Source organism: Bufo gargarizans, chromosome 6 (assembly GCF_014858855.1).
Source record: "Bufo gargarizans isolate SCDJY-AF-19 chromosome 6, ASM1485885v1, whole genome shotgun sequence".
NCBI classification, from domain to species: Eukaryota; Metazoa; Chordata; class Amphibia; order Anura; family Bufonidae; genus Bufo; species Bufo gargarizans.
The window spans coordinates 312,988,714-314,128,698 of record NC_058085.1 but is presented as its reverse complement, the minus strand read 5'-3'; the positions used below and the strand labels follow the sequence as shown (position 1 = coordinate 314,128,698).

The 1,139,985-nt window shown below is 44.5% G+C and overlaps 5 protein-coding genes and 1 pseudogene across 10 annotated transcripts; 3 read left to right on the top strand and 3 right to left on the bottom strand.

The window, feature by feature from the left end:
* Window positions 1-67,526: 67,526 nt before the first annotated feature.
* Window positions 67,527-112,046, top strand: LOC122942171 (annotated as a pseudogene).
* A 56,870-nt stretch (window positions 112,047-168,916) lies between these two features.
* On the top strand, window positions 168,917-457,182 carry PLCE1 (phospholipase C epsilon 1). The gene is given in 34 exon segments (XM_044296488.1): window positions 168,917-169,033; window positions 235,789-237,278; window positions 289,909-290,140; window positions 339,270-339,586; window positions 366,016-366,161; window positions 366,652-366,910; window positions 369,714-369,922; window positions 383,424-384,096; window positions 392,900-393,082; window positions 396,316-396,433; window positions 400,902-401,070; window positions 401,435-401,557; window positions 401,643-401,779; window positions 407,597-407,706; window positions 407,708-407,836; window positions 408,104-408,165; window positions 409,676-409,841; window positions 413,094-413,201; window positions 414,413-414,529; window positions 414,625-414,783; window positions 416,381-416,510; window positions 420,261-420,385; window positions 420,579-420,696; window positions 423,151-423,282; window positions 423,445-423,735; window positions 432,038-432,201; window positions 436,506-436,767; window positions 440,054-440,169; window positions 445,667-445,795; window positions 450,022-450,228; window positions 451,472-451,639; window positions 452,499-452,717; window positions 453,425-453,637; window positions 457,049-457,182. Coding segments are annotated over 32 exon segments (6,831 nt in total). The 5' UTR covers window positions 168,917-169,033; window positions 235,789-236,105; the 3' UTR covers window positions 453,605-453,637; window positions 457,049-457,182.
* Window positions 457,183-460,335: 3,153 nt separating this feature from the next.
* Window positions 460,336-541,761, bottom strand: NOC3L (NOC3 like DNA replication regulator). 2 transcript variants are annotated; one of them, XM_044297341.1, is made up of 21 exons: window positions 541,686-541,761; window positions 537,571-537,778; window positions 535,375-535,501; window positions 534,179-534,336; window positions 533,951-534,004; window positions 523,297-523,427; window positions 520,045-520,206; window positions 508,662-508,755; window positions 506,319-506,494; window positions 496,972-497,100; window positions 495,677-495,808; window positions 494,585-494,665; window positions 492,997-493,097; window positions 491,930-492,002; window positions 478,674-478,737; window positions 476,889-476,960; window positions 472,102-472,283; window positions 467,220-467,348; window positions 464,588-464,685; window positions 462,127-462,211; window positions 460,336-460,595 (listed from the first exon to the last, which is right to left on the bottom strand). In XM_044297341.1, exons 1-21 carry the CDS (start codon window positions 541,692-541,694, stop codon window positions 460,476-460,478), a joined length of 2,385 nt encoding a protein of 794 aa, XP_044153276.1. In that variant the 5' UTR covers window positions 541,695-541,761; the 3' UTR covers window positions 460,336-460,475. The 2 variants fall into 2 exon arrangements, with proteins under 2 accessions (XP_044153276.1, XP_044153277.1); XM_044297342.1 differs by having other exon boundaries at window positions 535,375-535,498.
* A 12,898-nt stretch (window positions 541,762-554,659) lies between these two features.
* TBC1D12 (TBC1 domain family member 12) lies at window positions 554,660-672,749 on the bottom strand. 2 transcript variants are annotated; one of them, XM_044299959.1, is made up of 14 exons: window positions 672,045-672,748; window positions 637,596-637,719; window positions 627,568-627,624; window positions 620,295-620,410; window positions 618,842-618,924; window positions 609,729-609,846; window positions 606,851-606,957; window positions 606,673-606,753; window positions 604,307-604,401; window positions 591,402-591,473; window positions 588,413-588,541; window positions 580,492-580,601; window positions 577,249-577,507; window positions 554,660-559,606 (listed from the first exon to the last, which is right to left on the bottom strand). In XM_044299959.1, the coding sequence occupies exons 1-14, from the start codon at window positions 672,545-672,547 to the stop codon at window positions 559,541-559,543; spliced, it is 1,920 nt and encodes a 639-aa protein (XP_044155894.1). In that variant the 5' UTR covers window positions 672,548-672,748; the 3' UTR covers window positions 554,660-559,540. The 2 variants fall into 2 exon arrangements, with proteins under 2 accessions (XP_044155894.1, XP_044155895.1); XM_044299960.1 differs by lacking the exon at window positions 627,568-627,624 and having other exon boundaries at window positions 672,045-672,749.
* Window positions 672,750-843,032: 170,283 nt separating this feature from the next.
* On the top strand, window positions 843,033-844,430 carry LOC122942457 (D(1C) dopamine receptor). Its single transcript, XM_044300098.1, has one exon. The coding sequence runs from the start codon at window positions 843,033-843,035 to the stop codon at window positions 844,428-844,430; it is 1,398 nt and encodes a 465-aa protein (XP_044156033.1).
* A 134,130-nt stretch (window positions 844,431-978,560) lies between these two features.
* LOC122940909 (intelectin-1-like) lies at window positions 978,561-1,015,289 on the bottom strand. Of its 4 annotated transcripts, none has more exons than XM_044297817.1 (10): window positions 1,015,157-1,015,289; window positions 1,013,704-1,013,801; window positions 982,220-982,364; window positions 982,063-982,129; window positions 981,013-981,177; window positions 980,444-980,691; window positions 980,195-980,353; window positions 979,129-979,249; window positions 978,950-979,053; window positions 978,561-978,800 (listed from the first exon to the last, which is right to left on the bottom strand). In XM_044297817.1, exons 4-10 carry the CDS (start codon window positions 982,121-982,123, stop codon window positions 978,648-978,650), a joined length of 1,011 nt encoding a protein of 336 aa, XP_044153752.1. In that variant the 5' UTR covers window positions 982,124-982,129; window positions 982,220-982,364; window positions 1,013,704-1,013,801; window positions 1,015,157-1,015,289; the 3' UTR covers window positions 978,561-978,647. The 4 variants fall into 4 exon arrangements, with proteins under 4 accessions (XP_044153752.1, XP_044153755.1, XP_044153751.1 ...); XM_044297820.1 differs by having other exon boundaries at window positions 982,220-982,361; XM_044297816.1 differs by lacking the exon at window positions 1,015,157-1,015,289 and adding an exon at window positions 1,014,935-1,015,107.
* Window positions 1,015,290-1,139,985: the final 124,696 nt, after the last annotated feature.

Sequence of the window (1,139,985 nt, the reverse complement as noted above, 5' to 3'; positions counted from 1 at the left end):
TTTGTAAGAAAAAAATATATATCAATTTCCACTAACTTGTGCCAAAAAAATACCTTGGGGTGTCTTATTTCCAAAATGGGGTCACTTGTGGGGTATTTATACTGCCCTGGCATTTTAGGGGCCCTAAAGCGTGAGAAGTAGTTTGGAATCCAAATGCATAAAAATGCCCTGTGAAATCCTAAAGGTACTTATTGGAATGTGGGCCCCTTTACGCACCTAGGCTGCAAAAAAGTGTCACACATGTGGTATCGCTGTACTTAGGAGAAGTAGGGCAATGTGTTTTGGGGTGTATTTTTACATATACCCATACTGTGTGTGAGAAATATCTCTGTAAATAACAACTTTTTCCATTTTTTTATACAAAGTTGTCAATTTAAAGAAATATTTCTCTCACCCAGCATGGGCATATGTAAAAATACCCCCCAAAACACATTGCCCTACTTCTCCTGAGTATAGCGATACCACATGTGTGACACTTTTTTGCAGCCTAGGTGCGCAAAGGGGCCCAAATTCCAATGAGTACCTTTTTAGACAGACACAACATCTTTTTCTTGGAGAACGGTGAGTTGGGGTACCAGGATAGACACTCGGGAAGTGTCTGTCATGTAGCCGGATAACTACATCAGGGACTTGGGTCACGGACCCTCCTGGATACAGGAGTTCCGAAATGATCTCTTCCTGGAATTTTAGGAAGGATCCCGTTCTCTCAGCCTTAGGCCTCTTTCACACTACCGTATGGCTATTTCTGTGTTTTGCGGTCCGTTTTTCACGGATCTGTTCCATTTTTTATTTCCGTTCCGTTTTTCCGTATGGCATATACAGTATACAGTAATTACATAGAAAAAATTGGGCTGGGCATAACATTTTCAATAGATGGTTCAGAAAAAAACGGAACGGATACGGAAGACATACTGATGCATTTCCGTATGTGTTCCGTTTTTTTTGCGGACCCATTGACTTGAATGGAGCCACGGAACATGATTTGCGGGCAATAATAGGACATGTTCTATCTTTCAACGGAAATACGGAAACGGAATGCATTCATTTTTTATTTGTGGAACCATTGAAATGAATGGTTCCGTATACGGACCGTATACGGAATGCAAAAAACGGCCCGCAAAACAGAAAAAAAAACTGTAGTGTGAAAGAGGCCTAACTGTAGAGAACAAAACTATTATACACAGCCAATTGAATTAAATAAACAGACACCTTATACCAGCGTCTGTTGGGCGGGACACTAAATAGGGAGCCAACATCTGGTCATTGAAGTCCACCCCTCCCATGTGCAGGTTATAGTCGTGGACATAGAGGGGTTTCTCAATTACTCCAGTTTGAATGGTGAATGGTGGACAGAAGGTAAACGTCCCTCTTGTCCCTCCACTTCACCGCGAGCAGTTCTTGGTCACACAAGGCAGCCCTCTCCCCCCGTGCAAGTCGGGTATTAACGAGCCGTTGGGGGAAGCCCCGGCGACTAGGTCGCGCAGTGCCACAGCATTGAATTCCGACTATATGTAAGTACCGAAAGAAGGCCACGCTTGTGTAAAAATTGTCCACGTATAAGTACCCCTTGTGGAGTAAGGGTGACACCAAGTCCCAGACAATCTTGGCACTGCTCCCCAGGTAGTCAGGGCATCCGACCGGCTCCAGTTTTGAGTCTTTTCCCTCATAGACCCTAAAACGATATGTATAGCCTGTGGCCCTTTCACAGAGCTTATACAGTTTGACCCCATACCGGGCGCGCTTGCTGGGGATGTACGGTTTGATGCCAAGGCGCCCGGTGAAATGTAAAAGGGACTCGTCTATGCAGATGTTCTGATTGGGGGTATACACATCTGCAAACCTGGTCTATGAGGGGCCGAATTTTGTGGAGCCGGTCATAAGCAGGGTGGCCTCTTGTATGACAGGTTTTATTGTCAGTGAAATGCATAAAGCGCATGATGACCTCAAAACGTGCCCTGGACATGGCAGCAGAGAGCATGCATGTAATGTATTGGGTCTTTAGACCAATAGGACCGCAATACATTTTTTTTAGTTAGACCCATGCTGAGGATAAGGCCCAAAAATATTTTAAATTCAGAAACTGACTGGTTTCCACTGGTAAGGCTGGGCATAGAAGCTTTCCGGATTGGCGGTTATATACTGTGTGGCGTAGCGGTTGGTTTCTGCCACAACTAAGTCATAGAGATCCGCAGTGAAGAACAGCTCATCCTAAATGAACGCGAACTCCAGACTGGGCGGTGAAAGGGGGAAATACGGGTGCGGCGGAAGCAGGGGATTGCCAATTTGGGTTTGCCAGCACCTCTGGGAGACTAAGGACTCTACTGGCCTGTGAACATGGTGGCTGCGACGGGGGAGTTACTGCACGTGCCTCCGTACCAGCTTGAACTGCCCTTCTGGTGCTTGCCACTTCACCAGGGAATACGCCAGTGCTGGTAGAAGGTCCAGGATGTGCTGCGCTGCTGGTGTATGCCACACCATAAAAAAAATCTGCGCTAGCACCACTCTGCTGCAAATGAAGCTCATCACGCGGGGTATGCAGAACCCTGACATGGGGTCGATTACGCCTGACCATAGCAGGGACCTTAAGCTCGTCATCTTCACTAGCGGTTAGAGTGCCACTGCTGTCTACAGGTTCATATTCTAAACCACTGGATTCAGAGGGTGAGGCGTCCCCATCGCTTTCATCCATCACGGCCAGAATCCTGTAGGCCTCTTCAGCGGAATACCCCTTTCTTGACATTTTGGGCTCACTAAATTCAGGGAGTATTCCTCTGAGACTACCCAGGAAAAAGAGCAAACCTACCTAGTAAAAAGGAGTGCTTGCGAAGTAAAGCTGCGATCAGTCTTGATCACTTACAGATATTATATAGTACTAGTGCTGATTAGCGACAGCGATGACGATACTCAGCGACTAATCAGTGACTGCGGTGCGGTGGGCTGGGCGCTAAACTACCTACCAAGTAGCTAACTACCTGGCAGGGATTAGGGACCCTTACAGGGGGGTGATCAATAGTGATGAGCGGCAGGTGCCATATTCGATTTCGACGAAATTCGCGAATATTCGATAGAATATTCGTTTTATATTCGTCGAAATCGAATATTCGTCATTATTCTTGTTATCGCGATTAATATGCGATTTAAATAATCGAATTTCGATTTTAACTTAAAGGCTACTCTCCTATTGAAATCGCAATTCGATTTTTTTCAAGTTATAATAATCGAATTTCGATTTTAACTTAGCACTGCTATATGCCATATTAGTTAGCCTAATATGGCATATAGCAGTGCTAAGTTAAAATCGAAATTCGATTATTATAACTTGAAAAAATCGAATTGCGATTTCAACGTAATTCTCAAATCCGACAGTACATTCTAGTATATGGAGATATTCCCATGGTGATGGGGACGCTCCATGAGCACGGAAGTCGGCAGAAGCGGCAACGGGCACTGACTGGAGCAGCCAGGAAGCCAGGAATCCAAAGGACAGGTAAGAACAACTTTAGGGAAGTGGGAAAGAAAAAATATAACAATAAAAAAAAAACTAATATTCGAAATATCGAATTTATATCACTATATTCGAAATATTCGCGAATTAGCGAAGTGCCGATGTTCGCGAAAAAAATTCGATATTCGAATATTCGCGCTCAACACTAGTGATCAATGACAGGGGGGTGATCAGGGCGTCTATATGGGGTGATCAGGGGTAAATAAGTGACAGGGGGGGGTGTAATGTGTGTGTGTGTGGTGTTTGGTGCTACTTACAGAGCTGCCTGTGTCCTCTGGTGGTCGATCCAAGCAAAAGGGACCACCAGAGGAGCAGGTAGCAGGTATATCAGACGATATTTACAAAATAGCGTCTGATATACCTATTTGATTGGTTCTTTTAAAAATCTACAGCCTGCCAGCCAATGATCAGCGCTGGCAGGCTGTAGTTAAACTTGAATACTGCGCAATCCTGTGAACGCGCGCTCCTGTGAGTGCGCGTTCACAGGAAATCTCAGGTCTCACGAGATGACGCCAATAGGCGTCACTGAGACCTGAGAGTGCTGCCGTCCGGACGCCTATCGGCGTTACCGTGACGGCAAGTGGTTAAGACATCCTCCTGAATAGTCCCAGCATAGGATAAGCCTAACCGGAAAAAAAAATTAAACATTTTTTTTACGGCAAATACTGTATGTCGCAAATGAAGTTGTGTGCACTATTAAAAGGGTTGTCCAAAATAAATAAAATATCAGACAAGCCCTTCAAAGGGGCACACAACTTTATTTCGTAACGCTTGTGCTGGAAAAAACGTTTAATTCTAAAGGGGTTGACCAGCATTAGAAAAAGATGGCAGTTTTTTTCTAAAAAACAGCCTCACATCCGCTCAAGGTTTATTTTTTTCTGGTATTCCTGTCAGTTCAGCTCCATTGAAGTGAACGAGGCTGAGCTGTAATACCACACAGAACCTATAGGGAGGTTCGGTGCTGTTTTTGAAAGAAAGTAGCCATCTTTTTCTAGTCCTGGGGAACCCATTTAATAATAAAACAAACACCGCAATACAAGTGTCCTACTTTGCCAAAAAGACTGTTGTCTCTTTAAGTGCAACTGCAATTATATCCCCCAGGTTTACAGAAAACACCGGCTTCCACAGTGACAGCAGCGAAATAAACGTCCTCCATTCCAGATCCTGCTGCTTCAAGCACCACTTCAGTCTGCCTCATTATCACACCTGCGTGCCTATACCAATGATTGTAAAGAGCTTTAACTTGTTCACGCCAAGATGTGTGGAACTTCTCAGGGTGTGTTTACATGTAATACCATCACAGACCTTCATCCTATAGTTACAATAAATGGCGCTCCTTATCAGGCACAAGTATTCAAGTCGACAGGAGCCACTTATATATCACAACACTTCTGTCCTCACTGATGCTCTTGATACTGATCGCCCATCTCTTGTAACTCAGCCTTAAAAAGGCAACTCAAGATTACCAAACCTCCCTGTTTAACCCCTTCAGGACCCTGCCATTTTTAACCTTAAGGACCAGGCCATTTTTTGCAAATCTAACGTGTCATTTATGTGGTGATAACTTAAAAACGCTTTTACTTATCCAAGCCATTCTGAGATTGTTTTCTCGTCTTATATTCTACTTCATGACAGTGCTACATTTGAGTCAAAATATTTCATTTATATTCATAAAAAAGAATACCAAATCAACCCAAAATTTTGAAAAATTCTTAATTTTCAAAATTTACATTCCTCTGCTTTTAAAGTAGATGCTTGTTGCTGGTGGCAACATGTTGTTTTGCATGTTTTGGCACTTTAGTTCTGTGTCCCCTCCTATCCTGGTGTGTTCGGGGTTAGGATGTGTGCTTGGTGGAGCTGGGTGTGGCCTCTGGCTCTTCTTATACAGTGTTGTGAGCCTGAAGGTCAGTTGGTTGTTTGCCTGTATATGTGTAGGAGCTCTGCTCCTGTCTGGATGTGTCATCTTACCTGTGTGAGGGCATCCTAGTTAGAGATCGTTTGTCTCCCTTTGTCTCCTTTCCCCTCCTCACCTGTTATGTTGTCTGGTGTGGTTTATGTTGGGGTTTAGTTATTTATGTCATGTCTGGTATTCCATGTCAGGTCGGTTTGGTGTTGTGATCTGCATGGATGATTGATATTTTCCTCGTCTGTTGTTATCTCTGAAAGGGGGTCCCATTGGTTTCCCGGAGGGGTGAGCATAAAAGACATTTGCAGCTTTGCCTGGAGCCACCTTGCATCGGTGTCCGCATGGTGGTCCAGGTTGTTTTGGTGTTTTTCTATCTTTGCTGCGGCAGGTAAGTGTTTGATGTTCTGGTGTGCTGTTGTTTCTCCAGGTGCTTACCTGCCATTCAGTTTCTGCTGATTCTATCTTTTCCCTTCTGTTACTAGGCCACTGGAGACTCCGGTATGTCTGTTTCCTTGAGGAACCGGTTTTCTCCTATCCCTGACCTCTATGCAAGGGACCGTTAGGGTCAGTAGGATCCAGGTTCGAGTGTATGAGCCCTCCCACCTTTAGGGGGCGCTCATACAGTCTGGAGATCAGGGTCAGGATTAGGGCGGCTGTAGGAGGTGACCTGCTCCCTATCCCTGTTTTCGGGCTTAGTAACAGCTCTAATTATACGGTGGGGGTTTCCCCCACTCCCCACTGTGACAACGCCAGACCATTACCAGTGCTATCTTTTGCTTCATCTGGGGCTCCAATATAGACAGGGTAAAAAAGACAGTCATGTACAAGGAGCCCTTGCAAGGCAGTAGTTATGTATGACTGTGTCTGCAGGACTCTGACATCAAAGGAAGATGGCTCAGTGGGCCGATCTATGTACTACTAGGATCTGGTACTACCAGGACATTCTTACGTTTGTAAAGTAGCACCAGCTTGTGAAAACCAAAGACTATCCACAAGCTCATCCGAGCAAAGTCCATTACAGGGTGCCCTGCTGCCACCACTGAAATTGTTTGGAAGAAGGTGGCCTCTAGCAGGTTAACAAATAAGCGCAAAGAAAACACCAGGCATCAATGACCATTCACAGGGGCCTGCCCCTGAGAACCTTATGCATGCCCGTGGACTGTTCAACACCAAGTACTGCCCATTCGCTGAAGAAACACCCTTGTATCTCTTTTGTCAGTGCCCATTTGTGAAAGCCCTGTTGCATGCAATGGAAAATGAACTCAGAGACTTTATTCCCAGGTGCATCCAGAAGCATACTGCAGTGCTTTATGGACTTTTCCATGGGACTCACATTGTTCAGGCTATCGAGTAGGCCTGGTGCCTTATGAACTGCTTTATGGATGCTTTGTAGCTTGCCAGGAAACACCTGGTCATAAACTGGATGTTTATCCAGGACTGACACAGGCTGGTTAACATCCTGCTCAGAGACTACTCCATCATGGACTGACTGGACACCAATGAAGAACAGGACTTAGTCTCCTCTCCTTTCCCCTCTCCCATTGGTGTGTCTGTCTAACAATATTGCTTCAGGACTGGAACTCCCTTTCAGATGCCCTCTTCCCCTATCACTTGTCTGATGCTTATTGATAGATGTGTTATGTTTTATTAGATAGTCAGTGTGGTGCAATGCCTAATGTATAGTGCAGGATCTGTGCCTGTGCTGTACACTATACTCCTACTATACTCCTACACTACAAGTTATATGTGTAGCATTTATTGCACTGTGTCCCAGCTGGTGCTGCATCACAGTATACCCTTTTGTTTCAGTCTGTAAAGGGGGAATATTAATCACCAATATTATGCGAAAATCAATAATTAATATTCCTAAATAGGAGGAGCCGTCTATTGATGACTCCGCCTATTTGTACCTTTATATAATAATAACACAATACCTTCGCTATGCTTTATACTAATCGCTACACTAGCTGCATGCGCCTTACTGTACTAACTATCGCCAATAACTACACGTATTTATTACTACAATACACTACGCACACAATACACTAACAATACAGCACTAAATATACAGTACTCAACTACACTACACGTTCCCAAATTCCACCCACAAACTAACTATACAATACACACATACAAGTATATTAACAATCCACCCACCTGGTTCTACTTACTGTCCCTATGGGGTACGACAAGGGTTAACAATGGCACTGCAGGGGTGTATGCAGACCACAGACACAAATATGGTAAGGGTTAACAGTGGATACAGCAATACAGGGGTTGCTCTGGGGAATAGGGGTTTGGTTAATCAGGGGTTAACCAAGGTTATCTGGGCTATACAGCAATGCAAGGGTTAATACCCTGCAAGTGTACAGTGAGGGGGTGTGTGGCAGGGGTTTGGATATGCAGGGGTTGCCACCAGGGGTGGATCAGGGGTCTCAGGGCAGAGAGGGGTAGGTGTCGGGGATCAGAGGGGTTAGACTCCTGAGCGCAGAGCACAGCGCTCTGCTGGGCCTTCAGGAGGGGGGGGGGGGGTCCGGTCCGGCTGAGCGCAGGATGTGCTCCGTTTCAGATGGGGGGGTCCCGATCCTCCTATTAGCGCAGCACAGCCCGGGTGGCTGCCTGCGCTCTCTTCTCTTTGAGGGGGTATCAGGGAGGGGGGTTCCGGTCGGCCGCCTTTTCCTAAGCGCAGGACGCTCTCTCCTCCACGTGGGGGGGCCCAGACTCTAACTCCTGAGTGCCGGGGCCGCCGGATATTTATCCTCGGTGGCCCGCACTCCCGCGCCGCGCGCCCCCATCATCCACGTGGGCCGGCGCAGTGATATGACGTCACTGCGCCGGCCAGCACATCGGGGACGCGCTGCAGACAGGCGGGAGACGCCTTAGATCTCCCGCCTGCTGCATCTAGCATTCCGGACAGTGCGATAGTAATCGCACTGTCGGAATGCGCATAATAGGAGGAGGGGAGGCTTCTCCCCTTCTTCTATCATGCGTAATTATCTCCAGCGGCGCTGAAGATAATTAAACAAAGGGCTCAGATTCTTGTCCAGTCATTCTGATGCAATTAGCCAGATTGCATTGGTGTGAATGCTTGGGGCACATTCACACTGATGCACCTGGTTTCAGGTGTAGGAGGGGGTAATATGTATATAATATACATGTGTATTGATGTTTGGGGCACATCCATACACATGTATACATTAATCATACATTCTAAGGGGGATTATAGATAAGGGGACGCAGTTATATATAAGGGGGCACAAGCCCCTACATTATAAAGGGGGCACAAGCCCCTACATATATTAAAAGGGATCACATATATCCCACAGGGGCCTACATGAGCCCCTGTGGGCCACTAAGGGCAGATGTGCGCAGATGCTGGGAACATCCGCGCACATCCTCCTATAACGTGATTAATGCATGCATATATATCATACATGCACGCACGTGTTTGCATGCATGTATGTATATATATGCATGTGTCTCAACCCTTCCTCAACACAGTCCTGACAACTAATGCTATTCCAATCAAAAAATTGTTGTCTGCAAATGGCTTTTTCTTATGGACAAAATATTTGGTTTTGGCTTATATCCCAAGTCACGTTCCAGTTGGTATCAAATAGGTGGCACTAGGGTTCTAGCTTTTCCCCTTCTGAATATGAACTTCTTTACAGATGCCATTCTACATAATAATGTTGAACAAACATTTCTATTGTTGAATAACCAAGCATTTCCAAGTCCCACCCTCCACAAGCATCATATGTCATATCATAAATAGGTAGAAAAACGACTGGCACTCACTATGTGGTACACATCAAACGTACTATTTATTAACTGCCCACTCAGCAATGGAGTAATAGCAGCAACACATACAATTTAAAACAACACTAAAAATATACAATAAAATACCCCCTAAAAGAAATAAAAATAGATGCCCTGGTTGTATAGATGTATAAGTACAAAAAACGCAATTATCAAAAATAGGACCTCCTAGGATGGATGAATACCAACAATATTGAATAGCGATGTGTGTCCTAACTGTTCCTGTTGAGGATGATGTCTCTTAAATGGCATAAATCGCCAAACTTATTAATCTCCTATTCAATGTCCACAGTCTGTGTGTTCACTTGTTACGGATCCAAAAGGACAACCACAAGTTACAATGGCTATAAGTATTGATGCTGCTGGGGGATATCACTCCCCTATATATAATGCTTACTTCAGCAGTCCTTTGGCCCGTTGGAATCACGGCCTTGACATGAAATCTGTTAGAGGTAAATATCGCTTACCCTCAGATGAGTGTTGCAGACAGTCCGGTTTGTCCGCTCGCTGCACCGCTCACTTTCAGCGTCCTGGGCGGATTTACAGCAGTCAGGCTTGATCACTCGCTGCACCGCTCACTCTCGGCGTCCACGCACTCTGGTATTGGACACGTGGTATCTCAGAGATATCGCGGGACTTAGAAATTCACTTCCGATATTCCTGTGAGAAGGTGCTTTCAGTAAAATGCAAAGGTGGAGCGCTCCACTTATGAAAGATGATTTAGATCTTTATCTTCATATCCGGAATATTGCTGTAGACAGGGATATAACGCTATATTAGCGTTATATCCCTGTCTACACCAATATTCCAGCTCAGTTCAGGTGAAGTATTGTTAACTTTAATTCCAGCGTTAAAATCCGTACAAGTGTATATTACGCGTTTCAGACCTCTTAGATATATGGGTCCTTCCTCATGACAAGTGGGTCTAGTGGATGCTGCTGCCAGTTACAAGCAAGGACATTAGTGCCGATTCTTCTGAGATGAAGTGGACTGCAGATCCCATGAGCACTTGCTCCTCCCTGCACTCAATAGCAGAGGGACCCAGGGGAGAGGCCAAGGAAGGAAAATAAACAGCAACCACTTTAAAGACAGAAGCATGGCCAGGAGAGAGACAGACTGAAGGATGTCCGCAGGCTGAAGTGAACCCTGCTTCTGTGCAGACAGTGCAGCACAGTCCAGACAGCTCCATTGATTCCTGGGGCAGAGGAGAGAGTTCAGCTGCTGCATTACCCCTACAACACAGCCCAGACATCACCTGTGTTTCCAGTGTAAAAAGAAAATGTTCAGCTGCTGTATTACCCCTACAATACAGCCTAGACGGCACCTGTGGTCCCTGTGTGCAAGGAGAGAGTCCAGCCGCTACATCAACTCTACTGCCCAGCCTGCTTTCCCAGGGGAGAGTCATCCTGCACCCCAGGAGAATCTTGCCCCGACTCCTCTGTCATCCAAGCTTAATGCTGTAGCCCTCAGCTGATTCCCAGGCGTGGCAATCGTAAGTGCACCAACATTTTTATGCCAACGTTTTCTGCAACTGGGCCCCATCATTTGGAGTGGGTGAGTTGCTAGGCAGTAGTTTATGGCCATCGGAGTATTAGGAGTATTAGGATTCGAAGGTCTACAGGTCAATGTAGTCGTGAGTGTAGGCTTCACACAAAGTTTTAGCCAGAAAGATACTACATGAAAATATACTCTGAATGACCATTTTGTTACAGGCATGTGCCCTTTCATGGTTGGAGTTTCCCTGTATGAAAACTGGATTTGTGACCCTGGAGTGCAGCATAAAATCAATTTAGCAAGTTTCAAATGAGGCATGATCATCAGTGATAAACTAACTGGAGCCAGTAGTTAAAAAACTGCAGTCTCTGAGGAGTTTTCTCATGCAAAGGTGTCGAGAGTATAACAAGAATGCTGTTATTGTGGAAAAATATCCTGAAAAAGGGGATCCTGTGGATCAGAGGAGGATGTCAAGAATGGTTCTGATGAATAAACAGTGTGTGATGTTAGATAGGTAACAGTGCAGCCATGAACTCCACCCACACTACTATCCCTACCTACTTGGACAATCCGCCCCCCTGAATAGCAGCTTCCAACTGGGCGACAGTCCCTAGTCCTGACAGTAACGTGGCAGAATCAAAGGAGAGACCACATGCAGGGTCAAAACCAGGAGATTACGTCCGAGGCAAGCAGCATTAGAGATCCAGAAAACAGAGATAATACAACAAAGGTTGTGAGGCAGGATAACCAATCACAGGTAACTCTGACCAGCAGTTGCCTGTTTAAGTACCCCGCCAACAGGAAGCACGTGACGCCGTTGCCAAGCCTGATTGGCCCGGCAACCCTGCTCCCTAATAGGCCATCAACTGGGCTTGTAGCCATAGTAATGGAGTGACATGCTGCACAGCAAACTGCAGCTGAATACAATGCTGGGGTTCCTACTAATGTGTCTGAACTCATAATTCATAATTTCTTACCATGGATGGGCTATAATAGCAAATGAATGTTTTTGCTGTGTAAGGGAAACTCCAGTGTGCAAAATAGTGCAAATTTTGAATCACCGAGCAGTTGGATAACATCTTCTAGTCATATGAATCCAGATTTCTCTTGAACCGTGCTGATGGGAGGGTCAGAATTTGGCACAAGCAGCATGAATGGATGATCCTTTCCAGTCTGTTGTCAATGGTTTAGGATGGTGGAGTAATGGTGCGGATGTTTTCTTGGCACACCCTGGGTCCTCTGTCCACCTGTAGATGGACGTTTGGACAGTACGACTCAACTAATCATTGTGAGAGTAAAACGGATTCCTGCTCCGGCGCTTCAAAACCCAGTGAGGACAGTCTTGAGTATAAAATCTTCTTTATTTCATTAAAATGCGGACAGAATAGAAACAACGCGTTTCGGGGAGGCTATAGTCCCCTTCATCAGGTTAACATTACCTTAATGTTAACCTGATGAAGGGGACTATAGCCTCCCTGAAAAGCGTTGTTTTTATTCTGTGTGCATTATAATGAAATAAAGAAGATTTTATACTCAAGACTGTCCTCACTGGGTTTTGCAGTGCCGGAGTAGGAATCTGTTCTACTCTCTCAAAGCACCTTTTGGAGGGACTGGACATCCCTTTCCAAAGGAACTACGACCTGCGGCAGCACACCCGTTGAAAAGATCTTGATTTACAAGCCTACAATAGGGTTGTGCCTATAGTAGCACAACCCCACAAAGTGAGACTCCATTTTCACACTGTGTATACCATAAATACAATTTTGAACGTACTACTCTATTGTGCGCCCCTTTTCATTGACCCCTAGGCACATTCACACTACAAAGAATCAACTAATCATTGTGGCTGAGCAAGTTTATCCCTTCATGGCAGAAGAACACTTTGAGCAGGATTACAAGGGTTGTCTACATATGGATTTGCGGCAAAAACATGACAACGAGTTTTCCTTGCTTCCCTGGCCTTCACAATCCTCAGATCCTAATCCTATAGAGCAGGGATGCTCAACCTACGGCCCTCCAGCTGTTGTAAGACTACAACTCCCACAATGCACTTCTGTAGGATGATAGCTGTAGGCTGTCAGGGAATGATGGGTGTTGTCGTTTTGCAACAGCTGGAGGGCCACAGGTTGAGCATGCCTGGAGCATCTCTAGGATGAGGCACAAAGGGCAGTTCAGAGCATGTCAGGACCTCCATCTAATTTGCCATGGTCCCTGCAGAACAATTTCAACTACTGCCGCCAACAGGAGTCTAATGTGCTACTAGAGGGATAAATCTAATTAAGTGACCATTCAGTGTACATTACACAGCTACTGACAGCTATGTCCACCGTGACTGCTAAGTAATTTCACAGCTATTAGTCTTCCCAATATATAAGAAACTTGTAAAACTACAAGCCCAAACATGCCAAGCAGACCAAAACCATAAGGCACAAAAACTACGACAAGAAAATGACATTTCCTTCCTCTAAAAAGTATTATGGATGATCGTAAAGAATAGAATATTTTTTCAGCCATTGTCTATCCTGCCTGGCGGGACTACAGATGACTAAGCATTCTGTGCATGTCATCTTGAATACCTGTCCTGGCAGCGAGGGAGAGTTAAGAAGCCTGGCTGAGATTTATGTCTACTAAAACGTGCCAAGAGTATAAAATCAGTATTGATTAGCAAAGCAACATGATAGTTCCTATTAAAACTAGTTTAAAGAGACAACATTAAACGTGATCTACCTCAAAGGAATTGTGCCATAATGTAGCAAATGTAATGTGGCTGGAATAACTGGACTCAATCGTTAAATGTCATCAGTGCTGCAAATATGATTGGTGCTGGAAGCCCGTGTGCTGGGAATTCAACCATGAAATATAAGAGCAAAGAATAAATATGAATAACTGGCCGGAATGGAAAAAAGAAATATAAATAATAAGAAAGGAAGAGAAGAAAATTGAACCTAATAGAAAACTAGCTTGAGATGCAATCAATTTAATATTATAACCAGAGAACTTCAGTCATTTCTCAAGAAAAATGTTTCAAGAATGTGATAAGACCTTAATAATAGGAGAAGTGTCACTGAAGTGGAATTATATAAGCAAAACCCAATCATATGAATGTGTAAATGTAAAGTGTAACTGCTATGTGGATCTTTTACTTAAAACAAAACCTAAAAACTTGGAACAAATGTGAATCAATTTGAATTTCAAGGTTACATCAGAAGGCCCAAGAATATGGCTTTGCTTAGAACCAGCAGATAGATGCAGTCGGTATGATGGAGACTCATGCAAGATCTACATGTGGGGGAGGTGGGATGCTAAAATAGTTCTTCTAACCAAAGGCTAGTCTGTAGACCACCGACCACTCACAAGTGACTTGTGAGCCACATGTTACTTTCAGTTCCCTTGTATTGCAGCCGCGGCTGTTGGCACATGATTACCTATAGCTCTCATTGCTTTCATTAATTTGGGTTATTGTATGTTGCTTCTGGCACTGGCCACACTACTGAGAAGGACTAGCCATCTGTTCTTGGACTGCACTCCGCAGTTGAGTAATGCAGATATACTGAGAAACGACTTGCATGTCTTTGGTCAACTGGGAAGATTGCATTGTATATCAAGAGAGAGACTTAAACACGATCAGCCTACTGCTTATTTCCCTGTACACTGCTTTTGGTAAACACCTGCCCTGTGATATACTTAAGAACTGTGCCCATTACTTATATTTGCACTGTGTCACCTATCATCGCCAAGTAAACAGACAGTTTTTTGCTATAGTCAAGCTGACTTGGTCATGTCTCCATCGGTCTGGCACCCTGCTACCTATTCACTATCCAGGGCATCCCAGCCACAACCAGGCATGAGATATCCAGGATGTGCCCTGAGGGAAAGAAGGGTTGGTCACCTCCTCTCACTGCATGCACCGTCTGGGGGAGTGCAGGATCAGCCACAGGGAAAACTACCACCACTTTTGTAGCTGCTGCCACTGTTCCCATCCACTCCAACACCACCACCATGCTTCCCCTGCGGACCGGCGCACTACACTGCCACACTACATATTTTTACTGCCTTTTTGGGCTTCTCAAAACATCTAGAAAGTTGTCTTTTTGCAAGAATTTTTGGGTGGTGTTTGTTAGTCAAAGGTTTTTTTTTTGTTTTTTTTTCTTATAAAAATATCTGAGTAAATGCCTGAAAAAATACCACACTTAAAGTATGCAGTGATTTAAAAAGAAAATGCCAAGACAGCAAAAGAAACTGCAAGCAAACTGTGTTAAAATGGCAAACGCCAAAAGTTTGCAGGTGTTTTCCAATTGGCCAACATGTAACATTTAGCTGTACTGTTTTTTGCTCTAAAAAGACAAAAACCATCAGCAAAACAGTTTTTTTATTTTTTTATTTAAAAACATAGGCTGAGATTTAATATGTGTCACTCATTTGTGAATCCAGCCTTCGGCTAGTAGAGAAGTGCAACACTTGGACCTTATATCAGATGAGCCATTTTTATCTACTGAAAAAGTAAGTCCAGGCCGCCCAATGTGAATTCCACTCTGTGGTGGAAATGGTCTTTTAAAACCTTTGTTAATTATGCTCTCTATTTATAACCAAATGCAGGGTATTATTTTTCATGTCTTTCCCTGCGGACACATAATGGATCCTATTATCGTTTTAGAAATATAGGAGGTCATTTATCAATCTGAAATACGCCTTAATTAGGTGTATTTCAGGCACAGATCAGGGACTTTTCCCCACTCACACCAGGCCTAAAAAAGTGGACATGGCGTGGGCAGGGAAGTGGACGGGCCAGCTCGGAAGCTGTCTTACATTTAGAACTGGCACTGGATGTGCCGAAGTTATGGAGAGGCCTGCACCTCTTCATAACTCTGGAGGATCCTCCGCCAGCGCAGGGGTTTTATTAAGACCGACCTCTAAATGCTGGGACGGATGGGATGAAGAGCTACAGGTAGATGACAGCAGCATTTTCTTTGTATTTCCTGCTATATATATGTAGTGTAAGAAGGTACAAGGAATCATCGTGGATGATAGGTATGTGTCACCGAGGTTCCTGGCCTCGGTGGAGTAAGAGCCAGTTTTCATGTGTCAGCAGCAGTTGCTGTTTGACACTTTGCTAGTTAGTATGGCTGTAAAAGGTCAGTGATAAAAAAGGCTGATGGAGCGCCAAAGAGCAAGTGGTAATAATGCAAGGCTACTAGAAATAATTAAAAATCCACGGAGTGCTAGTCTCAGTAAAATTGAGGTGCTATTACCGCTGGATTATTGTGGGTGCACACCCGTAAATAAATAAATATTTATAAAACAGTAAATTGAATCAGATATTACTAACACACTATTGTTGTGCTTCAATAAATACATGTATTCACAAGAGTTTTTACTCACTTCACCAGGGAGGGTGGCGCAAGATAAAACTCAAGACACTTGACGCCATGAAACCCCCCTTCGCCGAGATCGCCTGTAGAATGTTAGATCTCCTTCTGGATAGATGACCCGGTGGACTTCAATTGTTAAACAAGGTATCCTTTAATTAACTTCGACGTGTTTTGGGGTGTACAAAGAACCCTTCTTCAGGAGCCGTGGATTTTTAATTATTTCGAGTAGCCTTGCATTATTACCACTTGCTCTTTGGCCTTTTTTATCACTGACCTTTTCCTCTGTTGCGACTTGCGAGTCTGAGTTTCTTGGTGTGAGCAGCCTCACGATCTAGGCCTATTCCAATCAATAGTCTTTGGCACTTCTTGGTGCCTCCAACACCCCCCCCCCCCCTCACATGGGGGGTATGTGTCACCGATATTCCTGGCCTCGGTGGAGTAAGAGACAGTTTTCATGTGTCAGCAGCAGTTGCTGTTTGACACTTTGCTATTTAGTATGGCTGTAAATAGCTGATCCGGGACAGCTCTTACTGGGAGTAGTCAAAGTGCTGGGTGCGTGACTACTCCCAACGTTCCAGGCCGGGTTTTGTCAGGCCTATAAAAAACAGCTAGCAGTGTCAGGTGTGGGAAATTATCTCTCTCTGACATTGGAGCTCTGGCAATCTCTGTACCGGGATCTGAGCCTTGTGCCAGGCTGGAGGCCTGAATCTGGGAGGACTGCTCTGTTCTGAGCTACATATGCCGGTCGGGTGTGGATTAACACCCAGGACAAAAGGTGACTGTTTTATTTTTTTAGCTATCTAGGTGTGAACTAACACCAATACTGCAAATGAACTGTTCTACTGTGTATTTGCAACAAGTGTGAATAAACACTGAAGTTTAAACTGGTCTTTGCCTCTATACTGCGTCCGCGTGTCCTGACTACCAGAGCGAGTCCCCACAGTAGTAATATGTTTCATTTACTTTAGAGGCTGCAGACTGTGATATTTCTCATAAGCACTAATATATAAGTATAGCAAGAAGGACTGTGGGTTCAGTAAATTAGATGAGAAAAGAAAATTCTTTATTTCTACGCACTACAACTTCCAACATAGCTAATCTGAGCCACATGGAGGTATTTGATATTGCCAATCCATCCTCCTGGGATTCGTAGACTGAAAAGCTCATGTTTTTCTTGAAAGCTAATAAGGTATCTTATACCGTTCAGAGGCATGCTGTGCGCTCACAGGTTCTAAAGCTTTTGATAACATCCACTCCCCAGTATCCTCTGGTAAACTAACTGACCTCTTATTTGAGGAAATCATTACTGTATTAAAACCATTTCACCCCATTACAGATGGTAGGGCACTGCAAATTCAGCCGTCCTTTTAGTATTGCAGTTTACAACAACAGCATTTTATTTCCAGAATCCCCAGCAAAGAGGCAGAGGGGAATTTTTTTTTTATTACAACGTTTTAAAGGGAACCTGTCACCTCTGCTATGCTACCCTCAATGAGAGTTTCTAAATGTTCATTGTGTTACCCTAAACATATACATTACACTTTTAATTTAATTAGCAGACGAATTCAATAAGTATTATGCATTTTTGTACTTCCCGCCTTTTATGCAAATTAACATAAAAGAGTCATCATATTTTCAAGCTCTGATTCATCTCAAGTAAATTTGCATATGTATCAAATCGTTTTTTATACACAATAAAAGCACACAGAGCTATGGGGACTGGGTATTGCAGATGTGCTAGCGGCCATCTAGCAACCCATGTCCTTAGCTCTATACACAAAATCCAGGTGACAGGTTCCCTTTAAATTAAAATGACTCCCACTTCATGAAAACAAAAATCGTAAATTCTTCAGGAATCTGGGGCCTCGCACATTGAGTTTCACATTACATAGGAGTTTAATGCACACATTATGAGAAACTGGGTGGGGTGGGGTGGGGGGGCATTCTATTTATTGATTGGGAGCCCTATGAGATTTGTGTACACCCCAGGTGTGTTATTGCTGGGGACCCACTGATCATGGGAATGGGGTCCTGTGTACGCCATTTAAATGGGTCAGTGGTCACATATGCACAATTACCACTCAATTTAGTATCTAAGGAACTGAAGGAGACAGCCAAGTTCAGCCCCATAGAGACTGAATACATTGAACTGCATTATGTGCAACTTTCATGAGAATTGCATGCAACTCTTGAACCACCAATATATCAAAAAGAAAGATAATGCTAAAAGATTAAAGAGGCAAACAAGTAGCTCAAGAACTGGTGTAGGAAGGAGGGGTTTGGGTTCCTGGAAAACTGGGCCGATTTCTATGTCGGCTACAGGCTCTATCGTAGGGATGGGCTGCACCTCAATGGGGAAGGGGCAGCTGTGTTGGGGGAGAAGATGGCTAGAAGTTTGAAGGAGTGTTTAAGGGACTGGGGGAGGGTAATTACATTACAGGAGAGTAATATAGAGACCTGGGGCGAGGTAATGGAACTGGGGGAGGAATGGAAGGAGGGACTAGAAGAGTTCAGAAGGAAAGGTGTAGGGTAAACCTCTTAATTGTATGTATACTAATGCCAGAAGCCTGACTAATAAAACTAGTGAACTGGAATTAGTGATGTGCGAGGAGAACTATGACATAGTGGGAATAACTGAGACATGGCCGGATGATAGGCTAGCTATGGCTGGGCAGTTAACATACAGGGTTACAGTCTGTTTCAAAAGAATTGTCAAAACCGGAGAGGGGGAGGGGTCTGCTTTTATGTAAAGTCCTTTCTAAAGCCCACACTCTGGGAAGATATAAGTGAGAGACATGAACACATGGAGTACATGGAGGAAAAAGCAATAATAAAATACTAATAGGAGTTTATTAAAAGCCACCTAACATACCAGAGTCCACAGAAAATCTACTTCCAAACAAAATAGACGAGGCAGCAAATCATAAGGAGGTTGTTATTATGGGGGACTTAAACTACCCACTGGGAAACAAACCTGTACATCTCACAAAGGAAACAGGTTATTTGCAATAACCAAAGGCAATTACATTTCCCAACTAGTTCCGGACCCGACTAGAGGGACGGCCACACTGGACTTAGTAGTAACAAATAGACCTTACAGAAGAACAGATGTGCAGGTTGGGGGACACCTGGGAAATAGTGACCATAATGTAATAACCTTCCAATTATCATTCAAAAGGGAGGAACAAAAATACCAAACTTCAAAAAGGCAAAATTTAACCAACTAAGAGTGCCATTGGCCAAACTAACTGGGACAAAGTCCTCAAAAATAAAAATACAGCCACAAAACGGTATATTTTTAAAAGCATCCTAAAATCTAATTGTGAGAGGTACATAACTTTTGGGAATAAAAGGGTAAGGAACAAGAAAAAATGCAAATGTAAAATAGAAATGTAAAGAAAGCAATAAATGACAAAAAGAAAGCATTGAAATCACTAAAACAGGAGGGTAGCGAAAACTATAAGGAAAAAAATTGAATATGTAAAAGACAAATAAAAGCAGCCAAACTAGAGTCCGAGAGATTAATTGCCAAAGAGAGTAAAACTAACCCTACAATGTTCTTCGATTATATAAATGGTAAAAGCATAAATCCAAAGGTGTCGGCCCTTTACAGGGTAATGAGGGGGGAGTTGCAGAGAGCAATGAGGAGAAAGCAAAGCTATAAAATATTTTTTTCTCTACTGTATTCACTGAAGAAAATAAACTGTCAGATGAAATAGCAGATGTACAAGCAAATTCCCCATTAAAAGTGCCCTGTCTGACCCAGGAAGAAGTACAGCGGCATCTTAAAAAGATTAAAATAGACAAATCATTGGGACCAGATGACATACACCTCCGTATCCTAAGAGAATTAAGTCATGTCATAGCGAGACCATCATTTCTGATATTTAAGGACTCTATACTGACAGGTAGTGTTCTACAAGATTGGCGCATAGCAAATGTGGTGGCAATATTCAAAAAGGGTCCAAAAACAGGGAACGGAAACTATAGGCCGGTAAGTTTAACATATGTCGTGGGTAATCTGTTTTTCTAAGAGATGCTATCTTGGAGTACCTCAATGAAAATAAGCAAATAACGTCATATCAGCATGGCTTCATTAAGGGATCGGTCATGTCAAACTAATTTAATCAGTTTCAAGTTCTAGACTTGACTGTGATGAATCAATGGATGTCGTATATTTGGACTTCTCCAAAGCATTTGACACTGTGCCACATAAAAGGTTAGTATAAAAAATAACATTGCTTAGACTGGGAGAAAATGTCTGTATGTGGGTAAGTAACTGACTCAGAGAAGTGGCAGATGAGGTTAAACACTGACAAATGTAAGGTTATGCACATGGCAAGGAATAATGCAAGTCACCAGTATATACTAAATGTTAAAACACTGGGTAACACTGACATGGAAAAGGACTTAAGAATTTTAGTGAACAGTAAACTAAGCTGTAGAAACTAGTGTCAGGCAGCTGCTGCCAAGGCCAATAAAATAATAAGTTGGATCAAAAGGGGCATAGATGCCCGTGATGAGAACATAGTCCTGCCACTTTACAAATCACAAGTCAGACAACACATGGAGTACTGTGTACAGTTCTGGGCTCCTATGAACAAAACAGACATAGCAGAGCTGGAGAGGGTTCAGAGGAGAGCAACTAAAGTAACAACTGTAATGGGTTGACTACAGCATCCTGAAATATTATCAAAATTAGGGTTATTCACTTCAGAAAAAAGATGATTCAGGTGAGATCTAATAACTATTGTGACACAGTGAGAGGTTTGGTCTGGTAAAACAGGTATTTTCCTCCCAGCATGTGCTGCTGGGCTGATTTACAGCCAGGTGAGGTCAAATACCGGACTGGATTTTAAATGCCCGGGATTTGGCAGCAGCTGGCTGTCCTTAAATAGGCAGCTGGGCTCAGAAGCATTGTCTCTGTGTTGGGATCTGGGAGCCTTGTGTCTAGAGGAAGGCTTGCTACCTGTTCGGCGTGAAAACAGGTTGGTGCTACTATCAGCAAGGACTCTTTGAGGCAGAATTGCAGCATGGTGTTAATTACCACCAACACCGCAAGGTAAAAAAAATTTTTATATGACTGTTTGTTTTGTCACTTGCCTAAAGTGTGAATAAAACACTATACTGTTTGATCCAAATAACTTGTTGTTGCCTCTATACTGCGTCCGCTAATCCTGTCTACCAGAGCGAGTCCCCACACTATGTATAAATATACTCTCACCTAAAGAATTATTAGGAACACCATACTAATACGGTGTTGGACCCCCTTTTACCTTCAGAACTGCTCAGGTAGCCCGTGGCATTTAAACGATAGCCAATTGGCACTAAGGGGCCTAAAGTGTTCCCAGAAAACATCCCCCACACCATTACACCACCACCACCAGCCTGCACAGTGGTAACAAGGCATGGTGGATACATGTTCTCATTCTGTTTACGCCAAATTCGGACATTTGAATGTCTCAACAGAAATTGAGACTCATCAGACCAGGCAACATTTTTCCAGTCTTCAACAGTCCAATTTTGGTGAGCTCGTGCAAATAGTAGCCTCTTTTTCCTATTTTTAGTGGAGATGAGTGGTACCCGGTGGGGTCTTCTGCTGTTGTAGCCCATCCGCCTCAAGGTTGTGTGTGTTGTGGCTTCACAAACGCTTTGCTGCATACCTCGGTTGTAACGAGTGGTTATTTCAGTCAACGTTGCTCTTCTATCAGCTTGAATCAGTCAGCCCATTCTCCTCTGACCTCTAGCATCAACAAGGCATTTTCGCCCACAGGACTGCCGCATACTGGATGTTTTTCCCTTTTCACACCATTCTTTGTAAACCCTAGAAATGGTTGTGCGTGAAAATCCCAGTAACTGAGCAGATTGTGAAATACTCAGACCGGCCCGTCTTGCACCAACAACCATGCCACACTCAAAATTGCTTAAATCACATTTCTTTCCCATTCTGACATTCCGTTTGGAGTTCAGGAGATTGTCTTGACCAGGACCACAACCCTACATGCATTGAAGCAACTGCCATGGGATTGGTTGACTAGATAATCGCATTAATGAGAAATAGAACAGGTGTTCTTAATAATTCTTTAGGTGAGTGTATAAGGGGTCAGTACGGAGATCCCTCCCATCATTATTATTATTTATCCCCAGGACTGTGACTGTGATGAGGGGACATCCTCTGCATCTGGAGGAAAGAAGGTTTGTACACAAACATAGAAGAGGATTCTTTATGGTAAGAGCAGTGAGACTATGGAGCTCTCTGCCTGAGGAGGTTGTGATGGTGAGTACAATAAAGGAGTTCAAGAGGGGCCTGGATGTATTTCTGGAGTGCAATAATATTACAGGCTATGCAGGGGAGTCCTCTCCTACATAACGGAAATGGGACAGATCCGTTATGCAGCCCATAGACTTCTATTATGACGGAAGGAATAACGGAATGCCTCTAAAGGCATTCTGTTTTTCATTCTACGTCATAGAATTGCGTTATGGTCCGTGGTAACGGAATCCATAATGCAATTCTGCTTCTACCACCAAATTAAGCACAAACAAATTTTATAACATGAAATTCGCTCATCCCTACACAGTGGTTTTGCCTCCTCTGTGCCCCCTCCACAAAGATTAGAATATATACAGTAATGGCCGCCTCTGTATTATTAGTATGTATAATAGCCCCCTCTGTATTATTAGTATATATAATAGCCCCCCCCTGTATTATTAGTATATATAATAGCCCCCTCTGTATTATTAGTATATATAATAGCCTCCTCTGTATTATTAGTATATATAATAGCCCCCCTGTATTCTTATAATATATAATGGCCCTCTGTATTATTATACTATATAATAGCCCCCTCTGTATTATTATAATATATAATAGCCCCCTGTGTATTATTATAATATATAATAGCCCCCTGTGTACAGGTCCTTCTAAAAAAATTAGCATATTGTGATAACGTTAATTATTTTCTGTAATGTACTGATAAACATTAGACTTTCATATATTTTAGATTCATTACACACCAACTGAAGTAGTTCAAGCCTTTTATTGTTTTAATATTGATGATTTTGGCATACAGCTCATGAAAACCCAAAATTCCTATCGAAAAAAATTAGCATATCATGAAAAGGTTCTCTAAACGAGCTATTAACCTAATCATCTGAATCAACTAATTAACTCTAAACACCTGCAAAAGATTCCTGAGGCTTTTAAAAACTCCCAGCCTGGTTCATTACTCAAAACCGCAATCATGGGTAAGACTGCCGACCTGACTGCTGTCCAGAAGGCCATCATTGACACCCTCAAGCAAGAGGGTAAGACACAGAAAGAAATTTCTGAACGAATAGGCTGTTCCCAGAGTGCTGTATCAAGGCACCTCAGTGGGAAGTCTGTGGGAAGGAAAAAGTGTGGCAGAAAACGCTGCACAACGAGAAGAGGTGACCGGACCCTGAGGAAGATTGTGGAGAAGGACCGATTCCAGACCTTGGGGGACCTGCGGAAGCAGTGGACTGAGTCTGGAGTAGAAACATCCAGAGCCACCGTGTACAGGCGTGTGCAGGAAATGGGCTACAGGTGCCGCATTCCCCAGGTCAAACCACTTTTGAACCAGAAACAGCGGCAGAAGCGCCTGACCTGGGCTACAGAGAAGCAGCACTGGACTGTTGCATGTCATTCGGAAATCAAGGTGCCAGAGTCTGGAGGAAGACTGGGGAGAGGGAAATGCCAAAATGCCTGAAGTCCAGTGTCAAGTACCCACAGTCAGTGATGGTCTGGGGTGCCATGTCAGCTGCTGGTGTTGGTCCACTGTGTTTTATCAAGGGCAGGGTCAATGCAGCTAGCTATCAGGAGATTTTGGAGCACTTCATGCTTCCATCTGCTGAAAAGCTTTATGGAGATGAAGATTTCATTTTTCAGCACGACCTGGCACCTGCTCACAGTGCCAAAACCACTGGTAAATGCTTTACTGACCATGGTATTACTGTGCTCAATTGGCCTGCCAACTCTCCTGACCTGAACCCCATAGAGAATCTGTGGGATATTGGGAAGAGAAAGTTGAGAGACGCAAGACCCAACACTCTGGATGAGCTTAAGGCCGCTATCGAAGCATCCTGGGCATCCATAACACCTCAGCAGTGCCACAGGCTGATTGCCTCCATGCCACGCCGCATTGAAGCAGTCATTTCTGCAAAAGGATTCCCGACCAAGTATTGAGTGCATAACTGAACATAATTATTTGAAGGTTGACTTTTTTTTGTATTAAAAACACTTTTCTTTTATTGGTCGGATGAAATATGCTAAATTTTTGAGATAGGAAATTTGGGTTTTCATAAGCTGTATGCCAAAATCATCAATATTAAAACAATAAAAGGCTTGAACTACTTCAGTTGTGTGTAATGAATCTAAAATATATGAAAGTCTAATGTTTATCAGTACATTACAGAAAATAATGAACTTTATCACAATATGCTAATTTTTTGAGAAGGACCTGTATAATAGCCCCCTATGTATTATTATAATATATAATAGCCCTCTCTGTATTATTATAATATATAATATCCCCCTGTGTATTATTATAATATATAATGGCACTTCTGTAATATTAGTATATATAAGTGTGCCTCAACTCTGGTCCTCCTATCTGTCTGGCTCTACCACAGTATTGGGGGGCAGCAGGATAAAAGTGTTGAGGTACAAGGAGGGGAGGATGATAGTAAAGTGAGGAATCTAAAAATGCTTTCTGTGAAACTCTGTAGAGGCACAGCTGAAAGAAGGTGTCATGGAGTTCTTATCTCCGAATGAAGACGCTGAGGAAAGTCTACATCACAGGAGATGTCACTGAATGGATGGGGTATGTGGTGCTGTATTATACTGTATATTTCGTAGCAATGTATGTTATGTCCATCCACATATCTGTTTCATGGTAGGGTTGGGGGGTGGATAAAGAATTTGGCCCACCCTGGCGAATCCTGGCCCCAGACTTCAGGTCACACTGTGCGTGTTCTGAATTCTGGGGCCTCACACCCATCTACTACATTATCTGTACTCCGAGCTATCCCTGTGTTATCTGTGGTGTTACATAGGACTTCAGGTGACATTAACTACATTATCTGTAAAAAGGGGCGAGTCCACAGGTTTGGGGGGGGGGGGGGGCGCAATACATGGCTTGCCCTGAATGCTGGCAACCCACGCTACGCCACTGTATATGGACTATTATGAGGGGGTAAATAATCCCATTAGGAGGGTATGTTAATTTTCTATACTGATCCATATACAGATGATTAAAGGGGTTATCCAAACCTAAAAATTCTCCCCATACACCCAGGCCCCTCACACACGTTGCACTTACCTGGCTCCCCGTCATGCCGAAGAAAACAACTGGCGGTGGGGGTTCTGTTCCATCAGATGAACATAAAAACAGCATCAATTATGCTCAGATGGTATCTGCTCTGTTAGGTTTCTGTTTTTGGCAGAACCAATAGTGCAGTCTGCAGGATTCATGACGGAATACAAGTTTGGGGTTTTTTAAACATCATACCCAATGGATGACAGGTAGAAGCAGAAGATGTATCCTTCATTCAATTTGTTTAAAGGGTCACTGAGTTTTCAGGAAACTTTTGACATGTCATAGGGACAATTCAAAGGCTTTGATTGGTGGGGATCTGACCACTGAGACCCTCACAGATCTCTATACAAGGAGAGAGAAGCGATCATGCTCTCTCTCCTCACTGCTGGCGACAGAATTGAGAGAGGCCTATAGACTCTCTATTGAGTCTGTATCACCTCCTGTCCTGCAGTGAGGAGAGAGAGCACTATGCTAGAGCATTTCTCTTCTCGTTCTAGCTTCTCTCTCACCGCTTAGACACCTGCAGATCAAAACTATTGATATGTCTCTATGACATGTGAAAAGTTTTCTGAACACTCAGTGACAATTCTTAACAGATCAGTTTTGGCTCACAATTAGGGATGAGCGAACTCGAACTGTATAGTTCGGGTTCGTACCGAATTTTGGGGTGTCCGTGACACGGACCCGAACCCGGACATTTTCGTAAAAGTCCGGGTTCGGGTTCGGTGTTCGTCGCTTTCTTCGCGCTTTTGTGACGCTTTCTTGGCGCTTTTTGAAAGGCTGCAAAGCAGCCAATCAACAAGCGTCATACTACTTGCCCCAAGAGGCCATCACAGCCATGCCTACTATTGGCATGGCTGTGATTGGCCAGAGCACCATGTGACCCAGCCTCTATTTAAGCTGGAGTCACATAGCGCCGCCCGTCACTCTGCTCTGATTAGCGTAGGGAGAGGTTGCGGCTGCGACAGTAGGGCGAGATTAGGCAGATTAACTCCTCCAAAGGACTTGATTAACTGATCGATCTGCAGCTGTGGATCATTGAGCTGCTGATCCTCAATTGCTCACTGTTTTTAGGCTGCACAGACCGTTTGTCAGTCACATTTTTCTGGGGTGATCGGCGGCCATTTTGTGTCTTGTGGTGCGCCAGCACAAGCTGCGACCAAGTGCATTTAACCCTCAATGGTGTGGTTGTTTTTTGGCTAAAGCCTACATCAGGGTGAAGCTGTCACACCAAGTGCATTTAACCAGCAATAGTCTGTTCATTTTTTGGCCATATACAAAATCAGGGGCAAGCTGCGCCTGTCACCAAGTGCATTTAACCCTCAATGGTGTGGTTGTTTTTTGGCTAAAGCCTACATCAGGGTGAAGCTGTCACACCAAGTGCATTTAACCAGCAATAGTCTGTTCATTTTTTGGCCATATACTAAATCAGGGGCAAGCTGCGCCTGTCACCAAGTGCATTTAACCCTCAATGGTGTGGTTGTTTTTTGGCTAAAGCCTACATCAGGGTGAAGCTGTCACACCAAGTGCATTTAACCAGCAATAGTCTGTTTATTTTTTGGCCATATCCCAGTCTAATTCTGTCACTAAATCCATACCGGTCACCCAGCGCCTAAATACTAGGCCTCAAATTTATATCCAGCTAAATCTGTCCCTAGTGCTGTAGCTGGGCGAGTTATTTAGTGTCCGTTCAAGCACATTTCTTGTTCTGGGTTGAAATACAATTCCCAATTTAGCAATTTCATAATTTAGTGGTTTCTGCTATATCAGAGCTATTTGAAATCTATCCCTAAAAGGGTATATAATATTCAAGGTGCACATTGGGTCATTCAGAATAACTTCACACACACCCGCTACTGTGTATTTCCAAGTCTAATTCTGTCACTAAACCCATACCTGTCACGCAGCGCCTAAATACTAGGCCTCAAATTTATATCCAGCTAAATCTGTCCCTAGTGCTGTAGCTGGGCGAGTTATTTAGTGTCCGTTCAAGCACATTTCTTGTTCTGGGTTGAAATACAATTCCCAATTTAGCAATTTCATAATTTAGTGGTTTCTGCTATATCAGAGCTATTTGAAATCTATCCCTAAAAGGGTATATAATATTCAAGGTGCACATTGGGTCATTCAGAATAACTTCACACACACCCGCTACTGTGTATTTCCAAGTCTAATTCTGGCACTAAACCCATACCTGTCACCCAGCGCCTAAATACTAGGCCTCAAATTTATATCCCGCTAAATCTGTCCCTAGTGCTGTAGCTGGGCGAGTTATTTAGTGTCCGTTCAAGCACATTTCTTGTTCTGGGTTGAAATACAATTCCCAATTTAGCAATTTCATAATTTAGTGGTTTCTGCTATATCAGAGCTATTTGAAATCTATCCCTAAAAGGGTATATAATATTCAAGGTGCACATTGGGTCATTCAGAATAACTTCACACACACCCGCTACTGTGTATTTCCAAGTCTAATTCTGGCACTAAACCCATACCTGTCACCCAGCGCCTAAATACTAGGCCTCAAATTTATATCCCGCTAAATCTGTCCTTAGTGCTGTAGCTGGGCGAGTTATTTAGTGTCCGTTCAAGCACATTTCTTGTTCTGGGTTGAAATACAATTCCCAATTTAGCAATTTCATAATTTAGTGGTTTCTGCTATATCAGAGCTATTTGAAATCTATCCCTAAAAGGGTATATAATATTCAAGGTGCACATTGGGTCATTCAGAATAACTTCACACACACCCGCTACTGTGTATTTCCAAGTCTAATTCTGGCACTAAACCCATACCTGTCACCCAGCGCCTAAATACTAGGCCTCAAATTTATATCCCGCTAAATCTGTCCTTAGTGCTGTAGCTGGGCGAGTTATTTAGTGTCCGTTCAAGCACATTTCTTGTTCTGGGTTGAAATACAATTCCCAATTTAGCAATTTCATAATTTAGTGGTTTCTGCTATATCAGAGCTATTTGAAATCTATCCCTAAAAGGGTATATAATATTCAAGGTGCACATTGGGTCATTCAGAATAACTTCACACACACCCGCTACTGTGTATTTCCAAGTCTAATTCTGGCACTAAACCCATACCTGTCACCCAGCGCCTAAATACTAGGCCTCAAATTTATATCCCGCTAAATCTGTCCTTAGTGCTGTAGCTGGGCGAGTTATTTAGTGTCCGTTCAAGCACATTTCTTGTTCTGGGTTGAAATACAATTCCAAATTTAGCAATTTCATAATTTAGTGGTTTCTGCTATATCAGAGCTATTTGAAATCTATCCCTAAAAGGGTATATAATATTCAAGGTGCACATTGGGTCATTCAGAATAACTTCACACACACCCGCTACTGTGTATTTCCAAGTCTAATTCTGGCACTAAACCCATACCTGTCACCCAGCGCCTAAATACTAGGCCTCAAATTTATATCCCGCTAAATCTGTCCTTAGTGCTGTAGCTGGGCGAGTTATTTAGTGTCCGTTCAAGCACATTTCTTGTTCTGGGTTGAAATACAATTCCCAATTTAGCAATTTCATAATTTAGTGGTTTCTGCTATATCAGAGCTATTTGAAATCTATCCCTAAAAGGGTATATAATATTCAAGGTGCACATTGGGTCATTCAGAATAACTTCACACACACCCGCTACTGTGTATTTCCAAGTCTAATTCTGGCACTAAACCCATACCTGTCACGCAGCGCCTAAATACTAGGCCTCAAATTTATATCCCGCTAAATCTGTCCTTAGTGCTGTAGCTGGGCGAGTTATTTAGTGTCCGTTCAAGCACATTTCTTGTTCTGGGTTGAAATACAATTCCCAATTTAGCAATTTCATAATTTAGTGGTTTCTGCTATATCAGAGCTATTTGAAATCTATCCCTAAAAGGGTATATAATATTCAAGGTGCACATTGGGTCATTCAGAATAACTTCACACACACCCGCTACTGTGTATTTCCAAGTCTAATTCTGGCACTAAACCCATACCTGTCACCCAGCGCCTAAATACTAGGTCTCAAATTTATATCCCGCTAAATCTGTCCTTAGTGCTGTAGCTGGGCGAGTTATTTAGTGTCCGTTCAAGCACATTTCTTGTTCTGGGTTGAAATACAATTCCCAATTTAGCAATTTCATAATTTAGTGGTTTCTGCTATATCAGAGCTATTTGAAATCTATCCCTAAAAGGGTATATAATATTCAAGGTGCACATTGGGTCATTCAGAATAACTTCACACACACCCGCTACTGTGTATTTCCAAGTCTAATTCTGGCACTAAACCCATACCTGTCACCCAGCGCCTAAATACTAGGCCTCAAATTTATATCCCGCTAAATCTGTCCTTAGTGCTGTAGCTGGGCGAGTTATTTAGTGTCCGTTCAAGCACATTTCTTGTTCTGGGTTGAAATACAATTCCCAATTTAGCAATTTCATAATTTAGTGGTTTCTGCTATATCAGAGCTATTTGAAATCTATCCCTAAAAGGGTATATAATATTCAAGGTGCACATTGGGTCATTCAGAATAACTTCACACACACCCGCTACTGTGTATTTCCAAGTCTAATTCTGGCACTAAACCCATACCTGTCACCCAGCGCCTAAATACTAGGTCTCAAATTTATATCCCGCTAAATCTGTCCTTAGTGCTGTAGCTGGGCGAGTTATTTAGTGTCCGTTCAAGCACATTTCTTGTTCTGGGTTGAAATACAATTCCCAATTTAGCAATTTCATAATTTAGTGGTTTCTGCTATATCAGAGCTATTTGAAATCTATCCCTAAAAGGGTATATAATATTCAAGGTGCACATTGGGTCATTCAGAATAACTTCACACACACCCGCTACTGTGTATTTCCAAGTCTAATTCTGGCACTAAACCCATACCTGTCACCCAGCGCCTAAATACTAGGCCTCAAATTTATATCCCGCTAAATCTGTCCTTAGTGCTGTAGCTGGGCGAGTTATTTAGTGTCCGTTCAAGCACATTTCTTGTTCTGGGTTGAAATACAATTCCCAATTTAGCAATTTCATAATTTAGTGGTTTCTGCTATATCAGAGCTATTTGAAATCTATCCCTAAAAGGGTATATAATATTCAAGGTGCACATAGGGTCATTCAGAATAACTTCACACACCCGCTACTGTGCATTTCCAAATCTAATTCTGTCACTAAACCCATACCTGTCACCCAGCGCCTAAATACTAGGCCTCAAATTTATATCCCGCTAAATCTCTCATTACCGCTGTCCTGTTGTGGCTGGGAAAGTTATTTAGTGTCCGTCAAAGCACATTTTTTGTTCTGGGTTGAAATACAATTCACAATTTAGCAATTTCATAATTTAGTCGTTTCTGCTATATCAGAGCTATTTGAAATCTATCCCTAAAAGGGTAGATCATATTGAAGGTGCACATAGGGTCATTCAGAATAACTTCACACACACGCTTCTGTGCATTTCCAAGTCTAATTCTGTCACTAAATCCATACCGGTCACCCAGCGCCTAAATACTAGGCCTCAAATTTATATCCCGCTGAATTTGAATACAATACATTGGGCCAAATAATATATTTGTTGTTGTGGTGAACCATAACAATGAGAAAAACATCTAGTAAGGGACGCGGACGTGGACATGGTCGTGGTGGTGTTAGTGGACCCTCTGGTGCTGGGAGAGGACGTGGCCGTTCTGCCACATCCACACGTCCTAGTGTACCAACTACCTCAGGTCCCAGTAGCCGCCAGAATTTACAGCGATATATGGTGGGGCCCAATGCCGTTCTAAGGATGGTAAGGCCTGAGCAGGTACAGGCATTAGTCAATTGGGTGGCCGACAGTGGATCCAGCACGTTCACATTATCTCCCACCCAGTCTTCTGCAGAAAGCGCACAGATGGCGCCTGAAAACCAACCCCATCAGTCTGTCACATCACCCCCATGCATACCAGGGAAACTGTCTCAGCCTCAAGTTATGCAGCAGTCTCTTATGCTGTTTGAAGACTCCGCTGGCAGGGTTTCCCAAGGGCATCCACCTAGCCCTTCCCCAGCGGTGAAAGACATAGAATGCACTGACGCACAACCACTTATGTTTCCTGATGATGAGGACATGGGAATACCACCTCAGCATGTCTCTGATGATGACGAAACACAGGTGCCAACTGCTGCGTCTTTCTGCAGTGTGCAGACTGAACAGGAGGTCAGGGATCAAGACTGGGTGGAAGACGATGCAGGGGACGATGAGGTCCTAGACCCCACATGGAATGAAGGTCGTGCCACTGACTTTCACAGTTCGGAGGAAGAGGCAGTGGTGAGACCGAGCCAACAGCGTAGCAAAAGAGGGAGCAGTGGGCAAAAGCAGAACACCCGCCGCCAAGAGACTCCGCCTGCTACTGACCGCCGCCATCTGGGACCGAGCACCCCAAAGGCAGCTTCAAGGAGTTCCCTGGCATGGCACTTCTTCAAACAATGTGCTGACGACAAGACCCGAGTGGTTTGCACGCTGTGCCATCAGAGCCTGAAGCGAGGCATTAACGTTCTGAACCTGAGCACAACCTGCATGACCAGGCACCTGCATGCAAAGCATGAACTGCAGTGGAGTAAACACCTTAAAACCAAGGAAGTCACTCAGGCTCCCCCTGCTACCTCTTCTGCTGCTGCCGCCTCGGCCTATTCTGCTGCTGCCGCCTCGGCCTCTTCCTCCGCCTCTGGAGGAACGTTGGCACCTGCCGCCCAGCAAACAGGGGATGTACCACCAACACCACCACCACCACCTCCGTCACCAAGCGTCTCAACCATGTCACACGCCAGCGTTCAGCTCTCCATCTCACAAACATTTGATAGAAAGCGTAAATTCCCACCTAGCCACCCTCGATCCCTGGCCCTGAATGCCAGCATTTCTAAACTACTGGCCTATGAAATGCTGTCATTTAGGCTGGTGGACACAGACAGCTTCAAACAGCTCATGTCGCTTGCTGTCCCACAGTATGTTGTTCCCAGCCGGCACTACTTCTCCAAGAGAGCCGTGCCTTCCCTGCACAACCAAGTATCCGATAAAATCAAGTGTGCACTGCGCAACGCCATCTGTGGCAAGGTCCACCTAACCACAGATACGTGGACCAGTAAGCACGGCCAGGGACGCTATATCTCCCTAACTGCACACTGGGTAAATGTAGTGGCAGCTGGGCCCCAGGCGGAGAGCTGTTTGGCGCACGTCCTTCCGCCGCCAAGGATCGCAGGGCAACATTCTTTGCCTCCTGTTGCCACCTCCTCCTTCTCGGCTTCCTCCTCCTCTTCTTCCACCTGCTCATCCAGTCAGCCACACACCTTCACCACCAACTTCAGCACAGCCCGGGGTAAACGTCAGCAGGCCATTCTGAAACTCATATGTTTGGGGGACAGGCCCCACACCGCACAGGAGTTGTGGCGGGGTATAGAACAACAGACCGACGAGTGGTTGCTGCCGGTGAGCCTCAAGCCCGGCCTGGTGGTGTGTGATAATGGGCGAAATCTCGTTGCAGCTCTGGGACTAGCCAATTTGACGCACATCCCTTGCTTGGCGCATGTGCTGAATTTGGTGGTGCAGAAGTTCATTCACAACTACCCCGACATGTCAGAGCTGCTGCATAAAGTGCGGGCCGTCTGTTCGCGCTTCCGGCGTTCACATCCTGCTGCTGCTCGCCTGTCTGCGCTACAGCGTAACTTCGGCCTTCCCGCTCACCGCCTCATATGCGACGTGCCCACCAGGTGGAACTCCACCTTGCACATGCTGGACAGACTGTGCGAGCAGCAGCAGGCCATAGTGGAGTTTCAGCTGCAGCACGCACGGGTCAGTCGCACTACAGAACAGCACCACTTCACCACCAATGACTGGGCCTCCATGCGAGACCTGTGTGCCCTGTTGCGCTGTTTCGAGTACTCCACCAACATGGCCAGTGGCGATGACACCGTTATCAGCGTTACAATACCACTTCTATGTCTCCTTGAGAAAACACTTAGGGCGATGATGGAAGAGGAGGTGGCCCAGGAGGAGGAGGAGGAGGAGGAGGAAGAGGGGTCATTTTTAGCACTTTCAGGCCAGTCTCTTCGAAGTGACTCAGAGGGAGGTTTTTGGCAACAGCAGAGGCCAGGTACAAATGTGGCCAGCCAGGGCCCACTACTGGAGGACGAGGAGGACGAGGATGAGGAGGAGGTGGAGGAGGATGAGGATGAAGCATGGTCACAGCGGGGTGGCACCCAACGCAGCTCGGGTCCATCACTGGTGCGTGGCTGGGGGGAAAGGCAGGACGATGACGATACGCCTCCCACAGAGGACAGCTTGTCCTTATCCCTGGGCAGCCTGGCACACATGAGCGACTACATGCTGCAGTGCCTGCGCAACGACAGCAGAGTTGCCCACATTTTAACCTGTGCGGACTACTGGGTTGCCACCCTGCTGGATCCACGCTACAAAGACAATGTGCCCACCTTACTTCCTGCACTGGAGCGTGATAGGAAGATGCGCGAGTACAAGCGCACGTTGGTAGACGCGCTACTGAGAGCATTCCCAAATGTCACAGGGGAACAAGTGGAAGCCCAAGGCCAAGGCAGAGGAGGAGCAAGAGGTCGCCAAGGCAGCTGTGTCACGGCCAGCTCCTCTGAGGGCAGGGTTAGCATGGCAGAGATGTGGAAAACTTTTGTCAACACGCCACAGCTAACTGCACCACCACCTGATACGCAACGTGTTAGCAGGAGGCAACATTTCACTAACATGGTGGAACAGTACGTGTGCACACCCCTCCACGTACTGACTGATGGTTCGGCCCCATTCAACTTCTGGGTCTCTAAATTGTCCACGTGGCCAGAGCTAGCCTTTTATGCCTTGGAGGTGCTGGCCTGCCCGGCAGCCAGCGTTTTGTCTGAACGTGTATTCAGCACGGCAGGGGGCGTCATTACAGACAAACGCAGCCGCCTGTCTACAGCCAATGTGGACAAGCTGACGTTCATAAAAATGAACCAGGCATGGATCCCACAGGACCTGTCCGTCCCTTGTCCAGATTAGACATTAACTACCTCCCCATAACCATATATTATTGGACTCCAGGGCACTTCCTCATTCAATCCTATTTTTATTTTCATTTTACCATTATATTGCGATGCTACCCAAAGTTGAATGAACCTCTCCTCTGCCTGTGTGCTAGGCCTAAATATATGCCAATGGACTGTTGCAGTGGTGGCTGACATGAAGCCTGATTCTCTGCTATGACATGCAGACTAATTCTCTGCTGACATGAAGCCAGATTGTCTGTTACGGGACCTCTCTCCTCTGCCTGGGTGCTGGGCCTAAATTTATGACAATGGACTGTTGCAGTGGTGGCTGACGTGAAGCCTGATTCTCTGCTATGACATGCAGACTGATTCTCTGCTGTCATGAAGCCAGATTGTCTGTTACGGGACCTCTCTGCTCTGCCTGTGTGCTAGGCCTAAATATATGCCAATGGACTGTTGCAGTGGTGGGTGACGTGAAGCCTGATTCTCTGCTATGATATGAAGACTGATTCTCTGCTGACATGAAGCCAGATTGTCTGTTACGGGACCTTTCTCCTCTGCCTGGGTTCTGGGCCTAAATTTATGAAAATTGACTCTTACAGTGGTGGGTGACGTGAAGCCTGATTCTCTGCTATGATATGAAGACTGATTCTCTGCTGACATGAAGCCAGATTGTCTGTTACGGGACCTTTCTCCTCTGCCTGGGTTCTGGGCCTAAATTTATGAAAATTGACTCTTACAGTGGTGGGTGACGTGAAGCCTGATTCTCTGCTATGATATGAAGACTGATTCTCTGCTGACATGAAGCCAGATTGTCTGTTACGGGACCTTTCTCCTCTGCCTGGGTTCTGGGCCTAAATTTATGAAAATTGACTCTTACAGTGGTGGGTGACGTGAATCCTGATTCTCTGCTATGATATGAAGACTGATTCTCTGCTGACATGAAGCCAGATTGTCTGTTACGGGACCTTTCTCCTCTGCCTGGGTTCTGGGCCTAAATTTATGAAAATTGACTCTTACAGTGGTGGGTGACGTGAAGCCTGATTCTCTGCTATGATATGAAGACTGATTCTCTGCTGACATGAAGCCAGATTGTCTGTTACGGGACCTTTCTCCTCTGCCTGGGTTCTGGGCCTAAATTTATGAAAATTGACTCTTACAGTGGTGGGTGACGTGAAGCCTGATTCTCTGCTATGATATGAAGACTGATTCTCTGCTGACATGAAGCCAGATTCTCTGTTACGGGACCTCTCTCCTCTGCCTGGGTGCTGGGCCTAAATTTATGACAATGGACTGTTGCAGTGGTGGCTGACGTGAAGCCTGATTCTCTGCTATGACATGCAGACTGATTCTCTGCTGACATGAAGCCAGATCCTCTGTTACGGGACCTCTCTCCTCTGCCTGTGTGTGTGCTGGGCCTAAATATATGCCAATGGACTGTTGCAGTGGTGGCTGACGTGAAGCCTCATTCTCTGCTATGACATGCAGACTAATTCTCTGCTGACATGAAGACAGATTCTCTGTTACGGGACCTCCCTCCTCTGCCTGGGTGCTGGGCCTAAATATATGCCAATGGACTGTTGCAGTGGTGGGTGACGTGAAGCCTCATTCTCTGCTATGACATGCAGACTAATTCTCTGCTGACATGAAGCCAGATTGTCTGTTACGGGACCTCTCTCCTCTGCCTGTGTGTGTGCTGGGCCTAAATATATGCCAATGGACTGTTGCAGTGGTGGCTGACGTGAAGCCTCATTCTCTGCTATGACATGCAGACTGATTCTCTGCTGACATGAAGCCAGATCGTCTGTTACGGGACCTCTCTGCTCTGCCTGTGTGCTAGGCCTAAATATATGCCAATGGACTGTTGCAGTGGTGGGTGACGTGAAGCCTCATTCTCTGCTATGACATGCAGACTGATTCTCTGCTGTCATGAAGCCAGATTGTCTGTTACGGGACCTCTCTGCTCTGCCTGTGTGCTAGGCCTAAATATATGCCAATGGACTGTTGCAGTGGTGGGTGACGTGAAGCCTCATTCTCTGCTATGACATGCAGACTGATTCTCTGCTGACATGAAGCCAGATTGTCTGTTACGGGACCTCTCTCCTCTGCCTGTGTGCTAGGCCTAAATATATGCCAATGGACTGTTGCAGTGGTGGCTGACGTGAAGCCTGATTCTCTGCTATGACATGCAGACTAATTCTCTGCTGACATGAAGCCAGATTGTCTGTTACGGGACCTCTCTCCTCTGCCTGGGTGCTGGGCCTAAATTTATGACAATGGACTGTTGCAGTGGTGGCTGACGTGAAGCCTGATTCTCTGCTATGACATGCAGACTGATTCTCTGCTGACATGAAGCCAGATCCTCTGTTACGGGACCTCTCTCCTCTGCCTGTGTGTGTGCTGGGCCTAAATATATGCCAATGGACTGTTGCAGTGGTGGCTGACGTGAAGCCTCATTCTCTGCTATGACATGCAGACTGATTCTCTGCTGACATGAAGCCAGATTCTCTGTTACGGGACCTCTCTCCTCTGCCTGTGTGTGTGCTGGGCCTAAATATATGCCAATGGACTGTTGCAGTGGTGGCTGACGTGAAGCCTCATTCTCTGCTATGACATGCAGACTAATTCTCTGCTGACATGAAGACAGATTCTCTGTTACGGGACCTCCCTCCTCTGCCTGGGTGCTGGGCCTAAATATATGCCAATGGACTGTTGCAGTGGTGGCTGACGTGAAGCCTCATTCTCTGCTATGACATGCAGACTAATTCTCTGCTGACATGAAGACAGATTCTCTGTTACGGGACCTCTCTCCTCTGCCTGGGTGCCGGGGCCTAAATATCTGAGAATGGACTGTTCCAGTGGTGGGTGACGGGAAGCCAGATTCTCTGCTATGGAACCTCTCTCCAATTGATTTTGGTTAATTTTTATTTATTTAATTTTTATTTTAATTCATTTCCCTATCCACATTTGTTTGCAGGGGATTTACCTACATGTTGCTGCCTTTTGCAGCCCTCTAGCTCTTTCCTGGGCTGTTTTACAGCCTTTTTAGTGCCGAAAAGTTCGGGTCCCCATTGACTTCAATGGGGTTCGGGTTCGGGACGAAGTTCGGATCGGGTTCGGATCCCGAACCCGAACATTTCCGGGATGTTCGGCCGAACTTCTCGAACCCGAACATCCAGGTGTTCGCTCAACTCTACTCACAATCACTGACCAAAATCACTGATGAAACATTGAGCAAACACTTTCAACCGCTTCCCACACCTTGAGGTAATAGTTTGCCAAGGGCTTAAGGTTTTAAAGGCAACTGGACAAACTATTAGGTCATGGGGATAGCATGAGCACAGCGACACTCCGGAGACTGGAGAAAATTCTGACCCCAGCATTTACCCTGTCAATGCAACAATCAAACCTGATTATGGTACTGTAGAAAATGGGTCCCTCTTATGCCTTTGATAGCTGATCCCTGTGACATCATCGCCATTGTTAGCATCACAATAGAGACAGCTTAGGACCACACAGAGTCCCCATTGCTGTATCTTATACACCAATGGTAAGCTGGGGTGCCTTGAGCCCACCAGTAAAATTTATTTCGGGGGCCCACCATATGGATACATTCAAAAGGACCAAAAATAAAAAAGTAACAAAAAATAAAAAAGAATTGGAAAAAGTTACAAGAACTATCTTATATACTGTTGTGCATTTTCATACGTATACAATATTATCTAATGACATTATAACCAAAATGAATGCTCATCTCATTGGCTTTAAGAATAAAATCAGCCTGAACCAAAGTTCTATTATGTGGCTGAGGAAGACAAAATGAGTTCATGGCAAGTGCGGTTTATATAAAAATAATTGTGAACATGAACGGACATTGTATTAAAAAGTTAGTGCTAAAGATATGGGTTTATCTATGGGGAGTAAACTAACTTCCTCAGACATGTTTGTCTGAAGGGAACAAGGTTGTTTCATGGATAAGCCATGACGTGATAAGGATTCATATCCTTGAGGCACACCTGCTGTATGAGGTTCAATTTATATATTCATAATTATATTATATGTATCTCTGTATGGTATATTTAGTTTACAACATATTTTAACCAATAATTCATATAATGTGTTATCTATGTGTAACAATGTATCGATTTACATATATGTTATGCCATGTATTTATCATTAAAAATTTATTGTGGAAGGTACAGAAACATTGAAGTAAGTTTATGTTAATTGAATTTCTGAGAAGAGTAAATGTTATTTCAAAACAATAGTTATTCATGGATGTAGATAAGTGAAATGTACAAGTTCCGATGCCAAGCATCAAAGCCGTTATATAAATTTTTTATCAAGTTAACACATATTTCAAAAAGATAGGAGAAGACAGCTAACTCCAACAAGTCCAGGATATAGGTAATTAAAAGTGTCAGGAAAAGAACTTCCTCAATGATGTATATTAAAAAGGTCAAGAAGGTCATGTGAACGTATTATTAGATATTTAGTTTTAAATGCTTAAAAGTTGTGATGTTCATCTGCAGTACCACAGTGCCATCTGGAGGCAGATGGACAATATTATATTATTTTATTATTTGTTCTATGCCATATTAAGAGTTAATATGACATCATTGTATTATTAGCATGCGAATACACCCACCTTACCTGATTGGAAATCTCTAATCTAAAGGGGATGATTCTTAGATAAGGGGGGGGGGAATAAATATTGGTATGCGGAACAGCAAGAGAGATCCATAGATCCATTGATCCATCCATCCATTCATTCAATCAAAAAGAAAACTTTACCAGAAGAAACTTGGATTATTTTTTGGGATTACTAGGGAAGTTCTTGAGAACTGGCCCCATCCCAACTCTGTCTACCTTTGACCCTGTAATGTATATTTTGTTTACTACTCGTGATATTAATAGGATATTTCTCTCGGTATATAGCCAATAATTCCCATACTGTGGGAATATATAGTGTTAGGCGCCTCTATAATGCTGATTATTCTCTTAGCAAAGATGCATATTGTTAATGGAAGATCTGACATTATTTGAAAAGTGGACTAAAACCCTTGGAAAGTTATTTTCCATAGTCTGATTGCCGAACTGAATATTTTATGATATTAATATCATATATTTTTGATTGGTCATAGGATAACAGAGTCAAGGGATAACTGTTATTTTCCTGTATAATCCGTGTTTTATTGTTATAGCCTGTTTGATAAACAGAAGATCCTAAGTTTTTCTTGGTACATGAGTCTGTTAAAAGTATGATATTGATTGTCATAAATCACTTAGTCACACTGTGCTGATCAGATAGGGTGTGTTAGCACCACCGTGTGGTACATTTTGGGTATTATTTTGTAATTTCATAATTTGTTTTGCAATTGTATTGATTTTATATTCTTTGTTTTAAATAAACGATATATACATTTTTTTGCATATACAATTGTCCCTTTGTTTCACTGCTTGCACAAATCAAATTAAGATACTCGATAAAAAGAACTTAGAGGCGATTATGTCCGCCTGAAGGATAATATAATTTTTATGTTTTTTTTTTATCCTCTCTTTTATATGGAGATTCTTTTTATATAGAAGATATATGACAATCCATATCTGGTATACCCATATCAGCTTGCACTATAAATATATACACTTAGGGAAGAAAAATGTAAAACAATATTGCAAAATGTTTTTTATTTTATTGTTTTTGCTTTTAAATAATTTATACATAAAAAGTTTCATCTTTTTAACCCTTCCCATGGCTTTCTAGCAGCCTTACAGTTAATAAAAACATTACCTTTATGAGCAATCCTGGACTTATAAAACCGGCAAAAAACAACTTAGTAGCATATGCAAATGAGGGCTCGCAAGTGCCCAGGGGCGGCGTTACCCTCGTAGGTGCCCAGCTAGCTCAGCCTTATTGTCGCTTCCCCCCCCCCGCCCATCCTTTCCCTCTGACCGCCCATCTACTTACTTTTTTGTTTCGCCGAGATCCCGCGCCTGCGCACTCAGTCTGTCGGCCGGCGCATGTGCACTGCGATGCTTATTCCTTGTACGGCATCACAGTAATTAATGTGCATTAATTACTGTGATGCCGTGCAAGGAATGGGCATCGCAGTGCGCATGCGCCGGACAACAGACTGAGTGCGCAGGCACGGTATCTTGGTGAAACAAGAAGTAAGTAGATGGGCGGTCAGAGGGAAAGGATGGGCGGGGGGGGGAAGCGACAATAAGGCTGAGCTAGCTGGGCACCTACGATAGTAACGCCACCCCTGGGCACTTGCGAGCCCTCATTTGCACATGTTACTAAGTTGTTTTTTGCCGGTTTTATAAGTCCAGGATTGCTCATAAAGGTAACATTTTTATTAACTGTAAGGCTGCTAGAAAGCTATGGGAAGGGTTAAAAAGGTGAAACTTTGATGACAGACTCCCTTTGAACAAATACATATTCCCAAATGTTAGGCTTGAAAACAACTTATGCTGCAAAAAATATTAATATAAAATTTTTCTGGAAGGACAAGATGAAAAATTCTAAAATTGTGTGGTCCTAAAGCTCAAAAATGGCCTAGTTCTAAGAGGGCTAAAATACTATTAGGCCAGACTCAGACAAGCGATTACTATGCGAGAAACACGCTGTGTGTGTAAGTGTGATTTCCCTTTCTGACCTCTGACAGGATCACACTGCATTATAATGCTGTGTGTCCCTGCCAGACATCGAATCTATTGAATTACAATGACAGCATTATGGCCGAACAATTCAGTAGATTTGAGAGCTGGCAGGGACAGGCTTTATAAATCATTATAATGCAGTGCGACTGTCAGAGGAGCAAACGTCAGGATGGGAAATCACACATGCATTGAACTTGCTCATCTGAAACTAGCCTTATTGTTTTAAAACATGTTAAAGGAGTATTCCAGTAAAAAAAAAAAAAAAAGTGTCCCCACAGGCTGCACATGTGGTAATGAATAACAGGACTCATACTTACCTCACTGACCCCCTGCCGCTGCCATTCGAGAGAGCCTGCGTCCCCTCTGCTTCTTCCTGCTTCTGTCAGGAAATGGCTGTGAATGGCGCTCACCCAATCACGGGCTGCAAAGATGACCCGTGCTCTGCCAGTGATTGGCTAAGAGGCATTTACAGCCATTTCTTGCCGTAAACCAGACACGTGCAGCCGATAGAAACACTTTTTTTGCACTGGGATACCCCTTTAAAGTTCAAATATTGTAATTTCCACCAGTATCACCTTTACTGCCAGTGTAAAAAATTAGGAAAAATAACACATTTTTTGTAGAATTTCTATTGCATCACATTAGAAAACACTTGCGATAAGCCTTGTATAATCACCGGTTTTTGCTTTCTTTCTAGTTCCTCCGGAGCTCCTCGTTATCTTTCAGAATATAGTCAATATACCTGGCAATGGGTTTCATCTGTTTTTTAAAGTTCTAACGTGCACATGTAGCCTTTATCTCCTTGCCGCTCCAGGACTGTTTCCATAGTAACCATGAGCATGTCGATTGGGGGCGAGGGAGGGGGTTTCTTTTTTGCATTTGCCGTGCTTTTTAATTAGCCATTCCTTTTAAAATTACAAACGATTATATAGACCAGAGACTAAAAATGTGTTCTGTAGAAGTTTAACATTTTTTATTATTTTTATAGAATTTTTCATAAAACACTAGTCACTGACACCTACATTACAAATACACTTTGGGCTCATTCATATGTTCTGATTTTTCTTCCATTCTTTAAAGCCAATAGCAAAAAGGGAAAAAGGCTAAGTTCACACGTTATGGCTTTCTAGTGGATAAAATGGATGGAATCCCCAGCATTCCCTAAGTCCCCTTAATGGAGTAGTAGTGCGTATGTTGTTCCACTGATCCATTCATCTCTATGGAACTGAGGTAGACAGAGCTGTGCAGTGTCAAACTGGGGTGCCTAAGGCCCACCAGTAACATTTATTTTGGGGGCCCACCGTATGGATGCATTCAAATATTACCTGCTCACACAGCAGCAAGATGCTACCAGATGATTGCATATGGGGGTCCCTGCAGCAGCTATCAGAAGGTAGGTCCTGGGGAGAAGAGGACACTGGCAGCTTTCCTCTATACCTAGGAGTCATCTCAGCTCTGATCGTGTCTAGAATAATATACTGGCGAGTTTCTTTAATCATTTATACATTTTTTTATATGAACACAGGCTGGCTGAGTTGCTGTACATTGAATATATGTATGTAGACCAGTAAGTATACTGTGTTATGTGTCACTTGTGCAGGGGGTGGAAGACTAGGGGCCCATCTTGCTCAGGGGCCGACCATGGGATTCACCTGTACCCCTGTGGGTCAGTCCGAGCATGGAGCTGTGTCAGTCTCATAGAGATGAATGGAGCTGTGGACTGACATGCACACTACTGCTCCATTCAGAGAGGAAAGCTGAGGACCCCTTGTTTTTGGGAACACCAGGTCTCTCCCCAGTCAGACACTTTGTGATCTGATATTTATCACCATATGTGTAGATCATGTTAAAGGGGTTGTCTCACTTTATCAAATAGCATATATCACATAGAGAAAGTTAATACAAAGCACTTACTAGTGTATTGTGATTAATGTTGAGCAAAGCGAAGCATTCAAAGTGGAATTCGGTCCGAAGTTTAGGAAAACTTCGATTCGCAACGAATCCAAATTTCCTCACTCTTCGTGGTAACAAATCAGGTTTTCCTAAACTGGCGGCTGCACGTGTTACAAAGTAGAGGAGACTGGGAATGCAAGATCACCCATAATGCCGTGCTGCCAGCCAATCCGCAATAGCCATCACCTGTGATCCCCTGTGATGTCACAACCCTATAAAACCCTCATCCCGCGTAGTATCTGTTATTGTCCTTTGAGCTGAGCATAGGGAGAGAAGCGGCAAGTGCCTATGCGCTAGAGACAGTGTTACTGAAAATGATTAATAGAAGAATATTGGAGGGAAGAGTGCAGGGAGACTTGCGCTGTGTCAGTTTTATTTATTTATTGCTACATTTACTTATTCCTACATCAGCTGTAAACTAAGATATATAATTCAATACCAATAAGATGCAAGCCTTTATTATTCCACTGTTAGCAAGTCAACCAATACCATTCAGTCTGCACCCCTAACAGGGCCAGGTCTTAATGATGACCATCCTCATCTTTTGCTGGCTTTACATCTTCAAAATCATCCTTCAAAGTCTCCATGTCCTAGAAAAGTCAGCAAGATGCAGAGAGAGGAGGAGCTGAATGTTCCTGATGACATATTCTCATCGATATTAGATAATGTGGAAAAGGAAGAAAAGCAGATGGCAGAAGAAGGGCTCCAACCTGTAGGGCAGGAGAACGCCTGGGTTGGAGAGGTGGGTATCCCAGAGCTGATTAATATTCCGTGCTAACTGTCAAATAACCTTCAGAAGATTGCAGACAAGAACAGCAATAATATACATATTGTGCTCCCAAACTAACCAGCCACTCCATGTGGCCATACCTTAAGGCAGTGTGGCCTGGGTATATCTGATTTATAGCAATTTGTAGCAAATGAATTCATAAAAAATCACATCTCTTGGGGAACTTTGGCGAAGCTGCCCAAATAAATTTTTCAAAACTTCTCTCATCTCTAATTGTGACTGTCCATATTGCCCTGCTGGCTTGATTCATTTTTCCATCACATTATAAACTGCTCATGTCCAGGGGCTACGACCACCTTTCAATCCAGCAGTGGTGGTCGTGCTTGCACACTATAGGAAAAAGCGCAGATCTCTTTGATGGCTGGATGTCACTACCAGAGCTTTGAGACGTTCTCACAGCTCTGTTTCTCCACCCCTGTTATGAGGTCACTACTAGAGCTTGGAGGAGTTCCCTCTGCCCTGTTTCTCCGCCCCTGTGATGAGGTCTTTACTTTCTGTTTCCTTCCTCCCATCTGTCCCTGCTTTGTTTGATTTTGCTGCCTTTAAATCACCCCTCCTCCTTTGTAGAGGTGCGGATTATACTTTTCATTTGAGCTGTATCTCTCGCTTGAGTATCTTCACCTATGTGATATCTTTTCACTGGATCTGTGTTCTGCTGAAGCAAGTACTTCGGATATTGTCTGCTGACTTTGGATCTGTTTTCACTGCAGCTGCAGCTCCTTCAGTTAAGTGTTCAGACATAGTGTGTTTCTGTTTCTTTGCTGACTGGATCCGAGGCGACTCCGGTTCCGTCCATATACTGAGCAGGGCACCGGTGGCCGTGTCCCTTCCACTATTGTAGGGGTTTCAGTGGTCATCAGCCTTAGGTACTCGGGCATGTCTCGATCCACCATCTGGATCTGGACATGTGCTTAGCAGCTTAGGGAGAGCTTTTAGGGTCTGACAGGGGTCACCCTTTATCCTCCCTAGTTTGGGTCCGGTCAGTTGCTATTCACTGTGTAGGCTCTTGTTGCTCACTTACAGCCGTGACATTATAATCCACCAAACCGTCCTTTTTTGACATGGATCCGCTTTCTGACTTGGTTGACCGCATGCAGGGTCTTTCTTTGGAGGTAGCGGATCTCCGTCAATCTATGACTCAGCTTCAAGCATTGGTCTCTGCTCCGGCCCATGGAGTCTGTTGCGAGCCAAAGGTCTCACTTCCGGAAACGTTCTCCGGGGGCAGTGAGAATTTTGTTCGTTTCAGAGAGGCATGCAAACTCCATTTTAGCTTGTGTCCCCATTCCTCTGGTAATGAGGAACAGAGGGTGAGGATTGTCATCTCCCTGCTCAGGGGTAATGCTCAGACTTGGGATTTTTCGTTGCCATCGGGGGATCCCTCCCTTCGATCCGTGGAAAGATTTTTTGTGGCCCTGGGGCAGATATATGATGACCCGGATCGTGTTGCTCTGGCCGAATCTAACTTACGTTTTTTATGCCAGAACAAACTATCTGCGGAGCTTTATTGTTCTGAATTTCGGAGATGGGCAGCTGATTCAGGTTGGAATGATGCTGCACTCCGGAGTCAGTTCTCTCATGGTCTCTCAGAGAGATTGAAAGATGCGTTTGCTTTCCATGAGAGACCAACATCCTTAGAGTCTGCCATGTCATTGGCCGTACGCCTTGACAGGCGTCTAAGAGAAAGAAACAAGACCTCTCTGTCCAGTCATTTTCAGTCTAGGGGCAGTGGTGTGGACTCATTTAGTGTGCAGGGGCCTCATCCTCTCTCGGTTCCCTCGGTGGAGGAGCCCATGCAGCTAGGTCAACTTGCCCCTCATAAAAGAGGATTTAGTCCTCAGAGAATGGTGTGTTTTTGTTGTGGGGGCATAGGTCATTTGGCAAATGTTTGTCCGTCTAGGAAATTCTTGAACTGTACTAAGAGTTATAATAAGAGAAAAACCTCAAAAGGTAAATCATCAAACTCTGCTTCATCTGCTACTTTGGGCAAAGTTGATGTAGGAATTGATGCTTTTCCTCTGACCTGCAGTTCCCATTTTCTCCTTTCTGCCAGGGTAGCGCTAGGGAGCAAAGTCATTTCTTGTGAAATTTTTGTCGATAGTGGAGCGGCCGTCAATCTTATTGATACACAATTTGTAGCCATGCATGGTTTTCAGGTTTGCACATTAGAAAAGGATATACCTGTTTTTGCTATTGACTCTGCCCCACTCTCACAGAGATCCCTGAAGGGCATTGTTCACAATATCCGGTTAGCGGTAGGTGACACTTATGTGGAGGATATATCTTGTTTTGTCCTTAACGGATTGCCTTCTCCTCTAGTTTTGGGGTTACCCTGGCTCACTAGACATAACCCCACTATTGATTGGCAAGGGAGGACAATAAATGAGTGGAGTGAGTTTTGTAGAGAGAATTGTCTCACAGCGATTTTTGCAGAGGTGTCTACTAAAACAGTGCCATCATTTCTCTGATTTCTCGGACGTGTTTTCCGAGAGCGGTGTTCAGGAGCTACCTCCTCACCGGGAGTTTGACTGTCCCATTAACCTCATTCCCGCGCCAAGCTGCCAAAAGCACGCCTCTACAATCTCTCACAACCGGAAAGAATCGCAATGCGAACTTATATCTCTGAGAGTCTCGATAAGGGGCATATTCGTCCCTCAAAATCACCTGTTGCCGCAGTTTTTTTTTTTTGTTAAAAAGAAAGATGGCTCTCTGAGACCTTGCCTAGATTTTAGGGAGCTGAACCGTATCACGATTCGCGATCCCTATCCCCTTCCTCTGATCCCGGACCTTTTCAACCAAATTGTTGGGGCCAAGGTTTTTTCCAAATTGGATTTGAGGGGCGCGTACAACCTGGTCAGGGTCAGAGAGGGGGATGAATGGAAAACGGCCTTTAATACCCCTAACGGGCATTTTGAGAATCTCGTTATGCCTTTCGGCCTGATGAATGCTCCGGCCGTCTTTCAGCATTTTGTTAACAGTATTTTCTACCATTTGATGGGGAATTTTTATTGGTGTATCTTGATGATATTTAGATTTTTTCCCCTGATGTTCAGACCCATCGAGATCATCTTTTTCAGGTTCTGCGGATTCTGCGGGAGAATAAATTGTACGCCAAGTTGGAGAAATGTGTTTTTATGGTATCGGAGATTCAATTTCTGGGTTTTCTCCTCTCGGCTTCTGGTTTTCGCATGGATCCGGAGAAGGTTCGTGCTGTGCTGGAGTGGGAGCTTCCTGAGAATCAGAAGGCATTGATGCGCTTTCTGGGTTTTGCGAACTATTACAGAAAGTTAATTTTGAATTATTCCTCTGTTGTCAAACCCCTCACTGACATGACAAAAAAGGGGGCGGATTTTTTCTCTTGGTCGGAGGAGGCGCTTGCAGCTTTTTCTAAGATTAAAGAGAGTTTTGCGTCTGCTCCCGTCTTGGTGCATCCCGATGTTTCCTTACCTTTTATTGTTGAGGTGGATGCTTCCAAGGTGGGTGTGGGTGCAGTTTTGTCCCAGGGCCCTTCTCCTGCCAAGTGGCGACCCTGTGCCTTTTTCTCTAAAAAACTCTCCCCGGCAGAGAGAAACTATGATGTGGGAGATAGGGAGTTGTTGGCCATCAATTTGGCTTTCGAGGAATGGCGCCATTGGTTGGAGGGGGCCAGGCACCCTATCACTGTTTTTACCGACCATAAGAATCTGGCGTACTTGGAGTCGGCCAGGCGTATGAATCCGAGACAGGCCAGATGGTCTCTGTTCTTCTCCAGATTCAATTTTGTCGTTACATTCCGCCCTGGGATCAAAAATGTGAAGGCTGATGCTCTCTCTCGCTGTTTTCCGGGAGGAGGAAACTCCGAGGACCCGGGTCCCATTTTGGCGGAGGGGGTGGTTGTTTCTGCTCTGTATTCTGATTTGGAGGCCGAGGTCCAGGCTGCCCAGACTGAGGTACCTGCCCGTTGTCCTCCTGGGAAGTTGTTTGTGCCTCCTGAGTTACGTCACAAACTCTTCAAGGAGCATCATGATACTATTCTTGCTGGTCACCCCGGGAGTAGAGCCACAGTAGATCTCATTGCTCTGAGATTTTGGTGGCCGGCTCTTCGTAAGTCGGTGGAGGGTTTTGTGGCTGCTTGTGAGACGTGCGCTCACGCTAAGGTCCCTCGTTCACGGCCTTCAGGTCCCCTTCTCCCGTTACCCATACCTTCCCGTCCTTGGACACACCTCTCCATGGACTTTATCACGGATCTTCCTCGTTCCTCAGGGAAGTCGGTGATCCTGGTGGTGGTGGACCGTTTTAGCAAGATGGCTCATTTCGTACCCTTCCCTGGTTTACCCAGTGCTAAAACGTTGGCGCAAGCGTTTGTCGACCATATTGTTAAATTGCATGGCATTCCCTTGGATATTGTTTTCGATAGAGGCACGCAGTTTGTGTCCAGATTCTGGAAGGCTTTCTGTTCTCGCCTGGGGGTTCGGCTGTCCTTCTCTTCTGCTTTTCACCCGCAGTCGAATGGTCAGACTGAACGCGTCAACCAGAATGTGGAGACATATTTGCGCTGTTTTGTGGCAGAGAACCAGGAGGATTGGTGTTCATTTCTCCCTCTGGCTGAGTTTGCTCTGAACAACCGTCGTCTGGAATCTTCTGATAAGTCACCATTCTTTGGTACATATGGGTTCCATCCGCAGTTTGGGACATTCTCGGGAGGGACTCCCTCTGGTTTGCCTGAGGAGGAGAGATTTTCCTCTTCTTTGTCTACCATTTGGCAAAAGATTCAGAGTAATCTTAGAAAGATGAGTGAGAGATATAAGCGTGTGGCTGATAGGAGACGTGTGCCTGGTCCGGACCTGAATGTGGGTGATCTGGTGTGGTTGTCTACAAGAAATATTAAACTGAAGGTTCCCTCCTGGAAATTGGGTCCCAAGTTTATTGGGCCTTATAAAATCTTGTCAGTCGTCAATCCTGTTGCCTTCCGTCTTGATCTTCCACGGGTTTGGAAGATACATAATGTATTTCACAGGGCTCTTTTAAAACCATATGTCCAGCCCACGGTACCCTCCTCTTTGCCTCCTCCTCCGATTTTGGTTGATGGCAATCTGGAGTTTGAGGTTTCCAGAATTGTGGACTCTCGCATTGTCCGCGGTTCTCTTCAGTACCTCGTTCATTGGAAGGGTTATGGTCCTAAGGAGAGGATGTGGGTTCCGGTGTCGGACATTAAAGCCACTCGCCTCATCAGGGCATTTCATAGGGCTCATCCTGAGAAGGTGGGTCCTGGGTGTCCGGAGTCCACCCGTAGAGGGGGGGGGGGGGGGGGTACTGTCACTACCAGAGCTTTGAGACGTTCTCACAGCTCTGTTTCTCCACCCCTGTTATGAGGTCACTACTAGAGCTTGGAGGAGTTCCCTCTGCCCTGTTTCTCCGCCCCTGTGATTGAGGTCTTTACTTTCTGTTTTCTTCCTCCCAGCTGTCCCGCCTGTGTTTGATTTCGCTGCCTTTAAATCACCCTTCCTCTTTTGTAGAGGTGCGGATTATACTTTTCATTTGAGCTGTATCTCTCGCTTGAGTATCTTCACCTATGTGATATCTTTTCACTGGATCTGTGTTCTGCTGAAGCAAGTACTTCGGATATTGTCTGCTGACTTTGGATCTGTTTTCACTGCAGCTGCAGCTCCTTCAGTTAAGTGTTCTAACATAGTGTGTTTCTGTTTCTTTGCTGACTGGATCCGAGGCGACCCCGGTTCCGTCCATATACTGAGCAGGGCACTGGTGGCCGTGCCCCTTCCACTATTGTAGGGGTTTCAGTGGTCATCAGCCTTAGGTACACGGGCATGTCTCGATCCACCATCTGGATCTGGATCTGGACATGTGCTTAGCAGCTTAGGGAGAGCTTTTAGGGTCTGACAGGAGTCATCCTTTATCCTCCCTAGTTTGGGTCCGGTCAGTTGCTATTCACTGTGTAGGCTCTTGTTGCTCACTTACAGCCGTGACACTGGAACTATGGAAGTGTGCATAGGCTGGTGCTTTTTCCTATAGTGTGCAAGCATGGCCACTGCTGCTGGATTGCAGGGTGGTCATAATTATAGATGGCCTTGCGGTTCACCCAGCGGTCGTTTCGCTGCGAACTTCGCGCGTTCGCAATTAGTTGAACTTGCAAACATATGGCGGTGTCCGCCTGAATCTGGCCAGCTAAGACCTGTCCTAGGTTGCTAATATAGCCTATATGTCTATATAGCTAGACCTGCAAATAACCTTAATACAGTTTCTATGTTTGTGTGTTAAAGACAAAAGCAGAGTTATTTACAGTGACTTCATGTTTGGATGTCATATAACTGTTATATATATTGTGTTAACAGAAGCTGAAAAGATAATATGGCTTTAAGATTCATTATATGGTTGTGAGGTAAGCTCAATGACACAGCAGTCTTGGCCAATCACAGCCAGCCTCACACAGAGCCTGTGTGGGAAATTCTCTAGCAGGAGCTGATAGAAATTATTATTCACCTGTCACGACCCTTGGTCAGGGTCGTGACTCCTTGGGAGCCGCATGCGGTTGCCCGCGGCTTGGTGTTGTCAACCGCAGCTGGGGGCACTTAGTTGTTTGCCTCAGGTGCGGTTGCCGCGGACAATAGGCATGTGTGCGGTTGCCCTTGGCAACGTGTGATATTGTGCACTTCCTTGTTTGTTTGTTGTGCACAAGGTGATGTTTAGTATGCACCTGGACTCCTCCCTTCACCTGCGGTTGTCCGCGGCAACGTCTGGTGATGTTTGCATGCTGTGGAAGTGTCTCGGCCTGTTGGCTGTTCTGGAGGACACGGTTGCCACGCATGCCGTTGCCGTCGGAGACAGGTGAGTGAGGTTGTGTGCTTTCCCCTTTATGTGAGTTTCCCTTCTGTGGTGCTTGAAGGGTTAATTTCCTTCCCAGTGTGTGTGTGATGTCACTGGGTGTGTTCTGACCGTTGGGTGTGGCCTCTTGGCCTATAAAGCCTCAGTCCCTGGCTGGGTTCAGTAGGTTGCTCTCAGCCATGCTGGCTGGAGCAGCCTCCTGTCTCCTCCATCTGCCTGGTGGGGACCATCCTTCTGGTCATAAACCTTTGTTGATTATTTCTATGTTTCACGGTGTTATCTAGGTGTGTGTGGGGTTTTCTAGTTAGTGCAGCTTATGTTCCTGTGTGATGTCTGGTGTGTGCTGTGTTCGTTGGTGTCTGAACTGCAGCACCTGCACATGGGTTCCAGGGTTTGTTGTCTGTGGCAGGTGAGTGATGTGTTGGTCCCATTTGCCTGTCACTCCCATAAGTCTGTTATTGTATTCCCCTGTGTTGCTTGGCCGTTGAGACTCCTGCTCCTCCGTGTCTAGGAGGAGTAGGTCGTCTCACCCTGTCCCCTAGTTCAGGGCCGACTTGAGGGCTCGTAGGGACACTTAGGTTCCGGCGTATGAGCCCTCCTACCACCAAGGTCGGCTCATACAGATAGGAGACAGGGTCAGCGTTAGGGACGCAATAGGAGGTGACCTGCTCCCTTACTCTGTGGTCCCGGCCAAGGGGTAACCCTACCATCTCCTGGCACCGCACGGCTGGGGGTTTCCCCCACCGCCAGCCGTGACAGTATGACCAGAACTGGCACCTCACCTGGTCTCCTTCGTAAGAGGGTGAAGCATGCATCCATTGACCGTTGGGGTGCATGCGCGTTCTCCGGAGGGAGAGCGTTACGGGGTTCACCGTTAACAGCGCGGTTGGTGGCTTTTCCCCGCCACCTTGCTAACCGTGTCCGTGTTGGTGACCCCTCGTCCCTCTCAGGGTTCCTATCTCTGGTCGTCTGCTGGCAGCATTCCTTTGGTGTTCCGGCAGGTGTGCTGGTTGGGGAGTGTCTGCTGGCAGCGACCTGGAGTAGGAACGTTTTCCCTGAGTTGGATGCGGTGTCCTGTTTTCTTCCTCCAGACTGCTTTGTTGGCTGGCGACCTGGGACTGTTGTGTACGGTCCAGGTCTGTTGGCGGCAGTTCTGGGGGGAAGATACGGGCATCTGTCGGGTGTCCTGTGCTCCTCCTCCGGACTGCTTTGTTGGCTGGCGACCTGGGACTGTTGTGTACGGTCCAGGTCTGTTGGCGGCAGTCCTGGAGGGAGATACGGGCATCTGTCTGGCAGTGCCTCCAGTTGTTCTCCCTTCCAGTCTGCTTTGTTGGCTGGCAACCTGGGACTGTTGTGTACGGTCCAGGTTTGTTGGCGGCAGCACTAGAGGGAGACACTGGTGATTAGCAGGCATTGCCCCTCCCCCCCCTCCCTGTTTGGTTCCACCAGCTTCCCTTTTCGGTTGGGGGGGCTTTGAGGGGAGGGAGTGTCACGACCCTTGGTCATGGTCGTGACTCCTTGGGAGCCGCATGCGGTTGCCCGCGGCTTGGTGTTGTCAACCGCAGCTGGGGGCACTTAGTTGTTTGCCTCAGGTGCGGTTGCCGCGGACAATAGGCATGTGTGCGGTTGCCCTTGGCAACGTGTGATATTGTGCACTTCCTTGTTTGTTGTGCACGAGGTGATGTTTAGTATGCACCTGGACTCCTCCCTTCACCTGCGGTTGTCCGCGGCAACGTCTGGTGATGTTTGCATGCTGTGGAAGTGTCTCGGCCTGTTGGCTGTTCTGGAGGACACGGTTGCCACGCATGCCGTTGCCGTCGGAGACAGGTGAGTGAGGTTGTGTGCTTTCCCCTTTATGTGAGTTTCCCTTCTGTGGTGCTTGAAGGGTTAATTTCCTTCCCAGTGTGTGTGTGATGTCACTGGGTGTGTTCTGACCGTTGGGTGTGGCCTCTTGGCCTATAAAGCCTCAGTCCCTGGCTGGGTTCAGTAGGTTGCTCTCAGCCATGCTGGCTGGAGCAGCCTCCTGTCTCCTCCATCTGCCTGGTGGGGACCATCCTTCTGGTCATAAACCTTTGTTGATTATTTCTATGTTTCACGGTGTTATCTAGGTGTGTGTGGGGTTTTCTAGTTAGTGCAGCTTATGTTCCTGTGTGATGTCTGGTGTGTGCTGTGTTCGTTGGTGTCTGAACTGCAGCACCTGCACATGGGTTGCAGGGTTTGTTGTCTGTGGCAGGTGAGTGATGTGTTGGTCCCATTTGCCTGTCACTCCCATAAGTCTGTTATTGTATTCCCCTGTGTTGCTTGGCCGTTGAGACTCCTGCTCCTCCGCGTCTAGGAGGAGTAGGTCGTCTCACCCTGTCCCCTAGTTCAGGGCCGACTTGAGGGCTCGTAGGGACACTTAGGTTCCGGCGTATGAGCCCTCCTACCACCAAGGTCGGCTCATACAGATAGGAGACAGGGTCAGCGTTAGGGACGCAATAGGAGGTGACCTGCTCCCTTACTCTGTAGGTCCCGGCCAAGGGGTAACCCTACCATCTCCTGGCACCGCACGGCTGCGGGTTTCCCCCACCGCCAGCCGTGACATCACCAGAGAGAGAAGCTGAACAGACATTCACTTTACTAAGAGCTGTGTTTTATGGAAGCAGAGAGGCCAAAATAGGTATTTAAAACAGTTATATAATGTACCTACTGTTAATATAGTGATTATAACTGTATACTTTCACACTCGCATTTTGAGCAGATCCGTCATGGACGGATCAGTTCAGATAATACAACCATCTGCATTCGTTCAGAACGGATCCATTTATATTATCTTTAATATAGCCAAGACGGATCCGTCTTGAACACCATTAAAAGTCAATGGAGGATGGATCCGTTTTCTATTGTGCCAGATTGTGTCACTGAAAACAGATCCATCCCCATTGACTTACATTGTGAGCCAGGACGGATCCGTTTGGCTCAGTTTCATCAGACGGACACCAAAACGCTATAAGCAGAGTTTTGGTGTCTGTCTCCAAAGCGGAATGGAGACTGAACTGATGCAAACTGATGCATTCTTAACAAATCCTTTTCCATTCAGAATGCATTAGAATGCAAACGGATCCATTTTGGACCACTTGTGAGAGCCCTGAACGGATCTCACAAATGGAAAGCCAAAACACGAGTTTGAAAGTAGACTTAAAGGGAGAGTACAGATACTAAAGAGAGAAATATATCCACCATTTTATGTTGAATGACAAGATTGAACAGTTGAACCACCATCTTATGCATCCCGCCATTTTATATGCTAAGTGTGTGCGAGGTGCACTCTTTAATTGAACTTAAACAGAACAAAAAAATTACCTGGTAAGGGCAGAACACTACTGTACCACCGGCCGCGGTGACTCTGCCAGCTGAGAATGGTTGTGATAACAACCATATAAAGTGGTGGGAGAAATGGAAATATCAACCCACTATGTGAATGGCGCATAAAGCGTCTCAGTTGATTTCAGACTGGGATTAGTGGCAACTAACACCGCAACACGGACTCTGTGCACAGTAGCCAAAACCACAACTACTGTAACTTGATTGCTAAACCAAACCAAACAACGTCGGCCAGCCTGACCGCTAGTTGCTGGTTAACAGTGGAGTGGTGCACAGCGATTAAAAACTAACACTGCCCCCCGATATGTTTTGCCAGTATTCTGGCTTCTTCAGGGGTTAATGGGCAACCCCTGAAGAAGCCAGTACAGTGGTTTACATCTTGTGGTGAACCCTCTGTATTCACTCTGGTGAAGTCTTCTCTTGATTGTTGACTTTGACACACATACACCTACCTCTTGGAGAGTGTTCTTGATCTGGACAACTGTTGTGAAGGGTGTTTTCTTCACCAGGGAAAGAATTCTTCGGTCATCCACCACAGTTGTTTTCCCTGGTCCTACGGGTCTTTTGGTGTTGCTGAGCTCACCGGCGCATTCCTTCTTTTTAAGAATGTTCCAAACAGTTGTTTTGGCCACGCCTTATTTTTTTGCTATCTCTCTGATGGGTTTGTTTTGCATTTTTCAGCCTAATGATGGCTTGCTTCACTGATGGTGACAGCTCTTTGGATCTCATCTTGAGAGTTGACAGCAACAGATTCCAAATGCAAATAGCACACTAGGAAATGAACTCTGGACCTTTTATCTGCTCATTGCAATTGGGATAATGAGAGAATAACACACACCTGACCATGGAACAGCTGAGAAGCCAATTGTCCCATTACTTTTGGTCACTTAACAAGTGGGAGGCACATATGCAAACTGTTGTAATTCCTACATCGTTCACCTGATTTGGATGTAAATACCCTCAAATTAAAGCTCACAGTCTGCAGTTAAAGCACATCTTGTTTGTTTCATTTCAAATCCATTGTGGTGGTGTATAGAGCCAAAAATGTTAGAATTGTGTCGATGTCCTAATATTTATGGACCTGACTGTACCTCCAGCCACGTAATCACAAGTTCTTTTCTGTCAGGTGAATGCCTAATTTTTGGGGCCTGTACTGGCCTACAGTAAAATTGTTATCCACTGACCGTCTAATATATCTCCAGCCACATAATCACTTGTTCTTTTCTCTCAGGTGAATGCCTAATTTTTGGGGCCTGTACTCCACTGGCCTACAGTAAAATTGTTATTCAGTGACCGACTAATGTACCTCCAGCCACACAATCACTTGTTCTTTTCTGTCAGGTGAATGCCTAATTTTTGGGGCCTGTACTGGCCTACAGTAAAATTGTTATCCACTGACCGTCTAATATATCTCCAGCCACATAATCACTTGTTCTTTTCTCTCAGGTGAATGCCTAATTTTTGGGGCCTGTACTCCACTGGCCTACAGTAAAATTGTTATTCAGTGACCGACTAATGTACCTCCAGCCACACAATCACTTGTTCTTTTCTGTCAGGTGAATGCCTAATTTTTGGGGCCTGTACTGGCCTACAGTAAAATTGTTATCCACTGACCGTCTAATATACTTCCAGCCACATAATCACTTGTTCTTTTCTGTCAGACGAATGCCTAATTTTTGGGGCCTATACCCCGTGGCCTAAAATAAAAAATTTGCCATTGATCCCACTCTGGCATGTCACTGTCCATGTTGTGGGACTATTTGTTCACTTCTAGTAAATATTTGGTGGCTGCAAATATGACCTGAAAGTTTTTCAGGTTCGCCTGCTATTAAATTGAATGGGAGCCACGAAACGTCTCGGCTGATGTTCGTCCATCACTACTGGCGACGCTATAAGGGACCATTTTTATTACATTATGAGGGCTTTATTACTACTGGGGGGCACTACAGGGGACCTTAATACTACTGGGGCACTTTTACTACTAGGATACATGGGACTTTTAATAGTACGAACACTATAGGGGTCATTAGTACTACGGGGCATTATAGGCATGCATTATTACATGTGGGGCATTTTATGGGGGCATTATCACTACTGGGGGACACTATAGTGGGCATCATAACTACTGGGAGCCACTTTAGCGGGCATTAGTACTAATGGTGGCACTATAAGGGGGCATATTTACTATTGAGGCACACTGAGGGCTTAAATACTGCTGGGGATATTGGCTTTAGTACTACTGGGGTACTGTAAGGGGACATATTTACTACTGGGACACATTGTGTGGGCTTTATTGCTGCCGGAGAAATTATTTTTGAGGGCACTGTGTGGCAAAAAATATTGAAGAGGCACTTTTTGTGTTGTACTAGTATTTTCAAGGGCATTATTTTTTTCTGCAGTATATTATTGGGGAGAACAGAGGGCAAGGTTTTGGGTATGGCAGGATGAGGTGTTCAGAAGGTAGCAGAGAGAAAACATGGCTGAAAGAAGCTATCATGGCGATCTTGTCCAAATGGAGAAGATGATTAAAGAGAACATCTACATTAGACAAGTTATCACTGGATGCAAGAGGCATATAGTGCTGCATTCTCCTGTATGTTTGGTAGGGCTGAATGTAAGTTAAAAAGTAATAGTCATCCATCATGGATCCTAATGTGGTGTATGTCACTTTCATTACAGCTGTGCTATATTTTCTGTCAAATCTGAAGGAACTGCTGACTGAGGTCTAGAACTGAGCCTGTGACAGCGGCGTGAGAAGTGCCTTAGGCCACACACAGACGAGCGAGTTCAATGCGAGTAAGGCCTCATGCACACGACAGTATTTTTTCACGGTCCGCAAAAACGGGGTCCGTAGGTCCATGATCCGTGACTGTTTTTTCGTCCGTGGGTCTTCCTTGATTTTTGGAGGATCCACGGACATGAAAAAAAAAAGTCGTTTTGGTGTCCGCCTGGCCGTGCGGAGCCAAACGGATCCGTCCTGAATTACAATGCAAGTCAATGGGGACGGATCCGTTTGACGTTGACACAATATGGTGCCATTTCAAACGGATCCGTCCCCATTGACTTTCAATGTAAAGTCTGGAGTCCCTTTTATACCATCTGATCGGAGTTTTCTCCAATCCGATGGTATATTTTAACTTGAAGCGTCCCCATCACCATGGGAACGCCTCTATGTTAGAATATACTGTCGGATATGAGTTAGATCGTGAAAACTCATTTTCGACAGTATGTTCTAACACAGAGGTGTTCCCATGTTGATGGGGACGCTTCTAGTTAGAATATACTACAAACTGTGTACATGACTGCCCCCTGCTGCCTGGCAGCACCCGATCTCTTACAGGGGGCCGTGATCAGCACAATTAACCCCTCAGGTGCCGCACCTGAAGGGGTTAATTGTACTATCATATCCCCCTGTAAGAGATCAGGGCTGCCAGGCAGCAGGGGGCAGACTCCCCCCTCCCCAGTTTGAATATCATTGGTGGCCAGTGCGCCCCCCCGCCCCTCCCTCTATTGTAATAATTAGTTGGTGGCACAGTGTGTGCCCCCCATCGGCCCCCCTTCCTCCCTGTATTGTAATAATTATTTGTTGGTGGCACAGTGTGCGCCCCCCATCGGCCCCCCCTCCCTCTATAGCATTAACAACATTGGTGGCCAGTGTGCGGCCTCCCATCGCCCCCCCCCCATCATTGGTGGCAGCGGAGTTCCGATCTGAGTCCCAGTTTAATCGCTGGGGCTCCGATCGGTAACCATGGCAACCAGGACGCTACTGCAGCCCTGGTTGCCATGGTTACTTAGCAATAGTACAATAGTAAAAGATTCATACTTACCTGGGAGCTGCGATCTCTGTGTCCGGCCGGGAGCTCCTCCTACTGGTAAGTGACAGGTCTGTGCGGCACATTGCTGTCACTTACCAGTAGGTGGAGCTCCCGGCCGGACACAGACATCGCAGCTCCCAGGTAAGTATGAATCTTTTACTATTTATAAATAATAAATAAGCCTCAAAAAGGTACGTTGCTTAGTGGTGCAAACCAACCTGACCCGTTATAAGACCGCCCTGGAGTGGGTGGGATGAATACCCCTGACGAAGCTCGACTGAGCGAAACCCGGGTCGGGTGATTGATCCATTGATCCATTGTATACTGTCTGTATATACTTGTACATTGTGAGTATAATAAAACCATTTTCTACTCCAATCTGTATGACGGTACTTCACTATTGGATGCAATTTCGGTGTTCCATAGAAGCTTGGAAAGGAAAGGAGAGGCTTTGACTGGCCTGTTTGCTTCCCCATGTCCGTGATTATCTTGCTGGCTTCGATTGTGGATCTAAATTAAACTGGGACTCCGATCGGAACTCCGCTGCCACCAATGATCGGGGGGGGGGGGGCACACACCGTGCCACCAACGAATAATTATTACAATACAGGGAGGAAGGGGGGGAGGCGATGGGGGGCGCACACTGTGCCACCAACGAATAATTATTACAATACAGGGAGGAAGGGGGGGCCGATGGGGGGCGCACACTGTGGGAACGCCTCTGTGTTCGAATATACTGTCGGATATGAGTTTTCTTGAAGTGAAAACTTAGATCTGAAAAAGCTTTTTTGCAGACGGACCTTCGGATCCGTCTGTATGAAAGTAACCTACGGCCACGGATCACGGACACGGATGCCAATCTTGTGTGCATCCGTGTTCTTTCACGGACCCATTGACTTGAATGGGTCCGTTAACCGTTGTCCGTCAAAAAACTAGGACAGGTCTTATTTTTTTGACGGACAGGATACACGGATGACGGTCTCGGCTGCAAAACGGTGCTTTTTCCGATTTTTCCACGGACCCATAGAAAGTCAATGGGTCCGCGAAAAAAAAACGGAAAACGGCACAACGGCCACGGATGCACACAACGGTCATGTGCATGAGGCCTAACTCTCTGCAAGTGGGAGTGATTTCCCTTTCTTAACTCTTCTCCTCTAACAGGATCAGCGTTGCAATGATTTATAATGCTGTGTGTCACTGCTAGACCTGGAATCTTCTGAATTACACTGACAGCATTACAGTATGTCAGTGTAATTGAGTGCTCTTCTTCTTAAGCTGCCTGGAACTGTCGGGTCAGACAGAGAGGACTCACAGCATAAGGCCTCATGCACACGACTCGCAAAAACGGGTCACGGTCCGCAAAAACGGGGTCCGTGGGTCCGTGATCCGTGACCGTTTTTTCGTCCGTGGGTCTTCCTTGATTTTTGGAGGATCCACGGACATGAAAAAAAAGTCGTTTTGGTGTCCGCCTGGCCGTGCGGAGCCAAACGGATCCGTCCTGAATTACAATGCAAGTCAATGGGGACGGATCCGTTTGATGTTGACACAATATGGTGCCATTTCAAACGGATCCGTCCCCATTGACTTTCAATGTAAAGTCTGGAGTTCTTTTATACCATCGGATTGGAGTTTTCTCCAATCCGATGGTATATTTTAACTTGAAGCGTCCCCATCACCATGGGAACGCCTCTATGTTAGAATATACTGTCGGATATGAGCTACTTCGTGAACCTCAGATCCGACAGTATATTCTAACACAGAGGCGTTCCCATGGTGATGGGGACGCTTCAGGTTAGAATACACTACAAACTTTGTACAAGACTGCCCCCTGCTGCCTGGCAGCACCCGATCTCTTACTGGGGGAACTGATAGCACAATTAACCCCTTTAGGTGCGGCACCTAAAGGGGTTAATTGTACTATCATATTCCCCTGTAAGAGATCAGGGCTGCCAGGCAGCAGGGGGCAGCCCCCCCCCTCTCCCCAGTTTGAATATCGTTGGTGGCACAGTGTGCCCCCACCATCGCCCCCCCTCCCTCCCTCTATTGTATTAAATCGTTGGTGGCACAGTGTGCCAACCACCATCGGCCCCCCCTCCCTCCCTCTATTGTATTAAATCATTGGTGGCACAGTGTGCCAACCACCATCGGCCCCCCCTCCCTCCCTCTATTGTATTAAATCGTTGGTGGCACAGTGTGCCAACCACCATCGGCCCCCCTCCCTCCCTCTATTGTATTAAATCGTTGGTGGCACAGTGTGCCAACCACCATCGCCCCCCCCCTCCCTCTATAGCAGTAACATTGGTGGCAGTGTGCGGTCTCAACAGTAGAAGATTCATACTTACCTGCTTGCTGCTGCGATGTCTGTGTCCGGCCGGGAGCTCCTCCTACTGGTAAGTGAAAGGTCTGTGCGGCGCATTGCTAAAGAACTGTCACTTACCAGTAGGAGGAGCTCCCGGCCGTTCACAGACATCGCAGCAGCAAGCAGGTAAGTATGAATCTTCTACTGTTGAGACTACACACTGCCACCAATGTTACTGCTATAGAGGGAGGGGGGGGGGCGATGGTGGTTGGCACACTGTGCCACCAACGATTTAATACAATAGAGGGAGGGAGGGGGGCCGATGGTGGTTGGCACACTGTGCCACCAACGATTTAATACAATAGAGGGAGGGAGGGGGGGCGATGGTGGAGGCACACTGTGCCACCAACGATATTCAAACTGGGGAGGTTAGAATACACTGCAAACTTTGTACAAGACTGCCCCCTGCTGCCTGGCAGCCCTGATCTCTTACAGGGGAATATGATAGTACAATTAACCCCTTTAGGTGCCGCACCTGAAGGGGTTAATTGTGCTATCATATCCCCCTGTAAGAGATCGGGTGCTGCCAGGCAGCAGGGGGCAGTCTTGTACAAAGTTTGCAGTGTATTCTAACTAGAAGCGTCCCCATCACCATGGGAACGCTTCTGTGTTAGAATATACTGTCGGAAATGAGTTTTCACGAAGTGAAAACTTAGATCAGAAAAAGCTTTTATGCAGACGGATCTTCGCATCCGTCTGTATGAAAGCAACCTACGGCCACGGATCACGGACACGGATGCCAATCTTGTGTGCATCCATGTTCTTTCACGGACCCATTGACTTGAATGGGTCCGTGAACTGTTGTCCGTCAAAAAAATAGGACAGGTCATATTTTTTTGACGGACAGGATACACGGATCACGGCCTCGGCTGCAAAACGGTGCATTTTCCGATTTTTCCACGCGAAAAAAAACGGAAAACGGCACAACGGCCACGGATGCACACAACGGTCGTGTGCATGAGGCCTAAAACAACAAGTCAGGACCCAGAAGCTATCTGCAGTCTCTTATGTTCCTCTACCTGATTTCTGCAGCTGGTTCTTAGCTGCATTCTTAGGCTACTTTCACACTAGCGTTCGGGGCTCCGCTTGTGAGTTCCGTTCAAAGGCTCTCACAAGCGGCCCGAACGCTTCCGTACTGCCCTAATGCATTCTGAGTGGATGCGGATCCGCTCAGAATGCATCAGTCTGGCAGCGTTCAGCCTCCGCTCCGCTGAGCAGGCGGACACCTGTATGCTGCTTGCAGCGTTCGGGTGTCCGCCTGGCCGTGCGGAGGCAAACGGATCCGTCCAGACTTACAATGTAAGTCAATGGGGACGGATCCGTTTGAAGATGACACACTATGGCTCAATTTTCAAACGGATCCATCCCCCATTGACTTTCAATGTAAAGTCTGGACGGATCCGTTTTGAACAGAGCCACCGTCTGCATTATATGAGCGGATCCGTCTCAGACGGATCCGCTCTGAACGCAAGTGTGAAAGTAGCCTTAGTTGCGTTCCTGACCACCTTCATGACTTTCCTGGTATTCGAGGGGAATGTCTAACATGAACTGCCCAAAGATAGGACTGCCTGCAAGACAGCTCCTGAAATAGAAGGTTAGTGTTGCATTAGTAGCAGCAGGGACTTAACCTGTGAGTAATTACAGTTCTTATATTTTTAATAACATTTCCTATAGCTATGCTACTTTAAAAAATTTCTCTTACAGATTTAGGCCTCACGCACATATTAGTGTTCATTTTGGCACGTAACATTCTTGCTTAATGGAGAGGGGGCCCATTCAAAAGATTGCTATAGGGCTCAGCCTTTCCTAGTTTCTTATACAACACAGAATCAGTAATGTGCCAGAATTAATAAGTCCTTAAAAGTAAAAACAAAAACAAACCTTATATACAATTCAGCATATGTGTGTGTCAGCCCCTAATACACATCTACCCTGTAGATTGCATCATTTTTTAATACATCATCAAAAGGATTTTATATTCTTGATTTTACATCACGGGTCACAGCATAGTACAAAGCACGTTCTATGTTCTGATGACACCTACAGGCTGGCTTTGGTTATTGCAGCTAATTTTAAATATTGCTATCCTCAAAAGGGTTGTCCAGCCGTTAACATCGTCAGGATAGGTCATCAATATCTGTTTGATGTGGTTCTGACACACGGCATCCATGCGAGCACCGCTTCCTCCTTATTACACTGCCCGTAATCTCGTAAGTGTACTGTAATACAAGTACCCGCTCCATTCAAGTGAATGGAGCGAGTACTTGTAATTACACTATGCCACCGCTCCACAGGAGTAGTGTAAAGTCCAGGAATGTAGTCAGGGGGGTAACATTCTCCTGACATCTCATCCATTAGTAGGGTTGTACCGGGTATCGAACTTTCAATGCCCAATCAATACTTTTTCACTCAGATTGATACGATACAGGCATTTGCTTTTTCTCGATACTAGCCTGCTCTACTGCATAGCTTAGTATCTTTTGACATTAGAATACATGGCGCGCGCCTCGCTTGGCGCATGCCATGTTCTCGTCGGCAGCACAGTGGAGAAGGAGGGATGGAGTTCCTCCCTCCCCACTGTGATGTGGCCGTCACTGCCACCAATTGAAGCATTAAGGGTAGGGTGCTGCCACTGCGCCACCAATGAAAATAATTAACCCCTAAATGCAAATGTATGGAGCGGGTTGCTGCGGTAAGCCCACTCCATACGTGCCGTTGATCGCGCCACCTGAGGGGTCAAATTATTGCGGCCGGGTGCCGGCTGTATGATACAGCCAACATCCGCCATGTGTGGAGCAGGCTCACGGCATACATTTGCATTAAGGGGTTAATTATTTTCATTGGTGGTGCAGTTACCAGCGGCTATAGGTCCCCCCCCCCCCAGTATTTTCATTGGTGAAAGTGGCAGATGCCGATCGGAGCCCCACCAGTGAGATCGTGCGGCTCTAATCGGTTACCATGGCAGCCAGAACACTACTGAAGCCATCCGTGCCTGCCATGGTAAGCTCCCTGTATGATACAGCCAACATCCGCCATGTGTGGAGCAGGCCCACGGCATACATTTGCATTAAGGGGTTAATTATTTTCATTGGTGGCGCAGTTACCAACGGCTATAGGTTCCCCCCCCCCCCCCAGTATTTTCATTCGTGGAAGTGGCAGATGCTGATCGGAGCCACAACAGTGAGATCGTGGGGCTCTGATCGGTTACCATGGCAGCCAGAACACTAGTGAAGCCATCCGTGCCTGCCATGGTAAGCTCCCTGCTGCTGTAAGCACTAAGCACAAGAGAATTCTAGCAGTTTGCAGTGAACACTAATGGAAAAAAAAAAAAAAAAAAAGTCACAAAAAAAATGGAGGTTCTGAAAAATGTGGATTGCAGACAGCTTTTTTTTTTTTTTGCGTGATATCAAGTATCCGAAAAAAAAATTATGGTATCGAAATCAAATCAAACTTGGTATTGTGACAAATCTATTCATTAGACCGACAGATTCATTCATTCACTCCACATAACACAATTCCATTGCTGAAGAGTCCAGTGGTGACATGCTTTACACCACTGCATCTGATGTTTGGAATTGTTCTTGTTGATGTAAGGCTTGCTGGTCAGTCATAGAAACCCGTGCCACGAAGTTCCCGACACCGTTTTTGTGCTGATGTTATGCAGTGGCCGGGTTTGGGGTGGCCCCGATGCTACACTGGGCCCCCCAGACATCATCAAGGTGTCACCATGTGTTGCTGCTCTCCGGAAGTGATAGGTGTAATGGGGTGCCGAAGGCGCACTGGGTCTCCCATCAGCCGCAGACCTGCTGCTTAGCTTCAGGTAGCGAGGATCTGTGTTTGACCTCGTTCCCAGGGCGGCTTTGCTAGATGGGAGGCTCCCTGCTCCTAGGTCTGCCTTGAGCGCCGAGCTGATCACCCGGTACTCGACTGGTTGGTCTGTCGGTCATGTGATGCTGGCCACGTCACATGACCCTCACTCCCCACTATGCTGGCCACAGGTTGCCTTACTCCCCACTGATGCTGGCCACAGGTTGCCTGTAAATCTAGGTTCCTGGCATTTGTTGGATACCTGTGTACTTACCTAATCCTGTTCCCTGACGATCATTTGCCTGCTCCTCCTGTACTGCGCCTCCCTCATGGTATTTTGACCTCGGCTTCCACCTCACTATTCTTTGTGGACTCCTTTGGTACTTCTCGACTCTCCTGGTATTTATGACCCCGGCTTCTCCTGACCATTCTTTGCTTATCCCTCTGTACTGCGTTGTCCTCTTGGTTTTGACCCGGTCTGTTCACTATCCATTATTTGTCTTGTCTGTCCTTCCCGCACGTATCCTAAGTTAGGGACTGCCATCCAGTTGTCATCTGTCATCAGGACTCATGAGGCAAGTAGGCAGGGCCAGGGGTGAGGGTGGAGCGCAGTGGTCACTATCCTCCCCCCTGTGTGTGTGTGTGTACGTGACCATTACAGATGGTAAGGTGTGGTGCACCCCAATGGGAAATAAGTCCAGAGGGTCAGGATCTGCAGTAAACCAGTGTGCTTCTTTACTGGAGGAATTCAGGGGAAAAACCATACAGACGAAGCATAGGGCTGGATTCTCCAGTCTCCTCTCTGGTAGAAGAAGGGTTTGATTCTGAAGAAAGGCCTGAGCTTCAGTACTGAAGCCGACTTCAGATTCATGTTTTAAAATGTTTTTAAAGTCGTAGAATCGAAGCCCAACATTATTCACCGAAGTCTTGTGTGACTTCAGACTTAACAAATTTTGCCTTGACGGAGCCCATACATTTTAATGCTATATGGCGACAGGTCTCTGTGCAGCATTAAAACAAAGTTTTTGATCTAATCGACTTCATATCTTGGATCCGAATCTCGATTCACTCACCGCTAACTCTGATGGTCAATCCCTGACGTGCTGTGCACTTATCCCCAGTTATCCATGGTCATAGGTGAGGAACTAAAAGGAAGGAGCTCCTTTCATCTGACATCTGCTTTCTTCTTTGTGAATTGCTTGAGTGCATACATTTTTATTAAGCGTAATGCTTTATTTTCCCTCCTCTCTGCCTTAGAAATTACTAGTAAGCTGCTGCATACCTGGCAAATGGACCCCTGTAAATAACTAATTATGCAGGGAAGTGGCTACTACACATGGTTGTCCACAATGGACGATGCCTTTAAAGGAACACTACCATAAAAATTTTCTTACATATTAACAGCCTATATATGAATATTCTGTGTAGTTGGGCGGATGGTTTATTGGTTATAATTGAATGAAGTCACTCCATGTATTCTACTTCCTGTCCTGACTCTTTAACTTCCTTTGTTGTTTGGATTTTCAGCACGACAAACAGCCTCACTTGACCTTCAGTCAGACCATTAACTGTGACCTAGAGAGGGAAGGAGATGAGTGACTCTATTAGAACATAACACAATATACTGATAAGTACAATGCTGTACTGTGGGCATCTTTATCTAGGCTTATCAAAGGAGCTGTCGTATTATTATCCTAATTCAATTAATCTACTATTATATCAGCAGAGAAAATAATCCCCTCACAGAAGCAGTAAACTAGCAATGGGTTACCTATCTATATAGCAGTTTTAGATCTTTGTGCTGACTGATATAGAAGGGCAATATTTCGTACTTAACTTTCAATGGTATAGTGCCGCTGAAATGATCAATAGCTAAAAATTGCGGAACATTTTTCTCTCTGAATATTGAGTTAAAAAAATACTCCTTTCTGAAGGAAGCATCCCTTCAAAGGCTTATTCCCATCCTAAAGCGATTCAACATGATTCCACACAGATAAGATAAGATTTGCTGTTAATTCTGTTTGTAGATTTAGACAAGTAAAATCTCTAGCGTATTACAGTGGATACGATTTTATAAATCACATCCATATGCTGCAGAAATTTTCAGTGTGGCAAAATGGTTTTGAAACCGGCATTTTGATCATTCTGTCATGGATTAGTTCTGGATTTCCACTGCCGATTTTACCAATTTCAATGCAGCACAGGTGTAAAATCTGTGGTGAATCCACAGCACTAATTTCCATCAACATATTGTCATGGCTGTGTCACGGTCTTGTTGTTGTGCTTTCCCCCTTCTTCTGGTTCTTTGCCTGTCTGGTGCTGGAGGGGTTAACTTCCTGGCTAGGTATGTTATGGGTGTGGCCTCATGGCTCTTCTTAATCTGGTGCCTTGAGCCTGAGGTCAGTTGCTATCCAGCCTTGGTGTGTGCTGGAGCTATGCTCCTGCCCTGGATATTCCATCCTTCCAGTGTGAGGGCCACCTAGTTAGAAACCGAGGTCATCCGATTTCATCCTTATGTATTTTCCCCTTCCTTACTTTGTATATGTTTGGTGAGTGTTTATGTACAGGGCGTGTTATGTCTAGTGTTGTGTTCCACATGTCTGATCTGTTTGGTGTGCTGTCCAGCATGGTTGCTAGACATTCCCCTGTATGTCTGATGCTATTGGTGAGAAGGCCCCTGGGTTCCCCAGATTGGGAACCATAAGTCAATGAGCAGCTGTGCCTGGGGCCACAATGCTTTCGGTTCGCATGGGGGTCCAGGTAGTTTTTGTGCTGGTGTTCCACCCTGTTACTGCGGCAGGTAAGTGCTTGTTGTTCCGGTGTGTTGTCGTATCACTGGGTTCTTACCTGCGGACCCAGTTGCTGTTCAGTGTCTTCCCTTACCTTTGCTGCTTGGCCTTTGAGACTCCTGTTCATCCACATTCTGGAGGAACAAGTCATCTCTAGCTCCTTACCTTTATTCAGGGATCATCAGGGCGACTCAGGGTCCTAAGTTCCTGTGTATTAGCCCACCTACCATCTGGTTCTGCTCATACAGTTAGGAGTCAGGGCCAGGATTAGGGCAGCTTTAGGATGTGACCTGCTCGCTTTTCCTGGTGTCCAGGCCTAGCTGCTTCCCTTTTTACCCATGCCATACGGTGGGGAGTTTTCCCCCACTCCTCACCATGACACATATGCATGTAACACAACTGCAGATGATTTTTCAGTGAGATACAAGTTAAAATATGTGACCATAAACTTACAAAGCGAGGGCATATCTACTGTTGCTAAACAAAATTATATTGCAGTACCCCGGTCCTAAGGATATCTGCAATTGCTATGTTATGTAATGTAACCTGATATTATGCCATCAATTCCTGTAGAGGAGGTAATAGTTGGCAGGAACAGGGCTAATCTCCCTGCTCCTCCCCTCTTGGTAGGAATGGACTGGTCCTACTTCTTACCAGGAAGGGGAGTTCCAGTCTAGTGTGTGAGAGAGAGGAGGATAATTCCTATTCAGATAGTGGGGGAGTAAGGAAGCACATGTCAGAGTTCCCACTCCCAGAAACCGTATCTTATTTCCCTGTGAAACCAACACTCCAGAAGGATACTCAGGAACCAGAACAACAACTTAATCCTGCCTCAAGAAAACACTTCTCAAGAAAACAAGACAGCAGAGTGATCTGTGAAAATATAGCTTTACAGACACTGCTGCAAGGTGAGGTACAACAGCTCAGACACCACCACCTACCTAAACCATTGCTAGGCCACATTGGACACCTATATCCACTTGTACTTGGTAATGCCAACCTATTGCCATGCAACCTGCTACCATGCCTCCTCATCTGGTGCCAGATAAACTGCACTTTGTATTTATTGTTGATGGATGTGCCACAAGTTATATTTTGCACTGAGTAAAGAAAGACTGTTCTATGTTCAATTCTGGCCTTATTCTTAAAACTACCTTTTCACTGCCCTGAACCCCAGGGAGTGATGGCCTGAGGGAGTACACCGTGACGTAACACCTCATAAGGGCCACTCCCACTGCCATCCTCTGCAATGGCTCCTCAGGGACTCTCTGCAGTATCACAAATGTTACTCCAACCTCCACATGTAACTTGTTGAGTGTTAGGTAGGTATTATTTTTCTGTAGTGTAACAATGTAAGTGAATGGAGAATGTTTTCATTGCTATACGTTTTACCAATGTTTTTTACTTAAGGGGTTTCTGGGAGTTTTATATTGATGACCTATCCTCTGGGAAAATCATTTAAATAAGATGTCAGATGCATTGATAAAGATGCTTATAGAAAACACATAAATAACATTTGCTGATGCTATGCAAAGGTCCAAAGTCAGGTACTAAGAACCCCATGCAGTCTTCTATCTGCAGAGCAAACACACATTGGCTTCAGGTAATAGGACAGACAAGGGATCATCATTTCAAGTAAAAAAAAGGTTTTTCTGAATACATTGAATTCTTGGTGAAGTATAAATGATTCGTTTATAATATCATGTAAATGGTAATGTTAAGAGATGTCTGGAGGAGAATAAAGTTACTCCAAGTGTAACATAGCATAGTTAAAATAAATAAATTACTGCATGTATGTGAATACACACACACACACACATATATATATATATATATATATATATGTACAGTCGGTGTGTTTCCCAGATAGCAGAGATGCTTGTGGTGCCAAGTAACTTCTATGTGACGCTAATGTCTGTAAAGTGCTGCTGAATATGTCAGCACTATGTAAGTGAGTAAAATAAAAATAAAATTTCTTTTTGCAGCATCCAAAATGAGTGCAGATGAGAGAACAGCTATGTCCTTGCTCACAGGCACAGTTTTCCCTCTTGAATACTAAGGGTAGGTTCACATATGCACAAAAGGTAATTTACCAGAGCCGTCCTATCTAGCATAATGGTTTTCCGGCATAAATGCAGTCTCTCACCCGGACAAATACCAATGCAAGTACCCGTATTTGTCTGGCTGAAAGCCTCCATTTATGCTGGAAATCCCTCGGATATGAACATAGCCTAAGGGTAAGTTCACACAGAATTTTTTGGTGGAGGATTTGAGGCAGATTTCCCTGCAAGTTTTTCAGTTATAAGTGGATTTGGAAAGATTTGGAAATAAACAGGAATGACTTATACTTCTCCTTCCTGCTGCATCCACTTCTGGCTTTGGCTGAAAAACCTGCAGAAAAATCTGTCTCAAAACCTCCTCCAAAAAAAAAATGAAAAACTCTGTGTGAACCCGCCCCAACAGTTTGAGACACATCCTCCACCATAGAACATTACTGAAACAAGGAAGATGTAAATACTGTAGGTGCTCCATCCATCCATGCTCATTTTCACTGGCCTATTACACAAGTCGATGCAAAGTGAATGAGGGTCGAATGATTGCTACTGAGGTTGGTCCTTCCTCATTGAGTTGCATTGATTATCGGCAGCACATTTCTGATTACACAGAGAGCTGTGCTGCTAATAATCAGGTATTTTTCATCCTGATAAAAGATGCCCATCAGCAGTAACTAGAAATTACAAGGCCCCACAGAAAATTCTTGAATGGGTGGTCCCCAGCAACTTCTTCGCAACACCCAACTCCTGTGGCTAGTCAAGATTGCTCTCTCAGACCAGGCCTGCCAGCTCTGTCTATTTCCAACATTGTCACTGTATATTCTGTCATTGTATAATACTGTTGAGGGGGCCCCTGATAGTAAAATCTTTTAGGCCCCCTCCTAGGTGGGCCCCTTCTCAGTTCGGACCCCAAAGCAGGCGCTTCCCCTGTAGCTACGCCGCTGCCCAACAGTCTACAAACCAGTAATTGCTCGTTCATAAGTTGATCGGCTTCATGATTATATGGACCAACGAACTACCCTGAAAAAGATGAAGTCAGAAGGGACTGGACATGGAGATGACCTGCGACTGGTGATTTGGATTCACCAAGGGTAAAGGAGAAAGGGAGAAGATGGGAATCCGTGAACTAAAAAAATTTCAAAAATAAAATTTCAAAAAAATGTCCATGTTTCCTTTACAAAACTCTTTTTTTTTTCCTTTTACAAAGAATTGACAAAAAAAAATATACCAATTTTGTCTCATAAAAAATCCCACACACAACTCTGGTTACACATTTTTTTTTTTTTAAAGAGGCTTTACTACAAAAGTAGTAAAGCTTTTTAAAAAAAAAAAAAAAAAACGATGAATTTGGTTTTGTCCTAAACACATCAACCCAGAGAATAACGTGACCATGTTATTTATACAGGTCCGTTGACCTGAAAGTAGTAAAACATAAAAACATGAATTTAGTATCAGTAAAATCCTGCCAATCAGCCAAGAGAATACATTTATCATGTTATCTATACTAAATTGTAAAGCGCTGGGGAATATGTTAGTGCTATATAAATGAAGATTATCATTATTATACCGCACAATGTAGAAAAAAAAACATTGGGAGAAATCTTTTTTTTTTCACCTCTCCCCCCCCCAAAAAAGTAAAGTTTATATGATATGTTATGCACCCCAAAACTAAGCAATTAAACCATACAACTTGTCATGGAAAAAAAAAATTATAATAATAATAAGTTCCCACTCAATTGGATGTATAAATAAATAACATATACTAGGGTGCTTGAGATGAGATGAAAAACAAATGTGCTTGGTAATTAAGGCCCTAAGGGGTTAAAATTAGTTTTACTGAAATGATTGAGTCCTGGATGTATGAATATGTATAAATAACTATGGATATCAGTCAAACATTCATGAGGGATTTGGCAGTTCAAAGTCATAAATGCTGTACCCCAGACAGACACAAGATGGCAGCATGGTAACCCTTTATTTGCTTGCCCACCAAATGCTGAGTGTTTGTCCAGGGGAAATATTCTCATTTTCATAGTAAGAGAATTAATATTTCTTGTACAGGGCAGTCAGTCATCCGGTCACGTCTCTTTTTGTTTTAACTGTCACCATTACAAATAGACATTGACTAATGGGAAGTATCTAAACCTATATGTAAACTATATGATGTATAATCCAAGATGTGATTATATACTGGGTGTGATGAGAACATTGCATGCAAATAGGAGGAAGTTAATTATAACAATCAGATACCCGTACCTCCTATATAATCTGAGTATGATTAATTTTTACTTATTTTATAATAGAAGGATTAGGGCATCAGGACTTCATAGAGTTTGTTCCTCTGCTCAAAAGCAGCTTTCAATCTGCCAGACCTCGTACGTCCATGAATTACATGCCGCCCCAGGGATTTCTGAACTCTCGCAAGACCAGCTTCATGTCAAAAAAGTTTTTGTCCTCATGAGACAACTTCTTTTAACCTGTTAATGAAATAGCTCTTTTGGGCCTGTAGGATGTAGCAATGTTTTAGTTTTTTCACTGTCACATTCCAAAAGCCATACCTTTAAAAAAATATTCTATTAACATCCTGTAGCTGTGTTTAGGAGTGGCTTTTTTTTTTTTTTTTTTTTTTTTTGTTGGATAATTTTTCGGTGCCTCTATTTTAAGGTACCTATATGGTGCTTTCTGACACTGATGTACCTTAACTTTGGAGTTCACCTCTAATCTCTTTGGAAGTTGTTCTGGGCTCTTTGGTTACCATTCGTATGATCCGTCTCTTCAATTTGTCATCAATTTTCCTCTTTCGGCCACGTCCTGGGAGGTTGGCTACAGTCTCATAGACCTTAAACTTCTGAATAACAGGAACATCGAACTGTTTGGAGATGTTCTTTTAGCCTTTACCTTTAACACGTTTGTCTAATCTCCTGATACAACTCTCTCCTTAGCTTTCTTCTGGTCCATTTTCAGTGTTGTACACACCATTATACTGAACTGCACTGTAAATAGTCAGACTGACTAATTACAATTTTGAAGACACTTGTGTTGCTAATTACAGCACAAACCTTAGTATAACATATCTCCATGGAGAAATTATTTTCAATCTTTTCTAGGGGCACCATCATTTTTGTCCAGGCCAGTTTCATTAGGTTGTTTAAAATAATTCTATTGAACCACAATTCAATAGCAATGTTTGATTTTCATTAGGCTACTTTCACACCAGCGTTCTTGCTGGATCCATCATGGATCAGCAAAAACGCTTCTGTCATAACAATATAACCATCTGCATCCATTATGAACAGATCCGGATGTATTATCTCTAAAACAGCCAAGACGGATCAATCTCCAAAACCATTGTAAGTCAATGGGGGGCGGATCCATTTTCTTTTGTGTCCGAGAAAACGAATCCGTCCCCATTGACTTACATTGTGTATCATGACGGATCTGTCTTGCTCCGTACCACATCGGGAACAGAAAAATACTGCTTGCATTCTGGTGCATTCCGTTTCATTCGGTTCAGTTTTGTCCCCATTGAGAATAAATGGGGACAAAACGGAAGCGTTTTCCTACGGTATTGAGATCCTATAACAGATCTCAATAGCGGAAAGGGAAAGCTCAGATGTGAAAGTAGCCTTAGTTAACTTTCGGTAAGTTTTTATTTATTATTGCTTTTGTCAGTTTTAATTTATTTCAGTGACCATTGTTTTTTTTCCTTTATCGGAAGGGTACCAACACTTTTGTCCACGCATGTATGTATGTTCTGTTTTAGTTATTTTACACAATAAAAATGTATTCATTTTTGTGTCTCCATATTCTGAGAGCTCTAGCTTTTTTTATTCCCTTTGACAGAGCTGTGTGGAGGGTTGAGTTTTTTGGGACAAGCTGTAATTTGTATTAGTACTAATTTTATTAAAAACAAATATGAGTACTTTTATTAATTTTTTGAAAGTATTTTAATGGGGAAAACATTTTTGTACTTTTTCTTTTTTTATGGTTTTAAAAATTTCTTTAAACTCACGTGATCTCTCATATAATATGCTGCAATACTAATACTAATGTACAGTATTGCAGTGTATAGTGCCTATAAGGATATCACTGAAAGGCATTCTATCTGGCAGACCTGGGGCAGTTTATTAGGACCCTGGCTGTCATGACAATCCATCACCACCCCACAATCATAATATGGGGGGGCCAATGGGGGTGGGACAGTTCCTCTGTCAAACACCTTAGATGCCTTGGGTAACAGCTGTTGCAGCAGGGTCCTAGCTGTGTATTACATCTGCTGATGGAGTAGTCTCACCTTCATAGGAACGCAGGGATAAGTGATCTAATGATCGTATGTAGAAGTTCCCTATGGGGGAAAAAAATAAAGGTAAAATAAAGTTTTAAAAAGCAAAAGAAGAATTAACAATTCAAATCACCCCTAATCTCCATTTTGCAAACAGAAATAAAAACAATAAAAACGAATAAAGATTGTTGGTAGCTCTGTGTTTAACCCCTTAAGGATCGGACTCATTTTCACCTTCAGGACCAGGCCATTTTTTGCAAATCTGACCAGTGTCACTTTATGTGGTGATAACTTTAAAATGCTTTGACTTATCCAGGCCATTCTGAGATTCTTTTTTCGTCACATATTGTACTTCATGACACTGGTAAAAAAAAAAAGAGTACAAAAAATTCATTTTTATTTATAAGAAAATACCAAATTTGCCAAAAATTGGGAAAAATTTGCAAATTTCCAAGTTTCAATTTCTCTACTTCTATAATACATATTAATGCCTACAAAAATAGTTATTACTTAACATTTCCAATATGTCTTCTTCATGTTAGGATCATTTGGGGAATTACATTTTATTTTTGGGGGACGTTACAAGGCTTAGAAGTTTAGAAATAAATCTTGAAATTTCTCAGAAATTTTCAAAGACCAACTTTTTAATGACTTGTTCAGGTCTGAAGTCACTTTGTGAAGCTTACATGATAGAAACCACCCAAAAATGACCCTATTCTAGAAACTACACCCCTCAAGGTATTCAAAACTGATTTTACAAATGTTGTTAACCCTTTAGGTGTTCCACAAGAGTTATTGGCAAATAGAGATGAAATTTCTGAATTTTTTGCCAGATTTTTCATTTAAATCAATTTTTTCCAGTAACAAAGCAAGGGTTAACAGCCAAACAAAACTCAATATTTATGACGCTGATTCTGTAGTTTACAGAAACACCCCATATGTGGCCGTAAACTGCTGTACGGGCACACGGCAGGGCGCAGAAGGAAAGGAATGCCATACGTTTTTTGGAAGGCAGATTTTGCTAGACTGTTTTTTTTTTTACACCATGTCCCATTTGAAGTCCCCCTGATGCACCCCTAGAGTAGAAACTCCATAAAAGTCACTCAATCTAAGAAACTACACCCCTCAAGGTATTCAAAACTGATTTTGCAAACGTCGTTAACCCTTTAAGTGTTCCACAAGAGTTATTGGCAAATAGAGATGAAATTTCAGAATGTCAATTTTTTGGCAAATTTTCCATTTTAATAAATTTTTTCCAGTAACAAAGCAAGAGTTACAGCCAAACAAAACTCAATAGTTATGGCCCTGATTCTGTAGTTTACAGAAACAGCCCATATGTGGTCGTAAACTGCTGTACGGGCACACGGCAGGGCGCAGAAGGAAAGGAATGCCATATGGTTTTTGGAAGGCAGATTTTGCTTTGTTTTTGTTGACACCATGTCCCATTTGATGCCCCCCTGATGCACCGATAGAGTAGAAAATCCTCAAAAAAAATGACCTCATTTTAGAAACTATGGGATAGTGTGGAAGTTTTGTTGGTACTAGTTTAGGGTACATATGATTTTTGGTTGCTCTATATTACACTTTTTGTGAGGCAAGGTAACAAGAAATAGCTTTTTTGGCACCGTTTTTTATTTTTTTTGTTATTTACAACATTCATCTGACATGTTAGATCATGTGGTATTTTTATAGAGCAGGTTGTCACGGACGCGGCGATACCTAATACGTATACTTTTTATTTATTTATATACGTTTTATACAATGAATTCATTTTTTAAACAAAAAAAATCATTAGACGGTCACGTCCACACACACACAGGGGGAAGGATAGTGACCACTGCGCTGCACCCTCACCCCTGGACCTGACTACTTGCCTCACGAGCCCTGATGACAGGGGACAACTGGACGACAGTCCCTTACTTAGGATATGTGCAGGGAAGACAGACAAGACAAAAAACGGAACGTGAACAGACCAGGTCAGAACCAAGAGAGCTACGCAGTACAAAGGGTTAAGCAAAGAATGGTCAGGAGAAGCCGGGGTCAAATACCAGGAGAGTAGAGAAGTACCAGAGGAGTCCGCAAAGAGTAGTCAGGTGGGAGCCGAGGTCACAATACCAGGACGGATGCACAGTACAGGAGGAGCAGGCAAAGGATCGTCAGGGAACAGGATCAAGTGAGTATTCAGTAGTCCAACAAATAGCCAGAACCTAGAATTAACAGGCAACCTGTGGCCAGCAGGCTGCCTGTATTTATAGTGGGGTCTGAGGGTCATGTGACGTGGCCAGCGACACATGACCGACAGACAGACAAGTCAAGAGGCAAGGCGATGGCCTTTCAGGGTGTTCTAAATGAAATTTTCGAACAAGTCTAGGAGCATGAACCTCCCTGGCGGGTACCCAAGATCTCTCTTCAGGTCCATACCTCTTCCAGTGAAATTTTCTAGAAGCTACCTTGAGAGATACATTCTTGGAGGACAACCATACTTTATCCCCAACCTGAAAGTTCACCCCCCTTGAACGTCTCCTATCGGCCTTGAGTTTTTAAGAACTTTGAGCCTTTTCTAGGTTTGATTGAACCCGGGCCCAAACTGTGCACAGTTCGGAGGAGAGTTTATCCGCTTCAGGGTTAGAGGAGGAGACAGACGACCCAGAATGAAAACGGGGATGAAAACCATGATTATAAAAGAAAGGGGAGACCCCAGCAGAAGAATTGACACGGTTATTCAAAGCAAATTCAGCCAACGGAAGGAATTTGACCCATAATTGCTGGTCATCAGCAACATACAATCTCAAGAATTGTTCCACAGACTGATTAAGGCGTTCAGTCTGCCCATTACTCTCAGGATGGTAGGCGGACGAAAAAGACAATGACATTTTACATCTTTGACAGAAGGCCCTCCAGAATTTGGACACAAACTGCACACCCCTGTCAGAAACAATATTTTCCGGGATGCCATGTAAACAAACAATCTCTCTCACAAAAATAGACGCCAGGGTTTTTGCATTCGGAAGTTTAGACAGGGGAAGGAAATGAACCATCTTGCTAAACCTATCAACCACTACCCAAACCACAGTCTTACCCTCCGCCAGCGGTAGGTCAGTTATAAAGTCTATCGAGATATGGGACCAGGGTCTACTGGGAATGGGTAGGGGTCGTAGGTTACCAGCAGGGCGAGTCCTAGGTGTCTTAGACCTGGCATAAACCTCACAGGCTGACACGTAGGACTTGACATCCCTGGTCAGAGTGGGCCACCAATAAGACCTAGAAACCAGATCCTTAGTGCCCTCAAAACCCGGATGTCCACAAAAGGCAGAATCTTGACACTCCCCCAACAGCTGGAGACAAAATTGTACGGGAACAAACAACTTATCTGTTGGGGTGGATGCCGGTGCCAGATGTTGTTCAGCCTTTAATGCGAGCCGAGATATCCTCGGTTAGAGCCGCTAAGAAGATGTTTGCTGGTAGGATGGATTCAAGCGGTGCCTCAGTGGGTTGAAAAGCATGGAAGCTCCGAGATAATGCGTCTACCTTCACATTTTTACTTCCCGGCCTGAACGTAATGGAGAAATCAAAACGGGTAAAAAACAGAGCTCATCGGGCTTGTCGGGGATTCAACCTCTTAGCAGACTCGAGAAACATTAGGTTTTTATGGTCAGTGACAACAGTTACCCGATGCCTTGCCCCCTCCAAAAAATGCCTCCAATCCTCAAATGCCCATTTAATAGCCAGCAGCTCCCTATTCCCTATGTCGTAGTTTCTCTCCGTGGAAGAGAATTTCCTGGAAAAGAAGGCACACGGTCTCAGGTTAGTGAGGCTAGCAGGAGCTTGTGAAAGGACTGCTCCAGTGCCGTCCTCGGACGCATCCACCTCCACAATAAAGGGTCTCTCCTGATCAGGCTGGATCAGAATGGGAGCGCTACTAAATGCCTTTTTTAATGTTTCAAAGGAAGAAATGGCCTTGGTAGACCAATTCTCCGAATCTGCCCCTTTCTTAGTAAGGTCGGTCACTGGTTTAGCAATCACAGAAAAATTAATGATAAATTTACGATAGTAATTAGCGAAGCCCAAAAACCGTTGTAAGGCCTTTAAGGATGAAGGCCTTACCCATTCATGAATTGCCAAAACCTTACCAGGATCCATCTTAAAGGCGTGAGGAGACAGAACATGCCCCTTTCAGGTCAATCTTGGAAAACCAGGTTGCCCCCAGAACCTGGTTAAATAAATCCGGACTCAATGGGAGAGAGTATCTATTTTGGACAGTGATTTTATTTAATCTCCCGTAATCAATACAAGGCCTAAGACCACCATCCTTCTTAACAAAGAAAAACCCTGCTCCCATAGGAGAGACTGAAGGTCTAATATGCCCTTTAGCAAGGCTCTCCTTAATATAATCTTCCATAACCTTGCGTTCGGGCTTAGAAAGATTATAAATTCGCCCTTTAGGAAATTTGGCACCCTCTTTTAGCTCTATGGCGCAATCATAAGGTCTATGGGGGGGATATTACCTCTGGAGTAGGGGAACAGAATACATCAGAATATTCCTTAATAACTGAGGGTAATGTATTAGACCTTACTGAAACCCCAGCCTGGACCACGGACAAGCATGAGTCACACTTAGGTCCCCATTTCACCAACTCTCCTTTGGACCAATCTATTGTGGGGTTATGTAAATGGAGCCAAGGCAACCCTAGTACCACCTCAACCTAGAACATCTCTCAGAGTGGCACACACCCACGGTTAGAGAAATTTCAGAGGTACATGACTAGTGATGAGCGGAAGGGGCAATATTCGAATTCGCAATATTTCGCTAACATTTGGAGCTAATATTCGCCATATATTCGAGAATTCGCGAATACATGATCTCGTCATTATTTTCAAAATTTGCATAAAAATTTGCATACAAATTTGCATACAAATGTTCGCATAAAAATTCGCATGAACTGGTATTTTCACAAAAAATGAATATTCGCAATTACGAATATATTTTGCGATAGTGCCGATATTCGCGATTAAAATTTGCAATTCGAATATTCGTGATCAACACTATACATGACCTCACCGTACCACCAATCAGGGGAGTAGCATCAATAGCCATTACATGGATAGGTGTAGATAAAGCAAACATTGGAATACCCAATTTACTAGCATATTCAAAGTCAATAAAGCTGGCCGCTGAACCGGAATCAATAAAGGCCTTACCCGGCCACTTATTAACCCCAGAGAAATTGTTATGGGCACCAAAAGCTTACATTTGGAAAAATCAGGGTGCACCTGGTCTTTAGGTTGTCTTGCCTTAGGAGACTTGTCAGTTGTTGATCCAATGGCCAGGATCTCCACAGTAGAAGCACTCTCCGTGTCTGCGACAAAGATTACCCCGGGTCATGCCAACCTGCATGGGAGACCTCAGTGTTGTCCCTGGAAAAGGCCTCTGGCTGGACCAGCATCTGAGAACAGAACTGTCGTTCTTGTCGTCTCTCTCTAACTCGTCGGTCAAGTCGGACAACTAGGGTCATCATCTCCTCTAAGGTCTCTGGAATTTGATAATGGCACTGGGGGACATGGAGGGGCTGATCTGATGGCACTGGGGGATATGAAGGGGCTGATCTGATAGCACTGGGGGACATGGAGGGGCTGATCTAATGGCACTGGGGGGCATGGAGGGGCTGATCTGATGGCACTGGGGGACATGGAGGGGCTGATCTGATGGCACTGGGGGACATTAAGGGGCTGGTCTGATGGCAATGGGGACATGGAGAGGCTGTTCTGATGGCACTGGGGGACATGGAGGGGCTGATCTGATGACACTGGGGGACATGGAGGGGCTGATCTGATGGTACTGGGGGAGTGGGGGACATGGAGGGGCTGATCTGATGGCACTGGGGGACATGGAGGGGCTGATCTGATGGCACTGGGGGACATGGAGGGGCTGATCTGATGGCACTGGGGGACATGGAGGGGCTGATCTGATGGCACTTGGGGACATGGAGGGGCTGATCCGATGGCACTGAGGGAGTGGGGGACATAATGGGTCTGATCTAATGGCACTGGGCGACATGGAGGGTCTCATCTTATGGCACTGGGGGACATGGAGGGGCTAATCTGATGGCACTGGGGGACATGGAGGGGCTGAAAACTACAGTATAAGGTGACAGTATTTTGGGGTTCATATGATTTTTGATTGCTCTATATTATGCTTTTTGTAAGGCAAGATAACCAAGAAATATCTGTTTTTATTTTTTGTTTTTTACAACGTTCATCTGACAAGTTAGATCATGTGCTTTTTTTTATAGAGCAGGTTGTTACGGATGCGACAATATTAATTATGTGTACTTTTTTGTTTGTTTGTTTCAGTTTTACATAATAAAGCATAAAATGTTTTTGTCTCCATATTCTGAACGCCATATTTCTTTTATTCAGGGGCTCGTTTTTTGCATGAAGAGTTGATGTTTTTATTGGTACCATATTATGGTACATATGATTTTTTGATCATTTAATATTACACTTTATGGGGCAAGGTGACCAAATAATTGGTTGTTATGACACAGTTAAAAAAATGTTTTATGTTGTTCACCTGAGGCGTAGGCCATGTGATATTTTTATAAAGCAGGTCGCTACGGACGTGGCAATACCTAATATGAATACTTTTTAAAAAAACTATTTTTTTAAAGTTTTACACAATAAAAGCATTTTTGAAACTAACAAAAAAATATGTTTTAGTGTCTCAATATTCTGAGATAGTTATTTTTTATTATTTGGGTGATTCTTTTTTTTTTTTTTTTTTTTTAAATTGGGTGATTCTTTTATGTAGGGTCTAATTTTTTGCAGGATAAGGTGATGGTTTGATTGGTACTACAGGGAGTGCAGAATTATTAGGCAAATGAGTATTTTGACCACATCATCCTCTTTATGCATGTTGTCTTACTCCAAGCTGTATAGGCTCGAAAGCCTACTACCAATTAAGCATATTAGGTAATGTGCATCTCTGTAATGAGAAGGGGTGTGGTCTAATGACATCAACACCCTATATCAGGTGTGCATAATTAATAGGCAACTTCCTTTCCTTTGGCAAAATGGGTCAAAAGAAGGGCTTGACAGGCTCAGAAAAGTCAAAAATAGTGAGATATCTTGCAGAGGGATGCAGCACTCTTAAAATTGCAAAGCTTCTGAAGCGTGATCATCGAACAATCAAGCGTTTCATTCAAAATAGTCAACAGGGTCGCAAGAAGCGTGTGGAAAAACCAAGGCGCAAAATAACTGCCCATGAACTGAGAAAAGTCAAGCGTGCAGCTGCCAAGATGCCACTTGCCACCAGTTTGGCCATATTTCAGAGCTGCAACATCACTGGAGTGCCCAAAGGCACAAGGTGTGCTATACTAAGAGACATGGCCAAGGTAAGAAAGGCTGAAAGACGACCACCACTGAACAAGACACACAAGCTGAAACGTCAAGACTGGGCCAAGAAATATCTCAAGACTGATTTTTCTAAGGTTTTATGGACTGATGAAATGAGAGTGAGTCTTGATGGGCCAGATGGATGGGCCCGTGGCTGGATTGGTAAAGGGCAGAGAGCTCCAGTCCGACTCAGACGCCAGCAAGGTGGAGGTGGAGTACTGGTTTGGTATCATCAAAGATGAGCTTGTGGGGCCTTTTCGGGTTGAGGATGGAGTCAAGCTCCCAGTCCTACTGCCAGTTTCTGGAAGACACCTTCTTCAAGCAGTGGTACAGGAAGAAGTCTGCATCCTTCAAGAAAAACATGATTTTCATGCAGGACAATGCTCCATCACACGCGTCCAAGTACTCCACAACGTGGCTGGCAGGAAAGGGTATAAAAGAAGAAAATCTAATGACATGGCCTCCTTGTTCACCTGATCTGAACCCCATTGAGAACCTGTGGTCCATCATCAAATGTGAGATTTACAAGGAGGGAAAACAGTACACCTCTCTGAACAGTGTCTGGGAGGCTGTGGTTGCTGCTGCACGCAATGTTGATGGTGAACAGATCAAAACACTGACAGAATCCATGGATGGCAGGCTTTTGAGTGTCCTAAGAAAGGTGGCTATATTGGTCACTGATTTGTTTTTGTTTTGTTTTTGAATGTCAGAAATGTATATTTGTGAATGTTGAGATGTTATATTGGTTTCACTGGTAAAAATAAATAATTGAAAAGGGTATATATTTGTTTTTTGTTAAGTTGCCTAATAATTATGCACAGTAATAGTCACCTGCACACACAGATATCCCCCTAAAATAGCTAAAACTAAAAACAAACTAAAAACAAACTAAAAACTACTTCCAAAAATATTCAGCTTTGATATTAACCCCTTCACGACTGCAATCTGTATATATACGTGATAGCTGCACATACCCCGTGCAGCTACCACGTATATATACGTTCTGGCAGCTCTTTAATCCAAGGGCTGCAAAGCGCTTGGATTAAAGCTTCTGCCCCTGCCCTGTATGCTGTCACGGACAGCATACAATGCAGTAATACCGGCAAGGGACCAATCAGAGTGGCCCCTTGCCGGCAATCGATCCGATTGGTTAGTCTGTGCAGACTAACCAATCGGATCGCGGCAGTGAAAAAAATGCCAGTTTAGGCTCTGATCTGCGGTCTGCAGATCAGAGCCTGAAATCGGTAATGTGTCCTGAAGCCCCCGTGCCCCCGATCTGTGCCCCGTTCTTGTCCTGCCCCCGATGCGGTCCGCCCCCTCCTGCCCCGACCTGCACCCCCTTCTTGTCCATCATCTTCTCCTCCTGCTACTTCCTCCCGATGCGGTCCGCCCCTTCCTGCAGCCCCTTCCTGTAAGTAGTGAAATGCTGCCCCCCTCTCCCCAGTTTCCAGCGATGCCCCGTCCCCTGCCCCCGATGCGGTCCCCCTTCTGTGTGTGATGGCGGCGGCTCCATTCCTGAGCCGCCGCCATCAGCAGCGTGTGTCAGCTCTATGCTGACACTGCTGTAACCCCATAGATGCCGCAGTAGCGGCATCCATAGGGTTAATAGAGGGAGAGGGCTGCCTCTCTCTCAACCATCAGGGCTGCTGCGATCGCAGCGCCCGATGGTTGCCATGGCAACAGGACGCTTTGCAAAGGCGTCCGGTTGCCATTGTATAGCCGTCCAGTGCTGCCACCTACAGGCATCTGATTGTATTATACTTTGCAATGCAAGAGCATTGCAAAGTGTAGTACAACCATCAGCCCCACTGGATCTTAAAGATCCAAGAGGGAACTGATAAAAAAAAAAGTGAAAATAATAAAAGTAAAAATAAATAAATAAAAATGGTCTTTATTTAGTTAAAATACTAAAATTGGGTAAATGTGTTAGGAAAAGAGGTGAGTGTGGTGGGTCTGGACACTTGGTACAGGTGTCAGATGGGGGGTGGCTGGTATTAGGTGATCTAGGGATGAATCCGTGGGGAACAAGAGGTAGAGCCTTTTGTGGCTGGCTCAAATAAGTGGGATAGCTTTCCCAGTGTTTGTGAAAAAATATATAGTGGTGTGAGATAAAAGGATAAAAATGAAAAATAAAAATGAAAAATGGGATAAAATGGAAAAAATGTGTAGTCTTATATGGTGTAGTTCGTCATCAGGTGGTCCCAAGGTAGCGCTAGAGATAAAAATTTAAAATGATGGAAAGGTACTATACATTAGGTATATATCATAATGTCCCATAAGTAGCGCTTGAAATATTGTGGGGTCTTGTATTCCTGGAAAAAATATATGTATGGTTCCTGTGGGGGAATTGGTGCTCTGGACCTCGGTGCGGCGTCCCGCACTGTCTTGGGTACAGAGATCACTTACCCGCCACGTGGAGATGTCTTCATTCAGTACTCCGACCAGTTGTTGCTTGCAGTTGGCTTCCTCGGCTGTCGGCGTCCCTCGTGGTCTCTAGGCGCGCGCGCCCTTTTACTTAGGTATATGTTGTCAGCGTGACCTGGTGTTGGTCACGTGATCGGGATCTGCCGGGCCGGTTTAGAAAATAGTAAGCGCAGCAAGGGGAGCGCTATTGTTGGTGTCTGTTACCACAGCTCCGTTGGCAAAAATCCTCTGTGCTCCTTAAACGCGTTTCGGGACTATACTTGGTCCCTTCATCAGTAAGTGGAGGACTTGCGGCATCTGACTAGAATTTATTGGCTGGCCCGTTTTGAGTTAATTGATTGATTTAGGGTGCAGCCCATCATTTAGGGTTAATTGGAAAGTGGATTGTTCGTTACTTAATTGAAATGTTTATTTCGTTCTAGAACATCAGGTTTTGGTCATGTGGGACCAGGAATATGGTCAAATGGGAGATATTGAAGTTGATAATCAGGGTAAAAATTGATCTTAGTGATTGGCTAAAGGGTTCGGGTGGGATGTAAGATTGGGATAGGATATGTATTTTTTGGAATGGGATGATAATGCTTGGGATAAAGTGTTTGGTTTAGTGAAAATTGGTTGCAAGGTGCTGGCAATCTTGGAGTACAATTGTATCCAGTGTGTATGTTGTATGTGGTATCCTGGTGGGGATGAGACTAATGTATGTATTTTGAGTTTAGTATGGGTATATGTGTGTGCCTGTATTTCTGTGTGTGTATATGTAGTGGATATTGTGGTTGATATTTTTGGGGTATGGATGTGTCTAGTCTGTGTGTTGTATTTAGTGTGGGTATGTTTGTGTATTAGTGTGTCTGTGTGTACGTATATGTAACGGATATTGTGGCACATGGTGGTGTATCCGAATTGATAAGTTGGTCTCAGCTTTCATTTGTACATTTTGTGGGTGATGGGTACATGTTGTTCATTTGTTCCATGTGTATTGAGATGGGGCGTGAGTTCGCTAGTTGCTCCACGTCTGGGTGGCATGCGTGAATCGTACAACACTGGTCCGTAGTAATAGACCCAGCGTTGACTGGACAGGTGCCCCCAGACTGTGGGACAAGGCGTATCGCCAACATTCAATCCACCCATTGGGATATTTATAGTGGTCTTGTATTGGGCTTCTATTAGTGTTGGTCCAGGCGGTCTGTGGTTTGGTATACAGGTCTGGGGTATAAGGGACTGTCATATATTGAGATGGGACAGACTCGCTGGTTGCTCCACATTTGAGTGGCAGGTAGGGGCAGTAAACTACTGATTCGTAGGACAATAGGCCCAGTGTTGGTTGGACGGGGGTCCTCGGACCATGGGGCGGGGGGGGCGTGATGTTGCATGAATCCACCTATTGAGGATGGGGGGGATGTTTGGTGATTTTTATGTAAGGGGTGTATTGTTAGGTGATATGATTATGTCTACAGACCGGGTGTAGTGTTTCAGAGAAAGCCGAAGATTTCCATTTCAGCGTTTAATCCGTTGGGTGTAATTGAGTCGAATTCAAAAATTCTTCTGGATTCTAGTCTGGACATTTTGTGGATGTGATTTCCGCCCCTCCAATCCTTTGTTACTTTTTCCAATGCTGTGAATATTAGTCCTGTGGGGTCCTTGTTGTGTACTGATTTGAAATGGTTTGATAGTGTGTGTGTTTCAAGTCCTTTTTTTATGTTTGAGATGTGTTCAGATATTCTTTTTTTTAAAGTTCTTTTTGTGCGGCCTATATAGATTTTTTGACATGGGCATTCTAATGCGTATATAACGTCGGTTGAGCTGCATGTTAAGAATTCCTTTATCTCCTGTTTGTGTGAGTTTTTCTTGGATGTCACATGTGTGGTTTTTTTGGGGAATGATGTTATCCGGCAATTGTTGCATTTTCCACACCTATAAAAGCCTGTAATGTCCATCCATTTTTGGATAGATGGGTCTTTGTTTACAGTCTGTTTGATGGAGGGGGCTACTTTTAGGCCTAAATTTGGGGCCTTTGTAAATGTGATTTGTGGGGTAGTTGGGATGGTGGATCCTATAATTTTGTCTTGTTTGATGTGGTGCCAGTGGTTATTGATGATTTGTTTTATCTTCTTGTATTGTGAGTTGTATGGGAGAATGATTCTAGAAAACCTACCTAAAAATGATGACTATAATAGTTGGCAACAGAGACTGTGCAAAAATCTTGACAGAATAGAACAAGACATTATGGAGAAAAAAATCAAGAAATTAAAGAATATCATATATCCTCCCCAAAAAAGGGGAGATAAGGAGAAACAAACAAACAATCATATAGATAGAGACACAGATCTCCATACAAATAGAGAGGCAAACACACCAGAAACCTCCTCCAAAAAACAGACAATATTCTCCATACCGACAAACAATAGATTTGAAATATTGGAAGAACATAACCATTTTTTAGACAAAACCCCCCCACACCACAAACCACACACGCGACACAGATCACCACACTCCCCACTACAAACAACACCACAAAATCACAAATACAACCTAAGACACAGACAACAAACACAAAACCAAGAATACAGGCCATACTACCAATACAACCCACATCAACCAAAAAGAACACAACAACAAACAAGAGACAACTACCAGACACAACCAACGAGGGACACCTACCAATCACAACAAATAAGGAAATACGGAGGAAGAGAAAGAAAAAGATACGTAGAGGAGGGAGAAACAAGGATAAGACACAACAGATAAACCCATTTGACGTAGAAAATACAATTATTAACACAAGTCAAGCTACCCTCAATACAGCCCAACAAAAACTACTAAACAAAGGATTGAAATTTGCGCCCACCAACCGACTAAACAAATTTGACACATACATAGGCGTGGAAAAATTCATCCGCAAACTATGTCTTAAAAAATATTACATCAAAAATCCGGTAATGAAAGAAACTCTGAGTGATACATACGAACACACAACATTGAAAAATCCATCAAAAAAATATCCAAGACAAGAAATAGGAAAAGAACTAGCAGCATTTAAACAATGCGTGGAAATAGACATACGCAAACTGAAAGAACAGTCAAAAACAAAAAACAACCTATCTAAAAAAGAAATTGAAGCTATAAAACAATTACAAAGAGAGAAAGACATAATAATACACCCAGCAGACAAGGGAGGAGCAATAGTGATCCAAGACACAACCAAATACAATCTAGAATGCATAAAACAACTGTCAGATACAAACACCTACAAAAAATTAAAAAGTGACCCCACAGAACAATACTATTCAGAATTAACCCAATTTTGCAATAAAGGCCTACACAAAAAATCTTATCTGAGACAGAACACAAATACATTTTAAACACACAAAAAAGAATACCAGTTCTATACTGCCTACCTAAAATCCACAAAAACAAGGAAAATCCACCAGGCCGCCCCATTATATCAGGAATTAGATCACTCACCAGCAACTTATCCCAATACATAGACACACTATTACAGCCAAGAGTCAAAAACATAAATTCCTACGTTAAGGACACAACCCAAATAATCAATATAATAGAGAATTTAAAATTTGATCCAGACTGGTATATCGGTACCTTGGACGTACAGTCCTTATACACATGCATAAATCACTCACAGGGCATTGCAGCCATACACAAACAACTGACCCAGGAAGCCAAACTCCCCACAGAACAAATTCATTTCATAACAGAAGGGATCCAATTTATACTAAACCACAACTATTTCAACTGGAACTCAGAATTCTACTTGCAAGTCCAGGGCACTGCCATGGGCACCAGGTTCGCCCCCAGTTACGCCAACTTATTCATGTCGCAGTGGGAACGAGAAACCGTCGCGCCGAGACTGGGGACGGACCTGGTGCTATGGCAACGCTACATAGACTACGTCCTGTTTGTGTGGCGAAATAGTGAGGAACACCTACACTCCTTCCTGAAACAGATAAACTCAAATGAATATAACTTAAAATTCACCCCCATTATCAGCACATCAAAAATGGAATTTTTAGACCTACAAATAACTACAGACAAAGATAGACTCATTTGCACAACATTTCAAAAACCAACCAGTAAGAACAGCTTCATACAATTCGATAGCTGCCACCTACCGTCCTGGCTAACAAATATACCACAGGGACAGTTCCGAAGAGTCAAAAGAAATTGTACACTGGACACTCAATTCGAAGAAGAAGCACAAAAAATGAGAAAACAATTCATAGATAAAAATTACCCAGCGGCACTCATCGACTCATCATTAAATCAAGTACGGCATATGAACAGACAAGATTTCTTCATACAAAACAATGAAAAAACTCCACAGAAAGATACCTCCTTCAGAATCATTCTCCCATACAACTCACAATACAAGAAGATAAAACAAATCATCAATAACCACTGGCACCACATCAAACAAGACAAAATTATAGGATCCACCATCCCAACTACCCCACAAATCACATCTACAAAGGCCCCAAATTTAGGCCTAAAAGTAGCCCCCTCCATCAAACAGACTGTAAACAAAGACCCATCTATCCAAAAATGGATGGACATTACAGGCTTTTATAGGTGTGGAAAATGCAACAATTGCCGGATAACATCATTCCCCAAAAAAACCACACATGTGACATCCAAGAAAAACTCACACAAACAGGAGATAAAGGAATTCTTAACATGCAGCTCAACCGACGTTATATACGCATTAGAATGCCCATGTCAAAAAATCTATATAGGCCGCACAAAAAGAACTTTAAAAAAAAGAATATCTGAACACATCTCAAACATAAAAAAAGGACTTGAAACACACACACTATCAAACCATTTCAAATCAGTACACAACAAGGACCCCACAGGACTAATATTCACAGCATTGGAAAAAGTAACAAAGGATTGGAGGGGCGGAAATCACATCCACAAAATGTCCAGACTAGAATCCAGAAGAATTTTTGAATTCGACTCAATTACACCCAACGGATTAAACGCTGAAATGGAAATCTTCGGCTTTCTCTGAAACACTACACCCGGTCTGTAGACATAATCATATCACCTAACAATACACCCCTTACATAAAAATCACCAAACATCCCCCCCATCCCAATAGGTGGATTCATGCAACATCACGCCCCCCCCCCCCTTGGTCCGAGGACCCCCGTCCAACCAACACTGGGCCTATTGTCCTACGAATCAGTAGTTTACTGCCCCTACCTGCCACTCAAATGTGGAGCAACCAGCGAGTCTGTCCCATCTCAATATATGACAGTCCCTTATACCCCAGACCTGTATACCAAACCACAGACCGCCTGGACCAACACTAATAGAAGCCCAATACAAGACCACTATAAATATCCCAATGGGTGGATTGAATGTTGGCGATACGCCTTGTCCCACAGTCTGGGGGCACCTGTCCAGTCAACGCTGGGTCTATTACTACGGACCAGTGTTGTACGATTCACGCATGCCACCCAGACGTGGAGCAACTAGCGAACTCACGCCCCATCTCAATACACATGGAACAAATGAACAACATGTACCCATCACCCACAAAATGTACAAATGAAAGCTGAGACCAACTTATCAATTCGGATACACCACCATGTGCCACAATATCCGTTACATATACGTACACACAGACACACTAATACACAAACATACCCACACTAAATACAACACACAGACTAGACACATCCATACCCCAAAAATATCAACCACAATATCCACTACATATACACACACAGAAATACAGGCACACACATATACCCATACTAAACTCAAAATACATACATTAGTCTCATCCCCACCAGGATACCACATACAACATACACACTGGATACAATTGTACTCCAAGATTGCCAGCACCTTGCAACCAATTTTCACTAAACCAAACACTTTATCCCAAGCATTATCATCCCATTCCAAAAAATACATATCCTATCCCAATCTTACATCCCACCCGAACCCTTTAGCCAATCACTAAGATCAATTTTTACCCTGATTATCAACTTCAATATCTCCCATTTGACCATATTCCTGGTCCCACATGACCAAAACCTGATGTTCTAGAACGAAATAAACATTTCAATTAAGTAACGAACAATCCACTTTCCAATTAACCCTAAATGATGGGCTGCACCCTAAATCAATCAATTAACTCAAAACGGGCCAGCCAATAAATTCTAGTCAGATGCCGCAAGTCCTCCACTTACTGATGAAGGGACCAAGTATAGTCCCGAAACGCGTTTAAGGAGCACAGAGGATTTTTGCCAACGGAGCTGTGGTAACAGACACCAACAATAGCGCTCCCCTTGCTGCGCTTACTATTTTCTAAACCGGCCCGGCAGATCCCGATCACGTGACCAACACCAGGTCACGCTGACAACATATACCTAAGTAAAAGGGCGCGCGCGCCTAGAGACCACGAGGGACGCCGACAGCCGAGGAAGCCAACTGCAAGCAACAACTGGTCGGAGTACTGAATGAAGACATCTCCACGTGGCGGGTAAGTGATCTCTGTACCCAAGACAGTGCGGGACGCCGCACCGAGGTCCAGAGCACCAATTCCCCCACAGGAACCATACATATATTTTTTCCAGGAATACAAGACCCCACAATATTTCAAGCGCTACTTATGGGACATTATGATATATACCTAATGTATAGTACCTTTCCATCATTTTAAATTTTTATCTCTAGCGCTACCTTGGGACCACCTGATGACGAACTACACCATATAAGACTACACATTTTTTCCATTTTATCCCATTTTTCATTTTTATTTTTCATTTTTATCCTTTTATCTCACACCACTATATATTTTTTCACAAACACTGGGAAAGCTATCCCACTTATTTGAGCCAGCCACAAAAGGCTCTACCTCTTGTTCCCCACGGATTCATCCCTAGATCACCTAATACCAGCCACCCCCCATCTGACACCTGTACCAAGTGTCCAGACCCACCACACTCACCTCTTTTCCTAACACATTTACCCAATTTTAGTATTTTAACTAAATAAAGACCATTATATTTATCCCATTTATGAGTGTGCCTGCTACCTTTTTATTCTAAATCTTCCCTTTTTGACTGGGTGAGTCAAAACCAGCAGTTCAGCACCTCAGCCATTCTACTGAACAGTCGAGCCGCCTTAATCCCACCTATCACATAAATAAATAAAAATGTTAAAAATAAATTTCCTTTTCCTATAAAAAAACAAAAAAAACCACACATATTAGGTGTCACTGCGTCCGTAACGACCATCTCTATAAATATATCACATCATCAACACCGTCCAATAAACACCATAAAAAATAAAAACGGTGTAAAAAAATAAGCCATTTTTGTCACCTTACATTACAAAAAGTGCAACACCAAGCGATCAAAAAAGGTGTATGTACCCTAAAATAGTACCAATCAAACCGTTACCTAATCCCGCAAAAAATGAGCCCATATTTAAGACAATCGCACAAAAAATAAAAAGCTATGGCTCTCAGACTATGGAGACACTAAAACATCCTTTTTTTGGTTTCAGAAATGCTATTATTGTGTAAAACTTAAATAAATAAGAAAAGGTATACATATTGGGTATTGTCACGTCCGTAACGATCTGCTCTATAAAACTGTCACATGACCTAACCCCTTAGATGAACGCTGTAAAAAAAAAAAAAAAATGTTCCAAAACAGCCAATTTTTGGCCACCTTGTCCCATAAAGTGTAATAATGAATGATCAAAAAATCCTATGTACCCAAAAATGGTACCAATAAAAACCTCAACTCTTTCTGCAAAAAATGAGCCCCTGCACAAGACGATCGGTAGAAAAATAAAAAACATATTCAGAAAACCAATCCAGCAAAATCTGCCTTCCAAAAACCGTATGGCATTCCTTTCCTTCTGCACCCTGCCGTGCGCCCGTACAGCAGTTTACGACCACATGTGGGGTGTTTCTGTAAACCGCAGAATCAGAGTAATAAATATTGAGTTTTGTTTGGCTGTTAACCCTTAATGTGTTAAAGAAAAAAATGTAATAAAATAGAAAATCTGCTAAAAAAGTGAAATTTAGAAATTTTATCTCCATTTTCCTTTAATTCTTGTGGAACACCTAAAGGGTTAATAACGTTTGTAAAATTGGTTTTAAGTAACTTGAGGGGTGTAGTTTCCACAATTGGGTCAATTATGGGGGTATACACTATGTAAGCCCCACAAAGTGACTTCAGACCTCAACTAGTCCTTAAAAAGATGGGTTTTGGAAATTTTCTTAAAAATTTTAAGAATTGCTTCTAAATTTCTAAGCCTTGTAATGTCCTAAAAAAATAAAATAACATTTCCAAAATGATGCCAACATAAAGTAGACATGTGGGGAATGTTATGTAATAAATATTTTATGAGGTATCACTTTCTGTTTTAGAAGCAGAGAAATTGAAGTTTAGAAAATTGCACATTTTTACAATTTTTTGGTAAATTTGGGATTTTTTCATAAATAAAGGTGATATATATTGACTCAAATTTATGACTGTCATGAAGTACAATGTGTCATGAGAAAACAATCTTAGAATGGCGTGGATAAGTAAAAGTGTTCCAAAGCTATTACCACTTAAAGTGACGCATGTCAGATTTGTAAATTTTGACCTGGACACTGGGGCATCAATGACCTTTGGTCATGAAAGGGTTAATGAGTTTTTGGGATTCATTGAGAACATGGTTGTTGTTCAATAATAAAATTTATCCTCAAAAATACAACTTGCCTAATAATTCTGCACTTCCTGTATTTTGGGGTGCATATTTTCAGCCGCACCTGGTTACTGCAGAGTTTAACAAACAGACATCTTACTTTCCTACTTTTCCATCCTCCTCCTCACCTTTTCAACACCCCACCCTGCCACCCCCAATACTGTGCCCACTGTGCTCCCCAATACTTTCCTGCAGAAACAGTCCCCCTAAAAATGCTGGTACCACAGGGTGGTAAACACCCCTTTATATTGTGCCACAGTACAAAAAAATCCCCCTTCCTTTCAGATCAGACCCCCCATATAAAAACCAAAATGAGATCCCCCATCTCAGACCAAACCCCCTTTAGACCTCTATGTCAGACCCCATATTAGACCCTAGTTTTATACTTCAGATCAGACCCCCATTAGACCTGCATGTAAGACCCAGATGCAATATCAGACCTCAGCTAAAACCCCCGTTAGACCTTCAGACCTCCATTAGACCTCCAGACCCCCATATTAGACCTCTGGACCCCCATTAGACCTCCAGACTCACACTAGACCTCCAGACCCCCATATCTGACCCCCATTAGACCTCCAGACCCCATATCTGACCCCATTAGACCTCCAGACCGTCAATTAGACCTCCAGACGCCAATCAGACCCCCAACCAGACTTCCATTAGACCTATAGACCCCCAATCAGACCCCCATTAGACCTCCAGACCCCCAATCAGACCCACATTAGACCTCTAGACCCCCAATCAGACCGCAAATCAGACCTCCATTAGACCTATAGACCCCCAATCAGACCCCCATTAGACCTCCAGACCCCCAGTCAGACCTCTCAGACCCCCCAGTCAGACCTCTCAGACCCCCTAGTCAGACCTCTTCAGACCCCCAGTTAGACCTCCAGACTCCCCAGTTAGACCTCCAGACCCCCCATTAGACCACTTCAGACCCCCCAGTCAGACCTCCAGACCCCCCATTAGACCTCCATATCAGATCTCAGATCAGGCTGTAAAATAGTAAAGTAACTTACCTCTCCTGCTGCCACTCTCCTTGTCCTGGCTGCCTTCTCGTCTCAGGGCCCGCGCTGCAGTCACCTGACCTCCTGCAGCATCAGGTCAGAGTGCACTCTGAACGTCCTGATGCTGCAGGCAGCCAGGACACAGGAGCGTGGGCCCTGATAAGAGCGAGCAGGAGGAGGGGTAAGTAATGTACAGAGCTCACAGCGCTTCTCTCCCCCTCTTCCTGCAGACTAGTGAGCTCTTCCATTATGGAAGCGCTCACTAGAATTCCCTTTATAAGATGCACTGCATCTTATAAAGGGAAAAGTACAGCACCACTGGCAAGGGGGGCCCTCTGGGGCACAGTTGCAACCGCGACCGCTGTGACCCCTATAGTTACGGCAGTGAGTCCCCCTCAAACGCTGCTCTTTTTGCTCCTCCTCCTCCTCCCCCCAGCCAACATCCTCCTCTGACTCCTCTTCAGAGATTTTCCTGGCCTGCCACAAGACGTCCTGGACCCCGGGGTATTTGGCAAAGTAACGCTACACGACTAAGTTCAGGACTAGTGTTAATCATGAATATTTTAATTGCAAATTTTTATTGCGAATATTGGCAGTTTGATAATTCACGAATATCTAGAATATAGTGGTATATCTTCGTAATTGTGAATATTCTAGATTTTGTTTTCATTAGTACCCATGATCCCTCACTGCTTCTTGCTTGTGGGCCAGTGAGAAGGCTTCAAAATCTTTGACTTCAGGAGTGTTGATCGCAAATTTTCGTATCACAATTATTTTTTATTGCGCATTTTCCGATTGCTGATTTTTGCAATCAAGAAAATAATGACAGGAGTTAACAAATTCTCGAATTTGCAAATATAGCAGTGGAGAAGGAGGAGTTAGCCGAGGAGAAGGATGGAGTAGGAGGAGGAGAAGAAGAGGCAGGCCTGCATGCAATCCTTGGCAGTAACACCAAATCCACACAGGAGCCACGGGTTTCATACTTGATGGCCGTCAGAAGGTTCACCCAGTGGGCATTAAAAGTTATGTACCTTCACTGCCCGTGTTTGATAGACCACGTGTCTGTGGTCAGATGTATCTTGGCACCGACACTGTGTGCCAGAGATATATTCACTTGCCGCTGAACGTGGCCATATATGTAGCTCTAGGATGCCCTTCTGGGAGAAATATTTCCTTCCAGGGACCTTCCATTGCGGTGTATTAATGGCCACAAATATTCTAAAGGCCTCCGAGTCCACCAGTTTATATGGCAGTAGTTGGCAGACTAGCAGTTGCGACAAGCTAGTGGTCAGCCGTTGGGCAAGAGGGTTATCCGGCGTCATCAACTTTTTTCGCTCGGATATGTGGGCCACAGAAGCCTGCCTTCTGCCAGATGAACGTGACAACGGCACAGTGGAAGGTGGAGTGAAGGACAATTGGGAGGAGAGAGGAGAAGGAGAAGAGGCAGGACATGGCGTGCCGGGAGTGTGGCTTTGTGGGTTCTGATGGCGTTGCTCCCACAGGGCTTGGTGATGGGAGGCCAGTTGTCTACTCAAGGCGGTCATCCCTAGGTGAGTGTTGTGCTTACCGCGACTTATGCGTTGACAGCACAGGCTGCAGATGGCAACACTATTGTCAGCAGTTGACACGTTAAAAAAAAGCCCACACTGTGGAGCCATGTGCTGGCGTCACGGGAGCTCCAGAAGTGACCGTGCATATTGGATGGCTCGCTCCAGATACATTTTCAGTCTGCTTTTTGCCTACTGTGCTCTGCGAGCTCTGCCTGCTTCTCCTCCCTGTCTGCTGCTCCGTCTCTCCCTCTGAACTTCCCTACTCTTCCTCTATTGTGGGCACCCACGTGACGTCTATCAACACGTCATCATCGTCAGCTTCACCACCACTGACATTTGAGATCTTGAAGTACGCAGCAACAGCGGGGACCACCCTCCTTGGGCTCAACTGGGTACTGTCATCAGACCACTGGGTGGCTACCGTTGCTACCTCCTCTTCCTCATCCAATGTCAAGAATGGCTGCGCATCGGTAAGGTCTGGAAATGGATGGGAAAATAATTTCTCTGAATCGAGTGGATGGGCTATGGTGGTGGTGGTGTATTTGGGGTGCACACAGCAGAGAGTGAGGAGGGTGCAGATACAGAGTATGAGGACGGTGCAAAAGCGGAAGGCTAAGTAAGCCACTCAACCAACTCTGGTGTGCAGTTTGAAGTAATCGCACACGCCTTCTCCAACTTCCCACTTAGGTTTCGGCCTGGTGCACCTGCCTGACCATTACCACCCCTGCGGAATGGACTACCTCTTCCTCTGCCTGTCATTTTCAAAATAACCCTGTGCCTTAGTCCCTAGAGAAGAGCAATATTTGTGGAAGCAGGTATATTGCAGGGCTCAATCAATATTTGTGGAAGCAGCTATATCAAACCCCTTAATCAATATTTTGTGGAAGCAGGTATATTGCAGGCCTCAATTAATATTTGGTGGAAATAAGTATATCGAACTCATTAATCAGTATTTTGTGTAAGCGGGTATATTGCAGGCCTTAATCAATATTTGGTGGAAGCAGGTATATTGCAGGCCTTAATCAATATTTGGTGGAAGCAGGTATATCAAACACCTTAATCAGTATTTTGTGGAAGCAGGTATATCGCACCCCTCAATCAATATTTGGTGAAAACAGGTATATCGAACCCTTTAGGCCACTTTCACACTGGCATTTTGGCTTTACGTTTGTTAGATCCGTTCAGGGGCTCTCACAAGCGGTCCAAAATGGATCCGTTTTGCACTAATGCATTCTGAAAAAGGATCCGCTCAGAATGCCTCAGTTTGCCTCAGTTTGCCTCTGTCCCGTCTCCATTCCGCTTTGGAGGCGGACACAAAAATGCTTCTTGCAGCGTTTTGGTGTCTGTCTGACGAAACTGAGCCAAATGGATCCATTCTGACACACATTGTAAGTCAATGGGGACAATACGTTTTCTATGACACAATCTGGCACAATAGGAAACCCAGGTAAATCCCTCCCATCTCCTAGACTATATATACCCTGCCATCCTGTCACTTAGTACCGCCTGACGAAGCCGCTGAGGTGAAACGCGCGTCGAGGTCTTGCGCTTAGGGTTCAGTATCCTCCTGTGTTCATCATAGCTTTAGGTACGTCCGGTGTATAGTATTGCTCTATACCTATATATGGTGTCTTATTACATCCATATTAGGCCTTTTGATACCATTTAAAACATTGCTATACCCTGGGATTTAGTGACAGACTAGACTCGAGTTACTTTTGCATTTTCCCTGTCTGTCTTGGTTGCCTATGATCCTTGGACGTTGTGGTGCAATTCACGGACATCCAGCTATTTTTGTTTTCCATCATATACTATATAGCCCAAAGTGGGGTATATCTGTTACGTATATTTGGTTGTCCTTGACTTATAACCACTTCCACCTGTTAGCCATCTATGCTTATTGTCGCATGGATACACATGTATATGCAGTTGTGTATACTGCTCTTCGCTTTTCTGTATTCTGTCTACCATCCCGTCCTTTTCCCATATTTTATATTTGATAATAAATTGATATTTTGGTATACTATCTCCACTTGCTTTTTTTTTGCTACAATAGGAAACGGATCCATCCTCCATTGACTTTCAATAGTGTTCAAGATAATACAAATATGGTAAAGATAATACAAACAGATCCGTTCTGAACGGATGCAGACAGTTGTATTATCTGAACGGATCTGTCTGTACGGATCCATGATGGATCCGCACCAAACGTGAGTGTGAAAGTAGCCTAAATGTGTATTTTGTGGAAGCAGGTATATCGCAACCCTCAATCAATATTTGGTGGAAACAAGTATATCGAACCCCTTAATCGGTATTTTGTGGAAGCATATAAATTGCAGGGCTCAATCAATATTTGGTAGAAACAGGTATATCGAACCCCTTAATCAGTATTTTGTGGAAGCAGACATCAAACCCCTTAATCAATATTTTGTGGAAGCAGGTATATTGCAGGCCTCAATCAATATTTTGTGGAAACAGGCATATCAAACCCCTTAATCAGTATTTTGTGGAAGCAGGTATTTCGTAGGCCTCAATCAATATTTGGTAGAAACAGGTATATTGAATGACTAAATCTGTATTTTGTGGAGGCAGGTGTTTCGTAAGCCTCAATCAATATTTGGTGGAAGCAGATATATCAAACCCCTTAATCAGTATTTTGTGGGAGCAGGTATATCACACCCCTCAATAAATATTTGGTAGAAACAGGTATATCGAAACCCTTAATCAATATTTTGTAGAAGCAGCTATATCGCAATCCTCAATCAATACTTTGTAGTATTTTGTGGAAGCAGGCATATTGCAGCCCTCAATCAATATTTTGTGGAGGCAGGTATATCGCAGGCCTCAATCAATATTTTGTGGAAGCAGGTAAATCGAACCGCTTAATCAGTATTTTGTGGAATCAGGTATATCGCAGGCCTCAATTAATATTTGGTGGAAATTGGTATATCGAACACCTTAATCAGTATTTTGTGGAACCAGGTATATCGCAGATCTCAATCAATATTAGGTGGAAACCCAGGTATATCGAACCCCTTAATCAATATTTTGTGGAAGCAGGTATATCGCAGGCCTCAATCAATATTTGGTGGTAGCAGGTATATCAAACCCCTTAATCAGTAATTTGTGGAAGCAGGCATATCGCACCCCTCAATCAAGATTTGTCGGAAATAGGTATATCGAACCCCTCAATCAGTATTTTGTGGAAGCAGGTATATCGCAGCTCTCAATTAGTATTTTGTGGAAGCAGGCATATCAAACCCCTTAATCAGTATTTTATGGAAGCAGTTAAGTATATCGCACCCCATAATCAATATTTTGTGGAAACGGGCATATCGAACGCCTTAATCAGTATTTTGTGGAAGTAGGTATATTGCTGGCCTCAATCATTATTTGGTGGAAGCAGGTATATCAAACCCTTTAATCAGTATTTGGTAGAAGCAGGTATATCGCAGCCCTCAATCAGTATTTTGTGGAAGCAGGTATATCGCACTCCTCAATCAATATTTGTTGGAAACAGGTATATCGAAACCCTCCTTAATCAATATTTTGTGGAATCAGGCATATCGCAGGCCTCAATCAATGTTTTGTAGAAACAGGTATATCTAACCCCTTAATCAATATCTTGTGGAAGCACTTATATCGCAGCCCTCAATCAGTATTTTGTGGAAGCAGGCATATTAAACCTCTTAATCAGTATTTTGTTGAAGCAGGTATATCGCAGGCTTCAATCAATATTTGATGTAAACAGGTATATCGAACCCCTTAATCAGTATTTTGTGGAAGCAGGTATATCGCAGGCCTCAATCAATATTTGGTGGTAGCAGGTATATCAAACCCCTTAATCAGTAATTTGTGGAAGCAGGCATATCGCACCCCTCAATCAAGATTTGTCGGAAATAGGTATATCGAACCCCTCAATCAGTATTTTGTGGAAGCAGGTATATCGCAGCTCTCAATTAGTATTTTGTGGAAGCAGGCATATCAAACCCCTTAATCAGTATTTTATGGAAGCAATTAAGTATATCGCACCCCTCAATCAATATTTTGTGGAAACAGGCATATCGAACGCCTTAATCGGTATTTTGTGGAATTAGGTATATTGCTGGCCTCAATCATTATTTGGTAGAAGCAGGTATATCAAACCCCTTAATCAGCATTTGGTAGAAGCAGGTATATCGCAGCCCTCAATCAGTATTTTGTGGAAGCAGGTATATCGCACCCCTCAATCAATATTTGCTGGAAACAGTTATATTGAACCTCTTAATCAGTATTTTGTTGAAGCAGGTATATCGCAGGCCTCAATCAATATTTTGTGAAAGCAGGTACATCAAACCCCTTAATCAGTATTTTGTGGAAGCAGGTTTATTGCAGGCCTCAATCAAAATTTTGTGGAAACAGGTATATCGATCCCCTTAATCAGTATTTTGTGGAAGCAAGTATATTGCAGGCCTCAATCAATATTTGGTGAAACAGATATATCGAACCCCTTAATCAATATTTTGTAGAAGCAGGTATGTCAAACCCTTTAATCAGTATTTTGGAGAAGCAGGTACGTATATCACACAACTCAATTAATATTTTGTGGAAACAGGTATATCGAACCCCTTAATCAGTATTTTGTGGAAGCAGGTATATCGCAGGCCTCAATCAATATTTGGTGGAAATTGGTATATCGAACACCTTAATCAGTATTTTGTGGAACCAGGTATATCGCAGATCTCAATCAATATTAGGTGGAAACCCAGGTATATCGAACCCCTTAATCAATATTTTGTGGAAGCAGGTATATCGCAGGCCTCAATCAATATTTGGTGGTAGCAGGTATATCAAACCCCTTAATCAGTAATTTGTGGAAGCAGGCATATCGCACCCCTCAATCAAGATTTGTCGGAAACAGGTATATCGAACCCCTCAATCAGTATTTTGTGGAAGCAGGTATATCGCAGCTCTCAATTAGTATTTTGTGGAAGCAGGCATATCAAACCCCTTAATCAGTATTTTATGGAAGCAGTTAAGTATATCGCACCCCATAATCAATATTTTGTGGAAACGGGCATATCGAACGCCTTAATCAGTATTTTGTGGAAGTAGGTATATTGCTGGCCTCAATCATTATTTGGTAGAAGCAGGTATATCAAACCCTTTAATCAGTATTTGGTAGAAGCAGGTATATCGCAGCCCTCAATCAGTATTTTGTGGAAGCAGGTATATCGCACTCCTCAATCAATATTTGTTGGAAACAGGTATATCGAAACCCTCCTTAATCAATATTTTGTGGAATCAGGCATATCGCAGGCCTCAATGAATGTTTTGTAGAAACAGGTATATCTAACCCCTTAATCAATATCTTGTGGAAGCACTTATATCGCAGCCCTCAATCAGTATTTTGTGGAAGCAGGCATATTAAACCTCTTAATCAGTATTTTGTGGAAGCAGGTATATCGCAGGCTTCAATCAATATTTGATGTAAACAGGTATATCGAACCCCTTAATCAGTATTTTGTGGAAGCAGGTATATCGTAGGCCTCATTTAATATTTGATAGAAACAGGTATATCGAACCTCTTATTCGGTATTTTGTGTAAGCAGTTATTTCTTAGGCCTCAATCAATATTTGGTAGAAACAGGTATATCGAATCCCTTAATCAGTATTTTGTGAAAGCAGGTATATAGCAGCCCTCAATCAGTATTTTGTTGAAGCAGGTATATTAAACCCCTTAATCAGTATTTTGTTGAAGCAGGTATATTAAACCCCTTAATCAGTATTTTGTGGAAGCAGGTATATCGCACCCCTCAATCAATATTTGCTGGAAACAGTTATATTGAACCTCTTAATCAGTATTTTGTTGAAGCAGGTATATCGCAGGCCTCAATCAATATTTTGTGAAAGCAGGTACATCAAACCCCTTAATCAGTATTTTGTGGAAGCAGGTTTATTGCAGGCCTCAATCAAAATTTTGTGGAAACAGGTATATCGATCCCCTTAATCAGTATTTTGTGGAAGCAAGTATATTGCAGGCCTCAATCAATATTTGGTGAAACAGATATATCGAACCCCTTAATCAATATTTTGTAGAAGCAGGTATGTCAAACCCTTTAATCAGTATTTTGGAGAAGCAGGTACGTATATCACACAACTCAATTAATATTTTGTGGAAACAGGTATATCGAACCCCTTAATCAGTATTTTGTGGAAGCAGGTATATCGCAGGCCTCAATCAATATTTAGTAGAAACAGGTATATCGAATCCCTTAATCAGTATTTTGTGGAAGCAGGTAAATCGCAGGCCTCAATCAAAATTTGGTGGAAGAAGGTATATCAAACCCCTTAATCAGTATTTTGTGGAAGCAGGTATATCAAACCCCTTAATCAATATTTGGTGAAAACAGGTATATCAGCCATCATCTTTCTTGACCACTTTACCACCTGGCTCCTAACCCTTTCTTTCTGCCGACTTCAATATCCCTATTGAAACCTGCCACTCAGCCGCCTCTAAACTCCTATCTCTCATTTTCTCCTTCGGCCTCACAGTGGTCATCTGCTCCTACCTACAGAGATGGTCACGCTCTGGATCTGATCTTCACCCGCCTCCGCCTCTCCCCTTATCCAACCACAACCTACTTACCTTCTCTTCACTTGTCTCTTCTGCTGCTCCCCCGGTCCACACACTAGCACACTCCCGCAGGAACCTTAAACATCTCGACTTTCGCTTGCTTTCTGACTCTCTTCTGCCACTCTCTACTATTTGTTCCCTCAAAGACCCAGATGCTGTCACTACCCTGTATAACACCACAATAAGTACATCTCTGGACTCAGTTGCCCCCTCACACACAACAAAATCCAAAAAATCAACAGACAACCCTGGCACACCCACCTGACCTAAAAACTCAGACAAGCTTCTAGGGCTGCTGATCGGCGATGGAAGAAATCCCATTTGAAAGATCAATTCACTGCATATAAGCAATCCCTCCTCATATTTAAATCCTCACTCGCTGATGCAAAACAGGCCTACTTCTCATCTCTCATATCTTCCCTGGCCCACAGCCCTAAACAACTTTTTAATGCTTTTAACTCCCTTCTCCTTCCCCCAGTGCCCCCACCCTCTCCTCTCATCTCAGCTGAGGACTTTGCCGCATACTTCAAACTAAAGATAGTCAACATCAGAGAAAGCTTCAGTACACAGTCCCTACAGACCCTCTACACAATTGCTCAGTCCTCTTATCCCAAAACCCACTTCTCCACTATTACAGAAGAAAACTCTACTCTCCAGATCACATCTCACCACCTTTGCACTTGATCCAATCCCATCTCACCTCATCCCTAGCCTCACCACAGTGTTTATCCTAGCACTAACTCATCTCTTTAACCTATCACTAACCTCTGGTGTCTTCCCCTCTGGTTCTAAACCTGCTACCATTACACCCATCCTCAAAAAGCCTTCACTTGACCTTTCTTCTTTGTCCAGTTATCGCCCCATATCACTTCTTCCATATGCCTCTAAGCTACTTGAACAATATGTCCATTCTGGACTGTCCTCTCACCTCTCCTTCTCCTCCCTCTTTTACTGGCTACAATCTGGCTTCCGACCCCACCACTCGACTGAGACTGCCCTTACCAAAGTCACCAATGACCTACTAACAGCCAAAACCAAAAAACATTACTCTGTCCTCCTTCTCCTTGACCTGTCCTCTGCCATTGACCCATTGACACTGTCGACCACTCCCTTCTGTTGCAAACTCTCTCATCTCTTGGCATCACTGACCTGGCCTTCTCCTGGATCACATCATACCTCACAGATTGGACGTTTAGCGTCTCCCACTCTCACACCACCTCATTCCCTCTCTGATGGTGTACCGAAAGGCTCAGTCCTAGAACTCCTGCTCTTCTCTATCTACACTTTTGGCCTGGGACATCTCATAGAGTCCCATGAGTTCAGTATCACTTTTATGCTGACGACACACAAATCTACCTCTCTGGTCCAGAAATCACCACCTTATTATCCAGAATCCCACAATGCCTAGCTTCCATATCATCCTTCTCCTCTCGCTTTCTAAAACTTAACATGGATAAAACAGAATTCATAATCTTTCCCCTATCTTGCTAAACCCCCCAACAGACCTATCTATCCTGATCAACGGCTGCACACTCTCCCCGGTCAACCAAGTCCGCTGCCGTGGAGTGACCTTGGATTCTGCTCTCTCCTTCCGAAAGCACATCGAAGCCCTTTCCACCACCTGCCGCCTCCAACTCAAAAACATCTCCCGCATCCGCGCTTTCCTCAACTTTGAATCTGCGAAAATGCTTGTACATGGCCTCATCATCTCCCGTCTAGACTACTACAACATTCTCCTCTGTGGCCGTCCATCTAGCACTCTCGCACCCCGCCAATCTATCCTCCACTCTGCTGCCCGAATAATCCACCTTCCGCCCTGTTACTCCTCTGCCTCTCCCCTCTGCCAATCCCTTCACTGGCTCCCCATTGCCTAGCGAATTCAGTTCAAAATACTAACAATTACATACAAGGCCGTCCACAACCTGTCCTCTCTCTACATCTCTGAGCTACTTTCCCGATACATCCCCACTCTCCTCTCCTCTTATCACCTTTTCCCACAATCACCTCCAAGATTTCTCGTGTGCATCCCCCACACTCTGGAACTCGCTACCCCAACATATCAGACTCTCACTTACAGTGGAATTCGTCAAAAGGAAACCTAAAAACCCACCTCTTCAGACAAGCCTACAACCAGTGACCCTGCTGCCTCTATATCGCAATGAACAGCTTCACCCTCACCTACTGTGTCTTTCTCCTATACCATGTAGATTGTAAGCCCTCAGGGGCAGGGCCCTCTCTCCTTCTGTACCAGTTTGCAACTTGTCTTGCTTATGCTTAGTGCAATTGTCTATATTATATATGTATACCCCTTTTCATATGTACAGCGCTATGGAATGAATGGTGCTTTAATAATTAATAATAATAATATCGAACCCCTTAGGGTACTTTCACACCTGCGTTGATTCCGGCAGGCAGTTGCGTTGCAAATGCCTGATCAGTCAGAAAAATGCATTGCAATACCGGATCCATTTTTCCGGTGTCATCCGGCAAAACGGATCCGGTATTTATTATTTTCACACTTTTAAAGGTCTGCACATGCGCAGACCAGAAGACCAGATACGTCAATGCGGTAATTTTAATGCCGGATCCGGCACTAATGCATTTCAATGGGAAAAAATGCATTCCGGGAAGTGTTGCTGGAATTTTGGACGGAGATAAAACCGCAGCATGCTGCGGTATTATCTCCATCCTGAAAAGGCAAAAAGACTGAACTGAAGACATCCTGATGCATCCTGAACGGATTGCTCTCTATTCAGAATGCATGGGGATAAAATGATCAGTTATTTTCTGGTATTGAGCCCCTAACACAGAACTCAATGCTGGAAAAGAATAACGCTAGTGTGAAAGTACCCTTAATCGGTATTTTGTGGAAGCAGGTATATTGCAGGCCTCAATCAATATTTTGTAGAAAAAGGTACTGTATATCGAACCCTTTTTATCAGTATTTTGTGGAAGTAGGTATATCGCAGCCCTCAATCATTATTTTGTGGAAGAAGGTATATCACACCCCTCAATCAGTTTTTGGGGGGCAACAGGTATATAACACCTGTTGCAATTAGTTGTTCCAATAGTGTTTGTCCCTCTATATAGCTGCGGTTTTGCAGCAAAACTGCACACAACTGCTGCACAATACAAATGCACTATAATATACTTTCTATGTTAGAAAGTATAATATAAGTATATCACACCCCTCAGTATTTTACACCTATCGATTGCACACCTATACCATTCTTTAAAAGGACTTTTATGGCCCTATTAGCTAGCGTTTGGTGTCCCTAACAGCTCTGCTCCACAAAGCAACCTCTCCCTACACTGGCAAAACACAGAATGTAAAATGGCTGCCAGATCGGGTTCTTTTATAGGGTCGGGGGTGTGTTCATGTGCTGAAACATCTCAATTGGCTATCTTGTCCCACCTAATGGATGTGTCATGGGTCAAAATTCGGCACAAAGGAAAATAATATGGCGCCGGTGGACATCGCCGCAAAACGACCGCCGGGCGAACCACAAGGCCATCTCTAATAATGGGTTGCATCAAAAGGGGAATAGATGCCTGTGATGAGAACATAGTCCTACCACTTTACAAATCACTAGTCAGACCACACTTGGAGAACTGTGTACAGTTCTGGGCTCCTGTGAACAAGGCATACATAGCAGAGCTGTAGAGGGTTCAGAGGAGGGCAACTAAAGTAGTAATAACTGGAATTGGGGGACTACAGTACCCTGAAAGATTATCAAAATTAGGGTTATTCACTTTAGAAAAAAGAAGATTGAGGGGAGATCTAATAACTATGTATACAGACGTGGACAAAATTGTTGGTACCCTTTGGTCAATGAAAGAAAAAGTCACAATGGTCACAGAAATAACTTTAATCTGACAAAAGTAATAATAAATTAAAATTCTATAAATGTTAACCAATGAAAGTCAGACATTGTTTTTCAACCATGCTTCAACAGAATTATGTAAAAAAATAAACTCATGAAACAGGCATGGACAAAAATGATGGTACCCCTAACTTAATATTTTGTTGCGCAACCTTTTGAGGCAATCACTGCAATCAAACGCTTCCTGTAACTGTCAATGAGACATCTGCACCTCTCAGCAGGTATTTTGGCCCACTCCTCATGAGCAAACTGCTCCAGTTGTGTCCGGTTTGAAGGGTGCCTTTTCCAGACTGCATGTTTCAGCTCCTTCCAAAGATGCTCAATAGGATTGAGGTCAGGGCTCATAGAAGGCCACTTTAGAATAGTCCAATTTTTTCCTCTTAGCCATTCTTGGGTGTTTTTAGCGGTGTGTTTTGGGTCATTGTCCTGTTGCAAGACCCATGACCTGCGACTGAGACCAAGCTTTCTGACACTGGCTAGTACATTTCTCTCTAGAATTCCTTGATAGTCTTGAGATTTCATTGTACCCTGCACAGATTCAAGACACCCTGTGCCAGACGCAGCAAAGCAGCCCCAGAACATAACAGAGCCTCCTCCATGTTTCACAGTAGGGACAGTGTTCTTTTCTTGATATGCTTCATTTTTTCGTCTGTGAACATACAGCTGATGTGCCTTGGCAAAAACTTCGATTTTTGTCTCATCTGTCCACAGGACATTCTCCCAGAAGCTTTGTGGCTTGTCAACATGTAGTTTGGCATATTCCAGTCTTGCTTTTTTATGATTCGTTTTCAACAATGGTGTCCTCCTTGGTCGTCTCCCATGTAGTCCACTTTGGCTCAAACAACGACGGATGGTGCGATCTGACACTGATGTTCCTTGAGCATGAAGTTCACCTTGAATCTCTTTAGAAGTCTTTCTAGGCTCTTTTGTTACCATTCGGATTATCCGTCTCTTAGATTTGTCATCAATTTTCCTCCTGCGGCCACGTCCAGGGAGGTTGGCTACAGTCCCATGGATCTTAAACTTATGAATAATATGTGCAACTGTACTCACAGGAACATCTAGTTGCTTGGAGATGGTCTTATAGCCTTTACCTTTAACATGCTTGTCTATAATTTTCTTTCTGATCTCTTGAGACAGCTCTTTCCTTTGCTTCCTCTGGTCCATGTCGAGTGTGGTACACACCATATCACCAAACAACACAGTGATTACCTGGAGCCATATATATAGGCCCAATGGCTGATTACAAGGTTGTAGACACCTGTGATGCTAATTAGTGGACACACCTTGAATTAACATGTCCCTTTGGTCACATTATGTTCTGTGTTTTCTAGGGGTACCATCATTTTTGTCCATGCCTGTTTCATGAGTTTATTTTTTTACATAATTCTGTTGAAGCATGGTTGAAAAACAATGTCTGACTTTCATTGGTTAACATTTATAGAATTTTAATTTATTATTACTTTTGTCAGATTAAAGTTATTTCTGTGACCATTGTGACTTTTTCTTTCATTGACCAAAGGGTACCAACAATTTTGTCCACGTCTGTAAATATATCAGAGGTCAGTACAGAGATCTATCCCATCATCTATTTATCCCCAGGACTATGACTGTGACGAAGGAACATCCTCTGCGTCTGGAGGAAAGTAGGTTTGTACACAAACATAGAAGAAGATTTTTTATGGTAAGAGCAGTGAGACTATGGAACTCTCTGCCTGAGGAGGTGGTGATAGTGAGTTCACTAAAAGAGTTCAAGAGGGGCCTGGATGTATTTCTGGAGTGTAATAATATTACAGGCTATAGCTACTAGAGAGGGGTCGTTGATCCAGGGAGTTATTCTAATTGCCTCAGGGCAATTGGAGCAACTTCGGTTCGGCCCAAATTGATTCGGACCTGAAACAAACTTTTTTTTTAATTCAGCAAACTGGATCTAAACCGCATCTCAACTTGTTCACTCACTCTATAGAGCACCCGAAATTCTGCTTTCCATTGGTTGACCCATTTAACAAAAATTGCCAGATTAAATGGGAATATTAGTTGTCCTGAACTTTGCAGGACTTTGCAAGTAAATTAACCTGATTTCTTATTATTACTGATTTAAGATTTATTTATTAGTATAAAGATCCATAACATTACTCTAAGAGTGTAGAGTGTCATCTACCAGTCTATACTTGTGTCATGGGGAGAAAAAGTTTACGGGGCATAAAACACGGTGCTAAGGTTATGTGAGTTTGCAAAATAATAGATCTGAATACAAAATCTGAATACAAGAAAATAAGGGAGGAAAGCTCCAGATACCAGTTGTTATATGTAATATTATTTGACTGTGCAATAACCTTGGCTCTTTAGAGATATTACAATGAAACATAGAATCAGAGAACGTGGAATCAGCCTACAGAGAACAAAAAGTACCAGTAAAGACGTCAGTAAACAGCTTTCATTTGGAAAGTTAGACACAAACCGATAATTTCAGTAAAATGACACATATTCTAACCTTGAATGAGGCCAGCTTGCATTATTAGAGAGAAAAGTCATTTTTCTCTCCTCTTTAGTTTTCAGCACCGTTGCCTGCAGCACTTTTTAAGCTTTATTAGAAAATGCATTGTATAAAATGCTTTGGAGTATTGTCATCTCTAAACTGTCATAGATGATGATCCTGTATTGAGGAGGATAGTGTTTATTTCAAGGATGACTTCTAACTGTTACTGCTTTAAAATGCACTTTATATTGGTTCCTATAGAAGTTTTACACAAGGCGGAATAGAAAGTCTGATAAATGGTAGAATAGAGCAGTGGTATGTCTAGCGCTTGTTTCCTGGGGATAGCTGTATTATGCCACCAGGTTATTGTTTTATAGATGAATATTGGGGCTACAGCCCACATGCCCCATGAACATGGCTGTATTATGGGTCAATTTTGTAAAGATCAATAAGACCCCACCTATAGAAGCAGAAATCACTCAGTTAAAACTAAAAAACATAGTTAGCCATCACATCCTGTAATATTAAGTGAATGTGGATTTTAGCGTCGCCATGGCTGAAACTGCAAATGTAAAAGCAAACACAAAGCAGCAGTAATGTTACATTAACTATATAAATTAATATGAAATATGTAGCAAATACATTTTGATCAAAATAATTTGTGCCCATCTACCATCTCAAAGTGACCTTTTTCTGGATCAGACCCTACCCTATATGATACCTCTTTCCGAGCCAACAGAGAGATATATAGATGTACTCTGCTCTCCCTGAATTCACATGAGGCCTGCTGGAACAAGGAGAGGAATCAAATAGAGTAGGTTCAGTATATAGTTGTAGCCTGCTCTCCCTGAAATGCCTGCTAGCAAAAAGGAAGGTAGCTTATAGAGCAGATTTAGTATGCTTGTGGAGCCTGCCCCCCCCCTTAATTTGAGACCTGTGAGAACAGAGTGAGCTATCACATACTCTAGGTTCCTGTCCAGAAATAGGTAATCTTGCTGTGGTGGATGGGCACATGATTAAATTGTATTCATCATATTCATTTGATATAGTGAATATATCATTAATTTATATATTATATTTTTGAAGAATGCTTTTGCATTGTCTTTGCTTTTACTTTTAAAATCAGGAAATGTCTGGAGACATGATCATGGCGGTCTGGGCCAGATGAAGAAGAAAATAAAAGAGAATGTTTGAAATCAGAGAAGACATCACCAGTGAGCCATTGGGCTTATATTGGATCTGTAACTTTTCCTGATATGTTTGTTATAGCCAATACTAGAGATGAGCGAATTTCTTAAAAGTTAAATTTGGCTGATTTGCTGAATTTCACAAAAAAATTCACTTTGTGACAAATTACTTACGAAAGTGCCGTCCCCGTCATTGTACCGCTCAGATGCTGCGCGGCATCTGAGTGTAAAATTAACAATGCAAAACATTTTTGTATCAAACTTACTGCCTCCATTTGCTCACAACAAGCTGGCTGTTGCCATCTTGCTTAAAGATCTTGGCCAAAATCCTGTGCGGCGCAAGATTACATCATCACGCAGGCTAGTGTGGTGACTAGTGTTGGGCGAGCACCAAAGTGCTTGTGTGCAACACTTCGCAATGCTCAATGGAAGAACCCCAGGCACCCCCTGCCCTGAAGAGGGGAGGGTGTCGGGACTCTAGTTCGGCATAGGAGTCCCTGCTCTGACTTCATATATAGCTATATGCCAGTGCTTGGGGACACCCCAGTGTATTTAAATCTAATTTCTGAAAAGTTTCTGTGGGGATTTGAACTCCCAAAGATGTATATTAGAGGCAAGGACCTTATCGACTCAGCTATAAAGCTGAATGCTAAACTGTCTTAAAAACCTCATAGTAGTTTCTGTTCTATTCCTATTCAGCAGCAGACTCATTTTATATTTCTGTGTAGGTTAATGTGTAGCTGTATAGTGTAGTGGTAAACATCGTTTCCTCTAATGTACAAGGTTAGGATTTCAGAAATAGAGATTACATTTATATATTTTTATATTTTTTAGTAATTGTAAAAAAAATTATGACACAAAATAAATGTGTAATTACAAAAAATACAAATAATATATATATATATATATATATATATATATATATATATATATATATAGATAGATAGATAAAATCATATTTCTGATATATATTTGAATGCATAATATGTGGGAAACTACTACTGATGTTTTTAGCCATAATATATTTACATATATTATAACATATTATATTTGATAAATATATAATAATATATGTAAATATATTATGGCAAAAAACATATATATATATATATATATATATATATATATATATATATATATAAAAATTCTGTTGGGATTTGAACTTTCAAAGTTGTACATTAGAGGCAAAGACCTTATCTACTCAGCTATAAAGCTGAGTCAGAGAAACCTCATAGTATGTCTGTGAAGGTTCTCATTTATCCAGGTCATGGTATAAATCTGTAAGGAATAAATCAAGGCAACTGGACTTACTGTAGATTTCTTGAAAACGTTTCACTCGTTCTTCCAATAAGCTTTCTCAATTCTGAGTGACTGTACAAGAATTCTCTGGGAATAAATATGTAACTGAATCAACATCTGGTAATTATACCCAGCATGGGGTCAGAGGTCCACAGTGAAGGGTCACAGAGCTGAGATGATTCTACAAAAAGCCCAGAAGCAACTACTAAATGAACGGGTATGACAGACCCATTTCACAGTTGAAGCCTTGAAACAAACTATCAGTCAGCTGGAAGAGGACCTGACTTTGCAGCTACCCGCTGAAACGTGGAGGAAAGTAACAGATTTCACAGTACATGCACAGCTAGCTCTGCACACTAAGAGCAAGGAGAGGGAGAAGAACAAGTTCTGCATTTTGTTATCCCGAACTGCGAACAGCCATACCAGTGAGGAACTGACATGGAGGCGAAAGGAGGAAACAAGGACAGTGCAAAACAAAGAGAAATGGGTGCAGAATCTTTCAGACCAGGTTCTCACCCAGCCTGAGTTGGATGTCCTTGCTAAAAGGGTTGAATTTCGCAATCACACCAAGAACCATACCAATAGTTGATATTATTTCAGCCACTGATGCCTCAGTCCACAGCAACAAAGTACCACAGGGTGAGGCTGAACAACTTCGCCTTAAAGTGTCTGCAGCTCTGGCCAGTGGCAAACCACCTCCTTCAAACTTGACTAGAGAAGAAAGGAGGGCGGTTACATCCCTGAAGAAAGACACAAACATCACCATCCTGCCTGCGGATAAAGGAAGATGCACGGTTGTACTTAATACATCTGACTACGATGCCAAGGTGACCACACTCCTGGATGATAACAACACATATGAGGCCCCAAGACGAGACCCAACCAGTGGCTACAGGAAAAAGGTTATAGAACTACAACAACTAGAAAAGGACAAAATCATTGATCGGGCCATGTATCATCGCCTCTACCCTGGGGAAGCCCCTCCATGTATTTATGGACTTCCTAAGATACATAAGGAGGGGACCCCTCTCAGACCCATTGTCAGCAGCATCAACTCTGTGACCTACACTGTGGCAAAATACTTAGCCAGAATCCTAGCGCCCTTGTTTGGAAACACACAACATCACATACAGAACTCTCAGGATTTCACCACCAAAATCCAGAACTTGGTATTGGGTACAGAAGAAACAATGGTCTCCTATGATGTTACATCCCTCTTCACCTGCATACTCACCACAGAGGCAATTGAAACAGTCAGGAAACAGTTGTTACTAGACAACACCTTAGGCTGCAGAACAGAACTTAGCCCAGACCAAGTGTGTGCCTTACTGGCCCTTTGTCTAAGTACCACCTACTTCAAGTATAAGGACAAGTTCTACAAGCAAAAACATGGCTGTGCTATGGGATCGCCAGTCTCACCTATTGTAGCGAACCTGTATATGGAGGAAGTAGAAAGGAAAGCCCTGACCACTTTCAAGGAAATTACACCGAGTCATTGGTTCAGATATGTGGATGACACTTGGGTTAAAATTCATAAACAAGAGTTACAGGCTTTCACCGACCACATCAACTCAGTGGATCATAACATCAACAACAAACTGGTCTTATAACAGTGGAAGAGGGAAGGAAGCTGGGAATAGAGGTCTATTGAAAACCAACACACACAGACCAGTACCTGCTATTTGATTCCCACCATCCTCTAGACCACAAACTGGGAGTCATCCAGACTCTACACCACCGGGCAGAGAAAATCCCCACCAGCACAGAGGCCAAGGCGAAGGAATTCAAACACCTCAGAGGGGCACTTAAAACTTGCGGGTATCCAGATTGGGCCTTTGTCAAAACAGAATGAAGGAGAAGAAAGAGCACCAAGACTACCAGTGAGGGCGAGAAGCATCACAGACGCAAGAATATGGTTATCCCATATGCAGCTGGGGTCTCTGAGAAACTCAAAAGGATTTTTAATAAACATCACATCCCTGTCTGCTTTAAACCCAGCAACACACTGAGGCAACAACTGGTTCACCCAAAAGACCTAACGCCTAAACACAAGATGGACAACATTGTGTACGCAGTCCAGTGCAATGAGGAATGCTCAGAACTGTATATCGGCGAAACAAAACAACAACTACATCAGTGTATGGCTCAGCATAGTAGAGCCAAAACCTCTGGTCAAGATTCAGCCGTGTACTTACATCTAAAAGAAACAGGTCACACCTTTGAAGACAATCAAGTATGTGTTTTGGATAAGGAGGCCGATTGGTACAAACAAGGTGTGAAGGAGGCCAAGCTTGAATAGAGGGCGGGGGGGGGGGGGTTAAACATCTATTGTCTGCCACATACAACGCTGTCTGGGAGGTCATTATCACCTACTGACTCCAATTAGGATAATGAATCAACACCTTTGACCCCATGCTGGGTGTAATGACCTCTGCAGGAACTGAGCAGGAACTCAGGTAAGGTCCATACACCAACTCTTCCAAATCCAAAGAGAGAATATCAACCGCATGGTATGAAGTGTGAGACCAAACTAAGTAGGGAATACAGTAATGACCACGGGCTGCACCTGGCAAGAGGTGTGGTCATTACCAAACCACAACACTGAGATTTAGGAGACTGTCAGTTAACCTCACGTGCAGTCAGTCTCTCCGATCTTCTAACTTCTGTCACAAAAGGTACCGTGACAGTTACTGCTGCAGCAGCATTATGCATAAATCAGTCTTTAGTTTCTTCACATACCACTGTTTTCCTTGAGTTTTTCCCTCAGTTATGGCTGTTTAAACATTTACAATATGAGGACCTTCTCAAGATGGCTCCTCTGCCAGTTCTCTGAGGCCAAAACTGCTTTCCCTCACTTCCGATACACACTTGCTGTAACCAGCAGCTCCCTGCCAGCCAATCAGATTGGATTACTGAGAGACAAGCCTCCTCACTCTGAAGTCTAATGCAGGCATGCAATGTTAAGAACCGCCCCTCCGTCTTCCTGTCTTCTTAGCCAGAGACAGACAAGCCCTAGCAACTGTCTTTTAACCACCTCCCGACCGCATAACGCACGGATGCGTCCGGGAGGTGGTTGATTTATTCCTCCTGGACGCATCCGTGCGTCATCTCGCGAGACGCGAGATTACGTCACAGCCGGCCCGCGCATGCGCATCGCGGGCCGGCATTTCACTGCAGAGTATTTCGTCAGCAGCCTGCCGGCCACGATCATTGGCTGGCAGGTTGCTAATTTTCAAAAAAAACAATCAGCAGCCATTTAACCCCACATATTAGTAAATATGATGGGGTTATATGGCTGCTGTGCTCCTCTGCTCCTTCTTTTGGTCGGTTGGTTCCAGCAGAGGAGCACACATAACTGTGAGTACCCACTACACCACATACTAGCCCCAGATCACCCCAATTAACCCTTTGATCACCCCTTTGATCGCCCCTGTCAATCACTAGTGAAAGGAAAAAAGTGATCAGTGTAAACTGTCACATTTTTTTTTCACTGGTATTGACCGTTAGGTTTCAGTATAGTTTAGGCCCCTTGGTTAGGTAGTTTAGGGATCGGTTAGCGCCCAGCCCACCGCACCGCAGTCCGTTATTCGCTGATTAGCGTATCGCTAATCAGCATTTGTACTTTTATAGTATCTGGAAGTGATCAAAACTGATCACGGTCAGATCTATAATAGTACTAGTGTCACTTTAGTTCTCCCTCCACCCAAAACGCAGTGATTGCCCGATCAGGCCTGATCGGTCGCCCACACGTGCGTTCGCCCACGCCCGCCCCACCGCAGTGACAAAAAAAAATATTTTTTTGATCGCTGCACATTCACTTTACACTCACTGCGGCGATAAAAAAATCAGTTTTGATATTTTTTATCAACCGCAGCGGCCTCCGGTACTTTGCTAGCCTCCCATTTGTAAGACAGGCTTGCTTTTTTTTTCTTGGGTAGTCTCAGGGAATACCCCGAAATTTAGTTGCCCACATGTCTAACAGGGGGTATTCTTCTGAAGAGGCCTACAGGCTTCTGACCCAGTCGGATGAGGAGTGGGAACCCTCATCTGATGAATCCAGCGGGTCAGAATACGAACCTGTAGAAAGCAGTGGCTCTCTGACCCAAAGTTAGGACGAGGAGGTTGAGGTCCCTGATAGCAGCAGGCGTACCCGGCCCCGTGTCGCTAGACCGCAGGTTGCGCAGGATCCGCTTCAAGAGCAGCAGAGTGGGGCTGGTGCTGTCGGATTACGTGGTGAGGCATACACCAGCAGCCCAGCCCTTCCTGGACCTAGTACCAGCACTGCCGTAGAACATGGTGAAGTAGCGAGCACCAGAAGGGCAGTTGAAGCTGGTACGGTGGCACGTGCAGTAGTGACCCCGTCTCAGCCACCGCAAAGACGTGCCCGTAGAGCCCCTAGAATCCCAGAGGTGTTGGCAAACCCTGATTGGCAGTCCCCAACTTCAGCCGCACCTGTAGTTCCCCCTTTCACCGCCCAGTCTGGAGTTCGGGTTGAGACAGCTCAGATCGGTTCGGCCCTGGGATTTTTTGAGCTGTTCTTGACTGCGGAGCTTTTAGACTTAGTTGTGGCAGAGACAAACCGGTATGCCACACAATTTATAACCGCTAACCCGGGAAGCTTTTATGCCCAGCCTTTCCGGTGGAAACCAGTCCAAGTTTCCGAAATTAAAACTTTTCTGGGCCTCCTCCTCAACATGGGCCTGACAAAAAAGCATGAATTGCGGTCATATTGGTCCACGAACCCGATTCATCACATGCCCATGTTCTCTGCTGCTATGTCCAGGACACGATTTGAGAACATCCTGCGTTTCCTGCACTTTAGTGATAACAGCACCTCCCGTCCCAGAGGCCACCCTGCTTTTGACCGGCTCCACAAAATTCGGCCCCTCATAGACCATTTCAACCTGAAATTTGCAGATATTTATACCCCTGAGCAAAACATCTGCGTAGACGAGTCCCTTATACATTTTACCGGGCGCCTTGGCTTCAAACAATACATCCCAAGCAAGCGCGCCCGGTATGGGGTCAAATTGTATAAGCTCTGTGAAAGGGCCACAGGCTATACACACAAATTTCGTGTCTATGAGGGAAAAGATCAGACCCTGGAGCCGGTCGGTTGCCCTGAGTACCTGGGGAGCAGTGGGAAGATAGTCTGGGACTTGGTGTCACCCTTATTCGGCAAGGGGTACCATCTTTATGTGGACAATTTTTACACAAGTGTGGCCCTCTTTAGGCATTTGTTTCTAGAACGGATTGGCGCCTGTGGTACCGCGCGAACTAGTCGCGCGGGCTTCCCCCAACGGCTCGTTAGCACCCGTCTTGCAAGGGGGCAGAGGGCCGCACTGTGTAACGAAGAACTGCTCGCGGTGAAATGGAGAGACAAGCGTGACGTTTACATGCTCTCCTCCATTCACGCAGACACGACAATACAAATTGAGCGAGCAACCCGTGTCATTGAAAAGCCCCTCTCAGTCCACGACTATAACCTCCACATGGGAGGGGTGGACTTCAATGACCAGATGTTGTCTCCGTATTTAGTTTCCCGCAGAACCAGACGCTGGTATAAGAAGGTGTCTGTATATTTAATTCAATTGGCTCTGTACAATAGTTTTGTTCTCTACAGTAAGGCTGGGAGAACTGGATCCTTCCTCAAATTTCAGGAAGAGATCATCGCGAACCTCCTGTACCCAGGAGGTTCCGTGGCCCCATCCACCAGTGTAGTTAGCCGTCTACACGAGCGACATTTCCCCAATGTCGTTGCTGGTACCTCAACCCACCCGTCACCCCGAAAAAGATGTCGTGTCTGTAGCAGGAGTGGAATAAGGCGTGACACCCGCTATTTCTGTCCTGACTGTCCTGACCACCCTGCCCTATGCTTAGGGGAGTGTTTCCGAAAGTACCACACACAGGTACACCTAGCATAGGGATCATCTCACCAGGATAGGAACACAGGGCTATTAGGGCCCATTCACTCACAGCTGCTGCAAACGTCTCCTTTCACATGGGACAAAGTGCATAACGCACTTCGCCACATCTTTGGGCGATTTGCGCTTTGCACATTGACCCATGGGGAAGGAGAGGTTTGTTCTATAAAGGTAAAAAAAAAAAAAAAAAAAACACCAGTAAGCAAACACGTTAATGTTTAGTTCAAAAAGTTAAAGTTACATGTTCTGTTCCAAAGTTAATAAAATTATTGCGTTGTGGCCTGGTTTTTTCATTTTTTCGTTTTTGTCTTTTTACCTTCCAGGTGGACCAACCGATCTACTAGCTGCAGCACCGATGTGCATTCTGACAGAAGCATTGCGCTGCTGTCAGATTACACGCAAGTCGGTGTATGCGGCGCCGTACTCAGGAGAAGTTGGGGAATGTGTTTTGGGGTGTCATTTTACATATACCCATGCTGGGTGAGAAAAATATCATGGTCAAATGCCAACTTTGTATAAAAAAATGGGAAAAGTTGTCTTTTGCCAAGATATTTCTCTCACCCAGCATGGGTATATGTAAAATGACACCCCAAAACACATTCCCCAACTTCTCCTGAGTACGGCGATACCAGATGTGTGACACTTTTTTGCTGCCAAGGTGGGCAAAGGGGCACATATTCCAAAGTGCACCTTTCGGATTTCACCGGTCATTTTTTACACATTTTGATTGCAAAGTACTTCTCACACATATGGGCCCCTAAATTGCCAGGGCAGTATAACTACGCCACAAGTGACCCCATTTTGGAAAGAAGACACCCCAAGGTATTCTGTGAGGGGCATGGTGAGTTCCTAGAATTTTTTATTTTTTGTCGCAAGTTAGTGGAATATGAGACTTTGTAAGAAAAAATAAATAAAAATCATCATCATTTTCCGCTAACTTGTGACAAAAAATAAAAAGTTCTATGAACTCACTATGCCCATCAGCGAATACCTTAGGGTGTCTACTTTCCGAAATGGGGTCATTTGTGGGGTTTTTCTACTGTTTGGGCATTGCAGAACCTCAGGAATCATGACAGGTGCTCAGAAAATCTGAGCTGTTTCAAAAAGCGGAAATTCACATTTTTGTACCATAGTTTGTAAACGCTATAACTTTTACCCAAACCATTTTTTTTTGCCCAAACATTTTTTTTTTATCAAAGACATGTAGAACAATAAATTTGGCGAAAAATGTATATATGGATGTGGTTTTTTTGCAAAATTTTACAGCTGAAAGTGAAAAATGTCATTTTTCTGCAAAAAAATCGTTACATTTTGATTAATAACAAAAAAAGTAAAAATGTCAGCAGCAATAAAATACCACCAAATGAAAGCTCCATTAGTGAGAAGAAAAGGAGGTAAAATTCATTTGGGTGGTAAGTTGCATGACCGAGCGATAAACGATGAAAGTAGTGTAGTGCCGAAGTGTAAAAAGTGCTCTGGTCATGAAGGGGGTTTCACCTAGCGGGGCTGAAGTGGTTAAGGGAACAGTGGAAAGGGACAGAGGACATTAATGAAAGCTGTTATTATAAGGTAATTACAGATCTTTTGACAATCATAGACAGACTAACTAAGGTATACATGCCTAGCTCTAATAAACTAGCAAATAAAAAAAATATGACAGTTACCTTTTAAAAACGTTTTGCAAGATTTTACTACTGATGATGATGACCTATCCTCAGGATAGTAAATGAAGAGAGGTAGCGGCAGCATCTCCAGTGAATCCTTTATTGGACAGACTTTACAGAAGGTGTGCCATAAAATTAAGCAGCAACGTTTCGGCTGTATCCCAGCCTTTGTCAAGCCTAATACAGAGTGATAGCATCTACCCTTCTAAAGTGCATGCAGCTCCACCCACAAAACATAGAAACATAGAAACATAGAATGTGTCGGCAGATAAGAACCATTTGGCCCATCTAGTCTGCCCAATATACTGAATACTATGAATAGCCGCTGGCCCTATCTTATATGATAGATGGCCTTATGCCTGTCCCATGCATGCTTAAACTCCGTCACTGTTTTTGCAGCTACAACTTCTGAATGAAGGCTATTCCATGCATCCACTACTCTCTCAGTAAAGTAATACTTCCTGATATTACTTTCAAACCTTTGCCCCTCTAATTTAAAACTATGTCCTCTTGTAGCAGTTTTTCTTCTTTTAAATATTCTCTCCTCTTTTACCTTGTTGATTCCCTTTATGTATTTAAAAGTTTCTATCATATCCCCTCTGTCTCGTCTTTCTTCCAAGCTATACATGTTAAGGTCCTTTAATCTTTCCTGGTAAGTTTTATCCTGCAATCCATGTACTAGTTTAGTAGCTCTTCTCTGAACTCTCTCCAAAGTATCAATATCCTTCTGGAGATATGGTCTCCAGTACTGAGCACAATACTCCAGATGAGGTCTCACTAGTGCTCTGTAGAGCGGCATGAGCACCTCCTTCTTTCTACTGGTAATGCCTCTCCCTATACACCCAAGCATTCTGCTAGCATTTCCTGCTGCTCTATGACATTGTCTGCCTACCTTTAAGTCTTCTGAAATAATGACCCCTAAATCCCTTTCCTCAGATACTGAGGTTAGAACTGTATTACTGAGTGCATATTCTGCTCTTGGGTTTCTACGCCCCAGGTGCATTATCTTGCACTTATCAACATTAAATTTTAGTTGCCAGATTTTTGGCCATTCCTCTAGTTTTCCTAAATCCTTTTCCATTTGGTGTATCGCTCCAGGAACATCAACCCTGTTACAAATCTTTGTGTCATCAGCAAAAAGACACACCTTACCATCGATGCCTTCTGCCATTTCGCTGATAAAGATATTAAACAATATGGGTCCCAGAACAGATCCCTGAGGTACCCCACTGGTAACAAGACCATGGTCTGAATATACTCCATTGACTACAACCCTCTGTTGTCTGTCCCTCAGCCACTGCCTAATCCATTCAACAATATGGGAGTCCAAGCCCAAAGACTGCAATTTATTGACAAGCCTTCTATGTGGGACAGTATCAAAAGCCTTACTAAAGTCTAGATAAGCGATGTCTACTGCACCTCTGCCATCTATTATTTTAATCACCCAATCAAAAAAATCTATAAGATTAGTTTGGCATGAAGTAAACCCATGCTGTTTTTCATCTTTTAATCCATGGGATTTTAGATGTTCCACAATCCTCTCCTTAAGTATGGTTTCCGTTAATTTCCCCACTATTGATGTCATGCCTACTGGCCTATAGTTGCCAGATTTTTCCCTACTACCTTTCTTGTGAATGGGCACAACATTTGCTAATTTCCAATCTTCTGGGATGACTCCTGTTACCAGTGATTGGTTAAATAATCTGTTAATGGTTTTGCTAGTTCACCACTGAGCTCTTTTAATAGCTTTGGGTGTATCCGATGAGGCCCCTGTGACTTATTTGTATTAATTTTAGACAGCTGACTTAGAACCTCTTCCTCTGTAAAGACACATGCATCAAAAGATGTATTAGTCTTCCTTCCTAACGGAGGTCCTTTCCCTTCATTTTCCTTTGTAAAAACTGAACAGAAGTATTCATTGAGGCAGTCAGCTAGTTCTTTATCTTCTTCCATATACCTTCCTTCTTTTGTTTTTAATTTGGTAATTCCTTGTTTTAGTTTCCTTTTTTCAGTTATGTATCTGAAGAATGTCTTATCGCCTTTTTTCACTGACTGAGCTAATTTCTCTTCTGCCTGTGCTTTAGAAGTTCTTATAACTTGTTTGGCCTCTCTCTGCCTAATCTTATAAATTTGCCTGTCATCCTCATTTATATTTTTTTTAATAATTACTAAATGCTATCTTTTTGTTTTTAATGATTTTGGCCACTTCTGCTGAGTACCACAGTGGTCTCTTCCTTTTTTTCCTTTTACTGACAAGCCTAATGCAATTTTCTGTTGCCTTCAATAGTGCCACTTTTAAGTAGTCCCATTTCTCCTGGACTCCATTGAAACTGTTCCAATCTGATAGGGACTCGTATACCACTAATCTAATTTTAAAAAAGTCATTTTTTTTCTAAAATCTAAAACTTTTGTTTTTGTGTGGTGTGACTCAGTCACTGTACTTATAGTAAACCACACTGACTGGTGATCACTAGATCCCATGCTTTCCCCTACAGTAATATCAGATACCAAATTCCCATTTGTGAATACTAAATCTAAAATGGCCTCCTTCCGGGTTGGCTCCTCAACTACTTGCTGTAGAGATAATCCCAGTAGGGAATTTAGAATATCTGTACTCCTGGCAGAACTAGCTATTTTGGTTTTCCAGTTTACATCAGTAAGATTAAAGTCTCCCATAATGATAACTTCCCCCTTCAATGTCATTTTAGCTATTTCCTTAACTAGTAGATCATCTAATTTTTTGACTTGGCTATGTGGTCTATATATCACACCTACACAAGTTACTTTATGATTATCAAGCTGCAAGGTAACCCAAACTGACTCTAAATTGGTCTCGCTAACTTGTATCAAATTAGATTTCATGCTATCTTTCACATACAGGGCCACCCCTCCCCCTGTCTTGCCTTCTCTGTCTTTCCTGTATAGAGATAACCCTGGTATTGTTATATCCCAGTCATTAGTCCCATTGAACCACATCTCAGTAACAGCCACTAAATCTATATTCTCAGATGCCATTATAGCCTCAAGTTCATTGATCTTATTTCCTAAACTGCGAGCATTTGTAGACAAGAATCTGAGCTTGTCATTTCTTAACCTTTGTTCTACTGGCATCTTCTGGCATTGTTCCCGGGGGTAGTCGGATGGCTGGATTATCACTCTTTTGCCCCCCTTTCCTAGTTTAAATGCTCCTTAGCAAATACTTTGAACTGTTCACTGAGGACATTCGTTCCCTTGAGAGAAAGATGCAAACCATCTTTCTTGTACAGTTCTTTTCTATTCCAATGAGAGCTAACATGAGACACAAAGCCAAACCCTTGGTTCAAACACCATTCACCAAGCCATACATTGATTTCCTTAATGCACATCTTCCTGTCATGCTGAAGGTTATGCACAGGCAAAACTGCAGAGAATGAAACAGTTGATGCAACCTCCCGTATATCATTTCCAAGTGTGTGAAAAGCTTCCTTCACCTTTGAAACCTCATTGCAAGCCAGATCATTGGTCCCAAGATGGACAATAAAATCCACCTCCCTTTCCTGCTTTGCTTGCCTAACAATATTAAGGATACGTCGTCTATCCCTGCTAGCGGTAGCACCAGGGAGACATCTCACAACACCATTTTCCTCAAACTTCACACCTCTTATGATGGAATCGCCCACCAACAGCTGCTTACTATCAGTCCTCACCTTCTCCTTTTTGTCCTTGGCTGCAGTCTTGCATACTTTAGGCATGGGAGATGATTGTTTCTCACCCACTGTCCTTGAGCCATCCTCCATGTTGCTCTTGCACTCTGAAAGTGTTGCAAATGAATTATGGAGAGCCACAGACTGTGGGACATGTCTTCTATCAACAACTCTCAGTCTACTAGAACCTACAGTAACCCATCTTCAGTTTCTAGGGGGCCTCTGTGGCAGTGGCATTGAAACGTTCTCAGCCTTAGTTTGTGTAACGGTTAATTTACAAATCTCAGATTTCAAAAATGCTATTTCCTGCTGCATTACGGAGAGATGTCTACAGATCAAACAGCATCTAAACCTCTGAAGAGTGGAACCTGAATTAAAAGTACAACAATTCCTGCACAGAACCAGGTCTGCCATTTTAAAGAGGGGAAAGATTTTAAACAAACAAATCTTACTTTTTTAGATTGTATCCACCTCCAGATTACCTCCTGAATATCTCCAATGCACTTATAAAAAGCAGCACTTGGAAAATGCAGCAAGCTATAATTAGGCAAGCTAATACTATGTGGCTATATATACACACACTCCCACAAAAGTGCCTCCCCCAACAACAAATTTAACACCTTAATCACCTATGCGCATTTGCAATCAGACAATAGTGATAATCTGTCTAACAAATTCCTTACCTGTTTTGAAACACAGTGTCTGAGTATCCACCAGAAACACAGCTGAAGTTCTGCTGTTTTGAAACACAGTGTCTGAGTATCCACCAGAAACATCTCTGAAGTTCTGCTACAGTGGAAAAGCTCTGAGTTAGTCTAAGTTAGTCTCCTGAATATCTCCAATGCACTTATAAAAAGCAGCACTTGGAAAAGGGGGAGCCAATACAATATATAGGCAGCCTATTACAATTAACATCACAACCAATGAATAGTGTCTTATAATCAAACTAAAATGCATACACCCACAGGTGCATGACATGTGCTCACCTTAAATATTATCTGTTCATTACGGCCAGGGGGACTCACATTGCGCAGTCTCCAGAGGAACATTGCGCAATGTCAGTGTTATTATCCATAAGTGTTCAGGACCTGGGGAACATACCAGTCATGTAACCCTGGTCACATGATGGTCATGTGAGCATCACATGACCATATAATCTCCTCCTAGTCTCCTGTTCATCCACATTTAAATATGTATGGGATATATGTGAGATCCGGGTGTACAAATGTGAATCTTGATATACCTAGCGAATATTATATAAACAACCGTATCCCCATGTAGCCAGGGGTAAAAATGGATGCGTATAAAAACTACATCGATCTGCCGCCCTATCTATTTGAGCACAGTATAATGCATGCTATTACCATATTCCGATACTAGTGGAGATTACATAAATTATTGGAGATTGTATAAACAAGTGAAGGTCAAACCACGGCTCCCCAGCCACTGCAACACTACAAATCCTACCATGCCCCGCTGCAAGCTGATAGCTGTAAGCAGACTAGGCATGCTGGGAGCTGCAGTCCCACAGCAGCCGGTGAGCCGCAGTCCGCCCACCCCCGGTAAGAACTAATGGAATTTAAACCACACTGAACTAGGGCCAAAAAGGCACAATTTGATAGGCCAAAAGGGCCTTAGTATCAAGCCCTACCACATCTGGAGACCGCAACTGGAGTCCGATATCCGGAGACAGACTGAGATGCTTCAATAAAATGCTGTAAAAGTGTAAATTATATCAGGTTACTATTGTGACATAAATATATCCATATAAACATTAAAAATCATTAAAAACAAATGTATCCACCTATACTGAATCAGATATACCACATAAATCCATATTATATGCACTTAATGCACTAAACCTATTCAATGGTAAAGCGCAGTAGCAAGGGTTCAGAGCTGAAACCGGACATACCTCCATTTTCACCCCGGAAGCCCCCCTCACATGAGCATCGGAAGTAGTTTATGCTCCGATGCTCTCCTTTGCTCTGCGCTAAATCGTATTGAAGGTAAACCTCTCTGTAGTATATGCCACTCTTTCCTGAGAATGTTGGATATAGCCCCACTATGTGAACCAAATGTAGAGACAAAGGGAATGCGTTCACCAATCGCGCAGGGCAAGGGAATTTTTTTGAGATGCGGAGACGTACCGGGGCTCTCCATGGGGCTGCCAGGAACCCCGGTGACGTCACTGGCACTGATGCGCGGGATTTAGCAACGCCCTAGCCATAGACAGTTTTCGCCTGGCAGTGTGTTATTGAAAACAAAAGAGCCCGTGCCCTGCGCGATTTAGCACAGGGCAAGGGAGCGTATCAGAGCATGAGATGCTCCGATGCTAGCCTCAGGGGGACTGCCTGGGTGAAGATAAGGGTATGTCCGGGTTCAGAGCTGAACCCGGACAACCCCTTTTATCACATTCTATTCAATGTTGAGTCCATAGGGCTGCATAGAGTTCAGCGTGAAAATCCACTGTTACTCTTTTTTCCTGAGGATACACCCTCTGTCCCCACCTCGTCTAAGTGCACCTACCGAGTCTATTACCCTGAACCTGAGCTGGTTGACAGAATGACCACATTCTACAAAGTGTTTAGTTACTGGCTTGTCCATTGTCTGTTTTCTGATCGCGCTCTTATGTTTGTTAATACGTTCCCTAATCTCCATCGTAGTCTCTCCCACGTATATCATGCTACACGGACACTGTAGCATATAAATAACATCTCTCGATCTACAGGTATAATACTGTTTGATTTTATAAGTCTTCCCACTGTAAGGATGGGCAAAGGTATGGCCCTCAATAAGGTTACCACAATTCCAGCAACCTAGGCATGGAAAGTTATGCATATTCCTAGGTATTAGATTCCGCTGTCCATCCCCACGTATTTTACCGACATCAGATTTCACCAGTCTATCACATAAACTGTCACTTCTTTTATATGACATTAATGGAGGAGTATTAAACTCACGTATTGAAGGTAAACCTCTCTGTAGTATATGCCACTCTTTCCTGAGAATGTTGGATATAGCCCCACTATGTGTACCAAATGTAGAGACAAAGGGAATGCGTTCACCAATCTTAACAGTAGCTGTGGAATGAAGTGTGGTCTCTCTGTCAAGCAAACCCACCTTAACTCTGGTACTCTGCAATAATTTTCTCAGATAGCCTCTCTCCCCAAATTTCTTACCCATCTCTTTAGTTCTCACTTCAAATGTGTCATCCTCTGATACTACCCTCCTCACCCGTAGCATCTGGCTCCAAGGGAGCGAGTCAAGCATACGTCGGGGATGGTTACTGTCATATTTTAACAAATTATTTCTATCCGTTAGTTTCTGAAAGAGGCCTGTCTTTAATCTACCTTCCTCTACAAATACCCTAACGTCTAGAAATTGAAACTCTTTTTGATCCCACCGTTCAGATGCTAATGAAACTCATCTAGCGCTTCCATAGTACCGCTCCAAATCATAAAAATGTCGTCGATGTAGCGCCACCAGCACAGGACTCCCCCAAGATGTGCAGAACGATAAACCAGTCTATCCTCCACCTCCACCATGAAGATGTTGGCATAAGTTGGGGCCACATTGGACACCATCATTACACCCGGTTTTTGTTGGAAGAAGGTGTCCCCAAATAATTCCTCTTCGGGACCACCTCCAGAAGGCGGAGGACAAACCGACGCCCATTCAGGTAGAGCCCCGTGCCGGCCAGAGCCCCATCGACGGCACTTAGACAGAATTCATGTTCAATGGACGTGTATAGGGACACCACATCAAAGCTAACCAAATAAAAATGGGCAGGTAACTGAATGTCTCGCAACTTAGTCAGAAAATGACTCGTATCCCTTATATAGGAAGGGGCACTGGTGGCATGGACATGCAATAATCTATTCAAGAAATTGGCTGTTGTACTAAAAACGGATCCCCTGCCAGACACAATTGGTCTGCCAGGGGGATCCTCAAGACTCTTATGGATCTTGGGTAGAATATATAGCAGCCAGGTGATGGGATGTTGCACTTTGAGGTAATCACTTAAGTCGCTATCAATGAGGACTTGATGACATGCTTCATCTATGATCTCATTTAATGTGTTCATGATATCCCATTAAGGGTCCCATTAAATTTGACATACACATCCCCATCACCCAGCTGCCTCTGCACTTCCCCCATATATTTGCGCGTGTCCATGACCACCACCGCCCCTCTCTTGTCTGCAGATTTAATAGTGATGTCCCTATTATTTTCTAATTGTCTCAAAGCATTCCTCTCCTTATGTGACAGGTTATTTCTTGCTGCCTTCAACCCATGCTCTCTCAAACTATGTACCTGTCTCGTCACTATCTCAATGTAGGATTCAATAACATGGTTATTTTGTGGCGGTATAAAATTACTTTTCTTCCTCAGTTCCAATTTGGACAATGTTAATTTAGCCACATCTTTATTATCAGTGTTACCTGCCCCACAATCATAGGAAAAAACTTTTAATCTCAAACGTCTAAAAAAAAACTTTGTAGATCCAGTTCAATATCGAACCAATAGCTCTCAGCGTGGGGCAAAAAGACAGTCCCCAGCTTAATACTTTAACCTGCTCACTACCCAGTTCCACCGAGGATATGTTCACAAGATGTTTTATTTCCTCTGGTTCCGTCTGGTTGCTCTGCCCTGGGTCCTCCTTCCCGTGACCATGGAACAAAAGTGGTGGTGGATTCATTCTGGTGCCTGTGGTGTTTCCTGCCTCCCCAGTCGACACTTCCTTCTCCTGGGCTTTGTGCCTGTCCTAAAAAAGCAGACTTCCCAGATTCGTCAGTTGAGTCAGAGTCACAGGTGGTAAACCCAAATTGGCCTTGATCGAACCTCTGCCCTTTCTCCTCCTAGGTCTGGTCTCAGTCTGCTGGTTTTGCCAATTATAAACATGACCAGTCTGGTAGTCTTCCAGATCTCTGTGCCATTTGTCACGCTTTGTTTTTTTCACTTCGGCCCTATGCTATTGTATAAACTTGGCCATTTTATCTTTATGTATGGCAAGTTCTTCAACACCAAGCAGACTCTGTATCTGTGTATCTAATGCCAACAGAGATTAGTTAATACTATCCACCTCCTTTTGCAGATATTCGATGTTTAATAGCATAAATTCAAAGGAGTATTTATTATTGACCAGTTCAAATTTTTTACAAAAATCTTCATTATTAGGGAAAAGATTAGGGCGCAGATGGGACCTCAGTCTCTAGGAATTCTCTGCGACCTATAGTATTCCCTTAGGGTACTCAAGAGCAATTCAATAGTGGTTAGTTCTTATCTGATCTGTGGGGGTCCAACACCCAGCACCCCCACCGATCAGCTGTTTGAGAAGGCACCAGCGCTCCTGTGAATGCTGAAGCCTTTTCTGTGCTGGGCTGAGCTGCGCCTAGGACATGTAAGCAATGAACGTGTCAGTCACTGGCCTAGAAAAAGTTGTGAGGTCGTGGCACTCACAGAAGTGCCGGTGCCTTCTCGAACAGATAATCGTATTAAATCCCGTGTATCGGATCCCCACTGATCAGTTACTGGTGACCTATCCAGAGGATAGTGCGAAGATTTGGAGAGGCGGTGCTGGCTCTGGTGCTGAACACTGCTGTCCAGGGTGCTGATTGGTGCAGGGGAGAGAGGCACGAGATTCAAACTTCCTGCGCTCCTCTCTCCCCTCCTCTTCCTGTTCTGCACGAGCACCCGGCAGCATCGTCCAGCACCAGCTCCTGTGTCCCCCTAATCGGCATTTATCACCCTCCTGCACCCATCGCCACCCAGGTAGGTTAGGGTCAGTGAGGGAGAGGCACCGTTAAACAGGGAAAGAAGGGAAAAGTTAGTTAGGAAAAAAAAAAGAAAAAGTACTTTTATTCAAAACTTTCTTTGACCCATCTATCAGACCCCAGACCCCCCCTGCCACTTGCCCCCCCCCCACCAGCCCCCCACCACCACAAGCCCCCTGCCGATGAACTTAGTTGGTGTCCCCCAGTGGACTTTGAGTCTGAGATTCCGGATTTTGCTGGCAATCCTGCAATCCCGATTCCCACAGTGGGGTTTACTGAAATTGACTATTTTAGTTTTTTTTTCAGTAACCCACTGGTGAATCTGATGGTGGAGCAGACTAATCTGTATGCCCAACAGTTCGTTGCTCAAAACCCAGGCTCATTTTTGGCTAGACCCGGTGGCTGGACGCCACTCAGTGCAGCCTAGATGAGGAAATTTTGGGGCCTCGTGCTGCATATGGGTCTAGTCCAAAAACCCAGTGTCAGGCAATACTGAAGTGGGGACGTCCTATACCAGACCCCACTGTACAGTATGGTCATGACACGTCCCCGGTTTGAGGCCATCCGGAAATGTCTGCATTATTCCGATAATGCAGCATGTCCACCCCGAGGTGATCCTGCCTATGACCGTCTGTATAAGATAAGGCCGGTCATCGATCACTTTGGGGCCAAATTCATGGAGGCCTATGTACCTGGAAGGGAGGTCGCGATTGATGAGTCTCTCGTTGCGTTCAAGGGGAGACTCAGTTTCCACCAATATATTCCCACAAAGCGGGCGAGGTATGGCGTGAAGCTATACAAAATTTGTGAGAGTACCTCAGGGTACACTTACAAATTTTGTGTGTACGAGGGGCGAGATTCCCGTATTCAACCCCCAGAATGCCCCCCCACTCTGGGTGTTAGTGGGAAACTCGTGTGGGACCTTATGTACCCACTGCTGGATAACGGTTACCACTTGTACGTGGATAACTTTTATACCAGAATTCCCTTGTTCAGGTCCCTTGCCGCCAGATCCACGTTCGCTTGTGGGACCGTGCAGAAAAATCAACGCGGCCTCCCTGCCTACCCCCTCCAGGTACCTATCCCCAGGGGTGAGACCCGTGCACTTACCAGTGGAAACCTGTTGCTGGTCAGGTATAAGGACAAGAGGGATGTCCTTATGCTGTCCACAATCCACGGTAACAGCACCACCCCAGTCTCTGTGCGAGGTACCACGGCAACAGTCCTCAAGCTCGATTGTATCGTCGCCTACAATCGGTATATGGGAGGAGTTGATCTCTCTGACCAAGTACTCAAGCCATATAACGCCATGCGCAAAACCCAGGCATGGTACAAAAAAGTTGCGGTCTACTTGGTGCAGGTTGCCATGTACAACTCTTTTGTACTATCCCGAAGCGCTGGCAGCACAGGGACATTCCTCCAGTTCTATGAGGCAGTCCTCAAGGACCTGATCTTTTCGGACCGGGAAAGAGCAGGCCGGAGTACCTCGGGAACTGGAGGCGCCCGGATCGTCCCTGGCCAACACTTTCCAGGTGTGGTCACCCATACTGGAAAGAAGTGACGAACCCCCAAAAATGCCAGACAGGATTTTTGAGTGTGCTGTTTAAAGACACTTTTTGATTGACCGATGTGGAAATCTCAGATAGTTAAGGAGGACCTGTCACCACTCTTGACATTTATTTTTTGGTAAAAAATTGTATTCCACATGAAATTAAGCATTTATTCTTAATACTCTATGCTGTGCTGCTTCTCTATTATTCCTGCTATAAGTTTAAAGGTACAACTGGGTGTTACAAGTTGGCGGTGTCTCTACACAGTCAGCCACTGTTCAATCAGTGCTACCATTGTCACACTATGCAGGGACACACACCCAACTTGTAACACCCAGCTGGACCTTTATTCAAACACTTCTAATAGGGATAACAGAGGAATGGCACAACATACAGAAAACCAGAATTGTTATTACATGGGGAAGGCAAATAGCTTCTAAAATAGACATGTCAGGAGAGGTGACAGGTTCTCTTTAAGTAGACCATACACATTGCAGTGACCTGATGGTTCACTGCTAAAAGGTTTAATTCTAATGGCCACTACTTAAGAGTTAATGTTATAATGTATATCAGTCAAGTGGCTCAACCAACAAATATCCACAGAATTAGGTGCACTCTCCTATGGCAACATCCCCGCCAATAAGTAATTGTAAAAGGAAAATGAGGAATTGGAGGGCACTCACTTATCTGGTGTTTTATATGGAAATATAATGTATATCTGAAAGTATTTTATTCAAAAAGGAACATGTATATACAACACAAATTGATCCCATAAAATAGTAAAAATCAGAATCAAAGTAAAACCATATGTAAAAAAAGTTAAAACCAACAGCGTCAGTAATCAAGTAATCAATCACTCTATATCCTTATTATTAATTCACAAATTTGGCTTACTATGGTATAAATATTGTCGATTACTCCAAGGTACTCAATAGATTAAATAATGATTTATAAGGATATAGATGGAATGTGGCAGTATTACAATACACAGAATGTGTATGTTAGATCAGATATTTTGCTGGGTACGTATAACAATATTATATATAATCAAATATTCTGCTGGGTACATATAGTAATATTTGACAATACAGTTCAACGTAGGAAAATTGGCTTCTACCTCATATATTATTATTTTTTTTGCCTTCCTCTGGATCAACTTGCAGGATGACAGGCCGAACTGGATGGACAAATGTCTTTTTTTGGCCTTATGTACTATGTTACTATGATTGGTTTATGGTATTGCATATAAGTCTATGATCTATATTTTTGATCGCTAAATCTAAAAATTCTATCTGTAGTTTACTTGTATTAGTAGTGAACTTTTTCTCATTGTTATTAATCTGTAACAAAAAAAATATTCAAAAGGTCCTCTGTATCCTGCCAAATAAATATAATGTCATCAATGTAACAACTCCATAGTACCAGTACCTGGGGACGAGTCTGATACTATGGTGTTGTTAGAAAAAGGGTTAAATATGACACAGAGACAACCACAAATTAAAAATGGAATAGACATATATGATATACAGTGCCTTGCAAAAGTATTCACTCCCTTGACTTTTTTCGGATTTTGTTACATTACTGCCTTAAGTTCAATGTTTTGTTAATCTGAATTTTATGTGATGGATCAGAACACAATAGTCTAAGTTGGTGAAGTGAAATGAGAAAAATATATAAATAAAACTATTGTTTAGAAATAGAAAACCGAAAATTGGCATGTGCGTATGTATTCACCCCCTTTGTTAGGAAGCCCATAAAAAGCCCTGGTGCAAGCAATTACCTTCAGAAGTCACATAATGAGTGAAATAATGTCCACCTGTGTGCAATCTAAGTGTCACATGATCTGTCATTACATATACACACCTTTTTTGAAAGGCCCCAGAATCTGCAACACCTAAGCAAGAGGCATCACTTACCAAACACTGCCATGAAGAACAAGGAACTCTCCAAACAAGTAAGGGACAATGTTCTTGAGAAGTACAAGTCAGGGTTAGGTTATAAAAAAAAATCCAAATCTTTAATGATCCGCAGGAGCACCATCAAATCTATCATAACCAAGGGGAAAGAACATGGCACCACAGCAAACCTGCCAAGAGACGACCGCCCACCAAAACCCACGGACTTGGCCAGGAGGGTGTGATGGACTGAACCGTCACTAGGGCTGCTGGAGAAGCCTGAGGGCCAGTCTCCTTCCTACAGACTATAGACCGAAAACTATGAAGACCCCCTCAGACCTTTTGGGGTTACAAGGAACTATGAACCCTGATTTATGTGTATAATTTATATGCCACATATTTCCTATTATCCATTAAAAATGCATGGTGTGAATTCAGCAAAACAAAAAGGGTTAACTCTGCACTGAGACTTCCACTGATTGTGTTAGTGATGGGATTAAGATAGTTGATTATAATAGCAGCCGACTCCTATGATACCATCACATGTGTCTCCTCTTCCCATTCATTCATTATGGAGGGGGTGAAGATATCTGTTTAAATATTCATTGTTGATTGCATCAAAGACAATGCCAGTGTGTTTGTTAATTGCGTCACAGACAATGCTATTGTGTTTGTTGAATAGGGTTAGTTTTGTGTTTAAACTGTACAGGATTGCCTGCTATGTCATGTCCTCAGTATGTCATGTGTATATAAGTCAATGCGCTGTGTTCAATAAAGAGTTCCTGTTTTACCCTTCATCATGTTGAGGCTGGTGTTTGGGTAACTGATCGACACTGGGAATTGCTATACGCTGAAGATTTGCTATACTCCCCTGGCTCCTGTGGTGGTTTTGGTGTAAATTGGAGTGCTTGGAGTCCTCGGGAAGCACTAGGAGCATCCATCAACGGAGGTACCCGGTCGGGGTGCTAGGAGATCCGTTACATTGGTGGCAAGCAGTGGGATGGCATCCTAGTGCGAGGAGGAGCAGCTCGGAGACATAGTTCGAGGAACATATTGAGGGAAACACTAGTATCCGTACAGCGCCCCTGGCTACAGCAGAATGGAAACAGCAGTGGAGTACGATGAGGGTGTCATGGATGACCGAGATACAGCCCGCAAAGGCATCTGGTACCAGGCACTGGGTATTGTAGAGTATCTGCGGGATGAGAGACTCCCCACGAAGAACAGCGGTTGCAGAAGCGAGTAGCCCTGCGGATGCCCTTCATGGGAAAGCAGCCCCGGGAGGAATGGGTAAAGGAATTGTAACACCTAGCATGGCAGGTGCTGTGGCTGGAAGATGCCTACCAGGCGCTCTGGTGGTATGGGGCACAGTACCTACCCAGGACCACTGAGCATGACAAGCCAGAGGGAGAGGAGTTTGATGGTCCTGGCTTGTTATGGGAGACTTTTTCAGAGCTGGAGTTTGTGAGCCCTACACAAGCCCGGTTCAGGGACCTCTTCGAATGGCGGGAGAGCAGGTATGACTGGGACTACACTCACAAAATTGAGCAAGACCTGGTCCACCTGGTGACCCGGGAGATGAAGCTGGAACAGGGCTACCAGCAGCTGTTCCACTCCAGTGAGAGGGCTCAGCGAGAGAGCAGAGTGTCAGACCCAGGTCCAGAGCCCTTCAGCTGGGAGGATATTGTGGAGGTTTACTGGGAAGACCCGACTGAAGTATCCCCTGCTTCAGTACCAGCTACGGAGGTAGGGGACCTCATAGACTGGTCCTGGTGGAACCCCATATGGCAGGTGGAGATGGGACCGAGATCTCTCCACCGGCCCTACAGGGATTCTGGGCAGTCGGCCCAGATCCCCAAAGGCAGCCGGAGTTTCAGGGAGTAGGGACAGTCGATCCTGCTCCCCAGTGTAAGTATGTTTTACAGGGAGAGGAGAGCATCGTCTCCATTCCCCAGCGGCAGTGTACCTTGAAGGGAGAGGAGACAATCAGTCTCTCTCCCCAACCACAGGGGGACAGCACCCCTAACTCCAATGGTGCTGATGGGGCCGCAGTCTCTGCACCAGGCCTACCGGGATGCTGAATGGCCGGTACGGATCCCCCACCAACCCCGCAGGAATGCCAGGAGGAGGAGGTAAACAATCCCTCCTCTCCACAGCTGATCCGCAACAAGGTCCTGGGGGCAGGATTCCCTGACCCCATCCCAGCAGAAGAGCTGGCATCTGGGCAGAGCGCAGTTGGCCTCTGCCCTCCCCTATCCTCTTGTCCAGAGCCTGACTCCCCACTGGCTACCCCAGCGGAAGAGCTGGCATCTGGGCAGAGTGCAGTCGGCCTCTGCCCTCCCCTATCCTCTTGTCCAGAGGCTGACTCCCCACAGGCTACCCCAGTAGAAGAGCTGGCATCTGGGCAGAGCGCAGTCGGCCTCGGCCCACCAAGTACCTACAGATCCAAGCTGGAGAACAACAATGAAGCAAGGAGTAGCAGATGCCCACTCAACAGCTGGGGACATACAGAACAGAGCCAGGCCCCAGAGTTCAACAGGACCAGTGTTTGTTTATGGGTGGGCTACTCGACTAACAGGCACCAACCGACAGGAGGTCAGGTACCTGGTTAGTCTACTGTTTGGAGGGGAGAAATGTTACAGACTGAACTGTCACTAGGGCTGCTGGAGAAGCCTGAGGGCCAGTCTCCTTCCTACAGACTATGGACCGAAAACTATGAAGACCCCCTCAGACCTTTTGGGGTTACAAGGAACTATGAACCCTGATTTATGTGTATAATTTATATGCCACATATTTCCTATTATCCATTAAAAATACATGGTGTGGATTCAGCAAAACAAAAAGGGTTAACTCTGCACTGAGACTTCCACTGATTGTGTTAGTGATGGGATTAAGATACTTGATTATAATAGGAGCCGACTCCTATGATACACTCAGGAGATAATCCCTTCACATGTGTCTCCTCTTCCCATTCATTCATTATGGAGGGGGTGAAGCTATCTGTTTGCATGTTCATTGTTGATTGCGTCAAAGACAATGCCAGTGTGTTTGTTAATTGCATCACAGACAATGCCATTGCGTTTGTTGAACAGGGTTAGTTTTGTGTTTAAACTGTACAGGATTGGCTGCTGTGTCATGTCCTCAGTATGTCATGTGTATATAAGTCAATGCTGTGTGTTCAATAAAGAGTTCCTGTTTTACCCTTCATCATGTTGAGGCTGGTATTTAGGTAACTGATCGACACTGGGGATTGCTATACGCTGAAGATTTGCTATACTCCCCTGGCTATATATTAGCTCTTGTAAGAGCTGTTCCTGTTCCTGGTTCCTGTGGTGGTTTTGGTGTAAAGTGGATTGCTTGGAGTCCTCGGGAAGCACTAGGAGCATCATTCGATGGAGGTACCCGATCGGGGTGCTAGGAGATCCGTTACAGAGGGCATGATTCAGAGAGGTAGCACAGAGACCTAAGGTAACCCTGGAGGAGCTGCAGAGTTCCAAAGCAGAGACTCGAGTATCTGTACATAGGACGACAATATGCCGTAGGCTCCATAGAGTTGGGCTTATTGGCAGAGTGGCCAGAAGAAAGCCATTACTTTCAGAAAGAAACAAAAAAGCACATTGTAAGTTTGCGAAAAGGCATGTGGGAGACTCCCAAAATGTATGGAGGAAGGTGTTCTGGTCTGATGAGACTAAAATTTAACTTTTCGGCCATCAAAGAAAACGCTATGTCTGGCGCAAAGCCAGCACATCACATAACCAAAAGAACACCATCCCCACAGTGAAACATGGTGGTGGCAGCATCATGCTGTGGGGATGTTTTTAAGCAGCCGGGACTGGGAAACTGGTCAGAGTTGAGGGAAAGATGGATGGTGCTAAATACAGGGATATTCTTGAGCGAAACTTGTACCACTCTGTGCGTGATTTGAGGCTAGGACAGTGGTTCATCTTCCAGCAGGACAATTACCCAAATACACTGCTAAAGCAACACTTAAGTGGTTTAAGGGAAAACATATAAATGTGTTGGAGTGGCCTCGTCAAAGCCTAGATCTCAATGCAATAGAAAATATGTGGTCAGACTTAAGGATTGATGTTCACAAGAGCAAACATCCAACTTGAAGGAGCTGGAGCAGTTTTGCAAGGAGTAATGGGCAAAAATACCAGTGGTAAGATGTGGCAAGCTCATAGAGATTTATCCAAAGCGACTTGGAGCTGTGATTGCCGCAAAAAGGTGGCTCTACAAAGTATTGACTTTAGGGGGGTGAATAGTTTGCTTCTCAATAAAAAAAAATAAAAAAACATCTTCAAAGTTGTGGGCATGTTCTGTAAATTAAATGATTGGATAGCCACTGAGGAAGGGGAGTGAAGTCCCCGAAACGCGTCTGGCGTTATATCCCTGCGTTAAGTGATTCTGGATATGAGTGAGATTATCTAAATCATCGCATCGAAATTTGGAGCGCTACATTTTTTCATCTCCCTGGAAGATTGCAACAAAGATACCAAGTCCCGCGATACTTCGGAAGAGATCACGTGACAGACATCGAGGAGTGAGGACGCTGGAAGCAAATACAGACTGAATAACGGGATTGCCGGAAACTTTGGCCATATACCGGTAAGCGAATTTCCCCACAGCATTGTGCACCTAAAGCTATCAAGGTCCTCAATACTCCACAAGGTCTGAATTGTATTCTTTGCAGTAAAAGGGTAACATACAGACGAACTCTGTGATAGTATTACCTGCACGTAAAGGGACTTTGCCCTAAACATCAAGTGGATGTCCATATCTTGCATCTAAAGGGGCATTGCGGCTATGGCTACCCCAGAATCTGTTTATAAAGACCATACAGGTGCAATATTGGAATTACATTTAGTCTATAGGATATTTTATCTATTAAGCCGCGCAATATTTAAAGGACTCTTTACACATAGGGCCCTACCACCAGTGGACTGCTGTTTATATTTTATATTTTTAAGTTTTTTATGTGATTGATATTTCCGGATATTGTATTTTATTGGATCGTTTTATTATATGTTGTACTATTTTTGCCGCTTATACTCCATGCTGAGCTAGTGGCTATTAAATGCTGTTGATGTGACCCACATAGTGAGTGCCAGTTGTCTTTCTATCCATTTTGTAAATTAAATGATGCAAATTCTCAAACAATCCATGTTAATTCCAGGTTGTGAGGCAGCAAAATACGAAAAAAGTCAAGGGGGTGAATACTTATGCAAGGCACTGTAATTATATGTATATATGTATATCCTAAATAGTGTACTGATTGTATGTATATAACAATATGACACTGTCACGAGTTGGAGGTCCCAGGAGAGACCACCGCGTCGTCAAGCAATAAACAAATGGACATCAGGTACAGACACACAAGAGTTTATTGCACAAACAAAAACCAGGGAAGGCAGCACAGACAAAACATGAGCTCTATGTACCTTCAGCACAGTGGGAGCAAACCCCCACTGCGCCACTGTCTAATAATACTCTAGAGGGGCGTGACTAAGCAACTCCTGGTATTTACTAGGACCCCAGATGGTAGGGTTAGGCTTTGCAGCAGGAAGTTGCCAGGGTCCACTCTGGAGCGTGAACTAGACAGTGACAGCAGGAACGAATGGACAACAGGTACCAGAAGGTACCAACGGCACATAGGCATACATAACATAGACAGGCAAATACAAACAGGGCAACTAATAACACAAGCAGGAGTTCATAGCAAGGAAACAGGAGTGACAATAAGCAGAGAAGGACTTTCTCCACCAGTAGTAAACTGCATGGCCTTACCCATGGCACTCTGCTGCAAAGAAAGGTGCAGCAAGGGCTTGCTGAACAGAGACATGAATACACACAAGGTAACAAACATAACTGGCAGAACAGATACAGAAACACAGGAAAGAGGACATCAATGAACAAGTAGGGAAACCCACAACACACACCAGGAGAGCTGACCCAAAACTGAGGAAACCTCAGCCTTATATACAGGTTCCATGGGTGCAGCAGAGAGGCCACACCCATGGAGCAGACAGAGAGGATTAACTCCTAATAGGAACACAGGGGAGTTAACCCATACAGAACCACAAATAACACAGAAACGAAACTTCAGCGAGGAGCGCCGAACGAGCAAGGAGGGAAGGTCACAGCCAGAGATAGTGGCTGTGACACTCCCACCCCTCAAAGCCCCCCTCTCCTCCCAAACAGAAAGGAGAAGAAGTGGGGCAACAACCCAAACAGAACCAGGCAAGGGGACAGAAATCAAAGGGGTGACGAGGTACAATGGCAGGAACACACACGACGACCGCAACCAGCCCAACCCCTGAAAACCAGCCTACACGGAGGGTCCGCAGCCAGTACGCCAGGGGAAGATAGCCAGCCAACACAGCATACACGTCAAGTGAACCGCACCAAGAAATTACCTCCCCCTCCACTCTCCCTCCGGAGAATGACATGTCTGCCAAGAACTAATTGGCCAGACATGCAGACACCCCCTTCCGGAGGATTGGGACCAGGAACAGGAACCAGACTGGAACACAAAGAAAATCGGAATCAAAGGGGTACACAAGCAGAACACATAAGACGACCGCAGCCAGCACGCAGCCCCTAGCAACAGCCTACACGAAAAACGCAACAGGAGTGGCAATGAGCAGAGAAGGACTAGCTCCACCAGTGGAATACTGCGTGGCCTTGCCCATAGCACTCTGCACGCCAAGGGGAATGTCGCCAGCCTACACAGCCACAAAAGTCACGGTGAACTGCAATGTGCTAACACCTCCCCCTCCACTCTCCCTCTGGAGAATGGCATGTCTGCCAAGAACTGATTGGTCAAACATACTGACACCCCCTTCCGAAAGACCAGAAGCAGATGCCTGCGCTGATAACGGAAAACACGGCCGTAGGCAGAACTGCAAGCTAAAAAGGCTACACCGGACGTCGCCCCTGGCAACCAGCATACACGGAGAACACCGCAGCCAATAAACCAAGGCAACCAAATCCGATACCTAAAGGCACCATAAAGAGGGAAATACAGAATGCACACACACCACAGATAAGCAGAAAACAGAACAAAAAAAAACCTCTGTGAAAGTTTACTTGTTCATTCTGTCACGAGTTGGAGGTCCCAGGAGAGACCACCGCATCGTCAAGCAATAAACAAACGGACATCAGGTACAGACACACAAGAGTTTAGTGCACAAACAAAAACCAGGGAAGGCAGCACAGACAAAACATGAGCTCTATGTACCACCAGCACAGTGGGAGCAAACCCTCACTGCGCCACTGTCTAGTAATACTCCAGAGGGGCGTGACTAAGCAACTCCTGGTATTCACTAAGGCCCCAGATGGTAGGGTTATGCTTTGCAGCAGGAAGTTGCCAGGGTCCACTCTGGAGCGTGAACTAGTCAGTGACAGCAGGAACGAATGGACAACAGGTACCAGAAGGTACCGACGGCACATAGGCATACATAACATAGACAGGCAAATACAAACAGGGCAACTAATAACACAAGCAGGAGTTCATAGCAAGGAAACAGGAGTGACAATGAGCAGAGAAGGACTTGCTCCACCAGTAGTAAACTGCAAGGCCTTACCCATGGCACTCTGCTGCAAAGGAAGGTGCAGCAAGGGCTTGCTGAACAGAGACATGAATACACACAAGGTAACAAACATAACTGGCAGAACAGATACAGAAACACAGGAAAGAGGACATCAATGAACAAGTAGGAAAACCCACAGAACCCAGACAGACACAGATCCCATGGGTCAGCAACATGGGAGAGTGGGTACAAACAAGGAGCAGGACAAGACAACACACACCAGGAGAGCTGACCCAGAACTGGGGAAACCTCAGCTTTAGATACAGGTTCCATGGGTGCAGCAGAGAGGCCACACCCATGGAGCAGACAGAGAGGATTAACTCCTAATAGGAACACAGGGGAGTTAACCCATACAGAACCACAAATAACACAGAAACGAAACTTCAGCGAGGAGGACACAGAGGACTGTGGAGGGGGCACAGAGGACTTTATTACACTGGAGGGGGCACAGAGGTCTTTATTACTATGGAGTGGCAAAGAGGGCATTTCTACTATGTAGGGGGCACAGAGGGCATTACTACTCTAGAGGGCGCACAGAATTACTAATGTGAAGGGGGCACAATGGGCATTTCTACTATGGAGGCGGCACAGAGCCAGAGGGCATTACTACAACGAAGGGGGCACAGTGGGCATTATTACTGTGAAGGGGGCACAGTGGGCATTATTACTGTGAAGGGGGTACAGTGGGCATTATTACTGTGAAGGGGCTCAATGGGGTTACTACTATGAAGGGGCACAATGGGGATTATCACTATGAAGGGGGCACAATGGGGATTATTACTATGAAGGGGCACAATGGGGATTATTACTGTGAAGGGGCAAAATGGGGATTATTACTGTTAGGGGGCACAGATAGGGAATTACAACTGTAAATTGGGCACAGATAGGGCATTACAACTGTGAAAGGGGCACAGAGAGGGTATAACTACTGTGAGAGGGCACAATGTGGGCATAACTACTGTGAGGGGGCACACATCTGTACAAAACTACTGTGAAGGTTGTACAATGAGGGCAATACTACTGTGAGGGGGTACCATTTTTTTAAAGTATTAAGGGGGGGGTGCCAGAGAAAGGACCCATCCTGGGTGCTAAACACCGTAGGCACACCACTGAAGCAGGGAATTATTTGCTCCCCGCTCCACCATTGAGCCGCCAGTGATCCATAGCAGCAGCAGCACGATGTCCTCACACATCGTCCTGCTGATCTGTTCAGGAGGAAAAGCGGGGCAGCCTGGGAATCAGCCTCTGCTCCGCCTACACAGCAGCGCAATGTGTCACAGTATCCTGCTGCTGCTGATGGGGAGCGCAGATCATAGGAGGAGCCGGGTGACTGAGGCCAGGAGGATTTATTGTTTGTTTTTTTCACTTCCTGTGAAGGGGCCACATCTGGGCATAACCACTGTGAAGGGGGCACTGGGCACATATCTTGGCACATCCACCGTAAGAGGGCACATATCTTGGCATATCTACTGTGAAGGGGGCACACATCTTGGCATATCAACTGTGAGGTGGCACATATTATGGGATATCTACTGTGAGGGGTCACATAACTTGGCATATCTACTGTGAGGGGTCACATATCTTGGCATATATACTGTGAGGGGGCACATATCTTGGCATATATACTGTGAGGAGGCACATATCTGTGAGTAGACCTGAGGGACTGAAGCACTGGGTAGAAAATAAAAGTAGGCACATAAGGACTGATTCACATATATCCGCTTTGTAGCATGCTCTATGTAAGGTATTTAATCTATAATACATGCAGTTTCATTGCTGAAAGCACCCACATGAACCTGGAGCCGGCCCTGGCCAGAAGTTAGTAATCCTTCGGGGGACAGGAGCAGCAATATGCGCTCCTGCCTATACTCACGGTGCTGCTGCCCCATTCATAAATTTCACACTCCGTACGCCGTACACCACTGAGCTGTCAGCGGTATACAGAGAACATTGAATGGTGCGCTTTAGGGACAAGACTAAGAAAAATACTAAATTAATTTATAAAATGTATTAGAAAAAGTTTTATTAGGGACATCATACTAAAATTTGATACAAAGGTTTAGTTACTCTTTAAGAGAAATTGCACACATTTGGTCAGTTGGAAAGAGGCTCAGTGAGGACTACCACAGTGGCCATCCCCTATACGCAGCCTTTGGGGAAAGCCTACACTGTGAAATACTTGAAAGCTGTGCCTACTGCTTGTAACTGCACTTTGACACCCATCATCCACTCAGTAAAAGAGACACTGTATTTTATTGTAACCAAGCCAACCTAGTCATTGGTCTCCATATCTGATCCAGTCCCCCACCCCTCTTCTCCTGTCTTGCAATCTGCTGCTCATCTAACATCAAGGACATCTCAGCCACTACCAGACAGATCCTAAAATCCAGGGAGTGCACTGACGAGGAGAAGGGTTGTGTCCCTCCACACACAGCTTCCCTGGCTTGAGAAAGTCCTGGAGCAGGGTATAGCCACAATAAGGCTACGACCATCCTTACTGCGACTCCTATCCTGTCCACCTCCCCATTTCACCTTTGTGGACCAGCAGTTTGCAACTTTAGATGCGTAGCAGCTAAATGCACTGATTTTGTTGGGTTTGGCCAACCATCTAATGTGTTTGTTGGCCTTGTGACTCCCATGAACACCGATGTCCAGGAAGATAAGGACCGGGCATATTGGATACAATTCCCCGATCCTTTTGTTAGGCAGGAAATAAGCTGATGCCTTAGAAATCGGGCATAGTTTTCTCCCTTCTTCCTGTTCGCTATGTATGCATGCTCGGCATGGAGGATCAGGGGAGATAGCTATCTATGGTTTGCCATTTTAAAGCAGTGGGGAACCCAATAATACAGTAAGGCCTCTTTCACACGGGCGTGTGTGCCCTGTGGTCGTGCTGCAATGCACGAGCACAGTCCGCATCCGGATCGGCAGCGGAATGGGTCCGCGATCCGGCCATTCCGCAAAAAGATAGGACATGTTCTATCTTTTTGCGGAATGGAAGTACGGGACAAAACCCCACGGAAGCACTCCTTAGTGTTTCCGTAGGGTTCCATTCTGTGGTTCCGTTCCGCACCATTCCGCATCTCCGGATTTGCGGACCCATTGAAGTGAATGGGTCCGCATCCGTGATGCGGAATGCGCACAGAACGGCACTTGTGTATTGCAGATCCGCAAATGCGGTCCGCAATACGGCAACGGGGCGCACACACCCGTGTGAAAGAGGCCTAAGTGTTATGAAATTTCAGTGTCGCCATATAGAAAGGTCACATTGATGTATTACAACTTGTTTAAATCTAATGTGTTGCGAATTCTGATTTCCATTGCAGGTTTTGCACACAAATGTCTTGCCATTTAATTAACTGGCTCCAGATCTGGAAAACTGGGAATATGACTGTAAGGCAACACGTTTCCATATCCAATAGCACTTAATCAGCGATTCAGGGCACAGTAAAAACAATATGACTTGGAAGCCGGCCCGCAGGTATTATCCCAGGAGCTTCTGGGAGGCTTTCAAAACCATGTACAGTAAATGAGATAATGTGTTTCACAGAGGAGACGAGACCTGAATCCAATAAGAACCTTTCCAATAATCTGGACTGAACTGACTTCACGACAGGGAAATGTATGTGGCTTGTAGCAACTTCTGCAAAAAGGTCGGAACATTTTCAGTGAAGACGTGAAGATTTGTTAATTTGGTCATCACTGGCCTCCTGTTCATTTCTTGCATTTCTTCCATTTCTTGTGGAATACATCCGATAATGGTTTATTGAAAGGGCAATGTTGTTGTCGTCTTCTGCTGTTCAAGGCTACGAAAACTATTTAATGCCATTGTCTCATCATGGCGGCCTGTTTTGTTACTGACAGACCCAGATATACGTCCAGCTCGCCATATGGGAAGATGTTGTAATATACAGCAGCCAATCTAAAGAATGATTAATCCACATGGAGCGGCTGGATCTGCCAGAGAGAGGGCTGCCGCTATACTCTCAGCCCTGGTGACTAAAGAGTCCTAAGCAGAGGACCCATTTATTCTTGATGAGAAATCTGCACTGGGATATTTTTTTGGGCGGAACGGGTGTAGACCCATTCATTTCAATGGGGCCGCAGAAGATGCGGACAGCACTCCGTGTGCTGTCTGCATCCGCTGTTGCGTTCCGCGGCCCAGCAAAAAAGATAGAGCATGTCCTATTCATTTTCTATGATAGTGCCAGCCATGTGCGGTCCGTAAATTGCGGAACGCACACGGGCCGGCATCCATGTTTTGCGGATCTGCAAAACACTGCCGTCGTCTGAATGAGCCCTTAGGGTGTAACAAATTACACTGCTAGAATACTGCTGGTGAGTTAGTGATATATGTAAAAGGGAAAAAACTAAGAAAGAAAAAAATATATACTTGGAGTGCTTCTTTAAATGAAGATCCAACTCAGAGCCATTTTTAGGGTAATTTCAAATGTGTTATTTTGATGCAAGTCAGTGTTGGGAATGGATTATAGATGGAAAGGGTTAGTCAGTCTGGCTCGTTAATAGGTGAGGTCGTGGCTCTGCGGTTGGTCCTCTCGAAGATAGATACAAGGTCAGCTGGGTGCAGGCATGGCCCGGCTGGAGGAAATTGAAGAGTGATGTCTTTAAGCTGATTATTAATATTTTTTACATAAGTGAAATTAGTGACGTTGACCACCATGTTTTTTTTTCCAAACTCTTGTTTTTGGTGTGTTTTTACTTGGTATAGATGGGGGAGGGGAGATTAGCAGGAGCACCTACCTGTGCCATGTGTAAGAAAGAGTGTTTGCATTCATTGACAGCAATTACCTTGAAAATAGTGAGGAATGGAAACATGAATTGTATTACAAAGTTGTAAATACCTTTCATTTATGCAGCCATTAAGCAGTATTAACATAAAACTGGAAGATCCCCTTGTTAGAAATATTATATTTAATATAACAACTCGTTTTGCAATATTTTAGAGCCATTCCATGAAAGTTTGGTTTAAAAGCACAAAGTGGGTGGTAGATCTATGAAAAAAAGATATGATTTATAAAAGCTGCAGATCAGCAAAACCGGAGGACTTCTTCAGAAATTATGCAGCCAGCAAATTAAGGAAAGCTATAAAAAGGTGAGAAATCTCACACCAGCAGGATGTTCCACCAAATCAATGCTCGAAAGAAACCCTATGCCATGTGTGATTTTCAAATGCATGTGCTAATTGTAGAAACCGCATGAGGTTTCCTAGAAGGGTTTATTTAGTACAGGAGAAGAAACAGAAATGAGAAGACACTGGGGGTCATTCACTAAAGACTAGCACAGACCTCTTAAAGGGGTTGTAACACCAAAAATATTCAACTTTTTTTTTTTAAACCAGCACATGGATCTAAATACTTTAGTAATTGCATATAAATGGTGCGCCGTAATTTCGCACATACGCCGTGGAAAGAACAGTCAGCGCATGGGCAATGTATTCTGTGAGGCCGATGCCAGGACACTGCTCGGGTGCTGACTGGTCTATCCATAGCGCATGCGCGAGATTACGGCGCACCAGGCATATGAGGTCGGCGATGAGGAGTGAATAAATTAGCAGTGGGGCGGTGCTGGGCTCAAGGAGAAGGGGTGCGGCTGGCTCCAATGCACAGAGGGACAGCCCCTTGGGCTCCTTATTTAGGTCATTAGCATATTCATAAAAGCGATTTTATAGACAAATTACGAGACACAGGGCAGTAATACTAGTATTGTAATATAAATCGTGAAGACTGATGTGGTCATGTTAACAGCTAATTAAGTGAAATCCTGGTGACAGAATCCCTTTAATTATGGGCAGTGTCGGAGGAAGGCCTGCCTGCCGAAACGTAACACATGAATATTGCCGTATGTTGAATAAATAAACTCTACTATCAAGATTGAAACATACAAGCTGTAGTTATATTTATTACTGTGTCTGTGCATTGTGAGGTTTCCTATCAGGATTCTCCATCCGTCTATGCTGAGGACAAACTCCTGAGAGGATTAACCCTGAGAGAAAGAGAACAGATATCAGAGGTAACGCTCGTCTATGGCAAAAGACTTTGCTGCTTGTGGAGCGGGTATGTGCTGAGGTTGCCCACTGCACTTGTATAACGGATTTGCTGCCAGTTTGAGGATCTGTCCCCTGTCGTGGGAACTGCAGTACTGATTGTGGGAGTTTTGCACACTTTTTGTCAATTGGGAAGATGGCTAGAACCTATGGAAAAAGACTCAGGGACTACTAGTACCATCATTGCCGCTACCTACACACAGCTATTGGGGAAAAAGTAAGCTCTGTGTTATACCACGGAACTATGCTTATTGAGCCTTCTGCACTGCTACTCTCATTATCCTCAGTGAAGAGACGTTTTTTTGTCATTAGTAAACTGGGCCTGGTTATTGAATCTACGATACTTCTGTCGGACCCTACATCTGCTCTCCTGCCTTGCACCTCTCTACCTAACACCAAGGGCACCCCACCCACCATCAAATAGGAGCCCCAGAAAGTCCAGGGTGTGTCCAGAGGGAAGAAAAGTTGCACGCGAAAATGTGAGAACAAATTTGCGACTTTTGTATGCCATCCCATGACAGGACCAATATTTATCCACTGGTAGTAAACGATGAAGGTTCCTATTGAATGACCAAGCAGAAATCTTAAAACCATAAAAAAGTGATCCAACTAATAAGATTTATTAGCTGAAAGTAGAATACCCTAATAAATCTTTCAAATACCCGGATAGGTAGTGGAAGATATTATGGGTGATTGTCTCATCATATATCCTACTGGCCATATGTAGTGTTGGGCTAATCGAGCTTTGAATCCTAGATGTAAGTTGATTCGCTCCAAACTTCGCTTTAATGATTCGTCTCCATACAGCATTAAAACGTCTGAGCTCCTGCGAGGTGAATAAAGTTATCATAGATGTATTTGGCAATCGATTTTTCAACTTTAAAACCATTTTAAAACATGGTTCCAAAGTCTCCTTTAGTACCAACTGGCACCTCGGTACCGAAGCCGACTTTGGATCCATGTTTTAAAATGGTTTTAAAGTTGAAAAATCTAATCCCAAAATTATTCACCGAAAGTCCCGCAAGACTTTGGTGATAACGAATTTGCCTTGCCAGAGCCCATACATTTGAATGCTGTACAGAAATGGATCTCCGTAAAGCATTCGAAAAAAGTTTTGAACGAATCGATTTTCTCAACACTGGTCATATGTAGTGATGATCGAGCATGCTCAGCCAAACACCAGTTCAGGTCTCGGCATCGTGATGCACGTGCTGTAGAAGGGACAGATAGTGTAGGGAATTGAATTTTTTTTTTGGTTAGGCAGGGTTGGTGTTAGAGACCCAAAAGTCCTTTTAAGGACTATTGTTTTATCTGGCAGCAATATATATATTTTTATGGCACCCTGCGCTAAATAGCTTGAAATTGTTTGGCCGCTGCAGACAGTGACATTATATGCGCTACATCTCCTGTATAACGTATAACGTTTGTGCATCTTACAAATATCTGTGACATCCAGTGTACTTTTTCCGTAGACGCTGCGGACAGTGACATTACTTGCGCTACATCTCCTGTAAAATGTGTGCGCATCCTAAAAATATCTGTGACATCCACTGTACTTTCTCCGTAGACGCTGCGGACAGCGACATCATTTGCTCTACATCTCCACTTTTTACAAAGACCGAGTCCGCTGCGGACAGTTACACTACCTGTGCTACATCTCCTGTATAACGTTTGCTCATCGTAAATATCAGTGACATTTAGTCAAATTTTTTCTCTGCTTGTGGCAGCGACATTACCTGCGCTATATCTCCTGTATAACGTTTGCACATTCCAAATAGCTGTGACATTCCCTGTAATTTTTTATTAGCCGCTGGTGACAGCAATGACATTAACTCCACTACATCTCCTGTATAACATTTGCGCATCCTAAATATCAGTGACATTCAGTCAAATTTTTTTGCTGCTGGTGGCAGCGACATTACCTGCGCTACATCTCCTGTATAACATTTGCACATCCTAAATATCAGCGACATTACCTGCCCTACATCTCCAGTATAATGTTTGTACATCATAAATATCAGTGATACTGTATTCCCTGTAATTTTTTATTAGCCGCTGGTGGCAGCGACATTACATCTCCTGTATAACGTTTGCACATCCTAAATATTTGTGACATTCAGTTTAATTTATTTGCGCGTACACTTACAAAACCTGCGCTACTGTACGTGTTTAATATGCAGAAGGCGAGCAGTAAGGGACGGGGAAGTGGCCATGCTGCTAATGGTGCACGCAGAGGCCATGGCCCTGGGCGTGGTGAAACTGTGCCTGCTGCCAGAGCACAAGAAACACACTCATCCACGATACCTAGCTTCATGTCCCAGTTTGCAGGGCGGCGCAGCAAAATGCCAAACAGTCAACTGACCAAAAAGAAATCCCTTTAGGGGTCCCAACCCAATATATGTACAAATGAAAACTACATCTTTATTTTGTCATCCTTCAAACCTTATAAATGTGAAAAAAAGGAAAATAATGTGTAAATAAAACTATCAGAGGACAGTGGAACAGGGTCACCAATGGTTATTGTTAATAACTGGAGGGAGGCAGATATTTGTGCATGAACTCTCCTTTTTGTGTTTAAATAAACACTATTTTTATTTAGTTTGTGTGGTGTTATTATGAGTATTTATTCACCGTCACACCTCTTAGAGTCTATTTACACTATATAGTGCTTTCTTTATACAATCTCTGCTACTACTCAGCAGATATTATATTGGGTGGGAATGCAAATACACCAGTTGTATTTGGTCTGAGATGTGTGCTACCAATGCTATTCTATAACCATGATAATTCTATAAAATGTCAGTGCTGCTCAGATAGACCACATTATCGTTGTCTGTTACCAAGTAGCTTCATTATTCTTGTAAGCTGCATTCTTTTGTCTATTGCCTTGCATATTATAAATGCACACTGCGGAATACATATTCACACAAGCCTACATTGCTCAGTCTGATACAATGTGGCTACCAGATCAAGCACACTGATACAGAGTATCTTCTATACACACAATTTCACAATTCAGGCACTAGGTGTCTATACCACACACGTACACCTACTATTGCACATATGCCCTCTCACTGTTCCTGTATTGATTAATTTAAACCCTCCACTGTCCTCTGCCTAAAACTAAATGCACTACACCACCCCTCCCGACATGTTTCGCCACATGTGTGGGTTCGTATGGAGAGATAAGGGTACTGGCGCAGGGCGCAGTTTGCAGGGCGGCGCAGGACACCACTCTCGAAGTCACACCAGTGCGACCAGGTGGTCGGTTGGATTGCAGCAGATAATGCTTCCAGTCGGTTAAGTACCACCCTGTCTTTCACAAAGTCCAGTCTCAGTAGCGCCAAGAGTCTGGTCAACAGAATTCTCACCCTGATCTTCCTTCCTCCCACCATGGAGAGTCTTGGCAAACAAGTGATCCCACACTCGGATATTCCGAGGAGCTCTTTTCATCTCCATTCCTTGATTTGGGCCTCTTGCCAAGCCCGCTTGAAGAGGGACATGAGGAGATCGTGTGCACTGATGCCCAAACTCTTGAGCATCCACAGTCACAAGAAGATGATGGTGGGGAACGGCAATTAGTGTTTCACGAGGTGGATGATGATGATGAGACACAGTTGACAATAAGTCAATGGCAATTAGTGTCTCAAGAGGTTGATAATGAGGATGAGACACAGTTGTCAATAAGTGAGGTTGTTGTTAGGTCAACAAGTCAGGAGGATGTGCAGAGTGAGGAAGTGGAAGAGGAGGTGGTGGACGATGAAGTCACTGACCCAACTTGGGAAGGTAGCAAGCCTGAGAGAGGACAGCAGTACAGAGGGGGAGGGATCCGCAGCACCTCAACAGGCTGGAAAAGGCAGTGGGGTGGCAAAAAAGAGAAAGCGGGCCACACCAAACAGGCCCGCAACTGTTCCCCGGTGCACCCCCTTGCGGCAATCTCCCTTGCCAAGGGCTAGGTGTTCTGTAGTCTTGCGCTTTTTTGAGGAAAGTGCGGACAATAAAATATTTGTCATATGCAACTTGTGCTGTACCAAAATGAGCAGGGGCGTGAGCACTTGCAACCTCACCACCACCAGCATGATCCACCACATGACATCAAAGCACCCTAATAGGTGGGCCAAATGCCTGGGTCCATAATCAGTGTCTGCGGGTAACACCACTGCCTCCTCTTCCCCTGTGTTACATGCTGGCCAATCTTCTGTCCAAGACGCAGGCCCGGATGCCTCCTGCCCTGCACCTGGACCTTCGCAAGCACCATCAGCTAGCACATCCACTTCTGTGTCCCAGCGCAGCGTACAGATGTCCATACCCCAGGCCTTTGAACGAAAGCGCAAATACCCAGCCACCCACCCACAGGCACTAAATGCGCACCTTTCCAACCTGCTGGCCCTGGAAACGTTGCCATTTAGGCTTGTGGATACTGAGGTTTTCCGCGCCTCATGGCAGCGGTGGTCCCTCGATACTCAGTCCCCAGCCGCCACTATTTTTCCCAGTGTGCTGTTCCCGCCTTACACCAGCATGTGTCCATTAACATCACCCGTGCCATGACCAATGCAGTTATTGGAAAGGTCCACTTAACGACTGACACATAGACAAGTCCTTGTGGCCAGGGATGCTACATTTCCCTGATGGCACACTGGGTGAACATTGTGGAGGCCGGGAGCGAGTCGTACCCTGGGATGGCACAGGTGCTACCGACGCCAAGGATTGCAGGCCCTACTTCCATCAGGATTTCCGCCACCACCTAAATTAGTGACTGCAAAACCCCCTTCTCCTCATCCACCTCCTCCTCCACTTCCACCTCTGAATTATCATCTTGCAGCACCAGTCAGCCATCAGTCGCTAGCTGGAAGCAGTGTAGCACTGCAGTGGGGAAGCGGCAACAGGCTGTGCTTAAACTAATATGTTTAGGTGACAAACAGAACACCACCACAGAGCTGTGGCAGGGTATAAGGGACCAGACTGAGCTGTGGCTCTCGACACTCAGCCTGTCTGATAATGGCCGTAACTTGGTGGCGGCTTTGGAGCTTGGCAAGCTCTCACACATACCATGCCTAGCCCACGTGTTCAACTTAGTGATTTAGCGATTTCTCAAAACCAATCCCAATTTGCCTGAGCTACTGGTGAAGGTGCGCTGCGTGTGTGACCATTTCCTAAAGTCATCTACAGCTGCCGCCCGTCTGGCAATGCTGCAGCAGCGCTTGCAATTGACAGCTCACCGACTGTTGTGCGATGTGAGCACGTGCTGGAACTCCACATTCCACATGTTGGCCAGGCTTTGTGAGCAGCAGAGGGCAGCAGTGGAATACCAGCTGCAACATGGTCGTCGCCTTTCCAGTCACCTTCCGCTCTTTACAAGCGACTAGTGGGCATGGATGTCTGACCTCTGTGAGGTTTTACGCAACTTTGAGGAATCAACACAGATGTGATCGGCGATGCCACTATTATCAGCGTAACCATCCCACTTCTGTGTCTACTGAAACACTCGCTGCTTACAATGAAGGAGGACGCTTTGCATGTGGAAGAGGTGGAAATGGGGAAAGACAGTACACAGGGTGATAGCTAGACATCGTCTTCTCAGCGTGAATTGGATGATGATGAAGAGAAGCAGGAGACGGTTGCCTCAGCTACAGAGGGTAGTACCCACAGCAGGTTTATTCCATCTGTTCAGCATGGATGGGCCAAAGAGGAGGAAGAGGATGAGGAGATTGAAAGTAATCCTCCTGATGAGGACAGCGAAGTCTTGTCTGTTGGGACTCTGGCACACATGACTGACTTTATGTTATGTTGCCTTTCCCGTGACCCTCGCGTTATACGCATTTTAGACAACACGATTACTGGTTTTTCACCCTTCTCGACCCCCGCTACAAAGAGAACTTCTCATCTCTCATTCCTTTGGTGGAGAGGACTAGCAAAATAGTGCAATATGAAGGTCCTTGTGGAAAAATTGCTCCAGAAATTTCCAGCTGACAACGCTGGCAGCAGAGTCTGTAGTTCGTTGGGCAACTGAGGAGAGGAGACGAGAGGAACACACAGTAGTTCCAACAGAGGCAGGGCAACACTCTCCAAGGCTTGGGACAGTTTCATGACACCCCACCAGCAACCTCACCCTGATTCGCGGTCTAGTGTCACAAGGAGAGAAAAGTTTTGGAAGATGGTGAAAGAGTGCGTAGCAGACCACATCAGCATCCTCAATGATCCCTCTGTGCCTTACAACTATTGGATGTCCAAGCTTGACACGTGGCACGAACTGGCGCTCTATGCCTTGGAGGTGCTAGCCTGCCCTGCAACTAGCGTTTTGTCAGAGAGGGCATTTAGTGCTGCTGGGGTATAATAACTGATAAGCGCATCCGACTGTCAACTGAAAATGCTGACAGGTTGACTCTTATCAAAATGAACAAGGCCTGGATTGCCCCTGACTTCTCTACTCCACCAGAGGAAAGCGGCTGAACATAAAAGCACTTTAAATGTGTCTTTTATGGTGTATTGAATACACTGTATTCCCATGCACCCCTTCCACCACAAAAAAGGGTATATGGTTCAATCTTCCATTTCTCGTCCTCCTCCTCCATCATATCATCATGCTTATTAGGCTGCCCTCGCTCCTAATGTTTTAGAGGGTCAGCTCAGCAGCAGGCCCTCAACCATAATTTTTTCGATGGTCAGCTCGGCAGCAGGCCCTCGCCCATAATGTTTTAGATGGTCAGATCAGCAGCAGGCCCTAGCCGGTAATGTTTTAGGTGGTCAGCTCGGCAGCAGGCCCTCGCCCCTAGGGTGTGTATGATGCCCTCCTTTATGTGTAATAAAGGGTGTATTGGAGTGCCGGTTCCTTGTAATTTTTGGCAGCCCTTTCCCTTGCATAGTGCATAGGCTTTATAAGTGTAGGAGTCCCACTACATGAACTATTGTACCACAATGTGAATGAGGCCCTCCTTTACGGAGTGCCTCTTCCTTGTAATTTTTGGCAGCACTTGCAATTTTCATACAAGTAAATATACAGGAAAGAATGTTTCCTAACAATTTTTCCTCTATAATTGATTTTATCTTCGGTTTTGTGCGTATTATTGTCAGTCTGTAAAATTGGCGTTCTACTCGGACAACATTGTTCCCAGCAGCGACCTGGGAGTCCAAGATGCATCCAGACATCCTCCCCATGCTGTTCCCGAACCATTTCAGTGGTATTTCCATCAATTTCTGACCTTTTCATGTGAACCAGACACCCTCCCCTCTTCAGAGCAGGGGGTACCTGGTTTAATTCTCGGGTTCTCCCATTGACGTCCATTGTGCTCGGTTGCTCGGTAGAGCACCCGAGCATCCCAAGGTGTTCTGCTCGAGCACCTGAGCATTTTGGTGCTCGATCAACACTAGTCATATGTATTAGATAAGGGCTTATTCACACGTCGGTGATTCACATCTGTGTGCTGTCCATGTCCTCCACAGAGAGCATTGATCTCTATATGTGTATTAGGTCAATGAAAACTACGGGCAACACATGGATGCAGTTCATCAGTCACATAGAAAAATGAAACATAAAAAAAAAATGTTGCAGTCTTAGGCAGATGCAAAAAAAAAAACCAGAGGAAAAACAGAGACACATCAATAACTTGGACCTTTGCAGATTCAAAACAGAGATGCGAAATGGTCCGAGTACACGGATGTTTGAATAAGCCCTTATTGTTGAGAGATGACCTCGATTTCACCAGGATCTGCCCGATGTCTGCTGTCAGAGGATACAAGGGTCTGACATGTTGGATTCTTCCCAGGACATAGGCAGCACCAGGATTTCCTGGCAGGTGCTTTGTCTCTTTTGTGAATGGCAATGAACTTGTATCATCACATAGTGGCTATACGCTGAGCAAACATTGTAAACTTTTCTGAGGTTTTCTGCAGGTTCCAGTGCAACCGCCTTATCCACACTGCTATTCGACAAACACCACTCCGTGCTTGTTTCTTCTACTCTTTCTTTTTAAAAGGCTGTATCCATAAGCCTTTTTATTATTTTAAAGAGGGCCTGTAACCTGTCCTGACACGCAAGACTTTTTGTCAGAAAATAGCTAAATGGATTCAAAATGTGCATAACTGAGCATAAAATACAGGATACGTTTTTTTCTTTGTTTATATTTTTGTTCATCTGACGGATCAGAAGAACAGAAAACTAAGTAGTGATGTGAATCCGGCCTAACAAAGCTAGAACTAGGCCTGTACTTCATATAGATCCAGAGATCTCTACACTGACTTCTCCAATTGCTCTGTAGATTATTTTCAGCCTGGCAGCTCAGGGGGGCGTGTCCTTTCTGCTGCAGCTCAGGGGGCGTGTCCTTTCTGCTGCAGCTCTCTCCCTGTAACTGTCACAGCTTCTAACAGAACATATGGCTGGTAGCAGCTGAAGATTTAAACTGAGCACGATCGACCAGCTCAGTGAGATCGACAAAAAATAAGCAAAAGAGCAAACAGCAGGTGGCGCTATACAGATACATTTTATTAAATAACTCACTGGCTATACAAAAATTTGAATTACATGCAATTACAAAAGTATTCAGATCCAGGTGCTCACCCTAGTGCCATGGCCTTCTCACAGCTTAGCCTAGAGCCCTAGCCCTAGACCTCCCAAATTTTAAAAATCGCAAAGAGGGACAATATGTGCGGCACGCAACACAGCATTTTTTTTCATACTAGGCCACGCCTCTAACTCCACCCATAGCAGCTGGCAATCGATTTGGGGAGTATAATTTCCTTTATTTTTTTACAGCACGTGGAGCCCCAGGGAAAATATTTTTCTTGCGCTTTAGTATCCTTTTAAATATTAGCTCATCAATCATCAGATTCTAAATATTTTAAGATACAAATTGCACCAAATAATGAAGTTATGGTCTAATATACAGGTTGAAACCATACAGACTCTTTAGTATGGAGCAATTTAGTAAATGTATTAATGCACCTTTATACATTAGTTCTTCAGGCATGCGTTCATCAGTCACATATCCCAACTGCTGGGATACCAAGCACAGCCGCTATACAATGTATGGCGTTGTGCCTGGTGAGCTGAGAGAAAGCCTTGGCACTACTGAATGTGCGCGCTGCCTTCTCAAACAGCTGATAGGTGGGGATCCAGGGTGTCGGGCCCCCACGGATCAGATACTGCTGACCTATCCAGAGAAAACTCCTGGATAACCCCTTTAATTGTGTACATATAATTGCGCCAGTGCAATTAGAGGCCTGATGTGTATGACTTTAGTTAGAAATTGCCACCCACACCCTGGGCCGTGCTACTCTTTACTTGTCGTAAATAAATAAAAAATGAAAAAATGAGTCAAATTAAAATATGAAAAATGTTATAAACCATCTAAACATCCGTGATTTTCCAATATTAAAGTGATGACATCTGTGCCAGGTCAATTCTGATAGTCATTGGAGATTTACTACATATTTGTTTTAATATATGCAGTGGAAACGGTATTTTATTCGTCTGCTTTCCTCATTTCCTCTGAGCAGAGCTGCAGGACTGAACCTTCGGTGGCGTATTTTCCATGGAAAGGCTGGAGAGCGTGCAGCTTTTCGTTGGCGGGATTGTGTGGCGAGCAGATAATGGCTGCACACACACAGGGGAGGTTGTGTGCCGCACTTATGAATTGAGTCATTGTTTGTCAGGATTGCTTGAATTTTTCCTGGAGAGCATGAATCAGGGTGTAAAACAGGCACCTTGTATGTTCTCCTACTTCAGCTTCAAGCAAGAAGAGAAAAAATAACATTCTCATAAAAACGAGGGCTCTCGCCCAGGGCTGCGAGCAGCAGGGTCACTGGGAGACGTCCTGCGACTTTACAGGCTTACCTCATCCTAATTACCACGGAATAAGATTTCTTAAATTGTTTTCATTATTTTAATTCAATAGGACACGTCATGGAAGTGTTAAATGAATATGTTTTGGAGCTATTATGGCGGTTTAGTTTAGCAGTGACATTTTGAGTCATCCACAACGTGTTCAGCCAATTACTATTCCATACAGCACTGAGAGTCGTTAAGTGGATGGGTAAGCAAACTACCCAATTCCCTTGACTTACAGTGTGGCACAAATCCCTCTCGTCTTTAACCACGTGCAACAGCAACATTTTGGATTAAAGCAAAATTTCGGTCCCCATTGCACGGAAAGGCCGTGTGCATGAGGCCTAAGGCTACATTCACATGGACGTAAAGAAATGGCTGTGTGACTACCATATAAGTAACAGCCATTACACAACCATTTTTAGAATCAGGTAAAATCTAAGGGGCTATTCACATGGCCATTTTTCAACAACATCACAAATTTGGACCGCGCACCCATGCCCTGGAGTTTACCCATCTAATGGCTACAAGAGACTTTCAGGGGTTAAAATAAAAAAACAAAAACAAATAAACAACTTATCCACTTTAACACATGGGGACACTCTTAAACCCTCACTTTTCACAGGATGCAGCAGGACCTGTGCTCCCAGCACATGATCACATTGTGAGAGCTGGTCGTAGCCTCTGCCTCCCGTAAGGAGCGCGTGTTCAGACATGTGCTATTTTTATTTATTTAAAAAAAGGATAATTAATTATTTTATTTTATTATTTTAATTAAAAAGAGGATACTACCAGGGCTGGGAGGGTAGGGATTGGCCATTATATATACTGGGGTCTTAATGGGGACAAACTGTCACAGTACCTTCTGTGACAGAGGTTAGAAGATCGGAGAGACTGACTGCACGTGAGGTTAACTGACAGTCTCTTGATTCTCAGTGTTGTGGTTTGGTAATGACCACGCCAGGTCAGGTGCAGCCCGTGGTCATTACTGCATTCCCTACTTAGTTTAGTCTCACACTTCATACCATGCAGTTAATATTCTCTGCTTGGATTTGGAAGAGTTGGTGTGTGGACCTTACCGGTGTTCCTGCTTATCCATTTTCTATAAGATAAGTTGTACTGCTCTTTGTATTAGTTTTTTTCCCCTGTGCCTGTTGTTACTAGGCCTCAGGGAGAAGCTGGTTTGTTCACCTGGGAAGGAACCAATAGTCTCATTCCCTGCCACTACCTAGGGCATTTCAGGGCTCCTAGGGTCTAGGTTCCGGCGTATGTATTTTCCCACCTTCAGGGTCTATACATACTAACAGGGGTCAGGGCCAGGTTTAGGGGCTTCCTAGGAGGTGACCTTTTCCCTCTCCCTCGCCTTGAGGCCTAGTTTTGTGTCCCTCACCTCCCCTGTATTCGTGACCAAAATGTATACACGGAGGGGCACTAAGGGGGACATTATTTATACTGATAGGGGCACTATAGGAGCTATTAACTATACTAGAGGGGACTATGGGGCCATTATACATAGTGGAGGACACTAGGGGAAAAATTATTCATACTGAGGGGGCACTATGGAGTCCATTTGATCTCCAGGGGGCACTGTGTGGGGCATAATATATACTGAGGGCACTGCAGGAGTTGGGATGTAAAGAAAAGAAAAAAAACGGATGCGAAACGTTAAAAACAGACAGATGGCCAGACAATGGCGGCACAAATGGTTAAAAAAATTTAAAACGGACAGTGTGTCCATTTTAAAAGCTCATCTAGTCAAAGGCCTCTTTCACACGTCTGTGAATTATGGACATGTGCTGTCCGCGGTGTCCACAAACAGCATGTGTATTCACACATCAGTGCTTTTCCACTGACCGTGGGTCCATAGTGACACCACTGAAGCATGCCCTATTATTATATATTATGGGTCCATGAAAACCACACATAGATGCCTTCAGTGTTTGGTCCATTGTTTTATGGAGCATTGGTGTTCTGGAAATTAATTTTCGTCCTAGCAGTGTCCGTGGAATACAGATGACATACTGAGAGCAAAAAACAGACACACAGAGCAAACAAGGATTCTTCACAGACATCTTTACAGATGAACCACTGACCATCTTGTCACAGATATGATCACGGACATGAATGTGTTAATGAGGCTTCAGGCTTCCTGCTCACAACCATGTCCGTATTTCAGTCCGCAAAGCACAGATGTAAAAATACGGTTACCTTCCATGTACATTCCATATATTTCTCACCCATCAATAGAAAGGACTATTCTTATCTGCGATATGAACAAGCATTGCACATGTACGAATGCATGGCTCCATGGAAATGAATAGGTCACTGTGCTATCTGCAAAACAATGCAGCTATCACACGAATGAAAAATATAGTTGTGTGCACAACACCTTATACTGTATATTCATTTTCAGTAGTTTTTAAGAAATTACAACTTAAAAGCTACATACAGCTTTGAGGGCTTTTTTATGATAGCATTTTGCTCATTTTGGGATAAAAATAATTGTTTCAATTGTTCTTTATTAAACGGTCTGATACCAGCGTCGTACATGTATGGCGCTGGAGGGATATGTAAACATGGCGCCCGCTCGCATGTGCAGCGGGCGGCATGGCAGGCAGATCTTTGCTGTTTCAAACAGCAGAGACTTGCGGCTAATTACCGTGACCGTCAATAAGTGATGTCACCAAGTGAGGTCACAGCATCTAAATGCGCAAAAACCCGGAGGCTCGCGCTTACGGGCTTCCTACCGATGCCCCGTGTGGCCAATTGGGGCATTGGTAGTTGGGCTGAACACTTTCAGCCTCGCTGACGAGGCTCAAAGTGTTCATGCTGCAATTCTTATTTTGGCCACCAGATGGCAGGCCAGGATAAGAAATGAGAAATATTGAGTTTAATTGGCATTTTAAAAATTTCAATATGGCGAATGGTATAACGGAAAAAAGGGTCAAAATGGCTGATTTGCCATTTTTTTTATTGCTTCTCTTACCCAAAAAATTTTTAAAAATGTGATCAAAAAGTCACACACACTCCAAAATGATATCAATAAAAATTTCAGATTGTTCCACAAAAAATTAGCCCCTAAACAACTCAATAGACATAAGTGTAAAGAAGTTATGGGGGTCAGAATTTTTACACTATTTAGACATAAAGAACCTATACATATGGGGTATCATTGTAATTGTACTGACCCAGAGAATGAAGGGCATGGGTCAGTTTTGCAGTAATCAAAACACAGTGGGGAAAAAAACATTAAAACGGTGGAGGAATTGCATTTTTTTTCCAATTCCACCCCATTTGGAATTTTTTTTACTGCTTCCCACTACATTTTATGCCACAATTAATGGTGGCATTAGAAAGTACAACTTGTCCCGACAAAAATAAGCCCTCATACAGCTATGTGACTGGAAATATAAAAAAAAGTTATGGCTCAGAGAAAATAGGGAAGAAAAATGAAAACGCAAAAACGAAAAAACCTCCGGTATCCTAAGGGTTAAAAATATTGAGCCATTCTGTCACAAAGGGTTAATTGTCTAGCTGTGTGAATGGTACTTTCATTTTCACTTTGTGCTGGCCATCTAAGCCCTTATCTCTAAATTACTAATATGTTATACAGTAAGCATTTAAACCATATTCTTATCAGTAACATAGGAATTTAGCTTTAATGAGTCTTTATAAGGTCCAGAGACCAGAGATAAAGAGCCGTCAGCTGAGCTGCCTGACTGAACATAGTGAAAATTCAGATCCTGCTACTACTGTAGATAAGCTCAAAGTTCTGCATTGAAATGTGCTCAACGTTTTTAATAAACACCAACTGAATAATTGATTTTTAGGGCAAAATAAGTAAAATGTAATAATAAAAATAATATTATTAATAATAATAATAATAATGCCCCCAAAGGTTTACATAGCCTTTAAAGGTGTATGCCTATCATGGACATTTATGACTTCTCACTGCAAGCATTTGGCTGTAAGCTCTCAAAAACAGGTGCACATTAATTGACAAACCGCTAAAATTAGTGTGTCACTACTTTATGCTGCTCTCAGAGAGGGTGATACATTCTCTATAAAGTTTACTTCTGTTTTAAACAAACTTTTGATATGTCATGGCGACATATCAAAGGTTTTGAATGGTGAGGGTCTAAGTGCTGAAACCTCCACTGATTGCTAGAACGAGGGCACAGAAGCGCTCACACAGAAACTCGCTCCTCGCTGCTGAAGACACTCAACAGAAAGTCTATTATCCCGTTTCCATTAACGAGGAGAGAGATCATTCTGTGTGATCGCTTCTGTGCTCAGACCTGCACCGATCGAAACCCTTGATGTCACTATGACACGTCGAAAGTTTGTGTAAAATACTGGTACACTTTAAATGCTAAATTACCTTTTGCAACCATTCTTAGTGTTGTAGCCTACAACGCATCTAAAGCCTGTGTTTTATAAATCCTACTGTTTTCTGCAAACTTGCAGTTACAGACCACAAAGAAACCCAATGGTACTGTAGGTCTCGTCCACAGAGCTGTCCTAAATAGATCTGTTGTACGGCATCCATACAGTATTGCATGGCAGTACATGGGCATCACTAGGTTAAACCATTCGGGGCCTGTGCCCCAGATGTTTTGTCTCAGGCCCAGAATGTACTGCCTGCTAATGAAAAAAAACAACATGACTACTAACCAGGGACGCACTGCAGGAGCTGAAGGACCTGTGATGACATCACAGTCAGGTGATCTGTGCTAGAGGCAGAGCTCAGTGGTGGAGAAGGTCCTTTGATGATGTCACCATCATGTGATAAGTGCAGGAGGGGGCAGAGCTAAGCTGTGAAGAGGAGAACTAGTGGAGAAGACCCTGACTGTGATGGCTTCTGTGACCGAGGAGAAGTAAGTGAAGGGATGGATACAGTGTGTGAGCCAGAGGAATGCTGGCAGTTGTAGTTCTGCTCTCTCACACCTCCCTGCTTGGTTGAGAGAGTGATGTCATTTACAAGGGACTGTAGGTTAGGGCTGAAGGGAGGGGTGTTAGTTACATATGGACTGTAAATTGAAGGGGCTCAAGGGAGTGGAGTGATGTTATTTACATGGGACTGTATATTGAAGGGGCTGAAGGGAGGGGGATGATGTTATTTACATGGGACTGTATGTAGGAGGGGCTGAAGGGAAGGGAGTGATATCATTTACATGGGACTGTATGTTGGAGGGGCTGAAGGGTGGGGAGTGATGTTATTTACATAGGACTGTTTCTTGGAGGAGAGTGATGTTATTTAGGTCATGTGACAACAGTTTAAGTAGCGTCCATATATAACCAATTATATAACCAATAGCAGTCTATGTGGCTGTTCACATGGTCTAGTAAATAGCGGCTAACAAAAAATAGTACATGTCCTATTTTTGCCCTGTGAAATAAATGGGGCCATTTTTAACAGCCGTCTAGACAGGAGCATGCCCGTTTAACATCTGATAAAAACAGGTACAGTGGGGATAAATCATATTTCAGGAGTTAAAATAATTTTAAAAATACTCACCTCATCCAAAGCACAGGGACACAGACTCCTCATTGGATGCAGAAGGACCTGCGCTCCCAGCGTGATGACATCACACGATCACATCAGGTCCTGCTGCATCCAGTGAGGAGTGAGTGTCCCGCGAAAGTGGATGAGGTATGTTTTTTTTTTTGCAGTAAAAGAAAAATGCTGTAGGCCATATTATTAATGCTGGCGGCCACTATAAGGGACATTATTAATGCTGGGGGCCAATATTTGGGCATTATTTACAATTGGGGCCATTATGGGGGGTTTGGATAAACCAATGAAATTCATCCATTCTTAAACAGCCAGATGGCGAGAAAATGGACGCACAAAGGGTTAGAAAATCTGTCTGCTTCTAAACGTCCAGTTTTTTTTGTACATTCGTGTGCATGTAGCCTTACATGGAACTGTATGATGGAGGCAGTTTTGGAGGGAGTGATGTTTCTTACATGGGACTGTGTGTTGGATGAGGCTGAAGGGAGGGAATGATGTTTTGTACATGGGACTGTATGTTGGAGTGGCTGAAGACAGGTTATTGATGTTATTTACATGGGACTGTATGTTGGAGGAGGCAGGAGAGATGGCGTGATGTTATTTACATGGGACTGTATGGTGGAGGGAGGGAAATTATGTTATTGGGTCTGTATGTGAGAATGTCTGGGGCATTATAATTTATGAGGGCACTACAGGAAGGATTATGACTATAAAGGGGCATTATAAATACAGAGTACATTATTGGGGTCCTGATTGATACAGCGGGCTCTATAGGAGTGTTTATACATCGGGCTGTAGAAAGCTTTATTACTACTGGGGGAACAATAGGGGGCCTTATTTCTACTGGGGGCTCTGTGAGGGCATTATTAATACTGGAGGGCTATTCTACAAATGGAGGTACTCTTGGGGAGCGTTATCACTATTGGGGGCACTGTAGGGGGCATTATTATTAATGGGGGCATTCTAGAAGGGAATTGCTATTGTTGGGACTTGGAGGAGCACTATTACTATGGGGGGACTATTTGTATGGCAGTAATTTTTCTTCAGGGTAGTATTTGGGGGTATTGGGGGGCACAGCGAGCAACAGGATAACACTGTAGGGACTCCAGGTTGTTGGGGGTGATGATAGAAATGTGAGGAAGCTAAGATGTCTGTGTGTCACACTCTGCAGAGATGAGGGCTGGCTGAGAGACGTTGTCCTGAGCTAATGTAGAAGATGATGACAGAGAAGATCAGTAGAGATGCCAATTGGGAGGCTCTGGATGTGGGAGGTATGTGCTGCTGTATACTCCTGTATGTTTGATAGTGTCTATGCAGCAAGTAAAATGTCTTCAGTGCTAGTGCGGGCAGGGGGCATTCACTGGGGCCATGCTTTGGGGCTGGGGCTCCGGATCTTTTGAGACCCTAGCAATCCCCCTGGCGGTACACTAAGTCCTGGAGTGGAAAGGCACATGACTTTAGTGTCACACTCACCAGGGGAACAATTGCATGGAGTGTGTCGGCATTTTTCACCATGGTAAACAACTGACAGCACTAGGTGGGGGCTGAGGAGAGCAGGACAAACACACATTTTGTGGAGCTTTTCTCAACAGGAGAGTATTGTGAATATTAGGTTTTATTCTGCCAGTTTTTGCTCCTGCAGAGGCAGAGCGTAATAGTGAAGTGCTTTTTTACATTGCGCTGCTCCACAGCCCCTCTCCTCTGCTCATCTGAATAAATGCTACAGCTGTCACAGATTGCAGGGACTGCAGCTCAATGCGGGGAGCACTTCAGAGGAAAGCCCTGCCTCCTGGGCACTTGCAGGATAATATTAGAACTTAATTTTCTCACTACTCCTGAGAAAAGCTCTCAAAATGTATGTTTGTCCAGCTTTCCCCAGCCTCCACGAGGTGTTGTCAGCAGTTTAATACAGTCAAAACTATTGACACTGAACTTAAAATAACCATCATCTCTTGGATGTTATCAGTGGTGGCTTTTACTACGACGCAATTGCATGGGGCCCAGGGCCGGTTCTATCATAAGGCAGCCCAAGCGGCTGCTTGAGGGCACAGAAAACAATTAACTTGCATTTACCTTGCCCCGCCCAGCCCTCACTGTCTCAGTCACAGAGCGGCACACAGCTGACAGGCTGAGGCAGCACACACACTCTGAGCTACGAGCCCCTGGTGTATTTAAATCTCATTTAGCATGTCTTTCAGAAAAGTTTCTCCTGGGATTTGATCTTACAACCTTTCACATCAGAGGCAAGGCATTTAACCACACAACAATGCCAGCTGTATAGCAGGTTACTTAAAAATATAAGACTTCTACTGTAGATAACTTTGATACCTAGTGTACATATACATGACAGCTGCCCCAGCACACTGTGTATGGATGTAGCAGAGCTGGGTGTGTTGGGGCAACTATCATGTGTTTGGTTGTACACTAGGTATCAAAGTTATCTACAGTAGAAGTCTTATATATATTTTTTTTAGGTAACTGTCTGTACAGCTTTCATAGCTGTGTGGGTAAGTGCTTTGCCTTTGATGCAGAAGGTCATGGGTTTGCATCCCATCGCAAACTTTTATGAAAGACAGGCTAAATAAGAACACGAGCACCAAATCTTCAACACTAGAGGCTGAATTGCATCGCTGACATGGAGGTAAGTAGAAAAGTGTTTTTTGTTTTTTTTTAAATACCGGACTGTTACTTTACTGCCATGGGGTAGGGGGTTGGCGCCATGATACTGGCACATGGAGGGGGAGGAGAGAGGCATTTTATACTGGCACATTAGGGGGCAGGGGGAGAGGATGGCACTATGATATTGGCACATGGGGGTGGCAAGAAATGGATATTAATCATGAGAGGCAGAAATGTGAAATGATGGGGGGGGGGGGGGGGGCAAGAAATGGACATGAATCATGAGGCGCCAAAATGTAGATTCGCTTGTGTTGTCAAACATCCTTGCACCGGCCCTGAAGGGGCCCTGATTGCCAGGGTGCCCCCAGAGCCCCCTGACAGGCGGTTCAGACAGTGCCAAAACTTTCAACTGTATCTGCATCTTAAGAATGCAGATACAGTTGTGGACAGATACATAACTTTGCTTGGGGCCCTAAAAATGCCAAGTACCCCTTGGATGCACTAACAACTTTTTACACCTTAATGATCAGCAGTACGCCTTTTAGTGGCAGTCACTATGGGGCCTTAGGCTAGGCCACTGCCATTTTATGTCCGCCTCATCTAAGCACTACATAGTTCTACCGTCCATTGGAGAGCTGGAGCTCAGGTCTCACATGACAGCCCGGCTCCCTCTCTAACAGCCTGGATTGACAGAAGTGCTGATCTGGGTTGTTTAACACCTTAGGCAACTTTCACACTCATGTTTAGTACGGATCCGTCTTGTATCTGCACAGACGGATCCGCACCAATAATGCAAACGCTTGCATCCGTTAATAACGGATCCGCTTGCATTATTCATTACAAAAATTAGCCTAAGTCAAAACGGATCCGTCTTGACTTACATTGAAAGTCAATGAGGGACGAATCTGTTTTAAATTGCACCATATTGTGTCAGTGAAAAATGGATCCGTCCCTATTGACTTACATTGTAAGTTGGTACGGATCTGTTTGGCTCCGCATCGTCAGACGGTCACCAAAACGCTGCAAGCTGCGTTTTAGTGACCGTCTAAAAAACGCAATGGAGACCAAACGCAGCCAAATTGATGCATTCTGAACGGATCCTTATCCATTCAGAATGCATTGGGGCTGAACTAATCCGTTTTGGGCCGCTTGTGAGATCCCTGAAACGGATCTCACAAGCGGACCCAGAAACGCCAGTGTGAAAGTGGCCTTAGATGCAGGGGCCAATAGCGAGTACGGCATCTAGATGGAGGTTGCTCCCTGTCTCAGGCATCAGCATCACTGCAAATGAAATTCCAGGATCTGTCTGCAGTGTATACCTATCACTATACTCAGTCAGAAGCCCTGTCAGAATGCCACTTTAAGTATAATACACTATACTACATAAGTAGTACATTATAGAAGTAGTATTATGGAAACGATCAGAAGATTGCATGTCAAACTCCCATTGTGGGACTAATTAATAGTAAAAATAAGAGTTAAAGTTTTATTAAGTAAACAAGATCTCCACATATTTTCTGCCGCTACATCCATAATGACTCATTTAATTAGCCCCAGATGATGAACACCATAAAAAATAACCAGAACAAATGCCATAATTAGTTTTTTGCTTATTCACCACTAGGGATGAGCGAATTTAATATTTTGAAATTTGTTTTCGGTTCGTGTTGTGGTAGTTACTGAATTGCATTATGGACTCCAGCATAACGTAAACCGGACGGATCCGTTATGCAGTCCATAGACTTCCATTATGATGGAATGAATAAGGTAAAGGCATTTCATTATGCATTCCTGTAATGCAAGGCACCAACGAGACAGACCAGTGTAGATAAAGCAAGGGGTTTATTCAAAAGAAAAGTCCAGGCAAACTTCACTGGTAACAAATAACAGGAATACGAAAACAAGAAGAAGACGGGTGTAGTCCCAATCCGTGCTTTAAATCGCTGTGCACACTTGCCAGACGAAAGGATGCGTCACTGGAGATTCCGGATCCTGGTTCCCACTGGAAAGGACAGAGTCCAGGTAACCTTCAGTCACTAGCACAAGTAGTTATGACCTGTATCTGGAAAGGGAAGGATAACAGTGGGCAGTGACCGACCGGGAGACCACCTTTTATGTGCCTGCTAACAAATCCCAGGGCGCCAAGTGTCCACTCCCCATAGGTCATGAAACTGCCCTACACCTGTGTACAAGGCCTTGGCCGGTCTTTGGCCAATTAGACCAATGCCGGCCCCCTAATCTACTTAGAATTTGTGGCCAGGTGCTATTTCCATCAGTGGTCGGCGAAGCGCATAAGAAGCGCGACCGCGCATCCCCCTGCAATCCCATTCTCGAGTGTACACGTGGACGCCTGACAGGCTCAGCAAGAGTACATGAGCGCATCGACATGGACACCGAAGTGGAATCCGCAAGAGGCACCAGAGACAAGCCCGGTCGCGGCGTACTGCCACTAGCCCGACCAACCTGTCTCCGAGACCCCGGCGGTCTTCCCCTCCGGCGCACATACGAACGCATCCCTGCGTCGGTTCGCAAAGGGGTCGGATCTGGTTTATCAGTGGAGACACGCGTAACCTGTCCTGCCGCTCCAGGAGGACCCTTTGTGGTCACACCGGAGTGCTAGACAGGTGAGGATCTTACAATTCCGTCATGGAATTGCGTTATGGTACGTGGGAACGGAATCCATAATGCAATTCAGTAAATACCACAACATGAACCGAAAACTAAATTCAAAATATGAAATTGGCTAATTCTTATTCACCACTAATAAGAGAATAAAAAGTCATTCCATAAAAACCAAACCCTTGCACAGCTTCATAGAATAAAAAAATAAAAAAGTTATGAGTATCGGGTTGGGGGATGCAAAAACATTTTTTAAAGGGGTTTTATTGTGCTAAAGTAGTAACTTAAAAAAGAGTATTTGGTATTGCCGTAATCACACTGATCCAGGGAATAAAGTTATCATTATATTTTTGTTAAAAAATTAACACTGCAAAATTTAAAGCCTAAAAACAGTTTTTTGCCACCCCCCCAGAAAGAGTTTATTAAAAGTTAAAGGAGTTGTCCCAAGAAAAATAGCACTTGGATCTAAATATTTTTTAAATTGCATGTAATAATTTTTTTTTATAACCACTGAATTATTCACTGAAATCTATCTGTACAGCGCCACCTGCTGTTTGCTCTTTTTCTAATTTCTATGTCCTGATCACTGAGGTGGATGCACATGCTCAGTTCAATTCTTCAACTACCATCCGCTGCAGTAGAAAAGGCCCACCGTCTGAGGAAGGACACACCCACTAAGCTGTCAGCTTAAAAGAAATCTAGCTGAGAGATTGGAGCAATGAATGGGGAGATCTCTGGATCCATGTGAGGTACAGGGCTGGTTCTAGCTTTGTTAGTAAGCGGGTGTTGTGTACTATTTGATATTCATTTTATTACATTAATTGTGGAATAACCCCATTAATCAGTAAGTTATGTGTACATTGTGCCATTAAAAACTACAACTTGGCCCGCAAAAAACAAGTTCTCATACAGCTATATTGACGGAAACATAAAAAAGTTATTGCTCTTGGAATGTGACAATGGAAAAATATAAAAAAAATTGCCAAAACAGGCTAATCTTTAAGGGCTTAAGCCTTTCTAAACATAAAAAAAGTTGATTGATCACAAAGAAAACTTTTTTTTATGTTTCTTAATTTTTTTTTGTTTCTATTATTACAAAGAAAAAAATCTGATATATACAGTAAATTACTTATTTGCAGCTTCATTGATTGTAGTGGCCGCTAATAAAAAACAGATGATGAAGGGAGGCCTGACTCCTACCAAAGGATTACAATCGGAAACTTATATTAAGATGGAATATTTTATTAACCTGGAAATTGGGAACAGGCAAGTCCACTGTATACTTAAAAGAGCAGCGAGCCTCCCCTTAATGATATGATAAGCGACGTTTAGTCATGTAGGGATTATGGTTACCTAGCTACCAAACACCATGATTATCAATTATTGAGTGAGAAGAAGGAAAAAGATTTGGTTGGCCGGTGGAAATTAGTTTTCTTTCTTCTCTGCTCGGCTGTTTTGTGTCAAGCGGTTTCAGATAAGATGAAAAATGTAAAATCCTGTTCTTTCAGATATTTTGGGGGCAACTGGTATATCACACCAGTTGCAATTAGTTGTTCCAATGGTGTTTGTCTGTCTGTATAGCTGCGGTATCTCAGCAGAACCGTACACAAATGCTGCACAATACAAATGCACTATATAGAAATTATATTATAGGTATATCACACCCCTGCATCAATCAGATTTTTTGGGGGGCAACTGGTATATCACGCCAGTTGCAATTAGTTGTTCCAATGGTGTTTGTCTGTCTGTATAGCTGCGGTATCTCAGCAGAACCGTACACAAATGCTGCACAATACAAATGCACTATATAGAAATTATATTATAGGTATATCACACCCCTGCATCAATCATATTTTTTGGGGGGCAACTGGAATATCACACCAGTTGCAATTAGTTGTTCCAATATTGTCCCTCTGTATAGCTGCAGTATCTCAGCAGAACCGCACACAAATGCTGCACAATACAAATGCACTATATAGAAATTATATTATAGGTATATCACACCCCTGCTTCAATCAGATTTTTGTTAGAGCAACTAGTCTATCACACCAGTTGCAATTAGCTGTTCCAATGGCATTTGTCTGGCTGTATAGCTGCGGTATCTCAGCAGAACCGCACACAAATGCTGCACAATACAAATGCCCTATATAGAAATTATATTATAGGTATATCACACCCCTGCATCAATCATATTTTTTGGGGGGCAACTGGTATATTACGCCAGTTGCAATTAGTTGTTACAATGGCGTTTGTTTGTCTGTATAGCTGCGGTATCTCAGCAGAACCTCACACAAATGCTGCACAATACAAATGCACTATATAGAAATTATATTATAGGTATATCACACCCCTGCTTCAATCAGATTTTTGTTAGAGCAACTAGTCTATCACACCAGTTGCAATTAGCTGTTCCAATGGCATTTGTCTGGCTGTATAGCTGCGGTATCTCAGCAGAACCGCACACAAATGCTGCACAATACAAATGCCCTATATAGAAATTATATTATAGGTATATCACACCCCTGCATCAATCATATTTTTTGGGGGGCAACTGGTATATTACGCCAGTTGCAATTAGTTGTTACAATTACGTTTGTTTGTCTGTATAGCTGCGGTATCTCAGCAGAACCTCACACAAATGCTGCACAATACAAATGCACTATATAGAAATTATATTATAGGTATATCACACCTCTGCCTCATTCAGACTTTTTTGGGGGAAATTGGTATATCACACCAGTTGCAATTAGTTGTTCTAAAGGCGTTTGTCCCTCTGTATAGCTGCGGTATCTCAGCAGAACCGCACACAAATGCTGCACAATACAAATGCACTATATAGGAATTATATTATAGGTATATCACACCCCTGCCTCAATCTGATTTTTTTGGTGGCATCTGGTATAGCACACCAGTTGCAATTAGTTGTTCTAATAGCGTCTGTCCCTCTGTATAGCTGCAGTATCGCAGCAGAACCGCACACAACTGCTGCACAATACAAATGCACTATAATATACTTTCTATGTTAGAAAGTATATTATAAGTATTTTACACCTCTCAGTATGTCACACCTATCGATAGCACACCTATACTAGTCCTTAAAAGGACTTTTGTGGCCTTATTAGCTAGCATTTGGTGTCTTTATACTCTCTAACAGTCTGTCCCTGCTCCACACAGCAACCTCTCCCTACACTGGCAAAATATCTGAATGTAAAATGGCGGCCAGATCGGGTTTATTTATAAGGTAGGGAGTATGTCCATGTGCTGAAGCGTCTCAATTGGCTGTCCTGTACCACCTGAAGGATGTGTCATGGGTCAAAGAATATGGTGCCAGCAGACATCGCCATATGTTCGCCTGTTCGGCAAACAGCAAACGAGCAAAGTTCGGGCGAACCGCAAGACCATCTCTACTGTTCAATCCAGGCAGCTGAAAACTGAAAACAGAGAGGACGGACAGGACAGACTGCGGTAATTGAGATATCATACAAGTGCTGCTGCTCATTATCCACATCCCCACCTCCTCTCTACACTTCATGTCTCCTCATGAACTCCATTCTTACAGAAATTCAGCTGGATCTTCTCAGCTGTATTCAGGATCATAATTCCTGACAAGCAGAGCACATAGGAGGATGAGGCCGCTCTTTACCTCAATGTTCAGAAGTAACTTGTCCTCCTGTGTGATTAGGACAGGTTTTGTGTGTACTAATAGGATGGTGGCCATTTTATATCCCTTGATAGTTGCTCCCCATACAATAAAAGCCTTTATAACTAATGAAAGGTATTTGGTAAGATATTTATTATAAAGGGTTTTCAGATTATTATTTTTTTATGATGACCTATCCTCAGGTCACAGAATTTTCTGCGGCAAAATCTGCTGCGTGTGAAGGCACCCTTAGGCTGCGGACAAATTCCACAATGTGTAAAGGCATGTTTTCAGCAACAGAAGTTCCGTGCCTCTCTTCTTCAGCGCACCTTCCGGATCGCGAACCCATTCAAGTGGGCTGTTTGCAGGCTTCCGTTTTGACCTCCTCCTTATGAATTCCGTTATTTTCCGTTATAACAGAAAGCCATAACGGAATACATAACGCTGATGTGAACCCACCCTAAATGGTGTCTGGTCCTGAAGACTGGAATTACCCTGGTCCTGAGCCAGTTAACTTACTGAGTAGCCATAGACCATGAGATTAAGATGCACAGTAGGGTGCACCGCCACCTCTGCACAGCTATCCAGCAGCTCTTTCAAGTCATTCATTTCCCTTTTCCTACAGAGTGGGGCAGGCATGATTACTACCCCCAGCTTCCTCTGCTCCAGTGTTTAGCCATCTCCCATAAGATGCAATTATCTGCACCGCTGTCCACATGGCTTGGCAGGCTGATCACTAGTAGTGAGCACTCTGGTAGCTGCAGTGTTAGCTCAGACATTCCAATCTTGTGAGGCAGCAGTGTGAGGGCTGGTCACCCAGCCCAGCAATTACTGAGGCACTAACACACCAACGCTCATTCACAACACAGTGGATACTATGGCGTGTGACCAGCAGCGCAGAACTGTGAGGCCTCCTGCACCCCGAGATTACACATGCCTGCAGACCATGTACTGTGTTTAGCCCCAGGGTAAGAGACTCTGCACATATACTGCTGAATCATTAATGGTAGGAGCATTGTCCATGGAAATGACCCAGCGATTTACTCATGCAGAATATTGCTAGTGTAACTGCACTGTAACTTTCAGGCAGATGTGACTTAGTTGTTACTATTATTCTTGTAGGTTTTGCAATTTCATTTGTCATGCTCTTCGTTTGCTATATGGACCATATTACACAGCAGCCTCTGCATTAATCTGGATCTCTCCTAATTCTCCCTAACTGGTGTAAAAGATGTGTCCAGGTTCTAACGAAGTGCATACTCCATGGATAGCAGATGATGATTTATCTCTCGCTCTGTGCCAAAATTAGAAGGAAGCTTATGATACTTCTAATGCAAAACAGGTGTCCTGAAGCGCACAAATTAAAAGGGAGCTGGGGGACATATGAAGCACAGTCGTGAATGCACTCAGCGGTGGCTTGTAACTTTTTATTTATTTATACTTTTTCAATTGTTGCAGTTATAAACAAACAAATAGCTGCAAACAAATTAAGACAATACTGGAAAGACGAAACCGTCTCTAGTAACAAGACGCACAACAAGAATAAAACAAAAAAGAGAAAGGATCTTGCATGTAAGGAAGCCTTCCACGTGCAGGAAAAATCTGCCATAAAATACGCAGCATAAAGACATCCTCCATGTTATCTGGTGGGGTTAAGAAGTGTCAGTCCCTGCCTTGTGTTCCGCAGGGTAAATAATGATGTGCTGCAGACTTTCTCCATGCATTTCAAAGCGGGATGTAATCCACACGTAAAAATCTGCACCTGCATATTTTCTGGCATACTTATTTGATCCCTCAGAAGAACAGAAACAAAAAACGGATCTCATTTTGATCATCAGTCGTGCTCAGTTACGCTAATCGCGGATCCACAAAACACGGATGGCGTCTGCAATTTGCAGAGCGGCACGGACAGCCTTTAATATAACTGCCTATTCTTGTCCGCAAGGCACGGACAAGAATAGGACAGGTTATATTTTTTTTTTTTTGCGGACCACGGAATTTAAGTAAATGGGTCCGCATCCGAGCCGCAGATGCGGACAAAAACAACGTCTGTGTGCATGAGGCCTTAGTATCAGTTTCCACCAAAAATAACTGATCCGTTTTTTTTTAGCATCAGATACGATCAGTTTGTGTCACTTCTGTCGGAGATCAGTTATTTTTGACGGAAGAAAAAGTCCTGCATCCTAACTGATGGTCATAATAATGGATCTGATTTGTTTTGCCCCTTTATTTATCTGCTCTTCTGTCGGATCAGAAGAAGGGAAAGCCAAACGGACTAAGCGATCATGCACGCAAACGTATTTTTTTTAGTTTCTGTGTTGTTTTTTTTGTGTAGATGAATCTGCATAAAAAATGGAATTTAATTCCGTGTGCATTCCAATTCTGTATGTCCGCATGGCCGTTCTGCAAATAATTAAACATGTCCTATTATTGTCCATATTAAGGACAAGGATAGGACAGTTCTATTATGAGCCGGACATTCCGTTCCGGAATGCGGAATGCACACAGCCGGTATCCATGCTTTGGATATTCGCAATTTGCGGACCACAAAATAGGCAACGGTCGTGTGCATGAGCACTAATGCTGGAAAAATTGATTTCTAAGGCTGCGTTCACACGGGCGAGATTTCCGCGCGGGTGCAATGCAGTAGGTGAACGCATTGCACCTGCACTGAATCCTGACCCATTCATTTCAATGGGGCTGTGCACATGAGCATTTTTTTTCATGCATCACTTCTGCAATGCTTTAAAATCGCAGCATGTTCTATATTCTGCGTTTTTAACGCAGCCCTGGCCCCATAGAAGTGAATGGGGCTGCGTTAATAATGCATTGCATCTGCAAGCAAGTGCGGGTGCGATGCGTTTTTCACTGATGGTTGCTAGGAGATGTTGTTTGTAAACCTTCAGTTTTTTATCACGCGTGTGAAAAGCGCAACAAAACGCATTGCACCCGCGCGGAAAAAATGAACAACTAAACGCAATTGCAGCCAAAACTGACTGAACTTGCTTGCAAAATGGTGCGAGTTTAACTGAACGCACCCTGAACGCATCTGGACCTAATCTGTCACGCTCGTGTGAACTCAGCCTAAGGCCTCTTTCACACGACAGTATGTCCATTTCAGTGTTTTGCGGTCCGTTTTTCACGGATCCGTTGTTCCGTTTTTTGCTTCCGTTGTGGTTCCGTTTCCGTTCCGTTGTTCCGTTCCGTTTTTCCGTATGGCAAATACAGTATACAGTAATTTCATATTAAAAATTGGGCTGGGCATAACATTTTCAATAGATGGTTCCGCAAAAAACGGAACGGATACGGAAGACATACGGATGCATTTCTGTATGCATTCCGTTTTTTTGCGGACCCATAGACTTTAATGGAGCCACGGAACGTGATTTGCGGCCAAATATAGGACATGTTCTATCTTTAAACGGAACGGAAAAACGGAAATACGGAAACGGAATGCACACGGAGTACATTCCGTTTTTTTTGCGGAACCATTGAAATGAATGGTTCCGTATACGGACCGTATACGGACCGCAAAAAACGGCCCGCAAAACGGAAAAAAAAAACGGTCGTGTGAAAGAGGCCTAAATCTGCACTGCATCCGTAAAGTCCACATATTTATTTAATTTCATATACTTTGCTGGTACTGTACTACGCTGGGATTTTTCCGCATGTGAATCCACGTGGAAAAAACATGCATATTCTACTATGTGCGCAGGTAGCCTAAGGCCAGGGTCACAAGTGACATTTTTTGCTGCATGTCTGCTGCTAAAACCCAAAAACAGCTAAAATAAAACTGCACATATGACATGCTGTTTAGACCTCATGCACAAGACCGTAGCAGGTCCGTGACCGTATTGTGTTCCGCAAACAGCAGGTCTGTAACACAGGGGCATCGGCCGTGTGCGCACTATATCACGGATGGGGACCTATTCACCTGAATGGGTCCGCAATACGGAAGATACAGTGTTGTGAGGAACGGAGACATGGATCGGAAGAGGTCTGCAGCATGGCCGATGCACACCCGCAAACAGTGGATCCGCAATATACGTTCATCGGCGGGATGCACACCGTATCACGGATGTGGATCCATTCACTTGAATGGGTCCGGAATCTGAAAGATATGGTACGGAACAAAGGCAAGGATTGGAAGCACTACGGAGTGCTTCTGTGGGTTTTTTGTCTGTGCCACTGCACCGCGAAATAATAGTGCATGCCCTACTTTTTTGCGGTGCGGCCCGTCAGATGTGGATTGAGGGCTCCAATCAAGTGAATGGGCCCACGTCCGCAGACGGTAGGCATGCGGTGGATGTCTGTGCATTGTGGACGGCAATTTGCGATCCGCAGCACAGGCACGGATGGCGCACGGTCGTGTGCATAAGGCCTTAGGCTAGATTTACACGATTGTATGTATTTGCGGATCCACAAAAAAAATAGATGACGTCTGTATAGTATCCGTTTTGTTTTTTGCGGATAACCTTGTCTGCAAAACGGACAAGAACAGGACATGTTCTATTTTTTTGCGGGGCTACGAAACAGGCATACGGACACAGATAGCACATGGTGGGTCCTCATTCAATCCGCAAAAAAACTGAACGGACATGGAAACAAAATACGTTTGTGTGAATGTAGCCTTATTTTTCAGAAAATCCAGCAAATTTCATCCTCTCCGTTGAAAAGATTGAAATCTGCAAGAGAATTGCGCTGTATAATTTGACATGCTGCAGATTTTAAATCCGAAGTTCTGCAGTTTTTCTACGGTGTTTTTTTTTTCCACACAGCACATGGATGAAAAATTCAGAAATTCTCATCCTCTTTGCATGTACTATTGAATGCTCCAAATTTGCTGCACGAAAATCCACAGTTAGGCTAGGTCTACACGACAACATTTGTTGCGCTGACAGAAAGTCGCGCAACATTTGTCGCGCGACATTTTGTTGCACTAATGTCGCGCGACAATTTTTATAATGGCAGTCTATGGTGTCGCACTGCAACATGCGACATGCTGCGACTGCGACGCGACAATCTCGGATGGATTTTCTGCGACTGTCGCGTCGCAGTCGCAGCATGTCGCATGTTGCAGTGCGACACCATAGACTGCCATTATAAAAATTGTCGCCCGACATTAGTGCAACAAAATGTCGCGCGACAAATGTCGTCGTGTAGACCTAGCCTTATTCAGGCATGTCTGGCCCCGGCCTAAGGCCAGCTGCGCACGGCGGAGATTTGCATACAGAAAATCCTCATGAAATCCGCACCAAAAACCTTACGTATGTTAACAACCCCATTGAAGTCTATAGGGAAAACCACTCTGCAGTTGACATGCTGCAGGTCAGTTTCCGCACGGAAGAAAAAAACTAAGTGTACGTAAGATTTGTCTAATCGCACACAGTTTTCTGGAACTGTATTACGCTCACGAAAATCCATACGGAAAAACTGCTCATAATCTGCATCGTGTCCAGGTGCCCTAAGGCTACCTACACATGTTGCAGTTTATGCAGGGATTTTCATGCGCAAAAACCACAGTGTAAGGCCTCATTCACACGTCCGTGTTTTGATCAGTGATTTTCATCAGTGATTGTGAGCCAAAACCTGGATTGGAGCTTCCACAGACATAAGGTATAAGACCTCTTGCCCACGAACGTAAGGGCTCTGTGCCCGTGCTGCGGACCGCAAATTGCGGTCTGCAATCCACGGGCATCCGCATGCGGATCGCGGACACATTCACTTGAATGGGGTCCGCCATCCATTCCACAAAAAGATAGAACAAGTTCTATTTTTTTGCGCAACGGAAGCACGGAACGGAACACCACGGAAGCACTCCATAGTGCTTCTGTGGGGTTCTGTTCCGTGCTTCAGTTCTGCACCGCATCTCCGGATTTGCGGACCTATTCAAGTGAATAGGTCTGCATCCGTGATGCGGAATCCACACGGCCGGTGGCCCGTGTATGGCAGAACCACCGTATGCGGCCAACAATAAGGCCACGGGAGCACTACGGCCGTGTGCAAGAGGCCTAAGGCCTCATGCACACGACCGTTGTGTGCATCCGTGGCCGTTGTGCCGTTTTCCGTTTTTTTTCGCTGACCCATTGACTTTCAATGGGTCCGTGGAAAAATCGGAAATGCACCGTTTTGCAGCCGAGGCCGTGATCCGTGTATCCTGTCCGTCAAAAAAATAAGACCTGTCCTATTTTTTTGACGGACAACGGTTCACGGACCCATTCAAGTCAATGGGTCCGTGAAAGAACACGGATGCACACAAGATTGGCATCCGTGTCCGTGATCCGTGGCCGTAGGTTGCTTTCATACAGACGGATCCGAAGATCCGTTTGCATAAAAGCTTTTTCTGATCTAAGTTTTCACTTCGTGAAAACTCATTTCCGACAGTATATTCTAACACAGAAGCGTTCCCATGGTGATGGGGACGCTTCTAGTTAGAATACACTGCAAACTTTGTACAAGACTGCCCCCTGCTGCCTGGCAGCACCCGATCTCTTACAGGGGGATATGATAGCACAATTAACCCCTTCAGGTGCGGCACCTAAAGGGGTTAATTGTACTATCATATTCCCCTGTAAGAGATCAGGGCTGCCAGGCAGCAGGGGGCAGACCCCCCCCCCCCTCCCCAGTTTGAATATGGGATTTGTCTAATCTCGTACACTTTTCTGGGACTGTATTACCCTGCAGTTTAGCTACTCATAAAATGTGCACGTAATCTGCATTATGTGCAGATACCCTTAGGCTACTTTTTTGAAATCCTGGCCAAGCCCTTTGGATGTCTCGCTCTTTGCTGTAGATTTATCTTTGCTGTTTGTCTGCTTTTTCAACTTTACTAAGGGAAAGTGCATGGTGGACGAGTGATGTTAGTTTCATAATAAACGATAAAGAGGACAAACATTCAATTACTCAGCAGAAGATCAAGGTTATGCAAACAGCCAGAAGCACATCCCCATATGGTGTAAGTTTATTGACCCTGCTGAGGCTACAAGTACTTAGAAAACTTCACCATGTATGAAGATCAGGAGAAGGAAGAGATTGTCGAGATTTTTTTTCCCCCCACCACATGCTGCTGTATCGGTCATAAAAACATGCTCACCTTCTCCCTGCCACTTCGTCCCAGCTCCCTGACTCCCTTCAATGGTCTTTCATTTCCTGTCTGTAAACTTCATGTCGTGTATGGAGCTTGAACATGAGAATACAGAGAAATAGGTACAATCACAGAATATATATATCTTCTTTTGTAACTATCTTACATGTAACTTACTTCCAGTGTTTCTGCAATGTCTAGTTTGGTGGTAGAGTCTGAAGCATCTACTTGTGGCTCTTCAGGAGAATGGTCAAGGCCAGCTGGTATTGGACCCTTGGGTTTATTTTGTGGTCCAAAGTCTTGTTAAAACTAAGTAAACTGTACAATTTGTATATTTGTACTTGGGTCTGTGTCTCCCTGAGATTATCCTCTCTTTCCTTGGCAAATACTTGTGATTAATTGTACAAGTAAGCAGAGGACACACAAATAGTGCTCTTAAGACTTAAAGTATTCACTTTAAGTTCCAAGGTTGGTTTTGAGTTCCTGTATTTTTTAGGATCTGTTTTCACAGTCAGAAAGTAGTAGTATGTTCAGTGTGCCACCATTAAAAACTGATGATAAATTTGACATCAGATAATGTCAGTGGATATCTTTGCAAGTCTAGGAAAAATCGATTTGTAGTATGCAGTAGACTAGGTTCTGGACTGGCAATGTAAAACGCCAGTGCCGATTATATTCCACATGGAACTGCACATATGCACAGTTTGACAGATATTTGCCATTGGGCACCAAAATCATGTAGCAGAAGGAGAACCGCAGAAGATGCCCAGGCCCTTATTTTGGTCATAGTCCATATCCCTTCATGCACCACATGCAGGGGCTTGATTAGGCATTGTTAGGTGAGCAGAGGAGGATAAAGACCAAAGACATGTTCTTCACATTGGCAGGCAAACAGTGGGCCCAGATGACAGTGTTGTAGGTTATGTTGAAGGAGAGAAGTGATCCTTAAGCACAGACTGAAAATGTCACAGCTATTAATATTGCTGACCCTTGGAATTAAGCAATGGTGATTGGTGGAAGCAGAAATATGAACATTACTGATGACAAACATGATGTTGGAAATTAAGCAGCAGGCAGTAGTCTCTGATGGTGCGGCACATGGATGAACTGTAGCTGGTGGTCTTGTTTTTAGGACAGTGATGATCAGTAGTAGTTGGTAGGCACCTTTTTATGTAGGCATTTAGTGGAAGATTGTTCTCCATGCTGGACACACAAATAGAAAAAAAATAAAAATTCTCTGTTGGCTCTTTTGCATCTTCACTGCATGGAGCAGGTACCTACTCATGTGAACATCCATGTTTTTTCTTACTGCAACTAGAGATTGATTTTTTCCCAGTTTTTATGTCTGTCCAGTTCAGGCTGGAAAACAAGGGGTGATCTTTGATGTTAGCATTTACTTAGAGCCGGACAGGCTGGTCTTTGATGAAAAGTTTTGGGAGAACATCAATAGCCACATTGTCAGTATGGTCTTTGTATGATGGTTCATAGTATTTGTCTCAGTTTCTTCATCAGTTATTCCTGGAAATGGATGGAGTGGAATATCAAGTTATATAACATAACGTCTATAACGTAATACCCGCATTATATGACTTTTCCAGGATCATTTCAGGGGCACTAAACCCTGGTGTTCCAGGGAAATTGGTGGCTTTTACACGTTCAAGGACATTATAAAGAGTTAGTCCAAAATCCACTATTTTGATATGGCTGTCTCTAGTCTAAATGCTATCCAGTTTTAAAGGGAACCTGTCATCACCGTTATGCTGCCCATACTAACGCCAGCATAAAGTAGAGACAGGTGAGTTGATTTCCGCGGTCCGTCATTTCTAAGTTAAAAGTAAGTGGTTGCTGAGAACCAACATCACAATTATTGCAGACTGGGCCTGGAAAAGAGTCACGGCCACCTGAGAAGAGTCCTGGTCATTCATGAATTCCTGCTCTCCTGCCCACCTGCTGATGACTGACAGTCTTCTACCTAGTTTTCTCCTTTTCTCTCTAGGAGAGAACTGCCAATCATCAGCAGATGGGTGATAGTGAAGGAGATTATGGATAACCAGGACTCTTCTCAGGTAGATTTGACTCTTCTCAAGGCCTGGGCTGCAATGATTATGATGCTGGTTCTCAGTAACCACTTACTTTTAGCTCTTGAGTGAAACACCACTGAAATCAGCATGTCTGTCACTATTGTATGTGGGCCTAAGTGAGGTCAGCATAAAGTTGATGACAGGTTCCCTTTAAATCCCAATTAATAATATCACTGCTGTGCATGAATTGTAAGCCACAAATCATTTCTGCTGTTATAAATGTTATAGTGTCCATGTATTTTCACATATGTAATCCATACAAATCCCCTCCACAAGCCAGCTGAGTGACGTAGTATGTATAATTTTCAGCTGTGTCAGACTGGGGTTCCTTGGGCCCACCAAAGGAAATTATTCTTGAGGCCCAACCCCTATATCGTCAATAAACTTTAATCGCTTTTGAATCACAGAAATAGACCCAATCAGCAATTAATTGGCTCTAAAGGCAGCCCAAGTATTTTTCTTCTGGATCTTTAGGACCGATTATGGTATCGGAGCCTGGGCCCACCGGAGGATCCTCTGGTACTCTAATGGGCCAGTCTGACCATGATTTTCAGTGTGAAATGCCGCATATCCATGCATTAAAATTTTGCTTTTGTGAGAATTCTTCAAGACTTGTTCTACAAGGCTTTGGCTGAAGGTTATTAAGCCTCTCTTCTTCACAATTTTCAGGGCCACATTTTCATTACGGATAGATTCAGTGGCCATTATAACTTTACTGTATGTTCCTTTTCCAAGAACACTATAGAAGATAAATTTATGTATCCACTGAAAAAGGCACTTTGGCTTTCCTTTGTTTTCTACTGGGACAAATACTTTCATCTGAGATGTCATCTCAAATAGGGGGAAGATCTTCCTGTTGTTTCCTTTTTTCCCAATTTCCTCCTCCTCTGCTTTTGCCCAGCCTTGCATTAATCTGCTTTGGCCCACAGTAGCCCTCTGCCTCTCCCTTACATCCATTTTTTGTAGGATGCTCTCACCTCTGTTTTGTACAGTTTCTAAGAGTGAAATATTCTCCATTACCTTGGGGTAGCGAGACATGCCTGACCAATCTGCTCACCAGATTTCTTAGGATCTATCTTCCTACTCCTTAGTAGATGTCCTTCTGTTTATCTGCTATGTCCTCCCCATCTACCGCTGACTGCTTTCCAACTACTTCCTTTGTGTTTGTTGTTGAACCCTTTTTCTTCTTTCTTCATGTTGTGTCAAAAGACAGCAATAGAGCAGTTATCCAAAAATGTATGTACGGTATATGAAGTATAAAAGACCAACAGTGACTTTAAGAGGAAAACTGTATAACTAGCAATTGTTTAAAATGAAACCAGTACGATCAGCGCTGCTTGCTTAGCTCTTTCCGAAGGTCCAATAGACTTTAGTGAAGAGAGGCACATACAAGTTTCTCAGGGAAAACGCAAAGCAACCTGCTCTTTGAAGGGCTAGCCGTGGTTGTGCGAGCACCACTTCCTCTTCCAAATTCCCTGTGTGTGGCCTCCTTTGCAGCAGAGGTGCAGTGTAATTACAACACATTCACTTCAATGGGACGAGCAGCTGTAATTATACTGCACTGCCGTTAGGATGGAGATGAAGAGCAGGTATATATTGAAGAGAATGCCAAGCTCATGCGAGCGCCGCTACCCCTTCAGTTGACCGACAGGGGTGCCCGGAATCGGATCCTCACTGATCTGATATTGATGACCTATCCTGAGGAAAGGTTGTTCATATTAACCCACTGCACGACCCCTTAATATAAAATGCTGTGTCCGCCTCATGCGTGAAGAGCTGTAATGAATGTGCTCTTATGATCAAGCAAATAACCACAAAGAGAGTAAAAATTCATCCCCTCCACCTATTTCACCGCGGCCGTATGCAGGAGCCCAGTTTGCTTTGGTTTGTAATATTAGTTTTTTCTACGAAGTTTTGAACGAAGTGACTTCATGTGAAGTATCCGAAGCTTTTTTCTCTCAACACTAATCACCATTACTGCAGCGTGTAACGGGTATCCTTAGATAACACTCGGCAGGTTTTACACTAAAGATCCAATTTGGACAGGAAGAGAGTGTAATATGGAGACCTAACTTATGTCTGTGTGATTGTTGTGACTAATCTGTCTCTGTGATCCGGGCGCCGGCAAATGTCTGGATCATGGTATAAATAAAAGAGCTTTATTAGGAACAGAGGGGATGGCGAGGGATCATCTTCTCACTACTTATCAGGAAAAAAGACTCCTATATGTGACAATCAGAGAGCAAGTAGGCTTTGCCTGATGGAGGGACTGATTACATGAACAGCAGGGTTGCCCATACCTTTACCAGATGATCCGTCAGGAGCTTCCATTGCAGGTTCGGTCAAAAGTACAGGACAGCAAAGTGTAGCATTTTGTGTCTTCTTGTCTGGTAAAATGCCAAGCTTTCTAATGGAAACCAGAACCTGTTAGTCAGTGCGGTCTGTCAGCTGGCGTTCATTTTATTGTCTGTGCAGTCTGTCAGGTCGCATTCATTTTATTATCAGGTGGCATTCATTTCCATAATTTGATGGAGATGGTGCTTCCATTATTTTAATTGCTCTCCTATAACTGATAGTTTTGTGATTTTTGTAATTTATTATGTACCATTAAATGTTTTGCAATTACCAAAAATCATACAATTATTTCTCCGTTCATATTATAAAAAAAATTACATACAAAACAATTACATACAATTTTGAGGAATAGAGATACATCTGTAGATACCAGTACATTGTGCATGGGAATATATTATACATGGGAGGTTTTAATCTGAGAAAATCCCCCTATGACTAGCATTGGGCTCTGTGGCTCAATGTTTAGCGTCTGCCTTTAATAAGAAGGTCCTGAGTTCAAGACCCGGCAGTGACAATATCAAAAGCAGAATAAACAGAATTGCAGTTAAATATAGAGGGGTATCCCAAAGCATACTAGGATACTCCCTTCATCGTCATAGCGTTGACTCAATATATGGACATAGGTATAGTTGGTCTTGCGGTTCGCCCAGCGGTTGTTTCGCAGCAAACTTTGCTCGTTCGCAATTCGCCGAACATGTGAACATATGGCGATGTTCGCATGCGCCATATTCTTTTGCATTGCGCCGAACTTTGACCCATGACACATCCATCAGGTGGGATAAGACAGTCAATTGAGACGTTTCAGCACATGGACATACCCCCACCTTATAACAGAACCCGATCTGGCAGCTATTTTGCATTCTGTGTTTTGCCAGTGTAGGGAGAGGTTGCTGTGTGGAGCAGGGACAGGCTGTTAGAGACACCAAACGCTAGCTAATAGGGCCACAAGAGTCCTTTTAAAGACTGGTATAGGTGTTACATAAAGTTACAAAGTTAATACAATTGAAAAAAGACATACGTCCATCAAGTTCAACCAAGGGATAGCTGGGGATGCGAATCCCAAAAGGAAGTGAGACTCAGATTTCTACATGTTTTCATAAGCATTCGCTCGTGTAAAAGGGGCATTAGGGTTTCTCCTTCACCTGTGAATTCGGTTATGGTAATTTTTACCCTAAAAAAACACTGAAGAACTGCTTGTGGTTTTTGTGGCTTTTTAGTGGTGGTTTCTTCTAAATGGTTGTGTGAACTTAGTTTTTTTTTTTTCTCTGGTGTTTTTCCCCAGTAATAAAAGAGGTGAAAAAACTCCAGAGCTGCAGCATGGTGCCTTTTTGATAAGAAGCAAAAAAAGACAAAAAACACTACCTAATTAACAAAAACGCCAGAAACAAAACATGCTTGTGTGTCCTGCATTTCATATTTCCCATAGACCTTCATCTAACATCTAGAAGTGGATATTTTATTGCAAAAAAACATACCAAAACCACAGAAACAAAAAAAAAAGGTGCCATAAGAATGCAAATTTGCAAAAGAACTCCACAAAAAATACCCATGACCAGTTGCGTGCCTAGAGGGGGGCGAGGGGTGCGGTCCACCCCGGGTGCCAACTCTCAGGGGGGTGCCAGAAGCAATGAACACTTGCTGGAGCGCTGACATCTACATACTGTGGGCGGGCACGGGAGCGCATAGTTCCCTGTGCCGCCCCCAATCACCAGCATAGGCTTCAGGCCTAAATTATAATGGGATACTGTGTGGGGGCAATTTATTATTGGAGAGATTACTATGTGGGGAAAAATTATTATGGGAGGGATTACTATGTGGGGGCAAATCATTATGGGAGGGATTACTTGGGGGGGAATTACTATATGGGGCAATGTGGGGGAAACTACTGTGTGGGGCAATTTACTATATGGGGGCAGTGTGGGGGAAATTACTGTGTGGGGGAAATTACTGTGGGGGAAATTACTATATGGGGGCAGTGTGGGGAAATTACTGTGTGGTGGCAGTGTGGGGGAAACTACTGTGTGGGGGCAGTGTGGGGGAAATTACTGTGTGAGGGCAGTGTGGGGGAAACTACTGTGTGAGGGCAGTGTGGGGAAATTACTGTGTGGGGGCAGTGTGGGGGAAACTACTGTGTGGGGGCAGTGTAGGAGAAACTACTGTGTGGGGGGCAGTGTGGGGAAAACTATTGTGTGGGGGCAGTGTGGAGGAAATTACTGTGTGGGGGCAGTGTGGGGGAAACTACTGTGTGGGGAAACTACTGTATGGGGCAGTAGGGGTAAACTACTGTGTGAGGGCAGTATGGGGGAAACTACTGTGTGGGGGAAACTACTGTGTGTGGGCAGTGTGAAGGAAACTACTGTGTGGGGGCAGTGTGGGGGAAACTACTGTGTGGGGGAAACTACTGTGTGCGGGCAGTGTGGGGGAAACTACTGTGTGCGGGAAGTGTGGGGGAAACTACTGTGTGGGGGAAGTGTGGGGGAAATTACTGTGTGAGGGGAGTGTAGGAAAAACTACTGTGTGGGGGAAACTACTGTGTGGGGGCAGTGGGGGGGGATTACTGTATGGGGCAGTGTGGGGGAAACTACTGTGTGTGGGCAGAGTGGGGGAAATTGCTATATAGGGGCAGTGTGGGGGAAATTACCGTGTGGGGGATAATTACTATGGGGGGGTGCTATGGGGGGCAGTGTGGGGTAAATTACTATATGGGGCAGCATAGGGGGTGTTGCTATTGGGGAGGCACTGTAGGGGCCATTCTATTATTTCTGGGTACACTATACAGGGATTATTAACTGGAGCACAATATTGGGTGTTATTATTACTTGGTGCACTCTAGGGGACATTATAGCTGCTGTGGACACTATAAGGACATTTGGGTAATTTATCAAACTGGTGTAAATTAGAACTGGTTTAGTTGCCCATAGCAGCCAATCAAATTCCACCTTTCACATTTGACAGCTCTTTTAGAAATCCAGTTCTACTTTACACCAGTTTGATAAATGATTCTAATTATATCTACTAGGGTCACAATTTTTTCAGCAGTATAGTACCTGGTTCATTGGGGGGGGGGCACAACGGGCACAGTATTGGTGGCGGCAGCAGGATGACACTGTGGGGACACCAGGATGGGGAGGTTGATGGAAAAATTTAGAACTCTAACGTGTCTGTGTTACAAACTGTAGAGACGAGATGCAGCTGAAAAAATTTCTCATGGCGGTCTAACGAAGGAGAAGAGGAAAGAGAAGGTCTACATGACAGGAGATGTCCCTGGATGTAAGAGGTATGTGGTCAAGTATTGGGGGGGAGGGGGTGCCAGAGGAAGGACCCTCCCCGGGTGCCAAACACCCTAGGCATGCCACTGCCCATGACCCAAGCCTTAGGGTTCCTCGGGTTCCACACATTTAGTTCTGCCATTTTCCACCTTTAAAAAACACCAGGAAAAGTGCATTCTTTTTTTGTGCTTTTCCTGGTGTTCTTTGTGCATATTGAGGGACATTTACCAAAGTGTTTAAAGTCTCAAATTGTATGACTAGTGTTGAGCGAATCGGGTTTGGATTTCTGTATCCGAACCTGATTCGTTTGAAAACTTTGCTAACAATATAGCCTCCCTCATACCATAAAATTACTAATACCATTAATCTCGAATCTATGATGTGACACTTCTTTTATTCGCATAAATTACAGTGTTAAAATCCAAAGCTGAGCTTGGCTTCATTAATGAGACAGGAAGCCGATTGCCCTGCGTTTCATTATTTCCTAAAGACCTTCAGTAAACATCTGAGGCTGGTGTTTTTACCGCAAAAACTCTTTTGTGTTTTTGATGTTCAGAATTATTCGGCATGTGAAAACCGTGACTGCTTACCTACTAATTTATAGCACCCTCCTACGTATTTCTCTCCTATGCAATTACTTTTGATAAGGAAGTAATTCCCTTCTTTCTCCAGTGTGAGATGTGCAGTGTGGGTGGAGGAGGGAATCAGATATAGGAAGAAGATGATCATTTCTGAAAAGGTTAAAACACAAGCCGTTCCTAACAACTGCTGAACATGCCGAGGAAAGGATTTACGAGAAGAGCTAAAGTGTTAGAGATGAGCGAATTTCATATTTTGAAATTCGTTCACGCTTCGTTTACTAGTAAAAGCTGAATTGCGTTATGGATTCTGTAGCCTACAGACTTCTATTATGATAGAATGAATAACAGAATGCCTCTAAAATTGGTTTATGGTCCGTGGTAACAGAACAAACAAAAAAGAGTGGTAGGACAGCACCACTTACTTGCTGCTGATTTTGTGGTGTAATAAAAACACTGAATAGCCTTTGGAGTGCCGTGACCTTCTTCGTTTTTTCCGTGGTAACAGAATCCATAACGCAATTCACCTTTTACCAGTAAACGAAGCGTGAACGAATTTCATAACCTGAAATTCGCTCATCTCTAGTGTTGTGAAGTAAGGATCCTACTCTTAAAATAAATCTGCAGTATCAATATCATTATATAGTTATAAATAATGTATTAATATATAATACCTATATAATTCAAGACTGTCCCCAACAGTGTGTGCATCTGACATTTTGAAGGGACAGGTGACCTTTACCTTCTAGAACTATTCCACATTGTCTCAGCAACACTGTTCCTTGGTTCTTGTCCATTTGTGTAGGTGCTTATTGTTTGCTGTTTGGCTCAAACTGTTTCACTAGGAGGGGTGAAGGGCTAGGCTCGCCCCAGCCACAGAAACTTTGGATAGCGCAGAAAAGAGGCACGTAGAATCACTTAAAAACTTTGTTACAGGTTTGTATTAGCATTAACACAGCAGTTGAACACTACAACATGCTGCTGATGATGTCCATGTAGGTATTACGGCTTAACAGTTGCAATTATAAGGGCTTAGTAATCTTGGCGGTTGTAGTCGTACAGGTATAGTAAACATATTAGTTGTCATGCTGAAGCACATTCCATGCAACTATGTACAGCTCATAAGTTTCCAAGGGCAGTGTTCAGGAGTCTAGTCCTCAAGTAAATTAGCAACCCATATATGAAAATAAATCCCACCATAATTTTTACCATATAATGCTGTATACAGCCTATGAATCAAAAACTAAACCTACAGGAAAATCCTAAAAAGTAAGCATTGTACAAATAATACCATATATATAAGCATACAAATTTTATTATATACAACTGCCAAAATTTTATTAAAAGTGCGCAATTAAAACCAAACATGGATGCTGTGAAATGCACAAAAGGCTATAATGCTCGTATAAATCAATACATAATGCAGCAAGACGAGCAGTGGTTATAGTACTCACTGGGGTACGTTTACTAAAGTGTCGCCGCCTGTTTTCATGAGTAAAAATTTTATGACTGTCTTAGAGTACTTTCACACTAGCGTTATTCCTTTCCAGTATTGAGTTCCGTCCTAGGGGCTCAATACCGGAAAAAAATTGATTCGTTTTATCCTAATGCCTTCTGAATGGAGAGCAATCCGTTCAGTATGCATCAGGATGCATCAGTTCAGTCCCTCTTTCGGTATTTGGCCGGAGAAAATATTGCAGCATGCTGCAGTGTTTTCGCCGTCCAAAATTCTGGAACACTTGCCGGAATGACGGATCCGGCATTAATTTCCATTGAAATGTATTAGTGCATTAAAATTGCTGCATTGGCGGATCCGGTCTTCCGGTCTGCGCATGTGCAGACCTTTAAAAATGTGAAAATAAGAATTTCTGGATCCGGCAGGCAGAAGATTTCTGGATCCGGCAGGCAGTTCCGGCGACGGTACTGCCTGCCGGATCCTCACAACGCATGTGTAAAAGTAGCCTTATTTGTTAAACCAACTGTTTTTGTGGCTGTTTTGGAGGCATTTGCGCCTGTTGCACCTATTTTGAGTTTTAAGACAATTTTAGACGTTTTCAAATTTTTCCACCTAAATTTCCATCCTATTTATGCAGGTGCGCCTTATTTTGCGCCAGATTTTGTCGTAAAAACAGTCTAATTTCTACGCCACCCCAGGGCTGGCTTACTTTGCTATCTCCTTTTTGAGTGGTGAGTTGTGCCACAATTTGCCTACATTTCATGGAGACGTGTGCCAAAATTCAGCTCACTTGCGCCACATTTTCATGTGCATACTATTTAGACTAGTTTAGTGAATTTGTATCTGTCCCACAATAAAAGGACCACTAGATGTCAGACTTAAACCGAAAAAGATATTTACTAAGGGCTACTAAATGAGGTGTAAATTGAAGACTTTTTTTTTTTTTACTCCAAAAAAGTGAGCTTAGTAAATGTGCCCCACTCACTCTGTCACTTCCCTGGGCCATGCAGTAATGGGAAAGGGTGCACCTTTTTTTCTCTACAGATCACTCTAAGGTTTGTGCTCCTCCTGCCTGATTTCAGTTGAGGTGCCTTTTGATATTGAAGGTTTTGAGGTGCAAGGCTGAGTCTATTGGTGCACCTGTAGATGTTGGTGCAGGGAATAACAAAGCCAGGTTAACAGTGGAACTATTCTTTACTGAAGGATTAACTTGAAGCACATATGTTACAGTTCTCAGCACGCAATGGACTGGCAGATGTTACACAAATGCACTTTTCACAGACGTTACAAGTTTCATGACTGCACAGGTAGATAATAGTCTAGTGTCTCTTTAGAGAACTCTTCCTTACGCTGCACTTCTCTAGCTGACGTGTACATAAGCATTCAGGCATGGGGTGCAACACTTTTCTTTTAAGCAACGCAACCACAGGGCGGACCCTAAATGCTAAATGACAGACTACACTCTGCGCCTTTTTGGAACAGGTTGCCGTACTTACAACATATGCCTCCACAGTGTCCTTTGTGGTGTGTAGATATTTTATGTAGTTGATCTGCTCTTGCTGTGTCCAGGTATAGGAAGACAACTCCTGTACACGTGGCAATGTAGACTCAATGGTCTGTTTACGACAGCAACATTAGCTTCCACAAGTTCAAATATACATACAGTTCATGTGCAATGTAAAAGGCCAGTAGTGATTTATACACTACCCACCTGTAAACTACAGAAGTAAATGTGCAGAACCACAATCAGTGAACTCAAACTGCTATCTATATTCCCACACAACTCCAGTTAGTAGAAGCTAAGGCTACTCCTAGGTGTTCACCAGAGCCTGCCACAAGAGTGGACTTGGCTGCTGGGTACCCAGGTTATGCCTGTGGAGTAAGGTGACAGAAAATAGGTGTGTGCTCACTCAGGGCCGGTGCAAGGATTTTTGCCAACACAAGCGAAGCTACATTGCTGGTTTGAGGACCGTATTTTTCGCCCCATAAGACGCACCTAGGTTTTAGAGGAGACTAATATAAAAAAAATATTTTCCATTAGACCTCAGGTCAGACCAGCAATCAGACCCCCAATGGTTATCAGACCTCACATCAGACCCCCAATGCCTCAGATCAGCCCCCCATGTCAGCCATCAGCCCCATGTCACATTTCTCCCCCTCAATGTCAAATTTCTCACCCCTCCATGTCAAATCACCTATGTCACATCAGCCTTCACATTTCTACCCCTCCATCCATTGTGTCACATTTCTCCCCCCTCCATCCATGTTGTCACATTTCTCCCCCCTCCATCCATGTTGTCACATTTCTCCCCCCTCCATCCATGTTGTCACATTTCTCCCCCCTCCAGCCCATGTTGTCACATTTCTCCCCCCTCCATCCATGTTGTCACATTTCTCCCCCCTCCATCCATGTTGTCACATTTCTCCCCCCTCCATCCATGTTGTCACATTTCTCCCCCCCTCCATCCATGTTGTCACATTTCTCCCCGCCCATGATCACATCATTACCCCCTATTGTGTCACATTTCTCCCCCCCCCCCGTGTGCTCATCCTCTGGCGCTAGTGCGCTCATCTCATCAGTGATGATCACCTACCCTATCCACCTGTCCTGCTGGCTGCTGCTACGGCAATCTGGCTGACGGCTGTGTGAGTCAGACTCAGACTCACAGACACAGTCAGTCAGCTCTAGTCCCTGCTTCCCGCTGCAGCGGCGCCACTCGCCAGTCACACCCCCCTGGCCTGAGCCCATGTGACCGTGTTGCTGTGCTGCCGGGCCCGTGCAGTTAGTGAGGGTCGGGGCCGCACGGCACACGCAGGCTGGGGCGGGCAGCTGGTGGCGCTGCGGCGCAACTCGGAGTCGCAAGTAAGTTAAAAAAAATAAAAATTCTTTTTTCTGCCCCCCCTTCCACCCAGCCGCTTGGTCTGCCTTATGGTAGCTCTGGCCCTGTGCTCACTGGTAGGAGACTGGAGTAGTTGACTAGTCAGTCTTCCCACATAACTAGTATTCCTGCTACTTTAGTGTTCCCAGGGGCTGACGCTAGAATCAGGACATTTGCTTTTCTTTCACATGGCTGCACTTTGTCTACTGACTATTCTGTGGCCAGAGGAAGGAAATGAGATGTCCTCTTATTCCATGCTCTTTCTACAGCAGCTCCTACAAATCACAGGCAGCTCTGCCACTGTGGCGAAGTCATTTTTCCTGAGTGCAAGCATCACTACCCAGAGCAGTGGCACAGACACCAGATTGTCAGGGCCAGGTGGGTGCTTCTCCTGCTTTGGGGACAGCCCCTCACAGGTAAAGAACTCTTACTACTGAGATAAATCATTTATAATCAATTCTCTCTTCCCTCATGACCAACATCTCCTACCACCACCTACACAAGTACAATCCTTAACTATACCAAGTGCCTTCCTAAGTGAGTGAAATGCTAGCCTCATCACCGGTCACATGACCAGCATCTTCTACCACCCTCTGACGGATGAGGCACTAGCCACATCACCTCTTGCATCAGAAATGGGAACTGCATCTCTCTTTGATGCTTATCAAGTAGTGCTGTTTAGCTGTTAAAAAGGCCATCTATACTGGTCAGACAGCAGAGATGCAGTGGCACTGTAGCTCATATTTTCATGGGGGTGGGGGGGAAGCTTTTACCTTGACTATGTTTGTTTAACTTGATATTGGTCCAAGTGCAAATCTTGTAACAGAGCTGGTCCCTTTAAATACCAGGTCTCTGGTGTAGCTGCTACCACTGCACCAGGGCTAATTCTAGCTTTTCTGCTGCTCGGTGCCAAAATTGATATATCTTCCACTTCACACTGCTATATTACACTCAATCCAACCCCCCCAGCCCTAGTGCTAAAGACATATTTGGATGGCCATTATATTCAGTGCTACCAAACACACAGGAGAATACAACACTGCATACCCATTACATCCAGTGATATCTCCTCTGATAGGTCTCTGCTGAGTTTGCCACACAGACACACCCTCACTTTTCCATCATCCTCCCCAACTTGCCCCAACAGTGTTATCTGCTGGTACCTCCAATACTGTGCAAGCTGTGCCTCCCAATGATCCCAAATACTATGCTTAAGAAATAACAGAGCCATACAGAAAATGCTCCCAAACACTCCACCAATAGTAATAATTCCCTCCCATAGCCCTTGCTAGTAATAGTTCACCCTACAGTGCCCCAACAATGATAACGTCCCACAGTACCCCCAGTTGTAATAATGCACCGTATGATGCCCCCAGTAGACACCCATTTAGAGCCCCCAGTAGTAAAATGGTGATTTTTATAAGGCACCCCATAGAGCCTCCAGTGGTAATAAGGCCCCTATAGTAACCCCAGTAGTTATGTCACCTGTAGTTCCCCCTGTAGTTACAGTGCCTCCATAATGTCCCCAATTGTAGCGCCCGCATTAGATATAGTGCCCCTGTAATTGCCTCAGTATTGTCTCTTTTGGCCTGTGGCTACGCTGGGTCCCCTAGACACCGTCAAGGTGTCGCCACTTGTTGCTGCTCTCCGGAAGAGATGGAAAGGCATGGTGCACCCCAATGGGAAATAAGTCCAGAGAGCCAGGGTCTGCAGTGAACCAGAGTGCTTCTTTATTGGAGGAATTCAGGTACAAAACAATACAGGCGAGGCTTTGGGATGGCTTCTCCAGTCTCCTCCATGGCAGAAGAAGGGTTTGATGCTGAGGAAAGGCCTGAGCTAGCTTTCCCTCTTTCTCTTCAGAAGTCTGCTACCCTGGTCCAAGGCTGGTGATCCAGGGTCTGTGGCAGCGTATCCCCGTATCAGCATCTTATTCTGGTCACTCAGTAGTCTGGCAGAGTCTCCTCCCTGGCAGAAGAAGGGTTTGATGCTGAGGAAAGGCCTGAGCTAGCTGTCCCTCTCTCTCTCCGAAGTCTGGCATCTTGGTCAAGGGCCCACGGTCTGTAGTTCAGTAGTCCAGATGGCCCCTTGGCCTGTGGCTCGGCGTTCCCATCTCAGCATCTTCTGGTCACTCATGTAGGCTGGCATGAGTCTCCCCTCCAACCACTGGTCCCTAACTGCAGAACACTAGGGGCTCTGACTGCTCTCTTTATATACAGTTTTGGCTAGACTCAGGGGCGTACATAGAAATCATTGGGCCCCATAGCAAGAATCTGAATTAGGCCCCCTAACCCCGCCCACTACCCTGGCCCATCCCACCTCCTGACCTGGCTCCTCCCCTTCCACACCCCTAATTGCCAATAAGGAAATGTATACATGACCTACTGAATACGTTAGGGACACTGGCGTAATTAAAAATGACTAGGCCCCACAGAAAATTTTTGAACGGGCCCCACAGAAAATTTTTGAATGGGCCCCCCCAGTTGTCCGGCAGAGACCCTTGACTTCTTCCCTAATACAGTCCAATTATTGTCCAATAGACAAGTCATGGAAATATATGTATACTGTAATATTATATTTTAACACTGTCTATTGCACAATAATTTGACTGTATTAGGGAAGAAGTCAAGGGTCTCTGCCATTCAGAGGTGACAGACAACTGGAGGGGCCCATTCAAAAATTTGCTGTGGGGCCCGTTCAAAAAAAATTCCTGTGGGGCCCAGTCATTTATAATTACGCCAGTGAAGCTTAATGATCCGGGTTGGGGTTGGAAAGATAGTGACTAGGGGCTGGGGCAGTCTTACTGTGTGAGCGGGCTGGCAGTGGCTCAGTTCCGGACTGGCTGGTGACACTGGCGAGGCGGGCAGCACAAGTCACTCTCAACTTCTTCCACTCTGGGTGCGCACCTGCTGCCTGCCAGCGAAACACTGGGCCAATCAGCAGCAGGATCTTTGCACACTCCTAATGCTGATTGGCCCATTGTGTGAAGCTGTGCAGGCGCACGAGCCGAGGGAGCGCGCGGCCAGGCTGAGTACTAGGAAGCGCTGGGAGGTGGAGCCAGTAAGAACTCGGTAAGGGGGGGCGGACTGGGTGTTATTGGCGGCGCTGGGAGCTGGACCGCCTCTGCCCTAAGCTGAGCCTGCAGTGAGTGCAGTTGCAGGGGGTGGGGCCTTCCGTGCGCTCCGGGCCCCCCTGTGCCGTGGGCCCCATAGCAGTGGCGTACCCTGCCTATATTGGCGGTACGCCACTGGCTAGACTAGAACCTTCTAGTGGGAGGGGTGGAGTGGAGAAACTCAGCACAAACAGATACATTGTTTCTTCTCCCATCTGGTATAGACTTACATTGGAGCTTTAATGACACTCAATGGCAATGACACAGCAGGTTTTCCAGACAAAAACAAGTTTCTAGACATAACAACATAGCTAAAACCAGACATTTAAAAAGGTCAGGCTGTCTTCTTTTTGGTGATAAACAAGCTTGGGGTTTTCCCTCCAAAACATGGTGGTAAACAAGTCTATGTTTTTCCCCTCCAAAACATGGTATTCTTAAAACCTTAAGGCAGCTGTGGAAAATTACCAGCTTCTCAATCAAAGCCCTAACAGTCTCTCAGTTTTTATTAACCCTTTCCACAAAGCCATGTAAATACAGTGATAATAAACAGGATTTTTATCACAACATATAAAATGCAGGTACACAGTATTAAACAGTATAAGTTAACCCTTTCAAGAGAAATAAAGTAAAAAGTGTTAACTTTGCATAGGGGATATAGGCAAATGTCCACAAATGTCCAAATGTCAAAGTACTCCCTGCTCTAGGGTATTACAATAGTGACCGCCTGCTCCAGATGTTAAGCATCACAATGATGTCAGGATGCAGTAACACACTGCCTGAGATCTAGTGCAGGAGGTCGGGTGGTGATATCACTTTGGGACTATGTGCATCGTTCTAGTGCCTTATATGCGTCAGGCCTAATTGCTTGTAGCCTATTAGAGTGAATGGTGGGGATGGAAACCATAGGCTCCTATGCCCCGCCGTCTAGTGCCATCTCTTCAGAGAAAGCTCAGCTGCTCCCTAAAGGGCGAGATTCTCATCTTGCCTCATAGCAGATGCAGCCCTGCATTGCACCCTCTATAGCTGCACCTCTGCATTTCATCATTGTCTGCCTTATATTTGTTTTATCACCCCAGACCATCAATTTATCCAATTGTGCTTCCCTGCAGAGCATCAGTGGTTGCTATTATAGACTAGAGTGGATAAGTGACCTCAGGAGATCCTATGCAAGGTTTACATCTCCATAAGACTTAGACTCTGCAGCGAATTGTAGCTCTAATTGAACTGTAAAATTGACAGTGTGTCTATGGTAGCTATTCACTCTAAAGGCATACTATATATTCACACGTGGCAAATTGGTTGCAGATATTTACATAGTAACATAGTTTATAAGGCTGAAAAAAGACATCTGTCCATCCAGTTCGATCTGTTATCCTGCAAGTTGATCCAGAGGAAGGCAAAAAAAAACTGTGAGGTAGAAGCCAATTTTCCCCACTTAACGGGAAAAAAATTCCTTCCCGACTCCAATCAGACAATCAAAATAAATCCCCGGATCAACGACCCCTCTCTAGTAGCTATAGCCTGTAATATTATTACATTCCAGAAATACATCCAGGCCCCCTTGAACTCTTCTAGTGAATTCACCATCACCACCTCCTCAGGCAGAGAGTTCCATATTCTCACTGCTCTTACCGTAAAGAATCCTCTTCTATGTTTGTGTACAAACCTTGTTTCCTCCAGACGCAGAGGATTTCCCCTTGTCACAGTCCTGGGGATAAATAGATGATGGGATAGATCTCTGTACTGACCCCTGATATATTTATACATAGTTATTATATCTCCCCTCAGTCGTCTTTTTTCTAAAGTGAATAACCCTAATGTTGATAATCTTTCAGGGTACTGCAGTTGCCCCATTCCAGTTATTACTTTAGTTGTCCTCCTCTGAACCCTCTCCAGCTCTGCTATGTCTGCCTTGTTCACAGAAGCCCAGAACTGTACACAGTACGCCATGTGTGGTCTGACTAGTGATTTGTAAAGTGGCAGGACTATGTTCTCATCACGGGCATCTATGCCCCTTTTGATGCAACCACTTATCTTATTGGCCTTGGCAGCAGCTGCCTGACACTGGTTTCTACAGCTTAGTTTGCTGTTCACTAAAATTCCTATGTCCTTTTCCATGTCAGTGTAACCAAGTGTTTTACCATTTAGTATGTACGGGTGACTTGCATTATTCTTTCCCATGTGCATAACCTTACATTTGTCAGTGTTAAACCTCATCTGCCACTTCTCTGCCCAAGCCTCCAATCTATCCAGATCCATCTGTAGCTGTATACTGTCCTCTTCCATGTTAATTGCTTTACACAGTTTAGTGTTATCTACAAGATCATTAATAAATATATTGAAGAGAATAGGGACCATTACTGACCCCTGAGGTACCCCACTAGTGACAGTGACCCAATCTGAGTGTGTACCGTTAATAACCACTCTCTGTTTTCTATCATTGAGCCACTTACTTACCCACATACAGACGTTTTCTCCCAGTCCGAGCATTCTCATTTTATATACTAACCTTTTATGTGGTACAGTGTCAAATGCTTTGGAGAAGTCCAGATATACGACATCCATTGATACGCCGCTGTCAAGTCAAGAACTTACCTCCTCATAGAAACTGATTAAATTAGCTTGACATGACCGATCCCTCATGAAGCCATGCTGATATGGCGTTATTTGCTTATTTTCATTGAGGTACTTAAAGATAGCATCTCTTAGAAAACCTTCAAACAGTTTACCCACAGCAGATATTAAACTTACTGGCCTATAGTTTCCGGGCTCTGTTTTTGGACCCTTTTTGTATATTGGCACCACATTTGCTATGCGCCAATCCTGTGGAATACTCCCTGTCAGTATAGAGCAGACATCCTCAAACTGCGGCCCTCCAGCTGTTGCAAAACTACAACTCCCAGCATGCCCAAACAGCCTACAGGTATTAGCCTACGGCAGGGCATTGTAGGAGTTGTAGTTTTACAACAGCTGGAGGGCCGTAGTTGGAGAATGCCTGGTATAGAGTCTGTAAATATCAGAAATAAGGGTTTGGCTATGACATTACTTAATTCCCTTAGGATACGGGGGTGTATGCCATCTGGTCCTGGCGATTTGACTATTTTAATCTTTTTAAGATGCTGATGTACTTCTTCCTGGGTCAGACAGGACACTTTTAAAGGGGAATTTACTTTTACATTCTGCATTTCATCTGACAGTTTATTTTCCTCAGTAAATACAGTGGAGAGAAAAAATATTTAATAGCTTTGCTTTCTCCTCATCGCTCACTGCAATTCAACCCTCATCACTCTGTAGAGGGCCAACACCTTCAGATTTATACTTTTTACCATTTATATAATTGAAGAACATTTTATAGTAAGTTTTGCTCTTTTGGCTCTAGTTTGGCTGCTTTTTTTTGTTTTTTACATATTCTATTTTTTTCCTTATAGTTTTTCAGTGCTTCCTCACCACCCTCCTGTTTTAGTGATTTAAATGCTTTCTTTTTGTCATTTATTGCCTTCTTTAAAGTTCTATTTATCAGCATTGTTTTTTTTTTCTTGTTCTTTAACCTTTTATTCACATAAGGTATGTACCTCTCACAATTAGATTTTTGGATGCTTTTAAAAATATCCCATTTTGTGGCTGTATTTTTATTTTTGAGGACTTCGTCCCAGTTATTTAGGCCTATGGCCTCTCTTAGTTGGCTAAATATAGCTTTTTTGAAGTTTTTGGTATTTTTGTTCCTCCCTGAAGAATGACAATTGGAAGGTTATTACTTTATGGTCACTATTTCCCAAGTGTCCCTTAACCTGCACATCTGTTGTTCTGTCAGGTCTATTGGTTAATACTAAGTCCAGTATGGCTGTCCCTCTAGTCGGGTCCTGAACCAGTTTGGAAAGGTAATTGTCTTTGGTTATTGACAAGAACCTGTTTCCTTTATGAGATATACAAGTTTCAGTTTCCCATTCTTTATCTGGGTAGTCCCCCATAATAACCACCTCATTATGATCTGCTGCCTCGTCTATCTCGTTTAGTAGCAGATTTTCTGTGGACTCTGGTATATTAGGTGGTTTATAATAAACTCCTATTAGTAATTTATTGTTGTTTTTAGCTCCATGTATCTCTACCCACAGTGACTCCACATGTTCATGTCCCTCAGACCCCTCCCCCTCTCCGGATTTGACGATCCTTTCTAAACAGACTATAACCTTGTGCATTAACCGCCCAGTCATAGCTATCATCCAGCCATGTCTGTTATTCCCACTATGTCATAGTCCTCCTCACACATCACTAATTCCAGTTCCCCAGTTTTATTAGTCAGGCTTCTGGCATTACTATACATACAATTAAGAGGTTTATGTATATTTTTTACCCTACACCTTTCCTTCTGAACTGTTCTAGTCCCTCCTTCCATTCCTCCCCCAGTCCCATTACCTTGCCCTGGGTCTCTATCTGCACTATCTTCCCCTCCTATAATGTAATTTTCCTCCCCCCCCAGTCCCTAGTTTAAACACTCCTCCAACCTTCTAGCCATCTTCTCCCCCAACACAGCTGCCCCTTCCCCATTAAGGTGCAGCCTATCCCTGTGATAGAGCCTGTAGCCGACAGAGAAGTTGGCCCAGTTCTTCAGGAACCCAAACCCCTCCTTCCTACACCAGTTCTTGGGCCACTTGTTAACCTCCCTGATCTCCCGCTGCCTTTCTTGTGTGGCTCGTGGTACAGGTAGTATTATGGAATACACTACCTTTGAGGTCCTTGCCCTAAGCTTGTGACCTAAATCCCTAAAATCATTTTTAAGGACGCTCCACCTACCTCTAACTTTGTCATTGCTTCCGATTTAGACCATGACTGCTGGATCTTCTCCAGCCCCTCCCAGTAATCTGTCAACCTGATCTATGATGTGTTAAACTCAGGAAGACAACACACCGTTCGACGATCCCGGTCTTTGTGACAGATCGCCCTATATGACTATTCCTTTCATCTGAATGGGGCTTGCAGGAATCCATGTGCTTACTGCCAAAACAATCTTATAATGATGAATGGAGCTGATTTTTAAGAAATCTGCTGCATTTTAATATATCCTAATTTGTGTAATACCAGACATGGTCTATTAGCAAGGCTATTGATGTTTCTGGCAGAAGAAAAAAAAAAAAGCACAGTAATTTCATAGTTTGTATGTAACTATAGCCTTGATATAAAGTACTTCTATATATTTGTACTCAATGTTTCTTTTCTTCTGTCTAAGGCATTTATACTGTACTAGAGATGCACTCGAGAAATACACTAGCTGAAAAAAATAAAAAAACACCTGCGGGCTGCCATCTTTAGTGCCTGTGCTGGGAGCCGGTCTGAAATCAAATGCAGTCACCGGGAGCAGGCAGTTCCAAGAACAGCTGCCGGGGGCCACCGGCTCCCGTCACAAGCACAGGTGAGGGCTTACCTGTGCATCGCCGGACGGGTGAGTCTACCTTACTAAAGATGGCAGCCCGCATGTGTTCGCTGGCGAACACTGCGAACTGACCATTACTAGTCAATGATCACAAGACTAATGTAGTGCACCCTTTATTTTGGGTTCTTCAGAAGGGTATATGTTTAGACAGGGTCACATTAACACTGAGTGGCATCTCCTCTTGCTGAGGTACAGGATACCACTCTGGCTTGGTAATGGTCATACATATACTGGATGTCCTCTTCTGGTACGTCATGCCAAGCTTTTTCAATAAGTACTAATAGCTGTTGTGCATGGGAGATCCTTCACCCCATCCAGCCCAGGACGTTTTCTGTGGGGGAGAGATCTGATGATGGTGCTTGGCAGGGGAGCTGCTAGATACCCTGAAGAGCACATTGTGTAGCGGGCAGTGTATGGTATGGGCAGGCATTATCTTGTTGGAATACCACATCTCCTAACTGTCGAAAATGGCAGTAGGACTGGCTTCACGATCTCTGTAGTATGCATAATGGGGTTCTCCAACCTCTACTTTGATGTGGCAAATATGCAGAGAATCGGCCGGGCAAAAACCTCTATGTGATTCTTGGCATATTTGCCTGGTTGTGGCCAGATCTCCGCCGATCCTCCTTATAGTTTAATGGAGCTGGACAGGAACACAGAGGCTTCCGGCTATAGAAACATAGAAACATAGAATGTGTCGGCAGATAAGAACCATTTGGCCCATCTAGTCTGCCCAATATATCTGAATCCTATGAATAGTCCCTGGCCCTATCTTATATGAAGGATAGCCTTATGCCTATCCCATGCATGCTTAAACTCCTTCACTGTATTTGCCACTACCACTTCTGCAGGAAGGCTATTCCATGCATCCACTACTCTCTCAGTAAAGTAATACTTCCTTATATTACTTTTAAACCTTTGCCCCTCTAATTTAGAACTGTGTCCTCTTGTGGTAGTTTTTCTTCTTTTAAATATGCTCTCCTCCTTTACCGAGTTGATTCCCTTTATGTATTTAAAAGTTTCTATCATATCCCCTCGGTCTCTTCTTTCTTCCAAGCTATACATATTAAGGTCTTTTAACCTTTCCTGGTAAGTTTTATCCTGCAATCCATGGACCAGTTTAGTAGCTCTTCTCTGAACTCTCTCTAGAGTATCTATATCCTTCTGGAGATATGGCCTCCAGTACTGCGCACAATACTCCAAGTGAGGTCTTACCAGTGTTCTGTACAGCGGCATAAGCACTTCACTCTTTCTACTGCTTATACCTCTCCCTATACATCCAAGCATTCTGCTGGCATTTCGTGCTGCTTTATTACATTGTCTTCCCACCTTTAAGTCTTCTGAAATAATTACTCCTAAATCCCTTTCCTCAGATACTGAGGTCAGGACTGTGTCAAATATTCTATATTCTGCCCTTGGGTTTTTACGCCCCAGGTGCATTATCTTGCACTTATCCACATTAAATTTCAGTTGCCAGAGTTCTGACCATTCTTCTAGTTTTCCTAAATCCTTTTCCATTTGGCGTTTCCCTCCAGGAACATCAACCCTGTTACATATCTTTGTGTCATCAGCAAAAAGACAAACCTTACCATCGAGGCCTTTTGCAATATCACTTATGAAGATATTAAACAAAATTGGTCCCAGTACAGATCCCTGTGGAATCCCACTGGTAACATGACCTTGTTTTGAATGTTCTCCATTGACTACAACCCTCTGTTGTCTGTTACTCAGCCACTGCCTAATCCACTCAACAATATGGGAGTCCATGCTCAATGACTGCAGTTTATTGATAAGTCTTCTATGTGGGACAGTGTCAAAAGCCTTACTAAAATCTAGATATGCGATGTCTACTGCACCTCCACCGTCTATTATTTTAGTCACCCAGTCAAAAAAATCTATAAGATTTGTTTGACATGATCTCCCTGAAGTAAACCCATGCTGTTTTTCATCTTGCAATCCATGGGATTTTAGATGTTCCACAATCCTATCCTTTAATAGGGTTTCCATTAATTTGCCTACTATTGATGTCAGACTCACTGGTCTATAGTTGCTCGATTCCTCCTTACTACCTTTCTTGTGAATGGGCACGACATTTGCCAATTTCCAATCTTCCGGGACGACTCCTGTTACTAATGATTGGTTAAATAAATCTGTTAACGGTTTTGCCAGCTCACCACTAAGCTCTTTTAATAATTTTGGGTGTATCTCATCAGGCCCCTGTGACTTATTTGTCTTCACTTTAGACAGCAAACTTAGAACATCTTCCTCTGTAAAGACACATGCATCAAACGATTTAATAGTCATCCTTTCTAGTGGAGGTCCTTCTCCTTCTTTTTCTTTTGTAAAAACTGAACAGAAGTATTCATTAAGGCAGTCGGCTAGCCCTTTATTCTCTTCTACATACCTTCCGTCCTTTATTTTTAATTTAGTTATTCCTTGTTTTAATTTCCTTTTTTCATTTATATATCTGAAGAATGTCTTATCCCCTTTTTTCATAGACTGAGCTAGTTTTTCTTCTGCCTGAGCTTTAGAAGTTCTTATAACTTGCTTGGCCTCTTTCTGCCTAATCTTGTAGATTTCCTTATCTTCATTGCTCTGGTTTTTTTATAATTACAAAATGCTAGCTTTTTATTTTTAATGATTTGGGCCACTTCTGCTGAGTACCACAGTGGTCTCTTCCTTTTTTTGCTTTTACTGACAAGTCTAATGCAATTTTCTGTTGCCTTCAATAATGCACCTTTTAAGTAGTCCCATTTCTCCTGGACTCCATGTAATCCGTTCCAGTCTGATAAGGACTCATTTATGACTAATTTCATTTTTGAAAAGTCTGTTTTTCTAAAATCTAAAACTTTTGTTTTTGTGTGGTGGGACTCTTTCACAGTTCTTATATTAAACCACACTGACTGGTGATCACTAGATCCCAAGGTTTCGCCTACAATGACATCATATACCGAATCCCCATTTGTGAATATCAAATCCAAAATGGCCTCCCTCCGGGTTGGCTCCTCAACCATTTGTTGTAGGGATAACCCCAGTAGGGAATTTAGAATATCTGTACTCCTGGTAGAACTTGCTATTTTGGTTTTCCAGTTTATATCTGGAAGATTGAAATCTCCCATAATGATAACTTCTCCTTTCATTGTCATTTTAGCTATTTCTTCAACTAGTAGATCATCTAGTTCTTTAACTTGATCAGGTGGTCTATATCACACCTACACGAGTTACTGCATGATTAGCAAACTGCAACGTAACCCAAACTGACTCTATGTTGGCCTCACCAACTTGTATTAGGTTAGATTTAATGCTATCTTTCACATACAGGGCCACTCCTCCTCCTTTCTTGCCTTCTCTGTCTCTTCTGTATAAAGAGTACCCTGGTATGGTTATGTCCCAGTCATTTCTTTCATTAAACCATGTCTCCGTAACAGCCACTAAATCTACATTCTCAGATGCCATTATTGACCCAAGTTCATTGATTTTTTTACCTAAACTGCGAGCATTTGTAGAGAGGACTCGGAGCTTATCATTTCTTACCCTCTGTGCTTCTGACCTGTTCTGGCATTGTTTCGGGGGGCAATTGGACTCTTTTATTTTCACTCTTTTGCCCCCCCCCTTCCTAGTTTAAATACTCTTTTGCAAATTCTTGGAGTTGTTCACTAAGTACATTTGTTCCTTTGAGAGAAAGATGCAAACCATCTTTTTTGTACAGTTCCTTTCTATTCCAAGTAGAGCTATTTTGAGAAACAAAGCCAAATCCTTGCTCTTGACACCATTTACCAAGCCATATGTTGAACTCCTTTATGCGCCTCTGCCTATCATTCTGAACATTATGCACAGGCAGAACTTCAGAAAATGAAATGGTGGATGCAAAATCCTGTATGTCATTACCAAGTGTGATAAAAGATTTTTTCACCTCTGACACTTCATTGCAAGCCAGGTCATTTGTCCCTAGATGGACAAGAACATCCACGTCCCCTTCCTGCTTTGCTTGCTTAACAATATTAATAATACGTCTTCTATCTCTTCTAGCAGTAGCCCCAGGGAGACATCTCACAAAACCATTTTCTTTAAGCTCCACACTTCTTATGATTGAATCACCCAGCAACAGCTGCTTCCTTTGAGACTTCACTTTATCTTTTTTGTCCTTGGCTGCAGTCTTGCATACATTAGACATAGGAGTCGATGGTTTCTCACCCTCTGTGCTTGAGTCCATATTCATGTTGTCCTTACATTCTGAGAGTGCTGCAAATGAATTTTGGAGAATCACCGACTGTGGGACATGTCTTCTATCCACCACTCTAAGTCTTCCAGAACCTACAGTAACCCATCTGCCATTTCTGGGGGTCCTCTGTGGCAGTGCCATTGCATCAGTCCTAGCTGGAGTTTGTTTAACAGATAATGTAAATATCTTAGATTTCAAAAATGCAATTTCCTGCTGCAGTAAGGAGAACTGTCTACAGATCTGACAGCATCCGAATCGCCAAAGAGTGGAACATGAAATAAATGCACAACAATTCCTGCACTGAACCAAGTCTGCCATTTTAAAGAGGAGAAATAAATAAATAACAAAAAAGAAATAAAAATTGGTAAATTTAAATCAAACAAATCTTACCTTCTTTTTGTATTGTTTCCACCTTCCAGCCTACCTCCTGACTATCTCCTGCAATATCTCTTCACTGTACTTAATGTAGTACTTGAAGGTAGAACTTGCAGCTATGATAGATCTAGAGAGACCCAGCAGATTGTTTCCTGTCAGAAGAGCCTGACGGATCTCATGCACACGACTATCTATTTTGCGGTCCGCAAAACACGGATCTGCAAAAAAATACGGACAAAGTCCGTGTTTATTCAGTTTTTTGCAGAACGGAACAGCTGATCCCTAATAGAACAGTCCTATTCATAATGCGGACAATAATAGGACATGTTGTTTTTGTTTTTTTTGCAGAACGGACATGCAGACATATGGAAACGGAATGCACATGGAGTAATTTCATTTTTTTTTGCGGACCCATTGAAATGAATGGTTCTGCATACGGTCCGGAAAAAAATTAATGGAACGGACATGTACATGAGCCCTTACACAGCTCTGATAACTGTGCTGCAAAGGTGCCCGGCAGTTATTCCTCCCGATTCCTCCATATGCATACCTGCATGGCTGAGCATGCATGTATTTTAAAAGGCAACAGGAGAATAAGCCGCTACCAGACATCTCGGTAAATAGTGTAGTTTTCTACTGAATGACAGCAAGCAGAGATCTTAAAAACGGTAAGGACTTGGTACCTTAAAGTATATTAGAATTGTTTAATTTCTGGTGTCTTTCCATAGGCTTCTCTATAGGACTTTAAAATTGCCAGGTTACAAATACAATAAAAATAAAACACTATGGAAAATGCCTGAAATTCATGGCTATTGATTTTTCTAAGAAAAACTCTGGGGAAAAAACTGTTTGAAAGAGACATTTATCAGATTTGCCATTCAGAGCTCCAGGGAAGCTGGGTAACAACCAGGTAAGGCTATATCATTACATATGGTTTGGCACCCAGCTCTTCCAAAAGCAGATAAAGCAAGGATGATTTTTTTTATAAATTGAGAAAAGAGTAAAATTCTGAGGTTCATTTGTGATTTTATGGGTGGAAAGCTGTACGGAGTGCAGTAGTCTGCAGTTCTTATTACAGACGGTGAGTAGTATAAGGGCGTCTCTGAGGCTGTAGTTGGGGGGGAGGGGGAGACCGCCAAATGCTCGCCCCTCAGTCAGACACGTCTCCCGGAGCTGAAAGTTCAGCTGAAGGTTCTGTGGAGAGTTTGGCAGAGAAGACATGGGGATGTGCTCCCGGTAATGTTATGTGTCTGAATGGCTGCTGTGTGTGGGGAAAGTTTCCTATGTAATGGTGCAAGAAGGAGAAGGAGGAGGGATGCACAAGGTGCTGGACTCATGACTTGTACTGCTCCTCCGCACCACATAGAGGGGTACAGAGAAGTAGGGTGTCTGAAGCAATGAGGGGTTCCTGTAGAATAGAGGTCAGAGGGAACACAGTATATTATTATGTATGTATATATACATTTTAGTACATTATGGTTGTTTGTATGCTGATATGACCAATTATGATGAGGAAAAGCCCACGACTTATATTGCCCCATTTTTCACTCGTATGTAAAGTATGACCACTCAGGCATTTCCATACCTCGGATATTTCCATCATGGCCATGACAGGACAAAATGGGAATAATCCTTTTACTGTTTACAGTTGCAAGAAAAAGTATGTGAACCCTTTGGAATTATATGGATTTCTGCACAAATTGGTCATAAAATGTGATCTGATCTTCATCTAAGTCACAACAATTGACAATCACAGTCTGCTTAAACTAATAACACACCATGTAAACATTCACAGTGCAGGTGGAAAAAGTATGTGAACCCTTGGATATAATAACTTGTTGAACCTCTTTTGGCAGCAATAACTTCAACCAAACGTTTCCTGTAGTTGCAGATCAGACGTGCACAACGGTCAGGAGTAATTCTTGACCATTCCTCTTTACAGAACTGTTTTAGTTCAGCAATATTCTTGGGATGTCTGCTGTGAATCGCTTTCTTAAAGTCATGCCACAGAATCTCAATCGGGTTGAGGTCAGGACTCTGACTGGGCCACTCCAGAAGGTGTATTTTCTTCTGTTCTGTTTCTGTTGTTGATTTACTTCTATGCTTTGGTTCGTTGTCCTGTTGGTGGACAGATGGCCTTAAGTTCTCCTGCAAAATGTCTTGATAAACTTGGGAATAAATTTTTCCTTCGATGATAGCAATCCGTCCAGGCCCTGGTGCAGCAAAGCAGCCACAAACCATGATGCCCCCACCACCATACTTCACAGTTGGGATGAGGTTTTGATGTTGGTGTGCTGTGCCTCTTATTCTCCAAACATAGTGTTGTGTGTTTCTTCCAAACAACTCAACTTTGGTTTCGTCTGTCCACAGAATATTTTGCCAGTACTGCTGTGGAACATCCAGGTGCTCTTGTGCAAACTGTAAACGTGCAGCAATGTTTTTTGTTGACAGCAGTGGCTTCCTCTGTGGTATCCTCCCATGAAATCCACTCTTGTTTAGTGTTTTACGTATCGTAGATTCGCTAACAGGGATGTTAGCATATGCCAGAGACTTTTGTAAGTCTTTAGCTGACACTCTAGGATTCTTCTTCACCTCATTGAGCAGTCTGCGCTGTGCTCTTGCAGTCATCTTTACAGGACGGCCACTCCAAGGGAGAGTAGCAGCAGTGCTGAACTTTCTCCATTTATAGACAATTTGTCTTACCGTGGACTGATGAACAGCAAGGCTTTTGGAGATACTTTTATAACACTTTCCAGCTTTATGCAAGTCAACAATTATTAATCATAGGTCTTCTGAGAGCTCTTTTGTGCGAGGGATCATTCACATCAGGCAATGCTTCTTGTGAAAAGCAAACCCAGAACTGGTGTGTGTTTTTTATAGGGCTGGGCAGCTGTAACCAACACCTCCAATCTCATCTCATTGATTGGACTCCAGTTGGCTGACACCTCACTCCAATTAGCTCTTGGAGATGTCATTAGTCTAGGGGTTCACATACTTTTTCCACCTGCCCTGTGAATGTTTACATGGTGTGTTCAATAAAAACATGGTAACATGTAATTCTGTGTGTGTTATTAGTTTAAGCAGACTGTGATTGTCTATTATTGTGACTTAGATGAAGAACAGATCACATTTTATGACCAAGTCGTGCAGAAATCCATATCAATCCAAAAGGTTCACATACTTTTTCTTGCAACTGTAGATGCCAGCCTTCAGGAGCCAGGATGATCTCCTCATCCGCACACGGTGAGTGACAGCTTCTCCTGTATACAGGGAGTGCAGAATTATTAGGCAAATGAGTATTTTGACCACATCATCCTCTTTATGCATGTTGTCTTACTCCAAGCTGTATAGGCTCGAAAGCCTACTACCAATTAAGCATATTAGGTGCATCTCTGTAATGAGAAGGGGTGTGGTCTATGACATCAACACCCTATATCAGGTGTGCATAATTAGTAGGCAACTTCCTTTCCTTTGGCAAAATGGGTCAAAAGAAGGACTTGACAGGCTCAGAAAAGTCAAAAATAGTGAGATATCTTGCAGAGGGATGCAGCACTCTTAAAATTGCAAAGCTTCTGAAGCGTGATCATCGAACAATCAAGCGTTTCATTCAAAATAGTCAACAGGGTCGCAAGAAGCGTGTGGAAAAACCAAGGCGCAAAATAACTGCCCATGAACTGAGAAAAGTCAAGCGTGCAGCTGCCAAGATGCCACTTGCCACCAGTTTGGCCATATTTCAGAGCTGCAACATCACTAGAGTGCCCAAAAGCACAAGGTGTGCAATACTCAGAGACATGGCCAAGGTAAGAAAGGCTGAAAGACGACCACCACTGAACAAGACACACAAGCTGAAACGTCAAGACTGGGCCAAGAAATATCTCAAGACTGATTTTTCTAAGGTTTTACGGACTGATGAAATGAGAGTGAGTCTTGATGGGCCAGATGGATGGGCCCGTGGCTGGATTGGTAAAGGGCAGAGAGCTCCAGTCTGACTCAGACACCAGCAAGGTGGAGGTGGAGTACTGGTTTGGGCTGGTATCATCAAAGATGAGCTTGTGGGGCCTTTTCGGGTTGAGGATGGAGTCAAGCTCAACTCCCAGTCCTACTGCCAGTTTCTGGAAGACACCTTCTTCAAGCAGTGGTACAGGAAGAAGTCTGCATCCTTCAAGAAAAACATGATTTTCATGCAGGACAATGCTCCATCACACGCGTCCAAGTACTCCACAGCGTGGCTGGCAAGAAAGGGTATAAAAGAAGAAAATCTAATGACATGGCCTCCTTGTTCACCTGATCTGAACCCCATTGAGAACCTGTGGTCCATCATCAAATGTGAGATTTACAAGGAGGGAAAACAGTACACCTCTCTGAACAGTGTCTGGGAGGCTGTGGTTGCTGCTGCACGCAATGTTGATGGTGAACAGATCAAAACACTGACAGAATCCATGGATGGCAGGCTTTTGAGTGTTCTTGCAAAGAAAGGTGGCTATATTGGTCACTGATTTGTTTTTGTTTTGTTTTTGAATGTCACAAATGTATATTTGTGAATGTTGAGATGTTATATTGGTTTCACTGGTAAAAATAAATAATTGAAATGGGTATATATTTATTTTTTGTTAAGTTGCCTAATAATTATGCACAGTAATAGTCACCTGCACACACAGATATCCCCCTAAAATAGCTAAAACTAAAAACAAACTAAAAACTACTTCCAAAAATATTCAGCTTTGATATTAATGAGTTTTTTAGGTTCATTGAGAACATGGTTGTTGTTCAATAATAAAATTAATCCTCAAAAATACAACTTGCCTAATAATTCTGCACTCCCTGTATATGCTCCTGTAGAGGAAGATTTCCATTACTGGTATAGATACTGGTAGAAGAGTAGTCTGTGATGAAAAGGCTCAGTAAAGTGCTTCCTTCCCTTTAACACTGCTCAGACATTTCTACTAGTGGAAATAAGATATAATGTTCAAAGCAAAGACTCATCAAATCACTGGGTGTGCAGACCGTTGCGTCTGGATTTCAGTAACAGAAATTCATGTGTAGAACCAAACGGGTTAAAGATCTCTATTAGGCCTCATGCACATGGCCGTGTGCATTTCGGCGGCCGTGTGCACCCCGTATCACGGATGCGGACCCATTCACTTGAATGGGTCCGCAATTCCTGAGATGCGGAACGGAGTCACAGAACACAAAATAGTGCTACATAGTGCTTCCGTGGTGTTTCTTTCCGTTGTTCCGCACCGCAAAAAAAAAATCACATGTCATATTTTTTTGCGGTGCGGAGTGCGGACTGACCACGGATCCATTCAAGTTGAATGGGTCCAGCCTGCTGCACGGATGTTGCCCGTGCATTAGGGACCCCAATTGCGGTCCCTAATGCACGGAACGGCCGCACAACGGCCATGTGCATGAGGACTTAATCTATCGAACTCAAGCTCTTATACACATGATGAGGATCTGAACAATGATCGGGGGATGAGCGTTTATATGGAGGGTAGTTCCAAATAATTTCCCTGTAAATCTGCCGCCCATCCCCTGACAAATGAACAGACAATGGCTTGATGGCAGCACATCGCCCCGTGTGAACAGAAATGTGCTTCCCAGTGCACATGGGAACTGCATGGGACAAACCATCCGAGCAATGGCTGATCTGCCGCACGCTGCCCTGATCATTGCTGCAGGTTCACAGGAACGTCCTTTCCCGATCATCGCCCGCTCGCTCTGCCCGTGTTAAAAAGGGCCTTTACTGTTCATGTATCCATGATTTACCACATCTGTTTATGATTGGATTTCCCCTTTAGGGCGAAGTCACATTTGTGGTCACATCATCTTATTTTGCAGTAATTACAACAAAATCACAGCAAAAACACCATGGGGGGGGGGGGGGATCTTTCACAGACCAGACTTTTACGTCAGTCTGTAATAGCCACGTGCGCTGCTGGACGCTGTGCATAATGTATTACAAGGCACAGCTCCGGCAGTCCGTGTTCCTAAACGGAAATCTATGCCAGCCGCTAGCTGATGTCGATTTCAGGGGGGGTTCATGCCATAAAAACTGGCATCAAAGAAGATAAATATGCTGCAGCTGTGTACCCCGCCCTTCCGAGCCCTCACCAACACCCCCTTATCAGGAAATTGGCGAGGGCAGTTGAGAAACGCCACTCGCAACAAAATTTGTCACAAGTGAATTTTAAAAAGTGTTTAAAACATTTTTACCCCAGAAATCTGGTGTGTGGTTGACGATAAATCCCCCCCCCCCCCCCCCACTCATGATTTGACCAGTATGTGGAAATGCACATGAAGTAATTAGAATACCACAAAGATATCCAACTTTTTGAAATGAAATAGAATCCTCACTGTGCCCCACAAACCAGCCAGGTAATGCACCGAGAACGCTCTGGAGGCACATAATTCAGCCTCTATAGAGAGGAACTTCTGTGCTGACAGTCTCCATAAGTTGGCTCTCACCTCCTGCATTCAGCTGTTGCTGCCAGATGAAGTCACATTTGGGCACACATTCTTCCCTGCAGCGTCCCCTGCAGGAGAAATATAACATTACATGCTTGCCATTCAAATGCATAGATGTAAGAAGTCTTCTCTGTTCTGGCACGTATGGACATGCATTTAGAAAATCTTTTTACATGTAAGTTGATCCCTTATACTTATGTAATCCATTATACTTACGTAATCTTTAAAGAAATGAAGGTAGCTTTAATTATACAGTATATTGTTATATTTTCTAGTTACATCTTGTATTATAGCCGATCTAAATCTAGGGCTTTTTATCACTTGCACTCATATACACTATACGAAGAAAAATATTCGGACATGTCTTAATTATTGAATTTTGGTGTTTACCGTAATTCAGTCCATTTGCCACAGGTGCATAAAATCCAGCCCCTAGCCATGCAGCTGCTTTTACATACATTTGTGAAAGAATGGCTTGTTGTAAAGAGCTCTCCGAATTCCAGCGTGGTCCTGTGACAGGATGCCGCCGCTGTTTGGAAAATGTCTTCCCTCCTAGATCTTCTACGATCAACTGTATTATTATAAAGTGAAAGCATTTATGCACCACAGCAACTAAGCCACAAAGCGGAGACCGGGTAAAGTTACAGAGAGTGGTCACCGAGTGCTGAGGAGCATAGCGCATAAAGATCACCAACTCTCTGCTGACTCCATAACTGCCAAACCTCCTTTGGCAATAACATCAGCACAAAACCTGTGCACCAGGCCAAGCAGCTGGCTGCAAGCCTTATATCACTATGCACAATGCCAAGTGTGGTGGAGTGGTGTAAAGCACACCACCACTGGACTCTGTAGCAGTGGAAACGTGCTCTGTGGAGTGATGAATCACACTTCTCTATATGTAAGTCTGATAGACGAGTCTGGGTTTGGTGAATGCCAGGAGAACGTTAACTGTCTGACTGGATTGTGCCAACTGTAACTGTTTGGTAAAGGAGGGATTATGCTATGGGGTTGTATTTTTAGAGGTCGGCCTACTCCCCTTAGTTCCAGTGAGGGGAAACCTTAATACTTCAGCATACCAAGACAAGTAGGACAGTTGTATGTTTCCAAATTTGGGAGAACAGTTTGGGGAAGACCCTCTTCTGTTCCATCATGACTGTGCCCGGGGAACAAAGCATGGTCCATAAATACATGTTTGGGTGAGTTTGATGAGCAAGAACTAGATTGGACTGCACAGAGCTCTGACCTCAAACTCATCCAACACGTTTGGGATGAACTAGAATGGAGATTGAGAGTCAGGTCTTCTCTTCACAAAGGTTCTTCTGGATGAATGGGCAAAAATTCCAACAGACACACTCCAAAATCCTGTAGAAAGCATTTGCAGAAGAGTGGAAGTTGTTTTATCTTCGAGAGGTGGGAGATAAACTCCATAATAATGTCTATGTACTGTATATAGAATGGGATGTCATAAAGCAGGGATGGCCAACCTGAGGCTCTCCAGCTGTTGCAAAACTACAACTCCCAGCATGCCCACACAGCCTACAGCTATCAGCCTACAGCAGGGCATGGTGGGAGTTGTAGTTTTACAACAGCTGGAGAGCCGCAGGTTGGCAATCAGTGATGGCCAGTTCGCATTGTTCGCCAGCGAACACATGCGGGCTGCCATCTTTTCTCACAAGTCCGGCAGGCTGCCATCTTTAGTAAGGTAGACTCACCCGTCCGGCGATGCACAGGTAAGCCCTTACCTGTGCGGCGAGCCGGTCTGAAACAAATGCGGTCAGCGGGAGCAGGCAGTTCCGAGAATAGCCCGATGAAGGCCCCCGGCGGCTGTTCTCGGAACTGCCTGCTCCCGGTGACCGCATTTGATTTCAGACCGGCTCGCGCACAGGTAAGGGCTCACCTGTGCCTCGCTGGACTTGTGAGAAAAGATGGCAGCCCGCATGTGTTCGCTGGCGAACAATGCGAACTGGCCATCACTGTTAGCAATCCCTGTCATAAAGGCTCCTATAGGTGTCCCTTTTTCTATATAGGATATAATTTCTAGATGTAGTATAATATTAAGAATTAAGAAGTGCTATGTATTTCTTTCTGTAGGGTAATTATGGGCTCTGCCAGGTTGCCGGTGAAACCCTCGGTGGGCCCCCTGAACAAACAAGTGAGCTTCCTACTTTATAAGCTCCGCCCCCTGTGCGCTCATACACAGGTGGCTGCAGTGGGCCTCATGGTCTCCTGAACATGAGAGGAACTCGGCTATAAGCTGCTGCCTGGGTCAGTGAGACTGCTTCCACAAAATTTTCACAAAATCACTGTAAATTTTCTTGAAAATAAGACCATGTGGACACAGCCTTAAGCCTCAATCACATGTCAGTGTTTACGGACGTGTGCTGTATGTGTTCTCCAGGGACAGCACACATCCCCATTCATTTCAATGTATGTATTCACACGTCAGTGTTTTACCACGGTCCGTGTGTCCGTTTTTTTTTGTTTGTTTTTTACAAAATATGCCCTATTTTGTCCGTGTTCACAGATCCATCACACTTATTATAGTCTATAGGTCAGTGAAAAACACGGATGCAACACGGATGCCATTTGTGTTTCATCTGTGTTTCACGGATCATTAGGAAAAGATGATTTGAGAATTATTTTTCAGCTGTTCAGTGTCATTGACACACAGACAGCAAAAAATGGACACACAGACCCAACACGGAGGCATCACTGACCACCTTTTCACGGATTTAAGCATGGACACGGACGTGTGAATTAGGCTTTACTGACCAGAAGTGCGGATTGGACTAAAACCTGTTAGTCAATAGTACTGACAGCCTCTCCTCCAGTCAGCCAGGACTGCTAATCAGGAAGGAAGGACTGTTGCCTGTGTGGAGGTGGAGCCTGCTGATGCAAGAGGGAGGAGCCTGGATGAGGATGTGGGGACACAACTAGAAGCTGCAGCCAGAAGACCAAAAATATACAGGGCCATGAGGTGAGGGAGGAATCTATATGTATTGTAATACATTCTCTGTGCAAAGTCCATAGCCCCTTGCAGGTTTTTTTTTTTTTTTTTTGTGAAAATTGCTAAATTCTTTCAGGCTCTGCAGGCTGTTTATAGCACTGAGGGGCCATTCAAACTGCAGGTTTAGGCCTCATGCACACGACCGTTGTGTGCATCCGTGGCCGTTGTTCCGTTTTCCGTTTTTTTCCGCGGACCCATTGACTTTCAAAATCGGAAAATGCCCCGTTTGGCATCCACGTCCGTGATCCGTGTTTCCAGTCCGTGAAAAAAATAGGACCTGTCCTATTTTTGTCACGGACAACGGTTCACGGACCCATTCAAGTCAATGGGTCCGTGAAAAATCACAGATGCACACAAGATTGTCATCCGCGTCCGTGATCCGTGTCCGTAATCCGTGTCCGTTTTTTCCTATCATTTCAAAGGCAAACTTGACTTCGATTTTTTTTTTTCCATTTTTCATGTCTGTGGATACTCCAGAAATCAAGGAAGAAAAAACGGACACGGATCACGGAACAACGAAACCGTTATTTCGGACCGCAAAAAAAAACGTCCATGTGCATGAGGCCTAAACTGCATAATTTTGCTGGAATCCCACCGGCAGCCGCATCTCTTCTGCCTCCCATTCGTTTCAGCAGGAGTCAACGCTGAGGATCGGGGAGCGGCTGCTTAAAGCGCACTGAGAAGGAACATGTCCGTTCTTGCTGCTGCTTTAAGCAGTCACTCAGCGGTCCTCAATTTTGCTTCCACCGAAATGACTGAGAGGTAGAAAGGATGCAGCTGCTGGTAGGATGTCAGAGAAATTTCAGCAGCACCAAAAATTCTGTAAAACCCACCAGGTGGGCAGCTCCTAAGTGACCTCTAAAAGTGACGGCCTGTCTGTAGTAGAATTTTTGCTGCAACAGACTCTGCCACTGGGTATAAAACAGCAGGTACCCACTAGCTTTGGCACCCGCTCAGCTCCTGAGCAGACGCCTACTGTAAATACTCGACATCCTCCGTACATATACAGCAGATGTAGGGAAGGGGTTAAATCTTCTATGATTTCTATGGCTTTGTACAGACCATGCTTAGCCCACTCGGCTGGTGTATGCATATACTGCCCATCATATACCAAAATGACCACTTTTTGCTTAAATTTGCAGTATGTGTTTGTCTTGTAAGGAAAAGTTAAACTCCTGGCACAAGTGTGAACAACGCCTGATTCCCATAGGGGGCTGTCGTGATGTGTTTCTCCATGTCCGGGCGGCTAATACCGGTGATACAGACGAGAAAACGTTCCTGTGATAGTGTAACATGCAGGTGCATCTCTTACAGACCTCTCTATGTGACATGGAAATAACACCCTTCACTTCCGGCAATGTTTGGCCAGACCTCTGAAATAATCCATGTTTCCACGTTTATCCACGTTTTCTTGCCAGTAGAGATGAGTCTAAAATCCGGGATAATTGGTTTTACTGGCGTTTTGCTTTTCGGAAAATTTTCTGTCTCAATATTTTTGCCTCCATTGCTGGTATCCGGCAAATCTGGTGCTTTTGATAGAAAATTTTCCAAGGCGAATTTTTACTGATTCACTCATCTCTATCGCCACTTTCTACACTTTCAGACCCGTCTGCTCATGTGGCCAAACAAAATAACCTGGTTTCTCTTGGAGGCCACCAAGTTGTATAATCGCAGCATCTAAAGCTGCCATAAACATGAGGTTTTGTATGTAAGAAACATGATGATTTCTACAAGCTCATGTGGAATACAGGATGACTGCTCCAAACATCTCTCCGTAACAAGGATTAGTGGGTCAGATATTTGCTGTCTGTGTCTAATCCTATTGCTTTTCCATTCAGATAACGTCCCCATTCAGCATGGAAGTGTCACGGCCACGGTTATGGTCGCTACTCCTCAACCGCATGCGGTTGCCTGCGGTTTGGTTTTGGTGTTCAATCACAGGTGAGGGCCGCTGGTTTGTGGCCTCACTTGTGGTTGCCGCGGTCAACTAGTTGTATGTGTTGGTTTCAGCAGAGCAGCCAGAGCGGTGCTGGGCAGCTTGCTGCATGGCATGCGGTTGCACCTAACAACCTTCATGTTGGGTGTTGTGTTTGTTTGTCTGGTGTGCACTGCGTTTTGTGTTGTGTGTGCACTAGGACTCTTCCCTTCACTGTGGCTGCCCGTGGCAACGTTTGGTTGGATGTGTACATGTGGTGGCAGTGTCCCGGCCTTCGGGCTGACTCCCAGGACATGGTTGCCACCCATGTCGTTGCCTGCGGCAAGAGCCACAGTGTGATCTTGGTTTGGACACTTTCCCTTTAAGTGGTGTTTTCCCTTCCCTGGTGTTGGAAGGGTTAACTCCCTTTCTGTGTGTTTGAGACACTGGGTGTGTCTGTGTGGGTGTGGCCTCTTAGGCCTATAAAGCCTCAGTGTTTGGCATGTGTCAGTGGGTTGCTTCAGCCATGCTTGTGGTCATAGGTTTATCTGTGAAGTTTATGTCTTGATGTTCAGTTGATGTTTTCCTTTGTCTCTGTTTATTTGCAACTACGAATGTCCTGGTTACCTGTGTGTTATGTGTGCTGTGTCCTCTAGTTGTTCTGTGGACATTAGTAGTGCATGCATGGGTTCCAGTTAGCGTGGCTGTGACAGGTACGTGTGGAACTAGTAGTTCGCCTGTCATATCTGTATGTTGTATGTGTTTCCCCATTCCTTGTAGCTTGGCCAGTGAGACCCCTGTTCCTCCGTGTCCAGAAGGAACAGGCCGTCTTACCTTGACTCCTAGTTCAGGGACCGGTCGGAGGGTGAGTTAGGGATCCGAGGTTCCTGAGCATGGGACCTCCTACCTTCAAGGTCGGCCCATGCAGCTAGGAGTTAGGCTCAGGTTAGGGACGCTTTAGGAGGTGACCTGCTCCCTAATCCTGTCGTCCTGGCCGAGCAGCCTAACATCTTCTGGCATCGCACGGCTGAGGGTTTTCCCCATCCTCAGCCGTGACAGTATGACCACAAAGGCTCCTCACTTGGTCGTCCCTCGAAAGAGGGTGAAGCATGCATCGCCATATACTGATGGGGTGCATGCGCGTTCTCCGGAGGGAGAGCGTTGTGGGGGTTTCGCCACTGACGGCACGGTGAGTGGCTTTTCCCCGCCATCCCTTCACCGTGTTCTGTGTTGGCGTCCCCTTATTTTTATATTTCCACAGTTTGTTTGGTGTGCGGTAGCACACCTTCGAAAGAGGGTGCAGCATGCAGTGCCATCTGCTTTTGGCCTGCATGCGCGTTCTCCGGAGGGAGAGCGTTTAGGGGGATCACCGTTAACGGCACGGTTGGTGGCTTATTCCCTGCCACCTTACCTTCCGTGTCCGTGTTGGTGATCCCTCGTCCCTCTCCATGTTCCCATCTCTGGTCGTTTGCTGGCAGCATTCCGTTAGTGGTCCGGCTGCGTGCTGGTTAGGAGTGTCTGCTGGCAGCGACTGGAGTGGGGACGTGAGTGGAGAGTCCCCTCGTCCACGTCTCAGTGGTTCTCTTCCCTGTGTCGGTGTGGCTGGCTGCAGGCCTCGTTGGACTAGCTTTAGTGTGTGCTGGGAGAGGATGCATGCTGGCAGCGACTTTGTGGGAACCATTTCCTGAGAGTGGACGTTCCCTTCTCCTATCCCCTTGTGTGAGTCCCTCACTAGTTTTCTTTTTTTTGGTGGGGGGGGGGGCTTTGAGGGGTGGGAGTGTCACGGCCACGGTTATGGTCGCGACTCCTCAACCCCATGCGGTTGCCTGCGGTTTGGTTTTGGTGTTTAATCACAGGTGAGGGCCGCTGGTTTGCGGCCTCACTTGTGGTTGCCGCAGGCAACTAGTTGTATGTGTTGGTTTCAGCAGAGCAGCCTGAGCGGTGCTGGGCAGCTTGCTGCATGGCATGCGGTTGCACCTAACAACCTTCATGTTGGGTGTTGTGTTTGTTTGTCTGGTGTGCACTGCGTTTTGTGTTGTGCGTGCACTAGGACTCTTCCCTTCACTGTGGCTGCCCGTGGCAACGTTTGGTTGGATGTGTACATGTGTGGGTGAGTTAGGGATCCGAGGTTCCTGAGCATGGGCCCTCCTACCTTCATGGTCGGCCCATGCAGCTAGGAGTTAGGGTCAGGTTAGGGACGCTTTAGGAGGTGACCTGCTCCCTAATCCTGTCGTCCTGGCCGAGCAGCCTAACATCTTCTGGCATCGCACGGCTGAGGGTTTTCCCCATTCTCAGCCGTGACAGGAAGTAGGGGAAAACTGTCAGCTGAATGACAGCCATGTGCTAGGCCAGCATAAGTAGCATTAACATTGACTGATAACCCAGACGCTGATGGATTTGTGTGTACGCCTGATGAAAGTGGATCAGCGATTAGATTATACTTCTATCATTGGTCATTTTGTGCATTTTCATCAAGCATGATGAATGGTAACAAGGAGACTTAATGGAATTTTCCAAGATTTTGATATTGATGGCCTATCCTCAGGATAGTTCTGAAAAAAATGCAAGGTGGACTCAGGTTGCTATGGGAAGCTGTAGTATCACAGAGTGGGCACTACCATTCGTACACCTTGCGACTGTCTCTAATGGGTAGTAGTGTTGATTGCGAATATTCTAATCGCAAATTTTTATCGCGAATATTGGTACTTCAAGAATTCGCAAATATCTAGAATATAGTGCTAAATCTTTGTAATCGCGAATATTCTAGATTTTTTTCCAGCAGTACCCATGATCCCTCACTGCTTATTGCTTGTGGGCCAATGAGAAGGCTGCAATATGTTTGATTTTATGAAGTAGTGTTCGTATTGCAAAAAAAATGTTATCTAAAATTTTCCGGTTGCTGATTTTTGCAATCAGGAAAATAATGACTGGAGATGTTGAATTTGCAAATATATGACGAATATTCTTCCAAATATTCGCGAAATATTGCAAATTTGAATATTGCCCCTGCTGCTTATCACTGATGGCTAGCAAATAATGTCATCTGTGTATTTAATTCCAGGTCATCTTGTACTGTGCCTTAATAATGTATTTATGCAACTGACGTGACATGTAATGTGCCTGGTTTTACAGCAGAGGGCATATGCTCTGGCAGAGCCTTAGGCAAGCATGGAACTAACCATTCCATTCTTATTCCCCACTTGGGACATAAGTGGGCCAGTTCCGCTTCCTACCAAGGGAGGGGTTGCAGAGGAAGGAGTGAGTTGAAGTTTGGAGTCTAACCCTAAGTTCACACTTGAGCGTTTTACAGCGCGTTCCTACGCGCTGTAAAACGCGCAACACATGAAAACCAATGCTTCCCTATGGGGCTGGTTCACATTTTCGCGTTTTACAGCGCGTTTGAACGCGCTGTAAAACGCCCAACGCATAAACAAGTACAGGAGCTTTTTTTGGCGCGTTTGACGCGCGTTTGGGCCATAGACTCTTTGGACAACACTGCTGTCAATCACCCAAACGCGCGTCAAACGCGCGTTCACTATAAAAAAACGAGCATAAAAACACGCGACAAAAACACGCATAGAAACGCGCGTTTGAGAAACGCTTAGGTGTGAAACCAGGGTCAAGGGACATGAGCGTTTTCCTTTCACTGCTGCAGGAGCCCTGGGAGCAGCCCTGAGAGTACATGCTCCTTGCATTATCCTTTACTAAGAGACTTCATTAATGAGTAGAGGGAAAACAGGCAAAATACACCCTCTACAGCAAACTACATTGAAGAAAAATCCAGTAAGGAATGAGAGCAGCATTAAGAAGGCCTGCCACCATATAGCATCCTGCTGGAACCAAGTAAAGGAGAATTGCACCAAACCCTTTGAAATAGATTGTATTGTCAAGTTAAAGTTATCCAAGTAAACATGATTGAAACGTTCCCAAGTCTAGACTTCACTTTATTCTTCAACTCAATCTTTGCAACCGAGACTGACCACCAGGCCCGGATCCGGTGGAATAGTCAAGAATTTTTGTGCTGTCCCACATTCTGAGAACGGCCAAGGTGTGTCCCGCTCTACTTTATGGTGAGTGCCGCTATTCATTTTTTCTTTATTAGTTGATTTTTGTATGGCTATCAAGCAGAGCACCACCATATATCACATGTTGCGAGTGCAGGTGTGAACACAGTTGGACATTTGTATCAGTGCCAACCCTTTTTCTTGTATGGACATTGTGTCCTGCTCTCAGCTCTCTCTGCATCTGGAGATCGCAGAGATAGTTACTTGAAATGCTCTCCCCACTTCACCATTCAGCTCAGCTAAGCTGCTGGTGCTCCCCATCAGGTGCGCTCCTCCTAAACATCCCAGCAGTACATAGCTACTGTGAAGGGGGCACATCTTGGCATGAGTGCTGTGAAGGTGCGACGTGCCCCCCCCCCCCCCCCCAGGGCCGATCGTGTCCAGGTCTATAGAAATGCTGAGTGGTGTGGTGTGGCCCCAATAGTTTCATTGTGTGTGTCACTGTGCTCCTGTCTGGATACAGTCGATCCCCAGGGCTTGGCTCCGTAGCAAAAAGGGGGATAATTAATGGTGGATGTGGAGACATAGTTGAGTCCAGACTTTTATAAAGTTCAACAGCTTTATTTGATTCAAGACAATATTCAGGCTTTCTCTTGTTTCAAGCAAGCTTTGGAATAAACTGGCAGGCAAACTTGGTAACTCAGCTTTCTCTCTCTGCTGTGCTAAACTCAGCTTTAGGCCTCATGCACACAACAGTTTTTTTTCACGGTCCGCAAAAACGGGGTCCGTGGGTCCGTGATCCGTGACCGTTTTTTCGTCCGTGGGTCTTCCTTGATTTTTGGAGGATCCACGGACATGAAAAAAAAGTCGTTTTGGCGTCCGCCTGGCCGTGCGGAGCCAAACGGATCCGTCCTGAATTACAATGCAAGTCAATGGGGACGGATCCGTTTGACGTTGACACAATATGGTGCAATTGCAAACGGATCCGTCCCCATTGACTTTCAATGTAAAGTCAGGAGTCCCTTTACTTTCACACTTGTGTTCATAATGCAGATGGTGGCTCCGTTCAGAGCGGATCCGTCTGCATTATATTGTTAAAACATTTCTAAGTGTGAAAATAGCCTCAGACGGATCCGTCCAGACTTTACATTGAAAGTCAATAGGGGACGGATCCGTTTGAAAATTGAGCCACAGTGTGTCATCTTCAAACAGATCCGTCCCCATTGACTTACATTATAAGTCTGGACGGATCCGCTTGCCTCCGCACGGCCAGACGGACACCCGAACATAACTTGAAGCGTCCCCATCACCATGGGAACGCCTCTACGTTAGAATATTCTGTCGGATATGAGCTACATCGTGAAACTCATTTCCGACAGTATATTCTAACACAGAGGCGTTCCCATGGTGATGGGGACGCTTCAGGTTAGAATATACTGAAAAACTGTGTACATGACTGCCCCCGATCTCTTACAGGGGGCCGTGATCAGCACAATTAACTCCTCAGGTGCCGCACCTGAAGGGGTTAATTGTACTATCATATCCCCCTGTGAGAGATCAGGGCTGCCAGGCAGCAGGGGGCAGACCCCCCCCCTCCCCAGTTTGAATATCGTTGGTGGCACAGTGTGCGCCCACCATCGGGCCCCCCCCTTCCTCCCTCTATTGTTATAAATCGTTGGTGGCACAGTGTGCGCCCCACATCGCCCCCCCCCCCTCCCTCCCTCCCTCTATTGTAATAAATCGTTGGTGGCACAGTGTGCGCCCACCATCGGCCCCCCTCTCTCTATAGTAGTAACAACCATTGGTGGCAGTGTGCGGCCTCCCATTCCCCCCCCCCCCCCCCATCATTGGTGGCAGCGGAGTTCCGATCGGAGTCCCAGTTTAATCGCTGGGGCTCCGATCGGTAACCATGGCAACCAGGAAGCTACTGCATCCCTGGTTGCCATGGTTACTTAGCAATAGTACAATTGTAGAAGATTCATACTTACCTGCTTGCTGCTGCGATGTCTGTGACCGGCCGGGAGCTCCACCTACTGGTAAGTGAAAGGTCTGTGCGGCGCATTGCTAAAGAGCTGTCACTTACCAGTAGGAGGAGCTCCCGGCCGGTGAAGGGGGCACATCTGGGCATGACTACTGTGAAAGGGGCACATCTAGGCTAAACTACTGTGAGAGGGCCCAAAAGGGGGAATAATTACTATGTGGAGGCATTAAGTGGACTGGGTGGGATTGGGTGTGTATGTTATATTTTGGGTGGCGTTAGAGGTGTGTAAGAGGGTGCCTAGTATGATAAAAATTTGCTGTGTCACACATATTATCCCTTTGTGATTTTCAAAAGTTTAGAGGTATGTCTAAAAATATTTTGGAGATGGCATTTTTGTGGTCTTTTTCTGTAGGCTTATTTATAGGACATAAAAATATTTGTGAAAACTGCTATGAAAAATACTTAAAATTCTCTATTAAAAAAAATTTAGAAAAAAATTAGTGTGTATAGATCAATGAAGCTGATTTGCAACCCAGCTCTCCCAGATACTGATGTACTGTCACTAAAGATGAACAATATGATTTTTTTTTACAACTTGAGAAAATTGGACAATTCAGAGGTTCATTTGTGATTCTAAGGTGAGGGGTGGAGAGCTGTACTGAGTGCAGTAGTCTGCAGATCTTATTACAGTCAGTGAGAAGTACAAAGGCGTCTCTGAGGCTGTAGTTGGGAGGTGGGAGACCGCCAAGTGCTCGCCCCTCAGTCAGACACGTCTCCCGGAGCTGAAAGTTCAGGGGAACGTTCTGTGGAGAGTTTAGCAGAGAAGAAAGTGTGGATGTAATCCTGGTAACGTTATGTGTCTGTATGGGTGCTCTGTGTGCGGAAATGTTCCTACCTACAGTAGGGGGGCTATGCCATGATTGCTGTAAAAAATGAAAATCGGACGTCCTGTACATGACAATACATTTCTAACAAAGCTAGAACCAGCCCTGGACCTCACATGGGTCCAGAGATCTCCACATTCACTGCTCCACTTGCTCTGCTAGATTATTTTCAGCCCGGCAGCTCGTGGGGGGGGGGGGGGGAGTGTTCTTTCTGCTGCAGCTCTCTGTGTACTGTGACTGCCACAGCCTCTAATACATGTGGCTGGTGGCAATTGAAGATTTAAACTGAGCATGTGCGACCAGCTCATTGAGGAGGACAAAAAATAAGGAAAAGAACAAACAGCAGGTGGTGCTATACAGATACATTTTATTGAATAACTCACAAAAATTTTAATTACAAAAGAATTCAGATCCAGGTGCTGGTTAGAAAAATGTAGAACATGTTTCGAGACTAGTAATGAGTGAATCAAGCTTCGGATCCAAGATTCTAAGTTGATTCATTCCAGAACTTCGTTATAATGCTGAAAGGAAACCTGTATTTGAATGTATGTGCTTTGGCGAGGCAAAATTCGATAAGTTCGAAGCCGTGCGAGACTTCGGTGAATAACATTGGGCTTCGATTCTACAACTTTAAAAACATTTTAAAACAGGAATCCGAAGTCGGCTTCGGTACCAAGGTACTACCAGCCAGTACTGAATTTGAAGTCAGTTTCGGTACTGGCTAGTACCTTGGTACCGAAGCCGACTTCTGATTCCTGTTTTAAAGGGTTTTTAAAGTCGTTGAATTAAAGGCCAAAGTTATTCATCAAAGTCTCATGCGACTTCGGACTTGCCAAATTTAAGCTCTGGTCTGGGCCTGCGGTAAACGGTGAGAAGGCCGCGGCACTACTGCCAGCACCGCTGCCTTCTCAAACCGCTGATCGGCAGGGGTCCCGGGTGTCGGACCCCCGCCGATCAGATGCTGATGATCTATCCAGAGGATAAATAATCAGTTTAAAAAAACTGCAGAACCCCTTTAAGTCAGCGTTGTATGGCGTTCAGTAGGTCCTACTTTACCTACAGAGGTTTGTTTCGGCTTGTTTTGGCTTGCTTCCCCGGATGCAGTGTTTCAGAGCTATTCTCTCTTTGAAACATTGCTTCTAGTAGAGAATAATTCTGCAGTACGACACGATAAAGAGAAACAATCAGGCTAAGGGCTCATATTGCGCTGCGACTCATTGATTTGAATGCGTCTGTGATCTGCAAAATACGGCAAAAGATAGGACAAGTCCTATCTTTTAGGCTCCATTCACACATCCGTAATAATGGGTCCGCATCCATTCACCAAATTGCGGAACGGGTGCGGACCCATTCATTCTCTATGGGGACGGAATGGATGCGGAGAGCACACTACGTGCTCTCCGCATCCACATTTCTGGAGCGCGCCGTCGATCTTCCAGTCCGCCGCTCCCGAAAAAAATAGAACATGTTCTATTCTTGTCCGCAATTGCGGACAAGATTAGGCATTTTCTATTATAGTGCCGGCAATGTGCAGTCCGCAAAATGCCAGTGTCTGTTTTTTGCGGGTCTGTGGATTCGCAAAACACATACGGATGTGTGAATGGACCCTTACAGTGTGGAAACACGGACCCAAAAGCCCACGGAAGGGCTTCTGAATGTTTCTGTGGGCTTCCAATCCATGCCTCTGCTCCGCAAAAGATAGGACATATCCTATCCTTTGGCGTATCTTGCAGATTGCAGACCCATTCAAGTCAATGGGTCCACATCTGAGAAGCGTAGTTCACACGGCTATACAGTTACACGAATGAGCCCTTAGGACGTATTTTGATTCTCCCTTTTATTTGCTTCTTATGTTGTTGCGGCTATTGTGTGCTATGTCTATTATGATAGGGATGTCAGTCGACGTGCTTCCTGCATATGCGATAAAGTGGCGTTCCAAAGTGTTATCGGGATATAATATCCGGCGGCAGTCGATACTGCGGTTGTAGAGGTGGTTGTGTGATAAAAGTGTTGTGATGGTGCAGTCATTGCTTTAGTGATGGAAATTAACTTTTTCTAGTCCAAAACGGAAATAGCTGCTGAATGATCCTACTACAGAATGAGGCAGATCCACTCTTCCTCCATGTGTTGATTTTGGCACTCGGTCCGGTGCTCAGAAAGGTCTCTTCCTCTTTCCTCTGCAGGATGTTCAGTGTCTGGGTCTGAATTTGTTACAGCTGCCCGGGTGTTTTCACTTTTAATATTGTCCCAATAGTTCTGCTCATAAGATTTATTATCACGCTGATGTGTTTGTGTATTACCTTGTAGTGATTGTGTCGTTTGCTAGGATTGTTTAGCTTTTTCATGTGACTTGTTATGCTTTGCTTTTTAGCGTAATGATTTAGAAACCACTTTAGGCAGTTGAGGCCTACATTTGTTTAGGTTTTTTTGTCAGGACCTACATTTTTTAGGTTTTTATTGTTTTCGCTCCCTCCAGTCCTGTCCACAGTGGTACATTTAGGATTCAGCACGTTGCTGTAGCCGAATTGAATAGAGAATGATTCATGCATGAGTCAACGGATTCACAAAGCATGATGTCTATGGCTGATTGAGGGCTTCTACATTCAATTTTTTTTTTGTAACAGATGCTGGACCCAGAATTTGCGCAGTGGAATTTTTTTTCTGTATTGTTAAGATTAACACGCTAGCTTTTTTTTGTGTGTGTGTCCTGGGAGGCCTCTCTTGTTTGTTTCATTTACATTTGAATGATAACGCTCTGCTTTAAGCTGGCCATACATATTCGATGAGTCAGTTAAAACAGGCCATTTGGACCACCGCGTTTAGGTGCTGACAATGGCTGATGATTGGTCAGGATGAATTTCTTTGTCCAGTTCTAGGTTGAAACTATGTTTATACTATTTAGACATCTTATTCAATTGCAGGCATTGACATTTTAGATTCGCATTTTATATAAGCTTCACAAATGTTTAGAGTTCCATCCATCTGGTTTCTAAATATACATTTTTGTTTGTATAAGGCAGTGGGTCCGCCTCTGGATAGAGCACCTTATCCATTAATCCAAATAGGTGAGCCGCTGACTTCATTATTAGACTATATAAAAAAAACGCTGCATTTTTTTTTTTTTAAGCTGCATACCTGAGGCTACATTTGCCTTATAGGTCATGGATCAGCAAAAAAAAAAAAAACGCTTCCGTTATTGATAATACAACTATCTGCATCCTCTATGAACGGATCCGGTTGTATTATCTCTAACACAGCCACGACAGATCCATCATGAACACCATTGAAAGTCAATAGGGGACGGATCCGTTTTATATTGTGTCTGAGAAAACGGATCCGTCCTCATTGACTTGCATTGTGGTTCATGCCAGGACGGAAAGAATACCGCAGCTTGCTGCGTTTTGCTCTCCGGTATGGGGACGCAAACCAAAGGAAACGGAATGCAATTTGGAGCATTCCGTTCTGTTCAGTTACATTTCGTCCCCATTGACACTGAGTGGGGACAAAACAGGAAATGTAAACGCAAGTGTGAAAGTAGCCTGATCTGAGCATTTTATTTCGTATGACTGATCTGACAATTGATCGGCCGCATCTAGGGCTTACTTTATACCACACTTTTGACAAAAACATATGCTGCTAGGAAGGGATTCAACTGGACACCTATAGCATTGAATCCTGTGACTTTTACATAGTAACATAGTACATAAGGCCGAAAAAAGACATTTGTCCATCCAGCTCGCCTGTTATCCTGCAAGTTGATCCAGAGGAAGGCAAATAACTCCTGTGGGGTACAAGCCAATTTACCCCACTTAAGGGGGGAAAAATTCCTTCCCGACTCCAATCAGGCAATCAGAATAACTCCCTGGATCAACAACCCATCTCTAGTAGCTATAGCCTGTAATATTATTACACTCCAGAAATACATCCAGGCCCCTCCTGAATTCCTTTATTGTACTCGCCATCACCACCTCCTCAGGCAGAGAGTTCCATAGTCTCACTGCTCTTACCGTAAAGAATCCTCTTCTATGTTTGTGTACAAACCTTCTTTCCTCCAGACGCAGAGGATGTCCCCTCAGTCACAGTCACAGTCCTGGGGATAAATAGATGATGGGATAGATCTCTGTACTGACCCCTGATATATTTATACATAGTTATTAGATCTCCCCTCAGTCGTCTTTTTTCTAAAGTGATTAACCCTAATGTTGATAATCTTTCAGGGTACGGTAGTTGCCCCATTCCAGTTATTATTTTAGTTATCCTCCTCTGAACCCTCTCCAGCTCTGCTGTGTCTGCCTTGTTCACAGGAGCCCAGAACTGTACACAGTACTCCATGTGTGGTTTGACTTTGGAGAAGTCCAGATATACGACATCCATTGATTCGCCGCTGTCAAGTCTAGAAGTTACCTCCTCATAGAAACTGATTAAATTAGTTTGACATGACCGATCCCTCATGAAGCCATGCTGATGTGATGTTATTTGCTTGTTTTTATTGAGATACTCCAAGATAGCATCTCTTAGAAAACCTTCAAACAGTTTACCCACAACAGATGTTAAACTTACCGGCCTATAGTTTCCAGGCTCTGTTTTTGGACCCTTTTTGAATATTGGCACCACATTTGCTATGCGTCAATCCTGTGGAACACTCCCTGTCCGTATAGAGTCTGTGAATATCATAAATAAGGGTCTGGCTATGACATTACTTAATTCTCTTAGGATATGGGGGTGTATGCTATCTGACCCTGGCGATTTGTCTATTTTAATCTTTTTAAGTCGCTGTTATACTTCTTCCTGGGTCAGACAGGGCGCTTTTAATGGGGAATTTACTTTTACATTCAGCATTTAATCTGACAGTTTATTTTCCTCAATGAATACAGTGGAGAAAAAAATATTTAATAGCTTTGCTTTCTCCTCGTCACTCTCTGCAACTCCCCCCTCATTGCTCTGTAGTAATGCCGTATCTATGCTTTGAATAAAGCCAACCAAATCGTCAAACAGTGAGTGTCGGTCTTTTTTCTGAATATTGCTCTGTAGAGGGCCGACCCCTTCAGATTTATACTTTTTACCATTTATATAATTGAAGAACATTTTAGGGTTAGTTTTGCTCTCTTTGGCAATTAATCTCTCGGTCTCTAGTTTGGCTGCTTTTATTTGTTTTTTACATATTCTATTTTTTTCAGTTTAGTTTTTCAGTGCTTCCTCACCACCCTCCTGTTTTAGTGATTTAAATGCTTTCTTTTTGTTATTTATTGCCTTTTTTACAGTTCAATATATCCACATTGGTTTCTTCTTGTTCCTTAACCTTTTATACCCATACGGTATGTACCTCTCACAATAAGATTTTAGGATGCTTTTAAAAATATCCCGTTTTGTGGCTGTATTTTTATTTATGAGGACTTTGTCCCAGTTAGTTAGGCCTATAGCCTCTCTTAGTTTGCTAAAGTTTGGTATTTTTGTTCCTCCCTGTAGAAATGCTTGTTTGAACGATAATTGGAAGGTTATTACTTTATGGTCACTATTTCCCAGGTGTCCCCCAACCTGCACATCTGTTGTTCTGTCAGGTCTATTGGTTAATACTGAGTCCAGTATGGCCGTCCCTCTAGTCGGGTCCTGAACCAGTTGGGAAAGGTAATTGTCTTTGGTTATTGCCAAGAACCTGTTTCCTTTATGAGATGTACAGCTTTCAGTTTCACAGTCTATATCTGTGTAGTTGAAGTCCCCCATAATAACCACCTCATTATGATTTGCCGCCTTGTCTATCTAATTTAGTAGTAGATTTTCTGTGGACTCTGGTATATTAGGTGGTTTATAATAAACTCCTATAGGTAATTAATTATTATTTTTGCCTCCATGTATTTCAACCCACAGTGACTCCACATGCTCATGTCCTTCACTTATATCTTCTCGGACTGTGGGCTTTAGACCAGACTTTACATAAAGGCAGACCCCTCTCCGGTTTTGACGATCCTTTCTAAACAGACTGTAACCCTGTACATTAACTGCCCAGTCATAGCTATCATCCAGCCATGTATCAATTATTTTCACTATGTCATAGTCCTCCTCACACATCACTAATTTTAGTTCCCCAGTTTTATTAGTCAGGCTTCTGGCATTAGTATACATACATTTGAGAGGTTTATGTATATTTTTACCCTACACCTTTCCTTCTGAACTGTTCTAGTCCCTCCTTCCATTCCTCCCCAGTCCCATTACCTTGCCCCCGGTCTCTATCTGCACTATCTTCCCCTCCTATAATGTAATTACCCTCCCCCCCAGTCGCTAGTTTAAACACTCCTCCAACCTTCTAGCCATCTTCTCCCCCAACACAGCTGTCCCTTCCCCATTGAGGTGCAGCCTATCCCTACGATAGAGCCTGTAGCTGACAGAGAAGTCGGCTCAGTTCTCCAGGAACCCAAACCCCTCCTTCCTACACCAGTTCTTTAGCTACTTGTTAACCTCCCTAATCTCCCGCTGCCTTTCTTGTGTGGCTCGTGGAACAGGCAGTATTTTGGAAAACACTACCTTTGAGGTCCTTGTCCTAAGCTTTTGACCTAAATCCCTAAAATCATTTTTAAGGACTCTCCACCTTCCTCTAACCTTGTCATTGGTTACGATATGGACCATGATCGCTGGGTCTTATCCAGCCCCTCCCAGTAATTTGTGACAGATCGCCCTATCTGTTCCCCCTAATAATGGAGTCTCCCACTACCAGCACCTGTCTGGCCTGCCCTGCTTTCCTGGTCCCCTGCTTACTGGAGCTGACATTCCCTGACTGGCAGAGGAAGGGTCCGGCTGCAGCAGTGCCGTCCCTAAACTGACATCCCCTCATCTGCCAACCGTGCAATTTTGTTGGGGTGTGACAGATCAGGGCTAGCCTCCCTTGCACTCTTCCCTCTACCCCGCTTTCTAACTGTTACCCAGCTAGCTACCTCACTTTCCTCAGCCTCCTCACTTCCACCCTCCCCCTCATCTACCCCATAGAGCGCTTGCTTGGTGAGAAGCAAACTTATTTCCAAATAGTTAACGCCTCTCAGTGCTGAAACTCGCCCGTTTAGATACTCAATTTGTGATTCCAAACGGGTAATTTGCTCACATTTTGAACAATGATATACACCCTCGAACGGCTGTTCCAGGACTGCATACATCAGACAAGATGTGCACTGGACTGCGCTGTCAATTATGGAACACCTGCTAATGGGGATTACACCAGATGTATGTTTATTGCTTGAATTTAAATAGTATATGCATTTAAAAAAGTTGCAGATTATGGTTCACTCCATGTTTGCGTTAAAATTTGCAGTTGTTCCCGTTTCTCGACACTTTTCAAAAGGGTTGCAAAAGTGGGTGGGGCTTAGCAGAAGGCGAAGATTTACTATAATTTACACCAGAAACTAGCACATAGCCAGAAGATGCACCAAACTTATTAAGAAAAGTCAGTCTAGATGAATGTACTCCAGTATGTCTCAATATTTGATCCTTATTCAAACAGTATATAAAGCTGAAGATGACGTAATGGAAAAAAAAACAAGAGCAAACTTTGCCATAATGTTTTACAAAATCCCAAATATAAAAATTGGAGTGTTCCTAGGTTTTTGTGAATGCTGCTAATACATTTTATTTTTTTGGCAACTGTACAGAAGCCTGATGCAAACGTAATTATAAGAAACATATTTTTCATGTACGGCTTGGTGAGCAAATGGGACTTTTTTTTTGTGCTTAAGTAGAGAACGATTACATTTGATAGCTAACATTTTACTCTGAGGTATTACATCCTGTGATTTCCCTTCCTACTGCAAGTGTGCTGTTCCGTTACAATTCTTTTCTGGAGCTTATTCTACTGAGAAATTAATTATTTGCTTTTACCACTGATTGACAATTACAATTACGGAGAGTTCTAGTGCAGTCATTCTCCACTCGAGTATTATTCATAATTGCTTTAAATATGTTTATACATAGACTTGGGTGACACTTTTAGGCACTGCTGTCAATCCTATGGCATCTTTGTTGCAATGTGGCATTTATGTAGAATTCTACTTACTCACAATAATCCGTTTTTGAGAATTCCATTTGCGGTCCGTATGCGGAACCATTCATTTGAATGGTCCCGCAAAAAAACCTAATAATACTCCGTATGCATTCCGTTTACATATTTACGTATATCCATTCCGCTGAAAGATAGAACTTGGCCTATTATTGGCAGCAAATAACGATCTGTGGCTCCATTCAAGTCAATGGGTCCGCCAAAAATACGGAACACATATGTACAGTACAGACCAAAAGTTTGGACACACCTTCTCTTTCAAAGAGTTTTCTTTATTTTCATGACTATGAAAATTGTAGATTCACACTGAAGGCATCAAAACTATGAATTAACACATGTGGAATTATATACATAACAAAAAAGTGAGAAATAACTGAAAATATGTCATATTCTAGGTTCTTCAAAGTAGCCACCTTTTGCTTTAATTACTGCTTTGCACACTCTTGACATTCTCTTGCTAAGCTTCAAGAGGTAGTCACCTGAAATGGTTTTCACTTCACAGGTGTGCCCCGTCAGGTTTAATAAGTGGAATTTCTTGCCTTATAAATGGGGTTGGGGCCATCAGTTGCGTTGTGGAGAAGTCAGGTGGATACACAGCTGATAGTCCTACTGAATAGACTGTTAGAATTTGTATTATGGCAAGAAAAAAGCAGCTAAGTAAATAAAAACGAGTGGCCATCATTACTTTAAGAAATAAAGGTCAGTCAGTCCGAAAAATTGGGAAAACTTTAAAAGTGTCCCCAAGTGCAGTCACAAAAACCATCAAGCGCTACAAAGAAACTGGCTCACATGCGGACCGCCCCAGGAAAGGAAGACCAAGAGTCACCTCTGCTGCAGAGGATAAGTTCATCCGAGTCACCAGCCTCAGAAATCGCAGGTTAACAGCAGCTCAGATTAGAGACCAGGTCAATGCCACACAGAGTTCTAGCAGCAGATATGGGATATCAGAAAATACGCTGATAGTGAAGCCCTGTATTCCACTACTAATACCACTCATATGGTTGTACTCACAAGCATGATTAGTTATGCAGGCACATCACACAAAATCAGAGGCTTCTCTTTCTTTTTCTTTCTCTTCTCTCTTCAACAACGCTGTGTAAAATATTTAAACCGCTCCAATAGTGAAGCACCGCTTTAAAAACCAGTATAAATTTAGGTTTATTATACTCGCAAACATAAAACGGTAACAGGCAATGTAATAAAACAATCCAACGATCCTGCCCGACCCGGGTTTCGCTCCGAGCTTCCTCAGGGGCGTGTTCCACACTTTTTCCCACAAGTCTCTATTTACCCTCATACCCCTCCCCCATTGCCTATAACAACCTTTAATTTAAAATATTATAAAATTCCAATAACCAGCAAAGTCTCATCCCTCATCCACAGATTAAATACATAGCCTTACCAATGTTGTCACAATTTTTTGTTATAGTATATTCCCCCATCTCTTTTACTTCACTCAGGGGGAGGAGTATGAGGGTATTTAGAGACTTGTGGGAAAAAGTGTGGAACACGCCCCTGAGGAAGCTTGGAGCGAAACCCGGGTCGGGCAGGATCGTTGGATTGTTTTATTACATTGCCTGTTACCGTTTTATGTTTGTGAGTATAATATACCTAATTTTATACTGGTTTTTAAAGCGGTACTTCACTATTGGAGCGGTTTAAATATTTTATACAGCGTTGTTGAAGAGAAAAAAAGAGAAAGAAAAAGAAAGAAAGTGAAGCCTCTGATTTTGTGTGATGTGCCTGCATAACTAATCACGCTTGTGAGTACAACCATGTGAGTGGTATTAGTAGTGGAATACAGGGCTTCACTATCAGTGTATTTTCTGATATCCCACAGGAACATCTGAAGGAAAATTGTAGTAGTGGGACCTGATGTTTTGCCCATATATCTGAAATTGGATGAGTTGAGCTTGAAGAGGTTTTCTTCTGATTGGATAGGGAACCCATATAACGCATTTTGGGTAGGCAACCCCAGAGATGGATTTATATATTCTGTGGCAGAACTAGAATAAAAACTCTGAAAAATAAAAACTCTAAACGCAGAGGAGCTGCAGCTATTTGGATAAGTATTATTAGTGTGGCGACAGGTCTTCTTTAAGCTCACAGTTTAATAGTTGCAATGCTGCGACCTAGTGGTCAGATGCATTTGAGACTCCAGCTCCCACTGGCCTCCCACTGCTGGTTACCCTCTTTTTCCCTTTGCACAGTATTAGGGACAAAGCTGGCAATCAGTGGCGGGTGGGAGGGAGGTTACATTAGTCCGTTCTGAGTTATTTGGCCTTTAACTATGAAAATTTTCTACACAGTCCTTATCAGACTGTATGTATAGGAACAAAGTTCGAGTGCTTGTACAGATGACTACATACAGTATACTGCTATTTTGGGATTCTACTTAGCAATTTTCATTATCGGACATTAGCTATTTGCTAATGTCAGATGAGTCCATATATATCACTGTTACCTGTCTGTGCTGTAATTTCAGTAAACATCGTACTTTTATAATATGCAAATTACTTCACGACCAGCAAGTTGGCTGGTTACTTGCTGGTAGCCGCCGCATCCTAGGACTATGCTCTTTTCCGGGTGTAGGCTGACGTCATTGGCGCAGGCGCACTGAGGAAGAAGCGGGCAAGCGAGCGTCCTTCTCTCAGAGCGCCTGCGCCGAATGAGGACCGGTACAGCACAGGCGCGGGATTTTATGGGCAGAGAGGGCCAGCGAGAGGAGGAGAGCGCTCGCTGGCCCTGTCGATCAAGTGGAGGAGGGGGCGTGTTTATAGTCCTAGGGTGCGGCGGCTACCAGCAAGTAACCACCCAACTTGCTGGTCGTGAAGTAATTTTCATATTATAAAAGAACGATTTTTACTGAAATTACAGCACAGAGACAGGTAACAGTGATATATATGGACTCATCTGACATTAGCAAATAACTAATGTCCGATAATGAAAATTGCTAAATGGGGGGGTGACAGAAGCCCTTTGAAGGGGTTCTCCAAGTGTTTAATACTGATGATCTATCCTCAGGATAGGTCATGAGTATCTGATTGGTGGAAGTCCAACGCCCGGCACCCCCGCCATTCAGCTGTTTAAGAGACCTTTTCCTAGGAAAGTGACTTTATGTTCTTCAATCCCATGGCCTAGGTGCAGCTCAGTTCCATTCAAGTGAATGGTGTTGTGGTTGGTAAGCTGTGAGAAAAAGGCAGGTCCTAGGCATTGGACCCCCACTGATCACATACTCATGACCTATCCTGAGGATATTTAATCAATATTTGTTGCGGGCAATGGTTGTGGTACCACTGTGCCAACCAATCAGTTTGACTTTGAGCTATACCTAAAGGCACTATCATGGTGGTCCCCTGGTAATCACCTTTAAACCCTTATACAGGGATCTGGACATCACTGTTTGGGAGCCATCAGGCCGCTACCTCTTGAAATAGTCCCTGTGTGGTTTTCTGGTGACCTACAGGGATCAGAGACATGGGTACATGGCACAGAGGGAGCAGGAAATACAGGTAGTTAGGAAATAGGCAAAGGTCAGGGCTGGCAGAGTTTGTATAAGTCCGAAAAACAATCCAAAGGTCAGGGCAGGTGGCACAGGAATAGTATGGTGTCCAAGCACAGATCAGGGACCAGGAAACGGACAGACAAAAGGGTACTAGCTTTTTTACAGGCACTAGTAAGAGAGACCTAGCAAGACCTGTAGAGACCAAAAGAGATCAATTGCACAACACCAGGACTGAAAGAAACAGCCAGGTATATATATGAACAGCTTGGCATTTGGACACCGCCATGCAGCAGCTCACAGAGCAGGAGAAGATTAACCCTAGCAGTGCTGAAAACAGAGGTACAATGAACACAAGCTCAAGGACATCTGCGTCCAAACATGATTAAACACTCGGAAACCCCCTTTAAGTAAGTGTGAAAATACATTTCAAAAGTTATCTAGTGGTCTTTGATACAAATAAAATGAGGCTTGCATAAATCGATGCTGTCGGGACATTCTCATTTTGATGAATGGAACTGATTTTCTGTCTCGCTGGCGTGTAAATATTCTCTGAGATTATGTTCACAGGGCATAATACGCTTGCTGAAAATTACGAGGCTCATTAGACGTATAATAGCCTCTGAAGTGTGGCCATTATTTAAAGTATTTTTGATGCATATTTTCTGCAAATAGGCTCCAAATAACACATCAGCATTTTGGGAGTGTATTTTATGCCTTCCCGTTGCGTTCAACGAGAAATACAGCGAATAAAGCACTTCAAAGAAGCAACATGCTACCTCTTAAACAGCAGCATAAAAATATGCACTGTGTGAGATATGGAGGGTAGTTCTCATTCAAAACAATGGGAAACTGTTTTCAAGCACTTTTTTTTCACAAATTCTCACAATTTTACTATTGCTTTTGGAAATTTATGACAATCATGTCTACAGACACGTCTCTAATAGCTGAGGGTCTATAATGCATTTAGTTTTTAACATTGCTGGATATTGACTGGTTAACACATGTATGCAGATTCTAAGCTTGCCAGAGATATTCACACGTCAGCGTTTAGTCAGTGATTTCCATCAGTGATTTTGAGATAAAACCAGGTACGGTTCTAAACACAGAACACAGATGAAGATCTTTTCCTTATACCTCATGTCTGTAGAGGTTCCAGTCCTGGTTTTAGCTCACAATCACGGTGTCACGAGGGTGTCAAGAACCACACCTGACTCCGTTATACCCGGGTTCAGGAAGTCGCAGCGGTTGGCTGCGCGCTCTATGTAAGATAGGGCTGTTTCTTTATGGTAGCTTTCTGTGTTTGCTTTGCAACCCTTTTTGTCTCACTCAGGGATCCGTAGCTCCTTCTCCTCAGCTGTTCCTTGTCCAGCACTCCCAACCTCCTTATATTCCCCTCTCCCACTTCTCTGGTTGCCAGAGATAGAGCTTTCTGCCTGGACTTCTATACTGACCCACTGGAGCTGTGTTGCTGCGTTCTCTGGTTGTTGGTCCAGAACGTTACCCTCCGGATCCCTGTTGGGCCTTTGTGGTCTGCTGTGGTCGTCCACCTGGGATTATATGTTTGTCTGTATTGTCTGTCCTCTCCTTGGTGTTTTCCTCTTAGTGTCAGTGGTGCGGACTAGCAATCCCACCGCCCCGTTCACTACCTAGGGCTCATCTTAGGGAAAGCCAGGGTTTAGGCACGTGATCGCCGCACGGGTGAGGAACCCGTCTAGGGACGTCAGGGCAGTCAGGTGCCAGCCGCAAGGTGAGTCAGGGGTCACCACCTTTCCCTCTTCCTTGGGCAGGGCCTTCCCTTTTCCCTCCCTTTGCGTGACGCCGGTCATTACACACGGATAGAAATCACTCATGTGTGAATAAGGCTTTATATCGCTAATCTATTCTGCGGCACTTTACAGACATTATCATCGCTCTGTCCCCAGTGGGCCTCACAGTCTAAGGGCTCGTTCACACGACCGCGTGAAGCCCGTGCTGTGGACCGCAAATTGCGGTCCGCAATGCACGGGCACCATCCGTGGGGCAGGCGCATAGGGATCGCAGACCCATTCACTTGAATGGGTCCGTGATCCTTCCGTTCCGCAAAAAGATAGAGCAAGTGCGGTGCGGAAGCACGTAACGGAACCCAAGAAAGCACTCCGTAGTGCTTCCGTAGTGTTCCGTTCCGTTCTTCCGTTCTGCATCTCCGAATTTGTGGACCCATTGAAATGAATGGGTCCGCATCCGTGATGCGGAATGCACACAGAACAGTGAACGGTAAATTGAGGATCCACAAATGAGGTCCGCAATACGGCAACGGGCATTACACGTTCATGTGAACGAGCCCTAAGGTCCCTATCAGTCTGTCTTTGGAGTGTAGGAGGAAACTGGAGAACCCGGAGAAAACCCACACAAACACGGGGAGAACATACAGACTCCATGCAGATGTTGTCCTTGGTCTGGTTCGAACCTAGGACCCCAGCGCTGCAAGGCACCAGTGCTAACCAGATAACCGAGGGCTATAAGAGTTAAATATGTAAAGGGGTTGTCCCATGACTGCAACCCCATTTCATGTGTGTTCTTAAGCCATAGATGTGGTCAGGACCGCCATCCCCCTCACTATTATCCAGAGATCAAACAAAACATGTTTAATGACATTCCAAAATGAAGCAGAACCCCTGAGCTAGCTTCCTTTTGAAGCCTGGAGATTAAAAGTTTAATTAATCCTTTAATGAAAGTGGCAAAAAATAAAAAGAAGCCATGTATATGACCGTGCCGTGTGGTTCGGAGTATTTGCAGATAGCAAGATCAGAGGATGATTTTATTAGCAAGTAGGTAGCTTCATGTTCTTCCATGTGTGCAAAATAAGTAGGCTGTACAGATACATCAGCAAACCATGAGAGCTCCAGCAAATATGTTGTTTTTTAAATTAATTAAATTATGTTAAATTACAAGTTATATGGGAGCTGTGGGTGGACTGGTGTGTCAGTATCACTCTCCTGTGCAGCATGCAGAAAATTGATCAACAGGGCACCTGACGAATCTAGCTTGGGCTAAAACTGCCAGATCAGCTATGGAGGGGTCACATTAAAGGTTTTAGGAGAAGCACTGAACATTTCACAAGCGTTTGCAGACAAAACTTCAGAACCAATAGGCAATAGGCAAAAATGAATGTTTTATCCAACAATGGTTACATATGTGTAGGGAATAGTGCAAACCTAGTCTCCACCAGACCACTGTCCCTACCTTCTTAGAAAATCTATCCTAAACGACAGCCCCCAACTGGTCGACAGTCCCTATGCTGGCTTGTGGAAATAGGATAACTTGCTATAACCTAAATTCCCCTTTTAACCCTTACATAATCAAACACAGGGAGCAAACAAGTCACAGGTAACAGTTCACACACACCACAGAAGTCCGCAGCCAGGCACAACACAAGCAGCCAGCCTACATGGAACAGCACTGTGACGGGAGGATTTTTGCATAAATAAGTCACCCATTTACAACATACAGTCCAAAGTCCCAGCTTTCCTTCCCCCCAAACGATACACAATAAAACTCTGGCTGCCTGCTGCCACCACTAGGGATTGCTCAATGCATATAAATTTAAAAGGGTTGTCTGTGCTACAGGTATTGATGCCCTATCCTCAAGGTAAGTCCTCAATATCAGATCAATGGGAGTCTGACAACCGGCACCCCCACTGATTAGCTATTTCGGCAGCTGCGAAGCCAGAAAATACAGTGTATGGAGCAGAAGGTTCTGTACACTGTGTACCTTCCAGGGCAGGCGTACTGCAGTTCAGCTCACATTTACTAACTAATCTTCAGTACCCCAGCACGGCCACTACACAGTGTGTAGAGCTGTCTATTTCTAGCTTTGTACACTGTATAGTTTCTAGCACTATGGCTGATGGTGGGGGGTGCCGGTTGTCAGACTCCCACTGATCTGATATTGATGAGCTAGCCTAAGGACATGTCCTTCAGCAATAATGTCCTATATCATTCATGTGACTGCTGCAGCCAATCACTGACCAGAGTGGTCACATGCCATGAGCGCATCACTACCAATGTGATTTGCTGTAGCGATCACTTGAATGGTATACAGTATGTGGCATCACCGCTGTAGGACTGGTGGTGGATTAAATAGGTAAGTACTGGATTTTCTTTTCTCTGATTTTAGACCATTTCCTGTTGGTACCCAATTTTCTTAAACTCTTAGAATAACCCTTTAAACAGCTACCACTGAACTCAATGGAAGTTGTAAAATGGTTCATTCAATGAACTCCCCCTAATGGTGGCTTCAGTAAAAACACAATAATAACTATATAGAAGCAGGAGGAGTTCAATATTGCATCACCCATCTCACCACCGACCCCTTGACCTGGTCTGCCTCTGTGGTAGGTACGCCACTGTTGTAAGATTAGTAACTATGGCTATTAACATACAGATGTAGCCGAGCTAAACTTGACTCCGATAACACATGTCACAGTGTTATCTCAGTTATCTTGTGACAAAAGCTATTGAAATCCATTGAAAAGTTAGTTATCTCTTTCTTGCCATTCTTTACTTAAAGCGCTAACCATCAAGTTTAGCTCGGCTGCATCTGTATGTTCCCATATTTTCAACCGATACTCCCAATCTTAAAGGGAATGTGTATTGTGAATGGTTGATCCTGTCTTATCTATACACAGAGGTGCTATCTGTCACTCCAATCCTGTCTGTAATGATAAGCAGATAACTGCAGTGAAGGGATCTGTACAGACCAAGAAGTGGCGCATATTATTAGGCTAATGCGAAAACTTCTAGATTTTACGATTTTTGTTTAAATATAGTTATCGACATAGAAAATTTAAAAATAAGCACCAAAATTCTTTAAAAATGCCTCATAAAAGTGTGCCTCAAAGAATGGGTAATTTTTTGAGGACACATTACCTTTTAAAGGGAAATGCTGAAATGTAACAGCCCCTTTAATGCACATTTTGAAGTTTATTTCTAGCTACAATTTTGTCAATTGTGTCTTTAGTTCTATGAAGTTTTAGGATGTGATCTTTAGTATGAAGACAGCTTTGCGGTGCTTATTATTTTTGTTTATCTCTCCCTGTTTTATAGAAATTGCGATTTATGGACCATTTTGCTCATCTAGAGGCTCTTGAAATGAAACTGGAAATCACCCGACTGTTACCAGGAAGACTTGCTGCTATGTTCTACTTTTATTTCTCTGGAGTAAACAGCTGGATGAAACGAACCTTAAAAATGCATGACTATTGACAATACAGTATCAGATTCAAGATTTGAAGGATACAAAAAAAAATCTAATCTGCTACAGAGTAAATATTTTCCGTGATGCTAATATACAGTATATAGCCCCCAATAATGCAAACTACATGTAAGGTACAGTAAAACAAAAAAAAAGTCTGCCTGTCAAGATGACCTCGGATTATGTGGCTGCTTCTGTTATTTTACCCTCAGTAGATGGAAAAGTGATATCTTCTCAGTCAAGTGGAGATGAAAATTCTAAGAATACTTTGGATAGTAGCGTTATAAAAAGATCCAGAACAGTCCAAGACCGAGAGAATGTGAAGACTGCGGCCTCCATATCTAGGTTAAAAGGTCATCACGGAGAGAATTCTGCGAAGTCTTTTTTAATAACAAGCCACGAAGAAACCCGAGAAAATGTGACTGACGAAGAAGCTCTACAAGAGAAACCTGGCATATCAAATGCTGTTGACTGCTTCAGCATAAGCAGTAAAGCCTTAGAGAAGGCGTGCAAAGCCAACCTGGGTTTTAATCAGTTTTGCAAGTCATACGACCCTCTAAAAGGTAAAAATGTCTGCCTAGAGCCTCCGCTTCCCGCAGTTCTTAAAGAAGTTAATTTTAGAGTGGATAGATCACTGGTGGACAGGAGGGCGTTAGAGGGTCAGTTAATAGTAAGTGATCACTGCACAGATGCCGTTAGCTGCATTCCTCCGTTGCATCGATCGTATACCGCTCAGAAGAGCGCTTTGTGTTCCACAAATAACCCATGTATTTTGGGCAGCCATTTGCAGACAATGAAAAGAAATTGCTTTGGCAGTTTTGTCTCCGGCTCCCGTCATCTAAACAGTCGTTCTCAAAGCTGTGACAACAATGATGGACGCGTAACGGTCTGTACTAAAGGAGGTCATCATGTGAATAATCAATCACGGTTGGACTCAGAAAAAGCGCCAGGGTTTCCAGGTGACTGCGCTCATGGCCAGGATTTACTCTGTGTAATGTCCTCAAATCCATTAGAAAGTCAGGAGACCTGTGAAAGCTTCATGGATGAAATAGATAATGATTTGTCGAGGAGCAGAAAAGACCGCTCAACTCTGCTGGTCAGGAGGTTTTGTAAAAATTATAAGGAGGTGAAAAAGTCTGTATATACTGGAACAAGTGCGATTGTGAAGTCTTTGCCTTCTGGCCACATTGGGACTAGAGCTTGCTGCTTTGTTGAGAGAAAACAAGAAGGGACAAATGACCTCAAGTGGCACTGGATAGCTGCTCAATGCCTGGCATCTGTGCAAGGGTCAGCCGGAAGAAGAGATCTGCTATGCTACTTGGTGAGAATGACCACGTGTGAGGTAAGATCATGTACTATGTATTTTATGATCAGATTTTCTCATCTTATACATATTGTTTTTTCACGGTTCGAGTTTGAACTAAATGTTTCTCAGCAGGCGAAAGTAACTTTTTCTGAGTTTCTTAGGAGTTTCATTAAAAAAGGGCAGCTGTCAGCAGATTTGTACCTATGACACTAACCTGTTACATGTGCACTTGGCAGCTGAAGACATCTGTGTTGGTCCCATGTTCATATGTGGCCGCATTGCTGAGAAAAATCATGTTTTAATATAGGCAAATGAGGCTCTAGGAGCAACTGGGGCGTTGTCATTACACCTAGAGGCTCAGTTCTCTGTAACTTCTGCAACCGCTCCATTTTGATTGACAGGGCCAGGTAATGAAAACATCATTACACTCCGCCCTGTCAATCAAAGTGCAGCGGGAGCTGCACCTGCAGAGAGAGCGGAGCCTCTAGGTGTAATGGCAACACCCCTATTGCTCCTAGAGGCTCATTTGCATATATTAAAACATAATTTTTCTCAGCAATGCGGGCACATGTGAACATGGGACCGACACAGATGCCTTCAGCTGCCAAGTGCACATGTAACAGGTCCGCCAGTGTCATAGGTACAAATCTGCTGACAGATGCTCTTTAACCCTTTTAAGTTAAATGAGTTGTCCTATCTGCACCATGTATGGCCTATGGATAGCCTATGCCATAAATGTCTGATAGATGCAGGTCCCTCCTTTGTGACCTGCAACAATCTCAAGAACGAGGCCCTGAAGTAACCGAAGAACACACCGCACACGCATGGTGTCCTCCACATTCAGACCACCGCAATATGGGTCTTCTGAAAGTAGACAAGCCAGCACTTGTCTATTTTATGAAGTCCAATGCCAGAGAATGGAGGGTAGTCACACGTGTGTGGCTTGCTGTCCTTTCACTTCGGGTCCCATTCTGGAGATAGGTGCAGGGCCTATCTCTAGGACCCGCTCCTATCAGACATTTATGGCATATCTTAACACACTGCACTAAACTTCCAACAAAGTGCAGACGACAGGTTCAGTGTATGTGAATGGATGGGTGATGTCTGGTCACATGATCCTCCATCAGCAGTCAGTTTATGGACAGGACCTCCATGTGGATGGCAGAAAGAGTAATCCAACAATGGGGCATTCCTTATAAAATATAGAAAATGGCACATACTGTAATATCAGCAAAGGATATATTAGTGTCATATAGCCGTCTTACAAACACATTTATCAACAGTAACCAGAAAGTGGCCAACCACTTTAAGTGGCACAGTAGCCCCTCCCCTTCACACCAGCCAATCAGATATTTGTATACTCACAGCTGGTGGCAGCTGCTGGTAAACATTATTTTTCAGTGGCTAACGTAGAAGAGTATAAGGGTCAGTTCACACAACTGATTTCTAAAATACACGCGCAAAAAATCAATGCTGAATCCAAGCAGATTTTTTTGTCTCAAAATTTGGCACGTTTTTGATTTGTATTTTTCTGCTTCCCATTAATTACAGTGGGAAAATCAGCACAGATTCTGCCCCAAGTTAGGGCATACTGCTTATTTTTTACACGTGTGAAAAATAAGCACCTGCCGACTCCCATTGAAATGAATGAGAGGCAGTTTGCAGGCGAATTATGCGCATATTACAGGTCAAAATACGCGCAAAAAAACAGCCCCGTGTGAACTGACCCTAAGGGTAGGGGCCACATCTGGTGAAGTTTTTCTGCTGTGGACCTCACTGCTATAGACTTTGCTGCGGATGCCCCATAAATTTTACCTCTACACATTGAAGGGGTGAAAATCCACAGCATTTCTGCAGTATAATGATATTGATATTTGATCATTCGCAGCATTGTTCCTTTTCCATGTGGAATTTTTCTGCGGCATGTGGCTGACATTTTTAAACCCCTGTCCATATGTAACGTACTATAACTTTTGGAAGAACCTGTAAACTCAGATACACCACTCTCTTACATCAAGAATCAGGCCTAAGTGCACCTCTTCTGCTTCTAGTACCACGTCCACTGATATCAAAGGCATCAATGATCAATGTGACCTCTGGTCCTTAGTTTCCTAATTTTCCTAAAAATGTATGCTTTCACCATTTGTAATATCTATAACAGTATTTTTACATGTGGCAGATTTGTTGCAGAAGTTTCTGTGACTTAAAGGGGTTTTCTGAGATTCTTTTTACTGATGACCTATCCTTGGGATAGGTCATCAGTATCTGATCGGTGGGGGTCTGACATGCAGGACCCCCGCGATCAGCTGTTCGAGAAGGCACCGGCGCTCTTGTGAGCACCAGGGCCTTCTTACAGCTCACCAAGCACAGCCCCGTACATTGTATAGAGGCTGTACTTGGTATTGCACTCAGCCCCATTCACTTCTATGGGGTTCAGCTGCGCCAAGGTCATGTGACCAATGGACGTGTCATCCCTCAGCCTTGGAAAAGCAGAGATAATGCCAGGGTGCTTACAGGAGCATCCCTGCCTTCTCAAAATAGCTGATCGGCGGGGATCCAGTGTGTCGGAACCCCCGCGATCAGTAAAAAAAATTTGGAAAACCCCTTTAAAATCATCTCAATCGATCAGCTGTTTGAAGAGGAGGCGGTGCTCCATGAATGGAATGGAGCAAGTACTTGTAATTACATTACGCCACCGCTCCACTGGAGATGAAGCGCAGTGTAATGAACTGAAAAAAGAACTCGCCTGGAGCGCCGCCTCCTCTCCAAACTGATTGACGGGGGTGAAGGGTGTCGTACCCCTACTGATCAGATATTGATGACCTATCCTGACAAAAGGTCATCAATATAACTGACATCAGTGCAATTTTCTAGGTTACAGGCAATCTGTTTAGGCTGAGGTTCACATCACATTTATGAACTCCATTTAGCGTGTATGCAGAAAAAGCTGTTAGGCCTCTTTCACACGAGCGTGACGGATTGGCTGTGGATGCGCTCAGGGTGCGTTCAGCGAAACTCGCACCGCTTTGCAAGCAAGTTCAGTCAGTTTTGTCTGCAATTGCGTTGAGTTGTTCAGTTTTTCCACGCGGGTGCAATGCGTTTTTCACTGAAGGTTTACAAACAACATCTCTTAGCAACCATCAGTGAAAAACGCAGAATATAGAACATCCTGCATTTTTAACGCAATGCAGAACTAATGCGTGAAAAACAACACTCATGTACACAGACCCATTGAAATGAATGGGTCAAGATTCAGTGTGGTGGGTGCTATGCGTTCACATCACGCACCCGCGTGGAAAACTTGCTCGTGTGAAAGGGGCTTAAGCCTCTCACTCACTCATACAGACACACCCTGCTTCTTGCTGCTGACTTTTAAATCAGAACCGTGGATATGGGTCACCCACCCAGCTCTTTGCTTATTCCCAGATTTACTGATACCTGCTATACTCAGTACCATCAGTGTCCACTATCTATCCTAGTGGACACACTAGGTACTGGCTTTTACTCCACCAGGGCCGGGCACCTTGGTGACACGTCTCAGGTGAAACACAGCGAACCATGATATGCATCTCCTCTAATAGGTTTCCTGCAGCATTCTAGGAGACACATATCTTCCCTCATATATGAGGCCTGTCACTGTCTCACAGTACATAAAGATCTGACGCTCTCAGCATTAAGTAATCTCGGAGTATCAGGCTTATGCCTCAGGTGTCCTCCTGAATTCAACTGTTTTGCCATCCCCTGGACGATGATACAGTTTTATACTGTGGCACAGGCGGCAGTATTCTGTGCTGCCCTGTGGTATCTGGTTCTGCTGGGGCGGTATTTTCTTCTGCACTACGATATTCCTGTCCCTGTCTACTTATGTTGCTCTGCCTTCTGTCAATTTGGACCTGTATACAACATTGGGCCACTTTTGTTTGTTTCCCCAAGGCCAATTTAAATTACCTGTCCGCCCCTGGTCCAGGCTCTAATATCATAGTGAGCCCCAAAGGCCCAGGAAAAAAAAAAAAACATTTAATATTGCCTTTAGAGCCAATCACTTGACCCTAGTGTCTATTTCTTTGATTCAAAACCTATTAGACTTTATTGATGATATAGGGGTTGGACCTTGAGAATAATTTCCTCTGGTGGGCACAAGGAACTCCAGTCCAACTCTGATAGGGGTCTAGCCAAATCAAAGGACCTGAGAGGTATGCATAACATATTCAGCTGCTGATATTCTATCAGCTTTTTTTTTTTTTTTGGTCCACTGAAAGTGAGCCCTCTCTTACGACTATAGTCGAGAAATACATCAATTTACCCGTTATTTTTTGGAGGGGTGATGGTGGAACTACAGGACATGACTGACAGTAAATAGCTGTCATAACTGGTTTCATGTCCCTTATATATCATGGGCCATATCTGAATGTCACACATCTAAAATACAATTGCACAAAAAGAATGTACATATATTTTCTATGCGCAACCCTCAGGATCCTGTCACTAATAAAAACGTACCCGTTACAAGTCGCATTGCCTGAATTTTAACATTGTATTGTCATTTCCTTTGAACCCAGTATATAATTTGTGATTTTTATTAAATAGTTTCTACAGAAAAGACATTAAAGAAGCCTGAAATGTTTCAAGTCAATGTTGTCACATGGCGGTTATGTTTAGTGACTCTAAATTATTAAACCGCCTTTTGTGTTAAGCAATTCACATTCTGATTAGCAGCGGAGAACATGAATAATTTACCATGAAAATTGTAATAGGATTATACCTGACCTTAATCCTTACACAGCCAAAGGCTTTTTAACTGAGTTTTCAATGGGGATTTCTGTATGTACTTTGTACCTATACCAGATAATTCTCCAAGTCTGAAAGTGGAATGACTTTGCTGTAGGCCAGGCCGCTTCTAGGTGACATGTAATATAATTTTACATTTAAATGGTATCTCCAATGATGCACTTAAAACCCCATTAGAATATGCAGCTAAGTCTGTAAATTTTAGCTTCTGATCTAGAATATAAATTGAGTTCTGTATCCTGTTTAGTAGCTTCATTAGGTAGCTTGCTAGCTGCATACTACATCATTCAGTGGAAGGAGACTTCAGCCACTGCAGTCCTCTACTTCCTCCCTGTTGAAAAACACATAGCTTAAAGAGGACCTTTCACCGATTTTTACACTGTGAACTAAGTATACAGACATGTAGAGCGGCGCCCGGGGATCTCACTGCACTTACTATTATCCCCGGGCGCCGCTCCGTTCTCCTGCTGTGCCCTCCGGTATCTCCGGTCACAAAGTTATGATAGGCGGAGTCTGCCCTTGTTCTTCTGTAGCGCTGGCCAATCGCATTGCAGACCTCACAGCCTGGGAGAAAATAACCTCCCAGGCTGTGAGCTCTGCGCTGCGATTGGTCAGCGCTAGAGCAGAACAAGGGCAGACTCCGCCTACCATAACTTAGTGACTGAAATCTCCACCTACTATAACTTAGTGAGCGGAGTTACCGGAGGGAATAGTAGGAGAACGGAGCGGCGCCCAGGGATAATAGTAAGTGCAGTGAGATCCCCGGGCGCCGCTCTACATGTCTGTATACTTAGTTCACAGTGTAAAAATCGGTGAAAGGTCCTCTTTAGAGAGTAACTGTTGTTTCATTTTCTTTCTTCATAAATGATTAGTGTAGGTGAATATAAAAAAACTTTGTAATATATCTCATCAGAGAAAAATGCTTTCACCTCCTCTTCTCCTGTTCCCACTCCTCTTCACTAACTCTCAATTCACTGCTCATCTCTTTCAGTGAAGACAGGCTGCCTGCCCACTGTGGGATGTAGATGTCTATAGTGAGAGGGTAGGTGAAGAGGAGGGAGGGGCCTCTGCAGATAGACAGAGAGCCTGAAATTGAGACTGCTGCTGATTTGTAGGTGATTTACTGCCTAACTTCACTGCTGGATTCACATCTAAACTGCTCAGTTAACCGCCTCCAGACCGCCTAACGCAGGATCGCTTTCTGGAGGCGGCTGTCCCAGGCACAGTCACGCATATATGCGTCATCTCGCGAGATGCGAGTCTTCCTGTGAACGCGCGCACACAGGCGCGCGCGTTCACAGGATCGGAAGGTAAGAGAGTGGATCTACAGCCTGCTAGCGGCGATCGTTCGCTGGCAGGCTGTAGATGCGATTTTTTTAACCCCTAACAGGTATATTAGACGCTGTTTCGATAACAGCGTCTAATATACCTGCTGCCTGGTCCTCTGGTGGTCCCTTTTGCTTGGATCGACCTCCAGAGGACACAGATAGCTCTGTAAAGTAGCACCAAACACCACTACACTACACTACACCCCCCTGTCACTTATTAACCCCTTATGAACCCCTGATCACCCATACAGACTCCCTGATCACCCCCCTGTCATTGATCACCCCCCTGTAAGGCTCCATTCAGATGTCCGTATGTGTTTTACAGATCCACGCATCCATGGATCGGATCTGCAAAACACATACGGACGTCTGAATAGAGCCTTACAGGGGGGTGATCAATGACAGGGGGTGATCAGGGAGTGTATAGGGGCTGATCACCTCCCTGTCATTGATCACCCCCCTGTAAGGCTCCATTCAGACGTCCGTATGTGTTTTGCGGATCCGTGGATCCGCAAAACACGACACCGCGGATCTGCAAAACACATACGGACGTCTGAATGGAGCCTTACAGGGGGGTGATCAATGACAGGGGGGTGATCACCCCACATAGACTCCCTGATCACCCCCCTGTCATTGATCCTTTCAGACTTTTTTTTGGCACAAGTTAGCGGAAATTGTTGTTTTTTTTAGGTTTTTTTTCTTACAAAGTCTTATATTCCACTAACTTGTGTCAAAAAATAAAATCTCACATGAACTCACCATACCCCTCACGGAATCCAAATGCGTAAAATTTTTTAGACATTTATATTTCAGACTTCTTCTCACGCTTTAGGGCCCCTAAAATGCCAGGGCAGTATAAATACCCCACATGTGACCCCATTTCGGAAAGAAGACACCCCAAGGTATTTCGTGAGGGGCATATTAAGTCCATAAAAGATTGAAATTTTTGTCCCAAGTTAGCGGAAAGGGAGACTTTGTGAGAAAAAATTAAAAAAAATCTATTTCCGCTAACTTGTGCCAAAAAAAAAATTTCAATGAACTCGCCATGCCCCTCATTGAATACTTTGGGGTGTCTTCTTTCCAAAATGGGGTCACATGTGGGGTATTTATACTGCCCTGGCATTTTAGGGGCCCAAAAGCGTGAGAAGTCTGGGATCCAAATGTCTAAAAATGCCCTCCTAAAAGGATTTTGGGCCCCTTTGCGCATCTAGGCTGCAAAAAAGTGTCACACATGTGGTATCACCGTACTCAGGAGAAGTTGGGGAATGTGTTTTGGGGTGTCATTTTACATATACCCATGCTGGGTGAGAGAAATATCTCGGCAAAAGACAACTTTTCTAATTTTTTTACACAAAGTTGGCATTTGACCAAGATATTTCTCTCACCCAGCATGGGTATATGTAAAATGACACCCCAAAACACATTCCCCAATTTCTCCTGAGTACGGCGATACCACATGTGTGACACTTTTTTGCAGCCTAGGTGGGCAAAGGGGCCCACATTCCAAAAAGCACCTTTCGGAATTAACAGGCCATTTTTTACAGATTTTGATTTCAAACTACTTCGCACGCATTTGGGCCCCTAAAATGCCAGGGCAGTATAACTACCCCACAAGTGACCCCATTTTGGAAAGAAGACACCCCATGGTATTTCATGATGGGCATAGTGAGTTCATGGAAGTTTTTATTTTTTGTCACAAGTTAGTGGAATATGAGACTTTGTAAGGAAAAAGAAATGAAAAAAAATTCATCATTTTCCGCTAACTTGTGACAAAAAAATAAAAAGTTCTATGAACTCACTATGCCCATCAGCGAATACCTTAGGGTGTCTACTTTCCGAAATGGGGTTATTTGTGGAGTTTTTCTACTGTCTGGGCATTGTAGAACCTCAGGAAACATGACAGGTGCTCAGAAAGTCAGAGCTGCTTCAAAAAGCGGAAATTCACATTTTTGTACCATAGTTTGTAAACGCTATAACTTTTACCCAAACCATTTTTTTTTACCCAACCATTTTTTTTTTATCAAAGACATGTAGAACAATAAATTTAGAGAAAAATGTATATATAGATGTCGTTTTAAAAAAAAAAATTACAACTGAAAGTGAAAAATTTCATTTTTTTGCAAAAATTTAGTTAAATTTCAATTAATAACAAAAAAAGTAAAAATGTCAGCAGCAATGCAATACCACCAAATGAAAGCTCTATTAGTGAGAAGAAAAGGAGGCAAAATACATTTGGGTGGTAAGTTGCATGACCGAGCAATAAACGGTGAAAGTAGTGTAGTGCAAAAGTGTAAAAAGTGACCTGGTCATTAAGGGGGTTTAAGCTAAGGGGGGCTGAAGTGGTTAAAGAGTCACTGTACTTTCACTCAATTTCATTTCATTTAACAGATAATGGTGTAAGTAGCACATTTCTAAATCGCTTCATTTAAAAAAATATATATCCCTGCATCCACCTGAAAAAAAAACCTGTAAAGTCATGGCCACTAGGGGTCTCACTTCCATTTAAGTTGCAGTCCACTGCCTGTTGTCAGGCAAGATCTGTCTCTATCAACAGAGACTCAGAAGACAGCTCACAGGAAATTGGGGGGGGGGGGGGGGGGTCAGAGCTAGCTGAGATCCTGAGACTGATAACACATCACATGAATTTGTCTCTTATCTAGGGCTTAATAAAATGTTATTTTGTTTTTAAAGGCTGAAAGGGGTTTAGAACCCAGAAATATTGTATATTAGGCAACTGCCTTACCACTGAGTTTTAGGCTTGGCTAATGTTAGTTTGGGATTTTCTTCTTCTATGTGATTTAGCATACAAAAATCACAGTAGTCAGGAAAGTCACACATCAGTGTCACACATCACTTGAATTTGTCTCTTATCTTATGTTTAACCCTTTAAGGACCCATGATGTACATGTGCGTCATATCTGGGCGTGACTTAAGAGCCAGTGACATACATGTACTGCATGGTGATCATGCGGGTGCAGGAGCTGCGCCCGCCCGATCAGCGGAAGGGTTCCGGCAGTCACTGATAGCCAGACCCCTGCTGCATGCATCAGCGCTGATCGCGGCACGTGCGGGCTTCAGACATGTGCGAGGTGGCCATCGGGTCCCCGCGCTGCTGTGACGGGGACCTGATGGCAGGGAAGGCAGCCCAGCCCCCTGGATCTCACAGGCATTCAGGCTGGAAGTGTATTACAGTGTGTAATACACTTACAGCCAATGCATGACAATACAGAAGTATTGTCATGCATTGTAAAGGGGATCAGACCCCCAAAAGTTGAAGTCCCAGAGTAGGACAAATAATAAAGAGAAAAAAAAATAAAGTTTTCCCCCCAAAAAGTAAAAGTTTCAAGTAAAAAAAAAATGTCCTATAGCCAAAATACATATTAAGTATCGCCGCATCCGTATCGACCGGCTCTATAAAAATATCACATGACCTAACCCCTCAGGTGAACACCATCAGAAAAATGTGCAACGCCAAGCGATCAAAAAGGCATATGCCCCCCAAAATAGTACCAATCTAACCGTCACCTCATCCCGCAAAAACTGAGCCTTTACACAAGACAGTCGCCCAAAAAAATAAAAATAAACTACAGCTTTCAGAATGTGGAGATGCTAAAAAATCTTTTCTTTTTTTTTTTACTAATAAAATGCTTTATTATGTAAAACTAAAACAAACAACCAAAAAAAGTCATATTTGGTATTGTCGTGTCCGTAACAGCCTGCTCTATAAAATACCACATGATCTAACCTGTCAGATGAACATTGTAAATAACAAAAAATAAAAACGGTGCCAAAACAGCTATTTTTTTGTTACCTTGCCTCACAAAAAGAGGAACCAAAAATCATATGTACCCTAAAATAGTACCAACAAAACTGCCACCTTTTCCCATAGTTTCCAAAATGGTGTAACTTTTTTGGAGTTTCTAATCTAGGGGTGCATCAGGGGGGCTTCAAATGGGACATGGTGTCAAAAAACCAGTCCAGCAAAATCTGCCTTCCAAAAATCATATGGCGTTCCTTTCTTTCTGCACAATGCCGTGTACCCGTACAGCAGTTTACGACCACATATGGAGTGTTTCTGTAAACGACAGAATCAGGGCAATAAATATTGAGTTTTGTTTGGCTGTTAACCCTTGCTTTGTTAGTGGAAAAAAATGAATTCAAATGGAAAATCTGCCAAAAAAGTGAAATTCTGAAATTTTATCTCCATTTTCCATTAATTCTTGTGGAACACCTAAAGGGTTAACAAAGTTTGTAAAATCAGTTTTGAATACCTTGAAGGGTGTAGTTTCTAAAATGGGGTCATTTTTGGGTGGCTTCTATTATGTAAACCTCACAAAGTGACTTCAGACCTGAACTTCGTCCTTTAAAAAGTGGGTTTTGGAAATTTTCATAAAAATTTCAAGATTTGCATCAAAACTTCTAATGTCCCCAAAAAATAAAATGGCATTCACAAAATGATCAAAACATGTAGTAGACATATGGGAAATGTAAAGTAGTAACTATTTTTGTGGGTATTACTGGGGACTCGCTCTGGCTAGACAGGATTAGTGGATGCAGTATAGAGGCAACAAGAAGTTATTTGGATCAAACAGTTCAGTGTTTTATTCATACTTTAGGCAAGTGACAAAACAAACAGTCATATTCAAATAAAAAGTCACCTTGCAGTGTTGGTAGTAATTCACACCATGCGGCAATTCTGCCTCAAAGTCCTTGCTGATAGCAGGTAGCAAGCCTTTATCCAGACACAAGGCTCCCAGATCCCAACACAGAGACATGGCTTCTGAGCCCAGCTGCCTATTTAAGGACAGCCAGGTATTGCCAAAACCCGGACCGGCATTTAAAATCCGGTCCGGTATTTGACCTCATCTGGCTATAAATCAGCCCAGCAGCACATGCTGGGAGGAAAATACCTGTTTTCCCAGACTAAACCTCTCACTGTGTCACACTATCTATTATAAAACATCCAATAAATACCCCAACCATGGGATTATTACTTCTTCAAGCAATAAAGCCTTTGGCAGTACTAATACTAATACATAACCTACATAGAAAATGCCAGACCGCTAATACTGATTAATTATTTATTACAAAAAATCACAATTAGATAAATCACAATTAATTACATGCATGGTTAAAAGAATTGGTACAGGAGATAAAAAACTGCATCACTGGAGGAGACATACAGTGGACGCAAGTCCTAATTAATCCGTCATGATTGTTACTAAAGTGCATATATAGAATTCAATTGAAACAGGACATAGGACAATTACCCATACTGTGTCTCCTCCAGGATGGTGCCAACCCCAACGCGCGTTTCGGCGTACCTATTATATCTATTATAAAAGTAGAGAAATAGAAATTTGCACATTTTTGCGACTATGATTTCTGACCATGTCCTAAAATGAACACTGTACTTCACAGCTTTTGAACATCACAGGAGCCTTTTGTGTATCTGTAAGTGTGATGTGCCCCTCTTATCTGTTCTGTGAGCTCCAGAACTAAAAACAATCATAGTGGGACGTAAGGAAAGGTTCTCACAGCCGTACAGTGCTGGCAGATTTCACAGTAGGAATACACCCCCCCACCCCACCCCCCCACCCCCACTTCTGAAAGAAATGCATCTAGCTGTGCAGCTGAAACTGGAAATAATATGGTTGAAAGAGACATTAGGAAAGCCCCACAAAGGTTTGTTACTTCACAGTTATGATTGTACAAAGCTCCACAGCCATTTTGCAAACTTTTTGGTACGATTTAAGCTGTGTAATATCCACCATTTTGGCTGCTGCTTCTGAGGGTGTGCTAGACAGACTTAGGAGGCAGGACCCCCTATTTCTCCTTGCCCTGTGTATGGGCAGACAAGATTCTAGCTAGGCTTCATCTAAAACTGAGAATTAGACTGCACATGTTTAAGTGCTAAAAAATGCAAGTCATACAATGGCGATAAATGTATAATATATAGAATCAGGGCAATAAATATATATTCCTATATGTACACGGTACACCCACATGGCAGCCCATTCTGAAAAATTACCTAAAATTATGTGTACACTCTAAATGACTTGACTGTGTGCACACAGAACTAACAATGTCCTGTTATTCTAGCAGATTCCAGCATGTAGTCTATAGGAGTGGTGGGAAAGTAGAAGGAAATGTCTAATGAATTCTGAACTAAATGGATGACCAGGCTTCAGCTCCACAATATCTGTTACATTTTGGACAATGATAATACATTTTTGTTAATGACTGGGGAAATAGAAATGTCTGCAGCACAGACAGCAGAGCTTTGAATCCACACTCCTTGGATGGACCAGTGACCATGACGTTATGTCATCAGATTTGTACCTATGAAACTGGCTGACCTATTGCATGTGCACTTGGCAGCTGAAAGCAGAGCCTCTAGGTGTAACAGCAACGCCCCAATTGCTCCTAGAGGCTCATTTGCATATATTAAAACATTTTTATCAGCAATGCAGGTACATATGAACATGGGACTGACACAGATGCCCTCAGCTGCCAAGAGCACATGCAACATATCAGCCAATGTCATAGGTACAAATCTGCTGACAGATGCCCTTTAAACTTTCCTAAATCACCCTGCATGGGGAAGTCTGAGATGGTGGAGACCATGTTGAGGGACTAGGATGGAGGAACTTAGGCAGCATGAGAGGAATGGAGGGCAAGGGTATATTGTACATGTGTCATTTACAGTCAGATTTTAGGTATGGACAGGAAGGTCACATTTTCAGACTTGCAGTCCAAAGGAAATGACAAAGAAGTAACCAGAAATATAGCTTTAACCGTCATTTACACTTGTGTATTTTGATCAGTATTCGTAAGCCAAATCCTGGAGTGAAATATAAATTGAGAAAATGTAAAAGATTTGCACCTCTACTGTGTTTTTGAAAAGTTTTGGCTTTAAATGATGAGCAACCAGCTTCCACCGAGCAGACTCCAGAGGTGCTAGACGTAAACGGGTAAATTTCTTGTTCATCCAGCCAAGCAACCATTAGGTGCTCCAACAGGCAATAGATAGATAGATATGAGATAGATAGATGGATAGATAGATTTGAGAGAGAGATAAATAGATAGATATCCAACGTGCGCCTCCCCTCAGGACCCCTATATCGCATCCCAGGTTTAGTAGGAATATCGAGTGGTGTGGTGCAGCCTAAATGTCTCCTTATGTGTGTCAGAGTGCTTCTACCTGGATACCGCTGGATCCCAGGCTTTGCCTCCGAAGCAATAAAAAGGGGGAATAATTGAGGGATTTGGAAGAATAACTTGAGTCTAGACCTTGAGATGAAGTTCAATGGCAGCTTTACTTGAATAAACGTTTCTTCAAACAGTTTTCAGGCTTTGTCTTGGTTCCAGCAGGCTTTAGCATGAACTGGCAGGCAAACTCAACTCTGCTTTATCTCTTCATCTCTGCTGTACTGAGAAGCTGGCTTAATGACTTTGATTTCTTCTTTATGTTTTACCTCTCTCTGTGACGCACAACAGTGGCAAGGGGTCCCTGTAAGCTGAGATAACTGTTTGTTTTTTGTGACACCAGTTGCAGTGAAGCAGCAAGTGCACAGGGCCCCTTTTAGTGATATGGTGGATGGTACCCAGGTGTAGGAATGCCAGAGTGCTGTAGGGTGGCCTAAATGTCCCTTGATGTTGGTACACATGTCGGGGTGCTCTTACCTGGATACGCTGGATCCCAGGCGTTGTTTTACTAAGCAGAGCAAATTGGTTCAATATTTAAGGGATTTGAATAAATAAATTGAGTCCAGACCTTGTGATGAAGTTGATAACAGCTTTACTTGAATAAACGTTTCTCCAAAAGGTTTAAAGACTTTATCTTGGTTTCATCAGGCTTTGGCATTAACTGTGGCAGGCAAACTTCTCTCCGCTACATCAGTTGCTCTCCGACTCTGTTACTTCACTTTGTAATCTGATCTGTCTCTGACTTTGTCTAGGGAACACTTTCTCCTGGTCTCTGAGGTTTCAGGCTTCTGCCTTCATGTCCAGCTGAGCTGAAGGTGCTCCAGCTGGTCCAGACAGGGCTCGTCCAGCAGGGAGGTTCACCTGCTGCACACCCTCCACTGCAAATAACTCTAGACTAAACTCCCCCCTCCCTGCAGCAAGTGGGACACGCCCACCACACCACAGAGGGGGGTTAGAATGGAAAGGAAGGTTACATTCTATTTACCTGTAGCTCTGCCATGTTTGCTGCCACCTGCTGGTGAACCAGGCATATTACACGTGAACACAAACAGTTGCAAAATAGGAGATGCACATTATGCAGGACCTGTAAATAAATACATGTGATATTAGGTTAACCATAGAAGACAGTAGCAAGGTGCAAAGGTGGTAATGCACCTCTGGAGCATTACATCTCCTTAGTCTGACTTAATTACTGCCAGAGGACTATGCTCTTGGCTTCTGAGGCTTCCAATTTCTGCCTCCATGGCCAGCAGAGCTTAGGGTGCTCTGGCTGGCATGGGCACGTCCAGAAGAGATGTGCCCCTGTACACCCTTCCCCTTGCTGGGGGAAAACTAGACTCAAACTGGTCCCCACCCTTCCTTCAGGAAATTGGGCTAGCCCACTTCTCTCCAGAGGGGGGTTAGAATGGAATGGCAAGTTCCATTCTCTCTAACTATAGCTCTGCCGTGTTTGCTGCCACCTGCTGGTAAACCAGGTACATTACATATGAACAGTATCATAACAAGATAAGGAATGCACATTGTGAAGGACCTGGGCAAACATACGTAAGATGACATTGTGTTAGCCCATTAGAGATAGTAGCAGGGTTTAGGATTGGTAACAGATAGATAGATAGATAGATAGATATGATAGATAGATAGATAGATAGATATGATAGATAGATAGATAGATAGATAGATAGATAGATAGATAGATAGATATGATAGATAGATATGATAGATTGATAGATATGATAGATTAATAGATATGAGATATATTAGATAGATATGAGATAGATAGATATTAGAAGACAGATAGATATGAGATAGATACATAGATAGATATGAGATAGATAGATACATAGATAGATATGAGATAGATAGATACATACATAGATATGAGATAGATAGATAGATAGATAGATAGATAGATATTAGATAGATGATAGATTTGAGAAGACAGAAAGATATGCGATAGATACATAGATAGATATGAGATATATGAGATAGATGAGATGGATAGACTAGTCGGCTTCGGTAGCAGCAAATGTGTATGCGCTACTACACATATGGGTTGCGGCGCATGAACTGTTGCTGCTCCTGAAGCCAGATTTGAGCTTCAGCACCTGCGCGTCTACTCGGAGCATTGGAACAGGACCCAGACTGTCAGGGGTGGGTGGCATGTCCAGCCCTGTCAATCAACAGGCAAGTGGCCACTTCTTCACCTATGGGGACAGCCCTGAGACAAATTGCGTCATTAAAATCAAGTCGCTCATCCCTCATATTTATATCTAATGGTATGCGTGCTGATGAAACTTAGATTTCTTCTACATAATATTTTAGAGCACCAGAGACACCTAGTGGTAAATTTACAAACTTTAACTTTTTTTTTTTTTTTTTTGCTTGGAATATACATTATTTAGGGTTCACAAATGTATTTGTGTTATTTTTAACATCTTGACACTTTTGTGACTTCTTGTGGATTGCTCATAACTGGTAGTGTGGATATCTGTACGCAGTTTTTGTGCTTTTGGACTTTAATTGAGTTTGGAGAAGAGAAATGTGTTTTTCTCCTTTAAAAAAAATAAAAATCTTATGCTTTATTTTTAAAAATGTGCCTAGGGCAGCCATGTCCTAGACGGGTATATTGCATAGGTAGCACAGCGCTCATGGATTTTTTTTGTGCTCGGTAGGGTCCTACTCTAAAAGCTAATAATGATAGAAAATTGACACTTGTGAGAACAAAGCTTATTGCTGGCCGCCCGCAGAGAATGTAACGTTCCGGTCCGATCATGAACCTTTCTCAGATTGCAGTGAACTCGGAGGACGAGTCAGTAATGCTATAGGACTGGCGCTATGTGGTGTGAAAGCTGTAACCCCTGGAAGGGAAACCGCTTCAGTTTATCCCCCAAAAGCTGATTTTATACCAAGATGTACACTGTAGCCCTTATATTCTAGCCAAGGCAAGACATATTACATTAGCAGTGAAATGGTTAAAAAGGTTTGGGGACATTTGACAACTCTGTACTGTAGAGAGAAGCAAGTAGGCATATTATCCAACTCTGAGGGGCTTAACCCTCCATATTAGATCAGTGGTGGTCCAACGCTCAGCGTCCCCACTAACCAGCTGTATGACAGACAACACCATCATCAGTTGTTAACACCTGAATAACCCCTTTAAGGGCCAGTTTCAGGCCCTTTCAAGTGATCAGTAAGGGTAGCCGAAATAATATACTGCTATATACCCGCAAATCCTTATCCCTTTAAGGATCTTCAATTTAAGAATATCATTGCAAAACCTAATTGCAGCAGTTTTATATGATCAAACTCGGCAGGGGTCGCAACATACGGTACAAAAATGGAGTAAATGTATTAGACTGTGTGTCTGCCATCTTCACTAAACAACTTTTTAGCTTTTTAAAAAAAAAATGGGCAGGAGGTGGCAGCTGGGGGGACGGAAGCTCCTCAGCCCAACACATTTCACAACCTACGCTCATATTACACCCGGAAACTGCGCTAGCTCCTGACTAGAGTAGATTTGTGTTCTGTTGCAGAGACGGCAGAAGCTCTAACATATTTATTAAAGGAGTTACCCCATGATTGATTTAAAAAATTAGAAATCAAACGTCATATGGTACAAACCGGATTCCCAAAAAGTTGGGACACTATACAAATCGTGAATAAAAACTGAATGCAATGATGTGGAGGTGCCAACTTCTAATATTTTATTCAGAATAGAACATAAATCACGGAACAAAAGTTTAAACTGAGAAAATGTACCATTTTAAGGGAGAAATATGTTGAATCAGAATTTCATGGTGTCAACAAATCCCCCAAAAGTTGGGACAAGGCCATTTTCACCACTGTGTGGCATCTCCCCTTCTTCTTACAACACTCAACAGACGTCTGGGGACCGAGGAGACCAGTTTCTCAAGTTTAGAAATAGGAATGCTCTCCCATTCTTGTCTAATACAGGCCTCTAACTGTTCAATCGTCTTGGGCCTTCTTTGTTGCACCTTCCTCTTTATGATGCGCCAAATGTTCTCTATAGGTGAAAGATCTGGACTGCAGACTGGCCATTTCAGTACCCGGATCCTTCTCCTACGCAGCCATGATGTTGTGATTGATGCAGAATGTGGTCTGGCATTATCTTGTTGAAAAATGCAGGGTCTTCCCTGAAAGAGATGCCGTCTGGATGGGAGCATATGTTGTTCTAGAACCTGAATATATTTTTCTGCATTGATGGTGCCTTTCCAGACATGCAAGCTGCCCATGCCACACGCACTCATGCAACCCCATACCATCAGAGATGCAGGCTTCTGAACTGAGCATTGCTAACAACTTGGGTTGTCCTTGTCCTCTTTGGTCCGGATGACATGGCGTCCCAGATTTCCAAAAATAACTTCGAATCGTGACTCGTCTGACCACAGAACAGTCTTCCATTTTGCCACACTCCATTTTAAATGATCCCTGGCCCAGTGAAAACGCCTGAGCTTGTGGATCTTGCTTAGAAATGGCTTCTTCTTTGCACTGTAGAGTTTCAGCTGGCAACGGCAGACGGCACGGTGGATTGTGTTCACTGACAATGGTTTCTGGAAGTATTTCTGAGCCCATTCTGTGATTTCCTTTACAGTAGCATTCCTGTTTGTGGTGCAGTGTCGTTTAAGGGCCCGGAGATCACGGGCATCCAGTATGGTTTTACGGCCTTGACCCTTACGCACAGAGATTGTTCCAGATTCTCTGAATCTTCGGATGATGTTATGCACAGTTGATGATGATAGATGCAAAGTCTTTGCAATTTTTCGCTGGGTAACACCTTTCTGATATTGCTCCACTATCTTTCTGCGCAACATTGTGGGAATTGGTGATCCTCTACCCATCTTGGCTTCTGAGAAACACTGCCACTCTGAGAAGCTCTTTTTATACCCAATCATGTTGCCAATTGACCTAATTAGTGTTAATTGGTCTCCCAGCTCTTCGTTATGCTCAAATTCACCTTTTCCAGCCTCTTATTGCTACTTGTCCCAACTTTTTTGGGATTTGTTGACACCGTGAAAATTTGAATCAACGTATTTTTCCTTTAAAATGATACATTTACTCGGATTAAACGTTTGATCTGTCATCTACGTTTTATTACAAATAAAATATTGACATTTGCCATCTCCACATCATTGCATTCAGTTTTTATTCACAATTTGTTTAGTGTCCCAACTTTTTGGGAATCCAGTTTGTACATGGGAATCTCTAACAAAGAACCAGCCCTGTACCTCACATGGATCCAGAGATCTCCTCATTTATTGCTCTAATTTCTCTGCTACATTTATTTTAAGCTGCTAGCTCAGGGGGAGTGTCCGTTCTCGGGGGGGAGTGTCTGTTCTCAGGGGGGTGTCCTTTCTAAGGGGGGTGTCCTTTCTCAGGGGGAGTGTCCTGTCTGATGCAGCTGGTGACACTTGAAGGATGGAACTGAACATGTGCATCCACCTCAGTGAGGTAGACAGAGAAATTAGAAAAAGAGCAAACAGCAGGGGGCGCTATTTAACTGAATAACTCAGTAGCTATACTACATTTTTACACCAATTACAAAAGTATTCAGATCCTGGTGCTGGTTTGAAAACTGTAGAATATTTTTAATAAGACAATCCTTTTGAGGGCATTTGCTTCTTAATAAATTGGTCAGATCTTCCTCGCTATGTTCTTGAAAAAAATCAGCACCATTGATGAATGACGACTAGCGTGACATCTGAACTAGGGATCGTCCGATATTGATTTTTTTAGAGCCGATACCGATAATCTGTGAACTTTCAGGCCGATAATTTATACCGATATTCTGTGAATTTAAATTTTCGAAAAAAATAAATTAAATTCCTACACAAATCTGCTGAAAATGAATATGTTTATTGTTAACGTGTATTTTTTTTCTTTATCTTTCTTTTTCATTTATACTTAATATTTTGGTGGGGGGGTTTTAACTTTATTTTTTTTTACTACTTTTAGCCCCCTTAGGGACTAGAACCCTTGTCCTATTCACCCTGATAGATCTCTATCAGGGTGAATAGGACTTCACACTCTTCCTGCTGCCCTGTGCATAGTGCACACAGCAGCATGGAGCCGACTATGGCAGCCAGGGCTTCAGTAGCGTCCTGACTGCTATTACACAGCTGGGGCTCCGATCAGAACTGCTCCTGAGGAGGAGGGGAGAGGGGACTCTGTGGCCACTGCCACCAATGAGTAATACTGGGGGGCTTGGGTGGGGGGGCACACTGCACCACCAATGTCTTTAATACTGTGCCACCAGTGTTTTAATACTGGAGTTTGGGGGGGCGCACTGCGCTCTCCTCTCATTGGTGGCAGCAGCAGCACAGGGGGGGGAGGGGGGACACTGCTTCCTTCTCCCCTGTGCTGCTGAGGGAACACGGATCGCGGTGACAGCAGCGCGATCCTTGTTCCCCATACGCTATTGGAATATCTGCAAAATAGATGCCGATACCGATAACGTTCAAAATCCTGAATATCTGTAAAACCGATAATCGGTCGATCCCTAATCTGAACCCATCTAGTCCAAACCTATCATGTGTTACCGTAAAAAAAATAATCTTTGAAGATCACAGATAATGATGAATAGTCGGCTGTTACTGGTTTTTATTGTGATGCTTTGCTTTATGTTTGCTTTTTGACATTATGTGCATCACAGCATTTGATCTGTATTTCTGTTTCTGATTTAATTTAAATAAATAAACATCCAAGAAGGAGCCGTAATAATGTGCAGAGCTGGTGCATGTACTATGTGGTGCATAGTCCTATGTCTCTGATTGCAGACTCTGAGAAGGGGCCAACCTCGGGTAGATCTTAATCTTGCAGAATGTGACAAGTACCTATGAGATGAACAGTAGAGGGAGACACAACATCAGGGTTCCTAAAAGCTCATACAGCGTTCTGGAAAGAAGCCAAAAATGTGTGAAGAGAGCGGCCATGCGGGACAAATAATATAGTTAGTGTTGAGCGTATCGAACTTTACGAAGTGGACTTAGATCCGAATTTCTGGAAAAATTGGATACATCACAAAGCCGAATTTACTTGCGCTTTGTGTTAATAAATACATTTTTCCTAAATGGTGGCTGAAAAAAAAAATATTTACCTCATCCACTTGCTCGCGGAGAAGCTGTCCGCTCCCACCTTGATTGAAGAAAACCAGCCAAAGGACCTTGAGGGAGGGTGAAGACGTCACCATGTGATTAGTGATGACATCATCTCGTGCCCAGTGTGATCAGGCGGTGACGTCATCGCGCTCGCTGCTGGTCCTTTGGTGGGTTTTCTTTAATCAAGACAGAGCTGACAGCTTCTCCACGAGCAAGTGAATGAGGTATTGATTTTTTAATATCCCCTCAAAGGCTGAATGTGAGTCACAGATGCCGCGATCAGCATTGAACATGGCATCTGAGGGGTTAAATTCGCCGTCATTGCTCCCGCTCCATACAATGGGAAGCGATTCATGACAGTGAGTCATAATAAATCAAATTTTTTGTTGAAGTTCGGCGATGCAGCCAAATCGAATTTTTCATAGCTTCACTGAACTGTAAATATAGTATATGGTCCTCTAAAGTGTAATGTATGTACTAATATAAAACAGCATTCCATAGGGTTTAGCCTTACACTGTAGTACTTGTAGCTATTTTTAAAGGGAACCTGTCACGTTGAAAATGGTGTCTGAGCTGCAGGCAGCGTGTTATAGAGCAGGAGGAGCTGAGCAGATGAATGTATCATTCTATGGGAAAAGATTCAGTAAAACTTGTATTTTATACATTTATATTCCTGCTCATTCTGGGCTTTGAAGTCCAGGAGGCGGTCCTATCAGTGATTGACAGCTCTCTCTGTGTACACTGTCATAGAGGACAGCCTGTCAGTCACTGATAGGACCGCCTCCTGGACTTCAAAGCCCAGAATGAGCAGGAATATAAATGTATAAAATACAAGTTTTACTGAATCTTTTCCCATAGAATGATACATTCATCTGCTCAGCTCCTCCTGCTCTATAACATGCGGCCTGCAGATAAAACACAGTATTCAACGTGAAAGGTTCCCTTTAAAGTTCCGCTTTGATCATGTTAGGAGGTTGTATTCGTTTTTCTCTCTTTTTCTCCCTCACATCGCACCCCATATAAATAATAGTGATCTAGTTAAGGGTCCTAGCATGCTGGCACCATTTATAGCGTTAAAAACTGATTTTATTTATTTAATATTATTTTAGATTTATTATATCTGTCTATTATCTACCTATCTTCTGTCTGTCTATCTATCTCATATCTATCTATCTATTTATCTATCTATCTCATATCTATCTATCTATTTATCTATCTCATATCTATCTATTTATCTATCTATCTCATATCTATCTATCTCATATCAAATCAAATGAAATCAAATCAAATCAGCTTTATTGGCAGGACTAAATACATTTTAGCATTGCCAAAGCAAGTGGGAAATAATTGGGTAGGGTTGGGGGTGGGGACACGTCCAGGGTGGGGGTATAGGAGTCCATAGTATATCAGGCTCCTCTCAGTCTATGGCAGGCAGTAATATATTGTGCTGCTATGGCCGTTGTGTTCTCCTCTTCCCCCAGCAGTATGGAGAGTCTCTCTTCCTCCTCCATGGAGGTGAAGTCCGGGCAGAGATCAGACAGTCTCCCTCACTGCTGAGTATTTGGGGCACTGCAGCAGGAAATTAGCCTCATCCTATCAATCTCATATCTATCTATTTATCTATCTCATATCTATCTATCTCATATCTATCTATCTATCTCATATCTATCTATCTATCTCATATCTATCTATCTCATATCTATCTCATATCTATCTATCTCATATCTATCTCATATCTATCTATCTATCTTATATCTATCTCATATCTATCTCATATCTATCTATCTCATATCTATCTATCTATCTATCTATTTCATATCTATCTATCTATCTATCTATCTCATATCTATCTATCTCATATCTATCTATCTATCTATCTAGTCATTTCATATTTCTCGTCCTCAATCTTGTAAATATCTGTAAACGTCTAGGCGACTATTGAACCATTGTATGAGGCGTGATGTCACTGTAATTACGCAGGATTATCTTCCAGCCTTAGCTTGTGCTCACTGAAAATGACAAATGCCAGATAAGTGAGTTTGCTTCCCTCCCCATCAAACTGCTTTCTCTTTGGCTTGCAGAAGGAAAGAAGTTTCACATAAACTTAAGAGGTGAAGCAGCATGATGTGAAATTCAGCAGAGAGCTTTGGACTTGGCTGGATATATTTTTGTTGTCTATATGTTGCTTTTGTGGAAGAACGGGCTTCTTTATCGGTTTGGAAAGTGTTTTCATACATTCCTTTTACATTGGACGGATTTGTGGACTCCTCGGAGGTACTGAACAGTCACGTGCAGTGTAATGTAAGTTAAGGTTAGTGATAGGACCGGTATGCGAGGACCGTTCCTACCGTCCACACTGGCCATAACTTTTCTTTGTGGTTTCTTGTGATCTGCAACTTGTGGTTTCCATTTGTCAGTCTAGACTTTTGAGATACTTTTAAACTGTGGATGGTAATTGCGGTTATGTTGCTTTCCATATGCAGCATATTAGAGAAATATTTACGTATATTTCAAAGGGTTTTACGGGACCTCCATACTGATGACCTCTCCTTATGTCAGATTGGTAGGGGTGCCGGGTGTTGGACCTCACCCACCTGATATTGATGACAAATTTTAAGGAAAAGTCCTGGAAAACCCCTTTAAGATGACTTGTCAAACATTTTATGGAGGAAAGTGGCGCCTCCAGCATATAGATTTTGGAACAGAATTGTGCTTAATGACTTGTATGAGATAAGAAACCACACGGCTGCTTTCTTCCCGCCCATGGGCTGTATCTAGTATTGTAGCTCATTTGCGTAAATAGGGCTGCACTGCAATCCCAAAGCTGCTTAAGGACAATAACAGGCACTCCTTTAAAGGGGTTGGTCAGTTTCCTATATTTATGACCTATCCTCCGGATAGATCATCAGATCAGCGGGGAGTTGGATCCCCGCCGATCAGGTGCTTAGAGAACGCCGCGTACAAACACTGTTTATGTGCTCACCATCGACTTTGCAGCGGCGAGCAGGTGTAATCACCTCTAAGCCGTCCCATTCACCTCCAGGGTAAGGAGCAGACGGAGTGTAACTGGTCCTTTCCATACGAGCGCTGCGGTCTCTTCAAACAACAGATCGGTGGTGGTGCCGGGAGTCGTCCCACGCCGATCTGATATTGATGACCTATCCTGAGGGTGCAGAAACGTGTAGGGTACCAATTTGTCATTTATTCTAAATAACCACGCAAGAAATTGATTATGGATAGCTAATGAGAGAATTATCAAGATGTTCATAGGAACGTGTAATCAAGCCGCTTATCAGTCGATGAACGAGCATCCTGTGTAATCAGGGACGTGCTGGCGATAATGAATAGAACAGAATGAGGGAGGAACAAGCGCTGATGAATATGAGCGAATTATTCAAAAATTCGATTCGGCTGCTTCCTCGAATTTTACCCAAAAATTTGCCTTGTGATGAATTACTTCGTCATGAAGCGCATTTTTTGTGTAAGTAGTGGGTGCAATGACTGGGAACAGTATTGCACCCCCCCTGCACCCCCATCATTGTACCCCTCAGGTGCCGCATTCGTACATGATCGCAGCATCTTATATAAATAAAGCAGTGTAAAATAAAAAATGAAAAAAATCATACTTAGGCCTCTTGCACACAAATGTTGTGCATCTGTTTCGTGCATTGGGGACCGCAATTTGCGGTCCCCAATACACGGGCAACATCCGTGTGGTGGCTGGGATGGATCGAGACCCATTCATCCTCACCGCGAAAAAATAGAACAAGTTCTTTTTTTTGCGGTGCGGAGGCACAGACAGAAACACCGCAGACAGTGCTTCCGTGGGGTTCCGATCCGTGCTTCTGTTCCGCATCTCCATGATTGCGGACCCATTCAAGTGAATGTGTCCGCATCCGTGATGCGGAGTGCACATGGGCCGGTGCCCGTGTATTGCAGACCCATCGTATGCTGACCACAACGTTTGTGTGCAAGAGGCCTTAAAGGGGTTTTACCATCTCAGACAATGGGGGCATATCACTAGGATATACCCCCATTGTCCGATAGATGTGGGTCCCACTGGGACCCACACCTACAATGAGAACGGAGCAGGAAATAAACGGAGGGCGCACTGCGCATGCGTAGCCACCCTCCATTCATTTCTATGGGGCCACCAAAAATAGCCGAGTGCTGCCTCGGCTATTTCCGTCTGCCCCATAGAAATGAATAGGAGCAGGGGCCGCACGTGTGGATCCTAGCGATATGCCCCCATTGTATGTGATGGGAATACCCCTTTAACTGATTTGCTCGCAATGGGCTATCCGCCGCCATCTTTCATGAAGATTTGGCACAAAATTTCGAGCGGCCCTTTTTGACGTCATTACGCCGGCCGGCGTGGTGTCAGCGCGCACAAGATTTTGTGCAAGATCTTCAAGCAAGATGGCGGCGGCTGGCCCGTCCCAGGCAAATGGATCCGGTAAGTATGATTTTATTTTATTTTTTTACATTATTTCAGGTTAAATCAATTAGCTACCACGAAGCACAAGAAAATTTAGCCTCGCAGTTAATCAAATTTATCCTGAAATCCGGACTTTGATTCGCTCGACACTAGATATGTTATCATCCATCAGCACTCGTACTGCCTGTACATCGGGCAATGTAATATCACCTCTACTACTCCGTGAATAGCTGTCCGCCGAGTGAGTATATGGCCAGCCTAAAGGCCTCTTTACACGACTGAGCAGGAAATTATCAGAAACGAAATGTTCATTCCTGATAATTGCCGACTCATCAGAGGAGGTAAAAGCTGCATTTACATGCAGCAAACTCTATGGCTGTAAGGGGATGAGCGATCGCTAATGCCATCCCTCGTCTCCATAGAGAATCACTGTTTCTGGGCAGCTGATTACAGTTTACACAGTGCAATCTGCTGCCCAGAAATGCTGATTTTGGTGCATGTAAATTGGCCCCTGAAAAGGTGCAGCTAATCACCCAATGAATGAGCAAATACTCATCCATCAGAAGATCGGCAGCACCTTTATATGGGCCAATTTTGGGGAAAAACGTACATACAAATGTGATAATCAGCCCAATAATCTGCCTGCGTAAAAAGGGGCCTTTAGTCTTCTATTTTTCTACCTCTACGCTCTCCTTATAAGATGCAAAGTGGTGGGAGCCTAAATCCGCCATAGACCTGTATGCCTATCATTTGGGTCTTTTTCGCTGGTGTGAGGAGTAAATCAAATGAGTGCATACTAAGAATATAATAGGACTTTGCGCCACTTGCAGTATTCTGATGTGTACGTGTTGGTTCTTTGAAAGTTAAATGTCCAACTCTAGTTAAGCGTTTTTTTTTAGAAATTGATATCAAAATGTAAAGAATTTCTAGTATAAAAAAATGCTGCCTGGTAATCATTTGATTGGTGTGAATCTGGAACCCACGGTGATCAGCTGTTACCATGGAGGAAGTTTTGTTGGCCGCAGCTTGAGAAATTTATTATTGAAACCAGCCATTTAACTGGATGTTCTGGTCCACCAGAACGAGAGCCACCATTACGTTACGGCTTTCCACTTGCCCACGATGGGGGATGGGTGATATGAGGCATTCATGAATTTATCCTTATGAGACACCCCTTTTAACATCTCCTGTGTTTTAGCTGCAGGTCACCTTTCTTATATATAAAAATATGTAGAAAATATTTAAAAGAAGCTGGAGGAATTTATTATTGCATTTGCCCCAGAAAACAGATGGCAAATTCTGAAGCGCCCCATTTTTTGTGCAAAAATACCTGACTTTTTGTGATATTGAACCGTCTTCACCACGTTTGAAAAATGGATGGGGAAGTGGTGGTAGTTAGCTATGTTAAAGGGGTTGTCTGCTTTTTACTATTGATGACCTATCCTCAGGATAGTAGAAAATATGAGATCTGGACTCCAAAATCTGGGTGCTCGTGAGTGGAATAATAGTCCAATAAAATAAGAATATCCACCGCACTCCAGATGTAATGTTCAATTGCTCTTATTCAAGAAAAAATCATTTTCAAAGTAAGTCATTTTCCATACAATATAATCATATCCAGGATGAAGTAAATCATATAAGCCACATGTTATTCCCCGTTCTCAGGATAGGTCCTCAATATTAGATTGGCGGGGCTCCGACTCCTGGCACCCCCACCGATCGACTGTTTGTAGAGAAAGCGGTGCTCATACGAGCAGTGCCTTCTCTGCTCTGCAGCAATTGCAGTGGTGAGCAGGTGTAATTACAAGTATGGCGTCCCCATTCACTTCTATGAGACGGCACTGTGGCAGTCACTTGAACAGGAAGGAGTCGTCCCATAGAAGTGAATCGGGAGGCCATACTTGTAATTACACCTGCTCACCACTGCAATTGCTGCGGCGATCAGGAGCAGAAAAGGCAGCGCTGCTTTCTCTACATACAGCTGATTGGCAGGGGTACCGGGAATCCGAGCCCCGCAGATCTGATATTGATGACGTATCCTGAGGATAGGTTATCAATAGTAAAAAGTGGACAACCCCTATAATTAGGAATACACCGCATCTATCAAGTGAAAATTGTTTTTTTAAAAAGTCACTAAAAAGGGCCAGTGGGGGGTGGGGGGGAATACAAAAAACTGGTAACATCTCTAGGTAAAAATGTTAGGTTTACTGATATATTACAATGTGCAACGCTTAGCAGATTTGGTACCAATGACAGCAATGTAGTTTCAAGGAAGATTGACTTTGAGGTTTCGCCTCATGATAAATCCCCCCCCCCCCCCCCCATAGCCTAATATCGTTTGTCCATGACACCAGTTACATCAATTGGTTTCTAGGACATTCTTTGTAAGAAGTTTGTGACTAGATGCCATGCCGCTGTTCAGTATTTCTTACATTAGAAAATGCACTCGAGACTTTGTGAATTTGACATTTTTAATTGTTTTCTTTTCAAATGACTCTTAAAATGATTGTGCGCGATGTGTGAGCAGAATGTCTAGTGTATATGAGGAGTACAATGTAAGAAAACTCTCAGGGAAAAAGAAGATCTCATGGAAGAATGACTTTTTATTTCTCCCTAGGGGCTAAAGCAAGTTAATTTCAAGTTTTTTGTTCTTCTGGTTCTGTGCCAGATGTTCTAAATTAGAAAGAAACAAATAAACTGTGTTCTGGCATAGTGGGAAAAGATAAGAGCCGCATATACAGTACTATAGTGATCTACAAATGCAGCTCTTCAACATAAGAGGTTATGTGCAACCATTGTACCAGCCGTGCGCCCATTGCCATCTTAATATAATTAAATCACTGGTCCAGCACACCCACAAAAACAACTAGACACGGGATGTTATATAGTCTAATATTAAATATCAGTCTTTATTATAGCTAAGATATGTAAAAAAAAAACTGATAATGGATTCCACTCATGGACAGGTCATGGTAGCCATCACTCCATATCAATACATGGCACTCACATTATGGAACCTCATATACTGTACAATAAATTTACCATTTTCCTATATTGGTATTCCAATCTGAAAATGTATGGAATATCGATAGGATATGCTATAAATGTCTGATAGGTGCAGGTCTCACTATGGGACCTGCTCCTGTCTCAAGAACAGCGCTCCAACATGAACAAAGAGCAAGCCAAGTATGCACAGTGTTCTCTCCAGTCACTGCTATGGGAATTCCAACAATAGCCGAGTGGATATCACCTATCCACAGGATAAGGGATGCATAACGGATTGCGAGAGTTCGGCCAATTGGACCCCCGATGATCGAAAGAAGGAGGGGTCCACAAGTCCCCTCTCTGAATGGGGTAGGAGGGCACATTCTTGTCCACCTCACCATTCATTTCTATAGGACTGACAGAGCACTGTGTGGATAGGTGATAGATAACCCCTTTAATCCCTTCATACATTATCACGTACATTTATGTGTAAGGGGTTACAGGCTGTATAATACAGCAGGCACCCTGATGCAGTAACCAGGAGCAGCAATGTCATTTAACCTCTCAGATACCATGGTCAATAGCAATGGTGGCATCTAATCTGTGGAGTTAGACAGAGCGAGGAAGCTCTATGGGGTTACCATGACAGCATGTGGCCTGCCGAAGGTTCCAAGGCTCATGGTTAACTGGCTGTAAAGCTGTGCACGAGGCATGGCTCAGCAGGCAGAACATCAGAATCTCATAGACCACAATAGTTCTCAATTATGGTCTGTGAGACAAGCGATCAGAAGATCGCAGGTTGTAGACCCCTAAGGAGGCTAAAGGTTATTAAGTGAAAAGAAAAAGGTTTAAAAAAAAAAGCCAAAACATAAAAGTATTAAAAATTCCAATCAACTCCCTCTCCCAATTTTACATATAAAAATAAACATAACGTATATTGCCACGTCCCAAACTTTTTTTTTTACTAAAAACTATTAAAATCTTTAAAGAAAAATTCCTGCATGGTGAACAGTGTAAGGAAAATATTTTTTTTTTTAAACGTGATGAGCCATTTTTTTATTCACCCTGTCCCCCCAAAAAAATGGAATAAAAGCTGTACGTACTCCAAAAATGGTACCAATAGAAACTACAGTTTATTCTGCAAAAAAAAAAGCCCTCCTACTGTTCTGTGGATGGAAATTTAAAAAAAAGTTACAGTTTAGATTTTTTTCAAAGGATTTTTCTTTTTTTAAAGTAGTAAAACAAGCAAAAAAATATACTAATTTGGTATTGCTGTAATCGTATTGACCCACAGAATAAGGGCATCAGGTCATTTGTAGCGCACAGTGAATGCCATAATATCAAAACCGTAAAAACCTTGGTGGAATTATGGATTTTTTTCAATTTCACTCTACAATAAAAAAAATTCTCGTTTTCCCATAATAGACATGGTAAATGTTTTTGTGCCATTAAAAAATGCAACTTGTCTTGCAATAAATAACCCCTCGTATGGCCATGTGATCAGAAGATTAAAAAAAAACTATTCTGGTTCTTGGAATGTGAGGAGAAAAAAATGAAAGGGGTATTCCAGAATATTATTATCAGTGGTGTATCAGGCCATCAATAACTGATTAGTAGTGGTGTGACACCCCATACCCCCACCCATTAGTTATTGATGGCCTATCCGAGGTCAGTTTCAGAACTGCACGGCTCTGTTCATCGTATAGCGGGTGAAGCTGGTTAGTGCAGCACTGCTCCCATCAAAGTGAATTGGGGAAGCAATGCAGTAACCAGCTCCGTCCACTACACAATGGAAGGAGCTGCGTATTTCTGGTTCCAACTTTAGGCACCAGAGCCACCCTGAAACTGCCGATTGTCAGGGGTGCAGGGAGTTGGACCAATGATGATAAGATACTGATTGCCTATCCTGAGGATAGGCCGTCAATAATAAAATCCTGGAATACCTCTTTAAGACTTGTGTTTGAAACCCCAGACTTAATTAATCTTCACCATTATGTACAGAATCTCCAACATACAGAAAGCAGGAAACATTTGCCAAATTTCGCATAAATTGTACATTTAGGCCTCATACACACAATCGTTGTTTGGGTCTGCATCAGAGCCGCTTTTTTTGCAGCTTGGATGTAAACCCATTCACTTCAATTGGGCCGCAAAAGATGCGGACAGCACTCCATGTGCTGTCTGCGTCCGTTGCTCTGTTCCGTGGCCATGCAAAGGAAAAAAAAAAAAGTATTATTTTTGTCCATTTTGCGGACAAGAATAGGCATTTCTATAATGGGCGCCCGTTCCCGCAAATTGCAGAACGCACATGGGCAGCATCCATTTTTTTTGCGTATCCGCAAAACACAGCGCAGTCGTGTGCATGTAGCCTTATACAGGCTTTAGTAGGAGATGCAGAAAGCCAGTGATGAACCAAAGATAAACGGAGACGTGAAGTATCCCCTTTCCCAAACTTTTCTTCATTTATATATCATTTAGAGTGCCTTTTCCTGGTGCACCTGTTAGTCGTAGTTGCACTCTATGACATGATGGATGGTATTTAGTTGATTATTTTAACATTTCTTTTTTGTTTCTGTTTTGAAGATTGATTTTCATTATTTTTGTCACCACATATAATTGCTGTCTTTTATTGTAAACTCAGTTGTGTACAATTCAACTGCTAACACTTGGGGTGGTCTATTAATGCCTTGGATGGTTGCCCCGAATCACCTGCCAAGCTGATGTCAGTGCCAGTTTTATTCCCGCTGAGTGAGGCCTGTAGATTGCACAGAGCGTCACCCTTTTGGACCACCCAAGCCTCCAGCATAGATAGAATTGTTCACAATTAAAATGGTTTGACCATAGCTGATTTCTAGATTAGGGTGAATTAGAAATGTGCTTAGTTTTACATGAATGGTGGATGCGCTGGACCGTGTGTCTTCTAGACACGTTTCTCCCCCTCTTTTTTCCAGCTACTACAATCCTCATCTTCCTGTCATTCTCGCGTGCCGTACATATGTTTTCCTGTAATTATACTGCCGGTTTTGTGCTCATTTTGCCTCAGTGTTTATTTTGTATACAAATCTGTTTTGAGGGTTTTTATTTTGCCCTTTGTCTCCATTGGCTGCTTTATGTTTGGGGAGAGAGGTCTCCGAATTTATACTGTACATTGAAAGTTGTTTTGGGACTGTAGTCTCTTTTATGTACATCCACAAATCAGCAGGCTACACGGATAAAGTGCGCCTAGGCTACTTTCACACTTGCGGCAGAGTGATCCGGCAAAATGTATGCCACCTGATGGCATACTCGGGTCCTGATCAGTCTTAAAAATGCATTGAAATGCCGGATCCGTCTTTCCGGTTTCATCCGGCAAAACGGATCCGGCATTTATTTTTTTCACTTTTTTCTCGTCTACGCATGCACAGACCGGAAGGACGGATCCGGCATTCCGGTATTTTGAAAGACGGATCCGGCACTAATACATTCCTATGGAAAAAATCACGAATCCGGCAATCAGGCAAATCTTCAGTTTTCTTCGCCGGAGATAAAACCGTAGCGTCCTGCGTTTTTTTCTTTTGCCTGATCAGTCAAAACGACTGAACTGAAGACATCCTGAACGGATTACTCTCCATTCAGAATGCGTGGGGATAAAACTGATCAGTTATTTTCCGGTATAGAGACTCTAGGACGGAACTTAGTGCCGGAAAAGAAAAACGCAAGTGTGAAAGTACTTAAAAGGGTTCTCTGGGATTACTGTGGTTTTTGACAGATATCATCATGTAGTACTTACCTCCTGTATACTTTCCCCATGCTTTTCTTGTTTTCAATTTGGACTTTCCAGACCCGTTATCACCATGTAAGGTCTTGTTCACATGACCGCGCCGTTTTTTGCAGTCCGCAAATTGCGGATCCGTGAAAAAACAGATGCCGCCCGTGTGCCTTCCGCAATTTGCGGAACGGAACAGGAAGCCCATCATAGAAATGCCTATTTTTGTGCGCAAAACGGACAAGAATCGAACAGGACTCATAATTTTTGCGGGGCCACGGAACAGAGCAACGGATGCGGACAGCACACAGAGTGCTGTCCACATATTTAGCGAACCCGTTGAAATGAATGGTTCTGTATAGGGACCGTATGCGTAACCCAGAAAACGGCCCGTATACGGAACGCTAAATACGTTCGTGTGAACGAGCCCTAAACCACAGGTCTATTTATACTGTGGATTTTATTCCATGTTTTCTCGTATGTATAATCTAAACATTGTAATGGGCTGCAGTTTGTCCACCAGGAATTCTGCAGGGCATTCACTGCATGTGCCGATATTCTTAGGGTACGGCCACAGGGTCAGGTCAGGCCCCAAAATCGGAAGAAGATCATAAAAGGAGAGAAAAGTAGAAAGGACAGATACGACTTTTCCTTTTTTTTAGTTCACTCCTAGTTTTGGCTTATAAAACTTTATCAGGAAACCTGAGTGTGTGCACGTATCCTTAGGCCTTATTCACACGTCAGTGTTTGGTCAGTGATTTCCATCAGTGATTTCGAGCCAAAACCAGGTGCGTCTCTAAACACAGAACAGGTGCAGATATTTTCCTTATACTTTGTCTGTGGAGGCTCCAGTCCTGGTTTTGGTTCACAATCACTGATGGAAATCACTGACCAAATCACTGACGTGTGAATGAGGCTTTGGCCTCATGCACACCACCGTTGTTTCATTCCGTGTCCGTTGTTCTGTTTTTCGTGATTTTCTGCGGACCCATTGACTTTCAATGGGTCTGTTGAAAACTCGACTGATGCACCGTTTGTCATCCGCGTCCGTGGTTTCAGTCCGTCAAAAAAATATAACCTGTCCTATTTTTTTATGGAAAACGGTTCGCGGACCCATTCAAGTCAATGGGTCCGTGAAAAAACGCGGAGGCACACAAGATTGTCATCCGCGTCCGCACGTCCGAGTCCGTTTTTTTCCTATCATTTGCATGGCAAACTTGACTTAGATTTTTTTTTACTTTCCTTCATGTCTGGTGATCTTCCAAAAATAAAGGAAGACACACGGAAACAAAAACGGACACGGATCACGGGACAACGGAACCCCTTTTTGCGGACCACAAAAAAATACTGTCGTGTGCATGAGGCCTTAAGGCGAGATACACATATATAGTTTTCTGTTTTCTAGGAACTCAAAAAAGCCACAAAAACTGCATGTGTGATTCCAGCCTTAGGGCAGCTTAGCTTTTTTGTGGCAGTTTTTTTTTAGCCAAAGCCAAAAGTGGATCCACCAGGAAGGAGAAGTATAATTCTATTGTTTTATATTTCATTCCCTTTCCACCTTCTTTTGGCTTTGGCTAAAAAAAACTTCCACAGAAAGATGTGTGTGTGGGCACCCTTAGGGTAGTTTTACACATAGGGGCAGATTTACTAATGAAAATTTGCCAGAATTCGGGTGCACATACTTTCTACATTGCCATTCCGTTCAACTCTATGGGACTTCCGGAGATAGCCAAGTGCTTGTATAGTAGTTGACTATAGTTGAATGCAGCAGTAGTGCTTATGTCTGGTGACTGCCGCTCCATGAGGCCATCCTTCTCATGATGGGTGGGAGCCCCCAGTGATTGGCATTCTGCTGATCAGACTCATCTTCTGTGGCTAAGGGATAAATGTTTGTCGTGTGACAACCCCTTTTAAGTTTTTCAAATTCTTTTCAACCACTTATTAGTTATATCAGTTTTAAGAAAAACTGCACCATTCCAGCTCCAACAGGAGTTTTCATCCAGCCCTCCTAGAGTCATGAGCCATTTTCTAGTGATACATTTGTTTTTTACCAAGACTGTACTTTTTTTTACACAGTGATACATAAGAGTAGTAATAAAAGAGCAGTTAATATCCAATGGGATTAAGGCCTCATGCACACGACCGTTGTGTGCATCCGTGGCCGTTGTGCCGTTTTCCGTTTTTTTTCGCGGACCTATTGACTTTCAATGGGTCCGTGGAAAAATCGGAAAATGCACCGTTTGGCAGCCGCATCCGTGATCCGTTTTTCCTGGCCGTGAAAAAACGGCCAGGAAAAAAACATTACTCACCCTCACCGAACTCCGCTCTGCCGCTCCAAAGCTGCCTGGAGATACCTCTACAGCCAATCACTGGCTGAGGTGTCTTATCACTGCTGCCTGTGATTGGCTGAACAAGTATCTCCTGGCATTTCCTGTTTTCATTCGGGAACAGGAAGTGAAGAGAAATCGTCTATACACCGTCTTGAGCTGTGTATGTACCATTGGTAGAGCAGTGTTCACAATTATTTCTGTTCTTTCTTTTAAAGTACGTACTGGGATTTACTTATAAATATCTGATAATGAAACCAGTCCTCTGACAAACCACAACTTTTCTCAAATGATATTGTAGTCAAGCTGTGCCGTCATGCCAGTAACAAGGAGCATACATGAAATATTGGATGTGCCTTTATAAGTGTGAAAGTGCAAATTGCTGTCTGGAAAGGTGTGTCGGAAATCCAATTTATTGATGGTTACAGTGATTTAAGACTTGGACTGATGTTGTGTAACGTATTGTAAGATCTGGTGGAAACATTGACTTTCTTCACTCAGTTCTCAAAAAACTTTTGATTTTCTGGGGTGTGAGGTCTGAGTGCTGAGACCCCCACCAATCGCTAGAACGAGGAGTGAGAGGAGAGAGAAGTGCTTGCATATCGCAATGTTATCCACACGCTATGTAAAAAAAATCAGCAGTATAGATACGGTCGCCTGAATGGGTCCGCATCCGTTTCTGCAATTTTGCGGAACGGGTGCGGACCCATTCATTTCATTGGGGCTGCAAAAGATGCGGACAGCACACAGTGTACTGTCTGCATCCATACTTCCATTCTGCAGCCCCGGAAAAGTATAGAGCATTTCCTATTCTTGTCCACAAACATAGACAAGAATAGGCATTTTCTATATAGCGCCGGCCACGTGCGGTCTGCAAAATATATGGAATGCACACAGCAGGCATCCATGTTTTGCGGTTCCGCAATTTGAAGACTGCAAAACACCTATGGTCGTGTGAATATAGCCTAAATTGACCCGTGGTTTGGATTTCTTTCTTTGCTGGCTAGATTCATTTATCCATCACATTAAATCTGCTTGTTTCCATGGTTACGACCACCCTGTAATTGGGGGTCGTGCTTGTGCAATATAGGAAAAAGCACAGGCCTCTCTGGTGGCTGGGACCGTGGGGGTGCGCATAGTCCCGCACTTTTTCCTATAATGTGCAACCACGGCTACCACTGCTGGATTGCAGGGTGGTCGTTACCATGGAAACAAGCAGTGCATAATGTAATGAGAAGCAATATGGACAATCAGAGTACATTAGTAAGTAACTTTCTCTACATGGCAAATGCCATTTGCTGAGGTGAGACAGCCCCCCATTAAAGGGGTATTCCAGTAAAGTAATTTTTGAAAAACTGCATTAAGGCTGCAAGCTGTGACCCAACCAGAACCCATACCTATACATTTAAGCAGAGTTTAATTTTAGCAATATGTAGAGGATACGGTCGGCACTGCTGTTTCATTTTACCTTGCTAGCCATGTCTAGCTCCTGTGTGAGCCTGCAGCACACTGAGAGTATCATAGCACCTGATCTTCACTCACAAAACTTCAAAGACTACAATCCCCACCATCCCTAGCTTTCCTGCTGTGAGTGTTGATGTTTACTGATTGGCTGCCTGATATACAGTCCGGTCACGCCCCCTCTACCCAGTAATCAGCAGCACTTTGTTTCTGAACACATTTAGCTAGAGAATTAATAACAACACACTGAGCATGCTCGACCTAACAAAGGCTCAGAACTACAGGTCGATGCCATGGTAATGTGTGAGGAAACACAGTGGGTAGCAGAGGAAGAAAACTACTTTTTTTAACTACTGAACAGTAAATATGTGAAACTGACATTATATTAGGTAATTATTGATGATGAATAAGTCTAAAACATAAGTTATATTTATGGTAACCTGAATACCCCTTTAATGTGTTTCTAATAAGAGTATCTTGCTATTGAAAGTGCACCTATCAGAGTGCAGAGAAGTCGAGGGTCAGCCAAGAGGGCCATGGAGACAGCTTTTAGCTCTTTTTTATTTTATTTTTTTGGGCGATGCTGCTTTGTACACTGTATAAGGCCTCTTTCACACGACCGTATGGCTCTTTCAGTGTTTTGCGGTCCTTTTTTCAGAGATCGGTCATTCCGTTTTTTTGTTTCCGTTGTGTTTCCGTTTCTGTTCCGTTTTTCCATATGGCATATACAGTATGCAGTAATTACATACAAAAAGATTGGGCTGGGCATAACATTTTCAATAGATGGTCCCGCAAAAACAGAACGGATACGGAAGACATACGGATGCATTTCCATATGTGTTCCGTTTTATTTTTTTTGCGGACCCATTGACTTAAATGGAGCCACGGAATGTGATGTGTGGGCGATAATAGGACATGAACAAAAAAAAAATCACAAAAAAACAAAGATAAAAACATCCTGCACGGTATGATATACAAATCTGCGGATGTCACTGGCCATATTATTGAAGAAAATCACAGAAATAAGATAATAATGCACTTAGTAAAGTAGATGCAAACATTTTATATGGACAAAGTCCTCACTCTGATATGATAAAAATCTGAGACACTTAGCCAATGTATTTTGATCAAAATGTTCTATCTTTCTCTACGGACTTCGCGAGCTTCTCTATGCAGACAATCTCTTGGGTGGGTAGGATTGCATCGTTCCAGATGATGACCTTGCCTAAGCTGATTTATATCTTTCGGGCCCTTCCAATCCCGATCCCAGCTGCATTTTTTCAGAAAGCCCAGGCATTATTGGGCAAGTACATATGGGGAGGTTCTAAGCCTAGGATAGCTCGCGAACTCTTGACCAGAAGGAGACGCGCTGGTGGAGCGGGTCTCCCAAACATTAGAGATTATTTTATAGCAATCGGCCTTTCCTTTGCTAGGGAATGGTGGGCGTCGAGTAATGAAAAAGCGTGGCAACAGATTGAGAGCCATGCGTTGAAACACGTTCCGGTTAGGGATTACTTAATCCACCTGTTGTGGGGTCCTGCTTCCCTCGCACCCACTCTGCTCACAATATCGCATGTGGGAGCCCTGTGGACCACCATACATAAGGCATCGAAAGATGATTCATCCCAGCTCTTCAAAATAGCCTCCACACGGGCTATTGAGTTGTCCATACCCGACATTAACTTAGCGCCTTGGCGAGATAAAGGGGTCATCACTATTTCCCAACTGATAGCTGACCACTCAATTCTCCCGTTTCCTACCATTCAAAGTGCTTTTGCATTACCTCACTCTGAAATTTTCACATATTTAAGAATACGTCACTTCCTTTCAAAGACCCTTCAATCCCCTCCACAGATCAACTCATCCGTGATGCGATTATTCCAGTTTCCCTCCTTGTTCAGAAAACACTCCACAAGATCACTTTATGACATACTGGGGGATAAAGCTTCTTTTGTTAAATCCCCTCCTGTCCTCAGATGGGAAAGGGATCTAAATAGGACCTTTTCAGAGGACTCATGGACTGATGCTATTGGATTTGTAGCTTCAAATTTCAAGTGTGTCACTCACTATGAGGCAGGTCTAAAAACCATCCTACATTGGTACTTTACCCCCCAGAGACTTCATATAATTTATCCTTCTACATCGCCATACTGTTGGAGAAACTGTGGAGGAGGCGGATCCTTACTCCATGTCCTATGGTCATGTCCCATCCTAAACGACTATTGGAAGTCAGTCTTCCGTTTGGTTTCAAATTTAGCGAGGCGGAAAATAGACCCATCCCCTGAGTTGGCCTTGTTGTTCATTGGGATTAAGGAAATACCGCTCCCGAATAGACACATTGTAGGCCATGTTTTGCTCAGCGCCAAATTGGTAGTTACCCGGCACTGGAAAAGTCAGATCCCTCCTTCGATTTTCGAAGTTATACAAGAGATTAATCAGACTTGCAGGTATGAACATTCATTACCCCCATCAACCATACCCATTAAATTGAGACAGGCGACTTGGAGTGAGTGGATCAGTAGTCCCTTCTACTCCCCTTGAGGAGGGAGTCCGGGATACAGGCGGAAGCAGCGGAGATACAGCTGAAATACGATACGGGTATTTCTTAACCCTTCCTTATGTGTGTTCCTCCCCCATCCCTCCGTTATTTCCTCTTCCCTAGAGGAGGCCTTACCCTAGGTTGCTCTGTGGTAATCCACAGCTCTTGGTTTGATCTGTTTATACTGTTGGTGTATACGGCGGCATGGCCTATGCTGCGGAATGTGGATAACACCTGTAGGTGTTTTGGCGTTACACCTGGGTTACTGCTGATATGTACGGTTATGGTGTATTGTGCATTATTGTGTGGCAGTGGCTGCGCCCACTGATGTATTGTCATAACGCACCTTCTCATCTGACTACTGTGATGGTGTCTATGTCCGAATACTTCTTTGTTTTATTGATAAAATAAAAAACTATTGAAACTAAAAATGTTCTATCTTTCAACGGAACGGAAAAACGGAAATATGGAAACGGAATGCATACGGAGTACATTCCGCTTTTTTGCGGGACCATTGAAATGAGTGGTTCCGTATACGGTCCGTATACAGAACGCAACAAAAATGGCCCGTAAACGGAAAAAAAAAGATGGGCGTGTGAAAGAGGCCGAAGGCGATTTTTCCCCACGAGTACAAAACATTGTAATGCGTTTTGCACTCGTGTGAGAAAAATCGCGCGTGTTTGGTACCCAAACCCGAACTTCTTCACAGAAGTTCGGGCTTGGGATTGGTGTTCTATAGATTGTATTATTTTCCCTTATAACATGGTTATAAGGGAAAATAATAGCATTCTGAATACAGAATGCATAGTACAATAGCGCTGGAGGGGTTAAAAAAAATAAATAGAAAAATTTAACTCACCTTAGTCCACTTGCTCGCGTAGCCCGGCATCTCCTTCTGTCTTCATCTTAGCTTTGTGTAGCAACAGGACCTGTGGTGACGTCACTCCGGTCATCACATGATCCATCACCATGGTAAAAGATCATGTGATGGATCATGTGATGACTGTGACGTCACCAAAGGTCCTTGTTGCTACACAAAGCTAAGATCAAGACAGAAGGAGATGGCGGGCTGCGCGAGCAAGTGGATTAAGGTGAGTTAAATTTTTTTTATTTTTTTTTTAACCCCTCCAGCGCTTTTTTACTATGCATTCTGTATTAAGAATGCTATTATTTTCCCTTATAACCATGTTATAAGGGAAAATAATAATGATCGGGTCTCCATCCCGATCGTCTCCTAGCAACCCGTGCGTGAAAATCGCATCGCATCCGCACTTGCTTGCGGATGCTTGCGATTTTCACGCAACCCCATTCACTTCTATGGGGCCTGCGTTGTGTGAAAAACGCACAAAGAGGAGCATGCTGTGATTTTCACGCTACGCACAAGTGATGCGTGAAAATCACCGCTCATGTGAACAGCCCCATAGAAATGAATGGGTCAGGATTCAGTGCGGGTGCAATGCGTTCAACTCACGCATCGCATCCGCACGGAATACTCGCCCGTGTGAAAGGGGCCTAAGACTGCACTACATGGCCCATTTAAAATGACTGGAATGTTCTTGCTCTGTAAAATATAACCTTTCTCCTTGGTGAAAAAAGTGAACAGAATCTCATCACTTGCATCCTCCTTGTTGGTATTTTGCCTCCAGTTTAACATTTGCATATTTATTAGGGACTTTATATAGCAATTATGTGTATTATTAGAACTTAAAACAGTTCTGGGGATAACTGAGGTATACAATGGGTGGCTAGATACTTGCGTCCCAGTGCTGAAACCTGGCCTTTACTAGCCCTACAGGGAGTGCAGAATTATTAGAATTAAGTTGTATTTTTGAGGATTAATTTTATTATTGAACAACAATCATGTTCTCAATGAACCCAAAAAACTCATTAATATCAAAGCTGAATATTTTTGGAAGTAGTTTTTAGTTTGTTTTTAGTTTTAGCTATTTTAGGGGGATATCTGTGTGTGCAGGTGACTATTACTGTGCATAATTATTAGGCAACTTAACAAAAAACAAATATATACCCATTTCAATTATTTATTTTTACCAGTGAAACCAATATAACATCTCAACATTCACATATATACATTTCTGACATTCAAAAACAAAACAAAAACAAATCAGTGACCAATATAGCCACCTTTCTTTGCAAGGACACTCAAAAGCCTGCCATCCATGGATTCTGTCAGTGTTTTGATCTGTTCACCATCAACATTGCGTGCAGCAGCAACCACAGCCTCCCAGACACTGTTCAGAGAGGTGGACTGTTTTCCCTCCTTGTAAATCTCACATTTGATGATGGACCACAGGTTCTCAATGGGGTTCAGATCAGGTGAACAAGGAGGCCATGTCATTAGATTTTCTTCTTTTATACCCTTTCTTGCCAGCCACGCTGTGGAGTACTTGGACGCGTGTAATGGAGCATTGTCCTGCATGAAAATCATGTTTTTCTTGAAGGATGCAGACTTCTTCCTGTACCACTGCTTGAAGAAGGTGTCTTCCAGAAACTTGCAGTAGGACTGGGAGTTAAGCTTGACTCCATCCTCAACCCGAAAAGGCCCCACAAGCTCATCTTTGATGATACCAGCCCAAACCAGTACTCCACCTCCACCTTGCTGGCGTCTGAGTCGGACTGGAGCTCTCTGCCCTTTACCAATCCAGCCACGGGCCCATCCATCTGGCCCATCAAGACTCACTCTCATTTCATCAGTCCATAAAACCTTAGAAAAATCAGTCTTGAGATATTTCTTGGCCCAGTCTTGACGTTTCAGCTTGTGTGTCTTGTTCAGTGGTGGTCGTCTTTCAGCCTTTCTTACCTTGGCCATGTCTCTGAGTATTGCACACCTTGTGCTTTTGGGCACTCCAGTGATGTTGCAGCTCTGAAATATGGCCAAACTGGTGGCAAGTGGCATCTTGGCAGCTGCACGCTTGACTTTTCTCAGTTCATGGGCAGTTATTTTGCGCCTTGGTTTTTCCACACGCTTCTTGCGACCCTGTTGACTATTTTGAATGAAACGCTTGATTGTTCGATGATCACGCTTCAGAAGCTTTGCAATTTTAAGAGTGCTGCATCCCTCTGCAAGATATCTCACTATTTTTGACTTTTCTGAGCCTGTCAAGTCCTTCTTTTGACCCATTTTGCCAAAGGAAAGGAAGTTGCCTAATAATTATGCACACCTGATATAGGGTGTTGATGTCATTAGACCACACCCCTTCTCATTACAGAGATGCACATCACCTAATATGCTTAATTGGTAGTAGGCTTTCGAGCCTATACAGCTTGGAGTAAGACAACATGCATAAAGAGGATGATGTGGTCAAAATACTCATTTGCCTAATAATTCTGCACTCCCTGTAGTTCACCTACTGTATAATGGAAAGAGTTAAAGAGCCTCTGCCAACATGATCAACCCTATTAAATCATTGCCTGGTAGGGTTGTTCATGTAAATAATCTTTCTTTTCTATAGAGGGTTAATAATGGCCAAAATATATTTACTTTTACATAAATTATATACATTACTATATCTCTGTCATTATTAACTCTTTATAGAAAATAAATATATTGTTTCGCTCAGCATGATCAACCCTACCAGGTAATATATTTACAAGATGCCCAGGAGAAAACGAATATATTTTGTGTAACAATGTAGAATTGTGTACTGTTGTGCACACCATAATTGGCACAATGCGGACACATTTGTAGAGGTGTTACCTTGCCGTTCTCTTCTGGTTGACTTCCAAGTATTTGAAGTCACAGGGTTGAGTCTTTTCAGCACTTGTCTCTTGTGCTGATCCCGCTTTGCAGTTTACTGTCTTGACAGCTGATTATTTTGTGGTTGGACGTGTTCGTCATATCTATTTTCAAAATCTTTGCAGAGAGACAAGTCTGAAGCTTCCACTTCTAAACTATAAACACCTTCCCTAATCTTACCAGAATACTCCATTGAAATGAATCCTTCATTTTGCTCATTCTAAGCATCCCAAGCATTCCTGCTGTCAGGAACCAATCAATGCTGGAATCCGCGTTCAGGACATGGTGAACTTACACATGGATGTAAAATAGTGATGTGTGGGGCTGGAAGACAATACACCAGCACACAGTATCTATCTATTATCTATCTGTATACAGAACGATATGAAAGACTGATAAAGTCATACAGAAAATGCCGCGTACAGGGGTTCCATCAGCTAGTAATTGTTGGGTGCGCTTAGTTTTTCACACATGGCTTTTCCACTTTGGCTTTATTTTTGTCGAATAAGTAATAACACATGAGGTTGTATTTCCCTGACTAGATTTCCTAATACATAAAACCATAGAATTCAAAGAGGGTGCACTTTGTATTTCTCATGACTGTGTGTGTGTCTATATATATATATATAAGGATGTATCTATGTGTGTATGTTCCGCGATCACTCAAAAACGCAACCATCCATTTCAACGAAACTTGGTATACACATCCCTTGCTACCTGGAAATAATTCTTGCGGGGGTCTCAGCTCTCCTGAGAGAAGGGCGCTGTGGAGTTCACTGTTAAAGTGGCGGTCACTTTGAAAGGTGCGGTCTCTGTGAAAGTTACTGTTAAAGGGGCGGTCACTGTTAAAGGGGCGGTCACTGTGAAAGTCACTGTTAAAAGGGCGGTCACCGTTAAAGGAGCAGCCATTGTGAAAGTCACTGTTAAACAGGCGGTAACTGTTAAAGGGGCGGTCACTGTGAAAGTCACTGTTAAATGGACGGTCACTGTGAAAGTCACTGTTAAAGGGGATGTAACTGTTAAAGGGGCGGTCACTGTGAAAGTCACTGTTAAATGGACGGTCACTGTGAAAGTCACTGTTAAAGGGGATGTCACTGTTAAAGGGGCAGTCACTGTGAAAGTCACTGTTAAAGGGGATGTCACTGTTAAAGGGGCAGTCACTGTGAAAGTCACTGTTAAAGGGGCAGTCACTGTTAAAGGGTGGTTACTGTTAAAGGGATGGCCACTGTGAAAGTCGCTGTTAAAGGGGCAGTCACTGTTAAAGGGTGGTTACTGTTAAAGGGGCGGTCACTATGAATACCACTGTTAAAGGGACGGCCACTGTGAAAGTAGCTGTTAAAGGGGCGGCCACTGTGAAAGTCGCTGTTAAAGGGGCGGTCACTGTTAAAGGGGCGGCCACTGTAAGAGTCACTGTTAAAGGTGCGGTCACTGTTCAAGGTGCGGTCTCTGTGAAAGTCACTGTTAAAGAGATGGTCACTGTTAAAGGGGTGGCCACTGTGAAAGTCACTGTTAAAGGGGCGGCCACTGTCACCAATTGCTATGGCCATCTTTACAACCACATGTTTTATTGCTCTAATGTCTATAACATGAAACACATTTTTACATTGTCTTAATTAACCCTTTCAGTACCGGGCCACTTTTCACCTTAAATCCCAGGCCGATTTTTGCAAATCTGACATGTCACTTTATGTGGTAATAACTTTGAAACGCTTTTAGTTATCAAAGCCATTCTGAGATTGTTTTCTTGTGACACATTGTACTTCATGACAGTGGTAAATTTGAGTCAACGTATTTCACCTTTATTTATAAAATAATCAAAATTTTACCCAAAATGTAAAAAAATTCACAATTTTCTAAATTTTTATTTCTCTACTTTTAAGACAGATAGTAATACCTCATAAAATGGTTATCAATAAACATTCCCCATATGTCTGCTTTATGTTGGCATAATTTTGTAAATCTCATTTTTTTTTTTTTTTTAGGATGTTAGAAGGCTTAGAAGTTTAGAAGCAATTTTTCAAATTTATAACAGAATTTCCAAAACAAATTTTTAAGCACTAATTCAGTTATAAAGTGATTTTGAGGGGCTTACGTAATGGAAACCACCCATAAATGACCCCATTTTAGAAACTACACCCTCAAATTATAAAAAAAAAACTGATGTTACAAACTTTGTTAACCCTTGAGGTGTTCCACAAGAATTAAAATAAAATGGAGGTGAAATTTCAAAATTTCACTTTTTTGGTAGATGTTTTAGGTTAATCAATTTTTTTCTTGCAACACAGCAAGGGCTAACAGCAAAGTATACCTCAAAATATATTACTCTGATTCTGCAGTTTACAGAAATACCCCATATGTGGCAGTAAACTGCTCTACAGGCACGTGGCAGGGGTCAGAAGGAAAGGAGCGCCATATGGATTTTGGAGGCAGATTTCGCTAGAATGGTTTTTAGGCACCATTTTGTATTTGAAAAGACCCTGACGTACCCCTACAGTGGAAACCCTCAAAAAGTCACCCCATTTTTGAAACTACATCCCTTACATAATATATTGAGGGGGGGGGGGGTACTGATCACTTTGACCCCCTAAGCATTTTACGGAATTTGAAAACACTTGACTGTAAAAATTTAAAGTTTTGTTTCTTCCAATAAAATGTTGCTTTAGCCCCAAATTTTTCATTTTCACAAGGGGTAACAGGAGAAAAAGCACCCCACAATGTGTTAGTATTTTCTCCTGAATATGGAAACACCCCATATGTGGTGGTAAACTGCTGTGGGGGCACATGGCAGGACTCAGAATGGAAGGAGCGCCATATGGCTTTTGCAGCGCAGATTTTGATGGATAGGTTTATGGGTGCCATTGGTTTTTATTTTTTAAGTGATTGTCTTATGCTGGGGCTCTTTTTTTGAAGGATGAGATGACGATTTGATTGGTACCATTTTGGGGTACATAAGACTTTTTGATCACTTGGTATTATACTTTTTGTGAGGCAAGGTGAAAAAAAAAGCTGTTTTGTCATATTTTTTTTTTTTTACAGCATTTCCCTGAGGGGGAATATAATGTGATATTTTTATAGAGCAGGTTGTTATGGACGTGGTGATACCTAATAAGTCTATCATTTTTGTTTTTGTTAAGTTTTACACAGTGAAATCATTTTTGACCAGAATAAAATCTTGCTTTTGTGTTGCAATTTTCTAAGCGATTGTCTTAGGTAAGGGCTCATTTTTTGAGGTATGAGATGACGGTTTGATTGGTACCATTTTGGGGTAAATAACACTTTTTGATCATTTGGTATTACACTTTTTGTGAGGCAAGGTGACCAGAAAATTGCTTTTTTGACATTTTTATAGAGCCGGTCGATACAGATGCAGCGATACCTAATATGTCTACTTTTATTATTTTACAACTTTTTTTACTTTATTTTGGGAAAAGGATGCATTTTTTTGTTACTTGAAGCTTTTATTTCTTTTTGGAAAACTAAATATTTTTTTAACTTCTGTATTGTAATGCATTGGCTGTAAGTGTCATGCCAGTGTAATACACTTACAGCTTTCTGCTTCTGAGAACAGGACGAACAACCCCTTTAAGAGATTAAAAGATCCCAAGCGTGTTCAGACTTCTCTAATACCAAAACAGTTATGCAAATTTCCCACCCTAGCCTGTCAGTTTTAACCACAACATTGATAACACCACCCAAGTGTTTTGTCATTAGGTATCATACATGATAGCACTCGTATGGTATTCCTCCCAAAATAATATGTACGTATGGATCTTTTACAACAGTCTACTTCTATTCCAATGACTGTAGCGAAATAATATTCTTGTAAAATGGCAAAACCTAAGTATTCTAATGCAGTTTCTAATGTTTGTTGAAACACTAAATATTTTGCTATGAAGTAAATAATATCTAGAATGTTAGTCGGTGTTTATTGAGATGATGGTACGCTTCAAAGCCAGTTGTAAATGACAAAAAGTAAATCATCCAATACAGCACCGCAGCCTTCTATGAAAAGGAACAGAATTGGAAACTGTTGTACAATGAACAGATTTTCTGGCGGCAGTCTTGGAGACGACTTTACACATGTTGGATTTACACCATTATTTCATAGGTAATCCATCCGAGGAAACACTGTCTCCTTTTTTTGTCAACAAGGCATTTTTTCCGGTTGCTGCCAGAAGAAACTGTAATTTACAATAGACATTATGGCTTGCTTTATACTGCACGTCTCCAAAAATGTTTTAATGCATTTTCTGGAAAGTTGCGTCTATATTAAGACATAAAATGTATAGGCCATAGGTTACCTGCACAAATCCACACCAAAATTGGCATATGCATATGACTTTATAGTCAATAATACTTGTTACAATTCAATACAATATGTCATGCAATATTGGAGATATACATAATACGTTACTAGTAAATTGAGTCTAGCTTTTTTGCACTTTACCCTGGGCAGCAGTATATGCTGGGACTCCTACCTATAAGCATCAAAGTGTCTAAAATTTTTTGTAGAATTATTATTTTTTTCACTTATGTAGCACTGCCCAGGGCTTTATACACATTATCAATAGTGATGAATGAACTTCAGTTTTGTAAGTTCGGGTTCGGGTATGTGCTCAATTGCGTTATGGATTCTGTTACCACTAGGGTTGAGCAAACCCGTGGAAGTTCGGGTTCGCCGAACTTCAGGTCAAAGTTCGGGTTCGGGACCCGGACCCCATTTAAGTAAATGGGGACCCGAACTTCACTTTATTATTTTCTGTTATAACATGGTTATAACGGAAAATAATAGCATTCTTAAAACAGAATGCTAAATAAAATGTCTATTGAAGGGTTAAAAAAAAAAAAAACTCATCCACTTGATCGCGCAGCCGGTATCTTCTTTTCTTCAGGACCTGAAAAAGGACCTGCGGTGACGTCGGCTGCACGATCAAGTGGATGAGGTGAATTTTTTTTTAACCCCTCAATAGACATTTTATTTAGCATTCTGTTTTAAGAATGCTATTATTTTCCGTTATAACGGAAAATAATAAAATCACCCGAACACCGAACCCGAACTTCAGTGAAAAAGTCCGGGTTCAGGTCCGGGTACCCGAACTCGCAAATTTTGGTACGAACAGTTCGGGTTCGCTCAACTCTAGTTACCACGGACCATAATGCAATTCCATGACGGAATGCCTTTAGATGCATTCCGTCATAATAGAAGTCTACGGCCAGCATAACGGATCCAGTTTCCATTATGCATGAGAGGACTGATAGATCTGAGGACGGATCCATTATGCAGGCCATAGACTTCTATTATGACTGAATGCATAACAGAATGCCTCTAAAGGCATTCTGTTATGCATTCCATCACGGAATTGCGTTACAGTCCGTGGTAATGGAATCCATAATGCAATTCGGCACATACCCGAACTTGAAAAACTGAAGTTCGCTCATCACTCACTGTCCCCAGTGGAGCAAATAATCCAGATCCCCTATCAGTATGTCTTTGGTATATGGGAAGAAACCAGAGGATCCATGTAAACATGGGGAGAACATACAAACTCCATGTAGATGTTGTCCTTGGTCGGATATAAACCAAGGTCCTCAACGCTACAAGGCACCAGTGCTAACCCCTGAGCTACTGTGATGCTCATTGTTAGAATTATGTCTCTAAAATAAAGGGGTTATCAGGATTAGAAAAGGTTTTATTTTTATTTCCCACTCTTGTCCTTCGACGATGTGTGGTATTGTGCTGTAACTCAAGTGCATAGAGCTTAGGCTACTTTCACACTCGTGTTTTGGCTTTCCGTTTGTGAGATCCGTTCAGGGCTCTTACAATCATCCAAAACGGATCAGTTTTGCTCTAATGCATTGTGAATGGAAAAGGATCCGCTCAGAATACATCAGTTTGCCTCCGTTCCGTCTCCATTCCGCTCTGGAGGCGGACACTAAAACTCTGCTTGCAGCGTTTTGCTGTCCGCTTGACGAAACTGAGCCAAACTGATCCATCCTGGCACACAATGTAAGTCAATGTCGATGATACGTTTTCTCTGACATAATCTGGCGGTTCCGTCTCCTATTGACTTTCAATGGAGTTCATGACGGATCCGTCTTGGCTATGTTACAGATAATACAATCGGATCCGTTCATGATGGATGCATGCGGTTATATTATTGTAATTGATCCGTTTTTGCAGATCCATGATGGATCTGCCCAAAATGCGAGTGTGAAAGTAGCCTTAGCTGCAATACCAGATCCAACATATGGACAAATGTGGTTCTATTACTAGGAGAAAAAAAGCAGACCCCTTTTTATTATCAATGGCGGTATTGCTGTCTTTTTCCATCCCCTCCAGAAAGATTTGATAAAAGTTATTTTAATTACTACGTTTTGCATTCCCCAAAAACGACAACTTGTCCCTCAAAAAACAAGCCCTCATATGGCTATATCGACGGAAAAATATAAAAATCATAGCTCTTGGAAGGAGATGATGAAAAAAAATTAAAATGCTTGGTCATTAAGGTGCAAAACAGGCTGGCCACTAAGGGGTTAAGGTCCGAAGGGTAACAACAGCGCTGGGTAAATAATGATCCTAGTCCAGACTCACATTTATGACCCTGGCTTGTTTATTAGGCAATCATTCCCCTTCCCTCTTAGATGAGAACATCCGCTGTGTACGGAGGCAGCCATCACTCCCATGTGACCAGGCAGAGGGGAACGCGCTCCTCCTTTTTTTGTTTTTGTTTCGTTTTTTCGAGCAGAGCTCGGCTGCCTCCAAACCATCTGGTTCTAGAGAATAATTACAATCTATGAATTGTAGATTCGCTGTTGCATTTCATTCTGTATTTCACAGTTTCAGAGCTGAAAGAACAAAGTATTGAGGAAGCCCAATAGAATATTCATGTCGTTATTATTATTATAAGAACACTTCTTTTTATGCTGATACATTTTAATCTTTTTAAATGAGTAAATGTGCTGAGGATCAGGCATGTATATAATGATAAAACTAATGAATGAGCGCTCAGCGGGAGCACTAATATCTCCAAGTATAATTGTATTACTGAACAGTCTCGCTGGTCCATTGAGCTCTTAATGCCTCAACGTCCCAGAGTGTTACTCAAGGCTCGGCTATGAGAATATCTCAAGGCTCAAAAGCCATAGCCTTTCCCTGCTTGCTTCACATTTTAAGTATTAAAGATTACAACAATATACTGAATTTAAATGGGTTATCCAACCCCTATATAATGCCCCCATAAATGCCCGTGCCCCCTCACACAGATAGTACTTATATGAAACACAGACAGAGAATGCACCAAACAGATATACCACTGACTATACTGGCAAGTCATAAATGCAGGTATTGGAAGCTGAGACTTTCGCCAATATATTCCTATCAGGAAAATACCGGAGCCCATCATGCACCACGTCACGGTCACTCAGCATGGCAGAGGGTCCTAACCACTGCTCTAACTATGGTGTGAACACGGTCTGGGGATGATATAATTCAGCTCACAGCCAAGCTTCCACACAAACGCCCAGCATGAATACTGTGGTGGTACACTGTGAATGAAGCCAGGCCGCGAGCCACACCCACACCAGACCATGTGATGGAGGTTACCAGGTGCAAAGGAGTGTTAGAATGCCAGCTAAAGGCAAACGCACTCAAATCTAACAAGAAAAAAAACACAGAAATATAGTGGCAATTCTGGAGGAGCTGCTCAGCCCCTGACACTGTGGCGTGTCTATCATTGGGGGAGCAGCCCGACCGCATGTGGACCGCAGTAATCGACTAACCCCAGCAAAATATGCATACAATGGAGGATGTCGGCGCGGTCCACATGCACCACAAGAGCAAACTACACGGAATGTAGCGAATAATCATATGAAACACAGAGAGAGAAGATAGTACTTACCTCGCTCCCCGGCACCCACATCGCTTCTGATGCTCGCACGGCCGCCGCAGCATCTCCCTGTCGCACGGATAAAAACATAGGGGGCAGCCAATAGCAGGCCGCGACAGGGACGCGCCTCCCTAGAATCGCGGGTGACGCTAGGGAGGCTAGTTTCTGTCACGGTCTGCTATCGCGTGACTACCAACCCCCCCCCCCCCGTCACCAGATGTTTTCATCCACGGAACAGGGAGATGCAGTGGCGGCCGTGCAGGCATCGGAAGCGACGCGGGCGCCCGGGAGTGAGGTTAGTACAATCTGTGTGAGGGGCCCGGGCATTTGGGGGTGCAGTGTGTGTGTTGTGGGGGTGTCCTATTTCAACAAAGGCAAGATTTACAAAGGAATGCTATGTGCAATTTAAAGGGAACCTGTCACCGGGATTTTGGGTATAGAGCTGAGGACATGGGTTGCTAGATGGCCGCTAGCACATCCGCAATACCCAGTCCCCATAGCTCTGTGTGCTTTTATTGTGTAAAAAAACTATTTGATACATATGCAAATTACCTGAGATGAGTCCTGTCCCTGACTCTTCTCACATACAGGACTCATCTCAGGTTAATTTGCATATGTATCAAATAGTTTTTTTTTTTACACAGTAAAAGCACACAGAGCTATGGGGATTGGGTATTGTGGATGTGCTAGCAATCCATGTCCTCAGCTCTATACTCAAAATCCCGGTGAAAGGGTTCCCTTTAAAGGTGCTGCAGAGCATTAAAGAAACATGGCTGATCTCTTACAGAAACAGGTCCACAACTGTCAGATGATGCAGCTAACCTCCATAGAAGGGGATGGTGCTGAGCTTCAATATCACACACAACTTGTGGCCAGGTGTGGCACTGTTTGTGGAAGAAAGCTGCTTTGTTTTTCTTTTAAGCCCCTTAAAAAATGCAGAAAAACCGGACAGTCTAGTTCAAAATCCATAGGGTTAGGGTCAAACTAGTTAATGGGAAGGAAATCCATGTCTTGCATGTAACATCTGACTGGTGCTGTATTCTACAGGTAAGGTAGTGCATCCCACAAAAGCCACATAAAGTCCCTCGTAAACCTGCGTCAAAGGTTTCAGGACTATTCAACAACCTAATTCAATCAGCTTGGTTTCTATAATCTTTAATATGTGGAAACGCTTAACTGATGTCTTTTATTTCGATGTTATCAGAAGCCAGAAAAATAAAACATTTCATCTCTAAAGTGGTCAGCAGAGCCAAATTCACCGTAGCTCTATTGGTAACTGTCTTTTGTGTTCTTACCCCGGTCAGGCTGACACAACTTCAGGATTGCTTTGAGGGAGTTGAAGTAATAAATGTTATCTACATTGTAAAACAGTTTGGCTAGATAGACACATTCGTTTGACAGCTGTCTCTCTCTCTCTCTCTCTCTCTCCCGTTTCGGCCAAGTGTGTATGTGTTCTGCAATGGGAGAGGTAAGAAAGCGACTGCCAGACACACGCTGTGGTAGCTTATCAACAAAATGATTGGGCATGTTGAAATCCAACTTTCCGATCCTTCTCTTCCCTGACAACTGCCATTGTGAAAGAGTGGGGCGACATCTATATACATTAGATGGTCAGCCAGTCCCACCGAATTTGGATTGGCCAACTCTGATCTAATGTGTATGGCCAGCTTTTGTGTTATTTATATGGCAGTATGTATCTAGAATATAGAATAAAAGGATCTTCTACTTAAGGCACCTTTATATTTCCCAATGTTCGGGTTCATTATTGCTAACAAGCCCTCGTACGAACGTTCATTAACAATGATCTGCCGTTGTAAAGGTGCCGCCGATTACCCGATAAATGAGTGGAATGCTATAGATCATTGGTGCAGTCTCCTAAATCTTTGTCTAATCACACCCTGCTGTCGGCAAACAATGATTCTGTATGGAGACGAGCGATGACATTAGCGGTCGCTCCTCCCTATACTGTGGAGGAGATCGCTGCATGCAACTGCAGCTTTCCCCTCCACTGACGAGCAAGAAATTGTCAGGACGGAACATCTGCTCCATGTAGTGTTAATGATGGTCAAGCAGGGAAATTAAAAAGGATTATACCGCGAAAAGTATCACCATGTAATAAATAGCGCATTTCAAATAAAGCATTATTGAAGCATACATGCAATAAAACATTTTTTTTTTGTTGTTTTTTTTTAATGTACATTACAGTTTCCCCTCTGGTAGCACCCCCTGCTGTATATCCTTCTGATCCACTTTCTTCTTCAATCAGAGGTTGACTTAGGCAAGAGCTACACAGTGACACCTGTCACGGCCAGGATCGCTGAGTAGCATGAGGTAGAAATGCGTGGGATCACTGCAGCAGTCGCAAGAAAACCAACACAGCTGGATTTCTTGCAACTGCCGCGGCGATACCATTCATTACTGTGGGATCACCGATATCCAGCTATCCTGGCCGCCACAGGTGTGAGCGACCACTGTCACCATGTAGCCCTAGCTTAACATATAGCAGTAGCTTCCCTGTTCCCCTCCTCACATTTCTTTCATCCCTACTTCTAAATTCATAGAAATATGTAGCCATATCTCACTCTAGACCAGGGATGCTCAAGCTGTGGCCCTCCAGCTGTTGTAAAACTACAACTCCCACCATGCCCTGCTGTAGGCTGATAGCTGTAAGCTGTTTGGGCTTGCTGGGAGTTGTAGTTTTGCAACAGCTTGAAGGCCGCAGGTTGAGCATGCCTGGCTCCAGACAGTGGAGAAGGAAATTGTAGGGTCATTACATACCATATGTATCTCTGTGGCTGTATGTGAGGGGCTATATTACACCTAATTTAGGCATATTTCAGTATAGTGAATGACCCCCTAAATACGCAAAAGCAACCAGGTGAAAGTCACAAGTGCACCACTCACTCCTCTCCCGCAGCTGCGACAGTCCTTTCAAACAAGTATTCATTGTCCAATACAGCAGGTCAGAACTCCATTTCTGCTTTGCTTGTGCACGTCCATTAAGAAGTATGATGTGACCAAGATGGGTCAAAGATATAATTGTATTATCTGGCTAGAAGGTGGTTGTGACAAACGGCTCTTTTAATTCCAGGTTTGCAGTGAAGGTCATGGGGAAGAGGACCATTTGGATTTGTCTGTATGCCTGCTCGAAAAACCATTGATCTCTGTCCTACATGAAAAGCAAAATGCTGGATTTTATGCAACTTTGCAAAGGACTTCCATTTCTCAGTACATAAGTGGTGCCTTGCTGGAAGCTACAGCATTGTTGGGTGCGAGAAGTGGACCTTTGTTCAGTGGGACAACTGGAAGAACAATACTGAAAGGTAACTTTGCTGCAGCTAGTAATACTTTAATGGCGGTTTTGGAAAAAATGCTGTTTTTTGTGGCAGATTTTCATGCAGATTTTGGAGCCAAAGCCAGAAATAAATTCAAAAGGAAGAGGAAATACAACATGAAGGAAGTAATGATACTGTGCTTCCTTTTGGCGACTTTGGCTTTGGTGGATAGTTAGCTTGCGCTTACAAAATTCCATGGTTAGAAATGAAAAGTAATGACTCAAAAACATGATGTGAGCTCTGCTATATAATTTACCTCCTCTCCATGTTACATAGACTTCTCATAGGTCCTTTTTATTCATGAATGGGGGTTTTATTCTAGTTTGTTCATTTGCTTCTCTCTCAGACCCAAAACAATTTTAGGGACTATGCTGTATATCATATATTAAAATATAGTTGTTTTTTTTGTTTTTGTTTTCTGCGCCCTGTCCTGTAAAGCTATGTACACCTTCAGGGAATTTTTTTTATGATTGCATTTTACTCATTTTGGGCTAAATATCATTTTTTCAGTTGGTCTTTATTAAAAATTTTCAGCCATTTTTTAGACCCAGGGGTTAAAAATCAGTCTGTTTGCAGAGTATCACTTCTCAGTCCCTTCAGCTTATGGCTCATATGAAGCCTTATCTCTGACCTCATAAACACTCATTATATGTATCTAAACTCTTATCAAACTGATAAGAGCATGGCTTTAAATTTAAGCAGGGATAACCTATCAGCTGATGGCACCGAGAAGTGATATTTTGCAAACAGACTGATTTTTAACTCCTGTATTTCAAAAACAGCTGAAACTTTTTACTAAATAGCAATTGAAAACATTATTTTTTTGCCCAAAATGAGTGAAAATGCAATCATATAAACAAAATTGCCTCAAAGGTTTCCATAGCCTTTAAAGAGGACCAGGCAGGGGCATAGCTAAAGGCTCATGGGCCCTGGTGCAAGAGTTCAGGTGGACCCCTTCCCTCAGTGTTTTGTGGCCAGGGGCAGGGAAGCACATAGCCTTCGTGCTACTTGGGCCAAAAATTGAAACAGTACCCCCCGTGCCAGATTCTTGACCTAACCCATACTTTCCACCATGAGGTGTAACTTGACCAGTATGCCCTTTCTATAATACCAGTATCTTCTTATGCGGCTTAAGGGTCTTTGGGCCCCCTCAGGCTCCTGGGCCCGGTAGCGACTGCTACCTCTTCACCCCCTATAGCTACGCCCCTGGGACCAGGCACCTCTCCTGACATGTCTGGTTTATTAACTACTTTCACATAAAAACAATTTTGTGACATTACTCTATTATTCCTTCTAGAGATTATAATTAGTGTTGAGCGAAGCAAAGCATTCAAAGTGGAATTCAGTCCGAAGTTTAGAAAAACTTTGATTCGCAACTAATCCGAATTTCCTCGCACTTTGTAGTAATAAGTCAGTTTTTCATAAAATTGTGGCTGCACATCTTTTGCTGGCTTTACTTCTTCCAAATCATCCTTCAAAGTGTCCATGTCCTAGAAAAGTCAGCAAGATGCAGAGAGAGGAGGAGCTGAATGTTCTTGACATATTCTCATTGATATTAGATGATGTGGAAAAGAAGGAAAAGCAGATGAAAAGATGTTCCAGAATTATTGTTACATGGGGAATGCAAGTAGTTGCTAAACACACGTCAGGGGAGATGACAGGTCCTCTTTAATACATTCAAGTAACTATTTAACACAACATTGCAGCTCAGTCTGAGTTTGTATTGCAGAATTTAAAGTAATAATTTTCCAGTATTCTTTTGTGAACTCTTGTGATGTCACATTTTGAGTGCAATAGTAACAAATCATAGTAAGGGAAATTCAAAAAAGCACTTCTGATGGGGGCGAGCCTCGTGACCCTTGATGCACTGTTTGTTTACAGTGAGGTCATTTTCTCCTTGCCAACATTCCAAATTATTTCCTGGCATCCCATTAGTACAAGAATGCACTTGAGTCTTTCCTGTTTCATAATTCTTTATATGTATCTACAAAGCTTTAGATTTAGAGATTTGGCGATTTTCTGTTAGACAGCATATTCATAAAAAACATGTAAAGATGTAGTAAATAAGTGAATGGGAACAGCACTGCAGTACCACTCACAGCCACTAGCCAGTGTATGGAGCTGTACCACGCGGTGTCTGGTGTTGGAACTACACCAATATGAAATACTAAGGATAGTCCTAGATAACCCCCGTAATATATGACTGCCACCTATGAATTTTATTATGTGCATAAATCACATTTTATTATGTACAAATAATATATAAATAACACAAATTGTGGCAGAATGAGTGCATCTAATCAGATGGATATAGAACTATTGTATATATAAATGTGCATACTCATGGTAGACAAGATGTTTACTAGACCAGGGTTTCTTAAAGACTTTCCTACTGGGGCCTCACTAGCCAGAACATGGTGGTACCTGGTTCTTGCAAGGTTGAATTCCATGCCAGCAATATTAAAGGGGTTGCACTAATTATAAAAGTTATCCTCTATTTACAGTGACCCATGGGTTAATACCATGGTTTACAGTCTGCAATCTGTTAAAATGTTTACTGAAATGATCTATGCACTATGTTTCCAAAAAGATTCCATATTAGTAGCAAAGAGTTAATTGGCAGTCGTTAGCCACAGTTGCCATGTAGTGGGCTGGCCCCATTTTCCTCTGGTTAATGAGTAGAGAGTCTGCTGCTGAACAGGCAAGAGACAGGACCTGTTTTGTGTGTCCTGTTGAAAAGTAGGCCAAAATAAAAGCCGTATCCAGGAAAACACCATTCCTGAGAATGGAAAGCTGCCAAAAAGAATTATTCCCTGAGGGAAGAAAGTACTGAATATTTCCAGAAGGTTCAGAACCAAATGAAGTCTGCTGGACTGAGACAGTAAGGTAAATGCACATTTATGGAAAGGCTTTACTGCATGTGGAAAGAGTCAGTTGCCTCCAGCGCCAACCAAACTTGTGAGACGGACTGGCTGTCCTATCTATGACTGTCTCCTGCTACTGGGAACTGCAGAAAGTATAATGAAAGTAATTACATGCATTTAGTTAATTGGGAAGATTGTATGGTGCACAGAGAGAGACTCAGGGAGGACAATCATTAAAGTTAACTACTATAAACAGCCTCTTGGAAAACCTACTCTATTATATACCTCAGAACTGTGCCTACTCCTTACATTTGTACTGAAACCTCTATGATCTGTTCACTAAAGAGAGACTTTATTTATTCTAACCAAATGGGCTTGGTCATTGCCTCCATCATCTGCCAGTCCTATGCCTGTGCTCCTGCTTTGAACCCTGCTGCTTAGCCACCTAACATCAACGAACACCAGGCAGGAGCTCCCAAAAGTCCAAGGTGTGCCCCGTGGGAAAGAAGGGTTACGCCCCTCCACTCACTGCACTCATGGCCTGGAGGAAGAGATGGAGAGAAGGATTAGCCACTGTGAGAACTATAATAACTCTCATTGTTCTAGCAACCACCACACTTCTCCTGCCGGCCGGTGCACTGCATAATCATAGGATAAGGTTAACTAACTGATCGGTGTGAATCTGACCGCTGGGACCCCCACCAATCCAAGAACGAGAGTCCCAAGTTACCATCGTGATGGGAGCATTTACCTTTCTGCTCTATTCATTCCTTTTGGCATTGGTTATCCTACCCTATCACATCATATGCTCTCAGTTTGGACAACAGAAATCAACTGAAAGCCTCCTTTTAAAGGGGTTGGCCGGTTTCCTATATTGATGACCTATTCTCAGGATAGGGCATCAATCTCAGATCGGCAGGGATTTGACTCTCTTCAAACAGCAGACTGTCGAGGGTGCCGGGAGTCTGACCCCCGCTGATCTGATATTGACGGCGTATCCAGAAGATAGGTCATCAATATATGAAACTGGCCAACCCTATTAAGTATATCAAAAGTTTATATAAATGCATTACATCAAGAGGAACTCCATGTAGGGCACCTACTTTCCTCCATTCTAAAAAATATATAGAGTATCCCAGCACTGGCTAAAAATATAGAAATATAGAAGTGTCTACTGAGGCTTGAAGCCTAAAAGCGCTAAGCACCACATATCCTACTATGCATATTTGGGACTTGGACACTAAAAATATATTTTTTTCTGGACCAATTTACAAGGATGTTTTGTACGGTGTGATTTATTGGTTTTATCTTGAGCAATTTACAAGGATGTTTTGTTATGTGTTCCAAATATTGTATTAGCATAGTTTCCAAGATAATCTTTGGTAATCCTTTTCTTTAGGTCACATTTTACGGATTTGTGTAAAGGTTTTTAAAAGTTGTCCAAGTACTTACCCAAGTAAGCTACACATGGTGATTATGCATGATCAGAAGTCTACAGCAGGATAAGTGGTGTCCTTGGCTTTTCAGTTATAGTCTCAAAACTAGTGCTGCAGTTACGTATTTACTGCAAATGTGACCTCTTTCTTACTCTGACCCCACATTATCGGGCCTCATGCTCAAGACAGTTTTTTCGGTCTAAGTTGATCTGCATTTTTTGCAGATTGCATGTGGACCCATTCATTTCCATGGGGCCACAAAAAATGTAGACAGCACACAAATGTTATTTGTGTGTTGTCCACATCCATGCGATTCTATGTCCGTCCGGCAATAAAAATTGAACAGGTCCTTTTCTTGTCTGTTTTCCAGACAAGAATAGGCATTGTAACAATAATGCGGGATGAGAACGTACAGGATGCACACGGCTGGTTTGCGAACCACAAAGCACACGGTCCTGTGCATGAGGCCTTATTTCTAAGGCTGCGTTCACACGGGCGAGATTTCCGCGCGGGTGCAATGCAGTAGGTGAACGCATTGCACCTGCACTGAATCCTGACCCATTCATTTCAATGGGGCTGTGCACATGAGCGTTTTTTTTCATGCATCACTTCTGCAATGCTTTAAAATCGCAGCATGTTCTATATTCTGCGTTTTTCACGCAGCCCTGGCTCCATAGAAGTGAATGGGGCTGCGTTAATAACGCATTGCATCTGCAAGCAAGTGCGGATGCAATGCGTTTTTCACTGATGGTTGCTAGGAGATGTTGTTTGTAAACCTTCAGTTTTTTATCACGCACGTGAAAAACGCATCAAAACGCATTGCACCCGCGCGGAAAAAACTGAACAACTAAACGCAATTGCAGCCAAAACTGACTGAACTTGCTTGCAAAATGGTGCGAGTTTAACTGAACGCACCCTGAACGCATCCGGACCTAATCTGTCACGCTCGTGTGAACTCAGCCTAATGGGTACATAAAATACAAAACATCACAATTTTGCTTTGCATCTTTATGGTCATGTATGTACGGTCACATAGCCTTCCTTAGAGAGCCATGGTGATGCCATTGAACTAATTATGAGTGGAAGGCACCACTAGACACATTCAGGGACTTTGGAGAACTGTTCCATTTATGTTATTGTACCAATTTAGTTTGAAATATTGTTTGGAAAAGAAACATAGGTTGACAGCAGAAAAAGACCACAAGGTCCATCTAGTCTGCCCTTATATTATTATTTATCTTTGGATGAACATGTGTTCATCCCAACCATGTTTAAGTTCTCTTACTGTCAATTTCCCAACCACTTCTGCTGATAGTTTAGTTCAAGCCTGAACTACTCTTTTGATGTAAAAATATTTCCTGACATTGATTCTGATCTCCCCCCTTTGAGGTTTTTATTTTAAAAAAAAATTCCTCCTGAGACTTATTTATGCCTTTAACATGCTAGAAGGTTTCATCATGTCACCCCTTTTCCCTTCATTCCTCAAGGGAGTCATTTACTAACGATAAATTGCCTATTTTTGGAGTATTACTGGAGCAGTGCAAAGGTTATTTGTGCCACAATCTGCAACTTTTCCCCGCTCACGCTGGGTCTAAAAAAGGGGGTGTGGCGTGGGCAGGGAAGCGGACGGGCCAGTAGGCCTGTCTCATTTATCTTTTTCTACGCCTGTTTTAGGCATGTGGATGAACCCAAGTCATGTGGTGCCTCTTCATAACTTTGGTGGATCCACCGCTAGCGCACAGGGTTATTAAGACTGGAGTCTAAAACGCTGGTCTTAAAAAAAGCCCCTCAAGTTTATCCTGATACAGTATGTTTTATGCTTAAGACACTCTACCATTTTTGTAGCCTGTCTCTGCACTTTTTCCATTTTATCTATATCTTTTTATAGGTGGGGGTCTCCAGAACTGGACATATTATTCCAGATATGGTCTTACTAGCACTCTATACAGTGGGATCACAATCTCTCTCTTCCTACTGGTTATACCTCCAAGTGTACAACTTGTTTCCCAGCTGCCTGCTAATCTTGCTTACTCATTTTAAAGCTAAAATGACCCTTTTCTTCTGAAGTCTTGGCTAACACAGAACAGCCAATATGATACTCAGAATAGAGGGTTCCTTTTCCCCACATGCATTATTTTACATTTGGGGACATTGAGCTGCAATTTCCATTGTTTGTACCATTTATCCTACAGCTTCGCATTAGATAGCACTATAGATATTCCAGTCTACATAAGGCATGTTGAAGTCACCCACACCTACCGTACAATACCTCAATTTTTTGCCATTTGAGAAATTTAATCCACACTTTGCCCTGGAGGCCTATTTACCACACCAATTCTGGCTAAAACTCTGGAATTCCCTTTGTACAGAAAGCCAAACTTTCATGAGCCAAATCATTTCTGCCAAGATGTAACACAAGATCACACATTATCTTCAATAGCTGACATGACTATATTTTCAATGCCCCTCTTCTCCCTATTGACAGTGGAATCTGGAAGACATCTCACCTCCTTCACACATCTGCACTCCAGCATCTCCTAACTCAACCCCTCTAATGGTGGAATCACCAACAAGAAGATGTCTTCTCTTCCTTCCTGATCACTCCATCAACTCCATGTGGCTGGTTAATGCCATTCTTTACTTCTTGCAAGACAATTTTTCTCTTACAAGTCAAAGTATCCATCACATGGTGAGCCCTGTTTGAACCAGCAACTTTGTCACCTTCAAAGTCAGAAGGTAGACTATAGGAATTATATAACGATAGGCCAAAATTACCATGTTTATGCTCCACAGCTTGCAATCTCCCAGAACCAACAGTTTCCCACTCAGCTCTTTTCCTCTGAGGTATTTGAGGGAGAGGTGGTTGCTTGTTGGGTTGCTTTACAGCACTCGGAGTCAAGGAAAACCTTTTAACCTCAGACTCAAGAGTACAAACTAAAGAGTGTAGCCTAGAAATGTCCCCATATAAACCAGATAACTGCTTCCAAATTGGAGGGTTGCACTGCATCAAGCCTTCTGAATGATCAGTGGAAAATTATTCAGTAAAGCAGGTGCCAAACATCTTGTGCAAACCCCTGTGCCAGTATAAAATACCCCTATATAGTGCCCCCAGTAAATGCCCCCATAGTGCTCCTCTCCCCCCTCCCTCCTAGTGCCCCCCATAATGTACCAGTATAAAATGCCCCATATATAGTACCCCAGTAGATGCCCTCAGTGTCCCCCATAATTTGTAAGTATAAAATACCCCTTCTTAGTGCCCCCGTAGATGACCCCATAGTACTCCTCTCCCACCTTCCCCATAGTACCCACAATAATGTGTCCCAGTATAAAATGCCCCTATACAGAGCCCTCATATAAAATAGCCGTTCTTTGTGGCCTCAGTAGATGCCCCTATAGTGCCCACCAATAATGTGCCAGTAAAATGTGCCCTCATAGATGCCCCCAATCATGTGCCAGTAATAAGAGCCCCCCCACCATCATTTGTCAGTAACAAGAGCCCCCCATATCATGTGCCAGAGCCCCCTCCTATATCATGTGCCAGTAGCCAGAGCCCCCCCCATCATGTGCCAGTAGCCTGAGCCCCCCCATCAATATGTGCCAGTAGCCATAGGCCCCCCTATCATGTGCCAGTAGCCATAAGCCCCCCTATCATGTGCCAGTAGCCATAGGGCCCCCCCTATCATGTGCCAGTAGCCATAGGGCCCCCCCTATCATGTGCCAGTAGCCATAGGGCCCCCCTATCATGTGCCAGTAGCCATAGGGCCCCCCTATCATGTGCCAGTAGCCATAGGGCCCCCCTATCATGTTCCAGTAGCCATAGGGCCCCCCTATCATGTTCCAGTAGCCATAGGGCACCCCCTATCATGTCCCAGTAGCCATAAGCCCCCTATCCCTATCATGTCCCAGTAGCCATAGGCCCCCCGATCATGTGCCAGTAGCCAGTATCCAGAGCCCCCATCATGTGCCAGCCCAGTAGCCACCAGTATTGACAACAACAACAAAAAAAAATTATACTTACCTCCATGTCAGCGATGCGATGCAGGCCTCTTCCGGCCTGTGTCCCACGCTGTACGGCTCAGGGCTCAGGCGGCGCGATGACGAATCATCGCGCCGCCTGCGCCGGCCTCTGATAGGCTGCCGGCCTAGTGCCTGCAGCCTATAAGAGGAAGGGGAAGGGACACACCTCTCCCTCCCCTGCTGCACAGCCATCTGTATCGCTGTCCTGAGATGACTGGAGATGAGCGCTTCCACAATGGAATCGCTCATCTCCCTGTCCACAGTCCTGACTCCTGCCTATAGTTAGTTGCGGGCCGGAGCCCCTAAGGACTCTATGGAAGCGCCGACCCTGCTTACTAGAGCAGCGGCGCAGCCTGAGGGGCGCCGCCGGCCACTTAATCAACGTTTTTATTTTTTAAACCGCACGGTTCTGGCGGCCCCTGCTAAATTGCTCCCTAGGCGGCTGCCTAAGTCGACTTACAGGTGGCGCCGGCCCTACCTGTGTGTCAAGAGAGACCAGGAAGTAGAGACCGGTGAGGTTAGTATTGTATTATTTTACACCATTTAAGGCCTTTAAAAAAAATAATAATAATAATCGTCTGGCTGACCCATTTTTTTTTTTTTTTCTAGAATTGTTTGGCAGAACTATTTTTAGAAACTTGATAACTGTTGTGCCTTGAATCCGCAGTAGCTCACGTGTGTGCCACCATAGCGTGGTTTCTTTATTTAAGCTGTCCTGGTTTTCTTAAAATCTGTGCTTCTATCGTGCAGTAGCTGAATCATTTTGAATAGGGACAAAAAAAGTAGTCAACCTATTCTTTTGATGGCCGTTTCCTTTGTGCTGTAGATAAAGTGGGACACGTGGGAGAAGAGAACACAAAGAAGTGTTGTACTATTTTCATATTTTCTAAAATTGGTTTAAAAAACTATGGACCCATGTACAGTATGATCATGCTGAGTATAGAAGCTGCCGTCCAAAGTGATGGATTGCTACACTAAAATATAAGACGGTTATATAAATAGCAGTAAACTAGCATCTACTACATACATTGTATTGGAAAAGCTCCCTTTACGAGTTGCAGCAACTACAGAAACAGGGAAACCACAAGGAATTCTGCATATTTCCTAAATTTATCACCTGTGTGTACTGGATCATTGGCAAATTATTAGCTTCTGTAAATACCAACCTGTATTCTGATGTTAAATTAGTAGGGGAACATTAAAGAGGCTCCAACAGCATGATAAACCCTATTAAACCAGGCATACAGGAGGCAGGGTTGAATCCTTTGAGGATAGCCCTACCCTTGATTGACAGGGCTAGACATCAGTATGGTGAGAGCAGAGCTGTGTCCTAGCATATACATGTCATATACTCTATGTACTATAACTTTACCACACTGAAATATGCTTAGAAAGCTATTATATATATATTAGTGCTTTATTCACCAGCACAATATTTGATTATAAAGGCCTTACTACATTAAGAATAGTGTTTTTTTGCTTAGAAACCTAAAACTTTTTACTGGTTTATTCACAGGCACAATATTTGATTGTAAAAAAAATTCAATATTTATTAGATTTTTAACTATAAAAACATTCTTCTCTATATGATAAGGATATAGACATTTATTATTGTTACATATGTAAGAAAAAAAAAAATTCGCTCCAAGATTCAAAGCTGGGATTGCTACATACAAAACAAAGAGCTTATCACTAAGCTACAGCATTATCACATATAGAAAATGTGTTTTTCTATACTTAGAAGCTAACACTAATTACTGGTGTCTTTATAATACAATAATTGTGTTAGTGAATAAAGCAGAAGTATGTAGATTAGCTTTCTGAAAATATCTCAATGTGGTGAAGCTATAGTACATAGAGTATATGATATGTACATGCGAGGACACAGTCCTGCACTCAGCATGCTGATATCTATCTCTGTTAATCAAGTGGAGGGAGAACTGTGCAGAGCACAGGGGGTGCAACAAGGCAGTGCTCCAAGAGTTCAGCCCTGCCTCCTGGTGCTCCAACTTGCTGATTTGTATTTAAATAAAAATGCAGAAATCTCTGCAGCTGTTTAGCATACAGACAAAAGAAAGATATTGTTTATTCAGCATTATGAGCCCTACCAGGCAGTATGCCTGATTTAATAAGATTGATCCTGATGACAGGGCCTCTTTAAGGAGTTTCAATGCTCACGCACCTCTGTAAACATATTTTTCAATTGCTTCTGCAACCTGAATATTGGAAAAGTATTTAACAAAGGGTTACTGTTAGGCCAAATAAATAGTGCAAGATGGGTGCTCACCACCTTAGCTACTGCATATTTTCATCTCATGGCAGTCCAGACATCTGGCGCATGGAGGCCATTCACCAGCAGTAGAGATGAGTGAATCGAAGCTGACAAAGTGGAATTCGATCCGAATTTCAGGAAAAAATTGATTTGCACCGAAGCCTTCGTGGTAGCAAATTGCATTTTTTCTTAAAATGGCTGCTGCACGTGTGAGGACACGGAAAAAAAAACTCCGGGAAGGCAGGATCACCCACAATACCATGCATGCAGCCAATCAGCAGCCAGCCCTGTGATGTCACAGCCTTATAAATAGCGGCAGCCATCTTGGATTATGCCATTTACCAGTGTACTTAGTGCAGGGAGAGATGTCAGCAGGCGCTAGGGACAGTGTTAGAAAAAAACTTCCTTTTAAGGACTGGTATAGGTGTGCTATCGATGTGTGACTTACTGAGGGGTGTAATATACTTATAATATACTTTCTAACATAGAAAGTATATTATATCGCATTTGTATTGTGCAGCATTTGTCTGCGGTCCTGCTGTGATACTGCAGCTGCACAGAATGACAAACGCCATTGGAACAAATAATTTCTACTGGTATGATATCAAAAAAGTGATTGAAGCAGGGGTGTTATATACCAATGATATACTTTCTACTGTGTTTTTCGCCCCATAAGACGCACCCCTCAAAGGTGCGTCTTATGGGGTGAATGCTGGCAATTTACATCGCAGTCTGCGATGCTGCAGCATTGCAGACTGTGATGTATTAGTGAGGAGGGAGGAGGGACTGTAGTAGGCGGGGAGAGCGGCGGGGCCGTGCACGCACTGTACTCTGGCCCCGCCGCTCAGTATGTACTGTATTATACGTAGTGTTAATCATCATATCTAAACTGAATAATGATGCGCTCCCCTTGCTCCCCATGCTTACCGTACTTACCGGTACACAATGTCACGCTCCTGTAGTAAGCACTAGCAGCTAGCAGGCCGGGTGGCCGTAACTCACTGAGGTCATGTGCCTGCTCCGCCTACTTTAAGAATGAAGTAGGCGGAGCAGGCACGTGACCTCAGTGAGTTACAGCCGCCCGGCCTGCTAGCTGCTAGTGCTTACTACAGGAGCGTGACGTGTGTACCGGTAAGTACAGTAAGCATGGGGAGCAAGGGGAGCGCATCATTATTCAGTTTAGATATGATGATTAACACTACGTATAATACAGTACATACTGAGCGGCGGGGCCAGAGTACAGTGCCTGCACGGCCCCGCCGCTCTCCCCGCCTACTACAGTCCCTCCCTAGGAATCTGTGAATCGGATAATGATGGAGGGGGGTCTGTGGATGGCATTATGATGGGGGGATCTGTGGATGGGACTGTTATGGGGGGATCTGTGGGTGACACATATAGCAGTGTCATCCACAGATCCACCACCCCATAACAGTGCCATCCACAGATCCCCCCATCATAATGCCATCCACAGATCCCCCCCCACCATCATAATGCCATCCACAGATCCCCCCCAACATCATAATGCCATCCACAGATCCCCCCCCCCACCATCATAATGCCATCCACAGACCCCTCCATCATAATGCCATCCAAAGATCCCCCCCACCATCATAATGCCATCCAAAGATCCCCCCCACCATCATAATGCCATCCACAGATCCCCCCACCATCATAATGCCATCCACAGATCCCCCACATAACAGTGCCATCCACAAATACCCCATAATAGTGTCATGCACAGACCGCCATTAGTTCAAACCCACCAAAAGCACACCTTTTTGGTTAAAAATATTTTTTTTCTTATTTTCCTCCTCAAAAACCTAGGTGCATCTTATGGGCCTGTGTGTCTTATAGGGCAAAAAATACGGATATAGTGCAGTTTCGTAGTGCAGCATTGGTTTGTGATTTAGCTGCGTTACCTCAACTACAGATAGTGACAAACGCTATTGGAACTAAGTATTTCTACTGGTGTGATATACCAGTTGCCCCCCACCAAAAAAAGAAAAAGTGATTGAAGCAGGGGTGTGATATACCAATTATATACTTTCTATATAGTGCAGTTGGGTATTAACCCCTTAGGGACACAGCCTTTTTACACCTTAGGACCAGGCCATTTTTTGCAAATCTGACCAGTGTCACTTTAAGTGCTGATAACTTTAAAACGCTTTGACTTATCCAGGCCGTTCTGAGATTGTTTTTTCGTCACATATTGTACTTCATGACACTGGTAAAATGAAGTCAAAAAAATTATTTTTTTTGCACAAAATAATACCTAATTTACCAAAAAATCTCAAAAATTTGCAAATTTCAAAGTTTCAGTTTCTCTACTTCTGTAATACATAGTAATACCCCCAAAAATTGTGATGATTTGACATTCCCCATATGTCTACTTCATGTTTGTAGCATTTTGGGAATGATATTTTATTTTTTGGGGATGTTACAAGGCTTAGAAGTTTAGAAGCAAATTTTGAAAATTTTCAGAAATCTTCAAAATCCCACTTTTTATGGACCAGTTCAGGTTTGAAGTCATATTGTGAGGCTTAGATAATAGAAAACTCCCAAAAATGACCCCATCTAAGAAACTACACCCCTCAAGGTATTCAAAACTGATTTTACATACGTCGTTAACCCTTTAGGTGTTGCACAAGAGTTATTGGCAAATGGGGATGAAATTTGAGAATTTCATTTTTTTGTTTATTTTTCCATTTTCACCCATTTTTTCCACTAACAAAGCAAGGGTTAACAGCCAAACAAGACTGTATCTTTATTGCCCTGACTCTGCCGTTTACAGAAACACCCAATATGTGGCCGTAAACTACTGTACGGCCACACAGCGGGGCGTACAGTGAAAGGTGCGCCGTTTGGTTTTTGAAAGGCTGATTTTTATGGACTGGTTTATTTACACCATGTCCCATTTGAAGCCCCCTGATGCACCCCTAGAGTAGAAACTCCATAAAAGTGACCCCATCTAAGAAACTACACCCCTCAAGGTATTCAAAACTGATTTTACATACGTCGTTAACCCTTTAGGTGTTGCACAAGAGTTATTGGCAAATGGGGATGAAATTTGAAAATTTCATTTTTTTGCCTTATTTTCCATTTTAACCCATTTTTTCCACTAACAAAGCAAGGGTTAACAGCCAAACAAGACTGTATCTTTATTGCCCTGACTCTGCCGTTTACATAAACACCCCATATGTGGCCGTAAACTACTGTACGGCCACACAGCGGGGCGTAGAGTGAAAGGTGCGCCGTTTGGTTTTTGGAAGTCAGATTTTGCTGGACTGGTTTTTTGACACCATGTCCCATTTGAAGCCCCCTGATGCACCCCTAGAGTAGAAACTCCATAAAAGTGACCCCATCTAAGAAACTACACCCCTCAAGGTATTCAAAACTGATTTTACATACATTTTTAACCCTTTAGGTGTTGCACAAGATTTAATGGAAAATAGAGATACAATTTCCAAATTTCACTTTTTTGGCAGATTTTCCATTTTAATATTTTTTTTCCAGTTACAAAGAAAGGGTTAACAGCCAAACAAAACTCATTATTCATGGCCCTAATTCTGTAGTTTACAGAAACACCCCATATGTGGTCGTAAACCACTGTACGGGCACACGGCGGGGCGCAGAAGGAAAGGAATGCCATACGGTTTTTGGAAGGCAGATTTTGCTGGACTGGTTTTTTGACACCATGTCCCATTTGAAGCCCCCCTGATGCACCCCTAGAGTAGAAACTCAAAAAAAGTGACCCCATTTTAGAAACTACGGGATAGGGTGGCAGTTTTGTTGGTACTAGTTTAGGGTACATATGATTTTTGGTTGCTCTATATTACACTTTTTGTGCGGCAAGGTAACAAGAAATACCTTTTTGGCACAGTTTTTTTTTTTTGTTATTTACAACATTTATCTGACAGGGTAGATCATGTGGTAATTTTATAGAGCAGGTTGTCACGGACGCGGCGATACCTAATATGTATACAATTTTTTTTATTTATGTAAGTTTTACACAATGATTTCATTTTTAAAACAAAAAACGTTTTAGTGTCTACATAGTCTAAGAGCCATAGTTGTTTCAGTTTTTGGGCGATTATCTTGAGTAGGGTCTCATTTTTTGCGGGATGAGATGACGGTTTGATTGGCACTATTTTGGGGTGCATATGATTTTTTGATCGCTTGCTATTGCACTTTTTGTGATGTAAGATGACCAAAAATTGCTTTTTTTACACCATTTTTATTTTTATTTTTTTACGGTGGTCACCTGAGGGGTTAGGTCATGTGATATTTTTATAGAGCCGGTCCATACGGACGCGGCAATACCCAATATGTATACTTTTTTTTATTTATGTAAGTTTTACACAATGATTTCATTTTTGAAACAAAAAAAATGATGTTTTAGTGTTTCCATAGTCTAAGAGCCATAGTTTTTTCAGTTTTTGGGCGATTATCTTAAGTAGGGTCTCATTTTTTGCGGGATGAGATGACGGTTTGATTGTTACAATTTTGGCGTACATGCGACTTTTTTGATCACTTTTATTACCTTTTTTTGGGAAGTAAGGTGGGCAAAATTTCTATTTTATCATAGTTTTTAATTTTTTATTTTTATGGCGTTCACCGTTCGGGTAAAGTAACATTACCGTTTTATAGATCAGGTCGTTACGGACGCGGCGATACCAAACATGTGTAGGGAATTTAATTTTTTTCATTTTTAATCAGTGATAAATGTGTTTTTTGATTTTTACTTTTTTTTCACTTTTTTTAACTTTTTTTTTTACCCAGACCCACTTGGTTCTTGAAGATCCAGTGGGTCTGATGTCTATATAATACAGTACTGTACTCTATATAGGGTACTGCACTGTATTTTACTTACACTGAACAGATCTATGCTTTCAGCACAGATCTGTTCAGCACCATGGACAGCAGGACGCCTGAGCAGGCGTCCTGTTGCCATGGGAACCTTCCCCGTCTGCCACAACTTCGCAGACGGGGAAGGGTAAGGACTGGGGTGTCGGGGGGCTGTCTGGGGGCTCTCTCCCTCTCCCATCGGGGGGCTGCAAAGGCACAGCAGCCCCCCGATCGGAGAGGGAGGGAGCTCCCTGCGCTGTTAACCTTTTCCATACAGCGGTCCGTACGGACCGCTGTATGGAAAGGGTTAAACGGCTGACATCGCATCAACGATGTCAGCCGTTTATACCAGGGTGCCAGCAATGTGCTGGCACCCTGGTATACCCACTCTACACCAACGATTACGCAATGGGAGGCGGGCGGGGGATCGCGATCCCGCCTGCCGCACCGCTCGCCTCCCGCACCGCCCGCACCGCCCGCAACCCTCCCCCTGCACCACCCGCCCACATAATATCATTCAGGGGTGCAGGGGGAGGAATAACATATATATTCTGGGCATTGTAAAGTTTCTGATCCCCGCGGTCAGGGACCGCAGGGATCAGAAACGGCAAAAAGCGCATCAAACCGCAGGTCTGAATTGACCTGCGGTTTGTTGCGATCGCCGACATGGGGGGGTCACGGGACCCCCCCGCGCATTTAGCCTAGGTGCCTGCTCAATGATTTGTGCAGGCACCTTGTTCCGATCACTGCCAGCCGGGCGGCAGTGATCGAAACAACACATGACGTACCGGTACGTCATGTGTCCTTAAGTACCAGGGCATCATGACGTACCGGTACGTCATGTGTCCTGAAGAGGTTAAAATTGATATCCATTGACCGTTTAATATACCTCCGGCCACATAATCACTTGATCTTTTCTGTCCGGTGAATGCCTAATGTTTGGGGTCTGTAGTCCAGTGGCCTACAGTAACATTTGTATCCATTGGCCGCATAATGTATTTCGAGCCACATAATCAGAATTTCTTTTATGTCAGGTGAATGCCAAATTTTTGAGGCCCGGAATCCTGTGGCCTAAAATAAAAATTTTCTAGGCTCCAACAGGGCACATTTCAGAAAACTTCCCTTTAAGACGCATAAAAATGGCCCCTGATTAAGATACATATTTTTTGTTGGAATTTTTGGCATTGATCCCCCTCTAGTATGTCACTGTCCATGTTGTGGGACTATTTGTACACTTCTACTAAGTATTTGGTGGCTGCAAATATGAGCTGAAGGTCTCTCAGGTTCGCCTGCCATTAAAGTGAATGGGGCCCGCCGCAAACTTGCGGTTCGCAAACATTTGATCGCGTTTGCGCGATTGTGTTTGCGAACCGTCCCGGCCGATGTTCGTCCATCACTAACAGGCATTAACGGGGGTTATTACAAGGAAATGTTTCTGCGTCTTATTTGCCCTTGTGCGGCGCAGTTATATGTTCTAAATAATTTTTGGGCTTGTATTAGTGGTAAAAGGGGGCTTATTAGCCATTGTGTGGTGAACTGCTAAAATTACAGCCCTTTTGTCGTGTATTAGTGACAAAAGTAAAATATATTTTCTGCTCAGCGGAGCAGTTATATGTTCTAAAGCCTTTTGTGACGTGTGTTAGTGGAAAAATTTTGACATCAATGTGGAATCAGCGGATGACGGTGTAAAAGGAGTGCGCTTCTTCTTGGCGCTAACATCGACCTGTAAGGCTGAGTTCCTACTTGAGTTATTTGGTCAGTTTTGGCCCCGTGACTGCCCAAATAAGTGAAGTGTGCAGTGATTCTAAGAGTGACGCCTGTCTTCTACATGTCATACTGACTGACAGTATTATTTCACTACCACAGCAGACTCCCTATGCGTGTTACTGCACGGCACAGTGTTCTACACCACTATAAAGGCTCTCAGCAGCCAGGAAGTAACAATTTTTAACGAAATTCGCAGCAAATATATTCGGATCAAACCAAATTTTTTCAACAAAATTTGGCAAATCAGTGAATGGAATTTCTGAAAAATGTGCTCATCTCTAACCAGCAGACAACAAAAGCACTTCATAAAACTGACATTTTTATTGTTATATCATCATAAAACAGTCCAGACTGTACTGCACCCTGTTTTTATGAAGCTATAGCAATAAAAATTACCAGAGAAGTTACTCGGTTAGGCCAGCATACCTTGAAACAGTTGAACCTGGCACTGCAATGGTATGGGGCTGACTAAAGTGATCCTCCCATTCTTCACCAGCGACCACTGGTTGGATCTCCAGATTTCAGGATGACTAAAATTCTTTGTTTCTGGACAGCAGGTCCCTATTGACAAAGCGCGATCTGCTGCCCAGAAATGATGATTTTGGTGTCTACATCAACAATGCCCTCACGATCGTTCATTGGGTGATCGGTGAAAAGTTTACACCGGGTAGTTATCAGGGGTGAAGAATGCTCCTTCCTGATAATTGCCCCGATTGTCAGCCCTTGTAAGGAGGATTTAAGTGCTATCTGACAACTTGCTATTCCTGTACTGCACTAATCACTGAGACTGTGACTAGGCAACACCAATTTACAGCCACACTTTTCTCTTTGATTAATAGGCCAGGATGCTTAGCGTTGTTGTCAGTAAGCATGGCAAGTGACCTCTTAGTGCATGTCATTGCTGGCAACCTGTAAAACAAAAAACCTACACTGGAATCGGTGGGTTCTTGAAGAGGTAAATGCTGTTTGTTTTTATAAGTTTAGTATATTTGTTGCTTTTTTTCACTCTTACATCACTCCTTTAACACCTAACCAAAGTTGAGTCTTTAAACATGGCGTTTTAAACAGTAGATCTAATGTCTGTGATGGGTGATTACGCCATTCACGGACATTTAACCCCTCAGATGCCAAGCTCATTTGTGACCATGGCATCTGAAAAGCTTTTCCCTGGGAGAGCTGCGCTTCTGGGGCCTGAAAGGATCCCCCCACTCGGTGTGGTATCCTTGAGCCTTCTAAACGGTCCAAGGACACCACAGCAATAGTTTTAGGAACATAATGAAACTCCCATAGGCTGCAATGGTAATTTACTGCAGTATATGGGATTAGTGATTTAATGATCGCATATTCAAGTCCCTTGGGGAACTAAGTGTAAACAAAAAGTTTAAATTACAAAACAAAAAGGTAAAAAAAAAATCAAATTTATTAAAAAAATAAGCAAAAGAAATAAACATCATGTGCACTGCCATGTCCCAAAAACGCATACTATTAAAATATAAATGTATATATCCCGTATGGTGAATGCCATAATAGAAAAAAAGGCTTCACCTCCCCCCAAAAATTTAATAAAAAAACATTCTGAAATGGTATCAATAAAACTATCGATTGCCCAGCAACAAATACTGTAGGCTCTCACTCAACTCTGTAGACATAACTATAAAAAAAATTAAGAGGATCAGAATATGGTGATTCAAAGAAAAAAATCTTTTATAACACAAGAAAAACGATAAAAATATGATATTACTGTAATCATGCTGACCCTGGGAATGAAGGTAACACGTCAGCTAAGGGAACACCGTAAAAACAAAACCCACAAAACTATAACGGAATTGTTCTCACCGTACAGAAAGTGCAACTTGTCCCGCAAAAAAAAAAGCCCCCATACAACTATGTGAATGGAAAAGTAAAAAAGTTATGGCTCTGGGAAGGAAGGGAATAAAAAAAACTAAAAATGCTAAAAGAAGTCTTGAAGGGATTAAAGATGAATTTATTTTCAAGTAGAAGTACCATATCTACTGCGGTTAGGAGTTACTTCATGCAAAATCTCCCTAAATTTACTGGGATGCAGACCTTCTAGTTTCAGACAAATCCCTTGTTCCATGACATATCTTGTGAGATTCCTCCTAAAGGGGTTCCCAGGAATGATTTAAAATGACTGCATCAACCTGTCCTAGAATGTGAGAAGGACTGGTTGCCTCCACTTGCAGAGCTGCCTGGGGGGCAAGGCCTCACTATATTAGGCTGGTCTACAATATATAGTAATTATGTGGTCCTGCCTATCATATGCCATCATGGCTAAGCAGCCTGACAGGAAAAGCCCCCAATATGTGGTATATGAAGGGGGCAGAGTGTAGTGTGCAGTTAGGCTATGCTCCCTCACTTAGCTCTGCAAGTGGAGGCTACCAGTCCTGCTAACATTCTAATACAAGTTGTTGGTGGCCATTTTAAATAAATCCTTGAGAACCCTTTTAAGATAAGATACACATATTTAGCATTTTTGGCTTATCTCAAGAGAGCTGCATCATCTTTTAAAACTTTTTTTAAGCAACCATATTTTATTAATTATGGAACACATGTAAATAGGAAAAGAATCTGTGAATACCAGAAACTAGGGGTGGAAAAATCACTGTAGACCATTCCAAGTCCATAGTATCTGAAGTCATCCTTAAAGGGAGTCCGGGAATTAAATGACCCTGGGGAATGATCGGAACAGGGGGTCCCAGTGCTAAACTGCTTCTTAGATTCCCAAAATAGATTAATTGTATTTTCTGTCAGCCACCACTAGGGGGAGCTCCGTGCAAAGAGATAATTTACAGCTTCCATTTATATCAATGGTAATGGTATAAATTCCTATGCTCTAAAGGCCTCTAGTGGTGGCTGTAGGCAGGGAAACCAGAGGATTTACAGCAAAAAGGGAGAGATTTATCAGTGTTCAGAATGAGTGCCATATTTATGAAGCACCTGCACACTTTATTTTTTTTACATAGAAATTTGTGAAAAAATGTTGTTCACTTATTGAAAAAATCTAAAATTCTGTGTTGTCTGGGAGTGTTTGACACCTGAGTACTGTAAAAGTGAGCTGGGTGGATGAGCTCATACAAAAATTTGCTATGGGGCCCTATGAGATTTGGGTGGCCTATCTGAGGGATCGATCACCCATATCTGATCCTCGGCCTGTGATGTCACGCCAGTCGGTCATATGGCCTCTGTACAGCTCAGTCCCATTCAAGTGATTGAGCCTGGGCTGCAATACCAATCACAGCCACTATACAACATGTGGCACTGTGCTTGTATATTATTAAGCGGCTTCAGCACTAATATAGATAGGAAGAGAGCTGACAATCATACACATCCTCCAGCTTTTCACCAGAGATTTTAAAGGTGGTTTGAGTTATATAATAATCTCCCAACTGCCTCTTAATTTGATAAAATAATCCCCCTCTGTTACGTCCTCACCTTTTGCTTTCTTATGATAGGCTGCAGTGCTGATGTAGCTGTATATAGTATGTGACTGCTGCATCCAATCACTGGCCTCAGCAGTATATGCCACATAATGCTACATAACCTCTGCAGCCTATAAACAGAACCAGGGATACGAGGATCGGAGAACTAGGTGGTGACTTTTATCTTTTTTACTATGTATTTGACCACATATGACATTTTTATATAGGTCAGACAACACTTTTAAGAAATATATTTGGCCAAAATTTGACCAAGTGTTCATTGAGGGTTTATACTAATAGGATACTGATAGAGCAGCATAAGGCCTCATGCACACAGCTGTTGTTGGCCGGTGCCGTATTGCGGCCCGCAAACAGTGGGTCTGCATTATACAAGCATCAGCCTTTTGTGCACCGCATCATGGATGTGGACGCATTCACTTGAATGGGTCCGTGGTGCGGAACGGAAGCATTACAGAGTGCCTCCATGGGTTTTCTGTCCGTGCTTTGACTGTCCGTGCTTTGACTCCATGCACTACTTTTTTGCAGTGCGGACCATCAAATGCGAATTGTGGACCCCATTCAAGTGAATGGGTCCGCGTCCGCATATAGTGGCCACACGGTTGGTGCCTGTGCATTGCGTACCGCAATTTGTGGTCCGCAGCGCAGGCCAACAACGGCTGTGTGCATGGGGCCTAAAACTGCTGACAGATTCCCTTTAAACGAGAACTACTCAAATACCACGTTTTTTTTGTTGCTAAAATTACTGGTATTTTCTATTACTATCCATCTTGTGATTGTTTATTTTATATTGCGTTCTATTTCAGACACAGTATGACTGAGGGTGGTCAGTTTACCATGACTGGCAGCACACAACAGATGCCTACTTCTCTGACAGCGGAACTTCTTGCAGACATACCAAGCATATGCAGGTGGTTAGTCAGTGAGATATGTCTGCAGGCTAATGTACTGGAAATGTGTCTGGATTTTACTTCCTGAAACCTAGTACTTAAATAAAACTAATGGTTGTGTTCAATAACCGAGATCAGAGTGCCATTAATTTGAATTATTGCATTTAATTCTGGTGGAATTTTTGCTCCGGCTCTGTGATGGAATGGTTTTCCCTCTTTGCCTCTAGCACCACTTTATAAAATAGGTTTATATTCTGCACATAAAGATATAGCAGAGCTAGACTTGCAATGGAATTGTTTATGTGCAACGCTTGGTAGTTCACATTAATAATTTTATATATATATATATACTGTAAGGGATCGTGTGACAGACTCTCAGACTACGGGGTTAAAAGTCGAAGCAGTGCTTTATTTCTAAACTCAACACAATACATTGCATCCAAGTTATCCGTCACTTGGCTGAAGCCACAGCATATAATACAAAAACATCAAAATAAGCACCTGCCCGTCTGGGCGCTAACTAATACAGAGAAAATCACTATCTCGCCTACACATTCAGCGTGTTAGGAGATCAGGCTTCACACAGCCTCATGGTCAAACAGCCACCATTCTCGAACTTTGACTGAGGCTCTGAGGCCTCTGCTTATTCCCCAGTAATTATCCCAGTAGCTATACCTGGGATCTCTCCAGGCTAGAAGAAAAGGCATGCTGGATTAGGGTGTGGAATGGTAGGTTCCACTATCAAACCTATCCACCAGTCGAAAAAAATCCAGCCTACAACAAAAGCTTAAAGTGGTTAGCCACTTTCTGGGTACCGTTGACCAATGTGTTTGTGAGATGAATATATGGCTCTTACTAATAGAGTCTTCTATAGTCATGATATCTACAGTTAGGCTGATGTGCATGTCCACACAAACTAATAGACCTTTCAACTAAATAGGTATTTTTACAGATCCACTGATCAAGACGGATCAGTAGTAATGTGGAACCACTATGGCCAGTAACATTTTTGATGTTGGGCCAAACCCTAATGGCATTATTCTGGCACCTCCCCGGTATTCACCCGTTAGCCCCTATACAGGGATGTGGACTTTGCTGCCGGTTTGTGACCAGACCGCTACCTCCTGGGATGGTCCCGATGTACTTGGCAGCGGATCCTTGGACTCAGGAACTCTGGCGCAACCACCTGGAGACACAGGAATCAGGAAATTCACCAAAACCACAGGCACAGTCTGAACAGGAACTCAAATTAGACTGCAGGTCTCTGGAACACCAGACTGGACACCACAACAGGCAGACTGGAACCAGAGCAGACAAACCAGACTGGATGACAAAACATGAACAGAACTGAATTAATACAAACCTAGCAGAGTAACACAGACAGACCACAGCAGGGACACCGGCAGGAGCAGGTCAGACACGACAATGGACACAGGTCAGACATACAGACTGGCAAGGACTGGACAGGCAAACAGATCTACAGATGCATATACAAGGGGCAGAATAGACAGACTGACAGAACGTATACGCAGGTGCACACTAACCGAATGAGGCCTTAACACCTACAAGGAACCCAGAACACACAGCAAGCAAGAGGCAAGTAACCCCTGCCTTGCAGATACAAATACAGTGGTCTTGTTCACACCAGAAGTATCCGCGGCCCGTACGCATAGCACGGCAACCAGCCCACAAGTATCTGCTTCCAGTACATACGAGACAGACGGATGTGCACTGCCACACTGACACATGGTGCTAAATACACACTCACTCATATAGAGCAACCAGCCCCCAGCATACAATGGAACACGTGAACAGATATCGTAACAGGTATTTCCTTTTTTGCACTGCCTCCTCTGTATCACTCGGGTTGTCTGCCATGATCGAGATCCTTTTTGCACTTTAGGATAGACAAAACGTTAGCCAAGTCAATGTGAATGTGGCATAATCATAGCTGCCAGGCATGCAGACCCTAGTACTAGCTATATCACAACAGTACAAAACATGTAGCCCAGAAAAAAACAATTATATTGAAGACCTATCCTCAGGATAGGTGATTAATATCAAATCAGTGGGTTTCGACATGTGGCACCCCCGCCGATCAGCTATTTTGGGCAGCCGCTGGTCTGTAGTTTGTGTCACACGACGGCCAGCCTCTACAGGCAGAGCTGCAGCGTATGGCACACTGGAGAGATATTGGAAGCAACCTGAACTTCTTAGGGAGAAGGTAGAATTCAGACTACCTCTAACTTCCTAAACAGAATGAAGATGCATTAATGTGCTTTAGTGGAACAGAGCTAGAAATCTGCCAAAAATCCCTAAGAAGAGCAGATGCAGCAGGTGAGCCTTCCCGGTAGAAACCGACTTCCATATTATTTCTAAGATTACAAATGGATGTCCACTTCATGTCCTCCTTAGAAGACAGCTATGCTGTTTGCACTTTTGTTTGTTAATATAATTTTAAGTGTTATATTGTAAAGGAAACTCTTGTCATTGAATGTTCAACCACATGCTGACTGCTCAGCAGATACACTATATGGACAAAAATATGGGGACACCTACACATCCTTCCTACAGGAGGTTTGATGACATACCATTCTAAGTATGGAGTTTGCCCCACTACCTTTGCAGTTAAAACGGGTTCTGCTTTTCTGGGAAGACTTTCTACAAAATTTTGAAGTGTTTCTGTGGGGATTTTTCTGCCCATTCATCCAGAAGAGCATTTGTGAGCTCAGACACAGATGTTGGAGGAGAGGGCATGACTTCCAATGACACAGATGTTGGAGGAGAGGGCTTGACTTCCAATGACACAGATGTTGGAGGAGAGGGCTTGACTTCCAATCTCCATTCTATTTCATCCCAAAGGTACTGGATGGGGTTGGGGTCAGGACTCTGTGCAGACAGTAAAGTCGTTCTTCATCAAACTCACCCAACCATGTCTTTATGAACCTCACTTTGTGCTCTGGGGCATCATAGTCATAATAGAACAGAAAAGGGCCCCCCCAAACTGTTACCACAAATTTAGAATCATACAATTGTCCAAATTGTCTTGGTCGGCTAAAGCATTAAGATTTCCCTTCCCTGTAATCAGGCCAACCCTTAAAATACAACCCCAAAGTAGTCAGGCATTCATCCATTAGACTACTAGAGAGAGAAAACCTCTCACCCAATTAAGCCAGTACTCTCTGCTCTGCACTGATGAGGGGCAATCAACCTGAAACAGCTGTCTGCAGATGGGGTGCTGGCTTATTTAATATCCGAGTCCTGTCTCAGGGCCTATTTAAAGGGCCGAACATTGACTTATAGGATAGCTGCCTTACATCTGGTGGCATCTGAGGCAGAGCTTGTTAAGAGATCATTTGCATCCATTTCTTCCCAAAATTCCAGAGGAGCATGTACACAAGTCTCCTCACGCCGATTAAGGCGCTCCCTTCCCAAATCATCACTCCATAGAACACATTTCTACTACTCTACAGAATCCAGTGGGATCTTGCTTTACACCACTCCATGCAACGCTTTACTTTGTGCTTGATAATGTAGGTCTTAAGGCTGTATTACACAGACCATTTCTGCAGGAGATTGTCAAGAAGGAAGGATTCCTTCCTGGCAATCACCTGCTCCCTAGTGGATGCAGCGATCTCCTCCACTGCATTGGGAAGAATGATCATTATGCCATCGCTCGTCCCCTTGCTGTCTAACTGTGATCTGTCGTTGGGTAATCGTCAGCAGTATTGCTCTGCCAAATTATCGCTAACGAGCGTTCATACAGCAGAAAATCTGCCAGTGTAATACAGGCTTTACATGCAGCTGCTCAATCACGGAAACCCCTGCCATGGAGCTCCTGGTGCACAGTTTTCGTGCTGAAGTTAATACCAGAGGAGGTTTGGACTGCGGTGATGGAGTCAGCAGAGCATTCGTGATTTTTCTGCACTATGCTCCTCAGCACTTGGTGCCTTCTGTCTATAACTTTAGGTGGTCTCCACTTCATGGTTGAGTTGCTGTGGTTTATAAAAGCTACCACTTTGCAATAATAGCGCTCACAGGTGATCATGGAGTATTTAGGCGGGGAGACATTTCATAAGCTGACTTATTACAATGGTGACATCCTATTACAGACCACGCTTGAGTTCGGTGAGCTCTTTAGAACGAGCCATTACAATAACTAGGTGCTTGGTTTTATATACCACTGGCAACAGGACTGAATAAAACATCTGCATTCAGCGATGAAGACCTGTGTCCCGATACTTTTCTCCCTATCTTTCCCTGATGAAGTAGCGGGCTTCTTTTAATGATGGAGCCACAACTCTAATGAGTGTTCTGTGTGAATGAGAGTTGTGTAATACTGCGGTGTAATATTACAGCGTGACCTCACTCATATCATAGACACGTAGGCACACGTGCACTGACCAGCTGTATACGATGTAGACTATATTTGGTAACTAATAGATGACCCTGCCAGCATGTTTTAGGGAATTGCATAAATCACATTTCCATGGTATAGTCTAATTGTCCCCTTTCACAGTGAGAGTAACGCACATACTGAGCAGTTGTCTGACTGCTATTCCTTTGAAAATCAGGAGAACATATCATTTCTGTTTCCGACAAGATGTCCCGGAAAACACTTTCCACTGCTGAAAGGACCCATAAATTGACCCTGACAGGACTCCTCTGGAGAAGCACACATCCACACACGCTTTGCCTGCAGCAGCCGTTAAAATGAGTTCTGTCTGCAGCAGCCACTAGGGGGAGCCCCATATACATATTTATACAGCTAGTTTTGAATTGAGTTAAATCAGTTTTCCTGGGAAGAAGATTTAAAAAATAATATTATTCTCCAACCAGTGACTGGGGAGCGATATGTGATTCGCTAGCTTTTAGCATTTGCAGAGAATGTTGTGTCAAAGCTATATATAACTGGCAAATAACATGTTACTTTTTAAATACCAAAGTTGGACAGTCCCTGACCCAGACCTTTAGAGATACTAGCATTAAAGGGGTTTTCTGGCTTAGAAGCTGACAACCAGACTGGAAGTGGCTTGGTGACCAGAAATGACTGGGAACGGGGCGGTGGCACAGGACTGTTTTTTGTTTTTGCAATTGGACACTTGGTTATAACCATTGGGGTTGTCAGCTACTAGGCTGAAGAACCCCTTTAACCCAAAACCACCCAGGAAGAGCATGGATATTAATGAGAGCCTCTTTCTAGACCATCAGCTATAGCATGTATTAACCTCTACACCTTTCTACATCAGGTTTCCATCAGGATTCCCTATGTACAAATGTGTCACCTAGCGCATAGAGCTTGGTGGTGGTGGTGGTGGGGTGGTGATGGTGGGGTGATTTTGCTGTCTCCACTGTGGGCACCAACAAACGGGGGAAATCTTAAAAAGTGTTAGCCCTTAAAAGGCAATACTGTGGTGGCTTTCTGCCATCTAGGTTTAATGTATGCCTTCTACTTTGTGCTGAAGATCTCATCTACACCGCTACTGGCCATCCTTTGCTGGTCAAGTAGTTATGCCGCTGTTTACATTACTTCAGTTCCGTTTACGGTCAACAGGATGGGGCATTTCTGACTTTGTTATGGGACCCTATGAATTCTATTTAGGTCCTTGCATGTCAATGTCATTTCTCCCTTGAAGGGCAAAAAAAAAAATGATTTTGGCTGCTGCTTGCAATCATGTTTAGTACACAATTTTAGGATTGCATGCCGACATTGCCTAATTTGTCTTTTGATTTCTATATGAGAATTTGGTTTTGCTTCATCTCAACTACTATATGGAGCTGCCATAGTGTCAGCAAACCTGCCAATTTCATGGTACTAGCTGACCATCTTATGTGTATGGGGCTCTCCAGCAGATATCTGTGTGTGTGTGTGTGGGCAAAGATCACGCTTTTGGATTTCATCATTCCCAGTACTTTTGTAAACCACTGGCAGACGGGTGTGGAAACCGCTTTATCTCCCCTCTCCATTCACAACAAATGCACAAGCTAAGGGCACATGTTTATGAAGGGTTCAGGAGGTACAGCAGTTGTCTGAATGAGTATTTGTTTGAAAGCTATCTATAGTCTAGGGCCTCCCAAAACCACAGGGTTATACACAGGCAGGGGCGCACCACCAATGAGGCCAGGTGAGGCGATGGCCTCCGGCAGCACCAGGTAGGGGCAAGAGGGGGCAGCGGAAGGGCCATGGGCAATGAGTGCTTTCATTGTGCCAACGCTCATCTCTACATACTCAACTGCACTGCTGTACTCTGTGATGTCTCGCTGGCCCACCGTTTCATCTAATAGCCTTTAGTCCTAGTTCCTGTAGGCTGGTGTCATAATTATCGCGCTGCCTCAGCCGGGCGTTTCAGTTTTTGCCTCAGGCAGCAGAAAGGCTAGGTGCACCCCTGTACACAGGGTACGGTCTACTTTATGCCTAAATATTCTGTTTTCAATGGCACCCACTCGAAAATTTGTATGTGACAATAAATCCAGGGCTTTAATTAGCAAAAGCAATAGGAATATAAAATGTAATACCTAACTTTATATATATATTTTAGTAAAAATAGATTACTCTTCCCTACACAAAATGTACACAAAAAGTAAAGATTGTAAAAATAATAAAAAAAGAAATATAATATTGCTCATGTGTCGCATAAACAGTTTCCTTCTTCATTCACTGATGTCTAATTACAAGCAGCTTAAAGGGAACCTGTCAGCGCCAAAAGCGATCCCAAACCGCCAGCTGTACCTTCAAGTAGCCAGCAGTGAGTTTCCAATGATGATTTTCTTACTGCAGTCTGATGAGGCAGAAGTATGAAAAACGTTCTTTTATCCTCCGTCCGCGCTATTTTCCAGTCAGGTTTGAAGTCAAGGTAACCGCGCCACCTTCCCTGCCCCTTCTCCTGTGACTGACAGCCGGCTGTCGGGCATAAGGACTCCTTATAGATAGTCCTGAAAGGACTCCTTGTAGATAGAGTGAGTGTCCTACTTAGCCCACCCATACACAGTGAAAGCCCTCGGTGTACACACAATGATACAGAGAGAGCGTGGAGCATGTAATCAGGACTCTCATTGCCTCTCCTAGGAGTCCTGTCAGGATTTACGCTGGTTCTCCTTCACCAAATCATATAAACCTACAGGTGAAACTCGAAAAATTAGAATATCGTGCAAAGTTCATTCATTTCAGTAATGCAACTTAAAAGGTGAAACTAACATATGAGACTCATTACATGCAAAGCGAGATATTTCAAGCCTTTATTTGTCATAATTTGGATGATTATGGCTTACAGCTTATGAAACCCCAAAGTCACAATCTCAGGTCCCCCTTGCTCAGAGGGTATGGATTAATTAGCTGACTAGAGTGTGACACTTTGAGCCTAGAATATTGAACCTTTTGCACGATGTTCCACCTGTATATATCACCAAGCTCCATGGCCCTGATTTATCACTCCTTTACTGCTGAATTCTTTAGCATTTTTACACTGCGCACTCCAGTTTTGTAATGTGGGTGCGGTTAGCTATGTTAATGAGTTTCACTCCAGAATTATCATTGAGACTTTTTATTTAGTAGCTAGAGTAGCTTTTGTAGACAAAAATGTTAGGTTTAAAGGGCTTCTCTCACTTCTCACTTCAGCAAGTGGCATTTATCATGTAGATGCAGTTAATGCAAGGCACTTACTAATGTATTGTGATTGGCCATACTGCCTCCTTTGCTGACTTCATTTTGTCATCACATTATACACTGCTCATCTCCATGGTTACGACCACCCTGCAATCCATCAGTGGTGGTCGTGCGTATACACTCTGGTGGTCAGGACCATGGGAGCGCACATAGGCTGGCGCTTTTTCCTATATTGTGCAAGCACGACCACCGCTGCTGGATTACGGGGAGGTCATAACCATGGAAACGAGCAGTGTATAATGTGATGGAAAAATGAATCCAGCCAAGAGAAGGAACAATATGGACAATCACAAGACATTAGTAACGGCCTTGTATTCACTTTACCTACATGATAAATGCTATTTGAAGTGAGACAGCTCTTTTAAGGGCTCATGCACACAAATTTATTTTTTGTCTGTCTTTCCAGGGTTTTTTGCGGCCCGTATGCGGAACCATTCATTTCAATGGGGCCGCAAAAAAAAAAATGGAAATGCCTCAGTGTGCATTCCGTGTCCGCATTTCCATTCCACAAAAATAAATAAATAGAACATGTCCTATTCTTGTCCGTTTTGTGGACAAGGACAGGCATTGCTACAATAGATTCTCAAATAAAAAAAATGCAACACGGACGTCACAAAGATGTGGTCCGTTTTCTTTTGCGGATCCCTGTTTTGCGAACCGCAAAATACATACGGTCATGTGCATGAGCCCTAAGGATAAGACAAATGCTTATCAAAAAGCATGTGATGTTTGATAAATGTGGCATAAAATAAACCAACACAGAGTCAAATAAAACTGACTTCAACTACGGTATTCCGATCATGATAAATTTCCCCCAATGTCTCTGCCTGTGACTTACGCTACTTTCACACTAGCGTTTCCCATTCCGCTATTAAGATCCGTCATTTGTCAATGGGGATAAAACTGAACTGAACGAAACGGAATGCACCAGAATACATTCCATTCCGTTTGGTTGCGTTCCCATCGCGTTTTTTTTTTGTTTGCGATGTGGTACGGAGCAAGACGGATCCGTCCTGACACACAATGCAAGTCAACGGGGACAGATCCGTTTTCTTGGACACAATAGAAAAACGGATCTGTCCCCCATTCACTTTCAATAGTGTTCATGACGGATGCGTCATGGCTATAGAAGACATGGCTATAGAATCCGTTCATGACAGAGGCAGGCGGTTGTATTATTGTAACGGAAGCGTTTTTGCAGATCCATAAAGGAATCCGCAAAAAACGCCAGTGTGCAAGTAGCCTTATCCTGCTCTCCGATATGACAGCTGATAGCGCCTGACAAGTTTACTTTAGCGGGAAGACTGACTAGGGATTCGGGTTTTATTTGCCTAAATTTTGTACTAAGAGTTCTTACATTGACTGAGGTGTCACCTAATGTAACCTCCTTGGGTATATACAGCCATACACGCACGCACAGACTTTCAGCTCCAGCGTGCCAACATAAACCTGTTTATGGAATAGTATGGTGCATAGATATTTTTTTTTTTATGTGTATAAAGCCATATGCCCTTGTGTGTGTCTGGAGGGTTCTGTAAGTGTCGTGGTGCTGCACTTCCTCTTCTGAGTCATAGAACAGACTTTTATTGGGGGAGGTGGGTAATTCGACCTTGTTACTAGCGAGCCGAATGCATTTCTTCTCCTGGCTTACACAAAGCATGCTAGTTATGCATTTGGCCATAGTTTGCAGCCTTAATCTGAGCAGCTGCTCCCTGACAGTTCATGTGGACAAGTGCAGCACGCTGTCATTCAGGAGCGCTCACACTCCGGGACCTGTTCATCCTGGACTGTAGGAAGATATGACTCCTCAGTGGAAGGTGCATTGACAGGTAAGATCAAATCTGCTTTATTTAATGGATGAAAGGGAAAACGTCACAGCAAAGGACTGGTTAAGGATTGAACAGCCTTGATTTCTTTCCCTAAAGTATTCTAAGTTGCATCCAAAATCCGAGCGCTCCGATGTATTTTTGCAGTACTCTACGCTTTTATCTATTAGTCTTTTACCTATTGTGCAATTCGTTTTTTTTGTACGTTGATTACTATGCTGTAGCGTAATATTTATGCTTGTGTCCACATAGATGTTATACTATGTGGCATACGTTTCATCTGTTAGGTTATAAAAGTCCATGTTTGTGGAGGAAGCGTTCTCAAGACCCAGCAGGGACTGGCATGTTACTGAAGTTGATGCCAAGCAAAGCACTGTTTTAGCCAACTTTTTCCTTTTTCATATGAAAAGCAATAAAGCAAGAGACCTTCAGATCTCGTGCCTTCGTAATGTTACGAAGTCTCTGTTTTTAGTAGGATTTATGATTGATTATATAAGATGTGGCTCCTATAGAAAAATGCTGACTTTTTTTTTTTTTCATCATTATGACAATTTTGAGAGTTGAGAAATAGGGCATTCGATATGTTCTTAAAGTGGTCTCTCGTGCTATAGATTTATGTTTTGCATCAATGTGGGAGTTTTTCAAGAAAACGTAGGTCTAGAAGCATCTAAGCAGGACGTGTGTGTTGCATTTCTGTTCATTGCTTCCTCTGTCTTGTATTTCTGACACACAGCTAAGGATATATCACTTAGGGTAGGTTCACATCTGTGTGACGGTCTACCAGTAGTCTGTTCCGACAGAGGAGAAGACCTCCGTAAGTACCGTATCTGGCATAGCCGGACACTATCGGGGTCCGCCGGATACTCATTCAGTATAATAGCATCCGTCAGGTTTTCGGTTTCAATGCCGAGAAAATACCACTGACAGATCCCACGGTAGTGAATGGGGATCCGCCTATGCTGAATACGGTAATTTCGGTAGTCTACTCCTCTGCCGAATACAGTAATGCAGATGAGAACGTAGCCTTAATTGGCAGCAATACCTGTATACCACGAAAGGGACGTAAAAAATGACAGCCCAAACCATTTATTGTACCGATGGTTACATACTCATCATGTACTGACAGTTTTAGTAAGTGATTCGTTTCCCCCCTGCGGTGCTAGGATTGTGGGGTAGTGTACTTGTTAAGTGGTTCGCTCTACCATTTGGCTTTCGGCACAGCCTGTCTGCACACTGCTTTGGAGACAATGCTTGTTATTGCTATTATTGTTTATGAAGTGCCAACATTTTCCAAGCGTTCCATCACAGCGTTGGCTCGTGCATGCTTTCGGAATATATTTGGAATACAGGAAAGGTTTTCTTGAATTACATGAACATTATATTGCTTATTAACCTAATCCAGGTGTCCCCACGGAGCCAGGCACAGTTTAATTTGCTCTGGGGAGACTTTGTTGAGCAGACTAATATGGTTATTATATAGATTTGCGGTCGCGTATAGATCATGGAAATGTTTGTCAGTCAAGAACGACGTTTTTAGTATTATGTGACATTGGGTCTATCAGTCCCAACAACTGAGGGGTCCATATCCGATGAGATATGCGGTGCAGCTAGTGATGACTATGGATAACGGAAAGGGATGTAGAAAATGGAATACAGCTCCATCCCCATTTTATTGCCGAGCCCCAGGCTTACCCGTGCTTAGTGCGTCACCCCCTTTTACCCGTGCTTAGTGCGTCACCCCCTTTTACCCGTGCTTAGTGCGTCACCCCCTTTTACCCGTGCTTAGTGCGTCACCCCCTTTTACCCGTGCTTAGTGCGTCACCCCCTTTTACCCGTGCTTAGTGCGTCACCCCCTTTTACCCGTGCTTAGTGCGTCACCCCCTTTTACCCGTGCTTAGTGCGTCACCCCCTTCTCTGCAGCATTACTTTTTGTGCTATTTCTGAGCTAATAAATCACACATGTAGTGATGAGCAAATCGAAGTCCTTCAAAAATCCGCCCCCCCCCCCCCCCTTGATTGACAGGATCAAATTTTCTTTTTGGCCCTGTCAATTTTGCACCTGTGCCATCGTTCCAAGCAGTGGTACAAGCATAGAGGATCTGCTGCTGCTATCTGACCAACACAGATGCCAACTCGCGCCACTTCCAGGTGTACCCAGACGTGAGCGGCGGATGCACAGTCGGCTCTGGTAACAGCAGCAGATTGTCTGCATGCACAGCCACTCAGAGCAATGATTCAGGTATGAGAATGGCAGGGCCAGGTGAGATGTCTTGCCTTGTCAATCAAGGGGGTCCCTCATTACTACGCAGATTATCCCCTTACTGCCACATCATAATGCTTGCATATGACATCGTTACAGGTGATCTTTTTTGTATAAAGGGCATTATCCGTGCACTGTGACATCGCTGTGTATTTAACTCTGTACTATGACATCAATATGTGCATTAACCCTTTACTGTGGCATCACTGTGTGCATTATTCCTGTGCTGTAACATCACTGCGTGCATTATCCGTGTGCTGTGACATCACTGTGTATTTTGCTCTGTACTATGACATCACTGCGGGCATCAACCCTTTACTATGACACCACTGTGTGCATTATTCCTGTGCTGTGACACCACTGTGTGCATTATTCCTGTGCTGTGACACCACTGTGTGCATTATTCCTGTGCTGTGACACCACTATGTGCATTATTCCTGTGCTGTAACATCACTGTGTGCATTATCCCTGTGCTGTGACATCACTGTGTATAATATTGTTATACTGTGACCAGGGGCATTGCTAGGGTTTAAAAAGATCTGGGGCCCAAGCCCCAATGAATATGGCCCAGTTCTCTAAGGCTACTTTCACACTAGCGGTAGCCTTCTCCAGCAGGCTGCTCCGGTGGGGAAACAGCCTGTCGGAATCGTGATACCACTAGTGCACCGTGCCACCGGAAGTCCACTCCGCAGCACGTGCGGCAAACATGCCAAGAGGCAGCTGGAATAGAACTGCAGCATGCTGTAGTGTTTTTCAGCCCACCTCTTGCATGTTTGCTGTGCTGTGGCCGGAACACCGGCCTGCCCTATTATAGTGAATGGGGCTGGAGCGGACTTCCGGCGGCACGGTGCACTAGCGGTAGCACTGATCTGGCAGGCTGTTCCCCCGCCGGAAAAGCCTGCTGGAGAAGGCTACCGCCAGTGTGAAAGTAGCCTAAGTCAACCCTCTCCTCGTACACTGCATTTTGCAGCACTTGCTATACAGCATCACATACCGGTCACATCCAGGGCCTCCAGGTGACGTCTCCTCTGATGTAGATCTTCTCTGTCATCATCTTCTCCACTCGGTCCAGACAACTTCTTTCAGTCGCGCCTTGTCTCTGCAGAGTGTGACACACGGACATCTTAGGTTCCTCACATTTCTATCATCATCATCCCCCAACCTGGAGTCCCCACAGTGTTAGGCTACATGCACATGACCGTATGTGTATTGCGGATCCGCAAAAAAAACAGATGACGTTCCGTATGGCATTGTTTTTTTTTTTTGCGGATCCATTGTAATAATGCCTATCCTTGTCCGCAAACTAGAAAAAAATAGGTCAGCACAATTTTTTTTGCGGAGCAACTGAACGGACATACTGATGCAGACAGCACATGGTGTGCTGTCCGCGTTTTTTGAGGACCCATTGAAATGATGGGTCCGCATCATATCCGCAAAAAAAATGTATCGGACACGGAAACAAAATACGGTTGTGTGCATGAGGCCTTATCCTGCTGCTTGATGTGCTCCCCAATACCCCCAAATACTATCCTGAAGAAAAATAAGTGCTATACAGATAGCCCCCTCCCCATAGTAATAGTGCTCCTCCAAGTACCACCAATAGTAATTCCCTTCTAGAATGCCCTCATTAGTAATACTGCCCCCAACAGTGATAATGCTCCCCAAAAGTGCTCCCATTAGTAGAAGAACCCTCCTTTATTAATAATGCCCTCACAGAGCCCCCAGTAGAAATAACCCCTCCTATTGTTCCCCCAGTGGTAATAAAGCTCTCTACGGACCCCTCAGTAATAATCAGGCCCCCCATAGTGCTCTTAGTAGAAATAAGGCAGATCTATAAGTCCCTCCTATAGAGCCCCCAGTAGTAATAAGAACCCCTAATGTCCCCTGGATTTAAAATGCCCCCACAGTGCCCCCAGTATTTATATCGCCCCTTACTGTTATAATGCTCTCCCCTGCAGTGCCCCCTGTAGTTAAATTCCTCCTATTAGTGTCCTCACAAACTATAATTCCTCAGACCCTCCACCATACAGTCCCATCTAAATAACACTATTTCCCTCCCTATGTCATAGAGTCCATGTAAATAACATCACTCCTTTCCCTAGCCACCATCAATATACAGTCCCATGTAAATAACATCACTTCTTCCCACAGCCACAATCCATATACAGTCCCATGTAAATAACTACACCCCCTCCCACAGCCTCCTTCAACATACAGTCCCATGTAAATAACATCACTCCCTTCCCCAGCCACCATCAATATACAGTCCTATGTAAATAACATCACCCCCTCCCACAGCCGCCTTCAACATACAGTCCCATGTAAATAACACCACTCCCTCCCACAGCCACCACCAACATGCAGCCTCATGTAAATAACATCACCCTTGAACATTTAGTCCCATGATAGCATCTATCCCCTCAGCCCTAACATACAGTCCCAGTTAAATAACCACAACTCCCAGCATTGCTTTGCCTCTCCCTTCACTTACCTGTCCTCATGTAGCAGACCTCACCACAGCTTCTTCTCCAGGACTTTTCCTCCTCACTGCTGAAGGTCCTCCTCTCCTGCACTGGTCACATGATGGTGACATTATCGCAGGTCCTTCTCAACCAGCAGTGCCTTCTGTACTGATCACATGACCTGTGATGTCATCACAGGTCCTTCAGATCTCGCAGTGCATTAGATTCAATTGTATTGCCATCCTGAGGATGGCAATACAGTTGTATCTAGCAGGCAGGACATTCAGGGCCTGGGACAAAACATCAGGGGCCCAGGCCCTGAATGTTTTAGCCTAGCAACACCCCTGACTGTGACATCACAGAGTGTACCATTTCTGTACTTTGACTTTACTGTGTGCATACTTCCTTAACTTTGACAAAAACATGTGCATCATCCCTGTATATAAGCAAAAATAATCACAAATTTAGGTTGTTGCTGACGATGGTCATGGTGAAGTGGAGCCCCATTACAAGTTGAACTAGTTGTGGCCCTGATTTGACATCCCCCCCACACACACAAAAAATAAGCCTTTATGAAAATGACCCTATGTTACATGTTAGAATGTATGATCATAGCTGTGATTTGTAACATAGTAGCAGAGTTTCTAAGATTGAAAAAAGATGCACGTCCATTAAGTTCAGCCTATTATTATCCTGCAAAATGAATCCAGAGGAAGGGGAAAAAAAAAAACATAAGGTAGAAGACAATTTTCCTGGCATCAGAATAAGTCCCTGGATCATCTGTCTTTCTCCAAAAATCTAATAGCTATAATTTGAAATATTGATAGACTCCAGATATCCAGGCCTATTTGAAGTCTTTTAGTGAGTTCCCCATCACCACCTCCTCCTCCTCCACTGCTCTTACCGTAGAGAGCACTCTTATAAATTAGTGTGTAGGGAAACTGAGGGAAAAAGAGAGAGAGGGGCTGGCAGAGGAACACGGTTGCACGGAGTGGCTTGGGCAATTCTGAGTGCACTTAACTGCAAATTTGCATAAGGATTACAAGTTATTTTTCTCAGAATGAAGCAAAGGATCATTAAGTAAAAGGGATCATTACATTCAGGTAAGGATACTTTCACACTAGCGGCAAGGAACTCCGGCAGGGTGAGCAGCCTGTTGGATCTGTGCTGCCGCTAGTGCACGCTTGCCCCCGGACTACCGCTCTGGCCACATTGGGGTACAGCACGGCAGACAGCACGGCAAACATGCCGAGAGGCAGCCGGAATAAAACTACGACATGTCGTAGTTTTATTCCGCCCGCCTCTACAAACTGCGAATTTACAAAACATGGACACCGGCTGTGTGCTTCCATGCTTTGCAGAACAGAACATCCTGCCACTTATAGAACAGTGCTATCCTTCTCCGTAAAACAGACAAGCATAGGACACGTTCTTTTTTTTTTTTTTTTTTTTTTTCCAGGCAGATGTTCGCGGAACGAACATACGGATGTGGAGAGCACTCTGTGTTCTGTCTGCATATTTTGCGGCCCCATTGAAGTGAATAGGTCCGCATCGAAACCAGCCAAAAATGTGGATCGGATGCGGACAAAAAAAGCACGGTTGTGTGCATGAGCCCTAAAAAAAGCAGTTCAAGGCTACCACCAGGGGAAAATCTTTATTTTTTATTTTTTTTATTTGGCAAATCTAACCCGAACCGAATTTCAAAAAATGACCTCATCTCTACCTGATATACATTTATAGTATCTAAACTATGGGAGCAGGTTGTCTTGACAAGCATGCAGAGGTACACGGCCATAAGGCACAATATGAAATGTGAATCTATTTCTGTTGTGACGACTGACGAGCACAGACTGTTATATTTAACGTTCAAGAAACTGAATGAAAATGTGTCTGCGCTGCTTTGTCCAGTGAGCAGAAAGGAATCCTAGTAATCATGGTGGTATTGGCTGTAATTCAGGGCTGTGTGTGGGGCCACGGTCGGATGCCTTTTTTGGAATTTAATATCTAACATGTACTGTTCATGGTCAGCATCTCTTGTGGCGAGTTGTCAAGGAGACGGCTATTAATCCCTGTCGTCTCTGCTAATTATAGGGGCCATTATCTTCTGCCCCCTCAGTATATTATTTTAATGGTACATGTAATAAAGGTGGACACTAGAGACGAGCGAATTTCATTTTTTGAAATTCGTTCACGCTTCGTTTGGTGGTAAAAGCACAATTGCGTTATGGATTCTGTTAACACGGACCATAATGCAATTCTATGACGAGATGCATAACGGAAGGCCTTTAGAAGCATTCCGTCATACTCATACTCATTCCGTCATAATAGAAGTCTACGGGCTGCAAAACGGTTCCGTCCCGTTTCCGTTCTGCAGGGGAGTCCATAACGCAATTCTGCTTTTACCACCAAACGAAATGTGAACGAATATCATAACATGAAATTCGCTCATCCCTAGTGGAAACCCCAGCAGTGAGAGATTTCTACTGTCGGTCACATTAAACAACTTCTCCCCCCCCCTTCACAATTTCCTTTTAAGAGTGAATATGTTTTGGAGAGAGTGTAAAATGTAAACGTTCTCTGCATTTCTCACCACCCGGCTGCTTTTCTTCCACCAGACATAGTCAACTAAAGGCATCATCTGTTTAATTTAACGACTAAAGGAAACGTTTCTGCTTGCAGGTCTAGTTCTGCTTTACACAGGGCCGGAAAAATTGTGGCTATGTTAATTTGGGCAATGCCAACTCGTTTTATAATTAGGCCCTATTCACACGAACGTTTCCAGAAAGATGACCGTCTATGGGTGTATTCACATGGCCATTTTTTTCCAGAGACGGACCATAAATACCAGCTGTCAAAATATAGGACATGTCCTATTTTTGTCTATTTTGACGGCCTGACGAACCCCGCACAGGTCAGCAGGACAGTTTTTAATGGCAGTTGTGCAGAATGTCATCCGTCTGACGGCTGTTAAAAATGTGTTGGTTGCTAGGAGACACTGCGGAGAACCAGGAAAATCCCGATAAAAAAGGCCTATGAAATGTATGTTTTTTAAAGGCCATTAAAAATGGATGGTGTACAGACAAATGACCGATAAAAATGTTTAGATGGCCAGGACATGGATAGACACATGGCCATAAAAAAAATTACATTTTAAGGGCTCATGCACATGACCGTATGCCCTCCGAGACATACGGTCCGTGAGCGGGCCATATGTCCCAGAGCGGCATACATAAGTGAGTAGCATAAGTGTACTTATCTCTTTCTACAGTGGTATGCAAATGTCATGAAGCTTTGGACACCTCTTTAAAATGTATTTATACTTATAAGATATAGCAATAAGAACTCTGTATATTTGTTGTAGGTGCCAGAGCAAGAAATATGCACACTATAAAAATCGAATTACTAATTTCCTAAAATTTTTGTCTTCAAGTGCTCTGCAGACGTATGCATCTCCATGGACATTCTAATACTAGTCATACACATGCTCCATTTGTCCCTACTTGTTCCTAATATGCATTTGGCAAAGTAGTAAAAAGTATAGGTCAGATAGAAGGTAGGTTTTAGGATCAGACTACACTGGGTTTGTAGACACAGAGGAGGGAATTTATCATGAGAGAAACATGAAGTCACTTTTCCCTGAGTCTGTTTGTTGTGCTAAATTTATCAAATGGTGACTTTTTAAACGCCACTGAGATAAAATTTTGTTGCAAGTGGCAAATCTACGCGAGCTTTCAAAAAGAGAGCCAGGTTAGGGAGGGAAGGGGCAGCGCCAGCGGCCTGGCACATTTATCTTCATTTACGCCAGTTTTCGGCTGTAAATGAAGACAGAAATCTATGGCAGCTTGGCGCTTAGTAGTGTTGAGCGTGAATATTCGAAAAGTGAATTTTTATTGCAAATATCGGCACTTTGAGAATTCGCAAATATTTAGAATATAGCGCTATATATTCGTAATGAGGAATATTAGTTTTTGCTTGTTTTTTTTAATAGTTTTTTTTAACACAGTACACATCAGGTGATCATCCCTCCCTTGTTCTAGCTTGTGGGCCAATGAGAAGGCTTTGTCACAGCTTAGCAACATCCCTAGCAACCAATAGGAAAGCTGCCTACCCCTTACTATATAAGAACCTCCCCAGCAGCCATTTTCTAAAGTTTATTGCAGTTATGGAAGAGACAGCAGTGTGAGTGCTGTGCTCTGTGCTTTGTGTTATTACATTAGACAGTTAACATATATATATATATATATATATATATATAATACAGATAGTTAGTAGGAGATAGTCAGTGTAGGTTAGATAGTGATATAGTGTAGCTGATAGGTTCCAGTGCAGGGTGTTAGGTAGTGTAATAGGTTCTGCTGTCCATACATACATGCCTACAGACATAGTGCTGTACAAGTTGCACGTATTGCGAAAAAATATGCGCATCATTAATTTCCAAAAATTTGCAAGCGATATATTGGAGCACTCTATCTGCATATAAAGCTATTGTAATGTTCTGCCGTGCCAACCATTTTCTCCAGTCTCAGGAAACTTATACCAGCTTGAAAAAGGTAACATAAGTGACCCACGACGGTATTTCGCGCACATTACGCAAATAATACATTGCCGATTTTTGCAATCATGAATATAATCGCGAATTTGCAAATTTATGATAAATATTCTACAAAATATTAGCGAAATATTGCCAATTCGAATATTGCCCCTGCCGCTCATCACTAGCGCTTAGGTGCACGGACTGCCAGAACCTACGGCTAATTTATGATGAGCTTTGCGCCTCCTCCATCCGTCGACAGCACAGGGGATATCAAAGACGAGCGTAAAATGCCAATCTTTGATAAATCCTCCTCCATTGCTTGTTAAATTTAGGGCATCTTTGAACCTAACACTTGTCTAGAAATGCTATTCCAGTTTTCTATACCCCCTCCCTACTGGAGTGATTTTGTGACTTTAATAAAAAATTAATAAAAAAGTCCCAGAGATAAATCTGGGTGAAACTCTAACCACACATGCAGTGAATGGTGTAAAAATGCATTTTTTGCACAGGTAGCATTGAAAAGTCCTAAAAGCCCTATTTTACAACTTTTTGAAGACAGAATTCTGGCATATAGGGCTTGATAATTTCTCCCCCAAATGTTTAAAATTTTTAATGAAACTAATTGCAAAGTTGCTTTTTTTCATTTTTGATAAATTGGAGTAAGAAAATATCGCTTCAGAAGGTGTTAAGTCTTTAAAGCTCCCAATGCCTAGTGTGTCATAAGGCTGTGGTTAATGTACGTAACGTGGTGACAGTAAACAGGATTTATGCATTTATATAATCTGTACATGCAGTGCGGTGTTCTCCAACCAGTGGTTAATGAGCCACACGTTGCTCTGCATGTGGCTATGAGGGATGCTGTAGAATCACTGAAAGGTGGAATCAGGAATTATATGACTGGCATTTGGTTAAGAACTTAAAACGATATCACCGTGACTTGGTTCCTGGATACAGAAAATAAAAGGATGCATAGCACCTCAGTGCCGAGCTTTCCAGAGTTGTTTGGCCATTCAATAAAATAAAAAAAAGACTTGGTGATATGTAAATGAAATCCATCTTCACTTACCGCTACTCCCATTCTGAAGCTTCTTGGTCTCCCGCCAGTCTTTGCTTCCTGTCCCTCTTGTCATGCAGGAAATGATCATTCAGCCAATCACTGGCTAGGGCAGAATTAATAAGGTAAGTATGATTTATTTTATCATTAGCAAAATATGCCAAACTAGCCCTTAAAAAAATGTGAATGGCTGGACAATTCCTTTAAGCAACCACATTATAATTGTAACTTAGTATTTTTACTGTGATCACAGTTTTTTTTCTAGTTTATGTGATTATTGACCCATTGTTAATTAAAAGGGTTTTCTAGTTTGCATCAACATCCTTTAAAATAATCATGTATGAAGGTCGCTGTAATTTTGTAATGTAGTTATTTTACCTTTATTGCTCCTATCTCCCGTTCTGGGTTGTGGTCACATGACCGTGTCCATGCAGCTCTTTCTTATTTCCTGTGATGTTATGTCCATGGGTGGGGCAGTGATAGGGGAGTGTCCATGTAACTAGCTGGGTTTGAGGAGCTATAAACTAGCTGGGCGTTGTTAGAGGCGTTGATAGGGGAGTGTCTATGTAACTAGCTGGGTTTGAGGAGCTATAAACTAGCTGGGCGTTGTTAGGGGCGTTGATAGGGGAGTTTCTATGTAACTAGCTGGGTGGGAGGAGCTATAAACTAGCTGGGGGCGTGGATAGGGGAGTGTCTATGTAACTAGCTGGGTGGGAGGAGCCATAAAATAGCTGGGCGTTGATAGGGGAGTGTCTATGTAACTAGCTGATTGGGAGGAGCTATAAACTAGCTGGGCGTAAGGGGCGTTGATAGGGGAGTGTCTATGTAACTAGCTGGGTGGGAGGAGCCATAAAATAGCTGGGCGTTGATAGGGGAGTGTCTATGTAACTAGCTGATTGGGAGGAGCTATAAACTAGCTGGGTGTTGTCAGGGGCAGTGATAGGGGAGCTTCTATGTAACTAGCTGGGTGGGAGGAGCTATAAGCTAGCTGGGCGTTGTTAGGGGCGTTGATAGGGGAGTGTCTATGTAACTAGCTGGGTGGGAGGAGCTATAAGCTAGCTGGGCATTGTTAGGGGCGGTGCTGGAGCTGTGGCAGAGAAAGGAGAAGTGCATCATGGGTTTGGTTGGAAACAACAACAGGAAGTGTTAGATTCAGGATGGAAACAAACCAGAGGGATCTGTTTAAATGGTGAAAACGGGTCAGGAGAGGCCAAATTGAAAAAAAAAATAGCATGGGGAATATGTACATGAAGTAAGCACATGAGCATGCCTGTTAAAACCATAGTAATTCAAGAAAACCCCAGTATTGTAAATACTTAGGGGGTCCTTTATCAAACTGGTGTAAAGTAGAACTGACTTAGTTGCCCATAGCAACCAATCAGATTCCACCTTTCATTTTGGACAGCTCCTTTGGAAAATGAAAGGAGAAATATGATTGGTTGCTATGGGCAACTAAGCCAGTTCTACTTTACACCAGTTTGATAAATGACTCCATTTATTGTTAAGTAATGTAGTATATATTTGTCTTTCGGCACCTTCCTTAACTCCTCCAAGTCAAAGGGGGAGATTTATCAATCAGATTCCACTTTTCATTTTTCAGAGCTCCTTTGGAAAATGAAAGAAACAAATGCTGTCACCGGGAGCAGGCAGTTCCGAGAACAGCCGGATGAATGCTCCGGCTGACCGCATTTGTTTCAGACCGGCTTGCGGCGCAGGCACAGGTAAGGACTTACCTGTGCCTCGCCAGACTTGTGATTTAAGATGGCAGCCCGCATGTGTTCGCGGGCAAACACGGCAAACTGGTCATCACTGTTCCTATACAGCTGAAGTCTCTGTAACTGGCCATGCATCTCTATAGTGCAGTGGTTAAACTTCTTGGCTGTAATGTAGAAGGTTGTGAGTTCAAATCCCACCAGGAACATTTCAAAAATAGAGGCTAAAATGTAAAAAATGTGTAATTACTAATATACAGTATATATAGATAAAATAATACTTCTGATATATATGAATGCATAATATGTGGGAAACTACTACTGATGTTTTAGCCATAATATATTTACATATATTATAACATATTATATATATTTATGTTTAAATTAAATTTTGCCTCTATTTCTGAAAAGTTTCTGACTAGTAAGTATTCCTATACAGCAGAAGTCTCTCTTTTTTTTTTTTTGTGTAACTGGCCATGTAGCTCTATTGTGTAGTGGTTAAGATTCTTGGCTGTAATGTAGAAGGTTGTGAGTCTGAATCCCACCTGAAACATGGGCAGATGAATGTATAACAGTACACCTTTGTGAGACACTAGTGAACTAGAAACTATTGCTCAGGCACCTTCTCACAGGGAAGTATCTCAAAGTGGCCAGCCATTGGCCAATGAAAATCAGGGTGTGCTCTCTGGCCCTTTAAGAACCAGAAGGGCCTCTAGTAGTGTCATTTTTAGCTTCTGTTTCTATTTGCTATATAATAATAAAGATAATAGAACTGGTCTCGAAATGTCTTACTTTTCTGTTCATTAAAACCATAATTCAGAGGTTACAGGAAATGGATTTAAGTCTACTGGTTGGGTTGTTATGGGATTTGTTGATTTCATACCATAGCGACACAAAAGCTGCTTTGCTGGTAAGCTTTGGCTTATATGGATTTTAATGTATTATTTAAAAGATCTCCTGTTTTGTTTAATTAACATCTGCAGTCTTGTTAATGAGCAGGTTATTTTTCAGCCATTAACCCTCAAATTGATTTATTCGATGACTGTTGTTTGTAGAATATGTTTTCTCTGTACATGCCAATTGGAATGAAAATTGAGGTAGTTCTAGCCACAAACAAAGTGGTTTTGATTTAGTTTGGCATATTATACTTCTGCTTCCTTGAAACTACAGTCTAATTGTTTTTCACTTTATGTACAGTGCATGGTAATCTATGGCCAATTACTCATATAAGGGTTTGCTCCCTTCGATTAACAACTTCTTAGTTTTCCTTTATGGTGTCAGGATGCAGTGTTTTACTAAATAAATCAAACCTACTAATGTCCCAAGGACTAACTTACACCTCTTAATCCTGCACCTCCTTATTACTAAAACTTAGCTTTTAATTGGTCTATCTAATAAATTGCTAAAGGATGCTTTTAAAATTACCAGTTCGTCTCAGCTTGCACTTCTATGTATACATTACAATTCCTGCTATAGTATCCTAGCTAGGAATGTAACATTGTTACCTTACTGGCTGCGTGCTGCCAGTATATTCTGTAGGTACAATGTATCATTTGTTTTATGTTATATTATCGTACTAGTGCTTTGCTAGAGACTAAGCTGAATTAAAACATAAGAGCAACGCTGCCCCCCGACATGTTTCGCCGAGTACCGGCGTCTTCAGGGGTTCGATTACTTACAGCAGGTTTATATTATGTCCAAGAGACCAGCATTAGTTGGCCGAGTTTTTTAATGGACAGAACATGTTTTATAAACCATTTGCCATTGTATCCAAGTGGTTGGGAACACTAGGAGACCTTGGTGGCATAGTCAGCAAAACACTTCTGATAATAGTAATTTGGCAATTAGAGAGATCATTCAAAAGCTTTCCAGCTATACTAAGAGGAAATTATTGGCACTGTTTGGATGTATAGCCATGGATATTAACAAGGGGAAAGTTGTTGGTGTAGACGTGCTGGATGTGCATAATACCAAATATTGGGTGACTAGTACATACAGTCATGTGAAAAAATTAGGACACCCTTTGAAAGCATGTGGTTTTTTGTAACATTTTTAATAAAAGGTTATTTCATCTCCGTTTCAACAATACAGAGAGATTAAAGTAATCCAACTAAACAAAGAAAACTGAAGAAAAGTCTTTTCAAGATCTTCTGTAAATGTCATTCTACAAAAATGCCTATTCTAACTGAGGAAAAAGATAGGACACCCTTGCCCCTAATAGCGAGTGTTACCTCCTTTGGCTGAAATAACTGCAGTGAGACGGTTCTTGTAGCCATCTACCAGTCTTCGACATCGGTCTGAGGAAATTTTACCCCACTCCTCAATGCAGAACTTTTTCAGCTGTGAGATGTTTGAGGGGTTTCTTGCACGTACAGCCCTTTTCAAGTCACCCCACAGCATCTCAATGGGATTCAAATCTGGACTTTGACTTGGCCATTCCAGGACTCTCCATTTCTTCTTTTTCAGCCAATCTTTGGTTGATTTACTAGTATGTTTTGGGTCATTGTCATGTTGCATGGTCCAGTTCCGCTTCAGCTTTAATTTTCTAACTGATGGTCTCACATGTTCTTCAAGCACCTTCTGATACACAGTAGAATTCATCGTGGATTCTATGATGGTGAGCTGACCAGGTCCTGCTGCAGCAAAGCAGCCCCAAACCATGACACTTCCACCTCCATGCTTCACAGTTGGTATGAGGTTCTTTTCTTGGAATGCTGTGTTTGGTTTACGCCAAACATGTCCTCTGCTGTTGTGTCCAAATAATTCAATTTTGGACTCATCTGTCCAAAGAACATTATTCCAGAAGTCCTGGTCTTTGTCAACTTTATCTCTGGCAAATGTCAGTCTGGCCTCGATGTTTCTCTTGGAAAGCAAAGGTTTCCTCCTTGCACACCTCCCATGCAAGTTAAACTTGTACAGTCTCTTTCTGATTGTAGAGGCATGTACTTCTACATCAACAGTAGCCAGAGCCTGCTGTAGTTCTCGAGATGACACTTTAGGGTTTTTGGAGACCTCTTTTAGCATCTTGCGGTCTGCTCTTGGGGTGAACTTGCTGGGGCGACCAGTCCTGGGCATGTTGGCAGTTGTTTTGAAAGCCCTCCACTTGTAGACTATCTTCCGGACAGTGGAATGGCTGATTTCAAAATCTTTTGAGATCTTTTTAAATCCCTTCCCAGACTCATAGGCTGCTACAATCTTTTTTCTGAAGTCCTCTGACAGCTCTTTTGCTCTCACCATGGTGCTCACTCTCACTTCAACAGTCAGGAGCATTCCAAACTAAATGTCTGAGGTTTAAATAGGGCAAGCCTCATTCAACATGCAGAGTAACGATCTACTAATTATGTGCACCTGGTGTGATATACCTGTGTGAGATCTGAGCCAATTTAAGAGGGAATACATGTGAGGGTGTCCTATCTTTTTCCTCAGTTAGAATAGGCATTTTTGTAGAATGACATTTACAGAAGATCTTGAAAAGACTTTTCTTCAGTTTTCTTTGTTTAGTTGGATTACTTTAATCTCTCTGTATTGTTGAAACGGAGATGAAATAACCTTTTATTAAAAATGTTACAAAAAACCACATGCTTTCAAAGGGTGTCCTAATTTTTTCACATGACTGTAGGTCTACCCAGCGACAGCTGTACTCGAAATAACTAGAAATGGACATTTCCATATAACTCCCCGATTGAATGTTTAATCAAATTTTAGGTTAGGTTGACATCACCAGTAGTCTATTCCAACAGAGGAGCAAAGTACCGGAATTACCTATTCACTGTAATGATTTCCGGCATGAATGCCTGCTTTCTACCAAACAAAATACCTCAGCATGCAGCATTATTTTTTTTCTGCCAGAAAGCCAGCATTCTTGCCACACACCAAATGGATCGAAATATAGTGTATAGGGATCCACCGACCTGTGGTGGTGTCCAGCTGGGCCAGATAGGGCAAGTCTGGTACTCTGTTCCTCTGCTCGAACATAGTACCAGAATGCTAAACCACAGATGGGGACGTAGCCTTATTGATGCATTTATTAAGTACAACCAAATGGCACAAGTAAAAATGGGGGACATAGATATAGAAAGACATGTTTCATCATAATGAATGGGAATTAGCCATTCGAGGTAGACCTTGTCACCGCTGTATGGCCTCATGCACACGACCGTTGTTTTATTCCGTGTCCGTTGTGCTGTTTTTCGTGATTTTCTGCGGACCCATTGACTTTTCCCGTTTGTCATCCGCGTCCATGATCCGTGGTTCCAGTCCGTCAAAAAAATATAACCTGTCCTATTATTTTCGCGGAAAACGGTTCGCGGACCCATTCAAGTCAATATTCGTATTATGGTATCATACTGTTCTCCTTCATAGTGACAAGCAGCCTCCTGTCAAGTCCTCCACATTCATAGATTTCAGGAATCATAAGGATAAATTAATAAGATTGAAGGCTATCTCCGCATTTTGTAGAAAATCATTAGAGGTTGGACGATGGACAAAAACATTTGGGGCAGGTTTATGAAAATTGTCCAGGTTTACACAAGCGTTTACAGACCTGAACTCACAGCATCATAGAGATTTAAGATGCTGTGAGTTTGGGTCAGTTAAAGCTATTGTCAGGCCTGGTAACACATTCATAATACAGGTACATAAGGTGTCCATGATACATTTCTGTGCATCTGGTCTAAAAGAAAAACTTTTTGTTGCTTATTAGGAACCATTCATAGCACAACTTTCAAGATTAGAATATTAATTTATATTCACCCCATTGAGTCATGTGAACATCGTATCAGAAATCACAACCTTAAGATTCAGTACAACCTAACTGGTGATACTGCTATCTGCCAAGACATCTACGGTATTTTAAGGTTGAGTTAGGCTAATTTCACTCAGCCCAGCCAGAAAGGGCCATCACTAGCACCATTTTTTAATACTGCCGAATCACGGCATTAAAGCAGGAATTAGGCCAGATCCCCACCAGGACCTATTGTAGTCAATGGGCCTCATTGACTACAATAGGTCCTGGTGGGGATCTGGCCTAATTCCTGCTTTAATGCCGTGATTCGGCAGTATTAAAAAATGGTGCTTGCAGAGTTTTTTGTCTGGCTGAATCCCAGCTCTAATGCTGGAAACAGACTGGATCCCCTCTCAGGTCCCATTATAGTCAGTGCTGCTAGAAGATTGTAATGCTCATGTGAACCTAGCCATAGCTCTGTAGCAGGCTGTATTGCATTTGTGGCAAACCTCCCTTTTAGCTTCTTCCACTGCCTGCTTTATCTTTCTATTTTGCGATTTGAAAATTGACATATTTCATGTTTCATTTGCTCCAAACTTTCAACAAAAAGAAAATTGATAAGAAAGAAGTCACACATAAATCACACACGTTACATGAATGCAAGCTATACAACAATTGTCTGCATGTACCCAAAGCCTAATAAGTATGAACAATAAAAACTTTAATTTAAGCTTTTGTTAAGTTTGTTTTGTTAAAGGGAGTCCATCAGTAGTTGCTAAACTGCTGACAGTGCTAGGTAGAGGCAGGGGAGAGCAGTACAAACATACCTTTTGTGGAGCTTATTTCATCAGGAGTAGTGAGAACATGATGTTTAATTATGCTAGATTCTACTCCAGCAAGTCCCCAGGATGGGGCTTTACTGGAAAGTGCTTCACAGCCCCTCCCCTCTGCTGTGAGTGACAGCTGTAGAATTCAACCAGGAGACCAGTACATCTATCACTCAGAGAAGAGGGGAGGAGCTGTGGGGCAGCTCAGTGCAGAGAGCACTACACCGTGAAGCCTGATGATCTACGCTCCACAAAAGGTATGTTTGTACTGTTCTCCCTAGCCCCTACCTAGTGCTGTCCACAGCTTATCATGGTCAAAACTGCTGATGGACTTGCTGGAGTAGAATCTAGCATTATCAAGGTTATTTAGCTACTGTATATTATTGATGCATTAAATATTCCTATAACTGTTATGATGAAATTACAGGGCTAGCAGTGCACAGATACAGGTATATATTGTTGTGTAGCACCATCTTTTAATATTAGATTTTTTTTGCTTCATTTTAGAACGCCAGCCTTGCTCCACAATGGCAGCATCAAATTCCCAGACAGCGAGTGCAGTTGGACTGAGTAAAGAGTTGGTGGATCTTCAACATCTCATTCAGTTCCCAGAAGAGATTGCGAGCATTCTTACTGATCAAGAACAGGACATTTATCGGAAAGTGTTGCCTATTGATTACCTCTGCTTTTTAACAAAAGATCTTGGAAGTCCCTTATGTTTGACCAACTTTTCAGACATTAAAACATCTTTACCTGCATCTCTATTGGAGATGAAGAATGGAGAACATAAGACTGTAGAAGGACTTGTGGCAAGATTTAATGAGGTTAGTCGTTATCTGCGTTTTTCATGTCTGAGAAACCTCACATTTTCTTTATGAGATTGGTCACCATGACTGCATGTGCCTTGTGTGAAATTCTCTCTACAGTCTCTGGATCAACATGGGCTCACAGCTGATAGTGTAGGTCTAGCTAAAGGAGCTCATACACATTAGATGAATGTCGGTCAAACCCACCGATTTTGGTGGGACTGTCTAAGCATCTAATGTGTATTGTGGAGGAACGAGAGTTGCCCTAACTTTTCACCGAGCACAGATGTTGTGGTAAAGAAAGATCAGACTTGTTGGATTTGATCTCACTGGTGATAAGCCAGCAGAAGTATCTGGCAGTAACTTATTCCCTCCTACCCATTGAGAACACATGTATATTTAGCTGAGTGTACATGTTATGGGGCGGTCGGCAGATATAGCTGTTGGCAGAACAAGGTTTCTGCCAATAGCCATATAAGTTGTATGGTTACAATGACGGGAATCTGTCACCCTGATTTTGGTGTATTATCTACAGTAATACATGAATAGTACTGCAGATAAGGAGTCCAGATATCTATTTTTTGTTTTCCTCGTGCCCCCGGTTTCCCGCTGTCAGCACTCAAAACTCGAATGAAATACACAGCCCGGACTGCGGGGTAGTTCTAACATAATGGAGAGGACTCATGAGCGCATGCATGGTAGTGCTGAGGATGTATTTCAACACAGTCTGAGCCCTTACAGCGGGGGAACAGGGGGCAGTAGGAAAATAAAAAATAGTATTCTGGACTCCTTACCTGCAGTACTACTAATGTATGACTGTAGACAATGGTGCTAAATCGGGGTGACAGATTCCCTTTAAGGCTACTTTCACACTAGCGTTTTGGCTTTTCGTTTTTGAGATCTGTTCAGGGCTCTCACAAGCGCTCCAAAACGGATCAGTTTTGCCCTAATGCATTCTGAATGGAAAAGGATCCGCTCAGAATTCATCAGTTTGCCTCCGTTCCATCTCTATTCCGCTCTGGAGGCGGACACCAATACGCTGCCTGCAGTGTTTTTCTGTCCGCGATGTGGTGCGGAGCCAAACTGATCTGTCCTGGCACACAATGTAAGTCAATGGGGACGGATCAGTTTTCTCTGACACAATTGAAAACTGATCCGTCCCCCATTGACTTTCAGTGGAGTACAAGAGGGATCCGTCATGGCTATAGAAGACATAATTCAACCGGATCATGACGGATGCATGCGGTTGTATTATTGTAACGGAAGCGTTTTTGCAGACCCATGACGGATCCGCAAAAAACGCCAGTGTGAAAGTAGCTTAAGACTCTGTTTATAATGGAAGCCACGACACTCTCATGTATCCGCAAAAACACAAATGCAATCGCACTCTGGAGGCGACCTTGACGTGGTGAGTGGCTTATTACGCTTTGGCCAAAATGTACACCAACGCCTTATTCAACATCCAGCATAGAGGCAGGGCAGAGTGCTGGTTGCAGTGTGCGATTGCATTTGTGTTTTTGCGTTTGTATCTGTATTTCGCCATAGCAATCTGCACCTGCATACAGGGTTGTGCGGGCTGAACCCCCCACACTCTCATGTATCCGCTTTCTGATTGACCACATTGACCACACTTCGGCGTTAGGATCCTGGTAATTTTGACGGTGTTACAGACTGACTCTTCTTGCAGAATTGTGGTAAACTTGTTGGCACCCGCTCCAACAGAGGTTCAAAAGGAAAGTGTAAAAGAGAATCAGAGTCGGGGGATAAAAGCACAACAAATATGTAGGAGAACTGCAGGAGAACTCGGTACGGCCTGTGTGTCTCCAGCCACATTGCTTGAGCACTTTCATTCTCTACAATGCTGCATGTCAGTGTACTCGTACGCAGTGCTACTCAGGATCAGACAATACATTTGCAAAGTTACTCAACATGATGAAGGTTATGTCAAGAAGTAGTGTTGAAAAGTAAACCTTGCTTTATTTGTATTGCGCTTCCAGCTTGACGTGTCTTGGTCTGCTGAGGATTCTCGTTTTGATCCCGATCTTACATCACGTATGGGCAGTTTTCTGCGCTGTAGGAGATTTCTTTGTTTGAGGCAATGCTGTTATGTGCAAAGGCTACAGCAGCGGGTGGCGGTTGCCAATTTCAGGGACAGACTTGCTATTCCTTTTTGTGTGTGGTCTTCACCAGACCACCCTCCAACCTTCACTGTACATAATTAGATTGGCTACATTTTAGTTATTGCGAATGTAAGTAGAACACAGACGTTTGCCACCTGTGAATATGGGCAAGTCATTCTGAATGGATGACTTCACTCTACATAACACATCTGCCCTGTATAGGCTTCAATGTAAATGCATTCCATTGTACATGGGATTTGTTGGCGATAAATTAGATTTCTCCATTCTAAATACATACGGTATGCATGCTGGAACATCATAACGTGCCCTACACATCAATCCCTACAGGTCAAACTCGAATAATTAGAATATCGTGCAAAGTTCATTTATTTCAGTAATGCAACTTAAAAGGTGAAACTAACATATGAGACTCATTACATGCAAAGCGAGATATTTCAAGCCTTTATTTGGTATAATTTGGATGATTATGGCTTACAGCTTATGAAACCCCAAAGTCACAATCTCAGGTCCCCCTTGCTCAGGGGGTATGGATTAATTAGCTGACTGGAGTGTGACACTTTGAGCCTAGAATATTGAACCTTTTCACAATATTCTAATTTTAAGCTGCATTAATACAATTCCTTTTAATATGCATTACTGAAATAAATGGACTTTTGCACGATAATCAAATTTTTGGGAGTTTTACCTGTATATCTAGAACTTAAAGGCGTTGTCTCATCTGGACAGTCATAATATAAATGCTTCTGGGACCATCTCCTATATCAAGAACAGGGTCCCACCATGACTGGGAGAGCAAGCCGCATATGCACTGATTTCTCAATTTACTTGCATGGGGCTTCTGAAAATAGCTGTATGCTCCTATTTTCAGAAGTCCCATAGCAACGAATAAAGTTGTGGCCAGGAATGAGCAGCGGGATCTCCATTCATGGAGGGGCCTTATTCGTTAGATAGGAGTGGGTCTCTCAAAGGTGGGATCCACACCTATCAGACATTTATGGCAACCCATTTAATACAGGAAGACAAGGGGTTACACTAAATCACTACCTGTAACTATTGTCAGATCCCCTTTCTATCTCCACTGCTGAGGATATAGCACCCCTATTATTGCTCTTATTCCTTTTTTGGAGCATTTGTATGGTACATCTCCCACTAGCAGATTTCAATCAGTTAAAGGGAATGTGTCATCAAAAATTTACCTATTGTGTAAATTAAGTATTTACCATAAACATATTTTATTACAGTTTTCAGTGTTTTTTTTTATTTTCCATATCACTTACATTATGTTTAAAAAAAAATCTTAACATCCTGGAGTTTTTGCACTAGTCACTAAGGGGCACATTTATACGCCGGTCTTTATAAACACCTAAGCTGGCGATAGATCCATCGCAGTTAGGCCTCTTGCACACAACCGCATGGCTTTTTCAGTATTTTGCGGTCTGCAAAGAACGGATCAGCAAAAAATACAGATGGCATCCGTGTGCATTCCGTTTTTTGCATAACGGAACAGCCGGCCCCTGATACAACAATACTATCCTTGTCCGTTATGCGGACAATAATAAGACATGTTCTATCTTTAAACGTAAATACGGAAACAGAAGGCATACAGAGTACCTTCCGTTTTTTTTGCAGATCCATTGAAATGAATGGTTCCGTATACGGAATGCAAAAAAAACAGAGCGGAAACGGAAAAAAACAACTTTTGTGTGCAAGAAGCCTAAGGGTCCATTCACACGTTCATAGAATGGGTCCGCATCCGTTCCCCAATTATCCAAAACGGGTGAGGACCCATTCATTCTCTATTGGGCCGGAAGAGATGCGGAGAGCACACTATGTTCTCTCCGCATCCGCGTTCCCGGAGCGCGCCCACATTCTTCTGGTCCGCGGCTCTGCAAGAAAATAGAGCATGTCCTATTCTTGTCCGCAATTGCGGACAAGAATAGGCATTTTTATGGGGGTTCCGGCCGGTTGTTTTGCGCATCCGCAATGCACTACAGACGTCTGAATGGAGCCTAAGGCTACTGCATGTGCAGGCTGAAAGGATGGATCCGGCATTCCGGTATTCTGAATGCCGGATCCGGCACTAATACATTCCTATGGGGGAAAATGCCAGATCCGGCATTCAGGCAAGTGTTCAGTTTTTTTCGCCGGAGATAAAACTGTAGCATGCTACGGTTTTATCTTTTGCCTGATCAGTCAAAACGACTGAACTGAAGACATCCTGATGCAAACTGAACGGGTTACTCTCCATTCAGAATGCATGGGGATATGCCTGATCAGTTATTTTCCAGTATAGAGCCCCTGTGACGGAACTGTATGCCGGAAATGAAAAACGCTAGTGTGAAAGTACCCTAAGACAGCTTCCTTACTGTCTAAGGCCTCATTCACACGGCCGTTGTGTGCATCTGTGTCTGTTGTTCCGTTTTCCGTGATTTTCTGCAGACCCATTGACTTTCAATGGGTCCGTTGAAAACTCGGAAAATGCACCGTTTGTCATCCGCGTCCGTGATCCGTGTTTCCTGTCTGTCAAAAAAATATGACTTGTCCTATTTTTTTGATGGACAACGGTTCAATGGGTCCATGAAAAAACGCGTGCAAACAAGATTGTCATCCGCGTCCGTGATCAGTGTCCATTTTTTTTCACTTTTCTGGTCTGGTGATCCTCAAAAAATCAAGGTAGACACACGGAAGAAAAAACGGACACGGAACAACGGAACCCCCTTTTGCGGACCGTGAAAAAATACTGTCGTGTGCATGAGGCCTTACATTTAGACCTTTCCCTACGCCTGAAACAGATGTAGAAAATGGAAAATGAGATGGGCCGCCCACGTCATGCCCACAATTTTAGACCTGGCATAAGCGGGGAGAAGTCGCAGATTACACTGCAACTAGTTGTTGCACCGCAGTCTGCGCCTGAAATATGCCTAATTTAGTCGTATTTCAGATTAATAAATGACTCCCTAAGTCTTATAATAGGCAGACACTTTAGGTTCTGTAAAGATCACTTTTCAGCATTCATCTCCTCATCATCACAGGCAGGATTACAATGGATGGTCACCGCTATATATATATAGATAATGCAGAATCCACCTTTGACAATAAGTGACGTCACAGCTTATCTACTCCCCCTCCCTGTAGAGTGTCTTCTGCACAGGTCACAGAGCATGCCTAAAAAACTCTCACGTGGACATCAATGAGTCCCCTTCAGTCGGTTGTGTCTACGCTGAATGCTGCTTACAACGGCTCAAGGCTGCCCCCATAATCTTGCATAAAAAATATATTTTTTTTCTCCGTGAGAATATAGTCCCTCGGCAATCCACTCAAGGCTGAACTTTTACAAGTAAGCTGCCAGTACCCATTTATGTTTTGATTAGAATTTTTGGAACTGGCCTCCGAATCGGGCAGCGATTGGCTCCAGCAGGTTGCCGCTTCCAGCCAGACGCACCATCTGGTCTCGCCCAGACTGCTGTCTTTTATATATAACCCTTGACACTCTTTGGGGCTCAAACGAATTGTACAGTCTCCAAAATGTGATGTCAGGGCGCTATCTGAGAGCAAGCTTTTTTCACTATGAGAAGTATTTCCTTTGATCGTGATGTTTACTGACTTTTTTTCTACTTTCCTTCCCCATATGAAAATCATTAAGGTGAAGATCTGCATTTTTTTAATATCTAAAGAATGAAGTGCCTATCAGTGTTCCCTTCCTTCTGAAAGGAGTGGTGTTCCTTAATGTCCTTGTGTATAAACTTGCTGGAGAATTCTTAAACATAGAGTCATGCTTTTTTTGGCCCCAGCTAGTGAGTGCTTGATGATTTTTCTGGCTATTCTATAAAAAAAAAAGGTCTGTACTGTATTTACGTTGAAGGAGCCAGGGTGAATGTTGGGACGACAGAACTCAGATACATAGTCGGAGGTAGAGAATTAACTTGGTTCTTTTTTTTTTTCTTGATGTTGACAATACCGTGTTTAACTAATAAAAAGAACAAAAAGAAAAAAGTCGGAGACCTTCAGCTTCGTATTTTTGAGCTCCATGGGGAATGTCAATGCAGACTTTCAGAGGAAGATGACTATGAAAGGACAGAACTTTGCATGTTACTTTCTTCCTGATACATAAGGATGTATATCATTTTAGGTTATGGACGTCCGAGAGTCGACCAGAATTGTGACATTTTAATTGAGCAGAGTCGGAAACACGCCATCTAATAACATTACAGAGCTTCCTATGTTACCAGGAAAAATTGCATTTCATGACATTTTCCATTCAATATATCATACTTAAGTGCGTTTGACTGAAATGGAGACTGTGTGCTTTAAAACTAAATATTATTACAAAAATTACTTATTTTATAACTTACACGGACTATATTGGATGTTTAAAATGAAGACAGGACCACAAAAGCGTACACCCGGGTTATGGTAGAAAATGTATCTTTTAATTGTTCATGTAATGATGCAGATAAAAGCATATTGGGGGTCATTTACTATTCCCCCTTTGCCAAAAACGGATGCAAAAAAGTCGCAAACTGTGGGTTTACGACTTTTTATACGACTTTGTTACTAGACTTAGTTGCAATTGGCGTTTCTACTCGGCCTTCAACACTTCCTGAGGGAGGGAATGGGCAGGGTAATCGACCCCGGCAGATTTACTATCATTTACACCAGTTTTCTGGAGTAAATAATGAATGAGGCCTGCTCATCATAAGTTAAGCACATTCTCCTGCCAGTACAGGAGAAAAGCATAGATAAAGGCCTGTCTGTTTGCAAAAGTTGTATACTGAATGCTCATCTTTTTAACACCATGTTGTTTTAAGGTTCAACATTAAGTGTTAATTGAAGGGACTCTGTCAGCAGTTTTGTCCATTCCAAACTGCTACCAGAATTAGGTAGGGACTAGGAAGAGCAAAACAAGCATAACTTTTGTGGAGCTTTTATTATCAGGTGCTTTATGAATGTGAAGTTTTATTCTGCTGGATTTTGCACCAGCAAGTGCCCAAAGCAGGGCTTCACGGCAAAGTGTTCTCTGCATTGAGCTGCTTCACAGCCCATCCCCTCTGCTCTGAGTGACAGCTGTATCATCCAACCAAGAGACCACTGCAGCCAACACTCAAAGCATAGCGGAGGGGCTGTGAAGCAGCTCAATGCATGTTACAGTGTAGCCCTGCCAGAATAAAACTTCCTATTCACACTTCTCCTGACAATAAACAATCCTCAAAATGTATGTTTGTCATGCTCTTCCCAGCCCCTCTCTAGATTTGGCAGCAGTTTAGCATGGTCAAAACTGCTGACAGAGTCCTTGCAATTGCTTGATATATTTTATAGCAGTCTCTCTCTTCTTTTGTTAAAAAGTCCACACATGGGGGATAGCCAGGTATTAACTTAGAACTCCTTAACAGGATATTTGAAAATGGGCAATAAATGACCTGTTTTGCATGTGTCCACTCTTCGGTGACCTGGTGCTAGAATATCCAATAACTAGTGACGTGGGATCTCTGTCTGCTGTTTGTTTACTCTGACTCCATGCCAGATGGCAACTCTTCTTCCTCCTTTATTAACTGATAGTTTAAGAGGGGTTTCCACGCCAAACATCTTTCCCTTATGAATATCGATCCACTACCACTATTCCTTTGAGCTATTCCACCTTTTTTCCCGTTAGTCATGTTGGACCATGTCAGCACTACAAGTTCATTGATGGTAAGTGGCAACAATCACAAGTCCTCAAAGCCAGTGCTGAACATGCTCACAGTGGTTGGCGCGTTGCAACCTCATACCTCCCTCTCCTGGCTTGTCTTCCTTCTCTTCACCCCCTGTGTCCAGAAAATGTGCATGCCCCTAAGTAATAGAGAATCCAGACCAATCCGGTGAAAGTAGAAAAGACTAACCATGGTTGGGCTCGCTGGTTGACTTGAAGGTTGATACCTTTGGTGATGGGAAGCTATATCACTATAGGCAGAAGATGTGCAACAGGGCGAGCGTTTCAGGCAATATGGAGGAGTTTGAGCTGTAGGAGGAAAGGGTGGTGTGTGCAAAAAGAAAAAGAAAACTCCCTATGAAATGCAAGTAGAGATGACTGAATTTCTTGAAAATTCGATTCGGCCGATTTGCTGAATTTCACAAAAAAATTCGCTTCGTGACTAATTACTTCGCCACGAAGCATATTTTTTTGTAAGTAGCGGGTGCAATGACAGGGAGCTGCGATAGCGCCGCCCCTGTCATTGTACCCCTCAGATGCCGCATTCATACATGATCGCGGCATCTGAGTGTACAGTGTAAAATTAACATAAAAAAAAACATTACATCAAACTTAAAGCGTCCATTTGCGCGACGGGCCGGCTGCTGCCCTCTTGCTTGAAGATCTCGGCCGAAATCACGTGCAGCGCGAGATTACGTCATCACACTGGCCGGCGTGGTGACGTACGTATGATTCGGCTTCTAGGTGAATCAGATAATTCCTGAAATTCGGATCGAATTCCACATCTCTAAATGCAAGGAATAATTGGCCTCTTGGGTATGGAGTGCCGAAAGGTGGATCTGATTGCTGGAGCGTCCATCTACATGTTGTTTGGAATTTACAGAACTAAATCAGGTTTTTACCTAGAAAACGCCTTTAAAAAACCATGACACACACAGTTTCTATAGCACCTAAATATAACCAGAGCCATGATTACGAGTCCATCACATTCTTGAAATCTCAGTGAGTTAGTAGAGTTCAGTATTGTTCGTTATTTCTGTATGAGGAAAGAATATTTTTTCATTATAATTGGAGTTTCGTGAATCTGTCTGCAACATCTCAGTACAAGCTGTACCCAAAGGATATCACAGAATTTTTACTGCTTCTAATTATATAATGTAATTGAAACCAATCCTTTTTGGTGAGCGGGCACAAGTATCCAAAAATATAAGATTTGAATATTATAATATTTAAAGGGTTTGTCTGGCCTTGGAGCAAACAACACCAATGGTTCTAATGTGTCCCCCGTTAAAAAAAAGAAAAACACTTGCCACTCCTCTATCCTGCCGAGCCCTGCTCCTGGACCAGCAAGTGGCTTGGTCCCGTTACCGCTGCAGCCAACCACAGGCCTCAGTAGTGACATCATAGCAGTGATGTACTGTTCAAAGATTTCATTGATGTATTTGATGAAATCGTTTTTTTTTTTTCTCCTGCTCAAGTGACTAAAATTATAAAGCATGCTTGTCAGCACAACAGGGACAACAGGCTGGCAAAGTGGGAAGGTGCACAGCGCACCATTGACTTGGGACGCACTGTTTCAAAGTGGGGAAATGTTGATTATATATTATAAATATTATATATTACACATTATTATTTTATATTATAGTAATACAAAAGTTTGGGATAGATGGGGATAAATAAACAAATGTGTGCATCAAGCTATAATATTAAATTTTAGGGAGTGAGAGTAGTTTATGAGTAGCGGGAGACACATTCTAAAACTCCTGTTGTGGGCAACAAGAGATCTCATCCCGCCCCTGAGGATTGCACTCAGTCTTGAGTACATGCATACACAGATTAACCGGATAAAAAAAAAAAAATCTTATAACAAGAAAGGAGACGCAAAGTTTACACAAACCTTGTGACCAAATTTGTTAATATAGGAGTAGTACTATTTGACTTAATAAGGAAACAGTGTAGGTCCTTGCTTACGTTTAGCCCGGTACAGCGTATGCATAACCTCTGTCAGCACACAGAATGGTAAACACGAACAGGGTTCCATTTTTTATATTTTTTTCTTATACTATAGCACAGAGAAAGTTTTCCAGGGACTGTCTCTTACTGTTAATGTGCCGTGTGATGCCACTTCTCTGAGAGATTCCATTGCAAGCTTCTTGAAATATGTGAAGACATATCAATAAGCGCTTTCAGATTTTGCTTCTCAGCAGCAGAAGACCATTCTCCATTACACAGTATATGTAAACAGTCCTGGCTGTTAGATGGTAAGCAAACCTGGAACTGAAATCTATATTTTACTCAGATTTAGCACTTGTACAGGTGCAATGTTTAAACTAATAAAAAAAAATACTGAGATGATGGGGCTTACATAAGACTTTAAGTTTCTTCCATAAACGTGGTAAAAAGTTATTATTATTTACTACAACTGGGATTACTGTTGCCATTCTTCTCAATGGCAGCTCTTGAAAACCTAAGAATATTTAGTATAATTCTTTAATTAGATATCAACATGGGACGGACTGGGAATTTAAAGTGGCCCTGGAAAAAAACTAAAAGTGGCCCAATGTTGTAGACGGGTCCAAGAAGGCAGAGCAACATAAGTAGGGAGGACCAGCAACACCTTAGTGCAGCACAAAATACCACCCCAACAAAACAAAATGCCACAGTCCAGCACAAAATATTGCCGCCCCCACCACAGAATTCAACTGTATCACTGTCCTGAGGATGGCGATATGGTTGAATTCAGAAGGGGACCTATGGCTGCCAGCTAAGTGCATAAGTACCTGATGCTTCTAGCATTAATTAATACTGAGAGCAATAAATCATTGTGTACCCATCCGGCAGCTGTGAGGAGGGCTCTGGCGTCTCCTTGGGAATCAGCCCATCGGAAAATCTCCCTGTAGAGTCTATGCTTAGTCTAGATGTCCTAATAAAGAATTTTAAAAGGGTTTCTCTGTTATGGCTTTGATTGATTTATATACTCCAATACTTAATTTTCCTTCTGGTGACATTGGGGAATTAAGCATTTGTTGCAAAGTTCCCCACAGATTACAGCTAAGCATGTGCCTACAGCCGGTCAGTGTGTTGAGCATATCAGGAGGCCCTTCAAACAAAAAATGGATTGTCCCAAAGCTAGAACTAAAAAAACCTTGGCTTTAGAAGAAGACCAAGCACATGTCTCCTGGTGATCTATCTAGGGCAGGTTGAAGTGAGAGCTGCATATGCTCTCATTTCAGAGAGGCTTTGTTCACATCTTATATATCGAAAACCATGATGCTTGTTCTAATCCGTCACACAACAGACACTGTAACGGACAGTGGGCGTGGAGACACTGTGCCAACTATCCAGTTTGACTTTGGCTAGACCTAATTGTCCAGATGAGCCCTTGGGTTTCACCCTTTAACTCCCTATACAGGAAACCTAATACCTCTTGGAACAGCTCTGGTGAAGTTGGCAACTTACCCACGAGAGTCAGAGACATCAAAGCACTATGAAATTAGGTAATACTTGTAGTACTGCTCATAGTATGCTTGAGAAAGGCAATGTTGATGAAATATCTTATCTGGAATAAATCTTCACAAGTTGTACCTGCAAAGAGTGCACCCAGATGAACTAGAGTTACTACTTGGAGTGCGTTTTCTCCTTCATGGCAATATGTAAAATATCTGATTCCTATAAATTATCCATACTGATCTCTGGGTGGTAACATTTCCACAATTGCTTCAATTTCAGAAATGAAATTACGTAATGCATTAAACAAGAGAAATTTGATTATCTCTTTGCAGAGAAGATCCTGGAGGTAAATGAGATTACTATAGTGTTTACGCATATTTACACTGTCATATCATTTATCTTTTTTACTTTCTTACATAAATTGTCCATCTGGTTTCTAATTAGGATTCAAGTCCTAAACGAATGTGACACAGATTATGGTATCTGAGTATGATAAAAGTAATTGAGTTTGTAGTTAAACATTGGCTGTTGGATGGCAGGGATTACTGTGGTTTCAATGAAAGTGTTTCATCTTGCCTTTGCTCAATGTAGAGAGCGTGGGGTGATCCATTTCATGCCTTCTCTAAGTGCAATTATGGAAATATCTCGTTGCCTAGTAATGCACTCTTATCCACAGTCATAATTTTTTTTCGGAAATGCTGTGGGTCGTCCAGAGCATACACACGACTCTGTTTCCTTACACAAGTCCCTTCCCGTTATCAATCATTCCAAATAGGAGTATGATCGGAATAGCAACGTGTCTTCTTGGTAGTTAGTAAGGTTTATTGAGTGTTAAGAAAATGCAACCTGTACATGATCATTTCGATCATCTGTTCTCAACTTTTTCCAATTGTGAAACCCCAGCGAACCGGTGCATACTCGCAGCCCTAATTCACCACACTCCTACATACTTAACTGTGGAACATGTTGAAGAACACTTAATACTAGCAAAGACGTATATAGCACGCACCTCTCCCCGTAAATCTGTTGTGTTCTTTTCTCATCTTATGCTATTCTGAGCAAAAACATTGTATCGAGCTCCTTCTGACATGACTTAATTACCTTTTATGTCTGCTAACTTGTTAACGAAAGTACACCCATCTTACAAAGTAGTGGCATGTTTAGGCCAGATCGGGGCAGATTAAGACTACCATGGGCCCTAGGCGGTGTGAGGAATGTGGCCCCGTCACTAGTACAAAGTTTTAAAATGATTTAATGCTACATAATTACAATATGCTTGCTGCCAGAGGAGGTGGCCAATAACTGTGCGGCGGTAATATATATGCAAAGATATATATATATATATATTTAAAAGGAAAATATATGGCAGCACCAATTCACAATGGTAGTCACGGGTGCTATGTCCCAGGGTGTAACTTCTTACCCAAAAATATAGAAGAAAACGGACAGCACTTCCAATAGAAAACCGTGATTTATTCAGCCACAGTGAGGCAACATTTCGGCTCGAACACAGAGCCTTTCTCAAGCATATACTGGATATATATATATATATATATATATATATAAAACCTTGGGGCCAGGATACCAGGAGTGAAGAGGTTACGCTGTGGTAATGTGAGAAGACAATCTTCTGCTGTGCTGCGTGGCTGATGCTCCTTGTGTCAAAGGAGAAGGTGACCTCATCACTCACAGTCCTCAATACAACAGAGGGACAGTAGCAGTGGAGGGGACCGCGTTACTACTTCACTTGCCTGAATAAGGAGATTAGTGAAACTAGCCTGCCTGCCTCCTGCACAGGCTGCTACCCACTGAGGAGCACTGTATAAGATAGTGGGTGGTTTGGGTGCCCATGGGCCACCTAGTGAATGGGGGGCCCCAGGCAGCCACCCAAATAGCCCTAATTATAATCCGTCATTTAGGCCAGCCATACACATTAGATAACCGGTGACCGAAGTGATCACTACAGATCCCATCATACAAATGGCTGCTTGGCTGTGCAAACAGTTTGTTCTCTGCTGCCAGACTAATCTGTTAGAGTTTTATCTCCCAGAGGAAAAAAGAATTGGGCAGTTAAAATCCACCTGCCTGATCCTTAATTCCCCGACAACTGCTGCTGAAAGACCCCATACATTAGACAGTCGGCTAGTCCTGGCAAAATCAAGAGCAGGACCAGCTGGGATCAATTACTGTATTTGTTTTATCAACCATTCTAGACACGTTTCAAAGGTAGCAAAAGGCGATAAAAGTCGCAAATAATAGAGCAAAAATGGCGTGCACCATAATGTGTGACTTTTCTATGCTATAAATGGGATGAAAAAAAGTTGGATGGACTCCCCTTAATGTTTTTTTTTTAGGTAACTAAGACATTTAATCATGGAAAAGTTGTAGTCTTCTGATTAGACAGGCTATGCAAAAGGATAAATAAAGAAGGAGCCCTATGAACTTAAAGGTCAGACCATTTCAGGTTGTACTGTATATAATACAAACAGACCTGATTGTACCCAAAAATGGCTACTTGCCCTAAAGGTTTACACTCCCATGTTATGTGTAAAGGGAAGCCTTTGTCCATTCAGCATGTCTAGCACTGGACAGCAGACCCATACCTGTAAGTGCTCATTTTTCATCTACTCTTTGGGTCTAACTTATTAAAAGGCATCTGCCTTTTAATAAATTAGGTACATCTCACTCCAGCACACAGCGGATCAAGACTGACTTTTTTTTAAAATCAGATTATTTTTATTTGACAATTGCATCAATGATACAAAACATATAAAATACATAGAACAAATAAAATACCCCCCCCCCCTTCCCTCCCATCTCAATGCGGTGTCCACACCCCCTCCAACAGTAACCCTACCACAATCCTACCAGAATTCAAACCCTCCTCTCTCAACCATCACATCCTTTGGTCATCTGTTGATAATTCTGCCTCTACGACAGTAGCTAGATATTCTCATACCATCCAATACCCATATCTTTGTTAGTTCCTGGGAATCTAATCCGGATCGCACAATCCAGAACTCCCACTGTTTCTGAAATTTGTTAAGCGCCCCTCTTTTCAAATAAACACCTCTCTCCAAACGTAACATTTGGATTATGACTCCTACCAGCTCTTGCTATTTGGGACTAATCGATAGAATCCAATATTTCACAATCAGTTTCTTAGTGCAATACAGAGTTTTCGCTATTGCCAATCTATGCCCTTCCGACACTGCGAGATCTTGTGTGCGCCCTAACACCCCAACAGTTAACGTCCTGGGAATCTCAGTGTCATACACGGTATCTACCATCTCAAACACTTCCGGCCAAAAAGTACCCAATCCTCTGCAGGACCACATCATATGTATAAGGTTTGCCTCCACCTCTTCACAACGAGGGCATTCGATCAGATCCCCATCATTGCTCAGCAACAACTATTGAGGATTTTTACCACAGCTCTCGCAGGATTACCACTCGGAAAGAGGACCTTGATGGACTCGCTTCTATAGCGTCTATTTGAAGTGTCTGTATACTACTGTGCGCTTGTGAGTATAATATCAGGTGTGCTTGCAATCAACAGTAGCAGTACTTCACTACCAGTGTGATTTTGGTATTCCATAGGAGTCAGTGGAGGAAAATGGATTCCTATGGAGATTAATGATTTACCCATACGTGCAGAAGTGGATACTCTGATTCTGGAGTGCTTACCTGAAACACGTGCGGTCTACCAAAACGCATTGAACTGCTAAAATGTGAAGTTGCACGTATTGCGCCAAACTATGCGCATCATTAATTGACAATTCGCGCAGTTCGCGAATATATTGAAGCACTCTATCAAGCTATTGTAATGTTCTGCCGTGCCAACCATTTTCTCCAGTCTCAGGAAACTCCTAGCAGCTTGAAAAATGTAGCAAAAGTGACCCACGCCTGTATTGCGCGCGCAATACGCGCATATTACATTGCCGATTTTCGCAATCAAGAAAATAATGTCGAATTCGCAAATTTATGACGAATATTCGTGAAATATTGTAAATTTACTACTTATAAGAGGCTGATGCCTGTACCACCTGGTCAAACAGTCAAAATTCCATTTGGAGTTGTTGAAAGGGTTTAAGTATATTCTCAAAAACCTGGTGAACATATCTAATCCATTTCTGTGCCCATCCCTCAAAACCCTCCAGTTTGTACAATTCCCATAAAAAGGTTTTGTGCCACAGCAGAGTATACCGTATTTAGTGCAGCCCTTAATGTCCAACAGATCCCTAACAGTGCACCATACTTTATGCATCACCTGGAAAGTAGTCAAACTAGGGGAATGTACTTTAAAGGCATGCGCCTCCAGCGCCCCAAGTGGGGTATGATCCACTATAAGGGACTGAATAATGGATTTCCTAGTCGTATTGTTTCCTGATTCCATCCCTGTAAATGTTGAAGTTGTGCGGCAAGAAAATACATCCAAGGATGCGGCAATGCCACTCCACCACTATCTTTAGCCAGCTGTAGCTTAGACAGTTTAATTCTAGGCACCCCTCTCTTCCACACTATGTCCCTAAATATCCCATCAATTCTCCTAAAAAGTGCCTGGGGATCCAAACTGAGGCCTTGTGTAGAATGTACAGCAATTAGGGCATTAGTATAATTTTAATCAGGTTTGCTCTTCCTATCATGGATAGCGGTAGCTTAATCCAGGCCTCAGTTTTACGTTTCATCCTATCCAGTAGGGGCAGCAGATTGAGCTCGATATACTCCTTCACATCCCTAGTGATCCACACTCCCAGACATTTGAATTTAGCCACCCATAGTATGGGAACACCTACCAGGCTACCTGGAGTCTCTCGAAGGTCCTTAGGCATTATGGCCGACCTGGACCAGTTAATGGATAATCCTGAAAACTTCCCAAAACCGTCAATAATGCTCATTACTACGGGCAGGGATACTAATAGAGCGCCTTGATTAGGTGGTACATATGGGTGTGCTTGCTCCTCCTCCCATTGGTTGCTTGATGCACATGGAGGTGATTTTCTTCAATAATATGGCCAGTGACATCCGCAGATTTGTATATAAGAAAGCAGATTTGTATATAAGCAAAAGAAGCAGACAGCACTTTGTGTGCTGTCCATGTCTGTTGCTCCGTTCCGTGGCCCCGCAGAACAGACAAGAATAGGACGTTTTTTTTTTTTTTGCGGGGCCACGGAACGGAGCAACAGACACGGACAGCACACGGAGTGCTGTCTGCTTCTTTTGCTGCCCCATTGAAGTTAATGGGTACGCACCCGAGCTGCAAAAACTGTGGCTTGGATGCGGACCAGAACAACGGTCATGTGCATGAAGCCTAAGGATGCAGACGTGTAATATAAGCAGTGTCTGCATTGTTCCCATGCAGGCTGGCTGCATACGCTCTTGTGTACTGTGCTGGTTGCTTGGGCGCTGCGTGCTGGCTGCGGCTTTCTAGCGTGTGACCTGTGGATTTGTGTACTCCCTCTGTCTGTATGTTTCACAGTGCAGTTATTGTGAGGCTGGCTGCGTGTGCACATGCGTACAGACTGCGGTTCTCATTTCCATGTATGCTGGTTACTTGTGTGGTGCGTGCTGGCTGCGCTCTTCTTCAATGTGAACTGTACCCTGTTTCAATGTGTTTGTGTCTGATTATCAGGTGATCAGGTGCCTTAATTGACCTGGCAGTTTTGACCTGTGTGCTGCATACCTGGAGAGCAGTCTTTCTCCAGGAATGGTGTGTGCATGCTACTGACCAGTGTGTTTGTGATCTTGGGCTAGGGCTACACGGCGACATGTGTTGGGCAACAACATTTTTTATAATGATAGTCAATTGTGTGGCACTGTGACATGCTACGACTGCAATGCGACAGTCGCACAAAAATCCAACTTGGAAGGATTTTTTGGCAACTGTTGTGTCGCAGTCGCAGCATGTCGCAAGTCACAGTGTGACACAATGGACTTTGATTCTAAAAAATATTGCCCAACTTTTCTGTGACAAGAAGTGGCATGACATATGTCACCGTGTAGTCTTAGCCTTACCCTGACTTGTGTGGTCACCCTGATATTTCATTAACGTCTCCATGTCTTAGGCCTCATGCACACGACCATTGATTTGGTCCGCATCCGAGCCGCAGCTTGGATGCGGACCCATTCACTTCAATGGGGCCGCAAAAGATACGGACAGCACTCCGTGTGCTCCGTGTGCTGTCCGCATTCGTTGCTTCGTTCCGTGGTCCGCAAACAGAACACCACAGATTATAGACACTATATAAGGCCCAGAGCATTGGAATCTGCAATACAGACACTGTTTTCTGATGTAAAAAAAGTATAACCTGTCCTATTCTTGTCCGTTTTGCGGACAAGAATAGGCAGTTATATCAATGGCTGTCTGTGCTGTTCTGCAAAATGCGGAACACACACGGACGCCATCCGTGTTTTGCGGATCTGCAATTTGCCGACCACAAAACACACAACGGTCGTGTGCATGAGGCTTTAGTCTGTCTGTGAGTTTCTACTATGTTACTTTGTCTCAGAATTTTGTATGTCTGTCTGTGATCGCCATGCACCCAGTTCTGCATGGGGTCCAGGCATGTTAACATGTCTCGTCTGTGATCACGATGCCCCTAGTTCCACATGGGGTCCAAGCATGTTACTATGTCTTCATGTTTGTTATGTTTGCAACACGCCAGACCTGCAGGGGATGACGAAGTGAGGTCACAGTTATGGGCAATCGAGGGTACTCACTATATTTGAAGAACCCTGGGCAGGCGCGTGGCAGTGAAGGAGAGGTAGACACAGTTCCTCTGGGGCACACTCTGTAGATAGGGACCAGGCCTGATGGTAGTTGAGGTGCCCTGGATGTTTACAGGTATTTTGTGTGCCTGGGGCAAGGTCCCTGTGGTATTCGTGACGCCAGTGCCTTTGGCCGGTGGCACGCCGGTTGGTGGTTGGAAAGATGAAGGTACACAAGTATGCAGTGAACCAAACATAAACCTTACTGGACAATCCAACTTTGTACAGCAGGGAGTAGTATAGTCTTCAGATTACAGTTCCACAAAAGGGGCTTATTCACAAGTATGGCAGGCAATAGTCATGCAAGTTACACTGAGGGTAAATTCCACAAGCACTCAGCAGCAGGTTGTACTTTTCCCAGAATCATGTACACTGTCCTTTCTAGAACTCCTACTCTGGCTTGATAACTCCCAAGGCCCGGATGCCTAACAGGGTGGCTTATATCCTTGGTTACCTCCTTCCTCAGGTATTATACTGCTTGCTATGATTCCTAAGATCTTCTGCCTATCAGGGTCACTTCGCTTACCCTGGGACGCCTCCTCCTATCAGGTGGGTAACTGTAGGTTTCTCCCAGGAGGTTGAATCCTGCAACTGGGGTATCTCTTCAGAGCTAACTTAGGCTCTCTTGTTCTCAGGCAGGCTGGAGTTTCTCAACAGCCTCCTGGACATCACTAGCAGCCAGGGCTATCCAGCTGCATGTCAGGAGCAGGCTTACTGGCCTCTGTCTTCTCAGACTCCTGACTCTGCACTACCCTCTCCCTGTCTGGGCCTGGACATTTATACTAGGGGCTCCCTATCTCCCTCTAGTGTCTGGGATGTCTAACTACACCCAACTAGGCCTGCTGCTGCATTAGACAGGGGTACATTGCATATAACAACACATTAAAACATACATTAAATGCAGAATTCAATATGACATTTCTGTTCCTTGTGAGTAGGAGTAACGCGCACACCAATTGACCCTTGTGTAGTGCCCACCCATACCTAGTGGGACACTACATACCCCCACGCTATAACGTTGCCCGTCCTCGGCGCAACATGGAGGGTCCCTGCACAGCTGGATACTGCACCTGTAATGAGGACAATAAACCAAAGCAGGAAAACACATCTACATTTGCAAAATATACATTATATGTATACATATATTAGGCAGTTCCACTGGAATAGGAGCAAGTAATGGTGAAAAGGGGCGTCGTTCTCTTCTCTCAGGATAAAACAATGGGAACAGGGGCGCTGACCTGGCACAGCGTAACAATAAATACCAGGATAGTCCATATAATACCTTTTAAGTGCAAATTGTCCATGATAGAACAGTTGTAGTCCATGGAAAATGTAAACATTAAATAACAGCTCTTGGAGGCTCAAAGCATTTAAAATGAGTCCGTACCCAGGTTCTTTTCTTTTCGTTCATTCCACAGCTAAGTAGAGATATAGGCAGAGGCGACCATACAGTGTAGCAAGAATCACAGAGGCTCGCACGGGGTGGAGTCCATCTCTGGGCACAATACTTTAAAACAGTAGCAAAATCTCAGAGGCTCATGTGCATTTGAGTCTATCCCTGGGCCCAATTCTTTTAAATTCCAGTTGCATAATAAAATAGCAGCACATAAAATAGTCCACATTATTTAAATGGCATACACATCAAAGTAGTGCTGTAATACCCTTAATCAACCTGAAAAGGGGGTTAAAGGGTTAAAAGGTGCAACATGGAAACAGGCACAACTGGGTTTTCACTCTGAGAAAGCAGGCAGGAGGTCCTGTAAACAAGATGGCCTTGCTGCACGTGGTACTTCAGTGGCTTGCCGCCTTCCACTGAGCCGTGGGTAACTGGCAGCAGCAACAGAGGGCCAAAACAACGAAGGACTCCTGTCCTGAAAGGGTTAACTCTTCTTTAGGATCCCTTGGCAAAATAAAGCAAACATCAAGGGCCTAGCAGGCCAATTCACAGGGGCATATCATATCCACTTTGCATTTCAGTGGTGCTCCCTGGCTCCATTTGTATATTGGGCCTGTACTGAGGTTCAATCGATGGATGTGCCCACAACACCGTATTGGGGGGCAACTGTAGCATAAACGGACCCCTAATAGGTATAGGCCCCATAGGCCTAGGGGTTATCAAAGTCGCTGACCTCACCGGAGCAGGCATTACAATCGTAGGCTGCTGCACTGGCCTGGGTACCGCTGCTGCAAGCGGTCCGGTGGGTTCTGGAACAACTGGCTCTGTGCGCCGGTGCACAGCGTATGAGGATCCCACCGCAGGTGCCGGTACTAAGGAGGGACGACTGGCAGGGACAGGTACTCTCACCTTAGACCCAGAGACGTCCGAGTCCTTACGTTGTAGGCCAGGTGGAGTCCGGATCCTGGCGGAGGCAGTCTGGCGTAGCTCCCGCAGTTTCAGCTCCAGCCGCACGATCTGGTCGTCCAGGCTTTCGGAGTCGGGATCGCTGGTCTCCGCTGTCGTTGTCGGCACTGGAGCGGTGGGTGGTTCGTCCTGCGCAGCCGCTGCAGGCTCAGGTGAGGCGTCCGCTTTCCTCCCTCTGCGGATATTCTCCAGGGCAGCTCTGAATCTCTCTGCATCCTGAAGCTGACGGACAGTTTTCTCCCTGCGAGGCAACTCAGGTGAGGGCCATGGGCTAACCCTCTTCTCTACCACTGTCGGCTGCCAGAACACATTTGGGCCAATGAAAGAGCCCCGTTCTTGGAAGGCGTGATGGGCCGGTCCTGGAGAGCATTCAGATTCACGCTCGCAGCCAGAGTAGTCCTCATCAAAGTCCCAGTCCTCTGTCTTCTTCTTAGGACGGGACACGGCAGTGGCGTAGGGGCCTCGCAGGCCCTCAGCAGGGGTAAATTCAACCTCCTCTCCCTCGCGGAGGTTGTGTAGACGTTCTGGGAGGTAACTCCGCTTGACGGACCTCCTGTTGACATATAAGTCTCGTCCAGTCAGGTAGTCTTTTATGAAACCGAAGCCTCGGTCCTTGTCAAAGGCCACAACCAACCCCATTCTCCTTTCCAGGCGGGGTTGTGTGTCAGTGTGGCACTCGTGAACGGTCTTTGCCAGTTCTTCGTAGTAAATCTTGGTTTTGGTTGTCTTCTTTATGGCGGCCTCCCGGATCTCTGCCATCAATGCGGATAATAATAGGTCTCCGGTTGCGTCCTCTGTGGCGGGCAGGCGGGTCTCTCCGGTCCCGGAGAGTAGGCCGGTGGAGCGTCCTCTTGCTCAACACCAGTCACATTCATGGTTAATAAGTCAGGCGCGGACATAGCAGAAAAGTCCTCACTCCTCAACATGCTCGATCCTTCTCTGGAGAGCGACAGGGTGGCGCCAATAAGTTCAGACAGATCCTCCCATTGCACTGGGAGGCCGCCCCCCAGGTACTCCAGTATGGGGGAGGCGGAGTCCATTACAGCAGACATGCAAATGTCCAGACAGGGCGGTGGCGCCAGCATACAGCCTTCCCGCACTTTTAGCAGAAGGCGCCAATTTTTACCGCCAATTTATGATGAAGATGACGCAGCAAACAATTTCAAGCAAGCTCAGCGGCCATCTTTGAGCAAAATAGCTGTCTATTCATTGACAGCAAGCGGTGGCTTAAATAAGTAGTAAACAGTCCATACAATGCAATCTTCACACCGCAAATATTACAGTTCACTTTGGCCCAGCAATTTTCAATAAATCAATTGGGGCATGTCACTTTAAGACGATTTTCAGCACACAGTTTTTAAATCTGCTATGGCGCAGGAATATTCGTATCCTGTTCGTGACGCCAATTTATGCAACACGCCAGACCTGCAGGGGATGACGAAGTGAGGTCACAGTTATGGGCAATCGAGGGTACTCACTATATTTGAAGAACCCTGGGCAGGCGCGTGGCAGTGAAGGAGAGGTAGACACAGTTCCTCTGGGGCACACTCTGTAGATAGGGACCAGGCCTGATGGTAGTTGAGGTGCCCTGGATGTTTACAGGTATTTTGTGTGCCTGGGGCAAGGTCCCTGTGGTATTCGTGACGCCAGTGCCTTTGGCCGGTGGCACGCCGGTTGGTGGTTGGAAAGATGAAGGTACACAAGTATGCAGTGAACCAAACATAAACTTTACTGGACAATCCAACTTTGTACAGCAGGGAGTAGTATAGTCTTCAGATTACAGTTCCACAAAAGGGGCTTATTCACAAGTATGGCAGGCAATAGTCATGCAAGTTACACTGAGGGTAAATTCCACAAGCACTCAGCAGCAGGTTGTACTTTTCCCAGAATCATGTACACTGTCCTTTCTAGAACTCCTACTCTGGCTTGATAACTCCCAAGGCCCGGATGCCTAACAGGGTGGCTTATATCCTTGGTTACCTCCTTCCTCAGGTATTATACTGCTTGCTATGATTCCTAAGATCTTCTGCCTATCAGGGTCACTTCGCTTACCCTGGGACGCCTCCTCCTATCAGGTGGGTAACTGTTGGTTTCTCCCAGGAGGTTGAATCCTGCAACTGGGGTATCTCTTCAGAGCTAACTTAGGCTCTCTTGTTCTTCAGGCAGGCTGGAGCTTCTCAACAGCCTCCTGGACATCACTAGCAGCCAGGGCTATCCAGCTGCATGTCAGGAGCAGGCTTACTGGCCTCTGTCTTCTCAGACTCCTGACTCTGCACTACCCTCTCCCTGTCTGGGCCTGGACATTTATACTAGGGGCTCCCTATCTCCCTCTAGTGTCTGGGATGTCTAACTACACCCAACTAGGCCTGCTGCTGCATTAGACAGGGGTACATTGCATATAACAACACATTAAAACATACATTAAATGCAGAATTCAATATGACATTTCTGTTCCTTGTGAGTAGGAGTAACGCGCACACCAATTGACCCTTGTGTAGTGCCCACCCATACCTAGTGGGACACTACATGTTCATCTGTGACCACCATGCACCTAGTTCCACATGGGGTCCAGGCATGTTTCTCTGTTGTCTGCACATTCTGGTCTGCCTGTGTTCGCCATGCTCCCTGTGTCCATATCAGCATAGGGTCATGGCTACATATGTCTGTATGTCTCTGAGTTTGTCCTGTCTGTCAGTGGGTGCCACACTCCTTGTATCCAGTTCCACATCGGTTCCTGACGACGTGGCCCGGCTGTGTACCTGTTACTTGGTCTGTGTCTGAACAGTGTCCTATGGTGCTTGTTTGTTTGGGTTCCCGCTTGTTTGCCTGTGTTCCTGGTTTTATGTTTTGCTTGGACCTCTGGTGGTATACACTGCCGTATGTTTCCTTGCAGGTTTCTGCCGAGGGTACTGGAACCATCCCAGGAGGTAGCGGTCCAGTCAATCCCCTGTGGTGATGACCAGATCCCTGTATAGGGATTAAAGGGTGAAGACCAGGGGAGCAGTGGAATAACGCCTTTAGGATTTGGCAAACTGGTCACTTTACCCAGTGGTCCTACATCTGCCACTGTTTCCTACCTGGTTGTCCAGGATTATTTGGGTCTGGTCACTTGTTTAATAAAGCGTTTCTTTTTGGCCTACACTAGATCTGTTTGTTTTCTGTATGTGATATGCTCAGGAGGTTTAGTGACCCTAGAACATGACAGTTGGAAAGGGAACAAAGAGGGGATCAGGAAGCATTCTTTTGGTTCGCTCTTTGGGTTTTCTGATGAACATCATTATGTTTGTATTTTACTTTGTTTGCAAAATCATAAAAAAGGGCATGACTATTTTTCGGCTGCCTTTGAAAGTGAAGGAGACTGACTTTCCTTAAATGGATAAAATGGTTTTTCTGGGAAAAAAAATTCTAAGCATTTAAATTATGTTTTGGAACTACCCTCATGAATAGTGCCTGTGAATTGGGGTTTTCTTTTGTTTCCGATTTATCCCGATGATACTTGCTTTGTTCTGCAAACACATTGCTCTTATTATTTCCTCATGCTGTTTTCAAGTAATGATCAAATCGTGCCAAGCAATTTGAGAATTCTGTACTGTACTCTGTACCCGTGGTGCAATGGTTAGGCATATATTGCTGTGAAAGCAGATATGTCACGTCTCCTATGGGTGCTACTGTATCAGAGTGCAGCACAGGATAGAGGAAAAGAGGTTACGCTCAAGTATATATAATTTATATGTCTTATCTTGAAAAAAGATAACTTTTAAATTGCTGCCACTGCACACACGTTATTGGCAGCTTTCCCTGTAATTTTGTATATACTGTAGGGTGAGCTGTAGTTTCTGGAGGAAGGAGGACTTACTGGCTGTTTTTGAGTAGCCCCTTCTTACATATTATATCATCACTTACATGTACGGTATGTTGCACCGAAGCTGTGACAGCTGTGCTCCAGCAAAAATAGGAGGAAGCTTTGATCCCCATGTTTCACCATTTTTGCTCCTCAATCAAAGCAGATTGCGGTAATGACAAAGGGAGGAAGGGGTTCCTTTTGTTACCTCAACTCATAGAAACCTAGAATGTGTCGTCAGGTAAGAACCATTTGGCCCATCTAGTCTGCCCAATATACTGAATACTATGGATAGCCCCTGGCCCTATCTTATATGAAGGATGGCCTTATGCCTATCCCATGCATGCTTAAACTCCTCCACTGTATTTGCAGCTACCACTTCTGCAGGAAGGCTATTCCATGCATCCACTACTCTCTCAGTAAAGTAATACTTCCTGATATTACTTTTAAACCTTTGCCCCTCTAATTTAAAACTATGTCCTCTTGTAGCAGTTTTTCTTCTTTTAAATATTCTCTCCTCTTTTACCGAGTTGATTCCCTTTATGTATTTAAAAGTTTCTATCATATCCCCCTGTCTCGTCTTTCTTCCAAGCTATACATGTTAAGGTCCTTTAACCTTTCCTGGTAAGTTTTATCCTGCAATCCATGTACCAGTTTAGTAGCTCTTCTCTGAACTCTCTCCAAAGTATCAATATCCTTCTAAAGATATGGTCTCCAGTACTGAGCACAATACTCCAGATGAGGTCTCACTAGTGCTCTGTAGAGCGGCATGAGCACCTCCCTCTTTCTACTGGTAATGCCTCTCCCTATACACCCAAGCATTCTGCTAGCATTTCCTGCTGCTCTATGACATTGTCTGCCTACCTTTAAGTCTTCTGAAATAATGATCCCTAAATCCCTTTCCTCAGATACTGAGGTTAGGACTGTATCACTGATTTTATATTCTGCTCTTGGGTTTTTTACGCCCCAGGTGCATTATCTTGCACTTATTAACTCCAGCCCCAGAATTGTGATCGCTGTTGTATATTGACATCATGAGGCTTAAAAAAAGCTTCCCGGAGCTGTCCAGTATATAAGTCCCTCGTAGGGAATACATTATATAAAATTGCATTATACTGTAGTTAGTTTTAAGGGTACATGTTCACTCCGGGAAACACGCTCTGTGTGGCAGCTTTATTTCCTGTCGTGAACGCTGCTCCTGTGGCAGAACCTTACGGCATTTTCATGATTTATAATGCAGTGTGTTCCCGCCCGACATCGTCTGTAAGGAATTGTACTTACATAATGTGGTCTTACCTTTTGAAAGGGGTTAAAAAGTTTTTTACAAGAAAATATGGAATCAAATCATGGAAAAAGATCGTATGCACCTCAAAACTCATCACATACCTCCCAACTTTTTGAACTGTCAAAGAGGGAAGTCTATTTTCCTGTATATTTATACACTTCAAGGCCTCTTTCCTATGGGCGTTTGTGTCCAGTGGTCGTGCTGCGGCCTGCATTTTGTACGAGCACAGTCCGTGGGGCAGCCACGATCCGGCTGTTCCGCAAAAAGATAGGACATGTTCTATCTTTTTGCAGAACGGAAATACGGGCCGAAACCCCACGGAAGACCTCCGTGGTGCTTCCGTAGGGTTCCATTCCGCACCATTCCACATCTCCAGATTTGCGGACCCATTAAAGTGAATGGGTTCGCATCCGTGATGCAGAATGCCCACCGAACAGCACCCATGTATTGCGGATCTGCAAATGCGGTCCGCAATACAGCAATGGGGCGCACATGCCCGTGGGATAGAGGCCTAATAGTTGTCTTAGCGCACAATAGAGCAAAATCATCTGAACATTGAAATTTCTAAAATCCAAATTGCTTCAAATAATGAAATAATATACAACACTGGGTCTAATATACAGAGAGGAACCAGATGAACATTTTCTGTATCAATATCGTAATTGTAAAATTTAAAATCTGTTAAGGAGAAAAGAGGGACTTGGCTCAAAAATAGGTCCTGTCTCTCCAAAAAAGGGAGACTTGGGAGGTCTGTCCTCAGCATTCCTCTTTCCTATGCTAGAGACCCACTGGAATTATGCTTTGTGTTAACGTGTGTTTACTTATCTTTATATGCTTTGATATTTTTGTTAACCTTTTGAAAAATGAATATACAAATTATTTTATATATATATTTTATTTATTTTATTTTTCAGGTCAGCTCATGGGTGACCTGGCTGATCCTTGCTGCGGGGTCCATGGAGGAGAAACGGGAAGTGTTCTCCCATTTGGTGCATATCGCAAAGTGTTGTTGGAATATGGGCAATTACAACGCTGTGATGGAGTTTCTGGCAGGACTCAGGTACTACTTATCTGAAAAGAGGTGAAAGCCGCTGTTATAAACATCAATTGGCACAATGTCAGATTTGGTTTTAAATAGCGCTACAATTACAAACTGTTTGGAACTAACCTGAAGAGGTCATAATGTTTACATGCTTAAAGCAGTCATGTTTAATCTGTTAAAATATTAAGTATAGTTAAAGTAAATTCTAATGCCAGTGAAGTAGTTGAAAGAATGGAAAACATTGAAGATGGCGTTTAGAGTTTGCAGGTCTAAACAGCGCTCTTCTGCACGACATATCCTTTCTCTTAGCTTTATAAATTGGCATGAAATATACTTTACAAAGCGTTAAGATAAGTCTGGATACCTGCAGCCTAAATGGCTCTCTGCCGTCGGCTGACAGCATGAGAGAACTTACTGTAAAAAGAGATTTTTAAGGTCTTGAGGTGGACCACTTGTTGGCCGATGTCAAGTTTTAATGTAATGTAAATGCTGTTATGCTTTGCCTTAGGTCAAGGAAAGTGTTGAAAATGTGGCAGTTTATGGATCAAAGTGATATAGAAACGATGAGAAGCTTGAAAGATGCCATGGCTCACCATGAATCTTCCTCAGAATACAGAAAAGTCGTGAACAGAGCCTTAAATATCCCGGGTTGCAAGGTTGTTCCTTTCTGTGGAGTCTTTTTGAAAGAACTGTGTGAAGTTCTCGATGGAGCCTCAAGTCTAATAAAATTGTGTCCTCGCTACAATTCTCAGAATGAAACACTGGAGGTAACCTTGGCAGTTACATCTTGTGATAACTGTGTATTTACTCTTAATTTCTGTGCTGTCTTTTGCAAACATATCTGTGAATGGGGGAATAGCTAAAGGCTCATGAGTCCTGGCGCAAAGGTTCAGCTTGGGGCCACTACCAATATATGGTGGTCTAGGGCAGTGATGATTAATATCCATCAGTCTACCTTGTGCTCTAGGGCAATGTTTCCCAACCAGTGTGCCTCCAGCTGTTGCAAAACTACAACTCCCAGCATGCCCGCACAGCCAAAGGCTGTCCAAGCATGCTGGGAGTTGTAGTTTTGCAACAGCTGGAGGCACACTGGTTGGGAAACACTGCTCTAGGGCAATGGACAGGTTAATATCAGTATACCTGTTGTCTAGGGTAGTAAGGGGGTTAATGTCAATATACCTGGTGGTTTAGAACTATGAATGGGTTTTTACCTGGTGCTCTAGGGCAGGGTTAATATGAAAACCTCGGTGGTCTAGGGCAGTAAAGGGTGGGGTTCAGTGGTTACTCACTTCTCCAGTAATCAGCACTGATGGGGGCGACATGAGAAAGGTGCTCATAGGTTGAAAAAGTACAGTAATTGTGACTTCGCTAGATAGAGTATTGCTCATCTTCTATGGTTGTGCAGATAGACACAACACTAGCGTATAGCCTGTAGGAGTCAATGGACTGCTCGTTGCTGCCACTGCTAAGGTTGTGGTCCTCAATGTCAGGTGCCAACCAGTAGTAGGGCAGGAAAGAATGTATGTGGAGGATTGAGTGCTGAATCTGATTTTATTTAACATCTCAGGGTGCAAATATTTGGGTCCCGAGATGTTGCAAATCAGGTGTAGAGCTTTGGCCCAGCACTGAGTCCTCCACCTACATTAGGCTCCAGCATGGCCCAGGCCATAATTGACTTTTCCCTCCTTGCACTGATGATAGAGGAAAGTGCAGGGAGGGAACAGAGAGAGAGACATCCAGCTGTAACTGTACTTCTGCACAGTTCTTTCTATGATCAGGCAGAGTGATGCAGGAGAGCTCTGCTTGATCATCATTAGTGTGGTGAGGGGGGCCTGTGAGACTTCTTGGCTTAGAGTCCTGGACACAACTGTGACCGCTGCAACCCCTAACGCCATGCTGCTCTCTGTGAATCCAGCTTGTTGTTCTGACATGGAGTTGGATCATTGGGTAATGAAATAATATACGGTCTCTGTATATGTAAAATATGTAATATTCTACCATCTGTGAGTGGGCTATAGCCCAAGAAGAGATACACATGGTATGTAATGCCCCACAATTTCCTTATCCACTGTCTAGAGAGATATAGCTTCATATGTCTATGAATTTAGAAGTAGGGACGAATGAATGAAGGAATGTCTGGGCAGCTTCACCTGCTTAAAGGGGTTGTCTTACTTCAGAAAATGGCATTTATTATGTAAAAAAAAGTTAATACAAGGCACTTACTAATGTATTGGTATTATCCATATTGCTTTCTTTGCCAGTTGGATTCATTTTTCCATCACATTATACACTGATAATTTCCATGGCTATGACCACTCTGCAATCCAGCAGTGGTGGTCGTGCTTGCACACTATAGGAAAAAGCACCAGACTATGTGCGCTCCCACGGTTCAAGCCACAAGAAAGGCCGGCACATTTTCCTACAGTGTGCAAGCACGACCACCACTGATGGATTGCAGGGTGGTCATAATCATGGTAACAAGCAGTGTATAATGTGACGGAAAAATGAATCCAGCCAGCAAAGGAGGCAATATGGACAATCACAATACATTAGTAAGTGCCTTGTATTAACTTTCTCTACATAATATATGCCATTTGCTGAAGTGAGGCAACTATAATATCACTGTGTTGACACTGCGAAGGGAAAGAGAGCAGCAAAGCTACTGAGCCTTTGGACCAGAAGGATAAACTGCAGGAGCTGCTACCAGAGAAGAAAATGTAATGTATATAAACAGCTATTTATAAACTGTTTAATAATAATAAAAAATAAATAAAAATACAATAAAAAATAAAATAAAAATAGTGGTAGCGACTCCTGCTGTTTATCCTTCTGGTTCACCTTCTCCAAAGTTCAGTTGTGGACTAACAAGCTCCGTAGCTTTGCTGCTCTCCTTCTCTTCTTATATATTTATATTGCAATAATACTTGATTTTCAATGCCCTATTTATTGCGTAGCAAAACATTTCGTAGGATGACACCTTTAAGAGAAATACCATCTTGCTATTTTGTTGAAGTTGAGACCTGGGATATACCGCCACATTTAAAAAAAATTGTATTAAATATTTAATATACATTAAATGATTTCAGTACATCAGATGTACTATGCTATGGCACATAAATCATCTTTAAAGGAGTTGCTTGATGTGAATTGGCCCACCTCAGATTGCAAGTCCCACTGCAGCCAGCTGAATGGATCACCGTGCAATCGGCTGGGGTATCCCTGTACAGGTAGTTGTCTCACTGTGGGGTATTCTGGATATAGTGGGTGCTTGTAGACTTCCAGAGATTTCATTATTTATTATCCCCACTTATATAGCGCTGACATATTCCGCAGCGCTTTACAGTCATTAGCATCACACTGTCCCCAATGGGGCTCACAATCTAAGATCCCTATCAGTATGTCTTTGGAGTGTGGGAAGAAACCGGAAAACCCGGAGGAAACCCACGCAGACACTGGGAGAACATACAAACTCCACTTGCACGCAGTGTCTATGCACGTAAAATCAATCTTTGACCCACACTGAGTCAGAACCATGAAAAGGTAACATGAAATCATTGGTATATTTTGCAGTTTGTGTCTGACTACAATGGGCAAGACAACTTTATTCAGCGAGTAGGAAAAGATGGCTTAAACAGTACCGAGAAAGAATCTACCGTCAATAATATCATGCAGACCATTCGTAGCTGCAACCGCAGCCTGGAATCTGAAGAAGGTGAAGACAATGGTAGCGAAAACGGCACCCTGAGAAAAAACTCTATCATGGATAGAAGCCGATTTCAGTGAGTCAAGTACCTTTCTTTTTATTTGTTGTGTTTTGAAATCATACATGTATTGTTGAGCATTGTTGAGTTAATACAATGCACATGAGCCTTAAAGGGGTTGTCTGGGTTCAGAGCTGAACCCGGATATATCCCCATTTTCACCCAGGCAGCCCCCCTGACTTGAGCATTGGCGCAGTTCATGCTCAAATGCCTTCCTTTGCCTTGCGCGGCATTTTCTGGAGTTCCAGTAATGTACCGGGCTCTCCTTAGGGCTGCCATGCGGAGGTTTCCACCCAGCAGTGAGCCCGATGACGTCACCGGCACTGATGGGCGGGCTTTAGCGCTGCCCTAGCCTGTAAAACGGCTAGGGCAGTGCTAAAGCCGGCCCACCAGAGCTGGTGACGTCACCGAACACACTGATGGGCGGAAGCCTCAGCCTGGCAGTGTGTTATTGTAAAAAAAAGAGCCCGAGCCCTGCACTATCCAGCGCAGGGCAAGGGAGAGCATCGGAGCATGAAATGCTCCGATGCTCCTGTCAGGGGGGCTGCCTGGGTGAAATTATGGGTAACCCCTTTAAGGACCCTTTACATGGGCCGAGGATCTGCCAGATAAAAGCTAATGAGAGTTCATTAGAAAGCTCGTTAGCGATTATCTGCCGCTGTAAAAGTGCCTCCGATGAACAAGCAAAACGACGAGTTAGTATGGGGACAGGTGATTGCATTAGCGCTTGCTCCTCACCATACTGTGGAGGAGATCACTGCATATAAATACAGCAGTCTCCTCCACTGACAAGCAGGCTCTTGTCGGGAAGGAACGCTTTCTTCCTGATAATCGCCTGCTGTCTCTTCCTGTGTAAAGGGACCTTTATCTATGAAACACTTAATGGAGTTTTTTATTTCTTATTCTTCGCATTGTGAATCCCAGAAAAGTAAGACATGCTGCTGCCAGAACCAACTCTTGCGTTTCATAGTTTGAGTGAACGTTTTTCATAAAGAGGACATGTCAGCTTTTCTGACAGTTTTTATGAAGTAAATGCTTGTATTCCCCATGGAATGGCAATGCTGGAACATCTTTTCTTAGAACAACGCGTTGTGTTGGTCCTCTGTTGTTCTTCCTAGAATCCTGTGAAAAAATTGTCAGTTGGCAATAGACTCCCTGTATCAGACTATGTACTGACAAAATCAGTGATCATTTCCTGATTCTAAATTTAATAAAGGATTTATTCACTATATTGTTATTTTATGAGGAACAAAAGTATTTAAAGAAAACTTGTCACCATGAAATACAATGCAATCTATAGGCAGCATTATATAGAGCAGGAGGAGCTGAGCAGATATATCTGTCAGTCACTGTGTCGCTGTACACAGAGCGTTATCAGGGATTGATAGCATTCCCTGTGTAAGTGTGTATACATAGAGAGCTGTCACTGATAATTGTACATGGGGAGTTGTTATCAGTGATTGATAGCATGCTCTGTGTAAGTGTGTATACATAGATAGCTGTCAGTCACTCATAGATGTACACGGGGGAGGTGTTATCAGTGATTGATGGCATTCTCTGTGTAAGTGTGTATACATAGATAGCTGTCAGTCACTCATAGATGTACACGGGGGAGGTGTTATCAGTGATTGATAGCATGCTCTGTGTAAGTGTGTATACAGAGATAGCTGTCAGTCACTCATAGATGTACACGGGGGAGGTGTTATCAGTGATTGATAGCATTCCCTGTGTAAGTGTGTATACAGAGATAGCTGACAGTCACTGATAATTGTACATGGGGAGTTGTTATCAGTGATTGATAGCATTCTCTGTGTAAGGCCTCCTGCACACAAATGTTTCTTTTTCCGTTTCCATTCCGTTTTTTTGTGTTCTGTTTGTGGTCCGTATGTTTTGGGTCCGCAAAAACAATGGAAGGTACTCCGTATGCATTCCATTTCTGTATTTCCGTTCCGTTTAAAGATAGACCATGCTCTGGTCTTGCCCACAAATCACGTTCCGTGGCTCCATTCAAGTCAATGGTTCCGCAAAAAAAACTGAATGCATACGGAATGCATCCGTATGTCTTCCATATCCGTTCCATTTTTGCGGAACCATCTATTGAAAATTGTATACACTTACTGTTTAAACATCATTGTATGCTTCCGTTTCCGTTTGCGATCTGCAAAAAACGGATCACAAATGGAAACCAAATGGAACGGCAAAACGGAACAGAAGCAGAACGGAAACACTACTGAAATGGAAAAACTGATCCGTTTAAAACCGCAAAACCATACGGTCGTGTGCAGGAGGCCTTAGTGTGTATACAGAGATAGCTGTACACAGGGGAGGTGTTATCAGTGATTGATAGCATTCTCTGTGTAAGTGTGTATACAGAGAAACTGTCACTGATAGTTGTACATGGGGAGGTCTGAAATTCAGATATAAATGTATAAAATACAGGTTTTAGAGAATTTTTTTCAACAAAACCATATAATTAAAGGGGTTCTGTAGTTTGTTTAAACTGATGATCTGTCCTCTGGATAGATCATCAGCATCTGTTCGGCGGGGGTCCGACACCCGGGACCCCCACCAATCAGCTGTTTGAGAAGGCAGCGGCGCTCCAGGAGTGTCGCGGCCTTCTCACTGTATACCGCAGGCCCAGTGACGTCACGACATGTATCAACTGGCCTGGGCAGTGCTAAGCTCCATTCAAGTGAACAGAGCTTAGCCGCGCCCAGGCCAATGATACTAGTCGTGAAGTCACTGGGCCTGCGGTAAACAGTGAGAAGGCCGCGGCGGACGCCCGCAATCAGATGCTGATGATCTATCCTGAGGATAGATCATCAGTGTAAACAAAGTGCAGAACCCCTTTAAAGAGAATTAGTTAGCGATTGCCTTTGGACAATGTCTCATCTATTCTGGAGTGGTAGCCAGGACTTGTGATTCAAGATGGTGCTCAGCCAATGTAGTCTATTCAACTATATCCATGCTTCCACGCATCCCATGCTATATATTCAGTGTGCACATATATACCGCTCCTCGCGTCCTCACCATAGTAACAATTTAAACACATATGTTAAAAACATTGCTTTATTACACCGTCATCCGTTCTTGTTTGTATTGGAAAAAGCTATAAAGTGACAGGTTTTAAGGATTGGTGAGTGGCGCAGCTTTTCTCTCTTTAAGGCTACTTTCACACTAGCGTTCATGGGTCCGTTCGTGAGCTCCGTTTGAAGGAGCTCACGAGCGGACCCAAACGCCTCCGTCCAGCCCTGATGCAGTCTGAATGGATGCGGATCCGCTCAGACTGCATCAGTCTGGCGGCGTTCAGCCTCCGCTCCGCTCGCCTCCGCACGGACAGGCGGACAGCTGAACGCTGCTTGCAGCGTTCAGCTGTCCGCCTGGCCGTGCGGAGGCGAGCGGATCCGTTCAGACTTACAATGTAAGTCAATGGGAACGGATCCGCTTGAAGATGAGCCCATATGGCTCAATCTTCAAGCGGATCCGTCCCCCATTGACTTTACATTGAAAGTCTGAACGGATCCGCTCAGGCTACTTGCGCACTTGCGAAATTTTTCTAAGTTATTAATGCAGACGGATCCGTACTGAACGGAGCCTCCGTCTGCATTAATATGATCGGATCCGTTCAGAACGGATCCGATCAAGCGCAAGTGTGAAAGTAGCCTTAGATATATGTATCAATCTGCTCAGCTCCTCCTGCTCTATAACATGCTGCCTGTGAATTGCACTGCACTTTGTGGTGACAAGTCCTCTTTAGTAATAATGTCAAAAGAATTGAAAATATGAAATAATTGAGCATAATATAAAAATGAGGGCATCCACTCCTGTCCATGATTTTTGGATACATTGTCCAGAAAAAAGATGCTCAGTTTGGAGCCTCTTCTATTTCGACGTATTAAACGTATTTAATAAATTTTCTCTAAAAAAGATGCATAGAATCCCCTTCATTAAAGAGGTTATCCCATGAATTGAAAAAAATATATATCCTCCAATGTAATTTTCACCCCCCTCTGCAGCTCTGGTCTCTTCACTTTCTGGGTGCAGGCTGCAGCTCGTCCCATGTGACAGTCCCATGTGACGGTGCATTGCAGTCAGCTCTCGCTAACTCTCCCACAGTTGCTGAAGCTCTCTTGTCCTGTCTTCCTCCTCTGCGCAGAAAATAGTCCCTCTCCAATGAGTGCACTAATAAATGGCACTACGGTATGCACTACCATGACCACTTTCCTTCTCCGCTGTCTAGAGAAAAATATAGCTACATATTACTATAAATTTAGACGTAGGGACAAATGAATGAAAGGGGTTTGAACCACTTCACTGTAAGATCACTACATCTGCACTGAGAGGAGGAAGGGAGCAGGGAAGCTACTGCACTTGTGGGTCCACCACGGAATGCAGGAGAAGGTGGACTAGAATTTTGGTAGCAGAGGAAAAATGTAATGTACATAAAATTTTTACAAATTTTATATTTTTATTTTGTGTATATTGCAGTAATACTTACTTTCAAATGCCTATTCATTTCATAATAATACTTTTCAAGGGATAACCCCCTTTAATGGAGTATTTCTTCTAAACCTGGAGGCATACGGAGAACGTCATACATACAATGCACCAGAAGCCAGCACCGTTTTTTTTTTTAGTTTTTAAATATGCAGAATACATGTCTGTTTGGCTGGATAATAATGTTTTCTAAAATGAGCGTAATTACTGAATTACCGTCTATCCCTGCTCAGTATGGAGAAAATCATTTGCTTTGACCAATTCCTTTAAGATTTCATGCAGATGAATAATGACATGTTGAAGGACAACCAAAGACCTTTGTCACTGAGAATATTGGGAAGTCATTTATTTTCATTTCTGATCTAATCCTGTGGTTTCCTGTACAAGTCTGCTGATTTCATTTACCTGCAGTGGTAAATCTCATTTTAGTGAAATAATTTGTTTTGGGGAATAATTTTCTTAATATCATTAAAAGCGTCTGGATGAGGTGTTGTGAAATGGTGCCAGATTTCTGGTCCCATATTTTGCATTACTTTGATGTTTTCCGCATGTGTTCCTGTGTGCTTTTGTTTTTCGGTCACTACTGTGGGCCGTATGCATTTTTTGTGCATATATCCAATATTTAGACAGTGTCTTTTAGCCAAACTCTAAAACATTTTTGTATTTGTTGCTGCTCTAATATCAAAACCCAAAAAAACCTAGGTGGGATTGTGGATTTTTTCTCAATTTCACCCCACAATTTTTTTTTTACCCATTTTCCAATACAAGATATGGTAAATTAAATGGTGCTAGTAAAAAAAAAAACTTGTTCTGCAAAAAATAAGCCCTCATATGGCTATGTGAATGGAAAAATAAAAAAAGTTATGGCTCTTGGAATGTGAGGAGGAAAAAACAAAAATGCAAAAACAAAAATGGGCTTTGTCTCGAAGGGGTTAAAGAGATTGGAGAGGTTGGATATAGTCCTCAGAGACTGTCATACATGACTTTTCAGGGCAATCTGAGCATTTTCGATTTGGTTTGAATTTATTGGTACCCGTATCGAATCTGAGGACCAATTCGTAGAATACCAGAGTGACCACCTCAGATTTATGCATTAGCACATTGGGTAACCATGTCCGTACTCTTGATTGTGACCCGGAGAACAGAGATGTAACATGAAAGTCTATTCCACTGAGGTACTGGACATTTATTGGTATTAGCATCTGGGCTTGTTGGGATAACCAAATAATACCATACAATAATAACCTTCCACCTTATTATTAATGATAGCCAAACCCCTGGTAAACATTGATTAAAAGAAGTCCCTACTGTTTAATATGGCTTCTTATTTCTTAGACCTGAAAAGCTAAAATGTAAATTACAATTAAATGCAATGAAACTTAGTTCAATCTTTTAGGTTAGTTCAGTTCTCCCCACTGTCTCTAGACTCCATCACCACTTGACCTCTCCTTCCACATATTCTAGCCTTCACTTTATACTCCTACATTATTGTTTTTACTTTTCTACTCAATGTGGTTATTTAATGGCTTTAAAGACATTTGCATTTTGTTATTATTCAGTTGCATGTATTTTGTGTAAAACAAAACATTTTGTTCATGAAACATTTAGCTTTGTTTTGTCTTCTACAGCTATCATACACAGTGTGTGTAGCTGCAGAAAGCTGTTCTATGATACATCTGTAGGACTGGCTGTCTGATGGCTTGGGTCTCCACTCCCTCTCCGACCTCTCGCAAATGATCTTAAAGAAAATATGTCATCAAAAAATGGCCTGCTGTTTAAATCACTTTATATTTAACCTATTTTTTAATAATTTTTTATTATGTTATTTTTAATTTTCCATGGCAAATTTTATATTTAAACTGAAACCAAAAATCCTGCAGTTTTCACACTAGCCACTAAGTCTAATAATAGTCACCACTGCTTGGTCTGTACAGATCACTTTACTGCAGTTATCTGCTAATCTGTCATTCCAATCCTACCTGTAATGATATCACCTCTGTGTGTAGATAAGACAGGATCCACCATTCACAATATGTGATATCACAACTTATCTATTCTTTGCTTGTACAATGACATCTGCACAGGTCACAGAGCGGCCTAAGGAAGCTCTCCCATAGAGGTTAATGAGGTCCCCTTCTGACCATTGTGTCTATGGGGCTGTCGTAAAGTAATTTTTTAAATACTTTCTAAATGCTGTTAAGAACGGCTCAGGCAAGATGGCCGCCCCCATAATCATGTTCAGGAAATAGAATAAAAAAATTCTACAATCAGTAAATAAAAACAGATTAGAAAAAAGGAGAAGCGTTGCTATCAGATTTTAACTGGCAAATACATTTTTTGGTCGACACATTTCCTTTAAGATAAGCTGATTTATGATCAAACAATCTGAGGGATTTATCATAGACTGACTTTCTGATGATGGCTGCGTAGCGTATATACGGTACGTATCAGCTGTGGAAGCCAAACAAAGCAATATATATAATTTATTTAATTGATTTTTAATTTAATATTTAATTAATTAAAGACCATTATATGATTATTTTTTTATATTCTTATCCTGTAAGTTTTCTTTTAAAAAAAATACATTTTTTTTTTTTTTTTTTTTTTTTGGGCTCATGTTACCCACATAAATAGTTTTTTTTCCATAATCTTCTGCTTGGATCTTCAGACATATCCATCATGTAGTATCTATCCATCGTGTTCCTAGTAATCATCTCTGTCTCTCAGTTTCCTTTGTGGCATCTCATAAAACCCTTTTTTGTTATATTTCTGGGCACAGATTGTGTAATTGTTGCTATGTTTCATTATTGTATTCTGTTACCACCACGGGTAATTTTCCTGTGTTGGTGTTTAATAGCAGCACTTAACAGGGTGATTTTCCATTGACAACAGGTTGTATATTATATTAATGCAGTGTAAAGCCTCATTCACATGTCAGCGTTTCACGGACGTGTGTTGTACGTGTTCTCCACGGACAGCACATGTCCCAATTCATTTTAATGTGTGTATTCAGATATCAGTGTTTTATCATGGTCTGTGGGTCCGTGTTTTCAGCACGGATGCATGCTCTATTTTTTCAGTGTTCACGGATCCATCGCGTCCATTATAGTCTATGGGTCGTGAAAACCATGGATCTGTGTTTCACAAATCATTAAGAAGAGATGCTTCGAAAATTATTTTTCAGCTGTTCAGTGTCAGTGAAACAAGGATGGCACACGGACAGCAAAAAAACGGATCCTTCACGGACAGCTTCACGGATGCATCACTGACCACCTGCTCACGGATTTGAGCACGGACGTGTGAATGAGGCTTAACAGTAAATTGGTATTTTTAGCTTAGAGAAGTATGCCCTCTAACAAGCGTGTCCTCATTTGATGTTTTTATTCATAGCTCAAAGAAAAGTCATGAGTCAAACAGAGTTCTGTAAGTTAACCGTTTGCGTTTGCCGATATTGACTAATTGTTTTGTGTTTAATCTAAATCTCTACTGAAAATTTGTATGAATATCCATGTGCTCGTCTGAACAGTTTGTGTTGAATCTTCTTTCACTCACTGTTGATTAACTTAGTCGGTCTTGCAGTAGTTTCTTACTAAACGTTTTGTCTTGTGTTGTAATCCTATAAAACAGGCGTGCTCAACCTGCGGCCCTCCAGCTGTTGCAAAACTACAACTCCCAGCATGCCTGAACAGCCTACAGCAGGGCATGGTGGGAGTTGTAGTTTTACAACAGCTGGAGGGCCGCAGGTTGAGCATCCCTGCTATAGAAGATGGAGTGTTGCAACCCCTATCTACTATATAGAGCATGGCTACATAATTACTGAACTGCAGTAGATCCTGATTTGTTTGTAATAGTACAATAGTGATCACAAGTCTAGATATACAAAAATCCCTATATCATACTACAATTAAAGGAACACTAAATATAGAAAATACACAAGAAATCCCAGAATTTCTCCTTTTAAGGGAATCTGCCTTCGGTGCACTTAACTCCTCAATTGCATTTGATTAAAAGCATTTTTTCTCCAGAACAAGGTAATGGATCACTAAGTGAAAGGTATCATTACATTTAGCTGAGCTAGTCCTACAAAGAATTGTGCCTGCTTTATCATTTCCTGGTGACAGATTCCTTTTAATATCCTCACCCTTTTGATGCGGCTCTATCTCTTACAGCAAAACTAAGAAATATACTGTGTATATATATATATATATATATATATATATAATTCTTCTATATGTGCCCAACAAAATCAGCCATTCTCTTTCTGCCTTTCCAAAAGCCTCGGAATATATCTATCTGTCTGTCTGTAAGGCAGCTGGCTAAAGCAGGAGCTCTCCCCCACTGCCCTTCCACCAACTATCAGGAGGAAATAATTCATATTCTCTGCAGGATTTCTAAATTTTACATTTTTAGAAACCATCTGAACATCCTGCTGTATGACTATCACTGGACTACCATTCTACTCTTTATTTTTATTATTATTTTCTAGGTCTGGTGTTCCTTTCAAATGGCCTAGAATTGTAATTTAATTATAATCTAAATAGATAAGTATCATGTGTGCACGTACTTTCTAATATCTACAATTGTAATGTAAAAAATGTATTCCCTGACTGAGGACGTGGGGTGGGGAATCTAGGGGCAGTGGCAAATAAGTTGCATGTTTTACTGGACATATTGCATCTATATGTACCTGTTAGTTGAGTTCTCACTCTCTACCTGTATAAACAACTGGCAATCTAACCTTTTACAACTGGTGTGCAGTTGGTTAACAGTCCTGAATTATTTACACCCACTAAATCTACATACAATTCTGGTCTCCACAAGGAGAGGCCAGTACCTCCTCTAAGCTGCTTCTTATAAAGACAGTGTAAGGAAACAGAAGTGAGGAAGAATACAGGGTCACCATCCAGGACCACCACCAGCAAAGTTCCTTTACCACTTTGGTTAGTAGATCTAAGGCTACCCATAGGTTTTCATCAGAGACCACCGCAAGGTTGGTTGCACTTGGCTGCTAGAGACACAGGCTATGTCTGCAGAGTAAGGTGGCAGGTGCAAGCTCACATGGTGCAGATCTATCAGGTGCCAAAGAGTAGCAGTAGAGTAACGCAAGCCATAGTCTGAGCCAGGAGAGTCAATAGAAGCCAAAACAGCAGACAAGGGGTTAAACCATAAAAAAATCTGGGGATTCAAAGCCAGCAGAAACAGTTAAAGCCTATTCAGTAGACAAGGGGTTAATCCAGAAACAAACCGAGGTCAATACACAGAAAGGTCCAACAGAAATGCAGCACTGTTCTGAGCACACCAAACTAACAGGAGACGAGACGAATTCACCGATAAAGCAAACAGTCAGCACAAGACTTAAATACCCCAGCTAGTTCTAGGATTGGATGCTGAGTCAGGGACCTCCTTGGCTTGGCATCCAGGCTCATAGATAGGTAGACCATCTGGGGCTTGGCTAGGCATAACAGCCTTCCTAGAACAGCCATTGCTGGATAAATTCCTGGCAGAAAGACTCGTGTACTGTGCTACAGAGGGAAAGCAGAATGTGTATTGGGATTGGATGTGGAAAAAAATATAGTACTGTGCATGGGACCTAATACAAGGATGATAGGCCAGTGGGCAAAAGGTGCGGATGGGCATGAGCTATCCATGGTTCAAAGTACTTGAGGATTTTTTCTGAGCACTGGTCAAGATGCTTGTAAGCTACTAATTAGTGATCAAATTGTCCATGTGAGGAACTCTGAGTATGGAATATGTGGCTTCTACCAAACATGAGCTACCATTTGCCTGTGAGAAAGATATAGGTGAGGAGTCAATATTGTGCTTGAGGCAAGATAATGATTTGGTGTTGTAAACTTCCCATTAGTCTTTATTGTGAGATGTACGAAATATGGCCCAGTCCAAGTAATATACACAGAAGCAGAAGCAAGACAAGCATGGGCCGGTTGACCACATGCACGTGTCAATAAAGGTACACATTCTCTAAAGCAGTTGGCTGGATAATCTGAAACATAGGGAGTCATTTACTATCAGATAAACGCTGCAATCTGGGACTTCTCCCCACTCACACCAGGTCTAAAAAAGTGTGTGTGCCGTGGACAGGGCTGCAGGCATGGCTCATCTATCATTTTCTACCCCTGTTTTAGGCGTAGGAAATTGTCTAAATTTAAGGAAGCAAGGAAGACGACTTACATTTAGACCAGCGGTGGATGAGCCAAAGTTATGCAGAGGCCGGCACCTCTCCACAACTTTGCCGGATCCACCACCAGCACAGGGGTCTGAAACGCTGGTTTTAATAAATGACCCTCAAAGTATTTATGCAGCAAGCCTTCCATGCTTCATCCCAAGATTCTCAGTCTCACATACTGCCCGCTACCGATTTCCATTTGTTTACATAATTATGGGTGTTGAGGTGGATAACACTTTAAAAAACAACAGAAATAAGGCCTTAGGAGTGTGGAGACGTTTGGCAAACATGTTCCAAAAATGTAAGGGGATGCAAATATTCAGATGGTGGAAGATAACAACTCAGCCAAGCTTGCATATTTTAAGTACTTTTCTATTAGTGGCTCAAACGAGAGGAGACTTGAGAAAAAAAGAATTTATTCTGACAGAGGAGAAGGTGATGAGAAATGAGTTTACCACAGAATCAAACTCGTGCCGTACTCTTAGTGAATGATGCAATAGTGGTCTCGAAGTTGAAGGCTGAGATGCTGGAAGGGTTCCAAAGAGTCGATGGTTAATGGGGAACATTGGGGATTTTGAGATGTATAGTGTGTGAGAGTAGCACTATTGTGAATGGTTTGGGACCCCGATACCCCCATCTCAGTTGTGAGGGAGCACTGAAGTTATTATTTGCATAAAGAATAAACATCATAAACATTTTTTTTCTCAGGAACGCCCCAACCGATTTTCACAAGACTAGTATCATTTTTACCAAGCAGTATGTTAATCCTGTTGAGGGGGCTCTTTAAAGCATTAAATATTGCTGTTTAGTTTTAGCTTATTTTTCAGTTTATTTTACCCATTTTGCTACCTAGTAGCAATAAACAAGCCAATGTTGATTGCTGTATTATTGTTAGGGGGAAGGTTTCACTGCTTTGCTCTGATAGTATCAGTTCTTTGCCCCAAATATATGTCTTTTATACAGTCATATCATAGTAATCTGAGTGTAAAAAAAAGGTGTCCTCCTGTGAATAAGCTGTGATTCCTCATAAAAGGAATCCCTCCTCAGTTTAATGCTGACCTAACCATTATCAATCAAGCCAAGCCAGATGGGGAGAAGTCGGAGGGCGCGGGGGGAGGGTCGGGGTGACCGGTGAACTGTTTTCTCTGAAACTCTGCAGCTTTTCAGAGTGTATCCGTTCTTTGTAATGAGGGAACCTGAAAGTATTTTATGCAGTCTGGTACGGGCGATCACCGAACTGGGTAAAAGGTTTCCTTTAATACCACCAACGCAATCCTCATTAACAAATGAATATCCAATATGAAATACACACTGTTGACTGGGTTCAACACAGTTCCCAATACTGAACACATGTTCTGAGGAGCCAGACCAGGTACTGTGGAAAAATAATCCATCAGTTAAATGTAAGAGGGACCAACTTATCCGAAATTCTGCATTATCGAACAGTCTTAGAAAATGATGTAACTCACTTTTAAAGGGTCACTGACTTGTCATAAAACTCTTGATATGTCGTAGAGACATAACAAAAGTTTTAATCCTTGGGGGTCTGAGTGGTGAGACCCACACCGATCTCTAGAACGAGGAGAGAGAAGCCCTCGCACATTGTCCTCTCCTCACTGCAGAGGATGGAATTGAAATGGGTTCATATTGAGTCCATCTCGCGTCCTCTCCTGCAGTGAGATATACGAGCACTTCTCTCTCTCTGTTTCAGCAATCGGTGGGGTCTCAGCACTCAGACCCCCACAAATCAAAACATTTGATATGTCTCTATGACATATCAAAAGTTTTATAAAAACTCTGTGACCCCTTAAAGGGGGTTTGTGTCACTTCAGCAAATAGCATTTATTACGTAGAGAAAGTTATTATAAGGCACTTACTATTGTATTGTGATTGTCCATATTGCCTCCTTTGCTGGCTGGATTCATTTCTCCATCACATTATACACTGCTCGTTTCCATGGTTAAGACCACCCTGCAATCCAGCAATGGTGGCCTCATGCTGGTTTTGCTGTGGATTTTGCACACCAAAATATGTCCCATCACTCTGTAGATGTACCCTACAAGAGGTACACAGCAATTAAAGGGGTATTCCAGTTGTTTGAAGTTATATCGGCGGAGGTTCTACTGCTGGGACACCTACCGATCATGAGAACAGGGGCCCCTCCCCCCCCCCCTGCACTTAACAGAACGGCCAGTCGGACATGCGTGCCAAGTGCTGTACTCAGGTATCTCCGGAACTCCCATAAAAATGAATGGAGAGGCCATGCTCATGTGGCTGCATGGGATACAGGGTTCTCGTGATCGGTGGGGCCCCAGTGATAGGACCCCCAACGATCTGATAGTAATCCCCTATCCTTTGGATAAGTGATAACATCTAGCAACTGGAATACCCCTTTAAGGAAATGGCAATAACAAACTAAAGTCCATTGTCCTCCTTGAAGGTTGTCCTGATTGGGACTTGTCTTCTGTATTGCTTTACCTGTAGCTACCGTGATGGTGGTTTGAGCTTGTGTAGCCACAGCCCTACAGAACAGGAATGGGTACTCGCAGCCCCAACCTGGCTCACCGGGGAACTGGTACTTCTCCCAGTGGGCCCCTGACCCGTGACTCAAGGACCACTTTATAATAGGACAAACAATGGTTTTGCATTGAGCCTCTCCTGCAGCATGTTGCCACGAAATTCCTATATTCCTCATTGGGGGACCAGCCTACAGTAATACATTAATTGGTATATGAGAATAAAATAAATGCAAAAAAATTGTTAAAATGAAAAGTTATTGGATAATTTTATCACAGTGTGTCAATCGACTAATAACGGAATTCTTTTTCCCATCCGTAGATTTATAATGGGAGACTTATCAGATTCTGAAACTGATATTTTCGATCAGTCCAAGGAATATGATTTGCATGGTTCTGAGGAGCAGCAGAAAGCATTTAGCCACGGTACGGAACTTATTCCCTGGTACGTGTTATCGATTAGAGCCGACGTCTACCAATTCCTTCAGCAAGGAGTCACTGTCATCCGGTACGACCAGGAGACGCACATTTCTGTTCGCTGCTTTCTCCAGCTTCAGCCAGATAATAGCACTCTGACTTGGACAAAACCTTCCACCACTTGCCTTGCAAGTAATAAAAATAAATTGGGTGCCCCTGGTAGCGCTGCAGAGGTGAAATTTCAGTTCCTTGCTAATGCTGGAATGAATGGACTTGCAGAAGGCTTCTTGGACTTGTTCTCGGTGAAGGCTGTTTACATGGGGCATCCGGGCATTGATATGCACACTGTGTGTGTTCAAAACAAACTATGTAACATGAACCTGGAAGAAAATGGTGTCACGCTGCTTTTTGGACTTCACACTACTGAGAACAAGTTGTTGCATTTTGTCGCTCCAAAATACACAGCTAAGACTATGTATGATGGACTGCTGGAGCTAACTAGGGCTGTAAGGAAGATCAAGAACTTTCCCGATCAGAGACTGCAGTGGCTGAGGAAGCAGTATGTTAGTCTCTACCAGGTAAGCTCCTGCCATTTCCATTGATAATGTTAGTTTATTTCATAAATGGCCACTAGTAATTTTATGTTTTTTAATATATTATGGGGCACATTTATTAAGATCGGTGTTTTAGACGCCGGTCTTCGTAAGCCCTAAAGCTGGCAGTGGATCGCCGAAGTTATGTAGAGGTCTGGCCTCTACGTAACTTCCGCGCCGATTCTAAATGTAAGAGAGCTTCCTATTAATTTAGACCATTTTCTAAAATAGGCATAGAAATGATGAATGAGATGCGCCTGCCGGCCTGCCCCCTTCCCGCCCCACCACCACCACGCCCACTTTTTTAGACCTGGAGTAATCGGGAAGAAGTCGCAAATGCTGCCGCACCATGGCATGCGACAGAATCTGCGCCAGATATACACCACAAAGGTGGTGTATATCTGTTCATAAATGAATTCCTATGTATTTTTGCAAATTATGTATATGATCATCTTTTTCATCTTAAAATATATATATATTTTTTTACCTAAAGAGCCTTTCAATGAAAAGCTGAATTTTTATTTTATTTTATTATATTTTTACATAAGGTCTGGTATAAGGCTGAGAGAATATCTTGACATTTTTTTATCCTATACAATTTTTCAAAAAAACAAAATTTTGGGTCAGAAACAATAGTACGCAAATCAAATATGCTTCAATTGGCCTGCAAATTGGTTCATTTAACCCCTATTCAGTGATCTGGATCTCCACTGCAGGAGAACCACCAGACCACTACTCCTTAAAGTAGTAAAGTAGTGTCTGTTCATTGACAGCTGAGCCAGGTGGGTCAAGAGAGTCAAGCAGTGGTACAGGCAACTAAGGGTCAAATACGGCAGAGGTCGAGCATGGGAAATCAGAATTAGATGTAGAACATCCTCACAGGGACCAGAAAGCTAGAATACCTATGGCTCATGCACCCTCCCACAGGGCAAGATGCCTTAAATATAAAGGCTAGCCAAAGACTAGGCAGATTAGGACATGCACACTCTGGTCCTGTAAGAGCCAGAGGGAGCAAGATTGGGCGTCCTATGAACAGACCGATAGAACAGTCAAGCAGCACTTTGATGATGTCATTGGCCTACCAGATGGGACCACATTGTTAAACTTGGAATACACCTTTAATAAAAGCAGAGATTAGACATAGTTGAAAGGTGCTTCCCGAGATTTTTTTTTTTTTTACTGATGACCTATCTTCAGGATGCCTTCTCAGAACAGCTGATCGGCAGGGTTGTCGGGTGTCGGACCCCCACTGATCACATACTGATGACCTATCCTGAGGATAGGTTATCAGTAAAAAAAAAATTCAGAAAAGCCTTTTAAAGCTGGAAATACACTGTAGATTTGGAGTCAGACCTAGGAGTGGAGGCAAAAAGAAGGAAAAGCATGAAGGAAGGACTGGTATTCTTTCTCTGCTTTGTATAATCCTCCTATCTAACTGGAATTCCTTGTTAAAGGGATTATCCAGTTTCGGTAGAAACCAGACAACACTGGAAAACAGCCTAATATAAAGAATTGAGCAGTATTTACCTTGCAGATCCAACACCACCAATCTGTTTCTGCTAGCCAGGCTCTATTTACCTGCCTGCAGCAGTGACATCACATCAACAACATATGCCAACTGAAGCCAATCGCTGACCTCTTTGGTGCACCACTGAGATCACTGATTGCCTGTAGTAGTTGCTTGCTGGCAACATGATATCACTGTTGCAGCCTGGTAAACATAACCTGGCCGGGAGGACCAGAGCGGTGGCACTGCATCTGCTAGGTAAGTACAGCTTAATTCATTATTTGTGCTGAAACCGAACAATCCCTATAAAATTGACCTTGAGAAATTATGTTGACCTAATCTGTCCAACTAAACAACAAATTTGATAAAACTGTGCAAACCCTTTAACCACTAACTGTTCTGCCAAGCACAGCTGGGCTGTGGGAAAAGTACTTAACAGTTCTGCCCCGGCTGCTACTGATATCTCCTGCTTGGTCTCAGCTAAAAGCATGGGCCTGGTCTTGTATGAAAGCCTGGAATGCTTTCATACAGGACCAAAATGACAGCATTAGTCTAATCTAAACAGGAGATATCACTGTTAGAAATGAAGTCAGGATAGCAGGTAAAACCTGCTTTTACTTTCACTTTTAGCTCTTTTCACTGCATCCTGATTTCTATCAATAATATCTTCCCATGTAGTGAAGATATTGCTGTCATTCTAATATTGTTTTTATTGTTGGAATGTCAGCTTTAAAACAATACAAATAAAAATATCACTAGCTTCTACCAAACCAGAGATATGAGCTGCCCCCCCCCCCCCCTTCAGTCTGGAGGAGGAGAGAGAGCAGTTGCAGAGCTGACAGGCTGCAGGAGGAAAGGAAAAATAGTAAAAAAAAATATAGCAATGTGACATTATCATCACTGTAGTGACCCACATAATAAAGTTATTTTTACCGCCATATATAAATTCAAAAAAATAATGTTAAAATTGCTATTTTTTTATTTTCCCCCTAAAAATAAAATAATAAGTTATTTACTATACTGTATATACCTCAAAATAGTCTTAAAAAACCTACAACTAATTCTGCAAAATAAAAAAATAAAAATCGAAGTTATGAATGCTAGAACTCAAAGAAGGAAAATATTATTGGTCCTTAAGGCTAAAATTAATTATGTCACTAAGGGGTTAAAAATGCGATCGTGTCCGTTGAGTTGTGTGCCAACAAGATTCGCTGCAAGCATACATAAAAAAAATCAGTGATAAAAAATTTTTGGGGGAGGGTTTTTCCAATTTTAATGTGACTGTTAGGGCTCATTCAGACGGCTGTATGCTGTCCGCAAAAATACTGTATTCAGTATTTTTGTGGACCCATAGACTTCAATGGGGTCATGTCCTGATTTCACGGACAAGTATAGGACATGTTTTATTTGTTTTGCGGAACCGTGGAATAGAAAAGGGCCCCATAGAAGTGAATAGGTCAGCATCTAATCCGCAAAAAAACGTATACGGCCGTCTGAATGAGCCCTTAGGAGGTTAAAGAGGGACTAAAACCAACTCAGCATTGGTGGATAGAGATGGCCTTGCGGTTCGCCCAGCGGTCGTTTTGTGGCAAAGTTTTCTCGTTCGCAATTTGCCGAACATACGAACATATGGAGATGTCCGCCGGCGCCATATTCTTTAACATTGTGAAGAACTTTGACCCATGACACATCCATCAGGTGGTACAGGACAGCCAATTGAGACGCTTCAGCACATGGACATAACCCCTACCTTATAAATAAACCTGATCTGGCCGCCATTTTACATTCAGTCTTTTGCCAGTGTAGAGAGAGGTTGCTGTGTGGAGCAGGGACAGGCTGTTAGGGACATCAAACACTAGCTAATAGGGCCACAAAAGTCCTTTTAAGGACTGGTATAGGTGTGCTATCGATAGGTGTGACTTACTGAGGGGTGTAATATACTTATAATATACTTTCTAACATAGAAAGTATATTATAGTGCATTTGTATTGTGCAGCAGTTGTGTGCGGTTCGGCTGCGATACTGCAGGTATATAGAGGGACAAACACTATTGGAACAAATCATTTCTACTGGTGTGATATACCAGTTTCCCCCCAAAAAACTGTTTGAAGCAGGGGTGTTATATACCAATAATATACTTTCTATATAGTGCAGTTGGGTAGTGCAGCATTGTTTGTGGTTTTGCTGCGTTACCTCAGCTACAGATAGTGACGACATTGGAACAACATAATCCCATGGCCTAAAATAAAAAGTTTCTAGGCTCCAACAGGACACATTTCAGAGAATTTCCCTTTAAGATGCATAAAAATGTCCCCTGATTAAGGTACATATTTTTTGTTGGAATTTTTGGCATTGATCCCCCTCTAGTATGTCACTGTCCATGCTGTGGGACTATTTGTACACTTCTACTAAGTATTTGGTGGCTGCAAATATGAGCTGAAGGTTTTTCAGGTTCGCCTGCCATTAAAGTGAATGGGGCCCGCCACGAACTTGCGGTTCGCAAACATTTGATCCCGTTCGCGAACCGTCCCAGCCGATGTTCGTCCATCACTATTGGTGGACACCATTGGATACCAACTATAATGGAATGCACGTACATCTGTATGTTGCAGTTACAGTTATTTTACATCCTGAAAGAACAATATATACATCTTACTGTTTCGAAATGTTCTACTGATATCTTTGTAGTTATTTTCTCGATTTAGGCTGCAGATATTCCCGACTCCATAAAGATAACTTGGCAAAATTCCTACATAGACAAAAAATGGTATTTTATAACAATGCCTTAAAGTCTGGAGTTTTCTACTTATATTTTACACAAAGACTTAAACACAACCCTAGACATATAAAAACATCCAGTGGGGAAATGTACGTTGTTCCTAGACAGGGTTCTAAAATTGACTGGCAAATTTTTATTTTTCCTTATATAGTAACCTTGACATTTTGTGCTCTATTATTTGTTATATGCTTGTGCAACTTTCCTGCATGTAGTTTATATGTCTGATATAGAGGATTTTTTAAATGTTTTAAAAATATTTATCAATTCAATCTGTTTATTTCCCTGCTTCTATAGGACGACCGTTGGGGGCTGTTATATATGAAATGCTTATAACCAAAATCAATCATCTATAACTAAAGTAACCATTTATGTTTAAGGGAATGCAGATCTTTTTTTCTCCCCTAAAAAAACATTTTTGAAAACAGGAACCAAACTGATCCCATTATCGTTAATGGCTCAGTTTCCGTTAGTTATGTGCCGCAGAACAATGGAAATAAAAAACGCTGAAAGAGTCCTATAAGGTCGCCGTGGCCAAACTATGTGGTTTATTATCATTTTACTTTTAGCTGTGTTTGACATATTTTTAATGCAAGTAAAATTCAAGTCAAATGGGTTACACAATGAGACGCCAAGTAATACATGACAGTCACTTTCTAACAAAGCTAGAAGAGCGTAGAGAAGGACTGTGCCCCCTGCGTGTGAGCAGTTTGGGGTCCCTAAGTGTCAGGGATCACAACTCACCAGATAAGGTTGTGCACACCAACGTTGGGAAACGTGTGTAGAATAACTGGTGCGATATCAAAGCAGCTCCCTTCTGCCGCGGTCCTCCAGAATAGGTCCCAATGATCAGAGGTAAGTTTGGGGGAAGAAGATGGTAGGATTGACGGGGCGCTAAGATGGAACCACACTTTATTTTAGTGTAAACTAGCTACGCGTTTCAGCGGCGCCCTGTCATCTTCTTCAGGCTGACCCAGAGCAGTGGCACACACCAGAATTTAAACTGAAAAATGGGAAAACAGGAAATTATATCATTAGATCTAATGATGTCATTTCCTGTTTTTTTCTGTTTAAATTCTGGTGTGTGCTACAGCTCTCACCGTGTAACTTTCAAAATTTCTAACAGTAGATATGGCTGGTTGGTGAAGGATGAAACTGAGCCTATGCGACCACCTCAGTAGGTGGACATGCCCGTTACTACACAGAGTAAACACCAGGGGGCGCCATGACAATTAAGAGAATACCTTATAAGTAGAGCATTTTTGCACCAGAAAGTACAAAATAAACTTTTTTTTCAAGCTGAATTATATTAAAATAACACGGTGACACAATCCGTTTTAATGCATATCAGGAAATTCAACAGGGGTGCTTAAAGGCTTTTTTACACAGTCCAATGATGGGAAACAAATGTACATAGTAACATTTAGGTCTAAACACCCCACCAATCAGCAAATGCTGGATCATTTAGACAGCCGCAAAATGTTTTGTCGCAGTAAAATTTCCCTGTGCAAACATGGAATGTGCTGCCGACAATATGCAAACTGTGTACGTGATGAACAGTTGTTTTCCCTATGCAGTTTGCATTAGGCTGTGTAAAGGCCCTTTAATTGACCACCAAATGATCTTTTATATCATTGATTGGTGATTGTTACCACAGCACTCTGGGCCACGTGAAAGGACCCTTAGGGCTCATGGCCCTGTAGTGCTTCTGATCCGTGCCTCCGTTCCACGCCGCATCTCCCGGATTGCGGACCCATTCAAGTGAATAGGTCCGTATCCGTGGTGCGGGGTGTACACGGCCAGTGCCCGTGTTTTGCGGACCCATTGTATGTGGGCCGCAATATGGCCACGGTCTGGAAAGGCTGTGTGCATGAGCCCTTGCTCTGTAGTAAACCATACTTGCTTGTGACCAGAGGACCTAACTGGATTTCATGTTGCCTGTGATTCAATCGGCTCAAGGCCCCTGTCCGTTTTGCACTTACAAAAATCAATGGTATGCCGCATCTCTGTTCTAGCTTCCTTAATCACTATTGAGGCGTGTCAAAATCACAGGAAGACATCCCTACTTGAAGTCCTCATCTAAGAGCCAGGATGATCTGGCCCGTCCATGTTTTGTGTGTCCAGCCTTGCTTACAATGGCTGGCATGTAAAACTACATTTTCTCTGCAGGAGCTGCAATAATTAAAATAAAAGGGGGGATTTTTTTAATTTGAAAAGTTGCCCCCTTTTACTCCTCACTAGCCGCCTTTTTTAAAAGTAGGAGTAGTGTGGATGGGAGAGGACCGGTCCTACAAATGTGACAGTGCTTGTACCAGAAAATATATATATTACACCGTAAACAGTCACTTTCTGTTGCACAGAACGCACACAATTATTAAGTCGCATGCCTCTTCAAAAATATGTTGTCATCAAATGTGCCAAAATTATTACTAGGACTGGAGTAAGAAATGCCAATCGTGATAAATTACCCTTAAAATAATGATCTCTGCATGAAACTGTGCACGTGGCCTCGACAAGCTCAACGAATTATTCTAAAAACTTTTGTCCTAAAGACGGTGATATGAATAGCCATTGTGTCATTGGTAGCGTGAAATCCCAGTCCTGTACTGGTAAATTCCATACTGCATGGTCATTTGTCACTACATTCCACTTTCAATTCTTAGCTGTGAAATCTTCTGTTTATGTTCAGAGAGAAAAAAAAACGTGAACAGTTGGCAGCTAAAGATCTTGTAACTTCAGTGCACATTTTTATAACCAGGGTCCAAGCATAGCAACATAATGGTTTACACAGTGTGGGGGATTTATCATCTCCCTGCGGAGGAGAAGGCGGGAAAAAGTTGCAAACACTGTGTTTGTGACTTTTTAGGGTCCATTCACACGTCCACAGTGTTTTGCGGATCCGCAAAACACCGGCCCGACACCCCAATTAAAATAATGTCTATTCTTGTCCGCAGCTGCGGACAAGAATAGGACATGTTCTAGTTTTTTTCCGGAGCTGCGGACCGTAAGTTGTGCTGTCCGCATCTTTTCCGGCCCCATTAAAAATGAATGGTTCAGCATTTGTTCCGCATAATTGCGGAAACGGATCCGGACCCATTCAACGTACGCGTGAATGGTCCCTAAAATGCGTAAAGTGCCTGTCTTTGATAAATCTTTCCCTATGTTCTTAGTTTGTTTCCATGGGCAGGAGATACATGAATACTGGCCTTCAAAGGCCTACTGGGATACCAACAACAGCGTAACAGCGTAAGAGCAGAATGTGTGCTTGAGATCATTTTTTATCTCCATGCGGTTGTCCTGAGATCCAAACAGAAGGTTTATAGAATGACTTTTGGGAGTTTAACATCTAAAACAGCCTACAAAATACTGAGAGCACACTCACCGAAGAGGACTTACTATACAACACATTCAGATAACATAAATACGTGTATAAATCACCCACGTAAAAAAAAACGGTGTGGTCATCAGTGGGTCCATATGAAAATCCAGAAGGACACAACTTGTATATGGATAAAACAAGGGATTTGTAGCCTTTTACCATATTACATTGGTGAACCACATCATAAGGATCAAAGCCAGTAGAAATCTAGCATCTTACCAAACAGTGCTCCAAAACTATACGATCTGGTTCCAATAAATGTCTTGGACCTTTACTATGAAAGGAAATATACCCACCAGTTGTACGAACTTACCATGTTACTCTCTATAGTGTCACACCTGCTGACTGTTCACCTGCCCTGAAAATGGCAACCACACAAATCCGTCCCGTCACAAGTTTATACATCCAGTGGGTGTATTTTCTTTCATATTTATGATGCAAGACATTTATTGAAAGTCTATGTGCTAAGATGCCAGATACCTACTAGATTCAGTCCCTATGGTGTGGAGCACCAATGGTTAACATGGAAAGAGCCTACAAAGCCATCTTGCCCATATATTGATTGTCCCAAATTGTAGTATGCACCACTGGTCACATAGTTTTTTAGGCAAGCACTTAAATGTATTTATTTTTTTGGCCAGTATATGGATATTTTTTAAGTCTGTCAACCATGTATATTACACATAGCAGAGGAGCCATAGGGATTTTCGTCTTTCTTCTGGTTAGTTTCTGGGTCATTTCGGTAGCAGGAAAAATTCACTTATTAAGTCAGAAAATTGATGTTTTTATGAGTTCTCTATTATTTCATGCAAATGACCGTAAATCAAGAAGAGCACTTTGACATGCCCTATGGTAATGGAGGCCACCATGATTTTTACTGCATCCTAATCAACATAAAGCATTGTCTGTAATTTGCCATTTCCATCAGGAAGCATATAGGAGAAGAAATAACGACATCGACACTATAGCCAGTTTCAGCCATGAAACCAATATGCTGAGAATGAAGCCCTTGTTTCTTTCTCAGATAATGAAGCCCATGGAATGCAGTCGAATAAATGGCTGTTATCTCGGGCATGTTCTTTTCTAACACATTGTGCACATTCTTATTTCAATGTCATAAATTTAGGAGGATAACAGATTTGAAGGACCAACGTTGGCACAAGCTATTGAGCTGTTTGGAGGCAGACGCTGGAGCGCAAAGAACACAAGCACGGGAACACTAACTAAAAGCACTGAGAAACCCAACGTGCAGCGCAACAATACTCTGGGGATCAATGCAGCCAAGAAGAAGAAGAAAGTACTTATGCGGGTAGAATGCTCTGCTGTTTCATCCTATTAGTATTTCTGTATTGCAGTGCTCTGTTTTTCTTCTAACTTTCCATTTCAGTTTTATTTATATGGCAGCAGATTCTTTTTTAGGCTGAACTTTTTGTTTCATCCTCATACACTAAACACAGTCAATTGTTTTCAAGAGTGTAACTTGTAAGGACTTTACTTGTATTGATTATTGTGTTAAAAGGCATCTTGTCAGCAGAATTATACCCAGGAAACTAGCTGACATGTTACATGTGCACTTGGCAGCTGACGGCATCCGTGTTGGTCCTATGTTCACATGAGCCTGCATCGCAAAAATAAATAAATCATGTTTTAACATATGCAAATGAAAATATATAGGTGCAACAGTGGCGTTGCTGTTACTCTAAAAGGCTCTGCTCTCTCTGCAACTGCCTCGCCCTCTCCATTTTGATTGACAGGGCCAGGCATGATGATGTTTTTACTGCCTAGCCTTGTCAATCAAAGTGCAGAAGGTGCAGCAGTTGCAAAGAGCCTATAAGTGTAATGGCAACGCCTCCGTTGCTCCTAGAGGCTCATTTGCATATATCAAAACATAATTTTTCTAATCAAGGCAGGCACATGTGAACATGGCACCAACACAGATGCCTTCAGCTTCTAAGTGCACATGCAACTGGTCAGCCAGTTTCATAGGTGCAAATCTGCTGACAGGTGCCCTTTAAGTTTTCACATGGCATAGAGTGGAATCGGCATGTATCATCTTCCCCTGAGTATAGATTGCCCTCAGAGAGTATAATTAGGGAGAGAGACTTCACCCAATGCTTCTTTGACTCAAATGATGAAACCTCTTCTTTAAAGGCAGTCTATCAGTAGTTTTGACCATGCTAAATGGCTGACAGCACTACATAGGGGCTAGGGAGAGCAGGACAGATATACTTTATTTTTTGGAGCTTTGTTAGCAGGATTAGGACTCATGCACATGACCGTGGTCCCACAAAAGATGTGAAGAGCACTCTTGTGTGCTGTCCACATCTGCACATCCGTTCTGCAGCCCTGCAAAAAAATAGAATTGTCCTCTTCTTGTCCGTATCAAGAGAGCTTCACTGTGAAGCGTTCTCTGCATTGAGAGGCGTCACAGACTCTCCCCTATGCCCTGAATGGCAGCTGTATCATCCAACCAGGAGACCTGGTCAATGCAGAGAGCACTTCACAGTGAAGTTCCACAAAGGTATGGTTTTCCTACTCCCTCCCAGCCCCTACCTAGTGCTGTTAGCAATTTATCATGGTCCCCTTAAAAGGATTGTCCTATTACAACTTATCCCCAATCCACACAATAAGGTATTAGCTTGACTATTGGGCATCAGACTGCTGGCAGGAGTGCACCTAGCCATTCTGCTGCCTGAGGCAAAAACTGAAATTTCTTAACCTTTCCCCTTTGCCACAATGAAACCGCTGATTGCCCATGGCCCTTCCACTGCCCCTCTCTTGCCCCTACGTGGTGTTGCCTGAGGCCTCATCTGGCCTCATTGGCGGTGCACCCCTGCCTGCTGGTCATGAGAATGAGGCCGGTATTCCCTTGTTTAAATTAAGTGGCAGACATTTATGTGTGTCCGCCACTCCATTCTGCTCTAGGTGGCTGTCAGAGACAACTGAGAACTTGTGCTCAGCTATTTCTGGCAGATCCATAGAGTTGAATGTACTTATTATAGAGATTTACTACACTAGGTGAGCTGCAGGTGAGCTGGCCCTCTAAAACTACTGCAGGTGAGCTGGCCCTCTAAAAGATTGTAGGTGAGGACCTGCTGGTGAGCTGACCCTCTAAAATATTACATGCGAGGGCCTGCTGGTGAGCTGACCCTCTAAAACATTATAGAGGATCAGGGTGAGGATTGTGTTGACCAGACTCTTGGCTACTGAGACTGGACTTGGTGGAAGAAAGGGTGGTGCTTAACCGACTGGAAGCACTATCTGCTGCAATCGAACAGACCACCTGGTCGCACTGGTCTGACTTTGAGAGCGTTGTCCTGTGCTGCCCTGCAAACTGGGACATGAAGCTAGGTATCATGGATGATTATTTTTCTTGTGCTCTGGCAGCAGGCACAGTTTCAACGCCCCCAGGGCCACGGCCTCTGCGTGCACCATCAGCATCACGGTCACTTCCCTGTACCTTACTGCTCGCCTTCTTCATATTAAATGTTATATATGCTTGAAAGTATGTCACAAGTACAAAATACAGTAATGTAGGATTTGTAAGTGTATGCGCAAAAAAATTAAAAAAGGTATTTAGGATGTGAAAACATCACACAGGAGATATAAAGCAGATAATATCTCTGATGTCACCAGCGGCTAATAAAAAATGACAGGGAATGTCACAGGTATTTGGGATGTGGAAACGTTACACAGGAGATGTACCCCAGGTAATGTCACTGTCTGCAGCGGACACTGTCTACAGGAAAAATACACTGGATGTCACAGATATTTTTGGGATGCGCACACATTACACAGGAGAAATACTGCAGATAATGTTGCTGATGTCATCAGCGGCTAATATAAAATTACAGGGAATGTCACAGGTATTTGGGACTGATCTGGTGTTCGGCCGAGCATGCCTTATCAACACTACTGATGACCTATCCTCAGGATAGGTCATTAATATCAGATCGTAAAGAGTCTGACGCCAGGCACCCCCGCCGATCAGCTGTTGATGGGGTAGCGGAGCTCGTGTGAGCACTGCCTCCTCTTCCAAATCATCCTTTGTAGAGGAGGCTAAGTGTCATTACAACCAATCTGTTCCATTCAAGTGCGAGTGCCGCTACCCCTTCAAACAGCAGATCAGTGGAGGTACCCAAAGTTGCACCCCAAACCAATCTGATATTGATGACCTAGCCAAAGTTATATTCAATTTCCCTTACGTGCCCATTGGCGTACAGGGCAGTAATACATCTATTTTCTAGATCTATGTTGGCTTTGTAAAATCTCTAGACATTTAGGGAGTGATCACATGATTCAAATTTGCACAGATATTTTCTTGAGTGTGTAAATGAGGGATAAGATATCCCATTCATCTGCATTGTTGTCAGAATGGTAGCAGATTCTGTCAGGAGTGCAATCATGGAGGAATCCTCAGAGTATGAACACAGCCATTACATGTATTATTTTTAACATGCAGCTGCCCGAGTACCGTATTATCCACCACGGTCTTGGTTTTGGGCTGGGCAGATGCTGAGGCTGTTATTAATTATTTACCAGGGTGAAAGCGGGGATGCTGCGGACGATGAGATGGCAACAAGGAAAAGTAAAAGCTGCAAAGAAAGTCGAAGCAGAAGTGGTTCAGATCCACCGGAAACTGATGAGCAGGAAGAGCAAGGTTTGAATTAGGCTTTTTTTGTCCTAGCTGTGGTATTTGGGAGCATTATAATAATGCAAAAAAATAGGTATGAAAAATAATTTAATTTTGTACTTGAAAATATTGATTAATTTTAGAGGAAAAGGAAAAAAACTAACAATCACACTATTACTACTACTTTCTAATCTTTTTCAAGAGCTTAAAGAGCATCTGTGAGATGATCAGCCCTTTTAAACCAGGCATGTTGCCTGGTAGGGTTGATCATGCTGATTAAAATGATGCAGTTGTTATGTCTGTAGGTAGAACTGCTGCTGAGTTATCTGTGTTTTTAGTTAAAGGTAAATTAGTTGGTTTGAGCACCAAGGGGCTGGCCGGAGCACTGCTTTTGTAATACCCCTCTGATCAGTGGGCTCTCCCCTCCTCTTGCATGATTGTCTAGCTCTTTTTGGATGTGCAGCTTTTTTGCTGTTTTTTTTTTAGCTTTGTTTACACTGATTGTCTAGCTCTCTCAATCAAGGGGAAAGAGGAGTGCCCAGATTGGAGGGGTGTTAAAAAAGCAGTGCTCCAAGGGCTCTGGCCGGCTCCTTGATGCTGGAACCAGTTCACTTGCATGTTACTAAAAAGACAGTTATCTCAGCAATGGTTCAACATACAGACGTAATAACCGTATTGTTTTAATCAGCATGATCAAACCTACCATGCAGCATGTCTGGTTTAATATGGTTGATCATGCTGACAAATGAGTAAGGCTCTGTTCACATCTGTGTCAAAGCCTTGGGACAGACTCCATAATTTTTGATGGGAAAAACAGTGCTGCATGCTGTGCTGTTTTTTCATGCAAGGGATCATGCACAGTTTGGTGACTTAAAACTGGAAGCCACAATGACAATGTGAACAGAGTCCTACAGTTATTATTATATTTTTTACTTTCAAGTATAAACCATGCCTTTACTATAACAAACACATAAATTACCCTTACAATAAATACAAAGAAATATATAATTTTTTCTACACATTGTAAACAACGCTGAAGAAGAATATCATGGCAGTCCTGGTTAAGGCCTTCATAACACGGTCAGTCTTTGGTTGGTGATTTCCATCAGTGATTGCGATCCAAAACCAGACTCGGAACAAAAACACAGGCGAGATGGAAATCCTTCCATTATATCTTATACCGTGTAGGCGCAACTCCTGGTTTTGGCTCAAAATCACTGATGGAAATCACTGACCAAACACTGAATGTAAAGCCTTAGAGCAAACTAAGCAGAGACACTCAATGCCAAAAAGCAAATAAAAAAAAGAAGCAAAACTTCTGATTTCAGTAAATCACCCACAGAACTATAGTGAATAAAGGAGAGTTGTAAGGGTCCTAGAGTATCTACCACTTTACGCCCCTTTCATAGCTGAATATATAGCTAAGTGGGGTAATTGGTGAATACGGGATCATTTATAGTGCTGCCCATAATTATTCATACCCGTGGCAAATTTTGACTTAAAGTTACTTTTATTCAACCAGCAAGTAATTTTTTGACGGGAAATGACATAGGTGTCTCCCAAAAGATAATAAGACAATGTACAAGAGGCATTATTGTGGAAAAAAACATTTCTCAGCTTTTATTTGCATTTGAGCAAAAAATACAAGATCTTCCGCACTGTGGAAAATCTCAGAGGATGTGGTCGGAAGCCAAAAGTGACACCTGTGCTGGCCAGGAGGATAGTTAGAGAGGTAAAAGGGATCCAAGGATCACCACAAAGGCTATCCTGGTGAATCTGGGCTCTGCTGGTGGCAATGTCTCAAGGCAGACAATCCAACGGACACTGCCCACTGCTGGGTTCCACTTCTCCAGATAAGGCACACAAAAGCTCGCTTGGCCTTTGCAAAAGCTCATCTGGACAAAGAAGAAGACTTCTGGTCTTCTGTGTTATGGTCAGATGAAACAAAAATTGAATTGTTTGGTCACAATGATGTTTCCTTCATTTGGCGTAAAAAAGAAGAAGCCTTCAACCCAAAGAACACCATCCCCACTGTCAAACATGGTGGTGGGAACCTAATGCTTTGGGGGTGTTTTTTAAGCCAATGGACCAGGGAACCTAATCACAGTAAACGGCACCATGAAAAAAGAGCAATACATGAGGATTCTCAACGACAACATCAGGCAGTCTGCAGAGAAACTTGTCCTTGGGCACCAGTGGACATTTCAGCATGACACAGCAAAAGTGGTGAAGAAATGGTTAGCAGATAACAACATTAATGTTTTGGAGTGGCCCAGCCAGAGTCCAGACTTGAATCCAATTGAGAATCTGTGGAAGGAGCTAAAGATCAGGGTGATGGCAAGAAGACCCTCCAACCTGAAAGATTTGGAGCTCATTGCAAAAGATGAATGGGCAAAAATACCTGTGGAGACAAAAAGCTGGTCTGCAATTATAGGAAGCGTTTGATTGCTGTAATAGCCAATAAAGGCTTTTCTATTGATTATTGAGAAGGGTATGAATAATTTTGGACTGGACACTTTTTGCTCAAATGTAAATAAAAGCTGAGAAATGTTTTTTTTTTTTCCACACTAATGCCTCTTGTACATCATCTTATTATCTTTTGGGAGACACCTATGTCATTTCCCGTCAAAAAAATTACTTGCTGATTGAATAAAAGTAACTTTAAGTCAAAATTTGCCAGTGTCTATGAATAATTATGGGCAGCACTGTATGTTAGTGATGCCCAACCTACGGCCCGCTGTGTCTTGCAGCCCGTGGGACTCCCTGGAAAAAGTCTAAGGCCACTTTCACACGGGCGTCATGTTTTTGGTCCGGATAAGATGTGGGTGTGTTTGCGGGAAAATGCGCAATTTTCCCACGTGATTGCGAAACATTGTAATGCGTTTTGCACCTGCGTGAGAAAAATCGGCATGTTTGGTACCCAGACCCGAACCTGGACTTCTTCACAGAAGTTCGGGTTTGGGTTAGGTGTTGTGTAGATTTTATTATTTTCCCTTATAACATGGTTATAATGGAAAATAATAGCATTCTTAATACATAATGCAGAGTACAATAGGGCTGGTCGGGTTAAAAATAAATAAAACTAATTTAACTCACCTTAATCCATTTGCTCGCGCAGCCGGCATCTCTTCTGTTCTTCTTTGAGGAATAGGACCTTTGATGACGTCACTGCACTCATTACATGGTCCATCACATGATCCATCACCATGGTGATGGATCATGTGACGGACCATGTGATGACCGCATTGCCGTCACCACAGGTCCTTTTCTTGTGCACAGCAAAGATGAAGACAGAAGAGAAGCCGGGCTGCGCGAGCAAGTGGATTAAGGTGAATAAAATTTATATTTTTTAACCCCTCCAGCCCTTATGTACTATGCACTCTGTATTAAGAATGCTATTATTTTCCCTTATAACCATGTTATAAGGGAAAATAATAAAGATCGGGTCCCCATCCCGATCGTCTCCTAGCAACCATGTGTGAAAATAGCACCGCATCCGCACTTGCTTGAGGATGCTTGCGATTTTCACGCAGCCCCTTTCACTTCTATGGGGCCTGCGTTTTTCGTGGAAAACACACAAAGAGGAGCATGCTGTGATTTTCACGCAACGCACAAGTGATGCATGAAAATCACCGCTTATGTGCACAGCCCCATAGAAATGAATGGGTCCGGATTCAGTGTGGGTGCAATGCGTTTACCTCACGCATCGCACCCGCGCGGAAAACTCGTCTGTGTAAAAGGGGCCTAATGCGTACCAATAAGCCTTAGACTTTTTCCCCACATTTATCCGCGCAGTGAGCGCTGTGAACGGCACAGGCAGCGCAGCGATGCTCCCTGTGCCCCAAATAACCAATAACAAAGCTCCTTACAGCAAGGAGCTTTGTTATTGGTTGGTATGAGCGCGCCAGAGCAATACAAGTCGGGTCAGGCAGGGGAAGCCGGCGGGAGCTGGAAGGAGGAGGGCACCGGCTCCCATGGTCCCATGGTGGCTGTAGTAAGTAGAGCGGAACACGCTGTCGAGGACCTTGGGCAACATGACAGGGCCGCAGGAGAGGTAAGGAGCATGGTCTCATGTGACTGGTCCCCGGTGACCCTGCTCCCCCCTCCTCCTGTCACCCCCACAGGGAGGAAGCTGAACAGACTTCACCGACTATGATGGAATCCGTTCAGTTTCCGTTCAGGATTCTGTCTTTTTACCGGACACAAAAGTGCTGCATACAAGGCTTTTTTGTCTGGTCTTTCGACAGAATCTGCAACAGGGGCTCCAAACGCAGATTTGAACGCCTACGTATTATGTATTTTAGTAATGCTCACACGTGGCCCCTCACAGTGTTTGCTTTTTTTTTCTGGCAAAGCTACCTGGTTCTGGCCCGCGAAATTTATACCAAGTCTAGTGTGGCCCTCAGATGAAAAATGGTTGGGCACCACTGATTTATGTGATACAGATTTCATTTAAGGAATGATTCCACATTCTCTTGACTTATTTTATTGACAGATCAGAATACCGTAGCCGCTTTTCACTCGTCTCACACTCTTCCGTCAAGAAGAGCTCACTCGGTGTCTGCTTCTGGATCTCCGAATTTAAACCCTGGGTCCACAACACCTATACCTATCAGGCCTGCATCTTCACCCATCTTGTCCAGCTCCATCAAGCCCCCATCCGCGTAGGTTTATTCACCTTGATTCACCCTTTTGCAGCAGAATGATGGAAATAACTGCGTTATATTTTATATAGTGTTCATATTTATGATATGAAATGGACTTTCCTAGCTCATTGGTCGTAAATCTCTTGCATTTCTTCAAGAGCTGTAAAAATCATCATGGGATTTTTATTTAAGCCCCTTCTTGGCAGTAAATAGTTTTACCTTGTGTCTGTTTAATGCTTCTGCCAAAAGCCCCATTGAGTTGTATACTTTAAGTCATAAATCAAGGAATTAAACTTCATTAAAGTGTTTTAATTTACTGGAAAAATGTTTAAATGCACAAACTGGTGCACTTTGCAGTAAACTGAACATCATTCTTTTTCAGCACATGGAGCAGTTCTAGTTGGCATGGACGTGTCAAGGGTGGGATGAAAGGCTTTCAATCATTTATGGTTTCGGATAGCAACATGAATTTCGTTGAGTTTGTAGAACTTTTCAAATCCTTCAGGTAAGATTGCAGACAGCGCTTGTGATGAATGCAGTGAGGGCAATGAGAAGCTTACAATTTTAATCCAAATTTTCTGTGTTTTCAGTGTACGAAGCCGCAAAGACCTCAAAGACCTTTTTGATATCTATGCCGTTGCTTGCAGCCGTTTGGGTTCAGAGCACATTCCTCTTTACACTAATTTGACAATTGATGAAAATGTCTCTGGTGTTCAGCCAGATTTAGGTTTGTATGTGATAGGATTTCAAAATAATATTTTTACAGTGTTTGGGGGGTTCAATTTGGTTAAGATCTCTTTAAATTTCAGGCTCTGTTCCTCCAGTATAACGAACCATTTCCTCAAACATGAAATAGAGAGGAGCTCGTAGTAAAGATTATATTTTTGGCTTCTGTTTTGCAGCCAAGTTTTGTCACCCAGGACAGAATGTCCTGAGGTTTGTTTTCCTCTCCACACATTTCTATGACCTTCTGGCCAATTCCCTACCCTCAGGTTTGTTAACAAGTTACCTAGTTCATCTGGAAATAAGGGACCTGCAAGGGCCCCATAGGAGACATTCTGCCTCATTGGTATATTTGATTTTAACCACAAAGTGCGTTCAGATCACCAAGTGTCATAGTAATTTATCTGATGGTAGTTCATGGATGCAAAGCATTATAAAAACTAATGAGGTATTGTGCCTTAAAAAGGGTGTATGAAATGTACAGTACAGACCAAAAGTTTGGACACACCTTCCCATTCAAAGAGTTTTCTTTATTTTCATGACTATGAAAATTGTAGATTCACACTGAAGGCATCAAAACTATGAATTAACACATGTGGAATTATATACATAACAAAAAAGTGTGAAACAACTGAAAATATGTCATATTCTAGGTTCAAGGTAGCCACCTTTTGCTTTGATTACTGCTTTGCACACTCTTGGCATTCTCTTGATGAGCTTCAAGAGGTAGTCACCTGAAATAGTCTTTCAATAGTCTTAAAGGAGTTCCCAGAGATGCTTAGCACTTGTTGGCACTTTTGCCTTCACTCTGCGGTCCAGCTCACCCCAAACCATCTCGATTGGGTTCAGGTCCGGTGACTGTGGAGGCCAGGTCATCTGGCGCAGCACCCCATCACTCTCCTTCATGGTCAAATAGCCCTTACACAGCCTGGAGGTGTGTTTGGGGTCATTGTCCTGTTGAAAAATAAATGATGGTCCAACTAAACGCAAACCGGATGGAATAGCATGCCGCTGCAAGATGCTGTGGTAGCCATGCTGGTTCAGTATGCCTGCAATTTTGAATAAATCCCCAACAGTGTCACCAGCAAAGCACCCCCACACCATCACACCTCCTCCTCCATGCTTCACGGTGGGAACCAGGCATGTAGAGTCCATCCGTTCACCTTTTCTGCGTCGCACAAAGACACTGTGGTTGGACTCATCAGACCAAAGCACAGATTTCCACTGGTCTAATGTCCATTCCTTGTGTTCTTTAGCCCAAACAAGTATCTTCTGCTTGTTGCCTGTCCTTAGCAGTGGTTTCCTAGCAGGTATTCTACCATGAAGGCCTGATTCACACAGTCTCCTCTTAACAGTTGTTCTAGAGATGTGTCAGCTGCTAGAACTCTGTGTGGCATTGACCTGGTCTCTAATCTGAGCTGCTGTTAACCTGCGATTTCTGAGGCTGGTGACTCGGATAAACTTATCCTCCGCAGCAGAGGTGACTCTTAGTCTTCCTTTCCTGGGGCGGTCCGCATGTGAGCCATTTTCTTTGTAGCGCTTGATGGTTTTTGTGACTGCACTTGGGGACACTTTCAAAGTTTTCCCAATTTTTCGGACTGACTGACCTTCATTTCCTAAAGTAATGATGGCCACTCATTTTTCTTTACTTAGCTGCTTTTTTTCTTGCCATAATACAAATTCTAACAGTCTATTCAGTAGGACTATCAGCTGTGTATCCACCTGACTTCTCCACAACGCAACTGATGGTCCCAAACCCATTTATAAGGCAAGAAATCCCACTTATTAAACCTGACAGGGCACACCTGTGAAGTGAAAACCATTTCAGGTGACTACCTCTTAAAGCTCATCAAGAGAATGCCAAGAGTGTGCAAAGCAGTAATCAAAGCAAAAAGGTGGATACTTAGAAGAACCTAGAATATGACATATTTTCAGTTGTTTCACACTTTTTTGTTATGTATATAATTCCACGTGTGTTAATTCATAGTTTTGATGCCTTCAGTGTGAATCTACAATTTTCATAGTCATGAAAATAAAGAAAACTCTTTAAATGAGAAGGTGTGTCCAAACTTTTGGTCTGTACTGTATGTCTACACGCGCATCAGCTAACATAACATGCTGCTGTATACGTAATAAGATGAATACCTGTCACACTGTGAGACAGGTTATTGCAGAACCACCAGATTCACATTATCTACAGCTCCAAGAAAAAGGCCCAAATGGAGATACAAAGTCAAGGGCACGCTGACAGAGACTTTGAAACAGAAAATGCAATAATATTAGTCAAGACTACAGCGATGTTTACCAGACTGCGAGAAAAAGAAACTCCACAGAAATTCACTTAAAGTGGGGTAGTTTTCAAGTACATACCAAATCTGGAAGTATGGAACTCCCAACAGGACCATGGTAAAGCTGCATCATTAAAATGGTTTTCCAGGGGTCCAACTCCTGCCACCGCCACTTATGAGCTGTTTGTAGAGGCCATGGCACTCTGGTGAGAGCTGCAGCCTCAAGCACAGCACTGTACATGGTATAGTGGCTGTTCTTGGTATTGCAGCCCAGGCCCATTTATTTGAACTACACTGAGTTGCACATAGACCACATGACCAATGAATGTGATGTCACCGGCCTAGGAAGAGGTTGTGGCATCTTCAAACAGTTGATCGTTGGGAGTCCCAAGAGTTGGACGCCCATTGATTTAATACTGATGACCTATCCTTAGGGTAGGTCAATCAATGTTCTACTTCCAGAAGACCCCTTTACTTTGTTTTCTCACAAACCCCCCTAATGTGGAACTACGTGTGATCTGAACAGGACTCAGTCTGTTCTACTATACAACTAGATAAAACATAACTCTGTAGTGTCATGGAGGAATATTTCAGGAGATTAAAGCTTATATTACATTGGCCGTTGGTTGTTCAGCTCATCCTATCAACTATCTGTAGCGATGATCTGGCTGTGTAACACTGCCACCGATTACCTGATGAACGAGCTCGTTCATCTGGCAATCAGAATGATTCTGCATGCTTAAAAATTATTGTTTGTCGGTGGCAGATTGTGCTGTCTAATCAGGATCTGCTGCCAGCAAACAATGAGGACGAGTGATGGCATTAGCGATCGCTCCTGCCCATACTGATGAGAAGATTGCTGCATGTAATAGCAGCGGTCTCCTCTGCTGACAAGCAGGCGAATGCTGGGAAGGAACGCTTCCCTGCAACAATCGCCTGCCTGATCTGCTGGTGTAATACGGGTTCTTCCATGACAAAGAGGATAGAGAAATTTTAAGCAGCCAAACACAATTGAGACCACCACTTCCTCTTCATTACATTGCACTTCATCTCAGAAGTGCAGTGTAATACAAGTACTTGCTCCATTCAGTACCTGTTATTATACTACGCCACTGCTCCACAGGAGACGACGTGTAGTGCAAAGACCAGCTTGTATGGAGCGCCGTCTCCTTGTCAAACAGCTGTTCTATGGGGTTCTGGGTGTCGGGCCCCCACCAATCAGATACTGATGACCTATCCGGATATAGATCAATATAGAGTTTATGGTCAGGCCACCCCAAATGTACCTAGAGGCTAATGAGACCGTTTCCGAGTCTGTGCTGAAACTCACTAAATTTGTCCTCGCCCACAGTTATTTCTATGTTGACAAGGAAATACATGTACAATGCATTGGAACCAGCATGGGCAGCAAAATGGCACCACAATATGCAAACCTTTTCATGACAAAACTGGATAATGACTTCTTGGTATACTGCTCCATCAAATCCTTGGCCTACTTTTGTTTCATCATTTCTTTCCCAATCATAGACTTTAAACATAAACTAGTAACATAAACCTGACACTAAACTATTCAGATACAGATATCAACATTCTTGAAGCCACAATAAAAATTCCAAAGCTGCTCAATACAGACATCCCTGTATCGAGAACCTATGGATTGGCCTACATTCCTCAAATGGGGTTGCTTCCACCCCAAACACATTAAAAAGTCAAGTCATCTACAGTCAGACCATCAATCACGTCTGTGCCAGCCCATCAGACATGGATAAAAAGGACATTTGTACATCAGGGATACCACCCTGCTTCAATTTATGATGAAATAACCAACGCCAGCAGGATACCCAGAGCTTCTTCAATATAATAAAAAATGAAGAAAACCATTGTGGAACTCTGGTAATGACCAACAACCTAGGAAAATGGCAAGAAATGTCATCATGCATACCTAAGGATGACCGACGGTCTGATGACAATGTTCCCAGACCCTTCCCTGCTGTATGAACCAAATCTGATAAACTGAACAGTTCATTGCCCCCTGACACACAAAAAGGAGCCTATCCCTGCAATGTAAGGAGATGCAAAACCTGTTCCCATGTAATGACCACGAACAGGATACAGATCCCCAACACACAGCAGGGATATAAGATATCTGGGACATTCACATGTGCTACTTCCAAAGATGTATACCTGATTGTGTGCACTAAATGTCCTATTGGGGGTCTCTCTGTTTTAGAAATGGGACAAAAACTCAAAGTAAGGATGAGGTATTTTTGGTTCCCTAGGGCACAATGAAGAACCTATGAAAGTAATCATATTAAAAGATAATTATAAATCTCACAGCCAAAAGAATGTGGGAATATTAATACTCTTTGACAATGAACACGGGACCAAATTTATACCAAGGATTTACAGTATGTCATGTTACAAGATCTAAAGAATCTGAGTTAGTGGAGGCACCAGGTTTCTCAACTAAAATCAGTTTATATACAATGACATTTTCACATGCCATCTGGGCAGACAAACCTTTTGTTCCTTATAATTACCTGCTCATTACAAGAAGTGAGAGTTGCATTTACATGCCACCGTGACCTCAGCTGTAGGGGGAAGAACAATCGCTACTGCGACTACTGGTCGTACAATGGACGAGCGAATGCATGTTCTTTTGAGGAACGCATCGCTGATGTGGACACCTAAATCATCATTTCTGGGCGGCAGATTGTGCTGCATAAACAGATTTATTGTTTCTGGGGGGCAGATACCTGTTTATGCAGCACAATCTGCCGCCCAGAAATGATGATTTAGGTGTCCACATCAGTGATGCGTTCCTGAAAAGAACATGCATTTGCTTGTCCATCGTACGTACACCTTTACGCGGTCTGATTACTGGGAACAAGCATGTGTCGAACATTTGTTCCCGATAACTGGTGTAAAGGGATCTTCACTCTCCAAGCTCATATTGTTTTTCTGTATGTCTATTTATTGAATCGTTTCTTTTGTGTTTCTTCAGACACTTTGTGTATGCCTGATGAAGAGCCCTAAGTTGCTATGCAAGATAATATCTTTTATTTCTGTTAGCTGTTAAAGGGATTGTCCCATTAAGACAACTTATACCCTATCCACAGTATAGTGAATTTGTCTCTGACCCCCACCGATCATGAGAATGGAGGCCCATGTTCCCCATCTGAATGAAGCTGCAGACATGCATGCGTGTCCATCTGCATTCAACTCTATGAGACTGCTGGAGATAGCCAAGTATAAGCGCTCGGCCATCTCTGGAAGCCCCACAGAGTGGAATGGAACAGTAGTGCACATGTGTGACTACGGCTCCATTCCAACTGGGGAGTACGGGCCTCCATTCTCATGATCTGCAGAGGCCCTAGTGGTAAGACACTCAGGCCCCTATCCTGTGGGACAACCCCTTTAAAAGATCTCAAATCTGCAAGACTCTTACTGTTTCTCTTAATGGGAGCAATACAAACACTTTACAGTCCGTCTTGTGAGATGGTTGCTTTATGTGTATTTTTTTTATTTTCTAGATTTATTGACCAGAAACGTATCAGACTTAGGTTTATTCATTCGGAGTAGGCAACAATTGTCTGAAAATCAGAGGCAAATTTCTGATGCAATTGCTGCCGCCAGCATCGTGAACCAATGGCACTGGAGTGGAAAGCACTTCCCTTGGAATATTTGCGATGGGAATACTGCAGTTTAATGACTTCTTAGTCAATTGCCAAGGTGAACACTACAGTTACGATGAGGTCCTCAGCATCATTCAGGTTAGAATTTTATTTTTTCAATAACAAATTATGTTTTACATTTTTGGAAGAGACGATTGGAACCGAATATACAGTAAATGCATTCACTTCTCAGAGTTATATCAGATTTGTAAAAGCCGTATTATTCATATAGACATCTGATTAACCTTGTCCGTTCATACAAAAGCATTGCATTGATATTGGAAGTGAATAAGTGATAAGTGAAAAATATTATAATATACATAGTTTAATTACATATCAATTTTTTTCCCTTTTTTTTTTCTTAAGAAATTTGAGCCAAGCATTAGCATGCGGCAGCAAGGACTTATGTCATTTGAAGGGTTTGCAAGGTATTAAGATAGTTTGATTTGTGTTTTGTAGTTTCTGTTTTAATGTATGTATGTATGTGTGTATATATATATATATATATATATATGTGTATATATATATATATATATATATATATGTATATATATGTGTATATATATATATATATATATATGTATATATATTTGTGTATGTATAAGATTTTGTTTAAGAAATTCCTGCTACTGAAAATCTGTTCCAGTGATCTGAATGTGGCTTGCAGAAATCTGTTTGCTGCCAAAACAATCCCATTCAGATGGATAAACACATTTTCAACCGCAAAAAATTTGGTGTGTGTCAAGGCACCCTTAGGCCTCTTTCACACGAGCGTGACGGATTGGCTCCAGATGCGTTCAGGGTGCGTTCAGAGAAACTCGCACCATTTTGCAAGCAAGTTCTCAGTCAGTCTGCGATTGCGTTTGGTTGTTCAGTTTTTTCAGCGCGGGTGCAATGCGTTTTGATGCGTTCTTCACGCGCGTGATAAAAAAACTGAAGGTTTACAAACAACATCTCCTAGCAACCATCAGTGAAAAACGCATTGCATTCGCACTTGTTTCCAAATGCAATGCGTTTTTCACTGAAGCCCCATTCACTTCTATGGGGCCAGGGCTGCGTGAAAACGCAGATTATAGAACATGCTGCGTTTTTCACGCAAGGCAGAACTGATGCGTGAAAAAAAATGCTCATGTACACAGATCCATTGAAATGAATGGGTCAGGATTCAGTGCGGGTGCTATGCGTTCACGTCGCGCATTGCACCCACACAGAATTCTCGCCCGTGTGAAAGGGGCCTTGTAGCTGTAAAATAGTTTCTGTAGTTCTATTTCTTTTCTATATTAATCTCTAAATGTATTCTAATCCTGTGGTGTAATGCACCCCCCTAATACCCCACCACCACCACCACCAAAAAGAAAAATTAAATGCAAGGGAAACTAAATTAAATTAGTATATTACATCCAAATGCATTCTGAAGGATTTTCTTATAAGTAAAGAAAGCATTTATTTTAAGTAGACATTATACCACAGGTATATATTTTTTTAAACTTCGTGAAGACAGCTGTAATTTTGCAATGTATTTTTTACCTTTTATTGCCTCTATCGTCTGTTCTGGATTGTGGTCACATGACCATGCAGCTCTTTCTTATTTACTGTGCTATGTCTAGGGGCGGGGCAGTTATAGGGGAGTGTTTATGTAAATATCTGGATGGGAGGGGCTATACACTAGCTGGACGTTGTTAGGGGCGGTGCTGGAGCTGTGGCAGAGAAAGGAGAAGTGCATCATGGGTTTGGTTGGATACAGGAACAGGAAGTGCTACATACAGGATGAAAGCAAACCAGAGGGATCTGTTTGCAAATCCAAAGTGAAAAAAAAGCACAACGAAGATGTTAATGAGATTAGGAACTACATGAGCAGAAATGCTAAAAGCCATAGTAATTCTGGAAACTTCTTTAAGCCACTTCATGGTTGTAAGTTGATATTCCTGCATATTTCAGGTATCTTATGGATAAAGACAACTTTGCCTCCAGAAATGACGAGTCACAGATAAATGTAGATGATCTGCACTTTCCTCTGTCTTATTACTTCATTGAATCTTCGCACAATACATACCTTACTGGTCATCAGCTGAAAGGCGAATCCTCTGTGGAGCTCTACAGTCAGGTAAGAGGTCTGGAAAATATTCATGTCTATTTTGTATCCTGCATGAGTAAAAAAGTTCAGTCCTTTCCTCATCACAAAACTTTCTTGTGCCCGGGCAGAGACTGGAGAAGTCAGCTCAGTGCCTCGCTTCTATTCTTTTGCACTTAAATTCCTCCAGTAAAGAAGCACACTGGTTTACTGCAGACCCTGACTCTCTGGACTCACCTTACCATCCCTTCCAGAGAGCAGCAACACGTGGTGACACCTCGACGGTGTCCGGGGGACCCAGCATAGCTCTGGGCAGGGGTGCAACTACCATAGTGGCAGACCATGCGACTGCTATGCGGCCCAGAGCAAGAGGGGGCAGTCTTAATTTGGATTATCTCCTCTTCTACTGGAGGTGAAAACTTGGTCAGGGCTCTACCCTCTAAAGAAACAACTTTTAGCAAATGAGGCAGTGGGAAAATGGCCCAAGGGTCATTGAAAAGGGTTGAGGTAGAAACCCTTCTGTACTGTGTGGGGGGGGCCTAGCTATACTTGCCATAGGACCCTTAGTTCTCTATGTGCGCCACTGGTGCTGGGGCCACCCCAAACCCTTCCACTGCATGACCTCACGATGTGTGCCAAAGCCCAATATCTGGGGAACATGATAGCTCCTACAAACAAATGCACAATTAATTCAGTGTAAAATAATTCCCAAAAGGATTTTTTCCCTGCACAAAATGCACCTGTTGCAAAAAATGTAATATAATAAAAATGTTTTTTTTAAATAAGCGGTATGGATGGCATGTACCCAAAAATATTGAAAAACATATTATATGCCAAACAAAGCTGGTAATTTACAAGTTAATATGTCCCAGTAACAAATGATATGTTGGGAGAATTAAACAGGCCTCATTCAGGAGACTATGGGAAAACATGTACAATATTGAAACTAAATATGAAGGCCATCCACTATCACGAGACTCCAGAGAAAAACATTCAGGCCAATATAGAGGTTCTACAGTTTGTGGGTTGGAAGGAGTAAAAATGAACTAGAGAGGAGGAGATTACATAAAAATTATGGGGGTCATTTGTTAGGACTGGCGATTTATACGCTGATCTTTATCCCCATGTGCTGGTGGCGCAGTCCTCTACATAACTTTGGCGCTTAGTGCCACCGGCCGTGCAGCATGGTTTAAACTATGCCAGCTCCCTTGCTGACTTAGTTTAAGACCATTTTCCACACTATAAACTGGTGTAGAAAATGATAAATGAGATGGGCCGGCCCGCTCTCTTCCCCACCCACGCCACGCCCCCTTTCCCTGACACCTCAGAAAAGGCATGAGCAGGGAAAAGTAACAAATATTGCTGCAAATTCCCTTTGCGAAAAAATCCACGTTTCTAATACGCCACTATGTTGATCACACAACATCCCTTATAAAAAAAAGTGCTTTTTTCCAAAGAGTGTAGGATCGTCTGGCCTACAATAGTAGCCGTAGCTCAAGCAGTGAAGTCATCAAAGAGCAAGCTTCTGGTTTAGGAGTAGTGCCGCCATCTGGGGCAGACTCTGAGATAGCGTGCTACTACAAGCTGACCATATGCCTGTAACACTACTAATTGTGTGTGGATAAGGCCTCATTCACACGAGCGTATACGTTTTGGGGTCCACAAATCACTGATCTGCAAAACATTTGCATGCCACCATTTTTTCCAACTCCTGTAGAAATATCCCATCCTTGTCATGATCTTTTTTGCGGGCCCGCGGAACCAACCTACGGATGCGGACCACACAAGGCCTGACAATAACTTTGGTGATAGTGCCAAGGTAGCGGGTCAGTGCAGCGTAGCTCAGATAGTTAGCGCGACACATCCAGTGTTTTAGCAGTTTATATTGTGTATAGAGCAGTGGGAGCGGTACCACTGCGTTACTGCAACGCTATCACACTATCCAGTAGTAGCACCAATGTGGATTACAATAGAAGAGTAGATATCTGCCAAGGCCAAGTTCCCACTTTAGTTATTTGGTCAGTTATTTCCACCAGTAGTGAAGCCTACACAGAGATCCGGTGTAATGGAAAGATCGGCACCTGTTCTGTGTTTTTGACCCAAAGCTGGTCTTGGTTCACAACATCATGTTATGTAAACTTGCTTCTCAGAAATGAAGGGAGCCTGTTAGGAGTTGTAGTTGCACAGCAGCTGAAGTGCTGGAAGTTGCTGATCAGACCATGAGCCAATAATGTGATCCTTTAATGGCTTCCTGCTTTAAATAAATTAGTCACCAAAATATCACTCAGGGGTGACCGCTGTGGCCTCCTCTCAGCATACCAATACATATTGTACATTGTATGGCGGCTGTGCCTGATACTGCAGCCCAGTCCTTTTCAATTGAATGGGACTGAGCTGTACATAGGCCATGTGATGGATGAATAAGACATCAATGTCCTAGAGCAGTGGTGGCGAACCTATGGCACAGGGGCCAGAGGCAGCACTCAGAGCCCTTTCTGTGGGCACCCGCACCCTGGAAAAAGCCTATGGTGTACTAATATGCCTTACACTTTTCCTTCCATTCATCAGCGCAGGCGCACTATGAACAGCACAGGCAGCGCACTGAATGTAGGCAGGCTATTATAGCTAACTGATAAAGTACATGGAAGATATACTAAACTGGTATTCAGGTTAAATTGCCGTGTTGGCACTTTGCGATAAATAAGTGGGTTTTGGGTTGCAGTTTGGGCACTCTGTCTCTAAAAGGTTCACCATCACTGGCCACATCGATTACCGGAGCGCCTCGGCCTCTTAGGGGTGCTAGGAGTAAGACGCCCACCAATCGGATATTGATAACCTATCCTGAAAATTGGCTATCAATACTCTATTCCTAGAAAACCCCTCTAATTTGAAACTGCTAAGAAGCTGGAAATATGCTATAGTTGCCATGTCGCTCCCTACCTGCTGCACCCGTCTCACCATTTCTTCTGCCGTGTGTAAATATTCATTTGTCCAAAATATTTTTTAAGGCAGTGTTTTATTTCTGCATTAAAGTTGTGATGAATCACCGGAGAATAGGAGATACTGGCATCCAAAATACGCTTTTTATCTGCACGTTTTGTGTAGGGTAGACAATTTCTTATTCCATGCATGATCTATTAATTTAAATTGAAAGCTTCCCATAGGAACCATCGCTTCCACACGCCCACAGAGCTGTCAATTTCAGGACAACTCTCGGGCTCTGAATTGGTGCATGTGCTTAATGAAACCTGTTCTGGTAATGAGAAATGGGTTTCAATATTTCAGGTTCTTTTACAAGGCTGCAGAAGTGTGGAATTAGATTGCTGGGATGGAGATGACGGCATGCCTATTATTTATCATGGCCACACACTTACAACTAAAATCCCCTTTAAGGTAAGATCACGTCAGTGAGCACAGCGCCGTTTGTTTCAATTAGGGATTAATCAGTGATATTAAGCAGGAGAAATTTATTTTTTCATATGCATCAGAAGTAATTCATGTGTCTCATATAGAGATGAGAAAATTGATTGTATCGAATCAGAATTTGACCCAAATTATTGGAAAAACTCAGGTTCTATAGATAAGAGAGAGGGAGACTGAGACGGAGATAGACTGGGACAGATAGACTGGGATGGAAGGAGACTGGGACAGAGGGAGAATGAGATGGAAATCGACTGGGATAGAGAGAGACTGGGACGGAGAGAGACTGGGACAGAGGGAGACTGGGACGGAGGAAGAATGAGACGTAGAGAGACTGGGATGGAGGGAGACTGGGACAGAGGGAGAATGAGACGGAGAGAGACTGGGACAGAGAGACTGGGATGAGGGAGACTGGGACGGAAGAAGAATGGAATGGAGAGAGACTGGGACAGAGAATGAGAGGGAAGGAGACTGGGACGGAGGGGGACTGGGACGGAGGGGGACTGGGACGGAGGGGGACTGGGACGGAGGGAGACTGGGACGGAGGGAGACTGGGACGGAGGGAGACTGGGACGGAGAGAGAGAGTGAGAGAGAAATTGAGAGAGTGAGAGAGAAATTGAGAGTGAGAGAAAGAGACTGAGAGAGTGAGATGGAGACTGGTAGAAAAAAGGAGAGACTTTTCCAGGAAATCATTTTGGGTGGATTTTATTCGGACCTGAACTGAATTGCATCAGCATTGAATTTTGAGAAATTCGTTCCTCTCTAATTATATATATATGTATATATATGGATTTGATATTCGGGAATTGTTTTTGTGATTTACTACCAAGACTATAGGAATCTACAGACATATAGACTACAGTATCGTACATGTAAGCATTATGGCGGTGAGCTGTAACCTGGCTGATAGTAATAGTGATCTGGCAGTATACATTTCTGCATCTGATGGAATCCTTGGCATTCAAGCTTTAGTGCAGTGGCCGGGGCACTAATCCTCTCCGTCGAGGATAAGATATTTTAGTGGCAAGGATAGAGGTGCAGACTGCGCTGTTCTGGTAGTCAGGCCTTGAAAACGCAGACGGACTGGTAGCAGATCTGAAGACCGGAATCATTGGCTAAGAAGTAATTACAATTCATGTAGACTAAACTTGACTTCAACGTCTTCCTTGGCTTTATTTAACAGGATGTTATAGAGGCCATTGATCGTAACGCATTCATCAACTCTGAAATGCCGATTGTACTGTCCATAGAGAATCACTGCTCTCTACCGCAGCAGCGCAAGATGGCGGACATATTCAAGGTGATCACACAGTCAATTTCTCCATATACTTTTCTGTATATTGTATATTGTGTATGGTGCTTGGTTTCCACTAAAACAACTAAATATCTTTTTAGACTGTATTTGGAGAAAAGCTGGTGACCAAGTTCCTATTTGAGAGCGATTTTTCTGATGACCCCATGTTACCTTCTCCGTGGCAGCTCCGGAAAAAAGTGCTTTTGAAAAACAAGAAACTTAAAGCACATCATACGCCTGTAGATATTCTGAAACAGAAGGTCAGTATCTGCTTTGTGGCAAGCTGAAAAAGAGGACATATTGTGGGCATGGTTAAACGTCCTTATTACATCCGTGGAACTAATGATTCAAACTTCCAGTATCTTCGATCCCTATGATGCTGTAAGTTTGGGTCATTAGATCCACAGTCACATACTTACCAACTTTGCAGCTGGTAAATTTAGGACAAATAGGCCCAGCCCCTGGAAACATCCCCTAACCGTGCTGGACTGCCTATTTTTGGGCAGGGTTTATATGAACCCACCCATTTTTGTCCCTGCGCAACCTGAATTTGCAGTTACTGTTTCCGAAAATTGAGGACTATTTGCAACCATGCAGTCAAGCAAGGATTTGCAGCTGTAATATGGACACTCAAATACCCCCACATTGCAGCCACCTGAATGAGGCTACTGTTGGATGTTTTATGTGATTTTTCCCTGGCGTTTTATTCACTTTGCCTTTAAGTTACGTAATACTGTAGATTTCATATACATGGAGCAAATCTCCAGCCATCGATTCAGTGAGTTTTATCTTAATAAAGTAGAAAACGTAATGGTCATCTTTCAGTCCATATTGCATCCATGGTTCCCAAATGACGAAAGTGGGCCCCATGGGGATGGGGAAGCTTTGTGTGGCCTTGTGTGGAAATCACTGTGTATGGCCTCATGCACATGACGGTGCCGTTTTTTGCGGTCCGCAAACCGCGGATCTGCATAAAACGGAAGCCGTCCATGTTGCCTTCCACATTTTGCAGAACGGAACGGGCGCCGGCAATATAAATGCCTATTATTGTCCGCAAAGCGGTGCCGCCCCTAATACGGTATCGCCCATATCGGGCGGCCATTCAGTTCTTTAGGCAGAGACTATCAAGAAAAGGGTCAGCATTAGGGACAGGTCCCAAATCGAATGCTATAACCCTACCCAGAGAACGGTCTCCTCCAGCATCTTGGAGCATTCAGGAACACCCGGTCCGCAGTGTATCCAATGCTAATCCTCTTAATGCATTGTTGTTCTTTTCTTTTTTTCTTTTTGTGTTATTTGTGGGGTTGTTTTTTATACCTAATTTATTAAAGGCTAAGTTTTATGATAGGTGGTACTCTGTGATCAAATGATATATACATACCGCCCGTAAATACTTTCCCTCTGATGGGTTATTGTCCTAGCTGTGAATCCTTAATCAAAAAATGTTAATTCATCAGAGATCCGCAGTGTTGTGCTTTGTATTCTGCACTGCCTGGGAGTGATTGAAGCACACATACTGGGGGTGGGGGTACGCCATATAGGTTTTGCTGTGGAGCCCTGTAAGATCTGTGCATACCTCTGCCTTGAATCAAACAATAGATACTTCCTAACTATACGGCATATGTAAATGATGATGCCAGATAGATATTTCAAATATTTACAGCACTATTTATGTTGCTTACAGTACGAGGACACAGTTAACGATGCCACGGAACTGCAAGAACAGTCTGATATATGAATGTTTAATGCATGTGTGTTCTTATTTTTTTTCTTGATACACGAGACTTGTCCTGGAAGCTATTTGTATTTTATAGATATTCAGTGCCGAGGAAAACCGTATCACTCTCTTCCTTTCAGGCACATCAGCTTGCCAGCATGCAGGCACAGGCAAGCAATGGTAACCAAATGATGAATACCAGCGCCAACAATGAAGAGGAAGAGGATGATGAGGACGACTACGATTATGACTATGAATCCCTTTCGGATGGTGAGAATGCATACCTACAACAAGCATATCATGTACTTTTTCTTATTTATATTCCACACACACTTTCCAAGGTATTCTTCATTCACTTTCTACACTAGACCAGAACAGACGTTCAGAATCCTATGCCATCCTCATCCCTGTTGCTTTCGTGGACGTAGACATGACATACTTGTGTATATATAATTTACGCGGTCTGCCCTGTAACCCATGGCCTGCTTCTAACATAATGGCTGTATATTTCAGCACATGCAATTTTCTAAGCATCCGTCCATGTCCATTCCTTGGTCTGCAAAATACAGATGCGGTCTGTGTGCCATCCGCAATTTTTTGGTGGACCCTAACTTCAACGGGTCCGTGGTCCTCATTTTGCTGACGTATTCTGTATTTTTGCAGAACGGACACATGGATGAGGAAAGCACGCAGATGAGCCATATGCTTTCCACATCCGTTTGTCCATTCTGCAAAGAAATAGAACATGTCCTATACTTGTGCCGAAAACGTGGACCGTGGACCTAGTGAAGTCAATAAAAAAAAAAATGCAGATGCAACATGGCCCGCAAACTGGATACGGTCGCGTGCATGGGACCTAAGAAATAGATTTACCCTGGCTTGTCAAAAGGGGAGAAGTCTGAACAAAAATACTCGTCCTGCTATTAGAAAGTCATATTAATGCTTCTAATAGCCCGGCTATTTTCACCAAAAGTGTATTGCTTTATTGCTTGAGTAGTAGAAATCCTTTTTCTTCTTCATTTTTGACCCTGAAGAACTTGTAGTAGCCAGTTATACCAGGAAATCTTTCACTTGATTTTTACCCTGTTCTTTTTCAATAAAAAAAAACCTGGAAAATTTACTGGAGTCGTACAAAACTCGCACAACGTGCTTGCACACAGCCACCGCCATCTAGCACTGGCTGCATATCTGCATGCTGTAATATCAATGTGTGTGTGTGTGAGTGCTGCTGAATATGAAATATCATACTCACAGGCTGGAGTCATGAGATGATTGTTGGGTTGCACTGATTCATCCTTCTCATTACTAACACACTAATTGACTTGCATGGATCTCCTCCTCTTCTAGCTTCAATTTCCATTTTACAGATTTAGCCAGTAAGCTTTATTTTTTTATATATTTTTTTCCTGTAAATTATCAAATGATAATGACTGGTATTGCCTGGTAATTCATCGTTTCCTTTTCTGATTGCCTGTTTGACTCTCTTCCTGTAGCTGATGGTCTTAATGCTTCCCCTGCGCCTAACAGCCAGGAAGGTAAAAGCCATGTGAATGGATGTTCTAACTGCATGGATTTATTACAGCTCCTCTTGTGTTAATTAACCAAGTGCTCGGTTTACTCGGTGTATATCTGTTCACAGTGTTCGTGATCATTATTATTTTTTATCCATAATACATTCTGCAGTGTATGATTTGCTGCATGGTTTGGCTACCACAATATCTATCGTATATGGATGGGGCTCACTGTGTTTTGGTTGCTTCATGCATGCTAAATTATAAGTTAGAATAAAATCAATGCTATGTACCTGTTGCTCGTAAGTTATGAGCAATTTCACAAAAGTTTTGGCCCATGTGCGTTAATTAAAGGCGTTTCCTGCAAACCCACCTTAATAACCCAGTACACGTGTGTAGGAAATACTTACTGATCTAAAGTTGCAGGGATTGGCCTCCTGGAAACCTGGCCATCTGACTCTCTTCTTCTGAAAATCCAGCTTCTGTCAACATCATGTCCTAGGAACGTGGACGTGGCCAGAACCGTTCCTCTTCCTGGCTCATGTGCAAATTCCTAAACCCACCTCATTTGCGCCAGTGGAGGTGATGTGCCTTCCATAGCCCAGGCCAGAAACCTGATACATGACAAGACATCAGGATTTTCAGAAAGGGAACGTCAAATTACTGGGTTTGGAATGTATGCATATTACAAACTTTCTCCTTTAGGTGTGTTCTGTGTAATTAAGGTGACTTTTGGGTCTTAGAAAATCTCTTCAATGGTCAGAGCTGTTCAAGCTTACTTTCATTAAGAAATTCAAAATTGACACTACTCTATGGTTCTCGTGTGCAATGTCTTTTCAGGAGCCTTTTAAAGTGGCACTGTACTTTTCTCAAATATTTGACATGTGATAAGGACATATCAAAAGTTTAGATCCGTAGGGGGTCTGAGCACTGAGACCCCCATGAACTCTAGAACGAGGTGAGAAAAGAATGTGCTTTTCAAGCTCTTTCGGGATTCATAGTCTTTCCATGGACTCCATCTTACTTCCTATCCTACAGTGAGGAGAGAGAACACACTAAGCACTCAGACACACTTTAAGTCATCTTCCTATTTCTCTAACAGTGTCCTGGGGCAGCTGTCATGTGTATGTACACTAGGTATCAAAGTTATCTACAGTAGAGGTCTTATATCTTTTTAACTGAAGTAACTGGCTATATAGCTCTCATATCTGTGTGGGTAAATGCCTTGCCTCTGATGTGGAAGGTCGTGAGTTCGAATCCCTGGAGAAACTTTTCTGAAAGACATGCTAAATGAGATTTAAATACACCTGGGTCTCGTAGCTCAGAGTGTTTGTTTTGTGTTGCTGCGGCTGCTGCCTCAGCCTGTAAGCTCTGTGCCGCTGGCTCTGTGAATGAGACATTGAGGGCCGGGGGCGGCCGGGCTGCTCGGCACACAGGCTCAGCGGGGTAATTGCAAGTTAATTGTTTGCCGCCCCCCTTCTCTGCGCCCTCAAGCAGCCGCTTGGTCTGCCTTATGATAGAGCCGGCCCTGGTCCTGCTATTAGACATAATTAGTATATCTGCCCCAATGTGTTGATTTTTTTAGTATTATTATCTGAACATGCCATTAATTCCATGGGTACTCATTGGCATCTAAGAGGGGTTCACATATATGATATAAAATATAAAACAACACAAGTATAATAGGAATTAACTTAGTAACAGACTGGTACAGAGGTGTAGAAGATCCGGCCCATGAGAGCTTAGAACCTACAAGGGAAAGGGAAGGACATAGCAGGTGAGGACAAAAGCTGCTCATCTGGTGGCAGCATGCTTACTGCAGGTGGTAGGCTTTCCTGAATAGGTGAGTTTTCAGGGTACTCTTGAAGGTTTGGATGTTGGGGGAAAGTCTGATGTGCTGAGTTAGTGAGTTCGGGTATGGGGGATGCATTCGAGAAATCTTGTAGACGATTGTGTGAGGAACAGACAAGAAGAGAACAAAGAAGGTCATGTGAGGATCAGAGCTTACATGTGGGGATGTATCGGGAAAGCAGGTCAGAGATGTAAGGAGGGATCATATGATGGACGGCCTTATGTGTAGTTACTAGCATCTCGAAATGAATTTACTGGACAATGCGGAGCCAGTGAAGCTATTGGCAGAGCGGGGAAGCAGAGGTGAAACGAGAGAGAGGCGGATTAACTACATGTGGCAACATTTACATGATGGCAGGCAATTATAGAACCAGCCATTGCTCAATGAAATATAAACAACGGTCTCCGGTATATGAGAGATTTATGGAATCTGCAGGCATTGAAGGATCACGTTGGGAAAATAATTAGACTGTTGCTTTTTTGTCAATCCGCCCATCAATATCATATCAAAGGATAGGGGATCATTAAACTTTTCTGGCATTACTTGATTCTGGTCATGTCAGTATAATAGACTTCGCAAACCAGGTTGCCCATAGCATCTGCAGTGTCAGGTAATGTTGGTGTTGCTCTCCTCACCCGCATATTGATTTCATTGCAGATAATATACTCGATGATCGTCCTGAGATGAAACTGTGCAGTGATAAGCTGCAGTTTGAATATAATGAGGAAGCTCCCAAGAGAATCAAGAAAACAGATGGCAGCATTGTTGGCAATAAAGGAAAGGTAGTTGTTTCTTCCTGAATAAGTCAAGGTAACGAGGGTCAGAAAGGTAAATTACAGACATTAGACGTGCCGTAGTATTTTGTATTAGTCTGCACATTCTATCTCCGTAGCTGCGGGTAAGCTCTAGTGGGCATCTCTGGAGGGATCCAATCAATGTTATCCTTTGACCTAAGGCATTCATTGTTTTATACAGGTCTATGACATGGAACTAGATGAAGAGTTTTATCTCCCTCAAAACAAGAAGGAAAGTAGACAAATTGCCCCAGAACTATCAGACCTTATCATCTACTGCCAAGCTGTGAAATTTCCTGGTAGGTTCAATAATCTGTCTTGTCATTCCTTGGCAGCATTTTTCGATGCTGACTGCAGAGTGTATTTTGTCCGGCTCTCGGCCAAATCAATAAATATTTCCTCTGAACATCTTCTTTTGAAGTGTTTAAAACGCTGGACGATTAGTTTTGATTAGATTCACATTTAGGTATGAGCCGTTTTATTAGCTCTTTAGGCAGTTAAACTGTTAGAAGATCATATTAACACAAGAAAGCTTAGAGAGGAAAGGTTGTCGCTCTCGACATGGATGATTTAGTAAATAATTGTGCTCCACATGAAATGACAATTCTCCGAGCATTTATATTCTTATATCCTGTGCTGTTCCTCTATTATTCTTTACGAATAAAGGCATAACTGGAACTGGAGCTGACACTGAAGACCCCATTATGCCGCTTTAACACGTCAGTGTTTGGTCAGTGATTTCCATCAGCGATTGTGAGCCAAAACAAGAAGCGGAGGACCTGTTCTATACTTTTCACCTGCACCTGGTTTTGGCTTACAAAATCACTGATCACACACTGATTGTGTGTCCTGCACACAACGCAAATCGCGGATCCACAAAATACGGAAGCTGTCCTTGTGCGTCCCACAATTTTAGCAGGACCCGCTGTAAAAAGACTATTCTTGCCTGCATAATGGACAAGAATAGGAAATGTTCTAAAATTTGCGGCTCAGCCTCACGGATGCGGATGGTACACGGATTACTTCCATGTCCTGTCCCGTTTTTTTCTGTTGCAGGGCCCGTTTTCAATCCACAAAAATGCAGATCAGACACGGACCAAAAATATAGTCGTGTGCATGAGGCCTTTGAGGGAAAGGGCTGTGCTGGAACTGGGACTACATATTCTATCATGTCAAGTGGATGTGAAACATTGAGTCTATACAGTGTCTGTAGGACTTGCTGTAGAAGTTCAACTGAATTAGATTTGAATATAAATAATAAGAGTATGTCTGTATGAATATAGTCATTTAAAGGCTTTACAATTACTACTTTGCTATAATGAATGGGAGTTGTCAGGGAAATGTTATTAGACTAATACAGTCTCCAGGAGTTGATGGAGTACAACCTCCTTCCCCAGAGCCTGAACAGTAACAGGGGCCATGCATATAGAGCCTTATCTGTCTGTATCATGTTACTATCCTTCCTTACGTTACTCAGGCTTCTGGCCAAGCAAAGGTTACCTGTCATTTTATTTCCCTCCCCCGTAATGATGGATAATTCTGCTGACTCTGTCCAAATCTGCACAACAAAGCAATAAAGTCAAATATAACGTAAAGACATACTGATAGGGAACTCAGATTGTCAGCCACATTGGGGACAGTGTGATGCTGTCTGTAAAGTGCTGCGGAATATGTCAGTGCTATATAAGTGCATAAAATAAACAAATAATAAACAACATCATAAAAAACATTTACGCAAAAATATGTTCATGAAAAAATTACTTTGAATAATAACGAATGTTCTAAAGCTCTAATGTGGAACTGTGTTTTAATAAAAAGAATACATTCTCCATAAAGTGCCTAATCCAGAACATCTAGTATCCATGATGCCATTCCTCTGTTATTCCTATGAATAACTGGACAACTGGGTACAGCTATTTAGGGGGGTGACCCAACACAGAATGACACCGTCTAATCTGAACTGACAATATGAGGACTATGTAGGGAGACACCCTTTTGAGAATGGGAATGGTAAACCCCAGTTGTCAACTATTTTATGATTTTTTTTTTTCGAGGAGTAACCGAGGGACAGCACAGTACAAATTTCATATTTAATGGAGAATTCAAGTATTTACTAAAACTGACATGTTGGTAGAGATGACAAAAAAATATGTGCAACAGTATAGACTACAACTCCCAGCATACAAACATGCTCAGCTGTTCTTCTAACTCCCACAGAAGCGAAGGAAGCATTCCTGAACAGCTGGAGTGCTGGAGGTTGCTGATCCCTGGTATAGACGATTACACTTGAGGAAAAAAAGAGAAATTGAGGACTGAAATATTTTGACAAATAGAATTTTATTCCATATGATTTTTTTTCTTTCTTTTTAGACTAATGTTTTTGATGTTTTAGTGCAGTTTATAAACATTCCCCCATTTTGAGACAGTTTTTCTTTTTTGTTTCACTACCATCATTAGTGATTATTTTTTACAAATATTCCCATGCGTCTGTTAATCTGGACTTCCACGCTTGAGAATCCTCATCTTAACATCATCCGTTTATTCACTGTAGTCTGCTGAAAAGTGTCTATTTGTCTTGGACTGCTGGAGATGTAAACTGCATTTAGGAGATGTGGATGGGAGCTTTAGAGATGTAGTGTAGAGCAGGACGAGCTGGTTCAGTTCCATAAAACGTACTCTACAAAGGCCACGGAAAATGTCGTGCCCTCTTGGTCTGCTTGTTTGGTTCATTAGTCTTAATTTTATGGGAACAGGCCTTTCAACATTAAACCCAAGTGGATCTGGCAGAGGAAAGGACAGAAGAGTCAGGAAGTCCATTTTTGGCAACAATCCTGGTAGAACAAGCCCCGGGGAACCAACAACACTGGCCAAAACATCTGGAAAAGGTAATGTATGCATATTCCATTCCTGCTAATCGTATCCCGTAATCCATACAGTAGTATGACATTTTATTTTTTATTCAATGATACAAATTCTTTGTATTAGTTATTGCTTTATATTTGTGTCTATAAGATGAGCATTTTAATAGCAGCGTGTATTGTCTGCAGGGACGGCTGAAACGCGGCAGAGCTGGGAGGAGCCATGTTCACCTCCTTTCAACCCAAGCACTTCATTAAGCGCCATCATTCGAACACCCAGGTGCTATCACATCTCGTCACTGAATGAAAACGCTGCCAAGCGTCTGTGCAGGCGCTATTCTCAAAAACTTATTCAGCATACTTCCTATCAGCTACTAAGAACATATCCAGCGGCTACACGCATTGACTCCTCCAATCCTCATCCGCTTATTTTTTGGCTTCATGGAGTACAATTGGTTGCACTTAACTATCAAACTGATGGTAAGTAAGCAGTCAGCTTACTGTATGTAACTATTGCTATATATATATATATATATATATATATATATATATATATATATTAATACAATAATGATGAGTTGTACATGAAAGGGAATCAGAAAATGACCTATTGTTTAAATCATGTTTATATCATATTTGTAAAGAATTTTTGATTTAGATTTTTAATTTTAGATGTCAGTATCTATATTTAAACAAAAATCTTTAAATTCTGCAGTTTTTGCACTCGCCTGATAATAGGCACCACTTCTTGGTCTGTACAGATCTCTTTACTGCAGTTATCTCCTCATCTGTCATTTTAATCCTGCCCGTAATGATATCACCTCTGTGTAAAGATAAGACAGGATCCATTATTCACAGTAGGTGATTGTTAGAGCTTATCTATTCTTTCCTTGTACAATGATATCTGCACAGGTCACACAGCATGCCTACAAAACTCTCCCAAAGAAGTCAATGAGGTCCCCTCCTGACCATTGTCTATGGCCCATAGGGCTGCCATAAAGCAATTTTCTTAATGCTTTCTAAATGCTGTTAACAGCCCAGGCAAGACAAAAAGATGTGTGTTACTATCTGGTTTTAACTGGCAAATACAATTTTTGGTGAGACATTTCCTTTAAAGAGGTTGTCCCACAAAAAATATTTTACAGTTTTTAATCCAGCACCTTGATCTGAATACTTTAGTAATTGCACGTAATTAAAAATTTAGCATAGCCACTGAGTTATTCAATAAAATGTATCTGTTTAGTGCCACCTACAGTCTTTTCCTCATTTCTTTGTCCGGCTCACTGAAATGGCCGCACATGCTCAGTTTCATCCTTCACCTGCCTCCTGAGCTGTGATAGGGAGAGCATGGACACACCCCCTGAGCTGCAGCAGAAAAGACACTCCCCTGAGCTGTCAGCTTGATATAAACCTACCAGAGCAATGAATAGGGAGATCTCTGGATCCATGTGAGGTACAGGGCTGGTTCTAGCTTTGTTAGAAAGAGATTGTCATGTCCTATATGATGTCTGATTTTCATTTTTTATATTAGTCATGGGATAACCCCTTTAATGTTGAGCATGGCAGCTGCGCAGATAGGTGTGGAAGGTAATATCTCAAAATCAGGTATATATACTGACTGTGTACACACATTATAATCATTATTTTGCGGGATTTTTTATGCTTTTTGCTTTAGTGTAAGTGTAAATACCATCTGCTCTATATGATTGTCTTGCTGTCAGCTTTGCACACTGCACAGTATTAGGTCATCTCTACCTCCTTATAGAGATATTCCCTCACTTTTTGGCATTAGATTTGAGACGATTTTGTTATTTGGGAAACATCCAGGAAGTACAAAAATCCTTTCAAATGTTGTCAGACATTGTTTCATCACTTCTTCATTTCTACAAAGGAGGAAAAATGCTGAATAGCTGTATCAGTGTACAGTTTATAAACATTAAGGGGGGGGGGTTATCACTGTCGGTATATTTGAGGTCAGTTTTTATATTGGATTTGCTGTGCGCACTTTCTGCAAATTTTTGAAATCAGCACACAGTAATTATTTGGGCACAAGAGTGATTTGGTTTACGCCTATATGAGTAAAACTATGCCTGGCGTGGAGTTGTGACTTTTTTAAAAATCTTAAAAGATAAATGAGATATTAAATTGATCTACACAACAAACTTGGCCCAAGTCCCACTCCACTTTTGAAAGTGTCGAGGGGATGGAGCAGGAGGCCAAAAGCTGCCAAATTTTGTGCAACTGAAAATGGATGCCAACTATTGTTGGTCGAGCACAAAAGTGCTTGAGTAGAACACTACCCGATGCTCGGGTGCTCTACAGAGCATCCGAGCACAATGGAAGTCAAAGCGAGAACCCAAGCATTAAACCAGGCACCTCCTGCTCTGCAGAGGGGAGGGTGTCGGGACTCTAGTTCGGCTTAGGAGTCCCTGCTCTGACTCCATATATAGCTATATCCATATATGGAGTCAGTGCTTGGGGACACCCAGTGTATTTAAATCTAATTTAGCCTCTATTTCTGAAAAGTTTCTGGTGGGATTCGAACTCACAACCTTCTACATTACAGCCCATAATGTTAACCATTACATTATAGAGCTGCATGGCCAGTTACTAAAACAAAATTAAAAATAAAATTAAATATGACACTTCTGCTATAAAGGAATACTTAAGACTAGTAAGTATTCCTATACAGCAGAAGTCTCTGTTAGTGTATTTAATCTAAATTAGATTTAAATACACTGACTCGAGTATCACGATCGAGCACACGCGATATTTTCCAAATGTGTTATTTCAGTTTTTGGTGTAAAATTGTCACATCTGTTGGCACTAGTGTTGGGCGAGCATGCTCGGCCGAATACCAGTTCGTCTCAAGCATTGCTATGCTCGGCATATCGCGGTGTTCGGCTGAATATCAATGGGGGCACAGCCTCCATTTGAATGGAGCGGCACTAACGCATGTGCACTACTGGTCCATTTAACTCTGTTGGACTGCTGGAATTACCTGATTACAAGTATGTGGCTTCAGAGGTCTCTCAGAGTTGAATGAAGTGGCAGCACACATGTAAGTCGGCTGCTGCATTGCAATGGGGTAACATGGGGTCCTCATTCTTGTGATCGGTGGGGACACCAATGATCAGGACCTCCATTGATCTGACACATCTTCTATCACAGGATAACCTTTTAGGGTCGAACTAGCCCACCAAGATTTCAGCGGGTCTGCCGGTAGGCCCAGTATAAGAAGCCGTAGTGGGTCTCAAAAATTCCAGCAGAAAAAAAAACATTTGAACATGCCTTTGGAGCCAATACCTTGCCACAAGGGTCAATTTCTTTGATGCAAAGTTAAACTTTATTGTTGATATAGAGGTTGGGCCCCAATAATAATTTTCTCTGGTGGTCCCAAGGAACTCCAGTCTGACACTGACCCCTTTAACTTTCTGTGTAAGCAGGAGAATGATATTAGAGGGGCAGTTTACTATACAGAATAGACCAGTGATGTCTAACCTTTTAGAGGCCGAGTGCCCAAACTGCAACCCAAAACCCCCTTATTTATCGTAAAGTGCCAACACGGCAATTTAACATGAATACTATAGTTGAATATAGTATATATTCCATGTACTTTATCATTTAGCTATTAAAGCCTGCCTACATTCAGTGCCCTGCCTGTGCTGTTCATAGTGCGCCCTGCGCTGATGAATGGCAGGAAAAGTCTAAGGCATATTGGTACACCATATACTTTTTTCACAGTGCAGGTGCCCACAGAGAGGGCTCTGAGTGCCGCCTCTGGCACCCGTGCCATAGGTTCGCCATCACTGGAATAGACCAAGAATCCACATTTCAGGCACATCTGCCCAGGCTATATATCTTCCCCTAATAATTTACTGTATATAGCAATTTTGTAAAACCTACCTACCAGACAGCTGACATACAATCTCCTTTCTGAGATTTTAGAAAGATTTTGATATGACAATATGTAAGGTGTGCTTTAAAAGGTGCATTTACATTAAGTTGCCTTCTTAAACCTTATAAATAAGACGTTCTCATGTTTGATTTCTGTGGCCTGCTTCCAAGTGGCCTAGTGATGTCAGAATCTCAACCCGAGGTAGAATGACTCTTTTTCCCATGATTTATTTTTCCATATTATTTATGCATTCATGGCACGTGATCTGTGCCTGTAGTATATGGCTAACCTCTGTATATGTTCACATCTGGATCCTCATTTGTGTGAATGGTGCGGTTGAGCTTTGATCCCCATTCTTGGAATTCTCTGTGGACTGGAGCTGTTCTCACTGCTTGTTTTAATAGTCCGACATGGTTTCACAGTGCTTTTCTTTTGAATGTAAACTTTGCTCTTCTTGAACCCCACAGGTGCCCATCTCCTTCTCTGTGTTACTCTATCTTATAGCCTGGTCTATAAACATTATCACACTGATGATTCTGACGTGTGTTTAGTTAAAATTGTTGCATATTATGGGAAATATCACATTCATAAAGCTTGAAGATTTAAAAGGTTTAAATTTTTCTAGAAAACTATGTAAATGTACATTTTCACCTTAAATGGGCTTTCTGGAAGTTCAGTATTGATAGGTGTATCCTCAGGATAGGTCATCAGTATCTGATTGGTGAGGGTCCAACTCCCAACACCCCCGCCAATCAGCTGTTTGAAGAGGCCGCGGCGTCCTCACAGCTTACCAAGCACAGTGCTATACACTATATAGCGGCTGTGCTTGGTATTCACTTGAATGGGACTGAGCTGCCCCTAGCCCATGTGACCAATGAATGTGACATCACTGTCCTAGGAAGGGGTTACAGCATGCATCGGTGTGCCGCAACATTTTTAAACAGCTGATTGGCAGGGGTGCTGGAAGTTGGACCCCCACCAATCGGATATTGATGCCCTGACGATAGGCCGTGACTATTGAACTATTGGAAAACCCCTTTAATTGAAAAAATAGGTTTTCCCATGAATAATAATTATCTCCTAACAGTGTGGTGGATCCGACCACTGGGACCTCCACCACTCACAAGAACATGGTTCCCAAATTTCTCCATTTGAATAGAGCAGAAGTCATTCACGTCTGCTGATGTTCCTTTCAACTTTTATTAGGCTACTTTCACACTAGCGGCACGGACCTCCGGCAGGCTGGTCTGTTGGGTGAACAGCCTGTCGGAGTTGTCCAGCCGCTAGTGACCGTGAACGTGTGCCCCCGGACTGCTGCTCTGTCCCCATTATAGGCGGTGCGGAGTTCCGCCGGAGGCACGGCAGCGCACGGTGAGAGTCTGCCGGAATAAATGTCGGACATGTCGTAGTTTTATTCCAGCAGCCTCTCGCCTTGCGCTGCCGTGCCTCCACCGGAACTCCGCCCCCAGATTATAGTCAATGGGGACGGTGCGGAAGTCAATGGGGGCACGCGGTCACTAGCGGCAGGACGGATCTGACAGGCTGTTCACCCGACGGAACAGCCTGCCAGAGGTCCATGCCGCAAGTGTGAAAGTAGCCTTAGACTTTATTGGCTGTCCTGTGGATAGGGGACAAGTATTGATTGTGGTAAAAACCCTTAAAGGGTTTATCCAGGATTAGGAAAAAAAATTGCTGATTTCTTCCACAAAAAGCCCCACACCTGTCCACAGGTGGTGTGTAGTATTGAAGCTCAGCCCCTTTCACTTCAATGGAGTGGATTTGCGATATCAGACACAACCCACCCTGCTCCTGGAAGCGAGCCAGCCATGTTTTTGTAATCCTAGACAACACCTTTAATGGGTATTGTGAAAATCTACAAATAAGAGTACTCGGGTCCAAATCTATTGGTTTGGAACCAAAGTTGCTCCAATTGCCCTGAAAATTGGTATATAACCCCCTCTAGTCCTCTAAAACTAAGTTCGGTGTCTAAAGTTCGGGTTCAGGTTATCGAAGTATCCCGTTATGGATTCTAAATTTCGTTATGGTCCATGGTAGCGGAATCGATAACCCGAACCCGAACTTTAGACGCCGAACTTAAAGCACAAGTTCGCTCAACACTAATCCCTTGTTCTTGTGGTTTAAAAGCCCACCATGCTTTCAGCTCATCTCCATATGATAAATATAGCCACATACTTTATTTCTGCAAGCTTTAAGTGTACCTCAGGTTTTATAATGCTATCAATCCAAACGGATCCCATTGACTTTAATAGGTGTTTTTTACAGCAATCCTATTTAAGCCATTGTCTTGCCGAATGAATATAATTAGCACAGGGGACCCTTCACTCAAAAATGGTGCTATGTGACTGAAGAAAGAGAGGATTATATAACCGAGTGATCATTATGCAAAACATCATCACTGTATATCTGACATCTTTATCCAAGAGCTTTACAGATTAGTCATGACCTACATTTGCCCTCACCTTGTACAAGTAAAGTAGACCGATCCAGCACTAAGGTTATAAAACGTGTTCTTCTAGGAACCACATGTTATACTTGTCCTCTGACCACATACACTTGGCAGGTTGTATTCATTGTTGGATCAGTCACGCGAAAACCAGCGGTAGCAAAAGGCACACATGCAGAAAATGGCCCAATTTAGCTTAAAACCACCATCAGAATACCGTAGCTCTGTGTGCTGGGGTTTAACTCCACAGTGGCCAGGAATTTTGTACTACTTTCATTCATTTTGCAGGTGAAAAATGTGTATCATCCATAATATAGACGTATGTTAGTTTTATACTAAGTACAAATACCCTGGTGTAAGTGTTGTACAGTACATGGATGTGTATGGATGTACAGTAAATACACCAGTGGTGTATATGCAGCCACTACAAGACCTTCCGAGATGTGGGGTCTTGTGCCTTCTCAGTGCCCGGCTTCCACAGAAACTGCAAAACTGAGGAATAATGGAGATAAGAACAGTTTGGAAGTTTACACCCTTCTTATCAAAGAAAACACAAAAGGTGTCCACACACCTGCAGTAGATGTTGGTCTAATGATCATTTAGGCAACAGCCATCTCTCCCGACTCCCCTATACACAAACAGGGTCGCTTCGGCTGAGTCTATATGTGTTTTCTAGGGATGTCCCGATACCATTTTTTTAAGACCGCATACGAATACCGATACTCACCGACAGTGATGGCCAGTTCACATTGTTCGCCCGCGAACATATGCGGGCTGCCATCTTTTTTCACAAGTCCGGCGAGGCACAGGTAAGCCCCTTCCTGTGCCTGTGCCGCAAGCCGGTCTGAAAACAAGTGCGGTCACCGGGAGCAGTCAGTTCTGAGAACAGCTCGATGAAGGACCCCAGTGGCTGTTCTCGGAACTGCCTGCTCCCGCTGACCGCACTTGTTTTCAGACCGGCTCGCACACAGGCACAGGTAAGGGCTTACCTATGCCTCGCCGGACTTGTGAAAAAAGATGGCAGCCCGCATATGTTTGCGGGCGAACAATGCGAACTGGCCATCACTGCTCACCGATACCAATTACCGATACCAATTATAACAGTTTTATGTAGTTTTGCAACAGCTGGAGGCACACTGGTTGGGAAACACTGGCAGATAAGGAGGGGAATGAGCATATGGAGGGAGAGAACGGGCATATAACAGTGTTTCCTAACCAGCGTGCCTCCAGCTGTTACAAAATTACAACTCCCAGCATGCCCGGACAGCCTTTGGCTGTCCGGGCATGCTGGGAGGTATAGTTTTGCAACAACTGGAGGCACACTGGTTGGGAATCACTATTATATGCCCACTCCCCCCCCCCACCTTATTTTATATTCACTGTTCGAACATGAAATGGAGATAAATTAACTGAATTTCTCCTCCATTTCATGCCCCATACCCACCTGTCCTGCTGTAATCCTTCCCATGCGGATGCACCAGAGTACTGGGAGGTAGTGGTTTTAACTTCCTCCCAGTGCTAGGCAACCGCATTGGACTTGGGAGCCGCCACACAGAAGTCCCACCCTCACGCTGGGACACGATCATCTGGAGCCAGCTGAGAGGTAAGGCGCAAGTGCATTAGGTGGCCCCTTCTCCCCAACTCTGGTGTGAAATTTTCCTACCCTGTCGTTGTGCGCCTGCCCCCTCCTTCCAAAGCTGGGAACGTCATGTCCGGTGCGGCCACGTTTTAAAGAGGAAGTGACAAGGGTAGGGAAATTTCACGGAACACCGCCACTGCACGGAAGTCGACACAGGACCTGCCGCCGCAGCTGACACAGGACCCGCAGCCGCCGTCCCTTTTGCGAGAACAAAAGGATCGGCAAAAAACATTCCATTAATCTGAACCTTCTCCTGATTATCTGTTGAGGGAAGAGTTAGGAGGTCCCCATCCATGAAAATGGCGGGTTCAGCTGACAATACACTAATATGTAAGGGGGCTGGCCATACCCATTAGATAGCGGTCTCTCCCAACCCCTCCATACACATACAAACTCAGGTCGAACCAAGCATATGTCATGAACGGGGAAAGGGGAGAGAGCCTCTGCCAGAGGAATCTATCTTCATGAGAATAAAAGGTAGAGTTGAGGGCCCCCCATACACATTAGATGGTCATCTGGTCCTGCCTAAATGGGTGGGTTCAGCCAACATTTATCTAAAGTATATGACCTGCCTAATCCGCTCTCTATGTACCATCTCCAGTGCCATCAATTTTGGCAACAAACATCTAATTATATGAATATTAATTTAGAAAACGTTTGTCAAGTAAAAAGAAAGGCCATAACTACAGGATCCTGCAGAGTTGTATATTGTTGTACATAATTGATGTTCTGATGAATTGCAGGCATGGTTTGGCACTAAGACTCTCACTTTCTCTTCCAGACCTCCCCCTGCAGTTGAATGCCGCCATGTTTGAAGCCAACGGAGGGTGCGGCTATGTATTAAAGCCCCCAGTATTATGGGATAAGGGCTGCCCCATGCACCAGTCATTCTCACCGCTCGATCGCGAGATAGAAGGCATGGAACCAGCAATATACTCACTATCCGTAAGAACTATTTTCATATGCACTATATATGGGCACCGTGTTAAACCGAGGGTCATGTGCTATCACGTATGAAAATTGCCGACATGATACTGTAACAGAACACATCTGTGACTCGTCCTCCTCGGCTCTAAACACTTCACACACAGCTTAGTCTGCCTAAACAGCTGCCATATTTTATAGATCTGAACCTATACATTGTGCTTGGAGGGAATGATGTTTTCACTGCAGGCGTTTTAATGTAATTATTTTGTTCTCCTAAGTATTTTCCTCTAGCAACTTTCACTTGCTGTTGACATTAATGTCACGGAGAGATTCGCCCCCCCCCCCCCCCCTCCATGCTCTGCGCAGACAGCAATGTGCTAAATACCTAGCAGGGATAAAAACCGCTCATCTACGCATATTGGCTTTATTAACAATTCAAAGTCAATATTCCGTCACATGGAACACATTTGTAACAAAAATGACATTCGTGAACAAAATTGTGGACCCGAAATCCTGCTTCTTACCCATGTTCCAATCTTATGTCCAATGCACTGAAATGTTATGGGGGTCATTTATTATCATCCAGAAATACGCCTAAGATTATCTGCGAAATTTGCTCGCTCACGCCAGGTCTAAAAAAAGGAGGCATGGGGGGGGGGGGGGGGGACAGGCCGGCCGGCATTTTCTACGCCTGTTTAAGGAGTAGAAAACGGTCTAAATGTAAGATAACAAGGAAGCTGTCTCACATTTAGAGTGGCGCCGGATACACAGAAGTTATGGAGAGGCCGGCGCCTCTGCAGAACTTCAGCAGATCCACCGCCAGTGCAGTGGCTTATTAAGACCGGTGTCTAAAACGATAGTCTTAATAAATGACCCCCATTGTCTTTATGTTGGATGCATTCAGCGACCAGATCTTTCTACTCTTTATCTTTTATCATTTAAGACTTTATGTAGATTTTCATATTTTTTTTTTTATTAAAGGGGTTGTGTCACTTCAGCAAATAGCATTTATCATGTAGAGAAAGTTATTACAAGCCACTTACTAATGTATTGTGATTGCCCATATTGCTTCCTTTGTTGGCTTCATTCATTTTTCCATCACATTATACACTGCTTTCCATGGTTATGACCACTCTGCAATCCATCAGCGGTGGTCGTGCCTGCACACTATATGAAAAATTTCCAGCCTCACTGGTGGCTAGGACCGTTAAAGCTCATATAGTGTGCAAGCACGACCACCACTGATGGATTGCAGAGTGGTCATAACCATGGAAAGCAGTGTATAATGTGATGGAAAAAGGAATGAAGCCAACAAAGGAAGCAATATGGACAATCACAATACATTAGTAAGTGCCTTGTATTAACTTTCTCTACACAATAAATGTCATTTGCTGAAGTGACACAACCCCTTTAATTTGTGGAAACCTGCACCAAACCGCATGGGTTCTTGAAGGACAAATGCCGGTTTTCATGGGTGTAGCAGGTTTTTTCTGTCAGCAAAATGACCCTAAGAAACCATTATCATTGCCGGACTGCTGACATAAAATCAAGTTATACCCCCCCCCCCCCCCCCCATTTTGCACCATATTTAACATTGCTGGCAAGTGTCCGCTGGGCGTTGTCTTTGCAGAGAAGAGTCCTGGCTTTTTATCAACAATCCCACCCAAATCCCTCCACTTTTATCTTGACTAGAAGTCCCTTATGTCGTCTTTCTTGTGTTGACCTCATTGTCTGCAGCTCTTTATTTCTGTCCACAGCAAAGATATTCACTGCGCATGTGCAAAGCGCCAGCAATAGTTTTTCAGTAAGGGAATTCTAGGCGCAAGATGAAAAGGGAGAGGCTTGGGAGGGATAAGTGATGAAAAGTCGGGACATATCCCTAGCAGACACTTGTTAGCAAACTTCCATATGATGCGACATGGAATGAAGCCTAGTTTTTATGCTACAGCTATGAAGGCAAATTTACGCAAATGACGCCTTTTAAGCTAATTGCTTGTAATAGTTTGAATGTTTTTTTATATGAAAGTCATACAATTTTTATGTCTCTTTTTGTAAATCGACTTATACGGATCTGAAACCCGCCGCTTCTGTATGTGAAATGTAGTATATGGACAGACTGGTTCTGATATTCTCCACCTTGGCTATAGAGGAGAGTCCATACGCCCCAATAGAGCACACGGATGGAATTCATTCAGATGGCACAAACTCTAAAAACCACCAAAATACCGCCATCCACTGCTTGAGCTGAACATGATTGATTAGGTTAGAGTGGTTGTCTGAGATTATCCTCAAGATAGGTCATCAATATCAGATCAGCAGGGGTTCGACTCCCGGTACCCCCACCGATCAGCTGTTTGAAGAGGCCGCACCGCTCTGGTGAGTGCTGCGGCCTTTTCCTAGGCCGATGACATCACATCCATTGGTTGCATCACTTGGATGGAGTGAATGAGGCTGAGCTGCAGTACCAAGCACCGTGGCTGTCCAATGGATGGCGCTGCACTTGGTAAGGAGGCTGCAGCGCTCACAGCAGGCCCGCAGCCTCTTCAAAGAGCTGATTAGGAGGGGTGCCGGGTGTCGAATCCCCACCAATCTGATATTGATGACCTATCCTGAGCATAGATCATCAATATTAAACAGCCAGAAAACCCCTTTAACCTGGCTGGGTTGCCATAATGAATGAGTACTGACCAAAACTGGGTCTTGCCAATTCCTGATATTGTATGTACTGTATGTATGTGATGTTTGGAGATGGACCTTGTAGTCATGTGCTTTCTATTCTAACATTACTTCTTGGGTTATTTTATCTCTTTCTAATGGCTGATACACTAAGGCCTCTTTCACACAGGTGTCCCAGATTTGCTCCGGATGCGTTGCATGAGTGCACACGCAATGTCAATCAGTTTTGACTGCGATTGCGTTGCGTTGTTCAGTTTTTATCACGCATGTGCAATGCGTTTTGCGCGCACGTGATAAAAAACTGAATGGGGTATCCAGACCCGAACCTGGACTTCTTCACAGAAGTTCGGGCTTGGGATCGGTGTTCTGTAGATTATTTTATTATCCTTTATAACATGGTTATAAGAGAAAATAATACCATTCTTTAATACAGAATGCTTAAAAAAATGTTGATTGAGGGGTTAAAAATAAAAAATAAAATTAACTCACCTTATCCACTTGATCACGCAGCCGGCATAGTCTTCTTTCTTCTTCTTAAAGGACCTGCAAAAGGACCTTTGATGACGTAATAGCGCTCACCACATGGTGAGCGTGGTGATGTCCGCGCAGGTCCTGCTGAGATCTTCTATCTTCATTCAGCAGGACCTGCGCTGATGTCACAGCGCTCACCACGTGGTGAGCGCGATTACGTCATCAAAGGTCCTTTTGCAGGTCCTTAAAGAAGAAGAAAGAAGACGATGCCGGCTGCGCGATCAAGTGGATGAGGCGAGTTAATATTTTTTTTATTTTTTAACCCCTCAATTGACATTTTAGTAAGTATTCTGTATTAATTGACATTTTAGTAAGTATTCTGTATTAAGAATGCTATTATTTTCCCTTATTACCATGTTATAAGGGAAAATAATACAGTGAATTTACTTTAATGGGGTCCGGGGTTGCTCATCCCTATCATCTCCTAGCAACCATGCGTGAAAGTCGCACCGCATCCGCACTTGCCTGCGGATGCTTGTGATTTTCACGCAGCCCCATTCATTTTAGGATATAGAACATGCTGCGATTTTCACGCAACGTACAAGTGATGCGTGAAAATCACCGCTCATCTGCACAGCCCCATGGAAGTAAATGGTTCCAGATTCAGTGCGGGTGTAATGCGTTCACCTCACGCTCGTGTGAAAGGGGACTAACTTCATGATATAGACGTTGCTATGTAAAACACCCCGGAAAGCTCCAGATCCCCTGCATAGACAGAGTACACATCAGTTGTCTTCATGCACCCCCAAAGGGTGGTTACTACAATGGGACAGATTTACTGATCCTATGGATGATGTAAGCTTTGAAAGACTGTCTACACCTGCACCAGATTTTTCAGAACAAGACTTTGGTCCTAAAAATGAAATAATGATAAGAGGTGAGATGAAGAGAACCACTAATGGCTGTTATATAATGTTTGGTGCTATGAACTGAGTTACTGCATACTGAATGCAATATATTCAACTAGATTTATCCTTTTTATTTCTATAAACCAGTTAATTGGGGACTAGCCATTATGAGAAGATCTTTAAAGAACAGCATCTCTCTCCTTTATCTATATTAGGTAGTCTTGACCTTCAATGTGCCGTAAATCTGAAACTGTGCTTGTCTTACAGATTGTCTCAGGACAGAATGTCTGTCCAAGTAACAGTACAGGAAGTCCTTGCATTGAGATTGATGTGCTGGGGATGCCGGTGGACAGCTGTCACTTCAGAACTAAACCAATCCATCGCAATACTTTAAACCCAATGTGGAATGAACAGTTTATGTTTCGCGTCTACTTCGAAGACCTTGTATTTCTCCGATTTGCCGTGGTTGAAAACAACAGCTCTGCCGTGACTGCCCAAAGAATTATTCCTCTTAAAGTTCTGAAGAGAGGTAATCTTTCATTGTGAGATAATCATTCACCGTGATGTGTAGCGTGATCTCACTCATGTTTATGTAGGCAAAAGTTTGCTCATGCGATCAGCACCGTAGGACTTCACTAAGGGCAGATTCACATCAGCGTTTAGTTTTTCTGATCCATCAGAAACAGAAAACAACATTTAAAAAAGAATGGATCTTTTATTATGAGCATTTGTTATGCTCATTTTGCATCCATTTTAACCATTTCCGTTTGAGATCCATTATTTTAGACGAAGAAAAGTCCTCCGTGGTACAAAGGACTTTTTTTTTTTTTCATCTCAAGTAACGGATCTCAGATGAAAGTGGCTAAAATGGATGCAAAATGTGCATAAAAGATGCTCAAAATAAAGGATTGATTTTTTTTAAAAGAACGGAAAAAAAAACGGTGATAAGAATCTACCCCAAGAGTGCAATCTATTGATGTGTATTACTTGGTGGCAGTGTAGAAAACTGGATCATGTTGTATATGTCTTATATCCATGAAATAAAACTTTAGGAGGACAGGATTCAGGAGTGAAGCTGTACTATCCACCATGACCAGGAGTATCACAGAGCTTCTCCATGGGAGCTTCTCCACTTTTCCACCTGAAGAGCTATAGGAAAGATATTTTCTCAGTTTGTTCCTCTGCCTCCCTTTGTAGCATTCACTAGTGAGTCAGAGTAAGGTTGGGTTAACCATCCGTGCTACCATTTTCAGTTTTCTGTTCCATCACAGAAAGCTGTAGCAGTCAGACAACAACAAGGGCGGGCTGGAAACTTAAAGTGGTCCTGGAAAAAATACTAAAAGTGGCCCAGTTTTGTAGTTGGGGCCAATGGAAGGCAGGGCCAGCAATACCATATTGTGGCACATTATCCCACCCCAACAGAGCCAAATACCACAGTCGATCACAAAATACTGCCGCCAGCAGCACAAAATACATCCCCCAAAACATCCACTGGCCAGCTGTGAGGAGGACCCAGGTGGCCCCCTGGCCATTGGCCCACTGGGAAGTTTCCCTGTAAGGTCTATGGCCAATCCGCCCGGACAACAGACACTAGTGTTGAGCGAATCAAAGGACTTTGATCCGAATTTCAGGGAAAATTTTATTCATCGCAAAGCTGAATTTCCTCATACTTCGTGGTATCAAATAGATTTTCCCTGAATGGCGGTAAAAAATAAAAAAAATCATACTTACCTCATCCGTTTGAGAGCAAAGAGCCGGCCGCTGCCATCTTGATTGAAGATCTCACACGAAATTCCGCGTGCAGTGACATATGACATCACCACGCCGGCGGATGTGATGACGTCATCACAAGCCGCCCGAGATTTTGCGCTAGATATTCAATTAAGATGGTGGCGGCCAGTTCTTCACGATCAAATGGATGAGGTAAGTATGATTATATTTTATTTTTATTATTTTACACTGTATTATTGCTGTCAAATGCTGCGATCAGCTATGAACATGGCATCTGAGAGGTACAATGACGGGGGGAAGGGGGCGCCATCGCCGCTCCCTATCATTGCACCCAATACTTATAACGAAATGCGCTTTGTGACAAAGTAATTCATCAAGAAGCAAATTATTTAGTAAAATTTGACGAAGCAGCGAAATCTAATGGGGCACCAATGGGGCCCGATGGACTGTATTGATTTATAATGGGCTCCATTAGAATCTAGAGTCCATAATTTTATTCAACAAAAATACCAATGCATGCTGCGCAAATATGATAGGTCCTTAGGCTCTGATCACATTAGTATCATGGTAACATACATTATAAGGCTGAAAATAGGCCTCCATACATCCCGTCCATCCTATCATCCTGCATAAGCTGATCTGAGCGTCAAAAAGCAACTAAAGCCAGAAAGAAATGACTGCACCTAAGGCCTCATGCACACGACTGTATTTTTGTTCAGTGTCCAATCTGCATTTTTAGTAGATCATATGGGGGCCCATACATCTCAATGGGGCCGCAAAAAATGCACACAGCACACTCTGTGTTGTCCATATGTCCGTGCTGTAGTCCCGCAAAAAAAAAAAAAATATATAAGCATAGGACTTTTCTACAGAAGAGAAAAAGAAAATGGCAACATGTACAAGGTCGGACCACAAAAATTAATTCAATATTCTAATATATCATTAAAGAAAAATGCCATGTTGGTGAAAAGATTTTAATGTTATGGCTCTCAGAATATGGTGATACAAAGATAAAAAAAGGAAAACTGTCTTAGTGGCCCAAAGCAACCAATCAGATTCCACCTTTCATTTTTCAGAGCTCCTTTGGAAAATGAAAGGTGAAGTCTGATTGGTTGCTATGGGCAACTATGCCAGTTCTACTCTACACCAGTTTGATAAATGACCCCATAGTCTTTATTAAAATGTATTTATTGTGAAAAAGTGGTAAAAACAATAAAAAATCTATAAAATTGGTATATTGACATAATCACCCTGACCCACAGAATAAGAATAAGTTATTTATGCCATGGTGGACACAGCTCAATGTACAGTATAACGCGATAATGGAATTGCTGGGGTTTTTTTCATTCTTCCCCAGAAAGCATTAACAAAAAATCTGAAAAATCAGAGTGTTGTGGCTCTATGTGACGATGAAAAAAGAAAAAAAAAAATTGTTAAAGGGGTTGGCCACTTTCTGGCTACTTGTGACCAGTGTGTCTATATGGCACTTACTAATATAACCTTTGTTTATATTCTGTCCCGTTTGCTATATTTCATAAGCCATGTCCCCTTGTTAGGCAAACGTTCTGTGCTGTCCACAAGATGGCCGCTGATGGAAGGTCATGTGACCAGGCAAATCACCTCCATGTGATGTCTGCTCTATTAAAATACACTGCACCTGCACTAAAATCTCAACTATACAAGTGCAGATGGCAGGTGCAGTGTATCTGAATGGAGGAGTCATCACATGGAGATGATCTGCCTTGTCACAGCCATTTTATGGACAGGACCTCTGTGGGGACAGCACAAAAGATTTAGAAAACAAGGGGAATATCTTATGAAATATAGAAAGTGGTGCAGGCTATATTAGTCAGTGCCATATAAGTCATCTAGCTAACAGAAAGTGGCCAACCCCTTTAAAGATCGGCCCTGAAGGAGTTAAAACTGCTGGTATTGCCTTTTACTCTGAAACATATATAAGTATACTGGTGTCTGTCAGTAAAGTGGTTTATGGTTTCATATTTCTTAGCTGATGTCTCTCCAAGTAGCGATAATGTTCTGCTCCTTCCAGTGACGTGTTCCGTTCCTTTTACATTTATCTGCAGGCTACAGACATTTACAGCTTCGCAACTTGCATAATGAGTCTTTGGAGATCTCCACCCTGTTCATTAACAGCAGAAGGATGGAAGAAATCCCCAGTGGCAGTCTGCCAGCCTCTGTGGTAGGTGCTCATATTCATAAGCTTTAAAGGGGTCGTGTCACTTCAGCAAATGGCATTTATCATGTAGAGAAAGCTAATACAAGGCCCTTACTAATGTACTGTGATTGTCCATATTGTCTCCTATGATGGCTGGATTCATTTTTCCATCACATTATACGCTGCTTGTTTCCAGGGGTTATGACGCTCGGCAGTGTTTTATTGTAAATAAAAGAGGGCAAGTGAGAGCATCGGACATCGAACATCAGGCGGCCTGCCCTAAGTGAAATTATGGGTGTGTCCAGGTTCAGATATGAACCCGTCAACCCCTTTAACAATAGTCAGCCAGTCACTGGGGGTCTGGCTCTATAACCCTTCCCCAGCAATAAATAGTCAATGATACATTGACCAGCTTTGTGAGCATCTCTTTTGTCAAGGGAGCTCAAGCAGAAGCATCCATGCATCTCTCTAAGGCCTCTTTCGTTGCGGGAAAATGTGCGGGGGCGTTGCGGGAACATGCACGATTTTTCCGCGCGAGTGCAAAACATTGTATTGCGTTTTGCACTCTCGTGAGAAAAATCAGCATTTTTGGTACCCAAACCCGAACTTCTTCACAGAAGTTCGGGCTTGGGATCGGTGTTCTGTAGATTGTATTATTTTCCCTTATAACATGGTTATAAGGAAAAATAATAGCATTCTGAATACAGAATGCATAGTAAAATAGCGCTGGAGGGGTTAAAAAAAATAAAATAAAAAATTTAACACACCTTAATCCACTTGATCGCGCAGCTGGCATCTCTTCTGTCTTCTTTCTTTGCTGTGTGCAGGAACAGGACCTGTGGTGACGTCACTCCGGTCATAACATGATTCATCACATGATCTTTTAGCATGGTGATGGATCATGTGATGGACCATGTGATGACCGGAGTGACGTCACCACAGGTCCTGTTCCTGCACAGCAAAGAAAGAAGACAGAAGAGAAGCCGGGCTGCGCGATCAAGTGGATTAAGGTGAGTTAAATTATTTTAATACATTTTTTTAACCCCTCCAGCGCTATTGTACTATGCATTCTGTATTCAGAATGCTATTATTTTTCCTTATAACCATGCTAAAAGGGAAAATAATACAATCTACACAACACCGATCCCAAACATACATGGGTACCAAACATGCAGATTTTTCTCACGCGAGTGCAAAACGCATTACAATGTTTTGCACTTGCGCGGAAAAATCGTGCATGTTCCCGCAACGCACCCGCACATTTTCCCGCAACACCCGTGTGAAAGGGGCCTAAGGGCTCCGTGCCTGTATAAACGACCGATCCGCAATATACGGGCATCAGCCGTGTGAACGCCGACCTGTTGATTTGATACAACCAAAGACAACATCATCTTTATTTGAAACAAATTTACATACATTTTTGAAAGAGATCAATATAAACAATAAAAATAAAAATTTCTGAACAAATATAAGTAAAACACATGTTGAATTTCTTGATCTAACAGTAAAAATCGATGGGAATAGATTGGTATGTAGTACATTTCACAAACCGGTGAGGAGAAATTATTATATTTTATATTCCCGCTGCCATCTCCCACGCTGGCTAATAAACATACCTACAAATCAATTCAGAAGGCTTAAGAGAAACTGTACGAATGAAGAACAATTCAAAAATGAAGCCAAAAGTTTAAAAGAACAATTTCAAATTCAAAACTACCCGAATGAAATAATAGAAACTTCCCTACAGAAAGTAAGGGCCATGGATCGAAAAGAATTCTATATTGCCACCAATAAGAAATAAAAAAAAGATGAAAATATACGTATCATTCTACCATTTATTACACAATATAAAACAATAATCATCCAAAAACACTGGTATCATCTTATGAAAGATAAGGTAATAGGTTTGCACCTACCCATACGCCTATTAATAACATATACTAGAGCTCCAAAAATTGCTCCATCAATACAAAATAGGTCAAGCAAAATCCAAACGAGTTGACTAACGTTAAAAGGCTTTTATAGGTGTGGGAGGTACATTAGTTGTAAAACTACGAAACACACAAAAATAAGTTCAACACACAATACCCATTCCCTCCAAGTTAAAGAACATTTAAGGCTACTTTCACACGAGCGTTCTGCTGTCCGCTCGTGAGCTCCGTTTGAAGGAGCTCACGAGCGGAGCAGAACGCTTCCGTCCAGCCCTGATGCAGTCTGAATGGATGCGGATCCGCTCAGACTGCATCAGTCTGGCGGCGTTCAGCCTCCGCTCCGCTCGCCTCCGCACGGCCAGGCGGACACCTGAACGCTGCTTGCAGCGTTCGGGTGTCCGCCTGGCCGTGCGGAGGCGTGCGGATCCGTCCAGACTTACAATGTAAGTCAATGGGGACGGATCCGTTTGAAGATGCCACAATATGGCTCAATCTTCAAGCGGATCCATCCCCCATTGACTTTACATTGAAAGTCTGGACGGATCCGTCTGAGGCTATTTTCACACTTAGCTTTTATATGCCAATATAATGCAGACGGATCCGTTCTGAACGGAGCCTCCATCTGCATTATTATGATCGGATCCGTTCAGAACGGATCCGATCGAACGCTCGTGTGAAAGTAGCCTAACATGTGACTCTTCGGATGTTATTTATCTTTTGTAGTGTCCATGTAAAAAACAATACATAGGGCGGATCAAAAGAACAAAAAGAGAATAGCTGAACATATCTCCAATATTAAGAAAGGTTATGAGCTACACACTGTTTCTAAACACTTCAAAGAATTCCACAATAAGGACCCAACGCCACTCACCTTTGTAGCATTTGAGAAAGTTAGAAGACAGTGGAGTGGAGGCAATCATATTGCAAATATGTCAAGAGTCGAATCCAGAAGGATTTTCAAGTTTGATACAATAATTCCTTCAGGCCTTGTTGCTGAAAAGGAACTCTTTGGGTTCCTATAGATTTGGGGTGGGTGCCCTTTGAGGACGGGACACCGACGTTCGGCTGTCTACCAGCACCTCAATCTGTCTACCAGCACCTCAATATGAACTAAATATGGATAGAAAAAAATAAAATAAAATAAACAACCAAAATATAGTCAAAAAAGGGAAAACAAATACTAATGTGTTGTACCACAAAAGTCATGTTGATCTTTTATGTATATATATTCTACAAATAGACAAAGATATCAATTATTTTCTTTTTATATAAAAAAAACGCACAAAAATCGCATGAGAAACGCATGTGCGTTTTTTGTGATCCTGTGATTAGGTTATTACTATATATTTTTTGAAATTATTTTTATATGTCTTTGTATGTTATTAATATCCTCTATATGGGATTTGTGATTATTTTTGTTTTTAGGCTCATGATATTTAGATTTGCTTTCCATAATACCTTGAACATAAATGCACAAAGCAAACAGTATACACAGTATATATATGTGGAGAGCTAGAATCCAGACCAGCTATTCTCAATTGCTTAAAACTGGGATACCTTGATACCCCTCCTCCTTGTTAGTAGATGACCCTATAAAAATCTATTCCGCTCAGACACTGTACCTTCACCATAAATCGGGACATTGCTATAACCTGAAGAATTATTATTACTATATATCTACTACAGGAGGACTAATAACAAATAAGAATATTTTTACAATTGTACTTTTCCACAAATATTAAGGACAAACTGGACCTTTTTACTTTATATGCTTTTTTTTTTTTTTTTTTTAGATATATATATTACATATATATGACAATCAAGAGGAATACAATTGCTAATTGATATTAGTCACCATTATTATGGATCATTTTCTGTTTTTATAGGGAAATTTTTATATTTTTTTATTTTTATCATCAATTTGTTATTGATATAACCATGATCAGACACTAACTAGTTTAAGACTCATAATATCGATATTGACTTTTTGATCCATTCGATACATCTTGTGAGTTTAATATACCATTGATTTGTCTGATCATGATTAATCATTACAACTATCACTAATCATGTATACTGAATAATACTCATACCGTCTGTTATCCATTTACGGGTCTATCCTTTTAGTTGCATTTTTGTATATTTTTATTATTGATATTTTTATTCCAAATAAATGCATTATATATTCTACTACATTGTTCCAGATATAGTGTGTGCCATCCATATATAATTGCTTTATCCAAAGATAGGACTTCACCTATCTTTTCTGTAGCTGAGGCACGGATCAGAAGCCCATGGAACCACTACGAAGTGCTTCCGTGAAATATGGGGTCCATGCCTCCACACCGCAAAAGAAAAATAAAGTCCTATCTTTTGTGGTATTTTGCAGATCGTGGACCCATTCAAGTCAATGAGTCCACATCCACACCAAGAATGCACATGGGCAGTGCCTATGCATTGCGGGGGGCCCTTACGCATGTCTACATGAGCCCTAAGGCATATGGAAAAGGATCATCTTCATCCTTCAACACCCTTTTAAAGGGGTTCTCCAGGAATAAAAAAATTGAAAATACTTAAATATTATATTATAATAAATAAATTCACAAATATCTTTCATTACTTAGAATGGCTTGTTTTGTCTAGTGAGCAATCATTAGGAAAAATAAAATGGCCGCCATCCTATCAGTACACACAAAACCTGTCCTAATCACACAGGAGGACAAGTTACTTCATCACAATAAGCCATAATGCTGCCTCATCCTCCTCTCTGCTTGTCAGGAATCATGATCCTGAATACAGGTGAATCTCTGTGGGAATGGAGATGAGAAGACATGAGAGGAGTCTCCATTACCACAGCCCCACATTACCACAGTCTGCCCTGCCCTTCCTCTCTGTACTTCATGTCTCCTCATGAACTAAATTCCCCAGAGATTCAGCTAAAGTTCTTATCATCTGTATTAAGGATCTTAATCCCTGACAAGTAGAGAGGAGGAGGATGAGGCAGCTGTTTACCTCAGTGTTGAAAAGTAACTTGTCCTCATGTGTGATCAGGACAGGTTTTGTGTGAACTAATGGGACAGCGGCCATTTTGTTTCCCCTGATGATTGCGCCCCAGACAAAACAAGCCATTATAGCTAATGAAATGTATTTGAGAATAAATTTATAATAAAGTAATATTTAAGTATTTTCATTTTCTTAATTCCCGGAGAACCCCTTTAAGTAGTCCGTCTTACTTTTTTAAATGTAAGAGGTAATCAAATAAGTCATATTCTCCTTAATTATCCTCTATCACTCCCGTTCCAGCACTTCCCAGTCCCCTGCTTCCTGGTTCTCTTGACTCAGGAAATGTGAACTCTTAGCCAATCAGTGGCCTTAGCGGTAATTGGCTGAGTGGTCATTTCCGGTGTGTCAGGAGGGACCAGGGTCCATCATGTATCGAAGAGTATGATTTATTTTATTTCATAGTATTTCATAGTTCTGAACCTGTTAAAAAATATTAATCTGCTAGACAAGGTGTCAGTGATCGCTTACATTTTGTTTTTAGTATTTTATAAATCGAGGCATTTTACATGGTATCTTTTCTTCTAAAGGTTTTTAGTTCAGAAGAAAGGAGAGAAGCATCAACATTTAAAGTCACGGTGCATGGGTTACCTGGTCCAGAGCCGTTCTCCGTATTCTCTATAGGTAGTGGGACAACTGCAAAGCAACTGCTAGATCAAGTAAGTTTCCATTTTTACGGTCAGTATCTTGGTGAGAATTGTGGGACATGGCTGTCTCGTCATCTGACAGCAAATGTCAAATGCTGCTTGAACAATATAGCCATAGACGGGCGTCACGGATTTTGTCCGGATGCGTTGCGGGTGCATTGCGGCAAACCCGCGCGAGTAGGCACGCAATTTCAGTCAGTTTTCTATGCGATTGCGTTCTGTTGTTAAGTGTTTTCCACGCGGGTGCAATGCGTTTTGCACGCGCGTGAGAAAAAACTAAATGTGGTACCCAGACCCGAACCCGGACTTCTTCACTGAAGTTCGAGTTTGGGTAAAGTGTTCTGTTGATTTTTATTATTTTCCCTTCTAACGTGGTTATACGGGAAAATAATAGAATTCTTAATACAGAATGCTTAGTAAAATGTCCATTGAGGGGTTAAAAAATTAAAAAAATAAACTGGCCTCATCCACTTGATCGCGCAGCTGGTATCCTCTTCTTTCTTCTTCCTGCAGGACCTGCAAAAGAACCTGTGCTGGCGTCATCGGGCTCACCACATGGCGAGTGTGGTGAAGTCAGTGCAGGTCCTGCTGAATGAAGATAGAAGTCCGGGTTCGGGTCTGGGTACCACATTCAGTTTTTTATCCCACGCGTGCAAAACGCATTGCACTTGCGCTGAAAAAACTGAACAACGAAACGCAATCGTAGACAAAACTGACTAAAATCGCGTGCCTACTCTCGCGGGTTTGCCGCAATGCACCCGCAACGCATCTGTACAAAATCTGTGACGCCCGTGTGCAAGGGGCCTGAGGGTGTTCATATTCACCTGTTCTTGTGCTTAAAAATTGGGAAATTTTTTATGTTGTCTGAGACTTTCAATAATGTATCAAACAAAATGGAACACGACTCCTAAAGGAGTTGTGCCACCATTAAATATTATGTTAATATAATTCAGCATGAAAATCTACTTACTTTTCTAATTTACTTTCTCTTACAAAAATGTTCCAGTTGTGAGATATTCTCTTTATTTCATTATAATGACACCCCCTACTGTTCACTCTGTATAGTAATGTGTACGACCATCTACTGAGGTGGTCGCACATGGTCAGTTGCATCCTTCAACTGCCACCAGTCATGTCTACTGTTAGAAGCATTGACGGTTACAGGGAGAGCGCTGCTTCAGGAAGGATACACCCCCTGAGCTTCCAGCCTGAAGAGAATCTAGCAGAGCAATTTGTCATTGAATACGAATGCTCTGGATCAGTGTGTTCCAGCTTTGATAGAAAGAGATTGTCTTGAGATTAGTGATGAGCGGCAGGGGCAATATTCGAATTTGTGATATTTCGCAAATATTTGGGTGAATATTCGTCATATATTCGATAATTAGCGATTATTTTCTTGATTGCGCGCGCAATACAGGCGTGGGTCACTGTTGCTACATTCTTCAAGCTGCTAGAAGTTTCCTGAGACTGCAGAAAATGGTTGGCACGGCAGAACATTACAATAGCTTTATATGCAGATAGAGTGCTCCAATATATTCGCGATTGCGCAAATCGGCACTAATGATGCGGATATTTTGGCGCAATACGTGCAACTTCACTTTTTAACAGGTCTGACTACTTATTAGTGATTGGGGCACTAAGTATTGTTGTGAAGTTGTGACATCACAGCACTATGTCTGTATGTAGCATGTATGTATGGACAGCAGAAACAATCAGGTACACTATATCACTATCTAACCTACACTGACTATCTCCCACTAGCTATCTGTATTATATATATAAGCTAACTAACTAATGTAATTACACAGCAAAGCACAGAGCACAGCAATGACACCGCTCTCTCGCTCTCAGAACTGCAAAAAACTGCAGGAAATGGCTGCTGGGGAGGTTCTTATATAGTAAGGGGGAGGCAACTTTCCTATTGGTTGCTAGAGATGTTGCTAAGCTCAGACAAAGACATTGCAGCCTTCTCATTGGCCCACAAGCAATAAGGGAGGTTACTGATGAAAAACAAATCTTGAATATTCGAGAATACGAATATATGGCATTATATTCTAAATTCTCAAAGTAATGATATTCGCGATTAAAATTCGTGATTCGTATATTCGCGCCCAACATTAATTGTGATGTACCATATGATGTCTGTTTTCATTTTTTACATCAATCAGAACTCCATTATGGATGGCTTTAAAAACTTTGTTGTGCCAGTTCCTTGAGCTAAAACCAGAAGTGAATTCACAAGGTAGGGGAAGTATAAAGGAAAGACTTTTATTGTGCTGGATCCACTGCTTGGCACAAAACAACTCCAGTGGCGTTTAAAAAAGTTTTTAGTGTGTTTTTGCTGAAAAAAAACACTGTTCCAGATGTTGGCAGTCTACCAGAAAACATGCAGGAACCAAAAAGCATTTCTTTGCCTAAGGACGAATGCACACGGCCGTGTTCCGCGGCCGAGAGAGGTCCGTAGTATGCCGGGCTGGATTCCTGTTCAGAGCAGGAGCGCACTGCGTCATTGGTTGCTATGACGCCGTGCGAACAGGAATACAGCCCGGCATACTACGGTATATTTTTTGTATACTGCGTGTATACTCATAGCTGTATATAGCTCTGATAGACCCGACGTCTGAAAGCTTCCTGTAAAGACAGATCTCTGAGACCAGAAGTGATGTCATACGAATGACCGATGCAGACAGGGTGACGTGACATCATTGGGGCAGACAGGGACGTTACACAATAAAATTATTTTCAGCAGTTCTATTACACGGCATGTTCTGGTATGTAAGTCATGCATTAGTTCCTGCTGTGTGGATTAGACTTTGGATTCTTCATGGATAGTTGCAGAAGATAGCCTAAGACTAAAACCACATCCACTATCTGCACTGAAGAGGTTTATGTCTCTGTGAAGAACTGAGTGTGTTGCATATCGCAGTCCTGGATTTCCTTTGTGATCCGGCTCAGAAGCTGACAGTTAGAAATAAATGTAGCAACTGGAGCAATGAATGGGGAGATCTCTGGATCCATGTGAGGTCCAGGGCTGGTTCTAGCTTTGTTAGAAAGAGGTTGTCATGTCCTGTATGATGTCTGGTTTTCATTGTTTGCATCCACCACGGCATAACCCTTGGTTATCTGCTTTCGATAGTCCTTACTTAGAAGGCTCGCTTGACCATATATTACAAAATATGTCTCCTACTGGGACCCCCAGCAACCTGCTTTGATTTGTAGGGAAAACTGGCAGTAAGTGTTCAAATAATCCTGCAGCGCCATCACAGGAGAAATGAAGCATTACACAGGGTATATTCGAATCAATGGGTTGTCTATTTAGGCTCCATTCACACGTCCGCAATTTTGCAGAACGGGTGCGGACCTATTAATTTTCTATGGGGGCGGAATGGATGCGGACAGCACACAGTGTGCTGTCCGCATCCGCATTTGCGGAGCGCGGCCTCCGCAAAAGATAGAACATGTCCTATTCTTGTCCGCAGCTGCGGACACGAATAGGCATTTCTATAGGGGTGCCGGGCGGGTGTGTTGCGGATCCGCAATTTGCCATACCACGGAAGTGTGAATGGAGCCTTAATGTAGGACAGGGCAGGTCCTCCAGAGCCGGAGACTTTTTTGTGATTGATCTCTATTCTGACCAAGAGATGAGGTACAGAAGGCCCCTATACTAACTCTGGTGCTGGTTTAAAAACTGTTAAATATTTTTTGTGGGGCAACCCCTTTAAAGGAAATGTGTCACCAAAAGTTTTATTTTCCAGTTAAAACCAGATAGTAACACACATTTCTTTTTTCTTGCCTGGGCTCTTAACAGCATTTAGAAAGCATTAAGAAAATTGCTTTATGGCAGCCCCATGGGCCATAGACACAATGGTCAGGAGGAGACCTCATTGACTTCTATGGGAGAGTTTTCTAGGCATGCTGTGTGACCTGTGCAAAGGTTAAGAGGGAGTAGATAAGCTGTGATATCACGCTCTGTCATTGAAATCCTGCCTGTGATGATAATGTGATGACTACCGAAAAGCCAGCATATTAGTAGGCCTATTGGCCGATGTGAAGACTACACAATATTTTAGATATTGTTTAAAATATAGTAACATTGAAAATTTAAAAGATTTAAACAAAAATCTGCAAAAATTCTAAAAAAAAAAAAATCTGTTCTGATAACATTTCCTTTAACTAAATGTTAATAAAGCTTTGACACAATATAGTGTTAACAGTGCCCTGTTTTGTGGTTTATACAGATTCTGGCTACTAAAAACAGACCTGAAACATGCAAGGACTATTTCTTATTGGAAGAAAAGTGTTTTATATCAAAAGACAAAAATGAATGCAGGAAACTTCCATTTCAAAGGGTGCTGGGCCCAGAAGAAGACATCCTGCAGATCCTGAATAGCTGGTTTCCAGAAGAAGGCTATGTTGGAAGAATTATACTTAAAACTCAAGAAGAAGTATGTTGGCTTAAGAATATTATTAATATGTTGATGTGTTTGGTGTAGAAAAATCATAAATGTAAAAATATCCCTGTATGCCACATTTGAATGGAGCGATGGATGAGGATACGCACCACCAACCCATTCAAAGTCTACGGGACAGACCAAAAGAACCAAGCCCTGTACTACGGTATCTCTGGCAGTCCCAAAGAAACGAATTGAGCAGCAATGAACCTGTTCGATCTGACACTTCATCCATATGGGGTCATCGGACTCCCACCCTAGTGATCGGTGGGCGTTCCAGTGGTCAGTTTTTAGCAATTCTGTAGATGGGGATAACTTTCTTTAACTGGAAAACCCCTTTAAAGGATCCCCCCCAAACAAAACTTGTATACGGTACGATGCCAAATGCAGAACCCTGGTGCTTGACGCGGGGATTCTCTCTTTGGTGATCTTTGAATCCCTTTGTCCGTGCAGCAATTGCTCAGACCTTGCACTAGGCATAACACAGCCTATCTGTTTTACCTGGATTGTTTTTCTTTTCATTATTATGTTAAAGGGGCTTTACAACTTTTTTTTATACTGATGACTTTTCTTCAAGATAGGTCATCCGTATCTGATCGGCAGAGGCAGGACACTCACACCCCTGTGGATCAGCTGTTTGAGGAGACCACAGCGCTCCGGTGAGGCCGCTGCATCCTCACAGCTTACCAAGAACAGTGCCGCACAGCGGCTTTGCTTGGTATCGCAACTCAGCCCCATGTACTTGGATGGGACTAAGCTGTGTCTAGGCCATGTGACCATTGAACGTGATGTCACTAGCCTAGGGTAGGCTGCAAGAAGGTCTTCTCAAACAGCTGATCTGCAAGGGTCCTGAGTGTCAGGAGCTCCTTACACTGGCATGGGGTGTCCTGGTGGGTAGGGATACCCATCTATACTGTCCACATGTCCAAACAGAATAGGGATGGTGGATGCCATGGTGAGAAACCCTTCTAAAGGGATTGTCTATAATTTAATTAAAAAGAAAAAACGCATTCAGCAAGTGAATGGGACTGAACTGCAATACCAGACTCCTTTCACTTGCTACAGGAGTTGCATCGTTTTTGATAAATAGCAAACCCTTTTTGTAATCTTGGAAGACTCCTTTAATGTCAATCATGGGGCTATGCACCAATAAAAGCAAAGACTGTATTATATTACAAGTATTTATATGTTATGTTGATGGATGCCTGCAACAAATGATAGTTTGATGTTTCTTTAGAACCTAAATGATAAAAATGTATGTGTGGAGGAAAAGGAAGAAAAGGAGCCAGCGGTCACTCTAGATGATGAGAGCTTCTTTGTCCAGGTGCATGATGTGTCTCCAGAACAGCCGCGCACAGTTATACGGGCTTTACGCTTCAGTACAGCACAGGATGTTATTCAGCAGGTAACTGAGTCGCCTTCAGCACTGAATGCTACCAAGGTTCAAGGAGATCCTCACCATTACTCAACCCTCTGTATCTTTAATGCATCACAAACCGTACACACAGGTGGTCATCTTGACTATCTCATGCACAGTCAGACCTCCCTACTGAAAAATGGTTTATATGATGCAGCTCTGTGTATTCAGGACGTTGGTCTGTATTGTAATAAAGTATTAGGTTTACAAGCTTTCAGTAAGGAATCTACAATTTTTCACCCAAATTACATATAATTATGTATTTTGTACTGATTGATTTCCCTGCAGCGCCTCCACAGGATAAATAAAGCATTGCATGGTGCTGGGTTCTCCAAAGAGCTAGAAGGTTTTTATAGCTACTATCAACTCCCAGGGGTTATCCTGAAAAAGATAATGATGACCTATCCTTAGAATAGGTCATCATTATCACATCGGCGGGAATCCGAGTCCTGGCACCCCCGCCAATCAGCTGTTTCGGGAAGCCACAACGCTCATTGGAGCTCCGGTGGGCTCTGTGACATCCCAGCAGCTGACCAAGCACAGCACCGTACTGTGCTTGGTATTGGAGGTCAGCCTCATTCACTTCAATGGGGCCACGTGACCGATGTACGATGATGTCACATGGCCTAGGAAGAGGCCATAGCACTCACAGAGCACCGGCCTCATCTAAAAGCTGTACCTACACCGATCTGATGATGATGACCTATCCTGAGGATAGATCATCAATATCTGTTCCCGGATAACTCCTTTAACCTTTTAAGAACTGTTCTTGCACATAGAGGTAGCTTGTTGTGTATTGGTAAGCTGTGAATATATTGATTCTACGCTATATTTCAATTTATCACAGGCCCTCATCAAAGCCAAATATTCCTACACCATTCTGAACAATCCTAACCCAAGTGACTATGTGCTTCTGGAGGAAGTGACAAAAGACTCCTCAACCAAGAAGTCGTCGACCACAAAAACAACCCAGAGGGTCCTTTCTGACCACGAGTGTGTATTCCAGGCACAAAGCAAATGGAAAGGAGCAGGGAAATTCATCCTTAAATTAAAGGAGCAGGTCCAGGTACAGTAAACTTCAGGAAGCGTGCGAAAGCGATCTGTTGTGATATCCTCCTACAGGCACCCGGTGACGTTTGTTGAGATTTTACCACCTTCTTACATTTCAGGGAGGATGTCTGTATCGTTTCCGGTAGGTCGTCATTTACGGGATTCTATGTCTGCTTTGCAGACTAGAACATTTTATGCACAACCTGCCAGGCACCTGCTCTGCCTTATCACTCTCTTCTGCCTTTTCCTTTGAAGATAGTATTACTCTGGCAAATATAACTTTGTGAAGGTTGAAATGTGAATCGGTGTCACCAAGTGACCAAAATAACTCGGTTACTTAACAAAAGTAGACGCTCATCTGCTAGGCTGTTCTTGCATATTACCACCGTGAACTCATAGAATGTAAAAAGTGAAGAGAAAAAATATATAAAATAAAAATAAAATATAAAAGCACGTAAGCGTTTTTGTAAGTGGTTGTTCTGTTGACATAATCAGATATCACCTGGATGTTCCGTGGTTTAGGACGTTAGTTTAATCGCCGCTGATACAACCAGACACAAAATGTACAATCATAAATTCAGCAGCAGCGAAAAATGTTTCGCATCAAGTGCTGCATCTCAAGGAATTTCAAACCCAGCGGAGTAAAGAATGTAGATAGCCAGAAAGGGAACGGAGAGCTTGATAAGGTGAATGTACGTCTCACACACAGATGTTTCTCTGCAGGCAGCAAGAGATGATAAGAGAAAAGGCATTTCTATTGCTAGTGAACTGAAGAAACTAGCGAAATCAAGCCGGCAGTCTCGGAACTTCACGCCGTCGCCTCAGATCATGTCACCAGAAGGTACCCAGAATAGAGATGAAAAACCTGCATGCAGTTTGTCCTTCAATGACATCAGTGAATAGCAGCTAGATTTGTGTGCGTCCTGTTCCATGCAGGTATGGGGGATTTACCTGTTCCTTCTTTTACTCCTGAATGAACTACTAACCATGTCAGAAAAATGATGACTTTTGTTATACGTTTGTGCTACCACTTGGTTTTCTTCAACTCCTAACATATTATCATGGTATATGCAGAACATGACAGTAATGTATAAGGAGATACGGAATTAACACTAGTGACTGGCATAACTCGTAGATACATTATTAATGATGACGATGATAATCTTTATTTATCTAGCACGCAATAATAAATATAGGACCAGGCACTCAAATATGAAATCAAACCAAGAAATCTATTTATTAAAAATACACCTAAAATGACAGAAAAATTAATAATTGTTAAAATATACAACTCTAAAATCAATTAAGCAGCAATAACTCCACAAATAGCAGCAATGGATGTATATCGTGAAAAAACCCGCAGTCAGTCAATACTCATCATCCACTGAGGAAGGGGTCATTTAGAAACCCCAAAACGCGTATGGTCTATACCTTGTTCCGGCATGCTGGCATAGCGGTTCCCCCAAACTCCAAAGTTTAAATGGCCGTGTTAGATACCGCCAATCTCTAAAGGATCCTCCGTTTAAAAGCTCCGGGTCATACGAGCTTCAGCAAGACACGTGAGCAAACATTCATGTGGCGTCTATCTTAAAATCAAAAGACAACGAGTATCCTTAGACACAGAGTCTCCGCAAGGACAAGGAGACACCGGTCGGACAACAGGTAACAGTGGCACAGTTGATACATTATCGCACTGTGTCCACTTGTTGTTTACCTTGTGACTGGTTACATACGCTGTACGCTTGATTCCTCTGACAGGAGCATTCTATGAGACTGTTTGCTTTTGTAAAAGCTGAATAGAACTGTGTGAAAGGATCTTAAAGAAAGTTGGTGACTATTGCTATTATAACAGAGGAAAACTACGATCCTGATCATCTGATTGCGGTCTTATATTGTGGTCTCATAATGATGAGTATTGACTGACTGCGGGGTTTTTCACGATATACATCCATTGCTGCTATTTGTGGAGTTAATGCTGCTTAATTGATTTTAGAGTTGTATATTTTAACAATTATTTATTTTTCTGTCATTTTAGGTGTATTTTTAATAAATAGATATCTTGGTTTGACTCCATAGTTGAGTGCCTGGTCCTATATTTATTATTGTATTTTATTGCCTTCTGTGACTGGGTGGGTCACACGGATTATCCTGATAACCCAGCTGTAGTGATCCACAGTCAGTCATGCAGTATTTATTTATATGGCGCCAACATATTCTGCAGCGCTTTACAATCAGGAGGTTCATGTACAAACACAGGGACAAACAAGTCAACAATTGCAACAAGAGGAATGAGGGCCCTGCTCTCAAGAACGTACAATCTATGAGGGGTGGCCATGCCTGTGTTGCAAGCCACTGGGCATTGCGGTGCGGACTGATTGACATAAATGGGTCCGCGATCTGCAAGATGCGTTGAAAGATAGCACACGCCCTATTTTTTGTAGCACAGCCCCGAAAGCACATGGAAGCCTGTTCTAAACAAAGCCAAATTTCCTCGCTCTTCATGGTAACGAATCATTTTTCCTAAAATGGCAGCTGGAGTTGGCTTAGAAAGAACTGAAAAAAAATAAAAAAAAGTCATCCACTTGCTTGCGTATAGGCAGTCCGCTCCTCTCTTGATTGAAAAATACTTGCCGAAGGACCTGCACTGAGCGTGATGATGTCAACTACGCTGGGAGCTCGTGGTGACGTCATCACGCTCAGTGCAAGTCCTTTGGCAGGTCTTTTTCAATTAAGAGAGGAGCGGACTGCCCCTGCATGAGGTGATTTTTATTTTTTGAAACCCAAAAGCCCATATTGCAGTAGCGTATTACTATTTTTAAAAACTGTCCCATTGACGATTCGGGACTAATTAATCCGTAAGGAATTACATTTTTTGTCAAGCTTCGGTGAAGGTGCTGAATCGAATCACTAGTGGTGGTGATAGGTTAGTTTGCATTGCACCTTTAACCTAACCATTGGGAAATGCTCCCATCATATCTGACAATGGTGTCCATTGATTTCTATGGACCCATCATAAGCAAAACAAGTGTACATTTTTGATTATGTTTGGTCGGTACTGGGAAGGGGTAAAGGGGGTTGACCAGGAATTTGCTGTTAAACCAGACACCATGCCTTGTAGGGCTAGCTCAGATGAATGTAAGAAGACCATTCACTTAGTGATCTAATTGCACAGAAGCCAGGCCCGAGCCACTCTGTGCACCCTCGCATCTCCTGCTTCCTCTGCCAGTCCCTGCCTCTCCTTCTTGACTGACAGGGTCAGGTTCCTGCATAGTCCTCTCCACTGGCCCTGTCAATCAAGAATGAATGAATGAAGTGCTGCATTAAAGGGGCGTTCCCATCGGAGATATTGATGGCATATTGCTAATATATGCCATCAATGTCAGATAGGTGCGGGTCCCACTGCTATCTCCAGAATGGAGTCCCTGAAGTGAAGGAAGAGCAGCTGTGGATGTGTGGTCACCCTCCAGTGTGCCAGGATTAGAATGTATTGGCTCCGATGAGCCGAAGTTATTACTTTGCCAAGTCTCACGAGACTTCGCAGAATAACTTCAGAAATTGATTTATACTGTAAAAAAACATTTCCCGAACTCGGGTTCGGTTCCAAGGTACCACAAGTAATAACTCCGGCTCATTGGAACCAATACATTCTAAGGGTCCATTCACACGTCCGCAAAACACGGACACCGGCCATTCTGCTGACCGCACATGGCCGGCATATCAATAGAAATGCCTTTTCTTGTCCATGTCTGCAGATAAGAATAGGACATGTTCTATCTTTTGCGGAACGGAAGTGCGGACAGCACACCGTGTGCTGTCAGCATTTTTACCAGCTCCATTGAAAATGAAGGGTCCGGATCTGTTCTGCAACTTTGCAGGACGGATCTGGATCCATTTTGCAGACGTGTGAATGGACCCTTATATACTGTACGGAGCTCCGTACAGTATTGAAACTAAGTTTTATGCGAATCGCCTTCAGATGTTTCCTCCAAAGTCGATTCGCTCATCCCTAGTAGTGACATTTCATTAGCACAGGTGGAATAGGAAAGACACATACTCAGCCATATACAAGAGCTCTCCCATTCATTGAGAAATCTGCCCCATCTTGACACACATTTGACCCAATCTGACACTTTATACCAATGGTCTTAAATCTGTGGCTGGCTCTTTCTCGGCACGCTGGCGGCTGTCAGGACATGCTGGGAGTTGCAGTTTTGCAAACAAGGACGAGCCGCAGGTTGAGGCCATTACTGTATCTGAATATGTTCATCGAGCTTGTTGCACAGCGTTGTCTCGAGTGCAGGACAATCTGCCATGTCACACATCCATTTTATCTGTTTGATTTTACAGGGTTCTGTTCATGCTGTGACGTAGTGAGAAGAAAAGCAGAAGAAATGGCTTCAGCAGGGGACAGACAAGCTGGAGGACATCTATCCTACTGTAGGAGATTAACTGCACCTTGGTACCTTCAGTTCCTGAAAAATTGGAAACTGCCAAAATGACGCAATTAAGACAATTGTAGTGGAATTTACGAGCACATTGCCTTTATCGGTGGCCACAGCCGATTTCCTGTGGCGCTCACTGCATGGCAGGAGCTTTTGGGTGGAGCGGAGGCTGAAGAATAGCGTTATCAGCGTCTTAGTCGTTCTTGACCTGAATGTGAAGCCTGGTGGACAGAAAGAACACAGGAACTCAGATTTGGAGGTGAAGTCTTTTGACTTCAGGGCATTGCTAAGGAAAATTTGGGGGTATGTATCTTACTGTACATAGAAACCCCAGTGAAATGACATCCCAGATGTGATGATCCATAATAGTCTTAAATGGAAGCACTGCAAGACAGTGATGGTAGAGGCGGTATGGAGCAGAGGAGCGCAGGTTCTGCAGCGCGCTGAAATTTCCTGCGCTCTGAGGAGTCAAAGCTTCCCGCGGTGTTTCATTATTTTTTTATTTAATACTTGTGTTCATCCATCGTTTATTCTACGTATGTAGCACCTTATGAATTCAGTACTTGTTGGAGTCAGACACTACTCTTTATTTAAGATTTATGTTTTATGGGTTTACAGACAACTGAATTAGAAATGTGTATTTTTTTTTTTATTATGTACTCGATAAATGGCTTAACCCAATGGACAGACAGCTGTACCCAGCATGGACTAGAAGGGTGACACTGCCCTAGTTTCTTGCAGCATTGGCACTGCTGTCACTTACCACAGATACATTATATAGCGCCTCTATCTCTAAGCTACTTTCAATGACGCTTAACGAGAGGTCAACACATAGGACATTGGAGATGGATGGATTCATATACACTTTTACTGAAGCCATACTTGTAGTTCCGTGTGTATATTATGCTTTTTATTGTTTTGTGAGAGCGGCCGTTAAAGGGAAATTATATTTATATTGCTATCACAAATTTAGCCTTTTGAGCTAGGTATCTTTTTTTGTGCTGCTGGCCGTGGTGCACACTATTACTTGGGCACTGATGCTGGGCAAAGATCAGCTTAAAGGGTGATTTTACATGATTAATGTAAAAAATGAATATCCAATGTCATATAGTAACACACTTAGAACCAGCCCTGTACCTCTGCTACATTTTATTTCAAGCTGACAGCTCAGGGGGGGTGTGTGCTTTCTGCTGCCGCTAAGAGGGCGTGTCCATGCTCTCCCTATCACAGCTCAGGGGGCGTGTTCATGCTCTCCCTATCACAGCTCAGGGGGTGTGTGCTGTCTGCTGCAGCTGGTGGCAATTGAAGGATGGAACTGAGCCTGTGCTTCCACCTCAGTGAGCAGGACAGAGAAATTAGAAAAAAGAGCAAACAGCAGGTGGCGCTATACAGATGGATTTCAGTGAATAATTCAGTGGCTATACAAATTTTTAATTACATGAAATTACAAAAGTACTCAGATCCAGGTTCTGGTTCAAAAAATGTAGAATATTTGTGGGACAACCCTTTTTAACTTATCCACTGCATATCTATATAGAGAAATCAAGCTTGACCAAGCACTCAATACAGAATATGTTATCGGGTGAAGACTTGTTTTTATTTGAGATGGTTGAGGTAATGCCATGCTTGTATGCATTACTTGGATATTAGCAAATTTTACTACTATTTATTTTTTATATAGATCCTGCCTACAAGTTCTATAGTATTTACTTGGTAAATGTGTGGGCAGTGCCACAACGAGCTGGGTACTACTGTAGTTGTGGTACTTTTAATTTATCCAAGCTTAGTATTTATGCAGAGCATGGACCAGGACTGGCACATTGCCTTCCATTGTACAGTATCTAACGACATGAGCCAGGAAATGGAAGGAAACTGGGCAGAGCAGTGGCATTCATCGGTAACCTGGATTTCATCACGGACAATCGGATCACGTCCTTAAATGTAAATAGTTTGATGCGTTCCGCCAAATGGCTGATGGAAGTGTAATTATCCTATTACGCATATTTAGACTTGTGAGCGGAAACAGTGGCTTGTAGATTACAGATTCGCTTGCCTTTATGCTAGGTCGAAGTAGAGTTTCATGCCAAGGCTACTGTAGCTGGCAGGCTTTATGGACCTCTAGTGCCGCTGTAGCAGGTGGTTTCTTTAGTTTGCGCCTGGTCGTACATTTCAGAAACCTTTCTGTACTATTTATTTTCCTTCGTACTGATGTCATAGGATTAAACATGGTGACATGTGACACTAGAAGCCAGACAAGTTCGCGGGGCCTAGAGAGGCGGCACAGAGGACTGGCATACTTGTGGTTTTGTGCGTTTTCACTTGCTTGTAAGTGTGACAGTTGAACAGGTTGTGTGGAGTGTCTTGCTCTTTACAAACTGATATTTAAGATTTCAAACGAAGTGTAGTCATACTGAATCGCCTCTCCGTTAAAGGCGGAATCAGCACTGTATACACATCGCTGGTAACGTTCTAGAGCAGGAGGCAACATGTCAGGCTCTCTAGAGCCTTTATCAGATTGCTACATAATATAGACCTATAGCCTCCATCAAATGATACCACACAGTACCCTTATTTGGTATAATTTCTGGTGAAATTTGATGTTTAGGTAAGAGAGGGACAGCAGATTAAACTTCTTCAGGCTGCTTGTGCTCAGTGGTCTCCCAGACAGAGCACTGGTGGTTGCAAAGCAACTTGAAATGCTGAAGCCTGCAGAATACCATAAGACACGGCTTCCAGAAGAGAAAGAGATGGATTGTACATAACTTTGTGATGTATGAAATGGATGTAAGTGATCAGACATTTACACCTGTATTAGAGCAACCAGTGGTAACGCTCAATGTACTACAAGCCTCTGGACATTTAATGTACTCCACTGTCCCGGCGGGGTATCACTTACTATGTAAAGGGCACTGAAGCATTTTCGTGTGTGTAATAATTGTAACTTCTGGTATAATGTCTCGACTGTGTCCGATTTGTGCATGTTATGAAGTGTGACGGTATCTTGACTTTTTTTGTGCCAGTTTTGAAAGGTGTTGGTTTTGTAAAATGACTTTTATTCCATTTGGACTACTTAATATATACAGACTTGAAACACTGTTGTATATGTATATGTTGAGAATAAAGATGGTTTGCTTCACGACTTGTGTCGACGAGGTTTCTTGAAGGGTACGATGACCACCTAATGTGAAAAGCAGATTTAAAAAACACCTTTTATTTGTCACAGTTTTTCTGGCACGCTTGAAGCTCTGTATATACAAAGGAGCAGGAAAATACAGTCCTCAATAAATAGCCGCAAGTCCTTAAGATGTTCATTGTCACTTTTCTAACCACCGTCATGAGCTTGAAGCTTTCACTTGAGATGCAAAGTCCAGGTCAGCCGATGGTACCATGCGAAGCTGTGCCTCAATCATCTCCTGCAAGTCTCCACTAAGCACATACGCTCTACCTTTATTCTGCAACACAAAACCACAGAAAATTAGACATTTCCTTTTCTCCCTTTAAATGACAATTTTTAAAATAAAAACAAGCATTTCTTCCTGGTCATCTCACAACTAGTGCTCGAGGCCCTCATTAACCAGGCCGAAGCGAGTTCCATTTAGGTCATCGTCTAATCACATGCGTGGATTTACTTCTTGCAGGTCAGTACATATGTGAAGTACAGCAGGGCTGATATTTAAAATAATCAGTAAGGACGTGAATACATTTTCACTGTAAGTAGCAATGGATGAGCGAGAAGGAAGACACTTTTCAGCCTTATTCTGGATGAAAATCACAGTATTTTTCAATGATTGCCACCTCCTAGCTTTGAAGTGAAGCATTAGTTACTCCTCAGCATCTGACATCAGCACGTGACCCACATATAGGTAATTTATACTACTTTTTGTGGACTTTTACATTTTAAGTGGCATTTTTTTTGCTGCACATTGCAATTTATATTGATGATCTATCCACAGGATAGGTCACGAATATCAGATCGGTGAGAGTTCGGCACACCAGCCAATCAGCTGTTTCAAGAGGCGGCGGAACGTAGCTTCCTAGTCATTACACTGCTCGTCATCTCCTGTGGAGCGACGGTGTAGTATAATTCCAAGTACTCGCTCCGTTCAAGTGAATGGAGTGAGAACTTGTGATTACACTGCACTTGCAAGATGAGGTGAAGCGTAATGAACAGGAAGCAGCGCTCGTATGGAACGCCGACTCCTCTTCAAACAGCTGATCGATAGGGGGACCGGGTGTCAGACCCCCACAGATCAGATAATGATATCCTATCCTGATGATAGGTCATCAATATAAATTGCTGCACAAACCCTTTAAAGTCTATGGGAAATATAAAATGCAGGACACACATTTGTATTTGCCTAGTGGTTTGCTCTCAAATGCAGCATGTTGAAACTATGGTGTTTTTTCATCTCCTCTATAGGAAGGAGAAAAAAAAAAAAAAAAAAAAAAAAAAAAAAAAAAAAAAACACCAACACATTATTAAAACAAAAAACAAAACAAAACATGAAAGCAGTCTCTTTGGAACTTTATTTTGTGGTAAAAATAAATAAATTGCAGCATTCATGCTAATGTATGAAACTCAATGCCGACAAGAGCGGGAGGTGTAAAGAACCAAAATCCAGCATCCAAACAATGAGGGGAATTTATCATCAATAATAGTTGAAGTCATTTTTGCTTGAGTCTGTGTTAGAGTACTCTGCGGACACTGTTCGTTAAATCTGCTGCATCTTTAAACCTCTTGTCTAGAAATGCTACGCTACTCCGGTATTCTGCAGCAACTCCCTATTGCAGTGGCTTTGGTACTAATATAATATAGCTCACCTTGCCCAATTTTCAAAACTGGAATAAGTAGTATAACCATCTCAAAAAGTTGCAAAAGCCCTATTTTGTGACAATTCTGGAGTACAGGGCTTCATTATCTCCCCCCCCCCCCGAAAATATCGGGCAACAATTCTACACAACTGTGAACGTGTCAGTAAATACCTTATTTCTGGGAAAAGTTTCAGGAACTGGTGGATTGAAGTTCATTTCATTTATAGAGTAATCACTAAATAATTCCACAGCAGATCTGCAAAATATGAACACATGTACGTAAAGACACAGACAGCTGGAATACTTGAAAGGTGTATAAAATGGCTGACAAATCTGCATAGAGTTTATGTGGTTCCTCCTCATGTGTTTCCTCACATGTATCAAGGATGGATTGGTTAACTGTTTCCTATAGATCTGGCCCGGAGACAGGGGAATTTCAGAGAATTACAGACCGCACATGTACTGTACCCACTGACTTTGATGTGTGTATTCACACATCAGTGGTGTTCCACAAATCCTGGGTCTGTGGTGACACCATGGAAGAAAGCCCTATTTTGTCCATGAAAACCAGACACCGCAGAGATGCTGTAACGAATCTCCTGGCACCCCGACTGGGTACCTCCATTGATGGATGCTCCTAGTGCTGCCCGAGGACTCCAAGCACTCCAATTGACACTGTAGGCACCGCCAACCCCACAAACCGCCGCAGCTTGGTTGGGGCCTCGCCGTCTTCTACCTACGACAAGGCTTCCAGGTTCCAGTAGGTGAACCTCTCTTCCTTCAGAGAGCGATGCAGGAACAAGCTCCTAAAAGAGCTCAGGGATTATAGCCAGGGGAGTATAGCATTTCCCAGTGTAGATGCAGCCTTTTCCCCACACACATGAGAAGAGGCTCTATGTTGAGGGTAAAACAGGAACTCTTTAATGCGGCTACATGTCAGCCTTTTATGCAGGTCTTCCAGCAAGGAACACTCCCCCTGGGGACCTTGTGGAAGACTGAGACAGTTTTTACTTTAGCCAATCACATGCATTTACAGTATGGAAACACTTCAAGCAATTGTACACAACCCCCCTCTGCCTGTGATACAATTAACAAACACAATGGGCTTTGCCTGTGATGCAATTAAACACAATGGGCTCTTAATCACTCACAAGCAGAAAACACCCCAAAGCCCTACATATCCCCATAAATTATACATCACTGGATAGCTCTGATCTGGGCGAACAACATATCCAGAAATCACCCAGATCCGAGCAGGGGTTCCCGAATTCCCTGGAAGTCACATTTGACTGACCGCAAGCATGGCTTTCCTGCCCAAAACAGTTCCACAGATTTAGGCTGTGCGGGCGGTCTACCTTCTCCTTCAAAGTTTTAGTATATGGGCCATAATCCTGAGGCAAAAGGCTGGCAAACAGGCCCCTCCAAAACCCAGTGGCGAGGTTATTCCCACCACAGTTTGGCCATGGCTGCAATAGATCACTCATAGATCACTGGTAGGAGATGCTCTGGAAACTAATTTTCAGCCTAGCAGTGTATGTGGAATATGGATGACACCTGCAGGGCAAATAAACAAACATATGGACCAAACATGGATCCTTCATGGACATCTTTATGGATGAACTACTGACCATTTTGTCACGGATGCATGAATAAGGCCTTATTCTGTAGATTTATCAGTAACTTCTAAAATGTCATATTACTATAAATCTGTATAAACCTATAGGTAGTCCTATGGCCCCTAACTACTGCTTTGTGTAGGTACAATTGCCAGTTCTTTGCAGATTATTCCTCCAAATGGAGAAAAACCACAGTCAGTCATTATAAATATATCAAGAACATTTCCATTACATCCTAAAATCCAGCACACTAACTGAAGACCTACAGCACAGAGGTTCCCATGAAACTGAGGTCCATTTTCTTTTCATTTCAAGTTTAGTCTCATTAGGGGTCCCTGAGGAAGAGACCTTAAGATACAAGCTCTGGGGTTAAGGAACCCCTTGTTATGTCACAAGCACAGCCGTACGCAGAAGAACATAGAGCAAATCTAAAGCAGAACATCTCTAATCGCAATAATGAAATGTAGCTTAGATCTCCTAGATTCCCACCGGTCAAGGTTTTCTTATGTCATAGGAAGAAGTTTCTATTCTCTTACTTATTCCTTTCCGTGTCAATGTTTTCACACGTTGGAAGTGTTTCTAGTGCTCCATTCACACTTGTGTTTCATCAGCGTTTCTGGTAATTTTGATGCCAAAAATAGTGCAGCATCCAAAACTATTCTAACACTATACCCAAAAGGAACCCATTAAAGTCAAGGTGACTGTTTGGATCTGTCAGACAAAGACTCCATCAGTGGCATGGCTTTAATTATGATTAGAAGCCATGATTTTAGTGTGAATATAGCCAATTGTCTTGACTCTTTCATACAGTTTGTGCCTTCCTCCTGCCTCTGTGGCTCTCCAGCATCCTACTCCCAATTTCTAATGTTCTTGCCAACTATGGCTTCTACTAGGTTTCATCTGGGCACACCTCCTCATGTTCTTATGCAGAAGGTTCCTATTAACACTGTGGCTGGGATTTCATTTATTTGGATTTGACATGTAATTTTAACAGAATATCAACATAATGGTCATACCTTCGGCTTAATGAAGCTCCAAGAGCTGATGAGCCTTCAGAGGGTGCCCCAGCACAAAGGTGAGCAGCGAAAACCCGGACTACAGGGTGATAATGTCTCTGAAAAGAGTACCAAATACATAGCAGTACATGCAGACAAGATAGTAACATATTTACAGCTTATGTTCAGGACAGGCATATACGTATTAAAAGGGTTTTCTCATCTCAGACAATGGGGGCATATCCCTAGGATATGCCCCCATTGTCTTATAGGTGCGGGTCCCACCGATCGAGAACGGAGCCCAGAAAGTGAAGCATGCGCAGCCGCTCTCCATTCATTTCTATGGGGCCGCCGAAAATAGCCGAGCACTGGCTCTGCTATTGCCGCCTGCCCCATAGAAATGAATTGGAGCATGGGCTGTGCATGCGCGGCACGCTCCCATTCACTTCTATGGGAGAGGCGGGGATTAGAGTTTGGTGGTGGACGGTCCCCTGGAAATCTGGGGTCCTCCAGCCACAGCGCTCCCCGCTCCCCGCTCCGTTCTTGATATAGGCGGGGGTCCCAGCGGTGGGTGGGACCCGCACCTAGCGATATGCCCCCAATGTCTAAGATGGGAATACCCCTTTAATGAGCAGCGATTAGGGCGAGAGCTATAATTCCTAAATATACATGTAGTATACAAACTGCTCCCTTTAGGTACTGTATATTCACATGTGGCAGATGGGCCCTGGTTTGCAGGTGGAAAATCTGCTGTGTATTACAGTATCAGCAAAATGGATACTGACGTGTGATGCAGATGTTAAATCTAGTGATAAGCAAACTTCATATTTTGAAGTTCGGAGTTTCTGGCGATTCCGTTACCACGGGCCATAGTGGAATTCTATGACTGAATGCCTTTAAGAGGTCTCCTGCATAACGGAAGCCAGGCGGATCCGTTATGCCGCCCATAGACTATTATGATGGAATGCAAAACGGAATGTCTCTAAAGGCCTTTCATTATGCATTCCGTCAAATAATTCCACTATGGCCCATGGTAACGGAATCCATAACTGAATTGCTAGAAAACCCGAACTTCAAAACATCACAATTTAAATCCACAGCATGTCAATTCTTTCTGTAGATTTTTACTGCAGATGTAACCCTTTGCAATGCCTGGGGTCAAATCTGCATGCGCCAATGCTCCCCTTGCCTTCCACTCCATAGCGCAGGGCAAGGTCTGTTGGTTGAGAGCCCGGTGACATCAATGGCACAAATGGGCGGTGTATAGCGCTGCTCTGGTTGTAAAGGCGGGTAATAGTGGTATCCACCGCTAAACAGCCTAGGGCAGAATTACAGAACGCCCATTTCTGCCGATGACGTCATCGGGCTCAATGCTAACGGAAAGTCTCCGCCTGGCATAATGAGGAGAAGCCTGGTACGTCACAAACAGACCTTGCAGTGCAAGACAAGGGGAGCATTGGAGCAAGGAAATGCTGTGAGGCTCCAGTCATACATAGTAAATGAGTAAAGAGGAGGTTATATCTGGGTTCCTTTAAAGGGGTTGGGTCATCTCCAGCATATCACTAGGATATGAGACCAATGTCAGATCAAGTCCTAGAGATACACCGCCAATGCTCTGAGATGACACAACCCCTTTAATAGAAGTTTATCGATACGTTATATGCACCTCAAAAAGGTGCCACTGAGCAATACAATTTATACCACAAAAAACCAGCACTACTTTGGGGACATGACACGTGACCCTTGCCTAGTCCAGAAGTGGACAAACAGGGAACCAGAGTGCAGTGGCCCAAAGGAGCAGGTAAGTAGGCATCCCTCCACAGACGTAAAGAATAACTGCTGTAGAGAGCTCAAATTAAAGTTACTACAGCGATTCACACATGTAAACCGTTCTTCATCGATACTGGATACATAGGTGCAGATGCATACGCCATCTGGACTGTCCCCGAATCTGGACATCTCATTCTCACAACGCAAAGTCTCTTATCTGCAAATTGTATCCGAATATATCTGCAGTTCTCCATAAAACTGGAGGACAAGAGATAAAATGACTTCTCAGTGATGATTTTGGATGTCGTCGCACTGATTCCTTGCAAGGTCACAGCTTTCACACAACACTGCCAGCTCCACAGATCATTCCCACCCGACAGCACACAAATCTTAATAAATCAGGTCTTCACAAGGCTTCGGTATGGCAGCCCGCCCGCTCATGATAAGCTGTCAACATTGCATTACAGATACAGAGGGAAATTTATGAATACCAGCGCATACGATGCCGGTCCGAACTGGTGTTCCCTTTATATCAAATTACTAAAGCCTTTATAAACCCTGAAGCCTGGCACACGTTTTCTAGATGGCCATTTTCTGTCTGTATGCTCAATATTATAGGGCCAGCCCCTAATGCAGGCAGCCTCAAACTGCAGCCCCCTTCAACTGTTGCAAAACTACAACTCCCAGCATGCCCGAACAGCCTACAGGTATCAGCCTACAGCAGGGCATTGTGGGAGTTGTAGTTTTACAACAGCTGGGGGGCCGCAGTTTGAGGATGTCTGCCCTAATGCTATCTCTGGGACGAACGGCTATGAAGCCTCCACTTACTACAGTCCAAGAGATTTCCCGTACAGACATTGAGTGGCGTTTACTGGTAAGTTACCTGTAACATGTGCAGCTCCCATAGGGCGGAATTCTGGGCGTTACAATACTCCGGCTCATCAAGCTCCGGCAGATAGAGGCCGCTGCCTTGAGATTCATTGTCAAGCAGAATGTCAGTCTTTGGGAATGTCTGGAATAACACAGAAGCCATGTGAAAATCAGCAGATGGTGACCGCAGGGGACAGAAATTATGCAGGACGTCTACACGCTAGATCCTACAACAGATTCTCCACCTTTGGTCACAGACGTCGCCCTCCCTGGCCTACAGGCTGGTTCAGTTATGGGGGTACTGATTCAGGCTGCTTCTGGTCACTGTAGTGGGCGCACAGTGCCACATATTTTTGCCCCCTTTTTGCCATCTCCAAAACTTATGTGCCCGCCCCCTTTATAGGGTTTACCCGGGATATTATGGCAGTAGCATCAGTTACCTACAGCCGTAGTACAGCAATAGTAACCACAACACGGTGGAATACGATGGCAGTGCTATTTTACAGGTGCTTGAGGGGTATTTGGCAAGGACACTGGGGGTACACAGGGGAAGTTATAGTTATTTAATATGCAGGGGATGTAAATATTGTGCCTCTCCCGTTTCCTCTAGTTTTATACTCACAAGGATAAATTGCTAAACTACATCATCTAATGCCAAAAGGGGTGTATACAGAAATCATAGGACCTCCATAGCAAAATTTAGAATATAGCTCGTTATTTAAAGGGGTTGTCCGGGTTCAGAGCTGAACCCGAACATACCCACATTTTCACCCAGGCAGCCCCCCTAATATGAGCATCGGAGCATTTCATGCCCTACGCAATCCAGCAGAGGGCGAGGGAGAGCATCAGAGCATTAAATGCTCCGATACTCATATCACTGGGCCTGCCTGGGTGAAAATGTGTGTATCCCTTTAATGTTAGTAGGGCATAGTTTGACGCAGTGTTGTTTACTGTAACTTTTCCAAGGCTTTCTTCATAGGCAATTGGCCTCATGCACACGACCGTTTTTGTGGTCCGCATCCAAGCCGCATTTTTTGCGGCTCGGGTGCGGACCCATTCACTTCAACGGGGCCGCAAAAGATGCAGACAGCACTCCGTGTGCTGTCCACATTCGTTGCACCGTTCCGTGGCCCCGCAAAAAAAAAAAAAATAACATGTCCTATTCTTGTCCATTTTGCGGACAAGAATAGGCATTTCTACAATGGGCCGGCCGTTCCGTTCCAAATTGCGGAAGGCACGCAGGCGGCTTCTGTTTTTTGCGGACCGCAAAAAACAGCACGGTTGTGTGCATGAGGCCCTTCTTTGGGCCACACCTAGACCATGCAAAAAAATGCAAAGGTAACAAAAATCCCCTCAAACTGTTTGTATTGCCATTTGTTTGTCTCTATTCACTTTAAGCTAACACCTACCAAGTTATTTATTTAAAGAAAATGGAAAAAAATCAAAAAAATCTGCAAAAAGATGTCTGTTGTTCTAATTTTGTATTGCAGTGATTTATCTCCTCCAGTGAGCGCCATCTCACTGATAAAACTGTGGCTGCAGCCACCACTAGGGGGAGCTCAGTACATAGGAATTTGTACAGCTCCAGAAGAACTCAGCAGGAGCTGTAAAAATCTCTTTGCACTGGTAGCTGCGGAAAACTATGGAAAGCTCAGTGCTGGGTGCCCCTTCCTTGTTAGCAGTTGCATTGGCGGCCTCCATGCAAAATGTACAAATAAAAGTTATACAGCCGGTAATGGACTATAGGTAGGGGAGAAACTATCGCCCTTAGGTCCGGGCTTCCCATGCCAGTACACAGACAGTACTAATGATTACTGTGTGCAGGCCTGGACTGAATGTGTCCTATGGGGTAGATTCCCAGTGGGCAGCACTGCTGGAACACAGATGCTCTCTCCAGTCTCCCTCTGGCTGGTGGTATGATCAATCATCTGGTAAGTCTGCTGTTCTGAGAAGGCCAGAGGCTAATGGGAGCAGCCCTCCAGTGACGAGAGATGTCCACTACAGTGCAGTATAGTTCTGACACCAACTTTTGGCCACGGAGTTACAAGAAACCGCTTATCCGTGGGAGTTCCAGACCCCTGCTAATCAGCTAGTGGAGGCCTTATCCTGACACTACTGTGTGGGGGCATTAAACAGCATCTGTCAGCAGTTTTGTACCTATGACACTGGCTGACCTGTTACATGGGCACTTGGTAGCTGAAGGCATTGGTGTTGGTCCCATGGTTGTATGTGCCCGCATTGCTGAGGAAAATGGAGTTTTAATATATGCAAATGAGTCTCTAGGAGCATTACACCTAGAGGCTCCGCTCTCTCTGTAACTACACTTTGATTGAAAGGGCCAGGTGTGATGAAATTTTCACTGCCTGGCCCTGTAAATCAATGTGCAGAGGGCGCGGCAGTTGCAGAGAGAGCTGAGCCTCTAGGTGTAACGGCAACGCCCCCGTTGCTCTTAGTGGCTCATTTACATATATTAAAACATCCTATTTCTCAGTAATGCGGGCACATATGAACATGGGACCAACACAGATGTCTTCAGCTGCCAAGTGCACATGTAACAGGTCAGCCAGTGTCATAGGTACAGATCTGCTGACAGATGGGCTTTAAAGGGAAGCATTACTGTGAGGGAGGACTAAGGGGTCATCCTACTGTAAAGAGCATAACTACAGTGTGGGGCACTAACCGGGCATCATTACTGAGTGGGTGCGTGGGTTCTATGGCAAGTGTGGGCGGTCTTGACCACTCAAGGGGGGGGGGGGGGTTGCTTAGTGGAAAGGACCCTGTTAAAAAATGTGCTATGGGCTCCAGCCTTATCTAGCTACCCCTGATTACAGGTTGTCAGCCTTCCACATCTGCTAGACGTAGCTTCCATTTTTTCCTCAGTAGTCTGAGACATGAAAGCTGGGCTGTGATTGGTTGCTATGGGCAACAAGGCCAGTTTTGGTGGTCGTTTCCTCGCGTTTCGGTCACTGTTTTCCCAGCAGAAGGTCGATCGGATGATGACGATAGATCAGGTTATGCAGTTCGTTTTCATGCCATGTCTTATGGGATATTGTGTGCTGTATTTTCATCCCTTTGTGTGAATTAAAATGGAAGCAAGGAAGCAGCAAGAAAGCAGGAGGACTGCTTACGACAACGCAGAAGGGACGTCGAGCGGTCACATCCCCGGAGATTAGAGGGAAAATATCTGAATTTGCATTTGCGGCACATATTCATCTGCATAATGCATTAGGGAAGACGACCTGTTTTGCACCCCCCCCAACTGGTGGGAATATTTGGAGTCCCTGTTATGGCTCCAGAGAGAAGGCGCACATTAAAGCAAATGGAGCATTTGTCATCCCCTATTTAGCATCTTCCCTAGAGACAAACTGTTTAGTTTTATTATTACTACTACTAAAGGAGCTCATTTCCAGCGCAGCCGCACGTCGTGCTCTACTTGTGGCCCTCTCTCTAACTGTAAAATCAGCACTTCTTAGACTATTGGTACTCAGATTTCCAGATAAGAGAGTACCTAATAAACCTAATTTATTCCTTTAAAGTCTGAATGAAAAATCAGTTGAGCAGAAATGCGAGTAAAAACTAAATCTACTGGGGCACATTTAGTTTTACAGATCCGCACGTCAGTGCCCGACGTATTTTCCTAAACTGCGTACCGTAGGTGATAGGTTGTAGGTTACTGAGCATCAGGTTCTGTGCTGCTCACTGCCACTTTCCAGAAAAAAAAATGACTTAAAGGGGATGTCCGGCTTTTATTAAAGGGGTTTTCTGTTACTTTAATACTGATCGGTGGAGATCCGACACCGCGGAGCCCAATCAGCTGTCTGAGCAGGCACCGGCTTTCACAGCAGAGCCGCGGCCTTCACTCTGCTCACCAAGCACAGCGCCGTACATTGTATAGCGGCTGTGTCTGGCATCGCAGCTCGGCCGCATTCACTTCAATGGGGCTGAACTGTGCGCCTAGGCCACGTGACTGATGAACATGACATCACATGGCCTTGGAAAAGCTGCGAGAAGGCTGCGGAGCTACTGTGAGTGCTGGTGCCTTCTCAAACAGCTGAACGGCAGGGGTCCCAGGTGTCAGACCCCCACTGCTCAGATATTAATGACCCAAGAATAGGTCATCAATTAAAAAAAATCTAAAAAACAAACTTTAAGTAATGGCCTATTCTCGGGATAGGAAATCACTAGCTGATCAGCTATTCAGGTGTAGCTCCGATGCCAGAATTCGGCACTAGAATATACAGCACTGTCAACTGTATAATAAAGCGTTTCTCCCACTGAAACTGGCATAATTGCACTGATAAACCTCTGTTCCCTCCCTCCGATTTCAACTGTTCCTGCAAGAAGAGCGGTTCTCCCACTAAATAACCACCTTCAAGGGCTAGCCCACCCAGAACAGAATAAGGCTGGTTTCATACGAGCGAGTGTCACTCTCCGGACTCGCAGCACAACACGGGACCTGACCTTCCAGCACTGCTGGGGTCACATAACATTATATCGATTTATGATGCTATGTAACCCTTAGAGGTCTGGAATGTATTGGATAACACTGACCTAACGCATCAATACCTCAATATAACGCTACGTGACCCCGGCAGTGCGGGAAGTTCAGGACGGGCGCTGTGCTGCGAGTCCGGAACGTGACACTCGCTCGTGTGAAACCAGCCTAAGAGGCTCAGTGGAATGGGCATAACAGGCAGGAACCTTGTAATGTTTGGGCTCATCAGTTAAACTTTTCCTCCCAAAACATGCAGCTCTCACTTATACAAAAGGAGCAGACCATGACTGGCCGTCACAGAGGCAGCATAACGGACTATTCAATATGCTCAAACCCAATGTCCAATTCATTCTGCCCCTACAGAAGCCCCCACAGAAGCGTATAGCTCAGATTCACTTACTTGCAGGAGTCCCCTGTTGGTGGACATGATGCCGATGCACGAGTTGGGTAGGACATGTAGCGCCAAAATAGAAAGTCTCTTTATGAAAGCCAGAGCCCTCTGTGGGGAGACTTGCTTCCTACGCTTGGTGAGCATCAGCTCCAGACACTGAAGAGCGATCACGGTATCGTCATTTGCAGACCCTGGAAGCAGAGAGGTCGGTCATTTATACAGGAACATGTACAGAATGCTGAAAATGTGCAACTAGTATTCCAGATTCTTCCTTCTGATAAGTATCCTCCAATACACTAACATTTTATTAAGTCTAAAACCTTGTTTCCACCACAGATCAGAAGACTAAGCATTACTTTCTCAAATACAAAACCTAAACGGGATGTGCCAAGATTTGACCGTGCTCCATATACAAACAAGGGAAGTTGCAGCGCAAGAAAAGGTGCCTAATGTTGCTAATGACAGCCTGACTCCACATATCCAGCACTAGGGAAGGCACTGACCCACCAAAGCTTGGTGGGCTCCAAGGAGAAACCCAATGTATAGTTGCCCTGGAAAGTGGGTACCATCCACCTTAAAGGGCATCTGTAGATTTAAACCTATAAAACTGGCTGACCTGTTGCATGTGTGCTTGGCCCTGAAGACATCTGTGTTGGTCCCATGTTCATATGTGCCCACAATGCTGAGAAATATTAAATTTTAATAAATTAGTCTTTAGGTGCAAAGGGGGTGCTGGTGTTACACCGAGAGGCTCTGCTCTCTCTCTGCAACTGCCTCACCCTCTGCACTTTGACAGGGCCAGGAGTGATAGCGTTCTCACTGCCTGGTCCCATCAATCAAGGTGCAAAGGATGCGGCAGTTGCAGAGAGAGCGGAGCCTCTAGGAGTAACGACAACGTCCCCATTGCTCCTAATGGCTCACTGGCATACATTAAAGCATCATCTTTCTCAGCACTGCGGACACATATGAACATGAGACCAACACAGAAGTCTTCAGCTGCCAAGTGCACATGTAACAGGTCCGCCAGTGTTATAGTCACAAATCTGCTGACAGATGCCCTTTAAGGGGAGCATTACTGTGCGGGGGGAACTAAAGGGACATTCTACTGTAAAGTGGGCACTAAGCGAGCACAACTACAGTGTGGGGCACTAACTGGGCATAATTACTGAGTGGGTTTCATAGATAATTCATAGATCATTTATAATAGAGAAAGCGGCGCTGGCCTTTAATACAGCACAGTGCCCTTCCCTGGCACAGCATCAAATCATGCAAGGATCATCCACTTGGATACAGCAGATTATGCAGCAAATCCGCAACCAATTTAGTCTCAAAATCTGCATGCAAAGCATTAAATCTGTGGAGGAAATCTACAGAAATACTTAATATCTGCACCGCATGTCAATTTTCATGCAGGTTCCTTTTAGCAGCAAGCAGATGAGATTATTAAATCTACTTTGGTGCTATTGTAATATGCTGGGGATTTTAAGCTGCAAATATCTCACATATGAACAGACTCAACAGTTCCTCTCAAGCTGGGAGATGCTAGATGCAGAATTTAATTTGGTTTGTTCTTTCTAGAATCCGCCTGTGGATAAACCTCACCTATAGTGCACTCCAATTACAATCCTTAATATACAAAGCCTTCTGTTGTGGATAACTAGAGGCGAAACCGGAAAACGGATGGGGTGCTCTCACCAGTCCAAGACAACCTACACAGTCACCTGGGAGCCGTCACAGGCTCGTTCCTAAAGGGGAACCGTATCCGTTTTGCGGTCCACAAGTTGTGGATCCACAAAACATGGATACCGGCCGTGTGCATTCAGCATTTTCCTCTTCCGCAGGTGCCGCACTATGTAACAAATGACTATTCCTGCCTGCAAAAAGGGCCAAGAATAGGCATTGGTTACATAGAGATGATCCCCCAAATAAATGGGACCACATCCGATCCACAAAAAACGCAGACCGAAAATACAGCCATGTGAATGGACCCTTATATCTTCATTGTGGAGCTCATTAGCAGCCGCAGGATGACGGACGAGATGACTTCCCAGAATATTCTGCCGGTTATTTTCAGCAGCAGCGTTATGCAAGCAATTCTCTAACATAGTCAGAAGGCAGCAGCAGCCGATACCAAATATAAAAAATCTACACATTAGACTGCAATGACTATATAATATTTTTGTGTTCACCTCGATGGAAAAAATTCTGTAATAGGTTTGTCATAATTCATGACATCAATGTTATTAATGGAAAAAAAAACAACAACCTTGTAACTTGGGAAAAGCAAAAATCTGTGTTCCAGACAGAAAGGATCAGACAGAGAATAAAAGAAACATTCTGCAGAGAAGTCTCAGACAAGCCCCATAACGTTACTTCTTCAGCATCTCCCTCATGAATGTAAACTGAGTACATTGTGTCCTGGAAGAACAAGACGAGCAGAGTAGTAGTGCTGGAGAAGTATACCACTTTTACAGGCCATGCCAAAGAAGGACTGAGACGCTCAGGAGAACGCTACTCGTCTTGTGTCCTCCCTGATATCACACAGCACTCTGGACGGGATTCACAGCATTAGATGTACAGCCCGCAGGGTATGGAGAGGATATAGCCTTGACCTGCGCGATCTTACTAAAGGGAAAGGTCATGAGAAATGGCTTGGCTGTATTCCTTTGGCGTCCGAGGGATCTTGAGTTGAAGTAACCAGGCTCAACAAATGGGAAATCCCAGATAAAAATTCCAAGAAACCACAGAGGAGGAGACAGGGCAGACTTCTAGGACTGAGCTCTAGAAAGCAGCCCATCCTGTTTGGGGCACAGGGGTGGACTAGCAAACTAAAAAAAGCTCAGGGAATAAACCTGCAAAAGGGCTTAGCAAATAACGTCAGAAGTCCTGAGAATTTTTTAGAACCGAGTCATCAATTATGAGACATTCACAGAACACAAATGGAAAGAAAAAGCATCTCATCTAACTGGGATATACAGAGTTAAAACCCATGAGATAAGTGCGGCACAGACTTGAAAAATGTGGTGTAACCTGGGCTCTACGATACATCAACTAATGTTATAAAACACGGGGGGAGACTGCAAAAAACTAGCGTGTATATACGTGAACTGATAACACAGGACAGTCCACAAACAGCTAATTAGAGACCCAAAAGTAACACCGTTTCACAACTCATCATCTTCCACTAATGGGTTGCTTGCTAACTACCTGCAGCCACCACTAGGGGGAGCTCAGTGCAAATAAAGTTTTACAGCTTACATTGCATTCAATGGAAGCTGTACATAATAATATGCACTAAGCTCCCCCTAGTGGTGGCAGTCAGCTTTAGTACATAGTGTTTGAATGCATTTAAGCCAGATGTCCAGTTAGTATATTATGGTGTTCAGACAGAGCGCCGTATTTAGAAAGCGTCCGTATCACTAGGTGGCACAAACTAAGTTTTGCCATCGGGCTCTATGATACCTGTGTACTCCCCTGTTAAAAGGTGATCAAACCACTAGAGGGCATTTCTCCTCTTCTGCATTGGGCCCAGCACTCTCACAGTATCTCAGCTAGTCAAAGACACAGATACATCAGAGTAGTGACCAATGACATCACAGGCCAGGAAAAAAATGGCACCTTGGATTTATGAGAGGGAAGGACAAGATATTACAGACTATAGTCTTAGTGGTCAGCAATACAAAATGGCCTCCTAACTCCTGGGGACAAACCCTGGCAAGCAATGCAATGGCACAAAACTAGGCATGCTTAACCTGCGTCCCTCCAGCTGTTGCAAAACTACAACTCCCAGCATTCTCAGACAGCCTACAGCTATCAACCTACAGCAGGGGATTGTGGGAGTTGTAGTTTTACAACAGCTGGAGGGCCGCAGGTTGAGCATCCCTGCACTAAACCATCCACTCCCCTAGAAGCAAGTGATATGTAGCATCTTTGTCCTGCAGATACACTGACACGATGTGGAGGATTTACAATTAGGCTGGGGTAAACAGACATACGTTACAGAAAAATCGTGCAGCAAAACAAATATGCGCGACTTGTCTGCAATTTGCTGTCACGCGTAAATCTGCTGACCCAGCGAGTCGCCTGTGCCACGCGACTTACATTAAAGTCATTGGAGCAAAAATCACATGCAACTTGTGAGACATACTCTATCAGGTTTGGGTCTTCTGCGACACCATTAACGATCATTAGATCCAATATTGTGCGTCACATTGTAGCCACAGCCTTAAAGTGCACCTTCTGACGCCCCTTCGAGGGTTCTGTTCTCTTATCTCTTTGGCATCACCGAACACCCTGTCAGCCCAGCTCCTGAATATGCCACATCCACTAGTTATACAGGCAAGATGAATGCAGGCACAGGGTGAGCCGAGATCTGTAACAGAGATGAATGGAACAGTGGTCCGCATGTGTAACCGCCGCTCCACTCATATGGGGAAACAAAGCCCCTTGTGATCGATAGGAGCCAGAGTGGTCGGACCCCCACCGATCAGACACTTACCCTTTAACCTGTGGAAAGGAGATGAGTGTTTGTCATGGGACAACCCTTTAACAGGGTGATCTTCTATACCTGTGATGGCACACCAGCTGTGGTAAAACTACAACTCCCAAGATGTACAATAGCTTGGCTGCTCTCAGAACTCCCTAGAAACGAATGGGGTCGTAGTTTCACAACAGCTGGAATGCCCGAGGTATCAGAGGGGACACTTTATCTTCTCAGTACAACGTGGACACAGCTGAAAATACGCTAAACTGGTCTGAAGAACAAGTAAGGATAGCAACATGAATACATGGATTACCTGCACTTAAGCCAAACAATGTTTTGTAGAGGTGAGTGTAGAAATTTAAAGGATCAATATTGAGGACATCTCCTGTTTAAGAAAAAATAAAAATAAAATTATAATATGCATATTAACTATCTATGTATTATTGCGTCATGTTATCACATCAGAGTAGTTGGCTTTAGTAAAGGTAGAGATCACCCGAGACCCCCACCAATCAGCTGCAGTCATGTGACATCACCGTACATCGGTCACGTGGCCTAGTTGCAACTCCGCCTCATTGAAGTGAATGGGACAGAGCTGCAATACTGAGCACAGCTGCTGTACTATGTATGGCGCAGTGCTTGGAAATCGGCCGGCTAAAGACTACAACATGCTAGGAATTGTAGTCCGACAACAGCATGAGAGCCATAAGCTGCAGACCACTGCTTTGCTACATCTTTAGATATTATTTCAAGCGAGGCCTCCGTTTCCCAGATTCCAAAATATTGGATCAAGGATTTTCATAGAAAACCACCTCCATATCCCCAATAACTGACTTATTCGAAATCCTTTGTTCAGTAGTCGGCTCCCAACAGCTGTGATTTCTCCAATCTTCTAGATCTGAACATTTGGGAAACAATACATTTTAAAAGGAGTTCACCAGAACTCAAATATTTATGACCAGTCCTTAGGATAGGTCTTCACTATCAGATCGACAAGGGTTCAATGACCATCCAATCAGCTGTTCGCCGGAGCTTTGTGGTCAGAACCAGGCACCGGAACTACAACACGCCGTTCACTGTGTGGTGACCGATCCCGGTTACTGCATTCACTTACAGGCAATCTGTCACCCATTTTGACCATATAATAAAGTACCTTCATTCCTGCATGGGTCTTCTAGCTTTTATTTCCGATATGCTAATTAAGCCTCAAGGTGCCCAGAGGGGTGTTATTACTCTGCTCTAGTGCCCAGTAACACCCCCCTGCAGTGCCCAGCCCGCCTTTCTTCCAAGCCCAGCACTCCTCCTAAGATATAAATGTACTCCTACATCATTGCCGAATGGCGCCGCCCCCTCCACTACGTCATTTAATTTATTCACTGCACCGTCCTTGCTTCCTCCTCTCTTGGCCTCCAAAATGCAGCGCAGGCGCAGTATCGCTGAGTGCCTGCGCCTGTACGATACTACTGCTCCTGAGGGCAACAGCGCTCTGATTAAGTCACTGAGCTCAGCGCATGCCCAGTGACATTATTGAGGCTGTTGGCCTCTGGAGCCGGAGTATCGTACAGGTGCAGGTACTCAGCGATACTGCGCCTTGAGACTTCATTTGCATATCAGAAAAATTACTTTTTCATCTGAATGAAAAGTTGAATAAAAGAAAGGGGACACATGCTGGAATGAAGGTACTTTATTGCACATTGCTATGTTAACGGTTTTATATGGTCAAAATAGGGGACAGATTCCCTTTAAATGAAAGCAGCACTGTAGTAACCAGGCGCAGCAGCTAGAGGGTGGTATACTTCAGGAGCTTGGTTCTCACAACACCGCCTCTGCACAATGCTGCTCCGCAGGGGGTGACAGAAGTCTTGAACCCCCACCCCGCTCGTTCATCGGGTAACTGGATCTTTCTTGCGGTCACCTAAATCGTTGTTTGCCGGCAGCAGATCATGCTAATCACCATCTGCTGCCGGCAAACAATGATTCTGTATGGAGGAGATCGCTGTAGCGCTCACTGACAAGAATCGTCAAGAAGGAACGCTTTCTTCCCGATAATTTCTTGCTAAATCGGGTCATGTAATGGGGCCTTTAGAAATGAACTTACCTTGCCCAGAAAGTATATTGAATGCTGTCTGCACGCAGTGAAGACCCTCTCTGTAGGTGAGATCCTGAAGAAATAAAGCAAATTCCTTCAAACAAGATCCAAGACCCTGAGCATTCAGATTACTGTGCAGAGTGCAAGATGTAAGGCAGTGTTCACACTTCTATCACTTTAAATACCGAAAAAATAATCCTCTACATGCAAGTGAACTTCCCCTAACACGGCAGTATACTACCCCTAGATACTAGGAGGATCCCCAGATTTGAAGGGTACTTTCACACTTGCGTTTAACTTTTCCGGTATTAAGATCCGGCAGAAAAATGCTTCAGTTTTGTCCCGATTCGTTGTCAATGGGTACAAAACTGAACTGAACAGAACGCTCCAAAATGCTTTCTATTCCGTTTGGTTGTGTTCCCTTACCACAGCATGCTGCGGTTTTCTGTATGGCATGGGTTGCGGAGCAAAACGGATCCATGACACACAATGTCAGTCAATGTTGCCAGATCCGTTTTCTTGGACAACGGAAAACTGATCCGTTCCCCATGGACTTACAATGGTTTTAAAGCTGGATCCGTCATTGCTATTTTAGAGATTATACAACTGGATCCATTCATAACGGATGCAGCCGGTTGTATTATCAGAAACGGAAGCATTTTTGCTGAATCCTTCCTGATTGGGCAAAAACGCAAGTGTGAAAGTAGCGTTAGACAGGCGTCAATGTAGTGCACCCAGTCCTGGTTATAGTAAGAGCAGGATACGAGCATCTTCTAGAAAAGACTAGAAAAGACCCGCAGACATATAGTGCTCTGTCTGTACTCGTTCCCGTGGGGGACGAATCCTATCAGCAGTCTCCATCTAGCTAGGACCACGAATCAAACAAGTGTCCATAAACATAAAAAATGACTGCTCCCTATTAATATCCTGGTTAATAAATAACCTCAATTCGGCAATAAAACACAATACAGGGAAAGCCAATTACTAGAGAAATAGCAGTAAATCTAAACGGAGGAAATTAACTCTACACGGTGAATTATAAATGACCATGAAAGGCAGAATAGGCGCACAATCAGCCCGACTTTCATGGAAAGGACAAGGCTTCAGGCCACAAGCTAATGAAGGAGATGGGGGGGGGGGTGGGGGGGGGGTGGACTATACATTATGTTCCTGTAAAGCATTATGTATGCATTTTATTAAAATTGAATAAAAAAGACAGGTTCCCATCTGTGCTGGAAAATTAAATATCCTGGAACTGGGCAAATTATGATATAATGGGCTGTGTCTGGTACTGCAGTTCAGCCCCATCCAATAGAACGGGGGATGAGCTGCCGTACCAGACACAACCCATAGACAGACTTGTTACAGTTTCTAGAAAAACAAAACATTTAAAAACAGAGAATTTTAAATCCTTGCTAAACCCTATTTTGATGCATGTTTGCAGGAGTACCCAGAATATATGCACTGTGCCCCAGCAAAGTAAGGCTGCCCATGCACATGCAATAGCTGCCGGACAAACAATTCTCTCTCCTGTCTCCTTCCCATACACTTCCAGCTCGGACAAATGTGTCTATGTATTATATAGGGAGAGTGGAGAAAGCAGCTGTCAAGACATTGCTGGCTGCGGATTACCTCCCAGGAGAACAAACTGATTGGGCAAAAAATATTAAGAACGGCGTTTTAGAGGCCGGTCTTAATAAACCCCTGCGCTGGATCTGCAGAAGTTATACAGTGGCGCGGCCTCTACATAATTTTGGCGTATCAAGCAGCGGTCTAAATGTAAGCCAGCTTCCTTGCTGGTTTAAATTTAGAGAATTTTCTGCGCCGATCCGTCCCCTTCATCACCCGTGCTGCTCCCACTTTTTTGACCTGACTTGAGCCGGGAAATGTCACAGATTGTGCAGCAAATAACCTTTGCACTAGAAAACTAGATTTTTGTAGTTACCGTAAAATCTGATTCTCTTCCGTTCATTCGGGGACACAGGCTTGACTATGGGTATAGCTGCTGCCGCTAGGAGGCTGACACTAAGCACAAAGGTGTGAGCCCCTCCCTTCAGCTGTACCCTTCCTACAGGGACTAAGCTAATCAGTTAGTGCAAAAGCAGTAGGAGAAGCAAGAAGAAATAACAAGAGGAAAACTCAGAACCACGTAGGCCCGTAAAAGAAAAAACGGGTGGGAGCTGTGTCCCCCAAAGAACGGAAGAGAGAGATTTTACAGCAAGTACAAAAATCTAGTTTTTTCATCCGTATCATTGGGGGACACAGGCTTGACCGTGGGATGTTACAGAGCAGTCCCAAGGGTGGGTCATAAACAAAGAAACCCTCCGGCCAATCAGTGAACCGCCGTCTGCAAAATTCTACGCCCCAGAGAAGCGTCAGAAGAGGCAAAAGGTGTGCACTCCAAGCAGCCGCCTTGCATACTTGAAGGGCCGAAGCCCCATGGTGCACTGCCCAAGAGGCCCCTACTGCCCGAGCAGAATGAGCAGTAACCCGGAAGGATGGGGCCTGGTCGCAGTACGCTTCCACAATGGCCAAAAAAATCCATCGGGAAATTGAAGCTCTGGACGCAGCCAACCCTCGTCTCGGCCCCTCTGGAGTGACAAACAGTGAATCTGTCCGTCGGAAAGAGGACATCTGTGATAAATAGATGTGAACGGCTCAAACCAAATCCAGAGTGTGAAGCGACAGCTCGTGAGGATGAGACGGGGCAGGACAAAAAGGTAGAATGATCTCTTCATTGAGATGGAATGCCGACAACCTTTGGCAGGAGGGACTGAACAGGGTAAAAAAAAAGATAATGCACTAACAAAATAGATGCAAGCATTACATATATATGGACTAAGTCCTCACTCTGATGTAATAAAATCTGAGACTCTTAGCCAATATATTTTGATCAAAACACATCTGTGCCCACCTACCCCGCCAAGGTGGTCTCAGGTCAGGCAGGTCCTATGCTAAACCTACCTATGCCATTGGGCATCTATGTTCAGGAGCGCAGACTCTGCACATATGGTCTGCTGCTCCTAGTCACCTCCATGTGCGTCAAGCAACCAATGAGAGGAGGAGCAAGTACAGCCATATGTACCACCTAATCAAGGCGGTCTGTTTGATAGGAAGGGCAAAAGTACAGAGGAATGCTACTTCCAAGATAATAATAGGAGCGCATTCACACTTGAAGGTGCCACTCCCTCAAGCATATACTACATAATAAACAAAAATCTGTGTGAATGTGATCCTATTTTATCTTGGGAGTAGCATTCCTCTGCACTTTTGTCCTTCCTATCAAACACACCGTCTTGATTAGGTGGTACGTATAGGTGTGCTTGCTCCTCCTCTCATTGGTTGCTGGACACACATAAAGGTGACTAGGAGCAGCACACCATATGTGCGGCGTCTGCGCTCCTGAACATAGAAGCCCAATGGAATAGGTAGGTTTAGCGTAGGACCTGCCTGACCTGAGACCACCTTGGCGGGGGTAGGTGGGCACAGATGTTTTTTGATCAAAATATATTAGCCAAAAGCGTCAGATTTTATCATATCAGAGTTAGGGCTTAGTCCATATATAATGCTTGCATCTATTTTGTTAGTGCATGATTATCTTTTTTCCTGTGATTTTTTTCATAAATGCAGCCAGGGACATCCGTATATTTATTATATCGTGCAGGATGTTTTTATCTTCGTTTTTTCTCTTTTCTGTGTTTTTTGTTCATTATGAAGAACTATTTTGTCCTGATGGAAGATCAGGAAGGGCGACCAACAGGAAAGAGCAGCGAGTTCCGACACCCTACGTATGAAAGTGATTGCCACTAAAAAGGCTACCTTGTAGGACAGAAAGCGAAGGGACACCTGCAGCAAAGACTCAAACGATGAGGACTGGAGAGCGATGAGTACCAGATTAAGGTCCCAAGGATTTAACGGAGGGCGGTATGGGGGCGCAGCATGCGCAACACCCTGCCGAAAGGTCCGAAAAGCTAAAAGCTAAGCCAAGTTCCGCTGAAATAGGATGGAGAGAGCCGACACTTGCCTTTCGAGAGAGCTGAGAGCCAACCCAAAGTCCATGCCCTACTGCAGGAAAGACAAGAGTCGCAGCAACGAATGGGCGTTCACACCAACTAAAGTAGGACTGATGAACGATGATGGATTCGAGTAGATGTTTTCCTAGCACGAATCATGGTCTGGATAACAGCCTCCGAGAAATCCCGAGCCCTTAGTACGGCGGCTTCAACAGCCATGCCGTTAAATGTAGGGACCTTAACTTTGAGTGAAAGATCGGTCCCTGCGACAAGAGGTCCTCCCGAAGGGGAAGACGCCAGGGTTCGGCTGCGAGGAGGGCGACTAGGGATGCGTGCCACACTCGGCTGGATTGGCCACAAGAAAGACCTTCGGACCTAATTTTCTGGAGGAGACACGGAAAGAGGGGAAGAGGAGGGAACACGTAGGTAAACGTGAACTGACTACACAAAATCACGAGGACATCACATGCCAGGACCATGGGGTCCTTGGAATGCGTGACAAAGTTCCCGACCTTGGGGTTGAAGCGAGAGGCCATAAGATCCACATTCGGGCGACCCCATCGCTTGCAGATGGCTAGAAAAACCTGCGGGTGAAGAGCCTATCCACTGGGAACGAGCAGCTCCCGGCTGAGGAAGTCGGCGATCCAGTTGTCGACGCTAGGGATGTGAACTGCCGACAGGATATCGTTCAAGTATGGAATCGCCACTATACCCCTGGCATGGAGCCACGGCCGCCGCCAGAATCTTTGTAAAGACTCTGGGAGCTGTGGCCACGCCGAATAGGAGGGCCACAAACTGGTAGTGAAAAGGACCCACTGCGAGCCTGAATTCCAGTTTGCAAACCTCTGAAATGACCTCTCTCACCCAGGCATCCGAGACGTGAGCCAACCAGACATGACGAAACAGATGAAGACAGCCACACACCCAATCTGAAGGCGCTGAAAGCCGCATGTCAAGCAGAGTAGGTCTTGGGGGTATAGGGCTTGGAGGGGATGCCAGGAAGGGCGAGGTTTGAAGGAAGGCTTGCGCTTCTAATCCGGGTAGACTTGTTGGTTAGCTGCTTGGGGCTGGAAAAACTCCAAAAGGGGTAAAAAGGAGGCCTACGTTTTTTTGACTTGTTGAAACGCACCCTGTTCTGCGGTAAATGAGTGCTCTTACTGCCTGTAGCATCAGAAATGATTTCATCCAGGCATTTGCGAAAAAGTCTGCTGCCGGTGAAGGCAAGAGCCGTCAAGGCCCGCTTTGAGGCATTATCTGCCACCCAGCTGGAGAGCCATAGGGTACGGTGAATAACCACCAGAATGGCTGACTAGCGGGGATTCACAAACGAACGAACTGGCATGGGAGATTCGAACAGCAATATCGGAAAGCTCCTCCAAGTAGTCGCCCGAGGAGAGACCCTGACGTATTTCGTTTGCCCACTCACCCATAGCTTTGCTCACCCATGTAGAGGCAAATACTGGGCGCAGTGCTGTGCCCACCGCTTCAAAGGATGAATTTGCAAAAGATTCCAATTTTTTTATCCCAGTGGTCAGAAAAGGAAGCTCCATCCACCATAGGCAAAGTGGTATGATTAGCCAAGCGGGATACTGGAAGGTCAACGATAGGTGAGGACAACCACTTTTTTGTCAAATCCTCCGGGAAGGGATAAAGTACATCTAGGTGTTTTGGTAAAGCAAAACGTCTGTAAGGAAAAATCCACTCCTTAGAAAGAAAGGGAATCAAAATCCTGGTGGTTAGGGAAACATTTGGGCGACGCTTAAAAAAAAAACCTGCATCAAAAACTTTTTAAAAACGGCATGAAAAAGCATGTTTTTTGACACTAAGAAAGCCCCCACATTAATGTGGATTCTGCACTTATTTTTTAAGGGTGTTTTCCAAAATCAGTGGCCTGAAATGACCCTAACAATAATTAATATGATGCTGTAGAAATAATAAAAATAAGCCCCACAGAGGAAGATAGAAAAGCAAAAAGTAACCAACAGTCTCTCCAACTGGTGAATGCGGAGATCTGCCATTATCTAGGGGGATGACCTAAAGGGAGATACCTCTATTTTCACCCCGGCAGCACCCCTGACTTGAGCATCGGAGCAGTTCATCAAATGCCAAAGGCATTTTTTTGGAGATCCGGTGATGTACCGGGGCTCTCCATGGGGCTGCCAGGAACCCCAGTGACGTCACCAGCACTGATGGGCGGGATCTAGCAGTGCCCTAGCCAGTAAAACGGCTAGGGCAGCGCTAAAGCCCGCCCATCAGAGCTGGTGACGTCACCGAACACACTGCCGGGCAGAAGTTTCCGCCCGGCCAAGTGTTATTGAAAACAAAAGAGCCCGTGCCCTGTGCGATTTAGCGCAGGGCAAGGGAGCGCATGGGAGCATGAGATGCCTTAATGCTAGCCTCAGGGGTCTGCCTGGGTGAAAATAAGGGTATGTCAAGGTTCAGCTCTGAACCCGGACAATCCCTTCACCCCAAGTTCACACCTGAGCGTTTTACAGCGCGTTCCTACGCGCTGCAAAACGCTCAACAAGGAGAAACCAATGCTTCCCTATGGGAATGGTTCTCACCTGGGCGTTTTACAGCGCGTACGATCGCGCTGTAAAACGCCTGACGCTCAAACAAGTTCTTGAGCTTTTTGGGGGCGTTTTGTCGCGCGTTCCCGTACATAGATATTCGGGAACGCGCGACAATGTGTGTTCGCCTGTCTCTGTATGCGCGATTGTAAACGCCGGTACAATCGCGCATACAGAGCGCTCCTTTCGGAACGCTCAGGTGTGAACCCAGGGTTAACGTGGGTCCTGGATGTCTTTAGTGAAACAAAAAAACGAGATTTTTGTATAACTTACCAGTAAAATCTCTTTCTCGCTCTTTCCTTGGGGGACACAGAAGACCTTGGGGTATAGCTCATCTCCATAGGAGGCGTGACACTAAGTGAAAACTGTTAAGCCCCTCCTCCACAGCTATACCCTCAGCCTGGAGAGAGAGGCTGCCAGTTGCGTGTCCAAGTAGTGAAAAAAAGGCAAAGTCCAAAAGTGGAACCAACAAGCCAACTACCCAACGGGTAAAACAACTCGGAAACCGTGTAGAGAAAAAACAAAGAATGGGTGGGTGCTGTGTCCCCCAAGGAAAGAGCGAGAAAGAGATTTTACTGGTAAGTTATACAAAAATCTCGTTTTCTCGCCCAGTTTCCTTGGGGGACACAGAAGACCTTGGGACGTTCAAAAGCAGTCCAAAAGGGGGAGGGACCACAGCACCAAGGCGAATCACCCGAAGGCATCAAGAAACCGCCGCCCGCAGACCAGGCGGCCCAAGGCAGCATCTGCCGAAGCCAGAGTATGCACCCTGTAGAACGCTGTAAGGCAGACCAGTGACCGCCGCGCACAGACGCATGGCCGAAACCAAATGCCACCGGCCCAGGAGGCACCGACCGCTCCGGTGAAACGAACGGTGACACCAAAAGCAGAACCCTGCCCTTGGTGCGGTAACCACAGCAACAACCACTGTGAGAAAGCGGAGGAAAGCCACCCCGGAGGCCACCAACCCGTTGCGCGGACCTCCTGGAAAACCAAGAGACCGAACGTCGACAAGAGTCGGAGATCTCCAAGTAAAAACCGCAAGGCCCAAACAACTCCCAAATCGGTGAAGTGTCCGTTCCCGGGGGTGGGAAGGGGAGGACGAAAGCCCCGTTAAAATGAAAGACAAACACCACCTTCAGAAGGAAGGAAGAGACGGGATGGAGAACAGCCCTGTCCCGAGGAAAGAGAAGGCTCGGAACAAGAAGGGCCGCCACCCAGGCACCCGCCAGAGACACGACGGCTACGGAAACATAACCGTACAGGACAGAAGGAGTAGAGAGAACTCCTGTAACGGCTCCAAGGGAAAGATTGGAGCGCCAAGAGCCCAGTATGCAATGCCCAGGGCGGTACCCAGGGGCAGTACGAGGGAACCCCAAAGCCGCTCCACGGAAAAGGGCCCTGACAGGCCCAGAGGGCCGGGGAACGCCGAAAGGGGAAGGACAGCGCTGACACTTGACACTTCAAGCAACAGAGTCCCAGTCCCAGATCCAGGTCGGACTGGAGAAAGACAGAACCATGGAGAGAGAAAGGCAGAGTGGGGGAACGCCCAGCTTCCCACAGAACCCCCGGTAAAACCCCTAAGTCCTACAACAGATCCTGGACAAAACACGGCCAGGAGCGAACACTAGCGAGCCCGCTAGAGTCGCCTGGGCAAGCGGGTGAAACCCAATGTGAACAGGCGCAGACCAGTAACACCGGCAGAACGGTCGGCAAAACTGGTCCCGTCGGCCCCCGAGCAACGTAGTCCTGTAACCACCCGGAGTGGGGGAGCAGAAGGACAGACGGAAGGAACCGAAGGGTCCGCCCAGCAACCGCCAGGACAAGACAGGCTAAAGTCCATGCTGATGTAGCCACCACAGGAAGACGTCCTACAGTCCCGGTGTGGGAGATCTAATGACAATCTCGACTGAATGGGGGTCCTCCCAAGTTACAGCCAGAGTGAACAAGGGAGACAGCACGAGGCCAAGAGGAACATCAGAACCATCCACATGAACAACCAAGCTCTCCCCAGAGGGGAGGGCAGCGAAGGAACAGCCACTGAAGCGCGGCCGGGCAAAAGCCACATCGGAGGGAGCCGAGCCAAACCGAGTGGGAGCCAAGCAGAGCCGGCGAAAAAAGGCAGTCGAGACAGAGGCCGGCATAACACCCTACAACTGAAAGGAGGAGTGGGCAACAGGGAAGCCATAGGACAGCTCAAAGGCAGAACCCCGCTCACCGAGACGCCCGGTTCACTGCCACGCAGAAGGCGAGTACCCTGAAGAACCCAAGGTGGAGGTCCTACGGACCTGGGTAAGTGAGCACCCAAGAGCAGCTGGGTGACCATCCCGAGAAAAGCGGCCCGAACCCGGTAGCGGACCAGCCTAAAGCGCAGAGGGGGCGCCAAAAGAAAAAACTCATACTGCACGACACCCGAAGAGGAGGAAAAAACAGTAGCAGGCGAGGGAACAGCAGTCCCGCCAGAGCTAACGCAGAAATCGAGTGGCACTGCAAACGGCACTCTCGACCCAGTGACCACTTGCGCCGGGAAGCGAGTGCACGGGAGAACGAAAGGGTACGTATCAAAGAACCACGAACACTCCCCAGGTGGAAAGGCCAACGGACATGGTGGATGCCGAAACAACGGGACCACAATATACAGGCCAAACCAGAAAAACGAGCACCACCCAGCTCGGCGAAGTAGAGAGCAAGTAGAGCCCATCTACTCATATCTAAAGAATACACCTTTGAATACAGCGGCATACTTGTAATGCTTGTATGACAGCACCCAAGGGTTATACAGGTGGACAGAATGATCTCTTTAGAGAAGAGTGCAAGGCCCGTGACAGCACCACATCCCAAGAGAAAAAAGGGTATGTCGCAGGAGGAAGTGAGGCATACGTACGAACAGCCCCGCAAGCAGTGAGAAGGCCAACCCACCTATGGGAGGAGAAGGCATACACGGCCCAAACAACGGACAGAGCGCACCAGAAAATTCCGCTCACTGCAAAAAAATAGTCACCCAGTGAAGGGGATCAGCCACAGAGCCCAACAGTATCAACGGAAGTGCAAAATGCAACCTGAAAGGGAGTGATGCACAAGACATCAGTATGGCATGCGATGGGAACGCAGGCAGGCCCCCCAGAAAAGGGGGAAATGCACCTGGCAACACTGCAGCTGGTAAGAATGCAAAGGCCCGTCCCAAAGGGGGGTTGCCCAAGGCCAGTAACAACTTCAGAGAAGTAGAACATACCATAGTTCGCCCAGAAGGTGACTAATCACATGGCCGCACAGTACCCAGCGGGAACGCAGGAGGTCCGCCCAGAGAAAGGGGGACATGCACGGGGTTATCTTACCATAAAGCGAGTGCGCAATAACCCACCTAACACCGAATACTGTGAGAGTGCAACTACTCCACAACGAAGGAGAACAAGCAAGAATCCCGCACAGCATTTCAAGGACAGCCATGGGTCACGTGAGGGTGCAAATTCTTGCCCATGGATGAGGTGGGCCGTGTATGGCCCGCAACATATCCGGCGAAAGAGCAGTATTCCACCCAGAAAGGGGCGGGTAATGCACACGGCCGTCATCGCATCCAGCAAAAATGCAAGCACCCCGCCAAGGATGCGGGACATGCACATGGCCAGCAACGCACTGGCGAGAAAACAACCACAGTCAGTGGCGTTGTGCATATGCCGCCTGAGGAAAGGATACATGCTCATTGCTGGCAGCGATTCCAGTGAGTGCAGCACACCACCCAAGGAAGGTGTCGTGCACATGGCCGGCAGCGAATCCAGTGATAGTGCAGCAAACCACCTATGGAAGGAGTTCATGCACATGGCCGGCAGCAGATCCAGAGAGAGTGCAGCATTCCGCCTATGGACGGAGGTCATGCGTATGGCCGGCAGCGAATCCAGAAAGTGCAGCATTCCGCCTATGGAAGGAGGCAATGCACATGGCCGGCTCATGCATATGGCCGGCAGCGAATCCAGCGAGAGTGCAGCGTTCTGCCCATGGACGGAGGTCATGCATATGGCCGGCAGCGAATCCAGAGAGAGGGAGCGCAGCAGCCCTCCTTTGGACGGAGGTCATGCGTATGACCAGCAGCGAAGCCAGAGAGAGTGCAACATTCCACCTATGGAAGGAGGTCATGCATAAGGCCGTAGCGAACCCAGCGAGAGTACAGCATTCCGCCTATGGAAGGAGGTCATGCATATGGCCGTAGCGAACCCAGCGAGAGTGCAGCGTTCCGCCTACGGAAGGAGGTCATGCATATGGCCGTAGCGAATCCAGCGAGAGTGCAGCGTCCCGTCTATGGAAGGGGGTCACGCATATGGCCGTAGCAAACCCAGCGAGAGTGCAGCGTTCCGCCTATGGAAGGGGGTCGTGCACATGGTCAGCATCGTATGCGGTAAAAGGGCAGTATTCCGCCTACAGAAGGGGGTCATGCACAAGGCCAGCCCGCAGCCAGAGAGAGTGCAGTATGCCGCCTATAATGGGGGGTCATGCACATGGCCAGTACCGTGACTGGAGAAGGCGACTAATTCTGCCTATAGAAAAGGGCGGCCTGCACCTGGCCAGCGCCGTATCCCAGGAGAGGGCAAGGGTCCGCCTAGAAGGGGAACATGTATACCTGGCCAGTGCCACGGAGCGCAACATGCCGCCTATGGAATAGGGGCAGGCATACGGCCAGCGCTCTAAGGTCAGGCTGCAGCATCCTGCGCAGCCAACAAAAAAATACAGATACCTCATATATATATATATATACACACATACTGTTAATTCTTTTTTTTTTTTTTTTTTTTTTTTTTTTTATTTATTATTCTAAAACACAGCCTCTTTGAGGCAGGAAGGGGCCACCATATAAGGGCACAGCCTCTTTGAGAGGCTAGCCATCCTAGGGTCTCCTCCAGATGGGAGCCGTCGGCATCCAAGAGGTTAACAGGGATCCGACCTGAGAGCGGTGCAGCGATGCCCTGGGGGCGGGGGGACCTCCGGCGGGAAGAATTCGCGCCTGGAGAGTGCCCGCCCCCTCCAATCGAGGCCGGAAATTTGCGGCCTACTAGGCCGCGAAGCCGGGGCCTAAATTTTCGCGGCCGCGAAGCCGGGGCCTAAATTTTCGCGGCCGCGAAGCCGGGGCCTAAATTTTCGCGGTGCCCGGAGGTACCGGCAAGGACCTGGAGGGAGCGGAGCGGCGCGTGCATAATACCGGCCGCGGGAGCCCACCCCGCGGGCCGGAACAGTCAGGGGGCCCGGGAAGGAGCTGGAAAGAATCTTTCTGCGGCGCCCGGCCGACCGGAAAGACAGCCTCTGAGAGCAGCAGTGGTCGCCAGGGTCTGCTGGGACACCGCACCAGTCATGCCGGCCGCGGGTGCCCACCCCGCGGACCGGAAACAAGGGCCCTACGCTGCAGCCGTCAGGAGAGGGCCTCTGGCCCTGAGCAGCGCACCGGTAAGGCGATAGGGTGGGGGGGGGGGAACCCTGTGACCGGGTGCCCGTATAGAGGCAGCTCCCTGGGCGGCATGATAGGGACGCCAGCATAACCCCTCAGTGGGCACCTATTGTGGAGGGGAGGAGAGGGAGCTAATAAAACAAGCTAGGATGGGGCCAGCCTAGGACCAGCAGGGACCAATATGGGGGTCAGTCACGCAGGAGACCTGGGTGGGGGGAGGGGGTCGTAGGGCTGGAGAAGCCACTCTCTCACCACAGCCGTCTTCACCCTCGGTCCGTTCCAGCAGGGTCGCCCCTTCAGCTACTGGCACCGTAGTGGCAGGACGCTGGAAGAGGGGCTTGGCGTGCGGGCGACCCTTGCGCTGGCGGGATGCAGGGGAGCTGGGCTGCCCTGGTCCACCTTGCCTTCTGTGGGGGAGGCAGCAGTGCGGATGACCGGCACTGGCGCAGCTCAACCCCGGGAGAAACAGAGAGGTCTAGTGCGACTCTGTTGTCCCGTAATGTCTGGAACAAAAAGAAAAGAAAAAGTAAAAATCTAAATTAAAAACAAGGAGAAAACAGCCCTGCAGTAGCAGGGAGTGTCTTGCCTCCTTGGACACTAAGCAAAAACTGGGAGCCTCTCTCTCCAGGCTGAGGGTATAGCTGTGGAGGAGGGGCTTAACAGTTTTCACTTAGTGTCACGCCTCCTATGGAGATGAGCTATACCCCAAGGTCTTCTGTGTCCCCCAAGGAAACTGGGCGAGAAATATGGCGTGTTATGGGTGATAGATTGGGACGATGATCCAAGGATTTATTCTGATCGTTATACTGGAGTCAGAAGGAATGTAAAGAAGAAGTTGAACTTTAAAGCGTTTTGTCCAAAACGATAAAATTGATTCTCAGGAAACAAACTGCTGATTGGTGGGGGTGCCAAGAGTCAGACTCCCACCGACCTACTGTTAATGTCCTATCCTAACTCCCTATTCGCTCCTTAAACCTTGCTATGCAGGTTAGTAAGACTGACATAAGCAAGGAAGATGGGTGTGGCCAGCACGGAGGGGCTCAGTGGTTAGCACTGGGGTCCTGGGTTCAAATCTGACCAAGGACGACATCTGCATGGAGTTTGTATGCTCTCCCCGTGTTTGCGTGGGTTTCCTCCCACACACATCAGACATACTGATAGGGAACTTCGATAATGTCTGAAAGAGCAATATGAGTAAACAGAATTTCAAAAATAAATAATAAAAAAAAGGTACATAAGAGTCATACTTACACCAGATTCAATGAGCTTATTTAGCACGATAAGGAGATCATCAAAAAATTCCAGATTTATTAGATGAGCGAACCTGAAAGAATCATGAGTTGTGTTAATGGTGCACTATCAAACTGTATTCCCAGTATTAAAAGGGAATCCCGCATCAGAAAAACTGCTTTCAATTAGGTACAGGTCAGGGTCAGCCTAATGCAATCATACCTTTTATTTAGCAATTTGATGCAGCAACACTGAGGAGCAGTACTTTTTACACATATACAAATGAGCTATGAAGTGCACCTAGGGCAGGTCTCAGCCCCTCGGTGCACCCTAGCTCCTCTGCTTTCCTCTGCCAGGCCCAGTCAATTAAAAAGAGGATGGCAGAGAAAGACTGAGGAGCTAGGGTGCGCCAAGGGGCTAGGGTCCGCCCTCAGTGCACTTAACACCTCATTTGCATATGAATGAAACACATATTTCTCAGCAATCACCTAATAAAAGGTATAGTTACATATCAGTTCAAGCCTGCCCTGCAGCCCTACCACACACTGACGACAGCTTCCCTTGAAGTAATCATTAGAGGCCATCCTGTCCACACCATGTAGCCACAGGGCGGTGAGTTTAATGAGCGCTAATGCGAACAGAATGAACAGCAGTGGACACGGCGGCACGTCTGTAGCCATCTAGTTTCTAGTCTAACCAAGGTCACTGTGCCATTTCTAATGTACATTAATTAATACAAAACTGCATGGCGAAAACCATCACGCAACACTTATTTACAGACTCCAACGCCACACTGCGTAAAGTGCAACTGGATGACAATATTCTAGGAAATTGTCCTAGAACTGGTTCTGTGTAACCACCTCATGCTGAAGACACTGCCGAGAACAGCAATTACACCAGAGCTGCGGAGCATAAACCATCAGTGGTAAAAACTAGTAGCGATCCGGTGCATTATACACGGTACATAAAGCTAGCCCAAGAAGACGTCTCAGCAAGGTACCGGCATCTGCTATGTGATAACAACCTGGTGACACAGCACTAGATATCGGCACACATCCGAACGACGACTACTCGCAATAAACACTCACTTTGCCAGGCCTTCCAAGACGGCAGGAAGGAGGACAGATTTCTGCGATCTTTTTAGGATTCTGAAGTAGGTTAAGAAAACAATGTTCAGTGTTTCCGTATGCTGTGGGAAAAGAGAGAAAAACAGACAATTATTTTAAGCAGCAATAATATTTTTTTGCAGCTCTGAAGTTAAAGTGGTATTTCAGGACAAAGAAAAAGTATTCCCACAGCTGCAAACGCTATAAAAAAATAAAAACGTACACTCACGTCCCTGATCCCTCCTGCCGCCATTCCAACATGGCTGGGGCCCCGAGGCACTTCCTGTCTCTACATGGCAGCAAATGGCTAGGATTGCCACTCAGCCACTAGCTGCCTGAGGGGGGTCCTGCTGCCGCCACTGATTGCCTGAGAGGCGTTCACAGCCTTTTGTGGGGAGTGAAAAGTGGGGAGCAGTGGGGACCCCTGGCATAATCGGAATGGCATTGGCGGGGATCGGTAAGTTCTGCTACTTTTCGTACAGCATGTGTGGCCCATGGAGATCCCTTTTTTTGCGCTGGAATAGCACTTTAACTGTATAATAGCCAGAAGGTACCACAGTTAGCCCTGCCTTATTCACACAGTGTTCGATCAGTGATTTACATCAGCGATTGTGAGCCAAAACCAGGATTTGAGCCTCCACACACCTCCACCTGTTTTTTCCATCACTGATGGAAATCACTGACCGAACACTGACTGTGTGAATAAGGCTTGGATAATTTCACTCCGGCAGCCTTTTAAGAAGAAGACACAAGCGAGTTCCACGTTGCAGGCTCATCTGATCATGCCCCAAATGTGGAATCCTAAAGATGGCCATACATTTTCAGTAGCTGTCTGATGAACAATTATTCGTCACAGACTTCAGGTGTTTATACAATGTTGTCAAAGGGGAAAGGGGAGAAAGCTGCTGCCAGACAATTCTAGAGAAGACTTATCTCCTGCAAGAACAAAAAGATAGGCAGTTGAAATTCAACAAGCCTGATCCTTCCCCTCCCAACATCATCGGAGGCCCCCCATAAACACAAGATAGCTGTCCGGTCACACCAGAATCAGCCAAGCTCTCTCAAGTGTATGGGGCCTTAAAGGGAACCTGTCATGTGGATATTTGATTATAATCTAACTAATTATATACAATCATTACCTACTAAAAAGTACCTTAGATGTATTCACTTACTGGTGTGACAGATGGTTACCTCATAATATACACACAAAGATGCCGCATGCCACATGCTAATGAGCTGATTTGAGTCCAGCGTATATTTAATTAACAGCTATAGCCACTCCCCGCCCACCTGCTGCTGGTTCAGATGGAAACAAACTGTCATTCAGCAGCAGGAAGGCGGGGAGAGTTAGGAGCTCATGAATATTCATGACTCATCGTTATCAGCTGGAGCTTTTCAATACAAGATGTTGGCAGATTGATTGGGTCAATTAAAGAAAGTGACCCAGCATTTTGCTAAGAGAATCAGTCACTTATTTATGTTGCCCTTAGTTAGGACACCATAAAACTGGTGACAGGTTCCCTTTAACATTTGGTCATATCCCAAAAAAAAGTGACAAACATCAACTCACCAGCTTCAGTTTTTTCTCTTTGCTTTCTGATGCTTCAGCTTCTAGCAGTTCTCTCTCCAGCTTCTCCTCAGCTTTCTTCCACTGCGAGTAGAATAACGACCAGAAGATGAATGTAGGGAGAAGGTTAAGACAAACTGTACAACTTCATCTGCACCATACAGTAGACTATATAAGCACACCATCGAGAGCTTCTCTTGGTACTTTTCTTAGACTATTTGAATTGGGTAAAGGAAACTTTATATAATAAAGGAATAATCACAAGGCCTCAGTAGTCTGCAGGGAAAATGAAGATGGCTATCATAGTGGCTGTGGCTCTTTCTTACATTTACAATGTTCAGTTTTTGCGCTCACTGACAGACTGAAGAGAGACTTGTAAGTCATTTACTGTCTCATTTCACTGCTGGATTCACAGCTATTTGAAGGGGCACTCCAGTTGGTGCCATGGCCTCTTCCTAGGCCAGTGAAGTCCCATTTATTGGTCACAAGGCCTAGGCGCAGCTCAGTCCCATTCAACTGAATAGGCCCGAGCTGCCATACCAAGCACAGCCACTACACAATGTACAGCACTGCACTTGGTAAGCTGCGAGGAGTTGAGGGGGATGCGGTGCTCTGGCGAATGCTGCAGCCATCTTAAACAGCTGAGCAGTTGGAGTGCTGGAGTCGGACCCCCATCTATCAGACACTGATGACCTATCTTGAAGATAGGCTGCCAATATTAAACTCCCAAAAACCCTTTTAAGGGACGGGTATGTATCTAAATGGGTGTGGATTTACTTACTGGTCTTTATTGCGGTGTAGTAGACTAGGCTCCACACCTTTTCCCATGCAGTAGCAATTGAGGGGAGATTACAGGGAGGAATTGCCATCTTGGACAAATATATAAAAGAAATGTATGTTTTTTCCCCTCCAGTTCTCTCCATGTGGTTTGCAGAAGTCCATGCACATGCTGCAGAGAGAACCCCAACCGCACACATGGAATGGGTTTTTCAGTTGCAGAAATGTCCGCTACTACTCTGTTGACCGCTTTCTTTAGCGTTACAGTAGCTTACTTTTCATTCAACAGGCCGTATACTTCTCACCACCAGTTTTTACCTTTCTTTGCATCCTTGACAGACTCTTCCTCTTGTCTTTGTAAGTCATCAGCTTTTGCTTAGGGGCGATGTCTTCTACATCTTTTTTCACATCAACTTCTTTAATTCTTAGATAGAGCAAAATGTTGAGCACCTGGAGTCAGAGAGGATCACGTATGACAAGAGAGTCTGGCACAGAAGAACCCACACAGCCGAGAGCCTTACAGCTCCCTGCGCCATAACCCGCTCACATCCAGCATATTTGTCTGGCGCACAGTCTCAACTCGCATAACGGTGAGAAGCAACGTGGCTGCTCCAAACAACGGACATCCAATAAATGCAACAACTGCAGAACACACACTACACCATATATAGTATAGAAGATATACAGAAATATTGGATCTTTACATTAAAGTCATTAATTGTTTTATTTAACGGTTTCTGGGAAAGTCAGATGACATTTAACGTATTTTTCCGACTATAAGACACACTTTTTTTAGCAATAAAAAAACTTTCTAAAAAGTGCCTCCGTCTTCTAGTCCGCAGTCAGGGTGGTCCAGAAGTGCCAGACCCCACTGACTTCTTTCTCATACAGCGCTCTGCTGTACCTCCCCCTCTCTGCCTGTCTGACATCGGTCTGTGTGACTGGAGCAGGTGGGAGGGTGCGAGACCTTGGAGAGGATCACAGCCATCTCCACGCTGAAGGGTCCAAAGATACAGTGAAAGGAGATGAAAACTCAGATCACAGGAAGTGGACAGAAACGTGATCTTTTAATCAAGATAATAGTGTGTGAGAGAGATGTATATGTAGCAGAGATGTCCTGTGTGTGCATATGATCTGTCTGCTGTGTAGCAAGGCTGTGTTTGTCATGGGGTGCATGCCACGGTGTTAGGTGTCTCTCATCTGTGTTTGTCACGTGTTTATGTAGCAGTGCTGTGTGTGTAAGTTACTGATCTTGATCCCTTTACTTCATTATCCACCAGGGAAGGTTTAAGAAGTTGAATATTTCTAATTGACTGTTTTCTAAACCTGGGGTGCATCTTATAGACAGGCGGGGTGCTGACAGTACAGATTTTAATAGGGTTAACCTGACAGCTTTCATAGACACCGGAATGCCACAATAAGCATGATACATCCTCCGTAATCCAGTCTACCACTCAGGAACCTGGTTGGCAATCCCTGTGGGTGCTACTGGAAGCCACATAGTTGCCCCCAGCTTTCCCAGAGGCTGATATAACCGAGAAACAGCTGGAAAGTGTTTTTTTAGCAATACCATGCATGTGAAAGGCTGGTCACAGGAGTCTGGAGTCATTTACCTCAGGGCGGACACAGTAATTTCTACTCTTCACCAATCCAGAGATTATCTTTACAGCTGCTAAAGAGGAATGGCCCAATTTATCCTGCCGGAAAAGTTTCTTTACAGCTTCTGTGCAGATATCGGCAATCTGCAGGACGGGAAGACAGCAAGTTACTAATAGCCGGACTAACGTACATACAATGGTCACGGACATTCACAACATCAAAATGTTACAAGGTTAGAGTACTTTCACACTAGCGTTTTTTCTTTTGCGGCACTAAGTTCCGTCCTAGGGGCTCAATACCGGAAAAGAACTGATCAGTTTTATCCCAATGCATTCTGAATGGAGTGTAAGGGCTGTTTCACGCGAGGGAGTCCATTGCTGAATTGCGCTCCGTGTGTGAGTGTGATCCTCCGCTCTGGACTTGCAGGAGCGCATGGCATTATCATGATTTATAATGCTATGTGCCTCTGCATGGCCTTTTTTTTCACAGAACCATAGTGACAAAGCTTTCAGTATGATTCTGTAGAAATAAGGTCAAGCAGAGGCACATAGCATTATAAATCATGATAATGCCGTGCGCTCCTGCAAGTCCAGAGCGGAGGATCACACTCACACACGGAGCGCGATTCCCGCAATGGACTCGTGTGAAACAGCCCTAATCCGTTCAGGATGCATCAAGAGGTCTTCAGTTTAATCTTTTTGACTTTTCAGGACTGAGATAATACCGCAGCATGCTGGGGTTTTATCTCCGGCCCAAAAAACTGAACACTTGCCCGAGTACCGGATCCAGCATTCAAATTGCTGCATTGACGGATCCGGTATTCCGCTCTGTGCATGCGCAGACCTTTAAAAATGTGAAAAAAATAAATACCGGATCCGTTTTGCCTGATGACACTGGAAAAACAGATCCGGTATTGCAATGCATTTTTCTGACTGATCAGGATACCCTTATACAGGTATGTTCAAAAATATACTTGGGGGTCGTCCAGATTTTTATTTAAAGTTGCACCAAAAGCAGCTGTACTCATGGGAAAGCCCATAGCCCCCTGCTCTCCAGCACTCTGTTCCAGCTCCCTCCCTGGCTCTAGGATTTTCCCACAGGTTCAGTTATATAGGGTGCAAATTTGTAAAAGAAAAAAAAAAAAAAAAAAAAAAAAGACAAAAACTGGACAGCCCTTTTAACTGTTTTTCTTCAACGTGTACATTTTTATGGACAGTACACTGACCCATCCATTATGGGGCCACGCACACGTCCGTTTTTATAATGAATCAGTTTGCCCGATCTGCAAATCGCAATGCAGGTCTTATTCTTGTCTGTTTCTGCGGATGAGAATAGCTCTATACACATGGTAGGTATATGTTTTTTCGCTAACCAAAAATAGGACACAGCTACGTGCACGAGACTTAAAGAGGACCGGTCCGCTTCCTCGACGCTAAACAAATTGATGACCTGCTGTTACCCTTTCTATTGTCAAAAGGCTTGATCCTACCCTTCCTGACACCGTCATCGCTACCTACAGTGGGTCAGACTGTCTAGGGACATGCACTGTCAATCAATGCGAACACCTACTTGTCAATTTATTTATAGATTTCCAGGGGGAATAAAAAAAAAACAAAAAAAAAAACAGCACAACGCAGAGCTCTTCGCTCTAATTTATAATGTTTATTTTTAGGTATTATGATGGTGTTGGAATATTACTATGCATATCAGTTCTGTTTTACGGAGGGGATTCCTTCTGGCTGCTAGCATTAACTACTAAGTATCTTGGAATAAAGGGTTTCTGTCACCAGAATTAACCCTCAAACTGTCTGACATTAGCGATGTTCTAATGTCAGCAGAATCTAAGGCCCCTTGAAGAGGAGCGTTCCTCCCGCAGCGAGTCTGCATCGCAGCACCCGACCTGACCTCCCAGTGCTGCCGGGGGTCACATAGCATTATATTGATTTATGGAATGTATTGTGCCAGTGTTATCCAATACATTCCAGAACTGTAAGGGTTACATATCATAAATCAATATAATGCTATGTGACCCCCTGGCAGCGCTGGGAGGTCAGGTCGGGTGCTGCGAAGTGGACTCGCTGTGGGAGGAACGCTCATCTGCAAGGGGCCTAACTCTGCTATTTTTATGTTTATTGATGCCCCCTTACGGCACAATTCTTACTTTTGGAATATGCAAATTAGCCATTTGGAGCAGGGGGAACGTTGCTCCTGCCCCTAGAGACTCAGTTTTCCCACCTCATTCCACGCCCTGCTGTCCTTGATTGACAGGACAGCGTTTGTCTTCTGCCGGCCCTGTGTGCTGGTTAAACGGCACTGCGCAAGCGCAAGACTTACCCAGCACACAGCGCCGGCAGGAGAAGACGAACGCTGGACTGTCAATCAAGAACGGCAAGGCGTGGAATAAGGTGGGAGAACGGAGCCTCTAGGAGCAGGAGCAACGCCCCCGCCCCTGCTCCTAGTGGCTAATTTGCATATTACAAAAGTAAGAATTGCGCAGTAAGGGGGGCATCAATAAACATAAAAATAGAGTTGGATTCTGCTGACATTAGAACATCGCTAATGTCAGACGGTTTAAGAGGGTTAATTCTGGTGACAAAAACCCTTTAACCATATACACTTTGATGTACAAAAGAGAAATTACTAGGCAGGGCCACGGTCCCGCTCACGGAGGGGCATGCGAACTGGCACAACCATCAGGGCTCTCCACTGAATAACACTGCGCAAGACAAGGGAAACTAGAACATGCAGTTACTCAATGGAGGCCGCTGACTGGTGTGTTGGGCCTCCATGACTGGAGTCCTGTACTGACAAGTGAGTAAGACTGGAAGTAAAGAACTGGGAATCGCTACAAAACCAATCAGCGTAGACCATCTAATAAGATTATATATCTAGGTGACTATGTGCACATGGGGGAAATTGAAGAAAGTGGTCACCCCCTTTTTAATATTTTAGGCTCTGTTCACATCTGTGTTGTGGTTTTCTGAACGGAAACTCTGATACAGGCCGTACTGACTTATAATGGGGGTCAGTTTGAAAAAAAATAAAAATATAGCTGCTTTGGTTCCAAACCTGCGGAACATGCAACGCCTCCAAAGCAGAAGTGAACACAGCCTAATGCAGTGAATGGCAGGCCACATGGCGACATACAGCGGAACGAGGGACACTTATAGCGGTAGCTGATGGTAACAGGCCAGAGCGTGCAGGTAAAAAGTTGTCTTCATGATCTGCTCTCTGTACACGGTCATATTTCTCCTACTCCTCCAGAAATATTCTTCCTGATATCCCAAGAGCAACGTAAAACATAAAAAAAAACATAAAAACATTAGGCTAATGTGCAAACTACATGCACTTGCCGTAAATGCTGAAAGAAAACCCATGGCTCCATATGACGCATCTCTAAGATGGAGTCATAAGTGAAGAGGAGCACTGGTTTTCAACAATGTATGCAGCCCTCAGTTTCCGGAAAGTGGCGAGAGATCTGCTGTATGGTCCACATTCCTGAGCAATGTCACACACGTTTGCTAATCCTGCCTGCTATATGGAATGCTAAGAGCTGGCACTCTGCTGCCCTCTTGTGGGCAGCAGCAGAAACTACAGGTAACGGAGGAACTGTGGGAGATTTATGGCACAAGAAAGCTAGAAGACACTTTCATGAGCCAGGGGCCCTCCTCCCGCCCACTATCAAGTCTGATAGCTACTCTGCAGTGAGTTATGTCTGAGAACATGTGCTTCAGAGATAAGCAGGTCAGCGCTGAATATAGTAAACAAGCCGGTGAGGAATAGCAGACCAATGAGCTGTTTTCCCATCTAATAGCTAGATTTTTGTACTTACCGTAAAATCTGTTTCTCTTCCGTTCATTTGGGGACACAGGCTTGAGCGTGGGACACAGGCTTGACCGTGGGTATAGCTGCTGCCACTAGGAGGCGACACTAAGCACAAAAGTGTGAGCTCCTCCCTTCAGCTATACCAGGGATGAACTTACGGCTCTCCAGCTGTTTTAAAACTACAATTCCCACCATGCCCTGCTGTAGGCAGTCTTTGCATGCTGGGAGTTGTAGTTTTGCAACAGCTGGAGAGCCGCGGGTTGGCCATCCCCGAGCTATACCCTTCCTACAGGGATGAAGCTAAAACAGTTTGTGCAAAAGCAGTAGGAGGAGAAGACAAAAAAAAAAACAAAAAAAAAACAGGAAAACCACATTTCCTATCTACAATCTACAAACTCAGAACCACGCAGGCACAGAAAAGGCCCGTAAAAGAGAGAGATCGTGTGGGAGCTGTGTCCCCCAATGAACGGAAGAGAAACAGATTTTACGGTAAGTACAAAAATCTAGTTTTCTCATCCCTATCATTGGGGGACACAGACACAGCAGTCCCAGGGGTGGGCCATAAACGAAGAAGCCCTGCGGCCAATCAGAGAATCACCGTCTGCAGACATCTACGCCCCATGATGTACTGCTCAAGAGGCCCCCCACTACCCGAGCAGAATGAGCAGTAACCTGGAAGGGTGGGGCCCGGTCACTGATGCAGTACGCTTCCACAATGGCCAAACAAATCCATCGGGATATGGAAACTTTGGATGCAGCCAGCCCTCGTCAAGCCCCTCTGGAATGACGAATAGAGAATCTGTCCGTCGGAAAGAGAACGTCTGAAACAGACAGATTCGAACAGCCCGAACCAAATCCAGAGTGTGAAGCGACTACTTACGAGGATGAGACGGGGCAGGACAAAAGGAAGGGAGAATGATCTCATCATTGGAATGGAATGCCGACACGGAATGAAGGACTGGACAAGGCGAAGGACTACTTTGTCCTGGTGGAGGATAAGGAAGGGGGACCGACAGAAAAGAGCCGCTAGGTCCGAAACCCTACAGACGGAAGTGATTGCCACCAAAAAGGCCACCTTGTAGGACAGGAATCGAAGGGACACCTGCTGCAAAGGCTCAAACAGAGAGGACTGGAGAGCGCTGAGCACCAAATTAAGGTCCCACGGATTCAACGGCGAACGGTAAGGGGGGGGGGGGGGGAAGGGTCAACGTGCGCCACCCTCTGCAGAAAAGTCCAAACCACAGAAATCAAAGCAGAGTTTTGTTTAAAAAGAATGGAAGGGGCTGAAACTTGCCCTTTGAGGGAACCGAGAGCCAGCCTCAAGTTAATGCCCGACTGCAGGAAAGAAGAGTCGAGGCATCGACAACTGAATGGGAGACAACTGGTGGCGTTTGCATCAACTGAAGTAAGACTTCCAGGTCCGGTGATGGATCCGGGAGGATGGCGGCTTCCTAGCACGAATCATGGTCTGGACAACCACATCCGAGAAACCCTGAGCCCTTAGTATGGAGGCTTCAGCAGCCATGCTGTTAAATGTAGAGACCCTAAATTCAGGTGGAAGATCGGTCCCCGTTACAAGAGGGCCTCCCGAAGGAGAAGACGCCAGGGTTAGTCGGCGAGGAGGGAGAATAGGGATGCGTGTCATACTCTGCATGGCCATGACAATGACTGGCAGACCTTTGGACCTGATTTTTCGGAGAAGACGCGGAATGAGCGGAAGAGGAGGGAACACATAAGGAAACGTGAACTGCGTCCACAGGATCACAAGGGCTTCCGACGCCAAAGCCAGAGAATCCGTGGACCTCGCCACGGAGTTCTCTACCTTGCGGTTGAAGTGGGAGGCGATGAGATCCACATCCGGCCGACCCCATCGTTCGCAAATCGAGAGAAAGACCTGTGGATTGCAGAGCCCATTTGTCAGGATAGAGTCTCTTGGCTGAGAAAATCAGCGATCCAGCTGTTGACATCGGGGATATGAACTGCCGACAGAGCTGGGACATGGCTCTCCGCCCAGGAGGGGATGAGCGCTGCTTCCGACATGGGTGTGGGGCTCTGGGCGCCACCCTGTTGGTTTAGGTATGCGACTGCCTTGGAGTTGTCAGATTGAACCGAACTGGATACCCCGTGAGGCAGTCCGTCCAATGAACCAGAGAGAGAGGAATCGCCCTCAATTCCAGAATATTGATCGGAAGTTGGCGTTCCTTGCGGGACCAGGAGCCCTGGACCGGGAGATTGTCCAGAACTCCCCCCCAGCCCCGGAGACTAGCATCTGTCATCAACACTATCCAGCGGAGGGGAAGGAAGGAGCGGCCCGACGTCAGCATCGGAGACATCAACCACCACCAAAGGTCTCGGCGCGTCGGGGCAGGAAGACTGATGAGCCGATCCAGGGAGGCTGGGGAACAGTCCCAAAAGGTCAGAATGCACCGATGAAGAGCCCTGGTATGGAACTGAGCTTAGGGCACTGCTTCGAAGGAAGAGACCATGTGGCCCAGAGCCCTCATGCACTGGCGAATGCGAAGAGGATGAGGCTGCAACAAAGAGGATCGGACGACGGAGAGTGGAGAGTTTGTCCAGAGCAAGAATATTGGCCCGATCAGTGTTGAACAGCATGCCCAGAAACATCAGCTGCCGAGGTGGATGAAGACATGACTTTGATAGGTTCAGAAGCCATCCAAAGCGTTCCAGGGTGTCCCGGACGATGCGCAGGCTGTCTGCCGTTGCATGGAATGACAGATCCTTGATCAGTATGGAATCACCAATATTACCCTGGCATGAAGCAGAGCCATGACCGAGGCCAGAATCTTGGTAAAGACTCTGGGAGCTGTGGCAAGACCGAACGGGAGGGCCACAAACTGATAATGAAAAGGTCCCACTGCGTACCGAAGATATTTCTGGTGACCGGCGCAGATTGGAACATGGAGGTAGGCATCCTTGATGTCCATTAAAGGGGTATTATCATCTTAATGATCACTGTTAAATCTGTTAATGATTTAACAGTGATCATTTTTCTAAATATATTTCATTAACAAATCCCCACCCCTTAGATAAAAATAAACCTATACTTACCTGACTGTTGTCTTCCATCTTCCCTGGTTACGGCCAACACTCTTCTCAGGAATCGTGGTGGCCGCGCGTGCGCAGACGTAGTCTTTTCTTCTCCCGGCCGGCCGCTGTACTGAACGTGCACGCCGAGTCCGCGCATGCGCCCTGGTGGCTTCTTCCTGGCAAGTATACTATACTGGCCAGGAAGAAGTCACCAGGGCGCATGCGCAGACTCTGCGTGTGCGCGTTCAGTACAGCGAGCAGCCCGGCCGGGAGAAGACAATGAAGATGGAGCCCGCCCCCTGCCGAAACCAGGAAGTGGACGGCGCGCCGGGAGCAGGTAAGTATAAACCTGCGTGTTGAGAAAACCCCTTTAAGGACAGGTACTCCCCCGGGTCCATGGGTGCAATGACCGAACGCAGGGACTCCATCCAGAAGTAGAGGAGCCGAAGGAATCTGTTGAGGGATTTGAGGTCTAGGATGGGACGGACAATACCCTCCTTCTTGGGGACTACAAAGAGATTGGAGTACAATCCAAGAAAACTGTCTTAAGGTGGAACCGGAACAATGACTCCCTGCCGCAGAAGGGTGAGAATAGCCTGAAAAAAAGAATGGGCAGCGAAGGGAGAGGTCAGGCAGGACAAGCAAAAAAAAAAAAAGGGGGGGGCGGAGGTGGGGATCGGAACTTCAGTTTGTAACCCTCCGACCACTTCTTTGTCAAATCCTCTGGAAAGGGATATAAGACGTCTAAGCGTTTCGGTAAAGCAAAACGCCTGTCAGGGAATTTCCATTCCTTGGAAAGGGAGGAATCAAACTCCAAATGGTTGGGGAACACCTTTGGCAAACGACAGGATCGCCTGAAGGAAAAACCAGAACCGGCAGATGAGAGAGTAGGGTCCTCAACCTGGAAGGTTTCTATAACCGCTGCGATGAAATTGTCTACCACAGCAGACAGTTTGGAAGACTGGTCCTCCAGTGAGACAAAGTGCGTGTCTGACAACTTTTCCTCAGAACACGCCTCTTCTAATGAGGACGCGACAGAGCGAGACTCCATGGGAGGTGGCGGGGAGATGGATGAAACGGGGGACGCAGACGCCCTTCGAGGAGAGGGCAGTCTGGCCCATTTTACAGGACAGCCGTGATGGGGAGCAGCAGAGGGGTCCCCAGAGTCTGACTGGTCATAGGGTGGCCAAACGAACCAGCATTTCCACAATGGCCCTGTTGGAATAGGAAACGTCCTGCACCATCTTAAACAGAGAGCACACCCACTTTGGTTCTACCATGGGCTGGGCAGGGGGGGTGACTGGGACAGTGTCAGAGCCACTTGATGGTGGAGCAGAGAGGATCCAACTGACCGGATGGGAATTTTGAGCGACTTTGGGGCCCGGGATCTGGGTTTGGACATAGTGAGTACCTGTAGTGAAAGGTGGGTAAAGCTAGACCCTGTAGGAAGGAGGGGAAATAGCTTACACGGCCTGTGTCCTGTACTGCAGCCTCTTCGGCGAAAACCTGGTGCCAGGACCCACAGAGGTCCTCCTGAGCAGGAGATGGGTGAAGTCAGAGAAACCAGCGCGATAATGTAAAAGGTGAGCAGGTCCTCCTGATGGCGCACCAACTGACTCCCCAGGACTCTCCCCCACTCCCCCCCTAAAGTGATAGCAGATTGCTAAGATACGCCACCACTTTATGATCAGTGGAGGTCGGACTTCTGGGACCTACGCTGACCCTGAGAATGAAGGAGCTGTTGGCCTGGTTTAGGGCTGCACCCCCTTCGTAGAAGCGACTTAGCCACCCACTGCGCAGGTAATATATTTTAGAATATATACCATATTAAATTATACAATGCCAGCTAATTATGAGGTATTTTCTACACCATTGACAAGATGATGCTACAGCAACTTACCCCGGCAATGGCTGATCAGGTGAAAGAGTCGCCCTCCCACATGAACTCCACACAAACTGGGCACAACATGTACTTTTCATAAACCAACCTTTAAAATAGCAATGCCACGAAAATTATCACCCATCCACAGGACAGGTGATTAATAACGGATTGCAGGAGGGGTGTCGGATGGCTGGTAGCCCCCGAGGCAATACAGAGAACCAAGTAGGGTGGGTACAGTGCGAAATTATAAACTGTGTTACTATTAGTTACTACAGAGGGGTCGTTGATCCAGGGAGTTACTCTGATTGGAGGCGGGAAGGAATTTTTTTACCCTTAAGTGAGGAAAATTGGCTTCTACCTCAGTTTTTTTTTTCCCCTCTGGATCAACTTGCAGGATGACAGGCCGGACTGGATGGACAGATGTCTTTTTTCAGCCTTATAAACTGTATTACTATTAGTGTTACTGCTCAATTCAGAGAGGGGTTTGAGGGACCCCCTCATTCTCATGGATAGGGCTAAAACATATTCATGGGATAAACCTTTTAATATCCACTAAATGTACTGAAACACACACTAAGAAAAGCACTGGGTGTGAAAACTGCTGACCTTTTTGCACTTGTCGTCAATAAGTGGTACGATGAGGACGATGATGTTGTTGTGGAAGTTGAAGTGGGAGAGAGCGAGCATGAGCTCACACAGGCACATCACTGCCACCTCCGCCAGTCCTCGGTATGCCTTCAACGACACCACTTCGTTCCTCTTGGTTTTCATTTGCTTCCAATCTGAGAGATACAAGACATCTTCAGAGTCAGGGATCAGAGCAGGTGTCAAGAGGAAAAAAAGCTATGGAAATTATATAATATGGGTGGCAACAGTGGGGCTCCTGAGCTTTCTCAGCGTTCCCCTCCGACGACCAATCGAGTAACAAAACAACTGTGTAGACACCAATGTGACGGCTGCGCACTCAGACTGATTGACAGCTCTCCTGGCTTCTGCTCTACGACTCCTCTCAACATCTAAACATTCTTTTATATCAAAATACTGAATGAAATCATAGAAAACCAAACACACACTCAGCATTCTCTGCTCTATCCTTTGCCAACATCAGTGTATCATACAAGACCTGACAGCGTCACTTAAGGTTCCCCGAGACCAGAAACCCCTTTTAATATAGTCAAACAGGATGCAGACAAAAATAAAAAATAAAAATGTCCCCCGTCACTGGTGCTGCAGTTCCAATATCAGACTCCAATCTGGACAGGATACGCGAGATGTCCTCTACATACGTGTCGGCAGCAGTGACGTATGGCATGTCACACTTCCGGTCTATTGGGGACCAGCAGAAGAGGAGAATGAAGATCAGCACTGGAAAAAGAGCGCCGGTGGGTCTTATTTTTAAACCCAGCACCCTGCCTGCCAATATCAGAAGGGTGTTCCAGGACTCTGAGAACCCTCTTAAACTCCCACATAAATAAAAAATCCAAAATCCAAAAAAAAAACTTGGAAAACCCATTTGAAGACAACCAGCCGCCACAAAATAAAGTGCAATCTACAGGCAGCATGTTATAGAGCGGGAGGAGCGGAGCAGACTGACATATAGTTTTATGGGAAGAGTCAGTAAAAGTTGTAATTTCTACCTTTAAACCTCTGCTCTTTCTGTGCTTAGGAGTCATGTGGGTGGTGCTACTCCGTGATTGACAGCTTTCCCATGCTCAGTCTTGCAGAGTTAGCCGACAAGCAGTAGCTCCACACACATGCCTGATACATACAAAGAGCAGAGGTTTAAATGAATAAATTACAAGTTTCCCACAAAACTACACAGGAATCTGTGCAGATCCTCCTGCTCTCTAACATGCTACTTGCAAATTGCACTGCACTTTCATGGTGACAGGTTCTCTTTAAAAAGGTTAGGAAAGACCCATTCAGCTAATCACTGGCCTTGGCAGTGACCCACCTTAACCAATGACTGGCACAGCAGGCCTTTCTTGGCATTTCCAGCATGTCAAACCAGTACAGGAAGTGAAGAGCAGCAAGGACCAGTGCAGCAATGGAATGGTGAAGACAAAGCATTGGTGGATGTGAGTAATGCTTTTTTATTTTTAAACAATCCCGACTTTTTTTATTTTATTTACTCACTGGAAAACCACTTTAAAGGGGTTGGCCAGTTTCTTATATTGATGACCTATCCTCAGGATAGGACAACGATATTAGATTGGCGGAGGTCCGACTCCTGGCACCCTTGATGATCAGCTGTATGAAAAGAATGCAGCACTCCTGTGAAGAGAATGCAGCACTCCGAAGAGCGCAGCATTCTCGTCAAACAGTTGATTGGCGGGGGGGGGGGGGCAGAGGTCGGACCCCTGCCGATCTTATATTGATCACCTATCCTTGGGGATAGGTCATCAATATAGGAAACACGCCAACCCCTTTAGGCTCCATTCACACGTCTGCAAGTGTTGTCTGCACCCGGTGCGGACCTATTTACTCTCTATGGGGACTGAATGGATTAGGAGAGCACACTATGTGCACTCCGCATGTCCGGAGCGCGGCCCCGATCTTCCGGTCCGCAGCTCCGGAAAAGAATAGAGCATGTCCTATTCTTGTCTGCAATTGCGGACAAGAATAGGCATTTCTGTGGGGGTACCGGCCGGGTGTATTGCAGATGCACAATGCACTACGGACGTGTGAATGGACCCTTAAGGGGTTATTCAATCAGGACAACCCTTATCAACACGCCTATAGCCAAATGGATGGCACAACACTTAGAGTGGAAGACACTACCAAGCATTTTTTTTTTTTTTATCATACAATAAAAGTCAATGGGCAAAGTATGTGACTATATGGCATACAATGGGATGGGCATGTACACTCTCTGTGTATACCTTAAATAAGAAGTGAGCAGAGCCTAAAACATACGCTAATAAAAGATGTATATACAGATTACATTACCTTTTATTGTTTGCTCCAGGTTTTCCAGATAAAACTTGTACTGACTGACGAGACCTTCTTCAAATTCTCTGAGTTTCTGAGTGTCTTTCTTGACCTGTTTAAGAACATTCAAATGAAAGTTGTGAAAAAGAAAAACGTTAATTGCTAATTAGCCATTGGTATCCATACAGTAAAGACCTCTACGAGAAGCCGTGAAGTTCATTAGACATCCATTAAAGGAGACCCCTGCTGACTGTGGAGATCAAAGAGTGAATCCAAATGATCCTGTAAGACCATCTTCAAACCTGGCAAAAGTCAAGACAGTTTGGACTGCTCCCTCGACAGTACAGTAATTTGGGGAGAGATACGGTAGAAAAGTGCTCAATGCCAATAACAAGCCTTCATCTTCAACTCTGATGAAGGGGTACGTAAGCCCGAAACGCGTATAGCGATAGCGGATGAGATCCCGGCATTAAGAAGAGACTGTACAGCACCTTAAAATTACCGTCAGTGTTACGCAAGAACTGCTTGAAAAAACTGTATGGAATATCTGTGAGTAATTGTCCGTACAGAGGTTGGAACCGCCTCCGGAACAGAGCACAGATCACGTGAAAGTCCTCCAAGCTCCGATCACGTGAGTTACTCAACACGTGGGATGCTGAATACAACCAGGAAGAACGCCACTGAACAACGCGGTAATCGAGACCAGGACGAGCCGCAGACCCACACACGCTATCGGGTATAAGAAGAAGGGTGAGTGACCTGATCTGTAGTGGGACGCCATTACAGTCAGGGATAGAAAAAGACCGGACTACTAGCAGTAAGTACGACTGGTATACTGCATTCAATTAATCCCTGATTTACTAATACTACCCCGATAATCTGTACCAGCAACAACTTGGACACAGCACACTGAACATTGGGATCAGACGGATTTTTATTAATAATTTAATATCGTTTTACATACCACCAGCTGGTGTGAAAATATCTTAAAGTATTTTTAGGAAAGCACATGGATATTTGATTTATGAATTTTCAACACAGGATATGAATCCTCATTTTATCAGTATATACTTATAATAATTGCTATTTTTCCAATACTGCATAATTTTATATGATCTTATAGAGTCGTATTTGAATGTTATATAATGTCATTAAATAAATGTGTTGTACCCTATGTGTAACTGCAGATATTGAGTGCCCACTATATATTACACATTCCTTTATAATTCTTATGTGGTTGGGGTGAACCACACTTTAGTGTGAGCACCTGTTTAGGATATCAGGAGGGGTGAGCTACTATACACATACGATTTTTTCCTTTATTAAACCATTGAGAACTATTGTCAGGTCCCAAGGTGGGACTGAGGATTTTAGGAGTTGGCCTAATCCGTGTGGTTGCTTTTATAAACTTGCTTATCCATCTATTTTCTGCCAGGGAACAGTTTACAAACCAGCTCAAGGCTGCTATCTGGACTTTTATGGTGCTTGGTCTAAGACCCCTATCAAAGCCATCTTGTAGAAAGTTCAGGATTTCCCCCAAACCCGGAAGCAGCGGATTTCCGTTTCTTAAAGATATCCATGAGCAGAATTTCTTTCAGATTTTATTATAGATGACAGAGGTTACTTGTTTATGGCCTTTTTGAAGGATTGATATCACATTGTCCGAAAACCCCGGCAACCCCTTTCAGAAGCCACGCCGTTAACTTTAGCCTGCTTATTTCCGTGTTCCAAATTGGACCCTGAGACAGAAGATCTGGTCTCAGGGGAAGAGTTATTGGATCTTCCAAGGCCAATTAGGCTAGGACAGGAAACCACGCTTGTTTCGGCCAGAACGGGGCTATAAGAATCACTTTTGATGACCCCATCCTAATCTTTTTGACGATTAATCTGCTACGAATGCAGTAGCCATTTTTAGGAGAGGAATAGATTCCAGTATATCCTCCCTGGGAGTCCCCAATTTTAAATGGTTTTCCAACTTGGAGAACCACAAAAGCAAGGACCTTTTGCCACCGAGGTAGCAATGTTAGTCGAGACTAAGGCTGCTGAAGTCTCCCACGTTTTTCTCAAGAGACCATCTGCCTTACAATCCTTTGGTTCTCTCAGTTGAGATTAATCTTCAAAGGGAATAGCCGTTTTTCTAGCCACCCTGGCAACAGGAGTATCTATTTTCGGGATTTCCTCCCACAATTTTGTCTCCGCTTTATCAAAGGCTAGGCGATTCTTAAATTCTCTAGGAATAAGGAGTCTCTTCCACATCTTCCCATTCTTCTAAAATAATTTAATTTAGACTAGAATTTATAGAAAAAAAATTCTCTTTTTTGCTATTAAGCCTGCAAACATTTTGTCCTGAACGGATCTTTTTTGTTGTTAGTCTTCTATGTCCATAGTTTCCCAAACGGCAGTAAGAAGTAGTATTTCCGCTGCTCATCATAGGACATGGAGGGTAAAGAATCTAATTCTTCATCCCCCTCGTCCGACTGAGTATATTGTACGTCCATATCCTCTGAGTCGGAATCTAAGACCTCTCTAGGTCTCGGGTATGACTGATAACAGGAGGGGGTACAAGGGATGTTACAGATGCTTTTACTTCTTCCCTTATAATGGCTCTAAGGTCTGTTAAGAGAGAAGGCTGTTCTTCTTTCATTATTTTATTAATACAATCTGTGCATCATTTTTTGTGTATGTATTCTGAAGCTTACAGGTAGCACATCTTTTAGGCTTCCACCTTATGAGTAGTCTCTTTTTCCCCCTAGGAAACATGACGAGCAATTTTTTTTTTTTTTTTTTTTTTTTTTAGGAGAAACTTTTTATTTTTTTTCATAAAACTCAAGTCTGGTTTTCCTACTCACATGACCCTGGACAGGAGGCTCTGGAGACTGCCCTCTCCTAATAGAGCTGAGTAATCCATACTAACCCCCTTCAGGTTTAAATGCCCTCGGCACTTAACCCTCCTGTTGCCGCAAGGCTCCTCCTCTTCCTTTCTGGGACTCATCCTAAGAGAGTCAACCGGATGGGACGTGAGATGGTAAGCCAGGCCTCAAGTGTCCCACGCCATGAGAACCACTGTAGGGCGCTACCATCTTGTTTCCGGGAGTCTGCGTGGAACGCACATGCGCTCTAACCACTGAAGGAATCCACTATGGGTGCCGCCATCTTACTTCCAGTTGCCCTTACTTCGGCGGAAGCCTCAATAGTATGTGTGAGCCGTTGTTTGTTGTCGCTGCCCCACAATTAGGGCAGGCTGGATCTAATGATAAGTTTTCCTTTAAAGTGTCTCTGAGGTAAATGAGGGGAGAGAAGAGCTCACATAGCGATCTCTCTCCTCACTGCACGAGATAGGAGTGAGACGGGCCCCTAGACTTTCTATTGCGTCTGTCTCACTTTCTGTCCTGCAGCGAGGAGAGAAATCATGCTAAACGAGTGCTTTTCTACCCTTGTTTTAGAGCTCGTAGGGGTATCAGTGCTCACACCCCCACGACCTAAATTTTTCATATGTCCTTATGACATATCGAAAGCTTATGGCAAGTAAAGTGACCTTTCAAGAGGAAAAGTGCAAAACAGACCTGTAGATAAGTGTAACCACAGCTACGCTAAAATATACCAGCTCATGTGATATACAAGGAAAAAAAACGAGATTTTTGTATAACTTACCAGTAAAATCTCTTTCTCGCTCTTCCTTGGGGGACACAGGAAACCTTGGGTATAGCTCATCTCCATAGGAGGCGTGACACTTAGGGTCCATTCACACGTCCGTTTTTTCTTTCCTGATCTGTTCCGTTTTTTGCGGAACAGATCAGGACCAGATCTGGACCCATTCATTTTCAATGGGTCCTGGAAAAAAAATCAGACAGCACAATGTGTGCTGTCCGTTTCCGTTGTTCCGTTCCGCATGTCCGTTTAAATATAAAACATGTCCTATTATGTTCCGCAAAAATCGGATCCTGGTACAATGCAAAGTCAATGGATCCGCAAAAAACGGAAGACATTCGGATGTCATTCCGTATGTCATCCGTTTTTTGCGGATTCCGTTCCTGGAAACACATAAAAAAATTATTTATTTATTTTTTTTCAATTTTTTTTCAATGAATTCCAAACAACTTTATTTGATTATTGAAATTTATACATGTTTCCGTTTTTTGCGGATCCGCAAAAAACGGATGACATACGGAAACATTTTCAGGAACAACGGATGCGCAAAAAACGGACCGTTTTTCAGGATGAAAAAAAACAGGACGTGTGAATGGACCCTAAGTGAAAGACTGTTAAGCCCCTCCTCCAGCAGCTATACCCTCAGCCTGGAGAGAGAGACTTCCAGTTATGTGCCCAAGTAGTGAAAACAAAGGCAAGGAGCAACCAAAGTAACACCAACAAGTCAAAACACCCGTCAGGGCAACCAAAACCATGGGTGGGTGCTGTGTCCCCCGAGGAAGAGCGAGAAAGAGATTTTACTGGTAAATTATACAAAAATCTAGTTTTCTCGCCCAATTCCTTGGGGGACACAGGAAACCTTGGGACGTTCAAAAGCAGTCCACAACTAGGGTGGGACCACAACCCAAGGCGAATGAAGCACCATAGGCATTAAGGCACCGCCGCCTGCAAAACCAGGCGGCCCAAAGCAGCATCCGCCGATGCATAAGTGTTCACCCTGTAGAACTTGGTGAAAGTGTGCAAAGAAGACCAGGTGGCCGCTTTGCACAATTGTTCAGCCGAAGCTCGATTACGCTGAGCCCAGGAAGCCCCGACCGCTATGGTAGAATGAGCGGTAACACCAAAGGGCGGTTCCCTGCCCCTAGCACGGTAAGCCTCAACAATAGCCATCTTGATGAAGCGGGCAATAACCACCTTAGACGCCGCCAGCCCCCTGCGCGGACCCTCCGGAACCACAAACAGAGAATCCGAGCGTCGAAAGGGCCTGGTTACATCCAGGTAGATCCTCAGAGCCCGAACAACATCCAGACGGTGAAGATCCCGTTCCCGAGGATGAGACGGGGACGGGCACAGAGAAGGAAGGACAATATCTTCATTCAGGTGAAAGGCGGACACCACCTTCGGAAGAAAATCCGGAACTGGGCGGAGAACCACCTTGTCCTGGTGAAAAACCAAGAGGGGTTCCACGCAAGAAAGTGCCGCCAACTCAGACACACGCCGAAGAGACGTGATGGCGACGAGGAAGAAAACTTTGCAAGACAACAAGCGAGGGGAAACCTTGAGCAGAGGCTCGAAAGGGGAAGATTGGAGAGCCGTCAGTACAACATTAAGATCCCAAGAAGGAACGGAAGCGCGATACGGGGGAGCACAGTGAGCAACCCCCTGAAGAAAGGTCTTAACTGGACCGAGCGGAGCCAGAGGGCGCTGAAAAAGGACCGAAAGCGCTGAGATCTGACCCTTCAGGGTACTGAGACCCAAACCCAAATCCAGACCAGACTGCAAAAAGGATAAAATCGTGGGGAGAGAAAAACGAAGAGGAGGAATCCCCAAGGTCTCGCAGAAAGTCAAATAGGCCCGCCAGGTTCGGTAATAGATCCTGGACGATGCCGGTTTACGTGCACGAATCATGGTACGGACCACGTCAACAGAAAACCCCCGCCGCGTCAGGACCGCGGTTTCAATAGCCACGCCGCTAAACGTAGCGACCTTAAATGCTGGTGGAAGATCGGCCCTTGAGAGAGGAGGTCTTCTCTTAGAGGCAGAGGCAAGGGAGCGTCTGCCAGGAGCAACATAAGGTCGGCGTACCAAGGACGACGAGGCCAATCCGGGGCTATCAGGATCGCTGGCGTGCCCTCCGCCGCGATCTTCCGAAGGACCCGTGGAAGAAGAGGCAGGGGCGGAAACACGTAGAGGAGCGAAAACTCCGTCCAGGGAAGGACGAGCGCGTCCGCGCCGTAAGCGTCCGGATCCTTGGCTCTGGCCATGTAGGTGGGAAGCTTGTGGTTGAATCTGGAGGCCATGAGATCCACGTCCGGACGACCCCAACGGAGACAAAGAGACTCGAAGACGTCGGGGTGCAGAGACCACTCGCCCGGGTCGATCGTCGTCCGGCTGAGGAAATCCGCCGCCCAATTGTCCACCCCCCGGGATGTAAATGGCCGAAAGGGCAGGAACATGAATTTCCGCCCAGCAAAGGATTAGAGACACCTCCCTCATCGCCGTCGCGCTGCGAGTGCCCCCCTGATGATTTATGTACGCCACAGCCGTGGCATTGTCCGATTGGACCCGAACTGGATGACCCCGAAGCAGCGAAGTCCAATGCCGGAGCGAGAGGAGGATGGCCCTCAGCTCCAGAACGTTGATCGGCAGTTTGGACTCCGATGGAGACCAAGTGCCTTGGACGGACCGAGGAGGAAACACCCCCCCCCAACCTCGCAGACTGGCATCGGTGGTAATCACCAACCAAGTTATCGGCAGGAAGGACTTCCCCTGGAGAGGGGTCCGCAGCCACCAGAGGAGAGAGGAGCGAACCTGGGGGGAAAGGGGAAAATGCCGATCCAGACTCTCCTGGGACTTGTCCCAGGCGGACAGAATGGCCGTCTGAAAGGTGCGGGAATGATACTGCGCGTAAGGAATCGCTTCGAAGCAGGACACCATCTGTCCCAAGACCCGCATGCTGAACCGGAAGGAAGGATGGCGGTGTGTCAGAAGGCTCCGAACCGACCGATGAAGGAGCTGGCGCTTCTCTGACGGAAGCCGAACCTCCGCTGCATCTGTATCCAGCAGCATCCCCAGAAAGACCAGTTGCCTGGATGGAACAAGAGAGGATTTGGGGAGGTTGATAATCCAACCGAACCGGCGTAAGGTTTGTAGCGAGAGATCCACACTGGCGGAAGTCAGTGACAGAGAAGGTGCCTTGATTAGGAGATCGTCCAGATAAGGAAGTAGAAAGACTCCCCTGGAACGAAGGAAGGCGAGGACAGGGGCAAGGACCTTCGTGAAAACGCGAGGGGCCGTCGCCAGCCCGAAGGGGAGGGCAACGAACTGGTAGTGGTCGGACCCTACTGCAAAGCGCAGAAAGCACTGATGACACCGAGCGATTGGAATATGAAGGTAGGCGTCCTGGATGTCGATAGAGGCCAGGAACTCCCCCTTTTCCAGAGAGGCCACCACCGACCTGAGAGACTCCATCCGGAATCGCTGAAGACGAAGGAAACGGTTCAACCGTTTTAGGTCCAGAATGGGACGAACCGAACCTTCCTTTTTGGGGACCACAAAAAGGTTCGAATAGAACCCCTTGAATCTGTCTCCCATAGGAACCGGGGCGATGACCCCTTTGTCCAGAAGGGTGTGAACGGCAGTAAAGAAATCGGCCGCCCCTCGGGGATCCTGGGGAACCCGGGAGCGAAAGAACCGAACTGGGGGGAGGGACGCAAACTCGAGTTTGTACCCGGAAGACACAACCTCGAGGGCCCAGGCGTCGGAGACGTGCGCCTGCCAGAAGTCCCTGAACAGGAGGAGACGTCCCCCCACCCGGGTGGGTGGGGGCGCACCTTCAGGTAGGGGTCTGCTTGGTCGCGGGAGGGCGAACAGGCTGTGACTTGCGCCAGGAGGGCTGGGTCCGAAAAAAAGGTTTTTTACGTCTGTCCTGGACAGGGTTAGTGGATGGACAAGAAGTGGTGCGAGGTGCGGGAGCCCTACGGGAAGACCTGAAGCGGGAAAAGGTGGGACGACCACGAGTGGCGCTCCTAGTCCTGGATTGGGGAAGATGTGTACTCTTCCCTTCCCCCCCCCCCCCCCCCGTGGCCTCGGAGATGATTTCATCCAAGCGGGTCCCGAACAATCGAGAACCAGTGAAGGGAAGGCCCGTAAGAGACCGCTTTGACGTGGCGTCCGCCGACCAAACCTTTAACCAAAGCTCCCTCCTAGCCGAAACGGCCAGGGCAGACGAACGGGCAATGAGAGCCCCCGCATCCAGGGATGCTTCACAGACAAATTTACCGGCCTGAACGATAAGTTGAGCTAGAGCACGGAGGTCTTGAATAGGGACGTCGGATTCAAGCTCCAGATCCAGCTGAGACGCCCACTCTGAAACCGCTTTTCCAGCCCAAGCGGAGGCAAAGACCGGCCTAAGAGCGGAACCGGAGGCTGCAAAGATACCTTTTGTAAGCGCCTCTATATGGCGATCCTCAGTGGATTGTAAGGAAGAACCATCTGCAACGGGAATAGCAGTGCTCTTGGACAAACGGGCCACAGGGGGGTCGACTTTAGGTGGTGACGCCCAGTTTGTAATGCAATCCGCCGGGAATGGATAACAGACATCCAACTTTTTTGGCGGGGTAAAACGTGCATCAGGACGGGCCCAGGCCTTAGAAACCACTGACGAGAAGTCAGCATGGAGGGGAAAAACCGCAGACGCCTGTTTTTGGCGAAAAAAGGAAACACTGGTTTTTTCAGGATCAGGAGGATCATCGTGAATCTTAAAGGTATCACGGATATTGATAATAAGATGGCCCACGGCAGAAGCCAGCTTTGAAGGCAGTGCAGAGTCCATATCCCAATCGGAATCGACTAGCTCCCCTTCAGAGGGCAAATCCTGTAATGAGGAAGGGCCCGACTGAGAGCGCACCCTTGGGGGGGATACCGAAGCATCCGAGGATGATAGGTGTTCCGCCCTAGGCCGCTTCTGGGATTGACGGGCTCTGGAGGTGTCGCCTGCAGAGAGAGACTCAGACGGGTCGGCTAAGACAGCGGACCCGGAGGGCCCAGCAGGGGAATCATCCGGCTGCGGTAATGGCAATGCATCCGCAAGGCAGCCCACAACGCTAGTGAGACTAACCACAGCCTGGGAAAGGGATCTAGCCCAGTCAGGGGGATCCAAGAGGCCAGGGGGTGACAACAGATGGCGGACCCTGCAATGGGTCTTTGCAAGCCGAGCAATGCGGGTCAGACTGCCCTTGAGGAAGGGGCGCCTTACATGCGGTGCAGGTATGATACCAAGGTCCAGCAGGCACTAAGGGGTCAGACATGTTGGTTGGAAGCAATATAAAATGCGTCCAGGCCAGAGGGCTGCAGTGCTAGAGAGGGTCAACAGTCCTACCAGGTCACAGTGGGAGCAGACGGCAGCGGCAACAGCAAAAGAACGGCAGCGGCAACCTGAGGTAATGATCCGTCCTGTAGCGAGACTGATCACAGCAGCAAGCAGGCACGAAAAGAGGCGGGGCTAGTGAGGAGCGGGAAGAAAGGACGTCCGCCCCTTGATTGAATCCTAAGAAGCACAGGGAAGCGGCAACGAAGCTCCGCCCCCCGCTGAAAACTTTTCGCGCGCGCGATTCTAAATTCACATGCCGCCGAGCCCGAATAGTATATCCCGTCCGTCTCCCTTGCCCTCCGCCGCAAGCAGAGGCGAATGACAACAACGGTGCAGGACAAGAGCCCGAAAGGAGAGGCCCAGCGCGGACCCTTGCGGTCGCTGTACGCAGCAACCCTCCCCCTTGAGCGCCGCTCAGCTCACACATACCAGGGAGCCGACAGGGCGATATGCCCGCCCCTGATTCGGGACAACGAAGGCCAGGCAGAGACAGCAGGAGCCAGGACCCTAACGGGGACGGAGAGGAGGGGGGGGGGGGAGCGGAACGGCTGCACAGCCACCTCACCATTCGACGTCTTCACCCTCTGTCCATCCAGCTTGGGACGCCCCTTCAGCCACTGGCACCGAAGTGGCAGTAGCTGGAGAGGGGCTTGCAGGTGGGCGACCCTGTGCTGGCGGGATGCAGGGGAGCAAGGGCTGCCCTGGTCCTCCTTTTCTTCTGTGGGGGAGGCAGCAGGGCGGATAACCGGCACTGGCGCAGCTCAACCCTGGGAAAACAGAGAGGTCTACTGCGACTCTGTTGTCCCTGTAGAAAAAACAAATAAAAAAAAAATAATAATAATCTTTAGCAAAGACAGCTCTGCAGTGCAGAGTGTCTTGCCTCCTTGACACTAAGCAAAAAACTGGAAGTCTCTCTCTCCAGGCTGAGGGTATAGCTGCTGGAGGAGGGGCTTAACAGTCTTTCACTTAGTGTCACGCCTCCTATGGAGATGAGCTATACCCAAGGTTTCCTGTGTCCCCCAAGGAATTGGGCGAGAAATTTATGTTTAATACGCAGATGTTCATTACAATGTCTAAGTGTAGCTCCCCTCTTAAAGGGTTGCAAATTTTCAGGGGCAAACCGCAGCAAGAAAGAAAAAACTTAAAAACTCACTTTCAGAGGCCCCTCTGATCCAGCGCCGCCTCACACCGATGAGGTCAATGACTGGCTGCAGCAGTACAAGGGACCTCACTTGTGCAGCTAAAAAATGTGACATCATGGCTGCAGTCCAGTGTAGAAGACGGAGCAGGAATGGATCAGAGGAGCTTCAAGACAGTTTTACACTTTTTTTAAAAAATTATTTTAAATTGATTAACTGAGAAACTGATTAATTGAGACAGCCAGCCGGACGACTAGCAAAACGTTTCCAAGAGAAAATACAAGTCGAGTTGTTCTGACTTATTACTATGGATATAGCATGACCTGGATAATGAGAACCTCAGACAAGGTCATTAATAGCAGAACGGTGTGGGTTCCAGGCAGGGCCCTCAGATGAAGAGACTGCAGTGACCGTGACATTGCGTTCATCAGTCAGGTGGCCTAGGCGCCGCTCAGTCCCATTAAAGTCAAAGGGGCTGAGCTGACATGCCAAGCACAGCAGCTTTCCAATGGACAGGACTGTGCTTGGCAAGCTACAAGGAGTCTGCAGCACTCACGAGAGCAATGCGGCAACTCCTAACAGCTGATCAGCAAATGTCCCCGCCGATCTGACACTGAGAACAGGTCATCAATATCTGAATCTCGGAATAACCCCTTAAGGTCCTACAGCATTTACCGTACTTAAAACATCTGGGCATCAACACAAGTGCAGATTTATACACCAATCAGCAGCGGAGCATTGCAGAATGCCATTTACACACAGGAGAGAAAAAAAAAAGTCTGTATGGGTTTTTAAATCAGCAGCATGCTCCTCGTGTGGCCTATTTGCACCAAACCTAACATTTTTCTGTAGGTACACACGCATCAAAATCTGCAATGAAAACCTGCTGGTGTTACATGGGAAGGTCAGTGCAGATTTTGCCGCAGATTTCACTTACTGAATGAAATCCAAGGTGAAAATCCACCACCTTTCTGCATCACATATTTGCATTGTGTACACAGCAGATTTTTTTAAGCTGTGAGTCAAAGGGGTTTGTGAAACCCCCATTCTCTAATACTGGACTGTGTCGAAGAATTTCAATGCAGATTCCGAAAATGAAATTCCACGACAAATATGCAAAGTGCTAAACTACATAGCAAATCCCACAAATTATAATTTTCACACATGCAGCCCTTACACGCCTTCTGCAGGTACAGCCCGCTTCTCCTTTTAGGTTTAGATTCAAATACAGTAAATCTCTCACCCTAGAAGCCTTTTCGTCTTCTGTCAGGGGGCGAATCTTATAGGAAGGGACGATATCCTTGAATATTTCCATTAATGAAATCAGCACGAGCTTCCGGATCGTCACTGCTACTGTAGAGTCCTGTTCCATCACCATGACACGCAGCTCCTTCAGTTTTCTGATCTATTGGGGTAAAGCATATAAAGATTAGTCCTGAGTAAATGCATCTGCAGCTCCTGATCATAATCATGCTGGACTCCAGGTGAATTACCCCAATTATTTTAGCAGAAATTCAAAAAAAAGGTTTTTTTTCACTTTTATACAAATCTTTTTCCTTCTGATCTCTCTACTAACATTAGGCAATGAAACACCAAGAAATATGTAAGTGTAATTTGGCCTAATCATGAACTGTTTTTCATTTTTATATGGGGAAGTAAATCAGAACGCTCATTTCCTATAAAAGACCTGTATTCCTCTACAGCGGACACCCTTCAAGTGTATAGGGATGTCATAGAGGGGGCTTTCTGTTTAGGACCCTAAGCAAACAGCCAGAATGTAAAGCTGGTCTGGTGTAGCTGCTCTGTGCATGCACTGATTTAAAGGGGATGTCTACCTTTTATTAAATGATGGCCTATCCATAGGACAGGCCATCATTCGCTGATGGGGGGGGGGGGAGGGTCTGACACACCACACCCCTGACGATCTGCTGGTCGGCAATTGACTTCAAAAAGAGCAGAGCAGAGCTGTAGTCCTGAGCTCAGTCCTCTACAAAGTAGACATAACTGTCTACCTCTGGCGACTGCCGAACAGCTGATTGACAGGGGTATGACCAATCAACTAGTGATGGCTAACCTCCGGCACACCAGCTATGGTAAAACTACAACTCCCAAGATGTACACCTGCTTAGCTGTTCTCTGTCATAGTTTCACCACAGCTGGAGTGCTGGAGGCTAGCCATCACAGGATGCTGAGGATAGGCCATCACTTATTAAAAAGTGGACAACCACTATAATTGCCAACTGGTCTTGTTAGACACAGCCACCTTTGAGGACAACGGTATTACAGATGGACCCAGTCTGATTATCATGCCTGTTTTTATTTAAAAAGGGGTTATTGTAACGAGACAAAGCTGCGGCACAGCTTTTCGCCATCTTGGAGCTACACTTTTCAAAGTAATTTCCTAGCATCCTTGTATGTGCAAAAATGCTCAGTGGTCCTAATGAGCCAGCAACGCAGAAACTCAAAATTCCACATTCTACTAGTTGTATACATACAAATCACGGAGGGCAGCTGTGAGAAGGTCAAGGGAGTTCTCTGGGTTTTTAAGGAAATCCAGTTTTTCCTCTGTCCTGTGGAAGAAAGGTAGTTTAGTTAGTACTAACCCTCCATCGCCGCCATCTCCACTGCACTCCCACAGGCTGTGGCCTCCGCTGCTCAGGGCCTGACCAGATGTGTGTCCTCCTCTGACACACGACCCAAGCAGCAGAGGAGCCCACAGCCTGTGGGAGTGCAGTGGAGACAGCGGTGCAATACAGGGGTATGTACTGACTAAACGGTCTTTCATCCAAAGGTCAGAAGAAAGGCTGGATTTCCTAAAACGCCCAGAGATACCCTTTGACTACATGCAACAGCCAGCTCAGTCACCGCACAGTACTCTACGACTCAAAGTGAATGAGAATGAACGGCCCCAGACACAGGGACCGTGCCCACTGGTTCTGCTGACCGATGTACCCCAGAGATCACACACAGCTAACCAACGTAATATCCTAGAAAGCCTTGTACATGCTCATTGGCGTTACAGTGAATATCCACCCTGTAAAAAATGTTAATCTGATAAATGTATATATCTGCCTAGTGGTCTGAGCTCCGTTACTGATACAGACAAAAAAATCCCCATACTGCACACTGTAATACATGGAACCCAGCAGGCAATAAGGCAGTATGCACTAAGGTCCTATATGCCCCGTAGTGCAAGCAGCTTGCATGTTACCTTTTAAAGAGATTCTCCAAGATTTTTACATATAGATGTCCTTTACTTCAATGAAAGCAGTGCTGCTCTCTCCAGAGTTGTGTAGATCTGGCACAAACTCTGATTGCTGGGAGTCAGACCCCTGCTAATCTGATACTCAGGATCTATCCTAGGAATAGGCCGCCTCAGAGAACCCCTTTAAGTCTTTGTCTACCAGGGATGAGATGCTCTGTATTAATAGGAAATAAAATCAGAGCTCAGACGGCTAGAAAGATATATTCAGAAACTAATCAGCACCAAATTTAGGAGCAAAAAAAACACCACAATGGTAAAAAGGTGCAAAACAACTTTAGCAAACTGAGACTAGAAATCCTTGTGCGCTACTAATAAAGGGGTATTCCCATAAGCTTTGGACCCTGACTGTTCCTGTGGCTCCTTCCTGCACAGCAGCGCTCAGGGACCTGCGCAGCACAGCTCTGTACACCTGAATGGAGCAGTGCTGCAGTTCCCCCTTTGTTCTATTGACTTGACGGTGGCTTAGGGTACTTTCACATTAGCAGCAGGGGAGACCGGCAGGCTGTCCCGGTGGGTGAACAGCCTGTCGGATCTGTCCTGCTGCTAGTTCACGTGTGCCCCCGGTCTGCTTCTCTGTCCCCTTTGACTATAATGGGGTCGGAGTTCCAGCGGCAGCACGTCAGCGCACGGCGAGAGGCAGCCGGACAAAAAGTAGGACATGCAGTAGCTTTTAGTCCGGCTGCCTCCCGCCGTGCTGCTGCCAGAACTCCACCCCCGCCCCCATTATAGTCAATGGGTACGGAGCGGCAGTCCGGGGGCACACATGAACTAGCGGCAGGACGGATCCGACAGGCTGTTCACCCGCCGGAACAGCCTGCCAGACTCCCCTGCCGCTAGTGTGAAACTAACCTTATCCTTCAAATACGACATCACTTTATGGGACAGAAATACTTCTTTCATTCAGTTTAAACTTATTTTCAGAACAGATTCCTTATAAATGCAAAGGAAAGACAACATTTAAAACTGATAAACGTCAACCATTATTTAAAGAAAAAATCTAGGATTGTGTCTCTGCCTTTTATCATTAGGTCTAATGAGAGGTTAAAATGAATGACTGCCCATATAGCTGGACTCTTTTATAGTAATGACTTATGTTTGCTTGGAAGGGAACACATAATCCTCTGCTTTCTGTCCATAATTACCCCCCCCCCCCCCCCCAAAAAACAAACAAAAAAAAAAACAACATTTGAGCTAAAACACTTCTTTTATTAAACCATACAAACCACACACACTGTTCTCTGGATCTGCCAGTATAGCCGAGGCCAAGGATGCAATGTGAACTTTCTTCTGCTCCAGCGTGGCTCTCCTGTGTTCAATCAGTTCCTCTGTGCCGAGTACACGCACGGGCTCTGCAGGCACCACTGGGAAGACAGGTAAATCCATGGTCAGCAAAATCAACATGTAAATGATATACATGGATGTTTAACCACACAAACAAAGGGTTAAAGTTTTTTTTGGGATGTTTAATATTGATGGCCTTTCCTCCGGTTCGGTCAACAATATCAGTTCGGCGGGGGTCCGATACCTGGCACCACCACCGGTCAGCTGTTTGCACTCAGACAGCCTTCTCGCAGCTTACCGAGCACAGTGCCGTACATCGTATAGTGGCTGTGCTTGGTATTGCAGCTCAGCCCCATTCACTTGAATGAGCCTGAGCAGCGCCTAGACCAAACGTCACTTGCCTAGGAAAAGGCCGCAATGCTGACCAGAGCTGATCAGCAGGGGTGCTGGGAGTTGGATCCCAACCAATCGGATATTGATGACCTATCCTGTTTTCAAATAGTTTTTTTTTATTATTATTATTTTTATACACAAGTCTTAATTAATATGCTTGTAAGACAATACTGAAAAAGTAGCTCCTCTGCAGAGCCTTATGAGGATCTTGACACATTCTAGATTTCTAAAATAATTTTCACACTGAAAACCGCATCAAATCCTTTAACACTCTGCCTCCAATGCAAATAAACGCATTACGGAAAAAGAAGTAGCAAGATTTGTATTTTCACTGATCCCATGTATTAGCCACATTCAGAGGAGCTGATCGTCATGTGGATCTGTGGCGCAAGCACTGCACATCTGCAGCAGAAAGAAGAGGTTAAAGGGGTTATTGAAGTCTGAATATACCCCCTCTAGGATGCCCAGCCTGTGACCCTGCACATACATACCTGGTGCCCGACGCCGGTTTCCTCCAGGAACGCTCCACAGCACTGGCTGCATCTCCTCTGCCGGCAGAAATCAACATCTGTTGATGGTGCGGTGTGCAGCCAATAGCAGGCCGTGACTGTGACCAGCCATCTTGCATCACATGCGACATCACACGTGACGCAAGTTGTCTGGATGGATGTAGGAGAGATGCAGCCACTGCTTGGAGAGAACCGGCGTCAGGGACCAGGTAAGTATGTGCAAGGTCACAGGCAGGGCATCCTAGAGGGGGTCATTCAAAATTGGATAACCCCTTTAACCTCTGCTTTCTGCTGCAGATGTGCATGGTTTGCGCCACAGATCCATATGACAATCTGTTTCTTTAAATGTGGCTAGTCCACAGCTTTTCCATGCAGGATCAGTGAAAATACGTATCTTGCTACTTTCTTCTTTCTCCATAATGCATTTTTTTTGCATTGGAGGCAGTGTTTACCCTTTCAACCCCAGGCCAGTTTTCACCTACCTGCCCAGGCCATTTTTTGCAAATCTGACATGTCACTTTATGTGGTAATAACTTTAACCACCTCAGCCCCCCTAGCTTAAACCCCCTTAATGACCAGACCACTTTTTACACTTCGGCACTACACTACTTTCACCGTTTATTGCTCGGTCATGCAGCTTACCACCCAAATGAATTTTACCTCCTTTTCTTCTCACTAATAGAGCTTTCATTTGGTGGCATTTCATTGCTGCTGATATTTTTACTTTTTTTGATATTAATCGAAATTTTTCACTTTCGGTTGTAAAATTTTTCAATTAACACTACATTTCTATCTAAATTTTTCTCTAAATGTATTGTTCTACATGTCTGATTAAAAAAACTGCAATAAGTGTATATTTATTGGTTTGGGGAAAAGTTATAGCGTTTACAAACTATGGTGCAAAAATGTGAATTTCCGCATTTTGAAGCAGCTCTGACTTTCTGAGCACCTGTCATGTTTCCTGAGGTTCTACAATGCCCAGACAGTAAAAACACCCCACAAATGACCCCATTTCGGAAAGTAGACACCCTAAGGTATTCGCTGATGGGCATAGTGAGTTCATGGAAGTTTTTATTTTTTGTCACAAGTTAGCGGAAAATGTTTTGTTTTTTTTTGTTTTTTTTTTTACAAAGTCTCATATTCCACTAACTTGTGACAAAAAATAAAATTTTACATGAACTAACCATACCCCTCACGGAATACCTTGGGGTGTCTTCTTTCCAAAATGGGGTCACTTGTGGGGTATTTATACTGCCCTGGCATTTTAGGGGCCCTAAAGCGTGAGAAGTAGTTTGGAATCCAAATGCGTAAAAATGCCCTGTGAAATCCTGAAAGTACTCATTGGAAATTGGGCCCGTTTGCGCATCTTGGCTGCAAAACAAGTGTCACACATGTGGTATCGCCGTACTCAGAAGAAGAAGGGCAATGTGTTTTGGGGTGTATTTTTACATATACCCATGCTGGGTGAGAGAAATCTCTCTCTAAAGGTCAACTTTTCCCATTTTTTTATACAAAGTTGTCATTATAGAGAGATATTTATCTCACCCAGCATGGGTATATGTAAAAAGACACCCCAAAACACATTGCCCAACTTCTCCTGAGTATGGCGATACCACATGTGTGACACTTTTTTGCAGCCAAGATGCGCAAAGGGGCCCAATTTCCTTTTAGGAGGGCATTTTTAGACATTTGGATTCCAGACTTCTTCTCACACTTTAGGGCCCCTAAAACGCCAGGGCAGTATGAGATTTTATATTTTGTGACAAGTTAGTGGAATATGAGACTTTGTAAGAAAAAAATAAAATAAAACAATTTCCGCTAACTTGTGCCCAAAAAAATTAATCTTTTATGAATTTGCCATGCCCCTCAAAAGTGATCTTTTTATAGCGCCGCAGCGATTTTACAGTGTTTTTGCAGTGATCAGAAAAAAACTAAATCCTGTCACTGCGGTGGTGCGGACTGAACACAAGTGTGCGCACAAGATCAGGCCTGATAGGGCGAACACTGCGTTTTTTGTAGAGCCTATAGATCATGTCCTATTCTTGTCCGCAATTGCGGACAAGAAAAGGCATTTTCTATATAGTTCTGGCAATGTGCGGATCCGCAAAATGCGGAAAGCACATTGCCGGTGTCCGTGTTTTGTGGATCCGTGGATTTGCAGATCCGCAAAACACATACGGACGTCTGAATGGAGCCTTACAGGGGGGTGATCAGGGAGTCTATTATGGGGTGATCAGGGGTTAATAAGTGACTGGGGGGGGGGGGGGGGGGTTGAGTGCTACTTTACAGAGCTGCCTGTGTCCTCTGGTGGTCGATCCAAGCAAAAGGGACCAACAGAGGACCAGGTAGCAGGTATATTAGACGCTGTTATCAAAAAAGCGTCTAATATACCTTTTAGGGGTTAAAAAAAATAAAATAAAATAAAAAATCGCATCTACAGCCTGCCAGCGAACGATCGCCGCTGGCAGGCTGTAGATCCACTCGTTTACCTGCCGATCCTGTGAACGCACGCGCCTGTGTGCACGCGTTCACTGGAAATATCGCGTCTCGTGAGACGACGCAACGGCGCATCCAGGAGGAATTACAGGGCCGCTGCCAGGACGTGATCCTGCGTGCGGCAGTCCTGTACTGGTTAAAACGCTTTTACTTATCCAAGCCATTCTGAGCCCTTTTCTCGTCACATATTCTACTTCATGAGAGCGGTAAATTTGAGTAACAATATTTCATCTTTATTTATAAAAAAAAAATAATATACCAAAATTTCTCTACTTTTATAATAGATAGTAATAACTCCAAAAATAGTTACTACTTTACATTCCCCATATGTCTACTTCATGTTTGGATAATTTTGTGAGTGCAATTTTATTTTTTGGGGATGTTAGAAGGCTTAGAAGCAAATCTTGAAATTTTTCAGAAAATTTCCAAAACCCACTTTTTAAGGACCAGTTCAGGTCTGAAGTCACTTTGTGAGGCTTACATAATAGAAACCACCCAAAATAACCCCATTTTAGAAACTACACTGCTCAAAGTATTCAAAACTGATTTTACAAACTTTGGTAACTCTTTAGGTGTTTCACAAGAATTAATAGAAAACTGAGATGAAATTTCAGAATTTCACTTTTTTGGCAGATTTTCCATTTTAATAATTTTTTTTGCTAACAAAGCAAGGGTTAACAGCCAAACAAAACTCTATATTTATTGCCTTGATTCAGTAGTTTACAGAAACACCCCATATGTGGTCGCAAACTGCTGTACGGGCAGACGGCAGGGCACAGAAGGAAAGGAACGCCATATGGTTTTTGGAGGGCAGATTTCACTGGGATAATTTTAAGCTGCCATGTCACACCCCTATAGTAGAAACTCCAAAAAGACCCCATTTTGGAAACTACGGGATAAGGTGGCAGTTTTGTTGGCACTATTTTAGGGTACATATTTTTGGTTGCTCTATATTACACTTTTTGTGAGGCAAGGTAACCAAAAAATTGCTGTTTTTGCAACATTTTTATTTTTTGTTATTTACAATGTTCATCTGAAAGGTTAGATCATGTGGTATTTCTATAGAGCAGGTGGTTACAGACGCGTCAAAAACAAATATGACAAATTTTTGGGGTTGCTTCAGTTTTACATAATAAAGCATTTTTTGAAAAAATGATTTTTTAGTGTCGGAATATTCTGAAAGCCACAGTTTATTTTAATTTTTTGGGCAACTGTAGGGTCTCATTTTTTGAAGGATGAGATGACGGTTTGATTGGTATGGTTTTGGGGTGCGTATGACTTTTTGATTGCTTGCTATTACACTTTTTGTGATGTAAGGTGACATAAAATAGCTTTTTTGACACAGTTTTTATTTTTTACAGTGTCTACCTGAGGGGTTAGGTCATGTAGTATTTTTATAGAGCAGGTTGTTACTGACGCGGCAATACCTATTATATGTCTACTTTTTTATTTTTTTATTTAACACAATAAAAGCATTCGGGTTTTAATGTCTCGGTGAGGTCGCACTACATTTTTTCCAGAAGAGTAAAAATACTCCTCTGACCATTTTTGAGGAGTATTTTTACCCGAGGAGGAGTATGAAGGTTGCGGTAATTCAAATACATAATACGTAGGCCTGCACTTGCCTACATCTGTGTTTGGAGCCTCTGTTGTAGATTATATGTTAACAGATGCCATACTAGAGTTCCACTGTGTAAAAAAAAATATATATATATATATAGCATATTTTTTTTTGCAGTGGAACTCCATAGTGACGGATGCCCCAGTACGGCATCTGTCTGATGCGTCCGTTAATGTATACGGTTTTTTGTGTACATTGAACATATGACAAAAACTCACCCTTATGTACCCGATTTAGCACTTTCGTTATTTTCGTTGTTCTGCTCAGTTAGATGAGCAGAACAACAGAAATAAATAGCAGTGATGTGAACGGGGCTTAAGAGGTGGGTATTTATGAAGGGGAACTGCAACCACCATCATTCCTTCAGAGCTGCAGACATGAATGTGAGCTGGATCCTGGCTACATGTGATAATGCGGTGGCCATGGCGTGTGCTGCCCTGGGTGTGTTTCTTTGCTCGGTGAGTAATGCACAGGGCAGGATCTGCTGCTAGGACAGTGCCGGCCTGCAGCTTTAATAGTAAGAACTAGAGGGACTGCCCCATCAAGAAGACCCTTGTCCGTGTGCTCAGGACCGTTCTGTGTGACGGGAGAGTTGGTGTAAACAGTTGGGGCAGCGTGAATTTTTACCATTGACTCAGTGGGATGATGGATACGTTTGCGTAGCGTCTGTGCATGGACCCTCTGGCCAAGCAGAGAAGCCCTGGACTTGGGAAGTGACGTCTTGGTGCAGTGACTGCTCCATGCTGGAGACTCTTCTACTATATTTGCCCATTATTTAGAGAACTGCAGCATCATGGAGAATGAAGAAGAGAATCTGCTCTGTGGGGGTTGTAGTCCTGTCCTGTCGTCCTGCGCAACCACAGATCTGCCAGAGCCTCTCCTCCTGTCTCCCTGCCTCGAGAAAACTGCCCACATCTCCACTGCTAGGTGTGACTACGATTATCGGGTCCAGGCATAGCGCAGTGTCAACTCCACTGAACCCCCAGGTAAATCCGGAACTAATGGAATTTGGCTTCCAGGGGGTTATTAATAGAAATTCCGCACTCTCCGTCTTGTCACAAAATTTACTGGTTCAGGTTGTAGGGGAAGAAGAGTAAAAGTGGCTTTATGACCGTGCTGTCATACTCGTCATCGCTCCCTGGCTATAGTCTTCAGCTCATCCGCCACCATGCTTCTAGCGGTCCTTGCGCAGCGCGCCCGGCACTGCTTGCTTCCGCCGCCCCCAGGAGCCAGCCTCTCCCTCCTTCCAGCTTCCCCTGCTGCAGGGCGCTGTATCGCTCTGGTGCCGGCCCGAAACAAACCGATAGCAAAGCTCCTTGCTGTAAGGAGCCTTGTTATTGGTTATTGCAGGCACAGGCAGCATCGCTGCACTGCCTGTGCCATTCACAGGGCGCCCTACACTGATGAAAAACACTTTTTCCAGGGAGTAAAATGGCCTGAACAGGCGTCTGACGCTTGTACAGGCGTCCGTTAATGTATACGTTTTTTTGTGTACATTGAACATATGACAAAAACTCACCCTTATGTACCCGATTCAGCACTTTCGTTATTTTCGTTGTTCTGCTCCGTTAGATGAGCAGAACAACAGAAATAAATAGCAGTGATGTGAACGGGGCTTAAGAGCTGCCTTAACTGCCATCGGGTCCCCATCACAGCAGCGCGGGGACCCGATGGAAGCTCTCTCCCTCCCTCTACACATCAAGGCAGGGTTTTCACCGATGTCGGCGCATACAGTAGGTGTCCGGCTATCAGTCACTGCTGGACCCCTGCCGCTGATCGGGCGGGCCCAGCTCATGCACCTGCCCGATCAGTCCGCCGTAATAGTACGGCACTGGGCGGTAAGTCACGTCCCGCTGCGCCGTACTATTACGGCGCTAGTCGGGAAGGGATTAACCCCTTAGGGACCGGGCTCATTTTCACCTCAAGGACCAGGCCATTTTTTGCAAATCTGACCAGTGTCACTTTAAGTGCTGATAACTTTAAAACGCTTTTACTTATACAGGCCATTCTGAGATTGTTTTTTCGTCACATATTGTACTTCATGACACTGGTAAAATAAAGTGAAAAAAAATTAATTTTTTTGCATAATAAAATAACTAATTTACCAAAAATTTGGAAAAATTAGCAAATTTCAAAGTTTCAGTTTCTCTACTTCTGTAATACATAGTAATACCCCCCAGAATTGTGATGACTTAACATTCCCCATATGTCTACTTCATGTTTGAATTATTTTGGGAATGATATTTAATTTTTTGGGGATGTTACAAGGCTTAGAAGTTTAGAAGCAAATCTTGAAATTTCAGAAATTTACAAAAACCCAATTTTTAGGGACCACTACAGCTCTGAAGTCACTTTGCGAGGCTTACATAATAGAAACCGCCCAAAAATGACCCCATTCTATAAACTACACCCCTCAAGGTATTCAAAACTGATTTTACAAACTCCGTTAACCCTTTAGGTGTTGCACAAGAGTTATTGGCAAATGGGGATGAAATTTGAGAATTTCATTTTTTTGCCTAATTTTCCATTTTAACCCATTTTTTCCACTAACAAAGCAAGGGTTAACAGCCAAACAAGACTATCTTTATTGCCCTGACTCTGCTGTTTACAGAAACACCCTATATGTGGAGATAAACTACTGTACGGCCACACAGCGGGGCGTAGAGTGAAAGGTGCGCCGTATGGTTTTTGGAAGCCAGATTTTGCTGGACAGTTCTTTTGACACCATGTCCCATTTGAAGCGCCCTGATGCAACCCTAGAGTAAAAACTCCATAAAAGTGACCCCATCTAAGAAACTACACCCCTCAAGGTATTCAAAACTGATTTTACAAACTTCGTTAACCCTTTAGGTGTTGCACAAGATTTAATGGAAAATAGAGATACAATTTCCAAATTTCACTTTTTTGGCAGATTTTCCATTTTAATATTTTTTTTCCAGTTACAAAGCAAGGGTTAACAGCCAAACAAAACTCATTATTTATGGCCCTGATTCTGTAGTTTACAGAAACACCCCATATGTGGTTGTAAACCACTGTACGGGCACACGGCAGGGCGCAGAAGGAAAGGAATGCCATACGGTTTTTGGAAGGCAGATTTTGCTGGACTGTTTTTTTGACACCATGTCCCATTTGAAGCCCCCCTGATGCACCCCTAGAGTAGAAACTCCAAAAAAGTGACCCCATTTTAGAAAGTACGGAATAGGGTGGCAGTATTGTTGGTACTAGTTTAGGGTACATATGATTTTTGGTTGCTCTATATTACACTTTTTGTGCAGCAAGGTAACAAGAAATAGCTTTTTTGGCACGTTTTTTTTTTGTTATTTACAACATTCATCTGACAGGTTAGATCACAAGGTAATTTTATAGAGCAGGTTGTCACGGACGCAGCGATACCTAATATGTATACAATTTTTTTATTTATGTAAGTTTTATACAATAACTTCATTTTTAAAACCAAAAAATTGTTTAGTGTCTCCATAGTCTGAGAGCCATAGTTTTTTCAGTTTTTGGGCGATTATCTTGAGTAGGGTCTAATTTTTTTCGTGATGAGATGACAGTTTGATTGGCACTATTTTGGGGTGCATATGACTTTTTGATCGCTTGCTATTACACTTTTTGTGACGTAAGATGGCAAAAAATTGCTTTTTTTACAGTTTTTTTTTTTTTTTTTTTTACGGTGGTCACCTGAGGGGTTAGGTCATGTGATATTTATATAGAGCCGGTCGATACGGACGCGGCAATACCTAATATGTATACTTTATTTTTATTTATGTAAGTTTTACACAATGATTTTATTTTTGAAACAAAAAAAATGATGTTTTAGTGTTTCCATAGTCTAAGAGCCATAGTTTTTTCAGTTTTTGGGCGATTATCTTGAGTAGGGTCTCATTTTTTGCGGGATGAGTTGACGATTTGATTGGTACTATTTTCGCATACATGCGACTTTTTTTATCACTTTTATTACCTTTTTTGGGAAGTAAGGTGGGCAAAATTTCAATTTTCTCATAGTTTTTATTTTTTTATTTTTATGGTGTTCACTGTGCGGGGAAAGTAACATGACCGTTTTATAAATCAGGTCGTTACGGACGCGGCGATACCTAATATGTGTAGTTTATTTTATTTTTTTAATTTTTATTTAGTGATAAATGTTTTTTTTTTTATCTTAACTTTTTTCACTTATTTTTTTAATTTTTTGACCCAGACCCACTTGGTTCTTGAAGATCCAGTGGGTCTGATGTCTGTAAAATACAGTACAGAACCTATATAGGTTTCTGTACTGTATTTTACTTACACTGAACAGATCTATGCTTTCCGCACAGATCTGTTCAGCACCATGGACAGCAGGACGCCTGAGCAGGCGTCCTGTTGCCATGGGAACCTTCCCCGTCTGCCACAACTTCGCAGACGGGGAAGGGTGAGGACGGGGCTTCGGGGGGGCTGTCTGGGGGCTCTCTCCCTCTCCCATCGGGGGGCTGCAAAGGCACAGCAGCCCCCCGATCGGAGAGGGGAGCTCCCTCTTACTGTTAACCTTTTCCATACAGCGGTCCGTACGGACCGCTGTATGGAAAGGGTTAAACGGCTGACATCGCATCAACGATGTCAGCCGTTTATACCAGGGTGCCAGCAATGTGCTGGCACCCTGGTATACCCACTGTACACCAACGATTACGCAATGGGAGGCGGGCGGGGGATCGCAATCCCGCCTGCCGCACCGCCCGCCTCCCGCAACGCCCCCACCGCCTGTGACACCCCCCCTGCACCACCCGCCGCCATCAAATCGTGCAGGGGTGCAGGGGGGGGGGGGGGGGGGTGTACAATATTGATTTAGGCACTCTAAAGTTTCTGATCCCCGCAGTCAGGGACTGCGGGGATCAGAAACTGCAAAAAGCGCAGCAAACCGCAGGTCTGAATTGACCTGCGGTTTTCTGCGATCGCTGACACGGGGGGAATGATTTCAGCCGGCATCCTGTTCAAATTAACCCCTGGGGCGCCGGAATGCCGATTTTAAAGTTAGGACGTACCGGTACGTCCTTGGTCCTTAAGGACTCGGGAAATAGGGCGTACCGGTACGTCCTATGTCCATAAGGGGTTAAAGGATTTGATGAAGTGTTATTAAAACTTGGATAACCCTTTAAGATTGAATTTCTGACACAGAGCTGCACCACAGGAAAAAAAAAATGAATAAGTAGCATGAAACTTATTTCCACAGATTGTGCGAAGAAAAGCTGCAGATTAGTCCCACCCACTGAACATCTGCATCAGACATCTGTGAGCCGACCTTGGCAGACCAGCTTGTAAATACACAGTGGATTTGCCATAGGCAAACAATGTGAACATACCCGAAAAGTGTATGCGGACATGACACACACACTGATGTGGCTCAATACACATAAAAGGGATCTCAGACATCTGTACAAAATGTCAAATATTTCCAAAGGGAATGCAAGAATCAGTAATGGAGAAAGACATATTCTATCATTTCTAAAATATCTATATTTCTGTCTCATCTAATGTTCCCCTACAGTATGTAACAGCTAAAAATGAAGAACAATAATATACAGAGCTAAAGAGGCAAAGCACTCACCTTCAGGCTCTTCTGCTTCCATCTCTTCCTCATCCTGGTCCTTGGTCTGGACAACTGCAGAAGACAGACAAGCCGTTATATGAGGTACTGGTTAGGGTCCAAGGCAACGCCTAAGCATCTGCAATGGCTGCAAGCAGTAATCCTACCATTTCACTGCAGCAATGACTGAAGAAGCAAGTTCCTCTCTTATAACACCAGGCAAAATAATGGACAGCAGCCCTCGCTTACCTGGCTTCTCCATACTCTGGGGGATAATGCCACTTTTATCTTTTATAGGCAGGAGGTGAATAACTTCTTTCTCAGGTTCGAATTTCATTCGTCTGGGCGTCTTCTCGTACTTCTCCATCACACTGTCCCCTTTCCGTTTTGCGGCATGGACTGGCTCGCTTATAAACGAGAAGAGATATTCTCCATAAGGTTATATTATTATTATTATTATTTATTATTTAAGCGCCATTCATTCCATAGCGCTGTACATATGATAAGGGGTGCACATACATAATACAGACAATTGCACTAATCATAAACAAAATGAGTTACAAACTGGTACAGAAGGAGAGAGGGCCCTGCCCGTGAGGGCTTACAATCTACATGGTATGAAAGTTTAGCTTAGGCGGATCTATCAGAATAAGCTGCGACAGATCTGTCACATTAGTATGGGGACAGGCACACTCGACTTTTAGCCAAAACGGCACAAAAAATGTTGTGTCATCTGGCTAACAGGGGCACTGACAGAAAACATGGGGCACATAGTTTGCGAGTCTGGAGTATTTAGGAGTGCTCCCTCCACCCCTCTCAGTACCTGAATACACAGCAGCCTGTCAATCAGCACTTCAGTCCTACAGAAATTATTGGGAGCGGTGGTCAAGCACGTGCTCTGCCGCTCCATCCACATGGAAACTGGGTGAAGTCCGTTCTCATGATGGATGTTCATTATCTCTACGTTCAGTCTAGCTGACATTGGTTTACACACATGATATGTCTAGAGACTAAACTCTTCCTGAAGCGTCACTGCAGTATCAGCAAATCCCTGATGTTTATTAAAAAACATTCAAGCTCGTTATACATCCTTCACTGCATCTGCAGACCGTCTTCCTTCCTGTTTTACAGAGATTCCATCAGGCAGATGCTGTGATGACTCCATGTGTAGCCCTTATCTCTGAACTCCTGAGAGCTCATTAACACTCATTATAGCTACATTCTTTGAACGTTTGTAATAAAGACCAATTGGCAAAAAAAAAATTTTTAGAACAAAATAAGTAAAATGCAAAAAAAAAAAACTGTCTCCGAAGGGGTTCAAAGAGTTTAAAATATATTTTTCTACTGTGACCGCATTGCTTGCAATTTCTTAACATATCCAATGGAAGAGAGTCAAAATGACACTTCCATCGATCTTCTGGCTGACAGCCACCACGGTCTCATACCTGTAGGAGAGGTCCCTGGTTACAAAGGATGCTCTTTGAGCCATTTCTCGCATTAGCTGTAAGTCATCTTCATCTATCATGTCCAGGGGCATTGATTCCTCCTCCAATTCATGATCTTCAATAACTGCTGGATCAAGCAGAGTGTAAGAACAAAACTTCCAAAGTGGACTTTTCCCCATTCCTAATTAAGTTTAATATAAAATATATCACTCACTTAAAGGGGGATGTCTCACATCAGCAAATGGCATTCATCAAGTAGACAAAGTTAAAGGAGTTTTCCAAGATTTTTTTAAATTTTTATTACTGATGACCTATCCTAAGGAAAGGTCATCAGTATTTCATCAATGGGGGTCCGACACCCGGGACCCCCGCCGATCAGCAGTTCCAGAAGGCAGCGGCGCTCCTGTGAGTGCCTCAACCTTCTCACTGCTTTTCCTAGGCCAGTGACGACACGTTCATGTGGCCTAGGAGCAGTGAATGGGGCTGAGCTGCGATACCAAGCAGAGCTGCTATACAATGTACGACGCTGTGCTTGGCGAGCTGGGAAAAGGACGCGGCCACTGCCTTCTCAAAATAGCTAATTAGTGGGGGTCCAGGATGTCTGACCCCTGCCAATCAGATACTGATGACCTATCCAGATGATCGGTTATCAGTAAAAATCATCATAGAAAACGCTTTTACTAGAGGGCACTTTCTAATGTATTGTGATTTTCCATATTGCTTCCTTTGCTGGCTGGATTAATTTTTCCATGGCATTATATGCTGCTTGTTTCCAGGAGCTACGGCCACCACTGCAGCACAGAAGCTCTGTGCATGTGTGCCTATGCATGCTTCCATGGTCCCGGCCACCAGAGTGTCCCGGCCACTATAGTGTTCAAGCATGGGTAAATTGCAACTAAAAAAAAGGTACTTTCCCATTAGCGCTTTTTTTTTTCCGGCATTGAGTTGCGTCACAGGAGCTCAATACCGGAAAAAAACTGATTAGTTTTATCCTAATGCATTCTGAATGGAGAGTATTCCGTTCAGGATGCATCAGTTCAGTGCCTCTTACGTTTTTTGGACGGAGAAAATACTGCAGCATGCTGCAGTTTTCTCTCCAGCCAAAAATACTGATCACTTGCCGGAATGCCGGATCTGACATTAATTTACATTGAAGTGTATTCGTGCCGGATCCGGCAATAAGTTTTGCGGCAAAACAAAACTGCGCAGACCTTTAAAAATGCAAAAAAAAAATATACCGGATCCGTTTTTCCGGATGACACCGGAGAGACGGATCCGGTATTTCAATGCATTTGTCAGACGGATCCACATCCGTCTGACAAATGCCATCAGTTTGCGTCCGGAGTGCCAGATCCGGCAGGCAGTTCCGGGCGACGAAACTGCCTGCCGGATTCAGAAATCCGTGTGCAAACAGATACCATTTGTTTCCGGATCCGTTTGACAAATGCATTGAAATACCAGATCCGGCTCTTCGGTATCATCCGAAAATAATGGATCCGGTATTTATTTTTTTCACATTTTTAAAGGTCTGCGCATGTGCAGACTGGAAAACCGGATCCGTTTTTCTGGAGCACTTGGTATTGGATCTGGTATTATTACATTTCAATGGAAAATAATGTCGGATCCGGCATTCCGGCAAGTATTCTGGAATTTTGGCCGGAGAAAATACAGCAGCATGCAGCGGTATTTTCTCCGGCCAAATACCGTAAAAGTGACTGAACTGAAGACCTCCTGATGCATTCAGAATGCATTAGGATAAAACAAGCGTTTTTTTCCTGTATTGAGCCCCTAGGATGGAACGCAATACCGGAACACTTTAACGCTAGTGTCAAAGTACCCTAACTCCAATAGTAGTGAATGGAGAGTGACCACCTTTCCATTAATTCTTCACTTGGATGAAGCAAAGGAGTGACAGGGTTCTGGGACTGAACTGAAAATAGGTACTGGTCCCGCATCTGTCAGATTTATGGTATATCTTCTGGATATGCCATAAATGACAAAGATTGGAATACTCCTTTAAGATATTTTAAAGGGGTTGTCCAATAACTGCAAACTCTGTTCAAATGTCCTATTAGGGCACCCATTAAAGCAAACTGTCCACACGCCCCATTAGTTTATATGAACATCATTGAGAGGGGCTTCCCTCTGTCTGCCAGAATGTAGAGAAGGGGGTCACGCTACACAAGACATTACTACCTGGCGGTTTCCTCTTAACCCTCTCCAGGGGTACAGGGGCTTTGGAGCCAACATCTCGCACGGCTTCACGGAGCTTCTTCTGCTCTTTCCTGTGCTTCTTCGCTGAGCTCTCCTGCTTAAACTGCTTGTTCTTCAACTTGTTGTCAAGCTTTATCTTGCTGGTCTTCAGGAGCTTGCGGAAGCTTGGAGCTTGCTTTCGATTTCTTTTCTAAAAAAAGGAGAGCAGAGCACAAGTTAGACAAGGTCCACACGAGATGCAAATCCACCGCCACCACTTGTGTGCAGATTTTTTTTTCCAGCAGCATGTGTTAGAATCTCAACAACTTGGCTGCAACTTTCTGGGCACAAATCCAGATGGAAAAGCGGCAGCATATTTGCCCAATGTGAACATAGCCTTACAAGAGGAACACGGGAATGAGACAGATCTGAAGCAGCCATGCCTGTTCTGCGCTCACTTCAGGGGCTCCGTTCTGGTGATCGCAGAGGGTCCCAGAGGCACCTGACACTGACCATCACAACGTGGAGGCATACCCCTTTATTCTTATAAGGCTTCATGCACACACAGATGGCCGTTTTTTGGTCCTCAGACAAATGACCCTTAAAAATATGAATACCTTCCCTGTGCAGACTGTATTTTTTTACCCCCATCCATAGAAAGCACCATTTTCGTCTACAATATGGACCACGTTATATAATTTGTGAAACGTCCATGAGGGTCTGCTAAAGATACGTATGTGCGCACAGCCCCGTAGAGATCAATGGCTAGGGGTGCTATCCTCAAAAAAATGCACATAGCAGGATGAATGATACATGCTGCGAGTAGGACTCCTTAAAGGGAACCTGTCATCTGGATTTTGTGTATAGAGCTGAGGACATGGGTTGCTAGATGGCCACTAGCACATCCGTAATACCCAGTCCCCATAGCTCTGTGTGCTTTTATTGTGTAAAAAAAACCTGATTTGATACATATGCAAATGAACATAAAAGAGTCATATCTTACTTGTGTGACTAGAGAAGAGTCATATTTTCAAGTTCTGACTCATCTCAGGTTAATTTGCATATGTATCAAATCGGTTTTTATACACAATAAAAGCACACAGAGCTATGGGGATTGGATATTGCGGATGTGCTAGCGGCCATCTAGCAACCCATGTCCTCAGCTCTATACCCAAAATCCTGGTGACAGGTTCCCTTTAAAGTGCTGGTCCAGCAGCCACATTTATTTGAAGGGGCTTAGAATGGGTTAAAAAAAGTAATGAAAGAATCGATCCCCACTGCTCCCAATTCCGATGCTTACAAGGTCTCTATGTCCTGGTCCCATCTCTACATACAGGAAATCACCTTAAGGGTCCATTCACACGTCTGCAAAACGGGTCCACATCCGTTCAGCAATTTTGTGTAAAGGGTGCAGACCCATTCATTTTCAATGGGGCCGGAATGTGCTGTCCGCAACCGCACTTCCGCCAAAAAATAGAACATGTCCTATTCTTGTCCGCAATTGTGGACAAGATTAGGCATTTTCTATTGTAGTGCCAGTGATGTGCGGTCCGCAAATTGCAGAATGCACATGGCCGGTGTCCGTGTTTTGCAGATCCACAGAACACTTACAGACGTGTAAATGGACCCTAAAGCCCATCTGTCAGCAGATCTGTACCTATGACACCGGCCGACCTGTTGCATGTGCACTTGGCAGCTGAAGATATCTGTGTTGGTCCCATGTTCATATGTGCCCGCATTGCTGAGGAAAATTATGTTTTATTACAGGTCCTTCTCAAAAAATTAGCATATTGTGATAAAGTTCATTATTTTCTGTAATGTACTGATAAACATTAGACTTTCATATATTTTAGATTCATTACACACCAACTGAAGTAGTTCAAGCCTTTTATTGTTTTACTATTGATGATTTTGGCATACAGCTCATGAAAACCCAAAACTCCTATCTAAAAAAATTAGCATATTTCATCCGACCAATAAAAGAAAAGTGTTTTTAATACAAAAAAAGTCAACCTTCAAATAATTATGTTCAGTTATGCACTCAATACTTGGTCGGGAATCCTTTTGCAGAAATGACTGCTTCAATGCGGCGTGGCATGGAGGCAATCAGCCTGTGGCACTGCTGAGGGGTTATGGAGGCCCAGGATGCTTCGATAGCGGCCTTAAGCTCATCCAGAGTGTTGGGTCTTGTGTCTCTCAACTTTCTCTTCCCAATATCCCACAGATTCTCTATGGGGTTCAGGTCAGGAGAGTTGGCAGGCCAATTGAGCACAGTAATACCATGGTCAGTAAAGCATTTACCAGTGGTTTTGGCACTGTGAGCAGGTGCCAGGTCGTGCTGAAAAATGAAATCGTCATCTCCATAAAGCTTTTCAGCAGATGGAAGCATGAAGTGCTCCAAAATCTCCCGATAGCTAGCTGCATTGACCCTGCCCTTGATAAAACACAGTGGACCAACACCAGCAGCTGACATGGCACCCCAGACCATCACTGACTGTGGGTACTTGACACTGGACTTCAGGCATTTTGGCATTTCCCTCTCCCCAGTCTTCCTCCAGACTCTGGCACCTTGATTTCCGAATGACATGCAACAGTCCAGTGCTGCTTCTCTGTAGCCCAGGTCAGGCGCTTCTGCCGCTGTTTCTGGGGAATGCGGCACCTGTAGCCCATTTCCTGCACACGCCTGTACACGGTGGCTCTGGATGTTTCTACTCCAGACTCAGTCCACTGCTTCCGCAGCATCCCCCAAGGTCTGGAATCGGTCCTTCTCCACAATCTTCCTCAGGGTCCGGTCACCTCTTCTCGTTGTGCAGCGTTTTCTGCCACACTTTTTCCTTCCCACAGACTTCCCACTGAGGTGCCTTGATACAGCACTCTGGGAACAGCCTATTCGTTCAGAAATTTCTTTCTGTGTCTTACCCTCTTGCTTGAGGGTGTCAATGATGGCCTTCTGGACAGCAGTCAGGTCGGCAGTCTTACCCATGATTGCGGTTTTGAGTAATGAACCAGGCTGGGAGTTTTTAAAAGCCTCAGGAATCTTTTGCAGGTGTTTAGAGTTAATTAGTTGATTCAGAAGATTAGGTTAATAGCTCGTTTAGAGAACCTTTTCATGATATGCTCATTTTTTTAGATAGGAATTTGGGGTTTTCATGAGCTGTATGCCAAAATCATCAATATTAAAACAATAAAAGGCTTGAACTACCTCAGTTGGTGTGTAATGAATCTAAAATATATGAAAGTCTAATGTTTATCAGTACATTACAGAAAATAATGAACTTTATCACAATATGCTATTTTTTTTTAGAAGGATCTGTATATGCAAATGAGCCTCTAGGAGCAACGGGGGCGTTGTCATTACACCTAGAGGCTCTGCTCTCTCTGCAACTGCCGCATCCTCTGCACGTTGATTGGTAGGGTCAGGAGTTATAGTGTGTTCATTGTCAAAGTGCACGGGGTGCGGCAGTTGCAGAGAGAGCTGAGCCTCTAGGTGTAACAACAACGCCCCCATTGCTCCTAGAGGCTCATTTGCATATAATAAAACATGCTTTTTTCCCAGCAATGAGGGCACATAGGACCAACACAGATGCCTTCAGCTGCCAAGTGCCCATGTAACGGGTCAGACAGTGTCATAGGGACAGATCTGCTGACAGATGGGCTTTAAAGGCTAGCTCAACCAATGAAGGGCAGCAGCGATCTATTGCAGCCAGCGATTGGCCGAGCTGCATTCCCAGCCACGTCGGGGACAGAAGCAAAGAGTGGGGGCAGCAGGGACCTGAGCACCATCAGAACAGAGAGGATCAGAGGGCAGTATAACAACCATTCGCCCAGAACACTGTTGTCACCCCTTTAATGCCTGCTTTAGGTTTACTGTAGCAGCCTCCTACCTGTTGCTCTCAAGTTGATGCATAACTACGACTCCCAACATGCCATGAAAGCCTAAAGCTGCCAGGAGATGCTGGGAATTGTAGTAAGCGGAGCTCAGTTTGAATTAATCTGACCCCACAGCTCTGTGACATGCGGAATTCTCATCAGTAACCCCGACAGTCGGGACCCAGTGTGGAATGGCTGATAACAGGGAGCAAAGACGCAGTGAAGCTCGCCACAGTGCACGCACTCACCGGCTTCATGGTGCCTACACTCCGGGAACCGAGCCCGCAGCTCCACTACACACGTGTGAACACAGGAAGTGCCGCCGCTCATAGAAAGTAAGCGCCGGCTAGAGAAGACCTAGCATAGCGGTTTTGTCAGCGCGCCATCTGCCGGTGACATACTGAATTGCGCCACTTCGTTTTGTCGTCAGCAGGGGGCGAGATTGTAACGACAGACATTGAACTTCCTTCATTCGGAGCGCAGTGTATTGTGCTGGGAGTGAACGTGGAAGATCTTTCCCAGAGTGGTAACTAATGTGATATAATTCCATACCCCCCAACTTTGGAAAAGAAGGAAGAGGGACAAAATGTGCGGAGCGCAAATATAGAACTATAGCCCTAATCCCACCCAGGACCCCTAAATGCCCCCACATACTAGTTATTCCCCCTTTATGCCCCCCTAGATGTGCCCACATTGTGCCCCATCATAGTAGTTATACCAGATATGTGTCCCTCACAGTAGTTACAACCAGATATGTGCCCCTCACAGTAGTTACACCCAGATATGTGCCCCCTTACAGTAGTTATACCAGATATGTGCCCCTCACAGTAGTTATACCCAGATATGTGTCTCTCGCAGTAGTTATACCAGATATCTGTCCCTCACACTGATATGCCCAGCTGTGTCCCCTCACACTGATATGCCCAGTGTTGTGCCCCCTCCCACTGATATGCCCAGTGCTGTTCCCCCTCCCACTGATATGCCCAGTGCTGTTCCCCCTCCCACTGATATGCCCAGTGCTGTTCCCCCTCCCACTGATATGCCCAGTGCTGTTCCCCCTCCCACTGATATGCCCAGTGCTGTTCCCCCTCCCACTGATATGCCCAGTGCTGTTCCCCCTCCCACTGATATGCCCAATGCTGTGCCCCCTCCCACTGATATGCCCAGCACTGTGCTCCCTCCCAGTGAAATGCCCATTGCTGTGTCCCTCCAAGTGATATGCCCAGTGCTGTGCCCCCTCCCAGTGCAATGCCCAGTGCAATGCCCAGTGCTGTGCCCCCTTCACAAGCAGTAAAAAATAAAAATAAACTTCACATACTTTACCTTGTTCCCCAGCAGCAACAGCAGTCCACACATGGAGCTCCAGACTGGCCCCACCCACTGTCACGCCCCCTGCCCAGACCTGCAGTGTAGAGCGCCGACAGGGGGGCAGGAATGATTAAGCAGAGAGCCTAGGGCCCCTATCTAACTATTAGATTTGGGGGGAGGTAGAGGTGCCACCATTCCCAACAAAAAATACTGACCAAGTTAAAACACATCCCAAAGGGTTTGTGGGGGAGTGGCTTAACATGAGGTGTCACAATGTCATATTGTGTCTCCCAATATTAACAATGCCCCAGACCTAATAATGCCTCCATTAGTTCCCCCAGAATGAATAATGACCCCTTAGTGCCCCTCAGAAATATTAATGCCCCAGTTAGTGCTTCCCAAAATAAATAATGCCCCCATTAGCGCCCCCTGTAATATTAATGTCCCCATTCGTTCACCCAGTAATAGTAATGCCATTAGTGCTTCCCAGAATTAATAGTGCCCTCAGTAATAGTAATTCCTCCATTAGTGCCCCTCACTAATAATAATGCCCTAATTAGTTCCCCCAGAATTAATCATGCCCCCCAGTAATAGTAATGACCCATTAGTACCCCCCAAAATTAATAATGCTCCCTTCTCTGCAAAAAAAAAAAAAAAAGAACTCACCTCATCCATTTGATCTCGTGCCGGGTGAACGCTCACTGCTGACTGGAAGCTCAGGACAGGACCTGCGTTCCAGCGGGAAATGAACGAAGCTACAGGTCAGGCATGCACCTCTATGGGAGTTCCAGAAATAGCCAAGCGCAGTACTCGCCAATCTTTGAAACTCTCATAGAGATGAATGAAGCGGCAGTGGGCATGCTCAACCTGCCACTTGGTTCATGTTGGGGGGCCCCCCAGGGGAACGGGTCCCCATTCTTTTGATCCTACCACTGGACGCCCACCAATCTTTTGAAATACCCCTTTAATTGATTTCAATTATTTGCTTGGTCTATATTTTTAAACCTTTAGTTTAACCAGAACGGCAGCATACTGGGACTTTTCGGTCCAATAAAATGGATTTATGTATCGGGTATTGTCTGTGCAGCTTATATGTCGCCACGCTCGTTACAACTCTCTACTTTTTTCGGTATTTTTTGTGAAGCATCAATAGGAAGTATAAGGAAGGACTGCTGGATCCATTCTGGCGCTCTCTCTAAAAATTGCATAAAATATGTTATTTTTTTTTTTCTTATAAGGTGATCCCACAAAAAAGTATTAACATGAAATTAATAAATGTACGTGCAATAACAAGGAAATGGGAGGGAGGGGGGGGGGGTTAGTAGGTCATGCCATAGTACTATCTATTAGTGGAATTGCTGGGGCTAATTTCCATGCAGGGAAGGAAGTGATTAACAAGAACTGATTGGATTGCACTCCTGGGAGATGTAGGTGTCTGAAGGTCACATGGAACAAGCTGCTGACCACCCACAAAAACTAAAGAGACCAGATCTGCAGAGAGGTGAGTAAAAGAAGGATAGAAAGTACACTGGAGAGCAGTTTTTACAGTGTTATTTTAAAGGGGTGTTGTGCCCGACAGGGGTCATCTTACGAATTCAAAAGGGTTTTCTGAGGTTTTACAATAAATGGCCTATCCCCAGGACAGGTCATCAGTGTCTGATCAGTGGGGGTCCGACACCCAGGACACCGCGCCCTTCTCTGTGCTTACCAAACATAGCACTGTATAGCGGCTGTGCTTGGTATTGCGTTCAGCCCCATTCAGCGCCTAGGCCACGTGACTGATGAACCTGTTGTCACACAGCATAGGGAAAGCTGAGAGAATGCCAGGGTGCTCACAGGAGCCTTCTCGAACAGCTGATCGGCGGGTGTCGGACCTCCACTGATCAGATACTGATGGATAGGTCATCAGTATCAACATCTCGGAAGAATCCTTTAAAACTTTTTTTTTTTTTACGTCTGCTTACCTGGAAGTCTTTCTTTCCTTTCTATGGGCAGGAGGAGCTCAGGAGACAACCATACGTTCCCAGGATGCATTGCAATTCGCTCATGTTAACCTGCATAGAAAATAGGCCCTCACATAAAGGCCCATTGATACACTTCTCCACTGTCTAGAGAGACATAGAGCTAAATATTTCTATGAAATTTGAATAAGGGATGAATGAATGTTATCTGGAGCACCTCATCTGCTTCAGTATGAGATCACTATGGCACTGAGGGGCGGAAAAGAGCAGGGAAGCTACTGAACAGCAGCTACTGAATGCAGGAGAAGGATAAACAGCAGGGGGCGCTACCAGAGAGGAAAATGTGCATGAAAAAAAACAAGCAATATTTTTAGTACATGTATATTGCAATAATACTTAAAGGGGTTATCCTATCTTAGACAATGGGGGCATATTGCTAGGATATGCCCCCATTGTCTGATAGGTGCGGGTCTCCGCTGGGACCCACACCTACAAGGAGAACGGCGAGGAGAAAGTGGAGGAGGGCGCACTGCACATGCGCAGCCGCCCTCCATTCATTTCTATGGAGCCGCCGAAAATAGGCGAGCGCTGGCTCTGCTATTTCCGTCGGCCCCATAGAAATGAATGGGAGCGGTGGCCGCGCATGCGCGGTGCGCTCCCATTCACTTCAATGGGAGAGGCAGGGAGCTGCGCCTGGTGGTGGACGGACTTCGGGAAACCCGGGGTCCTCCAGCCACAACTCTGCCCGGCTCCGTTCTCTTTGTAGGTGTGGGTCCCAGAGGTGGGACCCGCACCTATCAGACAATGGGGGCATATCCTAGCGATATGCCCCCATTGTCTAAGATGGGAATACCCCTTTAATTTAACATGCTCTAAATATTGCATAGTAATACTCGTTCATGGGATAATTGCTGTGTGCATATTACTGCAGATTAGTTTGTGGGATAACCCCTTTAAATATAGTCACATAGAAAGGTTTATAAAAATCAGCAGAAAATCAAAAAATAAAAATAAAATTAATTAAAAGAAAAGGTTATTTTTAGAGATGAGCGAATTTCTCAAAAATTCGATTCGGACGGTTCGGCAAATTTTCCAAAAAGATTTGATTCCATCCGAATTTATTTGTGGCAAATCGCGTTAAAGGGGTTGTACCACTTCAGCGAGTGGCATTTATTATGTAGAGAAAGTTAATACAAGGCCCCTACTAATGTACTGTGATTGTCCATATTGCCTCCTTTGCTTGCTGGATTCATTTTTCCCATCACATCATACACTGCTTGTTTCCATGGTTACGACCACCCTGCAATCCAGCAGCTGTGGTCGTGCTTGCACACTTTAGGAAAAAGTTCATACCTCTCTGGTCGCTCGGACCATGGGAGGTCAAATAGGCTAGTGAATTTTCCTATAGTGTGCAAGCACGACCACCACTGATGGATTACAGGGTGGTCAAAACCATGGAAACGAGCAGTGTATAATGTGATGTAAAAAAATGATTCCAGCTTGCAAAGGAAGTAATATGGATAATAACAGTACATTAGTAAATACCTTGTATTAACTTCCTCTACATGATAAATGCTATTTGCTTAAGTGAGACAACCCTTTAAAAAAAACGGCTACTTCATGGCTGCAGAGAGATGTATAGTGGTGTAGAACACTGTGCCTTGCAGTAACACGCATAGAGAGTCTGCTGTGGTAGTGAAATAATACTGTGAGTGTATGACACGCAGATGACAGGCGTCGCTCTTGGAATCACTGCACACTTCACTTATTTGGAGAGTTATAGGGCCAAAACTGACCAAATAACTCAAGTATGAACTCAGCCTTACAGGTCGATGTTAGCGCCAGGTATAAAGAACCGTGCAGAGGCCCAAGATCCTACTGTAGCGTGAAAGAGCGCACTCCTTTTACACCGTCGCCAGCTGATTCCACATAGATGTCTACAGAACCTGTTCTATTAAACGCTTATACAATTAGAGCCCCCCTACAGAGTGGAGAGGGTGTCGGCAGTAAGTTTGTGTTGACGTCACTGATTATTTTGCCCGCCTTCACTCGGTCAGCATTAGGTCAGTAATCCATCAGTATTGCTAAACAAAAAAAAACAGGAGATAGCACTTGAATGGAATATTTGCATGTCTTCTGTGTTTTGTACCCACTCCTACTTTTGGCTACCAAATCATAAGCTAATTCTGATGGGACCATACAGGCATTACAGCTGCTACACAGACAGGATCCTTTGTGCGGCTCATTTTTCCTTCCTTCTGACAGATCAGAAGTAGGGTCAAATAAATGATGATTTCAACCAGGCCAAAATAGTGGCACAGTCATGGAGTGGTGAGGTTGGGAAAACAGCATGCGAAGTCCACAGAGAGGCCCAATGACTTAGTGTTGAGGTAGCAGCAGCATGAGAAGACCACAGAGTGCCCCAGTGAGAGTGGGGAGGTGACAACAGCAGCAGCATGAGTAGACCACAGAGTGGTCATTTACAAAGTGTTGAGGTAGCAGCAGCATGAGGGGACCACACAGTAGTGATGTGGCAGCAGCATGAGGATACCACAGAGTGGCCCGTTTACATAGTGTTGAGGTAGCAGCAGCATGAGGAGACCACAGAGTGACAAAGTGAGGAGGTGGCAGCAGCAGCATGAGGAGGCCACAGAGTGGCCCATTTACATAGTGTTGAGGTGGCAGCAGTATGAGGAGACTGCAGAGTAGTGATGTGGCAGCAGCATGAGGAGACCACAGACTGGCATGCTGACATAGTGTGGAGGTGGCAGCGGCAGCAGCATGAGGAGGCCCACTGACATAGTGCTGAGGTAGCAGCAGCATGAGGAGAACACAGAGTGGCACAATAACATGTGTGGAGGTGGCAGCAGCATTAGGAGACCTGAGTGGTGAGGTGGCAGCAGCATCAAGAGACCACAGAGTGACCCGGTGACAGAGTGGGGAGGTGGGTGGGAATAACAGTACCCACTGATGATGGTGGGTGTAAAAAGGAGTACTTGATATCAAATGTGTGGCATCAGGCGGATGGCAGCATCAGAATAGTAGCTGAGGCAGGTAGCCAGAAGAAACCGGTCTCTTTTGTCAAGGTTTGGGTGAGGCAGCATGGATGATCTAATCTGATGCATCAGGCATTGGGTGGAAATCCTGGCTGATTCACGCCTGATTTATCTTGACAAAGGTTTGGCAAAATCTCCTTGGGGTAACTATGGCCCCTGCCGTACTAAACAACTACGCAGGACCGTGGTGCCAACGTAGTACCCTGGCCACGCTTCACCTTCTGCCCACAGATTTGGCAAATGGCCATTTTCACCTCCTCCGGCGACTTAACAAAATACTGCCACACTGCCAAGTAGGTGATTTTACCCCCAACACTGCACTGACTGACTGCTACCGCTGCTGCCTCCGTGAACCTCTGCACCACTATTTTCCGGGCAGGTAGGCTCCTGCGAAGCAGGTGGTCTACCCCTGGCACGTTTGGCTCCTGACCTCCCACTGCTGCCACCTTGCTGACTCCCGGCCACGCTACCGACTTGTTGGCTCCTCCGCTGCCTCACGCGCAAGCTGCCACCCTCTTCTCCCGATGATGATGATAATGAAGCCCCTTCATCACCCGGCTCCCAATTGTGATCAGCTACATCATCACATCGAGTTACTGTCCACACGTCACTGATGTCCTCCTCAGCGGTCTCTGAGCCAGGAGCCCGAATGCTCGCAACACCAGCTTCCACGCCACTCTCCTCATCACTACTTGCCCGCCTACCGGAGGAAGTGGCGGATGTCTTCTCCAGATCTTGGCTGGCCAGTAGCTGCTGACTGTCCTCTAGTAGCTCGTCCTCGCTGTATAGTGGAGCTGAGCCCAAAGCATAGAATTCTTGTCTGGCTGAGGGAAAAGAAAAGGACAAAGGCAGGTTGAGGACAGGTGGGGGGCACAGGGCCTGCTCCTGGGGGAATGCCAACTAAGGGTTGTGTCTGATGAACCCACCAACTCTTGGCTGGGGGTGTCTGATGTCACTGAGTCAACCATTCAAGAACCGCTGGGTTGCTGGTCAAGACACGACCGCTAACTGACACTGGGAGATCAGGCCTCTCTCTGCGACTCCTGCTGCCACGGCCCCTTACTCTGCTGCGACCTGTGCCAGAAATATTTAGGCCTCTGCCACTCCCCTGTGCGGGGCCTGGCACTTCTCTGTTTGACATACTGTTAGATCAAATAAATAAAAAGGAAATTAATACACACCAAAAAAGGCTGTAATTTTGTCACTTCACTGCACAGTGGCTAATAAGCCCTTTTTCCACTAAGAAACCACAAAAAGGCTTTAGAACATATATCTGCATCGCTGAACGACTAATAAGCCCTTTTTTCCACTGATACACCCCAAAAAATGCTTTAGAACATATAGCTGCACCGCACAAGGGCAAATAAGATACAATATTTCCTAGTAATAAACCCCGTTAATGGCCGTATAACAGCACTTGATCCCCAATAACAAGCAAGGTTTGCTGGAATTACAGAGGTATCATCTATTACAAACCTGAAAGAAGCAGTATAATGGCAATTTGGATCCTCGGTCAGTGCAGCAAGGTGTAATAGGATTGTTCCTATTACCCAGGCTGTAAACACTCCTACTGAACCCTGTTCTGCTTCAATACTGTGGAATAATTGCTCCTTATCCTTTCCCTACACTTCTAATGATCTTTCCCTGAACTTCTATTGAGCAAAATAAAAGTTTTAAAGTCTTTCCTACCACTGTCCCTAGCGCCTGCTGACGTCTCTCCCTGCACTAAGTACACTGGAAAATGGCTGAATCCAAGATGGCTGAGGCTATTTATAGGGCTGTGACATCACAGGACTGGCTGGCTGCTGATTGGCTGCATGCTTGACATTGTGGGTGATCCCTCATTCCCAGAGTTCTTTGCTCCATGTCCTAACATGTGCAGCAGCCATTGTAGGAAAAAATGTGATTCGTTACCATGAACCGCGAGGAAATTCCGATTCGATGCAAATCAAATTTTTCCTGAAATTCGGATCGAATTCCACATCGTCAACTTTGATTCGCTCATCTCTAGTTATTTTCTGAACACACATCCCCTAGGCTCAGGGGTTAATGGGGGTGAGGCTCATGATTACAGAATATGGGTACAGCCACAATGAAATCTGCATTGGTAACACATAATTAGTTTTGTACATTGAGGAAAGATCATTAAGCGATTCCTGTGGTTGATTTTAATTAGCAAGCGTGTAATAGCTGATGGCACCGATAGTAAATGGGATTAGTAGCAGAAGGGATGACTTGACGCTTATACAGCTTTATACCGTTAGAGTGGGTTTAGAAAATGTCTGCGTTCTTTTATAGACCAAGAAAACACCCTACAAACACTATTTTGTATTGGCGTTTTAAGGCCATTTACATGGATTTTCTGCCCTTGCATTTTTTTAAGGCTGCATGCACACGGCCGTAGCAGTTTTTGTGGTCTGCAAAATGCGGAACGGAACATCCTGCCCTCCGAAGAACTGTCCTATCCTTGTCCTTAAAACGGACAAGAATAGGAGATTTTTTTTTTTGCGGGGGTACAGAACGGACATACAGATGCGGACAGCAGGCAATGTGCTGTCCATATCTTTTGAGGCCTCATTGAAGTAAATGGGTCTGCATCTGACCCGCAAAAAAGTGCGGATCAGATGCAGACAAAAAACACAGTCCTGTGCATAGGTCCTAAATCACAGCATGCTCTGTATTTTCAGAATTTTTTTCCATAGATTTCTGAATATGGAAAAAAAAAAAAAGTGTCTCGTGTTTTCACCTTGCTGAACTGCTGACAGTACTAGGTTGTGGATTATCATACCTTTTTTGAAAATTTTATTATCAGGAGTAGTGCAAATATAGAGTTTTATTCTGCCAGATTCTGCTCCTGCAAGTGCTCAGGAGGCAGAGCTTCACTGTGAAGTGCTCTCCGTGCTGAGCTACTCCACAGCCCCTCCCCCCTGCAGGTCAGCTGTAGTGGTCTCCTGGTTGGTTGCTACAGCTGTCACTCAGAGCAGAGGGGAGGGGCAGTGAAACAGCTCAATGCAGAGAGCACTTCACAGTGAAGCGCCACCTTCTGAGCACTTGCAGGATCAGAACCAGGCAGAATAAACACTCATACACAATACTCCTGATAATCACCCTGCTCTTCTTTCCTAGTGTTGTCAGTAGTTTAGCGTAGTAAACACTGCTGACAAGACCTTTAATCTATTTATGGCCAGCCTTTCTTACATTTCATTATTATTATTTTTAAATATGTTCATCAAATACAGGAACAAACAGCCAAGCAGTGGGGCACAGAATTTTCTAGAAGAAGGAATTCTAGAAAAAGTTTTCCAATCCTCTTCTATGGGAAGACCTGATTGTGGCTAGAGATGAGCGAAGTTAAGGAAAATTCGATTTAACAGCTTTGCAGAATTTTAGAAAAACAAATTTGTATAGTGACGAATTACTTTGTCATGAAGTGCACTTCTTTGTAAGTAGTGGGTGCAATGACAGGGAATGGTGATTGCACCGCTCCCCATCATTGTACCATTTAGAAGCCGTGTTCATCGCTGATCGCGGCATCTGACATTGATATTAAAATTTGAAATAAAATAAATAAAATCATACGTACCTCATCAATCTGATCGTGAAGAGCCCGCCGCTGGGATCATGATTGACGATCCAGCGCGAAATCAGCATCATACATGACTGAGGACGAGAGTTTGCACAGGATCTTCAATCAAGATGCGTCGGCAGGTTCTTCGCGCTCAAATAGATGAGGTATGTTTTTTATTTTACCCCATTTTGGGGAAAATAGATTAATTACCACGAAGCACAAGAAAATGCGGCTTCGTGACGTATCGAATGTTCCCTGAAATTCGGATCTAAGTCCACTTCGGACAGTTTGATTTGCTCAACACTAGTGGCCTTCAGATGTAGTTTCCCTCATACTACTTACAATCAGTCAGAGCTGTTCTTGTTACAGAGTCCAGGTGTTGGCCCCTCAGTGGGTGCAGTACATTGGTTCAAAAAAGATTTCGGTGGTAACCGCAAAATTGTAGGATTCCAGCAACTAACCGGCAGAGGTTGAAATCTGCAGCATACGTTGACATGTTAACGTTTCTTACAGTGTGTGGGTGAGATTTGTTTCCCTCATCTACTTTGCTTCTACAGTAAAATGCTGCCAAATGTTCACATGATTCCACTGTGGAAAATAAAGTCGGTCCAGAAGCAGCATAATAGATCTGGGTGCCACATCCAGAATAGTAAAACAGGTACGATATATGCCCAGTGAGGCCTTAGGAGCGAGGCTGCGTTCAGACAACTTGGTATGAGAGCCTTATATACAAACAAACTGACAAAGCAAAGTGGTCTCAAGAGGCAGAGAAATGCTCAAAACCCCAAATGCTACTTTGCATTTATAACTGGGGGAGCAGATCCTGCCCATGTGATCCGTTGCTAACAGCAATCCCCAGCAAAAATGCATACAATGGAGGATGCCTGCAATGGATCACGTGCCACAAGAACATCCTACACCAGATAGCTAAATGTGTGGATGTGATTATGTAAAACAAAACACTGCAAAAATTTGGTGCACTACAATTGTAATTGCCCATACGGTGCAGGTAGGTTAGGCTCCTTTCACACCTGCGTTCAGGTGTCAGCTCGTGAGCTCCGTTTGAAGGGGCTCACAAGCGGCCCTGAACGCAGCCGTCTGGCCCTAATGCATGGAGGCGGATCCACTGAGAATGCATCCGTGTGCCAGCGCTCAGCCTCCGCTCAGTGAGCGGACAGCTGAACGCTGCAAGCAGCGTTCGGGTGTCCGCCTGGCCGTGTGGAGGCGAGCGGATCCGTTCCGACTTATAATGGAAGTCAATGGGGACGGATCCGCTTGAAGATGACACCATATGGCTCAATCTTCAAGCGGATCAGTCCCCCATTGACTTTCAATGTAAAGTCTGAACGGATCCGCTCAGGCTACTTTCACACAATATTTTTCTAAGTTATAATGCAGACGGATCCGTTCTGAACGGAGCCACCGTCTGCATTAATATGAGCGGATCCGTTCAGAACGGATCCGATCGAACGCTAGTGTGAAAGTAGCCTTAGCGTTAAGTCCCGTGCCACTATGAGAGACCTTGACGAGGTGCGCGGGCTCCGGTATGTTCTTGATATAATGTATTGGCAAAAGTCTCATTTTTAATATCAGAGTGAAGGTTTAGCCATATATTGTCAATTGCATTTACCATTGTAGTGCACAGAATTTTTGCAGTGTTTTGTTTTGCATAATCACATCCACACATTTAGCTATCCTGTGTAGGATGTTCTTGTGGCACGTCATCCGTTGCAGGCACCCTCCATTGTATGCATTTTTGCTGGGGATTGCTGTTAGCAACGGATCACATGGGCAGGATCTGCTTCTCCAGTTATAAATGCGCAATAGCATTTGGGGTTTTGAGCATTTCTCTGCCTCTTGAGACCACTTTGCTTTGTCAGTTTGTTTGTATGTGTACCTGGAGGTGTGGAAAATCTAGTTTGAGTATTATTTAGGTGCACCTGTGTAGCCTGTCACATGACTCAGTGATAGGTGGGACTCCCAGCCTCCTCCCTCTGTATGTGTGACTTCAACATCACGCTGGAGGTAACCTGGGACCTATATATGCTTCCCTCCTCCCATTGTGTGTGTGATTTCACGCTAGAGGTAACTGGGAGTTGATTGCTGTTTGTCGGACCGTATGCTCCTGTAATAGCCCATACGGTGCAGGTAGGTTAGCGTTAGGTCCCGTGCCAGTATGACAGACCTTAAAGGGACTCTGTCACCAGTTTCTAACCCCCCCTTTTAAAACTATTGTTCTCTCCATGGTGCCCTTGTCATTACAAAGCTGTTGTTATAAGATAAATCCGCCGTCTAGTTTTGATAAAAATCGCTTTTATCTAACCTGTCAATCTTCTGGATAAGGTGCCCAGGGCGTTTCTGAAGGTCTGAATCTGCCGCTCGCCGCCGTTGGTGCCCAGCTCCTCCCCTGATCCTTTCAGCGCCACCTGGATGTAATGAAATCCGCCTCCGGCTCTCCTCAGTGCCCCCTCCTCCTTTTCAAAGATCCCGCGCGTGCGCACAGGCCTGTGCCTGATGCGCCCGTGCGGACTTTTAGATTCTGCCTCGAGCGAAGCGCGCGTTCGCGTGCATGTTCGCGCGCATGCGCACTTCGCTCAACGAGGCAGAATCTAAAAGTCCGCACGGGCGCATCAGGCACAGGCCTGTGCGCACGCGCGGGATCTTTGAAAAGGAGGAGGGGGCACTGAGGAGAGCCGGAGGCGGATTTCATTACATCCAGGTGGCGCTGAAAGGATCATAGGAGGAGCTGGGCACCAACGGCGGCGGCGGAGAGCGGCAGATTCAGACCTTCAGAAACGCCCTGGGCACCTTATCCAGACGATTGACAGGTTAGATAAAAGCGATTTTTATCAAAACTAGACGGCGGATTTATCTTATAACAACAGCTTTGTAATGACAAGGGCACCATGGAGAGAACAATAGTTTTAAAAGGGGGGGTTAGAAACTGGTGACAGAGTCCCTTTAACGAGGTGCGTGGCCTCCAGTATGTTCTTGATATAAGAATCTTTTGGTGAAAGTCTCAATATCAGAGTGAGGGTTTAGCCAAATATTGTCAATTGCATTTACCATTGTAGTGCACCAAATTATTGCAGCCTTATATAAGGTGGCAAGATGAGGAGGGACAGAGCATGTAACCTTCCACTTACAAAACCTCTGGGAAAAGTTTCCCTACTTTTCCCAGAGAGGTGCCAATCCAAAACGTGTGAATTGACCATTAATGGTGGTGTCCTTTTCTGCCGTCATGCATGTATGAGATCCCCAAAAAGACAGGGGAACAACCTATAGGACCAGAAGTAGTCTCTTTTGTGACAAAGCCAAACAACACAGAGTAAAAGCTCCAGCTTCCAAGTTTTATTTACATAGGAATTGTTCATCTAGTGGTCTCAAATGAAGGCTAAGTCCCTTCTATGTACATGTTCTATATACAGGTTTATACTTGAAAAGTAAGAAAACTGTACAATAGCCACAAAAAAATTGGAAATACTTTGAATGACATAAAAGCAATACATAAATTATATGTAACATTCGAGTTTACACGTGTAGAGTCATAGAGCAGCAACACAAAACAGGAAATGTGAGCCAGTCTAGTGTGGGTCCTCCACGGCGTCATTGCTGCCCAGGCCTGGTAATACACTGAACGGGTTACATTTGCATCTTTATATTTTTTGTCACACATACATAGAAAAGGAATCTCTACAAAAGGGAGAAACTATTAAACCACAAATAAGCGACAGACGCACAATACCATTAAACTGTAGTCGTCTCGGGAGACCTGGAAAGGTTGAGGTTTTACAGAAACCACCATTAAAAAAAATTAAATTCCGCATGAAAAATATAATTGCAAGTCACATAAATGAAAATTTTACCATTTCCAATGCAACAAGAAATATTAATATAATAGGAACTTTAAAACATTACCAATAAATGGGACAGTCATATACTGTATATATATATCATCTAGTTGGGAACATCAAAAAGTGGAAATAGACCACTGCCTCGTAATAATTCACATCTATGGCACCAATCTGTGCCAACCAATTCTTCAAACTATTTTTTGGTCAGTAGCTTTTATTAGCCTATTGCGGCTTTTGTAGAACTGGACACAAGTGCCTCCTAGAGGGCAATGACTGGAGGGTTTTTCAAAACTAATTTCAGTGGTATACCATTTTGAAAATTTCCAAGGAAAGCAAAGGCCCTTTCTTACAGCTGATCAATGAAGGAGATGTCAGGATCTAAGGATGGGTCATCAATAGTCAAGTCCAGGACAACCAATTTAACAGTTGACACTTTAAAACAGTAAAGCAATCTGCCTGGGAGGCTCCATCACAAATTTTGCTTGAAAAACCCCAGCACGCATTGTTATAGTCTCTTAAAATAACAGACACCGTGCCAGAAACACAACGGATCCCATGACAGTCAATGGGGTCCATTGGTCGCTGGTGGTTGCCCCTATGTGCCGTATCTGGCACTTCCGTCATTTTCCTACTTCTGCTCGTGTGTGTCACTAGTGGAGAAGCAAATGAGCTTCACTAGACTTTAATTTTAGTTTACATTTTTTATGCAAGAACTTTATTAAAAAGGTGATATTTTGTATTCCATAAAAACAAGTGAAAAGCACCATCCCTTGCGAATGGCCATCTTGCTGATTTAAGGCAGTGATTTTTATGCTCATTTAAAAGCTGGCCACACACACCTTAGATAAACCTATGCCCAACCCGTCAATTTCAGTGGGACTGGAGGACACCAACCAACCCTACCCCAGTAGAAATGAGGAGCCATGAGGATTGAACATGCTGGAGGTCTGTTATCCATGTTCTCCATACTGAAATAAACATGCACGATTGATCAGGTCAAGCTTGCATGTTGATGATGGTGTCAGGAGAGACAGCTATTGGAAAAATATGTTCGGCCAGCTTAAGTCATGATTAGTCCACTGCAATATCCCTAGCATCAGGTGACAGCAGGCCACTCCATCTTCTGCATATCAATTGCGCCTATCACCATAGTCGTCTACGCTCTCCCCTTCAGTTGACTGTTTGTGTTTGGGCATGAAGGTGGTCAGTAGAAGTTCATATTGCTGATGGAGTTTCTCTAGAATCACTGTATACCACAGGATTGGCCACTTTTTAGTAACTTTCACAAATATAAGGCCAGAAACAGACGAGCGAGTTCAATGCGAGAAACTTGCTGCGTGTGGCAGTGTGAGTTCCTGTTCTGAACTCTGCTCCTGACAGGAACGCACAGCATTATAAGGATTTATAATGTTGTGTGTCCCTGCTAGACCTGGACCCTACTGAATTACACTGGCATAATGCTGTCAGTGTAATTCAGTAGTTTCCAGCTCTCTCAGATTCTGTCAGCAGAGCGGAGTTTCTTGCATTGAACTTGCTAGTCTGTGTCTGGCCTTACTGACTTAGACTCATTTACACGTCAGTATTTCGGTCAGTGATTTCCTTCAGTGATTGTGAGCCAAAACCATGATTGGAGCCTCCACAGACATAAGGTATAAGGGAAAGACCTGCAACTGTTCTGCGTTTAGCGCAGCGCCTGGTTTTAGCTCGAAGTCACTGTCCAAAACACTGGTGTGAATGAGGCATTACTAATATAGTTATCAGGGCATTTGCATCATTGTCCCATGCTGTGCAGCAGCGCCGGCCCTTTGTGTAGTACTGCCGTGCACAGTGTTACTCAAAGCGGTCCAATAATGGAGGGGTCAGCCATGCTTACATCGGAGCCGGCTGTGCTACACAAGGTGACAGCACTGCACAGCGGGGGAGAATGAGGTAGATGCTCTGATAATATATTAGTAAGTTCATTATAGTGCTGTTTCCAGCACATTTGTAAAAGTTAATATAAAGTGGTTAACCCCTTTAAGGCTGTGTTCACATCACATTTTTCCTTTACAGCCAGCGTATACACAAGTAAAATCTCCAAGAGTACAGTGCCTACTTTAAATGCCTGACATGCCAGAGTGCGTCAGAGTGTCATACATCACACGTAGGACCTAATAATGAAATAAATACTATTTGTGTGTTGGACCACTATATAGGAAAGCTCAGTAGACCCTACTTTCCTATATAGTGAAAAAAAAAAAAAAATCTCTGCCAACGTATCCCAGCCTGACACTCTCTTGGCCTTCGTCAGGACCAGGAGTGTATGGCTACATTTGACGTATACACTGGTAGCCGTTGGAATGAAATGTGAACACGGCCTTATTACAACTCCGACAGCACTGACAAATACAAGACACCTATAATAAAATATTGAGCAGAAAGGCCAGCATACGCTCCACACAAAAAAGGCTTACATTTACACTTCACCAACGAGTGAATCCCCTAATAAAATGATCCCCTCCCCCCTCTGCCCATTTTCAGCAGGCTGCAAAGCAAGTAAGATTACGGACAAGTCCTGAAAAAGGGCTAAGGACATAAAAGGAGAATTCAGTATTGCACATCTTAAAACCACTATTCAGATTCAGCTCCTTCAGATCACCTTACAAGTAGCATCGAGCAACGTATACATATGTAATATTAGCAATATATCTGCACAAAATACACAAGGAAGCACAGCTCTAAAACCAGATTGGCTTAGTGTTACTGAGCAGTCATACACAAGCCTAAAAGGTGGTAACATCTGCACTGAATACAACGGACGTCGGGATGAAAGTAAGAAGGAATGCTGGAATTCACATTTTCCATTCACGGATGCCATAAGTATAGTAGCATCGCAGCATCTATAGTAGTAAAGCAGCATCTACCTGTGGATGACATCTTCCCAAGCTTAGGACACAGCAAGGTTAGCACCGGTCCATACAGTATAGTGCCGGAAACTGACTTGTAAGGGAAAGGGACCTTGATTGTAAACCATCGTCCGAGCTGGAAAATATTTCCCCAACCGTACATATATATCCCTGTGTGTCAATGCTGACGGGGCGTGCGATTATCTCCAGACCTAAGATCAAGCAAAGTGCCCTCTCTGGTCAGGGCGTCCACAGATGTGGTACCAAATAAAAGATGTTGGTAACCACCTGAAGAGGTGCCAAGGGAACGTGCTGATCTGGAACACAAGGTACAAAGTAAGATTTCTATCTTTATGCCTGACTAAACCCATAGAACCCCCTTAAAACTGATGTTGTGCGATCCGTATTTCTTATCAGACTTTTGAGACCAGGTTTGTGAAGAAAGCTTGATATACTGAAAACAACAATCATGGCTTCTTGGAAAGATATTCCAGTATGTACCACGTCCTATGGACCTTGTAATGTAAAAGTAATACACTAAAAGCATGAGAAAAAAAAAAAGACAATGGAAATACAGCAAGTTATAACATGCGGCTCTGTTGAGGTACATTAAAGGAGTGCTCCAAGTGTTCTGGATCATGCCTAGTGCAGGGTATGACTAGGTGGGCTTCAAAGAACAGCAAAAAAAAAACAGCAAAAGAATTTGACTGTACAATATGGACTAATAAAATAGATATCTGACAAAATACAACTAAAACGATCACCCACTACAGAGTCATATCATTGTCAGGAGTAGTGTGCTGGGAGTGACTGTTGGTGAGAGTAGTGCATATAACCCCCCCCCCCCCCCCCCCCCCAAAAAAACCAAAAAAAAAAACACCTAAAACAACAAAAAACTGCATTCAATATGACATTCAGTATCGTTCCTCCTGTATCCGGCTGCTGTTACGGCACTGCCACTATTACCACGCAGCGACATGCATTTGGTCCTCTGCAGAGTTGAACATTGACCTGTCTGCCGTCTCTTGGTACCAGTCAGTATGTTTGGTTCAGGCTGCAGTTTGATGTCTGGTAGAAACGTTTGCACAGTTACCAAAAGGGGAACAAAAAGTGCATCTTTTTTTTTTTTTTCTATGTATACTTGAAAACTTAGTGTACCTAGTAAAAGTTCCATTACAAAGGTTTATTGCATTAAATATTTTGTACGTATATTAAATATTACCCATGTAGTTGCAAATGCAAAAAAATAAAATAAAATCTTAGTGTCCTCCAGAAAACAAATGCAGAGATCTGTGTTTTATTCTTAATACTGACAAGAGAAGGGCTGCTCTGCTTTTATTGAAGTCAATGTGCAATCCCCTGGGAGGGATCCTCAGATCATACTCGTCTGTAGTGGTTCTCAATCCTAGGACACACAGTGGGTCCCTCTGCTCGTTAGAGAGTTTTTATGCCATCAGAAATATCTCATTAGTTAAGTTTTGGATGCGGGACTATTTTTATCGCCCTCTTTGTAATCCTTCATTAGTGATGCGAATACCTGCAATACACAAGTGAGCCAAATTAGACTGGACGGACATGCAGTAATTCAACCTCATGCCATACTTACGTGACAAACGGTAGATCTTCCATATTAATGACAATTAATGATTAAAAAAAAAAAAAATGTATAAAAAAAAAAATTATGACTACATTAAAATTATTCAATAAAAAAAGTTAAGTAAAATGAAAACATTTAATAAAAAAAAAATCTGAATAATGATAAAAAAATCATCATGATAATATAATAAAGGAAGTCATCAAGTCAAAATCTAACATAGGTAGTAGTTTACAGAATTAACGGAAAAGGGCCCATTGAAATAATGTGGCCATATAAAATGCAATATACCGTATATACTCGAGTATAAGAAGAGTTTTTTGGCACATTTTTGTGCTCAAAAAGCCCCCTCGTCTTATACTCGAGTCTCGATTTGGCCGACCCGAAAATGCCACTGCAGCGAGCGGCCCGGCCGTCACTTAGTAACGCTCCTGCTTCCTGACAGTGGGAGGAGCGTTACTAAGTGATGTCAGTCGCGCGCCGGCCAGCCAGCTCCCGCTCGCTGTAGTGCATTTATCGTGACAGTGAGTACAGCCGGACCTGTTATCAATAGGAGAGAGATTGTTTGTTTTACACAGGAGTAACACTTTACACGCAAAGGCAGTTATGTGCGCAGTTTAGGACACGAGGGGACACACAGAGCCATGAGGGGGACCAGCATAAGATGCTATATGTCTTATGCTGCCCCCCCCTTCATGGCCCTATGTGTCATAGCACATATCCCCTATAACACTGTCCTCCACAGATCCCCCATAACACTGTCCTCCACAGATCCCCCATAACACTGTCCTCCACAGATCCCCCATAACACTGTCCTCCACAGATCCCCCATAACACTGTCCTCCACAGGTCCCCATAAGTGTCCTCCACAGATCCCCCATAATACTGTCCTCCACAGATCCCCCATAATACTGTCCTCCACAGATCCCCCATAATACTGTCCTCCACAGATCCCCCATAATACTGTCCTCCACAGATCCCCCATAATACTGTCCTCCACAGATCCCCCATAATACTGTCCTCCACAGATCCCCCATAATACTGTCCTCCACAGATCCCCCATAATACTGTCCTCCACAGATCCCCCATAATACTGTCCTCCACAGATCCCCCATAATACTGTCCTCCACAGATCCCCCATAATACTGTCCTCCACAGATCCCCCATAATACTGTCCTCCACAGATCCCCCATAATACTGTCCTCCACAGATCCCCCATAATACTGTCCTCCACAGATCCCCCATAATACTGTCCTCCACAGATCCCCCATAATACTGTCCTCCACAGATCCCCCATAATACTGTCCTCCACAGATCCCCCATAATACTGTCCTCCACAGATCCCCCATAATACTGTCCTCCACAGATCCCCCATAATACTGTCCTCCACAGATCCCCCATAATACTGTCCTCCACAGATCCCCCATAATACTGTCCTCCACAGATCACCCCATAATACTGTCCTCCACAGATCCCCCATAATACTGTCCTCCACAGATCCCCCATAATACTGTCCTCCACAGATCCCCCATAATACTGTCCTCCACAGATCCCCCATAATACTGTCCTCCACAGATCCCCCATAATACTGTTCTCCTCAGATCCCCCACATAACAGCATCCTCCACAGATCCCCCACATATGCTGCATTTCCCACCCTAGTCTTATACTCGAGTCAATAATTTTTCCCATTTTTTGGGGGTAAAATTAGGGGCCTCGGCTTATATTTGGGTCGGCTTATACTCGAGTATATGCGGTACTTTACTGTTGGCGGTGGAATAAATGTGTAGACAGCCTTGACATAAAACACTTGCCTTCATTCAGCTGAGACTTCAGAATATATACACATCACGTGGTGCTAGCATCTGACCCCTGACTGGGAGGTGGGGGGCTGTACACACACGGTGCCATAAGTGCCAGGTGTTTTAATCACTTACTACTATCCATGAATTGAGCAGATGGGTCAGAAACTTGATGACCTGTTTAAACAAAGGTGTGCTACAGTAGAGTGCTACCCCCAGACAAAAGGTTTTAGTTGAAACGCAGGTTGGGGTGAATGTTATGCTAGTAGACTTCCTGACATGGGTGTGCATTGCACTCAGCCAGCCAAAATCCTACCATACTGATGAGGGCAAGCACCCCGAAACAGCTGTCTATGGATGGATATTTGGCTTGGCTATTTTTCCTTGCCAAGTTCCAAGGCTTGTTAAAAAGTTGGACCTTGACTTATAGGGAGCCACTTCCAGAAGGTGATGCTCGTGAGATGGCTCTCTTTTCCTGGTAGATACATCTTTGCATATATTTTTTTCGCCAAGGAGTACTGCTAAAAAGTCTTCATAAACAGCTAGTCTCTATAAAGTGTAACCGTCATATTTTTTTTATTTGCTAGTTTATTAGAGCTAGGTATGTGTACCTGAGTTAGGCCTCTTGCACACGACCGTATGCCCTCCGAGGAGGACCGCCCCTCTGTCTTCTGTTTACACTAAAGGAAAGACAGAAAAGTCCTAGCAACGGTCTTTTAAGGAAGAGACCAGTGGATGGAGGGGTTTATCTTCAGTGATCGAGATTATTGACGACTATGGATCTTTGTCTGGGTATAAGATCAATTAAGAGAAATCTGTACTTCTCCCTCTTGATAGATCATTGCACAAAGACAATATTAAGTACGGGTGCTCTTGACCACTGACTATATAGATTACCTTGGAATTAACGCTGAGTTACAAAGATTTAATATACTCAATACTATCCCTATGGTTAATGGAATTAAAAATAGGATAAGGACATGGCAGAAATTGCCATCATCACAGGCTGACAGGATAGCCCTTCTGAAAATGGTCTTGCTCCCGATAGCACTTTATGTATTGATTAACTGTCCAATCTGGATCGAGGAGTCTCTCTTCAAAATGTTGGAGAAATTATTAAATGACTTCGTATGGGGCAGGAAAAGTGTAAGAATAAGACAACAATACCTGTGGTTGGCAGAAGGAGACGGCGGTCTCTCTCTCCCTTTCTTTTAGGGATATTATATTGCAGCGCCGCTTCAGTGGTGTATGACTGGGGGGAGAGACCGCCCTCTCCAACTGCTTACCCGAGGATATAAAGACACTTTAAGAGACATCTTTAGTACATTGGAGTCAGGCTATCTGGGTAAAATGGTGAAATATTGCCCAATCAGTGATATGCTACATAAATGCTGGTGTAAAATCAAAATGATCTTGGGAATAACACATGGCTTGAACTTTACTCCAATTTGGCACAATTCACACCTAAGTGAATTTGCAGTAATTCCTGAACAAGATTACTGGATATTAAAAGGAGTTTTAACACTATCGCACCCATTTTCACATGGAAAGTTAAACTCCCTAGATCAGGCATGTCCAAAGTCCGGCCCGCGGGCCAATTGCGGCCCGCGGCCAGAAGTAAAACGGCCCCCCAGAGGTTTGATTGAATCGTTGGTATTCCGGCCCCCGGCCCCTCTCACCAGTCACCGCCAGCTCACCGGGAGCCCGCAGCTTACAGGAAGAGGCTGCATCAGCAAAGGCCAAATCTCGCGGCGACATCCGAGATCACACGAGATTTGGTCTTTGCCTTCACAGAGAAGGAAAGCCGAGATCTCAACGCCTGAGATCTCGCGGGATTTGGGCTCAGGGAGAAGGAAAGCCCAAATCTCAGATGTCACGAGATCTCTGACGTCACGAGATCTCGGACATCGCAAGATCTCGGCTTTTCTTCTCTGTAGTAAGGCCAGAATATATATGTCTTACAGAATAGGTAGGATTATCTTTGTTTTACATTGTAAATTATGGGAACTATCTTATAAATGTCTACACTATGAGGCCCATATCTAAAGAGTTCTCCTCACAGTCTATAGATTGCACCCTTCTCAGGTTGGCCTCTCTGATTAGGTCAGTTACATAAATGGCTAGGCCAGGCCAGAAACCTAATTCCTCTGTCTTCTTACAGATTAATTTTCCTAACTAACTGCACATACACTATCTCACTCTGACTGAATGGCCAGGAGGATGGCAGCAAATCCCCAATACAGTTCAACCTCAACCTTGTTGCATAGTTTTCTACACAGAACCTATAAGAGAGAAAAGGAAACATGTCTAAGGGCTCTTTCACACTTGCGTTCTTGTCTTCCGGCTTAGAGTTCCGTCGTCGGGGCTCTATGCCGGAAGAATCCTGATCAGTTTTATCCTAATGCATTCTGAATGGAGAGAAATCCGTTCAGGATGTCTTCAGTTCCGGACGTGGACGTTTTTTGGCCGGAGAAAATACTGCAGCATGCTGCGCTTTTTGCTCCGGCCAAAAATCCTGAACACTTGCCACAAGGCCGGATCCGGAATTAATGCCCATTGAAAGGCATTGATCCGGATCCGGCCTTAAGCTAAACGTCATTTCGGCGCATTGCCGGATCCGACGTTTAGCTTTTTCTGAATGGTTACCATGGCTGCCGGGACGCCTTTGAACCAGATCTAGCCTATCTGCTGCAGTCCAGATCTCAGTTTCACCCATCACATTAGTGCAGCAAGATTTTTTTCAGTTGAAATGAATACATTGTAAAATCTCAGTTAAAAGGAACCTGTCATCAACTTTATGCTAATCTCACTGAGGGCAGCATAAATTAGTGACAGAAATGCTGATGTCAGCGGTGTGCCCTTCATGAGTGAAAAGTAAGTGGTTGCTGAGAACCAGCATCATAATCATTGAAAAGAGTCAAATCTACCTGAGAAGAGTCCTGGTTATTCCTAATCTCCTGCTCTCCCCGTCCATCTGCTGATGATTGGCAGTTCTCTCCTAGACAGAAAGGGAACTTGGTAGAAGACGGTCAGTCATCAGCAGGCGGGCGGGAGAGCAGGAATCTATGACAGGACTCTTCTCAGGTGGCCGGGACTCTTTGCCAGGCCCAGTCTGCAAGGATTGTGATGTTGGTTCTCGGCAACCACTTACTTTTAACTTATAAATGACAGACCGCTGAAATCAACTCACCAGTCTCTACTTTATTCTGCCTTTAGTATAGTAAGGGCGGAATAAAGTTGGTAACAGGTTCCCTTCAATGTCAGTTGGTCAATCAGTTATAAATATATTTGAACATATGAGTATACTTGGTGTTATGTTCCAGTTCACATTTTTGGAATTTAAAAGTTAACAGACAACCTTGTAATGTACTGTTTCCGACATATTTCTGCCTCCTGTTTTTTATATTGAAGGCAGAGTGATTTAACACCTGTTTAGATTTGTCATCCAAGTCACAAAATGAAAGGTATGCCGTTTGCAATAACATTTGCATAAAATAGTTAATTTGCATGTAATTTTCATGGTTCAAAGAATGTTGGGCAAAATGGTCGGCCCTCGCACATGTTCAATTTATCAAATCTGGCCCTCCTCAAAAAAAGTTTGGACACCCCTGCCCTAGATAAATTAATTTCGGCAACAGAACCTACACCACTGGATAAGTTTAGATATTCCCAAATTAAACATGCATTTGCTTGCACTAAAGAAAAAAACGAGATTTTTGTATAACTTACCAGTAAAATCTCTTTCTCGCTCTTTCCTTGGGGGACACAGAAGACCTTGGGTATAGCTCATCTCCATAGGAGGCGTGACACTAAGTGAAAACTGTTAAGCCCCTCCTCCACAGCTATACCCTCAGCCTGGAGAGAGAGACTGCCAGTTGCGTGTCCAAGCAGTGAGAAAAGGCAAAGTCCAACAAGGAACCAACAAGCCAACTACCCAACGGGTAACAAAAACTCGGAAAACGCACAGAGAAAAAACAATTAATGGGTGGGTGCTGTGTCCCCCAAGGAAAGAGCGAGAAAGAGATTTTACTGGTAAGTTATACAAAAATCTCGTTTTCTCGCCCAGTTTCCTTGGGGGACACAGAAGACCTTGGGACGTTCAAAAGCAGTCCAAAAGGGGGAGGGACCACAACACCAAGGCGAAGCACCCGAAAGGCATCAATGAACCGCCGCCTGTAAACCCAGGCGGGGTAAGGCAGCATCTGCCAAAGTCAGAGTATGCACCCTGTAGAACTCAGAAAGGCGTGCAAGGCAGACCTGTGGCCACCGTGCCCAAATGCACGGCCGAAGCCCAATGCCTCCGGCCCAGGAGGCACCGACCGCTCTGGTGAAAGGAACGGTGACACCAAAGACAGAATCCTGCCCTAGGTGCGGTAACCTCAGCAATAGCCAACCTGATCAAGCGGAGGAAAACCACCCTGGAGTCTGCCAACCCTATGCACAGACCTCCTGGAAACCCAAGAGGCCGAACGACTGCAAGAGTCGGAGATCTCCAAGTAAACAACGGCCAGGCCCAAACAACGTCCAAATAGGTGAGGTGTTGAAGCGAAGGCAACACCACCTTCAGAAGGAAGGAAGGAAGAAACGAGATGCAGAACAGCCCTGTCCTGGAAAGGACAGAAAACTCATAACAAAAAAAGGGGGCCATGCCGGCACCCGTCAGAGACACGACTGATACGGAACACAACCGTACAGGACAGAAGGATAGAGTGAACTCCTGTAACAGCTCCAAGGGCAAGATTGGAGCGCCGAGAGCTCTGGATATAGTCCCCAGGGCGGTACCGAAGGACAGCACAGAGGAACCAAAGAGCCACTCCGAGGAAGAAGGTCTTGGCAGGCCCAGAGGGTCGGGAACGCTGGAAGAGGAAGAACAGCGCCGACACTTGACACCTCAACCAAAAGACAGAACCATGGGGAAAGAACTTCAGAGTGGGGAATGCACAGCTTTCCACAGAACCCCAGACAAAAAACCCTAAATCTTACGACAGAACCTGGACGAGACACAGCCAGGAGTGGACAGCAGTGAACCCGCTGGAGTCGCCTGGCAAGCAGGCGAAACCCAATGAGAACAGGCGCAGACCAGTAACACGGGCAGAAGGGTCGACAAAACTAGCCCCGTCGGCCCCGAACAACGTTGACCCGCATCCACCCGAATGGGGAGCAGAAGGACAGATGCAAAGACCCAAAAGGATCCGCCAGACGCCAGGAGAAGGCAGGCTAAAGACCATGCTGATGTAACCACGTTGAACAGCCCCTGTGTGGGATCAAAGGACAATCTGAACCGAAAAGGTAGTCCCCCCAAGTTACCGAGAAGGTAAGTCTACATCAGGACCATCGTCTTAGAACGGGCCACGCAATCTGCACCCAGCGGGAGGACAGAACGCGGTAGACTCGGTAAATAAGCACACAGCTAATACAGCCAGCGCGAACAAGGGAGACAGTACGAGGCCAAAAGGAACACCGGAACCATCCACAGGAACAACCAGACTCACCCCAGAGGGGAGGACAGTGAAAACACAGCCTCCGTAGTCTTGTGGGAAGCCACATCGGAGTGATCTGTATAGAGCGGGAGCCAAACAAAGCCGGCGAAAAGAGGCAGTCGAGACAGAGGCCGACATAACACCCTCCAACCGAAAGGAGGAGGAGTGGGCAACAGGGAAGCCATAAGACAGCTCAAAAACAGAACCCGCTACACTGTGAGACGCCCGGTCCACCGCCTCGCAGAAGGCGAATACCTTGAAGAACCCAAGGCGGAGGTCCTCCGGACCTGGGTAATCCAGCACCCAAGAGAAGTTGGGTGACCGTCCCGAGAAGAGCAGCCCGAACCCGGCAGCAGATCAGACAGAAAGCGTAGAGGCGCCAAGAGGAAGGACTCATACCACACTGCATCCGAAGAGGAGGAAATTGCGGCAGGCAAGGGAACCGCAGTCCTGACAGCGCCAATGAAGAATTCGAGAGGCCCCGCAGACAACAGCACTCTCGACCATGGGACCACTAGCGCAGGGAAGCAATGCTGCAGAAGGACGCAAAGGGCATGCATCTAGGACCCACGAACACTCCCTGGAATGAAAGGCCAACTAAATGAATGAGCACCACCCAGCTCGGTGCAGCAGAGAGAAATAGAGCCTGTCCGGTCAAGAGGACAGAAGGAACTCCCTAGGGACGAGTGCAAGGCTGGCGGCAAGCATCGGCTCCCAAGAAACAAAGGTATGCCGCAGGAAGCAGGTGAGGCATACGAACGAGCAGCCCCGCAAGCAGCGAGAAGGCCAACCCACCTAGAAAAAAGGGGGGCTCGTCCCAGAGCGCCACAGCATGTACGGAATCGCAAAGTGCAACCTGAAAGGGAGTTATGCACAAAACCAGTATAGCATGCGACGGAACGCAATCAGTCCACCCCGAAAGGGGGGAAATTGTACCTGGCCAACTACAGTTGGCAAGAGTGCAAAGACCGGTCCCAAAAGGGAGTGATGCCTAAGGCCGAACCTACTTCAGAGAAGCAGGACATACCCTATAAACCAGCAGGAATGCAGGAGGTCCATCTAGTGAAAGGGGAACATGCACAGGGTATCCTAGCATTAAATGAGTGTGCAATAATACACCCAACACTGAACTCAGCGAGAGAGTAACTACTCTGCCAATGAATGGGGACATGTACAAGTCCAGCCCAGCCACATAAGGACAGCCGTGAATCCCAGGAGCGTGCCAAATTCTGCCCTTGAAGTGAGAAGTGGTCACGCACAAGGCCAGCACCGTATCCAATGGAAGTGCAAGCGTTCCACCCATGATAGAGGGCCATTCTCATGGCCAGCAATGTATCCGGTGAGTGTAGCACACCGCCCAGAAAAAGGGGGTAAAGCACATGGCCAGCATCTCCTCCAGGGAGAGTGCGAGCACACCGCCATGCATGGGAGTCATACACATGGCCAGCAACGTACTGGCGAGAGACAACCACAGTCACTAAGAACGCGTGCATGTCGCCTGAGGAAGGAAGGCATGCCCCTGGCTGGCAGCGAATCCAGCAAGAGTGCGTACACTGCCTACGGAAGAGGAGTCATGCCCATGGCCGACAGCGGATCCAGCGAGAGTGCAAGCACCCTGCCATGTATGGGGTACATGCACGTGGCCAGCAACGTACCTGCGAGGAAACACCCAAAGACAGAGGGATGTATGTATGCTGTCTGAGGGAAGGAGGCATACCTAAGGCCGGCAGGGAATCCAATGAGAGTGCAGCATACCGCCTAAGAAAAGGCCGGCAGCGCAATCAGTGAGAGTGCAGCACAATAACATAGTACATAAGTACATCATAGCACATCAGCGAGAGTGCAGCATAATAACATAGTACATAAGTACATCATAGCACATCAGCGCCGCCTGGAAGGGGGTCGTGCACACAGCCAGTACCGTATCCGGTGAAAGTGCAGTATCCCGCCTAAAAAAGGGGGGATGCACATGATCGGCATCAGATCCAGTGAGAGTGCTGCGTTCCGCCCAGGAAGGGGGTCACGCACATGGCCGGCAGCGAATCCAGTGAGTGCAGCGTTCCGCCCACGGAAGGGGGTCACGCACATGGCCGGCAGCAAATCCAGAGAGTGCAGCGTTCCACCTATGGAAGGGGGTCGTGCAGAAGGCCAGCACCGTATCCGGTGAAGGTGCAGCATTCCGCCCAAGAAGGGGGTCATGCACATGGCCAGCCAGGGAGAGTGCAGTAGCCCGCCTAGGAGGGGGGGGGGGGGAATGCACATGGCAGGCACCATAACTGGAGAGACGATGAATGCTGCCTACAGAGGGCCGAATGCACTTGGCCAGCGCCGTATCCTGGAAGAGGCAAGAAAACCGCCTAAAAGGGGAAATGCCCTAGCAGCGACGCAGGCTGGGAGCGCAACACCATGCCGCCTGTGGAAGGAGGTCATGCAGACATGCAGCATTACTGATGAGGCTGCAGCGTCAAGCGCAGCCCAATAGAAATCATGATCTATTATTTTTATTTCATTTTTTTTTTTTTTTTTTTTTTTTTCTTCTTTCAACTCAGCCTCTGAGGCTAAAGGGGAGCCACCATATAGGGGCCCTGAGAAAAAAATGGGGGCCAACTATACAGACCCAATTTTGGGAGCCGGCCTGCACCCAAAGGGTTAACAGGGATCCGGCCTGGAGGGCGGCGTGCGATCCCCTGGGGGCGGAGGAACCTCCAGGCGGGAAAATTCGCGCCTGGAGAAGTTCCCGCCCCCTCCACCAGAGACCGGAAGATTGCGGCCTAGTAGGCCGCGAAGCCGGGGGCTAAATTGCGGCCCCCGGCCCGTCATACCGCCGGGACCTGGGGCGGAACGGCGCTTCAAACCGGCCGCGGGAGCCTACCCCGCGGGCCGGTCGGGATTGCGGCACAGCAGGCCGAAGCCTGGGACCAAGTAGCGGAGCCCCGCCGACCGCCACCTGCTGGGCATAGCCCAATGCCGGCCACGGGAGCCCACCCCGCCGGCCAGAAGAGATAGGGGCCCGGAATGGCGGTTCGCCGGCGCGGGAGCCCACCCGGCCGGCCGGAGAGACAGGACTGGAATGGTGGCTCGCTGGCCGCGGGAGCCCACCCCGCCTGCCGGAAGTAAGGAGGCCTGGAATGGCGGACCGCCGCGGGAGCCGCGGAACCTAAAATCTTTTGCGGCGCCCGGCCGCACCGGAATATTAGTGCTGACCGGACCGGAGCCCGTGATGGACCAGGGGCAGCAAGGCGCGGGCCCTGTGGCCCTGAAGCAGTGGCCGGTAAGAGGGAGGGGGACCCTGAGACCGGGTCTGTGAGGGTGGGAATCCTGCCTAACCCCTACGTCAGGGGCAGCTAGGTCTGCAGCTCCCCAGGCATTCTTCTTGCAGGAAGAAGGGTGCCATGTCCTATGGGAGCAAAATGTCGCCCTGTGGCAGCCAGGGGCCAGCCTAGGGCTAGCAGGGACAAAAGGGTCCAGAGGCCCTGTCAGTATGGGAGTCAGGCACGCAGGAGACCGGGGTGGGGTGAGGGGTGAGGGGGGGGACGTAGGGCTGGAGAAGCCAATCTCTCACCATAGCCGTCTTCACCCTCGGTCCGTTCCAGCAGGGTCGCCCCTTCAGCTACTGGCACCGTAGTGGCAGGACGCTGGAAGAGGGACTTGGCGTGCGGGCGACCCTTGTGCTGGCGGGATGTAGGGGAGCTGGGCTGCCCTGATCCACCTTGCCTTCTGTGGGGGAGGCAGCAGTGCGGATGACCGGCACTGGCGCAGCTCGACCCCGGGAGAAACAGAGAGGTCTAGTGCGTCTCTGTTGTCCCTGATGATCTGGAACAAAAAGAAAAGAAAAAAGTAAAAATCAAAATTTAAAACAAGGGGAAAACAGCCCTGCAGTAGCAGGGAGTGTCTTGCCTCCTTGGACACTAAGCAAAAAACTGGCAGCCTCTCTCTCCAGGCTGAGGGTATAGCTGTGGAGGAGGGGCTTAACAGTTTTCACTTAGTGTCACGCCTCCTATGGAGATGAGCTATACCCAAGGTCTTCTGTGTCCCCCAAGGAAACTGGGCGAGAAAAACTCTGTTCAAGATCAGAATTTGGGGGGTTTTATTTTAGAAAGAATGGGTTTATTTTCACTATTGCACAGATATATCATAAGATACCCACAGTGATAAGAATTGCCCACAGTGATAAAATTTAAGTGTGTCTAGATGGGAAAAGGATTTGGGTAACATGACACTGAATTGGAAATAAAATACAAAAATATAAAAGAATCCTCCATCTCCAGTAAATTCCGCCTAATACAATTTAAGATGATACATCGGTTATACTATACTCCTTTATCCCTATCTAATATGTATAGAGCAAAACATGATAGATGTTTGAAGTGCCATGGAGAAGCGGCAATGCCATCTTCTCTGGAACTGTCTACACATTCAGAGTTTCTGGCAACAGGTATATGTAGAACTAGGAAACATTATGTCGCAAAGATGGACACCATGTATAGAACAAGTAATATGTGGCTTATTTGCTTATAGTTTTGAATCTAAAGATAATTGTAGATGGTTGGCGGGTCTTCAATTAGCAAGAGTCCCGACAGTAAATAAATGGGGCTTGGAAAGTAGCCCCGAGATTATGGAGTGGAGACCTCTGATGAATAGGTTGGTGACATATGAGTGTATGGCCCAATTGGAGTAGCTGTCTGGTTGGGAGGCCCACCGACAATGACCTAGGGTTGGGATATTGGGGGTCTATTGGGGAAGGGGGGATTTAACTGAAAGATTGACGTGATATTATACTAAATAATTGTTAATTGTGAGATGTGATATTCTTAACTGGCATTGCCTAGTTTTGTATCTCCTTTTACATCTTGATATATATATATATATATATATATATATATATATATATATATAAAAAAAAAAGGAAGAGACCAGTGGAAAGGGACAGGAGACATTAATGAAAGCTGTTATTGTGTAAGGTGATTACAGATATTTTGGCAATCATTGACAGACTAAGGGCTCTTGCACACGACCGTATGCCCTCCGAGACATACTGTCCGTGAGCAGGCCATATGTCCCGATGCGGCATTAATCGTGCGCACACAGCATCATGGATTACAATGATGCTGTGCACGTTGGGCCGCCAGCACTCAATTGTCCCGTGCGCACGATCAATGCCGCTCGGGGACATATGGCCTGCTCACGGACCGTATGTCTCGGAGGGCATACGGTCGTGTGCAAGAGCCCTTAGTCTGTCAATGATTGCCAAAATATCTGTAATTACCTTACAATAACCGCTTTCATTAATGTCTCCTGTCCCTTTCCACTGGTCTCTTCCTTTTTTCTCTCCTTTTTATATATTCAAGATATAAAAGGAGATACAAAACTAGGCAATTCCAGTTAAGATTATCACATCTCACAATTAACATTTATTCAGTATAATATCACGTCAATTTTTCAGTTAAATTCTCTCCCCTCCCCCACTTCCCAATAGACCCCCAATATCCCAACCCTAGGTCATTGTCAGTGGGCCTCCCAACCAGACAGCTACTCCAATTGGGCCATACGTTCATATATCACCAACCTATTCATCAGAGGTCTCCACTCCGCAATCTCGGGGCTACTTTCCGAGCCCCATTTATTTACTGTCGGGACTCTTGCTAATTGAAGACCCACCAACCATCTACAATTATCTTTAGATTCAAAGCTATAAGCAAATAAGCCACATATTACTTGTTCTATACATGGTGTCCATCTTTGCGACATAATGTTTCCTAGTTCTACATATACCTGTTGCCAGAAACTCTGAATGTGTAGACAGTTCCAGAGAAGATGGCATTGCCGCTTCTCCATGGCACTTCAAACATCTATCATGTTTTTCTCTATACATCTTAGATAGGGATAAAGGAGTATAGTATAACCGATGTATCATCTTAAATTGTATTAGGCGGAATTTACTGGAGATGGAGGATTCTTTTTATTTTTGTATATTATTCCCAATTCAATGTCATGTTACCTAAATCCTTTTCCCATCTAGAGACACTGTTAAATTGTAATCACTGTGGGCAATTCTACCTGTATCTTATGATATATTTGTGAAACAGTGAAAATAAACCCATTCCTCCACACTGTATGCCTGCATTAGGCTTCAGAGTGAGGAGGCGTGTCTCTCAGTAATCCAATCTGATTGGCTGCCAGGAAGCTGGGGGCTACAGCAAGTGTATATGGGATGAGAGGGAAGGCAGTTTTGTCCTCAGAGAACTGGCAGAGGAGATCCTCATATTGTATGGGTTAAAACAGCTGTTACTAAGGGAAAAACTCAAAGAAAACAGTGGTATGTGAAGAAAGAAACTAAAGACTTCTTTATGTATAATGCGGCAGCGATAGTAACATATGCTAAAATAAATATTTTGATGAAAACATGACATGAAAACATTTTAAGGAGACCTAGCACACTGCCTTAACTGCATTCAATTGTAGGTTGTCTACAGATGGACAGTAGGCTTTTCCCCTTATGTTCCAAGGCTTGTTAAAAAGTCAGACCTTCACTCATAGGTAGGGATGAGCAAACTTCTATTTTCAAGTTTGGCGCACAAGGTTCGGGTTATCCAAGAATTCAGTTATGGATTCTGGTACCATGGACCATAAGTTATGGTCCGTGGTAGCAGAATCCATAACGGAATTCTTAAATATCCCGAACCTTGTACGCCGAACTTGAAAACAGACGTTCGCTCAACACTACTCATAGGGACTAGAATTGCACCGGGTGTCAAAGTATCGATACCCAATCAATACTTTTAGACCCGGATAGTTTCGATACCGGGTTTTACTATCTAATGATAGTAGGCTGCGCAGCCTAGTATCAGTTCGAGAACATGGCATGCGCCGATTTCAGCGCGTGCCATGTTCTCCTCAGCAGCACAGTGGAGAAGGAGTCAGTCTCTCCCTTCCCACTGTGCCGCTGCTGCCACAAATGGGAACTTAGTGCTGAGGAGAAGGGGAGGGACTGTGGCCATTGCGCTACCAATGAATTCAATTAACCCATTAATTTAAGTGTAGGCAGTGGGTGCCAGCGGCTGTATCACATACCCGGCCTCAATAATAGGGCACACTGATCCTGCAAACCGCAACAATTAACCCCTCAGGTGCCCGGAGCCCCAGCAGCAGGGACAGAGTAAAGTCCTATTCACCTTTATAGATCTTTATTAGGGTGAATAGGACAAGGATTCTAGTTCCTAAGGGGGTAAGTAAAAAGTGCAAACTATTAAAATAATTATCTCCTATGTGGTGAACGCCATAGCAGAAAAAAATAAAAACAGTGCGATTCGCCATTTTTTTGTCACCTTGTCCCCCCCAAAAATAGGATAGGATTGTTCTATTATGGGCCGAACGTTTCAGAAAATGCGGAATGCAGGTGGCTTTTTTTTTTTTTTTCGTGTGGTATCGAATATTGCAATAATTTTTTATGGTATTGAAAGCAAATCAAAATTTTGTAATCGTGACAACCCTAGGGACACACTCCCACAAGGAAGGCATATTACCTTCTTTATACATGGGCATGCTGTATGTTCTGTTATTCGCTTGCACTGCTGCATTTTATCATTGTAATATATTTGATATGGAAAATCAGGTGAAGAATCTAATCATATTGCAGTATGATGGTTACATGACTTATGGATGTCGTTCCGTTCTCGTCTGTGGGAGCCACTTTAAACCTGTAATTTATTAATAGGAATTAAAGAGAACCTGTCACTAAACCCTTCTACAGTAATTAAAACCAGCTGCAATGGGAGGTGTGGGCCCTTGTCGGCTGAATCCAACGGTGCTGGTCTCATCTCGCTCTGTGGTTGCATTGCAAAGAAAACAGCACTTTATTAATATGCAAATTAGCCCCCTGGTGCAATGAGGGTGTTGCTATTGCTCTTCATTGCACCTAGAGACTCCGTTCACTTCTACAGGCCCCACCACTTTGACTGACAGGGCCAGGCAGCGAAGACGTAATCACACCTAGCTCTTACGTCTTGCACCTGCGCTTTCGCCCACGTTTGGCGCAGAACAGAATCCATCGACCGGGAAGCATATGTAATGTGCCTGTGCCAAATACTAAAGTGAAGGCACAGGTGTGAGACTTCGGGGTCTGGCTGTAGGAGAGCGAGTGGAACCTCTGGGTGCAACCAACACCACTAGATTCAGCTTACAAGAGCACATCTCCCATGTCAGCTGGTTTTATTAAGCGGTATTTACTGACGGATACCCTTTAATAATGATTCAGGTTGTATTTGTGAATTGTTGGCTATTTTAGTACTCACTTTTTTATGTAGGTTGGGATTTAGGAAATAAACTACAGGATCTTAGACAAATCTGCCATAGGAACACTGTAAAAATATGGTGGCTTAGTGGGTAGTACTGTCTTACAACACATGGGTTGCCTGTATATTCTCTCATGGATATTCCAGTCTCTACTGTGTGTGCCTAATATTAGCCGCACTGATGACAAGCACTATTAAAAACTATGGACATTTAGGAGCTATACAGGCCGTAAGACAGAAATCAGAAAAACATACAAAACAATTAAACTTTTTTTTTTTTTTTTTGAAATGATTGTTATAGGAGTTATTCCAGTAAGTAACTTTTATACCGTGTGAAAAGTTAGATGTATGCAGGCCTGGAAGCTAGGAGACTCAGATTTAGATTATGATGTGGACCCAGCTCATATTATTCATGGACTTGAAGCTGCAACGTCAAGTCCCACAGCATTACAAAGAACAGGAGTCATGGAAGTCTAAGAAAACTCTCACCTTCAAGGTGTCAGTCATGTCATTTTCTATCATTTTAAGGCTACATGCACACGACCGTACGTGTTTTGCAGTCCGCAAATTGCGGATCTGCAAAAAAAGAACCACGGATGATGTCCTTATGGCATCCGTTTTTTTTTGCAGATCCATTGTATATGCTTATCCTTAACGGACAAGGATAGGACATGCTTTATTTTTTTTTTGCAGAATGGAACCATGGACAACGGACGCGGAGAACAAACTGTTGACTATCCGCATTTTTAACAGCTCCATATAAATGAACGGATCCGCATCCTATCCGCCCAAAAAAAAAAAAACGGAACGGACGCGGAAACAAAATACGTTCGTCGGCATGAGGCCTAAAGGTGGGGAATCCTCTAAGGGATCCCTACAATGTAAAATCTGTGCATAAAGGGGATGTCCCAGAATGACAACTTATTACCCATCGACACAACAGCATATAAGCTGACTGCTGGAATCTCAAGAACAGGGGATCCCATGTCCTCCGTTTGAATGGAGTTCCAGTCGAGCATGCTCATTGCTGCATTCCATCTCTGTGGAACTGCAGGAGAGAGCCGAGTGCTGTACACGGATATCTACATGAGTAATAGTAGTATGGCAATGTCCACACTATTCACATAGGGGACACTGAACCCCTGTTCTTCTGATCGGTGAGGGTCCCAGTGGTCAGACACCCCATCCCAATCACTTATTTCCTATCATGTGGAGAGGTGCTAAGTGGTCATTCTGTGATAACCCCATTAATAATAATACAAATATCTTTATATACCTCAGGCATAGTCTGCATCAGTTTATGTTCCACAGATTCTACTCTTATGGCAGGTCTGAGCAGAAAAGCTATGCAAGTTATATATTAGAAAAACCCTGTAAGCTTTAAAGGGGTTCTCAGCTGTTTACTATTGATGACCTATCCTCAGGATAGGTCATCAATATGAGATTGGCGGGGGTCTGACTCCCGGCACCCCCGCCGATCAGCTGGTTGAAGAAAAAGTAGCGCTGCCTTCTCTGCTCGGTTTATCTGCTCATAGAAGTGAATGGGGACGCCATACTTGTAATTACACTGCTCACCACTGCAATTGCTGCGGTGAGCAGATAAACAGAACAGAGAAGGCAGCACTTGTACGAGGGCTGCCTTTTTTTTTTTTTTTTAACAGCTGATCGGCGGGGGTGCCAGGAGTCAGGCCCCTGACAATCTGATATTGATGACCTATCCTTAGAATAGGTCAGCAATAGTAAAAAATAAAATAAAAACAGACGACCCCTTTAAGAATACTGTGTGCTAGACTTAGAGAGATATTCATGGGTGTAGAAGCAGTAAGACCAGGTTGGTCTACATATAACCATGTGGTAACGATTACAGATCTGCTCTGCTCACATAAGGACACACATGAATACAATTTTGGGAAACTGTACAAATCCTTTAAGAAAACTGATCGGCATCTTACATCATAGAACTCCTCACAGGGAAAACATTCTCGAAAGAAGAAAAAAAACTCCCCCACTCACCTGGGTCCACTTTTTATTACTGTTTTGCATCTGAATAGCTGCAATGCAGCTGAAGAGCTTCTCGGATGTAATGTCATCAGGCAGTTTTGTGAGGAACTGTGCTATGTGAATAAAGTCCATCTGTAAAAGGATATCTTCATACAGTCGCAGGATTCCCAGCGCAGTTCGAAACAAGAACTCCTCGCCGTCCCTGCAGAACACGTCCCACACTCGACAGGCAAGATCAAGTGGTAGCGATTTACTGTACAGAGTAAATATCCTGCAGGCACAAAGAAGTCAAGCACATTCATTCAAACCACGAACTCCGAAAAACCTATCTATAAAGACTAGTGCAACTACCGTATGAAGCCATCACACAGATTTATTAGACAAGGATAGGCTGTAGTAAGAAACGTCCCTTTCACATCGGCCAAAAACTGGGGTAATAATCTGGAATGAGTATTCGTACAAATGCTTCTTCCAGATAATTGCCCAATGTAAATCTGCCGCTGATCACCTCCACTCAACAATCAGGCAATTATAAGGAATGTTCGGCCCGTTTATGACAATCGCCTGTGCACCGGTCCGTGTAGAAGGGCCTTAGAATAGAATTAAAAAAAAAATAGTAATTTTCAAATGTGCAATTAGTCTTATTTTTTTTACCTCATTTGTATTTCTCATACTTTAGGGCTTCGATTTTAATATGTTAATGCTGATTGCAGAGAAGACATTTTTAACCCTTGTACTGCGAAAGATGCATGTAGCATTTGCCATGACTAGAAAATAATAGATTATTAAGAGGGTTGTCATAGTTAAAGAGGACCTTTCATCGGTCCAAACATTGTGAACTTAGTATCATGACATATACAGCGGCGCCCAGGGATCTCACTTCACTTACTATTATCCCTGGGCACCGCTCCGTTCTCCCGTTATGTCCTCCGGTATGTTCGGGGACTTGGTTATAGTAGGCGGAGACTTAGGGGACTTGGTTATAGTAGGCGGAGTCTGCCCTTGTTCTGCTGGGCGTCTCCTTCTCCTAGGCTGTAGCGCTGGCCAATCGCAGCGCAGCGCTCACAGCCTGGGAGAAAAAAAAACTCCCAGGCTGTGAGCTCTGCGCTGCGATTGGCCAGCGCTACAGCCTAGGAGAAGGAGACGCCCAGCAGAACAAGGGCAGACTCCGCCTACTATAACCAAGTCCCCTAAGTCTTCGCCTACTATAACCAAGTCCCCGAACATACCGGAGGACATAACGGGAGAACGGAGCGGTGCCCAGGGATAATAGTAAGTGAAGTGAGATCCCTGGGCGCAGCTGTATATGTCAGGATACTTAGTTCACAATGTTTGGACCGATGGCCAAAAGCAACACAATGTAATAAAATTTTAAAAATGTGCTTATACTCAACTGCGGCACCCTAGTCATTTCCAGCGGTGTTCGTGTACAGGGTTGCAGTGTTCACAGTGGCAGGAAAAAGCCCTTACAGCTCCTCTAGAACAGCTGAGTGGCAGGGGTGCTGCGTATTGCCCCTTGATCAGATTGTAATTGCCGTCAATATTAAAATCATGGAATACCCCTATAACTATATTTATTTGAGGCACAAATTCAAAGTCTACAATAAAAATAAAATTTGCAGGAGGTTCCCCCCCCCCAACTTCAATGTGATTGTTAGGGAGTTAAAGCCCCAAATCCTAGATTACAAATGACACCAGACTCAAAGTCTAGGTGCAGTGTTCAGGTGCAGAACTCATTTGAGGATAGGAAGCAGCATGAACACGGACCGGTGTGTCAGGCAATTACTGGGGATAAACTAGACATTCTCAATAATTGTCAGCAGAGAAGAGGACGTCATTTATAGGCAGCGATCACCTCCGCTTTATGGGGACAAGCGATCGCTAACGTGATTGCTTCTTCCCATAGAAAGTCATTGTTTCTGTTCCGAAAGAGAGTATCATCCGATGAACAAGCATCCGCAAGAGACGGTCCACACTGCAAAATATATTTTGCGGTGCGGAGGCATGGACTGAAACCCCCCGGTAGCGCTTCCATAGGCATCCAATCCGTGTCTCCGGTCCGCACCACTCCGTATCTTGTGGACTCATTCAAGTTAATGCGTCTGCATCCACGATGCGGAGAGCACAGGGACGATGTGGAGAGCACAGGGCCGATGCCTGTGTATTATCAGATATGTCCCGCACCTATTATTAAGAATGGGGCCCCGCAAGTGAAGGAGGGTGCACTGCGCATGTGCAGCCGCCCTTCATTCATTTTCTATGGGGCCAGCGAAAATAGCCGAGCACTGTCTCTGCTATTTCTGTCAGCCCCATAGAAATTAATAGAAGCGGGGGCCGCGCATGCGCGGTACGCTCCCATTCACTTCTATGGAGAGCCGGCTTGGTGGTGGCCGGACCGGAGTCCTCTAGCCACCACCTTGCGGGGCTTCGGTCTCGATATAGGACCCGCACCTATAAAACAATGGGGGCATATCCTAGTTATATGCCCTCATTGTCCATGATGAGACAACCCCTTTAATGTTTCAGGCAGAAAACAGCCTATTGGAGCTCACCAGATCCAGCTCTGGTGGATTCAACAGATCACCACCGGATCCCTATGTACTATGGGTACTTTCACACTTGCGGCAGAGGATTCCGGCAGGCAGTTAAGTCGCCGGAACTGCCTGCCGGATCCGTCAAAACGTATGCAAACTGATGGCATCTGTCTCTTCAGTGTCATCCAGAAAAACAGATCCGGCATTTATTTTTTGCACATATTTTGCGGTCTGAGCATGCGCTGACCGCAATGCCGGATCCGTTTTGCCGGAACACTCGGGGCCAGCAGGTGCTCCGGAATTTTGGACGGAGATAAAACCGTAGCATGCTGCGGTATTATCTCCATCCTGAACTGAAGACATCCTGATGCATCCTGAACGGATTGCTCTCCATTCAGAATGCATTAGGATAAAACTGATCAGTTCTTTTCGGGTATTGAGCCCCTAGGACGGAACTCAATGGTGGTGATCCAGCTGCTTTCCGGCATAAATGTTGGGTTTCGGCCGGACAAAAACTGTTGCATGCAGTGGTTTTTGGTCCCGCTGGTAGCCGGTATTTGTGCCGGATCATCTTGACAGACGCCCTTATGATACAGGAGCAAAGTATAAAACTTACAAGCAGGGTCATGTGACACATAGAAAACTACCCTTGTGGTGAAATAGGAGTAAAAGAATAAAGTCTTGTGAGTGAAAAGGGCTTTCTGGTCTCTATGTAACTTACCAGTCTATCAGGTAGAGGTCTGGTGTAAGACTATAGGAATTGAAGTGCTGGAAAAGCTTGGGGAGATTCTCTTCAAAGAATACTTCAAAGGCTGCAAAGTATTTCAGCATCTAGAAAGGAAGGAGAGATGAAGGAGAAATGATATACCCGGGAGAGCGCTGTCAAGAAACGGTTATTGTGCCTTATTGAAGTGGTTGTGCCAGAAAAGGAGATTTTTGTATAACTTACCAGTTAAATCTCTTTCTCGCTCTTCCTTGGGGGACACAGACCTTGGGTATAGCTCAGCTCCCTAGGAGGCGTGACACTAAGTAAAACTGTTAAGCCCCTCCTCCATCAGCTATACCCTCAGCCTGGAGATAGAGGCTACCAGTTGCGTGTCCAAGTAGTGAAAGGATAACAACCAATAACGGAAACAACCAGCCAGCAACCCAACGGGGCGCCAGACCATAACCCTGTAACCAAACACAGAAGGGTGGGTGCTGTGTCCCCCAAGGAAGAGCGAGAAAGAGATTTAACTGGTAAGTTATACAAAAATCTCCTTTTCTCGCCCATTTTCCTTGGGGGACACAGACCTTGGGACGTTCAAGAGCAGTCCAAGAAGGGAGGGACCACAAACCCAAGGCGGAACACCACCAGAGCATCAGGAAACCGCTGCCTGCAAAACCAGGCGGCCCAACGCAGCATCCGCTGATGCATGCGTATGCACCCTATAGAACTTTGTGAAAGTGTGCAGAGAGGACCAAGTGGCTGCTTTGCACAACTGTTCAGCCGAGGCCCGATGCCTCTGCGCCCAGGAAGCTCCGACTGCTCTGGTGGAATGAGCAGTGACGCCAAAAGGCGGAGGTCTGCCCTTGGCTCGATAAGCCTCAGACACCGCCAGTTTAATGAAACGGGCAATAGCCACCTTGGAGACCGCCAACCCTTTGCGCGAACCCTCCGGAACCACAAACAGGGAGTCCGTGCGCCGAAAGGACCCGGTGACCTCCAAGTAAATCCTCAACGCCCTGACCACATCCAGACGGTGCAGTTCCCGTTCTCTGGGGTGGGAAGGAGAGGGACAGAGCGACGGAAGGACGATGTCCTCATTGATGTGAAAGGCGGAGACCACCTTTGGCAGGAAAGTCGGGACAGGCCGAAGCACAACCTTATCCTGGTGGAAGATCAGGAAAGGTTCGGAGCAAGAAAGAGCCGCTAACTCCGACACCCGTCGGAGAGACGTGACGGCCACAAGAAAGATGACCTTGCAGGACAGAAGGCGAAGGGAGACCTCCCGTAAAGGCTCGAAGGGGGCTGATTGGAGCGCCGAGAGCACCACATTCAGGTCCCAGGAAGGAGCTGGAGGGCGGTACGGCGGAACAGAGTGAGCCACCCCTTGTAAAAAGGTCTTAATTGGCCCTAGAGGGGCCAGGGGACGCTGGAGAAGAATAGACAGCGCCGAAATCTGACCCTTCAGAGAACTGAGGCACAGCCCCAGGTCCAGACCCAACTGGAGGAAGGACAGGATTGTGGGAAGAGAAAACCGGAGAGGTGGGATGCTCCGGGACTCACAGAACCCCAGATAGGACCTCCAAACCCGATAGTAGATCCTAGAGGATACGGGCTTACGAGCCCGGATCATGGTGCGGACTACGTCCGCGGAGAAACCCCGTCGCGTTAAGACGGCGGTCTCAATAGCCACGCCGTCAAACGTAGCGAGCCTAAATGCTCGTGGAAGATCGGTCCCTGAGAGAGAAGGTCTTCCCTGGAGGGCAGTGGCCACGGTAAGTCTGCCAACAGCAACATTAGGTCGGCGTACCAAGACCGGCGGGGCCAATCCGGGGCGATTAGAATCGCGGGGACGCCCTCTGCCGCGATCCTCCGAAGAACCCGTGGCAGGAGGGGAAAAGGAGGAAAGACGTACAGAAGGGAGAATTCGCGCCACGGAAGGACGAGCGCGTCGGCGCCGTATGCCTTCGGGTCCCGTGCCCTGGCCAGGTATAGGGGGACCTTGTGGTTGAATTTGGAGGCCACGAGGTCCACGTCGGGGCGACCCCAGCGAAGACAAAGGGCTTCGAACACCTCTGGGTGCAGGGACCATTCTCCCGGGTCGATGGTGGACCGGCTGAGGAAATCCGCCGCCCAGTTGTCCACCCCCGGGATGTAAATCGCAGATAAGGCCGGCACGTGCGTCTCCGCCCAGAGGAGAATGAGGGTCACCTCTTGCATCGCTGCAGCGCTGCGAGTGCCTCCCTGATGGTTTATGTATGCCACAGCCGTGGCATTGTCCGATTGGATCCGAACAGGGTGGCCCCTCAGCAGATGGGTCCAGTGTCTGAGGGACAGAAGAATCGCCCTCAGTTCCAGAATATTGATTGGAAGTCTGGACTCCGATAGAGACCAAACGCCCTGGACGGACCGGGGAGGGAAAACCCCCCCCCACCCCTGTAAGCTGGCATCTGTGGTAATCACCAGCCAGTTCAGTGGACGGAAGGACTTCCCCCTTAGAGGGATATGCAACCACCAGCCGAGGGAAGCCCGAGCCAGGGGAGGCAGAAGAAAGGTCCTGTCCAGACTCCTCGGTGATTTGTCCCAGGCCGACAGAATTGCCCTCTGAAAGGTGCGGGATCGGAATTGTGCGAACGGCACCGCTTCGAAACAGGCAACCATCTTTCCCAACAACCGCATGCTGGATCTGAGGGAAGGGCGGTGATGACGGAGGAGACTGCGAACCGACCCGCGAAGGGCCAGACGCTTGTCCGACGGAAGGCGGACCTCCGCCAACTCTGTATCCAGGAGCATCCCCAGGAAGATCAGCCGTCTGGAGGGGGTAAGGGAAGATTTGGGGTGGTTGATAATCCAACCGAACCGCGTCAGGGTCTCCAGAGTGAGTTCCACACTGCGGGATGTCTGAGAGAAGGAGGGTGCCTTGACCAGGATGTCGTCCAAGTATGGGAGAAGAAAAACACTTCTTGAACATAGAAGGGCCAAGACAGGGGCCAGGACCTTGGTGAACACTCGAGGAGCCGTCGCCAGACCAAAGGGAAGGGCGACGAATTGGAAGTGATCGTCCCCCACCGCGAAGCGCAGGAAGCGGTGATGACTTGGAGCAACCGGAACGTGGAGGTATGCATCCTGAATGTCGATTGAGGCCATGAAATCCCCTCTTTCCAGGGAGGCCACTGCGGACCTGAGAGACTCCATCCGGAATCTCTGCAGTCGGAGAAAACGGTTCAGGCGTTTTAGGTCCAAGATCGGACGCACTGAGCCTTCCTTCTTGGGAACCACAAAGAGGTTCGAGTAGAACCCCCTGAACCTTTCCGTCGGAGGCACGGGGGCGACGACACCCTTGTCCATTAGAGAGTGAATGGCCGCGAAGAAGGCGGCCACTCGTACGGGATCTCGCGGAGGACGGGATCGGAAGAAACGGTCTGGCGGAATGGACGCAATTCAATTTTGTATCCGCAAGATACAATCTCGAGCGCCCATGCGTCTGAGATGTGGGCCCGCCATACGTTCCTGAATAGGAGAAGGCGGCCCCCCACCCGGGTGGGTGGGGGCGCACCTTCAGGCAGAGGGCTGCTGGCCTGTGGGAGCCCGTGCAGGCTGGGACTTGCGCCAGGTAGGTTGCGTCCGAAAAAACGGCTTCTTGCGTCTATCCTGGGCTGGGCCAGAGGAAGAAGAACTGGCCGCGGGTCTAGACCCGGTGGGCTTGCGAAAGGACCGAAAATGGGACGAACCAGCGCGACCACGGGGGGCGCCCATTGGCCTGGACTGGGGGAGGTGAGTACTCTTCCCACCCGTGGCCTCTGATATAAGTTCGTCCAGACGGGTTCCGAACAGGCGGGAACCCGTGAATGGTAGGCCGGCCAAAGAGCGTTTGGAAGCGGCGTCCGCCGCCCAAACCTTCAGCCAGAGTTCCCTCCTGACAGAAACTGCCAGGGCAGAGGAACGGGCAATGAGGGCACCCGCATCAAGGGAGGCCTCACAGACGAATTTTCCGGCCTGAACAATTAGTTGGGCTAAGGAACGGAGGTCCTGAACAGGGACGTCCGACCCTAACTCCCGTTCCAGTTGCAAACCCCATTCAGAGACCGCTTTGCCAACCCAGGCGGAGGCAAAGACCGGTCTAAGGGCCGAACCAGAGGCAGTAAATATGGCCTTGGAGAGGGATTCCGTACGACGGTCCTCAACAGACTGGAGGGAAGATCCGTCCTGTACAGGAATAGTAGTGCTTTTGGACAGGCGAGCCACGGGAGGATCAACCTTAGGCGGGGATGTCCACGTGGTCACAGAATCCGCTGGAAAGGGATAACAAATGTCCAGCTTTTTGGGTGTAATAAAGCGGACGTTAGGCCGAGTCCAAGCCTTGGATACCACAGAAGAAAAATCAGCGTGTATGGGAAAAACCTTGGAGGCCTGTTTGGGGCGGAGAAAGGACACGCCGGCCTGTTCAGAGCTGGGGGGGTCATCGTGTAGCTGAAAGGTATCACGGATGCTAGTGACAAGATGCCCCACCGCGGACGCCAATTTGGACGGAAGCTCTGAGTCCATGTCCACGTCCGAATCCGCCAGTTCTCCCTCAGAAAGCGTATCCCTTTGAGAGGATAGACTTGACTGAGCTCGCACGCATGGCGGAGAGAGCGAAGCATCTGGAGAAGATGTGCGCTCAACCCTTGAACGTTTCTGAGTATGCCGGGCCCTGGAAGATTCGCTGGGAGGCAGGGAACCAGTGGGGGCGGCAGAAACGGTAGTCCCAGCGGGTGCGACAGGGATTGTGGCAGCCTGCGGGAGAGGCGGTCTATCCACGAGACGGCCCACTACGTGTGTAAGGCTTTCCACCGCCTGAGACAGAGACCTAGCCCAGTCAGGGGGTTCAGAGGCACCGGGGGGCGCAGCGGGAAGCGGGCCCTGCACCGGGGCCTGACATGCAAGGCAATGCGGCTCAGATTGCCCACGCGGAAAAAGTTCCTTACAGGCGGTACAGGCATGGTACCAGGGTTTGGGGGCACCTGTGGGATCTGACATGCTGAAGTGTGGTTGGACTCTAATATAGAGACCACAAAGGGTTATAGCAGCTATGACCAGGAGGGTTAGGAGAGGGTTAACTGTCCTACCAGTGCCTCAGAAGAACGTCAGGAGATGGCCCAGATCAGCAGCAGCAGAGAAGCAGTGAACAGCAGTGAGCAGCAGAGAGCAGCAGAGAGCGCCCACAGAAGCCGAGCGATGTACACAGGAGGTTAGAGTCCCCCACCGTGTCCCAGCTTCCTGTCAGGAGTGAGGAAGCGCGGGAAACCTCAGCAGAAAGCGCGGGGAACAAGCTCCGCCCCCTCCAGCGCTTGAAATGTCTCCTGTGAAGGACAACGTAGCTCCGCCCCCAAAATGACGCGCGGAAGCCCCGCCCCCCGTTCTCGGCGGGAAGGGGGAGAGAGAGAAGAGAAAAATGGAGTCAGCCCCGATGAGGGGGAGGGGGGGGGAGAAAGATAGCAGCGTGGGGGGGAAAAGCGTGGGGGTGCTGAGGATGCTGCTGTGCTGCATTGTCCTGCAGATGAGCGCTCAGAATGAGCGACCACGGGTGCCCCCCTTACCCAGAGGGGTAGATGCTGCAGATAGGGACGGGGTATGGGCTGGAATAGCCATCTCACCGTGCGACGTCTTCACCCTCAGTCCTTTCCAGCAGGGTCGCCCCTTCAGCCACTGGCACCGCAGTGGCAGGAAGCTGGAAGAGGGGCTTGGCGTGCGGGCGACCCCCTAGCTGGCGGGATGTAGGGGAGCCATTGCTGCCCAGATCCTCCTATTGCTTCTGTGGGGGAGGCAGCAGTGCAGATAAGTTGGCACTGGCGCAGCTCAACCCCGGGAGAGCAGAGAGGTCAAATGAGTCTCTGGTATCCCTAGGAAAAAATAAAATAACAAAATTAGAAGAAAAAGTAAAAATAACAAGGAGAAAACAGCCCTGCAGTAGCAGGGAGTGTCTTGCCTCCTTGGACACTAAGCTAAAACTGGTAGCCTCTATCTCCAGGCTGAGGGTATAGCTGATGGAGGAGGGGCTTAACAGTTTTACTTAGTGTCACGCCTCCTAGGGAGCTGAGCTATACCCAAGGTCTGTGTCCCCCAAGGAAAATGGGCGAGAAATTACTTTTTACTCTAAAGTTTATCTTCATCAATTACTCTCACTCCCATTATTTCTTGGAATATATTGGTGCTATAAAATAAAATATTAAGGATGCTGCTAGACTCTGCTGTATAGATTAACGTTAGTTGGCAGCCAGTACCAGCGATGCCGTATTGTTCCCTGTACTCAACAAGACGTTGAGAACCTTAGTAGAGCAGAGACCCATGCAGGGCTGCAGAATCCAAGCGAGCATTTTTGAGGAGGGAGTTACGTTTTCTGGAAATGCCAGCATTGATGAGTTCCCCTTTTAATAACAGATTACAGATGTGTGGGTTTCCTCCAGTTTCCTCCCACACACCTACATACTGAGAGGGAACTTGGGCTACTTTCATATTTGCTTTGTTAATTCCGGTTTTGAGATCTGGCAGAGGACCTCAATACTGGAATTAAACGGATCCGTTTTGATTTTGCACATCAGGATGCGGTTGTGTGAAATCAAAAAACAGAAATAAATGGATCCATTAAAAGTCAATGGGCTACGGATCCTGTTTTTTAGGTTCCATAAAAAAATGGACCAGTCACCATTGACTTACATTGTTTTCAGTGCTGGATCATTTCCACCCCCCAACCATACCCCACCGTTTTTTGTGACCAGACACAAACCCGCAGCTTGCAACGGTTTTGTGTCCGGTCACAAAACGGAATGCTGTCCGAACGGAAGACACCCTGAACGGATCACTTTCCATTCAGAATGCATGAGGACTAAATGGAAACGTTGCAGAGGATCTTAATACTGGAAAACAACGCTGCAAGTGTGAGAGTAGCCTTAGACTGTGAGCCCCTCTGGTGACCGCTTGATGCAAATGTCTGTAAAGCGTTGCTGAATATGGCAGTGCTATATAAATACGTAAAATAAATAAAATAAACGAACGGACCCCTTTACGTTTCTAAGGAGCAAATAAAATTAAAATAAGTGTGCAGTATACTACTGCAGTTCAATTCACAAACCACAACGCATGGAATTAATCCTGACGTTATATCGCTGGCACTTAAAGGGGTTGTCTCACTTCAGTAAATGGCACTTATCCTGTAAGCAAAGTTAATACAAGGCACCTACTAATGTATTGTGATTGTCCATATTGCCTCCTTTGCTGGCTTGATTCATGTTTCCATCACATTATATATACACTGCTCATTTCCAGGGGTTACTACCACCCTGCAATCCAGCAGTGGAGGCCGTGCTTGCACATTATAGGAAAAAAGAGCCAACGTTCCTGGTAGGTGGGACCATGGGAGATCTCATAGGCAGATCGCTATCCAGCCACCTCATATCTGTGCTGCAGCGGGGCAGAGAGGATGGCGCTTTCTCCTATAGTGTGCAAGCACAGCCACCGCTGCTGGATTACAGGGTGGTTGTTACCACTGGAGACGAGCAGCGGATAATGTGATGGAAAAATGAATCAAGGCAGCATAGGAGGCAATATGTATAATCATATTACATTAGTAAGTGCCTTGTATTAACTTTGTCTACATGATGAATGCCATTCACTGAAGTGAAACAACCCCTTTACTCCATGAGGCACATAGACATAAAATGAAAATAATATTTCAATGTTGTAGTTGGACTATTGATAAATGTGTCACAAGCTTCATTCAGATTAAAAACGTATTCGCAATCAGAGAAAAAATAAATAAAAAAGTTCCTCGGAATCACATTGTATCCTAGTAAAAGGCTCTTTTATCAACGCTGCCAACTCAGGAAGCCAAAAAGCCCGCTATGAAGAATGGCCCTGTGAGCCTGTATCACATGATGGAGATATCGGTATGGCGTACCATGCTGTGATCTACCCGGAAGAAGGCCAGCTGGCATGGCTTATTGAGAAGATTTGCAAAGGCTATGAATGCATCAGCTTCTTCCAAGTTCAGAATGAGCACTGCTGCGATGAAGGACATGCCCTGGACCTGCACAGGGGAGAAATGAACAGAACAGGTCCATTAATAAACTACTACGTCATACTAGCCCAAGAGTCCAGCTGCACAGGGATTATGTAACCTCCCCAATGGACAGAAATGATGATGTGTACTGTAAGCGGATGCATGTGTCCCATCGACACTCATGAGAAACTGCTTAATATAACCCAGCACACGTAACATCTGTGCAGCAAACGCACTGCCGGCTGCCTATCAGGAGGACAGCACTAAACTGTAATGGGTCAAGGGGTGCCGCTTAATATCGTGGAGGCTCCATTCATTGCAGTCTAGAGGGTTGAGTCTGAAGCATGAAATTAAAGCAGCAATTATCTTCTCCATAAAAGTTTTCATCGGGGACAGCTTCCAGTAGAAATATGCTGGTCCAGAAATAATATCTGCACCCAGTGACTGTAGACTAGGATTATGAACCAACTAATTGCCACGTAACTCAGAGAATCCAATGGTTTTAACTATCTACGCATCGGACTCGCAGCGCGAGTAAGCAGCAGCACCCGTCCTGACCTCCCAGCACCGATAGGGTCGCATAGCATTATATCGATTTATGATGCTATGTAACCCTTAGGGTTCTAAGATGTACTAGATAACACTGACATAATGTTGTCCGTGTTATCCAATACATTTCAGAACTGTAAGGGTTACATAGCCTCATGAATCAATATAACACAATGCGGCCCCGTCACTGCTGGGAGATCAGGACAGGAGCGGTCCTTATACTCACGCTGCGAGTCTGATGCGTGGAACTCGAGCGACTGAAAAGGGCCTAAGTGTGCCATTATAAAGATGTGCTACATGCCACCCCCAACGGCATGAATGAGTGTGGTTTATTCACATTAAAGATACTGCCTAGACTGTCTCACCCACAATACTTATGTAGTTCACTGCAAACTACCACCTGCTGTTATCAGCCATTTCAGGCTTAGGCTGCCTGTAAATGTAACATTAAAGCATATTTGTCATTACAAATAATTTTTCAGAATAAGCTGTAATTTGTGTACATGAGGAGTAACACGATATCTGCTTACTTGCATATGGCATTTAGCACCAGTGTTTGCCTTCTGCAGGCTCCATCTCCATTTGTCAGTTTTCCCTGAGCTCAAAGAGGTAGGGACTAGCTGCTATGATGTCTCCCATACACTGCCCACAAAAGAAGAGATCCTGAACCCTTATGGGAGCATGAAGGACACTATACATGGATAGTGAGCAGTGTACTTGTGAAGCCAGCACTGTTGTGAGATAGTAAAATAATTACTGTCTCTCTCACTGCAGATCTCCCCCTTTTTTTTTTTTTTTACATTAATCATGGCATAACCTCTTTAATTATCCAAAATGAATCAATCTGTTGGGTACTATACAGGAGTGACATCTATGTAAATTAGAGCATTATGTTGGGATCAAAAACCTTGGGAGTGATCAAATGCACAGAACACTGGTTACATGGGAATGAGTTAATAGGAGTAAGAAAACTGGGTGAAGGTGGTGTTACCTGGAGTGGGGAATACATATGGCAAGACCAGAGGTCGCAATAACACCTGTACAAGCCTCATAGACGCTTGTTAAGGCCATTTTACTGCCTGGAAAAAGTCCAAGGTGTGCCAATACGCCTAAGGCCCCATGCACACGGCCGTGTGCGGGCCGTGGAACCGCGGCCTGGAACCCTCCTGAGAGCAGGAGCGCACGGCGTCACTGGTTGCTATGACGTCGTGCGCTCCCTGCTGCCGGCACAGTACAGTAATACACTGGTATAGATCATACCAGTGTATTACTGTATTGCGGCGGCAGCAGGGAGCGCACGGAGTCATAGCAACCAGTGACGCCGTGCGCTCCTGCTCTCAGGAGGGATCCAGGCCGCGGTTCCACGGCCCGCACACGGCCGTGAAACACGGCCGTGTGCATGGGGCCTTAGACTTTTTCCTGACATTCAGCAGCGTAGGGCGGTGCTGTGAACAGAACGGGCAGCGCTGTGATGCGGCCTGTGCCCACAATAACCAATAACAAAGCGCCCTTACAACAAGCAGCTTTGTTATCGGTTAATTTGGGTGGCTGCCAGAGCGATACAGTGCCCCTGCAGCAGGGGGAGCTGGAAAGAGGAGGTGCAAGCTCCCCGGAGAGCCAGGACCAATGCGAAGACCATGGTTCACACCACCACTATTTATTGCTGTTGTTCTGCTCATCTAACAGAGTAGAACAACAAAAATAATGGAAGTGCTGGATCAGGCACGTGAGGTTGAGTTTGAGTTTTTGTCATAAGTTCAATGTACACAAAAAACGTATACATTAATGGAAGTCTCAAACAGACGCCATACTGTGGCATCTGTCACTATACAGTTCCATTGTAAAGAAAAAAAATCTATATTTATTTTGCAGGACTCTGCAGGATAGGAAAGCGTAGCGTACCATGCTATTGCATCCTGCAAAATCCAGCAAAAAAATAAATAAAAAATAAAACACGTAGGCCAACAAGAGGTATGCTTGTAACGTCAAATGAAACAGCCAAAAAGTTCAGAATTAAAGGTGTTGTCCAGTATTCTGATATTGACAACTTATCCTCAGGATAGGCCATCAATATCAGATTGGTGGTGCACCCCCAGCTGATCAGCCGTTCCAGAGTAGGTCTAGAACCGGAACTATACAACTCCATCCATTATGTAGTGGACAGAGTCAGTTACTGCGGTACTGGGAGCAGGCCTGCGGTAACTGGCTGCGTCCAATCCACAATGTATGGAGCTGTGTAGCTCCAGCACAGGGATAAATTAATGGCAGCAGAGCCAACAGAGTGAAGACTAACGCTTACAATGTAACGCAATGCATAATAGTAGACAGTTCGACATACATAACCAACATCTGGTCTGTAACACGTGTAGGCCCCCAGCACGCTGTGCAGCAAGTCATGATACGGTCCCCCCTGCAACCAGAAATAAAAAAACGGTCAGTACGCCATTTTCCTTTTTTTGTATATATAGAAGTGCAGAAGCATAAACACAAAGCACTACACAAGAACTGACTACTGAGACATCCTCAGGATGGGTGTGGATTTGTCAGCGGGAATACGTCTGTTCTCAGCGCCTGAATACAAAGAACTTGGCAAAATGGGTTTACACGCTGATAAAGGTCAGCTCTCGTTACAGCTGCCGCATGAGGCTGCATGGCGCAGATAACCTTACACAGTGAATTTACCTTTTGTCTGCCAGTAACACTGAATAAACACGAGAACCTAAGAATTAAAAGGGTTCCTGTGGTTTAGGAAAACCTGGCTTTCTTCCAAAAATACCTAAAAATAAATAAAATAAATACTGTAGCAGCGCAGCACATCTCCCCACAGGTTACGTGCGATACTGCAGCTCTGCCCTATTCACTTCAGTGCAGCAAAGTACAATACCAGACCTAACCCATGGACAGATGGGGTGGGGTTCTCTTTTAATCCTGGACAACCCCTTTGAATATAGGATTGTGTGGTGCTATGGCTTTTCTTTTGATTTAAGATGATTTACTAATTTTTGAAGTGTTTGAGTAAGAAAAAAAACAAAAAACCTTGATTAAAAAAGTATAGGTCGGTGAAGGCAGGGTGGCTCAGTGGTTAGCACTGGTGCCTTGCAGCGCCGGGGCCCTGATTTCAAATCTGACCAAGGACAACATCTGCATGGAGTTTGTATGTTTGTGTAGGCTTCCACCCACACTCCATAGACATACTGATAGGGAAAATCAGCCCTAAGGGCTCATGCACACGACAGTATTTTGCGTTCAGTATACTGGCCGGTTTTTTAGTTCAGTATGCGGTACATATACTGAACCATTCATTTCAATGGTTCAGCAAAAAATACTGAAGTGTCCCTGTGTGCATTCCATTTCAGTATTTCCGTATCGTGAAAAGATAGAACATGTCCTATTCTTGCCCGCAAATCACGGTGCTTGGCTCCATTCAAGTCAATGGGTCCGCCCAAAAAAACGGAACACATACGGAAATGCATCCGTATGTCTTCGGTATCCGTTCCGTTTTTGCTGAACCATCTAATGAAAATGTTATGCCCAGCCCAATTTTTTCTATGTAATTACTGTATACTGTATATGGCATACGGAAAAACGGAACGGAAAAATGGAAAGCAAACGGAAACAAAAGACGGAACAAAGGATCCGTAAAAAACGGATTGCAAAACACTGAAAAAGCCATACTGTCGTTTGCATGAGCCCTAAAACATACAGGGTCTGATGGACTCTCCTGGACAATCTATCATTCTTTACAATAGGGAGGTGGGTGCCCCACACCACACTGTTCCTTTTGGTAGACTGGCACAATGCCTCATTTTCCCAACCCTCCAGACTGGGGGCGATGTGTAAACTGAGACTGAAAATGGTGTAAGGTAACTACACTACTACCTTTAAAGGTGTTACAAGGTTTAAACATATTCCATATCCACATAACAAGTGATCATTGGGGATCCGAATACCGTTCCCACCCCCTTATGAACAGAGAGGCAATCAAACACGTGTGCTGCTGCTCCACTCGTCTCTATGGAACTGCCAAGAACAGCACTCTGCCGTTTCATATTCCTACAGAGATAAATGGCGCCGCAGTGCACATGCTCAACTGCCATTTCGTTCACGCTAAAGGACCTCTATTCTCATGATCGAGGGGGCCCACTGGTCGGATCCCCACTGATTAGACTCTTATCCCTTATCCTATTAATGGGGTAAATTTAAAACTTTGGACAAGCCCTTTAATGTGACGTTTTACAGTCTTTATAATTATGTAAGCAAATTAGCTCTTCTCCAGAATAAAGAAAGCTTTCTGTCTAGTGCCAGGTCATGTCCGACCCATTACAGAAGTAGAAGTCATGACCTGGCTGATGCCTCTTGACATGCTTCAAGACTCTGTACTGGGCCACATAGGACTTAAAGAGTAGCTACCTACAGCTGGCACCCAGCAGCGTTTTCTTCTTTCTGGAGGAGACAATTTACATGCTTTATCCCTACACTAGCTGGATCTCCTCCAGCCTTCCCAAGAGCAGGTACAGCCAGACAGCAACAAATAGCCTTTTGTACTAATCCGTTTTTATTTTCTGATTACAGATTTTTTTTAATTCTATTTTTTTAACATGATTATGGGGGCGGCCATCTTGCCTGAGCTGAATTTCTTTACAGCAGCCAAATGGCCCATAGACACAATGGACAGGAGGGGACTCATTTTAAGGGTCCATTCACATGTCCGCAAACAGGTCCACATCCGTTCCGCAATATTGGGACCCATTCATTCTCAATGGGGAAGGAATGGATGCGGAGAGCATACTAAGTGCAATTCCGCATCCGCATTTCCAAAGCGCGGCCCCGAACTTTTGTGCTTCGGCCCCGAACTTCCGGGCCGCGGTTCCTCAAAAAAAAATAGAACATGGGCAGTTCTATGGGGGGTGCCGGCAGGGTGTATTGCAGATCTGCAATACACTACTGACGTGTGAATGGATCCTCATAGGATTTTTAGGAGTTTTCTAGGCATGCTCCGTGATCAGAGGTGAATCTTGTGTTAACTACAGTCGGGTCCATAATTATTGGGACCTCGACACAATTCTAACACTTTGGGCTCTATACACCACCACAATGGATGTAAAATGAAACGAACAAGATGTGCTTTAACTGCAGACTGTCAGCTTTAATTTGAAGGTATTTACATCCAAATCAGGTGAACGGTGCAGGAATTACAACAGTTTGCATATGTGCCTCCACTTGTTAAGGGTCCAAAAGTAATGGGACAAAATAATAATCATAAAATCAAACTTTCACTTTTTAATACTTGGTTGCAAATCCTTTGCAGTCAATTACAGCCTGAAGTCTGGAACGCATAGACAAAACCAGACGCTGGGATTCATCCCTGGTGATGCTCTGCCAGGCCTCTACTGCAACTGTCTTCAGTTCCTGCTTGTTCTTGGGGCATTCTCCCTTCAGCTTTGTCTTCAGCAAGTGAAATGCATGCTCAATCGGATTCAGGTCCGGTGATTGACTTGGCCATTGCATAACATTCCACTTCTTTCTCTTAAAAATCTCTTTGGTTGCTTTTGCAGTATGCTTTGGGTCATTGTCCATCTGCACTGTGAAGCGCCGTCCCATGAGTTCTGAAGCATTTGGCTGAATATGAGCAGATAATATTGCCCGAAACACTTCAGAATTCATCCTGCTGCTTTTGTCAGCAGTCACATCATCAATAAATACCGTATTTTTCGCCCTATAAGACGCAAAAATGTCCAGACAAGAAACAAAGAAGATCTTCGAGTTTGGATCCCTGATGCCGCAGGGGTTAAATTCAGAGATCGACATTTTTGGTTTCCTTTAGGGGAGGTGGGTAGGACCACATGGTTAGTCGGCGTTGGGCTCTATAGCAACACGCTGACTTTCCCTGCGCTCCTCCCCCCCTCTCTATATCACGTAAATTTGTTCAAGACCCATAAACCTGAGATCCATCTACAAGATTGTCATTATTCCATTACTGCATATCCATGTCTGACTTATTTCTATTTTTCGTATCCTGATATTTTATTTTTGATATTGCTATTTTTATGTCTATTTTATTTCATTTTTATTTTTTTCATTTTTAATTACTATTCTATTTTTACTTTCATTCTTATTCCCACTTCATTTTATTGTTATTGGCATTTTTTTTTTTTTTTTTGGTATACAAAAAGATTTTTATTTTAATAAATCTTCAGATTTTTATATCCCGTATTATATATTATATATTATGTATATGTTGCCTACTAATTATGGTACATGCATGTTAATACCCTTTTTGGATCTATGAAAAGATCAAGCTGCAAGTGGCAAACACTTTGCAGCTGAAAAATCAGGAATCCAGACCAGATATTCCATCAAACCCAAGAAGGGGATATAAAGACATGTCTAGCCTGTCCACATTTAGCATTTCACATTTGCCTACTGAGGAAGGAACTACGGTTCCGAAAAGCGTCTAGTGCGAACCAGTGTGAATTGGACCCAGCTAGTGGTGCGCTATTTCTGTCTTGGCGCAAAAAAGGACTTTTGCTCTTTTCCATCTAGAACCACCCGAAAGAGCGGATGCGGTACCGGCAGCGATCTAATTTATCAAAGGGGACTGATTCAATCACCACCTAGCAGTTCCTGTGAAGGGGAATTGAACACCGTACCGCGCAGCTCTGCTATACAGACCTCCGCTACTCTGATCGGCACAGGTGGATGACATCACCGACCAGCAAACCATCTCCAGGTCAGGTCACGTGAGACGCCGTGAAGGAGAAGCTGCGATACTACCTCGTGGCAGGAGGTAGGCAGCTAACACCGATACAAAAGAAAGCATAAAGTATTCCTTTGGACGCCAGAACTATATACCGGTGACCGCAGGGTGGATACCTTTTCAGCGACTTGTATGTAGATTACTGGCAAGTTATTTTATAAGTATCAGAGCACCGACAAAATTGGATTTTTTGTACTCACCGTAAAATCCTTTTCTCGTAGTAGGCATTGGGGGACACAGCACCATGGGTATATGTCCAACTACCACTAGGAGGCACTAGACACAAAAAGTGTTGGCTCCTCCCAGGTGGGCTATACCCTCTCCACAGGCACGAGGCTATTCAGTTTGTACCAAAAGCAGTAGGAGAGAGAAGAAAAGCAAGGAACCAACAACTCCCGTACCGGGAAAGATCAAGAGACCAGCCCGGAGAAGCGGAAGTAAAAACATAGGGTGGGATCTGTGTCCCCCAATGCCTACTACGAGAAAAGGATTTTACGGTGAGTACAAAAAATCCAATTTTCTCGTGCATGGCATTGGGGGACACAGCACCATGGGACGTCCCAAAGCAGTCCCTGAGGGTGGGAAAAGAAGAGACGTGCCACCGGCTGGGCATACAGGTGCAGGAGAATGTGACCATGTGACCCAACAGGAAAAAACACGGAATGGGCAAGAGGTCTCATAACAAGGAAGAAACCTCAGAAGAAGCAGGGAAGACTGCCAGCACCCCAGGACAAATGTCTGGAAGAAAATCCCAAATGCAAGAAGGTGGCAAAAGGGAACACCAAGCGCAGCCAAGGGCTGGAGAAAAAAATTAGGACAGCACTGCGTGTTGGATCGACCCAACGCCCTACATTGTCTCAGACCCATAAACCTGTGGCCATCCCCTGAAAGGCCAGGGGAGAAAAGAAACAGGGAAGCACTGGAAACCAAACGAGTGAGGAAAGCCATAGCAAGGCTCACATGTGAAGGGAGAGGGACTCCCCTCACCGCAAGGCCAGGTGAAGAAGCCAAGCGCCCCATGTAAAGGCGAAAACCCAAGGCTGCTAGAGGAAACTGCCAACCCTTGGAGAAGGAGGGGGTTGTAGGTAAAAGCCAGGAACAAAGAACGATCGCTCCTGCGTCCCCAAAAACAGGAAACGAGGCACAAGCCTCCGAAAACAAGATAGCACTGTAAAGCGCAAGACCAGAGGAAACTCTGGGCATGTGAAGTATCATGGAAAAAAGGAACCAGAGACAGGCCCAGGCAACCTTGGCAGGAACACACTGGACTGACAGACATGGGAGTAGAAGAAGAGCACTCCAAACAGCCTAAGGAGGAAGGGGTCTACAACAGGAGGAGGTCCCTCCCGAAGGAGACCATACGGTGGAATTGCAAACCGTAGCACCAAACCACTCAATACCAGGTACTTTACGTGGGAGGATGGAAAAAAAGACAAATCCCAAGAGGACCTCAAATGAACAGGGACAGGGACTCCAGAAAGGAGTACCCAGATGGGGTCACAAGGAACCAGGAGCTGAACCACCGGAAGACAACGCAAGCCAGCATATCCAGGAAAGGCGAAAAGAAACCGCCATAGGGGAAGGGACATTGGCCATGGACAACTAGCCGCACCAAAAACATTGACCAGCAAACCGTAAACATTGTCCCAGAGAGGGCAAGTACAGCAGCTCGGAGGTACCACAAAACGACAGACATCGATATGCATAAGGAATGCAGAAGTCGCCATGAAAAAACCGGGGTAGCCTACATAGAAATGTAGAAACCAGCTGCGACCGGCATACAGAAAACTTCCAGGGGGGAGAAAGTACCAGACAGGTGCAGACGACAGCAAGGTCCAAGAGGACTGCCCCTTCGCCATGTAGCACAACTAAGCAGAAAATACAAGGGAATACCGAAAACACCTGGACCCAGAAGGAACTACGGGGCCCTGTCCGATACCAGAGCAATCAGCTGAAAATTCAGACAGGTGTGTGTGGCGCTCAGAGGTCCTGTCCTTGACCCGTCAGGGAGGACGTCCAGCAATGATAAAAGCCGTGGACCCAGAAGGATACCGTGAGGCGGACATCCAGCGATGACCGAAAACCACTGCCGCGGCCGATGCTCACCAGCTACATGTCCAAACAAGGTAGAAGATCCAGTGGAGATCCTTGTACTACACCAGGAATGGCCCGCTCAGCAATAGGAAACAATGTGAGTACTCCCCTATAACATGGGGTAACGCGGAGCACAGCATACCGTAGGACCTTAAAGAGAAAGCAAGAGCAACTCTAGCACAAAGGCCAACAACCACCTGGCCATGGAGTAGGAGGTTGAATGAGGACCACCCGCCGGACCAGACAGATCAGTCATATACTGGAGCTACCAGAAGCAGCACTAGACCGATAAGGTGGGGGATGGGCTGACCCACCCCTGCCAGATATGGTAACCATGCACATGCTGAACAAGGGTGACCTGGTGCTGACAGTGCCTTGAGCGGCACAAGGAGACCAATGAGGACGACAGTAACGGAGTGGCAGACGTATGGAAGAACCAAACGGATGGAACCAACATCTGCAGCACAGATTAGAACCCGTGGGCAGAAAACACCTAGTAAGAAAGAAACTGTCTGGGCCACAGATCGCACCACAGGGCCCAGCACTTGGGGTACTACAAACACACGCCTAAAATAAAGGTAAAGTGGCTGCATGTTGCCGACCAAGGAGAGTGGAAACATAGCCACAGCATCTGGGGATGCGACAGCATTCGGAGGGTACAGGTACACAACCTGTAAAGTAGAAATATGGCTGTGAAGAGGAACTTCATTTAAGATCGAAGCAATGTGGCCGCATGGTGCACCCCAGACCCAGAGAGGTGCAACAGCAACTGCGTTAACAATGGAACCCATAGGGCCGCACGGTACCACAAAGAACAAGACAGGTGCACACTACAATCAGGTAGGTGCAATGGCAACAGAAACAGGGCCGCATAGTACACCATAGAAGCCAGACAGGTGTAACGGCTGCAGCATCAAAGACGGTTCAGGAACTCTACCTATGAAGGAAGTAAGATGGCTGTTTGGTGCACACTATGATGAGGTAGGTGCAATGGCCACGGCAACTGGAGGAGGCCTCAAAATCTCGTCCTGTAAGGGAGAGAAAATGCCACATGGTACACCATAAAGCCGGACAGGAGGAACGGCTACCACATCCGGAGTAACTGAACCGGACAGGGGCAACTCTATGGCAATAGAAAGTGGCCTCTATATCTCGCCCGTAGGGAGAAATGTTGCCGCCTGGAAGACAATAGAGCCCGCCAGGGGTATCGACCACAGCACCGGAGATGGCGTAGGTACTCTACCTATGAAGGAAGCAAAATGGCTGGGAATAGACAGGTGCAATTTCAACGGCAATTAAAGGCGGCCTGTAAATCTCGCCAGAAAAGGAGAAATAGTGCCGCACGGAACACCATAGCGCCAGCCAGGGGAATTGGCTACAGCATCAGGAGATGGCGTAGATACTCTACCTATGACGGGAGCAAAGTGGCTGGGAACAGACAGGTGCAATTGCAACGGCAATCGAAGCGGCCTGTACATCTCGCCCGGAAGGGAGAAATAGTGCTGTATGGAACACCCCAGAGCCAGCCAGGAGTAATGGCTTCAGCATCTGGAGTAGGTGTAGGTACACTACCTATGAAAAGGGGCAAGGCAGCTGTACAATTGCTCTTAACTCCCCAACCTACAGGAGGCGATAGCCGAGCTAACCGCTTGCCCAGAACAGGAACCCCCTGTAATGAGGTAGAGTGGCGAACACCACCACCAGGATGGGGACCCTGTGGAAACACTCTCAAATATGTAGAGGATAGCCCCTGGTATAGGGGAACCAGGAAGGCTTGTCAGGGACAGCCTATGGCAGTGGTGCAGGCATCCCCCTGTTAAGGAGAAGGCGTACGTATCAGAGACACCGCGTAGGTGACTCAGTATGCTAAACACGGGGACGGCTGCCTTACCTGTGCGGTTGAATACCTGTGCGGTCAGGGGAGCACCATCCGAAAATCCACTAGAGGGGATACCAACCCTGGGTAGGAAAGGTTCCTCCGTCCACATTCGTCTTGACCTCCCAGAGGGCTTCTGCATGGAGGAAGACCGCCTGATGCTCTGTTCCGAGGGAATCGGCGCAGAGGTGTCCCCAGAGGCAACGGATGGGGTGACAGGAAGGATTCGTCACCAGCCTCAGGCCTGTCCTGGGGGGGATCCGAGGATGCCGAGGAGGGGTGGTACCCCGTTGAGACCACCCGAGGGAGTACCGTGAGCTACCCCTAGCCGAACCCGGGTGCAGGTACCCCTAACTGAGCGTGCCCCATCTGCAGGGAGGACCCTGGGAGGGCAGAGGTGGCCGCAATTTGGATTGGTAGCGGCCAGCGACACCGCCAGGGAGAGGCGGTCAAGGTTCCCATGGCATTGACACGGAGGGAGCCCATTCATGGGGGACCGACACAAAGGGATTGTTCGGGGAAAGGATCTGGGAAGAGGTACTGCACCCAGCAGGGACAGGCTGACCGCACGGCAGCCATTGTTAGACCCAGAGAGGTGCAGACAGCGGACGCACGTGAAAACACGTGGCGACCGAGGAGAGGCTGGGAGAGGAGATGCTCAAAAAGCAGCCAGCAGAGGCTGTCTATCCTGACCCGGACGCCCTGTTCCCCCAAAGAGGCGCTGCAGCAGCTTGTCCCCCCAAAAGAGGTGGTCAGTAGGGCTGCAGGGGACATAAAGCAATTGAGGGGAGGGAAGGGGTTAACCACCCCCTTCAGCAGAAAAAACACGTTAGCCCAGGAAAGGGTGAAGAGATAGCCCCTCCCAAGGGCCGGGCGGGGCTCAGAAAAGCCCGGGAAGCAAGGAGGAGGGGCCGGGAAGATTGCGGCCTAGCGGGCCCAAAAGCCGGGGCCTCGATTTATTAAGGCGGCCGGGAATGGAGCGAGGGGGGCGGGGCGAACCGCGGCCGACAGAGGGCCCACCGAATCATAAAAATAGGTGAGGAGGGTAGGGGGGGAGAAGCGACACCTAGGGACAGGTGGATCAGGGCAAACGGAGCACCTGGGAGCCGGGAACGGGCCACAGAAGATGAGGCCTAGTCCCGGCAGAAGCCGGGGACTAAAGTAGCGGAGAAGCCAGGGAGAAGACTGTGTGGCCAGGGAGGAGAGAAAAGACCAACCAAGGGGGAAGAGAAGGGAGGGGAAACAAGAATATAACCCCCCCCAGAAAAAAGGGGGGGTTGGCTAGGGGGAAGATGGAGGCTCCCCAGGACCCCCAGCTAAGGTGGATCCCATCCCCCTGGCCACAGGAGGGAACCTAACCCTGGGGCAGGGACACAGGGACAGGGGAGTATACTCACCATCAGATATACTCACCATCCGATGTCTTCGGGCGCAGCAGGGTCACCCCTTCGGCAGACTCAACACGGAAACCGTGGGAATGCCGGCAAGCCACTGCGGATGCAGTCCGTGGGGACTGGGTGACCGGCGATGGTACCGAAGTACGCGCCCGCAGGGGGGCAACTAAAGTGGAACACGATGGAGCCCCAGCCTGCAGCAGGTATAACGGTGGAGAACACCGAGACCTGCGGAAGAGAGAAAAAAGAAAAGAATAAAAATAAAAAACAGCAGAACCTGCAAAAAAGCAGGACAGGTCTGCCTCCTACGGACACTAGACTAAAACTGAATAGCCTCGTGCCTGTGGAGAGGGTATAGCCCACCTGGGAGGAGCCAACACTTTTTGTGTCTAGTGCCTCCTAGTGGTAGTTGGACATATACCCATGGTGCTGTGTCCCCCAATGCCATGCACGAGAAAGTTCAAATCTAATGCGCTATTGACAGACACCACGCAGCACAACCAAGTGGTCCTATTATCTTTTTGGAGTACTCCTGTTTGGGTATATGCGTGAGCTCCGCATTCAAAATACCTATTCATTTATGCTATTGAGTTGATATGCTATTAGGATATATCTAATACTTAGTGGGCAATTTATTCTATAACTGTTATTGTAACTAATTGTAATTTTATTAAGTGTAATAAATGCAAAAATACTGTGAGCCAGTCTGATTGTTTTTACAAATGCTTTGGGTCATTGTCCATCTGCACTGTGAAGCGCCGTCCAATGAGTTCTGAGGCATTTGGCTGAATATGAGCAGATAATATTGCCTGAAACACTTCAGAATTCATCCTGCTGCTTTTGTCAGCAGTCACATCATCAATAAATACCGTATTTTTCGCCCTATAAGACGCACCTAGGTTTTTGAGGAGGAAATAAGAAAAAACATTTTTTGAACCGTGGGTTTTGAACTAATGGTGGTCTGTGGGTGACACTTATGGAGGGGGGGGGATCTGTGGGATCTGTGGGTGACACTGTTATGGGGAGGGAATCTGAGGATGACACATATATAGTATCTTATGCTATGTGTCATCCACAGATCCCCCCCCCCCCCTTCCCCCATAATAGTGTCCCTGCGGTGTGAATGACTCCCAATACAGGGGTGGGGGTCACATCTGGTTTTATAATGACAACGGGGCCCGTGCAGTGACTGTATTCTACTACATGGGCCCCGCTCACTGTATATAATCTTATCTTTAATTGTAGGCATTGTTAATATATAAAAGTTCAGGGTAATTAGTGCCTGTATACCATACTTACAAGCGTTCGTAGCAGAGAGGAGGCAGGCCGGGAAGACAGGCGCTGGCAGCGTGAGTCACTACGTCATGCGCCCACGGCGCCTGCTTCATTCATAAAGTGGGCGGCGCAGGTGCGTGACGTAGTGACTCACGCTGCCAGCACCGGTCCTCCCGGCCTGCCTCCTCTCTGCTAAGAGCGCTTGTAGGTACGGTATACAGGCGCTGTTTACCCTGAACTTTTATATATTAACAATGCCTACAATTATAGATAAGATTATATATAGTGAGCGGGGCCTGTGTAGTAGAATACAGTCACTGCACAGGCCACGCTGTCATTATAAAAGCATATGCTGGCCCCCAGCCCCTCCTCCCTCAGCTGATACACACGCCGCGCGGCATCGCAGCGCGGCGCATCATTGAAAATTCAGAAGAATGCAGCATTCGACCCATAAGACGCACTGCTATTTTACCCCCACTTTTGGGGGGAATAAAGTGCATCTTATAAGGCGAAAAATACGGTACAAGAGAACCAGTTCCATTGGCAGGCATACATGCCCACGCCATGACACTACCACCACCATGCTTCACTGATGAGGTGGTATGCTTAGGATCATGAGCAGTTCCTTTCCTTCTCCATACTCTTCTCTTCCCATCACTCTGGTACAAGTCGATCTTGGTCTCATCTGTCCATAGGATGTTGTTCCAGAACTGTGAAGGCTTTTTTAGATGTCGTTTGGCAAACTCTAATCTGGCCTTCCTGTTTTTGAGGCTCACCAATGGTTTACATCTTGTGGTGAACCCTCTGTATTCACTTCTGGTGAAGTCTTCTTTTGATTGTTGACTTTGACACACATACACCTACCTCCTGGAGAGTGTTCTTGATCTGGCCAACTGTTGTGAAGGGTGTTTTCTTCACCTGGGAAAGAATTCTTCAGTCATCCACCACAGTTGTTTTCCCTGGTCTTCCGGGCTTTTGGTGTTGCTGAGCTCACCGGTCCTTTTCCTTCTTTTTAAGAATGTTGCAAACAGTTGTTTTGGCCAGACCTAATGTTTTTGCTATCACTCTGATGGGTTTGTTGTGTTTTTTCAGCCTAATGATGGCTTGCTTCACTGATAGTGACAGCTCTTTGGATCTCATCTTGAGAGTTGACAGCAACAGATTCCAAATGCAAATAGCACACTTGAAATGAACTCTGGACCTTTTATCTGCTCTTTGTAATTGGGATAATGAGGGAATAACACACACCTGGCCATGGAACAGCTGAGAAGCCAATTGTCCCATTACTTTTGGTCCCTTAACAAGTAGGAGGCACATATGCAAACTGTTGTAATTCCTACACCGTTCACCTGATTTGGACGTAAATACCCTCAAATTAAAGCTGACAGTCTGCAGTTAAGGCACATCTTGTTCGTTTCATTTCAAATCCATTGTGGTGGTGTATAGAGCCAAAAATGTTAGAATTGTGTTGATGTCCCAATATTTATGGACCAGACTGTATACACAGAATTGATATCTGTCATTCTAATCCTGTCTGTAATAAGCAGATAACTGCAGTAAAGTGATCCGTACAGACCAAGAAGTGGCGCTTATTATTAGGCTTAGGGGCCAATGTGAAAATTATTTAAAAATAGGTTTTTAAACGTGATTTAAACAAAAGATCACATTCTCTTTAAGAAATAAGGCTCTGTTCATATTTCTCACATTTTTTTAAAGTGACTTCTCAAACATACCGATGGATCCTCCCAAAGCATATCCCTATATATTCTACTGATAAGACTGTCTCCTATTAACCAGGCTTAAATAATAATGATAAAAAAGCTTTTTACTTCAAAGGAAACTTTTACCTTCTGGAAAATATACAGTGACGGGAATGTTCGGGATATGTCTAGTTTAATTAGCTCTAGACTGGCTTCTCTGTCAGCAACCGACACCCCTGCATCTAAATGAAGCAAAGAAAGACGCGTCACTGGAAAACACATCGGACTCTAAATGAGCGATCAGTGCAGATTATTAAATGCTAAATAAATCAATAGCTACGATGGCCAGGGCCAATATCACTAGACTTCTCTTCTTTACTGCTAGTTAAATCAATAATGCCAAAGACACAACTAATTCATTCCAAGGGTAAAAGGCTCGGACTGCGCCGTTGGAGCAGAGACTGATGGCTCTGTAGTCCGAATAATAATGAACTGAAACACATGCCAAAAAGTGCGCCCAATGTCTCACGCCAAGGATGCATTATTTCACCTGCACCTTAATGAAATGTCCGTAGGATTATCGGTTAATATTAAAGGGGTTGTCTCACTTCAGCAAATGGCAATTATCATGTATACAAAGTTAATACAAGACACTTACTAATGTATTGTGATTGTCCATATTGTGTCTTTTGCTGGCTTGATTCATTTTTCCATCACATTACGCTGTGGTTTTGCAGGGCTTACGACCACCCTACAATCCTGCAGCAGTGGCCGTGCTTGTACACTATAGGAAAAGGTGCCAGCTTCCCTGGTGACTGGGACAGCGGGAGTGTGCACAAGACGGAGAGTTTTCCTACAGTGTGTAAGCACGGGCACAGCTGATGGCTTACAGGATGGTCCTAACCATGAAACGAGCTGTATATAATGTGATGGAAAAATGAATCCAGCCAGCAAAGGAGGCAATATGGAAAATCACTTCATCACCATGATAAATGCCATTTGCTGAAGTGAGACAAGTCCTTTAAGCTTCCAAATCCTTATAAGCAAACCATTGCTTGTAATTGATGCTTTGAACAGAAAGTTAAGCATTCATCTGGTGCCATTTTTTTTTCAGAGGTAGACTAAAAACCCAGGGAATGGAAACCCATCCAGAGACTAGATTAGTAAGGCTCTAATTACAGGGGTTCTCTGGGAATACCCTAATTTTGTATTAGTAACCCAATGTAATAAGAACCATTGTAATATACGCCCGATGGGGCGATTCTAAAGCTCCTCACATGACCCTATCAATCTGCATCCTTTTCTAACATATACATACATCTCTTCCGGCCATGTGCACACCGCCACTAATTACATCATGTACATGGGGAGTGGGCACACAGAACTGAGTGAAGTGTAGTTTGGGGCTCACGGCAAGAGCTTCAACGCACCCAAAACTATGAACTTCCAGAAGAAATGAAATTGGATTCAGCAGGTGGAAGGGGAATTGAAACAAAAGGAAAAAAATAAATTTGTGAGTTAAACATCTGTCGGTCTTTACTGCAGTACATTGCCATTCCATGCTTACTATAAACTTCTACACTCCCAGAAGATGACTTTAGGGCACTGCCACACAGTGAAATAGCAGCAAAGTGGATGTCATCTACATACTGCAGATAGAGATAGAGAGATATAGATTATATATATCTCTCTCTATCTATATCTCTCTCTCTATCTATATCTCTCTCTCTATCTATATCTCTCTCTCTCTATCTATATCTCTATCTATATCTCTCTCTCTATCTATATCTCTCTCTCTCTATCTATATCTCTATCTATCTATCTATATCTCTATCTATCTATCTATATCTCTCTCTATCCATCTATATCTCTCTCTATCTATCTATATATCTCTATCTCTATCCTACTCCATGCGAGCACTGCTTCCTGTTCATTGTGCTGCCCGTCATCTAGGAAGTTTTGGCGGTGAGGTATAATTACAAGTACTTGTTCCGTCCACTTGAATGGAGTGAGTACTTGTCCTTACACTACACCGCTGCTCCAGAGGAGAGGACACAAAGTGCAATGAACACGAAACAGCGCTCACATGGAGCGCCACCGCCTCTTCCTCAAACAGCTGATTGGCAGGGGTGCCTGCACAACCCCTTTAAATCAGCAGTAGATCTATTTCTGTTGCCGCTGTCCGCCATCCATTTGCAATGCTGAAGGTGACATCGTCCCCACACCTGCAGCATTTGTGTGTTGAATTCCACTACAAAACCTGTGCACTTAGGAATGGATATGCACTGTAGATATGTGTGGCCGTAACCTTAAAGGGCATTCCAGCCAAAAGCATCGATCACCTATCCATAATATAAAGGCTGGGAACACTTGGCTGTCTGTGTGCCATACACTTTGATTAAAGTGGCGAAGATTGGTGATAAAACCTTTAAAAAAAAAAAAAAAAAAAGACTACACTTCAATAAGCCCCACTTTTAAAGTCCTGCATAATGAGATGACAAACTTATATTTACCTTCCGATTCATTTTCGGAGGTTGTCTCACTGAAGCTTTTCCAGCGCTCCTTAGCTCTAGAGAGGAAGATTTCATAAAGCTCTGGAAATGTAAAAAGAAAATAAGCGTCTATGGGAGAACGGCTCCTTCAGTACCCCAGAGGAGTAACACATTGCACCATAAGGCTGGGTACGCTCACCTGATGTGATATTAAGTTCATTCCCTACAGCCAGGCTCCACACCTTGCCACGTACACTGGGTGGTAAGCCTTGCCACCAAAGGTCTCGAACTTTCCTTGTATTTCTCCTGGAAGAAAAAGGGAAATGAGAGAGAATGCTCATTAAACCCCACTTTCCGTTTAATGCTGAAGCAAGCATTAATTCTACGTCCATGAATGTTTCCATCAGAGATGTGGTTTCCAAAAGATCTGAACAAGCAGAAACCCACAATTTGCAGCGAGTCAAGTCTCCATACAAATCTGTCTCCATCTGTTTGTATTAATAGTCCATACAAAGGAACATCTGCCAATACAAAACCAACCAAAAACCAATGTTTGACCCCCAAATAACACTGTGGAAGGGGTGTGTGGCTGATGGTTTTAGTTTAGAAGGCGCTAGTACTACAACTCACAGGCATCTATAGAATCCGCTATAAACCATGTCATGCAAAAGTATATAGATATGGATATTGGATATGAAAATATTCAGAAATTATGCCAAACCCATTTAAGGTGGTGTATATAAGCTTACTTTTACCCACATAAATAGCCAATAATCCCTTCCTCCCCAGACAAATGTGAATCATTTATTAACAGAGGCATGTATGATTAAAGGCAGCCCCTGTAAATGGGCAATACTCACCCGTTTTCATGCACTTCCGTTCTCTCTGCCACTGACCTTTCTGACTGCGGCAGTGATGTTGTGTACACACAGGTCAGTGCGGCAGCCAATCACTGGCCTTAACTCTATACAATATGTCACTGCTGAGGCCAGCGATTGGCTGCAGCGGTGACCTGTACGTGTGGAACATCGCCGTTGCAGTCCTGATAAATGGAGCAGCAGGGAAGAGCAGTGCTGGAAGTGGCAAAATAGAAACGGGGCGAGTATCGATTCTTTTGTTATTTTAACGCATCTAAAGAGACGGGCCAGACTTTTATTTAAATTGAACTACCCTTTTATGGGAACTCTAAAAGTAGAAAATGCACAAAAAATATCCCAGCACTACCTGGCTTCCTTTGATCCTATCCTGTTTTATATTTTAACTAAAACTGATATATAAAAAATATCGCCTGTGTATCCCAGGAGCTCAGCCACATCACTCCTTCCTTCTCTGTACTATCCTGTGTCTTTAAGGGTGTATTCACAAGGCCATGTCAGCTTTATGGACAGCAAACCATGGACACTGGTCGTGTGCACTCAGCATATCGGTGAAGACCCTTCAACTTCAATGGGTCCATGACATGTCCTATCTTTTGCAGCGCAGAGGCACGGACCTAGACGCACACGGAAGCCCTATCATGTCCTATCTTTGGCTGCAACTTGAAGTCAATGGGACCTCACCACGATATGGGGTTCATACAGCCGGTATCCGTGTTTTGGGGATCCCCGGTTTGCAGTCCACAAAATGGACATGGCTCTGTGAATGCACCATAAGACAACTGACTGAAACAGGAGCCTTCTCCTCTGTCCTGTGTGCATTAGGGCAAAAAGACTGTTAAGCTCCACTTTCAGTCCGGGATTAACCCCTGTGTTACCTGCAGGATTTCTGTTTCAGTAAGGGTACTTTCACACTTGCGTTACCTTTTTATTGAATTATTTATTGAATTCCGTCCTAGGGACTCAATACCAGAACAAAACGCCATCAGTTTTATCCTAATGCATTCTGAATGGAGAGCAATCCGCTCAGGATGCATCAGTTCAGTCCCTCTTACGTTTTTTGGACGGAGAAAATACCGCAGCATGCTTAGGTTTTCTCTCCAGCCAAAAATACTTAAAACTTGCCGGAATGCTGGCATTAATTTACATTGAAGTCTATTAGTGATGAATCCGGCATTAAGTGTTCCGGCAGACCTTTAAAAATGCAAAAAAAAAAAATGTATACCGGATCCGTTTTTCCGGATGACACCAGAGACGGATCCGGTATTGCAATGCATTTGTGAGACGGATCCGCATCAGTTTGCGTCCAGATTGCCGGATCCGGCAGGCAGTTTCCGGAGACAGAACTGCCTGCCGGAATCCTCTGCCGCAAGTGTGAAAGTAGCCCAATAAGCAGAAAATGCTGTAGACAGACAGTGAGGGGAGCTATACTTCACCCTAATCTTTCATTTCTAGGTTTAGAGGTATTTTAAGTGTTAAAAATCATAACTTTATCACCGTTTTCAAAGCTCTGATCAAGATAAACTATCTTTTCATTAGAAAATTGATTGTCTTGGTTACGACCTCTGCTCCCTCCCCCCACGATCGGTTGATTGCAGAGCATGCACCGGATCCAGGCTCGGCTCTGTACACGGTGTGGTGGCTATGCATGGTTACTGCAGCCCTCTACCCCAATTACTTCTATAGGACTGAGCTGCAGTAACCAGGCACTACATATACATAGTGTAAGCAACAGCGCCTGGCCCCGATAAGCGGTGTGCTCGGCAATCAGATGATCGGCAAGGTTTTTCGGGAGTATGACCCCCCCCTATGGACTGGTCATCAATATAAAAGTCCCGGAAAATCCCTTTCATCATCATTATGCCTAACCGTCAGTTCTGACCTTTCTATGGTCAAGCAAGTTTGGCATAAGCATGATCAGTTTAATATACAATTATTTCTATAACTGACCAGATGATGTCTGCTGTAGTGACAGAGCATTGAAGGAAGCCTTCTCATGTAAGGGGTTACTGCTCCAGAGGAAACCAGAACACAGGCACCTTCTAAAATCAGCCAACAGATGATAAACAATGGTGACAAACCACTCGTTAGCAGAGCGTGCGAGGTGTCGTTTTCACGGGCTGCCAAGATGCTAACTAACCGTGACTATCTACATCCCTTATCCAAGGCCGGCCGCTCTGCTGATGTACTGAGAAAACTTACATAGCATCCCAGTTTGGCAAGATTTCAGTGTTCCAGACGACCATAGCACTTGCAATATTTTCCTCTTGCTTGAATCTTTCCTTCATCAGCTTCTTTCTTCTTTGTGCCTCTTTAACCTCTGCAGAAAGAACGCAGTGCCGTTATGTCATCAGTACCGCAGGGTACGTGCTACCACATACTACAAGAACTACGTGTGAGATCAGCAGGGAGGCAGCGCCTCTTCTCTCTCTAGGATTTAGCGGCTTGCAGCCATTACAAGATAAACATTGAAATGTGTAACAGCACTTAAAGGGAATCTGTCCCCAGCAACCTCCCCTATGCAGCCGTTTGCATAGACACATAGCTGTGGTTCACCCGATTAAAACGCTGTTTTTCTTTTGTTGATCAGAGACTGCGTTCCAGAGTTACGATTATATTTCTTAATATGCAAACTAGGCTTTTGGTGCAATGAGGGCGTCACCATTGCTCATCACACCTAAGCTCCACTCCTTTCTGGGGCCAGCCCCTCCCTCACTACTTTGCTACTGCTCGGCCCTGTCAATCAAAGCAACAAAGGAAGGGCTGGCCACAGAAAGGAGCGGAGCTTGGGTGCAAGAGCAACGGTGACGCCCTCAGTGCACCAAAGGCCTAATTTGCATATCAACAAATGTATAACTTGGGAACAGAGCCTTGGAGCAACAAAAAGGTAGCGGTGTATCGCTTGTACACTAATAAAGAGATCAGTTTTCATACAATATTCATTTTGTAGTCATAGAAGGGTTATTCATTCTTTGGTTAGACGATTAATGTCATTATAATATTCTGGCCGGGCAGTTCACTTCATAGTCTGCTCCTTGTTTGCCTAGTCTACTTTTATCTAGGTCTATTAAGACAACAATGGACCTGTCCTTCTGTCAATCATTCCAGCCCTCCACATACCATAATAATGAGGATCACCTTGTAATCTCTAACCTGAATAGGAGTCATAAACTGAGGTAACGCTTCAAAATTCTAAAAAGTAATAACCAATAATAAGTTACTTTTACAGTACTTTGATTTTTGTATTAATAATGCGACGGAGGTGTTCCTTTAAGCAACAAGTCAAAATAAGTGTTTTCCTCAGACTTTGGATGCCCAAACTTGACACCAATGCTTTCACCGATCCATTGCCATCCTCGTTCTAACACTCGCCTGCTTTTTCATGTTCCCTGTGGACAAATAGGAAGTGTCGCTCAGCCCATCACTGGCTGAGTTGGGTCTCTACTCCGGACATTGATCGGCCGAGCAGGCATTTCCGGTGTCCTGTATGGGCGGGGAAGGTGGCTGGATGCACCGAAGTTAGGGAGAGGCCTGCAGCTCTTCATAACTTCGGCAAACCCACCGTCAGCCTAGGGCTTTATTAAGAACGAAGGAAGAAAAAGAAGAAAGAAAGAAAAGAATTAAGACCGGTGTCGAAAATGCCAGTCCTATTAAATGTGCATATTTGTAATCTGACTCAAGGACAAAATCAGGCAGCATTCTCCAAAAATAAAAAAAAAAGTTATTTTATTCACCTATATATTGTTACTACATTTACACTAATATATATAAATAATCAACCAGACAACCCTCCTTCTGGTGACTCCGATATCTCAATGGGAATATTCTGGATTTCTGAGACGCCTTTCATCACGACTTTTTTTTTTTTTTTTTTTGGATGAATTTGCTTTTATAAAGTCCTTAAATGAAGATCATTTATCAAGTTCCCTTGCAACAAGATCCATAAAAAAAAATCTGTATATTCAGCTAAAGCAAATTCCATCTCCAGCACTGACTCGTAAGCGCGGGCGTCTCTACATGGCTGGGAATACATAAAGCAGAGACGTGAGCTTTCTGTAAATGACATTATTTCCCATCGTGAGGGAGCCCCATGACAGCTCTATGAAGAAAGACTTTACATTCGGCGCGTGGGCAGAGCGCGCTTGCTGCGACTGGGCCTTTTAATCACAATATATTTCTCTGTTAAGTGATTGCACCTCTGAGCGATCCAGAAAACGGAAAGCTCTGTGAATCTTTACAGATTATGATTTATTCACCTTTTTTACTGCTCCCCATCAATGCGTTTTTTATGAACTCTATCTGCAAGACGCACTACTGCTGGGGAAGGATGATGAACTATATCGAACGAGACATCGCTCCCAGCAGAGGCCTTCAATGAAAAGCCACATGGGGCTGAGAGGATTTATATCCGTTCCGATGAAATCTTCGTCTGTGCGCTGGAAACGGTCCCAATGATGGGTTCTTATTTCCATCTGTATTTACTTTAATGTCTCATGGCGCCATGCATGGTGTTTAGAAGGTATCCTCCAAATTCATCTCTAGAAAAGGGCTGCAGCTTGATGGCGAAGTAAAACAGATACAGTAAATCAATGTAGTCAAGAGTAGGTAAGGAATATGGAGAAACCCAAGACCCTGCAAAATTGTTAAAGGGGTTGTCCTCAGAAAAATATTCTACAGTTTCCAAACCAGCAGCTGGATCTGAAAACTTTTGTAATTGCATGTAATTAATTTACGATAGTTACTGAGTAGGGAGGAGCGAGCTTGCGTTTCAAGTTCGGCGTATAAGGTTCGGGTTATTTAAGAATTCTGTTATGGATTCCGCTATCACGGACCATAAGTTATGGTCTGTGGCAGCGGAATCCTTAGAAAACCCGAACCTTATACGCCGAACTTGAAACAAGTTCGCTCCTCCTTACTACTGAACTATTCACTGAAATCCATCTAATCTGTATAGCGCCACCTGCTGTTTTCTCTTTTTTCTAATTTCTCTGTCCTGCTCACTGAGGCACGTGCTCAGTGCCATCTTTCAACTTCCACCAGCTGCAGCAGAAATGGCACGCCCCCCCCGACAAAGGACACGCCCTCTAAGCTGACAGTTTGAAATAAATCTAGCAGAGCAATTGGAGCAATGAATGGGGAGATCTCTGGATCCATGTGAGGTCCAGGGCTGGTTCTAGCTTTATTAGAAAGAGGTTGTCATGTACTAGATTATGTATGATTTTCATTTTTTACATTAATCCCTTTAATACACTGCCTCAAAACACCTGGCAAACAGGTTTACGAAAGATGCAGCAATGTCTGGCCAGCCATTAAATAACCTATCCTCTGCGCTCGGAGGTCCACAAACAATGCACCGGATAACTATGCTGGAACAACCTCGCCATGAAATGAGAGCAATTACCCCGTTTGCCGCAAAGAGATAAAGCAGAGATTTGCTAGACGGCCTTTGGTCTCGGAAAGCCTGGTACATTAGTTCCCTGTAATGCATCTCCGAGGGGTCTCGTCAGGGGCTGGAGCCCAGAGCTTGGAGTTAATTAAATACTCTCTGCCTAGCAGTCCACGCAGTATTTATTACCGGCTCTGGCCCGGTGACCCCGTCAGGCTTGTTAGTAATGTTTCCCTATCGATCTGCCCGAGATAACAGAGGACTTACAAGAGCGGGTGGATAAAATAGTCAATTCCAAAATGGATGACAATAGAGCTATAACAGCCTATTGTATAATCCAAAAGGACAGCCCATAGCTGCGATGTCGCCTTCATATACTAAGGAGAAAGTCATAAAGTAAGACTGGACAGCGAATTCTGGCAAGCCAATTTTATCTTATGACTCCCCTACAACCTTGCATAAAAGTGAATAGCTGGGAATATATTAGGTTTTTAAAGGACAGTGGCAATAAAATATGTATAATAAATGTCATTTTAGAACTTGCAGCCTCGTTAGTCATGTATACGGCTAGTCTGACTGTTGTCCTTCACTGCCTCCATTCATACCCAGCTTTGTTATGTAATTGCAGGTTGTCCCATAACTAACAGTTATCAACCGATAGTTAAGTGTCATCACTTGGGGTCCCACCACCAGGACCCTCATGGATCACAAGAAGGGAAGTCTCATGACCCTATTCGAATGGAGCAGTGGTTGAAAATGTACACGGCCCCTTTCTCTATGGGACTGACTGAAACCATCAAGACATGGACTCTAATCTCTTGTGGATTGGTCATGGAATCTACAGGGAGAAGTCCTGGTGGCCTGGTTGGATTGCAACGCCATGAGGTTGGCCGCCCCAACACAACTATTCAGTTCTCATGGTTTTATTTTTATTTTCGTACAGAACTGGATATAAAGATAATGCAAACTGTATAAAATGTAGTGATGCAGGGGCAGATTGACACCCGTTTTGGAGGCATACTAGGCTCTACCGCACTTACTGGCTTAAAGGATAACTGTCTCACTTAGACCCTAATTTAAATTTTCATGTATGTAGTTACTAAAACCATGATATTCCAGAATCGGTTACTATTAGACTGAATTACCCCATATTTAATAAGATTCAGCCCTTAGCAACCAGTCTGCATAAAACTGCAATCTCACTATTCAGCTAAGATGGCCGCCACTGCCCTCACCCTGAGGCTAATCCCGCCTGCCCTCACTAGCCAGTAACAATAGCCCCCCAAAGGTGTCAGTAACCAGAGCCCTCACCCTAAAGGGTTAATCTCCTGCAGCACAGAGGGGTCCTCTTACCACATGTTGCTTTCATTTATACACTGAGCAGACGGCAGATCTCCCTTCCCTGGTCTGCGCTGCTTCAACTCTGCATTGTCCCAGTCTGCTGAGTGAGGGAGCGTCTGCCAAGCGCAGGGACAGGGAGAAGTGCACACAGCCCAGGCACTGTTATCAGCTGGTAAAAGGTAAAAGCAGGCAGTACAGGGAACAAAACTGTGGAATTAAGGGGTAATTGAGTGCACAGTGAAAAGTTGAAATAGGGCCACCAAGGTGATATTAATCACCACAATCCAATACTCCAAAAATATATATATGACAGTTATACTTTAAGGTGGTAGAACCAATATACACCAGTACATCTGTATATTTGTCCATATCAGTACATCTGTATATTTGCTCTTATTTGTACAGAATCTGTACGCAACTATTCCTACTTTCTACACTATCCTTATATATATTTATATATAACTTTTTTTTATTGCACTGCTGCTCTTTGCACGTCTGATTAGATGCAAACTGTATTTCGTTACCCTGTATTTATACATGTGTAATGACAAAGTTGAATCAGATCAAAATCAAATCAATCGGGGGATTTCCTTGTTGTAAAGGGTAATTTGCAAACAAAATTTATAAAAAAAATGAAAGTGAGATGTAGAGAGAGCATTCCTGGCGCGCACAGATAATGGAGAGGGCTCCACGACTAGTTCGCTCTGCATCGCATGGCTGAATTGCAGGTGCACAGTGGGGAAAGTCAGTGAGTATAATCAGGCTGCTTTCAAATTTTCTGTTGGGTCGATTCCAAGCATATTATTATAGTCAATGGGGCCAATGAGGCCAGTGGGCATTCCGGTAATATCCGACAATGCCGGATCCAGAGAACTCCGGTAGGCTGTTCTCTGACAAAAAAAAGCCTGCCGGAGAGCCGTGCCGCAAATGTGAAACTAGCCTTAAAAGGGGTTGTCCGCTTTTTTATATTGATGACCTATATCATATCAGCGGGGGGGAAGCCCACTTCTGACAGGTGTAGTTACAACTAAGCCATCCCATTCAATGGGACGGCTCCTTCCTATCCACCTGAAGTGAATGGGGCGGCAGAGTTGTAATTACACCTGCTTACCACTGCAGTTGCGACAGCGAGCAGGTAAGCAATGCAGAGATGACGGTGCTCATAAGAGCTCTCTTCAGCTGATCTGAGGATAGGTCATCAATATAAAAACAAGCCGATAACCCTTTTAAGGTTAGAAGGTGGGTTATTGGTGGCTCACCTGATCAATACAATGTGTAGGTGCTCTGGTTCTGAACTGATTCACCCAATCAGAAAGGCGGTTTTATGACAATAAAGGTATATAGTGAAAAACCGGCACTCTACATCTATCAGTAATGCTAAGGAGGCAATATACACAGATGATAGTAAAAAATATATGTATTTATTTTTATAAGGGTACGTTTAAGGATGGAGGGTAAAAGGTAGAAGTTCTAAAAATGTAGAAGTTCTAAAAGATGAGGTTCTCAAAAATAAAAATGATGATTTGCAATATGTAGCGGTGGAGGTGCACAGTGACAAAAATGTGCAGAGTGGGGATGTGACAATGCGGTGACTGTCTAGTAGTGGTTTCCACCTTCAGTAGGTACAGTAAATGGCTATGTCCATTTGTGTGCAGTCCATAAAAATTGTCTTTATGTACCACCGGTATTGGTCACATAAAAGAAAATATATAGTATATGGATAGAGCGGTAAAAAGGTAAAAAAGATAAAAATATATATATAGGTGGTATGTCAGTCGGGTGCTGTACTTAGTGTGGCGTCCCACACATTAGAAAAGACTGCACCCTGACTGTTTTACCTTCTTTGCGGGGTGTCCTGGCTGTTGGAGCGGCCTTACTGCGCTCTGCGGTGTCTGTTTCCCGGTCTTCTCGGCGTGCCGCGTGGGTATGACGTCACTTCTCTGGCGTCTCACGTGTCTTTGCCGGACTTGGTTTTAAGATTTTCGCTGGGGGTCTTTTTTCGATCCAGAGGATTCGGATGATGTCAGTTATTTGGAAGCACTTCCAGGATAAGGTTCTTAGCAGGTTTTAGAGGGAGGTCACCAGACGCGTTTCGAAGGACTTAGCTGCCTTCTTCATCAGTGGTAGCCCTCTGACTGCCGTTGTACTGCCTTTTATGCTACTGGTGGATCTTTCAAAGACCTGGACTGGATCTCATTTTATATGGTCCAGACTTTTGGGTGTAATGGTTCCATCGAAAATCTGGATGAGTACTGGTTAGGTGTCTTCTTTTATTTGCTTTTTTATGTGTATGTATGTTTGCTGTTTGTACTGTTATTGGCAGTGTGATGTGTTTGCTGATTATTGCTTTGGTTCTTTGTTAACTTATGGTTTCTGATTTAATTCTGCGGTTTTTGCAGTGTGTGTTTGCTGCGGTACCGCTGCGTCTTCTGCTAGTTGTGCATTTTTGTATTGGGGCCTGTTTGAAGACCCTAGTATGGGTTCTGTGGTTTTTCTTTTGCTACCGCTGTGTTTTTTTCAGTGGTTTGTTCTTTGTTGATTATTGGTCTCTAATATACTCTGGATTCTGTGCTTTTGATCTTTCCTGCGGTATTTTGTCCTTGTTGCATTTTTATTCTTTGGGGATATTTAGTATCTGAGAGACCTTGTGTGGTTTTTGTTACCCTGCGGTATTGCTGCGTATTTTCAATGGTGCGTTTGGTGATCATAACGGTGTGTTATAATGAGTGTTGGCGGGGGGTGTGTCTGTGGAGACATAGGTGACAGGTAGTGTGGGTGGTTGGGGTGGTGCGTTCCGTTCTGGGTGTTAGTGGGTTTTGGATGCGGTTTTTGGGATCCATTATTGTGATTTATGTGTAACCTTATAAAAATAAATACATATATTTTTTACTATCATCTGTGTATATTGCCTCCTTAGCATTACTGATAGATGTAGAGTGCCGGTTTTTCACTATATACTTTTAAGGTTAGAATTACTATTTGAGGTCAATATATGGGGATAGTCCGAGGTGACTGATTCCCTTGAAGACCCATATGCCAGTACACTGTGTGGTACCATTAGTACTGCTTCCCATCTGTATAGACATTACATTAGCTATATACAATTGTAATAAGAACAGGTAGTCCACATCTAAACCACAACCTCTGGTCACATGACTTTGTAAACCCTCCCATTTTGCACAGAGACTGGTTCCTAGCAGTGTGGCTGGTCACTGTGCTAAGTGAGAACAGCACACCCCTAGTCTGGATGCAGTGTTTTCCACGACTTGTTGAAGTGCCCCCACCCCCCGGCGGTCACCCAGCTGTAATGGATCTGAATCATTTACTCCACAATGGCCACCACATGTGGTGTCCGATTTCCTACTGGGCAGCCCTGGAGAGTAGCAAAATTAACTCCCCACTCACTTTTTTTATTATAAATTTAGAATTTATGCCTGAAACTGCCATCACTCCCAATCCGATTGCTAAACAATATATCTCTCGATGTAGATGTGCTAATGCTGCAATCCTGGTCTTGTTTTAAAGCTTAGATTGTCAGCATCCAAGAACAGGCCCATATCTCTTGCTTTGAATGGAGCAGCAGAGTAGCTCATGTGATTGGCAGCTTAGGCCTCATTCAGATGACAGCATGTGTTTTGTGGTCCGCAAAACATGGATACTGGCCACGTGCACGGCGCATTTTGCGAAACGCACACGGCCAGTCCTATGACAGAAATGCCTATTCTTGTCTGCTCTCTCTTTTTGGCAAAGCCACGGAACGGAAGTATGGACATGGACAGCACCTGGTACTCTTTCCGCATCTTTTGCGGCCCCACTGAAATGAATGGGTCCGCATCCGTTCCACAAAATGGCGGACACATAAATACAGTCATGTAAATAAGCCCTTACACTGGGCCCATCAAGTAGGCCATGTTTTAAAGTGTTTCTCTGCTCTTAAACAAGAAAGCAGAGCATCTAGACACACATGGCTAACACAGCATTCCTTGTGCTCATCCGTACGTTTTCTCATTGGCAGCCAGCCTTTTTCCAGGGTCACTACTTGGCCTACTGTGCCTATAGATATGTCTGACCCTGAGACGATTACATCAGACAAAGAAAGATGGCACATTATCAGAACAGTAATACTATTTTCCTACTTCTTCCCAGGTATATGCACAGTTCAGTTCTCTGGTTAGAAAATATTATGCCTTATATGCAGTGCAGAGAGATTATATAAAGCACATTTTTCATAAAAACATAGGCCCAGATTCACTAATGTGTCTACACCAAGAAGTTGTCCAAATGGCCTCAATTTGCTCAATTAGGGTTTCCAAATTTTTCCGGTAGGTGGAGCTTAGCAGGAAAGGGTGGGGCACAGTGGACAAGTCTAAATGCAACATTTTGCACTAAAATTATACATCGAATTTTGGAGTAAAAGTCAGCCTACCAATAGCTGGTAGAGCTAGAGAAGTGTGCCTGTCCCTGCACCCCACTTACCCTCCATCCTGAGCCCATGTGATGAATCTGGTGCAGGTCTAGACAGTCTCTGTCTTACAGGATTAGTAAATCTGGGCTATATAAATTGCAAGTTGCAGGAAATATTCCCCACCTCGTTTTTTAGCTTCGGCTACCATCTCATCATACTCCTGTCTGTGGCGCATGGTTTCATGGACGGATTTCGCTGGAAGATTCCTATAAAAGTAAATATATACACGCAGCCGTCAATGTATCTTTAACTGCTATTAGGCATGCTATGTAAAAATGAGACCTAATACTGGAAGATTTTCTTCCTGATGTTAAAGGGGTTTTCAAGTAATTTAAAGTTATCTCCTATCTACTGGACAGGAGACAAAAAGTGATCAGTGAGAATCTAACTGCAGGGACCCCACAGACACAGAGTGGGGGTCCCATCCCTCCATCATGATGGAACAGCAGGACAAGCATGACCCTGCCTCTCCGATCACTGTTGTCAGAAAACTGTACATTCTACAGACTGAATGAAGAGGCAGGGCGCATGAACAGCCTGACGCTCTGTCATCATGAGGGTATGGGGCACCCGTTCTTGGTACTGGTGGCGGTCCCAGCAGTCAGACCCCCCCGAACATTAGTTATGCCCTAGCCAGGCAATTTATATTTACTGGAATACCCCTTTAATACTGATCACTTAAGTTAGGGATTTGTACACCAACTTTTTCCAGGCAGTTTTTGTGTTTCTGATGGAAAGAATAGTGGAATCAGCAGCCATATACTTGGCATCAAAAACTTCAGAACACTAAGTAAACCTGGGACCGGTCTGAAAACTGATCAAATAGGTTAAAAACAGAGGCTATGATGGTAGTGAGAAAAGATCAATAAATATCCCGTTTTATGCATTTAAAAAAAAAAAATCTAAGCAGACAAAAAATATGTTTTATGGCAAACAAAATGCTACTACAGTAAAAACGCTCACATGACTAAAATCTGCCACCGATTCAAAAGCAAAAAACTGGTGTTTTCAACTGCTAAATCCACATTTAAAGCTCACCACAGTTTTTCCATTGACTTTAATGTAAAAAACTTCTGCTTGTGCACAGTATAAAATGGTGGCATTTTTTTTCAGTAGCCGTCCTAAAAACGCTTGAGAGCCGACATATTACTTCTTTGAGGCAGATTTGATTAAAGACATCATAAAAGTCAAAAAGGGGAAGAAGAGAAATCTCAACCAAATAATCTTCTAATACTCTTAAAAACTCCTCTAAAATCTCCACCAAATTAGAAATCTGCCACCAAAAACAATCTGTTTTCAGCTACTGACATTTCTACCATCGATTTTGCCGTGTGAACTAGTTTCACACCTCCGATGTGAATTCTGGCAGACAATGTTGGGAACCGTCCGGATATAAACCGCTGCATTCTCTGCCCCCGGATCCCCGCCGGACCCAGCTATACTTAATGGGGCCGTTGGCCATTTCGTCTGCATCCAGAAGGGCCGAATCCGGAGAAATCCGACAGGCTGCTCTCTGCTGGAACAGCCTGCGGAATTCACACCGCAGGTGTGAGACTAGCCTTAGCCTGATACTCACGCAGGTCGATCTTCTAAGATAAGAGCTGTAGTGGAGAGTGGTTCAATTTCAAATTTTTTACGTCTTGTGGATTGGGTTAGGGCTTTGCATGTCCTCCCAGTCCGGGTTTCATATTCCTAAAAGAAAATTATACATTAAATTAGAAAACATGAGTAGGCAGTGGAGAAGAAATAAAACATGAAGCCATGTAGGGTGCAGGGGAACACAATGAGTAGGCAATCAGCATCTCACACACATCATTCATCTTTTTCAAAATTCAGCACGGAATCTGTGTGGGGGTTTTTTTCCACTTTTTTTTTTTAACCAATGCGTGCTCACTTCAGTACACCATCAGAAATTGCACAATAAATACACAGCCGCGTTTAGAGCGTTTTTTGATGCTTTCCATTCATTTCAATGGGAGATTCAGAGTAGATTACTCCCCAAGACGGGGCATGCTTCCTTTTTCCATTTCCAATTTCAATAAGGCCAAAATCTATGCCAACAAACTCTGTGTGAACTGGCCCTCAGGCTCTGCTCACATCTACGTCAAAGCCGTTACATGTAGTAAAAAGTAGCACTGCATGCATCACTATTTTGTTTCATAAAAACGGAGGACAGCTCAGCGGAGCCTGACTGACCCCATTATTAGAAAACGTGCTCCGTATTCTACAGTCCGTTGTAATTTGCACACAATATTACTGAGGGTTCACATGGCTGCCTAGTAAAAAATCACCATATAGTCCCTTCTTGTAACGCTTTACAATTTAGGATTCCAGCAGGTCCGAGAGCTGTGGGACCTCCAAGCATCACTGCACAACAAACGGGTCACTTTAAAGAGGCTGACTTTGAGAAAAATTACTTCGGAGGAGTATAATGACTCTCTGATGACGTCACATCTAAACAACTTCATTTCACACTTCTTATATTGAAATGAGCTTGAGCTTTCCAAAAGTACGTACAATTTGCAGTGACTCATATGAAAGTGATTTTAATCTACTCTGCAGATGAAAAACTGAATGTATCCTCTCTGAACGATACAAAATGTTCCCACTTCTTCGGCAGACGCAATTTGTGTAATTTACTGGGATAATTAACAGTCCGAAGACAACCATAAAAAAATGACTACAATGGGTTAACTATGGCTTGCGCAGAATAACTATAATCTAAAAGCAGCTAAAAGCACAATATAAAGAATAAAAATTTAAATAAAATGACGTGTTCACGTAATATTCATAGCCATGTACCTCCAGGCTGTGTGTCTGACAGCGGCTAACGGAACGGAAGTCAAAATTGTATTCCTATGGACTGTGTCAGGGTTGTGTCAACATATCTTTTTTTTTTTTTTTTTATAAATCTTGAGGAAAATACAGCAGACATCCTACATAGTGCATCACCAACAAAAAAGTGGCATACATCAAATCAAACATTGGTGCAGAGTTACTAATGCATCTATGCCAAAAATTTGTCTAAAAAATGTGGTGCAATTTGCTGCATGCTTGACATGGGCGCGATTTAGCTAAAAGTGGATGGACCTTCACAGGAAAGTGGGAAGAACCTAAAATGCTCTGAAATTTTAGTGCAGAATTGTGCAATTCTGGCTTACAATCTGTCTCAATGTAAGGCAACCAATAGCTGGCAAAGAGTCAGAAGAACGAGTCTATCCCTGCACCAAATTTAGCATCCAGCCGGAGACCCTGTGATAAATCTGGTGCCGGTCTAAGCTTATACCAACATTAGGATTAGTCTGGGCCACTGTGGCCAACTTGCGATGTGAGCCGCTCTATGGCTTCAAAGTGGCATGTCTGCCTTTCACCAGAGGTGTAAGTAGGGGAACACTGCTGGCGTTTAGCTCTGACTTGACTTGAACCTGGTCTATGTCTTCCATCACTTCACTAGAAAGCAAACTGAACCAGAGCAGCAAATTGTCCCCCAATATCTGCTATTGTGGGATTCGGGTCAAATTAGTGTGATCCTACAAAAATCATTTAATGCATGGGGCCAGCAGCGGAGAATCCACAGCAGATCTGCTAGACAAAGTTGCACTGGCAAATAAGGCTTCAATTTTTCTGGCAAGATTGAAATTGGACCCCTGCTGATTGGCAAATGGTTCCTCTTCTTCGATGAGTCGCTTTTTCTGCTTCATGGAACGGATGGACGTTGGTGTGTGAGGCGAGAAACATCAGAAAACAAACATCCTGCAACCATTGCTGGAAAAACACAAGCTGGTGGTGGCACTCTCTAAGGGGGCATTAACACGACCATATAAATGGATCCGCATTCATTTTAATGGGGCTGTCCGCATCCGTTGTTACGTTCCGTGGCCTCGCAAAAAAGATAGAGCATGTCCTATTCTTGTCGGCAACCGCTTAGGCATTCTCTATATAGCGCTGGCCATGTGCGGTCTGCAAATTGCGGAACGCACACGGCCGGTATCTGTGTTTTGCGGATCAGCAATTTGCAGACCGCAGAACACTTACGGTCATGTGAATGCACCAAAGACGAACTGGATCTTCCAGCAAGACAATGTGACAACGTCACATGGCTAAAAATACCCAACACTGGCTTCCAAGAACATGACCAAGGCTTTCAAGTACGTTCCCCTTAAACCCAACTGAGCATCTGTGGGACCCGCTCAATTGCAGAGTTTGCTCTATGGATCCTTCCACCTTCCAGCTGCTGTGGGATGCACAGTCTTCCCTACTACCATGCCTGCCAGTCTACCCTGTGCCTCCACGCCTACCATGCCTGCCAGTCTATCCTGTGCCTCCACGCCTACCATGCCTGCCAGTCTATCCTGTGCCTGCACACCTACCATGCCTGCCAGTCTATCCTGTGCCTGCACACCTACCATGCCTGCCAGTCTATCCTGTGCCTGCACACCTACCATGCCTGCCAGTCTATCCTGTGCCTGCACACCTACCATGCCTGCCAGTCTATCCTGTGCCTGCACACCTACCATGCCTGCCAGTCTATCCTGTGCCTGCAACACCTACCATGCCTGCCAGTCTATCCTGTGCCTGCACACCTACCATGCCTGCCAGTCTATCCTGTGCCTGCACACCTACCATGCCTGCCAGTCTATCCTGTGCCTGCACATCCTACCATGCCTGCCAGTCTATCCTGTGCCTGCACACCTACCATGCCTGCCAGTCTATCCTGTGCCTGCACACCTACCATGCCTGCCAGTCTATCCTGTGCCTGCACACCTACCATGCCTGCCAGTCTATCCTGTGCCTGCACACCTACCATGCCTGCCAGTCTATCCTGTGCCTGCACACCTATCATGCCTGCCAGTCTATCCTGTGCCTGCACACCTATCATGCCTGCCAGTCTATCCTGTGCCTGCACACCTACCATGCCTGCCAGTCTATCCTGTGCCTGCACACCTACCATGCCTGCTAGTCTATCCTGTGCCTGCACACCTACCATGCCTGCCAGTCTATCCTGTGTCTGCATTCATCTACACTTCCTGGACCTCCAAACCAGTATTCAAGCCTAAGTGACTGTTCAGACTAAACCTGCATTATTTTTTTTATTTTTTTTGTTATCCGGAGAAACCTGCTGTTTGCACTGCAGTCCCTGACCCCAGCGGGTCAGCGGCTAACTACACCGGGACTACCCCAGGAGGTAGCAGTCTGGTTGTGAACCCACAGTGAAGTCCAGATACCTGTACAGGGGTTAAAGGGTGAATATCGGGAAGTTCAAGAATAATGCCCTTAGAGTTGCCAAATCGGTTAGTTGGCACAGTGGACCTCACTGATCCGTAGCACTGGCTGTCACTGTTGGGGTGTGCGCCTACACATTCAGTACTGACCGTGTTACACTGTTCATGAACGCGTCCTACTTACAAAGGGAATGGTAATGCCCAGTTGTCAATTTATTTTTACATTTTCAACAGGAATAGCAGAGGAATGGCACAATATAGAGTCTTGAGAAGAGTTGCCCTAGTATTGTTATTTCCTAGGTATTGCAGCGTTGGCTGAACCAGACATGTCCGGGGAGGGAACAGATGATAAAATGTGACTGGAACGGCTATTTCTGTGAATGGAGAGCACAGAGCTCTAGATGCATCATGGTGTGGTGGATGTCAGCATTAACATTCAGGCAGGCAGTCCACTTTATTCTGCAATGTCCTTGACAGCAGTTTGTTTAATCTTGTATAAATCAGTCCCGTTCCTCTCCGGGCTCCTGGCAAAGCAAATATGATGTCCTCCGTTAATCAGAATGATGCCATTAGGGAGGCGGCCAAAGGTTCACAAGGTCAAGCGGTCCCTCCCGATGACACATTCAAGCTGGGATGAGGTCATCGCTGCTGGATCTCAATGGGATTCATGCTCCATGCTCTCCAGGCTTGGATTAAGGAGTCGAGCCCCAGCTGCAGCTCCACGTGTATAGGAAACCATTCCATTCAAACTATGAATTAGCTGGAAAACCGTCAAGACTGCAGGATTAAGAAACTTCTCAAAAAAAAAAAAAAAAAATCTACAAAAAAGGCCACTATATATAGTGTTTGTGATCTATGAAACAGCACGGGGGCACAGAACTGCTGCCATGCTACAGTACAAAGACAGGCGGGCATCTGCATGAGGTGGTCTCCTGTGAAATAGTCTGCAAGCTCAAATGGGGCAACACAATGTGAATATTGCCTCCGAGCCTTCAGTCCATTGTACACGTCAAGAAGATTTCTCATCGTATCTCACTGATGGAAGGCTGTGAAGACAGGCAGTAGCATATAGGGACCCACTGTGTGTGTGTGTGTGTGTGTGTGTGTATATATATATATATATAAAAACGGACAGCACATCTAGTAGAAAATCGTGGTTTATTGACTCGGACACAGAGCCAAAAACGTTGCTTCACTGTCCCACATGGGTCAATAAACCATGATTTTCTACTGAATGTGCTGTCCGTTTTCTACTATTATTTTGGGGTAAGGAGTCACACCCTTGGACATAGAACCCGCTGTATATTTTTGTGAATTGGTGCTGCCAAAATATATATATATATTTTTATATATTGGGGTGGGGTGGCTTGCCCTGCTTCCTTCAGATTTACTGTTATGTAGCTGACTGACATTAGTGATGTGCTAATGTCAGCACTACATAACAGTGCCTTTTTTACATTTCTCCCTGCAGCCGTTCCGCTAAAATACACACTTTTACTAGATGCTAATGAGCCTCTAGGTGCTATGAGGGCATAGATTCAGCACCTGGAGGCTCCGTCTACTCACCCTTTATCCCGCCCCGCTCCTCTTGATGTCCAAGTTCCATGCATCGTTGAGGAAACCCCACGCCTGCGCCATTCGCTTTTGTATTCGGCGCAGGCACACTGAGTGAAGGCCGTGCTCCTGGTGCTGGCTTCCTCACTGCGCCTGCGCTGACTACGTCACAGTGAGAAAGCAGGCACCAGGAGCGCGGCCTTCACTCACTGCGCCGAATACAGAAGTGAACGGCGCAGGATTTCCTCAACGATGCATGTACCTTGAACATCAAATCAAGAGGAGCGGGGCGGGCAGAAAGGAGGACCTGAGCGGGATAAAGGGTGAGTAGACCGAGCCTCTAGGTGCTGAATCTATGCTCACATAGCACCTAGAGGCTCATTAGCATATTGTAAAAGTGTGTATTTTAGCAGGGAGAAATGTAAAAAACATGTCAGTCAGCTACATAAGAGAAATTCTGATGGTAGAAACCCTTTAAGCCTACAGATGCAACAATTCGGTAGCCGGTAAAAAGTCGCAAATGCATAGTTTGTGGCTTTTTAACGGCACTTTTTCAGGCAGAAAGGAGATGATAAATCCCCTCCCCCTAGTATTTTAGATAGAAATTAAGATGGATCATCTTTCCCTCTGGTCAGTGAATGGTTCTGCAGATCCAATAAGATCCAGAGATCACCAAGGTCAGTATAAAATCATTTGATTAAAAGTTGTACATGGTCACATATCATGGCTGTACTTTCCTCTTCCTAAAAAACAAACTCTGATTAGTGTCCATGAGGACAACGCCACCGTGTCTCCACCATGCTTTGTTCATTCAGCCCTAAAGACACAAATCAGTGAACAAGTCTGTGAGGTGCTCAAAATGAAGTATTCCGAGTTCATGAAGAGATCAGCTATGGAGACTGTTTCTCCATACGCCCTCATGGTAGAATGATTTTCCTAAAAGAGGTCCTCAAGCTGACTCACAGCAATACATCCCAGCACTGCAAAGTTCAGGGGTTGCATAGAATACAAAATCAATGTCCATACAGTATGTCCACTTGGGGCAAATTGGTTTCCCACATGGTTCTTCTAATGGAAGCGCGGATACAAATAGTAAATCAACCATCAGATCGCTTGCATCTCATGGATGCTTCAGGAGAGGAGGCACGCTCGTTCTCCAGACAGGTGTCAGCTATACATCCAGGACTAACACCTAGCCAACATTTATGGCATATACACTGCTGAAACTAATTAAAGGGACACTTGAATCCCACATCAAATCTCAACAAATTAAAGATTCAAATAGTAAATCTTTACTCATTTAAAGGATAACTGTCACACTTCGACCCTAATTTCAATTTTCATATATGTAGTTACTGGGGCTCTGATCGGTTACCATGGCAGCCAGGACGCTACTGAAGCCCTGGCTGCCATGGTAACATCCCTGATGCTGTGTACTATGCACAGGGCAGCAGGGAGTGTGTGAACTCCTATTCACCCTGATAGAGATCTATCAGGGTGAATAGGACAAGGGATGAAAAAAATCCCAGGTTCTAGCCCCTAAGGGGGGAAATAGTTATTAAATAAAAAGTGTAAAAAAATTTATAAATAAAAAAGTAAAAAAAAGCCCACCAAAATATTAAGTATGAATCACCCCCTTTCCCAATTTCACATATAAAATGTATAAACAATAAATAAACATATTGCCACGTCAGAAGAGTCCAAACTATTAAAATATTTTAAAAAATCTATGAGGTGAACACCGGAACAGAAAAATAAATAAAAACTGTGCGATTCGCCATTTTTTAAAATGCAGAATGCATTTTTTCACGGTATCGAAACCGAATCAAAAATTTGCTATTGCAACAACTCTACTACCGACATGCATTTTCAGACATGTTTCCAGGCATCGGACATGTACCGTGCAGTTGTCTGTGTACGCCAGGCAGGGAAGCGAGATGCAGGCTTGTTAGAATGTTTTGGATGAATGAACATGCTGAAGTGAACATCCCGTGCACAACCAAGACTTGACTGTCAGACAGACCATGCATGGAGCAAACAGAGACTAGCAAACAAATATATTAAATTCCATACCCCTGTGTTTAATAGATTTGGCGTGGAGACTGAAGAGAGACCGCCAGAGCTGTCATCCTAATGAGAAAAACAGAAGTAAAGCCTTAGTGACACACCAAACACAGAAGAGGGAAAGAAGAATCCAAGGAACAATCAGGATATCAAACATGGAAGTAGGTCATCGGTGGTTCTGCTCACAGCACGTTAGGCCCCATACAGCGCCATTCATAGCCTTCGTGCTGTGCAGAATAGAGCAGGAGTTTGCACTAAAAGTTCATAACATTTGCATGGCATAAGGCTACTTTCACACTTGCGGCAGGACGGATCCGACAGGCTGTTCACCCTGTCGGATCCGTCCTGCGGCTATTTCTCCATGCCGCCGCTCCGTCCCCATTGACTATAATGGGGACGGGGGCGGAGCTCCGGCGCAGCACGCCGGTGCACGGCGAAAGGCCGCCGGACTAAAATTACTGCATGTCAGGCTTTTTAGTCCGGCGGCTTTCGCAGTGCACCGCCGGAGCTCCGCCCCCATCCCCATTATAGTCAATGGGGACGGAGCGGCGGTCCGGCGAAATAGCCGCAGGACGGATCCGACATGGTGAACAGCCTATCGGATCCGTCCTGCCGCAAGTGTGAAAGTAGCCTTAAAGGGGTATTTCAGTTGTTAGAAGTTATCCTCCTATCCTATCAGATGCTACCGCTGGGATTCCAACTGATAACGAGAATGGGGGCCCCGTACCCCCTACATGCCCCTGAAAAGAACAGTGCGGCTGGTCAGGTATGCATGCGGCCGCTCTATTCATTTTTATGGGAATTCCGGAGACAGCCGAGCGATGTACACCACCATCTCCGGAACTCCCACGGAGAGGCCACGCTTATGTGCAACCGCTCACTCCGTTCATTTCAGAGGGGACTGCAGGGGATACTGGGCCCCTGTTCTTGTGATCAGTGGAGATCCAAACGGTAGAACCCCCACTGTTCTAATAGTTATCTCCTATTCTGTGGAAAGGGGATCACGTCTAACAACCGGAACACCCCTTTAATCATCAAACATATGAAAATGTCATCTTGTATGTCTTACCCAACAGTTTAATTTGTTTTCAAGAAATTCACTGATAAACCAGACACAATGAGTACCGTATTTTTCGGACCATAAGGCGCACCTAAAATCCCTAAATTTTCTCACAAATCGACAGTGCGCCTTATAATGCGGTGCGCCTAATGTATGGCGTTTTCTGACCTAGCACTGATATGTGTCAAAATGTTTTAGCACGGCCAGCATGTTGTACTGCGTGACTGATAGCGTTAAGTTTGAAATCCGCTTCATAAGCATGTCTCTTAACAGGAGACATTTTTGGGGCAGCGGGTATAGAAAATGAACGAATGAATGCGCACACCTCCTGACTACAATGGCCGTAATGCTCAATCCAAGCAGTGCAGCTTCCTAGAATTGGTAATCCTAGGAAGCTGCACTGCTTGGATTGGGCATTACGGCCATTGTAGTCAGGGGGTGTGCGCATTCATTCGTTCATTTTCTATACCGGTACTCGCTGCCCTAAAAATGGCTCCTGTTAAGAGACATGCTTATGAAGCGGATTTCAAACTTAACGCTATCAGACACGCAGTACAACATGGAAATAGAGCAGCTGCGAGAGAATTCAACATTAATGAATCAATGGTACGGAAGTGGAGGAAGCAAGAAGATGCCCTGCGCCAGGTAAAGAAGACCAAACTGAGTTTCCGAGGAAACAAAGCAAGATGGCCACAGTTGGAGGACAAAATTGAACAGTGGGTTATTGAACAGAGAACCGCAGGTAGAAGTGTCTCTACTGTCTCTATTCGACTCAAAGCAACAGCAATAGCACGCGACATGGAGATCAACGACTTTCGAGGAGGTCCCTCTTGGTGCTTCCGTTTTATGAAAAGGCGTAATCTCTCCATCCGCACAAGAACTACAATCTCACAGCAACTGCCAAAGGATTACCAAGAAAAGCTGGCCATTTTCCGTACCTACTGCAAGAGCAAGATCAATGAATTGAAGATCCGGCCAGAACACATCACCAACATGGACGAGGTCCCCCTTACCTTTGATATCCCCGTAAACCGTACTGTCGAGAGAACAGGGACCAGTACAGTATCTATACGCACTACAGGAAACGAGAAGTCATCCTTCACTGTAGTTCTCGGTTGCCAGGCTAATGGCCAGAAACTACCACCCATGGTAATTTTCAAAAGGAAGACTCTGCCAAAAGAAAAGTTTCCGGTTGGCATCATCATCAAGGCTAACCCGAAGGGCTGGATGGACGAGGAGAAGATGAGTGATTGGCTGGGAGAGGTTTACGTCAAGAGACCGGATGGCTTTTTCCACCAATCTCCGTCCCTATTGATCTATGACTCCATGCGCGCCCATCTGACCGATACTGTCAAAGCCAAAGTGAAGAAAACTAATTCGGTGCTTGCCATCATTCCGGGTGGATTAACCAAAGAACTCCAGCCACTAGATATTGGTGTCAACAGGTCGTTTAAAGCTAAATTGCGAGCTGCGTGGGAGCATTGGATGACAGAAGGCGAACACACATTCACCAACACAGGGAGGCAACGCCGGGCGAGTTACGCCACTATCTGCCAGTGGATCGTGGATGCCTGGGCGGAGGTATCAGTCTCCAGTGTCATCCGAGCTTTCAGGAAGGCTGGAATTATCACTGAAGAGCTACCGGTAAGTACCGATAACAGCAACGAGACTGACTCGGATAATGATGGGAATTATGAGAGGGATACTGGCGTGCTTGATGCCGAAATCGCCCAATTGTTAAACTCAGACACTGAAGATGAAGAATTTGATGGATTTGCGGGAGAAGAATAAAGTGAAAAAGTTAGTGTATTGTTTGTATTTCATTTTACTGAACAATGTTGAGAGTTATTGTTAAAGACCATTTTATGGTTATTATGAAAGAGTTGAATAAAATTTGACTTACCGTACCGTATCAGAGTTTTGTTTCATTTAATGCGCCTTATAACCCGGTGCGCCTTATATATGGAAATAAACGCGTTAGCAGGCGATCATTGATAGTGCGCCTTATAACCCGGTGCGCCTTATGGTCCGAAAAATACGGTAATTTACTCAGAATTGTTTTTTACGCCGACCTTAGATTTCCTCCTGCGCTGCCATAACAGTTACGACCAAGCAAAAACCTACAATCTGATGTTACAGGTTGGGCAGTGTCAGGATACCGATGTCATCAATATCAGATTGGCAGGGACCAAAGGTGTAACTACACTGCACAGTTGCTATTAAGCGAGCAAGTAAACTTTAAGAGGACGCAGCCCTCGCACCATGGCCCTCAAACAGCTGGGGGGCAGCTGGAAGTGGGGCCCATGACGATCTGATGACCTAGCCTGAGGATAGATCATCCATATCCTACCATTGCCTTTTAACTATGGAATGCTATTCATTTCAATAGGCCTCTGCTGTAACAACAGATCTCAGAGCAAAAAAAAATAATAAATTAGAATAGCTATCCTCAAACTTCTTTACTTTGCCAGGAATTAGACTGTCTATTGACGAGGAACCACCTTAGGTGTAGGAAAAGGCCAACTGGTTACTTACGCTGCAGTTTTTTTGAGCCTGTAGTTCATTGTAATTTTCTTGACGCTCAATGTCAGGCACCCCTGTAGAAAGCCTGGATAACAGATATTCATAAGTGCCCCTAGCGGTTAGTGACTCAAATTGTACCGCTCTAGTAAATACTGCCACAGTGAAACTAAATTGTGGCACCACTTTGTGATTGGAAAGTGATATCCACTTGTAAAGTAGCCCTAGCCTTAAAGGGGCATTCCCATCTGGGACACTGATGGCATATCACTAGGACCCACTTCTACCGCCAGGATGGGGCCCCCAAAGTATAGAGCAGCCATGCATGTGTGGTCACCCTCCGCTCATGGCTACGGAATTTCCGAAAATAGCAGCGTGTGCTTGCCTGACTGGTTTGGGATCTCTAAGGGTCCATTCAAACGTCCGTATGTGTTTTGCGGATCCACAAAACACGGACACCGTCAACGTGCGTTCCGCATTTTGCGGACTGCACATCGCCGGCGCACTCATAGAAAATGCCTTTTCTTGTCCGCTATCGCGTACAAGAATAAGACATGTTCTATTTTATTTTTATTTTTTGCAGAACGGAAGTGCGGATCAGCAAATGCGGATGTGGACAGCACATTCCGGCCACATTGAAAATGAATGGGTCCACACCTGTTCTGCAAAATTGCGGAACGGATGCGGACCCATTTTGCTGATGTGTGAATGGACCTTAATGGTGTTGAACGGAGAGCAAGTCATATATGCGCAGTGTGCTCTCCTTCATTTCGGGGGGCCCTGTTCTCTAGAAAGGAGCGGGTCCTAGAGGTGGGATATTTTCTTCACCTATCTGACACTGGTGGCATATACTAGCGATATGCCGTCAATGTCCCAGATGGGACAACCCCTTTAAAGGGAACCTGTCACCAGTTTTATGGTGTCCTAACTAAGGGCAACATAAATAAGTGACTGATTCTCTTAGCAAAATGCTGGGTCACTTTCTTTAATTGACCCAGTCAATCTGCCAAGATCTTGTATTGAAAAGCTCCAGCTGATAATGATTAGTCATGAATATTCATGAGCTCCTGACTCTCCCCGCCCACCCGCTGCTGTTTTTTTTTCTTCCATATGAATCAGCAGCAGGTGGGCAGGGGAGTGGCTATAGCTCTGAATTAAATAAACGCTGGACTCACTGACATCAAGCTGGACTCAAATCAGTTCATTAGCATGTGGCATCTTTGTGTGTATATTATGAGGTAACCATCTGTCACACCAGTAAGTGAAAACATCTAAGGTACTTTTTAGTAGTTAATGATTGTATATAATTAGTTAGATTATAATCAAATATCCACATGAAAGGTTCCCTTTAAGTAAGTTTCATGCTCTCTCCGATGCAACTGTGTTGGCGAGGAGTTTGAAGGGAACAGCAGGCACTGCTTGATTAATAGTCTATGGAACAAATACCGCTCAACTATTTCCATCAGACATGGGAAGGAGCGGCAGCTCGCATGCTGGACTGCTCACGAGATGATTGGGGAGCGTCCCAGCAATCACACATTCTCTAAATGATTGTTCATTAGGTTTTTCCTGATTTAGCGCAGACATGGAGCATAATGACAATGCTACTGTATCCCCCCCACACACCTACGGTCACTTTATAGGCAGCTTCCAGGTGTTTGACAGGAGGGGGTAGGTAAGGAAAAGTTTTACTTTATGGGGTATTCCAATCTCATTTCACAGCTAAGTTCAGAATACCTGTCGCTACTTTCACACTTGCGTGCGACAGAGGGTCTCAATACCTGAACTAAACGGATCCGTTTTGATTTTGCACATCAGGATGCATCTGTTCCGTTAGGATCAGTCACTAAATACATTTAAAGTCAATGGGTGATGGATACAGTTTTTTTTGGGCTAAAGGAAGAAAAATAAACCAGATTTTTTTCAGTGCCGGATCCGTCTTTTGTCCGTTTTTATGACCGGACACAAAACTGACGCTTGCAGCGGTTTTGTGTCCGGTCACAAAGCGGAATGCTGACGGAACGGAAGACGTCCTGATGCATCCTGAACGGATCTCTTTCCATTCAGAATGCGTGGGAACAAAGCGGAAATGTTTTTTTCCGGTATTGAGATCCTCTGCCAGCTCTCTATACCGGAAAAGAACGACGCATGTGTACAAGTAGCTTTATGCGATGGCAAAGGTGCACGCAAACCAGCCAAGGAACTCCTGCAGGGGCGAATGAGCACGCCATAAGCAGCGCAGTTGCATGACCTACGCTGTTTCTGTACCTATTAGGTCACAGACAGCAGAGCTCGCTGCTATAGGAGTCCGAAACCGCGCAGCTCAGCTTATCTGTCTCCATAACCCATGTCACTGCATAAGAAGGGTACTCCATGGACAGCCTGGATGGGATTACCCCTCTAACAATATGACAAAGAAATGTCATCACCTGAAGATAACGGAGTTATAAATGGACCACGCAGGAGAACAGGGACCCCTGCTGCCTTTATATAAGGACTGTCCCTTTGAAGACCAACCCAGGATACTTGAGCCGCCTCTCCCACCCTTCCAGCACATTCCAATATTCTCAATCATTTCCTTACCAAACCCTGCAAGAAGCCGTCTCATTAACATGTCAGATCTCCGTGTAGAGCAGCTGGTAAATATTTTCTGTACCGGCAGAGCGACCAACCCTGAATGAATGGAAACCATTAGAAACTGCACTGCTGGGGTCCAATAGAGGTGGATACTGTGGTCCGATAGTCAGTGAGCCGTCATCATCATCACCACCAGCCCCATCATAAGAACGTTAGGTTTAGTCATTCGGATGTAAACAGGATTATTACACCACATTAATACAGGCGAGCGGGCACAGCTGCCTGCCACTTACTGCACAATACCCATGGCAAGGGAGCGATTATCAGCTATTACTGCTGGTTAAATACATGAAAATTAACAGAAAATCATCTTAATGTATGCTTTCCTTTGTACTGTATTCCCAAAAATATAAAATGAGACTAATGAAAGATAACATGACAAATGCAAGATGCTGCGTACTCCACTGTTCTGTCACAGTACAGGCTTGTGAGTGAATTTCCAACTTTTTAACATCGTGTGGACTTTAGGCTCCCAATTTAGGGGTGATTAATTACATAGATACATACATAGATAGATCTATTGATAGTGGTCAAAGCTTAGCTTTTAACATTCGGATCTCCAACTTCACTGCATAGATGAAACATTCTGGCACCACTAGAGGGAGCTCACGGCATGCGTTCATACACTGAACCCTTATGACCAGGGTCAATGCAGTGTGCAGTCAGTACACGCCAAGTCATAGGGGCTCCAGTAGCCTAATACTGTGAGACTGACAGCAGACCAGACTGAGGAGCGCAGGGACAAGCAGCCGGCCGACGCTCCAGCCCTGCATGCAGACTTGCTTCTTGTCCCTCTGCTCCTCAGTCCAGACTGCTGTCAGAGTAAGTCTCACGGGATCACGCTGCTCCAGCCGCTCTGACATTGTCCCTTTGTATACAGCGAGAGCTGTCAATCACTGATAGGACCGCCTCCTGGACTTCACAGCCCAGAATGAGCAGGAATTTAAATGAATAAAAATACAAGTTTTACAGAATCTTTTCCCACAGAACTATATTTTATCAATCTGCTCAGCTCTTCCTGCTCTAACATGCTGCCTGCAGACCAATTCTCATTTTCATGGTGACCGATTTCCTTTAAAGCAGGCATGCTCAACCTGCGGCCCTCCAGCTGTTGCAAAACTACAACTCCCAGCATTCTCGGACAGCCTACAGCTATCAGCCTACAGCAGGGCATTGTGGGAGTTGTAGTTTTACAACAGCTGGAGGGCCGCAGGTTGAGCATACCTGCTTTAAAGGGATGCTAAACATACAAAATGCACAAAACTATACAAAGAAATTCTCTTCGATTATTATTTTTTTGTCTCATATTACATATAAAAATCTAATAAATAAATCATCTCTCTGAATGCCATAAAATTAGCCATATCCGCCTGCTGCTCCTCACTATCCTGTGTCTGGCAGTAAGACAACTGGCTGAAGCAGGAGCCTCCCCAATCTGCCCTAAGACAGAAATATTTTTCAGGTGCACAACCTTGCCTAGCGCACGGCGTCATAGCAACCAATGACGCCGTGCGCTCATGCTGTCAGCAGGAATCCCGGCCGGGTTTCCACTGGTCCGCTCTCGGCCGCGGAACACGGCCGTGTGCATGAGGCCTAAGGCTACATGCACACAGCGGATGATGTTCCGTATGGCATCCGTTTTTTTTGTGGATCCATTGCAATAATGCCCATTCTTGTCCGCAAACTAGAAAAAAAAAAAAAAGAGGACATGCACTATTTTTTGGCGGGACTACGGAACGGACATACTGATGCGGACACCACACGGAAAAAAAAAAAAAACACGGAACGGACACGGAAACAAACAACGTTCGTGTGCATGAGGCCTAACCAACACTGTGGGGAAGGCCATCTTCTTATTCCTAGTCCTACTGTTCCTTTGACTTGGGCATACACGCTGAGTTAAAGAGGTTGTGTCGCAAAATATTCTACATTTTTCAAACCAGCAGCTGGATCTGAATACTTTTGTAATTGCACGTTATTAAACATTTAGTACAGCCAGTGAGTTATTCAATAAAATGTATCTGTATAGCGCCACCTGCTGTTTGTTCTTTTCCTTATTTTTTTGTCCATCTCAGTGACCTGGTCGAACGTGATCAGTTTAAATCTTCAGCTGCTACCAGCCATATGTTCTGTTAGAAGCTGCGATAGTTACAGGGAGAGAGCAGCAGCAGAAAGGAAACGCCCCCTGAGCTGTCAGGATGAAGATAATCTACAGAGCAATTGGAGCAGTGAATGTGGAGATCTTTGGACCCACGTGCAGAACAGGGCTGGTTCTAGCTTTGCTCAAAAGGCATAGTCATGTTCTACCAGATGTCTGATTTACATCAATCATAGGATAACCCCTTTAAATCCACAGTTTGATGAGTGATGGACCCCATTACTACATAGTGGACCTACTGCAGCCCTGCTCACTGACAAGCATCAGGTATTCATATGTAGATCGGACATTTTTGATGCTCCAATGAACAGAACTATGAGCAGTTCCAGGCACAGATGTTCATTTGGACGAGCGGCTGTGCCAACGCGTCCTAAGTGTTCAAACAAGCTGTGAACGCTGCTTGATGGTTTCCAACAAGCAAAGGGATTTCTGAAGTGAAGATAGGGTAAGGGAGGAATACGGAGGGCTCTATAAATCTGGCCAAAAGCAAAATGAAAATTGTATCCCTGCACTGGAAAAATCCAATATGTCTGAACATCCCAAAAAACTAACTAGAAAACAACATAAAAATGTACAACAAAGGAGACATTTTTATATAATTGATAAGTACGTCTTCATATTGAGCAAATAAATAAATAAGAAATCAGACATAGCGTCCTTGTATGGACAGTCTATAAACATTAGATAGCTGTTGGCCAACTGCGGTTCTCCCAACCCCCCACATACACATGCATGCTCAGCCAAGAATGAATGTGTTATCCATAAGGGGGGTAGCTTCATCAACAACCCCAATACTTCTATCCCTCGGGTCAAGGGGCCCCCATAAAGATGAGGCTACTTTCACATCTGCAGCACAGAGATTTGGCCCCCTGATCAGCAAAGAATCAGACACAAATCGCAGCGTGCAGCGGTTTCTGTCTTCTCCGCCGGACCCCATTATACTTAATGGGACCAGCAGACATTCTGAATGCATTCAGCAGCGCCACAATCGATGCTGCAAATGGGAAAGTAGCCTGAGACGGTTGGTCGGCCTCACCAAAATGCCTCACGCACGCGACCGTTGTGTGCATCCGCGTCCATTCCGTCATTTTTCACAGTTTAGCGGAGGTCCCATTCATTTCTATGGAGCAGTGAAAAAGAAAAATGATAGTCCTCAGTTTTTTCTCCGCGTCAGTGATCCGTGATTCCAGTCCATCCAAAAAATATAACCTGTCCTATTCTTGTCAGTGGAAAACGGAGGACGGACCCATTCAGGTCAATGGGTCAGTCAAAAAAAAACGGATGCACAACTGGTACGTCATCCGTGTCCATTTTTTTTCTACAAGACCTTGGTGCAATAAAATTACACTTTTCGTTAACCTTCCTTTTTCCCCCCTGTCAGACAAAAAAAAAGGAATACACAAGGAAACAACTGAAGCAAAATCGGACACGGACCACTGAAGCCAAATCACTGACAGTGAAAAAATACTGTTGTGTGCATGAGGCCTAAGTCGCCATGTTCAGACACCATACATCTAATGTGTTCGGCCAGCTGCAGCCTTCCCCTGTTCGGTTTGAGAGGCGTATCCCAGTGGCACGGAGACATTCAGACATGGAGGATGAGACACAGAGAGCGGCGTTTTTTTTATTATTCTAGCATTTACTAGAAAGGCGGCAGCTCACCTGCTGAAGGATTTTACAGTCTTTCTGAGCGTTCTCTCTAGGAGGAACTTTACCAAACAGCTTCCAGCCGGGAGCGCTCGCTGTAGGCGATTTCAGGTCCTTTGATCTTTTAGAAAAGAAGTTCCTGGAAGGAGAGGAAAAAAAACATGCATTTTAAAAGGTCGGCTTTAGTCAACATCCTACACGAGCCATCAAAGAGCGGAATCTGATATTTCCTCTAAGCAAAAACAGTCATTTTTACCAATCTGTACAAAAATAGCAGATTTTTTTTTTATCAAAACGTGTGCAGTGCAAGACCCCATAATACAGTACTCTACAGTGGTCATGGGGGGCCGGGATACCTGATTAAAAAGACAATAATGAATGCAACTTCTGAATACAGATCGGGTTACCCTCCTGCTGTCATGGTGGTCTTGTGCGGTTCTTGCACCACCACTAATTGCTGTAGATTCAACTGAGTTTTACTTGTATAAAGGAGCGTAACACCGCAAAACCGTGCGCGGGTTTCAAAGTGCATCAAAATCCACACCACGACTGCTAGATCTCTTTAAAGGGGGTTGTCTCATCTCAGACGTTGATGGCGTAGCACTAGAATAGGCCATCAGTATCTGTTAGGTGCGAGTCCCACCTCTGGGGCCCGCTCCTATCTCCAGAACGGGGCCCTCAAAGTGAATGGACAGCAGCAGGACATTCATAGCCAATTCACCACTAGTGACATTGCTATTAGTCCCATAGCCATGAATAGAGCGGCGCTCGCCCTTGCACGGTATGTTCTTTATTTACTTTTATTGGATTTCTGAATAGAAGCGAGCAGAACTCGGAAACGCCATCAATGTCAGATAGGTGTGAACCTGCACCATTTTACAGCACCAGCTGAGTGAATGAGGTTTTATGAATTGTCATCCACATGCTTCAGAAGAAATCTGCAGTGTAAATTGGCTTTTAAATGCTGCAGATATGATATCACCATACACAACACATAGGGTGAAAACCATGGCAAGACCACGCCAAAATCCGCAACAGAATTTTTGCTGCTTTTGGTGTGCGGCATGAGAAGTCGGATCCAGCACCAAAAACCAAGCAAGTCAATAGTGCCGGATCCATTTTTTTCGGACACGAAACCATTGACTTACAATTGCTTTAGCGCCGGATCCAGTTTAAGCATGTTCAATACCACCGGATGCAGACAGGTGTATTAAGGTACTTTCACAGTTGCGTTAAACTTTTCCGGTATTGAGTTCCGTCTTAGGGGCTCAATACCAGAAAAAAAAACCTGATCAGTTTTATCCTAATGCATTCTGAATGGAGAGCAATCCGTTCAGGATGCATCAGTTCAGTCACTGTATGGTTTTTGGATGAAGAAAATACCGCAGCATGCTGCAGTATTTTCTCCGTCCAGAATCCCGGAACACTTGCCGGAAATCGGCAATATTTTCCATTGAAATGCATTAATGCCGGATCCTGCCCCAAGTGTTCCGTAAAAACAGATCCGGTTTTGCGGTCTGCACATGCGCAGACCTTTAAAAATGTAAAAAATATAAATACCGGATCCGTTTTTCTGCACGACAACCGGGGAGACGGATCGGGTATTGCAATGCATTTGCGAGATGGATCTGCATCCGGATCAGTCTACAAATGGTACCCATTTGCGTTGTTGGATTACAGCATTCTGTATGCAAGTGTGAAAAGTACCCCAATTGTAACAAAGGGATTTTGCTGTGGTTTTGAGATCCCATGCCGGACCTCCAAAGCGGACAGTAAAATCGCTGAAGTGAAAGGAGCCTCAGTCGTGCTAAGCATCAGTTTGCACTAAAAATAAATGAGCTGTCTTTTTTTGAGCATCAGTTACGATCAGTTTGCATCCATTTATGTCAGTTCTGTCAGAAATCAGTTTTTTTATACTGGAGAAAAAGTCTTAAATAAATGGATGTCTAACGGAACTGACAAAAATGGATTCAAACTGATCGAAAAAACAGATCTGCTTTATTTTTTTATTTTCCTGTTCTTCTGACGGACCAGAAGAACGGAGAACAAAACTGATTCAATGGATGTTCCATACTCTCATCCGTGATTTAAAAAAATAAATAAAAATATATGAGGTCGAGCTAGGCTTGCATCTTTTCCCCCAAACACCGCTGTGTATTGGACAACTGAGGCGGCAGCAGGAGCGCCTTCAGCTACCATTCATAATGGGAAACAGTCCTTCAAGTGATTTTCCTTAAAGCCCAGCTGTTCAGGTTTTTTTTATGCAGTTTTTTTTAAGCCAAAACCTTTAGACCCCTTTCACACGGGCGAGTTTTCCGCGCGGATGCGATGCATGAGTTGAACACATTGCACCCACACCGAATACAGACCCATTCATTTCTATGGGGCTGTTCACATGAGCGGTGATTTTCACGCATCACTTGTGCGTTGTGTGAAAATCGCAGCATGCTCTATTTTGTGCGTTTTTCACGTAACGCAGGCCCCATAGAAATGAATGAGGTTGCGTGAAAATAGCAAGCATCAGCAAGCAAGTGCGGATGCGGTGCAATTTTCACGCATGGTTGCTAGGAGACGATCGGGATGGAGACCCGATCATTATTATTTTCCCTTATAACATGGTTATAAGGGAAAATAATAGCATTCTGAATACAGAATGCATAGTACAATAGCGCTGGAAGGGTTAATTTTTTTTTTTTTTCCTCAGCTTAGTCCACTTGATCGCGCAGCCCGGCTTCTCTTCTGTCTCCTTTGCCGATTGCAGGAACAGAACCTGTGGTGACGTCACTCCGGTCATCACATGGTCCGTCACATGATCTTTTACCATGGTGATGGATCATGTGATGACCAGAGTGACGTCACCACAGGTCCTGTTCCTGCAATCAGCAAAGAAGGAGACAGAAGAGAAGCCGGGCTGCGCGATCAAGTGGACTAAGGTGAGGTTTTTTTTTTTAACCCCCTCCAGCGCTATTGTACTATGCATTCTGTATTCAGAATGCTATTATTTCCCCTTATAACCATGTTATAAGGGAAAATAATACAATCTACAGAACACCGATCCCAAGCCCGAACTTCTGTGAAGAAGTTCGGGTACCAAACATGCACGATTTTTCTCACACGAGTGCAAAACGCATTACAATGTTTTGCACTTGCGTGGAAAAAAATTGCGCATGTTCCCGAAACGCACCAGCACCTTTTCCCGCAACGCCCGTGTGAAAGAGGCCTTAATGCTTTCTCTCCTGTAATGATCCATTCCCAATTTTGGCTTCAAAAACTACATAAAAAACCTGAAGGTGTTGGCAGCACCCTTGGGGTACGGCCACATGGTCCGGTTTCTACATGCAGTTTTGAAAGCCGAAATCAGGAGTGGATTCTTAAAAGGAGAGAAAATATAAAAGGACACCTATGATTTCTCTTCTTTTTTGAATTAACTCCTGATTTTGGCGTTCAAAACTGCAGGCAGAAACCTGACCATGTGGTTGAACCCTTAGAAGTCTTCTGCAGAGAGATCATAAAAACGGTTATGGCAACTACTGTATATATTTAAATGCCCAGGTGAATTTGTAGTGCTACACGGTCCTCTAATACTGGAAGATCTAAAGACTAGTTTAATGATGCAGTCATCAATATTCAAAATGTAGCACCCCCATCATCTCAGATCTGGTTTCTGCAATTACTAGAGTAACACCCAAGCAACATCTCATCTGAAACTCAAGATATCTGGTACTTCATTAACAAATTCTGGGTCACGCGTAATAGAGCTGCAGTTCTTCCAAGAAATAGGTCATCCAGCTGATGTTTTTCCTTCATGCTGGAGCGTGGTATGTGTTTTCTTCCCCAGATCCTTGTGATCTACCACAGCTATTTCCTCTCTGAAGTCTAAGTGAAACCATGTGTCCAAACATCACCGTCCCAGCTCTGCAGACACTAGGCAGCACTAGAGACAACCCCAGAACGGTTTTCCTATCTGGTCTTGTCAGATCATCCAATCAGTTTAGAATTAGGGAGAAATAGGAGCTTGTTCACATCTGTCTGGCCCTCCGGCCACATGTCCCAAGATCACCAGAGGACAAAACAAATCCAGTAGCTTCCTAAGTCCCCTACTCTGTGTGGGAAGTCTTCGGAAGTTGGACAGAGACACGTTGCATGAAACCATCTCTGTCCAGCTATGGATGCTGGACAGTTGCGCAACTATTTAACGCCATAAGGGGGTACACGTGTGCTGGATTCATCTCTCAAACCAACCACGGCTTCCCCAACCCAAACTGACTACATCAGTGATGGCCGGACTATTGTACTGTGCTCACACCATCATGACAGAGTGCCCTTAGTAAAAATCTACCTGTACTTATACTGTAAACCTACATCCAAAAAGAATGTCTCTGGACAGACTGCGCTCTGGCATCGCTCGAGACACCCTGCCAGTATAGCCATCTGTTCAAATAAGAACAAGGAGATGTCCTGCAGAATCCACTTCTAATGAATGCGCCCAGTCAAGAGGATATGACACATCTGAAAATAAATATGTACAACCGCACCACGGGGTGGGCCTCACATTGATGGAGTCCTGTGAAAAACACACTTTTGGTAAATAGATTAACATTTGGTGGGGAAAGCAACACTGAGAAATGTACGAGAAGGTGGTGGAGGTTGTGGGAGTCCTTCACTGGGGACCTGTTGAGAGCCTACAGGAAGGAGAAAAGTAATGCCTCATTCACACAGTCAGTGTTCGGTCAGTGATTGTGAGCCAAAGCCAGGATTGGAGCCTCCACAGAGATCAAGTATAAGGGAAAGATCTGCACCTGTTCTGTGTTTAGAGCCGCACCTGGTTTTGGCTCAAAATCACTGATGGAAATCACTGACCGAACACTGACGTGTGAATGAGGCATAAGGGGTTTGGATTGCCTGGGGTTTACACAGTCTCGCCCCCGTGTCCTGCTTCACATATATTCTCTCATGTCTAGATTTTTATGCAGAACAGGATTGAGAGAGAGTTACAAGGTAAAAATAAAAAAGTGCAAAAATTTAAAGAGTCCAGATTCTGATATTCATTAATCAATTTCAAATTGGCGGGCCCAACACCTGGGACCCCCGCTGATTAGCTGTTTAAAAAGGCTGCAGCCTCCTGGCAAGTTATCAAGCACAGCGCTGTCCATCGGTTAGTGGTTGTGCTTGGTACTGCAGCTCAGCACCATTTAAGCCACTTTCACATATGCGATTTCCTTCCAGTTTTTATTTCCTGTCTGATCGGGCGCCATTGACTTACATTGTTTTTAGTGCCGGATCTAGATTGTTCAGTTTTGCAAACTGAACACAAACCACAGTTTGTAGCGGTTTTGTGTCCGGTCATAGAACGTAACAAGCCGGAACAGAATGCATTCTGGTGCACTCCTTTCTGGTTTGTTCAGTTTTGTCCCCAATGAAAACGAATGGGAACAAAACAAAAACAAAAACAAAAAAGGAGTTTTCTTCCGATTTTGAGATTCTCTGCCAGATCTCAAAACCGGAAAAGAAATCAAATACATGGAAGTAGCCTTACTTGAATGGGACTGAGCTGCGCCTAGGCCATGTGACTGATTAACAAACTCAGGAGTCAGACCCCCAACTAGGGTTGGACGATATCAAAAATATTCAGACGATAACGATATTAAAAAAGTTATCGCGATAACGATATATATCGCGATAAATGCCCGTTTAAAAGAGAAAAAAACACAAGACGTTACACTGTATGGGGGCGGCCACAAGGAGGCGTTACACTGTATGGGGGCGGCCACAAGGAGGCGTTACACTGTATGGGGGCGGCCACAAGGAGGCGTTACACTGTATGGGGGCGGCCACAAGGAGGCGTTACACTGTATGGGGGCGGCCACAAGGAGGCGTTACACTGTATGGGGGCGGCCACAAGGAGGCGTTACACTGTATGGGGGCGGCCACAAGGAGGCGTTACACTGTATGGGGGCGGCCACAAGGAGGCGTTACACTGTATGGGGGCGGCCACAAGGAGGCGTTACACTGTATGGGGGGGGCCACAAGGAGGCGTTACACTGTATGGGGGGGGCCACAAGGAGGCGTTACACTGTATGGGGGGGGCCACAAGGAGGCGTTACACTGTATGGGGGGGGCCACAAGGAGGCGTTACACTGTATGGGGGGGGCCACAAGGAGGCGTTACACTGTATGGGGGGGGCCACAAGGAGGCGTTACACTGTATGGGGGGGGCCACAAGGAGGCGTTACACTGTATGGGGGGGGCCACAAGGAGGCGTTACACTGTATGGGGGGGGCCACAAGGAGGCGTTACACTGTATGGGGGGGGCCACAAGGAGGCGTTACACTGTATGGGGGGGGCCACAAGGAGGCGTTACACTGTATGGGGGGGGCCACAAGGAGGCGTTACACTGTATGGGGGGGGCCACAAGGAGGCGTTACACTGTATGGGGGGGGCCACAAGGAGGCGTTACACTGTATGGGGGGGCCACAAGGAGGCGTTACACTGTATGGGGGGCCACAAGGAGGCGTTACACTGTATGGGGGGCCACAAGGAGGCGTTACACTGTTTGGGGGGCCACAAGGAGGCGTTACACTGTATGGGGGGCCACAAGGAGCGTTATAATAAGGTCTTATGGGAGCGAGGAGGAGGGAGAGTCGGGGCGGCCGCTGCAGGAAGTAGTAGGTTTATAATTTCGTCATCAGACAGAGCACACACTAGTGAGACAGCCGCAGAAAAAGTCTCTCCAGAGACACCAGTACTCACACAGGGGATCGCCAGTTCGCCACACACAGAGCCGGCACTGGTGGATGACGACGTCAGATGGTGGGTGGAGACTTGACTAAGGGAGGCGGAGCAAGAAGGAGGCAGGCCAGGAGCGAGAGGAAGTAATTACCCAGCGCTATGCAAGATGCAAGGTGCAAGGTGCAAGGTGCAGGGAGGGGTGGGCGGGCGGACGCACGTTTAGAAGAGGTCAGCGCACAATGTGCGCTGACGTCACAAAATACCGCTGGTATTTAGGAAACTGCGATATCGCCATATCGCCGTTTTTTTAATACCGCGGTATATCGTGATACCGGTATATCGCCCAACCCTACCCCCAACCACTCTGATACTGATGACCTACCCCTGAAGCTATAAATAGCACTCCCAATGAATGACTAGAAATCTTCACCCCCCCCCCCCCCCCCCCAAGATACAAACAGAAAACCACCATTTTGCTTATGCGTTTCAATCAACCATGGTCTTAGCATATTAAAACTGAAGCACAAATGCATTCAAATAGCACATCCCATCACTCGTGTAGCTCATGTGTTGCATTCATAGAAAACCACCCTTAAAGAGGACCTATCCCCGCTCCTGACATGTCTGTTTTAATAGCGTTATGCATTCCCCATGTAATAACAATTCCGTGTCATCTATTCCTATGGCTCTATGTTGTGCCATTCCTTTATTATTTCTACTAGAAGTTATGAATGAATTGCTAGCAGTCTGCAGTAAGGGCACAGAGGGGAGGTAACCAGTTGGGGGGGGGGGTGTACCTGCACAGACTCACTCTATCCAATCAGTGCTGCCATTTTCAGACTGTACAGGTACACAGCCCCAACTTGTTACCTCCCCCTCTGTACCCTTACTGCAGACTGCTAGCAATTCATTCATAACTTCTAATAATAAAGGAATGGCACAACATAGAGACATAAGAATAGATGCTCCAGAATTGTTATTACATGAGGAATGTATGAAGTAGGGGTGGGCGATATAGACACACACAGACACAGCACGCACCATGTTCTCCTGAGCAGTCACAGTGTAGAAGGAAGGAGTCCCTCCCTCCCCACTGTGTGCGGCTGCCGCTGACCACCAATGAGAACAGAGTAGGAGGAGGAGGGGAGGGACTGTGATCACTCCACCACCAATGAGAACAGAGAGTAGGAGGAGGAGGGGAGGGACTGGCCACTGCGCCACCAATGAATATAGTTAATATGCCTGAATACAAACGTAGCCTGCATGTGCCGGCCATATCCCATACCCGGCCTCTATGACTGGGCGCCGTGATCCGCCGCAATTAACCCCTCAGGTCCTGAGGGGTTAATTGCGGAGGATCACGGCGTGCAGGTATGGGATATGACCAGCACATGCAGTCTACGTTTGTATTCAGGCATATTAACTATATTTATTGGTGGCGCAGTGGCCACAGCCCCTCCCTTCTACTCCCCCTCTTCTAAGTATTATATTAATTGCGCCCCTCCACACAATACAATCTTTGGTGGCAGCTTCTGATTGGAGCCCCAGCAGTGTAATCGCAGAGCTCCGATCGGTTACCATGGCAGCCATGCTACTCAAGCCCTCAGTGCTGCTGTGTGCACTATGCACAGGGCAGTAGGAGAGTCTGAAGTCCTATTCACCCTAATAGAGCTCTATTAGGGTGAATAGGACAAGGGTTCTAGCCCCTAAGAATGCTAATAGTTATTAAATAAAAAGTAAAAAAAAAAAGTTTAGGCCCCCCCCCCCCCCCCCCCCCCGAAATATAGAATATATCACGATATATATCGCACATGCTTAAAATTAATATAGATATAATATATATATCGCAATATAGATTTTAGGCCATATCGCCCACCCCTAGTATGAAGCTATTAAAACAGACATGTCAGGAGTGGAGACAAGTCCTCTTTAATACATATTAAAGACCTACTTTTCACATCCAAATGAAATTACATTCCCATATTAGAAACTGGTTCCATATGTCTATAAAGATGTATCCCAAATTATTTACCAGACCGTGTAAATTTAAACCAGCAGGATTAACGGCAAAGATCCAAAGGGTTTTACGGCACAAGACTCTCCTCCTGCAATCTCCACCCTTGCTGGAGATGGGAAGTCCCTCTATGCTAATACACCCGAGTTAGCTGACCTCCCCATTACGGCATCAGAACAATGCTTTCAAACCGCTGATGGATTACGGCCATTACTATTCACACCATCGGATAGATATGTATCCTTGAGTGTAAGGTCATCAACACCAAATCTCAGACAACCCCTTTAAATCAAAAGAAATTAAGAAAAAAGGAGACTTTGAGGGCGATGCTGCTGAGGAAACGTTCAACTGTGTAGTATATTCGTTTGTGTAGAATAGCAACGCGTTTCAGGGCAGGACCTGCCCCTTCCTCAGGCGTCAAACACGTATGCATAGGAACTTTAGCCAGTGTTCACATGCTGCACACCTCGTTTGTGCTGGGATCTCAGGAAACACAGCCTTATACACCAAGACAATTTTCAAGCTGAATTAAAGGGGTTTTCGGGGACTTCCTCCTCTGTCCTTGTGTCGCTAGATGAAGCAAGATTCCAGGGACAGAAAACTTTAGGGAGTAAGAAAATGGACGTGATGTTGGCGGAAGTCAAAATTGTTTAGTAGTCAACGGTCCTGAAATCAGCAGATCCACAGCGCTTTGAAATAGGTGAGTAAATTAGAATTTTTATTTATTATATATTTTTTTTATTTATTATTATTTTTACAGGTTCACACAGATGAGCGGGAAGTTAGGAAGCCCTGAAAAACCCCTTTAATGATCAGATTTGCAGCTTGCACGTTCAGACCTACGGCAGCAGTGTCAAGAGATGCTCTCGTTCTACAGCATGCATCATATGCCTAATGTACCCATAGGGCATAAGGTACCCAACACATGCCAAAGGAGTGTCCTTTTGTCAAATATTCGGGCTTTATGTGTCGACGTTTTGGACGAAGCCTACTGTTAACCATTCCTATGGCCCTGGCATTTCTCCGCTAGTACTGAGCAAACACACGACTATCGGCTTGTGCTGTGCTGCACATTGTTTCCATGTAAAAATAAGCACCAGGTATAATGAAAGGCGTACACCAGCGCCGCATACAAGGCTTCAACGTAACAGATGAACAAAGTACCCGCGCGGCTGGCCATGATTTATTTCTTTGGGAAGTGAATTTCTTTTTATCAGCCTGATCTATGAATGAGGGGAGGGATGTCAACCACATTATTTCCATGCAGATCCTTTCCTGCTAGAAACAATAGACAGAACTCTACAGAATAAAACACCCCGACTATGGGAGGTTTTACTTACATATCATTCCAAGAGACAAACTAGGACCGGGATCCTTATCTGATGCCAGAAGTATTCCAATAAATCCTTTTTTACTGCGGTAACAGCAATAAAACGGCCCAAAGTTTTAATGCTTTCCTGAAGATCAGGGGTCAGCAAATCATCGATCGTGATCGCCTGGTCAATCGCAGAAGAGGGCAGGTAGATTGCGGTGTACAGTCAGTACTGCAGAATAAAGACTGTTCTGTAGCACTGACCTAGTGCCTGGCTTAGGCTACTTTCACACTGGCGTTTTGGCTTTCCGTTTGCGAGATCCGTTTCAGGGCTCTCACAAGCGGTCCAAAACGGATCAGTTTTGCCCTAATGCATTCTGAATGGAAAAGGATCCGCTCAGAATGCATCAGTTTGCCTCCGATCAGTCTCCATTTCGCTCTGGAGGCGGACGCCAAAACTCTGCATGCAGCATTTTTCTGTCCGCCATGTGGTCCGGAGCAAGATGGATCCGTCCTGACACACAATGTAAGGGTCCATTCACACATCCGTATGTGTTTTGCGGATCCGCAAAACACGGACACCGGGAATGTGCGTTCCGCCGGCACTCATAGAAATTGTCTTTTCTTGTCCGCAATTGCGGACAAGAATAGGACATGTTCTATTTTTTTGCGGAACGCAAGTGCGGATCAGTGTACACGGACAGCACATTCCTGCCTCGTTGAAAATAAACGGGTCCGCACCTGTTCCGCAAAATTGCAGAACGGATGCGGACCCATTTTGCAGACGTGTGAATGGACCCTTAGTCAATGGGGACAGATCCGTTTTCTCTGACACTATAGAAAACGGATCCGTCCCCCGTTGACTTTCAATAGTGTTCATGACGGATCCGTCTTGGCTATAGAAGACATAATACAACCGGATCCGTTCATGACTGATGCATGCGGTTGTATTATTGTAGCGGAAGCGTTTTTGCAGATCCATGACTGATCCGCAAAAAACACCAGTGTGAAAGTAGCCTTACTGTAGGCTACATGCACACGACGGCCGTTTTCTAAACCATTGCAGTCTATGGGGCTATTCACATGACTGCTTTTTTCCATCCAAAAATAGTACAGGTCCTATTTTTAACTGTTTTCACGGCCTAACTGAAAACCATTGAAATCAATGGGACCATTTGTTAACATCCGCTTACACAGGAGTGCGCCCGTCTAACAGCCATTAAAAACGGGTGCAATATGGCCTTTTAGGGGTAAAAAATAATAATTGATCACTCACCTCATCTACTTGCACGTGCAAAGGCAGTCGCTCCTCTCTTGATTGTGAAGGATCTGCCTGTTCTCAAGTGTAATGGCGTCACCACGCGCCCCAAACATAACCGCGTTGTGCGGTCATCACGATCAAGAGAGGAGTGACTGCCTCTGTGCGCGCAAGTGGATAAGGCGAATGATTTAAAAAAATTTCTTCTAAAAAAAACATGACAGCTGAGGACCGCTAAGGGGGAACATTATTACCGCTGGGGGCACTATGGGAGACACTGCAGAGGTTAGGATTTTATAAAAAAAAAAAAAAAAAAAAAGCCAATGAAATTCATCAATTTTTAACAACCATGAAAAACGGATGGACAGAAAGTGGATGCACATGTGGTAGAAAAATGGCTATGAAAAACTGAAAATGTGTCAGTTTTTAATTGCCTTGTTTTTTTTCGTGTGTGCATGTAGCCTTAGGCTGGTTTCACATGGGCGTTGCGGGAAAAGGTGCGGGTGCGTTGCAGGAACATGCATGATTTTTCCGCGCGAGTGCAAAACATTGTAATGCGTTTTGCACGCGTGTGAGAAAAATCGGCATGTTTGGTACCCAAACCCGAACTTCTTCACAGAAGTTCGGGCTTGGGATCGGTGTTCTGTAGATTGTATTATTTTCCCTTATAACATGGTTATAAGGGATAATAATAGCATTCTGAATACAGAATGTTTAGTAAAATAGGGCTGGAGGGGTTAAAAAAAATAATAATAATTTAACTCACCTTAATCCACTTGCTTGCGTAGCCGGCATCTCTTCTGTCTCTTTCTTTGCTGATTGCAGTCAAAGGACCTGTGGTCCGTCACCATGATCTTTTACCATGGTGTTGGATCATGTGATGACCGGAGTGACGTCACCACAGGTCCTGTTACTGCAATCAGCTATTTTCCCTTATAACCATGTTATAAGGGAAAATAAAATGATCGGGTCTCCATCCCGATCGTCTCCTAGCAACCAAGCGTAAAAATCGCACCGCATCCGCACTTGCTTGCGATATTCACTTCTATGGGGCCTGCGTTGCGTGGAAAACGCACAATATAGAAAATGCTGTGATTTTCACGCAACGCACAAGTGATGGGTGAAAATCACCGCTCATGTACAACGCAACATAGAAATGAATTGGTCAGGATTCAGTGCAGGTGCTATGCGTTCACGTCACACATTGCACCCGCGCGGAAATCACGCTCATGTGAAAGGGACCTTAGGGTACTTTCACCCTTGCGGCAGAGGATTCCAGCAGTCAGTTCCGGCGCCAAAACTGCCTGCCGAATCCGTCAAAACGCATGCAAACTGATGGCATTTGTCAAACGGATCAGGATTCTGATCCGTATGACAAATGCTTTGAAATGCCAGATCTGTCTCTCCGGTGTCATCCGGAAAAACAGATCCGGCATTTATTTTTCTCGCGGCAACGCCGGATCCATTTTGCTGGAACACTCGGGGCCGGATCTGGCATTCATGCATGTCAAAGGGAAAAAATTCCGGATCCGGCATTCCGGCAAGTCTTCCGGATTTTTGGCCGGAGATAAAACCGTAGCATGCTGCGGTATTATCTCTGTCCTGAAAAGTCAAAAAGACTGAACTGAAGACATCCTGATGCATCCTGAACGGATTACTCTCCATTCAGAATGCATTAAAATAAAACTGATCAGTTCTTTTTTGGTATTGAGCCCCTAGGACATAACTCAATGCCGGAAAAGAAAACCGCTAGCGTTAAAGTACCCTTAGGCCAGTTCCAATATATCCAGCACAGTAACAGCAGAGGGAAACCAAAGCCAGAACTGATCGCTTACTTTTCTATGGGATTGTTTCTAGCATCGGGCGCATTGGTTTTAACAGTGGACTTCTCCCAGTGCTGGATGTAGGTTATGGACACTAGGCCATGGCCTATCCACATACATCAGTTGTGTCCATCACATCCAGCCTTACTGGTTACCAGGAGCTTGAGCCAAGTCCTACCCATTTGGCATTGACAAAACTGGCGTTCGGTCAAAGGAGTTTAGGAAGAGGTGGGCTTCCCGCTCTAGCATCACCGTTTTAGATTCAGTCAGCAGGCAGGGTTTGGCATTCTGGACACGGGGATCAAGGTTTGTTCCAGCTCCTTAGAGCCTTGGGATTTCATTAAAAGCAAAGCATCACTAACAAAATAACTGAGTAAGATTTGTGGCTTTTTACTCCAAATAAGAGTAAGGACCAGGTGTCGGACCCCAACCGATCTGATATCCTGATGATAGGTCATCAATATAGGAGAGCCCGGAGAACCCCTTTAATCAGCGTGAGGAGACTTATCGGCCATACATGCTCCCCTGGAATTTTGGGAAGAAAGGGATGTATATGATCTCTTAACAAGCTCTGCTCTGATGCCACCAGATGTAAGGCAGCTATCCTATAAGTCAATGTTCGGCCCTTTAAATAGGCCTTGAGACAGGACTCAGATATTAAATAAGCCAGCACCCCATCTGCAGATAGCTGTTTCGGGGTGAATGTCCCTCAGAGCAGAAAACTGGCTTAACTGAGCGAGAGACCCAAGTCAGGATTTGAGGGTACAATCTCTCCTTGCCAAATAAACGTGTAGCTGGCTTTCTACAGATAACGTAACGGTGCATACTGGGCAGAGGCAATAATCAAGCAATGTGGGTGTTTGGCCAGTCTTTACCTATTAGACTCTATGCAATCAATTACAGCTACGTTCTGTTCCTGAATGTGACAATTTCCAAATCAGTTGGCTTTATCTTTTATAATCTGAAAGTCATAACCAGGAAATGATAGATTACAGAAATGTACAACATCGAGAAACCAGTAATAATGAAAAGAATAGAAATGACAGAAATAAGCATAAAAAAAGCCAAAACGGATGTAGTATATCGCTTTGTAAGGAGCAATGCCAAACCGACAGATGCTGGAGGCCTTTTCCAGTCAAAATTTTACATAAACAAGAAAGAAATTAGAGCTGTAAAGTCAAAATGAATAAGAGGTTGTCAGAAATTCAGACCATTCACATACAATAGTTGAATATCACAAAAAAAAAAAATAAATATAATAATAATAATAATAATAATATTCTGGAACTCTGCATCGTGGGATTCTACTGATGCCATTCCCCTTCCTAACCGGGTGCCCCTACACAGACAACGCCAGTTTCACAGGAGCATATTCAGTCCGGGAAACAGGCTCCGTGCGGGAGCAGTATTTCCCGGACTGAACACCGCTCCTGAGAAGTGATTTACAGTGCTGCGATTTCCCGTCTCACAGCGGGTCTACTGAACTGTAGCCTCCGCATTATGAATAAAGTTCAGTAGACCTGTGGTGAGATCGGAAGTCACAGCATCAAAAATAATCATTATTATGCTGCAAGTTCACTTCAGAGGAGCAGTGTTCATCCAGGAACTACTGCTCCCGGACTGAAAATGCTTGTGCGACACTGGCCTTAGACTGTGCAGAGACATGTCCATTGTCCATGTATTCATACAATTCCAGGAGGAGTAACAGTTCTAATGTAGAGGCCTAAGAAAAGGTCCTCCTGTACTGTTATTTTATGGCGAATGTAAGTATTTTCCCAAATAAACTATACCAAAATGACTGAAAACCGAGTCATGTTCTTAGCTAATGACACTGAGGATTATATAATTGAATGGCTTATAATTGATCTGAGGTTAAACTAAGTATATGGACACCTTTTGGTGCATTTTATATTTTACTGAAATGCAACAATTTTTACAGAAGTATAATTTTGTCATGAGTTTTTACTAAATATTTTGTTTTGGTTGGCTTCTGCAGCTCCTACGTTTCACAGTACATGGCAGCTGCAGAATGATGTTCTCTGATAAATCCGTCAGATTAGTTTTGTGACAAAATTTTCTGGAAAATTGAAAGGTGGAATCTGATTTGTTGCTATGGGCAAATAAGCTAGTTTTACTTTAAACTAGTTTGATAAGTCTCCCCTATTTTTTATGATGCTTTTTTTTTTTGCTTTTTTTTACTACAACAAAAAGCACAATGGGGCAGAGTTGCTATTAAAAATGGGCCTGTTTTTTGCACTAGAAATGATGGATCAACAGGGATGGCCAACCTGTGGCCCTCCAGCTGTAACAAAACTACAACTCCCAGCATGCCTAGACTGCTTATAGCCATCAGCCTACAGCAGGGCACGGTGGGAATTGTAGTTTTACAACAGCTGGAGAGCCGCAAGTTGGCCATCCCTGCCATAGCATAGCGCATGGAGAGATTCTCCGCAGCTCCACAGAGCCCTTCTGTTCTGGGAATCAGTGGTGGTCTGAGGTCACGGCCTGCACCAGGGCGACACTAAATGTCCTCACATCTATGACAGATTGCAACAGATTTTTTACGTGATTCGAGCACATACAATGAGGACTTAAGCCTCGTACATTTCACATGTAAAGAATGTATTGGGAGCTTGGAGGATCGCGGTTTGCCGACTTTAATTGCCAGAGTTTGTGTCATTCAGTATTGTACAGTTCCTTCCCAAAAAATTAGCATATTGTGATAAAGTTCATTATTTTCTGTAATGTACTGATAAACATTAGACTTTCATATATTTTAGATTCATTACACACCAACTGAAGCAGTTCAAGCCTTTTATTGTTTTAATATTGATGATTTTGGCATACAGCTCATGAAAACCCCAAATTCCTATCTAAAAAAATTAGCATATCATGAAAAGGTTCTCTAAACGAGCTATTAACCTAATCATCTGAATCAACTAATTAACTCTAAACACCTGCAAAAGATTCCTGAGGCTTTTAAAAACTCCCAGCCTGGTTCATTACTCAAAACCGCAATCATGGGCAAGACTGCCGACCTGACTGCTGTCCAGAAGGCCATCATTGACACCCTCAAGCAAGAGGGTAAGACACAAAGAAATTTCTGAACGAATAGGCTGTTCCCAGAGTGCTGTATCAAGGCACCTCAGTGGGAAGTCTGTGGGAAGGAAAAAGTGTGGCAGAAAACGCTGCACAACGAGAAGAGGTGACCGGACCCTGAGGAAGATTGTGGAGAAGGATCGATTCCAGACCTTGGGGGATCTGCGGAAGCAGTGGACTGAGTCTGGAGTAGAAACATCCAGAGCCACCGTGTACAGGCGTGTGCAGGAAATGGGCTACAGGTGCCGCATTCCCCAGAAACAGCGGCAGAAGCGCCTGACCTGGGCTACAGAGAAGCAGCACTGGACTGTTGCATGTGATTCGGAAATCAAGGTGCCAGAGTCTGGAGGAAGACTGGGGAGAGGAAAATGCCAAAATGCCTGAAGTCCAGTGTCAAGTACCCACAGTCAGTGATGGTCTGGGGTGCCATGTCAGCTGCTGGTGTTGGTCCACTGTGTTTTATCAAGGGCAGGGTCAATGCAGCTAGCTATCAGGAGATTTTGGAGCACTTCATGCTTCCATCTGCTGAAAAGCTTTATGGAGATGAAGATTTCATTTTTCAGCACGACCTGGCACCTGCTCACAGTGCCAAAACCACTGGTAAATGGTTTACTGACCATGGTATTACTGTGCTCAATTGGCCTGCCAACTCTCCTGACCTGAACCCCATAGAGAAAGTTGAGAGACGCAAGACCCAACACTCTGGATGAGCTTAAGGCCGCTATCGAAGCATCCTGGGCCTCCATAACACCTCAGCAGTGCCACAGGCTGATTGCCTCCATGCCACGCCGCATTGAAGCAGTCATTTCTGCAAAAGGATTCCCGACCAAGTATTGAGTGCATAACTGAACATAATTATTTGAAGGTTGACTTTTTTTGTATTAAAAACACTTATTTTATTGGTTGGATGAAATATGCTAATTTTTTGAGATAGGAAATTTGGGTTTTCATGAGCTGTATGCCAAAATCATCAATATTAATTTAAAACAATAAAAGGCTTGAACTACTTCAGTTGTGTGTAATGAATCTAAAATATATGAAAGTCTAATGTTTATCAGTACATTACAGAAAATAATGAACTTTATCACAATATGCAAATTTTTTGAGAAGGACCTGTATTTCTCCTCTTCAGCGTTTCATGGCTCATACCTATTATATTCCAATACATTCTGAATGGTGGAGACTGACCCCGAGAGACGCCAGCAATTCCAAAAATGAAGGGACAGAGGTCACCTCAACATCTCATTCACAGCCGTGCCCCAGGCCATCTTCTGTGCCGGAAACAACTACCTCATTCAAGTCACTGGGGCGGAGTGTGCAGGGAAGGGAATTCAGTGAAGAGGCCTCAGAGCTTCCGGGATTTTAATATTACAATATCCAACACCCGGCACCCCGACCATCAGCTGGTTGAAGAGAAGGCCGCGCTCCGTGCGAGAACAGCCTCCACTTTATTATTTATCTGCTCACCATCAAAATCGTAGCGGCGATCAGGTGTAAGGGTCCATTCACACGTCCGTTTTTTCTTTCCTGATCTGTTCCGTTTTTTCAGGAACAGATCAGGACCAGATCTGGACCCATTCATTTTCAATGGGTCCTGGAAAAAAATCGGACAGCACAATGTGTGCTGTCCGTTTCCGTTGTTCCGTTCCGCATGTCCGTTTAAATATAAAACATGTCCTATTCTTGTCCTGAAAAATCGGATCCTGGTACAATACAAAGTCAATGGATCCGCAAAAAACGGATGACATTCGGATGTCATTCCGTATGTCATCCGTTTTTTGCGGATTCCGTTCCTGGAAACACATAACAAATTCTTTTTTTTTTTTTTTTTTTTTTTTTCAATTTTTTTTCAAAGAAATCCAAACAACTTTATTTGATTATTGAAATGTATACATGTTTCCGTTTTTTGCGGATCCGCAAAAAACGGATGACATACGGAAACATTTTCAGGAACAACGGATCCGCAAAAAACGGACCGTTTTTCAGGATGAAAAAAAACAGGACGTGTGAATGGACCCTTATTACAAGAAGCCGCCCCATTCCCTTCTACGGGACCGCTCCCTCCTATACACCCTTCATACAGCTGATAGGTGGGGGTGGCGGGTAGTCTGCCCCCCTCTCATCTGATATTGATGACCTATCCCGAGGACAGGTCATCAATATTAAAATCCCAGAAAACCCCTGGTGGCCACGCAAAATAGACACAATTTGGCCATTTTTATTTCGGCCCTTTTCATACGAACGATACGGATTGCACCATTTCACAAGCAAGTTCAGTCAGTTTTTTCTGGGTTCAGGGTTTCATTTTTTTCCGCGTGGGTGCAATCAGTTTTGATGCGTTTTTCACGTAACGTGAAAAAAACCTGAAGGTTTACAAACAACATCTCCTAGCAACCATCAGTGAAAAATGCACTGCGCCCGGATTACATCCGGATGCCAGCGTTTCTCAAGCAACGCAGAACTGATGCGTAAAATAAAATGTACACAGACCCATTGAAATGAATGGGTCAGGATTCAGTGCGGGTGCTACGCGTTCACTTCACGCATTGCACCCACATGGAAAACTCACTCGTGTGAAAGGGGCCTTGGGGGTGTACTCACTTTTGTTGCCGGCGGTTTAGACATTAATGGCTGTGTGTTGAGTCATTGAGGGCACACCAAATTTAGACTGTTAGGGTCCATTCACACGTCCGTAAGTGTTCTGCGGATCTGCAAAACACGGACACTGGCAATGTGCATTCCGCAATTTGCGGACCGCACATCGCCAGCACTAAAATAGAAAATGCCTAATCTTGCGGACAAGAATAGGACATGTTCTATTTTTTTTGCAGAAACGGAAGCACGGATGCAGAAGTGCAGATCCGCAAATGCGGATGCGGACAGCACATTCAGGCCCCATTGAAAATGAATGGGTCTGCACCAGTTTCTCAAAATTGCGGAACGAATGCGGACCTGTGAATGGACCCTTATACAAGCTGTAGACTGAATACTTTACATTGTATCAGTGTCAGATCTACAACAGATTTTATTTCTAAATTACAACCATCAAGTAAAACACCGAATTGTACACTGGTTCCGTTAGACGTTAATATCCTATACACATCCATTGAACATGACAAGGGGATTCAGGCCACGGCCAGACTCCTATATACGCAATCCAGATTACACCTGGTACAACAGGAATTCTGCATTGAGCTATTAAAAACCATACTAACAAAAAATGTCTTCATGTTCGGCGATACATACTATGGCCAGAAAAGGGGTACTGCCATGGGGTCCAATGTGGCCCCTCCGTATGCAAATACCTATATGATGGTACACGTGATACCGCTCTGTTCACACACAGGGACCACAATTTTTCAATGGTTGAACCCTCGGTGATCATAAAGGGGTGTTTCTGAGAGTTTTGGATAGGTCATTAGTATCTGATCGGTTGGGGTCTGACACCTGGGACTCCAGACTTTCTGCTGTTTGACAAGGCGACAGCCCTCCAGCTCATCAAGCACAGCGCCGTACATTGTATAGCGGCTGGGCTTGGTATCGCAGATCAGCCCCATTCACTTCTATGGGGGAGAGCTGCCCTAGGTCATGTGACCGAGGAAATCTGGAGTAGGCCACGCCACTACTACGAGCGCCGCTGCCTTCTCAAACAGCTGATCGCTAGAGGTCTCAGATGTCGGACCCCCATGGATCAGTAAAAAAAAAAAACTTTTATTTTGTGGACAGCTGAAGACTTTTGTTAAAGGGCCAGCCCCTGTAAGCCTGCAGTCCCTTCATCGTGAGTCCAAGCAGTCGAACCCCCACCATCGAGATAGGTCATCACTTCCTATACTGGGAAACCACTTGGACAAAAGCTTCTACATCAAAAAATAAAATACATAGAAGGTTTATGTTTTCATTTGGATATATCTATAAAAAAATATCAAAGTGAAATCTAATTCTCCATGACACAAACATGACCACAAATCACCCGAGAAGTCGACGCTGGAAATTTCCATCAGCACAAAGAGAAATGATGGAAACAGGACACACGGCTTTCTCTGCTCTGGTAAACCTCAGGGTCATTTTCCAGCCGCGCTCGCTGCAAAGGATACGGTGACTGATCGGTTTTCCAGGTCTGCCAATTACAAAGCAACGTCTCTGAGAAATGCAAAACCGCCATGTAACAGGCAGAAATACATACGCTGCTTACAATGTATTGCAATGCTTCATGTTCCCCAACATATTAAAGCCCATCTGTCAGCAGATTTGTACCTATGACACTGTCTGACCTGTTACATGGGCACTTGGCAGGTGATGCGTCTGTGTTGGCCCCATGGTCATATGTGCCCGCATTGCTTGGAAAAAAATGATGGTTTATTATATGCAAATGAGCCTCTAGGAGCAACAGGGGGGGGAGGGTTCAGTTACACCTAGAGGCTCTGCTCTCTCTGCCGCACCCGCAGCACTTTCATTGACAGGACCAGGCAGTGAAAACATGATCACGCCTGGAGCCGACTTCTCCTAAAGTCAAAGTGCAGAAGTTGCAGAGAGAGCAGAGCCTCTAGGTGTAATGACAACGCCCCCGTTGCTCCTAGAGGCTCATTTTCATATATTAAGCCATTATTTATCTCAGCAATCCGGCCACATATGAACATGGGACCAACACCGATGCCTTCAGCTGCCAAGTGCACATGTAACAGGTCAGCCACTGTCATAGGTACAGATCTGCTGTACAGATAGCCCTTTAGGCCCCTTTCACACGGGCGAGTGTTCCGCGCGGGTGCAATGCGGGAGGTGAACGCATTGCACCCGCACTGAATCCGAACCCATTCACTTCCATGGGGCTGTGCAGATGAGCAGTGATTTTCACGCATCACTTGTGCGTTGCGTGAAAAATCGCATGTTCTATATTCTGCGTTTTTCATGCATCGCCCCATAGAAATGAATGGGGATGAGTGAAACATCGCATAGCATCCCTAAGCAAGTGCGGATGCGGTGCGATTTTTTCACGCATGGTTGCTAGGATGAAAGTCTATTCACTGAAATTATTTTCCCTTAAAACATGGTTATAAAAAGGAAATTAATAGCATTCTTAATACAGAATGCTTACTAAAATGTGGCTTGAGGGGTAAAAAATAAAATAAAAAATCCTTCTATCTTCATTCAGCAGCACATGGTGAGCGCGATTACGTCAAAGGTCCTTTTGCAGGTCCTGAAAGAAGAAAAAAAAAAAACGATGCCGGCTGTGCGAACAACAGGATGAGAGGAGTTAATTTTTATTTATTTTCTTAACCCCTCAAGCCACATTTTAGTAAGCATTCTGTATTAAAAATGCTATTCTTTTCCATCATAACCATGTTATAAGGGAAAATCATAAAATGAATAGAACACCTAACCCAAACCCGAATTTCAGTGAAGAAGTTCAGGGCTGGGTACCACATTCCGTTTTTTTCTCACGCGCGTGCAAAACGCATTGTACTCGCGCGGAAAAAAACTGAACATCGGAACGAAATCGCAGTCAAAACTGACGGCAATTGTGTGCCTACTCGCGCAGTTTTCTCGCAATCCACACGCGACGCATCCGGAGCAAATCTGGGACGCCCGTGTGAAAGAGGCCTTGAAGTTCACTGACCGGACGCTGTGTAGTATTGCATCTATGCACCATGCACTTCAAACGGAATGAGTTGCAATACCAAATACAACCCAAGAACCAGAGTGGCGCTGTTTTTTGGGTCTGGAAAAAGCAAACTCTTTTCTGAATTGAAACAACCACTCTTCTGAGTTTAGGGTAATCTGTCACCATGATCTGCTGTAATACATGAGTAGTGGAGCAGACAAGGAGTTCACATAGCTATTTTTTATATTTTCCTTCCCATTTCTCTGCTAACAGTGTTTCACCCTGTGCTGAATTACAGTCAGGACTGCCATGCCTGTGCACAGGAGTCCTCTCCACGATGGTAGAACAGCACAGCTCTGAGTCCTGACAGCGGAGGGACGGAGGCGGCAGCAGCAAAATAAATAGTGACCTGGACTCCTTATGGGCAGTACTACTACATGTATTTCTGTAGATAATAGTCCATAATCATGGCAACATATTCCCTTTAAATATCTTATCGGCGGGGTTTAAAAGACCCAATTCCTAGCCCATCGGTCCACGTGGCATTTGCACGGCTCAGCCCCAGTCAAGTGAATGGGACCGAGCTGCAATACGAGGCACAGGCGCTATAACAATGGACATTGCTGTTCTTGGTATACTGTGAAGAGAGAGCGCTGCAGCCCCTACAAACAGCTGATCACCAGGGGCGTCTGGAGCCAGACCCCAATCAGATATTGAGGACCTATCCCGAGGAAAAGTAATCAGTTATTAATTCCCGTAAAAGCCCTTTACTGCAGCCTAATCGCCGTCCAGGGTCGTGTAAGTGGAGTCCAACATACTTTGGGTCTCCGACCTGTCCAACCTTTCACCCCGACCTGGACATGTTCTACTGACACATCCGCAGCGCCTTCTTGTAGCCGCGGAGTCAGTTGGGACTTGTTTCCAGCTTCGGTGTATAAACAGGAATCTAATTTTTCCATTCACTGTCAGCAAGCAGGAAAAGGTTATTAGAAAGCGGCTCCTCCAATCTGTATTGTGCACTGCGGGAGATGGAAGCACGTAAGCAATCACATTGGCGGCCATGTGCTGTATCATGTTCCAGCTGCGTCCCTGGCGCCCCCTGCCTGCACACGCACACACAGGTAATAGCTTGTATGGGGCCTGAACATCACAAAGATCCTTAGGTCACCTGCACACGTTGCAGAATACTCGCAGTTTCTCCGTGCGGATTCCCATGTAGAAAAACCGTAGCGTGGTACAGTACTGGCAAAGTGTATGAGACGGCGCAAACCTCATATAAACTGCAGATTTTTTTCTGTCTGTAAATTAACTTGGCGAATAGATTTCGATATCTGCAGCGTCAGTTGTTTGCAGTATTACGGCTCGGTCACACAACCGTGTCGTTTTTTTCCGCTGTCCACAAATTGCACATCCGCAAAACACGGATGGCGCCCGTGTGCCTTCCACAATTTGCAGAACGGAACAGGAGGCCTATTATAGAAATGCCTATTCTTGTCCACAAAACGGACAATAGGACAGGACTCATAATTTTAGCAGGGCCGCGGAACAGAGCAACGGATGCGGACAGCACACAGAGTGCTGTCCGCATCTTTTGCGGACCCATTGAAATTAATGGTTCCGCATACGGACCATATGCGGAACGCAGAAAACGGCCCATATATGGAACGCAAAATACATTCGTGTGAACGAGCCCTTAGATGGAGATTTCACATGAAAGGGGAAATTTGCGGCAAAACCGCATCAAACCCACACCAAAAACTGAAAATGTGTTTTTTTTCTTTTTTTTTTTTTAGTTTGCCATTGTTAGCCCATTACTTTAAAAAAGTGTTATTAAGGGAGGGTAAATAATTGATTTTAGCCATTAAAGGGGTTGTCTCACTTCAGCAAATGGCATTTATCATGTAGAGAAAGTTCATACAAGGCACTTACTAATGTATTGTGATTCTCCATATTGCTTCCTCTGCTGGCTGCATTTTTCCACCACATTATACACTGCTCATATCCAGGGGTTACGACCACCCAGTAATCCAGCAGCGGTGGTTGTGCTTGCACACTACAAAAATTGCTGGCCAGGAACACGGGAGTGTATACAGCCAGGCACTTTTCCCTATAGTGTGCCAGCACAACCACCACTGCATAGGAGGCAATATGGGCAATCACAATACATTAGTAAGTATCTTCATTTTCTCTACATGATAAATGCCATTTGCTGAAGAGAGACAACCCCTTTAAGGGCTCATGCACACGGCCGTAGTTTCAATCCGCATCTGATCTGTGTTTTTGTGGACTGGATGCGGACCCATTCAGCTCAATATGGCCACAGTAGATGCAGGACAGCACATGGCCCCACAAAAAAAAAAAGGAGAAAATAGGACATTTTTGCTGATCAGTCATTTGCGGAACGCAAAAACACTTACGGCTGTGTGCAGGAGCCTCACGGTACAGCTGTTGTCCAAAGGAACACATGAGGCTAGTCTTGTGGACTACAGCAGTCACTCAAAAGTTAAAGAGGACCTTTGACAGTTTTATTCTAGATAAACACCTTTCCTTGCGGGGTACCCCCCCCCCCCCCCCCCCCCGATGCTGCCTCCCTGTCTGTTTTTGTAAAATATCGCTCCTGTGCCCCCTGGTAGTTTTCCCTCTTAGAATGTTAACCCTGAGCATCGGTACAGGGAGGAGGAGACCCCAGGGTTCGTCACTGGGCGTCTCCTTCTCCCTGGCTGTGAGCTGTCCAATCACAGCGGAGAGCGGCACAGCCAGGGAGAAGGAGACGCCCATTGAGAAACCCTGGGGTCTCCTCCTCCCTGTACCGATGCTCAGTATTAGCATACTGATCGGGAAAACTACAGGGGGACACAAAGGGGCGCAGGAGCGATATTTTACAAAAACGGGCAGGGTGGCAGCATCAGCGGGGGGTACCACACAAGAAAAGGAATTTATCTAATTTAAAATTAATCACAAGTGCTACAAAAAGTGGCAGTGTAGCTCAGGCCTCATTGCTTACACAGGTACAGTGCCATAAATACCATTGTGGCTGTGCCTGGTACTACAGCTCGGTCCTAGTTACTTGCTGTGGCCTTCATTCAGCTGATGGTACGGAGTAAAGGTGGATTTACAATACGCTCGTTCATCAGGTGATCCTGTCGTTCACACAGGCACTCCAGTCATCATTTCTGGGCAGCAGATCGTGCGGTCTAAACAGCGATCTGCTGCCCAGAAACAATGCAGCTGTATGAAGACGAGCGATTGCAATAGTCATCCCTCGTCCTCATACAGTGAAGGAGATCGCTGTATGTAAATGCAGCTCTTCGCCTCCACTGAACGAGCAGCCGACTGTCAGGAAGGAACGCTTCCTTCCCGACTGTAACATCAGGACATGTAATAAGACCAGGAAAACGCCTTCAAAGTTCCTCATACAAACACAGCGTGGTCACTTTGATCTTAAGATTTGCTTTTATTGTCCTTGAAGCTGTAGATCAGCTGAGGAGTTAACAGCGCCAACCACGGGAAGAGAGATAAAGCCGCTTATCACAGGCACCAACTAGGTTGGCAGCGGAAAAAAAAACAACAGGGCAGCGGACAGCCTGGCATAGCCTGAAAACAAAAAGTGCTACACGGTGATAGAGAGGGCACTGCAGACAGTCAGCGAGACATCTGAGAATGTTATACTGCTTACTTCAACTTGTCCAAGCGAGAGAGCTAAGGCGACTGTGGCGAATGCCTCTTAGTATGACAGAGACAACAGGGGGTAACAGTGTGAATAGCAAATTACACTGGCAAAGTGGTAAAGTTACCCAGAATATCACTGCCCCCAGAGCCCAGTCTACAGCCTCTTTAAAGCCCATCTGTCAGCAGATCTGCACCTATAAATCTGTCTGACCTGTTACATGGGCACTTGGCAGCTGAAGGTGTCTGCGTTGGTCCCATGTTCACATGTGCCCGCAGTGCTGAGAAAAATGTTTTATTATATGCAAATTAGCAACTTTGGATGAAACTTCTCAAGTCAATTTGCATAAAACTCTTAGAATACTGTACGAGTGAGCGCTCCGTACAGTATTAGAATGTATTGGCTCCTATGAACTATGTTTTGGCTCCAAATAGTAATAACTTCGGCTCATAGGAGCCAATACATTCTAAGGCCTCGTGCACACGACCGAACGGAATGGAAGCAGAAACACTACTGAAACAAAACAAAACAAAAACAAAAAAAGAAAACGGAAAAACGGATCAGTTTAAGATGGACCACAAAATATAGAAAAAACAAAACAAAAACATACGGTCGTGTGCAGGAGGACTAATACTGTGCGGAGCGCTCGCTCCATACAGTATTGTAACAAAGTTTTATGCAAAACGACTTCAGATGTTTCATCCAAAGCTGATTCCATCATCCCTAACGACATCGCCCCCGTTGCTCCTAGAGACTCATTTGCATATAATAAAACATAATTTTTCTCAGCAATGCGGGCACATATGACCATGAGACCAACACAGATGTCTTCAGCTGCCAAGTGCACATGTAACAGGTCGGCCAGTGTCAGGCCTCATGCACACGACCGTTGTGTGCACCCGTGGCCGTTGTGCCGTTTTCCGTTTTTTTCTGCGGCTCCATTGACTTTCAATGGGGCCGTTGAAAACTCGGCTTGTGCACCGTTTTTACACCGTGCCCGTGACCCGTGTTTCTAGGGCCTGAAAAAAATATGACCTGTCCTATTTTTTTCACGGCCAACGGTTCACGGGCCCATTCAAGTCAATGGGTCCGTGAAAATCACGGATGCACCCAAGATTGTCATCCGTGTCCGTTTTTTCCTATCATTTCAATGGCAAACTTGACTTAGAATTTTATTTCATTTTTCATGTCCGTGGATCCTCCAAAAATCACGGCAGACCCACGGAAGAAAAAACGGGCACGGATCACGGTACAACGGAACCATGTTTTGCGGGACGTTAAAAAGTACGGTCGTGTGCATGAAGCCTCATAGGTACAAATCTGCTGACAGATGGGCTATAAAACCCAGTCTATCACCTCTTCATACAGTTGACTGAAATAAATAGTATAAAACGGTACCGACAATATTAGAACTAATCAAATGCACTGTTAATGAGGCGGGGTGTTATGGAGGTCGCATTTTAAGGGGGCGGCCATGTGGAGGTCACCGTTAGGGCTGCGGGGTACTGTGGAGGTCACCGTTAGGGCTGCGGGGTACTGTGGAGGTCACCGTTAGGGCTGCGGGGTACTGTGGAGGTCACCGTTAGGGCTGCGGGACTGTGGAGGTCACCGTTAGGGCTGCGGGGTACTGTGGAGGTCACCGTTAGGGCTGCGGGGTACTGTGGAGGTCACCGTTAGGGCTGCGGGGTACTGTGGAGGTCACCGTTAGGGCTGCGGGGTACTGTGGAGGTCACCGTTAGGGCTGCGGGGTACTGTGGAGGTCACCGTTAGGGCTGCGGGGTACTGTGGAGGTCACCGTTAGGGCTGCGGGGTACTGTGGAGGTCACCGTTAGGGCTGCGGGGTACTGTGGAGGTCACCGTTAGGGCTGCGGGGTACTGTGGAGGTCACCGTTAGGGCTGCGGGGTACTGTGGAGGTCACCGTTAGGGCTGCGGGGTACTGTGGAGGTCACCGTTAGGGCTGCGGGGTACTGTGGAGGTCACCGTTAGGGCTGCGGGGTACTGTGGAGGTCACCGTTAGGGCTGCGGGGTACTGTGGAGGTCACCGTTAGGGCTGCGGGGTACTGTGGAGGTCACCGTTAGGGCTGCGGGGTACTGTGGAGGTCACCGTTAGGGCTGCGGGGTACTGTGGAGGTCACCGTTAGGGCTGCGGGGTACTGTGGAGGTCACCGTTAGGGCTGCGGGGTACTGTGGAGGTCACCGTTAGGGCTGCGGGGTACTGTGGAGGTCACCGTTAGGGCTGCGGGGTACTGTGGAGGTCACCGTTAAGGTCTCTTTCACACGACCTTATGGCTTTTTCAGTGTTTTGCGGTTCGTTTTTCACAGATCCGTTGTTCCATTTTTTGCTTCAGTTTGTTTCGTTTCTCCGTATGGAATATACAGTATACATTAATTACATAGAAAAAAATTGGGCTGGGCATAAAATTTTCAGTGGATAGTTCTGCAAAAATGGAATGGATACAGAAGACATTGCGGACCCATTGACTTGAATGGAGCCACGGAACGCGATTTGCGGGCAATAAGAGGACATGTTCTATCTTTTAACGGAACAGAAAAACGGAAATGGAATGCATACAGAGTACATTGTTTTTTTTACGGAACCATTGAAATGAATGGTTCTGTATACAGAATGGAAAAAAAAAACGGGCCATAAACAGGAAAAAATAAATAAAAAACGGTCGTGTGAAAGAGGCCTAAGGTAGCGGGGTACTGTGGAGATCACTGTTAAGGCCCCTTTCATACAAGCGAGTTTTCCGCGCGGGTGCAATGCGTGAGCTGAACGCATTGCACCCGCACTGAATCCGGACCCATTCATTTCTAAGGGGCTGTGCACACGAGTGGTGATTTTCACGCATCACTTGTGCGTTGCGTGAAAATCGCAGCATGCTCCTCTTTGTGCGTTTTTCACGTAACGCAGGCCCCATAGAAATGGATGGGGTTGCGTGAAAATCGCATATCATCCGCAAGCAAGTGCGGATGCGGTGCGATTTTCACGCAAGGTTGCTAGGAGACGATCGGGATGGGGACCCGATCTTTATTATATTCCCTTATAACATGGTTATAAGGGAAAATAATAGCATTCTGAATACAGAATGCATAGTACAATAGGGCTGGAGGGGTTAAAAAAAAAAATTAAAAAATTTAACTCCCCTTAATCCACTTGTTCGCGCAGCCGGCTTCTCTTCTGTCTTCTTCTTTGAGGAATAGGACCTTTGATGATGTCACTACGCTCATCACATGGTCCGTCACATGATCCATCACCATGGTGATGGACCATGTGATGAGCGCAGTGACGACACCACAGGTGCTTTACCCAGGTCCTGAAGAAAGAAGACGGAAGAGATGCCGGCTGCGCGAACAAGTGGATTAAGGAGTGTTAAAAAAAAAAAATTAACCCATCCAGCCCTATTGTACTATGCATTCTGTATTCAGAATGCTATTATTTTCCCTTATAACCATGTTATAAGGGAAAATAATACAATCTACAGAACACCGATCCCAAAGCCGAACTTCTGTGAAGAAGTTCAGGTCTGGGTACCACATTCAGTTTTTTATCACGCGCGTACAGAACGCATTGCACCCGCGTGATAAAAACTGAACAACGGAAATCAATCAAAACTGACTGCAATTGCGTACCTACTCGCGCGGGTTTTCCGCAACGCATCCGGACCTTATCCGGACACGCTCGTGTGAAAGAGGCCTAAGGGGTAGATAGTTGTGGAGGGTCATTGTAAAAGGGGGGCGGGCTGCTGGGTGCTGTGTTGTGGAGGTCACTGTTAAAGGGGTGCGCTGCTGCGAAGGTCAAAGTTAAGGTGGTGAGCTGCTATGGAGGTCACATTTTAAGGGGGCGAGGCGCTGTCGGGGGGGGGGGGGGGGTCAGTGTTAAGTGGTGGGGGGCTGTGGATGTCACGGTTATAGGGGATACTGTGAATATCCTTTAGGCTCCATTCACACGTCCGCAAAATGGGTCCGCATCCTTTCCGCAATTTTGCGGAAAGGGTGCGGACCCATTCATTCTCTATGGGAACGGAATGTGCTGTCCGCATCCACATTTGCGGATCCGCACTTCCGCATCCGTGCTTCCGTTTCCGCAAAAAAAATAGAACATGTCCTATTCTTGTCCGCAATTGCGGACAAGAACAGGCATATTCTATTATGTTGGCAATGTGCGGTCCGCAAAATGCGGAAAGCACATTGCCGCTTTCCGTGTATCCGCAAAACACATTGCGGACGTGTGAATACAGCCTAAACGACACACACAAACACATGAAATGAAACAGATGAAATATACCCGTGCGAAGCCGGATCCTTCTGCTAGTTTAGTATAAATAGCTTGTAGAAAAGTTGCGCTCCCCCCTATCTCCACTTCCAGATAGACTGGAGAAGTCGCAGAAGGCGTTACACATAGTGGAGGAGCGCAGCTGGCGGCAGGATGGACAGGCAAGTATTCTCTCCTCCCCATGCAGTGGTCGCTCCCCTCTGCAGAGGCCACCACTGCCGCCACCACTGACTGCATACATATAAGCCACAGCACATTTTCTAAATCAGGAATGCACGATTTTGATAAAACCCACTGACACCAATGACTCATATAATATAGTAACTCTGGACCACTAGTGTCACAGCACGGGCACCAATAGGCGGGTTGTAGCGGTGCTCGGAGCTCTACAGACAGCCTCTCTGTGCTCCAACTGCCGGGTTTGCATAAAGATATCTCCACAACATAGCAACCTACAACGATAAATAAGGAATCGTTATAATCAGCCTGATCCACCCTACTCATGCTGACAGAGGCTCTGTAAAGGGAGCAACATGCCAGAAACCTCCTTCAGGAAAACAACTGGGTCAGAACAAGTAAGTGACCCTGCTGTAAGAGTCTCTGCTGTTGTCAGATAGAGCAGAATAAAACTGCTGACAGCCACAGTGCTGTACACAGTCCTGGTGTCCAGTATGGGCAGCACACCAAGAGCGGCAAAGGAATCGTATGGAGCGATTGCTGAGCTTCGCCATACAAACCAATAGGACAGGGATCAGCAACCTCCGGCACTCCAGCTGTTCATAAACTACAACTCCCAGAATCCTCATTTCACTTGTATGGTAGTTACAAGAATAGCCAAGTAAGTGTGCATGCTGGGAGTTGTAGTTTCATAGCAGCTGGAGCACTGAAGGTCGCCGATCGCTGCTATAGGACATCCAGAACATGCTTGTTACAGCCAACTATAAAACTGGACTAACCGGCTAAGGCTACTTTCACACTAGCGTTTTTTTGCGGTTCAGTCATGGATCTGCAAAAACGCTTCTGTTACAATAATACAACCGCCTGCATCGGTCATGAACGGATCCAGTTGTATTATGTCTTATATAGCCATCACGGACCAGTCTTGAACACCATTGAAAGTCAATGGGGGACAGATTGCGTCATAGAAAACAGATCCGTCCCCATTGGCTTACATTGTGTGCCAGAATGGATCCGTTTGGCTCAGTTTCGTCAAGCGGACAGCAAAACGCTGCAGGCAACGTTTTGGTGTCCGCCTCCAGAGCGGAACGGTGACTGATCGGAGGCAAATTGATGCATTCTGAGCGGATCCTTTTCCATTCAGAATCCATCAGGGCAAAACTGATCCGTTTTGGACCGCTTCTGAGAGCCCTGAACGGATCTCACTAACGGAAAGCCAAAACACCAGTGTGAAAGTAGCCTAACCAGTACTTGCTGATCTATGACTGAGCTGGACAAAGCCCAGGTGCCAGGCTGCCTCACATTTTGAAAAATTTTCCATTGAGGTCAATAACAGTTCCCATGGACAAGCTACTAAAAAAACGACACTAACACCTGCTATGATCCAAGACCCCGATGAAGGGTCCATTCACACGTCCGTGGTGTATTTCGGATCTGCAATACACCCGGCCGGCACTCCCATAGAACTGCCTATTCTTGTCCGCAATTGCGGACAAGATTAGAACATGTTCTTTCGGGGCCCGCGCTCCGGAAATGCGGATGCGGACAGCATCTCTTTCAGCCCCATTGAGAATGAATGGGTCCGGATTCGTTCCGCAATGTTGCGGAACGGATCCTGACCCATTCTACGGACGTGTGAATGGACCCAAACACTATTTCACATGCACTGTGTGTGAGAGGGGCCTTAGTATAAAGTGCCACTGTCAGCAGCTGACTGCACCCGATCTTCCTGCCCCTCCAGACAATAAAGCCTGTATTACACAGGCAAAATGAGCAAGCGGATGTTCCCTCCCGACAATCGCTTGCTAGCTAGCGGAGGAGACTTCTGGTGTGCCATTGCTCGTCCTCATACTGTCTAGTGGTGTGCCGGCAGCAGATCGCTATTAGACAGCACTATCAGCATGCTTATAAGATCGGAACTGCCCAATGAGCAAGCGTTTGCTCGTTCATCGGGTAGTAGGCTGCGGTATTACACTGCAAGAAAAAAAATCGCCCAGTGTAATCCAGCCTTAGGCCCCTTCCACTCGAGCGTGACGGATGGGCTCCAGATGCGTTCAGCGAAACTCGCACCATTATCCAAGCAAGTTCAGTCAGTTTTGTCTGAGACTGCATTCAGTTTTTTCCGTGCATGATAAAAAACTAAAAACAACATCTCTTAGCAACCATCAGTGAAAAACGCATCGCATCCACACTTGCCCCATTAACTTCTATGGGGCCAGGGCTGCGCAAAAAACACGGAATACGCAGAACTGATGCGTGAAAAAAAAAAAAAACTCGCGTACACAGACCTATCGAAATGAATGGGTGAGAATTCAGTGCGAGTCACACATTGCACCCGCGCGGAAAACTCGCTCGAGTGAAAGGGGGGCCTTAAGGCTACGGATTGATGCATAATTAAAGGAGTTATCCAGGAAATGATAACCTCTCCTCGGGTTTGGGCCTCTTGCACACGACCGTATGGCTTTTTCTGTATTTTGCGGTCTGCAAAAAATACGGATGACGTCCATGTGCATTCCGTTTTTTGCGGAACGGCTGGCCCCTGATAGAACAGTACTATCCTTGTCCGTTATGCAGACAATAATAGGACATGTTCTATCTTTGAACAGAATGGAAAAACGGAAATGGAAGGCATACGGCGGATACATTGAAATGAAGGGTGCTGTATACGGTCCGTATACGGAATGTAAACGGAAAAGAAAAACGTTTGTGTGCATGAGGCCTTAGTGTTGAGCGAACTTGTGTTTTCAAGTTCGGCGTACAAGGTTCGGGTTATCTAAGAATTCCGTTATGGATTCCGCAACCACGGACCATAACTTATCGTTTGTGGTAGTGGAATCCATAACCGAATTCTTAGATAACCCGAACCTTGTACGCCGAACTTGAAAACACAAGTTCGCTCAACACTACTCAGGATATCATCATCACCCCCGCCAATCAGCTCACCAGAGTTCTGGACATCACAATTTACCCCGGCCTAAGAATGATAGCCGCAGATAGAAGTCGTAGAGATTCGCTGACCAAACCTGATTTCGAAAAGTAGAGCAATGCCAAGCCTTCCCCAGCTGACCCTGCATGCTGCCAGTAGAGATGCCTGCATGGGCACATGCCATTTTCAACGCAGTTTTTGTGCCAAATCCAAGCGAATGAGAAAAGAACTACATACTTGATAGATACACTTCTAGCATTGGCTCCAAAAACTGCTTGCATGCCCCCAGCCTAGCAGAAGGAATCACAAGGGTGCCCCTCCTCAGTGCTGACTGTACAGGGTAACACCCACCATAGTCTGATCAATATACAGGAAACTAGTGCCGTCCAGTCAGGTCTTGTGCGATGAGATCACACAGGCCTGGGACACGCTGCACATGGCCCCAGGACCAGTCAGACAACCTCACCCCGACCAGTGCCTGCTGAGCGCGCCCTACGTGGATCTGTACAGACGCGCTCTCTACGTCATCTAGAGACATCTGGAAAAGTCACACTGCCTACAATCAGTTACATCTGTTTCTGGGAAAGCTGGGTGACAGGGAGGAGCGGTGCAGGGGTTGTGGGGTCCCCAGATTCAATCCACCCAACAGTGGCCGCAGCAAGAAACCTGTAAGTCCCCCCTATACTTATGTGCCCCCCCCCCAGTCCATACATTTCCACGGTCCATTCAGTCTTAATGTGTAGATGAGACTTGCTGGGCACAGGAAGGACGTGACTAGTGTTAAAAGGAGTTGTCCACGCAGGAACGCCCTGTTCGGGTGCAGCATACAGTAGTTGTTGCCCGTGCTTTCTAATCATTCATTGACTTAAATGGGCGCTGTGCAGTGCCACCCATGTGCAGGCGCCAGTGTACCCCCTGATAATAGATGAGGGGAAGTGGGTGCTGTCCCACCCATGTGCAGACACCAGCGTATCCCAATAAAAGATGGGGGTAGTGGGTGCAGTGCCACCAATGTCCAGGCACCAGCGTACCCTCTGATAATAATGGAGGTAGTGGATGCTGTGTAGGGTCACTAATGTGAAGGTGCCAGCATACCCCGATAATGGATGGGGGTAGTGGTTGGTTGCAATGCCACCAACGACCAGGCACCAGAGTACCCACTGATGATAATAGATGGAGGTAGTGAGTGCTGTGCAGGTGCCAGCGTACCCTGTGATAATAGATGGAGGTAGTGAGTGCTGTGCAGGTGCCAGCCTACCCTGTGATAATAGATGGAGGTAGTAGGCGCTGTGCAGGGTCACCAATGTGCAGACGCCGCCAGAGTACCCACTGATGATAATAGATGGAGGTAGTGAGTGCTGTGCAGGTGCCAGCGGACCCTGTGATAATAGATGGAGATAGTGGGCGCGCCAGCGGACCCCTAATGATATAATAGATGGGAGGTATAGACCAGGCTCTCCCTGATGTCACCCACCTTTCCCAGTTCTGCATTAATCTCTCCCACACAGGGTGACAGCATCCTATGTGCAGTCCCTGCCGCACTCACATCCCGTTGCCATGGTGACACGGAGGGCAGCGCCTCACCTGGAGAAGAAGTCGGCGATGCCCATCCTCCAGGGTCGGTCCCCATCCTGCTCCCCGGGCTCCGGGCTCTCCCCCTCGGGGAGGCTCAGCCCGTCCGCCAGGTGGTCCGGGGCGCTCTGCCGCCGGCTGACTTCGTACGTATTCCGCGAGCTCAGAGTGACATCCAGGAAACGGAAGCGGTCAGCCTCGGCGGAGACGAAGTAACCGGCCACGGTGTGAGCGCTGAGCGGGGAGGAGTCGGAGCTGGACGAGCTGACAGGCGGGGTGCTGGAGGGGGCCGGTGCCGAGCAGCACTGCCGGTGACAGGCGCATCCCGGGCTCACTCCGCCGTTGGGCAGCTTGCTATCGCGGCCGCCGGTCTGGGGGAGGTAGCCCAGGTCTCCGTTGGTCAGTCTCATGCCAGGAGCGCTGATGTACGGCCCGCTCTCCTCCTCCTCCGCTTCTTCCCCCTCCTCGGTCACGTTCTCCCCGCAGCGGCCGCCGGCATCCTCCGGCCCAACCATTTGCTGCGCCCCCCGCCACCTTCAGCCGCGGCCTACAGGAGCTGCTGCTGACAGGCCGGCCCCCGAGAGCGCTGCAGGGGCCGCCGCCTGGCCCCGGTGTGGTACTCCGTGGTGGTGGGCGGCTACCGACTGCTTCTCGAGTACATCCCCAACCCTGGGGTCTGAGTCTGAGAGGAACGTCCCTGCTGCGCAATACCGTCACGTGATGCGTGAACACGGAAGTCCTTGGATTCCCCGGCCCCGGAGCATTCTGGGAGTTGTAGTAAAATATCTTGTATAGGAAAAGGCATGACAGGGCCTCGTGCATTAGTAACCAATCATAGCACACCTTTCATCCTGAAACCCTCGGGGAAAGAATGAAAGCTGAAATCTGATTGGTTACCACAAACAACACTTGTAGAATCTGTGTGGAGGGACTGCAGGGTTCACAACATCATGCCTCCTGTGACCCTCTTCTGGAAGGACAGTCCCTCCTTTTGACCCAAGTCCCTCTGTCCTTTGCTTTTTAAATGTCCCTGTTTTTTATCTGGTAAAAAATGTGCATTAACAAACTAAGGCTACTTTCACACTGGCGTTTTGGTTTCCGTTTGTGAGATCCGTTCAGGGCTCTCACAAGCAGTGATGGCCAGTGCGGGCTGCCATCTTAACTCACAAGTCCGGCGATGCACAGGTAAGTCCTTACCTGTGGAGGGAGCCGGTCTGAAACAAATGTGGTCACTGGGAGCAGGCAGTTCCGAGAACAGCCGCCGGGGGCCTTCATCGGGCTGTTCTTGGAACTTCCCCAAAAACTGTCTGGTTCCTACCTATAGATTAGACCTTAGCTTATATATTCTTTTGTTATTTACACCTTCAAGGGGTTGTTCACCCTTGGTGACTTTTTCTACTGAACCCCCCCCCCCCCCCAATGTGTCCGGATCCGCCGTTGTAGTCATACTTACGTGATCCCCACCGCTGGGTTCCGGCTCCATCACCACCAGCTCTGCAGGTCCCAGGTCTCCGTTTTGATGCTGGTCATGTTACCACTGCAAATAATGCCAGTGGTGACATGTCATCCATCCGTCAGGTCACATGCCACACTGGTGACACATCACTGCTTCGGCCAATCATAGGCTGCAATGGTCACATGACCTGTGTCAAAACAAAAGTTGACTCTGGAACCGGCAGGGGTGCAGTGGAGCCGGAGCAGGTAAGTATGATTACCACCACGGGTCTGGATACGCTGGATGGTTTGTAGAAGAAGTTCAAGAAAAAAGCAGTTACAGGGGCTGCACATATTGTCAAAATAATATCAGAACCTATCCCCCGGCGCTGCATCTCCAACACTGGCTACAGCCATGACCACCTCAGCTAGTGATGAGTGTAAGTGTCCCTGTGCATAACAAGATGGTGTCCACAACATGGGTGAGGTCCAGGGTATTTTGGTCCTTCATGACCACACAATTTAGCTAGTTTTTTTTATCAGTGAGGCCTTTTTCACACAAATAGCCCAAAAACACAGATCCACAAAACATGGTTACTGACTGTGTGCACGCCGCATCATGTGCAGACACATTGAATACAGCCACAGTGCTCCAATATAATACAGCCAGTGCCCTATAATGAATACAGCCACAGTGCTCCCATATAATACAGCCAGTGCCCTATAATGAATACAGCCACAGTGCTCCCATATAATACAGCCAGTGCCCTATAATGAATACAGCCACAGTGCTCCCATATAATACAGCCAGTGCCCTATAATGAATATATCCACAGTGCTCCCATATAATACAGCCAGTGCCCTATAATGAATATATCCACAGTGCTCCCATATAATACAGCCAGTGCCCTATAATGAATATATCCACAGTGCTCCCATATAATACAGCCACAGTGCTCCTATATAATACAGCCAGTGCCCTATAATGAATACAGCCACAGTGCTCCTATACAGGTCCTTCTAAAAAAATTAGCATATTGTGATAAAGTTCATTATTTTCTGTGATGTACTGATAAACATTAGACTTTGGTATATTTTAGATTCATTACACACAACTGAAGTAGTTCAAGCCTTTTATTGTTTTAATATGGATGATTTTGGCATACAGCTCATGAAAACCCAAATTTCCTATCTAAAAAAATTTGCATATCATGAAAAGGTTCTCTAAACGAGCTATTAACATAATCATCTGAATCAACTAATTAACTCTAAACACCTGCAAAAGATTCCTGAGTCTTTTAAAAACTCCCAGCCTGGTTCATTACTCCAAACCGCAATCATGGGTAAGACTGCCGACCTGACTGCAGTCCAGAAGGCTATCATTGACACCCTCAAGCAAGAGGGTAAGACACAGAAAGACATTTCTGAACGAACAGGCTGTTCCCAGAGTGCTGTATCAAGGCACCTCAGTGGGAAGTCTGTGGGAAGGAAAAAGTGTGGCAGAAAACGCTGCACAAGGAGAAGAGGTGACCGGACCCTGAGGAAGACTTGTGGAGAAGGACCGATTCCAGACCTTAGGGGACCTGCGGAAGCAGTGGACTGAGTATGGAGTAGAAACATCCAGAGCCACCGTGTACAGGCGTGTGCAGGAAATGGGCTACAGGTGCCGCATTCCCCAGGTCAAGCCACTTTTGAACCAGAAACAGCGGCAGAAGCGCCTGACCTGGGCTACAGAGAAGCAGCACTGGACTGTTGCTCAGTGGTCCAAAGTACTTTTTTCGGATGAAAGCAAATTTTGCATGTCATTCGGAAATCAAGGTGCCAGAGTCTGGAGGAAGACTGGGGAGAGGGAAATGCCAAAATGCCTGAAGTCCAGTGTCAAGTACCCACAGTCAGTGATGGTCTGGGGTGCCATGTCAGCTGCTGGTGTTGGTCCACTGTGTTTTATCAAGGGCAGGGTCAATGCAGCTAGCTATCAGGAGATTTTGGAGCACTTCATGCTTCCATCTGCTGAAAAGCTTTATGGAGATGAAGATTTCATTTTTCAGCACGACCTGGCACCTGCTCACAGTGCCAAAACCACTGGTAAATGGTTTACTGACCATGGTATTACTGTGCTCAATTGGCCTGCCAACTCTCCTGACCTGAACCCCATAGAGAATCTGTGGGATATTGGGAAGAGAAAGTTGAGAGACGCAAGACCCAACACTCTGGATGAGCTTAAGGCCGCTATCGAAGCATCCTGGGCCTCCATAACACCTCAGCAGGGCCACAGGCTGATTGCCTCCATGCCACGCCGCATTGAAGCAGTCATTTCTGCAAAAGGATTCCCGACCAAGTATTGAGTGCAGAACTGAACATAATTATTTGAAGGTTGACTTTTTTTGTATTAAAAACACTTTTCTTTTATTGGTCGGATTAAATATGCTAATTTTTTTAGATAGGAATTTGGGGTTTTCATGAGCTGTATGCCAAAATCATCAATAGTAAAACAATAAAAGGCTTGAACTACTTCAGTTGTGTGTAATGAATCTAAAATATATGAAAGTCTAATGTTTATCAGTACATTACAGAAATTACAGAGCTCCTATAATGAATACAGCCACAGTGCTCCCATATAATACAGCCAGTGCCTTATAATGAATATATCCACAGTGCTCCTATATAATACAGCCACAGTGCTCCTATATAATATAGCCACAGTGCTCCTATATAATACAGCCAGTGCCATATAATGAATACAGCCACAGTGCTCCTATATAATACAGCCAGTGCCTATTAAATCCTGTCCAGATCCCCAATAAACTTAAGCCACTGGTCCCACAACTAACAGCCACAGTCTTCTTGTTACGTGATACCGTGCCTTGAAGTATAGAGAACTGCCGGAATACATTGGTATCTGCAGGCATGGTCGATCCCCTTGACTGTATGTTCTGCATAGGCTCTAACGCTGCGGTCTGCTCCACACTCCGTCTCCTTCACCCGACTAGATGATTTCATTAACTTCTCTTGCTGCCAAATGTGGCGCCATTCCCGGATTTGCTATGGTGACTGGTTCTTGCAGCACTAGTTGCAGGATGCGTTTAGATCCCACTTTTGACCTTGTGCAGTGATGTTTCTACATCTGCTGGAAGATTACAGAGACCAAGGGATCCTTTAATGTTTATGGTAACTCTGAGTCACCCATCACCAGCCCAGCACCTGCTAACAGCACTTGTGCCGAGGATGAGACGCACAGACATATGTTCTCGGTCTGTGACCCTCTTGTCACTGTATGATTCATAAGCTGCCCATAGATCGCCAGCCTGGGATTTCTATACTCCCTGGATAGTGGAACAGGCACGTAATAATGTTCTAAAGTCATGGAAGATTTGTATTCTAGTTTATAAATCCGGCGTCATGTATAATAAAAGGACTCATGCAACCACTGTATTACACCTGCCGGCTTTCCTACAGCTATATGGCACGTTCAGTTTACACCTCAGGCAGCAGAACGGCTAGGTGCACCCCTGATCGCGGCTGTGCTTGGCATTGCAGCCCACGCCCATTTACTTGAATGGGACTACTAATAGCCAATGTGACCCGAGTGCCACTCTACCACTGGCTGTGGTACTGGGAGTCAGATTCCTACCAATCTAAGGCTGGGTTCACACTCGCGTTTGGTGCGGATCTGTCATGGATCTGCAAAGACGGATCCGGTCAGTTAAGACAGCTGCATGCATCCGCTCAGAACGGATCCGTTCGTATTATCTTTAACATAGCCAAGATGGATCCGTCTTGAACACCATTGAGAGTCAATGGAGGACGGATCCGTTTTCTATTGTGTCAGTGAAAACGTATCCGTCCCCATTGACTTGCATTGTGGGCCAGGACAGATCCGTTTGGCTCAGTTTCATCAGACGGACACCAAAACGATGCAAGCAGTGTTTTGGTGTCCGTCCCCAAAGCAGAATGGAGACGGAACAGAGGCAAACTGATGCATTCTGAGCGGATCCTTTTCCATTCAGAATGCAAACTGATCCGTTTCGGTCCGCTTGTGAGTGCCCTGAACGGATCTCACAAACGGAAAGCCAAAACGCGAGTGTAAAAGTAAACTTAGATATACACCCCTTCCAGCATGTTACCATACACATTGTTACAATATGTAGTATAGGACAGTGGTGGCGAACCATTTAGAGGCCGAGTGCCCAAACTGCAACACAAAACCCACTTATTTATCACAAAGTGCCAACACGGCAATGTAACCTGAACACTACAGTCCAATATAGTGTATCTTCCATGTACTCTATCACTTTGCTATAACACCCTGCCTACATTCAGTGCGCTGCCTGTGCCGTTCATAGTGCGCCCTGCGCTGATGAATGGCGGGAAAAGTCTAGGGTATATTGGTACACCATACACTTTTTTCAGGGCGTGAGTTCCCACAGAGAGGGCTCTGATTGCTGCCTCTGCCACCTGTGCCATAGGTTCGCCACCACTGGTATAGGATATATCAAAAAGTGCTTAATGCTGAATGTACTGTATAATGCATTAATATCATAGGCTTACACAGTGAATCCAGTCGACTTTTGGGACATCCACACAATTCTAACATTTTTGGCTCTATACACAACCACGATGGATATAAAATGAAACGAACAAGATATGCTTTAACTGCAGCTTTAATTTGAGGGTATTTGCATCCACATTAGGTGAACGGTGTAAGAATTACAACAGTTTGCATATGGGCCTCCCACTTGTTAAGGGACCAAAAGTAATGGGACAGAATAATAATCATAAATCAAACTTTCACTTTTTAATACTTGGTTGCAAATCTTTTGCAGTAAATTACAGCCTGAAGTCTGGAACGCATAGACATCACCAGACGCTGGGTTTCATCCCTGGTGATGCTCTGCCAGGCCTCTACTGCAACTGTCTTCAGTTCCTGCTTGTTCTTGGGGCATTGTCCCTTCAGTTTTGTCTTCAGCAAGTGAAATGCATGCTCAATCGGATTCAGGTCAGGTGATTGACTTGGCCATTGCATAACATTCCACTTCTTTCTCTTAAAAAACTCTTTGGTTGCTATTGCAGTATGCGTTGGGCCATTGTCCATCTGCACTGTGAAGTGCCGTCCGATGAGTTCTAAAGCATTTGGCTGAATATGAGCAGATAATATTGCCCGAAACACTTCAGAATTCATCCTGATGCTTTTGTCAGCAGTCACATCATCAATAAATACAAGAGAACCAGTTCCATTGGCAGCCATACATGCCGACGCCATGACACTACCACCACCATGCTTCACTGATGAGGTGGTATGCTTTGGATCATGAGCAGTTCCTTTCCTTCTCCATACTCTTCTCTTCCCATCACTCTGGTATAAGTTGATCTTGGTCTCATCTGTCCATAGGATGTTGTTCCAGAACCGTGAAGGCTTTTTTAGATGTCGTTTGGCAAAATCTAATCTGGCCTTCCTGTTTTTGAGGCTTACCAATGGTTTACATCTTGTGGTGGACCCTCTGTATTCACTCTGGTGAATTCTTCTCTTGATTGTTGACTTTGACACACATACACCTACCTCCTGGAGAGTGTTCTTGATCTGGCCAACTGTTGTGAAGGGTGTTTTCTTCACCAGGGAAAGAATTCTTCAGTCATCCACCACAGTTGTTTTCCATGGTCTTCCGGGTCTTTTGGTGTTGCTGAGCTCACCGGTGCGTTCCTTCTTTTTAAGAATGTTCCAAACAGTTGTTTTGGCCACGCCTAATGTTTTTTGCTATCTCTCTGATGGGTTTGTTGTGTTTTTTCAGCCTAATGATGGCTTGCTTCACTGATAGTGACAGCTCTTTGGATCTCATCTTAAAAGTTGACAGCAACAGATTCCAAATGCAAATAGCACACTGGAAATGAACTCTGGACCTTTTATCTGCTAATTGTAATTAGGATAATGAGGGAATAACACACACCTGGCCATGGAACAGCTGAGAAGCCAATTGTCCCATTACTTTTGGTCCCTTAACAAGTGGGAGGCACATATGCAAACTGTTGTAATTCCTACACCGTTCACCTGATTTGGATGTAAATACCCTCAAATTAAAGCTGATAGTCTGCATTTAAAGCACATCTTGTTCGTTTCATTTCAAATCCATTGTGGTGGAGTATAGAGCCAAAAATGTTAGAATTGTGTCGATGTCCTAATATTTGGTGGAGCTGACTGTATATATTACAAGAGTGCAACAAAATATTATGAGATGTTCTGCATCTTTCATACCGAGGACAGAATGTTGCACTTCAATCACTATGATGCAGATATTTTTTTCTACAATATTTGAGCGCCACCTGCTGGAAGAGTTGAATTTAACGAGCTAAGACTTTATTAGTTTCTCATAATTTTAATCACATATTGGTTCAATTTAATATTTTACACAGAATTTATGTTACATCTTTATGGCTGAACAAACGGGGTTTGAGAAACACCTCCAACCGGCCCACGGTGTCAGTCTCCTGATGCAAATTATCGACATATGTTTTGGACTTGTCCTGAATTAAAAGAATATTGGGGGGCAATTTATAACTATATTAGCCAAAAATTTTAAGTGGTGATTCCAATTGCGGTGGAGTGTTGGATTTTGAGTGATCTTTCCAAGGTTGGGTGCCATAAATACAAAATCATTTTTTGGGTTAAAATAATGTTTTGGGGCAAGGCTCTTGATTGCTCGGGCTTGGTTTTCACCTAATATTAAAAGTATAAATACATGGTTAAATCTTGTTAACAAGATCAAAAGGTATGAATATTATATATATATAAAAACACAATCTAAGACTTTAATGTAAAGAAAAGCCAGTTTGAATACAAAATAATAATAATATAATTTGCAAATATCCACATACAGACGTGGACAAAATTGTTGGTACCCTTTGGTCAATGAAAGAGAAAGTCACAATGGTCACAGAAATAACTTTAATCTGACAAAAGTAATAATAAATTAAAATTCTATAAATGTTAACCAATGAAAGTCAGGCATTGTTTTTCAACCATGCTTCAACAGAATTATGTAAAAAAATAAACTCATGAAACAGGCATGGACAAAAATGATGGTACCCCTAACTTAATATTTTGTTGCGCAACCTTTTGAGGCAATCACTGCAATCAAACGCTTCCTGTAACTGTCAATGAGACATCTGCACCTCTCAGCAGGTATTTTGGCCCACTCCTCATGAGCAAACTGCTCCAGTTGTGTCCGGTTTGAAGGGTGCCTTTTCCAGACTGCATGTTTCAGCTCCTTCCAAAGATGCTCAATAGGATTGAGGTCAGGGCTCATAGAAGGCCACTTTAGAATAGTCCAATTTTTTCCTCTTAGCCATTCTTGGGTGTTTTTAGCGGTGTGTTTTGGGTCATTGTCCTGTTGCAAGACCCATGACCTGCGACTGAGACCAAGCTTTCTGACACTGGCTAGTACATTTCTCTCTAGAATTCCTTGATAGTCTTGAGATTTCATTGTACCCTGCACAGATTCAAGACACCCTGTGCCAGACGCAGCAAAGCAGCCCCAGAACATAACAGAGCCTCCTCCATGTTTCACAGTAGGGACAGTGTTCTTTTCTTGATATGCTTCATTTTTTCGTCTGTGAACATACAGCTGATGTGCCTTGGCAAAAACTTCGATTTTTGTCTCATCTGTCCACAGGACATTCTCCCAGAAGCTTTGTGGCTTGTCAACATGTAGTTTGGCATATTCCAGTCTTGCTTTTTTATGATTCGTTTTCAACAATGGTGTCCTCCTTGGTCGTCTCCCATGTAGTCCACTTTGGCTCAAACAACGACGGATGGTGCGATCTGACACTGATGTTCCTTGAGCATGAAGTTCACCTTGAATCTCTTTAGAAGTCTTTCTAGGCTCTTTTGTTACCATTCGGATTATCCGTCTCTTAGATTTGTCATCAATTTTCCTCCTGCGGCCACGTCCAGGGAGGTTGGCTACAGTCCCATGGATCTTAAACTTATGAATAATATGTGCAACTGTACTCACAGGAACATCTAGTTGCTTGGAGATGGTCTTATAGCCTTTACCTTTAACATGCTTGTCTATAATTTTCTTTCTGATCTCTTGAGACAGCTCTTTCCTTTGCTTCCTCTGGTCCATGTCGAGTGTGGTACACACCATATCACCAAACAACACAGTGATTACCTGGAGCCATATATATAGGCCCAATGGCTGATTACAAGGTTGTAGACACCTGTGATGCTAATTAGTGGACACACCTTGAATTAACATGTCCCTTTGGTCACATTATGTTCTGTGTTTTCTAGGGGTACCATCATTTTTGTCCATGCCTGTTTCATGAGTTTATTTTTTTACATAATTCTGTTGAAGCATGGTTGAAAAACAATGTCTGACTTTCATTGGTTAACATTTATAGAATTTTAATTTATTATTACTTTTGTCAGATTAAAGTTATTTCTGTGACCATTGTGACTTTTTCTTTCATTGACCAAAGGGTACCAACAATTTTGTCCACGTCTGTATATCTTACAGGAGATTGTAAAAGATAGACATTTCTGTATGTTCTTGTAGCTTCACTGGTTCCAGTCTGATAGAACACCTTTAATAATGGTGAACCTCAGTGTCTGTAGCTAACCAGTAAAATTAATTTTGCTACGTGTCCATGCAAATATTACATCCCTAAAACTGCGCCAAAACACTGTTCTGTCCGGACACCCTGTCTCTGTGCCTACAGGTCATCTCAGTCTCGTTGTGTGTAGATTATTAAAGAATCTACCCAATTTTTTAAATGGCCACATACTGTAGGTAACTTGAAATGCTGTACACGGAATTAACTATCTTGCCGGTCAGCTTGAAGTCAAGAGGGTAGCGGCTTCCTTGCTTCAAGTCAAGGTAAGCATGCCCCCTAACCGTCCCCTCTCTTGTTAGATTGACAGCCTGCAGTGCGGCCGGGATTGCATAAGTCTCGCGCATGCGCTGCACGCTCCTTGGTTAAGCGCGATCCTGTCTCCAGCTGCCACTGGTAGCCGGGCTTCAGCGGTGCACTGCACATGTGCGAGACTTTTGTGATCCCGGCCGCACTGCAGGCTGTCAATCTAACAAGAGAGAGGAAGGTTAGGGGGCGTTCTTACCTTGACTCGAAGCAAGGAAGCCACTGCCCCCTTGACTTCAAGCTAACCGGCTTAAAACATCATTTTTTGAATCTATGGAGCTTTAGACTACTGGATCAAACATAGGATTATTAACAGACTGGGGGCTACTATGAAGTAATGCTGGCTGTTTTATACGCGTTTTTGAAGTGACGGGTTCCCTTTAAAGGGCTTTTCCAGGATCTTATGAGTGTGGGTCCGACACCTGGCACCTGTTTGAGAAGGGGCCAGTGCGTGCTCGTAGTAGCATACATTGTGTACTTGCTGTGCTTGGCATTGCAGCTCAGCCCCATTCACTTCAATGGGACTGACCTGCACCTAGGCCATTTGGTCGACAGGGACCGTGGGACGGATTAAGTGCATCATAGGCTGTCTACCCAACTTGGGCCTCCCTCAATTTTTCCCCGCTATCCTCCCTTCCGTGTGCTGCCAAATAGTTATTTTGTTCTGTATGGAGAGACTGCGGTCATCCGTGAGCGCAGGAGCTTCTTCCTAGGCCATGTGACATCACATTCATCCGTCACACGGCCTAGGCACAGCTCAGTCCCATCAAAGTGAATAGGGCTGAGATGCAATACCAAGCACAGCTGCTATGAAATGGACAGGGCTATGCTTGGTAAGCAGTGAGGAGCGCTGGCTCACAGGAGCACCATGGTTTCCACAGACAGCTGATCGGCAGGGGTGCTGGGAATTGGATGTCACATGGTTTAGGAAAAGCTGTGGAAGGCCACCGCACTACTGTGAGCACCAGTGCCTTCTCCATCCAGAGGAAAACCCTTTTAAAGAAGCACTCTCACAAAAATGTTTATTCTCTGACCTGTTAGAAAGGTATATGATGTAAACTGTAGTAAATGTAATCATCTCATCAGTGACTGTATTTGAGAGTTATAACCTCCCTTCTGATGATCAGCTGTGTCATGTGACCAGCACTCTCCAAATAACACAGCATCCAATGTGTGGACAGGAAGTCAGTTTCTCTATGTATTCCTATGGAAGCCTCAATGTCAGTCTCACAGGAATGAATAGAGAAGTAACCGACTTCCTGTCTTGTGTCAGTTGGGGATCAGAGAGTTGGTCAGAAGGGAGGTTATAACTCATAAACAGTCATCTGGAAGAAAATTACCTTCACTACAGATTACATCATGTACCTTTACAACAGGTCAGAGAATAAAAACTTTTGTTGGAATGTTTCTTTAATGAATTTTCTAAATTTGCAGCAAGGGGGGCACAGTGTGGCTTATTACATGTTAATGGGGTTTTCTGAGGTAATATAAAAAAAAGAAAGGGAAGCTGTTAGAATACTAAAAAAATCTTATACCCACCACCTGAACCCTCTTTGTTCCAGCACCACTACTCCTATTCTCCCCGCTGCTGCAGCCATAAATTCATATTTATGGCTGCAGCAATGATTTGCCCACATACAGCATATGACCACTGCTGCCATTCACTAGTCTCGGAGATACAGTATATAGCACAAGACCACTAAAGCCAATGATTACAATAGCTGCAGTGGTCATGTGTGGTATATGTGTAGTGCCCTGAAGAAATGGTACTTTGGTCTATGGACATTCGTGGACATTTGCCCCAACTGCTACTATGCAAAGCCGTCAACTCCCTACTTTATTGCACTTTGAAGGTTTAACTTGTACTTTCATTTATGCTGTTTTGTGTACTTGTACTGTTTTGCATTGTTGAACTGCATTTTAAATGTTTATTGAAATATATTCTGTTCATTTACACTCTATTTGCACTGCACTGTGGAGAGGGTTAATGCACAGCCAGCAAATACTGAGAAACTTTATGACATTCTACCTATGCAATGTTTTGAAGGGGAAAAAAACAGACACAATGTTATTTTGACTGTTGTTTATGTCTGAAGACTTATTGATGTCTGGAAAAACTACTTAGGACTCTTTCACACTTGCGTTCTTTTCTTCCGGCATAGAGTTCCGTCGTCAGGGCTCTATGCCGGAAGAATCCTGATCCGTTTTATCCTAATGCATTCTGAATAGAGAGAAATCCGTTCAGGATGCATCAGGATGTCTTCAGTTCTGGACCGGAACGTTTTTTGGCCGGAGAAAATACCGCAGCATGCTGCGCTTTTTGCTCCGGCCAAAAATCCTGAAGACTTGCCGCAAGGCCGGATCCGGAATTAATGCCCATTGAAAGGCATTGATCCGGATCCGGCCTTAAGCTAAACGTCGTTTCGGCGCATTGCTGGATCCGACGTTTAGCTTTTTCTGAATGGTTACCATGGCTGCCGGGACGCATGTTACCTTACCTAATTGCAGAGGCTCTTTACATGGTAAAGTGTAGCGGGGAGCAGTATACTTACCGTCCGTGCGGCTCCCGGGGCGCTCCAGAGTGACGTCAGGGCGCCCCACGCGCATGGATGACGAGATCACATGGCACCTCATCCATGCGCATGGGGCGCTCTGACGTCATTCTGGAGCGCCCCGGGAGCCGCTCGGACTGTAAGTATACCGCTCCCCCGCTCCCCACTACTACTATGGCAACCAGGACTTTAATAGCGTCCTGGCTGCCATAGTAACACTGAACGCATTTTGAAGACGGATCCGTCTTCAAATGCTTTCAGTTCACTTGTGTTTTTCCGGATCCGGCGTGTAATTCCGGCAAGTGGAGTACACGCTGTATCCGGACAACGCAAGTGTGAAAGAGCCCCTAGTTATTCCCATAGACTTACACTGAAAGAAGTCTAAAATTGTAACATTGTATCTGTTTAGGCTGTGCTTCTCCACTCCATGCCTCCTACTAGAAGGTTCTAGTTCAGATAAAAACTTTATATAATGTGGGGCTCCGCTCTGGTAAACTGGATAAGCGGACGCAGTATAGAGGCACCAACCAGTTTGTAAACCAAAACTTCAGTGTTTATTCATGCATAAGGCAAAAACAAAAACAAAACAACACTTTGCAGTCACACAATAGAAAGTCCACAGAACAAAAAATCACCTTGTTGGCAGTTTTATCTCCAGCGGTCCACAGCAGGCTTTAGGGGACCTGTTTCCCAGTGTGCGGCTCTCAGACCTCCAGCACGGCACAACGCCTCAGATCCCAAAACACAGAGATCCCTTCTTCTGAACCCAGCTGTCTTTTTAAAGGCAGCTAGGTGTTGCCAAACTCCCGGAACCCGAGATCCAGTCAGGTAATTGACCCCACCTGGCTGCAGATCAGCCCAGCAGCACACGCTGGGAGGAAAATACCTGTTTCCAGATACAATTCCCTTTACTGTGTCCCAATAAGGAGAGCAGTTCGAAATTCTAGTTGTTTGCAGATAGGGACCAGTGCTTGGTAGAAGAGACTCTGCCAGTGTACACATAAAGAACAGTGCTTAGTAGAAGAGACTTTGCTAGTCAGCAGATAGGGACCAGTGCTTGGTAGAAGAGTCTCTGCGGAGACTGCATAAGTAACCAGAAGACACTGAGATCGGGATGCTGAGCCACAGATCCTGGGTCACCAGCCCTGTGACCAGTGAGCCAGCCAAATGACTGAGCCACCACCCTCTGGCCAGGGTACCAGCCTTCTAAGAAAGAGGGACAGGTAGGTCAGGCTTTTCCTCAGCACAGACCCTTCTTCTGCCAGAGAGGAGGTTGGAGAAGCCAGCCCTATTCCTCACCTGTGTTGTTTTGCACTTGACAGTTTATTAGATAAAGTCCCTTTTAGGAACCCTCGGGATATTATTAGTAATAACACATCTATGGTCTATTCAGACCCTAAATTCCCTGTAGGGGTCCCTAACTGAAAATAAAAGTATTTCTTTATTAGTTATTATTTTAAAATAAATGAACCAAACAACTATAGAAAACTATTAAAATTATCAGTGTCTGATGGAGGGTACAATTGGAGTGTATGAATGTATTTGCCTTTGTCACATGTAGCCACTATGGAGTGCAGTGCCTCCCATTCATTTATATGGTGTATAGCTGCACTTACAAGCCTCTGCTAATACTTTGTTTGTGCATTCATACAATGTGATGGCAGATTGGGCGCTCCTATTAAGATCCTTTTATCGTTCGGCCTTTATATTCAGGCTGGACAACAGTGAAACAATGTTACTAGGTTTATGTGTACTTTTGAAGCTGCCACTAGTCTGCTCAATTCACTTGTCTCTAGGCTACACTCTACACTTTTGTGCTACTGACTGCTCTATTTCATCCATAGAAGTCACTGTTCGCGCTAAACCGCTCATGTGGCATGCTCAATTCCACTCCTCAATGTCTGGTGCTGTCTCTGCAGCGTACTCTTTTATTACTAGTCCCTAACATTTCCTGAAATGTTAGGGACTAGTAATAAAAGAGTACGCTGCAGAGACAGCACCAGACATTGAGGAGTGGAATTGAGCATGCCACATGAGCGGTTTAGCGCGAACAGTGACTTCTATGGATGAAATAGAGCAGTCAGTAGCACAAAAGTGTAGAGTGTAGCCTAGAGACAAGTGAATTGAGCAGACTAGTGGCAGCTTCAAAAGTACACATAAACCTAGTAACATTGTTTCACTGTTGTCCAGCCTGAATATAAAGGCCGAACGATAAAAGGATCTTAATAGGAGCGCCCAATCTGCCATCACATTGTATGAATGCACAAACAAAGTATTAGCAGAGGCTTGTAAGTGCAGCTATACCCCATATAAATGAATGGGAGGCACTGCACTCCATAGTGGCTACATGTGACAAAGGCAAATACATTCATACACTCCAATTGTACCCTCCATCAGACACTGATAATTTTAATAGTTTTCTATAGTTGTTTGGTTCATTTATTTTAAAATAATAACTAATAAAGAAATACTTTTATTTTCAGTTAGGGACCCCTACAGGGAATTTAGGGTCTGAATAGACCATAGATGTGTTTTGCACTTGAGTTCCAGTAAAGAAGCACACTGGTCTACTGCAAACCCTGACTATCTGGACTTATTTCCTATTGGGGTGAACCAGGCCTTACCATCCCCTCCGGAGAGAAGCAACATGTGGTGACACCTCAATGGTGTCTGGGAAACCCAGCAAAGGTTCAGGTGATGGTGAGTAGTGTTGAGCGAGAATATTCGAATATCAATTTTTTTTTGCGAATATAGGCACTTCCCTAATTCGCCAATATTTCGAATATAGTGCTATAAATTCGATATTTCGAATATTCGTTTTTTTTTTTATTTTTATTATTATATTTTTTTCTTTCCCACTTCCCAAAAGTAGTTCTTAGGCTGCTTTCACACTAGCGTTCGGGTGTCCGCTCGTGAGCTCCGTTTGAAGGGGCTCACGAGCGGACCCGAACGCCTCCGTCCAGCCCTGATGCAGTCTGAATGGATGCGGATCCGCTCAGACTGCATCAGTCTGGCGGCGTTCAGCCTCCGCTCCGCTCGCCTCCGCGCGGACAGGCGGACAGCTGAACGCTGCTTGCAGCGTTCGGGTGTCCGCCTGGCCGTGCGGAGGCGTGCGGATCCGTCTAGACTTACAATGTAAGTCAATGGGGACGGATCCGTTTGAAGATGCCACAATATGGCTCAATCTTCAGGCGGATCCGTCCCCCATTGACTTTACATTGAAAGTCCGGACGGATCCGTCCGAGGCTATTTTCACACTTAGTTTTTTTTTGCCATTTTAATGCAGACGGATCCGTTCTGAACGGAGCCTCCGTCTGCATTAATATGATCGGATCCGTTCAGAACGGATCCGATCGAACGCTAGTGTGAAAGTAGCCTTACCTGTCCTTAGGATTCCTGGCTGCTCCAGTCAGTGCCCGTTGCCGCTTCTGCCGACTTCCGTGCTCATGGAGCGTCCCCAACACACAGCTGTGTTTAATTCGCTATAAGATTATATTACTTTGCTTTTTTTTTATAAATAGAATAATTATAATACTTGATAATTATTATAATTATTCTATTTATAAAAAAAATAAAAAAAGTTATATAATTGCATAGCGAATTAAACACAGCTGTCTCTATAGTCAACTTTCCTATTTGATTGCTAGAATTAGCGAAGTTGCCGAATATGGAGCTAAAACGAAGATGGAGAATACTTTATCTTCGTTTTGAGGAACATGACGAATACATTCGTCATATTCGTCATCTTTGCTAATTCTAGATATCAAACCAATAGGAAAGTAGCCTTAAGTTATAATCGCAATACGCGATTATTTAAATCACATATTAATTGCGATAACTAGAATAATGACGAATATTCGATTTTGACGAATATGAGACTAATATTCTAGCGAATATTCGCAAATTTCGTCGAAATCGAATATGGCACCTCCCGCTCATCACTAATAGTGAGTCAACATTTTTTATTATTCTAATAGGATCCAAGTCTTTTAAAAATAAATAAATAGCTTGGACAATCCCATTAAGGGGGCACAGTGTGGCTTATTATATATTCAGGGGCATGGTGTGGCTTATTATATATTCAGGGGCACGGTGTGGCTTATTATATATTCAGGGGCATGGTGGGGCTTATTATATATATTCAGGGGCACGGTGTGGCTTATTATATATTCAGGGGCATGGTGTGGCTTATTATATATTCAGGGGCACGGTGTGGCTTATTATATATTCAGGGGCATGGTGGGGCTTATTATATATATTCAGGGGCACGGTGTGGCTTATTATACAGTCATGTGAAAAAATTAGGACACCCTTTGAAAGCATGTGTTTCAACAATACAGAGAGATTAAAGTAATCCAACTAAACAAAGAAAACTGAAGAAAAGTCTTTTCAAGATCTTCTGTAAATGTCATTCTACAAAAATGCCTATTCTAACTGAGGAAAAAGATAGGACACCCTCACATGTATTCCCTCTTAAATTGGCTCAGATCTCACACAGGTATATCACACCAGGTGCACATAATTAGTAGATCGTTACTCTGCATGTTGAATGAGGCTTGCCCTATTTAAACCTCAGACATTTAGTTTGGTGTGCTCCTGACTGTTGAAGTGAGAGTGAGCACCATGGTGAGAGCAAAAGAGCTGTCAGAGGACTTCAGAAAAAAGATTGTAGCAGCCTATGAGTCTGGGAAGGGATTTAAAAAGATCTCAAAAGATTTTGAAATCAGCCATTCCACTGTCCGGAAGATAGTCTACAAGTGGAGGGCTTTCAAAACAACTGCCAACATGCCCAGGACTGGTCGCCCCAGCAAGTTCACCCCAAGAGCAGACCGCAAGATGCTAAAAGAGGTCTCCAAAAACCCTAAAGTGTCATCTCGAGAACTACAGCAGGCTCTGGCTACTGTTGATGTAGAAGTACATGCCTCTACAATCAGAAAGAGACTGTACAAGTTTAACTTGCATGGGAGGTGTGCAAGGAGGAAACCTTTGCTTTCCAAGAGAAACATCGAGGCCAGACTGACATTTGCCAGAGATAAAGTTGACAAAGACCAGGACTTCTGGAATAATGTTCTTTGGACAGATGAGTCCAAAATTGAATTATTTGGACACAACAGCAGAGGACATGTTTGGCGTAAACCAAACACAGCATTCCAAGAAAAGAACCTCATACCAACTGTGAAGCATGGAGGTGGAAGTGTCATGGTTTGGGGCTGCTTTGCTGCAGCAGGACCTGGTCAGCTCACCATCATAGAATCCACGATGAATTCTACTGTGTATCAGAAGGTGCTTGAAGAACATGTGAGACCATCAGTTAGAAAATTAAAGCTGAAGCGGAACTGGACCATGCAACATGACAATGACCCAAAACATACTAGTAAATCAACCAAAGATTGGCTGAAAAAGAAGAAATGGAGAGTCCTGGAATGGCCAAGTCAAAGTCCAGATTTGAATCCCATTGAGATGCTGTGGGGTGACTTGAAAAGGGCTGTACGTGCAAGAAACCCCTCAAACATCTCACAGCTGAAAAAGTTCTGCATTGAGGAGTGGGGTAAAATTTCCTCAGACCGATGTCGAAGACTGGTAGATGGCTACAAGAACCGTCTCACTGCAGTTATTTCAGCCAAAGGAGGTAACACTCGCTATTAGGGGCAAGGGTGTCCTATCTTTTTCCTCAGTTAGAATAGGCATTTTTGTAGAATGACATTTACAGAAGATCTTGAAAAGACTTTTCTTCAGTTTTCTTTGTTTAGTTGGATTACTTTAATCTCTCTGTATTGTTGAAACGGAGATGAAATAACCTTTTATTAAAAATGTTACAAAAAACCACATGCTTTCAAAGGGTGTCCTAATTTTTTCACATGACTGTATATTCAGGGGCATGGTGTGGCTTATTATATATTCAGGGGCACGGTGTGGCTTATTATATATATTCAGGGGCATGGTGGGGCTTATTATATATATTCAGGGGCATGGTGGGGCTTATTATATATATTCAGGGGCACGGTGTGGCTTATTATATATTTGGGGCACAGTGTGTTTTTTTTATATATTCATGGTGCACAGTATGGAATGTCATATTCAGCAGGGACAAACCGCCATATACCCTACTGGCAAGATTCCTGGTAAGCTGAAGCCCAGGGAGATGCCCAAGCCTTCCGTATGGTCTCCGGCCAGCTACATAACATTCTGATGCTCCTAGTGTCAGAAGCACCAGGTACTTCTATACCGGGCCAGTGGCACAGGTGTCCTCCTGGATTAAACTGTATTGCCATCCTTTTGCTGCCTTCCCCACCATACAACTTTGTAGGCCTCAGGCTACTAGAACTGTAGCCTATGAGGCAATAGAATGGCACTGTACCATGTCTCAGGTGGCATAATGACATCTTTGCATCTGCCTGTATTGGGTCGCAGTCTTCTCAATGATGTCATTGCAACCTCATACAGGCATCTCAGACTGCAGGCTGGAAGAGGTCTCTCTTCAACCTGCTATGTTGACAGCGTTGGGAAATGGAAGCCAAGTATTAAGTATTTAATTTTTTATCTTGCCACTTCGGGAGGACATGTCTAATATTGGAAGCAATATAAGGGGCATCACTGTGGGCACTATAAAGATATGGTTAATACTGTGGGCCTTATAGTCCATTACTGGTGGCACTATTATAACTAGGGGTACCATAGGGGGCATTTTTTTACTGGGGGCACAATAGGGGATATTATTATTGCTGAAGGCACTATATGGGACAATAATATTACTGGGGCATTATTAGTGCTGCGGGCACTATAGGGGCATCACTGTAAGACACTATAAGTATATGTTTAATACTGGGGCATTTTGTCCATTACTGGGGGCACTATTATAACTGAGAGCAACCAAGCATCCTCGGCTATTTCCAGCAGTCCCACAGTGGTGAATAGAGCTTGTCTATTCACCACTATGGGACTGCCAAAAACAGCCGAGTGCGCTCGCTCACCCATTTTCAGAACTCCCTATGGAGGACACACCATGACTGCATGGTGTACTCTCCTTCACTTTGGGGGCCCTGTTTTGGAGATTGGAGCGGATCCCAGAAGTGGGCTTCGCACCTAAATGACACTGATAGCATATCCTAGCGATATGCCATCAATGTGTGATATGAGTCAACCCCTTTAATTGTCATGGGAAAAAATATTTTCGTTTTTTTTTTCTTATATTTTATCTCATTTCTTTAGTACTACCAGGGGATTTCTTGATGATTGATATAATACAGTTCAATGCTTCTGTATTTCAGTGTATTATACCTCTGAGAGGGTTAAATAGGACGACAAAGATAGAAGACCTGGGGACCTTACTTAGGCCCCGCTAGTCATGGAAACACATTGCACCCCGTGGTCATGTAATGGGGTGCTGAAGGGGTGACAGAGGGAGCCTCCTCTTTCTGTCTAACTACTTAGATGCCACGGTCCGTGTTGGCTTTGGCATCTCAGTGACTTAATGGCTAGGATCTACATAGTGCTAGTGCCATATGTCTGGGAGATGGTGCCGAGGGGTTGAAATTTATTTAGTTGCTTGGATACAAATTTACAAATTTATTTGTTTCGCCTGGAGTCTTTCAGGGGAATCTTTATTTAGAATAATCTTATAGATTGGTGGTGCCAAATCCCGGAGGTGGGGGGGCGGGGGGGGGGGAGGCACAGGGAGTTATTTTCTCTGGGGCCACAGCATAAAAGTTTAAAGTGATCTTTAAATTTTTGTTGACCACAATGCATCTTTTAAATTAAACATGTATTATCAGGTTTCACCCTTTCCAGACCAGAGGCCTGGGGCTAATGTCTGTGATTGGCAGTCATGCCAGATACTTAACCAATCAGATACCATGGCTTCTGAAAGCTCCAGAACTGGAAGCCGCGCGCTTCCCAACCTGGGCCGCCTTGTCCTGGCTGAGATCGGGGAAGGCAATCCATACTAGTAATAGGCCTGAGTCTGTACAAGGCTTCCAGGCCAATTAGTAGTATATTCCAGTGCTGGCCTGCAGGTGGCAGCACTGCATTGGAATATACTGAATACTGTAATGTATAGATATCCATTATAAAATACAAGTGTCAGTCTAATCATTGCCTGTTATACTCACCTAGGTTGACTTAAAGGGAACCTGTCACCGGGATTTTGTGTATAGAGCTGAGGACATGGGTTGCTAGATGGCTGTTAGCACATCCACAATACCCAGTCCCCATAGCTCTGTGTGCTTTTATTGTGTAAAAAAAACTATTTGATACATATGCAAATTAACCTGAGATGAGTCCTGTAAGTGAGATGAGTCAGGGACAGGTCTCATCTCAGGTTAATTTGCATATGTATCAAATCGGTTTTTCTCACACAATAAAAGCACACAGAGCTATGGGGACTGGGTATTGCGGATGTGCTAGCGGCCATCTAGCAACCCATGTCCTCAGCTCTATACGCAAAATCCCGGTGACAGGTTCCCTTTAAAGGGTTTGTCTCCCATTGGTAAGTAGCATTTATCATGTAGATAAAGTTAATACGAGCCACTTACTAATATATTGTTATCCATGTTGCTTCCTTTGCTGACTTGATTCATTTTTCCATCACATTATACACTGCGCATTTCCATGGTTACAGACCACCCTGCAATCCATCAGTGGTGGTCGCGCTTGCACAATATAGGAAAAAGCACTAGCCTATGTGCGCTCCCATTGTCCCTGCCACCAGAGAGGCTGATGCTTTTTTCTATAGTGTGCAAGCATATATAGTGTTTTCTATAGTGTGCTAATGGATTGCAAGGTGGTCTGTAACCATGGAAACGAGTAGTGTATAATGTGATGGAAAAATGAATCCAGCCAGCAAAGGAAGCAACATGGATAATAACAATACATTAGTAAGTGCCTTGTATTACCTTTCTCTACATGATAATGCCACTTACTAAAGTGAGACAACCCCTTCCTGACTTTTCTGTTTTACTCTCTGCCTTCCCAGAGCCATAATTTTTTTTATTTTTCAGTTCACATAGCCATATGAGGGCTTGTTTTGTTGTTACTTTCTAATGCCATCTTTTAATATTGCTTTTGATATAGTAGAAAGCTGGGGAAAAAAATTCAAATGGGGTGAAATTGTAAAAAAAAAAAAAAAGGCAATTCATAGTATGAAAAAATTAATTTCTCAAAAGTTTTTATTTTTTTTCCATAATTAAACACAAAAACGTTATAAATGTGGTATTGTTGTAATAGTACTAACCCACAGAATGAAAGGCACAAGTCAGTTTTACTGCATAGGGAACGCCGTATAAACGAAACCCGTGAAACTGTCCTGATTGCATTTTTTTTTCCAATTCCTCCCCATTTGGAATTTTTTGCAGGTTTCCACTTCATTGTATGCAATAGTAAATGGTGCCATTAAAAAGTACAACTTTTCCCGCAAAAAACAATCCCTAATATAGGTATGTGAGCGGAAAAATATAAAAGTTATGTCTCCAGGAAGGCAAGGAGTACAAAATGAAAATGTAAAACTCAAGGTCTTAATATGCAAATAATGTGAACCTATGGTAGTCACAGATAATTAAATGATTACTCTGATCTATTATGTAGTGGCCATAGAGTAAATGACTCTGATTGGCCGCGTTTCCCATTGACCATGGGAAGTGACTGAGGGTCACATCGTGTCTAAATCACCAATCTCCATAACCTCTTTCCCCCTTCTTAAGGTCAACGTTAACACCATAAAGAACCTGAAAATGTATGTACTGTTTAACAACTTACGCTGATACTGTTGTCCGATCCAAATTCTTCAATGGCTAGCGCTTCTCTCCGTTCCTGGTCAGTGTGCTGGCCCTGGTTGGTGGAGTCAGGAGACAGAAGCCTGCTAACTCCACCAATCATGGCTGGTCTCCTTGACCTCCTTTATCTTGTGCTGCACTATGGTATCTGGTTCTGCTGGGAAAGTATTTTGAGTTATGATATTGCTGACCCACCTACTTGTGTTGCCACGCCTTCTGTCAATTTGGACCCCCCTACAGCATGGGGCCACTTTTATTTTTTTCAGGGCCACTTAAAGCTCCCAGTGCACCCCTGCACATAAGTTACTGACTTTCCCAGTGTTAATTAGTGCTAGGATCGTCACGTTGTTATGTGCCCAGTGGGCGGCCATGAGGATGCCTTGGACGGCCCCTTGGACATCGGCCCACCAAGAAGTTAATAGCTAGTCCATTCCTGTAGGTTACAGATAGCCTCATGCTGGGGATCCCCAGGAAAGTCACCCACTGATCAGGTCATCATGCCTTTTTCTGTGGCTGTGCCCTGGAAGGTAGAGGAAGCTGGTAGAAAGGCTGAAATACATCTTGTGGAGAGATCTTTTAAGCTGACTGATCTACCAAGTATACTGGTTCGTGAAGCCGATCCTTAAAGGAGTTATTCAACCCCTTTATAAGAAGATCTGCCAGTTTATCCAGTAGGAACAGTTAAAGGGGTTATCCAACCCCATAAATACCCCCACCCCAAATGCCCAGGCCCCTCACACAGATTGTACTTACCTAGCTCCCCAGTACCCGCATCGATTCTACTGCCCGCACGGCCGCCACTGCATCTCCCCGATGGGGTGGGCAGCCAATAGCAGGCCACGATAGGAACGAGCCTCCTTAGCCTCACGGGTCACGCTACGGGGGCTCGTTCCCGTCGCAGCCTGCTATTGGCTAGACCCCTTTCCCCCTGTCACTGGATATTTTGATTCGTGTAAAGGGGAGATGTGGCAGCAGTGGCCGCGTGGGCATCAAAATCGACGCAAGTGCGGGGACCGAGGTAAGTACAATCTGTGTGAGGAACCCAGGCATTTGAGGGGGGAATTTTATGGGTTGGATAACCCCTTTAACTGTTCCTACTGAAAAATCTGGCAGATCTTCTTATGACCCCTGGATAAGAAGTACAGAAGAGAAAGTGCTGCTTATCTTTAGTAAGTACTCTGGAAAGAAAAGAACTATTGAGTTTCTTCAAAGCAGCCCCTTAATGCCACTGTGCTACGTTGGGTCCCCGTGGACACTGTCGAGGTGTCACCATGTATTGCGGCTCTCGGGAGGGGATGGTAAAACATGGTGCACCACAGTGGGAAGTCCAGAAAGTCAGGGCCTGCAGTAAACCACTGTGATTCTTTACTGGAGGAAAACAATACAGGTAATGCACTGAGATGGCTTCTCCAGTTTCCCCTTTGGTAGCAGAAGGAAAGGCCTGAACTAACTATCCCTCTCTATCTTATAAGGCTGGTAACCTGACCAAAGTATTGGCGGACCAGGGTCTGTGGCTCAGTTGTCCGGTTGGCTCCCTGGTCAAAGTGCTGGTGGTGACCCAAAGTCTATGTCAGAGTATCCCCGTCTTAGCATATTCTGCATCTTCCTATGGTCACTCATGCAAGCTGGTAGAATCAAATAAGTGTTTATGAGTTCAAGAGGTAGGAGATAAGAGGTATACATGAGGCATCAGCTGGCAGGATTTCAAAGAAAATAAAGTCACAGCTTGCAAACAGATAGCTTTTTTTTTTTAACTCTTGTATCTCACAAACAGCTGAACATTTTTAATAATTTTGAATTTAATATTTTTTTTAGCCCAAAATGAGTAAAATGCAATCATAAAAAATGCATGAAAGGTGTACATAGCCTTTTAAATGCCTTCACCGTGTATCTTTGCACCGGCAAAGTGGCATGTTGGCGCCCCCTGGCATTCAGCAGCCGGGGCACTTGCTCCCTCATTTAGACAAAATATGTTCTGTATATCTGGAGACTTGCTGCATCTGCTCCTATTCTTTCTAGCTAGAATGAGATGCAAAATGATTTGGAGCATGTGGATTGACCTATAGTACCTGATTAAATACACTTCAACATTTGGTATATGAGCTTCGGGAAATTTTAGAGAGATGTTAACTAATTCCTGCCACATCTGTGGTGAAACATGGTGGGCTGTGTAATTAATATTTTAATAATTCCATGGTTGTTTGTATCTAAGCAAATTAGCAGCGATGTGTGCTGTGTCCCCCCCATTTCTGCACAGTGAGATTCACTCCCTGTTATAGCCCTACTTAGTGAAATAGACAGTCATTGGTCTATTTTAATAGTACTGTTTGCCAGGGTAGTGTTCAGTTTAATTTTTCAGACTATTTCAGGCAATTTTCACCAAAGACAATTAGTAATTGTAGCATAATTAGGAATAGAGATCTGAACCAGGAGTAGAACAACATGTATCAGATGAACAGTCCAAATGGTGAGGCAGGCGTGTAATCCAGTAACAAGGACAACGTCATGTACAGATTCAGAATTAGGAGTCTAGAACAGAGTTAAAATACACAGGAATAATTTCCATCAAAAGGACAATCTCCTAACTGCAGGCAAGATTGATAGGCCAAAATCCCCTTAAAATTGGTAGGGAGGTTCGATCTAATCAAAAAGTGGTTGTTCCCCTGTATAATACTGGTGGTCTGTGCCCACAGGCATGGTTGACAGAATACTCACCCCTCCAACAACTTTGTGTTGCCAGAGGTTCACGCCCAACGGAGTCTATATGCACCCTTCTGGTGGGCATATCCGCCAAAGTTTGGTCCCATGCTGTAGGCCTCATCTGACCATCTCCATTCCCTGCCTGTTAATTACTGCTCTGCTACTTTAGGGAGTGTGCATGCTATCCCTGGTTCTTAAACGGTCAGCAGGCACAGCCTAATCTGTCCTGAGCAAATAGCTCCCTTCTGTGGGTTATTTAAGGTTTCTTCCCCTATGGTAAGGTGTCTGCGCAATAAGGTCTTAGCTTGTTTAGTCCTGTGAAGATGAGTTATTGTGTTGCCCTTATCTTCTGTATCTGAACTCTGCCTGTTTACTGGGTTGACCCTGTGCTGTCTGCCCTGAATTATGCATTGATCTTGTTTTGCCCGCCCTGACCACTGCCTATTTACCGGATTGAATAACTCTGCCTTCCTTGACTTCTACTTGTTCTTTGACCTCGGTCTCCCCTATTCCCTTGGTGCACTGCACTGGTGCTCAGGACCTGCCTGTGTCAGCTGTCACTGTACAGAGACTACTTCAAGACGCAGCAGCATGGTGGTTCCCCTGCAGCAGAATCTAGCATTTTTTAATGTAAACTGCTGGATAACCCTTCAATTTCCCCTGTGGCAGAGTTGCAGGGAAATTGAACATTTACTGTTAGTTTTCTCTACAGATAACAGCTGATCTCTGGGGATCTTAGCAAGAAGACACTTGTGATCTGCTAATTTTGAAGATACCCTGTCCAAGGGCACAGTAGTATTATCTGTGCAGTCCCACTTGAATGGACATAAAGAACTGTGCACTAAGTTTCAGGCAAATATCTTTGTCAGTGCACAAGCACCAAGTACAAACTCAAAGAACTCAAAGAATTTGTGCCACTTCACAATACCAGTGTTGGACGGGGTTCTTTGGGTCCACCAGATGAAATTATTTTCGAGGCCTAACCCATATATAATCAATAACATTTATTAGGTTTTGAATCACAGAAATAGACCCTAGAGACAAGCGATTGGCTGGTATCCAAATGTTTTTTCTCCTGGATATTTGGGCACATCATGGTATCAGATCGTCCGGTACTCTGGTGGGCCAGTCCGACCCTGATACCAGAGATCAAATATTACTAATGTACCAATATATAATTTGTCTATTCATTGCAAAGTTTCTTTAGTCTGGCATCATTGGGACACGATGGGAAGCAATGAGACATAAATTATCAGTCAAACAACGAAAAAAACATTCAGTTATTTTCTTATTTTATTAAGAGAAAGATTTTTGTGGGCAAATTACAAATTGCAAGCAAGTGGAAAAGGATAGCAAAAAGGCTAATAGGTTAATACAAGGCTCCAAAACACATGAAAGAGTTATACAAATTACAAGGCAGGGCCTCCTGCAGGAAGCAACATTTTCTGTTTTCAAATTATCTACAACTTACTGTCAACGTGAAGACAAAAATTCCATCATGCAACTGTAAAAAACAGGTCTTTAGACAGTGTATCAATTTCTAGAGGGAGGGATTATAGAAGGTCGGGGTGTAAGGTAACATAAGGTAGTTGAAGACAGTTACAAAGTACTGCACTATGTCTCCAGAAGTCGACGCATTTTGAGCAAGTACCGTTTTTGTTTCTCCATGTTGGAAATAAGACAAGATATCCCTACCAAGTGATCAAGATGTGTCGGCAAAGTCTCTAAAATGAGTCCCGGAATGTCAGATTTATATTTTTTTTTAGCGGTTTCTATGTTCCTAAAAGAAAAACTCCTCCATTCTATATATCCAATCCACATCGTGGGGGCTACTGTTGATTTCCAGCTAGCAGCTAACCCTAGTCTAATCAAAGAGGTCATGCCTAGTTGGATATCCTTTGGAAAGAGATAGGAGAGGAGAAAGAACTTGATGGAAAAATTTCTATTCTTATTACAACAGCTCCGTCTGGCAGCAAGACATCCTGCTGCCGTGGCTGCATCCACATAGACCCAATGATGGTGGGAGGTAAATGCAGAACATTAATTTGAGGTTTGTGAAATCACACTGACAAGATATACGTACCCAGACCTATCTGGAAGACTCATTAGCTGGTTTACCTTCAGCTCTGTAGATGGAAGATGGTGAGCAATAATATGGTGCCGGAGTCTACAGGGAGCAGGGGATGCGGCTGCTTTGGGGCCCGAACTCAAAAGGGGCCCACCCAGGAGGACGACTGAAAGATTTTATTGTCAGGGCTCCCCAACAGTATTATACAATGACATTATATACAGCATATGGCACTGTAGGAAATTGATGGAGCAGCTGCCGGGGCTTGTCTGAGAGAGCGATCTTGACTAGCTACAGGAGTAGGGGTTGCACGGGAGGAGGGAGTTGCATAAAAGTTTTGGGGGGAGGTGGGGCCCGTTGAAAAATTTTCAGTGGGTTCCAGTCTAGTTATTGTCACGGTCATATTGGTGTTTGACCTTGACGCGGTTGCCATGCAGACTGGTTGCTGGTGGCAACGTGTTGTTGGCAGTTTGCATGTGCACTTCTCCTTTAAGGTTTACCTCCCTGCTGTTTGGTGAGCAAGGGGTAATCTTCATGCTAGTGGGGATTAAGGTGTTTCCTGGGTGTGGCCGCGGGCTATATGTGGCGCTATATATCTGTGGCTTGCTGGCTGGGTGCAGTTGTGCTACAGCCTTGCTTGGTGTAGGAGCTTCGCTCCTTGCCTGGGTGTTTCTGCCCAGTCCTTGAGGGCCACCTTATGGAACATAAATTGTTCTCCCTTATGTACCCCCCATGTACCTTTACCCTCACTTGTTGTATGTGTGGTGTGGGTTTATGCTCTGGGTGTGTGAAGTGTTTTGTTGCTTGTTACATGTTTGGGATGTTGTTGGTGTTGGTCCCTACATGTATGCTATACGTCACCCGGTATGTTGTTACCTCCGGAAGGGGGCTGGTTTCCTAGAGAGGTGAACCATAAGTCTAGATGCAGTGCTGCCTGGGGCTGCCGTGCACCTTGCTGTATGGGGCCCAGGCAGTATCAGGTGTGCTGGATACCTGTGTGTGGTGTTGTTCGTATGGTGTCCTATTTGGTGTGTGGGCACCTGTACCTTTGCACGGGTTCCAGTCGTGGTGGCTGCGGCAGGTAAGTGTGTTTCTGGTGTTCTTATCTGCCGACTCTGTTGCTGTATTCAGTCGTCCACTTTTCCCTGCAGCTAGGCCTGTGGAGACTCTGGTTCATCCGTGTCTTGGATGAACCTGGTTGTCTCTTGTCCCTGTCTCCTAACCTCAGGGATATGCAGGAATTTCAGGGTTCTGAGGTTTCCAGTGTATGGGCCCTCCTACCTTATGGGTCGGCTCATACAGTTAGGAGAATAGGGCCAGATTTAGGGATGCTATAGGCGATGACCAGCTCCCTTTTCTTGGTAGCCTGGTCTAGCTGCTACCCATATCCCTTTCACATTGTACGGTGGGGGGTTTCCCCCACTCCCCACTGTGACAGTTATGCTCCTGTATGGTGCAGGTGCTAATGCAATTTTTATTCAGCACCAGGATTATGACCAGAAGAGGGACAATTAAAGTTTTTCTTTTTTTCCTTTTCCTTAAGGCTAAATAGACAAGATCAGGATTGCATGCATATTTTCCGCTGTGATTTGTGTGTGGAAAATCCGCACCGTAGGTTATGTACATTGTATTCTATGAGAATTTGAAATTCTCATGTACACAGTGCAGACTTTTTCTGTGCAGATTTTGACCTGTGGTGCGGATTTGAAAATCCGTAGCATATCAGTTTATTTTATTTTTCCTGATCGAATTCTCCAAATCAATTGGGAGAATAAAATCTGCATGCGCAAAATCCGCACCAAATTCTCATGTAAATCTGCACCAATTTATAAAGATTCTATACACAGATTTCCCTGTGAACACCTGCGGATTTCAGTGCGGATTCTCCCATTTACCCTATTATTGCCACTAAAAATGTGTGCTGTACCTACATCAAAATTGCATTGCTTGAACAATTTTGGAAGAAATGCATTCTGGCCTTACCAGTAGATGGCGATAGAGTTTCATTCATTAAACTATACAAAGCAGAAGTAAGCAAACTGAATACCTACACCGGACTGGGGTGCCTAGGGCCCACCAGTAAAATTTATTTTGGGGGCCCACTGTACAGATACATTTAAATATTACCTGCTCACACAGCAACAAGATGCTACCAGATGATTGAATATGGGGTCCCTGCAGCAGTTTTGAGAAGGTAGGTCCTGGGGAGAAGAGGACACTGGCAGCTTTCCTCTATACCTAGAAGTCATCTCAGCTCTGATTGTGTCTATAATAATAAACTGGGAAGTTTCTTTAATAATCCATCAGGTTTTTTATATGAACACAGGCTGGTCGAGGTGCTGTACATTGAGTATATGTATGTAGAGCAGTAAGTCTACTGTATTATATGTCACTTGTGCAGGGGGTGGGAGACTAGGGGTCCACCTTGCTCAGGGGCCGACCATGGGATTCTTCTGTACCCCTGTGGGCCAGTCCGAGCCTGCCTACCACAATAGAAATAGGGACACTATTTGCTGGGCGCAGTTATTTAAGGACACTGTGTGCCAATAAGTATTGAAGGGCACTATCTGCATGGTACTAATATTTTCAGGGGGACTGTTTCTGTAGTATAGTATTGGGGAGCACAGCGGGCACAGTATTGGAGGTGGCAGGATGGGATGTTCAGAAGGTGGGGAGAATAAGGGCCTTTAATATTGATTGGACCCTGGGCAAGAATTTACTTGGGCCCCCTGGATCCTGCCTTCCCACACCCTAGCATGCAATCACGCCCCTCCACCACAACACACACACACAAAAAAATCCACACATCTTGTAGACTAGTAAACTTTAATAATGATGAGTGGCCACTAGAGGTGTTCCATGGCAGTAATGTAAACACTGCCCTTTTTTTCTGACAAGGCAGTGTTTACATTAGAAAGCTAGCAGAGACATGCTATAGACACCAGAACTACTACGTTTAGCTGTTGTGGTTCTGGTGACTCTACAGGGAGTGCAGAATTATTAGGCAAATGAGTATTTTGACCACATCATCCTCTTTATGCATGTTGTCTTACTCCAAGCTGTATAGACTCGAAAGCCTTTTACCAATTAAGCATATTAGGTGATGTGCATCTCTGTAATGAGAAGGGGTGTGGTCTAATGACATCAACACCCTATATCAGGTGTGCATAATTATTAGGCAACTTCCTTTCCTTTGGCAAAATGGGTCAAAAGAAGGACTTGACAGGCTCAGAAAAGTCAAAAATAGTGAGATATCTTGCAGAGGGATGCAGCACTCTTAAAATTGCAAAGCTTCTGAAGCGTGATCATCGAACAATCAAGCGTTTCATTCAAAATAGTCAACAGGGTCGCAAGAAGCGTGTGGAAAAACCAAGGCGCAAAATAACTGCCCATGAACTGAGAAAAGTCAAGCGTGCAGCTGCCAAGATGCCACTTGCCACCAGTTTGGCCATATTTCAGAGCTGCAACATCACTGGAGTGCCCAAAAGCACAAGGTGTGCAATACTCAGAGACATGGCCAAGATAAGAAAGGCTGAAAGACGACCACCACTGAACAAGACACACAAGCTGAAACGTCAAGACTGGGCCAAGAAATATCTCAAGACTGATTTTTCTAAGGTTTTATGGACTGATGAAATGAGAGTGAGTCTTGATGGGCCAGATGGATGGGCCCGTGGCTGGATTGGTAAAGGGCAGAGAGCTCCAGTCCGACTCAGACGCCAGCAAGGTGGAGGTGGAGTACTGGTTTGGGCTGGTATCATCAAAGATGAGCTTGTGGGGCCTTTTCGGGTTGAGGATGGAGTCAAGCTCAACTTCCAGTCCTACTGCCATTTTCTGGAAGACACCTTCTTCAAGCAGTGGTACAGGAAGAAGTCTGCATCCTTCAAGAAAAACATGATTTTCATGCAGGACAATGCTCCATCACAAGCGTCCAAGTACTCCACAGCGTGGCTGGCAAGAAAGGGTATAAAAGAAGAAAATCTAATGACATGGCCTCCTTGTTCACCTGATCTGAACCCCATTGAGAACCTGTGGTCCATCATCAAATGTGAGATTTACAAGGAGGGAAAACAGTACACCTCTCTGAACAGTGTCTGGGAGGCTGTGGTTGCTGCTGCACGCAATGTTGATGGTGAACAGATCAAAACACTGACAGAATCCATGGATGGCAGGCTTTTGAGTGTCCTTGCAAAGAAAGGTGGCTATATTGGTCACTGATTTGTTTTTGTTTTGTTTTTGAATGTCAGAAATGTATATTTGTGAATGTTGAGATGTTATATTGGTTTCACTGGTAAAAATAAATAATTGAAATGGGTATATATTTGTTTTTTGTTAAGTTGCCTAATAATTATGTACAGTAATAGTCACCTGCACACACAGATATCCCCCTAAAATAGCTAAAACTAAAAACAAACTAAAAACTACTTCCAAAAATATTCAGCTTTGATATTAATGAGTTTTTTTTAGTTCATTGAGAACATGGTTGTTGTTCAATAATAAAATTAATCCTCAAAAATACAACTTGCCTAATAATTCTGCACTCCCTGTAGTGTCCCTTAATATAGAGAAAAAAAAAAAAAAAGAATCAGCACAAAAGTGTTAAATAAAATGGTTGTATCATTATTCTAAAACTTAAAAAAGCACAACTTCTGACACAAATATATATATATATATATATATATATATATATATATTTTGCAGATTACTTTTTTTTTTTACATTGTGCAGATAGTACTGTACTACTAACCTCTCCATCCACCCCTACATACAGGGTAATACAGCGCCACATACCTCTTACATCCAGTGACGTCTCTTTGATGTAGATGTTCTCTTTCCTAATTTTCTCCTTTCAGACCAGACCACCATTTTTCAGACATTTCTCGTCTCTGCAGTTTGACAAACAAAATCTTACTTTACTACTTTTCCATCATCCTCCCATCTTCTGGACAAACCATCCTACCACCCCAATACTGTGCCACTGTACTCCCCAATATTATACTGCAGAAACAGATAAACCCCCTGATAATAGTAGTACCATGCAGATAGTACCCTTCAATAATTATTGGCACACAGTGCCCTAAAATAACTGCGCCCAGCAAATAGTGCCCCTGACACTAATAGTGTAAACATAACGTCCCCAAAAATAATTGTGATAAGCTGATACTGTGCCAAGGTGCCCCCACAATAATAGTTCTCCCAAAAGTCCCACCAATAGGAATAATTCTCTGCTAGAGCACACATGGTAGTAATAGTGCTCCTACAGTGCCCTCAACATGTCCCCACTGTGACCCAGAAGTAATAATGCTCCCATAGTGCCCATACTAGTAATCATGTTCCCCATAGACCCCCAGTAGTAATAAAGCCCATCATAATGCCCCCAGTAGTAATTATTCTCCTTATAATGTGCCAGTGCAAAAAATACCCCTTTTTAATGGCCCCCAGTTGAGCTAATGTCCCCATAATGTGCCAGTGTAAAATGCCCCCAGTAAATGCCCCCATAGTGCTCTTCTCCCCCCTTCTTCCCAGTGCCTCCCATAATGCACCAATATAAATTCCCCATATTTAGTGCCCCAGTAGATGCCCTCAGTGTCCCCCATAATTTACAAGTATAAAATACCCCTTCTTAGTGCCCCCATAGATGAGCCCATAGTACTCCTCTCTCTCCTTCCCCATAGTACCCACCATAATATGCCCCAGTATAAAATGCACCTATACAGAGCCCTCCATATAAAAGCCCCCATAGATGCCCCCAATAATGTGCCAGTAAAAAGTGCCCCTTAGATGCCCTCACAGTGCCCTCCAATAATGTGCCAGTAACAAGTGCCCTCATAGATGCCCCCCAATCATGTGCCAGTAACAAGTACCCCCATAGATGCCCCCAATCATGTGCCAGTAACAAGTACCCCCATAGATGCCCCAATTATGTGCCAATAACAAGTGTCCCCATAGAAGCCCCCAATCATGTGTCAGTAACAAGTGCCCCATAGATGCCCCCCAATCATGTGCCAGTAACAAGTGCCCCCATATATGCCCCCTAATCATGTGCTAGTAACAAGTACCCCCATAGATGCCCCCAATCATGTGCCAGTAACAAGTGCCCCCATAGATGCCCCCCAATCATGTGCCAGTAACAAGTGCCCCCATAGATGCCCCCTAATCATGTGCCAGTAAGTAGTACCATATAAAAAAATAAACACTTATACTTTCCTCCATCAGGCTGGCAGCGATGCGATGCAGGCCTCTTCCGGCCTGTGTCCCGTCTGCATCGGCCTCTGATAGGCTTCAGGCACTAGGCCTGCAGTCTATCGGAGGAACGGGGAAGGGACACGCCTCTCCCTCCCCTGCCCCGACGCAGCACATCTATATGTATCGCTGTCCTGAGGACGGCGATACAGATAATTATGGAGATTAGCTCTTCCACAATGGAAGCGCTTATCTCCCTGTGCCCTGCCGCTGCCCCCCACTTGTCACCAGGGCCCTGCTCGTGCCCCCTGGAATTTTGCAATGGCCACCGCCACTCTACGCCACTGGCCAGCTGCCTTGGGCCCCCCAGGAGCAACTGGGCCAGGGGCAGCTGCCCCTTTTGCCCCGTGTTAAACACGGCCCTGGGGAAGATGATGAAAAAGTAAGAAACTAAGATGATTTTTTGTCAAACTGCAAAGATGATGGTTGAAAAATCATCATGGCGGACTGGTCTGAATGGAGAAGATGAGGAAGAGAACGTCTACATCAAATGAGACATCACTGGATGTAAGAGGTATGTGCGCTGTATTAACCTGTATGTTTTGTAGTGATATATGTAATGTTAGGAGGGAAGGGGTTAGATTGAGAATTTGGTATGGAAGAGGGGCTATTTCAATTTTCACCTCAGGCAGCAGAAAGGCTAGGTGCACCCCTACATGCAGCACTCCAGCCAATGACTGCCTTCAGCAGTGATGTAAACAGAGTGAGAACCGAAAAATGGAGAAAGCAGGGGCAGTGCGGAGGACTGGAGCGGTGTGGAGCAGGTAAGCATGAATTTTTAGTTTCAGGGGGCATGCTGCAGGCACTAGTAGTGTGTAAACTACTAAAACTGAAAGGGAATCTGTCACCACGATCTGGGACTATTATCTGCAGTAAGCACTGCAGATAAGGAGTCCAGATCAGTATTTTCCATGTTCTTTAAATCTGTGCTGAAATGCACTGCTGGCACTGCTGTGCATGCGCACAGGAGTCCTGTCCAATATTTGCAGCGTAAGGCTTTGGTTGGTCGATGAGGGTAGTAGTTCATTTACTCACGGTTAGCAGAGCCTCCCTGGGCTGGCGTACAGTGATGGGGAAGACGGCTCTAAATCCTCCGGGGAACTCTCTATTGCAGGGAACACCAGCCAGATGGAAGTTGAGGTGCCCTTGATGGTATAGATGTTTAAGGTGCTTTGGTGGCTGGGCTGGGCCCCTGTGTTCGTGACGCCAGCACCATAGGGTGCAATTAGGAGATGATGTAGAATAAGGAGACCAAGTTTCTTAACAAACTCCCAGTATTTTACTGAAGCTGATCCAAAGGTCATCAATGTATGCAAAAGTTATTTACAGCAAGGCAGCTTTTACAGTGATGTATCTTCTAAATCGGTCGGCACTGTGTAGAGCGGGTGCTCCGTCAGAGGGACGGATACCCTGATATCAAAGAGAAGCGAAAGACTGACACTCCAAAGTTGCTGATGAAGTGAATTTATTAGTGACATATTACGCGCGTTTCGGCACACGTGGTGCCTTTCCCAAACTGTGTTACTGTGGCAAACAAACAAAGTAACAGATAAATTTAAATAGACCGGCCAATGTCACATGATTCTTATGTCATGTTGCCAGGGCAACCGTGCAAAACAGAGTGAATCGCAGCCGGCGGAATACACATTAGGCCTCATGCACACGGCCGTTGTTTTGATCCGCATCCGAGCCGTGGCTCGGATGCAGACCCACTCACTTCAATGGGGCCGCAAAAGATGTGGACAGCACGCCGTGTGCTGTCCGCATCCGTTGTTTCGTTCCGTGGACCCGCAAAAAAATATAGAATGTCCTATTCTTGTCTGTTTTGCGGACAAGAATAGACATTTTTACAATACGGAAGGCACACGAGCGGCTTCTGTCTTTTGCGGATCCGCGGTTTGCAGATCGCAAAAAACTGCTCGGTCGTGTGCATGAGGCCTTACGAAGATCCGCTGTGGCAGAGGGTAAGTGTCACAGGAAAGATCCCATTCCTCTAGTTGTACTGAAAAGACAAACTAGAATATAAGTAAAATTACAGTAAACTGTTGAGAGCATATTCTCTATTAAGTCCTTTGGGTTCTAGTGTTTGAAGCCGGTGTATCCAGTACGCCCCTCTTCTCATAAGGAGCTCAACCCTTTGGCCCCCACGTCGGGGCAATGGTACCTCTTCTAAAATCTGGAATCTGAGTTGCACAATATTGTGTTCAAATGTATGGAAGTGATGAGGGATTGGTAGGAGTGTGTTACCCTTCCGTATGGTCGATTTATGCTTACTGAAGCGGTCCTTCATGCGCACTGATGTCTCCCCTAACGCATCATCGGAGGGTTTTTAAGTTCTTCAACCTTGGGGTAAGATTTCTTAATTATGTCCCAATGTTTGTTGATCACGGATCGTACTCTGTTCACCCAAGGATGATACTTGACGATCAGGGGAAGGCGTTTAGGTTGTGCTTGCGATTTACCTGCTGTGGGGGAAGGTGAATCCAACCTCGCTCGCTGTTCCTGTAGTAGGTGTGCGGGATACCCCTTGTCTTTAAACCTAGTGGTTATTTCGTTGTTAATGGAAGTTGTAAATTCCTTGAGGGTTCGAGTGCCACCCTGCCAAACGCAAAATATGTCATCAATGAAACGTTTCCAAAAAATGCAATATTTCTGATATAGGGGATTAGAATAGACATTTTCTTTCTCAAAAAATGCCATATAGCAATTTGCGTAAGGCGGTGCGGCATTCAAACCCCTTGTAGTCCCGCACTGCTGTTGATAAAATGTACGTTATCCTAGAACATAAAATAGTTCTGTTTAAGAACTATGAAGAGGAGGGCAAGAAAAAAGTTGTTTTCTTCTAATCCGTGAGAACTCTCATCCAGGAGATGTTTGACGGCATTGAAACCCTTTTCATGTGTGATTGACGTGTGTATAAACTGCACATGTCTAGTGTCACCAATAAGCATTCTGCATCGAGGTGTTCTCTGCCACCACAGACATAATACCACCTGACGTATGTGGTCAGGATCATACTGAACACATACAATTTGGTCTTCGAACCAAAAGTAGCTATATGCCCCCCAAAACCCAACATCCAGTTGAGGCACATGTCAGAGGGACATGAACACATTGTTACAACATTTTAAGCAGGGCTTCCTACACATACATCACAATCTTACCACTCAGGAGAGACAGGCACTTAACCAGCTATTAGATGATGACACACTTATATTTAAACTCGCTGACAAGGGGGGATCCCTTGTGGTTTTAGACAAGGAGTACTATATATGTGAAATCATGGGACAACTGTCAGATGTAAACACATACCATGTACTACCGAGGGATCCGGTATGGGATATTAAACACAAACTACAGTCTTTGGTAAATACTCATCGGAAGGATGGAATCATTGATGCCAAATTTTTGGGAATTTTTAATTAAACAACATCCAACCACTCCTGTATTCTACACCTTGCCTATGGTGCATAAGTCGATGGATCAACCGCCGGGACGTCCAATAGTGGCAGCAATAGATTCCATCCTCTCTCCTCCTGCCATATTCCTGGAGAAAGTCTTAACTCCCCTAACACGACAGGCCCCCTCCTACCTCAGGGACACACAACATTTCCTAGAGGAGGTACATGAGGTACACCTCGACGCAGAATGCTTATTGGTGACACTAGACGTGTGCAGTTTTATGTGTTACAAACGAGCGGCAATGTACGAGACAAGATTGTTAGGGCAGACACAGGCAGCAATAAAGTGACATTGCTACAAACACTTTTTTCCACAGCCGAATATGTCACCTGCCCTTGTCTCAACTGCATACACTGCTCCAGCGTTATAAAGGGACAATATATCTCTCATCCACTTACAGGGGAACAGATCGCAATACGGGGTCATTTTACATGTGACAGCAGATTCATCATCTATGTTCTCAAATGTCCGTGCGGGCTAGCCTATGTAGGGGAGACATCAATGCGCATGAAGGACCGCTTCAGTAAGCGTAAATCGACCATACGGAAGGGTAACATACTCCTACCAATCCCTCATCACTTCCATACATTAAAACACGATATTGTGCAACTCAGATTCCAGATTTTAGAAGAGGTAGCATTGCCCCGACGTGGGGGCCACAGGGTTGAGCTCCTTATGAGAAGAGGGGCGTACTGGATACACCGGCTTCAAACACTAGAACCCAAAGGACTTAATAGAGAATATGCTCTCAACAGTTTACTGTAATTTTACTTATATTCTAGTTTGTCTTTTCAGTACAACTAGAGGAATGGGATCTTTCCTGTGACACTTACCCTCTGCCACAGCGGATCTTCGTAAGACCTCATGCACACGACCGTGATGTTTTTTACGGTCCGCAAACCGCGGATCCGCAAAAAACGGAAGCCGCCCGTGTGCCTTCAGCAATTTGCGGAATAGAACGGGCGGCCCATTGTAGAAATGCCTATTCTTGTCCCCAAAACAGACAAGAATAGGACATGTTATTTTTTTTTTGCGGGGCCACGGAACGGAGCAATGGATGCGGACAGCACACGGAGTGCTGTACGCATCTTTTGCCAAAACGGTGGCTCGGATGCGGACCAAAACAACAGCCGTGTGCATGAGGCCTAATGTATATTCCGCTGGCTGCGATTCACTCTGTTTTGCACGGTTGCCCTGGCAACGTGACGTAAGCACTATGTGACATTGGGAGGTCTATTAAAATTTATCTGTTACTTTGTTTGCCACAGTAACACAGTTTGAGAAAGGCACCACATGTGCCGAAACGCGCATCACAAATGTAATATGTGACCATTAAATTCACTTCATCAGCAACTTTGGAGTGTCGGTCTTTCGCTTCTAGCTTTTATAGTGATTCAGATTAGTTCACAGAAGTTGCATAAGGAACAGTTTTCTTATGACAATCAGTCATTCTCTCTTATTTCTCCAGGCTGGAGGGATGGACTATCTCTGCTGTACTATATAATCATATACTTCTATATGCTCTATAGGAATACTATGGTCTCACAGATGGCCTTTCTGTCCTTGGTTATGGTGGGTAGCTTGTAGCTTAGAATCTCTCCACCTAATGCTTAGGAGACTAGAGCCTGATAAACGACAGTTGCCTTCCTTTGCCAATATTCTCCCTCCCTCTCTGAGTTGCCTGGATCTTCTGTAATCTTTCCCTTCTTTAGACTGGTCCATGAAACTAACTATGGAGTTTGGATAACTCTCCAAAATGGCTGCTGAGGTCAGACATCACACACACTGACCTTCTTCTCCTTCTCCTCTGTACTATGTGCAGGGCGGAGTCAGCCCTGAGAGGCTTGTTAGAACCTCCCCCTCCCTATGCAACTTTATTGGAACTCCTATACAAGCACAATTTACATGAAACACGATCACAGTATTAAGCAGTGTGTTTCAGGACACATTCTACTCATGTATTTTTTGCACAGATAATTATCCAGAAACAAGGTGACAGATTCCCTTGAAAACATTGATTGTCAGGGAACCATTGGCTCGGAGGTCCCTCCTCAAATCAAAACTGAGTCTGGCAATCTGCTGATATCACAGGGTGAAATTCTGAGCAGTCATACATTGCTCTTACAATGAAAAACATTTTTTGAGGTAAAAAGGGTTAAAAAAAGAGTCATACACAAAATGCAGCAAAATTAATTCAGACCCAAAAGGTTAGATTCTAAAATTGATTCAGACTTCAAACATTACCAACCATAGACCCTACAGGGAGTGCAGAATTATTAGGCAAGTTGTATTTTTGAGGATTAATTTTATTATTGAACAACAACCATGTTCTCAATGAACCCAAAAAACTCATTAATATCAAAGCTGAATATTTTTGGAAGTAGTTTTTAGTTTGTTTTTAGTTTTAGCTATTTTAGGGGGATATCTGTGTGTACAGGTGACTATTACTGTGCATAATTATTAGGCAACTTAACAAAAAACAAATATATACCCATTTCAATTATTTATTTTTACCAGTGAAACCAATATAACATCTCAACATTCACAAATATACATTTCTGACATTCAAAAACAAAACAAAAACAAATCAGTGACCAATATAGCCACCTTTCTTTGCAAGGACACTCAAAAGCCTGCCATCCATGGATTCTGTCAGTGTTTTGATCTGTTCACCATCAACATTGCGTGCAGCAGCAACCACAGCCTCCCAGACACTGTTCAGAGAGGTGTACTGTTTTCCCTCCTTGTAAATCTCACATTTGATGATGGACCACAGGTTCTCAATGGGGTTTAGATCAGGTGAACAAGGAGGCCATGTCATTAGATTTTCTTCTTTTATACCCTTTCTTGCCAGCCACGCTGTGGAGTACTTGGACGCTTGTGATGGAGCATTGTCCTGCATGAAAATCATGTTTTTCTTGAAGGATGCAGACTTCTTCCTGTACCACTGCTTGAAGAAGGTGTCTTCCAGAAACTTGCAGTAGGACTGGGAGTTAAGCTTGACTCCATCCTCAACCCGAAAAGGCCCCACAAGCTCATCTTTGATGATACCAGCCCAAACCAGTACTCCACCTCCACCTTGCTGGCGTCTGAGTCGGACTGGAGCTCTCTGCCCTTTACCAATCCAGCCACGGGCCCATCCATCTGGCCCATCAAGACTCACTCTCATTTCATCAGTCCATAAAACCTTAGAAAAATCAGTCTTGAGATATTTCTTGGCCCAGTCTTGACGTTTCAGCTTGTGTGTCTTGTTCAGTGGTGGTCGTCTTTCAGCCTTTCTTACCTTGGCCATGTCTCTGAGTATTGCACACCTTGTACTTTTGGGCACTCCAGTGATGTTGCAGCTCTGAAATATGGCCAAACTGGTGGCAAGTGGCATCTTGGCAGCTGCACGCTTGACTTTTCTCAGTTCATGGGCAGTTATTTTGCACCTTGGTTTTTCCACACGCTTCTTGCGACCCTGTTGACTATTTTGAATGAAACGCTTGATTGTTCGATGATCACGCTTCAGAAGCTTTGCAATTTTAAGAGTGCTGCATCCCTCTGCAAGATATCTCACTATTTTTGACTTTTCTGAGCGTGTCAAGTCCTTCTTTTGACCCATTTTGCCAAAGGAAAGGAAGTTGCCTAATAATTATGCACACCTGATATAGGGTGTTGATGTCATTAGACCACACCCCTTCTCATTACAGAGATGCACATCACCTAATATGCTTAATTGGTAGTAGGCTTTCGAGCCTATACAGCTTGGAGTAAGACAACATGCATAAAGAGGATGATGTGGTCAAAATACTCATTTGCCTAATAATTCTGCACTCCCTGTATTCTGCAAAATTAATTGTGGCCCCAGATGTCAGAACTCACAATCATTTCCGAGCTCAGATGTCAAAATTAGGTCAGATGCAAGGGCACATGTCAGCAGATTTGTTCCTATGACACTGGCTGACCGGTTACATGTGCGCTTGGCAGCTGAAGGCATCTGTGTTGGTCCCATCTTAATATGTACCCACATTGCTGAGAAAAATGATGTTTAAATATATACAAATTAGCCTCTAGGAGCAACAGGGGCGTTGCCCTTACTCCTAGAAGCTCAGCTCTCTCTGCAACTGCCACACCCTCTGCACTTTGACTTTAGGAGAAGTCAGGGCCAGGTGTGATCATGTTTTCACTGCCTGGCCCTGTCAATCAAAGTGTAGAGGGCGCAGCAGTTGCAGGGAGAGCAGAGCAGTTGCTCCTAGAGGCTAATTTGTATATATTAAAATATCATCAACCAACACAGATGCGTTCAGCTAACGAGTGCATATACAACAAGTCAGCCAGTGCCATAGGTACAAAGCTGCTGACAGATGCCCTTTTAGTTAGGCAATATACAGCAAAGTCAACTCAGACCCCAAACAGCAGACCCCACAATTAGTTGAGACATCAGATCCCCAAATTATTTGAGACCCAAGGCATCAGACTCTGCAATTAATTTAGACCCCATAGAGCAAAATTAGTTCAGAACCCTAAATTAATCAGAGCCCATATGAGACCCCTAATCCAGACCCTACATTTATTCAGGATGCAGATCAGACAAGCTGTAACGGGGTGCCGAAGGCGCACTCGGTCTCCCATCAGCCACAGACCTGCTGCTTAGCTTCGGGAGCGAGGATCTGTGTTTGACCTCGTTCCCAGGGCGGCTTTGCTAGCTGGGAGGCTCCCTGCTCCTAGGTCTGCCTTGAGCGCCGAGCTAATCACTCAGTGCTCGACTTATCTGCCTGTCGGTCATGTGACGCTGGCCACGTCACATGACCCTCACTCCCTACTATAAATACAGGCAACCTGCCAGCTACAGGTTGCCTGTGATTCTGGTCCCTTAGGCTGTGTATTATTATTATTATTTAGCTTAACTTTGGATTTGACCCTTGATCTGCTTCCTGACACCTCTTTTGCCTGCTCCCTGAACCTTGACGCTACCTCTCGGATTTTGACCTCGGCTTGCTTTTGGATTTTGTCTTTGCCTCTTCTCTTGTACTGACGTAACCTCCTGGACTGACCCCGGCTAGTTGACCCACCTCGCCCTTTCGTTTTTGGTGGTACCTTGCTTGTTCCACCTCTCTGTCCGCTCTAGTGCTACCTCTCATTGGCTGTCCGCTTCCCTGCTGTCTTTATGTCTCTGCTGGCACTTACTCAGGTCAGGGACTGTCGCCCAGTTGCGCCCCATCACCTAGGGCGGGTGGTTCAAGTAGGCAGGGACAGGGGACCGGGTGGCAGCTCAGGGGGTGCACTTCCGCTCTATCTTTATACCCATGACTCTACCCCGTGACACAAGCAGAATTCATGTATTTACTTACCTATCCTCTCCTCCCTCCTCCTCCTCTTGTCTTTAAGATGGGCTCAGCCTCACACATAGGTATTTAGTGGTATTTATTTGTGCATTTTTCTAGTAGCATTTTTTTGTACCTTTTTCTTCTGGTGCTTTTTTGTGATACACACCAGCTTTTAGCCTAAAGTCTATGGGAAATATGAAACACAGGACACACACTTTTTTTTTTTTTTTTTCTTTTGCTATTGGTGCGTTTGCTAATTAGGTGTTTTTATTTGGGTATCTGTTTTTTGTTTTGTTAATACTTTTGTTGTCTTTCTCTTGTGTTTTGGCATCTCCTTCTCTATAAGGCAAAAAGGCAGAAAGAAATGTGGTTCACACAGTTGTTTAGAAAAAAACACCACTAAAAAACACCATAAAGAAATATAGGATGCAAATGGTTTCTATGGCATTTTTTTTTTTTTGGTAATATGCAACAATACACGGCTAAACCCTCGCACTGATGTAAAAAAATGAGATTTCTTGATATGTATTGAATGTGCGGACGCTTATCGTTGGTAACATTCTAGTGCACCTGGTAGCCTCTGTCACATGGCCGGCCATAGGTGGGGCTCGCAGCCTCCTCCCTTCTCCCATTGTGTTAGTGATCTTACTTTGGAGGTATGTGGGAGTTTGGCTGTGAGTTGGACCTTGGCACCTATCGGACAGTGTTCACACACTATAGGTAGGTTAGCGGTAGGTCCCGCGCTAAACTGAGATTCCTTGGAGGGGTGCGTGGGCTCCGATATGTTCCTGAAAGGAATATATTGGCAAAAATCTCATTTTATAACATCAGTGTGAGGGTTTATTGTCAGTTGCATATTAGAGTGGTGCACCATTTGCAGTGATCTTATATTTTCATCCACACATTATTGCTGCCGGCATCCTCCATTGTATGCATTTTTGCTGGGGATTGCCGTTAGCAACGGATCACATGAGGAGGATCTGCTCCCCCGGGTATAAACACGCTACAGTATTTGGGGTTTGAGCATTTCCTCCCAGTAAGGCCACTCTATTCTGTGATTTTTCATTTTTTTAGTAAGCAACAAAAAATATATGCCAGACCAAATGTGTGTGTGAAGAGGCGCTTAGGGAACACCGGGTTCCTGATGTCATCCAGGACGGGGCGGTGTATGCAATGCAGCATAAATCGTGATGCTGCTTAGCCTCAGTACATTGTATGATCCATTTTGTATACCGACAGAGCACTGAACATCTGATGGGGTTCCACTGATGTCCAGAAACTTCCAGCTGGGAATCGCTGATTTTATATCAGTTCCAGTGGCGTAGCTACCAGGGAAGCAGCTGCTTCGGGGCCCGAGCTCAGGAGGGGACCGGAGCAGTACTAGATAGAGGACACATGACAGCTATGCTGCTGCTGAAAGTGAGCAGGATGGGAAATGATACGCTATATGGGCAGCTGTCACACTGTGCTGGAGGTGGATTTATCGCCGATAAGGCTCACCTGAACCGATTAATGCATTTACATAAGCCCCGGGGAGGAACAGAGGAAAAAAACAAACTGATCTCCAGAATGAGAATGAATAAAAGGCTTGTAATGTGGCCACGTGTACGCTAGAGGGCGCCTGGGATCCACGGCTGAAGAACGTCTGCTCCGGCTGCGCCCCTGCAATCAGTGGGACTGAGTGTATGAACTGGGAGGAGGGAGAACTTTCACTGGGTGCATTTCATAGCACACTACGTCCATAAAGCGGGCGGATAAAAATAAATAAAATGAAGCCATTGATGTCTGCGGATTGTTATCCCTCTGTGTCCAATGGCAGGCGGCGGGTAATGAAATGTCCCTGCGGCGGTACCTGTACCTGTCCTCATCACATCCGTTATCTGCCGAGCTTGATCTGATCGCAGCCTTCCTGCCAATATCCGCCCAGAGGCTGCTTGCTGGGGCTTTACAGCATGCCCGTCACTGCGCAGGAGCTCCTTCCCTTAACCCTTTATGCGCTGCCTGCGCTCAGATACAAACCACAAGCCCCAGCAAGCAGCCTCTGGGTGGATATTGGCAGGAAGGCTGCGATCCGATTGATCTCGGCGAGGGACAGCACAAATAAAGGTACCATTGTAATGAGGGCACAGGAGTCTATAACCTGATCTGGGCGGTCTAAAAGGCTCAGATTAGGTGACAGACTCCCTTTAAAATCCACATTAGTTGCTTCATTGCCATGTTTTTGACAGTAGGGTTGCTGCATGCACTGTTACTTTAATCTCAAGCGTATGGCCAGCCTAAAGTGTAACTGTTTCAGTTTATTTTTAATAGTGTAAGGACAGGACTGCTAAACCTTTTTTGTAATATACTTTATTAGTGAAAGATGCTTCTTTGTTCTAGAAAACAAGGTGTAAAGAGTCTTCTTAGAAAAGCTCTAACTGACCATTGCCAAGGAGAGTCTATCTTCAGTCTTTAGTTCTATTGAGTGCTGAAGATGTCTGTGTGTAACATACAGGGCCGGCGCTTCAATTAAGGCAAGGGGGGCAATTGCCCCTGGGCCCCCAAATCCTAGGTGCCCTCGCTGGCCCGCAACTAAATATATTTTCGTGGGCCCTGTCCCCCGTGGCGGCAAGTGGGGGCAGCGGCGGCAGGGCACAGGGAGATGAACGCTTCCATTGTGTAAGCGCTCATCTCCATAGTCCTCTGTATCGCCGTCCTCAGGACAGCGATTCAGATGGCTGTGCGGTAGGGGAGGGAGAGGTGTGTCCCTCCCTTGTTCCTCTGATAGGCTGCCGGCACTAGGCTGGCGCAGGCAGCATGATGACGTCATTGCACCGCCTAAGCTGTACAGTGCGGGACACAGGCCGGAAGAGGCCTGCATCGCATCGCAGACATGGAGGTAAGTATAAGTGTTTTTTTTTTTTTTGTGTGTGTTTTTTGTGTACAATACTGGCCGATAATGATATGAGGGGGGCTCTGGCTACTGGCACATGATAGGGGGGCCTATGGCTACTGGCAAATTATAGGGGGCTCTGGCTACTGGCACATTATAGGGGGGTCTGGCTACTGGCACATTATAGGGGGGCTCTGGCTACTGGCACATTATAGGGGGGCTCTGGCTACTGGCACATTATAGGGGGGGGCCTCTGGCTACTGGCACATGATAGGGGCGGCCTATGGCTACTGGCACATTATGGGGGGGCTCTGGCTACTGGCACATTATGGGGGGGCTCTGGCTACTGGCACATGATGGGGGGCCTCTGGCTACTTACACATGATAGGGGGGCTCTGGCTACTGGCACATGATAGGGTGGGCCTATGGCTACTGGCACATTATAGGGGGACTCTGGCTACTGGCACATTATAGGGGGGCTCTGGCTACTGGCAGATTATAGGGGGGCCTATGGCTACTGGCACATTATAGGGGGGCCTCTGGCTACTGGCACATTATAGGGGGGACTCTGGCTACTGGCACATGATAGGGGGGCTATGGCTACTGGCATATGATGGGGGGCCTCTGGCTACTGACACATGCTAGGGGGGCTCTGGCTACTGGCACATGATAGGGGGGCTCTGGCTACTAGCACATGATAGGGGGGCTCTGGCTACTGGCACATGATAGGGGGGCTCTGGCTACTGGCACATGATAGGGGGGCCTCTGGCTACTGGCAAATGATAGGGGGGGCTCTGGCTACTGGCACATTATAGGGGGGGCTCTGGCTACTGGCACATTATAGGGGGGCTCTGGCTGCTGGCACATTATAGGGGGGCTCTGGCTACTGGCACGTGATGGGGGCTATGGCTACTGGCACATGATGGAGTGGCTCTGGCTACTGGCACATGATGGGGGGCTCTGGCTACTGGCACATGATGGGGGGGCTCTGGCAACTGGCACATGATGGGGGGGCTCTGGCTACTGGCACATGATGGGGGGCTCTGGCTACTGGCACATGATGGGGGCTCTGGCTACTGGCACATGATGGGGGGGCTCTGGCTACTGGCACATGATGGGGCTCTGGCTACTGGCACATGATATGGGGGGGCTCTTGTTACTGGCACAAGATGGTGGGGTGGCTCTTATTACTGGCACATGATTGGGGGGCATCTATGGAGGCACTTCTTACTGGCACATTATTGGTGGGCACTATAGGGGCATCTACTGAGGCCACAAAGAAGGGGCATTTTATATGGGGGGCTCTGTACAGTAGCATTTTATACTGTGACACATTATGGTGGGTACTATGGGGAAGGGGGAGAGGAGTACTATGGGGTCATCTACGGGGGCACTAAGAAGGGGTATTTTATACTTGCAAATTATGGGGGACACTGAGGGCATCTACTGGGGCACTATATATGGGGCATTTTATATTGGTACATTATGGAGGGCAGTAGGAGGGAGGGAGGAGAGGAGCACTATGGGGGCCTTTACTGGTGGCACTATATAGGGGTATTTTATATTGGCACATTATGGGGGCACTATTTGGAACATTAGCTCAACTGGGGGCATTACAAGGGGGTATTTTTTGCACTGTCACATTATAAGGAGAATTATTTCTACTGGGGGGGCATTATGGTGGGCTTTATTACTCCCCCATGGTATGACTAGTAGCAGCACCAGCCTCTTCCTGCTCTGCTATCCCTCTGCCCCTTCTCCAAATCCTTATTATGAAATCTTTCTCATTAGGATAAAACACCTCATCAGCTCCGCCGAGCCCCCGGCCAAAGTGTTGAAGTGGTGTCTGAGATCCCCAAGGGTCAAGCCAAGTAACTGTAAGTTTTCATGTGAAAAATATGTTTTTTATACACATATAGCCTACACTGTGCCACACAATATACAGTTTCTTCAGTATGAACGTCCACAAATTAAATCTCCAGAGTCAATACCCCCAGGGCCCCATTTCACCTAGAACCGGCCCTGGTAACATACAGAAGCTTCCAGCCGCCTCTTGTCACTAACCCAGTCCCTGACTATGTAAATATGTCCTACCTATTACTACCCATCAACATGGCTGTCTGAGTTGTTACACACCGGTGTCTTTAGCACTCAGTAGAACTGCAGACTAAAGACAGATTCTCCATAGTAATGCTCACATAAAGCCTTGCTAAGAAGACTCTTTACACCCTGTTTTGTAGTACAAATAAGCTTCTTTCCCTAATAAAGTATATATAAAAAAAAAATGTTTAACACCCCTGTCCCTATACAATATAAAAATAAAAACTGAAACAACAGTTAAACTTTAAAGCTTTAAATTCCAGCAGAATAGAAGTAGAGATGAGACAAGCTGTTGTGCAGATAACTCATAATGCCATTCACACTGGTTTTCATAATGCTAAAAATACCAAAATCTTTAACAGTCAACATTGCTCTAGGAGACAGTCAGCACACAGTCACATCTCAATTAGAAGAGAAATATAATTGAATATTTAATATACATTTTATCCGATGTGACCCAGATGCACAGCGGCTGCTATAAAACACACCTCCTCCTGAAGATAATGTGGACAACTGGCTTTCTAAGCGGAGAGGAGAATAAGCCCCTGCCAGCAGGTACAAAAAAAAAGCTGAATAAAAGAATATCAGAAAAGGGGAGCTCACCGGAATATAACTCGGCCTGCTAGACCACCTAGCTGCCTAATATATCCACATTTATTGTTGCCTAAAAAAATACCTAAAAATGTCATGTTCTATGCATAAACACAATAACCAATTAAAATGGACAAAAAATAAAAGACCTAAAAGAATAATGTATAGTCACGGTCCCTCTACAGACATATAGTGCGGAGCTCTCGCACCATTCAAAAAATCCTTACCTTCCATAGCAGTATAAAAGGAGTTAATGCAGTGTCTTATTGATACTTTCTTGTTCTTTTGTCCTTAATTAATTTGCCACTCTTTGAGATAGTACCGAATGTAGTGATAATCTGGTAGTTATGTTGTCACTGTTTGGATCAGCGGCACTATTATTATGTGCAGTAATTCAGCAGTATATGATGTTTGCTTCATATAGAATGCACTATGATTGTCAGGTGGTTTCGTCACTACCACCCGACACATTCAGCAAATGGTGCAGTTATTGGGCGAAAAGATCAAGCAGAGTATGTTGTTGACGGCTTACCAGACCTGTCGCTGCATTCAATGATTGTTGGTACGTATGTGGCTGTATTTCAAATTCTCTTGCATAGGGCTTGTTACCCTTCTTGTATGTGCGCTGGTGCCGGCACTGTTCTCTGGCGCATGCAGGCTTGCCACTTTGTAACCCTGACTTTGAACCTTAGTTGTGAAGTCTTGATGTGCTGTGGTTTCAATTACCAGACGCGCTTCGAAACCGCATGAGTTCCTTCCTCAGTGGTTGAGAATATAATGAGCTTAGACATTTTGGAAATAAAATCTCCTCCCCTCCATTCTTTTTTTTACTGATTGTATTACTGCATATTTTCAACCTGTTGGATTCCTGGCGTGATATAGATTGAAGTGCTGAGATGGAGTGTGTTTCTCATATCCCTTTTTTAATGTTTTTAATATGTTCTGCAATTCTGGTCTTTAATCGTCTTCGCCCTATGTACTGTTTGGAGCATAGGCACTCCGTAACATAAATCACTGTTACATGTTAATGTTTTCTTTAATTTCCCACTTGAGTGTATTAACTTTGGACACTATGGTGGTTGTTTTCATATCAAACTTCATGATTTTGCAATTACTGCATAAACCACACCTGTAGAAGCCCTTTAGATTCTCCCATGGTGTGGTTATGGTTCTTTCTTTTTGATTCCTTATGGTGGGGGCTATTTGTAGACCCAGATTTGTGGCTCTGGTAAATATAATTGGTAGTCTATTTGGAAGAGTTGTCACTAGCACTTTATCCTCCTTTACTAAGTACCAATGTTTGTTTATATTATTGGATATCTTTTTATACTCCACATTAACCTGTTACGGACACAGGGCGTACCTGTACACCCTGAAGTCCCGGTACTCAAGGAAACATGGCGTACAGGTACGTCCTGTGTATTTACGATCACCGCCGTGTGCGGCGGGCGGTGATCGGAACAGAGTGCCTGCTGAAATAATTCAGCAGGCACTCTGGGACAATGCCGAGGAGGGTCCTGTGACCAACCCCCCCCCCCCCGTATCGGCGATCGCAGCACACCGCAGGTCAATTCAGACCTGCGGTTTGCTGCGTTTCCGGGTTATTCGGGTCTCTGGTGACCCGATAACCCGGAATAGGATGGTGATCGGTGGTGTGATAATACACCACCAATAACCATCCTGCGATCCTGAGAGGTGATGGTGACATCACCTCTCAGGATAGCTTGCTATTGGCTGCAGGGTGGGCGGGGGGGTTGACTTCCTGCAGCTCTGCTGTCCTCCTCCTTTATGCGTCTGGACCCATGGAGAGAGGAGCCTGTCGTCCAGCTCCGGAGCCCAGCGCCCCCACTAAACCACCATAGTGCCATCTGGCACTAAAAAGGTACATAGGGACAGGTTAGGGAGAGCTTAGATAGGTAGGGATAGTCAGGGAAAGTTTATAAAAAAAAAAAAAAAGTTATATTTTTGCATCACCCTGATCGGGTGTCTGGGGTCCACAGCACACTCATGTATGACCCTAGACCCCCCCCCAGGGGTGCTGCAGCTTGCCCCCCTGCCCCCCCTCCACACACATTTTTTTGGGCGCAAGCACTTTATTTTTTATTTTTTATGTGTGCTTTCGCCGGCCACAGTCAGTGGCCGGCACTCTTTTTTTTATACTAGTATCCCCTTGTTCCAGTCCCTCGCCGCCAGATCCACATCCGCTTGTGGGACTGTGCGGAAAAATCAACGCGCCTCCCTACCTACCCCCTCCAGGTACCTATCCCCAGGTGTGAGACCCGTGCCCTTATCAGTGGAAACCTGTTGCTGGTCATATATAAGGACTTGTACTGTCCACAATTCACGGTAACGGCATCACCCCTGTCCCTGTGCGAGGTACCGTGCAAACGGTCCTCAAGCCCGATTGTATCGTCAACTACAATCTGTATATGGGAGGAGTTGATCTCTCTGATCAAGTCCTCAAGCCATATAATGAGCAAAAGCCAGCCATGAGCAAAAGCCAGGCATGGTACAAAAAAGTTGCGGTCTACTTGGTACAGGTTGCCTTGTACAACTCTTTTTTGTGCTGTCCCGGAACACTGGCAACACAGGGAATTTCCTCCATTTTTTTGAGGCAGTCCTCAAGACCCTGATCTTTTCTGACCAGGAAAGAGCAGGCCGGAGTACCTCGGGAACTGGAGGCGCCCGGATCGTCCCTGGTCAACACTTTCCAGGTGTGGTCCCCCATACTGGAAAGAAGGGACGGCCCCAAAAAAAGGGCAGAGTGTGTCACAGGAGGGGGAGGACACCACCACTCAGTGTGACACGCGCCCCGATCATCCGGGCTTCTGCATTGACGGTTGCTTCAGGGAGTACCACACTCCCATGGAGTACTAAATTTATAATCCCCTTCCCCAATTTTAAATTCTATTTAGCCACTGACAATCGCCCAGAAACCCCCCCCCCAAAAAAAAACTATGGTTCTCAGACTTGAGACACAATTTTATTTTCAAAAATGATATTATTTTGTAAAACTAAAGCAAATAAAACAAGTATACATATTAGGTATCGCCGCGTCTGTAAAAATATGCTCTATAAAAATACCCCATGACCTAACCCCTCAGATGAACACAGTCAAAAAAATAAAAACGGTGTAAAAAAAAGCCAGCGTAATAGCAAGCAATCAAAAAGTCATATGCCCCCAAAATAGTGCCAATAAATCCGTCCTCTCATCCCGCAAAAGACGCCCCTACTTAAGACAATCGGCAAAAAACAAAAAAAAACTGACTCGCAGATTATGGAGATACCAAAATCGTTTCACGGCACGGTCTAGGAGGCGGGCATGTCCGGAGCATGCGCGCATCATCAGCGCGTCCGGCAACGCCTGCGCTCCTGATAATACTATGCGTGTCCCCTGCGCGTCTATGGGCATTCATGCGAATGGTTTTAGGGCTGAGTGCCGAGCTGATCACTCGGCGCTCGGCTGTGTAGTCTGTGTGGAGTCATGTGACGCTGGCCACGTCACATGACCCCCCTGGCTCCCCATTTAAACAGGCAATCTGCAGATTGCCTGTTATTCAGGTTCCCCCTGTGTCTCCTTAAATTCCTGGTGTATTTACCTCCTGTTCATCCGACGTCTCCTTATCTGTTCCTGCTGTGCTGTACTGCTTTCCTGGTTCCTGATCCCAGCCTGCTCCAGACGATCCCTGCTTACTCATTTGGTACTTCTAGCTGCTCATGGTAAGCGACCTCAGCTTTCTCCTGACCATTCTCTGCTTGTTCCTTTGTACTGCCTTCCTGGTTTTTACTTGGTCCGTATTCGTTCTGTTTGTTGTCTGTTTGTCCTCCCTGCACTTACACTAAGTCAGGGACTGCCGTCCAGTTGTCCCTTGTCATCAGGACTTGCGAGGCAAGTAGGCAGGGGAGAGGGTGGAGCGCAGTGGTCACTCCCTCCCCCCTCTGTGTGTGTGTGTGTTCATAACCGTTACAAGTGTAAAACCTAAATACATTTAAAAAAGTAGACATATTAGGTATTGCCCTGTCCGTAAGAATCTGCTCTATAAAAATACCCCATGACTTAATCCCTCAAATGAATACAGTCAAAAAATAAAATAAAAACGGTGCCAAAACAGCTATTTTTGGGCAAATTTTCCATTTAAATCCATTTTTTCCTGTAACAAAGCAAGGGTTAACAGCCAAACAAAACTCAATATTTATTGCCCTGATTCTATAGTTTATAGAAACACCCCATATGTGGTTGTAAACTGCTATATGACCAAACGGCAGGGCACAGAAGGAAAGGAACACCATATGGTTTCTGGAAGGCAGATTTTGCTGGACTGGTTTATTTACACCATGTCTCATTTGAAGCCCTCCTGATGCACCCCTAGATTAGAAATTCCATAAAAGTGACCCCATCTAAGAAACAACACCCCTCAAGGTAGTCAAAACTGATTTTTACAAGCTTTGTTAACCCTTTAGGTGTTCCACAAGAGTTATTGGCAAGATAAGATGAAATTTCAGAATTCATATGTACCCTAAAAATAGTCCCAACAAAACTGCCACCTTATCCCGTAGTTTCCAAAATGGGGTCACTTTTATGGAGTTTCTACTCTAGGGGTGCATCGGGGGGGGGGGGGGGGGGGCTTTAAATGGGACATGGTGTAAATAAACTAGTCCAGCAAAATCTGCCTTCCAAAAACCACATGGCGCTCCTTTCTTTCTACACCCTGCCGTGTGCCCGTACAGTAGTTTATGACCACATTTGGGGTGTTTCTATAAACTACAGAACGAGGGCAATAAATATTGAGTTTGTTTGGCTGTTAACCCTTGCTTTGTTACTCGAAAAAATTGATTAAAATGGAAAATTTGCCCAGAAATCAAAATTATGAAATTTCATCTCCATTTGCCAATAACTCTTGTGGAACACCTAAAGGGTTAACAAAGTTTGTAAAGTCAGTTTTGAATACCATAAAGGGGTGTAGTTTCTTAGATGGGGTCATTTTTGGGTGGTTTCTATTATGTATACCTCACAAAGTGACATCAGACCTGAACTGGTCCTTAAAAAGTGGGTTTTGGAAAATTTCAAAAAAATTTCAATATTTACTTCTAAACTTTACTTGTAACGTCCCCAAAAAATAAAATGGCATTCCCAAAATGATCCAAACATGAACTAGACATATGGGGAATGTAAAGTAATAACTATTTTTGTAGGTATTACTATGTATTATAGAAGTAGAGAAATTGAAACTTGTAAATTTGCTAATTTTTGGTAAATTTGGTATTTTTTAAATAAATATGATTTTTTTTTTTACTTAATTTTACTAGTGTCATGAAGTACAATATGTGACGAAAAAACAATCTCAGAATGGCCTGGATAAGTAAAAGCGTTTTAAAGTTTTTCACATATAAAGTGACACTGGTCAGATTTGCCAAAAAAGGCCTGGTCCTTAAGGTGAAAATGAGCCCACTCCATAAAGGGTTAAACGGTAATATTAATTTAGACGAATGTTCTCCTCCTTCCCTGGTTTTTCCATTGTTTGAAGGAATGTTTGTCTTTTTAATTTTCTCACTTTGTTTAACGAGTCGTCTACAAGTGATAGTGAATATTTTTTCTCTAAGTATTGGACCTTCATGGATTCCGCTTCTTTTTCAAATTGTTCTTTCTGTGTTCAGTTTCTCTTAAGTCTCCGAAACTAGCTGAAGGGTACGTCTAGTAACCAACAGGGTAAATGACAACTAGTATTCAATATAAAACTATTTTTTGCTACCTGTTTTTGGTAGGTGCTACATATACATTTTGATCCTTTAATTTCTATATTTAGATCCAAAAATTGTATTGATTGACTACTTCTATTTGATTGTTGTAGATGATCGGGCGGCACTGCACGGAGATATGGGTGCATGGTCAACAGGCGTCGCCCCAGATACTTCAATAAGGAACAAAACCGGCACTCCTTGCGATGCAATGATATATTCTTTATTCGCCACTCATGAACAAAGTGACGCGCGTTTCGGCACGTGCAAGTGCCTTTATCAAACACAATATATGTGAGCAGCCAAGTATGAATACATGATTATCACTGCATACTACATTCGGTACTATCTCAAAGAGTGGCAACTTCAAATTAATTAAGAACAATAGAACAAGAAAGTATCAATAAGACACTGCATTAACTCCTTTTATACTGCTATGGAAGGTAAGTATTTTTTTAATGGTGCGAGAGCTCCGCACTATATGTCTGTAGAGGGACCGTGACTATACATTATTCTTTTATGTCTTTTATTTTTTGTCTTTTTAAATTGGTTATTGTGTTTATGCATAGAACATGACATTTTTTATGTATATTAGGAAACAATAAATGTGGATATATTGTAATAAGAAAGGCCATTTATTACAACAACAAAAAAACAGGCATGTTGAAATCGAACATGCCAAAACCTTCTTTTCCCCTGCTGTTGGGAGCACCACGTGAAGACTCCATCTACATTGGACAGTTGACCAGTCCCAGGTTCTGATTACTTTCATCTAATGTGTATGGGCAGCATTAGCCTACCTACCTCTGAGCTCCAGATCTGGCAGAGTTTTTGAATAGCAGGTAAAAATGTTGGAGCCATTCAGTCTTATTTATTTCAGTCAGAATGGACTAACTTATATTATGGGTCTTCTTCAAAGAGCGTCTGCATCAAAGCAATGGCTCCAACAAACATACTGGCATGGAGGAACAAACATGTGGTAGAAATGCCTTTCAAGTCAGAAGCTGAGTGTTTAGATTGTTATCATCTGCACTTCTGAAGAAGTTCTTCCTAGAACATTTCAGGTCTCGTCTGTACTGTCAGCAGTACTTTTAATGTGAAGTCCAAAAATCTTTCACGCGGAAAAATAAAGATGGAACGTAGAAAATATAAAATAATGACAGCTCTTGACCATTATATAATGTGCAAAAGGTATTGAAGGACGCATTAGAGGGATGAAAAAAATGGAATGGTAGTGATCAGTCTCAACTTTTACATTCGAGTTAAAACAAAATGACAGGTTGGTTAAACATTTAGCGGCAGCTTGTGGCCTGCAAGTATCGCTTCCCTAGGTGAAGCATTATATTTTCATTCCACTGAAACTATGCATTCTTACATGTACTGAAATACTATCAATGTAATAAAGGCTTTAATATTTTATAGCAACAGGAAGACGAGTCCAAGGTAGTGCAGGTGCAGTGTTAAATGTCCAAAGCACTGCAGATGCCAAGAGCCTAGATCCCGGAATTTGTGCATAATTAAAGATCATTTACACATGGAGGAGCCAGTATGCTTCTGATAAAAAAATATTCTATTTATAAAATGTAGAATATCTTAAAGAAGTTGTACAGACTACAGATATTGATGATTTAGCCTGAGAATAGGTATAAATATATCAGATCGTTGGGGGCCCCCACTGATCAGCTGTTTTAGGCAGCCGCTGTATCGGAAACTTTACAATGTATGGACAGAAGCAGAAGGGTCTGAAAGCTGTCTAGTTTCTGGCCCCAGCATACTGAAGCTGAGCTCCCATTCACTTGATTGGCAGCTGGGCTGTAATACCCCAGCACATCCACTACACGATGTACAGGGTATTCTGCTTCACTGTATAGTTTCTAACAGAGCACCTGCCCGAAACAGCTGATCATTGGGGGTGCTGTGACTCAGACCCCCACCAATCTGATATTTATTACCTATCCTGATGATAGCTCATAAATAGGGATGAGCGAATCGACTTTGGATGAAATGAAGTCGATTTGCATAAAACTTTGTTTCAATACTGTACTGAGCGAGCGCTCTGTGCAATATTAGAATGTATTGGCTCCGATGGAACCTTGGAACCGAACCAGAGTTCGGGAAATGTTTTTTTTTTACAGTAGAAATCAATTTATGAAGTTATTACACAAAGTCTCGCCAGACTTCGCAAAGTAATAACTTTGGCTCATCGGAGCCAATACATTCTAATACTGTACGGAGTGCTCACTCAGTACAAACAAAGTTTTATGCAAATCGACTACAGATGTTTTATCCAAAGTCGATTCGCTCATTCCTAGTCATAAGTATCTGTAACCCAGAGAAACCCTTTAAGTAAATGAGGTTATTCTGTGCAAGAAATGTGTGACTTATGTATGAAAAATCTTTAAAAGACAAATAAATCCTGGGTTGCGCTAGGTTCTTCAGATGGGTTGATGTCATCCAATTATGCAAATTTATTTCTAGTAGGGCCCATTTATAGGGACACCGGCTGTGTGAGAACCTCATATTGCGGTGTGGACCCTTCGACTTGAATGGGTCCACGATCTGCAAGATACGGCAAAAGATAGGGCATGTCCTATCTTTTCAGTGTGAAGGCACAGACTCAAAAGCCCATGGAAGGCCTTCCCAGTGTTTCTGTGGGCTTTCGGGTGCACGCCTCTGCAAAGGTACGCCTCCACCCAGGGCCCTCCTATGACGCGTCCCAGGTGTAGGAAATGCTGAGTAGTGTAGTGCGGACTAAATTTCTCTTATTGTGTTTCACGGTGCTCCTACCTGGATACGGCTGGACCCCAGGCTTTGGCTCCGAAGCAAATAAATAGGGGGAATAATTGAGGGATTTGAAGAAATAACTTGAGTCCAGACCTTGAAATTAAGTTCAATGGCAGCTTTACTTGAATAAACATTTCTCCAAACTGTTTCAGGATTTGTCTTGTTTCCAGCAGGCTTCAGCATTAAACTGTGAGGCAAACTTAACTCTGCTCTATCGTTCTCTAACTCTGCTGTACTAACAAGCTAACTTGGCTTCTTTTTTATGCTGCACTTCACTCTGTATTCGGACTTATCTTTACCCCTCAAAGTTTTCTCCTGGCTCCTGAAGCTTCTATGCTTCAGCCTCCATGGCCAGCAGGGCTTAAGATGCTCTGGCTGGCGTGGGCACGTCCAACTGCTCACCCTTCCCCTGTCTAGGGAAGACCTAAAACTGGAACTAACTAGTAACTAGTCCCCACCCTTCCTGCAGGAAGTAGGTCTGGCCCTCTCCCCTACAGACTGGGGTTAGAATGGAAGCTCTGCCGTGTTTGCTGCCACCTGCTGGTGAACCAGGCACATTACATGAACATAACAGTTGCAAACAGATTAGGAATGCACAGTGTATAGGACCTGGACAGATATACATAAGATTACATTATATTAGCCCATTAGAGATAGTAGCAGGGTGCAGTAGTGGTAACACCACTCTGGGGTGTTACACCTCCGCAATGTAAAGACAGGATATCTTGCAGATCGTGGACCTATTCAAGTCAATGAGTCCACATCAGCCATGTGGAGTTCACATGTGTGTGATTGCAATAAAACTCTTGAAGATTCACCGTCTACCTCTGGTTGGTTCCTTGCGCCGAGGGATGTTCCTTTTCTTCCTGTCATGTGGAGTTCACATGGCCTATACCTGTGTTCTGATGATTCGCTGTTTGTGGTCAACAACACGGGCACAGCGGCCATATGGTCGTGTGAATGAGCCCTTAAAATGTAACATGTTTCGGGGTAAATAAACACCCCTTTATGAAACATAAATAGCAAACAGAATGTTATTTATGTTTGATAAATGGGTGTTTTATGTACAGGTTGGCCTATCCCCTATTCTAACTCTTCTGCATTCACCCCCTTCATCATCATTCACTGGTTGGTAAATGTCTTTCTTTACTCTTTTCACTGACTGGTCCTGTCAATCACAGTGCAGAGGGTGCAACAGTTGCAGAGAGAGCACAAGGCAAATAGAGTTTGCTACCTAATTCACCTGTTCAGGAAGGTTGAGCACCATAGTTAGTGGACCATGGTTTCCAGAGACCAGTGACAATCCCTTTCAAGGTCTAAGAGGGAACTGTGAGATACACACTACTTAAATAGGAGAGGACACGCTCCCCTGACGTCATTTCCTGGTAAGTTTTATCCTGCAATCCATGTACTAGTTTAGTAGCTCTTCTCTGTACTCTCTCCAAAGTATCAATATCCTTCTGGAGATATGGTCTCACTAGTGCGCTGTAGAGCGGCATGAGCACCTCCCTCTTTCTACTAGTAATGCCTCTCCCCAGGGCCGGCGCTACCCATAAGCAGAGTAGGCCACCGCGTAGAGCGCACTCTGCCTGGGGGCGCCGGCGCTCTGGAGTCCGAATCCCGACTAGCCGCCACCACGCCCCCTACTTGTGATCCATCTAAGTAACATCTTCCTCTGATTCCCGACTAGCCACCGCCCGCGCCACGCCCCCTACTTGTGATCCAAATCTGACATCATTCATCTGCGGCTTCTTGACTCCTCCTGTACTTGCCGGCCGGATCAAGGATGTCCTGGGATGTGCGCCTGCGCGGGCATGAGTTTTTTTTCAGTCACTTCGGCGCAAAATCACGCGAGACCGGAGGTCACGGGTCTCGTGCCGATACTCATGATCGTATCTTATCCAACGTCATATCCGGGGGACAACAGGAAGTGACGTGACGACTCAGGGTATTGAAATATTACGGGGTAGGGAAATATCACTACAGGATCATCAGCGTCAGCGAGCGACACAAGTACGTACGGGGGGTTGTTTGGCGGCAATTTCAAATTACATAATGGGCATTGTGCACTGTGGGGGCAGTATTACTTAGTGTAGGCACTGGGGGGAAAATTACATAATGGGCATTGTGCACTGTGGGGGCAGTATTACTAAGTGTGGGCACTGGGGGGTAAATTACATAATGGGCATTGTGCACTGTGGGGGCAGTATTACTTAGTGGGGGCAAATTACATAATGGGCATTGTGCACTGTGGGGGCAGTATTACTTAGTGGGGGCACTGGGGGGGCAAATACATAATGGAGGGCAGTGTGGGGGTCTGACTGGGCGGAGTCAAGGGGCGGGGTCAAGGGGGCGGCAAAATTTGCTTTCGCCTAGGGTGGCAAAAATCCTTGCACCAGCCCTGCCTCTCCCTATACACCCAAGCATTCTGCTAGCATTTCCTGCTGCTCTATGACATTGTCTGCCTACCTTTAAGTCTTCTGAAATAATGACCCCTAAATCCCTTTCCTCAGATACTGAGGTTAGGACTGTATCACTGATTTTATATTCTTTCTTCTCTTGGGTTTTTACGCCCCAGGTGCATTATCTTGCACTTATCAACATTAAATTTTAGTTGCCAAATTTTTGACCATTCCTCTAGTTTTCCTAAATCCTTTTCCATTTGGTGTATCCCTCCAGGAACATCAACCCTGTTACAAATCTTTGTGTCATCAGCAAAAAGACACACCTTGCCATCGAGGCCTTTTGCAATTTCGCTGATAAAGATATTAAACAATATGGGCCCCAGAACAGATCCCTGAGGTACCCCACTGGTAACAAGACCATGGTCTGAATATACTCCATTGACTACAACCCTCTGTTGTCTGTCCCTCAGCCAACTGCCTAATCCATTCAACAATATGGGAGTCCAAGCACAAAGACTGCAATTTGCCTTCTATGTGGGACGGTATCAAAAGCCTTACTAAAGTCCAGATAAGCAATGTCTACTGCACCTCCGCCATCTATTATTTTAGTCACCAATCAAAAAAATCAATAAGATTAGTTTGACATGATCTCCCTGAAGTAAACCCAAGCTGTTTTTCATCTTTCAATCCAGGAGGAGAAAGATGGCTGTGAAAGGATCTTTCTAAATAAATGTGTGCTGGGTATCTCCTTTGTAAGTATATAACTACCGCAAAGTAATATGAGTGATCTGCAAAAATAATTCCAAAGAGGCAGCTTAATGATACATGGCAACAAAAAAAACTGGATTTCATCCAAATAAATTCACAATGGAAAGCAGACTTTATGATTGACATGCTTTGGAGTTCATTTTCTTTGTACTGTGTAGTAATGAATTAGTCATTCAGAAACATCTAAAGAGCTTTCAATTTACAAATAAAAAAAGATCACACTAGACATCAAAATTCAGGCTCTGCTATAAACATTACCTTACTTTACTGCTATGGTTTGGTGCCACTTCAAAGTGTCAAATAGAAAGGCACGGCACGTGACAGGTTAAACTATAGAAACCTTGAAGATAACTTGTCACCATGAAATGCAGTGCAGTTGGGCAATATGTGAGTGTGTTGGTGGGCTGATGGGGGTAGTAGTAGTAGTTTTACTCACTGTTCTGTAGCTCCCTGGGCCGATGTGCAGTGATGGGAAGGTTATCACCAGTTCCTTCGGGGCACACTCCGCTGTACAGGGATTCCCGCCAGATGGTGGTTGAGGTGCCCTTGGTGGAATGGGTTTAAGATGCCATGGAGGCATGGTCCCTGGTGTTCGTTATGCCAGCACCGTAAGGTGCAAATAGGTTATAAATTCGCACAATAAGGAGACCAGTTCTCTTAACAAATTCCCAGTACTTTACTGAAGTTGATCCAAAGGTCATCAATGTGTACATAAGTCACTTACAGCAAGGCAGCTTCTACAATGGCTCAGGTTAGTTCCAAAAAGTTGCATGAGCTGTATGTAACAGGGAGCCGGCATCGCGCTCGCTCCCTGCAAGTCTGCCGGCATCCTATCCCTGAGGAGGAGCGAGGATGCGGCCAGCGTCCTCGTCTCCATAGTAACAAGGGGGCAGAGAGGACTCAGCCATGCACGTCTCCTCAGGGTGGCCGGCGTCCTTCATCCCCCTAGACAACGAGCAGGGGGGAACTGAGCGCCGATGGTAATGAGTCACTGGCCACGTCACGTGACCCATCAATTAGACCTATTTAAACAGGTAACCTGCTGGCCAAAGGTTGCCTGTGATTGGTCTTATTACCTCACTAGTGTTCTCTGCATGTGTTACTTCATCTGTTTGACTTCGGCTTGTATTTGACCTTGTCCTGGTGTTATCCCTTGTACTGACGCAATCACTTGGCTCCTGACCTCGGCTTGTATTGACTTTGATTTTGTAATAACCCTTTGTTCCTGTGTAACCTCCTGGCTCTTGACCTCGGCTTCCAGTTGTTACTGTTGTGGTACTTTCCCAGCCTGGGAAACTTTGCCCTTCTGTTTGTTCTGTCTTTGTCTTTTGTATGCTTCCCTCATTATTTCCTCCCTTTAGGTCCCTGCACGTACGTAAGCTAGGGACTGCCGCCCCGTTGTACCCCATCAGTCAGGACGGACCGTGCAAGTAGGTAGGGATAGATGAGTGGGTGGAGTTTAGGGCTGCACTTATCCCTACCTTTTCATGACAGAATCACGGGCCTTACCTAAACCATGGACCCTATGCGAGTCCTTATGGATCAGGTACATAATCTCACCCAAATGGTGCAGGAAATGGCAGAGTGGCTACAGCAGCAGGAGTTGCTCCAGACCCCACCTATTGCGGCCTCCTTCTTTCAGAATCTTAAACCTCATGTTAAATTTCCAGATGGTTTTTCTGAGGATTGTTGTGCTTTTTGATGGGTATATAACATTTATATCTAAATATCATAATTATAGTTGATTTGATAATATATAAGAGGCCATATTCACCATTGTCTATGTATCTTTAAGTCGGCCGAGAGAGGTTCATGGAAAGGAAACTGTTCATAAGGTTTCTTCTCAATAGATGTACCAGTCTGAGAAGAAATATTCTTGTCTCCTTATAGATTTATGACTGAGATAAGGATATTCTCTAGACCAGTGTTTCCCAACCAGTGTCCCTCCAGCTGTTGCAAAACTACAACTCCCAGCATGCCTTGACAGCCTTTGGCTGTGCGGGCATGCTGGGAGTTGTAGTTTTGCAACAGCTGGAGGCACACTGGTTGGGAAACACTGCTCTAGACGTATCAGGTACTAATTACCCCTACAGTTGATGTCTATTGGTAAAGCAGAAAATCTGTGGTGTCTGTATACACATATAATGAACCTTAGTTGTTTTTGTATAAGATAATCAATAGGACATATGTATTGTTTTATATTGTTAAATATTATAAAGGACGTCAATGCATCTATTATGTTCTATATTTCTCACTAGGAACGCATGTACTCCTAAAATATGATGAGAAGAATTTTAAGTATAGACTTCGTTAATGAGTCTCCGGTCTGGGAAGGCAGTGTTATTTTAACTAATAATCAACCACCTGTTGAAGTGACAGGGGAGACACATATGTCTGTGAGAGTATAAGGTCTGTTATATTCTTATCAATACAATACATTTGATACTTTGGAAAATGTTTAAACTGGTACCTAAATGTCTATGCTTTAACCCCTTAAGGACTCAGCCCTATTTCACCTTAAGGACTTGGCCATTTTTTGCAAATCTGACCAGTGTCCCTTTAAGTGCTCATAACTTTAAAACACTTTGACTTATCCAGGCCATTCTGAGATTGTTTTTTCGTCACATATTGTACTTCATGACACTGGTAAAATGAAGTCAAAAAAATTATTTTTTTTTGCATAAAAAAATACCTAATTTACAAAAAATGTGGAAACATTTGCAAATTTCAAAGTTTCAGTTTCTCTACTTCTGTAATACATAGTAATACCCCCAAAAATTGTGATGACTTTACATTCCCCATATGTCTACTTCAGGTTGGAATTATTTTGGGAATGATATTTTATTTTTTGGGGATGTTACAAGGTTTAGAACTTTAGAAGCAAATATTGAAATTTTTCAGAAATTTACAAAAACCCAATTTTTAGGGACCACTACAGCTCTGAAGTCACTTTGCGAGGCTTACATAATAGAAACCACCCAAAAATGACCCCATTCTATAAACTACACCCCTCAAGGTATTCAAAACTGATTTTACAAACTTTGTTAACCCTTTAGGTGTTGCACAAGAGTTATTGGCAAATGGGGATGAAATTTGAGAATTTCATTTTTTTGCCTAATTTTCCATTTTAACCCATTTTTTCCACTAACAAAGCAAGGGTTAACAGCCAAACAAGACTGTATCTTTATTGCCCTGACTCTGCCGTTTAAAGAAACACCCCATATGTGGCCGTAAACTACTGTACGGCCACACAGCAGGGCGTAGAGTGAAAGGTGCGCCGTTTGGTTTTTGGAAGCCAAATTTTGCTGGACTGGTTTTTTGACACCATGTCCCATTTGAAGCCCCCTGATGCACCCCTAGAGTAGAAACTCCCTAAAAGTGACCCCATCTAAGAAACTACATCCCTCAAGGTATTCAAAACTGATTTTAAAAACTTTGTTAACCCTTTAGGTGTTGCACAAGATATAATGGAAAATAGAGATACAATTTCAAAATTTCACTTTTTTGGCAGATTTTCCATTTTAATATATTTTTTCAAGTAACAAAGCAAGGGTTAACAGCCAAACAAAACTCATTATTTATGGCCCTAATTCTGTAGTTTACAGAAACACCCCATATGTGGTCGTAAACTGCTGTACGGGCACACGGCGGGGCGCAGAAGGAAAGGAATGCCATACGGTTTTTGGAAGGCAGATTTTGCTGGACTGGTTTTTTTACACCATGTCCCATTTGAAGCCCCCCTGATGCACCCCTAGAGTAGAAACTCCAAAAAAGTGACCCCATTTTAGAAACTACGGGATAAGGTGGCAGTTTTCTTGGTACTAGTTTAGGGTACATATGATTTTTGGTTGCTCTATATTACACTTTTTGTGCGGCAAGGTAACAAGAAATAGCTTTTTTGGCACCGTTTTTTTTTTTTTGTTATTTACAACATTCATCTGAAAGGTTAGATCATGTGGTAATTTTATAGAGCAGGTTCTCACGGACGCGGCGATACCTAATATGTATACTTTTTTTTTTATTTGTGTAAGTTTTACACAATGATTTCATTGTTAAAACAAAAAAAGTTTTAGTTTCTCCATAGTCTAAGAGCCATAGTTTTTTCAGTTTTTGGGCGATTATCTTATGTAGGGTCTCATTTTTTGCGGGATGAGATGGCTGTCTTATTGGCACTATTTTGGGGTGCATATGACTTTTTGATCGCTTGCTATTGCACTTTTTGTGACGTAAGATGACAAAAAATAGCTTTTTTTAAACCGTTTTTATTTTTATTTTTTTACGGTGGTCACCTGAGGGGTTAACTCATGTGATATTTTTATAGAGCCGGTCTATACGGACGCGGAGATACCTAATATGTATATATTTTTTTATTTATGTAAGTTTTACACAATGATTTAATTTTTGAAACAAAAAAAATGATGTTTTAGTGTTTCTATAGTCTAAGAGCCATAGTTTTTTCAGTTTTTGGGCGATAGTCTTGGGTAGGGTCTCATTTTTTGCGGAATGAGATGCCGGTTTGATTGGCACTATTTTGGCGTACATGCAACTTTTTTGATCACTTTTATTACCTTTTTTGGGAAGTAAGGTGGGCAAAATTTAAATTTTCTCATAGTTTTTATTTTTTTATTTTTATGGCGTTCACCGTGCGGGGAAAGTAACATGACCGTTTTATAGATCAGGTCGTTACGGACGCGGCGATACCAAACATGTGTAGGGAATTTTATTTTTTTCATTTTTAATTAGTGATAAATGTGTTTTTTGATTTTCACTTTTTTTCACTTTTTCTTACTTTTTTTTTGACCCAGACCCACTTGGTTCTTGAAGATCCAGTGGGTCTGATGTCTGTATAATACAGTACTGTACTCTATATAGGGCTCTGTACTGTATTTTACTTACACTGAACAGATCTATGCTTTCAGCACAGATCTGTTCAGCACCATGGACAGAAGGACGCCTGAGCCTGAGGCGTCCTGTTGCCATGGGAACCTTCCCCGTCTGCCACAACTTCGCAGACGGGGAAGGGTAAGAACTGGGGCTTCGGGGGGCTGTCTGGGGGCTCTCTCCCTCTCCCATCGGGGGGCTGCAAAGGCACAGCAGCCCCCCGATGGGAGAGGGAGGGAGCCGCATCTTACTGTTAACTCTTTCCATACAGCGGTCCGTACGGACCGCTGTATGGAAAGGGTTAAACGGCTGACATCCATTCACAGATGTCAGCCGTTTATACCAGGGTGCCAGCAATGTGCTGGCACCCTGGTATACCCACTAGAAGCCAACGATTATTCGGCGGGAGGCGGGCGGGGGATCGCGATCCCGCCTGCCGCACCGCCCGCGTCCCGCACCGCCCACACCGCCCGCAACACCCCCCCTGCACCTCCCACCAGGCTAAAATCATGCAGGGGTGCAGGGGGGGTGATCACTATAGATTTGTGCCACACTAAAGTTTCTGATCACCGCGGTCAGGGACCGCGGCGATCAGAAACAGCAGAAATAGCAACAAACCGCAGGTCTGAATTGACCTGCGGTTTGCGGCGATCGCCGATACGGGGGGGTCATATGACCCCCCAGGCGTTGTGACAGGATGCCGGCTGAATGATTTCAGCCGGCATCCTGTGCGGATTAACCCCTGGGGCGCCACAATCTCAATTTAAATTCATGACGTACCGGTACGTCATGGGTCCTTAAGGACTCGGGAAACATGCCGTACCGGTACATTATGGGTCCCTGAGGGGTTAATTGGTACATGTGTCAAAGTTAATCCCTTTAGATTTGATTTAGGATTCCATATGTTATGTGTATGGAATGTAAGATGAAGTCAGATCTGGACATTTAACCCTTACTGGTAATGATGCTAATAGCTTATGCAATAGTGCACCCTAGGTATAAATAAGTAACATTACACCAACAGCAGAAATGCATTCTGGGTGATACAGTGACATCACAGTCATTATTATATGTACACGCCTAACCGACAATGATTGGAAATTTTTGATAATGAACCACACACAAGAAAGAGAAAAAAAGAAAGAAAAAGGAAAGACCACAGGAGAAAAATCCCAATGATCAGAATGTACTTTAGAGCTGACTTCCCTTAGACTCTGAATATCATCTGCATTCTCGGGTAAAGTATAACTTTATTATGTGTAGTATTGATTTAAATTAATTGGCCTGATATTTAGTAACTCCCCACTTTAGTGCAGATGTATAATGTTAAAAGTGCTACATCAATATTATCACTATTCAGTAAATATGCATATTACTGAATAAAAGATCTAATATTGATATCGGAGAAACTCTCTGATTGGAATATTTACATTCCATAATCAATATCATGCCTGATAATTTATAAGTTGTGTTGCAATACCACCCAATATCCGAGATTGGTCATAGTTTGAGAGCAAGGGTTCGTATCTACCCTAATCACTATTGAGTTTGCTGTGTCAACCGATAGTATATCTCATAATTGTGGTCGAGATGGTTATATTACATTTTATGTTTGAGAGGTAATAAGGAACGCTCGTATTTGTGCCATCTAGTGGCGAATTTAGGACATTACATATTACTGCGTATTATTGCATATTATTGAATTTTATATTGATTAAGCTTTGATTGTATTCTAAGGTATTGTAAAATAAGCAATTAATAATTTTGCATAGATGCTTGAACCATGTTTTTACTGACAATCTAATTAAATTAAAAGCAAACTCTTTTTGAGGTGTTTTATATATCCACCTCTAGGATCAATTCCCTTTGAAATGTTTCCTTTGATCCTTTCTTTTATATAAAGCATTTGCTTTATATCCCTGACATAAATTGGATGCTCCAGCGAGATACAAGTTAATTTATTAATTATTTGTGCAAATAGTAAACGTTCCATAATTTTCTTGGCTACCCAGATTATTCATATATCTGTGTACTAATTATTGGTAGGGAAAATGAGTGCAGCCAGTAGTGAAGCGGGTTCTGGTGAAGCTATAGGAGATCTTGCCTGTTACAGTTAATCCATAACATTGTTGAATATGTAAATTCATGGTTGGGTTTGGATCAGGATGTAACTGCATGGTTAAGTGAGCTACAGGCAGAAGCCAAGAGAGAATGTGTGGATGTATGGACATCATTTGGTACAGTCAGGAGACATCTAACCTATTTTGGTGTGCTTAAAAGTAACGCCAGTAACAACCAACACCTCTTAAAGATGTTGCCACCAGTCCTGTATGCAATATTAGAAGTCAGTACCCTCTTAAAGAGTAGGAATATGCATATAACAAACAGGCAGGCCTTTATATTCCGTATAGAAACAGAGTTAGAATCTGCAAAAAGCATTGATCGAGGACTTAAAGCGTGAGCTTGATTTCACCCATGTTGCCTATCATCAACTAAAAAGGGGGGCAGATAAGCCTCCGTTATTGCAGACTTCAGCAAACAGACAGACCAAGCCATACTATAGTCAATGTTGAAAGTGATCTGTCTGATAATGAGAGATTTTTGGATCCTCCAGCTCTCACACCCCAAGCCACATGGTTTTGTGATACACCTTATCTGCATTCTGTTATACACTAATGTGTGAATAAACACTGCTGTTTGATTCAAGAACTGTGTACTTTGCCTCTATACTGCAGCCGCTAGTCCTAACTACCAGAGCGCATCCCCACAATTGGTAGAGGATGCGTGCAAGCGCAGTGAGGCTGGCATGAACGCCAATATATTTTCGGGTTTGCATTTTTGGGCACAGTTGTATGTCGTACATCAAACCAGTTGTATTTCAACCCGTGCCCCACGACAAAATGGAGGCTGTTGTGAAGGCCCTTTTGGAGACTAATTTGCAGCTGCGAGAGACCAACCTGCACCAATGGGAGGCTAATAAGCAGCAGCAAAAGACCAACCAGTTGCTGATACAACAAGTGATGGCTTTACAGACAGCAGGATCAACACAAAGCGTCTACGATTCCCAGAAAGCAGTCCGTGCAGCGATCCCTAAGATGACACCCGCAGACGACATCAAAACCTACCTGGCGATGAACGAGAAAGTGGCCACCAGGGAAAAGCTGCCCCGAGACCAGAGAGCTGAGGTCATTGCTCCTTTCCTGGCATCAGAGTCCCAGCAGAGTCAAGCGTCTGACTACCCGAAGATAAATGGCGAGATTTTAGCAAGACTGGGGGTGAATGTGTTGGTCTGGGCCCAGCGGGTACATCAGTGGGGGTTTAAGCCGGTTGAGCCTGTGAGACCCCAGAATTATGACTTACTCCACCTTTTGCAAACGTGGCTACAGCCTGATGTGCTAAGTCCCACAGCTATGCTGGCTAGACTATTGGCTGACATATTCTGGAGGGCGCTGCCACCCCCTCTCCAGCACTGGATCGGCCAGGTATCTCCTGGAAATGCCCTGGAAATGGTGGACCTGGCGAAACGCTATAAGGCCAACAAGAGTCTCAAGGAGGGCAGGCAAACTCCAGAACTCCCCACCCCAGGCCCACCAGTATAAACAGTTAATCTGCTGGCAGTGTCTGGAACCTGGCCACACCAGGGCTGAGTGTCCTCATCAAGTTGAGCCCGTGGTTACTGACAATCGCTATATGCTAGGAAACTGTGTGCCAAAGGTGCCCCTGAGGCTCTAAACCACTTGTTCCAGGTGGAAGTGGGAGACACTCAAGCGGAGGCGCTGCTGGACTTAGGGAGCGTGGTGACCCTGGTAAGGGCTACCCTGGTGCGGTCCGCTGAATATACTGGCCGGAAAGTCGGGGTGATGTGCATTCATGGAGACTTGAAAGACTACCCCACCGCACTGGTGTCTCTAACCACAGTGGCCAGCAGGTGGACCCACGAAGTAGCAGTCGCCACAAATCTCTATTATGAACTCATAATAGGGAGAGACTTTCCAGGCTTCGCTCCTGAGACAGAAATAAGCCCAGGAGATTGGCCTTGTTCAGGGGGATGGCCAGAACCCTGGGAGTCTGAGGCCGAAGGACCAGCAGTAGGGGTGACCGCCACTTCGGTGGAAGAGGGGGAGACAACCCCGCGTAGGGTAATGCTGGGAGACGTGGAGGAGTTGCCACCAGTTCCTGTGTTGGCAAACCTCAAATTCTCCGGGGAGAATTTCGGTACAGCCCAACGCCGAGACCCAACCATATCCTGGGCCTGGGAGAATGTGGTAATACTTGATGGTGTACCGCAACAACTTGGGTCAGAGTTGACATTTCCCTGCTTTGTAGTCCACCAGAATCTGCTATATCGGGTAAATCAACTGCGGGGTGTACCTGTTGAACAGTTGGTGGTGCCCGGGGCCTATCGAAAACTTGTGTTAGATTTAGCCCACCAACATGTTCTCGGGGGTCATCTGGGACTGCAGAGAACACAGGACCGGATACTACAATGGTTTTACTGGCCCAGTGTCTTTAGAGAATTGGATGACTTTTGTAAGTCTTGCCCGACCTACCAAACCACTAGCCCCCAGCACCTGTTCCTCAGTCCCTTAGTTTGCCTCCCGATTATCGAGGTACCATTTGAGAGAATCGCTATGGATCTTTTAGGCCCAGTACCGAAGTCCGCTAGGGGTAACCAAGACATCTTGGTTGTCCTGGACTACGCCACTCGATACCCGGAGGCAGTGTCACTGCGACATACATCGGCCAAACGCATAGCAAAAGAGTTAATGGAGATGTTTTCCTGAGTGGGGATAGCCAAAGAGGTTCTGACTGACCAAGGGACTCCTTTTATATCCAAGGTCTTGTGGGAGCTCTGTAAGTTGCTAAATATCAAACAGATATGGACATCCGTCTATCACCCGCATAGTAGAAAGGTTTAATCAAACGTTTAAAAACTATGTTAAAACGAGTAGTAGCTAAGGATGGAAAGGACTGGGATCTCCTTCTGCCCTATCTTATGTTCGCAGTGCGTGAAGTCCCCCTGGCCTGTACTGGGGTCTCGACCTTCCAGCTACTATATGGCAGACATCCACGTGGTCTGTTGGACATAGCCAAAGAGGCATGGGAGCAACAACCCACACCATATAAAAGTGTTGTTGAATACGTCACCCAGATACAGGAACGTATGGAAACCATGTTGCTGCTGGTAAAGGAACATATGGAGGCAGCTCAGTGAGCTCAATGTCGGGTGTATAATCAGCAGGATCGGGTCTGGATAAGGCTGCAGTAAACGATTATTTTAGAAATCGAGTATTCTATTGATTATTTTTTACGATTAATCGAGTAATCTAATAAGAAAAAAATAATTAATAGACTGTTTACCTTTATAAAAACTCATCAGATCCCCTGCCATCAGTCCCCAACACCCTTTGTTCCCCCCTGTGCGATCAGCCCAAGTGCATCAGTTCCCCCCAGTGCCATCAGCTCCACTATCCCCCTGTGCCATCAGCTCCATTCCCCCAGTGCCTTTAGCTCTCCCCCACCCCAGTGTCACCAGCTTTCCCCCCAGTGCCATCAGCTGCCCCCCAGTGCCACCATCTGCCCCCAGTCCCACCAGCAGCCCCCCAGTGCCACCAGCTTCCACCCCAGTGCCACCAGCTGCCACTCTATGCCATTAGCTGCCACCCAGTGCCATCAGCTGTCACCCAATGCCATCAGCTTGCCTTGCAGGGCCACCAGCTTCCCCCCCCCCCAGTGCCACCAGCTTTCCCCCCAGTGCCACCAGCTTGCCCCCTCCTAGCCATGACCCCAGCGACAGTACTTACCATTCCTGTATGGGCGCCTCTCCACAGCTCCTCCATCTTCTCTGCACACTACACTGTCGTCCTGATGTCACACAGTGTCGGGTCATAGTGTGCGCTTACGTGCACTATGACCTGACGATATGTCAGGAAGAAGTGCAGCGCGGTGCGGGCCGGCGGGTGACCACAGAGCGGTAAGTAAAAGCAAGAGCTTCACTCCCGCTCCGTGGTCACATGACACAAACGAATCCTCGATGCAAAAAATTTAGATTGAGTAATCGTTTCAGCCCTAGTTCAGAATCTTTAACCCGGAAGATCGGGTTTTGGTTCTGGTACAGACAGTGGACAGAAAGTTACTGGCTAGGTGACAGAAACCCTACAAGGTATTCAAAAAGGTTGGAGAAGTAAACTACAAGGTACACCAGCCAGGGAGGCGGAAGCCGGAGCAGGTGTACCATGTGAATTTACTCAAACTGTGGAAGGATAGGTAGACCAGTACTGACGATAGCCCGCGGCCGAGTTTTCTAGGGGGAGAAGTTCCAGCCACTAAGTCTGATGTAAGGAAAGCGGTTGCCACAGTGAAGATTGCTGACAGCCTCTCCTCTAAACAGACTCAGAAGGCCAAGGAGTTTGTCAGCAGGAACACGGATGTGTTCTCAGACCTCCCTGGATGCACTTCCATAATCCAGCATGACATTGTCACTGAGCCTCAGGACAAAATCCGGTTGAAACCATACCGGGTACCCGAGGCTCGGCGACAGGCCATCTCTGAGGAAGTACAACTAATGCTGCAACTAGACAATTTATATAATAATAAAAAAAGCCTCAAAAAGTACATTGCCCAATAGCTTTGCAGGTCCCAATGGTGAAGTGGGTGTAGTTCACACAAGTAAATGCGTTCCTTTTTGTTGGACCGCGCTGTCTCAGAAGTCGCAGAAATTCCACATTCGAAGCCAGTCAAATATTCGCGGACATGGGAAAGCAAACAGGCCAATCGAAGCCTCTCCTCCTCTCCCTTCCAAGCTTCTATGGAACACCAAAAATGCAGCCAATAGTGAAGTACCGTCATGCAAATTGGAGTAAAACTGGTTTTATTATACTCACAATATACAGGTATAAACAAGCAATGTACAAAGGATCAATCACCCGACCCGGGTTTTGCTCAGTTGAGCTTCGTCAGGGGTATTCATCCCGCCCCTTCCAGGGCGGTCTTAAAAGGGGTCAGGTGGGTTCACACCCACCTCCCCGCTCACACATGATCCAATTCATTATAAAATTCAATATTTAAAACATCCAGTAATATAAATACATATCCATCAATACCATGTCAAATAAATAAAAATTGCAAATACATAAAAACAAGGACATTTCACATTAATCTACCATATATCGATACATAAACTTCTACACCAATCTTAGACCACACGCATCACACTGCAACCAATTTCATTCATTCTACTCCTTCTACGTCCTTTAACACATGACCACATTACTCCTATCCACCTTCTTTCTCTGATGTACATCCTAACTAATCACAGGTTACACATTCCTTGGACCGCCCTTCTCTATTCATAAAAATGGCAACTCCCCCACATCACATGATATTATTCAGCCAATTCGATCCTACACTCTCAAAGGTCCTAGATTAACAGGGTAAACAACATCATTCAGGTAAGGCAAGGTTAACTTTTAAATCAAATTCAGCGTTCAGACCTCTTGGCTGTAGCGTTCCCATTCTGTATATCCATTCAACCTCCCGCTTGTTTATCTGTTTAACTCCATCTCCTCCATGCCAATATGGTTTAACCTGTTCCAACCCCACAAAAATTAGGCCACTTGGATTTTTTGGGTGCACCATTTTAAAGTGCATTGAAACACTGTGGGTTTCCAGCCCCTTCCTAATGTTCCTCACTTGTTCCTGAATTCTTACTTTGAGCTTCCTTAGGGTACATGCCACAGGTTTCTTTGTAAAGAAAAACGATGGATCACTGAGACCTTGTTTGGATTTCCGGGAATTGAACCGTATTACGGTCCGTGACCTGTATCCCCTTCCTTTGATCTCTGATCTTTTTGATCAGATTGTTGGAGCCAAGGTGTTCTCTAAGTTGGATTAAAGAGGGGCCTACAATCTGATCAGAATCAAGGAAGGGGATGAGTGGAAAACGGCCTTTAACACGCACGAGGGTCATTTCAAGAATCTGGTTATGCCTTTTGGGTTAACTAACGTGTCAGCGATTCGTCAATTACATTTTCCATCATTTTGTGGGGAGGTTCGTGGTAGTTTACTTGGATGACATTCTAATTTACTCTCCTGATCTGAAGACCCATCAGGATCACGTGAGACAGGTTTTGACGATCCTTCGGGAGAATAAATTATATGCCAAATTGGAGAAATGTGTATTTTCTGTGCAGGAGCTTCAGTTTCTGGGATATCTGCTTTCTGACTCCGGTTTTCGTATGGATCCCGAAAAGGTTCGGGCGGTTCTGGAATGGGACCGACCGGAGAATCAGAAAGCTTTGATGCGGTATTTGGGGTTTACTAATTATTATAGAAAATTTATCTTGAACTATTCTACCATTGTGAAGCCTCTGACCGATATGACTAAGAAGGGCGCCGATGTCTCTGTCTGGTCGGATGAGGCATTGCAGGCCTTTTCAGCTATTAAGGAATGTTTTGCGTCTGCTCCCATTCTGGCGCAGCCCGATGTGTCTCAGTCATTTGTGGTGGAGGTTGTTGTCCCCCAGGGAGGTTGTTTGTTCCTGATGGACTGTGATACAAAGTATTTAAGGAACATCACGATACTGTCCTTGCTGGACATCCTGGTGGTAAGTCCCCCTTTGATCTTGTGTCCCGGAGATTCTGGTGGCCCGGGTTACGTAAGAGTGTTGAGGATTATGTAGCAGCTTGTGAAACCTGTGCACGGTCAAAGGTTGCTCATACTCGACCTGCTGGTTCACTTCTTCCTTTGTCTATTCCGTCTTGTCCTTGGACGCACTTGTCTATGGACTTTATCATGGATCTGCCGAGTTCCTCTGGGAAAACTGTAATTTTGGTGGTTGTTGACCGTTTTAGTAAAATGGCTCACTTTGTATCGTTAGCCAGTCTGCCCAATGCCAAGACTCTTGCTCAGATTTTTGTGGATAATATTGTGAAATTGCATGGCATTCCCTCGGATGTGGTCTCTGATAGGGGCACGCAGTTTGTCTTCAGGTTTGGCAGGGCGTTCTGCTCTCGGCTTTGCATTCAACTTTCGTTCTCTTCGGCTTTTCATCCGCAGTCGAATGGGCAGACAGAGCGTTCTAATAAAAACCTGGAGACCTACTTGAGGGGCTTTGTGGCTGAGAATCAGGAGGACTGGTCCTCATTCTTGTCCCTAGCAGAGTTTGCTTTGAATAACCGTAGGCAGGAGTCACCATTTTTTGGCGCATACGGTTTTCATCCTCAGTTTGGTACCTTCTCTGGGACTAGTTCCTCTGGGATGCCAGAGGAGGAGAGATTTTCTTTTGCTTTGTCTTCTATCTGGCGGAGGATCCAGGTGAATTTGGAGAAGATGCGTGAGAGGTATAAGCGAATGGCTGACAAGAGACGTATGACTGGTCCGGACCTGTGTGTGGGTGATCTGATGTGGTTATCGACTAAAAATATTAAACTGAGAGTACCATCTTGGAAACTGGGTCCAAGATTTATTGGACCTTACAAAATATCTGCGGTGGTCAATCCAGTAGCGTTTCGTCTGGATCTTCCGCAGACTTGGAGGATCCATGATGTGTTCCACAAGTCTTTACTGAAGAGATATGTGAAACCGGTGGAACCATCGCCATTGCCTCCTCCCCCTGTTCTGGTTGATGGAAATTTAGAGTTTGAGATCTCCAGGGTTCTCGAAGTTCTTCGGGGTTCCCTTCAGTATCTGGTACACTGGAGGGGATACGGCCCTGAGGAGAGGTTGGGGGTTCCGGCTGTGGATGTTAGTGCCAGCCGACTGGTGAGGGCTTTTCACAGATCCCACCTGGATAAAGTTGGGCCAGGGTGTCCGGAGGTCACCCGTAGAAGGGGGGTACTGTCATGCCCTGCTCAGGCTATGTGCGGAGGTCTGCCAGATTAGCAGCACGTGTGTAGCCTTTTTGTTTTGTTTTGAAGTTGAGCTATATCCACCTCCCTTCAGGTGCACTGGGTGTGGTCGTTGCTTTGAGTTTAAATTATGCCCACTCCCAGTGTCCTGTGCAGGTTATAGCTTCTGTCTGGCTCAAAGGAAGGAAGGATTTGCTGTTCCTGCTCAGTAAAGATAAGTTGGTTTTGTTTTCTTGTGGTTGTCTGTCTAGGCTGTTAGAGAGACGCCTGCCCCTCCTGGTTCTGAGGGAGCAGGCTGCCTCTTTCCCCCTTTCACCATCTTAGGGATTTTAGGGTATCTTCAGCCCAGGCACGAGGACACGTTATTCCCACCTTCAGGGTCTAAACGTGGGCATAGAAGTCTAGGGAAAGCTGGTAGGGATTTGTCAGGAGGTGACCTTTATCCCAAACTTCTTGCCTAGACATTTGTTTGTATATTTTCTGTGTATCTTGTATCCTGTCTGCCGTGACAGGTATTCGTCCATTGTTGCGGTCTATAGGTATTATAACCCACCCTCTGATTATACCTATAGTCATCCTCTCTTCCTTTATGTCCCTTATAATAATTATTATTTCCTGTCACTTTTGTTTGCAGATTCCTTTGGTTACCCGTGCTATATTCCTGTGTTGGTAAACCCACATTCTTATCCTCTGACTTCTCTATTGTGGTTTTCTGTTCCTCCAATTTATTTTTCCACTTTTAGATTCTATTATTTTTATAATCATTACATGTTTTAAGAAACTTTTTCAGCTTTTTCATAATCACATCTTTCTCAACTTTCATTATAACATTTTTACTTTTCTTACATAACAAAGCATACTCTTCCTTATCCTTAAAAGCTTCCAGTTTGCTCTGCAGAGAATCTATATTAGCTTTAATTATTTGCAATTTATTTTTCCTCTTTGAAATAATAAACCGCATGGCTCTAAAGCCGCAATCATTCATTAATTGCTCCCATTCTCCTAAATCACCTGGGTCATCTGAATTCAATGATAATTGCCACCTCAGACCTTCAGGAATTTTTCCTTCACAAAGGTATTTTTCCAGAGATGCAATGTCCCAGGTGATTCGGAGTTCCTTTATCAGGTCCCGCTCCAGATCAGAAAAGAGGACCTCCAGCATATTAATCGTTTTTAAATCCTCCTTTACAGAGCAAGCGGTTTCTATATCAAGGGTTAAATGACAACGAGTGGAATTTATCCTTTACCAGCACAGTTAGTGACACTTCCATACATTTTTTGGATCTGACACTTTTTGTTGAAGGTAATCAGCTTGAAACTAAAACGTTCTTTAAAGAGACGGATGTCAACGGTATATAGATACCTCCAGCTGTCACTACACACCGTGTTTGAAAAACATTCCTAAGGGGCAAATAAAAAGGGTCTTTAGAAATTGTACTAAAGTGGAGGATTTTAGGACACAAAGTGAGATCATTAAAGAACGGTTCATGGAGAAAGGATATCAGGTAGAGGAATTAGCCCAAGGATATCAGGTAGAGGAATTAGCCCAATTTCTGAAAGGACGCTTAAAAACGTCCTTTCAGAAACAGCAGCTGCACGCTAATTGTGCAGCTGCTGATCGGGTTGCCCGCTGTCAGTGACAGCAGGGCAACCCAGAGATAAGGCAGGGACAGTTCCCAGGTGTCCCTGCCTTCTGGATCGCTGCAGACACAGCGCTCACCGAGCGCTGTGTCTGCAGAGCAGGAAGCGCTATGCGTGCAGGAGCTGTTGTGAGGTCTTACAGAGACCTCGATCAGCCCTGCTCTGAGGCTGTACAGCGCAGAATCACGCTGTACAGCCTCTCTGGGGGGTGCATTTCTTCTGTAACTGGGGCTACTATGTCAGCCCCAGTTACAGGAGAAATCAACAGTGAAAAAAAAATGAAAAAGTGAAGCAAATGTCCCCCAGAGGTATTGTATGACCTTATGGGGGACGAAAAGTGTAAAAAAAAATAAAGGGTTGAAAAAATAAAATAAAATAAAGTTTCACATGTAAAAAAAAAAGGTCCCCAAGTAAGGAATAAAAAAAATAATAATTTAAAAATAGAAAAAAAATAAAATAAAATAGACATATTTGGTATTGCCGCGTCCGTAAAAACCAGCTCTATAAAAATATCACATGACCTAACCCCTCGGGTGAACACCGTAAAAAAAAAAAAAAACTGTGTCAAAACAAGCAATTTTTGTCACCTTGCATCACAAAAGGTGCAACACCAAGTGATCAAAAACGCGTATGTCCCACAAAATGGTACCAATAAAACCGTCACCTCATCCCGCAAAAAAATGAGCCCCTACATAAGAAAATCTCTCAAAAAATAAAAAAACTATAGCTCTTAGAACATGGAGACACTAAAACATCATTTTTTGGTTTCAAAAATGCTATTATTGTGTTAAAGTGAAACAAATAAAAAAAAGTATACATATTAGGTATTGCCGCATCCGTAAAAACCAGCTCTATAAAAATATCACATGAGCTAACCCCTCAGATGAACACCGTAAAAATAAAAAAAAACTGTGTCAAAACAAGCAATTTTTGTCACCTTGCATCACAAAAGGTGCAACACTAAGTGATCAAAAACGCGTATGTCCCACAAAATGGTACCAATAAAACCGTCACCTCATCCCGCAAAAAATAAGCCCCTACATAAGAAAATGTCTAAAAAAATAAAAAAACTATAGCTCTCAGAACATGGACACATTAAAACATAATTTTTTTGTTTCAAAAATGCTATTATTGTGTAGAACTTTAATAAATGAGAAAAAGTATACATATTAGGTATCGCCACGTCCGTAACAATCTGCTCTATAAAAATGTCACTTGACTGAACCCCTCAGGTGAACGCTGTAAAAATAAATAAATAGAAACTGTGCTAAAACAACCAATTTTTTGGTCACCTTGCCCCATAAAGTGTTATAATGAATGATCAAAAAATCATATGTACCCAAAAATAGTACTAATAAAACTGGCACCTTATCCCCTAGTTTCCAAAATGGGGTCACTTCTTGGGAGTTTCTACTGTAAGGGTGCATCAGGGGGCTTCAAATGGGACATGGCATCTAAAAACCATGTGGAGTTCCTTTTCTTCTGCGCTCTGCCGTGTGCCCATACAGCAGTTTATGACCACATGTGGGGTGTTTCTGTAAACCGCAGAATCTGGGTAATAAATATTGAGTTTTGTTTGGCTGTTAACCATCGATGTGTTAAAGAAAAAATTTGATTAAAATGGAAAATCTGCCCAAAAAGTGAAATTTAAAAATTTGATCTCCATTTTCCTTTAATTCTTGTGGAACGCCTAAAGGGTTAGCAATGTTAGTAAAATCGGTTTTGAATACCTTGAGGGGTGTAGTTTCTACAATGGGGTCATTTATGGGGGTATCCACTATGTAAGCCCCACAAAGTGACTTCAGACCTGAACTGGTCCTTAAAAAGTGGGTTTTGGCAATTTTCTTAAAAATTTGAAGAATTTCTTCTAAACTTCTAAGCCTTCTAACGTCCTAAAAAAATAAAATGACAATTCCAAAATGATGCCAACATAAAGTAGACATATGGGGAATGTTAAGTAATAAATATTTTATGAGGTATCACTTTCTGTTTTAAAAGCAGAGAAATTGAAATTTAGAAAATTGCGAATTTTTTTGGGGTAAATTTGGGATTTTTTCATAAATAAAGGTGAAATATTTTGACTCAAATTTATGACTATCATGAAGTACAATGTGTCACGAGAAAACAATCTCTGAATGACTTGGATAAATAAAGGCGTTCCAAAGTTATTACCACATAAAGTGAGATATGTCAGTTTTGCAAAATTAGGCCTGGTCAGGAAGGGGGCAAATGTCCCAGATGGGAAGTGGTTAAACAAATAAATAAGCGGGGGGTTGAATGGTTATATAGAATGGGAACGCTACAGCCAAGAGGTCTGAACGCTGAATTTGATTTAAAACCTTGCCTTACCTGAATGATGGTGTTTACCCTGTTGATCTAGGACCTTTGAGAGTGTAGGATCGAATTGGCTGAATAATTTCATGTGATGTGGGGGAGTTGCCATTTTTATGAATGGAGAAGGGCGGTCCAAGGAATGTGTAACCTGTGATTGGTTAGGATGTACATCAGAGAAAGAAGGTGGATAGGAGTAATGTGGTCATGTGTTAAAGGACGTAGAAGGAGTAGAATGAATGAAATTGGTTGCAGTGTGATGCGTGTGGTCTAAGATTGGTGTAGAAGTATATGTATCGATATATGGTAGATTAATGTGAAATGTCCTTGTTTTTATGTATTTGCAATTTTCATGTATTTGACATGGTATTGATGGATATGTATTTATATTACTGGATGTTTTAAATATTGAATTTTATAATGAATTGGATCATGTGTGAACCCACCTGACCCCTTTTAAGACTGCCCTGGAAGGGGCGGGATGAATACCCCTGACGAAGCTCTACTGAGCGAAACCCGGGTCGGGTGATTGATCCTTTGTACATTGCTCGTTTATACCTGTATATTGTGAGTATAATAAAACCAGTTTTACTCCAATTTGCATGACGGTACTTCACTATTGGCTGCATTTTTGGTGTTCCATAGAAGCTTGGAAGGGAGAAGAGGAGAGGCTTCGATTGGCCTGTTTGCTTTCCCATGTCCGCGATTATTTGACTGGCTTCGAATGTGGAATTTCTGCGACTTCTGAGGCAGCACGGTCCAAAAAAAAGAAATGCTGCAACTAGATGGCATTGAGGAGTCTAGAAGTGAGTGGGCCAGCCCTATAGTACTGATACCCAAACCGGACGGGACGTTGCGGTTTTTTAACGATTTCCGAAAATTAAACAAGGTATCTAAGTTCGACGCATATCCCATGCCCCGGGTAGACGAGGTGATTGAGAGGTTAGGACAAGCCCGGTATTTTTCTGTTTTGGACCTCACCAAAGGGTACTGACAATTACCCTTAATGGAGGCTGCCAAAGAGAAAACAGCTTTCATCACACTTGAAGGGCTGTACCAGTATAAGGTGTTACCCTTTGGTCTGCATGGCGCCCCCGCCACTTTCCAAAGCTAATGGACATTGTGCTGCGACCACATCGTCGGTACGCTTCGGCTTACCTGGACTATATTGTCATCCACAGTACCGACTGGGAAAGTCACCTGCCCAAAGTGCAGGCTGTAGTAGACTCCCTTCGAAAAGCTGGACTAACCGCTAACCCCAAAAAATGCGCGATAGGGTTATAGGAGACAAAATACCTGGGGTATATCATTGGGCGCGTACTTATCAAACCCCAAGTAAACAAAAGAGAGGCGATAAGAAATTGGCCCCGACCTGTCACCACTAAACAAGAAAAGTCGTTGAAGGGCTGAAAATCAGTGATGGTTCGCTGGGATGAGCGGGCGGAAGAGGCTTTTTCCACTTTGAAGTCAGCCCTGTGCGGGTAACCGGTTTTGGTGACGCCCGACTTCAATAGGGAGTTTGTGGTACAGACAGATGCCTCTGAAGTAGGCCTCGGTGCTGTACTCTCTCAGCAAGTCGACGGGAAGGAGCATCCCGTTGTCTTTTTAAGCCGCAAGCTCACCCCAGCCGAAACCAGGTATAGTATAATGAAGAGAGAGAGAGTGCCTGGCTATCAAGTGGGCACTTGAGTCTCTCCGCTACTATTTGTTGGGGAGAAAGTTCTGCCTGGTGACTGACCACTACCCTCTCAAGTGGATGAGCCAGGCCAAAGAGAGAAATGCCAGAGTCATCAGGTGTTCCTGTCCTTACAGAACTTTAAGGTCTCTGTGGAACACAGGGCAGGCCGGTTGCAGGGAAAAGCGGATGCCATGTCCCGGGTATACTGTATGGCAGGTGTTCACCCCCTCAGGGTTGAACAAAGTCGGGGGGTATGTAAGAAGATACCTGTAATCATCGTGGATGGAAGGTATGGCACAGTTTTATTTTTTTGTTTTTTACAGTGTTCATCTGACAGGTAAGATCATGTGCTATTTCTATAGAACAGGTTGTTACGGACGCAATTATATAAACTATGTCTACTTTCTTTGTTTGTTTCAGTTTTACATAGAGCATTTTTGAAAAAAAATCATGTTTTTGTGTCTCCATTTTCTGAAAGACATGTGCAGTTACAATAAAGGCATGGACGAGCTTTCTCTAAAGCTCCTCCATGTCGAGTGCAGCCATGGACGAACTGGCTGCACGGCAGAGCGGGGTTCAGGGGGCGTGGCTTACTATAAAAAGATTACCAGACAGATTTTTTAAAGAAAGTATATTTGGAAGCTCTTTTTTACCCTGTCTCCAACATGGTTATGTAAAGTAATGATATAGTGGACAACCCTTTTAAGAATAGCAACCTGATAGATTCTCTGTAAAACAGAAAGCAATAGTCTGCAGATACACTGAAAGTGAAGGCTGTGGAACAAACAATTTTAACATTTTTAAGACTTATTCAAAAAATGATTTTTAAAGAGGACCTGTCACCACTCCTGACATGCCTGTTTTAATAGCTTAATACATCCCCCATGTAATATCAACTCTGAAACATCTATTTTTATGTCTGTATGTTGTGCCATTCCTTTATTATTTCAACTGCAAGTTATGAATAATTGCTAGCAGTCTGCAATAAGGGTACAGAGCGGTGGTAACCAGTTTGGGGGGGGGGGGGGGTACCTGCACAGTCTGAAAATGGCAGCACTGATTGGATAGAGTGAGTCTGTGCAGTTAGCAATTCATTCATAGCTTCTAGTAGAAATAATAAATGAACGGCACAGCATAGAGCCATAAGAATAGATGACACAGAATTGTTATTACATGGGGAATGCATGAAGCTATTAAAACAGACATGTCAGGCGAGGTGAAAGGTCCTCTTTAACTCAAAATGTGTAAAATGCAATCATAAAAAAAATGCCCTCATAGATGTTCATAGTCTTTATATGTAAGATTCAGCATTTAGCAACCTTGGTACATATTACAGTTTTATTTATCCGTAGAAAAGAGTAGACAGATTCACCCATTATCGCATTTGTTTTTCATCGTGTTTTCCTGTGGATGCTCCCTGTGGCTTTATCTTAGATGCTCACAGAGTAATATTTGCCTGCTTCTCAGCAATACACAGAAATGTCGAGGGAGCAATTGCCATTGGCCTAGTTCTTTCATGTAGAATGATCAGAAGGCCATTTGCTCACGGGCGCAACATGAAGCTTCTTTCAAACAACGCATCCTTGTTGGCTCCTGGGAAAAAAGACATTTAAAAATCAATAAATAGCAATCAACCCGCGCTTACTAGTAGGCACCTTTCACTTCTTGTGGGGTATTGGTGCTGATATCAGTTGGATGCTAGTTTTAATATTAATATTCCAAACCCACCGTCACCTATTGCGCCAACTGCAATATAAATACAAATAAGACTCCTACAAAGAAACTTTTGTGCCTTATTTCGATACATACTATTTAGTACAAGGTTCCAAAGTGCTCAAAAATAGTCTACCACAGTCACTTGCCTTGTTTGTATTTATATTTGTAGCGATCCTGTAGTTTAGTCCTGCCAATGAGCTCCGATGCTTAATCCTGCTTGCTTGCGTCTTCGGCTTTGGCACGTGGCGACGCCCCGGCCGGCGGCGTTCGCTCGTGTTTTTAGAAGTCAGAATGGGATTCCTGAAGTGTTGGTGTGACATCACACATGTACGGCAGCCTCTGAGAACCAGAAACAAACCCAACGCGTTTCAGAGAACCCGGTCTCCTTTGTCGGCGGGTTGATTGCTATTTATTGCTGTATATTCACCACATCAAGTACGGGCAGGTTATTTTTATTACAATCCAGCAGCTACACAGAAGCCAATAGGAAAATTATATTTATATATAACAGAATCTATACTGATAGTATAGTTGCTACAGCACACTCAAAATATTAAGGAGCGTAGCAGTGAAACGTTATTTAAGTTGTGTGACATTTAAAAATCCCATGAGCCCATCAGACCTTTTAAAATATCTATTCTGCATGGCATCTGAGATAAGGCCAAGGAACTTCCCCAATTGTAGTTGTAATTTGATTAACACAAAATAATTTGAAATTCTTGGATATGCTTTTAATTAGTTTTGCGTTTATCATCAGATTTTCCTAGTTCTCCTTGCGGAGATCCAGCTGGTAGGGGTGATTTTAGGACAACACTTCTAAATAAATGCAAAAATAATTCTCTCCTCCAGAAAGTAGTCTTCACACTATGTCTATGTCCAATGCTGACCACATATACAGGTCCTTCTCAAAAAATTAGCATATTGTGATAAAGTTCATTATTTTCTGTAATGTACTGATAAACATTAGACTTTTATATATTTTAGATTCATTACACACCAACTGAAGTAGTTCAAGCTTTTTATTGTTTTAATATTGATGATTTTGGCATACAGCTCATGAAAACCCAAATTTCCTATCTCAAAAAATTAGCATATTTCATCCGACCAATAAAAGAAAAGTGTTTTTAATACAAAAAAAGTCAACCTTCAAATAATTATGTTCAGTTATGCACTCAATACTTGGTCGGGAATCCTTTTGCAGAAATGACTGCTTCAATGCGGCGTGGCATGGAGGCAATCAGCCTGTGGCACTGCTGAGGTGTTATGGAGGCCCAGGATGCTTCGATAGCGGCCTTAAGCTCATCCAGAGTGTTGGGTCTTGCGTCTCTCAACTTTCTCTTCCCAATATCCCACAGATTCTCTATGGGGTTCAGGTCAGGAGAGTTGGCAGGCCAATTGAGCACAGTAATACCATGGTCAGTAAACCATTTACCAGTGGTTTTGGCACTGTGAGCAGGTGCCAGGTCGTGCTGAAAAATGAAATCTTCATCTCCATAAAGCTTTTCAGCAGATGGAAGCATGAAGTGCTCCAAAATCTCCTGATAGCTAGCTGCATTGACCCTGCCCTTGATAAAACACAGTGGACCAACACCAGCAGCTGACATGGCACCCCAGACCATCACTGACTGTGGGTACTTGACACTGGACTTCAGGCATTTTGGCATTTCCCTCTCCCCAGTCTTCCTCCAGACTCTGGCACCTTGATTTCCGAATGACATGCAACAGTCCAGTGCTGCTTCTCTGTAGCCCAGGTCAGGCGCTTCTGCCGCAGTTTCTGGTTCAAAAGTGGCTTGACCTGGGGAATGCGGCTCCTGTAGCCCATTTCCTGCACACGCCTGTACACGGTGGCTCTGGATGTTTCTACTCCAGACTCAGTCCACTGCTTCCGCAGGTCCCCCAAGGTCTGGAATCGGTCCTTCTCCACAATCTTCCTCAGGGTCCGGTCACCTCTTCTCGTTGTGCAGCGTTTTCTGCCACACTTTTTCCTTCCCACAGACTTCCCACTGAGGTGCCTTGATACAGCACTCTGGGAACAGCCTATTCGTTCAGAAACTTCTTTCTGTGTCTTACCCTCTTGCTTGAGGGTGTAAATGACGGCCTTCTGGACAGCAGTCAGGTCGGCAGTCTTACCCATGATTGCGGTTTTGAGTAATGAACCAGGCTGGGAGTTTTTAAAAGCCTCAGGAATCTTTTGCAGGTGTTTAGAGTTAATTAGTTGATTCAGATGATTAGGTTAATAGCTTGTTTAGAGAACCTTTTCATGATATGCTAATTTTTTGAGATAGGAATTTTGGGTTTTCATGAGCTGTATGCCAAAATCATCAATATTAAAACAATAAAAGGCTTGAACTACTTCAGTTGGTGTGTAATGAATCTAAAATATATGAAAGTCTAATGTTTATCAGTACATTACAGAAAATAATGAACTTTATCACAATATGCTAATTTTTTGAGAAGGACCTGTACTTTAGATCAGGGATGCCCAACCTGCGGCCCTCCAGATGTTGTAAAACTACAACTCCCAGCATGCCTGGACAGCCTGCTATCAGTCTACAGCAGGGCACTGTGAGAGTTGTAGTTTTACAACAGCTGGAGGGCCGGAGGTTAGCCATGACTGTATAGTGTATCTAAGTTCGGTGATTACTGAAACGATAAAGCACATACGTAGTTGTATTCGGAAAGATGAAGTCGTCTCCAGCCCTGCATTAGAGGTTATTTTGATTGAAGTATGCGGCAGACAATGAATTATACATACCCTCTCATCAATGTAAATGCAAAGTAATGCTGGGTCTTGATTGATTGGATTTCATTAACTATATGGACTATAAAATGTTGCATTTAACATAATTCATCAACACTTGGGAACAACTCCTAATTAATAAAAAAACATTTGACTGTACTGATTTGTAATAAGAACATGACCATTAACACTATGTACTGGAACATGAACATTTTCATTTTAGATACCAGCAAAACAAAAGAACAGTTGAGGAAAAACTGATACTCAGTTATGCTTAGTGTAGGACCTTGATTAAGGGCATAGCTATAGGGGAAGCGACTGCTTTGTGGCCCGAACTCAGGACTAAAATACTTTGTTGTCAGGGCCCCCTCAACAGTATTATAAAATTAGATTGTATACAGAGGCCTTGTCTGAGAGACTGATCTTGACTAGCCACATGAGTGGGGGTTGCATGGGAGCCAGGGGTTATGAAGAATTTGCTGGGGTGAAGGGCCCAGTTCAAAAATTTGCTGTGGGGCCCAATCATTTCTAGTTACACCACTGACCTTGAGGGTGATGCATGGCACAGAGAACACCACCCTGATAAAAGTCATGGGCCACCCAACTATGCCTGGTACTAGACATAACACAGAATTTTAAAACAGAAGTGTAACCCAGCGGATGTGTGCCCACTGTGCCACTGAATGAATTTGCCTTTGGGCTGGCTACTCCTGAGGGCATTGTCTAAATGGTCCCCTTTTTCCCGAGTACGGAGATCTGGACTTCTCTGCAGGAACCAGCAGGCCTCTACTTCCAGGAGTAGTCTTTTTTCAGTGGCTGCTGCCCCAGACGAGTCAAGAGACATGTGGCATCAGGGGGACAACCACTGGTGAAGTCAAAGGACATCTCCCTTAGGCCTCATGCACACGACAGTTTATTTTCACGGTCCGCAAAAACGGGGTCCGTAGGTCCGTGATCCATGACCGTTTTTTCGTCTGTGGGTCTTCCTTGATTTTTGGAGGATCCACGGACATGAAAAAAAAGTCGTTTTGGTGTCCGCCTGGCCGTGCAGAGCCAAACGGATCCGTCCTGAATTACAATGCAAGTCAATGGGGACGGATCCGTTTGACATTGACACAATATGGTGCAATTGCAAACGGATCCGTCCCCATTGACTTTCAATGTAAAGTCAGGAGTCCCTTTACTTTCACACTTGCGTTCATATAATGCAGACGGTGGCTCCGTTCAGAGCGGATCCGTCTGCATTATATTGTTAAAACATTTCTAAGTGTGAAAGTAGCCTCAGACGGATCCGTCCAGACTTTACACTGAAAGTCAATGGGGGACGGATCCGTTTGAAAATTGAGCCACAGTGTGTCATCTTCAAACGGATCCGTCCCCATTGACTTACATTGTAAGTCTGGACGGATCCGCTTGCCTCCGCACGGCCAGGCGGACACCCGAACATAACTTGAAGCGTCCCCATCACCATGGGAACGCCTCTATGTTAGAATATACTGTCGGATATGAGCTACATCGTGAAACTCAGATCCGACAGTATATTCTAACACAGAGGCGTTCCCAAGGTGATGGGGACGCTTCAGGTTAGAATATACTGAAAAACTGTGTACATGACTGCCCCCTGCTGCCTGGCAGCACCCGATCTCTTACAGGGGGCCGTGATCAGCACAATTAACTCCTCAGGTGCCGCACCTGAAGGGGTTAATTGTACTATCATATCCCCCTGTAAGAGATCAGGGCTGCCAATCGTTGGTGGCACAGTGTGCGCCCCCCCATCGCCCCCCCTCCCTCCCTCTATTGTAATAAATCGTTGGTGGCACAGTGTGCGCCCCCCATCGCCCCCCCCCTCCCTCTATTGTAAAAAATCGTTGGTGGCACAGTGTGCGCCCCCCATCGGCCCCCCCTTCCTCCCTCTATTGTAATAAATCGTTGGTGGCACAGTGTGCGCCCCCCATCGGCCCCCCCTCCCTCTATAGCAGTAACAACATTGGTGGCCAGTGTGCGGCGTCCCATCTCCCCCCCCCCCCGATCATTGGTGGCAGCGGAGTTCCGATCGGAGTCCCAGTTTAATCGCTGGGGCTCCGATCGGTAACCATGGCAACCAGGACGCTACTGCAGCCCTGGTTGCCATGGTTACTTAGCAATAGTACAATAGTAGAAGATTCATACTTACCTGCTCGCTGCTGCAATGTCTGTAACCGGCCGGGAGCTCCTCCTACTGGTAAGTGACAGTTCATTTAGCAATGCGCCGCACAGACCTGTCACTTACCAGTAGGTGGAGCTCCCGGCCGGACACGAACATCGCAGCAGCAAGCAGGTAACTATGAATCTTCTACTATTGTACTATTGCTAAGTAACCATGGCAACCAGGACTGCAGTAGCGTCCTGGTTGCCATGGTTACCGATCGGAGCCCCAGCGATTAAACTGGGACTCCGATCGGAACTCCGCTGCCACCAATGATCGAGGGGGGGGGGGAGATGGGAGGCCGCACACTGGCCACCAATGTTGTTACTGCTATAGAGGGAGGGGGGCCGATGGGGAGCGCACACTGTGCCACCAACGATTTATTACAATAGAGGGAGGAAGGGGGGGCTCGATGGGGGGCGCACACTGGCCACCAAGCTATTATTACAATAGAGGGAGGGAGAGGGGGGGGGCCGCACTGGCCACCAATGATATTCAAACTGGGGAGGGGGGGTCTGCCCCCTGCTGCCTGGCAGCCCTGATCTCTTACAGGGGGATATTATAGTACAATTAACCCCTTCAGGTGCCGCACCTGAAGGGGTTAATTGTACGGATCACAGCCCCCTGTAAGAGATCAGGTGCTGCCAGGCAGCAGGGGGCAGTCTTGTACACAGTTTGTAGTGTATTCTAACTAGAAGCGTCCCCATCACCATGGGAACGCCTCTGTGTTAGAATATACTGTCGGATATGAGTTTTCACGAAGTGAAAACTTAGATCTGAAAAAGCTTTTATGCAGACGGATCTTCAGATCCGTCTGTATGAAAGCAACCTACGGCCACGGATCATGGACACGGATGCCAATCTTGTGTGCATCCGTGTTCTTTCATGGACCCATTGACTTGAATGGGTCCGTGAACCGTTGTCCGTCAAAAAAATAGGACAGGTCATATTTTTTTGACGGACAGGATACACGGATCACGGCCTCGGCTTCAAAACGGTGCATTTTCCAATTTTTCCACGGACCCATTGAAAGTCAATGGGTCCGCGAAAAAAAACGGAAAACGGCACAACGGCCACGGATGCACACAACGGTCGTGTGCATGAGGCCTTAGGGGAAGGTGTCATATATACCCAAAAGAACTGCTCTAATAGTCTGGGGACTGAATTAACTCTTGCACATGCTGGTCTTTCAAGGGTTGATTCCCTATTGGAGCGCACACAAGCATGAGGTGGGGGCAGCGGAGCAGGAGAGGTGAGTACTCCAGCCGTCATGCTTTCTTATCATGGAAATAGCTAAATGTTTTATAATACTAATGTCCTCTTATCTTGCAGAAGGGCCATTGAAACCCCCTCCACCCAAAAGGACCAGTATTATAAAGAGTCTATGGTGGGTGGGGGCGGTTAATTTTGCACTGGGGCCAGAAGTTACACCGCTGTCTCTAGTTTGTGTAATATTTGTGGGCATGATCATAAAAATAAAGGGTGTGGTTATGCAAATAAGGGATGTGGCATGGAATTGCATAATTGCTAAATTGCATTACAACTGTGTTCATAAAATGTAAAAATGAGACTCCAACATCATACTGTGCGTAACAATCTAGAACCAAGCTAGAACCAGCCCTGTACCTCACATGGACCCAGAGATCTCCACATTCACTGCTCCAATTACTCTTCTAGATTATCTTTGGGGCGTGTCCTTTCTGCTGCAGCTCTCTCCCTGTAACTGCCACAGCTTCTAACAGAACATGTTCTATTTTTTCATGAGCCGCGGACCGGAAGATCGGGGGCGCGCTCCGGAAATGCGGATGTGGACAGCACACTGTGTGCTGTCTGCATCTAATCCGGCCCTATAGAGAATGAATGGGTCCGGATTCGTTCCGCAATGTCGCAGAACGGATCCGGACCCATTCTACTGACGTGCGACTTGACCCTTAAACTGAGCATGTTCGACCAGCTTGGTGAGACGGACAAAAATAAGGGAAAGAGCAAACAGCTGGTGGCGCTATACAGCTACATTTTATTGAATAGATCACAGGCTGTACTACATTTTTAATTACATGTAATTACAAAACTATTCAGATCCAGGTGCTGGATATCTTTTTATCTATCTTCCTTCTGTTTGTCTGATAGCTGTACAATATATGCTTAAGAATATATGGTGCATATTAATACAAGAATATGAATCAAAATATAGCGATGCCACTACAAATGTGGCATGAGGCATGTGGCATGAGATTAGTGAAAATAATGGTTTTTAATATATAAAACGCATTACATTTCAGATACATGTATACAGATATATAAATTGAATAAACCTAAAAACACAAATGAACAGTCTCTGTCCCTCTGTAAAACTGTACATGGGGCCAACACTTTCATGGTTCTAGTTTACTGGTTAGGTAAATAAAATATGGATTAAAAAATCAAAGGAAGAACAAAATATAGCTATAACGATGTATACATCAACCTTAAAGAGGACCTGTCCCCGCTCCTGACATGTCTGTTTTAATAGCTTTATGCATTCCCCATGTAATAACAATTTAGGAGCATCTATAACTTCTACTAGAAGTTATGAATGAATTGCTAGCAGTCTGCAGTAATGGTACAAAGGGGAGGTAACCAGTTGGGGGTGTGTACCTGCACAGACTCACTCTATCCAATCAGTGCTGACATTGTCAGACTGTGCAGGTACACACCCCAGACTGGTTACCTCCGCTCTGTTCCCTTACTGCAGACTGCTAGCAATTCATACATAACTTCTAGTAGAAATAATAAAGAAATGACACAACATGCAGTCATAAGAATAGATGCTCCTAAATTGTTATTACATAGGGAATGCATAAAGCTATTAAAACAGACATGTCAGGAGCGGGGATAGGTCCTCTTTAAGGTTGATGTATACATTGTTAGGCCTCATGCACACGACAGTATTTTTTCACGGTCCGCAAAAACGGGGTCCGTAGGTCCGTGATCCGTGACCGTTTTTTCGTCCGTGGGTCTTCCTTGATTTTTGGAGGATCCACGGACATGAAAAAAAAGTCATTTTGGTGTCCGCCTGGCCGTGCGGAGCCAAACGGATCTGTTGTGAATTACAATGCAAGTCAATGGGGACGGATCCGTTTGACGTTGACACAATATGGTGCAATTGCAAACGGATCCGTCCCCCATTGATTTTTAATGTAAAGTCAGGAGTCCCTTTTATACCATCGGATCGGAGTTTTCTCCAATCCGATGGTATATTTTAACTTGAAGCGTCCTCATCACCAATGGAACGCCTTTATGTTAGAATATACTGTCGGATATGAGTTAGATCGTGAAACTCAGATCCGACAGTATATTCTAACACAGATGCGTTCCCATGGTGATGGGGACGCTTCAGGTTAGAATATACTAAAAAACTGTGTACATGACTGCCCCCTGCTGCCTGGCAGGTGCTGCCAGGCAGCAGGGGGCAGACCCCCCCCCTGTTTTTAACTCATTGGTGGCCAGTGCGGCCGCCCCCCCCTCCCTCCCCTGTAGTTAACTCATTGGTGGCCAGTGGGCCCCCCCCTCCCTCCCCTGTAGTTAACTCGTTGGTGGCCAGTGGGCCCTCTCCCCTCCCTCCCCCTCCTAATTAAAATCTCCCCCCTTATCATTGGTGGCAGTGGAGAGTACTGATCGGAGTCCCAGTTTAATCGCGGGGGCTCCGATCGGTAACCATGGCAACCAGGACGCTACTGCAGTCCCGGTTGCCATGGTTACTTAGCAATTTGTAGAAGCATTATACTTACCTGCGAGCTGCGATGTCTGTGTCTGGCCGGGAGCTCCTCCTACTGGTAAGTGACAGGTCTGTGCGGTGCATTGCTTAATGATCTGTCACTTACAAGTAGGAGGAGCTCCCGGCCGGACACAGACATCGCAGCTCGCAGGTAAGTATAATGCTTCTACAAATTGCTAAGTAACCATGGCAACCGGGACTGCAGTAGGGTCCTGGTTGCCATGGTTACCGATCGGAGCCCCAGCGATTAAACTGGGACTCCGATCGGTACTCTCCACTGCAACAAATGATAGGGGGGGAGATTTTAATTAGGAGGGGGAGGGAGGGGAGAGGGCCCACTGGCCACCAACGAGTTAACTACTGGGGAGGGAGGAGGGGGGCCCACTGGCTACCAATGAGTTAACTACAGGGGAGGGAGGGGGGGCTGGCCACCAACGAGTTAACTACAGGGGAGGGGGGGGCCCACTGGCTACCAACGAGTTAACTGCAGGGGAGGGAGGGGGGGCTGGCTACCAACAAGTTAACTACAGGGGAGGGAGGGGGAGGCCCACTGGCTACCAACGAGTTAACTACAGGGCAGGGGGGGAGGCACTGGCTACCAATGAGTTAACTACAGGGGAGGGAGGGGGGCCAGGCAGCAGGGGGCAGTCATGTACACAGTTCTTTTAGTATATTCTAACCTGAAGGTCCCCATCACTATGGGGACGCCTCTGTGTTAGAATATACTGTCGGATCTGAGTTTTCACGAAGTGAAAACTCAGCTCTGAAAAAGCTTTTATGCAGACGAATCTTCGGATCCGTCTGTATGAAAGTAACCTACGGCCACCGATCACGGACACGGTTGCCAATCTTGTGTGCATCCGTGTTCTTTCACGGACCCATTGACTTGAATGGGTCCGTGAACCGTTGTCCGTCAAAAAAATAGGACAGGTCCTATTTTTTTGACGGACAGGATACACGGATCACGGTCTCGGCTGCAAAATGGTGCATTTTCAGATTTTTCCACTGACCCATTGAAAGTCAATAGGTCTGCGAAAAAAAAAAGGAAAACGGCACAACGGCCACGGATGCACACAACGGTCGTGTGCATGAGGCCTTATAGCTATATTTTGTTTTTCATGCTATTAAAACAGACATGTCAGGAGTGGTGAAACATCTTCTTTAAATTAAGGCTGTATTACACAGCCCGATGATGAAGACGATTGTCAGGAATGAAGCATCCCCTCCTGGCAATCACCTGCTCGCTAGCAGAGGAGACCGCTGCTATTACACTCGGCGATCTCCTCTGCCGCATGGGAAGGAGCGATCTCTATGCCATCGCTCGTCACCATATTTTATAGGGGGTTTCCCAGAGGCAGATCGTGATTAGACAGCACCATTTGCTGCCTGCAAAAAAATCATTTTTAACAGATTTGGATTGCCTGATGATCGAGTGTTTGCTTGTTCATCAGGCAATTGGCGGCAGTATTACACTGCCAGATGATTACTAACGAGTGTTCATGCAAACACTCGTTAGCGATTATCTGCTGAAAAATCGGGAAGTGTAATACAGGCTCTAGTTCAAGTTTGTTTCTTTATTTCGGGGTCTAGGTAATCATCCCCGGTATCTGTAAGGGTACTTTTACACCAGTGTTTTTCTTTCCCGGTGTTGAGTTCCGTCATAGCAGCTCAATAACGGAAAAAAACGGATCCGTTTTATCCAAATGCATTCTGAATGGAGAGTAATCCGTTCAGGATGCATCAGTTCAGTCCCTCTTACATTTTTAGGCCGGAGAAAATACCGCAGCATGCAGCAGTTTTATCTCCGGCCAAAAATCCTAAACACTTGCCAGAATGCCGGATCCAGCATTCATTTCCATTGAAATGTATTAGTGCCGGATTTCGGCATTAAGTGTTTCGGCAAAACGGATCTGGTTTACTGGTCTGCAGATTCGCAGACCTTTAAAAATGCAAAAATAAATAAATACCGGATCCATTTTTCCGGATGACACCGGAGAGACGGATCCGATATTTCAATGCATTTGTCATATGGATCCGCATCTGGATCCATCTGACAAATGCCATCCGTTTGTGTCCAGAACTGCCTGCCGCCAGAATCCTCTGCAACAATATTCTTGTTGGGCTGGGAAGCACATCTCACGCTCCTCACAGGTCTTCAGGTGATTGTTCCATGTAGTACTTACTGCTCTTGGGCTTGCTGCTGCTGACGAGATCGGTCTCAGCGGCGCATGTGCCCCGTGTCTCTCCACACGCCAGAACTCTACAGCAGATGTCTCCTTGCAGCTCCTTCACAGCTTAGGGCCACTTGACCATACAGTGTTATAAATAGATTTTTGGGTACAATGTTCACACTTCTAGCCATTAGAATATTACCAAACGCGTTTTGGGACTTCCCTGTTCCTTCCTCGGTGGCTAAAATACTAATAGTAATCTGACTGTAGCACTCCCTAACATTTGCATTAGCAAGAATTTTGCCCAAAAAATTACATGGCAATAAAAGATAGATGCACATATATAGGCAGCAGAATCCCCTATAGTGTGCATCGGATGCACCCCGTGCAGGAGGAGCCAGAGGACCTGGTCACCATCTTCTTGGAGAACATGGACATGGAGGCCAACAGGTGAGTATGTTTACTTCACTGAGGGGCAGCCAGGGGGCCTCCATTTGCATTGCTGGGAAAAATGCATATTCATGTATTTTTGTATGAAACATACATAGCTGTATATGGCATTTTGACCATTCACATTGGAAATTGGCCAATTAAGACAAATTGGACGATTTGTCATAGGCAGCACCAGGATCGGACTGTGAGCATAAAGTTACACCCACTGCCCTACATTGACATGAATGATTAACCTCCATTGCCTCTGCTCATAAAGCTGCAAACAGACTGCAGCAAAAAGATGTGCCATCAAAGTGCATGAAGCCTTTTTGATATATTTTGAGCCTTTCTAACCCACAGACGCGACTATAAGGTTATCATTATGAAGGAACGGGTTTGTGAAATGGGATAGTTAAAAAATTTGGCGTGCTCATTAAAATCTGTACCGCTGGTTTTCACATTATCCATATTTATAACCCCCCCCCCCCCAGGAACTGTAACTGAATGGAAGCCACATAAATACAAAATTAAAGCCATGAACTATTCATCACTTACAATCCGAGTGATTTTACACTTCTGCTTTTATCTCTTGTTTCTCTTCATTTGATCTAATACAGTTAATAATTACTTTTTCTCTTCATTTATCTGCAGTACTTAACTTTTGTTCCTCTTCACGATCATTTGTGATGAAAGTGTTACGTGGAAGGGAAGAGTGCAGCCCTGAATTCCACCCACACCTCTATCCCTGCCTACTTGCACGGCCCGTCCTAGCTGACAGCGTACAACTTGGCGGCGGTCCCTCGCCTGGGTACGTGCAGGGGCCTACTGAAGAGAGCAAAAATGTAACGGAGTCAAGGAAACAAGCGTCAAGGCCAGGAGGTCACACGTACACGGGGAGAAGGCAAAGCAAAGTCAAAAACAATCTGAAGTCAGAAGCCAATAGGTAACGTCAAATCCAAGGAGGTAGCAAGGTCGAGGTCAAAAACTAGCTGAGGTCAAAACACAATAGGAAATCCAAATACGTAGGTTAGGGTAGAAAGACCAATCACAGGCGACCCGTGGCCAGCAGGCTGCCTGTTTAAATAGCCCCTACAGGTGAGTCACGGGATGTGGCCAGTGTCACGTGACTCGCATTGCACGCCCCACAGCTGAGCGCCGATTAATTCCCAATGAATTAATTATTAGTAGTTTGAAACAGTCTGACAGCATCCAATCAGTGCTACTAGTGTCAGACTGTGCAGGGACCCCCCATCTGGACCTTCATTGCAAGCTGCTAGTAATTCATTCATAACTTCCAACAAAGGAATGGCACAACTTAGAATATTTGTAATTACACGGGGAATGCAAGTAGATACTGAAACAGACGTGTCAGGTCCTCAGGATAGGTCATCAGTATTTGATCGGTGGGGGTCCGACACCTGGGATCCCTGCCGATAAGCTGTTTGAGAAGGCAGGCGCACTCCTGTGAGCACCATGGCCTTCTCTGCTTTTCCTAGGCTGAGTCACGACATGTTCATCTGTCACGTGGTCTAGGAGCAGCTCAGCCCGATTGAAGTGAATGCGGATAGGTGCAATACCAAACACAGCTGCTATACAATGTATGGCGCTGTGCTTGGTAAGCTGCTGGAAGGCCGCAGCACTCACAGGAGTGTCGGTGCCTTCTCAAAGCAGCTGATTGGCGAGGGTTCTGGTTCTCGGACCCCGACCGATCAGATACTGATGACCTATCCAGAGGATAGGTCATTAGAAAAAAATCCTAGAAAGCTTTTTTAAGGTATGTTTACATGCTGTGAATGTCTACACTAGGCAGTATCACAGCTAAGATCTTGAATAACACTGTTTTTACATGTTCATTTTATTATTTTATTCTTTACAGCTAATTTTTTTTTACACTGACAGATGTTCAGACTACATCCCCATGAGATGTGAAGTTTGACACACACTTCCTGATCTTGAATGAGAAAAATATACACAGGGCTAGAGAAAAGGCTGCTAAACTTCTGAAAGAACGGATTTACACTCTTAGTGGATTTTGGAGCAGATACATGTACTGTATATATGAATTCTCAGATACAGATAAGACATCATTAAAGGAAATTGTTCTGCCAGTTAAAGCCTGATAATAACACATATCCTTTATTTCTAATCAGTTTTTATTTTCTGATTGCAGATTTTTTTTTTTATTCTAATTCCTGAACATGATTATGGGGGCGGCCATCTTGCCTGAGCGGTTCTTAACAGCATTTAGAAAGAAAGAAAATTGCTTTACGGCAGCCCCATGGTCCATAGACACAATGGACAGGAGGGGACCTAATTGACTTCTATGAGAAAGTTTTATAGGCATGCTGTGTGACCTGTGCAGAAGCCAGGATGGAGTAGATAATCTTTGACAATCGTTTATTGTGAATGTTGGATCCTGCCTTATCTATACACTGAAGTGATATCATTAGGCAGGATTGGAATGACAGATAGGCAGGTAACTGCAGTAAAGTGATCTGTACAGACCAAGAAGTTGTGCCTATTATTAGGCTTAGTGGCCAGTGGGAAAACTGCAGGATTTTATGGTTTTATGGTTTTTGTGTAACTATAGATATTTACATGGAAAATTAAAATTAACATTGTAAAAAAATTCTTTAAAAATATGTTTAACATAAAACGAGATTTCATAAAATGAAGAAACGCAGTCCGCACTGCTCAATGTGATTTAGGCTACTTTCACATTAGCTTTTTTCCTTTTCCGGCATAGAGTTCCGCCCTAGGGGCTCTATACCGGAAAAGAACTGATCAGGCATATCCCCATGCATTCTGAATGGATAGTAATCCGTTCAGGATGCATCAGGATGTCTTCAGTTCAGTCATTTTGACTGATTAGGCAAAAGAGAAAACCGTAGCATGCTACGGTTTTATCTCCCGTGAAAAAAAACTGAAGACTTGCCTGAATGCTGGAATTTTTTTCCATAAGAATGTATTAGTGCCGGATCCGGCATTCAAAACACCGGAATCCCGGATCCGTCCTTCTAGTTTGCGCATGCGCAGACCTTTAAAAATAAGAAAAAAATAAATACCGGATCCGTTTTGCCTGACACCAGAAAAACGGATCCGGTATTGCAATGCACTTTTCTGACAGATCAGGCATTTTTCAGACTGATCAGGATCCTGATCAGTCTGAAAAAATGACCTGTGTTTGCATACAGTTTGCCTGATCAGGCAGTCCGTTCAGGCAACGAATCTGCCTGCCGGAATCAAACAACGCAAGTGTGAAAGTACCCTTACTATCCAGCAGGATTCGTACTCATGCAAAAGGTCATGCGGTAATATCGGCGGTGCTCAGCTTAAGTAGACAATCCAAATAATCATAAATCAGAGTGTAGAAGAATAGCGGCACTCACGAGACTTTTACCACTTGCAGCTTTATTTCCGGTTAAAAACAGAGCAGATGTGGGTCACTTCTCAGAGACACAAGGCAACAGCCGTTTCGCGCTTAGCATCGCTTTGTCAAGCTTCTGGTAAAAGTCTCGGTGAGTGCCGCTATTCCTCTGCTCTCTGATAAAACGAGATTTAAACAATAGGTCTTTAAGTGACATGTGACAGAATACAGAATCTGTGGATCCTTGTACCCTACACGGACAGTGGTGAGAGGAGCATCCACTTTTTTTTGTGCAACCACAGAGCAATACTTGTTAGAAAGTTGAGCTATTTGCAGCTCTTCTAACTTCTTTTGTAATAATTAATACAGACATGCCCTGCACTGCCAAGCCTCTCCTTAAAGTGGACAGTACATTTTATGACTTTCTTCTGCCCACACACTTCCGGCTTCATCAGTATATCTAGATCTGTGTTTTATGGAAATGCATGTGCTGAGGTCCCTTGAAATTAAATATTGCATGCTAAATAATTAAAATAATTATCATCTCCAAACAATGCTATGGCAATCAGAGGTGCATGGAAATGCCATATGTACTGTACACTGAAGACCTTTAGGATGGGCTAGGAGGGGCCAGGAAGCTAGAAAACATCTAGCTATGTAACAAAGAGGTTAGCTTTACTGAAGGGCAAGATGTATCTTGCTACCACCATGTCACGGGGCGCCGGCGATGCGCCCCTCAGTGCGGCCGGCGGCCTCGGTCCCCCTCGGTCCCTTGCTGCACTGCTGGCAAATCGCAGCGCACAGCTCATAGCCAGGCTATGAGCTGTGCGCTGCGATTGGCCAGCAGTGCAGCAAGGGACACGCCTCCTACAAGAAATCAGTCAGAGGGAGCGCAGACACCGGAGCCTATACCGGGCGAACGGAGCGGCGCCCAGACTTAGTAGTAAGTGCAGGGGGACCCCTGGGCGCCGCTCTGCCCACAGGTATAGTTAGTTTTTCGTTTGTAGAGTAGTGAAAGGTCCTCTTTAAGCCCATTTATTCTCGGATCTCAGAATTCATGGTAATACATCTAGGAAGAGGCTGCATTGCTCACCAGCCTTTTCATGCAGCTGATTGGCGTAGAGTCTTACCTCCAGAGATCAGATATATATATATATATATATATATATATAAAAAAAAACTTTAAACATTATACAATGTACAATGAAAAGCTATCAAACTTGTTAATATACTTTGGTCTTGAGTTATCAACAGAGGACAATCTGAAGTTAGTCCTAAATTTGTCTAATTGTGTAAGTATGAAAGTGGCGCACAGTACTTGTTGAAACTATCACATTCTGACTTATTTTCCCCTGCCACAGATAAGGCAGGTCAGGAATGGAGAGCAGTTGAGAACATTTTTTTAGACTTGTCCTCTATGATGAATAAGGCCAAATGCCAACTTACTTCGAAGGAATGCCTACAAACAGCTGGATTTGTGAAGTTGAACAAAAAAGAACTTTTGCCTGTCTCAGACTATTGATACATTTGTAAAAAGACAGAAAAGTCGCAGACAAAACCATTTTAGTACATCATGGCCTTTGTGTTTTAGTAGATTATCATTTTCAGGATATTAGTCATATAATTGGAAATATGGAGGGATAATTATATTCATGAACATATGGCGTTTTATATAGGAACATATGGAGTTTTCTTCTGTTGCTTTCAATATGAAATGTGCCATGAATTACTCTGTTATGGAACATCTCCTTAAAACAGTACCATAAAAAGGTACCATATGGTGGCACATGGTGCCTATGGATCATAATATGGAGCGACAAGCACTCGGTGTGCCTTCATATACTCTTTTACACACAGCTCTGCCGAGGACAGGTTTGCCTACACTGGGCACTATTATATCAGTGCCCTGTTAATATTGTAGCATTAGTTAAATTAATGTACATAAAGATTCTTTGCTTTTCATGTACTTAAAAATACTGAATTACAGTCATATTGTCTAGGGTGAAAATAAAAAGCCATGGCCACTAAACAAATATCAGCTGCCCAAACCCATATGATATACAGTTCACATTTCGAATATCTCAGAAGTAAATAATTCCCCCCTAGCACGTTTAGTGCACTCATATGCACAAAGTTATGTCACGTAACTAAAGAAAGTTGAATCCTTCAGATGGCTGACAAGTTTTACCTGAGGCTGAAGCCGATAATGATCTGGCTCTTGACTGAAAATAAAAATAGTCTTGTTTCTGAGAATCCTGTCATGACTCAAGAACATGGCGGTACTTTACAGTATCTTTACAGCTGCTGCCACACTATGTCGTTTTTTGTGCTATTTTTGGCTTGCAAAAAAACAATAAGAAATTCTGGATTTTTGGCATTTTTTTAATCACACAACTTTTATTTCAACTCACTGTGTTAAAAAAAACACAAAGGGAGTGAAGAACTCTAGGTACATAAGTATCATTTCTCATTGGCCAGCATGTAATATTGGGCTGCTGCATTTTTGACAACCCCCCACCGCCACTTAAATAAAAAAAAACAGCATAAAAATGGGGCATTAAAAAAATAAAATAAAAGTTAAACCACCTAAGGCCTCTTTCACACATCTGTGATGATCTCCATGATAATACGATCAGCGTTTTATCCATGAATGGTCCGTTTTTGGTCTGTATGTCTGTTTTCTGGACTCCATGTGTAATCTGTATTCCACGCACACTGCTAGCCTGAAAGGCGGTTTCCAGAGCATCTCCTACCAGTAGTCCATGAAAGCCACTGACAGACCTAGATAGATAGACAGAGATTTATATATAGATATATACTATATATATATATATATATATAATATATATATATATATATATATATATAGATACAAAAATCGGACTGCACTCCAAGCAATTCTTTGAAAATCTGTGTTTATTCACCCATCAATGGCAAAGCAACGTTTCGGCTCCAACTGAGCCTTTCTCAAGCCTTTCTCAAGGCTTGAGAAAGGCTCAGTTGGAGCCGAAACGTTGCTTTGCCATTGATGGGTGAATAAACACAGATTTTCAAAGAATTGCTTGGAGTGCAGTCCGATTTTTGTATCTACATTACTGGGTAAGCACCTGCTGCCGTACTTGGATTTTGCACCCATTTTTTACGCTATATTTGGAGGGTGGTGCCGCCTGTTGTTTTTATTTTTATATATATATATATATATATATATATATATATGTATTGTGGGGATTCGCTCTGGTAGACAGGATAAGCGGACGCAGTATAGAGGCACCAACCAGTTCTTACATCAAATAGTTCAGTGTTTATTCACACATAAACAAAAAGTCACATTTAACACAAAAAGTCACCTTTTGGTTTTGGTGTTAGTTTACACCCAGCTGGCAGCTCTGCCTCAAACAGACTTTAGGCGGCCTGTTTCCCCTCACACTGGTCTCAGACCTCCAAGCCCGGCACAAGCCTCAGATCCCAATACAGGGATCTTTTCTGCTGAACCCAGCTGTCTTTTAAAGGCAGCTAGGTGTTATCAAAACCCGGACCGGCACATGAGTCCAGTCCGGTGTTTGACCCCACCTGACCGCTAATCAGTCCAGCAGCACACACTGGGAGTAAAATACCTGCCTCCCCATACAACTCCCTTTACTGTGTCACAATATATATATATATATAATGCATTTGGAAAGTATTATATCAGTGTAAGGCCTCATGCACACTACAGTATTTATTCACGGTCCACCAAACAGGGTTCCGTAGTTCCGTGATCCATGTCCGTTTTTTCTTCCGTGTGTCTTCCTTGATTTTTGGAGGATCACCAGACATGAAGGAAAGTAAAAAAAAAAGTCGTTTTGGTGTCTGCCTGGCCATGCGGAGCCAAACGGATCCGTCCTGACTTACAATGCAAGTCAATGGGGACGGATCCGTTTGACGTTGACACAATATGGTGCAATTGCAAACGGATCCGTCCCCCATTGACTTTCAATGTAAAGTCAGGAGTCCCTATCGGATGGTATATTTTAACTTGGGAACGTCTCTATGTTAGAATATACCATCGGATTTGAGTTACATTGTGAAAACTCAGATCCGACAGTATATTCTAACACAGAGGCGTTCCCATGGTGATGGGGACGTTTCAAGTTAGAATATACTAAGAACTGTGTACATGACTGCCCCCTGCTGCCTGGCAGCATCCAATCTCTTACAAAGGGCTGCGATCCGCACAATTAACCCCTCAGGTGCTGCACCTGAGGGGTTAATTGTGCATATCAAAGCCCCCTGTAAGAGATCAGGTGCTGCCAGGCAGCAGGGGGCAGACCCCCCTCCCTCCCCAGTTTTAAATTCATTGGTGGCCAGTGCAGTCCCCCTCCCTCCCTCCCCTGTATTAAATTCATTGGTGCCCAGTGTGGCCCCCCCCGGCCACCCTCCCCTGTATTAAATTCATTGGTGGCCAGTGCGGCCCCCCCTTGCCCTCCCTCCCCTGTATTAAATTCATTGGTGGCCAGTGCGGCACCCCTGGCCCCCCTTCCCTGTATTAAATTAATTGGTGGCCAGTGCGGCCCCCCTCCCTCCCCTGTATTAAATTCATTAGTGGCCAGTGCGGCCCCCCCGGCCCTCTTCCCCTGTATTAAATTCATTGGTGGCCAGTGCGGCCCCCCCGGCCCCCCTCCCCTGTATTAAATTCATTGGTGGCCAGTGCAGCCCCCCCGGCCCCCCTCCCCTCTATTAAAATCATTGGTGGCCAGTGCGGCCTCCCCTCTCCCTCCCCGATCATTGGTTGCAGCGGAGAGTTCCGATCGGCGTCCCAGTTTAATCGCTGGGGCTCCGATCGGTAACCATGGCAACCAGGACGCTTCACAAAGTGAAAACTCAGCTCTGAAAAAGGCTGTATGCAGACGGATCTGTGGTTCCGTCTGTGCTAAAGAAGCCTACGGACACGGATCACGGACGCGGATGGCAATCTTGTGTGCCTCTGTGTTTTTTCACGGACCCATTGACTTGAATGGGTCTGTGAACCGTTGTCTGTCAAAAAAAAAAGGACAGGTCATGTTTTTTTGACGTACAGGAAACACGGATCACGGATGACAAATGGTGCATTTTCCGAGTTTTCAACGGACCCATTGAAAGTCAATGGGTCCGCAGAAAATCAAGGAAAACGGAACAACGGACACAGATGCACACAACGGTCGTGTGCATGAGGCCTAAAGCTGGGTTCACACCACGTTTTTCCCATCCTTTTAACATATACAAAAAACATATACGTTAAACTGATTCCTCGGACTGATGCCATACAGAGGCATCTGTTCACCATAGATTTCCATTGTAAAAAAATGTATGCGTTTTTTTTACCGGACTGTGCAGGTTACAAGAACGTGGTGTGCTGCGTTTTTGTATCCTTTTTTTTTGTAACTTATACGTCAAACGGAGGCATAAAACATGAGGGGAACCCACCCTTATACAATACATTCCAGAACTCTAAGGGCTCTTTCACAAGAGCGGATGCCATGCGGGTAATCTGCTGCGTGAAAGAGAGCCAAGCCCCATTCCAGACAGCAGAGACACGGAGCATTAACATGATTAACTATGCTCCATGCCTCCCTGTGATCTTTTTACTACAACATCACAGTGAGATAAAGTTGTCACTGTGATTTTATAGTAAAAAGGTCACAGAGAGGAACAGAGCATTATCAATCATGTTAATGCTCCGTGCCTCTGCTGTCCGGAACGGGACTTGGCACTCTTTCACACAGTGGATTCCACGCATGGGATCCGCTTGTGTGAAAGATCCCTAAGGGTTACATAGCATCATAAATCTACATAATGCTATGCAACCCCGGCAGTACTGGGAGGTCAGGGTGGGAACTGGCACACACTCACGCTGCGAGTCTAATGCGTGGAACTCGCTTGTCTGAAAGGGGCCTATCAGTTGTTGTTTTTTTATGTAATTTTTTATTGTACCAATCTTTGAATGTTTATCAATCACTATTGATTTATTATCTATTTATTTATTCATTTATCATTCATCATGTTGTTGAACAGTCAATTAGACATCTACTGTTTTATATATACAAATATAGGTCTCCATATTTTATCCTTCCTTATATAGTCTTACTTTAACCCCTTAAGGACTCAGCCCTATTTCACCTTAAGGACTTGGCCATTTTTTGCAAATCTGACCAGTGTCCCTTTAAGTGCTCATAACTTTAAAACACTTTGACTTACCCAGGCCATTCTGAGATAGTTTTTTCGTCACATATTGTACTTCATGACACTGCTAAAATTGGGTCTATAAAGTTAATTTTTTTGCATAAAAAAATAAAAATTTTACCCCAAATTTTGAAAAATTTGCAAATTTCAAAGTTTCAGTTTCTTTACTTCTGTAATACATAGTAATACCCCCAAAAATTGTGATGACTTTACATTCCCCATATGTCTAATTCATGTTTGTAGCATTTTGGGAATGATATTTTATTTTTTGGGGATGTTACAAGGCTTAGAAGTTTAGAAGCTAATTTTGAAATTTTTCAGAAATCTTCAAAATCCCACTTTTTATGGACCAGTTCAGGTTTGAAGTCATATTGTGAGGCTTAGATAATAGAAACCTCCCAAAAATGACCCCATTCTAGAAACTACACCCTCAAGGTATTCAAAACTGTTTTTTTCAAACTTTATTAACCCTTTAGGTCTTCCACAAGAGTTAATGGCAGATTGAGAAACAATTTCGAAATTTCTAATTTTTGGAAAATTTTCCAAAATAATATTCAACAAAGTGACTCCATCTAAGAAAGTACACCCCTCAAGGTATTCAAAACTGGGTTTACAAACTTTATTAACCCTTTAGGTGTTCCACAAGAGTTAATGGCAGATGGAGGAACAATTTAGAAATTTCTATTTTTTTGGAAAATTTTGCAACATAATCAATTTTTTCCAGGAGTAAAACAAGGGTTAACTGCCAAACAAAACTCAAAATGGGTTGCCCTGATTCTGTAGTGTTCAGAAACACCCCATATGTGGTCGTAAACTACTGTTTGGCCGAACGGGAGCACATAGAAGGAGGGGAACACCATATGGGTTTTGGAAGGCAGATTTTGCAGGACTGGTTTTGTTTATACCATGTCCCATTTGAAGCCCCCTGTTGCACCCCTAGAATAGAAATTTCAAAAAAGTGACTCCATCTAAGAAAGTACCCCCCTCAAGGTATTCAAAACTGGGTTTACAAACTTTGTTAACCCTTTAGGTGTTCCACAAGCGTTAATGGCAGATGGAGAAACAATTTTGAAATTTCTATTTTTTTGAACATTTTCCAATATAATCAATTTTTTCCAGGAGTAAAACAAGAGTTAACTGCCAAACAAAACTCAAAATGGGTTGCCCTGATTCTGTAGTTTGCAGAAACACCCCATATGTGGTCGTAAACTACTATTTGGCTAAACGGCAGGACATAGAAGAAGGGGAACGTCATATGGTTTTTGGAAGGCAGATTTTGCTGGACTGGTTTATTTACACCATGTACCCTTTCAAGCCCCCTGATGCACCCCTAGAGTAGAAACTCCATAAAAGTGACCCCATCTAGGAAACTACGGGATAAGGTGGTTGTTGTTTTGGGACTATTTTAGGGGTAAATATGATTTTTGGTTGATCTATATTACTCTTTTTTGAGGCAATGTGCAAAAAAATTTTTATTCTAAAATTGTTTCTACATTCGCTATTTAGTTTTGTGGAACACCTAAAGGATTAACATAGTTTGTAAAGTAACTTTTGAATACCTTGAGGGGTGCAGTTTCTTAGATGGGGGTCACTTTTTTGGAGTTTCTAGTCTAGACTACATCAGGGGGGGCTTCTAATGGGACGTGGTGTCCCCAAAAAAAACTGTCCATCAAAATCTGCCTTCCAGAAACCGTATGGAGTTCCCTTCGTTCTATGCCCTGCCGTGCAGCTATATAGCCATTTACGACCACATATGGGGTGTTTCTGCAAACTACAGAATCAGGGCCATAGATATTGAGTTTTGTTTGGCTGTTAACCCTTGCTTTATTACCGGCAAAAAGGATTCAAATGGAAATTTTGCCCAAAAATTGGTGTTTTGGCACCGTTTTTATTTTATATTTTTAACACCGTTCATCCGAGGCGTTTGGTCAAAAGTTATTTTTATAGCGACGACTTTTACACACGCGACGATGCCCAATATGTATGGCTCTCAGACTTTGGAGACACTAAGCAGGCATCCTAAAAACTGCGGCCCTCCAGATGTTGTAAAACTACAATTCCCACCATGCCCTGCTGATGGCTGTAGGTTGTCTGGGCATGCTGGGAGTTATAGTTTTACAACATCTGGAGGGCCGCAGTTTGAGGATGCATGCTCTAGAACTAATATTTTTTTGGGGAAAAAAAATTGTTTCCGTGTCTCCAAAGTCTGAGAGCCATAGTGTTTTATGTTCTCTAGTGGACTGTTGGGGATTATAAAAATTTAGTACTCCATGGAAGTGTGATACTCCCTGAAGCAATCGATAACGCAGAGGCCCGGATGATCGGGGCACGTGTCACATTGAGTAGTGGTGTCCTTCCGTATCCCCCTCTTGTGACACACTCTGCATCTTTTTTGGGTTCGTCCCTTTTTTCCAGTATGGGGGACCACACCTGGAAAGTGTTGGCCGGGGATGATCAGGGCGCCTCCAGTTCCCGAGGTACTCCGGCCTGCTCTTTCCCGGTCCGAAAAGATCAGGTCTTTGAGGACTGCCTCATAGAACTGGAGGAATGTCCCTGTGCTGCCAGCGCTTCGGGATAGTACAAAAGAGTTGTACATGGCAACCCGTACCAAGTAGACTGCAACTTTTTTGTACTATGCCCGGGTTTTGCGCATGGCGTTATATGGCTTGAGGACTTGATCAGAGAGATCAACTCCTCCCATATACCGATTGTAGTCGACGATACAATCGGGCTTGAGGACCGTTGCCGCGGTACCTCGCACAGGGACAGGGGTGGTGCTGTTACCGTGGATTGTGGACAGCATAAGGTGACCAAGAACCCAATGGTCACTCTGGTTGAGCTCCAAAGTTCTTGTGTGCAGAAGGTCAACTGTCCAGACAAAAACACAGGAGTGGCTTAGGGAGAACTTTCTGAATAGAGATGAGCAAATCAAAGTTGACAAAGTGGAATTAGATCCGAATTTCAGGAAAAATTTTATTCGCACCGAAGCCCAATTTCCTCACGCTTTGTGGTAACTAGTGTTGTTTGAGCACCATAGTGCTCGGGCTGAACACATCGGGATGCTCGGGTGCTCTACCGAGCACTCGAGTATAATGTAAGTCAATGGGAGAACCCGAGCATTAAACCAGGTACCCTCTACTCTGAAGAGGGGAGTGTGCCTAGTTCATAGGAAAAGGTCATAAATTTATGGAAACACCACCAAAATGGTTCGGGAACAGCACGGGGAGGATGTCTGAATGCATCTTGGACTCCCAGGTCGCTGCTGGGAACCATGTTGTCTGAGTAGTACGCCACTTTTACAGACTGACAATAATATGCACTAAACTGAAGATAAAATTGATTTTAGAGGAAAAATTGTTAGGAGACATTCTTTCCTGTATATTTACTTGTATATAAAGTGCAAGTGCTGCCAAAAATTACAAGGAAGAAGCACACCGATACGACCTGTATATCACATAAAGGAGGGCCTCATTCACATTGTGGTACAATTGTTCATGTAGTGGGACTCCTACACTCATAAAGCCTATGCACTAAGTCAAAGGGCTGCCAAAAATTACAAGGATCGGCACTCCAATACACCCTTTATTACACATAAAGAAGGGCATCACACATAGCCTTGAAAAATTATGATTGATGGCCTGCTGGTAACCCTCTAAAACATTTGGGGCAATGGCCTGCTGATCTGACAATCTAAAACATTATGGGTGAGGGCCTGCTGCCGCTTTGGTGACTCTAGATAACCTTAGGCCGATCGCACGTCCCCGTGATGGCGATGATCCATTCAGATGTCTGGCCTATCAACTTTTGATGTTATTGTCAGCGCAAACCATGGTGACTACAGGTAATGGGGAATCAGTGCTCGATTCCGGAGAGGGAGTCTGAGAAACAGCTACGGCTACCACATTCAAGCAAGGTTGTAGTTGAGGGCCTGCAGATGAGCTGACCCTCTAAAACATTATATGCGAGGGCCTTCAGGTGAGCTGACCCTGTTAAAGATTGTAGGTGAAGGCCTGCCGGTGAGCTGACCCTCTAAAAAAATATATGCGAGGGCCTGTTGGTGAGCTGACCCTGTAAAACATCATATGCAAGGGCCTGCTGGTGAGCTGACCCTGTAAAACATCATATGCAAGGGCCTGCTGGTGAGCTGACCCTGTAAAACATATTCGAAGTGCATATATGCGAGAGCATTATATGCAACGAATAAGCATGTGTTGATATGATGGAAGAGGAGAAGGAGGATGAGAAAGGGAAGATTCAACCATATACCCTTGTTTGTGGTGGAAGGAGTGCATGGGAATACAGTGTATTCGGTACATTACAAAAAACACATTTAAAGTGCCTTTATGTTCATCAACTTTCCTCTGGTGGAGTCGAGAAGTCATGGTCAATCCAGGCCTTGTTCATTTTTATAAGAGTCAACCTGTCAGCATTTTCAGTTGACAGTCGGATACGCTTATCTGTTATAATGCCACCAGCAGCACTAAATGCCTGCTCAGACAAAACGCTGGCGGCAGGGCAGGCCAGCACCTTGAAGGCGTAGAGCGCCAGTTCGTGCCATGTGTCCAGCTTGGACATCCAGCAGTAAGGCACTGAGGGATCATTGAGGAAGCTGACACGGTCTGCTATGTACTCCTTCACCATCTTCCAAAATTTTTCCCTCCTTGTGACACTAGGCCGCACATCAGGGTGAGGGTGCTGGCGGGGTGTCATAAAACTGTCCCAGGCTTTGGAGAGCGTTGCCCTGCCTCTGTTGGAACTGCTGTGTGTTCCCCTTGTCTCCCCTCCTCGGTTGGCCAAGGAACTATGGACTCTGCCGCCAGTGTTGTCAGATGGAAATTTTTGGAGCAATTTTCCAACAAGGATCTTTTAGTATTGCACCGTTTTTCTCGTCCTCTCCATCAGAGGAATGAGAGATAAGAAGTTCTCTTTGTAGCTGGGGTCGAGAACAACCAGTAATCCGTGTTGTCTAAAAATGCCTATAACGCGCGGATCGCGGGAAAGACAGCCTAACATAAAGTTAGCCATGTGTGCCAGAGTACCAACAGGCAAGACTTCGCTGTCGTCATCAGAAGGATCACTCTCAATCTCCTCACCCTCTTCCTCATCTTCTGTCCAACCACGCTGAACAGATGGAAATAAACTTCCATGGGTACTACCCTCTGTAGCGGAGGCAATGGTCTCCTGCTGCTCCTCCTCTTCATCGTCTAATTCTCGCTGAGAAGACGAACTGAGGGTGGTCTGGCTATCACCCTGTGTAATGTCTTCCCCCATTTCCACCTGTTCTACATGCAATGCGTCGTCCTTAATTGTGAGCAGCGAGTGTTTGAATAGACACAGAAGTGGGATGTTATGCTGATAATAGCGTTATCGCCGCTCACCTTATCTGTTGATTCCTCAAAGTTTCTTAAAACCTCACAGAGGTCAGACATCTATGCCCACTCTTCACTTGTAAATAGCGTAAGCTGACTTGAAAAGCGACCACCATGTTGCAGCTAGTATTCCACTACTGCCCTCTGCTGCTCACAAAGCCTGGCAAACATGTGGAACGTGGAGTTCCAGCGTGTGCTCACGTCGTACAACAGCCAGTGAGCTGGCGATTTCAAGTGCTGCTGCAGCGTTGACAGACCGGCTGAAGCTGTCGATGACTTGCAGAAATGTGCACACACGTGGCTCACCTTTACCAGTAGCTCAGGAAAATTGGGGTAGGTTTTGAGAAACCGCTGAACCACAATGTTTAACACGTGGGCTAGGCATGTGATGTGTCTGAGCTTGCTGAGCTCCAAAGCCGCCACCAAGTTACGGCCATTATCAGACACAACCATGCCTGGTTCTAGGTTAAATGGCGAGAGCTACAGCTCAGTCTGGTTTCTTATCCCCTGCCACAGCTCTGCAGCGGTGTGCTGTTCGTCCTCTAAGAATAGCACCTTCAGCACGGCCTGTTGACGCTTCCCCACTGCAGTGCTACACTGCTTCCAGCTATTGACTGATGACTGATTGGTGTTGCACGCGGATAAATCGAGGGGGAAGTGGAGGAGGAGAAGTGGGGTTTGGAGCCACTAACAGAGTTGCTGGCGGAAACCCTGATCGACGTAGGGCCCGCAATCCTTTGCTTTGGTAGCACCTGTGCCATCCCAGGCTACGACTCACTCCCGGCCTCCACAACATTCACCCAGTGTGCCGTCAGGGAAATGTAGCATCCCTGGCCGAATGCACTTGTCCATGTGTCCGTGGTTAAGTGGACCTTCCCAGTAACTGTGTTGGTCAGGGCACGTGTGATGTTACGGGACATATGTTGGTGTAAGGCGTGCACGGCACACCTTAAAAAATTGTGGCGACTGGGAGCCGCCAACATCAGGCTGCAGAATACCTTAGTGTCCACAAGCCTAATTGGCAACATTTCCAGGGCCAGTAATTTAGAAAGCTGCGCATTTAGTGCTATTGCCAGTGAGTGACTGGGTATTTTCGCTTGCGTTCAAAGGACTAGGGTAAGGACATTTTGAAGCTGCACTGGGACATGGAAGTGGATGTGGTCGCTGATGGTGCCTGCGAAGGTCCAGGTGCAGGGCGGGATGAATCCGGGCCTGCCCCTTTGACAGGGGATTGGTCCGCACGTAATATAGGGGAAGAGGAGGCAGTGGTGTGACCCGCACCCACAGATTGTGGACCCAGGCATTCGTCCCACTTAATACGGTGCTTGGATGCCATGTGGCGGATCATGCTGGTGGTGGTCAGGTTGCTAGTGTTCACACCCGGCTCATTTTCATATGGCACAGGTTGCAAACTACAATTCTTTTGTCGTCCGCACTTTCCACAAAAAAGCGGCATACTGCGGAACATCTACCCCTTGGCAAGGGAGATTTCCACAAGGAGGTGCTCCGTGGAACAGTTGTGGGCCTGTTTGGTGTGGCCTGTCTTCTCCCTTTTGCAACCCCACTGCCTCTTCCAGCCTGTTGTGGTGCTGCAGATCTCTCCCCCTCTGTACTGCTGTCCTCGCTCGGCTTTCCGCCTTCCCAGGTTGGGTCAGTGACCTCATCGTCCACCACCTCTTCTTCCACTTCCTCACTCTGATCATCCTCTTAATTTGTTGACCTAACCACAACCTCAGTGATTGACAACTATGTCTCAGCCTCTTCATCAACCTCTTGAGACAGTAATTGCGGTTGACTCATTTGCAACTGTGTCTCATCATCATCCACCTCATTTAACACTAATTGCCCTCAAGAGGATGGGAATCAGGGAACAAGATCTCATGTCCCTCTTCCAGCATGCTTGGTGAGAGGGCCAAATCAAGTAATGGTGATGAAAAGAGGTCCTCAGAATATCCGAGTGTGGGATCACTTGTTTGGCCAGACTGTACATGGTGGAAGGAAGGAGTATTAGGGTAAAGATTATGTTGACCAGACTCCTGGACTTGGTGGATGACAGGGTGGTGCTTAACCGACTGGAAGCATTTTCTGCTGCAATCCAGCCGACCACCTGGTCGCACTGGTCTGACTTCAAGATTGGTGTCCTGCACCGTCCCTTATTGCTCGTCTTCTTCATTTTAAATGGGATATATGCTTGAAAGTATGTCACACGTACAGAAGCGTAGGATGCGCATAAAAAAAGTGTATGCGCATAAAAATTTACTAAGGTATTTGTGATTAGGAAACGTTATACAGGACAGGTACCACAGGTAATGTCACTGTTCGCAGTGTCTACGTAAAAAGGTACACTGGATGTCACTGATATTTAGGGATGCGCACACTTTAAACAGGAGAGGTGGCACAGATAATTTAACTGTCTGCAGCAGACACCGTGTACAGAAAAGCTGTCCAACATGATTCTCTCTAACATAGCTTGAACTCTCACAAGGCACATCCGCCCTCCCCTTTATAGTCTCTATTTTATTCCACCGTTCGCCTTCTCCTGCAGGTGGAACGCATAACCAGGCGATGATGCGTTCCACATCTAGTACGCTTCACTTACTCCTTCACTTCCGGCCATTGGAACGCAGTGTCACCCTGACACTGCTTTCCACCGCCCGGTTTAGGTGACTCTGGAAGTGCGAGGCACGCCACGGGATACGCGCCACAATTTAAACCCCTGCTCCGCTCATTTCCACACAGCGCTCTACCCCACAGCAGTATACCCGCAAACTATCTTGCGCTCTACCATACCTCTCCCTTCCAATGGCGGCATTAGGTAAGTGAGTTCCGGACGCCGTAGGTCTTCACGTTTGTATACCTGTTGCTTTGTGTATCTATATACCTATATTACCATAGACTTGGGATGTACTGCCTTAACCTACCCATTAGATATTTTACTAGTGTGACCTCACTCTAGATCACGATATAACATTGGGATGGAGATATTATCATGTAGACACAATCTGAATATACTGGCATGGCAACAATAGCATACTCAGACCCATGTACCTGTTAATATAATAGTTATTGCACCCACAGGGACATTTTATGACTTATGTGTGTTTATATCTAAGTGGCTGTATTATTGTACTGAGACTAGCCACCCCATAGGGATATTTGATAGGATGACTAATAGACTTATGACATTACCTGTCATCCCATCATTAAATGATGTTTATCAATCCACATTAGGTCTCTAGTTGAGATGAGACAAGACAAGATATTTGATTCAACAAAACCTTATATCCGGATGGATATTCATAATTAATATATTATTTACTAAAATGCCTTTATGACATAGTCTCTTGACAGTGTTAAAAGTTTGCTTATATGCTACTGCATTTGTTACTGCAGTCTGAAGAAGGCCACCCGGCCGAAACGTTACACTAAAAGCCGCAGTAACCTTAAAAAATAATAAAATAACCATCTTTTTATACTACATGCTGGAGTCTTTGTATTACTTATAATTGGGGTGGGAACCCTATTCCAAGCAAAAGCCACAGAGTGTGACAAAGTTCCAATAGATCTTTTATGAACATTCATCACAAAATACGAAATGGGAAAGGTTTCTGTGATCATAATGCTTAATTGTGGATTCAAAATATTTTTTTTGCCTAAGACATAGTGGAATATATGAGAAAAAAAGAATTACGGATTTTATATTTGCCCTGTATGTATAAACGGCATAATAACTGCATGTGTGATTCCATTCTTCCTGACATGTCTCTAATTTCACTGCTAAAATCTGGGTAGCAGCGAAGTTTATAAAAGTCCATATAGAGAGGAGGAGGAGGAAGTTGTTACTGAAGATATTCAGAGGCAGAGATGCACACAGAGATGCTACTGTAGCTTCTGGAAAGTTTTATATCTGACCCTAGTGCTGGATTCACATCTATACTGCTCAGGACTGCTGTACAATGTCTTCCATTACTGCTGCTGCTGCTGAGCAAGATTTTCTCATCTTCCATTTGGTCTCCACCTCTTCTAAACCTGAGCTTAGGGAAAACTGACAATTTGAGCCTATAGAGGAGAGAAGTTGGTAAAAAGTCACAGATACAAGCCATAGAATGGTCATGTATGTTATTATGAGGAACACATGGAAGCAATAGTGCCCATGGAACTACAGGTACACTGTAAACTCTGGGGGCCCACAAACAAAATCTGCATGCTGGTCTTCTGGAGTACAAAATGCTTTATACTATTCTCTACCATTCATGTAAAAAAAACTAAAGTCGGTGGGGCTTATTGGAAGGCACAGGGCCTCCTTGGTCCAACAAATTTACAAAAATGTATGCCAGAAAACTGGCATAAGTTACAACTGAAAAGTATACCATAGCTGTTGTGGATTACATTTTGTGGCCCATGGACAGCAAAAGATTTATAAATAATTGTGCATCTCTTAATAAATTTGACACATCTTATGCCAACTGATCCTTTATTTAGACGGGCATATGAAACGCCAGTCTTTAGTAAATGTGCCCCTCTACTGATTTTTTTCTTCACCTTCTTTCTAGCATCATGTTTTCCATAACCAGTTAGCTTCCATAATTATTTCATATAGACAATGGCCCATCTCCAGCAATGCAGGGATGCTCCTTGGACCACTACAATGCTCTGTACTGCCCCTGCATATATCCCCAAATTCCCGCTTTTGACAGGACAATTGTACAAACAGCATAACAAAAATGTGCTACTAATACAAAACCTACCTAAAAGGATGTTTTTTGAGGATGTCCCATTTTATTATTTTTTTTCTTTAGATGTGTCTGGAACCAACATTGCCATGACAGCTCCTCGAGCGTCTCGTCCTGGTCCTTCTGGCTTCTGCCTCCTCCCAACACATGGTGGCCTGGTGGAGTTAGGAGGCCAGCCCTGAAGATGAGTTGACCCTGCCTTACAAGTCAAGCTGTAAGGCTAGGGCTACACGGCGACACTGGTAGTGAAACAGCTGTTGCGGCCAGTATCTCAGAGTCAGAGGCGGATTGGCCATAGTCCTTATAGGGAAATTTCCCGGTGGGCCGATGCCCAGGGGGCCGCCTGGGCCCTCCTCATCGCCGGCCAGTGGAAGTTTTTGGGGATGTATTTTGTGCTGCTGGCAGAATTCTGTGATGGACTGTGGTATTTGGCTCTGTTGGGATGATATAATCTGCCACAATATGGCATTGCTGGCCCTGCCTCCCATCAATTTGAACCTGACAACAAAACGGGCCACTTTTAGTATTTTTTCCAGGGCCACTTTATGTTCCCAGTCCGCTCCTGCCCAGAGTTGTAATGATCCCATAGAAATGAATGGGATTGTGTAATGACCGGCAACACACACAGGGAGGAAAACAGGGAAAGCCCTGCCCAAGGGAGAGGGAAAGGTGGTGACCCCTAACTCACCTTGCAGCTGGCACCTGCCTGCCCTGACGTCCCTAGACGGGTTCCTCACCCGTGCGGCGATCACGTGCCTAAACCCTGGCTTTCCCTGAAATGAGCCCTAGATAATGAACGGGCCGGTGGGATCGCTAGTCCTCACCACTGCACTAAGAGGGAAACACCAGGGAGAGGACAGACAAACACAGACAAACACAAACACCCAGGTGGACGACAACAACTGTCCACAAAGGTCCAACAGGGATCCGGAGGGTAGCGTTCTAAGGCAACACTCAGAGAACGCAGCAACACAGCTCCAGTGGGTCAGAATAGATGTCCAGGCAGGAAGCTCTATATCTGGCAACCAGAGAAGTGTGAGAGGGGAATATAAGGAGGATTGGGAGTGCTGGACAAGGAACAGCTGAGAGAAGGAGCTACGGATCCCTGAGTGAGCCAAAAGGGTTTGTAAAGCAAACCCAGAAAGCTACAATAAGGAAACTTCCCTATCTGACATAGAGTGTGCAGCCAACCGCTGCGACCTCCTGACCCCGGGTACAACGGAGTCAGGCGTGGCTCTTGACACCCTCGTGACAGTACCCCCCTCTCTACGAGGGGCCTCCGGACACTCAGGACCAGGTCTCTCAGGATGAGAGGCATGAAAAATCCGGACTAGCCTGTCGGCGTTTACCTCAGACGCAGGAACCCACATTCTTTCCTCGGGACCGTAACCTCTCCAGTGCACCAGATATTGGAGAGAGCGGCGGACCCGACGAGAATTAACAATTTTGGATATCTGAAATTCCAAACTACCATCCACGACAACAGGAGGGGGTGGCAGCGGTGACGGTTCTAGAGGTGGAACATATTTTTTGAGTAACGACTTATGAAAGACATTATGGATTTTAAAAGTCTGAGGTAACTCCAGGCGAAAAGCCACGGGGTTGATGATGGCTACAATCTTGTAAGGACCAATAAACCTAGGACCCAGTTTCCAAGAGGGAACCTTCAACTTGATATTCCTAGTAGACAACCACACAGTCATTCACTCCTAGGTCCGGACCTGGCGACCGTCTCTTATCAGCCATGCTTTTGTATTTACCTCCCATATTTTTCAAGTTAGCTTGCACCTTCTGCCATACTGATGAAAGAGATGACGAAAACCGTTCCTCTTCGGGAACCCCAGAAGACCCCCCCTCTTTGAAAGTACAGAATTGGGGATGAAAACCATATGCACCAAGAAAAGGTGACTTGCCAGTGGATTCCTGACGGCGATTATTTATGGCAAACTCAGCTAACGGTAAATATGACGACCACAACTCTTGGTTTTCAGACACAAAACATCTTAGATATGTCTCCAGGTTTTGGTTGGTACGCTCAGTCTGTCCATTCGACTGAGGATGGAAAGCTGAGGAAAAGGACAAGTGAACCCCCAAACGGGAACAAAAAGCTTTCCAAAATTTAGAAATAAACTGGGTTCCCCGATCCGAAACATCGGAGGGGACCCCGTGAAGCTTCACGATCTCACTGACGAATACCTGAGCAAGAGTTTTAGCATTAGGTAGTGCGGGTAACGCAATAAAGTGTGCCATTTTGCTAAACCTGTCCACTACTACCAAAATCACTGTTTTACCCGCAGACAAAGGTAAGTCAGTGATAAAATCCATAGACAGATGTGTCCATGGTCTATTGGGAATGACGAGTGGTAATAGAGACCCTGCAGGACGTGTATGTGAAACTTTTGCGCGCGCACAGGTAGAACAAGAAGACACAAAATCCAATACATCCTGACGCAACCTTGGCCACCAAAAACGACGAGACAATAGCTCTAAGGTTGCTTTACTACCCGGGTGCCCAGCAAGTGCCAAATTATGATGTTCCTTTAATAATTCGAGACGTAGGTTCAACGGTACAAACAATTTCTCTGAGGGGCAAGAGACCGGGGCGTCCCCCTGGGCCTCTAACACCTTCCCCTCCAAAGCAGAGTGTACCGCAGAGACAACTACTCCTCTTTGTAGAATGGGTACCGGATCACTCACATTACCCCCTCCAGGGAAACAACGAGATAGTGCATCAGCCTTGGTATTCTTTACCCCAGGACGATAGGTAATCACAAAGTTAAACCTGGTAAAAAATAGCGACCACCTAGCCTGTCTAGGGGTGAGACGCTTAGCTGATTCGAGGTACAGCAGATTTTTGTGGTCCGTAAACACAGTGACGGGGTGGACTGCCCCCTCTAAAAAGTGACGCCACTCCTCAAACGCAAGTTTAATAGCTAACAGTTCCCTATTGCCAATATCGTAGTTCTGTTCTGCTGCAGATAGTTTTTTAGAAAAGAAAGCACAAGGACGCCATTTGCCAGGAGACGGACCCTGAGACAGCACAGCCCCCACTCCCACCTCTGACGCATCGACTTCAACAATAAAAGGCTGGGAGACATCAGGTTGGACTAGTACAGGTGCTGAGGTAAACCTCTCTTTTAGAGAGGAAAAAGCAACTTTAGCGGCGTCAGACCATTTAGAAAAATCAGTCCCCTTCCTAGTCATGTCAGTAAGGGGTTTTACAATCACCGAATAATTTTTAATGAATTTCCTATAGAAATTCGCGAAGCCCAAGAACCGTTGTAGTGCTTTGAGGTTCTCAGGAAGATCCCAATCCAAAATTGCCTGGACCTTCCTAGGATCCATACGGAAACCTGACGCAGATAAATAATAACCTAGGAATTGTATCTCCTGAACGGCAAAAACACATTTTTCAATTTTAGCATATAATTCATTCGTCCGTAGGACCTGTAGTACTTGTCTGACATGCTCCTCATGTGTTTTCAGATCAGACGAATAAATTAAGATATCATCTAGGTATATTACCACAAACCTGCCGATTAGATGACTAAAAATGTCATTAACGAAATGTTGAAAGACGGCAGGAGCATTGGTCAGGCCGAAAGGCATAACTAGATTTTCATAATGCCCCTCAGGGGTGTTAAAAGCTGTTTTCCACTCATCCCCCTCTTTAATACGAATCAGATTGTAGGCCCCCCTAAGATCGAGTTTGGAGAACCACCTAGCACCCGCAATCTGGTTAAACAGGTCAGGAATGAGAGGAAGAGGGTATGGGTCTCGGATGGTTATCCGATTTAATTCACGAAAATCTAGGCAAGGACGCAGGCCCCCATCTTTCTTTTTAACAAAGAAAAACCCTGCAGCCACGGGTGAAGAAGAGGGTCTGATGTGTCCCTTAGCCAAACTCTCGGAGATATAATCCTTCATGGCTTGTCTCTCTGGACCTGAAAGATTATATAACCTGGTCTTGGGCAATTTTGCGCCGGGAATAAGGTTAACCGGGCAATCATAAGGACGATGAGGTGGTAACTTCTGACAACCCTTTTCAGAAAAAACGTCCTCAAAGTCCGAAACAAATGTAGGTAGGGTAGTTATGGAGGCGACTAAGCAATTGCTATTTAAGCAATTTTCTCTGCACGGCTCACTCCACTCCAATATCTCCCTGGCCTGCCAATCCACCACTGGATTGTGCGCTACCAACCAGGGAAGGCCCAGCACCACCGGAGTGGGAAGCCCCTCCAGAACAAAACATGAGAGCATCTCGTTATGGTGGTCCCCTACCCGAAGGTGTAAATTATGAACGATGTGGGTGAGGTTTCTCTGAGACAGAGGAGCAGAATCTATAGCAAATATGGGAATAGGTCTCTGTAACGTACAGAGAGACAAACCCATAGTGCGGGCAAAATGGGCATCTATCAAATTTACCCCTGCTCCACTGTCTAGAAAGAAAGAAACAGTCTCTGTCTTATCACCAAAAACAATAACCGCTGGCAACACAAATTGCGATGTACGTATGGAGGAAACGTATACCCCCCGGCTGACATCCTCCACACAGCCTGGGGTTAGTAGTTTTCCGAAGTTTTTTTTGTTTCTGAGGAAAGAAGGACAGACGTTAATGAAATGACCCCTCTCCCCACAAAAAAAACAACCCCCACGCCTACGGCGAACCTCAGGAGGACGGACCTGACGAGTAGTTCCTCCTAGCTGCATAGGCTCGTCTATGTCCGTACAGACTAACTGCTGCTTGGGAGGGGTTACCAATGGCTCCGGTTTTTTCAACCTGTCCCTAAGGCGTCTATCTATACGGATAGAAAGGGACATAACTGCATCAAGGGAAAAGGGGGTCTCATACAATGCAAGCGCATCCTTAACCCTTTCGGATAACCCAGAGCAGAACTGACTCCTGAGAGCCGGGTCGTTCCATTGGGTATCCGTAGCCCACCTACGGAAGTCAGAGCAATACTCCTCTACCGGCCGCTCTCCTTGTAGGAGTCTCCGTAATTTTGATTCAGCCAGTGCGACTCGGTCAGGGTCGTCATATATGAGACCCAAGGCCCCGAAAAACTCATCCACTGACCGAAGAGCCTGGGAATCAGTAGGTAAAGAGAACGCCCAGGACTGCGGGTCCCCCTGCAGCAGGGAAATAACAACACCCACCCGCTGTTCTTCATTACCAGAGGAGTAAGGACGCAGTTTAAAGTATAGTTTACAGGCCTCACGGAACGTCAAAAACTTGTCCCTTCCCCCAGAAAATCTGTCAGGGAGAGGGACCTTGGGTTCCGCAACAACCTGGTTACCAGTAGCAACCGCTGGGCTTGCGGTCTGTTGTAATTGCTGCTGTTGCTGGAGGACCGACGCCTTCAATCCTGCCACCTCCAAAGACAGGCCATGAAATTGTTCGGACAGAGCAGCAATTGGATCCATACTGGATTCTAAGTAGGTAAAAAAAAAAAATTTTTTTTTTTTTTTTTTTTTACCTACACAAAAATAAGGGCCAGATATAATGTAATGACCGGCAACACACACAGGGAGGAAAACAGGGAAAGCCCTGCCCAAGGGAGAGGGAAAGGTGGTGACCCCTAACTCACCTTGCAGCTGGCACCTGCCTGCCCTGACGTCCCTAGACGGGTTCCTCACCCGTGCGGCGATCACGTGCCTAAACCCTGGCTTTCCCTGAAATGAGCCCTAGATAATGAACGGGCCGGTGGGATCGCTAGTCCTCACCACTGCACTAAGAGGGAAACACCAGGGAGAGGACAGACAAACACAGACAAACACAAACACCCAGGTGGACGACAACAACTGTCCACAAAGGTCCAACAGGGATCCGGAGGGTAGCGTTCTAAGGCAACACTCAGAGAACGCAGCAACACAGCTCCAGTGGGTCAGAATAGATGTCCAGGCAGGAAGCTCTATATCTGGCAACCAGAGAAGTGTGAGAGGGGAATATAAGGAGGATTGGGAGTGCTGGACAAGGAACAGCTGAGAGAAGGAGCTACGGATCCCTGAGTGAGCCAAAAGGGTTTGCAAAGCAAACCCAGAAAGCTACAATAAGGAAACTTCCCTATCTGACATAGAGTGTGCAGCCAACCGCTGCGACCTCCTGACCCCGGGTACAACGGAGTCAGGTGTGGCTCTTGACACCCTCGTGACAGATTGTGGTGCGAGTTGCAAATAATCCAACCTAGATGTCATGTCACTGTGGGGTGGGCCAAAGTTGAAATTTTGCACCAGGATTTACACTATAGAAATGCACATAAAATGTATTTCACAGTAATTGGAGGTATCTGAAGAAATTGCTGTAATTGGAGGCATCTGCAAAAAAAAAAATGCACAACCTGTGGAATTGCCAAATGGCTTAGTAATTGGTGCTGTTAAAGGACAGTAGGAGATCTGAGGATGTTGCTATAGATGGGCAAAAAGTAACAAAAGATAATTGTATAGCAATTATGAAATGTCAGTCATGTGTATTCCCTTATGTCTTCATTATCTGTTAACCCTCTGCTGATTCATCTGTACTGGATTTCCTGCAATAACCAGGGAGGTCATTTATACATGCTGTACATACATTGCCTGGTCCAGAATAGTATACCAGTGTCTACTGAGAATCAGTATGAGCAAGGAACGGACCATTAAGGCCTCATGCACATGGCCGTTACACGGCCGTATGGCGGCCAGCAAACAGCGGGTCTGGAATATGCGGGCACCAGCCGAGTGCTCCCCACATCACGGATGCGGACCCATTCACTTGAATGGGTCTGCAATCCGGAGCTGCGGTGCTTTGGTACTACGGAGTGCTTCTGTGGTGTTTCTGTCCGTGCCTCCGCACCGCAAAACAATAGGACATGTTCTATTTTTTTACGGTGCGGATGGATCACAGACCCTTTCAAGTTGAATGGGTCTCGATCCGTCCCGGCCGCCGCACAGATGTTGCCCATGCATTGTGGACTTCAAATTGAGGTCCCCAATGCACGTAACGGCCACACAACGGCCGTGGGCATGAGGCCTAAGGGGCATGAACGAGGAAAGAACATTTGAAGGACAGTGAAGGAAAACTTCATGAGATGCAATATGCTTCATTAACCCTTTCGGAATATGACTATTTTTGCTTTTTCTTTTTAGCTCTTCCTTCTCCATCTTCCATGAGCCATATTTTTTTCTGTTTGTTCACATAGCCATATGAGGGCTTGTTTTTTGTAAGACAAGTTGTATTTTTTAATGGCACAGTTTTTTTTTTTATCATAGAGTAGAGTAGTTTTGCTCACTGTAAGGCCTCATGCATACAACTAGTAAGGCTACTTTCACACTTGCGTTCAGATCGGATCCGTCTGGTGTCTGCACAGATGGATCCGCTCCTATAATGCAGACGATGGGATCCGTTCAGAACGGATCAGTCTGCATTATAGTTTAGAAAAAATTCTAAGTGTGAACGTTGCTCAGACGGATCCGTCCAGACTTTACATTGAATGTCAATGGGGGATGGATCCGCTTGAAAATTGAGCCATATTGTGTCAACTTCAAACGGATCCGTCCCCATTGACTTACATTGTAAGTCTGGACGGATCCGTTTGCCTCCGCACGGCCAGGCGGACATCCGAACGCTGCAAGCAGCATTCAGGTGTCCGCCTGCTGAGCGGAGCAGAGGACAAACGGTGCCAGACTGATGCATTCTGAGCGGATCCGCATCCCCTCAGAATTCATTAGGGCTGGACGGATCGGTTCGGGGCCGCTTGTGAGAGCCTTCAAACGGAACTCACAAGCGGAGCCCCGAACGCTAGTGTGAAAGTAGCCTTATGAACGAAGTATTAAAAAATTCGATTCAGCTGCTTCCCTGAATTAAAAAAAAAAAATTGCTCCATGATGAATTATTTTGTCACGAAGCGCATTTCTTTGTAAGTAGTGGGTGCAATGACGATTGCACCGCTCCCCATCATTGTACCCCTCAGATGCCGTGATCATACATGATCGCTGCATTTGAAAGCAATAATACAGTGTAAAATAAATAAAAAAATTTATAAAATCATACTTACCCTCATCCATTTGATCGCAAAGAGCTGGCCGCCGCCATCTTGATTGAAGATCTAGTGCGAAATCTCGCGCAGCCCGTGGTGACATCATATGTCAACATGCAGGGAATTTCGTGCGAGATCTTCAATCAAGATGGCGGCGGCCGGCTCTTCGCACTCAAATCGATGAGGTCAGTATGATTTTTTTGTTGTTTTTTACCCCATTTCAGGTAAAATCAATTGGTTCCCATGAATCACGAGGAAATTCGGCTTTGCGGCGAATTGAATTTACCTTGAAATTCGGATCGAACTTGTGGAGTTCGATTCCCTCAACACTACATACAACCATATTTCTGGTCCTTGTCCAATCTGTATATTTTGCGGATTGACATGGACCCATTCATTTCTATGGGACCTCAAAAAATGCGCACAGCACATGGATGTCCACATTCTTATGTCATTTTATGGACAAGAATAGGCATTTCAAATATTGGGACTGCGAAAGATGTGCCATACGCACGGCCGGAATCTGCATTTTGTGGTTCCACAGTTTGAAAAACCCCAAATACATATGGTCATGTGCATGAGGCCTGAATTTACTGCAAATATTCAACTACATTTTCAGTCACATAGATATTTGCATGTGCTTTACGCTGTTGAATAAGCATTTAATCTGCTCAAAGAAATTACACAGCCAATTATTACTACAATCATATTACTATGTTACATAATGCTGAACTAGAGCTAGAAAATCGTTTGTATCACGTATATTAATTATAGTAATGCAAAGTCTACAGATACGTAAAGATAATGGCATTTAAAATGGTTATTTCTCATAATTAAAAATGAAAACCGAAGTATCACATACTAGAAGATATCCTGGTTTATTTAAATACAAATCAATTAAATGATAAGGTATTTAAGGAATTAGTTGTCTAAATTTGTTGGAAGTGCCATTCTATTCATTCTTTAATATTAATAAAGCCTTGGCAAAATCTGAGCAGACATTCATATTAAAAAGGATTTCATTATTATTTTTTCATTATTTTATTTTTTGTAGTTGGTGACCTGTCCAATATATTGTATTGGTGAAGATCCAACCCTCTGCATCCCTGATGTTTAAGAGTGGGTTCTCATATATGTTTTTGGGGGATGTTTTTCTAAACTTTTGTGTTTTAGGGGTATTTTCTGCACCTTAGTTTTTTGGTGCCTTTTTTTTCGCAGTAAATATGCAGTGACCGACTGGGCCACCGCTAATAATTAAACAGGGTATAAGGATATGTAATCTGACATTTTCCTTGCATTTACATTGCTTTGCTGCATTCATGCTTTTTTAACATTCTCCAGGAAGAGGCAGATCCTTATAGAAACCTAGAATGTGTCGGCAGATAAGAACCATTTGGCCCATCTAGTCTGCCCCATATACTGAATACTATGGATAGCCCCTGGCCCTATCTTATATGAAGGATGGCCTTATGCCTATCCCATGCATGCTTAAACTCCTTCACTGTATTTGCAGCTACCACTTCTGCAGGAAGGCTATTCCATGCATCCACTACTCTCTCAGTAAAGTAATACTTCCGGATATTACTTTTAAACCTTTGCCCCTCTAATTTAAAACTATGTCCTCTTGTAGCAGTTTTTCTTCTTTTAAATATTCTCTCCTCTTTTACCTTGTTGATTCCCTTTATTTATTTAAAAGTTTCTATCATATCTCCCTGTCTCGTCTTTCTTCCAAGCTATACATGTTAAGGTCCTTTAATCTTTCCTGGTAAGTTTTATTCTGCAATCCATGTACTAGTTTAGTAGCTCTTTTCTGAACTCTCTCCAAAGTATCAATATCCTTCTGGAGATATGGTCTCCAGTACTGCGCACAATACTCAAAATGAGGTCTCACTAGTGCTCTGTAGAGCGGCATGAGCACCTCCCTCTTTCTACTAGTAATGCCTCTCCCTAAACACCCACGCATTCTGCTAGCATTTCCTGCTGCTCTATGACATTGTCTGCCTACCTTTAAGTCTTCTGAAATAGTGACCCCTAAATCCCTTTCCTCAGATACTGAGGTTAGGACTGTATCACTGATTTTATATTCTGCTCTTGGGTTTTTATGCCCCAGGTGCATTATCTTGCACTTATCAACATTTAATGATTTTGGCCACTTCTTCTGAGTACCACAGTGGTTTCTTCCTTTTTTTTTGCTTTTACTGACAAGCCTAATGCAAAGTAGTCCCATTTCTTCTGGACTCCATTGAAACTGTTCCAATCTGATAGGGACTCGTATACCACTAATCTAATTTTATAAAAGTCAATTTTTCTAAAATCTAAAACTTTTGTTTTTGTGTGGTGTCACTGTACCTATAGTAAACCACACTGACTGGCGATCACTACATCCCAAGCTTTTCCCTACAGTAATATCAGATACCAAATTCCCATTGGTGAATACTAAATCTAAAATGGCCTCCTTCCAGGTTGGCTCCTCAACTACTTGCTGTAGAGATAATCCCAGTAGGGAATTTAGAATATCTGTACGCCTTGCAGAACTAGCTATTTTGGTTTTCCAGTTTACATCTGGAAGATTGAAGTCTCCCATAATAATAACTTCCCCTTTCAATGTAATTTTAGCTATTTCCTCAACTAGTATATCTAATTCTTTGACTTGGCTAGGTGGTCTATATATCACACCTACACGAGTTACCTTATGATTATCAAGCTGCAAGGTAAACCAAACTGACTCTAAATTGGTCTCGCTAACTTGTATTAAATTAGATTTTATGCTATCTTTCAGGGCCACCCCTCCCCCTGTCTTGCCTTCTCTGTCTTTCCTATATAGAGAGAACCCTGGTATTGTTATATGCCAGTCATTACTCCCATTGAACCATGCCTCAGTAACAGCCACTAAATCTATACTCTCAGATGCCACTATAGACTCAAGTTCATTGATTGTATTCCCTAAACTGCGAGCATTTGTAGACAAGACTCTGGGAATGGTTGTAGACCAGTATCTTTCAGAAGGTTCACCAGCCATAAAAAGAGGGAGTGCATGGACTTTTGTGAAGGTAACACACAAGGCTATTAGACTTCACAGCCCTTCGCTAAGTATTGTAAAGATCTCGACCCCTAGTTATGTAATATTGCATCACTCGCCCAGGCTCCTGGCCCCTGTTTATGTCGCTTCCGGTTGTGAAAGAGTCTGTACCACTGAAGGAAACAGACTATTGGACTTGTGAAGCACAATTCAGCTGAATTGGAAGTTAATTTGAAAGTGCATCTCTGTGGGGAGCTTCTGAAATTAACCCCTGGACTTAACCTCAGGAACTGCTGTAATTGTTAAGAAATGTGCCTCCATTTTCATATGAATATTTGCACTAATCTGCTTAGCAAAGTTCTTCTGTTTGCGCCCATCCATCTGCGTGTCTCCTGTCTTTGCACCTCACCACCAGCAACACCAAGACAATCCGGTGCACCCCTTCTCACTGCACAGCCCATGAAAGTGAAGGACCAGGACAGACGTCATTGTGAATACTACCCACACCACCTTCTTAGGTGAATAAAGCTGCAAACAGTATTTTTTGGTGAGTGCCGCATTCTATTTTGTCTCCTTTGCTGCAAAAACCTTTTATGGATTGCTACAGTCCAAAGAAAACATAAAACAGGGCAGCACTGCTCAATGTCTCTCTCACAGGTAGTGGCTACCTATGTGCCTTGTCTTATAGCAGCGCACGTGGTGCTCAGTCCTTAATAACAGTGCATCAAATCCATAAATGATAAGTAAAGAAAGACGAGTTGCACTGACTCCCCACTGTTGTAGTTGATTCCTTTATTCTTCATGCACAGACAGGTACAAACAATAGGGCTGGGGCGGACATATTCTGACACAGAACGCCAGGCGGCTGACCTCACCGCGCAAGTCTGCACTTCCTTTTAGCGTCACTACCTGTGGTCGTCATAATGACCTCAGACGCTTATTAGGTGAGTTAAAAACAAACATACACTATGAACAAACAATTGATTAATGCTTGAAAAACCATTTGATATAAAAAACATAATTTCATATAAAAACACTCAGGTCATTACTATCATTTAGACCAAGGGGACCCATGGCAGACGTCCGAATTATCCATCTGGCTTCCTTTTGTAGCGTCTGAGGTCACTATGACGACCACAGGTAGTGACACTAAAAGGAAGCGCAGACTTGCACGGTGAGGTCAGCCGCTTGGCGTTCTGTGTCAGAATACGTCTGCCCCAGCCCTATTGTTTGTACCTGTCTTTGCATGAAGAATAAAGGAATCAACTACAGCAGTGGAGAGTGCCGCCCGTCTTTCTTTACTTATCGTTTATGGATTTGATGCATTAAGGACTGAGCACCACATGCGCTGCTATATGACAAGGAACATAGGTAGCCACTATCTGTGAGAGAGACATTGAGCAGTGCCGTCCCGTTTCATGTTTTCTTTGGACTGTAGCAATTTATGGACCTTTTGGGGCTGAGCACGCAGTGATTTATTGTTTTGGAATTAATCATGATGGCATCCGAAGATGTTGTGCCTTGTCTGAACAAGGGCAGAGAAGGGATGGACGCATTCTTTACAGAATACAATTTAAAGATAGACTTCAGTCTCTGAGCACTAAAGCTTTGGAGAATAAGATTATGCAATTAGCAGACAGAGAGGTCCGGCTGTTTTGGACAGTAAACTCGCTCAGGTCGTATAGAGAGGGTGGAAGAGTTCCGAGGGGACTGCGTATATATAAAGGACCTTATGCAATAAGAGGATGCCACCGCATTTGTTGGGGAGTGGAAAGAGCTTAATGCAAGCTTCCCCATACAGATTTTACAGTTGGTGTGGAAAGGGACGAACTAGAGTACACCACTGTCAATGAGGATTTGAAAAAAGCAAAAGAAGAGCTAAAATCTAGACTCACAGAGAATCAGTTCTTTACCTTTGAAAAGAAGCTGAATAAAAAGTTAGTGATAATACAAACAAAAATCAAGGAAAGGAAAAAGGACTAATTCCTCTGAGAAAAATGGGATTATGACACCGATAAAGTATTCGAGTGGAACATGAAAAAGCAAATTAGAAGACGTCCACAATGCAAAATGAGAAGTGATTATTGGACCACCGACTCGGATTCAAGCGCCTATGATGACCCAAATGCCTCAGCTGAGAGAGCACGAAAAAAAGACCCTTTAGAGGAAAAATCAGGAGAGGTGGAAGGAAAAGGAACAAGAGATGTCAGGAAATCGACTCGCAAAAAGAAACAAGTCTCTTGGAGACAATGACTCCAGACATAGACACAACCAAAGATAACATAGTTATTAATCTCACCGCGTATGAGCTGTCGCCGGACTGTGTCTCTGTCCTCAATAGGGGACTGGGGTACAGTCTGGTGGTTGACACAGTGGGATTTGAGATTCATTTGTATAAATCCATATGAAAATTACACTTGAAAAAGATGTTTAACGAGACACATATGCAGCAAAAATCTATGAAGCAGGGTGAAGTTCCAGCACAGACCAGTTACTTGGGCTTCAACATTTAGAACAGGTTTGACAAGACTGAGGTCTCATGTCTAGAATTATTGGCAGATATGGCTCTAAGGGAAGACACAGCAAGTGGAGTAGAACATTCAGTGGAGGGTTACGGTCCTCATACTGTCCCCCCTTGTCCGCTGGCAGTAGCATACATATCTTTTATAAATGCGTACTTAGGGACGCCAAGGCTTTGGTGTACCCTAGAAAGCAGGACAATATTAACAAACAAGAGAAAGTACCCTTGCAATGGCTTAGCGTGCATGAAGATATAATTGTGAAACCAGCAGATAAGGGGGGTAATGTAGTGTTAATGACAAAGGAGTATTATTTGCAGGAAGCAAACAAATAGTTGGGGGATACTTTGGTATATGAGAAGTTAACAGGGGAACCCACACCAACTATACATATGCATCTAAAAAGGTTATTGCAAAAGTACCGTATATACAGTAGCTGCAGATTTTCTCCCTAATAACATAATTCTTAAGTTGGTACCAGAACACCCTGAGAAGCCTACTTGGTATTTTGTGCCTAAGGTTAACAAATCACTGACCCAACCCCCCGGCGGCCCTATTGTGAGGGGATTAGTTCAGTGACAGAACCACTTTCCAGATACGTCGACTGGCTTTTGAGACCGCTCCTTAAAAAAGCTCCTACGTACTTAAGTAATACTGGCGATTTCTTCCTAGCCCTGAAAGATTTCCAGTGGCAGGAGGGTTTTAGCCTTGTATTCCTGGATGTTGAAAGCTTATACACCCGCATACCACATGTTGCTGGGGTGGAAGCTGTCACAGAAATTTTGGGCAATGCAGGTAAGGGTGATCTCTATTGCCAATTTGCTCATGATCCTTTGAACTTTGTGCTTACTAACAACGTATTTAAATTTGGTGAACAATGGTTCAAACAAATATAGGGCACGGTGATGAGCACACCGGTGTCTTGTACTTTTGCCAATTTGTACCTAGCTACGTTTGAGGATAATTATATCTTCTCCATAGAAAATCCGTATCTGTGCTATATGCAACTTTTTCTTTGCTATGTGGATGATGTTTTTCTTGTATGGTCGGGTACGGAGTCTCGGTGTGAGGAACTTGTCTCCTTCCTCAATACCACCAATAATTTGAATATGAGATTTACTTTAAATTATGTATGATGTGATATATCTTTAGAGTTCCTTGATGTTCTCGTCACGGTGAGGGATGGGATTCTTAACACTGAGAGCTATCGAAAACCCACTGCCACTAATTCTTTATTACATCATGATAGCTTTCATCCATCTAGCGTTAAAAAGTCTGTTCCTTATGGCCAATTTACTAGACTTAGAAGAATTAACAACACCAAAGAGGGATATATGAAGCAAGCCCAAGAGTTAAAAAACAGGTTATCTAGAAGAGGATACCCGGAAAAAAGCATAGAGATGGTTATGAATAAAGTGGGTCAGTTCACACAGGATAATCTATTAAAAAATAATGGAAAAAATAGACGTAATGAAAAAAATTAGGGCAGGTTCGTGTTTGCCTTTGAGTTCAGCCCTGCAGTGGAGCTGATTAGACATGTGATTCTGAGCAATTGGGACATATTAAGGAATGAGGAGCGTTTGGGAGAATATGTAATGAATGAACCACTTCTAAGTATAACCATTAGGAAGTGTCATACGATAAAAGATAGATTGGCGAGGAGCCGCCTTAGGCCTAATGCACTCGACCGTTGTTTTGTTCCGCATCCGAGCCGCAGTTTTTGTGGCTCGGATGTGGACCCATTCACTTCAATGGGGCCGCAAAAGATGTGGACAGCACTCCGTGTGCTGTCTGCATCCGTTGCTCCGTTCCGTGGCCCTGCAAATAAAATAGAACATGTCCTATTCTTGTCCGTTTTGTGGACAAGAATAGGCATTTCTACAATGCGCCCGTTCCGTTCTGCAAATTGCGGAAGACACACGGGCGGCTTCAGTTTTTTGCAGAGCGCAAAAAAATGAACGGTCGTGTGCATGAGGCCTTAGTGTGAAGAGAGCAAGCAACTGCTCTTACTGCAGATACAATTGTCAGACAAATTTTTGATGTTTGGGGGCATCCAGCATAAAGTGTCCCAATTTATTACATGCAGAAGCAACTACAGTGAGGAACAGAAGTATTTGAACACCCTGCGATTTTGCAAGTTCTCCCACTTAGAAATCATGGAGGGGTCTGAAATTCACATTGTAGATGCATTCCCACTATGAGAGACAGAATTAAAAAAATAATAATCAGGAAATCACATTGTATGATTTTTAAAGAATGTATTTGTCTTGCACTGCTGAACATAAGTATTTGAACACCTGAGAAAATCAGTGTTAATATTTGGTACAGAAGTCTTTGTTTGCAATTACAGAGGTCAAACGTTTCCTGTAGTTCTTGACCAGGTTTGTACACACTGCAACAGAGATTTTAGCCCACTCCTCCACACAGATCTCCTCTAGATCTGTCAGGTTTCGGGGCTGTCCCTGAACAACATGGAGTTTTAGCTCCCTCCAAAGATGTTCTATTGGATTTAGGTCTGGAAACTGGCTCGGCCACTCTAAAACCTTGATATGCTTCTTACGTAGCACTTACTTCGTTATCCTGGCTGTGTGCTTCGGGTCGTTGTCATGTTGGAAGACCCAGCCACGGCCCATCTTCAATGCTCTGACTGAGGGAAGTAGGTTGTTGCTCAAAATCTTACAATAAATTCATCCTCTCCTTAATACAGTTCAGTCATCCTGTCCCCTTCGCAGAAAAGCACCCCCAAAGCACGATGTTACCACCCCCATGCTTCACAGTAGGGATGGTGTTCTTGGGATGCAACTCATCCTTCTTTTTCCTCCAAACACAACGAGTGAAGTTTAAACCAAAAAGTTCTACTTTGGTCTCATCTGACCACATGACTTTCTCCCATGTCTCCTCTGGATCATCCAGATGGTCATTGGCAAACTTCAGACGGGCCTGGACATGTGATGACTTAAGCAGGGCAACCTTCCGTGCAATGCATGATTTGAAACCATTACGGCGTAGTGTTCTACTAACAGTGACCTTTGAAACTGTGGTCCCAGCTCTCTTCATGTCATTGACCAGCTCCTTCCTTGTAGTTTTGGGCTGATTCCTCACCTTTCTTATCATCAGTCATCCCCCACGAGCTGAGATCTTGCATGGAGCCCCAGTCTGAGGGAGACTAACAGTTGTCTTTAGCCTCTTCCATTTTCTAACAATTGCTCCAACAGTTGATCTATTTTCACCAAGCTGCTTGGCAATTGCCCCGTAGCCCTTTCCAGCCTTGTGGAGGTCCACAATTTTGTCTCTGGTGTCTTTTTACAGGTCTTTGGTCTTGCCCATGGTAGTAGTTGGCGTCTGACTGACTGTGGAGTGGACAGGGGTCTTTAAAGAGCTCAAGCAGGTGCTACTAAGTTAGATTAATGAGTGGAGTAGAGGTGGACTTTTTAAAGGCACAGTAACAGGTCTTTGAGAGCCAGAATTCTTGCTGTTTCTCAGGTGTTCAAATACTTATGTTCAGCAGTGCAAGACAAATACATTCTTTAAAAATCATACAATGTGATTTCCTGAATTTTTTTAAAAAATTCTGTCTCTCGGGGTGGGAATGCACCTACAATGTGAATTTAAGACCCCTCCATGATTTCTAAGTGGGAGAACTTGCAAAATCGCAGGGTGTTCAAATACTTCTGTTCCTCACTGTATGTAGTGTACTTAGTGTTGTGTCGCTGTCAGGCCTTTTATATAGGTAAAACAATCAGTCAGACCCCTATATGAAAGGTTTAGAGAGCACATAAATTCTATAAGAACAGGGAAGGGATGCCCCCGGCTAATTAATCATGTATGTGAGACCCATGGAGGCGACCCAAATTGCCTTACGTTTGCCGGCATTGAGCTAGTTCCAGGCATGTCACATGGTGGAGATAGACACCGTGTACTATTACAAAAGGAAGCCAGATGGATAATTCGGACGTCTGCCATGGGTCCCCTTGGTCTAAGTGATAGTAATGACCTGAGTGTTTTTATATGAAATTATGTTTTTTATATCAATAGGTTTTTCAAGCATTAATCAATTGTTTGTTCTTAGTGTATGTTTGTTTTTAACTCTCCTAATAAGCATCTGAGGTCACTATGACGACCACAGGTAGTGACACTAAAAGGAAGCGCAGACTTGCACGGTGAGGTCAGCCGCTTGGCGTTCTGTGTCAGAATATGTCCTCCCTAACACTATTGTTTGTACCTGTCTTTGCATCAAGAACAAAGGAATCAACTACAGCAATGGAGAGTCAGTGCCACCCGTTTTCTTTACTTATCGTTTATATACTTTTTATGGATTGTTTGAGTTTATGCTGGAGTTCATCTCATTACAATATACTTTTTAACATACCTGCTCAAGCCTAAGAATACAGGCTTGTCTGCCAAGAAGCCCACAAAATGGAAGGAGCAGGGCCAGCCTTGCTCTGTAGTGTCATTCCGTTAGAGACTTTTGGCTGGAGCAGACACACATCAAACAAGGACCCTAACCACTTCTATATTGGCGATGAACCTGAACTTGTGAAAATCTCATGGGAGCTGTCCTGCAGAGTCAAGGGGTTATGTTTCGGAACCATCGGTTCAGGCTGAGAATTTCCACCCCTTACCTGTGGTGAGGGAACTAGCAACCACCTCCACAAGCTCCTGTCATTCCATCTTCACCACGACCACATGGCATAATGTCTATTGGAGGCTAGTCATCGCTGTGTTTATGGCCTTCACCTACAAGTACATCCTTCCTTCAGAAGACACTGAAAGCTCAGAAGGCCTGGGAAGAAACTTAGCAAACCCAGCGTGAGGTCCATTGCCAGTTAACCATGGCTGTGAGGAAACCACCATGGTTTTGCCACCATCTACAGGGCCAATTCCCCAGGACAAGGTGAAGATGTCGCCCGTGGCTACAGAGATGTCACTTATAGTGGCAGCCATCAACAATGATACCCTGCTGAGGAACATCACAGACTCCGTCCAGGAGTTAGCGCACATAGCCACTGCTGTGCCACATGCACATTGTGCTGCTGACCTGATTCCATCTGGGCAGGCATCCCAAAGAGTGCTTACAGTTGAGAAGAGCAGAAACTAAGGAGTAACATCTGGAGCAGGTGACCTAGAAGCCTTGGACACCGCCCTCCCCTGAGCAGCAACCTGCTGCTTAGTTGTCTGCCCTGGAGCCATCAGAAAGCACATTAAACAGTGAGAGACTGTGTTCATTTGTATATGGGTTGGTTGTTCCCCAAACCCGCCCCTTTAGCCCCCCTTTAGCCTGTTGCACATTACCCCCCTTCTCAGGTTTTATTGCAACAGCTTACAGATGTGCCTAGAGATGGACTTTGACCAAACCTTCTGTGTTTACCTATAATTATGCAGCTTGGGCCTGGTGTGAGGACTGTAGGAACTTCAGGATTTGTAATACTTATAGGAGTGCCATGGCCACTAGCTCTGTGTGCGAGTATCCGGTCTTCTCCCCTTCCCCTTTCCCCTCCCCACTTTTTTTCCTCAACCCCTTTCCCTACCTCCCTCCTAAAACTCCAGCCAAATCCCTTTCCCGCCCTTTTCTGCATTTTGCCTGAATTTCTGCGTGAGCCCCTCTGCCTTCCCGTAGCTTACCAAGCACAGCGCTGTACATTGTATAGCGCCAGTGCTTGATATTCACTTGAATGGGGCTGAGGTGCTCCTAGGCCATGTGATCGATGAACATGTTGTCACTTGGCCAATGAAAAGCAGAACCCCCAAGATCATATACTGAAGCATAGGTCATAAGTAAAACTTTTTCAGAAAACACCTTTAACACTTCTATATGTGTAATATATGGGCAGGCATTCTGCCTCCTTTAAAGGGAACCTGTCACCATGTTTTTACATATTAAACTAAAGGTACCTTAAATCTTGTCTACCATGAGAGTTTCAAGCGATCCATCCATAACCTTCTCTGGACCCCCATATCCTAATATATCGCCACCTAACGCTTTCCCAGCGTTATGCTAATTAGCATAAATAATTCCTTCCCCTCACACCATCAGCGCCTATTTCCCTCCCCCAAGACTTTGATTGACAGGCAATATATTCAGCATCTTCGCTCGAAATGTGCAATTTCCCTTTCTTTCTTGGACCAATCAGATAGCTCAGTGTATGTCCCCTCCCCCTCGCGCCAAAACATGCTGGAATGTTCCCAACTATCTGGTCCCCCAGCGATAGTGGATAGCGGCGCGTTAGTTCACAGCGATCCTTTTTCTTCTTATCGGCAAGCTTATAAAGGTATTCCTTATCTTCATGGCAAGCTTTTGTGGCTCTTTTCAATGTGTGCTTTATTTCCAGTCCCCTACACGCCGCAAAGCTCCCAACCGACCCTTCATTTAACCCTGATGGCTTCCCTGTTATTGGGCTCATAGTGCTCATAGCGCGCTACCGTCTTGTATGTCAAGTGGTCACTGACCACTACAGTGAGAAGGCTCACAGTATGCTAAAATACTTAGAGAGGTGCACATAGGTCATCATTATTACTGTTAGAAGGGGCACGGAGGGCTCTATTACTAATAGAGGTGGGCCACAGAGGGCTCTAGTAGTGAGAGAGGGGGCACAGAGTGCATCATAATCAGTGTGAGAGGGTGCACAGAGGGCTCTAATACTGAGAGGGGGCACAGAGGTCACAATAATCACTGCGAGTGGGGGCGCAGAGGGCAATAATACTGAGAAGGGGCACAGAGGGCTCTAGTAATGAGAAAGGGGGCACAGAGTGCATGATAATCACTGTGAGAGGGTGCACAGAGTGATCAATTACTGAGAGGGGGCACAAACTTCACGATTATTACTGAGAGGGGGCACAAATGTCACGATTATTACTGAGAGGGGGCACAGAGGGCTCTATTACTGAGAGGGGGAACAGAGGGCATGATAATCACTGTGAGAGGGTGCACAGAGGGGTCTAATACTGAGAGGGGGCACAAAGGTCATGATTATTACTGAGAGGGGCACGAGTAGTATGACATAGAACTGTGCCAAAAACACCACCGGTAATATAACACCACTCGTAATATACGTGTGCCAGCAGATTGAGTGAAATATAGGAAATAAAGGAAAGTCATGCGGACACATTACTGGGTATCAGGACCACGGGTAAATCGCTATGAGATAGGGCAAACTTACTTATTAGTTGAGGAAGTGGCTCCTTATTCTTATCTTATCTGTGGAAGGAATTAGGGACTGAGCATTACGCAGGGCACTACGATGCAACGCCGTTTTCAATGTTAAGAATAATGCACATGTGCGAGATTCCATCGATATGGGGCATTTCTGAGGCGGAGCTGAGGAGCTTGACTTCGGAAGGATATGATTCTTCTCGGCTGAGAGATGTAAGATATTACTCTTTTATGCACATTAGCATAGATGGCGGGAAGTCAAGAAAAGATTGTTCGTGAAATCGGCAGCAGATTTAATTCGAATTGTGATTTATATGACTGGGTAAACACAATAAAGATTTAGAAAGGATAAGTTTAACAGCTAAATTGAAGATGACAAGTTCCCTTTAAGGCATCATTTTTGGATGCTTGGTCTCAACAAGCTACTGTTTTCTCTTATAATACTGTGTGTTTAAACACCATCTGCCCTATTAAGGGACACTTTTTGGAAGCTTTCTAATATGAAAAGGTACAGACCCATTTGGACCTGTTACTTGCGTATCCCTCTGGTCAAATCAATTACTCTAGCGGCTCAATGTGGAGATGGGGGGGTGCAGTGATTGCTGTCTGGTAACAGCGGTGTCTTCTCTTGGCAGACACTGTAGCGTTCCTGGAAGAATCTGTGATAAGGCTTTTACCATAGATGTTAACCTGACGTGACCACCACGCATACCCCATCTCTGCATTGAGCTGCTTGAGTACCTCATTTTAACAGAGGGGTACGCAAGTAACAGGTCCAAATGGGTCTGTACCTTTTCATATTAGAAAGCTTCCAAAAAAGTGTCCCTTAAAAGGGCAGATGGTGTTTAAACACACAGTATTATAAGAGAAAACAGCAGACCACAATGTTATGATGTATATGATTTTGATACCCTAGCAATATGCATATATAGCACTTTATTAACTGGTACTGTATTACAATATGCACATCTAGCACTTTAAAGTTATCAGTCAGTAGGTACATACACTTAGGGATCTTGCTATATTATGTTTTGGGTGTAGATTCCTGAAGCTAAAAGTGGTCTCATATAGGACTATATCAGTATGTTATCAGATATAGATAGCTTTTTTTCAACATCATATATTTGAGGCTATGGGAGAGTATTTTCCATTAACCCTCTTTTATTTTTTTGATAATTGGATTTGGAATACATAATTTGAGAGGAATTTATCTATGATGTACAGTATATTACGAGTGTAACAGTGAGCTCTGTGCGGCGTTGTTCCCCCACTTATCACTGTGGTCCCGGGCATCGTGCTCATCTGTGATCTCTACTTCCAGCCTCTGTTGCAGCTCTGCCTGTGCGGTTGGTATTACCTATGTGGATTCTGCTCCACAACTTCCATTTAACCTGGACACTGCTTGTACACGGCTGCTGATGTGGCAGTATGCATCACTCCCTGGGCGGGCTATGTCATGTCCTGTGATCTCATTAACCTACCCTGGCTCTCCTGCAGGTATTTAGTGGCTCAGCCCTTTACCCAGACATCTCAGAGTCAAGGTCCTAATCTTGTGCTAAAGAGCTTGTTTACCACTCGTGTTCCTGACTTCATACTTCGTTCCTGGACTTTGTTTATCATCTGATCCCTGCCTGCTTGCATCGCCTCTCCCGTTGCCGACTCGGATTGTCTCATCTTGTTTTTGTGACGCCTGCCCCGACCCATTGCTTGTTCTGACTACGTATCTGCCTCCCTCTTCCTCCGGTTCCTGTCTTGTTGCTCCTGGTAACGACCCTGCCTATCTGACCAAGTCTGTACTGACGGTACCTTCGCAGGTACCTCCTGGTCTGGCTGGACCAGCTGCCACTGACTGGTTTACGCTCTGGAGTAGCCCCTGGCAATTACCGACAGTCAAGCCTATCCTCACCATCTGTGGCTTTAGTGAAATCCAGGTAATTTCTTAATTACTCCCCTCCAGAGTATTGTTAGTCAGTGGCGCAGTGGGGTCACATCCGCTGATCCGTGACAGCGAGACTTTTGAGGTCATATGAAATACTGAAAAATTGTGACCAACAAACTGACTGTGTGGTGGTGGTTCTCCCTCTGTGTCAGGGACATTCCAGGGTTACCAGGAGGTTCCAGACACGAGATTGCCCCTATCGGGGCGGCTATTCCATATTAAGGCAGGGCCTACAGTATAGGAATAGATAGGGATCACTCCTTCTTTCCTAGTGCGCATAGGTCCAAGCATATCAATTTAGGCACCTATTGGGATTTTTTAATCAAACCAATAAAGTTTATGTTTTAATGGTGACGGTCTTTGATAATATAAAAAGGATAACATATGCAAAGGTGCAAATGTGTTTCTAAACACTCTGTTAACACTGTCAAATGTGTTTAACCATAGCTGCATATGTCAATGTCACATTATTTGCTAATGCTGTCATTTTGTTTAAGAGCTTACTAGGGAAGAGTGGAGTGACAGATTCATAATTCATAAAAAATGTAAAAAAAAAAAAAAAAAAGATATAAAAATAATAAGGAAAGCTCAGAGTGTCATATACCAATTTTCAGGCGAATTGGAGCAACTTTCATTTGTAGAATCAATTCAGATACAAAACGAATTTCAAGACGTTCACTCACCTCTAGTATAGAATTTATCTATATAATTGTAATATAGCTTCTCTCAGCACTTCACTGTACAGCAATGCCAGAGGCAGATCTGGACTTTTTGTTTAGGGACAGCTGGTTTCTCCCGGTCATCAATATCAGATCTGTGGGAGTCCAACTTCCTCACCAGCCAACTGTTTTGTCCAGCTGCCGGAAACTACACAGATGATGAAAGGGAGCTGAGCTGCCGAATCCCGGCATGGCCACAATGGATGAAACCTTTTGCTTCTTTCTACTGTATAACTGCCTGAAGCAGCTGTCGAGCCACCACTGATCTGATATTGATGCCCTAAGTCTTAGGGTCCATTCACACGTCCGTTTTTTCTTTCCTGATCTGTTCCGTTTTTTCAGGAACAGATCTGGACCAGATCTGGACCCATTTATTTTCAATGGGTCCTGAAAAAAAACAGCACAATGTCAGATTTTTTTCAGGACCCATTGAAAATGAATGGGTCCAGATCTGTTCCTGAAAAAACGGAACAGATCAGGAAAGAAAAAACGGACGTGTGAATGGACCCTTAGAAAAAGCCCTTTCATTCAATGAACACCCAACACTTTAGGATACAAGTTTTTGTTTTTTATGTAAATTAGTTTTAATACTTTTTTAAAACTCTGCAAAACTTTTAAAAAGGCACAACTGAACAGCAATACGTTCTGCATTTCTCTGTGATGTTTCTATGACTGATGCTTTAAGAATTACAACCCTGAGGACCTGTGATCAGTTTTCCTTCAATATGTATGCACCTTGAATTATTCATATGAGCATGTTGCCCTCTTCTCTCTTTTCTATATCTGTTTGCCCTCAGCAGCTCTCCTCCGACATTTCTTATGGATCTTTCTGCTATGTGTTGTTTACTGTACTTGGACTGCATGGATTACGTTGAAGAAGTTAATAGTTCATACTAACGTCATGGCTGCCAGAAGCCATGGCACTGTGATGCATCTGTCATATAAACATTCACTGATTTTAGTATTTCCTCTATTTACCAGTTTGAGTAACAAAACCACAAATTAGCTATGTTAATCTTTTTAGGAATAATTTCTTAACAGGCATCTGTCATTTAGGCAGGCGACAATGCTTGTATTGTACCGGGTCCTTGTAAATGTGGTTCATTCATACATCCACTTCTGACTTTATGTCTATCTTTGACTATATTCACTACAATGAAGCTGAAAATCTCCTACTGAGTTTTGGCCCTTTCCTTCCCCTTTTATGAAAAACGACTTATTGGATTGACACCTACGCAATAGCATAACAAGTATTCTTGAGGCCCCTAGAAAAACCTGTACCTGGGCAACACAAGAAAGGCTTGTCATCAGTGTCTTTTCTACTTGTCCCTGATTTCCCAGTAATCTTATTCTTGTCTTCCATAATTCACTCTTAGCTGTTTCTAACATAATAGTTGCAACCATGAATATACAATCTGGCATGCTAAATAGATTACATTTAGGATGTTTTGTGTAGACCTCAACCAATCTCTTACTTGTATCCACCCCTGAACTCACAACAGAAGCTGATGGTCACTCCTATGAAGTGATATTATATGAAGGTATATAATAATTTGGCAAACCTTCATAACCATTAATTTATTGACTGTGCATCTAAAATGAAAAATAAGGCAACTATGCAGTGGGTGTTTATTAAATATTCCTTATTGTTTTCTTTCTAAAGCTCTACAGGCCGTCTCCTTAGTAACAGACTACAAATAAATGCATGTGTAGTCTGATCACACAGTCATACTCCCTTCCAGATTTCCCATACCTTTTTCTGATATACATTTGCAGCGTCCCACTACATGTGTGTGGGCACTAGAGATGTCGCAAACATAAAATTTTCCGTTCACGAACAGCAAACGCGAATTTCTGCAAATGTTCGCGAACGGGCGAACAGGGCGAACCGCCATTGACTTCAATAGGCAGGCGAATTTTAAAACACCCAGGGACTCTTTCTAGCCACAGCAGTGAAGGAAAAGTTGTTTCAAGGGGACTAACACCTGGACTGTGGCATGCCGGAGGGGGATCCATGGCAAAACTCCCATGGAAAATTACATAGTTGACACAGAGTTGGATTTTAATCGATAAAGGGCATAAATCACCTAACAATCCTATTTTTTTTTGAACAACGTGGTTTAAAACATCCAGTGTGTGTATACGATCAGGTATGATGTTGTATCGATCAGGTAGTGTAAGGGTTACGCCCGCTTCACAGACATTGACAGACCAAACTCCCCTTTTAATGCACCGCAAACAGTCCATTTGCCCAACAGCAAACTTCCCGTTTGCACAAGGTTGGATACCAAGCTAGCCATGTCCCGTTGATGTCATTGAAGGTTTCTTCCTCCACCCAGCCACGTACAACACCACGGGTCCCCGAAAGGTGAATTCAATTGATTTTTCGAACAAGAAGATGGTTAAAAAAACGCTGGCTCCCTCCCCTTTGTTTGAATCCACGCCACGGTCACTGCATCTGCGCTGTGCAATTTACTGTCACACCCGATATGAGTGGAATTTTCTGTAGTACTATTCTCATCAGTTTAATCCCTGTTACGTCCCCTATCCGGGGACGTGTGTTGAATTGATTAATCATTGTCGAATTAACAACATCCTGAAATAATTTTGTTCTGAGCTCTGTACTTGCTTTGTATTGGAATTGATGGGGATTTTTAAATTGTCTGCATTATTTCTAATAAATAAATCATAATAAAGTCTCTTAATAGTTTATTTTTATGTATTAAAAACCCATACAACTTAAAAAAAAAAGAAAAATAATGTTTTTTCTATGAAAAATTATCCAGCCGATCGCTTTTAGTCTGATCATAATGAAGCAACGGCCTTATCTGGGGTGTGGCAACATTGCCAACATACTCATAGAGGTGATGATCGCTTCATTGTGATACGCAAGCCCCTTCACCACAACAAGGTACCGATCACGAAGGGGAATTGACACATGTCTGTGCCTTTTTTTTGTTTTGTTTTTGCAGCCACAGTGCAGCACTAGAGGCCAGAAAAATTAGGCATGTACACATGCCTGAAAAATTAGGTATTGTTGCAGCCGCTGATGTTTTCCAGGCAGAAAGGTGACTAAAACATTGCGGCTTGAACCCTAGTTGGTGGCGGAGAATTCACAAAAGTTATCCGGTATGCAGACATTAAATACAGCAGCGTGGGGACCATTTTGAGGCCAAGGCATGTCAACATCAGGCCTTTTGTTAGTCAAACGTATCCCCCACTGTCAGTCCCTTCGGGATCCATGCCTCATTCATCTTAATGAAGGTGAAGTAATCAACACTTTTTTGACCGAGGCGACTTCTTTTGTCAATGACAATGCCTCCTGCTGCACTGAAGGTCCTTTCTGACAGGACACTTGAAGCGGGGCAGGCCAGAAGTTCTATCACAAACTGGGATAGTTCAGACCACAGGTCAAGCCTGCACACCCAGTAGTCAAGGGGTTCATCGCTCCTCAGAGTGTCGATATCTGCAGTTAAGGCGAGGTAGTCTGCTACCTGTCGGTCGAGTCATTCTCTAAGGCTGGATCCCGAAGGGCTGTGGCGATGTTTAGGACTGAGAAAGCTCTGCATGTCCTCCATCAACAACACATCTGTAAAGCGTCCTGTCCTTGCCGCCGTGGTCGTGGTAGGAGGAGGATTACTTTTACTTCTTCCCCTGTTAGATTCCCGTTGTGCTGTGACATCCCCCTTATAAGCTGTGTAAAGCATATTTTTTAGTTTGGTTTTGAACTGCTGCATCCTTTCTGACTTCCGGTAATTTGGTAACATTTCCGCCACTTTCTGCTTATACCGGGGGTCTAGTAGCGTGGCCACCCAGTACAGGTCGTTCTCCTTCATCCTTTTTATACGAAGGTCCCTCAACAGACATGACAGCATGAAAGACCCCATTTGCACAAGGTTGGATGCCGAGCTACTCATTTCCCGTTCCTCCTCCTCCTCACTGATGTCATTGACGGTCTGTTCTTCCCCCCAGCCACGTACAAGACCACGGGTCCCAGATAGGTGACAACAACGAGCACCCTGGGATGCCTGCTGTGGTTGGTCTTCCTCCTCCTCAAAGCTACATTCCTCCTCTGACTCCTCTTCCGGCAAGCGATGATGACAAGGCTGTTTCTGGTGGTGATGGTGACCACAACTCTTCCTCTTCCTCTTCACAACTCTTCCTCTTCCTCTTCACGCTCATCTACAGCCTGATCCAGCACTCTTCGCAGGGCACGCTCCAGGAAGAAAACAAATGGGATGAGGTCGCTGATGGTGCCTTCGGTTCGACTGACTAGGTTTGTCACCGCCTCAAAAGGACGCATGAGCCTACAGGCATTGCGCATGAGCGTCCAGTAACGTGGCAAAAAAATTCCCAGCTCTGCAGAGGCTGTCCTAGCACCCCGGTCATACAAATACTCGTTGATGGCTTTTTCTTGTTGGAGCAGGCGGTCGAACATTAGGAGTGTTGAATTCCAACGTGTCGGGCTGTCGCAAATCAAGCGCCTCACTGGCATGTTGTTTCGGTGCTGAATGTCTGAAAAGTGCGCCATGGCCGTGTAGGAACGCCTGAAATGGCCACACACCTCCCTGGCCTTCTTGAGGACATCCTGTAAGCCTGGGTACTTAGACACAAAGCGTTGTACGATGAGATTCAACACATGTGCCATGCACGGCACATGTGACAACTTGCCCAAATTTAATGCCGCCAACAAATTGCTTCCATTGTCACACACCACTTTGCCGATCTCCAGTTGGTGCGGGGTCAGCCACTGATCCACCTGTGCATTCAGGGCAGACAGGAGTGCTGGTCGGGTGTGGCTCTATGTTTTCAGGCAAGTCAACCCCAAGACAGCGTGACACTGTCGTATCCGGGATGTGGAATAGCCCCTGGGGAGTTGGGGGGATTCAGTTGATGTGCAGCCAGATGCCGCAGCAGAAGAGGACTCAGCCGAGGAGGTTATGGAAGAGGATGGAGTAGGGGGAGTAGAGGAGGTGGCAGTAGGCCTGCCTGCAAGTCTTGGCGGTGTCACAAACTCCGCTGCAGAGCCACGCATTCCATGCTTGGCAGCCATCAGCAGGTTGACCCGATGCGCAGTGTAGGTGATATACCTGCCCTGACCGTGCTTTGCAGACCAGGTATCAGTGGTCAGATGTACCCTTGCCCTAACACTGTATGCCAGAGATGCCATGACTTCCTTTTCAATCACTGAGTAGAGGTTTGGGATTGCCTCATTTTAAAAAAGATTTTGTCCGGGTACCTTGCACTGTGGTGTCCCAAAAGCGACAAATTTTTTGAAGGCCTCAGACTCCACCAGCTGGTATGGTAAAAGCTGGCGGGCTAAGAGTTCCGTCAAGCCAGCTGTCAGACGCTGGGCAAGGGGGTGACTCTGTGACATTGGCTTCTTACGCTCAAACATTTCCTTTACAGACACCTGACTGTGAGCAGATGAGATGGAACTGCTGAAGGTGAGCGTCGGAGTGGCGGGTGGTTGAGAGGGGGCAAGGAGGACAGCAGTGGTTGACGTGGCTGAAGATGCTGAACCAGGAGGAGGATGGTGGCTTTGAGCTTGTGTGCTGCTTCTACTCGTCATCATGTGTTGATCCCATAGGCGTTTGTGATGTGCGATCATGTGCCTTTGCAAAGCAGTTGTACCTAGGTGGGTGTTGGATTTCCCACGACTCAGTTTCTTTTGGCACAGGTTGCAAATGGCATCGCTGTTGTCAGAGGCAGACACACAAAAAAAATTGCCACACTGCTGAGCTTTGCAATGACGGCATTCTGGTGGTGGCAACAGCATGCGTTGATTGGCGTGCTGTCTGGCTGACCCCGGGTGCCGATACATGCTGTCTGACTGTGCCACTAGCTCCTTGCAACAACCTCCCCCTGCTTCCAACTAGTCTCCTCCTTCTCTCTGTCTCCTCTTCTGAACTTCCCCCCTCTTCTTCTTCTCTTTGAGCAGGCACCCACGTGACATCCACGGACAAATCGTCATCATCAACCACTTCACTTGTATCTGACACCTCAGCAAAGGAAGCAGCAGCGGGTACAACATCATCATCATCATCACACTGTATGTCCATGTGTGTAATGCTGCCTGACTGAGACATATCCCTGTTATCTACATCCCCTCGCAATAATGGTTGCGCATCACAAATTTCATCCAACTGATGTGTAAATAACTCCTCTGAGGGATCAAGTGAAGCGGCTGTGGTGGTAGTGGCGGCGGGCGGGAGAGTGGTGACTAAAGCTGAGCTTCAGGAGTATAGTGCATCAAGGTTCTTAGCGGAAGCTGTTGAAGATTGGGTGTCCTGTGTAAGCCAGTCAACTATTTTCTCTGAATTTTTGGGGTTCAGGGTACGTGGCCTCTGAACACTGGGCATTATTCCAGGGCCAGTGGAAATCACAGCACCACGACCACGACGGCCCCTGCGGGGTGGCCTGCCTCTGCCTGACATTTTTTTTTTAGATAAGTGGTTTATGCGTGCAAGGTACTGTGCCACCCTATATAAGTGGTGGGCAGTGGGCACAGTACAGTCTGTGTGGGCCCGACACGCACAGGCTTGCAATTTGCAAAAGTGATAATATCACAGAAAAATGTTTAATATAATTTTTTTTATCTGCAAGGTATTTGAGTAATTGACACCCTGTAACTGTATGAGTGAAGGCCTAACCAGTAGCCACAATACAGTCTGTGCTGTCTGTGACTGAGCCTGCAGCCTCTCACACACGGGCAGCCAGGCAACTGCAATATATATAAATAAAAAGCACACTAATGTACCAGCCCTAAAAAAAGGGCTTTTTGGGGTGCTGTCTGGATGCTGTCCTTACAGCAGATGAGTCTGTGGACACAGAACACTGCCCTAGATAACGCTTTCCCTATTGAATTAGCAGCAGCAGTACTCGCCCTCCTCTCACTGTGAATGCAGCTTCCGAATGAATCTAAAATGGATGCTGTCCAGGAGGTGGGAGGGTCTGGGAGGGAGGGTCTGCTGCTGATTGGCTGGAATGTGTCTGCTGATTGTGAGGTACAGGGTCAAAGTTTACTCAATGGTGATGTATAGGGGGCGGACCAAACATCGCATATGTTCGCCCGCAGCGGCAAACGCGAACAAGCGATGTTCGCCGGAAAACTATTCGGGACGTCACTAGTGGGCACCGCTTAAAAGCACTTTTTATATTATTAAAAGCACTAGGTTGTTATATATAACTTTGCATTTGTGTATCTGCAAAATCCCTGTTAACAGGCCTATTAGGTGTAATTTATATATCCCGCCACTAGATGGGGATAGAGTTCAGGTCCTATATATATCAAGGTTAGGCCTAGTGAGGGTGCTGAGGACAGATCCGTGGAGTAAAGATGTAGTTCAGAAGAGAGCAGATCTGAGGTAGTCAGATCAAGTTAGTGGGAAGAAAATATAGAGTGAAGACTTCATAACACAGATTAGTGAGTGGAGCCAACTTCGCTAGGAGGTGATACTCAGATGTGAGGCGCAGAAGAGTGTTTTCCTTCTGTGACCGGACTATAAAACAGTAGGAGAAGAGTTTGCTTCCCTGGAAATAAACAAGCATTCCTAGGAATTCATCGGTGATAAGAGCCATTATTGAAGGCCACAGACACCTTTGCATGGTGGAGGTTTTATAGCTTCAGGCAGCCACACCAAACTTCTAAGAGACAGTTGAGTTTTCCTGTCCAAAATATTCAGCTTGTAGGGAAAGACAAGGAATAGGATCCAGCACATCTAAAGAAACCAGGTACACCTAACCCACTGCTCCAAAACCAAGAAACCTAACCAGCCTAAAACAGTGGATTTGCTGAATTAACTCTGTACCATCTAGAGACTGCATAATTGTACTGCTGCAACCAAAAGACATCCAAAGTAAAAGTTGTGAGCTGCATCTTACCACTGTCTACCTCATTATTACTACCTATGGTTGTACCACCAATAACGGTACTGGTGTCACAACAAAAACCATCAAGGGACTCAGCCGCAACAAGCACCCTAAGCAACCCTAACATCAAGGGCACCTCAACCACCATCTTGGCTGATGCTTCCTACCACAGAACGTGCCCCGGAGGATTTCGTGCTGTCCACCTCAACACTGTGCTGCCAGCCCAGGGAGGCTTTCTGCTAACCGTGAGTAAACTGATGAGCTGTGTGTTATACTATTTGGCCCCTCATCGATCCACCGTGTTGCCCCTGTGACTGGCTGGCTGCACATTCATAGTTTAGCAAGAGGGGACATGGCAGACAAATGGAAGAGCATGACTACATGATCAAACAGATTTTTTTGTAGTTTGTTACCATGGAGATGCATAGTTCTGCATAGGAGATGTACACGCCAAACAATTCTTCAGTTCCATTTACATTTAGTTGCTTAATTTTTAAATGTTGATCAATTGGAACAATAAAAATAATTTTGAATGTATACATTCTATTTAAAAGGTTTTCTGATTTATTTTAAAATTTTACAGGCTGGTGTGTGTTTACAAGGCTGCGGTGACATGCCCATATATCTAACATGACTACTGCAGCCAATCCCTGGCCTTGGCGATTTATGGCATAAGACCTGTGATTAGCTGCAGCAGTCATGTGGCATATACAGCACATTGCAACTGCAGCCATATGGATAATGATGGGAGAGAGAAGGAGAGTGCAGCTCTGGAAGCAGCAAGGGATTCAACTGGGGAGTAACATTTATTTTATCACAATTCCTAGAACTCCTAGAATTGGGAACATGCTGTGTTTAAATAACTGTAGACCTAGACAGCTTATTCACCCCAATTTGAGAATCAAGGCGTAACAGAATTGCTTATCTAATAAACAAGGTGAACACCCCATTGCTCCCTATGCTCTCCCTACAGTATGTAAAAACTCTCCCTACGATCTCCCTTCACTGTCCTTGCACTGTCCCTGCAGTCTCCCTATCCAATATTCCACAAGGAAAAGATTTTAGCAACACTGTCCCTAGCACTTGCCACATCTCTCTCTAGGACCCACTCACAGTGAAATGACTGCGTGGGATGAGGCTTTTAAAGGGCTGTGACATCACAAGAGCTGGCTAGCTGCTGATTGGCTGTCTAAATGGCATTATGAGTGATCTCGCCCAGAAGGATCCGTTCTTCTGCCCATAGACTTGTATTATGACGGAATGCAAAACGGAAGCCTTTAAAAGGCATTCTGTTTGCTTTCTGTCCTAATAGAAGTCTATGGGAAAGCATAACAGATCCATCTGGGTCCCATTATGCAAGACGGAAAACAAGGTCCTGTCGACAGGACTTTGTTTTCCGTCTTGTATAACGGGACCCAGACGGATACATTATGCTTTCCTATAGACTTCTATTAGGATGGAAAGCAAATGGAATGCTTTTTTAAAGGCTTCCATTTTGCATTCTGTCTGAGCATTCCGTTATTTTCCGTTATAACCATGCTGAGACTGCTGGCTAGGTTTTTATCCCAAACCAAAACCCGGCCTGGAACGTGGGGAACAGCCACCCACCCTGCACTTTGGCTGCTCCCAGTAAGAACTGGCCAGATCGGCTTTACAGCCACACTAAATAATCAATAGTGTCTTGTCAGCACTAGCTGCCGCTGACACTTAAAATTACCGGCTCTTACCTCACCGAGGCCAGGAGCCTCGGTGACACATATCTTCCGTCAATGATGGCCCCTTGTGCTTTCCTACAATATACAGTATGTGCAATACTGATCATAACTTTGCATTTGCTATGTCTGATCATACCTTTTGCATATAGTATGTGCTGTGCACATATCTGCGCACATAAATATACAGCATATACATATTGGTATTGATCGTGAATATTCTATTCGTGAATTTTTATTGCGAATATCGGCACTTCGAGAATTTGCGAAGATCTAGAATATAGTGCTATATCTTTGTAATCGCGAATATTCTAGATTTTTTTCATCAGTACCCTCACTGTTTTTTGCTTATGGGCCAATGAGAAGGCTGCAATATCTTTGTCTGAGCTTAGCAACATCCCTAGCAACCAATAGGAAAGTTGCCTACCCCTTACTTTATAGGAAACTCCTCAGCAGCCATTTCTGCAGTTTTTTTCAGTTCTGAGAGAGAGAGAGAGAGCAGTGTCATTGCTGTGCTCTGTGCTTGCTGAGTCATCTGGATGCTTATTCAATTACATTAGATAGTTAGTTATATATAATACAGATAGCTAGTGTAGGTTAGATAGTGATATAGTGTATATAGTGTAGCTGTTCCAGTGCAGGGTGTTAGGTAGTGTGATAGGAATTACTGTGCTGTGATAGGGATTAGTTTCTTTGTCTTTTATTCTTTATAAAAAAAAGTCATTTGCTGTCTGTTTTTCTGAATCCTTACAGTGATCAGGAATTCTTCCTCACAGTCACGAAAGTTGCTGCCAACCATTTTCTCCAGTCTCAAGAAACTTCTAGCAGCTTGAAAAATGTAGCAAAAGTGAGCCGCACCTTTATTGCACACACAATACGTGCATATTACATTGCAGATTTTCGCAAATCAAGAAAATAATATCTGGAGATCACAAATTCTAGAATTAGCAAATTTCTGGCAATTATTAGACCAAAAATGTGTGAAATATTGTGAAAACTAATATTGCCTATGCTGCTCATCACTAGTGTCACCAGCCAAGAGTCGGTGGGTTCGTCAGACACAACCCTTAGTTGGCATGGCCCGGGAGCAGGCCCTGTGCCCTCACCTGTCCTCAACCTGCCTCTGTCTTTTTCTGCTCCCTCAGCCAGAGAAGTATTATATGCTGTGGGCTCAGCTCCACTATACAGTGAGGACAAGCTACTAGAGGACAGTCAGCATCTATTGCCCAGCCAAGATGTGGAGGAGACATCCGCCGCTTCCTCCACTAGGCGGGCAAGTAGTGATGAGAGTGGCGTGGGAGCTGGTGTTGCGAGCGGTCAGGGTCCTGACCCAGAGACTGTTGAGGAGGACATCAGTGACGTGCAGACAATACTCGATGATGATGATGCAGGTGATAGCACTTGGGAGCAGGGGGATGAAGGGGCTTCATCATCATCATCTGGAGAAGAGGGTGGCAGCTTGCCCATGAGGCAGCGGCATAGCCAGCAAGTCGCTAGCATGGCCGGGAGTCAGAAGGGTGGCAGCAGTGGGAGGTCGGTAGCCAAATATGTCTGGTGTAGAACACCCGCTTCGCAGAAGCCTACCTGCCCGGGAAGTAGCAGTAGCAGTCAGTCAGTGAGCAGTGTTGTGGGTATAATCACCTACTTGGCAGTGTGGCAGTTTTTTGTTAAGCCGCCGGAGGAGGTGAACATGGCCATATGTAAAATCTGTGGGCAGAAGGTGAAGCTTAGAAGGGTACCAATGTTGGAACCACCGCCCTACGTCAACATATGCAGCGTCACCATAAAGTGGCCTGGGAGAAACGTGACTCCGATGTGGTGGTCCAGTCTGCTGCAGCAACCGCTGCATCGCCAAGTGGCATGCAGCCAATTTCAGGCAGTCAAGGCTCCACCACCTCAGCCGAAGGTAGCTATCTGTAACAGTTTGCGTGCACTCATCCAACGGTGCAGAAGCTGAACTTGCTTCTGGCCAAGTTGCTGGTGCTGCAGTCCCTCCCTTTCCAAGTGGTGGACTATGCACCTTTTAGAGAACTGATGGCTTGTGCCGAGCCAAGGTGGAGAGTCCCAAGCCATCATTTCTTTGCCAAAAAGGCAGTACCAGCCCTGCACACACATGTAGAACAGAAGGTGGGCCAGTCCTTGAGCCTGTCAGCCAAAGTGCACGGCAGAGCCAACGTGTGTAGTTGTAACTATGGTCAGGAACAATGCATGTCATTCACCCACTGGGTGAATGTGGTTCCTGCACAGCCACACTAGCAACATGGCCAGGTGACGCCACTTCCGCCTCCACGTTGTCACGCAGTTGGTCCTGTGATAATGTCTGTCTCTGCCTCCTTATCCACCACCATGTCCTCAACATCCACTGCATGACAATTCATAGTGCCCCTCCAGCATACCACATATGCAGGGCACGGCGAAGTCACGCTGTTCTGCACCTCGTTTGCCTGGGCGAACTGAGTCACACAGGGGAGGTACTGCTCAGTGTCCTTCATCAAGAAATCAAATCCTGGCTTTCTCCGCAATAACTGAAAATCGGAACCATGGTGACCAAAAACAGGAAGAACATGGTGTAGGAGCTGCGTCAAGGAGGGGTGAGCCATGCGCCCTGCATGGCACACGTGTTCAATCTGGTTGTCAAGCAGTTCCTAAAGTCTTCCACCCATCTGCAAAACATCCTAAAAATGGGCAGGAAACTTTGCATGCACTTTAGCCGCTCGTACACCGCAAAGCACACCCTCCTTGAGCTGCAGCGGCAGAACGGCATTCCCCAACATAGGCTGATATGCAACGTTTCCACCCATTGGAATTCCACGCTTCATATGTTGGACCGACTATACGAACAGAGAAAGGCCATAAACGATTTCTTAATGATCTAAGCGGAGAGGAGTACTCCCCTGTGAAACTTCGATGTCAGCCAGTGGCATCTGTCGTTTGACGGGATGACGGGATGAACGATGTCATTCCACTGCTTCATGTCCTGGAACAGATGCTGGTAAATCTGGCTGGTCAGGGGACTGGAGACGTGGAGCCTACATCTCACGGTCACATGAGCCCTATGGGGGCTGAACTAGAGAAGGAGGAGGAGGACATTGGAGCACAAGCAATGTGTAGCGAATTGGGTGGTTTTTCTACACAGGTGAAAGGAGAGGAGGAGCAGGAGCAGCCAGAGGAGCTACAGGGCGATGAGGACGATGATGCAGAGGACCCAGACACACTGGCAGTATGCAGTGTAGATGGAGGCATGCACAAATGGCCCGATGCATGCTCACTTGCTTGGTTAGTGACAGCCGAATTGTCACCATTCGGCAGAGGGATGACTTATGGCTCTCCATCTTGTTGGACCCTCGCTACAGGTCCAAAATAGGGGCCTTTTTAACACCCGCTGTGAGGGAGGACAAACTGAACTACTATAGAGACATCCTATGTAGTCAGTTGGCCGCTGCCTATCTGCACCATCGTCCATCCTCTCGCAGGTCTGAAAAAGGGGGCCCTCTGCACTCACGTTCTACTGCCATGGATGCTGGGTAAGGGTGGGGTGGCAGGAGCAGTACCAGCTACATCAGCAGCAGCCTGAGTCTAGAGTCGCTGATGAGTAGCTTTCTGTACCTGAATAGTGAAGAAACTACTCACTAATAGTGGTGAGTGGCAGGGGTCATATTCGAATTTGCGATATTTTGCGAATATTTTGTAGAATATTCATCGAATATTCGCAAATTCGAATATTCGTTATATTCAACAATTTTTTTTACTCAAAAGATCGGCAAGGTAATGATTGTGTAATATGCAAATTTTTGCAATGCGAATTTTCGTAATACGAATTTTTTAACTTACAACTATTAGACAAAGAAGATTATAGCACTATATTAGCTAAATTGCTCTATATTAGTTTTTTTTTCGAATATTCACTATATTGCTATAACTTTGTTTTTTAAAATATTCGTAATATTCTAAAACAAGAATATATAGCAATATAGCGAATATTCGAAAAAAAAAACTAATATAGAGCAATTTGGCTAATATAGTGCTATAATCTTCTTTGTCTAATAGTTGTAATTTTTTTCTCATCTGAAGTTCAGAATGGAAAAAAATTACAACTATAAAAAAAAGATTATAGCACTATATTAGCAAAATTTCTCTATATTCGTTTTTTTATATTCGCTATATTGCTATAACTTCATTTTTTCGAAATATTCGTAATATTCTAAAACAAGAATATATAGCAATATAACGAATATAGAGCAATTTAGCTAATATAGTGCTATAATCTTTTTTTTTATAGTTGTAATTTTTTTCCAATCTGAACTTCAGATGAGAAAAAATCTACAACTATTAGACAAAGAAGATTATAGCGCTATAGTAGCTAAATTGCTCTATATGCGTTTTTTTTCGAATATTCGCTATTCCAAAAATTTGCATTACGAAAATTCGCACACTACTCCTAAAGTCAAATATGCTGAAGCCTTCTCATTGGCCCACAAGCTAGAAGCAGGGAAGGATCATGTGTACTGATAAAAAAATATATATCACTATATTCAAAATATTTGCGAATTTTTGAAGTACCTATATTCGCAATAAAAATTCTAAATTTGAATATTCATGATCAACACTACTCACCAACAGCTAGACATAGAGCAGAACCTGAACCAGCAGGTACTGGCATACTTGGAGTGCACCCTGCCAGCCGTCATTGAAGATCTGCTGGACTACTGGGCAGCCAAACTGGATTTGTGGCTGCAACTGGCCGAGTTTGCCCTGGAAAATCTGTCCTGCGCGACCAGTAGTGTGGCATCAGAGTGGGCGTTTAGTGCGACGGGGGCCATAGTTACCCCAAGGAGAACTCTCCTGTCCACCCACAATGTGGAGAAACTGACCTTTGTCAAGATAATTCAGGCATGGATCAGCCATGAATTCCACCCACCAATGCCCGATGCATCAGGCTAGATCATCCATGGTGCCACACCAACACTTTGACTAAAGAGACTGGTTTCTTCTGGCTACCTGCCTAAGCTACTATTCTGATGCTGCCACCCGCCTGATGCCACACATCTGATGTTAAGTGCTCTGATGCCACTCTGTGGTCTCCTCATGCTGCTGCCACTTCCACACTATGTCACCTTGCCACTCTGTGGTCATCTGATGCTGCTGCCACCTCCCCACTATGTCACATTGACACTATGTGGTCTTCTGATGCTGCCGCCACCTCCATAATATGTCACCTTGCCACTCAATGGTCTCCTCCTGCTGCTGCCACCTCCACACTATGTCACCTTGCTACTTTGTGGTCTCCTCATGCTGCTGCCATCTCCACACTATGTCACCTTGCCTCCTGGTGCTGCTGTCACCTGCACACTGTCATTGTGCCACTCTGTGGCCTCCTAATGCTTCTGCTGCCACCTCCGCACTGTCATTGTGCCACTCTGTGGCCTCCTAATGCTGCTTCCACCTCACCACTATGTCATAGGACCACTCTGTTCCCACCCTCCCCACTTCATGACTGGGTCACTATTTTGCCTTTTGGCCTGGCTGCCATCATCATTTATTTGGCTCTTCTTCTGATCTGTCAGAAGGAAGGAAAAATGAGATGCACAACGGATCCTGTGTGTGTAGCAGATGTATGCCTGTATGGTCCCATCAGGCTTGTGATTTGGTACCCAAAATCAGGAGTGGGTACAAAACACAGAAAACATGCAAATATTCCATTCACGTGTCATCTCTTTTGGATCCACTCCTTTTTTTTTTTTTTGGGCTTTAGCAATACTGATGGATTACTGACCAAATGCTGACCGAGTGAAGGCGGATGCTCAACAGACAGGATCCTTTTTTTTCGGGGTTATTGTTCTGACTGATCAGAGGAAGGGCAAAATAATCAGTGACATCAGCACAATCTTACTGCTGACACCCTTTCCACTCTGTCGGGGGGCTCTACTTGTATAAGCGTTTAATAGAACAGGTTCTACAGATATCTATATGGAATCAGCTGACAACGGTGTAAAAAAAGTGCTCTTCTTCTTGGCGCTAACAACGACCTGTAAGGCTGAGTTCACACTTGAGTTATTTGGTGCGTGTTGCCTTGCGTGTTACTGCAAGGCACAGTGTTCTACACCACTATAAAGTCTCTCTGCAGCCAGTAAATAGTCATTTTTTAACTCGATTCACCGCAAATAAATTCGGATCGAACCAAAAAAATTCAAAAAATGCGGCAGACAATCTATAATTGTAAGGTAAGTGTAATTGCCTACCCCAGTCGATCTCCTAGAGTAGCTGAAATAAATTACCAGAACTACAGTTTCTTCAAGCTGGAATTCCTTGCGCTTGTATGGGCCGTCACTGAGAAATTCAAAGACTACCTCGCAGCAACACCATTTGTGGCCTATACTGATAACAACCCGCTGGCACACCGCTGGCACACCTGAACACAGCCAGATTAGGACCTCTAGAACAGAAATGAGTCTCACATCTTGCAAACCACAGCTTTGTCGTCAAGTACAGAATAGGCAAGTCAAATGAGAATGTAGATGCCCTATCCTGTCTTCCAACTAGAGAAGACCCTACCGAACAGGAAGACATCTGGAAAGAAGTAGAGATGCCAGCTTTCTACAAGCAATTTGCCCAACAGAATGCCACTACCCTCAAAGGCAAAGGAAAATAAACTTTCAACAGCAGAAACATCCAGAACCACAAGTTGAGAAAGAAAGGTGAGTCAAGCTTCAAGCTGAAAGTCAAGTGTTAGAATTGCAGGACTTCTTCATCAGCAGAAGAATGCTAGAGATAATCTGCAGAAGAATTGCAGACCCAGAGCTACTTAAGCTATAGAGACAGCGGAAACAGCTCTTCATGCTACAAGGGCTGATGTTGAGAAGAACCCTAGATCCCATTACCAGTGATCGACTGCATCAAATAGTGGTACCCTGTAGAGATGCTAAACTTGTCCTAGACATGTACCACAACTGATCTGGACACTTCGGTGTACAGTAAACAGAAGCCACCATTTGCCAAAGATTCTATTAGATGGGAATGAATAGACATTGAAAACTGGTATTGAGAATATTCTACTTGTAACACTGGAGGGGGTGAGGTACCGTGGATTTGTTATGCCAACACCGGTCTCATCATTATACCACACTAAATTTGCAAGGTGCTGGCATCATGACAACTGGGACCCTGCTTCGCACCTTAAAAAAACAGCAACATCAAGGGAACCTTAACTGCCATATGGCAGGAAAACCCAAAAATCAGAATGTGCCCTGAAGGGAAGAACCGGTGAGCCCTTCCTGTCACTGCATGCTGGCCCAGGGAGCTTCAGAAAACCATGAGTATGACTACTGCACCCATCCAGCCACCTACACTCAGACTAGCACAAATCATCATTTGACAAAACATTGGGCTACGAGCCAGACCTCTAGCTACACGTTTGACCTCGTCTGGAACGGAAGTCTCTTTTCTTCAGCTCTGAGTTCAGCTTTGGCTTCAGACGCAATGATAGCCAGAGATTGCTCTTTGGGCCAAATGGGTAATGCCATGAAAAGGCCTTCACAAGGGAACTTCAAACTGGTCCTACTCCCAGCATTATAGTGTGGGGTAACAAGTACACTAGCCGGACCCCTCTCGTTTTTATTTCAGGTAAACCAACAGCTTGGCCTTACAATGATTTGGCCGTGGAACCATTGGTATGGGCATTTGTCCAAAATGTCCCAGGAGCCATTTTTCAACAGAAAAAAGGCGGGGCTGGATGTTGCTTATGCTAAATGTGTGCAACCTGCAAAGCCTAAATGTTCTACTATGGCCTGCAGCGTCTCTGGACTTTTTCCCATCAAGCACATCTTGGATGTCATTGGTCGGCAATTGCAAAAGGAGCTGCCAGTTGCACATCTTGATGATTTGCATGTCCAAGTGCATCCAGCGTTGTCAGAATATTCTTCAGACAACCATTAATAAGTCATTGATAGCATGCCAAGCCGTGTGAGAGCGTGTATTTCTGTGTGTGACACTCATCCTTGATACTAAATAAATTGATATGTTTTGAATATTTTGTTTCCATTTTTTTTTAATAATTAACATGTCAATCAATCCTGTGATTTCCATAATTTCGTGACTTTTCCTTCTTGTTGTTGCATATTAAATGTTGGGGAGTTTATATAGTATATAAAGAGAGTGAGAGAGAAGTACGGAGGGGAGAAAGAGAGATCAGTCTATAGATGCAATATAAAGGACACACTTCTCTACTGTATATACCTATTAGCTGCTTGTAATTTTTGTTTATATACAGGTGAAGCTCGAAAAATTAGAATAGCGAGCAAAGTTCATTTAATGCAACTTAAAAGGTGAAACTAACATATGAGACTCATTACATGCAAAGTGAGATATTTCAAGCCTTTATTTGGTATAATTTGGATGATTATGGCTTACAGCTTATGAAAACTCCAAAGTCACAATCTCAGGTACCCTTTGCTCAGGGGGTATGGATTAATTAGCGGACTGGAGTGTGACACTTTGAGCCTAGAATATTAAACCTTTTTATAATATTCTAATTTTAAGTTGCATTACTGAAATAAATGAACTTTTGCACGATATTCAAATTTTTCGAGTTTCACCGGTATGTCACTAACTTTATATATTCCAAACAGAAACTGGATACACATAGTAAAGCCTGATTTCTCATGTCTCTGCATATTTCAATCCAAAAATGTCTAACCTTCACTATCTTCTACCATTGTTAAAAGAATTGTCTAGATTTTAACTTATGAAGAAAAGGTTTTTATACCTGTGCAGACCATTTCATCCTTAATAAGCAATTTCTATTCCGGCCAAGTTCTCATAAATGCCATTAACATGTTTCACCAAATTTAATCAGAACACTAACACCTTAGTAATCATTTTAGAGATATATTCTCTTGTGAAATCAATGAAAGAATACATTATGCATATATTACAAACTTGTATTATGCTTATTTTCCCTAATGGATGCCATGATTCTTCCATATGTCCCTTTTCTTCAGTTTACAAAGATTGTGCTATAGTTATGCCACTCCAAAAAAATATATATTGATATTTATGGTAGACGTACCAATGGTTTCTGTATAAGTGTAGATATATTGGGCAGCAATGGCATCTCCTCCTCGGTGCTTCAGCCACTCTCTGGCTGGCAATAGATATGACGGCACTGAACCAGGCACATTGTATGAGATACCTAGCTGACTCTGGTATGAGATTAGCATCAGTATTATAATGTAAGGGGACAGAGTGGCTGTGATTGCTAGTCCTTCTCTCTCTCTCTAGATTTCTCTTCCCTAACAGCAATAAACTGGCATGTGTGGCTATAGGTGTCCTCTTATGAAATTCAGGCTTTTGCATGTGCCTGTCCTGAACTGTGATGTTGGGTGTCTTAACTTGTTACCCCCTCACCTGCAGCAGAGTAGCTGTATAGCTATAGTGCTGATCACTCTGCTGACTTTATATTCTGTAGCTTGTAGTTCTTCGGGCAGCTTGAGACCCTGCAGTCTCTCTGGAGTAGTGGCCTCACAGACAACCTGTTTTCATAAGCCAAGGACCCTTGGAGTGGCATGCTCCCTCACTCCAGGCTTGCTTAGCTAACTCTTCCAAAAACTCATCTTCCTGGCAGGAAGCAGGACCAGCCTACCCTCTCCAAGAGGAATGGAATGGAATGGAATGGAAGCATACCTTATTATTCAGAAACATACAACATATAAATAACATAATATAACGTCACAATCTATAATAAACTATTGCAGATACCCCATCTGGTGGTATTGCACATATTTTAGATTTATCATCCAGCCTTAGCCCCTGTGATAAATCTGGTGCAGGTCTACACAGCCTCTCTATGCTTACTCCATCTATAGGTTTAGTAAATGTGACCCATTGTTTGTTGGGTGTTTTATAATTTCCAATTACCAGGCTGGAACGTCTAACCACTGTGTTTTCTGTTCCAAAAAAAACATAACACCAACAAAGAAAGTGGCGTATTTCAAAAATAGACATTGTGCGAAACCACCTTCAGGAGGTTAAGTATTGTCGTACTTAATAGAGACAGCTGGAGTTAGATTGAGCTGGAGAGTAAAACGGCATGAACGGTATACCAGCGGTGGGGAGGATATTGGTACACAACACTGATTTGATAGAAAGTATGCCGTTTTTATCATTATTGAAAAAAAATGATGTTGGTAGTACCGGGGGTTTGCCTGTTATTCATGCACTGTAGGGAGGCATGTAATACAGGATTTTTTTGTGTTGTGAAACTGCCCGGGAATTCTATTTATAGCAAGAAGAATACACATTTTTCATAAAAAAATTGCGTTCAGTCGTGATCAAAATCGATTGCGCCAACATGAAGCACATCATTATCAGCAGCATCATGTATGTATGTGCCACACACAGAAATTTTTTTTTGTACAGTTCATACATGCATCAGTCTTCTGTAGGAAAATGATGGCATATGATTTATAAGTGCTCTGAGCATATTTCGTCACTTTTCCCATGTGAATGCAACTTAATTCCCCCATGGAAAATCAGTCAATTTACACATTGTGATTTTTAATTTTTATCATTTATTTATTTCATTTAGGCCAGCTTCACACTATAGACAGGAATTTGCGCTCACTATAGGGGCGCACAAATTGACCCATATTACTCTATCTATCTATCTATCTAATATCTAATATCTGCAGTCAGCCCCGTGGGAGCCAATGTAGAGGATGGGAGTGGTAGTGGCCCTGATGTAGTGTCACAGTGTCCTACCTCAGGCCATTGCTCCCTAGGGTACTTTGCAGTGAAAGTTGTAGCACTGAAGACTGAGGTCAGAGTTGAATGTACTATAACAAAGTCTGTTTTACTGAGTGCAACATAGAAATTGAAAATACATACAGTAGCAGCAGGCTTTAGTGCAATACAGTGGTATGTCTGCTGTTCTGTACTTTAATTAGATGTGCCTGGCCTAGTGGTCATTTGGTGATGTGGGTGTCTTTCAGGGGGGCAAATTCAGTCAAGTGGCCCATTTTTAGCCCCGCCCATTATTAAAAGTCCCTCCTACATATAATAGGCCACTCCCAACAAACACTGTACAGCTGACATTCTGTAGTTAAGGCCTGTCTCTACACATCATACGGAGAGGGGAGCGCCTGTCCTGGCTGCACTGCCTGCTTCACATCATACAATAAACAGCCGGCTACAGCCAGGAAGCTCCTCCGCTCTCCTCCCTCCCCAGATCCTGCTCAAGGCTTGTGGTTCCCCCCACCATCTGCCACCCGCCCCTGGCCTGCTGCCCCCTTTGGCCGTCCTCACACAGCTCCGAATCCTCCTTCTGCAAATGGCAGGGGGAGGAGCCTGGGCATCTCCTCTCCTACATAGCGCCACCTACCTTTTACATCCAGTGATGTCACCTTTGTTGTAGACGTTCTCTTTCCTCATATTCTCCATTCAGACCAGACCGCCATGATGATTTGTCAGCCATCTCCCGTCTCTGCAGAGATTGACAAACAGACATTAGTTTCCCACATTTCCATCATCTTCACATGTTCTGAACACCCTTTTCTGCCACCCAATACTATACTGCAGAAACAGTGCCCCTGGAAATACTGCTACCACACAGATAGTGCCCCCCTCACACAGTGCTCTAAATAATAACTGCGCCAAGATACTAATAGTATAAAGATAAACAATAATTGTGCTAAGCTGATACTATGCCAGGGTGCCCCCCAAAGTAACAGTGCTCCCCAAAATCCCACCAATAGAAATAATTCTCTGCCAGAGCACACTTAGTAGTAATAATGCCCCTATAGTGCCCATACTAGTAATCATGTTCCTCATAGCCCCCTAGTAGTAGTAAAGCTCCCCATAATACCCCCTAGTAGTAATAATTCTCCTTATAATATGACAGTACATGAAATACTTACACCCATAATGTATGCCAGTATAAAATACCGCTAATATAGTGCCCCAGTAAATCCCCTTATAGTGCTCCTCTCCCCCTTCCCCATAGTGTAACATAGTAACATAGTAACATAGTACATAAGGCCGAAAAAAGACATTTGTCCATCCAGTTCGGCCTGTCATCCTGCAAGTTGATCCAGAGGAAGGCAGAAAACTCCTGTGAGGTAGAAGCCAATTGTCCTCACTTTAGGGGAATAAAAATTCCTTCCCGACTCCAATCAGGCAATCAGAATAAATCCCTGGATCAACGATCTCTCTCTAGTAGTTATAGCCTGTAATATTATTACGCTCCAGAAATACATCCAGGCTTCTCTTGAATTCCTTTAGGGCCGGACTGGCCATAGGGCAGACCGGGCATTTGCCCGGTGGGCCGGGCCGCCTCAGGGCTCGAGTGGGTGTGCCTAATAACACCCCTGTGTGTCTGTGCTCCGCCTCCTGCCAGCCCCGGCCGCACATCTTAATAATCTGTCTGATCAGGGCCGGGCCGCCTCAGGGCTCAAGTGGGTGTGCCGGTATGGCCTAATCACACCACTCCCTGTGCTCCGCCTCCTGCCAGCCCCGGCCGCACACTCATACTTACTGACTGTGTGAGTCCCCCCCTACTGCTCCGCCTCCTGTGCCCGGCCTCTGTGACTCCATCTTCCGGCGGCCGGCAGCGTAACGTCACTCAGACGTCACGCGCCTGCTCCGCCTTCATTAATAAAGAGGGAGGAGCGTGCGACGTGACGTAGTGAGTGACGGCACGTTACGCTACGCGGCCGCCTAGTTTGAATGTTGAAGAGCGGGACTGGACTGGAGCCACCACCGCACCAGCCCACCAGCTTCTGCCTGCCTGCCTGCCCCAGTACTAGTGCCCAACTGGCTTTGGCTGCCGCCTGCCCAATCCATGCCCACACCACAGAGTAGACAGTGAATGGATGTGACGGGACCGGTTGTGGTGAACCGGCGTGAATGACAGTCTTTTGTGCACTGCAGCACTCACTGTACTGTCTGTGAAAAAGAAAAACAGTGAATTATACCTCCTGACTGTCCCAGGCAGTACCGTTAAGTTAGTGATGATAGTGATAGATTATATTAGATAGTAACTTTATGTAAGTGAGAGAGCTATTGAGCTTGTAAATAAACTTGTGCAAACTGCAAAGTATATGAGTAGTTTAGTTACTAACTACTCATATACTTTGCACAAGTTTATTTACAAGCTCAATAGCTCACTTACATAAGGAACAGACGTCTTACAATAGGGAGGGACACTGTTATGGGGGGGGGGGAGATGTGATATGTGGATGATAACACATTTATATAGCACAAGATGCTTGCGCTGCCATATATGTGTGTCATCCACAGATCCCCCCGGCCACCCATAACAGTGTCATCCACAGATGCCCCCCCCCCCCGGTATCTGTGTCAGATTCCATCATTCCACAATCCACACAGATGCCACCATGCCAGTGTCATCCACAGATGCCCATACCAGTGTGTCATCCACAGATCCCCCATAACAGTGCGTCATCCACAGATGTCCCCATAACAGTGTCATCCACAGAAACAGTGTCATCCACAGATTCCCCATAACAGTGCGTCATCCACTGATGCCCATAACAGTGCATCATCCACTGATGCCCATAACAGTGCGTCATCCACTGATGCCCATAACAGTGCGTCATCCACTGATGCCCATAACAGTGTCATCCACAGATGCCCCCATAACCGTGTGTCATCCACTGATGCCCATAACAGTGCGTCATCCACTGATGCCCATAACAGTGTTATCCACAGATGCCCCCATAACAGTGTCATCCACAGATGCCCCCATAACCGTGTGTCATCCACTGATGCCCATAACAGTGCGTCATCCACTGATGCCCATAACAGTGCGTCATCCACTGATGCCCATAACAGTGCGTCATCCACTGATGCCCATAACAGTGCGTCATCCACTGATGCCCATAACAGTGCGTCATCCACTGATGCCCATAACAGTGTCATCCACAGATGCCCCCATAACCGTGTGTCATCCACTGATGCCCATAACAGTGCGTCATCCACTGATGCCCATAACAGTGTGTCATCCACTGATGCCCATAACAGTGTCATCCACAGATGCCCCCATAACCGTGTGTCATCCACTGATGCCCATAACAGTGTCATCCACTGATGCCCATAACAGTGTCATCCACAGATGCCCCCATAACAGTGTCATCCAAAGATGCCCCCATAACCGTGTGTCATCCACTGATGCCCATAACAGTGCGTCATCCACTGATGCCCATAACAGTGCATCATCCACTGATGCCCATAACAGTGCGTCATCCACTGATGCCCATAACAGTGCGTCATCCACTGATGCCCATAACAGTGTCATCCACAGATGCCCCCATAACCGTGTGTCATCCACTGATGCCCATAACAGTGCGTCATCCACTGATGCCCATAACAGTGTCATCCACAGATGCCCCCATAACCGTGTGTCATCCACTGATGCTCATAACAGTGCGTCATCCACTGATGCCCATAACAGTGTGTCATCCACTGATGCCCATAACAGTGTCATCCACAGATGCCCCCATAACCGTGTGTCATCCACTGATGCCCATAACAGTGCGTCATCCACTGATGCCCATAACAGTGTCATCCACAGATGCCCCCATAACAGTGCATCATCCACAGATGCCAGTAACAGTGCGTCATCCACTGATGCCCATAACAGTGCGTCATCCACTGATGCCCATAACAGTGCGTCATCCACTGATGCCCATAACAGTGCGTCATCCACTGATGCCCATAACAGTGCGTCATCCACTGATGCCCATAACAGTGTCATCCACTGATGCCCATAACAGTGTCATCCACAGATGCCCCCATAACCGTGTGTCATCCACTGATGCCCATAACAGTGTGTCATCCACTGATGCCCATAACAGTGTGTCATCCACTGATGCCCATAACAGTGTGTCATCCATAGGTCCCCCATAACAGTGCGCCTGCGAGGAGAGACAGAAAGGAGGGCAAATAATCAGTGGAAGCAAGCAGAGGACGGCAAAGCAGACAACTTAATAGCTTCTTTTGTAAGTAAATTGTTTTATTATAAATGTAGTAAGTAAATGTAGTGGTGCTATAATGTGGACCCCAGGCGTCTCTGATGTCCTGCAGGCTGGGCTGGTGCTGTGGCAGCATACGGTTGGTCAGGCAGCAGAAAGGCTCTGGGGCTGTCATTGCGCTCTGGAACTTTTCCCTTCACAGCCACTGCTATCTCTCTCTTGTACAGTGCAGACTCTGCAAGAGGCTTTCAGTTTGCTCTCCGTCCTCATAAAAGTCTATGGGAATCAAAACAGATCCATCTGGTTCCTGTTATGCAAGTCGGAAAACAAAGTCAATTGTGCTTCCGGTTTTGGCTCCACCCCTAGACTGCAAGGGGGTGGGGCCTGTTGGGTGTCATGTGATTGGGCTGCTCAGTCAAAAATGCCCGGGCCTATTTTTTGTCCCAGTCCGGCCCTTCTCACCATCACCACCTCCTTAGGCAGAGAGTTCCATAGTCTCACTGCTCTTACCGTAAAGAATCCCCTTCTATGTTTGTGTACAAACCTTCTTTCCTCCAGATGCAGAGGATGTCCCCTCGTCACCGTCACCGTCCTGGGAATGAATAGATGATGGGATAGATCTCTGTACTGACCCCTGATATATTTATACATATTAATTATATCTCCCCTCAGTCGTCTTTTTTCTAAAGTGAATAACCCTAATTTTGATAATCTTTCAGGGTACTGTAGTTGCCCCATTCCAGTTATTACTTTAGTTGCCCTCCTCTGTTTACAGGAGCCCAGAACTGTACACAGTACTCCATGTGTGGTCTGACTAGCGATTTGTAAAGTGGTAGGACTATGTTCTCATCACGGGCATCTATGCCCCTTTTGATGAAACCCATTATCTTGTTGGCCTTGGCAGCAGCTGCCTAGCACTGGTTTTTGCAGCTTAGTTTGCTGTTTATTAAAATTCCTAGATCTTTTTCCATGTCAGTGTTACCAAGTGTTTTACCATTTAATAAGTACGGGTGACTTGCATTATTCCTTCCCATGTGCATAACTTTACATTTGTCAGTGTTAAACCTCATCTACCACTTATCTGCCCAAGCCTCCAATCTATCCAGATCGCTCTGTAGTAGTATACTGTCCTCATCAGTGTTAATTACTTTACACAGTTTAGTGTCATTTGCAAAAATTTATATTTTACTATGCAAGCCTTCTACAAGATCATTAATAAATATATTGAAGAGAATAGGGCCCAATACTGACCCCTGAGGTACCCCACTAGCGACAGTGACCCAATCTGAGTGTGTACCATTAATAACCACCCTCTGTTTGTTTTCTATCATTGAGCCAGTTACTTACCCACTTACAGACGTTTTCTCCCAGTCCGAGCATTCTCATTTTATATACTAACCTTTTATGTGGTACAGTGTCAAATGCTTTGGAGAAGTCCAGATACACGACATCCATTGATTCGCCGCTGTCAAGTCTAGAACATACCTCCTCATAGAAACTGATTAAATTTGTTTGACATGATCGATCGCTCACGAAGCCATGCTGATATGGCGTTATTTGCTTAATTCCGTTAAGATGCTCTAACATAGCATCTCTCAGAAAACCTTCAAACAGTTTACCTACAACAGATGTTAAACTTACCGGCCTATAGTTTCCAGGCTCTGTTTTTGGACCCTTTTTGAATATTGGCACCACATTTGCCATGCGCCAATCCTGTGGGACATTCCCTGTCAACATAGAATCTGCAAATATCAGAAATAAGGGTCTGGCTATGACATTACTTAATTCCCTTAGGATACGGGGGTGTATGCCATCCGGTCCTGGCGATTTGTCTATTTTAATCTTTTTAAGTCGCTGTTGCACTTCTTCCTGGGTCAGACAGGACACTTTTAATGGGGAATTTATTTCAACATTCGGCATGTCATCTGACAGTTTATTTTACTCAGTGAATACATTGGAGAAAAAAATATTTAACAGCTTTGCTTTCTCCTCGTCACTCTCTGCGACTCCCCCCTCATTACTCTTTAACGGGCCGACACCTTCAGATTTATACTTTTTAACATTTATATAATTGAAGAACATTTTAGGGTTAGTTTTACTCTCTTTGGCAATTAATCTCTCGGTCTCTAGTTTGGCCACTTTTATTTGTTTTTTACATGTTCTATTTTTTTCCTTATAGTTTTTCAGTGCTTCCGTGCTACCTTCCTGTTTTAGTGTTTTATATGCTTTCTTTTTGTCATTTATTGCTTTCTTTACAGTTCTGTTTATCCACATTAGTTTCTTTTTGTTCCTTAACCTTTTATTCCCATACGGTATGTACCTCTCACAATGAGATTTTAGGATGCTTTTAAAGATATCCCATTTTGTGGCTGTATTTTTATTTGTGAGGACTTTATCCCATTTAGTTAGGCCTATGGCCTCTCTTAGTTGGTAAATTTAGCTTTTTTGAAGTTTGATATTTTTGTTCCTCCATGTAGAAACGCTCTTTTGAATGATAATTGGAAGGTTATTACTTTGTGGTCACTATTTCCCAGGTGTCCCCCAACCTGCACGTCTAGTGTTCTGTCAGGCCTATTGGTTAATACTAAGTCCAGTATGGCCGTCCCTCTAGTCGGGTCCTGAACCAGTTGGGAGAGGTAATTGTTTTTGGTTATTGCCAAGAACCTGTTTCCTTTATGAGATATACAAGTCTCAGTTTCCCAGTCTATATCTGGGTAGTTGAAGTCCCCCATAATAACCACCTCATTATGATTTGCCGCCTCGTCTATCTCGTTTAGTAGTAGATTTTCTGTGGACTCTGGTATATTAGGTGGTTTATAGTAAACTCCTATTAGTAATTTATTATTGTTTTTAGCGCCATGTATCTCTACCCACAGTGACTCCACATGTTCATGTCCCTCACTTATATCTTCCCGGAGTGTGGGCTTTAGACAGGACTTTACATAAAGGCAGACCCCTCTCCGGTTTTGACGATCCTTTCTAAACAGGCTGTAACCCTGTACATTAACTGCCCAGTCATAGCTATCATCCAGCCATGTCTCAGTTATTCCCACTATGTCATAGTCCTCCTCACACATCACTAATTCCAGTTCACCAGTTTTATTAGTCAGGCTTCTGGCATTAGTATACATACATTTGAGAGGTTTATGTATATTTTTTACTCTACACCTTTCCTTCTGAACTGTTCTAGTCCCTCCTTCCATTCCTCCCCCAGTCTCACTACCTTGCCCCCGGTCTCTATCTGCACTATCTTCCCATTCTATAACATAATTACCCTCCCCCTCAGTCCCTAGTTTAAATACTCCTCCAACCTTCTAGCCATCTTCTTCCCCAACACAGCTGCCCCTTCCCCATTGAGGTGCAGCCCGTCTCTACGATAGAGCCTGTAGCCGATAGAGAAGTCGGCCCAGTTCTCCAGGAACCCAAACCCCTCCTTCCTACACCAGTTCTTGAGCCACTTGTTAATTTCCCTAATCTCCCGCTGCCTCTCTTGTGTGGCCGTGGTACAGGTAGTATTTTGGAAAATACTACCTTTGAGGTCCTTGCCCTCAGCTTTTGACCTAAATTCCTGAAATCATTTTTAAGGACTCTCCACCTACCCCTAACTTTGTCATTGGTTCCGATATGGACCATGACCGCTTGATCTTCTCCAGCCCCTCCCAGTAATCTGTCAACCCGATCCGCGATGTGTCGAACTCTAGCGCCAGGAAGACAGCACACTGTTCGGCGATCACGGTCTTTGTGACAAATTTCCCTATCTGTTCCCCTAATAATTGAGTCTCCCACTACCAGCACCTGTCTGGCCTGCCCTGCTCTCCTGGTCCCCTGCTTACCGGAGCTGGCATTCCCCTGACTGGCAGAGGAAGTGTCTGGCTGCGGCAGTGCCATCCCTGGACTGACATCCCCCTCATCTGCCAAACGTGCAAACTTGTTGGGGTGTGTCAGATCAGGGCTAGCCGCCCTGGCACTCTTCCCTCTACCCCGCTTTCTAACTGTTACCAAGCTAGCTACCTCACTTTCCTCAGCCTCCTCTCTGTCACCCTCCCCCTCATCTACCCCAAAGAGTGCTTGCTCGGTGAGAAGCAAACTCTTTTGCAAATTGTCAATGCCTCGCAGTGTTGCAACTTGCCCATTTAGAGACTCGATTAGCGATTCCAAATGGGTAATTTGCTCACATCTTGAACTGCATACATCATGCAAGATGTGCACTGGACTGCATTGTCAATTGTGCAACACATACTAAATGGGGATTACACCAGCAAAGTAAAAAATACAATATAATGTAGTACTAAGAAACTGGCTAATTACAGTCCCCCACTGAAGTCCCTGAATCTAAAGTCACTTAATCTTAAGTCACACACTTACGCAACCACACTTAATCAACCACACTTAATCAACCACACTTAATCAACCACGCGTCGCGGTCAAACTCGCGTTATATATCTCCTTATATAAATAAATATAGATGCAGCTCACTACACCAGCCTGGTTTGTTTCCCCTCTGGGTTCAAAGAGGTCCCCATAATATGCCAGTAAAAAATGCCCCTTCTTGGTGTTCCTTGGCAGTAATGTAAATACTGCCCTTTTTTCTGACAAGGCAGTGTTTACATTAGAAAGCTTGCAGAGACATGCTATAGACACCAGAACTACTACATTTAGTTGTTGTGGTTCTGGTGACCATAGTGTCCCTTAATAAAGAGAAAAAAAAAAAGAATCAGCACAAAAGTATCAAATAAAATGGCTGTATCATTATTAAAAAAATTGAAAAAAGCACAACTTCTGACACAAATATATAGTATTTTGCAGATTACCTTTTTTTTTTTTTTTTTTTACAATGTGCAGATAGTACTGTACCCCTCCATTCACCCTCCCCCCCTTCTCCAACCACCCAGCACCCTTACTCACATAAAACAAGTAATATATATAATATAGCTTACAGGGACTTACTGTAAATCTTTACAGTTCTGAAGACTCCAGCAGGCTCTGGATTAGTTCTCTGGGCAGCTGGGCTCAGGGTGGAAGTGGGCACCGCTCTGCAGTTCAGGAAGGAGACCGGGGCTCACCCTAGCGTTGCAGTGCCTCCGTGTGACGTCATTGTGCGTGGCGTATGCAAAGGGCAGGGGAGATTGGGAGGAGGAGCAAGCATGTACCGTATTTTTTGCCCTATAAGAAGCACCGGCCCATAAGACCCACCTAGGTTTTAGAGGGGGACAATAAGAAAAAAATATTTTTCATTATACCTCGGGTCAGACCACCAATCAGACCCCCAATGTTAATCAGACCTCAGCTAACAGCCCCAATAAGATCCCCAATGTCAATAAGACCCCAATAAGACCTCAGATCAGACCCCCAAATCAGACCTCAGATACCATGCCCCTCATTATCCTTCAGTAGCCTTATATCAGCCCCCAGTTGCTTCTCAGCCCCCAGCAGCCTCTCCATCAGTCCCCAGTAGCTTCTCAGTCCCCAGCAGCCTCTCTATCAGCCCCCAGTGCTTCTAATCAGCCCCCAGTGCCTCTCATAAGCCCCTAGCAGCCTCTCTATCAGCCCCCAGTAGCTTCTCATCCCCCAGCAGCCTCTCCATTAGCCCCCAGTAGCTTCTCAGTCCCCAGCAGCCTCTCCATCAGCCCCCAGTGCCTCTCATCATCCCCCAGTGCCTCTCATCATCCCCCAGTGCCTCTCATCCACCCCAGTGCATCTCATCTACCCAAGTGCATCTCATCTACCCCAGTGCATTTCATCAGCCCCTAGCAGCCTCTCCATCAGTCCCCAGTAGCTTCTCAGCCCCGAGCAACCTTTCCATCAGCCCCCAGTGCCTTTTATCAGCCCCCAGCAGCCTCTCCATCAGTCCCCAGTAGCTTCTCAGCCCCCAGTAGCTTCGCAGTCCCCAGTAGCTTCTCAGCCCCCAGTAGCTTCTCAGCCCCCAGAAGATTCTCCATCAGCCCCCAGTGCCTCTCATCTGCCCCAGTGCCTCTCATCAGCCCCCAGTGCCTCTCATCAGCCCCAAGCAGCCTCTCCATCACCCACTAGTAGCTTCTCAGCCCCCAGTGCCTCTCATCAGCCACCAACAGCCTCTCCATCAGCCTCCAGTAGCTTCTCAGTCCCCAGTAGCCTCTCCATCAGCCCCTAGTGCCTCTAATCAGCCCCCAGTGCCTCTCCATCAGCCCCCAGCAACCTCTCTATCAGTCCCCAGTAGCTTCTCAGCCCCCAGCAGCCTCTCCATCAGCCCCCAGTGCCTTTCATCAGCCCCCAGGGCCTCTCATCTGCCCCCCAGTAGATTCTCAGCCCCCAGCAAACTCTCCATCTGCCCCCAGTGCCCTCACCAGCCTCTAGAAGTGTCCATCAGCCTCATAAATATAAAATAAATAAAAAACACTTAGGCTTCCTGCTCCTGGACGCCGCCGCTCCTCTCCTCCAATACAATCTGCATCCTCCTGCTGTCGGCTGTGCTGTGAAGGCTGCGCACAGCATGATGTCACAGAGCGCCTTACGCCTGGGCGCAGACCTGCACAGCTGACAGCCAGGGCCAGTGCAAGGATTTTAGCCAACACAAGCGAAGCTACATTTTGGCACCCCCACCACCACTACCACCATCAGAACTCGGTGGGGGTGATGTAACATGGAGGGGGTGATGTAACATGGAGGGGGTGATGTAACATTGAGGGGGTGATGTAACATTGAGGGGGTGATGTGACATGGAGGGGGGAGAAATGTGACATGGAGGGAGAGAAATGTGACACGGAGGGGAGAGAAATGTGACACGGAGGGGAGAGAAATGTGACACGGAGGGGAGAGAAATGTGACACGGAGGGGAGAGAAATGTGACACGGAGGGGAGAGAAATGCGACACAGAGGGGAGAGAAATGCGACACAGAGGGGGAGAAATGCGACACAGAGGGGGTAGAAATGCGACAGAGGGGGTAGAAATGCGACAGAGGGGGAGAAATGCGACACAGAGGGGGAGAAATGCGACACAGAGGGGGAGAAATGCGACACAGAGGGGGAGAAATGCGACACAGAGGGGGGAGAAATGCGACACAGAGGGGGGAGAAATGCGACACAGAGGGGGGAGAAATGCGACACAGAGGGGGGAGAAATGCGACACAGAGGGGGGAGAAATGCGACACAGAGGGGGAGAAATGCGACACAGAGGGGGGAGAAATGCGACACAGAGGGGGGAGAAATGCGACACAGAGGGGGGAGAAATGCGACAGAGAGGGGGGAGAAATGTGACAGAGGGGGGGAGAAATGTGACAGAGGGGGGGAGAAATGTGACAGAGGGGGAGAAATGTGACAGAGGGGGGAGAAATGTGACATTGAGGGGGATAAATGTGACATTGAGGGGGAGAAATGTGACATTGAGGGGGAGAAATGTGACATTGAGGGGGAGAAATTTGACATTTCTCCCCCTCCATGTCACATCACCCCCTCCTTTTTACAAAACTCCCTTTGTGTCACATTTCTCCCCCCCCCCAATGTCACATCATCCCCATCTCACATTTCTCTTCCTCCATGTCACATTTCACCCCCCCATGTCACATTTCTCCCCCTCCATGTCACATTTCTCCCTCCCCATGTCACATTTCACCCCCATGTCACATTTCTCCCCCTCCATGTCACATTTCTCCCCCTCCATGTCACATCTCACCCCCCATGTCACATCTCACCCCCATGTCACATTTCCCCCTCCCCTCTATTAATGTTGTGTAAAAAACATTATGCTCACCTGGCCCTGACTGCAGGAGCTCCCCTTCTCCTCTGTGTGGTCCTGGTATCTTCTCTCTGGGCTCCCGACAAGTTTTTGAGGACCTATCCCATTCAGCCAATCAGTGGCTGCAGCTGTGTCATGTGTAAGGCCAGTGATTGGCTCAGAAGGAAATCACTGGCCTGACACGTGACACAGCTGCAGCCACTAATTGGTTGAGTGGGAAAGATCCTTAACAACTTGTCGGGAGGCCAGAGAGAAAATACCAGGACCAGACTGGTGGTGCGCAAGTCATTTCACCGCTTCCTGGTCCTCTGCGGCCGTTTTTAACATGGTTTAGGGCGGCCTGGGGGGCAATTTCCTCCATGCCCCCCGTTCCAGCCCGCTCCTGGTTCCTCTCCCCCTTTTCCCATATCAAATATCCCTTCTTTGTGGCCTCAGTAGATGCCTCCATAGGGCCCCCAATGATGTGCCAGTAAGAAGTGCCCCATAGATGCCCCCACAGTGCCCCCCAATAATGTGCCAGTTAGATTTGCCACATAGATGCCCCCAATAATGGGCCAGTAACAAGTGCCCCCATAGATGCCCCTAATCATGTGGCAGTAACAAGTGCCCCCATAGATGCCCCCAATCATGTGGCAGTAACAAGTGCCCCATAGATTCCCTCCAATCATGTGCCAGTAACAGGTGCCCCATAGATGCCCCCCAATAATGTGCCAGTTAGATTTGCCCTATAGATGCCCCCCAATAATGTGCCAGTAACAGGTGCCCCCATAGATGCTTCCCAATCATGTGCCAATAATAGGTGCCCCCATAGAGCCCCCAATCATCTGCCAGTAGTAGTACCATATAAAAAAATAAACACTTATACTGTACTTACCTCCATCAGGCTGGCAGCGATGCAATGTCCCGCGCTGTACGGCTGGAATCGCTTATCTCCCTGTGCCCTGTGCAAGGAATAACATGGGGGGGCCCCTCACTTGCCCCCCTGTAGCGACGCCTATGTTGACCACCATGCACTTTCTATAATACCAGTGTCTTCTTATGAAACACAGGGGTCTTTGGGCCCTTTCAGGCTCCTGTGCCCCATAGCAACTGCTTCCTTTCTATAGCTACGCCCCTGAGGAGAAGGTAACTGGATTCTGACTCTCAGAAGTGGTCCCTCAGAGTTGGTGATCTATGAGCTGCTTCCTTACCCCCCTCCACTATCAGGACAGGTCCTCTCATAACTCTGATTTGAGAGCACTAACTAACTCTAGACTTTCCCCTCCTGGCAGTCCACTACCATGAGAGGTGGAACAAGGTGATTAAGCACTGTTACAGCCAGCCATTGCCATCCAATACCTCCCCCTGCTGGATAAAATTGCATAATACAGCAATTAAAGAACACAATACTAATACCCCCAAGTCAGGGGTATTACATATCGATCAATCTATCTATCCATCTAATATCTATCTAACTAATATTATTTATCTATGTACTGTATTTAATTATCTATCTATCTCATATTAGTGATGTCGCGAACGGAAAATTTTATGTTTGCGACATCACTAATATGAGATAGATAGATAATTAGATACAGTACATAGATAAATAATATTAGTATATAAGAAACTAAAAGTGCTTTCATACTGGATTTTGCAGTGTCCATTAGACGTATGCATTAGGAGGATTTCCCAAGATATACCTGCAAAAGTCCATCCGTTTCCCATAGATTGTCAAAAAATTACATACATTTTTTTCTGGATGATTGTGTAGGAAATGTATCAACTGACTGTGCTATTCCATACGCTGAAAAAATGGTGTATTGCCATATGTATCTTTAAATAGTCTATTTTCAGTTAGATATCCAGATAGTGTTAGTTGGAGAGAGATCTAGATCTGTACAGTAACACAGAAAAGGAGCTTATACAAAAGACCATTGAAGACACAGTATAAACTGGTCACCAAAAATCCACTGGCTGAGATGAGGTTAACCCAAGGAACTGTAGATTGAGCAGAACAACACTGGAGTACCTGCCCTATTGAAGACGACTGTGAATCTATTTTTAACCCAAACCAATCCTGAGGATTTCAGTAGAAATGACTATTTGTGCTGGATAATCACAACGAGCAGTGATGCAGCTATCCCTCCCCGAATCCCAGCACACATGAAACTCATCTGCTGGATGATAGCTGGGAAGCTACTACATAGGATTCAAGTAGATCTGCATGAGCTCTTGGACTGCTACAACAGGACTCTTAGGCTTTCATCAAGACGAGTAGAATGGTAATTTTTCATTCTCCTTTCATGGAACTGATAAAACATTGCATTTGGACCTTGGTTGGGTTTCATCTGATGGATACAAGAACATCTTAATGTATGAGGAGGTAGCTTTTTTTCCTGGTTTTGTGTAGATTGTTGTCATGTTGGAACAATGCAAACCAGAGTTGACAAGTGACTCTTTTTAGCTGAATTTCTTGCAATTTCATATATGTTCTCTGTATGTTCTACTTTTGCTGACTTAAAAATGCCTGGGAATTTTAGAGATAAGATATCAGCTTTCCTAGAGAGGAGGCTTCTCCCAGAGTCCTATACATAAAAAAAAGAAGTGGGCATCACCTAGTGTCCACCCCATGGAAAATCTCTCAATTTACAATGTCACAATCAATGGGTTAAATGTAGAACTAGATGTTGCCAGCAAGGACCTGAGCCTCCGGGCACTTACAGGCTTGTTATTGTCCTTGCTCATACTTTCTACTCTTTTAGGGAACACATTGGTATGTTTGGCTGTAATCAAGTTCAGACATCTCAGGTCCAAAGTGACCAACTTCTTTGTCATCTCTTTGGCTGTGTCAGATCTGTTTGTTGCTCTTCTGGTGATGCCATGGAAAGCAGTGACTGAGGTAGCAGGCTACTGGCTCTTCGGAAAGTTTTGTGACACCTGGATTGCCTTTGACATAATGTGCTCTACAGCTTCCATCCTGAACCTGTGCATCATTAGCTTGGACCGATATTGGGCAATTGCAAGTCCTTTCAGATATGAGAGAAAAATGACACAGAGGGTGGCTTTCATCATGATCGGTGTAGCATGGACATTATCAATCTTAATATCATTCATTCCAGTGCAGCTCAGCTGGCATAAATCTCAGGGGACTGTTGGAGAGCTTAATGCTACAAACCAGACAGAGAATTGTGACTCCAGCCTTAATAGGACATACGCCATATCTTCTTCTCTAATTAGCTTCTACATACCTGTGGTAATCATGATTGGGACATATACAAGAATATACAGGATAGCTCAGACTCAGATCAGAAGGATCTCTTCACTGCAAAAAGCAGTAGAGCATGCTCAGAGTTGTCATCCTGATTGTCCCCACGAAAACTCACTAAAGACTTCCTTCAGGAAGGAAACTAAGGTCCTGAAAACGTTGTCCATTATCATGGGGGTGTTTGTATTCTGCTGGCTACCATTCTTTGTTCTGAACTGCATAGTACCTTTCTGCCACATTGGTCTTCCAGGACACAGTGATCCAGAACCCCCATGTGTTAGTGAAACCACATTCAGCATATTTGTGTGGTTTGGTTGGGCCAATTCATCCCTCAACCCTGTCATTTATGCATTTAATGCAGATTTTAGAAAAGCATTCACCACCATACTGGGATGTAACAGATTCTGTTCCAGCACCAACGTGGAAGCTGTCAACTTCAGCAATGAGTTAGTGTCCTACCACCATGACACCACTTTTCAGAAAGATATCCCAGTCACTTTCAATAGCTCCCAGCTTCCCAACGTTGTGACTCAAGACCAAGAGGATTTGGAAGGGCATTGTTTGGACAAAGTATCTATCATATCCAATTCTCACGGAAACAGGAGTCATAAGAACATGCTGTTACCTGTTAGTGTTCAGTTTGAATGTGAGGCAGAAATATCTTTGGAAACAATTACTCCGTTTACTTCTGCGGGACCCCTAGAATGTCATCCACATGCAGTGACTGATGAGGACAGTCAATATACTACAAAACTATATTAGACATATGGCACTAATTATCTCTAGCCAACCAACACTGTCTTTAGCTCAGAAGCTTAATAGGCAAAGCTCCTATGGCAGGTGGTTCCTAGTGATAAATCATCAGATCAATACCCCAATTGATTTAATATCAAACACGGTGAGTACGATCATTCAGAAAAAAAACAAGGCATACCCCTAGAAAATGTGATCCCCTTCTACCTGTATAGCTCCTAGATGGGGGACAAACCCAGGCACTCAACATATACACAGATATAATACAAAAATGTATATCCAAAAATGTATCTTTATTGAAATCGATAAAATAAATAAATAGATGCATAAATTGGCAAAGAGAGACACAACCACATGGAGAGTGCACAAAACACATCGGGACATCAAGTTATAGCATTGCAAGTAGTGGAAAAGGTGGGATGGAAAAACAAGTATAAATAAATACAAAATCAAACCATGTGGCTCCCACACCTAGATAAAAAAAACATGATTCACAACATTTGCACAATACAGACCCGGGTCTCTGGTGCCAGTAGCCGGGTCTGTATTGTGTATATGTTGTGAATCGCGGGTTTTTTATCTAGGTGTGGGAGCCACATGGTTTGATTTTGTATTTATTTATACTTGTTTTTCCATCCCACCTTTTCCACTACTTGCAATGCTATAACTTGATGTCCCGATGTGTTTTGTGCACTCTCCATGTGGTTGTGTCTGTCTTTGCCAATTTATGCATCTATTTATTTCTTTTATCAATTTCAATAAAGATACATTTTTGGATATACATTTTTGTATTATATCTGTGTATATGCTGAGTGCCTGGGTTTGTCCCATCTAGGAGCTATTCATTTTTGACACTTGCGTTCTATTTGTGTTGTACAACCGTATTCCGGTTATGTGTTTTATTGCTCATTGGTACCCCCTTCTACCTGTTCAGCACCATCTGTGAAAATAACCTAGTTGGTAAATCTCAGGGACTACTCTTAGTATTCTGCCATCTCGCTCTCTGTGGTGGTACTGGTTATCTTAACATTACTGACTTTAAAAAAGGTCATAATTGATTAGAATAGGGTATGAAAAAAACCTAAGAGACATAGGTTGGTCATCTACGGAACAATGTTTTCTAAGGGTGCTTTTAAATGTGCCATTTTGGTACAGGATTTAAAGCCAATGTTAGGGGGATTGCAAATTTTATAGGAAATATTAGGAAACGTGTCTTTTTTCTCCAGTTTAGGCTTGAAAAACTGCATGAAGTTGGCACATATGAATACACCTTAAGGGTACTATATGTTTAACTGAGTGGTTACCACACCGCAGTTATCGCCTTTTAAAAATAAAATCAGGGCAAGTAAAGTACCATTAGCAGTGACCGCAGCGAGGTCCCCGCAGCTCACTCACAAATGTTCAATAGCACCCTACGACGAAGGTTCAATAAAAAAACATTACAATAATTGTATAACTGAAGTGGTATAAACAAGTGGTTACAATCAAGTAGATACCTCATGAAAGGGTCTATGAAATCATTTCAAGACAAAATGTTCTCTAGTGTTGAATGGCGGACCAATTTCAACTCTTCAGAGCTGTTATAGTATCGGATCTTCATATAACTGGTGTAAAATTGCTCTTTATATGGCCAGCTATTGTCAACTGCTATATATAACCAGAACTTCTCTTCATTAAAGACATTTAGAAAAACGGTCTTCTTAGTCTTTTTTTTTTTAAGATCACAGTAAAAATTGTATTGTTCCCGAACCGATCTGCACATAAAGTTTTTTTTTTGTTTGAGTTTTTTAACTATTTTAACTATTGAGCTGCAGCTGTATTCTAAAAGAGCTGTTGGCAACTCCTGTGGGCTGCAGCTGTTCAAACTGGAAAAGCTTGCTTGAAAACGTACGTGCGCTGAAAATTACAATCACTTTGCAAAATGTATTGAAGATGTTAAATTATTCCTGTCGATGCAGAAGTCCTACTGTAGAAACTTGTCACGTTTGACCGCTTTAGTCTCTTATAGTCTCTCTTATCTGACGATTTGTTACAAGACTTCAAGACTTTTTCGCAGATTGAAAAGATAAGGAAAATTATTGTCTGCTAATTACATCTGTTCATCTTAATGCGAAGAAAAAGGAAGAGAACATCTGCAATAGGCAGTGATTACATCAAGACATAACATTCTACTTTCTGGTGGAAACATCCTACAGATAGCAAAGTTAATTCTGTAATAATGTACGGTATTTTTTTCTGGGTCTCAAATCTCAAACTAGATGAACATTTACAAAATGCTAAATTTTACTACTGCAACATATATCATTACATGTTTTGCTTAAAGGTGTTATCGTGTCTGGCACAATTATGGCATATCGATAGAACTTTTTTAAAGGTGTTTTCGGGGATGTTAATACTGATGTTCTATCCTTTGGACCCCTGACCATTATGATTCTAAATAGTTTGCTTATCAATACGGCTCCTATATTTGTATTAAAGGTTTTTTTTTAAGATTTTTGAAGTCTGGATAGGTTATCAGTATCTGATTGGTGAGGGTCTGACACCCTCTGGTCAGCTGTTTGAAAAGGCACTGGCACTCGTAGTATTGCCGCGCCCATCTCACAGCTTTGCGTAGGTCATATGACATCATATTTATCATCATGTTCATAGGTGCAGTTCAGCCCCATTGACGTGAATGGGGCTGAGTTGCGATACCAAGCACAGCAGCTGTACAATGCAAGGAGAAGGCTGCGGCGCTACTGCTGGTGCCTTCTCAAACAGCTGATTGGCAGGGGCTCCAGGTGTCAGACCCACACCGATCAGATACTGATGACCTAGCCAGAGAATTTTTTTTTAAGTATCTTCAGTAAAAAAGTTACGTTTTATATGGTCCCCTCTCTAGTAGAGGCCTTTTCTTGATATTTTTGCAACTCTGCAGTCCAAATTGCGATATATTAGTTCCTGAGGACATATTTATTTAGACTTTTTATACCTGCATTGTCCATTTTCAGTTGAAGTGGCGCATGGGTAAGAGAAGTAATACATTTTGCCAAATTGATTAAAGATACATACAATTTTGTCATAAAACATCGCTGCATATGTATTGGAAGTTGGTGAATAGCATGCATAGAGAGTTTGTTGTCATTCAGATAAATTTGGTAGCTTGTAAAAGCACTCATGCAATAATATATATATATAATTGATAAAGCTCCTTCACCGCACAGACTCTGTTATATGAGCTATAGTTATCAATAAGGAAAAAAAAAGTTTAGAATCCCTTTAAACAGAATTTGTCATCAATATTGACTCTTCAAAATCGCAAACAGTGCTAAATAGATGATGGAAGGAGGAGTGTCGTGATTGCAATTGCCATGGAGGTGGTCCCTTCCTGTGCATGCTCTTGGCTCTTTGCACTGAAGACTTCCTCAGTCCAACCGGAACACTGTTAGAGAGGTCATTCAGAGGTTAGGAACTGACAAAGTGTTTTGTGCGAGAGCTGAAAGGCAAATTTGTCACCAGTTTTACGGTGCCTTAGTTCACACTAAGCTTTTTAGAGCGTTTCTGCCTCAAAATCAGCTAAAAAAAAAGCCTCAAAATAGCCTCCCCTTCATTTCAATAGGAAGGTTTTTTGCACATTTTCTTAGCATTTATTGGCTTGGTTCTGTGCCAAAAACCTCAACTTGAAAATTAAGCTTTGTATTGAAGTGAACACTTATTGGTTAAAAAAAAAAAAAAAGATGCATAAAAAAAAAATGCTGAAAAAAAAACACCAGTGGATTCTGCACTGATTTTTTCAGCACGTTTTCAAAATCCATAGTGTGAATATCCCCTAAGGGGGGCATAAGCTAGTGACAGATCCCTTTAGCAAAATGCTGGGTCACTTTCTTTAATTGACTCTGCCATTTGGCTAAGATTTTATATTGGACAGCTCGAGCACATGCCGATGAGTCCTGAATATTCATGAGCCCCTGGCTTTCTCCCCCTGTTGATAAATCAGTTGGAAAAAAAAAAACAGTCAATCAGTGACCGGGGGATTAAAATTTTGATTTCTTGGTCATGCAATTGGCGTGACCATCATCTCAGATAAGCTTATACTGCGACCCCCATTTCCTACAAAGCTGATAACAGACTCTCTTTAACTGTTTCTACTCCTTCCTTTGTAAAATGGTCAGCCTCTCTCAGCACCGAGGATTAGCTGCACTGCAGAGAATTATAATATATTTTGCCTCTTGTAATCTTCACTGTTATATGAAAACGACAATGAAAAACAGCCATTTCAAAAATCTTATACAAACATAAATTACTCTCAATCCGTGATCTGCAGAGGCTATTGAGAACTATGTAGAGAAAAAATATACAGCGCTTACGCGGAGAGAAAACAAATGCATCATTAAACAGATGCTTGATGCTTGAGGATAACATTATCTTAACATATCAGTCAAATGCACTGCCTACGGTGAATCCTCAAGCATACAAAATAATAATTCAGCTTTTGCACTGCATACATCAATCCACCGCCCCATTTTTACACTTTTCTTAATGATGCATACATCCCTGAGGCCCTAAGGGATTTTCAACGCTGGTCTTAATAAACCCCTAAGCTAGCTGTGGATCCGCAGAAGTTATGAAGAGGGGCATTCTGTTCCGTTCTCATACCGGAGAGCAAACCACAGCATGTTGGGGATCTGTCCCCCATTGACCTTCAATGGAGTTCATGACGGATCCTTCTTGGCTATGTTAAAGATAATACAACCGAATCATAACGGATGCAGATGGCTGATCAGTAACGGAAGCGTTTTTGCTGAACCCTGCCGGATCCAGCAAAATCGCTAGTAGAAAAACAGGAGAAGAAAACAGTAAATGAGATGGGCCTGCCGACCCCTTCCCCGCCCACACCACACCTACAATTTTAGACCTGCGTGAGGGGCGAGTAGTCTAGCTGTTGTGCCGCAATCTGCTCCTTAAATGCGCCTACTATAGGTGCATTTTAGCTTCATAAATGACCCCCATTAGTTTCTTTCTGTACGGTACGGATGCATTTCTGAAAGTTGACGTTGTGAACCAACCAGTTGTCTATGTAAAAACTTAAAATCAAAATGGTGTTAAGAGGTGGACATTGAAGGGGTTGTGTCACTAATATAAACGTATTCCACCCAACAGATATCGCTTTCCCCAAACTTTTAATACAGGTGAAACTCAAAAAATTTGAATATCGTGCAAAAAAGTCCATTTATCTCAGTAATGCAAATTAAAAGGAATTGCATTAATGCAGCTTAAAATTAGAATTTTGTGAAAAGCTTCAATGTTCTAGGCTCAAAGTGTCACACTCTAGTCAGCTAATTAATCCATACCCCCTGAGCAAAGGGGACCTTAAAAAACAATCAAAGGAGGAATAAAAGCTATAGTACTGGATGAAAGTAAACTTTAGTGTGAAAAGTAGTTTATGGCGATAACCCTTTTAAAGGGCATCTGACAGCAGATTTGTACCTAGGGCACTGGCTGACCTGTTACATGTGCGCTTGGCAGCTGAAGACATCTGTGTTGGTCCCATGTTCATATGTGTCTGAATTGATGAGAAAAATTATGTTTTAATATATGCAAATGAGCCTCTAGGAGCAATGAGGGTGTTGCCATTACACCTAGAGACTCTGCTCTCTTTGTAAATGCCACTTTGATTGACAGGGTCAGGAAGTGTAAACCTGATCACGTCTGGCCCGGACTTCTCCTAAAGTCTTTTGCGGCACTGTGCACTTCAATATCCAGTGCAGTACAGGAAAGAGGTTTGCAGTACAGAAAAGAACTGCCGTCGAGCCCTCTTTCCTGTACTGCGCCTGTGCTGACTACTGAAGTGCACAGCACCGAGCAAGACATTAGGAGAAGTAAGGGTCAGATGTGATGATGTTTACACTGCATGGCCCTGTCAAAGTGCAGAAGGCATGGCAATTGCAGAGAGAGCAGAGCCTCTAAGAGTAACAGCAACACCCCCATTGCTCCTAGAGGCTCATTTGCATATATTAATCCATCATTTTTCTCAGCAATGCGGGCACATATGAACATCGGACCAACACAGATGCCTTCAGCTGCCAAGCGCACGTGTAACAGGTCAGCCAATGTCATAGATACAAATCTGCTGACAGATGCCCTTTAAAGTTTATTTTCATAAAGTACTCTAGATCCCATTCCTCCTTGGATTGTTTTTCCAGTTTACCTCATTTGCTGTTTTCTCTTATCCCCCATGCTTGAATTATATTTCCTGATTTGTCATGTGGCTGCTGTTTCATCATGCCTTACGGCAGTGAGATGTGTCCTGACATCAGCAGGAAATGTGACACTAACCAGTTTATTTTCTACCTCTACATAGTCAAAAAGCTTTGTGTAACTGGATTTATAACAGACGCAACTTGTGCTAATGTCCATCATTTATTAGAGCAAAATCATCCTCATGTTTAAATTTCCCTTTTATCCCCTGCAAATACATAGAAGTGATAAAATTCTAGCCACCTGTGTGTGCCACTAGAGGGAGCCTAGGAGCTTACTGCATACAGTGTATTTGCAAAGTCATGCAGTTAGCTCCTAGGCTCCCCCTATTGGCCGCTGCAGGTACTATAGTTTATCATTTAACTCTTTATATGTGGGAGAATTTGAAGATCTCTATCAGAATAATACAGAACAGAGCTCTAACTTTTATAAACATATATCGGCACAGAATTTTCACTTACACAGAGTAAAAAAATTAAAATGACCTACGAGTTGAATGCACTGTAAAGAGGTCATTTAGATAAATTGACACGTAATAGGCAGTTCAACCTGCACGACATGAATAGTAAAATATTAAGTTTATTTGTACAAATCAAAATCTTTACATAAAGGAACAGCGGATAAAATACACAGGAACAAGTGGGACCATATAACTGGAACACAAATAAGTATTGACTACAATCCAAGGTGTATAATAATGCTGGAACAAGTGCCTAAAGAATATCAATATAAAACCCTAGGCTAGGATACAATAAACCATGAGTATATACCAGCAAAATAAATATATATAAAGTGCAAAATTCCAAACCAATCAATAAACAACATAGGTAATTGTAAAAGATACAGACCAGAATGGTTCCCAAAAACCCCTATGCGCGTTTCGCATGTAGCTTCCTGTGATCCAGTTATACGGTCCCACTTGTTCCTGTGTATTTTATCCGCTGTTTGTTTATGTAAAGATTTTGATTTGCACAAATAAAGTTAATATTTTACTATTCATGCCGTGCACGTTTAATTGGTGTGAGTCATTTAGATAAATGTAGAGTATGGGTACCTTTAGCAATCTATACACGATGAACCAACAATCAAATGCGTATGGAAGTAGCCTGACCATTTTCTGCTACCTACTACTTGGGAAAAGTAGGATTGGCATTAGAGATGAGGAAATTATTGAAAAGTTCGATTGGGCTGATTCGCCGAATTTTACAAAAAAATGTACTTTGTGAAAAATTACTTCTTGACGAAGCGCATTTTTTTTTGTAAGTAGCGGGTGCAATGACAGGGAGCTGTGATAGCGCCACCCCCGTCATTGTACCCCTCAGATGCCGCATTCATACATGATCGCTGCATCTCAGTGTAAAAACTTACCGCCTCCATTTGCTCGCGACTGGCCGGCGCCATCTTGCTTGAAGATCTGGCACGAAATCTCTCCCGTCGCGAGATGACATCATGGGATTTCGGCCGAGATCTTCTATTAAGATGGCGGCTGGCGGCCCGTCGCGAGCAAGTGGAGGAGGTAAGTTTTAATTTTTTTTGTTTTTTTACACTATTTCAGGTTAAATCGATTCTTTACCACGAAGCACGAGGAAATTCGGCTTCAAGACAAATCAAATTTATCTTGAAATTCAGATCGAATTACTTTCACACTTGCGTTTGGAGCGGATCCGTCTAGTGTCTGCACAGACGGATCCGCTCCTATAATGCAGACGATGGGATCCGTTCAGAACGGATCCGTCTGCATTATATTTCAGAAAAAATTCTAAGTCTGAAAGTTAGTCAGACGGATCCGTCCAGACTTTACATTGAAAGTCAATGGGGGACCGATCCGTTTGAAATTGAGCCTTATTGTGTCAACTTCAAACGGATCCGTCCCCATTGACTTACATTGTAAGTCTGGACGATTCCGTTTGGCTCCACACGGCCAGGCGGACACCCGAACGCTGCAAGCTGAGCGGAGGACAAACGGTGCCAGACTGAGGCATTCTGAGCGGATCCGCATCCACTCAGAATGCATTGGGGCAGTACGGATGCGTTCGGGGCCGCTTGTGAGAGCCTTAAAACGGAACTCACAAACGGAACCCCGAACGCAAGTGTGAAAGTAGCTTACACTTCATGGGATTTGATTCGCTCATCTCTAATTGGCATGTTGGATTTCAACAGTAAAATCTTCTGTAGAAATAGACAGGTTGACAGTCTTTGTTCCCTTCATGGCCTAGCACCTTTACATCTGACTTTCTGGATTGAAATAACCTAAACACTAACCCTGGGTTCACACCTGAGCGTTCTGAAAGGAGCGCTCTGTATGCGCGATTGTACCGGCGTTTACAATCGCGCATACAGAGACAAGCGAACGCCCATTGTCTCGCGTTCCCGAATATCTATGTACGGGAACGCGGGACAAAACGCCCCAAAAAAGCTCAAGAACTTGTATGAGCGTCGGGCGTTTTACAGCGTGATCGTACGCGCTGTAAAACGCCCAGGTGAGAACCATTCCCATAGGGAAGCATTGGTTTCTCCTTGTTGAGCTTTTTACAGCGCGTAGGAACGCGCTGTAAAACGCTCAGGTGTGAACTTAGGGTAAGGGCCAGATGTATCATGACTCTGACAGCTCACTCCACTTTCACATATGGCTAAAGTCAGTTTTAGCCAAGTCAGATTTATGATTGGCTCTTTAACACTGTAATAAATGTGGTTTAACGGTAGCAGTTTATCCGTCAGTAAGCAGCTTTACAAAAGTCGCACGTCTTTACGAAAAAGTTGCATGTTCTATTAAAAAGTCTCATAAGATAAGCATGGTCCTCACTGGAGTGAAATTGTGCATTTTTTTTGCCAGTTTTCTGCAACTTTTTAAATAGTCCCAATAGTAAATCTGTCTAGAGATTCATTTACATAAGAAAACACGCCCACTTTCAGAAAACTGGCGAGCATAGTGCAGAGCAGAAAAAAGTCGCAAAATTTTGCACAGTTTTAGCGATTGCGCAAAAATTTGCGACTTTTTCACTCCATTATTCTGACTTGAGCTAATGATAAATCTGGCCCTAACTCCTTATCAAACAAATTTGTTTCCAGGGATATAATAGACACCAGAATAATATAGCAAGCCTTATTCGTAAGTGGTTTTTGGGCATCTCATTGTAAATGGCATAAAAGGTATAAAGCTGAGGAGTTGCAAAGCAGATGCAGCATAAATGTCCTTGGTGTATTAGGTAGGACAAACTCTGACTTTCCAGCTGTTATATCATTTCCTAACAGCTGCAGCGCCTCAGGTTTCCTACCTCAGCTCCACGCTTTGAATGTAATGACTATTGTTGATCGAGCATGGTAGTGCCCGGGGGTTCAGGCCGAACACATCGGGATGTTTGGGTGCTCGACCAAGCACCCAAGTATAATGGAAGTCAATGGGAGAACACGAGCATTAAACCAGGTACCCCCTGATCTGAAGAGGGGAGGGTGTCCTCGTTCATAGGAAAATGTCAGAAATGTATGGAAACACCACCAAAAATGGTTCTGTAACAGCATGGTGGATTTCTGGATGCATCTTGGACTCGCAGGTCACTGCTGGGAACTGACAATAATACGCACATAACTAAATATAAAATCGATTTTAGATTTAAAATTGATAGGAAACATTCTTTCCTGTATAATTTACTTGTATATAAAGTGCAAGTGCTGACAAAAATTACAAGGAAGAGGCACTCCGATACAACCTGTATATCACATAAAGGAGGGCCTCATTCACATTGTGGTACAATTGTTCATGTAGTGGGACTCCTACACTCATAAAGCCTATGCACTAAGTGAAAGGACTGCTAAAAATTACAAGGAACCGGCACTCTAATACACCCTTTATTACACATAAAGGAGGGCATCATACACACCCTTGAAAAATAATGAGAGATGGTCTGCTGGTGACCCTCAAACACATTTGGATCAAGGGCCTGCTGATCTGACCATCTAAAATATTATGGGTGAGGGGCTGCTGCCACTTTGGTGACTAGTTAACCTGGGGCTGATCGCACGTCCTCGTGACAGCGACGATCCATTTGGATGTCTGGCCTATCAACTTTCGATGTTTTTGTCAGCGCAAACAATTGTAACTATCGGTAATGGGGAATCAGTGATTGATTCAGGAGAGGGAGCCTGAGAAACGGCTACCACATCCAAGCAAATTACCTATTAGGTATAATTAGGTGAGGGCCTGCAGGTGAGCTGACCCAGTAAAAGATTTTAGGTGCAGGCCTGCAGGTGAGCTGACCCTGTAAAAGATTTTATGTGCGGGCCTGCTGGTTAGCTGACCATGTAAAAAATTACATGCAAGCGCCTGTTGGTGAGCTGACCCTGTAAAACATTATGGGCCACATTTATCATTAGCTCAAGTCAAAATAATGGAGTGAAAAAGTTAAAAAAAAAAGTGCAATCGCTTAAACTGCGCAAAAATTTGCGACTTTTATTGGCTCTGCACTATGCTCGCCAGTTTTCTGAAAGTGGGCATGTTTTCTTATGTAAATGAATCGCTAGACAGATTTACTATTGCAACCATTTAAAAAGTCGCAAAAAAGTTGCAAAAAATGCGCAAAATCACTCCAGTGCGGACCATGCTTATCTTACGCAACTTTTTACAAGAACATGCGACTTTTCGAAAGGACGTGCGACTTTTGTAAAGCCGCTTACTGACGGATAAACTGCTACCGTCAAACCACATTTATCACAGTCTTAAAGGGCCGATCATAAATATGACCGCTAAAAATGACTTTAGCCATATGTGAAAGTAGAGTGAGCTGTCAGAGTAATGATAAATCTGGCCCTATATGCGAGGGCCTTCAGGTGAGCTGACCCTGTAAAAGATTTGAGGTGCGGGCCTGCTGGTGAGCTGACCCTGTAAAAGATTTGAGGTGCGGGACTGCTGGTGAGCTGACCAAGTAAAAGATTGTAGGTGAAGGCCTGCTGGTGAGCTGATCCTCTAAAAAATTATATGCGAGGGCTTGCAGCTGAGCCAACCCCCTAAAAAATTATATGCAAAGGCCTGCAGCTGAGCTGACCCTCTAAAAAATTATATGCAAGGGCCTGCAGCTGAGATGACCCTGTAAAACATTATATTTGAAGGGCATATATTCGAGGGCATTATATGTGACGAATAAGCATGTTGATATGATGGAAGAGGAGGAGGAGGATGAGAAAATAAAGATTCAACCATATACCCTTGTTTGTGGTGGAAGGGGTGCATGGGAATACAGTGTATTCAGTACATTATAAACAACACATTAAAAGAGCCTTTATGTTAGGCCGCTTTCCTCTGGTGGACTCAAGAAGTCATGGTTAGCTTTGAGCGGACACCTGGATGTTCGGGTTTGGCCGAACTACACAAAAAAGTACGAGTTCGGGACCCGAACTTGACCCCGAACCCCATTGAAGTCAATGGGGACCCAAACTTTTGAGCACTAAAATGGCTGTAAAAATGTCATGGAAAGGGCTAGAGGGCTGCAAATGGCATCAAAATGTGGTTGAGAGCATGGCAAGTGCTCTGCAAACAAATGTGGATAGGGAAATGACTTTAAATAACATAAAATATGTAAAAATAAAAAATTATAATCTTGATCTAGGAGGACAAGGTCCATTTGGAGTAGGAGGTTGAGGAGGCGGTGGATGTGGCGGTGTAGGTGGAAGCGGCAGTGGAGGTAGCCTACACAGCTTTTTGGTTTAAAATTAATTTTTTTAAATTAGGGTACACCCCAAAACATTGGGAAATATAACCTGTGATAACCCCCTCCAGTCGTGCTAAACACACATTCAGACAATATAATGGCTGCAGGGCAGGCCAGCACCTCCAAGGCGTAATGGGCAAGCTCAGGCCATGTGCCTAATTTGGAGACCCAGATGTTGCAGGGGCCAGACCCATCAGTCAGTTCGTGTAGGCGTGTGCAAACATACCGCCCTACCATGTCGCACGTCCCCATGATGTTCATGATCCAATTGAATATCTGCTCTATCAACTTTCAATGTTCTTTTCTGCGCCTACCAGGTTGATCACGGTTAGCGGCGAATCAGGATTCCACGCCAGAGAGGGAGCGTGAGAAAGAGAGACCACATCCAAGGGAGATCAATGGATGAAATTTAATTGTGATCGAGCGGAAATGTTGGAGAAGCTATTAAAACGGAATAATTGAAGGAAAGAAGGGGGCGTGCGGCAATTATCCACTCCCGACTCGGGGAGGTAGTGACGATAAATAACAATACAGGACTCTTGTATAGAGAATTTTACTGGGGTATATTGGATTTGGAAATGATAGACAGGAGAGGCCCTGCTGCCTCTTTGTTGACTCTAGATAACATCTGCCTGATCGCACGTTCCCTGTGACGTGCACAATCCATTTGGATATCTTCTCTATCAATTTTCGATGTTCTTTTCTGAACCTACCATGTTGATCATGGTTCTCGGCGAATCAGGGTTCCACGCCGGAGAGGGAGCGCGAGAAAGGGAGACCACATTCAAGGGAGGTCAATGGCTGCAATGTTATCGAGCTGAAATGTGGGACAAATTATTAAAGCATAAGGAGCGAATGAAAGGGCCAATTAAAAAGATACATTTTTTAAATTTAATTCTCTGTCACCTATGCAGAGCAGGGGTTTTTCATAACCAGAAAGGTATAGCAGTGGTATATCACACCCAAAAATTGGTGAATTTAACCAGAAAATTTAACAGACAAATTAGTGAAATGTTGCCTGCCCACTAGGTAGAGCAGGGGTATATCACACCCAAAAATTTGTGAATTTCACCCGAATATGTAACAGACAAATTAAGGATTTTTTTTTTTACCTGTCTACTAGGTATAGCAGTGGTATATCACACCCAAAAATTGGTGAATATCACCCGAAAATGTAACAGACAAATCAGTGAAATTACATAAAATAAAATATGTACAAATAAATTAAAAAAAAACTTGATTTATGAGGTGGAGGTCCATATGGAGTAGGATTTTGAGGAGGCAGTGGAGGTAGCGGTGTAGGTAGAAGTGGTGGAGGAGGACGAGGTAGCAAACACAGTTTTTTTTAGTTTTTTTTATTAGGGTACACTCCAAAAGAGTGTGAAATATCCAAAATACAAAAATGAGCAATTACGCTGTATATAACAACGGCTGGTTAAGGCTAGTATACATGTCTATTCTGCACAAGGTACGGACAAGTCCTGTGGGATCCATGGCTGGTTCATTTTATGAACGTGAGCTTGACCACATTGGCTGTGGACAGGCGGCTGCGCTTGTCTGTGATAACGCCCCCCGCCGCACTAAACACGCGTTCAGACAATACACTAGCTGCAGGGCAGGCCAGCACCTCCAAGGCGTGAAGGGCAAGCTCAGGCCATGTGCCCAATTTGGAGACCCAGAAGTTGAAGGGGGCAGACCCGTCATTCAGTACATGTAGGCGTGTGCACACATACTGCTCCACCATGTTGGTGAAATGCGGCCTCCTGATAAGATGTTCCATATCAGCTGGTGGTGCTTGTTGTTGTGGCGTGCTGACAAAGCTTTTCCACATTTCGGCCATGCTAACCCTGCCTTCTGAGGTGCTGGCGGTGCCCCAGCTGCGTTGGCGACCTCTTCCTTCTCCTCTGCCTTCGCCTTGTGCTTCTGCTTCCTGTCAGGTGGGAATACCAGCAGCAGCGCGTCTACCAGTGTGCGCTTGAACTCGCCCATCTTACGCTCACACTCCAGTGATGGAATTAAGGACGGTACGATGTCCTTGTAATGGGGATCCAGCAGCGTGGCCACCTAGTAATCAGCATAAGTTAGAATGTGGGCAACTCGGCGGTCGTTGCGGAGACACTGCAGCATGTAATCGCTCATGTGTGCCAGGCTGCCCAGAGGCAACGAAAAGCTGTCCTCTGTGGGAGGTGTATCGTCTGTGTCCTCTGTATCCCCCCAGCCACGCACCAGAGATGGCCATGAGCTGGTTTGGGTGCCACCCTGCTGTGAACACGATTCCTCCTCCTCCATCTCCTCATCCTCCTCCTCCAGAATTGTGCCCTGGCTGGACAATTGTGTACCCGGCGTTTGTGGGAGCAGGAACCCACCCTCGGCACCACTTGTGAATGACTGACCGGAAACCCTATGAAAAGATCCCTCTTCCTCCTCCTGTGCCACATCCTCTTCCATAGCTTTTTTTCCCAAGAGGCATAGAAGTGAGATAGTAACACTGAGAACGGCGTTATCGGCACTGGCCATGTTGGTGGAGTACTCGAGACAGCGCAACAAGGAACACAGGTCTCGCATGGAGGCCCAGTCATTGGTGGTGAAGTGGTGCTGTTCCGCAGAGCGACTCACCCGTGTGTGCTGCAGCTGAAACTCCACTATCGCTTGCTGCTGCTCGCACAGTCTGGCCAGCATGTGCAAGGTGGAGTTCCACCTTGTAGGCACTTCGCATATGAGGCGGTGATCGGGAAGGCCGAAGTTGTGTTGCAGCGCTGACAGGCGAGCAGCAGCAGGGTGAGAACGCCGAAAGCGCGCACAGACGGCCCACACTTTATGCAGCAGCTCTGACATATCGGGGTAATTTTTAAGGATTCTCTCCACCACCAAATTCAGCCCATGCGCCAGGCAAGGGATGTGCATTAAACCGGCTAGTCCCAGAGCTGCTAAGAGATTTTGCCTATTATCACACACTACCAGGCCGGGCTTGAGGCTCACTGGCGCCAACCAATCATTGGTCTTTTTTTCAAGGCCCGTCCACAGCTCCTGCGCAGTGTGGGGTTTGTCCTCCAAACAGATACGTTTTAAAACTGCCTGCTGTCGTTTACCCCTGGCTGTTCTGAAGTTGGTGGTGAAGGCGTTACGCTGACGGATGAGGAGCCGTAGAGGATGAGGAAGCGGAGTAGGATGAGGACGCAACAGGAGGCAAACTGAAGCGCCCTGCATTCCTTGGTGGTGGAAGGACATGCGCCAATCTGCTATCCGCCTCAGGCCCAGCCACCACTGCATTTACCCAGTGTACTGTTATGGAGATATAAACGTCCCTGACCGCGTTTACTGGTCCACGTATCCGTAGTGAAGTGCACCTTGCCACAGATGGTGTTGCGCAGTGCACACCTGATTTTGTCCCCCACTTGGTTGTGTAGGGAAGGGATAGCTCGCCTGGAAAAGTAGTGGTGGCCGGGCACGACGTACTGGCTTATAAAACCAGATGGAATGACAGCATTTCAAAAGCCAGTAATTTTGAAATGCTGGCATTCAGGGCCAGGGATCGCGGATGGGTAGGAGGGGTACTTCCTCTTCCGCTCCAGTGTTTGGGAGATGGAGAGCTGAACGCTTCTATGGGACATTGTGGAAATGCTTGGTCAGCCAGATGGTGGTGTTGCTGGCAGATCCTCTGTTTGCGGGGTGGCAGGTGCCACTGTCACTCCAGAGGTGGATGAAGAGGCCGAGACTGCAGCAGAAGAGGAATCAGGAGAAGCCAGAGACCTTTCTTGGTTTTTGAGGTATCTACTCCACTGCAGCTCGTGCTTTGCACTTAGATGCTTGGTCATGCAGGTTGTGCTCAGGTTGAGAACGTTTATGCCTCGCTTCAGGCTCTGATTGCACAGAGTGCAAACCGCTTGTGTCTTGTCGTCAGCACATTGTCTGAAGAACTGCCACTCCAGGGAACTCCTTGGAGCTGGCTTTGGTGTGCTTGGTCCCTTACTGCAGTGGGCAGTAGCAGGCGTACTATCTAGGGGACGGCCACTCCAATTTTGCACCCTGCTCCCTCTTCTGCTGTGCTGGTGGCTCTTTGCGACCACCGCCTTTTCCTCCGAACTACACAGGTCACTCGCATGACCTTGATTCCATGTGGGGTCGAGGACCTCATCATCCTCCACATCATCTTCCACCCAGTCTTCACCCCTGCCCTCCTTGTCGGTCTGCACACTTTCGAAAGCCACAGCAGTTGGCACCTGTGTTTCGTCATCATCCAAGACGTGCTGCGATGGTCCCCCCCATGTACTTATCTTGAAACATAAGTGGTTGGGCATCGGTGCACTCAATCTCTTCCACTTCTGGGGCAGGGCTAGGTGGATGGCCCTGGGAAACCCTGCTAACAGAGTCATCAAAAAGCAGAAGAGACTGTGTAACAATACAGCCTGGACCGCAGCGGCTCCCTGTGACGATACGCTGGCTTGCGCTCCAGCATGGAACGCAGTGGCCGCCGGGCCTTCTGTGACTCCGCCCACTTACCATTCAGCCCTTAAATTGAAGACAGGTGCTAAGCAGGGTGTTCCACTAATGGAGTGTGCACCCTGCTAGCTCCATGGTATCTGAAGACTCTGTCCACATATCCAAACCTGGATGCCTAACTACATCGTGAAGAACTGTCTACCTTCTTGCCACTGGCTTTCTAGCCAGGACCAACTAACCGCAAGTATATGCCTGTTACCTGCTCTGATTAATGTCCTGGAACTCAGAGTGAACCTACTGCATAGTGTATACTAAACTGTGGACATGCTATACTAACTCTGAACCTACTGCATAGTGTATACCAAACTGTGGACATGCTATACTAACTCTGAACCTACTGCATAGTATATACCAAACTGTGGACATGCTATACAAACTCTGAACCTACTGCATAGTATATACCAAACTGTGGACATGCTATACAAACTCTGAACCTACTGCATAGTGTATACCAAACTGTGGACATGCTGTACTAACTCTGAACCTACTGCATAGTGTATACCAAACTGTGGACATGCTATACTAACTCTGAACCTACTGCATAGTATATACCAAACTGTGGACATGCTATACTAACTCTGAACCTACTGCATAGTATATACCAATCTGTGGACATGCTATACAAACTCTGAACCTACTGCATAGTATATACCAAACTGTGGACATGCTATACAAACTCTGAACCTACTGCATAGTATATATCAAACTGTGGACATGCTATACTAACTCTGAACCTACTACATAGTATATATCAAACTGTGGACATGCTATACTAACTCTGAACCTACTGCATAGTATATATCAAACTGTGGACATGCTATACAAACCCTGAACCTACTGCATAGTATATATCAAACTGTGGACATGCTATACTAACTCTGAACCTACTGCATAGTGTATACTAAACTATGGACAGGCTATATAAACTCTGAACCTATGGCATACTATATATTAAACTGAGGACATGCTATATACTAACCTTGAACCTATGGCATACTATATACTAAACTGAGGACATGCTATATACTACCTCTGAAGCTATTGCATACTAGATGCTAACTCTGAATGTTGCACAAGCTTATACTAACTCGTGACTCCTGTAATTCTGAGAGTCCCTCCTTACCATCAGTAAAACTAATTAGATGGATAGCGGTAAATGATTTTGTTACCCCAAACTCTCCGCCTAAGACTGAGAGTGACGCCTGGGGTACATACTGAGTAACCGCGAATCCCACAGCCAAACACAAGGGTGGTGGGATAATAGTGGATGTCCATTGCTTCCGCAGTTGAGATCCTAACTGATCAACTAGGTGCGTTACAGACTGCTGCATGACTTGGGGCTCAGACTGCTTGGCTGATTTGCAAATTGCAAGGGGTTGAGGTGAAAAACTGATGGACATCGGCTGCAGGTGCCAACTCTGATCATTCAGCAGGAGACTGGGTGGGAGACAATGTAAAGGAACTGGTCAGCTACCCAATCTACTATCGCCTGTACTTTTTCTTTCCTCACCATTCGTTGACGGTTCTGTCGCCTACTCGCACCTGAGGAAGGTGTTTCACTTGTGCGTGTAGCTGGCACAGATCGACCACGTCCTCTCCCTGCAACAGGAGCTCCACCAGCAGCACCACGACCGGGGCCACGTCCCTTATTTGATGCTCTCCTCATATTTCTCAAATTTAGGATCTTGCCCAAAATGGGCAACAGTATCTAACGCGTGTATCTCACAATGACAGATGCAGCAAAGGCTGCAAAATTAAGATTGCCCTAAATGGGTGTTTTTTTGATAGCTGAATAGAATAACAGTATCTAAAGGGTGTATCTCACACATACAGATGCAGACAAGGCCGCAAATTAAGATGTTTGCCCAAAATGGGTGTTTATTTAATACCAGAATAGCACAGCAGTATTTAAAGGGTGTATCTCACAATTACATATGCAGCAAAGGCTGCAAAATTAAGATTTTTGCCATAAATATGTGGGTTTTTTTTATAACAGAATATGGCAGCAGTATCTAAAGCATGTATCTCACACCTACAAATACTGACAAGGCCGCAAATTAAGATTTTTGCCCAAAATGGTTGTTTTTTAAAACCTAGAAAATTATAGCTATATTTCTAGCTTAAATTGCACACTGACTAATGCGGCAGAGGCTCAAGATGGAGGGTATTTCCAAAAATGAGTGTTTTTTAAAACCCCGAAAATTATTGAAGTATTTCAAGCTTCTTTTAACAATAACAGATGCAGCAAAAACTGCAATATTAAGTACTTTGCCCAAAAAGGGTGTTTTTTTAAAACCAGAATATGGCAGCAGTATATAACGCTTGAATTTCACACGTACAGATGCAGACAAGGCCGCAGATTAAGTAGTTTGCCCCAAATAAGTGTTTTTTTAATACCAGAATAGCACAGCAGTATCGAAAGCGTGTATCTCACACTGACAGATGCAGACAAGGCCGCAAATTAAGTATTTTGCCCAAAATGGGTGTTTTTTTAAAACACAGAAAATTATAGCAGTATTTCTAGCTTAAAGGGAGTCTGTCACCTCCATATGGCAATATACAGTGCTTACATGGCTCTGTAGCACACCTATACAGGATTGTAACGGTACCTTTGTTCTTTTCTTTAGACTTGCACCAGCAGGAAAAACGAAGTTTAATTCATATGCAAATGAGCACTCGCAAGTGCCCAGGGGAGGAGTTCAGTGTGTAGGTACCCAGGCTGCTCTGCCTTCTTTTCACTTTACTCCTCCCCAGTCTCTGCCTTTGCCCGCCCTCCAAGTCTCTTGCCTCATCGATAGGGCAAAGGAAGAGGCTGGGGAGGAGTAAAGTGAAAAGAAGGCAGAGCAGCCTGGGCTCCTACACACTAAACTCCTCCCCTGGGTACTTGCGAGTGCTCATTGCATATGAATTAAACTTATTTTTTTCTGCTGGTGCAAGTCTAAAGAAAAGAACAAAGGTACAGTTACAATCCTGTATAGGTGTGCTACAGAGCCATGTAAGCACTGTATATGGCCATATAGAGGTGACAGACTCCCTTTAAATTGCACACTGACTAATGCGGCAGAGGCCCCAGATGGAGGGTATTGCAAAAAATTGGTGTTTTTTGAAACCCAGAAAATTATTGAAGTATTTTAAGCTTGTTTCAATATTAACGGATCCAGCAAATAGTGCAATATTAAGTACTTTGTCCAAAAAGGGTGTTTTTTTTTGTAAATTCTTTATTTAGAATTTTTCAATTTTTTCAGTTCAATACAAGACATGAATCAGATAATGAACAGGGTACATTAAGTAAAGCGAACAGTCTCGCCATGGCAATTTGTGAAGTCAAATAAACACAATACCCAATGAGATATCACATAGACATATGTGGGATAGTTTGAAAAAACTGGAGCGTCGGCAGACGTATAAAGGAGAGGAAAGAAAGAGAGGGGAGGGGCAAATTAAGGAAAAAGGAAAGAGGGAAGGGAGGGGAAGGAGGAAAGGGAATGATAGACAACAAACCTTGCTCTTACGACTGGGATAAAAGAGACCTACATTCAGCGGAGTCATAGAATTCCAACCAATTACTCCAAGTTTTAGTAAACACCTTCTCAGTATGTCTTATTGACGAGGTGAGGTCTTCCATTCTCATGGTCTCCTGGATTTTGTTGATCCACATGGCTACAGAGGGAACAGTCGATTGCCTCCAAAGGCACGGGATACAAGCTCTTGCGGCGTTCACCAGATGTTTTACCACAGATCTTTTATAGGAGGAGAGAGGAATCTCGCACTGATGGAGCAGGAAGAAAGCAGGCGTCTTAGGGAGGGTATATGAGGTGAATTTAGATGTAATCAACCACACCGAATCCCAGAAATCCAACAGATGTGGACAGCTCCAGAATGTGTGTAGGATAGTGCCTCTCTCAGAGCCACAATGACAGCACAAAGGAGAGACTTGAGGAAAAATTGAATTAAGTCTAGTAGGGACCCTATACCAATGGGACATAAGTTTGAATCCAGCTTCTTGGACATTGCTAGCAATAGATGTTTTGTGAATGCACGTATATAATCTTAATCTTTGTTCTGATGAGAGTGCAACATCTAGGTCTGCTTCCCACTGAGGGATATAGTTGGGAGGAGGTTGGTCGGGAGGATTGAGTAGTAAGTTGTACATTCGAGAAAGGGTACGTCTCGACACCCCTGATTGATCGCAAAAAAGGGTGTTTTTTTTAATAACAGAATATGACAGCAGTATATAACGCTTGACTTTCACACTGACAGATGCAGACAAAGCTGCAAATTAAGTATTTTGCCCAAAATGGGCGTTTTTTGAATAACAGAATATGACATCAGTATATAACGCTTGAATTTCACACGTACAGATGCAGCAAGGGCTGTAAAATGGAGTATTTTGCCCAGAAAGGGTGTTTTGTAAAACCCAGAAAATTATAGCTGTATTTCTAGCTTAAATTGCACACTGACTAATGCAGCAGAGGCCCGAAGTATTTCAAGCTTGTTTTTAACAATCACAGATGCAGCAAAGGCTGCAATATTAAGTACTTTGCCCAAATTTTTATTTATTTTTTACTAACAGAATATGACAGCAGTATCTAACTCGTGTATCTCACACTGACAGATTCAGCAAGGGCTGTAAAATTTAGTATTTTGCCCAAAGAGGGTGTTTTTTAAAACCCAGAAGACTTTTGCTGTATTTATAGCTTAAATTGCACACTAACAAATGCTGCAAAGGCACCAGATGTAGGATATTGGCAAAAATGGGTGTTTTTTTAAACCCAGATTATTATTGCAGTATTTCAAGCTTGGATTTGAATGACACAAAAGCACATCTAACTAACAGACGGATAAAAGTTATTTTTCTCTGTGAGTGGCATGCAGCGCTACGTGACTCCAGCTTATATAGAGGCTGGGTCACATGCTGCACTGGCCAATCGCAGCCATGCCATTAGTAGGCATGGCTGTGATGGCTTTGTCATGACCCGGGTTGTATTCGAACCAGGATCTTCCTGGTCTCTTAAACCATAGCCTTACCTGTTGTGCTACAGAAGAGATCTAGACTTTGGGAATGTCCTTACTGTGTTCAACACTACATCATACTCTCTAGCTCCACCTGCTGCCAGCTGTGGACAATTCTCAATCTGGACAGCCTTTAAATAGGAAGTGAGGTCATCACTCAGTGCCCGTTTATTTGGATTTCTTCCCTGGGTGTTTTGACTTCAGTGATCTTCCTTGTATTGAACTCCTGCCTGATATCCCGACTATTCTACAGCCTGCTGATTTTGTACCTTGCCGCCAGATCGTGAATGACCTTAGCCTGCCTGACTCTTCTCCGGATTTTGATTCTGAACTATTCGCCTGACGACGCTTTGCCTGGATCTCAAGCACACTATTTCCACTTCGGACACTACCTTTTACAGGTACCTTACATAATAAACGGGCCACAATGGCAGTGGACCCTGCTGAGATTGTTAAGGCAATTACACGTCAGGGACAATTGATCGGAGCTCATGAACAGCATCTTACTTCCCTGGACGCCAAGTTAGATGAACTTTGCACCATGCTCAAATCTTGTTTGCCTGGTTCCTCTGCAACGGTTCAGACTCCGGATCCTACTCCTACTACGGTCCAACCCGCCTCTTCTGTACCACCAAAACTTCCCCTGCCTGACAAGTTTGGTGGTGATACTGAGGACTGCAGAGGCTTTTTAAATGTTTGCCGTTTGCATTTCCGCAACAACCCTGCAACTTTTAGCACTTCGTCTGCCAAAGTGACTTTTGTAATTTCCTTGTTAAAGGGGAAGGCCCTGGCCTGGGTCTCTCCTTATTTGGAACGCAACGATCCTGTACGCCAAGATGCTGAAAAATTTCTGGCCTCTCTCCAGATTGTATTTGACAAGCCAGGTAGAGTTTCTGCAGCTGAGTACTCCCTCTTGGACATACAACAAGACACCAGATCTGTGACACAGTATGCTATTGAGTTCCGTACCCTTGCTGCTGAAACAAATTGGGACTCAAGGGCATTACGTGCAGCCTTCCGAAAAGGTCTTACGGATCGCATCAAGGACGAATTAGTCTATAAGGATCTCCCAGAAGACCTTGAGAAATTCATAGAGCTGTGTGTTCGTCTGGATGTCCGGTACCATGAAAGGTGCCAAGAGAGACTTAGAACCCGCAAGTTTCCTAGGCCAGCTTACCGTTTGGCCCCTAACTTCCAAGCACCACCTCAGCCAGAACCTGAAACCTCTGTTGAACCCCAGACACCTGCGGAACCCATGGAGGTGAGCCGTCTCCACCTAACTGAGTCAGAGAAACAAAGGAGGCGTTCATTGGGCCTGTGCCTGTACTGCGGACTTAAAGGACATTTAGTATCTGTCTGCCCCTCCCGTCCAGTAAAAGGCAGGGTCTAACCAGTGTTGGAGGAGCTGGCTTAGACCTTACAGGTAAATCCTCCAAGACCAAGATTACTGTTCCGGCTACTATCCATTTATCTTCTAAGCTTGTTTTCTGTGAGGCTTTTGTGGATTCCGGAGCGGCGGGTATATTCTTGGACTACACTTTTGCAAGAAAGAACAACATCCCGTTTGTTCCTAAGCCTAGACCCCTGAACATTACCACCCTGAATGGACAGCCCTTGGGAGATGGTATTGTGAAATTCGAGACTACGACAATCACCCTGCAGGTAGGCCTCCTCCACAAAGAGGAAGTTGTCTTGTCTCTTATTGATTCTCCGCTTCTGCCTATCATCCTTGGTTACCCATGGTTACAACTTCACAACCCCTCTTTTGATTGGGAAAATGGAGAACTAACCTCCTGGGGATCGTCCTGTCGCCTTCGCTGTTTGTCTCAACCCAAAAGACGTTCTGCTTGCATGTTGGCTCCTGTGACTATCCCACCTACCTTGCCTCGTGAATACCATGACTTTGCAGACGTATTTTGCAAACAAAAGGCAGAGGTGTTACCCCCACATCGTCCTTTTGACTGTACAATTAAATTGATTCCCGGAGCACCTCTTCCCAAAGGAAAGACCTACCCCCTGTCTCTGCCCGAACAAAACTCTATGGAGGAATACGTAAGAGACAACTTGGAAAGAGGTTTTATCCGACCCTCTTCTTCTCCAGTAGGAGCAGGTTTCTTCTTCGTTGAAAAGAAAGATGGGGGCCTTCGACCATGCATAGACTATCGGGGGTTAAATCAAATCACCGTAAAGGACTCCTACCCTTTGCCACTCATTCTTGAACTATTTGATCTACTTAAGGGGGCTGTTATATTCTCCAAGCTAGACCTACGAGGGGCTTATAACCTGATTCGAATTAATGAGGGGGACGAGTGGAAGACAGCATTCAACACTCGTAATGGACACTTTGAATATTTGGTCATGCCATTTGGCTTGTGTAACGCACCTGCTGTCTTTCAACGTTTCATGAATGAAATTTTTCATGATTTCAGCAACCGTTTTGTGATCATCTACTTGGATGACATTTTAATCTTTTCCAAGACTCTTCTAGAGCACATCTCGCATGTGAAACAGGTATTACAACGGCTTAGAGAAAACCATCTTTATGCAAAAATCGAGAAGTGCAGTTTCCATCAAAGCTGTATTCCTTTCCTTGGGTACATCATAAGTGCTGACGGTTTCCAAATGGACCCTCAAAAACTTTCCGCTGTCTTGCAATGGCCCCAACCGACCACTTTAAGAGGACTCCAAAGCTTTTTAGGATTTGCAAATTACTACAGACGCTTCATTAAGAGTTTTGCCTCCATTGCGGCACCCCTTACTGCCATGACTAAGAAGGGTACAAATTGCAAGGCGTGGTCTTCAGAAGCAAAATCAGCTTTCCAGCGATTAAAGGACATGTTCAGTAAAGCTCCAATTCTTCTGCATCCAAATCCTGACCTCCAGTACACTGTTGAGGTTGATGCCTCTGAGGTTGGAGCAGGTGCCGTACTCTCCCAGAGACAGCCAAAGTCTGGTAGAATCCATCCAGTAGCTTTTTTCTCTAGAAAGTTTTCTCCGGCAGAGATGAATTATGATGTTGGGAATCGAGAACTACTGGCCATCAAATTGGCATTGTCTGAATGGCGACATCTTCTGGAAGGGGCTTCCAAACCTTTTACTATCCTCACTGACCATAAAAACCTACTGTATCTTCAGACTGCTAGACGTCTGAACTCACGTCAGGCTCGATGGGCTCTGTTTTTCTCCCGTTTTAATTTTGTCCTTTCTTACGTTCCAGGACATAGAAACAAAAAAGCCGATGCTCTTTCCAGACAGTTCGCTTCCTCTGAAGAAGATCAACCAGCCGAGCAGTATATAATCCCACCTCACAAAATTGTCGCACAGATCTCTACGGCCCTTTCCCAACAACTACAAGAAACCCAGAATCGTGTTCCCCAGGGCTTGAAGATACCACCAGGTCGCCTGTACGTAGCCCCTCGTCTCAGAAAACCTATACTCCTCTGGGCACATGATGGCGTGTTATCCGGTCATCCTGGTGTCACCATCACTCTTAAGACCTTGCAGCGTCATGTCTGGTGGCCTCGTATGAAAAAGGATGTTACTGACTATGTGGCTGCCTGCCCAACTTGTGCTGCTAATAAAGTACCCCGCACATTACCTGCTGGACTGTTACATCCACTTCCGGCACCTCGCCAGCCTTGGACCCATTTGACCATGGACTTCATTGTAGACTTACCCAAGTCCGAGGGCATGACTGCTATATGGGTCACAGTGGATCGCTTTTCCAAAATGTCTCATTTTGTGCCGATTCCGGGATTACCTACAGCGAAAGCACTGTCCACTCTTTTCCTTTCCCATATTGTAAGACATCATGGCATACCTACCAATATCATCTCAGACCGCGGATCCCAGTTCGTTTCCCGATTCTGGAGAGCGTTCTGCAAGAAACTGGGAGTAACGCTCTCACTCTCTACCTCACATCACCCTCAAACTGATGGTCAAACCGAACGCATGAACTAGACCCTAGAAACCTACCTTCGACATTATGTCAATGCCTTACACTCCAACTGGTCTGAGTATTTGCCTTTAGCTGAGTTCGCCCTAAATTCCCGTTGGCACAGTGCTCTTCATACCACACCATTCTACGCAGCCCTAGGCTATCACCCTCAGACTTTTCCCCTACTCCAGCCTTCTTCTGGTGTACCAGAAGCAGATCAGCGGGTGAAAAATATTCTACTACATTGGAAGAAGATTCGTTTATTACTACGGAAGTCAGCAGGCAAGTACAGGTTTTTTTCCAACAGACGAAGACGCCATATACCTCCATATGTGGTGGGGGACAGAGTTTGGCTATCAACCAAGTATGTGAGATTGAAACAACCTTCTACCAAATTGGGCCCTCGATTCATCGGTCCTTACAGGATCATTGCTCGAGTTGGACCAGTTTCCTATCGCTTAAGATTACCTTCTTCTCTCCGGATACATCCCGTCTTCCACGTTTCACTCCTCAAAAAAGCTATTTTCAACCGCTACTCCAGATCACAACAACTACCTCCTCCTGTTCTTGTTGATGGACAAAATGAGTTTGAAGTCTCCAAGATTCTTGATTCCAGAAGACAGGGCCGTGGCCTTCGGTATCTGGTTCATTGGAAGGGGTATCCTGTCACAGACCGCTCCTGGGTTCCAGCCAAAGATCTGCATGCACCTTCTCTTATACGAGACTTCCATACCTCGTTTCCCACTAAGCCCCGCTAGGCCCCCGGAGGGGTCCATTGGGGAGGGGGCCCTGTCATGACCCGGGTTGTATTCGAACCAGGATCTTCCTGGCCTCTTAAACCATAGCCTTACCTGTTGTGCTACAGAAGAGATCTAGACTTTGGGAATGTCCTTACTGTGTTCAACACTACATCATACTCTCTAGCTCCACCTGCTGCCAGCTGTGGACAATTCTCAATCTGGACAGCCTTTAAATAGGAAGTGAGGTCATCACTCAGTGCCCGTTTATTTGGATTTCTTCCCTGGGTGTTTTGACTTCAGTGATCTTCCTTGTATTGAACTCCTGCCTGATATCCCGACTATTCTACAGCCTGCTGATTTTGTACCTTGCCGCCAGATCGTGAATGACCTTAGCCTGCCTGACTCTTCTCCGGATTTTGATTCTGAACTATTCGCCTGACGACGCTTTGCCTGGATCTCAAGCACACTATTTCCACTTCGGACACTACCTTTTACAGGTACCTTACAGGCTTCCAAGGGCACAGAGTAAAACGCTTGTTGATTGGCTGCCCTCAGTCTGGTCTCTTACCCCCTCCACAGCTCTGCGGCAGTGTGCTGTTTGTTCCCTAAGCATACTAGCTTCAGCGCGGCCTGTTGCCGCTTCCCCACTGCAGTGCTACACTGCTTCCAGCTACCGACTGATGACTGACTGGTGCTGCACGTGGATTATTCGGAGGTAGAAGTGGAGGAGGAGGAGGAGAAGTGGGGGTTGGAGCCACTAAAGTAGGTGGTGGCAGAAACCCTGATGGAATTAGGGCCCGCAATCCTTGGCGTCGGTAGCACCTGTGCCATCCCAGGGTACAACTCGCTCCCAGCCTCCACAACATTCACCCAGTGTGCCGTCAGGGAAATGAAGTGTCCCTGGCCGAATGCACTTGTCCATGTGTCTGTGGTTAAGTGGACCTTCCCAGTAACGGCGTTGGTCAGGGCATGTGTGATGTTACGGGACACATGTTGGTGTAAGGCTGGCATGGCACACTTTGAAAAATAGTGGCGGCTGGGGACTGTGTAAAGCGGGACAGCCACCAACATCAGGCCGCGGAAGGCCTCAGTGTCCACTAGTCTAAATGGCAACATTTCCAGGGCCAGCAATTTGGAAAGGTGTGCATTTAGTGCTATGGCCTGTGGGTGGGTGGCTGGGTATTTTCGTTTGCGTTCAAAGGCTTGGGGTAAGGACATGCTGCTGGGACACGGAAGTGGATGTGGTCGCTGATGGTGCTTGCGAAGTTCCAGGTGCAGGACGGGAGGCATCTGGGCCTACGCCTCGATAGGGGATTGGCCAGCACATAACATAGGGGAAGAGGAGACAGTGGTGTGACCCGCAGACACAGATTGTGGACCCAGGCGTTCGTACCACTAATTACGGTGCTTGGATGCCATGTGGCGGATCATGCTGTTGGTGGTGAGGTTGCTAGTGTTCACGCCCCGGCAAGGGAGATTTCCGCAAGGGGGTGCTCCATGGAACAGATGCGGGCCTGTTTGGTGTGGCCCGCCTTCTCCCTTTTGCCACCCTACTGTCTCTTCCTGCCTGTTGCAGTGCTGCAGATCCCTCACCCTCTGTACTGCTCTCCTCGCTCTGCTTGCCACATTCACAAGTTGGGTCAGTGACCTCATCATCCAGCACATCCTCTTCCACTTCCTCACTCAGATCATCCTCCTGATTTGTTGACCTAACCACAACCTCAGTGATTGCCAACTGTGTCTCATCCTCTTCATCAACCTCTTCAGACAGTAATTGTGGTTGACTCATTGGCAACTGTGTCTCATCATCATCCACCTCATTAAACTCTTATTGCCGTTCACCTCCGTCATGTTCTTGTGACTGTGGATGCTCAAGAAGTTGGGAATCAGGGCACAAGGTCTCATGTCTCTCTTTACGCATGCTTGGCAAGAGGGCCAAATCAAGTAATGGAGCTGAAAAGAGCTCCTCGGAATATCCGAGTGTGGGATCACTTGTTTGGCCACACTGTAAATGGTGGGAGGAAGGAGGATCAGGGTGAGGATTGTGTGGACCAGACTCCTGGCTACTGAGACTGGACTTGGTGGAAGGCAGAATGGTGCTTAACCGACTGGAAGCATTATCTGCTGCAATCCAACTGACCACCTGCTCGCACTGGGCTGACTTCAAGAGTGGTGTCCTGCGCCACCCTACAAATTGGCACATGAAGCTAGGTATCTTGGATGATTGTTTTTCTTGTGCTCTGGCAGCAGGCACAGTTTCTCCCCTCCCAGGGCCACGGCCTCTGCGTGCACCATCAGCATAACGACCACTTCCCCGTCCCCTACTGCTCGCCTTCTTCATTTTAAATGTGATATAGTCTTGAAAGTATGCCATACATACAGTGGCGTAGGATTTGGAAGTGTTACAGAAAAACTGCTCTGGATGTCACTGATATTTTCGGGATGCGCACACTTTAGACAGGAGATGTGGCATGGATAATTTAAGTGTCCGCAGCGGACACTGTCTACGGAAAAAGTGCACTGGATGTCACTGATATTTTAGGGATGCGCACACTTTAAACAGGAGAGGTGGCGCGGATAATTTAACAGTCCACAGGGGACACGGTCTACGGAAAAACTGCACTGGATGTCACTAATATTTTAGAGATGCGCACACTTTAAACAGGAGATGTGGCGCAAATAATTTAACTGCTTATAGCGGCCTATTACACGGTATTTAGCGCCGGATGTGCTAAAAATATGTATTGCTGCTGTCACACACAATAGTCCTTAAAAGGACTTTTGGGTCTCTGAAAAGTTTTTTGTATAAAAATCTTCCCATTACACTCCCTACATTGTGTGTTCCTTTCTATGCACAGCTCTCCCTAACACTAAGCAATTTAACGCAGGTTGCGCTACAAAAATATATTGCTGCTGTCACACACGATAGTCCTTACAAGGACTTTTGGGTCTCTGAAACGTTTTTGTACACTTATAATATTCAATTACACTCTGTCCCTTCCTATCCTCAGCTCTCCCCCACTAATAATGAGCCGAACACACGCCATCGGGTGCTATATTGCACCCGATGACGTGTTCCGGCTAGCCAATCATTGTAATGCCAGTAGCCAACATGGCTATTGGCATTACAGTGAGGGCAGTACTTACCTGCACTTTTTTTGGCTGCTTAGCAGCCGTGAAACGTGTAGGGAGGAGACTCGAGCACATGCTGTACTCGGCAGAGTACCGCCATGTGCCGAACATAGCAGATGCTCGAGCCGAACTGGTATTCGGCCGAGCATGCTCGCTCAACGCTAGTAATGTACTGTACAAGCTGAACTTTGGGAAACCATATCAAAGTGTTCCAATATGTTTTATTTGGAATACTGGAGAGCAAATCTCAAGTTGTTTTAATATACACCATTTGAAGTACTGAAGATCAAATCTCACATCAAATAGAACGGTCTGGCTTGCGGTCTAATATAGCACACCTGTCTGTTATACAGGTGAAACTCGAATAATTAGAATATTGTGCAAAGTTTATTTATTTCAGTAATGCAACTTAAAAGGTGAAATTAATATAGATAGACTCATTACATGCAAAGCGAGATATTTCAAGCCTTTATTTGTTATAATTTGGATGATTATGGCTTACAGCTTATGAAAACCCCAAAGTCACAATCTCAGGGGTTATGGATTAATTAGCTGACTACAGTGTGACACTTTGAGCTGAGAATATTAAACCTTTTTACAAAATTCAAATTTAGGCTGCATTAATGCAACTCCTTTTAAGTTGCATTACTGAAATAAATGAACTTTTGCACGATATTCTAATTTTTCGAGTTTCACCTGTATATCTAACCTTTAACACAAATAAGGTATACCAGATCATGATATACAACTGATGTGTAATTAAAACTATATTGCTACCTTCTTTAGGAGAAGTTCTCTCAGGATAAGGATCCTTAGTCCGATTGTTATAGACATTATTTTAGCTATTGAAGACTCCTATATTTACTCTCTTTTACAGACTTTAAATTTTTTTAAATTTTTTTTTTATATATTAATTTTTTTCCTCCCCTTTTTCCATTGTGATATTAGCACTATCTACCTTTTAGCGTGTTATTTGCCATTTTACTTTGGGAAGTACATGCATCTACCATACTCACTTGCATGTGTACGCACCCAATACCTTCATTTTATGTATTATTAAATTGTCTATCTTATTTGAATACATCTGCGTGACTATAAATATAGCGTGCCTGTCTATACTATTATCCCTTTAGTAATTCAAGATGCCTAAACAGGATACTGGAATGTGTTAGGCGGCTTGCCTGTGCCCGCAGCTGCACCACTCCCTCGAGCGGGCATGGACAATGTATCACTCATTAGGCTGGCCCTCTCTCTGCTGGCAGTCTGGGTCCATGGCTACTTCTACTGCTGTCAGCAGCAGGCCTAGGCTCCCTCCGTGCTTCACATGCAGGCTACGGCCTGCTCCTTCTGCCATGGCCCCCTCCTCTGTCCTTAGTGAAAACAAAACCAGAAAAAAATGGTTTTCTGGGGTGCTGGATATTAAAAATGTAATTTATTGCACATAAATCATTAAAAACAATAAAAACAGACAAGAAGAGGGCGATGCATTTTGGAGGTGGTCCACCTCCTTCCTCAGGCCAACGAGTACCGACAACATTGGGGATTCCTAGCAATGCTCTGGAAGTGAAAAGTAAGTGTCATGGTATGAACCATATTCCGTGTTAAAAAAAACAAAACATAAATCATAATAAAAGAGAAATAGATATAAAAGATACATAAATATACTCATATAAGTGTCATATTATGAAATAATAGTGAACAAATGTACCAAAAACACAAGAATATATTGGGAAAAAAGAAAAACCAAACAATTATTGCAAAATTGAATATGTGAATGTGAACAAATAATAATGACAATAGTAATTTTTAACATAAATTATTAAACAGTAAAGTAACTCATTCTGGTATTAATGAGTAAAAAATTTAAAATCACACTGCTGTTCTATTATTAATGTATACATAGGGATACAAACTCATGTTCTCCTAGGCATGCACAACCTCTCTAACCTCAGAACTAAACTTGTGTTTGCTCAAGGAAATAGAGGAGAGGGGAATAGGCTGAAGAGGAGGAGGCAGAGGGTGAAGTATACTGTGAGCAGACAAGATGCATGCTCCTCTGTCTTTAGGGCACACACTCTCTTTCTGACCCTTAAAAGGCCATCAAGTGCTTGCCCAGATTTGCTTCAGCCTATGGTGGGGTCAATTTGGTGTATTTAAGGCACCTTTTCCTATAAATCATGGGGGTACTAAAAGGTATATTATAACTACAGAGGGCACTGCAGGGTGCACTAGAAATACTGTGGGCACAACAGGGGGGCATAATTTCTGTGTCTACTACAGGGAGCATTATAAATAGTAGGGGTATTGTAGGGGGGTATTATAACTACTGGGGACACTATATGGGCCCTATTACTGCTGGGGGCTCTATAGAAGTGCCTTATAGTTTGGCCTTATTTCTACTGGGGGTTCTAAAGGGGTGCCATATAGAGGGGAATTATTACTACTACCACGCGGGGCACATGGGGGGCTTATTTTTACTGGGGCTCTGTTACTACTGTTACTGATACTATAAGGGAATGAATATTACTGAGCAGAATATGGGGGGCTTGTCCACTAATGGAGGCACTCTTGGGGAGGATTACCACCATTGGGAGAACTGTAGGGGCACTATTACTATTGAAGCCACTCTGGGAAGGAATCAATATTGGTAGGCCTTTGGGGAGCACTATTACTATGGGGAAGACTTTCTGTATGACACCATTATTTCTTCAGTAAAGTATTTGGGGGCATTTGGCAAACTCTACAGAGATAAGACGTGGCAGAAAGAAGTCGCCATAACGGTCCGTCCTGAATGAAGAAGATGATGAAAGAGAACGTCTCCACCAGAGGAGGAGACATCATGGCATGTAAGAGGTATTTAGTGCTGAGGTTTCCTGGCTGGGGGAGAGGGGTTTGATTGAGAATTTTGCACGGGAAGGAGGGGCACCATTAGATTTTCACCTCAGGCAGCAGAAAACCTGGAATCTTCCCTGGCTGCAGTGTCAAGAAGGTGGAGGAGGAGGATGCGGGAGGGATTGTTGAGCTGATTGGTGGGGTAGCAGTGACCTGGAACAGCTGCTCCACTAATCAGCTCAGTCACACTCAGTGACCGCCAAGGAAGAAGCAGAAGCCGCTGTGTGACTTGACATACAGTCACCGACATACCATCACTGAGGAGACAGTTGCATGGACTGCTGAAAGAGGCACCTCATTTTTTAAGAGGTGTATGCCTGTTTGGTGCACGTAACGTCAGTGAGCTTCACAGTAAGACCTCATGCACACGAACGTATTTTGTTTCCGTGTCCGTTTAGTTTTTTTGCTGATATGATGCGGACCCATTCATTTCAATGGGTCCGCAAAAAATGCGGACATCACACCGTGTGCAATGTGCATCCATATGTCCGTTCCGTAGCCCCGCAAAAAAAAAAAGAACATGTCCTATTCTTGTCTGTTTTAGACATTGTTACAATGGATCCGCAAAAAAAAGGCTACATGCACATGACCGTATGCGTTTTGCGATCCGCAAATTGCAGATCCGCAAAAAAAACAATGACATTCATATGCCATCCATTTTTTTTTTGCGGATCCATTTTAACAATGCCTAAAACGGCCAAGAATAGGACATGTTCTATTTTTTTGGCGGGGCTACGGAACGGACATACTAATACGGACAGCACCCATTGAAATGAATGGCTCCGCATCCTATCCGCAAAAAAAAAAAACACGAATGGACACAGAAACAAAATACGTTTGTGTGCATGAGGCCTTAGTATAATCTTCCCCATGGTGCTTTGTAGATTATTTTGCAGTGTGGCTTTCAGTTAAGTGTGTATCTGTATGGGTGAGCTGTGAGGGATAGCTGGTGGTCTAGGGAGCGTTTGGCCGTCAGCTACAGTATATCTAAATTATGTATGGACATCAATGGGGGTGAAGTGCCTAGGGCAGCACGAACTCTAAATACCGCCTGCATGGATTGTGATTTTGTTTAGCTTCCCTCTGATTTCCCAAGTCATACACAGTCCTCTCCTCATCAGTCCTATGACCTGTATTCCTCTTCATAGTGATTTGGCCTCTTATCTTCCACACAGATGTCCCTTCAATGACTTTTCGTCCTGTCATTCTTCATTCAGATTTGGCCCAGATCCCTATTGTATCAGCAGGTTTATTTATGCAGTAATTAATTCCAATCAACAGCCATTTTGCATGATATTATTAACGAGCACGAAGAGCTCACGCTTCCCAAGAATTCTGTCCATCATAATTAATTGAGAACACATTCTGCTCTTCGAAAAAAATGAATACAGCATCTTCATTTTAAGGTCTGTGCCTCGCATATAAAATATATAGATTTTCTCCCAGCACTCTATATTTATTTGACAGGTGCAAAAGAAAGTCAAATTGCGCTTTGTGTGCATTGTTGGTAAGGAAGTCTCATCCATCACTGTGATCCTCATAGGAGAACCTACAGGAACGAATGTAAATAGTAATTTTGCACAGAAGCAAGGGTTGTTCATTAATTTAGGGGATGTTGTTTTTCTAACGTAGTTGTATGCCATGGGGACTTTAGAGCTCAATGCACGTCCCATTCAAACCTCATAACATTCGCTACATCATTATTTACTGTATGTTCTTTTGAAAACAGCAGAATCATGATGGATCAGTGCACAAGTCTAATTTATTTGTATGGGACCAACTTCTGCCAAAGGGCATTAGACAATACATATTTGTTAGAATGGTCCCTGAACAACAAGCTAATAACTCCCTCCTCTATTTCGACCCCCAGCAATCAGGTCTAATTTGTGGGAAAATCAATGTGTTTCCATGCAGCGCCACCACGGGAGAAATGGAGCATTACACAGTGCCGATTCACATTAATGGACTGTCTGTCTAATAATGCTCCGCACTTATGCTCTTCACCCTGGCCAAGCAATGAAGACCCTGAACATGGGATACCCCTCTATTAAATTTGAATTCCCTGATAGGGAATGTGAAAATGAGTGGCTTAATATCCATTAATGGGTTAATATCCATGAAGCGGGTGATAGCAGAAGAAGACTACTAGCTGGAGTTTGCTTTAAGCCACATAGCTGAATAGGTCAAGGATGAAATATTGTGTCAAATAGGAAAGGCAGCTAATTATAATGAGGTCCTTATTATTGGTGGGGGGGTTAATTATCATGATGTTAATTGGGACATTTAGTTCACAGGTTGTGCTAAGAAGCTTATCAGCTCATATCCACAATTCAAGACAATTATTTTTCTCAGCAGGTTGAGAAGCCAACCAGAGGACATAATTTGCTGGATCTGGTGCTGTCAAACAGACCAGATACAATATCTAAATGTCCAGGGATAAGACAAAAAAAGCATTTAAATAATTGAAGGCAGAGAACTCACAAAAAGCAATCCAGTCTCTCAAGGTTGTGGGTAAGAAATGTAAAAATGAAATAAAGTTAGCAAAGTTAGCCGCAGTTAAAAAAAAGAAATTGCTCATAAAATCAATAAATCCCCACCAAAATTATAAATATTAAAAAAAAATATGATCATACTGACCCTCTAAAAGATCATTAAAAGAAAACCATGGTATATGTTCACAATATTTCTCAGCTCAGATTCCAGGTTATCGAGCACATCCCATTACACAGACGTGGATACGACCGCATCGCACAACTCAAAAGAAGAGAATCCGTTTGGATACACACACTAGAGATTGCCTAGAACCAAAAGGTCTGAACAGGGACTATGAAGTTCAGAGTTTTATTTAAATTATTCACACTATCCATCTAGATCTCTTTCTCATACATGTGATTTTGTATCCATCCTTTCCGATATTGATAGCGGTTGTCCTTACCGACTCACTCTAATTTCCCCACATACCAGTATACATATCTCTACATCAACTTTTAATTCATTTTCCCTCCCTCCTTTTCTTTCCCTACTTTATACTCATCCAATACACCTCATCCTCTACTACGTTTATCCACATACCCATAATTCCACTGATATGGGCCCTATATACTCATGATTTAAACATTAGATCCCAGTTGTAACTATTAGCTCTTTTCAATTGCAATTATCCCTACTGGTTTTCCCTAGTTGACGGCACTTTAATTATATGCCCATTTACTTTATAGGGGTCATAGCTGTATTGTCTACACCGGAGATTTGCATCCTTTTATAGTTGATCCTTTTATAGTCGATCACATTATACCACCTCCCCCCCCCTCTTCTTAGCATTTATCATATGTTTATGTGGGTCCCAGTACTCATAAGTGTGTAACATTACTGATTTCCTGCCTGTGGAACGCAAATGGAACGCATCACATACATCAACATCATTTCCTGCTCGTGAACCGCAGTTGGAACGCACCACTTCCAGTCTCGCGATATCGGAAACGCCATCCCCGCCCAGCTATTCGGCCCCTATATACACCACCACAACTACAACATGGCATGCTTCTGTCCACTGCGTGCATCGGCACGCCACCTGCATCCACCGCGCAGCACCTACTGGCTCCTTCCTCCAGAGCGGCTGATGGTAAGTCCTGCTCCTAGGTTTCTATTTTCTTTCACCCCCATGATTGTTCTCTTCCCCTTTTGGCTCCATATGCATCTTCTGCCGATTGTTCACTTATTTGATGATACCCCTGAACCCCAGACCAGGAGATATAGGTTACCCCTGGACTTTTTTCTATTGTCCTCCTTTCTTTTTGGCTCCACTTGCATCTCCTGCCGATTGTCCATTTATATGATGATACCCCTGATTCCCTGGTATGGGGATACGTATGTATATATATATATATATATATATACAGTATATATATATATATATATATATATATATATATATATATATATATACCCCTGGATTTTTTTTCTACCACTTGGACCTTTTTTCGCTATTTCTTACCCTGCTTTATTGGGTGACAATTATTGATGTATCTGTGAGATATTATAAATGTACCTGTGAGATATGTACCTGTGAGATATTATGAATTTCCTTAACTACGTTCCATGAGATGTGATTCTTCATCCAGCTTCCGGACTCTTCATCAATATCCTGAGACACCCTTTTGTCTCTATGTGGATTGATGTTCACCCTATTTGTATTTATGTTTATATTTGATGTCTATTACCATGTCATGTCATGTTTGTTGATTTGACTATACATCTATTAATTGTATTTTTCTGTACTTACACAGTTTGAAGAAGGCTATTCTAGCTGAAACGTCACATAAAGTGTAACCCTGCCGCACGATAATAAATACCAAGAATACCAACGCAATCTTGCTGGAGTTTTTTGATTATCATACGTACGTGGTGGGATCCCGACTCCACGCAGCACAATCTAGTGTGCCACTCTGGTTTATTACATCATGTAGAGAACGGAAGGCAGAAATAATAAACTCATAGGAGCACATTTATTAAGGTCGGTGTTTTAGGTGCTGGTCTTAATAAAGGCCTAAAGCTGGCGGTGGATCCGCCGAAGTTCATGGCTGTCTTACATTTACACAATTTTCTACGCCTAAAACAGGCGTAGAAAATGATGACTGAAACGGGCCCATTGGCCCGTCCCCTTCCTTGCCAACAGTTTTAGAACTGGCGTGAGCGGGGAGAAGTCGCAGATAGAAGCGCAACTAACGATTGCGTTGCCATCTGCGCCTGATATATGCCTAATTTAAGCGTATTTCAGCTTAGTAAATGACCCCCATAATTTTCATCTGTGTTCACCAGTGAGCTGAGCCTGTCAGTACCAGATATCATTCAGAAGACAGTAATGAAGGTTATCAAGTATCTCCATGAAGGGCCTTGTTTGCCTCGTGATAGATACGCCACTGTGTCCGCTGCCGACAGTGAGCTTAGCTGCCGACAGTGAGCTTTATCTCCTGTGTAAAGTGTATGCATCCCTAAAATATCAGTGACATCCAGTGTACTTTTTCCGTAGACATTTTCCGGTTCTGACAGTGACCATCTGTAGTGTAACGTGTGCGCTTCAAAAATTCATCTGTGACGACATACAGTGTAATTTTTCCGTAGACAGTGTCGGCTTCTGACAGTGACCTTACCAGGGCCACATCTTCAGTGTAACGTGTACGCTTTAAAAATGTATCTGTGACATATAGTGATGGACAAACATCGGCCGGGACGGTTCTCGAACGCGATCACAATCAAATGTTCGCGAACCGCAAGAACGCAGCGGGCCCTATTCACTTTAATGGCAGGCGAACCTGAAAAATCTTCATCTCATATTTGCAGTCACCAAATACTTAGTAGAAGTGTACAAATAGTCCCACAACACGGACAGTGACATACTAGAGGGGGATCAATGACAAAAGTCCCAACAAAAAATATGTATCTTAATCAGGGGACATTTTTATGCGTCTTAAAGGAAAATTCTCTGAAATGTGCCCTGTTGTAGCCTAGAAACTTTTTATTTTAGGCCACAGTAGTACGGGCCTTAAAATTTAGGCAGTCACCTTACATAAAAGAAATTCTGATTATGTGGCTCGAGGTATATTATGCGGTCAATGATCAAAATTTTACTGTAGGCCACTGGACTACAGGCCTCTAACATTAGGCCTTCACCAGACAGAAAAGATCAAGTGATTATGTGGCCGGAGGTATGACTTAATAGGATGGAAGAACTTCCTCCGTCTGTTTCCACAAACCTTTACCTTACAATAACCACACCGACACCTTCTTTCTTTGGAGAAAATGACCATGACGGCCGAACTTTATTATTCATATACAATGATAATAATCACAATAATAACAACAGACACTTTAACACAACCTTCAACGTCATGACCCGCTGCACCATAACAAGGATCCTGGAGGGCAACCCAAACAAGCGTCATCTTCCTCAACCGTCTCACCATATACTTCAAGCTTACCCCTGGCCGCACTCACCGACCCAAGAGCACCAAATCCTTGAAGTATCCACGCAACTCCTCCTGTAGGCCTTTTAGCCCAAACAGGAGCCCCATCCTCAGCATTGCCAAACCACATCAGATGCAGGCTCCAACATGTCCCGCATCTCTTAACCATTGTATTGCTCCCCAGGATCCCATATAACTCAGCCACAGAAGACCACAGGTGACACCTCACCTGTGGGCGTCCTGCCACACCCTAAGGGCCGTCTCCAGACCCTCCTGAATGCCCAACGCCCACATGTCCATCCCAACATCATTAAGGTGCACTCCATCCGCCCTCAAGAACTGAGGCGACGCCGCCTCCAATTCCCTATGACGCACCACTATCCCACCTTGCCTGCGCACAAACCGACCAACCTCCTTATTCAGTTTTGCCCGAGCCTTATTAATTCACTCCACCGACCTAGCTAACCGCCAGCTACTCCTCGCCACCACCTCAGACCATACCAACAAAACATCCGGAAAATCCGCCAACAGCCGCAACACATCCAGCTTAATATCCCGAATGACATCACGCGAACGACGTACCCCCAAATCATTCCCACCAACGTGCAAAACCAAAATATCCGGAGGCCGATCCAACTGCACATTCAAATGAAACTCGGGCAAAACCCGCCCCCACAGAAGCCCCCGCAAACCAATCCACCTAATCCGCAGCACATCCGCCGAGAAGCCCAGTTGACGTCCGTTCCTCCGGACATCCGCTCGCAAGGCCCCCCAATGAACATACGAGTGCCCGAAAATCCAAGCCAAACAAGGCGCCGAACCTGCAATAAAACAAACACAATTAACCACAACCACCAACCAAACAACTCACATCATCCCCATACCCCTCACAACAGATGAGGCCGAATATAAGAACGAAAACAATCAGACTCCCAGCGCCGAATACGCCGAATAACCTCCTCCCCCAGGCCCCACCTGGCCGCCTCGGTCGCAGCCCCAATCCGAAACGAGTGAGAGGCATACTCCCTAGCAGGTAAACCCGCGGCCGCCAAACACTTCCGAAAAACAGCGACAAACTGAAAACGCGACAACCGCGAACCATCCTGATGAACCAACAACGTCCCCGGGCCACCGGGCCTAACTGCCAAGAAATCCCCCACACACCGCACAGGACAAAGCAAGGACCCCACCATCGGCCTCAGCCACAGAACCACCCCTCTACCCTCCTGATCGGTCTTAGACCTGCGAACATAACACCGCAAAACACCATCCACCTCTACCACGTCTTCCCATAACAAACCCCCGTCGCCCTTGCGACTAGCCGCCACCAATTCCGATATGCGAAAAGCCCCAAAAAAGGCCAACGTAAACGCCGCCCTGAACAGACACACCTCGAACGCCGACTCACAAATCGACCCCGCCGCTGTCCACAGCATCTGCAACACCGCCAAGGACACCGGCCTACGGGTGTCCTTCCGCACCCGTCCCCGGCGATAACCCTTCAACGCCTGCCGCACCATAAAACACCGAGACACATCAGCGATGCCCCGCAACCAAAACGCCACCGCCGCCACCCTCTTCGACGCCACCGAAAAGGACAGACCATCAGCATAACACGTGCCCACCCAGAACACCAACAACGTCCTAAAATCCTCCAACGAGCTACAACCACCCACCTGCTCTATCAAAGCCTCCCACAACGACCACACAGAAGAGTAAGCCGACCACGTACCGCTACTAATCGACCTCCTAATCAAGTCCGCTGAAACCCCAAGGCCACGCTCCAGAGCCACTGGGGACAGGGCAACCCTCGGACCTCGGCACCCGGCGCCAGACCTCGAAAACGCTCCCACTGAAATCGAGAAAGGGAATCAGCAAGTGAGTTATCAACACCCGGAACATGAACTGCAACAAAACAGGCATTCAACTGCAACCCCCGTAACACCAGATGCCGCAGTAGATTCAGCACCGGCGGCGAGTTGGCGGACTGACTGTTGATCGCCTGAACAACACCCATATTGTCGCAGTAAAAGCGCACCCGCCGATTCCTAAGCCAGTCCCCCCACAATTCAGTAGCCAGAACAATCGGAAAAAGCTCCAACAACACCAAATTGGAAAGAAAACCAGCCCGTTCCCACTCCACCGGCCACGCCTCCGCACTCCACTGCCCCCTGCAAAAAACACCGTAACCACACGAACCAGACGCATCCGAAAACAAGTCCAAATCCACATTACTAACCCCCGCATCCATCCACACAGACCTGCCATTGTAAGTCATCAAAAAAGACTCCCGTACCGCCAAATCATCCTTCACAGTCCCCGGCAACCGCAAATAATGAAAAGGCACAGTAACACCCGCAGTTGCCAGAGCCAAACGACGGCAAAAAACCCGCCCCATCGGCAAAATGCAACAGGCAAAATTCAACTTACCCAAAACCGACTGAACCCGCTTGAGCTGAACCTTCCTAGCCCGCCTCAAAAACGCCACCTCCTGCAACAGATCCAGCACCTTGTCGCCAGGCAGACGACATTCCATAGCCAAACTATCGATCTCAATCCCCAAAAACTTAATGACAGTGGACGGGCCTTCCGTCTTATCCACGGCCAACGGCACGCCAAAACGCGCCGCCACCCGCTCCATAGTATGCAGCAAGACAGCACACACCCTGGACCCGGCCCAAAAACAAGAAATCATCCAGGTAGTGCAAAACAGAGCTCCACCCCGCCTCCTGCTTCACCACCCACTCAAGAAAACAACTAAACGACTCGAACAAAGAGCACGAGATCGAACACCCCATGGGCAAACAACAATCCACATAAAAACAACCATCCCACCGAAAACCAAGCAGATGGAAACTATCCGGGTGAATGGGCAGCAACCGAAAAGCCGCCTCGATATCAGTTTTAGCAAGCAGAGCGCCGTGCCCAAAACGCCGCACCCAACGCACCTCCTCGTCAAAAGACGTGTATGACACCGAGCACAACTCCTCCGCTATCCCATCGTTCACCGACCCACCCACCGGAAAAGACAAGTGGTGAATGAGCCTGAATTTATTGGGCTCCTTCTTAGGGACCAAACCCAAAGGGGAAACCCACAAATCAGGCAAAGGAGACTCCGCAAAGGGGCCGACAACCCTACCGGCCGCAACCTCCTTCCCAATCTTCTTCCCTACCACCGCAGGAAAACGCAAAGCCGAAGACAAATTCCGGGACGCAACCTGAGCCCCGACCAAACCACAAGGAATAACAAACCCCACAGTAAACCCCTCCAACAACAACCGAGCCGCCTCCCTATTTGGGTACGTCCTTAAATACGGCTCCATCTCTCCCACCCTCACCGGCGTCACCCCTTTTCTGCACAATCTCGGATCCCTTACCCTTCCCCCGCCGGAAGCATCGAGACAGGCTATGGGCCCCGCCGCAACCGGAGCACTCATGTTTATACCTGCAGTCGGACAAAAAACGGCAATGTCCCTCGTTGAACTGCCAACAACAACCCCGTCTAGCCCCCCCCTTGAGGCTCCGCAGCCGAGGCACCCCCGGCCGCTCCACGAAAGGGCTGAGACCCCCCCCGGGGCGCCGCCATCAACCGCATCCAGAGACCAATATCCTTATGGTCCCAACGAATGCTAGGCCTGACCGCCTTCCGCTGCCGGAACTGCTCGTCATACCGTAGCCACGCCACACCCCCATACGTCCGATGAGCCTCCCCCACCGCATCCATATAGCAAAAAAGAGCCGAGCAGTGCTCAGGCGCCTTTTCCCCCACCACGCTAGCCAAAATCGCAAAGGCCTGCAGCCAATTCTGAAAAGTCCGCGGAATCAACCGATACCGCCTCCTTTCCTCCTCCTCCTTCTTACTCTCATCTGGCTTACCCCTGTCAAAGTTAAATTTTTCCAACGGAAGCAAGGAAAAAATCTCCACATATTCATCCCTCCATATCTTCTCCCTGACCTCCTGCTTCAAATGAGCCCCCAGCGGCCCCTCAAAACACACGTAAATCTCGCCTTTCGCAGCATCCGAACACCGTCGCCCACATCACCCCTAGGCCCAGCCGCCACTCCGGAACCCGAGGCCACCACACCAGCCCCTGCGCCCACGTCACCCGCTCCCAACACACCCCGTGCTGCCCCTGGAACCAGCGCCACCTCCGGAGCAGAAGACCACACCGCCGCCGGCGACCCAGCAGAACCCGGACCCAACCGAGACAGCAACGCGAGCATACCAGACAACACATCCCGCACCAACACCTCAGAACCCCTCCCAGCATGCACTACATCACCCCCAACCCCCCCAACAGGAACCGGACACGAAGATCTCTCACCTGGCCGTCCCCTGGCCGCAAGCGTTCCTCCAGGTACCACCGACGGGACGTCACTCCTGGATGGCTCAGCGTCTCCCCCGAAGGAGCCGGACAGACCGCCAGCCGCAGATCCTTCTCCCGGGTCCACTTCACCGTCCTCCAGCGGCGACGACTCCCCTTCGGACTCAACGCGCAGGAACCGGACATCCTCAACGCCCGTCGCAGCAGAGGCCCCCACACCTGGCCGCAGATCCCTCTCCAATGCCAAATCCGGACTTCCAAGCTCCACAGCAGGGAAACTGTGAGCCGCAGTACCCCGGCCACCACCAGAGGGCGCTGTCCCCTCAACAGTCCTGGGCAAGGTGCCATGACGCCGACCCACCACTAGAGGTCGCGCCGCACTCCTCACCACAGCAGCAGAAGGACTCCGAGCCAAGCTCCCTCCGCGATGAAGCCGCCGGTCAGAGGACCCCGACCGCGGCGCCTGCGACACGTCCCCGCCGACACCCTCAAGGCCCAGGCCAGCCGCAGACCCAGCCGGTCCGTCACCGCCGACAGCAGGTAAGTCGCGACCCCGCGCCGCCCGCGGCTCCTCCAGCGGCGAGGCAGCCGCACTCCTCCTCTCACTCACCCTTGGAGACCGGGAGACGGGACCCGGACCGGACCGTCCCTCCCCCGCCAGCCGACCGCATCGCGCCGCAGTCCTCCCGCTGCGCCTGGGGACCACATCAGCCCTCGCAGACCGCAGCGGAGGGTGCCTGGAAGGACTCCTGACCCGCCGGCGCACACGCGGTGTAGCCTCGGGGCTCAGGCGTTCCGGAGGGACCGACCGCCTAGCCCGGGCAGGCCGCACAGCTTCATCCGACGCAGGAGGGGGGTTCAGGGCAGCGAGCACAGTCTCCTGCAGACGTGCAGCACCGTGCACTTGCACCGCAGCCCTAACCGCAGCCATCAACTCATCCAGCGAAGACATCCTAAACGCGCTTGCTTTTCCTAAGACTGCCCTAAGCTCCTCCTATACCCACATCTATATACTGCCCGCGAATCTGTTGACCCTCCTCTTCCTCCCTTAAACCGACCCCTAGCCATGATTAACCTTAACCCTTCCCACCCTGCGGTCTTCCCCCTAAGTCAAGCCGCACTCCATTATGGCTGCGCCTCATTCCGTCGCTTTCATTTTACATGGTCAATGGATATCAATTTTACTGCAGGCCACTACAAATACATGTCAAATACATATGTTTAAAATAACTAAAAATATAAAATTGGAATAAAAACATGGCTAACGAAATCCCTACTCTTGAAAAAAAAAAACTAATAATAGTTGAAATTCGATAACACGTGGTCGTCACTGGTGTTGAATTCCTCCGAGGCCATAACAATTATTCATTCAGCGTACATAAAAGAACAAGTAAGTAAGTGGCTAAAGGTAGATCACACGGTCATTGGATATCAATTTTCCAGCAGGCCAGTGTCACTATCTGTAGCTGAGGTAACGCAGCAAAACCGCAAACCAATGCTGCACTATCCAAATGCACTATATAGAAAGTATATAATTGGTATATAACACCCCTGCTTCAATCACTTTTTTTTTTGGGGGGGGGGGCAACTGCTATATCACACCAGTAGAATTTATTTGTTCCAATGTCGTTTGTCACTATCTGTAGCTGAGGTAATGCAGCTAAACCGCAAACAAATGCTGCACTGCCCAACTGCACTATATAGAAAGTATATTATTGGTATATAACACCCCTGCATCAATCAGTTTTTTGGGGGGCAACTGCTATATCACACCAGTAGAAATTATTTGTTCCAATATAGTTTGTCCCTCTGTGTAGCTGCAGTATAGCAGCAGAACCGCACACAACTGCTGCACAATACAAATGCACTATAATATTCTATGTTATAAAGTATATTATAAGTATATTACAACCCTCAGTAAGTCACATATCAATAGCACACCTATACCAGTCCTTAAAAGGACTATTGTGGCCCTATTAGCTAGCGTTTGGTGTCCCTAACAGTCTGTCCCTGCTCCACACAGCAACCTCTCACACTTCCTCTAAAATCGATTTTATCTTCGGTTTTTTGTGTATTATTGTCAGTCTGTAAAAGTGGCGTACTACTCGGACAACATCGATCCCAGCAGCGACCTGGGAGTCCAAGATGCATCCATACATCCTCCCCATGCTGTTACAGAACCATTTCGGTGGTGTTTCCATCAATTTCTGACCTTTTCCTACGAACCAGGCAACCTCCCCTCTTCAGAGCAGGGGGTGCCTGGTTTAATGCTCCTTTTCTCCCATTGACTCCCATTATACTCGGGTGCTCGGTAGAGCACCCAAGCATCCCAATGTGTTCGGCCCGAGCCCCCGAGCACTATGGTGCCCGATCAACACTACATCAGACTTCAGATCAGTCCTCCCAATCTACATCAGACATCCAAATCAGACAAAAATAAAACAACTTACCTCTCCTGCTCCAGACGGTGCCGCCACTCAGGAGATCCAGCATGCTCTTCCTGCTCTTAAAGACAGTGCGGTGCCCAGAGAAGACCAGGGAGAAGTGAGCAATACCAGCACTAGCAGCACCCTGGTTCTACTGTATTAAAGGAAACCTGTCACCTGCAAAACGCATATTAAACCGACCACAGTACCTTACAGTATCCACCAGTGTGTTGCTTATCATGTTTTTCTTTCCTCTTTGTGTTTCTTCATACTTGTTAAAAAAGCAGTTTTGATGTCGGTTGGCGCTGTCTCCGAGTCAGGCTTGAAGTCAAGGGCGCAGCGGCCTCCTTGCTTCAAGTAAAGCTAAGCCTGCCCCTTACCCCTCCTCTCTACAATTAGATGGACATGCTGCCGTGATGCTCTTCTAGCGCATGCGCCCTGTTACAGCGCAATCCTCACTCACCCGCCTGCAATTTGCTGACGGCGGATGCGCCGGACAGTTGGATCGCGTGTGCGCCCGGCCGTCACGTTGTAACAGGCAGCGTACCCTGGATATGTTGACACAGGGCCGTAGTGCCAACATTGGCACCCTTGCCACGCTTCACCTTCTGCCCACAGATTCTACAAATGACCATGTTCACCTCCTCCGGCAGCTTAACAAAAAATTGCCACACCACCGAGTAGGTGATTTTACCCCCAACACTCTGCACTTTATTTTTGTGCCACTAATACACGCCAAAAAGGGCTTTAGAACATTTCACTGCACTGCTGAACGGCAAATAATATATATATTTTTTTGCCACTAATACACGCTAAAAAAGGTCTTTAGAACATATATCTGCACCGCTGAACGGCAAATAGGCCCTTATTTTTTTTCACTTACACACACCAGAAAAGACTTTAGAACATATAACTGCACCGCTGAAGGCAAATAATATATATTTTTTTTGCCACTAATACACGCCAAAAATGGCTTTAGAACATATAACTGCACCGCTAAACAGCAAATATATATTTTTTGGGTACTAATACACAACAAAAAGGGCTGTATTTTTCTCACTTCACCACACAACGGCTAATAAGCCCTTTTTTCCCACTAATACAAGCCAAAAAATGCTTTAGAACATATAAGTGCACAACGGTAAATAAGACGTAGAAATATTTCCTTGTAATAAACCCTGTTAATGGCTGTATCAAACTTACAGAGCTGTATAATAGCAATTTGAATCCGCAGTCAGTGCAGCAAGGTGTAATCGGATTGCTCCTATTACCTAGGCTGTAAACTTCCCTACTGTTTTGCTTCAATACTGTGGAATTATTCCTCCCTATGCTTTCCCTGAACTTCTATACAGCAAAATAAAAGTTTTAAAGTCTTTTCTACCACTGTCCCTAGCGCCTGCTGACGTCTCTCCCTGCACTAAGTACACTGGAAAATGGCTGAATCCAGGATGGCTGAGGCTATTTATAGGGCTGTGACATCACAGGGATGGCTAGTTGCTGATTGGCTGCATGCATTGAATTGTGGGTGATCCCTCGTTCCCAGAGTTCCTTTTGTCCTAACACGTGCAGCAGCCATTTTAGGAAAATTTTTTATTCATTACCCCGAAGCGTGAGGAAGGCTTTGAGTGAAATGGTCTCAGTTTTCACTGCCCCTTGCTAGTAGGTCGCCTTTTCGTAAGAAGTGGCAAGAAAACCCCATCATGCCCTTCGGCAGATAGTCAAGAGAGTCTTCCTTTTGATAACTTGTGTAAAAGCCGTCACTTTTTGGGTTAGGGACCCCATGCATTGCGGTGTTGATGGTGGTGGTAATAGTGGCACCTCTAGCCATGGTATGGGCAGTGGGGGCAGCAACAGTGGCAACCAGGGAAAATGCAGAGAAAGAGAGGGGGGCCCAGGGGCCCACCGTGATATCTCACAGTCTGATAAAAGTGGCAGGGAGGGTGAGGACTCAGATGATGATCGTATGCTGGATGGGACCTGGGAGCTGGATCAGGGTGCTGAGGAGGAGGCAACATCTGTAGGGAAGGGTGGTGGAGGGAATAGCTGCAATAAAGATCAGAGGTGAGGTACTCCCTAAAGAAGTCTATGGCCACTTTAGGTTTGGGATCTGGTGATGCTGCCAATGCTGTGGGTGACTTAGGCCCAAAAGATGCCAGAGCTAAGCCCAGCTCTGCTGCCTGTAGCTCTGTGTGAGCAGCTCATATGAGCCCGTATAACGTTTTTTCTCCACAAGGCAGGCAGACAAAACCACAGCCACGTGCAAGATGTGCAGGATTAAAATAAGCAGTGGACGGTCAAACACAATCATGGGTACCAGAGTTCTTTTGCAGCACATGAGGGAGCATCACCAGATCCTTTGGAAAAATACAACTGGCCAGCATTCCAAATCAGAACAAGTCTGTTCTCCTTCTCATGGTCCTCTTCTGGCAGCCAAGCCGCATCACCAAGCAGTACGGAATCTTTATCATCATCATCATCCACTTCTTCTTCTGCTAAGAATTCTCCTTGTCCTTGGCTCCATCATGAAATATTTTTACTGGTCATGAAAAAACATTTCTCCACCAGCAATTAGCTCGTCTACAAGCTGAACCTCCACCTGGTCACGTTGCTGGTGGCGCAGTCTCTGTAGTACCATTGTAGTAGTGCCTTGCACTCTTATGTTTTCGGAGAACGTGGGCCACTCCTTATGATTCTTGCTGTGCAGCAAGCTGCACTCCATGGTGGACACCTCGAGCATCTGTTACAGGCAGGGACGATACAGGTCTTTCATGGCCCACTGGATCAATGGTTTTTGTGGCAATAGAGAGCCAGCATCCCAGGAAAATGGCCAAGTATGGCCATGGGCAAAGAAAAGCAGGCCAAATTTTTACCAGGATATACAAGCAGCTTGCTGCCAGCATGTCTGAAAGAGAGACCTATCTCTGCCCCCTCCAAAGTCACTGCTTTCCACCACCACAAGCAGCAGAAGCTGCATCAGCAGCCAGTTCAGTCGCCTCAACATAATAGAGCAGTTTTTCAAATTGCTAAATAATTTCTGTACATACATTGAAAAGTTGCATAATCACTAGAGTTGAGCGAACACCTAGATGTTCGGGTTCCGGGAGTTCGGCCGAACTTTAAAAAAAAAAGTTCAGGTTCGGGACCCGAACTTGATCCGAACTTGGACACGAACCCCATTGAAGTCAATGGGGACCCGAACTTCACTTTGTTATTTTCCGTTATAACATGGTTATAACGGAAAATAATAGTATTAGCTTTTTTAGATCTGAGTTTTCACGATCCCCCACCCCTAATTGAAATCATTGGTGGCAGTGGCAACAGGTTAACAACCCCCCTCCCCCAATCATTGGTGGCAGCGGATCGACAGTTCCGATCGGAGACCCAGTTTAATCGCTGGGGCTCCGATCGGTTACCATGGCAGCCAGGACGCTACTGCAGTCCTGGCTGCCATGGTTACTTAGCACTTTTAGCAGCATTATACTTACGTGCGCTGTCTGTGGCCAGCCGGGCGCTCCTCCTATTGGTAAGTGACAGGTCTGTGCTATAAGCAATGCGCCGCACAGACCTGTCACTTACCAGTATGAGGAGTGCCGGCCGGCCACAGACAGCGCATGTAAGTATAATGTTGCTAAAAGTGCTAAGTACACTTTAGGCATTCACCAGACAAAAAACATCAAGTGATTATGTGGCTGGAGGTATATTAGACGGTCATTGGATAACAATTTTACTACAGGCCAGTGTACTACAGACCCCAAATATTATTCATTCACCGTACAGAAAAGAACAATTGGTAATGTGGCTTCAGGTACATCAGGTGGTCACCGTATAACAATTTTACTGTTGGCCAGTTAGATTACAGGACACAAAATATATGCATTCACCGTACAGAAAACATCAAGTGATTATTTGGCTGGAAATATATTAGTGATTATGCGGCTGGAGGTATATTAGACGGTCATTGGATATCAATTTTACTGCAGGCCAGTACAAATACATGTCAAATACATATGTTTAAAAGAACTAAAAATATAAAATTGGACTAAAAACATGGCTAACAAAATCCCCCCTCTTGAAAAAAAAAACTAATGATAATAGTTGAAATTCGATAACACATGGTCGTCACAGGTATTGAATTCCTCCGAGGCCCCAAACATTAGGCATTCACCGAAAAGGCATTTTATACCGTCGTACTTACACTGGATATGTGTGGGCTGGCATGAGGAAATTCAATTAAACGTGGTCATCACAGGTGTCGAATTCCTCCGAGATCCATGCCTCATTCATTTTTAGAAATGTGAGGTAGTCCACACTGTCGTGAGCTAGGCAGGTGCGCTTATCAGTCACGATCCTGCGCTGCTGCGCTGAACGTCCTTTCGGACAGGACACTCGACGAGGGGCAAGCTAAGAGTTCCATGGCAAATTGTGCCAGCTCTGGCCACAGGTCAAGCCTGCACACCTAGTAGTCCAGGGGTTCCTCCCTACTCAGAGCGTCCACATTGGCCGTTAACCCGATGTAGTCGGACACCTGTCGGTCTAGGCGTTCCATGAGGCTGGATCTGGAGGGCGGCTGTCGATGGGTTGGCTGCAAGAATGATCTCATATCCGAAGTGACCAACACATCTTCAAACTGCTCTCTTCTTGCATGCGAGGTAGGATTAGTACCCGCAACTGTTTCTCTGTGGGTGGAATTCACATCTCTCGAAGCAAGGCCTGGAAATGCTGCATTCTGACAGCACTCTGTGATGCTGGTAACATGTCCGCCATTTTGTGTTTGTGTCGGGGGTCTAAGTACGTTGCCACCCAGTACTGGTCCTTGCCCTTTATGCTTTTTATATGGGGGTCCCTCTTCAAACACTGGAGCATGTAGGCCCCATTTGCACTATATTGGAAGCGGTGAAGCGCCCTGGCTCCTGCTCATCACCCAGGAGAATATCGTTGTCGGTCTCCACCCCCTATCCATGGACAACATCAGGGATCTCAGAAAAGTTTAAAGCCTGCTCTTCTTGCTCCTCCCCACTCCCCCCAGGCATCGTCCTCCTCTACCTCCTTTTCAGACTCCTGCTGACTTGTCTCAGATAGAGTATCCCCCCTGCGAATTCATTCAGCATTGAGACTTCCTCATCTTCCAGCTCCTGCTCCTCGACGGCTTTATCAATGTCATGGTCTTACCTTCTTTCTGTTCTCCTTCGTTTGACATGTGCTGGCGGCCATCTTGGTTTCTGGGTTTCTTGTAGCCTCCCACCCTGCGGCTTCTCCTTCCCACTGGGAGGAGCTGGATGCCTAGCTCATATATATAGGAGGTCTGTGGCTTCAGTTCCTTGCTTGGTCCTCCTGTGTTCACATGCTTCTAAGATTGCTGCTGCTTCTGGTTCCTGATCCTGGCCTCGTCTGACTACCCCGTTGGTTCCTGATCCTGGCTTCGTCTGACTACCCTGCTGGTTCCTGATCCAGGCTTCGTCTGACTACCCTTCTGGTTCCTGACCTCTGTCTACGCAAGACCCTGCTTCGGTTTAGCCATCCGTTTGGACTTTTGCTTACAGCTTGATTTTCAATAAAGCCTTCTTATTTCCACTTATCTCTTGTTGTACGTCTGGTTCATGGTTCCATGACATTAGGACCAAGCCATGAATTTTGACGGTACAGGGCCATCCTCGCTACCTACGCTGGTTGCCAGACTTGATCAGCAGGATCACCTGTTGGGTCGGTTCGCTGTGGCGTTGCAAACCCTGCTTGAACGCACGGCTCATTTCGCTTCCGTTGCCGATGGGTCGGTTGTCGCTCCTGGGCCCGCTCCTACTGCCGCTCCGGTTGTTGCGCCAGAGTCTACCCCGACACCTGTTGCTGCGCCTGCGGTGTCTCGGGGTATGACCGGTTCTGCCCCCCTTCTACAGCGCTTTGGGGGAGAGCCAACTCAGTGCCGAGGTTTCCTTAACCAGGTGGGCATTTATTTCGAGTTGCTGCCACATGCCTTTCCTACTGAGAGATCAAAGGTGGGCTTCTTGATCTCGCTGCTCTCGGACAAGGCCTTGGCCTGGGCCAGCCCTTTATGGGAGAACAACAATCCGGTGGTTGCCGAGTTTTCCGGTTTTGTTGCTTCTCTTCGGAAGGTATTCGATGTGCCGGCTCGTGCTGCCTCTGCTGCGAAGCTCCTTATGTCCATCAGACAGGGTTCACGATCCGTAGCTGAATACGCCATTGAGTTTCGTACCCTGGCAGCAGAGGTGGGCTGGAATAATGAGGCTCTGGTCGCTGCTTTCTCTCATGGTCTCTCGGATGCCTTGAAGGATGAGGTTGCAGCTAAGGACCTACCAGTGGAGCTCGAGTCTCTTATTTCTTTCCTGATTTTGATTGACACCAGACTCAGGGAGAGACCTTCCTTTAAGGAGAGCCTGCGGAGGTCTTCTAACAGATTGGCGCCTACGTTTGCTGTCCCACCCGTGCCTCCCTCTCCTCCCACGCCTCCTGGGGATGACTTGTCTGGGGGTGAACCCATGCAGCTGGGGTTTGCTCGCCTGTCCGAGGGGGAGAGGGTACTCCGGAGATGCGAGGGCCGATGCATGTACTGTGGTCTCGGTGGGCATTTTCGGTTGGCATGTCCGAACCGTCCGGGAAACGCTCGCACCTGAGATCCTGTCGGGGGCAGATCTTGGGTGGAGTCTCCTCGTCCCCGGTTTCCCGTGTTGACAAACCACTGATCACTGTTGTCCTCTCCTGGGTCGGGGGCTCGGTGACGACCCAGGCGTTGGTGGACTCTGGTGCTGGTGGTTTGTTCATTGATAGTGTGTTCGCTGCCGCCAATTCCATTCCTCTGCAGCCTCGAGGTTCCCCACTGGCTCTTGAGGCGATAGACGGCAGACCCCTTCTGCCGCCACACGTGACTCATGAGACCCTTCCAGTGGGGATAGCCATTGGTGCCGTTCACAGAGAGTCGGTCTGTCTCCAGGTGATTTCGTCTCCACACTACTCGGTGGTCTTGGGGTACCCCTGGCTCCAGAAGCATAATCCGACTTTCGATTGGAGATCGGCCGAGATCCTCTCGTGGTCACCGCAGTGTGGGGCTAGTTGCATCCATGGACCTGTCAACTTGCTGTGTACTTCCTCGGACTCTCTGTTGCCTCCTGAATACGAAGAGTACCGGGATGTATTCGATAAGGTGCGCGCGGTTGCCCTACCTCCGCACCGCCCATACGATTGTGCCATAGAGTTACAATCTGGTGCCGTTCCTCCTCGTGGCAAAGTCTATCCACTGTCGGTAGCGGAGAATGAGGCCATGGAGGAGTACGTGAGGGAGGCGCTTTCACGCGGACACATTCGCAAATCCTCGTCCCCGGCAGGGGCTGGATTTTTCTTTGTGAAAAAGAAGGGCGGTGAGTTGAGGCCTTGCATCGATTACAGGGGTCTCAATCGCATCACGATCAAGAACGCTTACCCGATACCCTTGATTTCCGAGCTGTTAGATCGCCTCAAAGGGGCCACGGTCTTTACCAAACTCGACCTGAGGGCGGCATATAACCTGATAAGGATCAAGGCGGGTGATGAGTGGAAGACCGCGTTTAACACCAGGACCGGTCATTATGAATCCTTGGTTATGCCCTTTGGGTTGTGCAATGCGCCCGCAGTCTTCCAGGAATTCATCAACAATGTTTTCCGTGACCTGTTGCAGCAGTGTGTGGTGGTCTATTTGGATGACATCTTGGTATATTCTGAATCCATGGAGGCCCACATTATGGATGTCAGACGAGTGTTGCAACGGTTACGAGAGAACAGGCTGTTCGGTAAGCTTGAGAAATGCGAATTTCACCGATCCCAGGTAACCTTCTTAGGTTACATCATTTCCGCTGAGGGGTTCTCCATGGATCCTGAGAAGGTTTCGGCTGTCTTACAGTGGCCCCAGCCCAGTGGTCTCCGTGCCCTGCAGCGCTTTTTGGGCTTCGCCAATTATTATCGGAAGTTCATCAGGGACTTTTCTATGCTAGCCAAGCCTCTCACGGATCTGACCAGGAAGGGCAGTAATTTCCAGGTCTGGCCGCTCGAGGCCATCCGAGCTTTTGAGGCTCTAAAGTCCGCCTTTGTGTCGGCTCCGATTCTATCGCATCCCAACCCTGGGTTGCCCTTTGTCCTCGAGGTGGACGCGTCTGAGACGGGAGTAGGCGCCCTTCTGTCTCAGCGTAGAACACCAGAGGGTCCTCTGCTTCCTTGTGGGTTTTACTCCCGGAAACTGTCTTCCGCGGAGTGCAACTATCAGATTGGTGACAGGGAGTTATTGGCCATCGTGCAGGCCCTTAAAGAATGGAGGCACTTGCTCGAGGGTTCGGTGGTTCCGGTTCTCATCCTGACGGACCACAAGAATCTGACCTACCTTTCTGAGGCCAAGAGACTGACACCACGTCAGGCCAGATGCCTTATCACGGCAGTACTCCGAGCTGTCCGGGGAGGAGTCGATTCCGACTTCGGTCATACCTCCGAATCAGATCCTGGCCGCCATTCGCACCAGCCTGACCTCTCCCCTGGGTGAGCAGATTTTGGCGGCTCAATCTGGTGCTCCCTCTGGGAGACCCAACGGCAGGTGTTTTGTGCCTGAGGAGTTGCGCACTCGGTTGTTGCGAACCTACCATAACTCCAAGGCCGCGGGGCATCCTGGAAAGAATCAGCTGTCCTGGGCTGTTTCACGTCTGTTCTGGTGGCCTTCTCTACGTTCCGACATCGCCGCATATGTAGCGGCATGCTCCGTTTGTGCCCAGAGTAAGTCCCCTCGGCACCTTCCGTTGGGCCTTTTGCAACCCATAGCCACCGGGGAGCGCCCATGGTCACACCTGGGGATGGATTTCATTGTGGACCTCCCTGCATCCCGAGGCCATACGGTCATTCTCATGATTGTGGATCGGTTTTCAAAAATGTGCCACTGTGTTCCTCTCAAGAAGTTACCCTCTGCACAAGAGTTGGCCACGATTTTCGCCAGGGAGGTCTTCCGGTTGCACGGTTTGCCCAAGGAGATTGTGTCGGATCGGGGGAGTCAGTTTGTGTCCAGGTTCTGGCGCGCCTTTTGCTCCCAGTTGGGGATTCATCTCTCTTTCTCCTCGGCCTACCACCCTCAGTCCAATGGGGCCGCAGAACGATCCAATCAGGCCTTGGAGCAATTCCTTCGTTGCTATGTCTCCGATCACCAAGACAATTGGGTTGACCTCCTGCCTTGGGCTGAGTTTGCCAGGAACACGGCGGTGAACTCTTCCTCTGGGACGTCTCCCTTCATGGCCAATTATGGGTTCCAACCTGCCGTGTTACCGGAGGTATTCTCTCCCCAGGATATTCCGGCTGTGGAGGATCACCTTTCCGTCCTACGTGCTTCTTGGGTACAGATCCAGTGGTCCCTTGAGGTCTCTGCGCAGCGCCAGAGACTCCAGGCTGATCGCAGACGAGCGCCCGCTCCTTCCTACCAGGTCGGAGACCGTGTATGGTTGTCCACCCGCAACCTCAACCTTCGAGTGCCCACTCCCAAGCTGGCGCCTCGCTTTGTTGGTCCCTTCCGAGTGCTTCGCAGGGTAAACCCGGTAGCCTATGCCCTTGCGCTTCCTCCTGGCATGCGGATCTCCAACGTGTTTCATGTCTCCCTGTTGAAGCCATTGGTGTGTAATCGTTTCACTTCCTCGGTTCCTCGGCCCCGTCCGGTCCAAGTGGGCAATCGTGAGGAATATGAGGTGAGCAATATCCTGGACTCACGCCTGGTCCGCGGTCGGTTGCAGTTTTTGGTCCATTGGCGTGGTTATGGTCCAGAGGAGCGTTCCTGGGTTCCCTCCGCAGATGTCCATGCTCCTGCTTTGCTCCGAGCCTTCCACGCACGCTTCCCTCAGAAACCGTTCCTTACTCCGTGGAGGAGGGGCCCTTGAGGGGGAGGTACTGTCATGGTCTTACCTTCTTTCTGTTCTCCTTCGTTTGACATGTGCTGGCGGCCATCTTGGTTTCTGGGTTTCTTGTAGCCTCCCACCCTGCGGCTTCTCCTTCCCACTGGGAGGAGCTGGATGCCTAGCTCATATATATAGGAGGTCTGTGGCTTCAGTTCCTTGCTTGGTCCTCCTGTGTTCACATGCTTCTAAGATTGCTGCTGCTTCTGGTTTCTGATCCTGGCCTCGTCTGACTACCCCGTTGGTTCCTGATCCTGGCTTCGTCTGACTACCCTGCTGGTTCCTGATCCAGGCTTCGTCTGACTACCCTTCTGGTTCCTGACCTCTGTCTACGCAAGACCCTGCTTCGGTTTAGCCATCCGTTTGGACTTTTGCTTACAGCTTGATTTTCAATAAAGCCTTCCTATTTCCACTTATCTCTTGTTGTACGTCTGGTTCATGGTTCCATGACAATCAATGGTACGACGCAATGCATGCTCCAGACAGAAAGAAGACGTAAGGTACAATGTCACTGATGGCGCCCTGGCTGCGACTGACCAGTTTGGTGATCTCATCAAATAGCCGCAGAAGTCTGCATGCGTCGCGCATAAGCAGCCACTGGCGCGGTGAAAAGAAACCAAGCTCCCTAGAACCTGTCCTGCTGCAGAGTTCGTACAGGTAGTCGTTAACAGCACTTTTCTGCTGGAGCAGCCTATCAAGCATATACAAGGTGAAGTTCCAGTGCGTCGGGCAGTCACAAATCAGATGTCTGACCGGCAAGTGGTTTTCGCCTCTGAACGTCAGCAAGGCGAGCCATGGCCGTGTAAGATCTTCTAAAATGGCCAGAAAATTTCCTGGCCTGCCGCAAGACGTCCTGACCTTTCTATGTTGGAAAGTTTATTATAAGTATATCACACCCCTCTTTATATATCACACCTATCGATAGCACACCTATACCAGTCCTTAAAAGGACTTTTGTGGTCCTATTAGCTAGCGTTTGGTGTCCCTAACAGTCTGTCCGTGCCCCACACAGCCACCTCTCACTACATTGGCAAAAAAACTGAATGAAAAATGGCTGCCAGATTGGGTTTATTTATAGGGTAGGGGGGTGTGTCCATGTGCTGAAATGTCTCAATTGGCTATCCTGTACCACTTGATGGATGTGTCATGGGTTAAAGTTCTGCACAATGCAAAAGAATATGGCGCCGGCGGACATAGCCATATGTTAGCCTGTTTGGAGAACCCAGAACGAGAAAAGTTCACCGCAAAACGACTGCTGGGCGAACCACAAGGCCATCTCTAATGATGAGACACAGTTGCCAATAGGTCAACCGCAATTAGTGTCTCAAGAGGTTCATGATGAGGATGAGACACAGTTGTCAATAACTGAGGTTGTTGTTAGGTCAACAAGTCAGGAGGATGACAAGAGTGAGGAAGTTATAGAGGAGGTGCGGGACGATGAAGTCACTGACCCAACCTGGGAAGGTGGCAAGCCGAGCAAGGACAGCAGTACAGAGGGGGAGGTATCCGCAGCACCGCAACAGGCTGGAAGAGGCAATGGGGTGGCAAAAGGGAGAAGGCGGGCCACACCAAACATGCTCGCAACTGTTCCCCAGAGCACCCCCTTGCGGCAATCTCCCTTTCAAAGGGGGAGATGTTCCGTAGTCTGGCGCTTTTTTGAGGAAAGTGCGGATGATAAAAGAATTGTAGTTTGGAACCTGTGCCGTACCAAAATGAGCAGGGGCGTGAACACTAGTAACCTCACCACCACCATCATGATCCACCACATGGCATCAAAGCACCCTAATAGGTGGGCCGAACGCCAAGGTTCACAACCAGTGTCTGCGGGACACACCACTGCCTCCTCTTCCCCTGTGTTACGTGCTGGCCAATACCCTGTCCAAGACGCAGGCCCGGATGCCTCCCGCCATGCACCTGGACCTTCGCAAGCACCATCAGCTAGCACATCCACTTCTGTGTTCCAGCGCAACATACAGATGTCTGTTCACCAGGCCTTTCAATGAAAGTGCAAATACCCAGCAATCCACCCACAGACCATTTAGGCTTGTGGACACTGAGGCTTTCCTCAGCCTGATGGCGTCGGCTGTCCTGCGGTACTCTTTCCCCAGCCACCAATATATTTCACTGTGTGTCGTGCCCGCCTTACACCAGCATGTAGCCAGTAACATCAACCGTGCCCTGACAAACGCAGTTATTGGGAAGATCCACTTAGCGCCTGACACATAGACAAGTGTTTTGACCAGGAATGCTACATTTCCCTGATGGCACACTGGGTGAACGTTGGAGGCTGGGAGCGAGTCGTACCCTGGGATGGCACAGTTGCTACCGACGCCAAGGATTGCGAGCCCTACGTTGATCAGGGTTTACACCTCACCTACGTTAGTGGTTCCAAACCCCACTTCTCCTCCTCCACTTCCATCTCCCATTTATCCGCGTGCAGCACCAGTCAATCATCAGTCGGTAGCTGGAAGCAGTGTAGCACTGCAGTGGGGAAGCGGCAGCAGATGTGCTGATATGCTTAGGGGACAAACAGCACATTGCCGCAGAGCTGTGGCAGTCGATAAGAGACCAGACTGAGCTATGGCTCTCGCCACTCAACCTAGAACCAGGCATGGTTGTATCTGATAATGGCCGTAACTTGGTGGCGGCTTTGGAGCTCAGCAAGCTCACACACATCCCATGCCTAGCCCACATGTTCCACCTTGTGGTTCAGCGGTTTCTCAAAACCTACCCCAATTTGCCTGAGCTACTAGTAAAGGTGAACTGCGTGTGTGCACATTTCCGCAAGTCTTCGACAGCTTCAGCTGGTCTGTCAACGCTGCAGCAGCGCTTGAAATTGCCAGCTCACCGGCTGTATTGCGACATGAGCATGCGCTGGAACTCCACATTCCACATGTTAGCCAGGCTTTGTGAGCAGCAGAGGGCAGGGTAGTGGAATACCAGCTGCAACATAGTCATTTCCTTTCCAGTCAGCTTCCGCTCTTCACAAGCGACAACTGTGCGTTGATGTCTGACCTCTGAGGTTTTACATGACTTTGAGGAATCAACACAGATGAGCGGCGATAATGCTATTATGAGCGTCACCATCCCACTTGTGTGTCTACGCAAACGCTCGCTGCTCACAATTAAGGCTTATGCTTTGCATGTGGAAGAGGTGGAAATGGGGGAAGACAGTACACAGGGTGATAGCAAGACCACCTTCAGTTCGTCTTCTCAGCGCAAATTGGATGATGAGGAGGAGGAGCAGGAGATGGTTGCATCCACTACAGAGGGTAGGAGGGTAGTACCCACGGAAGCTTTATTCCATCTGTTCAGCGTGGATGGGTAGAAGAGGAGGAAGAGGATGAGGAGATTGAAAGTCATCCTCCTGATGAAGACAGCAAAGTCTTGTCTGTTGGGACTCCGGCACACATGGCTGACTTTATGTTAGGCTGCCTTTCCAGTGACCCACGCGTTTTACGCATTTTGGACAACACGGATTACTGGTTGTTCACCCTTCTCGACCCCCTCTACAAAGAGAACTTCTCATCTTTAATTCCTGTTGTGGAGAGGATGAGCAAAATGGTGCAATACCAGAAGGTCCTTGTGGAAAAATTGCTCCAAAAATTTCCAGCTGACAATGCTGGCTGCAGAGTACGTAATTCCTTGGCCAAACGAGGAGGGGAGATGAGGGGAACACACAAAGACACAGCAGTTCGAACAGAGGCAGGGCAACACTCTCTAAGGCCTGGGACAGTTTTATGACACCCCGCCAGCACCCTCAACCTGATGCATGACCTAGTGTCACAAGGAGGGAACAATTTTGGAAGATGGTAAAGGAGTACGTAGCAGACCGTGTCAGCGTCCTTAGTGATCCCTGTGTTCCTTACAACTATTGGGTGTCCAAGCTGGACATTTGGCACGAACTGGCGCTTTACACCTTTTAGGTGCTAGCCTGCCAGCGTTTTGTCTGAGCGGGTATTTAGTGCTGCTGGGGACATAACTGATAAGCGCATCCGCCTGTCAACTGAAAATGCTGAACGGTTGACTCTTATAAAAATGAATTGCCCCTGACTTCTCTACTCCACCAGAGGAAAGGGACTGAACATAAAGGTACTCTAAATGTGGCTTTTATGGTGTATTGAATACACTGTATTCCCATGCCCCCCTTCCACCACTAAAAAGGGTATATGGTTCAATCTTCATTGTCTCGTCCTCCTCCTCCATCATATCCACATGCTTATTAGGCTGCCCTCACTCCTAATGTTTTAGAGGGTCAGCTCTGCAGCGGGCCCTCACCCATAATGTTTTAGAGGGTCACCAGCAGGCCCTCACCCATAATGTTTTTGAGGGTCAGCTCAGCAGCAGACTCTAACCCCAAAATTTTTAGATGGTCAGCTCGGCAGCAGGCCCTCACCCACAATTTTTTTTAGATGGTCAGCTCGACATCAGGCCCTTGCCCATAATGTTTTAGATGGTCAGCTCGGCAGCAGGCCCTCATCCACAACATTTTTTAGATGTCAGCTCGGCAACAGGCCCTCGCCCACAAAATTTTTTAGAAGGTCAGCTCGGCAACAGGCCCTCGGCCACAAAATTTTTTAGATGGTCAGCTCGGCAGCAGGCCCTCGCCCACAAAACGTTATAGATGGTCAGCTCGTCAGCAGGCCCTCGCCCACAAAATGTGATAGATGGTCAGTTCGTCAGCAGGCCCTCACCCCTGATATTTTAGATGGTCAGCTCAGCAGCAGACCCTCACCACTAATGTTTTAGATGGTCAGATCAGAAGCAGGCCCCTAATGTTTTTGAGGGTCACCAGCAGGCCATCAATCATAATTTTTCAAGGCTATGTATGATGCCCTCCTTTATGTGTAATAAAGGGTGTATTGGAGTGCCAGTTCCTCGTAATTTTTGGCAGCCCTTTCCCTAAGTGCATAGGCTTTATGAGTGTAGGAGTCCCACTACCTGCACAATTGTACCTCAATGTGAATGAGGCCCTCCTTTATGAGATATACAGGTTGTATCTGAGTACTCTCCCTTGAAATTTTTTTCAGTACTTGCACTTTATATACAAGTAAATATACAGGAAAGAATGTTTCCTAACAATTTTTCCTCTAAAATAAATTGTATCTTCGGTTTTGTGAGTATTATTGTCCGCCTGTAAAAGTGGCGTACTACTCGGACAACATCGTTCCCAGCAGCGACCTGGGAGTCCAAGATGCATCCAGACATCCTTCCAAAGCTGTTCCCGAACTATTTCAGTGGCGTTTCCATCAATTTCTGATCTTTTCCTATGAACCAGACACCCTCCCCTTTTCAGAGCAGGGGGTGCCAGGTTTAATGCTCGGGTTCTCCCATTGACTTCCATCGAGCACCTGAGCATCCCGAGGTGTTCTACTCGAGCACCCGAGCACTTTGGTGCTCGACCAACACTACTGATTGTTAATCCCCTGTGGGTGCACTAGTTTGCACTAGTTAGACAAACCTTATGGGAAAGTAATATTTCCTCATCAGTGCGTGAACTACAGAGCAAGAGACAGTGGTATGAAGTGATATTTTATTATGCAGCTCACAAAAGGTAAAGCTAGGCTTTATTTGGGACAAAGATTCAGAGATACATTGGTAGTAAGCACAATGCCTGAATGCTGATGTGCATACAGGGGCTTCCGCACTTCCCTCCACCACGTGGAGCCAAAATAGAAAGTACCTGGAAATTTGCACAGATTGGAAATTGTCCAAGGCTCTCACCCCATTACAAAGTGTCCATTTATTTCTTTAAAGTGCATGATACAGGGAGTAAAAATGTAGCACAGATCACCGGCCAACGGCCGTTTGGCGTCCTCCCACGCTTTCTCAAGGCCTTGTGCACTCCCATGGTACCAGCCGCCACAGAGGTCGGCGCTTTTTCCTGTAATGTGCAAACATGACCACTGCTGTAGGATTGCAGGGTGGTTGTAACCATGGAAACGAGAAGTGTATAATGCAATGGAAAAATTAATCCAGCCAGCAAAGAAAGCAATATGGACAATCACAATACATTAGTAAATGCCTTGTATTAACTTTCTCTACCAGATAAATGCAATTTTCTGAAGTGAGACAACCCCTTTAACCCAGTGGTGTAACTGACACTAGCTAGGCTGCACACCAAACTTAATGCAGACCTCAGACCCGACCAAACCTCACCTCCTGCAGGTGCCTCCAATCTTTATGCAGCTCTGCATCTAGGCACCCACTACAATGTGAAAAATCACAGATAATAATGCACTAACACAATAGATGCTAACATTATATTTAGACTAAGCCCTCACTCTGATATGATAAAACCTGAGACTCTCGGCCAATATATTTTGATCAAAACACATCTGTTCCCGCCTACCGGCGCCAAGGTGGCCTCAGTCAGGCAGGTCCTACTGTTGGGCATCTACATTCAGGAGAGCAGAACCTGCACATATAGTGTGCAGCTCCTAATTTGATCATATCACAGTAGGTTTAATGCAGCTAAAGCCGGCAGTGATTGTAGGCTGTGTCGGCGCTCAAGTGACATCTTGTTGCACCTGCGCAAGATTACAGTGCAGGGTCTGCTTGACATCAGAGGAGTTGAGAGTGGACTTCAGAATGAGAGGAGGTGTGGGGCTTAGCCCGAATGGGCACGGCTGGGCTAACCGCTAGGACAGCCCCTTGGGCTCTTTTCACAGGTAATTATCATAAATATAAAATAATTTTTTAGGGCAAAACACAATATTCATATGTGAGACGCAAGTATATTTTTAATTATTTAGCAGGTACTCTATATCTGGTTATCACACAGGTTATATTTATTTAGTTAATATAAAATAGGTTTAAAATAAGTAATTTATTTAAATAAGTTTAAAATATGTTGAAAAAAGTAAAGATAAAAAATAAAAATCGGGAGTGTTAGTAGGGTAGTGGTAGTTCAACTAGCGTTTTGTTAATCTGTCTCCTTGCTAGTAGGTACTGGTTGTTTATTCATACATGTAGGTACAGCATGCGATTTGAGTAAATGCGGGTAAATGTTCGAAGAAAAAAATGGAGAATATAAGGATAGAGAATAAAAAATACAAATAATGAATAATAAAAATTGCAAGTTATTAGATCAGTCCAAAGTTAATTGTGGACACTTGATAGTGTGAGTAATTTGCACCAGCAGAGTGAGTTATGGTTTAGCCAGGAAAAACTGTGTGTGGTATTTTGGACTTGTAGTTACTCACAGTTTTTTCGGTGGTTGGATATCTGCTACTACCGGGGGCGTCCCACACGGCAGTCAAGCGGTACTCACCCTGTTGTCTGGCTTTTGTCACTGTGCAATAACAAGACTGTGTGAGGAGATGGTCTCAGACGTACTGCTTCTCCTCGCTGTGAGCTGTGCAGCTTGTGTGGCCAGGTCGGCGTCTCACGTGATCGGTCACGTGGTATTCTATGTGTCGGTAAGCTGATGTTTGTATCTTCCGCTTGCTTTAAGTTGACCGCATTCCTCCTTTTGTTTATGAGGCAATCAAAAATCCTTCAGTGACAATGTGGATTATGGTGGGTAGTCTCTTCAGTCATAGGGGATGCCAGGTAATGCCAGACGCCCTTTCGAGGTACTCCAACCTCTTCCTCAGTGGCCATGTTAAAACTTTTAGGATTGCCCTCTTTTATACCAACTCTGTCTAATGACCCACCAAAAAACTGAGCCTGCATTTTATTCACTGGGATTTGTTGCTCATATTATGTCCTCATTGAGACATTTCGCTGTAATACTTTTTTGGGTATATATATATATATATATATATATATATATATATATATATATATATACATACATACACACACATACACACACCCTTTCAATAAATTACTTATTTTAAACATATTTTATATTAACTAAATAAATATAACCTGTGTGATAACCAGATATAGAGTGCCTGCCTAATAATTATTCATACAACTTGCACTTTCTAGTGGCTGGGTGAGTCACCAAAGACAGAGCACTAATCTAACGCGAGGAATTGGGAGAGTCTCTATTAGTTTTTTGTCTGATACTTCTCTACTCATCACCCACATATAGCAGAGCTCCCCAAATCTACCACTATGGATATCTGGCATTACATAGAAAATCAGCGACAAAGAGTAGAAACTTTTTCATTTGACGATCAAACATACACAAATGTGGATAAACAGAGGGATAAATAAATAACTGAGATTTTCAGAGAACTAGAGACCCTACTGACCAGCCAAAATCTTCCAATTGTCTGACAAAGAAGTGAGATTGTTCTGGACAATTAAGTCCTTGAAATCATACAAAGATTGTAATCGAGTCCCGAGAAGACTAAGGGTATACAAAGATATGCTCCAATAGGAGGATGACGAGACCTTTGCTGAAACTTGGAAGACTATGCAAGTTTTAACCCTGGTTTTGATGCGGGATGAGGAGTATGCTGTGGTGGTACAGGATCTGGAGAAAGCACGTGCGGAACTTAAAATTAGGTTAACAGAAACACAGTATATCAGCTTTGAAAAAAGACTGAGCAAAAAATGAACAGTGACCCAGATGGAAATTAAAGAACGTAAGAGAGATAAGTTCCTGAGAGATAAGAATGACTATGATTGTGACAAGGTCTTTGACTGGAACAAAAAGAGGCGCAATCAACGCTGAGGCAGGAGTGATTTCTGGACTACGGACTCTGACTCCAGCTAATCGGAGAGTGGGGCGCATGTTCCAGTTAATAGTTGTCCCCCTTTAGTAAAATAATCAGAAGGGGGCGAGGAAGCGGCTAAATAAAAAAGCAACCAAATTCGCAAATCTATGAGAAGGAGGAGACAAGTCTCATGGAAGCAATAGAGACCCCTCCTTTGTTATCCCCCCACTGTGATTCCCCTAACGTTGTGGTCAACCTCACGCCATACAAATTGCCTCCAAGCTGTCTCTCACTCCTCAATTGGGGACTGGGATACAGCTTAGTGGAGCAATTTAGTTTGGTAGACTTTAAAATAGATTTGTATAAGGCCGTACGAAAATTGGTCTTGAAAAAAATGTTTATTGAGTCCTCTCATACTGGTCCTGCTCAGTTGTCTGGTGAGGTCCCTGCATTGATGACATGTGCCGACTTCCATCTTAAACAGCAGTTTAGCCAGGACGAGATTGATTGTGTTAATTTCTGGCTGATGTTGAGAATGCAGGGGATGTTGCTAATATTGATCAATATTGGGTTCTTGGGTGACATCAGGTCCACTTTTCTCCCTCCCATGCTGGCCGGCTCTCCCATTGACCTCTTTCACAAAAGAGTTCTCAGAGATGTACGTGCACTGGTATATCCAGTGGCACCCCCTAATATTACTCGAGAGGAATGGTCAGCCCTGAAGTGGCTTAGCGGGCTGGATGATGTCGTCATCAAGCCGGCTGAGAAGGAAGGGAACGTGGTCCTGATGACCAAGGACCATTATTTGGAAGAAGCAATTATGCAGCTTAATGATAGGAGCGTTTATGAAAAACAGAGAGAGTCCTGTTCCATCTATACATGGGAAGTTGGAAGAGTTACTTAACAAGTATATCGATGTGCAGTTCCTACTTAGAAATATTCTAGATAAGCTTATTCCTAAATTTCCCAAAAATCCAACCTGGTATTTTGTCCCCAAAATTCACAAGTCACTGTCCCGGCCTCCAGGTCGTCCTATTGTGGCAGGAGTCGGGTCAGTGACGGAACCCATTTCTAGATACATCAATTGGCTGCTAAGGCCCCTGATGAACAGCACTCCAATATATCTCAAGGACACCAGGGACTTCCTCCGTGCCCTCAACAACTTTGAGTGGTAGGAGGAATTCCGCCTTGTGTCCTTGGATGTTGAGTCCCACAATTGTTGGGTCCCACAAATTGTTGGGTCCCACAATTTGGGACTATGCGCCCTCAATGTGGTTTTGAATCGTTCAGATAAAGGCAATGTCTTTTGCAAATTTATCCAGGAAGCCCTGGATTTGATACTCACCAAAAATGTATTCCAGTTTGACCGGCAGTGGTCACGGCAGGTACTAGGTACAGCGATGGGTACGCCCGTGTCATGCACATTCGCTAACCTGTACCTGGCAGTATTTGAGGAGACCTACGTCTTCTCAGTGAATAACCCCTTTCTGAGATATATCCACTTGTATTTACGCTATGTCGACGATGTATTCTTGGTCTGGTCGGGCAGCGAGGAGGTTTGTCAGCAATTTGTGCAATATTTGAATTGTACCAACCATATGAATATGAAGTTTACACTTAACTTCGGTGGGGACTCGTAGGACTTTTTGGATGTGCGAGTCACTGCCGAGGATGGCACCCTGTGTACTACAGTTTTTTTCGCAAGCCAACTGCTATCAACTCGGTGCTCCACCAGACCAGTTTCTATCCTTCTTCGGTGAAGGATGCGGTCCCCTTTGGGCAGTTTATCTGGCTCTGCAGAATTAATAGCACTGACAGGGGTTACTTTCGCCAAGCCCATCAGTTGAAGAGTGACTCTTAGAGAGGGGTTACCCGCGGAGGGACGTTCTTGCTGCCTTGCATAGTGCCGGCAAACACACTCGTCACAACCTCTTGGTCGAAAGAATTAGGGAACGTGACAGTGATAGGTTTGCCTTTGCATTCAAGTTTAGCCCCGCCGCTGACATAGTGAAGCAGGCCGTTCTAAACAATTGGGACCTTTTAAAGGGCAATTCAAGTTTGGGGGATGTGACATCCAAGAGGCCCTTAACCACCTCCGGACCGCCTAACGCAGATCTGCGGTCCGGAGGTGGCAGCTGTGCGCTAAACGACGCATATACGCGTCATCTCGCGAGATTTCCTGTGAACGCGCGCAAACACAGGCGCGCGTTCACAGGAACGGAAGGTAAGAGAGTGGATCTCCAGCCTGCCAGCGGCGATCGTTCTCTGGCAGGCTGGAGATGTGATTTTTTTTTAACCCCTAACAGGTATATTAGACGCTATTTTGATAACAGCGTCTAATATACCTGCTACCTGGTCTTCTGGTGGTCCCTTTTGTTTGGATCGACCACCAGAGGACACAGGTAGCTGTGTAAAGTAGCACCAAACACCACTACACTACACTACACCCCCCCCTGTCACTTATTAACCCCTTATGAACCCCTGATCACTTCATGTACACTCCCTGATCACCCCCCCCGTCATTGATCACCCCCCTGTAAGGCTCCATTCAGACGTCCGTATGCGTTTTGCGGATCTAGTCCATGTATCCGTGGATCCGTAAAAATCATACGGACTTCTGAATGGAGCCTTACAGGGGGGTGATCAATGACAAGGGGGTGATCACGCATATAGACTTCCTGATCACTTCCCTGTCATTGATCACCACCCTGTCATTGATCACCCCCCTGTAAGGCTCCATTCAGACGTCCGTATGATTTTTACGGATCCATGGATCGGATCCGCAAAACACATACGGACGTCTGAATGGAGCCTTACAGGGGGGTGATCAATGATAAGGGGATGATCACTCATATAGACTTCATGATCACCCCCCTGTCATTGATCATCCCCCTGTAAGGCTCCATTCAGACATCCGTATGATTTTTACGGATCCACGGATACATGGATCGGATCCGCAAAACGCATACGGATGTCTGAATGGAGCCTTACAGGGGGGTGATCAATGACAAGGGGGTGATCACCCATATAGACTTCCTGATCACCTCCCTGTCATTGATCACCCCCTGTAAGGCTCCATTCAGACATTTTTTTTGGCCCAAGTTAGCGGAAATTGTTTTTTTTTTTTCTTACCAAGTCTCATATTCCACTAACTTGTGTCAAAAAATAAAATCTCACATGAACTCACCATACCCCTCACGGAATCCAAATGCGTAACATTTTTTAGATACTTATATTCCAGACTTCTTCTCACGATTTAGGGCCCCTAAAATGCCAGGGCAGTATAAATACCCCACATGTGACCCCATTTCGGAAAGAAGACACCCCAAGGTATTCCGTGAGGGGCATATTGAGTCCATGAAAGATTGAAATTTTTGTCCCAAGTTAGCGGAAAGGGAGACTTTGTGAGAAAATACCAAAAAAAAAAAATCAATTTCCGCTAACTTGTGCCAAAAAAAAAAAAAAATTCTAGGAACTCGCCATGCCCCTCACGGAATACCTTGGGGTGTCTTCTTTCCAAAATGGGGTCACATGTGGGGTATTTATACTGCCCTGGCATTTTAGGGGCCCGAAAGTGTGAGAAGAAGTCTGGGATCCAAATGTCTAAAAATGCCCTCCTAAAAGGAATTTGGGCCGCTTTGCGCATCTAGGCTGCAAAAAAGTGTCACACATGTGGTATCGCCGTACTCAGGAGAAGTTGGGGAAAGTGTTTTGGGGTGTCATTTTACATATACCCATGCTGGGCGAGATAAATATCTTGGTCAAATGCCAACTTTGTATAAAAAAATGGGAAAAGTTGTCTTTTGCCAAGATATTTCTCTCACCCAGCATGGGTATATGTAAAATGACACCCCAAAATACATTCCCCAACTTCTCCTGAGTATGGCGATACCACATGTGTGACACTTTTTTGCCGCCTAGGTGGGCAAAGGGGCACACATTCCAAAGAGCACCTTTAGGATTTCACAGGTCATTTTTTACACATTTTGATTTCAAACTACTTTGCACACATTAGGGCCCCTAGAATGCCAGGGCAGTATAACTACCCCACAAGTGACCCCATTTTGGAAAGAAGACACCCCAAGGTATTCCGTGAGGGGCATGGCGAGTTCCTAGAATTATTTTTTTTTTGTCACAAGTTAGCGGAAAATGATGATTTAATTTTTTATTTTTTTTTCTAACAAAGTCTCATATTCCACTAACTTGTGACAAAAAATTAAAAATTCTAGGAACTCGCCATGCCCCTCACGGAATACCTTGGGGTGTCTTCTTTCCAAAATGGGGTCACTTGTGGGGTAGTTATACTGCCCTGGCAATTTAGGGGCCCTAATGTGTGCGAAGTAGTTTGAAATCAAAATCTGTAAAAAATGGCCGGTGAAATCCTAAAGGTGCTCTTTGGAATGTGTGCCCCTTTGCCCACCTAGGCTGCAGAAAAGTGTCACACATCTGGTATCGCCGTACTCAGGAGAAGTTGGGCAATGTGTTTGGGGTGTCATTTTACATATACCCATGCTGGGTGAGATAAATATCTTGGTCAAATGCCAACTTTGTATAAAAAAAATTGGAAAAGTTGTCTTTTGCCAAGATATTTCTCTCACCCAGCAGGGGTATATGTAAAATGACACCCCAAAACACATTCCCCAACTTCTCCTGAGTACGGCGATACCAGATGTGTGACACTTTTTTGCAGCCTAGGTAGGCAAAGGGGCACACATTCCAAAGATCACCTTTCGGATTTCACCAGTAATTTTTTACAGATTTTGATTTCAAACTACTTCTCACGCATTTGGGCCCCTAAAATGCCAGGGCAGTATAACTACCCCACAAGTGACCCCATTTTGGAAAGAAGACACCCCAAGGTATTTCGTGATGGGCATAGTGAGTTCATGGAAGTTTTTATTTTTTGTCACAAGTTAGTGGAATATGAGATTTTGTAAGAAAAAAAAAAAAATCATTTGCCGCTAACTTGTGACAAAAAATAAAAAGTTCTATGAACTCACTATGCCCATCAGTGAATACCTTAGGTTGTCTTCTTTCCGAAATGGGGTCATTTGTGGGGGTTTTCTACTGTCTGGGCATTGTAGAACCTCAGGAATCATAACAGGTGCTCAGAAAGTCAGAGCTGCTTCAAAAAGCGGAAATTCACATTTTTGTACCATAGTTTGTAAACGCTATAACTTTTACCCAAACCATTTTTTTTTGACCCAAACATTTTTTTTTTTTTATCAAAGACATGTAGAACAATAAATTTAGTGAAAAATTTATATATGGATGTCGTTTTTTTTGCAAAATTTTACAACTGAAAGTAAAAAATGTCATTTTTTTGCAAAAAAATCGTTAAATTTCGATTAATAACAAAAAAGTAAAATGTCAGCAGCAATGAAATACCACCAAATGAAAGCTCTATTAGTGAGAAGAAAAGGAGGTAAAATTCATTTTGGTGGTTAGTTGCATGACCGAGCAATAAACGGTGAAAGTAGTGTAGTGCAGAAGTGTAAAAAGTGGCCTGGTCATTAAGGGGGTTTCAGCTAGCGGGGTTGAAGTGGTTAATAACCTTTAAGAGGTGTCATACCCTTAAAGACAAACTAGTTCATAGTGTGGTTAAGCAACCTAAACAAATGGATTGGCCACAAAGCAAAAAGCCAGTGGGGAATTATAAATGCGGTACTTGTTCCTTTTGCCTCCGTAATTCATAGAATAAGATTCTGTATTTAGGAGGTGTTACACATAAGGTGAGGGACTTCATCACATGCCGTACGTCCTTTGTAGTTTATGCCATAATTTGCGTATGCCAAACGTTTTACATCGGTAAAACCATTAGACCACTTTTTGAGCGGGTACGTGAGCATTTTGGCTCGATTAGAACAGGCCGTGGTTCCCCCCACCTCGTGGAGCATGTATGTACCATACACGGCGGTGATCCGCTGTGACTCTAGTTCGCAGGCATAGAGGCAGTGGGGCCCATCCCTAGGGGTGGTGACTGCCATCGTCTCTTGCTGCAGACAGAGGCACGGTGGATCATAAAAACCAACGCTACTGGCCCCCATGGTCTAAATGACAAAAATGACATGGCGGTGTTTCTATAATGACATTTCTCATTTACTGGGACGCTTACCCGCCAATCCTGTCTTCTCACTGCTATTTCTATATCCGTGTCTGTTCTCTCACTTGTCTCAATTAAGGGCTGCTTTTGTGCCTATATGTATTGATGTGCTGCGTTCACACATATGTCCTTTTCCATGTTTGGTTTTTTTAAGTCTCTGTTTGTATATGGAGCGTCCTGTCGTCACTATGGTGATGGTCGGGTTGATGCCTATTTGTAGCACGCTTGTGAGTAGAGACGTTATAGCGGTCCAATGAAGCGCTAGATCAGCGCGAAATGGCCGTCACCGCCAATCACTAGTGATAGGCATGTTCCGCTGCCCAGCCTGCCTAGATGTCTTCATTTAAGAAGCAATAAAGCTTGAAGGTTAACCAGCAATGGTGAGTGCCGCACTTATTCTCTCTCATACTACTGTCGACCAGGCAACTTAGACAGCGTTGGGAAATCAAATCCCTCAACCAATATTTAGAACATGGGATAATACCTAAAGGTCTCCAGTTATATAAATCCCCAGCCCATGACCTTTGCAAAGATGAATTTGCAAAAGAATGGGATGAATTACTAACAACCCAATCTAGAGCTCTCATTCAGCTGATTATTAAAAGAAGATCCCAAATCCTGGTGGAAATCACAATAAAAATTAACCATACAAAGGAAACCATAGACAAGCTTCCACAAAATGAGGAATTTACTAGTCGGCAACAAAAAAATCAGCAAAAACCTAGGAACAATAGTACAAGAAATTATTAGTAAAAAAAAAAAGCAAAAACAACCCTCAACAAAAGAAACACCACAATACACCAACTCACAAACACAATGAAAATTCGGAACAGACACAATATAACATTCCAGTTAATAATAAGTATGAGACATTAGCTAATCCACATTTTTTAGACAGGACACCCCCACACCACAGAATCCGCACCAGATCAATACGACAATCACCACCAAACCAAAGACACCATCATCACACACCACAAAGTCACAAATACAACCTAAGACACAGGGAAACCAATCAAGAATGGCATCAGGACCAATACACCCAGAGAGCACGCATCAAGATCACCAGAAAAGAGATTCCCACACACAAAATCACCAACACAACCCCATACACAAAATCAAAGAAAAAGAGAACACGAAGAGGACAGGGCAAAAAAAAGAAAGAAATTACAGAACCTAATTGATGGGAATGAAAATACTATAGTTAACCTAAGTTCTGCAACACTTACATCAGCACAAACCAGCCTACTTAATAAGGGGTTAAAGTTCGCGCCTACGGCCCAACTAAACAAATTTGATACCTTCATGGGAAATACATATGTAAACGGTTGCCTAGTAGTTAGATTTTTATTAGATTTTATTATCACATGGGATTTATATAGTTTTACTTTTTAGAATTAGTGACTTTTAAAAATACCTTTATTAGTGATCATGTGGGTATAGGTATGTATATACCGACAGAGTGTGCTACAGTTTCACAAGAATTTATATATAAATATTTCTTATGACCGGGGAGTAGTAACCCCTACACAAAACATTTAGTGATACGATACGTCAGTAGGTTTAGGAAGTTCGAGGATCCAGTCAACAAAATCAAAATAATAAATAATAATGAGACAGGGTCTGAGGAAAAAGGGCAGGGCAGACACAATGCTTACCCTACAGGGCCCTCAAAACTGCTCAGCCCAGGGTGACCCCCTGATGGTGGGGGTTCCCTGTCCCCGAACCTAAGACTAAACAAATCCCTAGGTTGACCCTAGCCAGGGAAAGATATAAAATAAACGATAGCTATAATCACGATAAATCGGGAATGGAGGGTGGTTTAGTAAAAATAGGGTCACCACCTGCTCCTTCCGAAAAATTAGAAATAGAAATGAAATTCACAATTAGGTTATCAGAGTGAGAAAGGGTTCCAGATAATACGAAGGTCACCATTCCACTCGTCAGTACAATACGCACGTTTTAAAAGGTTTACACATCTTAATACATATACCACGACGCGTTTCGCCTGTATGCAATCAGGCTCATCAGGAGGTAGGTAGAAAAACGGACAGAGTCCAATTAAGATGTAGATGTGATTAGTGATAAATAGATGGTAAAATGAAGCGATACTTAGCTACCGATGTTCAATAGGGAGGGCGTAGATAGGACATTACCAGAGGGCATGATAGTTACAGCCATAAGGGATATACCTAGAAGGATGTAAATATAGGTATAAGGAGAACACTTAGATCAAGAATCACCACAGCTCTAGGTACAAACAATTGTAAAAACATTTAGATAACCTATAAGGACTTACATGGTAATGGTGCTTGGCAAAGTCTCCCCCAGTAGCCTATTTTGGGCCCAGGTACCGTGTCAATGGAATCGCAGCCCATTTATAGGGACCGATTCTAGCTTCCGGACGCCGGAGGCGCACTTCCGGTTTCTTGGAACGCATGGTGGAACGCATTGGAGCTCCGTGTATTACGTCACTTCCGGCGCCGTGGAACGCATCGTGAGCCGCATATGGCTCGATGCCGGCGCCGGAGGACAGCTGGGGCTGGTAATCAATGCAGATTAAAGCAAAAGGTGATTGCATGGATGGAAATAGGCCAGTAAGGATTTTTTTATAATATTAGGAGCTATTAATATTAATATCCAAGGCAAGAAATGTGCCACGGTAACCTGGAAGCATAAAGGACCCTCAGTGTCAGCCCCCCTAAAGAAAAAAATTGTATCACAAAACAAATAAGAAATAATATTGAGAGATGTAAATCATGATATAGAAAACATACAGACCTGCCTCTATGGTAGTTTCGTTAGAATTAAGAGGTGCCAGGTGGTATTTACAGATATGGGGAATCGATAATTTTTAACCCATTAATCATATGGTGCTTTTCGCACTGATAGGCACAGAAGCCCGGGGTCACATACCAATAATTCAATAAAGAATTTACTCAGGAAAATCAAAATTGCCCCAGACAAGGAGGGTATTTAAATAAAGCATGCAAAATTTAGTCTTTCATTGAGACCAAGGGGGGACTGGGATTGGAAACGATAAATCCAGGAGGACTCTTTTTGGAGAATCCTTCTGTCCCAGTCACCCCTCCTCTCAGGAAAGGGGACCACCTCCAGAACCGAAAAGCGAGCCAACCTTATATCACCTTGGTGGCAACTATTAAAGTGATTGGCCACTGGAGTATCTTTAGATTTTTTGATATCATTAAGGTGTTCACAGATTCTTCTCCATAATTCCCTCTTAGTCTTGCCAATGTAGTCCAGAGGGCAACTACACTGGCAAATATAGACTATGCCTTTGGTTTTGCAGTTGGCGAAGTCACGAATCACAAACGGTCGCTGAGTCACTGAACAAATTATTGATTTGGATGAATTGATGAAATTGCAGGCCTTGCAGGAACCGCACTTGAAAACACTGAGTGGCCTACGGTCTAACCAAGTGCCCTCCCTTTTTGGGCCATCATAATGACTATGGACTAGCCGGTCTCGTAGGCTTCTTCCTTTACGGTAAGTTACCTGAGGATAATTCCCAATTGCCTGTGTAAGGTTGGGGTCCATAGTTAAAATTGCCCAGTGTCTTCTCAGTATCGAGACCACCTCCCTGTTCCCAGAGTCAAAAGTGGAGATGAGACGTATCAAGTTATCATCCATGTCCCTTGTTCTTGGTATTAGAAGTTCTTCTCTTTTCTTTGACTCTGCGAACTGAAAGGAGTCCCTGAGAATCTTGGATGGATAACCTCTTTCTCTCAGCCTCTTCCTGAGTTTTCCTGACTCTTGATAGAAGTTACCCCCTGAGGAACAATTCCTACGGACCCGCAGGTATTGTCCCCTTGGGATCCCCTTTCTGACCGCAGTAGGATGGTGGCTCTCCCAGTGGAGGATACTGTTGGTTGCCGTAGGCTTACGGAAAACCGAGGTATTCAAAGTACCCTCCACCTTGGTGACCACTACGTCCAAAAAGGTGATCTGTTCCAATTGGGTTTCGTAGGTAAAACTCAGGCCGATGTCATTATGATTGAGGCCGTCTATGAAGCTGTGGAAAGCTGGAATGCTTCCTTCCCAGATCAAAAAGACATTGTCTATATAACGAGTCCAAAAAGAGATGTTTTCACTCCACCAAGGGTGCTGATCTGGGAAAACGACAGTATCCTCCCACCAGCCCAGGAGGAGATTCGCATAGGTGGGGGCACAGGAATTCCCCATTGCGGTCCCCCTGAGCTGGTGGTAGAAACAGCCGTTAAACAGAAAAAAATTATGAGTGAGGATATATTCCAGTAGTTGTAAGATAAAACCATTATGTGTAATAAACTGAGTTCCTCTCGTATTGAGGAAATAGTTTACAGCGATAATTCCTTTATCATGTGGAATCGAGGTATAAAGTGATTCCACATCAATGCTTGCCAGGATACTTTTCGGGTTTATCGTGAGGGTTTCAATTTTACGGAGAAAGTCCATCGTATCACGGGTGAATGATGGTAGGCTAGAGACAAAATCACGGAGTACCTTATCAAGGTAGATTCCACCGTGATGTGTCAATGAATCAATGCCCGATACAATGGGACGCCCTTTCAGGGGGTGTATCCCCTTATGAATTTTAGGGAGGCAATAAAAGGTGGCCGTTTGAGGGGTTTTTGGAAGGAGGAAATCAAATTCAGTCTTACTGATAACACCCTGTTGAAGGCCCTGACCGAGAACTCGTGCAAGTTCGGTGAGGAATACCTCAGTCGGGTCCACAGGGATTTTTTTGTAGTTATTTTTGTCATTCAGTAATGTCATACACATTAACTGATATTTATGATGGTCCAGAAGCACCAGATTGCCACCTTTGTCTGATTGTTTAATAATCAGTTCCTTGTTGTTTTCCAGATTTTTCAGGGCCTGAAACTCTGGTGCCGAAAGATTTGAATGGAGGGGCATATCGTGTATTCCCTCAATATCAGCAATAACGAGGCGTAAAAAGATATCAATATGTTCGGTGCTGACAGGCGGTGGCAGTCTGGTGCTTCGTGGCCGTAATTCTGTGAAAGGACCCCTTCCTGGGACCCTCGTTCCCTCTTCACAGAGATCCAATAGATTTTGGAAGTCTGGGAAGTGAATTGTGAATTTCATTTCTATTTCTAATTTTTCGGAAGGAGCAGGTGGTGACCCTATTTTTACTAAACCACCCTCCATTCCCGATTTATCGTGATTATAGCTATCGTTTATTTTATATCTTTCCCTGGCTAGGGTCTACCTAGGGATTTGTTTAGTCTTAGGTTCGGGGACAGGGAACCCCCACCATCAGGGGGTCACCCTGGGCTGAGCAGTTTTGAGGGCCCTGTAGGGTAAGCATTGTGTCTGCCCTGCCCTTTTTCCTCAGACCCTGTCTCATTATTATTTATTATTTTGATTTTGTTGACTGGATCCTCGAACTTCCTAAACCTACTGACGTATCGTATCACTAAATGTTTTGTGTAGGGGTTACTACTCCCCGGTCATAAGAAATATTTATATATAAATTCTTGTGAAACTGTAGCACACTCTGTCGGTATATACATACCTATACCCACATGATCACTAATAAAGGTATTTTTAAAAGTCACTAATTCTAAAAAGTAAAACGAAATACATATGTAAACTGTTTAAAAAAGTATTTTTTTTTAAAACCAATATTGAAAAACGAAGATAAACAAAATATGTACCAACACACTCATCAAAAACAAAAAACTAAAATGTACCCTCGACATGAAATGGGACAAGAAATTTCCACCTTTAGAAAAAGTGTGGAAACAGATCTAAGAAAATTAAAAGAAAGAAAAGAAAAAAAAAAAAAGAAAAAGGAAAAACCTCAACACACAGGAAATTAAAGCGATTAAACAACTTAAAAATAAAATAAAATATCATTAGACTGGCTGACATAGGGGAGCCACTCATCTTAGATGCAAAACAATATGACAAAGAATACAAACGACAATTAGCAGACACAACCACATATACAAGCTTAGCAAAAGATCCAATTAAAGAATTCAGCAATACACTCAAAGAATATGCCGAGAAGGGATTGTATGTAGGTCTTCTACATGAACAGGATTACAAATACATAATCACAACTCAACAACGATTGCCAATTTTCTACTGCATCCCAAAGATACATAAAAACTTAACAAACCCCCCAGGAAGACCCATTATTTCCAGTATAGGGTCCTTTACATCTAACCTATCCCAGTATATCAACCAAATATTACAGCCAATTGTCAAACAGATCCCCTTATACATTAAAAAGACACCACTCAAATAATTGAAATAGTTGAAAACTTACAATATGAACCCCACTGGATCCTTGGAACTCTAGATGTAAATTCACTGTACACAATAATAGACCATGAATCAAGGAACAGATGCACTGAAGAAACAACTAGACCATAATGGTCATCTACAAGATACCCAAATACAGTACATAGTGGAGGGAGTCAAATACAAACAAGAGGAACAGCCATGGGTACTAGGTTTGCCCCCAGTTATGCTAATCTTTTCATGGCACAGTGGGAACAGGAATACATTGCGCCTAGACTGGGGGAGAATCTAGTACTCTGGCGTAGATATATAAACAACATTATATTCATATGGAAGAAAACAGAAAGTGACCTAGAGATGTTCCTTGATGAGATTAACCAAAATCCAAACAATCTAAAGTTTACTTCAAAGATTAGCAAAGAACAAATACATTTTCTGGATTTAACAATTAAAATCCAAGCCAATTGTTTAGAATATAGTACATTTCAAAAAGAAGTATCCAAAACCTACCAAGATGGTTACTCAACACCCCCACCGGGGAATTCCAACGTGTAAAAAGAAACTGCACTACAGAAACAGAGTTTGAAAAAGAAGCACTACAGTTGAAGGAACAATTGTTAATTAAGAAATATCCACCCCACATATTGGACACGTCACTATCTAAAGTTAGAAACATGGCGAGAGAATAATTTTTCAAATCACAAACCAATGCTACAAAAAAAGAGAAACAAGCAGACGATTTGATAAGAATGATCCTACCATACAATGCCCAATATAAAAAAGTGGAAACAATTATTAAAAAACACTGGCATTATGTCTTAAAAGATAAATTAGTAGGTCCCCTTCTAACAAGTATACCACAGATCAAAGCACCTAATTTGGCACTAAAAGTAGCTGCAGTTGTAAAAACACAAATTTTCCAAGAAAACTATCGAAATCTCATCAAGAACTAATGCGTTTACTTACCAAATCGACAAATTCTTATCTTGCGACTCATCTAATACTGTATATGATTGAATGCCCTTGTAAAAAACAATATATAGGGAGAACCAAGAGATCTTTAAAAGAAAAGAATATCTGAACACAGGAATGAAAAACCTGTGAAAAACACTCCCTATCGAACCATTTTAATCTATATCATAATAAGGATGCAAACCAACTGACATATATAGCCTTTGAGAAAGTAGAAATCAACTGGAGAGGGGGAGACCACATCTCACGGATGTCAAGACAGGAATCAAGGAGAATCTACGATTTCGAAACACTAATACCAGAGGGTTTAAATGCTGAATTCGAATGGTGGTTTGGATTCCTATGACCGGAAAAACCTTTGATGGGCGGACGGGGTCTGGCTGTTTACCAGCACCACGTCCGCTCCTCGATGGTGGATCTCTGCTCCTGGCATATAAATATAAATATAGATGGCCACCTTTTGGAGCTAAAAAGAAGGCAACAGTAGAAAGAAACTACCTCAATAAACATAAAAATAGATAGAACATATTCAGCAAGATGGAATTATAGGAAATAAACAGACATCCTAAAAAAACACCTTTACAATTGTTTTAGAAAAAACTGGGACATAAGACTAAACAACAAAAACAATACAGGAACATCAGATGAAAAAAAGGCTCACACATTGAAAAACGCACAGAAAACGCACAATGCGGGTTCTATGCACAACCAGATACAAATTCATAACTAAGATATCTACTACCTTTGTCTCTATTTCACCACATGAAATATTGCTAATACCACCCCTTTTAAATGTTTGAAGTAAACAGACATACAAAATTCTTTTTAGACAAATTGGAACATTAGATTGAACAATAAAGACAAAATAGCAGCAATAGACGAAAAAATGCATATACACAAAAAACTCACATAAAACGCACATGCGTTTTCATACAAAAGTAGACACAATTTTATGTCTAAGACATTCACAATTATCTTTCTCACATTTTCCATAGAAAATCCTTATCATTATCCTTTCTTACAGAATGAAGTATTTTTTTTTATACTGTTTATATTTTCATATATATATATATATATATATATATATATATATATATATATATATATACACACACACACACACACACACACACACACACATTTTATATAATCATGTTGGTATGATGGAAGAGGAGGAGGAGGAGGATGATAAAAGGAAGATTCAACCATATACCCTTGTTTGTGGTGGAAGGGGTGCATGGGAATAAAGTGTATTCAGTACATTATAAACACATCTAAAGTGCCTTTATGTTCAGCCGCTTTCCTCTGGTGTAGTCGAGAAGTCATAGTCAATCCAGGCCTTGTTAATTTTTATAAGAGTCAACCTGTCAGCATTTTCAGTTGACAGGCGGATACGCTTATCTATTACAATGCCCCCAGCGCACTAAATACCCGCTCAGACAAAACGCTGGCGGCAGGGCAGGCCAGCACCTCCAAGGCGTAGAGCGCCAGTTCGTGCCACGTGTCCAGCTTGGACACCCAGTAGTTGTAAGGCACTGAGGGATCATTGAGGATGCTGACACAGTCTGTTATATACTCCATCTTCCAAAATATTTCCCTCCTTGTGCACTAAGAAACACTGTGAAACTGTCCCAGGCTTTGGAGAGTGTTGTCCTGCCTCTGTTGGAATTGCTGTGTGTTCCCCTTGTCTCCCCTCCTCGGTTGGCCAAGGAACTATGGACTCTGCCGCCAGTGTTGTGAGACCAAGTGAAATATATCCAAGTGAAATATACACAGGTCCTTCTCAAAAAATTTGCATATTGTGATAAAGTTCATTATTTTCTGTAATGTACTGATAAACATTAGACTTTCATATATTTTAGATTCATTACACACCAACTGAAGTAGTTCAAGCCTTTTATTGTTTTAATATTGATGATTTTGGCATACAGCTCATGAAAACCCAAAATTCCTATCTCAAAAAATTAGCATATCATGAAAAGGTTCCCTAAACGAGCTATTAACCTAATCATCTGAATCAACTAATTAACTCTAAACACCTGCAAAAGATTCCTGAGGCTTTTAAAACTCCCAGCCTGGTTCATTACTCAAAACCGCAATCATGGGTAAGACTGCCGACCTGACTGCTGTCCAGAAGGCCATCATTGTCACACTCAGGCAAGAGGGTAAGACACAGAAAGAAATTTCTGAACGAATAGGCTGTTCCCAGAGTGCTGTATCAAGGCACCTCAGTGGGAAGTCTGTGGGAAGGAAAAAGTGTGGCAGAAAACGCTGCACAACGAGAAGAGGTGACTGGACCCTGAGAAAGATTGTGGAGAAGGACCGATTCCAGACCTTGGGGGACCTGCGGAAGCAGTGGACTGAGTCTGGAGTAGAAACATCCAGAGCCACCGTGTACAGGCGTGTGCAGGAAATGGGCTACAGGTGCCGCATTCCCCAGGTCAAGCCACTTTTGAACCAGAAACAGAAGCGCCTGACCTGGGCTACAGAGAAGCAGCACTGGACTGTTGCTCAGTGGTCCAAAGTACTTTTTTCGGATGAAAGCAAATTTTGCATGTCATTCGGAAATCAAGGTGCCAGAGTTTGGAGGAAGACTGAGGAGAGGGAAATGCCAAAATGCCTGAAGTCCAGTGTCAAGTACCCACAGTCAGTGATGGTCTGGGGTGCCATGTCAGCTGCTGGTGTTGGTCCACTGTGTTTTATCAAGGGCAGGGTCAATGCAGCTAGCTATCAGGAGATTTTGGAGCACTTCATGCTTCCATCTGCTGAAAAGCTTTATGGAGATGAAGATTTCATTTTTCAGCACGACCTGGCACCTGCTCACAGTGCCAAAACCACTGGTAAATGGTTTACTGACCATGGTATTACTGTGCTCAATTGGCCTGCCAACTCTCCTGACCTGAACCCCATAGAGAATCTGTGTGATATTGGTAAGAGAAAGTTGAGAGACGCAAGACCCAACACTCTGGATGAGCTTAAGGCCGCTATCGAAGCATCCTGGGCCTCCATAACACCTCAGCAGTGCCACAGGCTGATTGCCTCCATGCCACGCCGCATTGAAGCAGTCATTTCTGCAAAAGGATTCCCGACCAAGTATTGAGTGCATAACTGAACATAATTATTTGAAGGTTGACTTTTTTTGTATTAAAAACACTTTTCTTTTATTGGTCGGATGAAATATGCTAATTTTTTGAGATAGGAAATTTGGGTTTTCATGAGCTGTATGCCAAAATCATCAATATTAAAACAATAAAAGGCTTGAACTAATTCAGTTGGTGTGTAATGAATCTAAAATATATGAAAGTCTAATGTTTATCAGTACATTACAGAAAATAATGAACTTTATCACAATATGCTAATTTTTTGAGAAGGACCTGTATAGTCTGGGTGGGGGCCAAATGAAATATACACAGTTTGGGGGCCAAATGAAATATATATAGTCTGGGTGGGGGCCAAATTAAATATATATGGGGCGTGACTTGCTCATGGCGGAGTAAGACGCACGGTGGAACAGCTCTCCCACCTTCCCTGCTTTATTTCACTATCCCTTGCGTAATTTGCCTTACCGATCGTCCAGATGGGTCGGAAAACAACGAAGGGTCCGGTGGAGACCAAACCCCAACCTGAGAACACCGGCATTCAGAAGTTCTTCGGCTCCCAGACGGGTGGTGCCGGGCATCAAGCTACACCTAAGATGGCCGCCGCTTCCTACCTTCCTAACGCTGAACGCAGCTCGCAGAACCTCCTGAAATGGACTAGCGGAGTCCCTCATCATGCGCTTCTGACAGCGGCTGGGATCTGCGTGCCCAGTTGCAGGCGTTACCCACCAAAGAGGACATAGAGAATTCGGTCTTCAGGCTGCAGAGTACATACAAGGCTGAGATGGAGGTATTGAAGGGGGAAATCAAACACCTAGGCCATCGGGTGGAGGCCTCTGAGAAGATGCAGGAGGTCATAATGGGGCATCTGGAAGATCACCACAAGGTGTTGGACGCCCACTCCCAGCATATCTCTCAGCTTTTATCCCACTTAAATGACATCGATAACCGTCATCGCCAAAACAATCTTCGGATTAGAGGTGTCGCGGAATCGGTACAATCCGGTAACCTAGAGCATACCATGCAATCTCTCTTTGGCTCTTTGCTCAATGGTTCAGTCACACTAGCTATCAAACTTGATCATATACACAGAGCTCTGGGGCCTAAATCGGTCGATCCGGCCAGGCCACGCGACATTGCTTGTCGAGTCCACTTTTATAAAATCAAAGAAGCCATCTTGAGTGCTGCCCGTCAGGCAGCGAAAGTGGAGATTGAAGGGTCTCAGATCCAAATTATGCCTGACCTCTCCAGAAGAACACTTCAACTTCGCAGAGCTCCACGTCCTATCCTTACCATACTAAAAGACAAGGACATTACCTACAGATGGGGATTCCCATTTCAGCTCCATGCAAAGAAGGATGGAAGATCGGCGACATTCCGTGATCCGGCAGACCTTTCCAAGTTTCTAGAGACTCTCACTACCTCAGGTCTCCCATCCGGACTGGCCGACAGTCCCATCTTCGGTGCACATGCCAGATAGGGAGCAATGGTCCAAGATGTCCAAGATCTTCAAAGCAGAGGAAGACGTCTTGATAGACTTCTTGTTTATTAACCTGTATTCATATTTAAATGCATTTATACAAGGGGCCTGTCATTGTGCCCTCCTGCGGAGTACTCATTGTGCTCCTTACTGTTTACAATGTTGATAGGAAGTTTGAAATTCCCATATGCTTCAATTACTTCATGTGAGGTTTATACCTTTTAGGTTGGTTAGAGTATACTATTGATAGATAGTTCTGTTAATTTAGTATAAGTCTGGTTCAGGGCTGGTGGGGGTGATATGCTTCGTCTGGGCCTCTGCTTCTCCCTTTACACACATATATATATATATATATATATATATATATATATATATTTGCAGGGTTACCCTTAATAATTTCCGAGTTATCGGAGTAGTGTGTTCTTGCAGATGGCTCACAGGAGCTGTTTGACCTACTTGTCTTGTCCCCCTGTTCTGTTTTGTCTACTCTCTCGTTTCCCCCTTCCCAATCCTTCCCTTGCAGCCACTTCCCCGTCCCTTACTGCTTGCCTTCTTCATTTTAAATGTGATATATGCTTGAAAGTATGTCACACGTACAGTAGCGTAGGATTTGGAAGTGTATGCGCAATTTTTTTTTTACAAAGGTATTTGTAATTAGGAAACGTTATACAGGACAGATACCACAGGTAATGTCACTGTTCGCAGTGACATTGGAAAAAGGTACACTGGATGACACTGATATTTTAGGGATGCGCACACTTTAAACAGGAGATGTGGCGCAGATAATTTAACTGTCCGCAGCGGACACCGTGTACGGAAAAAGTGCACTGGGTGTCACTGATATTTTAGGGATGCGCACACTTTACACGGGAGATCAGGTGCGAATAAATTAACTGTCCGCAGCGGCCTATTACACGGTATTTTGCTTAGGATGCGCTACAAACATATTGCTGCTGTCACACGCAATAGTCCTTACAAGGACTTTTGGGTCTCTCAAACGTTTTGGTACCCAAAAAAATATTCAATAACACTCCCTACACTCTCTGTCCCTTCCTATGCTCAGCTCACCCTGACTACAAATGAGCCGAACATGCGTCATCGGGTGCTATATAGCACCGGATGACGCTTTACAGACAGCCAATCACTGTAATGCCAGTAACCAACATGGCTACTGGCATTACAGTGAGGGCAGCATCTACCTGCATGTATTTTGGCTGCATAGCAGCCAAGAAATGTGCGGGGAGGAGACTTGAGCATGGCGCTCGAGCACATGCGGTACTTGGCCGAGTACCACCATGTGCCGAGCATCAAGATGCTCGAGCTGAACAGGTGTTCAGCTGAGCATGCTCGATCAACACTACTTAATAAGAAAAATTCTGCTAACAGAATCCCTTTAAAGCTAGGGCTACATGACGACAATAAGTCACGCGACACATAGGGTGCCACTACACTGTAACATGTGTCACGCGACATTTTTTATAATTTTAGTCTATGTTGTCGAACTGTGACATGCTTTTACTGCGCCATGACAGTCGCAGAAAAATCCATCTTGAACCCTTCTATAGCTCCACAGATTCCATAATCCCTGACTGCACCTCATCTTATGATGACATGAATGGATATACTCCTCTGTCTTCCTGTTCAGCTACATCTACATTATGCAGCTGAAAAGAAAGAAAGACGAGAACATCTGGTCATGACATCAGAGGAAGAACCCACAGGCAGTTGATAGGTCCCGTGATCCAAGCTGAGATCATAAAATCAGCAGACCAAGTACTGCTTAAAGTGTTTTTTCTCCATAGCTCTAACAAATTTTAAAATATATTGTGGTAATGTGTACAGTAAAATGGTGGAAGGTGTATATATCTCCGCCAGATATCTCAGCTGGGTGAGATAGATGAAATCCAGGAAGCTGCACCTGCTTCAGCAGAACATAGTTTGCTGGAGCTGTTTTGTTTAAATTTCATGGGTTGGATTTTTTTGGGACTGACCAGAGGATTGGCAGTGGGACCGCCCAGTCTACACCTTTCCAGTACAGGTATTTCCCCCTAGCCTGCGTGATCCCAGGTGTAGGGTTCTGGGATCATTAGTGGGGAATAAAAGAAAATCTCAGGCTGTCAGTCTGGGGAGTTATGCCTGGAGAGTTGACCTGTGTGGTTAGAACTTGGTGACTGGCTGACCGTGAGGTTGAGTGAAGCCTGAACTTTCCTGGTGTGAACAGGACTTATAGATGAGAGAGGAATCGCTTGTGTATTAGTTAGAGCCCAGATGGGCAGGTGTTTATTTTGTGTTTTGTTGTGCCGGTGCTGGAATCTCACCTCATCCAGTGACACTATAAGTGGGATGAGAACCTGTATTGCTGAAGTGACCAAATAAAGCACCATTTGGACTTTGAAACCCGCTGTTTGATGAGAAGTCTGTCATCGCCACTCCTGCTTGAGAGATCCCTTACAATATAATTTTGGAACCTTTACAGTATTTGGTAAATGGGAAGTGTTTTCAGTACATGAGGTACATCCCAAATAAGGTATGATAACATATCCCAACTATTAGAGGCTGGACCACTATCTAAATCACCATTATTATTAAAGCGTCATTATTGACCCTTGCCCCCATACCCAGTGCCTGGTGCAAACACTGTACCGGTCTCCAAGATACACCACTTCAGTTCACAGCAATATGAATGACAATGGTTACACAAGACCTACTAAGTACAGATCCCAGACAAAACCCTCTAAACTAATATAGACCCCAGACTGGAAAACCTAAATAAAGACCCCCAGGCGGCATAAACTAATTCAGATCCCAGACCAGGCTCTAGATGCAGTGTGTCAGTTTCCCCTTTTCTGTGGAGCCTTGCAGCTCCGCTCTTGGCTTCAGGAACTGCACAGATGTGGCCATGTGACCATGTCTGTACAGATTCTTCTACAGTAACACACCCTGTACCAATTATTTAATTACATTACATATAAATTGTTGACATTGACCTGCCTTAAAATTCTCTTTAAATGTTTATTTAAATATCCTCATTCTTTGATTAAAAATAATATTTGATTTCAATTGCATTTCCTTTTGGCAGCATTACAGAGCCCAGAAGACTTGCATTTGATGAGTGATGTTTTTCATCATATTTATATATGTTTACATAGTTACATAGTTGATAGGGTTGAAAAAAGACATAAGTCCATCAAGTTCAACCAAGGGATAGGTGGAGACGCGAATCCCAGAAGGAAGTGAGACTCAGATTTCTACACATTTTTATAAGCATTAATGTTGTTTACTTTTAAGAATTCATCTAAACCCTTTTTAAAACTGTCAAATGTTCCTGCTGTGTCCACGTCCTGAGGAAGTCTATTCCACAGCTTCACAGTTCTTACAGTAAAGAAGCTTTGACGCTTCTGGAGACTGAACTGTTTCTTCTCCAGTCGGAGAGAGTGCCTCCTTGTCTTTTGAGGGCATTTTACATAGAACAGTTTTTCACCGTAATTTTTGTATGGCTCATTTATATATTTGTATAGATTAATCATGCCCCCCTTAGACGCGTCTTCTCAAAACTAAACAAATTTAATTATTTTAATCTTTCCTTACAACTAAAACCCTCCATTCCCCTTATCAGTTTAGTCGCTCTCCTCTGTACTTTTCCAGCTGCAGAGCGTCCTATCTATGTACTGGTGCCCAGAACTGAACTGCATATTCCAGACGAGGCCGCACCAGCGCTTTGTAAAGTGGTAGTATTACATCCCTGCCCCGCGAGTCCATGCCTCGTTTAATGTATGACAATATCCTGGTGGCCTTAGAAGCAGCTGATTGACATTGTATGCTGTTATTTAATCTATCATCTACAAGGACACCCAAATCCTTCTCTATAAGTGACTCTCCCAGTGCTACATCACCTAGGACTTATGAAGCAGAGATTATTACTACCAAGATGCATAACTTTACATTTATCCACATTGAACCTCATTTGCCATGTTAATGCCCAATCACTCAGAGTGTTCAAGTCAGCTTGTAGTTATAGACAGTACAGTTCTACACAGCTTAGTATGATCTGCAAAAATAGAAATGGTGTTATTATTATTCCCGTCCTCAATATCATTTAGAGACGAGCGAATCGCAATTTTCCTAAAATGGCGGCTACACGTGTGAGGACTGAGGACATGGGGGCAAGGAACTCTGGGAGGTGGGATCACCCAAATTGACCCAATCAGCAGCCAGCCAGCCCTTTCATGTCACAGCCCTATAAATACAGCAGCCATTTTAGATTCTGCCATTTTCCAGCGTTCAGAGAGCAGGGACAGACGTGTGAAGGCGCTAGGGACAGCAATTGGAAAAACCTAATTGTGGGGAAAAAAAGACAGAAAAAAGGATTCATAAATGCAGGGAAAGGATAGGGAGGAATCATTTCACAGCATCTTAGTGCAGGGAGAGACGTCAGAATGCGCTAGTGACATTGATAGGAAAGCGATCCAAATAGCCATTATACAGCTCTGTCATTCCAGCTATTTGTTATTGTGCTGCAAGTGCTATGTTGAAAAGACTTTAGTATCTTATATCAGTAATACAAGAAAAATATATACGCATTTCACTTCTGCAGTTATTTCTGGTGAAAGCGTATAGGGGTGTATTTCAGTAAAAAAAAAAAAAAAAAGAGAAAAATATACGCACTGCACTGTTAGTTATTTCTGGTGAAAGCGTATAGGGGCGTATTTCTATATTCTCAGTTCACTTCTGCAGTTATTTCGGTTGAAAGCATATAAGGGCGTATTCATAGGCGTGCCTGGGCACACCCTAATCACACCCCTGTTCTCCGCCTCCCGCACTGCCGCCTGCCGCTTGAGCCCCGGCTGCCAGCCCCGCACACCTTAAATGACATACATCTGCTCAGACTGCTCGACTGGCGACTCAATACTGTATAGTACTGACAAAATGGGGAGGCTCAACACTCCAGGTGAACGGATAGCGGTGGGTTGACTGCTGATTGGGTCACTCACCCAATTGTGAAATGAAATAATATAACAAGGAGGAGCAGGCACACCACCTTCTGGAAAAATAGTGGACCACTGGAAATACTCTGTTAAAAATTTTATTCTGAGATATCACACATAAAATGGCCAATAAATTACTCTAAACAATAAACAATAAAATACACTAAAATAAAATAGATATAGAATATCACATAAAATGCCAAGATTAATATGTAGTATCCTGGAAAAATGTCTTCTGAGTTGAAGAGTGTGGCAGAAAATTATAACAATCCACTTGTCAATATTGGTCTGTCTCCATGAGACTCTTACCACTCAGTAGTATCGATGCTGTTAATATGTGGTATACATACACGGAGCAGTAGAAAAGTGTGGTCTCCAAGACACTGGACTTTGCACACTGAACGCTGAACGCTGGATCGATTTAAACAGGCACACAGCCCGGAGAACGTGCTCAGAGTGACTGGTTACACAGCGATGAAAACTGCAATCACCTGAGTGCAGGACGCAGGACGCTGGACGTTGGGTTGGTTTCAAATGCTTAGTTCGCAGGGCGTGCTTTCGATCAGGTGATTCTATGCAAATGAATCAGATGTTCCGATCAGCTGGTATGAATCGCCCAATCCCGTAGTTCACAGGTCCTTGTATCAAGGATAAGTCCAGGTCCTATATTGCATCAATGGCTGTGTTCAAAAATAGTTGTTACAGAATAATACTTTTTATCCACAGGATCATCTAGTACTGGTCCGGACCCCAAGTACAGAAGATCCTGTGGATAAAAAGTATTATTCTGTAACAACTATTTTTGAACACAGCCATTGATGCAATATAGGACCTGGACTTATCCTTGATACAAGGACCTGTGAACTACGGGATTGGGCGATTCATACCAGCTGATCGGAACATCTGATTCATTTGCATAGAATCACCTGATCGAAAGCACGCCCTGCGAACTAAGCATTTGAAACCAACCCAACGTCCAGCGTCCTGCGTCCTGCACTCAGGTGATTGCAGTTTTCATCGCTGTGTAACCAGTCACTCTGAGCACGTTCTCCGGGCTGTGTGCCTGTTTAAATCGATCCAGCGTTCAGCGTTCAGTGTGCAAAGTCCAGTGTCTTGGAGACCACACTTTTCTACTGCTCCGTGTATGTATACCACATATTAACAGCATCGATACTACTGAGTGGTAAGAGTCTCATGGAGACAGACCAATATTGACAAGTGGATTGTTATAATTTTCTGCCACACTCTTCAACTCAGAAGACATTTTTCCAGGATACTACATATTAATCTTGGCATTATGTGATATTCTATATCTATTTTATTTTAGTGTATTTTATTGTTTATTGTTTAGAGTAATTTATTGGCCATTTTATGTGTGATATCTCAGAATAAAATTTTTAACAGAGTATTTCCAGTGGTCCACTATTTTTCCAGAAGGTGGTGTGCCTGCTCCTCCTTGTTATATTATTTCAATACTGTATAGGACTGCTCTCTGCTCCGTCCCCCGATGGCCAGCCACGTAAAGTCACTCACTCCGACGTCACGCGCCTGCTTCATTAATAAAGTGGGAGGAGCAGGCGCGTGCGGCGTGACGGAGTTAGTGACATCACGTAACACTGCCGCCGCCGGCCGGCTAGTTTGAATGTTTGAAGAGCCTGCCTGCCCACCCAGTGCCATGCCCAGGCAGCCCAAACTGTGAATCCTAGCTGGAGTCCTGTCCCATTAAGTTAGTAATAGATTAGATAGTAGTACGTACAACTTGGCACAAGTTTAATTACAACACTTTACATAAGGAACACGACGGGGTCTTACAATAGTTGCCGGCCTCCACCCCCTGTTCGGGGGGGGGGTCACTGTTATAGGGGGGGGGGGCGGAATCTGTGGATGATGACACATATATAGCACAAGATGCTGCTATATATGTATCATCCACAGATCGCCCCCCCATAACAGTGTCATCTACAGATCCCCCCCGCATCTGTGTCAGATTCCACACAGATGCCCCCATAACAGTGCCATCCACAGATATCAACTTAATAGACTGCTAAGGGTATATCTGTGGAATATGGCACTGTTATGGGGGATCTGTGGATGACACACTGTTATGGGGGCATCTGTGTGGAATATGTCACCTTTTATGGGGGATCTGTGGATGACACACTGTTATGGGGGCATACTGTTATGGGGGGGGGGATCTGTGGATGACGCACTATTAATAACAGTGTGTCATCCACGGGTCCCCGATAATAGTGTGTCATCCACAGGTCCCCCATAACAGTGTGTCATCCACAGGTCCCCCATAACAGTGTGTCATCCACACTTTTTTTTTTTTTGTTATGTATAATGCTTTTTGATAATAAGTAAATGTAGTGGTGCTATAATGTTGACCCCAGGCTTCTCTGATGTCCTGCAGGCTGGGCTGGCGCTGTGGAAGCATACGGTTGGTCAGGCAGCAGAAAGGCTCTGGGGCTGTCATTGTGTGCTCTGGAACTTTTCCCTACACAGCCACTGCTATCTCTCTCTCGTACAGTGCAGACACTGCAAGAGGCTTTCCGTTTGCTCACTGTCCTCATAAAAGTCCATGGGAATCAAAATGGATCCATCTGGTTCCCGTTATGCAAGACGGAAAACAAAGTCCTGTCGACAGGACTTTGTTTTCCGTCTTGCATAAGGGGACCCAGACGGATCCATTATTCTTTCTCATAAACTTCTATTAGGACAGAGCAAAACGGAATGCCTCTTAACGGTTTCCGTTTTGCATTCCGTCTGGCCATTCCGTTATATTCCGTTTGAAACTGAACCTATAACGGAATGGCATAACGCAGATGTGAACCCACCCTTAGGAATAGATTGTTTCTGAATACTCAAGCATACTGAGGAAGAAAGGAAAACTCTTGAAAGCTTGTCTTTTAAGTATTAGGTTAGTACAATAAAAATTGACAGGCAGGGTAAGCGGACACAGTACAGAGGAGAGAACACGGTAGTAAAGCAATAAGCTCAGTGTTTATTCACACCCAAGGAAAAACATAACACAAACACTTTGCAGAGTCCTGGTGTTAATTCACACCACAGGAATTCCTCATGTTATTTCACACGCCCAAAGTCCACAGAACTCAAAACAAACACGTCACCTGGATATCCACAGTAGGCTTTAGGGCGCCTGGCTTCCAGCTGGTGGCTCTCATGCAGCTCCCAGAGACACAGAGCCTTCACAGCTCCACTTTCACTTGGAGGAACATACCACACCCAGCTGAGCTGCTGGCTGGGTTTTTAAACCCCAGCCCAAAACCTGGCCTGGACGTGGGGAACAGCCACCCACCCTGCTCTTTGGCTGCTCCCAATAAGAACCGGCCTGGATCGGCTTTTCAGCCACACTAAGAATAAACAGTGTCAGCGAGCACTAGCTGCGGCTGACACATAAAATAACCGGTTCTTATCTCACAGAGGCCAGGAACCTCGGTGACACGTACCTTCCATCTATGACGGACCCTTGCGCCTTCCTACATACCTCCCCCCTTTGTTCAACCCTGAGGGGGTGAACACACTCCAGACAGTGTACTCGGGACAGGGTATCCGCGTTTCCCTGTAACCAGCCTGCCCTGTGTTCTACTGTAACTTAAAGTTTTGCAGCGATAAGAACCACCTGGTGACCCGAGCATTCCTCTCTTTGGCCTGGCTCATCCACTTGAGAGGGGAGTGATCGGTCACCAGACGGAATTTCCTCCCCAACAGATAATAGCGGAGAAACTCGAGTGCCCACTTGATGGCCAGGCACTCTCTCTCCACTATACTGTACCGGGTCTCCGCTGGCGTGAACTTACGGCTGAGGAAGACAACGGGATGCTCCTCCCCTTTGACTTCCTGAGACAGTACAGCACCGAGGCCTACTTTGGTCTGTACCACAAATTCCCTCTTGAAGTCGGGTGTCACCAAAACCGGGGACCCACACAGTGCCGACTTCAAAGCGGAGAAAGCCTCTTCCACCTGGTCATTCCAGTGGACTATCACGGACTTCCGTCCCTTTAAGAGCCCTGTCAACGGAGCCGCTAAAGTGGCAAAATGGGGGACAAACCTCATGTAATAGCCCACCATTCCCAGGAACGACTTTATTTGTCTAGAGGTGGCAGGTCGGGGCCAATTCCGTATCGCCTCTATTTTTCTCACTTGGGGTTTAATGACTCTGCGCCCAATGAAATACCCAAGGTATTTAGTCTCCTCTAACCCTATCACACATTTCTTTGGGTTAGCTGTTAGTCCCGCCTTTCGAAGGGAGTCCACTATGGCCTGTACTTTGGGCAGGTGACTTTCCCAGTCTGTACTGTGGATGATAATATCGTCCAGGTAAGCCGAGGTGTACCGCCGATGTGGACGAAGTACAATATCCATTAGACGTTGGAAAGTGGCGGGGGCGCCATGCAGGCCAAAGGGTAACACTTTATACTGGTACAGCCCCTCTGGTGTATTGAAGGCAGTTTTCTCTTTGGCAGCCTCCGTCAAGGGTACCTGCTAGTACCCTTTAGTGAGGTCCAGAACAGAAAAATACCTGGCTTGACCTAATTTCTCAATTATTTCATCCACCCGAGGCATTGGATATGCATCGAACTTTGATATCTCGTTTAATTTCTGAAAATCGTTAAAAAATCGTAACGACCGTCTGGCTTGGGAATTAAGACTATAGGACTAGCCCACTCACTTTTAGATTCCTCAATGACATCCAGTCGCAACATGAGTTGCACTTCCTCCGAGATAGCTTTTCGCCGAGCCTCAGGTACTCGGTATGGCTTTAACCGGATTTTTGCCTGAGGCTCAGTGACAATGTCATGTTGGATTACGGAAGTGCGTCCAGGGAGGTCTGAGAACACATCCGTGTTACGACTAACAAACTCCCTGGTTTCCTGAGCCTGTTTAGAGGAGAGGCTGTCAGCAATTTTTATGTTGGCAACCGCTTCCCTCGCATCAGACGGAATCTCTTTTCCAAGAAAGGCCGGCAGCGGACTGTCTTCCGTGCAGGTTTCCCTATCCTTCCAAGGTTTTAGCAAATTAACATGGTAAACCTGCTCCGGCTTTCGCCTCCCCGGCTGGTGTACTTTGTAATTTACTTCTCCTACTTTTTCACGCACCTCGTAGGGCCCCTGCCACCTGGCTAGGAACTTACTGTCCACTGTCGGCACCAGAACCAAAACCCGATCACCCGGGTTAAAGTTCCGGACCCGAGTCTGCCGATTATAGATCCGACTCTGGGCTTGCTGAGCGGCCCTCATATGTTCCCTGACAAGAGGCAAAACAGTCTCTATCCGCTGTTGCACCTTGGTAACATATTCCAGGATGCTTTTATGCAGAGTGGGTTGTTGTTCCCACGCCTCTTTGGCTACATCCAACAAGCCACGAGGATGTCTGCCATATAGCAATTCGAAGGGCGAGAACCCAGTAGAGGCCTGGAGCACCTCTCGCACTGCGAACATGAGATAGGGCAGAAGAAGGTCCCAATCCTTTCCATCTTTGGTCACCACCCTTTTTAACATGGTTTTTAGAGTTTTATTAAACCTTTCCACCAGTCCATCCGTTTGTGGATGATACACGGACGTCCTTAACTGTTTTATACGCAGCAACTTGCAGAGTTCCCTCATGGCCTTGGACATAAAAGGGGTCCCCTGATCATTCAGGACCTCTTTAGGTAGCCCCACTCGGGAGAACATCTCCATTAGCTCTTTAGCTATAAGTTTCGCTGAAGTATGTCACAGTGGCACTGCCTCCGGGTACCGAGTAGCGTAATCAAGGACAACCAAGATATGTTGGTGTCCCCTAGCGGACTTTGGTACAGGGCCTATTAGGTCCATAGCGATTTGCTCAAACGGTACCTCGATGATCGGGAGGGGTACCAAGGGACTGCGAAAAAGGTGCTGGGGGCTAGTTGCCTGGCAGGTCAGGCAAGACTTACAGAACCCGTCCACCTCTTTAAACACACTGGGCCAGTAAAACCGTTGTAGTATCCGGTCCTATGTTTTCTGCATTTCCAGATGACCCCCCAAGAACATGCTGGTGGGCTAACTCTAACACGAGTTTGCGATAAGCCTGGGGCACCACTAACTGTTCAATGGATTCACCTCGCAGCTGATTTACCCGATACAATTGTGGTTCACCATCTATTATTAGTACATTTTCAGGCTCGTGATAAGGTTGGATCCCGGAGTTGTGCGGTACCAAAATTATCCCCGGAGACATTGAGGTCTGCCAGCTCAGGCCCCGGTGGCAAGTCCTCCATGTCTCCCACTATTACACTTAGCAGGGTTGTTTCTTCCTCTTCCACCAAAGTGGCGGTCACCCCTACTGCTGGCTCTTTGGACTCAGGTTCCCAGGGTTCGGGTCTCCCCCCTGAGCCACTCTTCTAGGGTTACCCCTGTCTCATGCGTATCAGTCACTCTCGGAACAGGCCACATAGCCGTGAAACCCGGGAAGTCTCCCCATACTATTAGTTCATAGTGTAGGCTGGTTGCAACAGCCACCTCGTGGATCCACCTGCCGGAAACCGTAGACAGAGACACCATAGCCGTAGGGTAGTCTTTTAAGTCCCCATGTATACTCATCACTCCAACCTTACGGCCGGTGTACTCAGCGGAGCGTACCAAGGAAGCCCTTACCAGGGTCACCAAACTTCCTGAGTCTAACAGAGCCTCCTCTGGAGTGTCTCCTACCTCAACCTGGCACAGGTGGTTCAGAGACTCTGGAGCACCCACTGCACACAGTTTCCTGGCATATAATGATTGACGGAAACCATAGTTCGTGTCCATGGGTTCCCCCTGCCGTGGACAGTCCGCTCGAACATGGCCAGGCTCCCGACACCGCCAGCAGATTATTGGAGCGGGGTCCACAGGGGTTAAGTCCCGGGCGGGTTTGGTGGGCACCGGTTGCCAGGGTGGAGAGTTATGGGATCTCACTGCCCCCCCAACAGAACCCCCCTGTAAGTTCCAGGTAGCCTCATAGCGCTCCACCAGGTCGACCATCTCCAGCGCATTCCCTGGTGAGACCTGGCCAATCCATTGCTGGAGAGTGGGGTGGCAGAGCCTGCTAACAACCGGTCCAACATAGCAGTGGGGCTCAACACGTCAGGTTGTAGCAACTTTTGCAACAGGTTAAGCAGGTCATAATACTGGGGTCTTACGGGTTCCGCTGGGTTGAACCCCCACTGATGCACCAGCTGGGACTGGACCAGCACGTTTGCCCCCAGTCTTGCAAAAATATCCCCTTTTACCTTTGGGTAGTCGGCCGCTTGATCGTCAGGCAAGTCGAAAAACACCCGCTGGGACTCAGAAACGGAGCGACGACCTCAGCCCACTGGTCCTGGGGCAGCTTTTTCCTGGTAGCCACTTTTTCATACATTGCCAGGTAGGTCTCGACGTCGTCTGCGGGGGTCATTTTAGGGATCGCTGCTCGTACTGCTTTCCAGGCATCGTGTATGCTTGGGGTTGCTCCTGCTGTCTGCAAAGCCATTACATGTTGTAGCAGCAACTAGTTGGTCTCCTGTTGCTGCTTATTAGCCTTGCGTTGCTGCAGGTTAGCCTCCACGAGGGCCTTCATAACAGCCTCCATTTCGTCACGTGACACGAGTTTGAATCTAGCGGGTTTGATAAATGACATACAACTGTGTGCAAAAAATATTTCGACGTTCACGCCAGCCTCACTGCGCTTGCCCGCTCCAAGCCACCAATTGTAGGGATTTGCTCTGGTAGGCAGGGTAAGCGGACGCATCACAGAGGCAAGAACATGGTAGTAAAGCAATAAGCTCAGTGTTTATTCACACCCAAGGAAAAACATAACACAAACACTTTGCAGAGTCCTGGTGTTAATTCACACCACAGGAATTCCTCATGTTATTTCACACGCCCAAAGTCCACAGAACTCAAAACAAACACGTCACCTGGATATCCACAGTAGGCTTTAGGGCGCCTGGCTTCCAGCTGGTGGCTCTCATGCAGCTCCCAGAGACACAGAGCCTTCACAGCTCCACTTTCACTTGGAGGAACATACCACACCCAGCTGAGCTGCTGGCTGGGTTTTTAAACCCCAGCCCAGAACCTGGCCTGGACGTGTGGAACAGCCACCCACCCTGCTCTTTGGCTGCTCCCAATAAGAACCGGCCTGGATCGGCTTTTCAGCCACACTAAGAATAAACAGTGTCAGCGAGCACTAGCCGCGGCTGACACATAAAATAACCGGTTCTTATCTCACCGAGGCCAGGAACCTCGGTGACACGTACCTTCCGTCTATGACGGACCCTTGCGCCTTCCTACAATATACATACATACACACGCACGCGTGCGGCGAAGATACGAGATGTGCAGCACCTGAAACTACGGATACTGGACGCCTGTGCTAGCATTTCTCCTGCGGTGTTGCTATCAGTGTGTAAAGAGTGGGAAAAGAGTGTTGCATTGACAATCCAACACAATGGGCAGCACAATGAACACATTTTATAAGTGGTCAGAAACTTGTAAATAACTCATGAAAGAATAAAGTTACGTTAAAACCAAGCACACCATTTTTCTTGTGAAATTCCCAATAAGTTTGATGTGTCACATGGCCCTCTTCTTATTGAAAAAACAAAAGTTGGATTCAAAATGGCCAACTTCAAAATGGCCGCCATGGTCACCACCGATCTTGAAAAGTTTCCCCCCTCACATATACTAATGTGCCACAAACAGGAAGTTAATATAACCAACCATTCCCATTTTATTAAGGTGTATCCATATAAATGGCCCACCCTGTAGTATTGCCCTCTGTGCCCACTCCACAGTAAAAATGCCTATTTTGCCTTCACAATAGTAAAGCCCTCTGTGCCTCCTCTGTTTAAAAAAAAATAAACAAGTTCCTGGCTTCTTTCTGCAGCTTTCAGATTCTGGTTGCCACTTCAAGGCATTTGAGATCATTTTAGCTGAGCAGCCTATAATTTGCTGCACTTTTCTATATGTTTTTCCCTCTCCAATCAATTTGTAATTATCTTCATCAGAACAACGTCTGGAACAACCCATTTTTTCAGTATTTCAGAAGGCATTACAGTGTAACCAACACGTGCAACATTTGCCACCCTTCTACCTTAAATATGGGCCCAAATTATCACTTATTTTTCCACAGAATGGATGACTTCACTAATTTAACTGCTCACTGCTATTATTTTGAGCACGTCTCTTTCATTTAATGATTCAATAACTTCTTCCAAAAAGTGATTTATTAGGTTAATGATATTGGGCTGCTATTTTTTAACACTACTGTATATATATATCATGCTCCATACTACCTTGTTGACTTATGAATTTTAGCCTGTCCAGAACACTAGGCTAGTACCAACAATCCCAAACTTCCAGACAGCCATTTACCATTACCCGTACACTATGTGTTAGTTTTTACCCCCCCCACACACACACACTCTATATGTTATTGCTACAGGATAGCTTCTGTTTCTCCCTTCTCCACCAGGGCACAGCACATTGGCTCACATAAAAAAGAAATGCAATCTTTTTACTGGTCTTTGTACACAGCACTTGTGTTGTGTTCTTGTTTCACTATGGCATCAGGCAGATGCCGTGCAGCCAACAACTTCCATTAAAGGTCCCCATACATATATTTTTGCATGACCATGCATTACTGTGGCTTAAATTTAGTGGTCGGGGTCGTCTGACATACTGTCTATGGCCACTAGAAGAAATAGAACAAATTGCCTTTCATTAGTCGACAAAATGTTGCGCCTTATTCTCTGGGCCAGTCAATGTGTTCCTTAGCCAATTTTAACCTATTTTTTTTTTTTAAGAACAGAACTTAGTGGGGAGTTTTTGCTGGTAACTTGGCTTTACTTGATCTTCTGGTTGTAGCTAAAGATGAGCGAAATTTAGAAAAATTTGGCAGCTTTGCCGAAGTTTGACAATACATTTTATTTGTTACTAATTAATTTGTCACAAATCACTGTGTTAAAATCCCATTGTGCCTATAAATCAATGCAACTGTTTTTAATGGCCATTTAGACAGAAGTGCACCCGTCTAATGGCTGTTAAAAACAGTAATACGCTAATGCAATATGGCCTTTTGGGTTTAAAAAAAATAAATCACTCACCCCATCCACTTGCTCGAGCAGAGCAGTTTGCTCCTCTCTTGATTGAAAAAGACCTGCTGTAGGACCTGCGCTGAGTGTGATGACGTTTCCTGGTGCTCACAGCTGCCATTTTAGGAAAAATGATTAGTTACCACGAAGCGCGAGGAAATTTGGTTTTGTTTAGAATCAAATTTCTCCTCAAATTCAGACCAAATTCTACTTTGGATGCTTTGCTTTGCTTAACACTAATTGTAGCAGTTTTGTCACGGCTTTGGTTTGCGCTGCGACACTGTTGCCACACTTGTGATAGCCCACGGCAACGTGTTGCTGTAAAAGCATGCGGTGGCAGTGTCTCGGCCTTCTGGGTGATTGCCCGGACATGGTTGCCACGCATGCTGTTGTCGGTAGTAACGTGTGGTTTAGTAGGCTGGTGTGTGCACTTCCCCTTTAAGTTGTAGCCTTCCTCTGTCTGGTGCTGTAAGGGTTAACTCCCTGACTGGGTGTGGTCACTTGGCTTTTATCTTCTGTGGTTTCCTGGCTGGAGTCAGTTGTACTTCAGCTGTTGTTGGTGCTGGAGCTCGGCTCCAGTCCAGGGAGTTCCATCTGTCCAGTGAGGGCCACCCTTGTAGTCATAGATGTTGATGTTCTTATGGTGTCTTCTTCCCTTCTTATGTTTTGGTTTGCGTGGGTTATGTTCAGGGTGTTGTATGTCTTGTGTGGTGTTACATGGCTGATGATGTTTGGTGTCCAGCATGTTTGCTAGACATTCCCCTGTCTCACGTTTATTGCAGCTATGGTTGTCCTGTGCTAGCCAGTCAACTATGTCCTCAGAACTTTTCTAGTTCAGGGTACGTGGCCTCTGAACACTGGGCATTATTCTAGGGCCAAAGGGAATCACAGCACCACGACCACGATGGCCCCTGCGGGGTGGCCTGCCTCTGCCTGTCATTTTTTTTAGATTAGTTTAATTGTACTATGCGTGCAAGCTACTGTGACACCAGCTATGAGTGGCACTGTGTACTGGCAGAAGTTGGCAGAGTAGACGCTGTAGGCCTGACACACACGCTTGCAGACCACTAACTGCTATTCAATCTATTACAGTCAAAATAGTTTTTTTTTTAAATGTATGTAATCTACTGTGACACCAGATATGAGTTGCGCTGGTGACACTATGCACTTGCAGGGCCTGAAACACACACACACGTGCAGGCAACTGACTGCTATTATTTCACAGTCAAAATAGTTTTTTAGTTTTTTTTTTTATATAATCTACTGTGACACCAGATATGAGTTGCGCTGGTGACCCTATGCACTTGCAGGGCCTGAAACACACACACGTGCAGGCAACTGACTGCTATTATTTAACAGTCAAAAAAGTTTTTTGTTTTTTTTTTAAATGCAAGCTACTGTGACACCAGATATGAGTGGTGGCACTGGGCAAGTGGGCACAGTATACGCTGTGAGCCTGACACACACGCTGGTAGGCAACTGCAATTAGATTACACAGGAAAAAAAAAAAAGCAGACTGATGTTTTAGCCCTAAAAAGGGCTTTTTGGGGTGCTGTCAGGACGCTGTCCTTACAGCAGAGATCAGATGAGTCTTTCAGGACTGTAGTGGACACTGAATACACTGGCCTAGCTATTGATTTCCCTATTAAATCAGCAGCAGCTACACTGTCCCTCCTCTCACTAAGCACTAGCCTAGCTATTGGTTTCCCTATTAAATCAGCAGCAGCTACACTGTCCCTCCTCTTACTAAGAATGCAGCTTCCGAATGAATCTAAAATGGATGCTGTCCAGGAGGTGGGAGGGTCTGGGAGGGAGGGTCTGCTGCTGATTGGCTGGAATGTGTCTGCTGACTGTGAGGTCAGGGTCAAAGTGTATTCAATGATGACGAATAGGGGGCGGACCGAACATCGCATATGTTCGCCCTCCGCGGCGAACGCGAACAAGCTATGTTCGCCGGCGAATAGTTCGGGACATCTCTATATATATTGCTGTAATCCCTAATAACAGGCTGGTGAATGAGATGATAAAAGCCAGTTGAAACTAGATGAAGCAAGGGCTGATATTTTGCTACCCGTCTGAGTTGTGCGCAGACCAAGGGTAGCCCTGAACAGAAGAATAACAGAAGCCCAGTGTGAAGAGAGTGTTACCTCAGCCTATAGACTTCATACCTCCCAACTTTCTAAACGAACAAAGAGGGACACATTGTACGATGCGTGAAGCGTGCCACAGCAAATTTTTACTGTGCTAGGCCACGCGTCTAACTTCTCCCAAAACATAACTATGCACCTTATCCCAACCAGCCCCCAGTAATATGCCCAGCTGTGCCCCTAGTAATATGCTCTGTTATGTGCCCCTAGTAATATGCTCTGTTATGTGCCCCTAGTAATATGCTCTGTTATGTGCCCCCAGTAATGTGCCCTAGTATGTGCCCTGTTATGTGCCCCCAGTAATGTGCCCTGTTATGTGCCCCAAGTAATATGCCCTGTTATGTGCCCCCAGAAAAATTCCCTGTTATGTGCGCCCAGTAATATGCCCTGTTATATGCCCCCAGTAATATGCCCTGTTATATGCCCCCAGTAATATGCCCCCCATAATATGCCCTGTTATATGCCCCCAGCAATATGCCCTGTTATGTGCCCCCAGTAATATGCTCTGTTATATGCCCCCAGTTATATGCCCTGTTATGTGCCCCCAGTAATATGCCCTTTTATATGCCCCTCACAGAAAGTAAAAAATAATAAACACCTCATACTTATCTTGTTCCTAGCAGTAGCAGCAGGACATCGGCTGCTCTGGTCTGTGGAGGAGGCAGAGCCGAGGCTGACTGCTGGCCAGCCCCACCCCCCGCACAGACCAGAGGTGTGGAGAGCCATCGGCGGGAAGGAATGATGAAGCAGGGAGCCGCTGCCGGCTCTCTCTGCTTCATTATCACAGGCAACTGTATCTGCTTGCTATGGAAGCAGAGACAGCTGCCAGAAAGTGGGACATACCTCCCCTGTACCGGGACAGCAGGACAGCCACTGCAATCCGGGACTGTCCCATTGGATCTGGGATGGTTGGGACGTATAATACTCCACTAGCAACCAATGTGAGATAGGAGTTAGAATACGGTGCCTGTTAACAGTCTACAGTTAAGTACAAGCTGTATTTGGAGACGCATTCCTCTATGGACAGTGTGGACAATACTTATGGAAATTGTGAGTAAGCCAGGAACGCAAGACATATGTATAATGGCCATGTAAAACTGTTTATTGATGTATACTTTACACCTGCCCCATCAAGGGCAGTTCAACCAACATCCGGATGGAGATTCCTCACACCAGAATGTGCCGCAAAGGAATCCGGTGCCTTCCTTTCCGTCACTACTAACCAGCCCACAGGTAGTGGTCAGCCGGCACTCTGTCAGAGAGGCGTGGTGCACGTATCCGAGATCACAATCCCACATATATTGGAAGAAGAGACCGGCACTCACGTTATCTTCTGCAGATTAGATCTTTTATTTTCGTCACATATGAAATTTTCTGTGACGCGCGTTTCGGCTCCAATACGAGCCTTTCTCAAGGCTCATATGTGACGAATAAAAAGATCTAATCTGCAGAAGATAAAGTGAGTGCCGGTCTCTTCTTCCAATACTCACCAGCCCAGAGAGCTGCTACTAGACATATGGGAAATGTATTACACCCATCAGGCCACCACACTCACACATTACACCTGCGGTCCCGGTCACTGCATGCTCACCTATTGTGAATGGTGGATCCTTTCTTATCTGTCATTCTAATCCTAATGATATCACTTCTGTGTATAGATAAGCAGATAACTGCAGTAAAGGGATCTGTACAGACCAAGAAGTGGAGCCTTTTATTGGGCTTAGTGGCCAGTGTAAAATAAACTACAGGATTTTATGGTTTTTGTTTAAATATAGATATTGACATGGAAAATTAAAAATAACATAAAAAATTCTTTAAAAATAGGCTAAACATTAAAAAAATGATTTAAACAATACATCATTTTCTGATGACACATTTCCTTTAAAATATAAACACACACGTGAATCATGATTCTTGTCCTGTATAAAGTCTAAGAAGGCTTTCCATAACTGTATAGATTTCTTTCATTTCGGTTGCATATGTCAGTGGAACTGAAGCACCGCCTTTAAATTGACCTTTGGAGGATCTATATGCAAACACCATTCATTGTGATTGTACTTGACTGTACAGTGTCATAACACTATTTAGGTTGTTACAAAAAGCGAGGTCACCTTCTCTGGAATAGATCTGCACAAAGCATTGTTGGCGGCAGTGACTTTCACATTTTTTTAAAGGTGATTACATTTTTTCAACCTGAAGACCAATCGTTCTGTTTTATTCTTGGGCAATTCCAGATTCCTGATAAGATGATTGCATTCCGCCCGTGATATCTTGTGCCATTCCTCAGAAACATTCAACACAAAGTTCACAATTAATTCATGAAGGCCCTGCCAATTTGTTCATGTCTGGTTCATCTACCCCACTCTCCATTGTGCAATTGAGGAGTTCTGGAATGGGACCTTCCACACTGTGTTGTATGAGCTGCATTGCAGAAATGGATATTAGGGTAGTTAAAGGGGTTAGCCCACGATTAATGCGAAAAAATAAATAAAATGAAAATCAGATTTTATCTAATGCATGACATTGTCTATGTAATGAAGCTATAACCAACCCTGAACCTCACATGGATCCAAAGTTCTCCCTCATCCATTGATCCAGTTGCTTTACTAGATTTATTTGAAGCTGCCAGCTCAGGGGGCACGTTCTTCCTCAGGGGACATGTCATTTATGCTGTAGTTGGGGGCAGTTGAAGGATTAAACTGTGCATATGTGTCCACCTAAAAAAAGAGCATATGTCGCTACACAGATATATTTCATTGAATAACTCAGTGCCTATACTAAATATTATATGCCATTGCAAAAGTATTCAGATCCAAATGCTGGTTTGAAAACTAGAATATTTTTCATTGGACAACCCCTTTGTTTTCTTCTTCTTAGTCATTCCTTTAGAACGGTATACCATGCAGAAGTGGTATGGTAACAAGGTTACTTTGTTCCCTCTGTATTGATAGGACTGCAAATGGCATGTGCCTTCCCATGCAGCCATGACCAGAGATTTGCTGAACTGGTATTGCAAAAAAAATGGTTTGTCCTGATTTCCTACTTTACAACTAAAATATAAGCAGTACGCAGGGGCGTAGCTAAAAGCTCATGGGTAGAGTTGAGCGAACACCTGGATGTTCGGGTTCGAGAAGTTCGGCCGAACATCCCGGAAATGTTCGGGTTCGGGATCCGAACCCGATCCGAACTTCGTCCCGAACCCGAACCCCATTGAAGTCAATGGGGACCCGAACTTTTCGGCACTAAAAAGGCTGTAAAACAGCCCAGGAAAGAGCTAGAGGGCTGCAAAAGGCAGCAACATGTAGGTAAATCCCCTGCAAACAAATGTGGATAGGGAAATGAATTAAAATAAAAATTAAATAAATAAAAATTAACCAAAATCAATTGGAGAGAGGTTCCATAGCAGAGAATCTGGCTTCCCGTCACCCACCACTGGAACAGTCCATTCTCAGATATTTAGGCCCCGGCACCCAGGCAGAGGAGAGAGGTCCCGTAACAGAGAATCTGTCTTCATGTCAGCAGAGAATTAGTCTGCATGTCATAGCAGAGAATGAGGCTTCACGTCAGCCACCACTGCAACAGTCCATTGGCATATATTTAGGCCCAGCACCCAGGCAGAGGAGGGAGGTCCCGTAACAGAGAATCTGTCTTCATGTCAGCAGAGAATTAGTCTGCATGTCATAGCAGAGAATGAGGCTTCACGTCAGCCACCACTGCAACAGTCCATTGGCATATATTTAGGCCCAGCACACACACAGGCAGAGGAGAGAGGTCCCGTAACAGAGAATCTGGCTTCATGTCAGCAGAGAATCAGTCTGCATGTCATAGCAGAGAATGAGGCTTCACGTCAGCCACCACTGCAACAGTCCATTGGCATATATTTAGGCCCAGCACACACACAGGCAGAGGAGAGAGGTCCCGTAACAGAGAATCTGGCTTCATGTCAGCAGAGAATCAGTCTGCATGTCATAGCAGAGAATGAGGCTTCACGTCAGCCACCACTGCAACAGTCCATTGGCATATATTTAGGCCCAGCACCCAGGCAGAGGAGGGAGGTCCCGTAACAGAGAATCTGTCTTCATGTCAGCAGAGAATTAGTCTGCATGTCATAGCAGAGAATGAGGCTTCACGTCAGCCACCACTGCAACAGTCCATTGGCATATATTTAGGCCCAGCACACACACAGGCAGAGGAGAGAGGTCCCGTAACAGAGAATCTGGCTTCATGTCAGCAGAGAATCAGTCTGCATGTCATAGCAGAGAATGAGGCTTCACGTCAGCCACCACTGCAACAGTCCATTGGCATATATTTAGGCCCAGCACACACACAGGCAGAGGAGAGAGGTCCCGTAACAGAGAATCTGGCTTCATGTCAGCAGAGAATCAGTCTGCATGTCATAGCAGAGAATGAGGCTTCACGTCAGCCACCACTGCAACAGTCCATTGGCATATATTTAGGCCCAGCACCCAGGCAGAGGAGGGAGGTCCCGTAACAGAGAATCTGTCTTCATGTCAGCAGAGAATTAGTCTGCATGTCATAGCAGAGAATGAGGCTTCACGTCAGCCACCACTGCAACAGTCCATTGGCATATATTTAGGCCCAGCACCCAGGCAGAGGAGGGAGGTCCCGTAACAGAGAATCTGTCTTCATGTCAGCAGAGAATTAGTCTGCATGTCATAGCAGAGAATGAGGCTTCACGTCAGCCACCACTGGAACAGTCCATTCTCAGATATTTAGGCCCCGGCACCCAGGCAGAGGAGAGAGGTCCCGTAACAGAGAATCTGTCTTCATGTCAGCAGAGAATTAGTCTGCATGTCATAGCAGAGAATGAGGCTTCACGTCAGCCACCACTGCAACAGTCCATTGGCATATATTTAGGCCCAGCACCCAGGCAGAGGAGAGAGGTCCCGTAACAGACAATCTGGCTTCATGTCAGCAGAGAATCAGTCTGCATGTCATAGCAGAGAATCAGGCTTCACGTCACCCACCACTGCAACAGTCCATTGTCATAAATTTAGGCCCAGCACTAGTGTTGAGCGGCATGTCCCATATTCGAATTCGCGAAATTTTGTGAATATTCGAAAGAATATTTGTAAAATATTCGCGATTATTCAAATTCGTTATTATTTCGCATATGCGATAATTCGAATTATCGCATAATACATATGCTATGCAAAATTCACATGTGCGCTAATGAAATCGCCTTACGAAGATTCGCAACTCAATTCAATCACTAATGTATGAATGCAATGCCCTTTGCCTCTGTTCTGGGACAAGTGTAGATATTCGCATGTGCGCTAATAAAATCGCCTTACGAAGATTCGCACCTCAATCACTTTCTAGGGAATGTGAGACTTTTGGGAATCAATCGAGATACAGTGGGGGGTGATGACAGTAGTTGACAGAGTACAGATCAATGTAATCTGTAAGGTGGAAAGTAAAATAAAAAATACGAATATTCGTAAATCGACTTTTACGAAGTTCTACGTATTCGCGAATATGGTGCTATACTATATGAATGCACAGGCCTTTGCCTCTCTGTTCTGGGGACAAGTGTAGATATTTGCATTTGCGTTAATAAAATCGCCTTACGAAGATTCGCAGCTCAATTCAATCACTAATGTATGAATGCAAAGCCCTTTGCCTCTGTTCTGGGACAAGTGTAGATATTCGCATGTGCGCTAATAAAATCGCCTTACGAAGATTCGCAACTCAATTCACTAATGTATGAATGCAAAGCCCTTTGCCTCTGTTCTGGGACGTGCCGATATTCGCATGTGCGCTAATAAAATCGCCTTACGAAGATTCGCGCCTCAATCACTTTCTAGGCAATGTGAGTAAGATCTGAGCTGTTGGACCTTTGGGAAACAATCAATTATATGTGTACTGTAATTTTGTGGGGGGGGGGGGGGAAACAAAAAACGAATATTCGTTTTTACGAATATATAGCACTATATTCGAAATATTCGCGAAATCGCGAAGTTGCGATATTCGCGAAAAAAATTTGCTTTTCGAATATTCGCGCTCAACACTACCCAGCACCCAGGCAGAGGAGAGAGGTCCCGTAACAGAGAATCTGGCTTCATGTCAGCAGAGAATCAGTCTTCATATCATAGCAGAGAATCAGGCTTCACGTCACCCACCACTGTAAGAGTCAATTTTCATAAATTTAGGCCCAGAACCCAGGCAGAGGAGAAAGGTCCCGTAACAGACAATCTGGCTTCATGTCAGCAGAGAATCAGTCTTCATATCATAGCAGAGAATCAGGCTTCACGTCACCCACCACTGCAACAGTCAATTGTCATAAATTTAGGCCCAGCACCCAGGCAGAGGAGAGAGCTCCCGTAACAGAGGATCTGGCTTCATGTCAGCAGAGAATCAGTCTGCATGTCATAGCAGAGAATGAGGCTTCACGTCACCCACCACTGCAACAGTCCATTGGCATATATTTAGGCCTAGCACACAGGCAGAGCAGAGAGGTCCCGTAACAGACAATCTGGCTTCATGTCAGCAGAGAATCAGTCTGCATGTCATAGCAGAGAATGAGGCTTCACGTCACCCACCACTGCAACAGTCCATTGGCATATATTTAGGCCTAGCACACAGGCAGAGCAGAGAGGTCCCGTAACAGACAATCTGGCTTCATGTCAGCAGAGAATCAGTCTGCATGTCATAGCAGAGAATGAGGCTTCACGTCACCCACCACTGCAACAGTCCATTGGCATATATTTAGGCCTAGCACACAGGCAGAGCAGAGAGGTCCCGTAACAGACAATCTGGCTTCATGTCAGCAGAGAATCAGTCTGCATGTCATAGCAGAGAATGAGGCTTCACGTCACCCACCACTGCAACAGTCCATTGGCATATATTTAGGCCTAGCACACAGGCAGAGCAGAGAGGTCCCGTAACAGACAATCTGGCTTCATGTCAGCAGAGAATCAGTCTGCATGTCATAGCAGAGAATGAGGCTTCACGTCACCCACCACTGCAACAGTCCATTGGCATATATTTAGGCCTAGCACACAGGCAGAGCAGAGAGGTCCCGTAACAGACAATCTGGCTTCATGACAGCAGAGAATCAGTCTGCATGTCATAGCAGAGAATGAGGCTTCACGTCAGCCACCACTGCAACAGTCCATTGGCATATATTTAGGCCTAGCACACAGGCAGAGCAGAGAGGTCCCGTAACAGACAATCTGGCTTCATGACAGCAGAGAATCAGTCTGCATGTCATAGCAGAGAATCAGGCTTCACGTCAGCCACCACTGCAACAGTCCATTGTCATAAATTTAGGCCCAGCACCCAGGCAGAGGAGAGAGGTCCCGTAACAGAGAATCTGGCTTCATGTCAGCAGAGAATCAGTCTTCATATCATAGCAGAGAATCAGGCTTCACGTCACCCACCACTGTAAGAGTCAATTTTCATAAATTTAGGCCCAGAACCCAGGCAGAGGAGAAAGGTCCCGTAACAGACAATCTGGCTTCATGTCAGCAGAGAATCAGTCTTCATATCATAGCAGAGAATCAGGCTTCACGTCACCCACCACTGCAACAGTCAATTTTCATAAATTTAGGCCCAGAACCCAGGCAGAGGAGAAAGGTCCCGTAACAGACAATCTGGCTTCATGTCAGCAGAGAATCAGTCTTCATATCATAGCAGAGAATCAGGCTTCACGTCACCCACCACTGCAACAGTCAATTGTCATAAATTTAGGCCCAGCACCCAGGCAGAGGAGAGAGCTCCCGTAACAGAGGATCTGGCTTCATGTCAGCAGAGAATCAGTCTGCATGTCATAGCAGAGAATGAGGCTTCACGTCACCCACCACTGCAACAGTCCATTGGCATATATTTAGGCCTAGCACACAGGCAGAGGAGAGGTTCATTCAACTTTGGGTAGCCTCGCAATATAATGGTAAAATGAAAATAAAAATAGGATTGAATGAGGAAGTGCCCTGGAGTCCAATAATATATGGTTATGGGGAGGTAGTTAATGTCTAATCTGGACAAGGGACGGACAGGTCCTGTGGGATCCATGCCTGGTTCATTTTTATGAACGTCAGCTTGTCCACATTGGCTGTAGACAGGCGGCTGCGTTTGTCTGTAATGACGCCCCCTGCCGTGCTGAATACACGTTCAGACAAAACGCTGGCTGCCGGGCAGGCCAGCACCTCCAAGGCATAAAAGGCTAGCTCTGGCCACGTGGACAATTTAGAGACCCAGAAGTTGAATGGGGCCGAACCATCAGTCAGTACGTGGAGGGGTGTGCACACGTACTGTTCCACCATGTTAGTGAAATGTTGCCTCCTGCTAACACGTTGCGTATCAGGTGGTGGTGCAGTTAGCTGTGGCGTGTTGACAAAAGTTTTCCACATCTCTGCCATGCTAACCCTGCCCTCAGAGGAGCTGGCCGTGACACAGCTGCCTTGGCGACCTCTTGCTCCTCCTCTGCCTTGGCCTTGGGCTTCCACTTGTTCCCCTGTGACATTTGGGAATGCTCTCAGTAGCGTGTCTACCAACGTGCGCTTGTACTCGCGCATCTTCCTATCACGCTCCAGTGCAGGAAGTAAGGTGGGCACATTGTCTTTGTAGCGTGGATCCAGCAGGGTGGCAACCCAGTAGTCCGCACAGGTTAAAATGTGGGCAACTCTGCTGTCGTTGCGCAGGCACTGCAGCATGTAGTCGCTCATGTGTGCCAGGCTGCCCAGGGATAAGGACAAGCTGTCCTCTGTGGGAGGCGTATCGTCATCGTCCTGCCTTTCCCCCCAGCCACGCACCAGTGATGGACCCGAGCTGCGTTGGGTGCCACCCCGCTGTGACCATGCTTCATCCTCATCCTCCTCCACCTCCTCCTCATCCTCGTCCTCCTCGTCCTCCAGTAGTGGGCCCTGGCTGGCCACATTTGTACCTGGCCTCTGCTGTTGCCAAAAACCTCCCTCTGAGTCACTTCGAAGAGACTGGCCTGAAAGTGCTAAAAATGACCCCTCTTCCTCCTCCTCCTCCTCCTCCTCCTGGGCCACCTCCTCTTCCATCATCGCCCTAAGTGTTTTCTCAAGGAGACATAGAAGTGGTATTGTAACGCTGATAACGGTGTCATCGCCACTGGCCATGTTGGTGGAGTACTCGAAACAGCGCAACAGGGCACACAGGTCTCGCATGGAGGCCCAGTCATTGGTGGTGAAGTGGTGCTGTTCTGTAGTGCGACTGACCCGTGCGTGCTGCAGCTGAAACTCCACTATGGCCTGCTGCTGCTCGCACAGTCTGTCCAGCATGTGCAAGGTGGAGTTCCACCTGGTGGGCACGTCGCATATGAGGCGGTGAGCGGGAAGGCCGAAGTTACGCTGTAGCGCAGACAGGCGAGCAGCAGCAGGATGTGAACGCCGGAAGCGCGAACAGACGGCCCGCACTTTATGCAGCAGCTCTGACATGTCGGGGTAGTTGTGAATGAACTTCTGCACCACCAAATTCAGCACATGCGCCAAGCAAGGGATGTGCGTCAAATTGGCTAGTCCCAGAGCTGCAACGAGATTTCGCCCATTATCACACACCACCAGGCCGGGCTTGAGGCTCACCGGCAGCAACCACTCGTCGGTCTGTTGTTCTATACCCCGCCACAACTCCTGTGCGGTGTGGGGCCTGTCCCCCAAACATATGAGTTTCAGAATGGCCTGCTGACGTTTACCCCGGGCTGTGCTGAAGTTGGTGGTGAAGGTGTGTGGCTGACTGGATGAGCAGGTGGAAGAAGAGGAGGAGGAAGCCGAGAAGGAGGAGGTGGCAACAGGAGGCAAAGAATGTTGCCCTGCGATCCTTGGCGGCGGAAGGACGTGCGCCAAACAGCTCTCCGCCTGGGGCCCAGCTGCCACTACATTTACCCAGTGTGCAGTTAGGGAGATATAGCGTCCCTGGCCGTGCTTACTGGTCCACGTATCTGTGGTTAGGTGGACCTTGCTACAGATGGCGTTGCGCAGTGCACACTTGATTTTATCGGATACTTGGTTGTGCAGGGAAGGCACGGCTCTCTTGGAGAAGTAGTGCCGGCTGGGAACAACATACTGTGGGACAGCAAGCGACATGAGCTGTTTGAAGCTGTCTGTGTCCACCAGCCTAAATGACAGCATTTCATAGGCCAGTAGTTTAGAAATGCTGGCATTCAGGGCCAGGGATCGAGGGTGGCTAGGTGGGAATTTACGCTTTCTATCAAATGTTTGTGAGATGGAGAGCTGAACGCTGGCGTGTGACATGGTTGAGACGCTTGGTGACGGAGGTGGTGGTGGTGGTGTTGGTGGTACATCCCCTGTTTGCTGGGCGGCAGGTGCCAACGTTCCTCCAGAGGCGGAGGAAGAGGCCGAGGCGGCAGCAGCAGAATAGGCCGAGGCGGCAGCAGCAGAAGAGGTAGCAGGGGGAGCCTGAGTGACTTCCTTGGTTTTAAGGTGTTTACTCCACTGCAGTTCATGCTTTGCATGCAGGTGCCTGGTCATGCAGGTTGTGCTCAGGTTCAGAACGTTAATGCCTCGCTTCAGGCTCTGATGGCACAGCGTGCAAACCACTCGGGTCTTGTCGTCAGCACATTGTTTGAAGAAGTGCCATGCCAGGGAACTCCTTGAAGCTGCCTTTGGGGTGCTCGGTCCCAGATGGCGGCGGTCAGTAGCAGGCGGAGTCTCTTGGCGGCGGGTGTTCTGCTTTTGCCCACTGCTCCCTCTTTTGCTACGCTGTTGGCTCGGTCTCACCACTGCCTCTTCCTCCGAACTGTGAAAGTCAGTGGCACGACCTTCATTCCATGTGGGGTCTAGGACCTCATCGTCCCCTGCATCGTCTTCCACCCAGTCTTGATCCCTGACCTCCTGTTCAGTCTGCACACTGCAGAAAGACGCAGCAGTTGGCACCTGTGTTTCGTCATCATCAGAGACATGCTGAGGTGGTATTCCCATGTCCTCATCATCAGGAAACATAAGTGGTTGTGCGTCAGTGCATTCTATGTCTTTCACCGCTGGGGAAGGGCTAGGTGGATGCCCTTGGGAAACCCTGCCAGCGGAGTCTTCAAACAGCATAAGAGACTGCTGCATAACTTGAGGCTGAGACAGTTTCCCTGGTATGCATGGGGGTGATGTGACAGACTGATGGGGTTGGTTTTCAGGCGCCATCTGTGCGCTTTCTGCAGAAGACTGGGTGGGAGATAATGTGAACGTGCTGGATCCACTGTCGGCCACCCAATTGACTAATGCCTGTACCTGCTCAGGCCTTACCATCCTTAGAACGGCATTGGGCCCCACCATATATCGCTGTAAATTCTGGCGGCTACTGGGACCTGAGGTAGTTGGTACACTAGGACGTGTGGATGTGGCAGAACGGCCACGTCCTCTCCCAGCACCAGAGGGTCCACTAACACCACCACGACCATGTCCACGTCCGCGTCCCTTACTAGATGTTTTTCTCATTGTTATGGTTCACCACAACAACAAATATATTATTTGGCCCAATGTATTGTATTCAAATTCAGCGGGATATAAATTTGAGGCCTAGTATTTAGGCGCTGGGTGACCGGTATGGATTTAGTGACAGAATTAGACTTGGAAATGCACAGAAGCGTGTGTGTGTGAAGTTATTCTGAATGACCCAATGTGCACCTTGAATATTATATACCCTTTTAGGGATAGATTTCAAATAGCTCTGATATAGCAGAAACCACTAAATTATGAAATTGCTAAATTGGGAATTGTACTTCAACCCAGAACAAAAAATGTGCTTTGACGGACACTAAATATCTTGCCCAGCAACAACAGTACAACGGTGGGTAACGAGAGATTTAGAGGGAATTAAATTTGAGGCCTAGTATTTAGGCGCTGGGTCACCGGTATGGATTTAGTGACAGAATTAGACTTGGAAATACACAGTAGCGGGTGTGTGTGAAGTTATTCTGAATGACCCTATGTGCACCTTCAATATTATATACCCTTTTAGGGATAGATTTCAAATAGCTCTGATATAGCAGAAACCACTAAATTATGAAATTGCTAAATTGGGAATTGTACTTCAACCCAGAACAAAAAATGTGCTTTGACGGACACTAAATATCTTGCCCAGCAACAACAGTACAGCGGTGGGTAACGAGAGATTTAGAGGGAATTAAATTTGAGGCCTAGTATTTAGGCGCTGGGTCACCGGTATGGATTTAGTGACAGAATTAGACTTGGAAATGCACAGAAGCGTGTGTGTGAAGTTATTCTGAATGACCCAATGTGCACCTTCAATATTATATACCCTTTTTGGGATAGATTTCAAATAGCTCTGATATAGCAGGAACCACTAAATTATGAAATTGCTAAATTGGGAATTGTACTTCAACCCAGAACAAAAAATGTGCTTTGACGGGCACTAAATAACTTTCCCAGCTACAACAGGACAACGGTAACGAGAGATTTAGAGGGATTTAAATTTGAGGCCTAGTATTTAGGCGCTGGGTGACAGGTATGGGTTTAGTGACAGAATTAGACTTGGAAATACACAGTAGCGGGTGTGTGTGAAGTTATTCTGAATGACCCTATGTGCACCTTCAATATTATATACCCTTTTAGGGATAGATTTCAAATAGCTCTGATATAGCAGAAACCACTAAATTATGAAATTGCTAAATTGGGAATTGTACTTCAACCCAGAACAAAAAATGTGCTTTGACGGACACTAAATATCTTGCCCAGCAACAACAGTACACCGGTGGGTAACGAGAGATTTAGAGGGAATTAAATTTGAGGCCTAGTATTTAGGCGCTGGGTCACCGGTATGGATTTAGTGACAGAATTAGACTTGGAAATACACAGTAGCGGGTGTGTGTGAAGTTATTCTGAATGACCCTATGTGCACCTTCAATATTATATACCCTTTTTGGGATAGATTTCAAATAGCTCTGATATAGCAGGAACCACTAAATTATGAAATTGCTAAATTGGGAATTGTACTTCAACCCAGAACAAAAAATGTGCTTTGACGGGCACTAAATAACTTTCCCAGCTACAACAGGACAACGGTAACGAGAGATTTAGAGGGATTTAAATTTGAGGCCTAGTATTTAGGCGCTGGGTGACAGGTATGGGTTTAGTGACAGAATTAGACTTGGAAATACACAGTAGCGGGTGTGTGTGAAGTTATTCTGAATGACCCTATGTGCACCTTCAATATTATATACCCTTTTTGGGATAGATTTCAAATAGCTCTGATATAGCAGAAACCACTAAATTATGAAATTGCTAAATTGGGAATTGTACTTCAACCCAGAACAAAAAATGTGCTTTGACGGACACTAAATATCTTGCCCAGCAACAACAGTACAGCGGTGGGTAACGAGAGATTTAGAGGGAATTAAATTTGAGGCCTAGTATTTAGGCGCTGGGTCACCGGTATGGATTTAGTGACAGAATTAGACTTGGAAATACACAGTAGCGGGTGTGTGTGAAGTTACTCTGAATGACCCTATGTGCACCTTCAATATTATATACCCTTTTTGGGATAGATTTCAAAGAGCTCTGATATAGCAGGAACCACTAAATTATGAAATTGCTAAATTGGGAATTGTATTTCAACCCAGAACAAGAAATGTGCTTGAACGGACACTAAATAACTCGCCCAGCTACAGCACTAGGGACAGATTTAGCTGGATATAAATTTGAGGCCTAGTATTTAGGCGCTGGGTGACAGGTATGGGTTTAGTGACAGAATTAGACTTGGAAATACACAGTAGCGGGTGTGTGTGAAGTTATTCTGAATGACCCTATGTGCACCTTCAATATTATATACCCTTTTAGGGATAGATTTCAAATAGCTCTGATATAGCAGAAACCACTAAATTATGAAATTGCTAAATTGGGAATTGTACTTCAACCCAGAACAAAAAATGTGCTTTGACGGACACTAAATATCTTGCCCAGCAACAACAGTACAGCGGTGGGTAACGAGAGATTTAGAGGGAATTAAATTTGAGGCCTAGTATTTAGGCGCTGGGTCACCGGTATGGATTTAGTGACAGAATTAGACTTGGAAATACACAGTAGCGGGTGTGTGTGAAGTTATTCTGAATGACCCTATGTGCACCTTCAATATTATATACCCTTTTTGGGATAGATTTCAAATAGCTCTGATATAGCAGGAACCACTAAATTATGAAATTGCTAAATTGGGAATTGTACTTCAACCCAGAACAAAAAATGTGCTTTGACGGGCACTAAATAACTTTCCCAGCTACAACAGGACAACGGTAACGAGAGATTTAGAGGGATTTAAATTTGAGGCCTAGTATTTAGGCGCTGGGTGACAGGTATGGGTTTAGTGACAGAATTAGACTTGGAAATACACAGTAGCGGGTGTGTGTGAAGTTATTCTGAATGACCCTATGTGCACCTTCAATATTATATACCCTTTTTGGGATAGATTTCAAATAGCTCTGATATAGCAGAAACCACTAAATTATGAAATTGCTAAATTGGGAATTGTACTTCAACCCAGAACAAAAAATGTGCTTTGACGGACACTAAATATCTTGCCCAGCAACAACAGTACAGCGGTGGGTAACGAGAGATTTAGAGGGAATTAAATTTGAGGCCTAGTATTTAGGCGCTGGGTCACCGGTATGGATTTAGTGACAGAATTAGACTTGGAAATACACAGTAGCGGGTGTGTGTGAAGTTACTCTGAATGACCCTATGTGCACCTTCAATATTATATACCCTTTTTGGGATAGATTTCAAAGAGCTCTGATATAGCAGGAACCACTAAATTATGAAATTGCTAAATTGGGAATTGTATTTCAACCCAGAACAAGAAATGTGCTTGAACGGACACTAAATAACTCGCCCAGCTACAGCACTAGGGACAGATTTAGCTGGATATAAATTTGAGGCCTAGTATTTAGGCGCTGGGTGACCGGTATGGATTTAGTGACAGAATTAGACTGGGATATGGCCAAAAAATGAACAGACTATTGCTGGTTAAATGCACTTGGTGTGACAGCTTCACCCTGATGTAGGCTTTAGCCAAAAAACAACCACACCATTGAGGGTTAAATGCACTTGGTGACAGGCGCAGCTTGCCCCTGATTTTGTATATGGCCAAAAAATGAACAGACTATTGCTGGTTAAATGCACTTGGTGTGACAGCTTCACCCTGATGTAGGCTTTAGCCAAAAAACAACCACACCATTGAGGGTTAAATGCACTTGGTGACAGGCGCAGCTTGCCCCTGATTTTGTATATGGCCAAAAAATGAACAGACTATTGCTGGTTAAATGCACTTGGTGTGACAGCTTCACCCTGATGTAGGCTTTAGCCAAAAAACAACCACACCATTGAGGGTTAAATGCACTTGGTGACAGGCGCAGCTTGCCCCTGATTTTGTATATGGCCAAAAAATGAACAGACTATTGCTGGTTAAATGCACTTGGTGTCACAGCTTCACCCTGATGTAGGCTTTAGCCAAAAAACAACCACACCATTGAGGGTTAAATGCACTTGGTCGCAGCTTGTGCTGGCGCACCACAAGACACAAAATGGCCGCCGATCACCCCAGAAAAATGAGACTGACAAACGGTCTGTGCAGCCTAAAAACAGTGAGCAATTGAGGATCAGCAGCTCAATGATCCACAGCTGCAGATCGATCAGTTAATCAAGTCCTTTGGAGGAGTTAATCTGCCTAATCTCGCCCTACTGTCGCAGCCGCAACCTCTCCCTACGCTAATCAGAGCAGAGTGACGGGCGGCGCTATGTGACTCCAGCTTAAATAGAGGCTGGGTCACATGGTGCTCTGGCCAATCACAGCCATGCCAATAGTAGGCATGGCTGTGATGGCCTCTTGGGGCAAGTAGTATGACGCTTGTTGATTGGCTGCTTTGCAGCCTTTCAAAAAGCGCCAAGAAAGCGTCACAAAAGCGCGAAGAAAGCGACGAACACCGAACCCGAACCCGGACTTTTACGAAAATGTCCGGGTTCGGGTCCGTGTCACGGACACCCCAAAATTCGGTACGAACCCGAACTATACAGTTCGGGTTCGCTCATCCCTAGTCCTCACACTTGTTGAACGTTGATCCTCTGGTGTCATACTTCGCAGACAAGTTTAAATCCTGGAATACTTTACCGCTGTCCACAATGGGCCGAGTAAACTTAATCAAAATGGTTCTTCAGCCCAAAGCCTTGTACTTATTGGAACACGCTTGTGCACCTGTCCCACGCACATTCTTTGATAGGTTACACTCCCTTATGGCAACATTTATATGGGGTAGGAATAGGAGGAAGTTGGCCATTAAATCTCTACAGAGGAGTTGGGATCAGGGTGGGGCAGCTTTGCCGGACTTACATTTATATTTTCTTGCTGATCAGTTGCGGTATCTGGTGCCATGGGTGACCCGGGATGTGCTTCCTAGCTCTGAATACTATCTGCGGGAATTCCTGCAGCTCCCCACCCTATGGCCTGTACTTGAGGGCCGATCATCTGTATCAGGCTCGCTCCTTCCGATCCATAAATTGGCACATCAGGTGTGGGGAGCTGCAAAGTTGCAGCAGTACAAGGATCTGCCGGAGGATATTCCATTGTGGAATAACCCATTGTTTCCGCATCTAATGCAGAGTGAATGGGAGGTGGTATGGAAAGGATATGGTGTGTGTTACCTGAGGGATCTGTATGAAAATGGTATCCTATTTTCCTTCTCCCAACTGCAAACTAAAGTGGGTGTTCTGAGACCGCACTTTTTCAGGTATCTGCAATTGAGACATGCCCTCCAGGCCCAGTTAAGGGATCTGAACAGGCCTGTGTCAGCCTATCCTCTGATAGGGGTCTTCAGGACACAAGGTCCGAAGGGATTGATATCCGCCATTTATACGCATTTACTTAACTTTAAGATTTCAGCTTCTCCATTGGGTGCGGAACGTAAATGGAGAGGGAATATACCTACTTTGACGAATGAGGAATGGGGAGAAGCCTTGGAGGCTCCAGTGGCTGTATCTCCGTCTCTCAATAACAGATTGACACAGCTCTTTATTTTGAAGAGGTGCTACTTGACCCCGACCAGGCTTTTTAAAATGGGTAGGAGGCAGCACACGGAGTGCCATAGGTGTTCACAGTTGAATGCAGATTTTTGGCACCTAATGTGGGATTGTAGCAACATACAGTCGTTTTGGAAAGAGGTGGTAGACGTAGTCTCATCCCTGATTCCGGACTCATTGGTGGTTTGCCCTAAAGCTTGTCTTCTGGGTATCGTAGAAGATGAGTCACGCTCCCGTTATACACTGACCTTCATTAGGGAGGCCCTATTTATGGCCAGGAAGGCCATTGCCATTAGATGGATGGCAGACAGACCTCCTACGGTTGGACAGTGGAAAACCATGGTTAACAATATTATTCCCTTTGAAAGGATTATTTACTCTCGCAGGGGTTGTCCTCAGAAATTCCAGAAAATATGGGGGCCTTGGTGTGCTTCCCCTCTGACTGCTACGGCGGCCCATCTGCATTCGGTGGCTTAATAGGTATGCTCAGCCTGTTGCTCGTTCTCAGGTTCTATTGATGTGACTTGATTGATAAAGATGAATCACAGTATGCACTGTATTGAATTGACTAATGATGTTTATTTGCATGATGTACCAAGGATATTGGGTCTTGTTTACTGCTTTCTGTAATAATACGGATTGTTCACTCTTTCATTACATTTTTTACAATATTGTACGAATCTGCTCACTGTAACACTCTTTGATTGTACTGTTACATGTCTTGCTTGCCATTCTTCAATAAAGCGAGCTTAAAAAAAAAAAGTGGTAAAGTGCAAGAAAAACAACAGGCACAACTTGGCTTTAGTACTTGAAGCAGGCAGGGGGTCCTTTAAACAGTATGGCAGCACAGCATTGGGACTTCTCAGTGTCCTTACAACTTCCACTGGGCCGTGGGGAACTGGCAGCAGCTCAATGGTGCCAAAACATAGGACTCCTGTCCTGAAACAGTTAATTCACTGTAGTAAGTGTCCATCACCAAAAAAAACATGGCCTAGCAGGCCTATTTACAGGTATGTATCCAGTTCATACTGGTCGTCAGTGGTGGTACATCCTGGCTCTGCTCTGAGTCTTGGCCTGGAACGAGGGTCCATGCATGGCTGGGCCCACAAAATAGTATTGGCAGGGAATTGTAGCATAAATGGGCCTGTCACTGGTATAGGCTCCGCAAGCCTGGGGGTTACCGGTGCAGGAGGCTCTACGGGTCTGTGTGGTGCTGGCTTCAAGCGACAGACCCGACTCTTTGTATAGCAAAGCTTCTCAGGTACCACAGCAGCGGGCACTGTTATGTAGGTCGCCGAGCTGGCGGGGACGGGGACTCTGACGGCAGGCTCGGGGACATTGGAGTTCTTTGGGGGATCACAACTGTCCGGTGATATAGGCGCCGCTCTGGACGCTACAAGTTGACGCAGGCCATGTAGATGGATCTCTAACCTTGCGATTTGATCCTCCAGTCTCTCAGGTGCTGCTTCGCTGTGGGTCTCCGGCACTGTTGCAGCAGGCTCAGGTGCGGGGTCGCAACTTTTCTTCCGTCGCAGGGCATCAAGGGCTTCCTGGAACTTTTTCGCGTTCTCCATTTCTGCCTGTGTCTTTTCCCTGCAGGACAACTCAGGTGAGGGGTAGGGACTCACCCATTTTTCAAGCACTGTAGGCTGCCAGAAGACATTGGGGCCGGTGAAGGAACCCCTCTCCTGGTATGTGTTGTGAGCTGGTTCCATTGGGCGCTCAGGCTCACGTTCTGGACTGGTGGGCTCCTCTGGCTCCTCCCAATCTTCTCGTCCCGGCCTGGGACGGGCTACTGTCGTGGAGTATGGACCTCTCAGGCCCTCAGCGGGGGTGAACTCCACCTCTTCTCCTTCAAGGAGGTGGTGCAGATGTTCCGGTTCACAAACAGGTCTCGGCCTGTGGAGTAGTCCTTAATAAATCCAAACCCCCTCTTGTCAAATGCCACCACTACCCCCATCCTTCTTTCCAGGCGGGGTTGGGTGTTCGCGTGGCGCTCGAAGACAATTATCGTCAGTTCCTCGACGTATATCTTTTTTTGGGTATTCTTTTGTATCGCCGCGGCTCGTATCTCGGCCATCTGCGTAGACCATTGCGCACTGGGCCGGCCAAATCCCTTCCACGAGCCAAGGCCCGGCTCGGGCTGCGACCCCGGTGGGAGGCAGGGTGGCCTCTCCGGTCCCGGAGTATAGGCCGGTGGTGCTTCTTCCTCCTTGGACATTGCAGGCTCTGCAGTCCGGACGGTAAGTGAAGCCAAATAAATTAGAGCAATCCTCTCTCTCCATCATGCTCGATCCTTTTCTGATGGACGACAGGGCGGCACTCAGTATCTCGCCCAAGACCTCCCACTCTTCTAGGAGGCCGCCCCCCAGGTACTCCAACATGGGGAAGGCAGAGTCCATTAGGCTAGACATGCAAATTTTCTGATAAGGCGGTGGCGCTAACATACATTCTTTTCCGCACTTTCGGCAGACGGCGCCAAATTCTTCCCGCCAATACAATGCAAGGATGGCGCAGCAACAATTCCAGTCAGCTTAGGCGGCCATCTTTAAGTATAAGAGAGGGCATGGAGAGGCACTTGTTACTGGCACATGATTGGGGGGCATGGAGAGGCACTTGTTACTGGCACATGATTGGGAGGGGGCATAGAGGCACTTGTTACTGGCACATGATTGGGGGGACATGGAGAGGCACTTGTTACTGGCACATGATTGGGGGGCATGTAGAGGCACTTGTTACTGGCACATGATTACAGGGGCATGGAGAGGCACTTGTTACTGGCACATTATTGTGGGGCACTTCTTACTGGCACATTATTGGGGTGCACTATGGGGGCATCTACTGAGGCCACAAAGAAAGGGTATTTCATATCGGGGAAGGGAGGAGAGGAACACTATGGGGGCTTCTACTGAGGCCACAAAGAAGGGGTATTTTATGTGGGGGCTCTGTGTGGCACTAGTATTATCAGGGGGTTTATCGGTTTCTACAGTATAATATTGGCGAGCACAGCGGCACAGTATTGGGGGTAGTAGGATGATTTGTCCAGAAGATGGGAGGATGATGGAAAAGTAGTAAATTAAGATGAAAAATTGCTGAAAAATGATGGTCTGGTCTGAAGGTCTGAAAGGAGATGAGGAAACAGAACATCTACATCAATGGAGACGTCACTGGATGTAAGAGGTATGTGGGGCTGTCATCGTGTGTTGGGAAGGCTGTTACTGGAATTGCAGTGGTAGATTAAAAGGAAAATATTACTGATAGCAGCCAAATGCCTCATACACACGACTGTAGGTTCTGGTCTGCATCCGTTGCGGCTCGAATGCGGACCCTTTTACGTCAATGGGATGCAAAAATTATTTTACATGTCCTATTCTTGTTCGTTTTGCGGACAAGAATAGGCATTTCTACAATGGCAGCCTGTTCCGTTCTGCAAATTGCGGAAGGCGCACAGGTGGCTTCCGTTTTTTGCGGATCCGCAGAAAAACAGAACAGTCGTGTGCATGAAGCCAAAGGCTGTGTATGATACTGCCGGCTGAACCACTGTATCTTAGCTTATTATGTGTAATCTGATACATGATAAATGCAACTTACTGAAGTGAGACAAGCCCTTTAAGGGGGGGGGGGGGGGTGTGTGCTTTTTTTATGTTTGCCCTGTTGGTAAAATTCCCTAGAAATGGCCCTGAAGTGCTGTAATACAATTTTTGCTAAAGGCAAATATAAACTTGTCACAAATGTAACAGACTGGTTTGTGCTGTTCAGGCACCTAAACAACACATTTCCAACACATTGGGGCACATACCGTATATCTATCAAACCTGTTTTAACCCCTTCAGGACCCTGCCATTTTTCACCTTAAGGACCAAGACATTTTTTGCAAATCTGATATGTGTCATTGTATGTGGTGATAACTTTAAAATGCTTTTACCTTATCCAAGCCATTTTCTCGTCACATATTGTACTTCATGACAGTGGTAAATTTGATTCAAAATATTTCATTTTTAATTATAAAAAAATACCAAATTTACAAGATTCACAATTTTCTAAATTTCCGTTTTGGCGGCTCGGATGCGGACTCATTCATTTCAATGGGGCCGCAAAAGATGCGGACAGCACTCAGTGTACTGTCCGGATCAGTTGCTCTGTTCCGTGGCCTGCAAAAAAAATATAACATGTCCAATTCTTGTCCGCGGACAAGAATAGGCAGTTATATGTAAAGGCTGTCCCTTCCGTCCTGCAAATTGCAGCATGTGCACGGACGCCATCCGCGTTTTGCGGATCCGTGATTTGTGGACCGCAAAACACACCACGGTCGTGTGCATGCGGCCTTAGACAGATAGTGATACCTCCTAAAATAGTTATTACTTTACATTTCCCATATGTCTACTTCATGTTTGGATCATTTTGTAAATGACATTTTCTTTTTTTGGGGAAGTTAAATTTCCAAAACTCAATCTTTAAGGACCAGTTCAGGTCGGAAGTCACTTTGTGGGGCTTACATAATAGAAACCACCCATAAATGGCCCCATTTTAGAAACGACACCCTTCAAGGTATTCAAAACTGATTTTACAAATTTTGGTGTTCCACAAGAATTAAAGGAAAATGGCGATGATTTTTTATTTTAATAAATTTTTTCTAGTAACAAAGCAAGGGTTAACAGCCAAACAAAACTCAATATTTATTACTCTGATTCTGTAGTTTACAGAAACACCCCATATGTGGTCATAAACTGCTGTACAGGCACATGGCAGGGTGCAGAAGGAATGGAACGCCATATGGTTTTTGGAGGGCAGATTTCACTGCGATAATTTTAAGTTGCCATGTCACATTTGAAGCCCCCCTGATGCACCCCTAGAGTAGAAACTCCAGACAAGTGACCCCATTTTGGAAACTATGGGATAAAGTGGCAGTTTTGTTGGTACTATTTTAGGGTACATATGATTTTTGGTTTCTCTATATTACACTTTTTGTGAGGTAACAAACAATAGCTATTTTGGAATGTTTTTTATTTTTGTTTTTTACAATGTTCATCTGACAGGTTCGATCATGTGCTACTTTTATAGAGCAGGTTTTTAAGGACGCAAAAATGCCACATATGGTCGTTTGTTTCAATTTTATATAATAAAGCATTTTTGAAAAAAATTACTTTTTTGTGTCTCCATAGTCTGAAATTCATATATTTTTTTATTTTTTTGCCGACTGTTTTATGTAGGGGTTATTTTTTTTCAGAATGAGATGATGATTTGATTAGTACTATTTTAGGGTGCATATGACTTTTTGATCGCTTGGTTTTACACTTTTTGTGATATAAGGTGACAAAAAAAAGTTTTTTTTTCTTACGGTGTTCACCTGAGAGGTTAGGTCATGTGATATTTTATACAGCAGGTTATTACGGACGCGGAAACACCTAATATGTCTTTACACAATAAATGCATTTTTTGAAACAAAAGAAATCATGTTTTAGTATCTCCATATTCTGAGTGCCATAGCTTTTTTACTTTTTGGGCGATTGTTTTAGGTAGGGGCTCATTTTTTGCGGGATGAGATGACGGTTTGATAGGTACTATTTTAGGGTGTGCATGACTTTTTGATCGCTTGGTGTTTCACTTTTTGTGATGTAATGTGACCAAAAAAAATTTTACACTTTTTATTTTTTTACAGTGTTCACTAGATATGAGAGAATTGTTAAAAAAAATTGAAATAATTTGGTTAAATCCAAATTTATTCACTGCGAATTGCGTTAAAAAACAGCTATTTCCTGGTTGCAGAGAGCCTTTATAGTGGTGTAGAACACAACGCATAGAAAATCTGCTCTGGTAGTGAAATAATAATGTGAGTCAGTATGACATGCAGATGACAGGCTTCGCTCTTAGAATCACTGCACACTTCATTTATTTGGGCAGTGATGTGGCCAAAACTGACAAAATAACTCAAATATGAACTCAGCCTTGCAGGTCGATGTTAGCACCAAAAAGAAGCGCACTCCTTTTACACTGTCGGCAGCTAAAGGGCTTTAGAACATGTAACTGCACCACTGAACGGCAAATATATTTTTCTTTTGCCACTAATACATGACAAAAAGGGCTTTAGAACATATAACTGCACTGCTGAACAGCAAATATACTTTACTTTTTCCACTAATGCACGACAAAGAGGTCTTTATAACATATAACTGCACTGCTGAACGGTAAATATATTTTTCTTTTACCACTAATACACAAAAAAAAGGGCTGTAATTTTTGCACTTCACCACACAATGGCTAATAAGCCCTTTTTTTCCACACTAATACAGTCCTGATCAAAAGTTTAAGACCACTTGAAAAATGGCAAAAAAAAATCATATTTAGCATGGCTGGATCTTAACAAGGTTCCAAGTAGAGCTTCAACATGCAACAAGAAGAAATGGGAGTGACACAAAAGATTTTTTGAGCATTCAATTTAATGAAAACAATGAATAAACTGAAACAGGCTGTTTTTCAGCTGATCAAAATTTTAGGACCACATGCCTTTAAAAGGCTAAATCTGTGCAAAGATGTAGATTCATTGTCATTTTCTGTCAGGTAGTCACACGTTGTGATGGCAAAGGCAAAAAAACTCCCTTTTTGAACCTGGTCGGGTTGTTGAACTGCATAAACAGGGTCTCTCACAGCGCGCCATCGCTGCTGAGGTGGGATGCAGTAACACAGTCATTTGGAATTTCTTAAATCATCCTGAGGGTTATGGAACAAAAAAGTCAAGTGGAAGACCCAAAAAAATTTCATCAGCACTGAGTCGGAGTATCCAATTGGCTGTCCGTAAAGACACTGGACGATCCTCGACCCAAATTAAGGCCCTTACTGGTGCTGATTGGAGCCCCATAACCATCAGACAGCATCTGAGACTGAAGGGCTTCAAAAACAAAAAACGTCTTCTAAGACCTCATCCCCTTGAACGCCACAGAACTGCTCGTTTGGACTTTGCAAGAGAGCACCAAACATGGGACATTCAAAGGTGGAAGAAAGTTTTATTCTCTGATGAGAAAAAATTTAACCTTGATGGTCCTGATGGTTTCCAACATTACTGGCATGACAAGCAGATCCCACCTGAGATGTCTTCTACGCGCCACAGTGGAGGGGGCGCCATAATGGTCTGGGGTGCTTTTTCCTTCAGTGGAACAATGGAGCTTCAGGAAGTGCAGGGGCGTCAAACGTCCAGATGTTGAAGAGAGCATTCCTCGTGACTGAGGGCCCTCGTCTGTGTGGTAACGACTGGGTTTTTTAACAGGACAATGCTACAGTACACAATGCCTGCAGGACAAGGGACTTCTTCCAGGAGAATAACATCACTATTTTGGACCATCCTGCGTGTTCCCCTGATCTAAATCCAATTGAGAACCTTTCAAGGGAAGTTTACAAAAATGGACAACAGTTCCAGACAGTAGATGGCCTTCGTGCGGCCGTCTTCACTACTTGGAGAAATGTTCCCACTCACCTCATGGAAACGCTTGCATCAAGCATGCCAAAATGATTTTTTTAAGTGATAAACAATAACGGCGGAGCTACTCATTACTGAGTTCATGTTTGGAAGTTGGATTTCTGTTTTGGGGGGGTTTAGTTTTTTTTTGGAGGTGTGGACCTAAACTTTTGATCAGCTGAAAAACAGCCTGTTTCAGTTTATTAGTTGTTTTCATTAAATTGAATGCTCAAAAAATGTTTTGTCTCACTCCCATTTCTTATTGTTGCATGTTGAAGCTCTACTTGGAACCTTGTTAAGATCCAGCCATACTAAATGTGATTTTTTTGCCATTTTTCAAGTGGTCTAAAACTTTTGATCAGGACTGTACAAGCCAAAATGCTTATAACATATAACTGCACCGCACGGGGCAAATAAGATGTAGAAATATTTCCTTGTAATAAACCTTATTAATGCTCGTATCAAACAACACTTGCACCCCAATAACAAGAACTGTTTTCGGGAATTACAGAGCTGTGTAATGGCAATTTGGGTCCCCAGTCAGTGCAGCAAGGTGTAATAGGATTGTTCCTATTACCCAGGCTGTAACCTCCCCTACTGAACCCTGTTCAACAAAAATGCTGTGGAATGATTCCTCCCTATCCTTTCCCTACACCTTAAATATTTCCCTGCACTTGTAAATCATTTTTTTACCACAACGTTTTTTCTAGCACTGTCCCTAGCGCCTGATGACGTCTCTCCCTGCACTAAGTACCCTGGAAAAGTCAGAATCAAAGATGGGTGAGGCTATTTATTTGTGATATTTTTAGACAGCAGGCTGTTACGGAGGTGACAACACCTAATATGTCTACTTTTTTTATTTATTTTTTACACAATGCATTTTCGAAAAAAAAAAAAAAATCAAGTTTTAGTGTCTCCATATTCCGAGAGCCATAGTTTTTTTATTTTGTAGTTGATTGTCTTAGGTAGGAGCTCATTTTTTGCGGGATGAGGTGATGGTTTGATTGGTACTGTTGTGGGGGGCATACACCTTTTGGTGTTGCACTTTTTGTGATGTAAGGTGACAAAAAAATTGTTGTTTTAGCAAAGTTTTTACTTTTTCTACGGCATTCAGGTAAGGGGGTGGTTCATGTGGTTATTATTATAGAGCCGGTTGTTACGGACGCGGCAATACCCAATATGTCTGGTTTTATTTCTTTTTTTTTTCACAATTTTATGTGTTTTATTTTTGGAAATGTTATAATTTTTTTAACTTGAAACTTTATTTTTTTATTATGAAAAACACTTTTTGTAACTTTTTTTGTCTTATCCCCTCTGCAATGCCTGTAATGTAATGCATTGACTGTCAGCTTTTATGCTGACAGCCTGCCTGTGAGACCCTTCCAAAGCACAAACACAGCCCATGCACTCAAGGTCAGCAGCAGCCTCCGCGTTTAAAATATAGAAGTATCATCGTCAATCACTCTTTATCAGGCCATAACATAAGATGTCAAGGATATATACACCTATAATAGTATAATTGTATATACTGTATATATATTGTAAGCACCCAGCAGGAAAAGTACTGGAAGATAGATATGTGCCACTGAGATTGTTTGTTAGTATAAGGCTATGGCTACTCGGTGACATGTGTCGCGCGACATATAGGATACAACTACACTGCAACCAGGGGTGCACTGCCAATGAGGCCAGGTGAGGCAATTGCCTCAGGCAGCACCAGGAAGGGGCAAGAGGGGAGCAGCGGAAGGACCATGGGCAATCAGTACTTTCATTGTGGTTAGGTTAAGAAATTGGCATTGGGGGCGCCATTTTAGTTTTTGCCTCAGGCAGCAGAAAGTCTAGATGCACCTGTGAACATGTGTTGCAGTGTGACACACAAAATATGTTGCACAACATTGTCACTGTGTAGCCCCAGCTAGGGATGAGCAAAGTGACTTCAGATGCTTCATCAGAAGTCGATTCACATAAAACTTCGTTTTAACACTGTACGGATGAGCCGAAGTTATTACTTTGTGAAGTCTCACAAGACTTCATGTAATAACTTCGGAAATTTCTACTGGAATAAACCTTTGTTTCGAACTTCGGTTCCAAGTGGTGCCTTGCTACGTGGGAACAGAAGACATCCTGATGCATCCTGATTGGATCTCTTATCATTCAGAATGCATGGGGCCAAACTGAACCGTTTTTTTCCGGTATTGAGATCCTCTGCTGGAACTCAATAGCAGAAAACAACAACGCAAGTGTGAAAGTAGACTTTGTTGCCCATAGCAACCAATCAGATTCCCCCTTTCATTTTTCACAGCTCCTTTGGAAAATGAAAGGTGGAATCTGATTGGTTATTATGGGCAACTTAGCCAGTTCTACTTTACACCAGTTTGATAAATCTCCCCCTATGTTACTATGTTATTTTTGGGAACTTATGATTATTACAATTTTTGTGAGGCAAGGTGACAAAAAAATGGCTGTTCTTGCACAGTTTTTATTGTTTGTTTTTTATAGCGTTCATCTGACAGGATATAACATGTAATATTTTTATAGAGCAGGTCATTACGGATGCGGTGATACCTAATACAGGTACAGGTGAGCTAAACTTGATGATAACGCATTAAGCAAAGTATGGCAAGAAAAGGAAAACAAAATGTTCAATGCATTTCAATGGCTTTTTGTCACGAGATGACCGAGGTGACATCTGTATGTTTATTTTTTTACTATTTTAAACTGTAGTAAACTATTGTTTACTATTTGATTGCTTGATATTACACTTTTTGTCAGGCAAGATGGCCACAAAATGGCTGTTTTGTCACTATGTTTACTTTATATTCTGGCGTTCACCTGATGAGGTAGATGATGTGATATTTTTATAGAGTCAGTAGTTATATTTTTACATTAAAATTGACTTGAAAAGAGACACATTTTTCTTTCATTTTTTTTACTGGAAACATTTATTTTAATAAACCAGTTTTTTTTTTTAAAGGTTTTCTCTAGTCGTTCGGTATTCTGCGCAAGCGCGGTGGGGAAGCTGGCAGCCTGTGAGCGTCAATCCCTCACCGCTCCTACACAGAATACCGAACGGCGCGAGATTTCCCCAGGGCACAGAGCAGGCAAAAAGATGCAACCGATGCCTGGCCCTGTCAATCAACACTTGGAAGGCGTGACTTGAGGTGGGAGACAGGAGCCTCTAGGTGCAGGAGCATGTTCCTAGAGGCTCATTTACATATTATAAAAGTAAGAATTCTACAGTAACGGGTGCACGAATAATCATTAGAATAGCGGAGTTAGGTGCAGCTGACATTAGCACATCGCTAAGGTCAGCCAGTTTAGTACTGAAAATTCTAGTGACAGAAACCCTTTTTTCTTTTTGTACCATAGCTTTTGGGTTTCTGATGCCTGTTTCAATGCAGTACAATACATGCTGTGTTGTACAGCATTGAAACTGTCAGATTCACATTGACAGTGTGCCTGTGAGTCCCAGCCTGGGGGATGGGCCTCATAGGCTTCAGTACATGGCAGACCCCCACGCCTTTGCAAGGCATGGGGTTGCCATGACAGCCATTGGCCCACTTTCATCGCAACACACGGGGCTGATAAAGAGACAGAACATTCTTTATCCCACTTTCACTATTGATTGCGGCATATAAAAGGTTAATCCACTTGCATTGACATTTCAGTGATGCTGACGGATACAGCAGGGGCCCTACAATGATCGGGCGCTCACAGCTCCTGTGCCAGATAAGCATGATGTACTAGCACATCAATTTGCGGGAAGTCAATTACCACTGTGGCATACTATTACCTTAAATGTTGGGAAGGGGTTAATACAATTCTATGGGAATGAATAAGAAGGTTTTCTACACACAAACAAGTCTTCAGACATAAACAACCGAGCTAAACAAAACAGTCAGAAGGTCAGTGTGTCTGTTTTTTTCCCTCCAAAAATTGACATGGGTAGAAAGCCATAAAGTCTCTCAATATTATGCCTTGTTCACACAGTCAGTGTTTGGTCAGTGATTTCCATCAGTGATTGTCAGCCAAAAACAGATGCGGCTCCAAACACAGGACAGGTGCAGATCTTTCCTATAGGCCTCATGCACATGAACGTATTTTCTTTCCGTGTCTGTTCCTTTTTTTTTGCGGACTGTATATGGAACCATTCATTTCAACGGGGACTGCAAAAAAATATGGAAGTTACTCCATGTGCATTCCGTTTCCGTATGCCCGTATTTCCATTCCGCAAAAAAATTTAACATGTCCTATTATTGTCCGCATTACGGACAAGGATAGTACTGTTCTATTAGGGGCCAGCTGTTCCGTTCTGCAAAATACGGAATGCACACGGACGTCATTCATATTTTTTGCAGATCCGCTTTTTGCAGACAGCAAAATACATACGGTCGTGTGCATGAGGCCTAAGGCAAATGTCCTTAGTCCAAAGTATCTATGCTACAGGGTAATACACTCTCTCTAAAGAACAAAAAATGTTAGGGCCCTTTTTTGTCCTGTAAAATGCACGTGTACAAGACCTGGATAGGACTAAACATGGCAACGTGTGATCCTCAAATGTGCCCTGTGACATGTCTTTAAGTTAGCTGCCCAGGTATGTAGTAGATAAATACTAGGGATAAGCAAATTTCATATTTTGAAGTTCATGTGCGGGTTCGTGTTGTGGTATTTACTGAATTGGGATATGGATTCCATTAACAGGGACCATAATGCAATTCCATGACAGAATGCATAATGGAATGCCTTTAGAGGCATTCCGTTATTCATTCGGTCATAATAGAAGTCTATGGCCCGCAAAACGGATCCGTCCGGTTTACGTTATACAGGAGAGGACTCCAGCATAACGTAAACTGGATGGATCCGTTATGCAGGCCATAGACTTCTATTATGACCGATTGAATAACGGAATGCCTCTAAATGCCTCCATGGTAACAGAATCCATAACGCAATTCAGTAAATACCACAACACAAACCCGCACATGAACTTCAAAATATGAAATTCGCTCATCCCTAGTGAATACAAATGTATTGAGAAGCAAAACATATAAAGTAGATATACTATTACTACCCTCAACAGCATTTCTTCATCATGCCTGACAGTGTCTGTGTAGAAGCAGTATGATCTCTGTATGTGTTGGGTTTGTTTTTGCTAAACTTTATTAACAACATAACAACATCACCTAGATACAGGCAGCCATTTTATAACACCACCTAAAGACAGGAAAACACGGATCTTTACTAACAACAATAAAGTTAGTTGTTCCACCACTAGCTCCATTAATTTATTATATGGATGTGTCCTGTGTGCTGACCCAGCAAATGTATGTCATTTAGGGTCCATTCATACGTCCGCAAAATGGGTCCACATACGTTCCACAATTATCAATAGGGCCGCAAAAGATGCGGACAGCACACAGTGTGCTGTCTGCATCCGCACTTCCGTTCCGCGTCCCCGCAAAAAAATAGAACATGTCCTATTCTTGTCCACAGCCACAGCCATGTGCGGTCCGCAAATTGTGTGAACAGTTGCGGACGTTTGAATGGACCCTTAAGGCTAATTTTACACTAGCGTTATTAGTTCCAGCAGCTCTCTGGATCCGGCATTGCTGGATGTTACTGCTCCATTGACTGTGATGGGATCAGGCGGTGATCCGTTTGCTACCTGGCAAATATATCTGGATTCAGCCAGACAAAAAACGCTGCATGCAGTGCAAATCCTTTCCCCAGATAACAAGTTATAGCGACTAAGTACTCCTCTTTTTCTCTTGATCTTGCAGAGATTGGTGAGTGTCTGTTGTTTGAGGCCTAAGAAGAAGGAGCATAAGTCACTGCTACCTTCCTTCAACAACTCCAGTTCACCTCCAGTATTGTTGCCGTATAGAGCACAGAATGGAGGGTATTATTACAGTCTGGGTATTTCGGATGGTGAGCAAAAAAAGGTACAAAGGATCCTGGAAAGCAATGAGCCAAAGAAGTCTCTATGTTACACTCCGCAGGCACAAGTCATGACTGGAAGATACAGTATCTACATGGTGGTCTGGGTCTAATAGAGAAGAATAAGGAAAGTGAACAACTACAATCCGAGATGTCACTGGATATATCTACAGACCCTAGCTGCACCACTGGATCTTGCGAATCCGAGCAATGCCCACATGAAAGACTTGTCCTGGGGCCCATGGGACTCATGCCCCTGAATCTATGCACTGCCCCTCTGCTATATAAACGTCTTGAGCTTGATTTGTGGATATTATGGTGTTACTATGTTCTCCGCCCTAAGTCTGTAAATCCCCATCTTGACAACAAATGATGAGTTGCAGGAGGGGGACCTAAGGAAGATGGTTGTAAGTTAACCTCATTGGACAGATGCAGCGGCTGTCAATGAGCTCTGGGCCCAGTATTAATCTTATTGAAAAGATGGACTTATAGAAGAGTATGGGCATTCATGACATGTACAATATTTGTTACTGTATAAGCAAGACAAGTGTGGGAGCATCCGGACATACAGGGGATGAAAGTTAAAGTCTGTACATGCACAGTGAAACATGAAGGATGCTCCACTTCATATGAGATTATTATACATGAATACATGAAGTTTTTTAAAACTAAAATGTTTAATATGAAAAACAGGAATTCATCCGAAATCCTGGGTGTTGTGCTTTGTCTTGCCAGGCAGTGATTGTCACACATGTACTGCTAAACTGGGTGGGGCGGGGGGACCCATACTAAGTTTTGTCATGGGGCCCTTTGAGATCTGTGAATGCCCCTGTTCAAAAGGATGTTATTTGATTTGTAATTTTAGGCCCTAAGCATCATAAACAGGTCTTTACAAAATTCATTACTAATATAGAGAATAAGAAGACCCTTTCTACTGTTTATAGACTCCTTATTAGGCTACATGCACACAGCCACATTTTGGACCCATTTTTGATCTGCATTTTTAAGGATTGCAGGCGGACCCGATCTGTGCGCAAAAATATGGACAGCACACGGATGTCATCTGTGTGCTGTCCACATACATGTGGCTTTTCCACAAAATATATATGTCCTTTTCTTGTCTATGTGTGGACAAGAATAGCCAGTTCTAGTGAAGGGAGTGAGAAAATTGTGACATGCACACAGACGGCATCCATGTTCTGCGGATTGTGGTTTGCGGACCGCAAAACTTATACGGTCGTGTGCATGAGGCCTAAATGGCTATAATTTGGGAAAAAGAAGTTACATAGCAAATGGGACAAAGTGCTGTGAAAACCATTTTCCCTAAAATAAAATTTCTTACTGTATTTACAATGGGCAGCATTTCTTTTTAAACTACTCCTATGATGGTATTTATTTCCAATGAAACTCAGCTGTGTCTTCCCAGATTAATCTACATATGGCTGGAGCAAGTGAGGTAAGGAAAGCACTTTGATACATACCTGTTGGCAATACTTTTGGTATTCAGTTTTATTATACATAGAGATATGTTATTGCATTTATTGTTGGATTCTTATTAGTATCTCTACAATGTAAGTTACAACTGGAAAGCCTTTGTTGGTTAGCAATGCAGAATGTAATAGCCTGCACTTTCCTGTCTATGCCCACTGAGGTCTTGTTAAAGGGAATCTGTCAACTAATTTTCAAGAATTAAATCATTAGTAATGGCCAGACACATGCATTCCAGATATTTTTTGTTTGTCATTTGACACTATGTGGATTGTCCTGAAAAAATACTTTTGATCCTTTTGGATAACAGCTCCAATGTGCCCAGCGAGGTGGGCTTGAGTTTTGAAACTCAGCCCACTGCCCTTCCCCCTACTTTGTTCCACCCTTAAGAATAAAAGGTTTCCTCCCATCAACAGAAAGCAGGGGTGAAGTGCTGCATCAGGCAGATGACCTCCTTTTCATCCTGTTAGTTGCAGATCTGGTGATTCTGAGGCTTCTCTTCTGTCGTCTAAGATGGTCACACAACTACTTAGACACACTGTGTATCAGTAGCCCAAAATATTTCTACTTATCCAGCCCTGCTTTTGCATTGACCATCACTGTTCATGTGAGCTGGCCAATCCAAGGGCAGCAGGAAGTTTCTTGGGCTACCAAATGCACAGTATGCATCAGGCAGTCTAAGAAGCTGTTTGGCAGTCTTGGGTGGCAGAAGTTCGACCTGGGAATTGACAGATCTGCTCCTGAAAAGATGAAGGAGGGCACCATGAATGTGTTGTGCTCATTGCCCAGTTTATGTGATTTTTTTTTTTTCTTGAGCCAGAAAGTTGCCTTAATGGTATAACTTACTAAAAGGGTTTTCTAGCATGCTAAATTGATGTGTGATCTATGAGGGTTCCAGTGATTGCCAACTCTTTGTACTGCTGATCCCAGGGGTTAGCGAACCTCTTTAAATCTTATCTGAGTTTTCAAAAAAAAAAATTGCATAATGGCTGTGCTTCTTTGTACAATCATAACTGTGATGTAACAGTTATGTTTGGGCTTCCTTAAAGTCTCTTTCAGACATATTATTCCCTATTTCAGCTGTACAACTAGATCAATTTCTCTCAGAAGCAGGGGGCATCTTCCTTCTATTGCAGTCTGCCAGTACTGTGTGCGGTGACCTCACTTCCCTTACTTCACACTATGTCTGTTTTCTAAGCTCTAAATCTTAAGGAGGGATATATCACACTTACAGAAATGCCGGAGGCTCCTTTGATCTTTAGAAGTAGTTTTGCTATCAGTCTCAGGAGCTCAGCTAGCTCTGACATGCCCCAATTCCTCTCTACCATCTTCTGAGTCTCTGTTACCAGGGATGGATCTTGAAGTGATTTAGAAATTTGCTAGTTACACCATACTCTAGTAAATGAAATGCAATTGTGTGAAAGTGCAGTGACTCTTTAAGATCCTTTTTAGAGATAAGAGAATCAATTCTAAACAAATTGGATTTGTTACCAATTTCATAAAAATTCTGCTGGCAAACAAATCCGAAGTTTTGGCAATTCGCTTCAGACAAATTATGCAAACAAGTTGGCAGTGTCATTTTACTGTAAAAGTTAGTGGGGTAGGATAGAGATGGAGGATCACTTGACTCTGGTGGGAGGGGGCTTGCCCTGATTGGCTCAGAGGCTGGAAGACAGCCAATCAGGGGGTAGCATTCTGGCAGGTCCTTTTGCTCAGAAGCCACAGATGCCATTCTGAGTGCAGCTTGTGATCTGAGAGTGTGCGTCTTGGATGTGTCTGGCAAAAATCAATTAGAGACACAAGCCAGCAACCTTAGAGTGTTGTTGGTCAGTATAACAACATATTTAGTTAGTTATGAAGACTGAATCAATAAGTAGAAAAGTCAGGGTTTAATCAGACAAATAATAGGTTGTTCACTCAGAGTTCTGTGTGTGTATTTAATACTGAGGTCAGCTGCTGGCCACAAGTGGAAAGTTCATATATGAGCTGGAAATTTAGCAGTAATCAAAATCCTGCACCAGCCTCATTTTTTTCTGGATATGAACAGCCTTTCTTTAAAAAAAAAACAAGTTTCTACAATTCATAAGCTTTTCATAAGCTTTTTTCCTGTATCAGGGGTATACATTTTGCTGCAAACACTGTACAATCTGCCTTTTTTTAAACCAAAAACCAGCTTCCATTTTGCTACTGTGTATAATAAGAGTTTTCTGAGACTTTTTGGTGGGGGTCTGACGCCTGGCACTCCTGCCACAGTAGTGCCATGGCCTTTTCCCTGCTCACCAAGCACAGCACCATCCATTTGATAGAAGCTGTGCTTGGTATTGCAGCTGCGTCTAGGTCATGTGACAGATTAATGTGACCTCACATAGATGGAGAAGGCTGCAGCGCTACTGCAAGCTCCAGTGCCTTTTCAAATAACTGATCAGCATTCTGCTGCATTCTCTTCAGCGTGGAGAAGAACTGCCAGACGGTAGAAACTCGCGCAGCAGAGGTAGGGGCAGCCAAGCTCGGCTTAGCTCTGGCACTTTTTTGGCCTAATTCCCCCACAGCATCAGTGCCGTCGCAGATCCCAAAGCAGACGTGGCCCTGGCTGTACTTCAGGAGGTACGTGGCCTCTGCTCTTTATTGCTGCCACCATCACCCTCCTCATCTAATGTTACCCCCTCCTCAGCACCCTGATCCGCCTCCCAGGTCCTGTCCAGCACACTATTGTCATTGGAATTCTCACTCTCCCTTCAGCTTCTATCAGACTGTGGGATATCTTGGTGGGTTATTTGGCCCCCCTCCCCTGCTCTGCCCAGACTGCCAGTGTTGCTGCCCCTAATGCCAATACTGCCGCTACGGGGACCACTACTACCCCCACCAACACGCCTATGCCTGGGGTCTGCAGTCTCCTCCTCAGAGCAGTACAAATGCTGACTGCTGTCTCACAAGTCATCTGCTTAATTATATTTTGAACCTCACAAAAAAAAATCTGTGAAAATGGGGAAACAAATTGAAAATTTTTCCTTGCAGGTTCCTGCTTTTGAGGTGCACCTGCACTTCTGATAACAGGCACAAAGGTCCTGTCTCCAAAGGCCCTGTCTGTTAGCTGCCCTGCTTCTCTCTATTGTACACAACACACATAATTCTACTTTGCAATCCTAGACTTTCCCTTCACGTTCCCTGGCAATAAGCGTGATTGCTTTCTGACTGTCCCTGATTGATTTTTCACTCTCCCTGACTCCCTAAGATCATTTTTTCCTGGCATATACTATAAGGCTCAACCACCCTCTTTCACAGCCCAGTATAAAATTGCGTTCTGCTAGGGCACCTTCCTTATGCTTTGTTCCTGTCGAAATGTGCACTAAAATGGCGCTACATGTCGTTTTAGTGGATTTGTCCGAAACAAACCCAGAAAGATCCGGGTTCGTCTCTTGTCCAAAAAATAGCAAAGTTCGGACCAAACTGGGTTTAGTCTAAACTGATTTGTTCATCCTGAGCTCCTACCAATAGAGCAGCAATACCCATGATGTGCCTTCATGTAGCCTTCAGCTTTCTCCAGTCTTTATTGTACCTCTTGTCCATTTCTGCTCAAACTGCTTCACATAGCTCTCTTTCACAATCTGCCAATTTACACATGCCTCTTCTTTACTAAAACCTTCATGAAAAAAAATAACTCTTACAGGTCATAGTCATTTTATTATTTTATTTTCCCAACATTTTCTAGTTTCAAGAAAGTGTAAAAATGCTTCAGGGATTTATGGAAATGCAATTTGCTGACATATTACTTTTAAAAATGTTAACAAAATAGATAACTTGCATACATTAACGATAGAAGAGGAGGACGGCTGCTTCAGTTATCTCCTTGCTAGAACTCCATCCAATATGTTTTCCATAACCATCCCAGTCAAATGATGCAAAGTCACCACACTGCCTGGGGAATCCTTCTGGGATGTAGCCTCCTCCACCAATGCAATGCTGGAAGTGTAAGAAGAAGATTAGATCTGCTATTTGCTTTGGGTGTAACACAACATACTCAGTATTACTGGAGCCTTAAACCTATAAAATGTATCAACAGATAATAATTCAAGTTCTACGAATGGAGTTTAGCCAGTTCTAATGCTTACATGTTCTACATTGCATCCTGTCACCTTCACTCCTGGACACAGAGCCAGGGCAGCTCTTTCCGTATTGATAACCCGGAACTGGACATAACCAGCAGTGAACTCCTCTGCAGAAACAGTTATCAGTATGAAGGTCCTCTTCACTAGGCATTATATTACAATATAGTTATACAGGATCTTACTTGCTCCTAAGGGTGAATAATATGACTTTGTCTTCTCAGCACTTCCAAAGTCATACACTACAGGAACAGCGGGCCCATTTTGTGCAAGACAGCCACCAGCATTATATACTACTGGGTATTTCTAAGAGATAATAAAAAAAGATTATGTTTAAATGATGCTAAAAGGCTCAAAATCTGCCCAATCTGTCCTACGGCTATTCAATTGTTAGCATTCTAATCCATGTTTTGAATGGTATGTACAGTTTTTGCAACCAATATTTTATTGCTTCTGTAAAACGACTTTCCAAATAGTATTAATGGGCTTCTCTATAATTTATATATTGATGGCTTATCCTCAATGTCAGGAATCCAACTCCCGGCAATAAATAGATATTAATGGAGATATATATTAAACACACATATTTATGTTTTATGTGATCATCCAACTTAAGATGATGAAAAGTAAAGTATAGTTGATTGTAAAGTTAGATAAAATCATCTCAGAGTTTACCAAACTTAATAATGAGCATGCACTGCTGTAAGAATATTTTAAGACTCTGTAGTCTAATTCTACACTTTCCAAATATTAAACAGTAAATCTCCCCACACATGTACATACATCAATAACTGATGGTTAATTCTTGTGTTAATGCATTATATCTATGGTCAGTGCTACCAACCATGCCTAAATACAACAAGACGTGTCTTGATCTGTGTAACATTTCATAAAGCTGAAGTTACGTTTGTATATCAAAGACTTTAATGATTAGAATGGACTTTACAAGCACAAAACATATACAAAATCAATAGATGACATCAGTTGTCTCTGATTAAGATATGGAGCAGGGGCTTAGGAGGTGAGATGTGGGCCACAGCAGTTGAATTCAGGAGGGCATGTGCAGTCACTGGGTGGGTACATGAGTACCTGATTCTCACAGCATTAATTACCACTGATAGCTCATTATGTACCAAGCCAGTGGCAGAGAGGGGGTTGGGGTGGCCCCCTAGGAATCGGCCCACCAGGAAATTTCTCTGTAAGGTCTATGGCCAATCTGTAGCATATTTCTACGTATGTTGGAGGACTCACATTGTACAGCTTGAAGAGGTTACCACCTTCTTGCTTAAAAAAGCCATTGTCTGTGCGGTATCTCAGAAGAGAGGCATTCCTCCACTCTGACAAGGGTGTATCATTGGGAACGTGCCACAAGCCCAGGTCTTTAGCAGTAAGATCATAATAGCCTGGATTCTATTAAAACGAACAAGAGTAAAAGTGTAGATCAGATTACACAGGATTAATGAAGATTACAATTGAATATGAATAAATCTGCCTCTTCACCTTATAATCATCGCTTGTAGCTCCATCAGGTAGACCAAAGGTGGCATAGTTGGCCCAGTTGCCATCTCCTTTAGGGTTGTTGATGTTGTCTCCGTCCTGACTGGACCAACGATCTCCCACTGTACATTTACCATACATATTGTTTTCATGGACACTTGCCACCAATGTCCAACCTCCTCCATTGGTTGTCATATCACAGTAGGTCTGGTATGACACTCCATCTTCAGTGGTTAGTGTATATATCCCATCTGAAAAAATAAAATAAATCACTTTAAATGGTGGACAACTTTTCTTTGGACCATGGCTAGAGTAAACAACGGATTTATACCGTATGCTATTTTTTTATTGAGCTATATATTTTCTCTTGTCAGATTTGATTGTTATAACAAGAGGACAATGAAACTGCCCAAATGCTACTATGGTACTGTATTTAGCAATAACGTTTTCTTCATGGAATCGGCATGCTCTGTGAGCTCCTCTCAGTGTTTTAAAATAAACTGTAAAAATTGGAATGTAAAAATTGCTTGCATTTGCACTGTACATTTACATAGTGTACTGTATATCCTTACCTTCTGCACGTTTATCAGAGTTCTTGATTTCATTGCAGCTCCTGTACACACTGTACCCACCAGTAGGATTCCCAGAATATGACCCATAGTCACTTTCAGAGCTTTCACCCCAGCACGCCAACAGGTTCAGAATATTTTCTTTTTTCTCGGAAATAGAGGCATCGTCTAAAAAATATAAGGTTAGTGTACTTTATTGGTGTGGGTTACCCTTTACGCAACATTGAGTAAAAAATATACAAATTGTTGTACTGTACATTACCGGTGACTTAGGCTGAGTTCACACTTCAGTTATGAGATCAATTATTTCCATCAGTTATTGTAACCCAAAACTAAGTGCTGGTCAATAACAGAGAACAGGTGAAAATATTTCCATTACATCTGATCTCTGTGTAGGCTTCACTACAGGTTTTGGCTCACAATAAGGCCTCATGCACACGACCGCTGTTTTGGTTCGCATCCGAGCTGCAGTTTTTGCAGCTTGGATGCGGACCCATTCACTTCAATGGGGCCGCAAAAGATGCGGACAGCACTCCATGTGCTGTCCACATCCATTGCTCCGTTCCGTGGTCCGCAAAAAAATATAACCTGTCCTATTCTTGTCCGTTTAGCGGACAAGGATAGGCAGTTATATCAATGGCTTTCTGTGCCGTTCCACAATTTGCGGAACGCACACGGACGCCATCCATGTTTTGCGGATCCGGTCATGTGCATGAGGCCTAACTGATAGAAATAACTGAAGAGTGAACTCAGCCTTAAAAGGAATTTTCCCACAGTCAACAGTTAGCACCTATCCGAAGAAGAGGATAGCAGTTTGAATGGAGTGGCAGTCAAGTATGTACTCTGCCATTCCATTTATTCTCTATGGGGCAGGTTGAAACAGGCAAGTCCAGTACTCAGTGAAGACAAACAGGGATTCAGTACCCCCGTTCTAGTAATTGTGGGAGTCCCAGAAGTGCAACTTTCAATGAACAAATATATATTGTCACAAATGAGTTAAATAATTCCATATGTCATCATTTCCAACCTAAAATCGAAGCCAAAAATACTCACGACATTTGGAGTATACTCCAGAGAGTGCCAAAGTAAGGACTACCAGCTTGTGTAACCACATTTTCCACTAAAGAAAAAGATACAAATGCAAGCTGTAATAATACATGTAATACAAAAACAGTGTGATAATGCCCTGATATAACAAAAATAGTCTTACCAACTCAGAGGCACTTCCAATGTGACACTGAAGGTCTCTGATTCCTCAGAAATTTGTCAGCTTTTATAGCATGATTGTGGTTAAACCAGCTCAACTACATTCTTTCACTGACCAATAGAAAAGTCTTGGGTTGTTTCATATTCTGCTTTATGGGGGAATTAAAGAAGGCATCAATGACAATTCAATAAAGGTTGATGGTTTTCTAATTGTTTTGGGAATATGTGAAATTTGACATACAAGGACATGCATTTAGTGTTCTAACTTGATCATATTATTTATTATATGAAAGCACCAGCTTTCATCTCTTCCCAACATTCAGAGTACATGTATGGCATACAGTACAGACCAAAAGTTTGGACACACCTTCTCATTCAAAGAGTTTTCTTTATTTTCATGACTATGAAAATTGTAGATTCACACTGAAGGCATCAAAACTATGAATTAACACATGTGGAATTATATACGTAACAAAAAAAGTGTGAAACAACTGAAAATATGTCATATTCTAGGTTCTTCAAAGTAGCCACCTTTTGCTTTGATTACTGCTTTGCACACTCTTGGCATTCTCTTGATGAGCTTCAAGAGGTAGTCACCTGAAATGGTTTTCACTTCACAGGTGTGCCCTGTCAGGTTTAATAAGTGGGATTTCTTGCCTTATAAATGGGCTTAGGACCATCAGTTGTGTTGTGGAGAAGTCAGGTGGATACACAGCTGATAGTCCTACTGAATAGACTGTTAGAATTTGTATTATGGCAAGAAAAAAGCAGCTAAGTAAAGAAAAACGAGTGGCCATCATTACTTTAAGAAATGAAGGTCAGTCAGTCCGAAAAATTGGGAAAACTTTGAAAGTGTCCCCAAGTGCAGTCACAAAAACCATCAAGCTCTACAAAGAAACTGTCTCACATGCGGACCGCCCCAGGAAAGGAAGACCAAGAGTCACCTCTGCTGCGGAGGATAAGTTTATCCGAGTCACCAGCCTCAGAAATCGCAGGTTAACAGCAGCTCAGATTAGAGACCAGGTCAATGCCACACAGAGTTCTAGCAGCAGACACATCTCTAGAACAACTGTTAAGAGGTGTTGTGGAAATTTTATTATATGGACATTTTACTTTAGGATGTGTATTTAATATATTGTGTATTGTCATCATGTCTCTCAGTGTCAGGGTAAACCATTGGAGTGGATATCTTCCCGTGTATGTCCTGTAAAGGAACGTGCGCTTGTTGTCTTTAGTGCGCCTGATCAGCCGCTGGAGATAATGACGCTGTACTGTAAATAAACATGCATGTGGATCATAGTAACTTTATCTGGCATTGATCACTGAGCAAGGCTGGATAAAGTTCGCTCCAGTGGTATTGTATACATGTGTTTGTTAGCTGGCTATGTTATTCTTGTCTTCCTATGTCATCACTTCCTGTATGTCATCACTTCCTGTATCCTTGTCTTGGGCCAGCCCCTTTTACACCTTTTGTTTAGTCAATAAAGGACGGACACTGAGCAGGGCGGGAGGAGTGCTCAGCAAGAATTCAATCAAGATGGTAGTACTTGGGTCGTTCTCTAGCTGCAGCTGAGGGAAGATGGATTTACCTTTTTCCTTACACAAACTTTGATGCGAGCTGATTGCAACCATTAATTTGTCTACAACAGAGGAGACTGTGTGAATCAGGCCTTCATGGTAGAATATCTGCTAGGAAACCACTGCTAAGGACAGGCAACAAGCAGAACAGACTTGTTTGGGCTAAAGAACACAAGAAATGGACATTAGACCAGTGGAAATCTGTGCTTTATTCTGATGAGTCCAAATTTGAGATCCAACCACCGTGTCTTTGTGCGACGCAGAAAAGGTGAATGGATGAACTCTACATGCCTGGTTCCCATCGTGAAGCATGGAGGAGGAGGTGTGATGGTGTGGGGGTGCTTTGCTGGTGACACTGTTGGGGATTTATTCAAAATTGAAGGCATACTGAACCAGCTTGGCTACCACAGCATCTTGCAGCGGCATGCTATTCCATCCGGTTTGCGTTTAGTCGGACCATCATTTATTTTTCAACAGGACAATGACCCCAAACACACCTCCAGGCTGTGTAAGGGCTATTTGACCATGAAGGAGAGTGATAGGGTGCTGCGCCAGATGACCTGGCCTCCACAGTCACCGGACCTGAACCCAATCCAGATGGTTTGGGGTGAGCTGGACCGCAGAGTGAAGGCAAAAGGGCCAACAAGTGCTAAGCATCTCTGGGAACTCCTTCAAGACTGTTGTAAGACCATTTCAGGTGACTACCACTTGAAGCTCATCAAGAGAATGCAAAGAGTGTGCAAAGCAGTAATCAAAGCAAAAGGTGGCTACTTTGAAGAACCTAGAATATGACATATTTTCAGTTGTTTCACACTTTTTTTGTTATGTATATAATTCCACATGTGTTAATTCATAGTTTTGATGCCTTCAGTGTGAATCTACAATTTTCATAGTCATGAAAATAAAGAAAACTCTTTGAATGAGAAGGTGTGTCCAAACTTTTTGTCTGTACTGTATGTCAGGACTTAAATCATCCCGCCCACTCAGAAGCTGCGCAAGCACAATAACCAGATACAGTTCTCATGATTGGAGACAACTTTGATCACAGACATTTAACCCTTTAGAGTTCATGTTCAATTGTAACTACAGCACCTGAGCATTCATTTGCCAGCAGCAGGCTCCTTACACTGACTGAATACCCCTCCGTCCCCCAGTTCAGTAATGAGATTGCAGGAGATATTTGATTTCTGTGGCAGCCAGGAGCCTTGTGAAGGTCTGCCATAAGTTTCTATTAAGACCTGTCTATGGCAGGAAAAAATATTGAACCAGTATAAAAGTATAAGTGTTTTATACTGCATCAGTATGCGATCGGTGGGGGTCTGACTCCTGGTATCCTGCTAATCAGCTAGGCCAGTGACGTCACATCCATTGATCCCATGGCCTAGAGACAGCTTAGTCCCATGCAAGTGAATGTGTCTAAGCTGCTATGCAACCTATGGAGCTGTGTTTGGTAAGCTGCGAGGAGGCCGCAGCTCTCCCCAGAGCTCATCAGTGGGAGTCGGATCCCCATCGATCAGATACTGATGACCTATCCTAAAGTTAGGTTTTCAGTATAAAAAAACTCAGAACACCCTTTTTAAATGAAAGTAAAAAATGTTTGTACCTGGAAAAAAAATGGTATATATATTCTATATATTCTCCTCAACAGGCAAATAAAGCAGGGGAGCCATATTGGTGGGGATTCAAGCTATAGTTTGATACAAAATGATGATATATTTGTAAACGCATGAAATAGAGGATAATAAAAGTTTCTAATAACTCAAAAGTGTCAAAGAAAGGTATTTCTAAATACACTAATAACTCTTGTAGCTAAATGGTATATCAGTTGTTCAAAGCTAAAATAGCCACATACTGTGCATAAAACATAAAGCAGCAAAATGACAGATGTGTATGGAGCCTGAGGCAATATTTCTATGTGTGTCCTGCTAGACAAGTTCTTCTAGATATTGGAGGATTAAGACCAGCAGCAGGATCCATCCCAGACTAGAGTGCCTAGGGCCCACCAGTAAAATTTATAATACTGTAGTAATGTACAACAGCATGCAAATGCTATCTGTTCACACAGAGGCAGACAGCAGCATGATGCTATAAGATGATTGTTTATGGGGGTCCTTGCAGTGACTTCAAGAAGACAGGTCCCTGGCCTCTGTACCTAGAAGTCGTCTTTGCCGCCAGATGCAATTATTATAATAAATTGTGTAGTTTCTTAAAAAATTTACCTCGTTTTTAATATGGACACATATGCTGGTTGAGATTCTGCAAGCTGCTTATTTGTATGTAGTGCAGTCAATCTGCTGTGCCGTTTGCCACTTGTGTGAGGGATAGGGGACAGGAGGCCCACCCTTGCTCAGGGGCCCACCAAGGGATTCACCTGTTCCCCTTTTTGCCAGTCCAAGCCTCAGCAGGACCATGCCGGCATAAATCTAAAGCTAACTGCTAGTGTAGCCCTACCTAAGATGTCCCTAGACTGAGTGAGCTGGCTAGAGATGATGCTGGCTGGGGGTAGGGGTATCAGCAGAAGCACAGTAAACAAAGATTTTAACAGGGATTGGAGACCTTTTAACAGTGTGTGGCAATGTGAACATTTGAGGTGTTGTTTCCCCAGGTTCCAGTCCGGGACATGCTCATGTCCAGGGATCCTATTTAATCCTGCTACTGGATCCTGGGTGTGTCTCACTCTGGAGAGTCTGTGTGCAGACAGAGGCCTGGTGAGGCTCTCTCAGTGTGGTCTCAGCTAGGCAAGGCTGAGGGGCCACGAGGCTATGCAATAGCCTGGACTTTGGGGGACTCAGCGACACCCGGGAGCCTGCCACGCTGCTGATATCGGCTGTTAGGTTCAGGCTGCCTCCGGCTCTTTCTTGATTGTGCCGTGCTTGATGCTGCCGCTCCTGCCTCCTTTCCTGCTCTCCATTTTACTGTGAACAGTTTTGCCGTCTGGAGGTTTTCTCTCCTTTACCTCCGTGGAGTGTGCCTCCGGTTCCTGCCTGATCCGCTACCCCCCCTTGCTCTGATGTCAGTGAGTAACCTTGTGTTCCCTCATATCTGATGGTTTTTTGAAGAAGCTATAAGCTTCTCTCCTCTAGTGACTAACCTCCCTATAAACTGCTGACTCCAACTAACCTTGAATGGACTTTGAATAAGTTGTGTATGATTGCATATGATTACAAGCTGCATTTGATCATAAGATCACAAGAAAGCCAACTTTAAAGTCTAAAATATAAGCTGGAGAAGGGGGGAAAAAAAAAAAAAAAGGAAATAAGAGGAGAAAGAGTATAAAGAAGAGTGGACATAAAAAAATAAAAAAAAAAAAGGAAGAGTGAAAAAAAAAAAAGGGAAGATAAACAAGAACTAAGAAGAAGGCACTGAAAAAAAAAAAGGAAAAAAAAAAAAGGAAAAGGGGGATAAGGAAAAAAAAAAAGGAAAAAAAAAAGGAAAAAAAAGAAAAAGAAAAGGAACAAAAAAAAAAAAAAAAAAGAGAAAGAGGGAGAGCAAAAAAAAAAAAAAAAAAAGGTATATATTTAAAAGAGAGAAAGGAGGCGGAATAAGGGAAAAAAAAAATCAAATAAATATCTAAAAAAAATATATTTAAAAAAATAAAATAAAATTAAAAAATAAAGAGGAATAAGATATGGGCCCAAAAGCCCCAAGGCGTTCGACCGATCTATCAGGTCAGAAACATGGGTCTAGAACGGCTGAACCAACAAAACTTGACCAGTTTCTGAAATCCCCAAGGGTCAATACGAGGGGCGGACAAAAGGAATTCTCTGAAAAAAAAAATTATGAATTAGAGGTAACTGAGCGAGAAATACAAAAAGGCGCTAGATACCCTGAGGAGGAGGATGGAATAATGGGGGAAGTTATCCCTGATGACAATTCGTCCCCGCTGGAAGAAATACTCCTAGCGGTTAAACAGAACGGAGATTTAATACAGGTGGTTACAACCCAACTTGGATCTATTCAAGTTGATGTGGGACTAATAAAAGATGAATTGACCAAAATGCGAGACAGACTCAACACCCTTGAAAGTTCTGTCACCCTTATACAGAAGGAATCCAAAAAAATAAATACGGAAGTTTCTATACTTAAAGTGGAAAATAATCTCCTGAAGAAAAAGGTAGTGGACCTTGAAGATAGGTCACGAAGATATAACGTGAGAATAATAGGGATTCCAGAGGGTGAGGAAGGAAAAAATCCAACCGAATTTGTACAGAAACTAATTCTTGAGAACTTTGGTAAAGAGTCATTTTCTCCTCTTTTCATGATTGAAAGAGCTCATCGGGTCCCAGGAGGAAAACCAATTCCAGGGAGACAACCTCGGACAATCCTTGCTAAGTCACTGACTTCAGGGGACAGAGATGTCCTCCTGAGAAGGGCGAGGGAATCCTCACCGGTTGTGTATAACGGGATTAGACTGGCCTTTTTTCCTGACTTTTCGAAAGAAATACAAGAAAAGAGACGCACATTCATGATTGTTAAAAAGAAGCTAAGAGAGAGGGATATTAAATATTCTCTTATATTCCCGGCCAAACTGCGGATTATTTTTGAAGATAAAACTTTTTTTTTTGATACCTCAGAAGAAGCCGCGGACTGGATTGAGCGAAACAATCGATGACTCAATTGGGTTATGAATTGACGGGAATAATTAGTAATATAAGGGGCTCATACCCCTAAATGTAGTCTTCCTTGCTTCAAAATGGCGGTGTGGGGGTGGTTGACTGGGGGGAGGGTCGAGGGTTGGTCATAGGAAAGAAATCTACTACAATATGTGGTGGGTTGCCTGTGGGAGGGGGGTGAGGGGGGGGGTTGGGTTGTGGTGCGTCAAAGTAGGTGTGGTTCCCTTTTTTTTCAGTTTATTATTCTCTTTTTCCATCTTGTTTTCTCCTTTTTCCCTCTCTCCTAATCTTCCATTTAACCATTGTTGATGACGATGATTAGAATTTTTTCTTGGAGTGTACGTGGTTTGGGGGAAAGAGGTAAGAGACAAGCGGTTTTTGACTTGACTCAGGCCCATCTACCAGCAATAGTATGTTTGCTCGAGACCCATCTTACTGAGGAGACCACTAGAGTGGTCGACAGGGGATGGGCTGTGCATACGTATCATTCTACCCTCTCCAATTACTCGAGAGGTGTTACGGTGTTGATACATAGACTTATTGACTTCGTTTGTGAGGCATCCTCTGTCGACCAACAGGGAAGATTTATTTTTCTATATTGCAGGTTAGGGGGAGAGTTATGTATTTTGGCCTTTGTCTATATCCCTCCGCCATTTTCTCTTCTGGTTCTTAACTCTCTTCTATTATTCATGGATAAATGGCCAGAATGTCCAACATTGATTATTGGTGATTTTAATTGTGTCATCGATCCTTTACGTGATAGGGTCTCTATGAGTGCTAGGGGTGACAGTACGGTCCAGGGGTCCCCCCTCGCACGGTTCTGCCTGGAGGCTGGATTTGAGGACGCTTGGGAATATCTGGGACAGGGGAAAAGGGTTTTTTCATGTTTTAGTAAAGCCGGTAAATCATTGTCTAGAATTGACCTAGTACTGATAAATAGCAAATATATGAAATTGATAAAACGAATGAAATATGAAACAAGGTCAATATCTGATCACTCCCCGTTAGTACTTGAATTATGCTTCTCTCAGGATAGATATATATCAAAACCTCCTTTTAGACTAAACCCTTACTGGCTATCAGTCATAAAGACACATGAAATAATTCGAAATGAAATAGGCCGATTCTGGGATATCAACGACGGCTCAGCAAAAATTCAAGTGGTATGGGATACCTTTAAGGCGTACATGAGGGGATTGATGGTTAGTAATATCACGAATCTTAGAAGAGAATATGGAAAAAAACAGAAAAATCTAGAGAAACATGTGATCTTAGCGACAGAATCCTTCCATATAAATAAGACGGAGAAAAATAGGGAAAATATGCAAAAAGCCACACAAATATATGCTAATTTTTTACTGGATAAAGCTCAACAGAATCTTTTCTTTAAAGGGCAAAAATACTTTACTGATTCTGGGCGACCCGGTAGGCTACTCTCCAGAGTAATCTCCAATCAACAACCTAAAAAACATATAGAGAAGGTTCGAGTGAGGGATGGTAGAACAGTTACTGGTCAGGGTCCGGTGGAGAAGGCCTTTTTTGATTATTTTCTTGATATGTATAAGGCTGATTCTAATATTACAGACGATAAGATAGATCTCTACCTAGATAGGATTAACTTTTCAACTATTACTGAGAACCAAAAGAAAGCATTAGAACTGGAGGTCTCAATTAAGGAACTTGAGGGAGCTATTAAATTATGTTCACCTAATTCTACTCCTGGTTCAGACGGGCTTCCATATGAATTTTATAGCAAATATGGGGACTGTATTTTTCCTAGATTACTGGAGGTCTTTACTGAATCAATGGAGGATGGGAGGTTGCCAGATTCAATGATGGAGGCTACAGTGATACTAATTCCAAAAAAAGGCAAGGACCCTCTAGATTTAGAATCTTACAGACCAATTTCACTGCTTAATGCAGATGTAAAGCTTTTGGCGAGGGTCCTTGCTACAAGGCTCTCTGGGGTCATCTCCTCCATAGTCCATCCGGATCAGAGCGGTTTCATTAAAAATAAGGGTACACATTATAATCTACAACGGCTCTTTTCTAATATCCAGGCCCCTGGGGGGACCGCCCGCTCCATCCTGTCATTAGATGCCTCTAAGGCCTTTGACAGGGTGGAGTGGCGTTTCCTCTGGAAGGTTCTTGCTAGGATGGGCTTTGGAGAGAGGTTTATACGTACTCTTAGGCTATTGTATGGATCTCCAAGGGCTAAATTGAGTCTTAATGGAATTTTGAGTAGCAGTATCGAGTTAAACAGAGGCACCCGTCAGGGTTGCCCACTATCTCCCTTATTATTTGATATATATATCGAACCCCTTGCGATGGCCATTAGGCAGGACGATCAGATCAAAGGATTTGGTACGCTAGGAACACAAGATCGTATCTCACTATATGCAGACGATGTTCTGTTTTTTATAGATCATACGGAAACCACTCTCCCTAGGATTATTCAAATGGTTAAATTATTTGGTGAGGTTTCTGGTCTTCTTATAAACTGGACCAAGACTAGTCTGCTTCCAATAGACCCCCTACCACAGAAAGAGATTCCTGTTACACAGTTGGATATTGTTGATACTTTTCAATATTTGGGTTTGACGATATCGCCTCGGGTCGAAAATTTTGTAGAACTTAATTTGATCCCCATAATAGTAAAGATCAGAGCTAAAATAGGAATTTGGCTGAAACTTCCCCTATCTAGAGCTGATCGAGTTTCACTAGTCAAAATGGTGATATTACCACAATTGCTCTATGTGCTCAGGAATACACCTATTTGGATACAAGACAAACATTTTAAACTTATAGAGAGACTAATTAATGATTTAATATGGGGAAGAAAGCGAGTTCGAATTAAGTTGGAGTATTTGTATAGATCAGTGGAGTGCGGGGGTTTAAATCTCCCCTACTTTAAGGGATACTTTATTGCAGCCCAGCTATTGAGGTGCTATGAATCAGAGCATAGCGCACTACTGGGGAAGTTGGTAAATAGTCATGCCCACAATAATATTTTTTCCTTGTTGGAATCTGGCCTATTGAAGAGCTATGAGCAAGGCTACAGAGAGACTATAAAACTACTCCTTAAGGTGTGGGCTACAACTAGGACATGGTTGAAAGTTAAGGGTTCACTTACATTTACGCCTCTTTGGCATAATTTGTATTTACAAAGGCTGGATGAAATTGCAGCTGACACATTTTGGCAGAAGAATAAAATTTTATATATCTCACAGGTAGTTAAAGATAGAGAAATTAAATCCTATATAGAAATGATACAAAATTTAAAAAATCTTTCATGGTTTAGGTATTTCCAATTGCGTTCTGTGTTATCCAGCTTGGATGATAAGCGGCTGTTGGATATAGATAATGTATCCTTTCTGAATGATTGGGTATCAGGTACACATTCCAGAATAAAAATTTCAAATATATATAAGTTATTACTTAAAGCACGGTTTAGTGACATACACTCTCCAGGACAAAAAGCGTGGGAGGTGGACTGTCCGAATGTACAAATAGAAGGGTGGGATAATATTTTTGGGAATCTATCTTCACTATCCCAGAACTTTAACCATGTCCTGATACAATTTTATATCTGCCACAGATTATATATTACTCCATTGTGGATGAACAAATGTGGGTTAAGAGACACGTCCAACTGTCCCAAATGTGACACTGTAGGAGCAGACTTTCTCCATATGATATGGACCTGTCCAGAACTTATAAACTACTGGAACGGTATCAATAACTATATTATGTGTAAACTAAAAATTCGAATTCCTTTTGAACCACAAGTATTTATTCTCAATGATCTCTCCAAATTAAAAAATCATAAGTATCAAAAGATTCTTTTGAGTAGAGTATTGATGTTGGCTAGAGTTTTGATCAGCCGCACCTGGTTTGCCCGATCTACTCCAAACAAAAACACATGGATAAATTTAATTGATAAGGTAATGAACTACGAAAAAATTTTATACGGACGGAGGGAAAATGAATATCAATGGACCAGGATATGGGGTGGTTGGAGGTCTGGTTAGCTGAGATCAAGTTGTTTTATATATAAGGGTCCTACTTTGACGCACCACAAACTGGGAGGGAGGGAGGGGAGGGTTTTCTAAATATTTTGAAAAGATGAGTGGAATATACGCACATATAATTACTTGGGTTACTAAGAATTGAGAGACTGTAATACATTTTTTATTGTAAATGTTTTGTAGTTTTCCCAATAAAAAAAAAAAAAAAAAAAAAAAAAAAAAAAAAACAAATATCGCCACTTAGCAACATCCCTAGCAAACAATAGGAAAGTTGCCTACCCCTTAGTGTTGATCGCAAAATTTTCATCGCAAATATATTACATTGCTGATTTTTGCAATCAAGTAAATAATGACTGGAGATTACGAATTCTAGAATTTGCTAATTTATGGCGAATATTCGGCCCAAAATTTGCTAAATATTCGAATATTGCCCATGCCACTCATCACTAATTGTTATCACTTTATTGTACTTGGTCATTGACTCCATTAACCAGGGGTGGACTCCCAAGGGGCCACCCAAGCCCTCCTCACTGCTAATGGCTGGGTTAAAAATGAACTGATGATCTAAGCGTTAAATAACACTGGAAGCATCAGGTTCTCATGTACATGGCTGGTGGCCACAGGTGCCCTCCTGAATTCAATTGTATTGCTGCCCTCAGGAAAGTAATAGTTGGATACTGTATTAGGATAATAGAGCCCGTGGCTATTTGCCCTGCTACTATATGAGGAAGTGTACAAATAGCTCGCAGATGCATTCTTCTCAGGCTGGAAGGGGTCTGTGGCCTGCAGTGGAGATGGCAGATTAGAACGGGACTCAGGATTTTTTTTCCCTTCTTTTCCAGGCCACTTGGGGAGTATATGACTGGGGGCACTCTAAGGGTCATTACTGTTGGGGATATAAAGCAAATGGCTTTATATAAAAGAAAGGATCAAAGGAAAAATTTCTAAGGGTATTGATCCTTGAGGTGAACATATAAAACCCCTCAAAAAGAGATTGTTGTTAATTGAATTATGTTATGCAATCAGTAATTCATGGTACAAGCATCTATGCAAAAATATTAATGATTTATTATACAATAATTTAAAATACCATCAAAGCTTAATCAGTAGAAAAACACGGATGCAAAAATAATATGCAATAGCACACAGTGATATGCAGTACCCAAAGTTCACCACTAGATGACTCTAACAGAATTACCAACGTATACACAATACCTCTCAAACATAAAAATGTAATACAATACGTCTCAATGACAATTATTAGATATTTATCAGATGATAATATGCAGTAAACTCAACAATGATAAGGACAGATACGAACCCTTGCTCTGCACAAACTTATGACAAATCTCGGATAATCGGGTAGTATTGCAACACAACTTATAAATTATCAGCCAATCAGAGATTTCCTCTGATATCAATGTTAGGTCTCTTATTCAGTAATATGCATCTTTACTGAATAGCGATAATATTGATGTAGTACATCTAACATACACATCTGCAATAAAGAGGGAATTTTTCTATCAAGCTATTTTTTTGTATCAACACTACATGGAATAAAGTTATACGTTACCTGAGAATGCAGATGATGTGCAGAGTCTAAGGGAAGTCAGCTCTAAGGTCTGTTCTCATCTTTGGGATTTTCTCCTGGGGTGTGCTTCCTTTCTTTGTTTCTCAATGTTTCTGTGTCATCTGTCGCTCCCTATTCTTTCCTGTTGCTCGTTTTTTCCACCTCGTGTGTGTGGTTTATGATCACAAACTTATCAGTTAGACACACCTTCCTAGCTTGGAGTTTTCCAATCATCGTCAGCTAGGCGTGTACATGTGATAATTATAGTGATGTCATTGTTTTGACACAAAACTAACTAAAACAGATATTTGTGGCACTATTTAGACTTTTACCATACTCTCAAATTTATGTGACAGATAACAGTATAATGGACATCATACTCTCACAGATATCTGTGCCTCCTCTGCTACTCCAATGGGTGATTGATGGTTAGTTAAAATAACACATCTTACCCTAGACAGAGACTCATTAGCAAAGTCCACACTTTAAATTTGTGCTTTAGGAGTATATGCGTGAAAAAAAAAAGAAAAAAAAAAAAAAAAAAAAAAAAAAAAAAAAAAGACCTGTCTATGGCAGGAAAAAATATTGAACCAGTATAAAAGTATAAGTGTTTTATACTGCATCAGTATGCGATCGGTGGGGGTCTGACTCCTGGTATCCTGCTAATCAGCTAGGCCAGTGACGTCACATCCATTGATCCCATGGCCTAGAGACAGCTTAGTCCCATGCAAGTGAATGTGTCTAAGCTGCTATGCAACCTATGGAGCTGTGTTTGGTAAGCTGCGAGGAGGCCGCAGCTCTCCCCAGAGCTCATCAGTGGGAGTCGGATCCCCATCGATCAGATACTGATGACCTATCCTAAAGTTAGGTTTTCAGTATAAAAAAACTCAGAACACCCTTTTTAAATGAAAGTAAAAAATGTTTGTACCTGGAAAAAAAATGGTATATATATTCTATATATTCTCCTCAACAGGCAAATAAAGCAGGGGAGCCATATTGGTGGGGATTCAAGCTATAGTTTGATACAAAATGATGATATATTTGTAAACGCATGAAATAGAGGATAATAAAAGTTTCTAATAACTCAAAAGTGTCAAAGAAAGGTATTTCTAAATACACTAATAACTCTTGTAGCTAAATGGTATATCAGTTGTTCAAAGCTAAAATAGCCACATACTGTGCATAAAACATAAAGCAGCAAAATGACAGATGTGTATGGAGCCTGAGGCAATATTTCTATGTGTGTCCTGCTAGACAAGTTCTTCTAGATATTGGAGGATTAAGACCAGCAGCAGGATCCATCCCAGACTAGAGTGCCTAGGGCCCACCAGTAAAATTTATAATACTGTAGTAATGTACAACAGCATGCAAATGCTATCTGTTCACACAGAGGCAGACAGCAGCATGATGCTATAAGATGATTGTTTATGGGGGTCCTTGCAGTGACTTCAAGAAGACAGGTCCCTGGCCTCTGTACCTAGAAGTCGTCTTTGCCGCCAGATGCAATTATTATAATAAATTGTGTAGTTTCTTAAAAAATTTACCTCGTTTTTAATATGGACACATATGCTGGTTGAGATTCTGCAAGCTGCTTATTTGTATGTAGTGCAGTCAATCTGCTGTGCCGTTTGCCACTTGTGTGAGGGATAGGGGACAGGAGGCCCACCCTTGCTCAGGGGCCCACCAAGGGATTCACCTGTTCCCCTTTTTGCCAGTCCAAGCCTCAGCAGGACCATGCCGGCATAAATCTAAAGCTAACTGCTAGTGTAGCCCTACCTAAGATGTCCCTAGACTGAGTGAGCTGGCTAGAGATGATGCTGGCTGGGGGTAGGGGTATCAGCAGAAGCACAGTAAACAAAGATTTTAACAGGGATTGGAGACCTTTTAACAGTGTGTGGCAATGTGAACATTTGAGGTGTTGTTTCCCCAGGTTCCAGTCCGGGACATGCTCATGTCCAGGGATCCTATTTAATCCTGCTACTGGATCCTGGGTGTGTCTCACTCTGGAGAGTCTGTGTGCAGACAGAGGCCTGGTGAGGCTCTCTCAGTGTGGTCTCAGCTAGGCAAGGCTGAGGGGCCACGAGGCTATGCAATAGCCTGGACTTTGGGGGACTCAGCGACACCCGGGATCAAGCATTGACAGGTCAGAGTCGGGAGGACTGCTAGACCACAACCCCCTCCAAAGGTACTGCATTTGTTACAGCCTGAGGGCTGGTGGACTGTATGTCTGGGGTAAGCCGCACCTGGTTCCATGTGGGAACACTATCGTATAGCTGAGTTAGGGATACGATGTTTATTATGTTTAGGTAGAGCCCAGACAGGCAGGCTTTTGTTTTATGTCATGTTGTGTATGAAGAGTGTAAAATAAATTGCACTGTTTGGACCTGAAACCCAGTGGTTATGAAGATCATTGTGAGAATGACCCCCGAATAAGAGGCGATCCCTTACAATTGGTTGAGGATGCGGGCAATAACAGCAGGTTTCTAGGGGCAACGACCTGACAGAAAAGAGCAGGTGCTGCTGAATGTTGCCAAGGAATTGCTGTGTTGCTGTGCAGTGATTTAAAGGGCCGGAAGCCTGCTTGTTTGCTGGAGCTGGAGCAGGAGCTGCTGGAAAACTTCTGGTTAATCTGGACTTTTTTTTTCTGAGGTGCAAGGTGTGCAGGGATTTAAAGGGCACAGTAAAAGGAACTGACCTGTCAAAATGGCTGCCAAATGGTGGAGCGCGTGGGAAAAGTCCTGTGAGATGGTGATCGGGGGATCCCGCTGGGGGTTATACTAGACTCCCGCCAACAAGTGTCTCATGTCCTGCACGAAATTCTCGACTTTGTGACAAGTGGGCCAGAGACAACAACTAAGGTGTCACTTACCTTTATAACAGACTATGGTCCTGTGCAATGGGAGCTCTTAAAATGTGAGACCCTGGAAGTGGAGTTTGTGCTTGGCAAAGACTTCCCATTATTTTGGCAGCTGTGGAGCGGAGAAAATGCTACAAATTGTGTACCTTGAGAATACGATGAACAGCAGATATGTGCCGTTGCCAAGGGCAACCGTCGGGAAGAAAAGGAGGTGGAGAGCGGTGCGGTTCTCAGGAGTGCATATCTTCCCTGCGACTGTGTCCGGAGTCCTAGAGAGGAAGTGCGGAGGTGCAGTAAAGCTGTTGCTAGGAGCAACCACAACCTTGATGAGTCTGCGGGAGAGAATGTCACTGCTTTACCAGAATGGTTGATTACAAAGGGTAAGACTGTTCCTGTTTAGAGTTGAGCGAACACCTGGATGTTCGGGTTCGAGAAGTTCGGCCGAACATCCCGGAAATGTTCGGGTTCGGGATCCGAACCCGATCCGAACTTCGTCCCGAACCCGAACCCCATTGAAGTCAATGGGGACCCGAACTTTTCGGCACTAAAACGGCTGTAAAACAGCCCAGGAAAGGGCTAGAGGGCTGCAAAAGGCAGCAACATGTAGGTAAATCCCCTGCAAACAAATGTGGATAGGGAAATGAATTAAAATAAAAATTAAATAAATAAAAATTAACCAAAATCAATTGGAGAGAGGTTCCATAGCAGAGAATCTGGCTTCCCGTCACCCACCACTGGAACAGTCCATTCTCAGATATTTAGGCCCCGGCACCCAGGCAGAGGAGAGAGGTCCCGTAACAGACAATCTGGCTTCATGTCAGCAGAGAATCAGTCTTCATGTCATAGCAGAGAATCAGGCTTCACGTCACCCACCACTGTAAGAGTCCATTTTCATAAATTTAGGCCCAGCACCCAGGCAGAGGAGAGAGGTCCCGTAACAGAGGATCTGGCTTCATGTCAGCAGAGAATCAGTCTGCATGTCATAGCAGAGAATCAGGCTTCACGTCAGCCACCACTGCAACAGTCCATTGTCATAAATTTAGGCCCAGCACCCAGGCAGAGGAGAGAGGTCCCGTAACAGAGGATCTGGCTTCATGTCAGCAGAGAATCAGTCTGCATGTCATAGCAGAGAATCAGGCTTCACGTCAGCCACCACTGCAACAGTCCATTGGCATATATTTAGGCCTAGCACCCAGGCAGAGGAGAGAGGTCCCGTAACAGACAATCTGGCTTCATGTCAGCAGAGAATCAGTCTGCATGTCATAGCAGAGAATCAGGCTTCACGTCACCCACCACTGTAAGAGTCCATTTTCATAAATTTAGGCCCAGCACCCAGGCAGAGGAGAGAGGTCCCGTAACAGAGGATCTGGCTTCATGTCAGCAGAGAATCAGTCTGCATGTCATAGCAGAGAATCAGGCTTCACGTCAGCCACCACTGCAACAGTCCATTGTCATAAATTTAGGCCCAGCACCCAGGCAGAGGAGAGAGGTCCCGTAACAGAGGATCTGGCTTCATGTCAGCAGAGAATCAGTCTGCATGTCATAGCAGAGAATCAGGCTTCACGTCAGCCACCACTGCAACAATCCATTGGCATATATTTAGGCCTAGCACACAGGCAGAGGAGAGAGGTCCCGTAACAGACAATCTGGCTTCATGTCAGCAGAGAATTAGTCTGCATGTCATAGCAGAGAATGAGGCTTCACGTCAGCCACCACTGCAACAGTCCATTGGCATATATTTAGGCCTAGCACACAGGCAGAGGAGAGAGGTCCCGTAACAGACAATCTGGCTTCATGTCAGCAGAGAATCAGTCTGCATGTCATAGCAGAGAATGAGGCTTCACGTCACCCACCACTGCAACAGTCCATTGGCATATATTTAGGCCTAGCACACAGGCAGAGCAGAGAGGTCCCGTAACAGACAATCTGGCTTCATGTCAGCAGAGAATCAGTCTGCATGTCATAGCAGAGAATGAGGCTTCACGTCACCCACCACTGCAACAGTCCATTTTCATAAATTTAGGCCCAGCACCCAGGCAGAGGAGAGAGGTCCCGTAACAGACAATCTGGCTTCATGTCAGCAGAGAATTAGTCTGCATGTCATAGCAGAGAATGAGGCTTCACGTCAGCCACCACTGCAACAGTCCATTGGCATATATTTAGGCCTAGCACCCAGGCAGAGGAGAGAGGTCCCGTAACAGAGGATCTGGCTTCATGTCAGCAGAGAATCAGTCTGCATGTCATAGCAGAGAATCAGGCTTCACGTCAGCCACCACTGCAACAGTCCATTGTCATAAATTTAGGCCCAGCACCCAGGCAGAGGAGAGAGGTCCCGTAACAGACAATCTGGCTTCATGTCAGCAGAGAATTAGTCTGCATGTCATAGCAGAGAATGAGGCTTCACGTCAGCCACCACTGCAACAGTCCATTGGCATATATTTAGGCCTAGCACACAGGCAGAGGAGAGGTTCATTCAACTTTGGGTAGCCTCGCAATATAATGGTAAAATGAAAATAAAAATAGGATTGAATGAGGAAGTGCCCTGGAGTCCAATAATATATGGTTATGGGGAGGTAGTTAATGTCTAATCTGGACAAGGGACGGACAGGTCCTGTGGGATCCATGCCTGGTTCATTTTTATGAACGTCAGCTTGTCCACATTGGCTGTAGACAGGCGGCTGCGTTTGTCTGTAATGACGCCCCCTGCCGTGCTGAATACACGTTCAGACAAAACGCTGGCTGCCGGGCAGGCCAGCACCTCCAAGGCATAAAAGGCTAGCTCTGGCCACGTGGACAATTTAGAGACCCAGAAGTTGAATGGGGCCGAACCATCAGTCAGTACGTGGAGGGGTGTGCACACGTACTGTTCCACCATGTTAGTGAAATGTTGCCTCCTGCTAACACGTTGCGTATCAGGTGGTGGTGCAGTTAGCTGTGGCGTGTTGACAAAAGTTTTCCACATCTCTGCCATGCTAACCCTGCCCTCAGAGGAGCTGGCCGTGACACAGCTGCCTTGGCGACCTCTTGCTCCTCCTCTGCCTTGGCCTTGGGCTTCCACTTGTTCCCCTGTGACATTTGGGAATGCTCTCAGTAGCGCGTCTACCAACGTGCGCTTGTACTCGCGCATCTTCCTATCACGCTCCAGTGCAGGAAGTAAGGTGGGCACATTGTCTTTGTAGCGTGGATCCAGCAGGGTGGCAACCCAGTAGTCCGCACAGGTTAAAATGTGGGCAACTCTGCTGTCGTTGCGCAGGCACTGCAGCATGTAGTCGCTCATGTGTGCCAGGCTGCCCAGGGGTAAGGACAAGCTGTCCTCTGTGGGAGGCGTATCGTCATCGTCCTGCCTTTCCCCCCAGCCACGCACCAGTGATGGACCCGAGCTGCGTTGGGTGCCACCCCGCTGTGACCATGCTTCATCCTCATCCTCCTCCACCTCCTCCTCATCCTCGTCCTCCTCGTCCTCCAGTAGTGGGCCCTGGCTGGCCACATTTGTACCTGGCCTCTGCTGTTGCCAAAAACCTCCCTCTGAGTCACTTCGAAGAGACTGGCCTGAAAGTGCTAAAAATGACCCCTCTTCCTCCTCCTCCTCCTCCTCCTCCTGGGCCACCTCCTCTTCCATCATCGCCCTAAGTGTTTTCTCAAGGCGACATAGAAGTGGTATTGTAACGCTGATAACGGTGTCATCGCCACTGGCCATGTTGGTGGAGTACTCGAAACAGCGCAACAGGGCACACAGGTCTCGCATGGAGGCCCAGTCATTGGTGGTGAAGTGGTGCTGTTCTGTAGTGCGACTGACCCGTGCGTGCTGCAGCTGAAACTCCACTATGGCCTGCTGCTGCTCGCACAGTCTGTCCAGCATGTGCAAGGTGGAGTTCCACCTGGTGGGCACGTCGCATATGAGGCGGTGAGCGGGAAGGCCGAAGTTACGCTGTAGCGCAGACAGGCGAGCAGCAGCAGGATGTGAACGCCGGAAGCGCGAACAGACGGCCCGCACTTTATGCAGCAGCTCTGACATGTCGGGGTAGTTGTGAATGAACTTCTGCACCACCAAATTCAGCACATGCGCCAAGCAAGGGATGTGCGTCAAATTGGCTAGTCCCAGAGCTGCAACGAGATTTCGCCCATTATCACACACCAACAGGCCGGGCTTGAGGCTCACCGGCAGCAACCACTCGTCGGTCTGTTGTTCAATACCCCGCCACAACTCCTGTGCGGTGTGGGGCCTGTCCCCCAAACATATGAGTTTCAGAATGGCCTGCTGACGTTTACCCCGGGCTGTGCTGAAGTTGGTGGTGAAGGTGTGTGGCTGACTGGATGAGCAGGTGGAAGAAGAGGAGGAGGAAGCCGAGAAGGAGGAGGTGGCAACAGGAGGCAAAGAATGTTGCCCTGCGATCCTTGGCGGCGGAAGGACGTGCGCCAAACAGCTCTCCGCCTGGGGCCCAGCTGCCACTACATTTACCCAGTGTGCAGTTAGGGAGATATAGCGTCCCTGGCCGTGCTTACTGGTCCACGTATCTGTGGTTAGGTGGACCTTGCTACAGATGGCGTTGCGCAGTGCACACTTGATTTTATCGGATACTTGGTTGTGCAGGGAAGGCACGGCTCTCTTGGAGAAGTAGTGCCGGCTGGGAACAACATACTGTGGGACAGCAAGCGACATGAGCTGTTTGAAGCTGTCTGTGTCCACCAGCCTAAATGACAGCATTTCATAGGCCAGTAGTTTAGAAATGCTGGCATTCAGGGCCAGGGATCGAGGGTGGCTAGGTGGGAATTTACGCTTTCTATCAAATGTTTGTGAGATGGAGAGCTGAACGCTGGCGTGTGACATGGTTGAGACGCTTGGTGACGGAGGTGGTGGTGGTGGTGTTGGTGGTACATCCCCTGTTTGCTGGGCGGCAGGTGCCAACGTTCCTCCAGAGGCGGAGGAAGAGGCCGAGGCGGCAGCAGCAGAATAGGCCGAGGCGGCAGCAGCAGAAGAGGTAGCAGGGGGAGCCTGAGTGACTTCCTTGGTTTTAAGGTGTTTACTCCACTGCAGTTCATGCTTTGCATGCAGGTGCCTGGTCATGCAGGTTGTGCTCAGGTTCAGAACGTTAATGCCTCGCTTCAGGCTCTGATGGCACAGCGTGCAAACCACTCGGGTCTTGTCGTCAGCACATTGTTTGAAGAAGTGCCATGCCAGGGAACTCCTTGAAGCTGCCTTTGGGGTGCTCGGTCCCAGATGGCGGCGGTCAGTAGCAGGCGGAGTCTCTTGGCGGCGGGTGTTCTGCTTTTGCCCACTGCTCCCTCTTTTGCTACGCTGTTGGCTCGGTCTCACCACTGCCTCTTCCTCCGAACTGTGAAAGTCAGTGGCACGACCTTCATTCCATGTGGGGTCTAGGACCTCATCGTCCCCTGCATCGTCTTCCACCCAGTCTTGATCCCTGACCTCCTGTTCAGTCTGCACACTGCAGAAAGACGCAGCAGTTGGCACCTGTGTTTCGTCATCATCAGAGACATGCTGAGGTGGTATTCCCATGTCCTCATCATCAGGAAACATAAGTGGTTGTGCGTCAGTGCATTCTATGTCTTTCACCGCTGGGGAAGGGCTAGGTGGATGCCCTTGGGAAACCCTGCCAGCGGAGTCTTCAAACAGCATAAGAGACTGCTGCATAACTTGAGGCTGAGACAGTTTCCCTGGTATGCATGGGGGTGATGTGACAGACTGATGGGGTTGGTTTTCAGGCGCCATCTGTGCGCTTTCTGCAGAAGACTGGGTGGGAGATAATGTGAACGTGCTGGATCCACTGTCGGCCACCCAATTGACTAATGCCTGTACCTGCTCAGGCCTTACCATCCTTAGAACGGCATTGGGCCCCACCATATATCGCTGTAAATTCTGGCGGCTACTGGGACCTGAGGTAGTTGGTACACTAGGACGTGTGGATGTGGCAGAACGGCCACGTCCTCTCCCAGCACCAGAGGGTCCACTAACACCACCACGACCATGTCCACGTCCGCGTCCCTTACTAGATGTTTTTCTCATTGTTATGGTTCACCACAACAACAAATATATTATTTGGCCCAATGTATTGTATTCAAATTCAGCGGGATATAAATTTGAGGCCTAGTATTTAGGCGCTGGGTGACCGGTATGGATTTAGTGACAGAATTAGACTTGGAAATGCACAGAAGCGTGTGTGTGAAGTTATTCTGAATGACCCTATGTGCACCTTGAATATTATATACCCTTTTTGGGATAGATTTCAAATAGCTCTGATATAGCAGGAACCACTAAATTATGAAATTGCTAAATTGGGAATTGTACTTCAACCCAGAACAAAAAATGTGCTTTGACGGACACTAAATAACTTTCCCAGCTACAACAGGACAGCGGTAACGAGAGATTTAGCGGGATATAAATTTGAGGCCTAGTATTTAGGCGCTGGGTGACCGGTATGGATTTAGTGACAGAATTAGACTTGGAAATGCACAGAAGCGTGTGTGTGAAGTTATTCTGAATGACCCTATGTGCACCTTGAATATTATATACCCTTTTGGGATAGATTTCAAATAGCTCTGATATAGCAGGAACCACTAAATTATGAAATTGCTAAATTGGGAATTGTACTTCAACCCAGAACAAAAAATGTGCTTTGACGGACACTAAATAACTTTCCCAGCTACAACAGGACAGCGGTAACGAGAGATTTAGCGGGATATAAATTTGAGGCCTAGTATTTAGGCGCTGGGTGACCGGTATGGATTTAGTGACAGAATTAGACTTGGAAATGCACAGAAGCGTGTGTGTGAAGTTATTCTGAATGACCCTATGTGCACCTTGAATATTATATACCCTTTTTGGGATAGATTTCAAATAGCTCTGATATAGCAGGAACCACTAAATTATGAAATTGCTAAATTGGGAATTGTACTTCAACCCAGAACAAAAAATGTGCTTTGACGGACACTAAATAACTTTCCCAGCTACAACAGGACAGCGGTAACGAGAGATTTAGCGGGATATAAATTTGAGGCCTAGTATTTAGGCGCTGGGTGACCGGTATGGATTTAGTGACAGAATTAGACTTGGAAATGCACAGTAGCGTGTGTGTGAAGTTATTCTGAATGACCCTATGTGCACCTTGAATATTATATACCCTTTTAGGGATAGATTTCAAATAGCTCTGATATAGCAGGAACCACTAAATTATGAAATTGCTAAATTGGGAATTGTACTTCAACCCAGAACAAAAAATGTGCTTTGACGGACACTAAATAACTTTCCCAGCTACAACAGGACAGCGGTAACGAGAGATTTAGCGGGATATAAATTTGAGGCCTAGTATTTAGGCGCTGGGTGACCGGTATGGATTTAGTGACAGAATTAGACTTGGAAATGCACAGTAGCGTGTGTGTGAAGTTATTCTGAATGACCCTATGTGCACCTTGAATATTATATACCCTTTTTGGGATAGATTTCAAATAGCTCTGATATAGCAGGAACCACTAAATTATGAAATTGCTAAATTGGGAATTGTACTTCAACCCAGAACAAAAAATGTGCTTTGACGGACACTAAATATCTTGCCCAGCAACAACAGTACAGCGGTGGGTAACGAGAGATTTAGAGGGAATTAAATTTGAGGCCTAGTATTTAGGCGCTGGGTCACCGGTATGGATTTAGTGACAGAATTAGACTTGGAAATGCACAGAAGCGTGTGTGTGAAGTTATTCTGAATGACCCTATGTGCACCTTCAATATTATATACCCTTTTTGGGATAGATTTCAAATAGCTCTGATAAAGCAGGAACCACTAAATTATGAAATTGCTAAATTGGGAATTGTACTTCAACCCAGAACAAAAAATGTGCTTTGACGGACACTAAATAACTTTCCCAGCTACAACAGGACAGCGGTAACGAGAGATTTAGCGGGATATAAATTTGAGGCCTAGTATTTAGGCGCTGGGTGACCGGTATGGATTTAGTGACAGAATTAGACTTGGAAATGCACAGAAGCGTGTGTGTGAAGTTATTCTGAATGACCCTATGTGCACCTTGAATATTATATACCCTTTTTGGGATAGATTTCAAATAGCTCTGATATAGCAGGAACCACTAAATTATGAAATTGCTAAATTGGGAATTGTACTTCAACCCAGAACAAAAAATGTGCTTTGACGGACACTAAATAACTTTCCCAGCTACAACAGGACAGCGGTAACGAGAGATTTAGCGGGATATAAATTTGAGGCCTAGTATTTAGGCGCTGGGTGACCGGTATGGATTTAGTGACAGAATTAGACTTGGAAATGCACAGTAGCGTGTGTGTGAAGTTATTCTGAATGACCCTATGTGCACCTTGAATATTATATACCCTTTTAGGGATAGATTTCAAATAGCTCTGATATAGCAGGAACCACTAAATTATGAAATTGCTAAATTGGGAATTGTACTTCAACCCAGAACAAAAAATGTGCTTTGACGGACACTAAATAACTTTCCCAGCCACAACAGGACAGCGGTAACGAGAGATTTAGCGGGATATAAATTTGAGGCCTAGTATTTAGGCGCTGGGTGACCGGTATGGATTTAGTGACAGAATTAGACTGGGATATGGCCAAAAAATAACCACACTATTGCTGGTTAAATGCACTTGGTGACGGGCGCAGCTTGCCCCTGATGTAGTATATGGCCAAAAAATGAACAGACTATTGCTGGTTAAATGCACTTGGTGTCACAGCTTGACCAACCACACTACTGAGGGTTAAATGCACTTGGTGACGGGCGCAGCTTGCCCCTGATGTAGTATATGGCCAAAAAATGAACAGACTATTGCTGGTTAAATGCACTTGGTGTGACAGCTTCACCCTGATGTAGGCTTTAGCCAAAAAACAACCACACCATTGAGGGTTAAATGCACTTGGTGACAGGCGCAGCTTGCCCCTGATTTAGTATATGGCCAAAAAATGAACAGACTATTGCTGGTTAAATGCACTTGGTGTGACAGCTTCACCCTGATGTAGGCTTTAGCCAAAAAACAACCACACCATTGAGGGTTAAATGCACTTGGTGACAGGCGCAGCTTGCCCCTGATTTAGTATATGGCCAAAAAATGAACAGACTATTGCTGGTTAAATGCACTTGGTGTGACAGCTTCACCCTGATGTAGGCTTTAGCCAAAAAACAACCATACCATTGAGGGTTAAATGCACTTGGTCGCAGCTTGGATGCACTTGGTCGCAGCACCGCACAAGACACAAAATGGCCGCCGATCACCCCATAAAAAAGTGACTGACAAACGGTCTGGGCAGCCTAAAAACAGTGAGTGAGCATTTGAGTATCAGCAGCTCAATGATGCACAGCTGCAGATCGATCGATTAATCAAGTGAAGTCCTTTGGAGGAGTTAATCTGCCTAATCTCGCCCTACTGTCGCATCCGCAACCTCTCCCTACGCTAATCAGAGCAGAGTGACGGGCGGCGCTATGTGACTCCAGCTTAAATAGAGGCTGGGTCACATGGTGCTCTGGCCAATCACAGCCATGCCAATAGTAGGCATGGCTGTGACGGCCTCTTGGGGCAAGTAGTATGACGCTTGTTGATTGGCTGCTTTGCAGCCTTTCAAAAAGCGCCAAGAAAGCGTCACAAAAGCGCCAAGAAAGCGACGAACACCGAACCCGAACCCGGACTTTTACGAAAATGTCCGGGTTCGGGTCCGTGTCACGGACACCCCAAAATTCGGTACGAACCCGAACTATACAGTTCGAGTTCGCTCATCCCTATTCCTGTTATTAACTATGTGGCAGAGCCAGTGACAGTGAGCCGGCGGCAGGGGATACATGCTGGGCCGGTAGGTAATAAGTCACACAGAGAAAAAACTGTGTCTGAACAGGCGGATAACCCTGCTGTGATTGCTCCCTCGCAGAAACCTGCAGGGGAGAAGGTTTCTGGGTTACCTCAGTTGCCCATGACCAAAGCTAGTTTTGGGATGACAAGGATCCGGGATCCCATGCTAGCCCGGGTAAGAGGTAGCACAATATTGAAACCTGAGACTGGTAAAATAATAAAGGTGCTGGACAGTCGTGCGGATAAGGACTATGAGACTGATGAACTTGATGTTACAGATATGCTTATGCATGAGGGAGTGTTGGGGTGTAATCTTCCCTTATGTTGGGAGTTGTGGAGTAATGGAGACACTTCTGCAGAGAGTGCAAAAACTCCTGCAGAACTTGTACCTGTACCTTTTAAGTGAATGTGTAAGGGAAAGGACCATTGAAAACGGTGATGGTACCATGTTTGCCGAAATGCATAATGGAAATGTGAAGTTATGTGATAATAACGACATGCCTTTTCCTTTGCAGGCTGTGATTGGGGAAAAAGCTCCCCCTGTTGATAAACATGTGTCTGATATAAAAGTGTTGATAAATGTTAAAGAAACACCGCTAGGAGACCCCATTGTAGACAATGTGTCAGGGCTAGAGGGTGTACCACACGTACCAGAGGTGGATGTGCAGTCTCCACAGGTTTCTATGATTAATAAAATGTCCCAGGTGGGGATTGACTCAGGGGTGCCCCTAGAGGTCAGGGTTAATAATGACACGAGCAATATAAGTGGACTATGTGCCGTGACAGTTAGCAACTCTGAGAGTGAGGCTACCATGTCAAGACCCAGCAAAACTAAAGTGGTTACTAGTAGCGACCAGGTGACAGTTATATCTGACGAGACGAGAGTTCAGTCGGGTGACAGCCTAGTGTCTGACGCTCATATCCAGACAGTTGTAGATGACCTGACAGGACAGTACAGCTACAAACTTGAAGAGGTGTTTGCTCGCTCTGCACAGTCCCTAGATACATTAGAGATGGGGCTAGCGGTTCTTGCAGAGCAAGTGCAGGAATCTCCAGAGGAGTCACAGAAAGAGATGAATGAACTGAAGGAACTAGAGTCACTAATAGAAGTGGAAATTCTCCAACTTCAAGAGGAACTTGCAGCTTCTGAGCGATCCAGACTTCATGCAGAGCAGGAAAGAGATTAGCTGGCTGATGAGGTTCTAAACAGAGCCTCAGTAAAATCTGCTCTCTTGGAGGAGAAAAGACATTTGGAAGCCAGGATGGCTCAATTTGATCAAGAGTTATGTGATCGGATGGTGGACCTGGACCACCAGAGACAAACTGTATCTAGATTGGAGAAGAAACAAAAGAAGTTTGACCAGCTCTTGGTTGAAGAGAAATACATATCGGCTCGATATGCCGAAGAACGTGACCGAGCGGAGGCTGATGCTTGGGAGAAAGAGTCCAAGGCCCTCTCCTTGGCTAGAGCCCTTGAAGAAGTGCTTGAGGAGCGAAATGAATTAGAGAGACTGAACAAGCAACTCAGAGCAGAGATGGAAGCTCTCATGAGCTCAAAAGATGCCATCTATGAGGTGGAGAAGCCTAAGCGTGCTGCTGAACAGCAGGTGGAAGAAAATGAGAAACCGGAAGAGGGAGATCCTCTGGAAGGTGCCAAGAAGTCAGAGCCTGGTAAGAGTGGGTCTGGAGATGGTGGTGCTGGCCAAGGCAGAGAAGATGGAAAAGTTATCAGCTGAACCAGTTGATGGGGCTGATGTGGATGCAGAGGCCAAGAATCTCATGACAGTGTGTAACCAGGACCAGGTCGCAAAAGACGTCCCCTCCGCCTACAAGGCCTTCCAAGTAGCCAGCAGCCTGCTGGGGAAGAAATATGAGGAAATGGACGACCAGTATGCAGATCCGGGCTATTACGATGGGCTGTCTCTCCTGACTCCTCCCCAAAAGGAGACCAGTGTTCTGGGTGAGCCTCTGGAGAAAACGCCAGAAGACAATGAGTATGCTGAAGACCCCAGTGCCTCCAACCTTGGTGCGAAAGGGAAGGAGGAATTAAGAAAGCAAGGATATGATGCTATGTCCCTGAATGGTGAGAAGGCTAATAAAGTAAAGGAGGACGCCAAAGAGACAGAGGCCAAGGAAGCTAAGGCCGAGCTCTTGAAGTGGGAGAAATCCTTGGATGTTCCAGAGATCAAGGGTAAAGCCGAAGTTGGGAGAGGCAGTGAAGAGGCAGAAGACCCTGAAACTGAGGCACCATCTGAGGAAACCACTGCTGAAAAAGAAGCGAGCGGGGGCAAGCCAGCTCTGCTGACGGAGCTTCGCAAAGACGAGAAGAAAAGGCCTAAGCGTCTGCAAGAGCCAGCGAAGTCAAACAGAGAGTCTGTCGTTTGCATAAAAACATATTCTGAAGGGAGTTCCAGAAGCCGAGATCAAAATTCTAAGAGTAAAGGAAAAAGAAATGTACGATCTGCTGTTAAAATAAAGAGACAAAAAGAGGCGAGTCATAAGAAGCGTGCTCGGCTGAAGCAGCGGTGTAAGTCAAAGAGAGAGAAAGATAAAAAGAGAGGGTCTGCCTGTCACATGGACATGGGAACATTGTAGACAATGTCTCTTGGGCAAGATGTCAGTGTGGGTAACAAACCAAGCACTGATGGTATGGGTCTGGCAAAATAAATGGAAGCCTCTGACGCTGACCACATCTTGGTCAGAACATGGCAAGAAAATGCTGATGCCGTGTCACGAGCATCCAGTGTGTACGTGTGTTCACCCCCACAGGTTTGAACAGAGGGGGGGGGGGGATATGTGGCAATGTGAACATTTGAGGTGTTGTTTCCCCAGGTTCCAGTCCGGGACTTAGGGCATGCTCATGTCCAGGGATCCTATTTAATCCTGCTACTGGATCCTGGGTGGGTCTCACTCTGGAGAGTGTGCAGACAGAGGCCTGGTGAGGCTCTGTCAGTATGGTCTCAGCTAGGCAAGGCTGAGGGGCCACGAGGCTATGCAATAGCCTGGACTTTGGGGGACTCAGCGACACCCGGGATCAAGCATTGAAAGGTCAGAGTCAGGAGGACTGCTAGACCACAACCCCCTCCAAAAGTACTGCATTTGTTACAGCCTGAGGGCTGGTGGACTGTTGTCTGCGGTAAGCCGCACCTGGTTCCATGTGGGAACACTATCGTATAGCCGAGTTAGGGATACAATGTTTATTATGTTTAGGTAGAGCCCAGACGGGCAGGCTTTTGTTTTATGCCATGTTGTGTATGAAGAGTGTCAAATAAATTGCACTGTTTGGACCTGAAACCCAGTGGTTATGAAGATCATTGTGAGAATGACCCCCGAATAAGAGGCGATCCTTTACAAGTGTTAACCCTGCCCATTTGTTGAAAAGCTGAGCACGGGACACCCAGGAGTCAGGGGTATGTGCTCACACAACCTAGTTCCCCGCTTATAGGTATGGCACCACCTCTGGTAGGAAGCCGAATCAGCTAGAGATGCACCAAGAGTCCTCCCTTCCAATGGGAATCTCCAAGTGGCCTGTATCCCGATTGATCCTCTGAACGGTTTTGTACCGGGATCACTGGAAATTAAAGAGATGCAAGAACCGGTTAAGTACTTGGGTATTCAGATAACATCTAATCCCAGGGACTACATACAGCTGAATGGGCTCCCCAAAATACTGGAGATTCGGAAGAAAATGGAGGTCTGGAGAAAAATACATATTTTAATGGCAGGTCGCATTTCACTGGTGAAGATGTGTATACTACCCTTCCTGAATTAAATTTTTTTGGAATGCACCAGTAATAATTCCCAAAAGCATATTTAAAAGAATAGCTACTTTAATAGCGGACTTGATATGGCGAGGTAAAAAAACGAGAATAAGAGCACTTATATTGTATATTCATGAGAAAGAGGGTGGGTTATCACGCCCAGATTTAGAATTGTATTTAATCTCTGGGCAGATAAAAAATATGATAATGTGGAGTAAGTCATATAGATATAAGACCATGATAGCAGGGATTAATATAAAATCTGGAAAATTGTAGTATTTTTCAATTACTAGAAGCGGATATTTTGTCACAACAACAATCTAGTAAAATACCCTTATTTGAGCTGTGGACTAAAGCTTGGAAAATGGCAAGAGAATTGTGGCCTCAGAGGTGAATACATTTAGACACTTTGTTGTGGGATAATATTCACTTTAGGGAATTAGAATTAATTGAACAAAAGAATCTGGTGGAAATATGGAATCTTTAAAGTGGGCCATGTATGGAAAGAGGGTGATATAATTACCTATCAAGATCTCAAAAACTAATATGTAATAGGAAATAAAGATCTGAGTTTTTTTTTTTTTTTTTTACCTACAATTGAAACAAGCTTTGCGAGCGGAGATAGGAAAAGGAACACGAATTGCTACCCTTCCACGACCCTTAGTCAATATTTCTAACTTAGCAGTAGAGAAGAAACTGATCTCTAAAATATATGGATCTTTGCTACATCAGAAGACAAATAAAAGAGCCGTCAATACCTTAAATCATAGCTGGTCTAAAGTTGCAACGGGAAGAATTTGGGGAAAAGGCCATTCAGGCAAAAAATAGGGTATCAAATCATTTCTCCCATAGAAGATTTAATATACTATATTGTTTATATTATTCCCCTAACATTTTAACGAAATTTTATAAATCTAAACAATTTAGTTGTAAAAAATGTGGGGAGGAAGGGGCAGACGATGTTCACATACTTTGGACATGTATAAAGATCCAGCAATTCTGGGGGAATGTAAAGGGAAAAAATAGAGAAGTACCATCTGTTTAGAGTCCCTATTTGCTTTGAGATATGTATTCTGGGAATGATGGATAAAATAGACACCTCTAAAGATCGAGATGTAGCATCCAAACTATTATTTTATGCGAGGAAATGTATTGTTGCACATTGGGGAGATAGGGTGGCACCTACAGTTAAGGAGTGGGAGAATTTTGACTAGAGTCTCGCTGGTTAGAGAGGAATTTCACAAATTATTTTTTTTCCCTCTTCTGTCTCTCCAAGGGGAGGACTAAGCATCAGGGAGGGTTGGAAGGGTATGAATTATGTAATGGCATATAATATTTATATTGAAAAAAATATATAAAAAAATTAAGGTACTGTTTGAAGATTTGTATGAAACATGCAATTAATAAAGATTACTATAAAAAAAAATAAAAAAAAATGGCCCCACATATAATGGCACTGAGCACCACCAATAGTGGGGCAATATGTGTCAGTTCTGTGCCAGAAAAGAGCAATGAAGTGAAAACCTTGTTGTATGCTAATAGCTCAACCATGCCTATTAGTGCAAGTCAAGCTCCATAACTCAAATTAGCAAAATTCAACAGTAATCATGCAGATAATGGCGAATGAGGAGGTAAATACATATCTAGGTAACTGTTTGAGCCAAGAACAAAGGCACATGATTGTAAAACAAGATTAAAGGTGTCTATTAGTGTTGGGTGAATCAAAGTATCCGAAGTGGACTGTCACAGTATAAGGGGAGGAACACCAGAATGACAACAGAAATAAAATTACCAGGATCTAGGCTTCAGGGCTAGGGAAAGGGAAATGGTGACCACCTAAGGAAACCCTAAACCTAGCCCTGACTCCTGTCAGTATGAATAGACTCTGATGTTGGGAATATTCATACATCGTAAACCTAGGCCCTAGTAACCCTGAAAAGCCGTAGGATTAGTGACCGTGTCTGAGACTACTGGTTCCTTCCCAGATGAATGAACCAGTGTCTCCCTGAGGCCTAGTAAACAACGAGCAAATGGGAGAAGCAAAATACCAAGAAAAGTACACTTATCTTCAGTGGAAAATGGATGAGCAGGAACTCAGATGAGGATCACAAACCAGCATTTCCAACTCCAGGCAGAGAATTTTAACCGCATGGTATGAAGTGTCCAGACTAAATAGAGAAACAGTAATGACCACAAGCTACACCTGAGACAAGAGGTGTGGTCATTACCAACAACAACACTGCAACAAGTGAAAACAGGCTGTCAGATGACCTAACATGCAGCCAGACTCTCAGATCTTGTATCCTCTGTCACTGGAGGGACTGTGACAGTACCCCCCATCTACGGATGACCTCTAGACACACAGGTCCGACCTTATCCGGATGGGCCCTGTGAAAGGCATTCACAAGGCGACTAGCACTAACGTCAGCCACTGGAATCCACATTCTCTCCTCTGGACCGTAACCCTTCCAGTGAATGAGGTACTAAAGGGATCTACAAAGAATTTGTGAGTCCACTATCCTGGCGATCTGAAATTCAAGATTACCGTCCACCATGACAGGAGCGGGAGGCAAGGAGGACGGTTCCGCAGGTTCGACATATCTCTTCAGCAATGATTTGTAGAAAACATTATGAATTTTAAATCCTGCGGAAGTTCAAGACGAAAGGCTACTGGGTTAATCATGGCAGAGAACTTATATGGACCAATAAACCTTGGACCCAACTTATAAGAAAGTACCTTCAACTTAATGTTTCTTGTGGACAGCCACACAGAATCACCCACTCTCAGGTCTGGACCACTCCTAAGTCTCTTGTCAGCCATCCGTTTTCTTTTTTTTTTTTTGCCCATGTTTTTAAATTATTTTGAATTTTCCTCTTCAGGTATACCAGAAGTATCAGTACTAGAAAATGTGCCAAACTTTTGCATTGGACGAGCTGGCATCCAGTAGCATTGAGAAAAGGAATACCAACAGGGCAGTATCTGAGAGCCAGAAGGAACTGCGCTACTGAAGAGGCATTTAAGAAAGAGGCGGATGAGCTCTATAATCGATTCAGGAGCAGAGGTTACCCACGTAAATGCCTCAAAAAGGCATTTAATCGTGTCAAAAGCATAAATAGGGATGAATTAATATCTCAGAATTACAAAATTAATCAGAAGAAAGAAGAAAAAGACAAAAGGATTAGATGCATAGGGACCTATGATTGTGGTAACCAACAGGTGATGAAGATTTTAAAGAAGCATTGGAGGATACTTACCAGTGATGAACAGCTGAGGGATGTACTACCATCACATCCCAGCGTCACATATAGGAGAGGACCAAATTTGAGGGATAAGCTTGTTCACAGCTTCCTACCTGAAAGACAAATGATAGATGCAAGCTGGTTAAAGTCCAGTATCATTAGTTCTTTTCCTTGCGGAAGTTGCACGTTTTGTAAATTTTTGCCAAAAGTAAAACAATGCAAAAACCCCATGGATGGACGTATCTATGAGATCAGAGAATTTTTCAATTGCCGCAGTAGTGGCATTATCTACATTGCCTCATGTAATTGTCCCAAATTATATGTGGGCAAAACCACACAGGAGTTGAGGCGCAGAATATCTGGCCACATCAGTGCCATCAATACGGGCAAAGATACGTCCTTATATAGACATATCACCTATGTACATGGTGGAAATTTGGAGGTTTTGAAGTTTTGGGGCCTGGAGAAAAAAACTCTAGGACCAAGAAAAGGCAATTTAGATACTAAACTACTGCAGGAAGAGGCCAGATGGATATACAAACTACAGACTCTGAGCCCTGGAGGACTAAATGAGGGTTTTTCATATACGGCCTTCATTTAAAATAAAATATACATAGCAAATGCCTAAAAAAAAAAAAAAAAAAAAAAAAATGACAAAAGAATTATAAGTAAATAATTATTGAACATCATATTGAAAGAACAAACTAGAAGAATCATAATTTGACCCCAATTTCATTCCAGCAACCACTGATTCACTAGTATATGACTACGTTATAGCTCTGATTGAAGCAGCTTGCCATGGAATCACATCCACGAAGAGAGATGATAGGAGTACTAGTCTATGGAGCGGTATAAATCATGGTGGATGGTCCATAAAAAAGGTAGGCAGCTTTGAGACATTACATATTAATATCAAAATAAAGATACAAGAAGTGGTCTATCCTCGCTCCAGCCACAAACGATATGGCTGCGCTCCCCCCCCCCCCCCTCCCTCCATCTTAGATGAATACCATGACATCCATCTATGCAATTAAAATCTGGTATTGATGTGTAGAATTACGTAACAATTTAATAACAATAAAAATGTTACATTGATGGATGTCACAATATACATTTATCAACATAGACATCTGCAACAGTCCAGATTCGTTAGTGCCTTCACTAAAAACCTGTTAGTGGTGTATTGAATTATATAATAATAAAATAATAATAAAAATCTGACATTGATATATGTCATAATACACACCCATTAACATAGATAATTGTCATAGTCCTGATCCGACAGTGCCCTCACCCAAGGATATCTATATGATATATAGTATGTATGGAGTGACAATACTGTGGGGCACTAAAGGGTTAATGGGATTAGTCATGGAGGAGGAGAGAATGTGGTGATAGGGTGGAGCCTCTGCAATGCGATCTCAAATGGATCAGAACCGCCTATGCACCATGCAACATTATTGTTTACCTGTCACTAATAGATGACGGAGAAGTAGGAGAGGAGCGCACAGGAAGCGCGTCGGTGAACGAAGCCTGTGTCATGGATGAATGACTTGATGCAGGCTACAGTGATTGGCTGGAATGGTGAACGTTGAGAGGTGGGCGGGACCCACAAGGACATATAGGAGGGTCATAATGAGCGCGCGGACACATACACCTCTATCCCCTGACGAAGCCACGGTGTGGCGAAACATGTCGGGAGGGAGGGAAATGTGTTGTCAATTTTAAGCAGTGTCTGACCGGCAGGGAAACGAAGTATTTAGTACGCTGCAATCAGCAGCATTGCAAACATAGGAGAGAGTGTGAGAGCGAGCCCTAACAGGGATAGATAGTGCTACAGCGTGCCTCTATGAATGTTAATAGAGGCCACGCTAGAGTAAAAGCAGAGGGAGATGACAGGGAGCCAGCACAGATAGAGGATGAATGGTGATGTAGCGATAGCGATGTGTGAGAAGCTGACTGCTACATCTGCAGGAGTGGAAACGGCAACATTGTTAGCAGAGCGTTACTAAAGGGCACAGTGAACCTATAGTAGGAGTGACACTTCAGCCAGCACATGATAGTAGCGATAGCTGCGTGTGAGAAGCTGACTGCTACATCTGCAGGAGTGGAAACGGCAACATTGTTAGCAGAGTGTTACTAAAGGTCACAGTGAACCCATAGTAGGAGTGACACTTCAGCCAGCACATGTAATGTGACCAAGAATCACTCTGAACAAAGCAAATCACCCTCAATCCAATTGCTGGTTCCAATATTATCTCACAACACTAGGTGGGACGTATTCAAATCCATCAAAACATCCCGCTGATTTAAAGGGAACGCGACCACACCACTCCGAATTAACCCTAGCCAATATCAGACACTGATAATTTTAAATAACTGTTCTTCTGAGCGTGTTTTTTCTTTTTCGTTTCAAATTTTTAATTAATAACCATTAAAGATATAAGTTTTAATATCAGTTAGGGACCCCTACAGGGATTCAAGGTCTCATTAGACCATCGCCATATATAAACTGTGGATGGAACCCATATGCCCCATAAAACGGCGACCTATCAGTGGACTTCTGCCTACGGTTATTTATGGCAAACTCGGCCAAAGACAAAAATGAAGACCTCTCCTCCTGATACTCTGAGACAAAACATCTCAAATATGTCTCCAGATTCTGGTTAGTGCGTTCAGTCTGTCCCTTCAACTGAGGATGAAAGGAGGAAGAGAAGGACAATTGTATCCCCATCAAGTACAGAATGCCTTCCAGAATCTGGAAACAAACTGAGTCCCCTTATCAGACAACACATCAACGGGAATACCATGTAGCTTCACAATGTTATCGACAAACACTTGTGCGAGAGTTTTAGCATTAGGTAGACCTGATAATGCTATAAAGTGCGACATCTTGCTGAAGCGATGAACAACCACCAGAATCACAGTTTTTCCTGAGAAATTCGGCAAATCTGTGATAACGTCAATGGACAAATGAGTCCAAGGCCGGGACAGGATGGACAACGGAAGTAGAGATCCTGAAGGCCGAGTATGTGTCACCTCAGCATGTACGCAAGTATTTAGCACAAGCTGACACATAGCCCTCAACACATTTATGCAACCCCTGCCACCAGAATCTACGAGAAATTAGATAGACCGTGGATCTGCTCCCAGGGTGTCCTGTAAGAACTGTACAGTGATGTTCCTTGAACACCTTGTGTTGTAATTCGGAAGGAACAAACAACTTCCCCGGAGGACAGGACTCCAGTGCATCTCCCTGGGCCTCCCACACCTCTGCCTGAAGGTTGGGATAAAGGGGCGGATATTCCACCCCTTCAGCTAATATCGGACCAGGATCTTCCAAATCAACTCCCCCCCCCCCCCCCCCCCAGGAAAGCTGTGTGACAAAGCATCCGCCTTGACATTCTTAACCCCAGGGCGATAGGTAACAACAAAATTAAATGTGGTAAAAACAGTGACCATCTGGTCTGCGTTGGGTTCAGACGTTTAGCCGACTCCAGGTAAGCAAGATTTATGTGATCTGTAATTACCGTAATAGGATGAATCGCTCCTTCAAACCAATGACCCCATTCCTCAAAAGCCAACTTAGTGGTCAGCAACTCTCTATTACCTACCTCATAATTTTTTTTCAGCAGTTGAGACCTTTTTAGAGAAGAAAGCACATGGGCGCCATTTACTAGGTGAAGGTCCCTGCAACAAGACTGCTCCTACCCCTACCTCGGATGCGTCAACTTCCACAATGAATGGCTGTGACACATCCGGTTGCACCAGAAGTAGAAGCAATCCATTCCTTCACTGCTGAAAAGGACTGTAATGCCTCATTAGACCAGACTGAGACATCCAAACCTTTCCTAGTCATGTCTGTTAAAGGCTTTACCACATTCGAGTAGATCAAAATGAATTTACGGTAGTAGTTGGTGAACCCCAAAAACCGCATAAGCGCTTTCAGATTTTCGGGTCGATCCCAGTCCAACACAGCACGGACCTTCTCTGAATCCATACGAAAACCTGAAGATGAGAGTAAGTAACCCAGGAATTGCACCTCCTGAACTGCAAATGCACACTTTTCCAACTTGGCATACAAGCACGGACCTTCTCTGAATCCATATAAAAACCTGAAGATGAGAGTAAGTAACCCAGGAATTGCACTTCCTGAACTGCAAATGCACACTTTTCCAACTTGGCTGTCATGACCCGGGTTGTATTCGAACCGGGATCTTCCTGGTCTCTTAAACCATAGCCTTACCTGTTGTGCTACAGAAGAGATCTAGACTTTGGGAATGTCCTTACTGTGTTCAACACTACATCATACTCTCTAGCTCCACCTGCTGCCAGCTGTGGACAATTCTCAATCTGGACAGCCTTTAAATAGGAAGTGAGGTCATCACTCAGTGCCCGTTTATTTGGATTTCTTCCCTGGGTGTTTTGACTTCAGTGATCTTCCTTGTATTGAACTCCTGCCTGATATCCCGACTATTCTACAGCCTGCTGATTTTGTACCTTGCCGCCAGATCGTGAATGACCTTAGCCTGCCTGACTCTTCTCCGGATTTTGATTCTGAACTATTCGCCTGACGACGCTTTGCCTGGATCTCAAGCACACTATTTCCACTTCGGACACTACCTTTTACAGGTACCTTACATAATAAACGGGCCACAATGGCAGTGGACCCTGCTGAGATTGTTAAGGCGATTACACGTCAGGGACAATTGATCGGAGCTCATGAACAGCATCTTGCTTCCCTGGACGCCAAGTTAGATGAACTTTGCACCATGCTCAAATCTTGTTTGCCTGGTTCCTCTGCAACGGTTCAGACTCCGGATCCTACTCCTACTACGGTCCAACCCGCCTCTTCTGTACCACCAAAACTTCCCCTGCCTGACAAGTTTGGTGGTGATACTGAGGACTGCAGAGGCTTTTTAAATGTTTGCCGTTTGCATTTCCGCAACAACCCTGCAACTTTTAGCACTTCGTCTGCCAAAGTGACTTTTGTAATTTCCTTGTTAAAGGGGAAGGCCCTGGCCTGGGTCTCTCCTTATTTGGAACGCAACGATCCTGTACTCCAAGATGCTGAAAAATTTCTGGCCTCTCTCCAGATTGTATTTGACAAGCCAGGTAGAGTTTCTGCAGCTGAGTACTCCCTCTTGGACATACAACAAGACACCAGATCTGTGACACAGTATGCTATTGAGTTCCGTACCCTTGCTGCTGAAACAAATTGGGACTCAAGGGCATTACGTGCAGCCTTCCGAAAAGGTCTTACGGATCGCATCAAGGACGAATTAGTCTATAAGGATCTCCCAGAAGACCTTGAGAAATTCATAGAGCTGTGTGTTCGTCTGGATGTCCGGTACCATGAAAGGTGCCAAGAGAGACTTAGAACCCGCAAGTTTCCTAGGCCAGCTTACCGTTTGGCCCCTAACTTCCAAGCACCACCTCAGCCAGAACCTGAAACCTCTGTTGAACCCCAGACACCTGCGGAACCCATGGAGGTGAGCCGTCTCCACCTAACTGAGTCAGAGAAACAAAGGAGGCGTTCATTGGGCCTGTGCCTGTACTGCGGGACTTAAAGGACATTTAGTATCTGTCTGCCCCTCCCGTCCAGTAAAAGGCAGGGTCTAACCAGTGTTGGAGGAGCTGGCTTAGACCTTACAGGTAAATCCTCCAAGACCAAGATTACTGTTCCGGCTACTATCCATTTATCTTCTAAGCTTGTTTTCTGTGAGGCTTTTGTGGATTCCGGAGCGGCGGGTATATTCTTGGACTACACTTTTGCAAGAAAGAACAACATCCCGTTTGTTCCTAAGTCTAGACCCCTGAACATTACCACCCTGAATGGACAGCCCTTGGGAGATGGTATTGTGAAATTCGAGACTACGACAATCACCCTGCAGGTAGGCCTCCTCCACAAAGAGGAAGTTGTCTTGTCTCTTATTGATTCTCCGCTTCTGCCTATCATCCTTGGTTACCCATGGTTACAACTTCACAACCCCTCTTTTGATTGGGAAAATGGAGAACTAACCTCCTGGGGATCGTCCTGTCGCCTTCGCTGTTTGTCTCAACCCAAAAGACTTTCTGCTTGCATGTTGGCTCCTGTGACTATCCCACCTACCTTGCCTCGTGAATACCATGACTTTGCAGACGTATTTTGCAAACAAAAGGCAGAGGTGTTACCCCCACATCGTCCTTTTGACTGTACAATTAAATTGATTCCCGGAGCACCTCTTCCCAAAGGAAAGACCTACCCCCTGTCTCTGCCCGAACAAAACTCTATGGAGGAATACGTAAGAGACAACTTGGAAAGAGGTTTTATCCGACCCTCTTCTTCTCCAGTAGGAGCAGGTTTCTTCTTCGTTGAAAAGAAAGATGGGGGCCTTCGACCATGCATAGACTATCGGGGGTTAAATCAAATCACCGTAAAGGACTCCTACCCTTTGCCACTCATTCTTGAACTATTTGATCTACTTAAGGGGGCTGTTATATTCTCCAAGCTAGACCTACGAGGGGCTTATAACCTGATTCGAATTAATGAGGGGGACGAGTGGAAGACAGCATTCAACACTCGTAATGGACACTTTGAATATTTGGTCATGCCATTTGGCTTGTGTAACGCACCTGCTGTCTTTCAACGTTTCATGAATGAAATTTTTCATGATTTCAGCAACCGTTTTGTGATCATCTACTTGGACGACATTTTAATCTTTTCCAAGACTCTTCTAGAGCACATCTCGCATGTGAAACAGGTATTACAACGGCTTAGAGAAAACCATCTTTATGCAAAAATCGAGAAGTGCAGTTTCCATCAAAGCTGTATTCCTTTCCTTGGGTACATCATAAGTGCTGACGGTTTCCAAATGGACCCTCAAAAACTTTCCGCTGTCTTGCAATGGCCCCAACCGACCACTTTAAGAGGACTCCAAAGCTTTTTAGGATTTGCAAATTACTACAGACGCTTCATTAAGAGTTTTGCCTCCATTGCGGCACCCCTTACTGCCATGACTAAGAAGGATACAAATTGCAAGGCGTGGTCTTCAAAAGCAAAATCAGCTTTCCAGCGATTAAAGGACATGTTCAGTAAAGCTCCAATTCTTCTGCATCCAAATCCTGACCTCCTAGTACACTGTTGAGGTTGATACCTCTGAGGTTGGAGCAGGTGCCGTACTCTCCCAGAGACAGCCAAAGTCTGGTAGAATCCATCCAGTAGCTTTTTTCTCTAGAAAGTTTTCTCCGGCAGAGATGAATTATGATGTTGGGAATCGAGAACTACTGGCCATCAAGTTGGCATTGTCTGAATGGCGACATCTTCTGGAAGGGGCTTCCAAACCTTTTACTATCCTCACTGACAATAAAAACCTACTGTATCTTCAGACTGCTAGACGTCTGAACTCACGTCAGGCTCGATGGGCTCTGTTTTTCTCCCAGTTTTAATTTTGTCCTTTCTTACGTTCCAGGACATAGAAACAAAAAAGCCGATGCTCTTTCCAGACAGTTCGCTTCCTCTGAAGAAGATCAACCAGCCGAGCAGTATATAATCCCACCTCACAAAATTGTCGCACAGATCTCTACGGCCCTTTCCCAACAACTACAAGAAACCCAGAATCGTGTTCCCCAGGGCTTGAAGATACCACCAGGTCGCCTGTACGTAGCCCCTAGTCTCAGAAAACCTATACTCCTCAGGGCACATGATGGCGTGTTATCCGGTCATCCTGGTGTCACCATCACTCTTAAGACCTTGCAGCGTCATGTCTGGTGGCCTCGTATGAAAAAGGATGTTACTGACTATGTGGCTGCCTGCCCAACTTGTGCTGCTAATAAAGTACCCCGCACATTACCTGCTGGACTGTTACATCCACTTCCGGCACCTCGCCAGCCTTGGACCCATTTGACCTTGGACTTCATTGTAGACTTACCCAAGTCCGAGGGCATGACTGCTATATGGGTCACAGTGGATCGCTTTTCCAAAATGTCTCCTTTTGTGCCGATTCCGGGATTACCTACAGCGAAAGCACTGTCCACTCTTTTCCTTTCCCATATTGTAAGACATCATGGCATACCTACCAATATCATCTCAGACCGCGGATCCCAGTTCGTTTCCCGATTCTGGAGAGCGTTCTGCAAGAAACTGGGAGTAACGCTCTCACTCTCTACCTCACATCACCCTCAAACTGATGGTCAAACCGAACGCATGAACCAGACCCTAGAAACCTACCTTCGACATTATGTCAATGCCTTACACTCCAACTGGTCTGAGTATTTGCCTTTAGCTGAGTTCGCCCTAAATTCCCGTTGGCACAGTGCTCTTCATACCACACCATTCTACGCAGCCCTAGGCTATCACCCTCAGACTTTTCCCCTACTCCAGCCTTCTTCTGGTGTACCAGCAGCAGATCAGCGGGTGAAAAATATTCTACTACATTGGAAGAAGATTCGTTTATTACTACGGAAGTCAGCAGGCAAGTACAGGTTTTTTTCCAACAGACGAAGACGCCATATACCTCCATATGTGGTGGGGGACAGAGTTTGGCTATCAACCAAGTATGTGAGACTGAAACAACCTTCTACCAAATTGGGCCCTCGATTCATCGGTCCTTACAGGATCATTGCTCGAGTTGGACCAGTTTCCTATCGCTTAAGATTACCTTCTTCTCTCCGGATACATCCCGTCTTCCACGTTTCACTCCTCAAAAAAGCTATTTTCAACCGCTACTCCAGATCACAACAACTACCTCCTCCTGTTCTTGTTGATGGACAAAATGAGTTTGAAGTCTCCAAGATTCTTGATTCCAGAAGACAGGGCCGTGGCCTTCGGTATCTGGTTCATTGGAAGGGGTATCCTGTCACAGACCGCTCCTGGGTTCCAGCCAAAGATCTGCATGCACCTTCTCTTATACGAGACTTCCATACCTCGTTTCCCACTAAGCCCCGCTAGGCCCCCGGAGGGGTCCATTGGGGAGGGGGCCCTGTCATGACCCGGGTTGTATTCGAACCGGGATCTTCCTGGTCTCTTAAACCATAGCCTTACCTGTTGTGCTACAGAAGAGATCTAGACATTGGGAATGTCCTTACTGTGTTCAACACTACATCATACTCTCTAGCTCCACCTGCTGCCAGCTGTGGACAATTCTCAATCTGGACAGCCTTTAAATAGGAAGTGAGGTCATCACTCAGTGCCCGTTTATTTGGATTTCTTCCCTGGGTGTTTTGACTTCAGTGATCTTCCTTGTATTGAACTCCTGCCTGATATCCCGACTATTCTACAGCCTGCTGATTTTGTACCTTGCCGCCAGATCGTGAATGACCTTAGCCTGCCTGACTCTTCTCCGGATTTTGATTCTGAACTATTCGCCTGACGACGCTTTGCCTGGATCTCAAGCACACTATTTCCACTTCGGACACTACCTTTTACAGGTACCTTACATTGGCATACAATTTATTCCCTCATAGGATCTGTAGCACTTGTCTCACGTAATCCTGATGCCTCTCCATTAGAGTTGAGCGAACACCTGGATGTTCGGGTTCGAGAAGTTCGGCCGAACATCCCGGAAATGTTCGGGTTCGGGATCCGAACCCGATCCGAACTTCGTCCCGAACCCGAACCCCATTGAAGTCAATGGGGACCCGAACTTTTCGGCACTAAAACGGCTGTAAAACAGCCCAGGAAAGGGCTAGAGGGCTGCAAAAGGCAGCAACATGTAGGTAAATCCCCTGCAAACAAATGTGGATAGGGAAATTAATTAAAATAAAAATTAAATAAATAAAAATTAACCAAAATCAATTGGAGAGAGGTTCCATAGCAGAGAATCTGGCTTCCCGTCACCCACCACTGGAACAGTCCATTCTCAGATATTTAGGCCCCGGCACCCAGGCAGAGGAGAGAGGTCCCGTAACAGACAATCTGGCTTCATGTCAGCAGAGAATCAGTCTTCATGTCATAGCAGAGAATCAGGCTTCACGTCACCCACCACTGTAATAGTCCATTTTCATAAATTTAGGCCCAGCACCCAGGCAGAGGAGAGAGGTCCCGTAACAGACAATCTGGCTTCATGTCAGCAGAGAATCAGTCTTCATATCATAGCAGAGAATCTGGCTTCCCGTTACCCACCACTGGAACAGTCCATTCTCAGATATTTAGGCCCCGGCACCCAGGCAGAGGAGAGAGGTCCCGTAACAGACAATCTGGCTTCATGTCAGCAGAGAATCAGTCTTCATATCATAGCAGAGAATCAGGCTTCACGTCAGCCACCACTGCAACAGTCCATTGTCATAAATTCAGGCCCAGCACCCAGGCAGAGGAGAGAGGTCCCGTAACAGACAATCTGGCTTCATGTCAGCAGAGAATCAGTCTGCATGTCATAGCAGAGAATGAGGCTTCACGTCACCCACCACTGCAACAGTCCATTTTCATAAATTTAGGCCCAGCACCCAGGCAGAGGAGAGAGGTCCCGTAACAGAGGATCTGGCTTCATGTCACCAGAGAATCAGTCTGCATGTCATAGCAGAGAATCAGGCTTCACGTCACCCACCACTGCAACAGTCCATTTTCATAAATTTAGGCCCAGCACCCAGGCAGAGGAGAGAGGTCCCGTAACAGAGGATCTGGCTTCATGTCACCAGAGAATCAGTCTGCATGTCATAGCAGAGAATCAGGCTTCACGTCAGCCACCACTGCAACAATCCATTGGCATATATTTAGGCCTAGCACACAGGCAGAGGAGAGAGGTCCCGTAACAGACAATCTGGCTTCATGTCAGCAGAGAATCAGTCTTCATATCATAGCAGAGAATCAGGCTTCACGTCAGCCACCAATGCAACAGTCCATTGTCAGATATTTAGGCCCAGCACCCAGGCAGAGGAGAGAGGTCCCGTAACAGAGGATCTGGCTTCATATCAGCAGAGAATCAGTCTTCATGTCATAGCAGAGAATCAGGCTTCACGTCACCCACCACTGTAAGAGTCCATTTTCATAAATTTAGGCCCAGCACCCAGGCAGAGGAGAGAGGTCCCGTAACAGACGATCTGGCTTCATGTCAGCAGAGAATCAGTCTGCATGTCATAGCAGAGAATGAGGCTTCACGTCACCCACCACTGCAACAGTCCATTTTCATAAATTTAGGCCCAGCACCCAGGCAGAGGAGAGAGGTCCCGTAACAGAGGATCTGGCTTCATGTCACCAGAGAATCAGTCTGCATGTCATAGCAGAGAATCAGGCTTCACGTCACCCACCACTGCAACAGTCCATTGTCATAAATTCAGGCCCAGCACCCAGGCAGAGGAGAGAGGTCCCGTAACAGACAATCTGGCTTCATGTCACCAGAGAATCAGTCTGCATGTCATAGCAGAGAATGAGGCTTCACGTCAGCCACCACTGCAACAATCCATTGGCATATATTTAGGCCTAGCACACAGGCAGAGGAGAGGTTCATTCAACTTTGGGTAGCCTTGCAATATAATGGTAAAATGAAAATAAAAATAGGATTGAATGAGGAAGTGCCCTGGAGTCCAATAATATATGGTTATGGGGAGGTAGTTAATGTCTAATCTGGACAAGGGACGGACAGGTCCTGTGGGATCCATGCCTGGTTCATTTTTATGAACGTCAGCTTGTCCACATTGGCTGTAGACAGGCGGCTGCGTTTGTCTGTAATGACGCCCCCTGCCGTGCTGAATACACGTTCAGACAAAACGCTGGCTGCCGGGCAGGCCAGCACCTCCAAGGCATAAAAGGCTAGCTCTGGCCACGTGGACAATTTAGAGACCCAGAAGTTGAATGGGGCCGAACCATCAGTCACTACGTGGAGGGGTGTGCACACGTACTGTTCCACCATGTTAGTGAAATGTTGCCTCCTGCTAACACGTTGCGTATCAGGTGGTGGTGCAGTTAGCTGTGGCGTGTTGACAAAAGTTTTCCACATCTCTGCCATGCTAACCCTGCCCTCAGAGGAGCTGGCCGTGACACAGCTGCCTTGGCGACCTCTTGCTCCTCCTCTGCCTTGGCCTTGGGCTTCCACTTGTTCCCCTGTGACATTTGGGAATGCTCTCAGTAGCGCGTCTACCAACGTGCGCTTGTACTCGCGCATCTTCCTATCACGCTCCAGTGCAGGAAGTAAGGTGGGCACATTGTCTTTGTAGCGTGGATCCAGCAGGGTGGCAACCCAGTAGTCCGCACAGGTTAAAATGTGGGCAACTCTGCTGTCGTTGCGCAGGCACTGCAGCATGTAGTCGCTCATGTGTGCCAGGCTGCCCAGGGGTAAGGACAAGCTGTCCTCTGTGGGAGGCGTATCGTCATCGTCCTGCCTTTCCCCCCAGCCACGCACCAGTGATGGACCCGAGCTGCGTTGGGTGCCACCCCGCTGTGACCATGCTTCATCCTCATCCTCCTCCACCTCCTCCTCATCCTCGTCCTCCTCGTCCTCCAGTAGTGGGCCCTGGCTGGCCACATTTGTACCTGGCCTCTGCTGTTGCCAAAAACCTCCCTCTGAGTCACTTCGAAGAGACTGGCCTGAAAGTGCTAAAAATGACCCCTCTTCCTCCTCCTCCTCCTCCTCCTCCTGGGCCACCTCCTCTTCCATCATCGCCCTAAGTGTTTTCTCAAGGAGACATAGAAGTGGTATTGTAACGCTGATAACGGTGTCATCGCCACTGGCCATGTTGGTGGAGTACTCGAAACAGCGCAACAGGGCACACAGGTCTCGCATGGAGGCCCAGTCATTGGTGGTGAAGTGGTGCTGTTCTGTAGTGCGACTGACCCGTGCGTGCTGCAGCTGAAACTCCACTATGGCCTGCTGCTGCTCGCACAGTCTGTCCAGCATGTGCAAGGTGGAGTTCCACCTGGTGGGCACGTCGCATATGAGGCGGTGAGCGGGAAGGCCGAAGTTACGCTGTAGCGCAGACAGGCGAGCAGCGGCAGGATGTGAACGCCGGAAGCGCGAACAGACGGCCCGCACTTTATGCAGCAGCTCTGACATGTCGGGGTAGTTGTGAATGAACTTCTGCACCACCAAATTCAGCACATGCGCCAAGCAAGGGATGTGCGTCAAATTGGCTAGTCCCAGAGCTGCAACGAGATTTCGCCCATTATCACACACCACCAGGCCGGGCTTGAGGCTCACCGGCAGCAACCACTCGTCGGTCTGTTGTTCAATACCCCGCCACAACTCCTGTGCGGTGTGGGGCCTGTCCCCCAAACATATGAGTTTCAGAATGGCCTGCTGACGTTTACCCCGGGCTGTGCTGAAGTTGGTGGTGAAGGTGTGTGGCTGACTGGATGAGCAGGTGGAAGAAGAGGAGGAGGAAGCCGAGAAGGAGGAGGTGGCAACAGGAGGCAAAGAATGTTGCCCTGCGATCCTTGGCGGCGGAAGGACGTGCGCCAAACAGCTCTCCGCCTGGGGCCCAGCTGCCACTACATTTACCCAGTGTGCAGTTAGGGAGATATAGCGTCCCTGGCCGTGCTTACTGGTCCACGTATCTGTGGTTAGGTGGACCTTGCTACAGATGGCGTTGCGCAGTGCACACTTGATTTTATCGGATACTTGGTTGTGCAGGGAAGGCACGGCTCTCTTGGAGAAGTAGTGCCGGCTGGGAACAACATACTGTGGGACAGCAAGAGACATGAGCTGTTTGAAGCTGTCTGTGTCCACCAGCCTAAATGACAGCATTTCATAGGCCAGTAGTTTAGAAATGCTGGCATTCAGGGCCAGGGATCGAGGGTGGCTAGGTGGGAATTTACGCTTTCTATCAAATGTTTGTGAGATGGAGAGCTGAACGCTGGCGTGTGACATGGTTGAGACGCTTGGTGACGGAGGTGGTGGTGGTGGTGTTGGTGGTACATCCCCTGTTTGCTGGGCGGCAGGTGCCAACGTTCCTCCAGAGGCGGAGGAAGAGGCCGAGGCGGCAGCAGCAGAATAGGCCGAGGCGGCAGCAGCAGAAGAGGTAGCAGGGGGAGCCTGAGTGACTTCCTTGGTTTTAAGGTGTTTACTCCACTGCAGTTCATGCTTTGCATGCAGGTGCCTGGTCATGCAGGTTGTGCTCAGGTTCAGAACGTTAATGCCTCGCTTCAGGCTCTGATGGCACAGCGTGCAAACCACTCGGGTCTTGTCGTCAGCACATTGTTTGAAGAAGTGCCATGCCAGGGAACTCCTTGAAGCTGCCTTTGGGGTGCTCGGTCCCAGATGGCGGCGGTCAGTAGCAGGCGGAGTCTCTTGGCGGCGGGTGTTCTGCTTTTGCCCACTGCTCCCTCTTTTGCTACGCTGTTGGCTCGGTCTCACCACTGCCTCTTCCTCCGAACTGTGAAAGTCAGTGGCACGACCTTCATTCCATGTGGGGTCTAGGACCTCATCGTCCCCTGCATCGTCTTCCACCCAGTCTTGATCCCTGACCTCCTGTTCAGTCTGCACACTGCAGAAAGACGCAGCAGTTGGCACCTGTGTTTCGTCATCATCAGAGACATGCTGAGGTGGTATTCCCATGTCCTCATCATCAGGAAACATAAGTGGTTGTGCGTCAGTGCATTCTATGTCTTTCACCGCTGGGGAAGGGCTAGGTGGATGCCCTTGGGAAACCCTGCCAGCGGAGTCTTCAAACAGCATAAGAGACTGCTGCATAACTTGAGGCTGAGACAGTTTCCCTGGTATGCATGGGGGTGATGTGACAGACTGATGGGGTTGGTTTTCAGGCGCCATCTGTGCGCTTTCTGCAGAAGACTGGGTGGGAGATAATGTGAACGTGCTGGATCCACTGTCGGCCACCCAATTGACTAATGCCTGTACCTGCTCAGGCCTTACCATCCTTAGAACGGCATTGGGCCCCACCATATATCGCTGTAAATTCTGGCGGCTACTGGGACCTGAGGTAGTTGGTACACTAGGACGTGTGGATGTGGCAGAACGGCCACGTCCTCTCCCAGCACCAGAGGGTCCACTAACACCACCACGACCATGTCCACGTCCGCGTCCCTTACTAGATGTTTTTCTCATTGTTATGGTTCACCACAACAACAAATATATTATTTGGCCCAATGTATTGTATTCAAATTCAGCGGGATATAAATTTGAGGCCTAGTATTTAGGCGCTGGGTGACCGGTATGGATTTAGTGACAGAATTAGACTTGGAAATGCACAGAAGCGTGTGTGTGAAGTTATTCTGAATGACCCTATGTGCACCTTCAATATGATCTACCCTTTTAGGGATAGATTTCAAATAGCTCTGATATAGCAGAAACGACTAAATTATGAAATTGCTAAATTGGGAATTGTATTTCAACCCAGAACAAAAAATGTGCTTTGACGGACACTAAATAACTTTCCCAGCCACAACAGGACAGCGGTAACGAGAGATTTAGCGGGATATAAATTTGAGGCCTAGTATTTAGGCGCTGGGTGACAGGTATGGGTTTAGTGACAGAATTAGATTTGGAAATGCACAGTAGCGGGTGTGTGTGAAGTTATTCTGAATGACCCTATGTGCACCTTGAATATTATATACCCTTTTAGGGATAGATTTCAAATAGCTCTGATATAGCAGAAACCACTAAATTATGAAATTGCTAAATTGGGAATTGTATTTCAACCCAGAACAAGAAATGTGCTTGAACGGACACTAAATAACTCGCCCAGCTACAGCACTAGGGACAGATTTAGCGGGATATAAATTTGAGGCCTAGTATTTAGGCGCTGGGTGACAGGTATGGGTTTAGTGCCAGAATTAGACTTGGAAATACACAGTAGCGGGTGTGTGTGAAGTTATTCTGAATGACCCAATGTGCACCTTGAATATTATATACCCTTTTAGGGATAGATTTCAAATAGCTCTGATATAGCAGAAACCACTAAATTATGAAATTGCTAAATTGGGAATTGTATTTCAACCCAGAACAAGAAATGTGCTTGAACGGACACTAAATAACTCGCCCAGCTACAGCACTAAGGACAGATTTAGCGGGATATAAATTTGAGGCCTAGTATTTAGGCGCTGGGTGACAGGTATGGGTTTAGTGCCAGAATTAGACTTGGAAATACACAGTAGCGGGTGTGTGTGAAGTTATTCTGAATGACCCAATGTGCACCTTGAATATTATATACCCTTTTAGGGATAGATTTCAAATAGCTCTGATATAGCAGAAACCACTAAATTATGAAATTGCTAAATTGGGAATTGTATTTCAACCCAGAACAAAAAATGTGCTTTGACGGACACTAAATATCTTGCCCAGCAACAACAGTACAGCGGTAACGAGAGATTTAGCAGGATATAAATTTGAGGCCTAGTATTTAGGCGCTGGGTGACAGGTATGGGTTTAGTGACAGAATTAGACTTGGAAATACACAGTAGCGGGTGTGTGTGAAGTTATTCTGAATGACCCAATGTGCACCTTGAATATTATATACCCTTTTAGGGATAGATTTCAAATAGCTCTGATATAGCAGAAACCACTAAATTATGAAATTGCTAAATTGGGAATTGTATTTCAACCCAGAACAAAAAATGTGCTTTGACGGACACTAAATATCTTGCCCAGCAACAACAGTACAGCGGTAACGAGAGATTTAGCAGGATATAAATTTGAGGCCTAGTATTTAGGCGCTGGGTGACAGGTATGGGTTTAGTGACAGAATTAGACTTGGAAATACACAGTAGCGGGTGTGTGTGAAGTTATTCTGAATGACCCAATGTGCACCTTGAATATTATATACCCTTTTAGGGATAGATTTCAAATAGCTCTGATATAGCAGAAACCACTAAATTATGAAATTGCTAAATTGGGAATTGTACTTCAACCCAGAACAAAAAATGTGCTTTGACGGACACTAAATAACTTTCCCAGCTACAACAGGACAGCGGTAACGAGAGATTTAGCGGGATATAAATTTGAGGCCTAGTATTTAGGCGCTGGGTGACCGGTATGGATTTAGTGACAGAATTAGACTGGGATATGGCCAAAAAATAACCACACTATTGCTGGTTAAATGCACTTGGTGACGGGCGCAGCTTGCCCCTGATGTAGTATATGGCCAAAAAATGAACAGACTATTGCTGGTTAAATGCACTTGGTGTCACAGCTTGACCAACCACACTACTGAGGGTTAAATGCACTTGGTGACGGGCGCAGCTTGCCCCTGATGTAGTATATGGCCAAAAAATAAACAGACTATTGCTGGTTAAATGCACTTGGTGTGACAGCTTCACCCTGATGTAGGCTTTAGCCAGAAAACAACCACACCATTGAGGGTTAAATGCACTTGGTGACAGGCGCAGCTTGCCCCTGATTTTGTATATGGCCAAAAAATGAACAGACTATTGCTGGTTAAATGCACTTGGTGTGACAGCTTCACCCTGATGTAGGCTTTAGCCAAAAAACAACCACACCATTGAGGGTTAAATGCACTTGGTGACAGGCGCAGCTTGCCCCTGATGTAGTATATGGCCAAAAAATAAACAGACTATTGCTGGTTAAATGCACTTGGTGTGACAGCTTCACCCTGATGTAGGCTTTAGCCAGAAAACAACCACACCATTGAGGGTTAAATGCACTTGGTGACAGGCGCAGCTTGCCCCTGATTTTGTATATGGCCAAAAAATGAACAGACTATTGCTGGTTAAATGCACTTGGTGTGACAGCTTCACCCTGATGTAGGCTTTAGCCAAAAAACAACCACACCATTGAGGGTTAAATGCACTTGGTGACAGGCGCAGCTTGCCCCTGATTTTGTATATGGCCAAAAAATGAACAGACTATTGCTGGTTAAATGCACTTGGTGTGACAGCTTCACCCTGATGTAGGCTTTAGCCAAAAAACAACCACACCATTGAGGGTTAAATGCACTTGGTGACAGGCGCAGCTTGCCCCTGATTTTGTATATGGCCAAAAAATGAACAGACTATTGCTGGTTAAATGCACTTGGTGTGACAGCTTCACCCTGATGTAGGCTTTAGCCAAAAAACAACCACACCATTGAGGGTTAAATGCACTTGGTCGCAGCTTGTGCTGGCGCACCACAAGACACAAAATGGCCGCCGATCACCCCAGAAAAATGTGACTGACAAACGGTCTGGGCAGCCTAAAAACAGTGAGCAATTGAGGATCAGCAGCTCAATGATCCACAGCTGCAGATCGATCAGTTAATCAAGTCCTTTGGAGGAGTTAATCTGCCTAATCTCGCCCTACTGTCGCAGCCGCAACCTCTCCCTACGCTAATCAGAGCAGAGTGACGGGCGGCGCTATGTGACTCCAGCTTAAATAGAGGCTGGGTCACATGGTGCTCTGGCCAATCACAGCCATGCCAATAGTAGGCATGGCTGTGATGGCCTCTTGGGGCAAGTAGTATGACGCTTGTTGATTGGCTGCTTTGCAGCCTTTCAAAAAGCGCCAAGAAAGCGTCACAAAAGCGCCAAGAAAGCGACGAACACCGAACCCGAACCCGGACTTTTACGAAAATGTCCGGGTTCGGGTCCGTGTCACGGACACCCCAAAATTCGGTACGAACCCGAACTATACAGTTCGAGTTCGCTCATCCCTACTCTCCATATCAGGAGAATAAATTAGAATATCATGCAGATACACCACCACAAACCTGCCCACCAAATGATGAAAGGTGTCATTGATGAAATGTTGAAAAACCACAGGGGCATTGGTTAACACAAAGGCATTACCATATTATCAAAATGACCTTCAGGGGTATTAAAGGCCATCTTCCATTCGTCCCCCTCCTTGATGTTTACCAGATTACCCCCTCAAATCCAACTTAGAGAACACCTTGGCACAGACGATCTGATTGAACAAATCCGAGATCAAAGGAAGGGGATAATGATAACGGACAGTAATGCAATTCAGTTCACAGAAGTCCAAACATGGCCTAAGAGTTCCGTAATTTTTCTTAACAAAGAAGAACTCTGCATCCACTGTGGATTTGGATGGTCTAATATGACCTTTAGCCAAATTCTCGGTGATCTAGTCCCACATGGCGGCTCTTTCGGATTCAAAAAGATTATACAACCGAGACTTGGGCAACCTAGCTCCTGGAACAAGGTTGACGGGGCAATCATACTCCCAATGTGGAGGTAACTCCTGGTTTCCACTTTCAGATAATACACCAGAAAAATCTGAAATAAATGAAGGTACAACTTTACTGGTTACAACAGAAAGAGGTGCTAAACCAATTGTTTATGCAATAATAACTCCAATCAAGAATCTGTCTCTCTTGCCAATCGATAGTAGAATTATGTTTGCTTAATCATGGTAAACCTAGCACCAAGGGAGCAGGCAGACCCTCCAGCACAAAACACAAAATGGATTCTTGATGTAAGGTACCTGTAAAAGGTAGTGTCCGAAGTGGAAATAGTGTGCTTGAGATCCAGGCAAAGCGTCGTCAGGCAAGTAGTTCAGAATCAAAATCCGGAGAAGAGTCAGGCAGGCTAAGGTCATTCACGATCTGGCGGCAAGGTACAAAATCAGCAGGCTGTAGAATAGTCGGGATATCAGGCAGGAGTTCAATACAAGGAAGATCACTGAAGTCAAAACACCCAGGGAAGAAATCCAAATAAACGGGCACTGAGTGATGACCTCACTTCCTATTTAAAGGCTGTCCAGATTGAGAATTGTCCACAGCTGGCAGCAGGTGGAGCTAGAGAGTATGATGTAGTGTTGAACACAGTAAGGACATTCCCAAAGTCTAGATCTCTTCTGTAGCACAACAGGTAAGGCTATGGTTTAAGAGACCAGGAAGATCCCGGTTCAAATCCAACCCGGGTCATGACAGGGCCCCCTCCCCAATGGACCCCTCCGGGGGCCTAGCGGGGCTTAGTGGGAAACGAGGTATGGAAGTCTCGTATAAGAGAAGGTGCATGCAGATCTTTGGCTGGAACCCAGGAGCGGTCTGTGACAGGATACCCCTTCCAATGAACCAGATACCGAAGGCCACGGCCCTGTCTTCTGGAATCAAGAATCTTGGAGACTTCAAACTCATTTTGTCCATCAACAAGAACAGGAGGAGGTAGTTGTTGTGATCTGGAGTAGCAGTTGAAAATAGCTTTTTTGAGGAGTGAAACGTGGAAGACGGGATGTATCCGGAGAGAAGAAGGTAATCTTAAGCGATAGGAAACTGGTCCAACTCGAGCAATGATCCTGTAAGGACCGATGAATCGAGGGCCCAATTTGGTAGAAGGTTGTTTCAGTCTCACATACTTGGTTGATAGCCAAACTCTGTCCCCCACCACATATGGAGGTATATGGCGTCTTCGTCTGTTGGAAAAAAACCTGTACTTGCCTGCTGACTTCCGTAGTAATAAACAAATCTTCTTCCAATGTAGTAGAATATTTTTCACCTGCTGATCTGCTGCTGGTACACCAGAAGAAGGCTGGAGTAGGGGAAAAGTCTGAGGGTGATAGCCTAGGGCTGCGTAGAATGGTGTGGTATGAAGAGCACTGTGCCAACGGGAATTTAGGGCGAACTCAGCTAAAGGCAAATACTCAGACCAGTTGGAGTGTAAGGCATTGACATAATGTCGAAGGTAGGTTTCTAGGGTCTGGTTCATGCGTTCGGTTTGACCATCAGTTTGAGGGTGATGTGAGGTAGAGAGTGAGAGCGTTACTCCCAGTTTCTTGCAGAACGCTCTCCAGAATCGGGAAACGAACTGGGATCCGCGGTCTGAGATGATATTGGTAGGTATGCCATGATGTCTTACAATATGGGAAAGGAAAAGAGTGGACAGTGCTTTCGCTGTAGGTAATCCCGGAATCGGCACAAAAGGAGACATTTTGGAAAAGCGATCCACTGTGACCCATATAGCAGTCATGCCCTCGGACTTGGGTAAATCTACAATGAAGTCCAAGGTCAAATGGGTCCAAGGCTGGCGAGGTGCCGGAAGTGGATGTAACAGTCCAGCAGGTAATGTGCGGGGTACTTTATTAGCAGCACAAGTTGGGCAGGCAGCCACATAGTCAGTAACATCCTTTTTCATACGAGGCCACCAGACATGACGCTGCAAGGTCTTAAGAGTGATGGTGACACCAGGATGACCGGATAACACGCCATCATGTGCCCTGAGGAGTATAGGTTTTCTGAGACTAGGGGCTACGTACAGGCGACCTGGTGGTATCTTCAAGCCCTGGGGAACACGATTCTGGGTTTCTTGTAGTTGTTGGGAAAGGGCCGTAGAGATCTGTGCGACAATTTTGTGAGGTGGGATTATATACTGCTCGGCTGGTTGATCTTCTTCAGAGGAAGCGAACTGTCTGGAAAGAGCATCGGCTTTTTTGTTTCTATGTCCTGGAACGTAAGAAAGGACAAAATTAAAACGGGAGAAAAACAGAGCCCATCGAGCCTGACGTGAGTTCAGACGTCTAGCAGTCTGAAGATACAGTAGGTTTTTATTGTCAGTGAGGATAGTAAAAGGTTTGGAAGCCCCTTCCAGAAGATGTCGCCATTCAGACAATGCCAACTTGATGGCCAGTAGTTCTCGATTCCCAACATCATAATTCATCTCTGCCGGAGAAAACTTTCTAGAGAAAAAAGCTACTGGATGGATTCTACCAGACTTTGGCTGTCTCTGGGAGAGTACGGCACCTGCTCCAACCTCAGAGGCATCAACCTCAACAGTGTACTGGAGGTCAGGATTTGAATGCAGAAGAATTGGAGCTTTACTGAACATGTCCTTTAATCGCTGGAAAGCTGATTTTGCTTCTGAAGACCACGCCTTGCAATTTGTACCCTTCTTAGTCATGGCAGTAAGGGGTGCCGCAATGGAGGCAAAACTCTTAATGAAGCGTCTGTAGTAATTTGCAAATCCTAAAAAGCTTTGGAGTCCTCTTAAAGTGGTCGGTTGGGGCCATTGCAAGACAGCGGAAAGTTTTTGAGGGTCCATTTGGAAACCGTCAGCACTTATGATGTACCCAAGGAAAGGAATACAGCTTTGATGGAAACTGCACTTCTCGATTTTTGCATAAAGATGGTTTTCTCTAAGCCGTTGTAATACCTGTTTCACATGCGAGATGTGCTCTAGAAGAGTCTTGGAAAAGATTAAAATGTCGTCCAAGTAGATGATCACAAAACGGTTGCTGAAATCATGAAAAATTTCATTCATGAAACGTTAAAAGACAGCAGGTGCGTTACACAAGCCAAATGGCATGACCAAATATTCAAAGTGTCCATTACGAGTGTTGAATGCTGTCTTCCACTCGTCCCCCTCATTAATTCGAATCAGGTTATAAGCCCCTCGTAGGTCTAGCTTGGAGAATATAACAGCCCCCTTAAGTAGATCAAATAGTTCAAGAATGAGTGGCAAAGGGTAGGAGTCCTTTACGGTGATTTGATTTAACCCCCGATAGTCTATGCATGGTCGAAGGCCCCCATCTTTCTTTTCAACGAAGAAGAAACCTGCTCCTACTGGAGAAGAAGAGGGTCGGATAAAACCTCTTTCCAAGTTGTCTCTTACGTATTCCTCCATAGAGTTTTGTTCGGGCAGAGACAGGGGGTAGGTCTTTCCTTTGGGAAGAGGTGCTCCGGGAATCAATTTAATTGTACAGTCAAAAGGACGATGTGGGGGTAACACCTCTGCCTTTTGTTTGCAAAATACGTCTGCAAAGTCATGGTATTCACGAGGCAAGGTAGGTGGGATAGTCACAGGAGCCAACATGCAAGCAGAAAGTCTTTTGGGTTGAGACAAACAGCGAAGGCGACAGGACGATCCCCAGGAGGTTAGTTCTCCATTTTCCCAATCAAAAGAGGGGTTGTGAAGTTGTAACCATGGGTAACCAAGGATGATAGGCAGAAGCGGAGAATCAATAAGAGACAAGACAACTTCCTCTTTGTGGAGGAGGCCTACCTGCAGGGTGATTGTCGTAGTCTCGAATTTCACAATACCATCTCCCAAGGGCTGTCCATTCAGGGTGGTAATGTTCAGGGGTCTAGATTTAGGAACAAACGGGATGTTGTTTTTTCTTGCAAAAGTGTAGTCCAAGAATATACCCGCCGCTCCGGAATCCACAAAAGCCTCACAGAAAACAAGCTTAGAAGATAAATGGATAGTAGCCGGAACAGTAATCTTGGTCTTGGAGGATTTACCTGTAAGGTCTAAGCCAGCTCCTCCAACACTGGTTAGACCCTGCCTTTTACTGGACGGGAGGGGCAGACAGATACTAAATGTCCTTTAAGCCCGCAGTACAGGCACAGGCCCAATGAACGCCTCCTTTGTTTCTCTGACTCAGTTAGGTGGAGACGGCTCACCTCCATGGGTTCCGCAGGTGTCTGGGGTTCAACAGAGGTTTCAGGTTCTGGCTGAGGTGGTGCTTGGAAGTTAGGGGCCAAACGGTAAGCTGGCCTAGGAAACTTGCGGGTTCTAAGTCTCTCTTGGCACCTTTCATGGTACCGGACATCCAGACGAACACACAGCTCTATGAATTTCTCAAGGTCTTCTGGGAGATCCTTATAGACTAATTCGTCCTTGATGCGATCCGTAAGACCTTTTCGGAAGGCTGCATGTTATGCCCTTGAGTCCCAATTTGTTTCAGCAGCAAGGGTACGGAACTCAATAGCATACTGTGCCACAGATCTGGTGTCTTGTTGTATGTCCAAGAGGGAGTACTCAGCTGCAGAAACTCTACCTGGCTTGTCAAATACAATCTGGAGAGAGGCCAGAAATTTTTCAGCATCTTGGAGTACAGGATCATTGCGTTCCAAATAAGGAGAGACCCAGGCCAGGGCCTTCCCCTTTAACAAGGAAATTACAAAAGTCACTTTGGCAGACGAAGTGCTAAAAGTTGCAGGGTTGTTGCGGAAATGCAAACGGCAAACATTTAAAAAGCCTCTGCAGTCCTCAGTATCACCACCAAACTTGTCAGGCAAGGGAAGTTTTGGTGGTACAGAAGAGGCGGGTTGGACCGTAGTAGGAGTAGGATCCGGAGTCTGAACCGTTGCAGAGGAACCAGGCAAACAAGATTTGAGCATGGTGCAAAGTTCATCTAACTTGGCGTCCAGGGAAGCAAGATGCTGTTCATGAGCTCCGATCAATTGTCCCTGACGTGTAATCGCCTTAACAATCTCAGCAGGGTCCACTGCCATTGTGGCCCGTTTATTATGTAAGGTACCTGTAAAAGGTAGTGTCCGAAGTGGAAATAGTGTGCTTGAGATCCAGGCAAAGCGTCGTCAGGCAAGTAGTTCAGAATCAAAATCCGGAGAAGAGTCAGGCAGGCTAAGGTCATTCACGATCTGGCGGCAAGGTACAAAATCAGCAGGCTGTAGAATAGTCGGGATATCAGGCAGGAGTTCAATACAAGGAAGATCACTGAAGTCAAAACACCCAGGGAAGAAATCCAAATAAACGGGCACTGAGTGATGACCTCACTTCCTATTTAAAGGCTGTCCAGATTGAGAATTGTCCACAGCTGGCAGCAGGTGGAGCTAGAGAGTATGATGTAGTGTTGAACACAGTAAGGACATTCCCAAAGTCTAGATCTCTTCTGTAGCACAACAGGTAAGGCTATGGTTTAAGAGACCAGGAAGATCCCGGTTCGAATACAACCCGGGTCATGACACTTGATGAAAATCCCCCACTTTTAAAAGGATGTCCTGCACTATTTGTGACATATTTCTGTGTGATTGGAGAGGAATCAATTGCAAACACCTAAATATTTTAGTCTAATGCACTTGTTGTTAACCCATGCATACAGACAAACTGACCATCAACTAGGTTAACCGCTGCCCCACTGTCAATAAACACTTCAATTCCCACAGTTTTGAAATCTAGTGCCACCTCAGCAGACAGAAGAAGTTGGGTATTACCGGTAAATGACAAAAGTAAATTCTCAGATTCCCCACCCACACCACCAAGAGTGAGATGAGGATTAAACATTTTTTTTTCTTTTTCACCTTGACGCTGAACATAAGGACATAAGTTAACTAAATGTCCCCTTTTTCCACAGAAAAAGCAGAGTCTCTTCTTAAGCCTAAAGTTCTTATCACCCGGTCCAGCAGTAGCTCCTCCCATCTGCATTGGTTCGTCACCAGACATGAACTTAAGTATCTCTCTACCCAAATTGTTGAAGGAGGCGGCCACCTTATATGATGATACATCCTGAGAGTGAGGAACCTTAGATCAAGGGCTCGAGTCCTGTGGGAACGGCGTTCCTGCACTTTTTTCATAGCAGGAACGCTGTTCCCTTTCAGGGCAAAAGGACCAGGAAGCGGTGAAGGCTTTGTACTCACCGCTTCCTGGTCCTCTGTAGGTAACGCGCTTATAGTTAAAATATACCATCGGATTGGAGAAAACTCAGATCCGATGGTATATTTTAAATATGAGGCGTTCCCATGGTGATGGGGACGCCCGGACGCTGCATCATTGGGTAGACTTGCGCCTGCCCTTCCCAGTATTAAAAATCATTGGTGGGCAGTGCGCCCTCACCCTGCCCTTCCCAGTATTAAAAATCATTGGTGGGCAGTGCGCCCTCCCCCCGCCCTTCCCAGTATTAAAAATCATTGGTGGGCAGTGCGCCCTTCCCAGTATTAAAAATCATTGGTGGGCAGTGCGCCCGCCCCCCACCCTTCCCAGTATTAAAAAATCATTGGTGGGCAGTGCAGCGGAAGTTCCGATCAGAGTCCCAGCAGTGTAATGCTGGGGCTCCGATCAGTTACAATGGCAGTCAAGACGCTACTGAAGTCCTGGCTGCCATGGTCAGTTACTCTGCAGCATACTTACATGCGCTGTGGCTGCCTGGTTGCTCCTTCTTCTTGTAACTCACAGGTCTGTGCGGGCGCATTGCTATAAGCATAAGCAATGCGCCGCACAAACTGTGAGTTACAAGAAGAAGGCGTGCCGGGCGGCCACAGCGCATGTATATATCCTGCAGAGTAACTGACCATGGCAGCCAGGACTTCAGTAGCGTCTTGGCTGCCATTGTAACTGATCGGAGCCCCAGTAGTACATTGCTGGAACTCTGATCGGAACTGCCGCTGCACTGTCCATCAATGATTTTTAATACTGGGAAGGGCGGGGGGCGGGCGCACTGCCCACCAATGATTTTTTAACCTGGGAAGGGCGGGGGGAGGGCGCACTGCCCACCAGGGCCGGCGCTATAATAAGGCAGACCAAGCGGCTGCTTGAGGGTGCAGAGAACGGGGGACGCTGGGGTGGAAAAATAAAACTTTCGAAGTTGTGCCGCAGCGCAGCCGGCCGTGCGGCCCTGGCCCTCACTTACAGAGCATCACGCAACGGGGTCAGGGGGTGGGTGACTGGCGAGTGGTGCTGCGGCGGAGGGCAGAAACAACTGGAGCAGAGGTCTGGAGCGGAGCTGTTGGTGACTGTGAGTCTGTGACAGTGACTCACACAGCCAGGCCCAGACCAGACGGACTGCCGACTGCCGTAGGTGGAACTGGTAGGCGATGAGCGCAGAGCAGAGCACATAATGTTTTTACATAACAGAACATTAATGAGGGGGGGTGACATGATGGGAGGGGAGACGGGACAAGACAATTGGACAAATGTCTGTAGTCTGTCTGTGCGGCCCGCGGGGAGAAATGTGACATGGGTGTGTGTGGTGAAATGGACAAGATGGAGGGGGAGAAATGTGACATGGATGAGGGGGAGAAATGTAACCTTGATGGAGGGGGAAAATGTGACATGGGGGGTGATGTGACATGGAGGGGGAGAAATGTGACATGGGGGGTGATGTGACAGAGGGGATTATGTAAAAAGGAGGGGGTGAAATGTGACATTGAGGGGGTGAAATGTGACATTGAGGGGGTGAAATGTGACATTGAGGGGGAGAAATGTGACATGGAGGGGGAGAATTGTGACATGGAGGGGGTGAAATGTGACATGGGGGAATGATGTGACAGATGGGGCCAAAATATAGCTTCGCTTGTGTTGGCAAAAATCCTTGCACAGGCCCTGCAGCCAGGACTCCAGTAGCGTCCTGGCTGTCATGGTAACCGATCGGAGCCCCAGCGTTACACGCTGCCACCAATGATGGGGGGGGGGGGCGGGGGGCGCACTGCCCACCAATGATTTTTAATACTGGTAAGGGCAGGGAGAGGGTGCACTGCCCACCAATGACTTTAATACTAGGGGGGCACACTGCCCACCAATGATTTTAATACTAGGGAGGGCGCACTGGGGGCTGATGAAAAGGCACTGGGGGCTGATGGAGATGCACTGGGGGCTGGTGAGAGGCCCTGGGTGCCAATAGAGAGTCACTGAGGTGACTGGTGGAGAGGCACTGGGGGCTGGTGGAGAGGCACTGGGGGCTGCTATGAGTCTACTGGGGGTTGTTATGAGGCTGCTGGGGGCTGCTGTGAGGCATGGGGCTCTTATCTGAAGTCTGATTGGGCGTCATTCATATTGGGGTCTGAGCTGAGGTGTTATCTAAGGTCTTATTGGGGTTTTATTAACATTAGGGATCTTATTGGGGCTGTTAGCTGAGGTCTGATTAACATTGGGGGTCCTATTGGTGGTCTGACCTGAGGTATAATGAAATTTTTTTATTTTCCGGAGCAGCTGAGGCTAAGCCAGCCAGCACCCCTGAGGCCAAGCCAGCCAGCACCCCTGAGGCCAAGCCAGCCAGCACCCCTGAGGCCAAGCCAGCCAGCACCCCTGAGTCTTCAGAACTGTAAGTAAATTATATATAAGGGGACCTTTTAATATGAAAGAGACGAATTATGTCTGAACAGACATATAGCGCAAATTCCAGTTTTTGTTTACGTTTTATGTTGCACTGAATTTTCTGAGAAATAAAAATATATATAAAAATTTATATATATTATATTTTTTTTGGGGGGTGTCGGGGTGGCAGTGGATCTTGGGTGAGTTCCCACACTTTTTTCCCAGGACTTGACCCCTGCTTAGATCTTTCCCTCAGGCCTCTATCAATACGTACAGCAAGGGACATGGCAGCTTCCAATGACTCAGGATATTCGTGAAAGGCCAACGCGTCCTTCAGGTTCTCGGATAACCCTTGACAGAATTGACTACAGAGAGTTGGATCATTCCACTCAGTATCCGTAGCCCATCTCCTAAATTCAGAGCAATAGGTCTCCGCAGAACGCTCTACCTACCGTAAGCCTTAGTCTCAGCCAGGGAGATTCGATCTATATAAGACCTGAAACATTCCTCTACCGACCGGAGGGACTGTGATCCAGTCGGCAACAAAAAAGCCTAAGATTGAGCGTCACCTTTAAGTGAAGAAATTATTATACCCACTCTTTGACTCTCTACACCAGAAGAGTTAGGACGTAGTCTAAAATATAATTTGCACGACTGCCTGAACCGAATAAAGTTGTCACTTCCTTCAGAAAATCTGTCTGGGGGAGTGACCTTAGGTTCAGGGCAGGCTTGGTTCCCGCTGCCGAAACCAGCCGCCTGTGGTCTCTGGATCTGTAAGACGGTCGTGCGGAGGTCAGCTACCTCCAAAGACAGCAGAAATAGTATCCATCGCTGCACTGACACAAAGAAAATGGTGGTTTTTCATCGGTTGATAATGTCACACTGTAAGGGGAGGGGATGAACACCAGAATGACAACAGAAGGGAAATGACCATGAACTAGGCTTCAAGGCTAGGGAAAGGGAAATGGTGAACACCTAAGGAAACCCTAAACCTAGCCCTGACTCCTGTCAGTATGAATAGACCCTGAAGGTGGGAATATTCATACACCGTAAACCTAGGCCCTAGTAACCCTGAAAATCCCTAGGATTAGTGACAGGGTATGAGACTACTGGTTCCATCCCAGATGAATGAACCAGCGTCATCCTGAGGCTTAGTAAACAACGAGCAAATGGGACCAACAAAATACCAAGAGAAGTACACTTATCTTCAGTAGAAAATGGATGAGCAGGAACTCAGATGAGGATCACACACCGGCTCTTCCAACTGCAGGCAGAAAATATTAACTGCGTGGTATGAAGTGTTGTCACGGTCACTCAGGTGACTGATGTCAGGAGATCAGAGAGACTGGCTGAGTGTAGAGGAATCTAAGAGCCTCCTTGAATTCTCTTGATTCAGTGTTGATAGTGTTAATGACCACTTCCATTTTCTCAGCTGTTGCTCAGTGGTCATCACTCCTACCTTTTATAGTCTAACCCCACCCTTCTACTATGCAGTAGATAGCTTCACTTGGGTTTGGCTGAGCTGGTGTGAGGTCGTCTCTGGTGTTCCTGCTCATCCTTCTCTACAGAAGTTAAGTGTCGCGTTTGTTTGTGTTTGTTTTATTCCCTGTTGTTTGTATCTTGGCCTGAGACAGAGACTTCCATTCATCCATCTGGGAGGAATGGGTTGTCACTGGTCCTAACCTTATTCCAGGGCCTTATAGGGAAATACGGGCCTAGGTTTTCTGTATATGAGTATTCCTACCTTCAAGGTCTATTCATATTGATAGGTAGTTAGTGTCAATGTGTGCGTATGATAATTTCTTTGCTTAAGGCCTCTTGCACATGACATGTCCTGACATGACCTATGCAATTGGGGGGAGCTACTCCTGGGACTGCTCGTAAAAGCTCTGGTCATATAAATGGAATCTGTTTTTGTTGTGGGAAAAAAGGGACATTTTGTTACTATTTGTTCGTACATTCAGCGTCAAGGTGTAAACAAACAAACAAAAAAAGCTTAATCCCCAAATTACTATTGGTGGTGTGGGTGGGGAGGAAGAAAACTTGACTTTTGTCATTTACTGGTAGTCCCCAATTTCTCCTGTCTACCGAGGTGGCGCTTGAGTCCAAAACTGTTTGTATTCATGGGTTGACTACTAGTGTACTAGAGAAAAGCAGTTCTGTCTTTGCAATTAATTTTGCACCTCCTACCCAAAAAATGCCTGTCGCAGGTGGCAAATAACATCCATTTAATAGTGGGTGATTTCCATCAGGAATATATATCATGTTATGTGTTGGAGGGTCTGCCTGCTCCGATGGTTTTGGGCTTACTATGGTTTTTGCGGCTCGGATGCGGACCCATTCACTTCAATGGGGCCGCAAAAGATGCGGACAGCACTCCGTGTGCTGTCCGCATCCGTTGCTCCGTTTCAAGGCCCCGCAAAAAAAATATAGCATGTCCTATTGTCCGTTTTGCGGATCCGCGGTTTGCGGACAGCAAAAAACAGCACAGTCGTGTGCATGTAGCCCTTATGCGTCTTTCTCTGTGGTCACCACTAAAACTGTACCCTCGTTCATTTCCGAATTTTCTGATGTGTTTTCTGAGAGTGGTTACCAGAAGTTACCCCCGCATCGGGAGTATGATTGCCCCGTCAAATCTCGGTTGTATAATCTTTCGGAGCCCGAAAGAAAGGGTATGCGAGAGTATATCACAGAAAGCTTGGCGAAGGGTCATATCAGACCATTCAAATCCCCAGTGGCTGCTGGGTTTTTCTTTGTAAAAAAAAAGCTGGTACCCTTAGACCATGTCTGGACTGTCTGTGAGCCCAACCGTATTACCGTCCGTGATCCTTACCCATTTGTTCTCTAAATTGGATCTGAGGGGGGAATATAATTTGGTAAGGACATCTGGTCATGCCTTTTGGGTTAACCAATGCTCCAGCAGCTTTTCAACACTTTGTCATTGACATCTTTCATCATCTGGTGGGCAGGTGTGTGGTGGTGTATCTGGATGATATTCAAATTTATTCTCCTGACATGGAGACTCATCAGGATCATGTGAGACAGGTGTTACAGATCCTAAGAGAGAATAAATCATATGCGAAGATGGAAAAATGTGTTTTTGCTGTTCAGGAAGTGCAATTCCTGGGTTACCTGCTGTCATCCTCAGGTTTTCGTATGGATCCCGAGAAAGTCCGTGCGGTGTTGGACTAGGATCAACCCGAAAATCTGAAAGCGCTTATGCGGTTTTTGGGATTCACCAACTACTACCGTAAATGAATCTTGAACTATTCAACTGTGCTTAAACCTTTAACATATATGACTATGAAGGGGGTTGATTTCTTTGTTTGGTCTGAGGTGGCATTACACACCTTTTCGGCTGTGAAGGAATGTTTTGCTTAAGCCCCTATTCTGGTGCAACCGGACGTGTCTCAGCCATTCATTGTAGAGGTTGACGCATCCAAGGTAGGGGTGGGAGCAGTTTTGTTGCAAGGTCCTTCACCTAGTAAATGGTGACAGTAATTACTGATCACAAAAATCTGGCTTACCTTGAGTCGGCTAAACGACTGAATCCAAGAGGATGCACCGGACTCTTGTCCTCCAGGGAAATTGTTTGTTCCTTTAGACTTACGTCACAAGGTATTTGACTTGGCTGGACACCTTTGGAGTAGATCCACTGTCGATCTCATCTCTGCGTAAGTGTGTTGAAGACTATGTATCAGCCTGCTGTACCTGTGCTCGTGCTAAGGTGACACCTACTCGGCCTTCCGGATCTTTTCTTCCGTTACCCATCCCGTCCAGACCTTGGACGCATTTGTCCATGGACTTTATCACGAATTAACCGAATTCATTGCCTACTCTACCTAATGCTAAAACTCTTGCACTGGTGTTTGTCGATAACATCGTGAAACTACATGGCATTCCCTCTGATGTGGTGTCTGATCGGGGGAGTCAGTTTGTTTCCAGATTCTGGAAAGTGTTCTGTACTCGACTGGGGGTAAAATTGTCCTTTTCTTAGGCTTTTCATCCTCAGTCGAATCTGGAGACTTACTTGAGATGTTTTGTTTCAGAGAACCAGGAGGAGTGGTCTTCATTCTTGTCGTTAGCTGAGTTTGCCATTAATAACCGTAGACAGGAGTCGATTAATAAGTCGCCGTTTGTTAAAAAGTCTGCTGCCATGGGGCTTTTGGAGGAATACGCCTGGCGTGTGCAGCGGTTAAAGCAGCAGGAAGGAATTGCCATAGCGATAGGCCACACCAAAAGTGAAGTGCTGTGGTTTTATAAAAGGATGCGGGTTTTGAGGGCGCAGGGGCAGTTAACCCTAGAGAAAAAGTCTTCAATGCAGAGTGGACACTTTGAAAATGTCCAAGATGTCAGTGATGTACCTGGAGTTCCTGAGGGACAGCAGATGTATGCCATTGCTAAGGGCAACCGACGGGAAGAGAGTGAGATGGAGAGTGTTGCGGCTTTCAAAAGTTAAAGTGTTTACAGCCAGTGTGTACAGAGTCCTAAAGAGGAAGTGCAGAGGTGCCATAAGGCTGTTGCTGGGAGCAACCAACCACGACTGCATGCTGCTGGAGATATTGTCAAGTGGGAAGGTGTGCACCAGATTGTCCTATGACCAGAAATCAAAGATGGGAGGTTCCCAACATCCCAGAAAAGGATGATGTCCACTGTGGAGATGGACATATCACACGTGAGAGGGATGAACCTGAGATGACAATGGGTAAGATCGTTCCTGTAATTGCTGGTGTAGTAGACCACGTGACAGTGAGCACGGCTCTGGAGGTTGGGCATGTTACTGACCGGGGCCCTGATACCTAAGAGACCGTGAACTGTGGTGTGAGCAGGCGGCAGTTGCTATATTCTGGGCCGGACTACTGCGCAGACGCAGTCGACACTGTAGTCTGGCCCAAGCGGACTACAGGCACCGGCTTTGACGAGTCAACTGAGTATGCGCCGGCTCCCTCTGCGTGAGATTACGGCACTGAGAAGAACTGACGTCAGGGATAGTGGAGTGAAAAAATTAAGTGGTAGGCGGTGCTGGGCTCCGGATCGATGGGCACGGCTGGGCTCCAACATATCGTGGGACAACCCCTTGGGCTCCTGGCAGAGGTGATTTACATATTAATAAGATCGATTTTTATAAGAATCTAACACACACACAGAGCATAAACAGTGGGGTCATTGTAAACACTGCATGGAGACTAATGGGCACATATAAATATCTCTATATCATTAATCCTGGTGACAGAATCCCTTTAACCACTTCAACTTCTCACTAATGGAGCTTTCATTTGGTGATATTTCATTGCTGCTGACATTTTTACTTTTTTTGTTATTAATCGAAATTTAACGATTTTTTTTGCAAAAAAAATGACATTTTTCACTTTCAGTTATAAAATTTTGCAAAAAAAACTACATCCATATATAAACTTTTCGCTAAATTTATTGTTCTACATGTCTTTGATAAAAAAAAAATGTTTGGGTAAAAAAAAAAAATTGGTTTGGGTAAAAGTTATAGCGTTTACAAACTATGGTACAAAAATGTGAATTTCCGCTTTTTGAAGCAGCTCTGACTTTCTGAGCACCTGTCATGTTTCCTGAGGTTCTACAATGGCCAGACAGTACAAACACCCCACAAATGACCCCATGTTGGAAAGTAGACACCCTAAGGTATTCACTGATGGGCATAGTGAGTTCATAGAACATTTTATTTTTTGTCACAAGTTAGCGGAAAATGATGATTTTTTTTTTTTTTTTTTTTTTTTTTTTTCTTAGAAAGTCTCATATTCCACTAACTTGTGACAAAAAATAAAAACTTCCATGAACTTACCATGCCCCTCACGGAATACCTTGGGGTGTCTTCTTTCCAAAATGGGGTCACTTGTGGGGTAGTTATACTGCCCTGGCATTTTAGGGGCCCAAATGCGTGCAAAGTAGTTTGAAATCAAAATCTGTAAAAAATGCCCTGTGAAATCCGAAAGGTGCTCTTTGGAATGTGTGCCCCTTTGCCCACCTAGGCTGCAAAAAAGTGTCACACATCTGGTATCGCCGTACTCAGGAGAAGTTGGGCAATGTGTTTTGGGGTGTCATTTTACATATACTCATGCTGGGTGAGAGAAATATCTTGGCAAAAGACAACATTTCCCATTTTTTTATACAAAGTTGGCATTTGACCAAGATATTTATCTCACCCAGCATGGGTATATGTAAAATGACACCCCAAAACACATTGCCCAACTTCTCCTGGGTACCGCGATACCAGATGTGTGACACTTTTTTGCAGCCTAGGCGGGTGATCACCCATATACACTCCCTGATCACCCCCCTGTCATTGATCACCCCCCTGTAAGGCTCCATTCAGAGGTCCGTATGATTTTTACGGATCCACAGATACATGGATCGGATCCGCAAAACACATACGGACGTCTGAATGGAGCCTTACAGGGGGGTGATCAATGACAGGGGGGTGATCAGGGAGTCTATATGGGTGATCACCCCCCTGTCATTGATCACCCCCCTGTAAGGCTCCATTCAGACGTCCGTATGTGTTTTGCGGATCCGATCCATGTATCCGTGGATCCGTAAAAAACATACGGACGTCTGAATGTAGCCTTACAGGGGGGTGATCAATGACAGGGGGGTGATCAGGGAGTTTATATGGGTGATCACCCCCCTGTCATTGATCACCCCCCTGTAAGGCTCCATTCAGACGTCCGTATGTGTTTTGCGGATCCGATCCATGTATCCGTAGATCCGTAAAAAACATACGGACGTCTGAATGGAGCCTTACAGGGGGGTGATCAATGACAGGGGGGTGATCAGGGAGTCTATATGGGGTGATCAGGGGTTAATAAGTGACGGGGGGGTGTAGTGTAGTGTTGAGCGCGAATATTCGAATTGCGAATATTTTTCTCGAATATCCCGATTTCGAGATTTCGCGAATATTTAGAATATAGTGCTATATATTCGCGAAATCGAATATTTATTTATTTATTTTTTTTTTTTTTTAATGCTCCATTCAGAGCCCGTTGCCGTGCTCATGGAGCGTCCCCATCACCATGGGGACACTCCATATACTAGAATGTACTGTCGGATTAGAGAATTACGTTGAAATCACCATGCGATTTTTTTCGTGTTATATTAATCGCATCGCAATTTCAGCTTCGCATTGCTATATTCCATACATGTGTATTTTACGAAATTTCGTACTATTGCTCTAACTTCGTCTTTTAGAATATTACGAATATTCTAAAAGACGAAGTTAGAGCAATATTACGAAATTTCGTAAAATAAACATATATATTGTAATTTAGCTAATATAGTGCTATAATCATTTTTTTTCTCAAATTTTTTTTTCCCTCTTCTGAACTTAAGTTTTGTAAAATATGTACACTGTTAAAAAAAAATAATATAGCAGTATATTAGCTAAATTACAATATATATGTGTATTTTACGAAATTTCGTAATATTGCTCTAACTTCGTCTTTTAGAATATTCGTAATAATCTAAAAGACGAAGTTAGAGCAATAGTACGAAATTTCGTAAAATACACATATATGGAATATAGCAGTGCGAAGCTGAAATTGCGATGCGATTAATATAACACGAAATAATCGCATGATGATTTCTACTTATTACTGCTATAGTCCATCAGTTGAAATCGCCATGCGATGAATATAACTCGAAGAATAGTACTGCTATATTCCATATTCGCCGAATATGGACTATAGCAGTACTAAGTAGAAATCACCATGCGATTATTTCGTTTTATATTAATCGCATCGCAATTTCAGCTTCGCACTGCTATATTCCATATATGTGTATTTTACGAAATTTCGTACTATTGCTCTAACTTCGTCTTTTAGAATATTACGAATATTCTAAAAGACGAAGTTAGAGCAATATTACGAAATTTCGTAAAATACACATATATATTGTCATTTAGCTAATATACTGCTATATTAACTTTTTTTAACAGTGTACATATTTTACAAAGCTTAAGTTCAGAAGAGGGAAAAAAAATGAAAGAAAAAAAAAATGATTATAGCAGTATATTAGCTAAATTACAATATATATGTGTATTTTACGAAATTTCGTAATATTGCTCTAACTTCGTCTTTTAGAATATTCGTAATATTCTAAAAGACGAAGTTAGAGCAATAGTACGAAATTTCGTAAAATACCATTGCCTTATACTAATATACTAGAAAAATCGCAACACGCGATTAAAATAATCGCATATTATTCGCGAAAATTGAAATAATTACGAATATTTGATTTCGACGAATATAACACGAATATTCACTCGAATATTCGCGATATATCGCGAAATCGAATATGGCACCTCTCGCTCATCACTAGTGTAGTGTAGTGGTGTTTGGTGCTACTTATTACTGAGCTGCCTGTGTCCTCTGGTGGTCGATCCAAGAGGACCAGGTAGCAGGTATATTAGACGCTGTTATCAAAACAGCGTCTAATATACCTGTTAGGGGTTAAAAAAAATCGCTTCTCCAGCCTGCCAGCGAACGATCGCCGCTGGCAGGCTGGAGATCCACTCGCTTACCTTCCGATCCTGTGAACGCGCGCTCCTGTGTGCGCGCGTTCACAGGAAATCTCGCGTCTCGCGAGATGACGCATATATGCGTGACTGTGCGCAGAGCTGCCGCCTCCGGACCGCGATCCTGCGTTAGGCGGTCCGGAGGCGGTTAAAGAGACCCTGGGTAGAACCCCCACAGGGTGTCCGAAAGAGAATGGTGGTACACCTACTGTACATCGGCTGCTGCAGCCGAGCAGAGTGAGGAGCAGCTGGAACAGGAGGCCAAAGAGCGGGACACTTCCATCAAGCTTGTGCGCAAAACCAAGAACAAACTTTAGTGAGAATTGGGTGATCTGATGGTGGACCTGGACCATCAGAGGCAAATTATGTGTAATATTGAAAAGAAACAGAAGACGTTTGACCGGCTCCTGGCTGGAGAGAAATATGGCTCGGACCGATATGCCGAAGAACGTGACTTAGCGGAGGCTGATGCTCGGGAGAAGGAGACCAAGGCCCTCTACTTGGTTAGAGCCCTTGAAGAAGCGCTTGAGGACCAAGGTGAATGTGAGAGGCTGAACAAGCAACTCAGAGCAGAGATGGAGGATCTCATGAGCTTAAAGGATGACGTCGGGAAGAACATCTATGAGTTGTAGGAGACTAAGCTTAAAGAGTTAGAGGCAAGAGCTTCTCGAGATGACAGGTTAGCTAAATCAAAGGAAAATGAGAAACCTGAAGAGTAGAATCCTCTGAAAGATGCCAAGAAGTCAGAGCCTGTTAAGAATGGGCCTAAAGATGGTGGCACTGCGCTGCCAACCGAGGAAGAGAAGATGGAATAAGTTTCTTCTGAACAAGTGATAAAGCTTATGTGGAGGCAGAAGTCAAGAGACTCATGGCAGTGAGTAGCCAGGACCGGGTCATGAAAGATGTCCCCTCTGTCGTCAATGCCTTCCAGAAAGCCAGCGGTCTGCTGGGGAAGAAATACGAGGAGACAGACGGCCAGCATGCAGATGGTGTCTACTACTGTGAGATGGCTCTCCTAGAGCCTGCCCGAAAGGGGAACAATATCCTGGGTGACCCTCTGGCGGTTCCACATGTTTCTGAACTCCGTATACCCGGAGCTACAATTTACAATACATTACCATACTAACAAGAATAATTTTCTCGATCCCATGGTTACCAGACAACCAAATGGCTCCCTGACTACAGATCTATACCGTAAGCCTACGGATAGGAACAATTTGTTGCATTTTTCCAGTTTCCATTCCTCCAACACAAAGAGGTCACTTCCATACTCTCAGTTAGAACGTGTACGCCGTATAGTCAAAGTGGACCCTCTACATCAAATGAGACTGATGGAAATAAAACAACATTTCCTGGAGCAGGGGTACTCAGCAAGTCTCCTCCACAACTCGGATAAACTGAGATCACATACACGCAGAGGGATCTCAGATAGAATACCTTTTGTCCACACGTTCCACCCTAGTGTTAAATTGAACCCCTTTAGGACACAGCCATATTTCACCTTAACCCCTTCAGGACGCAGGGCGTCTTTAAATCGGGATTCCGGCGCCGCGGGGGTTAATCGCAACGGGATGCCGGCTGAAATCATTCAGCCGGCATCCCGTAACAACGCAGGGGGGGGTCTGGAAATTTTTTTATTATATTGGAAAATTTTCCAAAAAATAGAAATTTCGAAAATGTTTCTCAATCTGCCATTAACTCTTGTGGAAGACCTAAAGGGTTAATAAGGGTTAATTTTTGGGAGGTTTCTATTATCTAAGCCTCACAATATGACTTCAAACCTGAACTGGTCCATAAAAAGTGGGATTTTGAAGATTTCTGAAAAATTTCAAAATTTGCTTCTAAACTTCTAAGCCTTGTAACATCCTCAAGAAATAAAATATCATTCCCAAAATGCTACAAACATGAAGTACTCATATGGAGAATGTAAAATCATCACAATTTTTGGGGGTATTACTATGTATTACAGAAGTATAGAAACTGAAACTTTGAAATTTGCTAATTTTTCAAAATCTTTGGTAAAAATTGTATTTTTTTTATGCAAAAAGATTTAATTTTTTTACCCAATTTTAGCAGTGTCATGAAGTACAATATGTGACGAAAAAACTATCTCAGAACGGCCTGGGTAAGTCAAAGCGTTTTAAAGTTATGAGCACTTAAAGTGACACTGGTCAGATTTGCAAAAAATGGCCAAGTCCTTAAGGTGAAATAGGGCTGAGTCCTTAAGGGGTTAAGGACCAGGCCATTGTTTGCAAATCTGACTAGTGTCACTTTAAGGCCCCTTTCACACAGGCGAGTATTCCGCGCGGGTGCGATGCGTGAGTTGAAGGCATTGCACCCGCACTGAATACCGACCCATTCATTCCTATGGGGCTGTTCACATGAGCGGTGATTTTCACGCATCACTTGTGCGTTGCGTGAAAATCGCAGCATGCTCTATATTCTGCGTTTTTCACGTAACGCAGGCCCCATAGAAGTGGATAGGGTTGCGTGAAAATCGCAAGCATCCGCAAGCAAGTGCGGATGCGGTGCGATTTTCACGCATGGTTGCTAGAAGACGATCGGGATGGAGACCCGATCATTATCATTTTCTCTTATAACATGGTTATAAGGGAAAATAATAGCATTCTGAATACAGCATGCATAGTAAATTAGCGCTGGAGGGGTTAATATAAATAAATAATTTAACTCACCTTAATCTACTTGCTCGCGCAGCCCGGCATCTCCTTCTGTCTTAGCTGTGTGTAGCAACAAGGACCTTTGGTGACGTCAGTCATCACATGATCCATCACATGATCTTTTACCATGGTGATGGATCATGTGATGACCGGAGTGACGTCACCACAGGTCCTGTTGCTACACAAAGCTAAGATGAAGACACAAGGAGATGCCGGGCTACGTGAGCAAGTGGACTAAGGTGAGTTAAATTATTTTTTAATTTTTTTAACCCCTCAAGCACTATTATACTATGCATTCTGTATTCAGAATGCTATTATGTTACCTTATAACCATGTTATAAGAGAAAATAATACAATCTACAGAACACCGATCCCAGACCCGAACTTCTGTGAGGAAGTTCGGGTTTGGGTACCAAACATGCGCGATTTTTCTCACGCGCGTGCAAAACGCATGACGATGTTTTGCACTCGCGCGGAAAAATCGCGGGTGTTCCCGCAACGCCCACCCACATGTTTTCGCAACGGCCGTGTGAAAGAGACCTAAGTGGTGATAACTTTAAAACACTTTGACTTATCCAGGCCATTCTGAGATATACATAGTAATACCTACAAAAATAGTTATTACTTTACATTCCCCATATGTCTACTTCATGTTTGGATCAATTTGGGAATGATATTTTTATTTTGGGGGATGTTACAAGGTTTAGAAGTTTTTTTTGCCACCATGTCCCATTTGAAGCCCCCCTGATGCACCCCTAGAGTAGAAACTCCATAAAAGTGACCCCATCTAAGAAACTACACCTCTCAAGGTATTCAAAACTGATTTTACAAACATTGTTAACCCTTTAGGTGTTGCACAAGAGTTATTGGCAAATGGAGATGAAATTTGAGAATTTAAATTTTTGGGCAAATTTTCCATTTTAATCAATTTTTTCCAGTAACAAAGCAAGGGTTAACAGCCAAAAAAATTGCTATATTTGATGCCCTGATTCAGTAGTTTGCAGAAACACCCGATATGTGGCCGTAAACTACTGTACGGGCACACAATAGGGGCGTAGAGGGAAAGGTGCGCCGTATGGTTTTTGGAAGACAGATTTTGCTGAGCTGTTTTTTTTGACACCATGTCCCATTTAAAGCCCTCCCGATGCACCCTAGAGTAGAAACTCTATAAAAGTGACCCCATCTAAGAAACTACACCCCTCAAGGTATTCAAAACTGATTTTACAAACTTTGTTAACCCTTTAGGTGTTCCACAAGATTTAATGGAGAATAGAGATACAATTTCAAAATTTCACTTTTTTGGCAGATTTTCCATTTAAATATTTTTTTTTCCAGTTACAAAGCAAGGGTTAACAGCCAAACAAAACTCAATATTTATGGCTCTGATTCTGTAGTTTACAGAAACACCCTATATGTGGTCGTAAACCGCTGTACGGGCACACGACAGGGTGCAGAAGGAAAGGAATGCCATACGGTTTTGGAAGACAGATTTGGGACCGTTTTTTTTGACACAATGTCCCATTTGAAGCCCTCCTAATGCACCCCTAGAGTAGAAACTCCCAAAATGTTACCCCATTTTAGAAACTACGGGATAGGGTGGCAGTGTTGTTGGTACTAGTTTAGGGTACATATGATTTTTGGTTGCTCTATATTACACTTTTTGAGGCAAGGTAACAAGAAATAGCAGTTTTGGCACAGTTTTTATTTTTTGTTATTTTCAACATTCATCTGACAGGTTAGATCATGTAATATTTTTATAGAAAAAGTTGTCACGGACACGGCGATACCTAATATGTATACCATTTTTTAAATTTATGTAAGTTTTACACAATAATTTCAGTTTTTTCCGTTTTTGGGCCATTATCTTAGGTAGGGTCTCATTTTTTGAGGGATGAGGTGACTGTTTGGTACTATTTTGGCGTACATATGACTTTTTTGATCACTTATTACCTTTTTTGGGAAGTAAGGTGGGCAAAATTTCAATTTCATCATAGTTTTTTATTTTTATGGCGTTCACCGTTCGGGTAAAGTAACATGACCGTTTTATAGATCAGGTCGTTACGGACGCGGTGATATCAAATATGTGTAGGGAATTGTATTTCTTTCATTTTTAATCAGTGATAAATGTGTTTTTTATTTTTACTTTTTTTTTTTCACTTTTTTTTTACCCAGACCCACTTGGTTCTTGAAGATCCAGTGGGTCTGATGTCTGTATAATACAGTACAGTACACTATATAGTGTATTGTACTGTATTTTACTTACACTTTGAACAGATCTATGCCTTTAGCACAGATCTGTTCAGCACCATGGACAGCAGGATGCCTGAGAAGGTGTCCTGTTGCCATGGGAACCTTCCCCGTCTGCCACAACTGAGCAGACGGGGAAGGGGAAGGAGGGGGGCTCCCTACCTCTGTGACCCCATCCTGTCTGGGGGCTGCAAAGGCACAGCAGCCCCCCGATGGGAAAGGGAGGGAGCTCCCTGATTGTTAACCTTTTCCATACTGCGGTCCGTACGGGCCACGGTATGGAAAGGGTTAAACGGCTGACATCACAGCACAGATGTCAGCCGTTTATACCAGAGTGTCAGCAATGTGCTGACACTCTGGTATACCCACTGGACACCAATGAATATTTAAGAGGAGGCGGACGGGGGATCGCGATCCCGCCTGCCGCACCGCCCGCCTCCCGCACCGCCTGCACCCCCCCCTGCACCACCCGCCGGCATAAAATCATTCAGGGGTGCAGGGGGGTCAGGGACCGCGGGGGTCAGGGACCGCGGGGATCAGAAACTGCAGAAAGCGCAGCAAACCGCAGGTCTGAATTGACAAAATGCGGTTTGCTGAGATCGCCGACATGGGGGGTCACAGGACCCCCCGGCGCATCTAGCCAAGGTGCCTGTTCAATGATTTGAGCAGGCACCGGGTTCCGATCACCGCCCGCCGGGCAGCGGTGATCGGAACCATACATGACGTACCGGTACATCATGTGTCCTTAAGTACCAGGACAACATGACGTACCAGTACGTCATGTGTCCTGAAGAGGTTAAGTGACCTGTTGGTGAAGGCTGACATAGGCCATTCTACATACACACCGAGACAGACTTTCCTACAGAGACAAAAGTTAGGCACGTTCCCTTATGTTCACTGCCTTCAATGTTCCAATGTGTTAAAGGGGGCACATTTCCATCATCCTTTATCTGGTAAAAGCTTCCCTGTCCGAGGTTATTTTACATGTGGCTCCTCCTATGTGGTGTACCTTCTCAAATGTCCCTGTGGGAAGGTATACATAGGCGAGACGACCTAGAAGATTCGTGATCGAGTGTGTCAACATAAATATACCATACAACGTAAGAACTTACAACTCCCAGTACCGGCACATTTCGAAGCCGCTGGCCACAGTGGCATGCCCGGGGGGAGCGGTTTTCCGCCCTGGGTGCCGGCTCTCACGGGGGTGCCAGCAGGCCCAGAAGCAATGAGCGTTTCTATCAATACAGATGGAAGCACTCATTGCTGAAGCGCTGACACCACATACTGCGGCGGGGCAGGGAGCGGAGCGCATAGTTCCCTGCCCCGCCGCCGATCACCGCCATAGGCTTCAGGCCTAGTAGGCCTGAAGCCTATGTGGCAGTGAAATTCTGGTGCAGGTGTGCGTGATGACGTCATCGCGCGCGCCTGTGTCGGGACTCAGCAGCACAGTGCCGGGTATTTAGCATTTATTTATTTATTATTTTATTCATGTGCCAACTTTGGGGGACATGAGGGGGCTGGGGAGGAATTGTGGGGGGGAAATTTGGTGGGATACTGTGTGGGGGCAAAAAAAAATTATTTTATTTTATGTACCAACTTTGGGGGACATGAGGGGGTGCACACAGGAGGACGTGGGGGGGATATGGTAGGATACTGTGTGGCACAGTGGGGGGCAAGATATTATGGGAGGGATTACTATGTGGGCGGAAAATTACTATATGGGCAGCGTGGGGGCAGCGTGGGGGACACTACTGTGTGGGGGGCAGCGTGGGGGACACTACTGTGTGGGGGGCAGCGTTGGGGACACTACTGTGTGGGGGACACTACTGTGTGGGGGACACTACTGTGTGGGGGGCAGTGTGGGGGACACTACTGTGTGGGGGGCAGCGTAGGGGACACTACTGTGTGGGGGGCAGTGTGGGGGACACTACTGTGTGGGGGGCAGCGTAGGGGACACTACTGTGTGGGGGCAGTGTGGGGGACACTACTGTGTGGGGGGCACTACTGTGTGGGGGGAAGCGTGGGGGACACTGCTGTGTGAGGGGCAGCGTGGGGGACCCTACTGTGTGAGGGGCAGTGTGGGGGACACTACTGTGTGGGGGAAACATGGGGATTCTACTGTGTGTGGGGCAGCGTGGCGGACACTACTGTATGGGGGACACTACTGTGTTGGGGGCAGTGTGGGGGACACGACTGTGTGGGGGGCACTACTGTGTGGGGGACACTACTGTATGGGGGCAGTGTGGGGGACACTACTGTATGGGGGCAGTGTGGGGGACACTACTGTGTGGGGGCAGCGTGAGGGACACTACTGTGTTTTGGGACACTACTGTGTGGGGGGCAGTGTGGGGGACACTACTGTGTGGGGGAAACATGGGGATACTACTGTGTGGGGGGCAGCATGGAGGACACTACTGTGTGGGGGGCAGTGTGGGGGACACTACTGTGTGGGGGGCAGTGTGGGGGACACTACTGTGTGGGGGGCAGCGTGGCGGACACTACTGTATGGGGGACACTACTGTGTTGGGGGCAGTGTGGGGGACACGACTGTGTGGGGGACACTACTGTATGGGGGCAGTGTGGGGGACACTACTGTATGGGGGCAGCGTGAGGGACACTACTGTGTTTTGGGACACTACTGTGTGGGGGCAGTGTGGGGGACACTACTGTATGGGGGCAGTGTGGGGGACACTACTGTGTGGGGGGCAGTGTGGGGGACACTACTGTGTGGGGGGCAGTGTGGGGGAAATTAATGTGTAGGGTGTGGGAGGCAGTGTGGGGGAAATTACTGTGTGGGGGGCAGCATGGGGGCCTTTCTTTTGGGGAGGCACTGTAGGGGCCATTCTATTATTTCTGGGGACACTATACAGGGATTATTACCTGGAGCACAATATAGGGTGTTATTATTACTTGGTGCACTCTAGGGTACATTATAGCTGCTGTGGACACTATAGGAACATTTGGGGTAATTTATCAAACTGGTGTAAAGTAGAACTGGCTTAGTTGCCCATAGCAGCCAATCAGATTCCACCTTTCATATTTGACAGCTCTTTTGGAAATCCAGTTCTACTTTACACCAGTTTGATAAATGACCCCAATTATGTCTAATAGGGTCACAATTTTTTCAGCAGTATAGTACCTGGGACATTGGGGAGCACAACGGGCACAGTATTGGGAGTTGCAGCAGGATGACACTGTGGGGACACCAGGATGGGGAGGTTGATGGAAAAATTGAGAAATCTAACGTTCCAGGAATGTGACGATCACTTTGTATTTTATGCCTTTTGTCTACTGATCTGTTGTAAGTAGAATAAAACATTTTTAAGATAAGATCCTCAAGGGTGCTTCACTATTCTTTGTATCACCTTAAATCCTGTAGAGGAGGAGATCTGGAAGGATCGTATTCCTTGGCATTGAGGAGAGGGGTGGACACCCTTGCATCACCCACTTGTAACCGGAACACATAGTGTCCAGCAGCGCGGTTCCAAAACCTATTGATTTGTCAGGTTCCTCAACTGGCTGAGATGGGTGAAATCCAGAATGACGCTGGCTTCACTAAATATAGTTGGTGGAGCTATTTTCTTTATTTATTCAGGGCTAGATTTTACTTGAATTGGGATGGTAGGTTTTGGCAGTGGGACCTCCCAATCCACCCCCCCCCCCCACTCAGTCCAGGGCAGGTTTTTCCCTAGCAGGAAGGTAATCGCAGGTGAGGCCTGCTATAATCAGGCAGCATAAACCATCTCCTAGGTTGTCAGTCTGAGGAGGGAGAGCGAGACTGTTTTGTGAAGCAGAGGCTGTGTGTGTGGTATCAGTCAGGAGGACTGAGGGGCCACAAGGCTTTGAATAACCTGAAGTTTGGGGGACCTAGCGATGCCTAGAGAACGAGGGTTGCACGGCCAGAGTCGGAAGGACTACTGGGCCACACTCCCCCAAAAGGTACTGGAATTGCCACAGCCTGGAGGCTGCTGGATTGATGTTGGCTGAGGAAAGCTGCATATGATGTTCATGTGTGAACTGTGCTCTAGAAGTGAGGTAGGGACATATTTTGTTTAGGTAGTGCCTAGACGGGCAGGAGTTTATTTGTGTTTTAAGTGTTGGCGGTGCAGGAACCTTACCCCACCCAGTGATGTATAACTGGACTATCCTGTATGGGAAGAGTGTCAAAATAAATGCATAATTTTGACATCCGTTGTCTGGCGAGATATCTGTGAGTGTGACCCCCTGAAAAGAGACTATCCCTTACAATGGGCAACAGGTATAAGCGCGTGGGCTGACAGGAGACGTATGAATGGTCCGGACCTGAGAGTGGGTGATTCTGTGTGGCTGTCCACAAGAAATATTAAGCTTAAAGGGGTATTCCCATCTGGAAGATCGTATTTCAAAAGTTTCCACCAGTGCCATAGATTATTTTTGTAATTAGCTTCTATTTAAAATGCAGCCATTTTGATAAATTTCCTTCCCTCTTACCCCATTGTTTACATGTAGCAACCCATAGATACGGCCACTGCTCCACGGCCGCATCTATGGGCCGCGCTTGAGCAGACTGCACTTACTTTTCACCCAGGCGGTCATTCGCACAGGAATGCGCACGCTAGCAGCGCATGCGCTCAACTTGTTTCTTCTCTGCCGCGTCTGATACAGAGCTGCGCATGCTCTGTATGCAGCGCGGCCTTCCAAGCGAGCGGCGGAGAGAGGACGTGCTTATACAAGCGAGCGGCAGTACAGAGGATGTACCCTGCTAGAAGACAGAATATGTAAGAGGCAGGATAACATCATCCAGTTATCCACCAACGATTTTATTTATTATAACCATCGAAGGGGGTTATCTATTTAGTGCAGGGACGCTGAGGACAATTCTATGGAATGGAGTGACGCTGGGGGAGGACACTATGGAATGGAGGGACGCTGGGGACAATTCTATGGAATGGAGGGATGCTGGGGACAATCCTATGGAATGGAGGGACGCTGGGGACAATTCTATGGAATGGAGGGACGCTGGGGACAATTCTATGGAATGGAGGGACGCTGGGGACAATTCTATGGAATGGAGGGATGCTGGGGACAATTCTATGGAATGGATGGACGCTGGGGACAATTCTATGGAATGAATGGGCGCTGGGGGAGGACACTATGAACCTTAATGTAAATAGTTTGAATGCAATGTGATGAATGCAATGTTTGAATGTAATGTAAATTGTTTGAAAGCATACAAAGTAAATAATGACACTTTAAAAAAAAAAAAATTCCTGCTCCCTTTACAGTGTGTCATCGTGTGGTCGTGAAACCGACCCACTAACTGCCTGAAGCAAGCTGCCTCAAAAAATAAAATATTTAGAATTATTCAAATGACTAACTTTGATTTTAAAATTAAAAATTTACTAATTAAAAACCTGTTGTTTCTGATGTCTATTAGAATTTTTTATACAGGTCCTTCTAAAAAAAATTAGCATATTGTGATAAAGTTCATTATTTTCTGTAATGTACTGATAAACATTAGACTTTCATATATTTTAGATTCATTACACACCAACTGAAGTAGTTCAAGCCTTTTATTGTTTTAATATTGATAATTTTGGCATACAGCTCATGAAAACCCAAATTCCTATCTTAAAAAATTAGCATATCATGAAAAGGTTCTCTAAGCGAGCTATTAACCTAATCATCTGAATCAACTAAGTAACTCTAAACACCTGCAAAAGATTCCTGAGGCTTTTAAAAACTCCCAGCCTGGTTCATTACTCAAAACCGCAATCATGGGTAAGACTGCCGACCTGACTGCTGTCCAGAAGGCCATCATTGAAACCCTCAAGCAAGAGGGTAAGACACAGAAAGAAATTTCTGAACGAATAGGCTGTTCCCAGAGTGCTGTATCAAGGCACCTCAGTGGGAAGTCTGTGGGAAGGAAAAAGTGTGGCAGAAAACGCTGCACAACGAGAAGAGGTGACCGGACCCTGAGGAAGATTGTGGAGAAGGACCGATTCCAGACCTTGGGGAACCTGCAGAAGCAGTGGACTGAGTCTGGAGTAGAAACATCCAGAGCCACCGTGTACAGGCGTGTGCAGGAAATGGGCTACAGGTGCCGCATTCCCCAGGTCAAGCCACTTTTGAACCAGAAACAGCGGCAGAAGCGCCTGACCTGGGCTACAGAGAAGCAGCACTGGACAGTTGCTCAGTGGTCCAAAGTACTTTTTTCGGATGAAAGCTAATTTTGCATGTCATTCGGAAATCAAGGTGCCAGAGTCTGGAGGAAGACTGGGAAGAGGGAAATGCCAAAATGCCTGAAGTCCAGTGTCAAGTACCCACAGTCAGTGATGGTCTGGGGTGCCATGTCAGCTGCTGGTCCACTGTGTTTTATCAAGGGCAGGGTCAATGCAGCTAGCTATCAGGAGATTTTGGAGCACTTCATGCTTCCATCTGCTGAGAAGCTTTATGGAGATGAAGATTTCATTTTTCAGCACGACCTGGCACCTGCTCACAGTGCCAAAACCACTGGTAAATGGTTTACTGACCATGGTATTACTGTGCTCAATTGGCCTGCCAACTCTCCTGACCTGAACCCCATAGAGAATCTGTGGGATATTGGGAAGAGAAAGTTGAGAGACACAAGACCCAACACTCTGGATGAGCTTAAGGCCGCTATCGAAGCATCCTGGGCCTCCATAACACCTCAGCAGTGCCACAGGCTGATTGCCTCCATGCCACGCCGCATTGAAGCAGTCATTTCTGCAAAAGGATTCCCGACCAAGTATTGAGTGCATAACTGAACATAATTATTTGAAGGTTGGCTTTTTTTAAAAACACTTTTCTTTTATTGGTCTGATGAAATATGCTAATTTTTTTAGATAGGAAATTTGGGTTTTCATGAGCTGTATGCCAAAATCATCAATATTAAAACAATAAAAGGCTTGAACTACTTCAGTTGGTGTGTAATGAATCTAAAATATATGAAAGTCTAATGTTTATCAGTACATTACAGAAAATAATAAACTTTATCACAATATGCTAATTTTTTTAGAAGGACCTGTATATATCTATCTATCTATATATATATATATATATATATATATATATATATATATATATATTTATAGCGAAAAAGTAGGACTGCACTCCTGAGTTGTAGTGAAATCAAAAAACTTTTTATTCACCCATAATATGGCAAACTTTATTATGGGTGAATAAAAAGTTTTTTGATTTCACTACAACTCAGGAGTGCAGTCCTACTACTTTTTTGCTTTTTATACTATTGGGTATTGCCGTTACCCTTTGTTGGACATTGCACCCGTCTCCTGGATGGTGCTCCCGCTGGATTCTTTTTTTTGTGTGTGTGTGTGTGTGTGTGTGTGTATACATACATATATATATATATATATATATATATATATATATATATTATCCAAAGGATGAGGCAGCACTCCAGATAAAGTGTAAAAAATGGTGGATCTTTTATTTCCCTCTGCAACGTTTCAACCGTCTCAATGCGGTCTTTCTCAAGCATACCAAAAAGGTGTCTTTCAAGGGTATTTATACCCACAATACATAGCAAACAATTAAAGTGACAATAATTCAATAAAGGATATGATAAAGTATAAAATACAGCATATAATACATTGCGTGTGAAGATTGCATCGATAGTGATTTGCAAGGTGCAATACAGTGTATGCAAACATAATAATCATAATAGCATAACTATGCATTAATAGGTGACAATTAGGTCCATCAACGCAAAGTGCTATCACCTGTGTGTACATATACAAAGTGATTACAATTAATAAAATTAAAAACAACTCACACGGTGGTGCATGAACATGAATGGTATATATACCCTTGTATGACACCTTTTTGGTATGCTTGAGAAAGACCGCATTGAGACGGTTGAAACGTTGCAGAGGGGAATAAAAGATCCACCATTTTTTTCACTTTATCTGGAGTGCTGCCTCATCCTTTTGGATATTATACTTACCTATAGCCGGTTGAGCCTACGGTTGAGAGGATTTGCACCTGTATCTCCGGTCTCGTGCTGCTGTGATTCTTTTTTCGTTTCTGTCTATTTGGACTTACCCAGCTTGCACCGTACCTTTGTGTGTCTACTGGATCTCCATCATGGATCTCCCCGACGTTTTCACATATACCAGGGCAGACGAAGAGAGGATTTTACAGGGTTTGGTGAGTGAGCCTTCATTTTTGTCTACTCCTACCTTGATCGATTTAAAAAGAAGCTTCGAGGCTGACGTCAAGAAGATTGCGTCCACTGACCTGCATCTGATGACCCTTGGTCAATATTTTAAGGAACATAGAATCCCTAGAGGATTTCGCTTACAACTTAAACCGAATCTCTTTCCTACTGAATCCAGTTATGCCCAGAAATTTACCCAGATTTCTAATAAGTATGCATATGACATAATTCTCCTTAATTTGGAATATCTGCAACAGGAACTGGCGGATAGCAGGTCGCGGCAAGTTCAGACCAAGTCTGCATTACAAACCATGTTGGGGCCGGATGAATTTAAAATCTATGAGGACAGTTGTATGGAGCATTTGTCGAAGTTTATAAAGGATCAAGAGGCCACTAAGAGGAAAAAATGGCAGCGGGACGCCGATGACTACGCCAAAGGAAAAATCTATACATGGCAGAATGATGCACCTAAGAGACAGTTTTCTTTACATCGACCGTTGAACAGTAAAAAAACATCACCAGTCGGGACAGTCTGGGCCTATGGCCACTCAAAATCCTGTATCTACTCAATCTTTTTTAGAGATGGGCCCCAGGACAGTCAAAGAACCAGACTGGGTGGTAGAAGACACCATAGATGGCGGAAATCCCAAATCCCCAAAACTGATCAAACCTATGGCGTTGCGCAGGAAGGGGAATCAGGCCCAATGAACAATACATCTACTGTGGTAAATATTTCCTCTGTGCCTTGTCTGATGTACAAATCAATGTGCTGTCTAAGGGCCTTTTATTTTGTCCTTCCACCAAGGTTGATTGGTTCCATTTGGAGGTCGATCTGCAGCGCCTGTATAGGAACATCGAACTTAAGGTTTGGTTTGCAGGTCGTCCTCCTATGGATCAATCGACTGATGGAACTGTTGATACTGAATTGAGATTGAAATCTTTTGGGCTTTTCAATAAGCGTGATTTCTCACCACATAGTAATTCACCTGCATTGGACACTTTTAAGAAGGCTGTCTCTATTGATATAGCCTCTTTACGTGATGAGGTCATGGATATGCCTTTGAAATATCCCAATATGACCACTTCTGAGGTTGTTACATTGGAGGGTTTGTGCCATGACAACAGCCTCACTATTAAGCCAGCCGATAAGGGTGGTGCGGTTGTTGTCATGGACACCTCTAAATATATCCAGGAGATCAGGAGACAACTGGGTGACCAGAGTGTATACAGGGTATTGGCTGGTGATCCGAGGTTTGACATTGCACGACGCATCAAGAAGGACCTTGACGCAGCTGTGGGTCAGGACATTATTGATGGTGAGCTTTATTCATTTTTAACTATGTCACAGCCACGTACACCAGTCATATACGTGCTCCCCAAGATTCATAAATCATTGACTGATCCGCCAGGTCGCCCCATTGTTGCGGGCACCGGGTCTATCTTTTCTAACATCTCAATTTTTCTAGATCGACTACTCCGGCAGTATGCGGTTAGCGCCAGGTCCTATATTAGGGACACCGGTGATTTTCTTGAAAAGATCTCTGACATTGTGTTGCCGGATGATTGCATCTTGGCGTCTTTTGACGTCACGAGCCTGTACACCTCCATTGACCATGATAGGGGGGTGAATGCGGTCCGGAGACAACTATCTGGCAGCAATCATTCTCCACACTGTCAGGATTTCATCATCCATCTTTTGGATTTGGTCTTGAGAAATAACTATTTTCTGTTTATGGAGAGCTTTTATCTTCAGTTACGAGGGACCGCCATGGGGTCCAATGTGGCACCCACCTATGCCAATGTCTTCATGGCGGCCCTCGAGGAGGACCTTATCTATGTGTCCCACCACTTCAGCAATGTCCTGGGGTGGTGGCGATACATAGATGACGTCTTCCTTATTTGGCATGGCGATTCTGTTTCTTTGGAGAGCTTTCATGATTTCTTGAACAACATAGACCCAGACATCAGTTTTACCCTGGTACACTCGGCACTGTCACTATAGTGGGTAATCAATTATCTACCGATATTTTCACCAAGCCCACTGATTGTAACACGTTGTTGCATTACAGAAGTTGTCACCTGAGGTCAATTATCAATTCGGTACCGTACAGTCAATTACTTAGGGTTAAATTGGTGGTACAGGATCCAGACATACTCCCTACTCGTTTTTCACAGATGATACATAAGTTCAAAGAACGTGGTTACCCTACTCGGGTGATCAATAAACATCTCACTAGGGTGAGAGATTCACAACAGGTGCCACCTGACAATACATGTAGCAAAGTGGAAAGGATACCGTTTATATCTACGTATTCAGAACAGAGTGTTAAAATTGCTCGTATTGTCCGCAAACATTGGTCAATACTTAAGAGTAATTTTTCTAACATTACAGCTCTCACTGTGCCGCCTCTGCTTTCCTATAGGCACTCTGCCAACTTTCGTGATAAGTTGGTTCGGGCGGATATTCCTGCCAAAACCTTGGTACAATCTCATATCGGCTCTCGGAGGAGGGGCTCCTATCCTTGCCTTGGGTGTGTTAATTGTCCTTACATGACCAAGGGGGACAGGTTTACTCATCCGGTTACGGGGATCCAATATGAGATTGGTCATTTTTTAACATGTAACAGCTCCTATGTGATCTATGTGCTTTCCTGCCCATGTGGTCTCCTATATGTTGGGGAGACCACCTGTGACATGAAGGCACGTCTGAACAATCACCGGTTCTCAATTAGACAAAAAAGAAAAGATCTGCCTGTTCCTAAACACTTTGTAGAAGCCAATCATAAGGAGAGGGATTTGAAATTTATGATAGTAGACCAGATCACTCCATCCAGAAGGGGAGGAGACAGGACATTGGCTCTCAAACAGAGGGAGCTGAGATGGATCCATCGCCTCAATACATTGAGACCGTATGGTCTCAACGTCGATTTTAAGTGGAGTGTGATATAGGGTGGGGCTCCTCGCTGTTCTCTCTTGAACCTCTCCCTGTTATGCCATGGTATATGTGAATTCTATTGGTGTCATCAACTATGGAACTAATTTGTTCTAATTAGATGTACAGTTTTATTGCTCTTTTTTTTAAATATATTTTCTTCTTCTTTTTCTTTCTCCAGATTCTTGGTGCTCCATTGGTGTTGCTTATGGATAGTGGGTGTCCTCCTCCACGTCTCTTTGTTGAAATCATGGTGATGGGGGAGATCCTTGGGGCGCATAAATGCTTTTTATGTTATATATCATGCGGGTCAACTGCAATAACATTGTTTGTTCGGAGTGGTGGTTTCCTCATTTATTTGATTTCATAGACTTAGGGGACGGTGTCCGGGTTTGGGTTCTCTGGCATGGACGTGTCCCTGATCCCACACCCGTACTGGACCTGGGGTCATGGTCGTGAGAACGGCGTGACCTCTGGCCCCCGTCCCTCTGTCTTGCAGTACGAGTATGGCACAGTTCATGTAGGTGTTCCCCCACAGTGCCGATATACTCTATACCACGTTCACTCTAATCTCTAAATCATGTATACAGTGACCCGGTGGGGTGCTCACTGGCTCCCGCCTGTTTGTTTATTTTTTGAATTTCTGTGCCCTGTGTTTCTCTCCCCTCGCCGTTCTCTGCTCCTGTCTGCCCGCGCCGGCCCTTTGTCTGAGGCGAGTCATTGCGTGCGTTGTTTGTTGTTGTTGCTAGGGCAACGACGCCAGTAAGACTGGCGTGGTTGGCCAGTCGACGCGCGCCTGGCTTTGTGGGCGTGGCTTGGCCCGATGCCTCCCCTGGGTTGGTCACGTGGCGGTTGCTCTGGTCATATGGTTCCCACGTTTCCATGGTGACGACGCTTGGCCTCTCCTCTGAGGGGTGACGTTGCTGTGACGTAGTTAGGACTTTGGGCATGCGCGGTTTGACTGTGAGGACTTTGGCGCCCCTGTTCATGCACCACCGTGTGAGTTGTTTTTAATTTTATTAATTGTAATCACTTTGTATATGTACACACAGGTGATAGCACTTTGCGTTGATGGATCTTATTGTCACCTATTAATGCATAGTTATGCTGTTATTATGATTATTATGTTTGCATACACTGTATTGCACCTTGCAAATCACTATCGATGCAATCTTCACACGCAATGTATTATATGCTGTATTTTATACTTTATCATATCCTTTATTGAATTATTGTCACTTTAGTTGAGGACTGCACTCCTGAGTTGTAGTGAAATCAAAAAACTTTTTATTCACACATAATATGGCAAACTTTATTATGGGTGAATAAAAAGTTTTTTGATTTCACTACAACTCAGGAGTGCAGTCCTACTTTTTCGCTTTTTATACTATTGGGTATTGCCGTTACCCTTTGTTGGACATTGCACCCGTCTCCTGGATGGTGCTCCCGCTGGATTCTTTTTTTTGTGTGTGTGTGTGTATATATATATATATATATATATATATATATTATCCAAAGGATGAGGCAGCACTCCAGATAAAGTGAAAAAAATGGTGGATCTTTTATTCCCCTCTGCAACGTTTCAACCGTCTCAATGCGGCCTTTCTCAAGCATACCAAAAAGGTGTCATACAAGGGTATTTATACCCACAATACATAGCAAACAATTAAAGTGACAATAATTCAATAAAAGATATGATAAAGTATAAAATACAGCATATAATACATTGCGTGTGAAGATTGCATCGATAGTGATTTGCAAGGTGCAATACAGTGTATGCAAACATAATAATCATAATAACAGCATAACTATGCATTAATAGGTGACAATAAGGTCCATCAACGCAAAGTGCTATCACCTGTGTGTACATATACAAAGTGATTACAATTAATAAAAGTAAAAACAACTCACACGGTGGTGCATGAACATGAAGGGTATATATACCCTTGTATGACACCTTTTTGGTATGCTTGAGAAAGACCGCATTGAGACGGTTGAAAACGTTGCAGAGGGGAATAAAAGATCCACCATTTTTTTCACTTTATCTGGAGTGCTGCCTCATCCTTTGGATATTATACTTACCTATAGCCGGTTGAGCCTACGGTTGAGAGGATTTGCACCTGTATCTCCGGTCTCGTGCTGCTGTGATTCTTTTTTGGTTTTTATTTATATATATATATATATATATATATATATATATATATATATATATAAGCAAAAAACGGAACAGCACCTCCTGAGACTAATCGCAGGTACAAGCTACCCGGCAATAATACAGCAAACAAATAAAGTAGCAGCACACCACTAAATGCACTAAGACTGAGTATACAGGTGAATATGTGAACAGGGTCAAATACATGACGCCAATATTATTATTATTATTATTATTTACTGCAAATGCAGTAAAGAAGCTATTAGCGCATATTATTGATCAAAAATATGTCGGGCCCACCTACCAGACGACAAGGTTGCTTCTTATCAGGTGGGACCTACTCTAACATGGAGGGTCCAGCTCCATTTTCACTCTGATTTAAAAACACCAAGGGCTGGGGGATGGGCGAGGAGTGCTAAGTTCCAAAGAGGATGCCTAGTCCTCTATAATATACATATAAGCAAAAAACGGAACAGCACCTCCTGAGACTAATCGCAGGTGCAAGCTACCCGGCAATAATACAGCAAACAAATAAAGTAGCAGCACACCACTAAATGCACTAAGACTGAGTATACAGGTGAATATGTGAACAGGGTCAAATACATGACGCCAATATTATTATTATTATTATTATTTACTGCAAATGCAGTAAAGAAGCTATTAGCGCATATTATTGATCAAAAATATGTCGGGCCCACCTACCAGGCGACAAGGTTGCTTCTTATCAGGTGGGACCTACTCTAACATGGAGGGTCCAGCTCCATTTTCACTCTGATTTAAAAACACCAAGGGCTGGGGGGTGGGCGAGGAGTGCTAAGTTCCAAAGAGGATGCCTAGTCCTCTATAATATACATATAAGCATACATATAAGCAAAAAACGGAACAGCACCTCCTGAGACTAATCGCAGGTGCAAGCTACCCGGCAATAATACAGCAAACAAAAAGCTGGACCCTCCATGTTAGAGTAGGTCCCACCTGATAAGAAGCAACCTTGTCGCCTGGTAGGTGGACCCGACATATTTTTGATCAATAATATGCGCTAATAGCTTCTTTACTGCATTTGCAGTAAATAATAATAATAATATTGGCGTCATGTATTTGACCCTGTTCACATATTCACCTGTATACTCAGTCTTAGTGCATTTAGTGGTGTGCTGCTACTTTATTTGTTTGCTATATATATATATATATATATATATATATATATATATATTGAAACTGATTATTCATGGGGATGGTTTGCCAAATAGAATAATCATTAGTCTGGCAGATGCTATACAGCTGTATTTCTCTTGATAGAAGAAAGTACACTCTCACATCAGCAGTGTGATTGACTGGCTGTAAATATAACTTTTCGAAATGTCAGCACCCCCCCTCCCCCACCCCAAGCACTGTGGATGTCACTACTACATATGTGTCTTCTCCTCCCCCACCAGCAATGTGGCTGAACCGCTTCATATACTGCACTACTTTATCAGTCTACCCCCCCCCCAGCATTGTGACTCTCTAGCTATAGCATCAAATACTGCCCTGCAGTATTTAGTAGATAGAAATGTGGCAGGGCAGGACTATGAAATGACTTTTGTATATTTCAGATTTTTAGTTTAACAAGACTGTCTATTACTCTGTAGCGCTGTTCTATGGAAACAGTAGGTTTAAAGAGCACACCAAATGCTTGAAATAACTTTTCTTTATATATAACACTGCCGCCTTCGCAGCAGATAGTCCATGTACATAACACATGTTGAAAAGATATCACAAAATGGCTGTATGATTAAGATGGTGGTTCAACTGTTCAATCTTGTCATTCAACATAACATGGTGGATATATTTCTCTCTTGAGTATATGTACTCTCACTTTAACTTATTTAAGCACTTTATGATCTCTCTGAGAGGTATATCTGAGGTCTAACAGTTCACTTGCTGAATTTGGTCGCAATTTGCAGTTTGCAATTTGTATTTGGCAATTTGAATTTGGTGGAACTGAAAGTAAACACATATATAACTGGTTCAGTATACAGTTCTAATCACTATACTAACAATAGGAACATTATATAACTGTTTTAAATACCTATTTTGGCCTCTTGTTCCCATAAAACTAGACTGACTGAAACGGTGTGTCTATTCAGCTCCTGTCTCTGGTGAATAATGATTCTAGCAGCACCTGCTAGGGGAATTCCCAGACAGGCTGTCTGTGAGGCTGGCTATGATTGGTGAAAACTCTTGCTGTGTGAAAAGCTGGCTGTGATTAGTCTAGACTTCTGCCCAGCAACAACAGATTAACACTATGCTTTCTGTTTCTGCTGTGTCACTGAGCTTACCTTACATTACAAAATGAATCTTAAAGGCAGGCCCTTCCGCATGGGTGGTAGGGGTCGGGCAGGAGCACCAGGCCAGAGCCTAAGTGGGAAGTTGCAGAACTCAGCCTTCTGCTTCTGCACCCTCCTCATCCTCTCTATCTGCACACTCTTCACTTTCTGCTGTGTGCACCCCCAAAGACACCACCACCACCATATCCCCTCCGCTCAAGTCAGAGGAATTATTTTCCGATCCTTTCCAAGACATTTCTAATGTGCAGCCATTCTTGGCATTGGATCAGGAAGAGGAGGTAGCAACAGCCGCCACCCAGCAGTCTGACGACAGTACCCAGATCAGCCCAAGGAGGTTGGTCCCCACTGTTGCTGCCGACTCCGAGATCTATAATGTTAGTGGTGGGGAAGGTGATGATGATGACGTGTCAATGGGCGTCACGTGGGTGCCCACAAGAGAGGTAGAGGAGGGGAGTTCAGAGGGAGAGACGGAGCAGCAGATAGGGAGGAGAAGCAGGCGAACTTACATTGCACAGGAGGCAAAAAGCAGACTGCAAATGTATCAGGAGCGAGTCATCTACCATGCACGGTCACATCTGGTGCTCCCAGGACGCCGGCACATGGCTCCGCAGTGTGGACTTTTTTTAACGTGTCCGCTGCTGACAATAGTGTTGCCATCTGCAGCCTTTGCTGTCAACGCATACGTTGCGGTAAGCCAAACACTCACCTTGGAACGACCGCCTTAAGAAGGCACCTGGCCTCCCATCACCGAGCTTAGTGGGAGCAACGCCGTCAGAACCCACAAAGCCACACTCCCTGCGCTCCACGTCGTGCCTCTTCTCCTTCTCCTCTCTCCTCCCAATTGTCCTCCACTCCACCTTCCACCGTGCCGTCCTCGCATTTATCTGGTAAAAGGCAGGCTTCCATGGCCCAAATGTTCGAGCCTAAAAAGATGATGACGCCGGATAACCCTCTTGCCCAACGGCTGACAGCTGGCTTGTCGGAACTGCTAGCTCGCTAACTACTGCCATATAAACTGGTGGACTCGGAGGCCTTTCGAAAATTTGTGGCCATTGGAACACCGTAATGGAAGGTGCCTGGAAGGAAATATTTCTCCCAGAAGGGCATCCCAGAGCTATATGACCACGTTAAGTGGCAAGTGAATGTATCTCTGGCACACAGTGTCGGTGCCAAGATACATCTGACCACAGACACGTGGTCTAGCAAACACGGGCAGGGAAGGTACATAACTTTTACTGCCCACTGGGTGAACCTTCTGACTGCCGTCAACATGCAACCCGTGGCACCCGTATAGATTTGGTGTTACCGCCACGGATTGCATGCAGGCCTGCCTCTTCTTCTCCTCCTCCTACTCCATCCTCCCTCTCCTCCTCGGCTGACTCCTCCTTTTCTGCTGCTACCGTCTCTTCCGCTGCACCCCCCAAGATCCCCAGAACCTATTCGACGTCCCAAGTGAGACGTTGCCATGCTGTGCTGCGTCTGTTGTGCCTGGAAGCCAAGAGCCACACCGGTCCTGCACTCCCTTCAGCTTTGTGGTCACAGGCAGATCAGTGGCTAACCTAGCTCAATTTGACAGTTGGTAAAGTGGCGTGCGACAACGGTGCCAATCTGCTGAGGGCGCTGAAACAGGGCAAAATGACACACGTGCAGTGCATGGCACAAGTCCTGAACTTAGTCGTGCAGAGATTCATTGCCAAATACCCCGGGGTTCAGGAAGTCTTGCGGCATGCCAGGAAAATCTCTGGCCATTTCAGAAGATCTTACACGGCCATGGCTCACCTTGCTGACATTCAGCGACAACACAACCTGCCCGTCAGATGTCTGATTTGTGACTGCCCGACGCGATGGAACTCTACCTTGTATATGCTTGATAGGCTGCTCCACCAGAAACGTGCAGTTAATGACTACCTGTACGAACTCTGCAGCTGGACAGGTTCTGGGAGATTGTTTTTTTTCCCATTGCGCCAGACTTCTGCGGCCATTTGATGAGATCACCACACTGGTCAGTCGCAGCCAGGGTGCCATCGGTGACATTATACAAACCGGATTCCAAAAAAGTTGGGACACTAAACAAATTGTGAATAAAAACTGAATGCAATGATGTGGAGGTGCCAACGTCTAATATTTTATTCAGAATAGAACATAAATAACGGAACAAAAGTTTAAACTTAGAAAATGTACCATTTTAAGGGAAAAATATGTTGAATCAGAATTTCATGGTGTCAACAAATCCCCAAAAAGTTGGGACAAGTAGCAATAAGAGGCTGGAAAAAGTAAATTTGAGCATAACGAAGAGCTGGAAGACCAATTAACATTAATTAGGTCAATTGGCAACATGATTGGGTATATAAAGCGCTTCTCAGAGTGGCAGTGTCTCTCAGAAGCCAAAATGGGTAGAGGATCACCAATTCCCACAATGTTGCGCAGAAAGATAGTGGAGCAATATCAGAAAGGTGTTACCCAGCGAAAAATTGCAAAGACTTTGCATCTATCATCATCAACTGTGCATAACATCATCCGAAGATTCAGAGAATCTGGAACAATTTCTGTGCGTAAGGGTCAAGGCCGTAAAACCATACTGGATGCCCGTGATCTCCGGGCTCTTAAAAGACACTGCACCACAAACAGGAATGCTACTGTAAAGGAAATCACAGAATGGGCTCAGGAATACTTCCAGAAACCATTGTCAGTGAACACAGACCACCGTGCCATCCGCCATTGCCAGCTGAAACTCTACAGTGCAAAGAAGAAGCCATTTCTAAGCAAGATCCACAAGCTCAGGCGTTTTCACTGGGCCAGGGATGATTTAAAATGGAGTGTGGCAAAATGGAAGACTGTTCTGTGGTCAGACAAGTCACGATTCGAAGTTCTTTTTGGAAATCTGGGACGCCATGTCATCCAGACCAAAGAGGACAAGGACAACCCAAGTTGTTATCAACGCTCAAATCAGAAGCCTGCATCTCTGATGGTATGGGGTTGCATGAGTGCGTGTGGCATGGGCAGCTTGCATGTCTGGAAAGGCACCATCAATGCAGAAAAATATATTCAGGTTCTAGAACAACATATGCTCCCATCCAGACGTCATCTCTTTCAGGGAAGATCCTGCATTTTTCAACAAGATAATGCCAGACCACATTCTGCATCAATCACAACATCATGGCTGCGTAGGAGAAGGATCCGGGTAAAAGAGGAAGGTGTGACAAAGAAGGCCCAAGACGATTGAACTGTATTAGACAAGAATGGGAGAGCATTCCTATTTCTAAAGTTGAGAAACTGGTCTCCTTGGTCCCCAGACGTCTGTTGAGTGTTGTAAGAAGAAGGGGAGATGCCACACAGTGGTGAAAATGGCCTTGTCCCAACTTTTTGGGGATTTGTTAACACCATGAAATTCTGATTCAACATATTTTTCTCTTAAAATGGTACATTTTCTCAGTTTAAACTTTTGTTCTGTGATTTATGTTCTATTCTGAATAAAATATTACCTCCATCATTGCATTCAGTTTTTATTCACGATTTTGTATAGTGTCCCAACTTTTTGGGAATCCGGTTTGTACCTTACGCCTTCTTTCTGGAGCGTGCATTGCGTCGTGTCATTGATCAAGCCGTCGAGGAGCAGGAGCTGAAAGATGAGGAAGTCGCAATGCTGGATGAATTCCCAGGGGGAGGCTACTCCATCTGAGACAAGTCAACAACAGGAGTCTGAAGAGGAGTCAGAGGAGGATGGTGATGGAGCGGAGGAGGAGCAAGAAGAGCATGCTTTAAACGTTTCTGGGATCCCTGGTGTTGTCCGTGGATGGGGGGAGGAGAACGAGAACGACCTTATCCTGGATGATGAGCAGGAGCCAGGCCACTCCACCACTTCCAGTTTAGTGCAAATGGGGGCCTTCATGCTCCAGTGTTTGAAGAGGGATCCCCGTATAAAAAGCATAAAGGGCAAGGACCAGTACTGGGTGGCAACGTACTTAGACCCCCGTTACAAACACAAAATCGCGGAAATGTTACCACCATCACAGAGGGCTGTCAGAATGCAGCACTTCCAGGCCTTGCTTCGAGAAATGCTGTATTCTGCTTTTGCGGGCGCTGGCAGAGGAATTTTCACTTACAGAGAAACAGTTGTGGGTGCCAATCCAACAGCGCATGCAAGAAGAGGGTGGTTTGAAGATATGTTGGTCACTTTGGATATGCAGCCGTCCTCCGGATCCAGCCTCAGGGAAAGCCTAGACCAACCGGTGTCCAACTACATCGGGTTAACGGCCGATGTGGACGCTCTGAGAAGCGATGAACCCCTGGACTACTGGGTGGGCAGGCTTGACCTGTGGCCACAGCTGGCACAATTTTTCATGGAACTATTGGCTTGCCCCTTGTCCAGTGTCCTGTCCAAAAGGACGTTCAGCGCAGCAGGGTGGATCGTGACCGATAAGTGCAACTCGCCTAGCTCACGGTAGTGTGGACTACCTCACATTTCTAAAAATGAATGACGCATAGATCTCTGAGGAATTCAACACATGTGACGAGTCGACCATGTTTGATTGAAATTCCTCATGACGGCCCACAAATATCCGCCACCACCCAGAACAAATCATGGTGGCCTAATGTACCTCCAGCCACAGAATCCAAAGTTCTTTGCTGTCAGGTGAACGCCTATTAGCAAATTTTTGGGGCCTGTACTGGCCGACAGATATTTATCCTGTGACCGCCTAATGTACCTCCAGCCACAGAATCCAAAGGTCTTTGCTGTCAGGTGAATGCCTATTGGCTAATTTTTGGGGCCTGTACTGGCCGACAGTAACATTTGAATCCTGTGACCGCCTAATGTCCCTTCAGCCACAGAATCCTACAAAAATTCTTGATCATACTTAGTTAGGCCAAGCTATGTGTTTGACTTAAACTACACTGTAAACTTAACATCTCCCTGCTGCTGTTGTCATTATGATCCTTTGTAGCTATGTGAAGGCCTCATACTACACCGTTACCTTTACCTGATGCTGTTGACCATATCAAGCTGATTTCTTTTGTGTAGGCCTCAAAATACTCCCTTACCTTTACCTGCTGCTGCTGTCCTCATCAAGCTTATATATGTGTAGGCCTTATACTACTACACTGTTAACATATACCTACTACTGCTGTCTGTCCGGACCCTGCTGAGTTTGCCCCTGGACTAAAGGGTCCTTACTGCTAAATTCTCTGTTAAACTCACACCAAAACATAAGATTATTAAAAAACTAAAAGGAAACGTTATAACTGAAAAAAACTAGTTCAAAAAAATAATATAAATAAATTTGCTCTATGGCAATTGTGTGGCTTTCTGCAGCTTTGACGTGGCTTTCTGCATCTTGTCCCGTATTGCTCTCTCTGCTTTCAGGTGATCCTCCTTAATTTTTTTTCTACTTTTTTTTAAATTACTGTTAGGGGAAAAAAAAAGTTACAATTAGGAATTTGAGTCAATTATTGCATTTTGTGGAGTATTTGGTTTAGCGCTGACGATTTACATCTAAATTGTTATATATACGATATTTACTATAATTATATATTATGTTATTTAGTGACAGTTTAGTAGAGTATAATGTTAAGTTTTTTAATATTCGTTTTTGTAGATAATAGAGTTATTGTCCAGTGCTGTTGTTTTATATTACTGTAGTTTGTGTTGTCCCATCATTGTTGGCCCTTTTATATTCTTCATGACCCGCTCTATAATAGTATGGACCCGGTAGTTTACTATCTATTACAAAAAAAATTGAAATTGAAATTTAGAATATTATTTCCCTTTTTTTTTATTACATGTGTGTGTATATATATATATATATATATATTTTAGAATAAGGCATTAAGAATTTTACTAAATTTTACCACTGTCATGAAGTACATTGTGTGAAGAGAAAATGTAACTATGCCCGTGATAATTAAAAGCGTTTTAAAGTTATTAGCACATAAAGTGAAACATGTCAGATTTAAAAAAAAATTTACATGACCATGAAGGTAAAAACAGCCTGAGGTAGACAGGGTTAATGTTTCTGAATATGTAATGTACACAGAATTATAATAATGTGTGCACATATTTACTCTCCTGGAGTGGGGTAGTAACTAACTCCTCGGAGTCTTCGTCAAGAGCTGTGGTGGTGTCATGGCCTTTTGAGGGTCCTGGCTCTTCTCCAACATTGCCCACATCAGGTGGGGTAGTGGCGAGCACATTCTGGGAGGGGCCCACCTGCTCATCATCCTCCTCCTCCTCCTCCTCCTCCTCTGTGGATACCTCCACCACGTCCAAATCAGACCGAGAAACCCGGCGCCGACGGCGGCGCACGGTTGGAACGGAAACCCCTGTAATCACAAAACGTTTAAAATTAGACAAACAGCTCTGAATTCATAACAAATGTTCATTAAAGGGGTTGTCCGGGTTCAGAGCTTATTTTCACCCAGGCAGCCCCCCTGAAGCTAGCATCTGAGCATCTCATGCTCCGATGCACTCCCTTGCCCTGCGCTAGATCCCACTTGCATGAACTGCTCCGATGCTCATGTCAGGGGGGCTACCGGGGTGAAAATGGGGATATGTCCGGGTTTAAGGCTAGTTTCACACTGGCGGCATGGACCTCCAGAACAGCCTGAACAGCCTGTCGGATCCGCCAAAGGTACACTAGTGTCAGGACGGATCCGCCAGGCTGTTCACCCGCCGAAACAGCCTGGCGGAGGTCTATGCCGCTAGTGAGAAACTAGCCTAAGTGGGGGATGTATATAATGTAATAATGGATGGGGCCTTTTACTGTAATACAGAATGATGATTGCTGTTTATTTATATAAACACACACGTATATTTATTATTATGTGTGTTTACAAAGTACGAAATCAGCTGGTTACATCATACATCACTACTGCGCTGTGTGGATAAATTATATACAGTTGCAAGAAAAAGTATGTGAACCCTTTGAAATGAGATGGATTTCTGCAGAAATTGGTCATAAAATGTGATCTGATCTTCTTCTAAGTCACAACAATAGACAATCACAGTCTGCTTAAACTAATAACACACAAATAATTAAATGTTACCATGTTTTTATTGAACACACCATGTAAACATTCACAGTGCAGGTGGAAAAAGTATGTGAACCCTTGGATTTAATAACTGGTTGAACCTCCTTTGGCAGCAATAACTTCAACCAAACGTTTCCTGTAGTTGCAGATGAGACGTGCACAATGGTCAGGAGTAATTCTTGACCATTCCTCTTTACAGAACTGTTTCAGTTCAGCAATATTCTTGGGCTGTCTGGTGTGAATCTGTCACGGTGGACGTGCACTCTGTACAAAAGGTAACACACCAACCAGGCTCTGGACGAGAGACAGGGGAAGGGTCACCTCCTAGCTTCTCCCTGACCTCTTTCCCTGCACTGCTCAGCCCACAGCAGACCTTGAAGGTAGGTGTGCTTGTGTCCTCCAGCCTAGGCTGACAAAACCCTGAACTCCCTAAGATGGTGAAGTGGGGAGATAGGAGCAGTCTGCTCGCACAGAACCTGGATGGAATAGAAGACACAAACAACCGAACTAGAAATGACACTTATCTCTGAGAGCAGGAACTGACAGCCAACCTTCCCTCCAAGCTTCCCAGACCAAAATGAACAGTATAATCCGTTCAGGGCACTGGGCAGTGTGCTACTTAAACTAATGACCCCACCCAGTGCACCTGATGAGAGGCGGATCCAGCACGGCTCCAAAGCAACCACCAAACTCGTGCTGCTATCCTGGCTGACCTCCGCACATCGTCACAGTGGGGCATGACAGTACCCCCCCTTCTACGGGTGACCTCCGGACACCCCGGACCAACCTTATCTGGATGGGACCTATGAAAGGCCCTCACCAGTCGGCTGGCGTTGACATCTGACGCCGGAGCCCACATCCTCTCCTCAGGACCGTATCCCCTCCAGTGCACCAGGTACTGGAGGGAACCCCGAAGAACTCTCGAGTCGAGAATCCTGGAGATCTCGAACTCCAAGTTTCCCTCGACTAGAACAGGAGGAGGAGGCAATGGCGATGGTACCACCGGTTTAACATATTTTTTTAGCAAAGACCTGTGAAAGACATCATGGATCCTCCAAGTCTGCGGAAGATCCAGCCGAAACGCCACCGGATTGATCACCGCAGAAATCTTATAGGGACCAACAAATCTTGGACCCAGTTTCCAAGATGGCACTCTTAACTTGATATTCTTAGTGGACAACCACACCAGATCACCCACACACAGGTCCGGACCAGTCACACGTCTCCTGTCAGCCATTCGTTTATACCTCTCACCCATCCTCTCCAAATTCCCTTGAATCCTCCGCCAGATAGAGGACAAGGCAGAAGAGAATCTCTCCTCCTCTGGCATCCCGGAGGAACCAGACCCAGAAAAGGTACCAAACTGAGGATGGAAACCGTATGCGCCGAAAAATGGCGACTTACCCGTGGACTCCTGCCTACGGTTATTCAATGCAAATTCTGCTAAGGACAAGAATGAGGACCAGTCCTCCTGATTCTCAGCCACAAAGCACCTCAAGTAGGTCTCCAGGTTTTGATTGGTACGCTCCGTCTGACCATTCGACTGTGGATGAAAAGCCGACGAGAAAGAAAGTTGAATGCCAAGCCGAGAGCAGAACGCCCTCCAAAACCTGGAGACAAACTGCGTGCTCCCATCAGAGACCACATCCGAAGGAATACTGTGTAATTTCACAATATTATCCACAAGATTATCCCGCAAGAGTCTTAGCGTTAGGCCTCATGCACACGACAGTATTTTTTCACGGTCCGCAAAAACGGGGTCCGTAGGTCCGTGATCCGTGACCGTTTTTTCATCCGTGGGTCTTCCTTGATTTTTGGAGGATCCACGGACCTGAAAAAAAAGTCGTTTTAGTGTCTGCCTGGCCGTGCGGAGCCAAACGGATCCGTCCTGAATTACAATGCAAGTCAATGGGGACGGATCCGTTTGACGTTGACACAATATGGTGCAATTGCAAACGGATCCGTCCCCATTGACTTTCAATGTAAAGTCAGGAGTCCCTTTACTTTCACACTTGCGTTCAGAGCGGATCCATTCAGAACGGATCCGTCTGCATTATATTGTTAAAACATTTCTAAGTGTGAAAGTAGCCTCAAACGGATCCGTCCAGACTTTACATTGAAAGTCAATGGGGGACGGATCCGTTTGAAAATTGAGCCACAGTGTGTCATCTTCAAACGGATCCGTCCCCATTGACTTACATTGTAAGTCTGGACGGATCCGCACGCCTCCGCACGGCCAGGCGGACACCCGAACGCTGCAAGCAGCATTCAGGTGTCTGCCTGCTGAGCGGAGCGGAGGTTGAACGCTGCCAGACTAATGCATTCTGAGCGGATCCGCGTCCACTCAGAATGCATTAGGGCTGGACGGATGCGTTCGGGGCCGCTTGTGAGCCCCTTCAAACGGAGCTCACAAGTGGACACCCGAACATTTTAACTTGAAGCGTCCCCATCACCATGGGAACGCCTCTATGTTAGAATATACTGTCGGATATAAGCTACATCGTGAAACTCAGATCCGACAGTATATTCTAACACAGAGGCGTTCCCATGGTGATGGGGACGCTTCAGGTTAGAATATACTAAAAAACTGTGTACATGACTGCCCCCTGCTGCCTGGCAGACCCCCCCCCCTGTTTTTAACTCATTGATGGCCAGTGCCCCCCCCCCCTCCCCTGTAGTTAACTCGTTGGTAGCCAGTGTGCGCCCCCCCCCTCCTTCCCTCTATTGTAATAATAGCATCGGTGACAGTGTGCGCCCCCCCCCCACCCCCCCCTCCCTCTATTGTAATAATAGCATTGGTGGCAGTGTGCGCCCCCCCCTCCCTCTATTGCATTAACATTGGTGGCAGTGTGCACCCTTCCGCCCCTCCCCTTCCTCCCTCTATTGTTTTAATACATTGGTGGCAGTGTGAGGCCTCCCCTCTCCCCCCCCCCCGATCATTGGTGGCAGCGGAGTAGAAGCATCATACTTACCTGGCTGCTGGCTGCTGCGATGTCTGTGACTGGCCGGGAGCTCCTCCTACTGGTAAGTGACAGGTCTGTGCGGCGCATTGCTGTCACTTACCAGTAGGAGGAGCTCCCGGCCGGACGCAGACATCGCAGCAGCCAGCAGGTAAGTATGATGCTTCTACTATTGCTAAGGCTAAGTAACCATGGCAACCAGGACTGCAGTAGCGTCCTCGTTGCCATGGTTACCGATCGGAGCCCCAGCAATTAAACTGGGACTCCGATCGGAACTCCGCTGCCACCAATGATCTGGGGGGGGGGGGGAGAGGGGAGACCGCACACTGCCACCAATGTGTTAAAAGAATAGAGGGAGGAAGGGGGGGCGCACACTGCCACCAATGTATTAAAACAATAGAGGGAGGAAGGGGGGGGGGGCGCACACTGCTACCAATGTTAATGCAATAGAGGGAGGGAGGGGGGGGGCCGCACACTGTGCCACCAATGCTATTATTACAATAGAGGGAGGGAGGGGGGGGCGGGCGCACACTGTGCACCAATGTTATTAATACAATAGAGGGAGGGAGGGGGGGCGCACTGGCCACCAATGAAATTTAAACTGGGGAGGGAGGGGGGTCTGCCCCCTGCTGCCTGGCAGCCCCGGATCTCTTACAGGGGGCTATGATAGCACAATTAACACCTTCAGGTGCAGCACCTGAGGGGTTAATTGTACGGATCACAGCCCCCTGTAAGAGATCGGGTGCTACCAGGCAGCAGGGGGCAGTCATGTACACAGTTCGTTGTATATTCTAACTAGAAGCGTCCCCATCACCATGGGAACGCCTCTGTGTTAGAATATACTGTCGGATCTGAGTTTTCACAAAGTGAAAACTCAGCTATGAAAAAGCTTTTATGCAGACGGATCTTCGGATCCGTCTGTATGAAAGTAACCTACGGCCACGGATCACGGACACGGATGCCAATCTTGTGTGCATCCGTGTTCTTTCACGGACCCATTGACTTGAATGGGTCCGTGAACCGTTGTCCGTCAAAAAAATAGGACAGGTCATATTTTTTTGACGGACAGGATACACGGATCACGGTCTCGGCTGCAAAACGGTGCATTTTCCGATTTTTCCACGGACCCATTGAAAGTCAATGGGTCCGCGAAATAATGCAGAAAACGGCACAACTGCCACGGATGCACACAACGGTCGTGTGCATGAGGCCTTAGGCAGACTCGTTAGTGGTATAAAGTGAGCCATTTTACTGAAACGGTCGACTACCACCAAAATCACTGTTCTCCTGGAGGAACTCGGCAGGTCCGTAATAAAGTCCATGGACAAATGCGTCCAAGGACAAGATGGAATAGACAATGGAAGAAGTGAACCATGCGGTCGAGTATGAGCAACCTTTGACAGAGCGCAGGTTTCACAAGCTGTCACGTAATTCTCAATACTCTTACGTAACCCTGGCCACCAGAACCTCCGGGACACCAGATCACAGGTGGACTTACCACCAGGATGTCCAGCGAGAACAGTATCGTGATGTTCCTTGAACACCTTGTATCGTAGGCCCTCCGGAACAAACAACCTCCCTGGGGGACACGAACCAGGAGCCCCCTCCTGAGCTCCCAATACCTCCATCTCCAATTCAGGGTACAGAGCAGAGACCACCACCCCATCCTCCAAAATCGGCGCTGGATCTTCTGAATCACCTCCCCCAGGGAAGCTGCGAGACAAGGCATCTGCCTTGACGTTCTTGACCCCTGGGCGAAAGGTAACCACGAAATTGAACCTGGTAAAAAACAATGACCATCTGGCCTGTCTAGGGTTCAGACGCTTGGCAGATTGCAGGTAGGCCAAATTCTTATGGTCTGTATACACCGTAACGGGGTGAGACGCCCCCTCTAACCAGTGACGCCATTCCTCAAAGGCCAACTTGATAGCCAACAACTCCCTATCTCCAACATCATAAATCCTCTCGGCGACCGAGAGCTTCCTGGAGAAGAAGGCACACGGGACCCACTTGCCAGGAGAAGAACCCTGCGAAAGCACCGCCCCAACCCCCACCTCTGATGCATCAACCTCCACCACGAATGGCTGAGATACATCCGGCTGCACCAGAATGGGAGCAGACGCAAAACGCTCCTTAATAGCCGAAAAGGCCTGCAATGCCTCATCCGACCAGACAGAGACATCAGCGCCCTTCTTGGTCATATCAGTAAGGGGTTTGACTAGGGTGGAATAATTCAAAATACATTTTCTATAATAATTCGTAAACCCCAAGAACCGCATCAAAGCTTTCTGATTCTCCGGTCGGTCCCACTCCAGAACTGCCCGGACCTTTTCGGGGTCCATACGAAAAACCGGAATCAGAAAGCATGTATCCCAAGAAAGGAAGCTCTTGCACCGCAAACAAACAAACATTTCTCCAGTTTAGCATATAACTTATTCTCCCGAAGGATCGTCAAAACCTGTCTCACATGATCCTGATGGGTCTTCAGATCAGGAGAATAAATTAAGATGTCATCTAGGTAAACTACTACGAACCTCCCCACCAAGTGATGAAAAATATCATTGTGCGTATTGAAGGCCGTTTTCCACTCATCCCCCTCCTTGATCCTGATCAGATTGTATGCTCCTCTCAAATCCAACTTGGAGAACACCTTGGCTCCAACAATCTGATCAAAAAGATCAGAGATCAAAGGCAGGGGATATGGATCCCGGACTGTAATACGGTTCAACTCCCGGAAATCCAAAAACGGTCTCAGTGATCCATCTTTCTTCTTCATGAAGAACAAACCTACTGCCACTGGAGACTTAGATGGTCTGATATGACCCTTTGCCAAACTCTTGGCGACATACTTTCGCATGACCTCTCTCTCGGGTTGAGAGAGGTTGTAAAGCTGAGACTTAGGCAACTTAGCCCCCGGAATGAGATTCACTGGACAATCAAAGTCTCGATGAGGGGGCAATTCCTGAGCCCCACCCTCCGAAAAGACATCCGAAAAATCCGAGAGATACTGAGGCAAGGCTGTAATGGACACTTCAGCGATAGATGTGACTAGACAATTATCCGAACAAAACTTGCTCCAACCAATGATTTGTCTTGCTTGCCAGTCTATAATTGGGTTATGTCTAGACAACCATGGCAACCCCAACACTATTGGAGCTGACAAATCCTTCATGACGAAACAAGAAATCTCAGCATGTGAATCACCCACCCTTAAATGAATACCATGAACAATGTGAGTAAGGCTCCTTTGAGAAAGAGGGGAAGAATCAATTGCAAAGACACGAATCTTGTTCTCTAACGTGCAAGTACTTAGTCCCAGGCCCTGAAGAAAAAGAAAGTCAATTAAATTTACCGCAGCACCACAATCAAGGAAAACATCAACAAACACATTTCTAGACTCTAACGCCACCATAGCTGAAAGGAGAAAACGGGAACTGCAGGGAGCTTGCATACCCGTCTGCTCTACCACACCATTCATACTACCAAGTGTGAGGGGAGTTTTTTTTTCTTTTTTCTTTTTCTCTTCCACCTGTGGTTTGACATAAGGACAAGAAAAAATAAAATGACCCTTCTTCCCACAATAGAAACATAGATTGTTGTCATGACCCGGGTTGTATTCAAACCAGGATCTTCCTGGTCTCTTAAACCATAGCCTTACCTGTTGTGCTACAGAAGAGATCTAGACTTTGGGAATGTCCTTACTGTGTTCAACACTACATCATACTCTCTAGCTCCACCTGCTGCCAGCTGTGGACAATTCTCAATCTGGACAGCCTTTAAATAGGAAGTGAGGTCATCACTCAGTGCCGTTTATTTGGATTTCTTCCCTGGGTGTTTTGACTTCAGTGATCTTCCTTGTATTGAACTCCTGCCTGATATCCCGACTATTCTACAGCCTGCTGATTTTGTACCTTGCCGCCAGATCGTGAATGACCTTAGCCTGCCTGTACTCTTCTCCGGATTTTGATTCTGAACTATTCGCCTGACGACGCTTTGCCTGGATCTCAAGCACACTATTTCCACTTCGGACACTACCTTTTACAGGTACCTTACAATTGTGCACTTTTCGAAAGTCTCTACTATCAGAATGGCCAGATATCTGACCTAACTGCATGGGTTCCTCCCCTACCCCAGAGTAACAAGCAACATCACCCTGGGCAGCTGGTGAAACAAAACCGCACGCGGGAGGAATCCCCTGCACAGAGGGACCCTTACACCTCTCTCTGATACGTCTATCCAAACGTATAGCCAAAGACATTGCATTCTCCAAAGTATCTGGGTATTCATGAAAAGCCAGGGCATCTTTCAACCTTTCAGATAACCCCTGACAAAACTGACTACGTAACGCGGGGTCGTTCCACCCCGACTCCGTAGCCCACCTCCTAAACTCTGTGCAGTAAACCTCAGCAGTATGTTTACCCTGTAGCAAGTTACGTAATTTTGATTCTGCCATCGAAACTCGATCGGGGTCATCGTAAATCAATCCCAGGGCTTTAAAAAATTCCTCCACTGACCTGAGGGCCAGAGAACTGGGCTGCAGAGAAAAAAACCAGGATTGCGCGTCCCCTTTAAGCAAAGACATGATGATACCCACCCTCTGATCTTCATTACCTGAAGAAAATGGGCACAATCGAAAGTACAAATTACATGACTCTTTGAAGCGGAAAAAAATCATCAGTACCCCTTGAAAATTTCTCAGGAAGAGCGACTTTAGGCTCCCCAACAATTTGACCTGTACCTGCTGCCAGCACCCTCTGACACTGTGTGACCGAACTACGCAGATCCGCAACCTCTAGGGATAAACCCTGCATGCGGTCAACCAGTGCATCAATTGACGCCATCACAAAAGCGCTGAGCAATGGCCGTCACAGTATGGCGGATTATAATGTCACGGCGGACGTGCACTCTGTACAAAAGGTAGCACACCAACCAGGCTCTGGACGAGAGACAGGGGAAGGGTCATCTCCTAGCTTCTCCCTGACCTCTTTCCCTGCACTGCTCAGCCCACAGCAGACCTTGAAGGTAGGTGTGCTTGTGTCCTCCAGCCTGGGCTGACAAAACCCTGAACTCCCTAAGATGGTGAAGTGGGGAGATAGGAGCAGTCTGCTCGCACAGAACCTGGATGGAATAGAAGACACAAACAACCGAACTAGAAATGACACATATCTGAGAGCAGGAACTGACAGCCAACCTTCCTTCCAAGCTTCCCAGACCAAAATGAACAGTATAATCCGCTCAGGGCACTGGGCAGTGTGCTACTTAAACTAATGACCCCACCCAGTGCACCTGATGAGAGGCGGATCCAGCACGGCTCCAAAGCAACCACTAAACTCGTGCTGCTATCCTGGCTGACCTCCGCACATCGTCAGAGTGGGGCATGACAGAATCGCTTTCTTTAGGTCATGCCACAGCATCTCAATCGGGTTGAGGTCAGGACTCTGACTGGGCCACTCCAGAAGGCGTATTTTCTTCTGTTTAAGCCATTCTGTTGTTGATTTACTTCTATGCTTTGTGTTGTTGTCCTGTTGCAACACCCATCTTCTGTTGAGCTTCAGCTGGTGGACAGATGGCCTTAAATTCTCCTGCAAAATGTCTTTATAAACGTGGAAATTAATTTTTCCTTCGATGATAGCAATCCGTCGAGGCTCTGATGCAGCCCTAAACCATAATGCCCTCACCATCATACTTCACAGTTGGGATGAGGTTTTGATGTTTGTTTGTGTGCTGTGCCTCTTTTTCTCCACACATAGTGTTGTGTGTTTCTTCCAAACAACTCAACTTTGGTTTCATCTGTCCACGGAATATTTTGCCAGTACTGCTGTGGAACATCCAGGTGCTCTTGTGCAAACTGTAAACGTACAGCAATGTTTTTTTTGGACAGCAGTGGCTTCCTCTGTGGTATCCTCCCATGAAATTCATTCTTGTTTAGTATTTTACGTATCGTCGATTCGCTAACAGGGATGTTAGCATATGCCAGAGACTTTTGTAATTCTTTAGCTGACACTCTAGGATTCTTCTTCACCTCATTGAGCAGGCTGCGCTGTGCTCTTGCAGTCATCTTTACAGGACAGCCACTCCTAGGGAGAGTAGCAGCAGTGCTGAACTTTCTCCATGTATAGACAATTTGTCTTACCGTGGACTGATGAACAGCAAGGCTTTTGGAGATACTTTTATAACCCTTTCCAGCTTTATGCTAACAACAATTCTCAATCGTAGGTCTTCTGAGAGCTCTTTTGTGCTAGGCATCATTCACATCAGGCAATGCTTCTTGTGAAAAGCAAACCCAGAACTGGTGTGTGTTTTTTATAGGGCAGCTGTAACCAACACCTCCCATCTCATTGATTGGACTCCAGTTGGCTAATGTCATTAGTCTAGGGGTTCACATACTTTTTCCACTTGCACTGTGAATGTTTACATGGTGTGTTCAATAAAAACATGGTAACATTTAATTATTTGTGTGTTATTAGTTTAAGCAGACTGTGATTGTCTATTGTTGTGACTTAGATGAAGATCAGATCACATTTTATGACCAATTTGTGCAGAAATCCATATCATTCCAAAGGGTTCACATACTTTTTCTTGCAACTGTATATACACTCACAGCGAAGTAGAGATGTATGAGGTAAATGGATGATTTGCTACGTGTCACACCAGGTAATAACTAAGTAATAATTTGTAACAGGTGTATATATACAGTACAGATTGTTGGTGATAGAAAAAAAAAAAACATTGTACCGGGCATACTGTCTTACTGAGCTCTGTGATGCAGTCAGGATGCCTCCTCTTCAGGTCTGACCATTTATTTTATTATGGCCAGATCAGTGTGGTTGCGGTGAAACTTTTTTTCTAGAAGATCCTTGACGCCTTGGAAATTTTATGCTTCTCCACCTGTTTCCGGCTATGATACCCTATTTTCAACATTCGCTGCAAGATAAAGATGCAAGCATATAATCGCAATTTTTTTAAATACAAGTATTAAGAATAAATCTCCTCAACAACACAGCAAAAATTATTTAATTGTCAGAAGGGAAAATATTAGATTTAATGTTACCGTTATAAGATCAGATTGTATTCCTATTGTATGTGTATGGTGTCTGAGCAATCGTATATTGGCCTGCTGAGCTAAGATCTACGGTACCTGTCTAGTGAAGTAACGGTACGTTATGGGGTGTACAGCTGGTTCGCTTTCCCATGGTGCACCCTAGGTAACGCTCTATGAACCAGCACTTACTGGCGGTCAGACAACAAAAAATTCTACAGACTAACAAAACATGAACACTAATCTATAGACTATGTGAGTCTGTGTGTGTCTGTGTGTGTGTGGTATATAGTGTGTGGCAGGAAAACGAATGTGCATGTGCTTGATATTTCTTTGCTGTGTTTACATACATACATACATGCTACAGACAAAGTACTGTGATCTCAAAACAATACTTATTTCAACAATCATGAATATATAATCAGACTTGATAAAAGATAAAAGTTATATGTATTGTGCAAATATATTCACATATTAGTTAAGATTTGCGCACTCGCGAATATTTTATAACACTTGATTATTAAACAGATATTGTTCAAACATGCATAAAAAATGTAATCAAATACAGTGATGTACTTACAGTTATCAGGAGTTCCTCCTCTTTTCGCTGAATCCGTTGGCCACCATTTTCCAATCTTCCAACTTTTGAAATGTTTGAAAAACGTTGTCACGCACGCTAAGCCCCGCCCATAATACGCACACAAAATGAGCATAACTCGAATATCACGATAGTGATAGCGAATATGCAAATGCGAGAATATTTAACGAATATATATTCTACCAAATATTCAAGAATTATCGTAAATTTGAATATTACCCCTGCCGCTCATCTCTTCCTCAACGTCGCAAAAATTGTTGGCAACCATCTTTTCTAATCGCATTCAACTTTGGTCTGGTCGAAACAGTTGGTGTAGTAGGTCGCGCCTATTTTGCCGATATTTCGCATTGAAAAAAACTATGAATGGAGATCGCATATTCGAATAATACATCTGGTATGTCACTGTCCATGTTGTGGGACTATTTGTGCACTTCTAGTAATTATTTCTTGGTTGCAAATATGAGCTGAAGGTTTTTCAGGTTTGCCTGCCATTAAAATGAATGGGACCCGCCACAAACTTGTGGTTCGCGAACATTTGATCGGGTTTGCGAACCATCCCAGCAGATGTTCGTCCATCACTACTCCTATTACTCTGATGTAGGAGCACTGACCGTAACCATAACTACTGGCATCTGAAAAGTGATGACGTTCTATTTTCTTGCACTTTCCGAAATCATGAGGTACAAAACATCTGGGTATGCAAACTTCTCTCAAGTTTTGCAAGTCTCTTATCCAACTCTCCCACCTTGGCCTCAAATTTTCAGGTATAGGCTCATCTCATCCCAACTTCTGTCTGCATAATTCTTGCAGTATTTCTTTTGCTCTGAGGATTACTGGGGCCAAGAATTCCAATGGATCAAATATAGAAGGCACTGCGGAAAGAATGGTGCGTCTAGTTGCAACTTTCTCTTTAATAGATTCTTCAAAGAAGAACTTGTCGTTCTCAACATTCCATCCCAATCCAAGTATGTTCTGAACTGGAAGATGATCATAATTGAGATCTAAATTCTTCATTGTTGCTGCACGTTCAGAGACACTGATGGATTCCAGTACCTCTTTGCTGTTTGAGATGAATTTGTGAAGGCGCAGGTTTCCTCTTGCGCATAACTCTTGGCATTCTTTCACTAGTTTGCAGATTTTGTAGACTCTAGACTTATGAGACCATCATCTACATAAAAGTTTTTCTTCAGAAAACTGCTGATGGGCAATCCTTTTCATTCTGATTGGCCAGGTACTTCATACCATAATTGGTGCCACCTGGAGACGATGCTGCTCCAAACAAGTGTACTTTCATTCTGTTCTCTGCTGGCTCTGAATCTGTATCTCCGTCCTCCCACCATAGAAACCTCAGGAAGTCTCTATCTTCATTCTTCACATCAAACTGGTGGAACATCTTTTCAACATCACACATGACCGCTATGGGATACTTTCTGAATCTACAGAGTACTCCAGGCAGAGTGTTTGTAAGATCTGGTCCTTTTAGTAGGTGATCATTTAGTGCAACACCATTGTACTTTGCTGAGCAATCAAATACTACTCTAATCTTATCTGGTTTCTTTGAGTGGTAAACACCTTGATGTGGAAAGTACCACACTTCTCCTTCTTTAGGTTTGTTATCAACTTTCTCTGTATGTCCTTCTTCAAGGATGCCTTCCGTGAATTTCAAATATTCTTGCTTGAATTTGGGATCTCTTACCGTCTTTTTCTTCAAACATTTCAACCTTGCTAAGGCAAGATTTCTCTTATTTGGCAGACGAGGTCGTTCTCTAAAAGGTAAGGGCATTTCACGATGACCTTGTTGATTCTGCTAAAAACTTTCTTCTAGAGTGTGTACGAACTTTGTCTTCTTGAGATACATTCTTTTCTTTAGAACTTATATCTGCAAAGTCGGATTCAAGGCTTGTGATTACTTTTGCTGGACTTACAGTTGGTAACTCTTGGACAGATATTCGATGACACAATCCTGTCACCTGTCTTGAGTTTGCGATCTGCTGTTGTCCTCCAACAACACCCCATCCTAGATCCGTTTGAACAGCATAGGGTTCACCCTTTCCTCCTGTGATTACTCTTTGTGGTACCAAGGCTTCAGGACAATCGTAACCTATCAACCGTCTAACACCAAACTCCTTCAGCATGGATATTTCATGAGATATTACTAGGATTGAGCGAACCCGAACTGTAAAGTTCAGGTTCGTACCCAACTTTAGGATTTTTGGACCCCGGACCCAAACCTGAGCTTTTCAGTAAAAGTTTGGGTTTGATTTCTGTGTTCAGCGATTTAATGGCGCTTTTTGAAAGGCTGCAGAGCAGTGTTTAACTCTTGTGCCCTTATAAGCCATCACAGCCATGCCTACTAATGGCATGGCTGTGATTGGCCAGTGCAGCATGTGACCCAGCCTCTATATAAGCTGGAGTCATGTAGCGCTGCACGTCATTCTGCTCTTACTAGTGTAGGGACAGGATGCTGCTGCTGTGAGGGAGAGAATAGGAAAGAATCTATCTGTTATCAGAACTTGTTAACTCAGCGATCTACAGCGATTTTGCTTTGTGGGTGCAGTGCAACATTTTTTTACACTGCCCCGATCCCAGTGACACAGGAAAATAACTTTTATCCTTCTGTTAGTTAGGTGGGCGTCGGCGGCCATTTTGTGCATGTTCAGTGCACCAGCACAGCATATGTGCCAGGGACAATAATTTAACCCTGTTCTTTTAGTTCAGTGGGCACATTTTTTTCTGTAAAGTACAATCCAAGTAAATCCATCTGTTAGATTCTGTGGGGACAATTTATTTATTTGTTGCTAAAAAGTATATTTACGCCATGCACTGTATTTGTCAAATACAAGCTTTAAATACTGCAGTTATATTCTGGGTTTAAAAAAACACCAATTTTGTGCAATACCCTACATCTGGGGTCTTTGCTGCATTTGTGAACGTCAAATACAAGCTTTAAATACTGCAGTTATATTCTGGGTATAAAAAAAACACCCATTTTGTGCAAGACCCTACATCTGGGGCCTTTGCTGCATTTGTGACAGTCAAATACAAGCGTTAAATACTGCTTTTATATTCAGGTTTAAAAAAAAACACCCATTTTGTGCAAGACACTACATTTGCGGCCTTTGATGGCACCAGCACAGCATATGTGCCAGGGACAATAATTTAACCCTGTTCTTTTAGTTCAGTGGGCACATTTTTTTCTGTAAAGTACAATCCAAGTAAATCCATCTGTTAGATTCTGTGGGGACAATTTATTTTTTGCTAAAAAGTACATTTGCGCCCTGGACTGCATTTGTGACAGTCCAATACAAGCGTTAAATACCGCTGTTTATTCTGGTTTTAAAAAAACACCCATTTTGTGTAAGACCCTACATTTGGGGCCTTTGTTGCATTTGTGACAGTCAAATACAAGCTTTAAATACTGCAGCTATATTCTGGGTTTAAAAAAACACCAATTTTGTGCAAGACCCTACATCTGGGGCCTTTGCTGCATTTGTGACAGTCAAATACAAGCTTTAAATACTGCAGTTATATTTCTGGGTTTTAAAAAAAAAATATATATATATTTTGTGCAAGACACTACATTTGTGGCCTTTGCTGCATTTCTGACAGTCCAATACAACCAGTCAATACTGCTGTTACATTGTGACAAATTAAAACATTTTGTGACCGTGAAGTAACTGTATAAAATTTGCCTGTCACACTGTTGTGTTAACTCTGGAAATGTTTCCTCTTTAGGCACTGCCTTACTCTCAGTGAACTTAATTGTTGACTATTGGCTGTTACATTGTCGCCTGACATAAACCATCTGTTAGATTTGTGGGTGAACGCAAAGGGAATATTAGTCACCAATATTTATGCAAATATTGATAATTAATATTCATAAATAGGAGGAGCCGTCTATTGATGACTCCGCCTTATTATACCTTTATATAACAATAACACAATATTTTCACTATACTTTGCCTTACACTAATCACTAAGCTAACTGCATGCGCCTTACTAAACTATCGCTAATAACCACACATTACACAGATAGTTACATATAAAACATAGTATTTATTAATACCAACAATACACTACGCACGCAATACACTAACAATACAGTACTATAAATACAGCGCTAAACTACACTACACGGTTCCCAAATTCCACCCACAAACTAACTATACAATACACACACACACACGTATTAGCAGCCCACCCCACCTGTCTAATTCTATCCCTAAGAGTACGACAAAGGTTTATTGGTGGCACTGCAGGGGTGAATGCAGGCCACAGACATTGGGTAGGGGTCCAGCAATGCAAGGGTTAATACCTTGCAAGTATAGTAGGATTAGGGTAAGGGGAACTAAAGGGTATGGATCCAGCAATGCAAGGGTTGGATACAGCAATGCAAGGGTTAATACCTTGCAAGTGATAACAGGGAAGCTCCTGTTAGGAGGGAACAGGGATGCTCCTGTTAGGTGGTTAGGGATTCAGCAATGCCAGGGTTAATACCTTACAAGTGATTGCTGAGGTACAGGGCAATGGTAGGAGTGGATGACAGGGAGAGGGATCATAGGGTGGTGAGTTATGGGCAAGGGTTTGTAGGGGGTATGGGTATAGTTAGTGGGACAGGGTCTGCAGGGATAGGGCAATGGGATGTGTTGGTGGCAGGGAAGGGGTTACTATTGTTGGGGATATAGGGGGTATGTGAGGGGTAGGTAGGGGCTAGACAGGTAGATACTTAATCCTTCCAGAGTTAGTAGGCCTTTTCCAGGTGGTCATCATGGAGCTGCTCTCTCCCATGTGTCTCTGATACTAGTCTGGTTGCAAGAGACCCCGTTCCTTGCTTGGGGCTCCTATATCAGCCTCAGAAACACCCCCCCCCCCCTCATCAGGCATGTGACATCATAGTGTGTCTTCCTCAAATCCCCCTAGTCCTCCCCCCTAGTCCCAAAATGCTGGCAGTAGGGGCATGGAGTTTAACCATAGGGCAGAGGTGTGAAAACAGGTTTATGATGTCTTTGGTTAGAAAGCCCCCTGACAAACGGTGCCAGAGAGTCTGATTGTTTGGGGCCTGAACAAAAGAGGACTAGATACTAATCAGCTGTTATCCTACAGGCTATCAGCACAAGTTTTACTCTAAACATGGGGGATGAACTGTTGCTAAGAGTTGAGTTGAATGCACTTCCCTCTACATATATATATTGTAGGAGAGTACCTGGGGTGGTAGTAGACGGGAGGTACGTGCCACCGGGGGTCCTGGCCCCGGTGGAGTAAGAGCCAGAAAAGTGCATTTTGCAGCGGTTATGCTGTTACCACAGCGGATCCGGGCCGGCTCTTATTGGGAGCAGGCAGATATGCGGGCGGGTGCCTGTCTCCCCACGGTCCAGGCCAGGTTTTGCAGGGAAGGGTTAAAACCTGACCAGCAACAAGGGTGTGGTGTGCAATGTGAAGCTTCTGTGTTCTCTGGCTGTGAGGGTGAGAAGTGGAGGTGAGCTGGGCTGTGTGCTGAGGCCTGTGGAGGACTGTGCAGGATCCTGCAGCTGAAACCAGGAGGGATCCGTGTCCTGTTGCTAGAAGCAAGACCCATGGACTTACTTCACCAAGGAGAAAAAGGTGACATTACTCCTGGCTTTAAATAGACTTTGCTTTATGTGACTGAAACAGGCCTCAAGTAGCCTGCAGCAGGGACTTGCTGTGTTTGAACTATTATTTTGCTGTTGTGTGTGACCACCCTCCCTATGAACTGCACCGTCTTTCACAAATATGCACCGTGTGAATAAACAAAGCATCGTGTTTTACACCAAGACCATTCTGTGTTGCCTCTATACTGCACTCGCTACCACTGCCTACCAGAGCGGATCCCCACAATATATATATATAAATACTTATTTGGGGGCACATATTTTCCACAGGGGCCACAATGAGTCCCTGTGGACCACTAGGGGCAGACGTGCGCAGATGCTGGGCACACCTGCGCACATCATCCTATGATGTGGCAGTTAGTGCATGCATATATATATCACACATGCACGCACGTATTTGCATGCATGTATGGATATATATATATGCATACGTCTCAACCCTTCCTCAACAGCGTCAAATAAGGGACGTGGTGCTGCTGGTGGAGGTCCTGTTGCAGAGAGAGGACGTGGTTGATCTGTGCCAGCTACACACACAAGTGAAACACCTTCATCAGGTGCGAGTAGGCGACAGAACCTTCAGCGTTATTTGGTAGGGCCGAATACGGCTCTACGAATGGTGAGGCCAGAACAAGTACAGGCGATAGTAGATTGGGTAGCTGACAGTGGCTCCAGTTCCTTCACATTGTCTCCCACCCAGTCTCCTGCTGAAACATCAGAGTTGGCACCTGCAGCCCTTGTCCATCAGTCTTTCACCTCACCCCCTTGCAAATCAGCCAAACAGTCTGAGCCCCAAGTCATGCAGCAGTCTCTTTTGCTTTTTGATGACTCTGCTAGCAGGGTTTCCCAGGGACATCCACATAGCCCTGCCCCAGAAGTGGAATAGATTGAGTGCACCGATGCCCAACCACTTATGTTTCAAGATGAGTACGTGAAAGTACCACTGCAGCACGTCTCGGATGATGACGAAACACAGGTGCCAACTGCTGTGGCTTTCTGCAGTGTGCAGACCGACAAGGAGGGCAGGGGTGAAGACTGGGTGGAAGATGATGTAGAGGACGATGAGGTCCTCGACCCCACATAGAATCAAGGTCTACCTGTGTAAATCAGAGGAAAAGGTGGTGGTCGCACAGAGCCACCAGCACAGCAGGAGAGGGAGCAGGGTGTAAAAGCGGAGCTGCCGTCCCCTAGACAGTTCGCCTGCTACTGCCTACCGCACCAAGGGACCGAGCACACCAAAGCCAGCTCCAAGGAGTTCCCTGGTGTGGCAGTTCTTCAGACAATGTGCTGATGACAAGACATGAGTGGTTTGCAAGCTGTGCAATCAGAGCCTGAAGCGAGGCATAAACGTTCTCAACCTGAGCACTACCTGCATGATCAGGTACCAAAGTGCAAAGCACGAGCTGAAGTGGAGTAGACACCTAAAAAAAACAAGAAAGGTCTCTGGCTCCTCCTGCTTCCTTTTCTGCTGCAGTCTTGGCCTCTTCATCCCCCTCTGGAGTGACAGTACCCCCCTACCCACCCGCGATCCTTGGCCCTGAATGCCAGTATTTAAAAATTACTGGGTTTTGAAATGCTGTCATTCCATCTGGTGGAGACGTAGAGTTTTAAAAGCCTTATGGCGTTGGCTGTCCCACAGTTCGTCGTGCCCAGCCGCCACTACTTTTCCAGGTGAGCCATCCCTTCCCTGCACAACCAATGCCATCTGTGGCAAGGTCCACCTAACTACGGATACGTGGACCAGTAAGCACGGTCAGGGTCGTTATATCTCCATAACAGCACACTGGGTAAATGCAGTGGCGGCTGGCCCTGAGGCGGATAGCAGTTTGGCACATGTCCTTCCACCACCGAGGATTGCAGGGCGCCTCTCTTTGCTTCATGTTGCTTCTTCCTCCTACTCCGCTTCCTCATTCTCTACTGCCTCCTCATCCGGTCAGCATAACACCTTCACCGCAAACTTCCGCACAGCCAGGGGTAAACGACAGCAGGCAGTTTTAAACGTATCTGTTTGAGGGACAAACACCATACCGCGCATGAGCTGTGGACGGGCATGGAACAACAAACCGATGAGTGGTTGGTGCCAGTCAGCCTCAACCCCGGCCTGGTGGTGTGCGATAATGGGCGAAATCTCGTAGCAGCTCTGGGCCTAGCCGGTTTGACGCACATCACTTGCCTGGCACATGTGCTGAAATTGGTGGTGCAGAGGTTCCTTAAAAAATACCCCAATATGTCAGAGCTGTTGCAGAAAGTGTGGGCCGTCTGTGCGCACTTTCGGCGTTCCCACCCTGCTGCTGCTCACCTGTCAACACTGCAGCGTAACTTCGGTCTTCCCACTCACCGCCTCATATGCGACGTGCCCACAAGTTGGAACTCCACCTTGCACATGCTGGCCAGACTGTGCAAGCAGCAGCAGGCGATAGTGGAGTTTCAGCTGCAGCACGCACGGGTGAGTCGCTCTGCGGAACAGCACCACTTCACCACCAATGTGTGTGCCTCCATGCGAGACCTGTGTGCCTTGTTGCGCTGTTTCGAGTACTCCACCAGCATTGCCAGTGCCGATGACGCCGTTCTCAGCAGTTACTATCCCACTTCTATGCCTCCTTGAAAAAACGCTTCGGATGATGATGGAAGAGAATGTGGAACACGAGGAGGCGGAAGAGGGATCATTTACAAGGGTTTCAGGCCAGTCATTCACAAGTGGCTCCGAGGGTGGACTCCTGCACCAACATACGCCAGGTACACAATTGTCCAGCCAGGGCACAGTTCTGGAGGATGATGAAGTGGAGGATGAGGAGGAGGAGATGGAGGAGGTGGAACCGTGTTCACAGCAGGGTGGCACCCAAACCAGCTCATGGCCATCACTGGTGCATGGATGGGGGGAAACAGAGGACACAGACGATACACCTCCCACAGAGGATAGCTTGTCATTGCCTGGCAGCCTGGCACACATGAGCGATTACATGCTGCAGTTTCTCTGCAATGAACGCCAAGTTGGCCACATTCTAACTTGTGCTGATTACTGGGTGGCCACGCTGCTGGATCCACATTACAAGGACAACGTTCCATCCTTAATTACACTGGAGTGTGATCGTAAGATACGCAAGTACAAGTGTACGCTGGTAGACGTGCTGCTGATGACATTCCCACCTAATAGCGGGGGCACAGTGCAAGCACAAGGCGAAGGCAGAGGAGGAGGAAGAGGTTGCCAACGCAGCTGGGGCACCGCCAGCACCTCAGAAGGCAGGGTTAGCATGGCCGAAATGTGGAAAAGCTTTGTCAGCACGCCACAACAACCAGCACCACCAGCTGATATGGAACGTGCTAGCAGGAGGCAGCATTTCACCAACATGGTGGAGCAGTATGTGTGCACACGCCTACATGTACTGAATGACGGTTCTGCCCCCTTCAACTTCTGGGTCTCCAAATTGGGCACATGGCCTGAGCTTTCCCTTTACGCCTTGGAGGTGCTGGCCTGCCCTGCAGCCAGTGTATTGTTTGAATGTGTATTTAGCACGGCGGGGGGGCGTTATCACAGACAAGCGCAGCCGCCTGTCCACAGCCAATGTGGACAAGCTCACGTTCATTAAAATGAACCAGGCATGGATCACACAGAACTTGTCCGTACCTTGTGCAGAATAAACATGTATACCGGTCTTACCCAGCCATTGTTATACTCTGGCGCACTTTCTCATTGTTGTATTTTTAATATTTCCCAATGTTTTAACCCCTTAAGGACCGGGCTCATTTTCACCTTAAGGACCAGGCCATTTTTTGCAAATCTGACCAGTGTCACTTTAAGTGCTGATAACTTTAAAACACTTTGACTTATCCAGGCCATTCTGAGATTGTTTTTTCGTCACATATTGTACTTCATGACACTGGTAAAATAAAGTAAAAAAAATTAATTTTTTTGCATAATAAAATACCTAATTTACCAAAAATTTGGAAAAATTAGCAAATTTCAAAGTTTCAGTTTCTCTACTTCTGTAATACATAGTAATACCCCCAAAAATTGTGATGACTTAACATTCCCCATATGTCTACTTCATGTTTGAATTATTTTGGGAATGATATTTTATTTTTTGGGGATGTTACAAGGCTTAGAAGTTTAGAAGCAAATCTTGAAATTTTTCAGAAATTTACAAAAACCCAATTTTTAGGGACCACTACAGCTCTGAAGTCACTTTGCGAGGCTTACATAATAGAAACCGCCCAAAAATGACCCCATTCTATAAACTACACCCCTCAAGGTATTCAAAACTGATTTTACAAACTCCGTTAACCCTTTAGGTGTTGCACAAGAGTTATTGGCAAATTGGGATGAAATTTGAGAATTTCATTTTTTTGCCTAATTTTCCATTTTAACCCATTTTTTCCACTAACAAAGCAAGGGTTAACAGCCAAACAATACTGTATCTTTATTGCCCTGACTCTGCTGTTTACAGAAACACCCAATATGTGTCCGTAAACTACTGTACGGCCACACAGCGGGGCATAGAGTGAAAGGTGCGCCGTATGGTTTTTGGAAGCCAGATTTTGCTGGACAGTTTTTTTGACACCATGTCCCATTTGAAGCCCCCTGATGCACCCCTAGAGTAGAAACTCCATAAAGTGACCCCATCTAAGAAACTACACCCCTCAAGGTATTCAAAACTGATTTTACAAACTTCGTTAACCCTTTAGGTGTTGCACAAGAGTTATTGGCAAATTGGGATGAAATTTGAGAATTTCATTTTTTTGCCTAATTTTCCATTTTAACCCATTTTTTCCACTAACAAAGCAAGAATTAACAGCCAAACAAGACTGTATCTTTATTGCCCTGACTCTGCTGTTTACAGAAACACCCCAAATGTGGCCGTAAACTACTGTACGGCTACACAGCGGGGCGTAGAGTGAAAGGTGCGCCGTATGGTTTTTGGAAGCCAGATTTTGCTGGACAGTTTTTTTGACACCATGTCCCATTTGAAGCCCCCCTGATGCACCCCTAGAGTTGAAACTCCAAAAAAGTGACCCCATCTAAGAAACTACACCCCTCAAGGTATTCAAAACTGATTTTACAAACTTTGTCAACCCTTTAGGTGTTGCACAAGATTTAATGGAAAATAGAGATACAATTTCAAAATTTCACTTTTTTGGCAGATTTTCCATTTTAATATTTTTTTTCCAGTTACAAAGCAAGGGTTAACAGCCAAACAAAACTCATTATTTATGGCCCTGATTCTGTAGTTTACAGAAACACCCCATATGTGGTCGTAAACTGCTGTACGGGCACACGGCAGGGCGCAGAAGGAAAGGAATGCCATACGGTTTTTGGAAGGCAGATTTTGCTGGACAGTTTTTTTGACACCATGTCCCATTTGAAGCCCCCCTGATGCACCCCTAGAGTAGAAACTCCAAAAAAGTGACCCCATTTTAGAAAGTACGGAATAGGGTGGCAGTATTGTTGGTACTAGTTTAGGGTACATATGATTTTTGGTTGCACTATATTACACTTTTTGTGCGGCAAGGTAACAAGAAATAGCTTTTTTGGCACGTTTTTTTTTTTTGTTATTTACAACATTCATCTGACAGGTTAGATCATGTGGTAATTTTATAGAGCAGGTTGTCACGGACGCGGCGATACCTAATATGTATACAATTTTTTTTATTTATGTAAGTTTTATACAATAACTTCATTTTTAAAACCCAAAAATTGTTTAGTGTCTCCATAGTCTAAGAGCCATAGTTTTTACAGTTTTTGGGCGATTATCTTGAGTAGGGTCTAATTTTTTGCGGGATGAGATGACTGTTTGATTGGCACTATTTTGGGGTGCATATGACTTTTTGATCGCTTGCTATTACACTTTTTGTGACGTAAGATGGCAAAAAATTGCTTTTTTTACACTTTTTTTTTTCTTTTTTTTTTACGGTGGTCACCTGAGGGGTTAGGTCATGTGATAATTTTATAGAGCCGGTCGATACGGACGCGGCGATACCTAATATGTATACTTTATTTTTATTTATAAAAGTTTTACACAATTATTTTATTTTTGAAACAAAAAAAATCATGTTTTAGTGTTTCCATAGTCTAAGAGCCATAGTTTTTTCAGTTTTTGGGCGATTATCTTGAGTAGGGTCTCATTTTTTGCGGGATGAGATGACGGTTTTATTGGTACTATTTTGGCGTACATGCGACTTTTTTGATCACTTTTATTACCTTTTTTGGGAAGTAAGGTGGGCAAAATTTCAATTTTCTCATAGTTTTTATTTTTTTATTTTTATGGCGTTCACCGTGCGGGGAAAGTAACATGACAGTTTTATAGATCAGGTCGTTACGGACGCGGCGATACCTAATATGTGTAGTGTATTTTTTTATTTTTATTTTTATTCAGTGATAAATGTTTTTTTATTTTATCTTAACTTTTTTCACTTTTTTTAAAAAAAATTGGACCCAGACCCACTTGGTTCTTGAAGATCCAGTGGGTCTGATGTCTGTAAAATACAGTACAGAAACTATATAGGTTTCTGCACTGTATTTTACTTACACTGAACAGATCTATGCTTTCAGCACAGATCTGTTCAGCACCATGGACAGCAGGACGCCTGAGCAGGCGTCCTGTTGCCATGGGAACCTTCCCCGTCTGTCACAACTTCGCAGACGGGGAAGGGTGAGGACGGGGCTTCGGGGGGCTCTCTGGGGGCTCTCTCCCTCTCCCATCGGGGGGCTGCAAAGGCACAGCAGCCCCCCGATCGGAGAGGGAGGGAGCTCCTTGCGCTGTTAACCTTTTCCATACAGCGGTCCGTACGGACCGCTGCATGGAAAGGGTTAAACGGCTGACATCGCATCACCGATGTCAGCCGTTTATACCAGGGTGCCAGCAATGTGCTGGCACCCTGGTATAACCCACTAGACGCCAACGATTATGCAATGGGAGGCGGGCGGGGGATCGCGATCCCGCCTGCCGCACCGCCCGCCTCCCGCAACGCCCCCACCGCCTGCGACACCCCCCCTGCACCACCCGCCGCCATCAAATCATGCAGGGGTGCAGGGGGGGGTGCGCAATATTGATTTTAGGCACTCTGAAGTTTCTGATCCCCGCGGTCAGGGACCGCGGGGATCAGAAACTGCAAAAAGCGCAGCAAACCGCAGGTCTGAATTGACCTGCGGTTTGCTGCGATCGCCGACACGGGGGGGTCAAATGACCCCCCCCTGCATTGTTACGGGATGCCGGCTGAATGATTTCAGCCGGCGTCCCGTTCCGATTAACCCCCGCGGCGCCGGAATGCAGATTTTAAGTCAGGACGTACCGGTACGTCCTCGGTCCTTAAGGACTCGGGAAATAGGGCGTACCGGTACGTCCTCGGTCCTTAAGGGGTTAAGGTGTACCCTAATAAAAAAAAATGTTTTACCAAAAAACAGTGTTGGCTACCTCCTCCTCCACCGCCGCTTCCACATACACTGCTACGTCCACCGACTCCTCAACCTCCTACTCCATATAGACCTCCACCTCCTAGATCAAGATGATTATTATTATTATTTTTTACGTATTTTATGTTCTTTTAAGTCATTTAACTAATTTGTCTGATACAGTTGCAAGAAAAAGTATGTAAACCCTTTGGAATGATATGGATTTCTGCACAAATTGGTCATAAAATGTGATTGATCTTCATCTAAGTCACAACAATAGACAATCACAGTCTGCTTAAACTAATAGCACACAAAGAATTAAATGTTACCATGTTTTTATTGAACACACCATGTAAACATTCACAGTGCAGGTGGAAAAAGTATGTGAACCCCTAGACTAATGACATCTCCAAGACCTAATTGGAGTGAGGTGTCACTTACTGGAGTCCAATCAATAAGATGAGATTGGAGGTGTTGGTTACAGCTGCCCTGCCCTATAAAAAACACACACCAGTTCTGGGTTTGCTTTTCACAAGAAGCATTGCCTGATGTGAATGATGCCTCACACAAAAAAGCTCTCAGAAAACCTACGATTAAGAATTGTTGTTAGCATAAAGCTGGAAAGGGTTATAAAAGTATCTCCAAAAGCCTTGCTGTTCATCAGTCCACGGTAAGACAAATTGTCTATACATGGAGAAAGTTCAGTACTGCTGCTACTCTCCTTAGGAGTGGCTGTCCTGTAAAGATGACTGCAAGAGCACCGCGCAGACTGCTCAATGAGGTGAAGAAGACTCCTAGAGTGTCAGCTAAAGACTTACAAAAGTCTCTGGCATATGCTAACATCCCTGTTAGCGAATCTACGATACGTAAAGTACTAAACAAGAATGGATTTTGTGGAAGGATACCACAGAGGAAGCCACTGCTGTCCAAAAAAAAACATTGCTGCACGTTTACAGTTTGCACAAGAGCACCTGGATGTTCCACAGCAGTACTGGCAAAATATTCTGTGGACAGATGAAACCAAAGTAGAGTTGTTTGGAAGAAACACACAACACTATGTGTGGAGAAAAAGAGGCACAGCACACAAACATCAAAACCTCATCCCAACTGTGAAGTATGGTGGTGGGGGCATTATGGTTTAGGGCTGCTTTGCTGCATCATCGAAGGAAAAATGAATTCCCAAGTTTATAAAGACATTTTGCAGGAGAATTTAAGGCCATCTGTCCACCAGCTGAAGCTCAACAGAAGATGGGTGTTGCAACAGGACAACAACACAAAGCATAGAAGTAAATCACCAACAGAATGGCTTAAACAGAAGAAAATACGCCTTCTGGAGTAGCCCAGTCAGAGTCCTGACCTCAACCCGATTGAGATTCTGTGGCATGACCTCAAGAAAGCGATTCACACCAGACAGCCCATGAATATTGCTGAACTGAAACAGTTCTGTAAAGAGGAATGGTCAAGAATTACTCCTGACCGTTGTGCACATCTGATCTGCAACTACAGGAAACGTTTGGTTGAAGTTATTGCTGCCAAAGGAGGTTCAACCAGTTATTAAATCCAAGGGTTCACATACTTTTTCAACCTGCACTGTGAATGTTTACATGGTGTGTTCAATAAAAACATGGTAACATTTAATTCTTTGTGTGTTATTAGTTTAAGCAGACTGTGGTTGTCTATTGTTGTGACTTAGAAGAAGATCAGATCACATTTTATGACCAATTTGCGCAGAAATCCATCTCATTTCAAAGGGTTCACATACTTTTTATTGCAACTGTACATTGTTGGGTGACATATCCCAAATCTTTGGTTGTGATATTCCCCTGCTCTACATAGTGGACAGGGAAATACATTTCACTAATTCATATGTTACATTCATAGGGAAAACAAGGGTAAGCAGGCACACTCAAATCTGGGTACAATTAAATAATGTATTTATAGTTCTCGTAGTAAGATGGGTGGAAGTATAAAAATAAGTGTAGAAATGAAGAAAGTTAAAAATAGAAGTATAGTTAAAAGAATAGTCTTTTAATAGAAATTATGAGTAGTGGGTGATCACCACTGGGTAATGAGTACCCTGTAAAATATCAAGAAAAAAATATATCAAGAAAAAATCTGGAAAAGAAGACTTGGAAAAATTTGTCTGGAAAAAATGAGTCTATAGAGTCTTTCATAAACTGTTTTCCATATGATGGTGGCCACTGTTTAAAAGATAAAATTGATAAAAGATATCTTATATGATGAGGTAGTCCTTTGTAGAGGTAAAAAAAATGCTGAGCAGAGGGTGATGACTCTGTTTGTATAATCTTGTAAATGTCAGTCAGCTGAAAGATCAGAATTGGCACCTACAGCTCATGGCCATCTGTCTTTCAATTCACCCCCTTGCAAATCAGGCAAGCAGTCTGAGCCCCAAGTCATGCAGCACACCTCTTATGCTTTTTGATGACTCTGCTGGCAGGGTTTCCGTGGGCCATCCACATAGCCCTGCACCAAAAGTGGAAGTGATTGAGTGCACTGATGCCCAACCACTTATGTTTCAGGATGAGGACATGGGAAGACCACCGCAGCACATCTCTAATGATGACAAAACACAGGTACCAACTAGTGTTGATCACGAATATTCGAATTGCGAATTTTTATCGCGAATATAGGTACTTCGAAAATTTGCGAATATTTCGAATATAGTGATATATATTCGTAATTTCGAATATTCGATTTTTTTTATTGCGAATTTTCTTAATCGCAAATTCTTTTAATTGGCGAGTAAAAACATGATTCCTCCCTGCTTCTTGCTTGTTGGCCAATAACCAATGACTCTGACTTTAAATGGGAAAAATGATAAATATTCTAAAAAACAAATATATAGCACTATATCGAATATATTCCTTTTTTCGAATATTCGTAATATTCTAAAACAAGAATATATAGCAATATAGCGAATATTCGAAAAAAAATAATATAGAGCAATTTAGCTAATATAGTGCTATACTCTTCTTTGTCTAATAGTTGTAATTTTTTTCTCATCTAAAGTTCCGATTGGAAAAAAATTTCAACTATTGAAAAAAAAGATTATAGCACTATATTAGCTAAATTGGTCTACATTAGTTTTTTTTTCAAATATTCGCTGTATTGCTATATATTCTTGTTTTAGAATATTACGAATATTCGAAAAAATTTATATATTCGATATAGTGTTATGACTCATTGGCCACAAGCAAGAAGCAGGGAGGAATCATGTTTTTGCTCGGCAATTAAAAAATTTGCGATAAAAATTAGCATTACCAAAAAATTAGCATTACAGAAATTAGCATATTACGCTATCATTACCTTGTCGATTTTTCAAATAAAAAAATCGTAGAATATAACGAATATTCTAATTTGCGAATATTCTACAAAGTATTTGCGAAATATTGCAAATTCAAAAATGACCTCTGACGCTTATCACTAGTGCCAACTGCTGCGGCTTTCTGCAGTCTGCAGACCGAAAAGGAAGGCAGGGGTAAAGAGTGGGTGGAAGATGATGTGGAGGATGAAGAGATACTAGACCCCACATGGAATCAAGGTCATGTGAGTGACCTGTCTAGTTCGGAGGAAGAGGCGGTGGTCGCACAGAGGCACCAACACAGCAAAAGAGGGAGCAGGGTGCAAAAGCGTCTGTTACATTCTTGGGTGACATTTTATCAATTTTGCCGTGAATAAATCCCTGCTCTGCATAGTTGACAGGGAACGAAATTTTTAAAAATCATTTGTTCCATTGGTGGGTGACATTAACCCATTTTTGCAGATGAAAAAACCCTGCTCTGCATAGGTGACAGGGACTTAAATTTCTAAAATTCGTCTTTAATTGACTCGCGCCCCCTCCTTTCATTCGATCCTTCCACTTTAATAACTTGTCCCACATTTCCGCTCGATCACATTTCAGCCATTGACCTCCCTTGAATGTGGTATCCCTTTCTCACGCTACTTCTCCGGCGTGGAACCCTGATTCCCCGCTACCCGTGATCACCATGGTAGGCACAGAAAAGAACATCGCAAGTTGATAGAGAAGATATCCAATTGGATCGTGGACATCACGGGGACAGGTAGATGTTATCTAGAGTCAACAAAGCCGCAGCAGGGCATCTCCTGTCTAACGTTTTCAAATCCAAAATAACCTAGTGACATTCCCTGTAATTTTTTAATAATCATTTCAATAACAGGGCATCTTAAGAGTCCTGTATTGTTATTTATCGTCACTACCTCCCTCGGGAGTGGGTAATTGCCATGCGCCGCCTCCTTTACTTGGAATCTTCTGCTTCAATAATTTGTCCCACATTTCCACTCGATCACATTTAATTTCATCCTTTGACCTCCCTTGGATGTGGTATCCCTTTCTAAGACTCTCTCTCCGGCATGGAACCCTGATTCCCTGTTACCCGTGATCACCATGGTAGGCGCATAAAAGAACATTGAAAGTTGTTGATAAGAAAGATATCCATTTGGATAAAGGCCGTCACGGGGACGTGCGTCATGGTTGAGCAGTATGTGTGCAAACGCCTACACGTACTGACTGATGGGTCTGCCCCCTTCAACTTCTGTGTCTCCAAATTGGGCACATGGCCTGAGCTTGCCCTTTACGCCTTGGAGGTGCTGGCCTGCCCTGCAGCCAGTGTATTGTCTGAACGTTTGTTTAGCATGGCAGGAGGGGGTTATCACAGACTGGCGCAGCCGCCTGTCCATAGCCAATGTGGACAATCTCACGTTCATTAAAATTAACCAGGCAGGGATTCCACAGGTCTTGTCCGTACCTTGTGCAGAATAGACATGTATACAGGCCTCACCCAGCGTTTGTTGTAATTTAGCGCACTTTCTTTTTGTTTTATTTTTTATATTTCCCAATGTTTTGGGGTCTACTAGAGTTGAGCGGACACCTGGATGTTCGGGTTCGACGGGTTCGGACGAACTTCACAAAAAAGTTTGAGTTCAGGACCCGAACTTGACCCCGAACCCCATTGAAGTCAATGTGGACCCGAACTTTTGAGCACTAAAATGGCTGTAAAAATGTCATGGAAAGGGCTAGAGGGCTGCAAATGGGATCAAAATGTGGTTAAGAGCATGGCAAGTGCTCTGCAAACAAATGTGGATAGGAAATTACTTTAAATAACACAAAATACATAAAAATAAAAAATAATAATCTTGATCTAGGAGGACAAGGTCCATATGGAGTAGGAGGTTGAGAAGGCGGTGGATATGGCTGTGTAGGTGGAGGAGGAGGTAGCCTACACTGCTTTTTGGTTTTAAATTTATTTTTATTTTTTAAAATTAGGGTACACCCCAAAACATTGGGAAATATAACCTGTGATAACCCCCTGCAGTCGTGCTAAACACACGTTCAGACAATACAATGGCTGCAGGGCAGGCCAGCACCTCCAAGGCGTAAAGGGCAAGCTCAGGCCATGTGCCCAATTTGGAGACCCAGAAGTTGAAGGGGCAGACCCATCATTCAGTACGTGTAGGCGCGTGCGCACATACTGCCCTACCATGTCACACGTCCCCGTGATGTCCACGATCCAATTGGATATCTCTATCAACTTTCGATGTTCTTTTATGCGCCTACCATAGTGATCACGGGTGGCGGGAATCAGGGTTCCAGGCCGTAGATAGAGGGATAGATGGGCACTCTAATATCCGGAACAAATAGGTAGTATAATCACACTATTTATTCATAAATAAAATCAATAGCATATAATAAAGGTAAATGTAGATATAATAAATTAAACTAATAAATAAATCCTAATAGCCGCTGAGAATACACACTAGATTATTGCAGGTTGGATGGGCTAATACTAAGGATCTAGTCAGATCCAGCCAATCTGCAAGTATACTCCCGCTGTGATATATAGTTGACTGAACATAAAAAATCAATATACCTTCTACCTATAAATAAAATTACATATGGTCTCCAAGTGCTAATAATAAGAAATAGTCCTAATAATATCGATGTGTCAATAGTGAAACAAAGCAAAAAAAAGTGGAAAGGAATCCAGAAAAATCCAAAGGAAAATCCATAAATAGAATCACTTGTGATCAATCCACATCCTTCTGTGGAGATAGTTAATCAACGTGTATAGGAATCCTTTAAGGTAAATTCAATTATGTAACTGTGCTATGTAACGGGGGCTCTGCAATGTCAATAGCCGGATAATATTGCAACTGTTGCCACATTCCTGAGTGTGTAGCTATTCACTCCAGTGTTGCGGTCTCAGTTAATTTAGTTCAGCGCTGCGAGCTGTCCGCAATTATCTAGCAGGAATCTCCAATGCCAAATATTTACTGCTATTTGGGATATCATGCGGTGAAATAGTACTCACGCTTGGTGGTGATGTCCGGTCTATAGCGTGGATACAAGGCAAGCTTACCTCTTAGGTGCAGATTGTGAAACTGCTTTACTCTTGTGTGTCGGGTCTGTATGCTCCGCTTGGGCTGTTGTACAGGTCCGGCCGCAGGTCACAAGTCTCTGTCTGTTTTCGCTGTAATCAGTTCACAGTCTGAGCTTCTATTTGCAATGAGCGTTTCTCATATCCTCCGCATCTCCATGCCGCTAGTTTTATTGCACCAGCTGCTTTGTGCTGTCCGTAGGTTACAAACACAGAAATATAGTGGCAAATCTGGGGGAGCTGCTCAACCCCTAACACTGTAGCGTGTTTTTCATTGGGGGAGCAGCCCCACCGCATGTGAACCGCAGCAAACGACTATCCCTAGCAAAAAAATGCATACGGTGGAGGATGTCGGCGCGGTCCACATGCCCCACAAAGGCATCCTACACAAAACGGAGCATTGTGCGGATGAAAATATAATCATATAAATCACAGAAAAAATGCACCAAAAGGATATGCCACTGACTATACTGGCTAGTCATAAATGCAGATATTTTTCATACCATAGGTAGCTTAGTGGTAGGACCCCTTGCCATGCTGAGTGACCGTGACGTGGTGCATGATGGGCTCCGATATTTTCCTGACAGGAATATATTGGCAAAAGTCTCAGCTTTTAATATCTGCATTTATGACTAGCCAGTATAGTCAGTGGCATATCCGTTTGGTGCATTTTTTCTGTGATTTATATGATTATATTTTCATCTGCACAATGCTCCGTTTTGTGTAGGATGCCTTTGTGGTGCATGTGGACCGCGCCGACATCCTCCACCGCATGCATTTTTTTGCTGGGGATAGTCGTTTGCTGCGGTCCACATGCGGTGGGGCTGCTCCCCCAATGAAAAACACGCTACAGTGTTAGGGGTTGAGCAGCTCCCCCAGATTTGTCACTATATTTCTGTGTTTGTGTCTTGTTTTATATGTAGTGAATGTGCCTTTACCTGGCATTCAAACACTCTCTTTTGCACCTGGTAACCTCCATCACATGGTCTGATATGGGTGTGGCTTACAGTCTGGCTTTGTTCACATTGCATTAGTTGTCCTGCTAGGCGGTTGTGTGGAAGCTTGGCTGTGAGCTGGATTACATCACTGTCCGTAGGTTACCAGACTATGGCCAATAGATCTAGTATTTGTTTGTTTAATGAAAGCGCTTTCTCTAGATAACAATGCTGTTGTAAGTCTAGTTTTGCCGGTTCATTGCCAGAGTCCAATTCCTTAACTTTCCACGCCAGACGCGTTTCGAAGGTTAGGCTACCTTCTTCCTCAGTGGCTTTGTAAGAACTGTCTGGCTGTCCGGCTTTTATTCCTCTGGTTTCGAAAAGGGTTCCATATTAACCCTGGAATGGATCTTGTGGATCTGGCATTATTCAGTGGTTTTATCTTTGTATTGCGATTCCATTGAGTTTCCTCTGCGGTTTTTTATGAGTTCATGCGTTTTTTGCTCCATACTTGCTTTAGCCTATACCTAATACTTTCTATAAGTTATTTTTAAGAAATCTCATTGCATTCTCACATTTTGTATACTCTTATTTCAAATAAGTGTTGGAAGGTAGTGCGTCTTTACAGCGTCTATATAGTATTAAAAGTGTCAATGACAATATACGGAATAGTGTAATAAACATGCTTCATCATCACTATGAACCCCCTATCACATTGCTTATTGTAACTATACATTTATTGTGGGGTTTATATCTCTAAATAATTCCACATAATTGTCGGGTAACTCGTACAACCCCCTTATGTGATATATATTTGGGAGTTTTTATAAACACTTCTATATTCTTATAAAAGGAAAAATGGATGGGATAAATAAAAGGGAACAGAAATTTTTCTTTTGATTAGAAGGGTTCAGACCTAAGGAGAAGTCTAAATGTGAAAGTTTAAATATAGAGAAATTTGTAAATAAAATATCTCCACATAGTGCTGTATGATAGTCATGAAAAATATATATCTCCACACAGTACTGTGTGTTGCTATCTTGATAGCTATAGTGTTATATATTCAAAACACCACTTTCCATGGATACAACAAGGAATGTATAATCATAATCCTAGGTCTTGGTCATAGCTTAGGTGGTTGCTAAACAGACAGATCTATAATGCGAGGACCGGGATGGAGTGCAATAACTCGCCTTAGAAAGTCCATTTGCCATATAATAGTATTCCAGTGCATAACAGTAGCCAGGGAGGCAGATTTTTATTTTCCACAGACGATATATGTGAACGCTAGCTAATGATGTAATTGGGTTGGGGGCCTCCAGACCAGGCGGGGTCACAGTGCTGATAGACAGCCAGACTGGTACCCCCCATGATCCGAGGGCGCCCACTCCATTATAGGAATCTGAAGATTTCGAGCTCGGCGTTAAGCCTGGCTGGTGCCAGGCTGCCGAATTCAAAAAAATTCTCAATTCCGCCCTAGACATTCGTGCGATATGGTTCCCTCCCCTCCAATGACGGTCTATCTGTTCAATTGCTGCGAATCTCAGGGTTTTTGGGTCCTGGTTGTGCATCAGTTTAAAGTGTCTGGACAGTACATGCTTTTCATATCCCTTTTTTATATTATTTATATGTTCCGCTATTCTAATTTTCAATGGTCTTTTAGTTCTACCTATATATTGTTTGCCACAAGTGCATTCAATTATATAGATGACATTAGAACTATTACATGTAAGAAGTTGTTTAATCTCAACGGAGAACGTGTTTTGGGTTGAATTAACTCTTGTGGTTTTTCTAGCAAAAGATGTATTTTTGCAGTTGACGCAACACCCACATCTATGGAACCCACTTCTTTTAAGCCAATTACTAATGGATCCATTATCCCCTATTCTATGTTTAATAGATGGTGCTACTTTTAAGCCCAGATTGGGTGCTTTGGTGTATACTATCTCCGGTACTAGCGGTACTAAAGGGCCTATGATCTTATCCTTCTGGATCAGATGCCAGTGGTTCTTTATAATACGCTCAATCTTTTTATGTTGTGTGTTGTATGGTAATATTATACAAAATTTCTCTTCACTGGGTATTGTCTCGGTATCAATCTGTTTGGGCACAAAAAACTGATTTCTATCCATTTCCCTGACTTTTTGCAGGGCTTTATCGACCACTGCATCTGGATAATTTTTAGCCAGGAATTGTTTCCTCATACTAGTCGCTTCCTCCTCAAATTTGTCCTCTTTAGTGCAGTTCCTCTTGATCCTGCGGAACTATCCTGCGGGTATGTTCATCAACCATGAGGGTAGATGACAGCTAGAATAGAGGATAAAGCTATTTTTTGCCACTTTTTTCTGATGAGTGGTACATATATATTGATCCACTTGGGTGGTAATAAGTATATCAAGAAACTCTGTGTGGTATTGGTTGATGTTAGATGTAAACTTAAGGCTATATATATTATTGTTGATCTCTTCTAAGAAGGTATGTAGGCCCATTTCGTCTCCTTGCCAGATGAAGATGACATCATCGATAAAGCGCTGCCAGAGCACCAGATCCGACCCGAGTCTGGGTAGTATGGTCTCTTGTTCCCATTGCGCCATAAAAAGGTTGGCATAACTGGGGGCGAATCTACTAACACATAATTATTTCTTCTTCGAGGGGGCTTATTACCTCCAGATTTGGGGCACTGCCATGGGCACCAGATTCACCCCCAGTTATGCCAACCTTTTTATGGCGCAGTTTGGGATCAAGTCAGTCGGATCTTCATTTGTTGTCTTCTAGTTTTCTGCAACACCATCCGTGACAGTATCTCACAATGACATCTGCATCAAAGGCTGCCAACTAAATTTTCTGTGCCCAAACGAGTGTTTAACAACTGAATTTGACAGCAGTATATAAGCCTGTAATTTCACACGTGCTGATGCTGCAAGGCCTAAAAATAGTGTTTTTTGTCAAAAAAGTGTGTTTTTCAAACCCCTTAAAATGATGGGTGTATTTTTAGCTTAAATTGCACACTGACTAATCAAGATGTTGTAGATTGCCCAAAAAGTCTTTTTTTTGCTAACAGAATATGAAATCTGTATATATTAAACTTGAATTTAACACTTGCAGATCTGGAAAATACTGTTGTTGTTTTTTTTTAAAGTGTGTTTTTGAAACCCCTGAAAATGATGGGTGTATTTACTGCTTAAATTGCACACTGACTAATCAAGATGTTGTAGATTGCCAAAAAAGTCTTTTTTTTGGTAACAGAATATGAAAGCTGTATATATTAAACTTGAATTTAACACTTGCAGAACAGGAAAATACTGTTTTTTGAAAAACAAAGTGTGTTTTTAAACCCACAGAAAATGATGGGTGTATTTCTAGCTTAAAGAGGACCTTTCAACAGAATAAAACTTCTAAACTAACTATACAGGCATGTAGAGCGGCGCCCAGGGACCCCCCTGCACTTACTGTTATACCTGGGCGCCGCTCCGTTGTCCCGTTATTGCCTCCGGTATCTTCATAGTTAGGCTCCACCCAGGGGAACCTGCCGTCAGCTCATTCTCCCATGCTGTAGCACTGGCCAATCGCAGTGCTCAGCTCATAGCCTGAGAGAGAAAAAAGCCTCTCAGGCTATGAGCTGAGCGCTGTGATTGGCCAGCGCTGCATCATGGGAGAAGGAGGCGCCGGCAGGTTCCCCTGGTTGGAGCCTAACTATGAAGATACCGGAAGCAATAACGGGAGAACGGAGCGGCGCCCAGGTATAACAGTAAGTGCAGGGGGGTCCCTGGGCGCCGCTCTACATGCCTGTATAGTTAGTTTAGAAGTCTTATTCTGGTGAAAGGTCCTCTTTAAATTGCACACAGATGTTGTAGATTGCCCAAAAAGTTTATTTTTTTTGCTAACAGAATATGAAAGCTGTATATATTAAACTTGAATTTTGAACACTTGCAGATCTGGAAAATACAGTTTTTTGGAAAAAAAAGTGTGTTTTTAAAACCCCAGAAAATGGTGGGTGTATTTCTAGCTTAAATTGTACACTGACTAATCCAGATGTTGTAGATTGCCCAAAAAGTTTTTATATTTTTTTTTGGGTAGCAGAATATGAAAGCTGTATAAAACTTGAATTTAACACTTGCAGATCTAGAAAATACATTTTTTTTTAAGTGTGTTTTTAAAACAACAGAAAATGATGGGTGTATTTCAAGCTTAAATTTCACACTGACTAATAAAGATGTTGTAGATTTCCAAAAAGTATTTTTTTGGTAACAGAATATGAAAGCTGTATATATTAAACTTGAATTTAACACTTGCAGATCTGGAAAATACAGTTTAAAAAAAAAATTGTGTGTTTTTAAAATCCCAGAAAATGATGGGTGTATTTCTACCTAAAATTGCACACTGACTAATCCAGATGTTCTAGTTTGCCCAAAAAATTGTGATTGCCAATGTTCCAAAAGCTCAGATGCAGTGCTGGTGCACTGAGCATGCATAAAATGGCCGCCACGGCCGCCACCCACCCACCTAACGAACAGAGTTCTAAAAGTTTTTTGTTTTTTTTGGTCAATGGCGTCAGGGCAGGGTAAAACGATTGTGTCCTGTACCCACACAACTATTTCTCTGTAGATCGCTGAGTTAGATTCTCTCCTATTCTCTCCCTGAAATCACAAGTCCAGCAGCATCCTCTCCCTACACTTGTAACAGCAGAGTGACGTGCAGCGCTACGTGACTCAAGCTTATATAGAGCCTGGGTCACATGCTTCTCTGGCCAATCACAGCCTGCTATTAGTAGGCATGGCTGTGATGGCTTCTAAGGTCAGACAGTTAACCGCTTGTTGATTGGCTGCTGTGCAGCCTTTCAAAAAGCGCCAAGAAAGCGCCGAACACCGAACCCAAACTTTTACAAAAAAGTTTGGGTTCGGGGTCCAAAAATCCTAAAGTTCATTACGAACCCGAACTTTACAGTTCGGGTTCACTCAACCCTAATCAGGATCATTATCAGTCTTAAAAATGCCTAACCAGTCAAAAAAAATGCATTGAAATGCTGGATCAGTTTTTACGGTGTCATTCGGCAAAACGGTCCGGCATTTACTTTTTTCACCTTTTTTTCGGTCAGATCTGGCACTAATACATTCCTATGGGAAAAAATGCCAGATCCGGCATTCAGGCAAGTCTTCCGTTTTTATCGCCAGAGATAAAACCGTAGCATGCTACGCTTTTCTCTTTTGCCTGATCAGTCAAAATGACTGAACTGAAGACATCCTGATGCATCCTGAATGGATTACTCTCCATTCAGAATGCATGGGGATATGCCTAATCAGTTCTTTTCCGGTATAGAGCCCCTGTGACGGAACTCTATGCCGGAAAAAAAAAACGCTAGTGTGAAAGTACCCTTATCCCTTAGTTTCCAAAATGGGTCACTTTTTTGGAGTTTCTACTTTAGGGGTGCAAAAAACCAGTCCAGCAAAATCTGCCTTCCAAAAACCATATGGCGTTCCTTTCCTTCTGCGCCCTGCCGTGTGCCCATACAGCAGTTTATGACGACATATGGAGTGTTTCTGTAAACTACAGAATCAGTGCAATAAATATTGAGTTTTGTTTGTCTATTAATCCTTGATTTGTTACTGGAAAAAATGGATTAAAATTTAAAATCTGCCCAAAAAAAGTGAAATTCTGAAATTTCATCTCCATTTCCATTAACCAGCTCAGGACCGCCGTACGCAGGATTGAATCCTGGCAGCGGCCCTGTTGTTCCTCCTAGACGCGCTGATGCGTCTTCTCGCGAGACACGAGATTTCGGGCAGAGCTGGCCCGCACATGCGCAGTGCGGGCCGGGAATCGTTACATCAGAAGTTCGGCACCAGCCTGCCAGCCAATGATCAGCGCTGGCAGGTTGGTGACTTTTAAAAAATCAAATCAGAAGCCATTTAACACCTTATATTTATAAATATAAGGTGTTAAATGGCTTCTGTGCTCTTCTGCTGGTGCTTTTCGTCGGTTGGTCCCAGCAGAGGAGCACACATCACAGTGAGTGCACCAAACACTACACTTAGCCCCCAGATCACCCCCCATCACCCCAATTAACCCCTTGATCACCCCTGTCAATCACCAGTGAAAGGGAAAAAAGTGATCAGTGTAAACTGTCACTTTTTTTTCACTAGTATTGACGGTTAGGTTTTAGGATAGTTTAGGCCCCTTTGTTAGGTAGTTAGCATCGGTTAGCACCGCACAGCAGTCACTGATTCGCTGATTAGCGTATCGCTAATCAGCATTGGTACTTTTATAGTTTATGTAAGTGATAAGAACTGATCACAGTCAGATCTATAATAGTATTAGTGTCACCTTAGTTCGCCCTCCACCCAAAACGCAGTGTTTGCCCGATCAGGCTTGATCGGTCGCCCACACGTGCGTTCACCCACGCCCGCCCCGCCGCAGTGACAAAAATTCTATTTTTTTTTATCACTGCACAATCACTTTACAAGCGCTGCGGCGATAAAAAAATCAGTTTTGATATTTTTTATCAATCGCAGCGGCTTCCGGTACTTCGCTAGCCTCCCATTTGTAAGACAGGCTTGCTTTTTTTCTTGGGTAGTCTCAGGGAATACCCCCTAAATTTAGTTGACCAAATGGCAAGTAAGGGGTATTCTTCTGAAGAGGCCTACAGGCTTCTGACCCAGTCGGATGAGGAATGGGAACCCTCATCTGACGAATACAGCGGGTCAGAATACAAACCTGTAGAAAGCAGTGGCAGTCTGACCCAAAGTTCGGATGATGAGGTTGAGGTCCCTGATACCACCAGGCGTACCTGGCCCCGTGTTGCTAGACCACAGGTTGCGCAGGATCCGCTTCAAGGGCAGTAGAGTGGGGCTGGCGCTGTCGGATTACGTGGTGAGGCATACACCAGCAGCGCAGCCCATCCTGGACCTAGTACCAGCACTGCCGTACAACATGGTGAAGTAGTGAGCACCAGAAGGGCAGTTGAAGCTGGTACGGTGGCACGTGCAGTAGTTCCCCCGTCGCAGCCACCGCACAGACAGGCCCGTAGAGCCCCTAGAGTCCCTGAGCTGCTGGCAAACCCTGATTGGCAGCCTCCAACTTCAGCTGCACCAGTAGTTCCCCATTTCACCGCCCAGTCTGGAGTTCGGGTTGAGACAGCTCAGATCGGATCGGCACTGTTTTTTTTTGAGCTGTTCTTGACTGCAGAGCTCTTGGACTTGGACATGGCAGAAACAAATCGGTATGCCACTCAACTTATAGCCGCCAACCCGGGAAGCTTTTATGCCCAGTCTTTCCAGTGGAAACCCGTCCAAGTTTCCGAATTTAAAGCTTTTCTGGGCCTTCCCCTCAACATGGGCCTGACATAAAAGCATGAATTGCGGTCATATTGGTCCACGAACCCAATTCATCACATGCCATCTCTGCTGCCATGTCCAGGACACAATTTGAGACCATCCTGCGTTTCCTGCACTTTAGTGACAACAGCACCTCTCGTCCCAGCGGCCACCCAGCTTTTGACCGGCTCCACAAAATTCGGCCCCTCATAAACCACTTTAACACCAAATTTGCAGATTTGTATACCCCTGAACAAAACATCTGCATAGACGAGTCCCTTATACATTTTACCGGGCGCCTTGGCTTCAAACAATACATCCCAAGCAAGCGCGCTCTGTATGGGGTCAAATTGTATAAGCTCTGTGAAAGGGCCACAGGCTATACGCACAAATTTTGAGTCTATGAGGGTAAAGATCAGACCCTGGAGCTAGTCAGTTGCCCTGACTACCTGGGGAGCAGTGGGAAGACAGTCTGGGACTTGGTGTCACCCTTATTTGGCAAGGGGTACCATCTTTATGTGGACAATTTTTACACAAGTGTGCCCCTCTTCAGGCATTTGTTTTTAGAACAGATTGGCTGCTGTGGCACCGTGCGACCTAGTCGCCGGGGCTTCCCCCAATGGCTCGTTACCACCCGTCTTGCAAGGGGGGAGAGGGCTGCCTTGCGTAAGGAAGAACTGCTTGCGGTGAAATGGAGAGACAAGCGTGACGTTTACATGCTCTCCTCCATTCACGCAGACACGACAATCGAAATTGAACGAGCAACTGCAGTCATTGAAAAGCCCCTCTGTGTCCACAACTATAATTCGCTCATGGGAGGGGTGGACTTCAATGACCAGATATTGGCTCCTTATTTACTTTCCTGCAGGACCAGACGCTGGTATAAGAAGGTGTCTGTATATTTAATTCAATTGGCACTGTATAATAGTTTTGTTCTCTACAGTAAGGCTGTGAGAACAAGATCCTTCCTCAAATTTCAGGAAGAGATCGAGAACCTCCTGTATCCAGGAGGTTCTGTGGCCCCAACCACCAGTGTAGTGAGCCATCTACACGAGTGACATTTCCCCAATGTCGTTGCTGGTACCTCAAACCAACTGCCACCCCGAAAAAAATGTCGTGTCTGTAGCAGGAGTGGAATAATGCGTGACACCCGCTATTTCTGTCCTGACTGCCCTGACCACCCTGCCCTATGCTTTTGGGAGTGTTTCCGGATGTACCACACACAGGTACACTATTAGCATAGGGATTGCGTCACACAGGACAGGCACACAGGGCTCTTAGGGCCCTTTCACTCACAGCTGCTGCAAATCTCTCCTTTCACCTGGGACAAAGTGCATAATGTACTTTGCCACATCTCTGGGCGATTTGCGCTTTGCACATTGTCCCATGGGGAAGGAGAGGTTTGTCCTATAAAGGTAAAAAAAGCAAAATAAAAAAAAAATATCGGTAAGCAAAAAAGTTAATGTTCTGTTCCAAAAGTTCAATAAAGTTTATAAAAGTTAATGTTCTGTTCAAATGTTATATAAAGTTAATGTTAATAAATTTATTGCGTTGCGACCTGTTTTTTTTTTTTTACCTTCTAGGTCACGGGTGTCAAACACAAGTCCCGCGGGCCGAATCCGGCCCGCCAGACCTTGTCATGTGGCCCGCCGCCGGCCGCCAGCCTTCACCTTTTATTATCACTTCCTGCAGGCGGCCCCTGCAGGAAGTGATAATAAAACTACAAGCGCTCGCCGAGACTGAGAGGAGGGAGGAGGGAGGAGGCAGGCTGGGCGCTGGCAGTGTGAGTCATACGTCACGCGCCTGCGCCGCCCACTTTATGAATGAAGCAGGCGGCGTGGGCGCATGACGTATGACTCAAGCTGCCAGCGCCTGTCCTCCCGGCCTGCCTCCTGCCTCCTCCCTCCTCTCAGTCTCGGCGAGCGCTTGTAGTTGTAAGTACCCACAGATCCCCCCATAAGTGTCACCACAGATCCCCCCATAAGTGTCACCACAGATCCCCCCATAAGTGTCACCACAGATCCCCCCATAAGTGTCACCACAGATCCCCCCATAAGTGTCACCACAGATCCCCCCATAAGTGTCACCACAGATCCCCCCCATAAGTGTCACCACAGATCCCCCCATAAGTGTCACCACAGATCCCCCCCATAAGTGTCACCACAGATCCCCCCATAAGTGTCACCACAGATCCCCCCCATAAGTGTCACCACAGATCCCCCCATAAGTGTCACCACAGATCCCCCCCATAAGTGTCACCACAGATCCCCCCATAAGTGTCACCACAGATCCCCCCCATAAGTGTCACCACAGATCCCCCCCATAAGTGTCACCACAGATCCCCCCATAAGTGTCACCACAGATCCCCCCATAAGTGTCACCACAGATCCCCCCATAAGTGTCACCACAGATCCCCCCATAAGTGTCACCACAGATCCCCCCATAAGTGTCACCACAGATCCCCCCATAAGTGTCACCACAGATCCCCCCCATAAGTGTCACCACAGATCCCCCCCATAAGTGTCACCACAGATCCCCCCCATAAGTGTCACCACAGATCCCCCATAAGTGTCACCACAGATCCCCCCATAAGTGTCACCACAGATCCCCCCATAAGTGTCACCACAGATCCCCCCATAAGTGTCACCACAGATCCCCCCCATAAGTGTCACCACAGATCCCCCCCCCATAAGTGTCACCACAGATCCCCCCCCATAAGTGTCACCACAGATCCCCCCCATAAGTGTCACCACAGATCCCCCCCCATAAGTGTCACCACAGATCACCCCCATAAGTGTCACCACAGATTCCCCCCCATAAGTCCGATACAACCGGCCCTTTGACGGTGACCAAACTGCTGATGCGGCCCCCGATGAATTTGAGTTTGACACCCCTGTTCTAGGTGGACCAACCGATGAACCAGCTGCAGCACTGATGTGCATTCTGACAGAAGCATTGCGCTGCTGTCAGATTACACAAAAGTCGGTGTATGCACCGCTGCAAGACGAGATTTCTCCTCTGCAGTAAAAAAGATATGTTTGCCGAGGCCTATGAGCTGAGGGATGGTGTTCATATGCTTTGGCAAACACTTTGTATATAAAAATAAAATAAAAAATTCCCGGCAATGATTTATTCATCCACATCGATTCATGTGAATGGAGAAATCGGGTTTGCCAGGGTATACGAGCTGAGTGGGTTTGGATGTTGGGCGGAGCTCCTATGTCCTAGCAGACGCCTTTCCCCTCCTTTTTTTTTTTTGGCAGAGATTTTTTCATCCACATTGATCGATGCGAATGAAGAAATCTGTGCCGTTCATTTTTTCTTTCAGCCCAGAGGCTGAACGGAAAAAAAAAATCTCATTACCCGTATGCTCAATATAAGGAGAGTAGCAGAAACTCCTAATGCTGGCCATACATGTAATGATTGCGGAGACCCTCAAATGCCAGGGCAGTACAAACACCCCACAAATGACCCCATTTTGGAAAGAAGACACCCCAAGGTATTCGTTGAGGGGCATATTGAGTCCATGAAAGATTGAACTTTTTGTCCCAAGTTAGCGGAAAGGGAGACTTTGTGAGAAAAAAAACCCATCAATTTCCGCTAACTTGTGCCAAAAAAAAAATAATCTTCTATGAACTCGCCATGCCCCTCATGGAATACTTTGGGGTGTCTTCTTTTCAAAATGGGGTCACATGTGGGGTATTTATACTGCCCTGGCATTTTAGGGGCCCTAAAGCGTGAGAAGAAGTCTGGAATCCAAAGGTCTAAAAATGCCCTCCTAAAAGGAATTTGGGCCCCTTTGCGCACCTAGGCTGCAAAAAAGTGTCACACATGTGGTATCGCCGTACTCAGGAGAAGTTGGGGAATGTGTTTTGGGGTGTCATTTTACATATACCCATGCTGGGTGAGAGAAATATCTCTCTAAAATGACAACTTTGTATAATAAAATGGGAAAAGTTGACTTTTAGAGAGATATTTCTCTCACCCAGCATGAGTATATGTTAAAATACACCACAAAACACATTGCCCTACTTCTTCTGAGTACGGCGATACCACATGTGTGACACTTTTTTGCAGCTTAGGTAGGCAAAGGGACCCTAATTCTAAAGCGCACCTTTAGGATTTCACAGGGCATTTTTTACACATTTGGATTTCAAAGTACTTCTCATGCCTTAGGGCCCCTAAAATGCCAGGGCAGTATAACTACCCCACAAGTGACCCCATTTTGGAAAGAAGACACTCCAAGGTATTTCGTGATGGGCATAGTGAGTTAATGGAAGTTTTTATTTTTTGTCACAAGTTAGTGGAATATGAGACTTTGTAAAAAAAAAAAAATTCATAATTTTCCGCTAACTTGTGACAAAAAATAAAAACTTCTATGAACTCACTATGCCCATCAGCGAATACCTTAGGGTGTCTACTTTCCGAAATGGGGTCATTTGTGGGGTGTTTCTACTGTCTGGGCATTGTAGAACCTCAGGAAACATGACAAGTGCTCAGAAAGTCAGAGCTGCTTCAAAATGCGGAAATTCACATTTTTGTACCATAGTTTGTAAACGCTATAACTTTTGCACAAACCAATAAATATACACTTATTGCATTTTTTTTATCAAAGACATGTGGAACAATAAATTTTGAGAAAAATGTATATAGAAATGTAGTTTTATTTCAAAAAATTTACAACTGAAAGTGAAAAATGTCATTTTTTTGCAAAAAATTCAGTACATTTTGATTAATAACAAAAAAGTAAAAATGTCAGCAGCAATGAAATATGACCAAATGAAAGCTCTATTAGTGAGACGAAAAGGAGGTAAAATTCATTTGGGTGGTAAGTTGTATGACCGAGCAATAAACCGTGAAAATAGTGTAGAGCAGAATTGTAAAAAGTGGTCTGGTCATTAAGGGGGTTTAAGCTAAGGGAGCTGAGGTGGTTAATTCTTGTGGAACACCTAAAGGGTTAACAAATCTTGTAAAATCAGTTTTTAATACCTTGTGGGGTGAAGTTTCTAAAATGGGGTCACTTTTGGGTGGTTTTTATTATGTAAGCCTCACAAAGTGACTTCAGACCTGAACTGATCCTTAAAAAAGTGGGTTTTGGAAATTTTCTGAAAAATTTTAAGATTTTCTTCTAAACTTCTATGCCTTCTAACGTCCTCAAAAAATAAAATGGCATTCACAAAATGATCCAAACATGAAGTAGATATATGGGGAATGTAAAGCAAAAATTATTTTTGGAGTTATTACTATTATAAAAGTAGAGAAATTGAAATTTGGAAATGTGTTCATTTGTCAAAACTTTTGGTAGATTTTATTTTATTTTATAAATAAAAATGAAATATTTTGACTCAAATTTACCACTGTACCAAGTACAATATGTGACAAGAAAACAATCTCAGAATGGCCTGGATAAGTAAAAGCGTTTTAAAGTTAATAACCACATAATGTGACACATGTCAGATTTACAAAAAATGGTCTGGGCAGGAAGGTGAAAACAGGCCTGGGTAGAAGGGGTTAAGGGGAATGGTACCAAATATTATTGAAATGTATGTAAACTTTTGAGTTTGCAGAAAGTAATACAAATGCCTTAAAAGATTATCTCGCTCTCATTATTCTGGCATTTGTCAAATAATAATAATGATAATTATGGTAATCCTAATTGACCAAAAACAGGAAAGTTTTTTTCTGATTTTATGTCAGATATTGAGAAAAACATGCTTATGTGTCTTTTTATATAGTGTATGTAAACTTCTGGTTTCAACTGTATGTCAGCATTGCTGAGAAAAATGAAGTTTAAATATATGCAAATAAGCCTCTAGGAACAATGGGGGAGTTGCCATTATACCTAGAGGCTCAACTCTCTCTGCAAACATCATAATACCTGTGTCACGGCTGTTTAAGGGTAACAAGAGCATACACAGTAAAAGAGCTACTGACCGGACCCAAACTAGGGAAGAGAAAGGGTGACCCCTGTCAGACCCTCAACACTCTCCCTATGCTGCTAAAGCACATGCCCGGATCCAAGTGGTGGAACGAGGCATGCCCGCGTACCTAAGACTGATGAGCCCTGTAACCCCTACAATAGTGGAAGGGGCACGGCCACCGATGCCCTGCTCAGAATATGGAGGGAACCGTGGCCACCTCAGATCCAGTCGGAAAATCACCAGGTACACAACAATGTCTGCACACTTAGCTGATGGAGCTGCAACCGCAGAGAAGACGGATCCTAAGGGCCGCTGGCAATATCCAGAGTGCTTGCAGCAACAGAACACAGGTCCAGAGAACTAATAGCTTAACAAGTGAAGATACTCAAGGCAGAGCTACAACTGAAAAGAGAAATATAATCGACGCCCTGCAATAGGAGGAGGGGTGATTTAAAGGCAGGGAATCAAACGCAGGAGGAACAGCTGGGAGTAATGACCTCATCACAGGGGCGGAGAAACAGAACAGTGAGAACACCTCCAAACTCTAAGTGACATCATCACAGGGGTGGAGACACAGAGCTGTGAGAACGTCTCAAAGCTCTGGTAGTGACAGTACCCCCCCCTCTACGGGTGGACTCCGGACACCCAGGACCCACCTTCCCAGGATGAGCCCTATGAAATGCCCTGATAAGGCGAGTGGCTTTAATGTCCGACATCGGAACCCACATCCTCTCCTCAGGACCATAACCCTTCCAATGAACGAGGTACGAAAGAGAACCGCGGACAATGCGAGAGTCCACAATTCTGGAAACCTCAAACTCCAGATTGCCATCAACCAAAATCGGAGGAGGAGGCAAAGAGGAGGGTACCGAGGGCTGGACATATGGTTTTAAGAGAGATCTGTGGAATACATTATGTATCTTCCAAACCCGTGGAAGATCAAGACGGAAGGCAACAGGATTGATGACTGACAAAATTTTATAAGGCCCAATAAACTTGGGACCCAATTTCCAGGAGGGAACCTTCAGTTTAATATTTCTTGTAGACAACCACACCAGATCACCCACATTCAGGTCCGGACCAGGCACACGTCTCTTATCAGCCACACGCTTATACTTCTCACTCATCTTTCTGAGATTACTCTGAATCTTTTGCCAAATGGTAGACAAAGACGAGGAAAATCTCTCCTCCTCAGGTAAACCAGAAAGAGCCCCTCCCGAGAATGTCCCAAACTGCGGATGGAACCCATATGCACCAAAAAATGGTGACTTATCAGAAGATTCCTGACGACGGTTGTTCAAAGCAAACTCAGCAAGAGGGAGAAATGAACACCAATCCTCCTGGTTCTCTGCCACAAAACAGCGCAAATATGTCTCCAGATTCTGATTGAGGCGCTCAGTCTGACCATTCGACTGCGGGTGAAAAGCAGAAGAGAAGGACAGCCGAACCCCCAGGCGAGAACAGAAAGCCTTCCAGAACCTGGACACAAACTGCGTGCCTCTATCGGAAACAATATCAGAGGGAATGCCGTGCAATTTAACAATATGGTCGACAAAAGCTTGCGCCAACGTTTTAGCATTGGGTAAACCAGGGAAAGGAACGAAATGAGCCATCTTGCTAAAACAGTCCACGACCACCAGGATCACCGACTTCCCCGAGGAACAAGGAAGATCCGTGATAAAGTCCATGGACAGGTGTGTCCAAGGACGGGAAGGTATGGGTAACGGGAGAAGGGAACCTGAAGGTCGTGAACGAGGGACCTTATCGCGAGCGCACGTCTCACAAGCAGCCACAAAACCCTCCACAGACTTACGAAGAGCTGGCCACCAAAATCTCCGAGCAATGAGATCTACCGTGGCTCTACTCCCGGGGTGACCAGCAAGAACCGTATCATGATGTTCCTTAAAGAGTTTGTGACGTAGCTCAGGAGGCACGAACAACTTCCCGGAGGGACAACGGGCAGGTGCCTCAGTCTGGGTAGCCTGGACCTCGGCCTCCAAATCGGAATATAGAGCAGAAACAACTAACCCCTCCGCCAAAATGGGACCCGGGTCCTCGGAGTTTCCTCCTCCCGGAAAACAGCGAGAGAGAGCATCAGCCTTCACATTCTTGATCCCAGGGCGGAAAGTAACAACAAAATTGAAACTGGAGAAGAACAGACCATCTGGCCTGTCTCGGATTCATACGCCTGGCCGACTCCAAGTACGCCAGATTCTTATGGTCGGTAAAAACGGTGATAGGGTGCCTGGCCCCCTCCAACCAATGGCGCCATTCCTCGAAAGCCAACTTGATGGCCAACAACTCCCTATCTCCCACATCATAGTTTCTCTCTGCCGGGGAGAGTTTTCTAGAGAAAAAGGCACAAGGTCGCCATTTGGCAGGAGAGGGGCCCTGGGACAAAACTGCACCCACACCCACCTCGGAAGCATCCACCTCAACAATAAAAGGTAAGGAAACATCGGGATGCACCAAGATGGGAGCAGACGCAAAACTCTCTTTAATCTTAGAAAAGGCTGCAAGCGCCTCCTCCGACCAAGAGGAAAAATCTGTCCCCTTTTTTGTCATGTCAGTAAGGGGTTTGACAATAGAGGAATAATTCAAAATGAACTTTCTGTAGTAGTTAGCAAAACCCAGGAAGCGCATCAATGCCTTCTGATTTTCAGGAAGCTGCCACTCCAGCACAGCACGGACCTTCTCCGGATCCATGCGAAAACCATAAGCAGAGAGGAGAAAACCCAGAAATTGAATCTCCGATACCATAAAAAGACATTTCTCCAGCTTGGCATACAGTTTATTCTCCCGCAGTATCTGCAGGACCTGAAAAAGATGATCCTGATGGGTCTGAACATCAGGGGAAAAAATCAAAATATCGTCAAGATACACCAATACAAATTTCCCCATTAAATGATAGAAAATACTATTAACAAAATGCTGAAAGACGGCCGGAGCATTCATCAGGCCGAAAGGCATAACGAGATTTTTGAAATGCCCGTTAGGGGTATTAAAGGCCGTTTTCCATTCATCCCCCTCTCTGACCCTGACCAGGTTGTACGCGCCTCTCAGATCTAATTTGGAAAACACCTTGGCCCCAACAATTTGGTTGAAGAGGTCCGGGATCAGAGGAAGGGGATAGGGATCGCGAATCGTGATACGGTTCAGCTCCCTAAAATCTAAGCAAGGTCTCAGAGAGCCATATTTTTTTTTAACAAAAAAAAAACGGCGGCAACAGGTGACTTTGAGGGACGAATATGCCCCTTCTCGAGACTCTCGGAGATATAGGTTCGCATTGCGAGTCTTTCCGGTTGTGAGAGATTGTAGAGGCGTGCTTTTGGCAGCTTGGCGCCGGGAATGAGGTTAATGGGACAGTCAAACTCCCGGTGAGGAGGTAGCTCCTGAACACCGCTCTCGGAAAACACATCCGAGAACTCAGAGATAAATGATGGCACAGTTTTAGTAGACACCTCTGCAAAAGTCGCTGTGAGACAATTCTCTCTACAAAAGTCACTCCACTCATTTATTTGCCTTCCTTGCCAATCAATAGTGGGGTTATGTCTAGTGAGCCAGGGTAACCCCAAAACTAGAGAAGAATGCAATCCGTTCAGGACAAAACAAGATATCTCCTCCACATGAGTGTCACCTACAGCTAGCCGGATATTGTGAACAATGCCTTTCAGAGATCTCTGCGAGAGTGGGGCAGAGTCAATAGCAAAAACAGGTATATCCTTTTCTAATGTACAAACTTGAAAACCATGCAAGGCTACAAATTGAGTGTCAATAAGATTGACGGCCGCTCCACTATCGACAAAAATCTCACAAGGAATGACTTTGCTCTCTAGCGCCACCCTGGCAGACAGGAGAAAACGGGAACTGCAGGTCAGAGGAAAAGCATCAATTCCCACATCAACTTTGCCCAAAGTAGCAGATGAAGCAGAACTTGATGATCTACCTCTTGAGGTTTTTCTCTTATCGCTCTTAGTACAGTTCAGGAATCTCCTAGACGGACAAACATTTGCCAAATGACCTATGCCCCCACAACAAAAACACACCAAATTCTGAGGACTAAATCCTCTTTTATCAGGGGCAAGTCGGCCTAGCTGCATGAGCTCCTCCTCAGAGGGGAGCGAGACAGGATGAGACCCCTGCATACTGAATGAGTCCGCACCATTGCCCCTAGACTGACAATGGCTGGACGGAGAGGTCTTGTTTCTTTCCCTTAGACGCCTGTCAAGGCGTACCGCCAATGACATGGCAGACTCTAAGGACGTTGGTCTCTCATGGAAAGCAAAGGCATCTTTCAAACCCTCTGAGAGACCATGACAGAACTGACTTCGGAGTGCAGCATCATTCCAGCCTGAATCAGCTGCCCATCTCCGAAATTCAGAACAATAAAGCTCCGCAGACAGTTTGTTCTGGCATAAAACACGTAAGTTCGATTCTGCCAGAGCAACACGATCCGGGTCATCATATATCTGTCCCAGGGCCACAAAAAATCTTTCCACGGATCGAAGGGAGGGATCCCCTGATGGCAGCGAAAAAGCCCAAGTCTGAGCATTACTCCTGAGCAGGGAGATGACAATCCTCACCCTCTGTTCCTCATTACCAGAGGAGTGGGGACACAAACAAAAATGGAGTTTACATGCCTCTCTGAAGCGAACAAAATTCTCACTGCCCCCGGAGAACGTTTCCGGAAGTGAGACCTTTGGCTCGCAACAGACTCCATGAGCCGGAGCAGAGCCCAATGCTTGTAGCTGAGTCACAGATTGACGGAGATCCGCTACTTCCAAAGAAAGACCCTGCATGCGGTCAACCAAGCCAGAAAGCGGATCCATGTCAACAAGGACGGTTTTGGTGGATTATAATGTCACGGCTGTTTAAGGGTAACAAGAGCATACACAGTAAAAGAGCTACTGACCGGACCCAAACTAGGGAAGAGAAAGGGTGACCCCTGTCAGACCCTCAACACTCTCCCTATGCTGCTAAAGCACATGCCCGGATCCAAGTGGTGGAACGAGGCATGCCCGCGTACCTAAGACTGATGAGCCCTGTAACCCCTACAATAGTGGAAGGGGCACGGCCACCGATGCCCTGCTCAGAATATGGAGGGAACCGTGGCCACCTCAGATCCAGTCGGAAAATCACCAGGTACACAACAATGTCTGCACACTTAGCTGATGGAGCTGCAACCGCAGAGAAGACGGATCCTAAGGGCCGCTGGCAATATCCGGAGTGCTTGCAGCAACAGAACACAGGTCCAGAGAACTAATAGCTTAACAAGTGAAGATACTCAAGGCAGAGCTACAACTGAAAAGAGAAATATAATCCACGCCCTGCAATAGGAGGAGGGGTGATTTAAAGGCAGGGAATCAAACGCAGGAGGAACAGCTGGGAGTAATGACCTCATCACAGGGGCGGAGAAACAGAACAGTGAGAACACCTCCAAACTCTAAGTGACATCATCACAGGGGTGGAGACACAGAGCTGTGAGAACGTCTCAAAGCTCTGGTAGTGACAACCTGACCCTATCAATCAAAGTGGAGCCTTTAGGTGTAATGGTAACACCCCCATTGCTCCCAGAGACTATATATAGGCTGCATATATTAAACCATCATTATTCTCAACAATGCGGACACATATGAACATGGGACCAACACAGATGAATTCATCTGCCAAGTGCACACGTAACAGGTTAGCCAGTGTCATAGGTACAAATCTACTGACAGATCCCCTTTAAGTGCTTTGCACACTAATTTTTCAGAGATGCACAATCTTTACAATATCAAAGCTGTACTGATTTCCAAAAGACTAAGCGGATGTTGAAATACAATGATATCCAGAAGAGATGCAATTTGGGTTACTGTGAGCTTGGATGCAGTTAGCCAAATGTTGGTATAAGATAGCAGCATCTATATTCATATACCTTTAACAATCAAAAGTGTTAAAGCAAGATCAACCCTAGAAAGAGAGATTTCTTAAGATTATTCCACAGTATAATTTGCAGCTGATCTTGTATACAACTATGAAATTGCTATTTTACCCTAAGTGCCCCTTTGGCATTGATTAGATGTTAGAGGCAGATTCTCTTTTGGCAGTAAGTAATTAGGCAACAGAAATAGAAGTGATCTTGAAATATGAATACATTTGAATCATATTGGATGACATTTTCTTCTAGTTCAATAGACATCGTATTTAGGAAATAAGATAGAGGGTGAGATATCAAATGCTGCAACAGATTAAACCTTGCAATAGAGTTTCTACTTACTGTAGGATATTATACCAATATAAATTGTCAACCTCTATAAATTCTGATTACACTGGGAAGATAAAGATGAGTCATATGGCAAAATTTTGATTTGCAATCAAAAACTAGAATGTGAGTCCCTGTTACTTTAGTCTTTGAAGAGTGCTACAATCACACATAATGACCACAAGATCAGCCTACATTTAAAATGAAAGAGATATGCTGCAAATACTGTTGTGGAAATGGATTCTCATTCACACAAGCGGTCTATTTTCAGAAAGTAAATCATAACCCAGATAATGACGGGATGATATTTTATCCTTTATAAGTGTTCCCTTAGCAGCTAAAACTAATATTATGATAGGAACAAGAATATGGTTGAAATTTTCCAAGTGTATTTACTTTAGTGTGAATTGATTCAGTGTAAAATGTATAGTGTAGGTCGATTTGCTTCAGTGGTGAATTGTATTTTAGTAGTATCTTTGTATTATTAAGTGTAACAGGCTGGGTTCAGACTACTTATTTTATTAACATAGAAAACAAAATACATGTATTTTGAGGGGTTTTCCCAGAAATATAATATTAATGACCTATCTATTAGGGAGTATTAAGGTCTTTGTCCAAACCACAGGCAATAAACCCCCAAATTACTATCAGCCTTCCAAAATCATTTTGGGTGGTAGGAAGTTAAGGCTACCCCTAGGATCTTCACCAGAGCCCACTGCAAGGCCATATGGACTTTGCTGCTAGGGACCCAAGTTATGTCTGTGGGCACGCTAGTGGCAGACCTACCAGAATGACCAGAGAGCTGCAGAGGAAAGTTTGTAAGCAAGGTCAAAACCAGGAGAGAGTGACATGGTCCATTCAGTATTTAAGGGCTTAATCCAGAGACAAACCAAAGTCAGTCCAGTAGGCTGGTCAATATAAGCAGGAACAGCAGACACAGGGTTAATCCAGAAGCAAGCCAGTGGTATCACCAGAAGTGTCAATAAGGATATCGCACTGTATTCAAAATCACAGGCAGAGATTCAAAATCACTTCCAGGTTAAACCAGATTGGTTCTGCTTTCTTTGTCCCTGAGCTTGGCTAGTCAGCATAAAAACTTCAGGGAACTAATCAACTCCTGATCTGCCATAGCACAATCGCCCAGACTAGATTGACAGCTGCTGGGTGAAGAGGAAGGCATTAAAGGTTAATTCCTGACAGAATCCTAAATAAAGATTATCAGTATCATAGTCTGGGAACACTCCTTTAACCTGGAGCATCTCTTTCTCTCTAGACTCTCCTTTAGCAAGTATGCCAGAATCAAGTAGTTATGTTTATTTCAATAGGGAAAGGGGGAAAAGGCAAAGTTTGCAATTTTCCCAAATAGCATACATCAAAGGCCAGTCTGCCTACCTGGAGGCACATTATACAGTCCCTGACAAAAGTCTTGTTGCTTCTCTATTTTGTAGAAACTCCTGCTATTTACCTGACTTTTAATTAATCAATTGGTGTTAGAAATAGCTCATATGAAAAGCTAAAGCCCTCCCAAATGATGTTTATTGCACTGAAATAAATTCGTTTCACTGAAAAAAGATTTATCATTTAATCAAGACAGAAAGGTCAAATTTTGGCAAAACAAAAGTTTTGTCGCCTATACAGAAATTGAACAGCTTTACTGCAAATCCAAAAATATGTCAGCAAATAGTAGTGGTGCTGTGAAATCCAAATTTAATATCTTGTATGACTTCCATGAGCTTGAAGGACAGCATCCATTTGGTTTGGCAAGGATTCACACAATTTATTGATGAAGTCATCAGGAATAGACAAGAAAACAGTCTTGCATGCCTCCCAGAGTTCATTAATATTCTTTGGTTTCGTCTTCCATGCTTCCTCTTTCATCCTACTCAACATATGCTCAATGATGTTCATGTCTGGTGACTGGGCTGGCCAATCCTGGAGCATCTTGATCTTCTTCGCCTTAAGGAACTTTGATGTGGAGATGGATGTATGCGATGGAGCACCATCCTGCTGCAGAATTTGGCCTTTTTTTATTGTTGGGAATATAAGAGGTAGCTAAGATTTCTTGGTATTTTAGACTATTGATGTTGCCTTCCACCATGCAGATCCCTTGCACACCCCCATACTGGATGTAACCCCAGTCCATGATTTTGCCTCTACCAAACTTCACTGTTTTCTGGGTAAATCTTGGCTCCATGCGGGTTCCAGTAGGTCTCCTGCAATATTTGCGGCGACTGTGGTATAATTCAACAGAAGATTCATCTGAAAAATCCACCTTCTGCCACTTTTCCAGCGTCCATCCTTTTAGCAGGCTGTGGCCCTTGGCAAATGCCACACGGTTTTTCAATTGTCTTTTGTTTAGTGCTGGCTTATGGGCACTGATTCGACCATGGAGGCCATTTTGAGACAAAATTCGACAAACTGTTCTGGTTGACACAGGGACCTCAGGTGACCAGGTCTCGTGGAGCTCTGCTGCAGTGGAAAATGGGCTGGCCTTGGATTTTCGAGACAACAAATGGTCCTCTCGAGCAGTTGTCTTGCAGGGTCGGCCTGACCTGGCTTTGTCCAAAACGTCTCCAGTCTCTTTAAATCTTTTTTTTATCCTCTGAACTTGACGCTGAGACACATTAAAGGTGTCTGCCACATCAGAAGTGGATCTGGTCTTCAGCCTCTTGATAATCAACACTTTAGTCTCCGGGTGAATCTTAGGCATGTTTGCAGAGGTCTAGCTGCAGTTGATGTGAAGGTCCAGTGTACTGGGGTTCTTTTTATACACACCTAAGACCTAATTGATCCATTATTAGTCACAGGTTAAGCTCATATGACAAGGCGACAACACTTATGTCTTGGCAAAAATTGACTCAATGGGCTTTACCAAGCTGTGAATATTAGAATACTTTTTGTCAGTTTCGTTTTTCACTGAAACATTATTACAAAAGCTGTTGGGATTAAAAGGACCCATTTCTTGTAACAAAATCTTGATTAGAAATATATTTTAGCGGCACTTCAGGTCAATTTGTACACAAGCGACTTTTGTCAGTGACTGTATATAGTTACTGTGCTGCCTTTACAGGCTAATTTAGTTATAGTTATCTATATAGAATGTGTAGTTTACTACTGCCATCTAGTGGCAAAAGTCAGCAGCAGCTTTACCTCTGGTTATGTAAATTTCTCAGACAGGAAGTGACACTTGGTTTAGGAAGTTCTTCAGCCATTTTAGATTGCCATTCTCTATGGATGCAGCATGTCTATTTCTCTCCCAAGGGGCTTGAGACATCATCACCTGTAAGTGCCTTTCTGTTGTGTCATCTGTCATTTATGCAAGACTAGTTATTATATGTATACTGATATGTTGTCATTGTATTGTATTGCAGTTTTACAAAAAAAATGTAAAATAAAGTTGGATTGCTTTGGTAGACAACACAAGCAGTGGGCTTCTGTTTACTGGAGTTTCTGACAAGAGTTTAACTGTCTGTTTAGAACCACACACAGTCAGTGTTTTGAGAGCGGAACAGTGAAAAGGTGTAGTGCAACAAGCCTGGAGATAGAAGTCACTGCACAGACACAATGAGTCTAAGATCAGGAAGACAGTATAAGGCTGAAGATCAGCTACCCAGTACACATCAAGGCAGGAAGAGCACGCCAAGTGTCCAGCAAGATGATGCACGCTCACACTCTTCTAGATCAGCAAGGTCCAGTCAGATTTGATCAGCAAGTGCCCTTTTAGTTTGAGCTCACGCCAAAGTAGCGGCAGCTCGTGTTCAATTAGAATTTGCTGAGAAAGAGGCCACCATTATGAAGGAAAGAGCAGAGAAAGAAAAAGAAAGATCAGAACAGGAAGCAAAGGTGCATATTCTTCAGCTTCAGTGTGCAGCCGCTGCTGCAGCAGCAGAGGCCGCAGCTGATGCTGATATTGAGCGGTCTAGAAATGGGTCTATCCATGACGGTCCAGATGTGCCTGAGAAACCCCTTTCCTTAGTAGAACGTACAAAGCAGTATGTCCAAGAACTTTCAAACAGCAATGCAACAAAACAGTTCCCCAATCCAGAGTCAGCTGAATTTAACCAGCAGAATCCCTGAGTGTACGAAAAGAAACCCATGAGGTAAGCAATACCAGAACAATTAAAGATGAACCATTAGAGACATATAGGAACAGGCCTAGTGAATCCTTACTACAGCAACCCAAACACCAGAGCACACAAGATGTCACTAAATATCTTATCCGTAAAGAAATGGTTAATTCAGGCTTTCTCAAGTTTGATAACTGCCCAGAGAATTACTGGGCATGGAAGTCTTTTTTTCTGAATGCAGTCAAAGACTTAGACTTATCAGCAGCTAAGAAGCTAGACCTGATCATAAAATGGCTTGTGGCTGAGTCAGCAGAGCATGCAAGAAGGATGCATAGGTTACATATATTTTACGCTTCAGCAGGACTTGATATGGCCTGGCAAAGGCTAGAGGAAAGATATGGATCTCTCTTGAAGGTGCTCTAATGAAAAGACTTGAGTCTTTCCCTAAGCTAAGCAGCAAAGACAATTTGAAACTGCAAGAGCTGCGTGATATTCTTTGGGAAGTCCAGTGTGCCAAAGAAGAAGGTTAATTAAGAGGACTTGTACATTAAGATATCGCCAGTGGTACTAAGCCTATAGTGGAGAAACTACCTCGCAACCTACAAGAAAAATGGTGAGTGTTGGAGCCAAATACAAAGAAGATCATGATGTCCCCTTCCCCCCTTTCTTTGTGTTTTCTAGGTTTGTGCAGCAGCAAGCAAAGATCAGGTGTGATCCCAGCTTTTCCTTCATTACCAGCAGAAAAGCCACCTAGATCCTACAATAGGACTTCAGTGATCGCCCATAAGACAACAGTACCCTCTGAGGACCCAGACTGTTTAAGTAGCTACAAGATAAACACCTTTGAAGGCCCTGACAGACTTTGCCCACTTCATAAAAAGCCCCATCCTCTACACAAGTGCAAAGGGTTCAAAATTAAACCTATCAAGGAAAGGATAGCCTTTCTTAGACAAAACAGCATCTGCTTCAAGTGTTATGAATCCACTAAGCATATAGCCAAAGACTGCAAAATAGAAGTGAATTGCTCCGAATGTGGCAGTAACAGACACATCACAGCTGTACACCCTGATACTTTGCATCAACCACTAGAGGTCACTGAAGCCCCGAAAGATGACGGCAGGTAGCAAAGAGATAATTCATCTCCCCCCAGTAATGTCCAAATGCACTGAAATCTGTGGTGACAGTACAAATCCACATTCATGTACCAAGATCTGCCTAGCACCAGTGTACCCCACAGGGAAAAAGAAGAAGGCAGATAAAATGTATGTGGTTCTTGATGAACAGAGTAACAGGTCACTTGCAAGGTCAGACTTTTTTGATGCCTTCAACATTACATCAAATGCAGTTTTTTATACACCCTAAAGACATGTGCAGGAGTGATAGAAACTTCAGGAAGAACAGCTACTGACTTTACTATTGAGTCTCTTGACAAGAGAGTCCATCTCTCACTTCCCACTTTGATAGAGTGTGATATGATTCCAGACATTAAAGCAGAGATCCTTTCACCAGAAGTGGCCCTTCCTCATCCTCATCTCAATTCAAAATCTCACCTTATTCCAGCTATCCAGACAGATCTGAAAATGTTTGGCTTTTACCATCCACATAAGCCAGACCAAAAAGGAGTTATGTTCGATTCCAGTGCCCAACATGAAGGTGTTTCATTAAATGATGTTCTGTTGAGTGGCCTAGATCTAAACAACACACTTCTGGGTGTCCTCGTACGCTTCAGGAAAGAGCCTATTGCCTTCACAGGGGATGTGCAACAGATGTTTTATTGTTTTCTAGTGAGAGAGGACCATCGTGATTACCTACGTTTCCTGTGGTACAAGGATAACAACATAGATAAAGAGGTTTCATCAGCAGAAAAGCCATTCAGGAGAAGATGAATTCTATCCACTGTGAGCAGTCTCTATGATCCTCTCGGGTTTGTAGCACCTGTCACCATAAAAGGTAAGGCCTTAGTTTGTGAACTGTCAAGTGGAGAAAGTGAGTGGGATGCCTTACTTCCACAAGAGAGACTCCATGAGTGGGTCCAATGGACAGAGTTTTTACAAGCCTTACAATGTTTACAAATACCCAGATGTTATGTTCCTGTTTCATTGTCACAAGCCTGCAAAAGAGAACTGTACATTTTTTCAGATGCATCTGTTATAGCAATAGGTGCAGTTGCTTACTTGAAGGTAAACAATGCAGGAAATGTCTCTCATGTTGGATTTGTTATGGGAAAATCCAAACTGAGCCCTAGACCGGCACATACAATTCCACGCCTAGAGTTAACTAACAAGAATAGCGTGGTGTTAAACAGGCATAAAGTGATCAAACCCACATGCAGTTATATGTATATATATACAGGGGAGCAAATCCTGCACTTGTGGCCCGTTGCTAATGGCAATCCCCAGCAAAAATGCATACAGTGGAGTATGCCCGCAGCAGACCACAAGTACCACAATAGACATCCTACACAAGATAGCAATTATGTGGATGTGATAAGCAATATAACAATCTAATAACAAGGACAGGTGCACTCTGCGGTCTTACTAAACCTTCAAACTGATGTTAAAATTGAGAGATTTGCAAACATGTCCTACCAGGAGGACATGTCTGAGCCCGAACACCGTGCCAAGGTTTCTCAAGTAGCTCGGGTCCTAGCACTCACCTACCTGAGCCGTATGGGCAATACCAGGGGCCAGTGGGCGAATTACAGGAGTGTGAGGTCCGACTCACAGACAACTCACCAGTTAACTCCAGCGTTATGTGCAGTTTTACTAGTGGTTGAACTGTATGAGCTAGTGAGAGATGAGATAGACCTAAGCCTAGATGCAGTGAAATTCTTTACAGACAGTAAAACAGTCTTAGGTTATATCTGCAACACTACAAAGAGATTCTTCTTATATGTTTTCAATCGGGTGAATAGGATCAGACAAACAACCTGTCCAGGGCAATGGTTCTATGTGCCCTCAGAACAAAATCCTGCAGATTATGCTACAAGGCCTACACAAATAGCTTGCCTTTTGAACTCTATATAGTTCTCAGGCCCACCTTTTCTGTATCAGACAGCTGTAGATAATCCTGATAAACACCAATGTTTACCCTTTAGTGGAGCTTGAAGCTGATCCTGAAATTAGGTCAGAAGTACAGTAGTAAGCTTCAGTATTAAAGCCTTTGACACTAGACTGCGGCCACGTTGATTCGAAAGATTTTCCAACTAGAAGAGATTAAGCAGGGTTATAGCAAGACTAATCAATGTTGCCAAAAGCTTCAAAAAGAAAACCAATGATGATCGACCTGGAAGCTGGGGAGTTTTTCATGAAAGAGTCAGTTTAGAAGAACTTTCACAAGCCAAGACAGTTATAATTTCTTCTGTACAACCAACTCACATATTTCAGGCAAGAATATGACTGTATTGAACAACAAAAGACACTTCCAAAACAGAGCCGCCTTACAAAACTCAGTCCCTTTTATAGATCAAGGTGGACTATTGAGAGTAGGTGGCTGTTGATCCTTTGCCACGCTGTCAGATAAGGAGAAGAAGCCTGTCATCATTCCTACCTTGATTGTAAAATATTATCACAATCAAATAGTTCACCGAGGGCGCCACATAACAAAAGGTGCATTCAGAGCTGCAGGTTTCTGGATTCTTGGTGGAAAACGTCTAGTGTCTGCAATCATTCACAAATGTGTCATGTGCCGTAAGCTCAGAGGGAGATTGGAAAGCCAAAAGATGGCAGAGTTACCAAAACATAGAGTCAATCCTGAGCCTCCATTCACTAGTGTGGGTGTTAATGTGTTTGGTTCCTGGGCAGTTGTAAAAATCCGAACTAGTGGAGGTAGCGCTGACAGCAAACGCTGGGCCGTTCTTTTTCATATGTCTTTCTACAAGAGCAGTGCATATAGAATTGATTGAGTCCATGTCAGCATCCAGTTTCATCAATGCTCTAAGAAGATTATTTTCTGTTCGTGGTCTGGCTAAGTTGATTCGCTCTGATAGAGGTACTAACTTTCTAGGAGTATGCAAGGAACTGCATATATGTTCAAATGATGTAGAACTTCTATACCATCTTCAAGACAAAGCATGCACATGGATCTTTAACACTCCACACTTATCTCACATGGGAGGTGCTTGGGAGAGATTAATAGGTGTAGCTAGGCGGATTTTAGATGCAATGTTACTCCAAGCTAAACCTACTCGTTTGACTCATGAGACTCATGAGTACTTTCATGGCAGAAGTTATGGCCATCATTAATGCAAGACCTTTGGAACCACTATCTACAGATCCAGATAATCCAACAGTTCTTTCCCCTGCGATGCTCTTGACCCAAAAGGTAGTCTCTTTGTCGGCCCCTTGTGGATACTTTAGTACAACAGAACTTCATGTAAAGCAATGGAAACAAGTCCAGTGTCTGGCTGATACGTTTTGGAAGAGATGGAGGAGAGATTACCTGTGTACCTTACAAAGTCGCAGGTAATGGACTAAGACCAGTCCTAATGTTAAAGTTGGAGATGTTGTGTTGTTGAAAGATAGTCAAGAAAGCAGAAACAATTGGCCTATGGGAATTGTCACAAATACGTTGCCAAGTAAAGATGGTAATGTCAGAAAGCTTGAAGTCAAAGTGACGAAAAATGGACTGCTAAAGTGTATGACAGACCAGTTTCAGATGTCATTGTTCTCCTTTGAATAGGTATTTCTATTATGTTGCTGGCATATACTGTACATAACATAGAGTTTATCACTGATAGCTTTCAGACGTGACATTCACCATGAGTTAAATTCCATCCTGTGGATTACAATTGGCATTGCAGATAGTTTGGCCTAGTGCGGCTTCTCCAATCCAAAGATAGGTTTGTGGACAAAACTATTTCTTCCTGTGGACTACCAGCTTAGTGTACCACAGCCTAGAGACACTGATATTTTATGTTACCAGTTCTAGTCGGGAATGTATTTTCTTATTAGTGTGTTTTTCCTGTACATATTGTATAGGTAGTGATATAATGTATTATATCAGGCAGGGAGTGTGCTGCCTTTACAGGCTAATTTAGTTGGAGTTGAGTTGGATACTTTTGTAAGGCATAGTCTTTTCATTAGTTATCTTTTTCTGCAGGAAAGATTTTTCTAGATGTGGGATTTTTTTTGTTTCCAATTTTCTTTTTTTACTTTTAAGCCAAATTGAACCAATTCTGTGGATATAAAACTAATAAATGCGATGAAGGCGAAATCCTTCATGATTATTATTATTAAATATATTTATATGAGTTCTCCAGTTATATTGTTTCCATTCACTCATATCTACAGTGTTTTTTAAATCTTAAGTAAAATAAAATTCCTTTTTGTTTGTGCAGCTTTATTATGCATAATATGAAATCAATGGCCTAGATTAGAATAAATCTGTACTACTTCTTTAGATACTATTTGTGGCTTTATTCTTGGCACACAATTACAGTTGTACATTACTATTAAGTGACTCTGCTGCTCTTATGCCGTTGCTTGGTAATATGGAGGACTTGCATTTCTGTTGAAAGTTCTTATGGAAAGCCTAAACTGTAAAACATAGCAGGTGGCAAGTCTGAGCTATGTGACTTTTTATGTAAAAGTTATCATCTCAGTAAAGTCTGTTATTTTCCTGAACTGACTTATTTATTGAATTTTATTAAGCAGATCCCTCATAATAAAAGAAATTGGATTTTTTTTTTTCAAATATAATTTTTTTATTGTATAAAATACATATTTACATTCCAGGGGGATGTTTACATATAATTTAGTATGAAAATAGATATTATACTAAAAATAGTCCAAATCATATATATAAAATCTGACCGTTCTGTAATGTTCAGTAATGTAGATTGGCACTCTCACATAATGGCAGCTGAATCATTGTGAAATATCGATTAAAAATAAATATATAAAAAATGGAAAATATGTAAAAAATATATATTAAAAATGGAAAAATAAGGATAGTAATAAAAATACCCCAAAATTTATGAATAATAAATATCCATTATAAATAAATGGTATATTTTTAATGGATATATTTTTATATTTTTATTACTATCCTTATTTTTACATTCTACATATTTTTTTAATATATTTATTTATAATTATTCTTTTGTAATTTAACATAGTTAGGGATCATGCACACAAGCTTGTGCACCCCGTGCCCATGCTGCAGACAACAAATAGAGGTCCACAATGCACGGGCTCCGTCCTTGTGCATGCCGTTTGCGGATACAGACCCATGATTGACTTGAATTGAATATGTACTATTTGTTTGCGGTACGGACTGAATCTTGCAGATCCCGGATCCATTCACTTGCATCTGCAAACAGCAGCCACACGGCCGATGCCCGTGCATCGCGGGCCGCTATTTGTGTGCGTGAGCCCTAAGGTGTGTGTCCCTTTAGCAAATTGTAATTTCTTTGCGCTACAACTCGTTTGATGATCTGGACGATTCTAAACGATTCCACGACCTTAGAAGAAGCGTCATGTATATTTGTGTATTAACTGTGCATGCTAGAGAGCATAGTGGGTAATAATGAGTTATCTAATTCAAGAAGTCTTGTCCACCAATTATTATAAGTTGTGACAGCTAAGATCCCTTAGGTGTGGATGTCAGATAGTCATGATTAGAGATGAGCGAAATATTGGAAAATTCGATGTGGCTGCTTCACTGAATATAAAAAAAAAAAATTGCTTTGTGATGAATTACTTTGTCACGAAGCACATTTCTTTGTAAGTAATAGATGCAATGACAGGAAGCGGTGATTGCGCCGCTCCCTGTCATTGTACCCCCCAGATGCTGTGTTCATAGCTGATCACGGCATCTGACATTAAAGTGTAACTGCCATTTCACTACCAAAAATGAAATTCCTAAAATATGTGATGCTGAAGGGAAGGTATTCATGAAGCTTTATTTTGCAGTTCATTTTACCTTTCTGATATCTGTATTCAGCCCTTAGCAATCCTATTTCTCTGTGCCTCTATTTCAGCATCTTTCTAAGATGGCCTCTGCTGCACTTCCTGTGGTGATCTCTGCCCTGTCCTCGAGGCCACTCACTTCCCATAAGCCCTTGATCTACTCACATGAACTAGCAGGACCAATCAGAATGCAGATAACTTCCCCCACTACCCCAGAGCAGTGTGTATCCTCTCACATACAGCTACCCAGAGACAAGCCCTGCAATTGCATGAAATCAGTAAGAATTTGTTTTAGCCTCTTAATAGTCACATTAAAAGTTTTTTTCAGAACCATTTTGGGGAATATATAGTGTATTAAATAACTTTTATTATTTTATTTTTAGGGGGAAAGATAAAAAACTGCAATTTTTACATTATTTTGTGGAATTTTTTTTACGATGTTCACTGTGTGGTAAAAATAACGTAATTATATTATGTGGGTCACTACACTGATGATGATGTCACATTTCTACATTACTATATATTTTTTTTTACTATCTTTCTCTCCTTCTGTCAGCTCTGCAGCTGCTCCCTTCTTCTCCTTCACACTGACAGGAAAGGGGTACTAGCTACAGATATTATATTGTTTGAAATCTGACATTCCAAGCTTTCAGACAATACCAGAATGACATCAATATGTTCAGTACAGGGGAAGATATCACTGAAATCGGGTTGCAGTGAATGCAGCTGAAAGTAAAAGTAAAAGCAGAATTTACATGCGATTATTCTCAACTCGATTTCTAACAGTGATTTCTTCTCTGTTGCGTGTTTGGTACACAGACCCGAACCCGGACTTCTTCACAGAAGTTCAGGTTTGGGATAGGTGTTGTGTAGATTTTATTATTTTCCCTTATAACATGGTTATAAGTGAAAATAATAACATTCTTAATACAGAATGCTATGTAAATTAGGGATTGAGGGGTTAAAAAAATAAAAATAAATAAAACTCACCTCATCCACTTGTTGGCGCTGCCCGGCTCGTCTTCTTTCTTCTTCTTTGACCTGGGAGGAAAAGGACATTTGGTGACGTCACTGCGCTCATCACATGGTCCGTCACCATGTTGATGGACCATGTGATGAGCGCAGTGATGTCACCAAATTACTCCCAGGTCATCAAAGAAGAAGAAAGAAGCGCCAACAAGTGGATGAGGTGAGTTTTATTTTTTTTATT

Bases quoted from the DNA above. Each gene is read 5' to 3' on its own strand.
- NOC3L (XM_044297341.1), bottom strand. The intron at 497,101-506,318 runs GTCAGCAGTTTT...CCCGTCCTGCAG, and splicing joins TTGACGACAAGTGCAAAAAG to ATTGCCGATATCTGCACAGA. The intron at 495,809-496,971 runs GTAAATGACTCC...CTCTGACTCCAG, and splicing joins ATTACTGTGTCCGCCCTGAG to GTGCTCAACATTTTGCTCTA.
- LOC122942457 (XM_044300098.1), top strand. From the start codon at position 843,033: ATGGAAAATCTCTCAATTTACAATGTCACAATCAATGGGTTAAATGTA.
- TBC1D12 (XM_044299959.1), bottom strand. From the start codon at position 672,547: ATGGTTGGGCCGGAGGATGCCGGCGGCCGCTGCGGGGAGAACGTGACC. The intron at 627,625-637,595 runs GTGAGCTGCCGC...TTTTCTCATTAG, and splicing joins ACTGTAAAATCCTTCAGCAG to GATGACAGCTCTGGCGGTCT. The intron at 559,607-577,248 runs GTGAGTGGGGGA...TGTGTATTGCAG, and splicing joins GTAATAAAAAGTGGACCCAG to GTATTCGCATCACTAATGAA.
- LOC122940909 (XM_044297817.1), bottom strand. From the start codon at position 982,123: ATGTGGTTACACAAGCTGGTAGTCCTTACTTTGGCACTCTCTGGAGTA. The intron at 981,178-982,062 runs GTGAGTATTTTT...TATATTTTTTAG, and splicing joins TGGAGTATACTCCAAATGTC to ACGATGCCTCTATTTCCGAG. The intron at 980,692-981,012 runs GTAAGGATATAC...TTATTTTTTCAG, and splicing joins CTCTGATAAACGTGCAGAAG to ATGGGATATATACACTAACC.